This window comes from Pleurodeles waltl, chromosome 4_2 (assembly GCF_031143425.1).
Source record: "Pleurodeles waltl isolate 20211129_DDA chromosome 4_2, aPleWal1.hap1.20221129, whole genome shotgun sequence".
Classification (NCBI taxonomy): Eukaryota; Metazoa; Chordata; class Amphibia; order Caudata; family Salamandridae; genus Pleurodeles; species Pleurodeles waltl.
Window position 1 is genome coordinate 893,491,734 of NC_090443.1, and position 938,213 is coordinate 894,429,946.

General features: G+C 45.7%; 1 protein-coding gene across 1 annotated transcript; it reads left to right on the forward strand.

Annotated features, from left to right (window-relative positions):
• Positions 1 to 99,865: 99,865 nt before the first annotated feature.
• On the forward strand, positions 99,866 to 892,484 carry EPS15 (epidermal growth factor receptor pathway substrate 15). Its single transcript, XM_069232684.1, has 25 exons — positions 99,866 to 100,021; positions 248,643 to 248,684; positions 293,922 to 294,011; positions 310,366 to 310,413; positions 318,797 to 318,892; positions 319,939 to 320,004; positions 366,029 to 366,154; positions 394,489 to 394,548; positions 396,736 to 396,945; positions 401,921 to 402,066; positions 419,294 to 419,450; positions 435,735 to 435,823; positions 529,551 to 529,623; positions 555,422 to 555,583; positions 598,289 to 598,486; positions 606,910 to 607,116; positions 661,546 to 661,632; positions 683,749 to 683,851; positions 690,728 to 690,763; positions 751,452 to 751,591; positions 775,214 to 775,283; positions 792,918 to 792,997; positions 828,408 to 828,576; positions 847,942 to 848,129; positions 890,442 to 892,484. The coding sequence occupies exons 1-25, from the start codon at positions 99,995 to 99,997 to the stop codon at positions 890,586 to 890,588; spliced, it is 2,817 nt and encodes a 938-aa protein (XP_069088785.1). The 5' UTR covers positions 99,866 to 99,994; the 3' UTR covers positions 890,589 to 892,484.
• The last annotated feature ends 45,729 nt before the right edge of the window (positions 892,485 to 938,213 follow it).

The window sequence follows — 938,213 nt, forward strand, 5'->3', positions numbered from 1 at the left end:
AGTCGTGAGTGGGCAGATGCCCTAGAAATACCAGCGGAGGGTGCAAAGAAGCTGCCACCGGACAGTAGAAGCTGTAGATTCTGCAAGATTCTGCAAGAACGAAGAGGACTAGGAACTTCCCCTTTGGAGGATGGATGTCCCACGTCGTGAAGAAGCTTGCAGAGGTGTTCCCACGCAGAAAGACTGCAAACAAGCCTTGCTAGGTTTTTGGATGTTGCTGTGGCCCAGGAGGGACCAGGATGTCGCCAATTGCGTGAGGAGACAGAGGGGGCGCCCAGCAAGACAGGGAGCCCTCACAGGAGCAGGCAGCACCCGCAGAAGTGTCGAAACAGGCACTACGAAGAAGAGTGAACCGGAGCTCACCCGAAGTCACGAAAGAAGGTCCCACGACGCCGGAGGACAACTCAGGAGGTCGTGCACTGCAGGTTAGATTGTAGGGGACCCAGGCTTGGCTGTGCACAAAGGAAATCCTGGAAGAGTGCACAGGAGCCGGAGCAGCTGCAAATCACGCGGTACCCAGCAATGCAGTCTAGCGTGGGGAGGCAAGGACTTACCTCCACCAAACTTGGACTGTGCGAGTCACTGGACTGTGCGAGTCACTTGGACAGAGTTGCTGAGTTCCAGGGACCACGCTCGTCGTGCTGAGAGGGGACCCAGAGGACCGGTGATGCAGTCTTTTGGTGCCTGCAGTTGCAGGGGGAAGATTCCGTCGACCCACGGGAGATTTCTTCGGAGCTTCTAGTGCAAAGAGAAGGCAGACTACCCCCACAGCATGCACCACCAGGAAAACAGTCGAGAAGGCCGCAGGATCAGCGATACAAGGTTGCAGTAGTCGTCTTTGCTACTTTGTTGCGGTTTTGCAGGCGTCCAGAGCAGTCAGCGGTCGATTCCTTGGCAGAAGGTGAAGAGAGAGATGCAGAGGAACTCTGATGAGCTCTTGCATTCGTTATCTAAAGAATTCCCCAAAGCAGAGACCCTAAATAGCCAGAAAAGGAGGTTTGGCTACTTAGGAAGGAGGATAGGCTAGCAACACAGGTAAGAGCCTATCAGAAGGAGTCTCTGACGTCACCTGCTGGCACTGGCCACTCAGAGCAATCCAGTGTGCCAGCAGCACCTCTGTTTCCAAGATGGCAGAGGTCTGGAGCACACTGGAGGAGCTCTGGGCACCTCCCAGGGGAGGTGCAGGTCAGGGGAGTGGTCACTTCCCTTTCCTTTGTCCAGTTTCGCGCCAGAGCAGGGCTGGGGGATCCCTGAACCAGTGTAGACTGGCTTATGCAGAGATGGGCACCATCTGTGCCCATCAAAGCATTTCCAGACGCTGGGGGAGGCTACTCCTCCCCAGCCCTGACACCTTTTCCCAAAGGGAGAGGGTGTAACACCCTCTCTCTGAGGAAGTCCTTTGTTCTGCCTTCCTGGGCCAAGCCTGGCTGGACCCCAGGAGGGCAGAAACCTGCCTGAGGGGTTGGCAGCAGCAGCAACTGCAGTGAAACCCCGGGAAAGGTAGTTTGGCAGTACCCGGGTCTGTGCTAGAGACTCAGGGGATCATGGAATTGTCTCCCCAATGCCAGAATGGCATTGGGGAGACTATTCCATGATCTTAGACATGTTACATGGCCATGTTCGGAGTTACCATTGTGACGCTATACATAGGTAGTGACCTATGTATAGTGCACGCGTGTAATGGTGTCCCCGCACTCACAAAGTCTGGGGAATTTGCCCTGAACAATGTGGGGGCACCTTGGCTAGTGCCAGGGTGCCCACACACTAAGTAACTTAGCACCCAACCCTTACCAAGTAAAGGTTAGACATATAGGTGACTTATAAGTTACTTAAGTGCAGTGGTAAATGGCTGTGAAATAACGTGGACGTTATTTCACTCAGCCTGCAGTGGCAGGCCTGTGTAAGAATTGTCAGAACTCCCTATGGGTGGCAAAAGAAATGCTGCAGCCCATAGGGATCTCCTGGAACCCCAATACCCTGGGTACCTCAGTACCATATACTAGGGAATTATAAGGGTGTTCCAGTATGCCAATGTGAATTGGTGAAATTGGTCACTAGCCTGTTAGTGACAATTTGGAAAGAAATGAGAGAGCATAACCACTGAGGTTCTGGTTAGCAGAGCCTCAGTGAGACAGTTAGTCATTACACAGGGAACACATACAGGGCACACTTATGAGCACTGGGGCCCTGGCTGGCAGGGTCCCAGTGACACATACAACTAAAACAACAGATATACAGTGAAATATGGGGGTAACATGCCAGGCAAGATGGTACTTTCCTACACAACCCCCCCCCCCCTAAACGAAGGACAATAAGACTAGCCATGACCTGATGAGTCTTCATTGTCTAAGTGGAAATATCTGGAGAGTCCATCTGCATTGGAGTGGGTACTCCCAGGTCTATGTTCCACTGTATAGTCCATTCCCTGTAGAGATATGGACCACCTCAACAATTTAGGGTTTTCACCTTTCATTTGTTTTAGCCAAAGTAGAGGTTTGTGGTCTGTCTGAACAATGAAGTGAGTGCCAAACAGGTATGGCCTCAACTTCTTCAGTGCCCAGACCACAGCAAAGGCCTCCCTCTCTATGGCAGACCAACGCTTTTCTCTAGGGGTCAACCTCCTGCTGATAAAAGCAACAGGTTGATCCTGGCCCTCAGAATTGAGTTGTGATAAGACTGCCCCTACCCCTAATTCAGATGCATCAGTTTGAACAATGAATTTCTTGGAGTAACAAGGGCTTTTTAGGACAGGTGCAGAGCACATGGCCTGTTTCAGCTCCTCAGAAGCTTTCTGACAGCTAGCTGTCCACAATACCTTTTTAGGCATTTTCTTAGATGTGAGGTCATTAAGAGGGGCTGCTATGGAGCCATAGTTCTTTATGAACCTCCTGTAATACCCAGTGAGGCCTAAGAAGGCTCTCACCTGGGTCTGAGTTGTAGGGGGAACCCAATCTATGATAGTTTGGATTTTCCCCTGGAGTGGTGCAATCTGTTCTCCACCTACCAGGTATCCCAGATAAACCACTTTTCCCTGCCCTATCTGGCACTTTGAAGCCTTGATAGTGAGGCCTGCCTTCTGCAGGGCCTCCAAAACTTTCCACAGGTGGACCAGGTGATCATCCCAGGTGGAGCTAAAGACAGCCATATCATCTAGATATGCTGCACGAAAAGCCTCCAACCGTTGCAGGACTGTATTCACCAACCTCTGAAAAGTGGCAGGTGCATTTTTCAAACCAAAGGGCATTACTGTGAATTGGTAGTGCCCTCCAATAGTCGAAAATTCAGTTTTTGCTTTAGCATCCTCTGATAACTTGATCTGCCAATACCCTGCAGTCAAATCAAAGGTGCTTAGATACTTGGCAGATGCCAGTGTATCTATTAGCTCATCTGCCCTGGGTATAGGGTGAGCATCAGTTTTAGTTACCTGGTTGAGACCTCTGTAATCCACACAAAATCTAATTTCCTTCTTTCCATCTTTGGAATGAGGTTTTGGTACAAGTACCACAGGAGAGGCCCATGGACTTTCAGAGTGCTCAACCACTCCCAGTTCAAGCATTTTCTGAACCTCTTGTTTTATGCAGTCCCTGACATGGTCAGGCTGCCTATAGATCTTACTTTTGACAGGCAAGCTGTCTCCAGTATCTATAGTGTGCTCACACCAAGAAGTGGTGCCTGGCACAGTAGAAAAGAGTTCAGAAAACTGACCCAAGAGATTTATGCAGTGGTCTTTCTGCTCAGCAGTAAGACAATCTGCCAAAACTACACCTTCCACTAGAGCATCTTGCTCTGTGGAAGAGAAGAGATCAGGGAGAGGGTCACTCTCTTCTTCCTGTCCCTCATCAGTTGCCATGAGCAGGGTGAGATCAGCCCTGTCATAGTAGGGTTTCAGGCGATTGACATGGAGCACCCTAAGGGGACTCCTGGCAGTGCCTAAGTCAAGCAAGTAGGTGACTTCTCCCTTTTTCTCAACAATGATGTGTGGACCACTCCATTTGTCTTGGAGTGCTCTTGGGGCCACATGCTCCAAGATCCACACTTTCTGCCCTGGTTTGTACTGAATCAGAACAGCCTTCTGGTCATGCCATTGCTTTTGGAGCTCTTGGCTGGCCTGAAGGTTTTTACTGGCCTTTTTCATGTACTCAGCCATTAAGGATCTTAGGCCAAGTACATAGTCCACTATGTCTTGCTTAGGAGCTTTTAAAGGTTGTTCCCAACCCTCCTTTACAAGTGTTAGAGGACCTCTTACAGGGTGCCCAAATAGGAGTTCAAAGGGGCTGAAGCCCACTCCTTTCTGGGGTACCTCCCTGTAAGCAAAAAGGAGGCAAGGTAACAGGACATCCCATCTCCTCCTGAGTTTTTCAGGGAGTCCCATTATCATTCCTTTGAGAGTTTTGTTAAACCTCTCAACCAGTCCATTTGTTTGTGGATGATAGGGTGTGGTGAATTTGTATGTTACACCACATTCCTTCCACATGGCCTTTAAGTAAGCAGACATAAAGTTGCTACCCCTGTCTGATACCACCTCTTTTGGGAAGCCCACCCTGGAAAAGATTCCCAGGAGGGCCTTTGCCACTGCAGGAGCTGTAGTGGTCCTTAGAGGAATTGCTTCAGGATATCTGGTGGCATGGTCCACTACCACCAAAATAAACCTATTGCCTGAAGCAGTAGGAGGGTCAAAGGGGCCAACTATGTCAACCCCTACCCTTTCAAAGGGGACCCCAACCACAGATAGTGGAATAAGGGGAGCCTTTGGAGTGCCACCTGTTTTGCCACTGGCTTGACAGGTTTCACAGGACTTACCAAATTATTTTGTGTCCTCTGACATTCTAGGCCAATGAAACAGGGGGACAAGCCTATCCCATGTTTTCATCTGCCCTAAATGTCCAGCCAAGGGAATGTCATGGGCTAGAGTTAGGAGGAACTCTCTGTATTGCAGGGGAATAACCAATCTCCTGGCAGCTCCAGGTTTTGGGTCCCTTGCCTCTGTATACAAGAGGTTGTACTCCCAGTAAACTCTGTGAGAGTCACTGACATCCCCATTTTGCTGTTTGACAGCTTGCTGTCTTAGACCCTCTAGTGTGGGACAGGTCTGCTGTGCCACACTCAGCTCCTCCCTGGCAGGCCCCCCTCCACCCAAAAGCTCAGCAGTGTCTGCTTCCAGCTCCTCTGGTGAAGGTTCTGCACAGGGTGGAAATTCTTCTTCCTCAGAAGTTGAATCCACTGTAGAGGGAGGGATAGTAGGTAGTGTTTTACCTTTACTAACCCTAGCTTTAGGGAGCACTTAGTCCATTGTTCCAGGATCCAAGTCACCCTGTCCTTTTTGCTTTTTGGCCTGAGCCCTTGTCAAAGCAAAAATATGCCCAGGAATGCCCAGCATTGCTGCATGAGCCTCCAACTCCACTTCTGCCCAAGCTGATGTCTCTAAATCGTTCCCTAGTAGACAGTCTACAGGTAAATCTGAGGCAACCACAACTTTCTTTGGACCAGTAACCCCCCCCCCCAGTTGAGATTCACAACAGCCATGGGGTGGCTAAGAGTGTTGTTATGAGCATCAGTCACTTGGTACTGGTGACCAAGTAGGTGTTGTTCAGGGTGGACCAGTTTCTCTATTACCATGGTAACACTGGCACCGGTGTCCCTGTAGGCCTGAACCTCAACACCATTTATTAGGGGAAGTTGCTTGTACTTATCCATATTAAGGGGACAAGCAACTAAGGTGGCCAAATCAATGGCACCTTCAGAGACTAACACAGCCTATGTGGTCTCCCTAACAAGACCAACCCCAACTAAATTACCAAAAGTGAGCCCAGCTACTCCCTTGGATTGGCTATTAGTAGGTTTGCTCCCACCACCACTGCTATTACTAGGGGCACTCGGTGTAGCAGCAGGGGTTGTAGTGGTGGGAGGCTTGGTGCTTTTCTTTGGACAACTGGCATCAGTTGTCCAATGGCCTTTTACTTTACATAAATAGCACCATGGTTTCTTTACTTGATTAGAAGAGGATTTGGGCCCACCACCCCCACCAGAGTGTTTTTGTGGGCCTGATGAAGACTAATTTTTAGATTTGTCCCCACCCTTGTCTGAAGACTTACCATCCTTCTTCTTGCCATCCTTGTCACCCCCTGTATGAACTTTTCAGTTCATTCTTGTTCTGACCCATTTGTCTGCCTTCTTTCCCAATTCTTGGGGAGAGGTCAGATCTGAGTCCACTAGATATTGGTGCAACAAATCAGACACACAGTTATTAAGAATATGCTCTCTCAGGATTAAGTTATACAGGTTTTCATAGTCAGAAACTTTACTGCCATGTAACCACCCCTCCAAGGCCTTCACTGAATGGTCAACAAAGTCTACCCAGTCTTGTGAAGACTCCTTTTTGGTTTCTCTGAACTTGATCCTGTCGTGTTCAGTGGTTAAGCCAGAACCATCTAGGAGTGCATTCTTAAGAACTGTAAAATTATTGGCATCACTTTCCTTCACAGTAAGGAGCCTATCCCTACCCTTTCCACTGAAAGATGGCCATAGGATAGCAGCCCACTGCCTTTGAGGGACCCCCTGTACAACACAGGACCTCTCAAGTGCAGCAAACCACTTGTTAATGTCATCCCCCTCCTTATAAGGGGGAACTATCTTGTGCAGATTCCTAGAATCATGCTCTTTCACAGGATTACTATCTGTAATACTGTTGCTGCCACCATGGGGTCCAAACCCCAACCTCTGCCTTTCTTTTTCTAAGTCAAATGCCTCCCGGTCTAGATCCAACTGTTGCTTTTTAAGCTTCAGCCTGGACTCTTCCACTCTCAATCTATTGAGTTCCCTTTCTAACACTCTGTCATCAGGGTGGGTGGGTTGGGCATGCTTAGACACAGAAGAATGGTGTGAATGAACAGAGGGAGACCTGTCCCTAACAGATGGCACTCTAACAACCTGGCCTAAAGGAGTGATATTCCTACTGTGATGAGAGCTCACATTAGTACCAGCCATGCTAGGTGGCCTGCTAAGGGGCAGGTTGGGAAGATTCTCATATAACACTTTAGCTGGGGCTACCCCAGAATCAGAGTGTGAACCATCAGCTAATCTGTCACCTGATGTGCCAGCTAAGGCCTTATCATTTTCTATGAGCATATTAACTAACAATTCTCTAGAGGGATTCTTCCCTACCCCTAAACCTCTATCAATGCAGAGACTCCTTACACCTTTCCAGTTAAGGTGGTCATAAGCTGTGCTGACCAGATCCAGAGTTTGACCTGTACCAGACATGATAGAAAAGGGTTTAAGGGACAGAAAAAGAAAGAAAAAGTTTCAGAACTTTTTAAGGAACAGAAAAAAAACTTTTTCAACTTTTAAGAAACTTTTTGAAAGTTTTAGAGGTACTTTTCAGCACTTAGTAATAGAGTAAGAGAAGAAAAGCAAAACTTTTTGGTTAGGTGTACATACACTGAACTTGTTTTGTATATTTTTCTCTTATGAAAAGTACAAAATGACAAAGTGGTAAGTAGTTGCAAGTACTTATCCCGTCGCTGCTTCCAATGTAGGAGTCTGGCCTGGTTTGTAGTGGTACCAAGGGGTACTTACACTCTGCACCAGGTCCAGTTATCCCTTATTAGTGTAGAAGAGGTGTCTAGCAGCTTAGGCTGATAGAAAAGGTAGCTTAGCAGAGCAGCTTAGGCTGAACTAGGAGACATGCAAAGCTCCCACTATACCACTGGTGTCATATGCACAATATCATAAGAAAACACAATACACAGATATACTAAAAATAAAGGTACTTTATTTTTATGACAATATGCCAAAAGTATCTCAGTGAGTACCCTCAGTATGAGGATAACAAATATACACAAGATATATGTACACAATACCAAACATATGCAGTAATAGCAATAGAAAGCAATGCAAGCAATGTACAGTCACAATAGATTGCAATGAGAGCACATAGGTATAGGGGCAACACAAACCATATACTCCAAAAGTGGAATGCGAATAACGTATGGACCCCAAACCTATGTGAGCTTGTAGAGGGTCGCTGGGACTGTAAGAAAACAGTGAGGGTTAGAAAAATAGCCCACCCCAAGACCCTGAAAAGTAGGTGTAAAGTGCACCTAAGTTCCCCAGAGAGCACAGAAGTCGTGATAGGGGAATTCTGCAAGGAAGACCAACACCAGCAATGCAAAAACGATGGATTTCCAGACGAGAGTACCTGTGGAACAAGGGGACCAAGTTCAAGAGTCACACTCAAGTCGTGAGTGGGCAGATGCCCAAGAAATACCAGCTGAGGATGCAAAGAAGCTGCCACTGGATGGTAGAAGCTGTGGATTCTGCAAGAACGAAGAGGACTAGGAACTTCCCCTTTGGAGAATGGATGTCCCACGTCGTGAAGAAGCTTGCAGAGGTGTTCCCACGCAGAAAGACCGCAAACAAGCCTTGCTAGCTGCAAGGGTCACAGTTAGGGTTTTTGGATGCTGCTGTGGCCCAGGAGGGACCAGGATGTCGCCAATTGCGTGAGGAGACAGAGGGGGTGCCCAGCAAGACAGAGAGCCCTCACAGGAGCAGGCAGCACCTGCAGAAGTGCCGGAACAGGCACTACAAAGAAGAGTGAACCGGAGCTCAGCCAAAGTCACGAAAGAAGGTCCCACGACGCCGGAGGACAACTCAGGAGGTGGTGCACTGCAGGTTAGAGTGTCTGGGACCCAGGCTTGGCTGTGCACAAAGGAAATCCTGGAAGAGTGCACAGGAGCCGGAGCAGCTGCAAATCACGCGGTACCCAGCAATGCAGTCTAGCGTGGGGAGGCAAGGACTTACCTCCACCAAACTTGGACTGAAGAGTCACTGGACTGTGGGAGTCACTTGGACAGAGTTGCTGAGTTCCAGGGACCACGCTCATCGTGCTGAGAGGGGACCCAGAGGACCGGTGATGCAGTCTTTTGGTGCCTGCGGTTGCAGGGGGAAGATTCCGTTGAGCCACGGGAGATTTCTTCGGAGCTTCTAGTGCAGAGAGGAGGCAGACTACCCCCACAGCATGCACCACCAGGAAAACAGTCGAGAAGGCCGCAGGATCAGCGATACAAGGTTGCAGTAGTCGTCTTTGCTACTTTATTGCGGTTTTGCAGGCGTCCAGAGAAGTAAGCGGTCGATTCCTTGGCAGAAGGTGAAGAGAGAGATGCAGAGGAACTCTGATGAGCTCTTGCATTCATTATCTAAAGAATTCCCCAAAGCAGAGACCCTAAATAGCCAGAAAAGGAGGTTTGGCTACTTAGGAAGGAGGATAGGCTAGCAACACAGGTAAGAGCCTATTAGAAGGAGTCTCTGACGTCACCTGCTGGCCCTGGCCACTCAGAGCAGTCCAGTGTGCCAGCAGTACCTCTGTTTCCAAGATGGCAGAGGTCTGGAGCACACTGGAGGAGCTCTGGGACCCTCCCAGGGGAGGTGCAGGTCAGGGGAGTGGTCACTTCCCTTTCCTTTGTCCAGTTTCACGCCAGAGCAGGGCTGGGGGATCCCTGAACCGGTGTAGACTGGCTTATGCAGAGATGGGCACCATCTGTGCCCATCAAAGCATTTCCAGAGGCTGGGGGAGGCTACTCCTCCCCAGCCCTGACACCTTTTTCCAAAGGGAGAGGGTGTAACACCCTCTCTCTGAGGAAGTCCTTTGTTCTGCCCTCCTAGGCCAAGCCTGGCTGGACCCCAGGAGGGCAGAAACCTGTCTGAGGGGTTGGCAGCAGCAGCAGCTGCAGTGAAACCCCGGGAAAGGTAGTTTGGCAGTACCCGGGTCTGTGCTAGAGACTCGGGGGATCATGGAATTGTCTCCCCAATGCCAGAATGGCATTGGGGTGACAATTCCATGATCTTAGACATGTTACATGGCCATGTTCGGAGTTACCATTGTGACGCTATACATAGGTAATGGTGTCCCCGCACTCACAAAGTCCGGGGAATTTGCCCTGAACAATGTGGGGGCACCTTGGCTAGTGCCAGAGTGCCCACACACTAAGTAACTTAGCACCCAAACTTTACCAGGTAAAGGTTAGACCTATAGGTGACTTATAAGTTACTTAAGTGCAGTGGTAAATGGCTGTGAAATAACGTGGACGTTATTTCACTCAGGCTGCAGTGGCAGGCCTGTGTAAGAATTGTCAGAGCTCCCTATGGGTGGCAAAAGAAATGCTGCAGCCCATAGGGATCTCCTGGAACCCCAATACCCTGGGTACCTCAGTACCATATACTAGGGAATTATAAGGGTGTTCCAGTATGCCAATGTGAATTGGTGAAATTGGTCACTAACCTGTTAGTGACAATTTGGAAAGAAATGAGAGAGCATAACCACTGAGGTTCTGGTTAGCAGAGCCTCAGTGAGACAGTTAGTCATCACACAGGGAACACATACAGGGCACACTTATGAGCACTGGGCCCTGGCTGGCAGGGTCCCAGTGAAACATACAACTAAAACAACATATATACAGTGAAATATGGGGGTAACATGCCAGGCAAGATGGTACTTTCCTACACCACCCCATCCAGGACCACCCCTAAGGTGTCCAGAGCTGAGGTGACACCCCTCCCTGCAGAATTCTCCATCTTGGTTTTGGAGGACAGGGACCTCCCTAAAGGGAGTGAGCACAAGGGGGTGTATCCACCCTCAGGGACAGTAGCCATTGGCTACTGCCCTCTGACCCCTAAAACGCACCTAACTCTAGGATTTAAGGTCCTCCCTGAACCCAGCTCACCAGATTCCTGGTGACCTAACAAGAAGGACTGCTAAGCTGAAGCCCCAGCAGAGAATAAGGAGACAACAACTGACTTGGTCCCAGTCCTACCGGCCTGTTTGCTACTTCAAAGAACCTGTAAAAGAACAGCGACGCTGCCAGTGGGACCAGCAACCTCTGGTAAGCTCCTGAGGACTGCCCTGCACCCAAAAGGACCAAAAACTCCTGTGGACAGCGGCCCTGTCTAAAAAGAAACCAACAACTAAGGACTCCAACCTCACTCCAAATGCGTGAGTCCTAACCACTCTGCACCCAACGCCCACAGCATGTGTCCAGGTGGCCCAATCAGCTAGAGAGGATCCCCAGGCGATTCTGAGCAAGTGCCCACCCTGGGTTGACCTCCCCACCCCTCCATGACTCCTGCAGAGGGAACCCCGAGTACACCCCTGATCAAAAAAGCTCTGGGAAAAAATATCCAACTCCTAAGGACTCACTGCACCTGCAGCCCCCAGGCCTTGGAGAAACTGAGATCCGGTGCAGCAACGTTCAGCAGGCAGCCCTCCTCCCTGTCCATCCCCTCACTGATGCCCTGATCCATGCATGCACACAACACACATACATACATACACACACACATCCATGCTCACTCATTCATACACACATGGTCATGACACTCCCCCACTCCTCGCATAAACTCACATATATTCCCTCCACCAGCATACACGCACACATACTCCCCCGATCCGTGCATACACGCATTAACACAAGCACACAGACACTTGCACACACATGCATACAAACACACAAAACACTCCCCCAAACCCCCTGCATTCACACACATACCCCCATTCATGCACACAACACTCAACACCCCCCATCCGCTGTTGGACGATCACCTTACCTGGTGGTCGGGCGTTCATCCGGGAGGGAACGCGGTCCATGCAGCTTGCTCTGTCGCCACGGCCCTGCCAACACAACACCGCCACGTCGTCTACAATGTAGTAATACAGGGGGCGGTATTGTGGTGACGTGGCGGTGGCGATGGATCAAGCTCCACTAAACCGCCGACCGCCAGTAGGGCTGCTGGCGGCTTGCTCGCCAAATAGTGGCAGAGAGCAGCCAGCAGCCATAATATGGCAGTCTGAAGACCGCCAATCCTGGTGGTCATGTGGCGGGTGTGACTTCGGCAGTCTACTAAAAAGACCGCCGAAGTCACAATGAGGGCCTATATCTCATTTTGATATAGTATATACAGAGCCAGTTTCCTACAGCGAGATAATCATCTTTTTGCCAAACTAGAAAAATTTATATTTCGTGCTACTGAAGTTGAGTTCTTGGGGTTCAACATTTCTCCTACTAGCATTCGCATGGATAGGTAGAAAGTAAAGTTAATCAAAATTTGAAAGTCCCCTCAATCAGTGAAAGAAATGCAATGTTATTTTAGGCTTTGCCAATTTTTACAAATGCCTTCATAATCAGTTGTTAGACCTGGCAGCTTTTGACATGTCTCCCCTCTCTATTTGCCTTTTTACCTCCTGTTTTCATGGTATAATGGACTTTTTGCTGGTTTATTGTCCCTGCGCACTTTACCACTGCTGATCAGTGCTAAAGTGCAAGTACTCCTTATGGAAATTGTATTGGTGATTGGTTTATCCATGATTGGTATATTTGATTTACTGGTAAGTCCCTAGTAAAGTGCACTATGTGTGCCCAGGGCCTGTAAATCAAATACTACTAGTGGGCCTGCAGCACTGGTTGTGCCACTCACATGAGTAGTCCTGTAAACATGTCTCAGGCCTGCCACTGCAGTGTCTGCGTGTGCAGTCTTGCACTGCCAATTCGACATTGCAAGTGTACCCACTTGCCAGACCCAACCCTTCCCTTTTACTACATGTATGGCACCCCTAATGTAGGTCCTAGGTAGCTCCATGGGCAGGGCGCAGTGTATGTTAAAGGTGGGACATGTACTGATGTGTTTTACATGTCCTAAGAGTGAAGTCCTGCCAAATTCGGTTTTCACTGTTGAAAGGCCTATATCTCTCATAGGTTAACATGGGGGCAGCCTTTAAATAACCTTGAAGTGCAGTTTCCCTTTGAGAGCAGATAAAGATAAGGGGTTTGGGGTTTCTGAACTCACAAGTTAAAAATACATCTTTTAGTAAAGATGGTCTTTAGATTGTTAGTTTGAAAATGCCACTTTTAGAAAGTGGGCCTTTTCTTGCTTAAACCATTTTGTGCCTCTGCCTGCTTGTATATTCCCCATCTGTGTCAGACTGACAGTTAGGCTGTTGTGATTTCCCTCTAAACAGTGACACAAAGGGAGCTGGGGTGTAGCCTACATATCTTGATTGGCCATCTGGGCTAGAGTGGAGGGAGGAGTGGTCACTTACACCTGAAAGGGCTGTGCCTGCCCTCACACAATGCAGTCTCTGACTCCCTGAAGTGTGTCTGGGGCCAGGCCTGGGCATGGCAGAATCTTGTGAAGAACAGAGGCTTCTCTTCGAAGTATGCCTACTTCAAAGGCAGAAAGGGGTACAAGTAGTGGACCCACAGCCCCAAACTCTTAGAATCTCTCTGGCTCAAGAGGAACCTCTAGCAACACAAATGGATGATGGATGGAGTGCTGAACAATGCAAACACTAACCCCCAGTCACAGATCTGGGTTTAATCCATCGTTCTTTTGCTCACCATGCCACCCCAGTTTGGACCCATCCTTTTGTGTTGCTCAAGAGGAACCTCTGCCAAGGAGAAGAGTTGAAGAGCTGGAGGAGGAGTACTGTCCCTTTGCTGTGTTGCCTTGCAGGGTTGGCCTGCAGTTGCTGCTTCTGCCTTAAAAGAGAGCAAAGGGTGAACTTTGCTTGTATCCTGCTTGAGAAAGTTCTCCAAGGGCTTGGAGTAGAGCTTGCCTTCTGTTGGAAGTCTTAGGGACATCAAAGACTTCAGTTTCATCTGCCAACAGCACTAGGAACTGTGTGTTTTGTGCTGTTCAGGAAGAAAAACCACTGCATGCCACCAACAATGTCGCTGGCCTGCATCAAGACCTATTGACGCTGCACGGAGCTGCACTGCCCCGCTTTGCACCGCAACCCTTGATCAGCACCACCATCTGACGCCGATAACGACGCCACCATCTGATGCAGCTACCGACACGGTTACTTGCACTGTGACCTGTGGGTCCTGCACTCTGGCATTGCATTGCTCACACCACAGCTTGGGCATCCCCAACGATGACCCCGCTGCTGATACCAGTGCCGATGCCTGCACCGTGGTCTGTGGACACCGCTCATGAGGTACACGAAGCACTGTTCCATCCCACACCACAACCCCGGCCCATTGACGCCAGCACCATCAACTCCAGTGTCGTCAACAGACGTCCCTGTCTGCACCGTGACCCGTGGACGCCGCACGGAGCCCGTCCCATGCCGCACCGACAACTTGGGCCTACCGACGACAGGGCTTCAGCAACAATGACGACGCTGCCTGAATCTTGACCTGGTTACACCACATGTTGCACTGGCCCACTTCACACCGCAGCTCTGGTCTCACCAACACCGCTGGTTGCTGTCACCGAGCTGCTGCCTGCATTGTAACCTGTGGGCACCGCACGTCGCACTGTCCCGCTTCTCACCGCAGCCCCAATGCCATCCACGCCAGCGTTCCTGACTTCATTAGCCCGGATTTTGATCTGTAACGGTTGTGATTTCTAGGTCTCAACGACACCCGCACCGACCTCCGGAACCGACACCGCAACACAAGTGACGCTGTTCTGCAGATCTCATTGTGAGGATCACAACGCCCTGCAATTCCAAAGGTACTGTTTGCGGGTTTTCTTGACACCATAGCTGGCCTGCGATGCCATGGCCCAACTAAACTGTTGGTTTAGTTGATCACGACGCAGTGATAGCCCCAGGTGGAGCTATCGACTTCAAGGAACTGTCTTTTTAAGTTAATTCTTGCAAAATTCATACCTTTATTACTGTATGTTGTATTTTATTTGTTTTGGTCTTGTTTCATAAAGATAAATATTGGCTATTTTTCGAAAACCGGTGTGGTGGCCTTTTGTAGTATTTTCACTTGTTACTGTGGGCCAGATGTAGCAAAGTTGGGAATTGCGACTTGCAATTTGCGAGTCGGAGCGACTCGCAAATTGCAAGTCGCAATTTCCAATGCAGAACGGTGTCTCAGACACTGTCTGCGACTCGCTATGGGGTCGCAATGACCCACCTCATTTAATATTCATGAGGTGGGTCGCAAATTGCGGCCCCATAGCGAGTCTAGGCACTCGCAAACATGGAGGCCTGCTGTAGTGAGCAGACCTCCATGTTCGTGACTGCTTTTAAATAAAGCCGTTTTTTTTTATTTTAAGTGTAGCCCGTTTTCCTTAGAGGAAAACGAGCTGCACTTAAAAAAAATTCCGAAACCTTTAGTTTCGGTTTTTTTTCAGGGCAGGTAGTGGTCCCTTGGACCACTACCTACCCTGAAAAAATATTTGTGGGTCCATTCACAAAGTGGAAGGGGTCCCATAGGGACCCCTTCCAATTTGCGAGTGGGTTACCATCCACTTGAAGTGGATGGTAACTGCGACACCATTTGCGACCGCATATGCGGTCGCAAATGGTATTGCATACCACTCCGAATCGCAAATAGGAAGGGAACACCCCTTCCTATTTGCGATTCTGAAATGCATATTACGAGTCGGTACCGACTCGCAATATGCATTTCTGCATAGGGAAACGCGATTAGTGAGTCGCAAACGGCAATTTTTGCAGTTTGCGAGTCGCTATCCGTTTCCTGCATCTGGCCCTGTGTGTTATGTGCAAATGCTTTACACATTACCTCTGGGATAGGCCTGACTACTCGTGCCAAGCTACCAAGGGGGTGAGAAGGGGTTATCTTGGGTGTGTAACTTTCTCGCTCTGACTAGAGTGGATAGGTTCTGCCTGGCTTAGGTGCATGCCCTAGCCAACCAGAAACCTCATTTCTAACACTGGTGTTCAGCTATAGATTCCCCTTTAACATGTTTGCTGAGAAAGGCAACAAATGTTTAATGGGACTCTGAAACTGAGAAAGCTTTCAGGTTTTGAAAGAACAATTCATCACTGCCCGAATGACTAGTGTAAGGAAATGCCTCCTTGACATGGTTACCCCCTGACTTTTTGCCTTTGCTGATGCTAAGTTATGATTTGAAAGTGTGCTGGGATCCTGCTAACCAGGCCCCAGCACCAGTGTTCTTTCCCTAAACTGTACCTTCGTCTCCACAATTGGCACAACCCTGGCACTCAGGTAAGTCCCTTGTAACTGGTACCCCTGGTACCAAGGGCCCTGATGCCAGGGAAGGTCTCTAAGGGCTGCAGCATGTCTTATGCCACCCTAGGGACCCCTCACTCAGCACATGCACACTGCTTCACAGCTCGTGTGTGCTGGTGGGGAGAAAATGACTAAGTCAACATGGCACTCCCCTCAGAGTGCCATGCCAACCTCACACTGCCTGTGGCATAGGTAACTTACCCCTCTAGCAGGCCTAACAGCCCTAAGGCAGGGTGCACTATACCACAGGTGAGGACATATGTGCATGAGCACTATGCCCCTACAGTGTCTAAGCAAAACCTTAGACATTGTAAGTGCAGGGTAGCCATAAGAGTATATGGTCTGGGAGTTTGTCAAACACGAACTCCACAGTACCATAATGGCTACACTGAAAACTGGGAAGTTTGGTATCAAACTTCTCAGCACAATAAATGCACACTGATGCCAGTCTACAATTTTTGTAAAATACACCCAGAGAGCATCTTAGAGATGCCCCCTAAAAACATACCCAACTTCCAGTCTAGGCTGACCAGTTCCTGCCAGCTTGCCACACACCAGACATGTTGCTCGCCACATGGGGAGAGTGCCATTGTCACTTTGTGGCCAGGAACAAAGCCTGTACTGGGTGGAGGTGCTTCTCACCTCCCCCTGCAGGAACTGCAACACCTGGCGGTGAGCCTCAAAGGCTCGCCCCTTTTGTTACAGCGCCCCAGGGCATCCCAGCTAGTGGGGATGCCCACCCCTCCGGCCACTGCCCCCAATTTTGGCAGCAAGGCTGGAGGAGATAATGAGAAAAACAAGGAGGAGTCACCCACCAGTCAGGACAGCCCCTATGGTGTCCTGAGTTGAGGTGACCCCTGCCTTGAGAAATTCTCCATCTTGGGTTTGGAGGATTCCCCCAATAGGATTAGGGATGTGCCCCCCTCCCCACAGGGAGGAGTCACAAAGAGGGTGTAGCCACCCTCAAGGACAGTAGCCATTGGCTACTGCCCTCCCAGACTTAAACACACCCCTAAATTCAGTATTTAGGGGCTCCTCAGAACCTAGGAAACTAGATTCCTGCAACCTGAAGAAAGAAAAAGGACTGCTGACCTACAAGCCTGCAGAGAAGGAGGAAGACGACAACTGATTTGGCCCCAGCCCAACCGGCCTGTCTCCAACTTTGAAAACCTGCTCCAGCGACGCATCCGACAGGGACCAGCGACCTCTGAAGCCTCAGAGGACTGCCCTGGACTACAGGACCAAGAAACTCCAGTGAACAGCGGCCCTGTTCAAAACCTGCAACTTCTTTGCAACAAAGAAGCAACTTCCGAAGACTTCACATTTCCCGCCGGAAGTGTGAGACTTCACACTCTGCACCTGATGCCCTGGCTTGACCTGCAGAAAACCAACACTTCAGGGAGGAGTCCCTGGTGACTGTGAGCCCTTGAGAAACCAGAGACGACCCCTCAGAGCCCCCACAGCGATGCCTGCAGAGCGAATCCAGCGGCTCCCCCTGACCGCGACTGCCTGTAACAAGGGACCCAACGCCTGGAACCAACACTGCACCCGCAGCCCCCAGGACCTGAAGGAAATGAACTCCAGTGCAGGAGCGACCCCCAGGTGACCCTCTGCCTAGTCCAGGTGGTCGCTACCCCGAGGAGCCCCCCTGTGCCTGCCTGCATCGTTGGAGTGACCCCTGGGTGCCTCCATTACTTTCTATCTAAAACCCGACGCCTGTTTGCACACTGAACCCGGCCGCCCCTGTGCCGCTGAGGGTGTACTTTCTGTGCCTTCTTGTGTCACCCCCAGTGCCCTACAAAACTCCCCTGGTCTGCCCCCCTGAGGACGCGGGTACTTACCTGCTGGCAGACTGGAACCGGGGCACCCCTGTTCTCCATTGACGCCTATGTTTTTTGGGCACCTCTTTGACCTCTGCACCTGACCGGCCCTGAGCTGCTGGTGTGGTAACTTTGGGGTTGCCTTGAACCCCCAACGGTGGGTTACCTTGGTCCCAACTTTGAGACTTGTAAGTGTTTTACTTACCTCCTAATCTAACCTTTACTTACCTCCCCCAGGAACTGTTGATTTTTGCAGTGTCCACTTTGAAAATAGTTTATTGCCATTTTTACAAAGACTGTACATGATATTGTTTTCATTCAAAGTTCCTAAAGTATCTAAGTGAAGTACCTTACATTTAAAGTATTAATTGTAAATCTTAAACCTGTGGTTCTTAAAATAAACTAAGAAAATATATTTTTCAATATAAAAACCTATTGGCCTGGAGTAAGTCTTTGAGTGTGTGTTCCTCATTTATTGCCTGTGTGAGTACAACAAATGCCTCTGATAAGCCTACTGCTCGACCACACTACCACAAAATAGAGCATTAGAATTATCTACTTTTGCCACTATCTTACCTCTAAGGGGAACCCTGGACCCTGTGCACACTATTTCTTACTTTGAAATAGTATATACAGAGCCAACTTCCTATAACTAGTCATCCAGACTTATCTTTTTGTGGAAGTGTATGCTTCACAAAGTGCATTTGGGGAAATATTATCACAACGCATTCCCGTCACTGGGCAGTTACATCCAGTGGCTTACTCTTCTCGTAAGCTGAGAGCTAACTACTCTGCTGCAGATACAGTATTACTAGCCATAATATGTGCATTCAAAGAGTGACGCCATTATTTATTGGGAGCTAAGCACAGTACCAAACTTCTGACACACCATTGCAATCTAAAGTTTTTAAAAATAGCCCAAGGTCTTTCTGCCAGACAGTTACAATGGACAGAAAAATGGAAAGGCTGATACTTTGTTATGTAATCGGTACCCCCTCTGAAACACCCGGATGACCCTACACCCATAATACCCACCAAACACTAGTGGAACTCATATCATTTGACAAATCTATGGCCCAAGTGCAAAAGGACAAGGCACTGAGGAAAGTAAGATGTGTTAATACAACACTCAGGTAACCGGAAAGATGACTTAGATCATGTTAATGAAGCCATATTCCTTCTCACCAAAGCACTACAAGAACAGGCCTTACAGTGCAGTCACTTTAGCCAATTAGTAGGTCATCTAGAGGAGAGAAAAACTTTAGTTCTGTTAAGAACACATTTCAAGTGGCCTAAATAGTCAGAAATTCAAAGAGATTTGTTAAAACGTGTGTATTAGGTGCTTAGAGAAAGGTTTTCCATGTGGCTCCCAGTGGCTTGTGTCCAAGGCACACAGTTTGTCTTGATTTTATTGTAGAATTACCCACACCTCTGAGGGATTCAACACAATTTTAGTAACTGTTGATCATTTGAGCAAAATGGCACGTTTCGCTCCCCTTAAAGGAGTGCTATCTGCAAAAAGATTAGCGGTCTTTATGCAATCAATAGTTTGGGTACATGGTATCCTCTCAGTGTTTATTCCTAACAGGGGCTCACAGTTTATTTCACATTTCTGGAGCTCACTCTATGAGCTCATAGGTATTGACGTTAGGTTATCTTCTAGTCACCACTCCCAGACAGATGGTCAGCCTTAGAATATAAGCCAATGTCTCAAACAATATTTGTAATGTCAGACCTGAAAATATAGTTCTAATTCAGCAACGTTTTTATGGAATGCAGAATTCACATACAATAATTCTACCAGTGAATCTTCATTTTTTTTGCATTTTTCCTATACTGATGGTTTTCATCCCAAGATGATGAATACAGAAATACAGACACCCAATCTAGCACCTGAGAGCACCTGCATCTCATGAGTTCCAAGAACATCTTATAGACATTCAGACTACTGCTCTAAACAATATAGAAACAAAAAGGTATAAGGATTTTTCTGATAAACATAGGACAATTAAGAGGATCTATAATATCGGCATCAAGTATGTCTATCTACCAAATATTTATGCCTTAGGAGTTGCAACAAATTTCAGCCTAAGTTTGTTGGACCTTTTAAGATTCTTAAAGTGATTAACTGTAATGTTAGAGTTACCAACCACACTATCAGTACATTTACTTTATCCTGTTTCCCTGATCAAGCCAGAAACTGAAGGAACCTCCTGGTCAGTAACACCACCTCCAGTAGAAATATGGAGCATGCTGACTATTAGGGTAAGCCTGTACTAGCCTCTATGAGGGTCAGAGGACGCCTGTTCTACCTTGTTGATTGGAAGGTTATAGCCCTCGGAACCCATGGGTCATATACATGCTCCTCGACTGTTAATTAGATTTAGTTCACAATTTCCAACCAAGCCCAAACCAGTGTGGAGGACCTCGGGAGGGATGTACTGTCACCACTACTGCAGCTCCTCTGGGAGCGTGCTGACGCAGCCATGGCTGGAAATGGGCCATGTCACGCAGGGCGCGGTGTAGCCTCTATGGCCTTTAAGCTGGGTTTTAGGGGACAGAGTTATCCATTTAAGCCCAGTATTAGAAATACCCTATAATTTACACACTCTTATTTTGTTTTGCTTGATGCACACAGACACATTCCTTTAGCAATCTGGGAGGGAACCAGTGTGAAGTACCTACGCTTAGAAGAGGCAGACTAAAAACATAGGACATTTATTTTCTTTTATACACTTCCCCTTCCCCTGAGGACCAGTGCAGTTTAAATCTTTTATCAGGATTTGAGCAGTGTCAGTGTTTAGATGGCGTTGGGAACTAGGTTGTGGAACCGCATCTTGCTCCCACAAGATTGCACAACCTAAGGAAGGGAAAAGAAACAGGTTACTGCCCAAAGTGTAATACATACGAAGGTCACAATGCAGGATACAGATAAGTCGCAGATAAGAGAAACACATGGGGACTTAGGGAATCAAAACAATAAAGACGTGGAAATGGAATAGCCAGGTGCAAACTATAGCGAGGCGTAAAGAAAGTCAAAATAACTGATGTAGCCAGACAACTTGTCCCTGTACTAGTTAGGTTTTGTATACTGTCTGCCACTAACAACCCAGAAGTGTAACTGTGGCTGGGGCTGTGAGTATGACTCTGGGTAGTGGTATGGTTTCTATTTTTTTATTGTCCTGTTTTCTACCTTCTCCGTGTGCCTGAGACTGTGTAGTGTTACTATTTTTCAGTAAACTTGATCTAGGGGTGCTTGCCATCTTGTCTAAATTAGAGGATGAGATAAATGGAAAACAGCCTTCAATACTAAGGCCCACATTATAACATTGGCAGTAAAAACCGCCTACTGCCACAGCGACGGCCGCCAAAAGACCGTCGCCGCGGCTACCAGCCATCCTCCAAATTATGACCGTAGCTGGAATTCCAGCTGCGGCCATGGCGGCGGATGGCGGTGAGGTGAGACCGCCGCAGACCGTATCATGACACATGATACGGCCTGGCGGTGTTCTGCTGGAGGATGCTGCTGCTGGCAGCAGTGCCCTGTCCAGTCTCCTGCCGGAGGACCCCCTGAAATCAGGTAAGTCGGGTGCCCCCCGACAGGGGAGGGGTGTGGGGTGTTGTGTGTGTGTGGGGGTGGGTGTGAATGTTTGTGCGTGAATGAGGGTGTATGTTGAGTGTTGTATGTGTGTGCATGTATGGATGTGTGAGTGCATGTATGTTGTGTTGTGCAAATGCTTGTGTGCTTGTATGTATGTCAGTGTGAGTGGATGTGTGTGTGAATGGATGTATGCATGCGTGGATGATTGTGGGTATGAGTGTGTATCTGAGTGTGTACGATGGTGCATGAATGTTGGGGGGTGGGTCGGGGGTGGGGGGGTGGTGTGGAAACCTGGGGAGGAGGAGGGGGCGGGGAAGACCCCTGTCAGTGACAGGGAAGGGATTCCCTGTCACTGATAGTGCCTACCGCCATGGTTTTCGTGGCGGTAAAGAAGCCACGAAAACCATGGCAGTAGGCAGGGTCATAATCCCACGGGTGGGCTAGTAACGGCCGCCTGGATGGAGACTGAAGTCTCCAGCCCGGCGGCTGTTACCGCTGTGGCGGATGGAGTGGTACATTGGCGATTTGGCTTGAGCCAAACCGCCAATGTCATATTATGGGGAAAAGTACCGACAGCCTGTTGGCAGTACTTTTCTCCATTTTACCGCCATCCGCCGGGGTTGTAATGAGGGCCTAAATGTGGACACTGAATCCCAAGTTATGCTGTATGGGCTTTGCAGAGCAAATGGAGACTTTAAATACCCCATTACTGAAGTTTTGAGAGACCTACTAGACATCTGTGGCATGGTTTACTTAGGTAATATTTTGATCTAAGGATTATCAGAAAGCAAAGAACATGTGAAGGAAGTGTTAACTCGGCTACGTCAATGTCACTAAGCTTGAGAGATGTATCTTTGAAATTTCCACTGCTGTCTGCGGTTCACTATCCACACTAGTGGCATTCATGTTTGCTTCCCTCTTGAAGTACCCCAGCTTACGAGAAAACGTGTGTCTAGATTAAGGGTCTGATTCAGATTTCGGCAGACGGGTTACTCCATCACAACAGATATCCCGTCCACTGAAATATAAATCCCATTATTTCCTGTGGGATTTATATTTCTCCGAACAGGATATCCGTCACCGTTGTGGCAGAGTAACCAGCCAATCGAAATCGAAATCAGGCCCTAAATTAATACCAAGCAACCAAGTTTCACCTAAGATTGCCACAAACAACAATTTAAAGCGGGATTGCAAGCTCACCCTGTCCCCTCGCCCAGATACCTAAACTCTTCAGTTGCAATGTCTACAAAATTGCATAGAATGTTTATCAAATTTCTACTATTTGGTACTAACATAATAGAGAGCGAATGGACCGTGACGGCACTTTATAGTATTAGTTGCTAACATACTCGAAGTTTATAGTAACAAAACCAAGATAATGGGCTTCTAAAGTGGGACTGTAAAAAGTTATTCGTGATCTTTAGGAGGCAAACTAATTGAACGTGTTTCATACTACAGTTATCTTGAGGTCTAGGTAGACTTTTGTAGCAGCTCAAAATGTCACCTTTCACAGTTGAGACACACCTTTCACTTTGAATCTCGCATGCACAGAATATACTCTCAACTTCCAAGTCGGTCCATAGACAGTCTTCTTTAAAAATAATCCTTCCAGTTACGCACAGAAAGTTTTTCCGGGTATGTTGTCCAACTGGTTGAATTTAACACAAAGCACTTTATTGAGGTGCCTGTTTGCTTTCCCCTGCGCTGTGAATCAGTGCTGGATCAGACTTTCTAAACCGCCCCTCATTGCCTAGGAGACACTGATCATTGCTGTCTCTCAGCTCGTCCACTAGTTTTACATATCATAAGACTCATGCACCCAGCAGCCTTTTAGGTGGGCGATTACATTGTGCAGTGATAAACCCCGTCCACAGTTGCACATGATCCGATATACCCTGGGCCTGTAATCCTGTGGTAGTGAACCTATGTAATTGGGCCCCGGGAGTAATATAATAATTAGTTTGAGAAAATTAATTATGTGGTCCAGAGCAGTAGTACTGCCTATCTTTTGGGTGTGACGTTCTCCATACATCCACCGTTCTAGGTCGTGTCAAACTGCACCTGTTCTGATGACAAAGTGTATTCCCTAATCCGTGGCCCAGATCTGCTTTTTTCCACCACTAAATCAATTTCACCCACACCCATTCACGGAGACCCAATCCGACAGCTGTGTTATTTAAGGACCAAGTCTGTAAAATGTTATTGTCTGCAGTCTAAATGGGAGTGTCTGGCAAACTCTGCTCCACAACAAGCGAGGCAGATATTCCACTTGGGTGCACCTATGAGGAACAGGCGCACCTGCCCATTATTCAACAATTGGTACCCTGTGGGTGAGTGCCCTGTAGGAAATCTAATTCTGGACCATGCCTTCTCAGCATATGCATCACCAGCCCTCTTTATATTGAGTGTCCCAATCCCTAAACATTCCAGGAGAGGAGCCTCAGTGAACTCTGCAATGTGCCCATCATATCTCTCACCTCATATCAAATCATTCATATTTGCATGCGACTGTTGCCCACATTTATATCTCAATGAAGGGTTAGCCAACACTGTAACCTGATCTTGTATAATAACAAAGTGCCCCCTTCCCCCCTTCCCCACGTCAACCGCAACCTCTCAGCATCTCTGGCTGTAGTTCTAAAATATCCACATCCATGTTGCCCTATTTTGAATTAACAGCGAAGAATGTTCCTGGACACCATCTGTTAGGGAGTGATTAAAGAAAATATTACTGTCTCCACTGGATACTCACTGCAAAGCACAAATAATAGTAGTAATTTAGCAACGTTGTGGTTATCACAAACAATTATGCAATGACGACACGAGTGGCTTCTTCTCATTTCCGCCTGAATTCCAACCTTCAAAGGTTATTTTAGAAGGAATAGCATGAACGAAATCAGTGATTTGGGAAAGCTCATAGAAGTCTAACACATGTCTAATGCAAAAGTAGCCAGCAAGCATCCAAAATATGTTGATGTGAATTGCCATTTCACTGCCCCAGCTCCCATCAGATGGAGCATGTAATGCTAAGTTCTACACATCTAAGTGCTACTTTTAAACAACCTCTCTCACTGCAGTAAGCAAGAAGCAGAGGAAAGGCTATGTGATCAAACTGAAGCTTCAGATAAACACTAACAAGCAGGGCTGCTGCGCTCTGGTGCAAGTCCCTGCTGGTGGGGGAGCACAACATGAAGGTGGCCAAGGAACGAGCATGGGCCCGGGGAGGTTCTCTGGTCGCAGTTGAGGGTGCTGACAACAGTACTGGATCCCTGCACTCTCTGGCCAGTATTGATTGAGTTTATTCATTGAGGAGTCTTTGGTGGGGAATCATACTGGTGGTTGTGCTGAGAGTTGTTCATTGCTGGCTGCTGTGGCTAGTGGATGTGGGGCAGACCTCAGCTCTGTGGTCTTGTGGGACGGCTGATGGAAACTTTGTAGCAGGGGTGAGTGAGGCAGGGGGCTGGACTATCATTGAGCAGTGGGCTCTGACAGTACCAGACCACCTGAGTGACCCTGTTGGATGTAATTATGGGGAAGTACATGCATCCCAAGGCCCCTGCATCTAACACTATCACACAGTAGGCTAACCTTCGGCAGCCATCGCAGCAGATGATTGATAGAGAGAGTACAGACTCACGGAGTGCCTCCCCGTAGCGTGAGTGGGAGCCCTCGCAGGCTAAATTGCTAGCTGCTATACAGGATTCAGCCTCAGTATGGGAGCATAAGATTAAAAAGATCTCCATTGTTATGAATTTGATTAGAGCTGATTTGCCGAAAGTCACTGAGAAGGTGACAAATGCTGAGAATCACATTAAGACACTGCAGGGGGACTTATCTAAGTTTAAGCAGCAAATGGCCAAGATGGCAGCGGTCATTAGGGAACAGAGGGCGTGTGTGGAGGATGTGCAGGGACCCTCCCACCTCTGCAATCCGCTGGTCCTTGGGTTTCCTGAGAAGGCAGGAGGTTTGCCGGCTGTGGACTTTCTGGAGCCATGGATTAGGCTGCAGATGCGACTGAAGGGACTCTGAGATTTTTGTGGTTGAGAGAGCGCACTGGCCTCTGGTACCGCCTCCTCCTCCTGGGGGTCCTCCACGGTTATTATTGTCAAAATACTGAATTTTAGGGACTGCGACTGTATCCTAAGGGTGGCTCAGGAACAGGAGATCCAGAGAGTTGACCATTTTCCTGGATTATATGAGAAAAATTAAGGAGCAACACAAGTCGTTCCTTAATGGCAAGCAGAAGTTGTGTGCTATGAACCTGAGGTGTATGTTACCATACCCTCCAAATTGAAGGTTCTTGCTGATGGGAGAGTGCACTTTTTTAAGAGACCCCAGGATGTGTGGGACTGGCTTGAGATATGGGATGGTGCATCGACTAGTGGCCTGGGAGTCCGTGGCCATTTTGGGGAGGCTGCAAGTGCAGGGCTTGCAGGGTGGTGAGTCCCAAGAATCACATAGAATCGTGATACAGGCAGATGGTACCATGCAGGTGGCGGACACAACTCCACTACAGATTGAGGGGGCCGTTCCCCCAAATGGGGAGTTAGCCTCTGTCTCAAAAGATTCTCCGCTTCACTCAGTAGATGTGGTGCTGGAGACTATTCTAACTACTGTGTAATGTACTGACCTGTGATGTTTTAGTTGCAGGTGGAATGATTCATTGCTCTTTGATGTGTGCAGGGGTGGTTAATGGCAATGGAGACATTGTCCCTTCTGTTTAGGCCTGATTTCTTTGACCAATGCGACTAATTCGCTTCCAGCTGGGAACTGTTTTAAGTGGGAATTATTTTCTACATTCTATCTACTATGATGTTAATTATTTAGTGGTTCCTTTACTTCAAGGCTAGAGGTTTAACCCTATGGGCTCAGTGGTGTGTTGCTCCACACCCGTGCTTCGGCCTGGGTGGGGAGGGAGGGTGGAATGGACAGAAGCTGGGAGGACGGGTTGGGTGGTTTGGGTCCTTATCTTGGTTGGATTAGTCAAGGATTTCTTGTTGTCCTGGCACATGGTATGGGTGGACATATGTAGCTTTACTGTTCTACTATATTTGGCCTGAGGTAGGGAAGTTGGTTGTTTTTTGATTTTTGGTTTGTTGTGCAGTTTAAGCAGCATTCTTGGCAGATTGTTGAGGTACGGAAAATGGAGTAGTGTACCATGGCTTTATCGCACGAATGAGAGGAAGGTTTTGAATATTGACCTGGAATGTTCATACTCTGGGTACGTATGTTAAGAGGTACAAAATCCTCTCCTTTTTTAAATGTCATAGGGTTGACATCAATTGTCTCCAAGAGACACACCTCACGGATGGAGAGATTAATAAGGTGGGAAGGCAAATTGTTTCACGCTTCTTACTCCTCTTACGCTAGTTTTTTTTTGGTTTGGGTGACCCCGGGGACTCAGTTTGTGCTTAGTTATGTGGAGGCTGATGTGCAGGGGCAGTATGATTTGCTACCGGGTAGGCTGGATGAGAGGGCACTTTGGTTGCTTAATATTTAGGCACCCAATACTGATGACCCTCGATTTTACTTCGGGTTGCAGGAGCTGGCAAGTTCTGAGGTTGATCGTCCGCTCATTTGGTTGGGGGTCTTCAATCCATATCCTGGATGGAAAATGGGATAGGTGTCCTCCCAGGGCTGACACAAAGCCATGGATGACTGACTCGTGTGAAGTTATGAGAAACTTGGGGCTGTTGTATGCGTGAAGGGTGGATAGACCTGACTTACCCATCATACTTTCAGTAGGTTAGATAGGATATTGGCGACCGGCTTCCTGGTGGAGGCTATTCCGAGGGTGCAGCATTTAGCCTGCTTCTTGTTTGATCATGCACCAGTGCTTGGGGAGTTGGAGTGGAGGGGTTGATACACTGTAGGAGGCTGGCCTGACTTATAGTGGGTACCTTGTGGTACTTCCACCTTGTGCCAGGTCCAGTTATCCCTTATTACTAGATTAGAGGCGTTCTAGCAGCTTAGGCTGATAGAGGTAGCTATAGCAGAGCAGCTTAGGCTGAACTAAGGTGACTTATAAGTAACTTAAGTGCAGTGTAAAATGGCTGTGAAATAATGTGGACGTTATTTCACTCAGGCTGCAGTCCTGTGTAAGAATTGTCTGAGCTCCCTATGGGTGGCAAAAGAAATGCTGCCAACCAGAACCTCAGTGCTTATGCTCTCTCTGCTTTCTCAAAATTGTCACTGCAGGCTAGTGACTAATTTTACCAATTCTCATTGGCACACTGGAACACCCATATAATTCCCTTGTATATGGTACCTAGGTACCCAGGGTATTGGGGTTCCAGGAGATCCCTACGGACTGCAGCATTTCCTTTGCCACCCATAGGGAGCTCAGACAATTCTTACACAGGACTGCCAGTGCAGCCTGAGTGAAATAACGTCCATGTTATTACACAGCCATTTTTCACTGCACATAAGTAACTTATAAGTCACCTATAAGTCTAACCCTCACTTGGTGAAGGTTAGGTGCCAAGTTACTTAGTGTGTGGGCACCCTGGCACTAGCCAAGGTGCCCCCACATTGTTCAGGGCAAATTCCCCGAACTTCGTGAGTGCGGGGACACCATTACACGCGTGCACTACACATAGGTCACTACCTATATGTAGCGTCACAATGGGCATGTAACATGTCTAATATCATGGAATTGTCATCCCAATACCATTCTAGTATTGGGGGGACAATTCCATGATCACCCGGGTCTCTAGCACAGAACCCGGGTGCTGCCAAAACTGCCTTTCCGGGGTTTCCACTGCAGCTGCTGCTGCCAACCCCTCAGACAGGTTTCTGCCCCCTGGGGCCTGGTGAGCCCAGTCCCAGGAAGGCAGAACAAAGGATTTCCTTGGAGAGAGGGTGTTACACCCTCTCCCTTTGGAAATAGGTGTGAAGGGCTGGGGAGGAGTAGCCTCCCCCAGCCTCTGGAAATGCTTTGATGGGCACAGATGGTGCCCATCTCTGCATAAGCCAGTCTACACCGGTTCAGGGATCCCCCAGCCCTGGTCTGGTGCGAAACTGGACAAAGGAAAGGGGAGTGACCACTCCTCTGACCAGTACCTCCCAGGGGAGGTGCCCAGAGCTCCTCCAGTGTGTCCCAGACCTCTCCCATCTTGGATTCAGAGGTGTTGGGGCAAAATGGACTGCTCTGAGTGGCCAGTGCCAGCAGGTGACGTCAGAGACCCCTCCTGATAGGTGCTTACCTCTTTCAGTAGCCAAGCCTCCTTTCTTAGCAGCCAAACCTCCTTTTCTGGCTATTTAGGGTCTCTCCCCTGGGCTATTCCTCAGATAACAAATGCAAGAGCTCACCAGAGTTCCTCCGCACTTCCCTCTTTGACCTCTGCCAAGGATCAACCGCTGACTGCTCCGGGACGCCTGCAAAACCGCAACAAAGTAGCAAGATGACTGCCAGCAACATTGTAGCGCCTCATCCTGCCGGCTTTCTCAACTGTTTCCTGGCAGTGCATGCTCTGAGGGCTGTCTGCCTTTACCCTGCACTGGAAGCCAAGAAGAAATCTCCCATGGGTCGATGGAATCTTCCCCCTGCCAACGCAGGCACCAAACTTCTGCATCACCGGTCCTCTGGGTCCCCTCTCATCTTGACGAGCGTGGTCACTGGAACACAGGAGCTGGGTCCAAGTGTCTCCCACAGTCCAGTGGCCCTTCTGTCCAAGTTTGGTGGAGGTAAGTCCTTGCCTCCCCACGCCAGACAGCAAACCTGTGTACTGTGTGATTTGCAGCTGCTCCGGCTTCTGTGCACTTCTCCAAGGATTTATTTGTGCACAGCCTAGCCTGGGTCCCCAGCACCCTGTCCTGCATTGCCCAACTCACTGAGTTGGACTCTGACGTTGTGGGACCCTCCTTTTGTGACTCTGAGTTCACAGATCTTCTAAGTGCCTGTTCTGGTACTTCTGAGGGTTCTGTTTGCTTCTGCGGGGGCTTTCTGAGTTGCTGAGTGCCGCCCCATCTCCTCCTCCAAGGGGCGACATCCTGGTCCTTCCTGGTCCCCAGCAGCACCCAAAATCCTCAACTACGACTCTTGCAGCTAGCAAGGCTTGTTTGTGGTATTTCTGCCTGGAAACACCTCTGCAACCTCCAGCACACCCCGTGGGACATCTTCCAACCAAAGGAGAAGTTCCTAGCCCTTTTCGTTGTTGCAGAATCTTTGGCTTCTTCCACCCGGAGGCAGCCCTGTTGCACCTTCATCTGGGGTTTGGTGGGCTCCTGCCCCCCCTGGACACTTTCTCTTGGACTTGGTCCCCTTCCTTTACAGGTCCTCAGGCCCAGGAATCTGTCTTCAGTGTTTTGCTGGTGCTTGTGGTTCTTGCAGAATCCCCGATCACGACTATTGAGTCTTTCTGGGGTAGTAGGGTAACTTTACTCCTACTTTTCAGGGTCTTGGGGTGGGGTATTTTGGACACCCTTACTGTTTTCTCACAGTACCAGCGACCCTCTACAATCTCCCATAGGTCTGGGGTCCATTCATGATTTGCATTCCGCTTTTGGAGTATATGGTTTGTGTTGCCCCTAGACCTATGTCTACCTATTGCATCCTATTGTGATTCTACATTGTTTGCACTACTTTTCTTGCTGTTACTTACCTGTTTTGGGTTTTTGTGCATATAACTTGTGTATATTACTTACCTCCTAAGTGAGGGTATCCTCTGAGATACTTCTGGCATATTGTCACTAAAATAAAGTACCTTTATTTTTAGTAACTCTGAGTATTGTGTTTTCTTATGATATTGTGCTATTCTCACGTACTGCGCTGGACTTCTCACCTCTGGATTTCGGATTGGCGAATACACCAAGTCTTCTACAGGTCCTGGATGCTCCCAGATAAGGGCGACCCCTTCTAGTAGCCACGGTGCCGCATGACAGGCTACGCCAAAGCAGACCGTACCCTCCAGAAGGAGTCCCAGAGGGAAAAAACCCCAACACTGGGGAAAAAACCTCTAACAGGAACTCCAGAAGGAAAACAAGAAAAAACAGGACTTGACAACAGGAAACAAAAATAGGCAATATCCAGGGTACAAGGCAGGAAAAAAGGAACAGGCAAAAATATCCCAAGGAAAAAGCAGGAACAAAGAACAGGCAAAAATCTCCCAAGGCAAAAGCAGGAACAAAGAACAGGCAAAAATCTCCCAAGGCAAAAAAGCAGGAACAAAGAACAGGAGCGAACAGCACAACCAGAAGGAAGTGTTTGCAACGCAAGGAGGGACAAGACTGACTGACTTATATACTGAGAAAAGGGAAGTGACATCACAGGAAAGGGAAGTAACACCATCTTGGATTGGGAAAAGCCCATAGACCAGTATAGGAAAAAGGAAGTAGTATAAAGAGAAACAGAGCATGCTGGAACAAAAACACGAAGAAGACAAGATGGACACAACATGGATAGAGACAGGCAAAGGCCCAACAAAAAACCCACCACCAACAAGAAAAGAAGAAAAAAGGCTACACGTAAGTGTAGCGCGACCGGGAGCGAAATATATGCTTCCCAGAAAGCTTAGTCAAAAAACGCGGGGAACGGCGCTCCGAATATCGGTAGCACGTTCCACCCGCGAGGACAGAAAGAGAAGCCGCGTCAGAGCGCTGCATTACAGTAGGTCCCCTCCCCGAGGCTCCAGGTTTGTCAGGATGATTGTCAAAAAACAGGCGAACCAAACGGGGAGCATGGACGGAGGAAGTATCTTCCCACGAACAGTCACTGAGGGGGTATCCTTTCCAGTGGACCAAAAACTGTAGTTTGTGTCGGAAAATTCTGGAATCACAGATCTCCTGGACTTCATACTCAGGCTGTCCGTTGATAGAAAGAGGAGGTGGACGTTGGAACTGGCGATGGTAAGGATCAGGAACGAAGGGTTTTAACTGGGACACATGGAAAACAGGATGAACCCTCCAGGTATGAGGTAAGCGGAGACGCACAACTACAGGATTCAGGATGTGCGAAATTCGAAAGGGTCCATAAAAACGTGGTTTGAACTTATTGGTGGAAAACCGGGTTGGTAGAAATCTGGAAGAAAGCCATACCTTGTGGCCCACTTGATACAAAGGTGCGGCTTGCCGATAACGATCCGCCTTTCGCTTCATAGCTTGTTTCAAAGCTAGGAGAGTAGTGTGAAGTAGGCCCTGGATTCGACGGATCTGTCGTGAAAAAGAAGTGAATGCAGGCACAGAAGAGGATGTTCGAGAAACAGTAGTGAAAGTCCTCGGATGAAATCCATAAGTACAATAAAAGGGTGTGGTCTTGGTCGCACTATGTATTGTGTTGTTATAGGAGAACTCGGCAAGAGCAAGATATTCTGACCAATTACTTTGTGTGGCATTACAGTAACATCTCAGATACTGCTGAAGTTCTTGATTCACTCGTTCAGTTTGCCCATTCGTTTGTGGATGGAAACCAGAGGATAAAGAAATCTCAATGTTAAAGAAGGCACAAAAGGCTCTCCAGAAACGTGAAACATATTGAGGCCCTCTGTCCGAAATGACCTCAAGAGGAAGACCATGGAGGCGAAAAATATCTCGTAGAAAAATGCGACTCATTTCTGGGGCCGTTGGTAGTTTCTTCAAGGCTGTAAAATGGGCCATCTTGGTGAATGAATCGACGGTTACCATGATTACTTGGTTACCAGAGGAAGTAGGTAGAGAGCATATGAAATCAGTGGATATAGTACACCAAGGAGCGGAAGGAACAGGTAAAGGTCTTAATAAACCTGCCACCTTAGTTCGGGGTGTCTTAGTCTGGGCACAGACTGGGCATGCTGACACATAGGTTTCAGTGTCTGTCTTTAGCGAAGGCCACCAAAAAGATCGCTGAAGCAGTTCCTGGGTCTTCCTGATACCTCGATGACCGGCTATAGGAGAATCATGGCACATTTGCAGGGCTTCTGTCTGCACTTTCTTGGTAGGTAGGAAGAGAGCATGTTGATGATAGAAGTAGTTGTCCTTCTTCTGCAAAAAAGGAGTCACTTTATCCCATTCTGAAGCAGACAGAAACTGGTACTCGGATTGAATGCGTTCTTGAAAAGATTGAGTAGCTCCGATGATTCTGCTAGACTCAATAAGATGTGGAGAGGAGTTCTGGGCTATGTCAGGATATCTGCGGGATAAGGCATCTGCCACTAAATTCTGGGAACCAGGTATGTAAGTGATCACGAAATCGTACTGGCTAAAGAAGAAAGCCCATCGAGCCTGACGACTGTTGCGACACTGAAAGCTCCGAAGACACTGGAGATTACGGTGATCAGTCCTAGCTTCAAAAGGCTCTCTGGAACCCATCAGGAAATGCCTCCATTCCTTACAAGCTACTTTAAGAGCGAGTAGCTCTCGTTCCAGTACAGAATAATTTTGTTCAGCCTCTGATAGAATATTCGACAGATAAAAGATTGGATGTTCCAATCCATCATTGTCTTGCTTCTTCAGCAAAACTGCTCCAATAGCTCTGTCTGAGGCATCAGTCACGACGATAAATTTTTTGGTATTTTCAGGATGACGCAACACGGGTGCTTGGGTAAAGGCTGTCTTTAATTCTTGAAACGCATGTTCAGCCTCCTTGGTCGAAATGAAACCCTTCTTCAGGTTCTCTTTCTTAATTGTTTGTGTTATGAAACTTTGTAGGTGGGCAAAGTTCTGAATAAACTGACGATAAAAGTTTGATAACCCAAGAAAACATTGCGTTTCTTTAATGGACGTTGGAGAAGGCAAATCTAATATGGCACTGACCTTGTCAGGATCCATGGATATTCCGTGTTGATTAATACAAAACCCGAGATACCTTACTTCAGATTTATGGAACTCGCACTTCTCAGGTTTACAAAACAATTGGTTTTTCTTGAGTCTTTCCAGGACTTGCAGGACATGATCTACATGGTGCTCAGGATCACGGGAATATATCAAGATATCATCCAAATAAATAACCACATATTGATTGAGTATATCAGAGAACACTGAATCCATAAATCGTTGAAAAACAGAAGGGGCGTTGGTCAGTCCAAAGGGCATAACACGATACTCATAGTGCCCAAAAGGGGTACGGAAAGCAGTCTTCCATTCATCTCCTTCCTTGATCCGAAGGAGATGATAGGCACCCCGTAAATCTAATTTAGTAAATATCTTGGCTCCTTGAATGGCATCCAGTATATCTCTGATTAAAGGCAGTGGATATCAATCCTTAATCGTTATTCTGTTAAGTTCACGAAAGTCCACACAAGGACGCAGATCCTTAGTCTTCTTTGGGACGAAGAAGAGAGGAGCCCCAGCGGGAGACGTGGAAGGAGCAATCAAACCGTTGTGTAAGTTGTCGTCTAAATATTCCCTTAACACCTTCTTTTCTTGGTCTGTCAGAGAATACATTCGACCGAAGGGAACGACTTCATCAGGAATTAAAGGAATAGCACAGTCATAACTGCGATGAGGTGGCAAAATAGGATTACTGGGTTTCTGAAAAATCCTGATATATTCCTGATAACAATCTGGAACCCCCTGGATAACATTGATAGAGTTAGTGTTATCCTGAGTTGACTGACAGGACCTTTTTGGAGTCCAATAAGAAGTAGTAGAATAACAATTCTGTTGACAAAATGAAGACGTTAGGGATATAGTTTGTGTTTCCCAATTGATATAGGGGTTGTGTCGAGCTAACCAGGGAATTCCCAAAATCATGATGTGATTTGGTGAGGATATGAGATCGAAGGCAACGTGTTCTTGATGCCCCCCAAATGTCAAACAAAGAGTAGGAGTTGAGGCCACCACAGGTCCTGAGGTTAACGGAGAGCCATCCACTGTGTGAACCTGCTCAGGGGTTTCTTTAGGAATGCGGGGAATTCCTTTACTAGTAGCCCAGGTCTCATCCAGATAGAGTCCACTGGCTCCACAATCAAGGAGAGCCAGAAGATGTTCTTCTTGATCTTGTGAACTCTGTAACTTGACCGAGAGGATAAACACGGTGGACATGCTTTCTTTGGAGGAACATATTGATGGTACTTCAGCTCCTCCCGTCTCCTTCCTCCTTACAGGGGACGGGAGCTGGCGTTTCCCGCAGGGCTTGAGGGACGTACCGGACAACTACGGATCAGGTGGCCAGCCTTACCACAATATAGGCAAAGTCCCCTTCGTCGTTGTTCCTCCCTTTCTGATTCCGTCAATGGCCCACGAACCAGATCTATCTGCATGGGCTCTTCATGGGGAGGTGGAGAGGCTTCAGATGGACTATCTTCCGTTCGCCGACTGCTAGCACGGAAGGTACCGGGCTGGTATGGAGCTCTAGTTCTACGTCTTTCCATCTTGCGCTCTCGAAGTCTATACTCGATGTTCATAGATTGATCCATTAATTCTTTCAAAGAACAAGCTGGGGAAGAGTGTACAAGCTCATCTTTAATTTCTTCACGCAGGCCTCTGCGGAAAAGGGTTACGAAGGTGCGTTCTACCCAGGAGGTTTCAGCTGCCAGCTGTTTGAAGCGGGTTATATACTGTAGTACATCCTGATTACCTTGCTGAATGTCACATAAGGCTTCTTCAGCTGCTGCTTCTACCCCAGGTCTCTCAAACATTTGTTTGAAAACAGTCAGGAAGGCAGAATAGTTAGCCAGGACTGGGTCATCTGCAGAAACCAGAGGAGTCGCCCAAGCAAGCGCTGGACCAGACAAGGCGCTGATCAGATAGCCCACCTTAGTCTTATACGAAGAAAACTGGAGTGGACGAAAGGCAAAGTAAACCGTCAGGGCGTCCAAAAATTCCTTCATCTTTAAAGGATCTCCGGAATATCGAGGAATAGTAGCAGATACGGGTGGTATGTCCATTGATCGGGAAGACAAGACCTGTCGTAGCGCAGTGTTCTCTGCCCGTAACTGTTGTAACTCTTGGGCTTGTTGTTGGACAGTCTGTAACATAGCTGGAGCATTTTCTGACACCTCTCCCTGTGGATCTTCCATGGCGCTCTCGCAACGCAGAATCTTTTGGCGTTGCAATCTGTCACGTACTGCGCTGGACTTCTCACCTCTGGATTTCGGATTGGCGAATACACCAAGTCTTCTACAGGTCCTGGATGCTCCCAGATAAGGGTGACCCCTTCTAGTAGCCACGGTGCCGCTTGACAGGCTACGCCAAAGCAGACCGTACCCTCCAGAAGGAGTCCCAGAGGGTAAAAACCCCAACACTGGGGAAAAAACCTCTAACAGGAACTCCAGAAGGAAAACAAGAAAAAACAGGACTTGACAACAGGAAACAAAAATAGGCAATATCCAGGGTACAAGGCAGGAAAAAAGGAACAGGCAAAAATATCCCAAGGAAAAAGCAGGAACAAAGAACAGGCAAAAATCTCCCAAGGCAAAAGCAGGAACAAAGAACAGGCAAAAATCTCCCAAGGCAAAAAAGCAGGAACAAAGAACAGGAGCGAACAGCACAACCAGAAGGAAGTGTTTGCAACGCAAGGAGGGACAAGACTGACTGACTTATATACTGAGAAAAGGGAAGTGACATCACAGGAAAGGGAAGTAACACCATCTTGGATTGGGAAAAGCCCATAGACCAGTATAGGAAAAAGGAAGTAGTATAAAGAGAAACAGAGCATGCTGGAACAAAAACACGAAGAAGACAAGATGGACACAACATGGATAGAGACAGGCAAAGGCCCAACAAAAAACCCACCACCAACAAGAAAAGAAGAAAAATGGCTACACGTAAGTGTAGCGCGACCGGGAGCGAAATATATGCTTCCCAGAAAGCTTAGTCAAAAAACGCGGGGAACGGCGCTCCGAATATCGGTAGCACGTTCCACCCGCGAGGACAGAAAGAGATGCCGCGTCAGAGCGCGGCGTTACAGCTATATGATATAAGTGGTATAGTAGGAGCTTTGCATGTCTCCTAGTTCCGCCTAAGCTGCTTTGCCATAGCTACCTTCTATCAGCCTAAACTGCTAGAAACACCTCTATTCTACTAATAATGGATATCTGGACCTGGCACAGGGTGTAAGTACCACAAGGTACCCACTATAAGCCAGGCCAGCCTCCTACATTGGTGGTGCAGCGGTGGGATTAGTACTTGTAGCTGCTTTACCACTTTGTCATTTGGTGCTTTTCATAAGAAAGTCTTATACCAAATAGTTCAGTATATGTACACTTAACCAAAACAGTTTACTTTTCTACTCTAAAACTTTTAACAAAGTTTCTGAAAAGTTTTGAAAACTTCTAAAAGTTTTCCCAAAGTTTGAAAAAGTTTTTTCTCTGTGCTTTCTAAAGTTCTAAAACTTTTTCTCTCACTATCCTTAACCCTTTTTTCAGCATGTCTACAGTAGAGGCTACTTCCAAGGTTGTTCAGGCAACTTCTGAAAGTTTAAACGACTAGAGTTTGAGGGGTCTCAGCCTGGATAGAGGTTTATGCATAGGTAAGAATCCAGTCTGGCCCATCTCAGGAAAGGGTAGAAAAAGGGGAGGCTTCCCAGTCAGACTCAGAGGAGTTCCCTGAAGATGCTGGGGAGGGTTCTCACAAAGTCTTGCCCCCTAGCAGGCCACCTAATGACATTGGTAGTGTTCGAGGGTCACACATTAGTAGGACATCTTTCACTCCTAGAGGCCAGGTTACTAGGGTCCATACAGTTAGGGACAGGTCTCTTTCTGCAAATTCCCAAATCTCCTCTGTGTCCAAACATTCCCAAGCCTCCCACCCTGAGGATAACTTAATGGAAAGGGAACTCAGAAAGGTGAGGATGGAGGAGACCAGACTGAAGCTTAAACAGCAGCAGCAGGCCTTAGACAGGGAATCCCTAGACATAGAGAGGGAAAGACAGAGATTGGGGTTAGTTCCCCATGGTGGCAGCAGCAGTATTTCTGATAGCAATCCTGTTAGAGAGCAAGATTCCAGGAATCTGCATAAGACAGTCCCCCCTTACAAGGAGGGGGATGACATTAATAAGTGGTTTGCTGCACTTGAGAGGGCCCGTATGGTACAGTTGGTCCCTCAAAGGCAGTGGGCCGCTATCTTGTGGCTATCTTTCACTGGAAAGGGTAGGGGTAGGCTCCTTACTGTCAGAGAAAGTGATGCCAATAATTACAAAGTTTTGAAGGATGTACTCTTGGATGGATTTGGCTTAACCACTGAACAATACAGGATGAAGTTCAGAGACACCAGAAAAGAGTCCTCTCAAGAATGGACAGATTTTGTGGACTGTTCAGTGAAGGCCTTGGAAAGTTGGTTGCATGGCAGTAAAGTTTCTGACTATGAAAGCCTGTATAATGTTATTCTGAGAGAGCATATTCTTAACAATTGTGTGTCTGATTTGTTGCACCAGTACTTGGTAGATTCAGATCTGACCGCTCCCCAAGAATTGGGAAAGAAGGCAGACAAATGGGTCAGAACAAGAGTGAACAGAAAAGTTCATACAGGAGGTGACAAGGATGGCAAGAAGAAAGATGGTGAGAAATCTCAGGACAAGCATGGGAATAAAAGTAAAAACAAAGATCCTTCTTCAAATCCTAAACACTCTTCAGGGGGTGGGGATAACTCATCTTCTTCCTCTTCTTCACAACCCACACACATTAAAAAGCGTTGGTGCTCTGTGTGTAAAAATAAAGGCCATGGGCCAGGGGATAAGTCCTGCCTAGGTAAACCCCCTGAGCCTACCACCACTAATACATCAAACTCTAGTGCCCCTAGCAGTAGTTGTGATAGTGGTGGGACTGCTGGCAACAGTCAAAATAAGGGTGTAGTTGGGTTCACTTATGGGTCCATCATAGAAACTCGGGTAGTCAGTCCCAAGACAGTTTCTGTCACACCTAGTGGCATTGGCCTTTCCACACTGGCTGCTTGTCCCCTTACAATGGATAAGTACAGGCAGACAGTTTCAATAAATGGTGTTGAGGCTCAGGCCTACAGGGACACAGGTGCCAGTATCACTTTGGTGACTGAAAACCTAGTGCCTCCTGAACAACACATCATTGGACAACAGTACAAGATTATTGATGTCCATAACTCCACTAAGTTCCTTCCCTTAGCTATCATTCAGTTTATTTGGGGTGGGGTTACTGGCCCTAAGCAGGTGGTAGTATCACCTAGCTTACCTGTAGACTGTCTCTTAGATAATGACCTAGAGGCCTCAGGTTGGGCTGAGGTAGAGTTTAATACCCATGCAGCCATGCTGGGTATCCCTGAGGAACTGCTTCCTCTCATTTCAACTGAAATGAAAAAGCAAGGAGAGAAAAGGGCCTGAAAACTCAGGATCCTTCTCCAATAACAGGTGAAAAGGGCATCAAAGTATTCCCTACCCACCCCGCCAGTCAGGATACCATTCCTGTGGTAGGAGAAACCACTCCTGGGGTGGCACCTGAACCAAGGGAACCTTCAGCTGGCACAGCTGTACTTCCTGAGGTAGAAGTACCTCTCTGTGGGATAACTAATATTGGTGAGAAAAAGTGCACCATTTTAGTTAACATGGAGCATCCCTTCAACCCTCCCAGAGAAACTTTAGTGCAGAAACCCTGCACTGCCTCACAACACTTAGGACAGCAGCCCTGCCATAGTGTGGAGTTCATAGTACAGCATCCCTGCCCTGCTCCAACTCAAGAGAAACAGCATCCCTGTTCTCTCTTACAGCCATATGGACAACGTTTTTGCCCAGCTATGGCTTTACTGAGAAAGCATCCCTGTCTGGCATTCTCATCATTTGATATAGGTCCAGTGGACAATATCCACTGCTCTAAACTAAAACATACTAATAGGAACTCAGAGAATATAACTTCACATTGTTGGCTAGATAAAAAACTTCAAACGGGGTGGTTTACATCCCCACAGGTAAGTAACCATATGGTGGATGATAAAGGGAGTAACCAATCTATTGCTGAGGTACTCTCCACTTATCACCAATTAGACAATAAAGACTCAACTGGCCAAGGTTAGCCTTATTGTCCTTCGTTTGGGGTGGAAGGTTGTGTAGGAAGGTAGCCTCTTTCTAGCCTTGTTACCCCCACTTTTTGGCCTGTTTGTGAGTATATGTCAAGGTGTTTTTACTGTCTCACTGGGATCCTGCTAGCCAGGGCCCAGTCCTCATAGTGAAAACCTTATGTTGTCAGTGTGTTTGATATGTGTCACTGGGATCCTGTTAGCCAGGACCCCAGTACGTTTGTGGCCTATATGTGTTCCCTGTGTGGTGCCTCACTGTATCACTGAGGCTCTGCCAACCAGAACCTCAGTGTTTATGCTCTCTCTGCTTTCTAAAAATTGTCACTGCAGGCTAGTGACTGATTTTACCAATTCTCATTGGCACACTGGAACACCCATATAATTCCCTTGTATATGGTACCTAGGTACCCAGGGTATTGGGGTTCCAGGAGATTACTATGGGCTGCAGCATTTCCTTTGCCACCCATAGGGAGCTCAGACAATTCTTACACAGGACTGCCACTGCAGCCTGCGTGAAATAACGTCCACGTTATTTCACAGCCATTTTTCACTGCACATAAGTAACTTATAAGTCACCCATATATCTAACCCTCACTTGGTGAAGGTTAGGTGCCAAGTTACTTAGTGTGTGGGCACCCTGGCACTAGACAAGGTGCCCCCACATTGTTCAGGGCAAATTCCCCGAACTTTGTGAGTGCGGGGACACCATTACACGCTTGCACTACACATAGGTCACTACCTATATGTAGCGTCACAATGGTAACTCTGAACAAGGCCATGTAACATGTGTAAGATCATGGAATTGTCCCCCCAATACCATTCTGGCATTGGGGGGACAATTCCATGATCCCCCAGGTCTCAAGCACAGAACCCTGGTACTGACAAACTGCCTTTCCAGGGTTTCCACTGCAGCTGCTACCAACCCCTCAGACAGGTTTCTGCCCCCCTCGGCAGCCCAAACCCAGGAAGGCAGAACAAAGGATTTCCTCTGAGAGAGGGTGTTACACTCTCTCCCTTTGGAAATAGGTGTGAAGGGCTGGGGAGGAGTAGCCTCACCCAGCCTCTGGAAATGCTTTGATGGGCACAGATGGTGCCCATCTCTGCATAAGCCAGTCTACACCGGTTCAGGGATCCCCCAGCCCTGCTCTCGTGCGAAACTGGACAAAGGAAAGGGGAGTGACCACTCCCCTGACCAGTACCTCCCAGGGGAGGTGCCCAGAGCTCCTCCAGCGTGTCCCAGACCTCTGCCATCTTGGATTCAGAGGTTTTGGGGCACAATGGACTGCTCTGGGTGGCCAGTGCCAGCAGGTAATGTCAGAGACCCCTCCTGATAGGTGCTTACCTCTTTCAGTAGCCAAGCCTCCTTTCTTAGTAGCCAAACCTCCTTTTCTGGCTATTTAGGGTCTCTCTTCTGGGCTGTTCCTCAGATAATGAATGGAAGAGCTCACCAGATTTCCTCTGCACTTCACTCTTCGACCTCTGCCAAGGATCGACCGCTGACTGCTCCAGGACACCTGCAACAAAGTAGCAGGACGACTACCAGCAACATTGTAGCGCCTCATCCTGCCGGCTTTCTCAACTGTTTCCTGGTAGTGCATGCTCTGAGGGCTGTCTGCCTTCACCCTGCACTGGAAGCCAAGAAGAAATCTCCCGTGGGTCGACGGAATCTTCCCCCTGCCAATGCAGGCACCAAACTTCTGCATCACCGGTCCTCTGGGTCCCCTCTCATACTGACGAGCCTGGTCCCTGGAACACATGAACTGGGTCCAAGTGTCTCCCACAGTCCAGTGGCCCTTCTGTCCAAATTTGGTGGAGGTAAGGCCTTACCTCCCCACGCCAGACAGAAAACCTGTGTACTGCATGATTTGCAGCTGCTCCAGCTTCTGTGCACTTCTCCAAGGATTCCTTTGTGCACAGCCCAGCCTAGATCCCCAGCACTCTGTCCTGCATTGCCCAACTCACTGAGTTGGATTCTGATGTCGGGGACCCTCCTTTTGTGACTCTGATTTCACAGATCTTCTAAGTGCCTGTTCTGGTACTTCTGCAGGTGCTGCCTGCTTCTGTGGGGGCTCTCTGAGTTGCTGAGTGCCCCTCCTGTCTCCTCCTCCAAGGGGCGACATCCTGGTCCTTCCTGGTCCCCAGCAGCACCCAAAATCCTCAACCGTGACTCTTGCAGCTAGCAAGGCGTGTTTGCGGTATTTCTGCCTGGAAACACTTCTGCAACCTCCAACACGCCGTGGGACATCTTCCAACCAAAGGAGAAGTTCCTAGCCCTTTTTGTTGTTGCAGAATCTTTGGCTTCTTCCACCCAGAGGCAGCCCTTTTGCACCTTCATCTGGGATATGGTGGGCTCCTTCCCCCCCTTATGATATTGTGCTATATGATATAAGTGGTATAGTAGGAGCTTTGCATGTCTCCTAGTTCAACCTAAGCTGCTTTGCCATAGCTACCTTCTATCAGCCTAATCTGCTAGAAACACCTCTATTCTACTAATAAGGGATAACTGGACCTGGCACAGGGTGTAAGTACCATAAGGTACCCACTATAAGCCAGGCCAGCCTCCTACAAACTGTCTCCAGTATCAATTGTATGCTCACACCAGGTAGTGGTACCTGGTCAGTGAGAAGACTTCAGAAAACGGACTTAAAAGATTTAGGGGGTCATTACAACCCTGGCGGACGGTGTTAAAGCTGCGGAAATACCGCAAACAGGCCGGCGGACAAAAAAAGGGAATTACGACCCTGGCGGAATCCGCCAACAAAGACAGCCACTTTAACACATCGCCCGCCATGGCGGTACAGACAAACAGCGCAGCGGTCACCGCCAACAGACAGGCGGGAGACAATGTACCGCCCACACTATTATGACAGGCCAATCCGCCACCTTTTCCGGGGCAGATTCTCCGTGGATAAAAACACGGCGGAAACAGCTTTTGCTATGGGAAAACGCTCACCTTAACACACTCCACGAGGAACGACGACTCCATGGAGCCGGAACTCCAAATCCTACCTGCCTTTGTCTTTCTGCTCCTCTACGACCAACAGCGACGTAGGCACAGAAGATACCGGTGAGTACTGCATCTACGACACGGGGGAGGGGGAAGGCAAAAGTTAGGGGGACACCCACCAAACACCCCCACCCTCGCATATTACAACATACACACCAATGCATTTACAAAAATCACATGAACAACCCACAATCCCCCCGGAAGAATGCAAAGACAAAGCGAATTTCCGTCAAACATTGTAATGTGCCAATATACATGTCATACAAAAAAATACTGATATATATCTTGAAATCTGTCATAATTATATATACAATACAAGAAGTAGTGCAGATATGTAGACAACAATGTCCGTGCACCAACAGTCCAAAAATGCATGGGCGAGGCCCACAATAGATACCTGACCAAAATCCGAGAGAACACTGCCGGGGCATCAGATAGAAACACTACAGGCACCTCAGGGGGAAGGGAAGAGGTGGCACCTCAGCCAGATGAATGCAAAGCCAGATCCACGACGGGGCTCCATGCCCATTGATGTATCCTGGGGAGTGCAAAGCCACAGTCTCTCAAGTCTCACAAGTGGGTGGGTTGCCCACTGTGCCATCCTGGGGAGTGCAAAGCCACAGTCTCACAAGTCTCTACAGTGGGTGGGTTGCCCACTGTGCCATCCTGGGGAGTGCAAAGCCACAGTCTCACAAGTTTCTACAGTGGGTGGGTTGCCCACTGTTACATCCTGGGGAGTGCAAAGCCACAGTCTCACACGTCTTTACAGTGGGTGGGTTGCCCACTAGACCATTCCTGGGGAATGCAAAGCTAAATTTTCGCAAGTATCTGCAGTTCTCTACTGGTACTGGGTGGGACTGGTGCCCAGACAGGATGAGTCTCCCTGTGAAAGTTCATGTCCTGTCACTGTCCCAGCTGCACATGGGATAAGGATGCCTGATGTGGTGGCCTATTTATACCCACACGGTGTTTGCCTTGTTCAGCGGTCTTCACCATGGCAGTCTTTGCCCTGTTCAGCGGTCTTCACCATGGCGGTCTATGGACTGTTCAGCGGTCTTCACCATGGCGGTCTTTGCCCTGTTCAGCGGTGCTTAGCCATGGCAGTCTTTGCCCTGTTCAGCGGTCTTCACCATGGCGGTCTTTGCCCTGTTCAGCGGTCTTGGCCCTGTTCAGCGGTGCTTAGCCATGGCAGTCTTTGCCCTGTTCAGCGGTCTTCACCATGGCGGTCTTTGCCCTGTTCAGCGGTGCTTAGCCATGGCAGTCTTTGCCCTGTTCAGCGGTCTTCACCATGGCGTTCTTTGCCCTGTTCAGCGGTCTTCACCATGGCAGTCTATGGACTATTCAGCGGTCTTCACCATGGCGGTCTTTGCCCTGTTCAGCGGTGCTTAGCCATGGCAGTCTTTGCCCTGTTCAGCGGTCTTCACCATGGCGGTCTTTACCCTGTTCAGCGGTGCTTAGCCATGGCAGTCTTTGCCCTGTTCAGCGGTGCTTAGCCATGGCAGTCTTTGCCCTGTTTAGCGGTGCTCTGACATGGCGGTTCGGATACTGACATTGGTGTGTGGCATGACGATCTCCACACTGGACATTGGTGTGTGGCATGACGATCTCCGCACTGGACATTGGTGTGTGGCATGACGATCTCCACACTGGACATTGGTGTGTGTCTTGACGTTCCATCATTGCCCAGCGGGGCTGTGGGATCCTGGTCCCTCCTGGGCTGTGACTCCGGCGGTGGTCTCCTGACCAGTAACGATACTTGTGCCCTCCTGGGCTGTGACTCTGGCGGTGGTCTCCTGACCAGTAACGATACTTGTGCCCTCCTGGGCTGTGACTCCGGCGGTGGTCTCCTGACCAGTAACGATACTTGTGCCCACCTGGGCTGTGACTCTGGCGGTGGTCTCCTGACCAGTAACGATACTTGGGCCCTCCTGGGCTGTGACTCTGGCTGTGGTCTCCTGACCAGTAACGATACTTGGGCCCTCCTGGGCTGTGACTCCGGCGGTGGTCTCCTGACCAGTAACGATACTTGTGCCCTCCTGGGCTGTGACTCCGGCGGTGGTCTCCTGACCAGTAACGATACTTGTGCCCTCCTGGGCTGTGACTCTGGCGGCGGTCTCCTGACCAGTAACGACGGTGCTGGCAGTTGTGTCTCGACCGCCGGAAATGATGGCGCACTTCTCCGCCGTGACACTCACAACAGGCTGGGCAGACTTCCTCGGGACCTTCCCCACCTTCTTTGGAGTTACAGCTGACTCACCAATCGCCTTCGATCCCATTTCAGTTGTTGTCCCACCAGGAGTCTTGACACGGTCCCGTCGTCCACTCTCCAATTTCAGAGCCTTTACAGGGGGTGGGCTGCGAGTGCCTTGGCTCTGGGTCCTACTGCCTGCCCTGGTGGACGGTGCACTCCAAAAACCTGGAACACGCACCACTGGCACTGGAGGCTTTTTGGCTGAGGCGCTACGATGGGACTGATGAACTGGAGGGGGTGGGGTGGGGGCAAACAGGTCAATTTGACATAGGGACAGTTTCTGACGGACACTGGGATGGGTAGCTGGAGGGGGTCTGGGAGTGGAGGTAGAGGAGGTGGTTGTAGGAGGTGTCACTTTAGGTGTTTTGGGTGCAGGTGCAGGTACTGGAGGCTGTCGTGAGGTGGATGGATGTTGGGTGAGTGATTGCCGGCGTTTGGGTACTTTGGGAGGGGGCGTCACAGACACACTGGGAGAGGACACAGGGGACGTGTAAATGGCAGTGGAGGTGGTGAGTGCAGGTGAGCGGCTTGTGGTGCTGGGTGTCCTGGTGCGAGTCCTAGTGCCTGTAGATGTGGTGCATGCAGGTGTGTGCATAGACGACACTGGGAGGGAGGAGGGAGAAGAGGAGGAGGGGGACACAGTGGAGACAGTGGATGTTGCTGTGACTGTATGGGTGTGATGCTTGTGTGAGTGCCTGTGGTGTGTGTGGTGCCTATGTTTGCTTGAGCTACTTTTGGGTGTTGACTTGTGTGCCTGCTGGTCTGTAGGTGTGCTTGGGATGGGCTAGGGTACGGGGGATTGGGTCTGGGTGGAGGAAGCTGGAGGGGGGAGGCTGGACACAGGGACAATGGCTGCCATCAGTGCTGAGGCCAGAGATTGCAGGGTTCGCTGAAGGACAGCCTGACCAGAAAGAATGCCTTCCAGGAATGCATTACCGTGTTGCAACTCCCGTTCTACACCCTGGGTGGCATTCACAATGGTAGACTGCCCAACAGTGAGTGACCTGAGGAGGTCAATGGCCTCCTCACTGAGGGCAGCAGGGGTGACTGGGGCAGGGCCTGAGGTGTCTGGGGCAAAGGTGATGCCCACCCTCCTGGGTGAGCGGGCACGGGGCGAACGCTGAGGGGCTGCTGGGAGGGTGGGGCTGGTAGGGGAGGTGGCGGCTGTACCTGTAGAAGTGGGGCGCACAGATGGTGCCGCCACCACAGGGGAGCTCACATCGGCGGACAAGTCCGTGTCGCTGGTTGGTGATCCTGTGGCCGACGTGAAGCTCCCCTCGCCCTCCGTCCCACTGGTGCATTCAGAGTCTGTGGTGTGGCCCTCCATGGCCATGTGGGATGCAGCTCCCTCGTGCACCGGTGCCACTGTACCTCCGCCTGATGATGCTGATGTACAAAAGGACAGGGAGAGCAGGAAAAGGGGGGGAGACAGAAGAAAGAGAGTTTTAGTGCATGGCATACCGCTACCGTTGGCGGACAAGACAGACCCAGCAGCCCCATGCATTACGCCGTGCTCCTGCCCTCTGCACATGCAATTTCTGGGATATGGCCTACATGGCAATGGTAGAAATCTGCGCACATGGATGGCAAAGGGGCAACTATACATCAACTTGCCTCTGTTCTGAGCTGGGGTAGAGTTCCACATGGCCTACATTACGGAGGGGCCTTACCTACCTAACTCGCCCTGGCCTAGGGACACCCACAGCCCACCTCCCCCACCCAGACACCTCCACTGCACGCAAAGTCCACAGAATGAGGTTGTACTCACCCCCTTGTGTCTGCTGTGATGTCCTTAAGCGCCCATCCAACTCCGGGTAGGCCACCGCCAGGATCCGGAATATCAGGGGGGTCATGGTGCGACGGGCACCCCTCCCACGTTGGGAGGCCATCCCCAGCTGAGCCTCTGCCGTCTTCTTGCTGCAGCGGTGAATGTCCTCCCATCTCTTCCGGCAGTGGGTGCCCCGTCTCTGGTGGGCCCCCAGGGTCCGGACTTCCTTGGCGATGGCACGCCAAATGTCCATCTTCTGGTGGGTGCTGACCTACATGTCATGCACAATGAAAGAGGAACAGTCATTACCTACTGCACCTTCAATGTGAGTGGCCCCCTCCCAACTGACTAGCTATCACTGACATCCATGTGGCTCATTCATCCCCATGCATTTCTGTGGTAAGAACTCTGCCCTCTTCCCTCTCCCACCCAGCCCTGTCCACCCAGGCCTAGCCCATCCAACGTGCTCCCTGTGTACTAACCTGTTGGTCTAGAGGACCGTAGAGTAGCATGTACTTGGGGAGGACCCCATCCACAAGCTTCTCCAACTCCTTGTGTGTGACTGTGGGTACATACCTGGAGGAATGGTGACAGTTTCTTCGCTGTTGTCCTTCTTAGGCACCGTCAGTTGGGACATATTGGAAGATGGCGGAATCCGCCGGTGTACTGACCGCTGGTGGACCTGTTGACAATGGAAGAGAGACATTTGATCGTGACCTGCCGGTTCGACCGTGCCACAATCCAGGAACTATTTACCCAGTTGGAGCCAGACCTGATGTCACCAATCCGCCATCCGACTGGAATCCCCCCTGACGTTCAGGTGCTGTCAGTGCTCCATTTCCTTGCAAGTGGGTCATTTCAGACTACTGTGGCCATGGCATCAGGGATGTCCCAGCCTATGTTTTCCAACGTGTTGTCCAGAGTGTTGTCTGCCCTGCTGAAACACGTAAGGAGATACATCATTTTCCCTGAGGTGGAGGATTTGCCTACAGTGAAAGGTGACTTCTATGCCCTTGGACATATCCCGAACGTCATAGGTGCCATTGATGGGACCCATGTAGCTCTGGTCCCCCCCGCAGGAGTGAACAGGTGTACAGGAACAGGAAGAGTCATCATTCCATGAATGTCCAGATGGTCTGTTTGGCAGGCCAGTACATCTCGCAGGTAAATGCTATGTTCCCTGGCTCAGTGCATGACGCCTACATCCTGCGGAATAGCAGCATCCCTGATATGATGGGTCAACTCCAGAGGCACCGTGTATGGCTATTGGGGGACTTTGGTTACCCCAACCTGTCCTGGCTATTGACCCCAGTGAGGAATCCCAGGACCAGGGCAGAGGAACGGTACAATGAGGCCCATGGGCGGACTAGGAGGGTGATTGAACGCACCTTCGGCCTCCTAAAGGCCAGGTTCAGGTGCCTCCATATGACAGGTGGGTCCCTATTCTACTCACCGAAGAAGGTGTGCGACATCATCATCGCCTGCTCCATGCTCCATAACTTGGCATTGCGACGCCAGGTGCCTTTTCTGCAGGAGGATGATCCAGATGATGGTGTTGTATCAGCGGTGGAGCCTGTGGAGCCTGTGGACAGTGATGAGGATGAAGCTGATGAAGAAGAAAACGACAACAGGGAGTCAGTCATACAGCAATATTTCCAGTGAGACACAGGTGAGTACATTTTCAGGTTTAACATAACATTAACTTTCACACGTCTACCTCTATCCTGTACCTACATTTCACTCACTATTTGTTAACTGAGTTGTCCCCTTCCATTTCAGTTTCACAAATGTGGTAACCTACGTGTCAACAGCTTGCACCCTTGAAAGGCTTGTGATGTGTGACATTGGTATGTTGGCTTTCCAATGGGTAACCATTTTTGACACTGTAATTGACAATACAAAGTTCAAAATCATTGACTGCCTCCAGTTTTATTAGTGTTTCAAGGGTGTTTATTTAAGTGCATAACAATGAAGGGGGGTTGTGAAATGGGGATGGGTTATGGTGGAAAAATGTCCATGGCAGAGTCCAGTCAATTAGTCTCACAGGTACATTGCACATCTGGCCATTGGAAGTGGAGCTGGGGCAGTTCCGATTTGGACAGGGTAACAAAGTGGTACAGTGGGGGGACAATCAGGGTGGTCTTATTTCCTGGCGGGGGTCTTGCCATCTTGCTCTCTCCTGTTCCTGGATCTCAGGGACCGCTTTCGTGGTGGTTGTCCGTCTGCAGGGGGTGGGGTGCTGGTGTGTTGGTCCTGTGGCGGGGCGTCCTGTCCACTAGCGCCGGCAGAGGTGGTGGGCATTTCATCGTCCTGGCTATTGTCAGGGGCCCCTTGGAGTGCCACGGTGTCCCTCAAGGTCTTTTGAATGTCCGTCAGCACCCCTACAATGGTGCCCAGGGCGGAGCCGATGGTCCTGAGCTTCTCTCTGAACCCCAAATACTGCTCGTCCTGCAGACGCAGGGTCTCCTGCAACTTGTCCAGGACCGTTGCCATTGTCTCCTGGGAGTGGTGGTATGCTCCCATGATGGAGGAGAGGGCCTCGTTGAGAGTAGGTTCCCTTGGCCTGTCCTCCCTCTGTCGCACAGCAGCCCTCCCAGTTCCCCTGTGTTCCTGTGCCTCCGTCCCCTGGACCATGTGCCCACTACCGCTGCCCCCAAGTCCCTGTTGTTGTTGGGGTGTTGGGTTAGCCTGGGTGCCCTGTAGTGGTGGACACACCGCTGATTGACCTGTCCTGGGTAGGGAGGTATGGGCCCGCTGGGTGGGTGCTGTGCTGGTGTTACCAGAGGGTGGAAGTTCGGTGTTGGGCTGTGGCTGGGCAAGGGGAACCGACTGTCCTGAGGCCCACAATGGTCCGGGCTGGTCATCAAGATCCAGTAGGGCAGAGCTGCTGTCGTCACTGTGGGCCTCTTCTGGGGGTGGAGTGGTGTTGTCTGGACCCTCTGGTGTGGTGACGTTCCTTCGGGTTCCTGCAGGGGTATAAGTACATGATTATTGCATGTGTGTGTTTCATGGTGTGCAATGGTTGGGTGTGCGTGTACACCAGTGCAGGCATTCCTGTGTGGGGGCTTGTGTGCTGATGGTTGGGGGGTGTTCTGGGTATGTGCAGTGGGCTTGCTTTAGTGATGGGTATCCATGCTTAATTGTGTCATGCAGGTCTTTGTGTTGGGATGGGTGGTTGGTGTTATGGGTACATTAGTGAGGAGTTCGGGTGATAGGGGAGGGTGTGAGGGTGGGGGTGTGTGATAGCATGCAGGTCAGGTGGGGGATATGATAGTTAAGATTTGACTTACCAGTGTCCGTTCCTCCAACGACTCCTGCGAGGCCCTCAGGATGCAAGATGGACAAGACTTGCTCCTCCCATGTTGTTAGTTGTGGGGGAGGAGGTGGGGGTCCGCCGCCAGTCCGCTGAACCGCGATGTGGTGCCTGGATACCGTGGAACGCACCTTCCCCCGTAGGTCGTTCCACCTCTTCCTGATGTCCTCCCTATTTCTTGGATGCTGTCCCACAGCGTTGACCCTGTCGACTATTCTTTGCCATAACTCCATCTTCCTGGCTATGGATGTGTGCTGTACCTGTGAGCCAAATAGCTGTGGCTCTACCCGTACGATTTCCTCCACCATGACCCTGAGCTCCTCTTCGAAAAAGCGGGGGTGTCTTTGGCGTGCCATGGGGTGGTTTGTGTGATGTGTGAGGTGGTGTATGTGATGATGAGTGTGGTGAGTGTAGTGGTATGTGGTGTTTTGTGTGTGGATGTTGTGTGGGTGATGGTGTAGTGTGCCTCTGTGTGATGAGGTTCTCTATTCTGTGCTGTCTCTCTCTGGCCTTCTCTCTAATTTTGTGTTGTAGGGGTTTGTGGGTGATGTGGGTGTGGGTTTTATATTGTGTTGGGTGTGTGGGAGTGTTGTGTGTATGTGTATCAGGTGTGTGTATTTGGAATTGTCCAATGTGGTGGTGTTTTGGAGTTGTGTGTGTATTTTGAGCGCAGCGGTGTGTACCGCCAATGGAATACCGCGGTTGAAAGACGGCCGCGTGGATTCGTGGGTCGTAATAGCATGGGCGTGTTTCTGTTGGCGTGGAGGTGGAGGATTTGTTTCCGCATGTTTATCGCTGACCTTTGGTGTGGCGGTATTGTGTGGGTGTCTGAATTTCGGCGGATTCTGTGATGTGTGTCATAATAGCTGTGGCGGTCTACCGCGGCCGCGATGGTGTATTGGCGGTCTTCTGCACGGAGGTAAGCGACTTATACCGCCAATGTTGTAATGACCGCCTTATACAGTTATCTTTCTGCACTGCAGTAAGACAATCTGCAAGTACTACTCCCTCCACTAAGCCATCAGCTTCAGTGGTGGAAAAGAGATCAGGGAGAGGGTCACTCTCTGCTTCCTGTCCCTCATCAGTTGCCATGAGCAGGGTGAGATCAGCCCTGTCATAGTAGGGTTTCGGGCGGTTGACATGGAGCACCCTAAGGGGACTCCTGTCTACCAAATAGGTAACCTCACCCTTTTTCTCAACAGTTAGATGGGGTCCACTCCATTTGTCCTGGAGTGCTCTTGGGGCCAAAGGCTCCAATACCCAAACATTCTGTCCTGGGTGGTACTGAGTCAGGAACAGCCTTCTGGTCATGCCATTGCTTTTGCAGCTCCTGGCTGGCCTGAAGGTTTTTACTGGCCTTTTTCATGTACTCAGCCATTTTTGATCTTAGGCCAAGTACATAGTCCACAATGTCCTGTTTAGGAGCTTTTAAAGGTTGTTCCCAACCCTCCTTAACAAGAGCAAGTGGACCTCTCACAGGGTGCCCAAAGAGGTGTTCAAAGGGGCTAAAGCCCACTCCTTTTTTGGGTACCTCCCTGTAAGCAAAAAGGAGGCAAGGTAACAGGACATCCCATCTCCTTCTGAGTTTTTCAGGGAGTCCCTTTATCATACCTTTGAGAGTTTTATTACACCTCTCACCCAGACCATTTGTTTGTGGATGGTAAGGGGTAGTAAACTTGTGAGTTACACGACACTCCTTCCACATTGCCTTGAGACATGCAGACATGAAGTTACTATCTCTGTCTGACACCACTTCCTAGGGAAACCCACTCTGGAAAAGATTCCCAGGAGGGCCTTTGCCACCGCAGGAGCTGTAGTGGTCCTTAAGGGGATGGCTTCAGGGTACCTAGTGGCATGGTCCACTACCACCAGGATAAATCTATTGCCTGAAGCTGTTGGAGGGTTAAGGGAGCCAACTATGTCAACCCCTACCCTTTCAAAGGGCACCCCAACCACTGGAAGTAGAATTAAGGGGGCCTTTGGTGTGCCACCAGTCTTGCCACTGGCTTGGAAGGTCACACAAGAGCGACAAAACTCTTCAGTGTCCTCTGACACATGAGGCCAGTGAAACAGGAGAACAAGCCTGTCCCAAGTCTTACTTTGGCCCAAATGCCCAGCCAAAGGAATGTCATGTGCCAAGGTAAGAAGAAACTCTCTGTATTGCAAGGGAATGACCAATCTCCTGGCAGCTCCAGGTTTAGGGTCCCTTGACTCAGTATACAAGAGGTTGTCTTCCCAATACACCTTATGGCTATCACTGACATCTGCTGCTTGACAGCTTGCTGTCTTAAACCCTCTAGTGTGGGACAGGTCTGCTGAGCCACACTCAGCTCTTCTCTAGCAGGCCCCCCTGCACCCAAAAGCTCAGCAGTGCCTGCTGCCAGCTCATCTGGTGTAGGTTCTGCACAGGGAGAGGATTCCTATTCCTCAAAAGGGGGATCTTCTGGAGAGGGAGGGATAGCGGGCAAGGATTTACCTTTCCTACCCCTAGCTTTTGGGAGCACTTGGTCCATTGTTCCAGGATCCACGTTTACCTGTCCTTTTTGCTGCATGAGCCTTCAATTCCACTTCAGCGCAAGCTGATGTCTCCAAATCATTGCCTAATAAGCAATCTACAGGTAATTCAGTGGCTACCACAACTTTCTTTGGACCAGTAACCCCCCCAAGTTGAGATTCACAACAGCCATGGGGTGGCTAAGTGTGTTATTATGAGCATCAGTCACTTGGTACTGCTGACCAAGTAGGTGTTGATCAGGGTGAACCACATCCTCTATCACCATAGTTACACTGGCTCCTATGTCCCTGTAGGCCTCCACCTCAACACCGTTGATTAGGGGTAGTTGCTTGTACTTACACATATTAAGGGGACAAGCAACCAAGGTAGCAAAGTCAATGCCACAATCAGAGACTAAAATAGCCTCTGTGGTCTCCCTAACAAGACCAACCCCAACTGCACTGCCAATAGTGAGCCCAGTTACACCCTTGGATTGGCTATTTGTAGTAGACGTCCCACCACCACTGCTATTACTAGGGGCACTAGAGGTTGCAGTTGGGGTTGTGGTGGTGGGAGGTTTGGTGTTTTTCTTTGGGCAAGTGGGATCACTTGCCCAATGTCCTTTTACTTTACATACATAACACCAAAGCTTTTTCTGATTGTTAGAAGAGGATTTGGACCCACCACCCCCAGAAGATTTTTGTGGGCCTGATGAAGACTCAGAGGGGGTCATTCTGACCCTGGCGGTAAATACCGCCAGGGCGGAGGTTGGCGGTAGCACCGCCAACAGGCTGGCGGTGCACCGCCGGGCATTCTGACCGCGGCGGTACAGCCGCGGCCAGAAGCGGAAAGCTGGCGGTGTACCGCCGACTTTCCGCTGCCCATGGGAATCCGCCATGGCGGCGCAGCTTGCTGCGCCGCCATGGGGATTCTGACACCGCATACCGCCATCCTGTTCCTGGCGGTTCGCCCGCCAGGAACAGGATGGCGGTATGGGGTGCCGTGGGGCCTCTGGGGGCCCCACAAAGAATTTCAGTGTCTGCTTTGCAGACACTGAAATTCGCGACGGGTGCAACTGCACCCGTCGCACCTTCCCACTCCGCCGGCTCCATTCTGAGCCGGCGTCCTCGTGGGAAGGGTGTTTCCCGCTGGGCTGGCGGGCGGACTTTCGGCGGTCGCCCGCCAGCCCAGTGGGAAACCCAGAATGACCGCCGCGGTCTTTTGACCGCGGTACGGTCTTCTGGCGGTTCCCGCTTGAATCACCCCCAGAATGTTTTTTATCTTTGTCCTCACCCTTGTCAGAAGACTTACCATCCTTCTTCTTGCCATCCTCGTCACCCCCTGTGTGAACTTTTCTGTTCACTCTTGTTCTGACCCATTTGTCTGTCTTCTTTCCCAATTCTTGGGGAGAGGTCAGATCTAAGTCTACCAAGTACTGGTGCAACAAATCAGACACACAATTGTTAAGAATATGCTCTCTCAGGATCAGATTATACAGGCTTTCATAGTCAGTCACCTTACTGCCATGCAACCATCCCTCCAAGGCCTTCACTGAACAGTCTACAAAGTCTGTCCAGTCTTGAGAGGACTCTTTTCTGGTGTCTCTGAACGTAATCCTGTATTGTTCAGTGGTTACGCCAAATCCATCCAAGAGTGCATCCTTCAAAACTTTGTAGTTGTTAACATCACTTTCTCTGACAGTAAGGAGCCTATCCATACCCTTACCAGTGAAAGATAGCCACAAGATAGCAGGCCACTGCCTTTGAGGGACCAGCTGTACCATACAGGCCCTCTCACTTGCAGCAAACCACTTGTTAATGCCATCCCCCTCCATGTAAGGGGGGACTATCTTATGCAGGTTTCTGGAATCTTGCTCTCTAACAGGATTACTATAAAAAACACTGCTGCTGCCACCATTGGGAACTAACCCCAATATCTGCCTTGCCCTCTCTCCATCCAGAGATTCCCTGTCTAAGGCCAGCTGCTGCTGTTTAAGCTTCAGCCTGGCCTCTTCCAACCTCAGCTTTCTGAGTTCCCTTTCCATTAAGTTATCCTCAGGGTGGGAGGCTTGGGAATGGTGAGATACAGAGGAAATTTGGGGATTGGCAGAGAGAGACCTGTCCCTTACTGGCTTGACCCTAGTAACCTGGCCTTTAGGAGTGAAAGGTGCCCTACCAATGTGTGACCCCCTCCCACTACCAGTGTCACTAGGTGGCCTGCTAGGTGGCAGGTCTTTGCAAGAACCCTCCCCAATCTCTTCCAGGAACTCCTCTGAGTCTGACTGGGTACCTTCCCCTCCTACCTCCTGTTCCTGGGATGGGCCAGACTGGTTCTGGTCATTTTCTAGGAGAAGGTTGAAGAGAAAGTCTTTGGTAGGATCCTTACCAATGCTTAAACCTCTTTTTATGCAGAGACCCCTCAAACTTTTAAAGTTTAAACTCTCATAGGTTGCTTGAACAATTTTTGGAGTGAGCTCTACTGCAGACATGATAGAAAAGGTTTAGGACAGAGAGAGAAAACGTTTTAGAACTTTTGAAAGTATAGAGAAAAAAACTTTTTCAAACTTTTTGAAAACTTTAAAAAGTTTTCAGAACTTTTCAGAAACTTTGTAGAAAGTTTAAGAGCAGACCAGTAAACTGTTTTGGTTCAATGTGAATATATTGAAATATTTGGTATATGTTTTTCTCATGAAAAGCACCAATGACAAAGTGGTAAAGCAGTTACAAGTACTTATCCCACCGCTGCACCTCCAATGTAGGAGGCTAGCCTGACTTATAGTGGGTACCTTGTGGTACTTACACCTTGTGCCAGGTCCAGTTATCCCTTATTGGTAGATTAGAGGTGTTCTAGCAGCTTAGGCTGATAGAGGTAGCTATAGGAGAGCAGCTTAGGCTGAACTCGGAGACATGCAAAGCTCCTACTATACCACTTATATCATATAGCACTGTATCACAAAGAAACACAATACTCAGAGTTACGAAAAATAAAGGTACTTTATTTTAGTGACTTGGGGATGATTCTAATCCTGGCGGTCGGTGTTAAAGCGGCGGCCAACCCGCCAACAGGCTGGCGGTCAAAACAATGGAATTCTGACCCTGGCGGGAACCGCCAACACAGACAGCCACTTTAACACTCCGACCGCCACGGCGGTACAAACAAACAGCGCGGCGGTCACCGCCAACAGCCAGGCGGCAGACAATGTACCGCCCACACTATCACAACTCACCAATCCGCCACCTTTTCCGGGGCGGGAGCACCGCCGATAAAAACACGGCGGAAACAGACTACGAACGGGAAAACGCACACCACTACGCACTCCAGGAGGAAGGAGGACAGCATGGAACCCGAATTAAACATCCTACCTGCTCTCGTCTACCTTCTCATCTACCACGAGTACGAAGTCCGGCGCAGACGACAACGGTGAGTACTGCACCTACGACACACGGGAGGGGGGAGGACGAAAGGTTACGGGCACACACATATGCGACCCCCCCCCCCCAACTATGTACACACCAATGCAGAGCAACAAGTCACAGTGACACCACCCAAACACCCCTGAAAAATGCTATGACATAATCAAATTTGGAATAAATATTTATGTACCAAAAAGCTCCTGAAAATTATCGTACAACCATGAAAGATATTTACAAGAAAACAAATGATATACACATCAGTGTATAACTGAAGTAACAAGTCCTGCACATCCTACGAATTCATCATGTCCGTGGGCCAAAGTTTTGAGAAACAAGGGCAAAGCCCACACAGGAGACCTGAGTCCTTTGGAGAGAACACTGCAGGGGCATCAGATGTAAAAACTACAGGCACCTCAGGGGGAAGGTAAGGGGGGGGCACCACAGCCACATGAGTCCACGACGCCAGATCCACGAGGAGCCACCATGCCCACTGTACCATCCTGGGGAGTGCAAAGCCACAGTCTCTCAATGTCTCTACAGTGGGTGGGCTGCCCACTGTACCATCCTGGGGAGTGCAAAGCCACAGTCTCTCAATGTCTCTACAGTGGGTGGGCTGCCCACTGTACCATCCTGGGGAGTGCAAAGCCACAGTCTCTCAATGTCTCTACAGTGGGTGGGCTGCCCACTGTACCATCCTGGGGAGTGCAAAGCCACAGTCCATCAGGTGGATGACAGTCTCCACTGGTCAAGGAGGAGGCATGGTGGGCACAGTGAACCATAAACAGTGCTTGAGACGGCGGTGCCCAGCGGAGCGGTGCTTGAGAAGAAGGGCCCAGCGGAGCGGTGCTTGAGAAGAAGGGCCCAGCGGAGCGGTGCTTGAGATGAAGGGCCCAGCGGAGCGGTGCTTGAGATGAAGGGCCCAGCAGAGCGGTGCTTGAGACGGCGGTGCCCAGCGGAGCGGTGCTTGAGATGAAGGGCCCAGCGGAGCGGTGCTTGAGAAGAAGGGCCCAGCGGAGCGGTGCTTGAGACGGCGGTGCCCAGCGGAGCGGTGCTTGAGATGAAGGGCCCAGCGGAGCGGTGCTTGAGAAGAAGGGCCCAGCGGAGCGGTGCTTGAGATGAAGGGCCCAGCGGAGCGGTGCTTGAGATGAAGGGCCCAGCGGAGCGGTGCTTGAGATGAAGGGCCCAGCGGAGCGGTGCTTGAGATGAAGGGCCCAGCGGAGCGGTGCTTGAGAAGAAGGGCCCAGCGGAGCGGTGCTTGAGAAGAAGGGCCCAGCGGAGCGGTGCTTGAGACGGCGGTGCCCAGCGGAGCGGTGCTTGAGATGAAGGGCCCAGCGGAGCGGTGCTTGAGAAGAAGGGCCCAGCGGAGCGGTGCTTGAGATGAAGGGCCCAGCGTAGCGGTGCTTGAGAAGAAGGGCCCAGCGGAGCGGTCCTTGAGAAGAAGGGCCCAGCGTAGCGGTGCTTGAGACGGCGGTGCCCAGCGGAGCGGTGCTTGAGATGAAGGGCCCAGCGGAGCGGTGCTTGAGAAGAAGGGCCCAGCGGAGCGGTGCTTGAGATGAAGGGCGCAGCGGAGCGGTGCTTGAGAAGAAGGGCCCAGCGGAGCGGTGCTTGAGATGAAGGGCCCAGCGGAGCGGTGCTTGAGATGAAGGGCCCAGCGGAGCAGTGCTTGAGAAGAAGGGCCCAGCGGAGCGGTGCTTGAGATGAAGGGCCCAGCGGAGCGGTGCTTGAGAAGAAGGGCCCAGCGGAGCGGTCCTTGAGATGGCGGGGCCCTCTTCAGCGGTGCCTATCTTCACGGCGGGGCCCTCTTCAGCGGTGCCTATCTTCGCGGCGGGGCCCTCTTCAGCGGTGCCTATCTTCACGGCGGGGCCCTGTTCAGCGGTGCTCTTCTGCACGGCGGGCCCTGTTCAGCGGTGCTCTTCTGCACGGCGGGCCCTCTTCAGCGGTGCCTATCTTCACGGCGGGGCCCTCTTCAGCGGTGCCTATCTTCACGGCGGGGCCCTCTTCAGCGGTGCTCTTCTGCACGGCGGGGCCCTCTTCAGCGGTGCCTATCTTCACGGCGGGGCCATGTTCAGCGGTGCCTATCTTCACGGCGGGGCCCTGTTCAGTGGTGCTCTTCTGCACGGCGGGCCCTCTTCAGCGGTGCCTATCTTCACGGCGGGGCCCTCTTCAGCGGTGCCTATCTTCACGGCGGGGCCCTGTTCAGCGGTGCTCTTCTGCACGGCGGGCCCTGTTCACCGGTGCTCTTCTGCACGGCGGGCCCTCTTCAGCGGTGCCTATCTTCACGGCGGGGCCCTCTTCAGCGGTGCCTATCTTCACGCCGGGGCCCTGTTCAGCGGTGCTCTTCTCCACGGCGGGCCCTGTTCAGCGGTGCTCATCCAGCAGGTCAAGGGAGCCAGACCTGGCCTGGACTCCCTGCTCAGTCGCCCTCGGACCGTGACGTTTCTGGACCCTTCGGGGACGGACTCCTGGCCTCTTTAGTGTCCTCCTTCCCAGCTGGGATGTGACATGTGGGGTCCACCTTCTCCGCGCTCCTGCTGCCCTTCCGCTCCTTTGATGGGGCTATCGGGCCCTTGCCTCCCCTAGATGGTGTGGCTGGTGAAGTGGCCGCACATTGCTCCTTGGGGGCAGCCCTGTCAGTCCTCGCACGGCGGCCCTTGTTTTTGCGGGTCCTCTTGCCGGGGGGGGGGGCTGGACGTGTCCTTGCTGCTGATCGATGTGTCACTGCTGGCAAAGGGTGGACTCCAGATCCCATGCACAACAGTGACACTCGAAGCTGGGCTGGTGGTGGCTGCGGTGCTCTTGGGACTCTTTGCAGATGGAGGGGGGAGCTCATCGGAGGGAAAGAGGTCAAGACTAGCCAGGAAAAGCTTTTTAGGTCCAAGGTAAAGGGTAGGAGAAGTGGTGATGGGAGTGGAGGAAGAGGATGTGGTTGTAGGAGAGTCAGGTGTGCTGTCATTGGGTGAAGGTGCTGGTGCTGTAGGCTGACGTGAGGTGGATGGCTGTTGGGTGGGTGTCTGCCTGCGTTTGTGTGTCTTGGAAGAGGGGGTGACAGACACAGTGGGAGAGGACACAGGGGACGTGTAAATGGCAGTGGGGGTGGTGACTGCACGAGTGTGGACTGTACTGGAGGGTGAGGTGGTGATGGAAGCACTGGCTGATGTTGGGGTGCATGCAGGTGTGAGTGTAGACGTCACAGGGAGGGAGGAGGGAGACGAGGAGGAGGGGGATACAGAGGTGGTTGTGACTGTTGGAATGTCTGCATCTGGGTGTTGCTTGGGTGAGTGTTTGTGGGATCTGTGGTGCTTGTGTCTGGATGAGCTGCTCTTGGGTGTTGAGGTGTGTGCAGGCTGGTCTGATGGTGTGGATGGGATAGGCTGAGGAACAGGAGACAGAGACAGGCTGGAGGCAGTAAGAAGAGGGAGGCTGGAAACAGGGACAATGGCTGCCGTCAGTGCTGAGGCCAGAGCAGTGAACGCTCGTTGATGGGCAGCCTGACCCGAATGAATGCCCTCCAGGTACGCATTGCTCTGTTGCACCTCCCTTTGCACACCCTGGATGGCATTCAAAAGGGTCATCTGCCCAACAATGAGCGTCCTCACCAGGTCAATGAGCTCCGCACTGAGGGCAGCAGGGGCAACAGGGGCAGGGGCTGAGGTGCCTGGGGCGAAGGAGACGCGCGCCTTCCTGGGCGAGCGGGCACGGAGCGTAGGCTGAGGGGCTGCTGGGAGGGCGGTGCTGGTGCGCTGGGTGGCGGCTGTACCTGTAGAGGCGGGGGGCTCGGATGTTGCCGCCACCGCTAGGGAGCTCCCATCCGAGGACGTGTCGCTGTCGCTGCTTTCACCAGCGGTCCCCGTCGTGGTGCTCCCCTCGCCCTCCGGATCACTGGTGCCCTCGGTGTCTGTTCCTGGGCCCACCGGGGCCTTGTGTCCTGCAGCTCCCTCGTGCTCCGATGCCAAATCTCCTCCGCCTGATGATGCTAATGCACACATGCACAAGAAGATGAAGAGAAAGGGTGGGGGGAGAAAAAAGAAGACCAGGTTGAGTGCATGCAATGTCAACACCGTTGGCGGAGAGGACAGACACAGGAGCCTCATGCACTAAGCCGCGCATTCGGGGTACACTACTCAGTACTACTGACTAGGACAACAGGCCAAGAGACGTCAAACGCGCACATGGGTGATGCTGGACCATCAATGGCTGTACTTGTCACCCTACAGAGGTGGGGGCCGGGGGCACAGGGCCATGCCTAAGGGAGAGGACTACACTACAGAAAGCGCCCTGGCCTAATGTCACCCACAGCCCTCCTCCCCCACCCAGACGCCTCCACTGTGCAGAAAGATAGGAGAATGTGCTGATACTCACCCCCTTGTGTCTGCTGTGATGTCTTAAAGCGCCCATCCAATTCAGGGTAGGCCACCGCCAGGATCCGGGACATCAGGGGGGTCATGGTGCGACTGGCACCCCTCCTAGGTTGGGAGGCCATCCCCAGCAGTGTTTCTGCGGTCTTCCTTGTTCCGCGGCGGATGTCCTCCCACCTCTTGCGGCAGTGGGTGCCCCGTCTGTTGTGGACCCCCAAGTTCCGGACTTCCTTGGCGATGGCACGCCAAATCTCGAACTTCTGATGGGCGCTGACCTATTTGACATGTACAGGGTGGAAAGGAGGAAATCATCAATGACCTGCATGTTAGATGTGATTGCCCCCCCCCCCACCAACTTTGCCATATGGCACATGCTCTCATCTGTCGTGCGTTGCACTCCTCATTCGCCCCCCACCCCACCAACTTACATCCACCCCAATCCACACAGGCATAGCCCATTCCATGTGCACCCGGTGTACTCACTTGTTGGTCTGGAGGACCGTAGAGTAGCGCATACTGGGGGAGGACCCCATCCACGAGCTTCTCCAACTCTTCAGACGTGAAGGCAGGGGCCCTTTCCCCAGTCGCAGCAGCCATTGTCACTTCCAGACCGAGGTCACAGCAGCACTTGCAGTATAGGTCCTCTCCTGTGGATGATCAGGTCTCGAGTGATCAATCAGCTAGGAAATGGCGGTCACGCCCGCGGCGGTGCGTACCGCGGCGGTGCGTACCGCGACCGCCGGCGCACATCGTCATTGGCTCCTGAAACCCATAGGGTTCAATGTTAACCAATGCGGCTTTGCGCCGCGGTCTTCGACCGCCTACCGCCACGGTGTGCCCCGCCAGCGCATTGACCTCACATCCCATTGTCCCACTTCACAGGTCAGGCAGCCGCCATTTCAAGGGCCTACATGGCTTAATTTTGACTGCGACACACAGGCCTAGGCCTTTCATTGCCACACATACACGCCTTTCAACCCATTGCCATTCTTTAACTGTGCAAGCTGTCTGTACGTACCTGTGGTTTGCCTGACTCTGTGCTCCATGTTGTCCTTCCTAGGCACCGTCCGCTGGGATGGCATGCAGGGGTTGGTGTTGGGTGGGTTGTGCTGGAGAGACATTCTCAGGGAGGATGTGTGCTGGGTGGTTGGGGGTGAGGGTGGGGGTTAGCATGCTGGGGGGGTGGGGTGAAGTGGTTGGCCTTGTACTTACCAGAGTCCATTCCTCCGTGTACTCCAGCGAGGCCATCAGGATGCAGGATGTTTAGTACCTCTTGCTCCCATGTTGTGAATTCGGGTGGAGTGGGTGGGGGTCCCCCGCCAGTCTTCTGCACTGCGATGTTGTGTCGCGAGACCATCGAGCGCACCTTCCCCCGTAGGTCGTTCCATCGTTTGCGGATGTCCTCTCGATTTCTGGGATGCTGTCCCACCGCGTTGACCCTGTCCACGATCCGCTGCCAGAGCTCCGCCTTCCTTGCTATGGTGGTGTGCTGAACTTGTGAGCCGAAGAGCTGGGGTTCCACTCTTATGATTTCCTCCACCATGACCCGGAGTTCTTGGTCCGAAAAGCGTGGGTGCCTTTGTGGTGCCATGGGGTGGTGTGTATGAGGTGTGGGGTGGTGTATGTGATGATGTGTGTGTTGGTTTGTGGTGCTTTGTGCTTCTATGTGGTGTGTGTGATGTTGTGGTGTGCCTCTGTGTGTCTGGCTATCTATTCTCTGATGTGTCTCTCTCTCCTTCGTCTCTGGTTTTTGTTGGTAGGGCTTTGTGGGTGATGTGGGTGTGTGTTTTATATGGTATTGGATGTGTGGGAGTGGTGTGTGTATGTGTTTCAGGTGTGTGCCTTTCAAATTGTCCAATGTGGTAGGGGTTTGTAAAGGTGTGTGTATTTTGACCGCGGCGGTGTGTACCGCCAATGGAATACCGCGGTTGAATGACCGCCGCGTGGATTTGCGGGTCATAATGGGATGGGCGTATTTCTGTTGGCGTGGCGGTGGAGGTTTGGTCTTCTCCAGTTTACCGCTGGCCGCTGATGTGGCGGACTGCAGTGGAGGGCGGATTTTTGGAGGTTTTGCAGTTGTGGGTCAGAATGTCCGTGGCGGCTGACCGCGGCGGTATTGTGGCGGCCTTCTGACCGGCGGTAAGCAGCTTTTACTGCCGAGGTCAGAATGACCCCCAATATGCCAAAAGTATCTCAGAGGATATACTCCCTTAGGAGGTAAGTAATATACAGTTAGGCACTACACAGGGAGCACATACAGGGCATACTTTATGAGCACTGGGGTCCTGACTAGCAGGATCCCAGTGACACATAGGCAAAAAGAAACATACATACAGTAAAAATGGGGGTAACATGCCAGGCAAGATGGTACTTTCCCAGACACTGGCTAAAATTGGGGTTTCCCAGTAGATATATTGTCTGACAAGGTAGGCAGAGATACACAATCACAGTCCGTGACTGACTATTTGCAGACTAATTGGGGATCCACAGGAGCCCGAGCAGTTGAGTCGGGTACAATCAAGGCAGTGATCCATGGACAGTGCATGGTCTTGACATTTGGGGTGCCCAGGCAGCTATTGTGTGAATTGCGGGAGGGGGAATTGACAGACTTACAGAGGTGGGACTTGACCGATTCACTGACTGAGTTTGATGAGTTGAGGGTGCGCAGGAGTCTGGCAGAGTGTGGCGGAGAAGTGGTACAGGTTAGATGCTTATACACTTAAACAGTGCTAAAGCGCCTGGTCCTTAGTAAGTAAACTTACAAGGGGACGCGTATAGGTCGATGAACATTGTGAATCTCATGGAGTATCCTAGTCATGAAGTGACTACTAATCCAAAAATCAGCATTAATAAATCAATGTAAACACTCAAATAATCAAGAATGAAAACCCTAATAATCAAAAATAACCATCACTCACTGGAAAAGGTTAATCATTTTTATTCCCTATTGATTACAATTCTAGTCAAATCTTTATTTGCCTTTTGTTAATCAAAGCTTTATTGATCATCAAGAAAACATTATCCTCCAAAAGAATCACAAGTAACAATGCAAATCATAAGTCAGCAATTATCAGCATTAATGGAGTAATTCAGCAATGCAAAATCGTCAGTCAATTGTCACCGCCAACGTCTTCCCCTGTCAGCCTACCTAACCAAGATTAGCATTAGCATGTAGGTCTTCATGCGAAAACAATTTAGATAAAACATTAATTTGGAAAAATCTATCTATGAGAGGAAATCTATTCAGAAACAGCGCAGTTGGCACCTAGAAGAAAAGGCACAAAATTCTGTCAGTCACATTTTCATAGCTACCTATCCAGAATGGATCAGCAACGAGTCAGTCTTCATCCACAGGTCATCAGTGGTCAGCAAAGTATCAGGATCACAGAGTGTAGGCCCAATTGTCAGCACCTCGGACAGCGTCTCCTGAAGTCCTCGACTTTCTCCTCTCCGTTCTGATTTTGCTCCCCTTGTCATGACTTTTTATTAGGGTCTCTCAGTCCGTCCCACTAATTGCTAATTGGTCAAACTTATCAGAAGCTATGACTCTAACCAATAGTTTTTATTTACTGTATCTAAATTTCTTCTTAGGCTTCCAGTTCTATTAATTTGATTGGTCCTTCTGGTGATGAGAACATCATCCGGCTCTTCAGGTAATTAAATTGTTGCATTCAAGTCTTTAGTCAGTGCCTCTATTGTTCAAGTCCTGGGAAAGTACATTTAGCCTACACTACACATAATTGTATCAAATTGTCTTCATCATCTCTTGTCCACTGGTACATTGCAGAATGTTCTAGCAGAGCCACCTGAACTCTGGACAGTTCAAGGTCCTTTACTCCAGTTACCAGTCCTCGCAAGCCTCGTCGAGTCTTCACGTTATAAGCAGGCAAGGCCCAGTGAAACCAGGTCTTTACTTCGGCTAAGTTAAGAATGCAAATTAACATAAAACATAGGTTATACATCCAATTATGATATACTAATACATTTTACATGAATTTTCTCATTATTTAGCATTTTGTTAATACACATGGTGACCACTCCCCGTGGGCACATTTTGCTTACACTCGTTATTTTCTAATATTAGTTTCTCTATTAAATTTTCTCATTAGTAAACACACATTAATCATTAGAAATGTCTCAAATTAGCATATCTGCTCTATCAACAGCATAGGCAGCGATTGCACCGGGAGGGAGGCAAGTTAAGTAGGATGGTAGCTTGGCTACTTTGGAGGCAGCGTGCCCCTCACCCAGTGATACATTTGGTAGAGCCGGACAGGGTGGTTGCTTCTTTGAGGGTTGAAGTTGTAGCAGCCTTTCAGTGGCACCCAGAGGAGGTATATGGGGGGTGCTCAGAGTTTGTTATCTCAGGTTTGAGCCTTTATGGCCCTGTTGGCCCTGTTGGAGCTGGCTCGGTTGGGTGCGGTGGCAGTGGTGAAACTAGATGCAGTGATTACTTTGGAGGAGGTCAGGGCTTCTCTGTGGTTGCTCCCAGGGAACATGGCTGTGGCATGGGGGAGGTTTACCTGCAGAATTTTACCATGGCTTTGCGGCAATGTTCATGCAACTGTTTCTGTAGGTTTTCTGGAAGCCAAAGAGATTGGGGTGCAGCCACCTAGTTTGTATGAAGGCTGCCAAAGCCAGAAGAGAAGGTCCGATCATGCTTTGTACCGACCTCTCAGGGTGATAAACACTGATGCTAAAATACATAGCACAACAATGAATCTGAGGTGCTTAGCACATGTCATGAATGAGGCCGGGGACAAGCAGGATGGCTTGCATTGGCATCAAATGATATTGAGAGGCCTCTAACTCAGTGGGTTGGGGGTACCTGTTGGAGGTTATGGGAGCCAAGTGATTTGGACTGCATTTCCAATAATAGATTCAGTTGTTGTATACTAGCGCGGGTGAAGGTTGTCCAGCACAGGTCTACTTGGTGGGATATTGCACAAGGTACTAAGCAGAGGTGCCCTCTCTTGCCCCTGCTTTTTGCTTTGGCTGTGGAGCCTTTGGCAGTAAAGATCCAAACGGTACTGAGGGAATGAGGTATTGCTGTGGGGCACTCTCTGCATCTCATTTCTCTTTTTTCTGATGATATATTGTTTCATTCATCGGTGGCAGTATTGTTGGAGCTGTTGCGTAAGTTTGGTGAAGTGTCTGGACTCTGAATCAACAAACAGAAGTCCTTTCTGTTTCCACTGGCGGCGCTCACTTGTGTGCACAACCTGGTTGAAGTGGGAGGTGGAGAAGTTTCAGTGTCTTGGTATGATGGCAGTGCATACGCATAGGAAACAGCTGGAGTATAATATTGAGAGGTTCCTTGGCTCCCTGCGGGCTTTTGTCCGGTTTTGGAACACTCTGACGTTGTCCTTGTTGGGTAGATTTGCAATCTCCAACATGGTGTTTTTGGCTCAGTGCTTGTATGTGATTCAGAATTCATTGTGGTCCCTTCGAGCGGGGGTGTTCCATCAGTTAAACTCTCTTCTCACCTTGCTTATCTGGCAGGAAAGTGGACTAGGGTAGCGCATGTGATGTTGGTGAGAGAATATGAGGATGGTGGCTTTGGTGTGCTGAATTTGGAGTACTACTTTTATGCATCACCTGGTTCAAATCAATTCATTTTAACTTCATGCATTACACCTACATGACTCCTGTGTGCCTGAATAACGTTAGCCTGCACCTCCCCTCCACGTGTCTCCAGTGTGAAGCAGGGGGAGCAGACTTTATGCATCTAGCGTGGGGTTGCAGGCAGGTTGGGGCCTTCTAGACGAGAGTGATTGTAAGGTTAAACCGTGGTACCGCCCTCTGATCGGGCAGCCACGATCACGGCGCACGAAGAAACAACCTACGACGTGTCGGGGAACCCCGACACGTCAGATCCGCGGTTAGCCGTTCCCATAGGAACGGCCGCGGCGTCCTGGGGGCGTTTCCCTGTTGCTGGGGAAACGCACAACGCCTTCCGGGCCGTCGAGGGTGAAAAGGAGGACATGACCATTGAGCGAGATGAGCGGGAAGAAAAAAGGACGGAGACGAGTGGAAGCAGAGAGGAGGAGATCGCGACGAGACCAAGGACCGGTTACCCCGACGACAAAGTGGAGAAGGAGAGTATCTCTCACGCGGCGCCGGAGACGGGGAGCCCCAGAGCCAGCCACGACCCCGGAGGGTCGTGGCTTACAAAGGTACGATTCCTATTTGGTAGAACCAACGGGAAAAGGGAAACCACACAGGGGAAGGGAGCTGGGAGGAGCGAGAGGGAGGAGGAGGGAGGAGGAAAGAAGGGAAGGCTCCCTACCTAACGAAGGAGCCTGACTATCCCCCCAAGCCTGGGAGCACAGTGTGTTTAAACCCTAGACACATCGCCACGGTTGTTTTCATAGTGCACGGGTGTCTCTGCACTCCTTCTCTATACCCCACTTGCCCTCCCTTCTTCCTACTTGAAAGATAAACCCCAGGAAATAACCAATTACTTACCGTGGCTTTTTCCATGTGTTTTTTTTGCCGGTCTTCTCCCGGGAGCCGCTCGCCTTTCCAGAGGACAGTAACCTGAAGAAAGAAAGGAAGAAAACGGCAAGACTAAGGAAGAGAAGCACTAAATAATAGACTATACCAATACTTACCAAGTGGGACTTTAAATAGAAAGGAAATAAGAGATAAGAAAAGACACTAATACAATAAAATTCTATTTACTCACTGTGACCGGGCCGCCCCGGGCAACAGCGGGGAACCGGCAGAAACGGAACCGCTACGGCCGCGTTCCCAGGTTCCCCTGGAAACGCGTCCGCAACGAGGCCAGCGTCCTGAGGTTGCCTCGGCAACCTCCGGTGACGAGGAGGCTCCGGATTGGCCACCAGGCGGCCAAAAGACGGAAGCTCCGGTCGAGAGAGGAAGAGCCGGGAAGGAAGAGAGGAAGGAGAACGACGGCGGCGACGGCGAACCGAAGGAGGAAGAGAGAGACGGCGACAAGGACATCGGAGGAGGACCCCAGTGGCCTGGAAGCGGCGGAACCCGAACCCAGAGGAACAGCGCCCGACCGGAAGCAGGGGAGACCAGCCCAGACCGACGAGAGGACCTCCACAGAGCCAGCCACGACCCTGGAGGGTCGTGGCTCTACAAGGTACGGTCCTTCTGGACAAACCGAGGGGCACAATAAAAGGGGAGAAACGCTGGGGAAGGGAGGGAGGCAGGGTGAGGGGAGGGAGGAGAGAAGGGCACTTTTAGAGAGCACCGGGAGAGCACAAAAGGGTAAAGTACAGAATATACACAAGCCCTGAAGTCCTCACTGGCACCTATATCACACATACAACCCCCCCCCCTCCTTAAACCTTTTCCCCAGTAAAACATATAAGTAGAAGACGTGGTATAAGGCGTCCGTTCCACTCACCAGCGGTATGTGTTCCCTTTTTCTTGTATGTCACATCCGGGACCTGATGAGGACGATCCGGTACGCCACCTAGAGAAAAGGAAGAAAAGGGACACAGATTAGAAGGAAGATATTCACCACTCCAGAGAAGAAACTGGCGCTAAACGTCGTACTGACTTTTCATCAGTTCTTATTTCAAATTACTAATAAATACTTACCTCAAAAACCCAAATTTACCTCTCCTGAGTGTCTATACTGTGGGGACTGTCTACACTCACCTCCTTACGCCGTTTCCAGTCTGGTTTATACCGCATAGCCTGTCACAGTGGTGCCAGAAGTGGGATTTTATTCCCCTAAAAACAGGCAAAGAAACGGTATAGACGATGAGTGAAGCTCCTACTTTAGAGGACATGATCAAACAACTGGCCGAAGGCCAACGCCATTTACAGTTGTTGTGGGAAGCGCACCAACGTGAAGCCAAAGAGGATAGGGAAGCCCTGCAGTCTGCCTTGAAACGTCAAGCCACTATCCTGGCGAACAATCAACTTGTACATGAAACCGCGATGAAAAAGTTAACAGAGACAATAGCCTCTAGTAAAGTACACCCGAATGTCCCCAGTTTGGTCCTACAAAAATATCAGGAGGGGGAAGACCCGGACTCATTCTTCACTAATTTTGAACGGGTAGCATCCTCTGCTCAATGGCCGGAAGAAAGATGGGGACAATATATTGCTCCTCTACTCATGGGATTTATGCAAACGGCTTACCAGGCGGCCAATCCCGGTGGTACCACCTCCTACCATGACATCAAAAGGAGCATTTTGGAACGGGTGGGCCACGATACAGAGTACTACAGAGTAAAGTTCCGGAAAGTAAAATGGGGACACAATGGGGACCCCCGCACCTTCTACTTCAGGGTCCAGGATTTGGCACTGAAGTGGCTGGGGCCGATAGGAACTAGTAGAGAAGATATAATAAAAACGATCATCCTCGAACAATACTTGGAGTCCCTCCCTTCCAGTACTAAAAACTGGATAAGGCAGCATCCTAAGGTAGATACAGACCTAGCCATAGACTTGGCGTGTGCCTATCACAGGTCCACCGATGTGAGAACACTACCATCACGACCCAACGTAAAGACACTCCCTACTCCATCAAAACCCATTCCACGATTTCCTTTAGAGGAGTCCTTCCAACGTAGACATGGGGAAGTCCCTCCCATTCAAGGACCTCAATGTTTTAACTGTGGGGAGTGGGGTCATATAGCCCGGGCCTGCCCCAGGAAAACCGAGGGAGTTGAGCCTATGGAGATAGGGGTAACCCAACGCCGAGTCTTGTGTACAGGAGGGGGAGATACCAAATTTAAGCAGATCGTAAAAATCAATGGCCGCCCTCTCTCTGCCCTTATAGATTCAGGCTGTAGTCAATCAGTCATACGACAAGATCTGGTAGAGCCGGTTGACAAGAACGCCAACAGATGGGTAACTATCTGTATAACTAACTGTATACACGGCGACAAGGAACACTACCCTCTTAGCACTGTAGAGATAGAATGGGATAAGCACTGAGACTTGCTTTCCATGGGTATCATGGACCAACTGATCGAAGATTGTATTATAGGTACTGACTACATACATTTTCAACAACTCTTTAATGAGGTCCAGACCCAGAGGGAAAAACATCAGTGGTTGAACGAGGCTCCCTTCTGTGATAGTATCATTGAGTGTCCCCCATACCACAGGAAACTTTCTCGACGAGAAAAAAGAGACGAGAGATTTAAGTTTAGGTCAGGTAAAGACAATAATCTACCCATAAGAGTTATAGCAGAAACTTGTAGCGCCCCTATCAGTTTCCGTCAACATCAGAGAGAAGACCCTACTCTCACTCATGCCTGGAGAGATGCAAAAACTGAGGAAACCAATGAGGTGGGTCCCTATTTTCTGGTACAAAGAAACCTTCTTTATAGAATAAGCACTACACAGGCAGGAGAACGCAAGCGCCAACTAGTAGTCCCAGAATCCTATAGAGACCAAGTACTCTTCCTAGCACATAATCAGCCAGGTGGGGGTCATTTCGGCAGAGAGAAAACGGAGGAATATCTCCTCAGGAAATTCTACTGGCCCGGTGTTTTTGCCCATATTAGAAAATATTGCTTGCAATGTCCCCGATGTCAACTCACCGACCCAAATCGACCCCGGAAAGCACCTCTCCTACCCCTGCCCATCATTGATATTCCGTTTAGCAGGGTGGGGATGGATTTGATCGGGCCCCTACTTCCCTCCTCTAAAGGCCATACCTATACCTTGGTTATCGTAGACTATGCTACCCGTTACCCCGAGGCCTTTCCTCTGTCAAGCATAACCACTAAAACAGTAGCACAGGCCATAACGGTATTCACTCGGACCGGGTTTCCCCGTGAGATACTTACTGACCAGGGTACGCCATTCATGTCCAACCTCATGAAACAAATATGTAAGGTATTAGGAATTGTACAAATCAAGGCTGCAGTTTATCATCCACAGACAGACGGACTAGTAGAGCGCTATAACAGAACCATTAAATCACTGTTAAAAAAAATTGTAGACGAAACAGGGAGGGACTGGGACCTGAAATTGCCCTTTGCCGTTTATGCCATTAGAACCCACGTACAGGCTTCAACGGGCCACAGTCCATTTGAACTGGTGTTTGGCAGACAACCCTGTTCTCTGTTGGATATGGCCGATGAGACCTGGGAAGAAGATGAGGAAGAAGAGGGACGACCACTGTTAGAATATGTCCAAAAACTGAAAGCACATTTACAGGATCTGTGGGAAGATGTACGACAACATCTTGAAAAGGCACAAGAGACTCAAAAGCATTATTATGATAAAGGAAGTAAGTTGCGTACATTCCTCCCGAACGATCAAGTTCTGATCATGCGGCCCACGTCTGAACAAAAATTATTGGCTAGATGGCAAGGGCCATATAAAGTGATTAGAGCCGTCTCCCCTGTCACTTATCTCATAGAACTCAGTGTCAACCCGAGGAAGACCCAAATCTATCACGTAAATCTCCTAAAAAAATGGGAATCCGTAGATGAGGGTCCAGACCCCGTTGAGATGGGTCGTTTTGTATCCCCCTACAAAGAATTAGACATCAAATTATTTCCCGTTGAAACACCACAACAAGAGACAAGACCCTGTATCAACGCTTCCCTAACAGCGTCAGAGAAGCAGCAATTGTATGCCCTGTTACGCCAATATCCACAGGTCTTCTCCGACATACCGGGAAGAACATCCTTGATTTATCACCAAATAAGAACGCCTCCAGGACAAACTGTCCGACTACGACCTTATCGTGTCCCTGAGGCACGAAAACACCTCATAGAGGAGGAAATAAGCAAAATGTTAAACTTAGGGGTAATTGAACCCTCCGTTAGTCCCTGGTGTTCTCCCGTGGTCCTGGTTCCAAAACCCGACGGATCAGTCCGGTTTTGTATAGACTTCCGAAAACTCAACTCGATATCCTTGTTTGACACTTACCCTATTCCCCGGGTAGATGATGTCCTGGAGAAGATAGGTAAAGCTAACTATATGTCTACACTGGACCTCACAAAAGGGTATTGGCAGATTCCCCTCCTCCCCGAAGACAAAGAGAAAACAGCCTTTTCTACTCAATCTGGCCTTTATCAATTCACGGTGCTACCCTTTGGGCTCCACGGAGCCCCGGCCACATTTCAGAGATTAATGGATCAACTATTGAAACCCTTCCATACCTTCTCCGCTGCTTATCTAGACGATGTCGTTATTTTTAGCGACACCTGGGTAGAGCATCTAGACCACCTACGTCAAATCTTGGCCACTCTGGCAGAGGCAAGATTGACCGCTAATCCAAAGAAGTGTATATTAGGAAAAACGGACATATCATACTTAGGCTATACAATAGGCAACGGCAGGCTACAACCCCAAATTGCAAAGGTCGAAGCCATTAGTAACGCCCCACCCCAAAAACAAAAAAAGATCTACGTTCCTTCCTGGGTTTAGTGGGCTACTACCGTAGATTCATACCTGCCTACTCCACTATCGCAGCCCCTCTTACAGATCTGTTAGCTAAGCGTCATCCTAACGAGTTGGCACCTTTTACCAGGGTTCAGAGGGCTAGTTTTGACCATCTGCGATCCATTCTTACAACAGAACCTGTTTTACAATGCCCTGATTTCTCTAAGCCCTTCCATCTGTATACTGATGCTTCCAATGTGGGCCTGGGGGGAGTACTTGCCCAACCTGATTTGGAGGGTAGGGATCACCCGATTGTTTTTATTAGTAGGAAACTGCTTCCCCGGGAGTGTCATTACCCCATCATCGAAAAAGAGTGTTTGGCCATTAAATGGGCGATTGAAAATCTGCAGTATTACCTTTTAGGCAGACCTTTTGTTCGATATACAGATCACGCTCCTCTTACTTGGCTAGCCTCTCACAAGGACTCCAATTCTAGGATCTTACGCTGGTTCCTTGAACTACAGCCTTTTTCCTTCCAGGTCCGCCACATTCCAGGGTCTTGCCAAGGCCCTGCGGATTACTTATCGCGCTTTCCCACCTCGTCCTCAATCCTCGAGCAGGATCGCTCTTGGGATGGGGTGTGTGATCGGGCAGCCACGATCACGGCGCACGAAGAAACAACCTACGACGTGTCGGGGAACCCCGACACGTCAGATCCGTGTTTAGCCGTTCCCATAGGAACGCGCAGCGTCCTGGGGGCGTTTCCCTGTTGCTGGGGAAACGCACAACGCCTTCCGGGCCATCGAGGGTGAAAAGGAGGACATGACCATTGAGCGAGACGAGCTGGAAGAAAAAAATACGGAGACGAGTGGAAGCAGAGAGGAGGAGATCGCGACGAGACCAAGGACCGGTTACCCCGACGACGAAGTGGAGAAGGAGAGTATCTCTCACGCGGCGCCGGAGACGGGGAGCCCCAGAGCCAGCCACGACCCCAGAGGGTCGTGGCTTACAAAGGTACGATTCCTATTTGGTAGAACCAACGGGAAAAGGGAAACCACACAGGGGAAGGGAGCTGGGAGGAGCGAGAGGGAGGAGGAGGGAGGAGGAAAGAAGGGAAGGCTCCCTACCTAACGAAAGAGCCTGACTATCCCCTCAAGCCTGGGAGCACAGTGTGTTTAAACCCTAGACACATCGCCACAGTTGTTTTCATAGTGCACGGGTGTCTCTGCACTCCTTCTCTATACCCCACTTGCCCTCCCTTCTTCCTACTTGAAAGATAAACCCCAGGAAATAACCAATTACTTACCGTGGGTTTTTCAATGTGTTTTTTTTGCCGGTCTTTTCCCGGGAGCCGCTCGCCTTTCCAGAGGACAGTAACCTGAAGAAAGAAAGGAAGAAAAGGACAAGACTAAGGAAGAGAAGCACTAAATAATAGACTATACCAATACTTACCAAGTGGGACTTTAAATAGAAAGGAAATAAGAGATAAGAAAAGACACTAATACAATAAAATTCTATTTACTCACCTCCTTACGCCGTTTCCAGTCTGGTTTATACCGCATAGCCTGTCACACGCCCTTAAGTGTGATCTAGCGCCTCGGCTCTGTCTGCTGGGGCTTCTAGTCCTCCCCAAGAAACATAAAATGAAATACAGATTCAAGCAGCTGGCACTAGTGCTGGCAAGGAGGCGTGTTGACATTATTGTATTGGGATCTGTGCGTTAGATATGTCTCAGAATGGGCAGTAGCACAAGAAACACAAATGTGTAGCGTTGGAACTGACGCCAAACTTCCAGCTGACTTGGAAGTCTGGGGATTGCTTTGCCATAAGTATAAATATATATGCATACATATAACCTTTATTTGTCATTTTATAAAAACAGGACAATGAACAATGAAGCAGCAACTCAGCAAAATGGAGTACATATACATCAGAGTCATACAGAGCCCACATCAATTGCCAAATTGCTTCATTAAGATACTGTAGGGGAAACAAAGACATAGCTCTCCACCATAGTAAACATCACAAATCGAATACAATCTGTAACAAATACCCCAAAATATACCTAAGCGCTACATTGAGTCATCACTACCCTCTTCATAGTCTCTCTCCTCACATCCCTCCGGATCAAAGGACTTATGGCAAAGCAATATGGAAATGGCAAAGTTCGATATGTACCCTTCTCGGTCAGAGACGAAGATTTATGCAAACTTAAAAGACTCACGAATTAGGGTATAATAGAGCGAGTGGAATCAGCAGAGTGGATTTCTCCCCTGGTTGTAGTTGAACGTATGAATGGTAAGATCAGATCAACTTGAGAAGTCTGAATGAGAGTATAATGATTGATCAGTACCCGCTACCAAAGATAAATGAGATGTTTGCATTCACGAAAGGTATGAGTTGGTTTTCTACTCTTGATTTAAAATCATCATATCACCAAATTAAGCTTGAATCGGATAGCAAGAAATTAACAACGTTCATAACACCATTTGGTTGCTATCAATTCACGAGGGTACCATTCGGGCTAGTTTCGGCAGCTGGGATGTTCCAGAGAATCATGAGTGACTTTCTATTTGGTATCAATGGTGTTATGTTCTTTCAAGACGATGTTTTAATAATGGGTAAGACTAAGAAAGAACATGATGAGACATTACTTCATGTATTGGATGTGTTTGAAATTAAAGGTGTGACTGTGGAGTTTGGAAAGTGCAAAATTGCTAGCAGGAGTGTGTAGGAGGCTGGACTGGCTTGTAGTGAGTACCAAGGGGTACTTACACCTTGCACCTGGCCCAGGTATCCCTTATTAGTCTAGCAGCTTAGGCTGATAGAAAAGGTAGCTTAGCAGAGCAGCTTAGGCTGAACTAGGAGACGAGTGAAGCTCCTACAGTACCACTAGTGTCATATGCACAATATCATAAGAAAACACAATACACAGATATACTAAAAATAAAGGTACTGCATTTTTATGACAATATGCCAAAGTATCTCATTGAGTGCCCTCAGTATGAGGATAGGAAATATACACAAGATATATGTACACAATACCAAAATATGCAGTAATAGCAATAGAAAACAGTGCTAACAATGTATAGTCACAATAGAATGCAATGGGGGCACATAGGGATAGGGGCAACACAAACCATATACTCTAGAAGTGGAATGCGAACCACGAATGGACCCCAAACCTATGTGACCTTGTAGAGGGTCGCTGGGACTGTAAGAAAACAGTGAGGGTTAGAAAAATAGCCCACCCCAAGACCCTGAAAAGTGGGTGCAAAATGCACCTAAGTTCCCCAAAGAGCACAGAAGTCGTGATAGGGGAATTCTGCCAGAAACAACAACACCAGCAATGCAACAACAATGGATTTCCTGACGAGAGTACCTGTGGAACAAGGGGACCAAGTCCAAGAGTCACGATCAAGTCAGGAGTGGGCAGATGCCCAGGAAAAGCCAGCTGTGGGTGCAAAGAAGCTGCCACCGGATGGTAGAAGCTGTGTATTCTGCAAGAACGACAAGGGCTAGAAACTTCCCCTTTGGAGGATGGATGTCCCACGTCGTGAAGAGTCGTGCAGAAGTGTTTCTGTGCAGAAAGACCGCCAACAAGCCTTGCTAGCTTCAAAGGTTGCGGTTAGGGTTTTTGGATACTGCTGTGGCCCAGGAGGGACCAGGATGTCACCAATTGCGTGAGGAGACAGAGGGGGTGTCCAGCAAGACAAAGAGCCCACTCAGAAGCAAAGAGCACCAGTAGAAGTGCCAGAACAGGCACTACAAAGTGGAGTGAACCGGAGCTCACCCAAAGTTGCACAAGAGGGTCCCACAAAGCCGGAGGACAACTCAGGAGGTCGTGCAATGCAGGTTAGAGTGCCGGGGACCCAGGCTTGGCTGTGCACAAAGGAAATCCTCGAAGAGTGCACAGGAGCCGGAGTAACTGCAAAGCACGCGGTTCCCAGCAATGCAGTCTAGCGTGGGGAGGCAAGGACTTACCTCCACCAAACTTGCACAATATCATAAGAAAACACAATACACAGATATACTAAAAATAAAGGTACTGCATTTTTATGACAATATGCCAAAGTATCTCATTGAGTGCCCTCAGTATGAGGATAGGAAATATACACAAGATATATGTACACAATACCAAAATATGCAGTAATAGCAATAGAAAACAGTGCTAACAATGTATAGTCACAATAGAATGCAATGGGGGCCCATAGGGATAGGGGCAACACAAACCATATACTCTAGAAGTGGAATGCGAACCACGAATGGACCCCAAACCTATGTGACCTTGTAGAGGGTCGCTGGGACTGTAAGAAAACAGTGAGGGTTAGAAAAATAGCCCACCCCAAGACCCTGAAAAGTGGGTGCAAAGTGCACCTAAGTTCCCCAAAGAGCACAGAAGTCGTGATAGGGGAATTCTGCAAGAAACAACAACACCAGCAATGCAACAACAATGGATTTCCTGACGAGAGTACCTGTGGAACAAGGGGACCAAGTCCAAGAGTCACGATCAAGTCAGGAGTGGGCAGATGCCCAGGAAAAGCCAGCTGTGGGTGCAAAGAAGCTGCCACCGGATGGTAGAAGCTGTGTATTCTGCAAGAACGACAAGGGCTAGAAACTTCCCCTTTGGAGGATGGATGTCCCACGTCGTGAAGAGTCGTGCAGAAGTGTTTCTGTGCAGAAAGACCGCCAACAAGCCTTGCTAGCTGCAAAGGTTGCGGTTAGGGTTTTTGGATACTGCTGTGGCCCAGGAGGCACCAGGATGTCACCAATTGCGTGAGGAGACAGAGGGGGTGTCCAGCAAGACAAAGAGCCCACTCAGAAGCAAAGAGCACCCGTAGAAGTGCCAGAACAGGCACTACAAAGTGGAGTGAACCGGAGCTCACCCAAAGTTGCACAAGAGGGTCCCACAAAGCCGGAGGACAACTCAGGAGGTCGTGCAATGCAGGTTAGAGTGCCGGGGACCCAGGCTTGGCTGTGCACAAAGGAAATCCTCGAAGAGTGCACAGGAGCCGGAGTAGCTGCAAAGCACGCGGTTCCCAGCAATGCAGTCTAGCGTGGGGAGGCAAGGACTTACCTCCACCAAACTTGGACTGAAGAGTCACTGGACTGAGCGAGTCACTTGGACAGAGTTGCTGAGTTCAAGGGACCTCGCTCGTCGTGCTGAGAGGAGACCCTGATGACCGGTGATGCAGTTCTTTGGTGCCTGCGGTTGCAGGGGGAAGATTCCATCGACCCACAGGAGATTTCTTCGGAGCTTCTAGTGCAGAGAGGAGGCAGACTACCCCCACAGCATGCACCACCAGGAAAACAGTTGAGAAGGCGGCAGGATCAGCGTTGCAAGGTTGCAGTAGTCGTCTTAGCTACTTTGTTGCAGTTTTGCAGGCTTCCAGCGCGGTCAGCAGTCGATTCCTTGGCAGAAGGTGAAGAGAGAGATGCAGAGGAACTCTGATGAGCTCTTGCATTTGTTATCTAAGGAATTCCCCAAAGCAGAGACCCTAAATAGCCAGAAAAGGAGGTTTGGCTACTTAGGAGAGAGGATAGGCTAGCAACACCCGAAGGAGCCATTCAGAAGGAGTCTCTGACGTCACCTGCTGGCACTGGCCACTCAGAGCAATCCAGTGTGCCAGCAGCACCTCTGTTTCTAAGATGGCAGAGGTCTGGAGCACACTGGAGGAGCTCTGGGCACCTCCCAGGGGAGGTGCAGGTCAGGGGAGTGGTCACTCCCCTTTCCTTTGTCCAGTTTCGCGCCAGAGCAGGGCTGAGGGATCCCTGAACCGGTGCAGACTGGCTTATGCAGAGATGGGCACCATCTGTGCCCATCAAAGCATTTCCAGAGGCTGGGGGAGGCTACTCCTCCCCAGCCCTGACACCTTTTTCCAAAGGGAGAGGGTGTAACTCCCTCTCTCTGAGGAAGTCCTTTGTTCTGCCTTCCTGGGCCAAGCCTGGCTGGACCCCAGGAGGGCAGAAACCTGTCTGAGGGGTTGGCAGCAGCAGGAGCTGCAGTGAAACCCCGGGAAAGGTAGTTTGGCAGTACCCGGGTCTGTGCTAGAGACCCGGGGAATCATGGGATTGCCTCCCCAATACCAGGATGGCATTGGGGGGGCAATTCCATGATCTTAGACATGTTACATGGCCATATTCGGAGTTACCATTGTGAAGCTATACATAGGTAGTGACCTATGCATAGTGCACACGTGTAATGGTGTCCCCGCACTCACAAAGTCTGGGGAATTTGCCCTGAACAATGTGGGGGCACCTTGGCTAGTGCCAGGGTGCCCACACACTAAGTAACTTAGCACCCAACCTTTACCAGGTAAAGGTTAGACATATAGGTGACTTATAAGTCACTTAAGTGCAGTGGTAAATGGCTGTGAAATAACGTGGACGTTATTTCACTCAGGCTGCAGTGGCACGCCTGTGTAAGAATTGTCAGAGCTCCCTATGGGTGGCAAAAGAAATGCTGCAGCCCATAGGGATCTCCTGGAACCCCAATACCCTGGGTACCTCAGTACCATATACTAGGGAATTATAAGGGTGTTCCAGTATGCCAATGTAAATTGGTAAAATTGGTCACTAGCCTGTTAGTGACAATTTGGAAAGAAATGAGAGAGCATAACCACTGAGGTTCTGATTAGCAGAGCCTCAGTGAGACAGTTAGTCATAACACAGGTAACACTTACAGGGCACACTTATGAGCACTGGGGCCCTGGCTGGCAGGGTCCCAGTGACACATACAACTAAAACAACATATATACAGTGAAATATGGGGGTAACATGCCAGGCAAGATGGTACTTTGCTACACAACCCCCCCCCCCCAAACGAAGGACAATAAGACTAGCCATTACCTGATGAGTCTTCATTGTCTAAGTGGAAATATCTGGAGAGTCCATCCGCATTAGAGTGGGTACTCCCAGGTCTATGTTCCACTGTATAGTCCATCCCCTGTAGAGATATGGACCACCTCAATAATTTAGGGTTTTCACCTTTCATTTGTTTTAGCCAAAGTAGAGGTTTGTGGTCTGTCTGAACAATTAAGTGAGTGCCAAACAGGTATGGCCTCAACTTCTTCAGTGCCCAGACCACAGCAAAGGCCTCCCTCTCTATGGCAGACCAACGCTTTTCTCTAGGGGTCAACCTCCTGCTGATAAAAGCAACAGGTTGATCCTGGCCCTCAGAATTAAGTTGTGATAAGACTGCCCCTACCCCTAATTCAGATGCATCAGTTTGGACAATGAATTTGTGGGAGTAACAGGGCCTTTTCAGGACAGGTGCAGAGCACATGGCCTGGTTCAGCTCCTCAAAGCTTTCTGACAGTTTGCTGTCCATAATACCTTTTTAGGCATTTTCTTAGATGTGAGGTCATTAAGAGGGGCTGCAATGGAGCCATAGTTCTTTATGAACCTCCTGTAGTACCCAGTGAGGCCTAAAAAGGCTCTCACTTGAGTCTAGGTTGTAGGGGGAACCCAATCTATAATAGTGTGGATTTTCCCCTGCAGTGGTGCACTCTGTTCTCCACCTACCAGGTGTCCCAGATAAACCACTTTCCCCTGCCCTATCTGGCACTTTGAAGCCTTGATAGTGAGGCCTGCCTTCTGCAGGGCGTCTAAAACTTTCCATAGGTGGACCAGGTGATCAGCCCAGCTGGAGCTAAAGACAGCTATATCATCTAGATATGCTGCACTAAAAGCCTCCAGCCCTTGCAGGACTGTATTCACCAACCTCTGAAAAGTGGCAGGTGCATTTTTCAATCCAAAAGGCATTACTGTGAATTGGTAATGGCCTCCAATGGTTTTTGCTTTTGCATCCTCTGATAACTTGATCTGCCAATACCCTGCAGTCAAATCAAAGGTGCTTCGATACTTGGCAGATGCCAGTGTATCTATTAGCTCATCTGCCCTGGGTATAGGGTGAGCATCAGTTTTGGTTACCTGGTTGAGACCTCTATAGTCTACACAAAACCGCATTTCCTTCTTTCCACCCTTGGAATGAGGTTTTGGTACAAGTACCACAGGAGAGGCCCATGGACTTTCAGAGTGCTAAACCACTCCCAGTTCAAGCATTTTCTGCACTTCTTGCTTTATGCAGTCTCTGACATGGTCAGGCTGCCTATAGATCTTACTTTTGACAGGCAAGCTGTCTCCAGTATCTATAGTGTGCTCACACCAAGAAGTGGTGCCTGGCACAGTAGAGAAGAGTTCAGAAAACTGACCCAGGAGATTTATGCAGTGGTCTTTCTGCTCAGCAGTAAGACAATCTGCCAAAACTACACCTTCCACTAGAGCATCTTGTTCTATGGAAGAGAAGAGATCAGGGAGAGGGTCACTCTCTTCTTCCTGTCCTTCATCTGTTGCCATGAGCAGGGTGAGATCAGCCCTGTCATAGTAGGGTTTCAGGCGATTGACATGGAGCACCCTAAGGGGACTCCTGGCAGTGCCTAAGTCAACTAAGTAGGTGACTTCACCCTTTTTCTCAACAATAATGTGGGGTCCACTCCATTTGTCTTGGAGTGCTCTTGGGGCCACAGGCTCCAAGACCCACACTTTCTGCCCTGGTTGGTACTGAACCAAAACAGCCTTCTGGTCATGCCATTGCTTTTGGAGCTATTGGCTGGCCTGAAGGTTTTTACTGGCCTTTTTCATGTACTCAGCCATCCTAGATCTTAGGCCAAGTACATAGTCCACTATGTCTTGCTTAGGAGCTTTTAAAGGTTGTTCCCAACCCTCCTTAACAAGTGTTAGAGGACCTCTTACAGGGTGTCCAAATAGGAGTTCAAAGGGGCTGAAGCCCACTCCTTTTTGGGGTACCTCCCTGTAAGCAAAAAGGAGGCAAGGTAACAGGATATCCCATCTCCTGCGGAGTTTTTCAGGGAGTCCCATTATCATACCTTTGAGAGTTTTGTTAAATCTCTCCACCAGTCCATTTGTTTGTGGATGATAGGGTGTGGTGAACTTGTATGTCACACCACATTCCTTCCACATGGCCTTTAAGTAAGCAGACATGAAATTGCTTCCCCTGTCTGATACCACCTCTTTTGGGAAGCCCACCCTGGAAAAGATTCCTAGGAGGGCCTTTGCCACTGCAGGAGCTGTAGTGGTCCTTAGAGGAATTGCTTCAGGATATCTGGTGGCATGGTCCACTACCACCAAGATAAACCTATTGCCTGAAGCAGTAGGAGAGTCAAGGGGGCCAACTATGTCAACCCCTACCCTTTCAAAGGGAACCCCAACCACAGGTAGTGGAATAAGGGGTGCCTTTGGGGTGCCACCTGTCTTGCCACTGGCTTGACAGGTTTCACAGGACTTACAAAATTCCTTTGTGTCCTCTGACATTCTAGGCCAATGAAACAAGGGGACAAGCCTGTCCCAAGTTTTCATTTGCCCCAAATGTCCAGCTAAGGGAATGTCGTGGGCTAGAGTTAGGAGGAACTTTCTGTATTCCTGAGGAATCACCAATCTCCTGGCAGCTCCAGGTTTTGGATCCCTTGCTTCAGTATACAAAAGGTTATCCTCCCAGTAAACTCTGTGAGAGTCACTGACATCCCCATTTGCTTGTTTGACAGCTTGCTGCCTTAGACCCTCTAGTGTGGGACAGGTATGCTGTGCCACACTCAGCTCCTCCCTGGCAGGCCCCCCTTCACCCAAAAGCTCAGCAGTGTCTGCTTCCAGCTCCTCTGGTATAGGTTCTGCACAGGGTGGAAATTCTTCTTCCTCAGAAGTTGAATCAACTGTAGAGGGAGGGATAGTAGGTAGTGTTTTACCTTTACTAACTCTAACTTTAGGGAGCACTTGGTCCATTCTTCCAGGATCCAAGTCACCCTGTCCTTTTTGCTTTTTGGCCTGAGCCCTGGTCAAAGCAAAAATATGCCCTGGAATGCCCAGCATTGCTGCATGAGCCTCCAACTCCACTTCTGCCCAAGCTGATGTCTCTAAATCATTCCCTAGTAGACAGTCTACAGGTAAATCTGAGGCAACCACAACTTTCTTTGGACCAGTAACCCCCCCCAGTTGAGATTCACAACAGCCATGGGGTGGCTAAGAGTGTTGTTATGAGCATCGGTTACTTGGTACTGGTGACCAAGTAGGTGTTGTTCAGGGTGGACCAGTTTCTCTATTACCATGGTAACACTGGCACCTGTGTCCCTGTAGGCCTGAACCTCAACACCATTTATTAGGGGAAGTTGCTTGTACTTATCCATATTAAGGGGACAAGCAACCAAGGTGGCTAAATCAATAGCCCCCTCAGAGACTAACACAGCCTCTGTGGTCTCCCTAACAAGACCAACCCCCACTAAATTACCAAAAGTGAGCCCAGCTACTCCCTTGGATTGGCTATTAGTAGGTTTGCTCCCACCACCACTGCTATTACTAGGGGCACTAGGTGTAGCAGCAGGGGTTGTATTGGCAGGAGGCTTGGTGCTTTTCTTTGGACAACTGGGATCTGTTGTCCAATGGCCTTTTATTTTACATAAATAGCACCATGGTGTATTTTCTTTGTTTTGATTTGAAGAGGATTTGGGCCCACCACCCCCACCAGAGTGTTTTTTTGGGCCTGATGAAGACTCATTTTTAGATTTGTCCCCACCCTTGTCAGAACACTTACCATCCTTCTTCTTGCCATCCTTGTCACCCCCTGTATAAACTTTTCTGTTCACCCTTGTTCTGACCCATTTGTCTGCCTTCTTTCCCAATTCTTGGGGAGAGGTCAGATCAGAGTCTACCAGGTACTGGTGTAACAAATCAGACACACAATTATTAAGAATATGCTCTCTCAGGATTAAGTTATACAGGCTTTCATAGTCAGAAACTTTACTGCCATGTAACCACCCCTCCAAGGCCTTCACTGAATGGTCAACAAAGTCTACCCAGTCTTGTGAAGACTCCTTTTTGATTTCTCTGAACTTCATCCTGTACTGTTCAGTGGTTAAGCCATAACCATCTAGGAGTGAATTCTTAAGAACTGTAAAATTATTGGCATCACTTTCTTTAACAGTAAGGAGCCTATCCCTACCCTTTCTACTGAAAGATAGCCATAGGATAGCAGCCCACTGCCTTTGAGGGACCTCGTGTACAACACAGGCCCTCTCAAGTGCAGCAAACCACTTGTTAATGTCATCCCCCTCCTTGTAAGGGGGAACTATCTTGTGCAGATTCCTGGAATCATGCTCTTTTGCAGGATGACTATTTGGAATACTGCTGCTGCCACCATGGGGTCCTAACCCCAACCTCTGCCTTTCTTTTTCTAAATCAAAGGACTGCCTATCTAAATCCAGCTGTTGCTTCTTGAGCTTCAGCCTGGATTGTTCCACTCTCAATCTATTGAGCTCCCTTTCTAACACTCTGTCATCAGGGTGGGTGGGTTGGGCATGCCTTGAAACAGAAGAATGGTGTGAATGAACAGAGGGAGACCCTTCCCTAACAGATGGCACTCTAACATTCTGGCCTACAGAAGTAACACATCTACTGTGATGAGAAACAACACTATTACTGTGATGTGAATTCAAATCAGTACCAGCTATGCTAGGTGGCCTGCTAAGGGGCAGGTTGGAAAGATTCCCTCCCAAATCTTTTGCTAGGGGTGCCCCAGAATCAGAGTGGGAACCATCAGCTAATTTCTCACCAGAAGTGCCAACTAAGGTCTTATCTTGTTCAATGAGCATATTAACCAACAGTTGTCTTGAGGGATTCTTCCCTACCCCTAAACCTCTATCAACACAGAGACTCCTTGCTTCCTTCCAGCTAAGGTTGTCATAAGCTGTGCTGGCCAGATCAAGAGTTTGGCCTGTACCAGACATGATAGAAAAGGTTTAAGGGACAGAAAAAGAAAGGAAAAAGTTTCAGAACTTTTTAAAGAACAGGAAAAAAAAACTTTTTAAAAACTTTTTAAGAACTTTTTGTAAAGTTTTAGAGGTACTTTTCAGCACTTAGTAAAGAAGTGAGAGGAGAAAAGCAAAACTTTTTGGTTAGGTGTACATACACTGAACTTGTTTTGTATATTTTTCTCTTATGAAAAGTACAATGACAAAAGTGGTAAGTAGTTGCAAAGTACTTATCCCACCGCTGCACAACCAATGTAGGAGGCTGGACTGGCTTGTAGTGAGTACCAAGGGGTACTTACACCTTGCACCAGGCCCAGGTATCCCTTATTAGTGTAGAGGGGTGTCTAACAGCTTAGGCTGATAGAAAAGGTAGCTTAGCAGAGCAGCTTAGGCTGAACTAGGAGACCAGTGAAGCTCCTACAGTACCACTAGTGTCATATGCACAATATCATAAGAAAACACAATACACAGATATACTAAAAATAAAGGTACTTTATTTTTATGACAATATGCCAAAGTATCTCAGTGAGTACCCTCAGTATGAGGATAGCAAATATACACAAGATATATGTACACAATACCAAAATATGCAGTAATAGCAATAGAAAACAGTGCAAACAATGTATAGTCACAATAGAATGCAATGGGGGCACATAGGGATAGGGGCAAAACAAACCATATACTCTAGAAGTGGAATGCAAACCTATGTGACCTTGTAAAGGGTCGCTGGGACTGTAAGAAAACAGTGAGGGTTAGAAAAATAGCCCACCCCAAGACCCTGAAAAGTGGGTGCAAAGTGCACCTAAGTTCCCAAAAGAGCACAGAAGTCGTGATAGGGGAATTCTGCCAGAAACAACAACACCAGCAATGCAACAACGATGGATTTCCTGATGAGAGTACCTGTGGAACAAGGGGACCAAGTCCAAGAGTCACGATCAAGTCGGGAGTGAGCGGATGCCCAGGAAATGCCAGCTGTGGGTGCAAACAAGCTGCCACCGGATGGTAGAAGCTGTGGATTCTGCAAGAACGACAAGGACTAGAAACTTCCGCTTTGGAGGATGGATGTCCCACGTCGTGAAGAGTCGTGCAGAAGTGTTTCCATGCAGAAAGACTGCCAACAAGCCTTGCTAGCTGCAAAGGTCGCGGTTAGGGTTTTTGGATGCTGCTGTGGCCCAGGAGGGACCAGGATGTCACCAATTACGTGAGGAGACAGAGGGGGCATCCAGCAAGACACAGAGCCCACTCAGAAGCAAGCCGCACCCGCAGAAGTGCCAGAACAGGCACTATGAAGTGGAGTGAACCGGAGCTCACCCGAAGTTGCACAAGAGGGTCCCACGAACCCAGAGGACAACTCAGGAGGTCGTGCAATGCAGGTTAGAGTGCCGGGGACCCAGGCTTGGCTGTGCACAAAGGAAATCCTCGAAGAGTGCACAGGAGCCGGAGTAGCTGCAAAAAACGCGGTTCCCAGCAATGCAGTCTAGCGTGGGGAGGCAAGGACTTACCTCCACCAAACTTGGACTGAAGAGTCACTGGACTGTGCGAGTCACTTGGACAGAGTTGCTGAGTTCAAGGGACCTCGCTCGTCGTGCTGAGAGGAGACCCAGAGGACCGGTGATGCAGTTCTTTGGTGCCTGCGGTTGCAGGGGGAAGATTCCGTCGACCCACAGGAGATTTCTTCGGAGCTTCTAGTGCAGAGAGGAGGCAGACTACCCCCACAGCATGCACCACCAGGAAAACAGTCGAGAAGGCGGCAGGATCAGCGTTACAAGGTCGCAGTAGTCGTCTTAGCTACTTTGTTGCAGTTTTGCAGACTTCCAGCGCGGTCAGCAGTCGATTCCTTGGCAGAAGGTGAAGAGAGAGATGCAGAGGAACTCTGATGAGCTCTTGCATTCGTTATCTAAGGAATTCCCCAAAGCAGAGACCCTAAATAGCCAGAAAAGGAGGTTTGGCTACTTAGGAGAGAGGATAGGCTATCAACACCTGAAGGAGCCTATCAGAAGGAGTCTCTGACGTCACCTGCTGGCACTGGCCACTCAGAGCAGTCCAGTGTGCCAGCAGCACCTCTGTTTCCAAGATGGCAGAGGTCTGGAGCACACTGGAGGAGCTCTAGGCACCTCCCAGGGGAGGTGCAGGTCAGGGGAGTGGTCACTCCCCTTTCCTTTGTCCAGTTTCGTGCCAGAGCAGGGCTGAGGGATCCCTGAACCGGTGCAGACTGGCTTATGCAGAGATGGGCACCATCTGTGCCTATCAAAGCATTTCCAGAGGCTGGGGGAGGCTACTCCTCCCCAGCACTGACACCTTTTTCCAAAGGGAGAGGGTGTAACACCCTCTCTCTGAGGAAGTCCTTTGTTCTGCCTTCCTGGGCCAAGCCTGGCTGGACCTCAAGAGGGCAGAAACCTGTCTGAGGGGTTGGCAGCAGCAGCAGCTGCAGTGAAACCCCGGGTAAGGTAGTTTGGCAGTACCCGGGTCTGTGCTAGAGACCCGGGGAATCATGGGATTGCCTCCCCAATACCAGGATGGCATTGGGGGGGCAATTTCATGATCTTAGACATGTTACATGGCCATATTCGGAGTTACCATTGTGAAGCTATACATAGGTAGTGACCTATGTATAGTGCACGCGTGTAATGGTGTCCCTGCACTCACAAAGTCCGTGGAATTTGCCCTGAACAATGTGGGGCACCTTGACTAGTGCCAGGGTGCCCACACACTAAGTAACTTAGCACCCAACCTTTACCAGGTAAAGGTTAGACATATAGGTGACTTATAAGTCACTTAAGTGCAGTGGTAAATGGCTGTGAAATAACGTGGACGTTATTTCACTCAGGCTGCAGTGGCAGGCCTGTGTAAGAATTGTCAGAGCTCCCTATGGGTGGCAAAAGAAATGCTGCAGCCCATAGGGATCTCCTGGAACCCCAATACCCTGGGTACCTGGTGGCACTGGCCACTCAGAGCAGTCCAGTGTGCCAGCAGCACCTCTGTTTCCAAGATGGCAGAGGTCTGGAGCACACTGGAGGAGCTCTGGGCACCTCCCATGGGAGGTGCAGGTCAGGGGAGTGGTCACTCCCCTTTCCTTTGTCCAGTTTCGTGCCAGAGCAGGGCTGAGGGATCCCTGAACCGGTGCAGACTGGCTTATGCAGAGATGGGCACCATCTGTGCCTATCAAAGCATTTCCAGAGGCTGGGGGAGGCTACTCCTCCCCAGCACTGACACCTTTTTCCAAAGGGAGAGGGTGTAACACCCTCTCTCTGAGGAAGTCCTTTGTTCTGCCTTCCTGGGCCAAGCCTGGCTGGACCCCAAGAGGGCAGAAACCTGTCTGAGGGGTTGGCAGCAGCAGCAGCTGCAGTGAAACCCCGGGTAAGGTAGTTTGGCAGTACCCGGGTCTGTGCTAGAGACCCGGGGAATCATGGGATTGCCTCCCCAATACCAGGATGGCATTGGGGGGGCAATTTCATGATCTTAGACATGTTACATGGCCATATTCGGAGTTACCATTGTGAAGCTATACATAGGTAGTGACCTATGTATAGTGCACGCGTGTAATGGTGTCCCTGCACTCACAAAGTCCGTGGAATTTGCCCTGAACAATGTGGGGCACCTTGACTAGTGCCAGGGTGCCCACACACTAAGTAACTTAGCACCCAACCTTTACCAGGTAAAGGTTAGACATATAGGTGACTTATAAGTCACTTAAGTGCAGTGGTAAATGGCTGTGAAATAACGTGGACGTTATTTCACTCAGGCTGCAGTGGCAGGCCTGTGTAAGAATTGTCAGAGCTCCCTATGGGTGGCAAAAGAAATGCTGCAGCCCATAGGGATCTCCTGGAACCCCAATACCCTGGGTACCTCAGTACCATATACTAGGGAATTATAAGGGTGTTCCTGTATGCCAATGTAAATTGGTGAAATTGGTCACTAGCCTGTTAGTGACAATTTGGAAAGAAATGAGAGAGCATAACCACTGAGGTTCTGATTAGCAGAGCCTCAGTGAGACAGTTAGTCATAATACAGGTAACACTTACAGGGCACACTTATGAGCACTGGGGCCTTGGCTGGCAGGGTCCCAGTGACACATACAACTAAAACAACATATATACAGTGAAATATGGGGGTAACATGCCAGGCAAGATGGTACTTTCCTACAGAGTGTTAAATATCTTGGTCATGAAATCAGTGAGGACGGCATAAAACCCAAGGAAGAATTGGTGAAAGCGGTCATGATGGCACCTGTTCCTCACAATAAGGACGAAGTCCGAGCCTTTCTGGTGGAGTTTATTTCGAAATTCATTAAAAAAAAACTCTGAAAAAACTTTTGCCATAAGACAACTATTGAGGACCAGAGTTAAATTTGTATGGTCCAGAAATTGTCAGGAGGAATTTGACAAACTGAAAGTTGAAATTAGTAAGGCTCCTTTCTTGAAGGGTTTTGATCCTTTAAGTAAAATATTTGTCACCACAGATGCCAGCGCAAAAGGTTTAGGGGCTGTTTTATCACAAAAGAATTATGAAAATGAGGAATGGATTGTAGGTTTTGTTTCAAGATCATTATCGGATGCTGAGATTAAATACTCAGTGATAGAAAAGGAGATGTTGGCGTGTTCTTGGGCTTTAGTACATTTCAGGCAATATATATGGGGACTTAAAGTGATTGTAAGAACTGATCACAAGCCCTTGACGAAAGTTCTCATCAGTAAGGAGTTACAGAACGCTTCTCCTAGACTAGCCAGAATGTCTGTGAAACTATTGGATTTCAATTCCGAAGTACAATACATACCTGGTACAAAGAATAGGGTTGCAGATTTTCTAAGTCGGCTACCATTACCTTTTGATTCTAGGAAGGATTCAGATGAGAAGTTTGTCAAGGATGAACAGGTTGCTTTGTTATTTGATGAAGGTCAGGATGAAGTCAACATAGATGAATGGAAAATGGGCATGGAGACTGATAAAGAATTACAGAAAGTATTGCCATATGTGCGTTTTGGGTGGCCAAACAAAAAAATTATCTGTGAAACAGAACGTAGTTTTTGGGAAGTTCGCAATGAGCTGAGTGAGAAGCAAAATATCCTCTTGAGGTGCGGTAGGTTTGTTCCCCCAAAGTCACTTCGTGCAAAAATATTGGGAGTGTGTCATGAAGGGCATTTAGGTATTTCCAAGACCAAGGCGAGAGTGAAGAACATATACTGGTGGCCAGGTTTGGATGTTGAGGTGGAGAGATTAGTAAGAGAGTGTGCCATGTGTGAGAATGCAGACAAAACATGGAAGACTTTCAACCCACCGTTGTTTCCCGCTCCTTGCCCAAATATGCCATGGGACAAAATTGGTATAGATATCATGGGACCAGTGGAAAATATTCAGGGTGAAAAGAAATTCATTATTGTAGCAATGGATCACTTTTCTAAATGGCCGGAGGTGAAAATCACTGATAACGTGCAGAGTGAGGATGTCGTGAGGTTTCCGGATAAGTTGTTTATTAAGGAGGGGCTACCAAGATGTGTAATTTCTGATAACAGCCCTCAATTTATTGCTGACACTTTCAAAAAATTCTTGCAAAGGAATGGAATCTTTCACAAATTAACTTTGCTATATCATCCAGAAGGCAATGGTTTAGTTGAGCGGTTTAACCGAATAAGTACATTGCAATTGGCAGGTAGTAGCGGTTTGAATTGGGAAAAGGAAGTATTCAAAATGATTTGGGCTTACAGGATAACACCTAATGGTAGCACAGGTAAAAGTCTGTTTGTTATTATGAGAGGCAGGGAACCAGTAAGTAAGGAGTGTGCATGGATTCGGGAAGGAAACATTTCTGAATGGTCATTGGATTTTTTTTTTTTTTTAACTATTAGAGGCAAAAAAAAATTACAAGTTAAATTATGATCACTGTTGATGACATGCGCTGCGAATTAACCCCTTCGCTGCCAGGCCTTTTCCCCTCCTGTGCCCAGCCTTTTTTTGACTATTTGGGGCAGTTCGCGCTTAGGCCCTCATAACTTTTTGTTCACATAAGCTACCCATGCCAAATTTGTATCCTTTTTTTCCAACATCCCAGAGATTCTAGAGGTACCCAGACTTTGTGGGTTCCCCTGAAGGAGACCAAGAAATTAGCCAAAATACTGTGACATTTTTGTTTTGTTCAATAAAATGGGAAAAAAGGGCTGAAGAATAATGCTTGTGGTTTTTACCCTGAAAATGGCATCAACAAAGGGTTTGTGGGGGTAAGATCATCATCTTCCCAGCTTTCAGGGACAGGCAGACTTGAATTAGAAAACCCAATTTTCAACACAATTTTGACATTTTACTGGGACATACCCCATTTTTACTATTTTTGTGCTTTCAGCCTCCTTCCAGTTAGTGACAGAAATGGGTGAGAACACAATGTTGGATCCCAGAAGCTAAACATTTCTGAAAAGTAGACAAAATTCTGAATTCAACAAGGGGTAATTTGTGTAGATCCTACAAGTGTTTCCTACAGAAAATAACAGCTGAAAAAATAAATATTGAAATTGAGGTGAAAAAACAGCCCTTTTTCTCCACATTTTACTCTGTAACTTTTTCCTGCGATGTCAGATTTTGTAAAGCAATATACCGTTACGTCAGCTGGACTCTTCTGGTTGCGTGGATATATAGGGCTTGTAGGTTCATCAAGAACCCTAGGTACCCAGAGCCGATAAATGAGCTGCACTTTGCAATGGGTTTTCATTCTAGACCGGGTATACAGCAATTCATTTGCTGAAATATAAAAAGTGAAAAATAGGTATCAAGAAAACCTTTGTATTTCCAAAGTGGCCACAAGATAAGGTGTTGAGAAGCAGTGGTTATTTGCACATCTCTGAATTTCAGGGTGCCCATACTAGCATGTGAATTACAGGGCATTTCTCAAATAGACGTATTTTTTACACACTGCCTTACATTTGGAAGGAAAAAATGTGGAGAAAGACAAGGGGCAATAACACTTGTTTTGCTATTCTGTGTTCCCCCATGTCTTCCGATAAAAATTGTACCTCACTTGCGTGGATAGGCCTAGCGCCCGCGACAGGAACTACCCCAAAACACAACACGGACACATCACATTTTCACAAAGAAAACAGAGCTGTTTTTTACAAAGTGCCTAGCTGTGGATTTTGGCCTGTGGCTTAGCCGGCACCTAGGGAAACCTAGCAAACCTGCACAGTTTTACAAACTAGACACCTAGGGGAATCCAAGATGGGTAAGATGGGGTGACTTGTGGGGCTCTGACCAGGTTCTGTTGCCCAGAATCCTTTGCAAACCTCAAAATTTGGCCAAAAGAACACTTTTTCCTCTCATTTCGGTGACAGAAAGTTCTGGAATCTGAGAGGAGCCACAAATTTCCTTCCACCTAGCGTTCCCCCAAGTCTCTCGATAAAAATTGTACCTCACTTTGGGGGGGTAGGCCTAGCGCCCGCGAAACGGAATGCCCCAAAACACAACGTGGACACATCAAATATTTCCACAGAAAACAGAGGTGTTTTTTACAAACTGCCTACCTGTGGATTTTGGCCTCTAGCTCAGCCGGCACCTGGAGAAACCTAGCAAACCAGCACATTTTTTAAAACTAGATGCCTAGGGGAATCCAAGATGGGGTGACTTGTGGGGCGCTCTGACCAGGTTCTGTTACCCAGAATCCTTTGCAAACCTCAAAATTTGACCAAAAAAACACTTTTTCCTGTCATTTCGGTGACACAAAGTTCTGGAATCTGAGAAGAGCCATAAATTTCCTTCTTCCCAGCGTTCCCCCAAGTCTCCCGATAAAAACGGTACCTCACTTTTGTGGGTGGGCCTACTGCCCGCGAAAGGAAATGCCCCAAAGCACTATCTGGACACATCAAAATTATCAAATACAAAACTACCTGTTTTTGCGGGGGGCATCTGCGCTTTTGGTCCTGGGCTCAGCAGCCTTCTAAGGAAACCTACCAAACCCAGATATTTCTGAAAACTAGACACCAAGGGAGTCCAGTGAGGTGTGACTTGCGTGGATCCCCCAAAGTTTTCTTACCCAGAATCCTCAGCAAACCTCAAATTTAGCTAAAAAATCACATTTTCCCACATTTCTGTGTGGGATCACTGCACTGGGACACATTTCATACCACCCAATGTTCCCCTCAGTCTCCCGGTAAAAATGATACCTCATTTGTGTAGGTGGGCCAAGTGCTTGTGAAAGGGAAGAACAAAAACATGTTGATATTGAGGGGGAACCAAAGGGGTCCAAAAGGGCAGTTTGCAAAAAAACATTTTAGGCTGACAAGTGCAGCAGAATTTTTATCGGTATAGATAAGACAATGCTGGGTGGTATGAATTTTGTGGATTCCTGCAGATTCCGGAAGGTTCCATCACAAAAACGTGGAAAAAATGTGTGATTTCCAGCAAAGTTGGAGGTTTGCAGGGGATTGTGGGTACAAAAATGGTGCGGGGTGCACGTGAAACACACCACCCTGGAATCACCCAGATGTTTAGTTTTCAGATGTGTCTAGGTCTTGTGGATTTTTCTACATGGCAGCGTCCCAAAGTCCATAAAGTGCAGCCCTCACCATTCCAAGAGGGACGATTTTGAGAGTAAGCCAAGCTCTCATGGCCCAAATGTAAAACTAAAACCCAAAATAATCAAATGTCTTCTTGCTTGCTGTGGGATAAGATCTTTTAGAGTGCGGGGGAGAGCTGAAAGACTGTTGCCCCCTTCAGTTGAGGTGGGGGCGTAACCAGGCCCATACTGGTTGGTAGCCACCACCCCAATATATATACAGGGAGTGCAGAATTATTAGGCAAATTAGTATTTTGACCACATCATCCTCTTTATGCATGTTGTCTTACTCCAAGCTGTATAGGCTCGAAAGCCTACTACCAATTAAGCATATTAGGTGATGTGCATCTCTGTAATGAGAAGGGGTGTGGTCTAATGACATCAACACCCTATATCAGGTGTGCATAATTATTAGGCAACTTCCTTTCCTTTGGCAAAATGGGTCAAAAGAAGGACTTGACAGGCTCAGAAAAGTCAAAAATAGTGAGATATCTTGCAGAGGGATGCAGCACTCTTAAAATTGCAAAGCTTCTGAAGCGTGATCATCGAACAATCAAGCGTTTCATTCAAAATAGTCAACAGGGTCGCAAGAAGCGTGTGGAAAAACCAAGGCGCAAAATAACTGCCCATGAACTGAGAAAAGTCAAGCGTGCAGCTGCCACGATGCCACTTGCCACCAGTTTGGCCATATTTCAGAGCTGCAACATCACTGGAGTGCCCAAAAGCACAAGGTGTGCAATACTCTGAGACATGGCCAAGGTAAGAAAGGCTGAAAGACGACCACCACTGAACAAGACACACAAGCTGAAACGTCAAGACTGGGCCAAGAAATATCTCAAGACTGATTTTTCTAAGGTTTTATGGACTGATGAAATGAGAGTGAGTCTTGATGGGCCAGATGGATGGGCCCGTGGCTGGATTGGTAAAGGGCAGAGAGCTCCAGTCCGACTCAGACGCCAGCAAGGTGGAGGTGGAGTACTGGTTTGGGCTGGTATCATCAAAGATGAGCTTGTGGGGCCTTTTCGGGTTGAGGATGGAGTCAAGCTCAACTCCCAGTCCTACTGCCAGTTCCTGGAAGACACCTTCTTCAAGCAGTGGTACAGGAAGAAGTCTGCATCCTTCAAGAAAAACATGGTTTTCATGCAGGACAATGCTCCATCACACGCGTCCAAGTACTCCACAGCGTGGCTGGCAAGAAAGGGTATAAAAGAAGGAAATCTAATGACATGGCCTCCTTGTTCACCTGATCTGAACCCCATTGAGAACCTGTGGTCCATCATCAAATGTGAGATTTACAAGGAGGGAAAACAGTACACCTCTCTGAACAGTGTCTGGGAGGCTGTGGTTGCTGCTGCACGCAATGTTGATGGTGAACAGATCAAAACACTGACAGAATCCATGGATGGCAGGCTTTTGAGTGTCCTTGCAAAGAAAGGTGGCTATATTGGTCACTGATTTGTTTTTGTTTTGTTTTTGAATGTCAGAAATGTATATTTGTGAATGTTGAGATGTTATATTGGTTTCACTGGTAATAATAAATAATTGAAATGGGTATATATTTTTTTTTGTTAAGTTGCCTAATAATTATGCACAGTAATAGTCACCTGCACACACAGATATCCCCCTAACATAGCTAAAACTAAAAACAAACTAAAAACTACTTCCAAAAATATTCAGCTTTGATATTAATGAGTTTTTTGGGTTCATTGAGAACATGGTTGTTGTTCAATAATAAAATTAATCCTCAAAAATACAACTTGCCTAATAATTCTGCACTCCCTGTATATATTTTTTAATTCCCTGGCATCTAGTAGACTTTCTGCCCACCGGGGTGTGGATCAGGGGTAATTGCCCCATCTGCCCACTGGTGGGCAAAACAACTTTGGCCCCATTTATTTTGGGTGGGGGTATGGCCATACCCCACCCTCTTATTTTTGAAAAAATAACTTACCTGGCCTCTGTTGGCTTTCTGCTACCCCTTTGGGGCAGATGGGCCTTCCAAAAATAGGCCCATCTGCCCCCAATGGGGGGCAGATATGGTCAACAGTAATGTGCCCCCATGGGGAGCGACCCTTACCCAAGGGGCTGCCCCCTAAAGAAAACACACGCATACACACACACCAATCCCTGGTGCCTAAGTGGTTTAAAAAAACAGCCAATCTGCCTCCAAGCGGGGCAGGAATGGTCTAAATACAATGTGCCCCCATCCCCCGCGGAGCGACCCTTGCCTAAGGGGTCGCTCCCCACCTCTAAAAAACAAAATAAAAACAAAAAAACATTTTTTTTTATCACTGGCGCCTAGAGGCTTCTGCTCCCCCCCCCCCCGGGGGCAGACCAGCCTAATAGCAATAGGCCGATCTGCCCCGGGGGGGCAGAAAAGGCCTAAAATAAATCCCCCCCGGTAGCGACCCTTGCCTAAGGGGTCTCTCCCCATCTCTAAAAAAACAAAACAAAACATTAAAAAATCCCCCAAAAATGTATCCCTGGTGCCTAGCCTAATAACAATAGGCCGATCTGCCCTCGGGGGGGCAGAAATGGCCTAAAATATATTCCCCCCCCCCCCAGGGGAGCGACCCTTGCCTAAGGGGTCGCTCCCCTTGCGTGAAATTCACAGAAAAAAAAACTCCCTGCTGTCTAGTGGTTTCTGGCCCCTTCGGGGCAGATTGGCCTTATAAAAATAGGCCAATAGGCCCCCAAGGGAGGCAGAAATGGCCTAAATATAATTTGCCCCGCAGGGGAGCGACCCTTGCCTAAGGGGTCGCTCCCCACTTCTAAAAAAAATTAAAATTAAAAAGATCCCTGGTGCCTAGAGGTTTCTGCCTCTGGGGGGGGGGGGGTGGGGCAGAAAAGGCCTTCAAAAATAATGCCCCCCTGGGGAGCGACCCTTGCCCAAGCGGTCGCTCCCCTTTTGCCAATTTCAGCTAAAATTAAATCCCTGGTGTCTAGTGGGCATTTTAGCAGCAATCCGGCTGCTAAAATGCTCAGAGAGACTTCAAAGGGAAGGAAATTCCTTTCCTTCCCTTTGAAGCCTCTCAGGCCTGCTCCTGGTGATCGGAAGAGAAATGCTGAGCATTTCTCTTCCAATCGCGCTGGTAGCTCAGCTGGGAGGAGGCCTCTATGATGGTCAGCGCGCGATCGCACGCTGACATCACTGGGGGGTGCGGGGTCAGGGGGGGCTGTCGGGGTGGAAGGGGAAGGGCTTCCCTTTCCATCCCTGCCTTTGGGTGGTCGGGGGGAAGAACACAGAGGGAGCGCTGGCGCTCCCTCTGGGCTCTGTGCCCAGGACGTAATGGTTACGTCCTGGGCACATAAGCACTGTGCCGCAGGACGTAACCGTTACGTCCGCGGCACAGAACAAGTTAAGGAGAGAAGTCTGTTGGTTTCTAAACGGAGTAATAATCACCATACACCCTCAAAAAATGTCTGACTTACTTCTCCCCTAAAGGAAAAACGCCAATCTGTCCGTAGACAACCTTAGGGGTACAATAGTGAAAGAAACATGTGGTAATCCTAACCGCTAAAGGCAATGGGGAAAACAATAGGATTTGTCAGCACCAAAGCAAGGAAACACGGGTCCCCAGCAAGAAACGACAGTAGCAGTGCAATATGAACAAACTCGATGCCAGGATTGTCAGTCAGCTATTCAGGAAAACAGGAAATTCAGAAGAGTGAAGGAAGCCACTGGACAGTGACGCTTACAAAAGTTGAGTCGTGTATCTGAAACATTTACAAGGAGGCATGAATTAAGGAGACAGAGGCGGTCATTCTGACCGCGGCGGGCGGCGGTCGCCGCCCGCCATGCGGTCACCGCCAAATGGCCGCTCCGCGGTCAGGAGACCGCGGATGCCATTCTGGCTTTCCCGCTGGGCCGGCAGGCGACCGCCAAAAGGCCGCCCGCCGGCCCAGCGGGAAAGCCCCTGCAACGAGGAAGCCGGCTCCGAATGTAGCCGGCAGAGTTGCAGGGGTGCGACGGGTGCAGTGGCACCCGTCGCGATTTTCACTGTCTGCAAAGCAGACAGTGAAAATCTGTATGGGGCCCTGTTAGGGGGCCCACAACACTCGTTCCCGCCATCCTGGTTCTGGCGGTGGAAACCGCCAGAAACAGGCTGGCGGGAAGGGGGTCGGAATCCCCATGGCTGCGCTGCAAGCAGCGCCACCATGGAGGATTCCCTGGGCCAGGGGAAAACCGGCAGGAAACCGGCGGTTCCCCTTTTCTGACCGCGGCTTTACCGCCGCGGTCAGAATAGCCCTGGAAGCACCGCCAGCCTGTTGGCGGTGCTTCTGCTGCCCTCCGCCCTGGCGGTCAGAGACCGTCAGGGTTGGAATGAGGGCCAGAGTCTCAAAGCCAAACACAGGAACCTGTCCGGGTGCGGCTTAAATACGAGTCAGGTCTCCCTAATCAGCACAACCATACCTCCTTTCCAGGCTTTCCCTCAATCTCACAAGAGTCCAGCATGAATCAAGGAGTCTGGCTCAGAGACATACAAGTAAGGAGCATATGCATAGCTTGGTCACATAGGGATTCTATTAATACACACTTTAACACCTCATGCCTCCATTGCCATTGTGACGGTTACTGCACATGAGGCCCGAGCGTAACACCTCTGAATGGCTATCCTCCATTGTTCTGGCAAAAAAGAGCAGTGGTGGACTATGTTTATGCATTGATTAAAGGGCCTTAGGCTCTTGATTTGTCAAGGACAAACATTGTGGGCCAGGAATAAAATGATTTATTTCTAAACAGGGCTACCATTTTTCAAGCTTGGATCTCCACAAGCAAATCATCACATTGAACTTGTAGTAGAATCCCAACCTATTACTGTCTTTATTACACCTCTCCAGTGCATGACTTTCATGTTAGTAGTCGTTAGGATCAAAACGCCAAACACTTTCTTCTGGTTTGATCTTTATTAATTTGGAAAGTTGCCCAGAGCTTCGAATTTCTTTTGTGCATCATTGGAGTGGATGTGTTGGATGTATTAGGTTTTGGCATGTGGGGTTATTCTCCAACGTCCATGTATCTCTTGATCCAGAACCCGGATTTCTGTGAAATTACGCTGAAGGGTCCACTAAGATGATGGGATTTTGATCTTTGAATCAACATCCTTTCTGAGGATATGGATAGTGACAGGGCTAGTGCTGTGTTCGCTACTCCGAGTTTGGGGCCTGCAAAGGGACTCACTGAGAGCTGCCAGCACCACCCTCCCCAAGTCAGAATGCCCAAGGTTCATTCCCTCTCGTCTTGGAGGAAGGTCAGCATGGGCAGGTTGTCCCTGTTATGTGGTATCTCCTCACCGTCACTTCTTCCACATGTTGCCTCGCACTTATATGGTGAGGGCACAGGAAAGATGCAGCAGCACCTCACAGCCCTGCCAAGTGCCACGCATCAAGGGTCAGACTAACGCAATTTGGTAAACCTTCCCGCATTCCCGCACTGGAACACTTTGTCATGCAATTTTGATGGCTGCTTTGAGCTCAGCAGAAGTCATTCTTTGTTTGTCACCTACTGGAAAAAATATTTACCTGTGCAACTGCTATGAACGTCTACAACTTCAATAGATAATCAGGGAACAAGGAAAGATTAACTGTTGCACCAATGAGGATACGTTTCTATATGTACCTTATTAAAGGAAATTTTCTGTTTGTTTTTAATGACAATTAGGTTTCACTCTAAAGCACCTCCACGAAAAAAGGCATGGAATGTCACTCTTAAGCACACTTAAAAGTAGATAATGTCACACATATGCAAACTGAAAACTTGGCAGCTATGACCTCACTATCCATAAGCAAGTGACGTGTACAGCAGTGCACCCTGTGGGATACTGCCCTACTCTAAGGGGCACCATTGTCACCGGGACTTTCCTTATGTTTGTGCTTGTGAGGGGCAAAAAACATTTATCAGGCAAAATCTGTTGTTCTGTCAGCATCAGATGCCAGTGTTTGTTCCGTCTATGATCATCAACTATCCAAGGTGACCTGCAACGTCCTTCTATTGTGTGAATGGACACAGTAAGTAGCTGTTCTTTGAAGTTCTGTGCACCTTTATGATGAGAGATGGGAAGTATCCCTTTATCTTTGCTCCCACGACTACTGCATGTCACCCAGACTGATGGGAGACTATTGGTGAGATAGCAAGAGTACAACATCCATTTTAGGACATACTTTATTCCTCAATCCTCATCCCTACTTCTCATCCATACTTCTCATCCGTCATCCCTACTTCTCATCTATCAAACATCAACCCTACTTCTGATCCATCATCCCTACTTCTCATCCTTCATCCTTACTTCTCATCCATCATACATCATCCTTACTTCTCATCCATCATCTGTACTTATCATCCATTATACATCATCCCTTCTTCTCATCCATCATCCCTACTTCTCATCCCTGCTCCTCATCCCTACTATTCATCCTTCATCCCTACTTCTCATCCATCATCCCTACTTTTCATCCATCGGATGTCATCCCTACTCATCCATCATCCTTAATTCTCTTCCATCATCCCTACTTCTCATCCCTGCTTCTCATCCATACTTCTTTTCCATCATCCCTACTTCTCTTCCATGATTCCTACTTCTCATCCATGTGTCTCATTCCTACTTCTCATTCATCTTTCATCACTCCTACTTCTCATGTGTCAGCCATCATCCCTACTCCTCAATCCTCATCCCTCAGTTATGCCAACACATTTTCAGTTTTGTGAAACACACATTCACACTGGTTGGCAACTGCCAATCAGAGTTATGAAAGAGAGAGAGCTTCATTCTATTTCACTGAAAAACAGCCTTCTCATTGCATGTGCTGGGTGAAGACAGAGGAGAGGAAACACAACTCTGTGTTTGTTTCCAGTGAATTCAGGGCTTGAATTCACTGGAAACAAACACACAGTTGCATTTCCTCTCCCCCGTCTTCACCCAGCATCTGCAATGAGAAGACTATTTTTCAGTGAAATAGAATGCAGGCCTCTCTCATAACTCTGATTGGCTGTTGCCAACTGGTCAGTGTGAAGGTGTGTTTCACAAAACTGAAAATGTGTTGGTATGACTGAGGGATGAGGAGTTGGGATGATGGCTGAGGCATGAGAAATAGGAATGATGGAAGATGGATGAGAAGTAGGATGAGAAGCAGGGATGAGAAGTAGGAATCATGGAAGAGAAGTAGGGATGATGGAGAAGTAGGGATGATGGAAGAGAAGTAGGGATTAGAAGCAGGGATAAGAAGTAGGGATGATGGAATAGAAGCAGGGACTATGGGTGAGAAGTAGGGATGATGTATGATGGATGAGAAGCAGGGATGAGAAATAAGGATGATGGAAGAGAAGTACTGATGTTGGATGAGAAGTAGGGATGATGTATGATGGATGAGAAGTAGGGATGGTGGATGAGAAGTAGGAATGATGTATGAGGGATGGGAAACAGGAATGATGGAGGAGAAGTAGGGATGATGTATGAGAAGTAGGTATGATGATGAGAAGCAGGGATGAGAAGGTGGGCTGAGGAGTGGGGATTGAGAATGTCCTCAAATGGATGCTGTACGGGAGTCTCATTATCTATTAAGTTAGTTTAGTTTGGCCTTTTGTATTACGGGGGCTGCATTTTGATATCTAGAGGAGATCTACGGATGAACTCCCTCACTGGGCACACCTTCAGATCTTCTGCAGATCCGCGCTTTATTTCCATATTTCACTGGCCACTTAATTTAATATAGAAAAAGTAGCTCACTGCAAAAAAATATGAAAAAAATATAGCACGCCAGCAAAAATCTGGAACAGCCTCCCCCCACACCTGTGGACCATCACCTGACTTCCGGAATTCCGAATGGCCCTCAAAACCTGGCTGTTTTAATAAGCCTGGGGGACCTGAAAGCGCCTGGATACCCTATCAGGTGATCAGCTGCGCTTTATAAATCCTGATTGATTGATGCCAGACCATTCACCATGTTCCCTAGAAACAGAAATGTAAATTATAATATAAGTTTCTCACAAAGTGGCTATTTCACTTAATTTATTGAACAGCATTTAAATATCCCCAAAACAGGTGGAGTAAAACATAAATCTGGAACTCCTGTTCACAAAGCTGAAAACAGCGAACAATTTAGCAGATAAATAAATAGGTTAAAAAAAGAATCGCTTGTCTTCGAACAAAGCTTTTAATTTACGTAAAGTTGTTGGTAATTCAAGAGCGGACACTTTTCTAAAGCTGATAATCGGTTGTGTTCTAGAGTCCTCCCGAGCCAGAGAAGCCCATCGGGAAACTAAGGCAGAATCCAGCGCCGGGTTTTGTAGGCGGCCTCTTCGGGGAGGAGAAGTTGTTGAACTTTTGTTACTCCGCGGCCCTCCCTCCTCCTTTACAGTGCATGATGGGCTTCACGGGACGGGAAACAGCATGGCTGCCAATCTCTCACTGACACAGGTAACCTTTTCCTATGGCTCGGACCCCCTGCCTATGGGGACCCGCTGAGAGAGAGGGGCCTGGTGCCCCGCCCGAGCCGGGGACTCGCGTAGGCGGTGCGCCCCGTCCCGCTGCGGCCACCCCGGGGCGCACAGCTAGCTCTCACTGGAGTGACTTTCGCTTTGGGCGTTAGCTTCAGTTCGCTTCTGCTGCTCGGACCGTCCGTGTCACATTATCTTTCCTAATAGGACAGCCGACGGGAGCCTGACCCCAGGGGCAGGAGGGGTCCCTGGCGAGGGGGGTCCTCTTTTGACCTCAAAATGTGGGCGGTTAATTTGTACATTTGTATTCCCCTGGTGGAGTGTTACCGGTGCCCCGCTGAGTTCGTTGCCTAGAGAGGATTTTTAAGCGTACAGGGTTGGATTACGGATTGAAAACCTACACGTTGTTTATGTGTTTTGTATTTTGGTAAACCCGGTGTCAGCGTTGGCCGAGGCTGCTATTTAACAAACAGGCGTTGCCTGTGGTGAAACGACATTTCATTCAGCATCCAAACTTTAGCACGGCTTCCAGCTGCCTGTGTACCCTGTCAATTTTCACGACGTTTGTCTTAGCATTTAGTAAACATGCTGTGTCCCTGGGGAGCCAGTTTCCAATGTCGTTTATTGAAACTTCCCAACACTGCGTGGAAAACTCGTTCTCCCCACCCATTCCCCGCGAGCTAATTACTACTTGCACTGTTTGCTCCTCCTGTAGTATCCCGTTTAGATTTGTTGAGCGCCACCTTATCCTGTAAATGACATACCCCGCTAAAATGCAGACTCGCATACTTAAAACGTCATAATGAAGGCTTGAAAAGAGCACGGTCAGAAAATCCATTTAACCAACTAGATCCAGTTGCTGTCATGCTTTTTGTACTGTGCAGACAATTAAATTGCTTCTGGAAAATCGTGATTGATGTCTAAAGTTGTACTTTGGTTTCGCATAGTCTTTTAGCTTGGTTACTTTTGTTTCTTTATAACGTAATTCAGTGTCTACCAGTGTATGCAACGGCTGGATTCAGGTAAACTGTTTTCGTGACTGGCCAGTTGGAATTTCTGCATTGTTTCTGATGGATTATAAAAGTTTCATATCGCCATGTGAATTGTTGGCGCTTCACAAAAACGCGCAGCTGTTCCTAGACATGTAGTTAATCAACATTATAAGCGTCAGTTGTTGTACTGGATGCCTTACCATGCCATTCGATTCCATTAATATGACAGTTTTCTTTATACACATTTAATATGGACGGATTCTGAAAGCACTATGCTTTTCATGGTAATTTAATGTGTTTATTTTTTATAATTTGTCAGAACTGTTATTCATTTTTGTTCTGTTATCAACTTTAAAGTTTAAGATTTACACTTGAAGAACCAAAGTAGAGTGCACTTTACACGTTTTCTCTCTCACTCGCTCTCTCTCTCTCGCCCTTTCCCTCCCTTTCCTCCCTCCCTCCGCTGAAAAAAACAAATATTGTTTAGTTGGGTGAAAATATCAGTTAGAACATAACATTTAAAAAAGAAAATTCACAGTTATAGTTAACTAAAGTAACTATAATTCACAATATAAAGTAACTATAACTTGTGCCCCCGCCACGCAAAGTGCTGTCACAAATGAATTATTTTCAGATGTCATCAGCGATGATGTCACGAGTGACATAATACGTGAGGGTTTAAGTAGTGCATGGTGTGGGTGTGAGTTTTAGTTACTTCAGTTAACTATAACTGATGAATTTCATATTTTTTTTTTAGTTTAGGATGTTATGTTGTAACTGACATTTTCACCTAACTATAACACGCTAACCTTAGATTTTTCAGTGAATTTGTTTTCTTAGCATTTTTTATAGCCAACTTTTATTGGTTTATAAACGTAAAACCAAATTGCAAAGAAGGCACATTTCACTATCACATTTGATTACAGACTCGTAGATGAACAGGTCCATGTAGCACTTGGGTAGGTTAGAATGTTCATGTGTGGGTAGAGCCCAGCCACACATCCGAAATACTATGGTATTTTCTTTCACAACCCCTTGCCTGGTAGACGGATCGTTCCATTTGAGCACACCAATCCATCCCACTCCTCCACTGTTGTAGCGAGGGAGGGGTCTTGGACGCCCAGCATCTAGCAATGTCCCGCTTTGCAATAAGCAAGGCCGTGCCCACAAGTGTGCAAATCATCTGGGTGCCGCCAATGTCTTCCATCACCCCAAGCAGAGCAACCTTGGGGGAGGCTCAAGGTGAGATTCAGTAGAGTAGAGTTCATGCAGGATGTGTGCCCAATATCGTTGGAAATTGGGACAGGACCATGCTATGTGGAAGAAGTCCGCCGGTGAGTGAAGGCATTTATCGCACTGAGAGTTCGGTTTGAGCCCAGCACAAAAGAGTTGGGCAGGTGTCAGATCGGTACAGTGCAAGAAATACACTTGCACCATATGCAGCCTCGTTAGGACTGCGAGGATGTGTGGAGCCATCAATGCATTCCGCCAATCCTCCTCGTCCCAGGGGCTGATCCAGGCTTCCCAACGGGCCCATAGAGGCCGGAGGGGTGGAGAGTCGTTCAGTACAAGAGAGCGGTAAATCTGTGAAAACATCCCCAAAATCCCCCCCATAGAGGCCGGAGGGGTGGAGAGGCATTCAGTACGAGAGAGCGGTAAATCTGTGAAAACATCCCCAAAATCACCCCCCCCCCTACCCCCACCAACCCACCGAAGCCCCATCTTTGTCTTAGCCTCCATAGGATTGAATTCAGGTATCTGGGTACCATTATTAATATAAGCATGTAGTGCATGTTGGGGTACTTCTGCGGGTGCTGCCTGCTTCTGTGAGGGCTCTCTGAGTTGCTGAGCACCCCCTCTGTCTCCTCCTCCAAAAGGCGACATCCTGGTCCTTCCTGGTCCTCAGCAGCACCCAAAAACCTGTACCGCGACCCTTGCAACTAGCAAGGCTTGTTTGCGGTATTTCTGCGTGGGGACACCTCTGCAAGCTTCATCGCGACGTTGGACATCTGTCTTCCAAAGGAGAAGTTCCTAGTCCTCTTCTTTCTTGCAGAACTCCAAGCTTCTTCCAACCGGAGGCAGCTTCCTTGCACCTTCATCCGGGGTTTCCTGGGCTCCTGCCCCCCCTAGACACTGTCGCGACTATTGGATTTGGTCCCCTTGCCTTGCAGGTCCTCAGGTCTGGAAATCCGTTGTCAGTGCACTGCTGGTGTTTGTTGTTGTTCTTGCAGAATCCCCCTATCACGACTATTGTGCTCTCTGGGGGTAGTAGGTGCACTTTACTCCTACTTTTCAGGGTCACGGGGTGGGGTATCTTGGACACCATGACTGTTTTCTTACAGTCCCAGCGACCCTCTACAAGCTCCCATAGGTCTGGGGTCCAATCATGATTCGCATTCTACTTTTGGAGTATATGGTTTGTGTTGCCCCTATACCTATGCTTGCCTATTGCAACCTATTGTAATTCTACACTGTTTGAATTACTTTTCTGACTCTTACTTACCTAATTTTGGTTTGTGTACATATAACTTGTGTAGAGTACTTACCTTCTTACTGAGGGTACCCACTGGGATACCTTTGGCATAGTGTCATAAAAATAAAGTACCTTTATTTTTAGTAACTCTGTGTATTGTGTTTACTTATGATATTGTGCATATGATATAAGTGGTATGGTAGGAGCTTTGCATGTCTCGTAGTTCAGCCTATGCTACCTTCTATCAGCCTAAGCTTCTAGAAACACCTCTATTCTACTAATAAGGGATAACTGGACCTGGCACAAGGTGTAAGTACCTTTGGTACCCACTACAAGCCAGGCCAGCCTCCTACAGTCGTGGATCCGCGGTTCCCCACCCCCCACGAATTTGCACATGGGGCCTCAATGGGCATTGTGATGGATAAAAATTAATTTCAATTTGCTTAAGGGTGGTCCTCCCACAAGGCCCAGTTTGTCAGGTTACCTATACATTTATATTATATCTTTCCTAGGACATGGAGACAGAGTCCCCAAGTTCTACATTTCCCTTCCTTGCAATGTCCCTGTGCCAGTCAGCTGAGAGAGCCCACTCGCAACAGCTTGACAAACAACAAAAACTGATCTAAAGTCATTTTGTGACTACATTTGCCACATGTCAACTTCAGTAGGACCTCAGCACAGTTACTTTTTCATTTCCACAACCTTTGAGCAAAGTGCATAGGGTAAGAGACCCTCTTCGCCCTCCTTTCTTTACTCGTACACTTAACCTCTTAAAAACGTGTTCATGGTTTCCTTTTCCTTTCCGTTTTCCTCAGGATTGCCAGTTTGATGTCTGTCTTGCAAACCATTTGTAAGAACCACCTCTCTTAAAACGTCCTGCGCTCAGTCACAACGTTCAACTCAGTTTACCGATGCTCTGTTGCAATGAAAGTTATTATTTTCCACACACCAATGGATGTTGTACAAAAAGGTTCATTGGAGAATGCAACCTGACGTCGGTTTTTTCCAAGATGAAAGGGGAAACTGACTAACATGAAACCCTCTTCGCTTTACAATTTAGAACTCAGCACCTCATACACGGGAGAAAGGTATGCATTTGTAAATGAGATAAAACTTACATCATAACACATCTCCCTCTCTTCCCCATGAAAACAATAATAAAAAAAGTTATAGAACCAATAAAAAATGTAAAATTGCAAGGTGCCTACTCGAACAAAGATTCAAAATACTCTTGAAAAACAAGAATGAGAAGCAGCATAACAAAATAATGTATAAATATACTAACAATCTACCATCTCACATAGTTTTCAAGATAAGTTGGTGATCTACGAATTCTTGTTTCACGTGTTGATCCTGATTGACTAATTCCACTACCCGAAGAGTTGTCACCACCTTATCCCTCGCTGTTAATATCTTCATCTCTCATAAACAGCATCCTTCATCCTCTTCCCTCTCACATTTTCCTCCTTTTTGGTATAAAGCCACATTCCTGAAGTTCCACCTTTCCCCACTTTCCAGTACCACAAAAAGTTTCTCTCTTTTTCAATGCGAAATGTACCCTTGAACTTGGAAAGTCCCACTGAAACCCTGCCATATTTCAAGTTGAACCAGTTGCCTGCTCCAAATTTAAATTTGGATCCTCCTCTTTGCATGGACTTTACTGTTCCCAGACCTCTGTTCTTAACACATTCCTTCAACCATGCAGGAACCAATTTCGTGCCTTGTAATCGCCACTGCATTTCCCGAAAGGGAATTTTCTGTGTGATAAGAGTGGTCATGCGATAAACCCACACCATATTGGCCATTATGTTCTTAACATTGCACTGATTGGTCAGTGCTAGTGGAATAGCACCTTTGACCAATCGGTTGGCCCTTTCCGCCATACCATTCCCCTGCGGATTATACAAAGAGGTTCGCGAGTGTTATATCCCACAATTTTCCAGAAACTTAACCATCTTGTGAGAAGTTAACTATGTGCCATTATCAGATACAAGAACCATAGGGACCCTCTCTTCTTTAAAAATTTTCCTCCAAAATCTCATTGGTGGTGTTTGTGGTGATATCGCTCCTAAACTTCACAATTAACCATTTGGAATATACATCAATGACTATCATTGAGTACCTCATGTCACCCGACAATTCCGCCAAGGGCCCAATTCAGTTTAAGCACACAATGTGCCAGGGTCTACCAGGATCCTGTGTGACCTTCTAACATCTTGCTACCCACTCTCACGTTTCTGACTCTCTTTATATATTTTTGCACCTCTTGACCTGATCATCTATGCCAGGCCACCAAACCTCACCATTGAGCCTTTTAATGGTCAAACCTTGACCCAGATGTCCTTCTTGTGCCAAATCAAACAATTTACGCTTTAATCCTTCAGGTGGAATAAATCGATCACCCCTCATCATAACATTACCACCACACACTGAGCTCTTACAACACCTTAAGGTGTGGTCTCACAGATGTTGACAGGGTGCTCTCTCTTACTGCACCACATTGTATCATTTTGTTGACCTCTTTTAGTACTACATCAACTTCCATTTTTTCCTTCCATTGTGTCATTGTGAATACTCCCAAACCACTATACAACATCTTGTACTCATGCCACCACACCTTCTGCATCAGAGTTGCTTACTGCTGGGCCATCCACCATTTCCCAGTTCGACAATCTCAACAATCAGCCTGTACATTCCTCCATCCCTGCAGAAATTCCACTGTACATGAGTATCCTTTTAGTATGGCTGCCAATCTAGCCAACCCAGCTGATCCTTTGCCTGCTCCCCTAGGTGCTAAAAATTTAGTAAGGGGTTTATAATCGGTCCTCACGACAAATGGCAGTCCCCACAAATAAACTTGGCATCCCAAGCAGCACCTAGCGATTCGCGTTCTATTACAGAATAATTCCTTTCTGTCTGCGTCAAGGTCCATGATGCAAACACAGCTGTCTTTTCTTACTTCCCATGTAATTGAGCCAAAATTACACTTAATCCTGTTGCGATTGTATCAATTGGGAGTATAGATTTCAAGTTGCTATTAAAAGCAGTTAAGATCCCAGCATCACATATTTGTTTCTTTATGTTATAAAAGCATAACTGCTGCTTCTCAGACCATACAAACCTGTTCCCCTTAAGTAGTAACTTCTTGAAATCCTCATCTTGTCTGCAAAATAAGACCTAAAAACGATGTCAATTGGTCTCTATTATTGGGAGTAGGAACCATTCTTATCGCGTCCAACATACGTTGTTTGGGTTTGATTGTACCTGTTGGATATGGTGTACACCAAATATGCAATTTGTTCAGTTAACAATGTACATTTTTCACATTTCAAAGTTAACCCAAGTTCCTCCAATTTCTATAGCACTATTTTCAGGGTGATAGTATGTTGCTTCGCTTTTTCCCCTATAACCAATATTTATAGCATTCTGAAAAAAATTACATTCTTTATGCCTTCAGACATCTGTGCCATCATTTGTTGGAATACACTCACAGCTGATGCTAAACCGAATGGCATACGAGTGAATTGAAAAGTGCCTTTTGTTGTTATAAATGCTGCCAAGGCTTTCAAACCTTCATGTAATCTGATTTGTTGCTAGGCACTTCTCAAATCCAATTTTGAGAAATACCTACCATCCTTCACAAATGAGAGTAATTCATTGATGTTGGGAAGCGAGAAAGTATTTTGTATAATTCCTTGATTCAAGGATCTCCAATCCACACAGAATCTTGGTCAACCATCTGGTTTTTAGGTGATTACTACTGAAGAGATCCACTGGTTCTAAAATGCCCTCCTTCAACATGTCATGCACCAGTTCTTTAGCATTTAACACCATCCCTCACTGATAATTACACCCTCCTCAGCTTGTTTTGTACAGGCACAGAATCCTACTTCAATCTAATTTTATGCTTGTATTCTTTCAGGCTTACCAGGTTTTTCCTCAAAAACCTTTTTGCCGCTGTTGAGCACATCTCCCATTGCATTTTTTTTCCATGAGCATTAACTGATTGGGAGCCCTAGGGTTAATTACTATATCTAGATCATACTGGGTGCATCCATCCTAATATTGGAGGACCATCTACTGATGCATACACCGTGCCTTCTGTGCACCTAGTTCTATTCTGTAACCACCCTTAAATGTATCCTACAAAATCCATTGGTTGCCCCTGCTGCCCACCCCCAGATTGATGTCTTTAGGCAACATCTTTATATCTTTACAATGCACCTCAAGTAATTTTTCTGGAAGGATGTTATATGTAGATCCCAAATAAACCATAAGTTCTACTTCATGCCCACATACCCTAAAGTTAGCTGTCAGACACAGCACCCTTCTCTTGTCACTTGAACATATATTATGCCTGTCACACTACTCTACCACCATACTTGACATCATCTATTTCGTCCACTACACTCACTCTAGATTTATCTTTGCCCCATTTGTTGTTTGACTTACACATCTTACATAATGACCTTTGCATCCACATCTCCTGCAGTCTTTATTGCTTGCAAAACACTGCTTAGAGTCTGTTATGTTATGTTTCCACAGCAAGTAATCTTTCACTTTGCTTTTAATTGTTGTCCTTCCCCTTCTTCTTTTTTTATATAACACTAACATCCCCTTGTCCACTTTGAGAATCAGTATGTACAATAGCAATATTACCTGTTTTACCTCTTTTGTTCAACTCCTTCATGCACCGCTGAGATTCCTCTCACTTTTGCCATTTCTACTGCTTCCTTGAGAGATGGGTCCTTCTCCTCCCATTGCCTCTCTTGTATCTTCTTCTCTCTACACTGAGCTATGAACTGTTTCCAAATTAATTATTCTGTCATACTTCTAAAACAACACTTTACAGAAACCTCCCTAAGTCTTGCTACAAATTAATCAGTTGATTCATGCTCTGCTTGAGCGTGTGTATAAAATTTGTACCTAGTCGTGACCAGATATACTTTTTTAGCAAATCTGTTTTCAAGCCATTTAAATGTTTGTTTATACACATTGTCCATAGGCTGACCATTTTTACCCAATTTCACTGCTAAGTACTTAAAAATACTTTGGGCCACATGTACAAAACTCAGGTTTGATTCACTGAGTCGCAAAACCTGATGTACAACAGTGTCAACAACACTGTTTGCGATTCCCAATGGGGTTGCAAATGACATACCTCATGAATATTCATTGGGTAGGTTGCAATTTGCGACCCCCATTGGGAACGGCCGCCCTCACAGGGATGGTGGCCTGCTGGAGACAGCAGACCACCATGTCTGTGACTGCTTTTAAATAAAGCAGTTTTTTTTTTTTAAATGCAGTCCGTTTTCCTCCAAGGAAAACGAGATGCATTTCAAAATAAAAAGTTTTTTTTTTTTCTTTTCATTTTTTCAGAGCAGGCAGTGGTCTGTGGGACCACTGCCTGCTCTGAAAAAATATTTTCGCTACCATTCACAATGGGTTTGCGAATGGGTTAGCACCAGTTTGAAACTGGTGCTAACTGCGATTGTTTTGCAACCGTATTCGTGGTCACAAAACAATCATACATACCATCTGGATTCGGTATTAGGAAGGGACACCCTTGTCATCCCCCTTCCTAATACCGAATCGAAAAACCCAAACTGTGATTCGGTAACAAGTTACCAAATCGCAGTTTGGGCTTTGTACATTCCAAATACAATTTTTCAAGTCGCAAACGGGCCGATTAGCCGCATGTGACTTGAAAACTGCTTCATACATCTGTCCCTTTGTCTTTCACTACCTAATGCACTCAATAAGATTGCTTTTTTCTTGCTGCTGAAAATTTTTGTCCACCAGTGCAACAATGTAATTCTCAAAGCTGTCCTCTCATCATACTGGGTAACCCCGGTTGCGATAAAAAGAATGGTGGTGTTATAGTATTGCTTTGTGCCGCCATTGCCACTCATACAGAATATAGTATCACACCACCTTTGACCGTAATGATAGGTGCGGGGATCACTGGTATCGTGATTACAAAGTATCTAATGTATGTCGCTATAACTGCACATTGCAAGTCACCACTGCTTAAATGAAAGTGTGCAGATCCTAAGTATCACGCCTGCACCAACCAATGTTACCATAAATATAAAGTAGATGCTTCTTCCATAACTGGTATAATATTGTATTAAACAAGAGGTATGCAGATCACCAATATCCTTTTTCTTAAAAACAAGATGTGCAGATCACTAGTATCGTATCTGCTTTATCTTACCTTTAGTATTTACTTGCTTAGTAGAAGGTGTGCAGATCACCATAAAAAATGTTGCACCACACTGGAGCACCTAGTAAAAGGTGTGCAGATCACTGATATCCTGCGCGCATCATCACCGTACTGAAACAGGTGTGCAAATCACATTAATAAATGCTGTGCACCAAACTGGAGCGCATTGCGTCCAACTGACCTGCTCACAATGAAGAGCATAAGTACTAAACTACAGCGCGTCACATCCACAGAAAATCCCACCATTGAGATGACACGCTCACCGTTGTTAAGCAGCCTTCCCCCAGATGACGGCAACATGGCTTGCGTTGCAGTGACTCAACGTTGTAAGGGACAGCCCCTGTTATCTTTGATTCACTGCCGTGCACGATGATACTTCCTGCAGCAACGGCTAGGGCTCCTCGCTCTCAGAAATGTGTGCATTCAGTTTGATGGTGAGTGCTTAAATTTAAGGACTACAGAACCTTGCAAACATGAAATGCCAGGTCCTCCAAATTTTCTGTTGTCTGCCTCATCTCCGTCACTGAGGCCAAAGTTGAAGGTTGGTTTCAACCACTCACCGCAATATGAAGAGAGAGATTGCACTAGGACCACCCGGGTTGTGTCCCCTGTTACCACCGATATTCTTTAATTTGTCGCCAAAATGTTGCAGTGAAAGTTATAATGCTCCATACACCAATGGATCTAGTACAAAAATGTTTATTGGATAAGAAAGCCTAGCATTGGTCCTTTTCAAGACACCAAGGAAAGCTGACAATCCTGAAACCCTGTTTACCTTTCAATCTAGATCTCAACACCTCTTACAATGTAGACTGGAATACATGTAAATGAGATTAAACTTAAATCATAACACACTCCTACCTTTTTCTTTATACAAGGATGCACATTTCCAGTCTGTTTCCAGCAAGTATGACACAAACCTTTTTAGCCTACTCCCTATGAGACAACCTTTTGCCACCCCTTCTGGTATCCCATTATACCTAACACATCTAATAGGACTCATCTGATGATGACCTCCCCCTGCCCAGTCCCTAGGTGCTGAAACACATCATCTTATCTAGGGGAGGACCTGAATGTCACAGTTCCATTTAATAGGCTCGATTTGAATCATTATCAAAGACTCCTAGAGCATGGGTTCTTCTTGGTTATTGTTTTTTAGGACTCACCTAGAGATTTGTTTAACAACCGGGCCCACCCCTACAGCAAAATTACCATAAGATTAGCTTGGTTGCTAATAATGCCCCCAACAGATTCCATGTTGTTTCCATGACCAAATAGGAGAAACTAGTGTTTTTGTCAGCAACTGGAACCGTCCTTCTAGTGGCACCACCTTACAGGTATATGCACTTGTTTTTGGTTCAGGAATGTGAATTCACTATCATTCTGTTTACTTTGCATTATGTATTTACTTTTCTTTTGTATCTTTTTTTAATCATGGATATCACAGTTTAATTGTTTTTATCAACTTCTCCATAAAAAAAAAGTGTTTGAATATTCATGACGTATTTTTTAATAATATATGAACCAGTCAAAGAAATCTACAAGTTGACTGTCTTCTTTCGCCCAAAACGCTCTGGCTGATTTATGGTCAGGGGGTGTTAACAGATTTTTTTTGTGGTGTTGAGATTAGAGAGAACTAAAGCAAAATAGTAACCCACAGCAGATGTGACTGCTGGACAGAATTTCTTTGAGGCCTTTTACCACCTTCTGTTTTGAATCACTTCTTTCTATATAGCATTTCTTAAGACATTGTGGGCTAAAGTGAATTAATCATCAGACAGGTAGCACGCTACACGTTTGGGTGTGCATGGTTGAAGGGCGTTGTGTTTGTTATGTGAACCTGTGCTGGAACCGCTTTGGGGGGTTGGGGGCTGTGACCCAAGAGGAGCTCTTATTATGGGGCGTGCCCAGCAGTGTGGTGAAGGAATCCCGTTGGAATCATGTCTGATTCAAGGATGTAATTAGCTGATGTTTATGGTTTACTCTGCAAGTGCATAGTTATGTTCATGATTTCAATGTAAAGTCTACATATATTTCCTATGTCGACTGCGGTATTTGGGTCACAGCCTTGATTATCTGCGAGGTGAAGGGAAACAAGCGTATGTTGAATGCGTGGGAGTTAAAATCCAGAGTTCTGTTAGAATTTGCCACTTTATATTCGCCCCTATGTGACTGCGAGATGTTAGCGGACAGACTAGGCTTCGTTAAACTCATCCTTTATGCGCCTGTCCTGTGCCGGGATTGATGTAGGACAATGTTATGGGTGATTAGAATCCCAGGAGTGGCAGCGATATACAGCAGATGTTTAAGGTCATAAACAGATAATTAGTAATTTGGAAGTGTGATCTGTTAAACTGGTTTGATAAAGGACGTTTTGTTCTGCATCGTGCCGGATAGCAGTTTTGGATTGCTCTGGGTGTCTTATCCTGGCCCCCGGTTCTGATATAGCTCGTACCGAATACAGCAGGTAGAGTACCGTACAGTGGGCATGATTCCTTCGCACTCCGTGAGCTTTAGTTTTCCGGCCTCTACTGTTGGGAAAGCCAGGGGCCCTGCTGTGGTAGTACAGTGTCCGTAGCCCGTTATTAGTGCTACTGTTGTCCAACATGCAGACCATGCGATTTACTTGTTTTTTGTCACTCTTAACTTGAGTGTTTTGCAGGTAGGGTTGCAGTTATAGCTTTGCTCACGGAGGTTTGATTCACGGCAAAACAACCAGAACACCGTCTCCTGTTCATAAATAGTTTACAGTAGAATTTAGTATATCGTTTCAGAAGACAAACGTTGACTTACGTGTGAGTGCAGTACCTTTCATGCAATGTTTTGCATTTTTTATTGTGTGCGGGGTTTCCGGTTGATAGCAGTGCCGTTTATACAGTCCTCCCTCTACCCGCAGGACATCTTAGACTGGTTTGCTGCATTCCTTTCTTCTAAGCTGTAGTAAATGGTGAGCCAGTATGTGGTGCAGAGAAGGGAATGAAAGCGAGATGAATCTTAACGTTTTCACAGATTTCCAGATGAGCTGATCCTTTGCTTGTTAGCGGGTGCTTAACTTGATTATTTAGAAATATTTTCTATTTTATTATTTGTATCTGTTTTAAGCATGTAAAGCAAGGAGCAGCACTATGGTTAGTGCAGTTGTTAAAGCTTCCTCCTCAATGGTTGTATTTTGACTGTGTGTGTGTGTGTATATATATCCTACTGGCACTAGCTAGAAGGGAGTTATAGTTATTACCTAGTTTCCATAGGTAGAGCATTTTTTATTTTGCCAATAACTTTGGCACATCTTGACGTATCCTCACAACATTTTCAAAACTTATACTTAGCTCAGTTTAACTGCCATCTTAAAGTTTCGGGGTGATCTGTCAAGCGGAGGCTGAGACAAAGAGGGGGTCCCAAAACACGTTTTACCCATTCATTTTACTATAGGGTCATTTGACATGCCTACAGCCCAAACTGCTGAACGGAATTACACCAAATTTGGCAGAAAGCTAGAACTTGATGTGCAGATTTCGATTTTTGGGATTTGATGTAAATCCGTTCAGTTTCTGAGATACTAGTATTTAAAAAAAAATAGATAAATGTAGACGAGGTTCCGGGGGAAAAGCAAAGCGCTGATTGGCTGGCTGCAACCTGACAGAAAGGTTGCACCTGCCATTTTGTCGTATCGTCTGGGGGTGGGGTGGGAAAATAAGAGTGCAGAAACACATAAGGGGCCAGGATATAGGTGTCCTGACCCTATAGGACACATAGAAGGGCCCCCTAGGGAGCCCCTCATGAGCAAAAAATTGTCCTATTATTATTTTTTGTCCGATCCAAGGATCCACCAGTGGATCCATAGAGAAATTGTAAAAAAAAAAAAATGAAACACTCCCATCATCCAACTCATGCTGCACATGGGTGCATGTAGGAGCGTTGGCCGCTGGTCGTTGGCCAGGTCCTTCGGCCTACCCCCGCCGTGCACGGGCGAGCGGTATGCATGGCGCTGATTATGTTTACGCATGTGTGTACAAAAAAACCCCATAGAAATTCACTGGAAAAAAAAAAAGTTTGAGACGTTATAGTCGTAAGGGTCTGAATTCACTCACACAAAACCATTGAAATTTATCAGTTATAGTTATGATTAAGTCAAGTAACTATAACTCGCACCTTTGTAAAAATGCAGAACAGTATAGTACAGTGCAAGGAAATAAAAGCATAATTACACTAATAAAGCAAAATAGTAATCAGGAGTTGATTCAGGAAGAGGAAAAAAGAGATTTAAAGTGGGAGTGGAATGATCATGAGCAAGAGGGAATTCCTGTTTTTATGAACCAGAAGTCCGAGAGTAAATGTATGAGTGAGAAGTAATAAGGGAAGAATAAAAATGTCAGATGGAGGGAAGAACTGAAGTTTAGGCTGGGAGAGTAGACCAAAATAAGGTCTAAAACTGTATGCTTTTAAAGGTGATTATAGACGAAGAGAAAAAGGAGATGAGTGAAGTGGAAGTCAGAAAAGTGATGTAAAAGTAATCAAAATGTGTGTGAAGAAGAGTTAAATATGGCCCATAAAGGTGCCACAGAGTATGCAGACCATCTCATCGAAGGAAAGAGGGGTAGCCAGGATGGGAGAGGAGAATGTACAGATGAGAATTTTAGCAGCCTAAAATTGCCAGTGACTGGCTGATTGTATGGATTTTAAATTAGAAAAGGACTGGGAAGAGAGATTACCGAGATATGAAACAAGAAAGAAATATGTAAATCGTGTCACTCCCAGATTGTAAGGTGCATTAGACCTAGTAAAAGGCAGTGAAGGAAATAAAATAGACAGTAGTGAGTAATAAGTGTGAGAAGAGGAAGCAAAAAAAGTTCTGTTTTAGTATGCTTTAGATTGAGAAAGTGCGGGGATATCCAGGTCTGAACACTTGAAGCATGTTTGGAAACGGCGTTATTCAGAATAGGTCCAAGGAGAATGGAGGCAGACCTGTAGGTTCTTTTGGACCCCTCTTCACCTTTGACACAGTGCATCATGATAATTTGCTATGTCAGTTCGAAGACTTGGTTCATGTTGATAAAGTTTTATCAAGATGGTCCGGATCATTCCTGTCCCATTAAGGCAAGGCAGGTTATTAGAATAAGCCCAATGTACTCAGAATCCATCATTGTTACTTTGTCTGATACAACCTGTTGAAGAGAAGGGTGTAAGTGGTGAAGTTGAGGCCCACAATTATTGACATGCATGACATGCAGCATCGTCAGCCTTGGTATCAGTTACATGCTGATGATGTCCACACTTCTTTTAAATAGTTGTCTCCCTCAGACAATTTTAATATTTTGAGTCAGCTGAGCAGACCTCTTCCTAGATTTACCCATCTGGAGTTTTGTCAACTTAAGAGGTTGCATAACGTTGTGCTTGACCTCAGCTGGGCTCTCTTAGACGTGAACATAACTCTGTGGTACTGAGAAGCCCGCATTGGCTGCTGGTGGAATACATGTTTAAACTTAAATGCAATTGGCACGATTTGTAAATGCAAGCCATGCTTGATCCCACCTTACCTCGAGACCAGAGTCTATACATATAAAACAGCAAGGGATTTATAGTCATCACACAAGTCTTTTCTAATCCAGTGTAAAATCATATTCTCCTCCTTTGAATTGGCAGCTGAAGAACAGTACTTGGATCTCCCTTGTCCTTAATATTGGGGGGAAAAAAAGAAAACATCACTGATTTTTAGACTGTCCACCCTCAGGGCTACTATGGTGACGTGCCTTGAGACTGTTTCTGATTGGTGCTCTGTGCAGGAATACTTATAGAATCAAGAGGAGTTTGCAAATAGAGCCAGTGCACAAAGAACAGAAACCTCGATAGACCACAAAAAACAAAGGGGAAGTGAGTCAGATTTTACCCACCTATGATGCCAAATAGGAACAAACGGAGTTACAAAGAGGGCCAGGAAAGTACAATACCAGGGGTTGCAAGTGAACCAGAGCAGAAAAGGTAATCGTGATCTATGATGCTGAACGTTCAATAGATGTTTAAAACGGATGAATAGCTGAGGAAAGCGAATAAACTGAGTGAACAGGGAGTGGAGAAATGTTTTTATTAAAGCAAGGTTTGAAGAGATTTGATCATGATGTACATATATTGATAGAAAACAAGCATCACAGAATAGATGAGGATGATGTTTCTTAGGGTTAGGTGTACGAAAGGATTTATCATTTCTCAATGGACCGAATTGCAATTTGGATCCATTAAGAAATGTTAAATTGCCTTTTCAGATGTACAGAGACCAATAAGGAATCGCTAAATGTGATTTCCACCTAGTAGAAAATGTTTTTTGTGATTCCCAAATAGGAAATCGCAAATAATTATTTCCTGTTTGTGATTTCCTAAACACATATACAAAGCATATCCTAAATGTGAAATGGGCATTTACAAAATGCTATTACCATCAACTCCAAGTCGATGGTAACCATGTGCAGGTTTAAACAAATGCATTTTTGAAAGTGTCATGTAGCACGCAAATTGCCATGGCCATTTGTACGCCTTACATGTGCACCACTTTTTTGGGGGGTGCATCAAGGGGGGCATAGGCCCCTGGGCCCTCTTGGGTTTCCATTTCCTAATTTACAGTTTCCTATTAGGAAGTTGCACATTTAAAAATGCAAAACCATTTGTACCTCTGGGACTTTAGGCCCATAGGAACAAGTGGTGCAGCATTTCTTAAGTAGCAATTTCCTAATAGTGACTCCTAGACTGTAGGAATTGCCATTAGGAAATCTCTATTTTTGTACATTCCATTGTGCATTTCCTAAATAGTGATTTATTAGGATTTGCTATTTAGGAAAGGCAAAATAGTAATTTCATACATCTGGCCCTTACTTATGTGTATTTTATTGGGAGCCATTGCCATCTTGTGTTGATAAAGGTCAGGTCCTTTGGAATATTGTGGAGTTGTACATATTTTGTAGTGGATTGGTTTCCTTCATTAACCTGCATGATTTGCAGAATGGGTCAGAACAGGTGTGGATTCAGTATTAGCATTACATTCAAATCAACAAATAACTGACTGGAACAAAAAAAATCATTTCAAAGGGATCAACAATTTTCTGATGGATTTTCCAAACCTGAGGTGGTCCTTGATGAGACAGATGTTTATAGGTAGTATTTGGTTCTTTCAAAGCAGTTTATTAGCTATATTTTCCTGTATTAATTGAGAACTAGAGTATTGCACCCACTTGCAGTTGGGTGATTGCTGAAGTTATTTTCCCCCTAAACTGACTTAGGCTCATGGTTTTGGTAGTTGATCATTAAACTTGGCCTACGTGCGTCTTCTATAGCTTCTGCCTCCAAGTTTAGTGTTGCTATTTTATTTAGTTACTGCTAGAAAAAATCCATAATTGTGGGTATGTTGATGTTAATATATGGAACAAGTATCTTGTTTTGTCCTCTTTGAGTTGTCTGATGTCTGGTTGTGGTATTTCATCTATAAACTTGTTGGGTTGCACAGTGACCCATAACTTGGCATTATTGTTCTTTCATTCTTTGCAGTAGGTTTGACTGGAATTGAGCTGGATAATAGAAGTGCCTGTTATAATGCTATCGGAGATTCAATGGTATATCAAAGTTCAAAAACACGTACCTGTATGTCTAAAGTATTGATTGTTTGAGCAGAGTGGAATGTCTACTGATTGTGTAGCAAAGACAAGTTGAATTTCGTTTAGAACTGGACCTTTATTTTTCAGTTGTGATCAACAGTAGACTCCAAGCCTGAGGATTTTACCTAGTGCTCTCTGTGAAAAGAAAACTGGTGTGCTTCCTATCTGCCTTAGTTCTAAAACACACAAGGTTGGCGGCTCTTAATAGGCAGACCTACCAGGAAGAACGAGAGAGAGCCCGTCTAATCCCAAAATTGGCTTGAGTTATTTTTTTAGGGTCAAAGGCAAAGCACGCTGCCCCTGGTGTAATCTCTCTATGGGCTTTTAACCACGCCCATCAGTTTGGTTTGTTTGTGGGCTTGCCTTTTACAATTCGCTTATTTAATTAGTGAAAGGTATGCATACGTCATGCCTTTTCCGGTGTTAAGCCCTCCTCGATCGCACCAGCCAACTACTGAAAACATAGGAGGCTCCATGTTTTCCATATGGTTTCTGGACTACTTTGTCTCTTTATTTCGCAGACAGCGCGATCTCAGTGGGCAGTAGTTGTGTCCTTTGCATGACATCGACCCTTTTACATAGCTAATTGCACTTTTGCCAGTTACTTGGATAATTGCACTTTTGCTGATATGTTTCACTACGAGGGAACTTCTGTTTCCTTTTGTGTGTCTTAGTCATGCTTCATGGTGGCCGTGGGCTCGCTTATATGAAACTGTTTTACTTTACAGTTTGTGCCAAGAAAAGTCCGGTTAGGAGTTTAAAAAGCGAATAGCTCCAACTCGAGCAAATGCGAGACCCGTTGCATTGCAAATGCTTGTCTAATAAAGCATCTAGCTTATGATGAGGGTGCTACCGTGTATAGGTGATTACAACTAGCAAAAATACTGTTCCTCAGATGTTAGAATGGTTCTGGCTAGTGCAGAGCATGGTTTCCTTGGTGTTACGGTGTGGTGGGTAGTTAGTGCCAAACATAAATGAGTGCTTCAGCAAAACCCAAGTATTGTTGAGCATGGTTACACAAATGCTTCAAACTCAGACAAATGCACAACAGGGCGCCTGATAGGTGCTTCAGTTAGTGCAGAACGTAGTTGTTGAAACGCTAGAGCGACTCAATGTTGTGTCCTACAAGAGTGGTTCTTAACCCTATGATTTTTGTGGAGCCCCATTTATATTTACTACTGGAACCCAGGGATCCCTGCTGAATCTTTATTGGAATCCAAGGACCCCACTGAGTCATTAGTGGAAGCCGGGGACCCAGGCCTAAGTATTTTCGATTATTTGAACCGCAATAAAAATTATACCACATAAAAAAATATAGCTTTCAAATCGTATAGTTTAATGAGGCCGATGCATGCTTTCGAAGGGCACATCGAACAGCGCGGACACGAACGCACGTAAAAGGAGTTTGCTGTCGCTGGACACCCTGCGTTGGGACTGCCTCAGCAAGGAGAAAGGGCTCGTCCTGCGGAATTCCAAAGCTGGAAATACAGGTTTGAAGGGGGAGTGTGGGTGTGCGTGAGGGACGAAGCGGCGGATTGGGGGCGGTTTTGACGTGGAGGAGCGACGAGCGTCACCCTTGTACTCTGTGCCAGAGTACCTGCTTGTTTCTGGGAAGTGCCGTACTCTCCAATGAAAAGTGTTACGTTTTTCCTCAAGCAGTGCAGGTACTCTCCTTCTCAAAATAATAAAGTGCCGGCACTCAGTACCGGCCCATTTAAAGCACTGGTTGTATCCCGGGTTATAACTGCACTGAGCTGCTCGCCGCCCGGTGTGCGCCCGTTCTAGAAGTTTCCACAGCTGACTGGGTAGCCAGAGATCAGTCAGCTCGGGTCTAGCGCATACCACATAGAGCCAATTATAAACAAACAAAATACCCAATATATGGACCTCTGAAGGATGGATGAATGCCTCAGTTCATGTCGCCCAGAATCTAACTTAATGGCCTGCAAATCTCAACAGATGTAGGTATCAAACACTTAACTTTGATGTGTACTGAGCTGGTGTCGGAGACGGCATAGAATCTGAATTTGTACGTCTGCATTTTGAGCTTTCTACACCTGATTAACTTTTGTGGAAAACTATAGGGCAGCTGTTCATAACATGTGGTCCGGAGACAACCCAAATTCTTGAAATGATTCGAGGGAGCAGTGCAAGTTCACGAAACAGGATATAGTATAGATGAGTAGCCGAAATTTAATAATAATAAAAAAAACAACAACAACAAAAAACTTCAAACTTGCCATTAAAATTGTGATTTTTATAGACGTTTGTGAATTAAATAAAATATTTCATAATTTTCGCATTTGTTTGGTGAATGCTTGTTTCTGTTTTTTTTTCTTTTATGCATTGCTTTGGGGAGTTTGCTAAGTCTAGGGGTAATTTGAGTTGGACGCTACATTGTTTAGTCTTTGTGGCGCTACATAACATTTTGGGACCCGCGCCTACTGTTTTTAATCACGGGAATCTCCCAGTGCTGTGCACCAGGTGGGCGGGTTCGCGGGCGGCGGCCGTGTGCTCCGGAGAGATACAACCGCGGCTTCGGCAGATCTCCGCGCCCCGCTAACGGGCTCTGGAAGCCTCCCACAAACGCCCCCATTACTTACAGTAATCTCCGCTAACCATAGCGGCGTTTTTGTTGACACTTTGTGTGAGGTGCTTATGTACTGTGAAATATATAGATTGTGGTGTTTTAATTACAGTAAAGCCGGTCCTCCCTCGTGTTTCTCCGATTCCTGCCCCATCCCTCCTTAGGGCCTCTGATTAGCACCGAGCGACCCACCGGTCGGAAAATACATACTCGCTGGGAGGGTGGGTGTGGAATTACTCGGTGATGACCAGTATTGATACTGGAGTAATGTAGGTTAGCCGCAGTAATCGGATCATTGCCTCAACAGGTCGTTGCCACACGCCTTAGTAAATCATGGTATGTCCAAGCCGATGTGTAACCAATGCACTATTTTCTTATAAACCAAGGAATCCCCAGAGAGAGCACCACGTATAGTTTGTTAAAGGTAATGTCAATAACAAGATGGATCCATTTCCCACTCCTCAAACCTTGCACCAGTATCCAGATTGCGTTAGTTCATCCTGCATTAGAGATTGTCAGTAGACACAGCCTCCCAAATTACAATCGCGTGACTGTCCTGGGTCACTGCCCAGAAAGTGCCCATATTATACAACAAGCATTTGCAGTACAACAGGTTTCGCATTTGCTCGAGTTAGTTATTTGCTTTATAAACTCCTAACCGGGCTTTTCTTGCCGCATAAATTGAAAATTAAAAGTAAAACAGTTTCACTTATGCAACAGATTCACAGCGCCACGCCCGCCATGAGCATCAACACGAAGAGACACATAAAAGGAAAAAGAAGTTCGTTCGCAGTCAAACTTATCTCAAAAGTGCAATTAGCCATGTGACAAACTAGCTATTTACCAATGTCATCAAAGTGTTTTTGATGGGCGTGATGGGGGCGTTGTTAAAAGCCCAGATACATACCAACGCGTCGGAAAAGCAGCGCCATGCTCGATCTAAAAAATAAAGCAGGGATACTAATTGCCGAAATGTTGTAACAGTTACTGATGTTCCTATCCTCTGTGGTGGGCCATAAACATATGTAATGAGGTTTTACTGTTTGCTGCACAGGGAAAGTGCCAAAAAGCCAGTCTGATCTTTCAGTCATATAGTGAAAAATGTGGGAAACTGCACCAAGAAGGAGCTCCTGAGTGACCAGTTGAGCACTTAGGGATTTCTCACCCCCCCCTGTATTTACGTTACGAACAGGTACTGGCACCGTAAGTGACAGGAATGGGAGAAAAAAAAAAACACCTTTACTTCAGCATGCTACTTCCCATAAACTATGGAAAGAACGGTGGTGTGTAGCTTTAAGAAAAGGTCAGGCCATTAGGCCCTGTTTGGTAGACTAATGGAAGCGTCTTATAGCTCAAAACGTGTATCTGGACCCAAGAAGTTAATTTACTGACAGTGTGTCAATACTGTGTGTACAAGTATTGAGTCATTGTGCGAAGTTGGTGCGTTTCACCAGTCCAGACCCATTTATTCAGTTTCATCAGAACAAAAAAAAAACACACAATTATGACAACTGCTCACTGCCCAGTTAGTAGGATTAGGTGTCTTTATGCCTGGAAAGACAAGTATTCGGAGCTATAGATACAGGGGTGGGTGTTTGCAGGAGATCTAGTAAGGTAGAATTTAACACTGTAGGTAATCCACGGTGGTTGAATAGTCTACTGGGGGACCTAAATAGTACCTTATGACTTTGAGCCCCCCACTCTCAATGTCGAGATTCAGAGTGTTTGAATGAAGAACTATACAAGTGTCTGAAATAGAAAAAGGGGGCGCACCTTAAAAAATGCACATAAGCGCCGCGCAGGTGGTAGGTGCATTCCAGAACGCAAACCTTTCGAATGTAACTCCTATTCTTGAGAACCTGGATTGTGGGAAAATAAGATGAGACGATCATTTCCTGCAATTCTGTAAACTGATTTCTGTAGCCACTCGCCAGCCCTGCGGATACAACCAGTGCAATCATAGATGTCACCTTGCTCGGAAACCTCTAGTCTCTGGAGGCCTTTAAGATTGTAGAATATCGCTTCCAAATGGCAGCATTTCTAAACCCCTATGTACAAATATTTCAGTTTACTAGGTGACACAGGGAACACTCATTTTTTTTTCTCCTATTTTAAATGGCTTTAGGATTTGTATCTCAATCTCGAATAAAACTACCATCAACTCTCTGCTGCACAAAGTGAATATCTTTCTCATAGTACTGGATTTCAGATATGCCATCAAAGCACTGTTCCTGCCTCATATCGATAGGAGTCACCTCCCTTGCTTGTTTCGGAGACCACACTCAGCCACCCACCCTAATACAGTGGGTTGTCCAATTTATATTGCTTTCTGCAGACCAAAGGTCCTAGGAAATACAGAAGAAGTGCCAGAATCAATCTTGGAGCTAAACCACGACCTCAGTTGGCTATGCTTACCTATACTCCGTTCAAAACCTACTTCATTGTCTACCAAGTGGTCCACTTAACCCGCCGTTCCTAGAAACCAGATGACTATCTCCAGTGGATCTTGCTCATAATTCCCTCACTATCAATAGGCTTGAAATTACAGAAATGAAACATAAGGATATGCCTTACTGTAAACCGAGGGTCTGACACTCCATCCCGGGTTCAGATAGACAGGTACCATCCCATCTGCGTTAACGAATGGAGTTGAACATTCATGTTCTTAGACAGTACATTGGAGCCTGTCCAGTAATCTCCCCTCCCCTTTTTCTATTATGGGCCTCAGCTCCCCTGCTGTTTCTGCCAGATTTGAACTTTAAGCCTTGCTCCTCCTCCGTTGCCTAGTTTCTTTCTGACATGACATAGTAGTGGCAAGCATTTTCAATGCAACGGGTCTCGCATTTGTTTGAGTTAGAGCTATTAGCATTGTAAAGCAAAAAAAAAAAACGCAGCGCGATCACACTATGTAAAATGCAGCGCAATCGCTCTGCGTGTAAAATAAACAGATAAAGTAGTCAGGACTCCAGGCTGAAAACATCGAGCCTCGTATGTTTTTGGTACTTTACCGGTGCTGTGTAGGTGGGCTAAACACGGGAAAAGGCATGACGTATGCATGCCTTTCACAAATGAAAGCAAGCTGATTTTAAAATGCAAGCCTACAAACCAATGTAAGTGACTGACGTGGCATGGGTGTGGTTTAAAGCCCAAAGAGAGATTACAGAATGGACGGAGCACTTTGTGCTCTCCCATAAAAAACAGTCCCTGGAATGCAGTTTCTATTATCTCTTGTGAGTGAGGTTCATCCATCACTTGTTTGTTGTAGTGATCCTGGGATAGTGCATAGACCAGTCCCCCGTAGAGGTGGGATCTGCCATTCTGACTTTACTGTGCAGATTTCCCGCCAATGGAACCAGAACCGGCACAAACATTTTAGCAGTTACTTCAGGGTCAAACGTAGCACAGTGAACTCCCATTGTTGACCAAACATTAAAAAGAAAAAAATTGTTGATCCTCCTACCGGAATATTTTCTGCAAATGCACATGTTGTATATTAAAATCAAACCTCTGCAAGAGCAGCAGTAGGATATATACTATAGCCTTAGAACCCGCCGTAGCGGGCTCTACCGGCTATTAAAGGCCCGATCCTGTGTTAAAGGCCCAAGCCGAAGCGGGCCTTTAATAGCCGGTAGAGCCCGCTACGGCGGGTTCTATATTAGAACATTCTGCCACTCAGGGCAGAATGTTCTATTAAATAAAACAAATTCCTCACGGAGCCCGAGGGGATTAAAAACCCCTCGGGCTCCGTGAGGCTTTGCTCACAACTGTTGCTGTGAACAAAGTGAACATTGGAATGTTGGCGCTGCAGGCTTTTATCGGCCAGTAAAAGCCCGCAGCACTCCATTGTTTTCAATGGAGCTGCCAACTTTCCAATGTTCTAATATTGTTTATATTATGAACTGCACAGTGAGAATAAGACTACAGATAGGTAAGAAAGATGAGATGTATGCTTTCACATTCTTCCAGCTGCTGCCTTAGCTATTCATCTGCAACTTGCACACTGATATGGCATGTATTGTCTTTTAAAAGTTTTGGAGACCAGCATCACCCATTCCTGTTTTCAAAATTTTGTTTCCATCACGCTCAGTCGTCCAGGAAAGTTGCATTGTGGAAGATCTGAGGACGGCACCTCAGTAGCCTTTACCAAGAACGTTGAAGCATACACCACATATGTACCACAACTCGTGGCAATATTAAGGCCTCTGGTTGCTTTCTTCAGAGAACCGCCCTCCTGTTTGTTGACTTGGTTTGATGGGGCAGTATATTGCTCTTTCTTCTGGAGGTTTTCCTGACTGGTTCTTGACAGGTTAGTCTTCATTGGAGTCCAGCTTTGGCATATTCTGAACCGTTGAGAATGTACATGCGTATCATAAATTTTGGAATTTTGATCTTGTCCTGATACTTTTATGCTAGTAGTATAGGGTCCTTCGCCACCTTGTTTATGGGACGCCCTGTGGAATGTGATGAATAACTCTTCAATGTTTGGTGCTGCACCCTCCTCGGGAAGTCCAAAGTTTCTCTGGAAATGGAGAGAACAGGTATTTACTTCTTCTGGACTGATTTTACCTTGGTTTGTTTCACACCCTCCAGCTTCGAGGAAAACACCAAGGCAGTAGATGAACCTTGCATTTAGACCTTTATGCCTTTCTTCCCTTTCTACTCTATTCCATTTTCTGAAATCAGCTTCTTCAGAATGCTTTTAATCAATTACATAGCTCAAAAAACATAAAGATCTTACCAGACCTGCAGGTCAAATATCTTGAATAGTAAACTCGACCTAAATGTAATATGTTTGACCCATAAACTGGTTTCAAATTGTGTGATCCTAGGCAAATATTTTATTCCACAGAGTTGCCCTTTTCTTAATTTTCACACATGAGCCCCTTCAAATATGTGGGGACTGCATGCCTGTTGTACAAAAAGTTATTTTGTTTGATTTAATAGAGTAAACCTTTTCTCCATCTATAATAAGAGCCCAGCCCACATATAGGGTAGGTGTGACCCCTGACTTGCCTCTGAATTCACTAATAGCATTGTCTTCAGGTTGGGAATGTTTCTTAATTCATACTTTAAAAACTCACTTTTAACAAAAAATACTACTAAAGCCAGGGATGTGGAATTCCTATCGCCCGACGCCCGGGACCTCTTGTTTGGGGTCAAGGGCAACAAGTTTTTATGTTTACTTTGTCCTTGGGACAAGTAGGCCCAACCCTCTGCAGCACAAACCCTTTGGCTGCTTGTTTACAGAGAGTGGAACTCTCTGCAGTTGAGGTAATGTGTTTCCAAAAGATAATGCTGTTCGAACTTGTATTTATGGTTCATTATTTGAAAGCCTTCATTATTAGGGTGAGTGTTGTAAATAAATGTTTTAAGGTCACACTTCACTACTGACGTTGGTTCCAGTACAAAACAAAAAAAACGTGTATACACATGTTTGAAAAGTTTAGGCTATGAGGCTAAGTATAATGCTCCCAGAATTCTCTCTGATTAGATGCAAATGAAGTGTCATTTAGTAAAATGTGTTGATGCATGCTAGTATTTCCCAAAAATATTTCTAATGGAAAATCAGTGTAACCATTTTCAACACGATTATGGGAAGCATGAAAATAAACAAACACTGACAAAGCCAACTGATCTGACATATTTTTATAAGTCTTTTAGTTTCATCAATGTGTGTCTTGTTTTGACATGGCTTTTGTAACACTTTATTGTTGTGGGAGCTACCAGGCCCTCAACATTGTAACAAACACTGGCAAAAACCCCCCCAAAAAGTTTTTGAACTCTAAAAGCACACGTTGCCACCAGTGGCATAACAAAGTCCCCGCAGCCGCCCTCCAGGGGGCCCCTTCAGCACAGCACCTTCCCTGAGTGAGTCTGGAGAGGGGGCTCCTCCATGTTTTTTGCAAAGGGGCACCCTCCAGTTTCGTTACGTCACTGATTGCCACTGTAGTCCCTGACATTGAACAAAACTACTTTGTGTGCCAATATGCTCCTTGTGGAAGAGCAGAATGCGATCACTCACAGTAAAGCCAGCCGAAAGAGAGAGAAATAGAAGTTTAATAAAAACAAAATGTCTTTGTTAACACTAGACCTAATTAGGGACCAAGACCCACATGTAGGTAGCTTTTTGCATGTCGCAAATAGCGACTTTCGCTGTTTGCGACGTGCAAAAAGCACATTGCGATGCACAAACCCAGTTTTGCGATTCGGTAACCTGGTTACCGAATCGCAAAAACGGGTTTGCGACTCGCAATTAGTAAGGGGTGTTCCCTTCCTAATTGCGACTCGCAGTGCAATGTAGGATTGTTTTGTGACCGCGAACGCGGGCGCAAACCAATCGCAGTTTGCACCCATTTCAAATGGGTGCTAACACTTTCGCAAAAGGGAAGGGATCCCCATGGGACCCCTTCCCCATTGTGAATGTCACTGTATGCATTTTTTCAGAGCAGGCAGTGGTCCTGGGGACCACTGCCTGCTCTGAAAAAATTAAACTAAAACGTTTCATTTTTAGTTTTTGTTATGCATCTCGTTTTCCTTTAAGGAAAACGGGCTGCATTCCGAAAAAAAAACAAAAAAAAAAAACTGCTTTATTGAAAAGCAGTCACAGACATGGTGGTCTGCTGTCTCCAGCAGGCCACCATCCCTGTGAGGGCCGCCATACGCGAGGGGGTCGCAAATTGCGACCCACCTCATGATTATTCATGAGGTGGGCATTTGCAAAGCCCTTGCAAATCACAGATGGTGTCAGGGACACCATCCTACATTCGGATTTGCGACTCGCAATTTGCAGGTCGCAAATCTGAACCTACCTACATGTGGCCCCAAATTCCTAAAGAAAGTCACAAAAGTGCCCCCATGGTATATGTCGTACCCCTATAAAATATTTGTGAACTGTATTTTAGCATGGGTAAATACGATGTGTAGATTTGCTCATGTGAAAATCTATTGAGCATTTGCAAGTTCATTTTCCCTCCAGCCACTTTCTTCCCAACCCTGGAAGAAGTTCTAATTCTGCCATTGTCAGGAGTAAATGTCCAACCTTTCTTATTATGGGAAAATATTAGAAGAGAAGCTGGTAAAAATCTTTAAAACATGCAGGTTAGTAGGTTTGCAGACTCAAAGGCATTCCAGCCCTGGAACTATTGCTTACTGATTCCTCCAGCCCCAGTATGCAGATCTACAGAAAGGTGACAAAATAAGGAAATTGCTACAGTAGGGATTGAAACTGCAAGTATTCAAGCCCTACTATGGTAGTAGCCCTGGCATAATCAGCGAGGCTATTATCAGAGCTCTTACATAATGAGATTGCTGCCATAATTTGTCGCCGAACTACATGGCACCAAAGGGACAAGTAGATCTTTTTACAGGACAAGTAGATTTGAGAAGCAACCTGTCCCCTGGACAAGTAGATATTTTAATAAATTCCACACCCCTGAAAGCATTAGGTGATAGTGCATTGTCATTTACAGACCGCACGGTTTCCATTGAAATGGCCATAAACTGTCCCATGATAATGTGTGGAAATCAAGTTTAAGCAAATATTTGTCATATGCAGTAGGTGTTCTGATTTGTTTTGATCCTATTAAAATCTTTGTTTCCATCGCTCTTCAGAATTACCACAAAATATGCTTTCTTAATTGATTTAAAAAAAAAATATATATTGGTACAATTGATCTACACACTACTTAAATGTGTCTTAGGAGAAAAACAAAAATCCAGTAGCCTTTTGTTTCACATTCCCTTGAAGACAGTTTGCTTTCCAAAATCCTTTAAGAAGTTTGCAGTCAGAGAAGGAAAAGTGAACACCAATCTTCAGGATATCTCTGAATGCACTGCACATGTGACAAGATGAAAACTTGATTTAGAGGAATCTTTAGCGCTCATTCACTTTCTAAATGAACTGAAACCTGTTAATTTCCAGGTGGCACACTCTGGTTAGAAAGGAGCAGCAGACCCTGGAAATAATTCTACCAATAATAAACTGACTCGCCATAGCGAGGGGTATTTTTCGAGGCCTGAATTAGTAGAGTTGCTGCTAAGTCCAGACACCCCTTCTCCACCTTCTAGATCAGATACTCGTTCTCCATACCATGAGCAAGAGATTTTTTTTTTTCTTGGCTGATGCAACAAGATAAACTAATCTATGCATTTCTGATGGCAGCCTTACTCCCTCTACCTGGCTATGCATGCAGCCTCAAGCATGACAAGGTATCTAAGGTTGTTAGTAGCCCTGCAGTGCTACTACGGGCATCTTCTAAAATTACAGAGACACTCTGTATGGCTTTTCTCTTAAGCAGGTGTGTGCCATATTTCTGCTTATCAGTTAAGATGCTTTCATTTGACACCTTTCTAATATTCAAACAAGAAATTGTGTGTATTAGGTTACCTGCATCTCTCAAACTCCATTTCTTGGAGTTCTCATCTGTCCTTTTGGGTTGCTTTGTTTTGTGGGATGGAGTATTCCCTAGGTGTTGCCCATATCTAGCACTGTGTGTGTGGAGTGTTTATGTATACATAAAAAATAATTACACATATTTTATATGTGCCTAGGTCCAAGTCCCCTGGTCTCCTCCCTTGTTTTTTTGATTTTTTTTGTTTGTAGACCCCACTTTGGACTCACAAATCCACACATCCTTTGGACCTCTCACTGTGTCCACAAACCCAGGACAAATGGGTCCAAAAAGTGGCCCATCTTTCTGAATTTGCAGACCTTATAGGAGGTTTAACAAGGGACCAATAACACTTGCTGAAGCGGGGAATCTCTAATAAATTATCGGTTTACAATAAAGATTTACAGCACATCTGGTAGAAAATCGCCACTTTTCTTCATGGACCGATCTTTGACGTTGGCTGACCTTAATCAGGAGCTGTACATAACATTAAATTGTCCTCTCAAAATCTAGTCTATCTTCAGTCAATAATGAGGATTTGGTATGAGTTAAAGGGTTTTATGAATCACATCTTTTAGTATGTTATCTTTATTAAAATTATCATACATGTTCATCAATATCAGTCAATAGTTTTTGTCAGTAATAAAAATAAGTCATCAATAAATTACCATAAATGCATTGACTGCATTCCATAAATTCTAAGAATGGGAATGAAAAGGTGTCAGTCTCAGAAACCCATTAAGAGTTCTACGCTCAGAGAGATCATAAAGCATAAACCCTCAGCATCAAATGTCAGCTCAATAATTTAATAATCAATCAAACCAGAACTTCTCATGAAGAGAGGTTCACGAACCTCAGTGGAGTCTCGCCATGAGTAGCAAAGGAAAGTGCACTGTGAATGAGGGGCAAGTGGGAAAGCAATGTACTCTAGGAACACATACTATTATTGGCAACACATATTTTCAGTGTTGCAGTTCCTTGTTTCTTCAGCCAGCCCAATCATCTTTTGATGCTCTCATCAGAAATGGATCACTCCTTGTCTTCTTACCAGGATCACAATGAATTTAAGCAGCAGTGTTTAATGAAGCATTTCTTACCAAATGCAATTTATTCCTCTTACAGTTTCACATAATTTATTTTCTTCAGAAGTGCTGCATCTTTGTGTGTGAACTTTTTCATTTACCCGCTACATAACAAATCTCTATTCATTAGTTATCAGTGATCTGTGTGTAAGTAGAAACATTTGTAGAATCAAATGAAAACATTTATTCAACTATACATTATGAAAAACATGTCCATGGGAAGGTCAGGAAATAAAAATGTTGTACTAGTTAGCTTTCTGGAGTTGTCAGCTGGTCAGAAAATATTGCTTCAATTATTCAAGCTTAGTACAAGTAAATATGATTGCCTACTCTAATTTCTGCATTTAAATGCCTTTATTTTCATTAAAGCCCACATGTTCTTTGGCACACGGTTGCATTATTTTTCTGTACATTATAAAACGGTTCAGGACCAGGTTTTAACCAAAGGGATAGTGGTCCCTTTTTGGGCAAGACCGTCACTCTAAGTCATTCGTAAACATTGTTTCAAACTACTGAACAGGTTTACATCAGATCAGACAAAAGCGCTTCATTGAGTAAAGCACCACTTTAGTTCCAAATTGGGTGTAATTTTGCTCTGCCTTTTTTAGGTCGAACCTGCGAGGCAGCGCATGCTGTGTGGTTGCAAAAGACACATGAGCTTCCAAGGAAACTACAGGGGCATGCAACCCACCTGGTGCTTACCATTGATTAGTGTAGGAGGCTGGCCTGGCTTATAGTGGGTACCTTGTGGTACTTACACCCTGTGCCAGGTCCAGTTATCCCTTATTAGTAGAATAGAGGTGTTTCTAGCAGCTTAGGCTGATGGAAGGTAGCTATGGCAAAGCAGCTTAGGCTGAACTAGGAGACATGCAAAGCTCCTACTATACCACTTATATCATATAGCACAATATCATAAGAAAACACAATACACAGAGTTACTAAAAATAAAGGTACTTTATTTTAGTGACAATATGCCAAAAGTATCTCAGAGGATACCCTCACTTAGGAGGTAAGTAATATACACAAATTATATGTACACAAACCCAAAACAGGTAAGAAACAGTAAGAAAAGTAGTGCAAACAATGTAGAATCACAATAGGATGCAATAGGTGAACATATGTCTAGGGGCAACACAAACCATATACTCCAAAAGTGGAATGCGAATCACGAATGGACCCCAGGCCTATGGGAAGTTGTAGAGAAGTGATACTTATAGTACGGCCCGGGGGCCGCATGCGGCCCTCCTGACCTTTACATGTGGCCCAGCGGCACTGGGCTGCTCTTAACTAGACTCAACACTAAAATTAAAAAAATGAAAATAAACAGGCAAGCATTTATTTAAGGTGAGTTGAAGGTAAAGAAAACAGATAACAGGGTGTTCTGTACAATGTAACATCAGAAACACCTTCATTTTTATCTAGAAGTATATGCTTTGCTTCCTCTACACCCACCTTACTGCCAACCAGAAAACCCCAGATGAAGGTGCAAAAGGGCTGCCTCCGGGTGGAAGAAGCCGAAGATTCTGCAACAACTAAAAGGGCTAGGAACTTCTCCTTTGGATGGAAGATGTCCCACGGTGTGCTGGATGTTGCAGAAGTGTTTCCACGCAGAAATACCGCAAACAAGCCTTGCTAGCTGCAAGGGTCATGGTAGAGGTTTTTGGGTGCTGCTGGGGACCAGGAAGGACCAGGTTGTCGCCCCTTGGAGGAGGAGACAGAGGGGGCACTCAGCAACTCAGGGAGTCCTCACAGAAGCAGGCAGCACCCGCAGAAGTACTGGAGCAGGCACTTGGAAGTTCTGTGAACTCAGTCACAAAAGGAGGGTCCCACGACGTCGGAGCCTAACTCAGCGGGTTGAGCACTGCAGGACGGAGTGCTGGCGACCCAGGCTAGGCTGTGCACAAAGGAATCCTTGGAAAAGTGCACAGAAGGCGGAGCGACTGCAAATCACGCAGGATACAGATTTGCTGTCTGTCGTGGGGAAGCAAGGACTTACCTCCACCAAATTTGGACAAAAGGGCCACTGGACTGTGGGAGACACTTGGACCCAGCTCCTGTGTTCCAGGGACCACGCTCATCAGGATGAGAGGGGACCCAGAGGACCGGTGATGCAGTATTTTGGTGCCTGCGTTAGCAGGGGGAAGATTCCGTCGACCCACGGGAGATTTCTTCTTGGCTTCCAGTGCAGGGTGAAGGCAGACAGCCCTCAGAGCATGCACCACCAGGAAACAGTAGAGAAAGCCGGCAGGATGAGGCGCTACAATGTTGCTGGTAGTCGTCTTGCTCCTTTGTTGCGGTTTTGCAGGCATCCTGGAGCAGTCAGCGTCGATCCTTGGCAGAAGTCGAAGAGGGAAGTGCAGAGGAACTCTGGTGAGCTCTTGCATTCATTATCTGGGGAATAGCCCAGAGGAGAGACCCTAAATTGCCAGAAAAGGAGGTTTGGCTACCAAGAAAGGAGGTTTGGCTACCGAGAGAGGTAAGAACCTATCAGGATGGGTCTCTGACGTCACCTGCTGGCACTGGCCACTCAGAGCAGTCCAGTGTGCCCCCAACACCTCTGAATCCAAGATGGCAGAGGTATTGGACACACTGGAGGAGCGCTGGGCACCTCCCCTGGGAGGTACTGGTCAGGGGAGTGGTCACTCCCCTTTCCTTTGTCCAGTTTTGCGCCAGAGCAGGGCTGGGGGGAATCCCTGCACCAGTGTAGACTGGCTTATGCAGAGATGGGCACCATCTGTGCCCATCAAAGCATTTCCAGAGGCTGGGGGAGGCTACTCCTCCCCAGCCCTTCACATCTATTTCCAAAGGGAGAGGGTGTAACACCCTCTCTCAGAGGAAATCCTTTGTTCTGCCTTCTTGGGCCGGGGCTGCCCAGACCCCAGGAGGGCAGAATCCTGTCTGAGGGGTTGGCAGCAGCAGCTGCAGTGGAAACCCCAGAAAGGCAGTTTGGCAGTACCCAGGTTCTGTGCTAGAGACCCGGGGGAACATGGAATTGTCACCCCCAATACCATTATGGTATTGGGGGTGACAATTCCATGATCTTAGACATGTTACATGGCCATGTTCGGAGTTCCCATTGTGACGCTACACATAGGTAGTGACCTATGTGCAGTGCACGCGTGTAATGGTGTCCCCGCACTCACAAAGTTCGGGGAATTTGCCCAGAATGATGTGGGGGCACCTTAGCTAGTGCCAGGGTGCCCACAAACTAAGTAACTTGGCACCTGACCTTCACCAAGTGAGGGTTAGACATATAGGCGACTTATAAGTTACTTATGTGCAGTGAACAATGGCTGTGAAATAACGTGGGCGTTATTTCACTCAGGCTGCAGTGGCAGTCCTGTGTAAGAATTGTCTGAGCTCCCTATAGGTGGCAAAAGAAATGCTCTAGCCCATAGGGATCTCCTTGAACCCCAATACCCTGGGTACCTAAGTACCATATACAAGGGAATTATATGGGTGTACCAGTGTGCCAGTGAGAATTGGTAAAATTAGTCACTAGCCTGCAGCGAAAATTTTAGAAAGCAGAGAGCATAAACACTGATGTTCTGCTTAACAGAGCCTCAGTGAGACAGTTAGGCACCACACAGGGAACACATCTAGGCCACAAAGTTATGAGCACTGAGGTCCTGGCTAGCAGGATCATAGTGACACATTTCAAACACACTGACTACATAGGGTTTTCACTATGAGCACTGGGCCCTGGCTAGGAGGATCCCAGTGAGGCAGTAAAAACACCCTGACATATACTCACAAACATGCCAAAAGTGGGGGTAACAAGGCTAGAAAGAGGCTACCTTCCTACAGTTAGCTTTACTGTCACTTTTATTTTCTTGCTTTCTATTGGACGACATTCCTTCTTTTGGTCTGTCCATCTTGTGTACACCCCTTCACTGGAGCATGGTCTCTTTACTATCGTCTTCATTGGCTGGCTTCCGTGCTTCCTCTGCTAACCTTTAGGGAACTACATTTTTTTATAGTTTTGTTTAGGTGCTCTGTGAGTGTGCATGTGTTTTCCAGCTGTCTTCTTGAGCATTTTTCTTCAACTCCTTGTTGCTCTGTCACCCATAATCTTCAATGTTCCATACACACTCATGTAATTCTCTCAGCAGTGTTGTGCTTCCCCTGGCTCTCCACATTGCTCTCTTTCCCTTGTGTTTCTCTCCCCCCGCCCCTGTCGTGCTTTACCCTCAGCCTCCTGTGTTTTCTTCCCTCCCTAATTCATTCCCTACTCATCTGCTTAATTTTAAGTGCTTTTGTGCTATGTTCTAAAACAGTACTTTTCCTTTTTTTTTTATTTAAATGCTCCATCTTGGATATTTAAACAAAAAGGCCTGTGTTCTTTTGTAAGTGAGTACATTTGTTAGAATATATGCCCGCACTTACAAAATGATGTGGTTTCTGAATTATTGCCTCTTTTTTAGCTGCTGTGATGATGTACAGCATGGCTAAAAACGTTGGCATAGCCAGTAGGTCTTAGAGGTAAGACTTATTGGCTTTGCCAGTTCTTGCTTTTTGTAGAGAAGAGCAAAGAATGTTATGGGAAAAGTCAATTTTTGCTGCCCCTGAAGGATCTGCCTGACATTTTCCATGTTGAGTCCTTTTTGTTTTGGAACATGTCATGCTGGTTCCACGAATAGCATCATAGTATTAAGAAAGCAAAAAATACCTTTTGAATTGAAACTGACTTAACTCTAGCTAAAGAGTAGCTCCTGTCAATCTCTCTCCTTTCCTGCCCCCCCCCCCCCCCCCCCATTGATTGTAGGGGATGCCATAACGTACTAGAGGGGAAGCCTTTGTTTTAAGTTGCTCCGGCCCTTCCTCAAATTTGGGAACAAATGTTGCTTTCTGCGAATCTACATGTATGTTGTATGCCATGTTTTAGTTGTTGTGCATTAGTTTTAAGACAACCTATTGAAGCATAACCAGGGCACAATCTCAGTGCATGGTTGCACTATGTAAGTAGTGAAAATACAAGATCAGGCCGATCATAATGTACAGAAGGTCCAGACTGTGGAGCCTTTTTATGCTCATTTGACCTTTGCACCGGCTGTAATGAAGATGCGCATTTGTGTTTATTATTACTCTTGCTCCAAATGAAAATAAAATACGGGACTCTGGATCCCCGGTCCGGTATATAACAAATACACTTTAAATTAACTACAATCGCTAAAGCATTAGGGTTTTTAAGATTAAGAACTTTATGTGACCAAAGAGGCAAAACGTTGTAGGGGAAAAAAACAGTTTTGTGGTAGACTTTTTGTCCCCCTGTGTCTACTATGTCCCAGAATGGTATACAAAGAAAACTGGGAAGATGCAACAGAAGGCAGCCAAAGAAGGAGAGAATGGCGAAGGTAAGTACAAATTAGAAAAGCGGGTGAAGGGAAAGGGTGGTATGAGCAGCTACGAAAATAGGCTGGAGATATGGGGAACAATAACATCAACTGTAAGAGTAGAGAGGTGAGGTGCGATAGGGGAGCTTTAAGAGAGTTAAAATAAAAACAACAAGAGGACGGAGTTAAGGAGGATACAGAGAGGGGAAGGGGAAGGCCATATTAAAATAATATGGAGGAACATTGGGAGTTAAGCAGCTAAAGCAGACGTCTAAGGGGTACTTAAGAACTATGCAGGGGGGAGACACCCTAACAAAAAATAGGAGCAGTAAGGGTTTAGAAAGAAAAGAAACTTGGAAAAAAAAAACATAACGTGGGATTTTCACCAGGAAGGGCATTAACCAGGTTGGTTTTGTCAACCTGGTGAGTGCTATTGTAGGTGAAATGGAATTAAAGGGGTGCGAAGAAAACGGATTGTGAGGCCGGTGTCTTCAAGTTTGTTTTTCGACTGTTCCACTTAGAATCAAAAAATGACCTTCTGTACACGGGTGCCGAACAAATGATTGGGGCTCATTGGCAGACAAGAATGTTTTACACTGTCACAGGGCAATTTGGGTTTCCCTCGAGTCTGATGACTGTGAAATAATAGTTTTTGTCAGACGCTTATCCTTTCCAGTCTCTCTGCATCGCATCTCATCTCCTCTCATCTCATCTCATCTCATCTCTTCTTGCATTGTACCATTCCGGTGATTGCTTCAGTTGCATCACTGATACACAAACCAAAAGGGGAACTAGCTGATAGCACAGCGGGGAAGAAATAAAGCGATTAACTAACTGGAATCTCTTTCACTTCTTGCCGTCAGCCCTCAACTGTACTTTATCAAATCATTGCCATACCACACTTATATTTTACCACAACATTGGAGCATAATTTCATACGGGTGCCAGGTAGGAGGATAAAATAATTTCTAGTTTGATTGAGAGAGGAGTTGAGATATAACGGGCTGTGATCCCCCAGTCATTGACATTAGATCTAGAGTGTCCGTTTCCAACCATTTGATTTTTAATATTACGCGTAGAGGATATTTCCACGCATGTGCAACAGTCTCTTTTATGTATAGCGGTTAAATCCTTGATCATGTCCGCCACCAAAATCACACTTTAAAGTGCCTCCCGGTGAATGATGTCACAATAGAACTAAAAACCCCAGCTGACATCACATGAAGTAGCGTTATGGAATGGCCTTGTTGTTGATTAACTATGCAGGTGCTAGCGCCTGGTCCTTTGTAAGTAAACTTACAAAGGGACGCGTATAGGTCGATGAACCTTTATATTGCATGGAGTATCCTAGCTACAGTGTAACCATTGTTCATCAATATCAGTACAAAACCCAATAACCATTAAGAAAAACATTGATCAGTAGCTATTTATGTCAACATCTATGAATAACCACAACTCAATGTACTTTTTAGAAATGTTATTTCCCTATTGGTTACAATACTAAGTCATGAGGTTACTTCAACTTTATTCAGATCCACTCAAGATTAATTCATTAGTGACCACAAATAACATAATCTAATCAGAACTTGAGAAAACATGCATTCTTATGCCTCAACATAAACCAATAACGACGAATATGTCAACATGAGTTGTTCAGCAAATCAGTCCGTCAATCATTAGTCACCGTTTATGTCAGCGTCTCTGAATAGGAACCCTACCTAACTCAAATTAGCATTATTAGCATGTGGGACTTCATGCGAAAAACAGTTTACATGAATTTGGCTTAGGCAAAAACTATTTAGACAGCGCAGTTGGTACCTAGAAAGAAAAGGCACAAAAAGTGTCACATTGTCATAGCTACCTATTCACGGTATGGATCAGGAACAAAGTCAGTCTTCGTCTTCAGGTCATCGATCGATCAGCATCACACCAGGCTCTCAAGAGCTTGAGCCCAATGACAGAATCTCAAATCTCTTCTTCCCCAATATTGCATAAATTTCGGAATAATGGCTCTTCTCCGACATCTGCCCCTAATATCTCTCCATCAGTTCTGAAGTTTTCCCCCTTTGTCACATCATTATATCAGTCACCCAGACTATCCCCCAATTCCTAATTGGTCAGTTAATCACCAGTTATGACTCTATCCAACAATCTCAGTTCTTCAAATCTATGAATTCTACTATTACACAGTTCCCAAGGTGTTGATTGGTTCACTGTACGATGTTGTCATCATCCAGCTCGTCAGGTATCAAAACCTTTGCCTCTTCTTCCCCAGTCAGTGTCTCTATTGTTCGAGACCTGGAAAAGTACATCTCGTCTGCTTTACATCGAGTTGGATACAAACTTTAATTCTGTCATCGCCGGTTCGTTGGTTCATTGTAAAGAATTTTAGCTAAGCAGTTTTATTCAATGACGAGTGGTTTATGGTCAGTTCAGCACATTAGCTTCTCTACATTGCGCTAATAATTCAGCTTCTGAATGAGGCCTGGCAAAACTACGCCACAACTTTGGATAAGTTAATTCTACAATATAATGCAAAACACACGTTACATATCTCAATATGACATACCACTACATTGTTTTAATACATTTTCTACATTTCATATGTTAATCATTTTATTAGTACATTTGTGAATCTTGGTGATCGCTTTCCGAGGGCAAATTTTCAAATATGCACATTAATTCTCTACATTATTTATTTCTACTTTTTATTATTATTATTCAAAATGCATAAACAGTCATTAATATCTCAATTAACATATCCGCTCCAGCACAGGGCTAGGTAAAGAGAACTTGTTTTCCTTTTCATAGGATGCCCCCTTTAAATATTGTCCATGTTCTTCAAATGTGTGATGAAGGCACTGTCCGGACAGGTTGATAAATACTTACTTTATTACTTAGCCGTTTATGAGGATAAGTCGGAGAGGTCTTCCCGAGTTGCAGTCCTTTACTGATCTGCCAGAGCTATTTCTAAACTAAGCATTCCTGCTCCTACCTTCTGTGCATTCTAACTAATGATGGCACCTTATCACATCTTCCCTCCTATTCTTTTTTTTTTTTTTTAAATAAACTAAAATGTCAACAAATGATGAGTCAACACTGTTTAGTAGGTCATTGTGATTTTTTTTTTTTTTTTTTTAAACTCGTGTGGATCTTCTAAGCATGTCATAATGCTCATTTTTTGACTAGGTTACTTCATTTGATGAGTTTTGTTGAACCTCTGTATTGCAGTTAACATTTGGTTCGTCTCAGTTTCCTGAATGGAGACTTAATAAATACTCATTTTATTGCTTAGCCATACATGCCGGGAAGACAAAGTTCTTTCTCGGTTGCAGCCCTGAACTGATCTGCCAGAGCTAATTCTAAACATAAACATTCTTACTCCTACAACCTACATTCTAAGTAATGCTGTCACATTATCACGCCATGCTTGCCTGCACGGTGCTCTCCAGAGAATGATAAGAGTATATCTAGGCCATGAGCCTTAAAACTTTGTACCCGTGGCGGCGAGGGGTGCGGAAAAAAGCCTGTAGTCACGTGGCAAGTCTTGGTTACTACAGTAATAGAGATCAAAGCTCTTGCAACTTCAGCGTAGTTAAAAATATACTGCAATGTAAGTATGGAAAGAGGAGGGTGTAGAGATGATCACACTGGAGCATGTGCTTTGCGTGTTATACATGTTGGTACACTACGGAGTGTACAGGAGGGATTCATCCAGCTCAGATTTCAAGTCAACCATTGACTATAGTTGTATCTACATGTGTGTTAGATACATTTCCTGAAAATGTGGAATGAATGAGTCCTTGGACCTAGGTTGGACACCTCTGTACTAACGCGATGAGGCCACCTCCGGCCGTGTGAGTCATTCCTGTGTGACTGCCTGTTTTCTAGCCTCTGCCTATCAAAATGTGCAAACTAATTTTATGACCTCCAGTGCTGGATCTGACAGCTATTATTGGACTGGATCGTGGTTCCGGCCCAGTGCAGTTTACCAGGACATAGTTCGACAGCACCTGCAGGTTGTCACCTCTCTGTTAAGAGCAGCCACAGCAACGAGGGGGCTTTCTTATGTAACATTTCAGCTGGGCCAAAATCAAAGATCCAATTTAAAGGGCCAGCAGCCGTCTTCTTGATCGATTATAACCCTAGCTGGGAGTTAAATGGAGCCTAGCGCCTTGACACCAAATGCAATGGAGGGGTAACAAAGGCACACATGTACTTAAGAGAAACTATGATACGGAAGAAAGCTTTAGACTCTCTCAGTCCCTGTATATGAACTCTGCATGCAGTAAAAGTAAGTCTAGTGTATATGTCTGTACAAGTGTTTACACAAATGACAATTTAAATAGCACCTGCTATATATATATATATTTTTTTTTATAGCGCCTCCCCCTACCATTGTAGGGTGTTTGAGTGTTGTACATAATATGCACACATTATACAGTGCACATACACCAGTCAACTGGGTAAATCAGTGTGCAGAATGTTACAAGAGTTCCAAGGTGTAGAAGTCACACATTCTCTTCACTGGTAAGGATTATATTTTAAGAGTACATGGCTGGGAGAAACACAGTTAGTATTTAAAACGTAACATAATACTTGGGATTATGTTTTCTAAGAAGTATTTGTCACTAACCAAATAAAACTTTTTTAGCAGCTGTACAATAACAACGGATTGCGATAAAACTATTGTTTCTAAACCCGTGCATTGCAGTCTGCGTGCAGGTCCTTGACGCCAGTTCATAGCTCACTGTGTTATCCTAGAAGGATTGCAATTTTTGAACTTCAAGTAATAAAGAGATCACTGTGTCAAAAGCAGAAACCCACTTGCTTATCTAAATAAAATAAAAAAATCAGTCATCTACATTTTAAACGATCTGCTCTTATAGGAGATATATTAACACTCCGTGCTACTTTGAGTCAAAACTGTGACAGGGAAAAACACAGATCTCTTCTGCAAGTGCATGAACTTCCATAGTTACTTACCGTTATTAGTCCCTGCGATTAACCGGCCATATAAAGCAGTCAACAACAGGCGCCTTAACCCCACCGAATATTATAAAATGCAGTCTTTGCAACCAATTGAGGCAGAAGAGATTTACAGTTACGGTTATCCTTTTTGCATTTTCTTTGCTGCAGATAATTTAAAGCATAAAATGTATAAGTGGATTGTGGATCGCCTTTCGTGACTCCATCGTTACTGCACTTTGACACCCAATAATGGGTTCCAGAGTAAAGTTTTTACAGTTCCAGCACTGATCACATCTCATGTACAGCATTTTGTTATTAAGATTATGAAGACAAAAAAACCCTTCCAAGATCGTGTTTGTGTTGAAACAAAATATAGTAACCCTCTGAGAATCGGTGTTCCCTCCTCTTTTGTGTGGTGTAGTGCTAATGTGCAGAGGAGGAGCTTCACATCCTGCAAAGGACGGTTTTACAGAATGCACTTGCCGCCGATGAGGGGTTGTAAGCGGTGGATGCAAATAGCGTTGCTAGAGCACTTGATGGACTTTTAGGCTGTGGAAGAGGCGAAGTTGTATTTCCCCTCAGATAGCACTACTACTAATGTGCTTTTACATAGCGCTTTACGCCACACTTGTGCCGCTAATAAACGCTGCAGGTAATTAATGTATGCTGCTGTTAATCGTCTAACTGTACTCATTTTAACTACTTTGAAAAGATAAGGATGAGTCTGCCTTCTTGGGATTCAATCATGTTACCTTCAGATCACTGCAAATGTCAGCGGCGAGTCTTAAACCTGTGAGCTGCCTTGCTGGCCGTAGGAGCACTTTAAGGTGCTCTTAAAGTTAAACCTACAACAGTAGCGGGAATACAGCTGTAGTGGTCATGTTGTGATTCCTCTACCTTACGTTGGCATCTCTTAGCACAGATTTGTACACCTCTAAAATGTATGGTGATTATAATCTATCAATGTGAAGAGGCGTCTCTAGGGGGGTGGGGCTCATGCCCCAACTCTGTTTGTCTTGGCCCTACTTTGTGTTCCACCACCAAAGCTGTTGAATGTGCCAAAAGGGTACACAGAAAACAAGCACTGGCATAGCCAATAGGTTTCGCCTTTTGGACCTTGTAAGTACATTATCCTGGGTGCTGTGCCACCAGGAATTGAAAAGCAAAAAAATGAGTACACACTGGGTCATGCAGTCTGATTCTGGAATACATACTTGCCTCAGGAACCATGTATGGACACATTTCAAGGCTTTTTAACACAGAGACAAAAAAGAAAAGTGCCTCAGTGCAAGTCACCAGCACTATAACCTTCTGTGCGCGACTGCATCGCTAGAGTAATGACAAGCCTGAAGAATGAGAGTCATGGGCAAGTTATGCTTAACCTAAGATGACCGATTTAACACACCTCCCCATGTAAACTGTACACTGAATTGACAAAAGCCCAATTGTTCGAGCAGTGCATGAACCTTGCAATATGTTAGTTCAGGCTGTCTCCGAAGCACCAGACCAGACGTGCTGTGAATCATAATACACCCAGTCATTAAATACAGCCAATATTCATACCTACAAATCATGGGCTGCAAGCTAATAATTACGAAGATGCACTGAGCAGAAAAAAACAGAAGAGATAAGATGCAGAACCTTAAATTTAATTAGAATGGTCTCCAGCTTAATTGAACCCATGTTGAAAAGTCTATTTGCATTGCCAGCTCATGAATTCCTGTTACACATTTATATGTTAAAACTAAAAGAAAAGTGTGGCCTCAATTATTATTCGCAGAATATTTTTTACGAATTTAACTTTTCTGCATATAAATGACTTGGGTGCGAAACGCTAAGATTACACACACCGAGCTGCACTGTATTAGAAGTTAAACAAGCATTGGCAAGGCTTAAAGAACAAACCTAAAAATTAATGATGGTAATTTCCCTTTCTGATAATTACAGCAGTGTGTTCCTTCACAGCAGAACCATAAACTACTTTCTACGAAGTCCTCTTCAACCATGTCACTGCAGCGCAGTAGAACACGCGTACAGCATTGTGGGCAGCTTAAACGCATCACGTATGCTGTGCAAAATTGATCTTGAGGCACATTTGATAATTTCAATAAGTTCTGAGTCATCCATTAACAATTTTTTTTTGACGGTCTTGCAATTTTGAAAGTGAACTAAATACCAGAAAGTGACTTGTTCGAAGGTTAAAAAACAAACAAAAAAGAAACTGATGTGTGAGTCTATCATATAATAACAATGGGCCCCTTGTTCTACTTGTAAGAAGGTTGGTCTAATGTGGTAGAGCAGTGGTTCCCAAACTTTTTCGATCCCCGGCTCCTTTGACCTATTGGCCGTGTTGGCCACGGCTCCCCATTATGTTACTTTTTTTTGGCGGGTGGGGGAACGTAATCCCAGCCTGTACCTGTACCTACACTATTTACAGTTTGACTTCTTAATTCTCTCGTTCAGGTTCCTGAAAACCATTTATTTTAAATTATTTCTTTTCTTTTGTCATAGGGATATTATTAATGGTACTCTGGCGCCCTCCGCTGGTCACAATAATTAATGCAGGGGGTTTTGTTTCCAAAACCACGGTGAAAAGCTACCGATTAAAAGCACCTCCGAGTGGTTTCCAGACTGTGTGCGGCGCCCCTGACTAATTTTGACGGCGCACCAAGGAGCCGCGGCGCACAGTTTGGGAACCACTGTGGTAGAGGAATACACTTTGAAAAGCGGAGGTACATAGGTTAGTTTGTGGCTTAAAAGCAATCCATGGTAATTCTAACCCGCACTGTGGTAGGAGTCATCACAAAGCTTTAAGTGATTCGATCAATTAAAGCCAGAAACGGCTGGTTCTTTACATTTGCAGATTACTCTATACATTTGTAGATTAACTTGTTGCACACATTTGCATTTCTTTCAGGGAAGCAGCACCCTGGCAGAAAGGCTTGTTTAACTGTCTGCCCTGCATTGGTTTTACAGCACAGGAGACTCGCTACATGATGATTAAGCTAAAGCATTTAAAATATAAGATTTAACCGTCCTGGGATGGTTGTCTTTTTACAAAAAGTAGTGGAAGTTGTTTCATAAAACAGAAGACTACGTAAATGTCGTGCTCTTCCAATACCGCACACTTCAACCACTGCACATAGTAGATGAAGAGCTTTCTCCCTGTGCAGTGAGGTGAAGTTACACAGTGAAAAGTGTTTTTTTTGCAGCATAGCAACACAGTAGACGGCTCCCTCTGTGCAGTGGAGTCCCCAACTGCAGAGTGCTCATCCCTGAGGAGTGAAGTCACATGCAGTAATGCCACCCGCCCCCATTTAGTAGACACACACACACTACAGGCAGCTGCTTCCCTGTGGGGTGAAGCCATAACCGGAGCCATATCCCTATGAAAGAAAGTCGATCCGAGGCAACACAGAGGGTTAAAAACATTATGGTTCCAAAACTCCGGAAACACAATCTTTGACAAACGCACAGCTGGGTTCTTTCCTATGAAAACTAAAGTGGTATTCTGTGCGTACACAAGAGTTTCTCATTATTATACAATGTAGTCCCATCCCAGGGCTCATTTATACTCTCAAAGCTTTCACCGCTAACCTGCTCCTATAAAGCTGTGTTCTTCACAACCCAGAAAGCATGGACCGAGCAGCGCAAGGTTACTAAGGCGCACGCAGTCTCTTATAAGCCAGTACATCATCCGCACTAGGGTGCCACAATTAGAAAGCAAACCACTTCTCAGACTGTCCGCTAAAGAGACCAGCACCACAAACCAGCAACACCTTGAAGTTCGACAAATAAAATTAAACAGCCGCCGTTGGGAAACAGTGTCTGACATTTGATCTCAGTATTTGAATGCACCACAAATGTTGCGGGAACACAATTTACAGGCCTGTTTAACCGAGGTTAGAGTGATTGAAAATCCAAGCTGCTCATGTTCAGTGCTCTTAAAGAAAGAAAAACAGAGTCCCTGAAGCAGTTGCTCTAATGGGACAAGCATAAGGCTACAAGTACTAGGGCAGTGCTCTGTCAAAGGGAACAACCCATGAAAAGGAGGGAGAAATAGGAATGATTAACCACTTGAAAGCAAGGTTTTTTTTTAACTGCTTTGCAGCTAAAAGCGTAATGGTTACGTCCTCGGCTGCAGCGCTAAGGTGCCAAGGACGTAACCGTTATGTTTTTGGACCGGCTCATGGGTTTAGGGAGCACTAGTGCTCCCCTACCCTCTCCCCCCCCCCCACCAGGAGCCTCGCCTCAGCACCCCCAGGGCAGGGATGGAAGAGGAATAGCTTCCCCTTCCACCCACCCCGTGGCATCTGATGACGAAAACACGTGATCACGCGCTGACCTCATCAGAGGCCTACCCCTCTGCACTGGAAGCTCAGCTCGAATCGGAGGAGAAATGCAAAAGCATTTCTCCTCCGATCACGTGGAAGGGCGAGAGAAGCATCAGGGGAAAAGAAAGGCTTTTCCTTTCCTTTGAAGTCTCTCTGGATTTTTTTTTTTAGTTTTATTGCATAAGGGGAGCTGCCCATTGGACAAGGGGTGCTCCCCAGGGGTGGCAAAATATATTTAGGCCTTTTCTGCCCCCCCGGGGGCAGATCAACCGATTATAATTAGGCCGATCTGCCCTCAGGGGGCAGAAACCCCTAGATACCAGGGATTATTTTTTTGTTTGTTTGTTTATTTTGTGTGTTACACGTGGGGAGTGACCCATTACCCAAGGGTCGCTCCCCTGGGGGGGCAAATAGTTTTTAGGCCATTTCTGCCCACCCGGGGGCAGATAGGCCTATTTTTTTATTAGGCCAATCTGCCCCCCAGGGGGGCAGAAACCAATAGACACCAGGGATTTAGTTTTTTTGGGTCAGTTTCACACAAGGGGTCACTCCCCTGGGGGACAAATTTATTTTATGCCATTTATGCCCCCTTTGGGGGCAGATCGACCTATTTCTATTATACCGATCTGCCCCCCGGGGTTGCAGAAACCACTTAGGCAACAGGGGTTTGTGTATGTGTGTGTTTTGTTGGGGGGGGGGGGGGGGGACAGCCCCTTGGGCAAGGGTCGCTCCCAATGGGGGCAGATCGGCCTATTTTTGGAAGGCCCATCTGCCCCAAGGGGGGCAGAAAGCCCACCAGAGACCAGGGAAGAGACTTTTTTATTATTCTTTAAAAAGGTTGGGGATTTGACAGAACCCCCACCCCAAATAAATGGGGCCACCGTTCTGCCCACTGGAAGGGCAGAGGGGGCTATTAGCCCCGTTCCACTCCCTGTTTAATCATTGTGGGTTTTGGTTTCCCATTTGGGCCATGAGAGCTTGTCTAACACTCACAGTTGTCCCACTTAGAATGGCGAGGGCTCCACTTTTTGGACTTTGGGACGCTGCCATGTAGAAAAATCCACAAGACCTAGACACATCTGAAAACTAAACATCCGTGTGAGTCCAGGGTGGTGTGCTTCACATGCACCCTGCACCATTTTCTTACCCACAATGCCCTGCAAACCTCCAACTTTGCTGGAAATCCAACATTTTCCCCACATTTTTGTGATGGAACCCTCCAGAATCTGCAGGAATCCACAACATTTCTACCACACAGCATTGTTGCATCTTTACCTTTTATAAAAAGTCTGCCCCACTTGTCAGTCTAAATTGTATTTTTTTTCAAACTGCCCTTTTGGACCCGTTTTGGTTCCCCCTAAATTTCGGCATGTTTTTCGCTCCTCCCTGTCAGACACATGGCCCACCTACATAAGTGAGTTATCATTTTTACCGGGAGACTAACGGGAATGTTGGGTGTTAGGAAATTTGTGCCAGTGCAGTGATCACACACAGAAATGTGGGGGAAAATATCATTTTTTGTTTAGCTACATTTGAGGTTTGCTGAGGATTCTGGGTAAGAAAACACTAGAGGAACCACGCAAGTCACACCTCCCTGGATTCCCTCAGGTGTCTAGTTTTCAGAAATGTTTGGGTTTGGTAGGTTTCCCTAGATGGCTGCTGAGCCCAGGACCAAAAACGCAGGTGCCACCCCGCAAAAACAGGTAGTTTTGTATTTGATAATTTTGATGTGTCCACATAGTGTTTTGGGGCGTTTCCTGTCATGGGCACTAGGCCTACCCACACAAGTGAGGTACCATTTTTATCGGGAGACTTTGGGGCAACAGAGAGTGTAAGGAAATTTGTGGCTTTTCTGGAATCTAAGAGCTTTCTGTCACTGAAATGTGAGAAAAAAAATTTTTTTGTTATTTTTTTTTTGGGCCAAATTTTGAGGTTTTCAAAGAATTCTGGGTATCAGACCCTGGTGAGAGCCCCACAAGTCACCCCATCATGGATTCCCCTTGGTGTCTAGTTTTTTAAAAATTGCACAGGTTTGGTAGGTTTTCCTAGGTGCCGGCTCAGCTAGAGATATAAATCCACAGCTAGGCACCTTTTTAAAAAAATAAAAATAAAAAAAAAAGCCAGTTTTCAATGTAAAAATGTGATGTGTCCATGTTGCGTTTCCTGTCGCAGGCATTAGGCCTACCCACGCAAGTGAGGTACCATTTTTATCGGGAGACTTGGGAGACACAGAATAGTGGAACAAGTGTTATTGCCCTTTGTCTTGCTCTACATTTTTTTACTTCCAAATGTGAGACAGTGTGTAAAAAAAGAGACAAATATTTGAGAAATGCCCTGTAATTCAATTGCTAGAATGGGCACCCCGGAATTCAGAAATGTGCAAATAACCACTGCTTCTCAACACCTTATCTTGTGTCCATTTTGGAAATATAAAGTTTTTCTTGATACCTATTTTTCATTCCTTATATTTCAGCAAATGAATTGCTGTATACCTGGTATAGAATGAAAACACATTGCAAGGTGCAGCTCCTTTATTGGCTCTCGGTACGTAGGGTTCTTGTTGAACCTACAAGCCCTATATATCCCCGCAACCAGAAGAGTGCAGCAGATGTAATGGTATATTGCTGTCAAAAATCTGACTTTGCAGGAAAAAGTAGAGTAAAACGTGGAGAAAAATTGCTGTTTTTTTCACCTCAATTTCAATATATTTTATTTTTATTTCAGCTGTTATTTTCTGTAGGAAAACCTTGTAGGATCTACACAAATGACCCCTTGCTGACTAAAGAATTTTGTCTACTGTTCAGAAATGTTTAGCTTTCCGGGATCCAACATTGGTTTCACACCCATTTCTGTCACTAACTGGAAGTAGGCTGAAAGCACAATAAATAGTAAAAGTGGGGTATGTCCCAGTAAAATGCCAAAATTGTGTTGAAAAATGTGGTTTTCTGTTTCAAGTCTGCCTGTTCCTGGAAGCTGGGAAGGTGGTGATTGTAGCACCACAAACTCTTTGTTGGTGCAGTTTTCAGGGGGAAAAAAACCACAAGCCTTCTTCTGCAGCCTTTATCCCATTTTTGTGGGAAAAAACAAAAAACAAAATTTGTGCTGTATTTTGGCTAATTTCTTGGTCTCCTCTAGGGAAACCCACAAACCGGGGGTACCTCTAGAATCCCTAGGATGTTGGGGGGAAAAAAGGACGCAAATTTGGTATGGGTAGCTTATGTGGACAAAACGTTATGAGGGCCTAAGCGCAAACTGCTCCAAATAGCCAAAAAAAGGCCTGGCACCGGAGGGGGAAAAGGCCTGGCAGCGAAGGAACAAATGAACAGCAATGGGTGGGTTGTATCCCCACAAAGAATATACCATGTTTTGGAGACAGCGCAAGTGCTGTCTAGGCTCGACCTAAAAAATGACACTTTACTTTGCCATGCACTTTATCCATTTAACTGTCACTGCAAATGAGTGTTTGTTTGAGGTAATACCCAAGACTAAATATTTGCCTAAAATGTTGAAGTTTGACTTTCTATTTGTGTGTGTACATGTGAATCTATATATGCTGTAAGAATGTGAATTATTGTTTGAGATGGATTGTAGTCCAACACAAGTAATAAAGTCACTAACCTGTTAGATCCAGACACATTTTCAATAATTTATACCTGAGGTCGACAGCTGGTATGTGGCACAGACAGGCATGCTTTACTTAGGGAGAAAATGTAAAGCATTTAAAAGGACCAAAACAGTTGAACACAAAACACAATAAACGTCCTGTTCCAATATTTAAAAACAAAGAAAAATTTAATAAAAGAACATGACGCCAAACGGACAAAAATCCAACAAGGGGAACCACAGAATTGATTTTTTAAATAGATTTAAGAGAAAAAGTGCCAAGAAAAAGTGAACTGCCAGTCGGTAATCACTGTTGACCGAGACCTAGGCATGATTTTAGACTCACTGTGAAGGAGCGCAGATCGTACACCAAGGAGGTTTGTCTCAGTCAAGGATTTTATTATCTTATTTAGTCTCTGAACAGAAATCAGAATCCTTCAGCGGGGCAGGGCTGTAGACTCTGTCTGGCAAAGTCTTTTCAATGTCAGATGGGTTTTAAGCGAGATGCTGCTGAAGCTGTTGATTTTGGTAGGGCCCTGCTTGGTAGCCCCTGCTGGAGTGAGTTTTGACCCATAGGTGGTGTTTCTGAGACACAAGAGAAAGGATGCACAGTTGCACAAAGAAAATGATTGATTTAAACCAATTTAAGGGAATTTAGCTGGTTCCTGGGAGTATTCAAACTCTGGAACAAGAACCCTCACTCACCATTTGGTGACATGCTTAATCGTCGGGCTTTGCTCCTCATCAGATCGGAGCTGCAATGCCTGATGGGCCCCTCAAGGGGGCCCTTTACCGGAGATCTTTTAATGTTGCTTGCCGGTGGTGAAAGCAGTAATGTGGGATTGGTGAGCTAAACTGTTAAAATTGGCTCGAGGGACCGTATAATGGAATATTTATTAGGAGTATGGGCCTCTGTCAAGATTAAAAACAAAGAAAGTAGAGGGAAAATGAGAATGTCTATTTTTCCCTACTTGTATGTAATGTCTTTTTTAGAAAACACCTATCATACAGGGATACAGTATGTGGAGAGCAGGGTTGGGATTTCCTATACTGCCTCAAATGGAAAGGTCAACATGTTTCTCGCTAAGTTAGTCTACAAAGATCTAAACACGATTCATCAGGACCAAAAAAATCATACCTAATCCTCACCGTTATAATAAATTAAATTGGTTGAGTGTAGCAGGAACCTAAAAAAAAAAAAGGGGGGGGGAAAGGTTTGTTAAACATACCATAGTCTAATAACGCAAAATGCAAAACAATATATGCCAGTGAAAAACAAACCACGCTAGTGGAAACACCTAGTGACGTTCACTACAACCATGAAAATGTGTGGATGTGCATTACTAGGTTCAACTTAAAATATGCTTACCATGCTCAAGTTCAAGGATGGGTCCCAAATGGATAGCGATGAGCATGTGTGATCCAGCAAATGTAATAATCTGCATCCATGGAGTCAGAGGCAAGGGATATAGACAAAGGGATAACAAATTGATCACCTCATAGGATTGTTTTGATAATAGGCTACTCATCTGTATGTATGCAGCAATCCAAAGCAAAGTATGTAAGTAACTAACAGCTAATGTAATAAGATACTGTTTCTATGATGTAAAGGGCCTGACTGGTGATGCCCCTAGATAGAATAAAAAGATATACTGACTAGGATAGTATAGTAAGGTGAGTGCTATCTAGGTACTTCATAATGGAAAATATTAAATTAACGATCCTGGTCAATAATCAGTCGGGATACTAATACTGGTCAAGATGGAATGGTCAGTTCAATGTCTGTAGTTAATCTTCACCTAAGAAAACGGTAAATGACAGCTCCCACCAGATCGTAAATGGTGAAAGTATCACATGGAACCTCATAGTGTCACAGATGTTTTCAATGTCTCCAAATACAACAATTTGACAGCTCCCACGTAAGGGGCATATGGAAAATACACTGATATAACAATGCTTTAACTAGTAACCATGATCTCCTCAACCAACGTAAGTATCTACTAATCGTGGCGGTAATTGGTAAAAGAAGTGAAGGCTGCTTGCCATAGCCCTCGAAAGTTACTATTTATAATATATCAAATATAGTATGCAAGGGACCCGATCTGTGATTAATGGCCTGATGACAATAATGACACCTGGAAACAAAATGGTGCTACTAGTGTCGCTAAAATCTAATTGACAGCTCCCACCAAACAACATACAAATATACATTTTTGAACGTACATTATATTGAGATGATTTTTATATAACGTCAACCAAAACGTATGACGAGTAATGGTGGCGGTAATTAATGACACAGATTAGTGTCTCCCCAAACAAACAGAGGGTTGTGTTATCAGCATATCAGGCGATACAGTAAATCATAACACAGGCAAGTGCCCGAAGAGAGTAATTACAGATCTGTAAAATGGGCAAGGTCTGGCCAAAGAATATCAGCTCGGGACTGAGGACAAGGAACTTACTTGCACTTCGATCCTCCATTCGGACTGCACCTACCCCTGTTCCGTGCTTCCTAGTATGAATGCTGTGCAGGAGGCAGGTCTTTTTATGGAGGATTCATGAGAAATAAAAGTAGAAATAGGACTATAGTAAGATTCTATGATGGTGGCGGCCATCTTAGAGTGTAGAATGCGAGTTAAGACAAAAAAGATGTTAGTAAAAAGAAGTGGCCTTTGCAATTTGGTGCAAAGAAGGTATAATTTGTGTAGAGATGTTGACTCATCAAAAAAATAACTTCAAAAAAGTTATAATGTACACAATGGTATATGGGGGGCAAGAGGCCAGCGCAAACACTATATACACAACAAAAAGGTCTGCCTACTAGAAGAGTGGACTTATTCAGAGATGGTCCTCAAGCAAATATCAAGATCTCTGAATAGAAAAGTACCAGAATCTGTCATATAAATTCCGATAAACGTACATCATCATTAAGGCTCTTGATATTGAGTATGTGTACCCAACGCTGTTCTTTAGTGAAAAGCCTGATAGCTTATTTTCTGTTATCCATTATGCTCTCCAAAATTACCAATTTCATGTAATCAGGTGTATGATTTTGCTCGTTGTAATGTATAGTTAGTTTTGTAGACCCTGGGATCCTTGGTGGTGTCCGGAAGGCTTATTCTGAAATCACTGAAAAATATGGACTGCAAACTGCCCCAGAATGCACTGTTCTATGGGGAATAGATATTGTGCCAGGCAGGAGTGCATTTATGGAAATTAGCAGTCCCATTCTCCTAAGACACACCAAACTGGTTCTGTGACCAGCTTCCTCTACCATTGAGCTGGTGCTCAATTGGTTTACCTTGGCCTATAAAACAAAGGCTTCCTCTTCTTCATGTCTCCCCTCACACTAGACTATGAATGGGCAGGTTTCCATTCTGTCCCTTTCATGTTACATTTCTGTAGCCTTCACAGCTTTAATTCCTGCCCTGATATGGATCACCTGCCCCTCACCAAATATACTTTCACCAAACCAAAGCCATTGTCTTCCCCTGGAGCAGTTTTCACACCTCCTTAAGATCAAGCTCTGATAGGGAAGCTGTTGGCAGGCTAATGTAAATTAGCCTTCACGATGTTCTGGCAGGAAAAATGTAACTTTCTAAAAGTCACTCATCCTAAATATTTAGTTGAAATAAAAAATAATGTAAGTGGTTGAACTGTACTTCTGACTTGCCTAAACCTGCTAAAGCAAAATTACTTGTTTAATCTTGTCTGTAGTTTCCTTCATAGGACAGCCAGAGCCTTCCACAATGAAAAACGCTTTGTGTCCTGCCACCTGCAAGGACATGGTAGTGTTATTGTCTACATGTCCCACTTTTAAATACCATGCACCCCACCTTGTGGGCTACAATGTCTATATAGGGGTTACTTGCTAGTATTTAAAAGGGATGTTTTCCCTGCTCAAAGAGTTATCATGACAGGTCAGGCGGCAGTTTTAAACTGTAGCAGTCAGGCTACAGTGGTAGGCTTGAAGATCTTGATGGTAAGTTTTCCTTTGTCAGATTAGTGGAGGACACTGGCTGTGCTGGCGGTCCCAATCTGCCGGCATTTACATGGCGGTTGCCCCGCAATGTAAAGGCTGGCTGAGACAGGGTGCAGAGGGCCACATGGGGGCCCCTGCACTGCCCATGCACTTGTCATGGGCAGCGCAGGGGCCCCCATGGCAGGCCCGTTGCGCTTTCTACTGTCTGCTTTGCAGTGAAAAGCACGACGGGTGCTGGTTCACCCTACGCACCACAACATTGCCGCCGGCTCAATTACGAGCCAGCGTCAATGTGGTGGGCTGTTTCCCGCTGACCCAGCGGAAACCTCTTAATAGGGTCTGCGGGAAAGGGACTGCACTGGCGGTAATCCAACTGCGGGAATTTGGCGGACAGCCTTTTCTGCCCGACAAACTCATAATGAGGGGCTTAATCTGGGTATCAATATTAACCAATTTTTTGCATCGGTTCTGATTTAACAAGTCTAGTAGGCTAGAGTAAACATTTATTCCCCATCATTGTAACATATTCCTTTTTAGGAGAGGCAGGTCTATTAACATTTTCTAGCCAGGTGACAACATTTAGATATGGAATAGAATAGGATCTAAACAATTGATCCCTCCTTTTGTACGTAACTTTCTTTGGTGGTTTAGTTAACCGCAGAAAATCTAAAATATTGTAACATCTGACGCATAAAATCGTTACCTAATATGTTGTGTGAGGAATATACATCATAAAAGTGGGAAGGAAAATGTGCAAACTTTGCAAAATAATACTGTTTCGTGTCTTGTAATGCCAATCCCCCTTTATTTGTTGGCTTGTATTATATAATCAGTGTCTGCCTAGGTGTTTTATTGGCCCAAACAAAAGCAGAAATTCGCCCCGCGATAAATATTTTTTCCTGAAAACTTTAATGTGCAAAAATCAGAGAATAAAAATGCAAATAGTAGGTAAGATTGACGTTCTAATTAGTGGTGGTCTGCCTATAATTGAAAATGGAAAGGGCTTCCATTTTGTAAACAGAGATTTATTCATAGCCATTAAAGGTATGCAGTTCAGCTTACATAGATCAGTAATGGCAGTTGTATATGTCCCCATGTGTCGCTTCTGCCTGGAATTGATCAATGATCACAAATCTGATTAGAAAGTGTCTTTAGTGGTGTTACATAACAAAACTACAGGTTTCCAGTGTATTTATTTCATACCCTAAAAAATGTAGCAAATACACTTTGCTGTAAGTCTGTCTTAAGTCTAAAAACAAAACACATAATGTCATCCATGTACACTTTTGTTTTGGACATTTCGTCAACGGGGAGCTTTAATTTGCTTGTTTTCTGAATGCAGTGGCAACAAGGTGCCCAGTAAAAAAAAAAAAAAAATGCAAATAAGAACAGGGATAATGGATGTTAATTTCTAGTGCCGCAATTGACTTCACAAGAACCAATATCAGTGGAGTTCACAAATACTCGAGGCTTTGGTCCTTCATAAATATTGTTTAGCACTCTAATAAACTGAGAAGGAAACCTTAAAGCTTTTAAAACAGAGCAAAGTCTTTCCCAGTTAACAATCTGCGAGGCCTTCAAAAAAAAAAAAAACGTGAGTGCTTCAACTAGGCAATGCATATTGGTAAGCCTTCCAGCTATGAAGCTATTCTGATCAGTTGACTCGCCATTTGGTTTATTCTGATGGCAAACATTTTGGATATTATTTTATACTCTGACTTCAACAGACTGATTGCCCTCTAAGAATTCAAAATTCATGATCACTGATTGCCCTATATGAATATAATGTTTCAGGATCTTTGTTTTTTCATTTTATTTTTATTTTTTAAGAAAGCTTATCACTAACGCGATGTTAAAAGATGACAGTTCTTTCTCCCTTTTATTATGTGGTTTGCTAATATCAAATTGTATTTTTGCAAACATTTTAAGAAAAAAAAACTGTTCAAATGCCATCTCCTACACATGCCTTCACATTTGGCAAAGACGTAACCACTGTTTAATTTCTTCCTATGTACACGATTTAACTAGGGCTTTTCCTGAATGCTGGACTAATGATGGAATCGAGTTTTTTTTGTTTGTTTGTTTTTAAAGCAAGTTTTGTTTACTTAGAAGTATCTAGCTCTTGCCGATGGTCATAACTATTTTTATAATGCTGAAATACTCTGTCCTGAATGTTTTTTATATCTGTAATCTGTGTGTTAGTTTCAGTGTCAGTGATGTAATTGCAGTTTTTCTATGTTCATTTGCCTGCCAGGCTAAAACCCTAGCAGTGTACTTGCTTTCCTTGTTTACCCCCTGCAAATATACTCTATTCTGGTTTATCGCCTCAATAATAATATTAATAATAATCCCACATTTCTTTTTTCACCAGTTCAAGATGCCAGCGGTTGTTTCCACTCTTATGTCACAAACAGTTATTGTGGGTCTGTTTTTATCTTCCAAATTCTCTTTTCTTGTCAGAAATGTCTCCTTTGTGCCATATCTTTCGATATTGTAATAGCTCTAGGCATAACCTTGAATGAGTCCAACTCCATCTCAAAACTTGCCGATAGCTCAATCTGCAAAAAAACGGAGTAAGGTCTGTTATGTGTCCAATAGTTCCTTCTCTAAATATAGCTTAAGCACCAGGCTACAAACGGCCTGGATTTTCTGAAAATCCGTGATGTGCATTTCTAACACTGAATGGTCAAAAATAACATTTATAAGATCACCACTCCCCATCCTCAACAAAGTTCACATAATCTACCTCAATTAAAAGGTCACATAATTTAAGGCCTATAGAATCAATAATTTTAGTCATGAAATATACAAACAGCAAGCATGCATAACCTACATTACTATCATCCTGTATATCCTATATAAAAAAATAAAACTACTCCTGAGGGTATGTGAAGGAAGCCTCCACAATAAGTCCATAGCATAAAAGTGTAAAATATTCTAAAATGTGCTGAATGTATTCTCATATCTAATAAAAAAATACATATAAACCTTTTTTGGTCTTCTTGAATACATTGCAGCACCTTATACCCTCAGGTTTTTGTTGTCCATTACTAATGCCAGCGTTGAATTTGGGAGCTGGACCATATCTTCCCCGTTGTATTACTTACCAACATTGTACATAACCACAGTGCATATTGTGCCTATATCAGGAGTGATTGAGGGATTCCCATCTTTTAGTCTTAGGTCAAGCTGTTCCAGTGAGCAAATCATTATGATTTCTTCCATTTTTGTTTTTAAATCTGCTCTTATGCCTCTCCACACTGGGGCTACCCCTGTACTACCCAGCACCAGTCCCCTGCTCCCCTCAAGCTCAAGGTGGTGTAATGTCTGTCCCCCCCTCCCCCTCAGGAGCTGGTGATCCTCCTTCCAACTTTGGGTGCCATGGTCTTGCACCAAAGCATACACCAATAGGAAGGGGAGCGAACCCCATTGCTGTAGAAAAAGAAAAAAAAAGAATAGCATGTGAAAACAAGGTGAAAAGAGAAAGTCCAGCCAAGAAGTTGACTAAATAAGTCCAGCACAGATAAATCATCAGGAAATGTTAGAGCAAGTGGTGGACCTAGCCAGTTAAGTAATAACATAAAGATTTTTAAAAGTCCTGCTCCAACTCGACAGAGGGAAAGACCTGAAAGAGACTCTTTTTTTTTTTTTATATAGGACTTTTAGCTTAGACTGTGGAGCGAGTGAGGTCTGTGCCCCTGCAGCTTTGAAGGTGTCCAGCATGTTTGTAAAGTAACTCCTCCTGCTAGCTGTTGTGATGGTCATGTAAAAAAAAAAAAAAATGAAAAGAAAATTCTTTGAGAAGCCAAACAACTTCTGCTGAATTGCCTTGGTCAGTATCTGCTCTTTTATCCAGTAGTCTGTGAAATTAACCATAACTGCTTGTGGGTATTTTGAGTGAAGATTGTCTGTTTGTCCCAAAACCTGATGAGCTCTCATAATTGAGAGGTCAGCAGTGAAATTAGATACTTTGTATTTTGGTATGAGTTTTTCAATGAATGGATTCATTCCATAAGTGCTTTTGTCGTTTTCCGGAATCCCGATAAACCTCAAATTAGAATGACGCAAATGGTTTTATGTTTCCTCTTCCTTATCTTTTAAAGCACTGAATTCCTTTACAAGGTACACAGAGTACTTCTTAAGTGGCCCTTCCTGATCTTCTAGTTCCGAGAGTGTCTGCTATGGTTCATCAGGTCTTTCTGTAATAAGAAAAACCTTATGATCAATGCTGTACAGATTGGTCTGCAGTTGTGACATTGTCTTAATCTGTGAGGACATAAACTCCCTAATCTCCAACAAAATTTTCTCAAACACCTGTAATGCAGCCTGGGAAGCGCGGCAAGCCTTCTTGAGGAGCTCTGGGGCCGAAATAACTGGAGTGCTTATGGAGTTCACCAAAGGCCCGGAGTTATTACCTATATAGACCGACCTCTGAAGCAGTGCCAAGTTGCTCATATCAGAGACTGATGAAGGCAGCGTAGAGGCAGGGGAAGCGTGCACCATAGCTGAATCTCCTTGTCCAGAAGCTTAACGTGTTTAGGCTTATCAAAGACAGAGTGTACTAGTCTCTTCATCTGTCATCTGTAGGCTATCTTGGAAGTCTTGCAAGCTGCACCGTATCTCATGAGATTCTTCCTATGGTTTAATCATGGATTGCTGCAGCTTGGTGATACGCCCCTGTCACCAGAGTCCATTAGAGCATCAGCAGCATTAACAGAACTCTCCAAGGTTGGTGAGTCTGCGTACTGCAACAGTAGTTTTTTACTTCATTGTTTTGTGGCCATGACCTTAGAAGCCTTTCGACTCCGCCACCTACCCAGACCCCTGGAAGCACGTGGAAATCACTGCTCTCCTAAAAAAAAAAAAAAAAAAACCCAAAGCCGACCTAGACATCCTTTCCAACTTTCGCCCCATCTCCCTCCTCCCTTTCCCCGCCAAGGTTGCCGAGAAACTAGTCAACGCCAGCCTATCCCACTTCCTTGAAGCAAACAACACTCTTGACCCCGCACAGTCCGGGTTCCGCAAGAACCACAGCACGGAAACCGTCCTCATCGCATGCACTGACGACATCAGGACCAAAGTCGACAATGGCGAGACCGTCACACTCATCCTCCTAGACCTCTCCGCAGCCTTTGACACTGTCTGCCACCACACACTCCGCACACGCCTCCACAACATAGGAATTCGCCACAAAGCCTTAGACTGGCTCACCTCCTTCCTCACTGACCGGACCCAGAGAGTCCGCCTTCCACTTTTCCACTCCACCACTTCCAAGATCATCTGCGGAGTCCTCCAAGGGTCCTCCCTCAGCCCCACACTCTTCAACATCTACATTATCCCCCTAGCCAACATCCTCCGAGCACACGGAATCACTATCCTCTCCTACTTAGATGACACCCAACTCATCCTCTCCCTCACCGCAACCCCACCACTGCCAAAACCAACCTACATGCTGCTCTCCTTGACACCGCCAACTGGATGACTACTAACTACCTCAAGCTTAACTCCAACAAAACCGAGATCATCATCTTCGGCCCCAACAAAACCACATGGGATGACTCCTGGTGGCCCACCGCCCTGGGCCCCGCACCCACCCCCGCAAACCCCGCACACAACCTCTGCATCATCCTGGACCCCTCCCTCTCCATGACACAGCAAATCAATGCCCTAACCTTCTCCTGCTTCCACACACTACGCACTCTAAAAAAACAAACAAAAAAAAAAAATCCTTCAAATGGATTCCCCCAGAGACCAGGAAGACAGTCACCCATGCACTCATCAGCAGCAGACTAGACTACGGTAACTCCCTCTACGCTGGCCCCACACTCACACTCAAACTCAAGAGAATCCAGAACACAGCAGCAAGCCTAGTCTTTGGCCTCCCCTGCCATGAACGAATCTCACCACACCTCAAATCCCTTCACTGGCTCCCCATAGACAAGAGAATCACACTCAAGATCCTCATCCACGCTCATAAATCCCTCCACAACACTGGCCCAACCTACCTCAACGAAAGAGTGAACTTCCACATGCAACCTCAGATCAGCCGACCTTGCCCTAGCCACAGTCCCCCCGCATCCAACGCACCACCACAGGAGGCAGGTCCTTGTCCCACCTCGCCCCCAAAACCTGGAACTCCCTCCCCACCAACCTTCGCAAAACCAAAGACCTCCTGCTCTTCAGAAAGAACCTCAAGACATGGTTGTTTGAACAGTGACCCTCCCTGCCCCCCCCCTCCCAGCACTTGAGACCCTCACGGGTGAGTAGCGCGCTCTATACATTTTTTTGATTGATTGATTGGTTATTTGGGCATACACTATAATGTGTTACAGTTTAAAGTTGTATTTTTAAATGACATTTTCACATGTAGGTCAATCTGACCTTTTTTAGGGTCGAGACTGCGTCACTTGCGCATGCGTTTCGCTGAGCGAGACGCTTTAGGAATTAAAAAGGGCTCGGAGCCCCGTCCACGTCACGTCAGTGTCTTTCATTGGCTCGTGGGCTTGCCTGTTAAAATCTCCTTGACTTAATTTGTGGAGGGCATGCATATGTCATGCCTTTTCCGGTGGATAGCCCTCCTCGAGCGCATCGACCAAGTACAGAAAACATATGAGGCTCGCTGTTTTCTGTCCGGTTCGTGGACTACTTTTTCTCTATTTTCCCAGCGTGATCTCGCTTGGCAGAAGTCGAGCGCTTTACATAATATCGACCCTGTTAAACACTAAATTGCACCTTTTCTGGTTATTGCACTTTTGCCAATAGGTTTCATGACGAGTGAAAAGTCTGGTTAGGAGTTTACAACGCTATCCGCTCTAACACGAGCAAACTCTCACTCTCTCTCACTCTCACTCTCGTCCCATCACTCCTACCTATGACCCAGTACGTGCTCCCAACATCTTCCTTAAGAATTACTACTGGAGACTCCACCAGTGTGAAGCTAGACATTTCTATCTGGTAAATTGCCCTTCTTCAGTTCATATGGTCTGTTATTCCTGTTGGAGTTTTGGGCCAGTGTTCGAAGCAAATCTTGTTCGTACCGAGGAAACTTGGCCACGTGCAGAAAAGTGCACAATCCATTTATTTAAAGAAATACTTAACATTTTTACTAAAAAAAAAAAATTAAAGGGCAGTGCGCCTTACAGAAATGAAAATATTTCTGCAGTTAAGCGACTGTGCTAGTGATATTTGTGAATTACACTGCTCATTCTCTGCTGTATGATGTGTTTCGCGTCTTTAAGGACATCTTGTTTGAGACGGCCAGTGAGCATCTTCCCTAGCTCTCTCAGCTAGCCTTGAGTACCGGTGTTGTCTGTACTACTTTATTGGCCTGCACGTCGATCCTCGCGATAGTACCATTGCGGTGGTTGGCACTGTTACAGCGAGGTACCAGGCCCTACTTCCGGGTCCTATAACATGTGATGCTGTAATTTGATTGAAGCTTGCTTCCTGGTTGGGTGTTTTGATCGCTGCTCCGAGCTCCTTCCTCCCTCGCACAGGTCACCTTGTAGCTGGCACGTTACTGATCGATCGCCTTTTATAGTCTACATTAGCAGCTGGCAGAAGGGGCCTGCGGGTGGTAGGGAACTGAAGGCCAGCGGATGTTAATGCCTTTAATACGGCCCTTTGGAGCTGCGGTTATTGTCGGTCGCTGCCAAAAACATATGATCGATTAAGCTTTTCGTCCGAAGTGAACTTCTTCAGTTGATGACTATTATACAAGTCTTTTTTTTTCCTTTTCTTTATCTACCACGACCTTACTAATCGTTAGATGCTGCCGACAATGCTTTGCTTACGCTAGCCACTCTCTAGTTAATTGTATGAAATATGTTTAGACATATATTTAAGCATTTCTATGTGTTGAAATGGGATTGATAACCTACGGCCAAATATAAATTCCAGTTGAGTCAAGAAGATGAAGAATACTGCTTGCAGTGATGTTGGGCAAACCCACCTTGTCCATAGGGTGGATAATTAGGGCCATAGCAGGCAGTGAAGTCAACCAGGTGCTGCAATCAGGAAGTCTGTGTTGTGAAGCACCTCGTTGGAGTTTCATAGGCATGCCATCTGCTCCGTTAGTTTTTAAATATCTTACATCAGTGGTTCCCAACCTCTGGTCAGGGGACCACTGGGGGACCCGGAACTCTCCGCACAGGGTCCGCGACTGCTTAGAAAGTTAAATGATATTACCAGTTTAGGTCCCCAGCTGTCAGTAATGACTCAGTGGTAGGTCCCTGGATTCCAATAATAATTCAGTGGGGGTCCCTGGGTTCCAGTAATGATAAAGTGGAGGTCCACAGAAGTCAAAAGGTTGGGAACCACTGTCTTACATGAAAACATTTTTCTACAGTGTTGTGTTTAGTAGTTTCAGTGGGACAGGTAGCTGCCTTCTTAGTCCATCTCCAACTAGTTATCAGTCAGTGAGCCCTATGGCAAAGTGTATAGGTTTCAGTTGTGCATACCGTATTGCTTCATGTAGTCTCATTAGTGTTCTATTTATTATTGAACCAGTTTGGAACCTCATTGCATCGCTCATATATACATAAAATTGATGCTTCTCAACTAGAGTTGAGAAGTCCAAGAGCAGCCACATAGACACCTTCTTGCCTTTCATCCTGACCCAGTGTTTTTCTGCTCTAGTTTTCATGTCTACTCCCAGATAACTCAAGAGTTTCACTTTTTCAGAAATGTATAGCATTGCAGGTTTTCTGCAAACCTCTTGATCTGCAAGAGAGAGGATTTGTGAAGAAAGCTCCATATTGCTTTCTTGCACAACACCATGCGCGTCATTCGTGACCTCTGCCAGTTGACACAGCAGTGTGCTAGAACACCACAGATCTTACTACTGTGTGACTGCTGAGTAGATTGAATACGTGTTGTCCGTCACTGTTGAGCATAGAGATGGTGTCGACTTTGAGCCAGGTTTAGTATGTTGCCTAGTGAATGAGTGGGATGTTCCTTCATTCCTCCCTGTACCACAGCGACAGGAGGCCATATCCGGTCTGAATTTCCAAATAAAAGGTATTGCTAGAAAGGTTCGAGTCCCAATGTTCATTACTGAAAAGGTTAGGCTATGGACTTTTTTGTGGCTTCCTAGCATTAAAACAAATAATATCCCCAGGGTGAAATCTGCTGGCCCTTTCTCATATTGGGACAGAAAATGAGGAGGATCCTCCTGTCCCTAAACGAGATGAGTATCAGTGTTGTCCCTATTAGAGATTTCCAGAGATGACAAGTTGATTTTCTATCCTTGAGTGTAGGTGTAATGTGATCCGCTGGAAGGAAATATCATCTGAGGTTAGTTGCTGGAGAAGGACAACTTCTTCTTCCTCAGTCAGCTTTGTTTCAGTCCAAAGGCCTGGTATTGCTGATGGAGCTGAGGATCAGGATGATGCCCTATCATACAGGAAATGGGGAAGTATCATGGTGGCAGGGAAAGAGTAGTGTGCACTGTGGATTAACAGTGAAGCCACATTCTACCTTTTTATTGTATCTCCTGGCGAGTGGGTATTTGTTACCAAGATCGTGGACCTGCTACAATTGCTAGGTGGGCCACCACTCCAGGAAGGGCAGAGAGTCCTTCTGTAGATGATCTTGTCCTTCTGTGTTACTTTGGCTGGGTGCACCTTCTGTAACCAAGGTGTAGTATGTCTCAATTTGCAGCATTTCCCAAAGATGTAGTGCTAATCTCGCACAAAGTGTAGGGCTTCATATCTAGCCCAATTGCTGACACAATCCCAGAGCTAATGGTGGGGCCCGAGCAGAGCATGCAGGAATCAGTGGTAGGATTACTGGCTTCCCATTCAACTCTCAAAATGCCCAATGGTGCGGGTGTGCGACTGATGCCAGTGACGGACACATCCCATTAAAGGTAGCAGTGTTGGTAGAGATTCACATGAGTTTGAGCCTCTGAAGTCACATTTACTTACTGCCACTACCACTGTTTATATTACATTGTATTGAGCGTTAAGGTAAACTTGGAAAACCTAATTGACAGGCTCTTCTTTGGTGTCCCGTTGTGACAGGTACTGTATTAAAATAATGTTTAACAGGAAGTCCTTAAGTGTTCTGCTTTGTAGTGTGTCCTATAAAGAGAAAATGTCGTAAATCAATTGTTTGAATATCTAATTAATCGCACTGAAAATGTTGACAGAGACCTGTGAAGGCATTCGGTGTGCAAGCGATCCGTTTCCCTCCTTTCACAGCTAACATCTGGTCACCTCAGTTGGAAACGTCATCAAGCATCCTTGTTACACCCCTGTTACCGCTGTGAACGCATACACAACTACAAGGACCCTTGAATGCAGCCATCCTAGACTGGGCAGTCTTCCATTGCCGCCCTCTATCTGAAACCCATCTTAGAAAGAGCTTGAAGGGGGTGGAAACCAGCCCACCCACCAGTCACTAAGCCTCGCTACTCAATGCAACATGTACTGTATGTTACAATCATGGAGTTGGTATACCTTTAAGTTACATGGCCACACATCCCCTGTACTGTCTTCTCCACCTCACAGTTTAGTGCAACCTGCTATTTGCTTTCATTGAATTATTTGCACCTGTCCACCATGCAAACTAAGTCTATGAATGTTCAGCGTCTGCTGTTCTACGCTCTGTGAGCTTTATCCCGGAGTGATCAGTGCCCCCACACCATGTGAACCGTGTCTATGCAAGCTATGCTTTGTGCCCCTTGAGTGTTCAGTGCCCAGTAACAAAAGCACCATCAAGTGCAGTACCCCCTGCACACAGTGATCACTTACGTCCATAGCTTCTGCGTACATTGGAGTTGTTGAAATCAGTCACTGTAAGATACCATGCTTCTTCCCACATCTACTTTTTTTCCTTTCATAATCCTCCATAGAGTTGCAGGCATCTTGCTCGGGTGATATTTTTTTTTCTCTGATCACACCCAAGTACCTTGCATATCTACATCGACTGCAACATCCCCTCATAACATAAAAAAATGCCCCAGTGCGTCCTCTTCTCCATAACCTCAACCTGCTCCTCCGGCTACACATCCAACACACTCTTAAAAACACTGACTACCAGATTATTCCAAGTGCCTGGCCCATATGTAAGTCTCCTACCTAACTGACAGTGTTAATTGTAATTTTCCATCCACTTTGCCTCTGAAACCTGGATCGCTTAGCAAGACACTGCCACACCATCACTCAGCACGTCAACCATGCCTTTTGATGGACTCACCCAGAATACCATGAAGGAGGCGGTGTGCAATCTTATACTACCCCTAGTACTATAGATGCATTCTTTGTAGACCGTGATTCATTCCTCCACTCCACTGTAGTCTAGAAGATTGCTCTTCATTATAAATTTCCTCCTCTCTGACTCTTGCCTAAGTATTCTGTCTGTTTGCCCTATGCTTCTTTGAAGACATTTCTTTACGCTGACCCCTCTGCTATATCTAGCAACCCAGTATCACAACTTCCCCTCTTCTATAAATCTGAACCAACTAGTCTTAAACCAATCCCCCTGCTATGCCTCCTTCTTGAACCTACTTAACCCCAGCTATCTGACTTCTGTTATACTAGTAAATCGAGATGGCCGTTACACGTTTTCTGCTTTGTCACCTCTGCTCCCAGCAGTCACATTACTTCCATCCTCATTCTCTGCTGCCTCTGATAGCGATCATGGTTCTGATCCTCTTGTTATAAATGTTTTTATCCTACCTTTCTAACTAGTGTTTTGACTCGTGAATCTCTTCACCTTGACTGCGGACTCCCATCTTTCCCTGCTGATACTCTCTCCACTGCACTTATCTGTTGACCCTCTTCGCCTTCTTCCATGCTGACCTAATACAATTCTTCATTTCTAGTATTTACCATCTGTGGGTTGATACTATATTTCCTTCTGCTCCATTTCTGTTACACTCATTCGCTCATGTTATCCCCTGTTCCTTGACCTAACAACTGACAGGCTCAGAGGTGGCCTTTTTTTTTTTTTTTTTTTTTTTTTTTTTTTTTTTTAAAGTCCCAGTCCACCACACAAGTACTAAGGGAGACTCCCAGTGTGTCAGGCAGAGGCCAACAGCAGGGTCCAGTCCAGGTCCTTTTGCCACTGGTCATCTGGGTACTGCCAGGGAAAGGTCTCCTGCAGCTTGTTGTCTACCTGTAGCAACGCGGGAGATCAGCTAACTGACCATTGGAGTACACTTCTTTGTCCTGTGTACAAAGTGGAACATGCCCAGACCTTCAGGAGTCCTCTCAGTTCACAGACACCAGGTTCAGCCCTTCTGACTCTCTGCATGTCCAGAAGGTGTTCTAGTGTGGGTGCCTGGATAATCCCACATTCTTTCTTTGCGCAAACCAGTGGGTGAGGGTAACTCCTGGACACTCTCTAACCAATGGGGTGAATGTTTCCAGGTCTTGATATAGCTACATTTGTAATTGATCCTGTTTGCTTTACTGCAAACAAGTCCACAGTGCAATGTATCAGAGCAAATACAAGATGGTGAAAGTCTTCAGATCACTAAGCGTAGGTTCTGAAGGAGGCGGATGTGTATGTTAAGTGTACTGTTTTAATCCTGGTGTCATTGCAACTGACAGTAAAGTCCAGTTTTGAATAGGTACTGTACCCACAAAAAACCCAGAGACTTGAGGTTGTAGGACAAAAGCAGAGTCCTTCAGAAACCAGACAATAGATACACAAGAAATGTCCTGACATTCTGATCTCTCCATTTCAAGTGTGCTCCAAGTGCTATATGTGAACCCAGCAGACCTCGCAAGCAAGAGTTGACACTCAAGCAGGTACTGACACTAATATGAAAAAAAGATCCCCATAGCCCTCATACCTCAGTCAGTTCAGTTCAGGGGAGTCATCTCTGCCCATTCAGGTCCGCCTATTTGGTTCTGGGAGGCATTTTACAGCTTTTTCAAACCTAGTCAAGGCTAATTGCTGGTAGTGAGCCAATGCAAATTAGCCTCCATGAACTTCAAGAAGGAAAAAGCCATCTTCCTGAAAGCTACTTTAACTTAATATTTATTTAAAAAGCCAGCTTCATCATTAAATCTGATTTTAATAACTTATACAAGTAGTTGTTTAATTATTGTTCTAGCTGATCCTATTCCTGAGATAGAGTATTTGTATTTTAATCTGCACTCTGGTCTTCTACGTAAGACATCTAGGCCTGTCACAGTACAAAATCGCATTTGCTGTGCTAGTCACTGCAAAGACATGCAGAAATGCAATAATAAAATATCCTACTCTTAAATACTGTTCACCCTGCCTTTTGGGCTAGAAGACCTATATTGGGATGACTTATTAATATTTAAAAGGAAGGTTTTTGATCTGTTGTAATTGATAATTTTGACAGGTCACAGTACATATTTTGCCCTGTTAAAGTCAGACTACAGTGGTAGACCTAATGTCATGTTTGCACTGCTACCATATTGGATGGCGCAATAGGTGATACAGTCTACTAGCGACATTTAACTTACAGGCCCTCTATACATTTTGTGCCATGTACTAGAAACGTTTAGGCACATTAAATATATCAAGTGATAGTATGCCAGTTAGACTGTGTTTAAAGGGAGGAACACAGGGATATTACCATTGGTTAGCAGGGTTAAAGTGTCCAGAGTTCAAAATCCAGCAAAAGAGGAAAAATCTGGGATGACCAATCTGATAAGGCGGATTTCTTACAGCAGTGTCTACCTTAGGTTCTGGTGCTGCACAGCTAGTGTAGGAGCCTTTTGGGTGGTTGCATGTTAATTGGTGCACACACATGTGCCGGTTGAGGCTTCCATCTAACTAAGTCCGGTAGCCTGTTGCAGAGGGGTCCTGTCATTAATTGCTGCAGATGTTGGTAGGCTTTATAATGAGATTTGACATTCATAGTGTGAGTATGTAAATCTGTAGTGATTGTACTGTAATGGCGAAAACTGCACCAAACTACAGTTTCACCATTGACCACTCTAGAGACTGGGTTGATGCACCAGTATTATTTTAAAGCAGGCTCCCAAAAGCGGATCTGACATTAATTCCCACAAACCTGCACTCTTTCTGGCACGTTAAGATGTGTAATTTTACGCTGACTCCCCTCTTAAATTGATTCTTGGCTTTGAATCTCGCTGCTGGACCATGTTAATCACGCTGCTGGCCAGCTAGAGGATCAAAGGCCGCCTCTCCACATAATAGGGCCATTTACCAGGGATTTATGCCTGTTCCTGGGAGAGGATAAGGAACAGACCGAATCTGCATATACTGATAACTTTTCACATTGCACTTGCCTGGGAAGATTCAACCACATAGAAACAAAGGGGGTTATGCAGACCTTCTGATCCAGTCACAGAAGGGGCTCCTCTTTGCGTTTTTGGATGTAATGGACCAGGCAGCAGTGGCAGTTATTGGTGGGGTTTAGTCTCTCAGAGAAGTTTGTTAAATAGACCACTTGAAGGCACCGTCTTGGAAAAACCCAAAAGGGCTGTGCAGGAGGATTGGAGCAGGGCTGGTGGAGTGATGGTGTCATCCTAGAATTTAGAAAGAGGTGCCTGATTTATGGAACTTTCCACCCCAATTTAAAACCTGTGCACAATGCTAAGACCAGCCTGCCCCTCTGGGAGGCAGTGCCTCCCAGATTGTCCTCCAATTCCCAGCTTGGAGGACAGACGTTAGCCAATTCCTGCTGAAAAGACCAATTCAAGAACTTATGATTTCAGCTGGCACTCAGAGACTAGTATTTGCTTCCTCGAGGGCACTTACTCCCTTATTCCCTTGGGCTGACAGTAGAGGGATGAACCTGCTGGGGGAGAGGGGTTGGGGGAGTCCTGAAGGGTTCCCCTGTATCTTCTGTGGACTGCTTCTACAGGAGGGTGACCTACAGAAGGAGCAGCCCCCTGACACAGATGCCCTGCAAGTGTCTAAAGGAGGTTATGAGACCTCTGGGATTCAGGGCAGGAGGGCAGTCTGCCTTGAGGTCATGGGGTGCTGTTGAGAACACACCAGAACCATGAAAAGTGTCAGCCTCCCAGACCGGTCCTGTGGGAGAAATGGAAGGGCAGGAGGACAGGCCATGGCCTCTATCAGGGATGAGATCTGTTGAAAATCAGCTACCAGAAAATTGGTAACGTTTTTAGAAGCCAGGAAGACTGACATACATGCTCCCAGTGACTAGTTTGACCACCAAAAGTGAAACACAACTTACGTCATAAAATAGCTCCAGTGGACCCAGAGAAAACTGCTTTTTTTGTCTTTGTGGGAGTGCTGTTGGCAAGGCTGGGGATCATCCTGATGGGATTCGTGGATCCTCAAGGGAGTGAGTGACATGCATGGCTTCCACTCCCTTCTAGTCACTATTTCTCTGGTAAGGGCCACAGGGTCAGAGCAAGGGAATTGATGCTGGGGAGGGCATGCTGGCACTTCCAAACCACCCTTGTGGGTGTTTTCCCAAGGGGGCACCTACTTCCTTGGGGATGGATGCAAGGATCGGTGCAACCAGTCAAGAAACCAAAGAAATGAGTCCTGCTCTTCTTACTGCCCCTGGGGCTCCCATTGCCCCAAAGGACCGATAAGCAACAAGGCTGTCCTGGAATCATCTTGTGGGGAGGCCAGAGCCCTGTGAGCAAAGTGGTGTGCTCCCCCATTCACCTTGCTTATGTTTGGGGGAAGGTGGGATCATACCGCCATCACAGCCTGTCCGCCAAGGGAAACTAGAGGCTGACCGCTCCCCGCCAGCTCACAAAGAGCTGTGGCTGCCGGATAGGGAGATATTGGGTCTCGTGTACTTGGGCTTCTCGTCCAGCCCAAGAGTTTTACATCCTGGGTGGGCCAGATCGGGCAGAGGCACACAGATTTAAAAAAAAGGAAACATGCCAGTGAGATTGCTTTTAAAAACAAAAAACCCAAACAAGCCATTTCATTGTGGCATGAGGCAGCAATTTAAAAAATAAAAAAAATAAAAATAACCTTGCTCGAAGACACCCAAATGAGCACCCAAATGGAACTGGGGCTGCTTGATTTGAATGTTTAGTACGCAGCGCCCGGAACGGCACGGACACTGTGATGCCCATTTCAGTTGCTAGAGGACCACCTGGGAACAGTGGTGGGCCCTCTTCACCTGAAAGGAGAATCATATTTGCTACTGAAGAGTACAATCTTAGCCTCCCAGGTACACTGAACCTATGGAATCATTCCTCCTTCTTTCAAGCACTCCTGGAGCTGGGACTTTTATCCTGATGGGTGCAGGGACTTTTGTTGGTGGGTCATCAGGCTTCTTTGTTGAAAAGTAAAAGTAGAATAAAGTCTCCTGCATGCAATGTATTGGAAATTGAAATGCTTTTTTTTACAATGACATAGTGAACAGTGAATCATTGTATTAATGAATGTAATTGTAAGATGGTACCATCCTGAGTGATTTCAATGGGTCTGGCATTGGTTTATGGTGAGTTAATTTGTGTTTTATTAGTGGAGTGACACCCTGAGAAAGACAGCAGACCTGTCTTTTGGTATCTAAATCGCATTTTATTGTTTCTAGTACATGTGGGTTTTATTGTAGTTGTAGGGTTCAAGGCTTAAGAGGGGTGTGAACTGTTAAGAGGTTGTCATCACGGCTGTTACCATTTGCCATTTTGTATATATTTGTAAATTAACGCATAGTATTATTTAGTGTATGTAATAAAGTACTTTTCCTTTTTTATGCGAAAAAGCACGGACTGGACCATGATTTATGAGGTGTAGTTTGTTGTGCGCCTATTGACTACTAGGGTACTAGCGTACATCACTTCCTCTGAGCAGGCCTTGAAATACTTTTTGTTGCTACCATAAAGAGTCACGTGCTACAATTCAATTGTTACTTTCTTCCCAGTCAAGGGAGATTGCGGATTTATTACGTGTGAAAGACCCACATCCTTCGCTAAAATTAACCCGATTTCTTACACGTATGAGCACAATTTGTCCAATCCCCTGCCACGTCTCACGGGCACTAGGACGGATGGTTTTCCGCTGAAGACAAGGCACAGTCCAGTCTCCTACTGTTAAAGCCATCCAGACCACAGCCCCTTCCTGTCTTTACCAATTAATTAGATGCCACTCTACCTCTCTCCGAAGCCTCAGCCAACCTTCACCTCCCAGTTGTACCAAATCTCCTGTGCCCACTGTTGAAGTTCATATCCTTTTAATTGCCTGGATTACTTCAAATTAAAAACGTCCCTAAACCAATTTAAAGTCTCCTTCACCATCTCGTAATTCATGTATGCCATATCACTCGGGCAACAGGATTATGCAAATATGTGGCCTTAGGTTTTCCCACATACTAGGAGATTTATCACACATATTGCCGATTTCTACACGTGCTGTTTAATGTGCACGTTTGTTGCTCCGACCCATGCAGAGTTACTAAAAGAATCATGCCACATGGTGTAGCGCATTGCCAACCCCCTAAAATGAATGAGTTAGCGTGAAATTTGCTGATTGTAATACTTGTATATTAAACTGGTACTTCTGAGGTGAAATGTGTGCCCATGCAGTATTCTTGTCCCCTGCAGTAATGGGCTGGCTAAGGGATTTACTCCTTCGCATCAGCACATATTTTAGTATAATTTAATCAGGGTGGAAATGACTCCTCTTACTGATTTTTATGTAACACAATTCGAACAATCCTCAACCTCCATCATTTTTATGCAGTGTTAACATCAATTCAATTTCCATGTTACAGTAGCATATTTTGTTATTGTACATTCATATTTGATTTAACCGCTTAGCTGCTGAGCCTTCCTCTCGACCTCCCCCCCCCCCCCACCCCACCCCCTTGAGTGCTGAGCCCTTTTTGGCTATTTGGGGTAGTTCACACTTAGGCCTTCATAACTTTTTGTCCACATACGCTATCCAAGCCAAATTTGCATACTTTTTCCCCCAACATCCTAGGGATTCTAAAGGTACCCAGAGTTTGTAGGTTGCCCTGGAGGAGACCAAGAAATTAGGCAAAATACAGATATATTTTTATTTGTTCAGAAAAATGGGGGGGAAAAAGGGCTGGAGAAGCAAGCGTGCTTTTTTTTTTTTTTTGTCTCCCCCCACCCCCCCAAATATTTTAACAGAGGTTTTACATCCTGCTTCGACGGTTGCAGAGCCACTTCTGCCCTTTAATGAGGCTCTGTTAGATCCAATTTTAGAGATCTGGAGGAAGCTGGTGTCATCTTCGGCAATTAATAGATCGGTGGCTCGCAGGTATCGAGTGGCTCCTGCGGACCCAGGCTTTTTGTCCAGGCACCCAACCCCAGAGAGCCTGGTGGTTCAGGCTTCATGTTCATCTCGGACTGCCCCAGGTTCTTTTCCAGGAGTGCCTTCAGACAGAGACTCAAAGAAAATGGATCAATCTTCCAAGAAGGCTTTCTCATCATGCAGCATGGCTTTAAAATCTACTAATGCCACATGCATTTTGGGGCGATACATCTACGCCCTAATGGATGAGATAAAGTCGTCCCATACTGAGGTGCCTCAGGAGGTGTTGAGTCTGGTCACCGATGCTCAAGCTGCGGCAACCCAAGTGATCCAGTCTGGGCTGGATACTACTGACTCTGTGGCCAGGGCTATGGCACTGCTGTTGCTACGAGGAGGCAGGCCTGGCTTCGTTCCTCTGGTTTCTCATCGGATGTCCAGTCAGCCCTGCTGGATCTTCCCTTCGATGGGGATAAACTTTTTGGATCCAAGGCGGACTCTGCCCTTGAGAGATTTAAGGCTAGTAGGGCCACAGCGAAGTCTTCAGGCTTGCAGGCCTCCTCTTCTGTTTCTTCGAGACTCTTCAGAAGATTTAGGGGGTTTGGTCGTGGCTCATCCTCCTCCTTTCAGGGCAGATTTCAACAACAACCCGCCACTGCTCTTTCCTATAGATTGTACGGGGGAGGGGTAGGGTCCGAACTAGGGGAGCCGCCCAGCAGCACTCTGCCTCTTCCTCCCCCTCTGGAGGGGTGCAGCATGGGAAGCAGCCTTAGACTTCCACCAATTCCTTCACATACCACTCCTGTAGGGGGAAGGTTATTGAACTTTCTCCGCAAGTGGGAGGATATAACATCAGACTCCTGGGTCACCAGCATTGTGGGGAAAGGCTATGCCCTTCCCTTGCGGGAGTTTCCTCCCGCAATCCCGCCCCGCCCATCCTATTGTTCAGAAGAGCATCTCCTGTTACTAGAACAGGAGGTCCTAGTCTTCCTTTCAAAGGGTGCAGTGGAGTTGGTTCCAGAGCAGGAGAGGGGTCAGGGTTGTTACTCAAGATACTTCCTGATCCCCCAAAAAGGATGGTCGGTTGAGGCCAATCCTGGACCTGAGGATCTTGAATTGGTTCCTCAAACAGGAAAAGTTCAAGATGCTGACCTTGGCTCAGGTGCTTTTGGCGTTAAACGAAGGAGATTGGATGGTGTCTGTTGACTTGCAGGATGCTTACTTTCACATCCCGATACTCAAGTCGCACAGGAAGTATCTCCGGTTTGTGGTGGGATCGCAGCACTATCAGTTTGCGGTCCTCCCGTTTGGTCTTACTTCAGCACCTCGAATCTTCACAAAGGTGATGGCGGTGGTTGCAGCAGAGCTCAGAAGGAAGGGGATAGCGGTATTTCCTTACCTGGACGATTGGTTGATCAAAGCCAAGTCTCCGGAGCTCGTGCTGCGTCACCTGCAGTCGACAACCCAGTTGTTGTTCGACCTGGGTTTTTCTGTGAACGTGCCCAAATCTCACCTGGAGGCCTCTCAGCGCCTCCTGTTCATAGGGGCAGTACTGGATACAACATTGAATCGCGCATTTCCTCCGTCTCAGCGGATTCAGGACATTCAGGCGTTGGTTCCAACGTTTCAAAGTGGAGCGATTATTCCAGTCCTCAAGGTCCTACGTCTGCTTGGTCTGTTTGCTTCTTGCATTCTGTTGGTCACTCACTCACGCTCGCTGGCACTTTAGGGCTCTTCAGTGGTGCGTCCGAAAGCAGTCGTCTCAACACAAAGGAGATCTCGAGGGATCAGTAAGGATCTCCAGGGACGCTGCAGTGGTGGATCTAAGATGGTGGGTTGCGGACGGCAATCTTTCTCAAGGAAGGCCGTTCTCGCAACCTCCGCCAGTGACCACAGTGATAACGGATGCTTCCACTCTAGGGTGGGGAGCTCATCTGAGGGACCTGGAGGTCAAAGATCATTGGTCTCCAGTGGAACAGATGTTTCACATAAATCTGTTGGAGTTGCGGGCAATACGTCTGGCTCTCAAGGCCTTTCTCCCTTCCCTTCGCGGTCAGTCGGTTCAGATCTTGACGGACAATACTACCGCGATGTGGTATATAAACAAACAGGGAGGAGTAGGGTCGTACCTTCTCTGCAGAGAAGCTCTGCGACTATGGTCCTGGGCAAGAGACCATTGGATTTGCTTGGTAGCAAACCATCTGGCCGGAGTCTTGTGCGTGCGGACAGTCTCAGTCGGCACTTCTCGACCGATCACGAGTGGCGTCTTCACCCAGTTCTAGTCCGACAGATCTTCCAGATGTGGGGAATCCCTCGGGTAGATCTTTTTGCCACTCGGGAGAACTCGCACTGCTCGTTGTTCTGCAGCCTCCAGTATCGGGTGCAAGGAACATTGGGGGATGCGTTTCAGATGTCCTGGTGCGACCAGTTGCTTTACGCGTTTCCCCCCCATACCTTTGATTCCTCCGGTTCTGAGGAAAATTCGCCAAGACCGGGCCCAAGTCATCTTAATAGCTCCGGATTGGCCAAGGAGGGTATGGTATTCAGATCTTCTCCAACTCTCTCTGTGCCCCCCGCTCCGTCTCCCTCTCAGGGCAGACCTCCTCTCACAATCGCAGGGGCAGGTTTTACACCCCCACCTCTAGAGCCTGCACCTTCATGCCTGGAGATTGAACGGGGCAACCTGAGTTCCTTTTTTTCTCCCACCTGAGGTAGTGGATGTTATTTTATCGGACAGGCGACACTCCACTAAATCTGTCTACGATAGCAGGTGGGCTAAATTTGTGTGTTGTTGTGGAGAAAGACAAATTGATCCCTTACGTGCCCACTTATCAGATGTCTTGTCTTTTGCATTGTCCCTGGCACAGAGGGGTTGTGCAGTGGCTACAGTCAAGGGCTATTTATCGGCCATGTCAGCCTTTCTGTGTCTTCCAGACCAACCTTCTTTATTTAAATCTCCTTTGGTATTAAGATTTTTAAATGGCCTCATTAATAAGTTTCCTCCCACTCCTTTCATTATGCCTCAGTGGGATTTGAACCTAGTCTTAACGTTTCTTATGTGTTCACCTTTTGAGCCCATGCATTCTTGCCCCATAAGGTCATTGGTGTTAAAGACTGTTTTCCTTGTTGCGATCACTTCTGCTAGAAGAGTGAGTGAGCTGCAGGCCCTTTCTGTTAAGCCCCCGTATACATCCTTCTATGTAGATAAGGTGGTGTTGAGGACCAAGGCGGCTTTCTTGCCGAAGGTTGTTTCACCCTTCCACATGAGTCAGACTATTACTCTCTCCTCTTTTTATCCTCCACCTCATACTTCTAAAGAGGAAGAAAGACTACATCGTTTGGACCCGAGAAGAGCGCTGAGCTTCTTCATAGACAGAACGAAGGAGTTTAGATTGGAGGATCAACTCTTCATCGGGTACGTGGGAAAGAGGAGAGGAAGGGCAGTCCACAAGAGAACACTCTCCAGGTGGATCATTCTTTGCATTAAGTTGTGTTATTCTCTGGCAAAGAAAGAACCCCCTGATGGAATAAGAGCTCATTCCACCAGAGCTAAGTCGACCTCTTCGGCCTTGGCTAGGGGTGTTCCTGTGGTTGACATCTGCAAGGCCGCAACTTGGTCATCCCTCCACACTTTCGCAAAGCATTACTGCTTGGATTCAGAAGTTAGGAGGGATGGCCGTTTTGCACGGTCGGTGCTGCAGGAATTCTTGGTTTGACCATTCAGGCACCCTCCACCAAGTGCGGTACTGCTTTGGGACTCTATTCAATAAGTGAGGAATCCACAGGTAGTTGTATCCATCAGAAGAACGAGTTACTTACCTTCGGTAACGTCTTTTCTGGTGGATACATTAGCTACCTGTGGATTCCTCACGGTCCCTCCCGCCTCCCCGTTGCCTGTCTGGTCTTACCAAGCTATCCTTGGGTGTGCTCCTCTTGGTAGTTGATGGCTTTCAAATATAATGTATATATTTATGTATATAAGTACTTTAAAAAAAAATAAAAAGAGAGAGAAAGGAGAGTTCGTAAGATTACTATACATAGTATTGACATTTTTGGACTGATGTTTTTATCTTTTGGTATAATTAAATATTGTTATATGATTATTTGTTTCAATGGCCTATTCGTCTTAGAGGCACGTAAAAAATGTTGGTACTGACGTCGGCGAGGACCTCTTATTTGCCTGTATGACGTCAGATGGCGTCGCGTGGGCAATTGTGACGTCCTCGTCGACGTGCGAAAGCTAGGAAGAAGATTTCCGTCGAAAGCTGGCGCAAGGGGAGAATTCAATAAGTGAGGAATCCACAGGTAGCTAATGTATCCACCAGAAAAGGCATTACCGAAGGTAAGTAACTCGTTCTTTTGGCTATTTGGGGTAGTTCACACTTAGGCCTTCATAACTTTTTATCCACATACGCTATCCAAGCCAAATTTGCATACTTTTTTTCCCCAACATCCTATGGATTCTAAAGGTACCCAGAGTTTGTAGGTTGCCCTGGAGGAGACCAAGAAATTAGCCAAAATACAGATACATTTTTTATTTTTATTTTTTCAGAAAAATGGGGGGAAAAAAGGGCTGGAGAAGCAAGCGTGCTTTTTTGTTTTTAGTTTTTGTCCCCCCCCACCCCCCTTTTCACCTCTTAAAACAGCATCAACAAAAGATTTTCAATGCTAAAATCACCATCTTCCCAACTTTCAGGGACAGGCAGACTTTAATCTGAAAACCAAATTTTTCAACACAATTTTGGCATTTTACTGGGACAACCCCATTTTTACTATTTTTTTGTGCTTTCAGCCTCTTTCCAGTTAGTGATAGAAATGGGTGTCAAACCGATGCTGGATCCCGGACAGCTAAACATTTCTTAAAAGTAGGCAAAATTCTTAATTCAGCAAGGGGTCGTTTGTGTAGATCCTTCAAGGTTTTTCTACAGAAAGTAACAGCTAAAATAAAACAAAATTTGAAATTGAGGTGAAAAAAGAGCCATTTCTGTCCACATTTTCTTCTAGAACTTTTTCCAGCTTTGGCAGATTTTTGAAAGCAATATATCATTATATCTGCTGGACTCTTGTGGTAGTGGGGACATATAGGCTTGCAGATTCTTCAAAAACCCTGGGTTCCCAGAGCCAATAAATTAGCTGCACCTTGCAATGGGTGGGCTCTGCATCAATAGCATGCAGCCTCTTGTGTATTAAAATATCTATTAATTCTCTCTGGGTGTAGATATGCTCTGTGTAATAATATAAAAACGAATGAGCTTAAATCGGGTGTTTCTAGTAACTCTGGGGATTCTCTCTAATATGTCCTTCCAAGCCTTCTTTGGAACAGGGATACCCAGATACGCATCACACTTGGCCCTTACCCCCTCCAAGGGTCGGAGCGTCTTTGTTTGCAAATGGCGGTAGATTCAAGTAATTGGGCTGAACGTCCCTTCTGCTCTTAGTATATAGTAGCAGCATGGGTGGGTGCGCGGTTCCGCATCTCCCGTTCTCCAGTGCCTACGGATTATTGCTAGGGCTGCCCCATGGCCCTTGGTAACCTAGATTCCTTTCCAAATGTCTCAAAGGGGGTCAGGGCTCAATTTCAAAATAAATCACCCCGTTTAGTTATACCTGCTGCAGCCACATTGCCAGGCCGTTCCAATCATTCCCTCCCCTTAGCAACAGTAAGGTAGCAAGGGGCAGCTCTGGGGAATATGGCATTTGGATATCTGATTTTCTCATAACTTTCCTTTAACATTTCTGCATAGTTTTGTGGGCCTGCAAGTGCAGTCTGTCAGGGCTTTCAATTCTCAGCATCAGCCTGAGCAATGTGCTTTGTGTTGGTGTAAACCCATCTAAAGGATCATCAGGATGATGCCTACTTGCCAGCCATCTGGCCATCCATTGCAATTGGGCTGCTAAGTAATATAACTCAAAGTCTGGAACTGCAAATCTTCCCTGTCGTACTGGATGTTGGAGCGTAGCAAGCACCACCCACCACCGTCCAGTTCTCCATATAAATGCTGTGCTAATTGTGGCTAGATCGTTAAAGTAAGACTGGGCTACCCACAGTGGGAGTGCCCCTAACAAGTACAGCAACCAGGGAAGAGCAGCATTTTTAGGAGGGCAATTCTACCCACCACCGAGATATGAAGTTTCTGCCAAAAGGACATTTATGACTTTAGATTTCTGAGGGCCACCCCGTAGTTACCTTCAAACATATTCCGAGCGGTGCGGTAAATTTTAACACCTAGGTATGGCAAACAATGGAGTTCTAACTCCAAGTGCCTGGGCAAGTCAACTGGGATCCCGGTTTCTTCAACTGGGCAGAATTTCGTTTTGGACTAGTTTACTTTGAGTCCAGAGACTTCCGCAAAGCTCTCCAACAAGGATTTAGCCCATTGCAAGTCTCTCCCCACATCCCGTAAAAAATAAAAAAAAATAAAAAAAAGTAGAAGGTCGTCAGCATAGAGTGCAATTTGTTGTATGTCTTTCCCCACCCTAAGGCCCTCAAGGAAGGTCCCTGATCTGGCCAACACTGCCAGAGGCTCCATAGCAATACGAATAGCAAAGGGGACAATGGACACCCCTGCTGCGTGCCCTACTCCACCCCAAAGCTCTCTGAAATGGTTTGAGCCTACTGTACCCTGGTCCTGGGCCTAGAATACAATAGTCTTGTCCTGGCTACAAAGCCCTGACCCAGCCCCATGAGATCCATTACCTCATATAGATAGTCCCATTCAAGGCTATCAAATGCCTTTTCCGTGTCTATAGTCAATATAGCGGCTGTTGTCCGGTCATATGAAGTATCTTCAAGTATAGCATAAAGCTGTCTGATATGAACTGCAGTGCTGCGCTTGGGGATAAAACCTGTTTGATCAGGATGTATCAAAGTAGTGTTAAAGGGAAGGAGCCGAGAGGCCAAAATGCCACTCAGGATCTTGTAATCAACATAGAGAGCAGACAGTATCCTTCCACTTCAGTGCCGGTTTTCTGGGTTTGAGCAGCGGAATAATCACTGCCTCCCTACCAGTTGGGAGCAGATAACTAAGCGCACGCACCTCATTTAATCTTGGAGCCATCTCTGTTGAGCAAGTACTATAAAATTCAATCAGCAAACCATCCGACCATGGGACCTTGCCACAAGCCATTCTTTTAGGTACCCCCAGGACCTCAGGCAGAGATATTTCCTCCCCCAAGGCATCTGCTTCTGCAGGACCTAGTCACGGAAAAGTAACATCATGCAAGAATCTAGTTCGTTGGATGATGTCAATTGGAGGTCTGCTACAAAATAAGTACCGGTAAAAAGAGACAAAATTGATCGCCTCCTGAGTCTCCAGGGGCTCCCTGTTATTCACATTTAATTTCTCTATCAAGAACCTCGGCGGGCCGGATTAGGGAGCCAGGCCAACAGTCTCCCTGCTCGATCTCCCTCAGCATGCGCTTTTCAGTGTACATCTTGTAGTTGAAGGAGCGAAGCCGCTCTGTGTGCTCCAAGGATTGGATCTTAGATTCTGCAACGCTAATTTCTCTCAGTAGGGTGGAGTGAATCCCAACGGTCTCCAAGATGCAGTGCCCCTGAATCACTACTTTAAAAGCTTCCCATTCCATGTGAGGGTCTGATGCTCTCGTTAACCGCAAAATAGTTCACTATTTGTTGAAACGGAGGATCAGCGAGAGCTTCGGGCCCCAGTCTCCACGTTGGAATCGGTGCGAGCAGTCTCCCTCCCCTTCCCCTAAACGAAGCAGCACCGAGTTGTAATCTGATAAGGTACGGGTGAGGTACTTAATTCCCTCAGTCATAATATGAACATCTGGGGAGCACAGAAATAAAATCAAGACGGACATGCAATTCGTGCATCAGTGAGAAAAATGAATAATCTCACTCTAGTGGGTGGAGGGTGTGCCAACTGTCTTGTAGCCCCCAGTGTTCATGCCAAACAGCAAGCGCCTTCGCCACCCAGTGTGTAGGCGAGTCTGACAAGGGGAGGTGGGATCGGTATAACTTGGGGTCCACCACACAATTAAAATCTCCCCCAGTGATCACTCTTCCCACCAATATGTGAGATAACCATGTTGTCAGTAGGTCAAAGAAGGCAGTCTGGTTAATATTGGGACCGTAGATGTTAACCAATGATATGTCCTACCCATTTAATCTTCCCACCACTGCCACATAGCTCCCCTCAGGGTCACTTCAGTGCGCAATAGTGAGAAAGGCAATCCCGCTTCGAGCCATATTGATACCCCTCGTGCATAAGCAGAGAATGTTGTATAGTAAAGGTGCCCTCGCCAATGTCGCTGCAGTGCTGTGCCTTCCTTGGCAGTCGTGCGTTTCCTGCAAAAAGGCAATATCTACCCCTTGTCTCTGTAAATACGTAAAAACCCTGTAGTGCTTAATGCATGTATGCCCCTGACGTTCCAGGATATTATCTTACAACATTGTTTTTGGGCCATAAGTAAGCTGTTATGTGTTTTGATTAGCAGGCTATTCAGCCACATCCCCAATAAATGATTACTCAATACACCCCTCATCATCCAATTATAAGTCGCCTCCAGTTCCCAACCCAGCAGGTGAACCCAACTACAACTGAGAAACATTCAACCAATCTCCCACACCCCATGACAGGGGGAAATGTCCTAGCCATCCAAACTCCATTCCAATCAACAGTTCTTATCAAGAATAAACTTTAGGGGAGATAACGCCAAGCAGCAGCCGGCCCCAAAGGAGCCCAACCCCCATCCATCTTCAGTCTAAATATTTGTATTTAATTGCCTGTGCCAGTCCAACTCAGGGACATGAGTTAAACACTTGAAGGGCCTGCAAGTGGGAGTGGGATGTGCCATTCCTGTGTCAGGGTGGTCATCCTGGGTTGTGTTACCAAAGCTCAGGGACCCCCTCACCTGGCCCCCCACTGCCATGTCACACTTTTTGCTAGTTTCTCTCCTTTATGGCCAAGTTCACCTGCCTAGGGACTCCAGCAGGGGGAGCCATCTGAGAGCCCTCAATTTGTGAGTGCAGGCTGTTCCTAGGGTCTCTCCCGGCAACCCATGCTTTCTCCAGGGAGAAAGGCCACACCAGTCCTGCAACTGTCCAGCAGCTCTGTTCCTTGGCTAACAGCTCCCGTCACTAGCTCCAGCTCTCCATACAACGAAAGGACAGTAGGTATTATTGCGATTATGTGTGGTATCCCCCTGCTTTAGCTGGGAGCCACCATCTGCTCTTATCAGTGGGCCCCTGCGGCACTCCATCCACCACTAGCTGCTGGCCATAGGTACTACTCAGTTAACTTTTTCAGGTCTGTTTCCCCAGAGGCTAAAGACCGGGCTTGCTGTTTCATGGGCCCCCTTGTTTCTCCCTCCATGCTGAGGGGGGCCCCAGGGTTTCCCTCCTGACAGGGTTTGTCTATGATTTTCCTGTAGCCAGTTCTCCATTGCTTTAAGGGCCAAAAAGGCCCAGCAGGTGTCCAACTGCTTTCCTCCCCCGTGCCGCTCCCTGTGCCCTGCTCAGACTGCTTCATTGGGAGGAAGCAGTGAACGGCTGACTGAGCCAACCCGTTCTAGTCATTGGACCCTTTGACCAACTCTGCAATTGTTTACTGCCACTGGCCCAGCTCCATCGACTCGGGGACCCCCTTCTCCCTCTACAATATAGGGGGGACCCCAGTGCTCCCCTCAGGAGGCAACAAGTACCTGTCAAGTGAGGCCGACCCCAAGCGAGGTCCGGCTCCCCCCTCCCTCTTATCTCACCCAGCACATTTATGAGACCTTTGCGGGAAGCAGCAAGTGTCGCTGGCCACCGGAGAAGGGGAGGGGACGCAGCCAGTGTTGCCAGATTGGGCGATTTCCCACACAAATGGGCGATATTTTTCCCATTTGTGCGGGAAAAAAACCCAATTGCGGGAGCCTGATTATTGGGCTATTATTAGCCCTGTGTGCGCAAAATTGTTTGCGGGGCGGCGCCGCCGGAGATGCGCTGTCCCAGGCCCCGCCCCGTGAGATAGGTGTCCTCCCTCGGCCCCTGGACCCTCCCTGAGCCTGCCTGTGCGGCCGGCAGCGCGGGCTGCTGCTGCCTCTGTGCGACTGCGCGGCGCACACAGCAGGCAGCAGCTACAGTCACGGTGTTCAACTCTGTTGAGTGGGGCAGAGGGCCGTCAATCTAGTAGCGCGAAAGCGCTACCAATTGACGGCCCTGCCAAGAAGTATTGGCCTGCCCCCGTGGCATTATTTAAAATGCCTGCGTGGGTGGGCGCCACGTGGTGCAAGCGAGTCAGTCAGTGTGTGGCACACGGTTTACTCACTGGCTGCGCTGCGCACGTGGTGGTGTCGTCTGGTGTGTGTGGCTCTTCTCTTTATGGGCCCTGCCGCGACCCTCAGCCTGCACAGGTGTGGTGGTGGTGCCCCCCTGGCCCCCTGGAAAAGTCTCTTTTTTCCCAAATTAAAGCCAGCGCCCAGCCCCAGAGTGCGTGATTGGGGCCTGGTAGAGGGGAGACAAACCCCCGGCCCCTTCCTGTTGTGTAGGTGCTACCTACGTCCCCTACCTACACTGACGTGCGGCCGGTTGGTGCGCAGCTGCAGAAGACAAGGTAAGTGTCCTTCAATTTCTACCTTTGTGCCTTGTTGTGAGTAGATGTTTTCCTTATTTTTAATATTCAGGGGCTAATTGTGGATTGAGAGTGCATAGAATCTAAAGCATGGCAGGATTGAATAAGAATGAGTGGCATAGCCAGTGCTTAATTTGTAAATAAAAATGTGCCGGTGTCCACAGCTCTCCTCTTAAACACTCAGCTGCTGCAATTAAATGTGCAAACACGGAATACTAGGGCAGCGTAATCCTAAAGCCATGTTGGGCCTCTTTAGTCCATTTTAAGCCATTTCACCTCACTCCTGCAGCTTTCTGCTCTCTCCCTTTCTGGCGCTCTTTTTCATTTTTGCATTCCTCAGTCTTTCCCCTATGTGTCTTTTGCTCGCAGTAAATGCTTGAGGCAGGAAAAAAGAATGCCGTCCCTCAAAAATAAGTGCCGGTGCTCTGCACCGGAAACAACGAGCACAAATTAAGCACTGGGTGGAATCACATGAAGGTTGGTGATGACAAAGAGTTATTGTTTTCGTCTCGTTTAACCCTGCCCCATTGCATGCAGCATCACTGTTCCCATACTTTTTTTAATGCACTTTGAGCTGTGTGCTCAGCTGATGTATTCATTTATTTCACTCCAGTTGCAGGCAGTGCAAGCACAAATGTGGTCTCATTGGTTGAGCTAAGCGAAATGAGGGTACATGGTCAGTGCACAGCCTCACTGCATGGTTCTGTTCGTGATTAGTGCCTAAATTATTGACATCACTTGTAGTCATGCTCTGCTCAGCGTAGCCATTGCTTGCATTTGACACACAACACTAGCCTTTACCAATAATTTAAGTTCAAGTTCACGGAGTTTGGGTCACTGTGTTCTGGCCTCTGTTAGCAATTTGCAGAAGGATATCTATCGCCTCACACAAACCGCCTTTTTCACCTCACACAAGGATGTATTTTTCTGCAGGGCCCGGTTGACCTCCACTGTCCAGGGTAGAGGTAGCCCACTAAAACAAGTGTAGGGGGTAGTGCCTGAGTACGTCTGAAGGAGGCAGGAAATTAGTGAAATGTTGGTCTGCTGCCCCTTTAATGAAAAGTCCAGAAAGTAGAACAGTAGTAGAGCAGACTGCAGATACACACTGGGAATGCTAGATGGCTACTTGCATTTCACCTTTATCTACCGTGTGCATCTGAAAGGCAGTGAAAAGAACAAAGGTTGTGCTTTGAATCCATTTGGGGGGGTGTTGATTATCATAGGTTAATGATGGAGCTAATGTAGCAAATGTTATCTTTGCATGTTGGGGCTGACATATTGGGATTAACAGGACTTGAACTGTAAAATGCAAAGGGAAAACATGATTGGGTCTGCTTTCCACAAACTTTAGTTTGGCATGAAAAGTTAAGTAAGAGGGGTAGTCCATTAAGATGTATTACTTTTTGCTGTTATCGGTGAGTTGTTGCTTTATTATAAAACCAGTTTGAAAGCTAGAGCATACCTTTTATTTAACCTTGAATACGAGGGAGTTGCCATCCTTTGGCTCATTCTCCATTTCAAAACATGACAAATCCAAAGAGTCAATTGTCTGCCCTGAAACAAATCACTTGCCCTGGCGTGTGTAATGCAATGAATAATCTAGGCACTGTGAGTTTCACATATTTGCTTACTATAGAAATTTGATTTATGCTTTAAAATGTTTACTTCAGCCTACAATTGCATTAGTTCAGTGTTAAAAGTTTGGGCTACTTTTTGGACTGGGACCGGTTCATTTGGGCTTACTTTGGGCTGGTCGTTCAACAGCTTTGGGCTACAGAAAGCTTTTAAAATCTGGACGCAGCTCTGTATCTTCTTCCGGCACCCGATGCGGCTTCCAGGATTGCTTAAGTCTCCTCCCAGGGCCCTCTTCTAAGCAGGCCGGTATCAGGGTGCTGTCCACTCTTCCAGCCTCCTCGCCGTTGATGACGTCACCCCTGTGCTGTGCAGAGCCCCAGTATCTCTTGGTGGGCTCAGGAGGGGTGCGCTGCCAGTCCGCGGCCTTCTCTCAGATTATGCAGGGAAAGGTGGCCACCATTTTAGGCGCCTGCATGGTAATCCAGGCTGCCATCTGGCACCTCCCCCAGTCGTGTACAGGCTCGAGCTGTGCTGGCACATAGTCCCATGGGAACCCCGCCGGCCATATAAGAAGGATGGGGTCCCCGTGGAGGGCTCTGTTTTGTAGGATGGGTCAGATGAGGGCCGTCTCCTCGGAGCTACGGAGTCCTCCAACCTTCGCCATTGGCCGCCCGGCCACAGACTCTCTGCCCCCTCCCCCCCCCGAATGGAGTGAGTTTGTACTGTTGAAGTGATTTGAGAAACGTTCCCACAAGTGTGGCTTCATACCTGCATGTGTCTTTAATGGTCTCGTGGTGGATGTTTCGAAGTATGCTGACAAAACCATACACCCATTCGGTTACCTTGTGTAAGACTGAATGGCCCTCAATACATTAACAAGTAAACTGGACCAGCGTTGTCAATGGCATGAGATAGGAGGCTCGCTGAACGGTTGAGGACACAATGTAAAAGTGGCAATATTACTTTGTGGTTGGGCTGCAAAACGGTCTGACAACTTTAAGAAATATACAGCACTGAGAGATTCTATGGGTAAAAGTTAATATAAGAACTAATTTACATTGGGAGACGGCTGTACCTCATTTGAAACGCACGTACTACAGCCAACCCCCTTCTCACTGGACATGGGCCAGCACTAGCGCCCAAACTGGCTGAGACTGGATTTAGAATTGAAACGGCGACTGTGGTGGTGGCCAAGTACACATTTCGAGTTGTTTTTTGTAGGGAAAAGCGGTGGTTCTCTGCAAACAAAAATGTTAAGCAAGGGAAACAATAATCTAGTACAAAAAAACAAAGTGCAGGTTGCATTTCATTTAACTTTCTGGTGTTACATTTTGCAGTCGGTGGCATGTAATTAGCAGTAGCAAGAAACAGTATCATGCTAGAGAAATGCTGTCCTTCCCTGTGCTTCTAGAGATTAAATAAAAAAGCGGAGTCCATGCTTGTTACTGAGGTATAACGAGCAGTTTTTATTCGAGTAGGAAGCTTTTCACCTAATTATATTCCGACTGTAAAGTAATTTCCTTAGGGCTCAGTTCCGTTATTTTTCACCCACTTGTACTGAACATGCCTTTCTTTTTGAGTGCTTTCTTTTTTAGGGTACTTTCGCCTGCCACACTTTTCCTCTCGACCCTTATACATTGAATGTGTAAATGAAGCTTCATACATAATTTATTCAGAGATGGAAACTCTTGGACCAGATTTCGCACTTTGAGGTCATGATCTGCATTGACAGTAATGGTGAGCCTCTTTGGATCTTTGTGTCACTCCAGTCAGTCACTCCTGAAAATTAGTATACTTTTTTCCAGGCTGGAGAGATTTCCTGCCCCTACACCAGACTTCGCTCTGCTAGACAGATGACCAAAATGCAGACTTTACCAAAGTCCCGAATTCTGCAGATGTAATTGATTTAAAGTCTCATTACATTGTCACTTAGGTGGATCTTTTGGGACTTGTATTCTTAAGATTGAAATTAGTTAATTACTGTGCAGCACATGCACCACCTACAGCCACTGGCCGGTGGGGACCTTGAAACATTGCTCTCTAGCTCCCTGGTAAAAAAAAAAAAAAAAATTAAAAAACGGTGTGCAATATTCTGCACGAAACAACATAACAACCAACAGTACCCCCTTACCCGCTTCCCTTCACGCCTGGACAAACCCCATCTCACACAATGCATAAAAGTATTGGCACTCCATCTTCAGCCCTCCCTCAGGGATGCAGTGTCTTGGTGTAATCATCTCAGTTTTATGTCTGAGCGCCTTGGGTGAACCTTAGCACCGGAAGGAATTTGAAGCGTGTGAGTTCGGTGAACTAGAATAGAAAGGTGATGCACGGGCCTCACGTTTTCCCAAATTGTTTCTCTTTTGCTTCCAGTGTGTCTGATAATTGTCCATGCCCGACAGCCGCCCACAAAGTTGGGACAGCCACATAACATACCCTGGAATTATCGGCTTGCCCCACAGGGCTGTCATTGCCTGTTTGGCTTCACAGAGGGCTATTGTGATATTGTTTGTATTTTTAAGGAGGTTGATCAAAGTTGCACGAAATTCAGTTTGCAGTCCTTATCGGCTTCCTTATTTAACCTAGAACAAATTCTGGTAAAGAACAACTGTAGTGAAAGTTAGGATTGAAGTGCAGGGACGATTCAAATGATACATGTATCAGAAAGATGCTTCTTTTCTATTCAAGATCTGCGAAAACTGAAGCGACATACACAAAGAGAAGTTGTGATCAGCATGAATCCAGACAGTTTGTGCAGCTCAGAATTAAATCTTTATTTAGGAAGCCCATCTGTCTGCAATATGATGCAGCATGTCCTATCCAGAGCTCCATTGACCCCTAACCTGGAGCATGTGAGCGTGGGATACATTGAGCATCCAGGATTATCTTTCAAGGCTGCAGATCCTCTGATCCTGAAATTCATTTGGCAGTCTTACAAATAAGACCACTTTTGAACTTGATCCATTGAATTTTTTTTTTTTTTATCACATCAAGGGAACTGTTAGTTGTTTTTTCGAAAAGCAGCTTCCTTCCTAAGAGGAGGCAAGTGTCCTTACTGTGAACAAGGCCAGGCTCCCTTATTGATACCGTAAAAGGCATGTTTTCACAGTTTTGCTGGATGACGAAAAAAGTCAAATATTCAGCAAAACCCTACAACGAATTTCATTATTGATCATCGAACTAAGTTTGGCTTTAACTGTTGGACGCGCTCTTGAAAGGTCCATGGCGTTCTCCTGAAAATCATACATTCTGTTAATGAATAGGCCTATTCCTAGGTAAGAGCTGTATTGCCATCTTTACAATCATCTCTGTGATCACCAGAATAGTCTGAAGTCCCTTTATTTTGTCATTTTGTAATTTACAGGTCACTGAGACCTCTGTTGTTGGCCTTTGATGAGCTCTGCAGAGTTACATGTCGCAGTCTGCTAAAACTTTAATGGTGTCTAACAAAGCAGACGGAACTGCGAAAACTTGGTTTTAATTTTTCGTTTGGTTACACATGATGCTGCAGGATTTCTATGTGTAAGGTGAAGCTTATCCTTGTAACTGTTTTACATTATTACCACAGTCCTTAGTTCAAAATTGATAGTTGTATTTATTTCCTAACCCCTTTGTAAGGAAATGAGCTTTAGACTGCTTCGTTGCAACAGTGGTTTGTCTGTGTCCTACTTTTTGCTTTATGGTCTTGTCTTTAGCGTTTCCCAAACTGTGAGTCACAACTTCAGGGGAAAAGAACATGGGAAGGTACAATTTTCAGTATTCTAGGTTAAATGTGTTTTTAGGTCTGGCATCAGCACAGACTTATTGATTTTATCGAAATGTATATATAATATAATTAAAGGGAATTTCAGGCAGCCTTTATCATCCATTGGTATATTGGTGAATCATTCACTTTCTTCTTCCACCCGCAACAGCACACAACATAGAGCTATACATAGATCACCTCACTTCAGCCATTAGCTTACTTCACTATGAGTGACGGCATTCTGCCCTTTCACAATGAGCACATTCACACGCAAAGGAAGTTAGTTCCCTTAATTGCCAGCATCTGCTATGGTTAGGTCTGTCTTTTTGAGACCAAGAATGTTTGCTTTTAGTTTTTTTATTTCATTTTGGGGGTTGGATGGAAAGATTGTTTAGGGCCCAGCCAGTGCTTAATTTGAGCCGGTGGTTTTCGGTGCTTGGCACCGGCACTTTAATTAACTGACATCACTGACACTTATGACAGTCTGCCACATGGTGTTCATGTCAGTCGAAGTTAAAGATGAGCACATCTCATCTTTTTTAGTTCAATACACAATACAAATGAATAATACCTACCATGCAGGCCATTTTTATAGCTTTGGGGGCCTGGAATTGTCTCTCTTTTAAGAGTGCTGTCATTGGCAGCTCTTGCAGGGGGAACAGCTGGTTCAAACTGAAGTGGCCTCTTGACCAGGGACTTGGCACTTATTTATTTTATTTACACAAATTAAGCACTGGGCCCAGCTTCAAAAACTAAGACGTGACAAAAAAAAAAAATTAATAAAAAAAAAAAAAAGTACCTTTTTTCCTGCAACTGAACCGCTCCATCTTGCATTGCAGGCACAGGCTCCCAGCCTGCCCTGCGGCCAATTCTGATGCTACTCAGAGCAGCGTTAGGATTGGCTAGGAGCGCCCAGCCGGGGGGCTCCCAGGCAGGCTGGGAGCCTGTGCCTGCTCTCTCCAGCCCGCCAGCACAGTGCACGTGTGTTTGGCTGACCTGAGACGGCCGGGCAAAAATACATGCACACTAAGGGGGAGTGCTGTCCACACCATCTCTGTCCCTGTCACACCCGTTGCCCCCCCACCCCCCAACTTTATGGTAAAAACATAATAAACAGAGTTTTTGCTTGCTGCTGCTGGAAGGGGGGGGGCTGCAGAGGAGGTATTTGTGACGCTTCTCTGCCATAGCGGAGGAGCCACCCATGTCAGTGATACATTCCACACCTTGAATGTCAGACACTTCTCAAAAGCTACATTTCCAAATCCAGGAAAGTGGATCAATGACGACTTGTATTTGTCCAAATTCTGGGCCTTTGAAAGCAGCTGCAAGAAATCCAAATCGTAGCACCCACTAGATTGTATATGGAACCTGTAACCTTGATGCCAGCAGAGCAGGATCGACCTATTCTCACTGCAGGATTGGAGACGCAAATCATCTAATGGACTGCTCCGCACCTGCAGTGTTAAAACTCCTCATCAGGCCAGCCACCTCTCTAGCGCCCTAGCAACACATCTGTTGAGCCCTAACACAGACCTGCCCGCTCCAGCTGCTGGAACTTTCCAGCAGCTTCTAAAGACCAACGATCCCTGACTGAATTTATTTGAAAGGAAAATCCCTCTCAGAAAGAGCTTAACCCGCACAGCTTGCTTTTGATCGATTCCAGATACCATTAACACAGTAGATGTGGCTTTTGATTGATGTTTAGTTCCAAAAACATTGGCGAATGGTCATTGATGGCCCTTGGTATTAACAATTAAGTTGTTCATTAAGGATGTCTCCTTGTCCATTGACCTGATGAAGACTGTATTTAAATAATTTGTATGGTGGTTGAAATGACGACGCATCTGAGAGATGACTTCTGAATGATTATATCCTAAAAAAAAAAAACCTTAACTCTAATAATAGGCTGATTTTTGTGGATTCAAAGTATGACCTTGTATTTGCATGTTACCGCTGTGTACCTTTTTCACATGTCACTAAGCACTTTACACAACACTGTTTTTTGGAGCACCTAGTACGATCTGATTGTTTGGTATATCAGCAATTGGATGTTGTTAATCGAATATCGATTAATTTGTAAGCATTATTCTGTCCTCAAATAGACATCCGACGGACCTTTGTTTTTGTTTTAATTGACATACCCAGGTTTCCGGGAATATCTGGTTTCTCCCTACATTATTCTACAGGATTTGTACAAAACAGTGTTGATTGATACGTGAATCTATTTTTAAGACTTTGCCAGTGCTCTAGCTCCTTGACCGTGTATAATAGGCGTGCATTGCAAATACGCCCTTCCTGTAAGAATGGTAGAGGGCACATAGGCACAAAGCTTACGGTTGTTGGAAGTTGAAACTCATTAATGAGTACAGCATTATAACATGGCACCCACCGTCTGTGTTCCCTGGATTTGAGGGAATTAAACTTCAGAGAATGTAAATTCATCGTCTGGTTAGCCTCTTCTTGAAGAAGGTCATTGATAGGCTAATGCATGGTATGTTGACCACTGACACTGCAAGATGCACGTTCAGTGCTCGGAGCCACTTAGAACATTTTGTTGATCCGCGTGGGTTTTTATTGTTACTTACATACCCATTCTGCTCTGCCCGGTTTAATTGAGGCAGCATAACGGCTTTATCTATGGAAGGGCCGCTTCTGTGAGCAGAGGTCATGAGCCGATGAATTGCACTTGCAGTTGTTGATGCACAAAACTACTCCTGCATCTGTTTCCCTTTGACGTGACTTATCCTGATTTGCTTCAGTGGTGTTTGAAGAGCCTACATTTGCTGTTAATCCAGAGGTTTTTGAACAGCACGATTGGAAATGTTCTAATGCTGTTCTGCTGCGGTGTGTTGTAGAATCTGTATAGTGCTTCATACGCCTGACTAGACAGTAAAGCGCTAGAATAACACTCATTGAAAGGGGCAAAGTGGAAAATGTATTCACAATTCCCACACAATCCGAGCTGGACAAAGTCTACTGACTCACAAAGCAGGGCTACTGATGAGCTGCATACATCTCACAGCCCACAGATTAAATGATTGTGACATGCTTATGCATCAGATTCATTAGTGAAAATATTATAAAAAGCGTTATTAACACAGAGGATTAACACCTCCTCCTAAATCTAGAAATAACAGTAAGTAGCCAGTGGTACCAAATGATCAGTTGACTTGCTGAACTCGGCATGAATTATTTCTGTTTACAGTGCAGTCCACCCATGCAGTCGTTTATCTGCAACACCAGCTCGCCTGTTAATGAAAATATAGAAATGTTACTGTGAAATAAAGATGTACAATGACATAAGCTTAAAGTATATCCACGTGACAGGGATATCATGATTTGTCTTTCATGCCTTTCTCCCAACATCGAGTACCAGCCTATCACAAGGATTTCCAGAATTGATAAACCAATGATATCAAGAATTGTCACGGAAGGCAGCGGAGTCAATGTTTGTAACAGTTGTGCCATTGCGGTAGGAATGGTGGGGTTCACGGGAGTATGGTTTCTGATAGCTTGACGGGCACGTCACCATGTATGTGCCTTAATGCAGAGAATATGTACACGCTTTGGATATCTGTTTTCATTGAACTCTGTACTCTGTTATGAGTGATTGAGAAGTGCATGAAACGACGTAATCTCTACGGGAGAATTGCCGATCAATACGGGAATATGTAAAGATTGAGTTACCCATAATTCTGATTAAGGACCCCAAATTAAATTAGAGGAATATTTTTGGTTACTTGTCTCTAGAGAAAGAAAAATAAAGGAGTTATGTCTTGACGAAGCGGAGTCACCTGCATAACATGTGTTGGCTGCTCATGTCGCCAACGACTGCTGATAGAAATGCCTATCGCGACACAGATGCCGGTATTGACCTGGCATGGCTGCTATTGGGATACATGAAGCCTGCGCTATGTTTGTGCATACTGATGCCATCTATTTGCTGATGTTATAGGGTCTATTTCTTATCTAAGCGTTACTTGGTATATAAGTTGTCGTTTTTTTATATTGGTCAAAGTGAAGTGTAAAGAGATGTTTGGTGGGATAGTGCACTATATTTTATGATGCTTTGTATCTCTGTGCTGTTTTGAAATCTAATGGATTGGTGCGTCAGTTAAATCCTCCCTGGAACCGGTTATATTCTGTTCCTCTGCGTAGGGCTGAGGGTTCGGTTGCATGTGATTTTTACCAGAATATTTCCTATGATTGTTAAAAATAAAGACCGTTTATGGGGAGCTTTCTGTGAACTGGATTGTTTCTTGAAACTTATTTAATAGCAGTTGTCACCCAACTCGCTCTATTCACCCCAGAAGGATGAAGGGCTGTGATGGCCATGCTGGGATTCGAACTCCTGCTCTGGCATTCTTAAAAGTAAACATGTTCACAAGTGCTTGTTTTTGGAGGTGCATGTAGTCGCATCAGTGTGTCCGCATTGTAGTGTCCTTCCAGGTAAACAAATGGTACAGTCTAGGCATTTAAAGTCGCTGTTGTAATGTGTACCCTGCATAAGCAAGGGCGGCGGAATAGCCCAGCGTTGTAGCATCGTATCGACGTTTTTGTCGCATTCAACGAGTGCGCAGGGTTGGCTGTGACATCACCACAATTAGTGTATCTTTGCAGTTAAGTTTGTTGGTCAAGTTATATTTAAAATATAAATCGCTAGCTGCTTTGTCGTCTTCACATCTTTCTGTTTTCTGATCACAATTCCTGCCTTGAGGAGGCTGGGAGGCCATCATGAGGCCATCGGGATGGTGGATCCAGGCGCAGCCCTTGTGACCCTCACAATGAACTGTTATCCCAGCTCACGACCCGCTGCACAGAGCGCTGTGAATCTACAGCCTTCTGTTACACGTCCTTCCAGGACGCAACTCTCACCCCTTTGTGACCTAAAGAATGGGCTGATGGTCGACCAGGCTCCCTCTGTACATTGACCGTCTCCCTCCCCGTGTAAAAGCTGTGCATGTATACAGCCGCAATGTGAGATGTCAGCTTGTTTCAAATTCCAAACCTGACAATGGCTCACTCTGTCGCCTGCCTGCTGTTGTGACAAGCAGCCCTGTCATTGTAAAGGACCCACCCCGAGGGGTGACCAGACCCTCCTCTCCCTGTGAGTGTGCTTTCTGTTGCGTTTCTTGCAGACATGTTTGTTGTACTTTGTATTACATTACCATGTTATTGACTAGGTCCTTGGACCAGCGTGGCCTCGCTTGCTTCATCCGCCATTCGAAGTGCAGGCAGACCGGTCTGTCCGGCTTGCTCAGTGTGATTCATGCAGAGCAAACCTCACAAGTGACACAAGTCCTGCTCTGGCTTTAAATCCCGAAAATGTGCCTCGCAAAACTTCTTGAGTTACTTTCACTTCTTAACATTTTTAAGACATTCTTTATTGAGTATTTGCAAGGAAAAGACCGTAGAACAAGTAAACCGTCAAAAATAGCCATCATTAACCATGACCCAGAGAGATTAAACATACGTATCTGCATAGGAATAATTTACGTAAGACATTAATCGGCAATAGGTGCACACGTTCACAGCTAAACTTAGAGTGGATAATATTAAATGCTCAGTTATGTCAGTTGCAGACTTGCCAACTTGTAAATATATTTCACTATGTGAGAAGGGGGCGGGGCATCTTGCCAAAAGTTACCTAGAAGGCACTCACCCCCAACAATCCATCGACCCCTCCATTAAAAAAAAAAAAAAAAAACAGTGTTGCTGAGGATGTCGCAGATGTCATAGGGGTGTTTTCACACCTCTTAATGGACATCGGCTGCTTACAGCCTCCAGAGACATCTGGAAAGCTATTTGGTGCAGTGGTCTCCAGCTCATCTCCCCTGCCACAGTGTGGCCCCTGTGAAGAAAACCGAAATCTTGGCACACTTTAGCACTGCGCGAGTTGGCAGTTCTGATCTTCACATTCATTCTCATTCACATTTTTCTTCCACCCACTAAAGCGCAATCTGTGGAACAGTCCATACAGTCATGGGCTCTTTCACTGTGAGTTACAGTATTTTTTTCCTGGTCACCTCCGTAAAGCTACCTAAAAAAGAAATTCGCTTCAGTGCCAAGTTTGGCCAGTCCCAGATTTTTTTTTTCCCTGTTAATTTCTTTATAATTTTTCTTATCATTTGTCATTTGTGGGAGCTTAAGTTTTTTTCAGATTACATTGAGTAAAAAGCATTGGCAAAGCCTATAGGTTTCACCTATGTGAGATCTCCTGGCTTTGTTGAAGTGCAGTGGCGAGCAGTAATTAAGATTAATCAATCTGTGCTTGGTCCATGCCCCACAGAAAGAAAAATAACTGACGTCCAGCTTACACTAGCCAGTTAGTAAGCAGGAAAGAAGAGTGACAATAATTCCAGTGAATGGTAAGTAGTGGGCGGACTCCAAGCCCTTCATAGTAAACACTGTACCTCCCAGTGAACAGAGCAGGCTCTGTCAGCAGGCAAGACCTACAAACCAGAAGGGCTTTTTTGTGCAAGTGAGAACCATATTTTCTTCTGATGTGCATTAAAACTAAAAAGAGTTTCTATACCAAGTGTTCCTGTTTGCTCAAAAGCACATTTACTGTTCTATAATAATTAAATGTAGTGGTTACCTTTCTTTTTAAATTATTAAAAAAAAAAAACAGGGCAGGCATGTTTTATTTTTCTAGCATGTACTCGCTAAAAAAACAAAGATAACCATTGCTCCAGGTTGCTGAGTCTAGGCCTACTGGCTTTCCCGATGTGTGTTTGTAATAAGCTTTAGTCAAATCACCACATTAGCATCTATCTTAATAACTGTTTTGTTTCATTTCGGTGACCAAGCATGGCCATGTGTGTGACCAAGCCTAGCTGTTAGAGTCCACATGCAAATTACAGTATTATGTGGTTGTTAATGTGATTTCCTTTAAAGTTTGGCCTGCTCTACTTGTTGATACTAAGTGTTATACAAAGGTTCCAGGTCAAGACTATAGTGGCGTTTTTGCCTTTGAAAACTGAGTAATTCCACCTGTATTGCAAGAGGAGAAAAGAGTTGTCCTGCTGGCATTTGCAGCAAGTGAAAAAAGATAAAAATCGGAAACATGCATTGTTCGGCCAGAGCCCTAGTAGGAAAGCTTCTGGATATTATAGTCAATACAAGTGAGCGCCTACAAGCACGCCTGACCTTTGCTCCTTTTGCAAAGCACCCGTCCTCTTTGTCGACCCGCCTGCGCCCCTCTGGTTACGAACACCCATGCACCAATGACAAGGCTACCCCAGGCCCCTCATAGTGCCCATCAGTAACATTGAATCTCCAAGAGAGCGACCCCTGGCAGGCAGCTACAGAAGGCAGCAACACCCTGCCTGTACGTCTGGCAGCACGGTTGTGTGACACAACACCAGTGCGCAGTACTGAGGATGGCAGGCCACCAGTGCTGCTTCTCCATACAAACATTTTGCCTCTCGTCAGCCTGGCGGTAGGAATGGCGGGATGCTCGCTGACCTGGTACTCGCTAGATGGGTTTTGGGGATGCGTAGTCTGAGTTTCTTCTCCTTCTGAAGATCCACTGATGGTCTTAAGGCTGGCTGTATTGTATGTATATTTTCTGGCGTGTGTGGCGCAGAGTTAATGGGCTGCAACTAATGCCGAGCATATACCGGCAGGCTACTCCTCACATGCTTCTTGTGTGTCTCTTCTCTCCATCGCTGCTCCTGTCCTCTTTTTTTCTTGCTTCCATGCCTTACACTATTCTGCATTGAAAGACATTTCTCTTCTGTTATTTCAGCAATAATTTATGTCTTGGGGTGGGAACTTGAGACCAAAAGAGATAAAGTTCCTTTTACACAAGGAATCTGAACATACACCTATGTAAGGTACACTAAGCAGATCCAACATCAACCTGCCAACTCGCCTGCTTAGTTTGCATCAGTAAAATAAAGTATGAGAGGTGGATCATTTGCATTTCTTTGGAGGTAGTATGTTTATTAAACGTGCTAGAACAAACTTAGTGATCTACAACATAGTTTTTTCCTGTGATAAATTCTTTACTTTGCATAACCTATTCATACATAATGACCCTCTGCATGCTGTGGATTCTTCAGAGGTTTGCCGTGAAACTTTCTTAGGCTATTTATACTTGCACGCCTCTATGGTAACGTGCTTCCAACCTACACAGAATACTCAACAGCAATGAATATTCAGAAAAGAAAATTTGTGCTCATTGCTACTTTCTGTTTACGGCCTTATTTTACTACATTTCTTTCTATTTTAGCTGTTCTAACAGGAGAGTTAATAGTGAGGCAGACTTGCTTAGCGGTCTACCAGAATGCGTACAAGTAGAAACTGAACATTTTAAATGGTGGTGATCCTTGCTTTTACAGCAATACTATTGCCCGCTGCTGAGGGTTATACTGATTGTTAAAGGCCCTGAACCTGAAGGGAGAAGGCCTTGAACAACCGGTACAGCCCGATGCAGAATGTCTATAAGGATACGAGATTATAGAATGTTCTAAATTAAATAAGCGAGAAGCATCAAGACAAACATTGGAATGCTGGAGCTCTGGGTTTATACCAGCCATAATATGCCTGGAACTACTCCATGTGCTTCAATGGTGCTTGCAATATTCCAATGTTCTCATGGTTGTTAAAGGCCTTCTTCGTGCAGCGAGACCCCATAATGTAGGAAAGGGCCTTTAACAACTGTAATAGCATGAGGAAGGCGGTTGGTTGTGGTGTTTCAAAACACATTCCCCCCTCTGATGGTCGGATAATCTAAAGTAAACTGGAAAAACAGAAATGTTAGTGCAGCAGGTCCCTAACAGCCATTATTGGCCCCTTCATTGTCTTAAGTTTGGTGCTCAGTATTCCAGTGTTCTAATAACTCATTTGTATTTTCATAGCTTTTTCAATTGCAGTTAAATTATCATTTTAATTATACTATATGTATTTTGTTTATTCTTTAGACAGGGCAAGCAGCCTGTTCAGATTCAATCCCATTTCTCGCCTTTCTCTGTGGGACGTGCATTTTATCCATAAATAAACCAGATTTACCGTTTTGCTGTGCCAAGTGTTAGCTCCTACAAATATGTTAGAATCCAAATAAATCATAAGAGAACATAATAGAAGCAAAATAAATTTAAATTTTTAACCCAGGGCATGAACTAAAGATATATTTTAAGAAAGATTGAAATGAAAACGTAACTTGCACACAACGTAACTAAAACCTTATGGTCTACAATAAGATATGAACCCGAAGACAAATAGGGCATTCTTGGGTGAAATAGTAAATTCAGACTTCAACATACATAATAACAACTACTCGTAAAGCCACTAGTTCTCGCGTTTTTGACCTATTGGCTTCACCAGTATATTTGTTGATGTTGTAAAGCACTGCCAACATTTAAAACAAGCATTGGCAATGCCAATAGGCCTGGTTTTAAATGAATGTTGTATGGTAATATGAAGTATTATAAATAGATAGCAGGTTAATAGATATGTATTTGTGTAGATGCAAAGACCTGTAGAATAATATTGGTGGTTAAAAGGTTAGGTGACAGTTGCACTGCCAAGCCAGCCCTAAAATTCCATGTAGGTTAATGACTTCCATCCTTTCATTTGTGCTACTGCCAGAGAAAAACATAAATTACAATGTCATCTGTGTGCCCCTGAAAGTCAAGCTCGGGCAGCAAGCTAAATAAATAAAATCATCACAGGTGTATGAAAGGCAAGCACTTTTTTGTGGAAGCACACAACTTCTCCCCAATCAAAACATGTATTCCTGGCTCCCAACAGCCACAGCCCCTCCCAGAGCCACAGCCCCTCCCTAGTTATGCTCACATAATTGTCTGGTGACAGCTATGCTGATCATAAAAAGCGCAATGATGTGTGTATGTGCTCATGCTCAGATAGTGGTCATGACACTATGGCAGCCCATAGTAATAACTTATACGTGCCGATGTGGGCTGATGCAGCTTCCACTGCATTTCTTTCTTCTTCTTTTTTTTTTTTTTTTTTTTTTTTACTATTCCATGGTAGCGGAAGATGGAATTTAAAAGTGCTCAAAAGCGCCTTTGAAAAATGTAGCTGCCATACAGGAAATAGCTACTGCTGACTCCTCCAAAAAATGAAATATACATACTTTTTAATGACTGCTATAGGAGAGATGTGGAGCAATGCAGTAGTGGGTGGATTGAGCAGAAGGGGAGAAGAGAACGCCTGAAGGAGAGCAACTGGGGAGCTTGAAGTGGGAGAATAAATAAGCAAAAACAAATGCAGGGTGGCGTGGAATCAATGAGAAGGAAGCAGTGGACGAGCTGAGGAGGATGGAGTAACTGGGCACGTGTGCAGGAAGTGTGGCGGTAATTTTGGGTGAAGAGGAAGAGTAATCGAGGGAGAGAGGGGAAAAAAAAACACTTGCACTCCGAGTATGAAAAGAAAAAAAAAATAGCTCTGAAATGGAGCAGAGCAAGGATACAGTCCTCCAGTGAAAAGGATGGTAAAGAAGCAGTGCTTTAGGGTGGTGACAAACCCAAGAACATGAAGGGAAGCCAGCAAATTCGAAGCAAGCTAATAAGTTTAAAAAAAAAAAGCCAATTGAAAGCGGTGGGCTGGCTCTAAGCCCACTTGTTTGGTTTTTGTATGGCCCACAAGAGGGCTGTCTGAGCAAGAGCTAAAAAAGGGGAGTCTGGGACAAATGTATCTTAAAAAAACAATTGAAGAGTCACAAAGTGATTTAGGACATACTTTGAATTAATTCAGTCTGGGACAGAAATCTAATAACACATTGTAGGAGGCTGGACTGGCTTGTAGTGAGTACCAAGGGGTACTTGCACCTTGCACCAGGCCCAGTTATCCCTTATTAGTGTATAGGGTGTCTAGCAGCTTAGACTGATAGATAATGGTAGCTTAGCAGAGCAGCTTAGGCTGAACTAGGAGACGTGTGAAGCTACTACAGTACCACTTAGTGTCATATGCACAATATCATAAGAAAACACAATACACAGTTATACTAAAAATAAAGGTACTTTATTTTTATGACAATATGCCAAAGTATCTTAGAGTGTACCCTCAGTGAGAGGATAGGAAATATACACAAGATATATATACACAATAGCAAAAATATGCAGTATAGTCTTAGAAAACAGTGCAAACAATGTATAGTTACAATAGGATGCAATGGGGAAACATAGGGATAGGGGCAACACAAACCATATACTCCAAAAGTGGAATGCGAACCACGAATGGACCCCAAACCTATGTGACCTTGTAGAGGGTCGCTGGGACTATTAGAAAATAGTGAGAGTTAGAAAAATAACCCTCCCCAAGACCCTGAAAAGTGAGTGCAAAGTGCACTAAAGTTCCCCTAAGGACAAAGTAGTCGTGTTAGAGGAATAATGCAGGAAAGACACAAACCAGCAATGCAACAACTGTGAATTTCCAATCTAGGGTACCTGTGGAACAAGGGGACCAAGTCCAAAAGTCACAAGCAAGTCGGAGATGGGCAGATGCCCAGGAAATGCCAGCTGCGGGTGCAAAGAAGCTTCTACTGGACAGAAGAAGCTGAGGATTCTGCAGGAACGAAAAGGGCTAGAGACTTCCCCTTTGGTGGACGGATCCCTCTCGCCTTGGAGAGTCGTGCAGAAGTGTTTTCCCGCCGGAAGAACGCCAACAAGCCTTGCTAGCTGCAAATCCTGCGTTTGGCGTTTTTGGACGCTGCTGGGGCCCAGGAGGGACCAGGAGGTCGCAAATTGGACCTGAAGAGAGATGGGCCGTCGAGCAAGACAAAGAGCCCTCACTGAAGCAGGTAGCTCCCGGAGAAGTGCCAGAAACAGGCACTACGAGGATGCGTGAAACGGTGCTTGCCGAAGTTGCACAAAGGAGTCCCACGTCGCCGGAGACCAACTTAGAAAGTCGTGCAGTGTAGGTTCGAGTGCCGTGGACCCAGGCTTGGCTGTGCACAAAGGATTTCCGCCGGAAGTGACCAGGGGCCGGAGTAGCTGCAAAGTCGCGGTTCCCAGCAATGCAGCCCAGCGAGGTGAGGCAAGGACTTACCTCCACCAAACTTGGACTGAAGAGTCACTGGACTGTGGGGGTCACTTGGACAGAGTCGCTGGATTCGAGGGACCTCGCTCGTCGTGCTGAGAGGAGACCCAAGGGACCGGTAATGCAGCTTTTTGGTGCCTGCGGTTGCAGGGGGAAGATTCCGTCGACCCACGGAAGATTTCTTCGGAGCTTCTGGTGCAGAGAGGAGGCAGACTACCCCCACAGCATGCACAAGCAGGAAAACAGTCGAGAAGGCGGCAGGATCAGCGTTACAGAGTTGCAGTAGTCGTCTTTGCTACTATGTTGCAGGTTTGCAGGCTTCCAGCGCGGTCAGCAGTCGATTCCTTATCAGAAGGTGAAGAGAGAGATGCAGAGGAACTCGGATGAGCTCTTGCATTCGTTATCTAAAATTTCCCCAGAGACAGAGACCCTAAATAGCCAGAAAAGAGGGTTTGGCTACCTAGGAGAGAGGATAGGCTACTAACACCTGAAGGAGCCTATCAGCAGGAGTCTCTGACGTCACCTGGTGGCACTGGCCACTCAGAGCAGTCCAGTGTGCCAGCAGCACCTCTGTTTCCAAGATGGCAGAGGTCTGGAGCACACTGGAGGAGCTCTGGACACCTCCCAGGGGAGGTGCAGGTCAGGGGAGTGGTCACTCCCCTTTCCTTTGTCCAGTTTCGCGCCAGAGCAGGGGCTAAGGGGTCCCTGAACCGGTGTAGACTGGCTTATGCAGAATTGGGCACCTCTGTGCCCAACAAAGCATTTCCAGAGGTTGGGGGAGGCTACTCCTCCCCTGCCTTCACACCATTTTCCAAAGGGAGAGGGTGTCACACCCTCTCTCAGAGGAAGTTCTTTGTTCTGCCATCCTGGGCCAGGCCTGGCTGGACCCCAGGAGGGCAGCTGCCTGTCTGAGGGGTTGGCAGCAGCAGCAGCTGCAGTGAAACCCCAGGAACGGCAGTTTGGCAGTACCAGGGTCTGTGCTACAGACCACTGGGATCATGGGATTGTGCCAACTATGCCAGGATGGCATAGAGGGGGCAATTCCATGCTCATAGACATGTTACATGGCCATATTCGGAGTTACCATGGTGAAGCTACATATAGGTAGTGACCTATATGTAGTGCACGCGTGTAATGGTGTCCCCGCACTCACAAAGTTCAGGGAATTGGCTCTGAGCAATGTGGGGGCACCTTGGCTAGTGCCAGGGTGCCCTCACACTAAGTAACTTTGCACCTAACCTTTACCAGGTAAAGGTTAGACATATAGGTGACTTATAAGTTACTTAAGTGCAGTGTAAAATGGCTGTGAAATAACGTGGACGTTATTTCACTCAGGCTGCAGTGGCAGGCCTGTGTAAGAATTGTCAGAGCTCCCTATGGGTGGCAAAAGAAATGCTGCAGCCCATAGGGATCTCCTGGAACCCCAATACCCTGGGTACCTCAGTACCATATACTAGGGAATTATAAGGGTGTTCCAGTAAGCCAATGTAAATTGGTAAAAATGGTCACTAGCCTGTCAGTGACAATTTGGAAAGAAATGAGAGAGCATAACCACTGAGGTTCTGGTTAGCAGAGCCTCAGTGAGACAGTTAGTCACTACACAGGTAACACATTCAGGCACACTTATGAGCACTGGGGCCCTGGGTTACCAGGGTCCCAGTGACACATACAACTAAAACAACATATATACAGTGAAAAATGGGGGTAACATGCCAGGCAAGATGGTACTTTCCTACACACATTAAAAGAAAAGGTAAGTCAAAAGGCTTTGTGGGAACACAAAACGACTGGAAAATGTAAACACGTGAAAATAAGACAGTTTAGAGTCCAACAGAAAGGTAAGAAAGGCTGGTTATGAGCAAACCATGTTGAATTAGGGTACATACATTGCATTAAATCTGCTATGGCAGACCCTTATGTTCGTTTTGAAGCTATTTGTTTGTAGCTACCAAAACGAAAATTGTACTTTACCTTGACTGCAGGCACACAGGCTATCCAAGATGAATGCTGGAGGTGCAGATAGCCCCAAAAAAGAACAACATGAGTTAAAAAAGTGATAGAAAATTTGGAACAGAACCTACTCAAAAAAAGAATGTAGTATCAGAAAAAAGAAAGTGTAGTTGAACTTTTGCCAAGTTCACCAACTGTGGCTTAGCAGGAATCTTCTATAAGAGGCCAGAAGGCAAAAAAAATAATATTGTATCTTTTTCCACATTCATTTAAGAAAGTATTGGTGGAAGTAAAATAAAGTACATTTGTAACTTGAGCCGTCTGACTTATTTTGTTGTTGAGAATCGCAGGGCAGATGTCCTAGATTTGTTTGAAAGGTAGACCTACTAGAATGGAAAGTGAAATGTGTTGTACATGGTGCAGGAGTTTTCGGATAAAATACATTTTACAGAATGTAGGCATGTTTTGAAGCTCTCTGAATGATCCCTAACTATGGAACATCTGAATGTTGTACATTAATAACTATAAAAAGCAATCTGATGGTGTGTACTGACTCCTGCGGTGTATGTGCATTGAACAAGACCCAGCTCCAGAAGGTTATTTGGTTATTTTCTGCCCGAATAATATCCCCACCGGACCTGGTTTCTAAAGTTGTTCACCATGTTATTAAAACATGCATAAAATAATAATAAACTAGAGATGTTTTATTCCCTGAAATCCTGTGTGTGTGTGTTTTTTTTTTTTTTTTTTTTAACCATATTGTCACATATATTCCTCCCACTCTTGAAGGCGGCAGTTACGGTTGAAGGCTTGGGACTCAATGCCCTATGTCTTGGCAAACTTCAGCACTGTTTCACCAGACCAATAAACAGTCTTCTGACCACTTTTTAGTGAGGGTTGTCCGCAAACACTGTGACGTGGCTACTTCTCGGTTCTGGACTTAAAGCTATCAGTCCTTCAGATTCTGTATCTTCTGGTTCGAATGTTGCCTCATGTTATGTTGCAGATAATTGTAAAGCACTAGATTTCCATTAAGGTTGCTCACATTGCATTCGTATTTTAATTCTTTCACGCCCTGGGTTTGAGGATTCAGTCACAGATCAGTCAGTTCGAGTTCGATCATCAGTTATATGGGTGTGGTTAATATACTGTTCCAACTAATATAAAGTTGGATGTGTGTTGTACTGGTTATTGTTGTTTATGATGTGTAGTCAGATGCTTTTATTAATTGAAAGTACGGGCTTAAAAGTTGTGCGCAACATGATGCCACTTTTCACTTATTCTGCGTTGAAGGTATTTATTTCTGGTTTCATGTCTGACCTGGGTACTCTCTGATCTGCATTGGGCAGTCTGCAGATCATAAATGGAGTGTGTGAAGAGGAAAGGCTCGTATCAGATGGAGTGCTATCCGTAATACACAATAATTACACAGGCGGCTCTCTTCCATATAAACCTAACAAGGACAATCCTATATGCCCACATGGAAGAAGGCAATTCACTGTAATGAAAAGACATTTGTTCCATGGACTCCTTCCAGGAAAACCCATAACCTAACTTCAGGGTACTCAGTTGAATTGCAAAATTATTAGTGTTATGTTGATATGTAATCATCCGAACATTAGTCAAGATCCAACACTAGAATTTATATTGTTCTTCATGTAAGATAATGCATAAGGTGCAAACTGTACAATGGAAAAGTGCATACAAGAGTAATGCAAAATACACTGTGCAGATCCCTGAATATCAACAAGCTTGCAAGGCAATTCATGTTCGAGGATTATGTTAATTCTTATATTTCCTCCATGTGATTCTGTAACCAGGGGACGAGATGTTGTTTCGTCCGAGTCTCAATTGTAAGGTCTCATCAGGACGAATGTCATCTGCCTCAAGCACCTAGCATCAAGGAGAGAGGAAGTCTAATTATTCGGTCAACTTGCAACTGTCTTGTGTGAGAGCCACCAACCTTATTCAAATTACTTACTTAGAGCATCTGTAAGAATCCGTACCAACTTTCACTAGCAATCTCCAGAGGAGCACATCTCTCTGAAAAATACCATGCAAACTCAAGAGCGAGACCTGCTATAAATAGTGCAAACAGTGTACACACAGTTGCCACCTATAAGAAACCAAAAGTATATGAAGAACAATATAATTTCTATCAAGAAGTGAACTATTTAGTCTTGCCTAATGTTGGTATGATTATATATCAACATAACACTAATCGTCTTGTAATTCAACTAAACCCCTTGAAGGTAGACAATAGGTATTCCTGCAATGAGTCCTCCTGGACAACAGCTCTCGGTTCCAGGCATAACATGTCCCTGTTTCTATCAAGAAAACACATTACGCAGCCAGCTAGCTTTTCCAGGCTTAGCATACCCCTGTTTAAGGTACAGCTGCCAGTCTACACAAGTATCTGCAGAGAAATAGCACTGATGGAGTAGATTTTTTTTTATTTTTTACAATAACCAACTTTTATTGATTTTTTCCAGTAAAAAAACAGGACACATTCACAGTCCAAAGGTTACAGCACATATCAAAACTACTAAAGTAAGTATAAAATAAGACATCTCACAAGTCACTGACCAATCTGGAGTAATCCTGTCATCGCCCCATATATTTGCATGCCTACGCAGACAGATGGGCTCTTCCTTTTTAGCACACCAGCCTATGGCAATCCTCCATTTCGATAGTCTGGGTGGGAGCCTTTCTTTCCAGCGTCAGCAGTATCCTGCTTCGCCAGGACAGTGACGAGATGTGACCAAGACTTACTCCCTGTGTCGTCCACCCATATTCTATAGGATACGTGGTAGGGCAATTCTAGTTGTCGAAGCGAGGGGAGTCCCCAGTATCTCTGACAGCACCGCCTCAATGGACCTCCAGTACTTCATCACTGCAGGACATGACCAGACCATATGGAAGTAGTCTGTATTCAGTGCTGCGCCCTGGAAGCAGCCTGGCAATTTAATACTATGGGCGTGCCAGGGGTGATGTGATTTGTAATACATAGTATTTAAGTAGTGTAGTTGGATTAGGAACAGCCGCAGTGAAATTGCCAGGATCCAGGTGTCTCTCCAGTATGCTTCATCTAGTTTACCTATCCACCCATCTCATTTGTGTTTAAAGGCTAGGAATGTTTATTGGGTGTTAAGAACCAATGAGTTATAAATCTGGGACACCCAATATTTCTCCAGGGAACCCATCAGCAGTTTAGCATTAAGGGGGCTAAACTCGAGAGGTTTGCGCAGACCAGGTTGGTGGGGTGCACTCTCATGTCTGAGCTGCAGATACTTGTGAAATTGTACAGTCTATAAAGAGAACAAAGAATGTAGCTTCTGAAATGATTTAATTGTTCCCCCGTACCAGACATCTCCCAGATAACTGATTCTGATTTTATCCCATTTGGTGTATCCCTCTAGTTGTGACCCAAGGTGTAACCATTTTTCTCTCTGGGAGGGTTGGGGGGAATGGAGGGGGAAGAGGTTGGGGAGGGGTGCGGGAGGAGGGGCTTAGTTGTGTATGGGCCTTTTGTCCCTACCAATCATCCATAGCGCCACCATCTATGCCTGGAATACCACCCTGGCAGGCTCGGGAAGGTTTGTGGACATGGGCCCCCATATAAAGAGTGAAGTATGTTATCTAAGCCCAAGCAGGATAACTCACAAACTGGGTTTCCCCAACCTACGTTCATCCAGTTATTGGTCACCAGCAGGTGCAACGTACAATAGTACAATCAAATATTGGACACCCTGAGTCCCCCATCGTAGGTTATCAGAATTTCTTTAGAGCAATATTGGGTGGCTGAAGAGCCCATAAAAAGGAGCAAATATGTGCTTCTAGTTCCCAAAACCAGGTAGAGGGTATAGGCAGAGGGTAGTGTTGCAGAGCATAAAGTAAGTATCTTCATTTTAAAGAGGATCACAGTGTCTAGGTTCTGAAGTGGAAGGCCAGCCCATTGCTCAAATCTCTTCCCAGGTTAAGGTTCCTTGTCCGGTTTGGTTCTGGGCAGATATAAGCCCCAGATATTGGAAGATAAGTCTTAGCATGTGGGTAGACGCTTGTCATGCATTGACCCGTGTAGTTGCTAAGAAGGATCAGGAGGGACTTCGCCCAATTAGTCCAAAGCCTCTCCATATAGTTGGAGGATATGGAGCACACGTAGTCCAGGTTCTTGGGGGTGGGCCAGATATAGAAGAACATCATTGGCATAGAATGCTATACTGGCTTCCCTTCTCCACTGTCCATCATCATCCTCCCAATTAAGCATCGTACCCGATGAGTCTGGCCAGAGGCTCAGTCGCCAGTGGGTAAGGGGTCAGAGAGCACTCGATTAACTTGCACCTGGGTGGCTGGGGAGAAGTAATTTAATATATTGTTGATAGCACAGCCAAATTCCTACCCTCTCCACCACCCCATCCAGGTTAGGACCAGTCAGTGGTGTTAAAGGCCTTTTCTAAGCCTACCAGGAGAAGGGCAGAGCACTTGCTGAGCTAGGACCAGGTGGAGGCATCGGATGCAGTGGCGTGTGCTCCAGTCGGGCATGAAGCCGGATTGATATGGATGTATTAGGGAGGGGATTGCCTGGATAAGTCTACGAGCAAGGACTTTGGCAAATATTTTCAATGCTTTGTTCATAGGTCTAGAAGAGGAACATCTTTAGGGTGGTCTGCCTGTTTTGTGAATAAGTACTGTGGTGGCAAGGCCCAACTCCGGGGTACCAGCCCAGTGCAATGGCCTCGACATAGAAGTCGAAGATGCAGGGGTTCAGCATATTTTGAAATCTGCAGTAATATTCAGCTGGGAAGCTATTGGGCCTGGGTGTCTGTCATGCATTTAGGTTGCTAAGAGCATCGCTGACCTCTTCAAGCATCAGAATGCTCTACAGGTCCGTCCTCTGACCTGCCTGGATTGAAGGCATCATAATATCTGCAAGGACTAGCCGACTTTGGTTGGGGTGTGAGCGTGTATGTTGAGCATATAACGTGCGATAACATGTTGCAAATGTTTGTGCTGCATTTGCTGCTGTGGTGTGTTGCTGTCCCTCGTCGTTGTCTAGTATCTCAGAGGTTATTCCAGAACTTATGTCAGTGGCAAGCCAGAATAGGAGTTTAACCGCTTTGTCCCCATGTTCTCACACTTGTGGACTGGATGCTGTCCAGCACCGACGAGCCTCATCCAGGGCCAATTGGCAAAGGGATTGTCTATCTTACAGTCCCAGCTGCTGATAGAGAATGGGTGTTGGCCTCGCTGTATATTGCCTTTCGAGAGCGAGGATCTGGGTCTCCAGAGTCCTCATGCATCCCTTTCTCCTGTTCTTTCCGGCAGAAGTATGCTTTGGCAATTTCTCTCTTGGTGGCTTTGCCTGCAACCCAGAGCATACCTGGGGAGGCAACCAAGTCCCAGTTGAGCTTGAAATATGATTGAATCTCCAAGGCCAGGGAGGCAATGCATGGTGGATCACCAAGCACCAAGTGTTCAAATGCCACAAAAGTCACCTGGTGATCGTGGGTGTCCCTAACTGGAAGAAGAGTGTGGAGTGACTTTTAGATGCTTCAGGGTACTATAGTTTTGTGTGTGGTACGTAGGGTGTTTAGGGCTGGGAGGAGGAAGAGGTCAATAAGAAAAAGGTCTTGTGAGCAGTAGAGGTGTGAGTATATTCCTGTGTCCGTGGGTGCCACATCCTCCACATTTCACACAACCCCAGGGCTGACATCCATGTAGTAAGCATTTTCGCTGTGCCTTACTATGGGCATTGGGGCCTGCTGTGGAGTCACGGTGAGAGTTCGGAGTGGCATTAAAATCCCCTGCAAAGATTGTGGCCCTGTGTGGGAACTCCAGGAATACACTTTGGCATCAGTCTTTCGCAGTCCTGGGTGACTGTGGTAGGATGTGGACACTGAAGAGGTTAAGTTGCTTCTCTTTCAGGAGACCCCCTTAATCCTAAATATCTGCCCATGGGGTCCGAGGTTACCTGCGTGACTATTTGAGGGGGGAAAACTCTTCTGGAGTGAGTTGGCACCCCCTTTAGTCCCTAGAGAACCTAGTGTTGAGTACCCTGTCATGACTACAGCATCTCAGGAATGCATATATGGTGCCCATTAGGTGAGTCACTTGGAGCATGAGCACCGCTGGCAGTTTGGGTTTGGCAAAACAGAGGACTGTGTCTGAAAAATTAAACATTTGGAAGAGAAAGCATAGGTTGGCTTGGTCTCGACCCCAGGAGTTAGGGAGACCCAGCAAGTAGTGAATGAAAGGCTTTGCCTTGGTATGGAAAAGTGAGTGTGTGCAAATAAAGAAAACAACTCCCATTAACAATGCAATAGGGCAAAACACAATAAACCAAATATACTCCATTTCCCAGCCCCTTATGTCGCCCAGATCATCTTTACAAACACAATATAAATGGCATATGGGGGGGATCTAGTTTAACCTCCAGTGATGAGGATCTAGTTGGCTGCGAGCCTGTATCATTAATAGTGCAGTTAGTGCCACAAGCACAAGTTTAGAGAAGGAAGGAAGGAAGGAAGGAAAGGCTTTGGATCATACATCACCAGCTAGGTGCTTTAGGCCTTCTCCATTTGTCGAGGATGTTGAAGAATCTTCAGTCCTTTGGGTCAGCCCAAGTCTTTGGCTCACCGCCAGCCAACCCCCACTCCCCCCCGCCCTCCACCCCACTCAAAGAATAGTCGGGGCAGTGGGAATCTGGTTAGTTGCATTAGGGTGGGAAGAGCTTTCTTCTGTGTCTGATGTGTCAGGTGAGTGGTTATTGCGATTCTGGCCATTCCATGAGTGGGTTCTCCTTTGACGGGAGGGGCCCTGGCTTCTGGGTGCTGCCAGCCTTGTGTCTGTTGCTGTTATCAGCAAAAGTTCATCTTCTCTACTGCCCACTACTTAGCATCTTCTGGATTATTGAAAAAGTGTGTCTGTGCATTGTGCATCACATTTAGGGCAGCTGGGACAATCAACATGAATTTTAAGCTCAGCGCCTGCAATGTGTTTGACCTTGTTAAAGGTTTTTTCCTATGTTGTGTAAGGGTCATATGGTCTGGGAATATCATCATAATGCAAGCTGAGTCCATCATCAAGTTCACTGACTTTTAGGCTTCTCAGAGTATTGCGTCCCTGTCCTGGTAATTTAAGATACAGGTGATTAGTGGCCAAGGAGGTGCAATAGGGTGAGTTTTGAGCAGGCGACCTGTGGGCGCGTTCAGTGACTAACCATTACACGAGCACCTCTGCTGGCCTCCAGGGCTGGAGCCATGACTCCAATAGATTCTATGGGTCCATGGCACGGGCCCTTTCTGGAAAGCCAACAAGCCGTAAGTTATTACATCGCTACCTATTGTTCTTATCTTTGTCCCTTGACTCGAGTTGTTTGGTCCCTGAAAAGATTTAGACACTTTAGGTTTGAGGGAAGCAACTTCGTCCTCTGGTATGGAGACGTAGGACTCTGCCTCCGCGACTCGATTGGCTATGCTGCAAAGTTTCTGGCGAAGCAGTGTCATGTCAACCTGTACATCACTACTCTGGGTCTCCATAGCTTCATGTGAGGCTTGGCTAGTCTGCAGGGTGGCTCCAGTGTCCGAGGTCTTGGTTGCCTGCATCGCTAGCAGGCCTTCGAGTGGACCTCTGGAAGCCCAGGTGTGGACTGTAGTAAATTTGTCCAGCTTGGTCTGGGTTGGCTGGCCCTTGTCCTCCCCCCCCCACCCCCACGGCGAGTCTTCTGGTGGTGTTAGCTGATTTCCAGTCCGAGCCCACCACTGGGCCACTTACCCTTGGCAGTTGTAAGCTTGATGGTGATGGTGAAGGTGAGGTGGGAGGACAGTATGAGCAGTCAGCGAGGACTATTACTTGGCTGGAGAGTAGCTTAGGATCGGGATCCAGGCTGGGTGGAAGATTCTTTTGCTCACTTGCTTGCTCCAAAGCAGTAAGGCCAAGGAGGTGCAGGGGTGGGGGGCAGCATGTTCACGCAGGTATTTACCAGCAGGACAAGACTCTAGACCACATCAAGATAGCAGGACGGCTTAAGGAGGAACTCCACTAACTACTCACACAGTCTTGGCAGGTGAGGGGCTACGGGGGTGTAGGGGGTAAGCCTCCAGCAGGTCAAGCCGTAGGTCCATGTGTCTCTTGTATATAATTAGGCCAAATAGGGACTATGAAGGGTTGGTGCTCACTGGAACCAGATTCAAGGACCGCAGTGGCACACAGGGCGGTGAAGGGCCCTAGGACTCCTGCTGTGTGACTCTCATAGCTGCTGTCCACAGGTGGGGAAGGGGGTATCCAAGCTGGGCATTGCTACCCTGTATGGGGAAGAGGGACCACAACTCCCCTCAGGATCCAGGGGAATAGATCACATTGGCTGCCAATAGTCAACACCAATGATGTGTGGGAGTAAGTATGGGCTGTGTCCATCCACCTGTGAGATCAAAGGGCTTCGCTGCTGTCACTCCTCTCCAGGTCCCGGGCCTTGCAGCACGACCCACCCACGAGATCCAGGCCCAACAGGGCAGACAGCCATTTCTCAGCGGGTGGGGACAGGCAGGGGAGGGGCAGAGGACAGCCACAGTCTCCCACCACAGTGGTAACCTCAATGCCGGGTACCACCAGCCCAAAGAAGAGGGGAGGAGCTGCCGACAACACGCTGCTGCCTGGCCTACACAGTACAGGCTCCTTCCTTCTTTGAGTTGGTCCAGGAATGGCCAGCCATGGCGAAGGCTCGATCCTCACCCTGTAGAGGGTTGATGTTGTCACCTGCCACTTTTGCTGCCTTGGTCACCTTTTGGGTGTGCATGAGAATCACCTGTGATTGTAGATATCTTGGAAAAGCCCATCTATAAAGGGCAGTGTTAAGTTCCTTCTTGAAAGCGATCAGGTTTGTCAGATTGGTCTGATCCCAATCCAGTGTTAGAGTTGTGCATCCAGAAGGTGCATTGACATCCAGCTTTGTGATCGTGTCTGGCCTGCAGAATCGGATTTGCCTTGCGTGATGTTGGACATTATTTTGGTGTGAAGTTTGTAAATCCTGTAATGTTTACAGCAACAGCTTTAAAGATGATGCACAGTAATTTTGTCCTGTGTGCTACCTGCAGCTAGCGAGGCCTTTGCGAGTAGATGCAAATGTGACCCTATTTCTTTCATTTCTCATCATCTGGTCGTGTAGTTTTGCTGTGTTTGTACCTTCATGAACTCTCTTAGGAACTTCCTCCTAGGATATTGCTTTCTTCTACTAGTTTGTTCTGCTAATGTTCACTGTACACGAAAGATGTATTCTGGTTTCGGATGCAGTAAGATGGTGGTCTGAGATGCAGAGTACTCCGATTGTATTGAGGCTTCTCAGACTTCTATTTGTGAACAAGTAGTCGTTGTCCAAACCCTCGTTTAGATCGTTATTCCATGTCTTCGCTCAGTCGTCTTGCACCAAACCCCAAGAGCTTTCACAACTCTTCTATGCGTGAACGGTGCTGCGACGCATTCTGCTAAAAGCATAAACATAAATACACATGCGTCCTGTGGTGTCAAAGAAAACGAGCATCGCTGTTTCGTACATAACTGTTTTTTATACTGCAAAAGTGAGAGAAGAAAAGAGCAATATTGTGCAGTGGTTGGATGCCCGAGGCTCCCTCTCTTCAGCTGTGTACATATACGAAGTGATCACAAGACTGATCACAAAGCAAGAGTACACACAACACCGCACATATCCCACTGTTACCAGACAAGAATATGTTTAGGAGTTGTGCATGAAGTTCTTTGCTTTAAAGATCTACTTACTGCATTACACTGTTGATCTATTATTTCATGCTTGTGTTCAGGGACCGAAATGACCAAAGAAGTGCTTTTTTTTTTAATTTTGTTTTTTTTAAGGAAGGTTCAGTGTGTTTTCAGATTGTAGTGGAAGGAATGTTGGAAACAGGAAAGGCCTGGAAGCCCTTTGTATTGAATGCATGGGAAATGTTGCCTAGATACGGTTCACCTCTTCCTTCCAAATTGTCTTGTTTGCACATTTTTGTTGCTCCAGGTAGTTTTATCCTCGAATAGACTTACTTAACAGGAGGTCAGTGTGCTTTGTTATATATATATATATATATATATATATATATATATATATATATATATATATATATACTGGAAGATGCAGGATCACAAGAAAACAACAGCCAGCCAGGGCAAAAATCTGGATCCCAAAGGATACAAAGAGCCACAAGAAAATGTAATATCCAAGAAAGAAGTGACTCAAACAGATGATCTCATTAAAGAACAAAAATATATTTCTACTACAACGTTTCAGCTTCCGCCTTCCTCAGGTAGTACAAGATGGTTTGCTCAGTGGCTGTGCAGCCACTAAGCAAACCATCTTGTACTACCTGAGGAAGGCGGAAGCTGAAACGTTGTAGTAGAAATATATTTTTGTTCTTTAATGAGATCATCTGTTTGAGTCACTTCTTTCTTGGATATATATATATATATATATATATATATATATATATATATATATAAATAAAATAAAATAAAATCCTGCAACAGCTGACTACAACCACCAAGGGGGCCGGTGCCAGGCTCCGGATGCAGGCTCCGTAATTATACCCAGTTTTTTCCTTCAGTTTCTAATCTTGAAAGAGAACGCCGGCACTCTGTACTGCTGCACAATAATTGATTTATTGCGATCACATCAATCCAAAGGTTCTGGGCTAACGCGTTTCAACCAGAACGGTCTTTGTCAAAGCCCACCTTATTCCAACTAAACATATACAAACTGCACCGTCTCTCCCCCCCTCATTATATCCTGTTTCCCATTAGACATAGAAAAAATCCTATAATTCAAATTGACAATCCTCAACACCTAAAATTCTAAATAATCCTCTATAATTTTTAAAGTATTTTCTCCATCATTAATTCATTATCTCAATCTCATGACTATAATTAATTTCCAAATAACATCACTTTTACATCATTTCATATTTTCAAGACTTTTTACTCACTATGGTATCTATTTTCCCATTATCATCAAAAATTATATATTGCAAATTAAAGAAACATTTAAATTAATTTCCTAAACGAGGGTATTGGTGCCAACTTACATAAACAGCGCCTGGTTCTGCTATATTACCCATTAACCCACATGTACATACAGTTCTTCATCCTGGTTCAGCCCCCACGGGGCTCTACTATTGAGTCTGATGATATATTCCGATTCCATTTTCCTCAACATCCGTTCCCTGTCTCCTCCTCGCGGGGATAACACCACCCTGTCAATCCCAAAAAATATCATACCATCAACTTTCCCCTCATGAAATTGTCTACAATGTCGAGCTATGGGATAATTGGAATCATTGTTTTTAATTGCCCGCCAATGTTCCAATATCCGTTTCTTCACAGGAAAAATTGTGCTGCCTACATAACAGAGGTTACATGGACATTTGATAACATACACCGTATAATCCGAATTACAATTTATAAATCTATTAATTTCCTTCTCCTCCCCTGTGGGCAGCATATATGTCTTACAATTTTTACTATGTTTGCATGCCTTACACCTCATACATTTGTAAAAACCTTTATCTTTCAAAAATCCCATACTTTCACTCTTACTTTTATTCTCATAGCTGTGTACTAATATATCCCGTAGAGATTGACTCTTCCTATATGTTATCCTCGGACAGGGACCCACTAACGGACCTATCGCCCTGTCCGTTCTAATCAAATGCCAATACTGCTTTAAAATATTTACCATTGCTTTGGAACCGGCATTGTAGGTTGTAATACATCTTATCACCTTCTCAGCACTTTCTCGTTTTTTTGGAAATAGGATACTCTCCCGATTAATATTTGCTACCTTGCTGCAAGCATCCCTAATAACGCTACCAGGATAACTCCTGGATCTGAACCTTGCAATCATGTTACTCTGTTCTTTGTCAAATCTAGTCTTTGTGCTACAATTCCTTCTTGCTCTTAAGAGCTCCCCATAGGGTATACTCCATTTGAGTTTAGCAGGGTGGGCACTCCTAGCATGTAAAATACTATTTCCTGCAGTACTTTTTCTATATAACCTTGTCTGAACCTTGTCACCCTCTATTTCAACTAGAACATCCAAAAACTCCATCATATGCCTATCCATTGTATATGTGAATTTCAAATTAAAGGCATTCCTCTGTAAGCCCTCCATAAATTCCAGTAGGACATCCTCCGGGCCATCCCAAATCATGAAAATATCATCAATGAATCTTGTCCAAAAAATCACATGCTTTATCCATCTATCATTTTCTTCTGTCATTACATATCGGGTCTCCCACCAACCCATAAAAAGACATGCAAAACTTGGAGCGAAACAGCTTCCCATCGCAGTCCCTGTAATCTGCCTGAACCACTTATCTTCATATAGAAAAAAGTTATTTTCCAAACAAAATTTCAACATTTCTAATAACATTTTTGTGTGTTCATACATCTTTAGGGGCTTATCTCTAAAAAAATGATCACATGCCTTAATCCCTAAATCATGATTAATGCTGGTATAAAGGGATACCACATCTATGGTAACCATAATGTAACTCTGCTTCCAGGGGATGTCCTTTATCTTAGTGATAAAATCCATACTATCCCTGCAATACGAGGTCAGACTAAAAACATATGGACATAAAAAATGATCTAGATAAATAGACGTATTTTCCAAAAGACTGCCTCTTGCTGACACTATCGGTCTTCCTGGCGGGTTATCCCTATCTTTATGAATTTTAGGCAACATATAAAAACAGGGTGCTATTGGTTTTTTTATCACTAAGAATTCATATTCCTCTCTGCTCAATAAGCCTCGATCATGCCAATCTAGAAGCATAGAATAATACATCTTAATTGAGGCCTTATATACCAACCCCGTTGATGCCTCATAACATCTTGACAATTCCAACTGCTTCTTCGCCTCCTGCTTGTATTTGTTCACATCCCACAATACCACATTTCCCCCTTTGTCAGCAGGCTTAATGACAAAAGATGTTGCCTTCCTCAAAGTTTCAAGCGCTCGTTTTTGCCCCATTGTCAAATTGTTCGCCCAACATCTTGCACTATTCTTCCATAGTTGTAATAAATCAAATCCTACTGCCTCATGGAAGGCATCAATATTATCATGTGGAGTAATCGGATTACATTTTGACTTAGGTTTAAAACCACTTCCACTTGAACTATCACAATCCAATCCTAATTCATCCATAGTACTCCACATGATAATATTGATGCCTTCCATGAGGCAGTAGGATTTGATTTATTACAACTATGGAAGAATAGTGCAAGATGTTGGGCGAACAATTTGACAATGGGGCAAAAACGAGCGCTTGAAACTTTGAGGAAGGCAACATCTTTTGTCATTAAGCCTGCTGACAAAGGGGGAAATGTGGTATTGTGGGATGTGAACAAATACAAGCAGGAGGCGAAGAAGCAGTTGGAATTGTCAAGATGTTATGAGGCATCAACGGGGTTGGTATATAAGGCCTCAATTAAGATGTATTATTCTATGCTTCTAGATTGGCATGATCGAGGCTTATTGAGCAGAGAGGAATATGAATTCTTAGTGATAAAAAAACCAATAGCACCCTGTTTTTATATGTTGCCTAAAATTCATAAAGATAGGGATAACCCGCCAGGAAGACCGATAGTGTCAGCAAGAGGCAGTCTTTTGGAAAATACGTCTATTTATCTAGATCATTTTTTATGTCCATATGTTTTTAGTCTGACCTCGTATTGCAGGGATAGTATGGATTTTATCACTAAGATAAAGGACATCCCCTGGAAGCAGAGTTACATTATGGTTACCATAGATGTGGTATCCCTTTATACCAGCATTAATCATGATTTAGGGATTAAGGCATGTGATCATTTTTTTAGAGATAAGCCCCTAAAGATGTATGAACACACAAAAATGTTATTAGAAATGTTGAAATTTTGTTTGGAAAATAACTTTTTTCTATATGAAGATAAGTGGTTCAGGCAGATTACAGGGACTGCGATGGGAAGCTGTTTCGCTCCAAGTTTTGCATGTCTTTTTATGGGTTGGTGGGAGACCCGATATGTAATGACAGAAGAAAATGATAGATGGATAAAGCATGTGATTTTTTGGACAAGATTCATTGATGATATTTTCATGATTTGGGATGGCCCGGAGGATGTCCTACTGGAATTTATGGAGGGCTTACAGAGGAATGCCTTTAATTTGAAATTCACATATACAATGGATAGGCATATGATGGAGTTTTTGGATGTTCTAGTTGAAATAGAGGGTGACAAGGTTCAGACAAGGTTATATAGAAAAAGTACTGCAGGAAATAGTATTTTACATGCTAGGAGTGCCCACCCTGCTAAACTCAAATGGAGTATACCCTATGGGGAGCTCTTAAGAGCAAGAAGGAATTGTAGCACAAAGACTAGATTTGACAAAGAACAGAGTAACATGATTGCAAGGTTCAGATCCAGGAGTTATCCTGGTAGCGTTATTAGGGATGCTTGCAGCAAGGTAGCAAATATTAATCGGGAGAGTATCCTATTTCCAAAAAAACGAGAAAGTGCTGAGAAGGTGATAAGATGTATTACAACCTACAATGCCGGTTCCAAAGCAATGGTAAATATTTTAAAGCAGTATTGGCATTTGATTAGAACGGACAGGGCGATAGGTCCGTTAGTGGGTCCCTGTCCGAGGATAACATATAGGAAGAGTCAATCTCTACGGGATATATTAGTACACAGCTATGAGAATAAAAGTAAGAGTGAAAGTATGGGATTTTTGAAAGATAAAGGTTTTTACAAATGTATGAGGTGTAAGGCATGCAAACATAGTAAAAATTGTAAGACATATATGCTGCCCACAGGGGAGGAGAAGGAAATTAATAGATTTATAAATTGTAATTCGGATTATACGGTGTATGTTATCAAATGTCCATGTAACCTCTGTTATGTAGGCAGCACAATTTTTCCTGTGAAGAAACGGATATTGGAACATTGGCGGGCAATTAAAAACAATGATTCCAATTATCCCATAGCTCGACATTGTAGACAATTTCATGAGGGGAAAGTTGATGGTATGATATTTTTTGGGATTGACAGGGTGGTGTTATCCCCGCGAGGGAGGAGACAGGGAACGGATGTTGAGGAAAATGGAATCGGAATATATCATCAGACTCAATAGTAGAGCCCCGTGGGGGCTGAACCAGGATGAAGAACTGTATGTACATGTGGGTTAATGGGTAATATAGCAGAACCAGGCGCTGTTTATGTAAGTTGGCACCAATACCCTCGTTTAGGAAATTAATTTAAATGTTTCTTTAATTTGCAATATATAATTTTTGATGATAATGGGAAAATAGATACCATAGTGAGTAAAAAGTCTTGAAAATATGAAATGATGTAAAAGTGATGTTATTTGGAAATTAATTATAGTCATGAGATTGAGATAATGAATTAATGATGGAGAAAATACTTTAAAAATTATAGAGGATTATTTAGAATTTTAGGTGTTGAGGATTGTCAATTTGAATTATAGGATTTTTTCTATGTCTAATGGGAAACAGGATATAATGAGGGGGGAGAGACGGTGCAGTTTGTATATGTTTAGTTGGAATAAGGTGGGCTTTGACAAAGACCGTTCTGGTTGAAACGCGTTAGCCCAGAACCTTTGGATTGATGTGATCGCAATAAATCAATTATTGTGCAGCAGTACAGAGTGCCGGCGTTCTCTTTCAAGATTAGAAACTGAAGGAAAAAACTGGGTATATATATATATATATATATATATATATATATATATATATATATATATATATATATATATGTATATATATTAACAATAAATTGTGAAAGTCGATTTTGAGCTGTGGACGATTTCTTTGCAAAACGTCAGTACAATAATATGTTGCATAGTTGTTTTTTAGGTATTGACACCACTCAGGCCGAGTAGTGCAGTATTGTTTCAGTAAGAGACGCATCTGCCACTGGAAGTCCCGCTAAAGGGTGCTGCTGGGCATTGCTGTGTTACACGGTGAAACTCAGGTCTCCTGTTTCAAGGAACCACGATATCAGACTATCAAAAAAGCCCCATGTCTTGCCCCTTGTCCTGCATCCTGCGTCTGATGCACGCTTTGGAAGTGGATGCTACTATTATCCTCATAAGAGGAACTGTCTTATTTAGCTCAAAATGCTTACAATTGACAGAAAATAGTGGTTAGAGGTAAAATGGGTCAGCAGACCTCCTGAATAGGCACCGTGGACCCCACAGACTAAGAACCATCGAACTAAAAGTGTTAATTTTTCTTGCAGTTATCACTTGGCGCCATGCCGGAAATGTTCATATTTTAACCCAGGGAGCTCATCTAATGTAGCACTGTTAGCAAAGGACTTCCGTGTGACGTCTTCAGACCTCATTTGTCTGTTTGTTTGCACTTTTTATGATGCAGAACACTTAATGCTTGGTAAAGGGTTTTATATTCTTTGGATACAGCTTTTCACGTAGAAGTTTCTCCAAAAAATGCAGTCTTTTTACTGGAGCAGATTCTCAGTCAGACAGCTTCCACCCACCACGGTTGCTGTGTCCTATTGTCCTTGTTTGTTGAGCATTGTACTGATAGTCTACTGTTGGTGGCTAATGCTCTCCAGTGCTTACTGGCTACCTCAGTACTCAGGATAATTTTCAAAGATAAATGTATCCCTTTATAACTAGTGTCTCGGATGCTTCACTATTTAGCTTTCTATGGGTTGCTCACCTTCACTCGGTTGTGGCAGACAAGCTCAGTCGGATGGCAGTGCCGGATGAATGGCCTGGGCTATAGTGTACATATTTTGTGACACATAATGAATCGTGCAGCGTCCATCCTCTATTATAAAAACGAGATTGCAGGGATGTGTGGTGGGAGGTGGATATGTTGAAGGCTTGCACCAGTTTCTGGGTTCCTCTGAGCTGCAAAGCATGGAAGTGCACATTCTGCCTGGTACTTTTTAGGTCTTGCCTGAGACAGTGCATACTCTGTCACTTGTAAGACATTTTGTTAACATAAAGGGGGCTTAGAACTCACCTATTACTTACCATTGGCTCGTTTCATCACTCTTTTCCTTGCTTCCATTGGCCAGCGGTCGCCGACTTTATATTGTGTGTGTTTGTCCCTTCCCTGGAGCATGGATCAAGTATCGTTTCCTTTCAGTGCCCTGTATAGTCCCACTGCTCACATGCTGTTGGTGGTACTTTTTTAGTTGCAGTTCCGGCACACCATAAGAGTGCCTGAGTTTGCAGGCCGTCTCCCCTCACCCCAGTCCTGCACTGTTGCTTGCGCCTGCCCCGTCCCTCTCAAGCCCCTCCTGCATTCCTTTGCTTGCCCCGTCCCTCCCAAAGTTGTCCGTATTCCTTTGCTGCTTGTTTGTAACCGATTGAAAACCATTGCGTTTCAAACCAAACTCGAATTAAACTGCTGCTCACTTAACTTAAACACTATAGATAAAGGTTGATAAAACAGTCTGAATTGAGGTTCATTGTACTTAAAAAAAAAAATAAAAAAAATAAAAAAAAATGGAAACAGCACAAGTACACATAAATAAAACTCCACAAGTACAGCAGTCATTAAAGAAAAGTGAAACCGCTCAAGTGATGACCTCAATTTAAAAAGTTTTTTGCGTTAGTTTAAAGCTCTGAAATGGTGTAAAACGGAGTAAGTATCCCAGTTGCTTGGTCCACGCTAAAGACATTTTTCACCCAAAACACACTGCCATTTTGTAATCAGTAATTTACATTTGGCAGTTGGACTCTGGATGTTTTCATGACACTGAAACTGAAAATAACTCCAGTATTGTATGGCGAGACCATGCCAAACATACACATTCTGAAGCAAACCTGATCCCTGAAGTGCAACCAACCCAATAGATAATGTGATGATCCGACGATGATTCCCTTTGCTTAATTAAGTCTGTAATTTGTATCAAATTAAGATAATTATTTTAAAAACCATTTAAACAAATAAGAGTTTTCTTGCGCCACGCCTTTTCTCCAGTTAAGTCCCTCTGGCAGGCGTGCTGTGCATGCATATGTGATTTCCGGTGAGTGCACTGCCATGCCGCTGGTCATGCTGTACCTGTATTGTGCTTGCCCTGCTGCCCATGTGGTACCCTCTCTGTGTGATGGACGCTTTCACTGCTGCCTGTGTGACATTGGTTATGTGTGCTAGAAAGCACACACGTTTCTGTCCAGGATGCACCCATTATGTGTGAGGAACAAGTGATGACTTGTACCTTTCCTGTGGATGGGGTTAATCTGAATTCTGCTCACTCTGCTGCACCTACTTCTGAAAGTGTGTGTGTATATATATATATATATATATATATATATATATATATATTAATGTGGCCCTTCTTTTTATATGCAGTATGGTTTATTAGTTTGAAACTCCATAGATGAGATACATTAGTCATCAGTTCAGTTGATTACAAATGTCCTGTTTGTTTCACACAGAGAGAAGGGGTTTCGCATAATATTAAACGTTTACAAACGTTGGGAAAGGAAACGTAAGTGCAGGAGGGCGGTGCATCTTCGTCAATAGATCATTTTAGAGGCGGGAAAGTGCTGGTTACTTTGCATGCATACCCGAGTATGTCAGCTGCATCTCGCATACCCTTGGTCACAGTAGTTCCTTTATCTTCCAGAACAGAACAGATGCCATACCTCTGTTAATATTCTGATAACTGGACGTTTATGGGCTCTTCCTCCATTGCTCGCTTGCTTGGTTGGCTCTGTGCAAGTACTTCTACAGAGGTACATGACATGCATCAAACTACAGTAGAGCATCGGTATAGTCTGTCCTTCGGTCCGAGTATTGATCGAGGCTGACTTAGCACACATTACCAGATGGTTGCAATCGGACAAGTGCGTCACAGTGGAAGTTTAATACACCTGTGAATGTCTAGATCTCTTGTATGACTCCGGGCTTAAGCTTTTCTTTGTGTGAATTTAGCGGCTTAAGCAAAAGCTACTGTACACCACAGAGTAAGGAATTAATTTCATTTTTGAACATGCCCAAGGGATCTGCCTCATGCCCAGTTTCCGTATTTGCTACTGTGATCACAGCGGGAGAGCAATACTACAATATTCACTGCACTGGGGAAACTCGTCCCATAATGCTTTGCAGGCCATTACTTTCAGAAAACATTTTTGCTTGTAACTTAGCCTGTCGTGATCCTAGGACAATGGGACTACATTCAAAACGTTCACCACAATGTGCTCTTTCTGTCTAAAACATCTCTGGGTCCGGGACCCCAAAATGATAACCCCTCCCACCAGTTAGTGTGTTTTTAAGCACTTTGGTGATTGTAACTTGTTCTACAGCTGGACGTAGTTTTTCTTTTAAAGACCTTGTTTGTAATTTCATTGCAGTAGGTCTGCAAGCCCTAAAATAGTGTAAGGTGCTATGCCCTTTAGGGGCTAAATATATGGTTACATTACTTTGTAACATTTTCTTTTCATCTAGATATGCCCCCTAGGGGCTAACTATATAGTTACATGACCATGTTTGTTACAAATGCTACTTTAATTGTGGTGTCCTCTAGGGACTGTTCTGAGCATTACAGTCCAATGCCAACAGTTTATTTCTGATAAAGGTTTTTATTGGGTTTACATGATAATTGTATATGTTTATTTCTCCCCTTGTTACAATTATGACCATAATTCAGGCCAACTTAACATCAGTATTAAACTATGACTGTTTGAGCACTGTTGATATGTTTGGGTGACCCTGCTAGTTTATTTCTCTCGTTACTCTTCCATGGCTGTCTTGTGTCTTTTTTTGGGAATTGTGTTAGCCAGTCAGCAACTCTGATGGTGGAGTCGTGAAAGTGGTATTCTATTGGAATTCGCATGGCAGATTTAAATTAGGATGCTAAATGGAAACAATTTAATTCTTGGCTGCAGATAGAGGAAGATTTGAAATGCAAATACTTTTATTTATATGCGGGCCACTGGAATTATGTTGCAGGAAAAGACCAAATTATGAGGCAGGCTTGACCAATTTATGTGGCAGGAAAAGTCCAGTTATGAATTTACAGCGCCAATAGCTCTAACTCAAGCAAATGCAAGACCTATTGCATTGGAAACTCTTTTTGGTTGAAGCCGGTTTGCGAATGACCTCTTGAGGTTATTCTGAAAGCTTCCCTGGGAATACATTCTGCCCATTGCTTACCATTGGTTTTGTGGTTGTATCTTAATATTACTTGCTTTCTATTTGCTGACTTTGTTTTCGACTTTCCAGCTTGAGTTTATCCCTTCCCTTGCCCACAGCCAATTTACTGTATTCCTCCACCAGTACTGGATGTCTTTAAGTAGGACTTTAAATCTTGTTCTTATCTTTTCACATTGCTGTGTATTCAGAAACAGAGGTCAAATGTTGAGCTTGTCTTCAGAGAGAGCTTGATGGTTCTTTTCCTTTCTCCGACTTCAGAGTGATAGAATTTATGCGACAATCATGCTGGCTACTCGGGGTGTGCTGGAGAGCAGGCTGTGCAATGTTAGATTTTTTTCTACCACAAAACTAAATTTAAATGTCTGTAAATGAACTGTACAAATATTTCTGAATATGGAAAACACAAAGCACATAGCTTGGTAATTATGAAGTGTGGTGTAAAAAAATATTTTAATATAGTCAAAACAAATCAATACTTAGTTTATGAAGTTTTCACACATTGTTCACTGTATACTTTTATCTGTAAAACTGTATCTGTGCAAGCATAATGCTAATTTCAATTGAATGTGTCTGTAATGGCAGTCTGCTACCACACCATGCATACTCCCCTTTCCCACTCCTCTCTACCCTGCACCACTCCACTCTACTCCACTGCACTCTACTTTGCACCACGTCACATTGCACTACTCCACACTGCTTCACTGTACTCTTACCAGCACCGATCCACTCAACGCCACGTCACTCAATGCTGCTATACTCTACACCACAGTATTCTAGGCCAATGCACTCTATCCCACGCTACCCTACTATGCACTACTGCACTCTTAGCCACTGCACTCTTTGGCAGTCCATTCTAAGCCACTGTAATCTACTCTGTGCCACAGCACTCTACGGTACTTCATTTTACTCTGAAACAATCTGCTCTACGCCATTGCACTCTATTCAACTCTGTGCCATTCCACCCTAAGTCACTCCTCTCTACGCCACTGGAATCTACTCTGCCCTTTCATTCCACTCTACCTCAATGCACTCTACGCCACTCTATTCTACACCATTGCATTCTACGCCGCTGCATTCTACACCAATGCATTCTACATCATTTTACTCAAAACCAATACACTCTATGCCAATCTGCTCTGCACCACAATACTGTATGCCACTATAGTCTACTCTGCAACACTGTGTCCCTTTAGTCGTCCCCACTTTACGCAAATGGACTCTATACTTATGCACTCTGTGCCACTCTACTCTGCACCCCTGCCGTCTTCGACAGTCTACTCTGCACGACTGCACTGAACTCTGCCATTCTACTCTGCGCCACTGCACTCAATGTGTCTGCACTCTACGCCTCTCTACACTGCCATTGCACTCTAACCCTCTCTTCTCTGCACCACTCTGCCCTAAGTCACTGCACTCTGACACTCTAGTCTGCAAGACTGCACTCTCTGCCTCTGAACACAACAACACTGTATACTGCACCACTGCACTTTGTCACTGCATTCTACTCTGCACCACTCAGCTCTGACACGCTACTGCACTCTGCCAGTGCACTCTAAACACTACACTCACTCTATCCTATTCTACAGCACGCCCCTCTACACCACTGTAATCTATTCTGCACCATTGCACTCCATGCCGCTACAGTCTATACCACTCTACGCCACTGCACTCTATGCCTCGCTCCACCTCTTCATTCTACCCATCATTACTCCACTCTGACAGTCTATTCCACTCTGCGCCACTCCATGTCATTGCCATTGTAATCTACTCTGCACCACTCTACTTCACTGCAATTAACACTAATGGACTCTACCCAAACCCAATGCACTGTACACAAATCTACTCTGCGCCACTGTACTTTACAGCATTCACTGTAGTCCACTTCACTAGCTCCACTTTAAGACGCTTCACTCTGATACTCCACTCTGACGCTCTACTCCATTAAACTCTACTCCACTCTGTGCCACTCCATTCCTCCACTCTAAGCCACTACTCCACGACACTCTATGCAACTCCCTCTAAGCCACACAGCTCCACTCTACACCACTTCTCCACTCTGCCACACAACTCTACTACGCTACTCCATTCTGTGCCACTCCACTCTACAACAATCTGTTGCTCTAAGTCACTCTACCCTACGCAACATCCTCCACTCTGCTCTACACTTCTCCACGACACTCTATGCCACTTCACTCTACAACACTCTACTACACTCTGACACTCTAGTCCTCTCTATGCCACTCTTCCCTATGCCACTCAACTCTACTCTCTTCCACTCTGACACTCTCCCGCCACGCTACTCCATAACACTCCACTTGTTAATATTTGTAAGTAACCCCTAAGGTAAGTCTATCAATCCCTAAAGGCAGGGTGCATTATGGTAAAAAGGACGTGTTTTATTAACTTTACATGTCCTGACAGTAAACACCTTGCATTGTTGTTTTTATGGTAGCAAGGCTAGTAGCTCATTCGCAAGTATGGAGTTACACTTTGACAACTCAGCAGTGCCAACTTCCAAGTAGGACAACTAATGCAATCATTGCATAAAATACAAAAGTTGCCACTTTGTCGCCCAGAGTTGTCTAGTAGCTGTTTATAGTTGCACACCTCAGCTGTCATCAAGACAGCCTGCTGCCTTCCTGGGGTGAGGTGAGAACGACTCTCAGGAAGAGGATCAAAGGACCTGCTGAAGGAAGATATGTGCCTTCCTCCTGGCAGGATGGCCAGGGGGGGTGTGGGCCCAAAAGGCAAGCTGCAAGGAGGAAGCTGCCTTTGAAGTACATGTGTCAGTCACACTTGGGGCTGCTCTTTTGATTTAGCCGACAGGCTGGCATCTTGGGCAAGGGGGTAATAGCTGCTCCCAAACTGATTTTTCAAGGGGAGTATAGCCCCCAGTTAGCCACATCTCCGGGTTAGGCTAGGGATCTTAACTTGCTGAGAGTTGCATTCAGTCATGTTGAAAGTGAGCAGAATAGTGCAATCTGGGAGAGTCAGATGTCACACTTCGCAGGAAGACTTCATCATGCGGGAAGGGACCTGGTGGCCTATTGGCTAGTTAGTTGCCACATACCGTTAGGCTCGTAACTGGCATAAAAGTGGCACCCCTGACACCCAGACCTCAGATCACGTTTGTTCTGGAGAGAGGACTGAAGAAGGGCTGCCCTGCTGTTCCCTGGACCCAGCAAAGAAGCTGCACCAAAGACTGGACTGCACCTGCTACACCTGTGGACTAGCAAAGAGGACTGTGCTCAACTCATGGAAAAGTTACCAATAAGTGCCAGACAAACATGTCTCTAATAGTCAGTTGGCTGACTCCCTGGTACAACCAGACGACCACAAAAGCTAAGCCACCGGAGTGGCCAGCACCAAGAAGCCTGACTGCTGCTGGATTCCAAGTTGCAGCCTGGGAGGTCGAGGCCTGACCCTCAAAAGTTACATTCAAGTCTGCTTTGCCAAGAAGAGCCTTCACAGTGCAGTTTGATCACCATGCAAGGAAGTAATAGACAACCAAAGGAAACCGCCAATTTTGCTGTAACCAGAGACCAGTAGACCAGTGGCAACTGCACTTCAGCCAGACTTTGCGAAGATTGTCACCCCCCCCCCCCGAGTCCAAACTTGCGGCCCGCTCTCACCCTGCATTACACCAAGCTTGAGGGCCAAGTGGTGACCACAGGAAGACCCTTCAAACCAGCTCAGCACCCAGTATCCTTTTCCACCAGGACCATTCCATTGACTTCAGAGGTGGTTTGGTCATAGGATTCAGAACTGAACTGGAGATTGCTAAGACGGACAAGTGGCTGTTCCTTTGGTCCCTGTGACTTACTCCCTATTGGAGTTGGTACCCCCAAGAGTACCTATACACGTTTTTTTTCAATTTGCTTGTAGTGGCTAACCCTAAACTGCGATTGTAGTTCATTACAAAGATTTATTGCCTTTAGTGAAAAACAATGACTTAACTTCTTTGAATATTCTTATCCCTAGAATTCTCTGGTTGATTTTTGTAATTGAGGTGCCTATTTAAATATAAAAATACAACTTTTTTTTATTTTTATTTTTTTTATACAAAATAGTGTCTTATTTTTATTGGGTTGCATTTCCTCCTATTTCAATTGTTTTGGTACTGCTTAAGGCTTTGCACTTCTTCCTGTGATAAAAACTGACTTGCTTTGAGCCCAACTACCTAGGACTGAGCTAAGGTTTTACAGACAAACTTTAATGGACTTAATACAGATTTGTGCCATTATTACACAGTGAGGTTGCACAACCACACCAATATAGTAGTCCACTTTTCCTCACACAAAGTATAGGTGTCTAGAACGCAGCAGCTCTGTCTGGCTTCCTTGGTTTGGTACAGTAATCATATGTTGTCGAAATAACTTTGTATGATAGACAATCCAGTAAGGAAAAGGCTTGCCTTTATTTTTCTTAAGATTAATGTGTATACATGCCCAGCATACAAAAATACTCTACTTATGGCCCAACAACGTTTACATGAACCATTAATGTTTTCCAATCAACGTGAATACATTGAATAATGCTTATACACATGTTTAAGTTACTAGAGCATCTCCGCAGAATGTTTCAGTACAGCTCTTTATGAACATACTGTTAGACTAGACTACATTTATATTTATATCTCTCATACATATAGAATGAGAATATTACCCAATTGTAAAGATCACATAGATGACTGTCATTTGGTATGTGATGCTTCTGACTACAATCACCTTATCTTCGTGTATTAATGGAATATCTATTACATGCGGGAATACACCCTTTGAAAGAAATGCCACTTACCTGGACTACTACACACTGTGCCAGCATTTGCTTCACCTATCGCAGGTTCTTAATTTGCATGTGCCGCTAGCAACTCTGGGGAAATAATTCACTACGGGATTTTTCCTCTGGATTTTCCCATACACCTAGATATATTTCTTTGTACGGTTCACGAGAGGTGTTAGACTGCACCTATCTTTTCTTTCTTTTTCTTCTACTTTCCACTGGACGCACAAGGTACATCAAGGTCCCTCTCCCTTTTCACTGACACCACAGGTTGTATGAAACCACGTTTTCTAAGAGTCCTTGGTAACTGATTGCTCTGTTATTATTATTACAGCCTTGAAAAAGTCCCAGGTTGACACACCACAGGGGGGCTAAACAGGTGTCGGCTTACAGTGGCCGTTTATGCATATGCAAATCAATAAACAAAACGTTTGGATTGATTATTCTTGACTCAGTGTGTAAACTCTACATATTTAACCAACTTATGAAATGAGACCGGACCTTCACAACTCTGGGGATATGAAGTGGATGCCCATATTTCTAGATACTTTGAGAACAGTTCAGTAGGTCTGTGAATGTGCCCAGGAGTTTTACCTTCTTCATATTTCAGTGCATCAACTACTTTGAAGAAAATAAGATTGGGGCCCTCAGCATGCAAATTCCCCCTTATTATTATTTTTTTTGTTGTGTCCTCATAAGAAATCCTGCCTCTATTCTTGAGGGTCATCAACCTGCGTCCAGCAAAGTGATCCAATTTAAGCGGTTCAAACCTGAGCAGACACAACTCTTCACCTCTCCCAGACAAGACCAATGCTCATGGGCATGGCCGTCCCACAGTACATTCCAAGGCGACCAGAAAAAGAATACTGTAGGAATTAGCTACACCGCAAGCCCGGGAGGGGAGGGGGAGAGAAGGAGTAATCATTGGACTATATACCGAGAGTGTTCCCATTTTGCTGAAAATTTTCCCAGATGGCCCAGCATTCATCTCTATTACCCATCGGGCCAATACGTTCTAAACAGAAAAGAAATCTATAGATGACAACCAATCAAATACATTTGGGGGTGTGGGCATAATACAATTCAAACATATTTGTCTTCTAGCCAACAACATCAATAGAAACATCATGCACTTATGCGGCCTGGAGAGCTTCCGATCCCATGGGGACCCAGGAGAGACCCCAAAAAACACTAAAGAGGGAGTCACTTCCACCTCAACGCTTATAAACTGTTTAAGAAAACCATTAATCAAAGACCAGAAGACACAACGGTTTGGAAAGCTCCAGAACATATGTATATCATTCGCATTGGGCTCACCACAACGTGGACACTTTCTTTCTGATTTCCCTCAAGTAGATAACTTCTGGGGGGACCAATAGACCCTGTGCATTGTAAACAAGTGATTCTTTTTCAAGGCGGCTGATCTAGTTACCAACCAAAGCTTAGAGCATGAGGAGTCCCAGGTGTGTACTATATCTAGGGCTGGCAGAACCCTTCCCCATTTCTTTTCGGGAAGCAAAACCACTGAATCTGAAGCATCAAGCAACGCCCGAAACCAGACAGAGATTTCTTTATGAACCGAGACTGAAGATAATTTCTCTTCCCAATAATTATTCACACCCCCTTTCTCTCGGAGAGAGGCTGCCCAGCTCGCTAACTGCAAATATTTGAATTTTGAAAGCTTGTAATCTGTTAACTCCTTGAGCCTTGACCAAGACACCAACTTGGACTTCTCCAAAATTTGTCCCCACCTCATGACTCCCTTTAATGCAAGAGCCAGTTTATCTAAAAGAAGCTCAGGAGTACCGGGAGAATCCCAGACCGGGGCCCGAGGACTATAATAATGGATACCCAATACTTGACGTATCAACCACCACACTCTAGCAGCGTCCTTAAGAAGCTTCAGACCAATCTTTTTTAAAGAATTTCGGATGGCTTAACTTACACAAGAAGAAACTGCCAGCCACTAAAAACTCTTGTGTCACTAAACCCCAAAAGGACGTGTATTCAGAACTGTCACGTAACAAAATCCGAAAATTCTTCAGATGAAAAGCCATGTAGTATTTATAAAAATCTGGCGCTGCAATCCCCCCTTTTCCCTTGGGCCTCCACAATTTTTGCCAGGTGATCTTACGCCTCTAGAGGACCATGCAAACAAAGTTAAATCTGCCTGCATCTTCTGGAACCAACTCTTCTTAAATTCCAGGGGGATAACGTTAAACAACAATGTAAATTTAGGAAGAATAATCATTTTAAGAACATTAACTATTCCTATAAAAGACAGAGGAAGCCCAACCCAGGATTTAAGCAAATTACGAGCCTCCTTGCAAAGCTTATCAAAGTTAATCCTGGCTGATTCATTAAGGTTGGGGATAACCTGAATCTCCAAGTATCTGATCTGTTGCTTAACCAGAGGGCTATCAAAGCTAGTATTCCAACACATGATTTCAGTTTTCTCGGGGTTAACAGAGTAGCCCGACACTACACCAAAATCCTTTAAACGTTGTCAAATTCTGGAAAAAACATATGTCAAGTCTCCAGTGTAGATCATAAGGTCATCAGTGTACAAAGCAAACTTTTTCTCCCAACCCAGACATTGAAAAAAAGGAATCTCTCTATCCGCCCTAATTGTTGCTGCTAAAGGTTCAATATATAAATCAAAAAGTAGAGCTCTTACGCGTCCCTCTCTGAATCCTGAATCTGGAGGAGATACTATTGTTGATTAAAATACAAGCGGACTTGTCTTTATAGATAGCCTGAATAGCCCCAATAAATTTTGAACCCAACTTAAAACTCTCCATAACACATTGTAAAAAAAAATAAAAAAATTCACCCAGTCAAAAGCTTTGTCCGCGTCAAAAGTAAGAACCGATAGGGGAACTTTTTCAGAAATCGCCAAATCTACTGCACCCAACAAGTCATTAGTTAACTTGTGCAATTGTCTACATCTATTAAAAGTACTTCTGCAGTTGTTCCAGTCAATGGAGGGTGCTAAAGAGAGTTTCCAAGCTTGGCCTTTTTGTTTTGATCTACCTTGTACTACTGGATGGCTTAGGTTCTGTGACTGACAGTCTGGGTTCTGTGTTGCACCCTGGTGGTGCAGTTGATGCTTATATGGAAATGAAAAAGTGATGCTTACTAAATGTCTTTTTCTACTTCCAGTAGTAAATTCGAAAATATATAGAGGGCAATTGGAATGAAGGACAGACAGTAAATTTCTGTTTGAACTGGCCCTTTTGTCAGAGGCATTCCCAAACTTTTTGCCTGCCTTCCTCCTATTTCCTGACCTATTTTTGTTGGATTTAGGGCTCTGAGCACTTTATCACTGTTGATCAGTGCTAAAGTGCATGTGCTCTCCCTTTTAAACTTGCTTTGATTGGCTTGCACCTGACTGGCACATTTAATTTACCTGCAAGTCCTTGTACAGCGGTATCCCTTGTACCCAATGCCTGTAAATTAAATGCTACTAGTGGGGTTGCAGCACAGCTTGTGCCACCCACATAAGTAGCCTTCCAAACTGCCTCAGGCCTGCCACAGCAGGGCCTACATGCGCAGTTACTGACATAGAGACCTGGCAGCTAAATTAACTTGACAGGTCTGGACCTCCCCTTTTACTACATATGTCACCCCTAAGGTAGCCCCTAGCTAGCCCTATGGGCAGGGTGCTGTGTATGTAAAAGGTAGGACACATGTCTTTATGTACTACATGATCTAGTAGACTCAAACAGCCCATGTAGTTTGACTACTGTGAGTGCTGCCCCTCTCATAGGATTGCATTGGAAATGCCCTAACATATATGTCTGTGGTATTGTCTGATCTATGAGGGGTGGCGTAGGCATGTTTATTATGGTTGGAATGGTAGTGAGAAATGATACGTACTGGTGTAGGTGGATTTTTTATTACCATTCTAGAAATGCCACTTTAAGCAAGTGAGCATTTCCCTGTGCATATGACTGGTGTTTTGCAGCTTGCCTCCAGTCCACATAGTGGGGCAGAGTATCAGCTGGGCTTTGTGCACACTCCTCAGACAGCCTGTACCCAGGGAGGGTGGAAGTGTCACAAGAGTGCATCTGCATACTGAATGTTCTTCTTCGTGAGCTGGGAGAGGTAGAGGCGGGGCACACCTGCATCTGTAAAGGCTGTGCCTGGCCTCTCACAAAGGACTCGTTTACCAACTACTGATGTCCGGAACCAGTGCTGAAGGAGAAAGGGGACATTCCTTGAACTGGTTAGTGCTGTTTGGAACCCCATTACCACTTTATGGAAGATGCGCCACATGAATATAAGTACAGGGGCTGTCCCCACAATTTTAGACCATAATGGATTAAGGAACTGGACACTGAATGCAGCGGAAAGGACTCGCCAGGAACCGCCTTGGAACTGCTCTGCTGCTGTGCTGACCTGTGACCTGCTAGGTCACTGAGAGGAACTGCCTTCTTAACCCTTGTGCTGGCCTGCTTGCAGGGACCATGCAGGCCCTGTGCCCCATTGCTTTCTTCAGGGGCTGAGTTGTGTGTCCCCTTTTCACCTGCATTTCCCCTTTCTCAAAGCACAGGAAGGGCGCTTTGCCCTTTTTGTTTCCAGCACAAGGGAAGAAATGCATTCTGGAGTCTAAGCACGTGGTGAGCACTTTATAATTGTTGCATCTGTGTAGGGTGAGCGCTTTGAGCACATGGCCAACGCTACATTTCTCTTTTGCCCCCTTTGACTGAGGACTGATGCCTGAGCAGGGTTCCCTTAGTGTAGTACTTTACTCGACTAGTGCCGCTTAGGTAGATCAGGTGCGCGTCCACTGGCCCCTTTTCCTGTGGTTTGGCTGAGCCACCCCACACCCCTCTCTGGAAGAAGACAGCAGCGCAAAGGAGCTTGGGTCCTTGTGCTACTCTGCTGCTGCTTCTGAGAACCCCCATCGAGGGGGGCCCTGCTCAGGGTTTCAGCTGAGGACAGTTTACTGTGGCAGGCCTTGTTTGGGACTCTGCCAGCACCTTTTGGAGCAGAGGGAAGGTCTGCCCGTATTGCCGCTGGGCACCCCTTCCCTTCAGAATAGTCACTGCCACGACCTGGCTGAATCAAACAGAAAAGCACCATGGCCCTTCCGCCGGCAACAGGAGGCTGCTGCCCCCTGACCGACGTAGGAGTCGACTGGGCCTGACAATAGTGCTGGGCCACACGCCCCAAGACTTAGAGGGCTCCGAACGCACTGTCACGGTGGTGTGCGGCTTGGGTGGATGCCACTAAAAGGAATAGCCGTCCTCGTTTATGTGAGCGGCTTCCTAAGTGATCTCTTCACTCGTGAAGCCCCCAGGGAGAGTTCCTCACAGTAGTGGATGCCTTGTGTGCCACCCTTCCCCCTGCTCTCTGTTCTCTTTCCCTGAGGGGGTGGCGTTGTTGCTGCAGATCGCAGGATGTTGTGGCGACCCTCAACAGAAGCCCCCAATCCTGTTAGTGCTACGAGGGTGTGCAGATCTTTTACCAGTTTTCCTCTCTCTCTACCAACTGACGCGTTTCAGGAACTGAGGCCAGGATGTGTTGTTCCTGGGTAACATCTCGTCAGGATTTGCGGGCAGATCGGGTGGAGGGTATGGAGTGTTTCATGATAATGTGTGTATTATGACATTTGCCATATAGAAATGTTCTCACGACGTGCTGGAGATAAGGATGACTCGCCATTTGGGGAATATTTCACTTAACGTGCATTTATGATGATGTTTTGGCATTCAGGGTAATGTTTTTATTATGACTTGTGCTTTGTTTGTGATAATGACCTGGCTACTGCTTGCATTTGCAGAGTACTAGTAACCTGTGTGATGTTCTGACAACTTCTTGTATAACAGGGTATTATTGGTACATGTTGTGTTTGGTCTAATGATGTTTCAAACAATAGTTTATTTTTTATATAACTTGTAGCGTTTCCTTTGTGGTATATTTATTGTGTCACATGTGTATGTTGTGAAAACGCTTTACACATTGCCTCTGGGATCAGCCTGACTGCTCGTGCCAAGGCACCAAGGCGGTGAGCAGGGCTTATCTTGGGTGTGTAACTCCCTCGCCGTGACTAGAGTGGTGATCCCTTCCTGACTTAGGTGCCTACTCTAGCCAACCAGGAACTCCATTCTTAATCTCACTCCATCCAATACCAAGTTTATGGTGTGGGTAAAGCTTTTCACTTCCTCAGTTGTGGCATCATATTTTTTTATTTTGCATGGAGCTGACAGCACAGAGGGAAAATGTGGAACATGGACTGTGTGGGGGCAAAAACCGTTTTTGTTTGGTTTATTGAGGGCTGGGGCTTGGAAGCAATACTATGTGATGGCAGGAGGAGAGCAATGACGGGGGGGCTGACGGGGGTGATACAGCGACATCATGAACAGAAGGTAGGATGAGAGAGGGAGAGCAACTGATATCATATAGCAATAACATGTAAAGCTGGTAGTAAAAGGAACAACAGACGGTGGGAGGGGGCAAGCAACCATACTGACAGCTGGAGGGGTCAAGCAACCAAACTGACAGTGGGAGGGGACAAGCAACAGCTCGTTCACTGGGTACGGGCAAGAAACAACAACTGACAGTGGGAAGGGCGTAAGCAACAACACTACAACAAGAGGGGACGTAAGTAACACGGACAGCAAAGCAACATGGAGGGCAGGGGGTGTGGGATCCCGAAGCAACATGGAGGACGAGTACACAAGGGAAACTGACTGCAGGAAAAGACACGCACCCTAGTCGAGTGATGATAGAAAAAAGTAGCACCCGATTAAAGGAGTAGTAGAAGGACACAAGCACTTGGACCATGCTCCAGGGAGCGGACAAATGCAGGAAGTAGAAGTGAATGCCATAGGGACCATTTATGATAACCATGCAAATGAGTGTCAATGAAGCCAGCCCCTGGCAAGCCTGTAAGCTCCTTGTAAGTAAACAAAATTTTTAAGTGACGGCGCATGTGTGGTATCATGCAAGACCTAAAAAATACTCACATTCATAATGACTAATCCTTCTGCTTGATTTGTTCGAAATTACTTTTCATGTTTCATGCGATATGAGAGGTGGGGTAAGAGAAAGGGTAAAGATGTTTGGACACAAGAGGATAGCACATGTTTATTAAGCGATAAGAGAGGAAAGGAAGTTTTGTATGCATCTTTTTTAAACGTTTTTGTCCAAGAATAATCTTCTGTTTTTCAACGCACCCATTCACTACCGAATGTATCTTTCCATTTTGCCTGGATATAACTAGTGGGATAATTTCTTTAAAACGTATCGGAAAAGTAATGTTTACCTAGGTGTTACAACACCAACTGTGCACTTACTAGCTAATATAAACCTAAGCTTAAGTAGCACGGCGATTTTTATTGAGAAGAATCCCGCTGACCCATGTTATGAGGAGCTTTTCTTAATGTGGCTGAAGTAAAAAGGTACTAAAATGTTTGTGAAACTATACCCCCCTGCTGTCGTGTTCGGTTAGTTTTGGGCCTGCCTTGTTGTCCCCCAGTGAATTATCCAGTGAAGGTGTTCCCCGATTGTGTGCCATTGGCCGCGCATAAGGATGTGCTGGACCAGGGGGTGTACCCAAAGTGTCCCTGTCCTGCACAAAAGTGCAAGGGGGCAGACGCCCCTTAGCGTCCACTGAGTTGGCTGACGGTTTTTACTTTTTATTTTTATCAGCTTTATTTAAAGCTTTTATTAGCATATGTAATAACATATCCACACATGCATCTTATAACTCCACTGAACAAGGCACAACATATTCCTGCAAACATCCAGCCAAAAATCACTGCGGTAACAGCACTGCTTAAGTGTTGTAGAGATAGAAACCTCCGAAATGAGATACGGGTGAGGAGAACGATGCAAGTGTGTGGAGTTAGCTCAAAATGCTAATCTGTGAATGTTGTCCACTTAAACCAGAGCGCAGCAGAGGCAGATGATTCTGGCGTGACTCCGATCAGACGGAACAGAAACAGTGATAACAGTAATAATGAGCCTCCTATCAGAGCATCACATATCAGCCTTCTCTTCACCCTGTGTTCTGTGCTCCACAAACCGGCCACTGCATCCACCAGGGTCAACAGAGACGTGAATACCCTCAGGCATGCTTGAACCCCAGCCTGTATCCTTCACATCTGCCGGTCTTAAATTTGTTTTCCGAGCATGATTGATGGCTGAGTTTAAGTCAACAAAACTGTGTTTCAGTGACCCCTAAAAACGACTTTTGTGATGGGTACCACTTTCAGAACGACTTCTTGCATATTTTCATCCATCCGTCAAACTCCTTACAAGTTGTGTTGGTCTGAATTCCTCCGTACAAGCATGGTTAGACCTTATTTCTTTGATTCAGATTTTCCGGGTGTAGAAACAATGAACCCTGTTTTACCAGCCAGAAATCCGGTCGGTATAATCGCCTTGGAAATAGGCTGCAGTACCTTCTGGCTTTCACCTTGGCCCCCTTCCAAAGCATAGGGGAATAATTTAGCACTCCTGCCAGCTCCTCACAAGCAACATCCTCCCCATGTTCCTCAGTTGTTCCCACTTCCTTCTACCATGCCTCAGGCCGGCTGCCTCAAATACATTTACCACCTGCTAAATGGAATTGGGAATCCTGACTGAAATACTGGCTTGAAAAAATGGATCCACGTGGTTATTGTCATTACCCATGGTATAACTCGAAATTGAAGTAAACAGGTTTGGCGCTACTGGTCGGAAATTGAAGTGTTGAACTCCTGAAATCTGCACACATGCATGCCCCTCACTCTTAATCGTGACCTTTGTAGCTACTTGGTCATTCTCTGTAGCTGAATGTAAAATTCGTCCATATCAAGTACTGTTTCTCTGATGATAAGCAATGTGCCTTGCAGTGCTGGATCTGCTTTGATGGTCACTGTCCAGCACAGCATCCATACGTTCTGGCATCTCAGCAGGTTCTCTAAATGTTAAACTTGCCATGTGGTCGTCTCATCTCCTGCTGCTTACATACTAGCCCTTCACCTCGATAGCAGTAGTTTTCTGCTCATTCTCAGACACTTTAGTTTCAACCAGATTCAGTACAGAGCAAAGTCTGGCATTCGCTCATCAACAACGTCCGCTTTGGCTATGCACCTCTTTCATGGCTGCTATCAGATCTCATTAGCTTTTCGTTAAGGCCTGGGTGCACCCCTCCAGGGTTCTTATTATGATGGAAATACCACTCTTGTGGGAGACATTTTTCAGTGGTCAGTGCCTCTAATCTATTTTGATGCACTTCTGTGGACAGAGAAGATAAATCTTTCTGAGAGTGGCCCTCTTATCTTCGATGCTCTGTGTCCCAAGGTACCAAACGCTGGGCAAGACAGCATAGAAGAGGGCGATTAGGCTTTGAATTAGTACTTCTACTCAAATTGCTTTTGCTCAACCAGTGCACAATTCTACAGAGGCAACCCCAGCCCAGACACATCGGGAAGGGGTGTAATTGATGGAGTGGTCTCTTCACTGGTCCTCTTCAAACCCAACCACTGTCCTGCAGCTAGTCAGAACTCCATGTTTCATAGAGCTTTGTTTGTCTCTTTGTGACCTCCTTGCCCCAGTCATGTACTGGGGCTCTCACTGTTTTTCAGATTTTGTTCTCAGCCACAGAACTGCTGGGCATTGGGCACTGCCATATCTCACACACTGCACAGGAAACAGCTGCTTCGTTTGTGGGGCACCCCATTGTCAATCTGGAATTCTTTGATACTTGGATGTTACCAAATTATATGCCATGTCATGAACCCAGATACAGTAGGAAAATCAGGGATCCTCGGAGCAGGAACCAGCTGCCGTCCAAGTACTTACCTGCACATTTGCTCCGCAGCTGGCATTTTTACCTGCAGCCATGGCGGGGAGGGCAGTCCTATGTATGACTTCCCACTATAAAATCTGTGCGGTCTTGCATAATTGGGGTCCTGGTGTTGAGGTAATTTTGAATTACATCTATGAGTGGCCAAAGATCAGACTTGTCGGGAAACATTCAAGGATGAGTGATGTGAGCTACCTCTCTCCGGAGCCGCACAATACCAGCCGTGCCATTAAGGACCCTGATCTTTACATTACCACACTTTAAGGGTCACAGTTGTTTCTCTTTACCCACAGGGTTTGTTGTAGTGGCTCTTTGACTTCAGCCAGCGGGTGTAGTTTTGGAATAGTTTGAACATTCCCTCTAAGCTGTAAGGCTGAGAAGTTAGAGTTAATTGAAAAAATAGTTGAATGCTAACCCTATTAGCTCAGTCCTCGTTCCAAATTGGTGGACCACTTCTCTGATAACGTTCCCTGGTACTTTAGGCGTGCTGCAGACCAAAAATCATGACCACAACCTGTTTGAGATATAGGGGTCCTTGAGCTCTGAGTATACTTAAGATGCTAGCCCATTCCAAAACTAGTATTATATACTTAATGGGCTTGTGATCAGTTGACCAGCGTAACTGATCTTCCATTAATCGTATTGCGGTGAGGAGAGAGTAGTGTGGCACCCCAGTCCAGTTTGGCCGGTGAGAGTTTTCTTGTTGGTATTTTTAGGTGAAACTGGTTCACTGGGGTTCAGACCAGCTTAGTTGTGTATCCCTGCACCTGAGCCACTAAGAAACCACTGCAAAGGGCTGTGTTGGCATTACTGGACTCGGACTCGTCAGCTCCTTAAACTGATTGTGGACAAAACTATAGTAAGCTTGGTTCCCCAAATTGACAAATCACTCCTCAAATCCGTGTTCATCCAGCTCTATTTCAGCAGTTCCTGATGCTCTGGGCTCTCAGTGGTAAACCGTGGTACCCACAATGGAGACCGCAGGATGCAGAGAAGAGGCTTCCCGTGGAGGATGGCTGTCAAAAGGCTGACGTTTCTTATCAGAGTTCAACTGTGTTTAACAAAAACGTTGAGAGGAAAGGGTCCTATCCTTGATTGTTTTAACAATCGTTTTCTCTCTTCACTGGGGCCCTTCCTGACCCTCGCCTTGGCACCTTAGCTTTGGTGTCCTAGGATGTGCTCTCTAACCTTTGCTTGTTCTGACATGGCCTTCGGGAAATGAACAGTTTCCATTTTTTTCTTTTTGCACTTTGAGCATTTGTTTCTGTGACCGACTCCTTGGGGCCTCTTTTCCTTTTTTTTTTTTTTTTTTTTTTTTTTTTAAAAAGCTCAGTTTCTTGTCACCTGCAATGCTTATAGAAAAGAATTGACCTCCAAGTATCGGCTTTGTTTAGCTTTAGAGTCGGAGATATTCGGCCTGAGGCCGGAAGTTAGAAGGAACACCATGCTTCCAGTCTGCTCATACAGTGCTTTGGGTGAAGTGCTTGTTACAACACAGCCTTTTGCAGTAAACACTGTGGTCTGATCCTCATTTGTACAGAACGCGCTTAGCAAGAAATTATAAACTTTCCACTGCCATTCTTCTAACAAAAAAATAATCTTTCAGGAAATGAACAGATTGTAAACGCTGACAAGAGGTACAAAGTGGATACGTTTACTGCTTTTGTGAATGTAAAATGTGAAACACAGTTAAGAACAGGAGCACTGCCAGTGTCCTCTTGCGTTGCAATCCAAGTTCAGCCTTAGACGTCTAGCCCGGATGTAAATCATCTCCGTGTATTGAAATGTGTGCATAACGCCCATAGCAATTTTTGTGTACACTTCTGAGTGACGTGTTTCGTGAAAGGAGCACTGCTAATGATGAGTACAAACATCTTAGAAGACAGTGTCGGCATGAGGTATGAAAATTCAATACCACATAAAACAGAAACGCGAGTGTGAACATTTTATAAAATATGTTGTGGGCCCACTGCACCAAGCCTCCTCCCTAATTTCAGTATTTTTTTTGCCGAAAAACGTGATTGCAGCTTCTTTTCTAGATGAGGAACACATAATCTCTACTTTATACTCTTTGTTTCTGTTGCCACGCTTATTTCGTTCAAGTTGTCATTTTTGATTGTCATCTTTCCAATCCGGATATCATCACACACAAGTTTTATTTCTGCGGTGATCTCAGTGTGTGATCTTAGATGTTGCCTCTGCCGCCATCACAGCTGTTTGTGTGGAAACTTGGCTTGCTGCTGCTACTATTGTACAGATGTTTGTGTGCGCTGGTCCCGTCTGTGCTTTTCGTGGCCTTTGTGAATGTATGTGAGGAAGGTTGCATTACTGCTACCCAAGGCATGTGATTGTTCTGTGTGTACGAGAGACACTTTCACTGTTGATGCCTGTAAGAAACAAGATGAAGATTTGGGGTGTGACTATCCACCATAAGGAAAACCGACAACCCTTTCCATAACATATACACCTAGTCACTAAATTAATTTGAACTCTACCCCTCAGATAGTTGTTTCACAGAGTAGGCTGGCATCATTTATTGCAAAGAATATAGGATTTATGCAGTATCAAAACCGTAAAAAAGTCAAAATGCAAAAAATTAAACCCCCAAACCTAATTAGAAAATAGAGTAAAATGTAATAAACAAAATAACAGCAATCCAGTCAGGGGAACCAGAGATCTGAATTTTCAAAGCCTTAAGGGGAAATGGCACCAAAAAGCACAAAGCACCAATGATAGTCTGTTGTTGTGGTAAACTGGTACCTAGGCATAATTGCAGGCTGCTTGTGATGGATCACAGATCACATAAACCAACCATGTTTGTTCCAGTCAAAGATTTTACCTTCTGACTTCAGTCCTTTTAACTCACAATCTTATTAAACTTCTAAAGCCCCTCAGGAAATTAGGGGAGGCATTGAGAGATTTGCAGGTTGTCAGGCAGAGGCCAACATTAGAGTCCATTCCAGTTCCATAGCCACTAGGCAGCTGGGTAATTCCAGGAAAAGGCCTGCTTTCCTGTAGCCACACAGGTGGTAAGCCAGCTGACCATTGAAGTCCACGCCCTTTGTTCTAGGTACAAGATGGAGGAGACACAGTCCTTGAGGGCTCCTCTGTGGTCACAGACCGCAGGTTCAGTAGTCTAATGATTTCTCACAAGTCCAGAAAGTGTTCTAAAGTGGGGGCCTGCAGGTGCCACATTTATACTTGACACTAGCTAGTTGGTGGGAATGACTCCTAGGCACTCGTTAACCATAGGGTAAAAGTTCCAGGGTCCAACCCTACCAATTTTGGGTACTTACAAGCTGACAAAAGGCTTCAGCCACACTCAGCTTGGACTCTGAAGGCTGTGGGTGGGTGAGGGTGCCAAGTGTATTATGGCAATCCTAGTGCCCTTCCACATCTTACAATAAAATCCAGTTTGAGGCAGTCACTGTACCCTCAACAAATCAAGAGAGAAAGAAATGTTTGGTAGAAAGAACGGCCCTTCAACCACCAAACGGGTTCTATAAGAATTGTCTTGGCATCCTTCTCTCTCTCTCTTTTTCAAGTGTGCCCTGAGTGTTGCATGTTGCTCATCAGACCTCGCAAGAAGGATTAGACACTGTGCTATTTAAAGGAGGCCCACAGCCTCCATCCAACCTGCATAATCTGTAGAATTTAGAGGTGTCATCTCTGTCCAATTTGGGTCAGCTTATTGTTTGTTTCTTGGAGTCATTTCACTCCTTTTTCACACTAGTCAGTGCTAGGCACTGCATGGGAAAGCTGGCGAGCCAATAAAAATTAGCCTCCAAGAGCTTCAGGCAGGGTAAAGCTAGATCTGTAAAAGTTATGTTTTTTCTTAACTTTTATTAAAAATCCGACTTTACCATTGCATTGGATTTTGTTAATAACTATCAAAAATAACGATTTAATTATTTTTTGTAGGTGTTCCTATTCCTGAGATAAAGAGAGGGCTAGGTTGGTGGGGGGGGGGGGGGAAGGGGTGGATGGGTGGGTGGACAGTGTTGTCTTTTTACAACAAAAAAAAAGCCAAAGAAAATTGGATTTGCCAATGCTTAGCTTTGCTCTTATTTGTCTTTTTAATTCCCTGCTGCTTTCCTTGCATGCCCCGTAAAATTAGATCTGCAAACTGCTGTCCACTACCTATTTAATTCTTTGGCTAATGAAAGGTTTGATGCTTTTAGTATCTGTTTGCTGTTTTAAGGCCAGACGAAGAAACTTGTGTGTGCAGCACACAGTGAGCTGACGTTCACACATAATACCTGGAGAGTGCACCCAGGGAGGGCACTCTGTTTTGAGGGTTAAGGGTTGCTGTTGAGTAAGACTTCTAGGAGAAGTCCCACATGCCCAGACAGGAGACAGGTCCTGGCAGGAAGCTGAAGGGCATTAAGGCAGACCCTGAGCTCTCCCTCATCAGAGACAGAGCAGTGGAAAAAACAAGCTCCCAGAAGAAAACGAAAATCTAGAGACCAGGAGGTTAAAACATGGATAGTCCTAGTGACTAGAGCTGGATGAAAGCTTTATGGGCAGGCTGAGGAGAGAAGAAATAGGTGCAGAGGGCAGTGGTGTGTGCCCTCTCCCCATTATTTCTCTACTGTGAGGTCTAAACGCCCAGGAGCATTGCTGGGTTGCTGCCTACTGTGACCGTGTCTGGGAGGAGCTGGAGGGTGCCCACCATATCAGCCATCTCCTGCACTACCCGGAGAAGATAAACAGCTGTTGTGTTGCGTGGCAGGAGCCAGCTGGGCCACTTGTGAGTGGGGCTCCCCATACAACCCCAGAGTCTAGCACATGCTGTGTGCCCCACTGGGGGCAGGAGCACTCGGAATTGGAAAGGAAACGAGGCGGTATGTTTTTTAAATAAACTGAAAGAAAAACATTTTCACGGTGGTGCAAGATTGCAGTTAAAAAAAAAAAATGTCTGAAGGTATAGCCCTGCCTCAGAAGGCATTGGAACCACCTCATTTGAATATCAAGCATGGGGTGGCCCAAAACGCAGCGGCTCCATGTTGTGGGGTTTGGATGCTCTGGGACAGAGATAGAATCTCCCTGAAAACCATAGGGATCTTTGTCCCTAATGTCATGTCCCACTACATCTCCCAGGTGTTTTTATTGTTGACCATGGGAGAGGTTCTCCAAGGTAGCAAGCACTTCTGGAGCTGGGCCTTTTAGCCCAAAGGCTTCAAGTGCAGGGCCATCTGTTGATGGATCCTCAGGCTTGCATGCGAACATGTATTATAATAGAAAAATCTTTTGCCACCAAGTTATTGATATTTGAAATATTTTACTGACAATCACAAAGTTAACATTGAGTCATTTCATGCCCTACTGAGTGATACCATCCTTAGTGATTTTAATGGTATTTGATTTGTTTGACACATTTCCGCTTTTATTACTGTGATGACAACCTGACAAAGCCTGTGGGCCTGCTTTTTTATTATTATTCCACATGGTATTGTCTAGTATATGTGGGGTTTTGTTGTGAGAAGTTCCAGGGCTTGCTAGGGGTGTAAACTGTTCAGAGGGTGACAATATAGGTGTTTCCCTGCCTACATGTATATATTTGTAAATTAATGCATATTATTGAGTAATCACTCTCCTTTTTATGAGTAAAAGCACTGCAGACTGGGATACTAACCCACATGACCTCCCAAAGTAGGCCTTAGACTGCTCTGCCTTGCTAACTTGAGAGAATCAAGTAAATGGGGTACTTGATTCCCAGTAGGAAGTGTGTGGACTTAGTACTCGAAGGGCCCACGCCCTTTCCGACTAATAATCTACATTCTTACACCTACTGTCCAGTTAAATAACCCTACTCCTTTATAGTGGAAAACATCCAACATTACTGAATGTAGTCCAAAGACTGTTATATAGTGTAATGCAAAAAGTCTGTGATGCACCTGTTAGTGGCTGAGGGGCAGAGAGGCCTGATATTTCTCTCTCTCTGTATTGATGGAATGAGCTCTGCAAGACTAGCCAGGTCTATATAGGGGTAAAAATTAAAATTAAAAAAATACCCCGCAAGAATGGTTGTCACGTTTTAGGCCTACTAATGCGGAGGATCTACTCTATTCTGAAGGTCTGTGATTTAGCATTGGATTGCTTGAGATGATATACGTCTTCGATACAGAGCAGTGTCTGGCAGAATAATGTGATTATGAAGGATATTTGCTTAACTATGGGACTGAAGCTGGAGGCAGTGGGCTGGGTTCTTAATGTTTCCAGTATGTAGCCCTCTTTTCTGCCAGAGTAGTGAGTTGATCTCTTTGGAAGTCATTGCTTCAGAATTTTAGTAATTTCAGTGAGTTGCAGGAAGTGCTGCCTTTTGGAAGTGATTTATTTTGTTAGTTCCTTCTTTAGTCAAAGTTCAGCAGCCAGAAGTGTTATAGAGGAAGTAAAGAAATATAAACAACAATGAACAGTGTAAGAGATGAGGCCGTTTCTTTAATATAATAAAATGCACATCCGTATTTTTCTACCGCATTGACAGAGGAAGAACGTACCTGACAATTTTATATAAATTTAAAGTTGAAGGTACATTTTTCACGACTAATTTGCACTATTGGATTGTACAGTGTTATGTTTATTTATGTGGACCTCTGCAAAACCTATTTTTAGATTGTTTTCCATGTAGATGATCGAACTATAGATTTCGAAGAATTTCTTGTGTGACAACCCAGTTGCTTTCTGAGCATTTCACTGTGAATCATTTGAGTTCATATTGTCCCTCAGGACCTATTAGGAATCAGTCTGACACACCCACTGCTTTCTTTCATTGGGCTCTTTCTGCTGCCTTGATTTACTCACTCCAGGGTCGAGGCACAATAAGGACAAAGTGCTTCATAAATACAAAACCAACAACCCAAAGTGTCTACAACACGTTCAAACAACTGAAGCTGCTATTGGACTACTTGTAATACAGTGAATCTTATTCTTCGCTTATGCTGTTCAGAATGACAAGGATAGCGGTCTTGCTGGCTGAACCGTCTCATCCACACTGTTAGCGGCATGCTTTATTACTGGGTCTCATTCTGTTTCCTAAAGACCAGGATGGACTCAACTATATTCCAGGGACCACTTGTATTGACTGACAGCCCTGCAGATGGTGCTGATTCTCTAAGGGATCACTTAAAGCAGATGGAAAGTCTTGAGCTGGTGTTACTTCAGCATTCTTCAGCTGGTCTCCGCCTTCATACCAATGCACAATCCGTATGCAAGTGTGCATGTCAGGCTGCAAAATCAATACGTATGCAAGTGTGCCTGTCGGCTTTAACAGCGTGTGCCTCTGGTATAATTAAAAATGATGTGTTGTATATTGTTAGGAAGCAATGTCCTTACTCTCTTATCGGCGTCACATGTTTCATCCTCTTATGTGGCCTCTAAGGGTCCCAGGCTTTTGTCAGGACAAAAGAGAATGCCCCAAGATATGTCTGTTTGATCTAATCTGTCATATGTAGCCTAATTTTCCTTTCCCTATTTAGTCTGTACATCAGACGTACAACAAATAACTTGCTTGGGGAGCACATGCCCATTTTTTTCGTATGACTTTGTACCTGTAAAGAAAAAAGCAACAGGACCTGGGAATGTGGTAATGTTGTAAATTGACAGAAAATGACATTGCACGTATAGACCTATTGCACATTCTGTCAATTGACAACATTATCATATTTAGTTGAGTAGTGCCCATGTAAGTTACTTGTTGTATGTCTTAAATCCAAACAGAATAGGGAAAGGACAAGAACAGAGGATCTTATGATCCGTGGCACCTTCTCAGGTGGTCCGCAACTTCTTAGAACATTATATAATATTAACAGATTAATAAAGTGTAAATAAATGAAGAAAGAAAAGGAAATTACATTTTTTTAATAGTTCTATAAATATGAAGGATTTTGAAATTGAAGGCTAATGTAAGTTGGTGTCCTCAGATTGATTTGTTGGAACAATGCAAATGCATCAAATCGAATACGGTATAGGCGATGGGTGGCCTAGGTTGAGCTTAGAAGAGCCTCAACCTTCCCGTTAAAATGAAAATGTAAATGTTTGCGCGAATTAAATAAACCATTAAATCATTTTTTATATTTCTTTGATGAATGCATGTTTCTGTATTTTTGTGTATTGTTTTAGGGTGGAAATCATTGTAACTGCTTAAGCCGGTCCCGGCTTCCAGTAATAACTCAGTAGGGGTCCTGGATTCCAGTAATGACTCAGTAGGGGTCCGGCTTCCAGTAATAACTCAGTAGGGGTCCCGGATTCCAGTAATAACTCAGTAGGGGTCCCGGCTTCCAGTAATAACTCAGTAGGGGTCCTGGATTCCAGTAATAACTCAGTAGGGGTCCTGGATTCCAGTAATAACTCAGTAGGGGTCCTGACTTCCAGTAATAACTCAGTAGGGGTCCCGGCTTCCAGTAATAACTCAGTAGGGGTCCCGGATTCCAGTAATAACTCAGTAGGGGTCCCGGATTCCAGTAATAACTCAGTAGGGGTCCTGGATTCCAGTAATAACTCAGTAGGGGTCCCGGCTTCCAGTAATAACTCAGTAGGGGTCCTGGATTCCAGTAATGATTAAGTAGAGGTCCACAGAAGTCCAAAAGTTAAGAACCAGTGTCTTAGAATTTCAAAGCCAGTCTTCAAAATTCCCAGGTGTAACCAAAAGAGAGGATTTACTGTTCTCTGTGATGGTTATTGTTCTCATTAACTCTCTCAGTACAGTGTGCAGTCTGTGCGTGTGTTCTGTGCAGCTGGAAGATTCCAGCTTAGCTTACAGGGGGAGGGGGGACGTGACATCTGTTCTTCTCATGGAAAGGCGTGAAACCATAACTCAGGTTTTTTTGAGAGTCGTTCTTTAACTTACATTAAACGTGTCTTATATTTTAGCTTGGTACTTGAAAGTTCTGAGTCATCTTCCAGATCTTGCTTTCTTCACAAAAATCAAGGTCCAGTTGTTATTTATGAACAAGGAAACATTACATTTGGTTTGATACGTTCTTCATGAATACATTACTGATCTCGTAATGGTATAAATCAGCGGTTCCCAGACTTTTGCCTTCCGTGGACCCTCACTGTGTCATTCCTGGAGCCGGGGACCCCCACTGAATCTTTATTGATATCCGGGGACCCCCCTACTGAGTCATTACTGAAAGCTGGAGACCTAATCTGTTAGTATTATTGAACTTTCTTACAGTTGCGGACCCCCTGATTAGACTTCGTGGACCCCCAGGGGTCCCCGGACCACAGTTTGGGAACCACTGGTCTAAATGAATCGAACACATTCTTGTTTAAATCTGACGGTGATTTACAGGCAAGTATCACATATTGTCTCATCTCGTAACAGGACAAAGGAAGGATTTGCCACTTAAGTACATTGCACTTTAATTTGGGTCTAAAGTTACTTTCTACAAGCAAATCTTTCAGCGGTCTTTTTAGGTCTGTGTTTTACTCCGAATCCTTTATTAAAGTTCCAAAGAGAAAAAGCAAGGTTCAGTTAATTAGGTCTGTGTTTTGACATCATAGCTGCCAAATTGACCTTCTGCCAGTGCCACTCAAATTATGCAATTTTGCGACTGCAACATTTGCCGCAAAATGATGGAGTTGTCACATTTGCCACATAAGCCATCAGGAGGCATAATCTGCAGAATTTTGTTTCTATCTCGGATGAATCAAAAGTTACTAAAATCTCTGCAAAGGTTTTTTTTGTTTTTCTTTCTTTTTTTTTTTTTCTTCTTATGTTTGATTCTTCTGCATTTTATTTCTATTCTATAGCTATTATGGGCTCCTTGTTGTGTGTTTCTATCACTCTATTTTGTTTAGTTCTGAAATAGAACGCCAGACAAGGCGTTTTTATTGGAGGCTTGCAGTATTCTCTGTGCACCAAATACAAAAGTGTAAATGGTCAGAATGTTCATCTTTGTACAGATTTTCAATTCTTCATTTGAAACCATAAGGTTTGGACCTTTAGGTTAATTTCGTATGGTGATGTCCCTTGGAGAATTTCTCAGACTGAACATTTTGACTATATTTATGCTGGATATTGGGCTTCTGGCTAATTGAGGTCATGCCCGGATCCTTGAACCCATCTAGTGTATTTGAGTTCCCCCTCTGAATGCTCATGTCTGTTCATATCAAAGAACGTTGGTTCCAGGATCTGCAATGGTTCAATTTTTACATGCTCTGGGCGAGACCAGTCAGCTGGTGCAGATAGTCAATGAGCCCCACTGAGGTTGGCATGCTCTGCCATTTGTGCTCTGGTGTTCCAGCTAAATCTGGCCGCTTGTATCACACGTGTGTGTGTGTGTGTGTGTGTGTGTGTGTGTGTGTGTGTGTGTGTGGGGGGGAGAGGGTTGTCCAATTCACTGGAGAAATTGCACCCCTTTTTTCACTTAACACACACAGCTTGGGTAAAGTAGATCCACTTTTTGCCCCCAAAGCCCCCACCTCACACCACACACACAGACCATGGTCTCCTGCTCTCAAAATTTCAAAGCTAAGGTGAAGATGGCCTCTGTCGTCACACCTGAACTTTCTACTTTAAATATCACAGGCAGTGGCTGCCTCCACAAATGTCAAAAAGGGGGGAGGAGGGGCGGTGTAACAGGGGAAACAAAAAAAACAAACAAAAAAACTTGCTGTTCCTGCCACCTTGCTCCTCTGCTCCTGATGGTGGCCCAGCATTCACTGGGACACTAGCACAGGCTCCCCAGCAATCCTGGCACTGCTCTTATGCTAAACCTCGCATGAAAGCAGCATCCAGATTGGTCTGAGTGGCTTGTTCTGGAGCTCAGACAGTGCACTGGTGTTTGTGAAGTTTCTCCAGCCTGGCTGTTCACCACAGTCAGGCTGGCGAAACCTAAGTGTGCATATGTGTTCACATGCGCACTTAGTGCACTTTACTCCCCCCTCCCATGGCCCTGCCCTGCCCCTCTCAGCACTGCTCATCAGCTGGCTCTTAGCCGGGGGGCGACGCTCCTCTGCCATTCCAGAGGTGCTGCCCCTGACAGGTGTAAACACTAATATTCATGGGTAGAAAGTATAAGTAGAGTTATGGTGAGGCGCAGGTTTGTTCAGAGTCACGCAGGTGAGGCTGACAACTATACAATTAAACGCTTGCTTACACTCACGCTTGCTTACTGTTAAACTCTTGCACAAAACACACGTTCACAAACTCACTCTGCTTGGAACTGATTCATTACTCGCATGCACTCACGTCCTCGCTTTGCCTACTTGTTTGCAATTCATCTGCTAAGCTCGCTCCTCACCAGATGTTCTCCAGCCTACACCGTCAGCAGGAACTGCTCCTCAGGCCTCGCCGGGGGCTCGCGCTGAGGTGTTCTATTTACTGACAGCCCTGCAGATAGTGCCGACTCTCTAAGGGATCACTTAAAACAGATGGAAACTCTTGAGCCGGCGTTAGGTCTGCGCGCTGTGAGCAGTGGCATTCCAGCTTTATTCAGCTGGTCTCTGCCCTCATACCAGTGCACAATCCGTAGGCAGGTGTCTGTCAGGCTGCCCTGAACTGCTCCGCCCCTTCTCACCTCCTCATTAAACATCATTCAGACGAGTGAGTTTCGGTCGTGCCTCCCCCTTCGCTTATTACTTCCCAGCTGCCTTTCACCACAGCCCCTACACGCCCATTTCTGATGGACATCATATCACAGTGTTCCATTTTGGTTTGCTGCAGCTTGTAAATGCACGTTTTTCCTTATTATTTCATCTGCCACAGTGTTCTATACTTCTTTCTTTTAACATGGTGCTGAGTGAAAATCTTAGTCGCATGACAGTACCTTTAGGGACATTTTATTGTTTGACTATTTTTTTAAATAATGTGTGCATTTATAGCAGTTATAAAGCGTTGGCATATACAAATTAATGATTCAAAGGGCTTAAGCATGCTTGACTCGCTTCTGTTCCACACGAATATTTGCTATAACAGTCTACAACATTATGTAAGGGATAAAGAACCCCCCACTAGACATACAGATATTGCAAGTCACCTTGGAGTTCCATAACCATAGAGGAACAAGGCTGAAGGCCGAGTTCTTTTATGAGTTTATGGAACTCCAAGGTGACTTGACTTAATCCTTATGTACACCGAGGGGTACTTTATACTATGTAGTACATGGTCACACCGTCACGTTTCCCACAAACCACTTAAAGCAGTGCGTGTTGCTCTTTCATATGAAATTAAATACGTAAAAGACAGGTTAGATATTTGTTGCAAACAAATATTAGAAACAGTTCAGTATGTCAGTTTAAAAAAAAAGCTGCAGTAGCTGTGAATGTGTAGAAACATGCAGAAAGATTCCAATATTTGCCTATCTAAGGAGTGCAAAATAATTTTATTCACTCTACTTGCATGTTATTAATATAGAGCAAATGGAAAAAGGCAACATTCTGTTTGTTGCTTTAAACAGCTGTTTAATTATGTTCCGTGACCTGACCTGCCTTTCCCCTCTTCAGAAATTGACTGTGATAACATTGTAATAATCGAGTTCTGATGTCTTTTAATTGGTACGTGACAAGTAGCAGATTATAAAGAAATTAGTAAATGCCATTTATACAGGGATTACAGAATCCCATTTATTGTATATTATCTCTGTAAAACACATTGGAAAAGGAATGTGCTGTGCAGACCATCCAGACTGACCTCTGTGTGCTCTTTCTCCTCTTTCGAGCTTACCAGATTTACGGAGTTGATGTCTTGGGTGCTGTCTCCAGCACACGTGTTGTTGGCCATATGGTCACCACATAGGACCTGCTATATGCGTGATAGCAGCCGACTAATGTAAACCTTATGTACTCTATCTCTCACTCGCCTTTCCTCAGATACTGTTGAGCACCGTGAACCAAGGTAGGGTAAGAGCGCCTGCCTGGGCACTTGCCACGTCACAGCAGTGCTTGCACATCAGTGTCCTTGCAACTGCTGCACTCTTTCAGCCAAGGACTACAACGTGGTGCACTACGCTATCCATCGGTCTTGCGTTTCGGCTCTTCAGTTGGGGATAAAGCGCTGTACAAATGCTTCCACAATTACTAGCATGAAGATTTTACAGTGTAGTTAGACTACAAATTTGCAATTTTCTCAGTTATATGTGGTTAGTCAACACACGTTTGGTGCTCTAGCCTTCAAGATGAGGGTAAGTTCAAAGAAACTACCAAGTACATATAGTTTAACCTGGTTTTAATCGGAATCCGTGCCGTGCACTAGTGTTATTTATAAAAAAAAAAAAAAGACCACAAATTGCAAACGTGTCCCGTTTCCAACAATATTCTTTAGCGCCCAAAATGACAGGAACACTCCCTGTTACTAGTTACACGGTCAAAAATATAGTATCCATCGGAGCTGTGGATTTGTAACATCTGCTCAAATCCACCTTAAAAAAACACATTGACAGCTGAAGCAAAGTCAGCATTCTTAAAAACCAGATTTCAAAGCAGGTTTCTTGTATTAAAATAGAAAAGTCATTTTCTGTGACTGTTTCCGAACCCCTATTCATCCAGCCTGAATAATTGCCTGTATGTCATGTACCTGAACAGTCCCTATCGCAGTTTACAATATGATCTAGAACCATCTCATGGAAATGAAAGTCGTCTTGCATTTAATTACCTTCTAACTCAATCCTCCCATATCCTTCCACCTCCCAAGTCAGCACTGGCCAAGAATAATCTCTCCATCACAGAATGATCAGTTCACGAATGCATAACCAGACCTTTTGTCTTTGTTAGTACCTATTTTGCTGGGCTCTGGCCACTTAAGTCTGACATCCTAGTAGCAGGTGTTGATTTCTTGCATAGCCTTCCCCAAATGTTACCTTAGAAGCTGTGTGAAGCCTTGGGCCTCATGCAGTCTAGGGCCTGGCAACGTTGGTTCCCACTGAAAACCGTTACTAGAACTTATTCCGGATCCCGAAAGAGAAACGAATAAAATGACATTCATCTTTTTTTCCCTTTTTGTTTTTTCTTCAGTATTGTTATTTGCAATTTCTCAAGAAAGTCATCGGGAACAACCGGTTTCCTGAAGCCATTGCCAGTTCATTGTCGACTTTGATTAAGTTAATGCTCCTACCCGCATGCAATGTATGTGACAAGACGCCAGCCACTCGTATTCAATGCTGCTTGTGAACGTACATGCGTTATCTTTTGTATGTATATGAGGGAAAAAAGTGTAACCCATGCCATTATTCCTTATGTTTTTTTGTTTTTTTTACAGCTGTCAAGTGCGAACCCTTTGTATGAAAAGTACTTTCGACAGGTATTTGTACACTTTGTTTTTATTCATCGTGCTTTGTGTATTCAGCATTGTTTCTAGAGGACATTTACAGGGATGGATAAGGCCTGTACTTTTGAATGTTATAAACTGAGAGATTGTTTGAAAGTTGACTGACCATTGCTCTGAAAAACACAGTAGTATTTAGATCAATTTTATCAAATCTAGTCCCAGAAATAAAAATCACTTGTCTGCGTCTAAAAGCGTTATTAGGGGTTACGGGTGTGGCTCCCAAGAGATGGGTTCTGGAGATAAGGGAATGTGTTTCATTATGTCTGTTGGCCTTCTCTACAGGCCCGTTTGTTAGCATGTGTAGCAGCATTTCCTGCCAAACTTGATTGCCGGCCGACTCTGATGTAGGCACAGATCTCTGTATTAGGTCTGTCTGTTATATACCAATAAACAGATTTGATCCATAAAAGCATTATTAGTCTAAAGTCCTCTTTCAGAAATACGTTCATATACTAATGAACATTGCTATGTTAGCTCCGTCTCAAAATACACACACTGGTTCCAAGTGATTTATCTAAACAAACATTAACTTTCTAACATGGTGTCCTGCTCAGGTGTTGAAAGTTCATTGATTGGCGTTCGACATTCAGTACCACTCACTGAGGCTGCACCGTTCATCAGGCATTGAGAATTATTTTATCTTTTATATAGTGAAATGGTTACAACCAGCTTAGCAGTGAAACCACACAGATTAAGCACGAGCAACGGCAGGATAGGCTTTCTTAGGTCAAACAGACACAGGAGGCGTAGCACCAGCACCAGTAGCAGCCAAGGCTCTCAAGGCCGATCCGGGCAAATAGGAGACCGCAGGACTGTGGAGGCCCGAAACGAACACTGAGATCAGGAACTGGCAAAGGCAAAATAGACGACAAATCCACTGAACAATACACCACTGACACACACAACCTTAAAACTGCAATGAGACTCTGTTTACCTTAATAAAGTGTCCATAAACACTTGTTTATGTACAGATGACATGCCTTAACAGTAGTCAAAAAATAACATTTCTGATGGATACTTCTAACTACATATTCTTCACCTTGTGAACACCCCCAAGTGCCAAACTGGATCTGGAAACAAAAAAACAAACAAAAAACAGTGGTATTGTGTGCCAGTAGGTGGCGTAATGCAACTCCTCCTTAACCTCATTCTGGTCCGAAGTTGATGAGCAAAACCACATATAAGCAGCAGCCATGTGTGTTGACATAAGTTCCTTTCTTTCCGTGCCTTCAAATGCCAATATTGAGCTCTGCTACTCTTTTCTAGTTGGTCTTGTACTGACTGTTGCAAACAGATGTCTGTGGCAGAGCCCCACGAGGCGTACCTCTGTTAGTTTTTGGTACATGTTTGTTATTGGTAAGGGCAGGTAAGTACCTACACTTAGAAGTAGGCCCCTAACCTCCACTTAGTTCCACTTAGGTCTCAGTAAATTAAACCCAGCTCAACCCTTGGTAGCTTGGCAACGAGCAACAAGGCTTAATTTAGGAGACAGAGTGTAAAGCATTCAAATATAACAAAACAGTAATTAATTAAAACACAGGAAACAGTTTAAAATTCCAAAACCAATTTATAACAATAGATTATATTTTTATCTTTAAAATGACACAAAAACGAATAAAATGGGATAAGGGGAACTGGAGCTATGAATTTTTAAAGAATTATTGTTTTCTAGCGCCTAGAAACAAAAAGCGCCAATCTGGCCATCTGGTCGCACCTCGACTGGGGCAAAGTCAAAGTTTAAGGCCGACCGCAATGGAGCCTGGCTCGGCTACGGCCTGCGGGAGGCCTCAGTCAAAAGTTTACCTTCAGACTTTGTTGTTTTTCTGAAGATTTTCTTCAGTGGGACGAACCTGCCAGTCCAATCTGACCTCCTGGAACTCTTCCTCAGATACGCGTCGTGGGAACCCTCGGTGGAGATTTTTACCTTCGGACTTAGTCGTTCAAGGTGAAAATCCTTCGACCGGGGCGAACCCGGATCTTGATCCGCCGTCCTTAGAGCCCTCCTCGGATACGCTGGCTGGGAGGTCCCGGTCAACTTCCTACGTTCGGACGTAGTCTCTTTTTTGGAGATTTTCTTCACAGGGATGAACCTGCAAGTCAGGCCGGGTCGCGGTTGAGCAAGCCGGCTAGAGTTGGCGTGGCGGTCGGTCCCTCTATGGAGCTTTTTTTCAAAAGTTCTCCAAACTTATGGATCTTCTCCCAGATGTTCTTTTAAGGTTATTTTGGGGTCCACAGCTCACCCCAAAGCTCCAGAAACTCTGAAATGATCCTTTTGGGTGGGGGGGGGGGGTGGACTACAACTCCCAGGATGCACTTGGTGCAAACTCCTTTTTGGCCACTGGACAGTGATGAGCTGGTTGATTTCTTCAGGAGTTGGTGCAGGGGACTCTGGTTAGCAATGTTTCACCTATAGCAAACAGGGAGTCCCTCCTTGAACCAGTTGAAGCCAGGCAAAGTCCTTCTTGTGGTGAAGCCCAAGTGTGCAGCTGGTGCAGTCCTTCAGAGTGCAGGGTCCAGGTGCAGGTCCGGGGTCCAGCAGGGCAGTCCTTCTTCTTCTGTAGTTCTTCCTGGTAGGGATCTGGTAGGGAACTGAGGTGTGGGTGCAGGTCTGCCAGTTTTATCCCTGCTCCTGGGTGAAAAACAGGGGGGTCCTGATTCTCCAGTCAGGGGCAGGGTCCTTTCCCCTGTGATGACCACTTCCTGGGAAGTGTGGCAAAAATCAATCCCAGGAGGCAACATTCTTCAAAAATCCATCATGGCTGAAAGTGATTTTTGGAGGTTACATCTGGCTGAGCCCACCCACTGGTGTGGCTAAAAATCATAAATACACCACTCTCCTGCCCTCTCCTAATCTAATCAAGGGGGCATCTAGTTGTCTGGGGGTGTTGCTGGGTTGCTCCAAATGTCCTTCTCTGCCTTTGAAGACAAGTTTGGCAGCCCTCCCCCTTCCTGCATCACCATCTGCTGAGAGGAGATCCCCTCCAACAGGCACATCTCTTTGTGTGAAGCCAGGCCCTTCACACCTCATCAAGGCAGCCTGGCCAGGCTGCCAGAGGCTGGCCGATCAGAACACAGCAGCAAAAACAATGCAGGGCTGAAGTTGGCAACTTTTCAGGTAAAGGTTAAAACTCTTTACCTGAACAAGTTATATTAAATCCAACAACTGGAAGTTGTGGGATTTATTATAACAATTAATTTGATACCAAACTCTTTGTATCTGTCACTTAAGGGGACTTATAAAATTAAAATAAAGTCTCCCCATTCTAGCCTATGAAGGCCACTCACTACAATGAGGGAAAAACGAATTTGGCTGTTTTTACCTCACTAGGGCTTATAAAACTATTTTTATAAGGTCCCTGCTTATAGTTACGTGGTACCCAGCCCTAGGGGCATATAGGGCACACCTTAGAGGTGACTTATATGTAAAAATAAGGTTGTTTAAGACTTTGGAAATACTTTTAATTCCAAAGTCGAATTTGCATATAACTTTAATTTAAAAGCAGCCAGCAAGGCAGGCCTGCCTTTAAAATGATCCTGGGCACCTCAGCAGTGCACCTATGGGTGCACTACCTATGCTGGGGTCCCTAAACCTACATGCCCTACCATATACTAGGGACTCATAGGTAGGTTGACTTAGCCAATTATAATTAGCCTAATTTGCATACTGATTTTACACAGAGCACAGGCCCTGGGACTGGTTAGCAGTACCCAGGGCACCATCAGAGTCAGAAACACCAGCAAAAAGTGGAAAATGGGGGAAAAAAGTTAGGGGGCCTCTGCAATCAGCCCTGTTCTCTCACAGTACACAACTCCAAGGCTTATAATAACTGTGCACAGATGACTCCAGAAGTCTTCTGAGAATGTGAAATGAAGCTCAGTGTGACAACCTAGGACCTGCACCTAGTCATCCCTATGGCAGTTCTTCTTTGCGGTTGAAGTTTTTGAGTCAGTCCAAAAAGAAACATAAGTCATCCAAATGGGCCTCTGCCCTGTCCCACTCGTTCTCCAAAGTAGGCACGAGGGCATCACGTGCTTTCAGGTCTTAACCCATTCTCATGTGGAGTTGATTCTGACCCCTGTGCTTATGCAGCCCAAGTTTCCGGGTTAATCGGCGACATTTCAGGAGGTCAAGCCTTTATGTAGAGGCAATGACTAACATTCTCTGCCCTCTTCTGCCTCCCTCTGGCATGACTCTGGGCCCCAAAGATCTGCAGGCGCCTCCAGTGAGATTACAGCTGACAGATCGGTCCTTTGCACAGTTTGTCCCCCTTGGACCCGCTTTTGGTTCTTCACCAGCTTTGCTGCCGACTTTGGGTCAGATGTCAAAATCTGTGCTGCTCCCTTGAACATCAAAGCCAACAGGAACTCCTCTGGCACTAGGAAAGCGTCCACAGCCTTTTGTGGTGTCTGGCTCTCAGACGAGTTCAGCTCATCCGATACCGGATAATGTAGTGAACCAATATTTAATCCCTCTGATTCTGAGACGATGCAACTACAGTGCATTTCTGCATAGACACTATTAAGTTTTTGGTTCAATCTCTGAACAGTCAACTCTATGGACATGACAGTGGATTTTATGGGGCTGAGTTCACCCCTCCTATGATGAGAATAACTGGTAGTTGGACCTATGCTGTGCCCGTATGTTGGATATCTCACCTGATGCTTGGTTGGTTTCTCCCCTGGACCAGCAATAGAAGAAAGTACACCTTCTGCAACAGTCATCAGGAGAGCTGCTGAAGACCTTGTCCGCACCACGTTTGGAGGGGGAAAAAAACTCAATATGCTTACTGAGCTCCTTCATCCTGATCTCACAGCTGCGGCCATGCACCAACTGAATCTCTTCTTACTTTAAATGAAGCTCTGACTCATATGCTCATAGGAAAGTGGGCAAAGTCATGTTTTGCTCGTTCGGCCAATTGACAGGTCTCACGTTGCTGTAGACCGGCTCCAGGCAAACCTGATTTTTCTTTTCCAGTGTTAGACCTGTCAGCCTTAGGGTGGTCTTCCACCAAACTTTTTGCCCACTTGCGTCCATGTTGTCTGGATTTGTGCTCTGTTGGCCTTAGGACTTTGTGCACTTTACCACTTTTAACCAGTGCATGTGCTCACTCCCCCCTAAAACATGGTTTGATTGGCATATACCTGATTGGCATATATAATTTACGTGCAAGTCCCTTGTAGAGTGGTATACCATGTACCCAGGGCCTGCAAATGAAATGCTACCAGTGGGCCTACAGCACCCATTGCGCCACCCACTTCAGTGGCACCTTAAAACGTGTCCCTGGTGTGCCATTGCAGCCTATGTTTACTTGGCATTTAAAATCCTTTGCCAAGCCTTAAACTCCCCTTTTATTACATTTGTCAATCCCTAAGGTAGGCCCTAAGTAGCCCGTGGGCCAGGGTGCTGTGTAATTAAAAGGGAGGGCATGTACGTTTTAGTTTTACATGTGCTAGTAGTGAAAAACTCCCAAATTCATTTTCTCACTACTGAGATGCCTACCCTTCTCTTAAAGTAACATTGGGGATTCCTTAGTAAAATTAATAAAGTGTAATTCCTAAATCGGAGGTGGTATATAGCTCATGTTTGGTACCTATGAACTTGTAATGCTAAACCTTTTTTAATGGTAAAGTCGGATTTAGCATCACAAGTTTGAAAATGTTTTGAAAAGTTGGCATTTTCCTGCCCTTTGCACTTGTAACCTGCCTTCGGTCACATGACTGGGTGTAACTGACAGTTGGCACTTTTTGAATTCACCCCAGGCAGTCACACAGTAGAGGGATTAGCAGAGCCTGAATGGGCCATTAACTTACTTGATTTTGAGGTGGAGGGCAGAGCTAAACACAGCCCACTTGCACCTGAATAGGCTGGGCTCTGCCACCAAACAATAGGCTTAACCACCCTGTCTTGTCAGTGCAGAGAGCTAGTAGCCAGGGCAGAGGAGGCAGAAAACTCCTGGAACTTCAAAGAACCCTTCTGAAAGCTTCTCCCAACTTCTAATATCAGGGAACCAGAGAATAAAAATAGGGCTCTCAGACCCACTCTTCAGTTCACTTTTGGACCAGAGGAAGGACTCTCAGATGACTGTCGCTGCTGTGACCTGCTTTGCACACTGCCAGACTGCTGCTATACCTGGAAGGACTGCTGTGCTGCCTGGAGCCTGCTTGGGACCTTCAGAGACCAACGCTGCTGCAGAGCCCTGCATGACCACCTGCACCCAGGACTTGAGAAGTGACTCAAGGGCTAGTTTAGCTGTTCTTCTGTTTTGATATAGCAGGCTCCCATCATCTTAAACCTGTACTTGTACACAGCCTGAGTGAGAGTGAGTCTTGTACCCCCTACAGGTCTCCCTCCTCTCCTGGACCATTGGTTGTCGTGCTAAAGGTGCCATGGTGGCCATTTTCTAAAACTGAGGACTTATTATTTTGAACCATAAACTTAAAAAAAAAAAAAAAAAAAAAAAAATAACTCTGGTTCTTATTTATTTAATTTTTCTTTTTTCTAAGTTGGTTTAGGATTTTTATTGTGTTGTGTTTTCACTGTGTTGCTGTTTGTGTACTGCATAAATACTTAAGACATTGCCACTAAGTTTAGCCTGCCTGCTTTTTATGCCTAGCTACCCAGAGTTAAGCACAGATTAATTTAGTGACTTTTTGTGGTTTACCCTGCAAGGTATTGAGGCTGTGGCTTGACCAGGATTCACACCCCAGTCAACCAACAGCCACATCTTTCACACCCAGCATCCAACTTCTTGGAGTTTGATGATGGAGGCGCCCAAACGCCTCCACAGCTACTCCTGAAAAAGTCAAAGCATTTAGAATAATCTAATTGGCTAGCCTTGCCCTGAGCTCTGTCAACTGCAGCTGCCTCCTAGGAAGTTGCACCCATGCACTGTGGATAATGGCTGGTGAGATCATACTGGCAGACCCAGAAGACTTATGGGCTTCCTTGGCACAAATCACTCACTTTTCATTCTTTTTTCATTCAAGATTATCCTAAGTGACTTTTCATGAGCATCGTCAATTAACCTTGGACGTAAGCCGAGGTGTGGAACACATTTTTCGTCTCTCACCACCAACATCTCATACCCACAACATTTCACCTTAAGATAAGGCTTAACAGAAGGTGAGACAGTACTCTCTCTTACTGCCCCCCCAAAATAGGTGGGTCACTTAATTAAACGTTGGATCAGCTACCATTTAATTTATCCGCTCTGCAACCGTGATCACATCTGTACCCCAAGTTTCAATAGCATCATGCACTGAGGCTACTGTACCCTCATTCTGGCTGGACCATTTGCCACACACCAGTCCACGGAACCATCTTTATTTCTCTTTAACCTACACAAAAATAGAACCTTTATTTAGGAACCATCTCAGGCAATCTGTTTAGTCTGCAAACATTTCAACAGACGTAGAGTAGAATTTAGTTAGACCCTAGAAAAATCACAACTGTTTTTTATCACTGGGCAAAGGTGACAACCTAATTACACTTAATACGTTTTCTTTGGGTTTGATTCCATCTGCAGATATAGTATAACTCAAATACTCCAATTATTCCACCAAATGTATACGTAACCTGTCTAGGAGTAAGGCCTGCCTCCCTCAATCTGTGTAAAGCCGGTCTAAAGCCAAGATGTTGTCCTAAAAATACAAAATATTGTTCATCCTTTTAAAAATCTCACTCATCATTCTTGGGAAAACATTAACAGCTGAACATAACCCAAATGGCATGTGTGTAAATTGACAACTTCAGCACACAACGATCACTAACGTCCCACTCCCTTACCTGAATCATAGACGCTCTCGGGTCTGTTGGCTGAAGGTCGAATCCAACCCGTACTTGACTAGGGAAATATATTCATCATTTTTAAAGCTTTTTGTAGATTACGAGGAACAAGAAGTCTCTGATATTCCTATTATGGTTATCCACAATAAATTGGTGGATTCCCTACAGGGTATCTTTTATAGGGAAATCCCTTCTAAACCGAGACCTGTTGACATCCCTCGTAGGGATTGGTACAATCAGGATTGTGTGCGAGCAAGATCTAATTTAAACGAGGCTGTAAAAAAACTCTACCCAAGAGGTTATTAAAGAGGCCAGACGTAGGTATGTCAATGCCCTGAAACCAGCAAAAAAAGACTGGGATAATGAGATATGGCAGGAGCTGCTTGAAGCAGTTAAACATCAAGATGATAGTTCCTTTTGGCGGCTGCTGACCTCCAGCTCGAAAAGGGGTAATGATGATATTGGCATGTATATTCAGCCCGAAAGATGGGTGTCCTATTTTTCTGGAATTTATGCTCTGCCTGCACCGCAAGCTCTGGAGGTCCCTGGATATGATGAGTGTTGGGCTGTTACCAAAACTCCAACTGAGAGCATTGTTTTTACCTTAGCCGAAACAACAGCTGCAATTAATTCTCTGAGGCCAGCTAAAGCCCCTAGTCCAGATAAAATTCCAGGGGACCTGTTTAAATCAGAACCAAAGATATGGGCATGGTACATTAACTTATTGTCTAATGCCATAGCAGCTGGTAGCCCTATTCCAGATTCTTGGCGTGGTGCAGAAATAATTCCGATTCACAAAAAAGGTGATGTAGGTTCACCTGCAAATTATCGACCAATCGGCCTTATCGATATCCTTCAGAAGACGTTTGCTAAGCAAGTCTTGGATAGGCTTACTGATTGGGTTCAGGATAATCAAATTCTATCCCCCTTACAGGCCGGCTTTCGGCCTAAAACTAACACCATGGACCAAGTCTTTAGGCTGTCATTACTATTTTGGAAGTATGTCACCCTATCTAAGCAAAAACTTTATGTTGCTTTTGTAGATCTAAGATCTGCATTCGACTTTGTCCCAAGAGAGAAACTATGGGTAGTATTAAACAAAATCGGTATCCCAGGAAACTTAGTGCATTTAATTCAAAGGTTACATGAAAAAACATTTGCACAAGTTAGATGGGGCAATCGGGGGGAACTCACCGACAAAATAGATATTAGGAGAGGAGTGCGCCAGGGCTGTGTTCTTGCCCCAACTTTATTCACATTGTTTATTAACGAGGTGGTGCAAGTCGTTACCAACTGCCAAAATGATGCTCCATCCTTGAATAACTACAAAATTCAAATTTTTCTATTTGCCGATGATTCCCTCCTGATCTCCAGAACTCCTATGGGTCTCCAGGTACTTGTGGATAAGTTTAGTTCGTTTTGTGGTGACTATGGACTTGAACTTAATCGTAGCAAAACTAAACTTATGACCCTGGGCTGTGGCCCCACTAAGAGATATTCAATTTTCTATAATGGAACCCCCCTAGGCATGGTAAGCTCCATAGATTATTTGGGGGTGAGAATTAGCAACAATCTGCATTGGGGGGCCCAAATCGATAAAAGTTTAGCTCTTTTGGCCCAGAGATCTGGGGCTATTCTACGCTTCCACAAGTCTACCTCTGAGAGAGTGATTACTCCAACCATTAAAATCTACCGAGCTAAGGCACAGAGTGCTGCGGTCTATGGGGCAGAAATCTGGGGGTCCTCGAACACTGGCAAGTTGGCAGTGGGTGAAAACAATTTTTTACGGTCAACTTTGGCTTGTCCTCGAAATACCCCACTGCTGCCAATGTTCTGGGACCTTGGCCTGCCATGCATCTCAGATGTAATTGCCCTACGACCATTGCTTTTCTGGGTCCGTGTATGGACTACCCCTGAGCTATCCACATATAAGGAGTCTATTCAAGACATTCTAGATAGACCAAATGTTCTTACCATTCCTTGGTTCAATCACATCTCAAAATGGTTTTACAGATTGGGTCTTAGTGAGTTTTGGAGCCATCCAGAAAGTATAAGGAAGGATCAGAAGAACTATTTGAAAACTGTTTACTGGATATATGTCAGGGAAAACCACCTGATGTGCTCAATACACGGTAGATTGACCTCGCAATTTTTTTATTTTAAATGGTATCCGTATCTGGAACCATTTATGGATACAATTCTTGACCATTAATTAAGAGTTTATACATTCAGTTCAGATATGGTTTCCTGCCTCTTAAATCTTATGGTAGTACACGGAGTCTGACTATAAGATTTGATCCCTGTCCTAGTTGTAATCACACTTCTGAATCTATTGTACATTTTATGTTTATTTGCCCTGCATATATGATTGCGCGACGGAAGTGGTTACGACCTGTGTGTAGAAATATGGGGATAAGACACTGTATGGCTGCCTTGAGGATCATGATGAGGGATACTTCCCTCTCTCTATCTTGTGCGGTTAGCAAGTATATTGTAGCTGCTTGGCATATACGTATCAGTTCCCTGGGGAAAAATGATGATGAGGAACAAATTTTAAATGGGGAAAAAAAAAAAAAAAAAGGAAAGTGTTTTAGCTGCTAAATTTGAACTATGCACCGAAGACTGAAATAAAACCCTATGTTTAATTTAAATGATAGATAATAGGGGGTCAGGTGCATTCTTGATGGAATGTAATTTTATGTGTTTTAAGGCTGAACATATACTATTCTATTTTATCCTTATTCCTTTTTTAACTAAACTTCTTTTTCTTTTTTATTCAATTGTTGGTTGTTTGCTTTTATGGTTGAAAGTAACCGAATAAAGCTATGTGAACTCGACAAGTTCCTTCCATAGTGATGAAAGCTGCCACTGGTTTGGAATCATTGTGCAATTTGATTATATGCATTCTTAAAGTCTAACTTTAAAAAATACCTTCCTCCACCCAACACTAATATCATTTGTTTGTAAAGGATAGGCAGCCACAACAATATTCTGATTAAGTGATCTGAAATACCCCACCTTGGCAAAATCGGCATCTTTAAGTGAAGGATTCTTTGCTGCCCACAGTTGCTCATGCATTTGTTTGCTTTTTCATTGAACAATTAATTGGTCATGAATTATTTCTTCTGACTTAGCATCAAATTTGCACTTAACAGACAGTTTCCTGAGTCTAGAGACAAATTCATTATGTGATTCATTCCTATTTTGAGGTTGGGTATAAAATGTATGCTGGCCATAACTAGATTTACTTCTTTAGCAAATCTGATTTCTAGTCTCCTTTTTGCCTCGACATACTCATCCTGTATAGGATTAGCATTGAGTTCCACCACTACCTTCAAGTTCTTAAATAAATGTTGACCTTCCTTTCCTAAGGTGTTCAATAGTAAGGCCTTCTTCCTAGACAAATGAAAATTCTGTACATCCAGTGCCTCATTATAGTTCTCAAACATCCCTTTCCAACCCTCCAATTCAATAGATGTCAAACCTGGTTGGAACAAGAATAATGGAGGTGAAACATCTTAACTTTGCAATTCCATGTTGACAATAAATGTAAAATTATGAAATATACAGAGCTGTAATATGTACTCAAAAATACCACAAAGTATAGCTGTAAATAATAAATGATGTAACAGTACATAAATAGCATAGTCTGGTGCGTACATCACCAATATATGTAGAAAAGAAAATTACTACATAAATATATGCATACAATTGCTTGAAATATGTGTAACTTCAAACTCATATGTTAAAAATCAGTGTGCACATCACCGATGCAATCAGAAGCAGATGAATACACGTCTAAACACTGGTGTGTGCATCACTGTTAATGTGCCCAAACCAAAATAGCTCCATCATGAGTACACACAGTGTCAAAAACTGATTTGTGCATCACTGATAACATGCACAAAAGCTAAGATGGCTCTTACATCAGCGTACGCAATGTAACAGAAGAGCCCAGCCCAATATGGCACCCATAAAACAGCATTGTTTCAATCACGCACGTGCCACTGCTCCTCAAGGCGAACGTTTCTGGCACGTCAGCAATTTTGTGCTCGCACTAAGTCCAGCAAATGTACTGATATGTACATGATCCCCCAGTACTTCAAAGAATGGTCAAAACCTTTACTACAGTCCTTCTTGGGGACAAACCTTCCCGTTAACGATGCTCCGGTACAGCCAAGACCTCCATGGGCTGTGTTGACGTTTCACATCACACCATGTATAGTGCTGGATGGTGGCAACCACTGAGACCAGTATTACCTCTTAGAGTTTCAGTTTCCTCACTGGCTTCTTATTGCCAATTCATGTCATAAATTCCAGAAGTCTTCAGCTGCAAGGTGAGTTAAACATTTTATTCACCACTGCAACTTTAGCGTAGTCATCCCTCAGCCAGTCAGTCTTCAACTGCCTTGAATGCTAGCTCTTTAATTTGAACATGGAACACTAATGCAATTCTAACTCTTACAAAAAAACTGTGCAACAGGCCATTGTCCTATTTTGGATCTTAGCCCTCTCAATGCCTTTCTGAAAGAGGACAAAATCAAGATGCTCACGCTGGCCCAGGTTCTTAAGATCTGAATTGCAGGCGAATCTGCATGAAGCCTACTTTCACATCTCTGTCTTGAAGGCGCAAAGATGCTACCTGCGGTTCAAGGTGGACTACAAACTCTTTGTTTGCCTTGCTCCTTTTTTTTTCTCACCTGTGTTCATAACAGTTATGGCAGTGTTAGCTGCCAATTTCGAGGTCTGGAGTCCTAATATTACCCTATCTCCACAAATGACTGTTGAAGGAAGCTCACCATAGTCTGTTGCAGGCCCCTTTCAGACAACAGCGAACATCTTGACATTGCTGGGGTTCTTAATCAACCTGCCAAAGTCACACTTGACTCTTTCACAACAGCTTTCTTTCTTGAGGGCCATTCTAGACAAGGCACTATGTGGTGTCTGGTCTTACCTCCAGACCAACTAATCCAGGACATTCAGGCTATGATCCTAATGTTTCAGCCTATGTACTGGGTGACAACAAGGATGGTTCTGAGGCTTGTTGGTGTACTTGCTTTCTGCATCCTACTTGCTGATCATGCCTGATGGCACTGGCGAGCTCTGCAGTGGGGTCTGAAGACTTCGTGAGACCAGCACTAGGGGAACCTGTCAAATTCCATTCAGGTTGACCTCAGTTAAACCACCAGCAGACCCTTTTCCCTGCCCCACCCAGAGTTAGCTGTGGTGACTGTCTCACTACTGGGTTGGTGAGGCCATCTGGGAAAGGTGGATATCCGAGGACTCTGGTTATCAGCAGAAGCACACCTCCATATCAACTTGCTGAAGTTGTGGGTAATTAGGCTAGTGTTACAGCCTTCCTGCCTTTCATCGGAGGGAAATTGATTCAAGTTCTCACGGACAACACCACAGCTACATAATATTGCAAAACACTGGGTGAGGCTGGGCTCCTGGATTCATTGCCAACATGCTCTGCTCTTCGGGAACTGACTCATCAGGGTATTTGCCTGATTGTACCCATCCGACAGGATCTTTAAATGGCAGGGCAGATGAAATCAGCCAGTGATACCTAGCGGACCATGAATGGTAGCTGCATCCAGATGTGGTGCAGGCATTTTCCAGCAATGAGAAGAGCCCTAGCTTTATCTTTCGCCACCACTGACAACAAGCAATGTCAACACTCTTGCATGTTACAGTTCCCAAGAAGCCTGTCTATCTGAGACTCATTCCTTCTAGAGTGGAGCACTAGACTCCTATATGCCTTCCCGCATCTACATTTCCAGCCCCAAGTTCTGAAAATTATCGGGAACGATCAGGCCCAAGTCATCTTGTGGCTCCAGATTGGGCCAGGAGAATGTGGTACCCATAAATTCTGGGCTTGAGCATCTGCCCTCCGATCAGGCTGCTCCTTCAGGGGGATCTTCAGTTGCAGCAGCAGGGTAGGGATGTTGGACCCAGGTTTGTGCAGCCTGCACCTCCACACGTTGAGATTGACCAATGTTAGTTGATCTACTTTGCTCTCTCTAAGGGAGCCAGTGATCTTGGCAGCACGGCTCCCTTCCACAACATCTGTGTATGCTGGGTGCCACAATAAGTTTGTGACTTGGTGTAGCACCTGCCAAAGGTATCCATTGCAAGCCACCCTGTCAGATGGGTTATTTGTTTTATGTTTAGCCAAGCAAGGACTTAAAGGTTATCTGCCTGTCCCTTTGGCCTTTTTGCTGGACTAGCCATCCTTGCTCAAATTGATTTTTTTTTTCTTTTTTTTACTGCATATGTTTGCTGAGGACAAGACCAGCTTGTCCTGCACCCGGCCCACAGGGGGAGCGCTAGCACGCCCCTGAGCCCACCCCCCCCCCCCCCGGACCTCCTACCCACGCACACACCCCCATCAGTGACGTCTCATCAGAGGTCACCTCCCTCCCAAATTCATTTCTCTTCCAATCAGGGGCTGGGGCAGGCAGAGGCATGAAAGGAAAAGAAAGGCCTTATCTTTCGGATCTCTTTGAGCAGTTCTGCAGCCCGGGCTGCAGAAATGACCACTAGACACCAGGGAGTTTATTTTTATATAAACAATAAAGGGAAACGACCCCTTTGGCAAGGATTGCGCCCCTGGGAACGCTGCCATGTAGAAAAATCTGAGACCTAGACACATCTGAAAACTAAACATCTGGGTGCATCCAGGGTGGTGTGCTTCAAATGCATCCTACACCATTTTCTTACCCGCAATGCCCTGCAAACCTCTAACTTTGCTTGAAATCACACATTTTTCACACATTTTTGTGATGGAACATTCTGGAATCTGCAGGAATCCACAAAATTCCTACCAACCAGCATTGTTGCATCTGTACCTATAAGAATTCTGCCCCACTTGTCAGCCTGAAAACTTTTTTTTCAATCTGCCCTTTTGGACCCGCTTTGGTTCCCCCTCATTTCAACATGTTTTTGGCTCTTCCCTTTCACAGACCCTTGGCCCACCTACACAAGTGAGGTATAATTTTTACCGGGAGACTGAGGGGAACGTTGGGTGTTAGGAAATTCGTGCTGATGCAGTGATCCCACACGCAAATGTGGGAACATTTGGATTTTTTTTGTTTTTTAGGTAAATTGGAGGTTTGCTGAGGATTTTGGGTAAGAAAACACTAGGAAAACCACGCAAGTCACACCTCCTTGGACTCTCTTGGTGTCTAGTTTTCAGAAATGTTTTGGTTGGTAGGTTTCCCTAGATGACTGCTGAGCCCAGGACCAAAAACGCAGCTACCCCCTGCTTGCAAAAACAGGTGGTTTTATATTTGATCATTTTGATGTGTTCTCATAGTGTTTTGGGGCATTTCCTGTTGCGGGCTCTGGGCCTACCCACACAAGTGAGGTACCTGGGAAATGCTGGGTGGAAGAAAGTCTGTAGCTTCCCTTAGATTCCGGAACTTTCTGTCTCTGAAATGTGAGGAAAAAGTGTTTTTTTTGTTTTGTTTTGTTTTTTTGCCAAATTTTGAGGTTTCCAAACGATTCTGGGTCACAGAACCTGGTGAGAACCCCACAAGTCACCCCATAGGTGCCTGCTGAGCTAAAGGCCAAAATCCACAGCTAGGCACTTTCCAAAAAAACACATCCGATTTCAGTGTAAAAATGTGATGTGTCCTTGTTGCGTTTCCTGTTGTGGGCATTAGGCCTACCCCCACAAGCGAGGTATCATTTTTATCAGGAGACTTGGGGGAACACAGAATGGAAGAACAAGTGTTATTGACCCTTGTCTTTCCCTACATTTTGTCGCTTCCAAATGTAAGAGGGTGTATAAAAAAAAGACGACTATTTGAGAAATGCCCTGTAATTCACATGATAGTATGGGGACCCCAGAATTCAGAGATGTGCAAATAACCACTGCTTCTCAACACCTTATCTTGTGCCCATTTTGGAAATACAAAGGTTTCCTTGATACCTATGTTTCACTCTTTATATTTCACCAATTGAATTGCTGCATACCCGGTATACAATGAAAACCCATTGCAAGGTGCAGCTTCTTTATTGGCTCTGGGTGCCTAGGGTTTTAGATGAACCTACAAACCCTATATATCCCCACAACCAGAGTCCAGCAGATGTAACGGTATATTGCTTTTAAAAATCTGACATCGCAGGAAAAAGTTACAGTAAAACGTGGAGAGAAATGGCTGTTTTTTTCACCTCAATTTCAATATTTTTTATTTCCGCTATTTTCTGTAGGAGTACCTTGAAGGATCTACACAAATGATCCCTTGCTGAATTCAGAATTTTGTCTAATTTTCAGAAATGGTTAGCTGTCCAGGATCCAGCATTGGTTTCACACCCATTTCTGTCACTAACTGGAAGGATGATAAAAGCACAAAAATAGTAACAATGGGGTCTGTCCCAGTAAAATGGCAAAAATATGTTGAAAAATGTGGTTTTCTGATTCAAGTCTGCCTGTGAAAGCTAGGAAGATGGTGATTTTAGCGCCGCAATCCCCTTGATGCCTTTTTCAGGGGGAAAACCAAAGGCCTTCTTCTGCAGCCCTTTTTTCCCATTTTTTTTTTATTTATTTTTTTAGACAAACGTTTTGCTGTATTTTAGCTAATTTCTTGGTTTCCTGCAGGGGAACCCACAAACTCTGGGTGCCTCCTAGAATCCTTAGGATGTTGGGGGAAAAAAGGATGCAGATTTTGTGTGGGTAGCATATGTGGTCAAACAGTTATGAGGGCCTAAGAGCGAACTGCCCCAAATAGCCAAAAAAAGGTGTGGCACCTGAGGGAGAAAAGGCCTGGCAGCGAAGGGGATATATACATATCGGTATTTTTCAAAATTGTTAATGCTGCATCCCCCCAGTTGTGTGTGTGTGTGTGTGTGTGTGTGTGGGTGTGTGTGTGTCCCCAGTTGTGTGTGTATATAATATAATCCCTCTAGTGTGAGCACCAGAGGAATTTCTATTTTTTTAATTTCAACCTCGGGGGCTGGGGAAAAGGTTCCCCAGCAGCCTGAGGCATTTTTTTTCTTCTTCAGACTGTAATTACGATCGGCCCGCATGGCGTTCTGATTTCGTGACAGTGAAATGAGCTGATTGGCTCATTCCATTTTCATTGCATCAGTGCTAGAAGTCGTATCTCAGACTCCCAAGCACCAGTTCAGAAGGAGGAAGAGTCCCCTTTCCAATGGAATCCTTTCCCAGTAGATCCCTGCTCTGGGATCGCCGCAGTTTCTTTCTCCAACTTCAAAGTGAGAGGATTTATGTGACTATCTTGCTAGATACTGCGGCAGGAAAGAGTTTTACCAGCACACAACAACATTCAAACAAACCATTTCAGAATTATGAACTCACAAATGATTCACATTTTTGTTATTTCTGAAGTGTGTTGGAAACAAGAAATTTATTATGATCAAAGTGAATCATTAAACTAGGTGATGCAATTTCCACACTTTCATCTGTGCACTGTATAGTTTTATTAGCAAAGTTGTATGTCTGTGCACATGTAATGTCATACCTGATCGAGACGTTGAGTTGCAGATTCCTTACCTTATAATTTCCCCAGGCATCAGTCTGGATCCAGAGATTTTTCTCGAGCAGTACCCTTGCTCGCCGTTAGGTGGCATCGATCGGCTCAATCTCAGTCGTTGCCATCGTCCGCACCGGATATGTTGTCACAGGTCCTCTCTAGGTGCCACCCTGGTGTACTGACGTCAGTTACTTTCTTTACGCACGAGCCAGCGCTGATCCGACGACAGCTACCCCTCATTCATATTCTGACTGGCCCTTTTTTGACTTTTTGACAAATTTTTCTTTTTGAGTTGCTAACTCTTGGTGCGTCAAGGAAGACCAGGTTTCAAGCCCTGCTGGTCCTGTCATCGGGAGATGTGAGTGACGGACCACACCATGTGTGCCTTTAGTGTTAAGAGCTCGACCACGACCTGAAGTCATAGTTGAAGTGTTGGACCATGCATCCATGAAGGCTTTGACAGAGCTGTCCCTGAGGCTGATGGCGGCCTGACGTTTGACTCCTCTGAAGTCGAGGTCCTGGTTGAGAGGAAGTCCCGGGACTGTTGTAGAATCCTCCATCGTCGTCCCACTCCAGGTCCTAAGGATGATTGGTAAGTCGAGCCACAAGAAGAAGTTAAAGAAAGCAAAATGTTGTTTAACTTAACCTTGTCCATCGGCATCGTCGTTCTAGGCCTTCTTCTGTGGAGATTGCATCTGGGCCAACTCTGCCCCTGAATCAGTTTCTAGGAGCTGGAGCGATCCCTGCCCAACTAAAGGAGTTCTATGAGGCATTGGGTGGCATTTTTGGGCAGTCTGACACCGTTGGCGTGCCTCCAGGCCCCACAGAGTCAGAAGGGCCCCCTATCTGTTCTCCGCTGGCAACTTCAGCCTTGACTCTCAGGGGGCACCCATGGATCCACTCTTTGATCTGGGACTGCGTAGGTCGTACCACCTCAACCTTCTCCAGCGCATATGTTCCTGACACTGTCACCAATCTCATTGCCAACTGTGACGCAGGGCTTGATGGGTCATCGCCATCTCCGGTCCCAACAGCAGCCGTGCCTCCTCTGTGTGATCTTGAGCCAGCTTCCATGGCAGAGCGGGTTTCATCAGCAGTGGTCCTTACGTGCCACGCCTGATTGGGGATGTCGTTACACACACTCACTCACACTCACGCACGCACACACTCACGCACACACTCGCACACACTGATCCATCCCCACCAGGGGTCTCTCTGGGCAAGATCCGCTGTCACCTGCTCTGCTGGCAGTCCATCACGTCAGACAGGCGAGTTTTGCAGATAATCTGAAGGGCATACGCCTTCCCCTTCGAGACTGCCTTTCACCCATGCAACCATCCCACGTTGGGATGATGGCGGATCATTTAGCACTTCTCCAAAAGGAAGTTACGGTTTTCTTGGCCAAGGGAGCCATGTAGATGGTTCTTGTGCCAGAAGTATCTCGCGGTTGGGATTCCCGCGACTTGCTGGTAGCTAAAAAGGACAAGCGCCTCTGCCCTATTCTTAGATCTTTGGTCCCTAGGTCTCCTCCTGAGGAAGGAGAAGTTAAAAATGCTCACTCTGGCTCAGGTTCTATCTGCCCTGGACCCAGTAGATTGGATGGTAGAGTTGGACTTGCAGGACGCTTGTTTTCATATTCCTGTTCTGCCTGCTCACAGATGATAGTTGTGGTTCGTGGTGTGCCACAAGGAACTTCATTCACTGTGCTCCCCTTTGGCCTTACCAGCGTCCCTTGGGCGTTCACCAAGGTGATGGTGGTGGTTGCAGCTCATCTGCGCAGGTCAGGGGTTTCAGTCTCCCTCTACCTAGACGACTGACCCTTGAAGGCGGTCTTGTCCTAGGCTGTTGTCTCCCATCTCCAGACTACGTGGACCTCTTGCATCCACTGGGGTTCATTATAAACATGCAGAAGTCACACCCGACTCCCTGTCAGATGCTACTCTTCATCGGAGCTGTTCTGGACACAGTGCAGTTTTGGGCTTATCCTCCTGAGTGACGAGACCAGGATATTCAGGCTTTGATAACGATGTTTTAGCCTCTATCCTGGATTTGGGTGAGAATGACTGATGCTCCTGGGCCTCCTGCATCCTGCTGGTGAATCATTTCAGATGACATATGCAGGCTTTGCAGTGGGACATTGAAGTTCCAGTGGGCGCAGAATCAGGGTATTCTTCCTGACATGGTCCAGATCTCAGAGGGAACTGTGCAAGATCTGCAGCGGTGGTTAACTAACCGTGATTGTGTCAGAGGCAGATTCCTCTCCCTTACTCAACCAGATCTGGCAGTAGTAACAGATGAGTCACTCCTGGCTGGGGCGGCCATCTGGGAAAGGCGGCGATCAGAGGCATCTGGTCTCTACAGGGTCCTGACACCAAATCAACCTGTTAGAACTCCGTGCAATCAGACTAGCATTGAAAGCATTTCATCCCTGTCTCAAGGAAGGCAGCACAGGTGTTAACAGACAACACTACAACCATATGGTACTGCAACAAGCAGGGTGGGGTGGGGCTGTAGAACCTTTGTCAGGATGCTCTGCACCTCAGGACTTGGCTGGAACAAAAGGGCATTTCCCTGATGGCTCTGCATATGGCAGGGTCTCTGAACGCCAGAATGGACCAACTTAGCCGATAATGCTTGGTTGATTATGAATGGCATCTCCATCCGATGGTGGCGCAAGGTCTCTTTTAGCAGTGAGGAGAGCCTTGGTTAGAGCTGTTCACCTCTGAAGAAAACGTGCAATGTCCGCAGCATTGCACATTGGAGTTTCCAAGGTAGCAATCTCTCAAGCTTTTCATCTTGAGTAGAACTCTAACCTCCTGTACACCTTTCTGCCCGTAACACTTCTGCCCAGAGTTCTCGAGAAAATCAAGAACGACTGGGCCTAAGTCTTCCTTGTGGCTCTGGACTGCACGGAGAGTCTGGGATCCCGAGCTACTGAACATGGCCATCGATACTCCGATCAGACTGCCCCTTCTGGAGGATCTTCTGTTGCAGCAGCAGTCCTTCTTGCGTGAAGATTGAGCAGCAGCAGTGGACAACATTTTGACCTTCTGCCCGAAGTCTGTAATGTAATCTTGGCAGCCAGACATCCCTCCACCAAAACGGAGTACATCTGTCACTGGAATAAATTTGTGGCATGGTGCACAGACCAGTCTGTTTACCCACTTCCTGCACCTCCCTCTGAGGCCCTAATGTGTATTCTTTCTCTGGCCCAGAAGGGCTCTGCTATGGGCACTCTGAAAGGTTATGTATCTGATTTCTCTGCATTTTCGAGGTTGCCTGATCAGCCTTCTTTAGGTCTCCTGTTGTTAGTAGGTTACTCAAGGGTCTTACGCATGTGTTTTCTCTATCCCTATGCATTATGCCCCAGTGGGAATTTGTTTGGCTCTGCCATTCCTGATGTGCGCCCCTTTTGAGTCTCTCCACAATTGTTCTCTCAGACTTCTCACCTTGATCACATCCTTCCTTGGGGCCTTTGCCACATGGTGAGTGAGCTGCGGGCATTGTCATCTAAGCCGCCCTAACTTTCCATCTGTCTGGACAAAGTGGTGCTTCGCACTAGGGCCTCCTTTCTACCACAAGTGAATACACCCTTTCATGTAGGCCAGTCCATCACCTTGCCTACTTTTTACCCATCCCAACATCCTTCTAAGGTAGAGGTGATACTCCACCACCTGGACCCAGAAAGAGCGTTGGTGTTCTACCTTGATGGTACAAGAATTCGGGTTTGATGATCAACTCTTTGTCGGTCATGTGGGTGCGAAATGTGGTCCAGCAGTGCGGAAGCCTGATGCGTCACACTTTGCATTAAAATGTGCTATATATGCACAGTTTCTGTGGTCATTCTACCAGAGCTGTGACCACTGTTAGCATGTGGAGTCCCAGTCCTTGACATCTTTCAGGCGGCAACATGGTCATCCTTGCACACGTTCACCAAACATTAGTGCCGGGACAGTCTGGTCCGTAGGGATGGGTACTTTGTTTGTTTGGTTCCTCAGGACTTTCTAGTATGATCTTGGTTCGTAGACCCTCCCTCGGGGATGGTATTGCTTGGGTATCTATTGTAAGGTATGGAATCTGCAAGTGTTGCAACATGAATCATTTTCTGGATTTGTATGCTGTGTGTTATTCATCCATCTAGTGGTTGGGTCTGGAAGTGTCTCTGTTTCCCTCTTTATTTTATTTTTTCTTGGGCAGCATCGACCACCATTGCCAGACAGAACCCCGGAAATTCCTGTGCATGTTAGCCATCTTCAGATTCTTTTTTCTGCTGGGGGGTTTGGTTGCATTAGGTTCTGAATTTTTCTGGAAAAATGTTGAAGAATCCCCAAAAAGTGAAGTTTTTGGCACAAATCGCCGAACGAGAGGTGAACAATAGAGAGAAGGGGACCTTCACTTTCAAACCCCGGCGAGGGATCCAGTCAGAATTCACATGTGGTCGGACAGTGAAGCAAGGTGGGGGTCATGGAAAACACCCCATTTAAATTTTGGCGAACTGCCTCCACAAATTGTTGCAGCGCGATCCACATGCAGTTAGTAACTTTTGCTTGCCGAGAGACCATGGGGACGAGGACTGCAAGGCCAGTGCTGCATTTGTGCTGAAGACTCTCAGGGTTAGTCGAAAACAGAGAGAGGAAAACCGCGTGGCAATGTACAGCAGCTAGAAACAACCAGCATCTCTTCTTGGAGCAAGAGCGAACAAGCCTTGGCAAGAGCAACAGTTAGGGTTCAGTTTCAGTGGCTGGTGCAAGGGTCCACCATCTCCCAAGTTGGTCAGAAGAAGAGGACCTCTGAACTGCTACCTGTGAGCACAGCCTTTACGTTGTCTGTGGGAGAGCAGGATCCACCAGCTGATCGTTGTTGTCTTGAGGTTCCTGCAGATGCAGGGGATTGACTCCTGCACTCCAAGGAAGATTCCTTCATGATTCTTGGATGCCGGCAGAGTCCTTGTGACCCTGGAGGATGCACAGCCACAGATGTTGCAGAAATCTTGCAGGAGCTGGAGAAACAATGTTGCAGTGGGAGCCCTCCCAACTGGACAGTCTTGTTTCAGTTCAGAAAGCAGACCAGCACCGGTTCGGGAGGCCAGGAGCAGAAGATGTCTTGCAGAGTTACTTGAAGAGTTTTGCTTGAAGAATCTGATGACCCACCCTCTGGGGAGCCATTAAGTAACCCTAAAAGGGAGTTGGTCACTCTCTGAAGTGGCCCACCTATCAGAGGGAAGTCGGGTTGTATATACCTGGCCTAACCAGTCAGATTCTCCCAGGGGCCACTGCTCATCTTTTTTTTATTTATTTTTTTAAGAAGACGGCAGAATCAACCTTCCACCTGACAAATCTCCATGGGGGAGGAGCTGGACGTGGGTGGACTCTCCTCTGTCCTTTAATGGTTTGCACCAGAGCAGGAACTGGAGGTTCCTGAACTGGTGCAAACTGAATTATGCAAGGACACCAAATGTGTCCTTCAAAGCAGTCTGGTGGCGCTCAGAGGCCACCCCACCCCAGAGATGCCTATTTCAAAGGGAGAGGTGTGACCACCTCTCCCTTTCAGGAAATCCTTTGATCTGCCTTCCTCTGCTTGAACTAAGTTCATCAGCAGGAGGGCAGAACAGTGTCTGCGGTGGGCAGCAGCGTGGGCTGGCAGCCACACCACGTAAGGCTGCACAAGCAGAACTGGGGGATACTCTAAGGAACCACACAGAGTTCATGGTATCCTGCACCTAGCACTGGAATCGGTGTAGTTGCATGATTCCAGCATGTTTGATACCAAACTTGGCTAGGTTCGGGAGAAGCCATTATGTGGTTGGAACACTAATGTTGACCAGTGCCCACTACATACCTTAAGATCGGTTTCCCACACTTAAAAAGCCCAGCGAATGGAGTCTGGGCATTGTAGGGCTACCCTGCTCATGCAGGAGTACCCTCACACCTACAGACATGCACCCTGCCCTTGGGTTGATGGGCCTACCAGAGGGATGCCTATGACCTTGATATAAGGTAAGCCTTATATTGGTGGTGAAATGGTGCATGCACCATTTCACGCAGGCTGCAATAGCAGGTCTCCAGACACAGTTTGTATGAACACCCATTGGTGGCACAGTATGTTGCAGCCCATGGGAGACCACTGGTGTACCACTGCCCAGGGTACCTAAGTAACATATACTAGGGACTTATATGGGGGCACCAGTATGCCAACTGTGTGGTGTAAAAGTTTACTAGCAACCAAATTTAAAGGAGAGAGCACAGGCACTGGGGTCCTGGTTAGCAGGATCCCAGTGCACTAAAGTCTAAACACACTGATACGAGGCAAAAAGTGGGGGTAACTTAGAGAAATGTTACTTTCCTACATATACCTCCAATTGCTACCTAGCATACTTGACCAGGGCAAGAAGCCTTTAAGGAGCCAGCTTTAGCTAATGGTGTCATCCAAAGGGTAGAAGAAAAAGTACAAACCATCTTTGAAGGTCCCCAAGTACAACTAGGGGAACACAGTGTCCGAGTCTGTTATTCCTGCCAGAAAGAGGAGTAATGCACACGCCTCTCCAGGCCCACCTACTGAGAAAGAAAGCAAATGACTGGATATGGTAGGGAGGAACATGAAAAGGGAGGCCGCTTCGCAATGGCGAATAGCAAACTCCAATGCTCTCCTCAATAGATATGGCCACTAACAATGGGATGAGATCGAAGAGCAAATGAAGAAGCTCCAAGAGGATGATAAGAGAGCAATTCCCCAAGAGGGGTAGAATATTGCCAAGACAGTCTAAAATCAGCACCTAATGCAGCTGATACAGCCAGTAGGCAAATGTGTACAGACACAACCCTTGGGAGATGAGCTTGGCTCAGGATCTCAGGCTTCTAACAAGAAGTTCAAGCCTGTATTGTAAATAAGCCATTCACTGGAGATGCACTATTTGGCCAAGAGGTAGACAATTCCTTAAAATGTTTTTTAAAAAGGACATCGAAACGGCAAAGGCAGTAGGTGCCCTACAGTACAGATGCACTTTCAGAAGGGTAGGAAATACACCCAGAAGGCCTACTGGGAGGGGATCCTTCTCGACAGGACAACAACAAAAAGCCTGGAGCGGTTGACACCAGGCTACTCAGCAAGCCAGTAGCAGTGGCAGCAGCCCGCAAGAGCAAAAGGACAAACCTCCAGAGGAGGAGGAGCAAACACCAAGTGACTTAAGAGTACCCTCGTAGCCCCACACATCAGTGGGAGGCAGAATAGCACAATACCCACAAAAATGGGCATAAATCACTACAGACAATTGGGTTTTAAACGTGGTATGATGGCTGTTGTATAGAAGTAACTCCACTGCCAAAGAAGAAGAAAATGCATCAGGAAGCAGAACTGGTACAACTAAGTAAAGAGGTAAAAGAACTCTTGCCAAACATGCAATAGAAAAGGTACCAACGAAGGAGTTGAGCAAGGTAAGCTACTCACCTTACTTCCTGGTTCCAAAATAGGACATCGCAATAAAGCCAATCCTGGACCTCCAGATTAATAAATAAGTTATTTTGCACACAACACTTCAAAATGACAATGCTGCAAGAGGGTAATCATGCTTCATCATGCTTCTGCAAAAGGGGGACTACCTGGCAACCATTGACTTTTTTTTAAAAACTTTATTTATTGGCATTTTCAAAATGTACACCTCATGCTCAGTATTCATATGGTGTAGTAGCAGTTTCACACACACAATCAACGTGGTGGGCACTGCAGGGGGGCAGGCCTGTACTAGGTGAGGGTAATGGTTCAGGGTCAGTCATAAAATATGTATACACCCATACATCATACTAGTAAGGATTACATATCAGATATCAAATGCACAATATTGTTTCAATGTAACAAAATAAACTTTAAACAAAACTCTAAACATAGCACCTGTGTGTCTTTTATATTTGCAGGAGTTCTCGTGGTAAATCATGTTGGGATGTGGCTTCCTGAGTGGGGAGCTAGCGCTTCATTGCAGGGTAGTCTCTAGTGGTAGAGTGTATCCATGTTAGCTGAGTGCAGCAGGTGTTCAGCTTCCGTGCGCATAGCAGTGGCGTGCGGTTGGTGGGCACCATGTATCTGTCGCCAATGCCGGTTGCACCAATGTGTGCTTGTAGGGTGTCTGTTAGGTGTGTCCTCTCCTGGGTCTCACCCACTATGGGGTCGGGCCTGGCTCTATCTAGGGTGCGTGCACTATAGCATCTATCTTTCTGTCCGTATCGCACCCCCTCAACTCCCATGGCCCCAGCACCTCAGACCACAGAGGGGCAATGGGGTGCATATGCATTTCGTGCCTCTGCCTGTGCCCACTTCGCCACATCCTGCCTCCAGTCCTCTAGTATCGGCCCACAGGTTACTTCCAGGGCATGGCCGTTCTACATCTGGCCAATACCAGGCCAGATCTAGAAATCTGTTGCCAACCTCCCTAGAGGTCGGTCTAGGGAATAGTTTAACAGAGAGAGGGGGCAGCCCCCAGTGGCCAATTCATTGTGTCTCCTAGCATTCCCAGTACTCTAAGCCAGAACTGTTGCAGACTGGGACACCCCCAGGTCATGTGGTCAAAGTCTGGGTCCAGAGTATTTCATCTATGGTACCCCCTATGTCCTCCTCTATATATTGTTCTGAGCCTGTGTGATGTTAAGTACGTCATGTGGATGTAATTATATTGGAGATATTTAAACCGCAAATTGTGAGAAAACCTATTGGGAATAGGCCAAGACTCTCCGCCATTCAGGGTCTGTTATCTCCCTTCCCAGTGTCGCCTCCCATCTAGTTCTTAACGCTTGCATTGACTTTAAGGTCAGTTCATTTAAGGCGCTATAGAGCCAGGTGACTAGGTGGGAACCTTCACCCATAGACTGGAGGAACTGAAGCACTCTGTGCACGTCTGGGTTCTGCGTTCACCGTGTCCCACATGCCCTGCATAGCGTGGGACAGTGTGCGGTAAGGACCACCAGCCCGAAAACAATCCCCCAATTTCACCACTACCACTTCCATCCAGGACTTCATCTGGTGTGCCTTGAAAAACCACACCGGTACACCATTAGGTACGCCCACCAATGGCAGTTCAGGTGAGTACTGGATTGCTACATCAGTGCGCCTCAGCCCCTTTCTCCAACAGGCAGGGACACAGTCATGAGGACACCCGGGGCGGGAACGGGAACCCTGGGGTCAAGCATTTTAGCCAGTAATAGGCTACTGTTAATCTTCCCAGATATTGTACCTAGGTTCGAGAGTTTTCTGCCCGCCAAGCACTTCGTGAGCCACTGTAATTGGGCTGTCAGGTAGTATAACTCGAAGTCTGGCACTCCCAATCCCCTTTTTTCGGTAGGGCGGCTGAGTGTGGGTAGGGACTTTGCTGGTGACTGCCGTCCCAAAGCAATTCTTCAAGGAGGGCATCAAGGTTCTTAAAGCAGTGCACTGGGATGGATGCTGGAAGTTTAATACTATTTTTTTTTTTTTCGCGGGGTAGCATGATCATTTTAGATAGTGAGACCGAGCCATCAGATGAAGCTTAAGGGAGCTCCAAAACTCCACACAGGATTTCATAGATCTGATTGCTTTACCCAGGTTTCCATCCTGAAGGTCCCCTGGGTCATGGAATATTTGTATCCCCAAGTGTATAAAAGTGTAGGAGAACCAGGGAATATCAAGGGGGGAGGTGGTGGAATGGGCGGCATCCACAAGCAGTGGCAACACACATGTTTTTTTCCTATTCACCTTTAGGCCCGAGGGGCCCCTAAACTCCTTGAGTATTTGTGAAGCCCAGGGGATCCCGCTGTCCTGTTTCGCAAGTAGACTAACAAGTAGTCCGCATGCAATGAGAGAACCTGATTACCACCCCTCGGTCGTGGACTTGCGTGCGGAACTGTGCTGCAAGGGCTGAATGTTTATTACAAACAGAAGGGGGGGCGAGGGGGCAACCCTGCCTGGTACCACAGAATATGTTGTAGGTATCTGATATCGTTTTTCCAGTCCTCACCCCGGCCACTAGAGAATTATACAGTAACTCCACCCACCGCTTGCCCAGTGCCATGCGGACCATCAATGTCCTCAAAGAGTCCCACCTAAAGGAGTTAAATTCTTTCTCTAGGTCGACTGATAAGCATTGGGGTGCTGTAGGTCCCTGGGGATGTGCAAAAGTGGGTGCAGACGTGTAAAATTCAGGGAGGTGCTGCATGCAGGTATGAAACCATTTTGGTCTTCATGTATTAGTTGTTACGTAGGGGAGCAATCGATTAGCCATGATTTTGCTCAATATCTTGAAGTCGCAATTCAGCATGGATAATGGTCGGAAATTGGTCACCGATTCTTCTTTAGATTTGGTTTTGGGCAAGGGGACCACCAGTGCCTTCCTCATTGTCTCTGGAAGTCTGCCTTTTTCATAGGCTTCCGTGTACAGCTCAACCAATTTGGTTGCCAGGATACCATCAAACGACTCGTAGAACTCCATAGGGAGCCCATCTGTACCAACGTTTTGCCAGCTGTTTAATAGCTGCCGTGATCTCCTCCAGCATTATTGGCTCACCCAGGGGATCTGCTGCTTCCGGCCCAAGAGATTGCAGCTGTAATGCCCCTAAGTGACCCTCGGTCAGAGGCAGTGCATTCTCTGGCTGTTGGTAGAGGGACATATAGTAAGTTTTAAATGCAGTGTTGATGCCTGAAGGGGAGTACTCAAATGTCCCATCTGCCGTTCGAAATTAGTGACAGGGGCATCCTCATTCCCTGGGCGAACCAGCCAGGCCAGCCCCAGGAGTCTGCCTGACATACCCTCTTCCTCATGTACTGTGGCCAGGTATTTCTGGTAGTTATGACATCGTAATCTTTCCAAGGTCTCATTTTACGCTACGCGTGTACTGAGCAGCTGTTGCTGCGCCCCCGGCTTGTGCCTTGTTCATTGTCTCTTTCATAAATCACCACTTCTAGGCGGGTGAGATCTTGCTCAAGGGACCGTCAAATCCCTACAGTGTGGCCCATGCAGTGTCCCTGCGTCACTACTTTTAAGGTCTCCCACTCTATACTCTGGGACTCAGTGATGCCCTTGTTAATGGTGATGTGTTTAAGTGTGTCCTGAGAGAGTCTCTGAAGGCCACATCCTCCAGTGCTGCCGGCTGGAGCCGCCACGTAGGGATTAGGGGCCTAGCTCTTGTGCAGCGCCAGGTCCGCAAAAATAGTGGACTGTGTCTGACACTGTGCGTCCCAGGTATTCGATATGTACAACATCAGAATTAAGAGATCTAGGGCGCACAAAAGGATCTCTTCTAGTGTGCATGCGGTGGAGGCCCGAATAATAGGGGTAATCCCTGTCTTGGGGATGCTGGGTTCGCCAGACGTCCTCCATACCCCAGTGGTCTACCCAGTCTGCCAGACCCTTCAACACCTTGTGAGCTGCGGCCCCTTGCAGTGGTGGTGTAGAGCAATCCATCTCAGTGTTAAGGGTACAATTAAAGTCCCCACCCAGCAGTAGCTGCCCCCCAATTGAGCCATACGGCCTGAAAGGACAGGTAGAAAAGGGACTTGGTCCTGGTTAGGCACATAAATACATCCCAGAGTCACATGCCTCGCATGAAGACTCCCTTCCACTAGCAGATATCGGCCAAAATTCCTGTCCCAACACCCCACGCCTGAGAGTCTTGTTATCCAGGCTTCCTCTTCTTCTGGAGCGTTCCCTTCTGTAGCCCCGGATAGGGAATCCAAAAGGCTTGGAACAGTGTGGCAAGAAGTTGTTTTCCTCCTCCAGTCTAGCACTGTGGTCTGTGAACACTGCATGCCTTTTGGGCCGTTCTACCCACTCCCTGTGGGATACAGTTGCGCATGTCCTGCCGCAGATACTGGAGGAGACCCATGCTATTGTCTCCCAAGTAGTGAGCAATGGGAGAGACGCGGTGAAGTTCACAATACGTTGTGGGCTGGATTCGACTGTCTCTCTGGGCAGATCGGTTGCAACGACAGTGGCCTTACGGCGCCATGCGTGGTTACGCACTTCTGCTTTCTTGGGGGATGTCCATCAGTCACTCATGGACATGCCGTTCGATGGCACCAGTCTCTTCTGAGACAAAGTGGACTCTGCCTTGGAGAGATTCAAGGATTCCCGGGCCCGGGCTACGGCTCGGTCCCTCGGTCTTTCCTCGGCCATTCGCCCACCACAGTCTGCTTTTCGTCCCTTTCATGGATATGGAAGGGGTGCCCTGTCGTGTCCTCAACCCAGCCACCGTGCCATGCACGCTGGCCAGCCTATGCGTGGCCAAGGGCGTGGAATCCTACGTAGCCGTGGGACAGGGAACCAGAGGTCTGTCCAGTCCACCTCTGCCCCCGCTGCAGCCTCCAAACCCTCATAGTCTGTCCCCTCACTCCTGCCCAGTTGGTAGCAGGATCCGCCATCACCTTCCCCACTGGGAACATATCACCATGGACGGGTGGGTTTTGCAAATCATTCGGAAGGGCTACTCCCTCCCTTTCGAATCTGCTCCACCACACATGGCACCATCCTACCATCACCTTCCGGAGGATCATTTGCCGCTTCTCCACCAGAAAGTCACGGCTCTCTAGGCCACGGGAGCTATTGAAAAGGTCCCTGTGCCAGAAGTAGGTCGTGCTTGTTATTCCTGCTACTTTCTGATACCAAAGAAGGACAAGGGCTTACGTCCTATCCTAGACCTTTGGGACCTGAACTACTTCCTCAAGAAGGAGAAATTAAAAATGCTCACCTTGGCTCAGGTTCTGTCTGCCTTAGACCCAGGAGACTGGATGGTAGCATTGAACTTGCAGGATGCTTATTTCCACATCCCCATCTTGCCTGCCCACAGACGTTACCTACAATTCGTGGTAGGTCACAAGCACTTTCGGTTTACCATGCACCCCTTGGGCCTTACCAGCGCCCCTCGGGTGTTCACAAAAGAGATGGCAGTGGTTGCAGCTCATCTCCTCAGGTTAGGGGTCTCAGTCTTCCCCTACCTCGACGACTGGCTGTTGGAGGCGGACTTGCCCCAGAAAGTTGTCTCCCACTTTCAGACTACGGCGAACCTCCTGCACACGCTGGGGTTCATTATAAACATGCCAAATTCACACCTGGCTCCCTCTCAGATGCTCCCTTTCATCAGAGCAGTTCTGGACACAGTGCAGCTTTGGGCTTATCCTCCTGAAAAGCGAGTCCAAGACATTCAGGCTATGATTCCAATCTTTCAGCCTCTGTCTTGGGTTTCGGTGAGACTGACTCTGAGGCCTCATGGCCTCCTGCATCTTGCTAGTGACACATGCCAGATGGCATATGCGGGCTCTGCAGTGGGACCTGAAGTTCCAGTGGGCGCAGCATCAGGGGAATCTCTGACATGGTCCAGATCTTGGAGGGGACTGCGAAAGACCTGCAGTTGTGGCTTTCGATTCCGGATTGGGTCCACAGCAGCTCCCTCTCCCTTCCCTTACCAGATCTCTCTATAGTGACAGATGAGTCACTTCTGGGTTGGGGTGGCCACAGGGGAGAGGCGGAGACCACAGGCCTCTGGTCTCCGGCGGAATCGGGGCTCCATATAAATCTGATGGAGCTCCGGGCGATAAGGCTTGGTTTGAAAGCATTCCTTCCCTCTCTCAAAGGGAAAGTGGTGCAGGTGTTCACAGACAATACTACTGCCATGTGGTATTCCAACAAATGGGGCTGAGTAGGGTCCTGGGCTCTTTGTCAGGAGGCACTACACCTCAGGACATGGCTGGAACATTAGGGCATTACCCTGATGGTTCAACATCTGGCGAGTTCCCTCAACGCCAGGGCAGACTACCTCAGCCGTCGATGCACAGCCAATCACAAATGGCGTCTCCATCCGTAGGTGGCACAAGCTCTCTTTCAGCAGTGGGGAGAGCCTTGGTTAGATCTGTTCGCCTCTGCAGAGAACGCGCAATGTCAGCTGTTTTGCATGTTGAAGTTTCCAAGGCGGCACTCGCTCGGAGATGCTTTTCGTCTCAAGTGGAATTCAGGCCTCCTTTACGCCTTCCCACCTATCCCCCTTCTTCCCAGAGTTCTCAAGAGAATCCAGAACGACCGACCCTAGTCATCTTGGTGGCTCCGGACTGGGCTCGAAGAGTGTGGTATCCAGAGCTATTGAGCATGTCCATTGATCGTCCACTCAGACTGCCTCTTCGGGCAGATCTTCTGTCGCAGCAACAGGGGACGGTTCTTCACCCGAACCTGTCCAACCTCCGCCTTCATGTGTGGAGAATGAGCGGCAACAGTTGACGGCTTTTGCCCTTTCACCCGAAGTCTGCAATGTTATCTTGGCAGCCAGGCGTCCACCGACTAAAACTGTATACGCCTGTCGTTGGAATAAATTTGTGGCATGGTGTACCAACAAATCTGTTGAGCCCCTTTCTGCCCCTCTGTCAGAGGTCCTTCTGTTCATTCTTTCTTTAGCCCAGCAGGGCTCTGCTTTGGGCACCCTTAAAGGGTATTTATCTGCCATTTCTGCCTTTCTTGGGCTACCTGATCAGCCCTCACTCTTTAAATCTCCTATTGGGAGTGGGTTCTTAAAAGGGCTCACCCACTTATTTCCTCCCACTCCATTTATCATGCCTTAGTGGGACCTTAATCTTGTACTAACTTATTTGATGTGTACCCCCTCTGAGCCAATGCATATTTGTCCCTTGCGCTCCTCGCATTCAAAAACTGTCTTTCTGGTTGCTATCACCTCTGCTCACAGAGTGAGTGAGCTTCAGGCCCTTTCCTCAAAACCTCCATACTTGTCTATACATCCTGACAAAGTAGTGTTACGCAGTAGAGCTTCCTTCCTTCCTAAGGTGGTTACACCATTTCATGTAGGCCAGTCTATCACTTTGCCTACCTTCTACGCACCCCCACATCCTTCCCATGAGGAGGAGAGACTCCACCGTCTGGACCCAAAAAGAGCGTTGGCATTCTACCTCAATCGTACTAAAGATTTCCAGGTAGACGATCAAGTCTTCGTTGGCTATGTGGGTGTGAAAAAAGGGAAGGTGGTGCAAAAGTGTACCATCTCTCAATGGGTGCTTCTTTGCATTAAAATGTGCTGCACTTTGCAAAGAAGCAACCTCCTGAAGGCTTGCGGGCTCATTCCACCAGAGAAACTGCTGCTTCCACTGCCTTAGCATGCGAAGCTCCTGTCCTGGATATCTGCCAGGCAGCTACCTGGGCATCCCTGCACACGTTTGCTAAGCATTACTGACTGGATAGTCTGGTCTTTCGAGATGACTACTTTGGTCGTCCGGTCCTGCAGGACTTTCTAGTATGATTTTGGTTCGCAGCCCACCACCGAGGATGGCATTGCTTGGGTATCTATTCTAAGGTAAGGAATCTGCAACTAGAAGTCTCTATCAGATGTACAAGTTACTTACCTTCAGTAATGAAATATCTGGTAGAGACATATTCTAGTTGCAGATTCCTTACCACCCACCCTCCCTCCCCGCTTGCAAACTGATTTCTAGGGACAGGGATTCCCCCTTGCAGGTCCTTAGCTTTGGCGCACCAATCTCAGTGTGCTTAGCAGATCTGCTCTGTGACGTCGTTAAAAGAAACTGACGTCACTGCGCGAGGCGGCGTCTATGTACTACTCCCGACATCATTACGCCGCCTGCGGAGTCGACCGACGCCACCTACCGACGCGCAAGGGTATTGCTCGAAGAAAAATCTCTGGATCCAGTCTGACGCCTGGGGGAAATTCTAAGGGAAGGAATCTGCAACTAGAATATGTCTGTACCAGGTATTTCGTTACCAAAGGTAAGTAACTTGTACGTTTTAGTTTTCAAAAATGGGCATGTCTGCTAGATTTCCCTGGGTGCTGGCTGAGTTAAGGTCCAATATCCATACGTAGGCGCTTTGGAAAAAAAAGGGTCTGTTTTCAGTGGAAAAATGTGAACTATGTTGCATTTTGGCAAATTTCTTGTTGCATCCACTATCCTAAACCACACAGGTGAGTTACCATTTTTAGCTGGACTGTTTGGGGGAATGGTAGGTGGTAGAAAATTCGTTGCTCCCTTTCCACAACTTTCCATCACAGAAATGTGATGACAATGTGTTTTTTTTATTTGTTATTCAAAGTTTGAGATTTGAAAGGGGTTCTGCGTAGGAAAACCTGGTGGGAGCCACAAAAGTCACCCCACCCTGGCTTTTCCTAGGTGTCTAGTTTTACAACATGTGCAGGTTTGCTAGGTTTCTCTAGGTGCCAGCTAAGCTAAGGCCCAAAATGCACAGCTAGGCTCATTTAAAAAAAAAAAAAAAAAAAGGGTGAGGGGTTGGGGGGGGGGGGGGGGGGAGTCCATTTTTCAGTGGAAAAATATGATGTGTCCATGTTGTGTTCTGCCACCTTTCCTGTCGCAGCCACTAACTTTACTCACCAAAGTGTGTTATCATTTTTATCGAGAGACTTAGGGGAACACATAAAAGTAGTAGTAGCGCTATTACCAATTGTATTTCTCTGCTTTTGTGGCTTTCAATTGTAAGTCAGTGTGTAAGAAAGAAGACATTTTGAGACATGCATGCTAATTGACATGCTAGTATGTATACCTACAAATTCAAAGATGTGCAAATGACCACTTCTTCTAAACTCCATAGCTTCTGCCCATTTTGGACTTGATACCTATTTTCCACTCTTTATATTTTACCATCTGAATTGCTCTATACCTAGTACTCAATGAAAAACCATTGCATGATGCGGTTAAGTTATTGGCTCTGAGTACCTTGAGTTATTGGACAACCCACAACCCCTATGTATCTTAAAAACTAGAAGGGTCTAGCAGATGTCGTAGTATATTGCTTTTGTAAATCGGCCATCGTGACAGGAAGTAATAAAGTAAAAACGGTGTCACAAATGGATGATTTTTTCCTACTGATTTCAAATAGTTTTTTTACATTTCAAAACTTAGTTTCTTAGTGAAAACCTTGTGGCATCTACATAAATGACCCCTTGCTGAGTTTTGAATGTTTTTCTACTTTTCAGAAATCTATAGCTCTCCGTGATCACCCGTGGATTTCATAGAGGTTTCCACCACAAACTGAAAGTAGGTTGAAAGTCCAAAAATTAGGAAAAATGGGCTACCTCTTAGAAAAATGCCAAAATTGTGGTAAAGAATAGGTTTTTGATTCAGCTCTGCATGTTCCTGAAAACCATGAAAATGATGACTTCGACACAGCAAACCTTTTGTTGATGCAATTTTTAGGGGAAAACTACCTTTTTTTTTTTGCAGGGCACTTTTCCTATTTTTCCCCAAAAACTCAAAATTTGGCTACATTTTGCCTATTTTCTCAGCCCCCTCCAGGGGAATCCACAAACCATAGATGTTTGTTGGGGGGAAAAAAAGAGGATACACATTTGGCATTCATAACTTGTGTGGGAAAAATGTTGTGGAGGCTTTAGCGTGAACTACCCCAAATAGCCAAAAAAGGGCTCATCACTGGTGGGGTGGAGAGGACTAGAAGAAAAAAGGTTAAGGTACAGTAAGGTAAACTAATAGATGTGAAAAAATAATTAAACCATAAGCAGGACTTGAAATCTGTTTGTGATTCAAACAGACAGTCTTGTGCCACATCAAACTTAAAAATATTGCTACATTGTATACATAGTCTATAGCGTATCAGTTTTCTATATTCTAATGGCAGCTCTATATTGGATTGCCCCTCTATGTTGACATATTGGAACAATCCATTTCTTGTGTGCAACAGAATACACACTGCAAAAAAAAAAGAAAAATAACCCATCTCACATTTAGATTTGAAGAATAGACACATAAATGATCTATTGCAGGTGCAGACACAGGGGCATTTGGTGGTTTGCTGCAAAAGCTTTTTACTTTTAGAGTCCCATATCCCACTGGTAGCATTTATTTTACTGTTCTGGGTATATGGTATATGGTATATCACTTTACAAGGGACTTGCGTGTAAATTAAATATGCCAATCAAACCAAGTTTTGGGAAGAGCGCACAACCACTAAGGCCAACAATCACCAATCCAGCAAGAAAAAGAGGAGGAAGGCAAAATATTTTATTGGGGGTGACCCTGTAGGGAGGGCCATTTCCTGGTGTGTGGAATTTAATAAAATATCTACTTGTCCCTTTGGTGCCATGGAGTGCTGTGACGAAAATAGCCTTTTTGATTATGCCAAGGCTACTACTGTAGTAGGGCTTGAATACTTGCAATTTCAATCCCCATTCTAGCAATTTCCCTATTTTGCCACCTTTCCACAGATCTACATACTGGGACTAGAGGAAGCAGTAAGCAATAGTTCCAGTGCTGGAATGACTTTGAATCTGCAAACCTACTAACTTGTACAGTTTAAGGATTTTCAAAAGCTTTTCTCTAATCTTTTCCCATAATGAGAGAGGTTGGAAATCTACTCCTGACAATGGCAGAAGTAGACGTTTTTCCAGGGTTGGGAAAAAAGTGGTTAGAGGGAAAGTGAACTTGTAAAAGATCAATAGATTTTCACATGAGCAAATCTACACATGCATATTTGCTCGTGCTAAAATACAGTTAACAAATATTTTCTAAAAGTACAATTTCCTGGTCTACTTCTGTAAGTTCTTGTGAATTCGTGAAAGCCACTAATTCAAAAACATATACCATGGATGAAATTTTGTGACTTTCTTTAAGATTTGGGTCCCTAATTAGGTCTGGCGTTAAGAGACATTTTATTTTTGTTAAACTTCTATTTTCCTATCTGTCTATCGGGAGGCTTTACTGTGAGTAATCGCATTCTGCTCTTCCACAAGGAGCATATTGGCACACAAAGTAGCTTTGTTCAGCGCCAGGAACTACTGTGGCAACTAGTGGAGTAACGAAACTGGAGCCTCAACCCCCCCCCCACCCGCAAAGAACATGGAGGCTCTCTCCCCTCCAGACTCACTCAGGGCAGGTGCTGTGCTGAAGGGGCCCCCTGGAGGGTGGCTTTTTTTTCTTTTTGCCAGTGTTTGTTACAATGGTGAGGGCCTGGCAGCTCCCACAACAATATAGTGTGACGAAACCAAAAGACTCAAAAAAATGCTGGATCGGTTGGCTTTGCAAGTGCTTGTTTATTTTCATGCTTTCCATAATCTTGTTGGCAATGGTTACACTGATTTTCCATTAGGAATATTTTTGGGAAATAACTAGCATGCATCAACACATTTTACTAAATGACGCTTCACCTAAAATTTCATAGTAACAAAACCTTTTTTTTTTTCCTACTTGTGTTTTTTTCTGAACCTTTTATTTTGAAAGTAAATAATCACTCTTGCTTGTAAGCTTCTGCAAACATTGACATCTAATCAGGATGCATTATACTTAGCCTCATATTGTTAAACTTTTCAAACGTGTGTACACTTTTTTTTTTTCTTTACTGGAACCACTATCAGTAGTGCAGTGTGACCTTAAAACGTTTATTTGCTACGCTCACCCCAATAATGAAGGCTTTTCATTAATGAACCATAAATACAAGTTCGAACAGCATTAACATATGGACACACATTACTTCAACTGCAGACAGTTGCCTTCTCTGTAAACTGGCAGCCAAAGGGTCTGTGCTGCAGGGGGTTCGGTCTACTTGTTCCAAGGACAAAATAAACATAAAAACGTGTTGCCCTTGACCCAAACAATATGTCCCTTGCGTCGGGTGATAGGAATTCCACATCACTGCAATTCCAACAGTTCTTTTGAAATGAGTGGCCTCTCTGGGACTATTCTAAATGGCTCTAGGCCAAGCATGTACAGTTCCGTTCAACCATATTTCAGCTATGGCAAACCTTCATGACCTTTAAGTGTTAGTACCTTCTCAAGTGCCTTTCTATACATGGCTAAATCATCGGTTTGCCACAATCTTCTCTAGTAGAACACAAGTCTTAAATTTGCTCTCTGCAGAATAGTTTAATCCTCAAATCCATATAAAGGTATTGATGTGGTACTCTGTAACAAAGTAACCAAAGACCTAAGAAACTTCCTTTCAGATACAGCATGTCTTGCGGCCTTACAAAATCCTCACAGATCAGCACCATAAAGCCCAGCCCTCTCTGATAGTGTATTATAAATATGCAGTGTGGCTGTAGTAAACCTACCCAAGGAGGAAATATGAGTTCTTAGCATGCCAGAATTGTGTTGTAGCATCTTTGAAGCACATTTATCTTTCTGCAGGCTCCACTAAATATTAAACGTCAATTTGATGCCCATATACTCAAACGTCATGACCCTCTCCAATATAACACCCTCCAGATTCGATGTGCCTTGATAACTCCTGTGAGGCTCAAAGCCATGCTGCAGCATATTTTTTTGTTTACTGTCTGAGGGGTGAGGGCTAGCTGATTTAGTTTTTCTAATGAAATAGTTTTTCAGTTATTTAAACAGCTCATCATGTGAACCCCACTACTAGATTGATCAGGGGTGACAGATATTTGAAACTCAAGCCTAAGCCGTCAGCCATTTCTCTGTGCAGGTTGACTGATTGCTCTGGATACAGCAAAAGGGAACCCCATTTCACATTGTCTCTATTATTTGTTTCGAACAACCATGTCCGAACTGATTGGTCGGAAATTCCTACTGAATAGAACTGAGTCGCGTTCATAGTCAAATGCAGGGCGTTATGGTCATTATCGCTGGGTTCTATGGTTGCAATATCAACCAGATCCTTAGCACTAGAAGGATGTAGCCAATACAACTAGTAAGATTAGGTCGGTTTAAGTTTGATACCCTCGCCTCTTGGCGTGTGTGCGCCCATTGCATGACCCAAGGTAGTGCAAGGGTGTTCAGCTGTATAGCATTCTGTCTCCAGTGTTCAATGGGGGTATCTGAAGCTTGGGAATAGCCCACTGTTTGACATCAGTTACCTCGGTATATCCAGGGGCTCAAAGGTTATATTGATGTAGACATCAGCTAAAAGAGGGATCCGTCAGAGGTGTGGTCAGTCACCGGTTACAGCGTACTGTTTAAGAACCCCTCTTTCCTCTTGGCCATACACTTTGCTGTCTTCTATTTGATGATACATTAATGCTTGATATAACACAAGAGTCACTCTTAAAGATTTTAATCTTACAATTCAAAGCAATTTCAACCCATGTCATAAGACCTCCTGAGGGACAGTTACAAGTACATAGTGATAACACTAACTAAAGTGCGTATGTACAGGAAAGCTTTGAAAGTACAAAATCGTAAATCCAAATGCACAAAAACACAAGACAACACAAAAGGTAAAATATGCAAATTAGTGCAGTGATATGGCCCGGGATCTGAAAACGAGCATGGACTAAATTACATATCCAATGCAGAACCTAATTGCATGCATTACATTTCAACAGTGATGTGATAATAAAAACAGCCACAGGGTGAGGCAACCATTTCGAAAAGAAAAAGAAAGGTCCTGAAATTCAGGTTTAAATTTAAGTGATGTTACATAGTTTCTGAGCTGTATATTGCGCTGTCTTCCCAGTATAGCTTTGGCCTCATCACAGGTTTTAATGTTTAAATTGTATATAGACACCTTTGCATCAGAAGTTGACTTCTCCCTTATCGGGCAGTAGTGTCTTCGCGTTATCTGCACATCCTTCTATTTCTCTTGACCGCAGCCAAAAATCAGGCCTAATAAGTGCCATCCTGCAAAGGGAGCTCGGCCATGCCCTTCGGTGTAAACTACTCTCTCTCAAGCCTCTGGTGGACTTGTTGCATGAAACAGTTCATGCATTGGGCTAGAGGTTTAATATAAGCTAACAGGAAGCTTGGTGCTTGAAACAAACCACTGTAGGACAGCGTGGACCATCACTTTGTTGGAGATCTGCCACATAGTTGAATTGTTCTTTGAGGGGTGCTTAATACATTTCACTGATTTTATCGAGCGATGAAACCCCTTTTTTCAAGGTACCTACCTGATACATTCTTGAAACAGCCCGTATTTTTCATACTTAAGTGTACAAATATGACTTAATACGGAGACAGTTTAGCTCTGCGCAAAATATTACTCTGTGGTGGAGTTAAGTTTGCTTGTCATTTATTCCAGGCAGTCATCACCTTCTCAGATTGCTGAACAAGAATACAATCCCAGCACAGCAGGAAGTGGATGCGCATTTAGCCACAGTTGTTTAGTAGTCTGTACGGCATGCTCTCCTAATGTGGCTCTGCTATATAGTACCGTATACGCGAGATCTTGAATGCATTTTCACCAAAATTGTTTTCAGGAATGGCAACCCGTATGCAACTTTTTGCATTTCCCAACTAACACTTATGGGGAAACCTCCCGATTGAACTTACATCTGTTACTTTCATCTCCAAGGAACAACATTTTGTAGATCATGAACATCAGTCAGACCTCCGTCACATTTATGCAGCCCCCAAAATTGCTGATGGATCTTCCCAATTAATAATGCCCTTTAAGGTGCAGAGTGGGGGAAAAGGAATGGAATAACTTAATCATCATATTTTTAAAAGTACAAATACGTGTAACTGGATCAATGTAAGCAACAAAATCTGACCTGCACTGCTGTTCTTAGTTCTCAACCACTGTAAATGGTAATCCTATTCCTGGCTGAGGTCTTTGGTGTAACAGTGCCAAGGAGAAGAGGGTACTTCAGCTATGTCAGAGCTCATGTAGTGCGTACAGGATCGCTGTGTAGTCATTCATCATGTTCATCAGCCATCGGGTGCAACTGGTAATCAGGCTGTGCGGACCTTTGTCAATGCGCATTTAATTTAATTGCTGCATAGAGATTCACATAAGGAGAGGTGTCCTTTTTTATTTTGTGCACCTTCCTTTTATCTGCTGGCTTGGGATTCATTTCTAATCTCCATTCTTAAATCAAGGTGCAGGAGCAGGGAGGGACAACGGCCGAGTATTTGTACTGGATTCACACCTAAGATCTGGCCTCTTATACCTTCATTCTAAGTTAGGGGGAATAGGAGGATGTAGTTACCATACATGGTAAATACAATTCTCCCGGGGTGAGAGCTTTACTGTGCTTGATAAATATTTCTTGTTCCAATTTCTTTAACTTGCATATGATGCACCAAATGTTATAATATTTAACACATCCGCCCCCTCCAGATCAATTATGATAGATTTGGCCTGTTGGAATCTATCAGACGACTAGGCCAGTTATGATGTTTAGGAGACATTCACATGTCAGATACACATTTGGCTGCTAACCTGGGTAGATGAAGGGAGTTGCACATAAGCCGCATCTCTGACAACCAGGTAGAACAAGAACAGAGTAAAGTCACGTTTGTTACATCCAGAATGGCATAGATGAGCATACCATGTACATCTCTGACATAACAGTAGGGCTGCGAACATCTGTCACCTTTCATGCACATGAAGGCCCATATATTCTATAGAGCAGTGATTCCCAACCATTGGTCTGGGGACCCCTGGGGGTCCGTGAAGTCTCTTTAGGGGGTACATTGACTTCTTAGAAACTCAAGATGTATTAATATTAGCAGATTAATAAAGTGTATATAAATAAAGTAGCTAAATGTACAATTTAATATTTTAAAAAGTACTGTAAATGTTAAAGATTTTGAAATTGGAGGCTAAAAATTAAATTACTATCTTGAGTTGATTCGTAGGAGCAGTGCAGGTGCATGAAAGAAACAGAATATAGTATTAACAATGTGTAGCAATTGAGTTTATTTTATTTGTTTGCAAATTAAATAAAACGTGTTATCATTTGTGTACGTGTTTGAGAAATTCTTATTTCTGTATTTTTTGTGTATTGTATTGAGTTTCAAATCATCAGCAGTGTATAAGGCTGGGTCCCTGGCTTCCAGTAATATCTCAGTGGGTGGTCCCCAGATGCCAATAATGATTTGGTGGGGGTCCCTGTGTTCCAGTAATGATAGTGGGGGGTCCAACGACGTCAAAAGGTTGGGTACCACTGCTGTAGAGGAAGGATCTGATGTCCCCAACAGTCATTTTTTGCTCTCATGTTTCGTCTGCCTTGAGAAATTCAGTACATTTGACTTTTTTATGGCAATACTCAAATTATTATACATTTGCACATATTTAGGGAGACCTACAGTATACATACAGACCAATGTGTTTATTGGGGCGGAGAAGCATGTACTCGAGCAGCCTCTGCTGTAACTGATCTGTGTGAGCGTCAAAGAAGAATGACCGCCCCCGACTTTCTTGCACTTTTGTTACTGTCCGTCTTTTACTTAATGCACCTGCTCCCCAGCCTTGATAGTGCCAGTAGTTTCGGTTTTCCATACTAAAAAGTGATTCAACCAGGCTTTTCTAAGATGCAGCAAAAGGTTTAGCAGCAGTTCAATCTCTAAATGCATGAAGAACAATTTCGGGACAGACATCAGCACCGTATGTTGGTACACAAGCACACATTCACATATTACCTTTATAGAACAGTGAGTATTGACTTTGGCTACCCTTTTGCTGATGCGCTTGTGAAGCTTTCAGAAAGCTTTTTTAGTGTGAATTGAAGACCTTGGAAGCCTTGGCCTCCCGCAATGAGTAAAAGGACCTACCTATGTCACCGGACATTACCTAGACCCTATTTTCACCACCTTGTGCAACATCATAGTCGACAAGCCCACACCAGGCTGCCGGACAGACTACGCCCTCATGAAGGTCTGCATCTCCTTTCTGGCCAAACACACCACAGCTGGACCAGCCTGCCAAAAGTGGAACAGCATCACTGACGAGGGCTGGAACACTGCTTTCAACCCCCACCAACCCGAACTCAGCAGCAGCCTTTCAGTAACTGGATCACCTCCCTGGCCCCCCTCAAACTTAACAATACAGTAGGACCAAGACCCCAGACCAGTTGGTCCTTGGAGGAACTTAAACTGATGAAACACCACTGCAATCAACTAAAGCACAAATGCAGAATGAACCAGGAAAATACAGACAGGAGCATGTTCAAGTCTGCCCATAGGTGCTGCCAGCTCTTGATCCGGACCAACAAACGTGCTGCACTTGTGAACTGCAGCGGTGCTAGCACCAACAGAAGTAAAGTGATCTTCACCATTGTGAAGGATTTCACCTCACCAGTGGCCACCTCCAACTTGATCACCCTCTCGCAGAGCTCTGCAACAATCTCTTAATTCTCAGCAACAAAATCCCTGCCATTTACAGCAACTTCAATCCACAACTGAACCCGAAAAACATTGCCAAATGCCTCCTGATCATATTCAAAGAACCCATGCTAACCACATTGCCTGTGATTGCCCCAGAAAAAACTCCCTCCAGCTTGAAGTCCATCCACTCAGTGGCCCCACTGGACCCTTGTCCCACCATGTCTACTTCAAAGGACTCTCAATCCATCCGTGCCATGCTCACACCTATTCTGAGTCTCTCCACTTCTTCTGCGATCTTATCAGATGCTTGGAAACATGCAACTGTCCTCTCATTGCTGAAGAAACTCTTCTCTGACCCTTCAACGCTCGCCAACTTTAGACCGATCTCCCTACTACAATTCTCCACCAATGTCTTAGAGGAAATCATCAACAGACTCCTCAGAGGATACCTCAAATTATCACATACTTCTTGACACTACTAGGTCTGGTTTCAGACCCAACCACAGCACTAAAACTGCCCTCACACCACGTATTACACCTACATGACTCTGGAAAAAGGAGGCACAGTGGTCTTCATCCTCATGGATCCTTCTCCTCAGTTTGACATGGTGTCTAACTCCATCCACATCCAACGCCTACACTTTATTGGAATTCAAGGACATGCACTCAGATAATTCTGAACCTTCCTGACTGGAAGGACTTAGTACCTAGTCAGTCACCCTGGCACTGTACACCCCAGAGGTCGCTAACTCATCCACTTAGTTTCACAATGATCCTCCCTGAGCTGGACCCTCTTAAAAGCATACCTGATTTCTCTAGCCTGCATTATCTGCTCTCACAACACCGTCCTTTCGTAGGCTGACAAACTGCAAAACATTCTGTCCCTCACGGACAAAACGCTCAGTACCAGGAATAAAAATTCAGTGCCTGTGTAACTAAAATCCCCCACTGGTTAAAGACCAGCTGTGTAAAGGTGAACACAGACAACACAAAAATTATGATCTTTAGAAAGAGTACTTCACAGTGAGACTCTGCCCAGTGGCTAACAGAGCATCACCAAAAACCTTTCTGTCATCATCTCGGACAACAAACTTGACATGACAGTTCGTCAACACTGTCACTGATTTATGCTTTCCTAGCCGGAAGATGCTGAGGAAGCTTTTTAAATAGCTCCCAATCAGCACCTGGAAAATTTTCATGCTCACCCTGGTCACAGGCAACATAAACAACAGGATCACCCCCTATGACTGGATCAACAAAAAACACACAAAGACAGCAGTCCAGTCAGACCTTGGTGGCCAGAATCACACTTAACCTTCCACACCACACTCAGATCGCACCACATCTGAAGGTGCTCTAGTGGCTCTCCATACACAAATCTGAACAATAGAGGCTCCTCACTTACAATTTAAGTACACTAAGTGCACTATATATCACTATTACCCCATAGAAAGAGAAGGAGAAAAACATAGGCCACTGTACTTCCTCCTGACACAAATCTACCACAAAAAGGTATGGTGGACTCACAATACAGGACAAATTAATTTTACTGCCTAGTCGTAGCACCTAGGGGCTCACAAATTATCTCAATAAGCACTTTAAAGGATTATAGGGCTATTATGCCCATTAAGTATCTGTAGCACACCTTAAAGGATATTCCTGTAGTATGCCCTAAGGTAGTTTTAATTAACTCACTGATTTTGGTCTCTGCAATATTCAGGATTTAGTCCGTTTTAATAACTCCCTCACAGATGATGTCAAGTCCGCCCTGCTAGTTACCATCTAGGTGGGGTGAGGTGGCCAGTGATGAAGCATGTCGCATTACGTTGTTGAGACCTCTTGAAACAATAATTTCAAATTGCCATTTTGAGCCCCTATGTGCTTTGACTTGGTAGGAAAATTAATCAGCCCTATACAGGGAGTCCACAGTGACTTTTGTGTGGTAGAACTACGTAAGGGTCCCAGTTTACCTCAACAATCCCATTTGCATTCACAAACCTTCCAGATACCTCTGCTCTGCTGGACGTCTACTTGAACACATCCCACACACACGGAAAACCAGATCCGGCTGGCTAGTCTTCTCCTACATCGCTCCTAAAGCATGGAAGGACTTGCTGATACACATGATAGCCTCTTGAATTCCACAAGAAGCCGAAGACCTGGGTTTTTGAGTAGTCCCACTCGTGGTCGGTTTGGCTAGACTCACACCTGCTCAGTGCCAGGATACCCTTTCGGGCGACAGTGTGCTCTACAAATCTGCATAACCCAATATTTCCGTCCACTCTTTCCACTTTAAATTAGAAACGCACTTTCACCATACATTTATCCACTAATAATTAACTGTTAATAACAAAAACAGATTTAATGTATAACGCTAGAATGCCTACATCAGCATTTATGACATATTTAAGTATATTTCATCAAATGTGTTGATGAATTCCTGCTACTTTTTCTGTGTTGTACATAACAGAAAACACCTTACACAAGCTGTGTTTGGAATATAACAGTGACGGTGTGCACCACTCTGTATGGGTGGCCTCTTACATTAATGCCTTTATATGCACGTTTCCATATACAAATTAAAAGACAGACCTTTTGGCCTGGTAAATGCCTATTTATATTTGTCCTTGCACAAAACCTGCTTTTGACAAAACCTCTTCTCATCTCTCAAGAGCAGACTTTCTTCCCGAACCCTCATAAAACAGAGTCAATAGACAGCAAGTACTTTTTGATCAGCATACTTAGCTTTCTGTTTACGAAACTTAGCATCCATTAATTAAATCAGCCTGCTATTATACTGCGTGAAGCTGTTCCAGGTAGGCGCAATGTTCTCGATAGAGAACCGTCGTGTGTGCGTGAGTACAATGCAGACTTAAAGCTTGATTAGACATTCTTTGGAGTACCTACTCATCTTTGAATTTTTTGCAGGTTGAATCGGGTAACACAGGGAAGGTGTTGGCTTCTGATGCTGCTCTTTTCTTGAAACGATCTGGACTGACTGACCTTATTCTAGGAAAGGTAAGCAACCATAATCTTAGTATTTGCACTGTTTGTATTGTGGTGGTGAATATATTAGAAGTGGAATACAGTAAGCGAGTAGGTTCCCCCTGCGTTATTGTTCACCCTTTTGTTGCACAATTACTGTTAGTGTCACTAGTGCTTTGGGGTGTAACATTATGTACACGATGGTTCATCATTATTGTATGTGTTCTATGCTGTTTAAGACTCGATTGTTCGCTATTAACCCCTTAGCTGCTGGGCCTTTTCCCCCCCAGTGCTGATCCCTTTTTTGGCTATTTGGGGTAGTTCGCGCTTAGGGCTTCATAACTTTTTGTCCACATACGCTAACCACGCCAAATTTGCGTCCTTTTTTTCCAACATCCTAGGGATTCTAATGATACCCAGAGTTTGTGGTTTACCCTGGAGGAGACCAATAAAATAGCCAAAATACAGTGAAAATTTAGTTTTTTCCAAAAAAATGGGAAAAAAGGGCCGCCGAAGAAGGCTTGTGGTTTTTTCCCTGAAAATGCCATCAACAAAGGGTTTCTGGTGCTGAAATCACTATCTTCCCACCTTTCAGGAACGGGCAGACTTGAATCAGAAAACCACATTTTCCAACACAAATTTGGCATTTTACTGGGACATACCCCATTTTTACTATTTTTGGTGCTTTCAACCTCCTTCCAGTTAGTGACAGGAATGGGTGTGAAACCAATGCTGGATCCCGGAAAGCTAAACATTTCTGAAAACTAGACAAAATTCTGAATTCAGCAAGGGGTCATTTGTGTAGATCCTACAAGGTTTTCCTACAGAAAATAACAGCTGAAATAAAAAAATATTGAAATTGAGCTGAAAACAACAGCCATTTTTCTTTATGTTTTACTCTGTAACTTTTTCCTGCAATGTCAGATTTCTGAAAGCAATATACCGTTTTGTCTGCTGGACTCTTCTGGTTGCGGGGATATAAAGGGCTTATAGGTTCATCAAGAACCCTAGGTACCCAGAGCCAATAAATGAGGTGCACCCTGCAGTTGGTTTTCATTCTATACTGGGTATACAGCAATTCATTTGCTGAAATATGAGGAGTAAAAAAAAGGTATCAAGAAAACCTTTGCATTTCCTAAATGGGATCAAGATAAGGTTTTGAGGAGCAGTGGTTATTTGCACATCTTTGAATTCCGAGGTGCCCATACTAGCATGTGAATTGCAGGGCATTTCTCAAATAGACGTCTTTTTTACACACTCTCTTATATTTGGAAGGAAAAAATGTAGAGAAAGATAAGGGGCAATAACACTTGTTTTGCTATTCTATGTTCCCCCAAGTCTCCCGATAAAAATGATACCTCACTTGTGTGGGTAGGCCTAGCGCCCGCGACAGGAAATGCCCCAAAACACAACGTGGACACATCCCATTTTTTCACAAAATACAGAGCTGTTTTTTTGCAAAGTGCCTACCTGTAGATTATGGCCTCTAGCTCAGCCGGCACATAGGGAAACCTACCAAACCTGTACATTTTTGAAAACTAGAGACCTAGGGGAATCCAAGGAGGGGTGACTCGCGGGGCTCTGACCAGGTTCTGTTACCCAGAATCCTTTGCAAACCTCAAAAAGTGGCTAAAAAAACAAGTTTTCCTCACATTTCGGTGACAGAAAGTTCTGGAATCGGAGAGGAGCCTCAAATTTCCTTCCACCCAGCGTCCCCTCAAGTCTCCCGATAAAAATGATACATCACTTGTGTGGGTAGGCCTAGCGCCCGCGACAGGAAATGCCCCAAAACACAACGTGGACACATCACAGAAAACAGAGCTGTTTTTTGCAAAGTGCCTACCTGTAGATTTTGGCCTCTAGCTCAGCCGGCACCTAGGGAAACCTACCAAACCTGTGCATTTCTGAAAATTAGAGACCTAGGGGAATCCAAGGAGGGGTGACTTGCGGGGCTCGGACCAGGTTCTGTTACCCAGAATCCTTTGCATACCTCAAAAAGTGGCTAAAAAAACAAGTTTTCCTCACATTTCGGTGACAGAAAGTTCTGGAATCTGAGAGGAGCCACAAATTTCCTTCCACCCAGCGTTCCCCCCAAGCCTCCCGATAAAAATGATACCTCACTTGTGTGGTTAGGCCTGGTGCCTGCGACAGGAATAGATCACACAACGGTCAATGTTGGTCCTTACGTGAGGCAGCTGTTGACCCTGGGGTGATCCATTCCTGACACAGACACTAGGTGTAGGCACTCAAGTGGGGTAGTGTTTTTATCAGGACAGGTGAGGAGTCACTGGGTGGTAGGAATATTGTGGATCCCAGCATATTCCTGTAGTTTGTGTGACAGAAATGCGAGAAAAATTGAGTTTTTTTTCAACATTTCAGCTTTGCAGGGTATTCTGGGTAAGAAAACTTTGGGGAAGCCACACAAGTCACACCTCTGTGGACTCCCCCGAATGTCTAGTTTCCAGAAATGTTTGGGTTTAGTGTGTTTCTCTATATGGCCGCCGAATCCAGGACCAAAAACACAGGTGCCTGCCTTACAAAACCAGTTTGTTTTGCCATGGATAATTTTGATGTCTCCACAATATGATTTGGGTGGTGGAATTTGGGGCTGAACTAAATTGGGGAGCTCCCAAGAGAGCACTCTCTCTCTGCTTGCCGCCGCATTCACCTGCTCTCTGGGTTGGCCTAACCCACTATTACCCAGTTGCACAAACAGCTTGCGAAGGGACAGCAGGACTGTCCTCATCACCTCCCTCATAATGTACTGGAAGAGGAGTTATCGAATGGGACTCCTCTGACTGAAAAATCACTCCCAGAGTCTGCGCCATTGTCCTATCCCTCAGATGCTGTCTCAGTATCTGATGTCTCAGTCTCTGATCCTATGTCAGAGCGGTCCTCTATAACCCGAGTGTAGGCAGCAGTCATCCATCAAGATGCCATCTCTGCTATTGGCTAAACTGTTGCTCTAAAACACTAGCCTACGTAGACAGTCACAAAATCGATGGTGTGTGAGATACGTGCAACAGTAGAGGCCACCTTACCTGCGCTTCTTCCCTCAATCAGCACGTACTTTCAAGACACTCAAAAAACACCTTGTCACATACCATTCGTCACAGTCTTTAGCACCTCCTGCGCCCAGTCCAACAATCATTATTGGTGCTCCCACTCCCTCCTCCTCGGATTCCCTCATTACCACCCAGCAAAAGTGCCCTTCATCTCTCCATAGACTTTGCTAATGTACTCAGCTATTTACATAAAATACAGATTTGCTCTTTGCAGTAGGCATATAAACCTTCTGCGCTTCTTTATGGCACTAAAACTGCCACTAGACAAGTCGGACCCTTTTCCCCCCAGGGAAACCACACACATATTGACAAAAGTGATATATATATGACAGCCAATCACCTGAAACTCAACTCAAGCAAAACCGAAATAATCCTCTTTGGCCCACACAAAAACACCTGGGACCCCTCATGGTGGCCCACCACGCTCGGCCCTGCACCCACCCCCGCCAACCACGCACGCAACCTCAGCATCATCCTAGACTCCTCCCTCTCGATGACCCAACAAATCAACGCTCTCACCTCCTCATGCTTCAACACACTCCGTATACTGAAAAACATTCAAATGGATCCCCACAGAGACCAGAAAAACTGTCACTCACGCACACATCAGCAGCAGGCTTGATTACGGAAACGCACTCTACGCCGGCACCACTCTAAAACTCAAGCGCAAACTACACGCATCTAGAACTCAGCAGCACGACTCATCCTCGACCTCCGCCGACACGAACACATCTCTCCACACCTCAAATCCCTCCACTGGCTCCCCATTGACAAAAGGATCACCTTCAAGATCCTCATCCTCGCACACAAATCACTCCACAACACAGGCCCTGCCTACCTCAACGAGAGTCACCTTCCACACCCCCACACGAAACGTCCGCTCAGCTGACCTCTCTCTCGCCTCTGTCCCCCGCATCAAACACACCACCACCGGGGGCAGATCCTTCTCCTACCTTGCACCCTAAACCTGGAACGCCCTCACAACCCACCTTCGCAAGACCCAAAACCTACTTCTTTTCAGGAAGGGCCTCAAAACCTGGCTTTTCGAACAGTGAACCTCCCAGCCCCTTTCCCTCCCCCCGCCCCCCCCCCCCAAGCGCCTTGAGACCCTCACAGGTGAGTAGCACACTTTATAAATCTCTTTGGTATATATAGATCTACCTCTATATATATATATATATATATATATATATATCTATGTACATGGATATATCTATAGATATATCCATGTACATAGATATATCTATCTACATAGATATATAAATATAGATCTATATATAGATCTATTTTTTTTAGTTGTTGTATGGTTTCCTTGGGGGCCAAAATGGCCCCCAGAGAAACCCTACAACATCTAAAAAAAAAATTGCCCCCACAGGGGGTCACCCTGCCCACGGGCGACCCCCTGTCATTTTTTTATTATTATTTTTTTTTTAAAACAATCCCCTGGGGGGGGGGCGCGATCCCCCCCCCCCCCCCCCCCCCCCAGGGGGCACCTACCTTTTTTTTTTTTATTAATTATGCCCCCGGGGGGGGGGGGCGGCCCGTTTTCCGAGGGGTCCGCCCCCCCAAAGTGAAATCCCTGGCGTCTAGTGGTGTTTCCTGGCCCCCGATCGCAGCTGTGCTGCGATCGGGGGCCAGGAAACACTTTGAGAAGGCCTCGTAAGAAAGGGGAGACTCTCCCCTTTATTACGAGGCCTTCTCAAACTGTTTCTGGCCCCCGATCGCAGCTGTGCTGCGATCGGGGGCCAGAAACAGTTTGAGAAGGCCTCGTAAGAAAGGGGAGAGTCTCCCCTTTCTTAAGAGGCCTTTTCAAAGTGTTTCCTGGCCCCCCGATCACAGCTGTGCTGCGATCGGGGGGCCAGGAAACCTGAAAGTGTTTCCTGGCCCCCGATCGCAGCACAGCTGCGACCGGGGGGCCAGGAAACACTTTCAGGAAGGCCTCGTAAGAAAGGGGAGACACTCCCCTTTCTTACGAGGCCTTCCCGAACGTGAGAAAGGCCGTTTTCCCCATCAAAGCAGGAAGCGGCCGCAAGGCTGCTTCCTGCTTTGATGGGGAAAACACCTTTGCAACGTCAGTGCGCCGCGAGGCGCGCTGACGTCACAAAGGGGCGGGTGGGGGGGGCGGGGGGAGACACGGAAGCTTCCGTGTCTCCCGGGGGGGGGTTTAAAAAAAAAAAAAAATCCTCGGGTGCAACGCACCCGAGGATTTATTGATACCCTTCCTGGTGTCGGCCACTGGTCGTGACCCGCACCAGGGAGGGTGTGTGGGCGTCGGCCAGTGGCCGACGCCCGCACCTAAGCGGTTAATCATGATGTAAGGAGTTTTCCAAGTGCAAAGTTGCTTCAGTGGGAGCAACAGGGAGAGGTGAGGAGGCAAAGTGTACCCGCTTTTGGGTCTCCTCCCAGACAGGTTTAGCTATCTGTTGTCAAAAACATAGGGCCTGATTTAGATTTTGGTGGATAGGTTACTCGGTCAATGGTGACAGATACCCGTCCTCCGAAATATAAATGTCATAGGAAATAATAACCGTTGTGATGGACTAACACATCCGCCAATATAAATATCAGGCTCTTAATGTGTACAACACCAATACTTACTCCCTGGCTTTGATTCAGGCCATTGCTTAGTGTTAATTGGCTTTCTTATTACTCATTTGCTTTCTTATTATTTGACGGCCTTTTCTTTTTGGGTTTGTCCCTCCCCTGGAGTGTAGCTTCTTGCCATCCTTTTGATTGGATAACGTGGGTCCTTTCACTGCTTCAGTTCACGGAGCTATGATTTGCTTTTACTTTCAGCACGTTCTGGGAGGCCTGAATTTTCACGTGCTCTATTCTTACTGCATTATTTAGACAGTGCATTTGAAGTAGTTTCTGTTAATCATAGTTCACTTTTTCAACGTCTGTTTTCACAAGGCATTTCATTGTTTCTTGATTGATTATTAATGCAATCATCGATGCTTTTATGCTTTCTTCTATCTTTGCCATTTCAGCTTGGCTTATAGTAGTTTGCTTTCTCATCCTATGAAAAAGGCCTGTGTTTGCTACAAGAAGTGCCTTAAATATATTAATATGCAAAGTTTTCTCTTGCTGTACACTGCAGGGATGAGTTCTTCTCTACCTAGTCTGCAGTGTCCTTTCTTTTAACTTGGTTAATTTTGGAATTGGCTCAAAAGCCCATGCCCTTGCAGCATGCAGAGGTATTTCTGTAGCAGTTCATTTCATGCGCACACTTCAGTTCTGCTGTTATTATTCTCTGAATTTCTCTGCTCCAAGTGGCACATCAATAATTCTATTTTATAATTTGACAAGCTCAGTGTTCTAAAATAATTGCATATTTTTGTAAGTGTATGTTTAATAAATGCTAGCACACCTCTTGAACGTAACACACTTGATGTGTCATGTTGGGCTTTCTGTTGCTGAACAGCATACTCATAGCCCAAAGGCTTGTGACCTATTGGCCTTGCCAATGTTTGTTTGCTTTAGTTGGTGCACCAGTGAGGAGTCCACCTTATAAGAAAGGTTCTTTGTTTTGTGTTGCTGCTTTTTATGTGCTGAATTGGGAAATCACTTTTATGGATCTACTCTAAAATCTACAATTTGAAGTTTATTTCTATAAAACAGACTAAAGATGCACAGCTCCTTTCAGAAATGTGACAACAACCGGTCTTGACGCTATCAAGACTGGTGTCTTATGGTACATGATGTCAAAATATGTTTCAAAGCACAACAGAACATTAGCCAACCAGGGGTCTTTCTGGTATCTCCAATCTTTCTTGGTAATCGAGAATTGCTGATCGGTTACAAAGAACTGGATGTGGTGGTGTTTAAACTTTAGGGCCCTGTTAAACTGCTCTCCTTTGAATGGAGATTGATTATCTGCGTTCCGTTTTTGTTGCTTCAGTAGACGTGGCTAGTCTTGTTTTTAGGTCGAGCATAGCAGTGTGCAATCACTGCTTTTCGACCTGTTGTAATCTATCCTGTGGGTTTTAACCATGCCCATCTCACGCCCGTCACTTTCATTCATTCCTGGGCCTGCCATTCAAAAATCCCTTGATGTCATTAGTAAATGCTTTACATTTGTCCCGCCTTGAGGCTGTTTTGTTACTGCCTTGAAGACTCACCCATTTACATGGATTATTGCACGATTGGCCAGATAGCTTTGTGTCGACGCACTATTTTTCCTTTTTTCTCACCGATTCGCTCATGGCGATATGTTGTTTCTTAGTCTTCCTTGGTTTCGGGCATCTTGATGTTTCTTTGCAATGTCTGCGGGGTTTTTGTTTGCATTTTTATGTAGCGCAAACTCAACGTGAAGGTATTGAATTGCTTTTGCAGTTTTATATAGCGCAAACTCGATACAAAAGTATTACAGCGCTTTACATAAGCACCAGTTACATTACACAAGAACACATTCATTTTTGGTAGCAAGGGGAGATTAAGCAATTTACCAAGAAATCACAGGATGTTGAGCTGGCACCGAGGCTCGAACCTTGTCCCCCAGCTCCAAGGTTGGCAGCTCTTGCCCTTACGCTACATCCTCTCCCCTAAGACTGTCTGGTGTGTTGGGGCAGTCTGGGAGTAACTTGTTTTTTTGTATAGCTCTTGGTAATACAGGTTCTGCCAATTTATAGCGCTGCAAAGCAAGTGCCATTCTTAACAAATTTGCTATAATTCATTTGCAGATAAACTGCCTCTTCTGTTATTCTCTTTGTATACATTCAATGTTTTTAAAAGTTAGGCTGGTATTGCCAATGTAGAGGAATAATTCCTTTAAAAGTTAAAACACAGAATTATGTGCCTGCCCCCTTTTCTTTCCTCCTAACTCTTTTCACCCCCTCGTTCTCCAGGTTAAATGTTACAAAGGTGCCTCTTTGTGCCTTGTTTGGTGCTATAATAATTTAAGTAAAGACAATAGAAAGAGTTGTATCTCTAGGGTATCAGTCACTCTATAAGAATGAGGCTAAAACACTCTCAAGATGAGTATTGTTGTGTCCTCTATCCTGCAGCGACAGGCCTGGGAGGGTTGCTGAGGCATCTGGCATACATCCACTAATTACACTCCAAACTAAAACACATAGGTAAAAGACATTGTCATTTACAAGTCCAGTCGTGCTTATGCTCACAAATGCAAGACCTATTGCATTGTAAATGCTTTGTTTTTTTTTGTTTTTGTTTTTTAGCCCATTTCATATTTACTGTGTTGGGTTCCATCTGTATGAATTGAGCACTTGGATTGAAGTACTTGGAAAGTTTTATTTTATTCAGGGGTCCTTTTATCTTAGAATATTGTTAGTAGAAGCAGAAGGGGACTTGACAACTGCTGTTAGTGGGGTTGTGACTCTCTAGTGTGAAGCCCCTATCAAGACTAGAGAAGCTGCTTCTGCTAGTACTAAGTCTGTGCCAGCTGTGCGTGCAATACGGAACTATTTTGCCACATCTCTCAAGCCATAATGTAAAATCGCTGGCATAGTGTAGCCAGCCACTGTGACATTGCCCTTATTGACCATATGAGCACTCGCAACAGACCGCGAATGCTGGCTGCAGCCACATGCTAAAAAACATTACCACTTTACCAAAGTGTGACCCTCTCAGACAATGCTAGTCCATAACACATTTGTGTAACACTGTAGGCCCCATCTATATCCCTCTCCCCTTTAGTAATGCTTCTTACACATTACTTAATGCTCGCTCTGATTCTCAGTGACCAATGCACCAGAGAATTCAATCCCACCCACTGATTTACAGAGCTCAAACAGTGTGCGAAATGTTAATCTTGGCAGAAGCTAGGAATGTGATGCTAACAAATCAGCTATAGCTATAGATGTTTTTGTAACAGAACATACAGAATGTAAGCAGGGATTGTTATCTTGTGTTTTTTAGGGTCGAGCGTACAAGTGCTCTGTCCCTGTTGTAATCTCTCTTTGGGCTTTTAACCACGCCCATGTCAGGCCAGTCACTTTCATTGCTTAGTGGGCTTGCCTTTTAAAATCTGCTTGATTTCATTAGTGAAAGGTATACAAACTTCTGATGGATACAACTACCTGTGGATTCCTCACCTAAAGAATTTTCCCCACGCGCCAGCATTCAACGGAAACTTTCTTCTAGCGCTGCATGTCGACGATGACCTCACAATTGCCCGACTCCCATGCGACACCGTATGATGTCATCCAGGCAATAAGAGGTCCTCGGAGACTTGCAGACGTCAGTTCCCTTTTTGCCTTGCCTTTGAGTAACATCGGACGATACTCTGTCTGGAGGATCCGGCGTCAGATGACTCAGATGGTCGACGCCGTCTGAGGTCTTCGGTGTCGGCTGATGCCTTATCGACGCCGGGGATTGGACCTTCCTCTTCCAGCTGCGGATGTCAATACAAACATTCTCACTGAGGTTTTGCATCCATCATCACCTGTGGCAGAGCCGCTACTTCTGTTTAATGAGGCACTTATGGACCCAATTATGGAGGTGTGGAAGAAGCTGTGACTTCAACAGCTGTGAACAGGTCGGTGGCGAGAAGGTATCGGGTGGCTCCTTGTGATCCGACGTTCTTATCCAGACACCCGAATCTGGAGAGTTTGGTTGTGCAGGCATCCTGCTCCTCTCGCTCTGCTCTGGGATCTTTTCCAGGGGTTCCCGCGGACAGGGAGTCTGAGAATGGACCAGTCTGCTAAGAAGGCGTTCTCTTCATGTAGCATGGCCCTCAAGTCTACAAATGCTACTTGTATTCTAGGAAGGTATATTTATGCTCTTATGGACGAAGCCAAGACTGAATTGAATCAGGAGGTGCTTATCCTTTTTGCGTACGCTCAGGCGGCTGCGACGACCCAGGTTATTCAATCTGGGCTACACACCTCGGACTCTGTGGCCAGGGCTATGGGCACGTCCATAGCAACAAGACGACATGACTGGCTGCAGTCTTCAGGATTCTCTCCTGATGTACAGACAACCCTACTCGACCTGCCCTTTGATGGGGACAAACTATTTGGAGCAAAAGCTGACTCTGCCATGAAGCGGTTCAAGGAGAGTAGGGCCACGGCAAGATCTTTGGGACTGCAAGCAGCCACCTCCTCTTCCTTAAGATCATTTAGGAGGTTTAGGGGTTTTGGGCGTGGCTGTTCCTTTCGATGGAGGCTCCAGGCAGCAGGACAGCAATCTTCAGGAGCTCACCCTTCTAGATCTTTCAGGGGCAGGGGTAGAGTTCGTACTAGAGGGGCCGCCCAGCAGCACTCTGCCTCTTCCGGAGGGGTGCAGCAAGGAAAGCAGCCTTAGTCCTCAATCACTCCCTTTACACGCATCTCCTGTAGGGACTGTCTCACTTGCTTCACATGTGGGAGTCGATAACCTCGGACTCCTGGGTCACCGACATTGTGGGGAAAGGTTATACTCTTCCCTTTCGGGACTTTCTCCCTCCCCTCCCATCCTTCTGTTCGGAAGACCATCTTCTCTTACTACAACAGGAAGTGCTAATCCTTTTGTTGAAAGGCGCAGTGGAGTTGGTTCCAGAGCAGGAGAAGGGTCAGGGCTGCTATTCAAGATACTTCCTGATCCCCAAAAATGATGGTCGGTTGAGGCCAATCCTGGACCTGAGGATTTTGAATTGGTTCCTCAAGCAGGAAAAGTTCAAGATGCTGACCCTGTCACAGGTTATTTTGGCGTTGAACGAAGGAGATTGGATGGTGTTTGTCGACTTGCAGGATGCTTACTTCCATATCCCAATCCTCAAGTCGCACAGGCAGTATCTCCGGTTTGTGGTAGGGTCGCAACACTATCAGTTTGCGGTCCTTCCGTTTGGTCTTCCTTACGGCACCTCTAGTCTTCACAAAGGTGATGGCAGTGGTTGCAGCGGAGCTCAGAAGAAGGGGGATAGCAGTATTTCCTTATCTGTACGATTGGTTGATCAAAGCCAAGTCTCCGGATCTCCTGCGGCGTCACCTGCAGTCGACAACTCAGTTGTTCGATCTGGGCTTGTTTGGTGAACATGCCCAAATCTAACCTAGAGCCCTCTCAGCGACTCCTGTTCATAGGGGCAGTACTGGACACAACATTGAATCGGGCCTTTCCTCCGCCACGTTGATTCCAATTTTCCAGAATGGAGCGGTCGTTCCAGTCCTCAAGGTCCTGCGTCTGCTCGGTCTGTTCGCTTCTTGCATTCTGCTGGTCATTCATGCGCGCTGGCACATAAGGGCTCTTCAGTGGTGCATCCGCAGGCAGTGGTTTCAACACAAAGGCGATCTCGAGGAGTCAATAAAGATCTCCAGAGATGGTGCAGTGGATCTTCAATGGTGGGCTGCGGACGGCAACCTTTCCCAAGGAAAGCCGTTCTCGTGGCCACCCCCGGTGGCCACAGTGATAACGGATGCCTCCACTCTAGGGTGCTCATCTGGGGGACCTGGAGGTCAAAGGTCATTGGTCTCCAGGGGAACAGAGGCTTCACATAAATCTGTTGGAATAGCGGGTGATACGTCTGGCTCTCAAGGCCTTCTTCCCTTCCCTTTGCAGTGGGTTGGTTCAAGTCCTAACGGACAACACTACCGCAATGTGGTATATAAACAAGCAGGGAGGAGTGGGGTCGTATGTTCTCTGCAGGGAAGCTCTACGGCTCTGGTCCTGGGTTCAGGACCATCGGATTTGCTTGGTAGCAAACCATTTGGCCGGAGTTCTGAACCTGTGTGCGGACGATCTCAGTCGGCGCATCTTGACCGATCACGAGTGGCGTCTTCATCCAGACCTGGTCCTTTACATCTTCCAGATGTGGGGGTATCCACAGATAGATCTGTTTGCCACTCGGGATAATGCCCACTGCCCGTCATTCTGAAGCCTCCAGTATCCGGTGCAAGGAGCTTTGGGGGATTCGTTTAAGATGTCCTGGAAGGGTCAGTTGCTTTAAGCGTTTCCCGCCCATGCCCTTGATTCCTCGGGTCCTGAGGAAGATTCCCCAAGACCGGGCTCAAGTCATCTTAATAGCTCCGGATTGGCCAAGAAGGGTGTGTTATTCAGACCTTCTCCAACTCTCTCTGTGCCCTCCGCTCCGTCTCCCTCACAGGGAAGACCTCCTCTCGCAGTCGCAGTGGCAGGTTCTAACCCTCACCTCCAGAGCCTGCACCTCCATGCCTGTAGATTGAACGGGGCAATCTGAGTGCTTTTTCTCTCCCGCCTGAGGTGGTGGAAGTTATATTATTGGCCAGGCGACACTCCACCAAATCTATCTATGCAAGCAGGTGGGCTAAATTTGTAAATTGGTGTGGAGAGAATCAAATTGATCCCTTGAGTGCCCACTTATCTGACATTCTGTTATTTGCATTGTCCTTGGCACAGAGGGGTTGTGCAGTTGCCACTGTTAAGGGTTATTTATCCATGCTGTCGGCCTTTCTGTGCCTTCCAGACCAACCCTCCTTGTTTAAGTCCCCAATAGTTTTGAGGTTCATTAAGGGTCTCACTAACAAGTTTCCGCCCACTCCATTCGTTATGCCATAGTGGGATTTGAACTTATTATTGCCCTTTCTTATGGGTTCACCGTTTGAACCGATGCATTCTTGCCCATTGAGGCTTTTAGTTTTTAAAACAGTTTTTCTGGTTGCCATAACATCTGCTTGAAGGGTGAGTGAGCTTCAGGCTCTTAGTGTGGAACCCCCATATACTTCCTTTTACAGGGACAAAGTGGTGTTAAGGACCAAGGTGGCTTTCCTACCGAAGGTTGTTACACCCGTTCATTTAGGACAGTCCATCACGCTTTCTTCCTTCTATCCTCCACCTCATCCATCCAAGGAGGAAGAGAGGCTTCACCGACTTGACCCAAGAAGAGCGTTGAGCTTCTTTGTCGACAGGACGAGGGAGTTCAGACAGGACGATCAGCTCTTCGTCGGTTACGTGGGGAAGAGGAGAGGCAAAGCTGTCCACAAGAGAACGCTTTCCAGGTGGGTCATTCTTTGCATCAAATTGTGTTATTCTTTAGCAAAGAAGGAACCTCCTGTGGGGCCACGTGCCCATTCCACCAGGGCTAAGGTGGCTTCATCGGCCTTAGCTAGAGGTGTTCCTGTGGTTGACATCTGCAGGGCGGCAACTTGGGCATCCCGCCACACTTTTGCCAAGCATTATTGTTTGGACTCTGAGGTTATGAGGGATTGCCATTTTTTCACGCTCACTGCTGCAGGATTTCTTGGTTTGACCATTCAGGCACCCACCACCGAGGGTGGTACTGCTTTGGGACTCTATTCTGTAGGTGAGGAATCCACAGGTAGTTGTATCCATCAGAAGAACAAGTTACTTACCTTCGGTAACACCTTTTCTGGTGGATACACTAGCTACCTCACGGTCCCACCTGCCTCCCTGTTGCCTGGATGGTCTTACCAAGATTTCCTTGGGTGAGTACCCGTATGTTGTACATATGTATATACTGATGCAATGATTTATATATGTGTATATATTTGTTTCTGTATATATATTTAAAAAAAAAAAGAGGACATATGTATATATGTATGCACATATTTCATATTGTTTACTTCTATTGGTTATGTTTCATTTTAGTGGAAATAAATGTTGGTATACAAGTTTGATTGTGTTCATATCACATCTGTAGTGTCAATGTTCTCCTGTTTGCCTCAAAGGCACGTAAAAAAATGGTGATAACTGACGTCTGCATGTCGACGAGGACCTCTTATTGCCTGGATGAGTCGGGCAATTGTGACGTCATCGCTGACGTGCAGAGCTAGAAGAAAATTTCAGTCGAATGCTGGCGCGTGGTAAAAATTCTTTAGGTGAGGAATCCACAGGTAGCTAGTGTATCCACCAGAAAAGGCGTTACCGAAGGTAAGTAACTTGTTCGTCATGCCTTTTCCTGTGTTTAGCCCTTCTCGAGCGCACCAACCAATTAATGAAAACCTACGAGGATCCATGTTTTCAGCCTAGTTTCTGCACTATTTTATCTTTTTATTTTCCACGCAGCGCGATCACCCTGGGTTTTACATAGCACGATCAAGCTGTTTTTTTTTCTTCTTTCAATTCATGTGGCAAGAAAAGTCCGGATAGGAGTTTACAACGCTAATAGTGCTAACTCAAGCAAATGCGCGACCCGTTGTATTGCAAATGCTTGTTTTTTTGGGTTACCCAACGAAGACCAGTCGTGCCAGTCAGGCTTGTTACATCTGCATTTGGCCCAGTCGTGCTTAAGCTGCCAGGCCAGGTCCTTTCTGTATGAAAAACACCAGGAATCCCATACCATTTTCAGGATATACATGACTTGTCTCCGTCCTGAACGGCATGGTAGGCAAAAAATGGAACTGGAATGTAGCACGTGGCACAAGTAATTACTAGTGACTGAGAATAATTGAAGCATTTTGCCGATGTGGGTTCTGAGTTCACTGTGCCATTGGACTGAAGTTTCACCTTACTGATGAGGTATAGAAAGGCTCAGAATTACAGTACCCCTTGCTTTTGCATGTTGCACTTAATGGCACTGCTTGGTTGGAGGAGTGATAACTGTTTGTAACTCACTTGGATAAACTCTGTCATACACCCTGTTAGTAGACCGTGTTTATCTAGGGGGACTGTGCTTTGCCCAGGACATGCATCAGATCAGTGTCTCATGTTCCACCATTCTTATTATTATTCTGATCTGCCCTTCCACCTTAGGCAGACACCACTACCCCATCAGTGACCATTACATAGTTTGGACCGCCACTCCAGCTGTTAAAACATTGCAGGTCCATGTCTTTCTTGCAGTGGTCTGTGATTTCAACAAAGAAAATAACTCCTCCTGGTGCATGTTGCTCAACATAAAGCGTTGCACCCTTCCTCTTGTGGCCCTCTGATCCACAGTGTCTCTCCGTGCCCAGGCCTGAGACATACCTGCACTACTGATCTCAGTTTGTAGATTCTACACTGCTTTACTGCTCAGTACCCAGTAGGGTCAGCCCCTTCTTCCTGCAATCGTTGCATGCTTTCAGATTCTGCTCCATCATTGTGGGGAGATCCCTGATGCATATGCCGAGTGACTGCTTGTGTTGATATTTGCCAAAAGCAGTAACTTAATGTAATGTGCCTCTCCAATCCGCCATACGGGTCACGGTCACCTTTGTTCTTCTGACCTTGTACACTTAAAGAAATACGGTCGATGTCTGCCATACAAATCATTGGCAATGGCATCACTTTCAATCTATTCATAGCGGACTGGAGGGCTTCCTCTTTAAGAGCTGTATATGCTGCAAGTATTTGCCATTAAAATGTGATTCTTAGTAGACTGGCACCCATGAAGGGAGGAGATACATTAATGAGAAAGGGCCAGGGGGAGCACAGGGAGGATGTCCCCTCACCCCTGTCCCAGTCTACACACTTCCCCGGTGAGTTGATTGTTTTTATCAACACATAACCTAAAGGTACAGGATCTTCCATGAGCACATGGACAATTAAATCAACACATGTCACTATAACCCCATTATTTTCCTGCAGTGCTCTGTACTTAATCTCCCGCCCATCTTGATAGGTTGCTTTCATTAATCTGAAATCTTCTGACTAGCATGGGATTCCGATGTCCGAATGAGGGGTAACCAAAGTCCACGTGTTTCTTCTCTGGTGAGAGTTTCAATGCCTCTGTTTGAAGCCACTGATGTGGATTCCCGCAAAGTGCACACAACCATGTTAGTAAATGCTGTCAACGCCACTTGTGACTGTCCAGTACCTGCACTTGACTGTAGTCAATATACATGCCTGTTTTGTGGTGTTACTTTGTGTCAAGGGTGTAACCGTTAACATATCCTTACTTTTTTGTTTTTTTTTGGCACATGTTTATAGCTTCCCGGAACTGGAAATAACACGTTACTATTATCCTAACTCAATGATGCTCATTTGGTGACCTTGATGAAAGGCACAGTGCAGCCACTCAGGTTTATCCCTTGACTTGCAAGTTCCATATGGATCTGAGCAGCAAGTTGTTAATTTGCTGTGCTATGGCTATCTGAGTACCTGTGGAAAAATAAATTTTTCCACTTTTTTGTCATCCTTTCTTATTTTTCATATGTTTGTGGAGAGAATACCTTGTATGTATATATTATTAGTCACTTAATCTGTTGGTATTTGAACCCCCACTATTAATTTTCACTACAAATATACTTGATTTCTTTGAGATATAACTTTATTAGGATGGCCTGCAGCTAAGAAGCTGTATATATGAAATTCTTGACAATCTTAAATTAAGATTTACTGGTCAACTAGTTCATTGTTTTAGGTAGTTCATCTAGCCATAACCTTCTAGACCCAATGACTCATTTTGATTATGTATTAATATGCTTTTAATGTGTATAAAAGATTCTTTACATTTCACTCCCGGACAGATTTGGGATTTGGCTGACACAGATGGAAAAGGCTACCTCAACAAGCAGGTATGGTTCATTGTATTTGTAAAGATTTGGGGATGGACAAAATGTTAAATTGGTGCCTGTTTAGGCAGACTTTAGTATAAAAAAACGAAAAAAAAAAAAAAAACATTCATTTTCATATGAACAAAGACTGGAAATAAATCAAGGATTGAAACAATACACTTTGACAACTTTGACAACTACAATCAGTATATCATTCACAGGCTTTGCACATCAGAGGATAGTAATACATTTGCAGCTTTTTCCTCATCTTTCTAAGATCACAAAGTTCAGTGTCGCGAGACCTAGGTTTAGACCCACATGAATCTAACACCAGTATTTCCAAATGTTGTAATGTTTCTGCGGACACCCTCTAGGCAAGTAAGTAGGCTTCTCGTTGCTCATACAGTGGTCCAGTCCATTTTCCCATCACTCCAGCTGATGGGATCTGTCTGTTTCCAGAGCCTAGCAATGTCAATTGGCTGTGAGGAGTCCAAGCCTTTACAATGTCATTTTCTACCTATTTGAGTCTACATGGTTAATGATATGACAATGATCATCTTATGGTCCTCAGCCAATCTCTAATCCAGCAACTTGCTCTAAGAGGAAAGAATCCCTGTCCAACGAAGGAACAATTACCCTGCACTTCCAGATTGGGTCAAAAAGATTCCCAGTGTGTGATGTGCATCTCGGGCAGAGTGTAGAATCAATAGTTTCCAACTTTCACAGCATATCTTTAGTTAAGTAAGTACAATGCAGATACTTTAGATGGACGAATTATGTGATGTGATGGCCAATACTTTTGGGAATGCCCGCGTCTCCTTCCAGTTCTCATCAGAAAGTGGAACCAGATCATGTTGCCAAATATGATGCGACTGTTTAAGGGAGTCTGGTGTACTCATAATTAAGAAGCTTTAAATTTGTATTATCTTATGATCTAATTTGTTAATAATTTTGCCTCCAGTGAAGCTAAATATGGTATCTCCTCCAGGTCAGTCACATAAGGAGTGAATGCCTGGTGAAACTGAAGTTAGCAAAATTGACTTGAATGAAAATCTTACTCATCTTGCAAATTGACAAATGATTTAATCACTGTCCCCGACATGACACCCCCTACCCCTCATTCTGGAGATTACTTTATCATCTCACTGCTTAAATCCCACAGTGGGTTTCAATTGTTAATTTGTGCCTCCTTGCCAAATCCCTGCCAGTTTCCTTCCAAATTTTGAAAGTAAATTGGGTGGATGGCGGGAGGAAGGGAGGGATTAATCGTTCTATCATAGAGTGGGTGTAATATTGAAACTCCCTGCATCGCCCTGCTGGGCCTTGCATTTCGTATCGACACTTGTTGAGAGTCCCAATGTGGGTAGCTCTCTAATAGGACATAATGTTGGCTGCCCGCCACCCTACCATCATATGTGGATTTAAACCATCTCACTAAAGCTCTTCTGGGGGAAATTCTGTTTTTAGAGAAAAGCCCTTAAAATGGAGCTGATGCAGATAAAGAATGGGGAAGTATTGTAGCTAATAGAATAGTAACATCAAGGCCACCATTTTAAAGATCGCCTACTTTCACAGCAATGACAGTGTGTGTGCCGCCCATAACCTGACGCTCCCGAGTAATTTGTCTATTTACAGTAGAATGTTCTTGTCTCAGCCTATCTTTGTGACCTGCATCACAAAACCCGCTAAATATTTAAAACCATTTTAACCACTTGTAGATCATGGGCACAACTGAGGTCATGTGGGTGATCATCTAGTGGATATGTGATTGATTTAGTTCTGTTTATGTGGATTCCTTTAATGGTTCCAAGTATACAGATTTGAAGGACTCTTGGGCCAGACCATCCCGGATAGCACAAGGACACCAAAGTGTCATCAGTGTACAGCACTACTGTCGCCAATACCCTGCACCCATTAAGACTCCTTCATCTGAGCATTCACCTTAATCCATTCCTTTAATGGCTCAGTCAGAATAATGGGGGCAGTGGACAGACTGATCAGCTGCATTGCTGAAGCAGAATCAATTTGGACATCATCACGGTTAGGTTTGTGTATAAGTGGGACATATCAAATAAAGTACAGACTATTGTTAACTCCCTTTAACAAGGTGAACGAGCAGTCGCATCCCACAGAAAATGTCAGTTTCAGGCAAAAGTAGTTACAGTGGACCCTCTAATCTTTTCACACGTGCAAAGGGATTATGAAGATGCCTAATGTGTCTAGTGGCACGTTTCGGCGTCCATCTGGACTGTGAGCAGATCACCTTCAACAATCAATTGGCCAGGGTTTTAGCAAGCATTTTTCAACATTGAGGAGAGAGGGATGTCCAACGATACAATGAGCAATATTCAGGAGACAACCAGATTTGTGGATTATGACTTTTTCAACCAACTCTGGAGTTAATCTCCCATAGTCAAGAGACTCCATCACAACATCTAGCCGGGAGTAAAAATGGTTTGATGCATAGAGTCTGGAAGAAATCAGCAAGAAGCCCTTTGGGTCCCAGAGTTTTGGCAGATTGTAATTGGCCTAAGGCGTCTACCCACTCTTTGCTAGTGACATCCCCTTCAAGAAAATGTTTCTTGTCTTCCATCAGACACCCACTGGAAGATTTAGTGAACCTGCCAATGTGTCTGCAGTCAATGCAGTTGTATGGAAGTATACAGCTGGATAATATGACCAAAACTTTTGTGCTATGTCCAGGTCAACTCAAGCCATGAATCCTGGCTGTCAGATAGTTGCATGATCTTAGATTTGTCGAGGCACAGCTAGTGTAACTTCTTACTCACCTTATTACTCCATTGATAAATTTGTGTCCAAGTCACAAGCCATGCCGCCTTCATGCCTTCCGTCAATGTCTGTAGTTCAGTCTTTATGTATAGAGAGTTCCTGAGTGTAATCTGCAACAGAGATTCTATGTATTGAGATTCAACTTCAAGAAGTCAAGCCTCCAGATCTGAAACCTCTTGTTGCTTTGCTTCTGGCCCATAGCTAAAAATATCTCCTCTTATCATGTCTTTGAATGTGTTCTGCATTCCTCATTTTTCAACCACCAGGCACTCTGACACCATCCAGCCTGTTTCAGATCCAACCAGAACTTGAGTTCCACTTTTGAGAGGCCATGTGCCAATATTCCTGCATCAGCTACCCTATGTATCTTCGAATTTGGCATCAAGAAGTGGTTAAGTCAGGAGAGTGATCTATGAGCGCTGGAGCCTCACTTTTGTGGATTGAAGGTTTGCCTAAAATATCCCCACCACCCTCTCTCCCTCCCCCAGAGGTCCATGTATTTTCTAAGTATAGAAGGACACCACTCAGTAATCCTATCTCTGCTCCTTCAATGATGCCAGTCCGTTCTCTCCCTGGACCCAAGGCTCCGGGGGAAGTAGTGCTTATAGCCTGTCCACAGATTCCAGAAAAGCTTCCATTGCAGTGCATATAGGGGTAATCAGAGACAATAGCAACCCGGTAACAGCCACATATACCCCCTAATTATCCTACCTCACCCCTTAATTTTTAGGGGCAATTATTTGCAAATTAAAATGGCTGAGCCTCTAGATCACCCGGTAAAACATGGGTAGAATACTCATGAGAAACCCTACTGGGCCAAAAAGGAATATGTTTTACCAACGAGATGGGGTTCTTGTAGAAAGAGTGTATCTGAGTTAAGCTGCTTTGCGGACCTTCTCCCTTTTAATTGTGTCAAGCAAACCATTCACGTTCCAAATGAGAATATACAACTGTCACCCATGGGGTGCTAGATCGTGGTGAGCCAGACCTCTAAATAGCACCATTCAATTTCGAGAAGCAACTAATTTGCAATGATGACCTTTCAAGAGCACCAGTCTTTTGTGTTTCTTACACTGTGCCGTGGGGGAGACTGTTTGTTTTCTGATTCTGCACAAAAAAATAGGTCTTCAGCTCGAACTTATATGTTGCTTTGTCAAGTTTGTGATAGGATCCATTTCCCTTATTCTATCTTTGAAACAAGAACTCTTGGCCTACAAAAGAATATGCATATGTTTTGATTATAGGGATTGTTCTGGACCAGGAGGGGAAAGGATTGTTTCAATTTATTTCCTTATCAGTGAAAGACTGAAGAATATCTCCCTATTCAGATTGCAGCCTAGGCTGTAAGTTAAGAAAGATTGAACTTTTAGGATCCCAGACTAAACTAGTAAATAAAGCAATCTCCATTCTCCCGTTTTGGGGCTGAATTAAGATATGAACCAAGGTTTTTAAGGCAGAAATAAGCTTTAATTAATATTGCTAATTTATTCATTACTGAGTTGCCTCTTGACGTGTAAACCATAAGTCTTCTTTTTGGCAAACTAGTGCTTGTTTTGCTTTGTTGTTTATTTTATCATTGAGAGTTTTGATTGCTGCAAATTCAGGCTCCAGAGGCACAGCTGGTCCAGTGGTACAGGGACTAGTATATGGCTGAAACTCTGAGCTGGCTACTTTTGGCCTAAGTCAGTGGGGTTTTGACATGTGGGAGGTTTTGTTCTGGGCTTGTGGCCAACTCCTGTTGTGCACATTGACAGACTGTGTGCTGCTGTGAACGCAAGTAGGGTTGGTAACAGGTAGATGAACCCCTGATTCTTTTAACTAACTTGGTTGATTGATTCTTTACCTCAGGTTTCTTCTCATATTCCAAAAAGACAGCACCTACTCTTCTAGCCGGCCTCGTTTGGTCCTAGCGACCTCAAATTAGTATCCAAGCACCCATTTGCTGTTTTGGGGGAAGATCGTAGAGTAGAATTTACTACCCAACTCTGTAATAAGTTAAAATGCAGCATTGTTTTTGAAAACCACCAGTTTGGGTTCAGACCCCAGGTGTCAATGCTTCCCAGCTGATGTACAGCAATAGTGACCTTGCTCCTAGTCCTACTTGACTATTCTGTCAACCATTGAAGTCTTATTGGCACCCTCATCACAAATGGGCATTGATGACAGCATCCTGCAATAGTTTGAGTTATAGTAGCAGAAAAGAACCCAGATGATCCAGATAAGTTACTCTGGATCTCCCACACCCCCCTCCCCCACCACCACCACCACCACCACCCCCTCCACCACACACACACAAAATCCCTGTCTCTTTTGGTGTCTCGTTGTTAAACACTACCTTGGCTATTAGACTGTCCCTGATAAGCGTCAGTGCAGCACTCTTACCTTCTGTACTGAACATATCACATGTGGCACTATAGCCACACTCTCCCCACAGCCCTTCTTCGGCAGTACTCGTTGTAAAACCACTGCTAGGTTTTTTTAGACAGGTTTGCTAGCTGTTGGACCAAAGATGTAAACATTTCCACTCATTTTGTAACCTGTTGTACTCCTAAGAGGAACACTGATTCTAAGGACAGCATCACCAGATGAATCATTCCTTAAAGTAAGGTTTATCAGCTGTTCAGTCATCGGCCACCCCAATGATTTGCTACAGGTCCCTCATTTACCGCCTCCTTTATTCATTAACCGTGCACCACATGCCCCAACGATCCTTCAGAGACCTGACACATGGTGGTAGGAGCCCAGGGTACTATCCTATGAAATCTTAAAACCAAGTAAAACTAACTGCAGAGAAGAGAACTTTTCAAATGTGTCTGCAACTGAGCTCCTGCAGCAAGGAGGTCACGGTTAAACAACATCGGACTGGTACCGCCTCCTTGGTGAGACTAACAACCGAACAAAGTGAATGTTCTCTCAAACCTCAAGCTCCCTGAAAGTTACTGAAAGGCGACACACAGCACTCTCGCTGCAAGACCCGGGTAACTAGAGGACTCGGCAGCTGAGTTCTTCAATAAAATCCCTTCTTGGTTTACTTGTAAATCTACTGTTCTTGGAACATGGCTTTGTGAACATTATTGTTAAGGTTACACCTTGAGGACCGACGTAGATTTTTACCAAATGTTCTGCCAGAACCTGCTATTACAGTGTCTCGCTCTAGTCAATCCACTGTTTGTAAAACTGTTTTCACTCTGCCCGAGTCAAGTGTCTTCCTGTTAGTTAGATCATTTATGTTTAGTTATTGCACGTATTAGTGTAGAATTTAGAGTGTGAGAGGTGTGTGCGTGAGTTATAATGCAGGAGAGAGATTGTAGCGAGGAGTGACAGTTGAGGAGAAGCAGAGCGAAGACGCTGTACCAGTCTGCTTTTATTTATGGATGGAATAAACTTATAAACACCGGACCTTGTGAATTTCGTGTTTACTTAATAAAACTGGCAACGAGTGGAGGACAGAGAAAGAAGAGCAGACTGAGAAGCGGAATATTCTGTTCCAGGAACGTTAAGGCAAGTTATATAAAAAAAAAAAAAAAAAGTGGGGAGGGCTGGAAGCAAGTTATTATTGGCAATTGACATTGGTTCAGTGCTGGATGGGAGCTTGGAGTACTTACTGCTTGGTGTAACGACACTTAATGAAAGTGCTAACAGCAGAAGGAACTATAAATACTTTAGGCAGAGTAGCCAGATTAGCAGTTAAACTTCAATATTATAACTACAGTGTAGAGTACATTCCAGGGGGAAATAAAGTGATTGCAGATTTTTTTTTGTCAAGAATGCCAAAACAATTGGAAAAGTGTGAGGATGAATTATCGAAATTCAGAAAAAGTGACATCTTTACATGATCAAGAAAAAAATTGTATTACAGAAGGTTCTTGAAAATTAAAGTATTCGAAGGATAAGCAACTAACTGTAGTAAAAAATAATTTTGATAGAAGATGGAAAAAAGGTTGGGAAATATAGCCAGGCCATTTTGGGAAGTCAGAAATTAATTGAGTGTGCATGAGGGTTTTTGTGGAGCGGTGACAGAGTAATTCCTCCTAAAGAAATGAGAAAATCTGTAATGAAATTGTGCCATGAGGCACATTTTGGAATAGTCAGAACTAAGCAAGCTGTTAAAGCATCATTTTGGTGGCCAAGCATGGATATGGCAATTGAGAATTATGCTCGTGAGTGTGAGATATGCAAAACTGCTGACAAAACATTGGTAACTTTAGAGCCACCCATGGGTATGTGTAGGTTAACTTAAGCACTATGGGGAAAAAGTATCAATTTATATCATGGGACCAATTGTGTTAGAAAATAAGTACATTTTAGTGCTCATGGATATGTTCTCAAGATGGCTCATTATTAAGATTCTGCAGAAGGTGGACACCAATGAGATTTTGTTATTCTGAGACCAGACGTTTCAGTGGGAAGGTATACCTGCATGTTTGCTAAGTGACAATGGAGTACAATTCATGTCCGAAAAAAATCAAAGAATATTTTGAAAGGTTAGGAGTTACACATAGAACTACTTCTTTGTACAATCCAAACAGCAGTGGCATGGTTGAACGTTTTAACCATGTCATAAAGAATACTATACATAGGGCAGTTCGTAACCAAGAAAATTGGGAAATGCAATTAGGAAAAATGATGTGGGCATATAGAGTTACTACCTATGAGGCAACTGGGTATTCTCCTTTTGTTTTAATGAGAGGTAGAAATCCTAGAGCAAAATACACACCAGGTTGGTTGTTAAAATCCGGCATTGTATAATGGTCAAAAAGCTCTGTAAAAGAGAAACTTGAATCTGTGCAATAAAAAGGGAAACATTGGTATGTTAATAAACATATTACTAGAGAAAGTGATATTACGGTTGGACAGTGGGTGAGAGTAAGGAAACCTGTTAAGGTACCCAAAGAAGAAAGCAAATTGTATGAACCTTTGGAGGTTGTTGAGGTAATGAATAATGCTGTAAAGTTGGGTGATGGAAGGGTGTGTAATTTAAAAAGAATTGCTAAGTGTCATGCTCCTTCTGTGGTGAGCAAGCAAATGCTTAACAAGGAATTTTTAATGGATGGTATTCTACATAATACTAAATCCAACAAAGAGGTCATCGGTGATGCATAAAGTAATTCTCAAACAGTTTGTGAGCAGACGAGAGATACATAGAAGTTAATAACATGGATTTACAAGAATGTGATTTTTCTAAGGATTTTAAATGAAGCAAAATCTAAGGCTATAAATGAATTAAAAAAATCCATAAGACAGAAACCTCATGTTTGGTTGAAAGATAAAATATCGGAAAATGTTCCTTTATAATATGTAAAATAGACTTTCTATGTTTTAACTTATGGTTATCACATTTATTGTTAAAAATAATAATAATAAGGAAAAGCTATGTTACATAGAACACTTATGGTAGAACACTGTTTAGTTATTAGTGTGAGAGGTGTGTGCGTGAGTTAGAATGCAGGAGAGAGATTGTAGCGAGGAGTCACAGTTGAGGAGAAACCGAGCAAAGATTGTACTCGTTGTACCAGTCTGCCTTTATTTATGGATGGAATAAACTTATGATCGCCGGACCTTGTGAATTTCGTGTTTACATTCCACTAATGCGCTTCCTCTGCTTCTTCTCCAGGAGTTTTATGTTGCCTTACGACTCGTGTCCTGCGCCCAGAGTGGGCATGATGTTTCCCTCAGCAGTCTTAATGTGGTTGTACCTCCTCCCAGATTCGTAAGAAAAAAATACCTTAAATTTACACTTTCTGACATTTAATAAATGCCTGCTTGGTCACTTATATTATTTAGAGAACGTTCTGTGTTCTATTTGGTTGCGCACAATATAAAAACAGAGTTGCAATCATATGCATGTTCCATACCGGTGCCTCCAACACTCAGCTACTGCGTTTCCACTCCACTTTCACTCCTTGCCGCCAAGAAGCCAAGCTCTCTCTGCTTTCTGTTCTGCGCATCAAAGTAGCGTCGTTAGGCCTCTTGCTCTAGGCTTCAGAAGGAAGGCACTCTTGCATTCCTGGTCGGTTGTTTGTGAACTCTGGCCCTAGTGATCGCTCCACTTCCTGGGTATTCTGAAATGACCCGACCGCCCTCATACAAGGAACTTCATATAGGTTAAATGTTTTATGTAGTGCACCACCCCATAACTTGAAGACCTAATAGTGTCCAGCCCCCGGTGTTTATGGATACAAATGATTGAAAATCAGAATATTGGCCCTATCCTTGCAAAGCAAAAGCGTACCTGAGAAATTATGTAAATTTAGTGAAGGTGTTTGAGTGGACCTTCCTGCTTTTGGATACGAATTTCACAAGTTTGTAGTCAAACAGATAAACTCACCCTCACTGGTGTATAAAAAAAAATAACAATCTGCCACTGTTACATATTTATTTTACTTAATTGAGGTATTTCTATATTGCAGACATGCCCTCAGCAGGCATTGAATCACAGATCGGGGAGAGGCATACCCTGCAATAAGTACTTACACATAGAGCAAAGAAGGAGTTTATAGTTATGATGTTGCATATGTAATATGTTATTTACATATTTTAAAAGAAAATACCTTCTAAAAGCAGCTTTTGTCCTGTCAGACACCAAATTAGGCTAAAGAGCACGTTAAGTTTTTAATTTGTATTTCTTTGAGCCAGAGTGGACTTTATACACCGCTGTTGTTTCCATGCAAATTAGGTTAGAGCAAATGTTATATTTTTTTTAAAGTGTTGATCGCTCTGATTTTAAAAGTAGCTCTTTGGGGTCTTATATTGTAGCACGATACTGGAAGCCCTTTGCTTGTTGGCGCTGCAGCACCAGCTGACATCCCCTGGGCTGTTCAGGTAAGTTTGCTTCACCATTGTTTAATTGAGATGTGTATTTTCTCGTTATGTTTTATGCCATTTAACCACGTTTTCTTTTTTGCTTTTGGGAATCTTACCTCATCGCCTAGTGATGAGGAGATTTTATTCTTCTAATTGGGACACCTTACTTTGTGGTCACCAATCACTGTGCATCGGCAGTGTTTCCTAACAGCAAATAGTGTATTCAAGCACAACTATATGAGCATTTGTTATGTGTATTTTTAAAGCAAACTATCAACGGCAAGTGTATCCTGGTGCTGAGCAGCTGTGCGCATGCCCCTGCCCATGGTTGGTTAATTAAAACGCCAGGTCTTCAGCTTCAAGAAGAGAGGGGGTGACCATTACAAGCTTTAGGAGCAATGCAAGTGAATGCCTGTCCTCTTGATTTGGTTGTGTGTATGTGTGGGATGTGTGCGAGTAGGATTTCTGCAGAAGTGTCTGGTGTGACAGGAATGCAGCTGTTCAGGAAGGTTGGACCTACGTTGCTTAGTGCCTTGAAAATGTCTCTGTGGAGAGCATGAAATGTGTATTTGCATATCTGGAGCTAATGGAGTTCCCTTAGGTGTGGTGTATGATGTGAGTTCTATGTGGGAGGTTGAGGATGAGTTTGGCTGCCCAGTTCTGCATGGTTTGTAGTCTTTTAAGTTGCGTGTCAATCCTGACATACAGGGTGTTCCATAGTCCAAGTTACTGGTGACGGGTGTGAGTGACATTTATTCTAGTGTTGCTTGGGAGCCATTTGAGGATCTTACTCAGCATCTTCAGGATGTGGAAGCGTGATGTGGTGATGGCGTTGAGACTTGTATGGTCATGCCCAGTTTGCTTTTGATGATTATTCTGCGTTTCCTGGGTGTGCGTCCAAATTCGGCCCGCCACTGGTTGGAGTCCCTTGGTGAGATGTTTTTGCGAAAGATCATTACTTCTGTCTTGTAGGTGTTGAGCTTGAGACGGTTGATTTTCATCCATTTAGCGACACTGGTCATGCAGTTGGTAAACTTGTTTCTGCTATTTGGGGTCTTGTCCAAGAAGGAGAGTATGAGTTTTGGGTCATCTATATAGGAAAGGATGTTGATGTAATATGCTCGGATGATGTTGGCTGGAGTGGTCACGTATGCATTGAAGAGGGTGTGGCTGAGTAATGAACCTCGAGGCACTCAGCAGATGAGTTTGCAAGCTTCAGAGGGATAAGGTGCCAGGCTAACAACTTGCCTTCTACCCATTAAGAAGGAGCAGATCCAGCAGAGAGTGGGTCCTTGGATGCTAATCTTGTGCAGTCCCCACCTGATGAGGCTGGGGTATAAGACCATAGCAATGCAAACAACTTGCCTTTGTATTGAGTGTCAGTTCCAGAGCTCAACAATCTAACATTTTCTAGCTTTCGCAACACGAATTTTCTATTCTATTAAGGACACGGAGGCGAGGATTATGATTATCTCTCTCTTTACTGCAACACACAGCAGCCAATAAAAATACAGTAAAAAACAAAACTACATTTCCCACAATCACAGAGCCTCACAATGACCCTCCAATCAGGCTCTACTCTCCAATATATATCACAAAGCACGCAAAGTCCGTCCTCTTTCTTTGCACGTCCATGGCAAGATAACATACTAACAAATCAATCTCCATGAAAACTGAGTCCAAACAACGATATCTTCCCGAATCAGGAACTTGGGAAACATTGCACAACAGTGCAGGAACGGATCATCATCCTCCTCCAAATCTGTAGAAGACTGCCCAAAAATGTCCATCAAGTCGGTTTTTCATCTACAAAGAAGAATAAAGCGATAATCTCTTGATTTATCAGTCCATATGTTCAATACAGGGTGTGACAACATACATTGCAAATTGATGTAAAGATAACATCTTTCACGTAATTCAAATACCCAGGCGGGATAATCCTCGCCTCCCTGCCCTTAATAGAATTTAAAATTCTTGTCGCGAAAGCTAGAAAATTTTAGATTCTATGTCAGTGCCGGAGGCTTTGGATTATGCTAGTTTAAAGCTGAGCGATTACTCCAGAAGCAACATCAACAATTGGTTTATGATAGAACAATTTAAAAGTAGAATGTGATGACCAGTCAGCTGCTGTTATGATATCTTCCAATCTAGATCCTGAATTGTAAGCTTTAGAAGCCATAGCCCCATGAACCGAATGAGCTCCAAATATGGAGACATCAATGCCTACTTCTTGAAACAACCACCTGACCCATCTCGCAAGAGTCGCAGAGGAAACCGGGCCAAAAGGTTTTTGCAAGGAGATTAATAACTGCCCATGTACATCCCTTCGCAATTCTCTAGTAACATCTTCATAAACTTTTAGACAATTTACCACACACAATTTAGAATTATCCCTAAAAGCTGGATAACTGATACACTTAGAGTTTGACTTTGTACATTTAGAAATGTGAAAAAGATAGTCCTGTAGGAGTAAAAACTACCTGTAATGTCCAGGGCTTTAACATCAGAAACTCTACTACATGTAATTAGACACAGTAACATAGTCAATTTTGCCGACAACTGTTTCCGAGAAAGACCCTCATTGGCCAACCAAGCCACCAAAAATTTTAATATAGTGTTGACATCCCAAAGAGATGAATACTTTGGAAGTTGAGGCCGAAGAATACGAACGCTGCGCAGTAACTTACAAATTAACATGTGTTCACCCACTGGTTTACCATCGATGTGAGGATGTTTAGCTGAGATGGCAGATCTAAAATTATTCACCGTCCTGTATGCTAGTCCTTGAGCTGCAATATGTGACAAATTTGCTATCATTTGCACTGAGGCCCCCAAGGGATCCACACCCCTTTGACCGCACGAATCCCACCATTTCTTCCAGGCAGAGGCATATCGTTTATGCGTACTACGTGCCAAGGATTGTGAAAGGAAGAATCTAGTGTCTTCTGAAAAGTCAGCTTTCGGAACCGAGACAAATATCGCCTTGCTATTCGAAGCGTCCGTATGGTTCAGCCACCATTGAAGCTCCCTCCCGGCTTCTTGAGACAGAACAATCAATTCGGAATAAGTCAGACCCCTGCGAAGGTGAAGGATCTTCAACCTTTGAGGATCGTTAATGTAGAGGCCCTGGAAATATGGCTTGGATTGATGATGCTAGGAGGCCCACCAATCAGGCTAGTACCCTCAAGGAAATCGAATGAGCAGACAAAGGTTTCATCAACTCCTTCTTTATAGCTAGGCTCTTGGTTAATGGAAGCTTCAACAGAGTTGAGACGGAATCTATCCGGAAGCCCAAGAATTCTATATTCTGGACTGGTTGAAGCTGAGATTTCTTCACATTTTTTAAAAACCCTAGATCTTGTAGGAGTTGCATTGTCCATGAAAGATGCAGACGAGGAAGACGCTCCTCTTGAGCCATGATGTGAATGTCTAAATAAACTATCAGACGAACCCCATTGCATCACCGGTCGCATTACCTTGGTGAAGCACCAGGGAGCCTAAGAAAGGCTGAAGGGAAGAGCGGAAAACTCGTAACATTGGTCTCTCCAAAGAAATTAAAGGAATCTGCGATGTGGGGCAAATATCGGAATGGTCAAATAGGCATCTTTGAGGTCCAGGCGGACCATCCAATCTCTTTCCAGTAAGAGATCTCTGAGAAGATGGATACCCTCCATCTTGAAGTGTCGGTAAACGATCCAAGAGTTGAAATGTCTCAGGTTGAGAACTAAGAGTGACCCCCCTCCCTTCTTCTGAACCAGAAAAATCGTACTTATGAAACCTCTTGGATGAGGATAAGAAGGGATGGGTTGGCAATTGGAGTCTCCACGACTTCTCTGGTATGGGCGAGAGGTCTGGGAATTGAAACGGCCTGACTAACGACCTCTGAAATGCCCGGCCCTGTGAAAAAGGCCACTGAACACTTTTTTAATTGAAGTCTGGACCTTGTCTTGTGCTGAAAAGGTAGCAACGTATTTGGCAAGGTCTTTGATGAACATGTCGCCAAACAAAAGGCCTTTAGCCGCCGGTCCAGCATCCGCTGAAGCCAATTCTGCGAGTTTTGGGTCGATGCGCAATAAAAATGACTTCCTGCGTTCAGTGGACATCGAACTGTTAGCATTACCTAACAGGCAAATGGCCCTTTGAGCCCATTCCAGCCAAATGTTTGGGTCAATGGGTTCTTGCGAGTCTTTGGCCTGGACTGCCAAATCAAGGATTTTGGTTAGAGGGCCAGAAATATCCAGTAGTTTATCCTGGCATCCACGCCAGGCCCTGTCGATACCCTTCTTCTGATCCTTAGAGAATTTCTTAAGGAAGGTCGTCATATGTGGGTCTAACGCGGGGTCTCCGCTACTTTCCCCTCGAGAGCTGGGCGTGGACACTCTGAGCGTAGAGTGCTACGAATGTCCTTCTCAAAACTTTTCCTGAGTCTGGATTGCACCTAAGCAGCCACCTCGGGACAAGGAGACCACTTTGAGGACCTGGGATGTATGATATTGTCTGGGTCGACTAGGAGGTTCTTAGCCAGAGGGGGAGAAGGATCAGAGTTTTCGGAATGGCACGTTTTGCATTTGCGATTGCCTTTGCGTTTATCAGAAGAGGATTTGTCCTCCGAATCAGAAGCTGAAGATGTGTCATGTGGAACAGCGCATAGATTGAGTCGCAGGATCAGCTCCCTGACTGAGAAAAGCGCTATATTCATGATTGTCTAACAACGTGTTAATGGTGGGCTCAAAGGGGTCAAAGTAAGACCGGCCAGGCTCATTTAAATTGACCTCATTTGGGGTGGGGTTCCCCGGGCCTGGGCCAAATTGCCTGAGGCCAAAATTAAACAAAGATTGCGCAAAGGGACGTAAGGCCTTCACTAACGCCTTATTTACAGAGGCTTGCTCATGAAAATCTAGAGCCTCCACTATGTGTTCCTCCATGTGCTGGCCAGGCTGTCTATTATATTCCCATAATAATCATCTTGATGGGCCATGGTGGCAGTGTAAATGTCAGTTAGAAGTTCCAATAATCACTGCTGCCAAATCAAACAAGAGTGGGAAACCCTGGTGTCAAACAAGGTCCAAAAAGACCTTTGCTGATAAAATAGCAGGAAATAGGGGAATAGTGGGCCTGACACCTCTATCCCCTTGAGCACAGCTCTGTCAGTATTTTTACAGCCCCCAAGGGGTGTAGGATGGGGAGCTCGGGAGCAACAGGCTTCCAACCCTTACCGCCGACGATCGCGCGCTAGCAAACTCGAAAAAAAACTCGAGTTATGTGCAAGTGTGATCGCAGCAGCAGAAAGCAGACTGCTCCGCGGAGGCCACGCTTCCCCTGAGGCCTCCCCACCAGCTTTTGCCGAAACGGTCAAAAAGACTGTTTCCTCGGCAACGCGACAAACGCCGCTAAATATAGAATGAACAGGGCGCCTGAAGGCAACTCGTTGCGGCTCAAGCAGTCACAATAAACAACGTATAATCGGCAATTACAAGAAAGGTGAAAAGATTGATGCACTTATCTCTTGTGTGAAGCAGCAAAGAAAGAGGACGGACTTTGCAAGCTTTGTGCTATATATTGGAGAGTCGAGCCTGATTGGAGGGTCATTGTGAGGCTCTGTGATTGTGGGAAATGTAGTTTAGTTTTTTACTGTATTTTTATTGGCTGCTGTGTGTTGCATTAAAGAGAGATGAGCATAATCTGAAGCCTCCGGTCCTGACATAGAATTCAAAACATTAAAACAGATAGTGTTAAACGTACACGCCCATCTTAGTTACATTGAGCTCTATTTTTGTCTTACTTGGGGTAATTGGTTGTGTCTTAAAACAATCATTCGACATAATCATATTAAGCAGGCCTAGATGGGGATTGAATATAAAGAACTCAACTCTATACATCAGTCCTCTCCTCGCTTGCTATACAGAGATCCTTATCTCTCTTTGCTTAAAGCACTAGACAGAGGCCTATCCCTGTAAATTTAATTTTGCAGCTGTTGCGAATGACTTCATATAGGGGTCTGTTTTGCCCCAGATGTCTCTAATTATCGATCCTACATGCAAATTATCGGTTGATTTTAAAGTATGTGTCCAAATACCCCATCCTAAAGAGGTCTGTGGTGTTATGCAGTTGTCATTTCCCCATCATACTAAACATTTACTTTGGTATTCGCAATCATTTAATTAAAAAAAATATTGAAACTGGAAAATGCCTCTTTACAAATATTTCCTTATTGGCTCCACTTAAGGAGGCAAGAGTGTGTTGGTCACCAATTAAGGATGCTGAAGCAGAATATTGTGTAATTCCGATTGCTTGGTTGCTGGATCACTCCAAGGTCCATTATGATAGTAGATAAACTCAAAAACCTATCTATTACCTCCTCTAATCCACTTGACTGCAACAATTAACCAGAGCGAGCGTCTTTCAAGGCTAAATAAAACTTGAATTCTTCCACTGAACCTGTCCATTCACCAGGTAGTTCTGTATACGATTGAGTTCTCCGAAGTAATCTTCAGTAGTAAAGAAAGATACTTAAACCTACTAAATCTCTTGACTCTACTTCTATTAAATTTATGAAAGAACTTTTTGAGGGCCTTCGGTCACTTTGATCAATTTCTTAATGCATTGTTAATACTTCTCTGCACTGAATAGGGGCACTCCTTAGCATCTGTTAAACACAGCAAATAGCTGTTAAATTCTGACCAATTTGCCACCTTTTGCAAGCCTTCAGCACTCTAGTAACAACATTAAAAAAGCTTGCAAAATACCTACAAGCTCTCATTGAGCTTTACAACTTGTTGACATCTTTTCGATATTGTCTTCGTCCCTGATGTAGCTCTGAGTTTACTATACTCTAGGTGGTGGAAAACCTACTTCAGTCGTGTGTTGGCAGATTAATTAGTTTGCCTGGGCTGCTGGATCTTTCAGCTACTTTTAACATGATGAACCATGAAACAGACCTGTTTGTTTTTTTTGTCATCTCATATGGTAGCTGAAAGGTGCTGAAGAGGTTTGCATCTTCACTTCCAGGACATAGTCATGATCTCACGTAGGCAGAAGTGCTAAGATGGTAGTCTGGAAACGGTCTAATCTTTTTCCGCCTTGAGCATTCAGGACAGTTTTATAGTTTTTCATGGTATCCAACATAGAGGCAGGATTTCCATGTTCATTGGTTTAGCCAAAGTACATGCTTTCTTCTCTGGTCTAGCCTGCACTTTTTTCCTTTCCTTAAAATGAATCTAGGAAGTTCTAGCACATCAGTCCTGTTCTCGGATCTTTGAATTAGTTGCAGTTCAGGGATTACATTCACATTACCTTCGGCTGTCAGGTGGCGCATATAGGATTCAAAGGAATATCCTGATCCAGCTCAGTAGTTGTCAAGTAACCAGTTCCTGTACTTTGAATCAGAACTTTTCAGTCATTGCCCAAGCAGTGGATCCGTTTCCTTCCTTTCACTGAGACTCAAGTCCACCTTGCATCATTTCAAAAAGATAAGAAGACTTTGTTTCAATATCAGTTTCTAAATGAATGTTAAGACTATACATCTGTCACTTGTTTGTTCTAAATAAGTTATTTTTTATTTAAATACAATCATTGTTTTTCTCTTTTTGATGTCTTTACTTTTTATATTGAACTGTTTTTATATTATGAGACTGGCTACAGCTCTCCAGATTGAATATAGCAAGATTTGAGGAAGTGGTGTCCTCCACTTCTTCGGCCACTCTTCTTGCCTGGAATGTCAGGTTTATGGATACATCTGGAAAACGATTCTTGAAAGAATTTGTCATCTGCATAACTAAAGTCCTCATTTGGACCTTGGCAGTAAGAACCGCTGTGGCGACGGCCGCCAAAAGACCATCACCGCGGCTACCAGCCATCCGCCGTATTATGACCACAGCTGGATTGCAGCCGGATTGCCGCCAGAAGAATGGCGGAAATCTGGCTGTGGCCATCCCGGCGGAGGGCGGTAAGGTGGCGCTGCTGCCACCAGCAGCGCCATGCCAGTAGACCGGCGGCGGCCGTATTATGAGAAATAATTTGGCCTGGTGGTGTTCTGCTGGCAGCAGCACCCCATCCCGTCACCTGCCGGAGGACCCCCTGGGCACAGGCAAGTGGGTGCTCCGACAGGGGAGGGGGTGAGGGGTGTTGTGTGGGTGTGTGTGTATGTCATTGCTTGTACGCGGGTATGTGTTGCGTGTTGTATGTGTGTGCATGTCTGGAGGTGTGGGTGCTTGTATGTTGAGGATTGTGTGTGTGTGTGAATGGATGTATGCATGCGTGGATGTATGTGTGTGCGCGCGCATGTGAAGGGAGTGGCGTGTATGAAGGGGGGTTCTGGAGAGGAAGGGGGGGTAGAGGGGAAGCTGTGGAGGGGAAGGGGAAGACCGCTATCCGTGACAGGGAAAGGATTCCCTGTCACTGATGTTGCCTACCGCCATGGTTTTCGTGACAGTAAAGAAGCCACGAACACCATGGTGGTAGGCGGGTCATGATCCAGCAGGTGGCACAGTGACGGCCTCTGGGCTGGTGATTGATATCTCCAGCCTGGCGGACGTTATCGCTCTGCCGGTCGGTGTGGTACATTCAAACCGCCAATGTTATAATATGGAGGAAAGTACCGCCAGCCTCTTGGCAGTACTTTCCTCCATATTACTGCCCACCACCAGGGTCATAATGACCCCCTAAGATACTTTGACAAGCCTCTCTAGAAATGATATACTTGTGAGGCTCCTTTCAATGAGCAGCATTTTGCCCTGTGATCTGTCAGACATCGTGCCAGTGGTTATGGATAGAACGAAACATACATGGTTAGAATGTTCTACCAACGCACCAAGGTGTATGAAGGAGATAACTAGCAATCAATTGAAATATTCAAACGCATTGTGAGATGGAGCCAATGAAACGAAAAACTCTAAGCAAAATATTACGGTTCATGCTTACTGCCCTCTTCTTAGGACCTGCATGCCCTTTAGTTTAGTGGCTAGGGAAAATTCTCTATTAACAAAAGCCACAAAGTCTTTACACGTAGTTTTTGGACGTTCATCTGCTTTCCAATGACAAAACAATGGGGTAGAATGCAGCTCGGAGTAATTAAGTTGTTAAGATTGTTTCTAGCATTCCAAACATATTTTTTTTTAATGTTCCTCAGTGAGACTCCCCACGTGCAATGGCTATGTACAGACATGGGTCCTGTCCTCACTGTGCTATAGGAATCATGCTTCACTACACTGATGAGGTCACACAAGGACAACAAACTACGTTGGTATTGCTTGTGTTTACTTTCATAGATGATGTGGCCTGGCCATCTAGACTGCACTGTTACCTGAGCAAGTTGAAAGCTCTTTTGCAAGTTTGCTGTTTGTCTTCTGTGGCACAGAGGGCAAAACAAGGTACACTGGAAAGTGAACCAGAAAAACTACAAGTGGTTGATATTAATTCAAGCATTCAACTAATTACTTTTTTGTTTTTCATGTATGCCCGGACCAGGTTCCAGCGCTCACAGTGCCATAAAAATCAAGAGCCAGTTCACTGAGGCTGGACTATGGTGGATTCTGTTTGTGGTTGTGTAGTGATGTATTGTAAGTAGAATTGTAGTGATGTATTGTAAGTGGAATTAGAGTTATGAAGTTGGTCTCGTTTCTGTGTGATGGGTGTGGGCATTCTAGAATGGAAGGAGTAATCATTGTTGTAATGACTGGCAGAGGAACAAGACTTGTATTTCCTTTTCTTCCACATTAAAAGGCATGGATTATAAATACTTGTCTTGACTGGATATTTATTGAGACAAGTCACTACAGGTTGGGTCACTAAAAACACTGGTGCACATTAAAGTTAGCGCAAAATGTTGCTGTTTGCCTGTTCTCTGGTCCCCAGGGAGGAGATTGTGCCCACAGATCAGTATGCCCCTTTTAAATATAGATAGTACCATAACTAAGGTCTGATGCCTGTGTTTCATCAACAAATGTTTAAATATGAGCCATCTTTCTTAGGAATGAAAGTGCTTGCCTACCAGACAGCTTAGTCGCAGAGGGAATGCAATGCCTGGTATTCCATTTCTGTGTTTTCACAGGCTGCAAAAAAACCAAAGTATATAATACTTAATGTATATTTTTTTAGGGTTATCCGGCAACGAATTGATTTCCCCGGAAGGCTGAAAATAGCGACTCCAGCACAAAGCCTTGCTCTGTCCTCCAGGAGGATTGACCGTGCTGAACAGACATTAAAATGGTCCATTTTGCAAGTTGACTGTTCCTTCGCTCTCACATGCAGGGCACTCACCCATCCCCTTGTGCTGTCTAGAAAAGTGGATATTGCTTTCTCATTGTTATGCCACATAAGAAGCATTCTTTTCAAATCCTATTTCAAACTTCTTGATTATTCACATAAATTCTGTTTCAAGTAAAGCATGGCACAGCTGGACTGAACTAAGTAAATGACTTGGTTCGCTCAGTTGTGCATTACCGAAGGCACATTGCACAATCATGTTCGTGGAGGCAGCTGGAGATGTAGAAAGTGTGCATTAAAAGGGCGCATCCTCAGACCTCTGCCTTTGAACTAAATGCTGCTTTTAGGGATTATTTTGAGCACAAAAACGTGAGAATCTGACCCAGGGCCCATGCAAATTTAGACAAAATACTAATTTTAGACATTCTCCTCATCCCGCTTTCTCTAAACATGCCAGAATCAGCTTCTATCTCAGGGGCTGGTAATGGAAATGGGTTGATTGGAATGAGACTACGAGACCGGTACAGACGACGCGAGTTATGTTTTCTGTTTCCACCTGTCTACTTTGAGAAGAAGATGAGGGCACGTATTAAGCATTATTAATTTTTTACCAATACAGTTTCTAGCAGTCTTTTTCTGACTATACATTGTCAGATCTTTTTGTAAACCACTTTTCTGTATTTATTTAACAGAAACCTTTCCTAAGACACTCTTCTTACAGATACTTTAGAAAGCATGCGCAGACCCATCATAGCAACAATTTCCCCCCTTAATATGTAGTACATTTTTCTTGTGTGTATTTGTCCGCTACGCTCCTTTAAGCTCTGCATAATTTTACAGACATTGTTTTGTTAAAATGTGCTTGTCTTTTTTTTTTTTTTTTTTGCCAACCCAGTTTTCCAGAAATCATTTTCAGCAAGTTTCGCTGAATATTGTTACAGCTACACCACTTTAGGGATAACTTTTCCTGTTACTCTCCTTGCAGGCACATTTTCACTAGTACAAATTTGATTTTAAGTTTGAGGTTTCGAGATTTGTTCCCATAACATTCTAATTTGAGGATTTTTAATAGAACCCTCCAGCACTGTATAGTAAGGTAGTGATATACATACTTGGTTTATAGCTGGCGACTTAAAGAGCACATCATATGCATAATATTGTTCTTGGCACCGTCTAAATTGTTGCAGTTTCTGAATGTCATGGCAGTGAAGCAGTCTGTATACCAGTGTAAGGAAATGCCTCCTTGGCATGGTTACCCCCTGACTTTTTGCCTTTGCCGATGCTAAGTTATGACTTGAAAGCATGATGGGACTCTGCTAACCAGGCCCTTGCACCAGTGTTCCTTCCTTAAACTGTACCTTTGTCTCCACAATTGGCACAACCCTGGCACTCAGGTAAGTCCCTTGTAACTGGTACCCCTGGTACCAAGGTGCCTGATGCCAGGGAAGGTCTCTAAGGGCTGCAGCATGTTTTATGCCACCCTGGGGTCCCCTCACTCAGCACATGCACACTGCCTCACAGCTTGTGTGCGCTGGTGGGGGGAAAATGACTAAGTCAACATGGCACTCCCCTCAGAGTGCCATGCCAACCTCACACTGCCTGTGGCATAGATAAGTCACCCCTCTAGCAGGCCTTACAGCCCTAAGGCAGGGTGCACTATACCACAGGTGAGGGCATATGTGCAAGAGCACTATGCCCCAACAGTGTCTAAGCAAAACCTTAGACATTGTAAGCGCAGGGTAGCCATAAGAGTATATGGTCTGGGAGTTTGTCAAACAAGAACTCCACAGTTCCATGGCTACACTGAAAACTGCATCCAACAAGGACGGGCGACCTCTGAAGCCTCAGAGGACTGCCCTGCAACCAAGGACCTAGAAACTCCAGTGAACAGCCGCCCTGTTCAACAACCTGCAACTTTCTTGCAACAAAGAAACAACTTTAAAGAGTTCACGTTTCCCGCTGGAAGCGTGAGACTTTCCACTCAGCACCCAACACTTCAGGAAGGACTCCCTGCCGACTGCGAGCCCGTGAGTAGCCAGGGACAACCCCCCATGATTCCCCCCCCCCCACAGCGACACCTGCAGAGGAAATCCAGAGGCTCCCCCTGACCGCGACTGCCTGTAACAAGGGACCCAACGCCTGGAACCAACACTGCACCGGCAGCCCCCAGGACCTGAAGGAACCAAACTCCAGTGCAGGAGTGACCCCCAGGCGACCCTCTGCCTAGCCCAGGTGGTGGCTACCCCGAGGAGCCCCCCCCCCCTGTGCCTGCCTGCATCGTTGAAGTGACCCCCGGGTCCCTTCATTACTTCCTATCTAAAACCCGACACCTGTTTGCACCCTGCACCCGGCCGCCCCTGTGTCACTGAGGGTGTACTTTCTGTGCCTTCTTGTTTCGACCCCGTTGCCCTACAAAACCCCTCTGGTCTGCCCCCCGAGGACGCGGGTACTTACCTACTGGCAGACTGGAACCGGGGCACTCCTATTCTCCATTGAAGCCTATGTGTTTTGGGCACCTCTTTGACCTCTGCACCTGACTGGTCCTGAGCTGCTGGTATGGTAACTTTGGGGTTGCCTTGAACCCCCAACAGTGGGCTACCTATGCCCCAACTTTGAGACTTGTAAGTGTTTACTTATCTGCAAAACTAACCTTTACTTACCTCCCCCAGGAACTGTTGATTTTTGCACTGTCCACTTTTAAATAGCTTATTGCCATTTTTACAAAGACTGTACATGATGTTGTGTTCATTCAAAGTTCCTAGCGTACCTAAGTGAAATACCTTTCATTTGAAGTATTACTTGTAAATCTTGAACCTGTGGTTCTTAAAATAAACTAAGAAAATATATTTTTCTATATAAAAACCTATTGGCCTGGAATTGTCTTTTGAGTGTGTGTTCCTCATTTATTGCCTGTGTGTGTACAAGAAATGCTTAACACTACCCTCTGATAAGCCTACTGCTCGACCACACTACCACAAAATAAAGCATTAGAATTATCTCTTTTTGCCACTATCTTACCTCTAAGGGGAACCCTTGCACTCTGTGCACACTATTTCTTACTTTGAAATAGTATATACAGAGCCAACATCCTACAACCAGCATTATTGCTAACCTTTCTGCCACAGCCAAATAAACTATATAAATAGGTTTGTTGTGAAAGACCTCCTTGGCACTATTATTTTTTGGACTATCATGTTTTTAGGCACAGCCTACCAGACAGCGCTGCTATTTGGTTAGCTAAAGACCACTTGGGATTGTCCGAAAGTTGACCCAGGAATACATTCCACTCGTTGATTAACATTGGCTTTGTGGTTTGTAACTCACACTTTCTGGCTTTCTATTTGCTGGCTTTATTTTCTGTAGGCTCTCCAGGTTCAGTTCATTCCTCCCTTTGCCTAAACAGTGATTACTGTATTCTACCACAAACTCGCTTTCTGTAAACAGGCCTTTAGGTCTTGTTCATATCTTGTCACGTTTGCTGTGCATGCAGAGACTGAGGTCAAATGTCAGGCTCTCTCTTCCAGGAACCTTGGTGTTTATTTTACTTTCTTTCACTTCCAAGTGAAAAACTGTATGTGACAATCTTACTGAGTACCCATGTAAGATGCAGAAATTGTGTTTCTGAGCACACAAAAAAAATGAACTGTTCTGATGTTTTATAATGTATTAGAATTAGTACAAATGAAGCACATTTTCTTTGTAATTCTGAAGTTTGGTGGAAAACAAATATATGAATACCACCGAAACACATCAATACTCCCGATAATTACATTTGTACACATTATAGTTTATGCGCAGTAAAACTGTATTTCTGATACACAACTACCTGTGGATCCCCCACCTTTTGAATGTCCCAATGCACCAGCATTCCACAAAACGTTTCTTCATAGCTCTCCCACGTCGGTGAGTAGGTCATTATGCCATGGATCCGCATGTGACTTTGCATGATGTAATCTCCTTTAGGTTGCTGTTCACAACAGTGTTTCAGGTTGGCGAAACAGTGGATACTGTTCTTCTCCTACTGTCTCTTTACCAAGGACGTCTGGTTAGAAGCTCTGTCGGAAGTGTGAGGGTCAGATGTTGATAACTGATCTTCAGGACGACTGTCTTTGTCTCAGCTCGGACCACAATGCCAGCACCTGTTGTTTGTGTCAGAAGATGAACCCGAGGGCTTTGAAAGAAAGAGGAGATAATAAGCCGTTGGAAGTCTGGACCTTGTTCGGAGTCGCCATCTCCTCACTCTTTGAAATCATCCAATAGGAAGTTCAAGAAGAAGCGGTGTCACAGTTCCCAGTGTCGATCTTAGAGAGATGTTACTCTGATGTCTGTGTCTCCCCTTCCAAAGTCAAAGGAAGGCTCTCTAGCTCCATCTCCTGTAGCCTCTCCGGCATTTCTTTTGAGTCCAGTAGGACCTCTCACATCACCAGGGCTTTCTGATCAGGAGCCACAGGTGGTTCCTCCAATTTGTCCTCCATCTTGACAGGAGCAAGAGTTCCTAGCTTTTCCGGCTCCAGGAACAGATTCATCCAACTTCTTGAATGCTATCTATAGCTTTTATAGTGGGCCCTGACTCCATCTGGTGCGCCTGCAGGCCCCATGGGGACAGATGTCGTATTCGCTGGGAGGCTTCCCGGCACAGTACCAGTAGGCTGCGAATCTGCTTTTTGTGCCGATGGCCCAGGTACCATGGCCTTCTCCGGCGCCGAGGAAGGGGACTCAGCCGATTTCAACTCAGCAAGAGTCAGCAGCGCTCCTTCACCAACGTCGGAAGTTTCCATACCGGCATCACGTCATTCCACTCCAGTTCCTGTGGATTCGACTGCTCGGGTTTCCAATTCTCCGGTGCCGATAATGGAGTCATTGATTGATTCTGCTGTGGTGCCGCCTCTGGAGTCAAAGCATAAATCTCGTAGGGAAGCTCAGCACCTTTTTGGAGGAGGAACAATATTTGAATGAGCAGTAGGATCCTGACCTGTAGGATCTAAATCTCATGATTCAGATTTTGAGGGACTGGGTGTTGCAACTGGTTTAGACACTTCCCCTTAGTGGGAATTATTGTCACCAAAGGGTATGCCTCTTCCTAAGGTCACATCATTTCATCCAATAATTAGGAAGGCTGCGAACATGTTGGAGTTGCCTCTTCCTACAGCAGAACATAAACCTAATTTGTTGACTAAAGTGCTGCATTCTGGTTCCTCTGTGTTGGAACCACTATTAACTTTTAATGAGGCCTTATCTGAGCCTTAGTTGGACATTTGGCAGTAACCTTTGTCAACACCAGCACTGTCTCGACCCATTGCTGGCAGGTACAAGACTGCTCCAGGAGATCCTGTGTTTTTAAGCCGTCACCCGAAAGTTTAGTGGTTCAGGGCTCCAGTTCCTCGAAGTTTACTCCTGGATCCTTTCCAACTTCTCCAGTGGATAAGGAGTCTAAGAAAATGGAGCAATCTGCCAAGAAGGTATTTTCTTTGAGGAGTATGGCTCTGAAGTCAGCCAATGCTACTTGTTACTTGGGCCGATATATTTATGCCTTGAGGGGCTCTGCCAGGGCAATTTTTCCAAAGCTGCTGGATGATGATCATGGACACCTTGTAGCTCTGCTAATTGACAGCCAAGCAGTAGCCAGGCAGGTTATTCAGGTGGACCTGGACATGGCTGATTTGGTGACTAGAGCACTGGGGACCTCTATTGCTACATGTTTGGCTTAGGGAGTCTGGATTTTTAGCTGACTTCCAGTCCACTCTGATGGATTTGCCCTTCCTTGGCACAAGACTGTTTGGCTTCAAAGCAGATTCTGCCTTGGAAAGATTCAAGGGCAGCAAAGTGACAAGATCTTTAGGACTACAATTTCAGCCCAGAGACTGCAGGTCGTTTTGCAAGTTCCAGGGGTTTGACTGGGACTGTTCGTTTCGTGCAAACAGCAGTTTTAATAGAAGCAGAAATCTGCCTATACACTATACAAGCTGTACAGCGGGCATGGCAAAGGGAGACAGCAAGGAGCCTCCCATTAGCCTTCCTACTCCTGTTCCCTGACCAGCATCACAGGAAAGCAACCCTATTCCTCCTCATTGAAGCATGTGTTGCCAGTGGGAGGAAGGTTGTCCCCTTTTCTGCTGGAGTTGAGGACCATAACTTCGGACCTCTTGGTGTTGAGTATTGTAAAAGATGGGTATGCCTTACCCTTACAGGAATTTCTCCCACCCTTTTCTCCCTAACACAGTTTTCATTCAAAAGGGCGCAGTGGAGTTGGTTCCAGAGCCAGAATAGGGTCAGGGGTGCTATTCCTGATTCCCAAAAAACATGGTAGTTTACATTCGATTCTAGACCTCAGGATTTTTAATTGGTTCCTCAAGCAGGATATATTCAAAATGCCGACCCTGCCACAGGTGCTTCTTGCGCTGGACAAGGAAGACCGATTGGCTGCAATCATTTTGCAGGATGTGTATTTTCACATTCACATTCTGCAGTCGCACAGGTTCGCAACATTACCAGTTTGCTGTCCCTCCATTTGGTCTCACTTCTGCACCTTGAGCCTTCATGAAGGTGATGGCAGTGGTCGCAGCACATCTCAGAAGGTGGGGAATCCCTGTATTCCCTTACCTGGATGATTGGCTGCTCAAAGCCACATCTTCAGAGTTGGTGTTGCATCACTTAATTTGATAACTCAGTTGGACTTTTTACATCAGTGTGCCCAAATCTCACCTAGAGCCATCTCAGCATACCCTGTTCACAGGGACAGTACTTTACACTACAGTGAGTCGTGCCTACGCTTGTCCTCTGAGAATTCTGGACATTCAGGCCATGATTCTGATTTGTCAGAGTGGAGCAATGGTTCCAGTCCTGAAGGTCTTGCTCCTGCTCAGCCTGATAGCCTCCTGCATTCTGTTGGTCACCCATGCACACTGGCACATGAGGGCCCTCCAGTGATGCCTCCACTGGCAGTGCTTTCAACACAACGGAGATCTCAGTCGGTCAAATTTCCAGAGACACTGCAGTGGATCTTCGATGGTGGAGTGTGGACGCCAATTTGTCTCAAGGGAAGCCATTTTGTCCTCAGTCTCCATTGGCCACAGTGGTCATGGATGCTTCCACTCTAGGGTGGGGAGCACATCTGGGGGATCTGTAGGTCAAAAGACTCTGAAATCCAGAGGAACAGTTGTTGCATATCAACCTGTTGAAATTGTGGGCTAAAGTCTGGCTCTAAAGACCCTAGTCCCTTCCATTTGTGGTCAGTCAGGGCAGGTTTTGACAGACAATACTACTGCAATGTGGTACTTCACCAAACAGGGAGGTGTAGGGTTGTATCTTCACTGCATAGAGGGTCTATGACTCTGGTCCTGGGCCATCAGATTTGCATAGTGACAAATCACTTAGTCGAGTTCAGAATGTATGTGCAGACAGTCTGGTTTAATTTTTCAGCCGATCACAAGTGGCGTCTCCATGCAGATGTGGTGCTCCACATCTTCTGGCTATGTGGGGGGACTCCTCAGACCTGTTTGCCACTCACGAGAACGTGCACTGCCCATTGTTCTGCAGCCTACAATATCTGATGCAGCGGGAATTGGGAGACAAGTTTCGATTGAAGTGGGGTTCCCAGCTGCTTGATGCGTTTTCCCTCCCATACCCTTGACTCCTTTTGTCTAATATTTTACATTTTGCGCTTTCCCTAGCACAACAAGGTTGTGCAGTTGCAACAGTTAAGGGATATTTGTTTGCCCTTTCAGCATTCCTATGTTTACCAGACCAACCTTCCCTTTTTAAGTCCCCTACAGTGCTGAGGTTTATTATAAGACTTACTAATCCTCCCACTCCGTTTATCATGCCTCAGTGGGATCTTAATTTGTTACTGACTTAACTTATGGGTATGCACTTTGAACACTTACATAGTTGTCCTTTGAGACTACTTACTTTCAAGACTATTTTTATGGTTGCCATAACGTTGGCTAGATGTATTAGCGAATTGTAGGCATTAAATGTGAAACCCCCCCTTCACGACTTTCTATGCAGATAAGTTAGTATTGAGAACCAGGGCTGCTTTCCTACCAAAGGTGGTTACTCCTTTCCACTTGGGCCAGTCTGTCACCCGTCCTACTTTCTGTTCTCCACATCCATCTAAAGATGAGGAAAGGCTTCATCATTTGGACACTGAAAGAGGTGTGAGCTTTGACATAGAGAGGACACTTGGTCTCCGGCTAGACAATCAACTGTTTGTTTGGCTACTCATGCAAAATAAAAGGAAAGGCTTTGCATAAGACGACATTGTCCAGATGCATCATTCTGTGCGTAAAGATCTGCTTTGCCATGGCGAACAAAGAGCTTCCTGAAGGTATAAGAGCTCATTCCCCTAGAGCGAAGTCTTCTAGTTTACTTCTAGCTAGAGGTGTACCAGTAGTTGACATCTGTAAAGCGGCAACTTGGGCCTTCCTCCACACCTTTGTAAAGCACTATTACTTAGACTCTGAAGTGAGGAGAGACAGTCACTTTTCCCGTTCTGTCTTGCAGGATGTTTTTGGTATGGGACTGCCTGAGGATTCTACTCAAAAGGTGAGGAATCCATAGGTAGATGTATGAATCAGAAGAACAAGTTACTTACCTTCAGTAATGCTTTTTCTAGTGGATACAGTATCTACTTGTGGATTCCTCACTAATCCACCCACCTCCCTGTTGCTAGTCTGCATACGCCAAAAAGAAAGCGGTTTGTATATCAATTATGTATCCACCAGAAAATAACGTAACTTGTTCTTTGCTGCAAACGTAATGGTTATTTGAATTGAAATATGTTTTTGTAATGTCAGTGATCTACCATACCATGCATACTCTACACTGTGCCACTCCACTCCAATCTACCCCACTCCAATCTACCCCACTCCAATCTACCCCACTCCAATCTACCCCACTCCAATCTACCCCACTCCAATCTACCCCACCCCAATCTACTGCACTATACACACATACATATATACCACTCTGCTCCTATCTACCCCAGTGCACCCCACTCCACTCAAATCTACCCCAAATCCACCCCACTCCACTGTACCTAAATCAAACCCACTCCATTCCAATCTACCTGAATGCACTCCAATCTATCCCACTCCAATTTACCCAACTGCACTCCAAACTCCACTGCAATCTATCCAGCTTCCCATTACTTTATTTTAAACCACCCCACTCTCCCAGAATCTTCCCCACTCTAGTCTTCCCCACTCCAATCTACCACACGCCTCTCAAATCTACCCCACTCCATTGTAACCCAATTCACCCCACTCCAGTCTACCCCCACCCCACAGCACTCTATCCCAATCTACCCTACTCCAAACTACCCCACTCCAGTCTTCCCAACCTACTCCACTCTAATCTACCCCAGTCCAATCTACCAGACTCCATTTAATTCCCCCCTACTCTAATCCACTCAATCTATTCTACTGTACCCCACCCTAATCTACTCCACTACCATCTGCCCCACTCAACCCCAATCTTCCCAACTCCAGTTGACAAAATATACCCCTTTCTGTTCTACCACAGTCTAAAACACACTATTCCACTCTACCCATCTACTCCACTTCACTCTGATCTTCACTTTCCACTCACATCTCCTTCACTCCAGTCCAGTCTACGCCACCGCAAACTGCCGAACTCCAATCTACCCCATCCAATCCACCCCATCTCACTTCAATCTACCCCACTCTGCTCCAGCCCACCCCACTTCACTCCAATCGACCCCACCATAATCCACCCAATCTGTCCCACTTCAATCTATCCCTCTTCACTCTACTCTCCAGTTTATTCCAATCCATTGCACTCTGCTCTTCCCCAACGTACTCCAATATATCCCACTCCACTCTACCCCACTCTCATCTATCCCACTCTCGTACTCTACTCTTCTATCCCACCACAATCTACTCCATTCCACTCAACTCTAGCTCACACCACTCCAATCTACCCCAGTTCCCTAGTTTATCCCATTTCATTCTAACCCGCTCCACTTCACTCTAATCTACCCCACTGCAGTCTACCACACTCCACTCCAATTTAACCCGCTCCACCTCATTCCTATCTAACCCACTGATTCTACTGTATTCCAATCTACCCTACTCTAATCTATTCCACCCCAGTCTGTCCCACCCCACTCTACCTCATCCCAGTCCACTCAACTCCAAACACCCCACTCCAATCAGTCCTCTTCACTCTACCCAACTGCAATCTACCCCACTCTATTCCAATCTAACCTACTCTAATCCACCCAGGCTACCCCACTCCACCCTATTATACCCTATAGACTCCATTCTTCCCCAGTCCATCTCACTACAATCTATCCATCTCCACTCTAATCTGCCACACTCAGCTCTACCCCAATCTGCTCCACTCCAATCCACCCAAGCTACCACTCTCCACTTTACTCCATCCTACCGCATGCCACTCAAATCTACCCCACTCCAGTCCAATCTAACCCACATCACCCAAATCCACGCCACTCCAGTCTACCTTACCCCGCTCCATCCCAAACTACCCTATCCAATCCGCCCCACTCCAGTCTACACCAATCTACTCCACTCCAGTATACGTCACTCAACAATACATAACCCCAACCCAATCTACCCCACCCCATCCCAATCTACCCCACACCACTCTATCAAACTCCACTCAAACCCACTCCACTCCACCCTATCCCTACACCTATCTTTCGCACTCCAATCTGCCCACTCCAATCTACCCCACTCCAACCTACCCTTCTCCAATCTACCCCAATCCACTGCTCTCCATTCATCCCTAATTTACTCCTCTCCAGTGTGCTCCAGTATATCCTAAGCCAGTCCAATCTATCCCAGTTCAATCTACCCAACTCCAGTCTACCATACTAATCTACCCAACTCCTGCACTCCAATCCATCCCACTCCATTTTACCACACTGTCTTCCCACTCCACTCTGTCAGTCTACTCCACTCCACTTTACCCCAATCTTTCCTGTTCCACTGTACCCAGTCTACCTCACTCCAGTCTACCCCACCCCACTATCTTTTAGCCACACTCAGGCACAACATGTGTAAGGAAATGCCTCCTTGGCATGGTTACCCCCTAACGTTTTGCCTTTGCTGATGCTAAGTTTTGATTGAAAGTGTGCTGGGACCCTGCTAACCAGGACCCAGCACCAGTGTTCTTTCCCTAAACTGTACCTTTGTCTCCACAATTGGCACAACCCTGGAACTCAGATAAGTCCCTTGTAACTGGTACCAAGGGCCTTGATACCAGGAAAGGTCTCTAATGGCTGCAGCATGTCTTATGCCACCCTGGGGACCCCTCACTCAGCACATGCACACTGCCTCACAGCTTGTGTGCTGGTGGGGAGAAAATGACTAAGTCGACATGGCACTCCCCTCAGAGTGCCATGCCAACCTCACAATGCCTGTGGCATAGGTAAGTCACCCCTCTAGCAGGCCTTACAGCCCTAAGGCAGGGTGCACTATACCACAGGTGTGCATGAGCACTATGCCCCTACAATGTCTAAGCAAAACCTTAGACATTGTAAGTGCAGGGTAGCCATAAGAGTATATGGTCTGGGAGTTTGTCAAACACGAACTCCCCAGTTCCATAATGGCTACATTGAAACCTGGGAAGTTTGGTATCAAGCTTCTCAGCACAATCAATGCACACTGATGCCAGTGTGCAATTTATTTTAACATACACCCAGAGGGCATCTTAGAGATGCCCCCTGAATACTAATCCGACTTCTAGTGTAGGCTGACCAGTTTCTGCCAGCCTGCCACACACCAGACATGTTGCTGGCCACATGGGGAGAGTGCCTTTGTCACTCTGTGGCCAGGAACAAAGCCTATACTGGGTGGAGGTGCTTCTCACCTCCCCCTGCAGGAACTGTAACACCTGACGGTGAGCCTCAAAGGCTCACCCCTTTTGTTACAGCGCCCCAGGGCATCCCAGCTAGTGGAGATGCCCGCCCCTCTAGCCACTGCCCACACTTTTGGCGGCAAGGCTGGAGGAGATAATGAAAAAAACAAGGAGTCACCCACCAGTCAGGATAGCCCCTAAGGTGTCCTGAGCTGAGGTGACCCCTGCCTTGAGAAATAGTCCATCTTGAGTTTGGGGGATTCCCCCAGTAGGATTAGGGATGTGCCCCCCCTCCCCACAGGGAGGAGGCACAAAGAGGGTGTAGCCACCATCAAGGACAGTAGCCATTGGCTACTGCCCTCCCAGACCTGAACACACCCCTAAATTCAGTATTTAGGGGCTCCCCAGAACCTAGGAAACTAGATTCCTGCAACCTGAAAAAACAAGGAGGACTGCTGACCTACAAGGCTGCAGAGAAGGAGGAAGACAACAACTGCTTTGGCTCCAGCCCTACCGGCCTGTCTCAAACTTCGAAAACCTGCAACCAGCAACGCATCCGACAGGGACCTCAGAGGAGTGCCCTGACTAAAGGACCAAGAAACTCCAGTGAGCTGCGGCCCTGCTCAAAACCAGCTACTTCTTTGCAAGAAAGAATCAACTTCCAAAGACTGCACGTTTCCCACCGGAAGCTTGAGACTTCTCACTCTGCACCCGACGCCCCCAGCTTGAGATTCAGAGAACCAACACCTCAGGGAGGACTCCCCCGGCAACTGCGAGCCCGTGAGTAACCAGAGACGACCGCCCTGAGCCCCCGCAGTGACGCCTGCAGAGAGAACCCAGAGGCTCCCCCTGACCGCGACTGCCTGTAACAAGGGCCCAGATGCCTGGAACCAATCCCAGGACCTGAAGGAACCGAACCTCAGCGCAGGAGTGACCCCCAGGCGACCCTCTGCCTAGCCCAGGTGGTGGCTGTCCCGAGAAGTCCCCAGTGCCTGCCTGCACTGCTAGTGACCCCCGGGTCCCTCCATTCTTTTCTTCCTGAAACCCGACGCCTGCCTTGCACACTGCACCCGGCCACCCCTGTGCCGCTGAGGGTGTGTTTTGTGTGCCTACTTGTGTCCTCCCCCGGTGCTCTACAAAACCCCCCCCTGGTTTGCCCCCCCGAGGACGCAGGTACTTACCTGCTGGAAGACTGGAACTGGAGCACCCCTGTTCTCCTTAGGCGCCTATGTGTTTTGGGCACTTCTTTGACCTCTGCACCTGACCGGCCCTGAGCTGCTGGTGTGGTGACTTTGGGGTTGCCTTGAACCCCCAATGGTGGGCTGCCTATGCCCCAGAACTGAGACTTGGAAGTGTTTTACTTGCCTCCTAATCTAACCTTTACTTACCTCCCCCAGGAACTGTTGATTTTTGCACTATGTCCACTTTGAAAATAGCTTATTGCCATTTTTACAAAGACTGTGTATGATACTGCTTTTATTCAAAGTTCCTGAAGTATCTAAGTGAAGTACCTTGCATTTAAAGTGTTTACTGTAAATCTTGAACCTGTGGTTCTTAAAATAAACTAAGAAAATATATTTTTCTATATAAAAACCTATTGGCCTGGAGTTAAGTCTTTGAGTGTGTGTTCCTCATTTATTGCCTGTGAGTGTACAACAAATGCTTAACACTACCCTCTGATAAGCCTGCTGCTCTACCACACTACCACAAAATAGAGCATTAGAATTATCTAATTTTGCCACTATCTTACCTCTAAGGGGAACCATTGGACTCTGTTCACACTATTTCTTACTTTGAAATAGTATATACAGAGCCAACTTCCTACAACATGGCTAAAACACAATCACATAGGCGAGACCTATTGGCTTTGCCATTGCATGTTTATTAAGATCTCTAGGAACAACCTTTCCATGTTCAGACATTGGCAATGATTATTTCGTGTTCCAGTGAATTTAGTGTGATTGTAGTTGGAAGTGATTGCATTAAATTGATTTAATGGAAGTTTTCTGTTTGACATATTAAAGAGTCTTTACCAATCGGTTTGGGTAATCTGACCCTCATAGGAGAAGGGCCTTAGCTGTTTCACTTAAATCGTCATTACTAAAACAATTATTAATCTTTGAAGGGTGATACCTATTTACCAGTTAAATGAAAAGATGTGAACAAAGCTGAGGCATTAGTTGGATAAACTGTTGAAAGGTATATTTTGTTAGCATGTGAAAAGGTCTTCCAGGAAGTATGTGATTTGCAGTATTACTTATTAACCCTTAATCACACACCTTTCATTGGATAGCAGCCATAATTTGTTTGTTAGGTCTGTTTTTAAAACTAAGTAAGCAAGTAATAATTCATTCTTTACAATGCACTCGGACATGGGTAAAACCTTTACTAGAGTGCGTTTGGCATCTGCTCTTTACTTATGGTCTTTTTGCACTGAGGACCTTCACTTCATTATGAAAAAATCAAGACTTTTTGTACTTTTATACCCCCAAACCATTCTGTGATCTTTGCTATCAGAGATGAAATGTTGGAATGCACGACAGATTATAGATTCTGTGATTTGTTGTTAGAAGAATTATGACATTAGTGTAAACTCTGTTATTTTGTTAAGTGTATTGTTTTCTCTGATGCTTCCTTGGCTAGCGCCATACTGCCTTCTGTACTTTCTTAACTAAAGTCAGTGATTAAAAGAGGGCTTGTTTTAGTGATGCAAAGTTTAAGATTAACATCTTAATGTGGGGAGTGGTCTGACTGCATGTGCGTTGGCCATCTAACCATAGCGCTCTAGCTTGGGGGAACACAAACAGCTTTGGTCCTCTATCGCTCCAACACTGAGATTCGATACAGGCATAAGGATGGGGCGTGATACCAAAGAGGGTGTCTGCATCCCTCGAACGATCCTTGGCCTGCGCATGACTGTGGACCATGGCCGAATAGGGCCTACAGGATCTGGCGGCACCTCTGACCACCCAACTAAACGGATATGTGAACATGAGGCTCCAGTCATGCGATGGACAAGACGCTAGCAGCTGTGTCATCAAAGAATGAAGATCTGGAGGCATGATCTAGCTGTAGTAATAGAATTTTAGGTTTGGCAGAGTCAACACATATTGTCAAGTCCTTAACTATTTGTTGAAAACATGCTGTTGAAACTTTTTAGCTGTGACATGTCTACAGCCAACAGAGGTTGAGCGCGCACCTGGTTCACTGACGCTCATGACTATGCCAGGCATGTCACTGCACCCATCATTGCATTTATACTCAATTACAGCAACAGGGATGCTGTAGTGTCAGTCTTGAGAGAATGAGGACCCTATGCTATCTGGGCTCAGACATTGTCCTCCACCCTGTCTTTACTGCCTTGGTACAGGATCCCAGACAGAGGTTATGGGCATAAAACAAATTCTACACTCCAAAGTAATCAGATATGCTATGCTGTACCCTGCCAAACTGCTAGTGGGGGCAAGGGGTGGGGGGCAGGATATTTCAAAGACCACAAAGGTGTATTGAATGTTTCTAAGCCCTGCTGCTGCACAGGTGTTGATGCAACTCAGCAAGACTCTTGGCTGGTGTTTAGAGATACATCTTCAGATCGATTCAATCAGTGACTTCAAGTGAAGCCCCTGACACACTGTGAACCTTCAGATTATTGGTCTACATTCCGCGCCTATGTGATATGTTTCAATGAATAAGTATGGAGATTAATGAGGCTTGGAACTGGAGGATATATTGGATTATTTTCCTACACTGACATTGCATGACACCGGACAACGTCTAGACATTCTGCTTTATATGGGGTGTATTATTTGGTGTGGCTGAGAGACTTCACTGTGTATACTCACCAGCCCCTTGAGGACCCTTATGTTTCGTTTGTGAAAAACTTCAGCTCAACCCTGGGTAGCTGTTACTCTGAGCAGCAAGGCTCACAGAAAGGAACAAGAGTAAATCATTTAAGTAGCACCAAAATAATTGAAGTTGACGAGACGCCAAAGAAATCTGACACTAGCTTATAAAAATAGACTGTATTTTTATGTATCAGACACTAACGAAAAGGATCTACCTGAGGGTTCCTGAAATAGAGTTTTTGCAAGGTATAGTAGATCACACCACACAAGCACGTCCCAAACAGTTAAGATCTCGGCTTCTTCAGGGACCAAACAGCAGCAAAGTCTTCCATCTCACTGGCACTCCCACATTGCACTCTGGGAAGGAGTCACCTGCTAATGGAGGCAACTGGCTGATCCTGATCCAAATAACTTTTGTGGGTTGCTATTGCCATTGAACCATTGGCACGCTGACTCAGACACGCCCTGGCAGGGTGGGGCATTAGGGTGGGAACCGGGGAGCACATAATCTCTGTATGTGGGCGATTCCATGGTCTATTTTAGGCTCCCAGACATCTTGGTACTGATACTGCGGGAATACTGAGAATTCTCAGGACTGAGGGTTAACATACAAAAATCGATCCTATAACCCCTTAGGCGAGCTTGTGGGCCAACATTTAGAGAGCTACTTTCTGGAAGACCTCCCTTTGGAAGACGGATGCCCAGGTATTTCATTTCATCAATGTTACCCATTCAGAGCAACAATTTTATAGGGTCAGTCTCGAGCGGTAATAGCAAAACTAAAGCCTTCCATACAATTTTGGAACACACTACATTTATCACACATGGGCAAAATAGCACTACTTAAAATTGTTCTGATTAGGAGATCCTACAGTCATTCTTTCAGGAATTGGACAAGCTGGTGCTGGACCTGCTCTGGCAGGGCGAATGTTGAGGGCCATTTTAGCCACACTTCGAAGAGAATGAGGAAAGGGGGGGTCTAGAGGTGCCTGGCCTCAAACTGTACTACTTGGCTGCACAATTATAGCACGCGGTGCACTGGCTAGATGGGGAACTTAATTTGGAAAGGCGCCTACTTGAGGGTACCCATGGGACTCACCAGCTGGAAGAACTCCTAATCCAATGCAATAGAATATCCTAAAACACTCTCCCTTCTCATTTGACTAATGGGCCTAATAAGGGTTAGAGAGCGATCAGGAGAATCCTTAAGATAGCGCCCTATACTCAGGACATGGATATTTGGACACTAGCCCCCTTTGTACAAATGTAGCTGATAATGTCCATAGCCAGGTGGAAAGAAGGTGGGTGCCTCGCACTCTCTGACCTCTATCCTGAGGGCAGATTTACAATGTACCAGGAAGCACAAGACTCATCCGCTTTGGGTCCAGGGAGTTTTCTACAGTTTGCAAAAATTGCAGCTTTAGCCAGGCAACTGTGGCCTACCTTCCCTGAGGCACCCGAGCCTACCCAGACACACTGAATTTTGCTTCACATGGCCAGGGGACACAGACTCATAACCCACCTGTACCAAGCATTATGTGCGGGTAGACCTCTGCGGCCCCTGCTGGTGAGGGAGAGGTGGCATGAGTGCCTGGGAAAAGAACTAACCCCTAAGGATTGGAGCAAAAAATATTTGGGGGTTAAAGAAGTGGTGGTTCATACAACTTCATACATATAGCATACCTCACCACTAGGCGACTACACGCTGTCTCCCCTACCGAGACCTTGAGAGGGGGCGGGGCAGAAGAGATACACTTATGGAGGACTAGGAGGGACAAACAAAGCAGAGGACGCCCTGATGCCTGGGCAGAGATGACAAGGTCCCTGCTCTCATGCTGGGTCGGTGCCTAAGGCACCTATTTCGCATGTGGCAATTATATTACTCAGTTATGTACCAGAAAGTATAGGATTCATAACAAACTCTGTAACTTATGAAGATACTGTGTAATAAATTGAATAGAAAAAAAAACTTTTCTGTGTTGCTTCTTTGAGGTAAGTTTTGTTAACGGTGCCACTATGGTACCTTTCCTTTCACAAATCCCCTGTAGTACCCAGTAAGACCACAAAAGGTTCTAAATTGGGTTTGGGTCTGACTCTTATCAGCTCAGCTTCTCAGGCCAGAAATGTCTAGATCTTGGACTTGAGAGGCTTTTCATGGCCTCCACCAACGTGGCGACCGAACTACACCACAGAGCCTTTCCCTGTCTGGCACTTGATTACCTTGACAGTCCTGCCGGGCCAGCTGAAGGGCCTGAAGCACTTCCTTGAAGTGGACCAGGTGTTCCTCCCTGGTGGAACTGTACACCGCTGTATCATCAAGATAAGCTGCACTGAAACTTTCCAGACCTGAGTATGCATGTTTCAACTGGAAGAGCATCAGTTTTAAATTAAAAGTGCCCTTATGGTGGAGAAAAAGCAGACATCACCTTGATTCCTGGTGTGAAGGTGGTCTGCCAGAACCTTGATGTCACGTCAAAGGTACTCAGATATTTCACTGTCCACAACCTATAGGTTAGCTCATCAGCTCTTGGTATTGGGACGGGGGGAAGCCTTATTCTTGGTGATTGCATTAAGACATCTGTAGTCCACAAAGAATCTCATCTTGGGCTTCTCTCATTTGGGATTCGGCTTGGGCACCAGAACCACTTGGCTGGCCTGACCACTGGAGGGCTCAATCAGCTTCAACAGCTGGGAAACTTCAGTCTTGATGCTGCCCTCGACCTGGTCAGGCAACCTGTATATTTTACTTTTGACAGGTAAGTTGCCACCGGTGACCTCATCATGGGTACACCCTTTTGTCAGATCTGCGGTCAGGGAAACAGTCCAGCAAACTGCCTCAGTAAGTGATAGCAGTCCTTTGTTGCTGTTCTGTCAGAGTGGAGGAGAGAACTACTACTTCCACACTTCCACTGGCGCATAAGAAGTCTGAAGGGGGTTCACTTTCTTCCTCCTCTCCTCCATCTATCACAATTAGCCTGGTGATGTCTGCCCTGTCATGGTTCAACTTAAGCCTATTCCCATGGATGACACTGTGAGGGCTCCTAGGGGTACCCAAGTCTGGGGACCTTAAACTCTTTGTAAGTTTCTCTTTGCTTTCGGTATTGAAGGTTGGCAATCGTATTCTAGCCACTAAACCAGGGGCCCCATCAGATCCATGTCCCCCTCACTTTCTGTACTTGGTCTCTGATACAGTAGCAGTAACTTTTACAGACCTACTGAAAACGTTTCTTTTAGAAGGAAAGTTTCCTGCTCCCTAGACAAAAGCCTTGAATCTCCCACTAATTAAATAGCTGACCATAGTCCCTCAAGATGTTAGAAGTTATCGCCCTCGTTTTCGTTTACCAGCCAAGATCCTTGAAAAAGCAATGAATGAGGAGATATTGACTTTTATAGACTCTAACCATACTCTGGAGTCTTCGCAACATGGTTTTACGTCCAATCATAGTTCAGAGTTGGCCTTATTGGCAGCCTCGAAGAAATAAGAATGGTGGTGAATCAGATTTATCTACCTCCTTTGATATGATCAGTCCCGCTCTTCTTATGAGTTGACTGGAGACCATTGGTTTCAGAAACTCTGCCCTTTCTCTCCTTGGTTCATTTCTGCAAGACAGAGAGCAAGTGGTTGTCCTTGGGTACTTTATCTCTGTCCCTTTCTCCCTCCCCTGTGGGGTGCCACAAGGTTACTCACTCAGTACCACGCTGTTTAATGTCTGTTACTCCTTTAGCCAATTTCATTTGAAGTTTCGGCTTTGCTTCCATTTCTTATGGAGATGGCACACAAATCGTGGTGTCAATATCCTCTAATGAAAAGGAAATGGCTAACAACTTTAGGAACTGCATGGCACAGGTCATGAGCTGGTTGGAGAAAAAATGTCTGAAATTGAACTTGGACAAAACTGAGGTAGTACTCTTTGGGAGCAATAGCTCCTTCTTGGATACTTCATGGTGGCTGTCAAAAGTAGGCCCACTCACAATGCCAGTAAACGGGATAAGAAAATCTGGGAGAACCTGTGTATCTTGGTGCAAGTTAGTCAAACCACCTCAGCCCGTTTTTACCTTCTCAGAATCCTAGGAAAGATTTTTCTATTTATTCCTTTAGCTCTTTAAAAGACTGTGATCATAGCATTGATTACCTCTAAAATAGACTACTGCAATGCCTTACTTTTAGGCTCTCAACAGCGACAACTACATAAATTACAGTTTCTGTAAAATGCTGCAGCAAGGCTGCTTCTGAAGGTTCCGAAATTTGGATCAATTTCACAGTTATTTCTGAGCCTTCATTAGCTCCCTATCCAGGACAGGATCAAATTAAAGGCCCTCAGTGTGGTCTACAAAACCCTCCACCAGACAGGTCCTGAGTACCTTCAAAAGGTATTTAAATGGTATATACTCAAATGTACACTCGGGTCTGGTATGGCCAAACTAATTACTGTTCCTAGAATAAAATAAAGCGAGCTGGGGTGGGAGGAATTTTTCTTTCTGCGCCTCCAAATTATGGAACTTTCCACCTTGATCTCAATCCAATTTGAGTCCCTTTAGTATGGGACAGAAAACTTGGCTTTTCTCTCAAGCTTTTAACTAATCTGTCAACAGTTTGAATGATTTTGTTGGGGAATATTGATGCAAAGAAGCCCTTGGGCATTGAAGCACTTTAAAAGTCTTTGACTTAACTTGCTCACTTACCAAGTAGGTGACCTCCCCCTTTTTCTCTTTGATTGGGTATGGCCCAGTCTGCTTATCCTGCAGTGCCCTTGGTGCCACTGCCTCCAAGACCCATACCAGCTGTCGTGTTTGGTACTCGACCATGGACTTAGGGTCATACTAGTGCTTCACAAGCTCCTGGCTGGCCATCAGGTTCTTAATTAACTTTTTCATATACTCAGCCATCCTAGAGCAAAGTCCAAGTACATAGTCCACTACATTCTGCTTTGGTTCCTTGAGTGGTCTTTTCCAACCCTCTCTAACCAAGCTTAGTGGACCTCTTACATGGTGCCCAAATAGCAGCTCAAAGGGACTGAAGTCAGCTGCTTTTTAGGGAACTTCCTGGAGGCAAATAGAAGGCATGTGTGAAGGATTTTCTATCTTCTCCTGAGTTTCTCAGGTAACCCCAGGATCATGTCTTTCATAGTCCTGGTGAACCTCTCAACTAGATCAATGATTTGGGAATGGTAGGGTGTGGTGAACTTGCAAGTTACACCACACTTATACAATTTGTGCCTCTATTTGAGATTAGCTCCTTAGGAAACCCGACTCTGGCGAAGATACCCAGGAGGGCCCTAGCCACTGCAGGAGCAGTGACTGCCTTAAGGGGACTACCCTCTGGATATCTGGCGGCATGATCCTCTACCACTAAGATTAACCTATTCCTTGAGGCTGTTGGGGAGGGGGGGGCCTAGGGAACCAACAGTGTCAGTCCTCATCCTCTCGACGGTAATCCTCCACGACTGGAAGTGGTATTAGGGGATGCCTTTGAATTGCCCCCTGCCTTGCCACTGGCCTGATGGATGATTCAGGAGGGCCAAAACTCCTTGACCTAACCAGCCATCTAAGGTTTTTAAAAGTGATTTACCAGCCTCTCCTGGGTCTTGGTCTGCCCCAGATGTCTAGCTAAGCCTGGTTAAGGAGGAACTTCCTGTACTGCTGGGTGACCACCAATATATTGATTGCCCCTGGTTTGGGTTCCCTTGCTTCATTGTACAGAAGGGCCTCTTCCTACTATACCTTATGGGTACCACTGGTTTCCCCTTGCTTCTGTCTGATAGCTAACTTTTGCAGGTCCTCTAGATTGGGGCATGTACTCTGCCCTTGACAAAGGTCTCCTCTCGAGGGAGGACGTCCGCTCCCTGTAGCTCTGCCAAATCCGACAAGTCTCTGAGGGCAGCAGTGTCTTCTTCAGATGCCATGCCTTCCCCTGAGGGGTTGGCTCCTTTGGGCCCTGTGGACATTGGGAGGATGGGTTGCCAGCCTTCCCACCCCTTCTCGTGGCTCTAGTGGCCTGGGCCATTGTTTTAAGCTCCAGGACCCCTTAACTTTCCCTCTGGGCCCTCTGTGCTCTGGTTGTGATGCAAACGTATTCAGGAAGACCCAGCATTTCTGCATGGGTTCTTCTTTCCACCTCTGCCCAAGCAGACGTTTCAAGATCATTGGCCAGTAGACACTCCAGTTGGATGGCAGAAGACAAAGCTACTTTCTTTGGGCCAGTAACCCCTCCTCACTCAGTCAACCACAGCCATAGAGTGTGACTTTGTGACATTGTCAGCATTGACAATCTCTTGCATTTCCCTTGGCAGGATTTTGTCTGGGGAAACCAGATTTGCCATCACTATCGTAACACGGGCTCCTGTATCCCTCAGGGCCTTCACCTCCAACCCATTGATTGTTGGCCACTGTTGGTATTTCTCCATACTTGGAGTAAAGTTGAGGCAAAGGTTCAATGTTACCCGCCACCCACCTCCCCCCCAACTATGAACACTAAGGTGTCCTCAGTGTACCCTTATGGGATCTCTAGGGCAATCTTCCACCCCATCCCTACACTAGCCACCCCTTTGGACTGGTCCCTGGCGGGTGCCTTCTTTATGCAAAAATGCAACTCCCCTCTTGTGTCCAGTGGCAGCTGGTGACCTTTAAAAGTGGTGTGGGGTATATGTCTTGGCTCATATTCTAAAGAGCTTTTTCTTGAAGGGTTCTCTCACACTTCAATGCACTAAGTTTACTGTCTCACTCTGACTCACTCCCACTTGGTCTCACTAATTCACGCAGTCTCACTCATTCTACTCTGGCCCACTCTGGCCCACTCATTCCAAATTACTCACTCTCACACACAGTAACACTCAGTTACACTCACTGTCATTCTCCCTCACTCGCTCTCATTCATTATCACACATACTGGTCCTTTCTGTCACTCTATCTCACTCACTCTGACTCATTCCTTCACCCACATGTCTTGGTTGCAGAAGTTGGTCGATGGTAGGACAAAGATGGTCAGCAATGCAGCCCTGGAGTCATTGAAGAGTTCCTGGAGGATGCAGTTGACGTCCTATGCCAGATGGAAGAGTGCAGTCTGTCTGTGGTGTGGAAAAGCCACCAACAAGCCTTGGAAAAGATAAGAGTCGCAGTACAGGAAAAGTGGGGCTACCGGGGACCAGCAAGTTCCAGTAGGACTCAACCCACGGGAGGGATCACAGGGGGACCCTCAGAAAGGCACAAAGTCCACAGAAGAAAAGGCAGCCCCCACAGAAGACCCACTGGAAGAGGAACCAGAAGTCACAGAGGGTCCCACGCAGCACAACTGAAGAAGGAGCCCACGCCGCAGGAGAAGCACGCAGAGGGCTGTGCGTTGCAGGGAAGGGAGCTGGGGCTACACGGAGCCTGAAGATCCATTGGAGAAGCCAACAATCCTCGGGTAACTGCAAGAGATGTGGTGCACAGGTGTACTGTCCTGCATGGGAAGGCAAGGGTTTACCTTCACCAAAGTTGGACAGCTGGCAGAGAGGACCAAGGGGACCACTCCAAGCCACCACCGGTGATGCAGGATCCACGCAGCTCAGGATGAGAGGAGATCCATGCAGCCGGTCGTCGTTGCAGTTCGTGCGTTCGGATGCAGGGAAATGACTCCTTCACTCCAAGGGAGATTCCTTCCTTCTCATGCAGACTGAAGAGTTGCCGCCCTCAGAGGATGCACAGCTGGGGAAATGTTGGAGAAGCTGGAAGGAGCAGTGGAAACAATGTTGCCAGCAGAGTCTTCGTCGTGGATGCAGGTTGTCGGTTCCTGGAGTGTCAAGTTGCAGTTCTGGTGGACAGAAGTCGAAGTAGAGATTCCTGCTGGAATCTTGCAAGCCATATCTGAGGACACACCTAAGAAGGAGACCCTAAATAGCCCTAGAAGGGGGATTGGTCACCTAGCCAAGTGACCACCTATCAGGCGGGGGCTCTGACATCACCTTCCTTACCTGGCCACACAGATTCTCCCAGAGGCCTCTGCCCCCTTTGGATTCAAGATGGCAGAGTGAAGGGACCCTCTGGAGGAGCAGTGGGCACCACCCCCGGGGCGGTGATGGACATGGAGTGGTCACTCCCCTTTCCATTGTCCAATTTTGTGCCAGAGCAGACTGGTTTATGCAAGGAGGGCACCAAATGTGCCCTTCAAAGTATACCAGTGGCTTGGGGAGGATACTTTCCCAAGCTATGTAACACTTATTTCCAAAGGGAGAGTGTATTAACCTCCTCTCCCACAGGAAATCCTTTGTTCTACCTTCCTGAGCTTGAGCTATTCAAGCAGCAGGAGGACAGAAACCTGCCTGAAGGTTGACAACAGCTTGGGTTGCCCAGAAGACCCCAGAAAGCTGGTAGGAGCAATGCTGGGGGTCCACCAAGGAGCCTCCCTGCGTGCATGGAATCATATCATACTTCCAATACTGGCAACAGTATTGGGATATGATTCTGACATGTTTGATAACAAACATGCCTATGTTCGGAGTTATCATTATGTAGCTGGACATAGGTATTGACCTATGTCCAGTACACATGTAAAATGGTGTCCCCGCACTCACGAAGTCCATGAAAATGGAGCTGGAGTTCGTGGGGGCACTTCTGCTCCTCCAGGGGTGCCCTCACACACAGGCACCTGCACCCTGCCCTCTGGGCTAGAAGGGCCTACCATAGGGTTGACTTACAGTGACCTGGTACAGTGACCTGTAGTGAAAAGAGTGCATGCACCCTTTCACGCAGGCTGCAATGGCAGGCCTGCAGATACTTCTCATGGGCTCCTCATGAGTGGCATACTAAATGCTACATCCTGTGGGGGACCTCTGGTACCCCAATGCCCTGGGTATGTGCGTACCATATACTAGGGACTTATATGGGGGCACCAGTATGCTAAATATGGGGTGTGTATGGTCCAAGCAACCATGTTTAAAGGGAGAGAGCCCTAGTCCCTGAGGTCCTGGTTAGTAGGATCCCAGTGAACACAGTCAAAACATACTGACAACAGGCAAAAAGTGGGGAAAGAGGGTACTTTCCTACATCCAGCCTGTTATCCAGCCCCCTTCCTTCCATCCATCCATCATCCATCCACCCTTTCACTCATCCATCCACCCTTTTGCTCCATCTATCCACCCTTTCACTCAGCCATCCATCCTTTCTCTCACTCATCCATCTATTCATCAGTTCACCCATTCACTCATCCATTCTTTCATCCAGACATTCATCTACCCTGCCTTTCACTCATCCATCCATTGTTTTATTCATCCAACTTTCTATATATCCTTTCACTCACTCATCCATCCACTCACCCATTTATTTACCCTTACACTCATCCATCCTCTCATCTTTCCATCAACCCATCCTTTCACACAATCCATCCTCCCATTCACTGATAAACCGTCCCTGCCTTTCACTCTTCGATTCTTATGTCAATCCTCCCAATTTGAGCCTTTGTCTGCCGAGCTGCAGATAGAAGAGCTCCCTCAAGAACCCCATTCCACTATAACTGCTAGGCAGATTGAAGATGATGCCCCTGATGCAGTCAGAAGCTTACCTACACACTTAACTCTTAGACCACTAGTGCAGTTGTTGTCCACAACTAGTTCCTTCCTTCTCTGGGGCCTCTGCCGAGTCAAGATAAGGAGCACTCACTCGTGCTCAGCTCCATAAAGTTTTTTTTTTCTTCTAAAGTGAAACTAAATGCAGTACTAAATATACATGTTTCTGCACGGAGAGTAGCCCCTTGTGCCCCGCCTACAGCCTGCCCCTCTGTGATGACCACCAAATTGTTGCCTCCTTCTCTCATCGGCCTGTCCCACTCCCAGCCATTCAAGTGGGTCGAGTTTTGTAACTCCTGCCATGGCCACTGATCATGCACCCCAAAAGCAACAGATAACTTGCTTTCTAATTCAGCACTCCCTCTCCTATGATGTCACTGCTGTAGCTTGTGCTTGCAGGTCAAAGAAAACCTCGCCTGGCTGGCACTTGCGCAGTAGGACATCTGCAAAGTTCACTGGAGTTCACCCAGGAGATTCAACACACTGTCTCATAGTTGTAATTTCTTTTCAGCTGCTCTGTGTTTATTTTTCTGTTCTTGCCTCTCCCCGTAGACTGGCGGGGCAATGGCCCTTTTTCCCATGAACACCAGTCGCGCCTGCTTGTGTTCTGGCAAATTGCAATCTAAACGCACCCCAGCCTTTGAGAGGTCAAACTTCTTTACCTGATACAGCCTTACCTTTGAGTGGGATGTGGGTCTGGACTCATCTCTTTGCCATCATTTGGAACTCTTGGGGCTATCCTCCTTTTTATCCTTATCCCCCGTGCCCATTTCCCCTGAAGGGGTGCCTGAACACTTTTCTTCTGGTCACCTCCCAGTGGACCCTGTTTCCAACCCACTCATTAGATGTCTTGCCCTGTTCCCTGGGGCTGGACAGAGTCCACCAGAAGCTGGTGCAACTTCTCTGAGTGACAATTTGTCAAAATGTGGTCTTCAACAATTAAACTGTAGATCCCTTCAAATGTGTATACTTTGTTACCTTTAATCCAATCATCTAGTTCCTTAGTTCAAATGTCAGTATGGTCCACCCATCTATGTGAAGCCCCTTCTGGGTTGTCTAAGCTTCTGCCCATACTCCTCTGGGATCAAGCCAAAGAGCTCTACAAGGGCTGTCTTCCTATGTGGGTAGGGTTATGCTACCTTATCCTCAACTGTAAGCAGTCTGTCCCTACCAACTACTGGCACTAACTCCCATAGTAGTGTTCCCCACGGTTGTTACCAACCTTACTCCAGTATTGGAACTTTCCTAGACTCACATGCTTGAATCCTTCCCCGTCGTTGAGATGGGAGCCCCTGGTACATCAAAACAGCTATGCATGTAGGGTTCTGCAAAGAAGAAAAGGCCTAAGCCTTCACCTTAGTAGCCTATCCTCATCATTATGAGCAAAAGGACCGAAACAAGGCCCAGCCAATCAGGCCTCCCCTCCCTCTAAAACCCTCCTGAGAAGAGCTCCCTTCCCTCAGATTTTCTACCGCACGTCGTGCTAGGGAGTCTCCATTGAGCTCTGCTCAGTCAACACTTCTGAGAAGTTCATTTTCGCAGTTTTTCTTCAGAAAAAGGATTTTTCTACAGCAAGTAAGGTGTGTTCTTCTTACCTTGCTAAAGAGAGAAAATTCACCATGTCCGATAAAGAGAAGAAAAGCCTTTTCAGAGCCTGTAAGACCTGTGGGAAAAAGAGGCTTCACTCTGAGGACCCACACAGGGACTGTATTTACTGCCTCTACCCTGACCATGTGGCCAAAGACTGCAAGGTATGCAGGACCTTCTCTAACAAAACCCTCAAAGACAGGGAGGGTAGACTACTAATTTGGCTTCAGAAGCTGAAGTCCAGATCTAACCCAGTGTCTGGCTCTGACAGTGAGGAATCTGCAACTTCCTCCAAAAAGCTACAGAAAAGAGGCAGATCTCCTCAACCTCACTTAGAAGATCTTCCCCGAAAGGCTCACAAGAAATCCAAGAGGGTGTCCTCTAACCCTGGAAGTCCTTCTAGTTCTCCTCACAGGAGTTCTCTTTCTTCAAAAAGGCACTCAAAAGAAAGATCTGTCTCCTCAGAGTGCAGCAAAAGAGCCTTTTCTGAGCCTCCAACATCACCTCCTGTGGTGAAACATGCTTTTAAGAGGCCATCTGGAAAATCGTCGACGAGAACACAGTCAACGGCGGTGTCTAAAGGTATCTGCACAGCATCGTCATTGACTGCTACTACATCTACAATCTCTATGGCGTTGTCCTCTTCATCGCCGATCGTGTCGACTACGTCCTCGTCAACGGCGTTCATAGTTGCCTCGCCCATCGCCTCTCCTTCATCTAGGATACCGCCTGTGAGACCGTAGACGTTAGCTCTATCGTCGTCGTTTTCCTCCTCGACGAGAGTTTCTCCATCAAGGTCTTCGTCGGCGACGCTGATACTGTTGTCGATGCCGACGACAACTTGTTGGAAAGAGCTGCGAAAAGATTTGAGTTGCCCATGCCCCCAAAACAGATGGACTGGTTTTTTTGTACTATTTTAAATAGAGTTTTCAAAAGAGCGTTTAATCTATGCCGATTGTGGACTATATCTGGAATGAGGGCATTAAAGTTATGAAGAACCCAGCCACGGTCCCCCCAGTTCTACCTCGCCTGGATAAGAAGTATAACGTGCCTAAAGATTCTCCTGCCTGCCTCTCGGGCCATCCCAAACCCGACTCAGTAATTGCTCAGGCGGCTCAACCCAGATCAAGGAACCCGTCAGCACCAATCTCTGCCCCACCCAACAAAGAGGGTAGGATATTAGACAATATAGGAAAATGTTTTTCGTTAATGGCTTCGCTTATTATGCGAGCTTCTAACTGTCTGGCTATCTTAGGCAGATAGAATAGGCAGATATGGGCTGACATTGCACCCTATTTGGATCAACTGCCTGAAGACTCTAAATCAGAAGCAAAGAAAGTCTTGCAGGAATGGGAGAGCTCTTCTGCAGAAATTATAGACTTGCACTATGGACATCGCTACTACGGCTTTCCGTCAGATGGCAGGTTCTGCTCTTCTCAGAAGGCAAGGTTTGCTCCGAGCCAACCTTAATTTAGGCCAGAGGTCCAAAATAAGATCCTTGACCTCCCTTTTGATGGTGAAGCCCTTTTTGGGAAACACATTGATGATGCCCTTCAGTCAATCAAGACTGACACGGACACGCCCAGGTCCCTAGGTGCCCTGCAGTTCAGAAGGCAGCCTTTCCGGGGAGCTCGAGGCCGTGGCTACTCATCGTACAGACCAGGGTTTCTGCAGTACAGATATCCTTCAGTCTCTGCGACATCCAATTCCTTTCGTCCTCAATTCCAACAGAGAACGCCTCAACAGGTGACTTATTCGAGAGTTTCCCAGAGAGGAAAAGCTGGAAGACAACCAAAAGACGCAGGCCGTAGACAATGACTTGCTATCGTCTCCGGCTACAAACCTTCGCTTGAGTTCAAAACTAGGAGGAAGGATCTCCCTCTACTTCCACAATTGGCAGAAGATAACCTCAGATCAATGGGTCCTAAATCTCATACAGTTTGGCCATACCCTGGAATTTGTACACTACCCCCTTCGAAGCCCCCCTCCTTCTTCGAAAGGTGAAGCACTTGCATCTGCTCAAGCAGGAGGTAGAGTACAGGCTTCTCAAGGGATCTATAGAAAATGTTCCATATCGGGAGAGAGGAAAGGGTTATTACTCCTGATTCTTCTTAGTCCAAAAGAAACAGAAAAATTGGCACCCAATTTTAGACCTCCAGGATCTCAACATTTATCTAAAAAAACAATCATTCCGTATGATAACCTTATCAGACATCCTGTCCCTTCTAAATTCGGGGGATTTCATGGCCACCTTCGATTTGCAGGACACATTTTCATATCCCTATTCATCCCTCCCACAGAAGATACCTCAGATTTGCAGTAGCCGGAGACCATTACCAGTTCAAAGTCTTGCCCTTCGGCCTGAAGTCGGCTCCCAGGATCTTCACCAAGTGCCTGGCTCCTGTGGCAGCTTTTCTCAGGAGGCAAAACCATCAAATCTTCCCGTATCTAGATGACTGGCTGGTCAAAGCCAGATCCAGATCTCAGGTGCAGAAGTCCACGAGAGCTTGTATCGAGCTGTTCACAAGCCTAGGCCTAACAGTCAATCACGAAAAATCAGCGTTCCAGCCCTTAAAGAGAAGCACTTTTCTAGGGGCAGTACTGGACACTTCCACCAACAAGGCAGCCCCTACAGAGGACAGACAGAGAAAGCTCATCTCCCTCGCGAAGCGTTTACAAAAAAGAAATTACGTTTCAGTTCGCCTATTCAAGTCACTGATAGGGATGATGTCCTCCTGCATTCCTCTGGTACCTTTCTGTCGGCTAAGAATGAGACCCCTCCAGGAGCAGTTAGATCTTCAATGGGCACAAGCCATTGGGTCTTTCAATGATATCATCAGGATAACCAGGCCCATTATCCTCTCTAGCTTGGTGAACTCAGGAGTCTCACTTAGCGAAGGGGCTTTCTTTTCTCCCCCTGCAAGCATCTTGGGTGATAACTACAGACGCTTCTCTCGAAGGATGGGCTGCTTTCCTCCAACACCTGCAAGTAAGAAGCAAATGGAAGCCCCATCAGAAAGTCTTTCATATCAATTACCTCAAATTGAAGGCTGTTCGACTAGCGATGGGCGCTTTTCTCCCTTAAATAAAAGGTTCCTCGGTTCTCATCCGGACGGACAACACGACAATGCGTTACATAAACAAGCAGGGAGGAACCAGGTCTCTACTCTTATCGAGAGAATCTCAGCGCATTTGGGAATGGTCTATCAGCCACAAAATAAGTATTCGAGTGGAACACGTCCCAGGTATACAGAGTGTCATTGCGGATTCCCTGAGCAGATCACGGTCGTCCAACCACGAGTGGGAATTGGACCAGGAAGTCTTGGATCAGGTTTTCGCCCGATGGGAGAAACCAAACTTAGATCTCTTCGCCACCCCGCAGAATGCGAAATGCCACTTCTTCGCAAGTCGGGATCCACATCGGGGCTCTTGGGGGAATGCGTTTTCCATGGCATGGTCAGGAATTTATGCCTACGCTTTTCATCCCATTCCCCTGATTCCAAGGGTTCTGGCGAAGATAAAGATCGAACACTGCAAGCTCCTTCTGATTGCTCCGGCATGGCCTTGTCAGTTTTGGTATTCAGAACTCCTTCACCTCTTGCAGAGCCGCAGCATCCCTCTACTAGCTATACCCTCCCTACCTACAATGAACGAGGGCCAAGTTCTCCACCCAGATCCGGTTTCACTTCACTTGACGGCCTGGCTCCTGAACACCATTAGTTTGCGCATCTAGATTTGCCTTCAGATTGCAGGGCCATTCTTGCCAGATCTGTGGCTGAGAGTACCAACAAATGTTATCGTCTGAAGTGGAAGAGATTATGCTCTTGGTGTGCTAGGGTCCAGGTGCACCCCTTTTTGTCATCGCCGCAGCAGATTTTACCTTATCTTCTGCTCCTGACCAAATCGGGTTTGGCAATTTCTTCAATTAAAGTTCACCTGGCAGCAATTTCTCATTATAGGCGTTTGGCGAACGAGCTTCCCCTGTTGTCGGCGAGAGTCATAAAACTGTTTCTGAAGGGTCTGTTCAGGTCCTTCCCTCCGGTGCGGCCTCCACCTCCTTCATGGCACCTTAATTTGGTCTTGTCTCAATTAATGAAACCACCGTTTGAGCCAATCCACAAGGCGGATATAAAGTTCCTATCCTGGAAAGTATCTCTTCTGCTCGCTCTCACCTCGGCTAGAAGAGTAAGTGAGATTCAGGCATTCACGATCCAGGATCCTTTCTTACAATTAAAAAAGAATAGAGTAATTTTGCGAACAAACCCAAAATTCATACCTAAGGTGCCATCCGATTTTCATATAAATCAATCTGTGATACTGAAGACATACTTTCCTAACTCATCGACGCCTGCAGAACAGGCTCTACACTCTGGATGTTCAGAGGTGCCTGAAGTTTTACCTGGACAGAACTAAGCAGTTTAGACAGTCTAACCAGCTTTTTGTGGCTTTCAGTGCTCCATGCAAGGGGCGAGCTTTATCTAAACAAGGAATTGCGAGGTGGATAGCCTCTGCTATTAACTATTGTCATACATCAGCAGGAAAACCTTTGCAGAATCCACCGCGGGCACATTCTACAAGGAAAATGGCTGCATCCGTGGCACTTTTTGCTGGAGTGCCCATTCAGGACCTCTGCAGGGCAGCCACATGGAAGTCTGCATACTTTCGCAAGACATTATGTTTGGAGGAAACTCAGCAAGGAGATATGGCGGTAGGACAGGCGGTGTTGCGACATCTTTTCCAGTAGTGGTGAGCTGTTGTAAGTTATTTATTCCTTATCCCGCCAGCCCAGTCTAATTTGTGCACATTGCATACGTTTGTTTTTCTTCCTCTACGGCTCTCATATTCATAATTTGCCTGTTTTAACGTACCGTAAGATTTTACTGATATATAGATGTTCCAAGATATGTATGTGTGTTTATATATATATATATATATATATGTGTGTATGTATATATGTGTGTGTGTGTGTGTGTAAATATATATGTGTGTATTTATATATGTGTATATATATAGATGCATTTGTGTGTGCATGTATCAATAACTATACGTATGGTTTAATGTTATACAATGTGCTTTATTACTGCTTGCTATTCTGATTCAAGCATGTGAATCTATGAAAGTTCCAATACTGGAGTAAGAAAATAAGTTACCTGTAACTGTAGTTCTCCAGTATTGGAATCTTTCATAGATTCACATGCGACCCTCCCCTGGGAAGCTCACCTTCTGTCTTCTTCAGATACTCTAATACTCGTGCTTGAAAAAATCTGAGGGAAGGGAGCTCTTCTCAGGAGGGTTCTAGAGGGAGGGGAGGCCTGATTGGCTGGGCCTTGTTGCCTTTTGCTCATAATGATGAGGATAGGCTACTAAGGTGAAGGCTTAGGCCTTTTCTTCTTTGCAGTAGCCTACATGCATAGCTGTTTTGATGTACCAGGGGCGCCCATCTCGACGACGGGGAAGGATTCAAGCATGTGAATCTATGAAAGATTCCAATACTGGAGAACTACAGTTACAGGTAAGTAACTTATTTTCTTCCTCATCCTGAGAGCTCTCTCATAGGAGGCTAGCACTTTTCAGTGTCCTCCCCCTGGACAAAACTAGGGACAATCCCTTCAGGAAGTCTGACATAAAGGGCTTCCCTGTCAGGACCTCCAGTTAGCGCTCTGCTGCCACCATCTTCTGTGGGTTCCAGACCCAGCTTGGACCCCCTCTCTTCCAGGGCAAATCTTCTTTGCATTGGCTGTGGCTCTCTTCCAGGGCTGCCAAACATTCTTAATGTAAGTCACCTAAAACTATTCAAGATACATGGCTTCTAGGCAGTAGCACCCCCATCTGGGACACAAGCAACTTGTACATTGACTCCTGCAGGCTTGGATGAAGTGGTTCTTCTGATGCTCCCACCGTAATACATCTCAAAGCACAGTGGACCACCTCTCTGTGCCGTTGCGCGTATTTTCGGTGAAGAATCGTGGCTTACCAGTTAGGAAATTGTGAATGCTCCTAAACCTCCTATTCTTACCAGAGTAATCCACGAGACAGTATGCCTCGGAGATCCATTTATTTATTTATTCACCAATATACTAGGATAAACATCAGAAGGCATAACATTCTAGATTTTAAAACACTGGTTAATCTTATTCCTGTGATAAAGAAAGGGACATTCGATTCTCTGTGAAAGTTGACGTGTCAATTTAGTTTTCATCCTTGTGTAAAACAGTAGCGATTGTTTGCAAAAATTTGGTTTCTTGTTGTAGGAAACTGGCACTTGGTCCCCCCCCCCCCCCACACACACACACACTTTTTGCCTGATATTGATGCTGGCTTGACTGAGAGTGTGCTGGGATCCTGCTAAACAGGCCCCAGCACGAGTTTTCTTTCCCTAAAAATGTACCATTGTTTCCACAATTGGCACACCTCTGGCACACAGATAAGTCCCTTGTAAAAGGTACCAGTGGTACCAAGGGCCCTGTGACCAGGAAGGATCCCTGAGGGCTACAGCATGTATTGTGCCACCCTAAGGAACTCCTCACCTAACACATGCACACTGCCTTTGCAGATTGTGTGTGTTGGTGGGGAGAAAAAGGGAAAGTCGACATGGCCTCCCCCCTCAGGGTGCCATGCCCACAAAACACTGCCTGTGGCATAGGTAAGTCACCCCTCTAGCAGGTATTACAGCCCTAAGGCTGGGTGCAGTATACCACAGGTGAGGACATAGACACTGTAGGGGCATATTGCTCAAGCAGCTAAGTCCAATCTTAGACATTGTAAGTGCAGTGTGGCCATATTAAGTATATGGTCTGGGAGTTTGACATTTCGAACTCCACAGCTCCATAATGGCGTCACTGAATACTGGGAAGCTTGGTATCAAACTTCTCAGCACAATGAACTCCCACTGTTGCCAGTGTGGGGTTTATTACAAAATGCACAAAGTTGGCATCTTAGAGAGGCCCTCTGTGTTTTACCCAATCCTCTAGTGTAGGACTGACTGGTCTGTGCCAGCCTGCCACTAGCAGATGAGTTTCTGACCCCATGGGGTGAGGGCCCTTGTGCCCTCTGAGGCCAGAAACAAAGCCTGCTCTGGGTGGAGGCGCTTCACACCTCCCCCCTGCTGGAACTGTAACACCTGGTGGTGAGCCTTCAAGGCTCAGGCCTGGTGTTACAGTGCCCCAGGGCACTCCAGCTAGTGGAGATGCCCGCCCCACCGGACAAGCCCCCACTTTTGGCGGCCAGTTTGGTGGAAAACTTAAGAAAAACAAGGGGGAGTGACCACTTCAGATGGAACCACCCCTAATGTGTCCAGAGCTGAAGTGACCCCTCCCTGCAGAATCCTCCATCTTGGTTTGGAGGACAGGGGACAATAGGGATAGGAATGGGTCCCCCCCCCCCCCCCCCCATCTCAACAAAAGGGAGTGGACACCAGGAGGGTGTAGCCATCCTCTGGAACCGTACTGCTCTCTGACCCCTGTAACTCCCCTAAATCTTGTATTTAAGGGCTTCCCTGAACCCAACTCACCAGATTCCTGATGACCTCACAAGGAGGAGGACTGCTTAGCTGAAACCCCAGCAGAGAAGGAAAGGAGACAACAACTGACTTGGCCCCAGCCCTACTGGTGTGTCTCCTGCTTCAAAGAACCTGCACAAGACAGGTGACGCGTCCTGGAGGTCTAGCGACCTCTGTAAAACCTCCATATGGCTGCCTGCATCACAAAGGATCAAGAGCTCCCGTGGACAGTGGCCCTGTCCAAAGAAGAAGGAACCTCTTCTAAAGAACTCCCAACTCATTCCAGAAACGTGAGTCCTGACCACTCTGCATTTGATGCCCACAACAAGTGTCCAGGTGGTCCACCCACCTGGAGAGGGTCCCCAGGCGATCCAGAGCAAGTGCTCACCCTGGGTTGACCCCTACGTGACGACGCCTGCAGAGGGAATCCCGAGGATCCCCCTGGCCGCGAAAGCCCCAGACGAAAATATCTGACACCAAAGGGCCCACGGCACCCGGAAGCCCTAGGCCTCGGAGAAACCGACACCCGGTGCAGCAATGATCAACAGGCGGCCTTCTTCCATGTCCGGCCGGTGGTGTGCCTGAGACCCTCCCCCCCTCCCGGACCTCGTCTGCAGCCTCTGAGAGACCCCCTGGACCCCCTCATAGACCAGCATTGGAAGCTCGATGTCCTGTTTGCACCCAGCCGCCCCTGTGCCGCTGAGGGTGTGTGTTTGGTGCCTACTTGTGGCCCCTCCAGTGCTCTTCTAAACCCCCCAGGTCTGCCCTCCGAGCCACGGGTACTTACCTGCTGGTAGACCGAATTCAGAGTACCCCCTGTCTTCATAGGAGCTCTTGTTAAAGTTGCTCAACTTTGACCTCTGCACTTGACCTGCCCCGTGTTGCTGGTGATAGGTGTTTGGGATTAACTTGAACCCCCAGCTGTGGACTACCTATACCCTGGAGACTGGAACTGTAAGTTGTGTACTTACCTTTAAAACTGTGCTTTATTTTATGCCTCCAGGAACTGTTAAGAAAATGCACTGTGCCCACTTTAAAAATGGATATTTTCTGTTTTATTGAAAACTGTTTACTTGACTAAAGTGAAGCAGAGTTACATTGATGTCTACGTTAAGTATTTACCTGCAACAGTATTTACTTCTGAACTGAATCTTGGGGTTCTAGTAATAAAGTAACAAAAATATATTTTTCTATATAAAATCCTGTTGGTCTGGAGTTAAGTCATGGATTGTGTGTTTATTCTATTGCTTGTGTGTGTGTGCAACAAATGCTTAACACTACCCTCTGATAAGCCCAACTGCTCGACCACACTACCACAAATAGAGCATTAGTATTATCTATTTCAACCTCTGTTAACCCTCTGGGGAATCCCTGGACTCTGTGCACACTATATCTCTTTTTGACATAGTATATACAGAGCCAGCTGCCTACCCTTGTTAAATACTGTGCAGATTGTTTACTTATTTTAAATTATAAAGCAAATACCTAGTGCATTGAAATTTTTGTTTTTAATGTTCCTGTCATCGCAGGTGGAAGAAAAGACCAAATATGATGTCATCTTTGACAGCCTGAGCCCTGTGAACGGATTTCTCTCTGGTGATAAAGTAAAGCCTGTGCTGCTAAACTCCAAGCTCCCAGTGGATGTCCTCGGAAGAGTAAGGATTGTTGTATTAACTATGGGTTCCTTCAGCAATAGAAAAAGTTTAATCTCTGTTGAGTGGGGCAATGAGATGTCATGTCAGAAATTGAGGCCTGAAAGCAATTGTTCTGCTGTTAGGCCATAATCGCACCACAACCTCAAAAAGGGGCATTTCCAGCCGCTTTAGTTACTCTAAATTACTATAATCTTGTAAAATGCCCGATGCTTTACTGTCCATTCACTTTATCATTTATCTAGTAAATCAACCAGATGTTTTCATTTCTAACCATTCAAACAAAATGGCCTTTCTGTACTCTAGCGCTTTACATGCGTCTTGTGGGTACACTGGACATAGGTTTCCCACCAAAGCATTGTGGACCCATTCTCCATCTTATCTTATGCGTATGAATGTGAAATGTTTGTATGTGATATTGCCGAAGATATAGTATTGAAGGAGTGCCAGGATGCAGTTGATGAGAGGACCGGTCATTGAATTCCAAGTGAACTGGAGAAGGGGAGGTTAGCTGCAGGCAAGTGCCAAGCCTTGGAGTTAGGCAACAGTCATCATGATGAACATTACAAAAGGAAGGGGAGATCTGCTTCATGTTGTTGTTTTCTTGATAAAAATACTCTATTAAGGAAAGTGTTGGGGCAAAGCTTCGAAAATTATGCAAAGTGAAACACAACTGCACTGGAAGCAGACAGTTTCCCTAGGAAAAGCATTTTTTTGTTTTGCCAATAAATTTAGTACCACTTGACGAATCTTCACAAAATTTTCAAAACTAATATGACAGTCGGTTCAGCTGCTGACTTGAAAGTTTTGGGGTGATCCATCAAGCGGGGGCCGAGAAAAAGGGTGGTCCCAAATTGCGTTTTCCCCATGCATTTTCTCATAGTGCCTTTAGACATGACTACAGCCTGAACCGCAGAATGGAATTACACCAAATTTGGCAGATAGGTAGATTTAGGTGTGCAGATTGTGCTTTCCATGATTTGGTATAAATCCGTTCAGTAGTCTTAGAGATATTAAAGGAAAAAGAAAAAGAGATATCTAGGAATGTAGATCCACTGCGGCAGGTTTATGAATCCGCACCCCGAAGAAAGGCCCTGATTGGCTGGCTGACCGCAAACTGAGAAAAGTTGCAGCTGCCATTTTGTTTATCAGCTTGCTGCTGTGGAGGATAAAGAACAGTGAAAAATGAGATAAGGGGTCAGGATAGAGGTATCTGATATAGACTTCAGTTGCAGATTACTTACCTTAAAATTTCCCCCAGGCGTCAGACTGGATCTGGAGATTTTTCTTCGAGCAGTACCCCTGAACGCCGTTAGGTGGCGCCGGTCAACTCTGTGGACGTCGTTGGCATTGTGGTCACCGTGATGACCCCACGGTCGCCTATAGGCGCCACCTCGGTGCGCTGACGTCAGTTATTTTTTTTTCCGCGCTAACCTATGTGCAGATCCAGAGAAGCGCTACCCCAGTCATTTTTTTTTTACTAACTATGACATTTTTGTTGAGTTAGTTTTCGACGATTTTTGGTTTGCGTCGAGGGATGTCCCGTAAGACTGGATTCAAGCCCTGCAACCCCTGTCCTTGCATGATATGGGTGACCCGCACCTCGTGTGCCTCTGGTGTCTGCAGTGCGACCACAACCCAAAATCGTGCTCAGGCAGTCGGGTCATGAACCCCGAAAGCTTTAAGGGAGAGGTCTCTAAAGCTCATGGCGGCACAACACTCTACTCCGTTTGAGAGAAAGGTCTGGAGACCAACCGGTTGCAGAGTCATCACCATTCATCTTCGTCCAATTCTTCTGGCCATTCAGGTAAGAAGTCATCATCGAAAAAGACGAAATGTTCTTCAGCTTTGCCCCGTCGCTCGCACAACGTGATGTGGGAAGAGCGTTGACGCTCTAGGCCTCCGTCTTCGGAGCCTCCATCTCAGTCTGCTCTGTACCTCCCTGACTTTCCGGGAGCTGGTGCCACCCCTGCCCAACTTAAAAAAAATTATGAGGCCATGTACCTCATATTTGGGCAGGCCAACCCACTCTCTGCGCCTTCAGTCTCAGGGGAGTCGGTGATGGCCCCCTCGGGTTTCAAGTCAACAGTTTCAGCCCCGACTGCGGAGGGCACCTCAGGATCCGCTTCCTGATCTGTGTCAGCACCAGTTGTGCCAACGCGACCTTCCCTGGCATCGGGTCAGATGTTGATGCTCACGGTGCCGGTTGGGCCCACAATCATCGTCGACTCTATACTTATCCCTGACGACCCCAAACCGGAAACTACGTTGTTTGATGCAGATTCCATTTTCCATGGACTCTCCTGGGCCCAGGGTTGATCCTGACTCCTATTGCTATGGGTATGGATACGGGGATAGTGTAGAGGGGTTGCTGTAACCTTTAGAATACCAGCTTGACCCTGACATGGACTGAGTACAGGATTTGGGTGATGCTAGTATGTTGGACACCTTCCCTGACGATGGCATGCTTTTTCCCCCTACCGTGGCTAGGGAGGAGGGAGCATCATATTCTATGGTGGTGAGAAGGGCTGCTGAGGTTTTGGACCTCAAGCTTCCTTCTGTGCAGGTCAGAACTAACCTCCTGACTGAAGTGCTTTAGCATGGGGCCTCCAACTCGGAGCCCCTCTTTCCCTTCAATGAAGTACTTAAGGATGTCCTACTGGGGACCTGGTCCAGACCCAGCACAGGGGCTCCTGTGAATAGGATGATTGCCAGCCGCCATCGGCCTTCGCCGAATAACACGAAATTCCTGACCCTATGCCTGAGAGCCTTGTCATCCAGGCTTAGTCATCCTCTGGCACATTCCCTACCGCTCCCCTGGACAGGGAATCAAAAAGACTGGACACCTTGGGGAAGATGTTTTTTTCTGCCGGTTTAGTCCTGCAGTCCATGAACACTGCGTGTCTTTTGGGCCGCTATTCCCATACTCTCTGGGATACGGTTGCGCATGTGCTGCCTCAAGTTCCGGAGGAGGCCCGAACGCTCTCTCCCCAGTCGTGACAGATGTGAGAGACGCAGCCAAGTTCATGATACGTTGTGGACTGGATACTACCAACTCACTGGGCAGATCGGTTGCATCAACAGTGGCATTGGGATGCCACGCCTGGTTGAGGAAGTCTGGCTTTTTGGGGGATGTCCAGCAATCTTTGATGGACATGATCTTTGATGGCACCTGTCTCATCGGAGACAAGGCGTACCCAGCGCTCAAGCGCTGTAAGGATTCCCTGGCTACAGCTCGGTCCCTTGACCTCGCAGCCGCCCGTTGTCCCCATTAGTCCACCTTTCACTCCTTTTTGTGGCTACGGAACGGGCTCCCAACCTCGTTCATTTCCACCTGGCCACTGACCCGCGCATGCTGTACAGCCCCTACGTGGCTGCAGACGTGGGATCCAATGAGCTCGTGGATCAGGGAGTCCGATAGCGGCCCAGTCAACCCCTGCCCCCCTTCGCTGCCTCCAAACCTTTCTAGTCCGTCATAACATCCGGGACCAGTTGACGGCAGGATTCATTATCACCTGCCCCCCTGGGAATCCATTACCATGGACAGGTGGGTTTTACAAATCGTCCGAAGGGGATACTCCCTCCTGTAGGAAGTTGGCTCTGTATGTACTATTTCAAAGTAAAAAAATAGTGTGCACAGAGTCCAAGGGTTCCCCTTAGAGGTAAGATAGTGGCAAAAAGAGATAATTCTGATGCTCTATTTTGTGGTAGTGTGGTCGAGCAGTAGGCTTATCAGAGGGTAGTGTTAAGCATTTGTTGTACACACACAGGCAATAAATGAGGAACACACACTCAGACTTACTCCAGGCCAATAGGTTTTTATATAGAAAAATATATTTTCTTAGTTTATTTTAAGAACGACAGGTTCAAGATTTACAAACAATACTTTAAATGAAAGGTATTTCACTCGGGTATCTTAACCTTGAATCATCACAATAGCATGTACAGTTTTGGCAAAAATGGCAATAAGCTATTTTAAAAATGGACACAGTGCAAAAATCAACAGCTCCTGGGGGAGGTAAGTATATGTTAGGTTCACAGGTAAGTAAAGCAATTACAGGATTCAAAGTTGGGTCCAAGGTAGCCAACCGTTGGGGGTTCAAGGCCACCCCAAAGTTACCACACCAGCAGCTCAGGGCCGGTCAGGTGCAGAGGTCAAAGTGGTGCCCAAAACACATTGGCTTCAATGGAAGTAGGGGTGCCCCGGTTCCAGTCTGCCAGCAGGTAAGTACCCGTGACTTCAGAGAGCAGACCAGGGGGGTTTTGTAGGGCACCGGGGGGGGGCACAAGCAGGCACAGAAAGTACACCCTCAGTGGTACAGGGGCGGCCGGGTGCAGAGTGCAAACAGGCGTCTGGTTTTCAATAGGTTTCAATGGGAGACCCAGGGGTCTCTTCAGCGATGCAGGCAAAGGGGGCGCTCCACGGGGTAGCCACCACCTGGGCTAGGAAGAGGGCCACCTGGGGGTCGCTCCTGCACTGGAGTTCGGTTCCTTCAGGTCCTGGGGGCTGCAGGTGCAGTGTCTTTACCAGGCGTCGGGTTCCTTGAAGCAGGCAGTCGCGGTCAGGGGGAGCCTCTGGATTCCCTCTGCAGGCGTCACTGTGGGCTCAGGGGGGTCAACTCTAGCTACTCACGGGCTCGCAGTCGCTGGGGAGTCCTCCCGGTAGAGTTTGTTTTCCACAGGTCGAGCCGGGGGCGTCGGGTGCAGAGTGGAAAGTCTCCCGCTTCCAGCGGGAAATGTGTGGTCTTTAAAAGTTGCTTCTTTGTTGCAAAGTTGCAGTCTTTGTGGAACAGGGCCGCTGTCCTCTGGAGTTTCTTGGTCCTTTTAGATGCAGGGTAGTCCTCTGAGGCTTCAGAGGTCGCTGGACCCTGGGGAGTGCGTCGCTGTTGCAGTTTTTCTCGAAGTGGGGAGACAGGCCGGTAGGGCTGGGGCCAAAGCAGTTGGTGTCTCCTTCTCTGCAAGGCTTCAGGTCAGCAGTCCTTCTTCGTCTTCAGGTTGCAGGAATCTAGTTTCCTAGGTTCTGGGTAGCCCCTAAATACTGAATTTAGGGGTGTATTTAGGTCTGGGAGGGCAGTAGCCAATGGCTACTGTCCTTGAGGGTGGCTACACCCTCTTTGTGCCTCCTCCCTGAGGGGAGGGGGACACATTCCTATTCTTATTGGGGGAATCCTCCAAAATCAAGATGGAGGATTTCTAAAGGCAGGGGTCACCTCAGCTCAGGACACCTTAGGGGCTGTCCTGACTGGTGTCAGGACAGCCCCTGGTGTCCTTGTTTTTCTCATTATCTCCCCTGGACTTGCCGCCAAAAGTGGGGCCTGTGTCCAGGAGGCGGGCATCTCCACTAGCTGGAGTGCCCTGAGTCATTGTAACACGAAGCCTGAGCCTTTTAGGCTCACTACTAGGTGTTACAGTTCCTGCAGGGGGAGGTGTGAAGCACCTCCACCCAGAGCAGGCTTTTGTTTCTGTCCTCAGAAAGCACAAAGGCCCTCACCACATGGGGTCAGAAACTTGTCTCTTAGCAACAGGCCGGCACAGACCAGTCAGTCCTGCACTGAACAATTGGGTAAAATACACGGGGCATCTCTAAGATGCCCTCTGTGTGCATTTTTTAATAAATCCAACACTGGCATCAGTGTGGGTTTATTATTCTGAGAAGTTTGATACCAAACTTCCCAGTATTCAGTGTAGCCGTTATGGAGCTGTGGAGTTCGTTTTTGACAAACTCACAGACCATATACTTAATATGGCCACACTGTACTTACAATGTCTAAGAATAGACTTACACTGTAGGGGCATATTGCTCATGCAGCTATGCCCTCACCTGTGGTATAGTGCACCCTGCCTTAGGGCTGCAAGGCCTGCTAGAGGGGCGGCTTACCTATGCCACAGGCAGTATTTTGTGTGCATGGCATCTTGAGGGGGATGCCATGACGACTTTGCCTTTTTCTCCCCACCGACACACACAATCTGCAATGGCAGTGTGCATGTGTTAGGTGAGGGGTCCCTTAGGGTGGCACAACATATGCTGCAGCCCTTAGTGACCTTCCCTGGTCACAGGGCCCTTGGTACCACTGGTACCTTTTACAAGGGAGTTATCTGTGTTCCAGGGGTGTTTCAATTGTGGAAACAATGTAACATTTTAGGTGAAAGAACACTGGTGCTGGGGCCTGGTTAGCAGGGTCCCAGCACACTTCTCAGTCAAGTCAGCATCAGTATCAGGAAAAAAGTGGGGGGGGCGGTAATGCAACAGGGAGCCATTTCCTTACACCTCCCCTTCAAGACTTCCCCTCCAACCATGCCGCCACAATTTGATCATCTGTTGGAGGATCATTTGGCACTTCTCTGCGATGAGGTCAAGGCTCTCCTGGCCAAGGGAGCCATTAAAAGGGTCCCTGCGTCAAAAGTAGGTCGTGGTTGCAATTCCTGCTACTTTCTGGTGCCCAAAAAGGACAAGGGCCTTCTCACTAGCCTAGACCTTTGGATCCTCAATCTCTTCCTCATGAAGAACTTCAAAATGCCAACCCTAGCTCAGTTTATTTCTGCTGTGGACCCTGGAGACTGGATGGTAGCGTTGAACTTGCAGGACACATATTTCCTGCCTTTCCGGCCCACAGGCGTTACCTATGATTTGTGGTAGGTCACAAGCACTTTCTGTTCACCATGCTCCCCTTTGGCCTTACCAGCACCCCTCGGGTGTTCACGAAAGTGATGGGAGGGGTTGCAGCCCATCTGCGTAGGGTAGGGGTTCTAGTCTTCCCCCTACCGCGACGATTGGCTGTTGAAGGCGTACATGCCCCTAAAAGTAATCTCCCACCTCCAGACTACAGCTAACCTTCTGCATTTGCCATGGTTCACTATAAACGTGCTGAAGTCACATCTGACTCCCTTTTAGGGGTTCCCTTTCAGCAGAGCTGTTCTGGACAGAGTGCAGTTTCTGGCTTATCCTCCCAAAAAGCAAGTCCAGGGTATTGGTGCTATGATATTGATGTTTGAGCCTCTATCCTGGATTTCAGTGAGAATGACTCTGAGCCTGCTGGGCCTCATGGCCTCCTGCATCCTACTGGTCCAACATGCCAGATGGCATATGCAGGCTCTGCAGCGGGACCTGAAGTTCCGGTGGGCGCAGCATCAGGGGAATCTCTCCAACATGGTTCAGATCTCGGAGGGAACTGCGAAAGATGTGCAGTGGTGGTTGTCAATTCCAGATTGGGTCAACGGCAGATCAGTGAAATGTAGGCAGTGTCTAGAAGCCAGGCTCTCTAGAGGTAGCTGTGTATGGACAGCCAAGGCTTATCTAGGAGACATGCAAAGCTCATTCAGTACCACTGTAGCCACACAGCACTCACACACATGAAAGAAAACACTCAGTGTTGCAAAAATAAAGGTACTTCATTATAGTGACACAATACCAAAAAGTACTAGAGGCAACCCTCCAATAGGAGGTAAGTAACACACTATCTACACTAGTTATCAGCAATAGGCATCGGAAGTGATAGAGTACAGTGCAACTGCAATTAGACAATTGTGACCCCAAGGGGAGCCCAAACCATATACTAAAAAACATGGAATGCGAACACAGGACCCCCACCTAGGTGAGTGGAATGTGTAGAGGGGAGCTGGGGGTACTAGAGAATCCCCAAAGGTAATAACTACAATACCCCCCAGCGACCAGGAAGAAAGGAGTATGTTACTACTTTTCCCCAAACCACCCAAAAGGGAAAAAACTGAGAAAATGCAACACCCAGACAAGACTGCAAGAAACAAGCGGTAGATTACTGAAGAGGAAGGCCTGTGGATGAAGTGGAACAAGTCCAGAAGTCACAGAAGAGTCCAGGAGGAGTAGGACCTAATACCCACCTAGCTGTGGATGCAGGAGTTGGTCGATGGTGAGACAGACGTTCAGGAATGCAGCCCTGGAGCAGGTGAAGAGTTTGTGGAAGATGCAGTCGCCGTCCCACGCCGGATGAAGGATTGCAGGAGCTACACAGAGCCTGTAGATCCCTGGGTGGAGGTGCAAACAAGCCTTGGCAGCTGCAAGAGACGCAGTGCGTGGAGGTACTGTCCTGCGTGAGAAGTCAAGGGCTTAACTCCACTAAAGTTGGACAGCTGGCAGAGAGGATCAAGAGGACTACTCTGGGCCACCACCCCTGATGCAGGATCCACACAGCTCAGGATGAGAGAAGATCCACATTGTTGCAGATGGTGCCTGCGTATGCAGGTGAATGACTCCTTCACTCCAAGGGAGATTCCCTCTTCCTTCTTGTGCAGACTGAAGACTTGCCACCCTCCGAGGATGCAAAGCTGGGGAAATGTTGCAGAAGCTGGAAGGAGCCATGGAAACAATGTTGCAAGCAGAGTCTTCGTCTTGAATGCAGATTGTCGCTTCTTGAAGGGTCCAGTTGCGGTTCCAGTGGCTAGAAGTCGAAGTAAGGTTGCAGAGGAGTCCCGCTGGAATCTTGCAAGCTGAATCCCGAGGACCCACCCAAGAGAGAGACCCTAAATAACCCTGAAAGGGGGATTGGCCACCTCGCCAGGTGACCACCTATCAGGAGGGGGCTCTAACATCACCTGCCTGGCCACTCAGATGCTCCCAGGGGTCCCTGCCAACCTTGGATTCAAAATGGCAGAACCCAGGGACCCTCTGGAGGAGCTCTGGGCACCACCTGTGGGGTGGTGATAGACAGGGGAGTGGCCACTTCCATTTCCATTGTCCAATTTTGCGACAGAGCAGAGACTGGTGGTCCCTGAACCAGGGAAGACTGGTTTATGCACAGAGGGCACCAAATGTGCCATTCAAAGCATACCATTGGCTTGGGGAGGCTACCCCTCCCAAACCATGTAACACCTATTTCCAAAGGGAGACGGTCTTACCCTCCTCTCCCAAAGGAAATACTTTGTTCTGCCTTCCTGGGCTTGAGCTGTTCAAGCAGCAAGAGGCCAGAAACCTATCTAAGGGGTGGCAGCAGCTTGGGCTGCCCAGTAGACCATAGAAGGTCCTCTAAGGAGCCCCCAGAGTGCATGGAATCATACTTTCAATACTGGCAACAGTATTGGGCCATGATTCTGACATGTTTGATACCAAACATGCCTAGGTTCGGAGTTACCATTATGTAGCTGGACGTCGGTAGTGACCTATGACCAGTACATGCATAAAATGGCGTCCCCGCACTCACGAAGTCCATTGAAAATGGTACCCTCACACACAGGTACTTGCACAGTGCCCTCTGGGCTAGGACGGCCTGCCATTGGGGTGACTTACAGTGACCTGGTGCAATGACCTGTAGTGAAAAAGGGTGCATGCGCCCTTTTCACGCAGGCTGCAATGGCAGGCCTGCTGAATACTTTGCATGGGCTCCCCATGGGTGGCATAATACATGCTGCAGCCCATAGGGATCCCCTTAAGCCGCAATGCCCTGGGTACCTACATGGGGGCACCAGTATGCCAAATGTGGGGTGAAAATGGTACAAGTTACCAAGTTAGAAAGGAGAGAGCATAATCACTGGGGTCCTGTTTAGCAGGATCCCAGTGAACACAGTCAAACACACAGACAATATGCAGAAAATGGGGGTACCCATGCCAAGAAAGAGGGTACTTTCCTACACTCTCCCTTCCCCAACCATATCCCACAGTAGTGACAGATGTGTCACTCTTGGGATGGGTTGGCCACATGGGAGAGGCGGAAATCAGAGGCCTCTGGTCTTCAGTGCCCTCCGGGCTCCACATCAACCTTTCTATAGCTCTGGCCGATCTGACTTGAATTGAAAGCATTCCTTCCCTCTCTCAAAGGGAAAGTGGTGCAGGTGTTCACTGACAACACCACCGCCATGTGGTACTTGTAGGAAGCTGGCTCTGTATATATTGTCTCAAAGTGAGAGATAGTGTGCAAGCGAGTCCAGGGGTTCCCCAAGAGGCTTGACAGAGGCAATAATAGATAATTCTAATGCTCTATTTGTGGTAGTGTGGTCGAGCAGTTAGACTTATCAGAGGGTAGTGTTAAACATTTGTTGTACACACACAGGCAATAAATGAAAACACACACTCAATGACTTAACTCCAGGCCAATAGGTTTTTATATAGAAAAATAGTATTTTCTTAATTTATTTTAGAACCACAGGAGTCAAATTGCTTGCAAGTACATTAAATGTAAGGTACTTTGCATAGCTATAGGTAGAACTTTGAATCAAAACAGTAATGTACACAGTTTGGCATAAAATGGCAATAAGCTATTTTAATAGTGGGCACTGCAAAATTCAGCAGTTCCTGGGGGAGGTAAGTACAGTTAGGTTAATGAGGTAAGTAAAGCACTTAAAGTTCAGTCTCCGGGGCATAGGTAGCCCACCGTTGGGGGTTCAAGTCAACCCCAAACACCCAGCAACACAGGGCCGGTCAGGTGCAGAGGTTGGAGAAGAGCCCAAATAACATGGGCGTCTATAGAGACAGGGGGTGCTCCGTTTCCAGTCTGCTGGCAGGTAAGTATCTGCATCCTCTGGGAGCAGACCAGGGGGGTTTAATAGAGCACTGGGGGGAGTGCCAAGTAGGCACACAAAATACACACTCAGCAGCACGTGGGCGGCCGGGTGCAGTGGGCAAACAGGGCGTCAGGTTTGTAATTGAAATTAGTAGAGGGACCCGGGGGTCACTCAGACGTTGCAGACAGGGCACAGGGCGGCTTCTCGGGCCAGCCACTGACTGGGCAAGGTTGAGGGCCGCCTGCTGGTCACTACTGCACCGGTGGTTGGTTCGTCCCTTGCCTGGGGGCTGTGGGTGCAGTGTTTCTTCCAGGCATCAGGTTTCTTAGTCCCGGGCAGTCATGGTCAGTGGGGTGTCCTCTGGATTACCTCTGCAGGCGTCGTTGTGGGGGTGCAGAGAGGCTAGCCCAGGTTCGACACATCTTTGGAGGCACCTGGGGATCCTATCTGGGTTGTTGGTTTCTCTGGACACAGGCCCAGGGGCGTCAGGCGCAGGGTGGTGGGGACTCGCGCTTCTGGAGTGAGGTGGGAGTCCCTTTAAAGATGGTTTCTTGTTGCTTGGTTGGACAGGTCTGCTGTCCACAGGAGTTTCTTGGTCCTTTGTAGTTGCAGGGCAGTCCTCTGAGTCGGCAGAGGTCGCTGGGCCCGCAGGATGCGTAGCTGGTGCAGGTTCTTTGAAGTTGGAGACAGGTCTGTAGGACTGGGGCCAAAGCAGTTGTCGTCTTCCTTCTTCTCTGCAGGGTTTTCAGGTCAGCAGTCCTTCTTTGTAGGTCGTCAGGAATCTAAAATCCTGGGTTCTGGGGTGTCCCTAAATCCTGAATTTAGGGGTGTGATAGGGTCACAGGGCAGTACCCAATGGCTGCTGTCCTTGAGGGTGGCTACACCCTCCTTGTGTGGCCTCCCTTTGGGGGAGGGGAGCACACACCTATCCCTATTGGGCTAAATCCTCCCAAACCAGAAGGAGGATTTTCCAAGGAGGGGGTCACTTCAGCTGTGGTCACCTTACTGGTGGACCTGGCTGAGGGCGTGACTCCTCCTTGTTTTTCTCATTATTCCTCTGGACTTGCCGCCAAAAGTAGGGGCTTGTCCAGGGGGCGGTCATCTCCACTGGCTAGAGTGCCCTGGGGCATTGTAACACCAGGCCTGAGCCTTTGAGGCTCACTGCTAGGTATTACAGTTCCTGCAGGGGTGGGGGGGGGGTGTTAAGCACCTCCACCCAGTGCAGGCTTTGTTTCTGGCCCCAGAAAGCACAAAGGCTCTCACCCCAGGGGGTCAGAAACCCTGCTCTCAGTGGCAGGCTGGCACTGACCAGTCAGCCCTGCACTGAAGGATTGGGTATGATACAGGAGGAATCTCTAAGATCCCTCTGTGTGCATTTTTTAATAAATCCAACACTGGCAGAAGTGTGGTTTTATTATTCTGAGAAGTTTGATACCAAACTTCCCAGTATTCAGTGTAGCCATTATGGTACTGTGAAGTTTTTGACAAACTCCCAGACCATATACTTAATATGGCCACACTGTACTTACAATGTCTAAGAATAGACTTAGTCACTGTAGGGGCAAATTGCTCATGCAGCTATGACATGTGTATAGTGCACCCTGCCTTAGGGCTGTAAGGGCTGTTAGAGAGGTGACTTACCTATGCCACAGGCAGTGTTTTGTGTGCATGGCACCCTGAGGGGGGTGCCATGTCGACTTTGCCTTTTTCTCCCCACCAACACACAAACTGCAATGGCAGTGTGCATGTGTTAGGTGAGGGGTCTCTTAGGGTGTCACAACACATTCTGCAGCCCTTATGGACCTTCCCTGGTCACAGGGCCCTTGATTCCACTGGTACCTTTTACAAGGGACTTATCTGTGTGCCAATTGTGGAACAATGGTACATTTTTTGTGAAAGAACACTGATGCTGGGGCCTGGTTAGCAGGGTCCCAGCACACTCTGTCAAGTCAGCATCAATAGCAGACAAAATGTGGGGGGGGGGTAACTGCAACAAGGAGCCATTTTCCTACAGTACTGCAAGAAACTGGGCGGAGTGGAGTTGTGGACCCTTTGTGAAGAGGCCCTGCGCCTCTGGTCGTGGCTGGAACGCCAGGGCATGTCCCTAGTAGTTCAGCACTCTGCAGGCTCCCTGAACATCAGAGCAGACGAACTCAGCCATCGATGCATAGTCGATCATGAATGGCATCGGTGTCCGCAGGTGGCGCAAGGTCTCTTTCAGCAGTGGGGAGAGCCTTGGTTAGATCTGTTAGCCTCTGCAGAGAACGCCCAATGTCCACTGTTTTGCGTGTTGAAGTTTTCAAGGCGGCACTTGCTCGGCGACACTTAATCACGGGTGAAACCCGGGCCTCCTGTATGCCTTCCCACCAATTCCACTTCTGCCCAGAGTTATGAAGAAGATCAGGCAAGGCCAGGCCCAAACTTTTTTAATGGCTCCGAACCTGCACGAAAAGTCTGGTATCCCGAGCTATTGAGCATGGCCATCGAGCCTCCAATTAGACTGCCCCTTTGGTAGGATCTTCTGTCATAGCAGCAGGGGATGTTATCCACCTGAACCTGTCCAGTCTCCGCCTCCTTTTGTGGAGATTGAGTAGCGACAGTTGACTGCTTTTAACCTTCCACCTGAAGTCTGCAATGTCATCTTGGGAGCCAGGCGTCCCTCCACCTAAATGGAATATGCCTGTTTTTGGAATAAATTTGTGTATCAACAAGCCTGTTGATTCCCCTCTCTGTACCTCTTTCAGAGGTTCTCCTTTCTATTCTTTCTCTTGCCCAGCAGGGCTGTGCTCAGGGCACCCTCAAGGAATATTTGCTACCATCTCTGCCTTTTTAAAGGCTTCTAGACCAACCTTCTCTGTTCAAATCTCCCATTATTGGGAGGTTTCTTAAAGGCCTCACTCATATATGTTCCCTCCTGCTCCATTCATAATGTCCCAGTGGCATTTGAACTTGGTCCTCACATATCTTATATGTGCTCCTCTAGTCGCAGAGTGAGGGAGCTTCAGGTTCTCTCGCCGAAGCCACCATTCTTAGCAGTACATCCCGACAAAGTGGTGCTATGTACAAGGGCTTCCTTTCTTCCCGAAGTGGTGACACCTTTTCATGTAGGCCAATCTATCACCTTGCCTACTTTCTTATGAATCCCCCCCCACCCCCCACACACACATCCTTTGCATGAGGAGGAGATAGACCACTGTCCGACGGATCTAAAAAGTTTTGGCGTTCTACCTGAATCCTACCAAAAATGTCAGGGTGGACGATAACTCTTTGTGGGTTATGTGGGTGCAAAAAAAAGAAAGGCGATGCAGACAAGGACCATCGTGCGATGGGTAGTCCTCTGCATTAAGATGTGCTATGCTTTTGTGGAAAAGCAACCCCCGGAGGGTTTGCCTGCTCATTCAACCAGCGCAGCTGTTGCAACCACATGGTTAGCATGTGGAGTTCCAGTCTCAGACATCTGCCAGGTGGCAACAGGGAGTCTTTACATACATTCACCAAGTATTACTGCCTGGACAGTCAGGCCCGCAGGGATGGCCATTTTGGCCATTCGGTCCTGCAGGACTTTTTGGTGTGATCATGGTTCGCAGCCCACCACCGGTGATAGTATTGCTCGGGTATCTATTTTAAGGCAAGGAATCTACAACTAGAAATCTATATCAGATCTACAAGCTACTTGCCTTCGGTAACGATATTTCTGGTAGAGTCATGTTCTGGTTGCAGATTCCTTACCGACCGCCCATGTTCCCAGCACTGCGAACTGATTTCTACCAGGTAGGTAAGTAACTTGTACATCCTGACCCCATATAACAGATACAGGGATTTTTGAGGGGACCACCCCTGGGCAGAAAATGGTCCAATTTTATTTCTGGCCGTTTTGCATTCTGCACTGGCCTCAGCGCGACCCCCACCCATGTAAATCCACAACGAAACCATGGATCCGCTTTGGAACCGTGAATCCAGAGCAGATCCGCGTATCCAGCGTCCAGTGTAAATAAAATAAATTACACACACTCGCTCAACCCCTCATGGGGATGGCAGCACGTGGGGGGTTGGGTGCAGGGCTTGGCTGCAGACCAGGCCGTTTGGGGAACCCCCTTGCGTGCATGGCTGAAGGACTTGCCAGTACGTGGGTGGTTGGGTGTAGGGCCTGGGTCCACCCCACCCCCTCCACCCAAGCATTTGCGGCATGAGGATGGCAGTATGTGAGGTGGCGGAGTGCAGAGCCTGGTTACAGGGTAGGGCCCTGTGGCCTTGGCTGTACGTGGCGTGGGGTTGGCAGTACATTGCAGGTTGTGCCAGCGACCAAGTCCCTGCTGTGTTAAATGAAAAAAAAACATAGAAAGTTACTGAAAAAAAACAAAGGTTTGGGGACGTTATAGTTAGGAATTAGCATTTAAAAAACATGGTAATTCACTAGAAAAAAACAAAGGTTACAGGGACGTTATAGTTAGGTTCTGAATTTACATGCACAAAACTATAGAAATTCAGCTGTTGTAATTAGTTATTTCAGGTAACTATAACTCGTACCCTCCCCATGCACTTCTACCCACATATTACATCAGTAAATCAGTAACAACATCTTGCATAACATCATCTCTAATTTAATGGCAGCTTTTGCAATAAAATTATTGATGCGAAAACTGTGCATGGCGGGGATGCTAGTTATAGTTACCTTACGGCATGAGTTTTAGTTACCTGAAATAACTCAAACAGCTGTAATTCTATATTTTTGTGCATGTAAATTCAGAACCTAACTATAACGTCCCTGAAACTATTGTTTTTTTCAATGAATATTGATATATATTTATGTATATTACCTACTGGCGGTCACCAGTAAGTGGTTATACTTAGGACCTAGTTTTTTGACTTGGCTATATCTTTGGAGTCGTTTGACGAATACTCATGAAATTTTCCAAAACAAGTGTCAAGTTGGGCTGCATAAAAAGTTTCGGGTGATCCATCAAGAGGGGGCAGAGAAAAAAGCGGGGGAGTGTGAAAAAAGTCCGTTTCCCACTCATGTTAATTCTCATAGGGATTTTAGACACAAGTGCAGCCCAAACCGCTGCACAGAATTACATCAAATTTCGACACTGGAGTCGATGGTGCTGGCGTCAGTGGACCGGGGCTGCGGTGCAGGACGGGGCGGTGTTTCGTGCTACTCACAACCGGTGTTCACAGGCCACGGTTCTGGCAGCGGTGCCGGTGTCAGCAGGAGCATAGTCGTCGGGGAGGCTCAGGCTGCAGTGTGAGCAGGCGATGCCGGAGAGCGGGGTCCAGAGGTCGCGGTGCGAGCAGTGGTTCGTGAAGCAGTCTGATGACGGCGTCGGTGAGACCAGGGTCGCGGTGCGAAGCAGGGCAGTGCGGCGTCGGCAGGTCACGGTGCGGCCAGTGGCTTTGTTGGCGGCATAGTAGTGGTTTCTCTCTTGAACAGCACAAAACACATAGTTCCTAGTGCTGCAGGTCGAGGAAATTTAAGTCTTTGGTGGCCCTGAGATTTCCAGCAGGAGGCAAGCTCTCTACAAGTCCTTGGAGAACTTTCTCAAGCAGGACATACAGAAAGGTTCACCCTTTGCACTCTTTTCAGGCAGAAGCAGCAACTGCAAGCCAGTCCAGCAAAGCAACACAGCAAAGGGACATACTCCTCCTTGCACCCTTCTGCTGGGCAGAGGTTCTCTTGATTCCAGAAAGATTCTAAAAGTCTGGGGGTTTGGGTTTTCTTCTTATACCCATCTTATACCCAGTTCTGCCTTTGAAGTTGTCAACAAAGCAAAGTCTCAAGTGTTTGCAAGCTCCTTCCTTATCCTGGCCAGGCCCCAGACACACACCAGGGTGTCCGGAGTCTGCATTGTGTGAGGGCAGGCACAGCCCTTTCAGGTGTGAATGACCACACCTTCCTCTGCTTTAGCTCAGATGGCTCATCAGGATATGAAGGGTACACCCCGCCCCCTTTTGTGTCAGGCAGAGTCAGACGATGGTTTAAGCAAGAAAATTTCTACTTTCTAAAAGTGTCATTTTCAAACAGACAATTTAAAAACCAACTTCAATAAAAGATGTGTTTTTACATTGTGAGTTCAGAGACCCTAAATGCCACATTTATATCTGCTCTCAAGGGGAAATGAAAACCAAATTTGGCAGTATTTCACTGTTAGGACATATAAAACACACTAGTATATGTCCTACCTTAAACATACACTGCACCCTGGCCCTGGGGCTACCTAGGGCCTACCTTAGGGGTGCCTGACATGTAGCAAAAGGGAAAGGTTTAGGCCTGTATAGTGGGTACACTTGTCAACTCGAATTGGCAGTTTAAAATTGCACACACAGACACTGCAGTGGCAGGTCTGAGCCATGGTTACAGGGCTACTAATATGGGTGGCACAACCAGTGCTGCAGGCCTACTAGTAGCATTTGATTTACAGTCCCTGGGCACCTCTAGTGCACTTTACTAGGGACTTAACAGTAAATCAAATATGCCAATCATGAATCAATAGTACAATTTCTATAGGGAGCACTTGCACTTTAGCACTGATTAGCAGTGGTAAAGTGCGCAGAGAAAATAAACCAGCAAAAACAGAGCTGAAAAAATAGGAGGAAGAAGGCAAAATGTTTTGGGGTAACCCCACAAAAAGGGCCATTTCCAACAGTTAGGCTCATATTTTAAACGTACAAAGCAATAGAAATTCACCTGTTATAGTTAGTTATGTAAAGTAACTATAACTCGTGCCTCAAGGTAACTATAACTCGCCCCCTGCACAGTATTTTCATTAAAAAAAAAAAATCCTGCAAATATTATCAAAGATGTCATGCGTGCTGCATTTTGTGAGGTAATTAACAGTGCATGGATAGGGCATGAGTTATAGCTACTTGAGAACTCTGTAGCAGGTGAATTTCTGTGATTTTGTATGTTTAAAATGTGAGTTTCTATGGTTTTTAATTCCATTTTCTAACTATAACGTCTCTGTAACCTTTTTTATTTTTTATTTTTAATATATAGTAATTTTCATTACTATACGTTAATCCAACCAAAGCCACAAGCGGTGGCAGTTGGCGGTCCTAAGACCAACCCTCTGTAAGCACCCAGCCTTGCACCATGTGTGGTTTTAAACAGTGCGTGGCAGACGTTGCCTGCAAGGCCTTACCTGCAGCCAAACCCTACAGCCAACCCCCCATACCACCCTACGCTGCGCATGACCCTTTGGCCATGCGTAGTGGGAGTTGACTGCCACCTGTCTCTCTGGGTGTGAGAGGGTGTATCTGGGGGTGAGAGTGGCTGTGAGAAACCGTCTGGGTGTGTGATTGTGTGCATCAGTGTCTTAGTGTGTGCATCAGTGTCTGCCCAGGTCTGTGCGTGGGTGTGTGAGTCTGATTGGGTCTGTAAGTGGGTGCATGAGTATCTGAGTGGAGCTGTGAGTATGTGCACGAGAGTCTGAGTGGGTCCATGAGTGGGTGCATAAGGGTCTGAGTGGATGTGTGAGTGGGAGATAGATGGAAAGAGAGTTAGAGTTTTTTTTTTTTTTTTTTGCTTTGCTGGATGTTATACTTAGAATGAGATTTCTGGACAAATTAAAAAGAAAAATGTATTTGTCAATTTGAAAAAGTGAGATCACCTTTAAGTATGAACCATAACCTTTTGAAGTTTTAAAGAAATTAAAGGACGGAAATGATCAGACACAATTGGAGTAGAACCCTCAACTCTGTGTGAGGATCTGTGACCTTAACCATTAGGCCACAGGTGACTTCTTGGTGGACAGAGTGACAGTTCAAGAACTTGACCATTAGGTCAGCAGTTCCGCTATTCAGCTCAAAATATAACTATAACATTTGTACCAAACATCTTCCTGTTCTTACTCTTTGAAGTCCTTGCATGGAGAGACCATTGCAATGACAATGTCTCTCTTCCAACCCTTTATGGGATGGGAGAGAGAGAGAGAGAAAGAGTGAGAGTACCGTGGGGGGAGCCTGATGGCCCGATGGTCCTAGTCAGCTCCCCGTGTCCTGCAGGAGCCGGCATTGCACCCAGAAGCAGGGAGACTCTTTAAATAGCAGCTCCCTGCATGCAGGAGCAATGTTTTTATCTGTTTTCCCTGCATGCATATTTGCATAGCGTGATCCGGCCCTAGGGGGTGACAGTCCCCGGGGCCATCAGTGGCTCCACGAGGGAGGCCGCGCAGGCCCTCCCTTCAATATTTCACAGCCCCGGGGAGGTGATGATCCCTGGTGCTTGGGCTGAAACAGACCCCCTTCATTATTTTTATTATAGTCCCAGGAAGGTGGTGGTCCCTGGGGCTGCGGGGGGTGGTGGGCCAGCCCACCTGCATCATGTTTGTATAAAGCCACAGGGTGGTGGTGGATTTTAGGGCTGTAGGGGGAGAGGTGCTTGGCACCCCTGCACTCAATATGATAAAAGCCCTGGGAAGGTGGAGGTCCCCACGAGTGCCGGGGGCCAGACTACCCCCCTGAATTAAATTAGCAATGCCCCTGGGACTTGGCCCACCCGGGGGCTTCAGAATAAAGAAGCGCAGGAGATTGCACTTAGTTTTTTTTTTCCTTTCCAATTTTCGCCATATCCACTGGTGAATTGCAGCAATTTTTTTTAATGCTTTTTAGCTTGGGGGGTGGAGTCCCTCTAGGACCCACACCAGAGCTAAGGTGCCGCCACCCTGGCCCCTTTTGTTCTCTTTTACATTTTTTTGAGGGACTCTGTTGAAGCAGAGTCCCAAGATGGCTGCCTACACTTCCTGGTGTGAAGTGCTGGCAGCCAATCAGAGCTGTGCGTTTCCTTGCAAGAGCTCGTCATTTTTTGCAAATTGATTGTGACCAGAGATATAAACATGCATTTTCTCTTTAATATCTACAAAAGTACTGGACACATTTACACCAAATAAGCGAAAGTGCAATCTGCGTACCAAAAGCTATCTTTCTGCCAAATTTGGTGTAATTCCGTCCAGTGGTTCAGGCTGTAGTTGTGTCTAAAAGTTGTATGGGAATTAACATGGGAAAACCACCTTTTTTTGACCCCCCCCTCTTTTTTTCGGCTCCCCCTTGACAAATCACCCCAAAAATTTCCATGCGCAACAAGAATCACCAGCACACTTTTGGGGGGAAAATTTGGTGATGATTCATCAAACGGTGCCAAAGATATAGGCAAGTCAAAAAACTATTTTTTCTATGGAAACCTGGTCCTAACTATAACTACTTAATGGCGACTGCCACTGAGTTAATGTTCCAAATAGTAAGTTAAATGTAGGGACATCTGCTCTGACACTGGTTCATTACCAAAATCTAGTAATCTAGAAATAGGGTGTCCGCATTAAACCTAGAGTGCGGTTTCAATGGTCATTTGAAATGTCATTATTTAAGAATACTGATTGTTAAGACTCATAGTACCAAAAAGCTAGTTACCTATTATGTTATCTGCTTTGAGGTGGGTTATGAATGTAGAACTAAAGTTTAATAATTCTCTAGCAGCTTCTCTGAATGTTAATGCTGATTTTCCATATGGTCAGGTGGGAAAGTCTGAAGTAGTGGTGTTCAGGGGAGGGCACAACTGAGGAGACTTGCCCAGACGTTTAGTAGAGTGATGCTGGTGGGAGTGTACAGAAACACTTCGTGACCTTGCACAAAATTCGTTGACACCCTGCTCACCCCACTTTAAATGAATCACGTAAAGACACCTAAAGCAGGTAGTGTGCCCGAGACTGGGTGTCCGGATTCCCTGGCACTGGAAGTAGTCCGTTGTCTCATAAAACAGTATGAAGAGACATAAAAACACGGCCCCCTCTTTGAGCAGTGAAGAACAGAGGAGGTGCTTAAACAGCATCGATTGCGTATATTGCTTAAATAGTATAGCTATTGTGAGAGACGCCTGGGGTGTCACTGCCTAGAGTTAGTGAAACGTTTGTAATTGATTGTGGTTTTTCTAACGGTGAATTTGAAAATGTAGTGATTTATAATTACTTGTACTGAAGTATGTATTCTCGATAGAGGTTCCATTAATAGTTTCCCTCCTCTAATCCCTTACTCCCCTTTACTGGCACCATCCCTTGTGAATTGTTTTCCATGTAGAGCTCGGCACTCGTGAGTTTGATTTGCTTTGCAGTGGACATGAGTCAGTTGTGCGCCTGACGAGTGATAGTTATTGAGGCCATGTGTGATACGGTTAGTCCTGATTTGAACCGATGCACTTTTTTGAGGAATTGTTTTCCAGATGAAAATATACATAGCCTTACAATGCGGTGGCGCTGCCATTACTGATTTAATACATTGTTTTCGAAGTTTGGGACGATGTTCCTGGTTTTAGCTAGTACGTATAAAAACTGTGCCTCGAACATGCTCATCTGCATCCACTGTCCATGTCATTGTAAGCTGCTCAAGGAAAAGTGGCATATTTGTGAGAGCAGTTAAACGATTGGGGTAGAATGTGCCACGCCCTGTGTATACCAAAATAATTGGAAGATGGCCTTCTAATAAACGTCAACTTTATCTCCCTATGCACGAAAAGCACAGCATGTACCGCTGTTTTGTGGTAGATTTAAAACTATTAACTAAAAATATTAGTTTATTACTTTTTGGAATAAATATGCATAAGTGAATTTACTGAATGTCCGCAGTGATTGCACAAGGGTGTAGAAAACAGATTGATGTTTACCTATGCCTGAAGGACTGGCTGATAAAGGAAACTCCAATCGCCATTGTCAGCAGGATAGACATGTAACAATTCACCTCCTATTCCAATTAGGGTTCATTTTGAATGCAAGGAAGTTGCTGTCTCCACTCAAACAAAAGATGTTTTCGGCAGCAGAAAGGTGCCATGTTTCATGTGGTGCTGGCGTCTCAGGGGAATGCCCCCTTTAACAGGTGTCTTTCAGCAGTGAGGAGAACTTTGGTTAGATCTATTCGCCTCTGCCGAGAATGCCAGCAGTTTTGCATGCTGGAGTTTACAACGCTGCTCTTGCTCGGAGACGCCTTTTATCTTGAGTGAAGCTCAGGCCTCCTGTGTGCCTTTGTTCCAATGCCGCCCCTGCCCAGAGTTCTTGAAGATCATACCTGCAGGACTTCCTTGTTTGAAATTGGTCTGCAGACCCACCTCTGGGGAGCTACTGCTTGGATATCTGTTCAAAGGTAAGGAATAGCCAGAGAGAAGTCTCAGATAAACAAGTTACCTACCTCCGGTAATGCCTTATCTGGTCGAGACTATATCTAGCTGCAGATTCCTTAACTGCGCTCCCATCCTTTTTGTTCTACGAATGGATTACTAGGGTCAGGGCTAACCCCTTTCAGGGCCCTAGTTTTTTCACATCAATAGTCAGTGCAGTTCATATGTCTGTGTTTCTGGGGTAGAAAGTCTAGAAAAGAAACTGACGTCAGCGTGCCTAGGTGGCGCCTTTATAGGTACTGCAATGCCACTTCTGGTGTGGACGACGCAGGCGGAGCCAGTTGTTGCTACCTACTGGCGTGCGGGGGTATTGCTCACGAAAAATCTTCTATATCCAGTCTGACGCCTCTGGAAATTCAATGGTAAGGAATTTGCAGCTAGATATAGTTTCTACCAGGTAAGACCTTACCCCAAACCTAACTAACTTGTTCTACTGGGCCTGATGCTGCCCTACGTTTATCTCAAACTGAATGTGAAAGTGAATTTGAAACCACTTCTGCAATGTCACTGCAGTCAGTGTCACATGCTTTGTGGTTCTGTGAAGATACAGCCTGGTAGGTTTGCATCATTCTGCAGTGGTGGGTATACAAATACTGCACAAAGGAAGACCTTCCTTAGTTTAGAATCATTTGATGGCATTCACGCCAGTTATCTCTGATGGGGGTGGGTGGTGCATATGATGGCCTTGCAGGCATATAGCTCCCACAAGAGAGAACTCTCAAATTAAGTTTTTAGAGTGTGACCATGTGCTTGGATTGAAAGACGTTTCATGTTCATCAGCGTAAGACTGCTTTGTTAATCTAAACTCAAAACAAAACAATGTGCAGCATTCTAAAGCAGGGTGACATACATTGTTATAATAAGGCAGAACATCTGCTGCTCATTGATGCCACATAATATACACCTAGCCAATGATCTATGCCATCAGTTAGTACTTTTTCAGTGGAGCTTGCATCACACCATAGTAAAGCAAATCCTAAGTGTGTGGAACACACCAAACAAGAATCTATTGCAATGAGGTAAAACCCACACCATTCCAGAGGCAATTAGTTTTATCATTACCTTTTATAACACAGATGTTGAGAAAATAGAGGCCCTCATTGATGACAATAATACTCATTTCGTTTTTAAGGTTCAAGCAGGCTATGTACTTGCATGATTTCTATCAACGCATTGGACCTTGCCACCTTCTTAATGTCTACCAACTGTGAAACGGTGGATGATAACTCACTCAAATTCAAAATTATTCTCCTACGCTTGGCGTGTTTCCTGAGTTTGCTTATTTAGTTATTTACAGTATTTATGGAAGTCCTAAGAGGGGCTTGAAACAAACAATTAGGTATTAAGCAAACTGGCAAAAATGTGCTACAACACCACTGTACAAAACCTTGTAAACCTTACCAATGGAAGATTGCCATATGGGTCTATAAAGTACTTTCAGCCTTAATAATGGCAAACATGAAGGAAAAAAGGTGGTTCATGGGTTATGAGCCACTCACTGTGGACATGGTTATGCCCCTACCCCAACTGAAGGGGTAACAGTCTTTCAGCTCTCCCCACACACTGAAACATCTTATCCCACAGCAAGCAAGAGGACATTGGATTATTTTGGGTTTTGGTTTTACGTTTGGGCCATGAGAGCTTGCCTAGCTTTCAAAATTGTCCCACTTGGAATGGTGGGGGCTTCACTTTTTGGACTTTGGGAAGCTGCCATCTAGAAAAATCTATGAGACCTAGATGCATCTAAAAACTAAACATCTGGGTGAGACCAGGGTGGTATGCTTCACATGCACCCCACACCGTTTTCTTACCTACAATGCCCTGCAAACCTCCAACTTTGCTTGAAATCACACATTTTTCCCACATTTTTGTGTAGAAAACTCCCGGAATCTGCAGGAATCCACAAAAATCCTACCACCCAGCACTGTCTCATCTATACCGGTAAAAATTCTGCCCCACTTGTCAGCCTAAAAACGTTTTTTTTCCAAACTGCCCTTTTTGAACCCCCTTTGGTTCCCCCTCAATTTCAACATGTTTTTGGCTCTTCCCTGTCACAGGCACTTGGCCCACTTACACAAGTGAGGTATAATTTTTACCGGGAGACACAGGGTAACGTTGGGTGGTAGGAAATTTGTGCCGGTGTGGTGATCCCACACAGAAATGTTTTTAGCTAAATTTGAGGTTTGCTGAGGATTCTGGGTAACAAAAACATTGGGCGACCCACGCAAGTCACATCTCCCTGGACTCCCGCTTGTCTAGTTTTCATAAAAGTTTGGGTTTGGTAGGGTTCCCTAGATGGCTGCTGAGCCCAGGACCAAAAACGCAAGTCGCCTAACCCCCACCTCCCCAACCCCCCAAAAAAACCACAGGTAGTTTTGTATGTGATAATTCTGATGTGTCCACATAGAGTTTTGGGTAATTTCCTGTCGCAGGAGCTGGGCTTACCCACACAAGTGATGTACTATTTTTATCAGGAGACCTGGGGGGAACGCTGGGTAGAGGAAAGTTTGTGGCTTCCCTCAGATTCCAGAATTTTGCAGTACTGAAATGGGAGGAAAGTTTTTTTTTTGTTTTGTTTTTTTTTTTCCCCCAAATTTGGAGGTTTGCTAAGGATTCTGGGTAACAGAACCTGGTGAGAGACCCACAAGTTACCCCATCATGGGTTCCCCTAGGTGTCTAGTTTTCAAAAATGCACAGGTTTGGTAGGTTTCCCTACGTGCTGGCTGAGCTAGAGGCCAAAATCCAGAGCTAGGCACTTCCAAAAAACATGTCCGATTTCAATGTATAAATGCGATGTGTCCATGTTGCGTTTCCTGTCGCGGGCATTAGGCCTACCCACGCAAGTGAGGTAGCATTTTTATCGGGTGAATTCGGGGGGTAACAAAATAGAAGAACAAGTGTTATTGCCCCTTGCTTTTCTCTACATTTTTTCCTTCCAAATGTAAGTCATTGTATAAAAAAAGACATCTATTTGAGAAATGCCCTGTAATTCACATGCTAGTATGGGGACCCCGGAATGCAGAAATGTGCAAATAACCACTGCCTATCAACACCTTATCTTGTGCCCATTTTGGAAATACAAAGGTTTCCTTGATACCTATTTTTTACTCTTTATATTTCAGCAAATCAATTGGAAGAGGAGTCGGAACAACGCATGCTAGAACCACGCGTGCCTAAACAACGCGGTCGGAACGACGAATGCCTTAACTAAGATATTTCATTGGAAAGGCATGAGTGGGTCCAGCATGCAGCTCCCTCCCCGCACCCCTAAGACAATCGTACCCCAACCACCCACCCCCACCTCCAAAAACAATTCTAACACTACCCCAACCCCCACCCCTAAAACTTGAACTACTCCTGACCCTAAAAGTACAGCGACCCTCCGCCACCCCTAAAAATTTAAAATACCCCAACCCCGCCCCTAAAAACTAAAAATACCCTGACTCCCCTCAACCCAGCCCCTAAAACTACAGCGACCCCGCACCTCCTCTAAAACCTAAACTACCCTGACCCCACCCCTAAAAACTAAAAATACCCTCACCTCCCCACCCTAAACCTAAACTACCCCGACCCCCACCCCCAAAAACAAAAAATACCCTGCCCCTAAAACTAAAGCGACCCCTCACCCCGCCCCTAAAACTAAAAATGCCCCTACCGCCCCAGCCCCACTTAGCTGATCGCGTCCTCCGAAGCCGACTCACTTCTTCTGTGCCTTAACCACGCATGTGCGTTGTTCAGCACATGCATGGTTAAGGCACCGAACAAGGAAGTCGTGGTTAACGAATTGTTGTTCCGCTTTCGTTGTCCACAACTTCGTTGTTTGGGAGTCGTGGTCGGGGATGTTTCCCAATGAATTGCTGTATACCCAGTATTCAATGAAAACCCATTGCAAGGTGTGCAGCTCCTTTATTGGATCTGGGTACTAGGGTTCTTGATGAACCTATAAACCCTATGTATCCCCGCAACCAGAAGAGTCCAGCAGATGTAAAAGTATATTGCTTTTGAAAATCTGACATGGCAGGAAAAAGTTAGAGTAAAACTTGTCGAGAAATGGTCGTTTTTTTCACCTCAATTTCAATATTTTTTTATTTCATCTGAATTCATAATTGTCTACTTTTCAGAAATGTTCAGCTGTCCGGGATCCAGCACTGGTTTCACACTCATTTCTGTCAATAACTGGAAGGAGGCTTAAAGCACAAAAAAATTGTAAAAAATGGGGTATGTCCCAGTAAAATGCCAAAATTGTGTTGAAAAATGTGGTTTTCTGATTCAAGTCTGCCTGTTCCTGAAAGCTGGGAAGATGGTGATCTTAGCACCGCAAGCCCTTTGTTGATGTCAACTTCAGGGGAAAAAAATACAAGCTTCCTCTGCAGCCATTTTTTCCCGTTTTTATATATATATATATATATATATATATATATATATATATATATATATATATATATATATATATATAATAATTTTTTATTTTATTTTTTTTTTACAACAAACACATTTTTTGGTCTCCAGGGGAACCCACAAACTCTGGGTACCTTTAGAATCCCCAGGATGTTGGGGGGGGAAAAAAGGACGCAGATTTGGCGTGTGTAGTTTAGGGGGACAAAAAGTTAGGAGGGCCTAAGCGCGAACTTCCTCAAATAGCCAAAAAAAGGCCTGGCACCTGAGGGGGAGAAGACCTGTCCGCGAAGGGGTTAAAACACATTCTTTGCAGGGTTTATTGTTGATCACATGCTGTGCGCTTTCCTTCCATTTCTGCTGTTGTGTTTGGAGCAGGGTTCGAGTGCTCCATCTGGGACTCCGCCACAATCTGAAAAAGAGCTGAAGGTCACGGTTTGTGAAGTGGAACAGAACCGGCCAACACCTCATTATAGACACTGTTGGATACAGTGACTCACGCACAGCCTCCTTTGATAAACAACTGTCGGGCACAGGACAGTTTAATTGTGGGGTGATTGTGGGTACGCTCAGTATACTCCTCCGTTGTCGAGGGAGTCCAGTGAATTGTCTTTTGTAGTGTACAAAAAAAATGAAAGCATTGCTGAGCTACTGGATTACAACAGTCCTGCAAGTGTAATTTACCCGGAAGATGAAGGTCGAGACCAGGAGGTCTCGGAACAAAAGGGCTGAGAAGTCCTGTTTTATCCACCTCAGTTGCAAAATAGCCGAGGTTATGATACTCGCCCTGGGCCCAACCAGGAGTAAATAGAACAGGAATTCTAAGCGCCGCCTCAGTCAGAGGAATGACTTGATCATGTACCAAGGCCACAAGGAGCCAAGTGACCTCAGTTTGAGTCTGGTTGTCTGAGGAAATCTCAGAGCTTGCCTCAATGAATGAGAAGGTTTGGCACTGAGAAAAAATGTTCATGTTGAGAGCAGACCAGTCTCCAACGCCAGCATCATGATCTGACGATACTACGCCTCAAATGGATGCTTCCAAGAAGAATGAGTTTCAGCTTCGAACACAAGGGTGACCTTGAAAAGGTATAAAAGCCAGTTGATGCGACCAGACTCAAAAGGATTCTTCATTCCTTTCCATGCTGAAGACACTGAAGATTGGAAAGACTCATGCCAGAGGCACAACATACACCAAGACACTGGACACAGTGGCAAGGACTCATGACCATCGGAGGAGTCACAGGTGCACCACACCAAATGTGTCTAAAAGGAAAGGTTCCTTAGAGGAGCTCATTTCATCTGAATTGTTTTTAAGCTAGCCCAAAATGTAGTAAACCCGCGCTTCTGGGCCACCTTTTACGGAGGACACTGATTCCTAGTCCCTGGCTAGGCTCGTGCACACTGTCACAAATGAGTAAGACTAAAGTGATTAAGGAACTGTACTGCACAAAGAATGTACGCACGAGGCACATACATAATGGTATGTGGCAGTGATGAACCCTAACAACGGAGTTCCTGAATGAAAACCTACCCTTTGAGCCAAAAAATGGAATCCTAAAATAAGTTGGCAAATATACCTAAAAAGAAGCGCCCAGCTAGTCCTCTCCTCTCTTTTAAAAATGTTTAAGTCCGCATATGGATTCCCCAACCCCTGCACACCATGAGTGTGTGCATGTACTGGGGGGCTGTGCAGGGAAACTCTGAGACAGACGAGTCCTTGGCGAGCAGGAGTAGAGGGCCCCGACCGCTGAGTTGCTCGTTCGCCAATCATGCAGGATTGCGGGGCCCAGGCAGCACCTTCTTCATACACTGGAGAACGCGGCAGCTGTCTGAAGAGGTGAATGTTACCTCATTTGGACAAAGATGTCCGACGGTTGGACAAGACAGTGGGAAGTGTTCACTGGGATCTGGGACAGGGGTGTGTGACTTGTTAAAGCGTATGGTGGCCTCGTGGCTTAAAACGTGATCAAAAAGGGAACAAATGTGTATTTTATAAGAAGTGTTATTTAAAGATTGGTTAAAAACCCATATGCTAATTTACTAAATCACTTAAACCACGGGAACACTGTTTCTATCTATTTAGTTATAGTCCAGTGTTTTCAACAATCTTTATAAGTGTTTTGATTATCTTATATAATTGTTGAAAGTACGAATACACAATTAATTGCGATAGTGACGTTCTGTGTTTTATGTCTTTGTAGCAAACCGACAAATGGGGAAGTTCGTTTTTTAACTTGCCTATATTATGTAGGGTGGTCATTTTTATGTCTGTTTTGCGTATCTGTAATGCTACTTGAATACTTTTGTTTCTTACTAGGTTTGGGAACTCAGTGACATAGACCACGATGGACTACTGGATCGAGATGAGTTTGCAGTTGTAAGTGTCTGCACTGATGTTTTCAAAAAATGCTTTGTGGCGTTGCAAAAAACAGTACTATAGTGGCCTTTGTGTTCCCACTCTTCAGCACGTCTGAGTATATCCTCTCTAGTGTTTATTTTCTTTTATTCTTCCAACCTAATTAATTAAAAGTAATGCCTGAGCAGTTATTGCCCACTTTTTGATTTCCCCTTAAATTAAATACTGTTCATATAATCAAGTTGTTATGTTATAGATGTTGTGCAAGACAGTGTTTGCCTTTTGGCCGCCAGGTATCTTGCATTTGATTAAGAAAATGCGGTAATGCTGCCCTCTCATGCTGGTGCCTCTGGTGTACCAAGTGAGAAAGGATGCTTTCTGTGCACAGAATGGTTCACAGTACATCTCAGTTTAAGCAGAAGGGCATACCGGGTACATGAAGCCTAGACTATAAATACTCTCCTAACAGACCCTACATTTCTTAATTTGGGCACGGTTGTCTGACAGGATTTATTAAAAGAAGCTCCCTAGACGGCCAGTGAGGTACCAAATGTAAGGCTGTGCACAATGTAAAACAGTTAGAACTGCACCTTCTATTTCACTGGATACCATTGGACAGAACTCGGGGCTCATATGATCCCACTTATTACGAGTAGCAAGGATCCTACTGCATCCGTTTGCAGATGTTAAAGCTGTGGAAGCAGAAACCCCTGCTAATAGCTGGGGCGCTCTACTTATGCAGCACGAGCTTAATCCATTTTCAAAATCATTGGAGAATAAGATGTCTTTATAAACCAGGACGTTGAAGTTATTGAGATAGACCAGTAGGTAAGGGAAGTTCTCTATTCTAGTGGTCCGATTTCCAAAAGTCTGTTGTTATCTGGGGGTCACATTATTATAAAAGATTCATTTTAGGCTGGTCTCACCCGTTCACTGAAATAATCTGTGCTCTTTGCTTTTTGCATAAAAATTACCTGAGTATCACCAACATTTTTATGCAAAACAATGCTGAAGGAATGCAATGCGCTGATCAGTGGAGTCAGATATACATTGAAGAGCAAGAGCGAAAGGGTGGAGTCTTGCGTCACTTAATCAGATGGATCACAGAACATAATCGGGGTGGTGCGCAAAGTTTGTTTGTATTCCCTCCTATTGCCAAACTTGCATGTTTGACTGTAGTGAAGGCCACGGATACGTGTTTTTAAATTAGGACCCTGTCACTATCTGCATCCAATCTGCAATATTCTGGGCGACTTGATGAAATATAAAACACATGGGAATCTGCATCTCCCTGTAAAAAGCTGTCAGAGATGTCCTTACAACAGGCTAGTCATTACACCACGCATTCTGCTAGAGCCCAGCAGCCAAGGTGAAAGGCAGGTCACAGAGCGTCATTGAAGCTGCAGTTTAAACAACGAAAAGTAGAAATGGCTTCTTGTTCTTAGTGTCTTTTCTTCCTAAAATGAACAGTGATCAGCAGATTCATGGCAGATTGTTTATTTTCTGCACAGTTATTTACAGAAAACCAAGAATGTACTGCATGTTACTAATTCTGAGCTACTGTCCTTTTTACCGATTCTTACTTTTTGTATCAAAGTACTTACTATTTGTTGCTGTCTTTAATGTTTTGCTACAGATTTTGCTTCTAATCTTCATATAAGCACCACACGAGCTCTTTCATATGAACGAGCAAGACACCAAAGATTTAAGATTTTGTGGGACGAATGATCGTGTGGCCATGTGTTATAACAAATAAAATGCCCTCTGCTGTAGGTGCTTCAGGTCACCCCAGAGTTCCATGGCCTTGTAAGGGAATTTAGGTATATTCACAGAACTTCTTGGTAACTTGCAACATCCTTATAACGAATGGCAGGCGGTGCTTTATCCCATGTATAGTAACACATTCTGTGTTATGGGGAACAGTCATTCCTGCTTGCACTGCACTGAGACTGCTATTGCTCTTGAAGAGAAATTGCAACTGAACTGAGTATTGGATTTTCTACGCTAGACAGACCTTGGTCAGATCATAATTTCAGTGTAGGGCTTCTGCCTGAATCCCTGTCATTGATGCTTCCTTCAGTCAAGAGAGTTGGCCCGTGCTTACTGATCCGGTTGGATCTCTCTCATTGAATCGTTATTGCTAACAACATTATTAGCTCTTTGGAAAGCTTTGGGGCAGATGTGCTAATCTAATGTCTTCTCTTGAAGGCCATGTTCCTTGTCTATCGTGCCCTTGAGAAGGAGCCTGTGCCGATGTCTCTGCCTCCTGCGCTGGTCCCACCTTCAAAGAGAAAAACCAACAGCAGTTCATCAGGGACAGTGCAAATGATTCCGCCACTACCTTCTCCACCGACCAAGGAATCACGTCAGTCCCTGCCTCAAGCTCCAATTTTACCAACAAAAGCACCCGGTGTACAGGTACCAGTACCTAAATAATATAATATGTTTTGTTTTCATAGTTTGCAAAGTTGAAAAAAATCACACTCACTGATAGAACTACATTGTATTGCCTTCAAGTGTTCCCCTTTTGTAGAAATCATTTTGAGCTTAACATTGGAGTCCATTGCCTTACCGGTTCAGTGAGAATGCATAGACTGCAAAAACGTTTTTGGCAGAAACCGAATTCAACAAATAGATTGACAAATCGTAACCATTCATAAATATTCAGTAATTTCGGCACATATTTGATTCTTCATTCCAGCCGGATCTTCTGCCCACATGTTAGGATTCGTTATTGCATTATTTTGACCTTAGTCTTAGCATATTTGGGGGAAAGCACCTGGAAAGTGAGATGTGCCTGTTGACGTTTTCTTAGTGAGCGATTTATGCATGGACAAGTTCTTTGTTATATATGGGGACTGTTCACAAAGGTGTTTTGGAGTACGTACAATAGTACTTTTGTAGAACTCTTTCTGCACTAAGGCATACCTTCAAGAATTGGCTTCAAAACCGTATCAAAAGAAATGTTCATAGGCAATTAGAGCAAACGGAAAAAACTAAGTTCTCTTTGCCCTTTTTATGGCCTGGTTCTACAGCCCAGCTGTTGCCAGACAATTATGTGAGCATCACTAGATATTGGGTTGGCTCCACCCACATGTTGGGAGCCAGGAGTGCATTTTCTGATTGTGCAGAAGTTGTGTGCTTCAACAAAAAAGGCCTTCCTCACAGCTGTGATCATTTTGTTCATTGATACAGCTACCTGAGCTTGAACATTTAGGGGTATGCACAGTAAATTGGAATGCTGTTAAAGTGTCTAGAGTATTTGTTATTTTTCTCTGGCAACAGCAGAGATGGGAGGGTGCAGTCATTAATCTACATGGAGTTTTTTTGGTCTGGCTTTATTCCACACACATCGATCTGTGCCCCTGCTATTTACTTGTAATGCTTTGCATTACCATAAAACATTACTTTAAGCCAGACCTATTGGCATTGCCAATTGCCAATGCTTGTACTGATAAGTGTAGGAAAGTACCCTCTTTTTGGCACGGTTAGCCACACTTTATGCCTGCTACAAGTGTGTTTTGACTGTGTTCACTGGGATCCTGCTAACCAGGACCCCAGTGACTATGCTCTCTCCCTCTAAACTGTGTTGTTTAGGACTTTGCACACCCCACAACTGGCATACTGGTGCCCCCATATAAGCCCCTAGTATTCGGTACTTAGGTACCCAGGGCATTGGGGCACCAAGGGTTCCCCATGGGCTGCAGCATGTATTGTGCCACTGATGGGAGCCCATGCAAAAGGTGTCTGCAGGCCTGCTATTGCAGCCTGCGTGAAAAGGTGCATGCATCCTTTCACTACAGGCAACTGCATCAGGTCACTGTAAGTCACCCCTGTGGTATGCCCTCCTAGCCCAGAGGGCAGGGTGCAGGTACTTGTGTGTGAGGGAACGCCTGCATGAGCAGAGATGCCCCTACGAACACCAGTCCCATTACACCGAACTTAGTCAGTGTGGGGAAGCCATTTAACTGGTGTACTAGACACGGGTCACTACCTGTGTCCAGCTACATAATGGTAACTCTGAACCTGGGCATGTTTGGTATCAAACATGTCTAAATCATACCCCAATACAGTTGCCACTATTGGTTGTATGATTCTATGTACTCTGGGGGCTCCTCAGAGGACCCCCAGCATTGCTCCTATTGTCTTCCGGGTTTTCCGGGCAGCCCAGGCTGCTGCCACCCCTCAGACAGGTTTCTGCCCTCCTGCTGCTTGACCAGTTCAGGCAAAGGAGGACAGAACAAAGGATTTCCTGTGGGGGAGGGAGGTAACATCATCTCCCTTGGAAATAGGTGCTACATTGCTTGGGAGGGGCAGCCTCCCCAAGCCACTGGTACGTTTTGAAGGGCACGTTTGATGCCCTCCTTGCACAAACTGTTTTTCATCAGTCCAGGGACCCCCCGGTCCCTGCTCTGGCGCGAAACTGGACAATGGAAAGGGGAGTGACCACTTTCCTGTCCTTCACCACCACAGGGGTGGTGCCCAGAGCTCATCCAGGTGGCCACTTGATTCTGCCATCTTGAATCCAAGGTTGGCAGAGGCCCCTGGGAACATCTGTGTGGCCACGTCAGGCAGGTGACGTCACAGCCCCCTCCTGATAGGTGGTCACCCTTCTGGAAGACCAGTCCCCCTTCCTCGGCTATTTAGGGTCTCCCTCTTGGGTGGGTCCTCAGATTTGACGTGCAAGATTCCAGTAGGACTCCTCTGCATTGTTACTTCATCTTGTAGCCACTGAGACTGCAACTGGACCCTCCAGGAATCGACAATCTGCAACTTCAGCGACGACACCGCTCTGCAATATTGTTTCTCCAGCTCCTTCCAGCAACTGCAACATTTTCCTGGCTTTGCATCCTCTGAGGGTGACGAGTTTTCAGCCTTCACAAGAAGTAAGAAGGAATCTCTCTTGGAGTGGAGGAGTCACTCCACTGCGTCCTGCAGGCACCAACTGCAGCGATGACTGGGTGCCTAGATCTTTTCTTCTCCGGAGATGCGTGGATCCTGCATCACAGGTGGTGTTCTGGAGTGGTACCCGTGATACTCTTTACCAGCTGTCCAGCTTGGGAGACTGTTAGCCCTTGCCTCTCGTTGCAGGACAGTACCTCTGTACACCATGACTCTTGCAGCTATCAAGACTTGTTTGTTCCTCCTCCAAGGGATCCTCAGGCTCTGTGTAGCCCCGGCCTCCAGCACTCCCTCCTGCAAAGCAGTCTCCTGCTTGCAGCTCCAACAATGTGGGGCTCATGTTCTACTGTGCTGAGTGGGCCTCTCTGCGACACCTGTGCTTACTGCCAGTGGGTTGCCTGTGGGGGCTGCCTCCTCTTCTTGTGACTCTCCCAGCTGCTGAGGGTCCCCCAGACTCCCCTCCTTGGGTAGAGTCCCCTGGACCCTGCTGGTCCTCTTCAGCCTTGCAAACCTTCTTCTCAGAGTCTTGTATTTGCCAAGGCTTGGTGGTGGTTTTCCAGCACCACAGACCAACTGCTTCACGACCGCCGATGTGGGACGTCACTTGCATCACTTCTGGAACTCCTCTTCTGCTCCTGTGCTGCACTGCTGACCACCTTTGTCCACCGTCAACCTGGTCCTACATCCACAGAAGGTTGGGTAGTGGCTCCTGCCACAACCGGACACTCCATCAGGAACTAGACTTGGTCCTCTTGCTTTGCAGGTCCTTTTCTGTCTGGATCCACCTTTGGGTTATTTCAGTCTTGTCTGGGTCTTGCACAATCCTCTTCCAAAGTCCTCCTGTTGGTGTTGGGGGAAAACCAGTAACTTACTTCTGGTCGCTGGGGGTTACTCTGGTGCTCACCTCTTGGGTCCCTAGTTCCTCCAGCTCCCCTCTACTGATTCCACTTCCTTGGTTAGGGGACTGCCTTTCACATTCCACTTATTTAGTATAAGGTTTGGCCCTCCCCTAGGGCCCTCGCTGTTTACTGTTGCTTATACCAATGCCTATTGCTTTCTATGCTATTTGCTGATTGCTAATGTGTATATAATAATGTGTTTACTTAGATCCAGTTGGTTCATTGCCTATAAAGTATTTTAGTATTTGTTTTACCATAAATTAAGTAACTTTAGTTTTGTAACACTGAGTATTGTCTTTCTTGTGTGTAAGTGCTGTGTGACTATAGTGGTATTGCATGAGCTTTGCATGTCTCCTAGATGAGTCTTGGCTGCTCATCCACAGCTACCTCTAGAGGGCCTGGCTTCTAGACACTGCCTGCACTTCACTAATAGGTGATACCTGGACCTGGTATAAGTTGATAAAACCATAGGTGTTCACCACACATCAGGCCAGCTTCCTACACTTATGTCATAAAGTACCTAAATACACACGAAACCCTCCTCAGGGATCCGTGTCTGATCCTGGAGAAATTCAGATGATCCGTATAAGCATAAGTAGCCAGATGAAACACGTAGACCACAGTTAGAGATGCAGGAAAATTACATTTACTCCAGAAGCATCTGACCAATTGAAAATAAACTACGCTGTACACAGGGCATTCCTTTAGACCAATAGTTCCCAACCTGTGGTCCAGGGACCCCTGGGGGTCCACGAAGCCTCCACAAGGGGTCCGCAACGGCTAAGAAAATGTAATAATATGAACAGATTAGGTCCCCAGCTATCAGTAATGACTCAGTGGGGGTCCATGGAGTCCAATAATGATTCAGTGGGGGTCCCCAGGTTCCAATAATGATAAAGTGGGGGTCCACAGAAGTCATAAGGTTGGGAACCTCTGCTTTAGACAATTTTACATTGCCCCTGCTTCATTAAGAAGATTTAAAAAGCTCCCTGGACTAGAGAAGTTGAGCCTGTCTTGATGTAATCTCATTCCGGGCGAGGACTCCTTTAAGCATGCCACTAATTTATAGCGGTGAGACTACTTCTAAAAGACCCTCTTTACTGAAAGCATGTAGAGGGATTCGAGTACAGCCCGGAGTAGCCTTTGTCTCAGTTTTGGTTGCTTCCATTCTGCACTACCTAATCATCATTATTCCACAATATAAACGGCATCACATGTTCATTCAAGAGACATATTCTAGAGAGACAGGTTTTGGACAAGCTCCCTAGTACTATATTGTTGCTCAAAAAATCTCCTCTTTTTCATTGTCATTTGATATTATCCTGTTTTTTTAAAGCAGTTGACTAATGTCCTGTAATGTTTCCAACCATTGTACAGAACATCAACCTTAATTTAATACATATGTATAGAGTAGAATCCTGCAGGATATGATGATTTTATTTAAAAATGAAGTAAGAAGGAAATTATTACTGCATACAATTCCATTTTCATTTCCATCTGTTGTTAAACGTAACACAGAAATACGTAAGCTGTTTTATTAAGAATATTATTCATGTTATTTTTAATTTGAAATTACTTTTTTTTTCTCCCAGTGGGTGGTTTCACCCACAGAAAAAGCAAAATGGGATGACATTTTCCTGAGAACCGACAAAGACATGGATGGCTATGTTTCAGGGCTGGAAGTAAGAGAGATATTCCTTAAAACTGGACTTCCTTCAGGGGTTCTTGCACATATCTGGTGAGTATGTGTTAGAGTAAAATTATTTTAATGTTTATTTTTCTGGTGCTTCCTTGCTTCTGCTGCAAACCCGTTGACTGAAGTACATTCAAAATAGGTTGCTTGAATTGGTGTTTTAGATATAAATTATATGTTTATGTTCATGTGTTGCTTCTGGTCTATTACTTGATCCATTTACCGTCACACCAAAAGCATCTGTCTTCTACACCCAACATGATGGCCATCTTTATTTTTGACATTGCACAACATTTTCCGTTGGATTAGAGAAAAGTTACCTTAAAATCTATGGTCTTTAACTGTGAAAGTACGCCATTGGTTACATCATGTGACAGTTTCAAAAAAGAGAAGAGGAATTCAAGAATTTATGCAGTACAAATGGCCAATATCAAGAAGAAATTAATTGGGTATTTAGAAAACAAATTGTTGAAGCACTTTGTGGTTTGAATGACAAAATATTATATGCAAAATCATCTCATATAAGACCATGGTGCAATGTGATGTCTGGGGGGGTAAGGGGAAGGCATAAGACATTCTGGGGGGTTTTGGGCCAAAAAACATTTGGCATACCCAGACTTCGTAAAGCGTGTAACTTGGTATGCTTATTTATTTTCTTTAACCTGATGATCAACTTAAAAATACTGAACGACAAATACCAGAAAATCACAGAACAATGCATTCTGAAAAGCCAAGATTGACCGAAGCTGTGAAGCATAATGAGTTTTTTCCCACATTGCACTTAATTTACTTTTTTAACACACAGGCAAAGTGTTATATCCTTCATTGCCCTGTTAAGGACCAGTTTATCTGTTTGGGAGTAGGCTGTACACTCAATATGGGATGTTACGAAGTCGTATAGAATGTTCTGATGTGAGCTGGTCACTGGAGACCTGGGCAGCAGTTAGAGGTTGGATGGGACCTTCTGTGACCAATAAACCTATTTCTACTTATAACCTCCTGGTCCAGGAATTAATTAAGCTGGCTGCTTGTCACAGAAAGACAATATTCTGTAACATTTGTCGGTCCTGTACAATGTCCAAACATACAGTTTTTCATCATGAAGTAAGTGGTAATTTTGGGTGCACTTGGATTTCAATTGTCATTGTACATTGACACAAGGTGTGAGTGACCCCCCCCCCCCATCCCATGTGTAGTGTGTGTCACACTGTCGTCTTGGCTTCACCCGCTGTGAGCATTAAAGGGCGGTTTTTGGACCTTCGACCACTCCGGATGAGGCTGTGTGGGAGGCAAGCCAGAAGGTGTTAGCCATCTGGATCTGGACAGATGGCCATGTCCAGTGCTTTCTATCCTTTCTCTCTAACAAGCTCCCAGGCGGCACTATGGAGGGTTAGTTTGGGGCAGGGAGGGTTAGCCCCCAAAACTGCCTGTCCCTCAGGGTGGCCGCCAGTCCGGGTCAGGCTTCAGTTCTAGTAAAATCATATTACATCCGGGGATTTGATTGCCCTGCCTGTCGGCTGAGCCGCTATAACACTTCAGCCTCCGGCTTCACCCAGTGGTGGACATCGCTCCGCTAAGCCGGCAGTGCCATGCCCACCTTCCAGTGAATTACTGTACCAAGACTGGGTCTATGATCCTACTTCCTGCCTTGTCTGTCTTGGGGTGGTGCATCATTCCCAGTAAGCATGTTTTATGGGTATTAATGTGTTGCCTACCTGTAACCCCCCCCCCCATCACAAAGTCAGGTATGGCAAGTATGAAGTTCCCGGCCATTGACGACACTGAAAACGCGTCCAGCAATGCCAAACCACCCTTATCAAGAGCAATGTTCACCCATTCCTAGGAGCCATTCCCTACATTTCACTAAAAATACCCTCTCTTGTTCTTGGATGCCAGAGGCTAGCCATCTATGATGATGTGGGCTTAACCACGTCATCAGCCATTAGAGCTGGTGCACTAGATATTACAATTTGTAGACTGGTGCCCCCAGGCCTCCCGCGGCCATAGGGAGGCACAATTTCTCCAAAGCCACTTTGGCGTCATCCCATGGCCCAGATTAGCCCCGAAAGGCTGCAGTTCAAGTCGCTGAATAATTTGTGAGATCATTTTAGGGGCACATTGGTGAACCTGTACTCAAGTAGTGGTAAAGCCACCATTTTCACCAGCTCCACTTGCCTAGTGGGGCCAGAGAGGCCATTATTCTTCGGAGTGAGGCGACCATTCTGTCTAGGTTGCCCTGCGTATATTCACTCAGTTCCTGGACATCTAGGTACGGAAAGTTGTGCAATGCAGTTGGGATAGTGTGTGGCCAAGTCCCCTTCAACAGGGTGAGCATAGGTCTGACAAGTCGAACAAGTCCAGCAACCTCATTGTTGGCATTAGCCCAGTGGTGACATCATGCAAATATAATAGAATATCATCCATGCAAAGGGAGAGGAGAGGAGCATGCTTCAGTCCATCCACCATCAGCTCATGTCTATCCACCATCAGCTCATGTCTTCCACCCAGTGCTCACATTTTGCATGCCAGCGCCCCCACGGTGAGCGCTAACAGATGTGGTGACTGGCCAACCCTAACAAGTGCCTCTGTGTATCTGCCATTGGTCTGAGTACTCATGACCCTCTTGGACTCTTGCCTTTGGGGCCATTTACAAATACCTTCCCCCAAATCCCATGCGATGGAAAACTGCAAATAGGTGTGCCCAGAAGAGACACACTGGCCTTTTCAATGTCCACCGAAACACCTACTGCTCAGTGACGTTCCGTTGACAGACCATATATTATGTGAAACAGCCATTTTATATTCGCGGAGGCAGTTCTCCCAGGAACAAAGCCATTCTTGCTTGGATGGATAAGGGACAGCAAGCGAGGTTAGATGCTGTTGGTGATGAGTTCTTAGAATCCAAGTTCACAAGGACGGGGGGCCTGTAAGTGCTCCTGTTCAACATAACGCAGCCCTGCTTTGGAATCATTACTATTAGGGGTTCACACAAGAATTCTGGAACCCTGCCTGCCTTGTGCTCCGTTGTGTACATCGTCTCCAAGGGTTTGAGGACATTAGCCTGACAGCATTAGTAAAATTTTAAGGGAAGGCCATCATTACAGGGTGTCTTACCTGTTGCAACTGTTTAATCGCCTAGGCTCCTTTGCCTTCTGTCATGGCGCCTTCCATTTGTTGTCTGTCTTCCACGGTCAGTTTGGTTAGGGGTATGTCAGCCAGGAAATAAGTCATCTGTTCCGTGCTTGCGTTGAGCACCGGTCCATACCAGGCTTTATAGTAGCCTGAGAACACTGCTACGATGCCTGGCAGTCTATACACCTTGTGTCCATTTGAGCGACAGATGGCTGTTATCAGTGTCCACTCTCCCTTTGCAAAAGCCCGCGAGTAGGCGCCCAGTGCCAACCTCCTCTGTGTGAGATCGCACATGTAATAATGTACAGCCAGCCTGGCCCCCACCTTGGCTTGGACCATATCGCAGCGGGCCTCCACCATCGAGATCACAAGACCATCCAAGCGCCTGAACTCGTTCTCCATGTGTCCCGGCTGAGGCAGTAGTGTAGAGCATACTTCACTGGAGGTCTCAATACATATCCCTCCGGATATACCCCTTGTGATGTCCCATTTGACTAATGGTGTGAAGGCTGCACCCGAATTGTCACCAGAATAGTTCAGCGTTTCTTCCACCATTGTGTGGCAATACGCAGCATCCTCTAGTGCTGAGCATTTTAGTCACCAGGAGGAAATGCGAGTCATCATTGGACCCAACCACAAGGCCAACAGAGGACAGTGGTCCAAGCAGGTCTTTGCTAAGTATTCTACTTTGAATCTAGCTCCTGTCAGGTGTCGAAGTGAGAAATAAGTCTATCCTTGTGTGCATGTGGGGAAAAAACAGGAGTATTTCCTCCGCGGGTAGGCCCTTCACCACACGCCTAGTAGGAGCCTGTTAGTCAGCCAGTCGCAAAGCTGCTCCACCTTCTTGTGCACGACTGCTCCTTACAACGGCAGGTGCGAGTGGTCCAAGACAACATCCACCACACTATTAGTTTCAGCCTAGCACCAGGGGCTCATTTAGTGCGCTCTCGAGGAGCCCTGCCAGGGAGCGCAGGTACGCTGCCTGGCTCACATTCATGGGGTAGAGTCCCAGCATGTGTATCAGGGAGCTGTCCAGCTTTCAACTCAAACACATACATTCTTTCTGGCTCTGTTCCTCATCATCTCCCCACCCAGTAGCAGAAACGGCACTCCAAGTGCTACCCATAGAAGAACTCCCCTGGGGTATGCAGAAAACCCGGTTTAGAAGACTTTCCACCTGGTCTGCAGCCACCATCCAGTCAAGTGTGTTTCCTGTATTATGGTGACATGAACTAAGCGTCTCGGCAGGTATGAGCAAACCCAGTGACACTTAACCGACAATACCAGCCCACAAACGTTCCACGTCACGAAGTTGAATGTAGGGTGTTGCGCTCTGTTATCCACTGTGATAGTTCAGGTATGTGGTGCCAGCTACGTTTCCTCTCGCATCCATCTCGAGTCAGCACTCACAACCCGTGTCTCCACTGTTGGTGTTCCCCGGACCTCACTAAGCCACCCAAAGTGCACAACATCCTAATGTTTTGTGCAAGCAGTATAAAAGCAATATGAAGTACAGACCCCAACTTTGACTTGCCTCCCCAGGCAGAGATGACAACCAAACTCGGCCCATGCTTAAAACTAAGGGAAATGTGAATATAAGAGGTGAGCCCCCATATGGAAGGTTTGCTAAGGTAGTAAGAAAGGACAGCGTGGAAGAAGTGGATAGGGAAGAAACCATGGCTGGTGAAGTCCCAGCCAGACAGGGTAAAATGAGGCAGGCAAATACATATATCATATCTAAATCAACTCAGTTTCATGGGATGTGCACAGAAGAGCCACTCATGACACAGATTACGAGGGTTGAGGTCCAACGCGAAGTGTCATTTCAGTCCTCCTGTTCTCAATTCCTGTACTCAGCCGGGTCTCCCCAGTGGCAGGGGGCATCCCCACAGTAATGTTGTTTTCCATGGGGGGGATGTGATGCCCGGATCAACCAGGCAGTCAGGCCGTCGCCATCACGGCAGTCCGTACGTGGGTTGGATGCCAAAATCAGTCTTCCTCCGTGGACTGTGGCTGCATGATCTGAACAATGGAAACGTGGGGGTGGTTTCACGGAGCGTCTCTGCAGCCCTCAGCACCATGATCTTGTCTGTGTCCGCCTGGGATTTATTGGGGGTCATGACCGCTTGGTCATAGAGTCCCCTCTACCTTTTACTTTTCCGCCGGCATGGACCTCTGGATCGCTGTGACCACTCCTTCAGGCCCGCAAAGATACAGGGACTTGTCCTCATGATTGATCAGCAGGCAGACCAGAAAGAGCAGAGCATACTTCAGGCCCATATCTTGCAGTTTTCTTTACACTCCCAGGAGTGAAGCTCTGTATCTCTGTACCGCCAGGGTGTAATCCAGGAAAATTAAAACTTTAGTGGTGTTCACTTTGTAGTGGCTGACCTCTCTGGCGGCGCAAAGACTGATGTCTCTGTTGCGCAAGTGAATTAGTTTGGCGACCACTGGTTGCACTGGAGCCCCCGGCGGTGGCTTCCTTGTCGGGTCCTGGTGCCCTTGCTCCAAAGGGAAGAAAGTGAATAAGCCACTAGAGGTGGCCTCCCTATGCAGCCAGTCTGTCGGGTGAATAATCATGTTCTGCTGGTGTGCGACCTCAGGCAGGCCCATGTCAGGTATCATAAGGCAATCCATATCAGACCACAATCCATTGATACGCCTTTCATTGACATTGTCTAGGAGGCAAACCAGCGAACTTAGCCTCAGTTGTGGGCCTATCAAAGTTTTCACTAAATGGCTTCCCTTAAAAACATGTGTACAGTTTTGCAGGGCTATCAGATAGAGACATTCTCAGGCTTACCAGTTTTTTTTTCCAACAGTGGTTGAATAAATCTCTGTGAATTGGAGGATACGAAGTCAAACTAACCTAAGAAGATGGCCCCTTTAGTCTTGCCACTTATCAACAGTTTTGTAACTCTGCCACAGATATGTGGCCATCCATCAGTGGATTTTCCATTGTTTCACCTGATTACAGGCAGCCACACAGATCTTGAACCCTTCTCCCCCTACCCTGGAGGGCTACACTAGATTCTAGGATGCTCATCCTGCTGCACCTTTACTTTACTTCTCCTCCGTTAGTGGCGTTGCCTGTCTTCACTGCTACAAGCAGGTGTCATATTTGTATGGCAGAACTTTATTTTATAGTTTTATTGATTCTCACATGTATTTTAGTTGTATCTCTTTTCTTTGTGGTCTACACTGGTTGGGGGGTTCCAGTTTTGCAGTCTGGCACCAGTTTTAAAGTGTAATTCCCCCCCTTTCTCACTTGGAGATCACACAGACATGTCCCTTTGTCGATGGCGGACTATTTACACGCTGTCACATTGCATCTGCTCTGGGGACACGCACAGCGGGAGTGCACAAGTTGTGTTAAAAGCAAGCCTGTCTGTGCCTGTATCTAGCCTTGTGTCAAGAACGTTGGCCCCCTTGGCTGCCTCTCCCACCTGGCTGCAGAGCACTGCAACTAGCTCCCCTTTGTGATCAGGAGTATTTCTAACCACTGGGAATTCAGAAGAAGCATTCAGATATAGATTGTCCAGTTATATCTGCAATGAGTGCTCCCCTTACTATTCTGCTGCATGCCTCAGCGCCAGGAAGTCCATGGGTATTGGTGGAATCTAAAAAAATTGTTTTGTTCATGATGAAGCTGAGTGTATTACACTGTATATTAGTACATGTTGCTCCATATTATTCGAAATTCCTGCTTACTCAGGGATTTATTCTTCATTTTTGGTTGGTTTGGTGAATGCAAGTCACCCCTGAACTAGTTTTCAAATCTGGTATGGCTCCGGTCCACTTAAAATCTATTTTACAATAACAATCTTAGCAGAAGTTTGATATTATTTTATACCATCATATATAAGATCATCATAGGAGCAGAACATAAACAAAACACCTAAGAATACATACAGCTTAAAAGAGAGGACATTCTAATAAATTATACATATCCATCCAACGACAACAGGGCAATTCAATTAATAAAACCCATAAATTAAGACAGGCTTATTTCATTCTCTCTAATAATAAAAATGACAGGTTACATAAAATAATCCTAATATAAAATGTGTTGTCCTATCGCAATAACTATAAAAATACATTAGCCAGATTAGAAAAAATACCCAATTCAATTTCATAGTTGACCCTACAAAGAGAGGGGAAGCTCCCCTACCTAAAATTATACCCAATGCAGAAGATGATCATTTATTCAACAGACTGCATAAGGAGACACGTAGTGTACTAGAGGCAGCTAAAAAGAGCACAAATTAGCACCAGAACACCTCCTCTATCTCGTAGCACCCGAGGAGCACATTCCCACAACCGAAATACATAATAAGGATACAGTATTTAAGGAAGTGCACGTTGCCTAATTTTCCACCTCGCCAACAAGAAACGGGAGACAGCGAAAGCCAGGCAGGGCTTAGCATCAGTTTTTGCAGTTCTTAGAGCAGTCTGATGTTCTGTTATCCCCAGTAAATGGCACACCGGAACAATCCACTTCTTCCTGCTCTTTACATATGCCGAACAAAAAAAAAAAATATTCCCTTTAGTCTCCTTGGTCACCCTACACAAAACACAAGAAAAAGAAACAGAATCCTTCTTGCGCATCCAGTTACTCGTAAAAGCTGCAAATGGTAACGTGCTGTACCTAAACTGCAGGTACAGTTTCCTTGCAGAGGGCGGTTGGATCTCATTCAGAAAGGGTTCCAGAAGAAACACATCCTTAAAGTGTAAAAAGGAATGGGTCAACGCACCACCTGAAGCGTGTACAGGGACCTGCCCTGTAGTATACTCCCAATATCTTTTCTTCAAGAGAGCCTTCCCAATAAAAGAGGGGACTCCGGTGTCAACCATAAGTCCCTATAACCTATTTTTGAGAGGATATCATTAATATATCTAAGCCAGGGCAAATGGTTTGACCCGGGAAAGCCTAGCACCTCTTTTAGGTACACAATAGGAATGCAAAGCAGGAGCGGACCAAAGTCTTCGCCAGTAAAGAAGGGGCCTAACCACTGCTTCCTCTTTGATAGGCCGTAGGCCTAGATCGAGTCTAAGGGGGAGCAGGAGAGTGCTAATAGGAAGGCCCACTTACATAAAAAGCAGATCTCAGCAACCGATAATTTACTCATATCCTGATGCCCCCAAAGTTCAGCCCGAGAAAGAGTGCTCTCCAAGGCCTGCCATCTATAAATTTATAACGGAGGGGCTTCTAGGTGAAAAGAAGTGCAATGCACTCCTAAAATCGCCCACCCATGCACTGCACCAATTTCAGCCTACGTTTTTTAATATGGGCATTCAAGTGTAAATTCCCTGTCTGGGTCAAACACAAATAATCAAACACAGACCCGATCCATGGGAACCCTCGCAATCTTAGGGTTTGATCTGGAAACACGACTGGGGTTAAATATCATAAATTCTGTCTTCTCTGTATTCATTTCTAAACCTCTATGTACACAAAAACTCAAACGGACTCAAAATTCTTTGCAACCCCATGGGTGATTAAGATGTCAGAAGGGTATCATCTGCGAACAAAAGCGCCGGAATTTTGAGGTTAGCCAACCGAGGAGCATCCCCATTACAGGTATTCAGGTGTTCAACCAACCAGTTCACATAAAGGGAGAAGATTGGGGGCCAAGACACAACCCTGCCTGATCCCCTGATCCACTGGGAAGGGATCAGTCAGATACCTACATGGACCATACCACACTTGGGCAAAATTATTATTATGTAGCCTAATTATAGCAGTCCGCAGGAACTCTCATTTTGGCCAAGTTCTGCCAAAGCTTAGGATGGGGGACCTGGTCAAACGCAGACCGTAAATCAACACAAGCAATGTACAAACGGACTTCTCCCAAAACCACTGTTATACAGTAAATTAACTGGAATCTGAAAACCTGATCAATCGTACCGACAACCTCCCTGAAACTCGCTTGGAGATCAGACAGGATCTCATTGTCCTCCATCCACAACCGTAATTGATCAAGTAAAATAGAACTAAATAGTTTTTGGGAACAATAAATTAAGCTGATTGGCCTATAGTTCTGCAGATCATTAGGAGAGCCCTTTTTATGGATGGGAATGATCTCTGCCCCTGCCAAGGATGGAGGGGTTGGTGCACCAACTAGAATATTAAGTGTAGCCAAAAGGTATGTGGCCCAGACATCCGGCTTGCTTAAATAGAGATCCCCGGGGACTTTGTCCAGCCCTGGGTGCTTTATTAGGTCTTATTTTAGTAATAGCTGCTCTTACTTAGTCTTCAGTGAAAGGGGAGTTACCGAAGCTATTACAGTGCCAGACTCCTCCATCCCCCCTCTGTACCATCAAGTTATCCTCCCAGAGGATGTGCTTTGGAAAGAGGAACTACCCCCTGCCTAAACCGTGTATAATGAAGAAAAGTGGGCAACCCAGTCTGCTGCCAGAACGTTAGTCCTCAATTGAATGGCACCTTCTCTACGCCCTGTTGAAACCAAGTTCCAAAACCCATGTGTGTCTCATTCACTAGTGGCAACAAGAATCTTTTCCCACCATGCCACTTCCCATTATTTTTTAGCAGCTGCGATAGATTTTTTTTTCAAACAATACCCTCTGGGCTTTGATTTCACCCTTCCTGCACTTTGATTGCGGAAATTAAAGCGGGCCCTGCATCCCTACTGGCTCTATTGTTCCATGATTGGGGAGCCCTCCTACCTAAGGAATGCGGCCGGCCACATAAAAAAACGTCCTTTAACCCACTAAACAAATTGTTGCAAATTTAATCAATCCACTCTCCACAAACCTGCTGGCTAAGGGCCTCCTCTCCTCTTAGGAAGGCATCTAATCGAGCAGTGACCTTAGCATAAATACCCCCTATCATTTTTGGGGAGCCAAGCAAAGTGGGCCATTTCGACCTGCGCTTATTACTAGTTAAACACAGATTAGAAGCTAACACATCACTTGCTCTGCCCTCCCTTCCCAGGACCTGGAAGTCCACTTCAAGACTCAAAGCATTATGATCCCTATCCTGGCATACAATAATGACCATGTCAACCAATGACGGCCAAATCCTAACATCCACTAAAATATCATCAATCAGACCAGTGCCAGGGGCTCGGTCAAAAGTATGCCTGACTGAGCCCCTGGTTTTCCCATTGCATGCTTGCAGGTCATACTTCATTGTAAAAGCATCAATTTGCAGGGTCAAGATACACCATCTCTTGATTGGTACCATTCTCAACAGGGGTATGGACCAGACATTGTTGAGTTCTGAGGTCAGTGGGACAGCACTATCGTCTAAGGGTTCATACTGACAAAGTCCCCACCCACAATCTTCGGAACACTCCTTGGTTCATCCCACATATGAGAGTTTAAAACTTCCATAGTAGAGGATTCTAGATTAGCTCCACCAGGCCTTAGATACACATTACAAAGATATATCACATGGGACGCCGTACTCAAACACACAGGATATTCTGCGAGGTTATCATTAGTTCCCTTGCTTTACAAGGAAGTCTTGTGTTATCCTAAATAGCCCACCGATGGGGGACCCCTCCACAGGTAACGGCCGCTTCTCTAAAATTTGCAAACCCTAAACTGTGCAGGGGTTGAACTGCCCAGGTTTCCTGAAATGTACCCATAGCATATGTCAATGAACCTGGTCCATTCAGGAATACTAATTTTCGCTGCTAACCCTGTGATATTCCATTACCGCAGTTTCCCTGCTGTTTTTAAACCACTGGTCTGGGACTACTCCTGGATAGATAGTCTCCCAATAGCACCATCACTATCCAAAGGAGCATGCAATACACTAACACCGTTCAGGGAGCCCATATCAAAGGACCTTTGCCCGCAGTTAACACCAGTGGGTTGGCCAACCTCAGTGCAAGTTGGGCGGATACTGCAGAAGGCCATCTCTTCACGCAGAGATCCTGTCTTCACAAGAGGAAGAAAGGGCCTAACAACCCCTACACAGCCATTAGCCACCTCAGTGCCCTGAAACACAATTCTCATAGAGCCCAAAGCAGTAGCCCTTTTGGAAGGAATGGTCATGCTATAATCCCCACTGGATTTCACTCTACCTCTGCCATTCCCAGCCTCCCCTGCACCCCTGTCCAGAATGTCAAACCAGTTTGAGAGTAGAAGAAGGAAACCATCACTACTAGGTGCTTGTTTGGTGTAGGGCCTTGGAGAGGTTTTTTAACACGATAAACCCTGTTTACTGACCTTTGTCCAAAGGAGCCCTTTCCCCTACTACAGCCAGGTTTATAAAAATATTCCAGCACCAGTAGTACCAACTTGGAATCCCTTAAAGAACACCCTGCGGGAGGAGATGGGAGCCTGTGCACCACTTGTGGGGACTAAAAGTAGTTGATGATACAATTGCCAATAATATCTTTGGGACCAGAACCTATCCGAATGTGTAAGTAGAATTTAATTGGACATACTAAGGGGAAAATTATTATGGAGGGCTTATCAGTTGATACACTTATTGTACAAATTACTTTGGTCCTCCTTCTGGTCATGTTGCAACTGAGGGACCCTAGCTAAAATTGTCACATAAGGGCACGAGGCTGGTGGAAGATCAATCACAGGTTGCCTCTTCACATGGGCTTATAGTTAACGCCACCTGAAGCCCTCCCTGTCCCATCCGCCTCAACAGAAGCCCTGGACCCCTTGGGCACAGGAGTTTGGCCTCCACCCAAAACATGCTGGTTAGAGAAATTCCGGACCATGGCTAACCCAGCATCCAGGTGACCTAAAGGCGGGGCAACGTCCAGTTTAGCCAAATTAGCAGAAACGCCACTTGCAGGAATCTGAGCTCCCACTCGTAAATTGAACGCATCAGTAGGATGTATGGATGACTTCTTATGATGTGACAGTACAACAACAAAGCCTTTCCTTATGCAAGAGGTCTTCAGATTTTTGTAAAAGGATTTCCAAAAACTTCTCCTCCCCAAGAGGAATTTGATCAAGCCATTCCGGAGCAGCAGCATCTGGACTCAAAACATCCACTCCAATGCTATCACTAGAGCCTGAAGCCTCTACTGGACTTTGTCTGGCAAGGTGCGAATTTGAATCACTGGTGAGTTGCAAATGCCGGGAACCAATTTTCGGGCGCGCAGCTGTCAATACCGGTGCCTGCATGTCACCCGCATTATTAGATTGATCATTGCCTGTTGCAGAGCAGTCCGACCTATTACTAAATCTGGCTGTATAGTGTTGCGTTGAGGTGATCCTCCTATATCCAATTCATTAGGACCATCCAACGATAACGTCCTCTCCGTTAACTCAATCTCAGTAGAAATAATCCCCATAGCCATCTGCAGCATTTTGTCAAAGCTGGTAGATTTTTTTGGTGAGGGCAAGTTTTGAGAGCAACCACCCGTAGTTTTCCTCCTCACCATTTCCTTGCAAAAATAGATTCAAAGCAAAAAAACTTGGCACCAAACGGCAAGCGTAATAAAAAACACAAGGGGAATACATCCAACACAGTCAGTGTCACCACATAGGGACTAGTTGCTATGATAGACTCGCCTTTGGGAACTTGGTGATAGAGTGGGCCCAGCCCAGCCTCCTCGGGGCTCTGCAGGCCTGCTCTTGGCGTAGGCACATCCTGCACTCGTCCTGCGCCACAGAGGCCTTTATAGTCTGAAGTTAGTCCTGGCCCCACCTTCTCCAGCAGCAAAGCTCCGTGGGGGGTGAAGTCCCAACCCAGGGGAGCAACAAGTCAGCAACAACTTTTATTTCCTTTAACTGCTCTATGCCACTGCCAAAGTAGTGTAGTTTTTCTAAGGCATTAATTCATTTTTGGTGAGAAGTGAATCAGTTTTTGGAATGGAACTCTAGTGGTCCCCTGTTCTATGTCTGGCAGGTTTTAATTTTTGCTTCCACAGTAGAAGTCTATATTGACTCTAAGCTGAGGAGCATGAACATATCCTTTGTCCTATACTTTGAGATCCTCTTCACTCACTCACCTCCCTCCCCCATTCATTGTGTGTAAATGTATGTAATGGGTTTCATTAGATTCTGTTTTACCAAATAAAATTAATACAATTACCATGTATTAATCGCATCACATATTTGAGGCTATCAATGAAAGATGCTTCAAGAGTGGGATTAAGTCCGTATTAATGCCAGTAATTCTTCCTATCCAGGACATCAGGAGTCTCTCACTTCTTTCTAGGTCTGCAATACCGTAATTCTTTAAGTAGATGTGGCATGCTATGGTGCTGAAGCACTATGTCTCTGCCTGATCATTACTCCAAGATATTTAAATTCATTATGCTCCCATCTTGGGTCTTTCACCTCTTGAATTGTCTTAGTAGCATCTTTCATTTTTACAGCTGGATTTCAAGTAGTTTATTTTGTAAGCTGACAACCCTTGGAAAATTTCTAATTCTGCTTGTTTTTTGTGTGAGCCCCTCATGAGATGGGCTGTCATTATCCCCATTTTGCCTTCATTCTTTAGACAAGTGTTTGACTCTTTAATATAAAATTTCCAAAGGATCAGGGCGAAAAAGTGAGTAGCCTTGGTCGTTTATGGTAGTAAAATTGCTGAGGGTGAAAGTTTGTATTTTGGAGTCATTTTAATTTTCTTTAGCTGTTATTATATTTTGTTTCAGTTAATATGTTCAAAAAGCCTAATCTAGAATCTGTATTACTGGAGAGCTAGAAAATCTTGCTTCTGTTAAATCTGTTGCATCCACTACCATGTGAGCGTTCGGTGTTTGCCTCTTTTTGCTGAAGCCTGTCTGGTGTGCATATCGGAATTTGAAATCTATTTTCAAGATGATACTTGTAGGAAAATGGCCCTTGTTGCAGTTGCCCCCCATTTTTTGCCTGATATTGATGCTGACATGACTAAGAGTGTGCTGGGACCCTGTTAACCAGTCCCCAGCACCAGTGTTTCCACTAAAAATCTAAAAATGTACCATTGTTTCCACATTTGGCACACCCCTGGCACACAGATAAGCTACTTGTAAAATATGCCAGTGGTACCAAAGGCCCTGTTACCAGGGAAGAAGGTCCCTAAGGGCTGCAGCATGTGTTGTGCCACCCTAAGGGACCCCTCACCTAACACATGCCACACTGCCATTGCAGATTGTATGTGTTGGTGGGGAGAAAAAGGCAAAGTCGACATGGGCATCACCCTCAGGATGCCATGCACACAAAATACTGCCTGTGGCATAGGTAAGTCACCCCTAAGGCAGGGTGCACTATACCACAGGTGAAGGCATAGCTGCATGAGCAATATGCCCCTACAGTGTCTAAGTCAATTCTTAGACATTGTAAGTACAGTGTGGCCATATTAAGTATATGGTCTGGGAGTTTGTCAAAACGAACTCCACAGTTCCGTAATGGTTACACTGATCACTGGGAAGTTTGGTATCAAACTTCTCATAATAATAAACCCACACTGATGCCAGTGTTGAATTTATTTTAAAAAATGCATATATAGAGCATCCTAGAGATGCCCCATGTATTTCACCCAATCCTTCAGTGCAGGTCTGACTGGTCGGTGCCAGCCTGCCACTGAGAGACGAGTTTCTGACCCCCTGGGGTGAGAGCCTTTGTGCTCTTTGGGGGCCAGAAACAAAGCCTGCACTGGGTGGAGGTACTTCACCCCTCCCCCTGCAGGAGCTGTAACACTAGCAGTGAGCCTCAAAGGCTCAGGCTTTGGATTAGAATGCCCCAGGGCACTCCAGCTAGTGATGATGCCCGCCACCCCTGACACAGCCCCCACTTTGTTGGCAAGTCTTGGGGGTTAATGAGAAAAACAAGGAGTCACCCCCTCAGCCAGGTCCACCCCTAAGGTGACCAGAGCTGATGTGACCCCCCCTCCTTGGAAAATCTTCCATTTTGTTTTTGAGGATTTGGCCCAATAGGGATAGGGATGTGCTCCCCTCCCCAAAGGGAAGGAGCCACAAGGAAGGTGTAGCCACCCTCAAGGACAGTAGCCATTGGCTACTGCCCTGTGACCCTAACACACCCCTAAATTCATTATTTAGGGGTGACCCTGAACCCAGGACTTCAGATTTCTGATGACCTACAGTGAAGAATGGCTGCTTAGCTTAAAAATCCCACAGAGAAAAAGGAAGAAGACAACTGCTTTAGTCCCAGCCCTACTGGCCTTTCTCTAACTTCAGATAACCTGCACCAGCGACGCATCCTGTGGGCCCAGCAACCTCGACCGACTCTGAGGACTGCCCTGCAAACGACTCTGAGGACTGCCCTGCAACTACAAAGGATCAAGAACTCCCATGGACAGCGGACCTGTCCAACCAAAGAAAGAAGAAACCCTCTTTAAAGGGACTCTTACTCCACAAGTGTGAGTCCCCACCACTCTGCACCCGACTCTTCATGTCCTTTGTAGCTAACTTGGTGGTGTGCTGATTATTTTCCTGCACCGGTCTTGACAGTCAACAGTTCCTCATCTCTGGGAGCATCCAAGAGGATGAGGAATCACTGGCTGGTAAGACAGGTGCAGAAAAATAATCAGCACAATACCATGTGAGCTAAGAATGACAAGGGCTGTTTGTCTTAATCCATGGTTGAAGTGGTTGTCTTCCGCTTTTAGCAAATAGTTAAATCTTAGCTCTTCCTAAATCTCTTGTAGTCAGCTTTGTTCTGAAAGTTGTGAGTCTATTCAAACACATTTGACATGATCAGTGGAGTCCTCATGTACTAGCTTAGGGAGGAGGGTTAAGATTCTTTTTCTTCTGCCATATTCAGCAAGTTCAACCAGTGCTCTTCACATCAGCCCTGTCCCACTCTGCAGGGGATCAACAGTGTTGCTCTTTTCTTCAATGTGTACATGCTCCGCTAATAGAATAAGTGATGATCTTCCATCTGATCTTTACTTTCACTCAAATATATCTACCTACTATTTGATCCAGTAGGCTGCCCGTCATCACTGTTAAACGTTGGGCTGCGTGAAGCAGTGGCAGGTGGACAGCTGACGCCAGTCAAGGTGAAACCCTTTGGCACATCGCCTGCTTAGAATCTCTCATCCATCCCTGACCTCTATATTCGCTCTTGACCTAGTATCTAATCTGATTCAGCCGGGGTTTGTTCAGGTGCATCTTCCTTTGTGTTTTCAGGGCCAACCAAGGATCCCATCATTTCCACCCACTCTCAATTTACAGTAGCTTATTACCTTGGCTGTGTCTGAAGCTGCAGAAAATACAAGCGGCTGGATGCTGAATGCCCCTGTAAGGAAATGCCTTCTTTGGCATGGTTACCCCCTGACTTTTTGCCTTTTGTTGAAGCCAGTTATGATTGAAAGTGTGCTGGGACCCTGCTAACCAGGCCCCAGCACCAATGTTCTTTCCCTAAACTGTACCTTTGTTCCCACAATTGGCATAGCCCTGGCACACAGATAAGTCCCTTTTAAATGGTACCCCTGGTACTAAGGGCCCTGTTGCCAGGAAAGGTCTCTAAGGGCTGCAGAATGTCATATGCCACCATAGGGACCCCTCACGCATCACATGCACACTGCCTCACAGCTTGTGTGAGATGGTGGGGAGAAAATGACTAAGTTGACATGGCACTCCCCTCAGTGCCATGCCCACCTCACACTGCCTGTGGCATAGGTAAGTCACCCCTCTAGCAGGCCTTACAGGCCTAAGGCAGAGTGCACTATACCACAGGTGAGGGCATATGTGCATGATCACTATGCCCCTACAGTGTCTAAGCAAAACTTTGGCATTGTAAGTGCAGGGTAGCCACAAAGAGTATATGGTCTGGGAGTTTGGCCATAGAACTGTGGAGTTCGTCTTTGACAATCACAGTCAGTAGGAACAGAGAATACAAATTTTAAGGTGCAGCAATGCCTTGATGGTTATTTGTGCCCTATTGTTCTTAAAGAAGGTTAATCTGAAAATGCATTTGCGGGACTTTGCACCTTAAGTTGAAACTTCCTTATACAGCTTTATATTCTTGCAAACGTTTTGAATTTGTATTTGTGTCGTTTTGAGACTCTCGATCAGGTACACCCAGTTAATGTCTCCTCGACCAGCAGCAGTGCCCTCACTGTTGATGAAAGAGAATCTACATACTATAACCGTGCAAGCTGTTTGTTATGCAAAACTAGCATTAGGCTCAGCTCTTGTGTAGCAGATTACTAAAAGGCAATTTTTTTTTAATAATCTGTTGTTTTATTCAGGACTCTCTGTGATACTCAGGACTGTGGGAAACTTTCCAAAGAACAGTTTGCCTTGGCCTTCCATTTCATTAATTTAAAGTTGACAAAGGGCATCGATCCTCCTCAAGTTCTCACTGCAGAGATGATCCCACCCTCAGACCGGGCCAGCTTACAGAAGGTAAGAGTCGGTTTTGGAAAACGCGAGCTTACTGAAACGTGTTTGGGCATTGACTTGTGATGCACATTAGGCCGTGTGGTAGCAGACACCAGAGGTATAAAGACATTGTTGCTAATGTACTTCGGATCAACTGTTATCTTCTTATGTGCATTTCATAGCCATTAAAGGAAAAAAGTATTATAATCTGTTACGTGATAACCACCATGTGTTAACCTTAGTAGTGTAAGAGTCGACGGCATATCGAGGATGCCCGGCAGGGGCAACAAGCAAAATTGGTCTTCTACTGAAATACCGCCATAATGAATTTGCAGGTGGCGCCTCAAGCCCTTCTTACGATTTGCCGTGTTCCACCTTCATTTTCATTAATGCACCAAGTATGTAATTTGCTGTTTCTGAATGCTCATATTTCCCAGGATTATCTTCTGGGGTACACCTAGATGTCCGCACACCCTGTGTACAGAAAGTACTATATGGTTGTACCAGCAACTACTATGCAGTCTTATTTAGGGATTTCTTTTTAGTACAATGTAAGAGGCATCTTGGTTAATGCTACAAGATGACGGCAGCAACATAAGGTCAAATGATGGAGAGGGTTGGGGCATGAAGGGATTTTGACGGCAATCTTAAACATCAAAGCTAAAAAAAAAAAAAACGCATTATTCAGTCAGTTGTAATTTCCACTTCCAGAAGTCCTAGAAGCGAATTTTGGACCATAAATGAATGAATGGTTAATAATGTTCTATCCAGATCTTCTCCCCATGGTGAAAACAGGCTTTGCATTCTAAGTGGGTGCTTGGAAAGATTCCACTACAATAGATGGCTTAGCGACCAGAGTGTATAGAGAATTAAGTGGGGGCGGAGGTGTCTGAAAATATCTCCTTTGACAATCCTGCTCTATTGCATGAAGGATTTATTTGGGTTATTTTGAAATGTGCCCCTACTCTTGAAAGGCAACAAAGTCCCATACATAGTATTATATGTGACCTGAGGGATCGGAAGGAAGTAGTCACGTCATTTCTCTCTTGATCAGCTGAAATTCAAGGGACCTAGTAACAGTGATGGGAACCTGGGTCCTGGGGATAGGCGGAGCCATATGAAAGGAAGTCTAATGCAGGTATAAATCCCATACACACCCACATACACAACCTCCTCACAAGCTATGAAAGACAGTACCTGGAGTAATCTGCCTAAGTCTTAAAAGTACCTACTACATAACTGATCCCAGAGAGGAATAAATGGTTTGCATTGCAGAGAACAGCATAACTTAAATGACCATCCCTATATTACATTATTTCAAGAACACGTTATAATTACAAAATTCATATCTTCGTGTGTTTAACATTAATTCGTTTTATTACAGTTCAGCAAACCGTGTGCATGTATTATCAAAATATGTATTCATTTTGCAATTCATATCAAAATGCTTTTTCATTTTTTAAATGATTTGATGAGTGGCCACATTAAAATAAGTGACACCTCATGAGTTTTACAGTTGTTATTTGCATCAGTGTTGTGATCATCTTCGCAAATATGCTGCACCTTTACGAGCAGCTCCCTCTACGGGGACAGCTAAAAGCATAAGTGAAATGAAGGAATGATGTGATGAAGGCCAGTTAAAGTACGATGGCCAAAACCTGTTACACACACCAATTAAGCACAATACAAGGACAATTAAGAATCTCGCCCCTGCGTGAACTTAGTGTGCATTTGAGTTGATTTATTATTCTTCAGCGGAAAATTAAAAATAAATCTTTAAAAAAAAAAAACAAAAAAAAAACGTTTTCTGTATGTCCCTATTCACCATTAAACTCACTGCCCTATACAGTAAGTAAGTTATTTTCAATATGGCCAATCACTGTCAGTAGGAACAGAGAATACAGAATGTTCATGTGAAATACATGAAAAAGACTTAATTTTCATAATGTATGTATTCCGATTGCTAAATTATATTAAAACTCACCATGTGATACACACACACCGTGTGTGTTCTTGTGTGTGTTCTTGAAATAATTTAATATGGGAGCCGTAAATAGGGTGTTTCTCCCTCTGCAATTAATGTACATAAACGCAGTATACAGTATTATCTCAAGGTCCCAGAGGAGTGCAGGGCTGCCGCTTAAGTAACATACTTAAAGTAGTGAAAGCAATGACCAGCACATCCAGTGAAACAAAAGAGCAGACCAGTAAAGGAACATAAAGGTTAGGAGAAAAACGTCTTTGAGACATTACTAACAAAGCAGCTGGAAGGACAAGTACCTGACAGTGGCGCAACGAAACTTAACCCCCCCCCCCCCCCAAGCAAAGTACTTGGTACCCCCCCCCCCCCCCCCCCCGACTCAGAAGCTCTCAGGGCAGGGTACTGTGCTGAGGGGGGGCCAGAGCTCTCCCCCGCACTGCGGGGGCATTTGAGAAGCAACTGGTACCAGCAACAAATTCCAGAAACAACAGGCTCATGAGAATGTAGGCCAGGATAAAAAACTGTGAGCAGAAGACATCTACATACCTGGATCAGCTGCCAGGTATTGTGATGATCTCGGTCTGCATCTAGTGCACCAGCTGGTAGTCCTCGAATGGAAGTGTGGAACAGCTTTCTCTTGCCATCTGCCATGCTGGATTGGGCAGTCTGTGTACCCAATAAGTGCACTGAAATAATTGTAGGGAAAATGCAAGCATGAATCCGTTCCAGAGTGATTCTTGTAACCAACGAATATTTTCCTTCTTGATTAATGCTTAAACTGTTTTTTTATTTCTGGTAAAACTGACTACCGACGTGTCTGTTTAAAATAATAAAAAAAAGCTAAACGAACAAGGCAGTAGGGATAGATTCATTGTAAAGGCAGTAGAGCTAAATATTTATCACTTTTGCGCTGGTGCCATGAGGGGCGCCCTACCGTTAAATAGCAGCTTTTGCTGCTCGGCTAGCCTTTCCTCAGAGGAGCATTGCTTTCTTAGGTTAAATTTGTGCACTAAGACAGGCACACGCCCTTCACTGTCAATTTATTTATTTTCTTAGTTCGTGAACGCAAGAAGCCTTTTAATGTCATCTTTGAAGTGCTGCCCCCGAGTTGCCACACTAGCACTGTACAACCAGGATAGAGAAGCAAAAGTGATTTAACAAGCATTGTCAAAGCCAATAGGTTTAGCCTATTGGAGAGCTATTGGCTTTGCCAAAGTCTTTTAGCAGTGTTGTACAGCAGCGTGGTTGCTGTTCACCATGGATGCAAATTAGTGGCGTGGCTTATAGAAGAGAGGCATGGAGCGGAGTATCGTGAAATGTAATTTTATTTTTGTTGTACGAGTAGGCCAAAATATGCAGGCATAGATAAACAATGTCGAAAAATGCCTTTGAAAACAGAACGAATGGAGAAAGCAGCAGAAGGGGGAAGCAGAAGGGTCTTGAAATGTAAACGTGTAAGGAGATAAGTAGTGTAACAATAAATAAAATGTGGTACATAAAAAGAGCAGCAGTGAAATAAATAGTACCTGAATCAAAGTGCAGGCACTGGACGGACACTAAGCCAAATCAATCTGTGGTTTGTCTATGCTCCAAAGAAAAGGAAGCAACGCCTTGCAAGCACTGGCCAATTGGGATGCAGCCAAGCAAAGTGACAATGATGCCAACCAGTAGTAAACAATGGGTTGACTCCCAAGCCCTTTATAGTAAACAATATGCCTCTAGCGGACAGCATATGCACTGTCGACAGGCGAGACCTAAAAAGGGTTCTAATCTTAAAGTGAATAGACATTACTATGCAGGAACAAGATTAAGACATTATTGCATCTTGACGTGGAGAAGTGTGGCACAATGGTTAGAGCGGCAGACCCTGATGCAGAGGTCAGGCCCGGGACTAGGTTTTTATTCCCTCCTTGGCGGGTCTTGGGCTCAATTCCCTTGGACCAGATAATTCTCGCCTCCGTGCGTAATCTAATTAATCCTTAACTCTGGGCAATCGCTTGCTTAATCTCCACAACGGCTCTGACAGCGCTTGGATGCCTGGCTTCACCCTGGGGGTTGCCCAGGAGTGGGCGCCTCACAGGGAAAAGCCGGGAGGGGTTCCACAGCGCTATGCGTACAGCACCTTGAGATCCTAACAGGTGATCAGTGCACTATACAAGTGTGAAGTTTACAGTTTGCGGGTATAGGCCAGGGAAAGGTTTGTGGTCTGCTTATCAATTTCTTCTGTATGCATGTAAATTCCTGTCTCCAAACGTTACCGGACGGCCTTCTGGACACAATCGGAAACAATTGATAGTCTGCACCTAGAGCTTTCCGTGGCCTATACAATTCACGTTTTGTGGCCTTGACAGTAGTAAATTTGAGGTGAAGCCCCCTGTACACAGTGACTGCCTTTGAAGTGACCGTCCTGCAGGCAGCTAGGGGAGTCATCTCGGCGTACCAGTTACATGACGGAGCCTGTCAGACCAGACGAGTCGCAGCGGTCGGTACCATCTGAAAATAACGCAGGCACTGGAGGCCAGGTTGACAGAACTGGCATAATCCGGTCTGGACTGCATTGGAGCATTTATTACACGTGGTGAAGTTGTGGCGATGACGCTTGATGAGGGTATGAATGCTTTTTACGAACTGGAAGAAGCAGGCGCTGGTTATTTTGTCCACTGTAATGTGAGGGAGACTTTAGAATCTACGTGGGAACTCAAATTAAATCCTGAGGTAGCTGGTGCTGGCGGGGGCGCCGTGAAACATGGGCCAGTCTGAGGCACTTTGGTTAATTTCATAGGTTGTCAGTAGATGACTCGATTTTGCAATGTGTGAGATTTTTTCCTTTAGGAATAATTAAGGAAGCGCGTTCAAGTGCCTCGGTTTTTATCCCCTTATCTCCTTTTTCTTGCCTGCTCTGCAACTGTTCGTTAATAGCCTATTGATTGGTCTGTGAGTTGTTGTTATGTTTTCTCTGATTTGCTACTAAGACTTCTGCTTTTCTATCACTTGGTTGCTTTTGCTGAAATGACCGAATGCAAGTAACACATCTGATTCCCCGGGCTCGGTATATATTTGATGACCTCTCTCTGTGCTTCATTTGTAAATAAAAACGTGTCGGTGACCAAAGCTCTCCTGTGAAACACCCAGATGCTGCAAATAAATGTGCGAGCACAGCATGCTGACGCAGTGTAATACTAAAGCCTTCTCGGGCCTCTTTAATCCATTTACAACCCCCCCCCCCCCCCCCCCCCCCCTGCCCGTTCAGCTCACTCGTGCAGCTTTCTCCCTTTATGACTCTTGTCCGTCTTTCTCTTCCCCCTGATTTCCCATTAGTGTCTTTTGCTCGTAGTAAACGCCTGATGCAAAGAACATAAGTGCCGGAAGCGCACCCCCTTAACCTCATGCTCAAATTAAGCACTGCCTCTCCTGAACTATTAAATGTGTATTACTTTTGTTGCATATTATCTAGCCTTCACATTTTAACGCACATTTAATACAGTGGATTGCTGTAGAACCCGGCCTTCCTATTGTATGAAATCAATAATACTATTATAATAATGTGTAATTTTCTATATTATAATTAGTTCTAGGCTGTAATTTTCTTCACATTTTGCTCTACTCTACTTTGTTGAGCTTTGTTATTGCCTCACTCTCCCAGTCTGCTACTCGGCCTGTCATTTCTTGACCCTTTTGCATCGGTTATTCAAGGGTGGAGCTTTATGGCGCTTCTCTCCGGTCATTCATGGCCCTGCCTTTCACTAGCTTATCTGCCCTTTCTGGTGCCCTGTGTGGTGCACTGGACAGGTCCGGTTGCAGGATAGTTTGTGTACTAGGTGCATCGCGAGTAACGGGTTTACTGAACAATTTGAGCCTTAGTTTGGGTTTGTTTTCCTACCTTATTACTAGTGGGTCTACGTAGTGCTTTTTAGCAGGGCCTTAATATATTTAATGGTTTACTGCCAGCATGCCCAAACGAACCGCCATACTATTAATGTAACTTTGTAGGCACTTGTCATTATGCCTGATGGTCAATAGACGAAATTTAGGGCGAAAATATTTTTGTGTATTAATCCTTTCCCCCATTTTTAACACTCGGAATGAATAAATCTGGGGTCTCCAACCTTTTCTGTAATAAGAGCTACTTGTGTTCATTGAAAATCATTGCTAGCTACTAAAATATTAGTTACCGTATCTGACATTACATTATTGGACCCCCAATGCAAGGTTAGCAGCAGTGATCACCTCAGTGCTTCAGACCAGGTTGCCGGCAGCAGTGTCAAAGTGACTATCAGTTAGGAATGCAGCTACATGGGTATTACATGGCAGCCATAGCCGCAGGGCCCCTGGCACCTAGTTCACTTTAGTAATACATCTCCTCAGTGCTGCAGGATACATCACTCAAATATCAGTTTTTTTTTATTTTGGAGATTGGTTTTTCTTAAAACATCAGCTTATGAGTTATGAACATAAGTACTTTTCATCTTAAATATACAAACCTTTTGTTATTGAGACACATATATTAATTTAAACTAAGCAAAAGCTTTTAATTTAGTAGGCTGGGTTTCCAACACAAGAGTTACTTACAGGTAGCTTACCAGTAGCTCAGAAGCTACTAATCGAAAAGCCCTTTTCTAAATGATATTTCTTGATAACAGTATTTGTGTGTTTGTTTTTTAACTCCACAATTTCTAAATAAAGAATATCTGTCTGGGCTTGCAAGATTTTTTGCTCCTTAATTGTATTACTTGGAGCTGGCCGCAAACAGCAACTTTGAACATATTCAACACTATAAGTGGCTCAGCAGAGCAGACATTAAATGATCTAAAAAATTGGTGTCTTCTGTTCCATATATTTAACGTATTCTGAGTCTTTTAATAAGGCTTTCGCAGAGGTCCATTTAAATGCTGAATTATCAATCTTCGCAACAGGAAGTTCTAACAGTAAGGGGTTATTACCTGAAAATATTTTAGAATATTTCTCAACTGTAGACTACATAGCCTATACATAGGAGCTAGATATATATCTGTTCTCGTGATTTTTATTTTTTATAGGGATAGGAATAAAATGTATATTCCATATCTACTGGGTGTAGTGTAGCCTAGGAATATTTGAAGCAGTGTACTAAATGATTCAGTCTATGGCCTATCCAGCTTTTGGGGTTTTCCCTTCTAATTTTGTGAAAGTTTTGGTTTATCTATGTTATAATAAATGTCACACCAAACAATTACTGGTGCCGTTGTGCTAATTCTCTAGTTAGGTATTCATAAATCTTGGGATTGTAGGTAGGTAAGATTATAGTTTTGGGGAGGACTACTGTACCCAGTAGCGAGAGGGATGGAGTTTCCGCCAATACCCTACATTTATTTTGTAGTCTTCAAGTACCTTCCCCAGGTTCCGCCTGTTGAACTCCATCAGATTCCTGGGATCACAAACCCCTCTTGCATCTTGTGCAAGTGGCAGTTCCAGCCTGCTAGTGTTTGCCGAGGGGTGACAGGGAACACTTTAGACTTGTGCAATTAATAAATCCCAGTGAATACCATAAATTACATCTAGGATTTCAAAAATTTGTGCTATAGATTACACCTAGTCTGTCAGATAAAGCAGGTGATCGTTAGCATAGAGTGTAATCACGTCTTCCCAGTCCGTGGCCCGCCCTATCCGCCGAACCTGGGTATGCATCCTTATCCAGTTCACAAGGGGCTTCACTGCCAAAGTAAACAGGGGAGAGTGTCAGCCCAGCCTTGTCCTCCACCCCACCTCAAATGGCCCTAACATCACTGTTGACTTTAACCAGTGCTTGGGGTCTGGTATATAGGAGTTAAAACCATGACAGGAACTCTACTCCAAGCCCAGTTTTCTGCTGGATTCCACAGAGTCAGATATCGTTTCTGCATCAAGTGGCAACAAAATTGCTGGCTGCCCCAAGGTCTTCCTTCTCACCAGACATCCGAACAGCTGCCTAAGGTTGTGTCAGGTGGACCTTAGCCGCATAAAGCCCAATTTTTCTGCGATTCACCAGAACCTTCACCAGAATGTTCACTTACAAATTAAGCAAAATGATGGGTCTGTACGAGGCACATTGCTTAATCAGATTTCCTTCTTTACGGATCAGCACTGTAGTCGTCATTCTAAGAATCTGTGGCAGAGATCCCACCTTCTGTGCCTCACAGAACATCCCTTTAAGAGAGTCGCCAGTTTTTCTCCCCAGACATTAAAAGAAATCCAGGCAGAAACCTGTTAGGACCAGGGGCCTTCTTTCCACCTGTTGTAATCTCGACACTGCTGTTACTCGGTCCTACTCTAGAAATGGATAGCTTCCCGAGGTAGGTTGCAAACATTTTGGCCATCCCTTTGCAGTGTCCACCACATTCCCTTCCTCATCCTCTGTCATTACATTTCTGATGGGTAGTTCAGACCACTGATTCCTCATTTTAAAATACTCCCCCGGAAAATGTTCTCCATACCAGTGCTCTGACTATCCACTAGGTGGTGCAGTGTGACTCTACGCTGGCTCCACACCATCCATGAAGTAATGGGGCAGAACCACATGTGCCACCCTGGTGCACTGATGTCAGTTCCTTTCTTTCGGCGCCTTCAAGTGTTGATCCGGAATGCCACACTCAACTTAGTTGGGTTTTCTACAACTTTAAAAACAAATTCTTCAGTGTGCTAGGCAATGATGTCCCCACCCAAAGCGATAGGTTTCAAGTCATGCCACAACTGCAGGAAGCAGATGTCGGTTATGGACCTGCTCAAGCTTTGTCTTTGGTGACTGGGCTTGGGGCACAACTCTAAAGTCATGTAATAACTAATCCCTCATTCACCGATGGCGACCGGGAGGTGAAGATAAAATGTATGTCAGTGAACACAAGAAGTTTTCACGGTCTTCACACAAGTCCTGCACTTGATCCAAGTCCCTGGTGCAACTCACTTCTAAAGCATACCTGTGACTGTTCAACTTTCACACTCAAAGTCCTCCATTAAGTCCAAGCAAAAGTGTAAGAAAGTGCAGCAGGACTCATAACTATAATGCCACTCTGACTCATCTGAGAAGGTGCAAGATCGTCACAATGAGAGCATCACGCCTACGTGGTCGCCAGCCACAGAGCGGATTTCTCAGCTAGTCCCGATATGTTTTTATCTGTATCAAACCCCTGATAGTCACCAAACCTACATTGAGAAATGAAGTTGATATGAGTAGAGAAGTGCATACTGTAAACATTATTCATTATATGGTCGACTTTGCCCTGTACCAGACTGTTTGCAGACAGTGAAACTCATGAGAAATACACTACAGGTTATTAACAAGTATCTGCTAAGAAAAGCGTACACTGTATGCAACGCTTGAAGTTGCTAAAGATTATATTACCTGCAGCCTTCATACTTTGGTGAAAACCGACAGATAGCCCATCCTCTGAAGTGAAACATGCACCTAGCTTAATATTTGGTGGACAGTCTTCTGTTTTAAGTAGAAATTGTCATGCTGAGACAGTTCTGTCTAATAACTCCAGGCTGCTTACAAAACTTAGAATGTAATACGTACAATCTTTGCCCTGCTGGAAACCTTTTCTGCAGTACCAAAAAAACTTTTGTCAAATATACTGAACACAAGCCACCAACTGTCACCTACACAAAGTTACTCTTCAATTAAAACTTTGTAATGTTTTCAGTACCTCTACACATCTATGATGCATTAGGAGTGCATGCGTTTTGTAAATAGTTACACCCATTAGCAGGACCCAGGCTGTGCAGAATTAGATAGAAAAGTAAAATGGTAGCTACCCACCACTATGTAAACTGTAAAACAATTTAGCGCACTCATTGGATGATGTTTTCAATGATGTCTTTTGAGATGTCATCAGTGATGTCATAACTGATGTCCTAGAACATCTCATGAGTGATGTAATATGTGAGGTCATAAATAGAGAATGGTGGGGGAGTAAATTATAGTGAGGTCTGCTAACTATAACTGGTGAATTTCTGTGTTTTTCTTTTTTAGTCCACCTAAATGTAATGTGACTTTAACCTTTGTTTTTTCAGTGAATTTCATTTTTTTTTTTAAATGTAAAGCAATATTTAACTACCATATGTAAAAGCTGTGTACAACTGGGGATTGGCTGACTGCGGCCAACCCCCCACATGCAGCCAGCCCCATGCTGCGCACATCCTTTGGTCGTGTATAGTGGGGGGGTTGGCCACAAGGTCTCGCCTGCGAACATGCCCTGTGGTCAACTCCCCCAAAGGTAGCCAAACTCACTGCACAGATCCTTCAGCTGTGCGCTGCGGGGCTTGGCCACAGGGCCTGGCCCGGAGGACCCCATCCAAGGCTTTTTTTCCTTTCTTTTTTTAAGGGGAGAGGGCCCCCCTCCTCCTCTCCCCCACCCCCCCACTCATTCCCCAAACAGTATATATATTTTAAAGGGGATGCAATCCGCATAGTCCCCCTCCCCAAAACTAATTAGACCCTGGGCACCCCATTACCCAGGACTGTTGTTATTTTGAAGGGGAGGGGGGCCACACAGCCCCCTCCCCAAGACATGTTAGGACCTTGGGACCCCCACCCCCTCCTTAGAGCCAATACTAAGAATAAAAGGGAGGGGGGCAGAGTCTGGTTAGGCCCTAGGGCCCCAAGGGCACCCACCATAGTCCGTTGATGGCCACAGGGGGAGCCCCCCCAAGGCCCCTGCAGACCCAGCTAGATCCCCACATACAGCTGGAGCCAGCATGGCTCCTGCCTGCAGGGAGCAGGTACTAAAGCTGCTCCTTGTGGGCAGTAGCAATATTTTGATCTGTTTCCCTGTACGCTTCAGCGAGGGCAGGGAAACAGCTCAAAAGTCATCTCCCAGTTGGTGGGAGCATTTTTAAAGCTCCCACCTGCTGGGATCAGACTTGGTGTTTGCTCCCACATGCTTCTGCCAAGCGAGAGCAAACACTGATTTCCCTACATGCACCAGTGCGGGCAGGCAAACCGCTGTGTCCCAGTGGTGGGCTCCCAGGGGCACAGCTGCTGAGTCGGCCCCAGGGGGGATGGGGTCCCTGGGACGATTAGTGGCTCATGGATGGCAGCTGGACACCCGCTCCCTGTTTTCTGTAATTTGATATCCCTTGGGCCTTTAGCGACTCAAACAGGGGGGCAGTGTGGCCCACATCGCCTTTTCTTATGATTTCGGCTCCAGGCGTACGCTCCTCGGGGGCATATAACTAATGAATGATGCGTCAAAGTCAACGTATTTTGTTTAAAATTTTTTTGCACAATCCCACGGGATCCCAGCATTGTTTGCAGATTTTTTCCCCTTTTTGGCCTATGGATCCCTCTGGGTTCCCCCCGTGGGGCCTATGAGGTCAGAGTATCCCTACCCTGCCCCCTTTTGTTATTTTTTTTTAACTTCAGCATAGCAGACTAAGTCCCAGAATCTTGTAATGGCTGCCAGCAACATTTCTCTCAGGTTGCTGGCAGCCAGTCAGAGCGCTTGCTTCTGCGGTAGTCTGACTCTCTCGGGAGTGAGATGGCCCAAAGTAAATAAATCTCCCTGGACCAATCAGAACGCTGTATTCCCAAATTGGTACTCCCGCAAGTGTCTCACGAGACTCTGGCAGACCCAAACATCCAGATACACAATTATTTTTCAACCTTAATTTCTCAAATGTTACTGAACGGATTTACACCAAATCACAAAAAGCACAATCTGCAGACCAGCATCTAGCACCTTGCCAAATTTTGTGTAATTTTGCTTATCAGTTTTTGCTGTAGCCGGTCTTAAAGAAGTGTATGGAAATTGCATGTGGATTTCGCGTTTGGGGACCACCCTTTTTTCATGGCCCCCACTTGACATATCACCCAGAAACTTTCCATGTTCACACTAATCAAAAGGTAGCAACCTTTTAAAAAGTTTTGTGGAGATTGGTCAAATGGTGCCAAAGTCATTAGCAACTCAAAAAATGCTGATGTGCAGTAAAGGCATTGCGCTGTAATGCCTGTGTAGCAAAGTCTGTTTCCCGAAGACTTGCTGCTCCTCACTATACTGAAGATGCCTTGTACATAGACTTCCAGAATGGCAGTAGATTTGACACTTCACATGAGACAGAACTTGATTTGATACTTAGGCCACAAGTGGAAGCGAGAGCCTCATTTGCTTAGGTGGTCGGGAGGGTAGCTGAGGCACGCTTGTTCTTGCCTGCGTGGATAGGTAAGCGACCAAACATCACATCCTGACGCATGGTGACCTAGAGTTTTTTGCCAAGCACCCCACTCCAGACAGCCTAATCTGTAGGCCTCGACCAGAAAGGTGAATCCTAACTCCTCTTCAACCACTCCTTTGGTTAGGAAATCAAAGAGGATTGAGGCTTTTGGCATCTACAGTTTTTCTTTTGAGAGTTTAGCATTTCCACCCATAAATGCTGTTTGTTTGGTGGGGCATTGCCAACGAGATCGTGTTTGCCTTTGCAGATGACGTTGGGCGTCTCTGGCTCAGATATTTCATAATGGATAAGAGACAGCCAAATATATTATCTGTGGAAGTCTGGATACTACAATTTGCGTGGGTAGGGCAGTCTGTCCTCGTGTTGTACTTCATTGAGACACATGTATACATTCCACAGGATTTCCCAGAGAGGTTAGTATCCTCTGTCATGGATAGGTCCTTTGATGGGTCCCTCCTTATTGAGGTGGTTGCCCCCTGCCAAACAATTTCGAATGTTTAGAGGCTATTCAAGAGGGCTGGAGCATAGGCAGAGACAACCTTCCCATCGCTGCAGCAGGCACCATAGTCTTTTCAAAAATGTGGTTCTGGCAGACAGAGTTGGAGCTAGGAAGGGGCATCAGTCTTCCAATTGCACTTTCTGTGTACAACGATCACCAAATCACTTTAGTTTGCCCTATGATGCATAGCAGACTGCTTTGACATTTCGTCCCATGTTGGCGTTCCATCACATTAGACTGAAGGGTTTTACAGACTGTTTAAAATGGCTATCCCCCTACCTTTTGTTCCGGCCTCGCCTACTATTCTTCTGACACCAGTGTGAATTTCAGATGAGCACTTGCCCAGTCTGTCACAAGTGTTCCAGTTGTTCTCCAAGAGTGCTATCAAGAGGGTTCTAGACTCTAAAAGAGGAGGGGGGTTGATACACTAACTATTTCCAACTTCGGAGGGACTAGGGTATCAAGCCGATTTTAGACCTTGAAACATAATGTCTTACTGTAGAAGGAAACATTTAAAATACTTATGCTGACCCAGATTCTGTCTGTTCTGGGCCAAGGGAACGGATGGTGTCCATGGACCTGCAGAGCATGTATTTTCTTATGCGCATCCTGCAGTCCCACAGACGTTATCTATGATTCAGTGAAGGCCAGGAGCATTTTCATTTTGCTTTGCTCCCTTTTGACTTCATCAGTGCCCATCAGGTGTTAACAAAAGTGATGGTAGTGTTCGCTTCCCATCTTCAGAAATTGGGATGCCAGCGTTCGTGTATTTTGAAGACTGGCTGTTAACGACAGGATCATCCCAGTCAGTCATCGACACCTCAGGATGATGGTGAATATCTTGAAATCATTGGGCTTTGCTATCCGTGAGCCAAGGTTCCACTTGGCTCCTTCACGGAGACTTCCATTCATTGAAGCAATCCTCTGTGGGGGTCAGGGCTTTCTCATTGCCGCACTGAGTCGAGGACATTTGGGCTATGATCCAGAGGTTTCACTGTTGATCCTGGATCATGCTGAGACCAGTTGTGAGGCTTCTTTGCCTCTAGCCTCCTGCATCCTCCTCAACAGCTATGCCTGGTGGCTCATATGGGTGCAACAATGGAATTTAAAGTTCCAGCGGACCCACTGTCAGTGCAATCTGAAGGATGCCATCCAGGTTTTGGAGAGATGTGATAAGATCAGACTACAAGGCAGTGCATTAACACAGGTTTTTGTTCTGTTCTTCTCACCTTTGGCCAGGATGGATTTTGCTGAGGTAATGTCAGCAAAAGGAGCACATTAGTTTGACTTACAGATAATTCTTTGAGATGCCCAGGTACTGATGCTGTATTCATGGGGCTACTATTTTGAACACTTAACATCATAGTTATCAATAATGTGGTTTCATACAAAGTTATGATGCTGTAATGCCAGTACACCCTGTCCCATGGTAATCGTGCCCTTTAAAAACGAATAACAATCATCATACAGTCATGGTCTGGCTGCATGAAGGGAACTAGGGAGGCTCTAACAACATCCCAGAATAAGGTGGAGGTGCTTTAGCCTTTCAAATATATAGGCCTCCATATTCTTAGCAGCCAAGCTCACTTAAACGTTCCTTACTATTTCAGTCAGAACATGCTCTGATTGTTAGGGTAGTCTAGAATGCCATCATGAATCAAGAGCTGGATGCTGATTTTGATGCTTAGGCATATCAAAGGTTGGTTTGTGTAACACTGTTAGCCCGGTTTTCCAATCGTTCTTTGATCAATATTAATTGTTCTCAGTAAAATGTCAAATGGATCTGTTTCTGACAGCGGTATCCATTTTATTGGATACCATTTCGAACACTTCATCTTCAGTTATGTATCCACATAATTTGATTCCATAACATTTGTCAAAACGTTAATTGTTCAATAAAAATACATATATGTGTATGCAGCTCTCATAATGCCATTTCAGTTCTGCTTGTTTTTCCCTTCATTACATTTTTTGTAATGTAATAAAAACAGAAGAAATTTTAAATGTAATCGCTCACTTTTCCGAGGATCTTATATGGTATTGCTTTTCTTTTTGAGGGAACCACTTTAGTTAGTTGATAAACTAAAGAAAAGGTAGTAGAGGACGTAGCAATGTCAATTAAAAGTCTGTTAGGATTTTTTTGTCAGAGCCCCTTGTCACTTTACGATTGCGCTAGCCACACTCTTTAGTGACTTCAGTCTACACGTTTTGACCTTATATTTGGAATAAACAAATTGCTTGAGGTCTTCCCTAGGAGTTGCTTAGATTCTCTTATTCCTAATACTGAAAACTGGGTTTCCTCTGCGGTGTTTCTGCCTTCTTGGTGTCGTTACCTAGAGTGAAAATGGATAGGATAATGAATAATTACAATTCCATTTTAAGTTCTAACCCAGAGTGTCTTAATTCTAAAGCTCTATCACCTCATTCTACCAGGTAATTATCACATAGCAAGTTGCCACACTTTTCTTTATGAAAGTACTTTTGTTTTCCTATTGTAACCTCCTTTCCTCTGCCTAAGTAAAACAAAAGCAGATTCTTTGGTGTTTTACTGTGTCCTCATTAGTAATTGCTCACCTGTGATGTATGGAGTTTCAAATGTTGCTCACCTCTGCTCGAGGTGCTATTCATTAGGGGAGTGATAGCACATGCATTCTAAAATAAGTTGGACCATAATGTTTATAGTTGCTTTTCTTAGGTTTTTTAGTTCCCTTTTCCTTGGCATTAGGCTCACTGTTAAAAATAGTTTTTAACACCAGTCTGCGTATTTGAGCACCCTTCTGGGATCATGGTGTGCCATCTTGCCGCTGCTGGTCTTCTTGTTGGGAACACTGAATATACATGTCTGTGACCTTCCTGTTATTAATATTGAGTGCACTGTGCTCAAACACCTACATGTACATCCTTGGTGTGTCCTAATGAGCTTCTGTCTAGACCTTACTAATGGACACCAGATTCACTTACTTTTCCATTCTTTCTATATTTATAACCTCCTGCCAGTTTCACCATAATCCTTTGGATGTGGTAATGATACAAAACTGTTTGTTTTTTGTCATGCCTCCAGGCCCATTATTTCTTCGGCTGTTTTATTTGCCAGAAAACTGTGTTATGGTACAGGTTGTCCGACCTCCACTTCATTCTTACGATATGATGTTCCAGTTAAATTCCACATCCATGAGGTTTCCAAATCCGAGTTTTGCAGTGTATATAGTGATTGGTTCATCAAATAATCAATTCATTAATTCTTGCCCTTTCATGGTGTGACTTGGATTTCAATATCCAATTAACTTGAGGAAACTGAGGTTCTCTTTTGAAGGAGACATTCATGAAGTTAGTTGACTCATCTGGTATTTTGTATTACTCCTATCTCGTTCGGGCCCCTGTTCAATGTATGTAAACGCAGGATCATTCTTGCCTTTCTCCTCTGCAGGACTGTCCACATGTGATCCATTTTGACATTGTTGCTCACCATACAATGTTTCAATTTAATGTTTAATGTGCCTTATTCAGTCTAAGACAAATGTAAACAATAATTATGTTTCTCCTTACACTGTATTTAAAATGTTCTAATCTGTTTCAATTTAAAACTCATGAGTACAAGCATTACCAAGAATTAACAATGTATATATATATTTTTGCATCTTAGACAACAACCATGGGACCGAGTCCTGTTGCTGATTTCTCAGCTATTAAAGAACTAGATACCCTAAACAATGAAATAGTTGATTTGCAGCGGTAAGTCACATTTCATTTTGTCAGTCATTTTTTATTGAGATCTGTGCATCAAGGTACTGTCTTTAAATGTAAGCATTCTGGCACCCATGTTTATATTGTGTCTAGGAAAGCGTACAAAGTATATTCATATTTTCAGTAGACTAAGCCAGAGGGAGAAAGATCTGCACTGTAACAGATACTGTATTTTGGAAGATAGTTACTGAGTATCTCGGAACTTCACACCTGTGGTATAAATCAATCAGTGTGTGGGCTTTACCTTTGTAACCTCCAATTGGGCACATTTGGCTATAAGATTTTACTGAGATTAACAAAATATTGCACCATCTACAAATCAGCCTCCGGTTGAACCACATCACAAATCTGGTAGTACTTCAGTTTGGACCATTTCTGAAAACGTGCATATCAAGGCAAGGGAGGAGCCCTAGTCCTCTAGGACCTGTCTGTGGCCATCGATACCATGGATCATTCACTGCTGTGGGACATGGGCTAAGGCAACCCTACCCTGAAATGTTTTCCATCATGTGGTCTTCTTAATAGGTCTGGTGTACTCTGCTGTGGTTGCAGCTGCCCTTAGAAAGAGGTTTGAGGCAGTTGGGTAACCACCAATATTGGAGCTGAATAGCATGGAGTGCAAGCAACCAACATTTATTGTTCCAGATGAACATCGGGTTTGGGGCATCGTTATGTATTAACATATTGGCCTTGTCTGGAATGGGTGATGGGGTGTGGCTTATCAATAACTTGCAGCAGAACAGCCCCAGTAAGTCTACCTAGAGAATGATTGCTAGAGCGTATAAAACATTCAGGCCTATTGCCAAGCTTGATGTTGGTGTTTGGTGGTGCAGCCCTCAAAGGCCATTGCTAAAGAAGAATCATAACATGGACTATGATGGATGTCGCCAGATATAAGTAAGTCTGGCCAGCCAATTTCTTTGCTGATGAAAGAGCCTGTAGTAGATGAAGGAGAGTCTGAGCAGTGAGCCCAAGCCCCTGAATAATGATGAGGCAGCTGTTGAGGCAGATAGAATTGTGCAGTAACTAGTGGTAGCGAATGAACAGTCTCTGAGCTGAGAATGTAGGGAGGGAGACTGACCAGTAGCACCTGCAAAAACAATGTACAGTCAGAAGTGCCTTTGCATCTCTGTAGGAAAGTACCATCTTGCCTGGCATGTTACCCCCATTTTTCACTGTATATATGTTGTTTTAGTTGTATGTGTCACTGGGACCCTGGTAACCCAGGGCCCCAGTGCTCATAAGTGTGCCTGAATGTGTTACCTGTGTAGTGACTAACTGTCTCACTGAGGCTCTGCTAATCAGAACCTCAGTGGTTATGCTCTCTCATTTCTTTCCAAATTGTCACTGACAGGCTAGTGACCATTTTTACCAATTTACATTGGCTTACTGGAACACCCTTATAATTCCCTAGTATATGGTACTGAGGTACCCAGGGTATTGGGGTTCCAGGAGATCCCTATGGGCTGCAGCATTTCTTTTGCCACCCATAGGGAGCTCTGACAATTCTTACACAGGCCTGCCACTGCAGCCTGAGTGAAATAACGTCCACGTTATTTCACAGCCATTTTACACTGCACTTAAGTAACTTATAAGTCACCTATATGTCTAACCTTTACCTGGTAAAGGTTAGGTGCAAAGTTACTTAGTGTGAGGGCACCCTGGCACTAGCCAAGGTGCCCCCACATTGTTCAGAGCCAATTCACTGAACTTTGTGAGTGCGGGGACACCATTACACGCGTGCACTACATATAGGTCACTACCTATATGTAGCTTCACCATGGTAACTCCGAATATGGCCATGTAACATGTCTATGATCATGGAATTGCCCCCTCTATGCCATCCTGGCATTGTTGGTACAATTCCATGATCCCAGTGGTCTGTAGCACAGACCCTGGTACTGCCAGACTGCCCTTCCTGGGGTTTCACTGTAGCTGCTGCTGCTGCCAACCCCTCAGACAGGCAGCTGCCCTCCTGGGGTCCAGCCAGGCCTGGCCCAGGATGGCAGAACAAAGAACTAACTCTGAGAGAGGGTGTGACACCCTCTCCCTTTGGAAAATGGTGTGAAGGCAGGGGAGGAGTAGCCTCCCCCAGCCTCTGGAAATGCTTTGTTGGGCACAGATGTGCCCAATTCTGCATAAGCCAGTCTACACCGGTTCAGGGACCCCTTAGCCCCTGCTCTGGCGCGAAACTGGACAAAGGAAAGGGGAGTGACCACTCCCCTGACCTGCACCTCCCCTGGGAGGTGTCCAGAGCTCCTCCAGTGTGCTCCAGACCTCTGCCATCTTGGAAACAGAGGTGCTGCTGGCACACTGGACTGCTCTGAGTGGCCAGTGCCACCAGGTGACGTCAGAGACTCCTTGTGATAGGCTCCTTCAGGTGTTAGTAGCCTTTCCTCTCTCCTAGGTAGCCAAACCCTCTTTTCTGGCTATTTAGGGTCTCTGTCTCTGGGGAAACTTTAGATAACGAATGCATGAGCTCAGCCGAGTTCCTCTGCATCTCTCTCTTCACCTTCTGATAAGGAAACGACCGCTGACCGCGCTGGAAGCCTGCAAACCTGCAACATAGTAGCAAAGACGACTACTGCAACTCCGTAACGCTGATCCTGCCGCCTTCTCGACTGTTTTCCTGCATGTGCATGCTGTGGGGGTAGCCTGCCTCCTCTCTGCACCAGAAGCTCCGAAGAAATCTCCCGTGGGTCGACGGAATCTTCCCCCTGCAACCGCAGGCACCAAAAAGCTGCATTACCGGTCCCTTGGGTCTCCTCTCAGCACGACGAGCGAGGTCCCTCGAATCCAGCGACGCTGTCCAAGTGACCCCCACAGTCCAGTGACTCTTCAGCCCAAGTTTGGTGGAGGTAAGTCCTTGCCTCACCTCGCTGGGCTGCATTGCTGGGAACCGCGACTTTGCAGCTACTCCGGCCCCTGTGCACTTCCGGCGGAAATCCTTTGTGCACAGCCAAGCCTGGGTCCACGGCACTCTAACCTGCATTGCACGACTTTCTAAGTTGGTCTCCGGCGACGTGGGACTCCTTTGTGCAACTTCGGCGAGCACCGTTTCACGCATCCTCGTAGTGCCTGTTTCTGGCACTTCTCCGGGTGCTACCTGCTTCAGTGAGGGCTCTTTGTCTTGCTCGACGTCCCCTCTCTCTTCAGGTCCAACTTGCGACCTCCTGGTCCCTCCTGGGCCCCAGCAGCGTCCAAAAACGCCAAACGCTCGTTTTGCGTGTAGCAAGGCTTGTTGGCGTCCTTCCGGCGGGAAAACACTTCTGCACGACTCTCCAAGGCGAGAGGGATCCGTCCACCAAAGGGGAAGTCTCTAGCCCTTTTCGTTCCTGCAGAAACCTCAGCTTCTTCTGTCCAGTCGAAGCTTCTTTGCACCCGCAGCTGGCATTTCCTGGGCATCTGCCCATCTCCGACTTGCTTGTGACTTTTGGACTTGGTCCCCTTGTTCCACAGGTACCCTAGATTGGAAATCCACAGTTGTTGCATTGCTGGTTTGTGTCTTTCCTGCATTATTCCTCTAACACGACTCTTTTGTCCTTAGGGGAACTTTAGTGCACTTTGCACTCACTTTTCAGGGTCTTGGGGAGGGTTATTTTTCTAACTCTCACTATTTTCTAATAGTCCCAGCGACCCTCTACAAGGTCACATAGGTTTGGGGTCCATTCGTGGTTCACATTCCACTTTTGGAGTATATGGTTTGTGTTGCCCCTATCCCTATGTTTCCCCATTGCATCCTATTGTAACTATACATTGTTTGCACTGTTTTCTAAGACTATACTGCATATTTTTGCTATTGTGTATATATATCTTGTGTATATTTCCTATCCTCTCACTGAGGGTACACTCTAAGATACTTTGGCATATTGTCATAAAAATAAAGTACCTTTATTTTTAGTATAATTGTGTATTGTGTTTTCTTATGATATTGTGCATATGACACTAAGTGGTACTGTAGTAGCTTCACACGTCTCCTAGTTCAGCCTGAGCTGCTCTGCTAAGCTACCATTATCTATCAGCCTAAGCTGCTAGACACCCTATACACTAATAAGGGATAACTGGGCCTGGTGCAAGGTGCAAGTACCCCTTGGTACTCACTACAAGCCAGTCCAGCCTCTTACAATCTCCCTGCATGCTGATAAGCCTGTATGCTTCCCACTGATCTTCCAGCAGTGTAGCAGCCTAGGAGGCCCCTTGTGCTGAGTAGAAAAATCCCAGTAGCCTCTCAGAAACCCCCTTGAATATGGTCAAAAGGCTCCTATACAGCCTCCCCTTCTGATGGTCCATTCAGACAGTCCTTAATGGAAAAGGGAGGTGCTATTGAATCAGCATTGTGGTTTTGAAAGAGATCACCCACTCCCTGGCCTGTCATTGTGATTCCTCAATAACCCCTAACAAAATCTGTAAAGCACCCACCACTGTCAGTTGTCTCTAGGTGCTAAGAATCTAATTGTGTCCTTGTGCATGTTCTGTCTTCATTGTCAATACTTTTCTCTTGTTACACAACTTGATCTGTCCGAGGCCTTCCCTTGGCACTAGTTAAACATGAAGTACCAGCAAAGAAGGCTACTGACACTGATGGAGTGAGCCAAACAGGGGAAAGAGAACAAAACACCCTCCCTTGAAATTTTTTTTTGTATAAAATACTATATAGTTACTTCATACTAAGGATTACATTTTACCATAGACTAATTTAATCAACAAAATAATGACATCAATACACCAAAATAATTACATCCGTATAAACTCTTTAGTTCTAGTTCTTTTGATATATATCTACACACATACATATAAATAATTTCCCTCGTTCGTTTTTCTTTTAAACATGCAGTGTTGGGCCTGTTGCGTCCAATATACATGTCTTTTAGTTGAAGTTCCAGTCATGTGCTGACGCACGTTATGGTGAAATCCGACAGGCACCATGCACCACCTTCAAGGCACCAGCAACCACCCACCTAAAAACAAACCTGGGATGTCATGGGAGGTTTTGCAATTGCTTATAGTTTTAATAAATTCAAAATAAACTCAGAAGACTCCAATATTTATTTGAAAAACTCCTGAAAGTGACGCACTTACTTCAGCAGTTTGCGTATTTACCCAAATCACCATATTGCCTCACAACGTGATTTAACAAACATGCAACAAAGGTTTCACCATTTTGTGAGCTATTTCCAGTATTTATATACAATTATTTACCCGATAACCATTATATCAAACGCAAACATACACAAATGCCTCACGTAATCATAAAAGCAATCTCAATTCAATCATACCTTGCTTCACTTTCATCACTACTGGGCATATATATCAAAGTCCAATGTAACTTCTATCCACCCAATCATACATCGCAAAAATAAAACAAAACTTCCTAAAGTGGTCAAATGACCTTAAGTGTATATGCCTTCAAAATGTGTTCTTCTAGGTAAAAGCATATACTATGCAGAGTACTCAAACAAGGTTCCTATACTAAGGCTAGTTGTTCACCATAAAGTACTTCTCTGCATATGAACAATATACTGTTCCTACAAAAGAAAGACCTAAGCAAAGCAAGGTTTCTAGGTGATATGGTGATCTGGGTAAATATGCAAACTGGTGAAGGGAGTGCTTCACTTTTGTGAGTTTCTCAAGTAGATATTGGCGCCTTCTGGGTATATTTATTTTGGATTTATTGTCTTGATAGGTAATTGTGAAATCTCCCAAGTCACCGGTAGTTTGTTTTTGGTGGGTAGGTGTTGGTACCATGAAGAAGGTATACAATGCTTGCTGGGTTTCACTGTAACATGAGTCAGCACATGACTGGAACCACAGCTGAAAGGCATGTATATTTGGTGCAACAAGCCCAACACTGTGTGGTTAAAAGAAACAACGAATGAGGGAAAATATGTATATGTATACATGTAGATATACAGGAAAATAATCTGATCTGAAGAGTTTATTTTGATGTATACTCTTGAACACAAAAATGTTAATTATTGGTCTTGGTAGCCTGAATGTGAATTTTCTTAGGTGTAGTATATCTGAGATGTGTGTATAGAGTGAATGGTTGTGATGAATTGTATGAGGGGGTGACTGTCTGTGATATAGAAGTTGTTGATCAAAGTTTGTTGTCAGTCTAATAAATTGACAAATTATATGTTATATGATATGTATTGCATAATATATGTATTTATAAAGGGGTTTTGATAATAACAGTTGACTCCAAATAAAATTAGTTTATGGTAAAAAAGTAGTTCTTAGTATGTAGTAATTACGACTTTTTTTCAGTGGGGGCAGGTTGTTTTGTTGTGTGTACTAGTTAGACATAAGCCACGGATTAAAGAAGTGAAATAGGCCACACGGTCCTTGACAGTCCTAATTGAACAAGACATATAGTAAAGGTATGCCAATAGCAGTACTTTCTTCTCTAGCACTAAATGTACATAAAATGTGTACTGCCTGAGACTGTAGTACAGAAACAATGTAACCTTCATATTGTAGCTTATACAAGGTGTACATAAACAGCATACAGATCGTATGAGTGCCTGGTAGCCGTATATAGGAATCCAGGACTGCTTCCTGTTGCAGGTGTATATGAAAATGGTGCCACCTTCACAAGACATTCAGAAACATTTTGAAGCTGGCAGTTCTGCCGGTCCCCAGTGTACAGAAAACATGCTGGGGCAGTATCATGTATATATGAAATGGGTATACTTGCTTCTGGACCACAGAAAGAAACTAAAAGTTTATGACAATTGGCTTCAGGCGATAACCAATCATAAAGCCAAAAATATAGGAAAAGGGTGAATAGAATAATGTGTTTTAACGTAGGTTTTATTGTCTTTGTAGAGCTCTCTCATCAGCAGCCTTATATTTTGATCTCTAACCACAGAATCTTGATTATGAATATTTATCATGTTTATCAAGTATTATGTATTGAGTTTTCTGATGACGTTTGTAAAAATAAACCTTGCTTTGGAGCCAAACCATTAATGTACATGATTAAACCCACTTACTAATTTGGTTTAGAAAAAATAAAATGATTGATTCATTATAGATCCTTGTTTAGATAACGCATTTCTTGAAGCCGTTGTAAGCATGTGGTTGTTTCATCATCGATGCATGTTGTCTGTGTTGCTTCAGTAGGGGAAGAGAGTGAGTGTATGGTGTGTGTTGGACACTTGTACACAAGTGATTTTGTTTTCTAAGTTTGTATTGAATAGTTTTGATATTTTTTCCAACAGGTTTTTTCAGATCTAAAATAAATTGTAAAAGTTTGTATTGATATTGAATGGACGTCTTTATTTAGCAGATGTGAACACCACGATTGCAAGCTCTTTGAAACACATTTACTTGTTAATATAATACTTAGATAGTGGTCAGAGTATTATACTGCCTAGTGGACTGTATTAGGTACACATCAAATCTTTAAGCGACTGATCAGCGTGGGGTGATGTCTGTCATTAGTTGCATACAGAAACAGTCTGGTGCTAAGGTTACTAAATAGACCCGATGTTTAAAAACTGCATGACTGCAGCAGCGCTACATGCTACAGACATAAGTTGTACAGTAGAGAAAATACATTGTACCTGTGTCTAACAAAGTTTTTAGAGTATTTTTAATTGCTCTCGCTTTTGGTCTGAGTTTGAAACCTTCCTAAATTATAAAGGTGTGATTCTCCTTTTTCTTCTCTCCAGGCATCCATCTCCAGTGGTTCATGATATGCTGATACTTTGGGCCTTATTACATGGTTGGCAGGTGGTCGCCGCTGCCTGCCAAACTCGTCCCATCAGTGTGGGCAGAACACCGCTGGCCCTATTATAGGTTAACCGCTGGGCGAGCTGGCGGAAACAAGGTTTCCGCCCGCCTACCCTGTGGTGAACAGGGCCTTCACATTGCAGCCGGCTTATCATTGAGCCGTCGGCAATGTGGTGGTGCGGCGGGTGCTGCATTGCCCATGCCAAGTGCAGGGCCTCCAGGAGCACCCTGACGCCCCCATTCAGCCAGCCTTTCCACGGCAGTGTAAACGCCATGGAAAGGCTGGCGGTATGGGGACTCGTAATCCCCAGGGGAGCGCTGCCCTGGCGGATTACAACCGCCAGGCTGGAGGTAGCCTGACTGTGTCAGAGGTCTGACCGTGGCGGTTCCGCCACAGCCGTAATACAGCAGTCCCACTGCCAGCTGGGTTGCGGTGGGACCCCCACCGCAAATCTGGCGGTCAGTAGACCGTCAGACTCGTAATGAGGTCCTTTGTGTCTTGTTGATGCTGATGCCATTTTTAAAAATTAAGGAGTACCCGAAGCTTGACATGTTTCACTTGTGAATTTGATGCACTCTTGAAACCTTTAACTAATTGTCTTGCTTTTGCCTGCTTCCTAAGAGAGTTCAGTGCTTGTTTGCTAACATTTGGTGGTATCTTAGTAAGGAAGGTAAATAGTAACTATGTTCTTGGCAAACCACAATTTTATATTCTTGAGGCAATCTAGATTCTGGGTTTGACAGATATCATGTGTAGAAAGTACACTGGTAGCCTTTGGAAACAAATGGTGAACCGAACAAGTACTGCTTTTTTTTTTTCATCAAATATGACTCTTATCAGGTGTACACAGAATCTTATTAAACTCCGCACACAAAAGCAATACATTGTATAAAAAAGAAAGAAAAAAGCCTGACTGGTTGTCTTTGTCAGTGTTTGTTTTTATTGGGCGCTCAAGAAGTGGAAAGGGGGTGGGGGGCCTGTGGTTAATTGTTAAGGTACCACCCTATTGCTGCAAATGTGCTTTAAGCATGTATTCCTGTGATGTATTGATAGTCCAGATGGTTGTGGAGGTAGATTGCTAGGCTGTGAATACATCTTACTCTCTTTCTGTGCTCTTTAGGCAAGAACGCCCTTGAATTCAGTCCACAGAAGTTTACTTAATTGTCTTTGGAGAATCTGTCTGCTGCTTGGTTACTGATCCCATGGGGGGCAGCGGTGTTTTTTCCTTTTGGTAATGGCTGTATGGATTCCTGGCTGTCATCGTGAAATCAATAACCACACATTTAGTGCGTCTGATATTGGAGGACTTATTGAAATTAAATAATGAAAGGGGGGTTTGCCTAAAATCGTGCTTGCTGATGCGTAAAATGCAAGTGAGTTAAGTGTTTTGAGTAATACCTTCTCTATTTTAGCATTCCTTTTTTAATGGTAAAATAGTTCTATCTCTTAACAGCTTTGTAATTTTTAGTTACTGTTATTTTATGTACGAAAGGAGTTATGTTCTGTCAACTTGGTTGTTTTACCAAGAGGATTTTATTTTATATGGCATAGTTGTCATTTAAATGATAAATATGTGCTTAGGTGCAGTATTTGTAAACCCATTTTTACATGTGCACTTATTTCTATAAATAAATAGAATTATTTTCTTGTTATAGTTATGTTATGACTCTGCAGTGATGACTTATGTTGGTGAATGTGCATTCTGACAAAAACCTCTATCTCCTGGAAGGTCCTGAAGAGCCCTTGTTTCTCATGGATCCGGCAACCATATGCCTGTCTTTGCGAGGCTTGTCATGACTATCTACTGATCACACTGGACTTGCAGTGGGATGGCAGAATAAACTGGTTAAAGTCTGTCATTCAGAACATAGCCCACCAGTGTGGGAAGCTCAGAGCATGCCCTCAAAGTTGAAATTACCTTTCTTCCCCGGTTTCTATCATAATTCAGTTAATTGACATTCCTGCTGACTAGGATTTCTTTGAGCTGGATGACAGCAAAAGTGGAGAGCTTGGAAGGAAGAGCACAGTGTATCACCCCCTTAACCAGCAATAGCCAAACACAAAAAGGATGAGGACATACAGCGCCATTGCTGGTTTCTGAATTTTGAATGGTCGATCTTGTCAAAGGGAGAGTGCAGACTAGAATAGGAGCACTGGATAGGCCCCACTTTGAACAGAGAGAGCTCACTGGAGCCCCAGTCTCTGCAGCTCAAGCAGAGGAAGTTTGGGGGCGGGTGGTTTGAGAGGGGTAGGTTCTTGCAAAGTGAGATGGGAAGGGGGAAGCAAGAAGATAAGGGAGGGCACTTAAAATTTGACGCCTCAAAGTGTCAGAGACAAAAAAAAGTTAAAAAAAAATAGTAAAAGTCAAATTGTCTTACTTTAAATGTGTCTTAGAAAAAGGGGGTGCACTGGTGGGAAAAGAGGGTGAGTGAGGTAGCAGGGATTATCGTTGTGCATATTTTACATGCGCTAGAAACTGATAATCTCATAGGTATCTCTAATACAAGGTGTAGTACTGAGGAGGATTCAGCCAAGAAGCTGATAAGCAGAAGGACAGTAACTTTTAGAACTCCATATTTATTTCTACATGCCCAAAGGTGACATTGTCTGAAACTATCATCTGGATAATGTAATGGCCACAAGTCTGATTTTGACAGTATACTCCTCTATTACACCAGTGAAAGATTAAGAAGTAAAATGAGTTTGTCAAGCTGTCCAAAGTGCTAAGGAAAGGCAAGTATTTGCAGTGGGGAGCATGGTGGGTGTTACTGGGCTTTAAAGTTTTGCACGAAACAATTTGCTTTGATACGATGTACCCTGATACTAATTTGATATGATACGATAACAGTAATAATTGTCCGTTACAAGGATGATCAATGTTCTTAATTGATATTTGTGTTCTTGTGTGCCAAAGGTATGGTTTCCATCTCCTCAGTTACTGTTATACCCGTATCTTTCCTAACGCAACAGAAATCACTTGTACTTTATATTTGAATTAGTTTAATTCAGAGCAAGCTGTGGCCACGCTATTCTAAGACTATCCTACAGTGGGCAGCAACACAGTACATGCCAACTCAGTCCTTCCACAATAACCTCATTCATCCACATGGTACAAGGAAAGATGGAATAGAGAGAACAAAAGGATTAGATTGCATCACAAAGGAGTGGAAAGAAGTCACAATGTGGAAATGTAAATGCAAGTAAGACGTCTAATGATTGTGAGTGTGATGTGGGATGATGGATTAGGATTAAGAAACCTGGTTATGTAGCAAAAGGCGAAGTCAGGTTTTCTCAGCCTATCCAAATTGTACATGTTAAGCACAGTGTGATTCATACTAGCGATGGGCGTATATGAAATAATGAAAGGGTAGCTTTACTACTGTGTGGAATGGAGGAGTTTGTTCACAAACATATTGAAGAAGCTTAGCAAAAGTAAAAAAAAAAAAAATACCCATTCTCAACTGTTGACAGATACCAGAATTATTTATGGATTTTGTCATGAATCATCAGATGAATAACAGTTTTATTTAGCTTTTGGTATACATGTATGGTGGTTTGTAATTCATATGTGCATTGCAGGATTATAGTTCATGTTATTATGGTAGAATGTATGGTTACATAACTAGTTAGTTTTAGTTTACTTTGTTGTTTAATATTCAGGGCATGCCGTGCTGCTCGTGCTGATATATATATTTTTTTATTTATACAAAACAATGAGGCACTACCCACTAATCCTTTGACCAGGGTAATTAACAAAAATAATACTATATGGTCACACCAAGGGGGAAGTAATCCTAAACTTCCGCGGTAAATTGACTAAACAGATGAGTTCATCCAATCTTTGTTCAATTAATTTTAGATATTTTATTTCTTTTATTAACTTATTCAGTTCCTTCAAAAAAGTCTTCAACATACAATGCACATTATTAAAAACAAGTATTGAGTTATTTACAATTATAGGTGCTCCTAAATATTGAAACACAGTGAAAGTGAATATTGTGGAAAAAAAGTGGTAGTGTTATCTACAATATATGCAAGACGTGGTTAAAATCAATGTGAACTTCTGAAGGCTCTGTCAATCCAGGAAGCCTTGAAGTCACTTATTTTTTTTTAGAACCAGCGGCTTGTTCCATGCTGCAACTGCACCACACGGCAAACCAGAGGATGCTGCTTGTTTATGTTGCTAGAGTAGATTTTCTTACTCAAAGCAAATGGTCATGACCTGCCGTGACCACCCGCATCAAGAAATTTTTTCTTATCAACTTATTGTTGGTGAGACCCGTACGAGATAAAATCCCGCCATGCAGCGGTTGGCAGAGTTTTGCTGGAACTCCGCGCTCCAAGCAAAACACGGAGTTGGCAAAACTCTAAGAACTCTGTTGGCAGAGTGGAATTCTTCGCCCACCCGTAATATTTTGTCTTAGTTTATAAGGCTGGATATGAATGGAAGTATGCAGTCGTTGGAAATTATATTGGGTTTATATATGTTATTGAAAAAAAATATTTTGAAAGGAGGAAGATGTTCATGTGTCCCGAGCTAATATCACAACATTAGATATATGAAAAGTGGGAGTGAATGGTTGGTGGCAGCGGTGATATTATAGGAAGTATTAAAGCTGATGCGATTGTAGTCAAATTGTTAAATTATATAGGAAATACATATATTATTGTGCTCTCATCTGTGGATTAAGTGAGTACTTTTCAACATTCCAAGATGTTACTTTATTCCTGGAGAGAAGTATTTCTGTCTTGAGTGGATTTATCTTTAATAGGTTGTCCTTCTTCCAACATGGATCACATTGAGGGCTGAATGGAGCTATTCAGGGCCGTCTCTCATCCTCTCAACTGCATATATACAAATAGCGAAATCTCTGCATCATGCAGCAGAGAGGCTTTCAACAGAGGAGGTTCAACAGCAGGAGAAGAGGACAGAGACCTGCAAAACCCTTGACACCCCCCACCCCCCCAAGAAAAAACACAGACCTTGTCTGGAAGGTGCTTCTACCTAACTGGATTGCCTGCGTACAACCAGACTAGAAGGACTGTGTATGTCAGTCTGCAAGTCAGACAAAAAAAATGATGGGCAACAGTGTAAATAAAGGCTGCTGAAGATCTAATAGGGTGATGTCCTGATACCTCTGCCATCTAACATGTTGCTCAGCAATTCTAAGACTGACACCACATTTCGTTGTTTTCATCTTTGTGAAATTGATTCAGTTATACATTTTATGCACGCTTGTTTCAGCCAAAGCTGTATAGCTGCCCAATTTTGTATTTTTCAAGCATCTTAGCTGAGAAAGAAAGAATGAATTTTGTGCAAAAGTTGGCTGGGTCTTTGGGTTTTAGTTAGGATTTCTGAAAGAACAAATGGACAAGTGCATGCTTCGATTTCGATGGTACACTACCAGTTATCAGAGAACAATTAATAAACTATAGTAGTAAAGACATTATAGAATATTCAGCACTGGGAATCAGATCTTGAGAACGTTCTTTAAGTTGCAAGGCCAGAGACTCATTTGCCTATAGTTTTATCTAGCAAGTGTGCAGCTATAACTGAAAAATCATTAAGGTGTGGTTCTTAATTATCCAGCCATAGTTAGTTGTGGGTGCTCTCTTGTTATAATCTCAACTCTAATACTTTTGTATGTTTTTTTCTGAAACTAAGAAGCAAGTGTCTCTACCAAAGCAGGAGTAACTCACGTCTTTATGGTTAACCAGTACCTCTACTGTTTTTAAAATAGTTCATGGAGAGTTGTTAGAGTTCTTGATTGTAGACAAATATAATTATGTGTTTTTGCTTGCCTTAATAGGGGAGTGCATTCTCTTAGCTGATGATAAATTTGTGATCTTGATTTTGTTTTTCACTGACTTATCACATTTACAGCTCTTTGCACACTTTTCTTTTTCGAATAGCCCTTTCTTCCTTCAAGGCCAGAGTAAACCATTTACACTTCAGGAATTCAGCCTTTATTTTCATAGGAATCAAAAGAACTGCTTTGTACAAAGCTGAAGTGATGGTTTCTTCAATTAGTTGCAAACAGGTCAAAATCAACTCTTCTCCCTTGGCCATATTGAAAGCTACCTACTCTGCTGTATCCTAGATTAATGTAATAGCCTGAAAAAAAGGAACGAGGTGCAATCTTGTTAACATGTTCAGGTGACATCAGTTTGACTTTTAGGTGTTTTGCTTGGACTGTGTTCTATGTGGCCATTAATTTTCCAGAGAATAAAGTAGTAGGCAGACCACATTAATATATGTGGAGACTACAAACAAAATTAAGCTATGACCTGTATGATGTATAGGGCCAACCACACTTTAAATGAAGGTAAAGGAATCTATTTCCAATAACAGCTTCTGTTTGTGAGGAGAGACATCACTTTCTGATCATACAGGGAAAACACTCACCACAGTCTGTTCCATCACAACTATGGCCCTGTGAAAAATCAGATAATCACATCCAGGAAAGAAATCCTTGGGTAGTATGTAATAGATTAACAATGATCAAACCCCTCCCTAATCATGGTCCAATACATTAACAAATTTGCCAAAAGCGCAATTGTCCACCCTCAAATGCTAAAGAACCTGAAACAAGTCCTATAACCAAACCACCTAAAACTGCGTGTCCTTGCTCTATTATTATAGAGATTAGGCTTTGACAATGCAGTCCTAGCTGGAGCTTCACAGTTTGCCCTTAGCCGTATTACATGCAACTACCAGACTCGTCCCTTCAACCAGGACATTCACACACATCTCTCGAAATACTTGTGGATCTGCTCCGACTCCTCTTTGATGCCAAAATCTAATTCAAGCTGGGATGTTTATCTTTCAAAGTAATCATGCAAAAGCCCTGTCCTACTTGACTAACCTAATAACATCAGACAGTTTGACGACCTTAAGAAATAAAGAAAACTTTCTCCTGGAAACACCTTTATTTAGAATCTTCCATGCTCTACATAATAACTTCTTTGGAGTGACCTCCACATTATGGGATTCCCTGCCTATGGATATTAGAACTGCACAAACTCTCCTCTTGTTTCAACGTCTGGTAATGATTCACCTGTTCAAACTAAGTTGGCCCACTAGGCCTCACTTTTTGGAGGACCAATCGAAGCTTCACCTCTGTCGGAACTGTTGCCCAGTCACCAGCCTTTATACTCCACCCTCGCTCTCACCTTTAACTTCAATCCTACCTCTCCCCAGCCTCCTCCCCTAAAATCTGTTGTCCCCCACCCCTATCTGTAGGCCCCTAATGCCAGCCCCTCATTTCTTCTCTTCTAACTCTTTCGAAGAGAACCTCCTATGTAAATTCTTGTCTCTTCTTAATTCAATGTTTATCAGTTCCATGTAAAACCTTTTGTTGCCATTGTTCTTTATAAAGCACATCTGTCTTGGATGACCATGCACGATAGAAATCTGCCAAATAAATGATAGATAAAATAATGCTCAAAGATGAATTACTGGACAATGCCAGAGAACAAAATAAGTCACGAATTTGTGTCCAGCAAGTCACAGAAGGGGAAGATCTTATTGATTCTCTATCCTTTTTATGTATATCAGCTTGCTTAATATCCTTATTAGGATGTACTGCATTGTCCAAAACCTAGGCACTTTTCTAAGCAACCATGAGTCAGTGGGAATTATAACATGGAGAGGACCAGCCAAGATAAGATTGTAATTACATTTCTTATCTTGACTAGAGCATACGTTTACTAAGCCTGCTTCCAGCATAACCGAGGAATAAATATTCTGGGTACTAAAACCATTAGAAAATGACTGTACTGTTAGGGTGGCATTAGTTGATTGCTCAAATTGTGAAATGCATTAACTTTAAAAGAATACTTTGAGTGGATAAGCAAAGCATGGAGGCACTTTGACCGGAGGGAGCAGAGTTTTTAATGTGAGATAGCTATTAATGGGACATTGTTGATATGCAAGTCACAACAATATCAAGGTCATGCTCTTGAGCATGACCATTATGTTTTCCTGCAACTGAATAGAGATCAAAAAAGAAAGAAAAGTGCCACAACATTGGTTATATGGTAAGGAGAGCATTTGCATCAGCGTTGTATCTGTGGATATTTAGCTTGATGAAATTGACTATAGTGATCATTGTGAAATTAGATAGAGAAGGCGCGTCAGTTCCCTGATGAAACATTGAAGCAGGCAGGGACATTGATAAATTTTATAGATGGCACTTCCTGCTACAGTGAGGAGGTGGATTAGCATCTTGCTAGAAAAGGAGTTATCAATTTGGGGGGGGCGGAGGGGAACGGCAATGTAGTTAGACAGAAGCAGCAGTGGTGGAACCATTGATTTATTAAGGCTACCATGGAAGCATGTAGAACATCACCTGTAAGTGTAGCATGACCTACTGACATAAGACCACTACACATCTTCCTTCTTTATTACAAAAAAATATGTAATGAACCCACCGTAAAATCATTACCCCCTTCCCATTGTATTTAAAAAGGTAAAGCATAAGCATGTTGCCATAAAACCAACAACTATACTGTAAAACACAAGTGAATTTGAAAATTACAAGCAACAATTACAACACAGCAAAGTCATCCGACCAAATGCTTCTTTAATTTCATTACAGAGAAAGTGAGGTGTCCCTATCGCCAGCCACCTCCCAACTGACTATGGTAGAACACCCCTAGTCAATGTAGAATGACTTAACATTAACATTCTGTCTTCCTGAACCCAACATGGAACCACTACGGGAACATTAATATATCTGTAAGTCATGGAAGATGCGGATATCAAGCCAGTGATGCCTGTTTATTGGGCAATAGAAATATAGTCTTCCTATCAAGAGATTTCAGTTACGCTGCTTTCCACCTCTGTCCCAAAGGCTAGAACATTGCGAAGGGCAATTTTTGGAAGACGTTGAACAAAAGTTGCAACAGCACACCCGAGAACGTCTATGAGCAGAGTGTTAGATACGGTTCGGCTCAAGATATTTTTTTTTCTTCAAACGTTTTTATTGGGAAGACATATTTATGACGTAGCATCTCAATATGGTAAAGATACATCCATAATCAAGAGCAAGTTTGTACAAGTATATGTGTTAACACTGCTTGTGACCTGCATTGTTAGTAAATAAAAACGTATAACAATGTCAAACTCACAGGAGGTCTCAAACCTCATATGTGCAAACAGAAGATGTATGAATGGAAAACTACTAAACACCATAAACTAGAGAATAGGATCTCTTGTATGTTTTGAAATGCAGTGGTTATGGCAACTGCAACTTTTTTAATAGACAAAAATGAGAAAGAGTGAGGTAGAAGAAGGGAAGCAGGGGGAAAGAGGGCGTCCTATTGCATTAATCTATTGCAAAGAAAAACTCATGAAGGAAAATATGTATTATATAGGGCATATCGTTGGGCTACCACATTTCACTGTCACACAGTCAGATGTTAAAATCTTTAGAGTATAAAGGGATTTATGGGGGTTCATCCTTTTGTTGGTAACTAACGCATCACATAGTATCCTTGTTGATGATAAGACATTGTTTTTTTATTTTGTTCTAAGCAAGGGTTATCTGCATTTCTGATGAAACGGACCGAAGTCCACCGTGTATGGAAGAAAATGCTTGAACTTTTACATTCAGAGAGAATCAGTTTGGTGCCAGTGGCAAATCAATGAGTTTGGTATCGGATGGAGAAAAACTGTTAGATTGAGTCAAGGTGTATATACCTAATAATGTTTAGGGGCATCTTTAGATAGGTGAACATTAATAATCTATGAATCATTTGGATCTTATTTCCTCTATGTTGTCAGACGGGATGAACATGTTTGCAGGAGAAGAAGAAGAGTGGTGACTCCAAGGGCCAGTTTCAGTTCAGAGTTCCAGCAAAGTTTCGCATCTGATAGCCCTATTCTGTGAATTTTCAGCAGTGTTCAATAAACATTATGTATGATCCATAGTGGCCTCATCTGTGGGAGTGCTGGGTGATCTTTCCTATGAATGAGGATCTCCAAATTTTTGTCCATGTCAAAGAGGGAATTGTAGGTGCCTGACTCAGTATATGGTGTACATCTAAAGGTGAGGCACTCTGCACTCCAATATAAAAGAAGCCCACCCCACCCCCCGGACACCCTGTTCTTAAAATTACCCCAACCACCCCTCCCTGAGCCTAATATCAATAAACTACCCTGACCCCCTCACCCTGAGCCCTAAAACTGCCCTCTCACCCCTAAAAACAACCCAACTCCCCAAACTACCCCAACACCCCCGCCCTGAGCCCTAAATCAACACCCCTGAAATCCAACGCACCCCCTGCCTCTAAAGCTACCTCAATCCCCTTACCCACCCTTCCCTTAAAACTACTGAGATCCCCCGCCCTGAGCCCTAAATCCAAAAAACTACACTGACCACCCGCTCTGAGCAATAAATCTAGAAAACGACCCCACCCGCCCTGAGCCCGAAGTCCAGGCAACCCTTATTGATAGTGTAGTGTGGCCCACGGCCCTCGGCACCGCACCGACCCCCGCAGACCACGCCCGCAACCTCGGCTTCATCTTGGACCCTCTTCTCACCATGACCAAGCAAGTCAACGCCGTGTCCTCCGCCTGCTTCCTCACTCTCCGCATGCTCCGCAAGATCTTCCGCTGGATCCCCGCCGACACCAGAAAAACCGTGACCCACGCCCTTGTCACGAGTCGCCTGGACTACGGCAACACCCTCTACGCCGGGACCACCGCCAAACTCCAAAACCGCCTGCAACGCATCCAAAACGCCTCGGCCCGCCTCATCCTCGACGTACCCCGCAACAGCCACATCTCCGCACACCTGAGACACCTGCATTGGCTCCCAGTCAGCAAAAGGATCACCTTCCGTCTTCTCACCCACGCACACAAAGCCCTCCACAACAAGGGACCGGAATACCTCAACAGACGCCTCAGCTTCTACGTCCCCACCCGCCCCCTCCGCTCCGCTGGCCTCGCACTTGCTGCCGTCCCTCGCACCCGCCGCTCCACGGCGGGTGGGAGATCTTTCTCCTTCCTGGCGGCCAAGACCTGGAACTCCCTCCCCACCAGCCTCAGGACCACCCAGGACCACTCCGCTTTCCGGAGACTCCTAAAGACTTGGCTGTTCGAGCAGCGATAACCCCCCCTGTCCCCCCTAGCGCCTTGAGACCCGCACGGGTGAGTAGCGCGCTTTATAAATGTTAATGATTTGAATTTGATTTGATTTGTAGTAGGTTCGAGATAACCAGAGCTCTCATAAAGTTAGCTATGGAGAGCAGCTAAGGCTTATCCAGGAGTGTGTAAAGCGGTTGCAAATACCACATAGCTCAGTCAGTAATGTACACACAGGAAAGAACCACAACAGTGTTTGAAAAAATGTTATATTTATTGTAACACACTCTAGAACTAACTTTGGTATATTTCCTATCGAAGATATGGACATACAAAAATACACTTAGTGACAGGTAAATAAAGGCATAGAATAACATGGGGCCCTATTGGGGAAGGGGCAAACCATATAGTAAAAAAAAAAATTGATCCGAATATTACTCTCAACCCACACTACCACCCAAGGACTCATAGGACTGGGGAAGTACTAAAACCCCAAAGGTAAGTAGGTAGAATTCCCCAGGCACCCGTGTGCAGAGTAGTAATTTCGGGTCAGTGTCAATAGGCTAACATGGGCAAGTCACGGTTGGAGTTTTCACGTTTTAGGACCCTTACCAGAGGACTCAGAGGAAACCCGTTGGGACAAGGGATTTTGGATTGTGCTTCCACCCATGGATACCCAGAACAGTGGAGTCCCCTACACTTGGCCCAGGTGCATAGGGGTGAAATCGCGTCAGAACCTCCTGTTGCAGTCAGTGGGGACCTCGGTTGTCCAGCTGCTGTCATGACCTGTGGACTAGGTCAGTGGAACCCAGGTGTGGATTCCGACAGAAGAGGACCCGAGGTAAGACGGGACAGAGTCCAGACCACCTGGAAGTGTCCAAGTGGTGCAAGAGGGAAATGACTACCCTTCTTGGAGATGCTTTCCTGTAGTACGGTGGACGAAGAAGTTCAGCTGTGGAGTCCAGGCTATGCAGGAAGATCCCAGGAGTAGTCTGAGCTGTCCCATGCCGGTCGTTGAATTGCAGAGGGGGTCAGCGGGACCATCAACAAGCCTTGGCAAATGCAGGGAAATGTTGCATGGAGTTTGCAGGATTTGTGGGGACCAGCAAGGTCCAAGCCACCCAACTTTGACAGGTAATCATGCATGCAAGAGAGCCAGCAGGAACCAATGGAATCCCCAGCAGGACCCTCTGGCAGCAGGCACAGGGAGTCAGAGACCTCTCTCCAACAGCAGAGCAAACAGGGATGCCCACGTCGCAGGAGTTGCATAGAGGATGTCGTTCTTGGAGCTGGAGAGTGCTGGAGGCCTGGGCTTCTTAGAGCTAGGTGGCCCTCAGTCAGAAGAGCAAACAAGCCTTGACAATGACAAACAAACGTGGCGCACAGGAGTTCCAGCCAAGCAGCTCCATTGAGGGAACCACAGACTTCCCAGTTGCATGGAAGATAGGTCCGACCTCTGGAGAGCCACAGAACCACCACCTGTGTTGCAGAGCCTTGAAGAGTCTGTAGGACAACAGGATCCAAAAGCCGGTCATCGAATTGCCTGCAGATGCAGTGGAGTGACTCCTTCACTCCAAGGGATATTCCTTCTCGCTTTCCTAAGTGCAGGCAGAGTCCCAGTTACTCTGGATGATGCATGGCCCATGGGGTTGCAGAAGTCTTGGCAAAACTTGGAAACAAGGTTGCATTGGGAGCCATCCTACTGGTTACAGTCTTGCTTCTGGTTCCAGTGAAGAACAGCTGTGGTTCCTCTGTCCAGGTTGCAGAAGTGTCTTGCAGATGACTCCAGGGTCCCACCCTCAGGCGAGCCCTTAAGTAACCCAGGAAGGGGGTTGGACACTTAGTTCAGTGACCCACCTATTGAGGGGGTGCGCTCGGGGATGTTACCCAGCTCGATTAATCAGTCCGATGATCCCAAGATCCCATGGGCCTCTGCTTATCTTATTTCCAAGATGGCAGAATCAAGTGGCCACCTGGCAGAGCTCTGGGCACCTCACTAAGTGAGGAGCTGGACAAGAGGGTGTGGTCACTCCCCTGTCCTTTGTGTGGTTTCTTGCCTGAGCGGAAACTGGGGGTTCTTGTACTGGTGCAAACCAGTTTATACAAGGAAGGCACCAAATGTTCCCTTTAAAGCAGTCTGGTGCCACTCAGAAGCACCCCCACTCCAGATCAGATCATTTCTAATGTGGTGTTTCACACCTTCGTCTTAAAGGAAATCAATTATCCTGTTTTCTCCTGCCTGCGTTAGGCTCAGCAGCAGGAGGGCAGAACAGTGTCTGGGGTCGGCAGCAGCATGGGCTGGTATGCAGAACTCTGCAAGGCTGTACAGTTGGACTTTGGGGGCAGGGGGTCCCCTAGGGAACCCTCCAAGTACATGGTATCATGCAACAAGCACTGGAATCGGTATATTGGCATGATTCCAACATGCTTGATACCAAACATGTCTAGGTTCAGTGATGCCATTATATAGCTGGACAACTCGTGTTAACCAGTGTCCACTACATACCGTAAGATGACCTCCTGGCACTTACAAAGCCAAGGAAATGGAGTCTGGGGTTTGTAGGGGTACCTCTGCTCATGCAGGGGTGCCCTCTCACTTAGAACCATGCACCCTGCCTTTGGCCTAAGTTAGGGTGACTTACAGGGTCAGAGTGACCAATATATAAGGCAAACCTTATATCTAGAGTGAAAGGTGCATGCACCATTTCACACAGGCTGCAATGGCAGGCCTTTAGTCACAGTTTACATGGGCCCCTGTGGATGGCATAATACATGCTGCAGCCCATGGTGGACCCCTGGTGTACCAGTGCCCTGGGTACCTAAGTACCATATACTAGATGGGTGCACCAGTATGCCAATTATGGGGTGTAAAAGCTACCCTACAACTAAATTTAGGGGAGAGAACACGGACACTGGGGTCCTGGTTAGCAGGATCCTAGTGCACTAGAGTCTAAACATACTGATACCAGGCCAAGTGGGGGTAACTATGCTAGAAAGGTGCTACTTTCCTACAGGGATGTCAACTAAGATAACAAATCTACCCCGGGAACAGTAAAAATTTAAGTCTTGTACTTTTTATAGCTTTTATTTAGAAGCTATACATCGTGGATTAAGATGCTGTTGCATATCCCTTTGTGCAGCCCAGGCTCCCCCTTGAGAACATCAGCCACATTTTTTTGGTGCAATTGGAGAGTAGGAAGTGCTTGCCTCCAACCTATGAAGGAGGCTGTACAGCACAGCGGCAGTAGCAACTGCAGTGGAATACTGCACGTTTCCCAGTAACTCATCCAGATGCTCCAACTGCCTCTAGCTGTTGGAGGGAAGAGGTGCAAAATCGGCGACTAACCAGTGGCAACAATGCTGTTCCAGTTATTCCCCATTCTTCTTGCTTTCCATTCGTTGGTAATGGTAACCCCGATGACGCCTGTTAAGTCCTGGGCATGTACTAAATGACGTGATAAATAATTCTGCCCTGATGTGTCTGGCGATGGTTTCTCTTCTGAGGAAGGGCACACGCCCCTGATTCACCCATCTTTGGTTTTTGATAGTAGGCAACTTTCTTCGTCGTGTAAAACACGTTTTATTTTGATCTTGGGCACAATTTTCCAGTGTCACCGTATGGCACCTCAACAAAGGTATCCTGTGTTTACCTGTAGGAGGCCATGGAATTGTTCCCTTTTAGAAGGGCCCTTCAGATGCCAGTGGAACGTGAGCTTTTATTTAAATAATTATATAAAATAAAGAGTTTGGAGTCTGTCTGTTATAATCTCCATGTTATGTTCATGAGATGTCAGCATCTCAAAAATATAATAACTTTTTTAAAGAGACTTGCAGATAACCTATTGTTTAAAGGTAATCCAAAAGTTGAAATAAGGTGCTTGAACTGTAATATAAAAAGCTTCCAGCAGGCTCCTTTCTTTGAATTCAGTATCTGAATGCCACTTGCTTGTTTCTCTAACCTTGACGCGCTTTCGCCGACATGAGCACGTTATTTTGTGCAGGCATTTTGGCTCGTCATTTTCACGTACTGTTGGAAAGTTTAACATCATTGCCAGAAGTCTGTGAGGCTCTCCTCGCTGCAGACGTTAATGATTGCTCAGGAAGCTCCGCTTTGCAGGGAAAAAAAGACCCAGGGGCCAACGCAGAAAGATTTGCATGTATGCGCGAGAACTAAATATAGAAATGGTTTAATGTGGTCACTTTGTCCTGTAATATAGTGAAGGAGAACGCGGATTATTTTTTTATTATGTGACGAGCACACGGTTTAAGATGCTAGAATTAATTAGAATATATGGCCCTGTGGAGGTTGCCAAGGTAGAGAATTTGTATATATATTTTTAATGAGGCAACAATCACTTCATAGGCACATTTGCAATAGGACGATTTTTGCTCGCAATGCAGTTTTAAAAACTGCATTTTTTTTGTTTTAAATCAGTTGTAAGTCAGTGGCTGTCGATCACTTTCCTGTAAATCTAGTTTCCCTTATTCAATAAAAAATGTTTTTATAATCAATGTATTTTCCCTTTTTATGGTTAAGTAGCAGTTCCCATTCTTTCCATGAGATTGTAAGAGGTGCAGATTAAGCATACTAGAAGAGCATGGCTTTAAGGAATAAACGGTGTCCCCCCCAACTATTGTGACAGGTTAAAATGTTAAAACGAGGTTCATGATGTAGGGGAGCCCCCAATTGTACTACTTTTGGCCATAGTAATGCCTGTAGTAGCAGGCTAGGAGTGTTAAAGGACCACACTCCTAACTTTACCCACTAAGGAAACAGCCCTTTTTCGATACGTATCTACAGAAGTCCTTAAATGGTACCTGTTCTGCCAATATATATACAGGAAGCACCACCTTAGCCCTGAGAATCAATACTTCACTCTCCCCTTCTTGAGAGCCTTGCTCTCAGTTCAGCGCTTCGCCTCTCTCAAGCTAGGTTTGTGCTTTAGAAATGCAAACAGTCATACATGAAACTGAGCGCCAGTGTGTTTCTTTAAATGCATTATATGATGTCATATGGTACCTTTGCACTGACACCACATAGCCAAGTGCTTGAGATCGAAATTACTTACTAAGTAAATCAGTACCCAGAAGTGTCACTGAGTTTTACACTTCACAGAAAGATGTTTTTATTTGCTTATCACAAGCACTGGAATTATTGAACATGTCTGTTACTAATCTAATTTATTGAACACAGTCGTCTAATTTCTGGGAGACAGTAGCAAGGAACATCTAGAGAAGCCTGGTTGCAACAGTTCTAGGGGTTGAATGTGTTTTCAGTGGAAAACTCACCCGAACACACTGGGTCTGCTGACCTTTTTTTTTCTTGTTAAACTCTTTTTGACAACTTTCACCACATTGACAAAGCCAATGTGGTGAGTCTTTCTAGGAGAAAAATGCATTTTTCTCTGCAGTATTTTCTGTTTGGCACTTTTCAAGGGGGCCGCCGCTTAACCTTCCAAAATCTCTGCAGTTTGTTTCCGTTTAAATAGGTTGCTCCTCCCCTTCCTTTTTCATTATAGGCCTTGCGCTGCTCCACCACCCCTCAATTTTTACCCATTTACTCTACACCCCCATTCTCTTTTCCAACCGTCATTTTTCATTGTTACCTGTGTTACATACTCCTTTCTTCCTTTCTGTCCTCTTCCTCAGTGCCTGTTTGTGGTAGACAAAGAAGAAAGACTATCAAGTAAAAAAAAAAAGTTATTGATCTAGCTTTTCCACGAAAGCTCCCTGTTTTCATGAGAAATGTGTTCATTCTTTTCTCCAAAATTTTGTCTGCTTGAATTTGTCAGGCTGGCTTTCTTCATTTTGGAAATTCTGTCCTAATTTACGAGATACCATTCAAGCGTTGGTTCTGTAAACAGATACTTGACTTGCTTAGAAAATAGTACCATTATAGCAGTTGCTTTCATCTTGTGTTTTTAAGAGGTGAACACAACCACTTTGGCAATTTATGTAATTAAGGAGAGTGCTTATCTCTTGGACTGCAATGTTAAAGGCATGCCACAGCTTATCTTGATAGGGTACCGTCTTTCTTGGCAATTTATGCAGCCTTTTCCAGATACAAAGAACCCAAATAGTATTTACATAGGGCAGTTTTAATTTTTCTGAGGATTGTGTGGCTATACGATCTTTGAGCCATAATGCAGAGTTTATCATCAAAGAAGTGGATAAAGGGGGAAACGTTGTACTCCTACATGTAAATGACTATCTCTCTGAAGCCAGTTGTCAATTATCCAATATTAACTGCTACCAGGCCATGGATTATGATCCTACATCTGAAATATAGAAACAGATCAGGGTACTTTTGCTGGATTGGCATATTAGGAGTGTTTTAAGTGATGAAAATAACTATTTGTAAACAATACATTCTACCATGCCAGTGTTATACCTTTTACCCAAGACAGACAAGAGGTATACTGCCACCTGGGAGACCAATTATTGCAGGAATGAATTCTGCTTGCTCTAAGATGGACGAATGCATAGATAACAATTTACAAAAGTTTATGAAGGATCTTCCCTCCTATATACAAGACACTAGGAACATTCTAACTAGACTGCAGAACATCAAATGGAAACACGACTTCATACTGGTCACCACTGACATAGTCCATCTGTATACATTAATACAACATAAGGATGGTCTGGAGGCCATCAGGTGGGTATTATGGACAAGACCTGCCAATTTCTTGGAGTCCAACCAAATGCTCCTGGAGATGTTCAAATTCCGCCTTACAAATAATGTTTTCTCTTTCAACAAGAAATACTATTGGCAACTATGTGGGGCTGCAATGATTGCAAAATTTGCACCGCCGTGCGCCTGCATCTTTATGGGCTTGGTAGAAAGATTCTGGCTCTAGGATGATATATTTGCTGAGTACCTACCCCACACAAATCTTTGGGGACGCTGTATTGATATTTTCTGCCTTTGGCAAGGTGACATTGGCCTCCTCAAGGCTCTTCTGAATAAATTATACCATAATGTTTGAAAGATTAAAACTACTTCTCCAAAACTGACATTAACTTAATGGATCTCACAATCTATATTCATTACAACCAAATTGCGACTAAGCTGTACCACAAAAAAATCGTGATAAATTATAGTCTCCATGCCACAAGTTGTCATCCTGCCTACAACATCAAAAATATTCCCAGGGGTGAACTCCTACTAATTTTGAAAAGGCCCTAAAATAACTTTAACTTGCACCCTTGCAATGCACAGTTTCCTTATCAATAATTTTATTGCAAATGTTGCAGTTATAATATCAGAGATGCCATACAAGATCTCATCAATGATGTAATATGTGGCGTAAATAGTTGTGCATGGCGAAGATGCGAGTTATAGTTTCTTAAAAGAACTCCAACTATAACTGATGAATTTCTGTTGTTTTGTACGAGTAAATTCAGTACCTAGCTATAACGTCCCTGTAACCTTTGTTTTTTCTTGCTATCTTAAAGCTAAAAGGCAACTATTTGTAACTCCTAAAGCACATTCAACTGGAAAGAAAGGAGTTTCAATGGCATTTTTAGGAAATATACCAATGGCAGACATATGCAAAGCAGCAACATGGTCCACACCACACACACATTTACTAAACACTACTGTGTGGATGTGTTATCTCGACAGCAAGCAAATGTTGGCCAAGCAGCGCTTAAAACACAATTTCAAAATACTTCAACTACTACAGGCTAACCACTGCTTACTTGGGAGAGGGACTGCTTTTCAGTTTATGCACAGCATGTGTATCTGCAGCTACAAATGCCATAGAACGGAAAATGTTACTTACCCAGTGTACATCTGTTCGTGGCATGTAGTGCTGCAGATTTACATGCGCCCTTCTTCCCCCCTGGAAACCTGTATCAGTTGTAGTACTTTATTATGTAAATATGTATATACATTGCATGGACATCTTCTTTATTTTGACCAAGGCATAGTCGGCCCGACCACACCCGTCGTCGAAGACTAATGGACCAGACCCCCTTCTCTTTCTTTCCGAAGTGTCACGCCAAGTATCCTTATACAGACCAGCATCGGGTCTGTAACCTGTGTTTATAGCCCGAACACAGAGAGGATACTTGTGAGGCCTGCCGAGCATTTCGATCCAAAAAGACCTTAAGGGATCGACGAGCAAGACGATTATAGATGGCGTCGAAGCCGACACAGCATCTCGACATCAAAGAAGAAGAGATGCGGATATCCATTCAAGGTTCGGACTCCAAAGAATCCAACGGGGATCGACCTTCGGCGACACAAAAAATTTGTACACCTGCCCCGTCCCATACCCAAGGTCAGAGCAAAAAACAAAAGGCCTCGGGGACACCACTGCCAGAAGGCCATGGCTCGACCCACAGAAAGGAAGGTGACCAAGTAACATCAGCACCAAAAAAGGCCAAGACATTGCTGAAGACTTCCAACTCCGGTCGAGAAACCGGCACCGAAAAAATTCGGGGTCGAGCAAGCCACGAAAGAGCCTATCGTAACCGAAAAATACAATTTCGATGGGAATTTCGGTACCGAAAAAACAGGCTTCGGAGCCGAAAAGGACTTCTTACACGGAAGAACAAGGGCTCCCTCTACAGCTCAAAGAAAGGCACAGATTCTAGCAGGAAGTGGATTTGGAAGAGCATGACCAAACTCAGCAGAGGCTACAAATCCAGAAAGACACAGGGAAGATACAAACCGTCCCTCTGCTCAAATTCAAAAGAAAGCTGGCTTTTCATGAGACTGAGATGCAACCAAAGGCCAAGGTGGTTAGAGAAAAGTCACCGCCCCCACATTTCTCACCACAGGCGTCCCCACTTCAATCAACACAGTTGTCACCAGTGAGTACACCAATAGCACAGTCATCCACACATACTGGGATGACTCAAGACGATGTAGACCCATGGGATCTATACGACCCACCAGTTTCGGACAACAGTCCAGAGTGCTACCCAACAAAACCTTCACCGCCAGAGGACAGTATGTCCTATACGCAAGTAGTGACCAGAGCAGCAACATATAACAATGTGACAATGCACTCCGAACCAGTGGAAGATGACTTCCTATTTAACACTCTAGCGAACACGCATGGATCGTACCAAAGCCTGCCAATGTTACCGGGCATGCATAAACATGCACAATAGGTTTTTCAAGAACCAGTAAAAGGGCAAGCCATCACACCAAGGGTCGAGAAGAAATATAAACCGCCTTCGTCAGACCCTGTGTTTATAGCACAACAGCTCCCTCCGGACTCAGTGGTTGTGGGGGCTGCAAGAAAACGGGCAAATTTGCAGTCGGCTGGGGGATGCGCCACCCCCTGATAAGGAAAGTCGTAATTCGACGCGGCAGGGAAAAGAGTGGCATCACAAGCAGCCAATCAGTGGCGAATTGCCAACTCACAAGCCCTACTTGCCCGCTATGACAGGGCGCATTGGGACGAGATGCAAGACATCATCCAGCACTTACCCAAAGAGCATCAAAAACGTGCCCAACAAGTGGTTGAAGGACAGGCCATATCAAACAACCAGATCCGCTCTGCACTAGACTCTGCTGATACAGCAGCACGGACTGTCAATACAGCAGTAACAATTAGAAAGCAAGCATGGCTGCGAAGTTCTGGGTTTAAACCAGAGATACAACAGGCGGTATTGAATGTGCTGTTTAATCAACATCAGCTATTCGGGCCGGAAGTGGATACCGCAATAGAAAAAATGAAAAAGGACACGGACACGGCCAAAGCCAAGGGGCGCGCTCTACTCCTCTCAATACAGGGGAACATTTAGGAAACCACAGTTTAGGGGAGGGTTTAGACAGCAACCCTCAGAACCATCCACCTCCCAAACAAAACCCACTTACCAGTCTCAGTACCAGAGAGGGGGATTTTGTGGTTCCTACAGAGGACAGTTCCCAAGAGGAAGTGGAAAATTCCAGCCTGCCAAGCCAACCCCTAGTAGCAAGCAGTGACTTCAATGTCACACTTCCCCAACACATATCACGGGGGGGAGATTAACCAAATACTAGCACAATTGGACACACATTACCACGGACACGTGGGTCCTATCAATTATCCAACATAGGTACTGCATAGAGTTCACAAGATTCCCTTCAGATGTTCCCCCAAGAACGCACAAAATGTCTATACAACACTTAGACCTATTACAAATAGAGGTCCAAGCACTGCTAGCAAAAGAAGCCATAGAGCTAGTACCTTATCACCAGAAAGGAAATGGGGTTTACTCCCTGTATTTCCTTATCCCGAAAAAAGACAAAACGGCCTATCTTAGATCTCAGAACACTGAATCTCTTAATCAGATCATTTCCACATGGTAACTCTTCAGGACGTAGTCCCCTTACTAAAACACAGGGAATACATGGCAACACTGGATCTCAAAGATGCTTATTTTTACATACCCATCCATCCATCTCACAGGAAATACCTCCGGTTTGTAATACGAGGCAAACATTACCAATTCAAGGTGTTGCCGTTCGGAATAACCACAGCCCCCAGGGTATTTACAAAATACCTAGCTGTAGTAGCAGCTCATATAAGGAGACATCACATGAACATATTCCCATATCTAGACGATTGGCTAATAAAAGCCAACAATCAACGACAATGTCACGTTCACACGCAATACGTAATAGATACTCTACACAAACTAGGGTTTTCTATAAATTGCCAAAAATCACATTTGCAACCATCCCAAATACAACAATATCTGGGAGCAACGCTCAACACACAAAAAGCAATTGCCACTCCAAGTCCACAAAGAGTTCTATTGTTTCAAAATATAAGATCAACCATGCAGTCAAACCAACAATACACGGTCAGGTTTGTGATGAAACTGCTAGGCATGATGTCATCATGCATAGCTGTTGTCCCAAACGCAAGGCTAAACATGCGCCCTTACAACAGTGCCTAGCAAGACAATGGACGCAGGCACAGGGTCAACTACAAGATCTAGTGTTGATAGACCGCCAAACACACTCTTCGCTTCAATGGTGGAACCCTGTAAATTTAAACAAAGTGCGGGCTTTTCAAGACCCAGTGCCTCACGACATTATCAAAACAGACGCATCCATGATTGGGTGGTGAGCACACCTCAACAATCACCGCATACAAGGTCAATGGGACACTCAGCAAAAACAACTTCACATAAATCACTTAGAACTGTTAGCAGTCTTTCTAGCACTAAAAGCCTTTCAAACCCTTCTATCCCACAAACACATTCTTGTCAAGACAGACAATATGACAACAATGTATTATCTAAACAAACGGGGATACACACTCGTCACAGCTGTCTCTTAGCACAAAAAATGTGGCATTGGGCAATTCACAACAACATTCACCTCATAGCACAATATATACCAGGCATTCACAATCAGTTGGCTGACAATCTCAGAGGAGATCACCAGCAAACTCACGAGTGAGAAATACATCCCCAGATTATACAAGATCACTTCTATTGCTGGGTGACACCAAACATAGATCTGCTTGCAACAAAAGAAAACGCAAAATGCCAAAACTTTGCATCCAGATACACACACTCTCAGTCCAAGGGCAATGCTCTATGGATCAGCTGGTCAGGGATATTTGCTTACGCTTTTCCCCCTCCCCCTCTCCCGCTCATTCCTTATCTGGTCAACAAACTGAGTCAAAACAAACTCAAACTATTACTTATGGCACCAACGTGGGCTCGCCAACCATGGTACACCACACTGTTGGACTTATCAGCAGTACCCCACATCAAACTACCAAACAGACCAGATCTGTTAACACAACACAAACAACAGATCAGACACCCGAATCCAGCATCGCTCAACCTAGCAATCTGGCTCCTGAAGTCTTAGAATTCGGATATTTAAACCTTTCAAAAGAATGGATGGAGGTCATGAAACAAGCAAGAAAACCCACAACAAAACATTGTTACACTAACAAATGGAAAAGATTTGTTTGCTACTGCCAGGCTAATAAAATTATGCCGTTAGACGCCTCCACACAAAACATTGTAAGTTATTTACTACACTTACAAAAGTCATATCTAGCCTTTTCTTCCATTAAAATCCATCTCACTGCAATATCTGCTTATCTGCAGATTAAACATACAAAATCGTTTTTTAGAATCCCAGTTATTAAAGCCTTTATGGAAGGACTAAAAAGAATCATACCCCCAAGGACACTACCAGTACCTTCGTGGAATCTTAATATTGTATTAACACGACTCATGGGCCCACCATTTGAACCCATGCATTCTTGTCAAATCCAATTTTTGACTTGGAAAGTAGCCTTTCTAATAGCCATCACATCACTTCGAAGAGTTAGTCAAATACAGGCGTTTACTATTCAAGAACCCTTTATACAAATACATAAACATAAAGTGTTTCTCCGTACAAATCCACAATTTTTACCAAAAGTCATATCACCGTTCCATCTAAACCAAACTGTGGAACTCCCAGTGTTCTTACCACAACCAGACTCAGTAGCTGAAAGGCCATTGCATACATTAGACATAAAAAGAGCGCTAATGTATTACATTGACAGAACGAAACAATTACGTAAAACAAAATAATTGTTTGTAGCTTTCCAAAAACCTCATCCAGGTAACCCAATATCCAAACAGGGCATTGCCAGATGGATAGTTAAATGCATTCAAACCTGTTACCTTAAAGCTAAAAGAGAATTACCCATTACACCAAGGGCACACTCCACTAGAAAGAAAGGCGCCACAATGGCTTTTCTTGCAGCCACCTGGTCTACACCCCATAGATTTGCTAAGCATTACTGCGTAAATGTGTTAGCAACACAACAAGCCACAGTAGGACAGGCTGTATTAAGAACATTTCAGACAACTTCAACTCCTACAGGCTGACCACCACTTTTGGGGAGATTACTGCTTTGTAGTCTATGCACAGCATGTGTATCTGCAGCTACACATGCCATCGAACGGAAAATGTCCCTTACCCAGTGTACATCTGTTCGTGGCATGATAAGCTGCAGATTCACACGCGCCCTCCCACCTCCCCGGGAGCCTGTAGCCGTTTTAGTTGCATGTAAATATGTAAATAAATCTTCTTTTACTACACACTATGTACATACATTTCTACTCCATTGCATGGGCACCTCTAGTATCCTTACTTCACCAACTCCTACCTCACCCTTTGCGGGGAAAAAAATCTAAGATGGAGTCGACGCCCATGCGCAATGGAGCCGAAAGGGAGGAGTCACTCGGTCCTGTGACTCGAAAAGACTTCTTCAAAGAAAAACAACTTGTAACACTCCGAGCCCAACACTAGATGGCAGGAACAGTGCACAGCATGTGAATCTGCAGCTTATCATGCCACGAACAGATGTACACTGGGTAAGTGACTTTTTCCATATGCATATATATATATATATATATACAGGGAGTGCAGAATTATTAGGCAAGTTGTATTTTTGAGGATTAATTTTATTATTGAACAACAACCATGTTCTCAATGAACCCAAAAAACTCATTAATATCAAAGCTGAATATTTTTGGAAGTAGTTTTTAGTTTGTTTTTAGTTTTAGCTATGTTAGGGGGATATCTGTGTGTGCAGGTGACTATTACTGTGCATAATTATTAGGCAACTTAACAAAAAAAATATATATACCCATTTCAATTATTTATTATTACCAGTGAAACCAATATAACATCTCAACATTCACAAATATACATTTCTGACATTCAAAAACAAAACAAAAACAAATCAGTGACCAATATAGCCACCTTTCTTTGCAAGGACACTCAAAAGCCTGCCATCCATGGATTCTGTCAGTGTTTTGATCTGTTCACCATCAACATTGCGTGCAGCAGCAACCACAGCCTCCCAGACACTGTTCAGAGAGGTGTACTGTTTTCCCTCCTTGTAAATCTCACATTTGATGATGGACCACAGGTTCTCAATGGGGTTCAGATCAGGTGAACAAGGAGGCCATGTCATTAGATTTCCTTCTTTTATACCCTTTCTTGCCAGCCACGCTGTGGAGTACTTGGACGCGTGTGATGGAGCATTGTCCTGCATGAAAATCATGTTTTTCTTGAAGGATGCAGACTTCTTCCTGTACCACTGCTTGAAGAAGGTGTCTTCCAGGAACTGGCAGTAGGACTGGGAGTTGAGCTTGACTCCATCCTCAACCCGAAAAGGCCCCACAAGCTCATCTTTGATGATACCAGCCCAAACCAGTACTCCACCTCCACCTTGCTGGCGTCTGAGTCGGACTGGAGCGCTCTGCCCTTTACCAATCCAGCCACGGGCCCATCCATCTGGCCCATCAAGACTCACTCTCATTTCATCAGTCCATAAAACCTTAGAAAAATCAGTCTTGAGATATTTATTGGCCCAGTCTTGACGTTTCAGCTTGTGTGTCTTGTTCAGTGGTGGTCGTCTTTCAGCCTTTCTTACCTTGGTCATGTCTCTGAGTATTGCACACCTTGTGCTTTTGGGCACTCCAGTGATGTTGCAGCTCTGAAATATGGCCAAACTGGTGGCAAGTGGCATCGTGGCAGCTGCACGCTTGACTTTTCTCAGTTCATGGGCAGTTATTTTGCGCCTTGGTTTTTCCACACGCTTCTTGCGACCCTGTTGACTGTTTTGAATGAAACGCTTGATTGTTCGATGATCACGCTTCAGAAGCTTTGCAATTTTAAGAGTGCTGCATCCCTCTGCAAGATATCTCACTATTTTTGACTTTTCGGAGCCTGTCAAGTCCTTCTTTTGACCCATTTTGCCAAAGGAAAGGAAGTTGCCTAATAATTATGCACACCTGATATAGGGTGTTGATGTCATTAGACCACACCCCTTCTCATAACAGAGATGCACATCACCTAATATGCTTAATTGGTAGTAGGCTTTCGAGCCTATACAGCTTGGAGTAAGACAACATGCATAAAGAGGATGATGTGGTCAAAATACTCATTTGCCTAATAATTCTGCACTCCCTATATTTGTACATATACAATTCTTCACGTCTTACTTCACCCCCCTGCGGGGAAACAATCTAACAAAGGAGTCGATGCCCATGAGCACTATAACAGAGGAGGAGTTAATTGATCCTGTGACTTGAAAAAAAGCTTTTTAGAAGAAAAATAACTTGTAACACTCCGAGCCCAACACTAGATGGTGATATATGCACAGCATGTGAATCTGCAGCACTACATGCCACGAACAGATGTACACTGGTCAAGTGAGATTTTCCATATCTCCCACAATCCGTATTTGACATTTGATGTACTGTAAGTTATGTATGTATTGCAGGTGCTACAATTAAGGAATTGCTGAGCACCTCCAGATCAGTTTGTGCAAGAAGTCCCTCATTGGAACCTTTTTGAGGTAACATTTGTTTTAAAGCTACTTCTGTAATACTAAATGCTTTGGAGGCTTTGTAAGACCAGAATGGTATTGGAAAGTAGGCAAGACGGAGGAAAAGGGAATAGTCAAGTGCTTGTAGTTGCAAACAATATGAACAACAAACCCACTGCTCATAGAACAGAATCAGAAAAGGGATAATTTTAGTGACTGGATTTGAGGAGACTAGGCCATTTGAGGGATTTGTTTTGTGGGGCACTACCACTAGTGCATGGTATAGCATCATCTCCAATGGCAGCTATAATTGCTTCAATTCTGAAATAAAACAGTTCAAAGGCCTATGTGAGATTTTAATTTATCAAAAACTTAAGGTTCCTTTGATACATTTGAAACTATAATATTCGATAATGGAAAACCCTTTATTTGTATTTTAAAACTGAGGCTGTAAAAATGCTATTGCCGTAGGTAGGCAGCCCTGGTGTCATTAACATACTGTGCTCACAGATTGACCAGTATTAGAAATTTGGTTTCCTGTTAGCAGATGTATGCACCCTTTACAAGCAGGAACCATGATCTTAGTCAGGGTAAGTCACAAACACATCCTAAATTAACCTGTGTTCACCCCTTCATAGCTGGGCACAGAGCATTCAGGCTTAACTTAAGAGCAATGTGTGAAGTATTTGTGCACTTCAAACAGTAAGACAGTGAAAACACCCCATGCAGAGATGCCACACCTGATTAGAAAAATGAACAAAACAAGTCCAAAATGACTAACATCCAATAAGTAGAACTTGAGCTATGAATGAAAGAATAAACCAAATTGTAGTGTTTAAAAGCATAAAGCACCACAGGGCTATCTGGTTGACCGAGACCAGGTAAAATCTGAAAGTTCACACTGACCGTGATGGAGCATGGGTTGGGTACAGAGTTCAGCCTTGGCCGGCTGAAGAGTACCTTGTTTGAGCCGAGGTCGAGGGAGAAGTCAGGAGTAGATTGATACGTTGTCCTCCTTTGGAAGGAGGCAAAAAGCTAGCTCCAAGCCGCACAAACTCAGATGCGTGGGAAATGGAGGCAATGTATTGCACTGTCAACAGTGCTATATCCTTGATCCTTGCAGCAGTGGTGATGCATCGATGAAGATGGGCCAGTTCCAAATGGCATTGATATGAGGATTGTTCTTGAAGCAGCACTTAATGCCTACTTCCACAAGTCCAAGACTGGATTGGCACCACTTGACAGGGCAAGACTCTCAGATGGCAGAGTCCAGGTGCAGCAGTAGGTGAGTTGGAAGGCTTCTGTGTCCCTGAGGCTTCAGAAAAATGGAGACAAGTCAGCTGATCCTTGGAGTCACTCTGGGTGTTTGGTTCAAGTGATGTTGGTCCAGTCCTTCTCACCCAGTCAAGGAGGGCAGCAGGTCAGAGCATCAGCACAGCAGGAAAGCAGTTCTTCCAGAGCAGAGTGGCTTCCCTTGTAGCAGCACAGCAGTCGTCCTTCCTGGCAGAGTATCTACAGGTCCAGAAGTGTACTGAGGTGGTATGGTCAGAAGTCTATTTCTTATACTCAGTGGTGCCTTGAAGTGGTGGAGAGGTCTACCCTTCCAGCCCTGGAACCAGACTCACTACAAGAGGTTAAGCAGCCCTTTGTGTGGGGACAGGACACAGCCTATTCAGGTGTGTCGGGCTGCGTACCAGCTCCTTTCTCCCATCTTGCCCAGGATGGCCCATCATTCATACCCTTTGAGAGTCTAAAGGGAATGCACAAAAGCCAGCTATCTCCTACCCCAGATGTGTATTTGACACTGGCATACAGGACTAAGAGCAGGAAATTGCAAACTTTCTTAAAGTGGCATTTTCAAAACTGTAACAATAAATCCGACTTTACCATTAACCCCTTCGCTGCCAGGCTTTTTCGCCCTCCTGTGCCAAGCCTTTTTTTGGGCTATTTGGGGTAGTCCGCACTTAGGCCTTCATAACTTTTTGTCTACATAAGCTACCCATGCCAAATTTGCGTCCTTCCTCCCTCCCGCCCCCCCAACATCCTAGGGATTCAAGAGGTACCCAGAGTTTGTGGGATCCCCTCAAGGAGACCAAGAAATTAGCCAAAATCCAGCTAAAATTTCGTTTAAAAAAAAATAAAATGGGGAAAGAGGGGCTGCAGAAGAACGTTTGTGTTTTAGTTTTTTTTTTTTCCCTGAAAATGGCATCAACAAATGAATTGCGGTGCTAAAATCATTATCTTCCCAGCTTTCAGGAACAGGTGGACTTGAATCAGAAAACCCAATTTTTCAAAACAATTTTGGCATTTTACTTTCAGCCTCCTTACAGTTATTGACAGAAATGGGTGTGAATCCAATAATGGATCCCGGACAGCTAAATATTTCTGAAAAGTAGACAAAATTCCGAGTTCAGCAAGGGGTCATTTGTGTAAATCATTCAAGGTTTTCCTACAGAAAGTAACAGCTAAAATAAAAGAAGATATTGAAATTGAGGTGAAAAAAGAGCCATTTCTGTCTGCGGTTTTCTTCTACAACTTTTTCCAGCTATGGCAGATTTTTTAAAACAATATACAGTTACGTCTGCTGGACTCTACTGGTATAGCTTCTAAAGAATATCAAGCAGGCCACCAGAAACTGGTGATTGATTGCTGTAACTATAAACAAAAATCTCCAGCCTGTTGTCAAACCACATATTGAACAAGCTGATCAACTAAACAACTCAATCTTTTCTGGAGCATTTAGAAACAAACTGATAATCTCTCAGTTTGTGCAACATGAGGCTGATGTTGATTTACAGATGTCTCATAAAGGATTCTTTCAGCCAAGATAACTTCAAATGACTTTGATCATGAAGGCTTTTTCCAAGGAAGGTGGGATCATCTGAATTATTTGTCCGTGAGTGGGTTGTGAATTCTTTAGGAGTTGACACAGGGAAGCTTTCGTAGACATTGCTCAAACAAGTGTGTAAATGTGCGGCAAGGCAGTGGATGCATGGTTTTGGGCCATTGCATACAGTTTCGACATCTCCAGAGTATATATAGATTACCACACATTGTTTCAGGCAGTGTATCTTTGTCTGACCCAATTATGTTGTTTGAGACTGATCATGTTACATGTTCTGGTTCTCCTATCTTCTCAAGGCTGTTAATTAGTGCATTTGGTGCTATCCCTCATTCTTCTTCGAGATACTAAGGTGTGAAATTCTGGTACCCTATCTCGGAAATGGAAGGAAGTAGAATGATAGGTTGTTCTCATCTGATAGGTTGCTACCTACAATGATCATCATTATACCATCCTGTTTGTCTTCTGTCATTTTAGTGGATAATTACCAGGTCATGCAATTTCTTCTGATTGTTTGAAATAGGTATGAGATAAGTTCATGGTTTTAAGTTGCTGGGGGTTATGTCACCAAGCTTAGTTCCTCGAACTTGAAATATATATTCTATTTTTAACACATTTAACTTTATAAACATTGCATTACAGTTAATGCTGTCTGAGAGAAGCAAGCATTGATACACTATTAACCTTTCATTATTAATCAACGTCTTTGAAAATCTAAGAGTGCACTTATGTGTGTAGTGCCTTGTACAAGACATACATTCTTTTTTCTAGTATTCACTATCTTCAGGGTATTACTATAGTACTTTAGTAGAAACCATCAAAGAAAACATTTAGCAACATGCTCAACAATCATACATATTCATCATAATATCTTAATCAAACAGTGTTTGAAGTCTATGTCCCTTTCAAGATGGTCTAGTGTCTGGAAGGTCAGACAAACATCTCATAATTTCAGCCCATTCAGCTGTATAACAAGTTATTTTCTCATCTTTCTGTGTGGATTTGATATGTTATTCTTCAGAAGTGCCTCTTCCAGCATGTACTTTTGCAGTTCTTCAAATTTTGGCGCTTGCACTTCAGTGAAATGCTGTTCTGCGCTTTGCTAATTCTGTTTCCAGTGCAGCATACATACATCTCATCACCTTTTCTGTGAGGGAAAATACCCAACATGCATTGTACTGTATTGCAGCATTTATGTAGCGCTTACTATCCTTATGTTGGGGACTGAAGCTCTTGCCTACATGTGTATCTCACTACATCATGTAGACCATGGTTGGAAGGATGTTGGTTTTGTTTTTTTAAGCATATTCGGGCAGTGTTTCCATGATGTGTGTGATGACCACCGGGGTTCGGTTATCTTGTTATGGGACGAGGCACATAGCAGCATGCAGGATGATCAGGTATAAGAGATAGATGTGCAGTTTTATGGTTTTCAGCATGCTGGTAGCTTTGAACAGTGTTCCAGGTTCCCTTATGGTATTTCAAATTATATAGTCTGCATATCTGGTTACTGCACAGGGTTTCCAATCTGAGATTTTATGTATAGTTGTGGTCCTGAGCGGAGTATTTATGCAGTACTAAAACAGTAATAAAGTTGAAATGCAAAAAAGTAAAAATCCCTAAACAAATTAGAAAAAAATGTACTAAAAATGTACTAAACAAAATTACACTAGAATGACAAAAATCTAATAAGGAGGACTAAATTATTTGTAAAGTTTTAAATGGGAATATTGTCAGGAAACAGAAAGTGCCAATGATAGTTAGCGTCCCTTAACCAGGTGAACAACATTAAGAAGCATTAAACAGGTTTGTCACGGTCAAATATTTTAGCTTCTGACTGAAGTCCTTTAAGCTCCAACTCACCACAGGAGTACACTTCAAAAGCCCCCCATGGCCTCTGGGGAGACACTTAGAGACTCACTGAGTGGCAGCCAGAAGCCAACAGGAGAGTCTAGCACATGTTCATTTGCTACTGGTTATCTAGGCAGTTGCAGGAAAAAGCCTCTTGTAAGTTGTTGTGTTTCTGTAGCTTTAACAGGAAGTCAGCGTTATGACCATTGAAGTCTACTTGTTCATCCTGGGTACAGGAGGGAGAGCAGGTCTAGTCTTGTAGGCTTTTCTCAGTTCTCAGACAGCAGGTTCATTGAAGTGTACCCAGGGTCTGTCCACATCCCTCAGGCCATCTTGTCAAGGGGAGGACAACTCCTCAAACCCATGGCCCATTGTCCCCGTCCTGGGAGCAGTTTACACCTCACTACCGGCAAACCATTAAGCTGCCAGATGACTGCTGAAAAAAAGGCCTCCTGGGGCTTTATGCTGCAAAAGGCAACTTTTCTAATATCATTATATTGGATTTTGTTTCACTATTAAAAAGAGTCCCTGAAATATTTCTATTCCTAGGTGGAGAGTCTATTAAACGTAATACTGCATCCCAATGTTTTCCTTCTACAGTGGAAATAGCTCTGAGATGTTAGTCACTGTAAGGACACATTTAACATTAATCTATACATGTCCTACTTGTAAATATCATGCACCCAGTCTTAATAGGAAGTAAGGCTTACTTAGGGGTAACTTACAAATATTTAAGAGGGAGATTTTAGGCCTGTTGAAAGGGGTTATTTTGACATGTCAGATTTACGGTTTAAACCTGCACAACCTAGGCTTCAGGTGGTGGGCCTGCAGTCATGTTTGTATTGTCACTACAGTAGGTGGTACAGTGAGTGCTGCAGCCGACTGGTGACATTTAACTTACAAAGTCTGGTACATTGTAGGTACCTATAGGTGAGTTAATATTCCAGTTTAATCGTGTTGAAAGGAGGAGCACAAGGACTTTACCACTCGTTTGCAGGGGTAAAATACACAGAGTTCTATAGCCAGCATAGTGTGTAGACTATACAATTGGACCAATTTAAACATGGCATTGGTATATATCAGTTCCAGTTGAACGCACGTTTTCTTCCACTCCCCATCTATCAGTTGATCGGGACAGTCAACTGATAATCTTTCTCAGGCTTTTGGGGCTTCCCATTGTGTGCCTTCTTTCAATGCTGAATAAAGATGTGTTATGACATTTTCCCTTCCGTTAGGCTCAGTATCACTTCCATTGAGTCTGTGATTTGGGAACCACCAGGAATTATCCTAATTTCTCATCATCTAAGCTAGTTTAACGTCTTGCAGACATTGTCCTTTGCTCACTCCAGTTGCTTCTTTTGCTTCCACAAAGGATAAATGTCTGTTGTTAAAATTCAGGTAGTCCACTTTTTTGCATCCACCATCTGCCATTCTACCACCAATATTTCTCTCATTTTTTTTTAAAGGGCTTAATCACCCACTGAGGCGTATTGGGTGAAAATGGTTGTCTGCATAATACTTTTCTGACTATTTGTCCTATACAGATGCAGTCTGTCTTACTACATATTGGTATTCTTTAGGTGTGTCACTATCCATAATTCATATCTGTAAGGAGGTCTGAGGGAGAGTTTCCCCCATAACAGGTTTGTTCCACACTTTAGCTCATCATTAAACTAGCTGTGTTCTGTAGTTGCAAGGCAGCATAACATACGAACCTATCATCAGGTTCCCATCACCCCCTCTTCCAAGGTAATTTCAATCTTTTTTTTTTTTTTACTATTCTCTGATTCACTTTATTGTCCAGACAAGAAAAGTCATAATTTAGTCCAATACTTTAAATCCCTTTTGTGTTATGGGACACATTGCATTTTGCAGGACATAAAGATATCATGACAGAAACAGCATCTTGGTTAGTGAGATTCTACTAATGATGAACAGTGGGATTGTTTTCCAAAATCTTACCAATTTCCAAAGACCATTTAGTACCCTGCCCTTATTTAGGTCAAATCGTATGCTCGCCTCGTGCTATGTATATAATCATGTATCGAAAACTGACCACTTCTAATGTGATGCCCTACACAGACGGCGAGCGCTCTTAGTTCTTTTCCTCAAAGTGTTCCCACTGTGAATAACTTGCATTTATTCCAGTTAATGAACAATTTGAATAATTCTTCAAACTTGTATAGTTTCTGCAATATGATTATTGTGTAGTGTTGGGGATCCTTTACATATACCTGTGCATCAACCGCATAAAGGGACATGTACACTTGGAGAATTTTTATACTCCACTCAGACATTTCTACAAGCTTGAGGTTCAAATTACTTTGGTGATGGGGGCCCCGGCTTTCAGCAGTGATTCAGTAGGGAGGTCCATAAAAGTTGAAGTGTTAAGAACCGCTGCACTAGACCATTCATCACTCTAGTGACCCTGTTCGCCAATGCTTTACTTAATATTTTAAAATGAGCATTTAACATTGAGCATAGTGTAGGAAGCTGGCTCTGTATATACTATACCAAAGTGAGGTATATTGTGCACAGAGTCCAGTGGATCCCCAGAGGCTTTACAGAGGCTAAAGTAGATAATACTAATGCTTTTTTTGTGTGGAAGTGTGGTCAAGCAGGTACGCTTATCATAGGGTATTGCTAAGAATTTGTTGTACACACGCAGTCAGGAACTGAGGCACACACTGAATAACTAACTCCAGGCCAATGTTAGTACCACAAAATATAATTTGTTGCTTTATTTCTAGAACCAAAAAGATCTTCGTTGCAGGTAAGTACATTTTCAAGAATGTATCACTTTAAAGTATCAAATGAACTTTGTAATTCACAGTTAAAATAGCTTTCATTTAAGTAATACTTTTCAATATCAAAAGTATTCAGTGCAATTTTAATAGAAAGCAATGCAGCCCTAGGGGAGGAAAAGTATCAGCACAGTTTGCAGGTTAGTACTTGACTTATGATCACAGAAAGTACTCGACTTACGATCACAGTCTTCGGGGTTTAGGGTGTCCACATGGCAAGGTTTAGGAAGACACCAGGGTGCACCACCAGCAACACTGGGGCGGATGGGTGCAGAGGTCAAAGTTGATGGCGGGTGCCCAATGGAATCCAATGGAGACTAGAGGGCACTTAAAACAGCTTGCAGGTAAGTACTTGCGACTTCAAGGCACAGACCTGGGGGGTTTAGATCAGCAAGAGTGGGGTGCAGGTCGTCATAAAGCACACACCCTCAGCAGCATAGGGGTGGCTGGGTGCAGGGTGCAAACACAGCATCGGGCGCCCTATGCTTTTCAATGGAGGTGCCCTGGAGGTCCCAAAGAGGCTGCATGCTTGGTCCAGGGAGTTGACTGAAGAAGATCAGTGGCTGGACAGGTAAGTAGAGACCCCACTGGACTTTGCTGGACTGTCCGTTAGGTTCCCCAAGGCCTGAGGGCTTAGGGTGCAGGGGTACCTTTAGGTGTCGGGAATCTTCACCAGAGCTGGTCGCAGTCAGGGAGGTCCTCTGGATTTAACCTGCAGGTGTCGTTGGTGAGGAGGGGATCAACCCAGGGTGGACTCGAGGTCAGAATTGCCTGGGGACCTTTTCTGGCCCATTGGCCCATCTGGACTCAGGCCGTGGGCATCAGGTGCCGAGTGGATCTGGGAGGTTCTGGAGTCCTTCTTGGAGGTTTCTTTGTTGATAGGGCCACTGTCCTCGTGAGATCTTGGTCCTTGGGTAGGGAGGCAGTCCTCTGTGGGTTTGTAGAGGTCGCTAATCCTGCATGATGTGCTGCCTTTTTGTAGCAGGAGTCTTGAAGCTGCAAACTGGCAGGTAGGTCTAGGGCCAAGTCAGTAATCCTCTGTAGTCTTCTCTGCTGGTGCGGCTCTTCAGCCCTTCTTCTTTAAGGTTCCCAGGACATTCGGGGTGCCCCTAAATACTATATTTAGGGGTGTTAAAGTGGTCAGAGTGTAGTAGCCAATGGCTACTGACCCTGAGGGTGTCAACGCCCTTCCTCTGCCCACTCCCTTTGGTGAGGGGGGCACATCCCTAACTTTATTGGCTATCGTCCTCTAAAAAAAATGGAGGATTCTGCCAGGAGGGGTTCACCACAGCTGGGGTGGACACTACTCCTGGTGTTTACTAATTTTCCCGCTGAACCTGCCACCAAAAGTGGGGCTTGGTCTGGAGGGGCAGGCATCTCCACTAGCTGTAGTGCCCTGAGGCAGCAAAACAAAAGGCAGGAGCCATTGAGGCTCACTGCCAAGTGTTGCTGTTGCTGCAGAGGGGAGGTGTGAAGCACTTCCACCCAGAGCAGGCTTTGTCCCCAACTCCTGAAATCATAAAGGCCCCTCACCCTTTGGGTTCAGGAACGTATTTGGTGGTGGTGGTAGGCTGGCGCGGAGCAGTCAGCCACACACTAGAAAGTTGGGTAAATTTCAGGGGGCATCTCTAAGATGACCTCTGTGTGCATTTGACATAAAATCCAACACTGGCATCAATGTGGGTTTATTGAGCTGAGAAGTTTGATATCAAACTTCCCAGCTTTCAGTGAAGCCATCATGGAGCTGTGGAGTTCGTAATGACAAACTCCCAGCCCATGTACTCATTATGGCTAGACTGCACTTTCATGGTCTAAGAATGGACTTAGACACTGTAGGGGCATATTGCTCATGCAGCTTTGCCCTCACCTGCAGTATAGTGCACTCTCCCTTAAGGCTGCAGGGCCTGCTAGAACGAGTGACTTACCTATGGCATAAGCAGTGGCTTGTGGCCATGGCACCATGAGAGGGATGCCTTGCCGACTTTACCTTTTACTCCCCACCAACACACACAGTCTGCAATGGCAGTGTGCATGTGTTTGGTGAGGGTTCCCTTATGGTGGCACAATACATGTAGCAGCCCTTGGCCCCAAGAGGCTTAGCTGTGTGCCAATGGTGGAAGCAGTTTAGGGAAAGACACAGGTGCTGGGGCCCGGTTAGCTGAATCCCAGCACGCACTCTGACAAGTTAGCATCAGATATCAGGAAAAAAGTGTGTGCTTGGGCGGGGGGGGGGGGTTAACCATGCCAAAAGGGTCACTTTCCTACACAGTTGGTAATATATTTCTGTAGGGTGCCTATCTGGTTTTGGGGTCATATGAGCAGTCTTTCTCTCATTAATGGGTGTAAGCAACTTTTCTTCCTTGCTTCTTAAAAAACTTCCATTAATATATCTACCAAGGTACCAACAATATTTTGCTACGTATCTTTTGGGCTGCTGTTGCTGCTTGCATTTAAAAAAATAGTACAGCAGTTGCATGCGTTGGCGTATGACAGAAAACTGTCCAAAACGCAGCATGGATAAATCACATTTTCCACTCAAAACTGACCCCCACCCCCCTCTTTTTTTTTTTTCATATCTTTTTTGGGCAAAGTAGGTAAGCTGTGGATTTTGAACCTGTGTCAGCCACCACCCAGGGAAACCTAGCAAACTTGCAGATTTTTGAAAACTAGAGACCTGGGGGAATCCAGAGGGGGGTAACTTGCGTGGCTCCCTTGTATACCTCAAACTTTGACTGAAAAAGCAACTTATCCTTACATTTCTGTGATGGGAAGTTCTGGAATCTCTGGGGTGCTACAAAATTTGTCACTCTGCATTTCCCCAAGTCTTCAGATAAAAATGGTACTTAATTGTGTGGGGCTAGGCCTAGTGCCAGCGAGAGGAAACGGGCTAAACACAACATAGATGCATAACATTTTTCCACTGAAAATGTTCCCTTTTTTCAATGCAGATAGCTGTAGATTTGGGAGCGTAGCTTAGCCAGCGTCTAGGCAAATCTAAACATTTTTTTAAACTAGACAAGCAGGGACATGTGACTTGCCAGGAAATTTTACCCAGAAGTCCTTGTAAATGGCAAACTGTTGTAAGAAACACACATGTTCGATAGCATGTGTGGCTGTACATACACGTGCTCTGCATACGTCTGCCATCTAGTGTTGGGTCTGGAAGTACACAAGTTGTTTTCTTCGAAGAAGTCAGTAGAGTCACGAGGTAAAGTGACCCTCCTTTCAGTGACACTGCGCATGGTCATCGACTACATTGTTTTTTTTTAGATATATTTTTATTGTTATATCAATCAACAAATAACACAAAAGAACGGTACAGGTAGTTATAATGCGGTACAAGGGGTGATACACTCCAATCTTCCCTTGGCAGCCACATTCACCATTCCTGGGCCGAAGCGCCACCCCCCCTCCCCCCCGCCCGATCGCCCACGCAAGCGTGGGAGCCCGCGCGTAGGTGCGCACCAGGCCGAAGGGGCAGGGGCAGGGCCCGAGCAAAGCGTTATGTTAGTCTACCTTGTGAAATAATCTACAGACAAGGGGAGCAGAAGAGGAGCACAGTGAGAAGGTCGGGGGCCTAGCGAGCGCACGTGGGGAGAGGGAAGGACAGGGGGGATAGAAGAGCGAGAGGCCACAGTCCCCCATTCACGTTCCAGCAATCCCATCCCTGAGCGCTAGCTGTGCCGCCAAGTGCGCCGCCCGGAGGCAAGCAGAGGCCCCCTCGGGGACCAAGTCCACGGGCAGATGGGGGGAGGAGGGGGGCGGGCATCCTCTGGCAGGCGAGAGCTGCCAGGGCCGCGGGTCTCTACAGGGCAGTCAATACAATTGTGTGCGCCCCCTCTTAGTTAGTTCGGCCCTAGTGCTACCACCGTGTGCCTTTTTTTTTTTTTTTTTGTATGTTTATTTGCTGTTAGTGTGACTGGGCATCCCCATGTGATCGTGTCGCATTCATCGACTACATTGTTAGATTGATTTCTTTCCCCCATCTGGTTCGGACGTGTCTTTCGGTGCTCCAGGTTGAGATCGCCTTGGGAATAATCCTGACTTCTATATTCATCGGTATTGTTTTCAGTCACATTTCATTCATATACTGACAACTCGAGACACAAAACACAGTTTGTTGGGTCAACGTAGTTCGCCCACGGCTTTTGGTCCTTGCCCAATCGGGCCTCTCTATTTTTTCTACAATTCGGCATCTAATTGAAATGCGCTGCTGATGGAACCCTATTATTTGTTTTTGCCCTCAGTGTCACACCAAGTACCCCCACACAGACCTAGACTTGGTGTGTAATCTTTATCACCGGATCGCAACGAAGAGGACTGAGAGGCCGGTCTATTTTTTAGTTGGGCACGTCGAAAAGACATAGAATACAAACTGGATATCTCCAGTAAGCAAGGCATCAAGTTGCAGGAAGGGTTCCACAAGGCTGCTGCAAAGCTTCTCAATTTTGGGATCGGGATCCGAGTCAGAGCCTGAAGATGGCGTGCAGTCACACCAGGTACCATTGGCGCAGAGTACAAAGTCCCATATACCAAAGAAACATTCTGCTCCAACAGAGACTAAGGCTATTGGGCCAACACTGCCAGCATGTCATGGTTGGCACTGAATATTTGCCGAGGTTGCCCCGCCTTCCGGCTTGGCACCAAAGGCCAAGGCTAAAGACCCCTCACATAAAATGGCCTTCAAGTTTTCGGCACCGACCCTACCTAGGTTGTCTTCGGTTCCAACAACATCGGCATCAAGCTTTTCAACATCGAAGCCAAAACATTCTTTGGTACCCAAAGTGTCTCCATTTGGATCAAAACCATCTGTTTCGGCACCAGAGCCTATTTTACAGACTATGGAAGCTCGATCTGAATGAAACAAAAGACAATATTCAGCCAAATACTGGTAGGATTGTTGCAAAATCTTCCCATCCTAAGCCACAGACTTTAGTTGAGGAGGCTATTGAGGTACAGCCACCTTCATAGAAGAAAAGCAAAAAGGACATTGCCACCAGTCCAGTGCCTCCACCTTTACCACCATCTCCACCACCACCACTGTATTCACACTCCGTGGCAGAGGATTTAATGCATCACACTCCATTAAGGTCACCAGCTCATATGCAGAAGATCAAGGGAGGGATGATGCTGATGATGCACAACAGCCACCATTAGATCTATGGGACACATGATATTGACCCACCAGGGGAGACAGATCCTGAATTGTATCCGGCAACACCAACTCCACCGCATGACACTACGTTTTTTAATGAGCTGGTAGCTATGGCAGCTGCATACCATCAGGTTCCATTACATAAGGACCATATAGATGATGATTTTCTGTTTGAAACTCTTTCTTCCACAAATAGGGCATCCCAATATTTCCCTATGTTAAAAGGAATGACACAACATGCAGAGGAATTTTTAAAGATCCTGTTTGCGCCCGAATAACTACACCGAGGGTTGACAAAAAATATAAACCAGCCCCATCAGATCCTATTTATATTAAGGGACACATTTCACCAGATTCTTTAGTAGTCTCTAATGCTCATAAAAGAGCTAGTTCTCAAACTTCTGGGGAGGGGCCTTCTACAGATAATGAGTCAAAGCTCATTGACTCTTCAGGCAAAAGGATGGGAGTGCAAGCAGCAAACCACTGGAGTACAAGCCCTATTAGCTTGTGTGTATTAGGCCACACTGGGATGAGATGGAAGATCTTATTCATCATCTCCCAGAAGAATTTAAAAAGAAGTGACAACAACTTGTACAGGAGATCAAGTTGATCTCTAACAATTGTATTAAATCTGCTTTTGATGCAGAAGATGCAGCTGCCAGAGGAAAAAACACAAGTGTATTATTAAGCCGTCACGCATGGCTGCATACATCAGGTTTTCAACCAGAAGTCCAACAAACACTTAATTTGCCCTTTTGATCAGGAACATCTTTTTGGTTCACAAGTAGACCGTGCTCTTAAGAAAATGAAAAAAAGATGCTGATGTTGCAAAGTCTATGTGAGCTCTACAAACTTCTGGAAAAAGAGGTTCCTTTCGTAAAACAACTGTCGAGCAAATTAATAGACAAGCAGCATTCTCTACCTTTTTCAGACTGCAACATTCACTATCCTCTTCAAGAGGTTTATATAGAGGATCATACAGGGAAAACAAAAGGCAGAGGAACAGGGGTCTCCACTCGTACCACCCCTTCTACTTCAAAACAGTGACTCCTCATTCTACCCAATCACACATCTGTCGGGGGACCTCTGCAGCAATTTTTTCCCAGCTGGAAAAATATAACAAACCAGTGGGTGTTGGATATTATCCAACATGGTTATTGCCTGGAGCGCATAACCACAACTTCAGATATACCACCAAAAAAGCACAAACTCTCTCTATAACATTTACAATTGTTAAATCAAGAGGTACATGCTCTCCTTTACAAAGGAGCAATAGAGTTGGTTCCCAATCATCAAAAAGGAAAAGGAGTTTATTCTCTGTATTTCCTAATTCCCCAAAATATGGATCTCTTTGCCAAATCCTAGATCTCAGACCACTGAATCAATACTTTCTATCAGAGCATTTTCATATGGTCAATCTACAAGATGTAATACCACTATTACAAAAAGGAGACTTAATGTCTGTCATAGATCTAAGGGATGTGTATTTCCACATGCCAGTACATCCAGCACACAGAAAATATCTCAGATTTGTTATACAAGGCAGACATTACCAATTCAAAGTTCTCCCATTCGGACTAACAACTGCGCCTTGTGTATTCACAAAATGCCTTGGAGTAGTCGCAGCGCATTGACGCAGACAAAGCATTTGTGTGTTTCCATAGCTGGACGATTGGCTTATCAAGATCCCGATCCTTTCAACAATGTCTGCAGCACATACAGACAACTAACTATCTCCTACACCAGTTAGGGTTCACCATCAATCTCACATCACCATCAACATACAAAAGTCACACCTACAAGCATCTCAAATACAGCCCTATCTAGGAGCTGTTCTAAACACTCATTAAGGGTTAGCCTACCCCAATACATTCAGGATTTAGAATATAACAACTCTATTAAGTCAAATACTCCCCAATCAACATACTACGGTACGAACAGTAAAAAGAATTCTAGGGATGATGGTATCTTGCATTGTAGTAGTGTCCTATGCATGACTATACATGTGCCCACTGCAGTAGTGTCTGGCAAGTCAATGGTCTCAAGCTCAGGGTAACATAAACGATCTAGTGTTGTTAGACAGCCGCACCCACTCTTCTCTGCAATGGTGGAATACGCAAAATCTATCAAAATGGCAGCTGTTTCTTGACCCTGTTCCCCAGCTCACACTCGCAGCAGATGCCGCCCTTATAGGTTGGGAAGCCCATCCCCTCAATTTCTCAATACAATGGGCGTGGGACAACAAACGTCAAGCTTTACATTTAAATTACTTAGAGCTTCAGGCAATTCACCTAGCACTCAAAGCTTTTCTCGTTCAACTCAAGGGCAAGACTGTTCTTGTCTGGACAGACAATACAATAGTCATGTTTTATTTGCAAAAAAGGGTGGGGGGTACACACTCTACAGTTGTCTTACTAGCTCAGACAATCTGGCATTGGGCAGTTCAACACTGGATTCATCTGTTAGTAGAACACCTCCCAGAGATGGACAACGATCTTGCTGACCTCAGCAGGACGAGTCAACAAGTCCATGAATGGGAACTCCACCCTTAAGTACTACAAAAGTACTTCCGTCAGTGGGGATTCCCACATATAGATCTATTCGCAACAGCAAGCAACACAAAATGCCCAAGCTTCGCCTCCAGGCTCCCACACCCCCTCTCCAAGGGCAATGCTCTTTGGATCAGTTGGTCAGGGATATTTTCTTACATAAATGTCCAATTACGTTTCTTCCTTAGAAAGTAGCTTTTTTGGTGGTAGTCCCTTTACTAAGATTTGTGAGTGAACGTCAGGCATTAACCTTAGAAGAACCTTTTTTCCAGGTACATATGGAGAGAATAGTACTTCTTACTAACCCAAATTTTTTTCCAAAAGTGGTTTCCGCCTTTCACTTAAATCAGTTGGTTGAGTTACCAGTCGTCTTTCCTCAACCTGATTGTCGCTGAAAGAGCTCTACATATCTTAGATGTTAAAAGAGCATTAATTTACTATATTAATGGAACTAAACACTTTAGTAACACTAAACAGCTTTTTGTGGCTTGTTCACCTCCACATGAAGGTAACGCTATATCTAAAGCAGGTATATCAAGATGGATAATCAAGTGTATCCAAACATGCTATATTAAAGCTAAAAGAACTTTACCCATACCTTCTAGAGTACACTCAACTCATAAAATAGGTCCATCTATGGCTTTCTTGGGAAACATACCAATTACGGACATCTTCAAAGCAGCCACATGGTCAAACCCACACACATTTACCAAACATCATTGTGTAGATGTCTTTTCACGGCAAGAAACAAATGTTGGACAAGGTGTGCTTCATACTCTTTTTCAGACAACTTCAACACCCACGGGTTAGCCACCGTTTTTGGGACGGCACTGCTTTACAGTCTGTGTAGAGCATGTGTATCTACAGCCACACATGCCATTGAATAGATAATGTTATTTACCCTGTAAGTATCTGTTCGTGGCATGTAGTGCTGTTGAATCACGTGCGTCCGCCCCCCTCCCTGGATACCTGTGGCTGTTGTAGTATTTTTTATTACGGTTCACATGCATGGACATCTCTTATTAACACTACACTTACACTCCATTCTCACCCGACTGCCAGAAAACACTATAACAATGGAGTTGATGACCATGCGCAGTATCACCAAAAGGAGGGATCATTTTACCTTGTGACGCTAATGACTTCTTTGAAGAAAAACAACTTGTATCTTCTGGACCCAACACTAGATGACAGAAGTATGCAGAGCATGTGAATCTACAGCACTATATGCCACGAACATATGCTTACAGGGTAAGTAACGTAATCTTTTCCTCCCATTTCTGTGAAAGAAAGTTCTGGAATCTTCAGGGAGCCACAAATGTCCTACCACCCTGAGTTTCCACATGTCTCCCGATAAGAATGGTATGAAGGTCACTGGGAGTCCCCTGACAAGAGCTCCCATTGATTTTGGCTTGAGCCATCTTTGCATTGTCTCATGCTGCTGCATGATCTGCTATAATGTTGGTGATGCAACGGTGTGTTTTTCACAAGTAATCCATTTACCTGTTTGGGCCATCAAAGGAACCAAGAGGCCCGTTTTGCATTGTTGGCTTTGTCCAGGAGTACCGTATGTGTTGTTGTGACCACTTTCTCCATGCAATACAAAGGTGTACTTCTGAATAATTTGTTTACTCCACCATAACTGTCCAACTAACCGAGCAGCCTGATATACAGTATAGACTCTGACTTGAAGTATTCTTGCATGTTTTGCTTATAGGATGCCTAATTGAAGGTACCAAGATTCCACTGTTTCGATGTAACTTTAGTCAGGCGACTTTCTTCCTGAGAAGACCCGAACACTAATTATAGATTGAATTGTCGACATGCCCTCCCTAAGTTGCTTTGAGAGCATGAATATGGTTCACCAAGGAATGAACACACACAACCTCTGCTTCTTTGTTTGATATAAAATCATATACAACCTTGAAATCTGTTGACTGTCTTGTTCTATGTTGTTGTTGTTTACATATTAGTTCATGGACTGTGCACTGCATCATCTGCACTAATTTTGATACATACTGAAGTAGACTAAAAATGTGAAAATTAATAACATTGATTATGAGACAAATTACTAATTGAGTTAGGACACTTTCAAAACAAGCGTTTTTGAATAGGTGCCACATGACATTTATTTGACTTATTACACTTACTCTGGTTCTCGTGGGCAATCAGGGTGGTCCTTGTGTTCCATACATAATTTCCCTATAATCACTTCAAAATCTAGTCAAGACTTCACAATTTTTCCACACAGGCTTCTCTGTGACATTGTGGCTTATGTTCCATCCACCATTACGTGCAGTGTGGGGACTATAATGCACTTGTCAAACAGTGAACAGACCACCTACCATGTTCAGACAGCGGCAACAACTGTCGAGCAGTCCATAAGCAAGTCCAGGATTTCATCAAGCAGAGGAACAAAAACTCTATGGTTGTTTGCCTAATGAAGTAGTGGCTCATGTAAGATAGGTATCCATACAGAGCTGTTCAAAGGTTTACCTTATGGCAGTTCCACCACCGTCAATTTCCCAATAGTTCACTTTTGTATGGTACAACCTAAAGCAAGTAGGAAAACACAAGGCTAGCAGAGATGAACACTGGGAACTGTAAACACAACACTGCTACCTCTTTCCCTGCTTAGAGCAGGCTCTACTACGACAACATGGTTGAGTCTTTTCAACTATTTCAGGAATGCGATCAGAAAAGTGTCGATCTTGCAGCCTTGCCATGTCATCTGGTGCATATGAAGTGGAGACTGCTGCTTCTATAGCAATAAGACTTTCAATGACTGTCAACTGAAAGTCAAGGAAAGAGTTGAGCCTTCCTACTGTGGTGTGATGATAAACAACATAATCTTTGTATGTTGTCATCTGGATCAGGTGGGGAAAATGTCTTATACCAAGTACGAGTTTTGATTTGCATTGTATGACTGAAGAACCTGGTTGTTCCTGACCTGTCCACCCATGTACTTGTTGTAATCAAGGATACAGGTGGGCTTGTGAACTTTGGCCATCTGACCCCAAACCATTGTGGGGGAAGTGCTCTCATCATGAACTGTAGTGAACATGTACACATTACGCCTATCGGAGAACTTGACTGCTAGCAGTTTGTTGGACTGCAATGCACTGCTCTGGGATTTCTGGAGCTTCTGACAAAGCAAGCTCCTGCAGGAATCCTTTGCAGGGACAACGAATTGTACTGCATGCCACAGTATGAGCCTTGTATAGCTCACTGAACACCTCTACAGAAACTGCCTAAGCTTATAACCTTTGTGAAAGAGTGGCTGTACAAGTTCCCATACAGTCTTTGCTGTGACTCTTAGCTTGGGAGGGCAACCTACAGAGTTTAGAGTGGAGTCCTTCCCTATAAACACTCTCAGGCTACATAGCCAGTAGAGCTTTTTCACAGCATGTTTAACTTGTTGCCATAGCAAGCTCTTGTGTAGCTGCCCTTTGTACAGGATCAAGGACTGACTCACCGATGGTTGTATTCTTTCCAGGAGAATAAATCTCTGGAAAACTGGCAGACAAATGTTCCACGACAGGCCGACTTTTGAACAACCTGTTGTGGTCTGGATGGTCCTGGGGCAATGTGGCAGAATTGTCACTGAAATGCAGCATATGCTGCAAGAACACAAAACAATCTCTGTTCTTGTACAGTATGAAGATGGGGGTTACCCAAACTGTACGGGTAGACCAGCAGGACTACAAGGTTGGTTTGTGCAGTAACCCCATTTTAAGCGTAAGGCCCAAAATTATCTGAACTCAAGTGAAGTGGGAGCCCATTGGTGTGTCCTAGAATGAGGTCCTACAGTGCCGCCATGCTTCCTCAAAAATTGAACAGCACGCAGATTTCTTTCCTGCACACTTTGCTTAATGAAGTCAACATCCAAAAAGAGATGGATGTATTCAATTGGCAAACAATTAGCGGTATCCATGTTACATCCAGCATCAGGTGTTGTTTGCAGCTGAAGTACATTGAGGGGCCGCCATGAGAGCTCTGTCTGTGCTTGCTGTTGCAGAGGCCTGCTCTCTGGGTTATTCTAGCCTGCTATGGTTGCTTCACTGCACAGACTGTGCTTGCGAAGGGATAGCACAACTTCTGTAGTGTCCCTCAGAATAGCTGGAAGATGAGTCATCAGATGGAACTTAACTGACTGAAAAATAACTTCAAGATTCTCCTCCATTTTTCTCTCCTTCAGATGTGGTCCCAGTATCTGCTGTCTCGGTCTCTGATCCTGCTAGCTCAGAGCTGTCCTCCTTAACTAGAATTAGGGCCTGGGCAGCAGTCACCTAACGAGACTCCATCTGTGCTGATTGGCTAAAACCTTCCTTCTAAAACTGTCCTAAGTAAAAGGCAGAAGTATTGTTCTAAATCAGTCAGTCGGTGTGTGCGTCTGTGAGATTTGTTCAACGGTAAATAAACAAAAACGTACTTTTTTGGTGTATCTGAAGGACCTCCAAAGGCACTGAAAAAAAGACAAACTCAGTATTAATTCATCTTGCCATATACCCAATTCCACTGCATACTTTTGTCATGGGTGACGCAAAACGTTATTGTGGGGGATATCCAAGAAGCACACATTCATATAGTAGCCCCTGCAGCTTTGTGTGCAGGTGTGCTCCTTGAGAAATCTCACATTGCTATCACCAAGATCACTGGAATTGTCCGTAAGAGCACCCAAATGTCAGACAGTTTGACTAAATTATGGTGCATAATGCGGCACTTTTTTATAGTAATACTTCATTTCTTTTTTTGTAAACTTGTACACGTGGAAATACTGTCTGGCCAAACTTTTTACTTCATTAGTACCTGTTTAGCAATCAAATGCAGAATTAAGCAACTGAAAGTTGACCAGTCATCCTTTGTGTAGTCCCTTTCACTACGTGCGAACACATATATACTGCATGTGCCACATAAATGTACCATCTGCTGCATCTTCTGCAGATGGTAGACTTATATGTCATATGCAGGACATGTATATATATTTTTTTTAATGTGTATTTTCTCCTGAGTGGGCACTCACAGCCCTCCCAGGAGGTAAAATGCATTTTTTTAAAGTATACACTGGCTTCCAAACGGTGTCAACCCATGTGATGAGGGTCGCCTCCCAACTTATTTTTGTTTTTTTGTGTTTTTACATGTGTGGTTCCCCCAGGGAAACAAACATTTCAAAAAGAAATGTTGAGGCCTTAGGGCGTCGGCCCATAAACAAAGAGGGACAACCTCCTGTCAATTTCTTTTTTTATTTCTCTCTTTTTTTAAACATGTATATTCCCCTGGGGCTTTATGGTGCCTCTGTGGGAGGAAAAACCTTTTTTTTTTCTTTCTTTTTTGTAACACACACATCTCAGCACTCACCTGCTTCTTCTGACGCTCAGTGAGGAAACTGTGACGTTGGTGCACCTCACTGTGCGCCAACGTCACAGATGGGTGGGAAGGGTGTGGTCGGGGGCTAGTGCAGAAGTGATTTTGCTTCACCCCAACCTTTTATTTTTATTTTTTTACGGAATCCTCTGGTGCTTGCGCCAGGGGATCCACTGAATCCTTCCCCAGTTTCGGCCAATGTCTGACACCCACACTGCGGAGGGATTGTTCATGTCGGCCATTGGCCCAACTCCTGCACTTAACCGGTTAATAAACAGTTACTTTTCATCACATCCATGCTTTATCAATTTTGCCAGATACTTCTTGCTGAAGTAGAGCTGCTAGATGTTTTCTCTTTCCTCCCAAAAAAATAATCACTCAACAAAAATGAGCACCTTCTAATCCAAATCATCTGGAAACTGTGCATTCTGTCTGTCCTTTGATTTTCTAGCTGGAATTCCTCAATCCTGTATCACCCCAACCAAAGCTGTTCTTTGTGTACGGCCAGAAGACCTGTCTCTTGTGAGAGGAAACCGGGTCCAATCACCTCAGTTTTTAAAGAATTAAGCTGTTGCCTAGAGTTAAGGGTTGCAATTTATATTTGTTGCCTTGCGTATATAAGGCTGCCCATTTGAAAAATCTTAGGTAGCAAAGTTGCAGGCTTTGTAGTTTCAGGAGTAATACTAGTTGCATCTGAAAAATCCAATATTAAAAACATTACTGGCCCTGATGCAGTCTTTCAGTTGCATCTTCAACTAACGCCTTACACTCTGTTTCTGTAAAGAACCCTACCAAAACGTCTCCTTTAAGAGCTGGATACAAACATATATTTTCCATCCTCTTTATTCTAACTTTCAAGTTTCTACTATCTCCTATTTTGCTGCTACTTCAGTGTTTCTGCTTGTTCAGTACTTTAATATTTTTAAATTATTTTTTGTTCTGTATAAAGCTCACATATCGCCTTAGAGCAGCCGCGCTTTATGGACAGGTTAAATGATGACTGAATAAATTGAGTGGAGGTGGTTTTGACATTTGTCAGGGTTTAATATTTTTTATGTTAGTAAGGAATGATAGAAGGGTGCCTTCTTGTTTGCAGGTCACAGAAGTTGTATTCTTCATTTGATCTTGATGAATGTCTGACTTTGCATAGTTTTATCTTTTAAGATTTTTATTGATTCTTCATCTCTACTATTTCGGCATTTGTGCATGTTTTCTGTAATTGCACCACCGTTTTTTTTTTGTGATTTCTTGGTTGCTTTTTACAAGCCATTTTGTCTTAAGTCTGAGTATCTGCCATCAATATTTTTATCCTATCAGATTATAAATCAGTGCTTCTGGTAAGATCTATTTGAGGTTCTGTGACACTGTACTTTGAGCAGTAAGTGGTTGATCTAGGATTAGTAAATCACATTAAACCGTTGTTATCAATGATAGAGTTCCCATTCCAGAACTGCTGGGTGCTCGGTGTTCTGTCTCAAGGTCCAAACTGAAGGTAATGTTACCTGTATGACCTGCCAGATGAGTTTCCTGAACTACCTGAAAGATCCTCCTGTACCGCATTCTGGTGTGTTGGAATATGATGGTGATTAATAGGTTCTATTTCCCTAGAATTAATGGTGGCAGAGCAGTTTACATTATAGATGAGGAAGAAAAAAAGATGTAGTGAAGAAGAACAGAGAAGTGAATTAGTTGTCTTCAAGGTGGGTTCTGAAGAGGTGAGTCTTTCGGCTATTTTAGAAGGAAAATAACCCATGATTGAGTTTTATTTTTTCACATAGTATTCTACAGTCTCAACTGTTATCAGCGTAGGTGGAGAGTCTTTGTGTTTTCTGATTTTGAGGATTTCTACGGGCATATTAAGAATTTTTTTTTTTGCATTTTTCCGCATATGCTGACATAGGATGTTCAGGCTGATAGAATTTTTACTGCACACTTTGCATTTTGTGATTGTGTTGAAGGTGTGCACTTCCGTTGAGATCTCAGAAGAAAACTGGCTGTTTGGGTATAACACCCAGCCTGCTATATTGCATCTTTGTTTTTTCAGATATTCATGAATCTCTAACTTGTTGTGATCCCTCCAATGGGAGTGTATGAGTGCATGAAATCAGTCATTTTGTACAGCTCACTGCTGGTACCAGAGAAGTAATGGTGCGTAGACTCTGTCCAGTAGGGAAAACTTTAGCTTGTAGCTGACTCACAATGGCATGCTAAAATGGTGACACTGACATTACCGAAAGCATAACTTCTTCCTAGAAAGTGATATAAAGTTTTGTTTTTTTAATCAGTGATTATTCACAGTGCAAAGAATCCAAATGCAGTTTTACTTTCTCATTGTAAATCTGGTTTGTATCCTCACCAATGACCAATACTGGGGGTTGATGGATTAATCTGCAAATGTGTAAAGTAAGCTAAAGTGTTGCAGTCCAACAACATACATGAAGAGACATTTGATTGGATTCAACATGAAGCTGGCAGAATGGCTTAGGGAGTTGAACAGTAGCGACAGAAAATGCTGTGATCCGAAGGTCGTGAGTTCAGATGTCTACAAGGCAAAGCAGCCTTCTGTTTTTCTGATGTTTGTAAATTGGGAACCAGAAATGGGTAACAATAAAATGCGTTATTTAGACTGCTTAGAAACAGCAGAAGTGAACTGTCAACTTCTAGGTCACAAAAACAAGTTTTAATTTGAAATAATTTTCTTGAGTCTCCATTCACAAGCCTACAATTTCTACCTCGGAAGATACTCCAACATTCATCTTGTGTCTGCTCATATATTCCTTTAATAATTCCCACACTGCTGTGGACTCTCATTCTTAAGAAAATAATACTTTTTTATGGAGTGTTTATCTGTTCCGTTTGCTTCATTTTATAGATTTTGAGATCACTGATTACTTTGCTCAGGGGCAGGAGTTCTTCGATGCATTTAGATCTCGCCTGAGACAATGCATATGCTGTCACTTGCATGACGTTTTGTTTACTTCCAAGGGGCCTAAAGACCACCATTGCTTACCATTGGTTGGCTTCAGTATCATTCTCCTTTGCTTGCTTTTCATAAGATAGCGCCTGTGGCATTCACATTTGCTTCTTGTGGGTGTCCCTCCCTTGGCGAATGGGCCAAGTACTTGGGTTTTTCTGAAGTTCATTTAATTGAGCACTTCTTTACTCTTTTTGTCTGAACACTTCACTGGTATACCCATCTTTTCCTGTCTTGTTCTCGTCGTCTGTGTTGCTCCAGGCTTTTAACCCCTCCCCCCCGCCCCGTTGCTTCACCCCCCATGTTACTTGACATATCCTGCTGTTGCTTGCCCCATCCTGCTCTCCGTTTTGACGCTCTTCCTCCCACCCCAACTTACCTGTTCTGTTGCTCTCACCCTGCCTCACTGGCGGTCAGCTTTGCCACTCTCCCTCCCTCCACTTCCCCCTTTTCTTACTTTACACCCCCCACACACACTTGTTCTTTGCTGCCTTCTGCCCCCCACCCTGCAATAAACACAAAAAAGCACTATACTGCCCACCGCATAGTGCTTTTTCTCCCCTCACCCTCCGTGCATGTTGCCCCCATACGCTCCGTTGTTGAAGCCCCCCCTCCATGCAAACCCCTTTCCCGCACTAGCCAAGTGAATTGCTTTTTTTAATACTTTATTTTAGCCATGTTGGACAACAGTGCGGTTGAAAATTTGAAATAAATTAAAGCACTTTGAAGCTTTTCTTTTTTTAAAATCTTTCTTTTTTTCTTTCACCCATGCAGCCGGGTTGCTTTGCAACATAAGTAAACATTGACTAGCTTGAGTCTTATTGGCGAGACCTATTGGCTTTGCCAGTGCTTGTTTTATTCTTTCTCTGAAATCACTATACCTTGGCATGAGGCTGTTTATGTTTACTTGACGTCTGTGAGCGCCGCATAGATTTTCTTTTCCTTCTCCCTGGTGCCTCCTTCATTTGACCTCGTACTCATTTCACTTTCTCTGCCCTGCTGTGTGAAGTCACCAGGGCTTAGAGCTCGCAGCTAAGTGCTGCGCCCGGTCCCCCGGGCCAGGCAGAGCGCGCGGCGAGGATGTCGAGCAAAACACGCGCCTCGCCTCGGCGTGTCGCACACACCTAGACGGACACCTCCGCATTTCTTAACCTTCTGGCTTCGTCGTCTTAGTCATGAAAACGGGGTGGTGTACTTCTAACTGGTTGTCGTCTGACTTCTTTTAGTTTTATTTCATGCGACTTATTTTACGTTAGCTCTGCAGCGACGGAGACCTCAAAGTAGTAGAGAAAGACGGGGCCGATTCGAAAACCCTCGTCTCAAGGAATCTTGTGTATTTTTTCAAACGGGTATTTTTTAAAACTATTTTTATTGTTTTGCTTAACGTTTATAACAATATCTAGGAAGGCGTGGGTGCCCGCCACTCGTGCAGCCGTTTGTTTTCTCTGGCATTGCCAGTGCTATTATAGCGACCGAGGGCCTCGGATGAAAGGGTTTTACCCAGTCTGTGTCCATGGGCAGACTCGTTAGTACATTAGGGCCAACGTGAGGTATAGACGAAATGATGATTCGCAAACATGCTGCGAGTAGTTAGGGACTGTTTGAAATCTCCGCGACATCGTTCAGCTTCGGACGACGGGTAAGTGAAAATGCGAGCGTGCAATCTCCTGCAGTCAAATCACAATCTTTCAATTATTTCTAATATTTGACTAAATATTGGTGACGTCTTTTCCATAGGGTGATTATTTTACAAGTTTGTGTTTGCAGATAGTATGTTTATGAAAACTGGAGTGTGGGGAGGGGGCAGTGGCATAATAGGTGAAGCATACGAATGCTATATAAAATCCTACTGCAAGGCTTTTGTATTACCAATTGTTTTCTTATGTACAATCCTGGTAGCATGCAATCGAAGAGGCAGTAAGCAGTGTTTTGCCGCATATTCATGCTGCACAATGGTGATACCGTGAAACTAGACCTTTGCATTATAATGCTAAATGTTTAATAGTGCAATCGTTCAAATAACATTTTTTATTTGTATACATTTGCTCTTGGTTGCCTGGCATAAAACGTTTTTCTTTCTTTATTTGGGGGTGCCTACACATCATGATTAGCCCGTGAGTTCAAGCCATAGAGAGAAATGTAGACGGCCAGCACCATTATGGGCTTTCAGTTTGCAGGCATTACACAATGCAGACTGTGAGCACAGAAGTGCATACAATTTATTTGATAGGCATGACGTGTAATACGCGAGCTCAGGCGGTGTTCATTTTGCTTCATACATATCACACCTCTTAGCTAACTGCAAGACTGGAAGGTCGCGCGTTCTCCTTTCTTCTTCGACAAAGACTACAATTGATCACAGAGACATGTAGGAATTGCCTTGAATTGTGCAGGCTAACAGACATCATGTAGAGCTGTGCTTATAAACTGTATTTCTTGTACATATTAAGTCAAATATACAACATGGAGAATGCAAACAAAAGCCATGAATACATCTGGTTCCTGTAAAATAAACAGTCCTTGAAGCGCTGGCTTGAAAGTGCTATTTTTAGCTGCCAGGTCTGTTCGAGTGTGCACCTTTTCTTCCTGGAAGTGTGCTGGTGTTTTCACGTAGGTTATTGTTGATTGGACATCGAGTAGCGCATAATTTGCCATTCGCATGGTAGCGCATCGGCTTTTAGTAGTCTGGTGTGTCAATTTCTTAATGTTTCCTTTGCAGAATCATGTTGTGAAGGGTTGTAGCAAGGGCATGTCACTTTTAATAAGTTATGAGCATTTTTGTGAGTTTAGAGGGCTGCTTTAGACTGCTGACACAGTTACTCAGTTTGGTAGGGGTCCCCACTGTCTGACATAGATATATGTATGGTGTCAGCAATGGTGTTATAAATATAGGAGAGCGGTACCCCTACCAACTCGGTAAACCCTATCTGGTAAGACATCAACAGTTCTGAGAGAATCTTTTCTCAAACCCCGGTGGTTACGGCACAAGCAGCAGGCCATCACCAGAGACCTGCGGGCTAAGCTCAAGCAATTCCAACAATTTTAAATGAAAGAACACAATTACATTTTGAAAACAATTTAGTCAAAAATAGAAAATAATAACGAGGAAGACAACGTTCATGAGCATTAGTATAAGTTAAGGAGATCTAGAAATACGACTTTTTGAAGTTTTCAGACAAAAACCGGATAGAAAAACATTTCACAGTGAACCGGACCTAGGTGCAATTTCACGCAGACTGGAGTGGAGGCCGGATAAACAAAGCTGACTGTCCCATTCAAACGTTTTACCTTCAGACTTCGACTGCTGAGAAGTCTTCTTCCGGTCAGTCCTGAAGGCCCTTTCAGCCCAGGACAAATGTCTGCGCACCAGGTCCCTCTCCAGCCAAGTCTTCTGCAGTGTCTAGTCCTCTTTAGTCATCTGGACCATCTTGAGTCAAGAGTGCTTCTGCCCTTTGTGTCCCTGAAGCAGGTAAACATGAAGCCAAACACTTGGCAGTTGGAGAGTAGCTCTGTTCCTTGGGTGCCAGCAGGATTAAATGATAAAGTCCTTGTGTGAGTCCGCTTCTTCCAGCAGGAGCCAGAAGGCAGGATTCGTCTTCTAGCAGAGCCACCTTCTTCATATGTCCATGAACGTTCTGAGGAAGTAATGGTGTAGGTGCTAGGTTTATCCTGTGCAGTTTCCAGTGATTGGTGGAATTCTACCCCCAATAACTCAGCAGTGCAAGTCATGGTCCTCTGAACGAGAGGGCCTTTAAACTACAAGCCAAAACATGTGAATTCCAGCTTGGGTGAGGGGTGGGGGGAGCTGGGGTTCACATCCTACTGTGACTATAGAGAGGGGCCATCTAGAAAGGTCCTAGCAAATAAGTAGGAGAAATCCTCCCTGGGCTCTCCAAGTCGAGAGATAGTGTTAAAACTATTCTTTGTTATTCAACTGCTTCTAAGTAGCTTCTAAGTAGCTAATCACTGCTGATTGGTCAGCATTTAATACTAGTTGGCCTTTCTTGGGCCCAGAGGCAAGCCATTGATTGTCCTCTGAGCCAAAGTACTTATTTCTCTCAGCCAAAGCTGTGAGAGGTAGAACTGGTTTTAAGCGACTTCTGGCTCAAGCAGCCTAAAGTACTTTTTTACACTTACTTTTCTGCTTAGAGTGTAAAATGTCTGACTTCACCGTTAAGACAGATTTTAAAATTAGGCAGGAAAAAACTTGGAAATATGTTTTTTTAGCCCCTTCCTAAACTAAAGTGGGAAAAATAAATCTTGATTCCTGTCGAAGTGTAATGTATTCTATTTTACTATATTAGCACCCTGCCCTGTGGGCTTACAAGGCACACTTTAGGGTGACTTATGAATATGTTAAAATACGCTTTTCCTACATTTCACAGTTTTTGCTGCCACTTGTCACTGCAGTGGATTTAAACAGCCTGGCTAGAGCATTCTGGTAATTGTGGCAGAAATATGTTTATCACATTTGTGTAAATGCAGTGTAAATATGCACTACAGCTTGCATAACATTTACCTGTATATGCCATAGATGTGCTTTTTGAAATAGAGTCCCAAAGTACAGCACATGTATCAGAGGGGCCACATAAGCACTTGGTTAGCACTGATAAATTGCACAGAGTCCTAAAGTCTGCAAAAATATGGTCCACAAAAGATGAAAAATCTGTGGTGACTGTAGGAGGCTGGACTGGCTTGTAGTGAGTACCAAGGGGTACTTACACCTTGCACCAGGCCCAGGTATCCCTTATTAGTGTAGAGGGGTGTCTAGCAGCTTAGGCTGATAGAAAAGGTAGCTTAGCAGAGCAGCTTAGGCTGAACTAGGAGACGAGTGAAGCTCCTACAGTACCACTAGTGTCATATGCACAATATCATAAGAAAACACAATACACAGATATACTAAAAATAAAGGTACTTTATTTTTATGACAATATGCCAAAAGTATCTCAGTGAGTACCCTCAGTATGAGGATAGCAAATATACACAAGATATATGTACACAATACCAAAATATGCAGTAATAGCAATAGAAAACAGTGCAAACAATGTATAGTCACAATAGAATGCAATGGGGGCACATAGGGATAGGGGCAACACAAACCATATACTCTAGAAGTGGAATGCGAACCACGAATGGACCCCAAACCTATGTGACCTTGTAGAGGGTCGCTGGGACTGTAAGAAAACAGTGAGGGTTAGAAAAATAGCCCACCCCAAGACCCCGGAAAGTGGGTGCAAAGTGCACCTAAGTTCCCCAAAGAGCACAGAAGTCGTGATAGGGGAATTCTGCCAGAAACAACAACACCAGCAATGCAACAACAATGGATTTCCTGACGAGGGTACCTGTGTAACAAGGGGACCAAGTCCAAGAGTCACGATCAAGTCGGGAGTGGGCAGATGCCCAGGAAATGCCAGCTGTGGGTGCAAAGAAGCTGCCACCGGATGGTAGAAGCTGAGGATTCTGCAGGAACGACAAGGGCTAGAAACTTCCCCTTTAGAGGATGGATGTCCCACGTCGTGAAGAGTCGTGCAGAAGTGTTTTCGTGCAGAAAGACCGCCAACAAGCCTTGCTAGCTGCAAGGGTCACGGTTAGGGTTTTTGGATGCTCCTGTGGCCCAGGAGGGACCAGGATGTCGCCAATTGCGTGAGGAGACAGAGGGGGCGCCCAGCAAGAGAAGGAGCCCACTCCGAAGCAAGCAGCACCCGCAGAAGTGCCGGAACAGGCACTACGAAGTGGAGTGAACCAGAGCTCACCCGAAGTTGCACAGGAGGGTCCCACGAAGCCAGAGGACAACTCAGGAGGTCGTGCAATGCAGGTTAGAGTGCCGGGGACCCAGGGTTGGCTGTGCACTAAGGAAATCCTCGAAGAGTGCACAGGAGCCGGAGTAGCTGCAAAACACGCGGTTCCCAGCAATGCAGTCTAGCGTGGGGAGGCAAGGACTTACCTCCACCAAACTTGGACTGAAGAGTCACTGGACTGTGGGGGTCACTTGGACAGAGTTGATGGATTCAAGGGACCTCGCTCGTCGTGCTGAGAGGAGACCCAGAGGACCGGTGATGCAGTTCTTTGGTGCCTGCGGTTGCAGGGGGAAGATTCCGTCGACCCACGGGAGATTTCTTCGGAGCTTCTAGTGCAGAGAGGAGGCAGACTACCCCCACAGCATGCACCACCAGGAAAACAGTCGAGAAGGCGGCAGGATCAGCGTTACAAGGTCGCAGTAGTCGTCTTTGCTACTTTGTTGCAGTTTTGCAGGCTTCCAGCGCGGTCAGCAGTCGATTCCTTGGCAGAAGGTGAAGAGAGAGATGCAGAGGAACTCTGATGAGCTCTTGCATTCGTTATCTAAGGAATTCCCCAAAGCAGAGACCCTAAATTGCCAGAAAAGGAGGTTTGGCTACCTAGGAGAGAGGATAGGCTAGCAACACCTGAAGGAGCCTATCAGAAGGAGTCTCTGACGTCACCTGCTGGCCCTGGCCACGCAGATCAGTCCAGTGTGCCAGCAGCACCTCTGTTTCCAAGATGGCAGAGGTCTGGAGCACACTGGAGGAGCTCTGGGCACCTCCCAGGGGAGGTGCAGGTCAGGGGAGTGATCACTCCCCTTTCCTTTGTCCAGTTTCGCACCATAGCAGGGCTGAGGGATCCCTGAACCGGTGTAGACTGGCTTATGCAGAGATGGGCACCATCTGTGCCCATCAAAGCATTTCCAGAGGCTGGGGGAGGCTACTCCTCCCCAGCCCTGACACCTTATTCCAAAGGGAGAGGGTGTAACACCCTCTCTCTGAGGAAGTCCTTTGTTCTGCCTTCCTGGGCCAAGCATGGCTGGACCCCAGGAGGGCAGAAACCTGTCTGAGGGGTTGGCAGCAGCAGCAGCTGCAGTGAAACCCCGGGAAAGGCAGTTTGGCAGTACCCGGGTCTGTGCTAGAGACCCGGGGGATCATGGGATTGTCTCCCCAATACCAGGATGGCATTGGGGGGGGCAATTCCATGATCTTAGACATGTTACATGGCCATATTCGGAGTTACCATTGTGAAGCTACACATAGGTAGTGACCTATGTGTAGTGCACGCGTGTAATGGTGCCCCAGCACTCACAAAGTCCGGGGAATTTGCCCTGAACAATGTGGGGGCACCTTGGCTAGTGCCAGGGTGCCCACACACTAAGTAACTTAGCACCCAACCTTTACCTGGTAAAGGTTAGACATATAGGTGACTTATAAGTTACTTAAGTGCAGTGGTAAATGGCTGTGAAATAACGTGGACGTTATTTCACTCAGGCTGCAGTGGCAGGCCTGTGTAAGAATTGTCAGAGCTCCCTATGGGTGGCAAAAGAAATGCTGCAGCCCATAGGGATCTCCTGGAACCCCAATACCCTGGGTACCTCAGTACCATATACTAGGGAATTATAAGGGTGTTCCAGTGGGCCAATATGAATTGGTGAAATTGGTCACTAGCCTGTTAGTGACAATTTGTACGGAGAGAGCATAACCACTGAGGTTCTGGTTAGCAGAGCCTCAGTGAGACAGTTAGGCATCACACAAGGAACACATACATATAGGTCACAAACTTATGAGCACTGGGGTCCTGGCTAGCAGGGTCCCAGTGACACATAACAAACATACTGAAACCATAGGGTTTTCACTATGAGCACTGGGCCCTGGCTAGCAGGATCCCAGTGAGACAGTGAAAACACCTGACATATACTTACAAACAGGCCAAAAGTGGGGGTAACAAGGCTAGAAAGAGGCTACTTTCTCACAGTGACCGTGTAGAAAAAGGCACATTTGCTACTTGTGTTAAGTTGGTGGTAGAAGCAAGTGCTATTGGGTGCTAAGCATTTATTAGCACATTTGGGTAATTGCTCGGAGTTCTGTCTTAATGGGAGCTGCTGTTGGGTGGTGTATGGTATGTTGTGATCAGCAGTACTATTGTGTGGTGTTCTACAGTGGAGGGTTGTGTGCTAAGCATCATCAAATACCAGTTACCTCATTGCTGTACTGCACTCGTGCAGCCACCATCCACTGTACTCTCTCGATTGTGTGTTTGTTGTCATGAATAATGTAGTGAGCGCTCTATCGTGCAACACGTGACGCTTGTTGAATGGTTCTGAACAGAAATATATAATTTGTTGTGATGAAAGCATGTAATTTGGAGGGTAATGGTATTGAGAGCACAGTGATATCTAACGTCATGATATAACTGTACTAAGTCGGATGCTTTACAGGTGTTCTGTATAACTTTTCTTGTTGGATGGAGAAATCAGATGTCCGTCTGTCCTGCTCCCTAAGAACTCCTGGGAAAAGCCTTGTTCTTTTTGGGGAGGAGAGGAACAGATAGACATCTACATAGAGCCAGTAGAACCAATCTAGCAAGTGGGTGGGCGAGTGTTGTATCTTTTACACCAATCACAACAAACTGCACAGTAATTCAGATGGTAACAAGCATAAGCAAAGGGATTCTTCTAGATTAGCGAAACGTCAGATGATCCAAAAATGTGAGTTTGGACATGAATTGGAGTTTCTGCATTAGCCAGGTAGCCTTTCAAAGACTTGGAAAGTCACTTCTTTTGTACATTTCACACCCTTGATGGGATAATAATTGGAAGAGCAATACAAGTTGGAAACGTGAGGAGAAACTTTTCAAAAAGGTCCAATGTTTCACTTCCTCTTCGTAGGGTGAAAGAAGCCAAATTTTGACCAAGTGGTGGTTGTGCTCCTAAGGGAAGACGATATCCTAGTCAGCTGTGCCCTAGATAAGTCTTGGCTCCAACCCTAGCCCAACTGGCACTCTGTATGAGAGAAACGAAACATGAAGCATTTGGCAATTTGCCGCCCTGACAGAACAAAACTCATCCAGCCTCCTCTCGGGGTTACAGCCCTGGTTTCACCGTTCTGAAAGCCCAATACTTTCTTGTAGGTCTGAGAGCCTATCCCTGTTTCTTCCTTACATGAGGCAAATCTTCCTTTTTGCTCTTCAAAAACATTTCCTTCCAGACATTTTCACTTTCATTTTCATTAGGAGGTGATATTTCAGGGAAAAAAGTGAAAGGTAGGTAAAGAGCTCTGGGTCACTTATCGATATGAATGGAATCTGGTTGTGGGCTAATGTTTAGGTCTGGCTGTACGACAGATAACTTGGATACCTTTTAATATCAATTATTTGAAATATACGTAGGGTGCGAGTTGTCCCTGCACCACTGGACTGCTTCTCTCTCCACTTAATATTGGTTGTTTAATGTATCATTCCACCTCCTTGTACTTCCATTGCAGTGCTTGCAGGATTGTTTTGTTTCATAACTAAAAAGTACACTCAGACATCATATGGTCACCGCTTTACTTAATTATTTAAGCATCTGTTTATTAGCATTTTTATTTTTCATTTCTTTTTTACTCCAGATATCGCATCATAAATATTATATCATCAATCCAAAATAGTTTAACCTCATTTTGTTTGTTAGTAAATCTTGTACATCCATATGCTTTATTAATTGATCAATGGTCCAATGTCATTATCTAAATGTGTAAATGCCTATTACCTCATGCATCGTTTATTGGTACTGCTTGGTGGCTGCCTTCCTTAATGACTTGTTCTGGTTATTTTTTGGACACTTTGACTAACTTCTGTGGTATAACGGAGTACTTTATTTCTCGATTTGAATTGTATGTCAGATCGATAACATTATGGAATTGGTTAAGTGTTTATCGGAATCCAGGTGCTTTTTATCGCACCAGGTAAATTACAACACACTGTAATATGTTATTTTTCAGGTGCGATAAATAGCACTTGTTATAAGTTTCTGGGGGAAAAAATGCAGATTTTGCAGCTTATCGCCCCTAAATGTACACGGAACAGTAAATAGCATATACTTTCCCCTTTTAAAATCTGACAAGTTTGACCTGCCATATATATTTTTTTGATAAACAATTTTATTAGTTTTAATACAAAATCAGTCACTTCATTTTCAGTATTGATAGAGCAACAGCAGAAGATGACTGTAAAGATCGTTGCCAGTGTAAAGGTCGGACTCCTCTAAATATTTTCTTTTACCTTCTTTATTTTTCATGAGACATCTTCAGCAGAGCTCCACTACTTTTCAACCCTCTGGACTTCTTTTCTGACATTCTCTGTCTGAGGTCAACATTCCCTCATTGCATTCCGAACATACCATGTCTCCACATATCCATCCCCCTTATATACTAAACAGACATATATTTTAACAACACTAAATACTTACTAGTAACTTATCAAATAATTCATATACATGGTGGTGTTACTTTAACCCCTTAGCTGCCAGGCCTTTTCCCCTCCGGTGCAGGCATTTTTTTTGGCTGTTTGGGGCAGTTCGCACTTAGGCCTTCTTAATGTTTTGTCCACATAAGCTACCCATGCCAAATATGCTTCCTTTTTTCCCCAACATCCTAGGGATTCTAGAGGTACCCAGAGTTTGTGGGTTCCCCTGGAGGAAACCAAGAAATTAGTCAAAATACAGCAACATTTTTGTTTAAAAAAAAAAAAACAAATGGGAAAAAAAGGCTGCAGAAGAAAGCTTGTGTTTTTTTTCCCTGAAAATGGCATCAACAAAGTGTTTGCGGTGCTAAAATCACCACCTTCCCAACTTTCAGAAACAGGCAGACTTGAATCAGAAAAAAAGCTCATTTTTCTAGGACCTTTTCACCATTTTTTGTGCCTTTAACCTCCTTCCAGTTAGTGACAGAAATGGGTGAGAAACCAATGCTAGACCCGGACAAAAAAGTGGACAAAATTCTGAATTCAGCAAGGAGTCATTTGTGTAGATCCTATAAGGTTTTCCTACAGAAAATAACAGCTGAAATAAAAATAAATATTGAAATTTAGGTGAAAAAAACGCCATTTCTCTCCACGTTTTACTCTGTAACTTTTTCCTGCAATGTCTGATTTTTCAAAAGTAATATATCGTTACATCTGCGGGACTCTTCTGGTTGCGGGGATATATAGGGCTTGTAGGTTCATCAAGAACCCTAGGTACCCAGAGCCAATAAAGAAGCTGCACCTTGCAATGGGTTTTCATTGTATACATTGTATACAGCAATCAGTTTGGTGAAATATAAAGACTGAAAAGTAGTTATCAAAGAAACCTTTGTATTTCCAAAATGGGCACAAGATAAGGTGTTGAGAAGCAGTGGTTATTTGCACATCTCTGAATTCCGGGGTCCCCATACTAGCATGTGAATTACAGGGCATTTCTCAAATAGACGTCTTTTTTACACACTGTCTTACATTTGGAAGGAAAATTTTTAGGGAAAGGCAAGGGGCAATAACACTTGCTCTGCTATTCTGTGTTCCCCAGTCTCCCATTAAAAATGGTACCTCACTTGTGTGGATAGACCTAATGCCCGCGACAGGAAATGCAACATGGACACATCACATTTTTACATTGAAATCGGATGTGTTTTTTGGAAAGTGCCTAGCTGTGGATTTTGGCCTCTAGCTCAGCTGGCACCTTGAGAAACCTATACATTTGTGAAAACTAGACACCTACGGGAATTCAGAATGGGGTGACTTGTGGGGCTCTCAACACGTTCTGTTACCCGGAATACTTAGCAAACCTCAAAATTTGGCAAAAAAAAAGCACTTCTTCCTCACATTTTGGTGAAACAAAGTTCCGGAATCTGAGAGGAGCAACACATTTCCTTCCACCAAGCATTCCCCAAAGTCTCCCGACAAAAATGGTACCTCACTTGTGTGGGTTGGCCTAGTGCCCGTGACAGGAAATACCCCAAAACACAATGGGGACACCTCACATTTTCCCTTATCTGTTTTTTGGAAAGTGCCTAGCTGTGAATTTTGGCCTCTAGCTCAGCTGGCACCTAGGAAACCATAGCAAACCTGGGCATCTCTGAAAACTAGACACCTAGGGGAACCCAGGATGGGGTAACTTGTGGTGCTCTCACCAGGTTCTGTTACCCAGAATCCATAGCAAACCTCAAAATGTGGCAAAAAACAGTTTTCCCTCACATTTCATTTCAGTGCTGCAAAGTTCTGGAATTTGAGGGGAGCCACAAACTTCCTTCTGCCCAGCGTTCCCCCAGGTCTCCTGATAAAAATGCCCCAAAACCACTACGTGTACACATCAAAATGATCAAATACAAACATTTTTGCTGGGGGAGAGGGGCAGCGGCACCTGCGTTCAGTCCTGAGCTTAGCAGCCATCTAGCCAATGACTTCTGAAAACTAGACACCCGAGGGAGTCCAGGGAGGTGTGACTTGCGGGAATCCCCCAGTGTTTTCTTCCCCAGAATCCTCAGCAAACCTCAAATTTAGCTTAAAAAACCAAATTTTTTCTCACATTTCTTTGTGGGATCACCGCACTGGCACAAATTTCCTACCACTCCACGTTCCCCTCAGTCTCCTGGTAAAAATGGTATCTCACTTGTGTAGGTGGGCCAAGTGCCTGTGACAGGGAAGAGCCAAAAATGTTGAAAATGAGGGGGAACCAAAGCGGGTCCAAAAGGGCAGTTTTTTGGGAGGAGGGAGTTTTTAGGCTGACAAGTGAGGCAGAATTTTTATCGGTATAGATGCGACAATGCTGGGTAGTAGTAATTTTGTGGATTCCTGCAGATTCTGGAAGGTTCCATCACAAAAATGTGGGAGAAATGTGTGATTTCAAGCAAAGTTGGATGTTTGCAGGGTGTTGCGGGTATGAAAATGGTGCATGGTGCATGTGAAGCACACCACCCTGGGCTCACCCAGATGTTTAGTTTTCAGATGTGTCTAGGTCTTGTAGATTTTTCTACATGGCAGCGTCCCAAAGTCCAAGAAGTGCAGCCCTCACCATTCACCAATCAATATAACATCTTGAAAACATATTACTTGCTTCATATCTCCAAAAATACTTTCCATTATTGTTTGAAACACCCCAGCAGGCCAAATCAAAAGGCATTCTCTTGTAACAAAAGCTCTCATCGGTGTAACAAAAGACGTACGATGTCTGGAGTGTTCACATAAATTAACCTGGTGATATGCCGATGACATATCGAACACTAAACATCACTCCTTTTCCATCCAGTGTTAACATGTTGGATATATTAGGAAGTGGATGTCTGTCCACCCAAGTGTTTTTATTAAGATCTCTAAGATCACATCATATTGGGAATATTTCTTACTTTGTGAGCCATCGGTTTTGCTCCTTTTTTCAATATTATGTTATGAGAAAAACCTTTTAACAAACCCACCTTATTCGAAAATACTTTGGATATTTCTCAACCATTCTATTTTCAGTTACTTCTATTTCCTCCTTTTCCGCGAACATAACCGGTTCTTTTGCATTTGGATTTATAATTAAACCTAAATCCCTCTGGTGGTGCCACCGTAGCAAGTCAGTACCACTGTAATGTATATCCTTTCATAAACAGCTCTTTTCTTGAAAGCAATTGTCATCCATTTAATTCACAATATTATTCTTTTTCCTGCATATCCTACTTTTAAATCTGCTTTACATACCTGAGAATTTTGCAGGCCTCTTAGTGCTGCTACGTATGATGCAATATCTTCTTCCTCTCTCTGAAATCTAGAAAGGGACTTACGGCGTTCCAGAACAAAATTATTTTTTGGAGTAAATTGATTGTCTTACATTTGTATTGACATATCAAAGACATAAGTAGGCTGACCATCACCCATTCCCAAGGCTATTTGTGGTAGCTCTTCACAAATTCTTCTTCCTTCAATCCCTAAATGATGTAGTAAGAGGGTCTGCCGTCCAGGTGGTCCATATCGTTCTCCTCCAATTGCTAACAAATAAGTTGTGAAGTTTTTTTTTCCCACTGTTTCCAAGGTATGGGTAGATACCCAGGTGTTGACACACATGGTGGTGGTGAAGACACTCTGCTCTGCCATCTTTCTTTCTCTAAATATGTTTCTTTAAATTTTTAACTTTATATGTCCAATATACAGTTCTTAAAACTAATATAATAAGCGAAAACAATCATCTTGAAATATATTTATAGATTTCCAGATTAGTTTTTTTTATGTCCTATTTCTGTTATTGACTGAGCCCTATGTCTGTTGAACAGGAAAAGTTGATTCCTATGCAGCACCAACAGGTATTTTAAATTAAGTTAATTCCTACTTTTTGATGTTCTTCCACAATTTCGTTTGTTGTTTCCACTACTCCATCGCACGTTTAAATACACTACTCCATCGCATGTTAAATCGTGCGGTTTCATCATGTATTCCATCGCCCTGCTCTACTCCTGGTCTTCACGCACACTTGCTCACATTGCTTCACTCCTTGACCTCGCGCACACTTGCTCACATTGCTTCACTCCTTGACCTCGCACACACTTGCTCACACCGCTCCACTGTGTGTACTTTCTGTCGTACGTGCTGTTTTCTCATGCACACTTGCTCACACGACTTTACACGAGCTGATAACGTTTGAACACTAAAGGGCTAAACTCAAACGTTATTGGCTTATTAATATTACTGTTAATTACACTGCAAATAAAACCGCCAAAATGTTAACTTGCCTTGCTTGTATCCGATTTAGAGAAGTTATCTCGAACACCATAAATTATGCCTTTATAGCTTTTCATAGCTTTCCAAGGGTGAAGATGTCTGTTGTCTTCTGTCTGTCCCCCGCACAGACCAGCTTGTCACCAGTGTAAAGATCGTTGCCAATGTAAAGATTGGACTCTACTAAATCTTTTCTTTTACCTTCTTTATTTTTCATGAGACATCTTCAGCAGAGCTCCACTGCTCTTTAACTCTCTTGACTTCTTTTCTAACATGCTCTCCTTGATGCAAACATTCCCTCCTCGCATTCTGAACGTACCATGTCTCCACATAGACATTAGGAGTATAGCTAAGGCAGCAAATCCACAATAGAACCAGCAGAGGAAATTAACGTTGATACCATTACATTTACAGTGGTGGACCCAGCCCAAAATGTTTCTGCCATTTACCCTGAATCAGGCATGCTTGGAAAGGCATCCCCTGGCCTCGTAGACCGGCTTGTCCTGCTGGGCATACCAGTCCACTCCACAATGCCACTAAGACACTGTTGCGGGCGCGGTAGTTCTCCAGTGGGCAGCAGTGTGTCGCTTGGCCACCATGGTAGCTATCCACAAAGGCGCTCGGTGAGCCCTCGACCCCCATGCTCCCTTAAAGATGCCGAAAAGCAGCACCTGTAGTGAAAGCTCCACCTCCCATCCCAGTGCAGCTGACAATTCCGCAACCACAGCAGTCCAATATAGTGCCACTGCTGGGCAGGTCCTAACTATCTTGTAGGAGTCCGCAAGGGTATGTGAACAACAAAAACATGCAGGACGTGGAAGGTGACCTGCCCTACATAATTGGTCAGGAGTAAGGTAAGTACAGTATAAGTAGTACATTTGCACCCAAAAACATCTGAAGGAGATTGTGATGACCCCGGGGGCCATCACTGCATCCTGCCAATCCACTTCCTTTATTGCTCCTAGCAATCCCTCCCACCAATATAACTTTGAGATAGCACCTTTTCCCAATGCACCCATCAGGGTATTTTGACCTGCCATTATTTAATGAAGAGTGAGATATTGAATGCACTCTATTATTACCAGATGCAGTATATACCACCCAACTTGTAATTCTAACCCCAGTGTACACAGGTATACGCAGGGGTGAGAAAACACTGCCATACTCATAATCAGGGCCTATATGCGGCAAACATACAAATCAAATATTACATAAATAACAAACTTATTAACGATAGGTCTTCTCCGCAGTGCCATCTAGTTGCAGGTTTCGCCTGTCTTATTTATCAATAGACATTATTGTGTGCACAGCTGGGAGGGATAGCCAGGAAAGCGAGGAGGACAGAAAGGCTTGGCAGTTCATTCCAAGTACCCCAGGCCGGATGGTTCTTTAAACTGACTATAGTACAGAAATGTCTTATTGAGTCATCTTTTAATAACTTATTGGACTGAATTATTTTTCCTACCTTTTTCCCCTACCATATATTAAGAGTTCTGTCTGTGCTTCCTAATGATTTTTCAAAACTGTAAGCAGTGGTTCAACTAGACTTGAAATTCGGGGAGGACTAACGGGTCAAAGAAAGGAGGCAGGACGGACATTTCAAACAGTGGGCCCAGTAATCTTTAAAGCCAATACAAGTAAACAGTGATACATTTTGCATTTTAAACATAGTGGATCAAAGCTGATATGGTTACAACTAACAAGTTTTAGTGGATTTGGCAACGTTGATAGGCTACTTCCAGAAATCTTAACAAGCATTTGCAATGTAATGGGTCTTGCGTTTGCTTGAGTTAGAGCTATTAGCGTTGTAAATTTCTAACTGGACTTTTCTTGCCACAAAATTTGAAAATGAAAAGTAAAACACTTGATATAAGCGAGCTGATTCAAAGCGCCACTGGTGCCATGAGCATGAGTGCGAAGGAGAGACACAAAAGGAAAAAAGTTCACTCGCAGCCAGACGTATTGGCAAACGTGGAATTATCCATGTAACAGGATTGATGGCCAAGGTGGTAACAAAACTGCTCCACAGAGGGACAAACGTGAAGCATTTACCAATGATGATAAATAATTTTTGAAAGGCAAGCCCGTGAACGAGTGATAGGTGTGCGTTGGGCGTGGTTAAAAGCCCACAGATAGATTACAAATGGCCAGAGCGCTTGCGCGCTCGACCTAAAAAGGGTAATCAGTGTTTTGCTAACTAAAAAGCAGGTTCAACTGATTTCAATACAAAGCACTTCAGAAATAGTTTTTGGAAAGTTACTTGAGGAAGACAACCTTTTTGACAATTCTCTGAAATTGTTTCTATGAAATGAACCTAATAACACAAAATATTTTGAACTCCAGGAAAGGAAGATGCTCTTGGTCATTTTCGGTCTTTTCATGATTCTAATATATCTTCCATTCCTTGGATAAGTAAGTGAAAATTAGTTGGCAATATTACTGACTATTTATTACTGTTAGGAACCTACACTTTCTAAAATCACCCCATATCGAACAGTTCTCAAAGGACATAACTGAGCTACCACCATGCAGGAAACCACCTGTCCCAAAGAACTAGCAAAAAGGGTAGCTGACCTGAAATAACTTTCCAGTGAATGGTATTCTAACATGAAAAGGATACAAGTATTCCTTCAAGTTACAAAACACACACAGAATTTGTGACTGCTTGATAATGTCTGCAAAAATGTCACTTAAACAGAAACAGTCCCTCTTAATAGCATATGTTATGAGAACTATCAAGCTTTCATTTCTGTTCTGAAGCCCCCAACTCAAGTGTAAAATCCACTAATGTATCAATGTTTTTAAATCATGGAGGGATAATGCGTGTTATAAAATGCAAGAATTATTATGAATTTTGTTTTTAAATTCCTTTGAGAGGAACAACAGTATTCTTTATAATAGCTGTGCCTAAATGTTCGTAGTAATTATAGCTGTTAGCCTGGCCTGGGTAGAGAAAGGGACAACCTTGACTGAGGCACAGGAGAGAAACCAGATAGACAACACGGTTACCAGTTCGCCATTGTAATATCAACAAGTAATGCACAAAGTAGTGTTTTGATCGTGCAGTGCTTTTGCATTGATAACCTTTTATACACAGTGTCAGAGTTATTCTGCTTTTGCAGACCCAGGTTTAGTTTGACAGCAGAATAAGGTTTCACAAGCATTTTGCTGCCAAAGTTCACATGTTGAAGAGGTTGGACATAGTGATGCACTGCTTAAACAAAGGAAGCATGGTGGTACTGCCTGTGCAGGTACCATACCTGAGAAAAGCACATAAAGCAAATTCTACATCTGTCTTACAATGTTATGTAATGTTAAAACCTGAGCTATCCCCTATATTTCTCCATCACCAAAGGAAAGGAGCCACAACCCATCTTCTTCTCCTTTGCTTATAAAATTGCCACCGGCCTAGTGTTTAGTACCTGAGATTACTCACTAATGTTACAAAAAACCTATCCACTTAAAATAAAAGTTCAGTTGTTATTTATGAAGTGCTGCAAACAAAATCGTTGTACAGAGCTGATTAAGATATGAAGATGATCAGTAAAACAGATGAATTTTAAGAGCCTTCATCTATTTTGTAAAAAAACAAAATGGCATGCATTTCAAATAGAGGAAGCAACAAGTGATAGGAAATATGCCTCTCACATCCTCTCTCCCTCAAAGAGCCTTTTGAAATCTGGGGCTGATGATAGGAGAGAGTTTAAATGAAAGGGATCATTTACACTTGGAAGCAAACTCAAATAAAATCAAATAATACTTTAATTGGCTAACTTAGCCATGAAAGACAATCATATCATATTTCATTAATTAAATATTAAAATCAACATAACAATAACATCAATCTTGCTGGTTCTCCATTGACAAGATTATACTCCATACCACAATCCTTTCCACAATAAATTAGCAGAACCATATAAAATAATTAATCTAGTACCTTCTGAATTCATTCATGCCCACCATAAAAACTCATATTATTTCCCAGGGCGACCTGTTATCACAGATAAGAACACTTGGATAGTCAGAAAAATGTCCTTTCTAAAATTCAATACCCCTCATCGTTTTCCTAACGTGTATATTAAAAACATCACAATTGAAACACAAATATAGCAGGAATTGAGTTGTAGGTACATCAAATCTGGCTACATTGTACAAAATTGAGATTTTTATCAGTGGTAAAAAATATATTTTTCTTGGGGAATAGATAGAAAAAAAAGGCTTTGTGAAGTTTGGATTGCTCCAAACAGTTTTCACATGGGTAAGGGAAAAGGTGCCTACTAGTAGAATTTTCCTCTTTATAAACATAAGTAATGTATAATGTTCAACCGAAATCTAGTCAATAAAATCCTATGTTGCATATTCTGTACCATATTAAGGTAAGGCTGTACTCCAAGGGCTGTTATCAAGGGGCCATCTACTACTACAGACACTGAATTCCAAGACATCCTTCTCTTCTATTCTCGCCTTGATAATCATGGAGGAGAGAACCGTTTTAATATTTCCCCTCTTGGATTCTTTGTCCTCAAAGAAGGTAGGCTATTCAGTAGTCCTGCATGATTTCTTAATTCAGTCTAGAGAATTGTAGTGTATCATCCAGAGCCAAACAGTCACTTATTATCTTCTTGTTCAAAGAATTAGCCTCTTTTGTCCACACTGCCATCCACAAAAGAAGAGGAGCTGCATGGATCTTGTCTTCAGTGAACGGGTTACCCAATTTGGAATGGCAAATGTAATTAGAACAGGTAGAAGAGACTGCAAGCATCATTTATAATGACCTACTTTCTGCTTGCTGAATCACATCCACATTAGAATAGCACCAGATGTCTGCCCTATAAGATGCAGTAGTCACACACTTTTATAAATATGAACTATTTCTTTTAATTGCTTAGTGCCCAATCTTGAAGCACATCTAAATACCGCAGAAATAGCTTTATCAAATTACAATCTTCTGTTCTCCAGCAGAGATTCTATGTGTTTTGTGCACTGAACACCAAGCCTAGATAGGAAAACGTATTTGTGGATAGCATCTGATTGCCATTCAAGACATAGGCACCTCCCTTTTTCTTTCCCATTCTAGTACAGATAGTAAATGATTTCCCACTATTCACTTTCAACCCAAACTATCCATAAAATAAGTAAGAGTCAAGCTCTAAAAGCAATTTCCAGTATGTGGCATCAAGACCGCCTCACCTGTGTAGAGCAGTATCGGGAGTGAGGATGATCCTACTTGTGGCATATCCTGTGCTCTGTCCACAAATAATAAATCTAAATTATTAACATATAGTGTAAACAACAATGGAGCTAAAATACACCCTTGCCTTACTCCTCTGCTGACCTCACATTCTGTACATTCTCCTTGTCCGCCACACCATATTTTGGCCTTGGAATCACCATACAGTTGTTGAAGAAAAACAGTAAGTGGCTTTTCCACACTCATATCTGACAGAAGTCCTGACAGAATTGACTGGTTTACACAATCAAATGTGGATGACATATCCATAAAGACCATATTCAAAGACCCCTTTTTGACAAAAATAGATTTATTCACCAAGAGGTGCAAATTCAAACACTGCTCTACAGGAAAAGTTCTTTACAACAGCCATTCTTTAGATTGCAGATGTTGGTTTCCTCTGCCCATTCTTCTAATCTGGCAAGAACGATTCTTCCTGCAACTTTAAGCGTCAAATCCAACAAATAAATAGGTCTATAGTAGCTTGGGTCAGATTTATTCCCCTTTTTTAAAGATCAGCACAATTATGGACTGCAACCAGGTTGGTAGGGAGCTGTACAGTGTAATTGCTCTTAGGACATTAGTCACCAGTGAAGATTACAAAGCAATATTTTCTATCAAAATAACTAAAGGAATACCATCTTGGCCTGGGGCTTTTCTTTTCTTACTGGCCCTTATCGTACCACTCACTTCACTTAACCTAAACCCAATAGGAATAGCTAGGAAATCCTCTGTCTTATACAGAGGGTCTGTAATCTCTTTCCCCCTTCCCCTTCGACCCTATTTATTCTACGGGAGAGAAGTGCCTAACCCATTCATCAGCTGTAATTAGTGTCCATGTTAGGGCAAGCCAAATAGTTTGTTAGCTCTCCAAAGACTGTCAAGACAACTTAACCCTCCGCTGTGTCATCCAGACAGATAGCTAATCAATTACTTTGTGTCCTTATTAAATCATTAACAACCTATCTGCATCAACTCTCCCAATTTAGAGCGATTCCATTTTTCCTCCCCATACCTAACTCCCGGCACAGCAATTCCAGTTTAACCCCCATGTCTTACCTGCTTCAAAGTCACAACTAAAGATCGTGGTCATTCATACCTGAAGAAAGATTTTGGAAATGATCAACATGGAGTAAAGTTCTCAGAAATTAAAATGTGATCAGTCGTACTACTGTGACCGTTCCCTATATAAGTAGGTGTCGCAGTAAACTGGAGGGTATGGACATCATTTATAAGAATTACATTTTCCTTCAGAAAAAGCCCATTCAAGGTGTCCCTATAAGCGCTATGTAAAAAATGATTCAGAACATTGCCTTAATTATTAGTAATACCACAAATCACCTTTGCATCAAATATGCATGTATTAATAATGAAGTCTTTAAGCCAAATGATATAAATCTTCTTATTTGATATCTCAAGGAAATCCTTCAGATCTTTCTCAAGCTCCAAATCAACACTGACACCGGAGGAAGTACAAATATTGTTTTAGTTGTGAATTATCACAAGAACCCCCCCTTAAAACCATATCTAAGCAAATGATAATATAGAAAATCTGATGCAGCTTTAAAAACTTTCCCTAAAAGAGTAACAGAAATTGCCAAGCTCCGCTAGCTCTGCCAAAGGGTAAGCTAATGGCAGAAGAACAGAAAGAAGAATAACCATCTAAATGAAAAGGATCAGTCAACCAGGTTTTGTAAACAGACAGAAGAGTAATTCCTGATAAAGTGAGCTCACTCTGGATTAACTAATTTTCTTTTTATTCCTGATATGTTCCAGCATAGTACCTTAATGCAGTCACCCTCCACAACAGAATCCCTGTTACACAGCTTTGTATCACACTCCGTATTTTCCCATCTTGCATCTGCAGACGTATTCACAATTAAGTTTTCTAATTCCTGAGCAGCCATAGTTATCTATGACCGTTAGTGATCTAAGAGGGGTGAACGGGTTCCGAGTGAGAAAGAATTAAATGGCCAAAGATCACAATGCATCTTTTATGTTTCAAATGTCCGTTTGTCATCCCCGCACCATCCTGCCATGATGAGTATGCCCCCTCTCCCACAATATTAGAATGATAAAATAAACCTAAGGGAACCACAGTAATTCCCTCAGCATATGGCAGTTAGTATGTCAAGTGATAAAGTGATTCCTGCATAAAAAAACTGACAGGAAATTGACAACCACACAAACCTCTGGGCAAGATTTCGGGTGCAACCCTATCTAGGGAACATGCTTCACCATACTTATACCCATCAGACAGGTATTGGAACCTTTCAACTCCAGGACTCATCCAGTGTATAACTGTATTGCTCTGTTCACACTAGCCCTCTTTCTGACCTGTCTTTAGATGTGTTACCCCTTTTAAAACGATCACCAGCTTAGTTGCTTCATGTGGCAAGTGGAGGACTGGTCTTTCATTGTCTGAGTTAACTAAGCTTCCTTTCCTTCCTGTTTTTGCAGGCTTGTTGTGCTTCTCACATTTGGTTATTCAGAACTATTACTTGAGTTCCGACCACCAGGAGGGAACTAGTTTCTGACAATTCTGTACGTGACTGGACCTCATCACCAGGATTTGACATCTCATGAAGTACACTGTCCTGAGGCTGTGTATTCGTGACATCCTATGGCAGACTGTAGGAAGTTGGCTCTGTATATACTATCTCAAAATGAGAGATAGTGTGCACAGAGTCCAAGGGTTCCCCTTAGAAGTGGATAGTGGCAAAATTAGATAATACTAATGTTCTATTTTGTGGTAGTGTGGTCGAGCAGTAGGCTTATCAGTGGATAGTGTTAAGCATTTGTTGTTCACACAGGCAATAAATGAGAACACACACTCAAAGACTTAACTCCAGGCCAATAGGTTTTTATATAGAAAAATATTATTTTCTTAATTTATTTTAAAACCACAAGATTCAGAATTTAGGTAAGTACATAAATTGTAAGGTACTTCACACAGATAAGTATGGAACTTTGAATTAAAACAGTAGTATACACAGTTTTGGCAAAAATGGCAATAAGCTATTTTAAAAGTGGACACATTGCAAAAATCAACAGTTCCTGGGGGAGGTAAGTAATAGTTTCTCAGGTAAGTAAAGCACTTACAAGTTCAGTCTCCTGGGCATAGGCAGCCCACCGTTGTGGGTTCAAGGCAACCCTAACCCATCAATACCAGCAACATAGGGCCGGTCAAGTGCACAGGTCAAAGGAGGGCCCAAATAACAGACGGCTATGGCGAACAGGGGTGCTCTGGTTCCAGTCTGCGTCCTCCGGGAGCAGACTGGGGGAGGGGATTTGTAGAGCACTGGGGGGACACACACAGGCACACAAAACACACCCTCAGTGGCACAGGGGTGGCTGGGTGCAGTGTGCAAAGTAGGTGTCGGGTTTTGCGTTGAAAGCAGTGGTGGGACCTGGGGGGTCACTCTGGTGATGCAGGCAGGGCGCAGGGGGGCTTCTCTGGCCAGCCACTGCGTGGGCTAGAATGAGGGCCGCCTGTTGGTCACTCCTGCACTGGTAGGTGGTTCCTCTCAGTCCTGGGGGCTGGGGGTGCAGTGCTTGGTCCAGGCATCTGGCTCCTTTGTTATCAGGCAGTCGCGTCAAGGGGAGCCTCTGGATCATCTCTGCAGGCGTCGCTGTGGGAGTGCAGGGAGGTCGACACAGTGTCCACGTTGTTGGAGTCGCCTGGGGGTCCTCTCTGCGGTATTGGTTCTACTGAACTCAAGCCCGGGGCGTTGGGTGCAGAGTGTGAAGGCTCACGCTTCCGGAGTGAGGTGAAAGTCTCTTTAAAGTTGGTTTCTTGTTGCTGTTTTTTAACAGAGCCGCTGTTCTCTGGAGGTTCTTGGTCCTTTAGGTGCAGGACAGTCCTCGGAGTCCTCGGAAGTCTCTGGTCCCGCTGGATACGTCGTTTTGCAGGTTCTCGGAGTCTGGAGACGGGCCGGTAGGGCTGGTGCCTAGTCAGTTGTTGTCTCCGTCGTCTCTGCAGGGCTTTCATGTCAGCAGTCCTTCTTCTTTCTTCAGGTTGCAGGAATCTGATTTCCTGGGTTCAGGGTCGCCCCTAAATACTCAATTTAAGGGTGCGTTTAGGTCTGGGGGGCAGTAGCCAATGGCTACTGTCCTGGAGGGTGGCTACATCCTCTTTGTGCCTCCTCCCTGAGGGGAGGGGGGCTCATCCCTAATCCTATTGGAGTAATCCTCCAAAACAAGATGGAGGATTTCTTAAGGCAGGGGTCACCTCAGCTCAGGACACCTTAGGGTCTGTCCTGACTGGTGGGTGACTACTTGTTTTTCTCATGAATTCCTCCGGACTTGCCCCCAAAAGTGGGGGCTGTGTCCAGAGGGGCGGGCATCTCCACTAGCTGGAGTGCCCTGGGGCGCTGTAACACCAGGCTTGAGCCTTTGAGGCTCACCGCCAGGTGTTACAATTCCTGCAGGGGGAGATGAGAAGCACCTCCACCCTGAGCAGGCTTTGTTACTGGCCACAGAGTGACAAAGGCACTCACCCCATGTGGCCAGAAACCCGTCTGGATGTGGCAGGCTGGCAGGAACTGGTCACCCTAACAGTAGCATTTGGACTAGTATACAGGGGGCATCTCTAAGAGGCCCTCTGTGTGCATTTTTCAATAAATCCCACACTGGCATCAGTGTGGATTTATTGTGTTGAGAAGTTTGATACCAAACCTTCCAGAATTCAGTGTAGCCATTATGGAACTGTGGAGTTTGTGTTTGACAACTCCCAGACCATATACTCTTTATGGCTACCCTGCACTTACTATGTCTAAGATTTGGCTTAGACACTGTAGGGGCATAGTGCTCATGCAACTTTCCCCTCACCTGTTGTATAGTGCACCCTGCCTTAGGGCTCTAAGGCCTTCTAGAGGGGTGACTTACGTATACCACAGGCAGTGGGCAGTGGGTAGTGGGCATGGCACCCTGAGGGGAGTGCCATGTCGACTTAGTCATTTTCTCCCCACCAGCACACACAACCTGTGAGGCAGTCGGCATGTGCTGAGTGAGGGGTCCCCAGGGTGGCATAATACATGACTCAGCCCTTAGAGATCTTCCCTGGCCACAGGGCCCTTGGTACCAGGAGTACCAGTTACAAGGGACTTATCTGTGTACCTGGGCTGTGCCAATTGTGTAGACAAAGGTACAATTTAGGGAAAGAACATTGGTGCTGGGGCCTGGTTAACGGGGTCCTAGCACACTTTCAATCATAAATAGTATCAACAAAAGGCAAAAAATTAGGGGACAACCATGCGATGAGAGGCATTTTCCTTCACAGACTCTCCCATACCAAGTGTAGACATCGCTAGGGATTGCTTAACCAGGTCAAAACAAATATTCATAGAAGCCTGCAAAATAACAATCCTAAAAATAAATAAAAAAAAGTCCTCAAATGAGTCTTTAACAAAATGCTGTGTTGCTTTAAACATACTCCCCATGAGCCCCTGCATCTGCTTCTTTAGAACTGTAACATCCACCCTATTGTGGCTAGAACTGTTCAAATCATATTCAGCCTTAAAGCATTTCCTCCCTGTGTAACACAGGTCCTGGTTTATCTTTCCCTCTAGTATTCCATGCTGCCCCTTTTAATTTCTTGGCAGAGTGAATACTGGCAGCTTATGTTGAAGAAACTAATTCAATACACATTGGAGTATTAATAGCACAGGTATTGTTTCCCCTGCAATCAGCGTAGGAGGTGTTTCATCCCCAAGATTGGCCTCAGTCGCTTTAAAGCCGCCTTTAGTGGTAGCAACTATCCTTATTTCTCGTTAAATACTCACTATCATTTTTCATTAGATATTTTCTCATTGATCACCACCATCATATTGGTTAGAAAAATAACACTACTGTTAGCTGTAGGTTTCTCCTTACCCAGCAACATTGAGGATGATTTCCTTTTTCTCAGATCAGTGAACCTTACCACCGGGACGTTTAAGTGGATCAAAGAAAGGGAAAATTACCAAAGAGAGTGGCCCATCTCAACCTCCGATGGGCGCGGACTAGACTGTTCTTTGTAAGTGTCCCATGCCGCAAGGCTTTAGACTCACAATTTGATCTGCCTCCTCCAGGTACCTGCAAAGTACTGGGTCATTCAGACCTGGACCCCTCCGTGGAGGAGGAAAGGAAAAGCACGTCCTAAGCTGCAGGGCTTCGAGTTCCAGTTTCTATTGCCCCACTCCAAGTCCCTGTGGGATTCTGGGTCATGCAGTCTGGACCCCCACTGTGGAGGAGGAAAAGAAAAGCGTGTCCTTCACTGCAGGGCATCAAGTTCCAATCTGTATCTCCCGCCTCCAGGTACTTGCGGTATTCCGGGTGATGAAGTGCTGGCCCCTGCTGTAGAGGAGGAAAAGAAAAGTGCGTTCCCAAGCAGACTAGTAAGCAGAATGGGGCCTATTGCATAAAAGTGGGCAAAGCAGAGCACCTTTAAATGGATCCTTATGAAACTAGGCAAACTGGGCAGCTAACTTATCAATTTTCCTGCAATTCATTACAAATCAGGCTGCAATATTCTGAATGCCTGGAAGCTTATATATAACTGACTCAGAAAGGCCAACGTAGCAAGAGTTGGCTTAATTCAAACTAAAATTGATGGTAGGAACACGAGCTTTCAAGTGGCACTCAACAAAAAAGGTTTTTTCCTCATTTGTGGGTGACAGTTTGAGGGCAGTGAAAATGCTATCATTCTAATTTTGTCTGATGTCATTCAGTGCAGCCACAGGGCAGTTTCAGTGCCTTAACCAGGCCTTAATGTCATTCAGCCAGCATCTAGTATCTGCTAGAGACTTCTAGTTGCAGGTTCCTTACCATAGAATGTCTCCCAGGTGTCAGACTTGATACAGAGATTATTCTTCGAGCAATACCCTTGTGCGCCATCAGGTGGCGTCGGTCGACTCCGCATCTGTTCGCGTTGTGGTCGCCGTGATGAAGTTGCGGTCCTATGTAGGCACCACCCGAGCAGGCTGACGTCAGTTCTTTTCTTTCTGCGCCAGCCACTCGTAGATCCCGAGAAGAGCTACCCTCAGTCGCTTTTTGACTGACTTTGACCTTTTTGTTAGAATTATTATTATTATTTTTTTTTTACTTCTTGTTGCGTTGAAATGTCTTCCCATAAGACTGGTTTCATGCAGTGTGACTCCTGTCACTGTGCTGATGTGACTCAGGAGGAATGTCGTCCTTCAAGGCTTCTGTCCTCTGAGCCTTCTTCTGGGGAACCAGAGCCACCCCTTGTCCAATTCAGTGAGTTTCATTAGGTCATGCGCCTCATATTTGGGCAGACTGATACTCCTGTGATGCCCTTGGGCCCAGTAAGGGTCGGCGGGCCCCCCCCCCTCTGATTCATCACAGGTGGTTTCGGCCTCAGGTCTGGAGGGTACCCCAGGATCCGTTTCCGGGTCTGAGCCGTTTCTTCAGATAGAAAAAAGAGCAGGTCAGGGTAGGCATACCCCATTGTACATAGGTACTAAGTCAAGAGTTGCATGTTTACCTGCACCTAGTATTAGAATTCTCAGTGGCGTGGGCCAATCGCCCATTGTATCACACATAATCAGTAGTACTCCATCCCTGCCCCAGATAGAAGAGTGTAAGCACTCGTCCTCACATAGAAGAAACTCACATTAAAGTAACAAAGAAGGTTATAGAAACAAACAACTCAGAACCTTGCCTGAACATGTGACAGGCATAATCAGCCCAAACCCATATATGCACTAGCTTCCAACAGAAAGGATGAACAAGAAAGAAAGCTTTACAAGGAAGCCAGGGTAGAGGGGGATCCAGGCCGAACCATCTAATTGGGGATGCTCATGGCCACCCGAATCATGCAGGAGAGGATGGCAAGTCTCAACCCGAGGGCATGTCTCACATAGATCATTATGTACTGTCATGGTCAAGTACCGGAATCTCTTCCTCATTAGTCAGAAAAGCTTCGAGTACTTCCACCCAGAGGCCCACCATAGGCTGTCGCCCCACTTCCCGCCTCTCCTCACCCTGCAGGGCCATGGGCTCTTTCCTGGTCACACGCTCCAGGGATGAGTGCCGAGCGTGCGAGGGGGGCCTCCCAGGATTTCCAATTAGTTGCATATTCATGCTTTGCCAACACCATTGCCAGGTCAAGAAACCAGTCCCCCACCCTATGCAGCTTTTTCTGTTGGTAAACGCCCAGCAGACACACAGCAATGGTGCCAAAATTCCCCCCTCCCAGCGCATGCTCCACATCAGCAACCACTGCACTCAAGAGTCTCCTGATCTCTGGGCAATCCCAAACCATGTGTAAGGAACCCAGCATCTCTCGGGGAGCACCTAAGGGGGCTGTATTTATTTTGTGGGGTGTCAGGTCGGTGGTGTGTATGCAAAATTGAGTGTATTTAAAATAGATGTTAGGTGAAATGCTGTGAACCTGTTGTACACCTATCCTCCATTCCCTGTCCTGGAGCCCCCTTCCCAGCGCTGTCTCCCACCACTTGGGAAGTCATCTGTGATCAATTCTAGCACTGATTTGTAGAGTCCTGACACCAGCTTACACCCATGACCAAAACTCAGAAGGAGCTCATGAGTCCGGGGCTCTGCCTGTCGACTATCCCACCTACTCCACATGGCTGCACTCACTGCCCCACATGATAGAAACTGAGCCCCAAGGAGGCCATCCTCCTTCATCAAGGAGTCCAGCGTATGCATGGCACTTTGCACGTAGCGGTGCCCCACAGTTTCTGTGCCTACCTCAAGCAACCCCTCCAGTCTGCGCTCCTTGAAGTATCCCACCCCACAGACAGCAGGATTGCTGGGATGTAAAGTAGTGGGTGGTGTAATCTCATCGCCAAGGCCCTCCAGCACCTCAAAGCAAAGGTCAGAATTTGTGATGGGGGAGCTCCCCTTATAAACTGTCCCAACAGCCAGGCCACAAGGGCACCCCTGTGCTTAGGGCTCAGCAAATACCCCAAGCTCCAATGCATCCCTACCCGCTAACCAGCGTGCCAACCTTTGCAGCTGCTCCAAGAGGAAGTACAGTTCCATTTCGTGAACACTCAAGCCCTCTCTTCTAGTAGGCCAGCGCAGGGTGATGAGGGACACACAATTCCGTCCCAGATTAGTTCCCGGAGAAACAGCATCAATGGCCTGGAAACATCCCTGTGATATCCAAATCAGAAGGTTAGTGAAGTAATATAAACTTGTGGGAGGACCTCCATCTTAGTGAGAGCAACCCTCATCATAATTGGGCATTTGAGACCACCAGAACTTCACATTACCTCTGAAGCTCAGTCCCTAGATTAGCCTCCCTCATGACCTCCTCACTATGAAACGCCCTGTTCCCCTAAATATTTCAGCTAAGTCGGCACCTATTAAAAATGTAAGTCTATTACAGTATAGGGTGCATCAATCCAACCCAGAACCGGGGGAACACATGCGTTCTCCCAGTTGCTCATAATACCCGATGCTTCACTCAAGTCCAGCAAGCCGGACATGCACCACCGCATACTCCAGTCACAGTGTCTCGGGTAAATCATCATGTCGTTGAAATACAACATCATTATGGGCCTCATTATGAGTCTGACTCGCGATGGCGATCAGACTGCTGCCGACAGGGATGGTACGACGGCCACGTTATGACCGTGGCGGAGCCGCCACTGTCTGACCGCCGGCACCGCCAGGTTGCCACCAGCCGATGGCCTTGCCCTGCCGGTGGTCTTAATCTGCCAGGGCTGCAATGCAAGTTTTGCCCTCCGAATTACGACCCGCATTTCTGCCAGCCTTTGCATGGTGGTCTGACTATGTCGGGGGCCTGCACTGCCCATGCGCTTGGTATGGGCAGTGCAGGGGCCCCCATGGACAGCCCCATCACGCTTTACACTGCCTGAATTATGGGCAGTGAAAAGCGTGGCGCACCGCCACATTGCCGCCGGCTCGGTTATGAGCTTGCGTCAATGTTGTGGTCTGTTTCCTGCTGGGCCAGCAGGCTGAAACCGCAGCACACCCTCACAGGTCTATCACCATGCCTCGTGCCATTGGCAGTGATAGTCTGCTACCCATGAACTCTAGGCCCCCAGCCAGCTTCCACCACAGGTCCGAGGAGTTCAGAGTCTAGCAGTCATTCTGGGTAAGTCCACTCAATTATCTCTGTCTCAGCACCGCCACGAACCCACCCCCTCATATGCAGGCACCAGCCGAGCCCTATCACTCTGTGGCCTCCTCTACTATTTTTTGCCACAGGGCCTTCGTAGTCAAATGCCCCAAAGTCGCTGGCAGGGGCCCACCTCCATGGGGGCTCTGCTGTTTGCAGGGAGTCCCGGGGGCACCACGCCTCTCTGTGGGTCCTGTCTGCTCCTCTGGGGTAGGCTGTGCACAAGGTGTCAGCAGCAGGAGGAGAGCTCCTCTGGGGTGCGTCTATCTTGCACAGCTGTCAGCCACGTCCCCTTTCTTGTCACCAATTCTATGGCCTGCTGGCAAACGAAAGATGAGCCTATATTTAGCTTCTGGCCTTTGCTCCATGGCTGACTTATTCAAAAGGAGTTTGATAGTCCTTTTCTTTCATCCACAGATGGCAGGGCCAGATGAAAATAGATATTAAGTGTGAAAGGTAAAAACAGGTGTAACAACCACAGGCAAATATTTTTGAGTCAGGATTTTAGTCTCTTTATTGGACATACATCATCTGGGATTAAAGGAAAATGAAGTTGCAGCAGGTAGAAAAATGAACACATTAGTTGGGCTTAGTGACCCCAAACTCAAAATAGTATATTATATACTAATATATTGTAAGCTGTGTGCCCCTGTGGGTATCAAGTTAATAGGAGTTCGTAGAAGCACAGAGACGGATTTAGAGACCTAGACCATGCTTACCAATTATGTACATTTCAGTTGCAAATGGTAATTGATGCCACCCTGGTGCAGGTTAAATGTGTAACATAAGTAACTGCTGCTAAGTTACCCACCTCAGATTGAAGCCTTAGATGAAATTAATGTTTACCACCACAAATACTACATGTTTTGCATTTGTTTTACCATTTTATCCTGATAGATTTATTCCGGTTTTTTTGGGGTAAAATCTGTCAGGAGAAAATTGCAACATATGGTAACTGATGCACAGCTCATAATGCTGATCTGTGTACAGACATCTACTTTCACCTGGACAGGAATTTAAAACATACATCTTTGAATCAGGTTCTTAAAATATGTACATGTGTAGAAGGCAGCAATAGGTTATGCCATGAGGGATTTGCCTTGCTCTGAATTTACTTTCTTAGCTCCTCACAGTGCAGTAGGGTTCGAGTATGTTGTATTCTATTTGCATTTATATAGTGCTTCATACTCATAACAAGACACCAAATCGCGTTTGCACAGGGGCAACCTGCTACTCTGTGAATACATGGAACAGTGTTTTTGTTGTGAGGCCCGTATGGGGAATTTTATGTACATGCTTCTGGACCACAGTACTTGACGAAATAGGTTTTGTTGCTATGAATCTGCATGAATTTGAACAGACAATTATTGAAAAATAGGTTTCTTAGGCATTCTAATTAATGGACATAAATGTGTGACTGCAGTTTGGCCTATGGTTGAAGTGTCTTGGTGTGTGGATATGACTGAAATTGTCGAAACTGTGTCATAAACAAGCATGTAGCTCAGCGTACATATGGGTACATGTTAAGGAATGGGTAGAACATTGAGTTGGAAGTTTGTTGCCTTCTCAGAGCTGAGTGGTTAAGCTGCTCTTGTCTGGTATTAACAAGCTCTCTGCAAGAACCAACACGAGGATCACTTTCTTTTATATAGAAGAGAAGTGAGTGAGTAGATGTGGCAGCACAAGCCAATACTTGCAATGAGTGGGGTGGTCTGTGTATATTCAGTTAAAACCACATAGAATAGGGGGCTTAGAACGTGCACAGAGATCACTGGGTGATACATTTGCGAGGATTCATGCATTTGCAAGAGCTATACTGTAGCTAATCAACACTAAAACAGCCGCCCTGGGAGGAAAAGGCTATATGAACATCACAGTAACGCAGAGTTTAGGGCACCAGCAATACACTCTGCTTAAGGCAACAGTTACCTAGGATCATAAAAAGGGACAGGCTTTGGAGGGCTGGGGACGTTAATTAGAATTATTGCTAAAATCTGGTGACAGAATATCTTGTTTTTTATTTCAGTTTCTGTTTAAATACTGCCCGGTGTTATGAAAGGGTTCACAGCATTTAGAAAATTAAACAAAGCAATGTTTCTACCAAATCTGTTCTTTGGGCCTTTCAGGGGTTAGGAAAGTGCTACACAAATGACAATACAATATAATATTACTGCCTCGGTTTGTGGATTTACCAGGCTGTATTCTGCATGGTGTTTCCGGATTTACCAGGATGTATTCTGCTTGGTACTCCCTTTTCTGTGAATTGTCATTCACACGTATACCTCCTGATACGATAAGTGTGCAGAGGGTTTTTGTAAGGAGGATGAGGAGGGTGAAGGAAGGACTGGAGAATGTTGGCTGCTGAGAAGGGAGCATGTTATGCTTTGCCTGGTGTGAGGTTTGAACAATGGTCATGGAAGATGTCTGGGCTACAATGCAGCCATTTCACACAGTGGTTTTACCTACAGAAATTTCTAGCTGGTAAAATTGGGTTTGTGTTCCTGCTCTAAATAAATGTAAGTGCAGGAACACTGGGTCCCTTATAACAGTGTAGAAAAGGGTTTCACACTGGAATTTCTCTCCTCGCAGCTTCCAATGGTAGTCCACGTCTTCCTGTTTCATGAAGATCGGAGGCAGACAGTGAAAGAGGAAACAACCCTTCTTGTCACGATGCCTCCACCTAAAATAAATGTAAACATGAAATTGGTTAATCAGCGAATCTAAACGCTGCTTAGGAGTCAGTGTAGGGTTTTAATTAATGAAGCCATTTGAGGCTTCTTGTAGTTAAGGTGTACTATTTTTGATAGCTAATGTACGTTTATCATCGGAGTACTGAGGAAAGTTCTAATGGAAAAGCTCACAAATAGGTTTGCACTAGGTGCAATCTCATTTCTTTTTTTCCCTGTCACTCATCTCCAGCTGTATTCTGGCAATGAGGGACAGTGAAAAGAAAAAAATGAAAAATTACCTTTAAACCATGGGAGGAAATTCCTATGGTGTGAGTCATTATTTTTCTTTATCAAAAACAGGCTTCCGCTTTGGAAGTTTGTTTTTGAAAATTAAACTTTGGAAACTCTTGATGTCCAGCCATCATGTTTGATGGAGCCGTCGGTCAAACCTTTCCTACACTGAAATTTCAATGGACAATGTTTTTCCAATGTATAGACATATCCATGGGCCCAGCATGCATTTCTAAATTTGGAGGCAGGAGTAAAAGGCAGTCTGGCTGCCTTTAGTACTACAGGCTGCAAGTCTTGCTGCTCATTTCGTATCATCCTACCTTATACTGTGTGCATTACAATTTAAAAAAATGAATTGCTTATTCATAGTGCTTTCATTGCAGACCGGGACCTCATAGCACTAGAAGTACGTCACTATTCCCTAGTGCGCCAACCAGGATTCGGTTTTATGCATGGGGGGTGAGGATGTAGGAGCGCGCGCACACACCTTCACACACACACACACACACACACACACACACACACCTCTTTCATAATATCTGCATTGATCACATTAACCAACTGACCTTTCATAACATTAAAGAATGTATTTCCCACTGAATTATTTAATTTGCATTTATTTTTATTTTAGGTGCGTATTTTATATATTTTTACCTGCAGATGTGCAGCCAACAAAGTACTCTTTTTAATCAGTCTCTGGCCCCGTTCCCTTTAAAATTAGGATCACAGTTTCAGTACTTTTGTATGCACTGAAGCCTCTGGAATACTTTGTATGCGGCTGTCACGGAAGCCCCATCTGTAATGCCGCCTCTCATATATCACTTAAAGAACTGTCTGTGTCTTTGAAGTTGCAAAGGCTAAGAGACACAACGGGCAAAGTGAAGCTGTTTTATGCCAATGGGCATTGCGCGCTTGGTTGTAAGTCTTTCATGCATTCTATAACACACCAGTGTGTATGTTCCACCGTGCCCAGCTACTGAGCAAGTCTTTGGCTAAGAGCAATTTCCATGCATATGATCAATCCCAGTCTCCCTGACCTCACAGATGGCTCCCTGATTTTCTAACTAACTCCCTGGTCTCCACATTGGCAAAGAAGTAAGGAGCAAGGGAAAGTGTTTTCCTTTTGGTTGACTCAACATGAACCTATGTTTGTTTTTTATTTTTGAAAATGTTTTGGACAGTAAATATGTTGATTTGCAGTGTAGTATTTGTATGGGGACAGTGCCTGTGGGTTTAGCATTTTACTTTGGTACACTGGGATTAACAGATGTGGATTGCCCAGCCTCAGCAACATTTTATCTAGACTGACTCCACTACCAAGTTGTATGGCTTGAACGTATTGTATATTTGAGCTAATTTGTGGGAGGTTGTACGATGTGTATTGAGTTAGTAAGGGGGATATTCTGTTGAATTTGGAACCGTCTGTAGTGGCCTTTCCTTAAGGGAGAGGAACTCTGCCCCCTTTTTGGCAGACATGAAGATTGTCTGTCAGGCTTAGTAAAGTTAAGGTCAGGCAGCCAGGCTCTAAACATGAGCTAAATGTGTAGGCACCTGGCTGTCTGAATTCACCTTTGCCGGGCTGAAGATGTCAGCTCTGTGGGTGTGACCGCCTCAGCCCAGCAAAGTGCTTGGAGGACCTCCTCCTCAGGAGGAGGAGGAATGTCACTTATAACCTTGGACCCTCACGCTTTGCTTTAAGCCCTGCAGTGTCCAGGGCCGAGTGTCAATCAGTGATACTACATCATGGAGTGGGGTAGTGTCAGCAATTTTCACTGACTCCATTCAACTGTGCGTTAAGTAAGGGACTGCCGCCGCCTCCTCATCGGCTGACCTGTGTGACGAGTAAGTGACTGCTGCCTCCGTACATTGGCGGACCTAGGTCAGCCAATGAGGAGCAGCTATCACAACCCTCCAAAAACCTTGGCGACAGAGATTACTGCTACAGTCGATAAGTTTAAAAAATATATAAATTTGATATGTGCGTGTTTGTATATATGAATACATGTTGTAGTTGTGTCTGCATGTTGTGTGTGTGTTTGCTTGTGAATGGTGGGTGTATTTGTGCACATATGTGAATGCATGAGTGTGCCTGTAGATGTTAGAGTATGTAAGTGAGTGTGTGGCCCTTGCACCCCCTCTCCATTTACTGGCCACCTCTGGCAACAATATAGCTTTGGTGCCGTGGTTTGTGTACTTAGTGCCAAGGTTTGTGTATGTATAGATGTCAGGGCGTTTAATGTGTTCTGTTGGAGTGAAGTATATATGGATAGGATGACGTAGTGTGTATCATTCTGTAGTAAGTGCTGTTGGGAGGTCTGTGATTGTCAAGTAAGTCACACTTTACTAGATGTCTGGAATATTGGCCAGAATCCCCCCCCCAATTCCCCCCCCCCCCCCCAATACCCGCCCTCACAGTTACCATCACCCCCAACACAAGAAGTGGGAACAAACCAGACCATTCTGTTGGACCGTGGGTGCTCACTAAAAAATGAGGAAATAGCAGGAGAATCAGTCATTTAAAGTCCAATAACCAGGTAATTCATAATTGTTCATTGGACTTGCACAAAGACGTTTCAGCTGTTTTCAGTAGCCGCAATCTCCGAGTAAACCTAAAAGACCCGCGGTGAGCCCGCGAATTTCTTAATCAGATGATGCTAATGAGGCCACTCTTATTGAGGGCCGGAATGGGATATCTGCTCAAGTTGGATGTGTGTAGTTAGATCTGCACGGGCTGTTAGTGAGTGGGTGGTATTTCTCGCCTGGTACAGGTTCGCTGCGACACATAGAGTTTTCATTCATTTCTCTGTGTCCACGATGGCGTGTTGCGCTCTGATGTGCTGATGTTGTAAACCCGACTTTTTCCTTAGAATGGTCCGGGTGCCTCAAAGGGTTAAGTGCAAGCCAAGGATGCTCTGACTGCACGCCTCTCCTGCTTCCCAGCCGCTCCCATTAGCCAATTGCTCCGTAGCAACAGTGAGATCAGCGCAGAGCAAACGCTTCATTGATTTATCCCTGCATCCTTCCGCCTTGTTGATGGTCCCCTGCCACCTGCATCCTTCCGCCTTGCACATTTCACCCTGAGCAGCCGCGCGGCACGAGGCCCGTGCACACCTTACGTGGATAGCGCGCGTCCCATCTAAAGCGCTATATGCGGCGCTATGCATCTAAAGCGGGACTCGGGTCTGGGGAGCTGGATTGCGATGCCTGCTGTGGCTGATGTGCTGAAGTATTCTTGCATTATGTGCTGGTCTTCCAGGGAGAAGACGGCGGTGGAGAAGGAGCTGAGCGAGAAGGAGGAAGCCGTGCAGCAGAGGACCAGCGAGGTGCAGGTAAGACACTGCGTGCATGTGTTACTGAGGAGCTGTTGTAACGAACCATAAAATAGCCTTTCAGCCGAGTCCACTGCACCACCGACCCGGGGCTTGCTGCCAAGGTGTTTATCCTCTCCTCAAGTTGTTTTATATAACTCGATCTTTTTATTGCTGTATAGAAGAGTGCTCCACTGGGCAAGACCGTCGTCTGAGTGGGTAACGAATGGAACGGGTATGGAATAGTTAAACGGGAAGAAAGAGTGCAGCATGGGCGGTTCTTCTTTGTCCAGTGTCTGAAATCCGAAAGGTTAGTCTGAGCAAGTAGCTCTAGCGGAAAGACCGAGGTAACTTCATGCTTAGGGCGTGGCCGAACACACACACCCATTGCGAAGGGAGTATTGAGAGGAACTCGGGGATAAAAGACAAATGCCACAATGCCACGGGTTTTGAGTTTAAGCTCTCTGTGTATTGGCTCTGCCTTAAGAAGCTGGGGGTGAAATTAATTTCCAGGACCTCAGTAGGTGTTTAAATGCTCACCTGACTTCTGATTAGGTAGTCAGGCGCTGAATCAATGTTTTTCCCACTTTACCATTTCTCGATTGAAATGAGCTGCATCGTGTTAAATATCCAGAATTATAGTTTTGCTTTCATTTTTAGGCGCTTGTGGATCCAGTGTCGGTATTGTCAGTATTCACTTTAAGCGGACATTTGCACAGAGCAAGGACTGCTCGCTACTGAACAACACAAACCAGGTTCCTACTTTGGTCTTTTCATAAGCTCTTCTGTGCACAAAGCTGATTTTTCAGCACAATGCGCAGTGCTGTGAAGTAACCGAAATGCAATGTGACCTCTCTGTAAAAAACCCAAATAAACAAATATCTTGTAGCGAAGCCAGGCTGGGCCGTCGGTATCACATGCCTGGGCTGCCTTCGATGTCGCCCTCCGCCAGCAGATCCTTAAAGGGCCAGGCAGTCTTGAAGGTGACCCTGGGTGAGCGATCCCTCCGCAGAGGACAGTGATGCAGTCCTCTAAGCTGGACGCACTGTGCTTCAGGGACCTCCCGACCACCTCTAGAGCAGTGTTTTTCCCACGCCACTGTGTGTGCTGGTGAAGTGACACTCTTCAGGGCTCACAAATGTGTATTGTGAACTGATCAGTAATGTAGTGAGCGCAGATCTTGTAAATCTGGCACAGTGTCAACTTCTCAAAGGGCCTTCTTCATACCACCTCCGAGTGTATTTCTCTCGTCATGTCTTTTAAGTTAGGCCTAAAAACATATCAGGGTAAAAAAACGTCTGCCAGGAAACCTCGCATAATCTTTATACGTCCTTCTGGGTTTGCGAGTCCCGGCCCTGCACAGTCTGTCATGACCTACCTGCTCCCCTGTGTTGGCTGCCACCTCTGCAAGTAGCATCGAGTGCCTGCAAAGCATTAACCCATGGGACGCTGGGAAGGAAGGTACTGTTCAAATCCACATCTTGCAGTGAGCAAGAAAACCTACAACCGGAAGGACAAGTACTTCAGGGCTACCTATTGCCCTTCTGTCCAGTGGGGGGAAATTGTCCGAGGTGAAAAGAGCCAACACTTGGAGCTCTGACCTCTTTACACTGAGGAGGAGGAGAACATCGCACGGCACAGAACCTCTTCTAAAACGTCCCTTCCTTAGAAGGTTACGAGGTTTCATTCTCGCTAAGTTTAAACATTTTATCAAAGTATATAGGCACCCTGCTGGAGTCTTCCTCTGGACCCACCCAGTGGGCGTGTCTATAACTCTTCTTTCAGAATAAGCCAATATCACAATAATTTATCTTAAAGGTAATATTTTCTAATGAGCGCTTTTTTTAAATTTTTTAGTCAATACCTGAAAGGCTTACGTGTCGGAGATTAGATGCTTGCAGCTTCTATCTCCCCTACAAGGCAGAGCTCAAAGGTACACTCCTCTCTAGTAGTGACAAAAGAAGTCAAGACAGGCGTTCTCATTTCCTCAAGCCCTCACAGGTTACAAAACCTTTCAGCCAATGGGAGGTAGATGCAATTTAGATATTAACCAATAATCTACCCACCCACACTATCTCTTTCCAAAGTGGTCGGGTACCCGACCCCTGAGTTAACGCTAATCCTGTTACTTGTTTGGTAGTATGGTTCTAGGAACTCTGAAACAATAGCCATCAAATCTCCAAAATGCCAGGAGTAGTAGAAGTGACTTCACACGCCCTTTCACCCTGGATGGTTTCACAGTGTTGACCAAGTGCCCTATCATTAGTCTTTGAACAAACTCTTGTTGCTGTTGAGAACCTAAGGCAGTGGTTCCAACCTGTGGTCCGGGGACCCCTGGGTGTCCGCAAAGTCTCTTTAAAGGTTCAACGACTGCTTAGAAAATTAAATATTACCAAAATAATAAAGTGTATATAAATAAAGTGGCTAAATGTACAAATGAACATTTTGAAACGGACTGTAAATGTCAAGGATTTTCCAATTGGAGACTGAAATTGGAGGAATCATCAAATTGATGTGTGGCAGCAGTGCAGGTGCATCAAACAGAGTATAGTGCAGACAATGTGTGGCTTCAATTGAATTTAGAAAAGCTCCAACCTTCGTATTAAAATTATTTATTTATTTATATTTGTTTGCAAATTAAACAAAGTGTTATCATTTGTGTATGTACTTGATGAATACTTGTTTCTGCATTTTTGTGTGTATTGTTTTGCAGTTCAAATCAACAATGTTAAGGCCGGGGACCTTGGCTTCCAGTAATGACTCGGTGGGGTTGGGGTGTCTGGATTCCAATAATGATTCAGTGGGGGTCCCCGGGTTCCCGTAATGATGGGGATCCACAGAAGTCAACAGGTTGAGAACCACTCGGCGAAGGGAAATGTTTACGAAAATTAACTTTGGTACTAAGAGGACCTGTTAAATGCGTGTTCTTGTTGCTGCCTTCATTGCCTTTGAGATAGGGGAAGCTTTAGAGCAATAGAAATGAAATGCCCACACAACTTATTGTGCAGATATCTTCCTGATCTGGTTCTCGTAGAGGTGGTGCCTGCCACCTTGTACTGGGACAGATAAAAGCCTCGTAACAGCAAAGCAAACTAGGTGTCAAATTTGCATGTCGCTGGTATTGCACAGCTATACCAACTTAAGGGTGCAACTGTGCAACTTTTTCCTTTTCAGCTGCATCCATGTGGATTTCTAAGGTGCTGCACACTCATCAACACTTTGTGATACCATGTGGGAAGGATCCTGGTCATTTTTTTCTGTTGTCCCTACTTTTTTTTTTGATGGTTTTCAAACACACAGCTTAAATCATCAGCAGTTTGAGACAGCCAGCTGGATTAGATTCTCCAGGCAGGGAACTCGCCAGTCCTTCCAGCTCTACTTTATGTGCCACAGAATAACTTAAAGATTTCTCAGTAGGTACTATTTCAGGTAGTGTAGGAAGCTGGCTCTTTATATACTATATAAAAATTAGATATAATGTGCACAGAGTCCAGGGGTTCCGCAGAGGCTAAAGTAGATGATACTAATGCTCCTTTTTTTGGTAGTGTGGTAGAGAAGTTAGGCTTATCAGATGATAGTGCAAAACATTTGTTGTACACACACAGTCAATAACTGAGGCACACAATGACTAACTCCAGGCCAATGTATTTATATTCGAAAAATATGTTTTGTTACTTTATTTCTATACCCAAAAAGATCTTGTTGCAGGTAAGTACATTTGCAAGTAAGTATCGAACATATGTATCAATAGAACGCTTTTTAGATTTGGCAAAGAAAACGGTTTACAGGCAAGTAACACTTTTCACTTTTAAAAGTTGACAGTGCAATTTCAGAATAATCCTAGGGCAGGAAGTGTTAGTGCAGTTTTGAGGTAAGTACTCAACTTACAGTTCCAGTCTCTGGGGTTAGGATATCCTCTGGTCAGGGTTCAGGGTCACCCCAAACTTACACCACCAGCAGCATGGGCCTGGATGAGTGCAGAGGTCAAAGTTGACGTCCTCAGCGGGCTGGGTGCTTTTCAATAAGGGGACCCGGGTTGTCACAAAGATGCTGCAGGCTGGGTCCACGTGGGCAGTTCTGGGAAACCACAGGCTGGACAAGGAGGCGCCTGGAATCTTCATCCGGTTCTCTCGCGGTCAGAGGAGTCCTCCAGATTTAGGCTGGTGGCGTGGTTGTGTTGGTCAGGAGGGGTCAACCCAGGGTTGACACTTGGTCAAAATCACCTGGGGGCCTGCTATGGACTGGTGGGCCACCTGGACTCGTGCCGTGGACATTGGGTGCAGAGTCGGCAGGATTAACAGATCCTGGGCAGTTCTGGAGTCCTTTTGGAGGGTGTCTTCTGCAGGGCCGCTGTCCTCGGGAATTTTTGGTCCTCAGTACTGCGGGGATTTTGAGAAGTCGCTGGTCCTGCTGGATGTATTGCCTTTTGGTAGCAGAGTCCTTGAATCTGCAGACAGTCCGGTTGCCAAGTCAGTTGTCGTCTGGAGCCTTCCCTGCTGGCTTTTTGGCCTAGCAGTCCCTCTTTCTTCTTGTCTTTAGTTGCCAGGAATCTGCTGAGCTAGGTTCAGGTGTGCCCCTGAATACTAGATTTAGGAGCATTACAAGGTCAGAGTGCAGTAACCAATGGCTACTGTCCCTGAGGGTGGCTACACCCTTCCTGTGCCCACTCCCTTTGGGGAGGGGGGCAAATTCCTAACCCTACTGGTCCCTGACCTCCAAACTAAGATGGAGGATTCTGTAGGGAAGGGGTCAATCCAGCTCTGGACGCCTTAGGGGTGGTCCTAGCTGGAGTGGTCACTTCTCCCTGTTTTTCCTAAGTTTTCTGCCGGACTTGCTGCCAAAAGTGGGGCTTTGTTCGGGAGCGGGCATCCTCACTAGCTGCAGTGCCCTGGGGCACTGTAACAGGAGGCCTGAGCCTTTGAGGCTCACCACCAGGTGTTAAAGTTCCTGCAAGGGGCGGGGGGGGGGGGAGTGTGAAGCACCCTCACCCAGAGCAGGCTTTGTTTCTGACTGCTGAAACCACAAAGGCCCTAACCCCATGGGGTCGAAAACTCGTCTTTTAGTGGGATGTTGGCACAGACTGGTAAGCCCTGCACTAAAGGGTTGGTTAAAATGCAAGGAGCATCTCTAAGATGCCCTCTGGGTACATTGTACAATAAATCCAACACTAGCATCAGTGTGGGTTTATTGTGCTGGGAAGGTTGATACCAAACTTCCCAGCCTTTAGTGAAGCCATCATGGGGCTGTGGAGTTCGTAAGGACAAGCTCCCAGCCCACATACTTAGTATGATCCCCTTCTCTTACAATGTCTAAGAATGGACTTCGACACTGTAGGAACATATTGCTCATACAGCTATGCCCTCACCTGTGGTATAGTGCACCCTGCTTTAGGGCTGTAAGGCCTTCTAGAGGGGTGACTTCCCTATGCTACAGGCAATGGTTGGTGGGCATAGTACTCTAAGAGGGATGCCATTTCGACTTTACCTTTTTTCCCAACCAACACACAAGCTGCAATGGAAGTGTGCATGTGTTTGGTGAGGGGTCCCTTAGGGTGGCACAATACATGCTGCAGCCCTTAGGGACCCTCCCTGGTCACAGAGCCCTTGGTACCATTGCTACCAATTACAAGGGACTTAGATGTGTGCCAGGGGTGTGCCAATTGTGGAAACAATGGTAGTTTTAGGGGGAAAAAAACTGGTGCTGGGGCCTGGTTAGTTAGATTCCAGCACACTCTGTCAAGTCAGCATCAATATTGGGCAAAAAGTGGGAGTAGCCATGCCAAAAGAGGCAGTTTCCTACAGGTAGTATTCATGCACTTTTAGGCCTGGCTTCCTGTTTGAACCTAAACCAAGATTCTGATTTACCCTTTGATGTAAGTAAGTTATTTGACAATTCAACAGATTATATTTGGCAGTAAATTAAAACAAACGGTCACAGCTAAACCACTTAATAGCTCTTATCTATTAGTTACTAGAGCATAAGCATTATTTAAATCTGTATACATCTTTAAACTCTTTAAATTCTGAATCCCTCTGGCTTGGTTTGATCGTCAAGATGGCAGTCTCACTCTAAGTGCTCCGGACCCCTCTGGCATCCGCTCAAATCCACTACTATCCACCGGCATCGTACTGCTTCACTTTTGGCCTGGTTGTGCCTCTTGATACCCTGGGACTCCACAGATGCCAGATTTACTGAGGGAGAGATGGGGCTGCCCCACCTACCTGCCACTCCTTACAGTGTCCGAGCTCCTGACATGGCCGCGTGCAACATCTAATGGCAGCCCTTCCCCCTTTCTACTGTGGTGGGACGACATTGCAAATTCCTCAGCAACTCTGCAGACTGAGGCAGCCCTTGACTCCCTCCGACCTGCCCGCTAAACTCCGGGGCCTGCTCCTGCCATCCTGCGGGCTACTAGCCCTGGCCGGAGTCTCACCTATGCCATGCTTAGGGCCCAGAGGCCTGTCTGGCCATCAGTGCAGCAGCAGAGGGCCGCCGTCAGCCTAAAAATGGAGGTAGATGAGTGAAGCTCCCTCCTTCCTTCCACGCGTCACCACACTACCAGGGGTGCCCCCCCAGCAGCTGCCAACGTTAGCCTGTGCTTCCACCCTCCCCCACACTCCCTGTAGATGGCGCAGCAGGTGCCTATTCTGAGCCAAGTAAAGGACTATGAAGTGACGCAACTCTTTGCTCGGGTGCACAACATGGCTCTGCTTGCAGCCCGCAACGGGCACCCTGCCGGCACTGAGACCTCGGCTGATTTGTGGTACAGCCTCCCCCCCCTTGTGGACATGATGTCCTATCCCGTCCGGGCTGAGGGAACATCTGCAGGCGCCTGTGCCCCCTTCTCCCGATACTATCTTGAGGACCGATGCCCGCTGGAGGGACACATTAAAGGCACTTTCCACTGTGGTTCTGGGGGCCGCTGAACAGCACTAGCTACATGGTGAGCCCAGATCCAGAGATTGCCAGGGCCCTTTGCTGCAAGATTTGTCCATCTGTGATATGGCCCCCACCCACCATGAGCTCCCCATACTTATGTCGCTCCCTTCTCACAGAGGTAGGGGTCAATCCAAGTTTGTGGGTGGAGACCAACAGGCACTTGGCTACCTTCAGACATTGGCCGCGGGGGAGAGGAGCTCCTTGCCCTCCTTGCCTGTACTTCAGAGTGCCCCTGCCTACCCTTACTTACAGTGAGTTCTGCACCAAAGGTCACTGAGAGCCCTCTCCTCTCGCTTCAGTTCCCCTCTGGCACAAGCCCCCCTTTTATGGTACTTCACAGATGTTCCAGGGTAATTTATCCTTCAGCCTCTTACAGCTTTACACACCCTCTCACAGCTTTACACACCCTCTCACTTTCTAAGCAATCTGCCTGGCTTAGTGATTACAGTTTCTCCTATTTCATCTCCGTCCTGCCTTGAGTGAAAAACCTGCACAGTGTTTCAGTACTGTCCTCGGTGATGACTGCGCACCATCAAAGACAACAACCATACTGCTTTGCTCCTTTCCAAGAGGTGCTTCTGGAAGCCGAGAGACCGGCTGCTCATGCTGCTGCGGACCAGTGTCTCCAACGTAGCAGGAGTTGTGTGACAACCCCGTCGGGTTACCATGGGTAACTCAAATGGCTCAATACATCACTGGTGCCCGAGCGGGCAAGTTGGAGGAGCCAGCATGGAAAAGTCTCCGTCCCCAGATGGCGACCTAGTCATGATCCTAGAAGCCATTCATACCTCCCAGGCTGTGGTAGAGGTCAAGATCCGGAGAGGTGCATGTGGATGCCGCTTTGGTTTGTCTAGACCTCTGAAACGCCACAGTCAGGATCACTGAAGCTGAATCCTGAATATCCACAATAGAGGGCGAAGTTACTACTCTCACATCCCAGGTGTCCAGCCTCCTCATGCACACAGAGTTCCACCGCCACGCCAAAGATGCAGGAAATCACTCTTGACCCAATAACGTGCAAGTACTTGGAATTCCTGAGGACACAGAGCCTCAGCAAGTCGCTGACTATCTTGAAACCTGGATCAACTCAGATGCCCCCAGACCACTTGTCATCCTGATTCACAGTAGAAAGGGCTCACAGGGCTCTGATCCCCCAAACGTCCCCTGGGCACATGTCCCAGACCAGTGATTGCTCATATCCTCAGTTTCAGGGACAGAGACACCATCCTAAGAGAGGCCCGATCTCGGGCGCACCTTTGCTGTGGATATGCCAAGATACTCCATTTCCCATTACACCCAGGAGGTTCAGCAACAATGCCACATGTATCTAGAGGTCAAGCAGAAGCTCATGGCTGTGGGATGTCGGTATCGCCTCCTGTTCCCCGCCAGGCTGCGTACAGTTCATGCTAATAAATCCTAATTTTTTGATACCCCAGAATCAACCTGGTTGTGGCTTAGGGACAAATGCCTGCTGTGTGCTCAATCGGAGATCTCTCCTTGGGGGTCCAAAAACATAGACTGCCTGTAACACTCTGACGCCCAAACCACAAAGATATTGCATTCGCTTTATAGAAAAGGCAACACGCCAACCGCTCCAAATCACCCTCTCAATCAACTCAGGTGAGAGGTCAGTCTCCTCCATTGTCACACCCCTCCCAGGCCTCTGGAGCTTAGAAGCACCATCCAGTTCGAGAAGACCTTGTGGTCGATGTGTCACCATTACCCACTGTCAAACCTGTGGACACGGACCTCCCTCTCAAACTTCTGCTCTGTAATGTGCACCACTTACTCGAATAGGCCTTGAAGGCATCCATATCTGAACCTTCTCAAAACACTTCGATGGCCGATGCTAATCGTTGATTAAGGATGTGTCCACAACTCCAGTTTCCAAATTAGTGTTGCTTTGTACCTTTGCTTTCTTTTTCAAGGTGACAGATTCTTCTTGGGTGGAAGTATGGGGTGGGGTGGGTGTTGCGGGGGCGGGGGGACACTCAGTACAATGTTCATTTTATTATCAGTTTTATTTTTGTGTTTAACTGGACTCAGACACACATCTACAACTTACCCCATGCAACACAAACCAAGACAGTTCCATACCTTACATGACAAGTGCATGCATTGGCCCCTGGGTGAGAAGGGCTGGCCCGCCTTCTCTCATCCTGACTGCTTCCAGGCCCTTCTGCCCTCGCAATTTGTATTTGTCTATTAGATTGTGTGAAATACACCGCAATCTTTAATTTTTCTCATCAACATCTTCCTGAGGTCCTACTGCTTCAAGAAACCCATTTCCTGGGTAATCGCTGCCCCTCTTTGGCACGCAAGGGCTGCAACAGGGTCTATCACTCAGGCTACTCCTGCGGATCTCGAGGGGTCTCCATCCTACTGTGGCGGTTCTTCCCCTAACGGTTTCTGGTGAGATTCACTGCCCACAGGGTTGTTTCCTTGCAGTCACCGGAATGCTGAACGACCATACCATTAATCTAGTGAGTGTATACGCTCCCCCAGGGGCCCTCAACACCTTTCTCCACGATCTGGCAAAGACCCTCTTAGACCTCCCACAAGAGTGGGACCTACCTATAAGTTGCTAGTATATGGCAGGGCAGGTAGGTTTAGAATTCAGATTCTGCCATTTTGGATTTTTAAAGAATGTTGCTCTCTGGGGATTGATTTTTTTTGCCATGCTTCCCATGAAGTGGTCATCAAAGAGGGTGGTGGCCTGCCTGCGATTGCACAGTTGCCCCCCCCCCCCCCCCCCTACTTGCTTTCCACCCCGGGAGCAAGGATAAATAAGGCAGAGCTGCACCCACACCTCAGATCTCTACAAGGAACGACGACTGGATGAGGACTGCCCTGCTGGACCCCTGGCTTGCACCTGGACACTGTACTCTGAAGGACTGCATCAGCTGCATACTTGGGCTTCACCACAAAAAGGACTTTGCCTGGATTCAACTGGTTCAAGAAGGGACTCCCTGTTTGCTACAGGTGAAAAATAGCCAACCAGAGTCCCCTGCATCAAATCCTGAAGAAACTGACCACTGTCCAATAGTCATTTTAGAGTTTGAGGCAGGTACATTCTGGGAGTTGGAGTCCTAACCCTCAAGGAGCAACTCAGAGCTACTGGAACCTTGGGGGGTGAGCTGTGGACTCCTAAAGAACCTTGAAAAACGTTCTGGAAGAAGATCCAGACGTTTGGAGAACGTTTGGAATAAAGCTCCATAAAGGGACAGACCAGATGTGAGTCAAGCCGGCTTACCTCAACCACAACCCGGCCTGACTTGCAGGTTTGTCCCGCTGAAAAGCTCCGGAGCCTCAGACTTCCAGGATTTCACCGGGGGCTCCTGGAAAGGCAATCCAACGATGTTGACTCGAAATCGGCCTGCTGCGCAGGGTCGTCTGACGTCGGAGTGAAAAAGCTCAAAAAAAGTGACAAAGTCCGAACTTAAAAAGTTGACTGAGACTTCCCGCGCAGCTTATCTGAGGAGGACTCCAGGGACATCGGATCCAAATTCAACTTCGGCCTGAAAGAAGCTTTCAGTTCTGAAAAATCATCTCGGTCTGAAGGTAGAATTCTTCTCTGAGTGTCTCCTGCGTCACGTATACGAGGAGGGCTCCAGGAAGGTCGTATCCGATTGGTAACTTTGTCCGGCTAAAAGAAGGTAAACTTTTGATTGAGGCCTCCTGCTTACTATAGCCGACTGGGGTCCATCGTGGTCGACCTTAAACATTGACTTTGCCCCGTTCTAGTGCAACAAGATTGCCACTTTTAGTTTCTGTGCGCTAGAAAGCATGAATTCTTTAAAAATTCCTATCTCCGTTTCCCCTTATCCAATTTTAACCATTTTGGTGTAATTTTAAAGATAAAAATATAATCGATTTCTATAAATTGGTGCTAAATTTTTATTGTTTTTTGTGTTTACGGATTTACTGTTGTGGTTTTTAAATTCTTTACACACCTGTCTCCTAAGTTTAGCCTTGACGCTCATTGCCAAGCTACCAAGGGTTGAGCGGGGTTTAATTTATTGAGACCTGACTGGACCTAGTGGGGGTTAGTGGCCTATTGATAAGTGTAGGTACTTACCTGCCCTTACCAATAATTCACTTTCCAACAATGACCCCTTCCTTCTTCACCTTGGCTCCCCCAGTAATGGACAATGCCCCACGTGGTGCCTCAAGGCCTCGTATCTTCAAGACAAATCCTATGTTCAGGCCCTTCGTTCTGAACTCCTAGCCTTTTCCACACTACCGAGGGCTCCATCGCCTCCATTGGCACCCTATGGGCCGCCAGTAAGGCAACCTTGAGGGGAATGGTTCAGGGTCACATTTGTGTAGAGGAACTTTCCCGTTCCCTCCCGTTAACTCAACTAGAGGCCTGTGCCTTCCGATTAGGAGGTAGTCTAGTGACAGATCTGTGTGGTGATACCTCTCATCACCTGGGTCTCTTATGTGCAGAAATCCATCTCCAGATATTGGAAGCCGCCAGACATCTGTTGCGTGCCACAATGGCCAGAGTCTACGAGTCGGGGAACAAGAACGAGAAGTTACTGTATTGGATAGCCTCCTGCCACCAGGGAACCAGAATTGTTTCTGAACTTACAAATGAACACTGTAGCACCTTCAGTACCCTACCTGAGAAAACACAAGCATTCGCCTTTTTTTATTTTTTTAATGTTTTTAAAACACTTATATTTAAACAGTTAATCAATTTCTGTACAGAGGAGAAAATGCAGAATGTAGTGTATAGTAGCCAGGTTAGAAAAACATTTAGTACGACATATTCATGAATAGTGCCCTCGTCATACACAGCCAAGCCCAAGCAATACACAGGTAGACCCCTGCTCAGAAAATGACGGATAGGTAGAATTTCATCACAATCATCAAAACAGTTGTCCCTTGTTTACTGCCTCAGATAGCTACTCCACCCACCCCTCACCTTTTCCCATTTATGTATACAGCCTCTGCTAAGATATACAGTTTGTTCTTCTCGCTTGCACCAGTCCATATTCATCTCAGTCATCCACTCGGGTGAGGTAGGGTGGAGAGAGACTGCGCCCCAGGTCCTTGATATGTTGCGTTTGGCGACTGATGCCGCAAGCACCAGCCAAATCCTATGATACCTAGGCCAGCTAACCTCCCCTATAATATTGAGGAGGTGGCAGATGGGTGCCAAATGAACATCCGGGCCTGTGACCTTCGCCATTATCCTAGTAACCTCCCCCCCAGTAACTTTGTACCATGGGGCATCCCTACAGAATGTGAAAATTTTCCTTCTTGACCGCATCCCCTCAGGCATAGAGGGGTAGCTGCCCTTTCTACTCAAAACAAAAGTGTCCTTAAATAGTATGTTCTGTGCAAGATTTTCATTTGCACCTGTCTGAATATTGCACGGATTGCTAGCTATGTGAGGCTGTATGTCCTCCACCCAGTTTTTGTCCTTGAACGCACCCAGGTCTTTCCCATGCGGCTCGCAAGGCCACTAGGGGATCTGGAGAATTGCACATTATTTCCCTATATATAATGGAGATAGCTTTGTCAGTCAGGGGATCGGTCATCAGTCGATCTTTCAGTGGGGTCGCTGAAGGTAACTGTTCTCCTTCTAAGATGTGGCATTGTAGAGCATGGCCTAGTTGTAGGTAGAGGAATCTCTGAGTCTCATTTTATATTCCTGTTGTAGGGCATCGAAGGACACAATTTCCTGCTCCTGCCACATGTCGCCTAGATGATCTAACCCAATCAGGGCCCACTGCTTGATGTGTTTACTGTAAAAGTGTGACGGGCAAGTGTGTGTACAGTTTTGTGCAAACATCTGTGGTGCTCACGTGACATAGGACGCTCACAGGTGCAAAGTCCCGGTTCCCTGCCATTAAACAATGACAGGCTTAAACAAGTGATTAAATAAAAAATGGAGGCGGTAAACATAAAGCGCGGCAACTGGAATGCCTCATGCGCTCCACGGAAACGTGGTACAACAGGAAGAAAGTGTGGCACAATGACTAGAGCTGCCGAATTTGGAACTGAATACCTAGGATCGAGCCACGGCGTCGGCTCTACGCCACTTCTTCCTCTTGTCCCTACAAAAAATGAATGTCCTTGTGTAATGTAGCTGGTACTTATGTAAAGCCTACAATACCTTTGGGTGGAGTTAACTAAACACTCCAGGCAGGCACTCTTGGTAAACAGAATCCAAACAAAGGAAGGGTGGGGAGCCAGACAGCTGAGAAAGAGCAGCAAAAGAGGGCACAGAGCGGGGAAGAGCAAATGTGACCAAGATATCAGCCTTATTTACAGCCTTGTTTGCAGCAGAGCTAAGTTGAGAGCAAGAATGCTCTGCAAATGAAAACGGAAGCTTAATCGAACAGGAGTGGGAAACAAAGAGAAATAAAAGCCCCCCATAAAGAACAGATGAACACGACAAAGCGTAATTATACAGTAGTTGGTCCCTGCTCCCAAAGATAAAAAGGAGGGAAAAATAGGCATGACTGACCACTAGCAAGCCAGGATTTTCTTTAACGACACAGACATGAACAAATGAAATAGCTTTAAGCCCACAGTACAAGAATACTTAAAAGTATACAAGAGACCATACGCTTAAGCTCAACCTAAAAATTGCAAAAGCCCATTGATGAAAGGAGCAGATCAAAAAGCCATTGCTGGATCACTGGCTGCCTTTGCTGGCCAGCACATTCTGCTCTGTTCGAGGCAGGGCAGATCACTTTGTTACGGGAGCTCCTCCTGAATCACACAAACCTATAGGCCCAGTGGCACAATGGGATGTGATACCGTCAGTCACTTCTTGCTTTTCAACCAGCAACAAAAGGCCAGAGCTGTTATACATGACATGGAGGCACTTGTGAGCTATGTTTTAAAATTTTGCAAAGTTGTTTTGTTCATTTATTGTAATGATGATTTTCACTTGTAAAATGTAAATCTGTGAATATAATTTGCGAGAGTTCACTTTTTCTTTCACATCGTGCATTAAAATCATTATTGACAATATGAATTGTTTTGTGTAGTGGAAAAGTTTATGCAAGCTTCAGAACACAAAGCTACAGATTGGGTAGCAGCAGCACTTATACTTGCTAATAGCTGCAGTATAGAAACACGATTCTCACACACATATAGAAGTATATATAGTATAAAGTATGTATAAAGTAGGAGCTAACACACTAAAGTGGGCGGGACAAGAGTTAAAGAACTATTGGGCCATTTCCATAAACAGACATGAAGTGCAAGACTCCTGTAAGAAATAGTCAAACCCCTTAGGAAATTACAGCAGATTCCTGTACTCACAAAGTGATGAGCCCTCACCTACATAGTGTTGTGTACTTCAGCAGTGGGTTCCACATATAGCACTTGGAGGTTTTGTAGAGTACTAGTGTTTGCTGGCTTTGTAGTCTCCTAGTTATGGAGTACCAGGTTCGGGTGAGGTTAAGCCCCTTGTGTCAACATTTATGTTCTCTATTTGGGAAACCTGTGAGATCTATAATAAAATGATGTGTGGGTGAGCTAACATTTTTACTGGTGTCTCCCTACCACAAGATTAAAAGCACCAGGGTCAAACAACGGACTGCGCTTGTCTTTTCTGTCAGACATCAGACGCCTTTCTCATGACTATGGGTATCTCACATCAGCTATTGTGAACAGTCTGTATTTTTTTTTTAATTATATTTAAAAAAAATGTATTTATGCTTTTCCATACAAGTTAATACAGTAAGCAATTACACCATCTCACATCGCATCTTTACCTAGCAAACTCAGTTAAACAGTTCATTCTGTAACCTGCACTTCGTTTGATAGTGGATATAACAACTTGACTGTTTCAGGTGACGTGGGCCCTTAGCATTTTCCTCTTGCCCCCTCTCCCTCGTCAAACAGATCGTATCCCTGCACAGGCTCCCACGGACCTTTCAGATGCATTAGCATGTGTTTAGGGGTTAGTCCTCCCCTTCATCAATCCCTCTCCCTCCGGTTCACCCGTTTCTTTGCCAATCAGGTATTTTTTGTAAACTTCCCAGTAAGGTGCAGGTCTACTGGTTGGGGACGCCAACTCGTTGTACACGTCCGTTTGCGTGCTACAGTTCACCATGTCTCTATGCCACTCTTCTATTGTTGGCACTGGACCCCAATCCCAGCGCATTGCTATGCAACTCTTAGCTAGCAGCAGCCCAATAGCCGTCACCCGCCGAATCGAGTTTGGTACTCCCTTATCCCAGCCAAGCAGTGCCACAAGTGGTTCACGGTCCAGCTGATGTCCCCCTATGCTTTCTAGTGCTGTGAATGTACCCCCAAAATCGCTGAATGCCTGGTGAGGACCATGACATATGGCGGAAGTCCGCTTGGTCCTCCCCACATCTAGGACAACTAGTCTCCGTACGCAGCCCGTATCTATGGAGTTTGATGGGTGTGTAATATACTTTATTGATATATTTAAGGTGTATCAAGCGGTGCCTGCCATTTAGGGTGACAGCGCGAGTCCTCGAGCAGCAGTTTTGCTGCTGTTCATCTGTTAATTGTAGACCCAGATCCCTCTGTCACTCGATTCTAGCTTTTGTCAGTTCATGCATACAATCCTTTTGGACATGTGCATAGCGTTTAGATACTAAATGCCGGGGTTGCGCTTCTGTTAGTATCATAGACAGGCGTATGTCCGGTGGTTCCCGCAGTTCCTCCCCCAGAAGTGCACCCATTACATACCGGGCTCGATAATACTGGTATTGAAGAAGCGGAGTTGTCCTGTCTGTCTGCTCCGCCATCTCCTCCCATGTATCCATGCCCCCCTCTCAAAAAAAGGCTCCCATTGTCATAATATTCAGCCTGTGCATGGCTTCTACCAAACTTTTAGCGCGCCACAGTGTGTACCACGCACACCACTTCAGTGGCACCTGTGGGGAATATAGGAGGGTGAGCCCTTGCCGGCACATTAGGTCATGCCAGGCCTGTGTGGTAATGTTCAAGGATGCAAATTCTCCAACATCTTTTAGCTGGGGAGTGAAAAATCCTGCTCGGTAGCGGATCTGGGACCACTAGCTCCTGCTCTATTTTTAAGAATGGCAAACCATGGGAGCCATGTATCCATGTGTGGGCAAACATAGCATGAGCTACTCTGTAATACAACTCAAGATCCAGTGCGTAACAGTCCATAGTTCTTAGAGCATGTTATTCAAGTGCATTCAATGTATCCTTTGTGTTATTCATAACATTTGGATACTGCAGTGGAAAAAGCACTTCTTTATAGAACAGGCACACGTTGGGTATAAACAGTGCACTAGTCCATCCTTCAGAACAGGTATAGCTAGGGCAATAGCTGCACAAGCTTTCCCCATTACAGAAAAAAAAAATATCAAGAGGCAACAATGATAGATTTACCTCTTTACAGAACAGGTACACCTTGCCAGCTCCTGTCTCTCACACAGGCCAACAAGTGTAATCTTATGTTCTCTGCATAACTGATCCAGGAGGGCAGACAGTATAAGCTTTCATCTCTCACAGAATGTGTACAGGTAAGGTATGAGTGACATACATGTTGTAGACAGATTTTTGGAGTGGGTGCTTAATTGAATGAGGAATGTATAGTTGGGTGAATATGTGAATTCTGACGTTCAAGTGCTGTTGGTGCCACTTGGAGACCTGCTGTTTGTGTTAATACATGTTCGGTGGTATGTGTAGCTGCAGATACACATGCTGTGCATAGTCCGCCGTCTGGTGTTGGGCTCGGAGTGTTACAAGTTGTTTTTCTTCGAAGAAGTCTTTTCGAGTCACGAGACCGAGGGACTCCTCCCACTTCGGTTCCATTGCGCATGGGCGTCGACTCCATCTTAGATTGTTTTCTTTCCGCCGTCTGGTTTGGACGTGTTCCTTTTCGCTCCGTGTTTCGGGTCGGAAAGTTAGTCAGAATCTCGGGAAAATTAGTCGGTATTGTTTCGTTCAGTATCGGGTTAGTTAGAACAAATCGACACCGAATCTTGAAGAGCTCCGGTAGCCCTTCGGGGTAATTTCGATCATCCGTCGGGGCCTGGTCGGCCCGACCGCGTGCAACATCGAGACTGATGGAACGGACCCCGTTCCGATTCTGTCCTAAATGCCATAATAAATATCCTTATACGGATCAACATTTGGTCTGTAACTTGTGCCTGTCCCCTGAGCACAAGGAGGATACGTGCGAAGCCTGTCGCACGTTTCGGTCGAGAAAAACGCTCGGAGACCGAAGAGCCAGGAGGTTGCAGATGGCGTCCACGCCGACAGGACAACAACGGATCGAGGAGGAGGAAGAAGAAACTTTCTCCATCCACGAGTCGGATTCCGAAGAATTCGACGTCGAAGAACAACCAACCGTGAGTAAGACGTCGAAACAAAAATCACACGAAAAAACTAACAAAGCCCAGGGGACGCCACCGCCAACAGGCCATGGCTTAACCTGGAAAGTAGGTGACCGTCCATCGGCACCGAAAAAGGGCGAGCTGCTGTCGAAGTCATCCGACTCCGGTCGAGATACAGGCACGCAGCAATCTCGGGACCGAGAGAGTGACGCAGAAAAAATTCGGCACCAACACAGCGGCACCGAAGTTGGTCGGCACCGAGAGGGCACAACGGCGAAAAGCAAAAAGATCTTGTCGGAGCCGAAAAAATCCAGAGACACGGTTTCGGTGCCGAAACACCCGGCAACCGAACCGAAAACTGGTTCCTACTCAGAGGAACAGGGACTGTCCTCTCAACTAAAAAAAACACAGATTTGAGGAGGAATTACAAACAATTGAGCCAGATCACACGCAAAAGCGGATCTTTATTCAAAAGGATACAGGGAAGATTAGCACTCTTCCCCCAATCAAAAGGAAAAGGAAACTTGACTTCCAGCAAGGAGACAAGCAACCACAAGCAAAGGTGGTAAAGAAGGTAACTCCACCACCCTCTCCACCACCATCAACTCATGCATCACCGGCACAAACTCCACCATTAACACACTCACCAGCTCATACCACAATGAGCCAGGATGATCCGGATGCATGGGACCTCTACGACGCTCCAGTATCGGACTATAGCCTGGAGTCGTACCCAACTAAACCGTCACCACCTGAGGACAGTACATCATATGCACAGGTGGTAGCTAGGGCAGCCGAATTCCATAATGTCTCGCTACATTCGGAGCCTATTGAGGATGACTTCCTCTTTAACACCCTGTCCTCCAGCCATAGCCATTATCAAAGCCTTCCCATGCTTCCAGGAATGCTAAGGCACTCGAAACAGATATTTCAGGAGCCAGTTAAAAGCAGAGCCATAACTCCAAGGGTGGAGAAAAAATACAAGGCTCCGCCCACAGACCCTGTTTTTATTACATCACAACTGACACCAGACTCAGTTGTGGGGGCAGCTCGTAAGAGAGCCAACTCGCATACATCAGGCGACGCACCACCTCCGGACAAGGAGAGCCGCAAATTTGATGCAGCGGGGAAAAAGGGTTGCAGCACAAGCGGCAAATCAGTGGCGCATCGCCAACTCGCAAGCACTCCTGGCGAGATACGACAGGGCTCATTGGGATGAGATGCAACATCTCATCGAACACCTCCCCAAAGAGTTCCAAAAACGAGCGCAACAGGTGGTGGAAGAGGGACAAAGTATCTCGAACAATCAGATACGGGCTTCCATGGATGCAGCGGATACAGCTGCAAGGACAATAAATACTGCAGTCACGATAAGGAGGCACGCATGGCTGCGCACATCTGGGTTCAAACCCGAAATACAACAGGCTGTGCTCAATATGCCGTTTAATGAACAGCAATTGTTTGGGCCGGAGGTCGACACTGCAATTGAAAAATTAAAAAAGGACACCGATACAGCCAAAGCCATGGGCGCACTCTACTCCCCGCAGGGCAGAGGCACATTTGGCACATTTCGTAAAACAACTTTTAGGGGAGGGTTTCGAGGTCAACCCACAGAAACCAGCACCTCACAAACAAGACCACCTACCTACCAGGGACAATATCAAAGGGGAGGTTTTCGGGGACAATACAGAGGGGGCCAATTCCCAAGAAACCGGGGAAAATTTCAAGGTCCCAAAACCCCTCAAAATAAACAGTGACTCACAAGTCACACAACCCCTTCACACAACACCAGTGGGGGGAAGACTAAGCCAGTTCTACAAATCTTGGGAGGAAATAACAACAGACACTTGGGTCTTAGCAATTATCCAACATGGTTATTGCATAGAATTTCTCCAACTCCCTCCAAACGTCCCACCGAAAACACACTATGTCAAAACAGCATATAGACCTTCTAGGACTAGAAGTTCAAGCATTACTGCAAAAGGATGCAATAGAACTAGTACCACGTCAACAAAAGAACACAGGAGTTTACTCACTGTACTTTCTAATACCAAAAAAAGACAAAACTCTAAGACCAATACTAGATCTCAGAACACTAAACACCTACATCAAATCAGACCACTTTCACATGGTCACATTACAAGACGTAATCCCACTGCTCAAACAGCAAGACTACATGACAACATTAGATCTAAAAGATGCGTATTTCCATATACCGATACATCCTTCGCACAGGAAATACCTAAGGTTCGTATTCAAGGGAATACATTACCAATTCAAAGTGTTGCCATTCGGAATAACAACTGCGCCAAGAGTCTTTACAAAATGCCTAGCAGTAGTAGCTGCACATATCAGAAGGCAGCAAATACACGTGTTCCCTTACTTAGACGATTGGTTAATCAAGACCAACACGCTAACAAAGTGTTCACATCATACAAATTATGTTATACAAATCCTTCACAAGCTGGGTTTCTCCATCAACTATGCAAAGTCACACCTTTTGCCGTGTCAAACACAGCAATACTTAGGAGCGACAATCAACGCAACAAAAGGGATAGCCACTCCAAGTACACAAAGGGTTCAAACATTTCACAAGTTAATACAGGCCACAAAAACACAAAAGATACAAGCAAAAATAGTATTAAAACTCCTAGGCATGATGTCTTCATGCATAGCCATTGTCCCATATGCAAGGTTGCACATGTGGCCCTTACAACAGTGCCTAGCATCACAATGGTCACAGGCACAGGGTCAACTTTTAGATCTGGTGTTGATAGACCGCCAAACATACATCTCGCTTCTATGGTGGAACAGTACAAATTTAAACAAAGGGCGGCCTTTCCAAAACCCAGTGCCAACATACGTTATAACAACGGATGCTTCCATGACAGGGTGGGGAGCACACCTCAATCAACACAGCATCCAAGGACAATGGGACATACATCAAAAAAGTTTCACATAAATCACTTAGAACTGTTAGCAGTATTTCTAGCGTTGAAAGCATTCCAACCCATGATAACCCACAAATACATTCTTGTCAAAACAGACAACATGACGACAATGTATTATTTAAACAAACAGGGGGGACACACTCGACACAGTTGTGTCTCCTAACACAAAAAATATGGCATTGGGCAATTCACAACCATATTCGCCTAATAGCACAATTTATTCCAGGGATCCAGAACCAACTAGCAGACAGTCTCTCTCGGGATCACCAACAAATCCACGAATGGGAAATTCACCCCCAAATACTGAACACTTACTTTCAAATTTGGGGAACACCTCGAATAGATCTATTTGCAACAAAAGAAAACGCAAAATGCCAAAACTTCGCATCCAGGTACCCACACAGGTACTCCCAAGGCAATGCTCTATGGATGAATTGGTCAGGGATATTTGCGTACGCTTTTCCCCCCTCTCCCTTTCCTTCCATAACTAGTAAACAGATTGAGTCAAAACAAACTCAAACTCATACTAATAGCACCAACATGGGCAAGACAACCTTGGTATACGACACTACTAGACCTGTCAGTAGTACCTCATGTCAAACTACCCAACAGACCAGATCTGTTAACACAACACAAACAACAGATCAGGCATCCAAACCCAGCATCGCTGAATCTAGCAATTTGGCTCCTGAAATCCTAGAATTTGGACACTTAGACCTCACACAAGAATGTATGGAGGTCATAAAACAAGCTAGAAAACCTTCCACTAGACACTGCTATGCAAGTAAATGGAAAAGATTTGTTTATTACTGCCATAATCAAATTCATCCATTGCATGCGTCTCCAAAAGATGTAGTAGGATATTTACTACATTTGCAAAAATCCAATCTAGCTTTCTCTTCCATAAAGATACATCTCGCCGCAATATCTGCTTACCTGCAGATTACTCATTCAACTTCCCTGTTTAGAATACCTGTCATTAAAGCGTTTATGGAAGGCCTAAAGAGAATTATACCACCAAGGACACCACCTGTTCCTTCATGGAACCTCAACATTGTCTTAACAAGGCTCATGGGTCCACCTTTCGAACCCATGCATTCTTGTGAAATGCAATACTTAACGTGGAAAGTTGCATTTCTCATTGCCATCACATCTCTAAGAAGAGTAAGTGAAATACAGGCGTTTACCATACAAGAACCATTTATTCAAATACACAAGAATAAAGTAGTTCTAAGAACAAACCCAAAATTCTTACCAAAGGTTATCTCACCGTTCCACTTAAATCAAACAGTAGAATTACCAGTGTTCTTCCCACAGCCAGATTCAATAGCTGAAAGAGCACTACATACATTAGACATCAAAAGAGCACTAATGTACTACATTGACAGAACAAAAGTAATTAGAAAGACAAAACAACTATTTATTGCCTTTCAAAAACCTCATACAGGAAATCCAATTTCAAAACAAGGTATTGCCAGATGGATAGTTAGGTGCATCCAAACCTGCTATCTTAAAGCAAAGACAGAGCTGCCTATTACACCAAAGGCACACTCAACCAGAAAGAAAGGTGCTACTATGGCCTTTCTAGGAAATATTCCAATGAACGAAATATGTAAGGCAGCAACATGGTCTACGCCTCATACATTTACTAAACACTACTGTGTAGATGTGTTATCTGCACAACAAGCCACAGTAGGGCAAGCCGTACTAAGAACTTTATTTCAAACTACTTCCACTCCTACAGGCTGAACCACCGCTTTTGGGGAGATAACTGCTTACTAGTCTATGCACAGCATGTGTATCTGCAGCTACACATGCCACCGAACGGAAAATGTCACTTACCCAGTGTACATCTGTTCGTGGCATTAGTCGCTGCAGATTCACATGCGCCCACCCGCCTCCCCGGGAGCCTGTAGCCGTTTGGAAGTATATCTTCAACATTTGTACATTTGTAAATATAATACTTTAACCTTCATTTGGTACATACGTATTCATTCCATTGCATGGGCACTATTACTAGCATACACAACTCCTACCTCACCCTCTGCGGGGAAAACAATCTAAGATGGAGTCGACGCCCATGCGCAATGGAACCGAAGTGGGAGGAGTCCCTCGGTCTCGTGACTCGAAAATACTTCTTTGAAGAAAAACAACTTGTAACACTCCGAGCCCAACACCAGACGGCGGACTATGCACAGCATGTGAATCTGCAGCGACTAATGCCACGAACAGATGTACACTGGGTAAGTGACATTTTCCTTCTTTTACGTTTATTGAGAAGTATCCTTTATCTGGGAGGCCAAGGTTTGGAGCAGCACAGCCACAAGCTAAGTATGCATGTTCTAGAAAGGCACACAGTTGCCAGCTTCTTCGAAAAGATTTTGAATGGACATGCACAAAGCGCTGTGCAATCCCAGCTTCAGTGCTACACCTTTTCAGAATGTTGAGGACTGCCAGTGCTCTGCATGTATTTTGTACTGTATTGGTAGCACGAGGTGTCTGATAGCTACAGCAGTTACATTCAGTGTTAAAAAGAAGGCACATTTAAATGGCAAATAAGTCTCCTCTCGGAAAGGGTTGAGACTGTTTTGGCTTGCATACGTCCAATGGGTATGCAGATAATATGTTTTCTACATTGACTCTTACGGCCGTCGACCTGTTAATTTCGGAAATGGCTCCAAAAGAGATTATATTACCAACAAGGCGAAGAGGTTGGACGCGCTCAAAATATCATGTTAAAGGAATTGCAAGGAACACTAAGTATTTTGCTCTGATGGGGCTCTTTGTCTTGGCTTTGCCAATACTCGTTGAATTACATTACAATAATTGTCAAGCCAAACCATTCCAAATTGACTGCAATCTTGAGCAAGTAAGTGCACGTTGCCTATTTCCGAATGGCTTGACTTTGTGTTTAAAATGTAATTCATAAAGTATTGGGAAAGCCAAAACCATGAGCAGTGCCGGCTCATGGTACTGGGTGATATTTGGCCACAGCAGATTGTGGATGGGTCCACAGCCTGAACTAGGATAGTGAAGTAGTGGTGTGGGGACACTGAGGCAGTGAGGGGGTTGTAGTGGGGTAGTAGTACAGAAATGAAGTGGTTAAACAGGAACTTTATAAAGCCCCTTGTACCCTTCCAGGAAATGGCTTTGCTTTAAGAACAGTACACCCAGGCAATGGCAACTCAAAAAAAATGTCAAGAAAGGTGCTAGGTGGTGTATCTATATGTATGTTGTACTGTACTGGTAACATGAAGTTACCCAGACATCTACAGGTGTATTTGGTCGAAACCTAAAAAGAAAAAAATGCATTTTCCAATGCAAAATTAGATTTGTTGAGACATTTTGCTTGAGATAGCTCTCTTATCAACATAAATTATATTTTTAGCTAGATAATTCATTATCTGTGTAGTCACTAATCAACCTTTCATAAATTTCCCTCAATTTCCTACGCTCAAAAACAGTCTTATCTAAATGTACTTAAACCAAACGTAATTCCAGTTTCAACAAATTCAACACCACCCACCAAACTATGGGCTTCTCCCTTGTATATAGTGTATGGCAGTGTACTGTTTTGCAAGGAGTAGAGACAGAGCTACCATCTTGTGGTGTCGTTTTTTTATTAGTTTTTTTAAACCTTCGGTATAGCTTTATTACACATTGTGTGAGTGCTGCAGTGATTGCCATGTCAGCAGTTTTATGCAATCGTTGATACCTCTTTATCCCAGTAATCCTTCACAATTGAGGTCTCATGTAAATGTTCCACCTTTGCTCTCCTTGTGTAACATCAAGGACAGCTATCTGCTAAGTTCAGGCACATTTTGCTTATGATCACAGGGGTTAAGTATGTCATTTTTTTAATTTTTTAATGCATAAACCATAACTGTGCATTATTAGTCATTATCATAATATTAGTGAGTCTTTTTATGGTCTGATTTGACAGCGCAGCAATTATGTGAGAATCGCCAGGAGATTGTCTTTGGCTCCACCCACGTGTTTGGACCAGGAGTACATGCTATGATAGGCCAGAAGTTGTGTGCTTCCACAAAAACATGCTTGCCCTCCACACAACTGTGAACATTTTGGTTAATTATCCAGCTGTCTGGGCTTGAACTTTCAAGGGAACACACATGACACTGTAATGCTATCAAACTAGATAATTTATGTTGTTTTTCTCTGGCAGTGGCACAGTTGGGAGGAAGCCAGTCATTAACCGACGTGGACCTTTAGGTCTTTCTTGACAGTGCAACTGTCACCTAACCTTTTAGCCTGCTCCAATATTATTCAACAATTCTTTGCTTCTCCACAACTACACATTCATTCCCTTTCTATTGACTTCTTATGCTCATTACCATTCATGTTCCTTTAAAGCCAGACATACTGGCATTGCCAATGCCTGCATAAATTTTGTATCAAGTATTTGCACACCCAGATCCTTTTCCATTTAGCTATAATTCTCGTCTACCATTGGTCAGGTTTGAGAATGTGCTTGGTGAGATGTGGCAATACATTTACCACAGTCTACAAATCAGTAAAGCTCCTTCCGGGCAGCAGATACAGTTATCTACTTGAGAATTCACTCCAGTTGAATTTTTCAGTCCCAGCCAGACAAGCATATGTCCAGACCTGTCACAGACGAACTCCAAATCGCCCTTCCACTTTGTCACATAATAAGAACTTGTCTTCATTGTTAAGATCTCCTATCATCTGCCAGCTTCCGCCTGCCCACACCTCTACAGATTCTTTCTCTTAGCTTGCACCCAGTTCTCCCTATCTCCTTCCTACCTACTCCAGTCTTCCTTGATTGCATGTCTCCTTCTGGTTCATTTCAGCAGCATGCTCCTCTGCCTGCTGACATCTTACAAAGTTCTGCAAAACCTGGCATGCCATATCTGAATTATTATCCCGATCCTTCGTTATTACTATAAATTAGTAAGATAGACTACTATGACACCCTGCACCTTGGTTTCCCATACTGTATCTTAAACCTTTGGAATAGATTTCAACATTGCTACCAGTGTTTAAGCTTCTCAACTATCTTTAAAGTTTAAAACTGGCTGGCTCACTGTGGACAACAAATACCTCAGTCGAATATTCACATAACCCTACATCCTGTCTGCCTCCCTTACTTATGTGTGCATACCTCCACCCTATCCACTGAAGCACCAGTTTCATTGCTCAAACATCCAACATTTCTCTACCCACAGACCTCATGTGCCCATCTAAAATTAAGTTCTTCCCTTTTAAGGCCCTTACCTTAAGAGCTGCTACACGCGGGAGCACTTTTACTAACCCTCACACTACCTCTTTTTAATCAGTCTCTCTAGATGTCTTCCATTTTCTACAATCAGTGCCCCTTGTAAAAAGTATAATCTTCACATTGTATTTTCTGCAGAACTGTTTCACAAATAATTTTAACTGTCTTGATAATTTCCTATGACATCCTTTTCTTAGAATGTGTTTTGTCTCTGGGTATTTTTCTTTTTACTCTTGTTACATTTACAATACTGCAATAATATGTATGTCTGCTGTGTTCGTGTTCTGGGATATGAAACTGGGTCTGATCTGGATGTGGCCTTACTAAATATTGAAATTATGTTTTTGTTTTGCCTTTAGGATTTGCAGGAAGAAGTTGAGAGGGAGAGCAGTAATCTACAGAAACTGCAGGCACAGAAACAAGAAGTTGAGGAAATTCTCAACGGTCTTGATGAGCAGAAAGCCAATTTAGAGGAACAGTTGAGTGAAATCAGGCAGAAATGCTCAGAGGAGGTTAAAATGGTAAGCCAAGCAATACAGCTTGCAGTTACTCTAACCAGTGGCTGTCTTTTTTTTCGTAGACATGCTAATTGGATATTAAATATGCAACTGCACCAAAGAAAGTTCTTTAAGTTAATTTTCATTATGGTTCACAAGTGTTACAGTAAAATTTGGGAGTGGTATGACAACACCTTGCACTTCCCTATACCACTTCCCTTTTTTGATCTGTACATGTGACATATTTCCCTAGAAGTGGGTGCACATGCCTAACCCGGTTGTTTTCCTGGTGTACTTGGGCATCTGATTACAGCTTGTGTTTAGTTCACGTTTATTATGTGTTTTTCTATTTCAGCATGGAGCTGTGTGTACATTTCTCTTTCTTTTTTTTATTTTCTTTTTTTACTTTGGTTCTTTGGCAATTCAAGGGACAGGGTAGTTCTACTGGTAAAAGATGTGGTAAGATCCATGCACTCTTGTCCTGAGGATAAATGGTGAGATCCCCCCTTTCCCCTCTTGTCTCCTTATTCCAGTTTTATCCTTCCTAGTTTGAAGTGGCTATTTTGATTAAGTCGTTTTTATTGTGACTTTTGGGCCATCACCTACTCAGAATCCCCAGTAATAGGGTTGAGACATACTTGCCTGGGTCCTTGTTAGGCCTCTTCCAGTGCCAGTGTGCTTGGTAGTTTAGGAAAAGTCCCTACAGCTTCAGGCTTGTTACCGCAAAACATCCTATTAACGTCCTGATAACTCCACATATTTGTCTTGATGCCATAAAAATGTTCGTTCTCTTACCGTCGTGCCCTAGAAATGTTAACGTCGGCTATACAGTGGTATAGTTTTGCATTAATTTGGAGAATGTGCGATTGGAAGATATTTAAGAAAAAGGTACATTTGTTTGCATAGCATAGCGACTTTGAGGGGCTGCTAAGACCAATGCATTTGTTAAGAATTGGTTAAATTACATTTATTTACAAACCACTAAGACTATGGCCACATTGTGGTTCTTGAGTGGCAGGCTTCTAGTCTCTGTTTTAGCTTCCAAAGTGTAGTAGAACTGGTGACATCTCGCTTATTTTTATAAGAATGGATAGTATCCTCTACCTGCCCAACAAATACCTGATGCCCCAGAGAATTTGTGGAAGCTTTGTTTGAAGACGTTCCCACGGTTGGATATATGTTGATTTTTAAAAAAAAAAAAAATTTTTTAACCTGAGTGTGAAATTCTATTTTTGACCTAAACTTTTTGTGATCGTAAAATGTTTGAAAGTGGTTCATTCTTTACCTCGGAACTAGTTGCAGACTTAACACAACAAAGGGGTCTGGGTTGTCTTCTTTGTTTGGCTAATGACAATCGATGTGTTGTTTTGGAGAGCTCCTTATTATTGTCATTAAAGTCCTCTGATCTTAAAGTGTCAAAATATTGGTTCTACCATTATCCAGAATGTAGAATGTCAAGGGCATCATCCATCACTCACAGGATGGCAGTCCAGCTGCTGCCAGCCCTACGTGTACATAAATAGTCTCAGTAGTTGATTGTTTAACTTATGTCAGTTGGATAAAGGCAGCCACACATTTCATAGTTGCCTGAGACTCATAGGACTGTAAGAAGTGGAAAATATTGATAAAATAAAAGCAGCCTAGATTTCCTTCTTTAAAACTAAAGTTCCATAACCAGGTTTGAATATATTAGGAAACACCAGTTTAGATGATGGTAAATGAATCAATAACAGTTGCCGTTTCTAGGGTGTTTTTTTCTGTGCCTTGTCCGACTAAATGATCTCTGATGCTATTAAGGGTGCTGTGATTGCTCTTTGTGCTCATCTGCTGCAGGTTGTTGGGCACTGTTGCTTGGAAGGAGGAGGTTTGTGTGTGTGTCATGTTGTTTGTACTTGTGTTCTAAGAAGGATAGATTAAGGCATTTCTAACCTCTTATATGATGACCTCCTTATTTTTATGGCAATGAGGTATATTGCATGTGATTGAATTGCCCACAATATGGGAGCAGCCACAGCAAGAAGCTGTTCTTGCCGTTAAGACGGAGATGAGTTGATATGGCAACTAAAGTAGGATTGTTAGTGGAAGACATGGCTGGTATTAACTACCACTTGGTTTGTGCAAAGAAGCAGGCTCACTAGCTAGTGCCTAGAATCCTGGAGAGCTAATACGTTTTGCCTCAGTGCTTTGAACAGTCCTCTGAGGAGTTAAAGGAACTTGCCCTGGGGATGAATTTCTCTGGCTACAAGTCTGTCAGGTACTGATGGGGCCATCATAAGGGAGGAGGTTGGAGACAATCTGGTGTTCCACAGAGTCTGGGTGAAGCTGTGTAATGTTTGAGGTAACACGTGTAGTAAGGTAGATGACTCACGTTTTGCTGCATTGGTTTTGTACTGTTGCCCTAGTTTATAGGCATCTGTGCATTGCTCCTGCTGCAAGTGAATGATAGACTCCTAAGGAGGCATTATCTCTTGTGCTTGCCTGTGGATTGGATGGGTTTTGTGGAAGGTGAGTGTGACTGGACACAACCGACTCAGTGGGCAGAGAGGTTGCTACGACAGTGGCCTTGAGGCGACATGCCTGGTTGAGGTCATCTGGTTTTTCAGGGGATGTCCAAACTAGCCATATAGACATTCCCTTTTATGGCACCAATCTCTTCGGAGAGAAACTAGGCTCATCACACAAGTGCTTGAAGGATTCTTGTGCAATGGCCAGGACCTTGGGCCCCCTCATCCCCTTCAGTCTGCTTTTCCCCCTCCTTTGTGCCTGCGAAAGGGGCACCCAACCACGTTCATTCCTCTCCAGGCAGCGTGCCGTGCATGCTGCCCAGCCTCTGTTTGTCCGAGGACCTGGGATCCACCATCCTCATGGATCAGAGAGCCAGCGGTCTGGCTAGTCACCCGCGTGACCTCCACCCCCTGCAGCTGCCGCCAAACCTTCCTAGTCTGACGCTTCCCCACCAGGGACCAGTTGCAGGCAGGATTCGAAACCTTCCTAGTCTGACGCTTCCCCACCAGGGACCAGTTGCAGGCAGGATTCGCCATCACCTACTCCGCTGGCCATCATGTCAGACAGGTGGGTTTTGCAGATAGTCCAAAGGGGCTACTCCCTTCTCCTTCTCTGTCCATGCTACTGTCCTATGATTGAATGACAGAGGATCACTTGGCACTTCTCCAAGAGGAAGTTACGGCACCTTTGGCCAAGGGAGCCATAGAAGGGGGTCCTTGTGTCAGAAGTAGGTCGTGGTTGCTATTCTGGCTAATTTATGGTGCCCAAAAAGGACAAGGGCCTCCGCCCTATCCTAGACCTTCGGTCCCTCAGTATGCTTCTCAAGAAGAAGTTCAAAATGCTCACTCTGGCTCAGGTTCTATCTGCCCTGGACACAGGAGACTGGATAGTGGTGCTGGACTTGCAGGACACTTATTTCCGTATTCCCGTCCTGCCTGCCCACAGACATTACTTGCAATTCACGGTGGGCCATGAGCACTTTCAGTTCACCGTGCTCCCCTTTGGCCTTACCAACGCCCCTCAGATGTCCACCAAGGTGATTGCGGTGGTCGCAGCTCATCTGTGCAGAACAGGGGTTTCAGTCCCCCCCCCCTCCTTGACGATTGACTGTTGCAGGCGGACTTGCCCCAGACTGTCGTCTCCCACTTCCAGACTGTGGCAAACCTCCTACATTCGCTGGGGTTCACTATAGACATGCCAAAGTCACACCTAACTCCCTCTCAGTCATTACCTTTCAGTGGAGCTGGTCTGGACACAGTCCTGTTCCGGGCTTATCCTCCTGAGCGGCAAGTCCAAGATATTAAGGATATGGTACCTATGTTTCAGGCTCTTTCTTGGATTTCGGTGAGAATGACTCTGAGGCTACTGGGCCTCGTGGCCTCCTGCATCCTGATGGTGACACAAGCCAGGTGGCATATGTGGGCTCTTCTGTGGGACCTACAGTTCCAGTGGGCACAGCATCAGGGAAATCTCTCACACAAGTTCCAGATCTCAGAGGGAACTGCAGAAGCTCAGCAGCAGGTAACGAACCACGATTGGGTCAGAGACAGATCTCTCTCTCTTCCCCAAGCAGATCTGACAATAGTGACAGATGCGTCACTCCTGTGTTAGAACGGCCATCTGGGAGAGGTGGAGTTTAGAGGCATCCGGTCTCTGGCAGAATCCGGACTCCACATCAGCCTGTTGGAGCTACATGTGATCCGGCTAGCATTAAAAGCATTTCTTCACTCTATCAAGGGAAAGATGGTGCAGGTATTCACGGACAACACCACCTCCATGTGGTACTGCAACAATCGGGGAGGGGTGGGATTGTGGACCCTTTATCAGGAGGCTCTGTGCTAGAACAGCAGGGCATATCCCTGGTGGTTCAACATCTGGCAGGGTCTCTGAAAGCCAAAGCAGACAAACTCAGACAAAAATGTCTAGTGGATCACAAAATGTCTCCATCTGGAGGTGGAGCAAGGTCTCTTTCAGCAGTGGAGAGAGTCTTCGTTAGATCTGTTCGCCTCGACAGAGAACTACAATGTCAGCCGTATTGTATGTTGGAGTTTCCAAGGTGGCAATCGCTTGGAGATGCTTTTTGTCTTGAGTGGATCTCTGGCCTCCTTTCCACCCATATCACTTCTGCCCAGAGTTCTCAAGAAAATGAAGAACAACCAGGCTCAAGTAATCCTTATAACTCTGGACTGGGCACGGAGGGTCTTGTATCCTGAGCAGCTGAGTATGTCCATCAATCCTCCGATTAGACTGCCCCTTCGTGAGGATCTTCTGCTGCAGGAGCAGCGGAGGGTTGTGCACCCAAAATTGTCTCTACCAGATAAGGCATTACCGAAGGTAAGTAACTTGTTCTTCACTACCCAATGTTCTTGCTGGAAATTGAAGATTAGACCCTGCTGTGTGCTTTTTTTGTATATATTTTAGTAAAAAGTAAACCACAGAAACTGTGCCAGCATGTTTGATCTGTGCTCTTAAAACACTAACAGCTTCATAGTAAAAACGAATTAAATCCTTTCGAAGCCAAAAAAACAAGTCCAGTCATAAACAACAAATGTCCATTCATTAATACATGTATGCACATTAATTCATTTGTGCATTCACATTACTCACAAGTTGTATATTCTACCTATATGTCTGTATGTGTTCCTTTGTGATGTCTGTGTACTTGTATCTGTTAATGTGGGTCCATATTTGTTGTCTGTTTCTCTGGTGCACACATTCGCAGGCATGCCTAGATGTCTGTTAGTTATATGCATGCCTGCTTGCATCTATTGCTCTTTGTGCTTGTGTATGTGTTTGTGTGTGCGTAGTCTGCCACGTTCCTCGGTGAATGCACTCTATTAGCCAAACCTGCCAAAGTGCAGTCAAATCCCTGTCATCAGTCACCAGTGCCAAAAGCTTCCGTTAAACAGCATTCCGAGCTACTCATCGTTTTTTTATTTATATTTTATAAAACAGAAAGCATCTATGAGTTTTAATTCTTCACTTAGTTTCATTTTCACACTTACTGATATATGGTGCACTGAGCTTTGTCTCTGCTCCTCTATTGCATTTGATGCAATCGATTCACACCTAAAACCAGTTTGTCGGTGTGAAACACTTTTATTAATAGCTTGAAATCTCATTAAAAAATGTGATCTTGAGTTGTTTTTAAGTATTAAAGTTTTACATTTGGTGAACCATATAATGCTGTGTAGAACTGACTGGTAGTAGTAGTCAAAATCGCACAGTAACTGACTGATTATTTTTTTTTAATTTATCTTTTTTTTTTTCCTTTTTGGATGGAGCCTTAAACAATACAAGCATAGTGTAGTGACAACCTAAATGTGAATGCTTGCTGCGTTGAAAAATAGTTCTCTCTCTACAAACAGGAGGAAAATAAGATGGTAACTTTCTTCTTGAGTTGTTGATAAAACAGTCCCTGCCTCACCAGACCCTCATACAACCTTTGACCACCTTACAGCGGAATAGGTCACATGAGAATGACTTGTGTGGGGAGGGTGTAGAGAATGTCACTTAGATTTTGCAACAACTGCAATAGTACATTTCTCTTGTTGGACCGGCTTTGTCTGTGACCTCTGTCACCCACGTGACCATGGCGAATGTGCCTGTACAGCTTTTGAAAGTTTTTGATGCAAAAAGACCAAAAGGCACCGAGAAGATAGACAATAGGTGCATGTAGGAGGCTGGACTGGCTTGTAGTGAGTACCAAGGGGTACTTGCACCTTGCACCAGGCCCAGTTATCCCTTATTAGTGTATAGGGTGTCTAGCAGCTTAGGCTGATAGATAATGGTAGCTTAGCAGAGCAGCTTAGGCTGAACTAGGAGACGTGTGAAGCTACTACAGTACCACCTAGTGTCATATGCACAATATCATAAGAAAACACAATACACAGTTATACTAAAAATAAAGGTACTTTATTTTTATGACAATATGCCAAAGTATCTTAGAGTGTACCCTCAGTGAGAGGATAGGAAATATACACAAGATATATATACACAATAGCAAAAATATGCAGTATAGTCTTAGAAAACAGTGCAAACAATGTATAGTTACAATAGGATGCAATGGGGAAACATAGGGATAGGGGCAACACAAACCATATACTCCAAAAGTGGAATGCGAACCACGAATGGACCCCAAACCTATGTGACCTTGTAGAGGGTCGCTGGGACTATTAGAAAATAGTGAGAGTTAGAAAAATAACCCTCCCCAAGAACCTGAAAAGTGAGTGCAAAGTGCACTAAAGTTCCCCTAAGGACAAAGAAGTCATGTTAGAGGAATAATGCAGGAAAGACACAAACCAACAATGCAACAACTGTGGATTTCCAATCTAGGGTACCTGTGGAACAAGGGGACCAAGTCCAAAAGTCACAAGCAAGTCGGAGATGGGCATATGCCCAGGAAATGCCAGCTGCGGGTGCAAAGAAGCTTCGACTGGACAGAAGAAGCTGCGGTTTCTGCAGGAACGAAAAGGGCTAGAGACTTCCCCTTTGGTGGACGGATCCCTCTCGCCGTGGAGAGTCGTGCAGAAGTGTTTTCCCGCCGAAAGAACGCCAACAAGCCTTGCTAGCTGCAAATCGTGCGGTTAGCGTTTTTGGATGCTGCTGTGGCCCTGGAGGGACCAGGAGGTCGCAAATTGGACCAGTAGAGAGAGGGGACGTCGAGCAGTACAAGGAGCCCTCTCAGCAGCAGGTAGCACCCGGAGAAGTGCCAGAAACAGGCACTACGAGGATGCGTGAAACGGTGCTCACCCGAAGTCGCACAAAGAAGTCCCACGTCGCTGGAGAACAACTTAGGAGGTCGTGCAATGCAGGTTAGAGTGCCATGGACCCAGGCTGGACTGTGCACAAAGGATTTCCGCCGGAAGTGCACGGAGGCCGGAGTAGCTGCAAAAGTCGCGGTTCCCAGCAATGCAGTCTAGTGAGGTGAGGCAAGGACTTACCTCCACCAAACTTGGACTGAAGAGTCACTGGACTGTGGGGGTCACTTGGACAGAGTTGCTGGATTCGAGGGACCTCGCTCGTCGTGCTGAGAGGAGACCCAAGGGACCGGTAATGCAGCTTTTTGGTGCCTGCGGTTGCAGGGGGAAGATTCCGTCGACCCACGGGAGATTTCGTCGGAGCTTCTGGTGCAGAGAGGAGGCAGACTACCCCCACAGCATGCACAGACAGGAAAACAGTTGAGAAGGCGGCAGGATCAGCGTTACAGAGTTGCAGTAGTCGTCTTTGCTACTATGTTGCAGGTTTGCAGGCTTCCAGCGCGGTCAGCAGTCGATTCCTTATCAGAAGGTGAAGAGAGAGATGCAGAAGAACTCGGCTGAGCTCTTGCATTCGTTATCTAAAGTTTCCCCAGAGACAGAGACCCTAAATAGCCAGAAAAGAGGGTTTGGCTACCTAGGAGAGAGGATAGGCTACTAACACCTGAAGGAGCCTATCAGCAGGAGTCTCTGACGTCACCTGGTGGCACTGGCCACTCAGAGCAGTCCAGTGTGCCAGCAGCACCTCTGTTTCCAAGATGGCAGAGGTCTGGAGCACACTGGAGGAGCTCTGGACACCTCCCAGGGGAGGTGCAGGTCAGGGGAGTGGTCACTCCCCTTTCCTTTGTCCAGTTTCACGCCAGAGCAGGGCTAAGGGGTCCCTGAACCGGTGTAGACTGGCTTATGCAGAATTGGGCACATCTGTGCCCAAGAAAGCATTTCCAGAGGCTGGGGGAGGCTACTCCTCCCCTGCCTTCACACCATTTTCCAAAGGGAGAGGGTGTAACACCCTCTCTCAGAGGAAGTCCTTTGTTCTGCCATCCTGGGACAAGCCTGGCTTGACCCCAGGGGGGCAGAAACCTGTCTGAGGGATTGGCAGCAGCAGCAGCTGCAGTGAAACCCCAGGAAAGGCAGTTTGGCAGTACCAGGGTCTGTGCTACAGACCACTGGGATCATGGGGTTGTGCCAACTATGCCAGGATGGCATAGAGGGGGCAATTCCATGATCATAGACATGTTACATGGCCATATTCGGAGTTACCATTGTGAAGCTACATATAGGTAGTGACCTATATGTAGTGCACGCGTGTAATGGTGTCCCCGCACTCACAAAGTCCGGGGAATTGGCCCTGAACAATGTGGGGGCACCTTGGCTAGTGCCAGGGTGCCCTCACACTAAGTAACTTTGCACCCAACCTTTACCAGGTAAAGGTTAGACATATAGGTGACTTATAAGTTACTTAAGTGCAGTGTAAAATGGCTGTGAAATAACGTGGACGTTATTTCACTCAGGCTGCAGTGGCAGGCCTGTGTAAGAATTGTCAGAGCTCCCTATGGGTGGCAAAAGAAATGCTGCAGCCCATAGGGATCCCCTGGAACCCCAATACCCTGGGTACCTCAGTACCATATACTAGGGAATTATAAGGGTGTTCCAGTAAGCCAATGTAAATTGGTAAAATGGTCACTAGCCTGTTAGTGACAATTTGGAAATAAATGAGAGAGCATAACCACTGAGGTTCTGGTTAGCAGAGCCTCAGTGAGACAGTTAGGCACCACACAGGGAACACATACATATAGGCCACAAACCTATGAGCACTGGGGTCCTGACTAGCAGGGTCCCAGTGACACATAACAAACATACTGAAAACATAGGGTTTTCACTGTGAGCACTGGGCCCTGGCTAGCAGGATCCCAGTGAGACAGTGAAAACACCCTGGCATACACTCACAAACAGGCCAAAAGTGGGGGTAACAAGGCTAGAAAGAGGCTACTTTCTCACACAACCCCCCCCCCCCCCAAATGAAGGACAATAAGGCTAACCTTGGCCAGTTGAGACTTTATTGTCTAAGTGGTGATAAGTAGAGAGTAGCTCTGCAATAGACTGGTTACTCCCTTTATCATCCACTATATGGTTACCTCCCTGTAGGGATGTGAACCACCCTGTTTGAAGTTTTTTAGCTAAGCAACAATGTGAAGATGTATTTTCAGAGTTTCTATCAGTAAGTTTTAGTTTAGAGCAGTGGGAATTGTCCACTGAACCTATTTGTAGTGATGGAAATGCCAGACAGGGATGCTGTCTCAGAAAAGCCATAGCTGGGCAAAAACTTTGTCCATATGGTTGGAAGAGAGAACAGGGATGCTGTTTCTCTTGAGTTGGAGCAGGGCAGGGATGCTGTCCTATGAGCTCCACACTAGGGCAGGGATGCTGTCCTAAGTGTTGTGAGGCAGTGCCGAGTTTCTGCACTAAAGTTTCTCTGGGAGGGTTGGAGGGATGCTCCATGTTAACTAAAATGGTGCTCTTTTTCTCACCAATGTTAGTTATCCCACAGAGAGTTACTTCTACCTCAGGGAGTCCAGTTTTGCCAACTGCTGATTCCCTTGGAACAGGTGCCACCCCAGGAGAGGTTTCTCCCACCACAGGAATGGTATCCTGAATGGCAGGGTGGTTAGGGGATACTGTGATACCCATTTTACCTGTTGATGGAGAGGGATCCTGAGTTTTCAGGCCTTCTCTCCTTTGCTTTTTCATTTCAGTAGAAATGAGAGGGAACAATTCCTCTGGGATGCCCAGCATGGCTGCATGGGCATAAAACTCTACATCAGCCCAACCTGAGGCCTCTAGGTCATTACCTAAGAGACAGTCTACAGGTAAGCTAGGTGATACCACCACCTGCTTAGGGCCAGTAACTCCACCCCAACTAAACTGAATTTTAGCTAAGGGAAGAAACTTAGTGGAGTTATGGACATCAATAATTTTATACTGTTGTCCAATGATGTGTTTTTCAGGAGCCACTAGGTTTTCAGTCACCAAAGTGATACTGGCACCTGTGTCCCTGTAGGCCAAGGCCTCAACACCATTTATTGAAACTGTCTGCCTGTACTTATCCATTGTAAGGGGACAAGCAGCCAGTGTGGCAAGGCCAATGCCACTAGGTGTGACAGAAACTGTCTTGGGACTGACTACCCCAGGTTCTATGACGGACCCATAAGTGAACCCAACTACACCCTTTGCTTGACTGTTGCCAGCAGTCCCACCACTAGTACCACTACTGCTAGGGGCACTAGAGCTTGATGTATTAGTGGTGGTAGGCTCAGGGGGTTTACCTGGACAGGACTTATCCCCTGGCCTATGGCCTCTGTTTTTACACACAAAGCACCAAGGCTTTTTAATGTGTGCAGGTTGAGAAGAAGAGGAAGAATTAGTTTTATCCCCACCCTCTGAAGAGTGTTTAAGATTTGAAGTGGGATCTTTGGTTTTACCCTTATCCCCATGCTTATCTTGAGATTTTTCACCATCTTTCTTCTTATTGCCATCTTTGTCACCCCCTGTATGAACTTTTCTGTTCACCCTTGTTCTGACCCATTTGTCTGCCTTCTTTCCCAATTCTTGGGGAGAGGTCAGATCAGAGTCTACCAGGTACTGGTGCAACAAATCAGACACACAATTATTAAGAATATGCTCTCTCAGGATCAAGTTATACAGGCTGTCATAATCAGTAACTTTACTGCCATGTAACCACCCCTCCAAGGCCTTCACTGAATGGTCAATGAAATCAACCCAGTCTTGTGAATACTCCTTTTTGGTCTCTCTGAACTTTATCCTGTACTGTTCAGTGGTTAAGCCATAACCATCCAGGAGTGCATTCTTAAGAACTTGGAAATTATTAGCATCATTTTCTTTCACAGTAAGGAGCCTATCCCTACCTTTTCCACTAAATGATAGCCATAGGATAGCAGCCCACTGCCTTTGAGGGACATCCTGTACAACTCAGGCCCTCTCAAGTGCAGCAAACCACTTGTTAATGTCATCCCCCTCCTTATAAGGGGGAACTATCTTGTGCAGATTCCTGGAATCATTCTCTTTTGCAGGATGACTATGGGGAATACTGCTGCTGCCACCATGGATTTCTAAACCCAGTTTCTGTCTCTCCTTCTCTACTTCTAAAGTCTGTCTATCCACATCCAGCTGTTGCTTCTTGAGCTTCAGTCTGGTTTGTTCCACTCTCAATCTATTGAGCTCCCTGTCTAACAATCTGTCATCAGGGTGGGTGGGAGGGACATGCCTTGAAACAGAAGTATGGTGAGAATGGACAGAAGGAGACCTGTCCCTTACAGAAGCCACCCTAACAGCTTGGCTAACAGAAACATCACTACCAGTATGGTGAGAATAAATGCTTTTGCTATGATGTGAGACAACACTATTTATATGGTGTGGCTCATCATCATTACCAACTATGCTAGACTGTCTAGTAATGGGCAGGCTAGGAAGTTTCTTTCCTGAATCTTTTCCTGGGGGAGTCCCTGGATCAGATTGAGAACCATTAGCTACTTTTTCAACAGATGGGGCACTTCTAGCCTTATCCTGTTCTCTAAGCATGTTAAGTAACAGTTCTAAGGAAGGATTCTTCCCTACACTCAAACCTCTCTCTATACAGAGACTCCTTGCTCCTTTCCAGCTAAGGTGGTCATATGCAAGTTTGGACAGATCAACATTTTGGCCTGTGCCAGACATTTTAGAGAGAGTTAAAGTGATAGAAAAAGAGAAAAAAGTTTGTCAGAGCTTGTAGAAAGACAGAGAAAAAAACTTTTAAAACTTTTTAGAAAGTTAGAAGTACTTTTCAGCACTTAGAAAAGAGTGAAAAGAGGAAATGCAAAACTTTTTGGCTATGTGTATATACACTGACCTTGTTTTGTATATTTTTCTCTTATGAAAAGTACAATGACAAGAGTGGTAAGTAGTCTCAAAGCACTTATCCCACCGCTGCACAACCAATGTAGGAGGCTGGACTGGCTTGTAGTGAGTACCAAGGGGTACTTGCACCTTGCACCAGGCCCAGTTATCCCTTATTAGTGTATAAGGTGTCTAGCAGCTTAGGCTGATAGATAATGGTAGCTTAGCAGAGCAGCTTAGGCTGAACTAGGAGACGTGTGAAGCTACTACAGTACCACCTCGTGTCATATGCACAATATCATAAGAATACACAATACACAGTTATACTAAAAATAAAGGTACTTTATTTTTATGACAATATGCCAAAGTATTTTAGAGTGTACCCTCAGTGAGAGGATAGGAAATATACACAAGATATATATACACAATAGCAAAAATATGCAGTATAGTCTTAGAAAACAGTGCAAACAATGTATATTACAATAGGATGCAATGGGGAAACATAGGGATAGGGGCAACACAAACCATATACTCCAAAAGTGGAATGCGAACCACGAATGGACCCCAAACCTATGTGACCTTGTAGAGGGTCGCTGGGACTATTAGAAAATAGTGAGAGTTAGAAAAATAACCCTCCCCAAGACCCTGAAAAGTGAGTGCAAAGTGCACTAAAGTTCCCCTAAGGACAAAGAAGTCGTGTTAGAGGAATAATGCAGGAAAGACACAAACCAACAATGCAACAACTGTGGATTTCCAATCTAGGGTACCTGTGGAACAAGGGGACCAAGTCCAAAAGTCACAAGCAAGTCGGAGATGGGCATATGCCCAGGAAATGCCAGCTGCGGGTGCAAAGAAGCTTCGACTGGACAGAAGAAGCTGCGGTTTCTGCAGGAACGAAAAGGGCTAGAGACTTCCCCTTTGGTGGACGGATCCCTCTCGCTGTGGAGAGTCGTGCAGAAGTGTTTTCCCGCCGAAAGAACGCCAACAAGCCTTGCTAGCTGCAAATCGTGCGGTTAGCGTTTTTGGATGCTGCTGTGGCCCTGGAGGGACCAGGAGGTCGCAAATTGGACCAGAAGAGAGAGGGGACGTCGAGCAAGACAAGGAGCCCTCTCAGCAGCAGGTAGCACCCGGAGAAGTGCCAGAAACAGGCACTACGAGGATGCGTGAAATGGTGCTCACCCGAAGTCGCACAAAGAAGTCCCACGTCGCCGGAGAACAACTTAGGAGGTCGTGCAATGCAGGTTAGAGTGCCGTCGACCCAGGCTGGACTGTGCACAAAGGATTTCCGCCGGAAGTGCACGGAGGCCGGAGTAGCTGCAAAAGTCGCGGTTCCCAGCAATGCAGTCTATCGAGGTGAGGCAAGGACTTACCTCCACCAAACTTGGACTGAAGAGTCACTGGACTGTGGGGGTCACTTGGACAGAGTTGCTGGATTCGAGGGACCTCGCTCGTCGTGCTGAGAGGAGACCCAAGGGACCGGTAATGCAGCTTTTTGGTGCCTGCGGTTGCAGGGGGAAGATTCCGTCGACCCACGAGTGATTTCTTCGGAGCTTCTGGTGCAGAGAGGAGGCAGACTACCCCCACAGCATGCACAGACAGGAAAACAGTCGAGAAGGCGGCAGGATCAGCTTTACAGAGTTGCAGTAGTCGTCTTTGCTACTATGTTGCAGGTTTGCAGGCTTCCAGCGCGGTCAGCAGTCGATTCCTTATCAGAAGGTGAAGAGAGAGTTGCAGAGGAACTCGGCTGAGCTCTTGCATTCGTTATCTAAAGTTTCCCCAGAGACAGAGACCCTAAATAGCCAGAAAAGAGGGTTTGGCTTCCTAGGAGAGAGGATAGGCTACTAACACCTGAAGGAGCCTATCAGCAGGAGTCTCTGACGTCACCTGGTGGCACTGGCCACTCAGAGCAGTCCAGTGTGCCAGCAGCACCTCTGTTTCCAAGATGGCAGAGGTCTGGAGCACACTGGAGGAGCTCTGGACACCTCCCAGGGGAGGTGCAGGTCAGGGGAGTGGTCACTCCCCTTTCCTTTGTCCAGTTTTGCGCCAGAGCAGGGCTAAGGGGTCCCTGAACCGGTGTAGACTGGCTTATGCAGAATTGGACACATCTGTGCCCAAGAAAGCATTTCCAGAGGCTGGGGGAGGCTACTCCTCCCCTGCCTTCACACCATTTTCCAAAGGGAGAGGGTGTAACACCCTCTCTCAGAGGAAGTCCTTTGTTCTGCCATCCTGGGACAAGCCTGGCTTGACCCCAGGGGGGCAGAAACCTGTCTGAGGGATTGGCAGCAGCAGCAGCTGCAGTGAAACCCCAGAAAAGGCAGTTTGGCAGTACCAGGGTCTGTGCTACAGACCACTGGGATCATGGGATTGTGCCAACTATGCCAGGATGGCATAGAGGGGGCAATTCCATGATCATAGACATGTTACATGGCCATATTCGGAGTTACCATTGTGAAGCTACATATAGGTAGTGACCTATATGTAGTGCACGCGTGTAATGGTGTCCCCGCACTCACAAAGTCCGGGGAATTGGCCCTGAACAATGTGGGGGCACCTTGGCTAGTGCCAGGGTGCCCTCACACTAAGTAACTTTGCACCTAACCTTTACTAGGTAAAGGTTAGACATATAGGTGACTTATAAGTTACTTAAGTGCAGTGTAAAATGGCTGTGAAATAACGTGGATGTTATTTCACTCAGGCTGCAGTGGCAGGCCGGTGTAAGAATTGTCAGAGCTCCCTATGGGTGGCAAAAGAAATGCTGCAGCCCATAGGGATCTCCTGGAACCCCAATACCCTGGGTACCTCAGTACCATATACTAGGGAATTATAAGGGTGTTCCAGTAAGCCAATGTAAATTGGTAAAATGGTCACTAGCCTGTTAGTGACAATTTGGAAATAAATGAGAGAGCATAACCACTGAGGTTCTGGTTAGCAGAGCCTCAGTGAGACAGTTAGGCACCACACAGGGAACACATACATATAGGCCACAAACTTATGAGCACTGGGGTCCTGACTAGCAGGGTCCCAGTGACACATAACAAATATACTGAAAACATAGGGTTTTCACTGTGAGCACTGGGCCTTGGCTAGCAGGATCCCAGTGAGACAGTGAAAACACCCTGGCATACACTCACAAACAGGCCAAAAGTGGGGGTAACAAGGCTAGAAAGAGGCTACTTTCTCACAGTGCATCCTAGGACTAAGCAATGAGGCCCTCCTGTTCCACCGTCCAAATAAGAGGTCAAGGAAGTAGAAGTGACTATCTCAGATAGCCTATGGGGGCAGGGATGCTTTTGGTAGTCCAGGGACCAGTGGGAAGAGGAGACGAAAATCCATGTGCAGAACAGTCTTCTTCAAGGCCCTCAACAAAACTAACACGGACCGCAAAGATTACACCTAGGTTTTTTCATACATCACACACACTGGACCGTTCATTCAAGATTTAACCTTGAACGGACTGATCCAGGACAAGAAACGGCACACACAGAGCCATGCTGTATGTCCGGGACCACATCCAAAAGGTCTCGACTGTTGGTACGATCCTTAGTTACCAAAGTGTCTCTGTGCCTGAAACTCCTCGTGCTCCAGAGCCCAAGGCTACATGCCAAGGTACTCTGCCTCTGCACTGGAAGTCCTTATCAACACCTACTTCCATATTTCCATCCACTCATCCAGCTCACTGCAAGTACTTCAGGTTTGTGGTTAATGGAATTCACGGTCAAATCAGAGTGCTACTATTGGAGTCACACAGCCCCTTCTATATTTGCAAAATGTCTGGCATTGGTAGCAGCGCATCTTTGACGCAGTGAAATCCACATTTTTCCTTTCTGTGTCGACCGGTTTGGTAAAGAACAGCTGATGAGTGGAATGCCTCACTCATCAAACACTATCACTCCTTCACATATTGAGATTCACTGCCAATCCAAATATAGCTCACCTTTCTCCCAATAGATGCAACCTTTCTTAACAGCGATACTCAATACAGTCACAGGCAAACCTGAACAACCAGTGAGAGGGTGTTAACATTCCGAAGGCCATTTCTACTTTACCAGATGTCGCATTCTCAGATAATGAGAATAATAATGAAGCTGTTGGGAATGATGGTGTACTGCACTGGATTAGTCACTACACCACTTTGCAAGAGTACATTGTAAGACAGTGATCACAAGTGACTGGGTAGTGTGAGAAGCTAGTGATGGTAGAGTCTAGTGTTCAGCATAAACTGCAATGGATCTGGCACCGGACTGTTTGTTACAAGGTTCCCTTAGTAGTGGAACCTGTCCTGGGAGTGGACACCGGCTTTGCGGACTTGCTCAGTGATATGTATTAACACACAAATGGAAAACCAACACCCAGGTCCTCAAGCAATATTTCCACTGTTAGGGAACCCTGACAGTAGACCTGTTTTCACTGTGTAAGAACACAAAATGCTAAAGCTGCACCTCCAGATGCTCTCACACAATCCATGTGCCATGCACTGTGGATTAACAGCTTATGCTTTTCACCCACTATTGCTCACTTCATATGTAATCAGAAAATTGAGGCATACACCAAGGAGATTAATCCTCATAGCTCTCTCCTGGGTATGATAGCCATAGTACTCGCTATTTGTATAAATGGCAGTACATACCCACAAAAAGCTGCCACTGCACCCAGACCACCTCATGCAACATAAAGGTCAGTTGTTCCAGCTGTCTCGGAGCACTGAATCTTACAATCTGGCACCTGAGATATCTACAACTCCCAGAGGCATGCTACAAATTCTAAAGGAAAACTGAAAACACTTTGATTGCATGTTCTGTGGCTAAATGGAAAGCATTTGTCTATTAATACCAGTGTACACAAACATCCCTTATAGGCCTCAGTAAATGATATTATTTTTTACTTAGTGCCCTTAAAGAAAGGCAGGACTAGCATACACTTCTATAAGGGTTCACCCAGCTACTGTAGTTGCTTACCTACAAAAACTGGTGCATCAGTCCATCTGCTAAATCGCTGTTGTTGAAGCCTTTTTGGAAAGCTTAAAAAGTGTTATCCGTTTAAGAATATTGTCATGCTGAATCATGGCATCTTATCATTGTCATTATGCAGCTCATGGGATCCTCATTTGAGGAGCTAGAGTGGCCTTCCTCATTTTAATCCTTTACGTTCGTAGAGTAAGTGAACTGCAAACTTTAACAGTTGCTGAGCCATGTATCCAAGTGCACAAAGATTGGGTTGTCTTCCCCTTCTATGTTAATGAAACAATTCATCCCACCCACATTCACTTACAGATTAAGCTATACACATTAGATGTTAAAAGAGCTTCTGTTTACTGCATTCATCATATAAAATCATTAATGCAAACCAAGCAGCTCTTAGGTGCCTTTGGGAAGCCTGTCCTGGGAAAACCAATTTCCAAAGTGGGCCATTCAGGTAGATTGTCAAATATAGTTAGCTTTGCTGTGCTAAAGCCTAGCGCGCACTACGCTTTGTACCAAGAGCACATTCAACTTCTAAAAATGGAGCCACTATGGCTTTCCTGGACAACATTCCTCTTGAAGATATTTGCAAAGATGCTACATGGTCTGACATCCACACGTTCACTAAGCATTACCGTGTGTACATTTATACCCAACAAGAAGCGCATGTTGGTCAAACTGTACTTAAAACTATATTCCACCAACTTTCCATCCCTGCTCGCAAGAACCTGTTTTAGGGAGGTGGATACTGCTTTATAGTCTATGCACAGCATGTGATCTACAGCAGCACATGCTGCAAACGATAAATGTTACTTACCTGCAATAATTAGCTTGTAGTGTTGCTGGTTTTCCACAAATGTTTTTTCATTTTTTCATTCGTCATTTCACTTACTTATTGACCATCACGTATGACAGTTACACAGGACTCCATTCCTATTGTAGGACTCTAGCTCACATCCTCTCTACATATCATATCCAAATGACATTTACTTCTGTACTGTGGTGTGACCAATGGACTGACAGCACAGGAGTCACTTTGAGTATCTTGGACTATCCATCTCAGGATCTGCTTCACCTATCTGGAATACCAGTCATAAGAAAGTGTTCTCCCATTGAGCTGTGTGCAGTGTCTTCAGACGTGGTCTAAAGGTCAGGTGATGGTGGATTATATGTTTATTCATAATGCACTCTTATAATGGGAGAGTCTTGAAATAATAGATGCTGCTCTGGTCGAATGCCCAACGTGATAGTATAGTGGCAAACTAAAGTGTACTTTTATATGTTTAAATATCATGTTATTTTCTTCAGTTTGCCAACTTTCTCTAAAGGTTTAACTTTAATCATCGACTTTGTCATGATGCAATTGTCAGTCGTGGTTACCATTTGTGGGAGATGAAAGACATCTAATATAGAGAATCTCAGTCTGTCAATGTGCTGTAGGTAGAAACGGATTAACCCTACATTTCTGCAAACTGAATTGGATAAACACCAACAACTCTGCTGATACAACACACCTTAAAGAGTGGCAGAAGAGAAGCAGCTTTAGAAATAACAGGGTGTTATCACTAAATTATGTAAGGCTCAACTCGGCAGTCAAGTAACATTCGCGTTGAAACCCTAAAATTACACATGGAGCCTCTTGGCAAACTCCAGACTTTTCTACACGCCCCACTGTTTACTTAACTCTTTACATTGTGGTCCAAAATCCCTGATACTAAAGTATTCTGCACACCGTGAGCAGACAAGTGACCATAATCCAAAGGTTCAGACATGTTGGTCTCTTCACAAGAGACATTTACTGGATCCAAATAGAGGCAAGGATAACTTTCAGACTCCACTGTATCAACACCCTATGCAAGTTTTGATAAACACATAGAAAAAAATCATCCTCTAACAGAAAATGTAGATGTTCCCCAGCTTTGATGGTCAGAAAAATCTAGATTTTATTAAAGACAAGGCAATAATATTAGCCTCCATCTCCTTTATTGCTCCTTCTCAGCCCCTTTAAAGAACATAGGGCCAGATGTAGGAAACGATTTGCGACTCGCAAACGGCAAAAATTGCCGTTTGCGAGTCGCAAATGTGAGTTTCCTATGCAGAAATGCATTTTGCGAGTCGGGACCGACTCGCAAAATGCATTTCCGACTCGCAAATAGGAAGGGGTGTTCCCTTCCTATTTGCGAGTCTGAGTGGGATGCAATACCATTTGCGCCCGCGTACGCGGTCGCAAATTGTTTCGCAGTTACCATCCACTTGAAGTGGATGGTAACCCACTCGCAAATTGGAAGGGGTCCCCATGGGACCCCTTCCAGTTTGTGAATGGACCCCAAACATGTTTTTTCAGGGCAGGTAGTGGTCCAAAGGACCACTGCCTGCCCTGAAAAAAAAACGAAACTAAAGGTTTGGTTTTTTTTTTTTTTTTTTTTTTTAAGTGCAGCTCATTTTCCTTTAAGGAAAACGGGCTACACTTAAAAAAAAAAAACTGCTTTATTTAAAGCAGTCACGAACACGGAGGTCTGCTGACTACAGCAGGCTTCCATGTTTGCGAGTGCCTTGACTCGCTATGGGGCCGCAATTTGCGACCCACCTCATGAATATTCATGAGCTGGGTCATTGCGACCCCATAGCGAGTCGCAGTCGGTGTCTGAGACACCGTACTGCATAACATTTTGCGAGTTGCAAATAGCGAGTCGCTATGACTCGCTATTTGCAAGTCGCAAAATGTTTCATTTCTACATCTGGCCCATAGAACCTTAACAGAATTCCAATACAATAAAAGGCCAGAACCCTCAGTCATTTTCTTTCTGTTTTGCATACAGACGAAATACAAAACAATTCAAAATATTTCAAGAAGAACCCACTAACTATTGAGTTCAATATCCAAATAACATGAAAAGATCCAAAGGACTCAATCTCCAGTAGAATCCAAACTCTTTCCATCTTCTTTTCATTGATGCGCTCAAGCTGTAAGAAAACTCCAATAGTAAATTCAGGATTGGGTTAAAGAGAAGGATAATATTAGGCTCTATCTTTTATAAAATCCAGATTTTCTGACCATCAAAGCTGGGTAACATCTACATTTTATGGCAAGATTGGAGGCTAACATTATTGCAAGTTTAAAAGCATCTCTACTAAACAAGAAACTGCATTCATTACTGGTTTGAAATAAAACCTTTTGAATATTGCGTCATTGGACTAATCTGCACATCTTAGAATGCCTAGCAAAGCACACCCCAGCATAAAAGCTTTTGAAGTAGAAGCACCCCTCACAGAATGTGCGCCAAACAAACTTACATTCACACCACCATTCTTCATCACTTCTTTCACCCATCAAGCAAGAGTAGGCTCCGAAACCGCCTTATATGGAAGTAAAAAAATATATTAACTGATGTTCAGATCCAGTACATGTGTAAAATGGCTTCCTCACACTTACAAAGTTCCAGTGCAGTGGAACTAGAGTTCGTAGGGGCACCTCTGCTCATGTGGAGATGCCCTCACACACAAGAACCTGCACCCTGCCCTTTGGGCTAGAAGTGCCTACAATACGGTGACTTTCAGTGACCAGGTGTAGTGACCTGTGGTGAAAGGATGTTTGCACCTTTTCATGCAGGCTGCAAAGGCAGACCCGCAGAAACATTTTGCATGGGCTCCCAGGGGTGGCATAATACATGCTGCAGCCGATGGGAGACCCCTGGTGTCCCAGTGCCGGGGTTACCCAAGTACCATATACTAGGGACTTATAATGGGACACGAGTGCACAAAGGTCCTAAGCAACCAAATGTGGTGGGAGGGAGCACAATCACTGGGGTCTGGTTAGCAGGATCCCAGTGAAAAAAGTTTAAGCACACTGATGATAAGCAAAAAGTGGGGGTAGCCTTGCCAAAAAACGATACTTCCCTACAATGCTCATCAAAGTAAGGGTAAAATATTGATTCTGAAAGTGTCCTGGTCCTTTTACTCAAATAAAAAAAAAAACTCCCTTTAAAAGCCCTGCTAGTCACATCCAAAACCCTTACACCTGAAACCCCCCTGAAAGAGAGTAGACACAGTAACATAGTTGGATTTTGAGACAGAACCTTCAAACTCAGCTCACCATTGTTTCCTAATCCTTCCAAATAATTAAGAACTCTTGAAACATCCCAAATCGAATTATATCTTGAAACTGGAGGTTTAGAAGTTCTTATACTCCTCATCAAATGCCTCACCAAAACATACTGACCTACAGAAACACTATCCAGTAATCTATGTCCTACAGCAATAGCTTGTCTAAGCACATTGATTGATTGTCCTGTGTAGGAAGTTAACTCTGTATGTACTATTTCAAAGTAAGAAATAGCATGCACAGAGTCCAAGGGTTCCCCTTAGAGGTAAGATAGGGGCAAAAAGAGATAATTCTAATGCTCTATTTTGTGGTAGTGTGGTCGCGCAGTAGGCTTTTCAGAGGGTAGTGTTCAGCATTTGTTTTACACACACAGGCAATAAATGAGGAACACATACTCCGAGACAATTCCAGGCCACTAGGTTTTTATATAGACACATTTCTTTTCTTAATTTATTTTAGGAACCACAGGTTCAAGATTTACAATCAATACTTCAAATAAAAGGTACTCCACTTAGGTATCATAGGAACTTTGAATCAGCAAAATAGCATGTACAGTTTTGTCAAAAATGGCAATAAGCTATTTGAAAACTAGACACAGTGCAAATTTCAACAGTTCCGGGGGGAGGTAAGTATTTGTTAGTTTTGTAGGTAATTAAACCACCTACAGGGTTCAAAGTTGGGTCCAAGGTAGCCCACCGTTGGGGGTTCAGAGCAACCCCAAAGTTACCACAACAGCAGCTCAGGGCTGGTCAGGTGCAGAGTTTAAAGCGGTGCCCAAAACCCCTAGGCTTCAATGGAGAAGAGGGTGCCCCGGTTCCTACCCGCAACTTCGGAGGGCAAACCAGGGGGGGTTTTGTAGGGCACCGGGGGGGACACAAGTCAGCACAAAAAGTACACCCTCAGCGGCACGGGGGCGGACGGGTGCAGAGTGCAAACAGGCGTCTGGTTTGTAATAGGTTTCAATGGGAGACCCAGGGGTCTCTTCAGTGAAGCAGGCAGGCAAGGGGGGGGGGGGGGCTCCTCTGGGTAGCCACCGCCTGGGCAAGGGAGAGGGCCACCTGGGGGTCGCTTCTGCACTGGAGGTCGGATCCTTCAGGTCCTGGGGCTGCGGGTGCAGTGTCTTTACCAAGCATCGGGTTCTTTGAAGCAGGCAGTCGCGGTCCGGGGGAGCCTCTGGATTCCCTCTGCAGGCGTCGCTGGGGAGGTCAGGGGGGTCAACTCTGGCTACTCAAAGGGTCGCAGTCGCCGGGGAGTCCTCCCTGTAGTGTTGGTTCTCCGCAGGTCGAGCCGGGGGTGTCGGGTGCAGAGTAGAAAGTCTCAAGCTTCCGGCAGGAAACGTGTGGTCTTTAAAAGTTGCTTCTTTGTTGCAAAGTTGCAATCTTTGTAGAACAGGGCCGCTGTCCTCGGGAGTTCTTGGTCCTTTTAGATGCAGGGTAGTCCTCTGAGGCTTCAGAGGTCGCTGGACTCGGGGAACGCGTCGCTGTTGCAGTTTTTCTCGAAGTGGGGAGACAGGCCGGTAAGGCTGGGGCAAAAGCAGTTGGTGTCTCCGTCTTCTCTGCAGGGCTTCAGGTCAGCAGTCCTCCTTCGTCTTCAGGTTGCAGGAATCTGTTTTCCTAGGTTCTGGGGGCTCCTAAATACTCAATTTAGGGGTGTGTTTAGGTCTGGGGGGTTAGTAGCCAATGAGCTCCTATTGGGAGAATCCTCCTTCTGCAAGATGGAGGATTTCTAAAAGTCAGTCACCTAAGCTCAGGACAGAGCCAGTGTCCAGACTGGCCAGTGACTCCTCCTTGTTTTTCTCATTATCTCCTCCGGCCTTGCCGCCAAAAGTGGGGCCGTGGCCGGAGGGGGCGGGCAACTCCACTAGCTGGAGTGCCCTGGGGTGCTGTAACAAAGGGGGTGAGCCTTTGAGGCTCACCGCCAGGTGTTACAGTTCCTGCAGGGGGAGGTGAGAGGCACCTCCACCCAGTACAGGCTTTGTTACTAGCCACAGAGTGACAAAGGCACTCTTCCCCATGTGGCCAGCAACATGTCTGGTGTGTGGCAGGCTGCTAGAACTAGTCAGCCCACACTGGTAGTCTGGTATGGTTTCAGGGGGCGTCTCTAAGATTGCTTCCCAGTTTTCAGTGTAGCCATTATGGTTCTGTGGAGTTAGTGTATGACAGACTCCCAGACCATATACTCTTATGGCCACCCTGCACTTAAAATGGCTAAGGTTTTGCTTAGGTGTATGAGCACTATGCCCCTACAGTGTCTATGTCCTCACCTATGGTATAGTGCACCCTGCCTTAGGGCTGTTAGGCCTGCTAGAGGGGTGACTTATCTATGCTATGGGAAGTGTGAGGTTGGCATGGCACCCTGATGGGACTGTCATTTCGACTTAGTCATTTTCTCCCCACCAGCACACACAAGCTGGCAAGCAGTGTGTCTGTGCTGAGTGAGGGGTCCCCAGGGTGGCATAAGGCATGCTGCAGTCCTTAAAGAACTTCCCTGGCATCAGGGCCCTTGGTACCAGGGGTACCAGTTACGAGGGACTTACCTGGATGCCAGGGTGTGCCAATTGTGAAAACAAAGGTACAGTTTTAGAGAAAGAACACTGGTGCTGGGGCCTGGTTAGCAGGCCTCAGCACACTTTCAAATCATAACTTGGCATCAGCAAAGGCAAAAGGTCAGGGGGTAACCATGCCAAGGAGGCATTTCCTTACACAACCCCACCCCCCCCCCCTCTCCCCCAAACAAAAGAGGATGAGACTAACCTTTCCCAAGAGAGTCTTCATTTTCTAAGTGGAAGAATCTGGAAAGGCCATCTGCATTGGCATGGGCAGTCCCAGGTCTGTGTTCCACTATAAAGTCCATTCCCTGTAGGGAGATGGACCACCTCAACAGTTTTGGATTTTCACCTTGCATTTGCATTAGCCATCGGAGAGGTCTGTGGTCAGTTTGAACTACAAAGTGAGTACCAAAGACGTATGGCCTCAACTTCTTCAGGTACCAAACCACAGCAAAGGCCTCCCTCTCAATGGCACTCCAATGCTGCTCCCTGGGGAGTAACCTCCTGCTAATGAAAGCAACAGGCTGGTCAAGGCCATCCTCATTTGTTTGGGACAAAACTGCCCATATCCCATGTTCAGAGGCATCAGTCTGCACAATGAACTGCTTGGAGTAATCTGGAGCTTTGAGAACTGGTGCTGTGCACATTGCTTGTTTCAGGGTGTCAAAGGCATGTTGGCATTCTACAGTCCAGTTTACCTTCTTGGGCATTTTCTTGGAGGTAAGTTCTGTGAGGGGCGTCACTATGGATCCATATCCCTTCACAAACCTCCTGTAGCACCCAGTCAAGCCAAGGAATGCCCTGACTTGAGTCTGGGTTTTTGGAGCTGCCCAGTCAAGAATAGTCTGGATCTTGGGCTGGAGTGGCTGAACTTGGCCTCCACCTACAAGGTGTCCCAAGTAAACCACAGTTCCCTGCCCTATCTGGCATTTGGATGCCTTGATAGAGAGGCCTGCTGCATGCAGGGCCTTCAAAACCGTCTTCAGGTGGATCAGGTGATCCTGCCAGCTGGAGCTAAAGACAGCAATATCGTCAAGATATTGAACAAGGACTTGATTCACCAACCTTTGGAAGGTGGCAGGGGCATTCTTTAAACCAAAGGGCATAACAGTAAACTGGTAATGCCCATCAGGTGTGGAGAACGCGGTCTTTTCTTTTGCTCCTGGTGCCATTTTGATTTGCCAGTACCCTGCTGTCAAGTCAAAGGTACTTAAGTATTTGGCAGCACCTAATTTATCAATTAATTCATCTGCCCTTGGAATGGGATGGACATCTGTCTTGGTGACAGAATTAAGTCCTCTGTAGTCCACACAGAACCTCATCTCTCTTTCCATCTTTGGTGTGAGGTTTGGGGACTAAGACCACTGGGCTAGCCCAGGGGCTTTCAGAGTGCTCAATGACTCCCAATTCCAGCATCTTGTGGACTTCCACTGTGATGCTTTCCTTAACTTGGTCAGACTGTCTGAAAAATTAGTTTTTGACTGGCATGCTGTCTCCTGTGTCCACATCATGGGTACACAGGTGTGTCTGACCAGGGGTTAGGGAAAAGAGCTCAGCAAACTGTTGCAGGACCTTCCTACAGTCAGATTGCTGTTGGCCAGGGAGGGTGTCTGAATAGATCACTCCATCAACTGAGCCATCTTTAGGGTCTGTGGAGAGGAGATCAGGGAGAGGTTCACTCTCAGCTTCTTGGTCCTCATCTGTTACCATCAATAGATTCACATCTGCCCTGTCATGGAAGAGTTTGAGGCGGTTCACATGGATAACCCTTTTGGGGGTCCTGCTAGTGCCTAGGTCTACCAGGTAGGTGACCTGACTCTTCCTCTCTAGCACTGGGTAAGGGCCACTCCATCTGTCTTGAAGTGCCCTGGGAGCCACAGGCTCCAGAACCCAGACTTTCTGGCCTGGCTGAAACTCAACCATAGCAGCCTATTGGTCATACCACATCTTCTGGAGTTGTGGCTGGCCTCAAGGTTTTTACTTGCCTTTTCCATGTACTCTGCCATCCTTGAACGTAGGCCTAGTACATAGTCCACTATATCTTGTTTAGGCTCATGAAGAGGTCTCTCCCAGCCTTCTTTTACAAGAGCTAGTGGTCCCCTTACAGGATGGCCAAACAGAAGTTCAAAGGGGGAAAACCCTAGTCCCTTCTGAGGCACCTCTCTGTAGGTGAAAAGCAGACATGGCAAGAGGACATCCCATCTCCTTTTGAGTTTTTCAGGGAGCCCCATGATCATGCCTTTCAATGTCTTGTTAAATCTTTCTACAAGACCATTGGTTTGTGGATGGTATGGTGTGGTGAATTTGTAAGTCACCCCACACTCATTCCACATATGTTTCAGGTATGCTGACATGAAGTTGGTACCTCTGTCAGACACCACCTCTTTAGGAAATCCCACTCTGGTAAAAATACAAATGAGTGCTTTGGCTACTGCAGGCACAGTAGTCGACCTAAGGGGAATTGCTTCAGGGAATCTAGTAGCATGATCCACTACTACTAGTATGTATTGGTTCCCTGAGGCTGTGGGAGGTTCTAGTGGACCCACTACAGGGAGTGCAGAATTATTAGGCAAATGAGTATTTTGACCACATCATCGTCTTTATGCATGTTGTCTTACTCCAAGCTGTATAGGCTCGAAAGCCTACTACCAATTAAGCATATTAGGTGATGTGCATCTCTGTAATGAGAAGGGGTGTGGTCTAATGACATCAACACCCTATATCAGGTGTGCATAATTATTAGGCAACTTCCTTTCCTTTGGCAAAATGGGTCAAAAGAAGGACTTGACAGGCTCCGAAAAGTCAAAAATAGTGAGATATCTTGCAGAGGGATGCAGCACTCTTAAAATTGCAAAGCTTCTGAAGCGTGATCATCGAACAATCAAGCGTTTCATTCAAAATAGTCAACAGGGTCGCAAGAAGCGTGTGGAAAAACCAAGGCGCAAAATAACTGCCCATGAACTGAGAAAAGTCAAGCGTGCAGCTGCCACGATGCCACTTGCCACCAGTTTGGCCATATTTCAGAGCTGCAACATCACTGGAGTGCCCAAAAGCACAAGGTGTGCAATACTCGGAGACATGGCCAAGGTAAGAAAGGCTGAAAGACGACCACCACTGAACAAGACACACAAGCTGAAACGTCAAGACTGGGCCAATAAATATCTGAAGACTGATTTTTCTAAGGTTTTATGGACTGATGAAATGAGAGTGAGTCTTGATGGGCCAGATGGATGGGCCCGTGGCTGGATTGGTAAAGGGCAGAGAGCTCCAGTCCGACTCAGACGCCAGCAAGGTGGAGGTGGAGTACTGGTTTGGGCTGGTATCATCAAAGATGAGCTTGTGGGGCCTTTTCGGGTTGAGGATGGAGTCAAGCTCAACTCCCAGTCCTACTGCCAGTTCCTGGAAGACACCTTCTTCAAGCAGTGGTACAGGAAGAAGTCTGCATCCTTCAAGAAAAACATGATTTTCATGCAGGACAATGCTCCATCACACGCGTCCAAGTACTCCACAGCGTGGCTAGCAAGAAAGGGTATAAAAGAAGGAAATCTAATGACATGGCCTCCTTGTTCACCTGATCTGAACTCCATTGAGAACCTGTGGTCCATAATCAAATGTGAGATTTACAAGGAGGGAAAACAGTACACCTCTCTGAACAGTGTCTGGGAGGCTGTGGTTGCTGCTGCACGCAATGTTGATGGTGAACAGATCAAAACACTGACAGAATCCATGGATGGCAGGCTTTTGAGTGTCCTTGCAAAGAAAGGTGGCTATATTGGTCACTGATTTGTTTTTGTTTTGTTTTTGAATGTCAGAAATGTATATTTGTGAATGTTGAGATGTTATATTGGTTTCACTGGTAATAATAAATAATTGAAATGGGTATATATATTTTTTTTGTTAAGTTGCCTAATAATTATGCACAGTAATGGTCACCTGCACACACAGATATCCCCCTAACATAGCTAAAACTAAAAACAAACTAAAAACTACTTCCAAACATATTCAGCTTTGATATTAATGAGTTTTTTGGGTTCATTGAGAACATGGTTGTTGTTCAATAATAAAATTAATCCTCAAAAATACAACTTGCCTAATAATTCTGCACTCCCTGTATGTCCACACCCACTCTTTCAAAGGGGATCCCCACCACTGGAAGTGGAATGAGGGGGGCCTTTGGGTGTCCTTCTGTCTTACCACTGGCTTGACAGGTGGCACAGGAGACACAAAACTCCTTGACCTTCTGGGACATGTTGGGCCAATAGAAGTGGTTGACTAATCTCTCCCATGTCTTGGTCTGTCCCAAATGCCCAGCAAGAGGACTATCATGAGCTAAGGTCAGAATGAACTCCCTAAACTCCTGAGGCACTACCACTCTCCTAGTGGCACCAGGTTTGGGATCTCTTGCCTCAGTGTAAAGGAGTCCATCTTCCCAATAGACTCTGTGTGTTCCTGTTAGTTTTCCTTTGGACTCTTCAGCAGCTTGCTGCCTAAGGCCTTCAACAGAGGGACAGGTGTCTTGCCCCTTACACAACTGTCCTCTTGAGGGTCCCCCTGGGCCTAGGAGCTCAACCTGATAAGGTTCTAACACCATGGGCTCAGTTCTCTCAGAGGGCAGAACTTCTTCCTGGGAAGAGAGGTTCTCTTTCTCCTGTTGTGTTGAAGCTGGTTCCCCAGTCTTCTTTCCTTTTCTCTTGGAGGGTTGGGCCCTTTTTCCAGGCTCCAACACCACTTTTTCACCCTGAGCCTTGCACTGTGCCCTTGTCTTGACACACACCAGTTCAGGGATACCCAGCATGGCTGCATGGGTTTTGAGTTCTACCTCAGCCCATGCTGAGGACTCCAGGTCATTTCCAAGCAAACAGTCTACAGGGATATTTAAGGAGACCACCACCTGTTTCAGGCCATTGACCCCTCCCCACTCTAAAGTTACCATAGCCATGGGATGTACTTTAGTCTGATTGTCAGCGTTGGTGACTGGATAAGTTTGTCCAGCCAGGTATTGACTAGGGGAAACCAATTTCTCTGTCACCATGGTGACACTGGCACCTGTATCCCTCAGGCCTTCTACACTTGTCCCATTAATTAAGAGTTGCTGCCTGTATTTTTTCATGTTAGGGGGCCAGGCAGCCAGTGTGGCTAAATCCACCCCACCCTCAGGGACTAATGTAGCTTCAGTGTGAACCCTGATTTGCTCTGGGCACACTGTTGATCCCACTTGGAGACTGGCCATTCCAGTGTTAGCTAGAGTAGAGTTAGAAGTGGAACCTTTCTTGGGACAGGCCTTGTCTCCAGTTTGGTGCCCTGGCTGATTACAGCTACACACCAGGCCTTTTTGGTATCAAAGTTTTTACCCTTGTACCCAAAACTGGATTGTGAAGAGGCTCTGGGCCCGCCCTCCTGAGCAGGTTTTTGGGGCCCTATAGAAGACTCTTTACTTTTTCCCTTGGATGTCTCAATACTCTTCCCCTGGGAGTCTTTGTGACCCCTTTCTTTTGGTCACCCCCTGTGGAAGTCTTGGTCACCCTAGTCTTTACCCAATGGTCCGCCTTCTTTCCCAATTCTTGGGGAGAAATTAGTCCTCGGTCTACCATATGCTGATGCAGTTTATCATTGAAACAATTACTTAACAGGTGTTCTTTCACAAATAAATTGAACAGCACATCATAATCATTTACACCACTGCCATTAATCCAACCATCCAGTGTTTTCACTGAGTAGTCTACAAAATCAACCCAGGTCTGGCTTGAGGATTTTTGAGCCCCCCTGAACCTAATTCTATACTCCTCAGTGGAGAATCCAAAGCCCTCAATCAGGGTAGCCTTCATGAGGTCATAGGATTCTGCATCTTTTCCAGAGAGTGTGAGGAGTCTATCCCTACACTTTCCAGTGAACATTTCCCAATGGAGAGCACCCCAGTGAGATCTGTTTACTTTTCTGGTTGCACAAGCCCTCTCAAAAGCTGTGAACCATTTGGTGATGTCATCACCATCTTCATATTTAGTTACAATCCCTTTTGGGATTTTCAACATTTCAGGAGAATCTCTGACCCTATTTATGTTGCTGCCACCATTGATGGGACCTAGGCCCATCTCTTGTCTTTCCCATTCTATGGATAGGAGCTGTCTCTCTAAAGCCAATCTTTTGACCATCCTGGCTAACAGGAGGTCATCTTCATTGAGGCTGCCCTCAATGCTTCCAGAGTTGCTGGACTCTCCTGTGAGAGAAGCAGCATCTCTGACTATCACATTTGGAGTCAGGGTTTGAGAGACCCTGGGCTCCCTATCTAGGACTGGAGGTGGGAAATCCTCCATGTCACTAGGGTCCCCCTCTGTGAGGCCATCATCAGAGGGGTTGTTTTTAGCAAACTCTGCCAAAAGCTCCTGGAGCTGTATTTTGGTAGGGTTTGAACCAGTTTTAATCTTTTTGAGTCTGCAGAGAGACCTTAACTCTGACATCCTAAGATGCAGGTAAGGGGTGAGGTTGAGTTCCATCACTATCTCTTCTGCATTAGACATTATGTTTCTAAAAGTTGGAATACTTTTTAAGAATCTAAAACAATCTCTAGAACTTAATTCAAACTTTTACAAAACCTTTAAACTCTAAAAGAAATGCTAATAGGGACTAAGACAAGGCCCTAGCAGGACTTTTAAAAATTTATAAAAATAGCTCAAATTTCAAAAATCCGTTTCTAATGACAATTTTTGGAATTTAGTCGTGTGATCAGGTATTGGCTGAGTAGTCCAGCAAATGCAAAGTCTTGTACCCACCACTGATCCACCAATTTAGGAAGTTGGCTCTGTATGCACTATTTCAAAGTAAGAAATAGCATGCACAGAGTCCAATGGTTCCCCTTAGAGGTAAGATAGTGGCAAAAACAGATAATTCTAATGCTCTATTTTGTGGTAGTGTGGTCGAGCAGTAGGCTTATCAGAGGGTAGTGTTAAGCATTTGTTGTACAGACACAGGCAAAAAATGGGGAACACACACTCAAAGACAGTTCCAGGCCAATAGGTTTTTAAATAGAAAAATATATGTTCGATGGCATATGTTGCTGCAGATACACATGTTTCGCACAGTCCACTGCCTGGTGTTGGGCTCGGAGTATTACAAGTTGTTTTTCTTCGAAGAAGTCTTTTTTGGTCACGGGACCGAAGGACTCCTCCCTCTTCGGCTCCATTGCGCATGGGCATCGACTCCATCTTAGATTGTTTTTTTCCGCTGTCGGGTTCGGACGTATTCCTTTTCGCTCCGTGTTTTGGTTCGGAAAGTTAGTCAGAATCTCGGAAGAAAGCGTCGGTATTGTTCCGTTCGGTATCGGGATAGTTAGGTACATCGACACCGATCATCGGAAGACTTTGGGGTAGCTTCGATCCCCCGTCGGGGCCTGGTCGGCCCGACCGCGTGCGACATCGAAGCCGATGGAACGGACCCCGTTTCGTTTCTGCCCAAAATGTCACAGTAAGTATCCTTATACAGATCAGCACTTGGTCTGTAACTTGTGCTTGTCCCCCGAGCACAAGGAGGATACCTGTGAGGCCTGTCGAGCCTTCCGGTCCAGAAAAACACTCCGGGACCCAAGAGCCAGGCGTCTACAAATGGCGTCCACGCCGACAAAACAACGTTTCGACGACGAAGGGGAAACATTCTCGGTTCCGGAATCAGAATCCGGAGACTCCGACGTCGAAAATTAAAACCATCGAGAAGACAAAAGCCCAGGGGACGCCACTGCCAACAGGCCATGGCTCGACCCATAAAACCGGCGAGCCGTCGAAGGCGCCGAAAAAGGGCACGCCCATAGCGAAGACACCCGACTCCGGTCGAGAGACCGCCATGGAGCAACCTCGGAGCCGAGATAGCGGCTCCGAGAGGCAAAAACAAGATGCCGGCACCGAAAAACATCGGCACCGAGACACCCTGCCGAAAGCCACAAAAATTCTGTTGGTGCCGAAGCCGAAAAAAGATTCTCTCTCGGCGCCGAAAAGTTCCACACCTCCATCCTACACAGAGGAACAAGGAATAAGTGGCCAGATGCACAGATTTGGACAAGAGCTCCAAAGTGTAGAATCAGACTACACACAAAAGAGACTGTACATCCAGCAAGACACAGGGAAGATATCAACCCTTCCCCCAATAATGAGAAAAAGAAGGATCGGACTTCTCAAGGATGATGCACAACCACAAGCCAAAGTGGTTAAAAAAGTCACGCCTCCGCCCTCTCCACCACAACAGGCATCGCCGGCACAAACACCGCCACAAATGCACTCACCAGCGCAAACTACCATAAGTCAAGATAATCAGGATCAAGACGCTTGGGACCTATAGGACACCCCAGTGCCGGACAATGATCCCGATTCATACCCCACAAAGCCGTCACCGCCAGAGGACAGTACCTCATACTCGCAACTGGTGGCTAGGGCAGCAGAATTCCACAATGTCCAACTGCATTCCGATCCTATAGAGGATGATTTTTTATTTAACACCCTCTCGGCTACACATAGCCAATATCAATGTCTCCGAATGCTACCAGGGATGTTACGGCACGCAAAACAAATTTTTGAAGAGCCCGTAAAATCAAGAGCCATCACCCCAAGGGTGGATAAGAAATACAAACCACCACCCACAGACCCAGTGTTTATTACTTCGCAGTTACCACCTGACTCCGTAGTAGTAGGAGCAGCTCGCAAAAGAGCAAATTCCCATACATCTGGCGACGCCCCACCTCCGGACAAAGAAAGCAGAAAATTTGATGCGGCAGGAAAAAGAGTAGCATCACAGGCAGCCAACCAGTGGCGCATCGCAAATTCTCAAGCGCTGCTGGCCCGATATGACCGCGCACACTGGGATGAGATGCAACTTCTCATAGACCATCTTCCACAGGAATACCAAAAAAGGGCGCAGCAAATAGTTGAAGAGGGACAAACGATCTCAAACAATCAAATCCGCTCTTCAATGGACGCAGCCGATACTGCAGCGAGAACAGTCAACACTGCTGTCACCATAAGGAGACACGCTTGGCTCCGCACTTCAGGCTTCAAACCGGAAATCCAGCAGGCTGTCCTTAATATGCCCTTCAACGAGAAACAACTTTTTGGCCCTGAAGTGGACACAGCCATTGAAAAACTTAAAAAGGACACAGACACGGCCAAAGCCATGGGCGCACTCTACTCCCCGCAGAGCAGAGGCTCTTTTAGAAAAACTCCATTTAGAGGGGGGTTTCGTGGCCAACCCACAGACACCACCAGCCAACAAACAAGAACCACACCATATCAGGGTTCATTCCAAAGAGGAGGTTTCAGGGGATATAGAGGGGGTCAATTCCCAAGGAGTAGGGGAAGATTCCAGACTCCAAAAACACCTCCACCTAAACAGTGACTTTCAAGTCACACAACCCCTTCACTCAACACCAGTGGGGGGAAGACTAAGCCAATTCTACCAATCTTGGCAGCAGATTACAACAGACAATTGGGTATTAGCAATAATCCAACATGGCTATTGCATAGAATTCCACAAATTCCCACCAAACATCCCTCCAAAAACATGCAAAATGTCACCACAACATTTAGAACTTTTAGGACTAGAAGTTCAAGCACTACTGCAAAAGGATGCAATAGAGTTAGTACCAGTACAACAAAAAAACACAGGAGTTTACTCCCTGTACTTTCTAATTCCAAAAAAAGACAAAACATTAAGACCAATATTAGATCTCAGGACACTAAATACCTACATCATATCGGACCACTTTCACATGGTCACACTACAAGACATCATTCCACTGCTCAAACAGCAAGATTACATGACCACATTAGACCTAAAAGATGCGTACTTTCATATACCGATACACCCTTCTCACAGAAAGTACCTAAGGTTCGTATTCAAAGGAATACATTACAAATTCAAAGTGTTGCCATTCGGAATAACAACTGCACCAAGAGTATTCACAAAATGTCTAGCAGTAGTAGCAGCACATATCAGGAGACAACAGATACATGTGTTTCCTTACCTAGACGATTGGCTAATCAAGACCAACACAGTAAAAAAGTGCACAAACGACACCACATATGTCATACAAACCCTTCACAAACTGGGTTTCTCCATCAACTATACAAAGTCACACCTCGAACCGTGTCAGACACAACAATATCTAGGGGCAACCATCAACACATCAAAAGGAATTGCCACTCCAAGTCCACAAAGAGTGCAAGCATTCCACAAGGTAATAAGTGCTATGTTTCCAAACCAAAAGATACAAGCAAAATTTGTGCTAAAACTTCTAGGCATGATGTCATCATGCATAGCCATTGTCCCAAACGCAAGACTACACATGCGACCCTTACAACAGTGCCTAGCATCACAATGGTCACAGGCACAGGGTCAACTTCAAGATCTGGTGTTGGTAGACCGCCAAACATACCTCTCGCTTCTATGGTGGAACAGCAACAATTTAAACAAAGGGCGGACATTTCAGGACCCAGTGCCTCAATACGTTATAACAACAGATGCTTCCATGACAGGGTGGGGAGCACACCTCAATCACCACAGCATTCAAGGACAATGGGATGTACACCAAACAAAATTTCATATCAATTACCTAGAACTGTTAGCAGTATTTCTAGCGTTAAAAGCCTTTCAACCCATAATAACACACAAATACATTCTTGTCAAAACAGACAACATGACAACAATGTATTATTTAAACAAACAAGGAGGAACACACTCAACACAATTGTGTCTCCTAACACAAAAAATATGGCAGTGGGCGACTCACAACAACATTCGCCTAATAGCACAATTTATTCCAGGGATCCAAAACCAACTAGCAGACAACCTTTCGCGAGACCACCAACAAGTCCACGAATGGGAAATTCACCCCCAAGTTCTGAACAAGTACTTTCAAATTTGGGGAACACCCCAGATAGATTTGTTCGCAACAAAAGAAAACGCAAAATGCCAAAACTTCGCATCCAGGTACCCACACCGCGAATCACAAGGCAATGCTCTATGGATGAGTTGGTCAGGGATATTTGCATACGCTTTTCCCCCTCTCCCTCTTCTTCCATATCTAGTAAACAAGTTGAGTCAAAACCAACTCAAACTCATATTGATAGCACCCACATGGGCAAGACAACCTTGGTATGCAACTCTACTAGACCTTTCACTAGTACCGCATGTCAAACTACCCAACAGACCAGATCTGTTAACACAACACAAACAACAGATCAGGCATCCAAACCCAGCATCATTGAATCTGGCAATTTGGCTCCTGAAATCCTAGAATTCGGACACTTAGACCTCACACAAGAATGTATGGAGGTCATAAAACAAGCTAGAAAAGCTTCCACTAGACACTGCTATGCATCTAAGTGGAAAAGATTTGTTTGCTACTGCCATACCAATCAAATCCAACCATTGCATGCCTCTACAAAGGACATAGTGGGATACCTACTACATTTGCAAAAAGCGAATCTCGCTTTTTCATCTATAAAAATACACCTCGCAGCAATATCTGCTTACCTACAAACTACTCATTCATCGTCTCTATTTAGAATACCAGTTATTAAAGCATTCATGGAAGGGCTAAAAAGAATTATACCACCAAGAACACCACCAGTTCCTTCATGGAACCTTAACATCGTCTTAACAAGACTCATGGGTCCACCTTTCGAACCCATGCATTCCTGTGAAATGCAATATCTAACCTGGAAAATCGCATTTCTCATTGCAATCACATCCCTCAGAAGAGTAAGTGAAATACAGGCATTTACCATACAAGAACCATTTATTCAAATACACAAAAAAAAAATAGTTCTAAGAACAAATCCAAAATTTCTACCAAAAGTAATCTCACCATTCCATTTAAATCAAACAGTAGAATTGCCAGTGTTCTTCCCACAACCAGATTCCGTGGCTGAAAGGGCACTACATACATTAGACATCAAAAGAGCACTAATGTACTACATTGACAGAACAAAGCTAATCGGGAAAACAAAACAATTGTTCATAGCTTTTCAAAAACCACACATAGGAAATCCAATCTCTAAACAAGGCATTGCTAGATGGATAGTCAGATGTATTCAAACATGCTATCTTAAAGCCAAAAGAGAATTGCCTATTACACCAAAGGCACACTCAACCAGAAAGAAAGGTGCTACAATGGCCTTTCTAGGAAACATTCCTATGAGCGAAATATGTAAGGCTGCAACCTGGTCTACGCCTCATACATTTACTAAACACTACTGTGTAGACGTACTAAATGCACAACAAGCTACAGTGGGCCAAGCTGTACTAAGAACATTATTCCAAACTACTTCAACTCCTACAGGCTAAACCACCGCTTTTAGGGGAGGTAACTGCTTTATAGTCTATGCTCAACATGTGTATCTGCAGCAACATATGCCATCGAACTGAAAATGTCACTTACCCAGTGTACATCTGTTCGTGGCATTAGTCGCTGCAGATTCACATGTGCCCTCCCGCCTCCCCGGGAAGCCTGTAGCCGTTTAGAAGTACATCTTAAATCTTAAACATTTGTAAATAATTATTATAAACTTTTTATGTACATACGTATTCACTCCATTGCATGGGCACTATTTATAGCAAACAACTCCATCCTCACCCTCTGCGGGGAAAACAATCTAAGATGGAGTCGACGCCCATGCGCAATGGAGCCGAAGAGGGAGGAGTCCTTCGGTCCCGTGACCAAAAAAGACTTCTTCGAAGAAAAACAACTTGTAATACTCCGAGCCCAACACCAGGCAGCGGACTGTGCGAAACATGTGAATCTGCAGCGACTAATGCCACGAACAGATGTACACTGGGTAAGTGACATTTTCATTTCTTAGTTTATTTTAAGAACCACAGGTTCAAGATTTACAAACAATACTTTAAATGAAAGGTATTTCACTTAGGAACTTTGAATTAGCAAAATAGCATATACAGTTTTCACACAAATGTCAATAAGCTATTTTAAAACTGTACAGTGCAATTTTCAACAGTACCTGGGGAGGTGTTTGTTAGTTTTGCAGGTAAGTAAACCACCTACAGGGTTCAAAGTTGGGTCCAAGGTAGCCCACCGTTGGGGGTTCAGAGCAACCCCAAAGTTACCACACCAGCAGCTCAGGGCCGGTCAGGTGCAGAGGTCAAAGTGGTGCCCAAAACACATAGGCTTCAATGGAGAAGGGGGTGCCCCGGGTCCAGTCTGCCAGCAGGTAAGTACCCGCGTCTTCGGAGGGCAGACCAGGGGTGTTTTGTAGGGTACCGGGGGGGGGGGGACACAAGTCAGCACAAAAAGTACACCCTCAACGGCACGGGGGCAGCCGGGTGCTGTGTGCAAACAGGCATTGGGTTTGCAATGTAGTCCAATGGGAGACCTAGGGGTCTCTTAAGCGATGCAGGCAGGCAAGGGGGGGGCTCCTCGGGGTAGCCACCACCTGGGCAAGGGAGAGGACCACCTGGGGGTCGCTCCTGCACTGGAGGTCGGATCCTTCAGGTCCTGGGGGCTGCGGGTGCAGTGTCCTTACTAGGCGTCGGGTTCTTAGAAGCAGGCAGTCACGGTCAGGGGGAGCCTCTGGATTCCCTCTGCAGGCGTCGCTGTGGGGGCTCAGGGGGGTCAACTCTGGCTACTCACGGGCTCGCAGTCGCCGGGGAGTCCTCCCTGTAGTGTTGGTTCTCCACAAGTCGAGCCGGGGGTGTCGGGTGCAAAGTCTCACGCTTCCGGCGGGAAACGTGTGTTCTTTCAAAGTTGCTTCTTTGATGCAAAGATGCTTCTTCCTTGGAGCAGAGCCGCTGTCCTCTGGAGTTCTTGGTCCTTTTAGATGCAGGGTAGTCCTCTGAGGCTTCAGAGTTCACTGGACCCTGTGGGACGCATCGCTGGAGCAGTTCTTTTGAAGTGGGGAGACAGGCCGGTAGAGCTGGGGCCAAAGCAGTTGGTGTCTCTGTCTTCTCTGCAGGGCTTCAGGTCAGCAGTCCTTCATCTTAGGTTGCAGGAATCTAGTTACCTAGGTTCTGGGAGCCCCTAAATACTCGATTTAGGGGTGTGTTTAGGTCTGGGGGGTTAGTAGCCAATGGCTACTAGCCCTGAGGGTGGCTACACCCTCTTTGTGCCTCCTCCCTGAGGGGAGGGGGGCACACCTCTAATCCTATTGGGGTAATCCTCCATCTGCAAGATGGAGGATTTCTAAAAGTCAGTCACCTCAGCTCAGAACACCTTAGGGGCTGTCCTGACTAGCCAGTGACTCCTCCTTGTTTTTTTCATTATCTCCTCCGGCCTTGCCGCCAAAAGTGGGGCCGTGGCCGGAGGGGGCAGGCAACTCCACTAGCTGGAGTGCCCTGGGGTGGTGTAACAAAGGGGGTGAGCCTTTGAGGCTCACCGCCAGGTGTTACAGTTCCTGCAGGGGGAGGTGATAGGCACCTCCACTCAGTACAGGCTTTGTTACTAGCCACAGAGTGCCAAAGGCACTCTACCCGTGTGGCCAGCAACATGTCTGGTGTGTGGCAGACTGCTAGAACTAGTCAGCCCACACTGGTAGTTGGGTATGGTTTCAGGGGGGATCTCTAAGATGCCCTCTGGGGTGTATTTCACAATAAAATGTACACTGGCATCAGTGTGCATTTATTGTGCTGAGAAGTTTGATACCAAACTTCCCAGTTTTCAGTGTAGCCATTATGGTGCTGTGGAGTTTGTGTATGACAGACTCCCAGACCATATACTCTTATGGCTACCCTGCACTTACAATGTCTAAGGTTTTGCTTAGACACTGTAGGGGCATAGTGTTCATGCACCTATGCCCTCACCTATGGTATAGTGCAGTGGTTCCCAACCTGTGGTCCGGGGACCCCTGGGGGTCCGTGAAGACTCTTCAGGGGGTCCGTGGCTGCTTAGAAAATGTCATCATATTAACAAATTAGGTCCCCAGCTTTCACTAATGACTCATTGGGGGGGGTCCCTGGATTCCAATAATGATCCAGTGGGGGTCCCCGGGTTCCAGTACTGATAAAGTGGGGGTCCGCAGTAGACAAAAGGTTGGGAACCGTTGGTATAGTGCACCCTGCCTTAGGGCTGTAAGGCCTGCTAGAGGGGTGACTTATCTATACCTATAGGCAGTGTGAGGTTGGCATGGCACCCTGATGGGAGTGCCATGTCGACTTAGTCATTTTCTCCCCACCAGCACACACAAGCTGGCAAGCAGTGTGTCTGTGCTGAGTGAGGGGGTCCCCAGGGTGGCATAAGACATGCTGCAGCCCTTAGAGACCTTCCCTGGCATCAGGGCCCTTGGTACCAGGAGTACCAGTTACAAGGGACTTACCTGGATGCCAGGGTGTGCCAATTGTGGAAACAAAGGTACAGGTTAGGGAAAGAACACTGGTGCTGGGGCCTGGTTAGCAGGCCTCAGCACACTTTCAAATCATAACTTGGTATCAGCAAAGGCAATAAGTCAGGGGGTAACCATGCCAAGGAGGCATTTCCTTACAGATACATTTTTTGCTCATGACAAATCTACCTTCCTTTTCATTTTATCATCCAATTCTCCTGTAAACGTATTCAGCATATTACGTATTTTCTCCTCCAGAGATCTCCATATTCCTACAGCATTATTCTCGGACATATTTAGAGTCCTACTGTTAAGAAACAAATCTAATCAATTACTCAAAGGGCCTAAAGAGATCTACTCGCCACAAACTAATCAGATCATTTACCCAAAAGTGCTTCACAACTTATGATTGTGTTAAACAAAAGCACCTCCTCTAGATACCAATAAAAAATCTACTTACCTAATTATACTTTTACACAGCCAAATATAAGTAAACAGGTAGAACTTGTCTGTCAAAACCCAACTTCTGTTGTACCTCTATCCAAACCTGCCGGAAAGAACACCGCTACGGCTGACATCGTTATAACGGCTTTATTGTTCCCCAGTATGTTAAAATTCCAAACCATACGAATCAATTGTACGTTTCGCAATTCCCTTCAATGGCTGCCCGCCTGAAGCAGTATGTGTGCAGTGGGCGGACGACAGTGGTTAGTTCATCATCACATCATTCTCAATGAGTGACGACAATTCCTCCAAAAACAGAGCATTTTAAACATGCGTGCAAATAATTCTCTTGCCCCAAAACACCTGCACAGCCCTCGAGTGGTATAAATCCTGATAATTACTTAAAATCTATGAGGCACGGAACTCAACACTGCTAATCCAATTTTTCGAACAGACCTTCGTACGCACAGCCAAAAGCAGCAACATCCTGCGGCTCGCGTACGCTCTTAACGAGCTCGAGCCCCTTCAAATTACGGAGTCTCAAGAGACGTAACAGACTCGCCTACCGAGTAACTAACACAAATAAACCGTTTTAAATGCCTGACTAGTTACTAGACAAAATAAAAGCCTGTAAATACTTTAAAATATTCTACATTAAGGTTTTATTACTGAAGACCGATGTGCATCTTATACTCAAAATGCTTTCTCATTTGTTTATTAACTATAAACCTATATCAATAGGAACAAATACATTTTTCTTATTTAAACCTTTTGTTTATACAGTCACACAGTTAAATGCTTCATTCAAAACATAAGTTAAAATATACGCATCTCTATAAGCAGCAGCAAAAAGAAGGAAGATGACGGGGTTCTGGCCTTTTATTGTGTTGGAATCCTATGTTCTTTAAAGGGGGTGCTTTGAGAAGTGGGAATAACGGAGATTGCAATAATATTAGCCTCTGGTCTTGCCACAAAATTCTCCTCCAGATCACAGTAGCTGTCACGTGCATGAAAGCCAAGACTACGAGGCAAGCTATAGATGTAGGCACTTTCTCCCCCACAGGCCTTTGATGCAATCTGTCTGTCAATAAGCCTGTCAAGGAAAATCTCAAAATGATCGTTAACACACCCGTGCCACTAAGTAACCTGACTGTTCCGAAACACCCACAGTGATGTGCACTTCAGCGCAGTATGGGCTACAACACACCCACTGATCATTGAGCAATCTCCATCATTGGCTGCCTGCAACCAAAAGCCTTGACAACCACTAGTGCAAAATGGCCGCGATCTCTGAAATGAGCTAATGTAAACCTTTCGTGATCAGCAAATAGATTACCCTTAGATTATATTGGAGCAAAACTGTAAGCTTAAATATTGCCAAGGCATTTGAACCTGAACAGGCGTTCCAACGTGGGACAGCGCACTACAGACATCAAATCCGTCTGCCACTGAGACAGCTGCCTCCTCAAGAACATGTGCTTGAAAAATATTTTTAGGTACCATGTACGTTCTATTTCAAAATTAAACGTTAAGTATCATGAAATGCCTCTGCTCTTCATGAGAACACAGTTAAGGTAAAAGAAGAGGCTTGCAATGGAGCATTAGACCGGAACCTAGTTTAATGTAGACTGTCCATGGAAGAAAACAGCCTCATTTGGACACAAATGAGTAACCACCTGCTGTCAGCTCGTCGACTTTCCAAATTGTAGGTCAGATAGCTTTGTTTGTCGGTAGCCTTAGGGCTGCAAAACTGGCAGCAAACGTTAAAATGAGATGACTTGTTAAGTGTCCCTTTGCTTGCACTGAGTTATATACTTGCCTGTCTTTGAATCATCCGTATTTGAGTAGCACACTGGACAAATAAAATTGGTGAATGCTACCTTTCTATTCATTAATGGGCATCAAAAAGGCGGTTAACAAAGCAGCCGGTCTAGTTTACTATTCTTACTCCAGGAATGCATTACACACAGAACAAAGCAGTGAGGTTGTAAATGTGAGAGGCTTTCCTTCCATTTCCCAAATCGAAAGGGCTGCTGTCTGATTTATTTTCATCCTTTTACGGCTCGCAAGTATGAGAGTTAGTTTTGAAGGAGCTTCTTTGGACACTGGCCTACCTAAAAGGGTGAAATGGGGGCCACATAAGGGTGGGCATAACTCTTGTAATTCTGCGTGGCGTAATCATGCGGAATTACCAAACAAATTCTGCGAGATTACACGGAATTACGCGTTAAGAGTAATTCTGCATTTAACATTATTTTCTTAGCGCAAAAATAACCCCTTTCGTCCAAAATGGTCGCAAGAATGCATTTGGTGCTAAGAAATAGTTCTAAATGCAACCGAACATTAATAGCGGACATGGGCAGCTGATCGAGCTCGTTAGATGTGCACTTGGGTAAGAGTTTCCCCCCCAACTTATTTCTGGCATTTAGTGTTATTTTTCACTGTAAAATGCACCTTTGCATCCAAAATAATGTGAGGATACGTTTTGCACTAAGAAATAGCGCTAAATGCAACAAAATAGGAATGGTGAGAATAAGCAGCCGCTCGAGCTCGTTAAATGTGCTCTCCTAGTAGGATTTTCACCCAAAATGACTATTAATTAAGCAAGCATTCACATTATTATTGATAACTCTGCATCAAAGAAAAAAGTGGAATTACCAAAGTTCCTCCGATTACTCCAGAGTAATTCAGATTCCGCCAAGGTTGAGGGGATATGGATTAAGTCTGGTCACATCTGTTGAGCAATAACATTTGGAAGCAAAGTGTCCTCCTTGGTCATTCATTGATGTGATATTGATAATCTGCAGACTGTTGAAAATGCAAGTGATTCACATCCGTTTTAAATTAATCTTCACTTCTGTTCTATTCATTTCATGTCAGAGCACATTGCACGTGTTTGGTGACTGCTGGGTCAACAATCTTCTTTTTCTCACTAAAAGCATATTATTTTACGATTGTTTATTATAATTAAATTAATTGGTAACACAAAAGCTCTGAGATCTTGATCATTCATTTAGCTTGCTGCCCTTGTCCCTGCTGCCTATTCTCTGACCTTCTACTTGCTGTGCCACTTTAATTCACATCTTTACACTACCGAGTTCCGCCATGAGTACCAAATGCAGTGCTCTTACAATATGTTAAGTCCGTGCATGTCAGTTATTTATTCTAACAATACATAAATAAGGCCTTTTAAAGATGAATCTTGTTTTGTATGCAGATAACTTCACTAAAGGCTGAAATCAACAGCCAGGAGGCCACAATCTCCAGTTACGAAGAGAAGCTGAGCAGAGCCAAGGAGGAGTTAAGCCAACTCCAACAGGAAGCCGCACAACTGGAGGAGTCTGTAGAGGCTGGAAAGGTGCAGCTGAGCCCTCTGGAGAAGTGCTTAGAGGACTCGCAGCAGGAAATCCACTCAGTAAGACAATATCAGTCATGAGATTCTTTATGTTCGTCCTACAGTTTGTCCTATATGAAGATTACCTTGGAATTTTCCGTTCAGCTTCTCACTAATATAGTTTCATTTTGCCAAATGCACCAGGAAAATGGGCTGTATTTAGGATCTTTTAGTGTAGCTGCACCCACGTGTACTTTTTTTTTTAATCTCCTGGACTCATTCTGATGCATTGTGATGCCCTTGAGCAAATTCTCTTTACATTGGATATGTATCGTTAGTCCTACATTTTTGGTGGTCTTATCCTTTATTTCTGATGGATACAACTACCTGTGGATTCCTCACCTATTGAATACCCCCCATTGCGCCAGCACTCACCGGAAATCTTCTTCCTAGCTTCTGCACATCGACGAGGACGTCACAGTTGCCCACGCGAAGCCGTCTGACGTCATACAGGCAATAAGAGGTCCTCGCCGACGTCAGTTCCCTTTTTTCCGTGCCATTCAAAATGGTTATCTTCGAGGGAGCTACTGTTGCTGTTCGACAGTTACAGTGTGTTTTTTGGATATATTTTTTCTTTGAGATTACAATGTCTCAAAGAAAGTCAAGATTCAAGCCCTGCCGTGAGTGTGGGGGCAAAATGTCGGTAACTGACCCACATTCTGACAGCTTGTGGTGTCTTAGTTTCGATCATGATGTTGACAAGTGCGATTCTTGTCAGCATATGAATCCTAAGGCCCTGAAAGAGCGCGAGGCCAAGCTTTTTCTGGCGAAGTCGAAAAAGAAGGAAAAGAGACGTCATCGAAAATCCTAGTCACCGAAGTCTCCTCAGCGTCATCGGGACTCCCGGCGTCGTCGAGAATCACGGCGCTGGTCGAGTAGGGAGAGGTCTCGGTCGAGGTCACCATCAACTCGACGTCGGAAGACTTGGGAAGTCAGTCCCACTGTCACTCCCCAGCCGTCGACGCCGTTGCCTTCTCCAGCTTCACCGACTTCGCCCGTGTCATCGGGCCAACTACCTTCAGTGTTTGAGGTTCCGCAGCCTCAGATGTTTTCTCCGTCTTTGCAGACGTCGAGACTGGCGTCGGTGTCGCCTTCGAACCAGACACCCCAGTACCCGGCTTTCCCGGCCCCGGAGCTGATAGTACCGCATTTTTAAATGCAATGTTTTTCATCTTCCAACAGATGGCTCCAGGTGGTGGACCGGCTGGTCCTTCGGGCCCTTTGGCCTTCAACATGGGTGCTCCGGCTCCGCTTCGACCAGCACCCTTTATGCCCTTTCTCCCCCTGGGGAATGTGGGCTCAGCGCCGGTATCGGCTCCGTTGGCTCCTGAGACTTCGGCTCCGACAGCTTCGATGTTTCAGCCAGTGACGCTGTCTAGACCTACGTCTCCGAGGTAGTCTTCACTCCATCCGGTTCCTCGTTCGGCGCCGAAGAGGCCTATGGCGCCTGTAGACCTGGCGTCGGACGGATCCGAGGATCAGCGTCGTTCTTCGATGTCCGCTGACACCATGTCGATGCTGAGAATAGAGGAGAGGCTGCACTCGAGGAGGCTTGCTCTCCGCCTCCTTGAAGAGCAGGAGTACCAGAGACAAAACCTGGAGGAAGGAGAGATTGAGGACTCTCGTGAGGGTCTCCATGGACTGGACACTGCTAGTGGCCTAGATACCTCTCCCGAGTGGGACTTGTCATCTCCTGGGGAGTACACAGAAGAGGCGGCCACTTTTCATTCTGTTATCAGGAAGGCAGCTGGTTTCCTGGATCTCCCTTTGCCGGTGACTGAAGCCAAGCAGAATTTGTTGACAGAGGTGTTGCACCCTGCCTCTACATCGGCAGAACCACTTTTGCCATTCAATGAAGCGCTACTGGACCCCATAATGGAAGTCTGGAAGAAGCCGGTGTCTTCAGCTGTCTATACATCTGTGGCTAGGAGGTATCTGGTTGCACCGGCTGACCAAGGTTTTCTTACCAGGCATCCAACACCTGAAAGCTTGGTGGTCCAGGCTTCCTGCTCGGCAAGGTCTGCTCCTGGGTCTTTTCCAGCTGTGCCCTCGGATAGAGACTCCAAGAAGACGGACATGGCATCCAAAAAGGTGTTCTCTTCATGTAGCATGGCATTGAAGTCCACCAATGCTACATGTATTTTAGGAAGGTACATTTATGCCCTGATGGACGAGATTGCATCAACTCATACAGAGGTTCCTCAGGGGCTATTAAGCCTGGTATCGGATGCTCAGGCAGCTGGAACTCAGGTTATCCAATCTGGGTTGGATACAACTGACTCGGTTGCTAGGGCAATGGGCACTGCTGTAGTTACGAGAAGGCAGGCTTGGCTTCGTAACTCAGGATTTTCATCGGATGTGCAGACGACCCTACTGGACCTTCCTTTTGATGGGGACAAGCTCTTTGGTGCCAAGGCGGATTCGGCCTTAGAAAGGTTCAAAGAGAGCAGGACCACGGCCAAGTCGCTGGGCTTGCAAGCCACTTCTTCTACTTCCTCCAGATTTTTTAGGAGGTTTCGAGGATTTGGTCGTGGTTCCTCCTCCTCCTCCTTTCGAGGGAAATTCCAGCAACCTACCTCTGCTCTCTCCTATAGATCTTTCAGAGGGAGGGGTAGGGTCTGTACCAGGGGAGCCACTCAGCAGCACTCTGCCTCTTCCTCTGGAGGGGTGCAGCAGGGGAAGCAGCCTTAGGCTTCCAACAATTCCCACTCACTCCACTCCTGTAGGGGGGAGATTACTGAGTTTTCTCCACAAGTGGGAGGTCATAACTTCAGACTCCTGGGTTACCAGCATTGTGAGAAACGGCTATACCCTTCCCTTTCGTGAGTTTCCGCACCCCATCCCGCCACGCCCATCTTATTGTTCAGAAGAGCACCTCCTGTTAGAACAGGAGGTTCAAGTCCTCCTTTCAAAGGGCGCGGTAGAGTTGGTCCCAGAGCAGGAAAGGGGTCAAGGTTGTTATTCAAGGTACTTTCTGATTCCCAAGAAGGATGGTCAGTTGAGACCAATCCTGGACCTAAGGATCTTGAATTGGTTCCTCAAACAGGAAAAGTTCAAGATGCTGACCCTAGCTCAGGTGCTTTTGGCGCCGAACAATGGAGATTGGATGGTGTCTGTCGACTTGCAGGATGCTTACTTTCATATCCTGATACTCAAGTCGCACAGGAAGTATCTCCGTTTTGTGGTGGGGTCGCAGCACTATCAGTTTGCGGTCCTCCCGTTTGGTCTTACTTCAGCACCTCGAGTCTTCACAAAGGTGATGTCGGTGGTTGCGGCAGAGCTCAGAAGGAAGGGGATAGCAGTATTTCCTTATCTAGACGACTGGTTAATCAAAGCCAGGTCTCCGGAGCTCCTGTTGCATCACCTGCAGTCGACAACCCAGTTGTTGTTCGACCTGGGCTTTTCGGTGAACGTGCCCAAATCTCACCTAGAGCCCTCTCAGCGCCTCCTGTTCATAGGTGCAGTACTGGATACAACATTGAATCGAGCCTTTCCTCCGCCTCAGCGGGTTCAGGACATTCAGGCGTTGGTTCCAATGTTTCAAAGTGGAGCGGTCATTCCAGTCCTCAAGGTCCTACGTCTGCTCGGTCTGTTTGCTTCTTGCATACTGTTGGTCATGCATGCTCGCTGGCACATGAGGGCTCTTCAGTGGTGCCTCCGAAGGCAGTGGTCTCAACACAAAGGGGATCTCGAAGGCTTGGTGAGAATCTCCAGAGATGCTGCCATGGATTTGAAATGGTGGATTGCGGACGGCAATCTTTCCCGAGGAAGGCCGTTTTCGAAAGCTCCGCCTGTGGCCACAGTAATAACAGATGCTTCCACTCTAGGGTGGGGAGCTCATCTGGGGGACCTGGAGATCAAGGGGCTTTGGTCTCCAGTGGAACAGGTGTTTCATATCAATCTGTTGGAGTTACAGGCTGTACGTCTGGCTCTCAAGGCCTTCCTCCCATCCCTTCGCGGTCCGTCGGTTCAGGTCCTGACGGACAACACCACCGCAATGTGGTATGTAAACAAACAATGAGGGGTAGGGTCGTACCTTCTCTGCAGAGAAGCTCTTCGGCTATGGTCCTGGGCAAAGGACCATCAGATTTGCTTGATAGCAAATCATCTGGCCGGAGTCTTGAACGTACGTGCGGACAGACTCAGTCGCCATTTCTCGGCCGATCACGAGTGGTGTCTCCATCCAGATCAAGTCCGGCTAATCTTCCAGATGTGGGGGTTTCCTCGGATAGATCTGTTTGCCACCCGGGAGAACTCGCATTGCCCGTTATTCTGCAGCCTCCAGTATCCGGTACAAGGAGCTTTGGGGGATGCGTTTCAGATAACCTGGTGCGACCAGTTGCTTTACGCGTTTCCTCCCATACCCTTGATTCCTCGAGTGTTGAGGAAAATTCGCCAAGACCGGGCCCAAGTCATCTTAATAGCTCCGGATTGGCCAAGGAGGGTGTGGTACTCGGACCTTCTCCAACTCTCACTGTGCCCTCCGCTCTGTCTCCCTCTCAGGGCAGATCTCCTCTCGCAGTCGCAGGGGCAGGTTTTACACCCCCTCCTTCATGCCTGGAGATTGAACGGGGCAACCTGAGTTCTTTTTCTCTCCCGCCTGATGTAGTGGATGTTATCTTAGCAGCCAGGCAACACTCCACTAAATCTATCTACGCTAATAGGTGGTCTAAATTTGTGGTTTGGTGTGGAGAGAGGCAGATTGATCCCTTACATGCTCATTTGTAAGATGTCTTATCTTTTGCTTTGTCTTTAGCACAGAGGGGTTGTGCAATAGCTACTGTTAAGGGTTACTTGTCTGCCTTGTCAGCCTTTATTTGTCTTCCAGACCAGCCTTCTTTGTTTAAATCTCCAATAGTGCTTAGATTCTTGAAGGGCCTTATGAATAAATTCCCTGCATCTCCTTTTGTTATGCCTCATTGGGATTTGACCTTGGTTTTAACTTTCCTAATGGGGTCCCCTTTTGAGCCTATGCATTCTTGCCCCATAAGACTATTGGTTCTTAAAACGGTTTTCCTGGTTGCAATTACCTCTGCAAGGAGAGTGAGTGAGTTGCAGGCTCTATCTGTAAAACCCCCTTATACATCTTTTTATGGGGATAAGGTGGTGTTGAGGACCAAGGCTGCTTTCCTTCCGAAGGTTGTTTCACCCTTTTCATTTGGCCCAGACAATTACTCTATCCACGTTTTATCCTCCGCCTCATCCTTCAAAGGAAGAAGAGAGACTCCACCGCTTGGACCCAAAGAGGACGCTAAGCTTTTATATAGACAGAACAAAGGATTTCAGGCTGGAGGATCAGCTTTTCATTGGATACGTGGGAAAGAGGAGAGGAAAGGCAGTCCACAAGAGAACACTCTCCAGGTGGGTTGTTCTTTGCATTAAAATGTGTTACTATTTAGCAAAGAAGGAACCCCCTGATGGTATAAGAGCTCATTCCACCAGAGCTAAGTCGGCCTCTTCGGCCTTGGCTAGGGGTGTTCCTGTGGTCGACATCTGCAAGGCTGCAACTTGGTCATCCCTTCACACTTTTGCGAAGCATTACTGCTTGGACTCTGAGGTAGGAAGGGACGGCCATTTTGCACGGTCAGTGCTGCAAGATTTCTTGGTTTGACCATTCAGGCACCCTCCACCGAGTGCAGTACTGCTTTGGGACTCTATTCAATAGGTGAGGAATCCACAGGTAGTTGTATCCATCAGAAGAACGAGTTACTTACCTTCGGTAACGACTTTTCTGGTGGATACATTAGCTACCTGTGGATTCCTCACGGTCCCACCCGCCTCCCCCGTTGCCTGTCTGGTCTAACCAAGTAGTTCTTGAGTGTGCTCCTCTTGGTTTTGAGGACTTGTATATATTCTGTACATATGTTCATATTTATATATATATTGTTCATATAATTATATATTTGTTTAAAAAAAAAAAAAAAGGGGGGACTGAATTCTCGGAATGATGTGTTTGTTTGGAATATCATTAAATATTTCTATTGTTCTTTCATCTCAATGGCCTATTATTCTCAGGCACGTAAAAAATGTTGATACGCACGTCGGTGAGGACCTCTTATTGCCTGTATGACGTCAGACAGTGTCGCGTGGGCAACTGTGACGTCCTCGTCGACGTGCAGAAGCTAGGAAGAAGATTTCCGTCGAGTGCTGGCGCAATGGGGGGTATTCAATAGGTGAGGAATCCAAAGGTAGCTAATGTATCCACCAGAAAAGTCATTACCGAAGGTAAGTAACTCGTTCTTTCGGTCATTGCTGTGAAGTGAGGGTACGATCCATTACAGTTCCTCCTGGAATAGAGCTGGTGGTAGGATTAAGTGTGTCTGTGGAAGGGTTATGATTAGGCTTATTGTGGGCTATGGGTTAGGGATAGGTTTATGGTTCCTATAAAGTCTAGCAAAAATGTAACAATAGAGGTTAGATACAGCAACTGGGAATTGTTTGCTGTGGGCAATTTCCCTGTTGGCTTGAGGCATAGAGTGTGAGGGCTTACCATCCCCAGATAAAAACAAAAAGCAGTGAGGACAGGTAATGGAAGCTCAGTTCAACTTAATGTGTCAGCTTTGCTGGCTATACGTTCCAGAGAGAACAGATTTTCTGAGATGTGCAATACTTCAGCTGAACTTGTGTGAATATGGTATGCCCTACGTTGTCTCTATTGGTTGGCTTGAAATGGTGGTTCAGGTCTTGTCGCATGTCCAGTGGGCTAGTTTAAACCTCTGTACATCTGACAGAATGATGGCTATCCTTACTAGAGTGCACATTAGGCGTCTTAGTTCAATGTTTGAGAGTGAAATCTTCGACTGAAGCACTTGTTCCTGACCTACCCCATAAAGTTAAAATCTGTTAAGATCTCTTCTTCCTTTCTCCTTGAGCAGTAAATATTCTTTCCTCACCTATTTTGATTCCTAAAAGTTCTGTCCCACAGGCTTTGGCCTGCTAACATTGCGAACAGTTTCAGTAGCCCGCTGCCCCTGTCCCTGTTTCTATCCTGATGTTTCACATATTCCCAACATTGCACCTTTAAGTAATGTAGCTGAGCAGGCCTTTCCTTACTTGACATTTTTTTATTAAATACTTAACTTTGGAACTTGAATATTATTACAAAGTTAATCTAAGATTTTCAATGCAATATGATGTCGGATTTATGGCTTCTGCTCTGTGATGTACCATGTTTCTGTTAATAACTGCCAATTAGTTTCTTAATTGCACCAATTGTTTGCTCTTATATGATGCTCAGAGTAGTGTAATGATGGGGGGTTTACTGCTACTTAAGTGAACTAATCTTAAGACTTACCTTCCTGAAGATCTTTTTTTAAAGTCTAACTGTTCTCTGCATAATATGTATTATTCAGTAAATGAAACATCCACGGCTTTAAAAAGCTCAGTGTTGGGTGCAGGCTGAAAACATTTGGATGGACATGGTCTAAGTTGTGGCCTGGATTGTCTTTGTGTAGTCCTCCAGTAGCTGCTCTTCATCAGTTTGCCTCTTCAGGTAAAGTGACATTGTACCACTGGTATGTCTCAAAGGGTTCCCCGCTTGCTCTGCAAGATCTTCAAATGGCTACTCCTGAACACTAGACGCACCACCACACAAGACCTCATCACAAGCAGGTTAGACTACAGCAATACACTGTACATCGGCATCTCCAATCATTTCCTCCACCGACTCCAGATCATCCAGAATGCCATAGCAAAACTCATCCCTGACTTCCTACGACACAACCACATCTCACTATAACTCAGAGAGCATCACTGGCTACCCGTACACAAATGCAGCCAATTCATACTCCTCACACATGTATACAAGGCACTACACATACCTGAACAACCAACCGCTTTTACATCATCCAGACACCTATGTTCAATTTCACTCTCACTCACACACCACCCCTGCATCCACAAAAGCAAAACAGGAGGTCGAGCAGTCTTACATCGCAACCAAGACCTGGAATGACCTCCCTCAACATATCTGTACCTTCTCCTCCTCATTTCTTGAATTCTACAAGAAGCTGAAGACTTGGCTGTTCAAGTAACTCATTGGGTTGGACACCTAGGACCCTCAATCTTATGTCTACATGCTTGCTGTCGCGCCTAGATACCTTCACAGTGATTAGTCGCGTTGGACAAATCCACATAACCCATGGTCTTGTGAATTGTGGTGCGCAGTACATGTATTGGTCTTCTGGGCTATCTCAAATCTAGCACATTTCATAGAAACTTTAGACTGTTGACATTTCACTAAAGCTTGTAGGAAAAATAAATGTAGGCATATTCAACTATTACAGTGTAACTTTTGCTTAAAGTGGCTAGTTGAAGTTAAGTTAATCATGAATATGTAATTTGTTGTAGTAATAAGTGTGTTGTATAAGTTTACAAAGCGTGTGGATGCCTTTGTACTTCATAGTAATGTGATATTGATAAGTAAAATTATTTATATTTTGCAGGTGCAGACTAAACTTCTAGAGCTCAAGACATTGGAAGAACACACTAACAATCAGCTTGCTTGGCGGAACCACCAAGAGAACTTTTTTGTAAACGGCATTGCAGATCATTCAAGTTTGAGCAATAGCAGCAGTGAAACAGCTAATCTCAATGAACATGCAGACAATGAACACTTTGCTGAGGCAGTGCAAATTAACCACGAGTCACCAGTGAGTAAATACTTTTCCCTCCTTCGCACTTAAGGAGATGGATAAATGTGATTGATAAACTAAAAATGCTTCTCTAGCCTCCCATCTGTGAATGATTGCATTGCCCTGGAAGATCAGGTAGTAAATTCACACACACACACGTCAAACCTCTTCAATCTACATGTCCTAAGATCTGATCTCTTGAAGTATTATACTCTTAGTCAGAGGGGTTCTAAACTCAAAAGACAGTTCTCATGAAACAGAATACAAAAACCTTTTCAGAATCCACCTGTGAGCAAATAAAACCTTTTGTGCCTGCACATACAATCGTGCTGCTCCCATTCCTTCTGATGAGATTGTCTGAGCAGTCTTTCACTGTAGCGTTGGCACAAAAACCGTCTCTGCATAGAGGAAAACTGAACAGGGGTGTTTGGCTAGCAGAAATTATTAAAAGGTCAGGGAGAGAATTGGCTTCTCGAGCTGTCCTCACTGGCATACACCAAGTGGGCATTTCACAAGATCTGCAGATGAGGAATAATTGGACAAACCAAATTATTGGACACTGTAGGAAAGTGCCCTCTTTTTGGCATAGTTACCCACACTTTTTGCCTGATGTCTTGTTTTGACTGTGTTCACTGGAAACCTGCTAACCAGGACCCCAGTGACTTTGGACTCTCCCTCTAAATTTGTTTGCTTAGGACTTAGCACACCCCACAATTGGCATACTGGTGCCCCCATGTAAGTCCCTAGTATATGGTACTTAGGAACCCAGGCCTTTGGGGCACCAGGGGTTCCCCATGGGCTGCATCATGTATTGTGTCACTCGTGGGAGCCCATGTGATTGTGTCTGCAGGCCTGCCATTGCAACCTGCATGAAAAGGTGCATGCACCCTTTTACTACAGGTCACTGCAAGGTCCTCCTAGCCCAGAGGGCCGGGTGCAGCTACCTGTGTGTTAGGTCACCCCTGCATGAGCAGGCCCCTACTAACTCTAGTTCTATTACACTGGACTTCGTAAGTGAGAGAAAGCAATTTTACTCCTACACCGGACACCAGTGTCCAGCTACATAATGGTAACTTTGAACCTGGGCATGTTTGGTATCAAACATGTCTGAATCATACCCCAATACTGTTGCCAGTATTAATTGTATAATTCCATGCCCTCTGTGGGCTCCTTGGATGACCCCCAGCTTTGCTCCTGCTAGTCTTCTGGTGTTTTCTAGGCAGCCTGCGCTGCTGCCACCCCTCAGACAGGATTCTGCCCTCCTGCTGCTTGACCAGCTCAGGCAGACCAAAGGATTTCCTTAGGGAGAGCGAGGTAACACCCTCTCCCTTTGGAAATATGTGTTATATGGCTTGGGAGGGGTAGCCTCCCCAAACCACAGGTACGCTTTGAAGGGCACATTTGGTGCCTTCCTTGCATAAACTGGTTTGCACCAGTCCCGGGACCTATAGTCCCTGCTCTGACATGAAACTGGACAATGGAAAGGGGAGTGACCACTCCATTGTCCATCATCACCCCAGGGGTGGTGCCTAGAGTTTCTCCAGGTGGCAGCTTGATTCTGCCATCTTGGATCCAAGGTGGGCAGAGGCCCCGGGAAGCATCTGAATGGCCAAGTCAGGCAGGTTATGTCACAGCCCCCTCCTGATAGGTGGTCACCCTGCTAGGTGACCAGTCCCCCTTCCTGGGCTATTTAGGGTCTCCCTCTTGGGTGGGTCCTCAGATTTGATGTGCAAGTTTCAGCAGGACTTCTCTGCATCGTTTACTTCATCTTCTGGTCACTGGGACTACTACTGGACCCTCCAGGAACCGACAATCTGCAACTCCGGCAATGACTCCGCACTGCAACATTGTTTCTCCTGCTCCTTCCAGCAACTGCAACATTTCCCTTGGAGTGAAGGAGTCACTCCCCTGCATCCGCAGACACCAGCTACAGTGACAACTGGTTGCGTGGATCTTCTCTCTTCCGGTGCTGCGTGGATCCTGCATCATAGGTGGTGGTCTGGAGTGATCCCCATGGTCGTCTCTACCAGCTGTCCAACTTGGGAGATGGTAAGCCGTTGCCTTTCCTTGCAGGACCAGTACCTCTCTGCACAGCAACTCTTGCAGCTACCAAGACTTGTTTGTTCCTGCTTCAAGGGATCTTCAGGCTCTGTGTAGCCCCGGCCTCCAGCACTTTTCCCTGCAAAGCACAGTCTCCCTGCCAGCAACGTGGGACTCCTCTCCAGATGTGCTGAGTAAGCCTCACTGCGACTCGCTCTATGCAGATGCAGGACCAGATCGACGGTGAAGACCGGGGGGGGGGGGGGGGGGGGGTGGTCCAACCCAAGGAGGGGAGTCCCAGGTGACCCTCAAATTCCATTTTTTTATTATATGGTTTCTCCCCCATGGGCTCTCACTGTTTACTATTGCTTTTACCAATGCCTATTGCTTTCTATGCTATTTCCTGATTGCTAATGTGTATATAATAGTGTGTTTACTTAACTCCAGTTGGAGTATTGCCTATACAGTATTTTAGTATTTTGTGTTACTATAATAAATTACCTTTGTTTTTGTAACACTGTGTAGTTCTTTCATGTGTGTCTTGCACAGTCCTTTAACTAAGTTTGTCTGTGGGTTTGGGGAAAAACTAGGTACTTGCATTTTCTCACCTGGTCGCTCGGGAGGTCACTCTGGTGCTTACCTTTTGGGGTCCCTAGTTCCTCCAACTCCCCGCTACAGATTCCACTTCCTTGGTGGGGGGGGGGGGGGTCTGCCTTTCATATTCCATTTACTTAGTGTATGGTTTGGTCTCCCACTAGGGTCACCATTATTTTCTGTTATTTCACTGTTTTCTATTGCTTTCTATGCCCATTACTGATTACTAATGTGTATATAATAGTGTGTTTACTCACCTGCTAGTGGAGTATTGGCTGTACAATATTTTGGTATTTGTGTTACCATAATAAAGTACCTTTATTTTTGTTACACTGTGTGGTTCTTTCATGTGAGTAAGTGCTGTGTGACTACAGTGGTATTGCATAAGCTTTGCACGTCTCCTAGATAAGTCTTGGATGCTCATCCACACCAACCTCTAGAGAGCCCTGGCTTCCTCGAAACTGCCTACATCTCACTAATAGGGGATACCTGGACCTGGTCACCATAGGTGCTCACCACACACCAGGCCAGCTTCCTACACCAGAGACCTGGCATAGCAGGTGTAGGGCGCGGCAAGTCATGCCCGATGGAAAAGTATTCACATCATCGGAATAAAGAAGGTTGCTGACGGTGCCGTTCTGGGACAACTCCTATGGACATGAAAGGAATTCCTGGTTGCGAAAGCAGGGCCTTTCTGTCAGCTTTGTGGTGGAGCAGGCACATAGTGCTAGCATGGAAAACCCCGTCCAGTGCCCTTCCCCAGGGGTATTATAGCTAGATTTCTAAATTATTCAGACCAGGGCAACATCCTTCAGGCTGCCCATCTCAAAGGTAAACCTATCGCTGGCTTACACAGGGTTACAGGAGGTGCATGTCATGGCTGTCCCTTCTGCCCTTTATTATTCACCTGTGGTATTGAACCACTAGGTGCTTGGATTTTCAAATATGGCTTAGTACAAGGCATGGACGTGGGTGGGGGCAGGGATGGTAGTTGATCATTATATGTAGACCACTTTCTCTACATCAGATACCTCAGATGGTCGGGCTGCGAGTAATGCGAATACTTAATAAATTGGGTCTGACGTCTGGCTTGGTGGTCACCTGGGGCACACCTGTTACTCACCTCCTGCAAGAGGGCTGCAGTAAGAACTGGCAACCCTAAGTGGCAGGGCTCTTTGAACTGATGTATAGAAGCTCTGCAGAATGAATATTTTTGAAGCTTTAAGTGCCTGCGATTGCAGGTGACTGCATATCCCAAGCTAGCCTGGAAGTTGAACCTGGCCCCACTGCTCAAAACAGGCCAATAGGATAAGAGGCAGTGGAACTGCTTGCCCATCACAGTAGCTGGCCGAAAAACCTTAGTTCGATGGCATCTGTCGCTGTAGATACGCATGTTTTGCATAGCTCGCCATCTGGTGTTGGGCCGGAGTGTTACAAGTTGTTTTTCTTCGAAGAAGTCTTTCGAGTCACGGGACCGAATGACTCCTCCTTTTGTCTCCATTGCGCATGGGCGTCGACTCCATCTTCGATTGTTTTTTTTCCGCCATCAGGTTCGGACGTGTTCCTGTCGCTCCGAGTTTCGGAACGGAAAGATAGCTAATTTCGGAAGATTTTCGTCGGTATTGTTGTGTTCGGGATCGGCGTAGTTAGATTCAACGCCGTGTCGAAAGATCGAAGAGCTCCGGTGCCCTTCGGGGTAGTTTTTCGATCCCCCGTCGGGGCCTGGTCGGCCCGACCGCGTGCAGAAGAACGCCGATGGAACGGACCCCGTTCCGCTTCTGTCCCAAATGCCACAATAAATACCCCTATACAGACCAACACTTGGTCTGTAACCTGTGCCTGTCACCTGAGCACAGTGAAGACACCTGCGAGGCCTGTCGTGCGTTCCGGTCCCGAAAAACACTCCGAGACCGTCGGGCCAGAAGACTTCAGATGGCGTCCGCGCCGACAGCCCACCGAGAGTTCGAGGAACAAGAAGAGGAAGGAACCTTTTCGATCCACGAATCGGACTCCGAAGGATTCGACGATACACAAACCGTGAGTAAGACGTCGAAAACCACTCAGAAGAAGATTTACAAGGCCCAGGGGACGCCACTGCCACCAGGCCATGGCTCGACCCATAAATTCGGTGACCGACCGTCGGCACCGAAAAAGGCCCAAACAGTGCCGAGATCGTCCGACTCCGGTCGAGACACCGGCACGCAGCCTTCTCGGGACCGAGAAAGTGCTGGAGACAAGCATCGACACCGAGATACCAGTGTAGACACGGCTCGACGCCGAGACAGCGGCACCGACGAAGATCGACGCCGAGAGGTTTCGGCCCCGAAAAAGAAAAAAGTCACCTCGGAGCCGAAAAAAGATGCAGACAGGGTTTCGGTGCCAAAACAGACTGCAACCGACCCAGTTTCAGGCTCTTATACAGAAGAGCAATCGCTAACCTCCCAAATGCGAAAGCATAGGTTTGAGGAAGAGCTACAATCAACTGATGTAGACCATACGCAAAAGCGTATTTTCATACAGGAGGGGACAGGAAAAATAAGCACCCTTCCCCCTATTAGAAGAAAGAGAAGATTGGAGTTCCAAACTGAACAAACACCACAAACAAAGGTGGTGAAAAAGGTTACTCCACCACCCTCTCCTCCACCTGTAATTAACGTCTCACCAGCACAAACTCCATCACATTCCCCAGCTCCCACCACCATGAGCCAGGGTGACCAAGATCAGGACGCATGAGACTTATACGACGCCCCAGTGTCAGATAACAGCCCGGAGGCATACCCTACGAAGCCATCTCCACCAGAGGACAGCACTGCGTATTCTCAAGTGGTGGCTAGAGCAGCACAATTTCACAATGTAAGCCTCCACTCAGAACAGGTCGAGGATGACTTTTTATTCAACACCCTCTCCTCCACCCACAGCTCCTACCAAAGCCTGCCTATGCTCCCTGGTATGCTCCGGCACGCAAAAGAAATCTTTAAGGAGCCGGTCAAAAGTAGGGCAATCACACCAAGAGTGGAAAAAAAGTATAAGGCGCCTCCTACAGACCCGTTTTTCATCACTACACAGCTGCCACCAGACTGTCGTTGTAGGAGCAGCTAGGAAAAGGGCCAACTCCCACACATCTGGAGATGCACCACCCCCAGATAAAGAAAGCCGCAAGTTCGATGCAGCTGGTAAGAGAGTCGCAGCACAAGCTGCAAACCAGTGGCGCATCGCTAACTCTCAGGCACTACTTGCGCGCTATGACAGAGCCCATTGGGATGAGATGCAACATCTCATTGAACATCTGCCCAAGGACCTACAAAAGAGGGCAAAACAAGTGGTTGAGGAGGGACAGAACATTTCAAACAACCAAATACGCTCCTCCATGGACGCTGCAGATACAGCTGCACGGACAATTAATACATCTGTAACTATCAGAAGGCATGCATGGCTACGAACGTCTGGATTTAAACCAGAGATTCAGCAAGCAGTTCTCAATATGCCTTTTAACGAAAAAGAACTGTTCGGTCCAGAAGTGGACACAGCGATTGAGAAACTCAAAAAGGACACGGACACTGCTAAAGCCATGGGTGCACTCTACTCCCCGCAGAGCAGAGGGAATTACAGCACATTCCGTAAAACACCCTTTAGAGGGGGGTTTCGGGGTCAGGGCACACAAGCCAGCACCTCACAGGCAACACCGTCCAGTTACCAGGGACAGTACAGAGGAGGTTTTCGGGGACAATATAGAGGAGGGCAATTCCCTAGGAATAGGGGAACATTTCAAAGCCCCAAAACCCCTACTACTAAGCAGTGACTCACATGTCACTCACCCCCTCCACACAACACCAGTGGGGGGAAGAATAGGTCATTATTACAAAGCATGGGAGGAAATCACTACAGACACTTGGGTTCTAGCAATTATCCAACATGGTTATTGCATAGAATTTCTACAATTCCCTCCAAACATACCACCAAAAGCACAAAATTTGACAAAACATCATTCCAATCTCCTGGAGATAGAAGTGCAGGCACTATTGCAGAAGAATGCAATCAAATTAGTACCAAACACACAAATAAACACAGGAGTTTACTCACTGTACTTTCTGATACCAAAGAAGGACAAAACGCTGAGACCAATCCTAGACCTCAGAATAGTAAACACATTCATCAAATCAGACCACTTTCACATGGTCACACTACAAGAAGTGTTACCATTGCTAAAACTACACGACTACATGACAACTTTAGACCTCAAAGACTCGTATTTCCATATACCAATACACCCATCGCACAGGAAATACCTAAGGTTTGTATTCAAAGGAATACATTACCAATTCAAGGTATTGCCTTTCGGATTAACAACCGCACCAAGAGTCTTTACCAAATGTCTAGCAGTAGTCGCTGCACACATCAGAAGGCAGCAAATACATGTGTTCCCATATCTAGACGACTGGCTAATCAAGGCCCATTCGTTAATAGAGTGCTCAAACCACACAAATCAGATCATACAAACCCTCTTCAAACTAGGGTTCACCGTCAACTTCACGAAATCCAACATTCTGCCGTGCAAGGTACAACAATACCTAGGAGCCATAATAGACTCAACAAAAGGAGTAGCCACTCCAAGTCCCCAAAGAATCCAAAATTTCAACATCATACAACGCATGTATCCAACACAAAAGATACAAGCAAAGATGATATTACAACTCCTAGGCATGATGTCTTCATGCATAGCCATTGTCCCAAACGCAAGACTGCACATGAGGCCCTTACAACAGTGCCTAGCATCACAGTGGTCACAAGCACAGGGTCATCTTCTAGATCTGGTGTTAATAGACCGCCAAACTTACCTCTCGCTTCTATGGTGGAACAACATAAATTTAAACAAAGGGCGGCCTTTCCAAGACCCAGTGCCACAATACGTAATAACAAGAGATGCTTCCATGACAGGGTGGGGAGCACACCTCGATCAACACAGCATACAAGGACAATGGAACGTACATCAAACAAAACTGCATATAAATCACCTAGAACTGCTAGCAGTTTTTCAAGCACTAAAAGCTTTCCAACCAATAATAGTTCACAAATACATTCTCGTCAAAACAGACAACATGACAACAATGTATTATCTAAACAAACAAGGAGGGGACACACTCCACGCAGTTAAGCCTGCTAGCACAAAAAATTTGGCGTTGGGCAATTCACAACCAAATTCGCCTAATAGCACAATTTATACCAGGGATTCAGAATCAACTCGCAGACAATCTCTCTCGAGATCACCAACAGGTCCACGAATGGGGAAATTCACCCCCAAATTCTGAACACCTATTTCAAACTCTGGGGAACACCTCAAATAGACTTGTTTGCGACGAAGGAGAACGCAAAATGCCAAAACTTCGCATCTAGATACCCACACAAGCAGTCCCAAGGCAATGCCCTATGGATGAACTGGTCAGGGATATTTGCTTACGCTTTTCCTCCTCTCCCTCTCCTTCCTTATCTGGTAAACAAACTCAGTCAAAACAAACTCAAACTCATATTAATAGCACCAACTTGGGCAAGGCAACCCTGGTACACAACGCTGCTAGACCTATCAGTAGTACCCCACATCAAATTGCCCAACAGGCCAGATCTATTGACACAACACAACCAAAAGATCAGACACCCAGATCCAGCATCGCTGAATCTAGCAATTTGGCTCCTGAAATCCTAGAATTCGGGCACTTACAACTTACCCAAGAATGTATGGAAGTCATAAAGCAAGCCAGAAGGCCATCCACCAGGCACTGCTATGCAAGGAAATGGAAGAGGTTTGTTTGCTACTGCCATATTAATCAAATCCAACCATTACACACGACTCCAAAACATGTAGTGGGTTACTTGCTTCACTTACAAAAATCTAACCTGGCTTTCTCTTCCATTAAAATACACCTTGCAGCAATATCTGCATACCTGCAGACTACCTATTCAACTTCCCTATATAGGATACCAGTCATTAAAGCATTCATGGAGGGCCTTAAGAGAATTATACCACCAAGAACACCACCTGTTCCTTCATGGAACCTAAATGTTGTCCTAACTAGACTTATGGGTCCACCTTTTGAACCCATGCACTCCTGCGAAATACAGTTCCTAACCTGGAAGGTTGCATTTCTCATCGCCATTACTTCCCTAAGAAGAGTAAGCGAGATTCAGGCATTTACAGTACAAGAACCTTTTATACAACTACACAAGAATAAGGTCGTCCTAAGGACTAATCCAAAATTTTTACCAAAGGTTATTTCACCGTTCCATCTAAATCAAACAGTGGAACTTCCAGTGTTCTTTCCACAGCCAGATACCGTAGCTGAGAGGGCACTACATACATTAGATGTCAAAAGAGCATTAATGTATTACATTGACAGAACAAAGAACATCAGAAAGACTAAACAACTATTTATTGCATTTCAAAAACCTCATGCAGGAAACCCAATATCAAAACAAGGTATAGCCAGATGGATAGTTAAATGCATCCAAATCTGCTACCTTAAAGCTAAACGACAGCTGCCCATTACACCAAGGGCACACTCAACCAGAAAGAAAGGTGCTACCATGGCCTTTCTAGGAAACATCCCAATGCAAGAAATATGTAAGGCAGCCACATGGTCTACGCCTCACACATTCACCAATCACTACTGTGTAGACGTGTTATCCGCACAACAAGCCACAGTAGGTCAAGCCGTATTAAGAACATTGTTTCAGACTACTTCCACTCCTACAGGCTGAGCCACCGCTTTTGGGGCGATAACTGCTTACTAGTCTATGCAAAACATGCGTATCTACAGCGACAGATGCCATCGAACTGAAAATGTCACTTACCCAGTGTACATCTGTTCGTGGCATCAGTCGCTGTAGATTCGCATGTGCCCACCCGCCTCCCCGGGAGCCTGTAGCAGTTCGGAAGTTACCTTCAACTATTTGTATATATATCATTTCAACCTTAAATAAGTACATACTTAGTCACTCCATTGAAATTCCCAAAAGCTTCTTTCATAGTTTGAAGGCAGGGGCACCCATCTTCCTGTGTGCACATATGATAATTTAGCATATGATAATTTTAATAAAATCAACTCTGAGATGATGCAGAGGCTATCATCTCAAGATAGCAACAGTGATGCCAATAAAGGAAGGACCAGTTTACTGTAATGACAGCTGAGTTGAGTAACTGGCTTTGCTAGGCAGTGAACGCCTGCTCAGTGAGCAGGTCCATAGAAGCTCTGCAGAATGAAGATTTCTGAACAGAGAAAATTGTTTAACTCATGCTAAACCCCCATCCACCACAATTTACATGTGAGTATCTCTCCCCCCCGCCCCCCAAAAAAAAGTTGGAAGTGAAGAAGTTCCACCACATTGTATACATGGTCCTTGCATTGCAAATCTCTGTCCCAGAAGCCAAGAAACCAACCTAGTAAATCCTATTTGGAACAATAAATTTCCACTAGGCCTCATTACTGAATCCGAATTCCGATTTTTCTTACACAAATGGTTGCACATGTCTGACTTTAGTTGTGCAGACAACTTTGTGAATTAGTTCTCAAGTGCAGTGCCTACTACTTATATGAATGAATTTTATCTGACACGTGGTACCTTGAGTGTCACAGACAAGAGGACAGACGTGTATTCGAAATATCTTCCTTTGCAAACATCAGTGAACGTGTTAATTATTAAAATAAAATAATTTCTACCAGTTGTTTCTGCAGATGTTCTTGGCTTTATAGAGAAATTTGCCATTATCTTGTAGAAATTTGAAAATTCCTCAGTCTGTTCCACTTTTTCTCCAGTTTTATGCCTCTTGGTTTTTCGTGTTGCCCTTTAAACAGTGTTCTGTCGTTTTCAAGGTCATCTATACTAGTAAAGAATGTGAAAACAGCATGTGCAAAATCTTTTTTCCTTGCTGATGAGATGCACTGTATCACTTTTTTGCTTTTCAGTATTTTATTGTATTTTCCTTACATAAAGTAAAGCTATTATTTCAATCCCCAAACCCTCTGCTTGAGATCACAAAATCTCAGGTGCATCTCTCTTGGTCACTTCCAACAGGTCAATACCCATTTCTTCTGTTTAGGGAAAATGCTTAGGGTATGCACTTGTTCACCTTATGCTTGATGTTCTGGAAAAAATATTCCGACAGTACTAGTGCAACTGTTCCATTGATGAACTGGTAGCATTTGCCAAAAAGCAGTCCTTGTGTTGAGTTTTGGAACCTCCCCTATACTTTGGGCAATCTATGCCATTTATTGATATGTTTTAAACACAGGGCAGCTGTGCGCAGTATACATTGTCCTTTTCATTGCAAATCTCTGTCCCAGAAGCCAAGAAACCAACCTTAGTGATGTCAAAATGAGTTTAATTTATTGCAGGAAGATGGGATTTGAATTCTTGACATGTAATCTGAAACATTAGAGAAGTTAAGTCCTTCAAGGAAGAAAAGAAGCATGGCTTTAATTGTGGAATGATTTGTGGTTGTGCAAATAGCATTTGCTCAGCTGAGAGAGGGCTCAAACAGTGTAGTTTTCTTTTGCTTTTAAATCTTTTGTGGTATATTCCTAAAATAAAATAGAGCTAATATTTAAATCTGTCTTTCTTCAAATTAGCAATTTTTCAGTTCATTTTCAATATGCATTAGATGTATCGCTGTTAAGCCAATGGATCTAATAAGTAACACAGTACAGAATGGGTGAGGGTGGAAATAATAACTATTAAGTACTAATAATGCATGCCCCAGTAAATAAAAATTCCCTATGCAAACAACCAAAAACATATATACATTAAATATGTACCCTTCTAATATATGGGTTATCTTTACACAACATAATCATTAAATCTTGTTGGACACATCCGATTGCGCTTCTCAACACCACATTTTTGTTCTATACTTCTTTCATCATTTCTGTAGTCCAGTGCTTCTCCTTGCTTCCGTTGTTCTTTCTTCTTGAGTATAAGATCCTCTTTGTCTTCTTCCAGCACACAGTCCATCGAAACGTTAGCCACTCTGTTCAGATTCCAAATGCACCCATCTTCCATTTTTACAGCATTGTTAGAAATCTTGATTATTTTCATTGGATTGGTATATTTTGAAAACAAACCGTGGGTGACCGGAGCTTTCACCCTAACAATGTCTCCCACTTTTAAAATCAGTTTTTACAGCCTTCCTTTTACCAGTATTAATTTTCTTCCCCATCATTTTTTCCTTCCCTCTGTTTCTCCATCCTTCACACTTTCACTCATTCCAGTACAATGCTTGATCCATGCCAACATAGAATTGGCCCTCCTCCTTTTAAATAATGCAAAGGGAATATTATCAGTAGTACCATGTGGTGTCACTCCCAACCACTTTAGTAATTCCGACATCCACTCCTTCCCAGAACCTTTTGCTAACTGTGCAACCTCCTTAATGGTACGAATCATCCTTTCTACTGTGTCATTGGTTTCTGCATGGTATAACACAGCTTTCTTGTGTTAAATGCCTTTTCTGTGTAGAAACTCCTCCATTTCTCTTGAAACAGATTGAACACCATTGTCCGTCAAGACTGATTCATGTATGTAACCCTTCTCTTGTAAACACCTGTGATAAAAATGCTGTCACCTTCTGTGAGGTGACCTCATTCACAACCAACAGCTCTGGCCACCTGGAATATAAATCCACTAAAACCATAATACATTTCTTTTGTCCCCTGCCGTTAAGCGGTCCCAGAATATCTGATGTCACTTCATCCCACACTTTCTTGGGCAAACTCCTCACTATCATGTGTTGCTTCCTGGTTTTACTTGCCTGTTCCTTAGACAGCACCCTGTACACTCCCTCACCTCTTTCTACCTCTTTATCCATTGTTGGCCTCCAATAATAGGCTTGCAAATGCTCTTTAGATCTGGAGATTCCCTTATGACCCTCATGCTCCATGTTCACCAATTTCCTTCTCTCAGATTCTGTAGGAACCAACCTAGTACCTCCAAACACCATCCCAATGTCACATGATAATTCCTCCTTAACACTCCAATATGGTTTAACTTAACCATCCAACAATCTTTACTCTCCCTAACCTTGTTCCAACTTCCCTATGACACTTTGCAACACGTTATCACTATCCATTTCCTCTACCCACTCTTCTTTTTCCTATTACTCACTCACTCACAGCACACATTTCCATCTGCCATAAAACAAAACTCACATCCCACGACATCAGCATTAGATACCACACATCTCCTTCCCTTTACATCATTTTAGGTATATTCCTAAAATAAAAAATATAGCTAATGTTAAAATCTCAGACTTTCTTTCACTTAACTTTTCAGTTCCTTTTCATAAAGTATTAGATGTATCGCAGTTATCAAGCCACTCAATCTAATAAGTAGCAAAGTACAGAATGGGAGATTGGAAATAATAAATCTTAGGTCCTGATTGAGTGCCCCAGTAAATTACACCTGTTTGGACACGGATCACAGTAATAAGTGGTGCAATATTTATCTCACCCAGACATTGCTGGGTTCAATAAAGTCCACTACCCTTGTTAAATTACAGCTGGTCAAACCTTCTGGAATTTGAAGCATTAAAAAGACCTGGAAAATACCCAGCGCATGCAGATTTTGGTTAGTTAAGCACCACAATCAACATGCTATGCCACATATCGGATAGAGACTTCTAGTTGCAGGTTCCTTACCTTGAAATTTTCCCTCCGGTGTCGGTCTGGATCTGGAGATTTTTCTTCGAGCAGTACCCCTGCGTGCAGTCAGGTGGTGTCGGTCAACTCTGCATCCATTGTTGACGTCGTGTTCTCTGGATATAATATTGCAGATCGTATATAGATACCCTGTAGGAAGTTGGCTCTGTATATACTATCTCAAAGTGAGAGGTAGTGTGCACAGAATCCAAGGATTCCCCTTAGAGGTTGATAGTGGCAAAATTAGATAATTCTAATGCTCTATTCGTGGTAGTGTGGTCAAGCAGTAGGCTTATCAGAGGGTAGTGTTAAGCATTTGTTGTACACACACACAGGCAATAAATGAGGAACACACACTCAGACAATTCCAGGCCAATAGGTTTTTATATAGAAAAATATATTTTCTTAGTTTATTTTAAGAACCACAAGATTCAAGATTTGAAGTAAATACATAAAATGCAAGGTACTCCACACAGGTAAGTAAGGAACTTTGAATTAAAGCAGTAACATATACAGTATAAGTTAAAATGGCAATAAGCTATTTTAAAAGTGAAAAATCAACAATTCCTGGGGGAGGTAAGTAAGGTTAAGTTTCTGAGGTAAGTAAAGCACTTAGAAGTTCAGTTTCCTGGGCATAGGCAGCCCACCATTGGGGGTTCAAGGCAACCCCAAAGTCACCGCACCAGCAACGCAGGGCCGGTCAGGTGCAGAGGTCAAAGGAGGGCCCAAAACACATAGGCGCCTATGGAGAACAGGGGTGCTCTGGTTCCAGTCTGCCAACAGGTAAGTACCTGCGTCTTCGGAGGGCAGACCAGGGGGGTTTTGTAGAGCACTGGGGGGGGATGGTGGGGCACGGCACAAACAGGCACACAAAACCCACCCTCAGCGACACAGGGGCGGCCAGGTGCATTGTGCTTAGCAGGCGTCGGGTTTTCTGTAGAAATCAATTGAGGGATCCGAGGGTCACTGTTAGCGGTGCAGGCAGGGTACAGGGGGGCTTCTCGGGCCACCCACCGACTGGGCTAGTCAGAAGGCCGCCTGTTGGTTACTCCTGCACTGGAGTTCGGTTCCTTGTGGTTCTGGGGGCTGCGGGTGCATTGCTTGGTCCAGGCATCGGGTTCTTTGTTCCAGGCAGTCGTGGTCAGGGGGACCCTTTGGATCCTCTCGGCATGCGTTGCTGTGGGGGGTTCAGGGGGTCGTCTCAGGTTACTCATGAGGTCGCAGTCGCCTGGGAGTCCTCTCTGCAGTGTTGGTTCTCTGGAGCTCGAGCCGGGGGCATTAGGTGCAGAGGGGGAAGTCTCATGCTTCCGGCGGGAAGAGTGAGTTCTTTAAAAGTTGCTTCAAAGTTGCAAACATTTAGAGGTGTGTTTAGGTCAGGAGGGCAGTAGCCAATGGCTACACCCTTTTTGTGCCTCCTTCCTTAGGGGAGGGGGGTCAGATCCCTAATCCTATTGGGGGGAATCCTTCAATCTCAAGATGGAGGATTTCTAAAGGCAGGGGTCACCTCAGCTCTTGCTGCCAGGTGTTACAGTTCCTGCAGGGGGAGGTAAGAAGCACCCCCACCCAGTACAGGCTTTGTTTCTGTCCTCAGAGAGCACAAAGGCTTTCACTCCCGGGGGGCAGAAACTCGTCTCAGTGGCAGGCTGGCACAGACCAGTCAGTCCTGCACTGAAGGATTGGGTAAAATACAGGGGTCATCTTCTAAGATGCCCTCTGTGATGTTTTGTAATAAATCCAACACTGGCATCAGTGTGGGTTTATTATTCTGAGAAGTTTGATACCGAACTTCCCAGTATTCAGTGTAGCCATTATGGAACTGTTGAGTTCGTTTTTGACAAACTCCCAGACCATATACTTAATATGGCCACACTGTACTTACAATGTCTAAGAATAGACTTAGACACTGTAGGGGCATATTGCTCATGCAGCTATGCCCTCACCTGTGGTATAGTGCACCCGGCCTTAGGGCTGCAAGGCCTGCTAGAGGGGTGACTTACCTATGCCACAGGCAGTATTTTGTGTGCATGGCATCCTGAGGGGGATGCCATGTGGACTTTGCCTTTTTCTCTCCACCAACATACACAATCTGCAAAGGCAGTGTGCATGTGTTAGGTGAGGGGTCTCTTACAGTGGCACAACACATGCTGCAGCCCTTAGGGACCTTCCCTGGTCACAGGGCCCTTGGTACCACTGGTACCTTTTACAAGGGACTTATGGGTGTGCCAATTGTGGAAACAATGGTACATTTTTAGTGAAAGAACACTGGTGCTGGGGCCCGGTTAGCAGGGTCCCAGCACACTTCTCAGTCAAGTCAGCATCAATATCAGGAAAAAAATGGGGGGTAACTGCAACAGGAAGCCATTTTCCTACAAACCCCTCCCACACTCCCAACCCCCCCCCCCCCCCCCCCCCCCAACCTCCTGGTGCGCTGACATGAGTTATTTTCTTTCCGCGCCAGCCTAAGTGCAGATCCGGAGAGAGCTACCCCTACAGTCACTTTATGACTGGTATTTTTGACTTTTGTCTAAGCTTTGTGACTTTTTTGGTGCGTCAAGAATGTCACAGACCGGCTTTAAGCCTTGCGACTCCTGTCACCGAATGATGTCTGTGACGGATCTGCACCTCGTGTGTCTGTGATGTTTGCAGCGTGACCACGACCCGAAGTCCTGCTCAGAGTGCCGGGCCATGAACCTGAAGGCTTTGAGGGAACAGGCCCTAAAGTTACTCGCAGCCTGCCGCTTGGCTCCGTGTCACTCTCGGTCAAGAGGAAGTTCTCGAGACCACTTACAGATCCCTCATCGTCGTCTCATTCGCAATCTTCGGGACACCCGGTTAAGCATAAGAAGTCGAAGAAGCACAAGCATTCTTCAACTTCACCCAGTCGGTCTGCTGACACGACGCAGGAGAAGTAGCGTTAATGTTCTAGGCCTCTGTCCTCGGAGCCTACTGTTTTCAGTTCCACGTCTCCTTGAGTTTCCTAAAGCCAGAGCCACTCCTGCCCAATTGTGAGACTTTTTTGAGGCCATGTGCCTCATCTTTGGGCAGTTCACTCCTGTTGGAGTTCCTTTATGCCCTGCGAAGTCTGTAGGGGACCCATCTGGTTTCGCACCGGCTGCTTTAACCCCGGCTCCAGAGGGCACCCAGGGACATGCTTCCAGACCTGAACGGGCATCGGTCGTGCCATTGTGACCCTCTTTGATGGTTCCAACATCGACGCTCCTGACGCTGGCCTGGCCAACGGTCTGAATCGATCCCATACATATTGCCGACTCTGGCATAGAACCAGACCGATGTAGTTTGATGGCAATTCCGACTTCAGCAGGGACCTTGCTCCTTAGTTCAGATCCTGATCCTTATTCTTTTGAGTGTGACTTCGGTGAGAGTATGGAGGGGTCGCTGGACCCTTTAGAATACCAGCTTGAAGACCCTATGGACTGGGCTCAGGAACTGGGTGAAGCCAGCAGTCTGGACACCTCCCCTGATGCTGGCATGCTTTCTCCCCCATACCGTGACTGTGGAGGAGGGAGCGGCGTATTCTGTGGTAACGCGGAGAGCGGCTGAGGTCTTAGTCCTCGAGGTGCCTTCAGACAGCTTTCACGTCCGAACCCCTTTTGTCCTTCAGTGAAGCCCTCACTGATGTCCTGCTGGGTACCTGGTCCAAACCCAGCACAGGGGCTCCTGTAAACAGGACAGTAGCCCGCTGCCATAGGCCTGCGTCTAACAACCTGGCGTTTGTAACCCGTCACCCTACCCCTGAGAGCTTGGTTATCCAAGCCTCAACATTCCAGGGCATTTTCTCTTCCACACCCCCAGATAGGGAATCCAAGAGGCTGGATCATTTTGAGAAGAAGTTATTTTCTTCCTCCAGCCTGGCATTGTGTTCTGTGAACACTGCATCCCTTTTGGACTTTTACACCCATACTTTGTGGGACACAGTTGCGCAAATGCTACCAGACCTTGCAAAGGACGCCATATTCTCTCTCTCTCAAGCTTTTGCTGACGAGAGAGACACATCTAAGTTCACAGTCCGATGTGGGCTGAATGCAACTGACTCTCTAGGCGCATCAGTTGCATTAACTGTGACCTTGAGACACCATGCTTGGTTGAGGACATCTGGCTTTTCAGGGGATGTCCAATTCACTCTTATGGACATGCTCTTTGATGGCACCCATCTCTTTGGAGACAAAGCCGACTTGGCACTTAAGCTCTTAAAGGAGTCCTGGGCTACTAGGCCCGTAGCTGCACCTCGCCCCTCTATCTGCTTTTTGTCCCTTTCGTGGTTACGGAAAGGGCACCCAGCCACATCTGTTCCCTGCTGGTCATCGGGCTGTACATGCTACCCAGCCGGAGACGGGGGATACAGCGTCCGCGTGGATAAGGAAGCAAGCCGTCCAGCCAGTCCACCGCATCCCCCTTCAGATGGAGCCTCCAAATCTTCCTAGTCTTGCGCTTCCCCACCAGGGGCCAGTTGGAGGCAGGATTTGCCATCACCTGCCCGATGGCACACCATTATGTCAGGCAGGTGGGTTTTGCAAATAGTCCAAATGGGCTACTCCCTCCCCTTGGAGACTGCCTGTCCACCTCTGCCACCATCCTACAATGGCATGCTGGAGGATCATTTGGCACTTCTCCACAAGTAGGTTATGTCTCTCTTGGCTAGGGGAGCCATAGAGAGGGTCCCCTTGCCAGAAGTAGGTAGTCGTGCTCCTCCCGCTACTTTCTGGTACACAAAGGACAAGGGCCTAAGCCCTAACCTAGACCTTCGGTCCCTTAAACTCTTCTTCATGAAGGAGAGGTTCAAAATCCCCCCCTGTGGCTCAGGTTTTGTCTGCCTTGAACCCAGGAGACTGTATGGTAGTGTTGGACTTGCAGGACGCATATTTTCAGCCACAAGCACTTTCAGTACTCCCTTTGGCCTCACCAGTGCCCCTCGGTTGTTTACCAAGGTGATGGCGGTGGTCTCAGCTCATCTGCACAGGGCAGGGGTTCAGTCTTCCCCTACTTTCTTGACTGGCTGTAGAAGGTGTGTTTGCCCCAGGCTGTCGACTCCTACCTCCAGACTATGGCAGATCTCCTGTATTCACTGGGGTTCTCTATCAACATGCCGAAGTCACACCTGACTCCCTCTCAGGCGCTCCCTTTCATCGGAGCTGTTTTGGACACAGTGCAGTTTCAGGCCTTTCCTTCTGATTTGTGAGTTTGTTTGGGCTGGTGGGTCACCTGGACTCGGGCCATAGGCATCGGGTGCAGAGTGGGCAGGGCTCAGGGATCTGTGGCGGTTTTGGAGTCCCAGGCAATATCAACCTAGAGTCCACCCTGGGTTGACCACTCCTGGCCAACATGACGGCTTCAGCCTAAATCCAGAGGACCTCCTTGACTGCGACTGGATCCGACGAAGATACCTGACGCCCAAGGAGACCCCTGCACCTGCAGCTCCCTCGCCTTGGGGAATCCGACCGACGGTCCAGCAACTTTCAGTGGGCCCTCCCCTGCCTGTCCAGCAAATGGTTTCCTGGAACCGACCCCTTGGACCCAGCCTGAAGCATCTTTTGTGACCCTCCACCAGGGTCCCCCCATTGAAAAGCATAGGCCACCCAGCTCTTTGTTTGCACCCGGCCGCCCCTGTGCCGCTGGGGGTGTGTGTTTGGTGTGATCCTGTGTCCCCCCACCCCTTCCAGTGCTGACCTAAACCTCCCAGGCCTGTGTTCTGGAACCGCGGATACTTACCTGCAATCTGCTTTCTACCAAGCACCCACAGCCCTCATAGGATTTCATTGTGAACCCGTCACCAACTTTGACCTCTGCACCCAGCTGGCCCTGTGTTGCTGGTGGTGCACTTTGGGGTCAGCCTAAACTTTGACCTGTGGACATCCTAGCCCCTGAAGACTGGAATTTTAAGTCGTGTACTTACCTGTTAACTGTACTGCCACCCCTCAGACAAGTTTCTTCCCTCCTGCTGCTTGACCAGCTCAAGCCAAGGAAGGCAAAACAAAGGATTTCCTTTGGGAGATGGGTTAACACCCTCTCCCTTTGGAAATAGGTGTTACATAGCTTGGGATGGGTAGCCTCCCGAAGCCACTGGTATGCTTTGAAGGGCAATGTTTGTGCCCTCTGTGCATAAACCAGTCTACACTGGTTCAGGGATCTCCAGTCCCTGATCTGGCACAAAACTGGACAATGGAAAGGGAAGTGACCCCAAGGGTGGTGCCCAAAGATTCTCCAGAGGGTCCCTGGGTTCTGCCATCTTGAATCCAAGGTTGGCAGGGACCTCTGAGAGCATCTGATTGGCCAGGCCAGGCAGGTGATGTCAGAGCCCCTTCCTGATAGGTGGTCACCTGTCTAGGTGACCAATCCCCCTTTCAGGGCTATTTAGGGGCTCCCTCTTGGGTGGGTCCTCAGATTCAGCATGACTCCTCTGCAACCTCTAGCCTCTATGACTTCTAGCCACTGGAACTGCGACTGGACCCTCTAGGAACCGACAATCTGCATCCACGAGAAGAACCTGCTTGGAACATTGTTTCCATAGCTACTTCCAACTTCTGCAACATTTCCCCGGCTGTGCATCCTCTAAGGGCGGCAAGTCTTCAGCTGCGTGGATCTCCTCTCATCCTGAGTTCTGTGGATCCTGCATCATGGATGGTGGCCCAGAGTAGTCCTCTTGGTCCTCTCTGCCAGCTGTCCAACTTTGGTGGAGGTAAGCCCTTGCACCACGTCTCTTGTAGCGACCAAGGCTTGTTTGCATCTCCTCCTAGGGATCTTCATTCTCCGTGTAGCCCCAGCACTCCTTCCTGCGACGCACAGCCCTCTGCGTGCTTCTCCTGCAGCATGCATCCATTCTCCAGTTGTTCTGCGTGGCCTTCTCTTTGAATCCTGGTTCCCTGTTCAATTTGGTCTCCTGTGGGGGCTGCCTCTTCTTCTGTGGACTGCCTGCCTTGCTGAGGGTCCACCTAGGCCCCCACTGTGGGGGTGTGTTCTCCTGGACCTTGCTGGGTCCCAGCAGCTCCACATTTGTTTCACTGCGACTTCTGCCTGTGCCAAGGCTTGTTGGTGACTTTTCCACACTACTGACTACAATCTTCCATCCGGCGTCGGACGTCGACTGCATCCTCCAGGAACTCTTCATCTGCTACAGGGCTGCATTCCTGACCGTCTTTGTCCTACTGTCGACAAATCCTGCATCCACAGCTGAGTGGGTAGTAGCTCCTACTCCTCCAGGACTCTTCTGTGACTTCTGGACTTGGTCCCCTTCTTCCACAGGTCTTCAGGAATCCACCCCTGGTTTCTTGCAGTCTTGTCTGGGTGTTGCAAGTTCTTAATTTTCTTCCTTTTGGGTGGTTTGGGTAAGATCTAGTAATTTACTCCTTTCCTCCTGGTTGCCAGGGGGCACTGTGATACTTACCCTTACGGCTTCCTAGTACCCCCAGACCCCGCTCTACACATTCCACTCACCTAGGTGGGGGACCTGTGTTCGCATTCCATTTTTTCAGTATATGGTTTGGGCTCCCCCTAGGGTCACTGTTGTCTATTTGCATTTGCACTGTTTTCTATCACTTTTTATGCCTATTTCTGATAACTACTGTACATATTTGGTGCTTTACTTACTTCCTAGTGGAGGGTTGCCTAGCTAGTGTTTTTATTTTCGTACCACCAAGTGTTTTCTTTCATGTGTGTAACTGCTGTGACTACAGTGGTATTGCATGAGCTTTGCATGTCTCCTAAGTAAGCCTTGGCTTCTCATCCACAGCTACCTCTAGAGAGCCTGGCTTCTAGACACTGCCTACACTACGCTACACTAATAGGGGATACCTAGACCTGGAATAAGTTGTAAGTACCTTAGGTACCCACCACACACCAGGCCAGCTTCCCACAACTCCTATGAAAAACTGCACTAAGTGTCAAGTTGTGAAATAGAAAAGTGTTACTTGCTTGTAAACTGCTTTAACTGTGAAAACCAAACAAAATACATTTGATACATATGCTTGATATCGACAACTATACTTACCTGCGACAAAGTTCTTCTGACTCTAGCAATTAAGCAACAAAATATATTTTTGCTATATAAAAACAATTGGCCTTTAGTTAGTCATTGAGTGTGTGCCTCATTTCTTGATTGTGTGTGTGCAACAAATGCTTTGCACTACCCTCTGACTAGGCTAACTGCTTGATCGCACTACCACAAAAGAGAGCATTAGTATTATCTACTTTAGACTCTGTTAAGCCTCTGGGGAGCCTCTAGCCAGCTTTCCTGGTTGCAATCACTTCTGCTTGCAAAGTGAGTGAACTCCAGGCCCTTTCTTCAAAACCACATTTCCATCCATCCTGACAAGGTGGTGCTTCGACCCAGGGCTTCATTTTTGCCTAAAGTGGTCATGCCCTTTCATTAAGGCCAACTCATCTCCTTGCCTAGTTCTTACGCACATCCTTCTAAGGAAGAGGAGAGACTCCACAGGCTGGACCCAAAAGGAGCATAGGCGTTCTATCTTGATCGTACTAAAGAGTTCCGGGTGGATAACCAACTCTTTGTCGGTTATGTGGATGCGAAGAAAGGTCAGACAGTGCAGAAGAGAACCATCTCTAGATGGATTGTTCTCTGCATAAAAATGTGCTACGCATTGGCTCAGAAGCAACCGCCGGAGGGTTTGCGTGTTCACTCCATGAGAGCCTCAGCTGCAACCACTGCGTTAGGACGTGGAGTTCCAGTCCTGGACGTCTGCCAGGCAGCAACTTGCGCGTCATTGCACATGTTCACCAAACACTACTGCTTGGACAGTCTGGTCTGAGTGGATGGGTACTTTGCTTGTTCGGTCCTGCAGGACTTCCTAGTATCATCTTGGTTCACAGACCCACCACCACGGATGTTATTGCTTGGGCATCTGTTCTAAGGTAAGGAATCAGCAACTAGAAATCTCTATCAGATGACCAAGTTACTTACCTTCGGTAACAAATTATCTGGTAGAGGCATACTCTATTTGCAGATTCCTTACGGACCTGCCTATCCTCCCCGCTCTCCAAACTGATTGCTAGGGAGAGGGACTTAACTTTCAGGACTCTATTTCTGGCTCATCAGAGGGAGTGTTCTTCATGGCTCCGCACTTGTGGTGTGGAAACTCGTGAAAAGAAACTGATGTCAGCGTGCTGGGGTTGCACCTATATACAACCCGCGACATCATATCTCGTGATCATGATGTCAACGATGGATGCTGGGTTGACCAATGCCACCTGACGGCGCAGAGGGGTACTGGTTGAAGAAAAATTTCTGGATCCAGACTGACGCCTGGGGGAAAAATCTAAGGTAAGGAATCTGCCACTAAAATTTGTCTTTACCAGATAATTTGTTACCAAAGGTAAGTAACTTGTTCTTTCAGGCAAAACTCAGATGGCTATTATCATTGCCCCATAAATTTCAGGCACCTTTTTCAGATGTTATCTGAAGTGATTTTTTTTTTTAATGGTTTTAACAATAATTCAACAAAACAAACATGGCACATTTTGTAAGATCACCCCACACCACCAAAGGGGGCAATGATCTCTCCAGGTTAAATAAAGGGAGAAAATAGACAGCATATATGGCCTCAAGTTATGAGCCTACACACACCATTAGTATTTGGAGTTGTGTTAAAGAGGGCTGTCAGATGTGAACCACAGGTCAGGCACAGTGTGTATTCATAATCGTTGCAATTTCTGGGATCATGTAATATAAAGTGGTCCCCCTCTCCACCCCAAGGCACGGTCAATGCGTGTGTAGGTACTCCTTCAGTGGTTGCCAAATATTCTGAGGATGTGAGATTAGCGGCTGGAGGGAAGCGTATATTTCACTGTTTGTGTTGCGTTACATGAGGCTTCGTATCCAAGCCCTCACCGTTGATGCAGACCATGAGACCCAGTGTAAGGCTACCTCTTGTTTAGCCAACAGTAATGCTAGTGCAGTACAGCCTCTAACTGACTTAGGAATATTATGCACGTAGCCCAGCAAGGCAAGGAGAGGGGGGTCAGGGTCTAAAACAACATCTACCATGAGGGAGGGTTATGTAAACACTTCCCTCCAATACTGAGAAACAGTCAGACATGTCCATGAGAAATGTATAAAGTCAGCCATCGGGTTCTGGCATCTAATGCATTCATGTGAGCGAGAGGTGTCTGTTTTGAAAAGGGAGGCTGGTGTGACATACAGGCGCCTGAGGAATTTGTAATGTATTATGTGGTGGCGATTATTCATGGATACTCTGCGCGTTAGAGTGCAACATTCTATCTACATCTTATCTGTTATGGGGTTTCCAAGGTCCCTCCCCCAGTATCTGTGAAGCACAGCATCATGCGTGGGTAGTAGGGCTAAGCATGCTCTATTTACCCTGGAGACTATCCTGGCCCCATCCAATTCTGTAATAAGCATTGTAAGCGGTGTGAAGTCTGTTGACGCAAGCGGGTATGCAGTGATAAGGGCACACAGAGTCCACAGTAGTCTGCGCAGCACAAAATGGTCCATAGGGGTTGCAGCTGAGAGTCGCAAGTCACCTGTTCAGGAAAATATGTGACTATCAGGAAACAGGTCTCCCATACTGTACAGGGACAAGTCTGTAAGTGTGCGCCTGGCTAGCTGTTCGCAGGCCAATGGAAGCCAGGGATTGTCAGCTAATGGCAATGCAGGAGAATAAAGTTTCCTGCCCGCCGACATAGGAGCCAGTCTACGCCAGGCCCAGCATGTGGTGGAAAGTGTCTGTACATCGTGGGGTCCAGGGCATGGCCCCGTGGAAGAGGTACGTAGAGTGGCAGGGTAGATCATGTCACGTTCAGGTACGGTGTATTGTGTGCGTGCATCTAAATGGTACCAATGATATGCAGAACTGTACTGGGCTGCCAGGTAGAACAGTTGAAAATAGGGGAGGCCATACCCCACCCTTTCATAAGGAAGTACAAGAACCTCCCATCGTACCCTCGGACGTCTGTCCGCCCAAATCAGGTGGGTCAGTAATCTACAGAATTAGTTAGGGGGATAGGGATGTTCATTAAAAAATCTAAGAATTTTGGGAGGACTACCATTTTGACAATAGCAATGCGACCTGCCAAGGATAGCGGAAAGTCTAACCCAGTATTCTATTTGAGTTTCTAGCTTAACAATCACCGGCCCAAAATTGAGGTGCCTAATTTGGTCTTTATCATGATGGACGTGTATGCCCAAATACTTAACTGTCTCTGTGATCCACTTTAATGGGAACTAAGTAACCACTTGGGTTGTGGCAGCAGTCAAGGTGAACAATTCCGTTTTGTACCAGTTAATTTGGATTCCTGAGAATATCGCGAAACTGATAATCTCCTGTAGTAATGGCTCCAAATCGCTATCCGTATGGCAGATAAATAATACATCATCCGCATATAGTGTGACTAATAAAGGTCCAGTGTGAAACTGCTGTTCTTTGTGAAGATGGTATTTTTGCAACTGCTGCACCAGTTGGTCCATTGCTATTTTAAAAAGTACACTGGGAAGGGAGAGGAGAATGTGCCGTTCACCCAGATGTGTGCGTTTGGATTCCCATAAAGTAGTTTGGATCAGGACAGTAAATCGCTGGGGGAACCCCAGTTTACGGCATGTGGCAAATTAAAAGGGCCACTCTAGAGAATCGAACACCTTTTTAGCATCTAGAAAGGCAACTAAAGCTGGCACAGAGGTGTTTATCCTATTCAAGACCGCAAATAATGTTCGTTAGTTAATTTTAGTAGATCTGTGAGGTAAGAATCCAGATTGTACAGTGGAGATATTGCTGTCCAACAGTTGGGACAGACGTGTTGATACCATTTTCGTCAGAATGTTATCAGAATTTAACAATGATAATGGATGGAACAAACCACAATAAATGGGGTCTTTGCCAGTCTTAGGTAAAAGAGTGACGCTTCTCGAATAGTTGGAGGTGAAGTACCTTTAGCAAGGACCTCATAATAGACCTATAAAAAGTGAGGGGCAAGAGTCTCTTTATAGACCTTATAAAACTCCCCCGTAAATCCATCCAATCCTAGAGCTTTGGAGCCATTTAAAGTGTCTACGGCTTTAATTATTTCTTTACATATGAAGGGCTCGCCTAGGTATCTTTGTTGTTCCTCAGTGAGCCACACAATGGCTACCTCCTCCAGATAATCAGTCAATGCCGAGGGATTACAATCACCTCAGCAACCATACAGCATGGTAATTTAGGAAAGAAAAGTTGATTTTCCTCTTCAGTGCCTACCCCATGTGAACCATCAACAGTGTAGAGCTCTGGGATATAGGTCCCAGCATGTGGCGGTTTCAGCAAAGGCACCAGTGTCCGCCCAGGACATTCACCCTCACTATAGCGGCACACATTAGTATATTTCCTTAGAAAAAGGACCTCCCGAAACTCCTCCATCAGGGTCCCATGGGCTTTCAACCCGGGGTCGCCACCTGAACACGCACCCTCCCAGTCCAGGTCCTGGAGAGCTTTGCCAGACTGGGGCGTATGGACCTGAGGACAATGCAATGCATATGCCCCTAGCTTAAGCCTTAAATGCCTCCCAAAGGGAGGCATATGTAGAGACTGAGCCTGCATTTAATTTGAAGTCTTCCTTTATGGCTTTTTGTAGGTCAGAACGAAACAAAGCATCTTGAAGTGCCAGGGTGGGAAAGCCAGGGTTCCGGCATACCTGTGTGCCGGATGTCGCATGACATCACCACCAGGAAATGGATGGAGAGTGTGCGCGTCAACTGGCTGACAGAAGTCTGACAAGTTGCGGCCGATGGGTTTAGAAGCCAGAAGTCAATCAACGTCCAGTGATTATGTGGAGCTGAAAAATGTGTGAAAGCTAGGGCCCATTGGGGGTGCATAGGCCATGGATCTTGTAATTGGTGTGTCTCACAAATGTGCTGTGCTCTAGGCTTCAATGGCGGGTTGCCCAAGGTGGTGTGTAATAGGGGGTCCAATATCCTATTGAAATTCCCACCTATAATTATGGAGTCTGCACCTCTGCGATCAAGTTTGAGCAAAAGAACATGAAAAAAGTGGGGTCATCCATGGTTAGGGCGTAGATGTTAGCTACTAGTACTTTGACCTGCCAACTCACCCTCCACCAGTATATATCTACCCTCTGTGTAAGCTGTGGTGGAGATGTGGTGAAAGTGATTTTTCTTAGGGATCACTATGCAGACCCAACGTGAATATGAACCGTAGTTGTAAAAAAACGATGAGGGCCCCACTTGGATGCAAATGAATACCTACAGCGTGGGGCTAAATGTGTCGCCTGAAGGAATTCGATCATGGCTTTTTGGTGAGTCAGATATTGCATACCAGTTTACTCTTATGGGGGTTATTCAAGCCCCTGATATTCGAAGACTTAAAATTTAGAGGCAGTGTGCCCCCCAGACCCAGTCATGTCCGCTGTCATGGAGCCATCTAGATGTGGTGAGTAGGTCGAGCAGAGATGTCAAAGTGTGCCAACATATGAACAATAAATCAAACAAATCCAAGCATCTGAACCCCGCTACATGCAGCATAAACAGGCAGGTTGAAATCCCTCAGAAACACCAAAGATCCATGAGAAACTCCTACAAATTAACGTGGTCTCAACTGGGGGAAGGGGGTTGGGGGGGCGCGCAACACCTCGGCGGTGAGCGTCATTTTAATACATTTTAGTATACATTAGGAAATGAGGAGAAAATTGCTTGAAAGGAGAGGATATTGGAGCCACAGTGATAGCCATCTCTGACCACGGGTAGGGCCGTCAGTACCACGCAGGAATATCAAAGGTCATCCAGTTTCACTTGCGTAAACGGGTCAGGACTGCCAGAAGGGTGCATATCTTGTGGAGAATGCCCAGGAGAGTAATGTGCTGATCGTGACCCAGCCCTGTTGTAGGTCTTGCAGAATTCTAGTGCCTCTTTAGGTGTGTAAAAAATATGGGTTCTGCCGTCTGCATCAACCCTAAGTCTGGCTGGGTATAACATACCGTAGCGCAACCCCAACTTGTGCAGCGCTACTCTGGCATCCACAGATTTGCACCGGGCCTCCTGTACTGCCACAGTGAAGTCAGGAAATAGGGAGATCTTTATCCCTTGATATGTCAAAGAGCCCTTCTCCCATGACACTCCTAGCACCACGTCACGATCTCTAAAATTCAGAACTCTCGCAACAATCCGATGAGGTGTCACTCCAGGGGCAGGGGTTGGGCCAAGAGATCTATGGGCACGCTCTACACAACAAATGTATCAGTGAAATTCTCCCAGCCTAGGAGTTCACCCATCAGCTTTTCCACAAAGGCGTCCAGTTTACCGGTATCAGTGGACTCTGTGACCCCCAATGATGCACACATTATTCCTGTGTCTTTGTGCCTCCAAATCTTCATTTTTTATGGCCACTGCTCATAGTCTCGTCTCCAAATACTCCAGGTGCTTATTTCATTTGTGTGCATATTCAGTTGTCCTCCGCGCCCCGCTATCAGATGTCATGCCTCTTCAGATGGCTACCATTCTATCCAACTGAGAAACCAACGCATCAAACCATACGTCTATACCTTGAAAACATGAGCGCAGTTCTTGCAAAATTGTTAAAATGGGTGTTTGTAAGGAGTGTGCAGCGCTGTCAATTGTCTGTTACAAATCTATTCTTATTCCAGTATCCCAGATGGTGCACTTATAGGAAAATCACCCCTAAACTCCTTCCACTCAGTGATCCTAGATCACTGAGGACAATATTTTATACATCTAAGGTACACATCCAACCAATGTCCATTTCACATAAGATTTTTGAGTTTTTTATTAGTTGTTTCTTGAATTCCAGCCATCACTTGACATTTTTGCACAAGGGGTGTTACAAATTATAGGTTAGTAATGTCACTGTGATGTGAAGATGGATAGGCAAATTTGTTGTGCATATATATAATTGCAGCCCTGACGAAGTTGCGGGGTACACCCCAGGCGAAACACCTGTTGGCGGCAATTGGCAAGTGATGGCTTATACGTTAGTAATGTTACTGTGATGTGAAGATGGATAGGCAGATTTGGGTTTTATATATATATATATATATGTTCGATGGCATGTGTAGCTGCAGATACACATGCTGTGCACAGTCCGCCGTCTGGTGTTGGGCTCTGAGTGTTACAAGTTGTTTTTCTTCGAAGAAGTGTTTTCGAGTCACGAGACCGAGGGACTCCTCCTACTTCGGTTCCATTGCGCATGGGCGTCGACTCCATCTTAGATTGTTTTTTTTCCGCCATCGGGTTCGGACGTGTTCCTTTTCGCTCCGTGTTTCGGGTCGGAAAGTTAGTTAGAATCTCGGAAAAAATCATCGGTATTGTTTGCGTTCGGTATCGGGTTAGTTAGAAACAAATCGACACCGAATTTTGAAGAGCTCCGGTGGCCCTTTCGGGTTTTTTCGATTTCCCCCGTCGGGGCCTGGTCGGCCCGGCCACGTGCGACTTCAAGGCTCATGGAACGGACCCCATTCCGTTTCTTCCCAAAATGCCATCACAATTATCCGTATACAGATCACCATCTGGTCTGTAACTTGTGCTTGTCCCCCGAGCACAAGGAGGATACTTGTGAAGCCTGTCAAGCGTTTCGGTCGAGGAAGACACTGTGAGACCGAAGAGCCAGGAGACTACAAATGGCGTCCACGCCGACAGGTCAAGATCGTTTCGAGGAGGAAGAAGAAACTTTCTCCGTCCGCGAGTCGGATTCGGAAGAACTCGACGCCGAAGAAACAACCAAAACCGTGAGTAAGACGTCGAAAATCAAGACTCACGAGAAGTCTACAAAAGCCCATGGGACGCCACCGCCAACAGGCCATGGCTTAACCCGAAAAATAGGTGACCCATCCAAGGCACCGAAAAAGGGCATGCTGGTGTCGAAGTCATCCGACTCCGGTCGAGATACCGCCACACAGCAACCTCGGAGCCGAGACGGCGGCTCCGAGAAAATTCGGCACAGAGACAGCGGCACCGAAGAATTTCGGCACCGAGACACGCCGAGAACAAAGAAGGTTTCTTCGGAGCCTAAAAAGACTTCCGAAAAGGTTTTGGTTCCGAAACAGCCAGCCTCGGAGCCGAAAACTAGTTCCTATACAGAGGAACAAGGATTAACCTTCCAATTACATCGATTTGGAGAGGAGCTTCAATCTGCAGAGCCTGACTACACACAAAGAAGGCTTCATATTCATGAGGACACAGGGAAGATAACTACTCTTCCCCCAATCAAAATAAAAAGGAAACTTGCCTTTCAACAAAAGGACAAGCAACCACAGGCAAAGGTGGCAAAGAAAACAACCCCACCACCGTCTCCACCACCATCAATACATGCATCACCGGCAACAACTCCACCACTGATGCACTCACCAGCTCATAGTACAATGAGTCAGGATGATCCCGATGCATGGGACCTTTACGATGCTCCAGTGTCTGACAACAGCCCAGACTCCTATCCTACAAAACCGTCACCACCTGAGGACAGTACATCCTACACACAGGTGGTTGCAAGGGCAGCCGAATTTCACAACGTCACCTTACATTCTGAACCAATTGAGGATGACTTTCTGTTTAACACCCTATCCTCCACCCATAGCCAGTACCAAAGCCTTCCCATGCTCCCAGGAATGCTAAGACATTCAAAACAAATATTTCAGGATCCAGTTAAAGGCAGAGCCATAACTCCAAGGGTGGAGAAAAAGTACAAGCCACCGCCAACAGATCCAGTCTATATTACAACACAACTAACACCAGACTCAGTAGTTGTCGGGGCAGCTCGTAAGAGAGCCAACTCTCATACTTCAGGGGACGCACCACCTCCAGACAAGGAGAGCCGCAAATTTGATGCAGCGGGAAAAAGGGTTGCAGCTCAAGCTGCAAATCAATGGCGTATTGCCAATTCACAAGCACTTTTGGCAAGATACGACAGAGCTCATTGGGATGAAATGCAACATTTCATCGAACACTTACCCAAGGAGTTCCAAAAAAAACGCAACAGGTGGTGGAAGAGGGACAAAGTATCTCAAATAATCAGATACGGTCTTCCATGGATGCAGCAGATACAGCTGCGAGGACAATAAACTACAATCACGATACGAAGGCACGCATGGCTGCGCACTTCAGGGTTCAAGCCGGAAATCCAACAAGCTGTGCTTAATATGCCATTTAATGAACAGCAATTGTTTGGGCCGGAGGTGGACACTGCCATTGACAAACTCAAAAAAGACACCGATACAGCCAAAGCCATGGGCGCACTCTACTCCCCGTAGAGCAGAGGCACATTTCGGAAAACACCTTTTAGGGGAGGGTTTCGAGGTCAACCCACAGAAACCACAACCTCACAAACAAGGCCTACTTACCAGGGTCAATATCAAAGGGGAGGTTATCGGGGGCAATATAGAGGGGGCCAATTCCCAAGAAATCGTGGAAAATTCCAAGGCCCCAAAACTCCTCAAAATAAACAGTGACTCACAAGTCACACAACCCCATCACATAACACCTGTGGGGGGAAGACTAAGCCAATTTTACAAACTTTGGGAGGAAATAACAACAGACACTTGGGTCTTCGCAATTATCCAGCATGGTTATTGCATAGAATTTCTCAAATTCCCTCCAAACATCCCACTGAAAACACACAATATGTCAAAACAACATATAGATCTTCTAGGACTAGAAGTTCAGGCATTGCTACAAAAGGACGCAATAGAATTAGTACCACATCTACAAAAAAACACAGGAGTTTACTCACTGTACTTTCTGATACCCAAAAAGGACAAAACTCTGAGACCAATACTAGATCTCAGAACACTAAATACCTACATCAAATCAGACCACTTTCACATGGTCACATTACAAGACGTAATCCCACTGCTCAAACAGCAAGACTACATGACAACATTAGACCTAAAAGATGCGTATTTCCATATACCAATACATCCTTCACACAGGAAATACCTAAGGTTTGTATTCCAAGGAATACATTACCAATTCAAAGTGTTGCCATTCGGAATAACAACTGCGCCAAGAGTTTTTACAAAATGCCTAGCAGTGGTAGCTGCACATATCAGAAGGCAGCAAATACGTGTGTTCCCGTACTTAGACGACTGGTTAATCAAAACCAACACGCTAAAACAGTGTTCACAGCACACAAAATATGTCATACAGACCCTTCACAGGCTAGGTTTCTCCATCAACTACGCGAAGTCACACCTTTTGCCGTGTCAAACACAGCAATACTTAGGAGCAACAATCAACACAGCAAAAGGGATTGCCACTCCAAGTCCACAAAGGGTTCAAACATTTCACAAAGTAACACAGGCCATGTATCCAACACAAAAGATACAAGTCAAAACGGTAATGAAACTCCTAGGCATGATGTCTTCATGCATAGCCATTGTCCCAAACGCAAGATTGCACATGCGGCCCTTACAACAGTGCCTAGCATCACAATGGTCACAAGCAGAGGGTCAACTTCTAGATCTGGTGTTGATAGACCGCCAAACATACATCTCGCTTCTATGGTGGAACAGTACAAATTTAAACCAAGGGCGGCCTTTCCAAGACCCAGTGCCACAATACGTCATAACGACGGATGCTTCCATGACAGGGTGGGGAGCACACCTTAATCAACACAGCATCCAAGGACAATGGGACATACATCAGAGGCAGTTTCACATAAATCACTTAGAACTGTTAGCAGTATTTCTGGCGCTGAAAGCATTTCAACCCATAATAACCCAAAAATACATTCTTGTCAAAACAGACAACATGACAACAATGTATTATCTAAACAAACAAGGAGGGACACACTCGACGCAGTTGTGCCTCCTAACACAAAAAATATGGCATTGGGCGATTCACAACCACATTCGCCTAATAGCACAATTTATTCCAGGGATTCAGAACCAGTTGGCAGACAATCTCTCTCGAGATCACCAACAAACCCACGAATGGGAAATTCACCCCCAAATACTAAACAATTACTTCCAAATTTGGGGGACACCTCAAATAGATCTATTTGCAACAAAGGAAAACTCAAAATGCCAAAACTTCGCATCCAGGTACCCACAAGATCAATCCCAAGGCAATGCTCTATGGATGAACTGGTCAGGGATATTTGCGTACGCTTTTCCCCCTCTCCCTCTCCTTCCATATCTAGTAAACAAGTTGAGTCAAAATAAACTCAAACTCATACTAATGGCACCAACATGGGCAAGGAAACCTTGGTACACGACACTACTAGACCTTTCAGTAGTACCTTATGTCAAACTACCCAACAGACCAGATCTGTTAACACAACACAAACAACAGATCAGACATCCAAATCCAGCATCTTTGAATCTAGCAATTTGGCTCCTGAAATCCTAGAATTCGGACACTTAGACCTCACACAAGAATGTATGGAGGTCATAAGACAAGCTAGGAAACCTACCACTAGACACTGCTATGCAAACAAGTGGAAAAGATTTGTGTATGACTGCCAGAATAATCAAATTCAGCCATTACACGCATCTCCAAAAGATATAGTAGGATATTTACTACATTTGCAAAAATCAAATCTAGCTTTCTCTTCCATAAAGATACATCTCACCGCAATATCAGCTTACCTGCAAATTACTCATTCAACTTCACTATTTAGAATACCAGTCATTAAAGCGTTTATGGAAGGCCTAAAGAGAATTATACCACCAAGAACACCACCTGTTCCTTCATGGAACCTCAACATTGTCTTAACAAGACTCATGGGTCCACCTTTCGAGCCCATGCATTCTTGTGAAATGCAATACTTAATGTGGTAAGTTGCATTTTTGATTGCCATCACATCTCTAAGAAGAGTGAGTGAGATTCAAGCATTTACCATACAAGAACCATTTATTCAAATACATAAAAATAAAGTAGTTCTAAGGACAAATCCAACATTTTTACCAAAGGTTATCTCACCGTTCCACTTAAATCAAACAGTAGAATTACCAGTGTTCTTCCCACAGCCAGATTCTGTAGCTGAAAGAGCACTACATACATTAGACATCAAAAGAGCACTAATGTACTACATTGACAGAACAAAACTAATTAGAAAAACAAAACATCTATGTTCGATGGCATCTGTCGCTGTAGATACGCATGTTCTGCAATAGCTCGCCATCTGGTGTTGGGCCGGAGTGTTACAAGTTGTTTTTCTTCGAAGAAGTCTTTCGAGTCACGGGACCGAGTGACTCCTCCTTTTGTCTCCATTGCGCATGGGCGTCGACTCCATCCTCGATTGTTTTTTTTCCGCCATCGGGTTCGGACATGTTCCTGTCGATCCGAGTTTCGGAACAGAAAAAATAGTTAATTTCGGAAGATTTTCGTCGGTATTGTTGCGTTCGGGATCGGCATACTTAGATTCAACACCGCATCGAAGATCGAAGAGCTCCGGTGCCCTTCGGGGTAGTTTTTCGATCCTCCGTCGGGGCCTGGTCGGCCCGACCGCGTGCTGAAGAACGCCGATGGAACGGACCCCGTTCCGTTTCTGCCCCAAATGCCACAATAAATACCCCTACACAGACCAACACTTGGTCTGCAACCTGTGCCTGTCACCTGAGCACAGCGAAGACACCTGCGAGGCCTGTCGTGCGTTCCGGTCCCGAAAAACACTCCGAGACCGTCGAGCCAGAAGACTTCAAATGGCGTCCGCACCGACAGCCCGACGGGAGTTCGAGGAACAGGAAGAGGAAGGTACCTTCTCGATCCAAGACTCAGACTCCGAAGGATTCGACGATACACAAACCGTGAGTAAGACGTCGACAACCACACAAAGAAACATTTACAAGGCCCAGGGGACGCCACTGCCACCAGGCCATGGCTCAACCCATAAAATCGGTGACCGACCGTCGGCACCGAAAAAGGCCCAAACCTTGCCGAGATCGTCCGACTCCGGTCGAGACGCCGGCACGCAGCCTTCTCGGGACCGAGAAAGTGCTGGAGACAAGCCTCGACACCGAGATGCCGGTGTGGACACGGCTCGACGCCGAGACAGCGGCACCGAAACAGATCGACGCCGAGAGGTTTCGGCCCCGAAAAGGAAAAAAGTCACCTCGGAGCCGAAAAAACACGCAGACAAAGTTTCGACGCCGAAACAAACTGCAAGCGACCCAGCTTCAGGCTCTTATACAGAAGAGCACTCGCTAACCTCCCAAATGCAGAAGCATAGGTTTGAGGAAGAGCTACAAGCAACTGATGCGGACCATACGCAAAAGCGTATCTTCATTCAGCAGGGGACAGGAAAAATAAGCACCCTTCCCCCCATTAGGAGAAAGAGAAGGTTGGAGTTCCAGACGGAACAAGCACCACAACCAAAAGTGGTGAAAAGAGTTACACCACCACCCTCTCCTCCGCCCGTGATTAACGTTTCACCAGCACAAACGCCATCACACTCCCCAGCTCACACCACCATGAGCCAGGGTGACCAAGACCAGGACGCATGGGACCTATACGACGCCCCAGTGTCAGATAACAGCCCAGAGGCATACCCTACAAAACCATCTCCACCAGAAGACAGCACCGCGTACTCTCAGGTGGTGGCTAGAGCAGCACAATTTCACAACGTAAGCCTCCACTCAGAACAGGTCGAGGATGATTTCTTGTTCAACACACTCTCCTCCACCCACAGCTCCTACCAAAGCCTGCCTATGCTCCCTGGTATGCTCCGGCACGCAAAAGACATATTTAAGGACCCGGTCAAAAGTAGGGCAATCACACCAAGGGTGGAAAAAAAGTATAAGCCGCCTCCTACAGACCCGGCTTTCATCACAACACAGCTGCCACCAGACTCTGTTGTTGTAGGAGCAGCTAGGAAAAGGGCCAACTCTCACACATCTGGAGATGCACCACCCCCAGATAAAGAAAGCCGCAAGTTTGATGCAGCTGGTAAGAGAGTCGCAGCACAAGCTGCAAACCAGTGGCGCATCGCGAACTCCCAGGCACTACTTGCGCGCTATGACAGAGCCCACTGGGACGAGATGCAACATCTCATTGAACATCTGCCCAAAGACTTCCAAAATAGGGCCAAACAAGTGGTTGAGGAGGGACAGGCCATCTCCAACAACCAGATCCGCTCCTCCATGGACGCTGCAGATACAGCTGCACGAACAATTAATACATCTGTAACTATCAGAAGGCATGCATGGCTCCGAACGTCTGGATTTAAACCAGAGATTCAACAAGCAGTTCTCAATATGCCTTTTAATGAAAAAGAACTGTTCGGTCCAGAAGTGGACACAGCGATTGAGAAACTCAAAAAAGATACGGACACTGCCAAAGCCATGGGCGCACTCTACTCCCCGCAGAGCAGAGGGAATTACAGCTCATTCCGTAAAACGCCCTTTCGAGGGGGGTTTCGGGGTCAAAGCACACAAGCCAGCACCTCACAAGCCACACCGTCCAGTTACCAAGGACAGTATAGAGGAGGTTTTCGGGGACAATATAGAGGAGGGCAATTCCCTAGAAATAGAGGAAGATTCCAAAGCCCCAAAACCCCTACTACTAAACAGTGACTCACATGTCACTCACCCCCTCCACACAACACCAGTGGGGGGACGAATAGGTCATTATTACAGAGCATGGGAGAAAATCACTACAGACACTTGGGTTCTAGCAATTATCCAACATGGTTACTGCATAGAATTTCTACAGTTCCCTCCAAACATACCACCAAAAGCACAAAATTTAACAACACACCATTCCAATCTCCTAGAGATAGAAGTGCAGGCACTATTGCAAAAGAATGCAATCGAATTAGTGCCAAACACACAAATAAACACAGGAGTTTACTCACTGTACTTTCTGATACCAAAGAAGGACAAAACACTGAGACCAATCCTAGACCTCAGAGTAGTCAACACTTTCATCAAATCAGACCACTTCCACATGGTCACACTACAAGAAGTATTGCCATTGCTAAAGCTGCACGACTACATGGCAACTTTAGACCTCAAGGATGCTTATTTCCATATACCAATTCACCCATCGCACAGGAAATACCTAAGGTTTGTATTCAAAGGAATACATTACCAATTCAAGGTACTGCCTTTCGGATTAACAACCGCACCAAGAGTCTTTACCAAATGTCTAGCGGTAGTCGCTGCACACATCAGAAGGCAGCAAATACATGTGTTCCCATATCTAGACGACTGGCTAATCAAGGCCCATTCGTTAATAGAGTGCTCAAATCACACAAATCATATCATACAAACCCTCTTCAAACTAGGGTTCACCGTCAATTTCACAAAATCCAAAATTCGGCCACGCAAGGTACAACAATACCTGGGAGCCATAATAGACACATCAAAAGGAGTAGCCACTCCAAGTCCACAAAGAATTCAAAATTTCAACACCATCATACAACGCATGTATCCGACACAAAAGATACAAGCAAAGATGGTATTACAACTCCTAGGCATGATGTCATCATGCATAGCCATTGTCCCAAACGCAAGTCTGCACATGAGGCCCTTACAACAATGCCTAGCATCACAGTGGTCTCAAGCACAGGGTCACCTTCTAGATCTGGTGTTAATAGACCGCCAAACTTACCTCTCGCTTCTGTGGTGGAACAACATAAATTTAAACAAGGGGCGGCCTTTCCAAGACCCAGTGCCACAATACGTAATAACAACAGATGCTTCCATGACAGGGTGGGGAGCACACCTCGATCAACACAGCATACAAGGACAATGGAACGTACAGCAAACAAAACTGCATATCAATCACCTAGAACTTCTTGCAGTTTTTCAAGCACTAAAAGCTTTCCAACCAATAATAGTTCACAAATACATTCTCGTCAAAACAGACAACATGACAACAATGTATTATCTAAACAAGCAGGGAGGGACGCACTCCACGCAGTTAAGCATGTTAGCACAAAAAATTTGGCATTGGGCAATTCACAACCAAATTCGCCTAATTGCACAGTTTATACCAGGGATACAAAATCAACTCGCAGACAATCTCTCTCGAGATCACCAACAGGTCCACGAATGGGAAATTCACCCCCAAATACTGAACACTTATTTCAAACTCTGGGGAACACCTCAGATAGACTTGTTTGCGACAAGGGAGAACGCAAAATGCCAAAACTTCGCATCCAGATACCCACACAAACAATCCCAAGGCAATGCCCTATGGATGAACTGGTCAGGGATATTTGCTTACGCTTTTCCTCCTCTCCCTCTCCTTCCTTACCTGGTAAACAAACTCAGTCAAAGCAAACTCAAACTCATATTGATAGCACCAACTTGGGCAAGGCAACCCTGGTACACAACGCTGCTAGACCTATCAGTGGTACCCTGCATCAAATTGCCCAACAGGCCAGATCTGTTGACACAGCACAACCAAAAGATCAGACACCCAGATCCAGCATCGCTGAATCTAGCAATCTGGCTCCTGAAATCCTAGAATTCGGGCACTTACAACTTACCCAAGAATGTATGGAAGTCATAAAACAAGCAAGAAGGCCATCCACCAGGCACTGCTATGCAAGTAAATGGAAGAGGTTTGTTTGCTACTGCCATATTAATCAAATACAACCATTACACACAACTCCAGAACATGTAGTGGGTTACTTGCTTCACTTACAAAAATCTAACCTAGCTTTCTCTTCCATTAAGATTCACCTTGCAGCAATATCTGCATACCTGCAGACTACCTATTCAACTTCCCTATATAAAATACCAGTCATTAAAGCATTCATGGAGGGCCTTAGGAGAATTATACCACCAAGAACACTACCTGTTCCTTCATGGAACCTAAATGTTGTCCTAACTAGACTTATGGGTCCACCTTTTGAACCCATGCACTCCTGCGACATACAGTTCCTAACCTGGAAGGTGGCATTTCTCATCGCCATTACTTCCCTGAGAAGAGTAAGCGAGATTCAGGCGTTTACTATACAGGAACCTTTTATACAACTACACAAAAATAAAGTCGTCCTAAGGACCAATCCTAAATTTTTGCCAAAGGTTATTTCACCGTTCCATCTAAATCAAACAGTGGAACTTCCGGTGTTCTTTCCACAGCCAGATACCGTAGCTGAAAGGGCACTACATACATTAGATGTCAAAAGAGCATTAATGTATTACATTGACAGAACAAAGAACATCAGAAAGACTAAACAACTCTTTATTGCATTTCAAAAACCTCATGCAGGAAACCCAATTTCAAAACAAGGTATAGCCAGATGGATAGTTAAATGCATCCAAATCTGCTACCTTAAAGCTAAACGACAGCTGCCCATTACACCAAGGGCACACTCAACCAGAAAGAAAGGTGCTACCATGGCCTTTCTAGGAAACATCCCAATGCAAGAAATATGTAAGGCAGCCACATGGTCTACGCCTCACACATTCACCAAGCACTACTGTGTAGACGTGTTATCCGCACAACAAGCCACAGTAGGTCAAGCTGTATTAAGGACATTATTTCAGACTACTTCCACTCCTACAGGCTGATCCACCGCTTTTGGGGAAATAACTGCTTACTAGTCTATTGCAGAACATGCGTATCTACAGCGACAGATGCCATCGAACTGAAAATGTCACTTACCCAGTGTACATCTGTTCGTGGCATCAGTCGCAGTAGATTCGCATGTGCCCACCCGCCTCCCCGGGAGCCTGTAGCAGTTTGGAAGTTACCTTCAATTATTTATATATGTATCATCTCAACCTTAAATAAGTGCATACTTAGTCACTCCATTGCATGGGCACTATTACTACAATTCAACTCCTACCTCACCCTCTGCGGGGAAAAACAATCGAGGATGGAGTCGACGCCCATGCGCAATGGAGACAAAAGGAGGAGTCACTCGGTCCCGTGACTCGAAAGACTTCTTCGAAGAAAAACAATTTGTAACACTCCGGCCCAACACCAGATGGCGAGCTATTGCAGAACATGCGAATCTACTGCGACTGATGCCACGAACAGATGTACACTGGGTAAGTGACATTTTCATTATTGCCTTTCAAAAACCTCATACAGGAAATCCAATTTCAAAACAAGGCATTGCTAGGTGGATAGTTAAGTGTATTCAAGCCTGCTATCTTAAAGCAAAGAGAGAGCTGCCTATTACACCAAAGGCACACTCAACCAGAAAGAAAGGTGCTACCATGGCCTTTCTAGGAAATATTCCAATGAACGAAATATGTAAGGCAGCAACATGGTCTACGCCTCATACATTTACCAAGCACTACTGTGTAGATGTGTTAACTGCACAACAAGCCACAGTAGGTCAGGCTGTACTAAGAACATTATTTCAAACTACTTCAACTCCTACAGGCTAAACCACCGCTTTTGGGGAGATAACTGCTTACTAGTCTATGCACAACATGTGTATCTGCAGCTACACATGCCATCGAACGGAAAATGTCACTTACCCAGTGTACATCTGTTCGTGGCATTAGTCGCTGCAGATTCACATGCGCCCACCTGCCTCCCCGGGAGCCTGTAGCCATTTAGAAGTAGATCTTGAACATTTGTACATTTGTAAATATATTACTTTAACCTTTGTTATGTACATACGTATTCATTCCATTGCATGGGCACTATTACTAACATACACAACTCCTACCTCACCCTCTGCGGGGAAAACAATCTAAGATGGAGTCGACGCCCATGCGCAATGGAATCGAAAGGGGAGGAGTCCCTCGGTCTCGTGACTCGAAAAGACTTCTTCGAAGAAAAACAACTTGTAACACTCCGAGCCCAACACCTGATGGCGGACTGTGCACAGCATGTGAATCTGCAGCGACTAATGCCACAAAGAGATGTACACTGGGTAAGTGACATTTTCCATATATATAAATATATATATGTAATTGCAGCCTTGACGAAGTCGCGGGGTACACCCCAGACGAAACAAGTGTTGGTGGCAATTGGCAAAGTGATGCCTGGAATACATGGCTGGAATTCAAGAAACAACGAATAAAAGACTGAAAAATCTTATGTGAAATGGACATTGGTTGGATGTGTGCCTTATATGTATAAAATTCTTGCAAAATAGGGTGAGGTCGGTATGATGATCTGAATCACTGCCACCCACTGCGCCCTTCCCATGGTGGCACTGGTATCTGAGGAGGAAGGCGGGGTGAGGCTTGTTAAATGGAAGCTTGCGCTGTTTAGGGTCCCCGCAGACCATAGCTCTAACCAGTGGGGCCTATGTAAATTGAACCACCACCTGCGATTGGGCTGATGCTGTAGTTAATGCAGGCCAGGAAGCATGATTAAATCTGTTCATTGTGCAGAGGCCCCATGCACCAGGAACACACTCAAATCAAGGCCAATGGTAAATCACCACGCGGCTCGACCCTACTGAGCCAACGCTGCAAGGCAGCAGACCGAGCTTGGTGCGGGGCCCAGCCACGTCCAGGACAAGAGCACCTGGGGGCCCGCCGAGCGTGCTAGCCCAAGTCAGCAGCGGTAGAGAGATCACAATAGGGGGCAGCAGGCTCTGGCCCCAAGCGTCAGGCTTACCCGCAGCCCCTGTCGCTGCAAGGATGCTGAGGCCCAGGCCGGGGCGAGGGGTTCCACTGACAGCAAACTGCCACAGGTACAACCCCCAGAGAATCATGGATGGCGACCCCTCCGCTGCCCTCCCCCCTACCTTAAAAAGTGCCCCTCCGCCAGAGCTTCAAGGCCGCATGTCTGTTGGTTGCCGACTTGCTCTGCCCCCAGAAGTGATAATTAACTTAACTGGCCCCTAGGCACTCACAATCAGGGCTATTTTTTTTTTTTTTTTATTATTCGAGGAGGCTCCATTTTGCTGTATACCTTCTTTCAGGTCTGAGAGCAGGGGGATTTACACTGTTGGGAAACTTATTTAAATTTTACCCCTCCTACCCAGTGAAGTTGAATAGCAATAACAGTTTTTAAGAGGGGCCCCAAACATCACATCTGCAATTCTTGATGTGTCTCTAAGCTTCCTAAATGTCTGCATTTCTCAACTGTTTTTAGCGTCTTGGGGCAGAAGTCTGCAGAGTGCAAATATCCATCTGGAGGCACAGGTCTACAAAGCACAATAAATAGCTATCTCCAAATCTTTTGGGAACGCTGTGGTTTTAAAAAAAATATTTTGTCGTTTAAGACAAGATCATAGAGCATCGATAGGGCCTTAACGTACTGACACCATTCTGCTTTTCTCTATATGGCATTTTAATTGCTTTATTAAAAAGTTTACACACTTGAGTGGCCAGAGTTGACATATGCATAAAGAATACCCTCAGTGGACACTTGTCAATGTTTTCTGTAAGAGAGGACTAGGACTGACATATAAAATATCTTGACATTGCAAGCAAAGTACATTTTTGTACTTGACCACATTTTCTGTGTCCACAAAGGATGAGTTGCTCCAATCCCAATGAAATGTCAATTTGGTGCATGGGTAAGAGTAGAGTTGAAAAATGAATGTCCTTATTTTATGTTAAATGGGGCCAGATGTAGCAAAGGTTTTTACCCATTCTGTGTCTATGGGAAAAAGTGTTTGTACATATGGCCCGTAGTATCTAAAGAAAGTATTTAAATGTAACCTGAATCTTCAGTCCCCCAGCTGATGTTGATATGATTGAGCCAGGCAATAAATCAGTTGATGGTGTGCCTGATGAGTCACCATTATTATTTTGTATGTATGTATATAAATTATATTTCTGTAGCATGAACCTAGCCAAAGGGCATTGGACTATCGTACAGGGTCAAAGGTGTACATCAGTGGTTCCTAACATGTGGTCCGGGGACCCCTGGGGTGTCCGCGAAACCTCTTCAGGGGGTCCGTGACTGCTTGGACTTTTAATAATATTAACAGATTAGGTCCCCAGCTTTCAGTAATGACTCACTGGGGGGTCCCCGTATTCCAATAATGATTCAGGGAGGGTCCCGGGTTCCAGTACTGATAAAGTGGGGGTCCACAGAAGTCAAAAGGTTGGGAAACACTGGTGTACATAAATTCAACGCATGATAGGAAATGTAGATGGGTGGTGGGTGGGTATTGCATTGTCATGTATGTTTTTTTAAATATGTGAGTTTTCAACTCTTTTCTAAATTGGAGCAGTGCTGTGCGAGTCCTGATGAATATGGAGATGTCCTGGGTGAATAGATGGGAAAGACCTGCTGTCTTGCTTTTTTACACTTAGCAGTATGATGATGTCCTTGGGTATGTGTGTGGTGAGAACCACCAAAGACTATGAGCTTATCTGCAAGGATAAAGATGGGGGCTGGTTGTGATGGCTTTGTATATGATATGGCTGGTTTTGAGGATGCTATGTGCCAGCAAAGGAAGCCAATGGAGTTGTATCACCATGAGGGGGGTGATGTGATCAAATATTTTTCAAATCCTGGATGAAACGTGTTATGACATGTAGGATGCCCTCAAGGGAAGCCTGTGTGGCTTCTTAGCGGCAACGGAGCACAGGGTTACCACCATAAACATGAAAAAGGGATTGAACAGCAATTTGGAAGTCTTTGTCCAAGAAATGGTTTCGCTCTCTTTAGAAGAGAGAGCTGGTACTAAGCTGTTTGTTTTTTGGCAATGTGTCTTTGATGGTGTGGTTTATGTGCAGGGTGAATCCAAGTGGCTTTGTGTTCTGTGAAAGTTGGGATACAAAGCCATCAAGGCTCATGCCATTTAGCACGGTTTGTATTGTTTTTTTGTTGTTTGTTCTTGGCAAATAATATGAATTCTGCCTTGGTTGGGTTGAGTTTCAGTTAGATGCTGGACATTCTGGTCTGGATGATGTACAGTCAGTGTTTGAGGCATTGGATGTCTGAAACAGGGAAGACTTTCAAGTACAGTTGTGTATCATCGGCATATTGGTGAAACTTGATGGTGTCTGTGAATAGAACACTATTATTATAGAGAGCCATGAAGGAGGTTCTTGACGTGAAAACTGTGTGGTAAACATAGTAAAAATAGTGCAGTTAATGACGTTTGGTAAATATTTTCCACTGAATGTTTGGGAAAATATGTTCGTACTTAAGACTGTACAAAATAATAATCCTGTCCCGGTGGTCCAGTGTGATAGAATATCTTATGGGCAATCATTACATCTTAATTAACAGTGACACAGAATTTTATGATAATTGTATTATTATTTAAATAAACAGAGCCCTATTTAAGAAAGTCCTTCATGGATTCATTTTGTGAAATTTTGTCTGCCAATCAAAATCTTGATCCAAATAAGGGAGCATGGTAAACATACTCGTGTGGATATCTAGTTTCTATAAGGAATGAGAATGAAAAACTAAATCTATATATAATACAGTATTGCTATTGGGAGGTTTGGTGCCATTGTACACCACAAGGCCTTGCCTTAAGTACTCTGCTTTGCTCATACCCATACACATAATATAGCCATGCTTACCCCTAGCAGTGGCTTTGAGAATGATCTTTAGCCAGTCCATTGGTATTACGTATCATATATGAAAACAGTGCAGTGTGTTAACTGGGAAACACACATGATGTGTAACAAAATGTGCTCAAATAATGTTTTTCAAACACTGTCTGCCTACTCAAGCCATAATTTACTGTAGTCATTCTTTTTTATTTGTTTAAGAATTCTTCTTGTGTTGAGTTTCTCAACTATTGGAAGTTCCGTCTATTCAAACTGTAGGACCCACTGTTACTTAAGTATCATTCCTGGATTCCAAAGAATACAGGATTACCACATGTATTGTTCATCATATGTGAGATCATAAGAAATGTTTTTTGGTGGAGTTTGAGTGGTGTTAGTTATGCTGCTCTCACCATACCTGGAAAATTTCATAGGCTTTTAGATTTTGCATCCTAACCAGTCAGTGGCTGGAGGAGCGGACAATTATGTTAACATTTATATATCTCATGGACACAAATGCTTCTTGGTCCAAACCATAAAACCTAACAGACAGACAAGAAAGATGAGCCAGGAAAGTAATGACTAAAAAGCCATGTTTTCCCAAGCGGCTCAAACAAAGTAAGTCTGATTCAAAGGAAGATGATTACACAGTTTGATAGCCGGGTGAAGAAAGCGTGAACTTCCTTAGTGATTGTTCCAGTCCCTGTGGTGCTAAGCAGTAGTTGATTTGTGTATCTGAGAGTGCGCAGGGAGATAAAGGAAATAACTATTGGACAAAAAGGAGGGTAATCTGAGATGTATTGCTTTGTGTACAATTGTTGTGGCCTTGATGGCCACCCAAAACGGAATGGCTAGCAACTGTAGGGGTCGCAGTGAAGCAGAGATGCATAGTTTTTGATTTGTTGTGGTGTGACAGGTTGTGCTGCTTCATTCTGAGCAAGCAGCAGCTGGTTTAGGACTTGTCTTTAGATGAAAGGTTGATGCAATTTGTTTAGTTAAGAAATTAGTGGATGGTAGGGTTGACTACTGGAGTATATCAATTGGGATCAATGAATGGAAGGGTCTTATTCGAATTAGAGGGAAGAAGCAGGTGTGAGTACTTTTATAAACTGAGCTCCCAAGGAAAGTGGTCGTCTTAAGCATCTCACAGGGTATAATGATTAAAGGGGATATAACCATTATGCCAGGTGAGACGGTTTTGCCTGATTCCCAGGCCTCAGGGGTGAATGCTAGTAGAATTTTTGTTATTGTAAACTTTCAATAACAATCTACTTAAATAAAAAATAATATTAGTTTTGGCTGAAGGAAATTGTTGAATACCCTCCATCTAACAATGGTGAGGGCCTTATTTAAACTGTCTTGTACAGACTGGAGATGCTAATAAATAAAAGTGCCATATTTGAGTGGCCTGACCCCTCTGGCATGCCTCTAGGCCCTGTGGGGTGGGCAGGGGTCCCTGCTGGTTCTGCCCCTGTGGCTCTGGCACCAGTGGGGCCCCAAGAATCCACTTCTGGATTTGGGCTGACACTGGTCATACCACCTCGACCTTCCTCAGTGGCGGTCCTGATGCAGACTCTCCTAGCACCCACCGTCTGCACCATCTCCATTCTAATTCCTGACTCTGATACAGAGTTGGAAGGGCGTTATTCTGGTGCTTTCAGGACCCAGTGGCAGAAGTAGGACATGGTTGCTATTCCTGCTACTTTCTGGTGCCGAAGAACGACAGAGGCCTTTGTCCTATCCTAGAGTGGCGGCCTCTCAACTACTTCCTCAGGAAAGAGAAATTCAAAATGCTCACTTTGGGTAAGGTTCTCTCTTCCTTGGACCCCGGAGACTGGATGGTAGTGTTGGACTTGCCGAACGCTTATTTTCTTATCCCCATCCTGTGGTTCACAGTGGGCCACAAGCATTTTCTCTTTGCCGTGCTCCCTTTTGGCCTGACCAGTGCCCTTTGGGTGTTCACCAAGGTGATGGTTGCAGCTCATCTGCGGAGATCAGGGCTGTCAGTCTTCCCCTATCTCAATGACTAGCTGTTGCAGGCAGGCTGGACCTAGGCACGTCTCTCTCACATCCAGAATATGGCAAACCTCCTGCATTCACTGGGGTTCACTATAAATGCACCTAAGTCACACCTGACATTTATTCAGATGCTCCCTTTCATCACAGCTGTTCTGAACACAATACAGTTTTGGACTTATCTTCCCGAGTGGTGAGTCCAAGATATTTAGGCTACGGTACTGATATTTCAGCATCTATCCTGGATTTTGGTGAGATTGACTCTGAGAATGCTGGGACTTTTGGTCTAATGCGTCCTGCTGGTAACAAATGCATGTTGGCATATGCGGGCTCTGCACAGGGACCTGAAGTTCCAGTGGGAACAGCATCAGGGGAATCTCCGGACATGGTCCAAATCTCCGATGGAAGTACAAAAGATCTGCAGTGGTGGCTAATGAACCGCAAGTGGATTAGCGGTAGACCCCTCTCCCATCCCCAACAAGATCTTACAATAGTGACTGATGCGTGACTCTTGGGATGGGGCAGCCATCTGGGAGAGATGGAGATCAGAGGTCTCTGGTGGAATCCGGACTCCAATCAATCTGCTGGAGATGGCGGGCATTGGGCTAGCATTGAAAGCCTTCTTATCTTCCACCAAGGGAAGGCTAGTGCAGGTCTTCATGGACAGCATCACCGCCATGTGGTACTGCAGCAACAGAGTGGGGTTGGGTCATGGACTCTGTCAAGTGGCCCTGCGACTCTGGACATGACTGGAACGTCAAGGCATTTCCCTGGTGGTTCAGTACCTTAAGGGTTCTTTGCACATTAGGGTGGACAAACTCTGCTGCAGATGCTTAGCGGCTCACGAATGGTGTCTTCATCCAGAGGTGGAACAAGTTCTCTTTCAGTGGTGGGAAGAGTGTTGGTTGGATCTGTTCACCTCAGCCGAGAACTTGCAATGTCAGCAGTTTTGTATGCTCGAGTTTCTAAGATGGCTCTTGCTCAGCCATGCTTTTCGTCTAGATTGGAGCTCAGACCCCTTGTATGCCTTTCTCCTCATACCACTCCTGCCCAAAATTCTCTAGAGCATCAAGAATGACCGGGCCCAAGTCATACGTGTGGCACCAGATTGGGCATGGAGAGTCTGGAATACTGAGCATTGCAATCAATCCTCCAGTCAGGCCGCTCTTAGAGAGGATCTTCTGCCGCAGCAGCAGGTGGGAATTTTTGATCCAAACCTGTTCAGTTTCTGCCTTTTCACGTGGAGATTGAGGAGCACCAGTTGACAGGTTTTGACCTTCCTTCAGAAGGCTGTGATGTTATCTTGGCAGCCAGGCATTCTTCCACCAAGACTGTTTATGCCTGCAGTTGGAAAAAAGTTGTGGCTTGGTGTTTGGACAGGACTGTTGATCCCCGTTCAGCTCCTCCTACCTGATCAACCCCTTTTTTTTTTTAAATCAAATCTTCTATTGTAAATAGATTCTTGAAAGGTTTGGTTCATGTTTTTTCCCCCTTCTTTTATCATGCCTCAGTGGGACTTGAATCTAGTGCTTACATTCTTAATGCGTGCTCCCTTTGAGCCTCTAAACAATTCTCCCCTGCAGTTACTCATAATTAACAGAGCTTTCCTCATGACTATGACATCTGCCTGATGGGTCAGTGAGTTGCAGGGCTTATCATTTAAGCCACCCTCTATCTATCCATCTAGCCTGACATTGGTGCTTTGCACACAAGCTTCGCTTCTTCCAACCGTGGTCACGTGCTTTCATCTAGGTCAATCCATACCTTGCCTACTTTCTAGGCTCTCTCTCAACCATTTAAGGATGAGTAGCGTCTCTATCATCTGGATCTCAAACGAGCGTTGTCATTCTACCTTGACCGCAAACTAGGGTTCCAGGTGAACTCTTTGTGGGGTATGTTGGAGCTAAAATGTGTTGTGCTGTGCAGAAAAGGGCCATCTCCAGATGGATCGTAATCTGCATTAAAATCTGCTAACCCATGAAGGTTTGCATGCTCATTCCACCAGAGCCAAAGCTGTGACCACTGCGCGAGCACGTGGCATTCTAGTCCTGGATATCTGCCAGGCACCAACGAGAGCCTCCCTGCAAACGTTTACCAAAGGCTACTGCCTGGACAGTCTGGTCTGTTGTGATGGGCATTTTACCCGTTCAGTCCTACAGGACTTCCTCATCTGAAATTGGTCCCAGACCCACCTTTGGGCATGGTATTGGCTTGGGTATCTATTTTAAGCCAAGTAATCTGAAGCTAGAAGTCTCTATCAGATGAACAAGTTACTTAACTTCAGTAACACCTTTTCTGATGGATACAACTACCTGTGGATTCCTCACCTAATGAATACTCCCATGGCGCCAGCATTCGACGGAAATCTTCTTACTAGTCTCTGCACGTCGACGAGGACGTCACTCTAGCCCACGCGACGCCGTCTGACGTCATACAGGCAATAAGAGGTCCTCGCCGACGTGCCGATGACAGTTCCCTTTTTTCCGTGCATTCGAAACGGTTATCTTCGAGGGAGCAACTGTTACCTTTGTGGTTACAGTGTATTGTCTGCTGCGTAGTCTTCTCTGCAGTAATAATGTCTCAGAGGAAGTCGGGTTTCAAGCCCTGTCGAGAGTGTGGGGGCAAGATGTCAGTTACAGATCCTCACTCCGACTGTCTATGGTGTTTGAGCTCCGACCACGACGTCTCGACTTGCGATTCATGTCAACACATGAATCCGAAGGCCCTCAAAGAGCGTGAGGCCAAGTTGTTCATGGCAAAGTCAAAAAAGAAGGAGAAACATCATAAGAAGTCTTCTTCGCCAAGGTCTCACCGGCGTCATCGAGACTCCCGGCGCCGTAGAGACTCACGACGTCATTCCAGCAAGGAGTCTCGTTCGAGGTCACCTTCGGCTCGGCGTCGGAGGACTTGGGAGGTCAGCCCCACGGTCACGCCGCATCCATCGACGCCGTTGCCCTCTCCGGCGTCACCGACTTCGCCTGGTCAGGCGTCGGTGATTGAGGTGGTGCAGCCTCTTGTGTTTTCTCCGGCGTCGCAGACGTCGAGGCCGGCGTCGGGGTCGCCTTCGATCCAGGCACCCCAGTATCCGGCTTTTCCCACTCCTGAAGCCGATAGTACCCGCGTTTCTTAATGCGATGTATACCATCTTTCAGCAGATGGCTCCAGGAGCTGCTCCGGCTGGTCCTTCGGGGCCCTTGGCCTTTTCGTTGGGTGATCCTGCGCCTCTTCGGCCGGCACCCTTTATGCCCTTTCTCCCTTTTGGGAATGTGGGCTCGGCGCCGGTGCCGGCGTCGGTGGCCGCTCCGGTGGCTTCGGATGTTTCGGCCCCGGAGGTTGCCCTTCCGTCGAAGTCAGGATTTTGCCCTGTGACTCCGGTTGGTCCATCGGCTCCAAGACCTCGTCCTCCGGCTCCTACCTCGGCGCCGAAGCTGCCTGTGGCGCCGGACGCGGCGTCAGATGCTTCTGGAGATCGGCGCCGTTCTTCTACGTCGGCGGAGGCCATGTCGACTCCGCGTATCGAGGAGAGACTTCTTTCGAGGAGGCGTGCTCTCTGTCTTTTAGAAGAGCAGGAGTACCAGCGAGTCTTAGAGGAGGGAGAGATTGAGGACTCTGGAGACGGACTACATGGTCTGGATACAGCCAGTGGGCTGGACACTTCCCCTGAGTGGGACCTTTCATCTCCAGGGGAATATACGGAGGAGGCTGCTTCCTTTCATGCTGTGGTGAGGAAGGCAGCGAGCTTTTTGGACCTGCCTTTGCCGGTGGCAGAGGCGAAGCAGAATTTGCTGACAGAGGTATTGCATCCGGCCTCTGCTGCAGCTGAGCCTCTCTTGCCATTTAATGAGGCTTTGCTGGATCCGGTGTTGGAGGTGTGGAAGAAGCCGGTGTCTTCCTCGGCCGTTCATAGGGCTGTGGCCAGGAGGTATCGAGCTGCACCATCTGACCCTGGCTTTCTCTCTAGACACCCTACGCCGGAGAGCTTGGTGGTGCAAGCCTCCTGTTCCTCAAAGTCAGCGCCTGGTTCCTTCCCGTCGGTGCCTGGAGACAGAGACTCCAAGAAACTGGATGCGCAGTCCAAGAAAATATTTTCGTCATGCAGTTTGGCGTTGAAGGCCACCAACGCAACGTGCATTCTGGGGAGGTACATCCATGCTCTGATGGATGATATTTCGTCTTCATTTACGGAGCTCCCCCAGGGTCTCTTGGATGTGGTCTCGGACGCCCAGGCTGCCGCGACCCAGATTATCCAGTCTGGGCTGGACACGACCGACTCGGTGGCCAGGGCGATGGGCACGGCTGTGGTGGCAAGAAGACAGGCCTGGCTCCGAAACTCAGGGTTTTCTGCGGATGTGCAGTCGACCCTGCTGGACCTCCCGTTTGATGGGGACAGACTGTTTGGAGCCAAGGCAGATTCGGCCTTGGAACGATTTAAGGAGAGCAGAGCCACAGCCAAATCGTTAGGACTGCAAGCTCCTTCTTCCTCTGCCTCTTCTAGATTTTTCAGGAGGTTTCGGGGATTTGGGCGTGGCTCTTCTTCCTCTTCCTTTCGGGGGAGGTTCCAGCAACCTGCCTCTTCCCTCCCCTATAGGTCATTTAGAGGGAGGGGGAGGGGTGGGGCCCGTACCAGAGGAGCCTCTCAACAGCACTCTGCCTCTTCCTCGTCCTCTGGAGGGGTGCAGCAGGGGAAGCAGCCTTAGGCTTCCACCGTTTCCCACTCACTCCTCTCCTGTAGGGGGAAGATTACGGCATTTTCTCCACAAGTGGAAGTCTATCACAACGGACACTTGGGTTCTCGGCATTGTGGGGAAAGGCTACGCCCTTCCCTTACGGGAGTTCCCGCCCCTCATCCCGCCCCGCCCATCTTATTGTTCAGAAGAACACCTCCTGTTGCTAGAACAGGAGGTTCAAGTCCTCCTTTCAAAGGGCGCAGTAGAGTTGGTCCCAGAGCAGGAAAAGGGTCGAGGTTGTTACTCAAGATACTTCCTGATTCCCAAAAAGGATGGTCAGTTGAGACCAATCCTGGATCTGAGGATCTTGAATTGGTTCCTCAAACAGGAAAAGTTCAAGATGCTGACCCTAGCACAGGTGCTTTTGGCGTTGAACAAGGAAGATTGGATGGTGTCTGTCGACTTGCAGGATGCTTACTTTCATATCCCGATACTCAAGTCGCACAGGAAGTATCTCCGGTTTGTGGTAGGGTCGCAGCACTATCAGTTTGCGGTCCTCCCGTTTGGTCTTACTTCAGCACCTCGAGTCTTCACAAAGGTGATGTCAGTGGTTGCGGCGGAGCTCAGAAGGAAGGGGATAGCAGTATTCCCTTACTTGGACGACTGGTTGATCAAAGCCAAGTCCCCGGAGCTTGTGTCGCATCATCTGCAGTCAACAACCCAGTTGTTGTTCGACCTGGGCTTTTCGGTGAACGTGCCCAAATCTCACCTGGAGCCCTCTCAGCGCCTCCTGTTCATAGGGGCAGTACTGGATACAACATTGAGTCGAGCCTTTCCTCCGCCTCAGCGGATTCAAGATATTCAGGAATTGGTTCCAATGTTTCGAAATGGAGCGGTAGTTCCAGTCCTCAAGGTCCTTCGTCTGCTCGGTCTGTTCGCCTCCTGCATTCTGTTGGTCATGCATGCTCGCTGGCACATGAGGGCTCTTCAGTGGTGCCTCCGAAGGCAGTGGTCTCAACACAAAGGGGATCTAGAGAGTACTGTCAAGATCTCCAGAGATGCTGCTGTGGATTTGAAGTGGTGGATTGCAAGCAACAATCTTTCACAAGGAAAGCCGTTCCAGCAGTCGCCACCAGTGGCCACAGTCATAACGGATGCTTCCACTCTAGGGTGGGGAGCTCATCTGGGGGATCTGGAGATCAAAGGTCTTTGGTCTCCAGAGGAACAGATGTTTCACATCAATCTGTTAGAGTTACGGGCTGTTCGTCTGGCTCTCAAGGCCTTCCTCCCTTCCCTTCGTGGTCAGTCGGTACAGGTCCTAACGGACAATACTACCACGATGTGGTACATAAACAAGCAGGGAGGAGTGGGGTCGTACCTTCTCTGCAGAGAAGCTCTTCGACTATGGTCCTGGGCAAAGGACCATCATATTTGCTTGATAGCAAACCATCTGGCCGGAGTCTTGAACGTGCGTGCGGACAGTCTCAGTCGCCAATTCTCGGCAGACCACGAGTGGCGTCTCCATCCAGATCAAGTCCGTTTAATCTTCCAGAGGTGGGGGTTTCCTCGGGTAGATCTGTTTGCCACTCGAGAGAACGCGCATTGTCCGTTATTCTGCAGCCTCCAGTATCCGATGCAGGGAGCGTTGGGGGACGCGTTTCAAATAACCTGGTGCGACCAGTTGCTTTACGCGTTTCCCCCCATACCCTTGATTCCTCGAGTGTTGAGGAAAATTCGCCAAGACCGGGCCCAAGTCATCTTAATAGCTCCGGATTGGCCAAGGAGGGTATGGTACTCCGACCTTCTCCAACTCTCACTGTGCCCTCCGCTCCGTCTCCCTCTCAGGGCAGACCTCCTCTCGCAGTCGCAGGGGCAGGTTTTACACCCCAACCTCCAGAGTCTGCACCTACATGCTTGGAGATTGAACGGGGCAACCTGAGTTCCTTCTCTCTCCCGCCTGATGTAGTGGATGTTATCTTAGCGGCCAGGCGACACTCCACTAAATCTATCTATGCTAATAGGTGGTCTAAATTTGTTATGTGGTGTGGAGAGAGACAGATTGATCCCTTACATGCTCATCTGTCACATGTTTTGTCTTTTGCACTGTCTCTAGCGCAGAAAGGTTGTGCAGTGGCTACCATTAAGGGTTATTTGTCGGCCTTGTCAGCCTTCATTTGTCTTCCAGACCAACCATCGTTATTTAAATCCCCTATTGTTCTCAGATTCTTGAAAGGTCTTCTGAATCAATATCCTCCAAAACCATTCGTTATGCCTCAATGGGATTTGTCCTTGGTCCTGACTTTCCTTATGGGGTCCCCTTTTGAGCCTATGCATTCTTGCCCCTTAAGGTATTTGGTTATTAAAACAGTATTCCTGGTAGCTATAACATCTGCAAGGAGAGTGAGTGAGTTGCAGGCCTTATCGGTTAAACCCCCTTATATAACGTTTTATGGGGATAAGGTGGTGTTGAGGACCAAGGCTGCTTTCCTTCCGAAGGTTGTTTCACCCTTCCATTTGGCTCAGACAATCACTTTGTCCACGTTTTATCCTCCGCCTCATCCTTCAAAGGAGGAAGAAAGACTACATCGCCTGGACCCAAGACGGGCGTTGAGCTTCTATATCGACAGAATGAAGGATATCAGGCTGGAGGATCAGCTGTTTGTCGGATACGTGGGCAAGAGGAGAGGAAAGGCAGTCCACAAGAGAACACTCTCCAGGTGGGTTGTTCTTTGCATTAAAATCTGTTACTCTTTGGCAAAGAAGTATCCGCCTGAGGGCATTAGAGCTCACTCCACCAGAGCAAAGTCGGCCTCTTCGGCCTTGGCAGGGGTGTTCCTGTGGTCGACATCTGCAAGGCCGCAACTTGGTCGTCCCTTCACACTTTTGTGAAACATTACTGTTTGGACTCTGAGGTCAGAAGGGACGGTCATTTTGCACGGTCAGTGCTGCAGGATTTCTTGGTTTGACCATTTAGGCACCCACCGCCGGGCGTGGTACTGCTTTGGGACTCTATTCATTAGGTGAGGAATCCACAGGTAGTTGTATCCATCAGAAGAACGAGTTACTTACCTTCGGTAACGACTTTTCTGGTGGATACATTAGCTACCTGTGGATTCCTCACGGTCCCACCCGCCTCCCCGTTGCCTTTTTGGTCTCTCCAAGCAATCCTTGAGTGTGCTCCTTTTGGTCTTCAAAGTTGCAATACATTTTGCATATATGATATTTGTATATATGTGTATATTTATATATAAATCTATATATATTGTGTATATACATGATTCGTATGTATAAATATATTTATTTGTTTAAAAAAAAAAAAAAAAAGAAGGTTCTATTAAATCTACAGCTATTTTATTGCAATGTTGTGTGATTTACAATATTAAGAGATGTTGCTTTGCTCTTTCATTACATTGGGTTATTGTTATTCTCATGCACGTAAAAAATGTTGGTACTGTCATCGGCACGTCGGCGAGGACCTCTTATTGCCTGTATGACGTCAGACGGCGTCGCGTGGGCTAGAGTGACGTCCTCGTCGACGTGCAGAGACTAGTAAGAAGATTTCCGTCGAATGCTGGCGCCATGGGAGTATTCATTAGGTGAGGAATCCACAGGTAGCTAATGTATCCACCAGAAAAGTCGTTACCGAAGGTAAGTAACTCGTTCATCTGGTAGAGACTATATCTAGCTGCAGATTCCTTACCGTCTCACTCATCCTCCCTGCTCTGCGAATATATTTCTACACCTTTCAGGGCCTGCGTTATCCACACCAGTGGCCAGTGTTCTTCACGGCTCCGCGTGGAAAGTCGTGAAAAGAAACTGACATCAGCGTGTCTGGATGGCACCTATAGAGGTGCTGCGGATGACACCACCTACCGGTGCGCAGGGGTACTGCTCACAAAATATCTTCCAGATCCAGACTGACAATTGAGGATACTCCTAAGGTAAGGAATCTGCATCTAGATATAGTCTCTGCCACATAAGTTGTTACCGAAGGTAAGTAACTTGTTCTTCAGAACTGTTCTAACTCCTTGTCTGAAGTTGAGCCCATTTATGACGTTAATGCCAACTACTATGAGAAGACATACAATCAAGTTTTGTATTCATGCTGTGGATTCATAATATATATTCTTTTTTAGGTAAGGAGCAGCCCTGAAGTACCCAAATTGATGGGGAATGAGACTGATGATAAAGAAGAAAACCATCACGTGTTAATTGCTGAGGAGGTAAACATAAGTGATGCTTTCTAATGGTGAAAATTAAGTTTTTTGTTTTTTTTATTAGTTCTCCAGCAAGGGTAGCTTCTATGTCACATGCCCAGAATCTTCTCTTTAAACCTGGATTATCTTCTGATACTTTCTAGAACCATTCTGTTTCTTTCACAGTATTTCTTTGCAGATATGTGAATAATATGTTTGCTAAGAGTGGTTAGTTTAAGGTTCTTATAAAAAGCATAGTTCTCCATCATAGGGTTTTCACTGATAGTCAAACACTTGAATGATTCCTTGCTCCTTGCATTGACCCAAAAAATAAATCCTATAGTTTTCTTCTATTGAAACATCATATATCTTTATCCATCATGTTCAGTACTGTGAAATGGAAGCAGTACAGAGGCCTCACAGTTCGTCCTCAATGTTCAAATTATTTCTCGGGTTTAACATTCTAGAACTGCATTGCAGCATCCAAATACAGGAAAAAAACATTTTAGCAGAGAACATGGAGGTAAACATGCCATCTGACATGTTTACATTTAAAACCGGAAGAAAAAAGGAGCCTGTCCCTTTAAGAAGCTCGGGGGCACCCTTTCCCAGACTGCATTCTAGCAGCAGTAGCCCCCGAGCCACTTGTAGTATGTGAGAAGAATCTCAGAACACCTCCTGAGTTTATTGTACTTCAATTATCTTCCTGTTTTTCTGTCAAGAAACAAGTTTTACTGGATTCACTCAGTCTTTGGCCATCTGCTGTTGAGTTTAACATTATTTCTGGGTGTCTGATTATTGTTTTCTGGCAGAATACCATCCCTTTTTTCTAAGTGCCCCTTATGTAGGAGAAAGAAATCAATGACTCATGCCCACACAGTATGTGTGGTTTGTCTTTGAGCTTCACAGTCTGTGGCTGAATGACATCGGTAAGAAAATGTAAAAATAACTTTAAAAGACCGAGAGGGCATCATACTAAGAGATGTGTTGAAGGACATGCGGACAGCCGATGAGAAAAAGAAGAAAAGGAGAGGCTAGAAAGAGCAGCCTCTCAGCCTGCCTTGGTTTCCTAAACACCTAATGAAAAATATCACAAAAGAGGGAAGTCAAGGGAGAAAAGATCAAGTGGTAGGAAAATACATCATTATTTCCGATGCCACCGTAGAACGACAAATCAGACGCCCCAGCCTCACTGACCTGCTTGCCTTAAAAGGGTGGCTCGAAAACAACACGTCGCCTGTCAGAACATGACCTGTCATCGATGTTGGGCCATTCAAGATCACCGTTGAGGAGATGTACATCGCAGTCGAGAAATTACAGATCAGTCCTCACAAGAACATGTTGAAGAGGCACCGAACACAGATGATGATGAAGAAGTAGAAAGTGACTACTTCTCCGTGTCAGATGTTAAAGGTGTGGTCAGTATTACCTTCAACTGTCTACTCTATTAAGCATACATTTTCTCAAGCTGCAGTAGCCTCTTCTTTGTAGCAAGAACAAACCTATCCTAAAAGTCTAAAAGAAGAAACAAGTTCCACTCCTTTTGGCTGTTCAAAGCCAGCATTATCTCTGCATCATTGCCTCAATTGATTATGTAGTTCCAGTGCAGATGCCTTTGAGGGCCCTTGATCACCCATTGATACACCTTGATTTGACCCAAACCTTAATTCATGTATACTTCATCAGCAGTAAGGTGGTGGTGTTGTCTTTCTCTAGGCTTGTACTTTTCGGACACGTATGCCGCACAAATACACTTTACCATTGTCAACTCACTTCTGCAGATTTTCAAGTGTTGGCCACGAAACACATACCAGTCAGCTTGTTTTTGGTCTGGCCTAGACAACACCTGCTCAGTCTCTTCAAGACTGTTAAGTTGTCAGTGGGCTTAAAGACCGTCCATTGCTTACCATTGGTTGGCTTCATTATCACTCTCATTTGCTTGCTTCTTATTGGTTAGCTGCTTTAAGCTTCCTTCCTCTTGTCTTTGTCCCCATGTAGCATGGATGCATTGTGTCCTTCAACAGGTCATTTTTTTAAAACAACTTTTTTCTTTGTGTTTAACCTTGTTGTAGCCTATTGGCTATATTATCAATCTGGTTTGCTTGCTTGTTATTGGTTTGCTGCTTTAGGCTTCCTTTCTCTTCATGTCACCTACATCTGTTGGCTTTAATCATGTCCATCACTTTCATTCATTCCTTAGCCTGCCTTTCAAAATTGCCCTTGATTTCATAGTAAAAAGGTTAACGTTTGTCCTGCCTTGAGGCTGCTTTGTTACTGCTGTTACATGGATGATTGCACATTCTGCAGTATAGCCTAGCGTGGCACACTACATCTTTATTTTTTGCCTTGCTGCTTCGGGCTGCGTGGCCGTATGTTGTTTCTTCCTTTTCTTTCTTTTGTGCATGCCACTGCTTCTTTGTGGTGTCTGACTGCTTTACATGAGGATGTGAAGTTTCATATAGCGCAAACTCAATCGGAAGAGTGCTCCACATCACAACGTGAAGTTACATATAGTGGAATCTTGTACTTATTTTTATTTTCAATCGGCATATTACTCGTCTTCCTTCCGTCATAACCTGACTGCACAGTGTAAAACATTCATCAAAACTGTCTTTGTGCTTCATTTTTCAGCATTGCACCCAAAACTCATTGGGAATGTGTTGAATTGAACATTGCAGGTTGCAGTAACTTATGCAGCCAAGAGAGGTCTCAAGAGACACTTAGAGACAGCCTGTGGACTGCACCCTTTCCCTTCTTCGTACACATTACAACAGCAAATGTTGCAGGCTTTTTGCAGCCAGTTTATTACAAGTATGAACCCTTTAACTTAACCATGTTGTTCCTGCTTACATTTCATATACTTTACTTAATATCACATTCTCTGTCAGTGTTGGATTTTTCAAGGATGTTACGTTTTTTAAAACTTTTTACATGTGTGGGAAAGTACCCTATTTTTTTGGCATGGTTACCCCAACTTTTTGCCTGCTATCAGTGTGTTTTGACTGTTTTCATTGGGATCCTGCTAACCAGGACCCAAATGATTGTGCTCGCTCCCTCTAAATTTGGTTACTTAGGACTTAGCACACACCACAATTGGCATACTGGTGCCCCCATACAAAGTCCCTAGTTTATGGTACTCCGGTACCCAGGACATTGGGGCACCAGGGGTTCCCCATGGGCTGCAGCATTTATTTGCCACCCACGGGAGCCCATGGAAAATGTGTCTGCAGGTCTGCCATTGCAGCCTGTGTGAAAAGGTACATGCGCCCTTTCACTACAGGTCACTGCACCAGGTCACTAGGTCACCACAGTGGTGGGCTCCCCTAGCCCAAAGGGCAGGGTGCAGGTACCGGTGTGTGAGGGCACCCCTGCCTGAGCAGAAGTGCCCCTACCAACTCCAGATCCATTACACAGGACTTCGTAAGTGCAGGGAAGCCATTTTACCTCTGTACTCGACACGGGTCACTACCTGCATCCAGCTACATAATGGTATCTCCAAACCTGGGCATGTTTGGTATCAAATATGTTGGAATCATACCCCAATACTGTTGCCAGTACTGGTTGTCTGATTACATGCACTCTGGGGTCTCCTTAAAGGACCCCCAGCATTGCTCCTACCACTCTTCTGGGATTTTTCGGGCAGCCTGTGCTGCCTCCACCCCTCAGACAGGTTTCTGCCCTCCTGCCGCTTGACCAACTCAGGCAGAGGAAGGCAGAACAAAGGATTTCCTGTGGAAAAAGGGAGGTAACACTCTCACCCTTGAAAATAGGCGTTACATGGCTTGGGAGGAGTAGCCTCCCCAAGCCACTGCTATGCTTTGAAGGGCACATTTGGTGCCCTCCTTGCATAAACCGGGTTTCACCAGTTCAAGGACCCCCGGACCCTGCTCTGGCACGAAACTGGACAAAGGAAAGGAGAGTGACCACTCTCCTGACCGTCACGACCCCAGGGATGGTGCTCACAGCTCCTCCAGGTGGCCACTTGATTCTGCCATCTTGAATCCAAGGTGGGCAGAGGCCCGTGGGGAATCTGGGTGGTCTGGTCAGGTAGGTGACATCACAGCTCCTGCCTGATAGGTGGTCACCCTGCTAGGTGACCATTCCCCCTTCTTAGGCTTTTTAGGGTCTCCCTCTTGGGTGGCACCTCAAATGTGACGTGCAAGATTCCAGCAGCTCTCCTCTGCATCGTTTACTTCATCTTTTGGCCACTGGAACTGCAACTGGACGCTCCAGGAACCGACAATCTGCAACTTCAGGAACAACTCCGCTCTGCAACATTGTTTCTCCAGCTGCTTTCAGCAACTGCAAAATTTCCCTGGCTGTGCATCTTCTGAGAGCGATGAGTCTTCAACCTGCACAAGAAGAAAGAAAGAATCTCCCTTGGAGTGAAGGAGTCACTCCCCTGCATCCACAGGCACCAACTGCAATGACGACCGGCTGCAGGGATCTTCTCTCCTCCAGAGCTGCTTGGATCCTGCATCACAGGTGGTGGTCTGGAGTGGTCCCCTTGCTCCTCTCTACCAGCTGTCCAACATGGGAGACTGTAAGCCCTTGCCTCTCCTTGCAGTTCAGTACCCCTGTGCACAGCCACTCTTGCAGCTACAAAAACTTGTTTGTTCCTCCTCTGAATGATCTTCAGGCTCCATGTAGCTCCAGCATTCCCCCATGCAAAGCACAGTCTCCTGCCTGCTGCTCCAGCGACGTGGGACTCCCCTTCAGGTGTGCTGAATGGGCTTTACTGTGACTCCTGTGCCTGCTGCCAGTGGGTTGCCTGTAGGGGCTGCCTCCTCTTCCAGCTGCTGAGGGTCACCCCAGACTCCCCTCCTTGGGTCTAGTCCCCTGGACCTTGCTGGTCCTCTTCAGCTTTGCAAAACCTTCTCTGACTCTTGCATTTGGCAAGGCTTGTTGGTGGTTTTCCGGCACCACTGACCGGCTGCATCACGACTGCTGATGTGGGACATCACTTTTGGGACTCCTCTTCGGCTGCACTGCTGACCTTAGTCCACCGTCGACCTTGTCCTCCAACCACAGAAGGGTGGGTAGTGGTTCTTGCCACAACCGGGCACTCCAACTCGAACTGGACCTGGTCCCCTTCCTTTGCAGGTCCTCATCTACCAGAATCCACCTTTGGGTTCTTCCAGTCTTATTTGGGTCTTGCACAGTCCTTTTCCTTTTGGGTTTGGGGAAAACCAGGTACTTACCTCTGATCTCTTGGTTGCTGGGGGGTCACTCTGGTACTCACCTTTTGGGGTTCCTAGACCCTCCAGCTCCCTTCTACTGATTCCACTTTCCTTGGGTGGAGGACTGTCTTTCGCATTCCACTTTTTTTAGTGTATGGTTTGGCCCTCCCCTAGGGCCCTCACTGTTTGCCTATACTTTTGCTAATGCTTATTGCTTTCTATGCTCTTTACTGATTGGTAGTCTGTATATTATAGTTTGTTCACTTACCTCCAGTTGGGGGACTGCATGTTAGTATTCTAGTATTTGTGTTGCCTAATAAAGTACTTTTATTTTTGTAACACTGTGTGAGAGTACTGTGTGGCTGTAGTGGTATTGCATAAGCTTTGCATGTCTCTTAGATAAGTCTTGGCTCCTCATCCACAGGTACCTTAAAGAGCCCGGGCTTCCTAGGCACTGCCTACACTTCACTAATAAGGTATACCTGGACACAGTATAAGGTGATAACACCATATGTGCTCATCACACATCAGGCTGCTTCCTACAGCCCCCACCCTTCCTCCCTCCCGTCTTTGGTGATGCCTTGCCCCCACCCTCCCTCCCGTCTTTGGTGATGCCTTGCCCCCACCCTCCCTCCAGTCTTTGGTGATGCCCTGCCCCCCACTGTAGGAAAGTACCATCTTGCCTGGCATGTTACCCCCATTTTTACATGTACGTAAGTTTGTTTTTGCCTGTCTCACTGGGATCCTGCTTGCTCATAGTTTGTGGCCTGAATGTGTATACCTGTGTAGTGACTGACTATCAGTGAGGCTCTGCTAACCAGGACCTCAGTGCTTATGCTCTCTCTGCCTTTAAAATTGTCACTATAGGCTAGTGATCACGTTTACCAATTTCAATTGGCACACTGGAACACCATTATAATTCTCTCGTATATGGTACCTAGCTACCCAGGGTATTGGGGTTCCAGGAGATCCCTATGGGCTGCAGCAATTCTTTTGCCACCCATACAGAGTTCAGACAAACCTTTTCACAGGACAACCACTGCAGCCTGAGTGAAATAATGCACACATTATTTCACAGCCATTTTCATTGCCCCTAAGTAACTTATAAGTCACCTATATGCCTAACCTTCACTTGCTGAAGGTTAGGTGCAAAGGTACTAAGTGTGAGGGCACCCTGGCACTGGCAAAGGTGCCCCCACATAGTTCAGGGCCATTTGCCCAGACTTTGTGAGTGCGGGGACACAATTACATGCGTAAACTACATATAGGTCAATATACAATGGTAGCTCCAAACATGGCCATGCAACATGTCTAAGATCATGGAATTGTCCCCCAAGCCAAATCTGGTATTGGGGTGCCAATCCCATGCATCCCCGGGACTCCAGCATGGACCCTGGGTACTGCCAAACTAGCTCTCTGGGGTTTTCCCCCTCCCATCATACCACACCTGTTGGGGGACACATACACAATTTTCTACCCCTCTGGAGAACAATAACATCAGACCCAGTGGGTGTTGGATATTATCCAATATGGTTATTGTCTGGAGCTCATTACCACACCTCCCACAATCCACCTTGCACTCATCGGTTCTCTATAGAACATCATATATTACTCAACCAGGAAGTCAAAGCTCTCCTCCTCAAAGGAGTTATAGAACCTGTCCCTTTCCCACACCAAGGTTGAGGAGTATACTCTTTATACTTCCTCATACCCAGAAAGGACAGTTCTCTGAAGCCACACTAGGGCAACTTTATGACTACACTAGATCTAAAAGATGCATATTTTTACATACAAATGCAACCAGCTCATCACAAGTATCTCAGGTTTGTGGTAGGTAGGAAACACTGCCAGTTCAAAGTCCTTCCATTGGGTTCATAACTGCAGCATAGGTATTCACCAAGTGTATGGCAGCGGTGGACAAGAAATACATGTGTGTTCCTACATGGTCAATGTTATCAAAGCCAAAACCGTTCAATAGTACATTCAGTTTACAATAGACATGCTTTACAGCTTGGGATTCACAATCCGTGTTTCCAACTCCCACCTATAACCTCGACAAATACATCTATATCTAGGAGCCATTTTAAACACACAAATCAGGCTAGCCTATCCCAGTTCTGCCACAATTCACCATTTCCAGACACTATTACCTCCGTTTCAACCAAATCAACAGATAATGGGGGAAAACAATCTAACAATGAAGTCAGTGGCCATGCGCAGTATCACTGAGGAGGAGTCACTCTACCTCATGACTCAAAAGACTTTCTTCGAAGAAACACAACCTGCACGCATCCAAACCCATCACTAGATTGCTGGGATATGCAGAGCATGTGAATCTACAGCACTACATGCCACAGGCAGATGCTTACATGGTAAGTAACATATTCATTTTTGTAGATGATGTAGCTGCTTTTGAAGATGTGGCCTGTTGTGTTCCATCAAAGTAGAGGTTAAAATAATATTTAATTGTCATAATGAAGCATGCTGCCACTTGCAGTTTACCCTTTAGGAGAACAGTGTGGTGCTTATAAAGCTGTGGAGCAGGTATTGCCACCATCCAGATTCAAGAGTACTAGCACTTGAACAGCAGTTCTGAAAGCACTTTCTGGGAGAAACAATTCCAGTTTCTACATTAGAGAGAGCAGATGCTAGTCTGTTTTGGTTTTCTTGACCATTTGTTCCTTGAGGTCGGCGTCCAGGATAAAATTGTGTAGCCTGGCTTTCAGTGAAACTTCAGGTTGAGATCTGTCCAGATTTATATCTTAGCACCAGGTTTGCAATAAAAATTATTTTTTAATTACCAGTTGAATTGTAATTAATATAAATTCCTCTGATCAAATACAAATAGTTCAGTTAATTGTATGTATGATACAAGTAGCATGCAGACTTTGTAGACATTTGAACACAGTAGTGCAGGTATTGCTTGGCTGATATTTCTGACAAAAGGGAGTAGCATTTTAGGTTCCTCTAATTTTCAGTGGTAGAAAACATAAGTCAGTGAAGTTTAACAAAAAAAGCTTCTACCTGCCCTCAAGAAGAAAAAAAGATCCCCCGTTAGAAAAACTATCTCTGAGTGCAGCCTTTCCTAAGGGTCATTTTCTTACTAGAAACAGACTAGAAGAGGGACAGTGGGAAGAGGCGGAAGATAGCCTTTTGGTAGGGGAAAACCAGAACAATATGTTATGAAGAATAAAATAGCAAGATATTCCAGAATCACTATTCAGGTCTCTGTATTTCCTGGGCAAAATTTGAGAACTGTCTCATGGCCAGCAAACAAAACACCATGGAAAATATTAATTTCCATGGAATCTAGTTAGCCTGACTCCGCCAGATTAACCTCTTGTAGAGATCCACTACACGGTAATGAGTAATAAACATCAAATATGATAGAGACTTCTAGTTGCAGGTTCCTTACCTTTGAATTCCCTGGCGTCTGCTTCAAATCTGCAATCTTTTTGCTGAGCAATACCCCGTGTGCGCCGTCGGGTGGCGTCGTTTGGATCCATGTGGGTTGTCTGGCTCTGCATGGCTTCGTCAGCATCGTTGGATCCGTCTGTAATAAGTCTCCAATAAAGGCACCACCCCGCATGCTTACTTCAGTTCTTCTCCTTCCGCGCCAGTGAAGCACAGGTGGAGGATCGAGCTACCCTTTGTTTTTTTTGGCAATGCTTTTTCAACCGTTTTGTCGAAGCTTTTTTTGTGTCTGTGCGAGGAATGTCAACTAGGAAGACTGGGTTTAAGCCGTGTGGTGCCGGTCATCGCGCCATGTCGGTGATGGACCCCTCCACGAGGTGTGACTCGACAGGGACCACGGCTCAGTCGTGCTCCAACTGCTGGGCCATGGCCCCAAAGGCTTTGAGAGAGCGGTCTCTAAAGCTCATGGAGGCCTGGCAGTCGACTTCAGTCGGTGCAACTCCTAGGAGGTCATGGTCACTCTGAAGGAGGAGGTCGCGAGACCACTCCAGGAGACCCAAGTCCTCTTCTACTCACTCTAGGTCCTCGGGGGAAGAGTCACAAGAAGAAGTCTAAGCGGATTTCGACTTTGGCACGCCCGTCGGCCTAAGCGTCACGGGAATGACGACGTTCTCAGCATGGTTCCGCAGAACTGATGCCAGGGCCGACTTCATGTCTCCCCCTTTATCCGGGAGCCGAAGCAACCCCCGCTCAAATTAAAGACTTCTACGAAGCCATGTACCTCGTTTTTGATCGGCCTGCACCCGCGGGTGGGTCTTTCGACCCTGTGGGGGCAGCAGGTTCCCCATCGGGTTTGACGCTGGTGGCTTCAGGCTCGGCGCCATTGGGGACCCTGGGATCCGATATCTGATCCAGACAGGTGCCAGTTCCACACAGTCACCCACTGGTGGCGGGAGCCCCATCCTCATTCCAGATGATGTGGAGCCGGAACAACATTGCACAACGCTGATTTTGATGGCGCCTACGCGACCCAGATCATTGCCTGAGGCTTATTTTGATTAGCCAGACACAGGTGAGGAATGGGAGGGGTCTAATGACCATCTAGAATATTGATTAGAGGAGCAGGACTGGTATGAGTAACTAGGGGATGCCAGCGTACTGGATACTTCTCCAGATACTGGTATGCTCTCACCTCCTGTGGCTACCGAGGTGGGAGCATCGTACGCCATGGTGGTGCATAGAGCGGCTGAGGTCTTGGACCTGGAGTTGCCCTGGGTGCCGGTTAGGACTAACATCCTGACCGAGGTGCTTCAGCTGGGGGTTGCTACATCAGAGCAGATGTTACCCTTCAACAAAGCCCTTACTGATGTCCTGCTGGGGAAGTGGTCCAAACCCAGCACAGGGGCTCCTGTAAATAGGACAATTGGCTGCCGCCATTGACCAGCTGCTACCGAAGCTAGTTTCCTTATCCAACACCCCACCCTGGAGAGCTTGGTAGTCCAAGCCTCCACTTTCCATGGCTCCTTCCCTTCTGCTCCCCGGATAGGGAATCGAAGAGGCTGGACCAACTTGGGAAGAAGATGTTTTCTTACTCCAGCCTGGCATTGAGGTCTGTAAACATCCCATGCCTATTGGGCTGTGTTTTTCCAATACTTTATGGGATACGGTGGCACAGGTGGTGCCCCAGGTTCTGGAGGGCATACGGAATGCTCTCACTCAAGCTGTCAAGGATGGGAGAGATGCAGCTAAGTTTACAATTCAGTGTTTTTTGGACATGACCGACTCGCCTGACTTCGTACCACTGGCTTTTCGGGGGATGTCCAGGCAAATCTGTTGGACATGCCCTTCGATGGCTCACGTCTTTTTGGAGGGAAGGCAGACTTGCTTGAGCGGTTCAAGGACTCTTGAGCCACGGGCAGATCCTTGGGCCTCTCGGCACCAGCTTGCCAGCAGTCTGCCTATCACCCCTTTCGAGGTTTCGGGAGGGGCAGGGTACCACGGCAACCACAGGTCAGTCACTGTCTTCCTGCTTCACAGAATCCAGTGCGAGGATGAGGTTGTGGAACCTTCAGACTCAGAGGGTCTAGCCAGAGGTTGGCCACCACCCAGCTCCCCTCTTCTGCAATGCCGAAGCCCTCATAGTGTGGTTCTGCAAGACCATGCTTGTCCAGTTGGAGAGAGGAGTCAATTTCATCTCCCTCCCTGGCAGTCCATTTCATTGAACAAATGGGTCTTGCAGGTCATACAGAAGGGCTATTCCCTCCCCTTCCAGTCTTTCCCTACCTCCATCCCTTCACTGAAAGAACGGCTGATGGAGGATCATTTAAACTTGCTCCATGAGGATGTTACGGATCTTTTGGCCAAGGGAGCCATAGAAAGGGTCCCGATGTCAGAAGTAGGCAGTGGCTGTTATTCCCGCTACTTTCTGATTCCAAAAAAGAACAAGGGTCTTCGCCCTATCTTGGATTTAAAGGACATCAATCTCTTCCTCAAAAAGGAGAAATTCAAGATGCTCACTCTGCTCAGGTCTTGTCTGCCCTAGACCAAGGAGACTGGATGGTAGCGTTGGACTTGCCGGATGCGTATTTTCACATCCCCATCCTGCCTGCCCACAGGCGCTACTTGCAGTTCAAGGTGTGACACGAGCACTTTCAGGTTACCACGCTCCCCTTCCATCTCATCAGTGCCCCTCGGGTGTTCACCAAGGTGATGGCAGTGGTAGCAACTCATCTGCGCAGGTTAGGGATTTCAGTCTTCCCCTAACTCGACGACTGGCTGTTGAAAGCTCCTACGCCCCAGGCTCCCGTCACCCACCTCCAGACCACGACGGAGCTCCTGCATTCGCTGGGGTTCACTATAAACGTGCTGAAGTCACACCTGACTCCCTCTCAGAAGCTCCCTTTCATCGGGGCTGTTCTGGACACAGTGCAGTTCAGGTTTATCTTCCCGAGGAGCGAGTCCAGGATATTCAGGTTATGATACCGATGTTTCAGCCTCTAGCCTGGATTTCGATGAGACCAACTTTGAGGCTGTTGGTACTCATGGCTTCCTGCATCCTGTTAGTCAAACATACCAAATGGCATATGAGAGCTCTGCAGTGGGACCTGAAATTCCAGTGGGCACAGCATCCGGGAAATCTTACTGACACGGTTCAGATCTCGGAGGGAACTGCAAAAGACCTGCAGTGGTGGTTAGTGAACTGCGTTTGGGTCAGAGGCAGACTCCTCTCCCTTCCCCAGCCAAATCTTACAGTAATGACAGATGTGTCACTTCTGGGATGGGGTGGCCATCTGAGAGAGGTGGAGATCAGAGGTCTCTGGAGGAATCTGGTCTCTATATCAACTTGCTGGAGCTCCGGTCAATCTGACTGGCTTTGAAAGCATTTCTTCCTATTGTGAAAGGGAAGATAGCGCAGGTATTCACGGACAACACAACCGCAATGTGGTACTGCAACAAGCAGGTTGGTGTGGGGTTGTGGACCCCTTGTCAAGAGGCTCCGCGTCTCTGGACATGATTGGAACAGCAGGGCATAACCCTGGTGGTTCAACACCTGGCAGGTTCTCTGAACCCCAGGACGGATTAACGCACCCGTTGATTCTTAACAGATCACAAATGGTATCTCCATCCGGAGGTGGCGCAAGGACTCTTTCAGCAGTGTGAAAAGCTTTGGTTAGATCTGTTTGCCTCCACATAGAACGCGCAATATCAGCAGTATTGCACGTTTGGAGTTTACAAAGCCGCAATCACTCTGTGATGCTTTTTGTCACAAGTGGAATTCAGGCCTCCTGTACGCTTTTCAGCCCATACCATTTCTGGCCAGAGTTCTCCAGAAGACCAAGGCCAAGTCACCTTAGTGGCTCCGGATTGTGCACAAAGATTCTGGTATCCCCAGCTTCTCAAAATGAGGATCAGTCCTGATCAGGCTGCCCCTTCGGGAGGATCTTCTGTCGCAGCAGCAGGGGGAGGGTAGGGTTCTTCACCCAAACCTGTCAACTCAGCGCCATCATGCGTGGATATTGAGCGGCGACAGTTGATGGCTTTTGACCTTTCTCCCTAAGTCTTTAAAGTTATTTTGGTAGGCAGGCGTCCCTCCACTAAAACGGTACACACCTGCCGCTGGAAACACTTTGTATATTATTGTACAGAGAGGTCTATTGATCCTCTTTCAGATATCCTTCTCCTCATACTTTCCCTTGCCCAGCAGGATTCTGCCTTGGTGACTCTCAAGGGCTATCTTTCTGCCTTATCTGCATTTCTTCGGCTGCCTAATCAGTCTTCTGTGTTTAAATCCCCCATTGTACATAAATTCCTCAAAGGGTTTGTACATATGTTTCCCCCTACACCTTTTGTTATGCCCCAATGGGACTTAAATCAGGTCCTCACATTTCAAAGGTGTGCTCCTTTCAAGCCTTTGCACAACTGTCCCCTTCCGCTGCCCACCATCAAGACAGCCTTAGTGGCAATAACATCTACCAGAAGGGTGAGTGAGATGCAGGCTCTGTTATCAAAGCCACCGTATCTCACTATCTATCTAGACAAGTTGGTACTCTGAACTCGTGCCTCTTTCCTTACCAAGGTGGTGACACCATTTCATCTGGGTCAGAACATCACACTAACCACCTTCTTTGCTCCACCGCATCCCTCTAAGGAAGAGGAGCGACTCCATCGACTTGACCCAAAAAGGGCGTTGTTGTTCTACCTTGACCGCACAAAAGAGTTCTGGGTGGATGACCAACTACTTGTGCGGTATTTTGGACCAAAGAAGGGTCGAGCAGTACAGAAGCAAAACATTTTGTGCTGGGTCGTTCTCTGCATCAAGATCTGCTATGCATTGGCCAGGAAGCAGCCTCCTGAGGGCTTGAGGGCTCATTATGCCAGGGGCAAAGCTGCTACCACTGCAGTAGCTCGGGCATTCCAGTCCTGGAGATTTGTCAGGCGGCATGGTGGGCATCTTTGCACACTTTTGCAAAGCATTATTGCCTGGACAGTCATGCACAAAGAGATGGGCTCTTTGCCCGTACAGTCCTACAGGACTTCTTATTGTAAGTAGCAGTATCCCCAGCCCACCGCCAGGAGGTTATGGCTTTGGTATCTATTCAAAGTAAGGAATCTGCAGCTAGAAGTCTCTATTAGATTAACATGTTACTTACCTTCGATAACTCATTATCTGGTAGAGGCTCTATCTAGCTGCAGATTCCTTACGCCCACGCCTTCCAGCTCTTCAAATATGTCTAGTATCGTTAGGGTTTATCCCTTTCAGGGCCCTAGTTTTTTTCATGTTTAATTATTCACATGTCCCTGCAAACTTTGTGGAAACTTGTAAAAACTCCCCAAACTTCATGCAGATACATTCATTAAGATTACATTTTTCTTTACATCCTTTATATGCATAGGTTTAAAAAACATACTTTCTCCTTTGTTTACAGTACTCCCTCATTTTATTTCCAACCAGTCATTCTTCCTAATTTCCATTGTTTTAGCACCCTTTCCTATGTCATAATACCTTTTGTTCATTTGTTGTCTCTCCATCACATTTTTTTCCTTAGCACTTTGATCTACCCACTACTTCCTTGCTCTTTAACCACCATGGAACCTCCTTCAAACCTGTCTCTCTTCCCTTTAAAGATATGAATGGTCTTTGTCTTATCGCTATTGGCACACGCATAACACTCCCAGACCACACTTTCAATGCTTTCATCCATTGCAGGCCACCAAAACGACTGCTGTACACTCTTCTTTGTCATATTACGCCCTGGATGCCCCTCACGTGCAGTCTGAATAATCTGTTTTCCAAGTCTCTCAGGAGGTATGATATGACTACTCTACCATATTTTCTCCTCGTGTACACTCAATTCATCCTTCACATAGGGGTAGCGTTTTAATTGGCCACGACAGGCTTGACTGTCATCCCACCCCTCAGAACTACACTTTCTCAGATTTTGCAGTACCTCATCCTCTGACATGGGTGTGTCCCACTGCACCTTTTCTAATGCCAATTCATCCTTTTGCTCCATCACCACGTCAACATCTAATTCCGTATCCTCATCCAACTTCCAAACAGGCATTCTTGATAGGTAATCAGCAAATAGTCTTTAAACCTTCCACGTACTCCATTTCAAAGTTATATTCCATTACTCACAGCATCCACCTAGATATTCTTGGAGTTGCATTACCCTCTAATTATTTCCCTCCTTTAAACAAATGAATTAAAAGCTTAAGATCAGTTTTAACTTTGAAAGGCAATCCCCACACAAAGTATCTGTAGTGTTTGATCCCCCAGCAACAAGCTAAAGCCTCCCTCTCAATAACTGAATAAGAAGCTTTTGCTTTTTGAAGCAAATCCAGTTATTTTTTTCCGACCATTCTTACTTGTGTCAAAAAGGGACCTAAATCCACATTACTAGCATCTGTGGTTATACAAGTTTTTGCCGTTAGATTGAAATGCCCTAATGTAGGAGCTTGACGGATCCCCTCTTTTATTGCATTAAAGGCCACGTCACACTCCTCACTCCATTTGAAATTAACCCCTTGTAGGAAGCTGGCTCTGTATATACATCAAAGTGAGATATAGTGGCTCAGAGTCCAGGGGTTCCCCAAGAGGCTTGACAGAGGCAACAATAGATAATACTAGTGCTCTATTTGTGGTAGTGTGGTCCAGCAGTAGGCTTATCAGAGGGCAGTGTTAAGCATTTGTTGTGCACACACAAGCAATAAGTGAGAACACACACTCAATGACTTGACTCCAGGCTAATAGGTTTTTATATTGAAAAATATTCTTTTGTTAATTTATTTTTAGAACCACAAGATTGAGATTGCAGGTAAGTACATTAAATGTAAGGTACTTTGCATAGGTATAGTTAGAACTTTGAACCAAAACAGTAATGTGCACATTACTTCATAAAATGACAATAAGCTATTTTAAAAGTGGACACTGTGCATATTTCAACAGTTCCTGGGGAAGCTAAGTATAGTTTGGTTAATATGGTAAGTAATACACTTACAAGTTCAGTCTCTGCGGCATAGGTAGCCCACTGTTGGGGGTTCACGTCAACCCCAAACACCCAGCACTAGCAACACAGGCTGGTCAGGTGCAGAGGTCAAAGAGGAGCCAAAATAACATGGGTGCCTATGAAGACAAATGGGTGCTCTGGTTCCGGTCTGCTGGCAGGTAAGTACCCGCGTCCTCTGGGAGCAAACCCACGGGGCTTTAGTAGAGCACTAGAGGGGTGTGGAGAGGGGGGGGGCCAAGTTAGCACACAAAACACACCCTCAGCGGCACAGGGGCGGTTGGGTGCAGTGGGCAAACCGGGCGTCAGGTTTGTAATAGGATTCAATGGAGGGACCCGGGGGTCACTCATACGTTGCAGACAGAGCAAAGGGGGGCTTATCGGGCCAGCCACCAACTGGGCAAGGGTGAGGGCCTCCTGCTGGTCACTGCTGCACCGATGGTCACTTTCTCACAGGCCTGGGGGCTGCGGGTGCCGTGCTTCTCCAGGCGTCGGATATCTTTGTCCTGGGCAATCGCGGTTAGGGGGTTCCTCGGGATTCCCTTTGCAGGCGTTGTCATGGGGGTGCAGAGAGGTCAGCCCAGGGTGGACACGTCATCTGAGTCACCTGGGGTCTTCTCTGGGTCGTTTTTCTGTGGGCACGGTCTAGGGGTGTCGGGTGCAGAGTGGTGGGGACTCGTGCTTCTGGAGTGAGGTGGGAGTCCCTTTAAAGATGGTCTCTTCTTTCTTGGTTGGACAGGTCTGCTGTCCACAAGAGTTCTTGATCCTTCTTAGTTGCAGGGCAGTCCTCGGAGTCAGCAGAGGTAGCTGGGCCCACAGGATGTGTCACTGGTGCAGGTTCTCTGAAGTTGGAGACAGGCTGGTAGGGCTGGGGCCAAAGCAGTTGTCGTCTTCCTTCTTCTCTGCGGGGTTTTTCAGCTAGGCAGTCCTTCTTCTTTGTAGGTTGTCAGGAATCTGATTTCCTGGGTTCAGGGTTGAACCTAAATACTAAATTTAGGGGTGTGTTAGGCCTGGAGGGCAGTAGCCAATGGCTACTGTCCCTGAGGGTGGCTACACCCTCCTTGTGCCTCGTCCCTTTGGGGAGGGGGCACATCCCTTTCCCTATTGAGCTAAATCCTCTAAAGCAAGATGGAGGATTTTCCAAGGAGGGGGGTCACCTCTGCTCTGGTCACTTTAGGGGTGGGCCTGGCTTAGGGGGTGACTCCTCATTTTTCTCATTATCTCCCAGGACTTGCTGCCAAAAGTGGGTGTGTGTGTCCTGGGGCTCTGTAACACCAGGCTTGAGCCTTTGAGGCTCAACCGCCAGGTGTTAGTTCCTGCAGGGGGAGGTGTGAAGCACCTCCACCCAGGGACAGGCTTTGTTCCTGGTCACAGAGTGCACAAAGGCATTCACCCCATGTGGCCAGAAACTTGTCTGGAAGTGTCAGGCTGGCAGAAACTGGTCACCCTAGCAGTTGGGCTGGCATGCAGGGGGCATCTCTAAGATGCCCTCTGTGTGTTAATGTGCTAAGGAGTTTGATACCAAACTTCTCAGTATTCAGTGTAGCCATTATGGAACTGTGGAGTTCATTTTTGACAAACTCCCAGACCATATACTCAGTATGGCTACCCTGCAGTTACAATGTCTAAGGATATAGACACTGTAGGGGCATAGTGCTCATGCAGCTGTGCCCTCACCTTTGGTATAGTGCACCCTGCCTTAGGGCTGTAATGCCTGCTAGAGGGGTGACTTACCTATGCCACAGGCAGTGGTTTGTGGGCATGGCACTCTGAGGGGAGTGCCATGCCGACTTAGTCTTTTCTCCCCATCAGCACACACAAGCTGTGAGGCAGTGTGCATATGCTGAGTGAGGGGTCCTCTGGGTGGCATAATACATGCTACAGCCCTTAGAAACTTTCCCTGGCCACAGGGCCCTTGGTACCAGGGGTACCTTTTACAAGAGACTTAACTGTGTGCCAGGGCTGTGCTAATTGTGGAGACAAAGGTACAGTTTTAGGGAAAGAACACTGGTGCCGGGGCCTGGTTAGCAGGATCACAGCTCACTTTCAATCAAAGCTGGCATCAACAAAAGGCAAATAGGGAGTAACCATGCCAATAGTGGCATTTTCCTACACCCCTTTATTCATTAACAATCTTAAAGGTTCCACAATTTCTGTAAAGCTCCTCACAAATTTAGAGCAATATTCTGCTAGTCCTAAGAAAGACTTAAATTGATCTTTGTGGGTATTAGGGCTTTTTCCACTGCCATAACAATGTTTCTTTTAGGTCTTATACCACCATTGGAGATTTCATGTCCTAAATAGGTGATCTGTGTCCTTCTCAATTGACACTTGTCCTTCTCTATTGTCATTCCATGCTTTTTGAAACGTCCCATTACTTCATTCATCAATTCATCGTGTTCTACCTCGTTCTTGCCCACAATTAAGATATCATCCTGCAAACATAGGACCTCCTTGAATCCTTCAAATATACACTCAATCATCCTTTGGAATACTGCTGAGGCTACTGCTAACCCAAAAGGCATTCTGCAATAGCTAAATTCTCCCAGCTATGTTACAAATGATGTCAGGGGTCTTGAATCTTTGCGCACACCTATCTGATGATAGGCAGCTGACATATCTATTACACTAAAAGTTGTACCTCCACCCGTAGCTGTCAACATTTCAGAAATATTGGGCAGAGGTTGCATGTCCACCCATATGCTCTTGTTCAAATCGTGTAAATCGACACACAATCAAATCTCTCCCCCACTCCACTTTGGGGTTACGACTATAGGTGCCAGTCATTCAGAAGATTACATGGGCTCTATAATACACTGCTCCAACAGTTTATTTAGCTCATTCTGTAGCGGTTCCCTCATCAAATGAGGTACATTCCTCACCCTATGTACTACAGGAGTAGGATTCTTCTTTAAAACAATCCTATGTGAAAAACCTTTACGTTTTCCCATGTTGTCTGTAAAGGCCTCAGGATATTTTTTCATCAAAGTCTGGTTATAACCTCCCAAAAGATTTTCAATATTCTCCACATTTTGTAATTCAGTCATCATAATTGGTTTCCGAGCATTGAGGTTCAGAATTATGTTAAGGTCTTTCTGGTGCCGCCAACCCAGGAGGGTCTGATCCTTGTTCTGTTATATACACATGTCCCCAAACTTTTTTTATTACTTTTTATTTTATACAGACTTCCAGAATCTGCAAGCATCCTCACTTCACAATTGCTCAGATCCACATTACAGTGTGGTTTCTCCAATTTACCAGTACTTTCTTTACCTACTTCCGGAATAAGGCTGGTTGTGTCAATTGTATGTTCCCTATCTTTTTTAGAAGGGTCACTGCTATCCTCCACTGTTAACACCTGCTCTTGTATGTTTTCACATGTCATTCACTTCTTTGACCCTCACTAGTTTGTCTTTTGATTTACACACCTTAGTGAAATGTCCTCTCCTTCCACAGTTCTATATGTGATATTCCTTGCCCTACTGGAAGCAATGTGGCCGGAAGCACCACAATAACACTCTTGTACTTGTTTTCTGTGATACCAGTTGACTCCAGTTGACTCTGCATTTTATCATCAGTTCTGTCTTTTGACTGGCTATTATCACTCAACTTCACTTTTGCTTTTGTAATTTCATCTATTGGCACACAGACATCCAATACCTTTGTAGAAGATTGTTCCTTTAGTGATTCATTGCCACTACATTTATCCATCTCACTTACCCATTGCTGCATGTAACTTTTTGCAGTTTCTGTGGCCTCTTCAAATGTGGGATCTTTATTAATAATTTCTCTTTTAGTCTTTTGCTTACTATTTAATCTTCTATAAGAGAATTGCTTACATTTTCAAATCTGCTTGTTAGTGACAAACCCCTTAATGCCGCCACATAGGACATAATATATTCGCCTGCTCCCTGTACTTGTGAAAATAACTTATGTCGTGCCAGTACTACATTTATTTCCTTTTCAAAACGGATATCCAACATCTGAAAAGTCATTTCATATGCATTGTTGGGTTGACTGTCACCCATTCCCAAAGAAATCTCAGGCAATTCCTCCTACACCTGTCGTCCTTCTACACCAAAATGGAGTATAATTGCCTGTCTTCTTAAAGGGCATACTTGTCCCCCCCAATTGTTAACATATAGATGACCATTTATTTCCTCCAATGTTTCCACAGTATTGATGGTTCACCTGGAGTTGGGAGAAATGTAGGTGGCGAAGCTAAATTTTGGTCAGCCATTCTGTGTAATTCTACTGCAGAAAAACACATTGACCTGCAAATAATTATAATGGTTAAAATAAGCTAATATAATTAATCAAAATAATTAACTACCACAACAATCTAACAAATTAAACTACCATAACAAACTAAAATAATATAAGAATGCAAAAAGCATCCCTTTGCATTCATCTTGCAAGGTTCCTTTGATATATATAGGTTTGTCTTCTCCACAAGTAAATAATCTCCTGGTATTGTACAGATTGGTTCTTTAATTCTAAGGTACTTTCCTTTAAACAGAATACAGTGAACAGATTGGACAGATCATCAGGCCTGAACCATAGAGAGAAGGTCACTATAGATTGTCTTCTACTGAGTCATGAAAACGAATACATCGTCTGCTGCCCATTCATCTAGCTCACTAAACGCCTCACAGAACAATATCAGAGTTAAGGTCAAAAGCATTCCTAAAACATGGCTTACATTGAGAGCTTTCCTCAATGGTGCTGTTCGCGTGATGTACATTAACGTGGCTATAATTCCTTGGAGCGCATTTAATTATCACTTAGTCGCACACGGTTGCCATGAGTATGCACGATTGTATGAGGGTTGTGAAAGACTCAGTTTTTAGTTTCAAAGCTTCAATCTAGCAAGCCATGCACCAACCAATACAACAGTTTACAGCACAAATATTTCTGCAAGTCTATTAAACTTGTCAGGCCTGTGCAAATTAGAATACAACTATATAACCAAAAGTTTCTTGTTTTTCAATCAAGACACGCACAGCCTTCTGAACGTCTTGTTTGTGCTATACACAAAGTACACTTGCGATGCGACTTCAGGATCGCTCATGTAGTGGTAATTAACAGCATCTTTGTAACAAGGCGTTTGCTTAATCCAAGCTTCCTGCATTTTAATCAAAACTCATCTAAAGTCTTAATGCTGCAGTCCCTCAGAGCTGCAGCACTGCATGCCAATCAATTTCTTCCCAGCACTACTCCTTGAGTTCATAGTAGAAATTACCAACAATATGAATACGGTCACACACAGGCACTAATTAAAATGTCTTCCATGTATTTACTCACGCATGAGTTGTATTAAGGTAGCAGATACTGTCTTATCTAGGGGTGGAGGCACTTCCACGTCTGTCCCCTGCACAGACTTCCGATCATCGCCAATTATTTGGAGATCCGCTACACGGTTATGAGTAATAAACATGAAGTTTATTCACATCCACTTACCTCCAGCTCTCTTGTTCAGTTCCCCTCTTCAACTTCCCACTTGTCAAGATACATTCCACGGCCGAAGTTCAAATTCCATATTACATTAGAAAATTCTGTCAGCTCTACACCTCTGTGGCCAACACAACTGGCAGCACCTTGGCTGCATTCCCTTGGTTAAAGATGTCCTGGCTGGGTGCCACAGGGACTCTTCCACATGGAGTGCTAGAAAGATCTTTTTTATATTTTGCATTTTGTGCTCTTTAAAATAGGGAAATCTATTGTAGTCAGAAAAAAAAAAACTTCTACTTCTTTCACAATTGGATCTTTCTTGCCAGCTGCTTCAGCATTGCCTCCCTCTTTTTGGTATCGCTTAGTACTGCTATCACAGTACCTTCCAACTCTGCTTCTAGTTTTTAACTTTGAGTGGGCAGTCTGAAGTCATTGTGCACTTGCACTCGAATAGGCGAATCAGTGGGTGCAATCTCCTAGGCAAGAAATTGCTGGAATAGCTGGCAGGAAAGGCACCGCTTTCAATATAGACACTCCCAACAATCACAAAATGACTGATATGGCAACCTGCTCCATAGTCACCACATGTGATTTCAAGCGCTCCACAGATGCACATTTGTGAAATTCCCAGTCCAAAGCCCCCTCAGCAGATTAGTCAGACAACAGAACCTCCAAAACACCAACTCTGGATGAAGTTCTGTTAAAGAACCAATTCAGTCTCAGAAAGTGTTGATCCATAATTAGGGAGTGTTTCATCAGTTGATATTTTTTCTCAGTGCCATTCATGAATGGCTTCCAAACTCCATGCATTCACTGATTCTCGCTTAGGCTATCCTACTCCACCCGGGACATCGGATTACCTCCAAATCCTCGAAATTTCAGGGGGCGGCACTTCAGTGTACACTCACAAAAACCTACAGCTGTTATTGAGTTGAGAAATTTTAAATTGCTGAAATTGTGGTTTTGAGCTATGAAAATGATTATTGAAGATTTGCTTTAACAGATATGGATTGCAGAAATTGTGATTTCAGCTCAGTAAATAGAAATTATTATTGGAGCTTTGTTTTAAAAGAACTGAATTTGTTTCTTAGACTTCCATTTTGGATAATGTGACGGATGAAAAAACTATTTCAGTGGCTACAGTTGTTACAGAACCCACCATTGACTTCTTCCGATCTGATCCTTTTGTTGACAGTAAGTTGATTTTTTTTTTTTTTTTATTAATTTTTTCACTAGTGTAAGTTTTGACATCTGTAAAGCTTTGGAGACACTGTGTGCTTTTCATACTACTTACAGTAGACCTGAACAATCAAATATTTAAAGAGGGCAATTGACTTACCACCACTTAAGTCAGTACTACATTTTTGTATTCAGTGAAAAGGTACACTTAAAAGTTATGTTTTGCTCTATTGTATCATTATACACCATTGGGCTCACCTTACTAAAAGCACCCCAAAACAAGTTAAAAAATAAATAAGTTACATTGAGACAGTCACACAAATGAGGGAACAGTGAAAGAATTGAAATAGTAATGAAGGCCTGGAGGATTGTTTCTAAGCAGTGATGTTTGATGGCGTCTGTGAGGTGGCTGGACTATGCACCTTAGTTGAGTTCAACGTTCAGTGCTGGGAAAGGAGGCAGAGAACTGCTGCAGGGCATTTACTATAAAGGTGAGGGAATCTAGCAGTGTCAGAAATGGTGACCAAAGCTGCAGATTATCAAGACAATGAGTGACTGGAACATTAGAGTAGCCACCAAGAGTTTCAGTTAGGAGGAGGCTGTACGTGGATATGTTCAGAAGCTTCCTTCATGAGAGCCTGGTTTCAAAAGTATTTTATTTAACTGCAAGTACCAATGTTGGGGATTTTTAAGCCTTTTTTTTTTCGTCACATAGATATATTTTAATATTTGTGATGATTTGGGAATTCTCTTATGTCTCAACTATCTTACCTCAAGTTTTAAAGTGAAACAATTATCTAAGGGCAACATTCATGAAAGTTTGTTTACTGATGTTTATTAGATTGTTTTTTTCATAAGTCTACATCAAATATCCACTACGTCTAGAAAGTGCAGCTTTTTTTTTTTTATTGTCCTCAGCCATGGCAAGGGGCAAGAAGTAGTAACTGAACAGTAATTGTTGCCGACCCTCAAATGGCTAAAATCAGTTTATCCTAGACCTAATTCAGCAGCAGGAGAAGCAATGAGAGAAGATAACCGCCCCAACTCCCCCTATTACTGAGCCTGTTCTTTAATCATCAGACTTCTGTGTTTACCTTTAGAATCTGAAGCCAGCCCTAATAATCTTCCCTGCCAGCAGGTTCAGTTAATGTAGAACATATGCATGGAAAGTCTCCCAGATCTTAGCCGGCTTCTCTGATCCAGTTACGCAGTCCAGACTACTCGTTCTCCCCACCTTCCCCCGAGTCAAACCATTCCCTAACCATGAGAAGGGTATTTGATAACCACTTTAAACAAATTTCTCTGAGAAATTAGTATCAGCACAAAAAGTAGTTGAGCCTGCTGATTCCTCAACACTGGTCCCCGTCCCCCCCCTTCTTGTATACCAAATATAATCAGTGTCAGGCTTACCTCAACCTCTGTTACTATTGGCATCCTTAATAATTTAACCACATCTTGCCAGATGTTCTGGATACACGGACACTGCCAAAACATATGTATATTGGCTATATCCTGCCCTCATCATCTGCCTTCCCAATTTTGCCAGTTTTTTTGGAGACCAATAAGCTCTGTAGATATTAAAGAGATGGTTTCTTCTAAGAGGTGCAGATTTTACTTTCGACCAAAGCACAGACCATGATACTTGCCACAAATGGGGGAATATCTGACTAAGGGAGGTCCACTCTTCAAACATGTTCAAGCAATGCGGGGGCCCATACTCCGACTGTACCAAGGGCCCAATACCATTTGGACACCTCCTTCTTTAATGGTTGCATGGTCAGAAACTCTTTGCTCCATTCTGATCTGGTACCCACTTTAGATTTACTCAGGAACCAACTCGCTATTTGAAGATATTCGAATCTCGAAAGGGAGTTGTTTGTAAGGCTGGCAAGAACATCCCTTGAAATCAAAGTATCACCTTCGAGCAACTGGCCTCATCTGAAAATTCCTGCATCTGTTAAAGAGATGGCCAGTGTATATTGAAAAAACAGTGGCGTTCCAGGAGAGTACTGTACTGAGGCCTTGGCACTATGATACAGTACACCCAGGACCCTCCTAAACTGAGACCATACCTTGCATGCCACCTCTAAGACTCTCAATCGGATGTTAATAAAGAATTTAGGGTGGTTGAGTTCAAAAAGGAAGTGACTGTCTTTACCCCTCAAGTCTGCTGTTAACGCTTGGTAGCATGGAGGATAGAGTTGGTATTCCTTAGAGAGTAATAACCTGATATTTTTAAATTGGAAAGCCCTCTAATAAAACTGCAAGTCTAGCAATGCAATTCCTCCATCCACTTTCTTTTTATGTAGCTTCTTCTACGCAATCCTCACACTTTTATTCGACCAGATAAAACTAACAAGCACCCCCTGCAGCCTTTGGAACCATTCTGCCCAAAAAAAGTAACGATAGTGCGTTAAAAATAAAGATGAATTTGGGGAGGCTCGTCATTTCAATCAAGTTAGCTCTTCTCAGGATAGATAGTGGGAGATATGGCATGACAGCAAACGTTTCTTTGTTTCTATCAAGAGTCTGCTAAAACTAACGAGGGCTATCTTCTCCAGATGTTTGACCATGCAAATACCCAGATAACGAAATTCTACCTCCTCAAGAGGGCTATCAATAGCGACATTCCATGTTATCAGCTCTCTTTTCTGGACTCACTAAGTAGCCCGCGACTTTGCCAAAAACCTTCAGAGTATACAACATTTCTGGGAAGGATTTTTGAAAGTCTTATGTCTAGATCAAGAGGTCATCAGCGTAGAGCTGCTCTTTTTTTAACCCAGTGATGACGCTGGAAGGGGGAATCCTCCGATCCTCCCTAATCCGTCTAGCTAAGGGCTCAATATATAAATTAAACAACAAAGGAGAGAGAGGACATCCCGGACGTGTACCCCTGCCAAGTGTGATGAGAGGTTCCCATTCACCAAAACCCTTGCAAATTATATTTTATAAATGGTCCTTATTACTTTGAGGAAGTTCTCACCTAGGCCATTGTGCTCAATTATTGTGAATAAGAATGGCCAGCTCACTCTGTTGAAAGCCTTTGCGGCATCGCCAGTCATAATGGCCAGAGACTGGTTTGTTTGAGTTGCAATATCTATCGCTGTCAATAGATCGAGTCAAGTCGTATAGGTACCTGTTGTTCATGAAGCTCTATTGAGTCTCATGAACCAACCCTCCCATAACATTTTCTAATCTATTTGCCATTATGTGTGTAAAGATCTTGTAGTGGCTATTAAACAGAGAGATCGGCCTATATGATTCACAATTTTTTGAGTCCTTATTCAGCTTCAGAATAATGGTAATAGTGGCATAATTCCAAGAGACAAAGGTTAGAAGAGGGTTTACATATATGGTGTTCATTAAATTACATAAAACAGGGGACAGCTCTTCTTTTATAACCTTGTATAATTTGTTTGGAATGCCTCCCAGGTGCCTTCCCTTTTTTCAAAACACCTAACATCTTGTCAACCTCGGCCTTATTAATCTGCTGGTTAAGGAAATGCTGTGAGTTTGAATCTAATATTGGGAGACTGTCCTCCTTTAAACATTTGTCTGAGGGCTTCAGCGTTCCCTACCTCCTCAGTATATAACTTCTGATAGAAGTTTCGAAAAGCTCTCTAAATGCCAGTCTTCAGGCAACATTCATTGGTCTCTTTAACCACTATCTCCCTAATTGTGTTTCTGGTATTTGCTGCCCTGATCTTCCAAGCAAGTAACTCCCCACTTCCCTCACCATACTCATAATTGGATAACTTGTTGGCCTCCCATCTCTTCCGTATAAATCTCTCCAAGAATTCTGATCGGGAACACTTTAGCTCTTTTATATAATTTTGTAAAGCAGTCTGACTGGTAGGGTCCTTGCAATTACTCAGGGCCTTGTGGGCCTCTGCTATCTTAAGCTCATGTTCCCTCAGTCTGCTACTCTTCTCTTTTTTACTAAAGGCAGCCAAGTTAATCAGCCTCCCCCAAATAATAGCTTTGTATGTGTTCCATATAACATGGATAGGGGCTGAGTCTTTATTGAGCTCAAAAAAATCCAAGGTGTCACTTTTCAGGTGTTGAATAAATTCCTTCTCCCCAAGTAGGGACCTATCAAGGGTCCAGGTAGGAAGAGCTGAAGGATTAGCCAGCTGCAGCTCTAGTTGAACTGCAGCATGATCTGACAGATGTTATGGTCAATGGAGTGTCCCCTTAATCTGGTTCCCCAAACTAGCATCTATGAGAAAGTGATCTATCCTAGAGGCATGACCATATTTTTTGTTACAATAAGTGTATTCTCTTCTCCGACCTGCCCTCCTACACCATACATCAATAAGGCCCAACTCCTTCTTTCTACTTTCACGCATCTTTAGGCTATTAACTTTTTGTCTAGACATAAACTTGTCCAAATTGGGGTCTAACACAACATTAAAATTGTCTGCCATGATTATGTGGTTCCCATTTCCCACCAAGTGTGTATAAAGCTCTGAGAGAGAGGTAGGATCATCTAAATTTGGACCGTAGTACACAACTTAAGTGTCTCCAATACCCGATATTCTAAGATTAGCGCTCAGCCAACTGCCCGTTGGATCAGTCCTAACCTCCTCCAAACATACTTGCGCCGATCATTTTACTATAATAGCCACCCTCTTCACGTTAAAAGTTTGACCTGAGCTCACAAAATGGCTTATCCAATTCTGGGATTTTAGTATTTACTTCCATGTCTCAAGGCGCTAGTGAGTTTCTTGTCACTGTCCTAGTTTCAGGGTGTGAATTTCCTTACTGTTATTCTCGACGACCTTCTTTAGAGGCCTCCATATTGCTCAATCTCTCAGTAAGCTTGGTTAACTTATCATCCAATCTGTCGCAAGTGTGCTGAATTTTAACTTGATTGCACTCAGAAATCTCAAATTTATCCTTAACCTCTTTCTTCAACAAGTGTAGTTGGGACTCTAGAGCCTCGTTTGCAGTGGTCTCAGATATACCTGGAGGACTGCCCTCACCCCCCTGAAGCGCTATATTCTCTGCAACTACTGCCTCATCCATCCCCTCAACAGGTTGTGCAAAAACTTGAAACCTATTAGTGATAGGGAGGCGTGAAACTTACACTGTAGTTAGTGGTCAAGACTGAATTAAAGTGCTCTGGATTGGGGGTGTGCGTGTATATTGTCCCATTTGACTTGGGTGAGGGATGTCGCACAGGGGATCCTGGGCTCTTTGAATCTTGAAAATATATCTGAGGGAGGGTGCAACTTTAACTCTGCTCTTCTGTGTTTGCAATGTATTCGGTATAGCCCGGGTCTTCTTGTGTGGAAGGGATAACCCCACTGTGCTTCCTCCCCTTAGATTGTAGATGACCTCTTGAAGCACAACCTCTCCCCCCCCGCCCTTGACTTACTGTCTCCAAATCTGGGGATCCTAAAGATGAGGAAACTGCTCTACTATCCAAAACCTGCCTAGAGGTGGATGAAGAAGGGTGCTTTGCAATATCTTGGCATCTTGACTTGGCCCCACGCCCTACAGTTCCTGGAGGACCTCTTACGGGGCTCGTGTGGTAAAGGCTGGAAATTCTGTCACGCTGTAGTTTCTTGACCTGTGTATGCAGCGCCAGAGAGTAGGTACTGACTTGTGTTGACAACGCTCCGTGGGCCCCAGGAGCCAATCTGGGCTGTGGCACGCCGGTCCTGGGTTAGTCCCCGAGCAGCTTGAGACCAGGAGAGTTGGGGCGCCTCACTCCCACTATGTTGAGGAGGGAAGAAAACCTGAACTTGGCCGCCCATACAACTGCTTTGACTATCCAAAACGTTCCCCCCGAAAGCAGGTGAGCTTCCTGTCATGGCAGCTGCTGGTCTTCCTACCAGACAGTGGGAGCACTCACACCCTGCGTTCTTGCTAGCTGCCGTATTCCTCGACCAAGCACCTTGTGCAGAAGGCACAGCTTTTGTGTTTTAAAAGGAATATTCAGGACAAAAGTAGGTAATGTGTACCAGTTATGTTTCCTCTAATATCAGGAAGCCAAGTAAGTAGTTGAAAGGGTAAAGGAATATATCAAAGCAGCCCAGAAGACCCTTGTACTAACAAAGTGGAATTGACTTGGAGTGTGCTTGACTGTGTGTGCAGAGTCCGACTTATGTAGAGTTCCAGATTTCAGCCAAGCTAACCAAAGCTGGCTAAGAAGCCACTGGCCATTCTGCAGTCATTGTGTACCTGTTCCTGTGCAGTACAAAGTTAGTGTCATGCACAGGATACATGAAAATGTTAACCCTGATCTGTGTGTCCGTAGCTGGAGGCCTGTGGAGTCTTTCTTCACTTTTTAGGTCTCTTCTTGACATGCTTTCACATGCTATTTAGGAGTGGTTGCATAGCACAGTAGTCAGCCTTCAGAGCCAAGTACCCAGCAAATTTGTGGATGTAATGTGAGGGTATCCATGATATTTTCCCTCTCCACATTACCTGTGAAGCACCACTTGCGGAATTATCTTGAACCTATGCTTAGGACAAAACATGATGTGCAACAATTATCTGAGAAACTTACTTTAGGTCTTCAGAAGGTTCAAAGTGCAAATGAGCAATATGAGTATTCATATGTAGTCCCTATATGTCACTCCACACAATTAGGTGGGTAAGTAAACTGAATAAGAGACCATAAATGCACTCAAAAAAAGAAAGTCATTAGGAGTTAAGCAATTTCTTGGAAGTCGAAGTGGACAGAAAAGGTTGTTGGTTATTGTCCCATTTCTAAAGCAGATTCATGTGGCTGGTGACAGTTTATAATTTACAAATGAACATGTGAGACTGCTGCCTTTGGAATAAAAGTTTAAAGCACAACCTACTTATATTTCAGTTCTAATATGTTACAGGTAATTTTGGTTAGATTCTAGTTTCACATTATGAATTTTATTTCTTCAGATGATCCTTTTAAAGATGACCCTTTCGGAAAAATTGGTGAGTGACTTCATGAACTTGTTTAATTGGTGGTGGGACATGTTGGAACCCTGTTTGCTCAGTAAACATTTATCACTTTATAGTGAGTGTGTTCTGATTTCAGCACTTTCTCTTTGGGGGGACTTTCAAAGGTTGGGGCAGTGGGTTGATCCATGATTTTTTAACTACATTTCTTTTTTGCATCATGTCGCTGTCCATTGTATTTGGATTTTTTTCAGTAAGCCTCTTCCACCATATAAAGTGCTGGAAGACCAGGTAATGAGGGATGCTTCATTGTGAATAGGTTGGGAGTGGTTAACGCTCTGCTTCCTCTCCTGAAAAAAGTTAATGTTGTGTAAAACATATTTGTCACAAAGTATTGGTTGCCATGAGAATGAATCAGGGTTACATTGGATGGAGCCAGCAAATAATTCTGTTAAACTTTCACTAAGAATGTACCCTAGATTGTGGTTTTGCTCACTGGGCAAGCAGAAGGTTTAGTGGACTGATCTCAGTCACCTTATCTTTAATCCGGGTCAAAGCTGAAAAAGTCATTGTCTGCCAGAGGGTACATTTTATAAAAATAAAAATAGTTTTGTCTGTATTTTTGTTATTTAGTCTGTCATTCTTTTATTTATTAAGCTCTTCCCTATCTATGTGGTATACATCTATACATTGGTTATGTAATCAATAAAACAAAATCACAAAGGTTACAGAACAGTTTGTTAAAAAAGTGGAGCACAAGTATGATGGTAGTGTTTTTGTTTTTTAAGCTACCTTGTAGGAAGTTGGCTCTGTATATACTACCTCAAAGTGAGAGATAATGTTCACAGAATCTAAGGGCTCCCCTTAGAGGTTGGTAATGGCAATAATAGTTAATACCAATGCTCTATTTTGTGGTAGTGTGGTCGAGCAGTAGGCTTATCAGAGGGTAATGTTAAGCATTTGTTGTACACACACAGACAATAACTGAGAACACACACTCAAAGACTTAACTACAGGCAAATAGGTTTTTATATACAAAAATATTATTTTTTTAATTTATTTTAGAACCACAAGATTCTGAATTCAAGTAAATACACAAATTGTAAGGTACTTGACATAGGTAAGTATGAAACTTTGAAGTAAAACAGTAAGGTACACAGTTTTGGCAAAAATGGCGATAAGCTATTTCAAAAGTGGACACAGTGCAAAAAACAACAATTCCTGGGGGAGGTAAGTACAAGTTAGTTTAGCAGGTAAGTAAAGCACTTACAAGTTCAGTCTCCGGGGCATAGGCAGCCCAACGTTGGGGGTTAAAGTCAACCCCAAACACCCAGCACCAGCAACAAAGGGCCAGTCAGGTGCAGAGGTCAAAGTAGGGCCCAAATAACATAGGCGTCTTTGGAGACTAGGGGTGCTCCGGTCCCAGTCTGCTAGCATGTAAGTACCTGCATCCTCGGGGAGCAGACCATGGGGGGAGCTTGTAGAGCACTGGGAGGGGTGACAAACAGGAACCCAAAATACACCCTCAGTGGCACAGGGGCGGCCGGGTGCTGTGTGCAAAGTAGGTGTCGGGTTTTAGATAGAAATCAATGGAGGGACCCGGGGGGTCACTCTGGGGATGAAGGCAGGCACAGGGTGGGTTCTCATGCCAGCCACCGACTGGGCAACGATGAGAGCCGCCAGCTGGTCACTCCTGCACCTGTAGTTGGTTTCTCTCGGGCCTGGGGGCTGCGGGTGCAGTGCTTCTTCCAGGCGTCGGGTTCTTTGTTACTGGGCAGTCGTGGTCAGGAGGAGTGTCTGGATTCTCTCTGCAGGTGTTGCCGTGGGGGTGGAAGTAGGTCGCCTCAGGGTGTCCACATCGTGGGAGTCGCCTGGGGGGCCCTCGCTGCAGTGCAGGTTTCTTGGGACACGAGCCGGGCCTCGGGTGCAGAGTGTTTGGGGACTCCTGCTTCCGGACTGAGGTTGGACTCCCTTTAAAGATGGTTTCTTCTTTTATAGATTAGACAGACCTGCTGTCCACGCTAGTTTCTTGGTCCTTTGGGTTGCAGGGCAGTCCTTTGAGTTGGCAGAGGTCGCTGGTCCCGCTGGATGCGTTGCTGTTGCAGGTTCTTTGAGTCTGGAGACAGGCCAGTAGGGCTGGAGCCAAGTCAATTGTTGTCTCAGTCATCTCTGTGGGGTTTTCAGGTCAGCAGTCCTTCTTTCTTCAGATTGCAGGAATCTGATTTCCTGGGTTCAGGGTTGCCCCTAAATACTCAATTTAGAGGTGTGTTTAGGGCTGGAGGGCAGTAGCCAATGGCTACTGTCCCTGAGGGTAGCTACACTTTCCTTTTGCTGCCTCCATTTGGGGAGGAGGGTCCAATCTCTAATCCTATTGGGGGAAATCCTCCTAAGCGAGAAGGAGGATTTTCTAAGGACGGGTCACCTGAGCTCAGGACACCTTAGGGGCTGTCCTAGCTGGAGGGAGTTGACTCCTTGTTTTTTTCATTCTCTTCTCCGGACTTATCGCCAAAAGTGGGGGCTGTGTCAGGGGGACGGGCATCTCCACTAGCTAGAGTGCCCTGGGGCACTGTAACACCAGGCTTAATCCTTTTAGGCTCACCTCCAGGTGTTAAAGTTCTGCAGGGGGAGGTGTGAAGCACCTCCACCCAGTACAGGCTTTGTTCCTGCTCACAGAGTGCACAAAGGCACACACCCCATGGGGCGAGAAACCCGTCTGGATGTGGCAGGCTGGCAGAAACTGGTCACCCTAGCACTAGTAGTTGGGCTGGGATGCAGGGGCATCTCTAAGATGCCCTCTGTGTGCATTTCTCAATACATCCTACACTGGCATCAGTGTGGATTTATTGTGCTGAGAAGTTTAATACCAAACTTCCCAGTATTCAGTGTAGCCATTATGGAACTGTGGAGTTCGTGTTTGACAAACTCCCAGACCATATATTCTTTATGGCTACCCTGCACTTACAGTGTCTAAGAATTGGCTTAGACACTGTAGGGGCTCATGCAGCTATGCCCTCACCTGTGGTATACTGCACCCTGCCTTGGGGCTGTAAGGCCTGCTAGAGGGGTGACTTACATATGACACAGGCAGTGGGTTGTGGGCATGGCACCCTGAGGGGAGTGCCTTGTCGACTTAGTCTTTTTCTCCTATCCAGCACACACAAGCTGTGAGGCAGTGTGCATGTGCTGAGTGAGTGGTCCCCAGGGTGGCATAATACATGCTGCAGCCCTTAGAGACCTTCCCTTGTCACAGGGCCCTTGGCACCAGGGGTACCATTTACATGGAACTTATCTGTGTGCCAGGGCTGTGCCAATTGTGGAGAGAAAGGTACAGTTTTAGGGAAAAAACACTGGAGCTAGGGCCTGGTTAGCAGGCTCCCAGCACACTTTCAATCATAACTAGCATCAACAAAAGGCGAAAAGTTAGGGGGTAACCATGCCATCAGTGGCATTTTCCTACACACCTAAACATGCCTCTTGAAATTGATAGTCTCCCGTTCATATGAGTAGCAAAGCTGTAGTGAATTTGTTTTTGACCACTGACTTGTGACCTGGATTAGCTGTCTAGTGTTCACCAATTGCAGATTAAATTTTGTATTCAGTTTACCTGCCTATCGACTTTATCATAGCGTTAGACATTGCAGTTGAGACCATGTTAAATCCCTCTGTGGTTTTCCACATTGTAAACTGTGCTTGTTTTCGTATTCTTTCTCACCGAAGAGCTAGGACATATTATCACCGAACAGTTAGTCAGCACTATAAGACTGTACCAGACTTCTGTTTTTTTGTGCAAGCAGGGAACGGTTTGGCCTTGTGAGAAATGCCTTGGGATGTTGGCCAATTCTCAACGCATTCCTTTCAACTCGTGACGTACATTAGCCAGCATGTTTGAATATTTCTTATTTATGTGAGGTTTTTTTTTCTAGAAAGCCCTCTCCGGTTCTTTAAAATATAAAAAGGTGGCCCTGCTCAGTAGAGGTGGAATTTCCAAGACCTCTGTCAGGATTAGATGTTAAATGCCTGACATATCTGTCCCGTGAGGGTGGAGATTTCTTTCTCGCAGTTGAACGGGGTCATCTTCTTGCTGGCATGAGAAAGAATAAGAGCTTTTTTTTTTTTTTACTTTATTCTTTACTTTGCATAATCATAACTACATGTTCGATGGCATCTGTCGCTGTAGATACGCATGTTTTGCAATAGCTCGCCATCTGGTGTTGGGCCGGAGTGTTACAAGTTGTTTTTCTTCGAAGAAGTCTTTCGAGTCACGGGACCGAGTGACTCCTCCTTTTGTCTCCATTGCGCATGGGCGTCGACTCTATCCTCGATTGTTTTTTTTTCCGCCATCGGGTTCGGACGTGTTCCTGTCGCTCCGAGTTTCGGAACGGAAAATTAGCTAATTTCGGAAGATTTTCGTCGGTATTGTTGCGTTCGGGATCGGCGTACTTACATTCAACACCGCATCGAAGATCGAAGAGCTCCGGTGCCCTTCGGGGTAGTTTTTTCGATCCTCCGTCGGGGCCCGGTCGGCCCGACCGCGTGCTGAAGAACGCCGATGGAACGGACCCCGTTTCGTTTCTGCCCCAAATGCCACAATAAATACCCCTACACAGACCAACACTTGGTCTGCAACCTGTGCCTGTCACCTGAGCACAGCGAAGACACCTGCGAGGCCTGTCGTGCGTTCCGGTCCCGAAAAACACTCCGAGACCGTCGAGCCAGAAGACTTCAGATGGCGTCCGCACCGACAGCCCAACGGGAGTTCGAGGAACAGGAAGAGGAAGGTACCTTCTCGATCCAAGACTCTGACTCCGAAGGATTCGACGATACACAAACCGTGAGTAAGACGTCGAAAACCACACAGAGAAACATTTACAAGGCCCAGGGGACGCCACTGCCACCAGGCCATGGCTCGACCCATAAATTCGGTGACCGACCATCGGCACCGAAAAAGGCCCAAACAGTGCCGAGATCGTCCGACTCCGGTCGAGACACCGGCACGCAGCCTTCTCGGGACCGAGAAAGTGCTGGAGACAAGCCTCGACACCGTGATGCCGGTGTGGACACGGCTCGACGCCGAGACAGCGGCACAGAAACAGATCGACGCCGAGAGGTTTCGGCCCCGAAAAGGAAAAAAGTCACCTCGGAGCCGAAAAAACACGCAGACAAAGTTTCGATGCCGAAACAAACTGCAAGCGACCCAGCTTCAGGCTCTTATACAGAAGAGCACTCGCTAACCTCCCAAATGCAGAAGCATAGGTTTGAGGAAGAGCTACAAGCAACTGATGTGGACCATACGCAAAAGCGTATCTTCATTCAGCAGGGGACAGGAAAAATAAGCACCCTTCCCCCCATTAGGAGAAAGAGGAGGTTGGAGTTCCAGACGGAACAAACACCACAACCAAAAGTGGTGAAAAGAGTTACACCACCACCCTCACCTCCGCCCGTGATTGACGTTTCACCAGCACAAACTCCATCACACTCCCCAGCTCACACCACCATGAGCCAGGGTGACCAAGATCAGGACGCATGGGACCTATACGACGCCCCAGTGTCAGATAACAGTCCGGAGGCATACCCTGCGAAGCCATCTCCACCAGAAGACAGCACCGCGTACTCTCAAGTGGTGGCTAGAGCAGCACAATTTCACCACGTAAGCCTCCACTCAGAACAGGTCGAGGATGATTTCTTATTCAACACACTCTCCTCCACCCACAGCTCATACCAAAGCCTGCCTATGCTCCCTGGTATGCTCCGCCACGCAAAAGACATCTTTAAGGAGCCGGTTAAAAGTAGGGCAATCACACCAAGGGTAGAAAAAAAGTATAAGCCGCCTCCTACGGACCCGGTTTTCATCACTACACAGCTGCCACCAGACTCTGTCGTTGTAGGAGCAGCTAGGAAAAGGGCCAACTCTCACACATCTGGAGATGCACCACCCCCAGATAAAGAAAGCCGCAAGTTTGATGCAGCTGGTAAAGGAGTCGCAGCACAAGCTGCAAACCAGTGGCGCATCGCGAACTCCCAGGCACTACTTGCGCGCTATGACAGAGCCCACTGGGACGAGATGCAACATCTCATTGAACATCTGCCCAAGGACTTACAAAATAGGGCAAAACAAGTGGTTGAGGAGGGACAGGCCATCTCCAACAACCAGATCCGCTCCTCCATGGACGCTGCAGATACAGCTGCACGGACAATTAATACATCTGTAACTATCAGAAGGCATGCATGGCTCCGAACGTCTGGATTTAAACCAGAGATTCAACAAGCAGTTCTCAATATGCCTTTTAATGAAAAAGAACTGTTCGGTCCAGAAGTGGACACAGCGATTGAGAAACTCAAAAAAGATACGGACACTGCCAAAGCCATGGGCGCACTCTACTCCCCGCAGAGCAGAGGGAATTACAGCTCATTCCGTAAAACGCCCTTTCGAGGGGGGTTTCGGGGTCAAAGCACACAAGCCAGCACCTCACAAGCCACACCGTCCAGTTACCAAGGACAGTATAGAGGAGGTTTTCGGGGACAATATAGAGGAGGGCAATTCCCTAGAAATAGAGGAAGATTCCAAAGCCCCAAAACCCCTACTACTAAACAGTGACTCACATGTCACTCACCCCCTCCACACAACACCAGTGGGGGGACGAATAGGTCATTATTACAGAGCATGGGAGAAAATCACTACAGACACTTGGGTTCTAGCAATTATCCAACATGGTTACTGCATAGAATTTCTACAGTTCCCTCCAAACATACCACCAAAAGCACAAAATTTAACAACACACCATTCCAATCTCCTAGAGATAGAAGTGCAGGCACTATTGCAAAAGAATGCAATCGAATTAGTGCCAAACACACAAATAAACACAGGAGTTTACTCACTGTACTTTCTGATACCAAAGAAGGACAAAACACTGAGACCAATCCTAGACCTCAGAGTAGTCAACACTTTCATCAAATCAGACCACTTCCACATGGTCACACTACAAGAAGTATTGCCATTGCTAAAGCTGCACGACTACATGGCAACTTTAGACCTCAAGGATGCTTATTTCCATATACCAATTCACCCATCGCACAGGAAATACCTAAGGTTTGTATTCAAAGGAATACATTACCAATTCAAGGTACTGCCTTTCGGATTAACAACCGCACCAAGAGTCTTTACCAAATGTCTAGCGGTAGTCGCTGCACACATCAGAAGGCAGCAAATACATGTGTTCCCATATCTAGACGACTGGCTAATCAAGGCCCATTCGTTAATAGAGTGCTCAAATCACACAAATCATATCATACAAACCCTCTTCAAACTAGGGTTCACCGTCAATTTCACAAAATCCAAGATTCGGCCACGCAAGGTACAACAATACCTGGGAGCCATAATAGACACATCAAAAGGAGTAGCCACTCCAAGTCCACAAAGAATTCAAAATTTCAACACCATCATACAACGCATGTATCCAACACAAAACATACAAGCAAAGATGGTATTACAACTCCTAGGCATGATGTCATCATGCATAGCCATTGTCCCAAACGCAAGACTGCACATGAGGCCCTTACAACAATGCCTAGCATCACAGTGGTCTCAAGCACAGGGTCACCTTCTAGATCTGGTGTTAATAGACCGCCAAACTTACCTCTCGCTTCTGTGGTGGAACAACACAAATTTAAACAAGGGGCGGCCTTTTCAAGACCCAGTGCCACAATACGTAATAACAACAGATGCTTCCATGACAGGGTGGGGAGCACACCTCGATCAACACAGCATACAAGGACAATGGAACGTACATCAAACAAAACTGCATATCAATCACCTAGAACTTCTTGCAGTTTTTCAAGCACTAAAAGCTTTCCAACCAATAATAGTTCACAAATACATTCTCGTCAAAACAGACAACATGACAACAATGTATTATCTAAACAAGCAGGGAGGGACGCACTCCACGCAGTTAAGCATGTTAGCACAAAAAATTTGGCATTGGGCAATTCACAACCAAATTCGCCTAATAGCACAGTTTATACCAGGGATACAAAATCAACTCGCAGACAATCTCTCTCGAGATCACCAACAGGTCCACGAATGGGAAATTCACCCCCAAATACTGAACACTTATTTCAAACTCTGGGGAACACCTCAGATAGACTTGTTTGCGACAAGGGAGAACGCAAAATGCCAAAACTTCGCATCCAGATACCCACACACACAATCCCAAGGCAATGCCCTATGGATGAACTGGTCAGGGATATTTGCTTACGCTTTTCCTCCTCTCCCTCTCCTTCCTTACCTGGTAAACAAACTCAGTCAAAGCAAACTCAAACTCATATTGATAGCACCAACTTGGGCAAGGCAACCCTGGTACACAACGCTGCTAGACCTATCAGTGGTACCCTGCGTCAAATTGCCCAACAGGCCAGATCTGTTGACACAGCACAACCAAAAGATCAGACACCCAGATCCAGCATCGCTGAATCTAGCAATCTGGCTCCTGAAATCCTAGAATTCGGGCACTTACAACTTACCCAAGAATGTATGGAAGTCATAAAACAAGCAAGAAGGCCATCCACCAGGCACTGCTATGCAAGTAAATGGAAGAGGTTTGTTTGCTACTGCCATATTAATCAAATACAACCATTACACACAACTCCAGAACATGTAGTGGGTTACTTGCTTCACTTACAAAAATCTAACCTAGCTTTCTCTTCCATTAAGATTCACCTTGCAGCAATATCTGCATACCTGCAGACTACCTATTCAACTTCCCTATATAAAATACCAGTCATTAAAGCATTCATGGAGGGCCTTAGGAGAATTATACCACCAAGAACACTACCTGTTCCTTCATGGAACCTAAATGTTGTCCTAACTAGACTTATGGGTCCACCTTTTGAACCCATGCACTCCTGCGACATACAGTTCCTAACCTGGAAGGTGGCATTTCTCATCGCCATTACTTCCCTGAGAAGAGTAAGCGAGATTCAGGCGTTTACTATACAGGAACCTTTTATACAACTACACAAAAATAAAGTCGTCCTAAGGACCAATCCTAAATTTTTGCCAAAGGTTATTTCACCGTTCCATCTAAATCAAACAGTGGAACTTCCGGTGTTCTTTCCACAGCCAGATACCGTAGCTGAAAGGGCACTACATACATTAGATGTCAAAAGAGCATTAATGTATTACATTGACAGAACAAAGAACATCAGAAAGACTAAACAACTCTTTATTGCATTTCAAAAACCTCATGCAGGAAACCCAATTTCAAAACAAGGTATAGCCAGATGGATAGTTAAATGCATCCAAATCTGCTACCTTAAAGCTAAACGACAGCTGCCCATTACACCAAGGGCACACTCAACCAGAAAGAAAGGTGCTACCATGGCCTTTATAGGAAACATCCCAATGCAAGACATATGTAAGGCAGCCACATGGTCTACGCCTCACACATTCACCAAGCACTACTGTGTAGACGTGTTATCCGCACAACAAGCCACAGTAGGTCAAGCTGTATTAAGGACATTATTTCAGACTACTTCCACTCCTACAGGCTGATCCACCGCTTTTGGGGAAATAACTGCTTACTAGTCTATTGCAGGACATGCGTATCTACAGCGACAGATGCCATCGAACTGAAAATGTCACTTACCCAGTGTACATCTGTTCGTGGCATCAGTCGCAGTAGATTCGCATGTGCCCACCCGCCTCCCCGGGAGCCTGTAGCAGTTTGGAAGTTACCTTCAATTATTTATATATGTATCATCTCAACCTTAAATAAGTGCATACTTAGTCACTCCATTGCATGGGCACTATTACTACAATTCAACTCCTACCTCACCCTCTGCGGGGAAAAACAATCGAGGATGGAGTCGACGCCCATGCGCAATGGAGACAAAAGGAGGAGTCACTCGGTCCCGTGACTCGAAAGACTTCTTCGAAGAAAAACAACTTGTAACACTCCGGCCCAACACCAGATGGCGAGCTATTGCAGGACATGCGAATCTACTGCGACTGATGCCACGAACAGATGTACACTGGGTAAGTGACATTTTCATTACTTAGACAATCAAGTCCATTAAAGTAACAACAACATAGGGTAGTAAAGTACGCAACTATAAATAGAATTAAAATAAATTAGACACGTAATGTCTCCTTGTATATTACAATCAGTTTATAAAAGTTTTTTTTTTTTTTAAAGCAGATGAGGCTCATAACCTACTACTTTAAAGTGCTAGTGACTATTAACTTGAGTGTAAAACAGTGACTTAACATACAATTATTTGTCCAGTGAGACTTTTGGGTCCAAAATACTAACGTTAACTTGAGGCAATACTTTACTGCAATTACAAAATAAAAAAGGAATTTAAACACATACAATTAAAACCATGCTTTAAAAAAACACCATTAGTGATGTTCTCTAATAGAATAGAGCATTATTCTAGATATAAAGTTAATAGTAAATAATATGCTTTGCACCAAATGCTAAAGTCAAGTCGGGCCTCGCTGTGTATGTACATGTAAAATGCTAATGACTTTGACCTTGTGCTTAAGTGCATGGGCCTATGCTAACCTACTAAAATTTTTTGATGATATAGCAGTTTTTAGCTTAGTTTCTAAAGCTAAAGTAAAACCATTTTGTTACAACTTTTCAAGATAAAAACAGATTAATGAAGTGACGTACACTGAGAGGTTAAAGTGCTGGATGTTCACTAAATATTAGGTTTATTGGAAGATAATCAGGAGCAGTATTAATCTCAAATAAAGTCCATATAAGAATGATAACATTCACCTAGCAGCCTGCCTTATTTGTTTGTACCTAGGCCAATGTTTTACAGACAATATCTGTGCAAAAATTAAATGATTTTCTAGGCTGCAAATATTAAGCCGCTTTCACAGGACCACAAAACTCCATCACACTTGAGTGTAGCCTACTCAGGAGACATAAGGGTAAGGATCATACAATAAACACTCTTTAACGTTGTCCCTGCATCCGGCAGTATTGTAGAAGTTGTCACTTTGAAGGTGATAACTAGCCATTGATGATCTTCGGTAAAAGCTGAGTAAGAGCTACTAGAAGCCTGACTGCTTAGTTCATGCATGGGCCTTTGTTTTTCAGATAAGGCCCATACAAAGACATACTAGAGCTCTCAGGATGTTGAGGATGTAGCTAAGTTTCTTTATGTTTTATCCAGTCTGTCCAGGAGTTTATAAAACTGGCTATTACTTGTGGATGAGCTTCATTCAATAGGAATTTAACAGCTGCCTGTCTGCGTTCCTTGGTTGATCAGTAAATGTCAAAGAAACCTTCTGCTTTTATTAGTTAAAGCAGGGCATATGCAGAGGCGATGTGGTAGTGTCTCCTGAAACAAGACAAATAAACAGCACATGTTGATGGCAGGTTGACCACCGAGGGGGACAGGAGGTCCAATGATGAGAAACAGCCCATGCGTTATTGATAAAAGCTAATTTTATTATACACTGAGAATGATTGGGTAATATACTTTTGGGCCCCTCTTTGAGCATAGCAGTTTGACAAGATCAGCATGCTTTCTTCTCATAAGGATCCAACGATCAGTTACAAACGACCCAAACTGAACCTTTTTGTTTAGAGCTGCTTTGAACTGCTCGTGAGGCAGATTTAGATTCCAGAGTTGCTGCACTTTTTATCTCCAAGGCTTCAGTAATGGCATTCAACAAGATGTTTTGGGATGCCATTCTGCTTGTTGATGCGACTTCTAACCCGATTAAGGTCTTTAGAGATCCTTTTTTTAGCAGCCCCTGCTGAGTGCATATACTTAAAGAAACTAGCTTTCTGTAAAAGATGTTGATCGCTCATCTAGAATTCCAGCCTAATCTGGGCTGGTGAGGTATTATGTGGAAGCTTAAACAGTGACCTTAAGACTGCGCTCTGAGCATTATTCAGAAAAACACCCAGTTTCTCTCGAAATGCCTCTGTGCCTTATGCCAGTATTGGGATGAGTTTAACATTTATTATCTTAAGCAGTGGTTCCAGAGTGGGCTGTTTTGTCGTCTTAAATATGGATTGAAAAGCAAATTATAATGGACAGATTTTGGCTTTAATGAGTTAAGATATGTTAGTTGGCCTCCTGTGTCATCCACTTTACATCCAACATATTTATATTTGTTTGAAATAATCAAACAATGGTAGTTAAGAAACCAAGCACATGTTTTTGTTTTTTTTCCTTTATCTGCCGATGATCACAATTTTTTGTTTTTACAACGTTTGTCATTCCATTTGAACTGCTAGGTTTATGTACAGCGTTCATCAATCTTTTTAGCCCCATCGCTGTTTGGCTAAAAGGACTTCTGTAAAGAAGTGAAGTTATAGGTTGATTCGCCAGTATTGGCACATGGCTGATAACTGGATTAAGTGCAGATGCCAGGTCTCACAAAAACAAGTTAAAAAAATGCTGGGGCTAATACACACTTGTTTGACACCTTGTTCTATTTTTATCTTGTTGGACATTGCAGTTTTATTTCCCAGTTTTACTCTGGGTCACATGCCAGAGTACAGTAACTGAATACCACGACTCAGTGCTTCTGGAATTTGACAGGCTTTAAGTTTAGACCAGAGCAGATGCTGATTGCCATGATCAAAGGACCTGCTACAAACTACAACGCAACAGTAGAGTTGCTCATTTCGCCTTACTGTTTTTTGCAGCAAGCATCCTAGTAGCCACAAGATTGTTATTAGTATCTGAAAAGGGTCTAAAATCGGTTGATGCAGGAATGCCGTTGGGAACAGAAGCTCTATTGGATTTTCTTTTATGAATTAGTTGTAGGATTCTTGTGGTTGTGAAAGTTGACGCATATTGAAGGATTTGTGCTTCTGTTTCTTCAGATCTTCTATGCTAAAAATTGTGCTTGCTATGACTGAGTTGTCCTTTGGGGCATTTTGTTGAAGCACCATACAAAGAGTTGATATTGGGTGATCCAGTCTTCAAGGATAATGTTGTTCCTATTTACACTGACTGCTTCTGAACCAAACCCCTGCCCCCCCTCCCCCCATCCTCCCCCCCCCCCTCCCTGGGGAAACAATTGATAGTGATCCATAAGTCGTTTGTTTTCAACAGGCCAAGAAATATTCATTCTGGAGTGTTTCCTCGTGGTTTTGTTTTGCTGGCTAAATTTGTGTTTTATGCAGGCCATGTAAGGTGTTTGTCTGCAAATAACGAGGGATTTGACCCTAATTTGAGTGACTGAGTGACCTTATCTTCTTGTTAAGAGTTCTTTTGTGTATCCTGAGATCATTTGTAAACCAAGGGTGCATAGGGGTAGACCTGGGAGATCCTGTTATTGAGGTGGTACATGAACTGCTGTAGAAAGTGAAAAGTAGCCATTGGACACAGTTCCCAGTCGTTGATTAAATGAATCGAAGGGCTGCTCTGGTTAGGTAACATTGGCTTCATGGTGGTATATTTTGTGGCAACTTCCGAACACCATTTAGCACATTTTTTGTTGTCATGGGTGATGTTTGAACAGTCTCTGGGGCATATGGTCACTTTCACAAAGTAGAATGATGGGAAATTAATTAATGGCATTAAACAAGAAGATTGAGTAGAATGTGTAGTCTAAAACGGATCATTTCAGGGAGAAATGTGTGGAATGGAAAGATTGGTCTTCCAAACAACACCCATTTAGGTCTGGCAGGGACATAACCTCCAAAGCAGCTAACAAAGTGCACCCAGTAGAGTCTGATCTTCATGGAGTTGTTACCAGCAAAGGAATCAGCCACAGAGATTTTGTTGTTTTTTCTGCGGCGCTACAAAAAGGGCTGTGGAGCAGTTTTAAATTGAAATCTCCGAACAGGAGGAGGTGGGCATTAATATCACTGCACCTAATGTCCGACATTAGCTGCGCTGGCTCCTTTAATTTTTTATTTTTCCTTGAAGATGCTGGATGAATATACACATTTAGCAAAAACTGTTTACTCTTCATAGAATTGTGACTCCAGTTTTTGATCTCAACACAAAAAGTCTCATTAGTAGAGTATTCAGATACAGCAAAATACCAACAGGTTGTTAAAACAATGGAAGGACTACCCATTCCATGGCCTTTTGCACGCAATCTAATTACAGTAGAAAATAACTCATAACCTTCAAGAAGAGTTTCTGTGTCTCGCTAGGATTCTTGGATACAGATGATGCCTTGTGGTGTTAAAAATAATTGTCTGTATCCGTTAAATTATTTTCTGGTCTGCCATGTTCCAAGAGACTAGAGACATGATTACCACTTTGTTGGCAGAGTTTGGCTTTAGGCTAGAATGATCTTTGGATGCAAGTCAATTTGATTGGGGCCTGGCTAAAGTGGGAGCCATCACCAGTCCTCTTGAGGTTTTTTTTTTTTTGTTTTTTGTTTTTTTTCTCAGTGGAACAGTGAACTGGCAGCTTCTGCCTGCCTGATTATGAATGGAAATAGTCTATAGTTAAAGTTTAGTATGAGCTATTGTAGGAAGTTGGCTCTGTATATACTATCTCAAAGTAAGAGACAGCGTGCACAGAGTCCAAGGGTTCCCCTTAGAGGTAAAATAGTGACAAAATTAGATAAATCTAATGCTCTATTTTGTGGTAGTGTGGTCGAGCAGAAGGCTTATCAGAGGGTAGTATTAAGCATTTGATGTACACACACAGGCAATAAATGAGGAACACACACTCACAGACTTTACTCCAGGCCAATAGTTTTTATATAGAAAAATATATTTTCCTAATTTATTTTTAGAACCACAAGTTCAAGATTTGAAGTAAATACATAAAATGCAAGGTACTCCACACAGGTAAGTTAGGAACTTTGAATTAGAGCAATAACATATACAGTTTTTGTTAAAATGGCAATAAGCTATTTTAAAAGTGGACACTACAAAAATCAACAGTTCCTGGGGGAGGTAAGTAATGGTTAGATTGTGAGGTAATTAAGACACTTACAAGTCTCAGTTCCTGGGCAAAGGCAGCCCACCGTTGGGGGTTCAAGGCAACCCCGAAGTTACCACACCAGCAGCTCAGGGCCGGTCAGGTGCAGAGGTCAAAGTGGTGCCCAAGACACAAAGGTGCCTATGGAGAACATGGGTGCTCCGGTTCCAGTCTGCCAGGCCAGCCACCTGGGGGGTCACTCCTGCACTGAGGTTTGGTTCCTTCTGGTCCTGGGGGCTGCGGGTGCAGTGCTTGGTCCATGCATCAGGTCCCTTGGCACAGGCAGTCGCGGTCAGGGGAGCCTCTGGATTCTCTCTGCAGGCGTCGCTGTGGGAGTTCAGGGGGGTCATCTCAGGCTACTAACGGGTCGCAGTCGCCAGGGACTCCTCCCTGTGGTGTTGGTTCTCTGCATCTCGAGCCGGGGGCGTCTGGTGCAGAGGGTGAAGTCTCATGCCTCCGGCAGGAAGAGTGAAGTCTTTGAAAGTTGCAGAAAAGTTGCAATAATGTGCTGGTTGTTGCGCAGAGCCGCTGCTAACAGGAGTTTCTTGGTCCTGGGATTCTGGGCAGTCCTGTGAGGCTTCAGAGGTCACTGGTTCCTGTTGGGTGCGTTGCTGGGTGCAGGTTTTCGAGTCAGGGGACAGGCCGGTAGGGCTGGGGCCAAAGCAGTTGTCGCCGTCTCTGCAAGCTTGTTGGTCCGCAGGCCTTCTTTTTAGTTCAGGTTGCAGGAATCTGATTTCTTGGGTGCCCCTAAATACTAGATTTGGGGGGGTGTTTAGGTCTGGGAAGGCAGTAGCCAATGGCTACTGTCTTGGAGGGTGGCTACACCCTCTTTGTGCCTCCTCCCTGAGGGGAGGGGGGCACATCCCTAATCTTATTAGGGGAATCCTCCAAAACTAAGATGGAGGATTACTAAAGGCAGGGGTCACCTCAGCTCAGGGCACCTTAGGGGCTGTCCTGACTGGTGGGTGACTCCTCTTTGTTTTCCTAATTATCTCCTCCAGCCTTGCCGCCAAAAGTGGGGGCAGTGGCCGGAGGGGTGGCCATCTCCACTAGCTGGGATGCCCTCTGGCGCTGTAACAAAGGGGGTGAGCCTTTGAGGCTCACCACCAGGTGTTACAGTTCCTGCAGGGGGAGGTGTGAAGCACCTCCACCCAGTACAGGTTTTGTTCCTGGCCACAGAGTGATAAAGGCACTCTCCCCATGTGGACAGCAACTCAACTGGTTGCGGTAGGATGGCATAAACTGGTCAGCCTAACACTAGAAGTCAGATGCCCTCTGGGTGCATTTTACAATAAATTCCACACTGGTATCAGTGTGCATTTATTGTGCTGATAATTTTGATACCAAACTTCCCAGATTTCAGTGTAGCCATTATGGAACTGTGGAGTTCGTGTTTGACAAACTCCCAGACCATATACTCGTATGGCAAACCTGCACTTACAATGTCTAAGGTTTTGCTTAGACATTGTAGGGGCGTAGTGCTCATGCACATATGCCCTCACCTGTGGTATAGTGCACCCTGCCTTAGGACTGTAAGGCCTGCTAGAGGGGTGACTTACCTATGACACAGGCAGTGTGAGGTTGGCATGGCACTCTGAGGGGAGTGCCATGTCGACTTAGTCATTTTCTTCCCACCAGCACACCCAAGCTGTGAGGCAGTGTGCATGTGCTGAGTGAGGGGTCCCCAGGGTGGCATAAGACATGCAGCAGCCCTTAGATACCTTCCCTGGCATCAGGGCCCTTGGTACCAGGGGTACTAGTCCAAGGGACTTATCTGAGTGTCAGGGCTGTGCCAATTGTGGAAGTAAAGGTACAGTTTAGGGAAAGAACACTGGCGCTGGGGCCTGGTTAGCAGGGTCCCAGCACACTTTCAATCATAACTTAGCATCAGCAGAGGCAGAAAGTCAGGGGGTAACCATGCCAAGGAGGCATTTCCTTACAGCTATTGATTGATGAGGACCCCTTGCATTTTTTTAAGAGCTGGTGGTCTTTGAGTTTTGTGGGTGCCTGATGGCCTATGGGTTATATCCTGGTTATATGGTACCTGGCTGAAAGCTGGATCTTTTTCCTTCTTTAAACGTGTAGTTGGATACTGAGGTTTTGTTGGAAGAGTTATCGATATTCGCCAATCTTCTGATTTTCACACATTGCGTTAACTGCTGATTGGGTTGACCATTTTACTGCGGTTGCTTCCTTGTGAACTAATCTATTTGGGGGAATACATTGCACAGAAACCATGTGTTCGATGGCATCTGTCGCTGGAGATACACATGTTGTGCATAGCCCGCCATCTGGTGTTGGGTCGGAGTGTTACAAGTTGTTTTTCTTCGAAGAAGTCTTTCGAGTCACGGGACCGAGTGACTCCTCCTCTTCGTCTCCATTGTGCATGGGCGTCAACTCCATCTTAGATTGTTTTCTTTCCGCCATCGGGTTCGGACATGTTCCTGTCGCTCCGAGTTTCGGAACGGAAAGTTAGCTATCTATCGGAAGATTACGTTGGTATTGTTGCGTTCGGGATCGGCTTAGATTGAATCGACACCGCATCGAAGATTGAAGAGCTCCGGTGCCCTTCGGGGTAGCTTCCGATCCCCCATCGGGGCCTGGTCGGCCCGACCGCGTGTACCACAACGCTGATGGAACGGACCCCGTTCCGTTTCTGTCCCAAATGCCACAACAAATACCCGTATACAGACCAACATTTGGTCTGTAACCTGTGCCTGTCGCCTGAGCACAGCGAAGAGACTTGCGAGGCCTGTCGTGCGTTCCGGTCCCGAAAGACACTTCGTGACCGTCGAGCCAGAAGACTTCAGATGGCGTCCATGCCGACAGCGCACCGAGAGTTCGAGGACCAAGAGGAAGAAGAAACCTTCTCGATCCACGAATCGGACTCCGAGGAATTCAACGATCCAAGAACTGTGAGTAAGACGTCGAAGAAACAAAAGAAAAGTGATAAGGCCCAGGGGACGCCACTGCCACCAGGCCATGGCTCGACCCATAAATTCGGTGACCGACCATCGGCACCGAAAAAGGCCGATACAGTGCCGAGATCGTCCGACTCCGGTCGAGACACCGGCACGCAGCCTTCTCGGGACCGAGAAAGGGCTGCTGAAAAGGATCGACGCCGAGATAGCGGTGCCGAAACGGCTCGACGCCGAGACAGCGGCACCGAGGAAGATCGACGCCGAGAGGCTTCGACTCTAAAAAAGAAGAAGGTCACTTCGGAGCCGAAAAGGCATACAGACAGGGTTTCGGTGCCGGAACGACCCGCAACCGACCCAGTTACCGGTTCCTATTCAGAGGAGCAGTCCTTGTCCTCTCAGATGCGAAAGCATAGATTTGAGAGAGAGTTGCAATCCACCGAAGTGGACCATATGCAGAAACGTATTTTCATACAGGAAGGAACAGGGAAAACAAGCACCCTTCCCCCTATTAGGAGAAAAAGGAGACTGGAGTTTCAGACAGACCAAGCACCACAAACAAAAATGGTGAAAAAGGTAACTCCGCCACCCTCTCCTCCACCTGTAACTAACATTTCGCCAGCACAAACTCCATCACATTCCCCGGCTCACACCACCGTGAGCCAAGGTGACCAGGACCAAGACGCTTGGGACTTATACGACGCCCCAGTGTCGGACAACAGTCCAGAGGCGTATCCCACAAAGCCCTCACCACCAGAAGACGGCACAGCTTATTCACAAGTGGTGGCTAGAGCGGCAGAGTTCCACAACGTAAACCTCCACTCAGAACCAGTCGAGGATGACTTCTTATTCAACACCCTCTCATCCACCCACAGCTCCTACCAAAGCCTGCCTATGCTCCCAGGAATGCTTCGGCACGCAAAGGAAATCTTCAAGGAGCCGGTCAAAAGTAGGGCGATCACACCAAGGGTTGAAAAGAAATACAAAGCGCCTCCCAAAGACCCTGTTTTCATCACCACACAGCTGCCACCAGATTCTGTCGTAGTAGGAGCAGCTCGCAAGAGAGCCAACTCCCACACATCTGGGGATGCACCACCCCCAGATAAAGAGAGCCGCAAGTTCGATGCAGCCGGAAAGAGAGTCGCAGTACAAGCTGCAAACCAGTGGCGCATCGCTAACTCTCAAGCACTACTTGCGCGCTATGACAGAGCCCATTGGGACGAGATGCAACACCTCATTGAGCATCTACCCAAGGAACTACAAAACAGGGCGAAACAGGTGGTTGAGGAAGGACAGAACATATCTAATAATCAGATACGCTCCTCTATGGACGCAGCAGACACAGCTGCAAGGACAATTAACACATCTGTGACTATAAGAAGGCACGCATGGCTACGAACGTCTGGTTTTAAACCAGAGATACAGCAGGCAGTGCTCAATATGCCCTTCAATGAGAAACAACTGTTCGGACCAGAGGTGGACACGGCAATTGAGAAACTGAAAAAGGACACTGACACTGCTAAAGCCATGGGCGCACTCTACTCCCTGCAGAGCAGAGGCACTTACAGCACCTTCCGCAAGACTACCTTTAGAGGGGGGTTTCGGGGTCAGGCCACACAAGCCAGCACCTCACAGGCAACACCGTCCAGCTACCAGGGACAGTACAGGGGAGGTTTTCGGGGCCAATATAGAGGGGGACAATTCCCTAGGAATAGGGGAAAATTTCAAAGCCCCAAAACCCCTACAACCAAGCAGTGACTCACATGTCACTCATCCCCTCCACACAACACCAGTGGGGGGAAGAATAGGTCATTACTACCAAGCATGGAAAGAAATAACTACAGACACTTGGGTCTTAGCAATTATCCAACATGGTTATTGCATAGAATTTCTACAAATCCCTCCAAACATACCACCAAAAGCACAGAATTTATCGAAACAACATTCCGACCTTCTAGAAATAGAAGTCCAAGCATTATTGCAAAAAAATGCAATCGAACTAGTACCAAAGTCACAAATAAACACAGGAGTTTATTCACTCTACTTCTTAATACCGAAAAAGGACAAAACACTGAGACCAATCCTAGACCTCAGAATACTAAACACCTACATCAAATCAGATCACTTTCACATGGTCACGCTACAAGAAGTGTTACCATTGCTAAAACTACAGGACTACATGACAACCTTAGACCTCAAAGACGCGTATTTCCATATACCAATACATCAGTCGCACAGGAAATACCTAAGGTTTGTATTCAAAGGAATACATTACCAGTTCAAAGTATTGCTGTTTGGTTTAACAACCGCACCAAGAGTCTTTACAAAATGTCTAGCAGTAGTGGCTGCACACATCAGAAGGCAGCAAATACACGTATTCCCGTATCTAGACGACTGGCTAATCAAGACCAACTCACTGACAAGGTGCTCTCACCACACAAATCAGGTCATACAAAACCTCTACAAACTTGGTTTCACCGTCAACTTTGCAAAATCACACATTCTGCCTTGCAAGGTACAACAATACCTAGGAGCCATAATAGACACAACAAAAGGACTAGCCACTCCAAGTCCACAAAGAATTCAAAATTTCAACAATATCATACGACGCATGTACCCAACACAAAAAGTACAAGCAAAAATGATATTACAACTCCTAGGCATGATGTCCTCATGCATAGCCATTGTCCCGAACGCAAGACTGCACATGAGGCCCTTACAACAGTGCCTAGCATCACAATGGTCACAAGCACAGGGTCACCTTTTAGATCTGGTGTTGATAGACCGCCAAACATATCTCTCGCTTCTATGGTGGAACAGTATAAATTTAAACAAAGGGCGGCCTTTCCAAGACCCAGTGCCACATTACGTAATAACGACAGATGCTTCCATGACGGGGTGGGGAGCACACCTCGATCAACACAGCATACAAGGACAATGGAACGTTCATCAAACAAAACTGCATATAAATCACCTGGAACTGCTAGCAGTTTTTCAAGCACTAAAGGCTTTCCAACCAATCATAACTCACAAATACATTCTTGTCAAAACAGACAACATGACAACAATGTATTATCTAAACAAACAGGGGGGACACACACTCAACGCAGTTGAACCTTCTAGCACAGAAGATATGGCAATGGGCAATTCACAACCACATTCGCCTAATAGCACAGTTTATTCCAGGGATCCAGAATCAACTTGCAGACAATCTCTCTCGAGATCACCAACAGGTCCACGAATGGGAAATTCACCCCCAAATTCTAAACACTTACTTCAGACTTTGGGGAACGCCTCAAATAGACTTGTTTGCAACAAAAGAGAACGCAAAATGCCAAAACTTCGCATCCAGATACCCACACAGGCAGTCCCAGGGCAATGCCCTATTGATGAACTGGTCAGGGATATTTGCATACGCTTTTCCCCCTCTCCCTCTCCTTCCTTATCTAGTAAACAAATTGAGTCAAAACAAACTCAAACTCATATTGATAGCACCAACTTGGGCAAGGCAACCCTGGTACACAACGCTGCTAGACCTATCAGTAGTACCCCACATCAAATTGCCCAACAGGCCAGATCTGTTAACACAACACAACCAACAGATCAGGCATCCAGATCCAGCATCGCTGAATCTAGCAATCTGGCTCCTGAAATCCTAGAATTCGGACACTTAGAACTTACCCAAGAATGTATGGAAGTCATAAAGCAAGCCAGAAGGCCATCCACTAGGCACTGCTATGCAAGCAAATGGAAGAGGTTTGTTTGCTACTGCCATCATAATCAGATCCAACCATTACACGCATCTCCAAAGGATGTAGTGGGTTACTTGCTACACTTACAAAAATCTAACCTAGCTTTCTCTTCCATTAAAATACACCTTGCGGCAATATCTGCATACCTGCAGGTTACCTATTCAGCTTCACTATATAGGATACCAGTCATTAAGGCATTTATGGAAGGCCTTAAAAGAATTATACCACCAAGGACACCACCCGTTCCTTCATGGAACCTCAATGTTGTCCTAACAAGACTCATGAGTCCACCTTTCGAACCCATGCACTCTTGCAAAATACAGTTCCTAACCTGGAAAGTTGCATTTCTCATCGCCATCACATCTCTACGAAGAGTAAGCAAAATTCAAGCGTTTACAATACAAGAACCTTTTATCCAACTACACAAAAATAAGGTAGTCCTAAGGACTAATCCTAAATTTTTACCAAAGGTTATTTCACCGTTCCACCTAAATCAAACGGTAGAACTACCAGTGTTCTTCCCACAGCCAGATTCCGTAGCTGAGAGGGCACTACATACATTAGATGTCAAAAGAGCATTAATGTACTACATTGACAGAACAAAAAACATCAGGAAAACTAAACAACTATTTATTGCATTCTAAAAACCTCATGCAGGAAACCCAATATCAAAACAAGGTATAGCCAGATGGATAGTTAAGTGCATCCAAATCTGCTACCTTAAAGCAAAACGACAGCTGCCCATTACACCAAGGGCACACTCAACCAGAAAGAAAGGTGCTACCATGGCCTTTCTAGGAAATATTCCAATGAACGAAATATGTAAGGCAGCCACATGGTCTACGCCTCACACGTTCACCAAGCACTACTGTATAGACGTGCTATCCGCACAACAAGCCACAGTAGGTCAAGCCGTGTTAAGATCCTTATTTCAAACTACTTACACTCCTACAGGCTGAGCCACCGCTTTTGGGGAAATAACTGCTTACTAGTCTATGCACAACATGTGTATCTCCAGCGACAGATGCCATCGAACTGAAAATGTCACTTACCCAGTGTACATCTGTTCGTGGCATCAGTCGCTGAAGATTCACATGTGCCCACCTGCCTCCCCGGGAGCCTGTAGCAGTTCGGAAGTTAGCTTAAGCTCTGTACATTTGTAAATCTATTATTTAAACCTTTAATAGGTACATACTTAGTCACTCCATTGCATGGGCACTGTTACTACAACACAACTCCTACCTCACCCTCTGCGGGGAAAACAATCGAAGATGGAGTCGACGCCCATGCGCAATGGAGACGAAGAGGAGGAGTCACTCGGTCCCGTGACTCGAAAGACTTCTTCGAAGAAAAACAACTTGTAACACTCCGACCCAACACCAGATGGCGGGCTATGCACAACATGTGAATCTTCAGCGACTGATGCCACGAACAGATGTACACTGGGTAAGTGACATTTTCATATTGGAATTTAGATGGCAACGATTTGGTTGGGAGGCCAACTGTTTAGCTATTTTGCCCAGACTCAATAGATCTGTCACTTTGTGATGTGTACTCTGGGTGCCAAATTGTTGTTAAAGCTGAAACATCTAGAGTTTTTATAACCCGTTGAATCCATTGCAGTAGGCCAAGAACTCAGATAAGCCATGTATTTTTGCAGTAGGTTTCCCTGTTCCTAGTTGAGGTGGTGTCAGTGATGCCACGAGCTCTGTGGATTAGGTGTTGATGTGAAGAAACTACATCATTTAGACACTGCCTTGATGGCATTGAGGAGCTTGACAAATTAGAATTTACTACTGTCGTTTCACATGGCATAGAGTGTTTAAATGCTGCTTTAGATTGCACACTCAAGATGGTTGTCAAGGTGATCTTATGTTCATTTAAGTTTTTGCTTCTTGTTCTTATGTCGCTAAGGTCTTGCCGTGATGTGAGAGGTGCCCGATTTATAATGGTTTGTTATTCCCTTGACGTTTATTGGTGAACATTTACGATGTTGCTTCAAGTTGCGTGTCCAATGTAGCTAAATGTGTAAGTTTTGATTCTTTTTATATTTCTGCTGCCTGCTGATCTCTACCCAGCTAAGGAAAGACTGGACCCTCTCATCTGACCCAGAGTGACTCCAAGGGCTTTCTGGCTTGCCCCCTGTTGCCCTGCGGTCAAGGGAATGTCCTCTTCTGCCAGCCTAGTACTGTGGTTGGTGAACACTGCCTGTCTTTTGAGCTGTTATTCCCATACGATATGGGACTCAGTTGTGTAAGTGCTGCTAATGGTTTTAGGAAGAATTGCAGACCTAAACTTACCCAGGCTATTGCTGACGAGTGCGATACAGTAAAATTCACCATAAGGTGTGGGCATGACACAGCCAACTTGCTGACCAGAGCAATTTCCTCATCAGTGGTCTTGCATCAGTTTTTTCTAGGAATGTCCAGTCTTCCCTCATGGACATGCCCTTTGATGGCTCTTGCCTCTTTGGAGAGAAGGTGGATTCAGCGCTGGAGTGCTTTAAGAACATCAGAGCTATGGCCAGGTCCTTTGGCTTCTCTGTACCCCCTCACCAACCCTAATCCCCCTTCTGTGGCCATGGAAAGGGCCTCCAACTGTGCCCTTTCTCTCCCAGCCACCTTTGCCAACAGGCTTAGCTTTTTTGTGGCTGATGTCATGCGTCCCCAGAGACCGCATGGGACAGGCTGCGAGGGGTCGAGTAGGTACAACATTCCCTATGGCTACCACTGACTCCAAGTCTCTTTAGTTTGCTGTCCGACAATCATGGGCACCCAGTGGAGGCAGGATATGCCATCAGTGACATCAGATCGCTGTATTCTCCAAATCATCCAATGGGGCTACTCCCTCCATATACCCCACCACCCATGCCACCCATGTAAAATTGGCTTACGAAGGACTATTTCTTCTTACTCCATCAAGAAATGCAGGCTCTCTTGGCATAGAGAGGGTGCCTGCATCACAAGTAGGCCTTGGTTGTTATTCCTGCTACTTTCCGGTGCCAAAGGAGGACTGAAGACTTTGTCGAAACCTAGATCAGCACCTTGTCAACCTCTTCTTAAGGAAAGAGAAATTCAAGTGATCATGTTTACCCAAGTCCTGTCTGACTTCCTTGACCCGGAAGGCTGAATAGTGTTGGACTGGCAGTACGCATATTTCCATATAGACGTCCTGCCTGCGCACAAACGTTACATGCAGTTCACAGTGGGCCAAGAGCAGTTTGTTTGCCGTGCTCCCTTTTGTCCTTACCTGTGACCCTTGGGTGTTCACAAAAGTGATGGCGGTGGCTGCAGCTCATTTGTGGAGTTTGGAGGTTCCAGTCTTCCCCTACAGCAACGATTGGCTGTTAAAGGTGGCCTTTCCCCAGGTAGTTGTCTCCCACCTTCAGACTATGACAAACCTTCTGTAATTGCTGGTGTTCACTAGCAGCATGCCAAAGTGACACCTGACTCCCTCGTAGGCTTCTTTTTTACTGAGCCGTTCTGGATTTAATGAAGTTTCGAGCTTTTTTTTTCCCCCCAGTGGCCAATCCAGGATATTCGGGCTATAATAATGATGTTACAGCCTTTGCCCTGGATTTGGTAAGACTGGCTCTGAGGCTGTTGGGTCTCATGCATCCTGCTTGTTGTCATTCCTGATGGCATATGTGGGTTTTGCAGTGGAACCCGAAGTCCCAGTGACACAGCATTAGGAATATCTCTCCAACATGGTTCAGATCTCGGAGGGAACTCCAAAGGTTCTGCAGTGGTGGCTAACAAACTGCAAATGGGTCAGTGGCAGAATATTCTTCCTCCCCCAACCAGAGCAGACTGTAGTGACAGATGCGTCACTCTTGGGCTGAGGCAACCACCTTGGTGAGGTGGATATCAGAGTCCTCTGGTCTCCGGCAGAGTCTAAGCTCCATATCAACCTGTTTGCGCTCCGGGCGATTTGCTTGACACTGAAAGTCTTTCTTTTTTTGATCAAGGGATGACTGGTGCAGGTGTTCACTGACAAAACCACCGCCATGTGGTATTGTAGCAAACAAGGTGAGGTAGGGTCGTGCACCCTTTTTCAAGAGGCCCTGTATTTCTGGACATGGCTGGAATGTCAGTGTTTTTGCCTGGTGGTTCAGCACCTAGTTGGCTTTCTGAACGCCAGAGTGGTCAAACTCCGCTGTTGATACCTAGGGAATCATGAATGGCGTCTTCATCCGGAAGAGGTAAAAGGTCTCTTTCAGCAATGGGGAGAGCCTTGGTTAGATCTGTTCAAAACCGACCAGGCGTGCAATGTTAGGAGTTTTGCACGCTAGAGTTTTCAAGGCGACTCTCGCTTTGAGACTCATCATCTTGATTGGACCTCAGGCCTCCTGAACGCCTTTCTGACAATACCACTCCTGCCCAAAGATCTCAAGATCAGTAAGGACCAGGCCCAAGTCATCCTTGTGGCTCTGTATTGGGCACAGAGAGTCTGGTATCCTGAGCTACTGAGCATGACCATTAGTCGCAGCAACAGGGAAAGGTTCTGCTCCTGAACCTGCGTACTCTCCACTTTCATGCATGGAGATTGAGTGCGACAATTGACAGCTTTTGACCTTCCTCCCAAAGTCAGTAACGTTATTTTGGGAGCCAAGCATCCCTCCACCAAGTTGGTATACACCTGCCATTGGGACAAGTTAGTGGTATGGTTTTGTTACAAAAACATTGACCCCCTTTATGCATCCCTGTCAAGTTCTATTGTTTGCATTATTCTTGGCCCAGCAGGACTCTTCTCTGGGCAGTTAACGGTCACCTTTCTGACATCTCATTTTTTACAGCTGCCCGAACAGCACTCTTACTTATAGCCACCCATAGTAGCTAGGTTCGCTAAAGGCCTGTAACATGTTTCCCCTTACGCCATTCATAATGCCTCAGTAGCACCTCAATTTGGTCCTCACTTGTCTTGTGTACACGGTTTGATCCTCTCCACAGTTGGCCTCTTACGCTGTTGACTTTGAAAACTGCCTTAACATCGGACAGGAGGGGCAGCAAATTAAAGGAACTCTTTTTGCACCCTTCTTACATTTTCTTCTATCTGGATACACTGGTTCTTTGGACACGTGTCTCCTTCCTAAGACTGTGACTCCATTCCATGTGAGCCAAAGCATCACTCTGCCCACCTTTTTTGCTCAACCTCATCCCTCCAAAGAGGAGGAGAATCTCCACCTTCTGGATCCAAATGGGGCATTGTCGTCATACCTTGACCTTGAGAATTCCAGGTGGACGATCAACTCTTTGTGTGCTATGTGGGAGCAAAGAAGGGGGAAGGCAGTACAGAAGAGAGCCATCTTGTGATGGATTGTCCTGTGCATTAGGATCTGCTATGCATTGGCCAAGAAGCAGCCCCCCCTGAGGGCTTGTAGGCTCACTCTACCAGAGCCAAGCTGCAACCACTGTGTTTGCACGTGGTGTTCCAACATCTGATCGGCAGTACCAGGTGATTCGCTGTGCATGTTCACCAACCACTCCTTCCTGGAAAGTCAGGTCTTTCTTGATGGGTAGTTCGGTCCTACAGGACTTTCTCATATAAATTAGTTTTGCAGTCCTGCCTCTGGGAAGGTGTTGCTTGTGTATCTATTCAAAGGTAATGGATCTGCAACTATGAACAGATTAATTATCTTCAGTAACACTGTATCTGGTAGAGACTCTATTTAGCTGCAGATTCATTACCCACCATCCCATCCTCCCTACTCTGTGAAACACTTATGGTGCAGGGAACACCCTTCAGAGGGCCTTGGATTGTCACACCAGTGGTCAGTGTTTATCGTGGTCCCTCGCTCCTGGCATGGAAAGTCATGAAAGTAACTGACACCATTGCTCCAGGGTGGCACATATGTAGGTACTGCACACGTCACTTCTGGCGCAGACGACGCCACAAGGGCCAAACTACGGCATCTACTTGCGCACAGGGATTCTGCTTGAACATTTTCCGGGTCCAATCTGCTGCCTAGAGATAATTTTAAGGTAAGCAGTCTGCATCTAGATGGAGTCTCTTCCCAGATAAGGCGTTACCGAGGGTAAGTAACTTGTTCATCTGATAGAGACTTCTAGTTGCAGATTCCTTACCTTAGAATTTTTCCCCAGGCGTCGGACTGGATGCAGAGATTTTTCTTCGAGCAATACCCTTATGCGTCGATAGGTGACGTCTGTCGACTCAGAAGGCGTCGTGGTCGCCGTGATGATGTCAGGAGTAGTACATAGACACCGCCCTCGAACAGTGACGTCACCGACGCGCAATGGTATTGCTCGAAGAAAAATCTCCGGATCCAGTCTGACGCCTGGGGGAAAATTCTACAGTAAGGAATCTGCAACTAGAATATCTCTACCAGACATTTAGTTACCGAAGGTAAGTAACTTGTACTTTAGAGAGACTGTGCTTTTTATTAGTGTTAAGTTGTCTTACGTCACAAGACCAAAGTATCCACTTGGATGAATCCAGCAGGCACAGTGCCCCTCTTCACAAACTGTTAACCTTTAAAAGAAGCTGCCATTGGAGGCTGGGCAAAGAAGAGGGAGAGAACCAAACCTCAAAATGTAGAGCCATATTTACGTTTCCTCACACAAAGGAAACCTGACACTCAGTTTCTCAGCCCTGTTGTGAGAGCTGCTCAAGAAAGCACCACAAAACGTATCTAACTCCAAGTCCTTTATGACCATCTAGTTAGACCCTCACCAAAATGGTTGAGACTCTTTTGCACCTTCAGACCCTTTAGAACATGCTCATGTTATCATTTAATGGCGTACAGACTTCAAGTCTCTTGGTTACAGTGCATGTTGCTTCATCTTGGATGTTCTTTGTCACTGGGCCCTAGATCCCTCTTTTTTATTAAAAGGAGTGAAGTCAGCTGAGCTAATAAAAAAGCAATTCTCTAGGTTCCTGTGGCAGTAGGACATTTTCTGTTTCTAAGCTTATAATTATTGGTAATACTACAGATGCACTATTGCCTTTCTTTGGCCACTACACATCCTCAAGAGCACTGCTAATTTCTTTCATCTCCCCCTCCCTAATAGAAGACACTAGAGTTTGAGCTGGCTGGCTGGCCAGTGTATTGTGAAGCTGTTCTGTAGCTGATGTATATATATCCTAACAATGTTATAGTAATGCCTGATCTGTCAGATGCAAAATTACTACATGTTTCTCCCAACTTCACCTTATTCACTTTTATAACACCTCAAAAGGCATGGGTGTTGATTCATAAAGAGTTTCTTGTACAATGGCCAAGAGGTGTGCCAGGCATGGATCCCTAGCTCGCTGTGCCACAAGATCTAAGCTATACCTCAATGATAATGCCTTTCAAGGACATAACTGGTCTGGGATTTCTTATGTCCCATTCTGGAAGGGGACCCTGTCTGGTAGTTCAGGATGGTTGGTCCTATGAGGGGCAGGGGCCGTATTAATTTGCATAAGGCAAGCCACTATCTAGGGTGACACAGTGGGTGGAAAACAATGGGTGATATTGTTACCTAGAGCGATTACCTTTGGTTCAGAGACTAGGTTTCTCCAACGACTAGCTCCCGAGCTACTGGTGGCTCTCTGGCTACCTGTAAGTAGCACTCCAGTGTGCAACCCAGCTTATTAAATTGAGGACACTTGTTAGTATCATGGTGCCAAGGACATTACGCTACGGCTCTCTTGTATTACCCAGGTAGAGCATTGCAAATTGATATAGCCTTTTTTACATTACTGCTGGTAAACCTACCAGATGCATTGAGGTGATCACTGTTGATAGTCTTGAATAGCATGGCTACCAATGTCATTTTGTCTAATGTGGTAATTATTGCAAGCATTTCTCCATCACCTTTTGTGTTTAATTTCTTGTACATAGCCACTGCAGCATCCTAAATGTAGTAGATGACCTAGAACCTCCGACATTCTTTTCTATACGTCATTACAGTATCCCATTCTGCAAGTGTAAGATAAACCTGTGCTGCATCAGCAGAAAACACTGCCTGACTCCTAAGGGCCTTGAATTCCTCTGTAAGTAGTTGGTTCTTCAGCTTGTCATTGACCTTGTCCCCCTCCAGCAGTGGATGATGGACCATGTGGAAGGAGAGGTTTTTTTTTGAATGAGCAAGCTGAATACCAACTGAAGCAGGAAAATGGAGGCCAGTGCCAGCCCCCCTTTTCCTCAACTGAGCCTTTTCTTAATGCCAGTGGTCAAGGCTATGTAGAATGCGGACAGTTTGGAAAAGGAGATGTGGCAATACCCATATACAATGTAAAACTATGTAATCTGCCTGTTGATGTTCTTCATAAAAAGTTACAACCTGATGTACATGGTCAAACACATGTCCTCTGACACTGGTAGACCATATGTGAAAGACATCCCAATTGTTGATAATCCACACCCACAGTTCTTCATGCACTTCAACTACACCTCAGTTTACTCTGCCGTGGTCTAAAACACTTAGGGGGACATTACAACCCTGGCGGTCGGTGTTAAAGCGGCGGTAAAACCGCCAACAGGCTGGCTGTAAAAAAAAAAAAAATGGAATTACGACTGCGGGGGAAACAGCCAACATAGAAAGCCACTTTAACACTCCGACCGCCACGGCGGTACAAACAAACACCGCAGCGGTAAACGCCAACAGACAGGCGGAGGACAATGTACCACCCACACTATTACAACCCACCAATCCGCCACCTTTTCCGGGGCGGATTCACCGCGAACAAAAACACGGCGGAAACAGGACTTCGAAGGGAAAGCGCTCACCTCTACGCACCCCACGAGGAATCAGGACGCCATGGAACCGGAGCTCCAGATTCTGCCAGCCTTTTTCTTCCTGCTCCTCTACCAGGAGCACGAATGCCGGCGGCGAAGACCACGGTGAGTACTGCACCTATGACACAGGGGAGGGGGGAGGGAAAAAACAGTGACACGCAACACCCCCACCCACTACAACACACACAATACATATTGACACATAACAGTTACACCCCCCAAACCCCTCTGGAAGAATGCAAGGACAAAAGGAAATGAGTTGAATAATTGTGATACATTCAATTACCTACAACAAAAATATTTACAAATGTATACATTTATACTATATACAATTATATACACCAAGAACACAAGTCCAAGGGATTCCACCATCATAGTCTGTGGATCACTGGGCCCAAAAGGCATGGGCAAGGCCCACACTCAGTACCCGAACAAGACGGAGAGAACACTGCAGGGGCATCAGTTGGAAATAAAACAGGCACCTCAGGGGGAAGGGAAGAGGGTGGGGGGGACACCTCAGCCGGTTGAGTCCATATCCACGAGGGGGCTCCATGCCCCCTGCTGCATCCTGGGGAGTGCAAAGCCACAGTCTCACTAGTCTCTACAGTGGGTGGTTTACCCACTGTTCAATCCTGGGGAGTGCAAAGCCACAGTCTCACAAGTCTCTACAGTGGGTGGTTTACCCACTTTTCAATCCTGGGGATTGCAAAGCCACAGTCTCTCAAGTGAATAACATTCTCCACTGGTTCTGGAGGGGGCTTTGTGCCCAGAATGCTTCATCCTGCCAAGGACAGAGGTAGTGGATGCTCTTCTCCACTGGTTCTGGAGGGAGCTTTGTGCCCAGAGTGCTTCATCTTGCCAAGGTCAGAGGTAGTGGATGCTCTTCTCCACTGGTTCTGGAGGGGGCTTTGTGCCCAGAGTGCTTCATCCTGCTCGTGGCGGTCTCAGTAGTGTCCGAGCTTTTGGCGCTCATTGGCCTGCGGTGCTGGTGGCGGCGGTGTCCTGTTCAGCGGTGCTTGTGGCGGTCTTGTCCTGTTCAGCGGTGCTGGTGGCGGCGGTGTCCTTGGCAGCGGTCTTGTCCTGTTCATCGGTGCTGGTGGCGGCGGTGGTTTCCTTGGCAGCGGTGCTTGTGGCGGCGGTGTCCTTGGCAGCGGTTCAGCTGGTGGCGGTCTTGTCCTGGCCTGCGGGGCTGCTGGCGTCAGTGTCCTTGGCTGCGGTGCAGCTGGTGGCGGTCTTGTCCTGGTCTGCGGGGCTGCTGGCCGTCGCCTCGTGGGCAGCGGGGCTGCTGCTGGCGGTCCTCTCTGTGGCAGCGGGGCTGCTGCTGGCGGTCCTCTCTGTGGCAGCGGGGCTGCTGCTGACGGTCCTCTCTGTGGCAGCGGGGCTGCTGCTGGCGGTCCTCTCTGTGGCAGCGGGGCTGCTGCTGGCGGTCCTCTCTGTGGCAGCGGGGCTGCTGCTGGCGGTCCTCTCTGTGGCAGCGGGGCTGCTGCTGGCGGTCCTGTCTGTGGCAGCGGGGCTGCTGCTGGCGGTCCTGTCTGTGGCAGCGGGGCTGCTGCTGGCGGTCCTGTCTGTGGCAGCGGGGCTGCTGCTGGCGGTCCTGTCTGTGGCAGCGGGGCTGCTGCTGGCGGTCTTCTCCTGGGCAGTGTGTCTGCTGCTGGCGGTCACCTCCTGGGCAGCGGGGCTGCTGCTGGCGGTCTTCTCCTGGGCAGTGTGGCTGCTGCTGGCGGTCCTGTCTGTGGCAGCGGGGCTGCTGGCGGTCGCCTCCTGGGCAGCAGGCTGCTGCTGGCAGTCTTCTTCTGGGCAGTGTGGCTGCTGCTGGCAGTCCTGTCTGTGGCAGCGGAGCTGCTGGCGGTCGCCTCCTGTGCAGCGGGGCGGCTGCTGGCGGTCGCCTCTTGGGCAGCGGGGCGGCTGCTGGCGGTCGCCTCTTGGGCAGCGGGGCGGCTGCTGGCGGTCGCCTCTTGGGCAGCGGGGCGGCTGCTGGCGGTCGCCTCCTGGGCAGCGGGGCTGCTGCTGGCGGTCGCCTCCTGGGCAGCGGGGCTGCTGCTGGCGGTCGCCTCCTGGGCAGCGGGGCTGCTGCTGGCGGTCGCCTCCTGGGCAGCGGGGCTGCTGCTGGCGGTCTTGTCCGCCGTGCTGATCTTCCCAGACTTGCCGTTTTTACTGTGCCCCTTCCCCACCTTGGATGGTGTCGCAGCTGTCTCCACACTCCCAACTGGACCCCTGGGAGCGGCTTTGGTGGCTGATTTCTTTCCCCTCTCCCGCCGGGCACTGGCCAACTTTTGATGCTTGACAGGTGGGGGACTGTCCGTGCTGTGGCTCCTTGCCACACTGGCTGCCCTGCTGCCTGGTGCACTCCATAATACGGTGACTACTGGCACCACTGGTCCCGCCGATGTTGTGGCTGAGGTGCTAAGTTGGGACCTGGAGAGTCGGGCCCTAGGAGACTGAAGGGGGGGGGGAGGTGAGGTAAAGAGGTCAAGGTTAGACAGGATAAGTTTCTTAGGAACACTGGGACGGGTAGATGGAGGGGGTTTGGGAGTGGAGGAAGAGGTAGTGGTTGTAGGAGGTGTACGTTTGGTGACTTTGGGTGAAGGTGCATGGGCTGGATGCTGTTGTGAGGTAGATGGCTGTTGGGTGGGTGTGTGGCTGCGTTTGTGTACCTTGGGAGGTGGCCTCACAGACACACATGGAGAGGACACAGGGGATGTGTGAATGGTAGTTGTGGTGGTGACTGCAATGAGCGGGGTCTGGTGGTGTGTGTGCTGGTAATGGACGCAGTGGCTGAGGATGTAGTGCATGAAGGTGTGAGTGGAGACGAGAGAGGGAGGAGGAAGACGAGGAGGAGGGGGACACAGTAGAGGCAGTGGATGTTGGTGTGTCTGCATATGTGTGATGCTTGCGTTGAGTGCCTGTGGGATGTGTGGTGCTTATGTTTGCCAGAGCTTCCCTTGTGTGTTGAGGTGTGTGCATGCTGGTCTGATGGTGTGCTTGGGATAGGCTGAGGTACAGGGGTGTGGGTCTGGTGGAGGAAGTTGGAGGGGGGAGGCTAGAGACAGGGACAATGGCTGTCATCAGTGCTAAGGCCAGAGTCTGAAAAGCTCACTGAAGGGCTGCCTGACCAGAGTGAATGCCCTCCAGGAATGCATTGGTTTGTTGTAACTCCCTCTCTACACCCTGGATGGCATTCAAAATGGTAGACTGCCCAACAGTGAGGGACCTGAGGAGGTCAATGGCCTCCTCACTGAGGGCAGCAGGGGTGACTGTGGCGCAGGGCCTGAGGTGCCTGGGGCGAAGGTGATGCCCACCCTCCTGGGTAAGTGGGCACGGGGCAAAAACTGAGGTGCTGGTGGGGGGGGTGGCGGCTTTACCTGTAGATGCGGGGGCACAGATGGTGCTGCCACTGCAAGGGAGCTCCCATCAGAGGAGGAGTCCGTCTCGCTGGTGTCAGCTCCTGTCCCCGCCGTGGAGCTCCCCTCGCCCTCCGTCTCACTGGCGAATTCGGAGTCCATAGCCCATGTGGGATGCAGCTCCCTCCTTCTCCGGTGCCACTGCTCCTCCGTCTGATGATGCTAATGCACACAAGAACAGGGAGACCACAAAAAGGGGGTGGGAGACAGAAGAAAGACATGCTGAGTTCATGCAATACCGCTACCGTTGGCGGACACGACCCAGAAGCCCCCTGCACTACTCCGCGCACTTGGGGTCCACTATTCAATCCCTGGGACATGGCTTAAAAGGTTATGGCTATTTCTGCACTCATGGATGTCACAGGAGCCTGACTAGGTGCAGTTGGCACTGTACACAGGTGGGGTGCCACAGGGCCTGCCTGAAGAAGGGAACTTAACTACCAAACTCGCCATGGCCTAAGGGAACCCACAGCCCACCTCCCCCACCCAGATACCTACAATGCGTGCTGAATCAGCAGAATGAGTGTGTACTCACCCCCTTGTGGCTGCTGTGATGCCCTCAAGCGCCCATCCAACTCCGGGTACACCACCGCCAGGATCCTGAACATCAGGGGGGTCATGGTGCGACGGGCATCCCTCCCACGTTGGGAGGCCATCCCCAGCTGGGCCTCCGCCGTCTTCTTGCTCCAGCGGCGAATGTCCTCCCATCTTTTCCGGCAGTGGGTGCTCCGTCTATGGTAGACCCCCAAGGTCCGGACTTCCTTGGCGATGGAACGCCAGATATCCTGCCTTCTGGTGGGCGCTGACCTACAGGAATTGTCCAGGGGAAAAAGAGTAGCAATTACCAACTTCAGTCATTGGACCGCATCCCTACCTTTGCCATGACACACATGCACTCACCGTCGTTTCATGCACACCTCATTCTCACCCCCCCCACTATCTTTCATCCACCCCACTCCACACAGGCATTGCCCATACAGCATTCTCACACTGTACTTACCTGTTTGTCTGGAGGACAGTGGAGTAGCTTGTACTGGGGGAGGACCCCATCCACGAGTTTCTCCAACTCCTCCGAGCTGAAGGCAGGGGTCCTTTCCCCAGACACACGAGCCATTGTCTCTTCCAGGCTGACGTCACCACAGCACTTGCAGTGTATGTCCTCTCCGGTCGAAGATCAGGTATCGAGTGATTGACCAGAGAGAAAATGGCAGTCACGTCATCACTGCGTACCGCGTACCGTCACCGCCGGCGTACATCATCATTGGCTCCTGGGACCCATATGGTCCAATGTTAACCCATGCAGAATTGCGCCCCGGTCTTCGACCGCCTACCGCGACGGTGTATAACGCCAGCGCAGTTACCTCTTATCCCCTTTTCCCACCGTACAGGTCAGGCAGCTGCCATTTCAGGGGCCCACATGGCTTTATTTTTGACTGCGTCACACATACCTAGGCCTTGCCGCAACACTATTACAGGCAAAATTTGATTTCGGAGTATTTTCAGAGTAAGCTGTGTTTACGTACCTCAGAGTTGGTTGACTCTCTGCCCGCTGTTCTCCTCCATAGGCACCGTCCGCTGGGGCATGTGAGGAGATGGCAGCATCCTCCGGTGTACAGACCGCTGGTGGACCTGTCTACAATGGAGGAGCGACATGTGATCATCACCTGCAGGCTTGATCGTGCCACAATCCAGAAACTGTGCCCAGTTGGAGCCAGACCTGATGTCAGCTATCCGCCATCCCCCAGGAATCCCTCCTCAAGTGCAGGTGCTGTCAGTACTCCATTTCCTAGCAAGTGGGTCTTTTCAAACAACAGTGGCCATAGCGTCAGGGATGTCCCAGCCTATGTTTTCCAATGTGTTGTCCAGAGTGTTGTCTGCCCTGCTGGAACACATGCGGAGCTACATCGGTTTCCCTCAGGTGGAGGATTTGCCTACAATGAAAGGTGATTTATATGCCCTGGGACATATCCCCAACATCGTAGGTGCCATTGATGGGACACATGTGGCCTTGGTCCCACCCCACAGGAGTGAACAGGTGTACAGAAACCGGAAGACTTACCATTCCATGAATGTGCAGATGGTGTGTTTGGCAGACCAGTACATCTCCCATGTTAATGCAAAATTTTCTGGCTCAGTGCATGACGCTTACATCCTGCGGAATAGCAGCATCCCTTATGTGATGGGGCAACTCCAGAGGCACCGGGTGTGGCTATTAGGTGAGCACATGGACCCAAATCAGTGGGAATAGTTGTCTGGGTCTGTGGATGTCCCTATGAGTTAGTGTGTGTCTAACAGTTGTCCCTCGACATTTGCAGGTGACTCTGGTTACCCCAACTTATCATGGCTACTGACCCTAGGGAGGAATCCCAGGACAAGGGCAGAGGAACGCTACAATGAGGCCCACGGGCGAACTAGGAGGATTATAGAGCGGTTCTTTGGCCTCCTGAAGGCCAGGGCCCGGTGCCTCCATATGACAGGTGGTTCCCTATTCTACTCACAAAAGAAGGTATGCCAGAGCATCGCGGCCTGCTGTATGCTTCACAACTTGGCTTTGCGACGACAGGTGCCTTTTCTGCAGGAGGATGGTCGAGTTGGAGGTGTTGTGGCAGCTGTGGAGCCTGTGGACAGTGAAGACGAGGAAGCAGAAGAAGAGGACATCGACAACAGGAACACGGTGATCCTGCAATACTTCCAGTGTGACACAGGTAAGAATACAAACCTACCTGTTACATCTAATTTAAATCTACTACCTCTCTACTGTCTGTCATTTTCACCCAGTTTATGGTCACTGAGTTGTCACGTTCCCTTACGATTTCACAGATGTGGGTCCCACTGTGTGACATCTGCTTTGTTTCCTCATGGACTAGAGCTGTGTTTCATAGGTATGTTGACATTACAATTGAAAGAGCATTTTGTCACTGCAATTGCTAATACACTATTTCGAAATCACAGACAGACTCCAGATTGTTTTGTGCTTTAAGGGTGTTTATCTCAGTGCTGAATATTGGAGGGGGTTGTAAAATGGTGAGGGGTGATGGTGGAGGAATGTCCATGGCAGAGTCCAGTCTATTAGTCTCACAGGTGCATTGTCCAAAGGGGCATAGGAAATAGATCTGGGGCAGTTTAAGTATGGACAGGGTGACAAGGTGGGACAAATGGATGACAATAAGGGTGGTCTCATTTCTTGCCGGGGGTCTTGGCATTGTTCTCTGTCTTTATCCTGGATCTCAGGGACTGTTTGCGGGGTGGTTCTCCCTCTGCAGGGGGTGGGGTGCTGGTGTGGTGGGCAGTTCATCATCCAGGCTAGTGTCATGGGCCCCTTGTTGTGCCACAGTGTCCCTCCTGGTGTTGACGATTTCCTTCAGCACCCCTACAATGGTGCCCAGGGTGGAATTGATGGATTTGAGTTCCTCCCTGAAGCCCAAAAACTGTTCCTCCTGCAGCCGCTGGGTCTCCTGAAACTTGGCCAGTACTGTTGCCATTGTCTCCTGGGAATGGTGGTAGGGCTCCCAATGATGCTGGAGAGGGCCTCGTGGAGAGTGGGTTCCCTGGGCCTGTCCTCCCCCTGTCGCACAGCAGCCCTCCCAGTTCCCCTGTGTTCCTGGGCCTCTGTCCCCTGAACCGTGTGCCCACTGCCACTGCCCCCAGGTCCCTGTTGTTGGGGTGGTGGGTTAGCCTGGGTTCCCTGTAGTGGTGGACACACTGCTGATTGACGTGTCCTGGGGACAGAGGTATGGGCCCGCTGGGTGGGTGCTTTGCTGGTGTTTCCAGAGGGGGGAAGCCCTGTAGTGGCTTGTGCCAGTGTGAGGGGAACTGACTGTCCCGAGGTCCCAGATGGGCCGGGCTGGTCGTCTAGATCCAGTTGGACAGAGCTGCTGTCATCACTGTGGGCCTCTTCTGTGGGTGGAGTGGACATGTCTGGACCCTTCTGTCCGGTGACGTTGGGTAGGGGTCCTGCAGGGGGTTAAAGGCATGATTATTGCATCTGTGTGTGCCATGGTGTGCAATGGGTGGGTGACCGTGTACCCCAGTGCTTGCATTCTTGTGTGGGACCTTGTGTGATGATGGTTTTATGGGTATGTGCAGTGGCCATGCTTTGGTGTTACATGCAGGGCTTGGGTTTGGGATTGGTGGGTTGTGATATTGGGACATGTGTGAGGAGTAGGAGTGATGGGGGTGAGGGCGAGGGTGGGGGTATGTGATGCCATGCGGGTAGGGTGGGGGATATAGTAGTAAAGATTTGACTTACCAGAGTCCATTCCCCCAGCTACTCCTGCGAGACCCTCAGGATGTAGAATAGCCAAGACTTGCTCCTCCCATGTTGTTAGTTGTGGGGGAGGAGGTTGTGGTCCGCCACCAGTCCTCTGTACCGCGATGTGGTGTCTTGAGACCACGGAACGCACCTTCCCCCGTAGGTCGTTCCACCTCTTCCTGATGTCATCCCTAGTTCTTGGGTGCTGTCCCACTGCGTTGACCCTGTCCACGATTCTTCGCCATAGCTCCATCTTCCTAGCTATGGAGGTGTGCTGCACCTGTGATCCGAATAGCTGTGGCTCTACCCGGATGATTTCCTCCACCATGACCCTGAGCTCCTCCTCAGAGAGCCTGGGGTGTCTTTTTGCGGTGCTATGGGGTGGTGTGGGTGATGTGTGGGGTGGTGTGTGTTGTGATGTGATGTGTGGGGTGATATTTAGTGGTGTGTTGTGTGAGGTGCGTGCATGTTATGTGGGTGATGGTGTTGAGTGCCTGTGGTTGCTTGTTTGTAGATGGTGGTGTCTCTCTCTGGCCTTCTGTTGCAATTGTTGTCGTAGGGGTTTGTGGATAATATGGGTGTGCGTTTTATATTGTATTGGGTGTGTGGGAGTGGTGTGTGTATGTGTATTAGGTGTGTGTATTTCGAATTGTCCAGTGTGGATGTGTTTTGTAAATGTGTGTGTATTTTGAGCGCGGCGGTGTGTCCTGCCAATGGAATACCGCAGTTGAAAGACCGCCGCGTGGATTTGTGGGTCGTGATAGTGTGGGCGTATTCCTGTTGGTGTGACGGTGGAGGATTGCTTATCGCCAGTTTATCACTGACCTTTGGTGTGGCGGACTTGTGTGGGCGTCTAGATTTTGGCGGATTCCAGCCTTTGGGTTATAATGGCCGTGGCGGAATTCCGCGGCTGTGGCGGTGTGTTGGTGGTCTTCTGCACGGCGGTAAGCTGCTTTTACCGCCAATGTTGTAATGACCACCTTAGTGAAGTATTTGTGAAGCTGCATCTGGAATGGTACGGTTGAGCTTTCCTTTTTCAGGTTTAAACTTAGAATAGCAAATGAAACCCCAATCAAATAGAAATGGCCAATATCTGTGTCAATATATAAAAACTGATGACCACTTGCACGTCCACAAAATAAATGTTAATCAAAATAAAGTGAGAGAGAATTTGTCATTCGCTATCTCTTGTTGATGGGGCTAATGCAAAGTGAGTTTGTTATACAAGGCAGCAGAAAAAAAGACTAGTCAAAGATTTGTCTGCTTGTATTTTGTTGTTTACTAATGTGAACAAAATGCATTTTTTTCTTTTTCTTCCCATTGTGTTTGCTTGGATTAAAGGTACATGGTTAAATGCATGTTTTCAGGTCTAATTATTTTGTATACTGCAGAGAATGGGGGAGTATTAGTGCCATGTTTGATCATTTGGCAGCGTTTAATTTTGTCATTGATTGGTGAAATGGGGGCTCAGTGGAATGTTGAGCAATATGTACCTTTTAACATTTTTCAGTAGAGACTGATTTGGTAAAGCCCTTTGATACTTTAGGCCCTTTCACTCATAATTCAGTATTGATAGCAGTTCAACTGCTTAACACACCAGGTTTAAACATTCAGTGCATTGTGTAGTAACAGGAACCCATGAAAACTGCGTTGTCACCCTGTGAATGAGACAGTGGTGAAAGCATAACACAAAGCAGTGTAACAACTAAACTTGGTAGCTGCAAGAAGTCCCATTGTCATATGCGATACATTCAGCTAATCTTGGCTATTTTGCCTTTCGGTCTTTACTGCTAGGGTTATTGAGCCCGTATCTACAATGTTAGCAGCAATGTTTCAACTCCACGAATACAATGTGATGTTGGTTGAAAAGTCAGGACTGGCTTAAAGTTTGACGCTTGACATGGGACATTTGGCAGGTATGAATAGCACCACTTTCATTAATTAGACAACTAATCCAGAAAAGCTGTGTTGAGCATTCTGTAAGTGTTAGGTGTTTTAAAATAAAGAGCTGCAAATTAATCTGCTGATTTAAAGTATTAAAGGTTCTACAAGGTGCTATACTGGTGGCCGGGTTGACCACACCTACAATTTCATAATATTTAATAAAGATTAAATGAATGACCTCCATCCCACCGAACTGGGTTAAGGGATTTGTTTATTAAACAAATGTGAAAATAACATTTTTTTTATTTTCCTCAGCCACTAATAGTTCTGTAAACCAGGTAGATTACAGAGAGTGAGAGAGCACACGTGAGAGTGTAATACACAGTTTCAGTGTAATACAGTCTCCTCAGCTGGTGCAGAGTATTTGCCACTGGATACTTTATCACAAGATACACCTCCTAGTGGAGTACCTCCTATAGGTGGACAGTGGTTTTGCAGGCCTGCTCAGCAGGATGAAGCAGCAAGTCCACTAGTGGAAACTCCACCCACAAGTCATATCCCTGAACTTCTGTCATTGGGTGTTTCCTGACATAAACTTCTCCCCCATCGCTCAAAGTGCAGAATGCTAATGCTGAAGCTTCACCTTCAGGTTTCCACACCCTGAGTACATGGGCAATGTTGTCTGGGTGAGCTGGTCAGGGGTAATTGCTTACACTTTTCCGCCTCTCCAACTCTTTGTATACATGGTTCGGAAGCTCCAGCAAACATCCCTTACTCACCTACGTGGCTCTCACATGGGCCGAACAACCCTAGTTCATGACTCTCTAGAGCTCTTAGTAGTTCCCCAGAAGAAGTTTCCCAACAAGCTTGGCCTTCTCACACAGGCCCACAGGCAATCAGGCATCCCAGCCCCAGGTAACTCAATCTAGCAATCTGATTCCTTTGGTCCTAGTGTTGGGTTAGCTTAAGCTACCTCAAGAATGCATTTCTGTTCTTAAAGATACATGTGGATGCAACACACAAGACTGTTATATGGCTCAGTAGAAAAGGTTTGTCCAGTATGCCTTCAAAACTTTATAGACCCATTGAAACCCACAGTCCAGGATATAGGTTGCTACCTTGTTCATCTTGGGACACTTCATTTTTTCGAGTCCCAGTCATAATGGGGTTCATTGAAGGATTTAAGCAAGGTATTCCACCCAGGGTACCGTCATACCCAGTTTGGAACCTTAATTTTGTCCTTACCTGACTCATTGGCCCTCCTTTTGAATCCTTTAACTCATGCCCATTTTAATTCCTGTCTTGGATGGTTGCTTTCCTCGTTCCTATCACCTCTTAAAGGCTTGTTAGTGAACGACTGGCTCTCACCCTGGGGAGAGCCTATCTCCCAAATGCACACTGACAGGTTTGTCCTGAGGTCCAACTCAAACTTCCTCCCAAGGATGGTATCCTCCTTCCATCTTAATCAGACCATTGAGCTGCAGGTTTTCTTTCCTCATTCAGACTCTTGTACCAGAGAGGGCCCTCCATACGATGATTGTCGAGCGTTTCCTTATGTACTACATTGATAGGACCAAGCCTTTTTGTAAGACTCAGCAACTCTTTGTTGCTTCCATCAAACCACATCAAGGACATGCTCTGTCCAAAGTAGGGGGACAGCCAGGTGAATTGTCAAATGTATTAAAACTTACTACATTAAGGCTAAAAGAAAGGTGCCTGCTCCACCCAGACAACTCCGCTTGCTAAAAAGGAACCTCTGTGGCTTTCATTGGCAATATTCCCATAGTTGACATGTGTAAGCCAACTACTTGGTTCAGTCCACATACAGTCACCAAAGGCTACTGTATAAATGTCCTAGACATGCCAACAAGCGAAGGTTGTTCAAGCTGTTCAGGGAACTCTTTTTCAGTCCTCTGCAACATACTCGGGCTAGCCAAAACAAGGGTATTGCTTTGTATCTACAGCCACAAATGGAATAGGTTAATTACCTTGTAAGCATCTGTCCTGATGGATACAACTACCTGTGGATTCCTCACCTTATGAATTTGTCCTTGCATCAGCATCCAACGGAAAGTCTCCTTCCTAGCTGTCCACGTCGACGAGGACGTCATAATGGCACGGCTCCACGTGACTCCGTCTGACGTCAACATGGCAATAAGAGGTCCTCAGCGGCGTACTGACGTCCGTTTTCCTTTTTTCCGTGCCTTCGACGCCAACGGTTTTTCTTCCTGGCTCGTTGATAACTGTAGCGCTTTTTGGTGGTTACAATGTCGCCTCCAAAAAAGTCCGGTTTCAAGCCGTGTAGAGAATGCGGGGTCAGATGTCAGTGACCGACCCCCATTCGGATTGTATTTGGTGCCTTAGTTCAGAGCATGATGTGGAAGGATGTTCTTCGTGTCAGAGCATGAATCCAAAAGCTCTGAAAGAGCGTGAGGCGAAGCTTTTCCTAGCAAAAGCGAAGAAGGGCCATAAAAAGGATTCCTCCCATTCTTCACCCAAGAAGCATAAGAAGCGGCGTCATCATGACTCTCGGCGCCGTCATGACTCTTGGCGGCGATCGAGGTCGAGGTCTTCTCAACGCCAGAAGACTTAGGAGATGAGCCCTACTGTCACACCTCAGCCCGGGAGTCCGGAGTTGTCGCCGGCGCCATCTGTCTTTGAGGTCGTTCATCGTAGCCCTCAATTTTCGCAGGCGTCGAGGGAGCCTGATGTACAGCAGACCTCTGCTCAACAATACCCGGCTTTCCCGGCTCCAGGGACGGATCCGGCTGCATTTTTTAATGCAATGTATGCCGTGTTCCAATCCATGGCCCCTGCTGGTGCACCGGCGGGTCCCACGGGGCCATTGGCGTTTGATTTGGGCTCTCCAGTGCCGTACAAGGCGGCTCCATTCATGCCCTTTTGCCCTTCGGAGACTGGCGGTTCGGTGCCGAGGGTATCCCCTGGCGGGAGTTCACCACTAGTGACGGTGGATCCACCATCACGTCAACCGACTCCATCACCGCGCCTTCCGACGTTGTTGATGTCCCCTTCCAGACCAGCTCCATCACCTTCCTGCCAACCGACTCCGCGGAGGTCATTGTTCGACTCTGTGTCGGTGCCGGCACCGGCGCCGGGTGAGACTAGGAGTCATCCTTCTCTTCCTGGGCCCTTTTGAGGTTCGAAGTCGTTGGCGTCGATGGACTCTTTATCAACGCCGGCCCTAGAGACACATCTTCGATCTCGTAGGAAGGCATTAAGACTTTTAGAGGAGGAGGCATATAGACAGCTGGAGGAAGGCGAGATTGAGCCTTCGGATGAGTTCCAGGGGCTAGCCACTGCAAGTGTTCTGGATACTTCCCCGGAGTGGGACATTGCGTCTCCGGGGGAGTTTACAGAAGAGGCCGCTTCCTTCCATACAGTGGTAAGGAAGGCAGCAGAGTTCCTGGACTTGCCTTTGTCTGTGGCGGAGGTGAAAACTAACCTGCTCTCAGAGGTACTGCATCCCTCTTCGTCCAGTGCTGACCCTTTGCTGCCTTTCAATGAGGCTTTAACTGAGCCTATATTAGACTTATGGAAGAAGCCAGTAACAACTCCTGCAGTGAACAGAACAGTGGCGAGGAGACATAGGGGCGCACCAGGAGATCCGGTTTTTCTATCACGACATCCAACTCCGGAAAGCTTAGTAGTTCAGGCGTCATGTTCCGCGAAGTCTGCTCCTGGGACATTCCCTGGAGTCCCAACTGATAGGGAGTCCAAGAGGATGGAGCAGTCTTCGAAGAAGATCTTTTCATCATGCAGTATGGCGCTTAAGGCTACTAATTCTACCTGTGTGCTGGGCAGATACGTCCATGCCCTTATGGACTCCGCTAAGGAAATGGCAAAGGATCTGCCATGCAAAAATCATTTGGATCCCTTTTTATGGATGCGCAGGCAGCTGCTTAATAAATTATACAATCTGGCCTGGACACTTCGGATTCCATAGCCAGGGCCATGGGAACATCTGTGGCTACTAAGAGGCATGCCTGGTTAAGGTCCTCTGGTTTTTCTTCGGATGTTCAATCCACCTTAATGGATCTACCATTTGATGGGGAAAAGCTGTTTGGGGACAAGGCGGACTCTGCCCTTGAACGGTTTAAGGACTGTCGGGCGACAGCTAAGTCCTTGGGCTTACAGACCTCTGCTACAACATCTTTTAGACCTTTTAGCACGTTTCGGGGGTTCACTCGTGGCTCAGACTTTCGGAGGTCGCAGTCCTTCGCCCAGCAGCCTGCCAATCCGCCCTATCGTGCCTTTAGAGGGCGGGGTAGGGGTAGAGCTAGAGGGCCAGCCCAGCAGCTGTCATCTTCGTCATCCTCCTCTGGTGGACAACAGCAGAAACACCCCTAGTTTTCCCCACTTTATCATCCATACTTCTCCTGTGGGGATTCAATAAGGATCTCCAAGGACGCTGTAGCGGATCTTCAGTGGTTGACAGTGGACGGCAACCTTTCCCAAGGAAAACTGTTTTCACTGCCGCCTCCAGTGGCCACAGTGATATCGGATGCTTCCACTCTAGGGTGGGGAGCTCATCTGGGGGACCTGGAGATCAAGGGTCATTGGTCTCCAGCGGAACAGATGTTGCATATCAATCTGTTGGAATTGCGGGCGGTACGTTTGGCGCTGAAGGCCTTCCGCCCTTCCCTTCGCGGTCGGTCAGTTCAGATTTTAACAGACAACACTACCGCGATGTGGTATATAAACAAGCAGGAAGGAGTAGGGTCGTACCTTCTCTGCAGAGAAGCCCTGCGACTCTGGTCCTGGGCTCAGGACCATCAGATTTGCTTAATAGCGAATCATTTGGCCGGAGTACTGAATGTACGTGCGGACGGTCTTAGTCGTCACTTCTCGATAGATCACGAGTGGCGTCTCCATCCAGACCTGGTCCTCCCCATCTTCGGGATGTGGGGTACTCCTCAGGTGGATTTATTCGCCACTCGAGAGAACGCGCATTGCTTGTTGTTCTGCAGTCTCCAGTATCCGTTGCAAGGAGCATTGGGGGATGCGTTTCAGATGTCCTGGAGCGGCCAGTTGCTTTACGCGTTTCCCCCATACCCTTGATTCCTCGGGTTCTGAGGACGGTTCGTCAAGACCGGGCCCAAGTCATCTTGGTGGCACCGGACTGGCCGAGAAGGGTATGGTATACAAACCTGCTTCAACTCTCTGTGCCCTCCGCTCCGTCTCCCGCTCAGGGCAGACCTCCTCTCGCAGTCGCAGGGGCAGGTTTTACACCCCCACCTCCAGAGCCTGCACCTTCATGCCTGGAGATTGAACGGGGCAACCTGAGTTTGTTTTCTCTCCCACCGGATGTAGTGGATGTTATTCTATCGTCCAGGCGACACTCCACTAAATCCATTTATGCCGGCAGGTGGGCAAAATTTGTGGTGTGGTGTGGGGAGAATCAAAAAGATCCCTTGAAGGCCCACCTTTCTGATATTCTTTTGTTTGCTCTTAGTTTATGCAAGGAAAGGCTGTACGGTAGCTACGGTTAAAGGTTATTTGGCGGCTCTGTCGGCTTTTCTTTGCCTTCCGTACCAGCCTTCTTTATTTAAATCTCCAATTGTAAATAGGTTTATTAAAGGTTTAGGGAATACGTTTCCTCCCACGCCCTTTCACATTCCTCAACGGGACATGAATCTGGTATTAACGTTTTTGATGGGTTCGCCTTTCGAGCCCATGCATTCATGTCCATTGAGATACTTGGTCTTTAAGACTGTTTTCTTAATTGCGACCACATCTGCTAGGAGGGTTGGGGAGCTTCAAACCCTTTCTGTTAAACCTCCTTTTACCTTGTTTTTCCCTGATAAAGTGGTGCTGAAAACCAGGGCGGCTTTTCTGCCAAAAGTTGTCACTCCTTTTCATATAGGGCAGTCTATTACCCTTCCCTCGTTCTACCCGCCTCCCCACCCTTCTAAAGATGAAGAGAGGCTCCATAGGCTGGACCCTAAGAGGGCGCTGAGTTTCTACCTGGAGAGGACTAAAGACTTTCGCTTGGATGATCAGCTGTTCGTAGGGTATGTTGGACAGCGAAAGGGCAGAGCGGTCCAGAAACGAACACTCTCCAGGTGGGTCATCTTGTGTATTAAAATTTGTTACTCTCTGGCGAAGAAAGTCCCTCCTGAAGGTATCAGGGCTCATTCTACTAGGGCAAAGTCTGCTTCCTCGGCCCTAGCGAGAGGAGTTCTGTTAGTAGATATATGCAAAGCGGCAACTTGGACGTCCCTCCATACCTTCGTAAAACATTGTTGTTTGGACTCTGAAGTGAGGAGGGACGGTCATTTTGCTCGTTCGGTATTGCAAGATTTCTTGGTGTAATCAGGCAGGCACCCACCATCGAGTGAGGTACTGCTTTGGGACTCTATTCATAAGGTGAGGAATCCACAGGTAGTTGTATCCATCAGAAGAACAAGTTACTTACCTTCAGTAATGCTTTTTCTGGTGGATACATTAGCTACCTGTGGATTTCTCACAGTCCCTCCCGCCTACCCGTTGCCTGCCTGATTGCACAGATATCTTGCAAAAGTTTTTATATTTGTTTATGTATATATATATATATATATATATATATATATGTGTATTTATGGGTGTAATCTATTACTTCTATTTCATGTGAATATATGCAATTATGGGAAGTATTCTTGTGTATATGTATTTTTCTTTACGTTTTTTATGGGTAGGTTCTCACCTGTTCGCCTCAAAGGCACGTAAAAAATGAGGTGAAACTGACGTCAGTACGCCGACGAGGACCTCTTATTGGCACGTTGACGTCAGACGGAGTCACGTGGAGCCGTGCCATTATGACGTCCTCGTCGACAGCTAGGAAGAAGACTTTCCGTCGGATGCTGACGCAAGAACAAATTCATAAGGTGAGGAATCCACAGGTAGCTAATGTATCCACCAGAAAAAGCATTACCGAAGGTAAGTAACTTGTTCTTTGTGGCATGCAGTGCTGTAGATGCACATATGGTCAGCCACCTCCATGCAAGCTTTTTTTGTTGGTGCAGATGCATTTTCTCTTTCTTCCTTTTGCATGCTCATCAAACCTTCCTTTGATCCATCTTCATCCTCATCAGCTGTGTGGAATCTAAGAGTAGAGCCAATGCCCATGTGCATTACTAACCATAGGAGGAGGCACACCTTGTGACATATACCTTGTGACTCCATAGTCTTATTTGAGGAAACACCAGGTTCGACGGCATGTGTAGCTGTAGATACACGTTGTGCATAAGCTCGCCGTCTAGTGGTGGGTTTGGAGTAGTACAATTGTTTTTTGGTTCGAAGAAAGTTTTAGAGTCACAGGATCGAGTGACTCCTCCTCTCGGTATTACTTTGCATGGGCATCGAGTCCTTTGTTAGATTGTTTTTCTCTGCTGTTTGGTTCGGATGGGTTCTCCTCTTGCTCAGAGTTCTCTGCTCCAAACAGTCTAAAACTGTATTTTTTTTGTCTTATCATCATCGTCGGTATTGTTTCCGAATGCGTACTGTTTAGTAATTCAACTCTCGTTTCCTTATGCTATACTCTGAATCAAATTTCTCGACCCTTTAGGGAACAGAATGGCCCTCTTCGGGCCTACCCCTTCGACGTGGTATTGAACAATGCACCCCTAATGAAACATAATCCATTTCGATTTTGCCCTCAATGCCATTCAAAGTTTCAGCACATAGACCATCAGGTTTGTAATTTCGGTTTTTCACCAGACCACAACGACCAGACCTGCGATGGGTGCAGTTCTTTTCGGTCAAAGAAGACACTTAGAGATCTAAGAGCTTGTAGAATAGAAATGGCGTCTCGACATACAGATGATACACTGGACATCTTCGGCGATGAGCATGCACAAGAAGACTTGGAAAAGGCGGTCTTCTTTGTTCATGATTCAGACTCTGATGTGCAGTCCGACATCGAGAGTCAACCATTGCAACCAGCACAAACTGTAAGTAAAAAAATAAACACGTTCCCAAAACAACCACAAAAGAGGTCACCAGTCCGCCACTACCTTCCAGCCTTCCAGCCATGGTCGGAGCCGAGAAATGTATTCAAATGCCTCACATATCAGCTCGGCACCAAAAAAAGCCAAAGAAAAATCTCTGGCATCGACCTCCAGTACCTCCATTTTGGCACTGATAAAACAAAAACTATATGGTGGTCCAGTGCTGGCCACCTTCGGAACCGAAAAAAACACAAAAGTCTTTCAGTGACACTGGACAGTCTATAACAACCCCCACATCACAGGTGGAACCAATTTTAGAAGTTATGGACCCTAGGCGTCGCCAACTTCAAATTCAACAAGGAACAGGGCAGATTATAACATCACCTCTGCTACCTTTAAAGAGGAAGTTAACTTTTCAAGAGAGTCTTGATTCCTCTACACCTCCAAAGAAGACTACCAAGGAAAAGACTACTTTTCATACTCGTATATCTCCACCTTTACCTACTTCTCCACAACATACTCCTCAACCAACATCTACCCCTCATTTAGCATTCATACCACCTAGTTCACTACCTGGTGGGTCTCAAGATATAGGGGATACATTAGACGAACCGGACCCATGGGATGAGTACGACCCGGATCCTATTACACAAAATGATCCAGCTCTTTCCCCAGCTAGACCTTCACTACCTGGGAATTCCACATCATAACGTCCACATGTATAATGAGCAAATAGATGAAGATTTTTTATTTGACAAACCTGGTGCAAGACAGTCAGTTCCTTCCAATGCTTCCAGGCATGCTCAGTCAAGCAGAAGAAACATTTAAAGAGCCGGCTAGAGCAAGGGTTATTACTCCTAAAGTTGATTAAAAAAAAAAATGTATAAGGGTGCACTGATCCTTTTTATATAAAAACACAAATTCCTACAGACACTGTTGCATCTACTGCACACAAAAGGGCTATTAGTCAGTCAACAGAAGACACACCACCTCCTCATAAGGAAAGTAAATAAAATTGGATGCGGCAGGGAAACGAGTGGCAGCTCAAGCAGCCAATGACTGGCTAACTGCTAATGTTCAGGCTTTACTATCTAGATACGACACAGCTCACTGGGATGCTATGGAGGAACTTTTACAATACCTACCAGAGGAACATCGTAAAAGAGGAGTAAAAATTGTAAATGAGGGACAAACAGTTCCTAATAACTCCATTTGATGCCGATACAGCAGCACGCAGTATTAACACAGGTGTCATCATAAGGCACCATGCCTGACTCAGATGTTCAGGATTTAAACAGGAGGTACAGCAGGCAGTTTTAAATATGCCTTTTGATGTAAAGGGTTTATTTGGTCCACAAGTGGATACCACACTTGAAAAATTAAATAAGGACAATCAAACTGCCAAAGCAATGGAGCCTTACAAGCCAGCACACATAGGGGTAATTTCCGTTGTGCAGGGTTTACCAGAGGATTTAGGTTATCATTTCAGGAACATTCCACAAATCAGCCTAAGCCCACTTCTCAATACACCAGAGGTTACTTTAGAGGAACATATAAAAAATAATAAGGGAAGAGGAAAACCATCTACATCTAGAGGCTCCTCATCCATCACTTAACAATGACTTACCACAAACAAAATTAACACACACCACTCCTGTTGGGGGAAGGTTACATTTTTTTTATTTATTTTTTTATATCCCCCTAGTGGACTCAAATTACCACAGATCAATGGGTTCTTCAAATTATACAAAATGGTTATTGACTGGAGCTCATTAACACTCCACCAAATATACCCCCTCGTACCCATAGACTCTCTCAAGATCATCTCTCTTCTCAAAGAGGAAGTACATTCCCTTCTTAAAGGAGCTATAGAACCAGTACCATTGCAATACCAAGGAACAGGAGTTTACTTCCTGTATTTTCTAATCCCCAAAAAAGACAGGTCTCTCAGACCAATATTAGATCTCAGACCCTTAAACTACTATATCCTATCAGAAAATGTTCATATGGTCACTCTTCAGGATGTTATACCTCTATTACAACTAGGAGACTTCATGACAGCGTTCGATCTAAAGGACGCTTATTTTCACATTCCCATTCATCCTGCACACCTCAAATACCTAAGATTTATGGTGGCAAGAAAACATCACCAATTCAATGTATTACAATTCGGAGTCACAACTGCTTCCAGAGTATTCACAAAATGCCTCGCAGTGGTTAAAGCACATATCAGAAGAAAACAAATTCACATGTTCCCTTATTTGTACGATTGGCTCATCAAAGCCAATTAATTCCCACATTGACAAAAACATACTCAAACTACAATTAGTCTCCTACACTCTCTAGCGGGTTCACCATAAACTACATCAGAAATCATATGTAACCTCTCCAAACACAACCATATCTAGGGGCTATCCTCAATACACAATTAGGAATAGCCTTTCCCAACCAAAACAGGGTCCAAGCTTTTCAGGCATTAATTGAAATATTAAAACAGAACCAAACATACACAGTAAGAACTGTAATGAAACTGTTAGGAATGATGGCATCTTGTATTGCTATAGTGCCTCATGCCAGACTTCAACAATGTCTCTCTTGTCAGTAGTATCAGGCAAAGGTCAAATGGAAGATCTAGTGTTGTTGGACCACCAAACTTATCTCTCTCTACATTGGTGGAATATCACAAACTTTATGAAGGGGCAGCCCATTCTAGACCCTGTGCCTCAGATCACTTTCACAACAGATAGCTCGAACAACGGTTGGGGAGCTCACCTCCTCAACCTAACAATTCAAGGGATATGGGACAATACTCATCAGTCTCTTCATATCAATTACCTGAAACTAGAAGCAGTATTCTTGGCAATGAAAGCATTCCTTTAAAAATTGCAGCACAAAACAGTGTTGATACGTACAGACAACATGATTGCCATGTACTGTCTTCAAAAACTGGATGGGGGGGGAGGGGGTGGTGGACACAATCTCAACAACTGTCCCACCTAGCACAAACAACATGGAAATGGGTGATTCATCACCTTATTCACATAATGGCATAATATCTCCCAGGGACAGATAACCATCAACAAACACACAAGTGGGAACGCCACCCACAAGTCCTTCGTCAATACTTAAAAAAATGGGTAACACCTCAAAAAGATCTGTTCGCAACATATCAAAACAAAAAATGCCAAACCTTCGCCTCCAGGTACCCACACCCTCAGTCCAAGGGCATTGCTCTATGGATGAGTTGGTCAGGGATATTTACTTACCATCCCCCCCCCCCCCCCAACACTCTTACCATTCCTAGTACGGAAGATAAAACAATCTTCCATCAACATGATCTTATTGGCCCCTGCATGGGCACGCCAGCCATGGAACACAACACTTTTAGAACTCTCAGTTGTTCCTCGTCAAAAACTTCCTAACAGACCAGATCTTCTGACACAAAAACAGGGACAAATAAGACATCCAAATCTCAGATCACTCAACCTAGTGATATGGGTTCTGACTACAATTTGGATATTTACATTTACCACAGAATGTATGGATATCCTTAAACAAGCATGCAACCCTACCACTAGACAATCCTATGCAGCAAAATGGAAACGTTTTGTTTGTTATTCCCAAACAAAAATCATTGACCCTCTTTAACCAACACTACAGGACATTGTACAATATGTTACATTTACAAAAAGCAAATGTAGCCTACTCATCTATTTGTTTACATTTAGCCGCCATATCTACCTATCTTCAAAATAGACAACATATTTATTTGTTTAGAATTCCAGTAATCAAAGCATTTATGGAAAGACTAAAAAGAATAATTCCACTAAGGATTCCTCCAGCTCCATCTTGGAATCGTAACATTGTGCTCACAAGGCTCATGGCTCTACCCTTTGAGCCACTTCACTCCTGCCCTCTACATTTCCTTTCATAGAAAGTAGCCTTTTTAATTGCTATCACCTCCCTTGGGCTTGTCAGTGAGCTTCAGGCATTAACTTTAGAAGAACCTTTCTTTCAAGTTCATAAAGAAAAAATTGTATCAAGAACAAATCCAAAATTCCTTCCAAAAGCAATTACGCAATTTCATATTCATCAAACAATAGAATTACCAGTTTTCTTCCCAAAACCAGAATCAGTAGCAGAAAGAGCTTTACATACTCTAGATGTTAAAACAGCTCTTATGTACTATATAGATGCAACAAAACATTTTAGGAAAACAAAACAATTTTTGTGGCTTTCTCCTTACCACACAAAGCAGATCCTATATCTAAAACTACTATAGCAAGATGGATAGTCAAATGCATTTAAACTTGCTATACTAAAGCTAAGCAACAATTACCTGTACCACCTAGAGCACATTCTACTAGGAAAAAAGGTTGCATCTATGGCATTTTTAGGTAACATACCTACAGGCGACATTTGTAAAACACCACACACCTTTACTAAACATTATTGTGTAGATGTCTTTGCCAGACAACAAGCAAATGTTGGACAAGCTGTACTTAAAACACTTTAAACAATTGTAACTCCTTCACACTAGCCACAGCTTTATGGAGGGACGGCTTTACAGTCTATGCACAACATGTGTATCTATAGCTACACATGCCATTGAACGGAAAATGTTCTTTACCAGTAGACATCTGTGCGTGGCATGTAGTGCTGTAGATTCACATGCTCCCTCTCTCCTCACCGGAAGTGTATACAGGTTGCAATTTGGTCATATATATGTATATATATATATAAAATATACATATATAAATTCATTGCATGGACATCTTTTCTATTCTACTATGCATTTTTCACTTCTTCACTCTCACGCCTGCGGAGAAACAATCTAACAAAGGGCTCGATGACAATGCCCAGTATTACCGAGAGGAGGAGTCACTCGATCCTGTGACTCAAACTTTCTTCGAACAAAAATAAGTTGTACTACTCCAAATCCAACACTAGATGGCGAGCTTATGCACAGCATGTGATTCTACAGCACTACATGCCACGAACAGATGTCTACTGGTAATTAACATTTTCCTTACAGACTTAAGAGCCCAACACCAGATAGCAAGAGTATGCAGAACATGTGAATCTACAGCACTACACACCACAAACAGATGCTGACAGGGTAACATTCCTTTTTGTCTATTTTGTCCATTGGCCAGATGAATAAACACTGGTAAAACATATATATATTTTTTTTTAAACAGCACCGTAATCCCCCAAAATAAACCCTGGAAACAGGAAGGGGTCGGTCTGATATTTATTCTGCTTTCAGGAAGCATGAAGTTTAGCAAAAAAAACACTGTAGGAAACTGGCACTTGTTGCAGTTTAAACCACCCCCCCTCCTCCCCTCCCAAAAAAAAAGCACACACTTTTTGCCTGATATTGATGCTGACTTGTATGAGTGTGCTGGGATCTTGCTAACCAGGCCCCAACCCCAGAGCTCTTCCTCTAACATCTACCATTGTTTCCACAACTGGGACACCTCTGGCTCACAGATAAGTCCCAGGTAAAAGGTACCTGTGGTACCAAGGGCCCTGTGGCCAGGAAAGGTCCCTTAGGGCTGCAGCATATGTTGTGCCACCCTAAGGGGCCCCTCACCAAACACATGCACACTGCCATTGCAGATTGTGAGTGTTGGTGGGGAGAAAAAGGCAAAGTCGACATGGCATCCCCCTCAGGGTGCCATGCCCACAAAACACTGTCTGTGGTATAGGTAAGTCACCCCTCTAGCAGGCCTTACAGCCCTAAGGCAGGGTGCACTATACCACAGGGGAAGGCATAGCTGCATGAGCAATATGCCCCTACAGTGTCTAAGTCGATTCTTAGACATTGTAAGTGCAGTGTGGCCATATTTGGTATGTGGTCTGGGAGCTTGTCATTACAAACTCCACAGTTCCATAATGGCTTCACGGAATACTGGGAAGTTTGACATCAACTTCTCAGCTCAATAAATCCTCACTGATGCCAGTGTGGGATTTACTTTAAAAAATGCACACAAGGCCATCTTAGAGATGCCCCCTGTATTTTACCCAATCCTCTAGTGTAGGACTGACTCGTCTGTGCCAGCCTCCTACTAGCAGACAAGTTTCTGACCCCATGGGGTGAGGGCCTTTGTGCCCTCAAAGGCCAGAAACAAAGCCTGCTCTGGGTGGAGGTGCTTCACACCTTCCCCCTACATGAACTGTAACACCCGACGGTGAGCTTCTAAATCTCAGGCATCGTGTTACAGTGGCCCAGGGCACTCCAGCTAGTGGAGATGCCTGCCGCCAGACAAAGCCCCACTTTTGTCGGCAACTTCAGCGGGAAATTTAGGAAAAACAAGGAGGAGTGACCACTTCAGCTGGGACCACCCCTAAGATGTCCAGAGCTGAAGTGACCCCCTCCCTGCAGAATCCTCCATCTTGGGTTGGAGGACAGGGACCAGTAGGGATAGGAATGTGCTCCCCTCCCGAAAGGGAGTGGACACAAGAAGGGTTTAGCCACCCTCAGGGACATGAGCCATTGGCTAAGGCCCTCTGACCCCTAAAATGCCCCCAAATCTTGTATTTAAGGGCTTTCCTTAATCCAACTCACCAGATTCTTGCCAACCTGACAAGGAGGAGGACTGCTTAGCAGAAACCCCCAGCAGAGAAGAAGGAACATAACTGCTTTGGCCCTAGCCCTACAGGCCTGTGTCCTGCTTCAAAGAACCTGCAAAAGACCAGTGATGCGCCCAGGGGGACCAGTGACCTCTGCCCAACTCCTGAGGACTGCCCTGCACGCAAAAGGACCAAGAACTCCTGAGGACAGTGGCTCTGTCTCAGAAAAACCAGTGACCAAGGACTCCCACCTCACTCCGGATGCGTGAGTCCTGACCCTTGTGCAGCCGACGCCCAGGTCCCCGTGTCCAGGTGGTTTACCCAGCAAGAGAGGGTCCCCAGAAGATTGCGAGCAAGTATCCACCCTGGGTTGACCTCTCAACCCCTCCATGATTACGCCTGCAGAGGGAATCTCGAGGACTCCCTTGACCCCGAAGCTCCAGGCGAAGATACCCGACGCCTAAAGACACACTGCATCCGCAGCCCCTAGGCCTTGGTGAAACGGACACCCAGTGCATCCACGTTCAGCAGGCGGCCCTCCTCCTGTCTGGCCAGTGGTGTGCCCGAGACACCCCCCTGGACCTCGCCTGAAGCCTCTGAGTGACCCCCCAGGATCTCCTCATAGACGAGCATTGGAAGTCCAATGTCCTGTTTGCACCTGCACCCAGCCACCCCTGTGCTGCTGAGGGTGTGTGTTTGGTGCCTACTTGTGGCCCCTACAGTGCTCTTCTACTCCCCTCTGGTGTGCTCTTCGAGTCGTGGGTACTTACCTGCAGGCAGACCTGATTCTAAGTACCCCCTGTCTCCATAGAAGCCCATGTTAAAATTGCTCATCTTTGACCTCTGCACCCAGCCAGCCCATTGTTGCTGGTGGTGGGTGTTTGGGGTTAACTTGAACCCCAACTGGTGGACTTCCTAAAACCCGGAGATTGAAACTGTAAGTGTTGTACTTACCTGTAAACCAATCTAACTTTTCTCCCCCACCCCACCCCCCCCGGACTTGTTTCTGAAAATTGCACAGTGTCCATTTTTTAAACAGATTATTGCCAGTATTTCAAAAACTGTATTATTTACCTATTTCAAGCAAAGTACTGTTGATACCTGTGTGAAATACGAAACTTTTAAGATACTTAACAGCAACTTGAATCTTGTGGTTCTAAAAATAAATTAAGAAAATATATTTTTGCTATATAAAACCATTGGCCTGGAGTTAAGACATTTAGTGTGTGCTGTTGTCTGTATGTGTACAACAAATGCTTTGCTCTACCCTCTGATAAGCCTAACTGCTCGACCACACTACCACAAAAGAGAGCATTGGTGTTATCTATTTTAGCCTCTAAGCCTCTGGGGAACCCTTGGACTCTGTGCACACTATATCTCATTTTGATATAGTATATGCAGAGCCAGCTTCCTACAAACATTAACAACGAAGCTAGTTTGTACAGTGATTTATGTTTTCCATAGACATTTTTAAATAGTAGCCCAAATCTAATGCAAAATCTTTCATTGATAAAAATGCCTGTTTATTGTAAACCATACTAAAGCATTTTGTTTTAGAAACATCTTAAACGTGTGATGCACTAAAAAGTTTGCCTTCTCTAAGCTTCCCTCCATTATGTTAAATTAATCTGATAGAGACATCTATTTGTAAATTATTCACCTTAGAATTTCCCCAGACATCAGCCTGTATCTGGAGATCTTTCTCAAGCAGTACTCCTGCATGCCGGTAGGTGGCATCAATCAGCACTGCGTCTATCAGCATCTTCTGCGCCGGATATGACATTGCGGGTCCTATACTGGTGCCACCCCAGTGCACTGACGCCAGTTCTTTTTTTTTTTCTGCGCCAACCAGCTCTGATCCAAAGAAAACCTACTCTTCAGTCATTTTTTGACTGGTCTTTTTTGACTTTTTTGAGAGTTTGACTACTGGTGGTCGAGGGATGTCTTCGCTTAAGGGTTCAAGCCCTGCAGGTCCTGCTATTGGGCGATGTCTGTGACAAATCTACACCTCATGTGCCTTTGGTGTCTGTAGCACAACTACGACCCAAAGTCGTGCTCTGAGTGTCGGGCCATGAATCTGAAGGCTTTGAGGGAGCAGTCCCTAAAGCTGATGGCGGCCTGGCGCTCGACTCCACATAAGTCCAGGTCTCGGCCGGGAGGAAGGTCTTGGGACCGGTTGTACAACAGGACAGTTGCCCGCCATCGCCCTGCAGTGGGTGACCCAGGTTTCCTTATGCAGCACACTATCCCTGAGAGCTTGTTTATCCAAGCCTCAACCTCCACAGGCGCATTCCCTTCTGCATCTCTGGATAAGGGAATCCAAGAGGCTGGACACACTTGGGAAGAGATGTTTTCTTCTGCTAGTTGTGGCATAGCTTTCCATGAGCACTGCATGTCTCTTGGGCTATTTCCACACGCAGTGGGATGTGGTTGAGCAAGTGCTGCCACAGATCCCGGAGGGGGTGCGGGCTGTACTTACCCAAGCAGTTGCTGATGGGAGAGATGCAGCAGAGTTCACGATTCGGTGTGGACTGGTCACGACCGACTCACTGGACAGAGCAGTTGCTTCAACAGTGGCCCTGATGCGCCATGCCTGGTAGAGGAGTTCTGGCTTTCTCTGAGATGTCCCAGCAATCTTCTGGACATGGCCTTTGATGGCACCTGTCTCTTTGGAGAGAAAGCTGACTCGGCGCTTGAGCGCTTCAAGGATTCTCATTCTACAGCCAGGTCCATGGGCCTTACGGCAGCCCCTCGTCCCCCCTAGTCTGCTTTTTGCCCCTTTCGTGGCTATGAAAGGCGCAGCAGGCCACATCCGAGGGCATGCTGCCCATCCTCTGCGTGGGATCAACTGTCCGTGTGGATCAGGGAGCCAGTGGTCTAGCAGGTGCTCCACCCAAAACTTCTGCCCCCCAACCTTCCTAGTCTCACTCTTCCCCACCAAGGACCAGTCGGAGGCAGGGTTCACCATCGTCTGCTCGGCTGACAATCAATCATGTCAGACAGGTGGGTTTTGCAAATAGTCCAAAGAGGCTACTCCCTCCCCTTTGAGACTACCCCCCACAATCCACACCACCATCCTGCGATCAGATGGGGAGATCACTTGGCACTTCTCTGAGAGGAAGTTACAGCTCTCTTGGCCAAGGGAGCAATAGAGAGGGTCCCTGTCCCAGAAGCAGGTTGTGGTTATTCCTGCTACTTTCTGGTACCCAAAAAGGACAAGGGTCTCTGCCCTATCCTAGACCTCCGATCCCTCAATCTCTTTCTCTAGCAGGAGAAGTTCAGATTGCTCACTCTGGCTCAAGTTCTATCTGCCCTGGACCAAGGAGACTGGATGGTAGCGTTGGACTTGCAGGATGCATACTTGCCTGCCCACAAGCATTACTTGCGGTTCACAGTGGGTCACAAGCATTTTAAGTTCACCGTGCTTTTGTTTGGCCTTACCAGTGCCCCTCTGGTGTTCACCAACATGATGGCGGTACTTGCAGCTCATCTGCACAGATCAGGGGTTTCAGCCTTCTATCTCGACGACTAGCTGTAAAAGGCGGGCTCGCACCAGGATGTTGTCTCCCACCTCCAGACTACAGCGGACCTCTTGCATTCACTGGGGTTCATTATCAACATGCCAAAGAAACACCTGACTCACTCTCAAATGCTCCCTTTCATTGGAGCTGTTATGGATACAGTGCAGTTTTGGGCTTGTCCTACTGAGGATCGAGTTCAGGGTATTCAGGCTTTGATACAGATGTTTCAGTCTATCCTGGATTTCGGTGAGAATGACTCAAAGGCTGCTGGGCCTCATGGCCTCATGAATCCTCCTGGTAGCTCATGCCAGGTGGCATATGCTGGTCTGCAGTGGGACCTGAAGTTCCAGTCAGCACAACATTATGGGAATCTCTCCAACATGGGTCAGATCTCGGCGAGAACGGCACGAGATCTGCAGTGATGGCTAACGAACTGCAATAAGGCCAGAGGCAGATCCCTCTCCCTTCCTCACCTAGATCTGACAGAAGTGACTGATACAGCACTCCTGGGATGGGCGGCTGCCTAGGAGAGGCGGAGATCAGAGGGATCTGGCCTCCGGCGGAGTCTAGACTCCACATCAACCTGTTGGACCTCCAGGCAATCAGACTAGCATTAAAAGCATTTCTCCCTCTCTCAAAGGGAAGATAGTGCAGGTGTTCACGGATACCACCACCACCATATGGTACTGCAACAAGCAGGGTGGGGTGGGGTTGTGGACCCTTTTTCAATAGGCTTCACACCTCTGGACATGGCACGAGCAACAAGGCATTTCCCTGGTGGTACAACGTCTGGTGGGCTCTCTGAACGCCAGAGCGGACGAACTCAACTGACCGTGCTTAGTCGATCACAAATGGGATCTCCATCCACGGAGTGGCTCAGGGTCTCTTTCAGCAGTGGGGAGAGTCTTGGTTAGATCTGTTCACCTCAGCAGAGGGTGCACAATATCAACAGTATTGCACCTTCAAGTTTCCAAGGCGGCAATTGATCGGTGATGCTTTTGATCTCGAGTGAAACTCTGGCCTCCTGTACGCCTTTCCGCCCATACCACTTCTGCCCAGAGTTCTCAAGAAAATCATGAACGACTGGGCCCAAGTAATACTTGTGGCTCCGGACTGGGCATGAAAAGGCTGGTATCCTGAGATACTGAGCATGTCCATCGATCCTCCGAACAAACTATCCCTTCTGGAGGTTCTTCTGTTGCAGCAGCAGGGGAGGGTTCTCCATCCGAACATGTCCAGTCCCTACCTTCTTGTGTGGAGTTTGAGCTGTGGCAGTTGACAGCTTTTTACCTTCCGGCTGAAGTCTGTAATATAATCTTGGCAGTCAGGCATCACCACATCAAAATTGCACACGCCTGTTGTTGGAAGAAATTTGTGGCATGGTGCACAGACAACTGTTGACCACCTTTTCCCTTTGTTCTGAGGTTCTCTTGTTTATCCTCTGACTCAGCAGGGTTTGCGGTTGCCTGATCAACCTTCTTTCTGTAAGTCTCCCATTGTAAATAGGTAACATAAAGGCCCTATTTGTATGTTTCCTCCTTCATTATGCCCCAATTGGATTTGAATTTGGTTCCGATGTTCGTGACGTGTGCTCCTTTAGAGCCTCTCTACAATTGTCCTCTCAGGCTTCTCACTTTGAAAAGAGCCTTCCTTGTGATTATTACATCTGCCCGCAGGGTGAGTGAGCAGCAGGCATTGTCATCTAAGCCACCCTACAATTCCATCTATCCTGACAGTGGTGCTTTGCACTGGGGCCTCCTTTCTGTCGAAAGTAGTTGCTCCCCTTCCATGTAGGCCAGTCCGTCACCTTGCCTACTTTTTACGCACCCCACATCCTTCTAAGGAAGAGGAGAAACTCCACCACCTGGACCCAGAAAGAGTGTTGGCATTCTACCTTGGTCATACCACAGAGTACCGGGTGGATTATAACTCTTCGTTGGTTATGTGGGTGCGAGAAAGGTCATGCGGTGCAGAAGAAAACTATCTCCAGATGCAATAAAATGTGCTACGCAATGGCTAAGAAGCAACCCCCTGAGGGTTTCTGTGCTCATTTTACCAGAGCTAAAGCTGCGACCACTGTGGTAGCACGCAGAGTTCTAGACCTTGACATCAGTCAGGCTGCAACATTGGCATCTCTGCATACGTTTACCAAGCACTACTGCCTGGACAGTCAGGTCTGTAGGGACGGGTGCTTTGCCCGTTTGGTCCTCCAGGACTTTCTAGTATGATCTTAGTTCGCAGACCCACCTCCAGAGGTGATACTGCCCGGTCTATTGAAAGGTAATGAATCAGCAGGTGATGTCTCTATCAGAGGGACAAGTTACTTGCCTTTGGTAACTCCTTATCTGGTAGAGACAATATCTAGTTGAAGATTCCTAAATGACTCGCCCATCCACCTGCTCTGAGGACTAATTTTTAGAGACAGCTACTCCCTTTCAGAGCCTAGTTTTGATGCACCAGTGGTCAGTGTTCTTCCTGGCTCTGCATTTCTGGTGTGGAAAGTTGTGAAAAGAAACTGACTTCAGCCCCGCGGGTTGGTGCCTATATAGGCCCAGTGACTACATATCCGGCGCGGACGATGCCGACGATGTACGCAGAGCCAATTGATGCCACCTAGCGACACGCAGGAGTACTGCTCGAGAAAGATCTCCAGATCCAGACACAAGCTGCTGAAATTCTAAGGTAAGGAATCTGCAACTAGTTAATGTCTCTATCAGATAAGGCATTACCGAAGGTTAGTCGCTTGTCCTTCACCAAACTAAAAAGGTAGAAAATTACATTTCCTTTTAAAAATCTGTTTGTTTTATCTTCTAAGATCCTTTCGGAGGTGACCCGTTTAAAGGTTCAGACCCTTTCGGAGATGACAATTATTTCAAGGAAACCACAGCTGATCCATTTGTTGCTGTGGCAACTGACCCTTTCAGTATACAAATACCAAACAGTACCATCTCTTCAGTAAGTATATCATTTCCCTTCGAGGTACTACGTACACTTTTGTCTTTGAATAACATCTCCAGAAGTGATAAACTAAATGTGCATGTCCATTAAAATTTATTTGATTACTGTTTGCCTACCCTTAAAGGGCAATCTAGTAAATGAAGTCACAATAATTTTACAAGCCATAAAGACTTCATCAAACAAAGGAATATTCCAGAACCCTTGTCGATGGTGATAGTTTATCATGTTAGATTGGGTAAGAGGACAGACTTTTTACTTTTCAGTGAATGGCCCCTTTAAATCATGGAAACCAATGCCACTGCTTTTGGAGAGGCGCAAGCATTTACAAACACACTTGAAAATCTTACTTAGAATGAAAATCATCACACAGGTATTTTATGCTTTCTTCACAAAGTGTACTGCTGGTGGTGTTTACAGTCCTGGTTATAGTCATTGCTGGTACCTTCATTTTATGTTTCACCATCTTCATTCTCCTATTTTCAAGGCATCAACTTTTTTTTTTTTTAAATGCTTATGGGATTCCATAAGGACCAGTTTGTCTAGTGTAATAACTTCTAGAGCAGAGACAGCCAAGGTGGATCTTTTTTCATTTTCACCCAACCAGGTGCTGTATCCTTAACACATTTTGTACTTCCAAATTGCTTGACTTGTCGGGATCCTAGGGGGTTTTCTTCATCATTAGAATGTCCAGCTGTTTTGCAAAACTGTAGTCCTTATAAATTACTTACTTGGAATCCACACTTTCTCTCCACTGGTCTATTCAGTGTATTTCTTTGTTCACTTTTTTGAATATTTCTTTATTGGCAGTTGAATAACCATAATTATACAGTATCAAAAGAAATGGCATACCAGATTATACAATGCTGCCCGGACACGTGCAGCAGCTTCGTAAGGAGCAATTATTAAAGATAGATATTGGATAGACAATTTCTGTAAGCCAAATAAGTGATACCATAGAAGTTGTGGCAAACATTTTCATAACGTACTTCTAACCATCGTGAAACGACATGAAACAGTAAACTGCCCCCGCTCCTCACCCCTTGTCAGACTTATGGAATATGGTGCATTACAGATTATAAACAGAGTAATTAAATCTATTCTGTTTAGCATAGGTTTTGAAAATCGAGTATTCAGCACCTAAACATTGACGGAAGCCTGCCCGCAGCCAGTGATCATTTGGTTTGTGCCGTGTGCATGCACCCTCCCAACAGCTCATTACACCCCACATTTTCATCGCCCCTACCCGATTGTGGAGAGCCCTCCTTCCCAAACAGGCCAGCTCATGTCACTGCACCCCATGAAAGGAGGTCTTTTTAACCATTTGATCTTTTCATATGTGCTTCTTCTGCACCCGCCCATTCCAGTACATCCCTTTTCCAAGTATTTATCTCAGGGGGGTGTTGTGGGGAGTGTATCGCGGTGCCACTATAAGGCCTAATTGATCAAATTTATTGCTTAGTTTTCTTTTTGGCCTTATAAGGCAGTAATGCCAACAAACTTTGCTTAAGTGTGAATGCAGTCTCCCACCCTGTGATTGTTTTTATGTATTTCTGTCCAACATATTTTAATCACTGAGCAGTTCTATGTCATATGAAAGAAGTCAGCATCCGACTGTCCTCGGCAAGCACAGTCAGAAGAACTGTTTGGGTAAATATTGTGTAGCTTTTTCGGCAAAAGATAGGTCATGAGGACATAATTATTCTGAACCAGCTTAAACCTAGTGTTAATTGTGATTTTTCGTACTGATGTGTTTATTTTACTTCACTCCTTAGTAGTAATAGGCACCTCACTGGCTCGCTGCCAGACATCTTCAAGTTGGAGCGGTGGTTATCGCCTATTTGCCCTTAGGGCACGATATACGTGTGTGATTAGTTAGCTACCTCCCGCCATAGCAATCAGTGTTTGTACTGTCTGTGAGGGTTTGGGCAGCCTCTGGGAACGTTGGCCACAGTTCTCTTGCAGTGGCTGCAATCTTCGCTTACTGCAGAAAATATCCGCTACCCACTCCGACTGTATGACTCCCTGGACTGTTATAAAACGTCCCCCTGGGTACCGGTCAGAAAGCATTAAGCACCCTCCCTCCATTTTTTGGTGGACACTGTTTGGTAAATCTGCACAAAAGGGTGTGTGATCCATAGATCAAGTTGGGGGGCAAATGATGCCTGCCGTAATATCCATTGCACAACCGTTCCCAAAGTGTACATAGCATGCGGAATATGTGGGGAAGTGTATCAGGTTCGCCCGCACCAACAACTGTTCAGTTGGTGACCCTCGTGTGCCAGCGGGCAGAGACCTTTCCCAGCTGTCAGTGTCTAGCCAGTGGACTGTGTGTTGAATCTGAGAAGCCAGATAGTATAGCTCAAGATCCATGAGCTCCATACCTCCCTTATCCCATGCTCTCCACAGCGTAGCCCGCCGGATCTTACATTATTGACCCACAGTAGGTATACCAGAAGTTTATCTAAGTCCCTAAATACCTGATGAAGAAGTTTGTACGTGGAGCCCAGGAGGGCATACAAACATCTGGGCAAGATAACCATTTTTATTAGCACTTCTGCCCATGAGAGACAGTTGTAGGATCCATCTGTTGATGGGCGAAGGTTGCGAAATGACCTGTCCAGTGTTTATCTCACAGGCTTGTCTCACGTCACAAGTGACATGAATGCCTAAGTATTTAATGCTATCAGTTTTCCAAGGAATCCCTACCTCTGTCATGGTTTTTATCCGTCCTATGGAGATTGTAACTCCTGTTCACGCACAATCCGGAGAGTTAACCAAATTCATTCAGAACTTTTATCAGGATAGGTGCTGAGTATTTCCAGCTGGCGGAGGTATGCCATGGCATCGTCGGCATATAGTGAAACGATGGGTGCAGTGTGGCCCACCTGGATGCCCATCCTCCCTGAAGGAAGCTGGCTCTGCATATACTATATCAAAATGAGATATAGTGTGCACAGAGTCCAGGGATTCCCCAGAGGCTTGACAGAGGCAACAATAGATAATACTAATGCTCTATTTGTGGCAGTGTGGTAGAGCAGTTAGGCTTATCAGAGGGTAGTGTTAAGCATTTGTTGGACACACACACAAGCAATAGAAGAAACACCCACTCAATAACTTAACTCCAGACCAGTAGGTTTTTATTTAGAAAAATATCTTTTGATTATTTCTGGAACCACAAGATTCAGTTTGCAGGTAAGTACATAAAATGAAAGGTACTTTACATAGATATAATCAGGACTTTGAATGGAATCAACAATGTATACAGTTTATTTAAAATGGCAAAAAGCTATTTTTAAAAGTGGACACAGTGCAATTTTCAACAGTTCCTGGGGGAAGAAAAGATTGAACAGTTTTACAGATAAGTGTTCGACTTACAGTTCCTATCTCTGGGTTTTAGGTAATCCATCGTTGGGATTCAAGTTAACCCCAAACACCCACCACCAGCAACACAGGGCTAGTCGTGTGCAGATGTCAAAGAGTAACTAAATTAACTTTGCCTCCTATGGATACAGGGGGGGGTACTCTGAATCTGGTCAGCCGGCAGGTAAGTATCCGTGACTCAGAGGGCAGACTAGGGGGGGTTTAGAAGAGCACTGAAGGGGCCACAAGTAGGCACCAAACACACACCCTCAGCGGCACAGGGGCAGCCAGGTGCAGGGTGCCAACAGGAAGTGGGGTTTTCAATGCAGATCTATTGCGGGGACCCCGGGGGTCACTCAGAGGCTGCAGGCAGGGGAGGGATTTCAGGCACACCACTGGTTGGACAGGGCAGAGGGCGCCTACTGGTCAATGCTGATCCGGGGGTCAGGTTCTCCGAGGCCTGGGGGCTGTGGGTGCAGTGTGTCCTTTAGGCGGCAGATATCTTCGTCCGGAGCTCACAATCGGGGGGTCCTCTGGTTTTATCTGCAGGTGTCGTCATGGGGGCTTGAAGGGGTCAACCCAGGGTGGGCTCTTGTTCCCAAACGCCTGGGGACCCATTCTTGCTGGGTGGACCGCCTGGACACGGGCCATGGGCGTCTGGTGCACAGGGGTCAGAACTCGCGCATCTGGAGTGAGGTGGGAGTCCTTGGTGGAAAGTTTCTTTGGGGCAGAGCCACTCTACTCAGGAGTTCTTTCTCCTTTTGGGTGCAGGGCAGTCCTCCGGAGTTGTCCGAGGTCGCTGGGCCCGCTGGACGCGTCACTTTTCTTTTTGCAGGTTCTTTGACGCAGGAGACGGGCCGGTAGGGCTGGAGCCAAAGCAGTTGTTGTCTTCCTTCTATTCTGCTAGGGTTTTCAACTTAGCAGTCCTTCTTCTTGTGGGTCACCAGGAATCTGGTGTGCTTGGTTAAGGGAGGCCCTTAAATCCTGGATTTAGGGGCATGTTAGGGTCAGGGGGCAGTAGCCAATGGCTACTGTCCCTGAGGGTGGCTACCTCCTCGTTGTGCCCACTCCCTTTGGAGAGGGGGACACATTCCTATCCCTATTGGTCCCTGTCCTCCAAAGGAAGTTGGAGGATTCTGCAGGGAAGGGGGCTGACCTCAGCTCTGGACACCTTAGGGGTGGTCCTGGCTGGGGCAGTCATCCTCCCTGTTTTCCCTAATTTCCTGCCAGACTTGCCACCAAAGATGGGGCATTGTCCGGGGCGGGGGTGGGCATCTCCACTAGCTAGAGTGCCTTGGGGCACTGTAATTTGAGGCTTGAGCCTTTTGAGGCTCACCGCCAGGTGTTAAAGTTCCTGCAAGGGGAGGTGTGAAGCACCTCCACCCAGGACAGGCTTTGTTTCTGACTACAGAGTGCACAAAGGCACTCACCCCATGTAGTCAGAAACGCATCAAAGTGGCAGGCTGGCACAGACTGGTCAGTCCTACACTAGCAGTTGGGCTAACATACAGGGGGCATCTCTAAGATGCCCTCTGTGTGCATTTTTCAATAAATCCCACACTGGCATCAGTGTGGGTTTATTGTGCTGAGAAGTTTGATACCAAACTTCACAGTATTCAGTGAAGCCATTATGGTGCTGTGGCGTTCGTAATGACAAACTCCCAGACCACATACTCAATATGGCTACACTGGATTTACAATGTCTTAGAATGGATATAGACACTGTAGGGGCATATTGCTCATGCAGCTGTGCCCTCACCTGTGGTATAGTGCACCCTGCCTTATGGCTGTAAGGCCTGCTAGAAGGGTGACTTATCTATGCCACAGCCAGTGGTTTGTGGGCATGGCATCCTGAGAGGGGTGCCATGTAGACTCTTTTTCTCCCCACCAACACACACAAGCTGTGAGGCAGTGGCATGTGCTGAGTGCGGTCCCCCCGGGTGGCATAATACATTCTGCAGCCCTTAGAGATCTGCCCTTGGTACGATGGGCACTTTTTACAAGGGACTTAACTGTGTGCCAGGGCTGCGCCAATTATGGGAACAAAGGTACAGTTTTAGGGAAAGAACACTGGTGCTGGGGCCTGGTTAGCAGGGTCCCAGTACACTTTCAAATCATAACTTAGCATCAGCAAAGGCAAAAAGTTAGGGGGTAACCATGCCAAGGAGGCATTTCCTTACACTCTTCCTCTAGGGTGGAACCCCTGTGCACTGCGACTGTTGCAGAAACCAGTCGTAGACTCCTGCTCCGATGGATCTTCAGGCTTCAAGTACCCCAGCCCACAGGGCAAGGGAGAGTCCTTCTTGCTTCTTTGGTGCAGCTGAAGTCTTGCTGACCCCAGAGGATGCACAGCCATGGAAATGTTGCAAAGTGCTGACAGGAGCTACAGAAACAATGTTGCAGGGCGAAGGTCGTCTCGGAGTTGCAGGCTTGTTCGATTCCTGTGAAGTCCAGCAGCGGTTCCAGTGGCCAGGAGCAAAGCGGTCATTGCATAGGAGTCCTGGTGCAGTCTTGCATGACGAATCTGGGGACCCACCTGCCAGGGAGTCTCTAAATAACCCAAAAAGGGGCTTGGTCACTTTGCAAGGTGAAAACCTATCAGAGAGGGGTCACTGACGTCGCCTGCCTAACCTGAGCACTCAGATGCTCCGAGGGGCCCTAGCCAGTCTTGGTTTCAAACCAAACCATATACTAAGAAAGTGGAATGCGAATGTCGGGCTCCTACCCAAAGAAGTAAAATCGGTAGAGGAGAGCCGGAGGAACTAGGAACCCCAAAAGGTAAGTACAAGAGTGCCCCCGAGCGACCAGGAGAAGAGGTAAGTACGTGGTTCCCCCCAAACCTACCAGAGGTACTTCAGAAAAGGATAATGCAATACTCAGACAAGACTGCAAGAAACCAAAAGTGGATCCTGGAAGAGGAAGACCTGGAAAGGAATGCGACTAAGTCTAGTTCACGTTGGTGTGTCTGGTGGTGGCAGGAGCCACTACCCACCTGTTTGTGGATGCAGGACCAGGTCGACGGTGGACAAAGACCATCAGCAGTACAGCACTGGAGCAGCTGAAGAGTTCCTGAAGTGATGCAGTCGACGTCCCACGTCAGAAGAAGGATTGCATTTGGGAAAAACTCCAACAAACCTTGGCAAAGGCAAATGTCGTTGGAGAAGAAATGCTGGCTGCCAGGGACCAACACGGTCCAGGACTCCTCCCCTCATGGAGGGGAGTCCCGGGTGACCCTCAACAGTGAGGAGAGTCACAGAAAGAGGAGGCAGCCCCCACAGACGCGACCCACAGGCAGCAAGCACAGGAGTCGTGGTGAAACCTACGCAGTATACCTAGAAAAGAGTCCCATGTTGCTGGAGAAGCACACAGAGGGCTGAGCGTCACAGGGAAGATTGCTGGGCTGGTGCTACACAGAGCCTGAAGATCCCTTGGAGGAGATGCTAACAAGCCTGGGTAGCTGCAAGGGACGCAATGTACGGGGGGTACTATCCTGCGTGGAGAGGCAAGGGCTCACCGTCTCCCAAGTTGGACAGCTGGTAGAGAGGACCACTCAATCTGACCACCTGTGATGCAGGATCCATGCAGCTCTGGAGGACAGGAGATCCACGCAGCCAGTCGTCATTGCAGTTGGTGCCTCCGGAATCAGGGGAGTGACTCCTTCACTCCAAGGGAGATTCCTTATTGCTTCTCGTGCATACTGAAGACTTGTCGCCCACAGTGGATGCAGAGCTGGGGAAATGTGACAGTTGCTGGAAGGAGTAATGGAAACAATGTTGCAAGAAGTCGTCGTCCCTCTAGTTGCAAATTGTCGGTTCCTGGATGGTCCATTTGCAGTTCAGTGGCCGAAAGGTGAAGTAAACGTTGCAGAGAAATCCTGCTGAAATCTTGCACATTGCATCTGAGGACCCATCCAAAAGGGAGAGGCTAAATAGCCCAGAAAAGGGGATTGGTCACGTTGCAGGATGACTACCTATCAGGAGGGGAACTGTGATGTCGCCTGCCTGTCCTGGACACTCAGATACTCCCAGAGGCCTCTGCCCATCTTGGATTCAAGATGGTAGAATCAAGTGGCCACCTGGAGGAGGGCGGGGGTGTGGCCATGTCGCCGACATTAATGGCCGCGCGGTGGTGAGGATCCTGCGGCGGCTCCTATCAAAACAGAGATCTGCGGTCGCTGCATCCCGGTGACCGCAGCGATGACGGAGCGGTGAGGAAGAGGGGATGGAGGTGTGGAGGGTGTGCCCTGGCAGCCGCATTACGGGGTGTTGATGCTGCGGGCAGCGCCCGCCAATCTACGCACATCAGAGACCCTAGGTGACAGTGGCCTTGGGTGAGCTTGAGGCACAGGGCCTACAAGTGGCGTGGTGGCGATGGTTGCTCTCCCCTCCCCACCAGGACCAGATTGAGACCAGGCAGAGCACTGTCAGCCCGCCTGGGCTTGTGCATTGGTGGCTGCTGGACATTGGGGACCTGGTGCGACCATTCCTACTGGTGTTACGGAGGGACCGGTGGGTGCCCCACTGCCGTGGGGCTTTGGCCTGTTTGCTGTCCCGGGGCGGATAGTGGCAGCAAGGGTGGTCACTGTTGCCCCCTGCCGCGCTGCTGGCCCACTGGGGGGGGGAACAGGGGAGAGATTTGGGGGGGGCGACCGCACATATACTGAAGGTTTGACCGGCCTCAGATCCAGTTCTGAAGCTGCATTTCTCGTCTGGATAGTGATGATTCAGGCCTGATCTGTCCCCATTACGTGCAACAGTTACATCTCGCTACCAGGCAGGCCCCCTGTATGAGCGTGGGGGCACCCATTTAAGAGCATACATTTTTATGGAATCGATATTGAAATAACTCGGTTTTGAGACAATTCAATGATCTTGAAAACAAATTAGTAGTATATGTGTCAGAGCTGCAAAATAATGTGTGCATAGAGTAATAAACTGCCTTTAAAACTGCTGCTATTTTCTAGCCTAGATATAGACATGCTCAGATATTTGTTAGAATGTTGGGAAGATGCAAATGGTGCACTGTTTTACATAATTCGCGTGTGTATTGCGACCTTCTGACTGACCAGACTTCTGTTTCTGCTAACATTAAAAATTATTAAACTGAATTCCCGACACTGGTTCTATGTATTTATTTACGAGTGGTAGCATGGGAAAAAAACATTTTTGCAAAAAACTGAACTGCCTTAACTTTTGTCCCACATAAGCTGGACTGAAGATGCAATAATAAATTGAAACAGCCCTAGACTATATGGGAAATGAGTTTGTCTGGGTTTAAGAATTAATTATGGAAATAGGGTCTTTGCAGGGACATATTTAAAGCATGTCAACATTTTTAGTATTTATTTTGAAAACTGTTTTATAAAAAAAAAATGTTTTGTATGTAAATCATATTGTATAGCCCAAACCTAGCCAAAAGGCAGCGGAGCTCTGTTAACGCATCAAAGACAAGCATAAAGTCAATGAGTGATAGGAGAGATAGCTGAGTTGTGGACATTTACTGTGTTATGATGTAGTGTTCTTCAAAGAGGTGGGTCTTCAACTCAACTTCTTACAGTCTGTTTTCATATGAAACCAACCGCTACTACTACTGGGGATTTTTATTATAGAACCTATCTCAGTCTTAGTGTGTCTTTATTTCCTGCTATATTTTATCTTTGAGAATTTGTAACTGCTTTTGAACCATTGGTTTGTTGAGGGGTTGGAGAAGGTGTGAGCAGTTCTGTTTTGGTTTTTGCGAAATGTTTTACTCTGTAAGGTTTATGCTTCCTGTCGGCTATTTTGGTTAGGCCGTGCTACTTTGGAAGTCTGTGGTATATTGGGCCTTCAGATGTCTGAACCGAAGGGCCATACTAACTATAAAAAGTGGCCTGATGTGTGGACGCGCGGCTGACACGACAAAGGTAGCCTGTTTTCACTCGTCCATACCTGGGCGGTGCCAGGGGCCAAAGACTCTAGTCTTTTGAATAGGCAGAACATCCATTACTCTGCTTCCCAGTTGATATCTTACCGCCTGAGCTGCACAGTTAGTGCACTTACTCTTTGGACCTGTGGGGGCCTAGGGTTCTATTTATAAGCATTGTGATTTTACTCCTAAGTCTCTAGCCCCGCGCACAGGTCTCCTGGAAGGAGACAGTGTTACAAGTTTCAAGATTTTTTGTATTAATTGCTGCTCACTGGTGTGCCACCACGCAGAAATCTTGGATTTTGTCATGGATCGTCCACTGGATGTTATTTTCCTTACTGAAACTCTTCTCAGCCAGTCTACACATGCTGAGACAGTAATAGCTCTTCCTACTGGCTATTGCATCAAAAGGTGCAACAGAATGTACGGGGGTGGGGCGAAGTTGGTATTGCTATTATTTACAGAAACTAACTTATGTGCAGTTTTGTCTCTTTCAAAATACAGGGGTGAAAAAGGGTGCTGTTCCAGGTTCATTTGAACAAAACCTTACTTTTGCAGGACTCCTGATTTTCAGGCCTCCAGGGCCAGTGTAGAGTTTTAGGGAGGTTCTAGTAGACCACATCTTTCTTCTTGTGGTGAAATTGGCTAATTTTAACATTATAGGCTATCTTTACTTGCACTTTGAGCACATTCATTCAACTGATTCAATTAGTAACCGGCCTGCTCTATATATATATATATATATATATATATATATATATATATATATATATATGTATATGTATGTGTATATGTATGTATGTGTATATGTATGTATATATGTGTATATGTATATATATGTATGTATATATGTGTATATGTATGTATATGTATGTATGTATATGTATGTATATATGTATGTATGTGTATATGTATGTATGTGTATATGTATGTATGTGTATGTATATGTATGTGTGTGTATATGTATGTGTATATGTATGTATATATGTATGTATATGTGTATATATGTATGTGTATGTATATGTATGTGTATATGTATGTATATATGTATGTATATGTGTATATATGTATGTATATATATATGTGTGTATATATGTATGTATATATGTATGTATGTGTATATATGTATGTATATATGTATGTATGTGTATATATGTATGTATATGTATGTATATATGTATGTATATATATATGTATATGTATGTGTATATGTATGTATATGTATGTATATATGTATATATATATATGTGTGTATATGTGTATATATATATGTATATATGTGTGTATATATATGTTCGATGGCATGTGTAGCTGCAGATACACATGCTGTGCACTGTTCCTGCCATCTAGTGTTGGGCTCGGAGTGTTACAAGTTGTTTTTCTTCGAAGAAGTCTTTTCGAGTCACGGGACCGAGTGACTCCTCCCTTTTGGCTCCATTGCACATGGGCGTCGACTTCATCTTAGATTGTTTTCTTTCCGCCATCGGGTTCGGACGTGTTCCTCTTTGCTCCGTAATTCGAATCGGGAAACTTAGAAAATCATCAAAATTCGTCTGTATTGTTTACGTTCGGGACCGGTTTAGTATTATCACATCGGCACCGACAACAAGACCGTTTCGGCGGCCCTTCGGGGCTTCCGCTTTTGACCAAGGCCTGGTCGGCCCGACCACACCCGTCGTTGAAGACTAATGGACCGGACCCTCTTCCGTTTCTGTCCGAAGTGTCACGCCAAGTACACCTATACAGACCAGCATCGGGTCTGTAACCTGTGTTTATCGCCCGAACCCAGAGAGGATACTTGGGAGGCTTGCTGAGCATTTCGATCCAAAAAGACCTTAAGGGATCGACTCGCAAGACGATTACAGATGGCGTTGAAGCCGACACAGCATCTCGACGTCAAAGAAGAAGAGATGCGGATATCCATTCAAGGTTTGGACTCCGAAGAATCCGACAGGGATCGACCTTCGGCGGTGCAAAAAGTGAGTTACCTGCCCATCCCACACCCAAGGTCAGAGCAAAAAACAAAAGGCCTCAGGGACGCCACTGCCAGAAGGCCATGGCTCGACCCACAGAAAGGAAGGTGACCAAGTAACATCGGCAGCGAAAAAGGCCAAAACATTGCCGAAGACTTCCGACTCTGGTCGAGAAACCGGCACTGGAAAAATTAGGCGTCGAGCAAGCCTCGAAAGAGCCTATCGGAACCGAAAAAGACAATTTAGATGGGAATTTCGGTACTGAAAAAACTGGCTTCGGAGCCGAAAAGGACTTCCTACACGGAAGAACAAGGGCTCTCTCTACAGCTCAAAGAAAGGCACAGATTTGAGCAGGAACTGGATTTGGAAGAGCATGACCAAACTCTGCAGAGGCTACAAATCCAGAAAGACACAGGGAAGATACAAACCAGCCCTCCGCTCAAATTAAAAAGAAAGCTGGCTTTTCATGAGACTGAGATGCAACCAAAAGCCAAGGTGGTTAGAGAAAAGTCACCACCCCCACATTTCTAACCACAGGCGTCCCCACTTCAATCACCACAGTTGTCACCAGTGGGTACACCAATAGCACAGTCACCCACACGTACTGGGATGACTCAAGACGATGTAGACCCCTGGGATCTATACGACCCACCAGGTTCGGACAACAGTCCAGAGTGCTACCCAACAAAACCTTCACCGCCAGAGGACAGTACGTCCTATACGCAAGTACTGGCCAGAGCAGCAACATTTCACAATGTGACAATGCACTCCGAACCAGTGGAAGATGACTTCCTATTTAACACTCTAGCAACCACGCATGCATCGTACCAAAGCCTGCCAATGTTACCGGGCATGCTTAAACATGCACAACAGGTTTTTCAAGAACCTGTAAAAGGGCGAGCCATCACACCAAGGGTCGAGAATAAATATAAACCGCCCCCGTCAGACCCTGTGTTTTTAACACAACAGCTCCCTCCGGACTCAATGGTTGTGGGGGCTGTAGGAAAACGGGTAAATTCGCAGTCGTCAGGGGATGCGCCACCCCCTGATAAGGAAAGTCATAAATTCGACGTGGCAGGGAAAAGAGTGGCATCGCAAGCAGCCAATCAGTGGCGAATTGCCAACTCACAAGCCCTACTTGCCCTCTACGACAGGGCGCATTGGGATGAGATGCAAGACATCATCCAGCACTGGGAGGGAGATTAACCAAATACTGCATGGTTACTGCATAGAGTTCACAAGATTCCCTCCAGATGTTCCCCCAAGAACGCACAAAATATCTATACAACACTTACCTCTATTACAAATAGAGGTCCAAGCACTGCTAGCAAAAGAAGCCATAGAGCTAGTACCTTATCACCAGAAAGGAACAGGGGTTTACTCCCTGTATTTCTTTATCCAGATAAAAGACAAAACGTTAAGGCCTATCTTAGATCTCAGAACACTGATCTCTTCATCAATTCAGATCATTTCCACATGGTAACACTTCAGGATGTGGTCCCCTTACTAAAACAAGGGAAATACATGGCAACACTGGATCTCAAAGATGCGTATTTTCACAAACCCATCCATCCATCTCACAGGAAATACCTCAGGTTTGTAATACAAGGCAAACATTACCAATTCAAGGTGTTGCCGTTCGGAATAACCACAGCCCCCAGGGTATTTACAAAATGCCTAGCTGTAGCAGCAGCTCATATAAGGAGACATCACATGCACGTATTCCCATATATAGACGATTGGCTAATAAAAGCCAACACTCAACGACAATGTCACATTCACACGCAATACGTAATAGATACTCTACACAAACTAGGGTTTTCTATAAATTACCAAAAATCACATTTGCATCCATCCCAAATACAACAATATCTGGGAGCAACGCTCAACACACAAACCGCAATTGCCACTCCAAGCCCACAAAGAGTTCAGTTGTTTCAAAATATAAGATCAACCATGCAGCCAAACCAACAATACACGTTCAGGTTTGTGATGAAACTGCTAGGCATGATGTCATCATGCATAGCTATTGTCCCAAACGCAAGGCTAAACATGCGGCCCTTACAACAGTGCCTAGCAAGACAATGAACTCAGGCACAGGGTCAACTACAAGATCTAGTGTTGATAGACCGCCAAACACACTCTTCGCTTCAATGGTGGAACCCTGTAAATTTAAACAAAGGGCAGCCTTTTCAAGACCCAGTGCCTCACGCCATTATCACAACAGACGCATCCATGATTGGGTGGGGAGCACACCTCAACAATCACAGCATACAAGGTCAATGGGACAATCAGCAAAAACAACTTCACATAAATCACTTAGAACTGTTAGCAGTCTTTCTAGCACTAAAATCCTTTCAACCCCATTTAGCCCACAAACACATTCTTGTCAAAACACACAATATGACAACAATGTATTATCTAAACAAACAGGGGGGGGGACACTCGTCACAGCTGTGTCTCTTAGCACAAAAAATTTGGCATTGGGCAATTCACAACAACATTCGCCTCATAGCACAATATATACCAGGCATTCACAATCAGTTAGTCGACAATCTCAGTCGAGATCACCAGCAAACTCACGAGTGGTAAATACATCCCCAGATTCTACAAGATCACTTCTACCGCCTGGGGACACCAAACATAGATCTGTTTGCAACAAAAGAAAACGAAAAATGCCAAAACTTCGCGTCCAGATACCCACACCCTCAGTCCAAGGGCAATGCTCTATGGATCAGCTGGTCAGGGATATTTGCTTACGCTTTTCCCCCTCTCCCGCTCATTCCTTATCTGGTCAACAAACTGAGTCAAAACAAACTCAAACTAATACTTATAGCACCACCGTGGGCTCGCCAACCGTGGTACACCACACTGTTGGACTTATAAGTAGTACCCCACATCAAACTACCAAACAGACCAGATCTGTTAACACAACACAAACAACAGATCAGACACCCGAATCCAGCATCGCTCAACATAGCAATTTGGCTCCTGAAGTCTTACAATTCGGATATCTAAACCTTTCAAAAGAGTGTATGGAGGTCATTAAACAAGCAAGAAAACCCACAACAAGACATTGTTATGCTAACAAGTGGAAAAGATTTGTTTGCTACTGCCAGGCTAATCAAATTATGCCGTTAGACGCTTCCACACAAAACACTGAAAGTTATTTACTACACTTACAAAAGTCAAATCTAGCCTCTTCTTCCATTAAAATCCATCTTACTGCAATATCTGCTTATCTGCAGATTAAACATACAAAATCGCTTTTTAGAATCCCAGTTATTAAAGCCTTTATGGAAGGACTAAAAAGAATCATACCCCCAAGGACACCAGCAGTACCTTCGTGGAATCTTAATATTGTATTAACACGACTCATGGGCCCACCATTTGAACCCATGCATTCTTGTCAAATCCAATTTTTGACTTAGAAAGTAGCCTTTCTAATAGCCATCACATCACTTCGAAGAGTTAGTGAAATACAGGCGTTTACTATTCAAGAACCCTTTATACAAATACATAAACATAAAGTGGTTCTCCGTACAAATTCACAGTTTTTACCAAAAGTCCTATCACTGTTCATCTAAACCAAACTGTGGAACTCCCAGTCTTCTTTCCACAACCAGACTCAGTAGCGGAAAGGGCATTGCATACATTAGACATAAAAAGAGCACTAATGTATTACATTGACAGAATGAAACTATTTCGTAAAACAAAACAATTGTTCGTAGCTTTCCAAAAACCTCATGCAGGTAACCCTATATCCAAACAGGGCATTGCCAGATAGATAGTTAAATGCATTCAAACCTGTTACCTTAAAGCTAAAAGAGTTACCCATTACACCAAGGGCACACTCCACTAGAAAGAAAGGTGCCACAATGGCTTTTCTTGGTAATATACCAATGACCGAGATTTGTAAGGCAGCCACCTGGTCTACGCCCCATACATTTACTAAGCATTACTGTGTAGATGTGTTAGCAACACAACAAGCCACAGTAGGACAGGCTGTATTGAGAACATTATTTCAGACAACTTCAACTCCTACAGGCTGACCACCGCTTTTGGGGAGATTACTGCTTTGTACTCCTCCTCTCGGTTACAGTGCGCATGAGCATCGACTCCATAGTTAGTTTTCTTTCGGCTGTCTGATTCGGATGTGTTTCCTCTCGCTCTGAGATTTCGAATCGGAAAACCTTTGAAAACCTAGTTATTCGTCAGTATTATTTCGATCGCGTTTCCTATCTAGCATTGAACCGGTAGTACCGTCGGAATCTAAATTTCGCCCTTCGGTGTGCGTGCGCCTGACTCGGGCCTGTTCGGGCCTACCGTGTGGAAAGCCTGATGGATTGGACTCCATTTCGATTCTGCCCTCGGTGCCACGCAAAGTACCAATATACAGACCAACACCTGGTTTGTAATTTGTGCCTTTCTCCAGACCATCAAGAGGAAGACTGCGAAGCCTGTGGATCGTTTTGATCGAAGAAGCCCTTGAGAGATTGCAGGGCCCGAAGACTAGAAATGGCATCCAAGAGCACCGAACATCTCGAAGACATGGAGGAAGAGCAGTCTCCATCCGAGACACAGACTCCGAACAAGACTCGGAAGATGATAGACCCATCATGGCTGGCCAGCATGTGAGTACGTCTGCCCCTACGCCCTCATATAAAAAAACAACCAAAGACCTTGGGTACACCACTGCCGGAAGGTCAAGCTTTAACCCGAAAAAAGACTGTTGGCGACCGACCTTCCGGATCGGCGCCGAAAAAGGCCACTCCTCCGTCCACTTCGGAGTCAAGCAAGTCGGTTAAAACTTTAACCTCGGACTCCAGCAAACGCCCTCACTTTTTGGAGTCGAAAATTTGACACCCTGCTTCAGAGCCGAAACAGACTTATTTTTCGGGACTGAAGAAGATCCAAACTTTGGAGCTGAAAAAATCCTCATACACAGAGGAACAAGGGCTTTAGAGAAAACTAAAGCAAATCTCAAAGCCCATGCATGAATCTGACAAAGCTTCTGAAGAAGAGACTGAGATTAAGCCAATATTGGAGGTTATGGATGAAGGACCATTGAGAATCCATATACATAAGGAGACTGGTTGAATCCTTACTGCACCTCCTTTAAAGACTAAAAGAAAGCTGGCCTTTCAAGAGGAGTTAGATTCTGCTCAACCACCAGCAAAAGTGCAGAAACAAAAGGAGAAACTAGCACCTCTCCCTTCTTCTCCTCCTCACTCTCTGCAACTTTCTTTTTTTACCTCACAATAGTTCACCACCACTGCCTTCTCCGACACACTCATTATACTCTCATGGAGAGACAGTGGACTCATGGAATCTCTATGACCCTGATCCCATTCCAGATCATGATCCTGACCTTTACCCCTCCAAACCTTTACCACCAGAAGACACTACTGCCTACACTAGGTAGTCTCTAGGGCAGCAGCTTACCATGGGGTGCTTATGCATTCAGAACCCCTGGAAGAAGATTGTCTATTCAACACTCTGTCTTCCACTCCAGATACCAGTGTCTCCCAATGTTCCCTGGAATGGTTAAACATGCTGAGCAACATTTTAGTGAACCTGTCAAAGCTAGAGTCACTACCTCTAGAATTGACCAAAAATATAAACCTGCCCCTACGGACCCAGACTATATAACACACCAGGTTCCTCTTGACTCAGTGGTAGTCAGCGCGGCCAGAAAGAGAGCTAACAGCCAGTCATGAGGAGACGCTCCTCCTCCTGATAAGGAAAGTAGAAAATGTAATGCTGCTGGCTAAAGAGTAGCCACACAAGTGGCTAACCAATGGAGAATTGCCAAATCTCAGGCACTGCTGGCTAGATATGATAGAGCCCATTGGGATGAGATGCAAGATATTATACAGCACCTCCCAAAAGAGCATCAGAAAAGGGCGCAACAGGTGGTAGAAGAGGGACAGGCTATAAGTAATAACCAAATAAGGTCTGCCCTCGATGCTGCTGATACAGCTGCAAGAAGCGTCAACACTGCCATTACAATTAGAAGGCATGCATGGCTTCGCTCCTCTGGTTTTAAACCAGAAATACAACAGGCAGTATTTAACATGCCTTTTGATAAGAAACATCTATTTGGCCCTGAAGTAGACGCCACTATAGAAAAACTGAAAAAAGACTCAGACACTGCTAAGGCAATGAGGGCATTATATACCACACCATATAGAGGCTCCTTCCTTTTGCAGACCACAGTTTAGAGGAGGATTTAAGCCACAATCCTCTGACGCATCTACTTCCCAGACAAAGCAGGGACAACAAACTCCATATCAAAGAGGGGTATTTAGAGGGTCCTACAGAGGACAATATTTCAGGAACAGAGGCAAGTTCCAAGCCTCAAAACAAAACACTACACCATCTAAGCAGTGACTTACTTCTCACCCTGACACTCATTTCCTGTGTGGGGAAGACTACAGCAGTTCCACTCTCATTGGCAAAATATCACCACAGACAATTTCCTGTGTGGGGAAGACTACAGCAGTTCCATTCTCATTGGCAAAATATCCCCACAGACAATTGGGTGTTATCAATTATCCGCAATGGCTATTGCCTAGAATTAATCTCCACCCCTCCAAACATACCACCAAGTCACCACAAATTGTCCCCAGAACACAACTTCTGCTGCAAGAAGTACAATCGCTACTATTAAAACAAGCAATATAACTGGTTCCACATTCTCAACAGGGAACAGGAGTATATTCACTATACGTCCTCATTCCCACAAAATATGGCACCCTCAGGCCCATCTTGGACCACAGGCCTCTCAATCTATGCATCCTGTCAGAACATTTTCACTTGGTAACTCTGTAGGATGTCATTCCACTACTACAAAAACAGGATTACATGACTGCTTTAGACCTCAATGATGCGTTTTTTCACATACCCATCCATCCAGCTCACAGAAAATACCTCAGGTTCGTCATAGCAGGAAAACATTACCAATTCAAAGTTTTGCCTTACGGCATAACAGCTCAAAGAGAGTCCACAAAATGTCTAGCAGTAGTAGCAGCTTACTTAAGAAGACAACACATTCACGTCTATCCATATCTAGATGATTGGCTACTAAAATCAAGCAATTTTACACAATGCCAAGAACACACTCAATATGTGATATAAACCGTACATAAACTAGGGTTCACTCTGTTACCTAAAATCACACCTTCAACCAGCACAAGTACAGCCTCACCTAGGTGCTATACTCAGAAAGCCCTAGCGTATCTAAACACACAAAGGTTACAAGCTTTCTAAAATCTTATACCACAAATACAGCCAAATCAACAATATACTGTAAGATTCATCATGAAAATTCTAGGGTTGATGGCATCTTGCATAGCTATAGTTCCACATGCAAGATTAAACACGAGGCCCTTACAACAGTGCCTCTCACAACAATGGTCTCAGGCATACAGTCAAATTCAAGATCTAGTGTTGATGGATCGGCAAACACATATGTCCCTTCAGTGGTGGAATCTCAGCAATCTAATGAAGGGGTGGTCATTTCAAGACCCTGTGCCTCAGACCATAATCACAACAGGCGCATCCATGATAGGTTGGGGAGCTCATCTCAACAATCATACCATTGAAGGGGAATGGGATGCCAAACAGACACAGTTTCACATAAACCACCTAGAATTATTAGCTGCATTTTTTTCCCTAAAAGCGTTTCAACCTCTTCTCAGACAGAAGACTGTTCTAATAAAAACAGACAACATGACACCCACGTATTACCTCAACAAACAGGGTGGGACACATTCATGTCGACTGTCCCTACTAGCCCAAACAATATAAAAATGGGCAATTCACAATCACATTCATCTGTTAGCACAATACATTCCAGAGATAGACAATCAGCTGGCAGCTCTCCTAAGCAGGAATCACCAACAAACTCACGAATGGGAGATTCACCCCCAAGTACTTCAAAAGTACTTTCAAAAGGGGGGGACACCAGAAATAGACTTATTTGCAACAAGCGAAAACGCAAAATGCCAAAACTTTGCATCCAGACACCCAAATCCCCTATCCAAGGGCAATGCTCTATGGATCAATTGGTCAAGGATATTTGCTTCCGCCTTCCCCCCTCTCCCGCTCCTTCCCTTTCTGGTCAGCAAACTACATCAAACATCACTCACCATGATACTCATAGCCCCAACATAAGCACGTCAGCATTGGTACACAACACTCCTAGATCTGTCTGTAGTACCTCATTCCAAACTCCCAAACGGACCAGACTTGTTAACACAGAACAAAGGTCAAATAAGGCACCCAAACCCCAATATTTTCAATCTGGAAATTTGGCTCCTGAATTCTTAGAATTTGGTTACCTAAAGCTTCCATCAGAATGTATGGAAGTAATTAAACAAGCACGTAAACCTACTACTAGACAATGTTATGCAAACAAGTGGAAAAGATTTGTCTACTACTGTCAATCTAAAACCACTGAACCACTTACAGCATCTATACAAGATATTCTGTGCTATTTACTTCATTTGCAGAAATCAAATTTAGCTTTCTCATCCATTAAAATCCACCTTACTGCAATATCTGCTTATTTACCAACTATTCAACACACTTCTCCATTCAGAGTTCCTGTTATTAAAGCCTTCATGGAAGGATTAAAACGCACTATTCCACCCCGAACACCACCTGTTGCTTCCTGGAATTTAAATATCGTACTTACCAGACTTATGGGCCCACCTTTTGAACCCATGCACTCATGTCAAATTCAATTGTTAACATGGACAGTTGCCTTCCTTGTAGCTATTACGTCTTTACGAAGAGTTAGTGAAATATAGGAGTTCACTCTTGAAGAACCTTACTTCCAAGTACACAAACATAAAGTTGTACTTAGGGCAAATCAAAAATTTCTACCAAAAGTAGTATCTCCTTTTCACATCAACCAAACAGTAAAATTGCCAGTCTTCTTTCCACAGCCAGACGTGTCAGAAAGAGCTCTTCATACCTTAGATCTCAAAAGAGCTCTTATGTACTACATTGACAGAACTAAAGATTTTAGAAAATCAAAACAACTTTTTGTTGCCTTTTAACATCCACATAAAGGTAATCCTCTATCTAAACAAGGCTTAGCAAGATGGATTGTTAGATGCATCCAAACATGCTACATCAAAGCAGAGAGAAAACTTTTAATCCCTCCTAGAGCACATTCTGCAAGAAAGAAAGGTGTATCAATGGCATTTTTAGGAAACATACCAATGGCTGGTATATGTAAAGCTGCCACATGGTTAACTCCTCATAGGTTTACAAAACACTATTGTGTTGATGTTTTCTCGCAGCTACAGGCTACTGTAGGCCAGGCTGTATTAAGAACACTATTTCAAACAACTTCAAAACTTACAGGTTAACCACCACTATTTTTTGGGAGGACTAACTGCTTTGTAGTCTATGCATAGCATGTGTATCTGCAGCTACATATACCATTGAACGGAAAATGTCACTTACCCAGTGTACATCTGTTTGTGGCATGTAGTGCTGCAGATTCACATGCACCCTCCATCCTCCCCGGAAGCCTGTAGTCGCTCGAGTTTAACATTTGTACATATGTATATGCATTTGCATTGAGATCTCTTTATATTCTTATAGTCTATCACTCCTTCCTTCACTCTTTGTGGCAAAACAATCTAACTATGGAGTTGATGCCCATGTGCACTGTAACCGAGAGGAGGAGTCACTCGATCCTGTGACTCTGAAAAGACGACTTTGAAGAAAAACCATTTGTAACACCCCTAGCCCAATACCAGATGTCTGAAGAGATATGCATAGCATGTAAATCTGCAGCACTACATGCCACGAACAGATGTACACTGGGTAAGTGATCTGTTAGACCCCATATTCTCTAACTTACCCAACCTTCGAGTATCTTCCTCACTCTCTGTGGCATGGTCAGATCACTTTATGGTCTCAGTGGATTTGAATATCCCACGTTCCTCAGGTTTTGCTGTAGCCAAATCAGTTAGCAGAAGTAAATGGCACAAAAAATTTGGCAACCATACTCAGGTTAACACCTCTAAATAGGACTGAACATTGAGTCAGCTGTATTAAAGACAAATGTTTGGTTAACCTCTGCTTTGGATGTCTTTATACCTGTGCGCTCCAATGGGCAGAAAAAGAAGCCTTCAGCTCCTTGGTTCAGTGAATAATTGATTTCCGAAAAAAAGCATTGTAAAGTGCTTGAACGCACCGGGGGAAAATCATGAAACGCCTTAGCTAAAAAAGCTCATATATGAGAGCCATCAAAGTCTATCACAGTGGTTAAAAAGGCTTGCGCTGATTTCTATGCTGATAACGTTTTCTAAAAGTAGCAACCCCTTGCAAGAAATGTTTACCAAAGTCCACAGATTAACTAAACTGGCAGTGAACCCACATTTGGCTGACGCATCCAGCAGGAGTTGTGACAAGCTTGCGAACTTTCTCTTAAATAGGGTCAACAAAATGTATATCCCTTTTTTCTGCTGACTCTTGTAGAGCTGAGGTTAATGGCCTGTTATTAAAGTTGGGCAGCATGCCGCAGACTGATGAGCTGAGGGAGTTGACTTGCTGGGCAACACGTCCTTTATCTCCCTGATGAGTAAAGTTAACTCGGGCTCTCCTGATGACTCTACAAAATCTGAACTTTTATTTAATAAGCAGGAGCCCCTTATTCCTACATTTTTAAGTCTAACAAATCTCTCTTTGTTGACTGCTGTGGTGTGCACTGCGTGAAAACATGTCAAGTTATTCCTCTATTAAAAAAAAAAAAAAAAGAAACCTTGCTTGACCCACTCCAGTCTGAAAACTATAGACCCATTTCTCTCCTACCATTCTTGGTGAAGGTGGTGGTGAAACTTGTGACTAATCTCCTGGAGGTCTTTTTAGGGAAACTCCAAGTGCTAGATGCATCGCAGAATGGGTTTAGACCCTCCCACAGTATGGAATCTGGTCTCCTTAAGATGACTGTGGCAGATAACGGAGGCTTAGTTGCTCTTATTCTGTTAGATTTAAGTTTTGCTTTTGACACAGTTTCCTACAAGGTGTTGTTACAGCGACATTATAAGATTGGGATTCGGGGCAGGGCATGCGTTGACCGCTTTTTTAAGATATTGATCCTGTTTCATTTTGTAAGTTAACTCTAGAACACAGCGTTCCTCAAGGCTCAGCCTCCCAGCCTCTTTAACATCTATGTTAGGCCGCTGGCGGATGTGGTGAAATGTTTTGGGATTTCTTTGGTATCCTAGGCAGATGATATACAGCTTATCGTCACTGTCGGTGGGGGTCTATGGAGAGTGCTGTCAGTGTTCAGAATGGTATGACTGCCGTTGCTAATTGGATGCATTCTAATTGCTTGAAGCTGAATGCCAATAAAACTGATATTCTGTGTTAAGGGAAGCATTCTCAGGTTTGGAGAGACCAGTGGTGGCCTAGTGTGTTAGGATCCCTTCAAAGCCCAAATAATTTGTAACTAATTTGGGTGCCCGGCTCGATGATGATTTATCGTTTGAGCCTCAAGTCGAGCCACTGTTGGGAACTAGTCTTGGCACTAGTAGAAGACTAAAATTGATTATTGGCTTTTTCCACCCTCAGGCTCTGCAGATGATCTTTCAGTCTTTAATAATCTCATGCCTCGACTATTGCAATATTCTGTATTTGGGTGTCACAAGCCATGTAAAAAAAAAATAGGCTGGAGATAGCTCTGAATGCAGCAGCAAGATTACTTTTTCATCTGCCTAATTTCAGCTCTGTTTCTACGCTGCTTGGTAAACTTCATTGACTGCCGATAGATAAATGTTTTCTGTTTAAAGCCTTATGCTTAGCCCGTCAGATCATGTACAAGCAGGGGCCGGTCTGTTTTGCATCCCTGGTGCAGTCGAATAAACCTACTAGGGCCCTCGGATCAGCTTAATTTGGCTGGTATGGCATACCAGTAGGATCAGGTTGGGAGATAGCTCTTTTTGAACGATGGTTCTGGTTTTATGGAACAACCTGCTTTTGCATTTATGTAATACTCAGAACCATCTTTGTTTTAGAAAGCAGGTGAAGACCTGGCTGTTTTCAGTTTAGGCCCTTCTATTTTGGCTATGATGAATCATCTTTATGAGGTAGGCTAGCCCTGGGAAGCTCTATTCTGGGGCCAGCTATGTGCCTTATACGTCAGTATAACATAACAGAGATACGGCATAGCAAGAGAGAGCCTTTCGTTCATCACTTATGTATATATTGCAAATATATTTAAGTATTACCTGTTGTACAACACTTTTGGTCTGCTAAAGATAATATAGTTGATTCACAAATGTGTTTTATGAGTTTTTGTTCACACATGGTGCATTTATTACTTTCTGCATTTTCTTTTGCATTATTTATTTCACAGAACGAAAAGTTGACGGTCAATGACCCGTTTGCACCAGGAGGAACTGTTGTTGCAGCCACAAACGAAGCAGGTATAGTTGTCAATTTATGCGTCTAGGCACTTATACAAGAGCTTTTCAACTGCTGTGCAAGTAGGTAGGCAAATACAGGCTCCTGAATCACCATTATTGGGGCCTGTCTAAGCATGAAGGTACTGGCACGCAACTAAAATACTGTACCCCAAACCTTATCTCCATGCTTAAAATTAATCTGTTACATTTTATATTGGTGTTGTATATTCTTTTACCAGTTATTGGAGTACTTAATTAGTAGGCATGAATGCAAGTTATTCTTTTTAGTTTGTTGAAGTTAAGAAGCAAGTTGGCTTTATGGGTTACCACTTTCGGCATTGCTCACCTCCACTTACCCATGACTAGGACTTTTGGTGATAATCAGTTTTTTGGTTCGGTTCATTTAAACCTTAGAAATACGGAGGTTGGCAGGGCAGCATTGTCTCTCACCTTCTACCTCTCTCTTTTGCACTCTTTCTTTCTGTTTCCCTCACTCCCTTCCCCTCCATATACCTCTCCCCTCAAAGGACGAGCCAACACGTATACTTTATAAGAAGTATTAAACAATGCAATTTCCAAACTCTACTAAATTAAGTATGCAGTTCTTTAAAATCACATTGAGAAAAGTTTCTTCACTATTGGTGTATCTGTTGAAATAATCCACTCAGATTGATAGGTAAAGCAGCATGAAGGGATTTACTAGTGTAATCATATAAATGTAGTAGTATGTATTTCTGTGTATCATTTTGGAATTCATCTGAAAATTTCACTTTTAAATAAAGCAGGTTCTGCAATATTGGCTCTTTCATAGATTCACATGCTTGAATCATCCCCGTGTCTAGGCAGGGGTCTCACGGTGTTCTAATGCAAAGCAGTAGAAAGTCAAGCTTATGCTTAAGGAAATGGGAGTGGCCACATTGATAGCCTATTCACATCATTAGAAAAAGAGCCAAACTTCAGCTGAGCAGAGCACAGCCAACACCTCTGCCGTTATGGGGCCGCCAACCTCAGATGTTCTTACTGCAGTATTGTGAAGGGAGTCTGTCTGAGCTCTGCTCACTGTTTTCCTCAAGAAATACATTTTTGCCTAATGTTGGCCATTGTTTGACCTTTACCACTCTTCAACTGATCCTGTTTCATGTCTGAGAGATTTGTGTCTGCCAGGAACCGTCAGCCAATCCTAACAAAACCTTTTAAGACCTTGTGGATCCTGTAGGAAGATAACTCCATACTCAAAAGCTCCCCACAAGGAATAAATCTACTGCCTTCATCTAGCCCATAAACCCAAGGTGCGCAAGGTTTGTCCACTTTCTGGACCATGACCCTCAAACAGGAAAGCTAGGCTTCGACTATTGCTCCAGAAGACAAAGGCTAAAGACATTCCTTCTTCAGGTGAGGAGTAGGGTACTTAAAAGAAGTCTTAAAAAAAAATCACAAAAGATGTTCAGAGGGTGAATCGAGGTTCTGAAGTGTCATTTCAAAGACCTCAAGCCCCAACTTCTGAAGATACAGAGCAACATAGACACAAAGAGTCCAGTCACCACAATACTCATGTAGAACCTTCAGCACCATCTAGGAAGGTAAAACATAAAGAAAATTCAAATATAAAATTACAGTCAACTGATATGTAGTCAACGACTACATTGGCGATGAAAACAAGTGCTCAGCCACAGTCTGTTAATACATCAATGACATTGTTAACATCCACAGTGTCGACAATGGCCACATCGACAGCCAGATTATTGGCAGATGGATCATCATCATGAACAATGACTAGACCATTGACACAGACCGTTGATGACACTTACCGCCAAGGACATCAATGACAGCCTTGTTGAAAGCACTCTCTAAAGCTACTTGTATTACAAAAATGGCCTTTGCGGTACAAATTCTACTTGCACACACATAGCCTAGCAAGTTGTCCCCTTTTTCACCTTGACTTATTGGGCTCTGAGGAGCTAGGTGGCAAGGGATCATTCAGAGTAGCTCATAGTCCAACTCAGTTTTACATCAAGTGTCAAGATGATGGTGACGATAGGATCTGTATATGGAGAAATCTACTCATTTATTGGGCTCCCCACCTGTTCACTTAAGGGATATAGAATCTCTTCAAGAACAATATGGATTTGATGCAAAAAAAGAGAAAACAATCATTACCAGAAAGAGCAAATGATGCAAGTCCCAAGAGCACTTATGAAAAACCTACTTAATGTTAGCAGATTATTATAAGTGTTTGCCTGAACAAATTGAGGGCACAACTTCTACCTTGCCATACATCCCATCTATTCCCTTGAGCATCAGTCCAAGACAGCCTGTCCAACTTACGACCGATAGTAATACCAACCTATGAGGACATGTACTCAAAGATGATGATGATGATGATGACTACAAAGGAGAGATCCCAGACAACCCTCCTATGGATAAAGGAAACATGGGGAAACTATGTTGTTCCTTTTTCTACCCAGCCTACTCCTTCTGCAGCACTCTCTCCCATAGGCGGATATCATGCATTGCTCGAATGGGCATCAGAAACATTTGACCTTCCCTAGACTGTCAAACCTATGAAAGGTGTCTTAAACAGCTTTAACGAAACATCAGGAATGTTGGTCAACTCATTACCAATTACTGATAATTGGTGGGCAGTGGCAATAAAAATCATAAAAATTCACGAAAAAGTCAAAGGAGTACCTATGACTGCGGTATGGGCATGGCTAATCCATACTTGTATAATTTAGCCAATCAACTCCTGGTCATCCATGACTGATTTACTGGGGGATGGGCGGACACAGCAAAGCTTCTTTCAGCTTCCCGCAGATCCTAGATCTGGTTTACGGCTCTCTGCTCCCTACAGCTATGGCTTCAGTGACTAAAGTGGTACTCCTTGCCTCGCGTGCAGCTCTGTGACATACTCAGTTGATGAACACTCTGACCCAACAGACACCCTCTGCCAGAGAAGGCTTTCTGGGGTCAGCGGCCCTGCAAGGCTTTGGTAAATAGGACTTATTGGACGTCATGCTTGGGGACATATGTGCTGGTACAACCATGAGATTCTTTCAAGACCTACAGGCTACCTATCAACTTTCCCACACTCCGTTTGATAAATATCTGCAACTCCGCCATGCCCTCAATGCACATCTATTCCACTAAGACTCCCTCCCAGAATGCAGTCCGCTTGAGGCCAGATTGCTTCTAGGGGAACTGGGAAGGGTAGGTATGTCTCAAGTGTATAAAACGCTGATTAACCATATACCAGCTGATCTGACACATGTTAGAGCTTGATGGGAACAATGGATGGGGCCCCCTTGAGGAAGAAGACTGGCGAGATGCCTTGATGGCACGAGGGTGATAACGAGGTCTTTCAGGCTGCGATTGCTACAGCTGTGTCTTACATGGGTCCTATCTCTTGCCCAAAAGACTATATAGAGTAGGTCTCCTCCCTGTCTCTAAATGCCCTAGATGCTTGGCACTATCCACGCACTCCCATCACTTGATATGGGCATGTCCACACATTGCACGGTACTGGATGGAGATTTTGAAGGAGCTCACTGATATAGTGGGGTGGGAGGTTCCGCTGTCCCAATTGTTGGTTCTCCTGAGGATAATGGAAGGTGTAGATGGTCCACGATCAGAACGTATCTTTGTATGGACTGCCTTAATGGTGGCGAAAAGAGACATTGCAACCAGTTGAACTCCTTCACTCCATCATCCCTCTTGAAATGGAGACGAGGGGTTGATTGGTGTGCACGACCGGAGAGACCAGTCTGTGAAGCCTCGTGAACACACCAGGGTGTGTGGGGGTAATGGTTGGGCCAGCTATCATGAACTGCCATGCGGTTCAAACGATTTTTGTGAATGTGCCTATTGCTTCAAAATGGTTATAGAGGATGGGGTTGTGATGCAGAGGTGTGTATGTGTGTGTATATATATATATATATATATATATATATATATATATATATATATATATATATATATATATATATATATATATATATATATATATGAGAGAGAGATAGATTAGTGCTGGGGACTGCTGTGGTTTTCCTTTTGTATCTTGTTCAAAATTAAATAAAAATGGTTTATGAATTTTTTTTTTTTTTTAATTACAAATCAGGAAAAAGTGGTCGACCCTCCACTCAACAAATAAGACAGGACCCAGGAGAGTTTCCTGGCATCTTTCATTGACCAGCCGAAAAATGACTCTCCAGTCATGGCAGTCAGCTAAAACAAGATCCAAAAATTAATCTATTCTTTTCTGCACACCTCCCAGTAAGGAATAAAGGAGACCAGATAATGTTGGAAACAATTCTCAGACATGGCAGCCACAACTTTCATAGCTTTGAATGCTCCGACCATGATCGGAAGATACGACTGCCAAATGTGGTCAGACTTATATTTCATCCTAGAACATCTACCAGATGACAAAAGAAGTGAAGCAAGATCCATATTCCAAGAAGGAGAAATTGACACAGCTATGAATATACCCGCCACAGGTTTCTGCCAGGTAGGTGGAGAAATAGTTCTCAGAAGCCAGGAATGGCTAACACATCGTGCTTTTATTCAGAGGCCCAGACAAGAATTCTAGATATGCCTTATGATGGAGATATGTTATTTGGTAAACACATAGACAATGCGGTATTGTCCATGAAGACCAGTACAGACACAGCATGGTCTTTAGGTATCTTGCAATAAGGACGATCGCATCCCTTTTTGAGGGCTGAGTCATTTCTAGTTTAAAGCAAGGGTATCAGCCATTATCAACCTTACGAACTGCTACCACAGGACTAGGATAATAAAGAAGAAAAAAAGGTCACTGTGGAGGGGGGTTACTGATATGGATATAATTGTAGTTAAATGCCACTTGTCAGTGTCATACTCCAAATCAATTTAAAAAACGGTCCGGTAGTATTTTTGTTGATGCTTTGACCCCATAAAATTACTTATGAGGGGAGGGTCATCATCAGGATGAAATGGATTTTTAGAGTCACCATAAATCGTAGTAGTCACATGCATGAATTTATAATGCAGCGATGTAGAGTACTAATCCTTATCAGCTCTGGTGGTGTGCATCAATCACTGGTTAAGGACATTATGGGACAAGTTAAATTGAAAAACCCATTTACCGTCATTTGTTCAGTGTATCCAAGGGCTAACAAATTAGTGATCACTGTCCAAAGGCTAATGAATTAGCAATCACCATCAACTGGAAAAACCCACCGTCGTACAACCAGCGTTATTGCAGCGCAGCGCAGCGTTCGGCTTCTTCATTAGTGAAAACAGCCGAAAGCTGCGTTACAATAACAACATTATCTATTTTATTTATTTAGTTTATTCTATTTATTGTCTTGGCCTGGTCCCATGTTATTGGGCTGCCTTTTTTTCTTTAAGAATTCAGCATGGGTACGATCAGCAGTACCGCTGTCAACAATATAGGCTACCTGCTCCAGACAAGCACGACTGAGAAATAAAACAACACAACAATGGTTGCAAACCCCTTCTAGGCGTACATAAGGTTCCTTTGCTGCTGTTCACAACCACATTCCTACCCATCCTAAAAAAAGGGGGAAGAATATCCAACTTCTACATCAATTGAAGGTCTGTTAAACAGACCAATGGAACTTAAAATTGGTATAGAAGTGACACACCATAGAATTTCTCACCATACCACCTGCAAATCCACCTCAAGGCGATCAATCCAACACCTCCTTCAGTTACGTTTGGAGATAAAACAGCTACTCCAAAACAGAGCAATAGAAATGGTACCATCGCCCCAAGGAAAGATAGGTTTCTAATCAAGTTTTTTCCTCATTCAAAAGAAGTCAGGCGAAAAGACTCCTATATTAGATCGAAGACTGAACAAGTTCCTAAAGCAACAATCATTTCAAAAGGTAGCTGTTCAAGAAAGACTCCAGTTGTTAAACAAGTGAGATTATATGGCATCCCTAAACCTTCAGGATGTACATTTTCACAATCTCATAAATCCAGCCACCAGAAAATACTTAATATTACCATTTGATCTAAAACCTGCCCAACACATCCTCACCAAATGTATATCTCCAGTCAGTGCTTAATTTGTGAAAGCAGGAGTGCCGGTGCCAGAAGCTCCACTCAGAACCTGACCGCCGGTGCAATTAAATGTTAGTGCTCTGAATATCAAGGCTGGTAATCTTTAATCCACTACCAGACACTCCCTGCATCTTTCTCGCTCGCTCTTGCAGGTTCCTGCTTTCTCCTTTTCTAACCATTTTGCCATCTTTCTCTTCCTTGGTCTTTCCAATCTATTACGTTTTTTTTCTCTAGCACTCAGTAAACATCTGATGTGTGAAATAAGTGCCTGTTCCCAGAAATAATTGCCGGTGCTGCCCACTGGCATCCATCGGCTCAAATTAAGCACTGGCTATAATAACAGCTTATCTCACAAGGCACTCAGGGTTATGAAGGAGTCAATCCCCTGGTGGATAAAAGAGGACAGTTTGTTAAAAGGTCTAACCTTTTTCTATCCATCCACAGCTTACACAGTGCCCATGGATGCCACCTTAGAAGGTTTGGGAGCTCATTTTCAGGACTTAGAGAAAAATGCTAAGTGGTTCATTCAAGAGTCTTGGAGACCCATCGGCTCTCTTGGAACCTTGAGCTATGTAGCTTTAGCATTTCTCTGGAGGATCTCAGAGTCCTCAGTCTTAATACACATAGGCATCACAACTACCATGTTTTACATCAAGCAGGGAGGAGCCAAATCATAGATATTTCTAGGTTAGCTCTGAGGACTTGGAAATGGATTATAAATCACATCATCATGCTGAAGGTGGATCATGTTCCAGGGGTCAGCAACCAATGGGCCGCCATCCTCAGCAGATCATTGATGGAGTGTCACGAATGGAAGTTTGCCGATCACCAACTTAAAAAACCTCTTTTTGAGTTGGGGACCCCCCGAAGGTAGAGTTCTCTGTGAACAAGGCAAATGTCATTTTTATATGAGCAGATTCCCTGAAAAAGGGGTCAAGGGAGATACACTTCATGTAGCATCTTTGCCTGTGCCTTCACTTTTCACTAATGATGGTACCAGAATGCAAAGCAGTATGAAACAAGAGCAGTCCTGACTCATTGTCTAGCATGGCCCAGGCAATACTGGTACACAGAGCCACATCTCAGAATGCTCCCACGTTCCTCTTAAGCCACTGACAACCATGCTGACTATGCACAAAGGTCAGGTGTTACATCTGAACCCAAAGACATTCCATCAGCCTGGCTCCTAAACCAAGTGAATACTATAACTTTGACCTCTCAGAAAATTGCAGACTGATACTTAACAGGATCAGAACAGTCTATAAATAAAACTTATACATCTAAATGGAAATGGTTCTGTTTGATGTTCTACACAGAAACTGCATCCAATGTCATAACAACTGGAGAGGATTCTTCTCTATCATCTCCATTAAGTACGTTGAGGTTATCACACTCTTCTATCAAGGTACCCCTGGCAGCAATATACAGATTTAGAAGGACACATAACAGATCTTCCTTATGTACACAAACAGTTATTAAGGACTTCGTCAAAGGTCTTTTCTGAACTTTTCCACCATCGCAAAGCCTCCAATCTTGTGGCAACTTAAGACTGTATTAGTGCAGCTAATGAAACACTTTTTGAACTTATTTATTAAACAGACTTAAAATATCTGTCTTAGAAGACAGGCTTTCTACTTGCTATGACATCAGCGGGCTGAGTCTGTGAAATACAAGTTTTTACTGTTAAGGAACTATGGGGGTCATTCTGACTTTGGCGGGCGGCGGAGTCTGGCCGCCAAAGTACCGCCGTCAGAATACCGCTGCGCTGTCAAAAGACCGCCGCGGTAATTCTGAGTTTCCCGCTGGGCGGGCGGGCGACCGCCAGAAGGCCGCCGCCCGCCCAGCGGGAAACCCCCTTCCACGAGGATGCCGGCTCCGAATGGAGCCGGCGGAGTGGAAAGGGTGCGACGGGTGCAGTTGCACCCGTCGCGATTTTCAATGTCTGCTATGCAGACACTGAAAATCTTGGTGGGGCCCTGTTAGGGGGCCCCACGACACCCGTTACCGCCAACCAGGTTCTGGCGGTCAAAACCGCCAGAACCAGGCTGGCGGTAAGGGGGTCGGAATCCCCATGGCGGCGCTGCCTGCAGCGCCGCCATGGAGGATTCCTCGGGCCAGGGGAAAACCGGCGGGAAACCGCCGGTTTCCCTTTTCTGACCGCGGCTTTACCGCCGCGGTCAGAATTGGCCTGGATGCACCGCCAGCCTGTTGGCGGTGCATCCGCGGTCCCCGGCCCTGGCGGTCCATGACCGCCAGGGTCGGAATGACCCCCTATATGTTCAATGGCGTGTGGCTGTAGATACACATGGTATGCATAAGCTCGCCATCTAGTGTTGGTTTCAGAGTGGTGTAACTTGTATTTCTTTGAAGAAGCTTTTCGAGTCACGGGATCGAGTGACTCCTCCTCTCGGTAATATGGCTCATTGGCATAGAGTCTTTTGTTAGATTGTTTCTTTCTGCCGTCTGGTTCGGACGTGTGTTCCTCTCGCTCCTAGTTCTCAGCTCGAAACAGTCTAAAATGGTCTTCTCTCCATCTCTCTTTCCCTGTCGGTATTGTCTTGATCACGTTTTCTTTATTACAATCATCTTCGGTTCCAACTCTCAGCCCGAAGTGTACTCTCTGCCCTTCGGGGCATCCGCAGCCCTCTTTGGGCCTATACCCTACCACATGGCATACAGCTATGTAGACCAGATGGAACAGACTCCATTTTCAAATTTCCACACACCGATCACCACCAGGTGTGTAATTTGTCTTTCCCCAGACCACAACGAGCAAACCTGCGATGCGTGTGGATTGTTTCGGTCAAAGAAAGCACTCAGAGACAGAAGAGCTAGTCAGATGGAAATGGCATCTGGGATTCCAGACGACAGACCAGACCTCTTTGGTGACTAGCACGCACAATAAGAGCTGGAGCAAGAACAGGCCTTCTCAGTCGAAGAATCTGACTCTGATGTGCAGTCCGACATCGAAAGCCAACCTTTGCAGTCGGTGCAGATCGCAAGTAAAAAGACCCTGTCACCTCCGAGCAAGTCCATATCCAAAAATGGCCTTCGGTTTACCACTGCCTTCTGGCCATAGTTGGAGCCAAGAAACAGCTTTGGATGCCCCGCCCTCTGGCTTGGCACCGAAAAAAGCCAAAGTAAAATCTTAGGCATCAACCGCAGGCACTGCTAGCTCTACCTCTGCGCCAACCCAACCAAGTGCACATAGTGCTTTGGTACCCGCCATTTCGGCACTGACGAAAAAATGTCATCCTCTGTTTCGGTGCCGAATCTATCTCATACGACAAAGACTTCAGAATCAAAAACTTGTAAAAATACTTTAGTGGATTCTGGACAGTATTCGACCACCCTTCACCAGTGGAGCCAATTTTGAAAGTAATGGAGGCTCACCCGCGCCAACTTCACATTCAGGAGGGAACAGGGCATATTATAACATCACCCCCTGTCCCTTTAAAGAAGAAATTTACCTTTTAAGAGGCACTTGATTCTTCTCCGCCTCCAAAGAAGCCCATCAAGGACAAAGTTCCACCTCTTCCACAGCCTTCTCCTCAGTCCTCTCCACCTCCTTCTCCAGCTCTTTCTCCTTCACCAACATCTCCCTCTCCTTTAGGGTTTACACCACCAAATTCACCTCCAAGTGGGGCTCACGACTTAGGAGACACATTGGATGACCCAGACACATCGGACACATGATCCAGATCCTATAAAACCCAATGATCTGGATCCCTACCCAGCTAGACCATCGCCACCTGATGATTCCACCTCATATCAACAAGTCATAGCTAGGGCAGCAGCATTTCATAACACACACATGTATACCGATCCTTCTGAGGAAGACTTTCCATTTGATTCCCTTGGCACAACACATAAAGTCAGTTTCTTCCCATGCTCCCAGGCATGCGCCGGCATGCAGATTAAATCTTTAAAGAGCCAGTGAGAGCACGCATTATTACTTTTAGAGTAGATAAAATATATAAAGCTGCACCTACAGATAATTTATTCATAAAAGCTCATATTCCTCCAGACTCCCTGGTTGCATCAACTGCTTCCAAAAGGACCAATAGTCAATCTACAGGAGCGACCCCTCTCCTGTGAAGGAAAGTAAAAATCTAGACATGGCAGGTAAAAGGGTTGCAGCTCAAGCTGCCAATCGCTGTTGTATTGCTAACGCACCAGCATTGACAGGGTGCATTGGGATGCCATGGAAGAGCTCATTGAGGAGCATTGTAAGAGGGGTTCTGAAATTGTGACTGTAGGGGAAACTATCACTAATAATTTTGTTTGTGTGCTGGATGCTGCAGCAGCACACAGTGTCATTAAAAGGAGACATGCCAGGCTCAGGTGTTCAGGCTTTAAGCTGAAGTACAACAGGCAGTTTTTAACATGCCCTTCGATAAAGAGCACCTCTTTGACCCACAAGTTGACACCACACTTGAAAGGCTCAACAAAGATAATCAGACTGCCAAAGCTATGGGGGCACTCCAAGCCGGTACACACAGAGGTAGTTTTCATCACCCGGGTTCACAAGAGGATTTCAGTCATCCTTTTCAGACCAGTCCTCCACACAAAGGCATGCTCTCAATCATATTCCAGAGGCCATTATAGAGGTTCTTATAAAGGAAACAATAGCAAAGCCAAAGGAAAACCATCTACTTCTAAAAGTTCCTCATCCACTACCAAACAACAACTGCCTCCACCTAACACCACCACACCCCACTCCTGTAAGTGGCAGACTTCAAAATGTTTACCCACAGTGGTCTCAGATTACCACCAACAAATGGGTTCTTTCAATTATCCAAAATAGTTATTATTTTGAGCTCATCTCCACTTCACCAAACATACCCCCTCGTACTTGCAGGTTTTCCCAAGCAAATCTCACTCTTTCCGAAGAGGAAGTACAGTCCCTTCTTTTCAAAGGAGCCATAGAGCCAGTTCTATTAACACATCAGGGAACGGGAGTATGCTCCTTATATTTTCTAATACCCAAAAAAGACTGGTGTATCCGGCCAGTCCTAAATCTCAGACGCTTAAACCATTACATCTTGTCAGAACACTTCCACATGGTCACTCTTCAAGATCTTTTTCTTTTCTTGAACAAGGTGACTTTATTGACAGCCTTAGATCTAAAATATCCCTAGTTTCAAATTCCTATCCTTCCAGCACCCCGCAGCCACCTCAGATTCGTGGTTGCAAGAAAACATTACTAATTCAAATCTTACCTTTTGGGGTAACAACCGCTCCCAGAGTGTTCACGAAATGTCTTGCTGTAACTACTGCACACCTCAAAAGAAAGCACATTCATGTCTTCACTTACTTGGATGATTGGCTTATCAAAACCCATACCTTCTAACAATGTCAACTTCACACTCGACTCACAATCAATATCCCACACACACTATGATTCACAAACAGTTACCTCAGAATCAACCTTCAACCCCTTCAGATACAACCTTATCCAGAAGCGGTTGTCAATATACAATTAGTGCTAGCGTTTCCCAGCTCAGCTCATGTTCAAGCCTTTCAAAGATTGATTGCTTTGTTAACACAAAACCATTCATACACTGTGAGGACTTTTATTTACCTTGCAGGGATGATGGCATCCAGCATTGCAATCGTACCTCATGACAGACTTCACATACGTCCTCTGCAGCAGTGCCTATCTCGTTAAACTGGAAGATCTAGTGTTGTTGGACTGCCAGACTCGCTTCTCTCTGCAATGGTGGAACTCCACCAACCTTACGGAAGGTGGACCTTTTTGGACCCTGTGCCCCAGATCACTCTCACTACAGACCGGTTGGGGAGCTGATCTCCACAACCTCACAGTCCAAAGCTTATGGAACACCACTCAACAGTCCTTACACATCAATCACCAGAACTGCAGGCAGTCTTCCTAGCAATGAAGGCGTTTCGTCCACACTTGCAACGCAAAGTGGTGCTAGTGCGTATAGACAACATGACTGTTGTGTACTACCTTCAAAAACAGGGGGACACACTATCTTTTCAACTATCCCATCTTGCACAAACAATATGAAATGGTCAATTCATAACCACGTTCACATAGTGGTACAATATCTCACAGGTACAGACAATCAGTGTGCAGAGCTTTTCAGCAGGATGCAGCAACAAGTCCACGAATGGGAACTCCACCCTCAAGTCCTTCAGTAGTACTTCCTAAAGTGGGGAACACCTCAAATAGACCTATTTGCCACACCTCAAAACACAAAAAGCCAAAACTTTGCATCCAGGTACCCTCACCCTGAGTCCAAAGGCAATGCTCTGTGGATGGTTTGGTGAGGGGTATTTGCTTACACTTTTCACCTTCTCCCACTCATTCCTTTTCTAGTTTGGAAAATCAGACAATCTTCCCTCACCATGATCCTGGTAGCTCCTACATGGGCTCATCAATCATGGCTCCCTACACTGTTAAATCTCTTAGTAGTGCCACACCAGAGGCTCCCCCGACAGGTTTCTAACACAGAATCATGGGCAGAAAAGACACCCAGACCTCAAGTTGCTCAACCTAGCGATACGGCTCCTGAAGTTATCAAATTTGGGTATTTACATCTTGTTGGAAGCTGGCTCTGTATATACTATATCAAAATGAGATCTAGTGTGCACGAAGTCCAGGGGTTCCCCAGAGGCTTAACAGAGGCTAAAGTGAATAATACTAATGGTCTCGTTTGTGGTAGTAATGTCAAGCAGTTAGGCTAATAAGAGGGTAGTGCAAAGCATTTGTTGTACACACATTGTCAAGAAATGAAGCACATACTCAATGACTATCTCCAGGCCAATGTATTTATATTGGAAACATATATTTTGTTACTTTATTTCTAGAACCACAAGGCTCCTGCTGCAGGTTAGTACATTTGCAAGTAAGTAGCAAGTATATGTATCAAAGACACTTTGTTTAGGTTTCGCAAATAAAACGGTTTACAGGCAAGTAACACTTTTCACTTTTAAACGTTGACATAGTGCAAATTTCAGCACAGTCGGGGGGGAAAGGTGGGGGACTGTTAGTGCAGTTTTGAGGTAAGTACTTAACTTATAGTTCCAGTCTTAGGGGGTTAGGATGTCCACTGGTCGGAGTTCAGGATAACCTCAAACTTACACCTCCAGCAACACGGGGCCGGCCGGGTGCAGAGGTTAAAGTTGAAGATAGATTTATAATGGGATCCTTTGGAGACTGGGAGCCCTCGGAAACAGATCTGCTGGCAGGTAAGTACCCGTAACTTTGGAGGGCAGACCTGTGGGGTTTAGGTGAGCACAGGGGTGAGAGGAGCGGGGGGCCACAGGTCAGCAACAAACACACACCCTCAGCGGCACAGAGGGGGCTGAGTGCAGGGTGCAAACACAGTGATGGGCTCCCAATGCTTTTTAGTAGGAGGACCCTGGGGGATCATAAAGATGCTGCATGATGGGCACAGGTGGTGGGTTCCGGAAAACCACAGGCTGGACAAGGAAGAGGGCTGCCTGCTGAACATTGCTGGACCAGTGATCGGATAACTCAAGGTGTCTGAAATCTTAATCCGGTTCTCTCGCAGTCAGTTGATCCTCTGGGTTTAGGCTGCAGGTGTTGTGTTGGCCAGGAGGGGGTCAAACCAGGGTGGACACAAGGTCAGAATCACCTGGGGACCTGTTCTGGACCAGTGGGCCACCTGGACTCAGGCTGTGGGTGTCTGGTGCAGAGTGGGCAGGACTCCGGATCCGGGGCGGTTCTGGAGTCCTTCTTGGAGCTTCTTGTGGACAGGGCTGCTGTCCTCTGGAGTTCTTGGTCCTCTGGTGGGCAGGCAGTCCTCTAGAGGTTTGGAAAGGTTGCTGGTATTGCAGTATGTGTAGACTTTTTGGAGCAGGGATTCAGAAGTTGCAGTCAGTCCGTTAGGGATGGGATCACGTCAGTTGGTGTCTGGAGTCTTCTCTGCCGGGATCCGCTTGGCAGTCCCTCTTTTCTTCTTGAGGTTGCCAGGAATCTCACAAGCTAGGATCAGGGGAGCCCTTAAATCCCAGATTTACTGGGGTTATAGTGGGTCAGTGGCCAGTAGCGGACTTTGTCCTGGGGGGGTTGGCATCTCCACTAGCTGGAGTGCCCTCAAGAATTATAACTGAAGGCCTGAGCCTTTGAGGCTCACCGCCAAGTGTTGCAGTTTATGCAGGAAAGGAGGTGTGAAGCACCTCCACCCAGAGCAGGCTTTGTTTCTGGCCTCAGCGAGCACAAAGGCTGTCATCCTGTGGGGTCAGAAACTTCTTTGCTAGTGGCACTCTGGCCCAGAGCAGTCAGCCCTACACTAGAGGGTTGGTTAAAATACAAGGGGAATCTCTAAGATGCCCTCTGTGTGCTTTTTACAATAAAGCAAATACTGGCATCAGTATAGGTTTATTGTTTTGAGAAGTTTGATACCAAACTTCCCAGCCTTCAGTGAAGCCATCATGGAGCTGTAGAGTTCGTAATGACAAACTCCCAGCCCATTTACTTAATATGGCTCACACTGTACTTACAATGACTAAGAATGGACTTACACACTGTAGGAGCATATTGCTCATGCAGCTAAGTCCTCTCCTGTGGTATAGTGCACATTGCCTTTGGGCTGCAAGGCCTGCTAGAGGGGTGACTTACCTGCGCCACAGGCAGTGGGTTGTGGGCATGGCACCCTGGTAGGCGGTACCATGTTGACTTTGCCTTTTTCTCCCCACCAGCACACATAATCTGCAATGGCAGTGTGCATGTGCTCGGTGCGGGGTCCCTTAGGGTGGCACAATACATGCTGCAGCCCTTAGGGACCCTCCCTGGTCACAACACCCACTGGTACCTTTTACAAGGGACTTAGCTGTGTGCCAGGGGTGTGCTAATTGTGGATACAATGATACAGTGTAGGAAAAGAACACTGGTGCTGGGGCCTAGTTAGCATGATCCAGGCAGTTAAGCGTGTAAACCCACAACTAGACAATGTTACGCGGCAAAGTGGAAACGTTTTATATGTTATTGCCAATGAAAAATAATTGACCCTCTTATACCAAACGTTCAAGAGAATTTCTGTTATGTGCTGCATTTACAAAAGGCTAATCTTGTTTACACATCCATTCGTCTTCATTTAGCAGCCATAGGTGAATATCTTCAAAACATACAGCATACTTGTTTGTTGAGAGTTCCAGTTATTACAGCATTTATTTAACGACTTAGCAGTAATTCCACCAAGGGTCCCTTCATCACCATCCTGGAATCTTAACATTGTTCTAACAAGACTTATGGGTCTGCCTTTTGAACCACTACATGTGTGTTCCCTACAATTTCTATCAAGGAAAGTAGCTTTTTAATTAGCTATCACTTCCCTTAGCCATGTGAGTGAGCTCCAGGATCTAACCTTGGAAGAGCCTTTCTTCCAAATTCACAGGGAAAAAAGTAGTACTACAAACTAATCCAAAATTCTTTCCAAACATTGTCACAATTTGATATCAATCAGTGAATAGGATTACCAGTTTTCTTTCCCCAACGTGATTCTGTGGCAGAAAGGGCTCTACACACACACACTTGATATTAAAAGAGCTCTTAAGTACTATATAGACAGAACCAAAGAGTTTAGAAAAACTAAACACATTTTTGTGGCCTTTTCCATGCCCCACAAGGGAAAACCTATTTCAAAAGCAAGTATAGCTAGATGGATAGTCAAGTGTATTCAAACTTGCTATGCTAAACAACATTTACCTGTAACACCTAGGCACATTCCACTAGAAAAAAGTTTCATCAATGGCATTTGTAGGTAACATACCTATAGCAGATGTTTATTAAGCAGCTACATGGTCTACACCACATACCTTTACAAGAACATTATTGTACAGATGTACTTCAACACCAACAAGCAACTGTTGGGCAAACAATACTACGAACACTCTTTCAGACAATTGCAACTCCCACACACTAGCCACCGCTTTATCTAGGAACTACTTTACAGTCTATGCATAGCATGTGTATCTATAGCCACACATGCCATTGAAATGAAAATGTTACTTACTAGTAGACATCTGTTAATGGCATGTAGTGCTGTAGATTCACATGGGCCCTCCCACCTCCCCGGAGGGATGTGGCCGTTGCAATTTTCTTGCATGTAAATATTGTACATATGAAAGTACATTGCATGGACATCTTACCTCTCTACACTACTTCAGTCTCCTGCCTGTGGAGAAACAATCTAACAAACAAAGGACTCGATGCCCATTCGCAGTATTGCCGAGAGGAAGAGTCACTCGATCCTGTGACAAGAAAAATAAGTTGTAGCACTATATGGTGAGCTTATGCATAGCATATAAGTCTACAGCACTACATGCCACAAACCGATGTCTACTGGTAAGTAAGATTTTACTTGTAAATTAGAGATGACAGGAACCATATTTGTAAATTAGAGATGCATCCTTTGAACAAATCCTCAGTTCATCCCAAAGTACCTTCAGAATTTCACTTCAATGAACCAGTAGTTCTTCGAACTTTTTTCAAAGACTCTAGAAATGCAGCAGAAAGATCTGTTCATACCCTGGATGTATGTCACTTTCTTGGGCTTTATATGACCAAAACCTAAGAGAATCATATACATTTTTAATAGCATATGATCCTTGAGAAAGGGAAATGATATTACCAAGCAAGTAGGAAGATGGATTTCAGTGACCATAGCCTTCGACCACTCAAAAGCCGACCACCCCTTACAAAGTACAGTGAAGGCTCACTTAAGATTGATGGCAACGTTTACAGCCCTTGTCGGTTTCTGGATGTTGTAGAGTTGTAGAACTGCTCCAGGAAAAGCATCCATACTTTTACTCTCCATTATTGTCGGGATTTGACAATTTCTAATGATGCTACAATGGAATAAGCTCTCTTTTGACATCTCTTCCTCTAAGATGAATTTTCCTGTGTTGAATGAACATGTTTCGCCTGACAATCTCCTTCCACTGTTAATATTGCCTGATGTGCTTTGCTGTGGTGTTGAGATACTTGCATGTATAGTTGTAAATGATTACTGCTTACTATTCTGATTCCAGGATGTGAATCTATAAAAAAAAAATGTTTAAAAAAAATCCAGTACTGGAGGAAAACAGTTACTTTCTTGTATACTGTGGTTCTCCAGTATAGGCATCTTTCATAGGTGCGGCCACTCTGCTTCCTGATATGTGCTCACTTGTACGTGCATGCATATATTTTATCATACACTCCTGAGTAAGAAATCTGAAGTTTGGTTGCCCTTGAGGGAAGAGGTGTGGGCTGTGCTCTGTTCTGAATGGCTGAAGTTTGGTTATTTTATGTTCTTTTATAATGATGTGGATAGGCTACCAATGTGGCCTCTCCCATTTACGCAAGCCTAAGTATAGCTTTGTGCTGCTTTTCATTAGAATACTATGACACTCCCACCTCACTGACTGGGATGGTTCCAGCATGTGGCTCTATGAAAGATGCCAGTACTGGAGAACCACAGTATACAAGTATTTTGTTTAGATCTAGCATATTTAATTCATACCGCAAAATGTACTTTCACCAGCTGCTTCTGTATGGTTTTTCTTTTCGGAACTGATTTCCCTGTATTTCCAATTATTGTTTGGCTCTTGCAGCAGCCGATGACCCATTTGCATCTTTCTTCGGGAATGAATCATTTGGAAGCGGTTTTGCTGATTTCGGCACATTGTCCAAGGTAAACCAAATTGATTAATACTCACGACATGCTTATAAATACTGTTAGGTTTACTTATTTAGTTTATTCTGTAATTTATGCATTATCCTAGGCAATGTGGGTGCCTTCAGTAGGTATGCAATAGTCAGTTGCAATCGTGTTATGCAGGGTACAAATACAATTTTTGAAAGGAGATAGTGGTTCACATTGATAATGTTAAGTATCCCTGAGAGTATATCCAATAATCTGTGAGTTCTAAATATCAGCTAGGCACAGAGTGATAGGGTAATCATCATCCAGTGCCATGCTCCTTGTGTTGCAAAATATTGGGGAGCAATGTTGAAGGAGATCAGATTGCGAAAGCAAAGGAGTAAAAATATGCCTTATACTTACTTTGAAATGAAAAATGAATTGGAATAGATGGCAGATTATCAGCACTAGTGTGCATCAGGGTGGCATGGCCAATTGTGATGCAGTGAAGATGTGAGTATCTGATAGACTTCTATCTGCAGATTCCTTAACTTAGGTTTTCCCCAGGCATCAGACTGGATCTGGAAGATTCCTTTGTGAGCAGTACCCCTGCTTGCCAGTAGGTGGCGTCATTCAGCTTTGCGTGCTTTTGCATCGTCTGTGCTGGAAATTACATCTGTTGCACCTATATAGGCATCCAGGCACGCTGATGTAATTTATTTTCTTTCCGCACCAGCCAGTGCTGACCCTTACCCCATCAGTTTCTTTATTGACTGAACTTTTTTGACTTTTTGCTACCTCCTTTTTGAGGATTACTTCCTGGTGTGCCAGGGAAGTCATCCGAGAAGGCTGGCTTCAAGCCTTGCCGCGCGTGTCACCGACCTATGTCAGTGACTGACCCGTATCTTGTAAGCCTGTGATGCTTTGAGTACAACCACGACCTGAAGTTGTGCTCTAACTACTGTGCCGTTAACCCAAAGGCCTTGAGGGAGCGATCCCTCAAGCTCCTGGCAGCTCAGCGTGCAACGCCAAAGCATTTGAGATCCCTGTGGAGAGGAAATTCTAGGTAACTGTCACAGACTCCGAGCTCATCGATGCACTCCAAGTCGTCGGGGCACCTGGGTAAGTCCCACCATAAGAAGTCTTCAAAGAGGTCTTTGACTTGTCCGCATCCATCAGCTGATGATACACAGGAGCGTCCGCATTCAAGTCCTGGATCTGCGGTGGAGCCGACACCATGACTCCCTTAATTTCTGAGAGCCGGAGTGACCCACACCCAGCTGAATGAATTCTGTGAGGCCATGCACCTCATATTGGGCAGACTGACAACTCCAGTGCGCCTTTGGGCCCTGAGTCGTCAGTGGCCCCTTCTGGTTCTGCGCTGGCAGCTCAGACTCCAGTTGGGCCCCGAGGATCCTTTCCTGGATCCAGACTGGCACAGGTCATACTATCTCGACCTTCCATGGAACTGGTCCCGATGCGGACTTTCCTGGCGTTGCCCTCATTCAAATCCCTGACGCCAATATAGAGCAGAAGGCCTCAATCGGTGCCATTTCTGACGCCATCTGAAGCTGTGCCTTCCAGGTCGGAACCTGAGACCTATTCGAATGGGCTAGGATTTGGGAAAGAATGGGAAGGGTCACTGGGCCTGAAGAATACCAGCCCTATGAAAGTCCCAATATGGACTGTTGTGAGGAACTGGGTGAAGCCAGTGGACTTAATACTTCTCCAGATACTGGTATGCTTTCTCCCCCTACTGTGGCTACAGGGGAGGGGGCTTCATTTGCAGTGGTGGTGGTACAAAGGGCAGCTGAGGTCCTTGACCTTCAGTTGCCTTTGGTGGCCGTCAAGGCTATTGTCTTGATGGAGATGCTGCCACCAGGAGTTTCCCCCTCAGGACCCCTACTGCCATATAATGACGAAGATGTTTTCTTTAGCCAGCCTGGTATTGTGGCTGGTGAAGCCTGCATGCCTTTTGGGCCGCTGTTCCCACACTCTGTGAGACACGGTTGCACAGGTGCTGCCAACGGCCCCAGAGGAGGCCCAGACCATTCTCTCTCAAGCTGTTGCTGATGGGAGGGATGCAGAGAAGTTCACCATCCATTCTGGACTTGACACAACTAACTCTCTGGGCAGAGCGGTTTTATCAACAGTGGCCTTGAGGTGCCACGCCTAGTTGAGGACTACTGGCTTTCCAGGTGATGTCCAGTCATCCCTAATTGGACATGCCTTTTGAAGGCTTCTTTCTCTTCGGAAACAAGGTGGATTTGGCACTGGCTCTGACAGTCTGGCTACAGCTAAGTCCTTGGGCCTTTCTGTGGCCTCACATCACCCACAATCTGCCCTTCGCTCCTTTTGTGGCTTCAAAAGGGGCTTCCAGCCACCCCAGTTCCCTCCCAGCCACAGTGCTCTTCAATTCCACAGCCATGGGTGCAGTACCCACAGACCTCTTAGGTCAGGCAGCCAGCGGTCGAGTCAATCCACCACCACCCCGGCAGCGCAGCCTCAAAACCCTCCTAATCAACCCACATACCCTCATGGGCATCCAGTTGGTTACAGGATCCGTCATCACCTGCCCCACTGGCAGTTCATAAAATCGGACAGGTGGGTTTTGCAGATCGTCTGAAGGGCTACTCTCTCCCCTTCATGACCATTCCTCCCCCATGCCACCCTCTTATGATAGGCTGACAGAGGATCATCTCTCCCTTCTCCACAGGGCATGGTTAGCAGCCGAAAATGGTGGCAGCATACCCGAGGCACTCCCGGACCCAGTAGTAAAACAAAGATCCTGCTACAGCGCTGAAGCCCCTGGTGCCACCAAACTCGCGGCTGGGGAGCTTGGACATCAGTGGAAGGACGACAGCGGTCTTAAAATGAGCACCCAGCCCATTGACGAAGCACAGCGGTATGACCATCGTTGCGCCACAGGGCCTGATGTGCCAAGGGACCGTGGCGGAGTGAGGCATCGCCTGAAAGAAACAAAGCCGACTGGGTTCACCTGCTCACTGATTGCTGAAGGAACATGTGGAGGGTCTGAAGGGGGTGAGCGGCACAACCTAAAGGAGTGAGAGTTTGCTTAAGTGTAGAAAACACTGACTCGCCTACCCGCACCGCCCAAAGGCCTACACAAACCTGGCGCAGTGAGTAGGCAGAGCCGGGTCTGTGGACCGGGCAGCCTAGAGGAGCGACTGCGAGGACACCGGCGACGGTGTGCAAAGGTGCTGAGTGAGTTGGCCTCTTCTCGACCAAGCGTGGGCCCCTCTGGAAACATTTGATAAGCTGGAAGGGAAACAGCCTCTTAGACGAAGAACGATACCCGGAAGGAGTGCAGGAGGGAGCGGTCTGAGCCCAAATAGAAGGAGCGGGTTGACTGAGCCTGAAAGGATGCAGGGATTGGAGTAGGGCAGACTCACCTCAGCACCGATAACCACTTTCCTGACCTTAGGCTCTGTGCAGAGCCTGAAGAATCAGAACAAGGACATCTAACACAGTCACATTATAGCATTGTAACTAGTACATGGGGGAGACAGTTGGTGACCCCAGTGCAGTGCTTAAGGCTGCACCTTAGAGAGGGGCAAGGGGGCCTGGTCCCCATGGGTACAGCTCTTGTGGGAGAGCACATCCCCACATGTGAACCACGAAGCAACAAGACCGTAAGGCGGAGGGCCCTTGATGGAGAGTGCGGGGCTATGAGAGAGGTACCAGAACACACTTGACATGTAGAATAGAGTGAGGTACCATCCTGTGCATATCAGATCCTGCCTCGACACACTAGACCACATGGTGGATCACACAAAACCAAAGATGCCTGGTAAGTCCACAGGTAAGTGCAGGAGATGTACCCCCCGTCAGGTAGCTCATCACAAATGGCCCCAGAAGATTTTGTCCCAGCAACACTTGTGAACCCATCAGTGAACAAGCTGGACATCATTCTCCAGGAGATAAGGGACTTCCGACAGGCTATCGAGCAGCACCTTGGGGCCATCGCCACAGACCTAACTATCCTAAAAGATGACCACAACAAATTAAGTACCAGCGTCAATTCAAACATGCTCACTCTCAATTCCATAGCTCCTTGGCAGAAAGAACAAATAACCACAGTAGCCCTACTCCAACTTCAAGTGGAACTCCTGCAGGAGAGAGCTGACGACACAGAGGGTAGAGCGCGCCATAATAATACACAAATTATTGAGCTGCCAGAAGGAAAGTAGGGCCCAGACCTGACACAGTATGTCGTAGAGTGGTTGCGAACACAGGTGGCCTCCTGAAGGCTTATCGGTACACTCTGTGGTACAAAGGGCGCATCGCATACTGACTAACCCCATTGGCTCCTCCGAGACCAGTGGTTGCCCGCATCCTAAACTACGGGGATAGGGACTTGATTATACAACAAGCACCATAAAAAGCACCACTACTAATAGACAGTGTCCACATTTTTGTGTTCCCTGACTATACGTTACTAGTGCAGCGCCAAAGGGCTTCGTTCCAGGCAGTAAAACAACAACTCCGAGCCAGTGACATCACATACGCCCTTTTGTTTCCAGCCAAACTCAGGATAACGCAGGGAGAGAAAGCCCACTTCCTTGATACTACGGAGGATGCATGGGACTGGCTGGAGCGACAATATCCAGACACGGGTGGACTGCGAACGGGACACCAACAGACAGCAGGAGGGCAGAAACAAAGTTTGAAGGTGTGGAATCGACTAACATGGTGGCTTGATCACCACGAGATCCCCTCTGTTCTGCTTTCCTTCTCTTATCTTGTGACCGAGCTTACAAAACTTCTCTGGAATGCACTTCTTAGTTTAAAGAAGACATTTATTATTATTACTTCACCACGAGGTTCCTGAAAGACGAAATTAGTAGGTTGGAAGCACACGTTAAAAAGTAGTTGCAGCAATGAAAGCAAAATATATCAAAGTACTTCTCAGTTGCAATGTACTCAGCAAATACATTTGATTATATTACAGCATAACTTCAAAGCAAAGCATAAAAGTCAAAATTGCATCACCGTAGGGCCTATCACTCCGCTTCATCTTTATGCAAGTTGATGGCTCCAGTTCAACTGTGAGAAAGAGATTTTAACCCAAACGGGAGACAGGCAACTGACATCCGTTCCTGTCTGAAGTCAAGATCTTTCTCCCCCTCGCTGTTGCCCAGGGCCATCATTAAAAGCAAACTCATTGTGAGAACCGAATAAACTTGGAGAGTGGCCAGTTCTCCAAACTTCACTCATTCCCAGACTGGATTGAGAGGTAAACACAAAATCTACGCTCTCTTATCGGCTAGGGTTTGGTGTGAAACACACAGCTTGGTCTATCATGTGGAAAAACACAGCTTGGAAAAACACAGCTCATCTGCAATGTCTAACTCCACGTTAAAGCCAATAGGCAGCTAACCTAAATACCAAGTGTAATGTCTAATGCCATGTTAAAGCCAATAGGCAGCTAAACTGAATACAGAATGTAATGGCTAATGCCATGTTAAAGCCAATAGGCAGCTAACCCAAATACCAAATGTAATGTCTAATGTCATGTTAAAGCCAATAGGCAAGCTAACCTGAATAATGTGGTACTGGTGAACATTGAGCAACTAATATGCACAGTGGTGAAACAAAAAGTCATTGGTCAAACACAATTAATAGCATCACACCCTCTCCATGACAGGCCCTTTAGGGACAAAGCAGGGCGGTTGCCACGGTCTGCCCCAGTGGACCCGTGAACACCCCGGGCTCCTTCCCGAACTGTGCAGTCGACTAACTCGGAAGACAGCGCTACACTCTTCCCCACAATCACCTATAGGAGTAGGCACACAGTGAATGGGGCCACAAACCTTAAAGACGCACTCATGATGTCTGCGTACTCGTGTGGCAACTCAACAGAGAACAATATGCTGCCTACCTGTACTGCTGCACCATAGCTATAAAACATAGCTTTACTGCCCAAAGCACTCTGACAGTCGGAAAATAACTGCTGTGTGGTTGAGACTCTCCTAAAGCCCAGGGTGTGCTTGCTAAAGCTGCAAAACATTATCACTTAATATACTAAGCTGGGCCAATATGGCTGCCAGTACCACGTCTGCACCCGCTTGAGTTGCTCACCAAGCATGAGGCTGCGACCATCTCCACAGACAAAGGCACATATTATTTTACTAAGTTATGACTTGTTTACAGTTTGGATTGGTCGAATGTTTACCGACAGACCTTGTATTGGGAGGGAAATGTTATATACCAGTTCTAATGGGTATTATGTTGCCATTGCTATTAAATGAAAGCACAATGATGGTCACCACATCCACGCCAGGCAAGAAAGTTATCCACTTTGTGGTCTATTACAGTCCCTAACAAATACACAATATTAACCTGGAATGTCAGGGGGATGGGAACTATACCAAAACGGCACAGGATTCTGGCACAACTAACCAGCCGTAAAGCACCCATTGTGTATTTGCAAGAGACCCACCTTGTTGAGGGAGAAAGACCATAAACTCCATGTAAGGAAATGTCTCCTTGGCATGGTTACCCCCTGACTTTTTTCCTTTGCTGATGCCAAGTTATGATTTGAAAGTGTGCTGGGACCCTGCTAACCAGGCCCCAGCACCAGTGTTCTTTCCCAAAACTGTGCCTTTGTCTCCACAATTGGCACAACCCTGGCACCCAGGTAAGTCCCTTGTAACTGGTACCCCTGGTACCAATGGCCCTGATGCAAGGGAAGGTTTTTAAGGGCTGCTGCATGTCTTATGCCACCCTGGGGACCCCTCACTCAGCATATGCACACTGCTTGCCAGCTTGTGTGTGCTGGTGGGGAGAAAATGACTATGTCGACATGGCACCCCCCTCAGGGTGCCATGCCAACCTCATACTGCCTATGGCATAGATAAGTCACCCCTCTAGCAGGCCTTACAGCCCTAAGGCAGGGTGCAAAATACCACAGGTGAGGGCATAGGTGCATGAGCACTATGCCCCTACAGTGTCCAAGCAAAACCTTAGACATTGTAAGTGCAGGGTAGCCATAAGAGTATATGGTCTGGGAGACTGTCATATACGAACTCCACAGCACCATAATGGCTACACTGAAAACTGGGAAGTTTGGTATCAAACTTCTCAGCACAATAAATGCACACTGATGCCAGTGTACATTTTATTGTGAAATACACCCAGAGGGCATCTTAGGGATGCCCCCTGAAAACATACCCGACTTTCAGTGTGGGCTGACTAGTTTTTGCCAGCCTGCCACACACCAGACCTGTTGCTGGCCACATTGGAGAGTGCCTTTGTCACTCTGTGGCCAGGAACAAAGCCTGTACTGGGTGGAGGTGCTTCTCACCTCCTCCTGCAGGAACTGTAACACCTAGCGGTGAGCCTCAAAGGCTCACCCCCTTTGTTACAGCGCCACAGGGCATCCCAGCTAGTGGAGATGCCCGCCCCTCCGGCCACTGCCACCACTCTTGGCGGCAAGGCTGGAGGAGATAATGAGAAAAACAAGGAGGAGTCACTCCCCAGTCAGGACAGCCCCTAAGGTGTCCTGAGGTGACTTACTTTTAGAAATCCTCCATCTTGCAGATGGAGGATTCCCCTAATAGGATTAGGGATGTGCCCCCCTCCCCACAGGGAGGAGGCACAAAGAGGGTGTAGCCACCCTCACGGCCATTGGCTACTGCCCTCCCAGATCTAAACACACCCCTAAATTGAGTATTTAGGGGCTCCCAGAACAGAGTAAGATAGATTCCTGCAACCTGAAGATGAAGAAGGACTGCTGACCTGAAGCCCTGCAGAGAAGACGGAGACGACGACTGCTTTGGCCCCAGCCCTACCGGCCTGTCTCCCCACTTCAAGAAAAACTGCAACAGCAACGCATCCAACAGGGAGCAGCGACCTCTGAAGCCTCAGAGGACTGCCCTGAATCTAAAAGGACCAAGAAGCTCCCGAGAGCAGCGGCCCTGTTCAACAAAACTGCAACTTTGAAACAAAGAAGCAACTTTTAAAGACCACACGTTTCCCGCCGGAAGCGTGAGACATTCCACTCTGCACCCGACGCCCCCGGCTCGACGTGCGGAAAACCAACACTACAGGGAGGACTCCCTAGCGACTGCGAGCCCGTGAGTAGCCAGAGTTGAGCCCCCTGAGCCCCCACAGCAACGCCTGCAGAGGAAATTCAGAGGCTCCCCCTGACCGTGAATGCCTGCTTCAAGGAACCAGACGCCTGGAAACCACACTGCACCCGCAGCCCCCAGGACCTGAAGGAACCGAACTCCAGTGCAGGAGCGACCCCCAGGCGATCCTCTGCCTAGTCCAGATGGTGGCTACCCCGAGGAGCCCCCGTGCCTGTCTGCATCATTGAAGAGACCCCCGGGTCTCGCCTTGAATCCTATTACAAACCCGACACCGGTTTGCACTCTGCACCCGGCCGCCCCTGTGCCGCTGAGGGTGTACTTTCTGTGCCTGCTTGTGTCCCCCCCCCCCGGTGCCCTACAAAACCCCCCCTGATCTGCCCTCCGAAGTCACGGGTACTTACCTGCTGGCAGACTGGAACCGGGGCACCCCTATTTCCATTGAAGCCTATGTGTTTTGGTCACCACTTTGACCTCTGCACCTGACCGCCCCTGAGCTGCTGGTGTGGTAACTTTGGGGTTGCCTTGAACCCCCCAACGGTGGGCTACCTTGGACCCAACTTTGAACCCTGTAAGTATTTTACTTACCTGTGAACTTAACATTTACTTATCTCCCCCAGGAACTGTTGATTTTTGCACTGTGTCCACTTTTAAAATGGCTTATTGCTATTTTTGCCAAAACTGTACATGCTATTGTGATAATTCAAAGTTCCTAAGATACCTGAGTGAAATACCTTTCATTTAAAGTATTGTTTGTAAATCTTGAACCTATTGTTCTTAAAATAAACTAAGAAAATATATTTTTCTATATAAAAACCTATTGGCCTGGAGTAAGTCTTCGAGTGTGTGTTCCTCATTTATTGCCTGTGTGTGTACAACAAATGCTTAACACTACCCTCTGATAAGCCAACTGCTCGACCACACTACCACAAAATAGAGCATTAGAATTATCTTTTTTTGCCACTATCTTACCTCTAAGGGGAACCCTTGGACTCTGTGCATACTATTCCTTACTTTGAAATAGTACATACAGAGCCATCTTCCTACATTGGTGGATCAGTGGTGGGGTACAGGACTTTGCATTTGCTGGACTACTCAGCCAATACCTGATCACACAACTAAATTCCAAAAATTGTCATTAGAAACTGATTTTTGCAATTTGAGCTATTTGTCTAAATTTTTAAAAGTCCTGCTAGGGCCTTGTGTTAGTCCCTGTTAGCATTTCTTTTAGAGTTTAAAGGTTTTGTAAACGTTTGGACTAAGTTCTAGAGATAGTTTTAGATTCTTAAAAAGTAGCCCAACTTTTAGAGAAATAATGTCTACTGCAGAAGAGATGGTGGTGGAGCTCAACCTCACCCCTTACCTGCATCTTAGGATGTCAGAGTTAAGGACTCTCTGCAAAATCAAAAAGATAAAAACTGGATCAAACCCTACCAAAGTACAGCTCCAGGAGCTCTTGGCAGAGGTTGCTAGAGACAACCCCTCTGAAGGTACCCTTACAGAGTGGGTACGCTAGTGATGGGGAGGAACATTTCCCACCTCCATTCCTAGTTAGGGAGAACAGGGCTCCTCCAACCCTGACTCCACAAGTGATAGTCAGAGATGCTGCTTCTCCCACAGGGGAGTCCAGCAACACTGGAAGCATTGAGGGCAGCCTCAATGAAGATGACCTCCTGTTAGCCAGGATGGCCAAAAGATTGGCTTTGGAGAGACAGCTCCTAACCATAGAAAGGGAAAGACAAGAGATGGGCTTAGCTCCCATCAATGGTGGCAGCAACATAAATAGGGTCAGAGATACTCATGACATGCTAAAAATCCCCAAAGGGATTGTAACAAAATATGAAGATGGTGATGACATCACCAAATGGTTCACAGCTTTTGAGAGGGCTTGTGCAACCAAAAAAGTAAACAAATCTCACTTGGCTGCTCTCCTTTGGGAACTGTTCAGTGGAAAGTGTAGGGATAGACTCCTCACACTCTATGGAAAAGATGCAGAATCCTATGACCTCATGAAGGCTACCCTGATTGAGGGCTTTGGATTCTCAACTGAGGAGTACAGGATTAGGTTCAGGGGGGCTTAAAAATCCTCGAGCCAGACCTGGGTTGATTTTGTTGACTTCTCAGTCAAAACACTGGATGGTTGGATTCATGGCAGTGGTGTAAATGATTATGATGGGCTGGACAATCTGTTTATGAAAGAACACCTTTTAAGTATTTGTTTGAATGATAAACTGCATCAGCATCTGGTAGACCTAGGTCCAATGTCTCCACAAGAATTGGGAAAGAAGGCGGACCATTGGGTCAAGACTAGGGTGATCAAGACTTCCACAGGGGGTGACCAAAAGAAAGGGGTCACAAAGAATCCCCAGGGGAAGAGTGTTGAGATATCCAGGAGTAAAAGTAAAGAGTCTTCTACAGGGCCCCAAAAACCTGCTCAGGAGGGAGGGTCCAAAGCCTCTTCACAATCCAATTTTGGGTACAAGGGTAAAAACTTTGATCCCAAAAAGGCCTGGTGTTGTAGCTGTAATCAGCAGGGACACCAAACTGGAGACAAGGCATGTCCCAAGAAAGGTTCCACTTCTACTACTACTCCGGTTAGCACTGGAATAGCCGGTCTCCAGGTGGGATCAACAGTGTGCCCAGAGCAAATCAGGGTTCACACTGAAGCTACATTAGTTTCTGAGGGTGGGGTGGACTTAACCACACTGGCCACCTGGCCCCCTAATATGCAAAAATACAGGCAGCAACTCTTAATTAATGGGACTAGTGTAGAAGCCCTGAGGGATACAGGTGCCAGTGTCACAATGGTGACAAACAAACTGGTTTCCCCAGGACAGTACCTGACTGGACAAACTTATCCAGTCACCAACGCGGACAATCAGACTAAAGTACATCCCATGGCTATGGTAACTTTATAATGGGGATAGGTCACTGGCCTGAAACAGGTGGTAGTCTCCTCTGCTAACCCAGTAAACTATTTGCTTGGAAACGACCTGAAGTCCTCAGCATGGGCTGAGGTTGAACTCCAAACCCATGCAGCCATGCTGGGTATCCCTGAACTGGTGTGTCATGACAAGGGCACAGTGCAAGGCTTAGGGTGAAATAAAGGTGTTGGAGCCTGGAATAATGGCCCAACCCTCCAAGAGAAAAGGAAAGAAGACTGGGGAACCAGCTTCAACACAGCAAAAGAAAAAGAACCTCTCTTCCCAGGAAGAGGTTCTGCCCTCTGAGGGAACTGAGCCCATGGAGTTGGGACCTTATCAGGTTGAACTCTTAGGCCCAGGGTGACCCACAAGGGAACAGCTGTGTAAGGGGCAAGAAACCTGACCCTCTCTTGAAGGCCTTAGGCAGCAAGCTGCTGAAGAGACCAAAGGAAAAATCAGTGTAACACATAGGGTCTATTGGGAAGATGGACTCCTTTACACTGAGGCAAGAGATCCCAAACCTGGTGCCACTAGGAACGTGGTAGTGCCTCAGGAGTTTAGAAAGTTCATTCTGACCTTAGCTCATGATATTCCTTTTGCTGGGCATTTGGGACAAACCAAGACTTGGGAAAGGTTAGTCAACCATTTCTATTTGCCCAACATGTCCCAGAAAGTGAAGGAGTTTTGTACCTCCTGTGCCACCTGTCAAGCCAGTGGTAAGACAGGTGGCCATCCAAAGGCCCCCCTCATTCCACTTCCAGTGGTGGGGGTCCCCTTTGAAAGAGTGGGAGTAGACCTAGTGGGTCCACTTGAACCTCCCACAGCCTCAGGGAACCAGTATATCCTAGTGGTAGTGGATCATGCTACTAGGGACCCTGAAGCAATTCCCCTTAGGTACACTACTGCCCCTGCAGTAGCCAAAGCACTCATTGGTATCTTTACCAGAGTGGGAGTTCCTAAGGAGGTGGTGTCTGACAGGGGTACCACCTTCATGTCAGCATACCTGAAACACATGTGGAATGAGTGTGAGGTAAATTACAAATTCACCACACCATACCATCCACAAACCGATGGTCTTGTGGAAAGATTCAACAAGACATTGAAGGGCATGATCATGGGGCTCCCTGAAAAGCTCAAAAGGAGATAGGATGTCCTCTTGCCATGTCTGCTTTTCGCCTACAGAGAGGTGCCTCAGAAGGAAGTAGAGTTTTCCCCCTTTGAACTTCTGTTTGGCCATCCTGTAAGCGGACCACTAGCTCTTGTGAAAGAAGGCTGGGAGAGACCTCTACATGAGCCCAAGCAAGATATAGTGGACTATGTACTAGGCCTACGTTCCAGGATGGCAGAGTACATGGAAAAGACAAGTAAGAACCTTGAGGCCAGCCAACAACTTCAGAAGATGTGGTATGACCAAAAGGCTGCTATGGTTGAGTTTCAGCCAGGGCAGAAAGTCTGGCTTCTGGAGCCTGTGGCTCCCAGGGCACTTCAGGACAGATGGAGTGGCCCTTACCCAGTACTAGAGAAGAAGAGTCCGGTCACCTACCTGGTAGACCTAGGCACTAGCAGGACCCCCAAAAGGGTGATCCATGTGAACCGCCTCAAACTTTTTCATGACAGAGCAGATATAAACATGTTAATGGTTACAGATGATGACCAGGAAGCTGAGAGTAAACCTCTCCCGGATCTCCTCTCCACTGACCCTAAAGATGGCTCGGTAGATGGTGTGATCTATTCAGACACCCTCTCTAGCCAACAGCATTCTGACTGTAGGAAGGTCCTACAACAGTTTGCTGAGCTCTTTTCCCTAACCCCTGGTCAGACACACCTGTGCACCCATGATGTGGTTAGGAGACAGCATGCCTGTCCAACACAAAATTTGCAGACAGTCTGACCAAGTTAAGGAAAGCATCAAGGTGGAAGTCCACAAGATGCTGGAATTGGGAGTCATTGAGCACTCTGACAGCCCCTAGGCTAGCCCGGTGGTCTTAGTCCCCAAACCTCACACAAAAGATGGTAAGAGAGAGATGAGGTTTTGTGTGGACTACAGAGGACTTAATTCTGTCACCAAGACATCTGTCTGTCCCATTCCAAGGGCAGATGAGTTAATTGACAAAGTAGGTGCTGCCAAATATTTGAGTACCTTTGACTTGACAGCAGGGTACTGGCAAATCAAAATGGCACCAGGAGCAAAAGAAAAGACAGGATTCTCTACACCTGATGGGCACTATCAGTTTACTGTGATGCCCTTTGGCTTAAAGAATGCCCCTGCCACCTTCCAAAGGTTGGTGAATAAAGTCCTTGCTGGCTTGGAGTCCTTTAGTGCAGCTTATCTAGATGATATTTCTGTCTTTAGCTCCAGCTGGCAGGATCACCTGGTCCACCTGAAGAAGGTTTTGCAGGCCCTGCAAGCAGCAGGCCTCTCTATAAAGGGATCCAAATGTCAGATAGGGCAGGGTACTGTGGTTTACTTGGGACACCTTGTAGGTGGAGGCCAAGTTCAGCCACTCCAACCCAAGATCCAGACTATTCTGGACTGGGTAGCTCCAAAAACCCAGACTCAAGTCAGGGCATTCCTTGGCTTGACTGGTTACTACAGGAAGTTTGTGAAGGGATATGGATCCATAGTGACACCCCTCACAGAACGTACCTCCAAGAAAATGCCCAAGAAGGTAAACTGGACTATAGAATGCCAACAGGCCTTTGACACCCTGAAACAAGCCATGTGCACAGCACCAGTGCTCAAAGCTCCAGATTACTCCAAGCAGTTCATTGTGCAGACTGATGCCTCTGAACATGGGATAGGGGCAGTTTTGTCCCAAACAAATGATGATGGCCTTGACCAGTCTGTTGCTTTCATTAGCAGGAGGTTACTCCCCAGGGAGCAGCGTTGGAGTGCCATTGAGAGGGAGGCCTTTGCTGTGGTCTGGTCCCTGAAGTTGGTACTCACTTTGTAATTCAAACTGACCACAGACCTCTCAGATGGCTAATGCAAATGAAAGGTGAAAATCCAAAACTGTTGAGGTGGTCCATCTCCCTACAGGGAATGGACTTTATAGTGGAACACAGACCTGGGACTGCGCATGCCAGTGCAGATGGCCTTTCCAGGTTATTCCACTTAGAAAATGAAGTATCTCTTGGGAAAGGTTAGTCTCATCCTCTTTTGTTTGGGGGAGGTGGGGTTGTGTAAGGGAATGCCTCCTTGGCATGGTTACCCCCTGACTTTTTGCCTTTGCTGATGCCAAGTTATGATTGAAAGTGTGCTGGGACCCTGCTAACCAGGCCCCAGCACCAGTGTTCTTTCCCAAAACTGTACCTTTGTCTCCACAATTGGCACAACCCTGGCACCCAGGTAAGTCCCTTGTAACTGGTACCAAGGGCCCTGATGCCAGGGAAGGTCTCTAAGGGCTGCAGCATGTCTTATGCCACCCTGGGGACCCCTCACTCAGCACATGCACACACTGCTTGCCAGCTTGTGTGTGCTGGTGGGGAGAAAATTACTAAGTCGACATGGCACCCCCCTCGGGGTGTCATGCCAACCTCACACTGCCTATGGCATAGATAAGTCACCCCTCTAGCAGGACTTACAGCCCTAAGGCGGGGTGCGCTATACCACAGGTGAGGGCATAGGTGCATGAGCACTATGCCCCTACAGTGTCTAAGCAAAACCTCAGACATAAGTGCAGGGTAGCCATAAGAGTATATGGTCTGGGAGTCTGTGATACACGAGCTCCACAGCACCATAATGGCTACACTGAAAACTGGGAAGTTTGGTATCAAACTTCTCAGCACAATAAATGCACACTGATGCCAGTGTACATTTTATTGTGAAATACACCCAGAGGGCATCTTAGAGATGCCCCCTGAAAACATATCCGACTTCCAGTGTGGGCTGACTAGTTTTTGCCAGCCTGCCATACACCAGACATGTTGCTGGCCACATGGGGAGAGTGCCTTTGTCACTCTGTGGCCAGGAACAAAGCATGTACTGGGTGGAGGTGCTTCTCACCTCCCCCTGCAGGAACTGTAACACCTGGTGGTGAGCCTCAAAGGCTCACCCCCTTTGTTACAACACCACAGGGCATTGCAGCTAGTGGAGATGCCCGCCCCTCCGGCCACTGCCCCCACTTTTGGCGGCAGGGCTGGAAGAGATAATGAGAAAAACAAGGAGGAATCACTCCCCAGTCAGGACAAGCCCCGAAGGTGTCCTGAGCTGAGGTGACTCTTACTTTTAGAAATCCTCCATCTTGCAGATGGAGGATTCCCCCAATAGGATTAGGGATGTGCCCCCCTCCCCACAGGGAGGAGGCACAAAGAGGGTGTAGCCACGCTCGGCCAGTAGCCATTGGCTACTGCCCTCCCAGACCTAAACACACCCCTAAATTCAGTATTTAGGGGCTCCCAGAACCGAGGAAGATAGATTCCTGCAACCTGAAGATGAAGGACTGCTGACCTGAAGCCCTGCAGAGAAGACGGAGACGATGACTGCTTTGGCCCCAGCCCTACCGGCCTGTCTCCCCACTTCAAGAAAAACTGCAACAGGGACCAGCAACCTCTGAAGCCTCAGAGGACTGCCCTGCATCTAAAAGGATCAAGAAGCTCCCGAGAACAGCGGACCTGTTGAACAAAACTGCAACTTTGCAACAAAGAAGCAACTTTTAAAGACCACACGTTTCCCGCCGGAAGCGTGAGACTTTGCACTCTGCACCCGATGCCCCCGGCTCGACCTGCGGCAACCAACACTACAGGGAGGACTCCTTGGTGACTGCGAGCCCGTGAGTAGCCAGAGTTGACCCCCCCCCCCCCCCCGAGCCCCCACAGCGACGCCTGCAGAGGAAATCCAGAGGCTCCCCCTGACCGCGACTGTCTGCTTCAAGGAGCCCGATGCCTGGAAACCACACTGCACCCGCAGCCCCCAGGACCTGAAGGAACGGAACTCCAGTGCAGGAGCGACCCCCAGGCGACCCTTTGCCTAGTCCAGATGGTGGCTACCCCGAGGAGCCCACCCTGTGCCTTCCTGCATCGTTGAAGAGACCCCTGAGTCTCCCCATTGAATCCTATTAAAAACCCAACGTCTGTTTGCACTTTGCATCCGGCCGCCCCAGTGCCGCTGAGGGTATACTTTCTGTGCCTGCTTGTGTCCGTGCACCCCCCCCCCCCCCCCCCCAACCCGGTGACCTACAAAACCATCATGGTCTGCCCTCCGAAGTCGCACTTACCTGCTGGCAGACTGGAACCGGGGCACCCCTATTTCCATTGAAGCCTATGCATTTTGGGCACCACTTTGACCTCTGCACCTGACTGGCCCTGAGCTGCTGGTGTGGTAACTTTGGGGGTTGCCTTGAACCCCCAACGGTGGCCTACCTTGGACCCAACTTTGAACCCTGTAAGTGTTTTACTTACCTGTGAACTTAACATTTACTTACCTCCCCCAGGAACTGTTGATTTTTGCACTGTGTCCACTTTTTAAATGGCTTCTTGCCATTTTTGACAAAACTTGACATGCTATTGTAATAATTCAAAGTTCCGAAGATACCTGAGTGAAATACTTTTCTTTTAAAGTATTGTTTGTAAATCTTGAACCTGTGGTTCTTAAAATAAACTAAGAAAATATATTTTTCTATATAAAAAAACTGTTGGCCTGGAATTGTCTTTGAGTGTGTGTTCCTAATTTATTGCCTGTGTGTGTACAACAAATGCTTAACACTACCCTCTGATAAGCCTACTGCTCGATGTAGGAGGCTGGCCTGGTTTGTAGTGGTACCAAGGGGTACTTACACTCTGCACCAGGTCCAGTTATCCCTTATTAGTGTAGAAGAGGTGTCTAGCAGCTTAGGCTGATAGAAAAGGTAGCTTAGCAGAGCAGCTTAGGCTGACCTAGGAGACGTGTAAAGCTCCTACTATACCACTGGTGTCATATGCACAATATCATAAGAAAACACAATACACAGATATACTAAAAATAAAGGTACTTTATTTTTATGACAATATGCCAAAAGTATCTCAGTGAGTACCCTCAGTATGAGGATAGCAAATATACACAAGATATATGTACACAATACCAAAATTATGCAGTAATAGCAATAGAAAGCAATGCAAGCAATGTACAGTCACAATACAGGGAGTGCAGAATTATTAGGCAAATTAGTATTTTGACCACATCATCCTCTTTATGCATGTTGTCTTACTCCAAGCTGTATAGGCTCGAAAGCCTACTACCAATTAAGCATATTAGGTGATGTGCATTTCTGTAATGAGAAGGGGTGTGGTCTAATGACATCAACACCCTATATCAGGTGTGCATAATTATTAGGCAACTTCCTTTCCTTTGGCAAAATGGGTCAAAAGAAGGACTTGACAGGCTCAGAAAAGTCAAAAATAGTGAGATATCTTGCAGAGGGATGCAGCACTCTTAAAATTGCAAAGCTTCTGAAGCGGGATCATCGAACAATCAAGCGTTTCATTCAAAATAGTCAACAGGGTCGCAAGAAGCGTGTGGAAAAACCAAGGCGCAAAATAACTGCCCATGAACTGAGAAAAGTCAAGCGTGCAGATGCCACTTGCCACCAGTTTGGCCATATTTCAGAGCTGCAACATCACTGGAGTGCCCAAAAGCACAAGATGTGCAATACTCAGAGACATGGCCAAGGTAAGAGAGGCTGAAAGACGACCACCACTGAACAAGACACACAAGCTGAAACGTCAAGACTGGGCCAAGAAATATCTCAAGACTGATTTTTCTAAGGTTTTATGGACTGATGAAATGAGAGTGAGTCTTGATGGGCCAGATGGATGGGCCCGTGGCTGGATTGGTAAAGGGCAGAGAGCTCCAGTCCGACTCAGACGCCAGCAAGGTGGAGGTGGAGTACTGGTTTGGGCTGGTATCATCAAAGATGAGCTTGTGGGGCCTTTTCGGGTTGAGGATGTAGTCAAGCTCAACTCCCAGTCCTACTGCCAGTTCCTGTAAGACACCTTCTTCAAGCAGTGGTACAGGAAGAAGTCTGCATCCTTCAAGAAAAACATGATTTTCATGCAGGACAATGCTCCATCACACGCGTCCAAGTACTCCACACCGTGGCTGGCAAGAAAGGGTATAAAAGAAGGAAATCTAATGATATGGCCTCCTTGTTCACCTGATCTGAACCCCATTGAGAACCTGTGGTCCATCATCAAATGTGAGATTTACAAGGAGGGAAAACAGTACACCTCTCTGAACAGTGTCTGGGAGGCTGTGGTTGCTGCTGCACGCAATGTTGATGGTGAACAGATCAAAACACTGACAGAATCCATGGATGGCAGGCTTTTGAGTGTCCTTGCAAAGAAAGGTGGCTATATTGGTCACTGATTTGTTTTTGTTTTGTTTTTGAATGTCAGAAATGTATATTTGTGAATGTTGAGATGTTATATTGGTTTCACTGGTAATAATAAATAATTGAAATGGGTATATATTTTTTTTTGTTGAGTTGCCTAATAATTATGCACAGTAATAGTCACCTGCACACACAGATATCCCCCTAACATAGCTAAAACTAAAAACAAACTAAAAACTACTTCCAAAAATATTCAGCTTTGATATTAATGAGTTTTTTGGGTTCATTGAGAACATGGTTGTTGTTCAATAATAAAATTAATCCTCAAAAATACAACTTGCCTAATAATTCTGCACTCCCTGTAGATTGCAATGAGAGCACATAGGTATAGGGGCAACACAAACCATATACTCTAGAAGTGGAATGCGAACCACGAATGGACCCCAAACCTATGTGAGCTTGTAGTGGGTCGCTGGGACTGTAAGAAAACAGTGAGGGTTAGAAAAATAGCCCACCCCAAGACCCTGAAAAGTGGGTGCAAAGTGCACCTAAGTTCCCCAGAGAGCACAGAAGTTGTGATAGGGGAATTCTGCAAGGAAGACCAACACCAGCAATGCAACAACAATGGATTTCCGGAGGAGAGTACCTGTGGAACAAGGGGACCAAGTCCAAGAGTCACGATCAAGTCGGGAGTGGGCAGATGCCCAGGAAAGGCCAGCTGTGGGTGCAAAGAAGCTGCCACCGGATGGTAGAAGCTGTGGATTCTGCAAGAACGAAGATGGCTAGAAACTTCTCCTTTGGAGGATGGATGTCCCACGTCGTGATGAAGCTTGCAGAGGTGTTTCCGTGCAGAAAGACCGCAAACAAGCCTTGCTAGCTGCAATGGTCGCGGTTAGGGTTTTTGGATGCTGCTGTGGCCCAGGAGGGACCAGGATGTCGCCAATTGCGTGAGGAGACAGAGGGGGCGTCCAGCAAGACAAAGAGCCCACTTAGAAGCAAGCAGCACCCGCAGAAGTGCCGGAACAGGCACTACGAAGAAGAGTGAACCGGAGCTCACCCGAAGTCACAAAAGAAGGTCCCACGACGCCGGAGGACAACTCAGGAGGTCGTGCACTGCAGGTTAGAGTGTCGGGGACCCAGGCTTGGCTGTGCACAAAGGAAATCCTGGAAGAGTGCACAGGAGCCGGAGCAGCTGGAAATCACGCGGTACCCAGCAATGCAGTCTAGCGTGGGGAGGCAAGGACTTACCTCCACCAAACTTGGACTGAAGAGTCACTGGACTGTGGGAGTCACTTGGACAGAGTTGCTGAGTTCCAGGGACCACGCTCGTGGTGCTGAGAGGGGACCCAGAGGACCGGTGATGCAGTCTTTTGGTGCCTGCGGTTGCAGGGGGAAGATTCCGTCGACCCACGGGAGATTTCTTCGGAGCTTCTAGTGCAGAGAGGAGGCAGACTACCCCCACCGCATGCACCACCAGGAAAATAGTCAAGAGGGCGGCCGGATCAGCGATACAAGGTTGCAGTAATCGTCTTTGCTACTTTGTTGCAGTTTTGCAGGCGTCCAGAGCAGTCAGCGGTCGATTCCTTGGCAGAAGATGGAGAGAGATGCAGAGGAACTCTGATGAGCTCTTGCATTCGTTATCTAAAGAATTCCCCAAAGCAGAGACCCTAAATAGCCAGAAAAGGAGGTTTGGCTACTTAGGAAGGAGGATAGGCTAGCAACACAGGTAAGAGCCTATCAGAAGGAGTCTCTGACGTCACCTGCTGGCACTCGCCACTCAGAGCAGTCCAGTGTGCCAGCAGCACCTCTGTTTCCAAGATGGCAGAGGTCTGGAGCACACTGGAGGAGCTCTGGGCACCTCCCCTGGGAGGTGCAGGTCAGGGGAGTGGTCACTCCCCTTTCCTTTGTCCAGTTTCGCGGCAGAGCAGGGCTGGGGGATCCCTGAACTGGTGTAGACTGGCTTATGCAGAGATGGGCACCATCTGTGCCCATCAAGCATTTCCAGAGGCTGGGGGAGGCTACTTCTCCCCAGCCCTGACACCTTTTTCCAAAGGGTGAGGTTGTAACACCCTCTCTCTGAGGAAGTCCTTTGTTCTGCCTTCCTGGACCAAGCCTGGCTGGACCCCAGGAGGGCAGAAACCTGTCTGAGGGGTTGGCAGCAGCAGCAGCTGCAGTGAAACCCCGGGAAAGGTAGTTTGTCAGTACCCGGGTCTGTGCTAGAGACTCGTGGGATCATGTAATTGTCTGGCATTGGGGTGATAATTCCATGATCTTAGACATGTTACATGGCCATGTTCGGAGTTACCATTGTGACGCTATACATATGTAGTGACATATGTATAGTGCACGCGTGTAATGGTGTCCCCGCACTCACAAAGTCCGGGGAATTTGCCCTGAACAATGTGGGGGCACTTTGGCTAGTGCCAGGGTGCCCACACACACTAAGTAACTTAGCACCCAACCTTTACCAGGTAAAGGTTAGACATATAGGTGACTTATAAGTTACTTAAGTGCAGTGGTAAATGGCTGTGAAATAACGTGGACGTTATTTCACTCAGGCTGCAATGGCAGGCCTGTGTAAGAATTGTCAGAGCTCCCTATATGTGGGGCAAAAGAAATGCTGCAGCCCATAGGGATCTCCTGGAACCCCAATACCCTGGGTACCTCAGTGCCATATACTAGGGAATTATAAGGGTGTTCCAGTATGCCAATGTGAATTGGTGAAATTGGTCACTAGCCTGTTAGTGACAATTTGGAAAGAAATGAGAGCATATAACCACTGAGGTTCTGGTTAGCAGAGCCTCAGTGAGACAGTTAGTCATCACACAGGTAACACATACAGGGCACACTTATGAGCACTGGGGCCCTGGCTGGCAGGGTCCCAGTGACACATACAACTAAAACAACATATATACAGTGAAATATGGGGGTAACATGCCAGGCAAGATGGTGCTTTCCTACACTCGACCACACTACCACAAAAATAGAGCATTAGAATTATCTCTTTTTGCCTTTATCTTACCTCTAACGGGAACCCTTGGACTCTGTGCATGCTGTTTCTTACTTTGAAGTAGTACATACAGAGCCAACTTCCTACACTCCACAAACGATGGAGGGGGGAAGCTCTTTCACACTTCTTTTTCAGCCTTCTCTAGAGGGGCAGCAATATGGATCAGGGCGGGAGTGCCATTCTTAGTCTCCGAATCGAGAATTGACACAAGGACGCTATGTATTAGTGCAGGGTACACTTGAGGACACCCTAGTAGTACTGGGGAGTATAAATGGCAACAGCCGTGGATCAAGAGGCTTTCATATTGCGGAATGGGTCCAATATCCCTGGATTGTGGGAGGCGATTGCAACGCAGTACTTAACATCTGCCTAGACAGGTCACACACCCCTCTCCCACACGCCATTTCACTGAAGAATACTAGAGCGCTTAAACATTGGGCTGACATTTGGTCCCTCATTGGCAGTTGGCATCTCTAAAATACAGGGATACATGAATATTCATTCTACGCCCCCAGACATCTTCTCCATACACAAATCGATTGGAGATTATGCACAACATCGCTATATTCTAATACCATATCCACAAAATTATGGAACTGTGGAGTTTGTGTTTTGACAAACTCCCAGGCCATATACTCTTATGCTTATCCTGCACTTACAATGTCTAAGGCAGTGGTTCCCAACCTGTGGGCCTGGGACCCCTGGGGGTCCGCGAAGCCTCGTCAGGGGGTCCCCGGCAGCTTAAAAAATGTAATAATATTAGGTCCCAGCTATCAGTATTGACTCAGTGGGGGTCCCCCGGTTCCAATAATGATTCAGTGGGGGTCCCCGGGCTCAAGTGTTGATAAAATGGGGGTCCACAGAAGTGAAAAGGTTGGGAACCACTGGTCTAAGGTTTTGCTTAGACACTGTAGGGGCATAGTGCTCATGCACATATGCCCTCACCTGTGGTATAGTGCACCTTGCCTTAGGGCTGTAAGGCCTGCTAGAGGGGTGACTTAGCTATGCCACAGGCAGTGTGAGGTTGGCATGGCACTCTGAGGGGAGTGCCATGTCGACTTAGTCATTTTCTCCTCACCATCACACAGAAGCTGTGAGGCAGTGTGCATGTGCTGAGTGAGGGGTCCCCAGGGTGGCATAAGACATGCTGCAGCCCTTAGAGACCTTCCCTGGTATCAGGGCCCTTGGGACCAGGGTTACCAGTTACAAGGGACTTACCTGGGTGCCAGGGTTGTGCCAATGGTGGAGACAAAGGTAAGTTTAGGGAAAGAACACTGGTGCTGGGGCCTGGTTAGCAGGGTCCCAGCACTCTTTAGCATCAGCAAAGGCAAAAAGTTAGGGGGTAACCATGCCAAGGAGGCATTTCCTTACAAGGACCTTCTCCAATATTTTCCTGAGGAGCACAGAAAGCGGGGTCAGGAACTTGTCTCAGAGGGCAAACTTATATCCAGCACATCCATATATTGTGCCCCAGATTCCTCTGACACAGCAGCTGGAGGGATCAACACAAGCATTCTCCTGCAGAGGTATGCCTGGCTCTGTATTTCTGGCTTTAAGCCAGAGGTACACAAAATGCACTGAGCATGCCATTTGATGGAGATCACCTGTTCCAGTCACTTGTGGCTGTATATACACATGCTTAGCATAATCTTGCCATCTAATGCTGGCCTTTGATGTCTGCAAGTTTTTTTTTTCCTCTTTTGAAAGTCTTTCGAGTCACAAGGTCGAAGAGTCACGAGGTAGCGTGGCTTCTCCTCTTGCTGGTAATGTGCAGGGTCATTAACTCCATTGCTAGATTTTCTTCTGCCGTCAGGTTCAGACATGTGCTCCTCTGCTCTGGTTCATCACCGTTAGTGATTAGTCCTTTCTAAACTGTACTGTTGGTATTGTTTTCGATCACGGTTTCCTCAGTCTCCCTTGTCTGTTCATCAGCGTCAACTTAATCAGATGACTCCAGTTGGCCGCAGCTCACTTGACATTCAACGTTACCGCAGCACAATGTCTGCCTGGTGATGGAACGTGCGTCCTTCCGATGCTGTCCTCGCTGTCATGCTAAGTACCCACTCATTGATCTCCAACATATGTGTAACTTGGGCCTTTCCCCTGAACATTGGGAAGTTACCTGTGAGGCCTGGAAGTATCTTTCGGTCGAAAAAGACAATGCGTGATCGATGAGCTCGACACCTCAAGATGTCCTTTTGCTGCACTGAGAATACACCGGACCTCTTCAGATCCTCGGACCTTCAAGAGGAGGTATAAGCAAAGGCACCATCTCCCCTGAGGACAGCTCCATCTCTGAACTGGAGATGCAAGATCTCATGCCAGGTGAAGCCATGAGTACTGAACCCTCTCCACCCTGGCTCCAGCAGACCGCCACAAAGGGTCGCCTACCTACCCTGGACCAGCCAGAGACTTCGGGCGATATTTTGCACCGACCGGCTGCATCGGACATGCCCTGTTTCGACTCAGCACCAAAAATAAAAAACAGCCTATGCCACACTCTCCTGATCACACTCCTACATCAGAGTCAAGCCGATCTCCAGAGCCAAGACCCTGAGCATTGGTTCGTTGCCCCACCTCAGTACTGAAAATTCCAGTTTCGGACTCAAAACCCTCTGCACCAAAAATACCAGTGCAGTTCCTGAAGGGTCCAGTTGCAGTCCCAGTGGCCAGAAGATGAAGTAAACAATGCAGAGAAGTCTTGCTGGAATCTTGCACATCGAATATGAGGACCAACCCAAAAGGGAGACACTAAATAGCCAGGAAGGGGGATTGGTCACCTAGCAGGGTGACCACTTATCAGGAGGGGGCTGTGACGTCATCTACCTGACCTGGCCACTCAGATGCTCCCTGGGGCCTCTGCTCACCTTAGATCCAAGATGGCAGAATCAAGTGGCCACCTGGAGGAGCTCTGGGCACCACCCCTGGTGTGATGGACATGGGAGTGGTCACTCCCCTTTCCTTTGTCCAGTTTTGCAGCAGAGCAGGGACCAGGTGTCCCTGGACTGGTGCAAACCATTTTATGCGAGGAGGGCACGAAATGTGACCTTCAAAGCATACCAGTGGCTTGGGGAGGCTACCCCTCCCAAGCCATGTAACACCTATTTCCAAGGGAGAGGGTGTTGCCTCCCTCTCCCAAAGGAAATCCTTTGTTCTGCTTTCCTCTGCCTCAGCTGGTCAAGGAGCAGGAGGGCAGAAACCTGTCTGAGGGGGTGGCAGCAGTGCGGGATGCCCGGAAAACCCCAGAAGACTGAAGCCCTCAGAATGCATGGAATCATACAACCAATACTGGCAACAGTGCGAAGCAAAACAACAGAGGGTGGTCGATGCTAATATTCGCACATCTGCAATTCAGATGTATGGCAAGTAGATCCAAGTTCAATAGGATTGTTGTGGGTGCCAACCTGATAGAACACCCAACCACCACGGATGGCAGTGCACTGAACAAATAAATTGAGCTGTGCTAAGACAACATCAAAGAATACCAAAGCACACCAAAAGTAGTCCTAGAGTAGATTCGAAGATGGAAAGAAGAGTCCAAAGTCCAAGCACAGAGTAGAGGCTGATGAATTTTTATTCTTCGTGAAAAAAATACATTCTGCAGACAGCCGACACATGTTTCGTCACAAGGACTTTTTCAAGGCTGTAGGTCAAAATTCATGCACACAGAACAGTATAATCAGAATCTGATAATATATGATGACAGATGATTGACAACCTCTATTGTAAGTTTAAAAAGGAAATGATAGTGGTTCATGTGTTGTGACGGAATTCATGTGCCCCAAAATGAGGAAGAGAGTGTCCAGGCGAGTAAAAGTGCAGGATGAGACCATCACAATGCTCTGTGGAAACCAGGAAGAAGAGTAGTGCACATACTGTGAATGGTGAAAGAAGAAAAATAGAGGTGGGTGGGATCTTAAACATGAGAGATAAAGAGTAAAGAACCAATATGACAATAGATCAATGTGTAAGTAGGTTAATGGTCTGCCAATAAAACATCTGTGGCAGGCCAGAAAATGAGATAGGCAAAAAAAGGGGACCAAGTGAGGAAACCATATAACTAATTCCCAATGAGGAAGACGACAGACTAAGATTAGTAAATAAAAGTGATGCTCATGGGAACGACTGGATAGTTACCAATAATCTAGTTCAAGCAGTATATCTGGAAGATAATGTACCATGTGTTGATATGACAAGCAAATTGAGAAAACAGGATCATGATAAGCCTAGAAAAATGTATCAATAAAAAATTGTTATTGAAAGGAAAGTATTAAGGGCCAAAAAATTTGTAGATCGGAAGTCGGATTGCCGTGGCGTCCGAATGTTTGTCTAAGCAAAAAGGAGATTACACAACTGAGGCAGTATTTGTAAAACCAAGGAATACCAACGTGTCATTTAAACAAATTAAACGTTCTTCAACAGAGGGGTAAACAAAGGGTGCATGGCACTGAGTATCCTGTCGGTAAGGCAGACAGAGAAACAGTGGCAAGCGTTCTCTGTAACATAGGAAAATGGCACTAAAATTGCTCTGGAAGCCTGTGTTTAGAAAATTACCCTCTAAACTGTCGGAGTCCCGTGGGTTTAACCATTAATCTTAGAACTGTCGGGCAACGCGACTAGGAAGAATAAGGGTGCAACACATTATGGACTACTCGCACCCTTATTCTCCCCTCCACTTTTATTTGCCTGGACACACACTTCCATATTTTGGGGCACATGAATTCCATCACAACACATGAACCTCTCTCTTTTTCTTTCACTTTTTTCTTTTTAAACTAACAATAGAGGTTGTCAATCATCTGTCATCATATATTATCAGATTCTGATTATACTGTTCTTTGTGCATGAATTTTGACATACATCATTGAAAAAGTCCTTGTGACTGTCTGCAGAATGTATTTTTTTCACGAAAAATAAAAATTCATCAGCCTCTACTCTGTGCTTGGACTTTGGACTCTTCTTTCCACCTTGGAATCAACTCTGGGACTACTTTCGGTGTGCCCTGGTATTCTTTGATGTTCTCTTAGCACAGCTCAATTTATTTGTTTAATACTAGCAACAGTATTGGGGTATGATTCCAACATGTTTGATACTAAACATGCCCACGTTCAGATTTACCATTATGTAGCTGGACACAGGTAATGGTGACCTGTGTCCAGTACAAGGGTAAAATGGCTTCCCAGCACTTACGAAGTCCAGTGTAATGGAGCTGGAGTTCGTAGGGGCACCTCTGCTCATGCCGGGGTGCCCTCACTCACAGGTACCTGCGCCCTGCCCTTTGGGTTAGGAGGGCCTACCATAGGGGGTGACTTACAGTGACCTAGTGCAGTGACCTGTACTGAAAGGGTGCATGCACCTTTTCATGCAGGCTGCAATGGCAGGCCTGCTGATACATTTTGCATGGGCTCCCATGGGTGGTACATTAGATGCTACAGCCCATGGGGAACTCCTGGTGCCCAAATGCCCTAGTTACCTAAGTAAAATGTACAAGGGATTTATATGGGGCACCGGTATGCCAATTTTGGGGTGTCCAAAGTCCTAAACAACCTAATTTAGAGGGAGAGAGCACAATCACTGGGGTCCTGGTTAGCAAGATCCCAGTGAAAACAGTCAAAACATACTGACAGCAGGCAAAAAGTGGAAGTAACCATGCCAAAAAGAGGGTACTTTACTACAACTAGCAACAAAAACTTTGATGTTGGTGTTGTATTCCTATACCTTTGGCAAACATGCACTTGGCACCGACCATGTAGAACTGGTGCTGGCACGACTGCAAGAGGAGCTAGACTCCAGAATAAAACATATTACGATAGACCCAGACACTGGTTGAATCATTACAAGACCTCCTCATTCCAGTGCACAGCCAGCAAAGACCGTTATTGTGTGAAGAACCTTTGGAATTACCAACACCAGCAAAGCAGAGAAGGCGGACAAGGCCACAAGCCCCGTGCACACAAGCCCACCAACACCTGCAATGCATCACACACAGTCACCACCACCTTCACCTATAGAACACACACTATACTCTCCAGAGAGCTCTAGCCACTCTAACTCTGGGGGGGGAGGACCTGGGGAGAGGGAGATACATTTTTCATCCTACCGAACGACGACTTATGGGATTCATTTGACTTAGACCACCTGCAGCTACAGACCCCAATCTGTATTCCGCTAAACTTTCTCCACCAAACACTACCTCCTCTCTAACATGACCAGATAGGCAGAGCTGCAGACTTCCACAAAGATTAGCTACACACTGAGACTTTAGCGGATGACTTCTTATTTGAAACTCTCTCCTCCAGCCAGTGTTCGGCACAATATCTGCCGATGCTCAAATGCATGCTGCACCAGATATATTCAATGACCCTGTTACGTCTCAGATCATCACACCAAGGGTCAACAAAAAATAAAAAAATTCTCTTAATGACCCCACATACATAAGGGGGCAACTTCCACCTAACTCCCTGGTAGTTGCCGTGGCATGGAAGAGAGCTTACTCTCGAACATCTGGTGAGGCACCTCCACCAGAAAAAGAGAGCAAAAAGATTGATGCCACATGTAAGAGGGTGTCTGGCCACTCCACCAACAACTGGAGGATCTTTAACTCCTTGGCCTCCTATCCCGGATAGGGACGAGATGGAGGAGACCCACACACAGTGCGGCCATTGCAGGCTACTTGTCATGGCGCAGAGAAAAGTGAAAACACCACTGGTGACACATTCCTGTGTGCCAGGTCCCTTACTGCTGTATATGATATTTGTAAGTCACCCCTACGGAAAGCCTTCCAGCCCTAAGGCAGGGTGCATTATATCACAAGTGAGGACATATCTGCATGAGCAGATATGCCTCTGTCTTTGTCAATTCTTTGTTATAGTAAATACATGTGCTGGACACTGGTCAATACAAGTTCCCCAGCTACAAGATGGCATGTCTCAACATTGGGATGTTTGGTATCAAACATCTCGTATTAATAAACCCTCACTGATTCCAGTGATTAATTTATTAATATATGCACCCATAGGGCACCTTAGAGGTGCCCCCTGAAAAGCCTACCAACTGCTAGTGTGTTGACTGACTGGTCTTAACCAGTCAAGTCACCATAGACGTGTTTTTGACCTCCTGGGGTGAGAGCTTACACTCTCGGAGGCCGGGGACAAAGCCTGCTCTGGGCAGAGGTGTTGACCGCCTCCATGCAGCATGTGCATTCTAAGTCGAGAAGATTCAAAGGTCAAGCCGCCTTTGTTATGCAGTCCAAGGCTGTCCAGATGGTGGAGATGACCAACCCCCTGTCCTGACCCCACTTATTAGTGGCAGGTCAGGCAGGGAAAATTAGTAATATTAGGAGGTGTGCCCACATCATGACAGTTCAACCCCTATGGTGGACTACTTGATGTGGATACCACTTGTTGTGAATGGAATTAGCATTCCAAGTTTAGGGTTATGTTCACTTCCCACTGGAAGTGGTCATATAGTGGGTGTAATGCCCCAAAGGTAGGCAGCCCATTGGCTGCTACCTGGCACTTTCCCTGACGCCATTAAATTGAGTATTTAGGTGGCACCCATGAACACAAGAACTCCAATTCGATTGATCAATAGAAGGACAAAGAAGAGTCACTGCCTGGCGAGAACAGAGGAAGAGCTGAGCTTTGTCATTAAACCATGCCTTCTCGCAACTGTCTCAACAATCGCGACAGAGTGACTCGTACTGCAAGCTAGGGAGCTACAAAAGCCTCAGATAGCCTCCCAGCTCTTTGAAAATCACTGCCAGTCTCCCTTGAGGTAGAGGGGCTATTTCCCTGCAGATTGCAGGCATCGACCAGCAGAGTCCGGTCTAGCACCTTGCAGCTCCCCAGCCTGATGGACGCTACCTACGACCAGGAGAAGCTACTCGTGCTCTGGAGGACCAGATCTGTCTCCCCACCAAATGTGAAGACACCAGGACCAACCGCAACTATGCAACCCAACCCCCGGGGTACCGGACTCCCCGCACCAAGTGAGTCGATTCTGAATTCCCATTACACCAAGGCTGAGCAGTTGTCGGGGGAAGTCAGCACTACTGAGATCCACTTCGAGTGGCCCAGCAGTTCTGATTTCCCCCCTGCCAACTGTTGGCCCCTTAGCACAAGGAGTATCTTTGCGCACCTAGCCAGCTGCCCTAACCACTGTGCACCCGAGCCGCCCAGCCCGAGTACCTTAGAATCGGCTGTGCCCCCTTGCTCCAAGGCCCCTTGTGACCCAAACCCTGTTTGGCAGTTCTCCTACTTGTCCCCAAGACCCTCTGTGCACCCTGTTTCCAGGTGCACTCCCCCCTTCACTCCTCCCCTCACGTTAGCGCACCCAGCTACAACCTCATCAGCTCCCTGCTCTCATTGTAACCCGGGAAGTTCCCAAAGAACTGCAGGTAGTATTCTGGACCATGTCCCACTATATCTCCAAACCCTTACGCATCTCTGACTTTTACTTCCATAGGATTGCATTGTGCGCAAAGGCGTACAGGTTTGAACATTTTACTTACCTGTGAAAATTCATAACAAAAACAGTATTTACTTGTGAACGAAGCTCTTGCTTACAAAACATATAAAATTAAGTGTTATTTTTTTCTAATTTGGTCTCGGATTTATTCTGAGTGTCTCATTTATTGCCTCTCTGAGCAAATGTATCGCACTGCCCTCTGATGAGCCTAACTGCTCACCCACACTACCACAAAAGTGAGCACTAGTATTGTCTGCTTTTGCCTCTGAAAACCAAGTGGGGATCCTCTGGACTTTCTGCAGGGTGTACTTATTTTTAGTGGCCCATACAGAGAGCCAGCTTCCTTTAGAATATCAATATTGTCCTAAGATTAATTGGCCCTCCATTTGAGCCCCTCCACTCCTGCCCCCTCCTGTTTTTATCCTGAAAGGTATTTTTTTTAGTTGTTATCACTTCACTCAAACGTGTTAGTGATCTTCAGGCATTAACTTTAGAAGAACCCTTCCTCCAACTACATAAATATAGGGTGGTACTTCATACTAATCCTAAATTTCTTTTGTAGGAAGTTAGCTATGTAGTGTGCCAAATGTAGGGGTACACTCTGCATATAGTACAGGCGACCCATATTGGTTTACAGGGGTAAAAGTAATAATCCCAAAAGAGGGTAGTGCTAAGCATTTGTTGAACAATCAATAAATGACACACTCAAGAAGGAATGTGAGAGCAGTGTATAGAAAAAGTTACTTTGTATAAAGTTTTAACACCAGAAACTTCAAAGAAGATAAATACTGTTGCAGTTGTATTGATTTAGCAAGTAAGTAATACTTTCACTCAAATTCGCTTTTACGCGGTAAAGGTTACTTTTACTGCAGAAGGGTCCTTGCAGACAGTTCTCGGGGTGCCCTGTGGATTGTAGAGTGCTAGGTGGGCAAGGTCACAAGCAAGACCAGTGATAGTTTTACCTGCTCGGGGGTGTTCTTGTGCAGTGGTACTAGTCGAGTTGGGTGTCTTACGCACTGTGCGGTTGGTGGCGAGGGAGATCACCTAGAAAGAGACTACAAGAGGGGACTTGGGCACAAGTCTGGGAGCTCCCAATGGGGGACTTGGTTGATGGGGATCCTTAGAGCAAGGGAACACCTTCCAATGTCCGGGACCCGGGCTGGGGAGCTCGGGTGCAGTGGGTCTTTGTTGTCCGTGCTCCTGCTTCAAGGTGCCCACTGATCTTAGGGAGGACCGGCAAGAAGAAGGACAAAATGGGTCAGCTGGACGTCTCTTGTATGATGCTGACGTCCTGTGACAGCTGACCTTTGGATGCGACGTTCGAATCCATATTGGACTTCAAACAGGCTTTGGTTGCTGCAAAGGGTCCAGTACCCCAGGTATTGGTGCAGGAGGGCTCCAGTTGGTCCTGATCTATTCTCACTCGGTGGAGCATGGTGGAGCTCGGTGGAGCATGGTGACCTCCTCCTGGGTGACTGCTGCATTGATAAACCCTATGGTCAGTGGATCGGTGTACTAGACATTGCGGTTGGTGCCTGCAGGAAGCAGGGACGTTGGTCCTCCACTTCAAGGGAGATCCTGACAGCTGGGCAAAGTGTTGGAGGACCTCCAAGGCTTTGGGAGGATGCACAGCTGCAGGAGGGACAGGAGCATAAGTAGGTAGGGTTTTGCGGCAAGGTCCACCACCAGTTCACAGTTCTCGCTTCTTCAGCTCTTCTTGGGCCTTTTTCTTTTGTCAGATGAGTCTAAGTTCTTGGTGTCAAATATCATATTAGGGGCATATAAGGGGAGGTAGTAGCCGCCCATGGGCTGCTTACCCCTCAGGTGACTACACCCCCTATTTGATCACTTACTGAGGGGGGGGAGGGGGGGGTGTCATAACCCTGTCCCAGGACTCCTAGTTCCACCAAAAACAAGATGAGGGAACCCTTCTTAAAGTGTCCACATCGGGCAGCCCACCTTAGGGGTGTGACTAGCCCAAACATGGGACACACCTATTGAATAACTAATGTCCCACCTGTCCTGGTGCCAGATGGGCCTCAGGGCAGGGGGTGGCAACTCCCAGGTCTTGGGAAAGCCAGGGTTGCATACCAAAGGTAGCAGGTCTTTGAAGTCCCTGATCTTGGTTTGCATCCTTCTGGAGTTGGTGATAACAGCTTTTTTTGGAGCAGGCATTCTTCTGGCCTTTGAGATCACGGGCTCACACCTCCAGGGGTCAGAAACCTGTCGCTGGTGGCAGGCAGGCAGCGTACTAAGGGACTAGTAAGTTTCAGGGGGGCACCTCTAAGGTGCCCTCTGGATGCATGTCTTGATTAATCCAAGGCTGTATCATTAAGATGAGGTGTTTTATATGAAACACCACAGGGTTCATTGTAGCTATTACGTAGCTAGGAAATTTGTAATGACGAGTGCCCAGTAGATACCTTATGATGGCTTCTCTGATCATTTACAACTTCTAGTAATCAAACTAGACATTATAGGGGCATATCTGCTCAGGCATATATAACCTCACATCAAATATAATGCACCCTGCCTTACGGCTCTAAGACCTGCTGTATGGGCTGACCTACAGTTATTTAGATGCAGTGAGTGAGTGAGGCATGGCACACAACGACTGTGCCATGTCATGTTTGTCTGGCTTGCACAAGGACACACGCAGCTGTGCAACTTTTTAGGGGGTGTCCCTAAGAGTGGCACAATGTGTTTCAGCTCTTAGGAACCCTCTCTAGTATCAAGGCTCTCTAGGTACCAGGGGTACCACTTGTTAGGGTATTATAGAGGTACTGAAGTGTGCACCAGTTGTGCATGTGCACAGTTTACCTTGTCTTAGGGAAAGAGCACTGGCACTGGGGACCTGTTCATTACGTACCCAGTTCACCTCAGTCGAAAAACCTCACTAGCAGCAAAAAGTGGGGGTGATCATGTCAAAATGGGCACTTTCTTACATCTTCCAAAGGTGGTGTCTCAGTTCCACCTTAATCTATAGAAATTACAGTATTTTTCACCAACCTGACAGTTGCAGAAAGGGTTCCGACATGGTGCGATGACATGCAGCACACGGCTTGAACCCAGTGTTTCTTGATGACATGACTTAAAACAGTAAAAAAAGACCTAGACCACCGTCGAAGAAAGGGTAGCTCTAGTCCGGATCTGCGCTTAACTGTTGCGGAAGGAAAAGAACTGACGTACGTACGCCGAGGCGGCTTCTATATAGAGAACCGTGACATCATAGACGGCTCCAACGAAGCTGACGACACATGCAGAGCTGGACGACTCACGCAGATCCGAACGATGCCACCCAATGGCGCGCGCAGGGTACTGCTCAGCAGAAAAATTCCGGATTCGAAGCTGATCCCAGGGAATTCTAAGGTAAGGAATCTGCAGCTAGATAGTCTATACCAGATAATTCATTACCGAAGGTAAGTAACTTGTTCATTACAACTAGTGGTTGTGCCTGCAAGAAGCTGCCACTTTGTCCATGTCTTCTGACTCTGGTCAAACATCCAAATCCCAGGCACTGAATCTAGCGATATGGCTTCTAAAGTGTTGGAATTTGGATACAACAATCTACCTCGAGAATGCATGACCATTCTAAAACAAGCTTGAAGGCCAAACACACAAGCCTGCTACACATCCAAATGGAAGAGGTTTGAACATTGCTGCCTAGCCAGACAAATCTAACCACTTTCTCCAGCAGTGCAAGACCTTGTTTATCTATTTCATTTACAACAAGCAGGCTTGGCATATACCTCTATTAGACTACAGTTAGCAGCACTTGCGACATATGTGCAAAACAGACAACATATGTTGCTGTTCAAAATTCCAGTAATCAAAGCATTTATGGAAGGACTAAAAAGAACCATTCTACCCTCCATCCCACCAGCACCAGTCTGGAACCTCACTATTGTTCTCACCAGACTCATGGGTCCACATTTTGAACCATTGCATTCATGTGACTTTCAGTCCCTCACATGGAAAGTAGCGTTCTTAGTAGCCATTGCATTCTTTGCCGAATAAGCAAACTTCAAGCACTTACTGTAGAAGAGCCTTTCCTTCAAGTCTATCCAGATAAATTAGTACTTAGAACAAACCCGAAATTCATCCCTAAAGTAGTTTCTGCATTCCACTCAAATCAAACAGTTTAACCACCAGTATTCTTTCCTAAACCAGATACAGTAGCAGAAAGAGTTCTACAAACTCAGTGTTAAAAGAGCATTAATATGTACTACTTTTAGAGAACAAAACCCTTTCATAAAACACAGCAACTTTCTGTTGCCTTTTCAGTCCCACTATAGGATTCTCCTATCTGCAAAGCAGGAATCGCAAGATGGATAGTGAGATGTATTGTAACTTTCTACCACAAAGCTAAGCGATTACTACCTTTAACCCTGCGAGCTCACACCACATGCAAAAAAGGAGCATCCATGGCTTTTCTAGGAAACATCCTATTAGCAGATAGGTATAAAGCAGCTACATGGAATAACCCACATGCATTCACCAACACTATTGTGTTGATGTCCTAGCTAATCAACAAGCTAGAGTGGGTCAAGCTGTATTACGGACCCTTGTTTCAAATGTCTAAATCAACCACTACCTAACCACTACCTAGCAACCACTTTTGGGGAGCACTGCTTTACATTCAATGCTAAGCATATGTATCTACTGCCAACACATGCTACGAATTGAATGTCACTTATCCTGTCAGCATCTATTCATAGCTTGTAGTGCCGCAGATTCATATGCATCCACCCTCCTTCCCAGAAGCTACTGGCTGATGTACACACCGCTCTAATAAACACTCAACCTTATCTTGACTTTACCTGTATGCTTATCTTTTCTGTCTCTATACTGCTCCTATCCTAAGCTCACCCGATAAGCCGAAAAACAATTTAACAAAGGAGCCGGTGAACATGCGCAGTACTTACTATAGGAGGAGTCACAAATACCTTGTGACTCGAATGACTTCTTTGAAGAAAAACACGTTGAAAGCATCCAAGCTCAACACTAGATGGAAGGAGTATGCTAAGCGCATGAATCTGTGGTACTACGCGCTGCGAACAGATGGCTACAGGGTAAGTAACATATTCTTTCTGATGCACACTCTGGCCTCTCCTGATATTGTCTCAAATTTTCAATTTTAGCTCTTATTTATTTGTGGCTGCTGTGAAGTAGGGACATTAAGGTGAAGTTGATGTCACCTGTGCTTGTGGCATATTTTTGGACACAAATTATTCCGGCCATGCATGCTATTGCTTCTGTGGTTGGCACCCTGGCGGTGATACCCGGGATCAGGGAGTCCATTGATAGGAAAATAATTCATGATCTTGTCTGCTGTTTGAAAATACTTAAAGATTGGAAATCTGCTGGAAGTTATCCATTTGAATGTTGATTGCAGTGAAAAAGTGCTAGTGATTTAGAAAATGTAGGAATATTTGTACATTTATTTTAATTGAGTTTTTAAACCCAAATATTGGTCCATGTAAAAGTTTGATTTAAAATATTATTCATGATAAATAACTTGTTCTTCTGCCCTTTGAGGAGGTGTAGGAGATAGCCTTGTAAGTAAAATATGCAGCTCACTGCTATGGTGAATTATTTGCTGTTTGTACAAGAAAAATGTTTTTTCCTTCAAACTTGCAGACAAATACAGTGGATACAGCTCATTTAAGCATTCCTGCAGACAGTGTGATAAGTGATTCGGTCAGCAATAAAAACATATTTGAGGAGGAACCTTTGAAAACTGAAGATATTCCTCCTGCCTTGCCACCCAAGGTTGGAACACCAACAAGACCATGTCCTCCACCCCCAGGTACAACAGCTGGTCTGAAATATGTTACACATTTATGGTTTCTTGGTTTGTATTTTTTATGTATAATTTCAGTCACATTGAATTGTTAAAATGTTCCTCTATGGAAATATTGTTGGTATTTTGTTAGAAGTATTGTATGCATGTTAAAGAAAATGTACTATTTTAGGAAAGAAAACTAGTGAATTAATTTGACACTGTCGGACTCCTGCGCAAAACCACAATGATAAGTTTCTTTTATGAAAGACAAGTCAAATTTAATTTTAAGCTAGCTCCATTAAATGTTCTAAAATGCACTTGGCAAGAGGAGGTGCTACTTCTAGGTCTGACGCACAAGCCATGAACATAATATAACTTGCCTTCATAAAGTGCATATTCGCTTCATAACAGATGTTCATTCCTACTCAACTCAATGGTAGGGATTTTATCCACCTCGGAAGGATAAAAAGCTGAGTGTATCAAGTGGCTTTCTTAACCTTAAACCAAGAGATAAAAACACAAGACACCTACATTGAATGCAATCACACCCTGCTATGATACATTTTCAGCACAACGATATATCAGACACAATGTACCTACCCACTGTAATGGACCTAATAAAGTAGCTGATGTTGAAGAGTGATGCATCGACTGGCTCTTGGGACCTCCCCCAAATGATCAATTAGTGGCTGAACTAAGCATATTGTCTGTGGGGGCAGACCTTAGAATCCTTAGCAGCAGCTTTTTTCACTACGAGTCCCTGCTCCTTTAAGGACTCCTGAGAAGATTTCATGATACAGATTAAAGTTAACACTTGGGAACATCTACTACAGTTAGGCTCTTTCTATAGTAGTTTTAAAAGGCATATTCATGAAAATTCAATTTCCCCTTCAATATTGTATTACTTAAGACCACCTTTGTGGCCTCCCTTAATTAATGTTTTACCTCAAGAGGTATTAGCCCAAAATCCAGTCTATTACAGCATATGGAGGACTTGGGCACATACTTCATTTGTTGAGAGGAGCTGGCTCCCACATGGGCCAGTCTTGGATAGTCTCTGCAGTTGATTTTACAAGAATATCCTGAAGAGTCAGAACACTCCGATCAGCATCCCACACATCTGTGTTGGTGAATGAATGTGTGGTTTGGAGTACCACTCTCTATAGGAGTCACCTAGAAGTAAATGCACTTTTCAAGAAACACATTTTTTAATCCTGGAGGTAAGTTGTTGGGACTGAAAAGTCCTCTGCATGGTAATGGACGTATGTCCTTGTCCTGAGTGCTACACTGTACTGCTTTCTGAATCCCTAATGCTGATGGTTTTGTTGTCATAGACCACGTCGAATCCTTGGTGTGCGCCATGACATAGGCCTGCCTCACATATTGTTGGACCCGGAGAGACACCCAAAGCGCTTTCCGAATGGTGGTGGAAGGCTACAGCCTTCACCAGGAGTTAAGCAGCACGAGTGAGGGGGTGGCCGCATACGTTGTAGTGATCAGTAGGAGTGAACAGGTCCTTTTAACTTGTGTCACTGGAGGGAAGCCTACAGGGTCACTCTCCTTTTCAAAAGTTCTGCTGCTGTGTAGTTAACTCACCCGTGGCTTACATCACATAGATACAAAGTGCTGCACAGCGCAGGATTGGTTACTACATTGGTTGTATGTGTGCCGGGGAACGGTACAGTACAGGAATAGAGAGCAGTGCTGAGCAGTATGTGTGTGGTGATGCATGAATTGGGTGTATGTATACCTGTGAGGAATATATTATATGAGAAATATACTGTGGAGTCAATACATGATGAAAGTATATATTGGGTGTAGGTGTACTTGTGAGAAGTACAATACATGAAGGGTGTAGTGGTGTGCAGCGTGTGCATGGTGAATGTGTGTGCTGGAAGGTTGTGTGCAAGTGGCACACCATAGCACAATACAGAAAGGCTACAGTACTGAGCAGTGCTCGGAGTGAATGTGTGTGCTGAGTGTATGCGTGTGCTGAGTGTATGCGTGTCTGTGCTAGCACAATGCATGGAGATGACAGTGCTGGATAGTGTGTGCTGTTCACATACATTGAGTGCAAGTGTGCCTGTAGTGGTACGTTACATGGATGATACTGGTTCCATTTTGGGAAGCCCAGGTCTTGCTGGTGAGGACATGAGGTAGTAGAGGAATTCCCTCATACAGATGTGTATTGCTGCAGTCCTCTGAGTTGGGTGGGACACCCTGGAGAAGGGAGAGAGAGACACTCTGTACACTTGAAAGGGTGTTCTTCGTTTCAGTGAGAGATTACAAGGATGGGGGCCTGGGCAAATCTCAAGAAGAAGACAGAGCTGATAAGGGAATCGTAAAGAGTTGTACTGGGAGCGCGGGGTTACCCTTTTGATGCACGTATGTAGGAAGCTGGCATGGTGTGTGGTGGGTACCTAAGGTACTTCCACCTCATACCAGGTCCAGGTATCCCCTGTTAGTGTAGTGTAGCCAGTGCTTAGAAGCCAGGCTCTCTAGAGTTAGCTGTGGATGAGCAGCCTAAGCTTATCTAGGAAACATGTAAAGCCCATGCAGAACCACTGTAGTCACGCAGCACTTACACACATGAAAGTAAACACGGTTACAAAGATAAAGATACTTTATTTTTAGGGACACTATACCAAAAGTACGAGAGAGGCAACCCCTCTGTAAGGAAATGCCTCCTTGGCATGGTTACCCCCTGACTTTTTGCCTTGGCTGATGCTAAGTTCTGATTTGAAAGTGTGCTGGGACCCTGCTAACCAGGCTCCAGCACCAGTGTTCTTTCCCTAAACTGTACTTTTTTCTCCACAATTGGCACAACCCTGGCACTCACGTAAGTCCCTTGTAACTGGTACCCCTGGTACCAAGGGCCCTGATGCCAGGGAAGGTCTATAAGGGCTGCAGCATGCCTTATGCCACCCTAGGGACCCCTCACTCAGCACATGCACACTGCCTCTCAGCTTGTGTGTGCTGGTAGGGAGAAAATGACTAAGTCGACATGGCACTCCCCTCAGAGTGCCATGCCAGCCTCACACTGCCTGTGGCACAGGTAAGTCACCCCTCTAGCAGGCCTTACAGCCCTAAGTTTGGAGGATTCCCCCCAATAGGATTAGGGATGTGTCCCCCTCCCCACAGGGAGGAGGCACAGAGGGTGTAGCCAGCCTCAAGGACAGTAGCCATTGGCTACTGCCCTCCCAGACCTAAACACACCCCTAAATTCAGTATTTAGGGGCTCCCCAGAACCTAGGAAACTAGATTCTGCAACCTTAACAAGGCCCCAGCCCTACCAGCCTGTCTCCCAAAACAGCGACGCATCCAACAGGGAAAAGCGACCTCTGAAGCCTCAGAGGACTGCCCTGCACACAAAGACCAAGAAACTCCTGTGAACAGCGGCCCTGTTCAAAATCCTGCAACTTCTTTGCAGCAAAGAAGCTACTTAAAGACCTCACGTTTCCCGCTGGAAGCGTGAGGCTTTCCACTCTGCACCCGACACCCCCGGCTCGACCTGCAGAAAACCAAAACCTCAGGGAGGACTCCCCGGCGACTGCGAGCCCGTGAGTAACCAGAGACGACCCCCCTGAGCCCCCACAGCGACGCCTGCAGAGAGAATCCAGAGGCTCCGCCTGACCGCGACTGCTTGTAACAAGGGACCCGATGCATGGAGCCAACACTGCACCTGCAGCCCCCAGGACCTGAAGGAACCAAACTCCAGTGCAGGTGCGACCCCCTGCCTAGCCCAGGTGGTGGCTACCCTGAGGAGCCCCCCCTTGTCTGCCTGCAGCGTTGAAGTGACCCCCGGGTCCCTCCATTACTTCCTATCTAAAACCCGACGCCTGTTTGCACACTGCACCTGGCCGCCCCTGTGCCGCTGAGGGTGTACTTTCTGTGCCTGCTTGTCCCCCCCTGCCCCCGTCACCCCCCCCCCCCTCCCCCCCCCACCCCGGTGCCCTACAAAACCCCCCTATCTCCCCCTGAGGACCCGGGTACTTAACTGCTGGCAGACTGGAACCGGGACTGTTCTCCATTGAAGCCTGTGTGCTTTGGGAACCTCTTTGACCTTTACACCTGACTGACCCTGAGCTGCTGGTGTGGTAACTTTAGGGTTGCCTTCAACCCCCAACGGTGGGCTACCTTGGCCCCAACTTTGAGACTTGTAAGTGTTTTACTTACCTGCAAACCTAACCTTTACTTCCCTCCCCCAGGAACTGTTGATTTTTGCACTGTCCACTTTGAAAATAGCTTATTGCCATTTTTACAAAGACTGTATATGATATTGCTTTTATTCAAAGTTCCTAAAGTATCTAAGTGAAGTACCTTACATTTAAAGTATTAATTGTAAATCTTGAACCTGTGGTTCTTAAAATAAACTAAGAAAATATATTTTTCTATATAAAAACCTATTGGCCTGGAATTGTCTTTGAGTGTATGTTCCTCATTTATTGCCTGTGTGTGTACAACAAATTCTTAACACTACCCTCTGATAAGCCTACTGCTCGACCACACTACCACAAAATAGAACATTAGAATTATCTCTTTTTGCCACTATCTTACCTCTATGGGGAACCCTTGGACCCTGTGCACACTATTTCATACTTTGAAATAGTATATACAGAGCCAACTTCCTACTCCCTCCAATAGGAGGTAACACACAAATTATATACACTAGTTCCCAGAAATAGGCACAGAAAGTGATATAAAACAGTGCAAATGCAGTTAGACAGTAGTGACCCTAGAGGAAGCCCAAACCATGTACTAAAAAAATGAAATACGAACACAGGACCTCCACCTAGGTAAGTGCAATGTGTAGAGGGGAGCTGGGGGTATTAGAAAAACTCAAAGGTAAGTACCACAGTGCACCCTAGCGACCAGGAGAAAAGGGAGTAAGTTAGCGTATTTTCCCCAAACGGAAGAAAATGCAACACCCAGACAAGACTCCAAGAAACCAGCGGTGGTTTCCTGAAGTGGAAGACCTGTGGAAGAAGGGCACCAAGTCCAGACGTCACAGAAGAGTCCTGGAGAAGTAGGAGCTACTACCCACCCAGCTGTGGATGTATTAGTTGGTCGACAGAGATGTGAAAAACGTCAGCCCTGCAGCCCTGGAGTCGGTAAAGAGTTCCTGATAAATGCAGACAATGCCCCACGCTGGAAGAATTGCAGTCGGGTGTTGGTGCAGGAATTCCACCAAATGTCGCGGTTGGTGGAAAGGGGAGCTTTTGGGATCCAGCAAGGCCCAGGAGGTCTCAGCACAGGAGGGGAAGTCACAGGGGACCCTCAGCAACACAGAGAGCCCAGAGGAGTGAAGGCAGCACCCACAGGATCGGGACACAGAAGTCACAGAAGAACCCGCACAGTGCGTCTGGAGAAGGTTCTCATGCTGCAGGAGAACCACGCAGAGAGCTGTGCGTCGCAGGAAGGGGTGCTGAGGGCTGGAGCTACACGTAGCCTGATGATCCCTTTGAGGAGATACAAACAAGCCTTGGCAGCTGCAAGAGATGCGGTGCACAGGGGTACTGTCCTGCATGGGAAGGCAAGGGCTTACCTCCACCAAATTTGGACAGCTGGCAGAGAGGACCAAGAGGATTACTCCGGACCACCACCCATGATGCAAGATCCACGCAGCTCAGGATGAGAGTAGATCCATGCAGCTAGTCATCATTGCTGTAGGTGTCTGCGGATGCAGGAGAGGTACTCCTTCACTCCAAGGGAGATTCCTTCTTCCTTCTTGTGCAGGCTGAAGACTTGCCGCCCTCCGAGGATGCACAGCCGGGGAAATGTTGCAGAAGCTGGAAGGAGCTGTGGAAACAATGTTGCAAGAAGTCATCTTCGTGGATGTACATTGTTGGTTCCTGGAGGGTCCAGTTGCGGTTCCAGTGGCTAGAAGTCGAAGTAAGGTTGCAGAGGAGTCCTGCTGGAATCTTGCAAGCCGATTCTGAGGACCCACCCAAGAGAGAGACCCTACCTAGCCCTCACAGGGAGAATTGTCACTTAGCCAGGTGAGCACCTATTAGGAGGGGGCTCTCACTTCACCTGCCTGGCCACTCAGATGCTCCCAGAAGCCCCTGCCAATGGTGGATTCAAGATAGCAGAACCCAGAGCTCTGGATGAGCTCTGGGCACCACCCCTGGAACGGTGATGGACAGTTTCGTGCCAGAGCAGGGACTGGAGGTCCCTAAACCGGTGTAGACTGGTTTATGCACAAAGGACGCCAAATGTGCCATTCAAAGCCTATCAGTAGCTTGGAGAGGCTATCCCTCCCAAGCCATATGACACCTATTTCCCAAAGGAAATCCTTTGTTCTGCCTTCCTGGGCTTGAGCTGTTCAATCAGTGGGGGGGCAGAAACCTGTCTGAGGAGTGGCAGAGGCTTGGTCTGCCTGGAAAACCCTGAAAGACTGGTAGGAGCAATGCTGGGGGTCCTCTAAGGAGCCCCCAGAGGGCATGGAATTATACTTTTAATACTGACAACAGTATTGGGGTATGATTCCGACATGTTTGATACCAAACATTCCTAGGTTCGGAGTTACCATTATGTAGCTGGACATAGGTAGTGACCTATGTTCAGTACACTCATAAAATGGCGTCCCCACACTCACGATGTCCATGAAAATGGCACTGGAGTTCGTGGGGGCACCTCTGCTAGTGCACACTAGTCTCACAGACAAGTACTTGCAGCCTGCCCTCTGTGCTAGGAGGGCCTGCCATAGGAGTGACTTACAGTGACCTGGTGCATTGACCTGTGGTGAAAAAGGGTGCATGCACCCTTTCACACAGGCTGCAATGGCAGGCCTGCAGAACACTTCGCCTGGGCTACTCATGGGTTGGATAATACATGCTACAGCCCATGGAGATCTCCTGGTACCCCAATGCCCTGGGTACCTGTGTACCATATACTAGGGACTTACATGGGGGCACCATTATGCCAAATGTGGAAGGAAAATGGTACAAGTTACCAAGTTAGAAGGGGAAAAGCATAATCACTGGGGTCCGGATTAGCAGGATCCCACTGAACAGTCACACTGACAAAAAGCAAAAAATGGGGGTAACCATGCCAACAAAGAGGGTACTTTCCTACAACATATCACTGTGGCTGACACTCAGGCGTGACCTGAAGTTTCTCCAATGGCCTGTGTTGTGGGACTATCAATTTTGGAGTCTCTCCTGCTGTGACATATGACCTTTCAAGAGGAAGAGAAGTATGTACTTCAGAAGAAGCAGAACCCCAACTTAAACCTCAGAGGCCTCTATTACTGGGGCCTGTCAGACCTTATGCGGGCCCCCACGGTGTCTAAATAAACACACTGGGGCTGGTTGCGGTCAGTAACTCTCCGTGCGCACACTGTGCATGCAGGCTGGGGTTTCTTCCTATTTATTAGCTCGCCTGTGACTTCCAGTGTTGGGTTGTGCCATTGTGTGCATATGCCACAGGGAGGAACCCTATTTGTAGGAAAATGGCTACCTGTTGCAGTTGCCCCCCACTTTTTGCCTGATATTGATGCTGACTTGACTGAGACGTGTGCTGGGACCCTGTTAACCAGGCCCCAGCACCAGTGTTCTTTCACTTAAAAATGTACCATTGTTCCACATTTGGCACATCCCTGGCACACACATAGGTCCCCTGTACCACTGGTACCAAGGAAGGTCCATAAGGGCTGTAGCACATGTTGTGCCACCCTAAGGGACCCCTCACCTAACACATGCACACTGCCATTGTAGATTGTATGTGTTGGTGGGGAGAAAAAGGCAAAGTCAACATGGCATCCCCCTCAGGATGCCATGCACACAAAATGCTGCCTTTGGCATAGGTAAGTCACCCCTCTAGCAGGCCTTACAGCCCTAAGGCAGGGTGCACTGTACCACAGGTGAGGGCATAGCTGCATGAGCAATATGCCCCTACAGTGTCTAAGTCTATTCTTAGACATTGTAAGTACAGTGTGGCCATATTGAGTATATGGTCTGGGAGTTTGTCAAAAACAAATTCCACAGTTTCGTAATGGCTACACTGAATACTGGGAAGTTTGGTGTCAAACTTCTCAAAATAATAAACCCACACTGATGCCAGTGTTGGATTTATTAAAAAAATGCGCACAGAGGGCATCTTAGAGATGCCCCCTGTATTTTACCCAATCCTTCAGTGCAGGACTGACTGGTCTGTGCCAGCCTGCCACAGAGGGATGAGTTTCTGCCCCCCCCCCCCTGGGGTGAGAGCCTTTGTGCTCTCTGAGGCCAGAAACAAAGCCTGCACTGGGTGGAGATGCTGAACACCTCCCCCCTGAAGGAACTGTAACACCTAGCAGTGAGCCTCCAAGGCTCAAGCTTCGTGTTACAATGCCCCAGGGCACTCCAGCTATTGGAGATGCCCCCCCCCCCCCCCCTTGGACACAGCCCCCACTTTTGGCGGCAAGTCCAGGGGAGATCATGAGAAAAACAAGGAGGAGTCACCCACCAGCCCCTAAGGTGTCCTGAGCTGAGGTGACCCCTACCTTTAGAAATCCTCCCTCTTGAGTTTGGAGGATTCCCCCAATAGGATTAGGGATGTGCTCTCCCCACAGGAAGGAGGCACAAAGAGGGTGTAGCCACCCTCAAGGACAGTAGCCATTGGCTACTGCCCTCCCAGACCTAAAGGCACCCCTAAATTTTAGTATTTAGGGGCTCCCCAGATCCCAGGAAATCAGATTCCTGCAACCTGAAGAAACAAGAAGGACTGCTGACCTACAAGCCTGCAGAGAAGGAGGAAGACGACAACTGCTTTGGCCCCAGCCCTACCGGCCTGTCTCCAACTTCGAAAACCTGCTCCAGCGACGCGTCCGACAGGGACCAGCAACCTCTGAAGCCTCAGAGGACTGCCCTTGTCTAAAGGACCAAGAAACTCCAGTGAACAGCGGCCCTGTTGAAAACCAGCTACTTCTTTGCAACAAAGAAGCCACTTTCAAAGACTGCACGTTTCCTGCCGGAAGCGTGAGACTTCGCACTCTGCACCCGACGCTCCCGGCTCGAGATCCAGAGAACAAACACCTCAGGGAGGACTCCCAGGCAACTGCAAGCCCATGAGTAACCAGAGACGACCCCCCCCCGAGCCTCCACAGCGACACCTGCAGAGAGAATCCAGAGGCTCCCCCTGACCGCAACTGCCTGTAACAAGGGACTTGACGCCTGGAACCAACACTGCACCGCAGCCCCCAGGACCTGAAGGAACCAAACTTCAATGCAGGAGTGACCCCTCCAGACGACCCTCTCCCTAGCCCAGGTGGTGGGTGTCCAGAGAAGACCCCCTGTGCCTGCCTGCACCGCTAGAGTGACCCCCGGGTCCCTCCATTGTTTCCTACCTGAAACCCGACGCCTGCTTTGCACACTGCACCTGGTCGCCCCTGTGCCGCTGAGGGTGTGTTTTATGTGCCTACTTGTGTTCTTCTCCCCCCCCCCCCCCCTCCTGTGCTCTACATAACCCCCCTGGTCTGCCCCCCGAGGACGCAGGTACTTACCTGCTGGCAGACTGGAACCGGAGCACCCCTGTTCTCCTTAGGCGCCTATGTGTTTTGGGGACCTCTGCACCTGACCGGCCCTGAGCTGCAGGTGTGGTAACTTTGGGGTTGTCTTGAACCTCCAACGGTGGGCTGCCTATGCCCCAGAACTGAGACTTGTAAGTGTTTTACTTACCTCCTAATCTAACCTCTACTTACCTCCGCCAGGAACTGTAGATTTTTGCACAGTGTCCCCTTTAAAAATAGCTTATTGCCATTTTAACAAAGACTGTATATGATATTGCTTTTATTCAAAGTTCCTAACATATCTAAGTGAAGTACCTTACATTTAAAGCGTTTAATGTAAATCTTGAACCTGTGGTTCTTAAAATAAACTAAGGAAATATATTTTTCAATATAAAAACCTATTGGCCTGGAGTAAGTCTTTGAGTGTGTGTTCCTCCTTTATTGCCTGAGTGTGTACAACAAATGCTTAACACTACCCTCTGATAAGCCTACTGCTCGACCACACTACCACATAATAGGGCATTAGAATTATCTAATTTTGCCACTCTCTTACCTCTAACAGGAACTCTTGGACTCTGTGGACGCTATTTCTTACTTTGAAATAGTATATACAGAGCCAACTTCCTACAGCTGTTGAAGGCAAACTCGCCCCAGACAGTAGTCTCCCACCTCCATACTGCAGCGAACCTCTTGCAGTCGCCGGGGTTCACTATCAACATGCCAAGTCACACCTGACTCCTTCTCAGATGCTCCTTTTCATTGGAGCTGTCCTGGATACAGTGCAGTTTCGGGCGTATCCTCCCGAAAAGCGAGTCCATGATATTCAGGCAATGATACCGATGTTTCAGCCTCTATCCTAGATTTTGGTGAGAATGATTGAGGCTGCTGGGCCTCATGGCCTCCTGCATCCTGCTACTTCAAAAGGCCAGATGGCATATGCGGGCTCTGCAGTGGGACCCGAAGTTCCAGTGGGCGCAGTATCAGGGGAATCTCTCCGACAAGGTCCAGATCTCGGAAGGAACTGCGAGAGACCTGCAGTGGTGGTTAAGAAATCAGGATTGAATCAAAGGCAGATCCCTCTCCTTTCCCCAAACAGATCTTACAGTGGTGACAGATGCGTCACTCCTGGGATGGGGCGGCCACTTGGGAGAGGTGGAGATCAGAGGCCTCTGGTGGAAACCGGGCTCCATATCAACCTTCTTGAGGTCCGAGCGATTCGACTAGCATTAAAAGCATTTCTTCCCTCTCTCAAAGGTAAAGCAGTGCAGGTGTTCACATACATCACCACCATGTTGTACTACAGCAAACAAGGCAGAGTGGGGTCGTGGACCCTTTGTCAAGAGGCTCTTTGCCTCTGGACTTCGCTGGAACATCAGGGCATTTCCCTGGTGGTTCAAGACTTGGTGGGCTCCCTGAAGGCCAGGGCAGACTAATTCAGACGACGATGCGTGGTCGATCACAAATGGCATCTCCATCCGGAGTGCAAGGTGTTTTCCTTCAGTGGGGAGAACCTTGGTTAGACTTGTTCGCCTCTGTAGAGAACGCGCAATGTCATCTGTTTTGCGCGTTGGAGTTTCCAAAGCAGCATTCATTCGGCACACTTCATCTCAAGTGGAACTCAGGCCTCCTGTACGCTTTTCCACCCATACCACTTCTGCCCAGAGTTCTGAAGAAGATCAGGCAAGACCGGGCCCGAGTAGTCCTGGTGGCTCCAGACTGAGCATGAAGAGTCTGGTATCCTGAGCTCTTGAGCATGGCATAGCTCCTCCCATCAGACTGCCTCTTCGGAAGAATCTTCTGTCGCAGCAGCAAGGGGAGTGTCATCCACCTGAACCTGTCCACCCTCCGCCTCCTTGCATGGCGATCGAGCGGCGACAGTTGATGACTTTTGACCTGCCACCCGAAGTCTGTAATGTCATCTTAGCAGCCAGGCATCCCTCAACCAAAAATGTATACGCTTGTTGTTGGAAGAATTTTGTGGCATGGTGCATCGACAGATCTGTTGATCCACTATCTGCTCCTCTCTCTCAAGTTCTTCTCTTTAGTCTTTCCCTTACCCAACAAGGCTCTACCCTGGGCACCCTTAAGGGATATATCTCTGCTATTTCTGCTTTCTTGAGGTTGCCAGATCAACCTTCTTTATTAAAATCTCCCATTGTTGGGAGGTTTCTTAAAGGCCTCACACATCTTTTTCTTCCTATCCCATTCATCATGCCCCAATGGGATCTGAACCTAGTCTTAACATACCTTATGTGTGCCCCATTCGAGCCGCTTCACAACTGTCCTTTACGGCTCGTAACCATCAAAACTGTCTTCTTAGTTGCCATCACCTCTACCCACAGAGTAAGTGAGCTCCACGCTCCTTCATTTTAAACCACCTTTCCTGGCAATACACCCTGACAAAGTGGTACTACGCACAAGGGCTTCTTTTCTACCGAAAGTAGTGACAACCTTGCATTTCGGGCAGTCCATCACTTTGCCTACCTTTTATGCACCCCCACATCCCTCACATGAGGATGACACTCCACCGCCTGGATCCAAAAAGAGCATTGGTGTTCTACCTTGATTGTACCAAAGACTTCGGGTGGACGATCAATTCTTTGTGGAATAAGTGGGTGCAAAGAAGGGGAAGGTGGTGCTGAAGAGGACCATTTCACGATGGGTGCTCTTATGCATCAAAATGTGCTATGCTCTGGCTAAGAAGTAACCCCCTGAAGGTTTGCGTGCTCATTCCACCAGAGCTACTGCTGCTACCACAGTGTTAGCACAGGGCATTCCAGTCCTGGACATCTGCCAGGCAGCAACGTGGGCATCTCTACACACTTTTACCAGACACTACTGCCTGGACAGTTAGGTCCGCAGAGACGGCTACTTTGGCCGTTCGGTCCTGCAGGACTTCTTGGTGTGATCTTGGTTTGCAGCCCACCACTGGGGATGGTATTGCTCGGGTATCTATTAAAAGGTAAGGAATCTGCAACTAGAAGTCTCTTTCAGATGTACAAGTTACTTACCCTCGGTAACGATATAACTGGTAGAGACATATTCTAGTTGCAGATTCCTTACCAACCCGCCCATCCTCCGCACTGCGAACTGATTTCTAGGGACAGGAACTTCCCTTTAAGGGCCCTAGTTTTGGTGCACCATTCTCAGTGTTCTTCATGGCTCTGTGCTACTTGCGTGGAAAGTTGTGAAAAGAAACTGACGTCCGTGCACCAAGGTGGTGCCTATATATGACTGCAACGTCATCACGGTGACCACAACGCAAATGACACCCGTGGAGTCGATCGACTCGAAGAAAAATCTCTGGATCCAGACTGACGCCTGGGGAAATTCAAAGTTACAGAATTTGTAACTAGAATATGCCACTACCAGATATATTGTTACCGAAGGTAAGTAACTTTTACTACTCTGTCTTGGAGCGGAGCCTTCTTAATGGCCTGGAACGCGTTGTCTTCCACCTTTCTCTATGCCCAGGGGTGGACGTTTTGATGAGGTATCGTAGAGGGCCGGCTAATGTCGCCAGGTTGGGTATGAATCTCCACAGTATGTTGTGAGGCCAAGGACTTCAGCAGTAGGGGATGGTTGTGTGGCTGCCTCATAAATGTCGATGCACATGGCTCGGTCGACTTTGATGCTGGTGTTGGAGAATATTTACCCGAAGAACTCCATTTCTAGGTGGAAGAACTGGCATTTTCTGTGACTGAGAGTGGTGCCGGCTGAGGCAATTCTCTTGAGTGCTGCGTGGAGGTGGCAGCGACAGCTTTCAATGGTGGGGCCGTGGATTAGGATGGCGTCACTGATACTGACAACTTCTACGAGGACTTCACAAATGGCATTCTGGAAAATCTCCACTACAGGTGATATCTAACAGTTGAGTGCGCGGTAGTAGTGGAGGTAGACTTGAGTGGAAAATGTTGTTCCATATCTGCTGTCCTTGTGCAGCTCAAGCTGATGGTATCTTGAGTTTAGATCAAGTTTTGAGAACCACTTGGGGTCATTAATATCGGCGATTAGGTCATTGATTGTGGGGGAGATTTGACACTCCATTTGTATGTCCCTGCTGGGAAGGCACATGTTGATCGTATGCGGATGCATCCGGTTTGCTTGGGCTTGTTTGCGACTATTCTGGGAAACACCCACGGTGTGGTACCTGACACCTTTTCTATGACTCCGGCATCTTCCAGCTTTTGCAGCTCCCCCTCAGTAGCAGGCGAAGGTGGAATGGGCTCTCTGATGTCTTAGTGTGACAATGCAGATTGTGGGGTCAATGTAGAGAGATATTGGCTGTCCCTTCAGGTGGCCCAAGCCAGTGAAGATGGGTGGAAAATCAAGGAGCAGGGAGTCAATGTCACTGGAGAGGTCCTGATGGCAGCAGTGAACTGGATGAGCTGTAGGTGCTCTGCAGTGTTGCAGCTGAGGAGTGTTTGAGTTAGTGGAGGTAACTAAGAATTTTATGGGGCAGACGTGGGTGCCATGAGATATGGAGCAGGTGAAGACTCCGGTCTGATGGATGGAGTATGAACTCCCAGACGCAAAGATGCTGGCAGTGGTGGGCAGCAATGTAGGACTCTGATGTAAAGCCTGTAAATTCTTACCACCGGTGTCTTTGACTGATGTGCCTGTGTCAGTCAAGGCTGTGACTGAGGTGTGTATCGGATGAGTATAAGACTGGTTGCTTGCGCTCGTTGCAAGGGTTTTCCTGGTTCAGGGGTGCATGAGAACCGGAAGGCCTTGTCATCGTTTTAAGTTGAAGCATCACAGAGGGTTGAGGTAGTGACCACTCCCTCCAGGAGTGGGTGTGTGTTCTTGCGTCACTGCCCTTACACCTTGGTGCTTGACGTTGCCACATGCACTTGTAGTCATGGCTCAGCGCCCACCATGGCAAACATTGGCAAAGTGGTTGGGGTGTTGACATGCAGAGCAGGTTTTGCCATAGTCTGGGCATTCAGCGATCAGGTGTGTGGGGAACCTGCAGTAGTCACAGAGTTAATCAGTTTGGGTGGTTGCTGGCGAGCAGGTGGGCTTTTAGAGATGGCCTGGGCTGTTTCTGTTTTGATGGGCTTCAGTGCAGGTTCCGGGGTAGCGGAGATCCTATGGAATGCCATTTCGATCTGGTCTGCCTGATCCTTGGACACTTCATGGGAGTGTGCAAGCATCAGGATTTCGTCCAGTGCATGTTGGGCCGGCAAAGTATGTTATCACCCCAGGGCAACAGACTGACACCCTTGGATGATTTGGGCCCTCACCTCCTTCTGTGGATCGTCCTCTGTACAGGTACTAGCGAGTTCTTAGAAGAAAACGTAGAAGAGATCAATGGATTTTCCTTGCTGCTGTCGAGCCTGATGAAGCTTGAACCTCTCAAAATCTGTAATTGGGGTAATAGTAGGCATTGAGAGCAAAAATAGCTTTGTCGTAATCATTGCCTGTGCCAGTGTCAGAGAGATTGTGGAACAGCTTAAACAATCCTTCCCTGTGTATTACAGCAGCAGGAAATGTTTTGTATCTCCATCAGTCTGTTTAGTGGCCTTGAAGTAGTTGTTCAGACGGGTGACCCACGTATGCCAGTGTGGGGCTGCCATGGTATGGTCGCTGAGTTCGCTGAAGGATGGCAACGGGTCGATTGCATCTCCAATGGTGTGAGCCAGCATTAGACGAGGTAGAAGTGGGAGCGGCACTTGCTGTTCTGGCATCGCCTGTGCATCATCTTGATAGTTGACGCTCATCTTGGGTAATGGCTGCAACTACCACTAGTGTGTGGGACCTGGCCAAGGTAATGCGAAATCCTTAGTGCCGGTTGTGAAGGAGGTTGCATGGGCCAGGTGCTTGAATGGGGTGCAGGGCATGGTGGCACCAGGTGGTGCAGCAACTGTTTCCTGGGGAGGAGCTGAAGGTTGGTGTGCACTTCATGCTGTGGGTCGTATGAACGTAGATGTGGCATGGGGGGTGGGCTTACACAGACCCTGTTGATGAGTGCCTGGGGGAAGGCTCTGCAGCAGGCGTGGTTTACCATGTGGGTTCAGTGGGGCCGGCACCTCTTTGTCACCACTAAAGTGCTGGGGCCTGTTGGGCCTTAAGCAGTAAACACACTGAGGTGGGGTGCAGTCAGTAACTCTCAGTGTGCACAATTGCATGGGCAAAGCTTTGCCCTATTCATTAGTTCACCTTCGCCCTGTGAGGAAGAAGAGAGCGTTGAAGGGAGCGAGGACCAATGGAGAGCCCTGTCGAGTGGTCTCCCATTGAAAGGACACAGATGCTGCACCAGTCAGGTCATTGCCCGTGTATAGATTCAAGTCAACAACATATGCCAGGAGAGGGCTGCTGTTAAAATAGCTGTGAGCGGAGTGCTGTGTGGGAAGAGTAAAGCTTGCGTGGCCTTGTTGCAGTAACAGTGTATACCAGGTGGGGCCGCCGTGGAAGATACTGCTGGATAACAAGGGCTGAAGCCAGAGTATAACACTATCTGCAAAATACAGATATGCCACAAGGGGGTCACTTGTGTATGGGCTACTCTGCGGGCCAGTGCCTTGCTTGGTAGTTTTGCAGCAACCCTGTGCTAGAAGGGGCTGGGAGGATCGGGCCACCGCCCAAGAACTGATAAGTCGTATAACCCATATTTCGCAGAGAAGCATTAAGGATTGTTCCCGCCATGCCCCCATGAACTGAGGACAATGCAGTGGGTGCATCACCATATCACTGGTACCTCGATTGGGAGCATCGAAATCCAACCCTCCATCCTCCCACTTTGCAGAATCTACTATCACGACTTTAGTGTGTTTCTGGGGAAGTAGGGTAACTTTACTCCTGCTTTTCAGGGTCTTGGGGTGGGGTATCTTGGACACCCTTAGTGTTTTCTTACACTCCCATCGACCCTCTACACACTACACTAGGCCTGGGGTCCCTAAGTGGTTTGCATTCCACTTTCTTAGTATATGGTTTGTGTTGCCCCTAGGCCTATTGCATCCTACAGTGTTTGCACTACTTTTCTAACTGTTTGCTTACCTGATTTTGGTTTGTGTGTATATTTTGTGTATTTTACTTACCTCCTAAGGGAGTATATCCTCTGAGATACTTTTGGCACATTGTCACTAAAATAAACTACCTTTATTTTTAGTAACTCTGAGTATTGTGATTCTTATGATATAGTGCTGTATGATATAAGTGGTACAGTAGGAGCTTTGCATGTCTCCTAGTTCAGCCTAAGCTGCTCTGCTATAGCTACCTCTAGCAGCCTAAGCTGCTAGAACACTACTAATCTACTAATAAGGGATAACTGGACCTGGCACAAGGTGTAAGTAATATCAGGTACCCACTATAAGCCAGGCCAGCCTCCTACAGCTACAAAAACCAAACAAAGTACAATTGATACATATGCTTGATATCTATTGACAGCTGTACTTACCCGTAACAATTTTTTTTTGGTTCTAGTAATAAAGTAACAAGATATATTTTTGTTATATAAAAACCATTGGCCTCTGTTAAACCTCTGGGGAACCCCTGGACTCTGTACACACCATACCTCACTTGGGTATAGTATATACAGAGCCAGCTTCCTACACGTGTAATTCGGTAGAGTAACTGGAGTATGTAACTTATGAAGATACCAATACCTGAACATGACCGGTCTTAACTACAGCTTCATATCTTCAGTCGTAACATTTCTAATAAGAACAGAGAGTAAAATGCTTTTCTGCTTGTCTGTTTTTCCCCCTCTCGCCTCTGGTTTAATATACAATCATTTAGATAATATGGAGGGTTAGGTCATGCACTCTGTGATGTCCATTTTGATTACTGGATATTGCAAGTGAACAGGGAAGCCATCCTAAGGGATGTACTTGACACTGGTCATTACGAGTTCCTCAGCTACATAATGGCTTCACTGAAACCTATGGTGTTTGGTATCAAACACCTCGTCTTAATAAATCCAGGCTGAAGCTAGCCTTGGATTTATTATGGCATGCACCCAGAGTGCACCTTACAGGTGCCCCTGAAAATCAGCTAGTCTCTGAGTGCTGGCTGACTGGTCTCCACCAGCCTGCCACCACAGACATGTTTCTGACCTCATGGAGGTGAGAGACTGCATTTTCAGAGGCCAGAACCAATGCCTGCTCCAGTGGAAGGTGTTGTCTACTCCAACAGGATGGCTAGTGAATCTGAATACCCGGGCCAGGGACTTCAAAGATCCTGCTGCCTTTAGTATGAGACCCCCAGCTTCCCCCAGGCGTGGGAGTTGCCACCCCCTGCCCTGAGGCCCACTTGACAACCAGATAGGTGGGAAAATGAGCTAGGCAGTAGGCGTCTTCCACCTTTGGGCTAGCCACACTGCTATGGTGGCTACCTGAAATGGACACTCGAGGAAGGGCTTGATCTTCTTGATTTTGGTGGAAATTCTGGGACAGGGTTATGCCCACTTCCCACAGGAAGTGGTCATATAGGGGGTGTAGTCACTCCAAGGGTAAGTAGCCCAATGGCTACTACTCTACACTCCCCTAAATAGAATTTGTAGGTGGCCCCCTGACACCAGAACAGATTCATCTGACCCAAAAAGAAGAGGACAAAGAAGAGCCGAAGGAGTGAGAACCGTGGACGACTGGTGGACCTTTGGTGCAAAACCCTGCCTACCTAGCTGCTAGAGTCCGGACACTCGTGACATCCCAACTTGTTATCTAGCTGTGGGGACACCAAAAGTCTCAGAAGTTCCCCAGCACTTTGCCAGCCTGTCAGCATCTCTCTTGGAGTGGAGGAGCCACTTTCCTGCTTCCTGCAGGCATGAACTGCAACATCTGGCTCACCGTCCTGGTGACCACCAGGTCCACCGATGCAGCAGCTGTTCAGGAGAAGGTCACCGTGCTCCAAGAGGCCAGTCCATCCCCCCTCCAAGTAATAAGACATCAGGATTAACTGTATCCGTTCTGCACCAATACCTGGGGTACCAGACTCCTTGCAACTACCAAGACCTTTTGAAGTCCAATCTGAATTCTAACATCTCATCCGAAGACCAGACGTTGAGGGACATCAGCACTGCAGAGGTCATCATCCAGAGTTGTTCAGCTGCATTGTGGTGTCCATTTTCTTGCAGGTCCCCCAAAGGACCGTGTGCGCCTTGACGCAGGATCACCGACGACAAAGACCCGCTGCACCGGAGCCCACTGGCCCAGGTCCACGACATCCAACAGTGCTCTCTTGCTCCCAGGACCCCAACCGACGAGCCCCCTGTTGGGAGCTCCCAGATTTGTCTCCAAGTCCCCCATTGCACTTTTTCTAGGTGTCCCCCGCTCCCTCCTCGTCCCACCTATGCAGTGCTCAAGACACTCGACTAGCACCACTGCACGTGGATGCCCCAGGGCAGGTAAAACTTTATCGCTGGTCTTGCTTGTGACTTTGCACACCTAGCACCTTGCAATCCACAGAGTACCCCCGAGAACTGTTTGCAAGGAACCCTTCGCGGCAAAAGTACTTTGGAACCTTTATCGCTTAAAAGTGCATTTGAGTACAAGTGTTACTTACTTGTTAAATCAATACAAATTGCACCAGTATTTATCTTCTTGGAAGTAATTGGGTGTTGAAACATCTTGTAAACAAAGTAACTACTTTCTAAACTTTGATCTTCAGTTCCTTCTCGAGTGTGTCTTATTTACTGACTCTGTGTGTTCAACAAATGCTTAGCACTACCCTCGGATAAGCCTAACTGCTGGCCCACACTACCACAAAAGAGAGATTTTGGAATTGTAACTTTTTACCACAGTAAATCAATAAGGGTCGTTTGTACTATCTGCATAGTGTACCCCTACATTTCGGTACACTACATAGCCAGCCAGCTTCCTACTGTGAGCCACCCTTTAATATTATGTATTGAGCATTTTTCGAGAATGCTTCCATTAATTGGTTGTCTCCACCTTTAGGCAAAAGGTCTTCGATCAAGAAATATGAATCCTCCAATTCGTTAAAGCGGAATGATCCATTTCAGTCTTTCAGTTTGAAAAACAGTGCTCACAAAGGACCAGAAGCAGATCCTTTTTCTGACCCTTTTGCCCCCAGTGCTCCCAATAAGGAGGCTGGTGATGAGGGAAACTTTGCCAACTTCAGTGCCGTAAGTACAACTCACCTTTGGAAAACATAATTTCGTGGAAAGAGGAGAGAAAATAATGTTAACTGGAAAAGACTTTATTTCATGTAATGTTTGTAAATTAAACATGTGCACTGTATCCATCCACTTTGGATTCGACTTGCCAGAATGTATTTCTTCCTTAATTAAAAAAAACTGTTTACTTGTATTCCTCTCAATCTCTAAAGAACTCAAATGTCCGCACTCTAGTTTTGCTATTCCTGAAGCAGGTATGCATCCCTAGTGTAACATAATAACATTTTAAGATTTTAAATGAGGTTAGCAATGGGAGCAATTGCTCACCTTCCCAAGCCTTTTTCACCTCATTACTCTTGGTAACAAACAACCGTATGTCAGTGGAGGAAATCCTCTACTTAAGCATCTTCAACACTGCAATGAGAGGGCTGTGCCTTCTCCTTACAAAGAGTTGTAGTGAGAGGGCTGTCCTCTATTGTAGATGATTGCATGTACATTGAGCAAAGAAAATATTTTTTTACATGTTTTAAAACACATTTTTAGATTTCGTTATGCGTGACAGTTTTCAAATATTTTACGTATGTAGCTTTTGTTTTTAAAGTTTTTTTTAAAGTTATCAGAATTTGGTTTAAAATTGTATCAGCCTTAAAAGTATATTATGTATAGATACAATAGTTAATTTTACAACTATGTTAAAGTACATGATACAATTGGGAGCATATGTCCCAGGTTTGAATTTTTATTTACCCTTGTCTTGTTCCAATTTACCACTTTGAAGAAATCCTGTGTACGAAGTCTTCACTGTTTCAACAAAAGTGTAGAAAATGTGTTTTTGATGTTGCTATGGTCTTGAAAGATGTACTGCCAGTTTTCATTAGCACAAGAGATTAATAATGCATTGATTGTAATATAGAAGGATAAACGAGATCTGTGCAGTTTCTTTGCCTTACTTATTTATTTGCCTCTAAATGTTCATATATGGTAATTTTTAGGTAATAAATCCTATCTTATTAAAGACCATTTACCCGTGATAATACTGATTTTAAAAGAAATCTGCCATTTCAGGAAAACTATCATACTCACTATGACTATGGTTGCTTCTTTTTAAAATTTTAATCTGGAAACACTATTTTACTAGAGCGCAGGCAGAAACTAATCTTTAGAGGCCATTCTTCCTAATTGATAAACGGATTAGTGACCCACAGGTCCCAAATTGTGCTCAAACTTTTATTTGCGATTGAATCAGGATTCCATCTCAGGCAGAAATTGCCACCTTGATCATTTTTAGCCCAAGAATTTTGACCATTAAAGTTCCCAAAGGCAAACCGTACGCTTATTGAGTTTGCACACCAGAAACTGAAGAAAAACTTGCATGCTCGAGATTGAAGGAAAACTTGTACAGTTAAGCACAATATTCCCCATTCCATGGCCTGAAACGTGGAAAGGTGTACATTTAATGCATCTTCTAAAATAGCTGATGCTAATGAAATTTGTGCAGAGGGTTTGGTCTGACTCAGAATGAAGGTCTATGTTTGAGGTCACAGAGCAGACATGAGTGGGCAGTACCAGATACTGACAGCTTTTAATTCGAATCTTTAAAAGTCTCTAAGGCAATCAAATCAAAATAAGTTGAATAATGGTAGTTACTAGCTACAAAATGTTTTGAAGATGAAAATATTGAAATAGCACGCCATTATTCCTAGGAACTAGTATATCCTATATTTTTGATCTCCCTTTACCACAACTGCACCACTTTAAAGAGAATGTAACTGCTCAGGTAGATCAGATGGTGTATGTGGTTGTCTTTCAATCTTCAAGGCTTTTTCAGAACCTTGTTATGTAGAACTTCTGCCCTTGTTTATTTTGAGTCCTATGATAAAAGCTATTTTGATGTGACAACTCTTTATTTTTTATTTTTTTATTTTAAATATTTTTAATATTTTTTTTAATATGGTTGGTCATTTTTCACCATCTGACATGATGACCGTTCTCTTTTGTGAACAGATCAGGTGCCAGGTATCCAATATCAAGATATCTGGTCTCTGTGTTAGACAGAGCCTGTTTATTGTAATCAGTCCCATAGTTCCAACTCCCTTTCATTGATTACTGTGGCCTATCTTCCTTTGCTCCTACTCAGCTCCTCTGTTATAATTTCAAATCTCAGCGATGCAGGGATAACAGAGTAGGAATGGACATAGGCATGAACGGTAAAATGTGGATTAGTACATTTTGAACTTCTGAAGACACAAAGGGAGCATATCAAAGCTGGTTCGTAAGTAGCATTTATAGAAGTCCGCTTTGAAGCAATTTTAAGTGTAAGAGCCAGTAGGAGAAGATGGTGACGAACAAAAGGAGTCTACTTCTATTATAGTGAGTGAGGACTTGGCTGATACAGCTAGACCGGACCCATGAATATAATACTGCTACATTTTGAGAAAAAATAAGGTGCAAAGAAAATATGCAATTTAAAAAAATATATGCCCTTGTTTCTCACATATGTCCTCAAAAGCACTGTACGTTGGAGCTTCTATCTTATAATGTATTGTACTGCAACCATTCTGTTTAGAAAATTATAGATAACAATAAGAGGCTGATTCATAATGGGAAGAACATATCTTGGGAACCCATGTTAAAAATGGGAAAACTAAAGGTTTTGACTGAGAATGGAGTTGCCAGGAATACACAATTCTGTTATTAGTTGATGCCAAATTGATGCAATTGATTTGCTGGTTATTGTGTGAGAAATAGTATTTACAATCGTATGTAGTAGACATTTTTGTCTGATTGTGATCTAAAGCTGAGAAATGCTTATTTCACCTTTCATATTTATTTATCACTATAAATTTCAGACAGATGGAGCAGTTTATTTGTAGAGTGATTAATTCTGTCTTTAGTAAATGTCCAGCTAATGTACGGATGAGGCAAAAGACGTCAGTGGAAAACATCCTTATCCCAAATCCGTCCAACAAATAGTGGGCTGATTATGAGGCGACCATGTACATGGGTAGTTACCCTTCTTTAAGTAACGTGAAAACTGAAACCAAAGCCTCCACGTATTGCTCATTCTAAGTCTAGTGCTTTGTATTCTTCTGGATAACATAGCTTTTAATAATACTTGTCCATTGGTAGGAGGGATAAGTTCCAGTGAGTGATCACAGCTGTCTTTGGGCAATCGGATGTTTTCCCATTTAACTCTTTTTAAGCCAAAACGACTGTAGCTGTCTGCACTTGACGGTTCCTATGATTTTGTGCTAGCACAACAGTGAAAGATAGAACTCCGCACTTTTCTGTGGTGATGTTCTCTGATCCCCTGGACATTCTTGTACTTTCAGGAATAATTTGTTATATATGGTGTGCCTTTGGTTGTTTGTAATGTTCTTATCAACTATATAAACATGTACATTGTTTAGTTTGCACTGTTTTTATTAATGACTTTTTTTATTAGTTACTAGACACATATAATAAAAGTATTCTTATCATGCTTCAGTTCTTCTTGTTACTCGCCTAACTCCTGTTAGTGTTTTCGCTGTGATGCTTGTTTCATAATTGATTACAGGATCTACACAATGTACTTACATGATCTATCTTCAAACCTAAGTTTGCTATCTAAGTGGCTGGTTGCCTCTACAACTACAACCCAGCGTTCAACAATGCCACTGAGCTATCATAAAAATCCACCACCATGCTGTTCCCATGAGGTGCCCGTTCTGCATCTGGTTTGTGTTCCAGTTTTATCCACTGGAGGCATTTCAACATGTCACTGCCAGAGTTCTACAACATGATGCTTTCAAAAGAGCACATTTGTTTGAGTGTTTGTCGATTTTGCTCAGCCACCAAGCAGAAGTAAAAATCTTTTTACGGCTGTTATTTTAAATGCCACTCCAGAACCTGTATTGTTTCCCAGCTTTTATAGGATGAAATTGTAAAATACGTAAATACTTGCTGAGAGGTTGGACCGCGTTCAAAGCTGCAGGTGCTTTATCATACGGTGAACTGTTGTTACCATGTTGGAGATCCTTTCTGGTCCTCATGTTTGTGGATGACATCAGCAACTTGGCTACCAGAAAAGAATGTGCCCATCTTTTTTTAATTAATTTCTTAAACTGCATCAAAATGGACATTAAGCCAAATTTGGCCATTTTCAAAAACCTTTGCTCTGCATAGCCAAGGTTGATTCAGAAGAGAAATGACTTGTTTCTGTATAAAAAGAAAAATATTTTGTGAAGACCATTGCTTACACAAACCACTGTACCCCAACTAAAAGCACTTCTACAGAGGTTTTGAAATTTGATTTGGAATAGACTTGCAGGGATTTCTTTTTTCTTTTTAATACAGACAACCTTATAATTGAATTAACTTTATAATTCTGTTTTTAACCAATCATAAATTAACTGCTGTGAAATGTAGACTCCATGAACTTCAAGATGATGCAAATAGTAAAATAAATCTAGCACTCTGTTCACAAAGTATCCATTTCAAATGTTTTGAAAAGCACAGGGATGGACAATTCAACTCCAAACCTCACCCTGCAGAGTCATTTTCTCATAGATGCACAGGCCAATTTATTAAAATTAAAATAAGGGTGCCTACTGAGATACAAACATATTTATCAAGTATCTTTTTTTTAATACCCTTTGGAAATACCCCCAGGCAAGTCAAGGTTTTGGATAAAGTGAAAACCCAGTAAAGTATATAGTTGTACTTAATTTAAGCCATGCATTCAATCCTAAAACATATCTAGTAACCTGTACTTGAAGACAAGCCTACTCCTTTCATGTTTCTTTGGTTTGACACTAGTTATCTTTAAATAACCAGGTTAGACTAGGGTAGCTCTTTACTCTCTGGGATAATTAAGATACAGTTCATACCTTTGAAGACAGCCTTGCTCCCTGTAGCCATGTTGGGGGTCTGCAATTAAGTCTTCTGACCAAACCTCTTCCTGTTCTCATCATCCTTTGGTGGCTGCTCGGTGGAGTCATGCTAAGATCAAATTGGCTTCTTTCAGGGACAAAGCCTTATGCTTGAAGAGTCCAAACTACTTGTCTCAAAGGCTTCCTATATCTAGAGGTCAGTAATGGATCTCTGACACCCTTCTCCTGCAACGTTCACTTTTGAAAAAGCAGATTCTACACAAAAACCTTCTAGATTTGGGATTCAGTTTACCCCGAGATCTGGCCCAGCATTTCAAAAGGGATATTCAAGAAATATCTTATTCCAGTGCCATTTCCACAAATCACTTGCTACTAGTTTACTAGGTTCCTGTCTCTGTAGACTTCACTCTGAATCAGTTATCTTTTTTGTGCAGCATCTATAAGTATATGTCCAAACGCTGCAATATTTCATATATCATCCTCTATCCTGACCCATATTAATAATTGTTGATACTGTGTACCACTGTATCACTTACTTGTGGAGCATTCCATCACCTGTTGCGTATGGCTTATGCTTTATAAAAGTTCTAATTAATAAGAGCATTTTCAGTTTCTGCTTCTCACAAATGACAGCACCGTTCATCGTGCCACATGTTCTCATGGAGGGCCAGGAGATCAGGAGAAGCCAGTCCATGCACAGCAAAGATTAGGTATTTAATTGCAACCCTATCTTTGTCGCCCGGTCTTTTTTTTACAGGCCACTCTGTTGTGATGATTGCAGCTTCCAGGAAGGCCAAAGCTTTGTCTTCCCGCATGGGTAAGTGGGCAAAGTACCTGGATTCTCCTGGAAAATATCAGTTTCTGTGGATCTAAGTCTAGCTAATGCCAGTGCCATTATAATAGTCTGCCTATAGATCCCCTGCCCTTAGCTGTTACTGACACCCTCACCTTCATCAGACATAAATTACTGCACTTTTTTCAAATAGATGTAACCACATGGGTGTATTCCAGTCGATGGTAAGTAGGTGCATGTGTGTCAGAACCCCTTTCAGGGGGCCATAGGAGAGGCAGAAACTGTTGGGGTCCAACCGGTGGGTTTGAGGTCTTTTACTTCAGATGTACCCAACCTATTATGGTATCTGAGCAACTGAGCCAAGTACCCCTTCCACACCTGTATCTCAGTGATAGCAGGGATCGAGCAGTCCCAGGCTTTTGGGGAAGTCGGTAGGTGTAAGGAAAGCACAGTCACAACCCGAAATACACCCAGTAACCCCAATAAGTGATTGTCAAGTCAAATACTTTTATGGAGAAAGGAGTATTTATCTACTAACAGTAGAGTACAATACAATGCAAATAATATACACAGTCTTCTTAAAGTAGGCCTGATAGCATTACCCGTGTAAGCCCCTGTCTCACTTCCTTGCCTGTGGACATATGGTGACATTCAAGCTAGGCTCTGCTTGTGAGTTCAAGTGTTAGAAGTTCTATGGGAACTTTTAGCAAAAGTCCATATGTCCCCACGACTTGTTGCATCAGTTTGAACAACTTCCCCCAGTATCAGTGTTTCTCACACTTGCTGAAGTGGCTGTCCTGAATCTCTGGGCAAAATTTGGTTCCAACTCATCGGGTCACAACCTGCTGACAATTACAGCTGCATGCAGTCCTAGGGTAATGGCTCCCTTCTTGGACTCCACACCCCTTCTGATGTGCAGGGGGTCTTCACCGCAAACACAGAATGGTGGTCCTTAGTTTTTCTATGATCCTCTCCAAATATATGAGAATCTCTTAGCAGCATTGATGATGATAACCCTTTTCGGTCCCAGCATTACCAAGGGCTGTGACCCCTCCCTTCGTCACAGTACGGTACCAGATTGGTGATCCTTCCTTTCAGCAGCAGCCCCCTCCTGGCATCAGTGGGGTTACATAACTCATACAGGCTATCACCACCAAGTGTGGCAGTCCAGTCCTCTCCATGGCCCCCACCATGCATAAGTTCACACAGCACACATGGGGAGATGACCTTAGTGGCATGCTGTTCTTGACAGACTGGAATCTCAAGCTGTGCTCCGAGGATCCTCTCAGAAGGACCCCTACTGGACCTTGTGCCTTTCAGGCAATCTCCTTTGCCTAATAGGGCTTACTGTTTTTGTGTAAGGCAGAAGATGGAGCTCCGTGGAATCGTTTTAGATTCTCCTGGGGCATGTCACCTCCCCCAGCATGGGACACTAGCGGACCCTTAGTCTCCAGTCCTAGTCCAATAGGTAGAACTCCTGCTGAGTGTCTCCACAAAGATGTACAGCTTCAGCTTGACAATTTGGGAGTCACCAGCTTTTCTTTTTAAAATCCATTTCCAGGCACAATTGTGATTTAGGGTGTCTGTCTTTGAAGTGCCTACTCCTTTGTTGTACTCTTCCTCCAGAAACCAGTCTATCACAGCAGGACAGTCTCCAATTTTAATAGTCCATGGGTGTCACCCTCAGTGATATGTGCATCAAAAGGAGATTACCAGAAGACCCCAGTTCTACCCTTGGATTTCTCCAGTATTGGATCTTTCATAGATTGACATGCTTGAATCAACCCTGTCGTCATAGTGGGAGTCTCATGGTAACTTCAAATACATATAGCAGTAAGTGTAACACACTAGGCCTTAATGCCCCAAATAGGCACTTTTATAGCCTATCCATGTTCTTTTATAGCCTATCCATGTTCTTTTATAAAAAAGGAACCAAACTTGAGCTACAGCCAATCAGGCGTCAACACCCTCTAGAATACTCCCAAAAGAGGCTGTTTCCCTCAGATTTTCTGCTGCACGTCTTGTGAAGGGAGTCTCCCTGAGCTCTGCTCAGTTTATTCTTCTGACAGGAAAATGTTCTCTCAGAGAACCCAGCTTTGCAGTGGACAATATGTTGCAACAGACTAAGAAAGGACTTTTCAGAGACTGTGGCAGTTGTGGGAAGAAAAGACTGCATATTGATGATCCCCACAAGAAATGCATCCAGATCACAAGGTGAGAGACTGTAAGATCTGTTGCACCTTCAGTCACAAAATCCTGAAGGACTGTGAGGGTAGGCTTTTGCTGTGGCTTCAAAAGCAGAAGGCCATCGAAAATCCGTCTTCGGATGAGAGTGAAGCCTCATCTCACGCTTCTCACTCTTTAAAAAATACCTGGAGAGAAGGGCAAACTGCCTACAGAGACTCCAAGAAAGGTGGCTAAAAAGATGAAATCTATTCCTGTGGAGAAACATAGGCGCCAGGAGAGTGCTACCTCGGGATCAGAGACCCACTTAAGACTCTCAAAAAAGGTTCACTCAGAGCATGCCACACCTGTGGGAAAAAAGGCACCCCCAAGAAGTGTCTCTCTGTCCCTGTCGCCGGAAAAGGACCTGGTAAGATTCTCCTCAGATGCTGCCAAAAAAGGCCTGTCGACAGTCACTGCGACAACGGGAACGTCGACGTTTACTACAGCGCTGCCCCCCGATGATCGTTACGTCGTCGCCACTTTCATTGACGGTGATCATTACCGCCAAGATCTATAAGAAGGCATCGTCGACGGTGGCACTCCCGTCGACAAAACACCTGCAGACGAGGGCGAAGAAGGTACAGTCAACGAGCACACCAGCGACTACGGCACCGTCAACAAGGGAACCGTCGACAGGGGAACCATCGACGACAAACTCCACCGACAAGGACATCGTCATCGCGAGAACTGTTGACGAAGAAATCAGGTTTTCTCGGCGCAACCGTCAACGGCACCATCTTCAGGAGATTTCATGGTGCAACAGGACTCTGCAAGATTCCTCCCTCTTTCTTTCATCACCATGGGGAAAAAAACATCTCCAATTCTTCTGAGGCATACCTCCCCCAAGCAAGGTGTTGCTGTACCCTCCTCCGCATCTCCTAGATAATGACGATTACATTTATTCTCAGGAGGAGGGAATGTTTGGTGCAGCCAGTAGTCCGTCGCATCTACATGTAAAATTCCAGGACCTGGATGAGGAGGATGAAGGGCAGGAACAGCCCACCTATCCGTCGGCTGCACTCCAACAGGATCCATCATACCCCGTATTTGAGACGGCGGCTTCCTTTCCCATGCCTAGATCGTTAGTGTCAGACCTCCAGGGTACGTTGAAAGATTATTACCGTAGGTTTCCACCATTGATGCCGGCGACTCCATCCATGCCCAACAGGAAACAGCCTTTTCGAGGTGCGAGGGGTAGAGGAAGTTACTCCTTTCGGGGTTGTTTCCAACAGTATAGACCGCAGTACCAGACCTCTCCAGGAGGACCCCGACAACAATACAGTCAGCAACAGCAGCATTATCGGTTGTCACCTACCGCTGCTTATAGACACCCTGCAAAGGAAGATCTGTTGCCCGTGGAAGAGATACGGGCAGAAAGCAATGACCAAACAGTCATACCAGCTTCCAACACTACCCGGGGCTTGAGAATTGGGGGTCGCATCACTCCTCACTTCTTTTTATGGTTAAGCATAACATCCGACAGGTGGGTGCTGGATATAGTGGCCAAGGGGCATACTCTGGAGTTCGTTCAGAGACCACCAAATATCCCTCCGTCAGGTCTGCCGCCTCCACGATTAAAGCAACTCCTCAAGGAAGTGTATGTGACGTTGTGCAAAGGGGCAATAGAACTGGTCCCAACTCTTCACAGGAACGGGGGATTCTATTCACGCTTCTTTCTGGTAAAGAAGCCTTCAGGAGAATGCCTCCCCATTCTGGACCCATTCAGGATGGTAACGCTGCAGGACATCTTGCACCTCTTGAATCCCATGACATCCCTAGACCTCCAGGATGTGTATTTTCACATCCCAGTACATCAAAACCATCGCAAATTCCTCAGGTTCATGGTAGCTGGTATGCATCTGCAGTTTCGTGTCCTTCCCTTCGGTTTGAAATCGGCCCCCAGAATTTTTACAAAGATGTTAGCTCCAGTAGCAGCACACCTACGCCAGTTGGGCATGCAGGTTTTTCCCCTATCTCGACGACTGGCTCATCAAGGTATCCTGAAGAGCTCAGGTGGTACACCACACAACTGCCTGCCTTCAGTTGTTCAAGGATCTTGGGCTTACCATCAGTTATCAAAAATCACACTTTCGCCCAATGCAGAAACTGAATTTCTTGGGAGCAATACTGGATACTGTCCGAAGCAAGGCATACCTGTCTCAGGAGATAAAACAAAAGCTGTACAGCTTGGCCCACAAGCTCTCGACAAAAAGGTTTGTTTCAGTTCGAACTTACAAGTCATTAATTGGAATGATCTTGTCATTCATTCCGCTGGTCCCAAATTGCAGACTACGTATGTGACCCCTACAGGAGCAATTGGATGCTCAGTGGCTTCAGGTGCAGGGTAACTTCGAGAACCAAATTCTCATCACACTGGCAATGCGGGCCGCCATGTCTTGGTGGGCGACACCGGCCAACTTGTCCAGCGGCCTCACATTTCTTCCCAAGTACCTCGCTACATAGTGACAATGGATGCGTCCCTCAAGGGTTGGGGTGCCCACCTTCAGGATTTATGAATAAGCGGGTCCTGGACTCGAAAGGACAAGCAACTCCACATAAACCAGCTAGAGCTCAAGGCAATAGATTTGGCTCTAAAAGCTTTTTTGCCAAGACTTCAGAACTCTGATGTTTTGATCAAGACGGACAATACCACGGGCGTGTTTTATCTAAACAAGCAGGGTGGCACAAGGTCTCTACAGCTCTCGCAACAAGCTCAGAACACCTGGAAATAGGTCATAGCAAACAACATTTCTCTGAGGGCAGAGCACACGCCAGGACAGACCAACATCCTAGCAGACACTCTGAGCTGGATGATTATCCCGTATCACGAGTGGGAACTAGACCAGGAGGTTCTTGACCAACTCTTCCCGATATCGGGCAGACAAAATTTCGATATGTTTGCCACATACGAGAACAAGAAATGCCCCTATTATGCAAGCTGGCTTCCCCAAAAAGGGTTGTGGGGGGAATGCGTTTTTGATGAGATGGTCAGAGGTCTATGCCTACGCTTTTCCTCCCATCCCACTGATACCAAGGGTCATCAGCAAGATAAAGACAGAAGGATGTCGCCTTCTGCTAATAGCACCCAGGTGGCCCAGACAGGTGTGGTTCACGGAACTCCTCATGTTCTCGGAACAGCCACATGTGCTACTCAGACAGACGCCAACCCTTTTGACCATGCACCATGCACCAGGGCCAGGTCAGGCATCCGGATCCGTCATCTCTACACTTGTCGGCCTGGTTCCTGAATTCAATAAATACGCCACTTTAGACATCTCATCAGAATGTAGGGCAATCCTAGCCAAGGCCAAGGCAGACACCACCAATAAGACTTACAGTCTGAAATGAAAGCGTTTTTGTGTGTGGTGTGCAGTGTGCTGCGGAAGGAATCCATCCTATCTCTTAGTTTCTGGAGCAAGTATTCCGTATTTGTTACACTTGGAAAAATCTGGAGACTCGTACATCCGAGTGCACGTGGCAGCAAATTCAAGATACCGCCGATCTCAAAACACTGCCTTGTTATATTCTACCAGGATTGTGAAACAGTTTCTTAGGGGTCTTTTTCAAGCTTTTTCTACCGGTGCGTAAACCTCCACCATTATGGTCCCTAAACATGGTATTGGGACAACTCATGAAACCCCTTTTGAGCCAATCACCAGGGCAGAGCTGAAATTCATCTCATGGAAAACGGCGTTGTTGCTGGCTCTTACTTCAGCCAAAAGAGTAAGTGACATACAGGCCTTCACCATCAAAGAGCCTTTTCTTCAGTTCACCACTACTGGTGTAATTCTTAGGAGGAATCCTAAATATATTCCGAAGGTACCCTCAAGTTTCCATTTGAATGAACCAGTCATTTTGAAAACCTTTTTTCCTAACCTACAGACGGTAGGAGAAAAAACGTTGCACTCGTTGGATATTAAGAAGTGTTTGAAATTTTACCTTCAAAGAACGCGGAACATCTGCAAGTCACACTGTTGTGTATCCATTTTAGTTATAGCTCCATGCACGTTATTTTAATACACCAGGCCCCTGTGCACCTTGACCTAGATATATTTTATTCAGCATTGCATTATTTTTACAATAACCAGTTTTACGCTCTTGTTTTAATTTGTTTAAAACTGTTTTGCTTAGCCTAGCACTGTGTTCTCAAACACATTCTTGATCACTTTGTGCTTCAGTCAAGGCTACAGTTTGGTACATTGCCGGTGAACGTGGTAGAAGTTTAGTCTCCAACATTCATAGAAAATACACATCCTTACGTAGGGACACTTTCTTGGAACATTAGCTGTGTTATTATAAAAGCACTTCCTAGTCCCATTACACGTTAAGAGGGAGATTCCAGCCAGGGAACCACAACTTTATGCTGAATGCTTCGCTGCAGATGCTAATGCAGACTACAGGCCTTTGCTCAGGTATGAGGGTTGATGTCCTCCCGGGGCACCTGAAAGGCAGAATTAGAGTTTAACATGCCGTGCTCAAATTATGATTCAGAAAGAAAATAGTCCATTGACTTTAGTGGCAATATGATAGCATTATTCTTATGCTTCACTCTCATCGTCACCATTTTAATATTATGTTGTGTCGTTCTGGTTATTGCAGCTCACGCTTTGCTATCTAAAATGCAGTTGTTTTATTAAGCCAGTCTTTAAAACTTATACTGCTTTCATTGTCATTTATATATGAGACCGAATTGTGAATGAGAGAACCGGATGTGACCTGAGTGACCACGACTTCCCTGAGAAGTATGATATGTCATGCGCTCGGCTGCCCAATTATCTCTACCTTTCGGGAGAGATGAGGCACTGCTAATTAGCCGGAGCAAAACTCTGATTTGGAGCGACAGGTCTCACCCACCATGGGTCAGACTCAGTCTCCCACACTGTGGACGATCTTGCTGCTCAAAATCCAGTAGTCTCATTAGAATAATGAGAGCCTATGCGACAACACCAGTTATTTGTGGCCTTTGGGGATGCACCGGAGGGCTCCCCAGTGTCTAAACAGACTATTGTAAGGTGGATAGGCCTAGCAATCCAATTCTGTAATACTCAAGCCGGTAAATCGCTCCACAGCAAGATTAGAGCCCACTCTACAAGGGCGGTAGCCACATCGGAGGTGCTCTTCGTAGGAGTGCCCCTGCAGCAAATTTGTAGAGCTGCCACATGGTCCAGTCAACATACTTTCACAAGACACTACTGTCTCGAAGAGACAAATAACAAGGACACAGCGGTGGGGCAAGCAGTGCTGAGGCATCTATTCCGTCAAGGTGCTCCTCTCTGGTCATCCCACCTTCCACGAAAAGGGTATGTGAACTATGTTTCCTTAATCTGGTCAAGGTTAATATTTCTGCTTATAATGATTATTGTGTTTATTATTGTTGTAATTAGCTTGATAGTTATTGTGATGTTTATGATTATGATTATTGTGCTTATTATCTTCCTGTGAAGATTGGCATATTGCTATTGAATAGTGGCTAGGAGTAGGATTATTATTATTATTATTATTATTATTATTATTATGATAATACAGCTAGTACCTAGTTAGGCAATATTACTGCTTGCTACTCTAATTCAAGCATGTGAATCTATGAAAGATCCAATACTGGAGAAGAAAATAAGTTACTTACCTTTAACTGTGGTTCTCCAGTATTGCTATTTTTCATAGATTCACATGCGACCCACCCTCCTCCCCTCAGAGGCTCCCCTTATAGATGAACTTTCTGCTTCACACTTGTACTAGAAAATCTGAGGGGAAACAGCCTCTGTTGGGAGTATTCTAGAGGGTGTTGACGCCTGATTGGTTGTAGCTCAAGTTTGGTTCCTTTTTATAAAAGAACATGGATAGGCCATAAAAGTGCCTATTTGGGCCATTAAGGCCTAGTGTGTTACACTTACTGCTATATGTATTTGAAGTTACCGTGAGACTCCCACCTCGACGACAGGGATGATTCAAGCATGTGAATCGATTAAAGATACAAATACCGGAGAACCACAGTTACAGGAAAGTAACTAATTTTCTTTCTTATCAGCCACATCTCCTTCTTTAGTCGTGGCCAGGCCCCTGAGAATAGCAACCTCCATTCAGAATCAAAGAACCCCAACTGATATGCACTGAAGAGAGCAGCCCACAAATCTGTCTGTGGGGAAACCTCTACCTGCTCCTTCAGCAATCCCTGGGCCTTATAAAATGAAATCCAGTGTCTTTCAAGTGTTATGTCCATTACAAGTGCACACCCACATTTGTGCACAGCCTTCAATGCATTCTACTCTCACGCAGGTATCCATACACCCCAGCACACTTACTTAACACTGCTGGTTATCTCCAGCATGCTGTACCAGTTCACCGGCCCACATATAAACCTCTGTGTGCACGTACCCATTTGCACTGTTTTCTGATGCACTGTACCTTCTCAGAGACACATGCATCCCAACACGTGCACGCAACCATGCACACTATCTTCTGATGCACTGTATCCTTCCAGCAGGCACACGTACATCTCAGTGCTGCACACATTTCAACGCAGGGAAAGAGTAATTTAAGCACACAGCAGCGTAACTTTACCAGAGTAGGACAGAAGGCACTACTCACTTGACACAGCTAAAAAGAGGCCTGTTTACTCTACTGATCACAAAAAATACAGTATGCTGCCACCATTGTGCTCGTACTAAACTCCTAGTGAATACAGAGCCCTCCACCTCCCGGTCTAAGCAGTCCATGAGATTGGGCTAGGATGTAGCACACAGGCATGATCTTTGTTTGCGCATGACCAAAAATCGTATAGAAGGATCCAATTTGTAGGAAAGTGCCCCTTTTGGACATGGTCATCCCCCACTTTTTGCTCACTGGTGCTGAGGTTTTTCGACTAAGGTGCACTTGGTCCCTGCTAATCAGGTACCCAGTGGCAGTGCTCTTTCCCTAAAACAAGGTAAAATGTGTACAATTGGCACACGCTGTTGAACCTCTAAGTCCCTAGTAAACAGAACTCCTGGTACCTTGAGCCTGGGTACAAGAGAGAGTCCCTAAGACTGGGTTATAGTGCAAGCCATGAGAAAACTTGACATGGCACCCAAATTGTGTGTCATGCCCTACTCGCTGCATCTATATATATATATATATATATATATGTGTGTGTGTGTGTCACCCCTACAGCAGACCTTGGAGCCCTAAGTCAAGGGTGCATATATTTGATGTGAGTACATATCTGCATGAGCAGATATGCCCCTGTGATGTCTAGTTTGAATACAAGTATTGCAAGTGAACAGGGAAGCCATCTTTAGGTGTGTACTGGACACTCGTCATTACGAGCTCCACAGCTACATAATGGCTTCACTGAAACCTATGGTGCTTGATATCAAACACCTCTTATTAATAACCCCAGGCTGATACAGTCTTGGATTTATTATGATGTGCTCCTAGACGACACCGGAGCGGTGCCCCCTGAAACCTACTAGTCCTCTACTGTGCTGGCTGACTGGTATTGACCAGCCTGCTACCACAAACATGTTTCTGACCCCCTGGGGGGGGTCAGAGCCCACACTCTAAGACCAGAAACAATGGCTGCTCTGGAGGAAGGTGTTATCACCTCCAGCAGGCTGGCTAGTGAGTCTGGATACCAAGCCCAGGGACTTTAAAGACCCTACTGCCTTTGGGATGCGACCTCAGCTTCCATCAGACCTGAGAGTTGCCACCCCCTATCTTGAGGCCTATTTGGCACCAGGACAGGCGGGAAATTAGTTATTCAGTAGTCATGTCTGTGGTGGGCTACACGAAGTGGACACTTGAGGAAGGGTTCCACCATCTTGTTTTTGGTGGAACTAGGAATTCTGGGACAGGTTTATGCCTACTTCCCACAGGAAGTGGTCATATAGGGGTGTAAAGGGTAAGTAGCTCATTGGCTACTGCTCTGCACTCCCCTAAATGGCCCTATATTAACTATTTAGGCACCCCCTGATACCAGGAACTTAGATTAGTCTGAGCCAGGAAGAAGAGGACAAAGAAATGCCGAAGAAGCGAGAACTGTGGACTGCTGGTGGACTTTTGGCGCAAAACCCTGCCTGCCTGCTCCTGTCCCAACAATCGCGACAACTTGACTCATCCTGCAGCTTTGGGGACTCCAAAAGCCTCAAAGGTTCTCCAGCACTTCGCCAACCTGTCAACGTCTACCTTGGAGTGGAGAAGCCAATTCTCTGCATTCTGCAGAGACCAACTGCAACAGCCGGTTCACTATTTAGCCAACCACCGGGTCCACAGACACAGCAGCTGCTCAGAAGGACGTCACCGAGCTCCAGCATAACCAATCTGTCTCCCAACCAAGTGAGAAGATCCAGGACCTACCAGAGCCGATCTGCACCAATACCTAGGGTACCAGACAGCTTGCAGCAACCAACGCTTGCTTGAGACTAAACCAGACTCCAATCCCACAGCCAGAGGCCGGCATCAAGGGACATCAGCAACGCAGAGGACATCACCGCGAGTGACCCAGCTGCTCTGTTCTGTCCCCGTTTAGCAGTTTGCAGGCCCACCTAAGAACTCTGGGCACCGTGACACAGGAGCACCAACAATCAAGACCTATTCCCCTGAGTGCGCCAATCCAGGTCCACTACAACCGACGGTGTTCCCTTGCTCCAAGTACACACACCGACTGAGCCCTCCATTGGGAGTTCCCAGACTTGTCTCCAAGTCCCCCTTTGCAGTCATTTTCTAGTATATCCCTCCCCCCCCCTTTTTCACAAACTGTGCAGTGCCCAAGGCCCCCGACTCGACCAGCACCACTCCACCTGGATGTCCCAGGGCAGGACAAAGTACTTCCAAGTCTTTACCGCATAAAAGTGCATTTGATTAAAAGTGTTACTTATTTGCTAAATCTGCAACAGTACTTTATTTATTTGCACCTTTCTGGTGTTGAAACATTATGTATATGTAACTATTTTTCTAAACATTGATTTTTGAGTTCCTTCGAGTGTGTGTATCACTTATTGACTGAATGTTAAACAAATGCTTAGCACTACCTTCTGATAAGCCTAACTGCTCGCCCACACTACCACAAAAGAGAGCTGTTGGGATTATTACTTTTACCCCTGTAAACCAACAAGGACCGCCTGTACTATCTGCATAGTGTACCCTACACTTGGTACACTGCATAGTTAGCCAGCTTCCTACACAATGTAACCGCAGCAGGGGCACTCCGAGCAGAGGTGCACATCTGTCATCATACAAGGGGCGTTTCCATTCCAGCACCAGCATATGTGCCTCAGCGAGAGAGTACTGAGCACCCAAGGCTCTAAGAAACTGCTATGAAAGCAGTCCACCATCCTGCTGTCAAGCCAGTGCATGAACGTACAGGCTGATAAGAAGTCATAACATAGAATCAAAGTAGCCAACATAAAGATGACTATATATTTTTTGTGTTTGGTGTGTGATGGCACTTGCGCCACTCATGTCGTACATATTGTCCTCTATACATGCTCAAAGGGGCTTCGGTTCAACCTCCTTAAACCATTGACTTTTGTGGCTGAGGAATCTTCAGTCATTTGCTTGAGACAGGTCAGTCACATTAGGATTAGCCCAGAGGAGCATTTTATTTTCACCTTCTTTCCACTGGCCGTTTTAGTGTATCTTTCTGCCTCCAGTGGAAATCACATACATATCAAAAGTACACTGTCGTTAGATTTCATTATTTTTCTCTTCCAAGTTTGTATACACAAATAAACTCCTTTTTAATTGTTTTGCAGTGTGGCATTCATTTTTTAAACTGCTTTCAATTGACACTCAAGTCTGAGTGTCAATTCTGTTGGCTTAGTCAATGCTGCTTTTTTTGTCAAACTGTCAAATGTCAAACTTCGGGCCTATTAAAAAAACTCTATTTTTTAGTACATTTAAAGGTACTACAGTATAACTACACTCATACTACTCATACTACAAAATGCAATTCACAAACTTACGTGCTGAGATCTCAGCACAAGTGGCTTAAGTTTTAGTAGTATATTTGCGAGGGATGGTGGTTGGGGCTGGAGATTGGAGACTGGAGACTACTTAAACCATACTGGTAGGGGTTTATGAAGGGACATGCAAAACTAAATTTCTCACCCACATGAGTAAGCCACTGCACTTCTAAAGTTACTGCAGCCAAAAAGGTTTCAAATCAGTCGTAAATGTATTCCAACTCAGCCCTGGAGTAAGTTCAGCACCACACATGGTGACTCAACAGGTATTGAAACCCACCCCCTTAAACAATAGAAGCCGGGGACTTAAATAACACAGCATCTGGGATAATGTTTAAATTCAATTATTTAAAACTTAAATATACACATTTTGTTTACTTGAAAAATATAAATAATCATTATTTATAAACGTAATAATAAAGTTAGTTTAATAGTAACATTCCAAAAATCTTGAATTTTTAAAAATAATTATTAGTATAAAAGTTAATTACTTTCTATAGATAGTGTGGGTAAGTAATGTATTACATATTAAATACAACTTTTAACGTCTAGGATATATTTTTTTTTTTTTTAAATTAATTATATGTATTTTAAATATTTATTTAATGCACATTTAAGTTAATGTTCTGTAATATTTTATTTTTTTCTGATGGATACTTCCTACCGCAGATTCTTCGCCCTTATAGTATCCCCAGGCTGAATCTGGAGGATTTTAAGCATTACTCCCACTTGCTGGTAGGTGGTATCGTGCTGCGCTATGTTGATTTAGTTCTTCTCCAGATGTGACAATGGAGCCTCAAATAAGTGCCACCCTTGTGCATCAATGTGAGATTCTTCATTTCCATGCCTTGGTGCTCGAATCCGGAGCTAGCTTACAACTTTTGTTGTCAGTTGAGGTTTTTTCATGCAAATGTTGGTTTTTCCAATGTGCAAGGGAACTGTCTCCTCCTAAAACCACAGGATTTAAGCCATCTAGAAACTGTTTCAAAAGTCTGGGACCGTTCCCTATGAGGTGTGCCTCTGTGGCTGGGTTCCGGCCACTCCTCCCAAGTCCTGCAAGGAATGTGCTCTTATGAATCTGAAAGCAATCTGGGACCACGAAGTGAAGCTGTGTGTTTCTGAATTCCAGAAGAACCCTCTGAATTCCTGCTTTCTCTCAAAGCTGAGGGTGCAAACCTGTTCCTGCTCCAAGAGCCTTTCCTGCGACAGGGCAAGCAGCATTTGTCAGTCCTGCAACTCGCAGTCTGAGAACTCGCAAAAATGTCAGGGTGATTTGCAGTCTTGCTTCCAGTTTCCTTCCAAAGAGCCCACTCCGCAAATGATCCAGATTAAGGCCTGTTGAGAAGCCATGTTGCGAATCTTTGGCAATCTTCCTGCTCCCTCTGACATGACTTTTGGCTCCAGGGTTCCACAGAGGCCTCAGGTAAGTGGGTCCTCCATTAGCACCTTCTGTGTTTCCTAAACCCACCTTGGGTTCCATGCCAACACAGGAGCTGGTTTTCAGTCCTGCACCAAAATCTATGCCGGTCCCTGCAACATATGACATGGGCACCAGAGTATAATTCCATTCCTATAGTCTTTTCTGAATTAGAGCGGAATCCATCAGAGCTTTGACCAAGGTAGCTTCCCAATGCCCTACTGATTAACACAGCCCCAGTTCACTCTGACTTGCAGAACCCTGCCTAGCCCAGGAAGCCATACCTTCAAGAACATTTTGTCTTGTGTCAACTGGCCTTTGGAGAGGATAATGGCATTGAGAGGGATTATTTCAACACTATGATGGCAACGTATACATGGACTTGCATGATGGCATTGGATTGGATACTTACCCAGACATTGGGTTGTGTTCTTCCTCTGGGCCATCAAAGGAAGAAAGTGCCTCCTTCGCTGTAATGAGGAGATGGACAGTGGAGATACTGGACCTAGAGCTGCCAACTTTGGAAACCAAAACTCATGTCTTGCCTGAGGTTTTGCAATCGAGGCAGACCTTCTCTGAGCCCCCATTACCATTCAGTTAAGCTCTGGCATACACCCTAATTGACAGCTGGTGTAAGCCTTGTTGCTGCCTACTGGTGATGAGGCATGTTTATTGGTGCCACAGATTGGTATCAGGCGACTCTGATTTCTTAACGCAGCATTGTACACCAGAAACATTGGCAGTTCGGGCTAACACCAGCAGGGCGAACCCAATTCATTTCCTACAACTCTCCTGAAAGAGTTGAATTGAAACATTAGCAAACAGATGTTTTCCTCAGCTAGTCCATCCTCTGGTCAACCAATGACAGCTGTTTGATGGGGAGATATTCCCATGCTTAATTGACTTGGTTGGTTGAGATCTTGCCGGCGGTCCATGAAAATTTCAGGCCAACCTGGTGCAAACCATTCAAGATGGTCAGTATGCAACCAGATGAATTATCTGCTCATGACTAAACACCACTGACTGCTTGCATAGGGTAATCTGCACTAGCCTGCAACTTCAGCATCTGATTTGGATGAGATCCACAGGCTTCTCTGGGTACGTGCAGGCCTCTTTGGGCATGCCACTTGATGAAGCTCGTCTGTTTGGCAAGAAAGCTCAGCATTGAAACACTTCAAGGAAAGACAGGCTACAGCGTGTTACTTAGGCCGCTACCTCTGCAAGAGCGTACCCTTATCAATTTTGTCCTTTCATGGGTGAGCGTAAAGCAGACAATGACCAGTTCCTAAACCACTGGCATTAGCCTCCAAGATGGTTTAGTTTATCCTTAGTGACACACAACCACCCAGTAAGAGGCAGGATTAGACATTTTCTCCAAGGGTGGCCAAATATACCATCAGACTGATGAGTTCCTTCAGATTGGCCCTCCGCGTGTCCACCTACATCAGAGCGTCTTTCAGCGGTGCACCTGTCCATCTTTCTTCAAGAAGTGCAGGCCCTTTTGGCCAAAGGAGCCATAGAAAGGATCCTGGCTTTGAAATAGGGATTGGTTGGTATTCGTGTTATTTCCTCATTCTGAACAAGGGCGGAGTTCTTTGTCCTACTTTAGGTCTCTTCCTCTGAATGCCTTCTTGGGGAAGGGCAATTTGAATATGATCATGCTGACCCAGGCTCGATCTGCCCTGGATCCAGGTGACTGGATGTGATGTGATGTGATGTGATGTGGACAGGATGCCTACGTTCATGTGTCCGTCCTGCCTTCCCACAAATGAAACTTGCAGTTTAAAGTGGGCCCTGAGCATATTCAGTTTGCCATGCTTCCCTTCACCCTCACTAGTGCTCAGGTGTTCACAAAAGTGATGAAGTGGTTGCTACACATCTACAGAGGTTGGGGATTTCAGTTTTCCCCTAACACAATGACTGGGTGTTTTAAGGTGGGTTCGCCATAGTCAGCTGTTGAACACCTCCAGAAGACAGTGAACCTCTTGACATTGTTGGGGTCTCTATCAACATGCTAAAGTCACAGCTGACTCCTGTGCAGAGGCTACCTTTCATAGGAGCCATCATGAATACAGAGCAGGTTCAGGCATTCCCCCCACCACAACTAGTTTAGGACCTTTGTGCTATTATCTTGATGTTTCAGCCCCAGTCCTGGGTCTTGGTGAGAGTGGTTCTGATGTCTATGGGCCTTTTAGCATCCAGAATCCTCTTAGTTGTTGTCAGGTGGCATATGCATGCTCTGCACTGGAACCTTAAGTCTAGGTGGGCCAGGTATCAGTGGGCGCAGCGCCAGGGGAACCTCGGACTCCATCCAGGTTTCAGAAGAGGGTGCAAAAAACCTGCAGTAGTGGCTGCTCGATCACAGCTGACCAGCAGACTCCTTACCCTGCCCCATCTAGAGCGGATGGTGGTGATGAATATGTCTTGCTGGGTTGCAGAGGTCATCTGGGAAAGTGGGGATCAGAGGCCTCTGCTCGCTGTTGGAGACCTGATTCCATTTCATCCTGTTGAAGGGCCATTAGCCTGCCGCTGAAAGCCTTCCTACCATCCAAGGGGAGGCTAGTTCACGTATTCAAGGACACCACTGTGTGGTATTGTACAAGCAGGGTGGAGTGGGATCCTGGCTCCTGCCAGTAGACTTTTCTCTGACACTGACTACAGCAGCAGTGCATTTCTCTGGTCGTGAACCATCTGGTGGGATCTTTGAACACCATGGCGGACTAACTCAGCCATCAGCACTTGGCAGATGGTGAGTGGTGATTACCTCTTGAGGTGACAAAAGGAATCTTCCAGAAATGGAGAGGCTCCTGACTAGACCTGTTCGCCACTGTCAAGAATGTGCAATATCAAAGATTGTGGCATGCTGGATTTTCCAAGAAGGCTCTTTCTCAGAGACGCATTCCGGATAGACTGGAGCATGGGCCTCCTGCACGCCTTTCCATAACTGCCTCTCCTTCCCATAGTTCTGAAGATTAGAAACAACAGGGCCAACTCATCCTAGAGGCTGTAGATTGGGCAAGGAGAGTGTGGTCCCTACAACTTGTTGGCATGAGCATCTGTCCTTCAATCAGACTACTGCTTCAGGAGACTCTCCTGCAGCAGCAGGCTAGAGCTCAACACCCAAACCTGCCCATTCTGCAGCTCCATGTGTTGAGATTGAGCAGTGACAGTTGAATGTCATCCCTGCTGCTAGGCGTCTTTCTTCAAAGTCTGGGACAAGTTAGTGGTCTAGTGTAGCACCTGCAATATGAACCTTTCACAGACAAAACTGTTGGATGTCTTGTTTATTTTATATCTGGGCCTGCAAGGACTTGCAGTGTGCACTGTTAAAGGATATTTGTAAGCCCTTTTGGCCTTTTTCCGTTTGCCAGACCAACCATTGCTGTTCAAAACTCATCTTTTGTGATGAGGTTCCTCATGGTTTGACACGTTTCTCCCAAATGCCATTTGTGATGCCACAGTGGGACTTAAATGTGGTACTCACTTCCTTCATGTGCACAGCTGCCAGTTATATCTCCTGACTCCAAAGATTCTGTACCTGCTTGTGGTAACTTAGATTCATCACATGAGTTAACTACAGGCTGACATCAGGCTGCAACTTGGACATCAGTGCACCTGTTCTCGAAACGCTAGTGCATTGACAGGCAGGTCTGATGGGAATAGCATTTTAGCCGTTTGATTGTGCAGGACTTTTTGGTCTCTTTGGTCCACAGACCTACTACCTTCGGAGATACTCCTTCGGTATCTTCTCTTAAGGTGAGGATTCTGTGGTTAGAATATCCATCAGAGGAACAAGTTACATTTAGTAAAGCTCTTTCTGGTGGATACTCTATCTAATTGTAGATTTCTCATTTCTGCCCCCTCTTCCCATTCTGTGGAAGGGTCTCTCTTTCCCCATATATAAATGTTCCAAACTACACATATGCATGCTGATATCTCTGATTATTGTTTGGCTTCATTTTCGAGGATGCACATAGTCAAGTAAGAAACTGATGTTGATTCGCAGAGGTGACCTTTATATACGGCCACCAACCTGCATGTGGGAGCAGTGCTGTTTAAATCTTCCAGATTCGGTCTGGCATGTGGAGGTATTCCAAAAATGAGGACACTTCAGTTAGAGTATTCACCAGAAAGAGCATTTGCGAAGGTAAGTAACATGTTCATTAGTTCCAGCTTTAACAAATATAAAATTGTTTTACATTAATATTTTATGAGTATATTTTTATTTATTTTAAGTTTGATAAACATTAATACTTTTTCCTGTACTTTACCATAGGAAGAGCTATGCCTACGTGTGAAAAATTGAGTAGCAACTTTCACGCCAGTGCATGGAGATTTGTAAGTCTGCACCTAGGAATAACTTTACACTGGGAATTTATTAATATCAATAAAGTGTAAACTTAAGTCCTAAGTGCAGTAATAGATTTGTACATGAGCAAATCTACATAGGTAAAGGTATTGTGAATGTCTAAGCGTTGACTAGTCTCTGATCTATGTTGATTTAACATTTTTCTTTGCTCTTTGCGAGACCCCAAAAAGATTTGCTCTAATGACCTCTTCTGTAACAACCACCATGTATTTGAGTTCTAGAAAAGCTTCTAATTGAAAAATGTCAGGGTGATTTGCAGTCTTGCTTCCAGTTTCCTTCCAAAGAGCCCACTCCGCAAATGATCCAGATTAAGGCCTGTTGAGAAGCCATGTTGCGAATCTTTGGCAATCTTCCGGCTCCCTCTGACATGACTTGGCTCCAGGGTTCCACAGAGGCCTCAGGTAAGGTTCCCGCCAGTGGGTCCTCCCTTAGCACCTTCTGTGTTTCCTAAACCCACCTTGGGTTCCATGCCAACACAGGAGCTGGTTTTCAGTCCTGCACCAAAATCTATGCCGGTCCCTGCAACATATGACATGGGCACCAGAGTATAATTCCATTCCTATAGTCTTTTCTGAATTAGAGCGGAATCCATCAGAGCTTTGACCAAGGTAGCTTCCCAATGCCCTACTGATGAACACAGCCCCAGTTCACTCTGACTTGCAGAACCCTGCCTAGCCCAGGAAGCCATACATTCAAGAACATTTTGTCTTGTGTCAACTGGCCTTTGGAGAGGATAATGGCATTGAGAGGGATTATTTCAACACTATGATGGCAACTTATACATGGACTTGCATGATGGCATTGGATTGGATACTTACCCAGACATTGGGTTGTGTTCTTCCTCTGGGCCATCAAAGGAAGAAAGTGCCTCCTTCGCTGTAATGAGGAGATGGACAGTGGAGATACTGGATCTAGAGCTGCCAACTTTGGAAACCAAAACTCATGTCTTGCCTGAGGTTTTGCAATCCAGGCAGACCTTCTCTGAGCCCCCATTACCATTCAGTTAAGCTCTGGCATACACCCTAATTGACAGCTGGTGTAAGCCTTGTTGCTGCCTACTGGTGATGAGGCACGTTTATTGGTGCCACAGATTGGTATCAGGCGACCCTGATTTCTTAACACAGCACCGTACACCAGAAACATTGGCAGTTCGGGTTAACACCAGCAGGGCGAACCCAATTAATTTCCTACAACTCTCCTGAAAGAGTTGAATTTAAACATTAGCAAACAGATGTTTTCCTCAGCTAGTCCATCCTCTGGTCAACCAATGACAGCTGTTTGATGGGGAGATATTCCCATGCTTAATGGACTTGGTTGGTTGAGATCTTGCCGGCGGTCCATGAAACTTTCAGGCCAACCTGGTGCAAACCATTCAAGATGGTCAGTATGCAGCCAGATGAATTATCTGCTCATGACTAAACACCACTGACTGCTTGCATAGGGTAATCTGCACTAGCCTGCAACTTCAGCATCTGATTTGGATGAGATCCACAGGCTTCTCTGGGTACGTGCAGGCCTCTTTGGGCATGCCACTTGATGAAGCTCGTCTGTTTGGCAAGAAAGCTCAGCATTGAAACACTTCAAGGAAAGACAGGCTACAGCGTGTTACTTAGGCCGCTACCTCTGCAAGAGGGTACCCTTATCAATTTTGTCCTTTCATGTCTAAGCGTTGACTAGTCTCTGGTCTATGTTGATTTAACATTTTTCTTTGCTCTTTGCGAGACCCCATAAAGATTTGCTCTAATTACCTCTTCTGTAACAACCACATGTATTTGAGTTCTAGAAAAGCTTCTAATTGACTCCACCCAGGTCAGTGGACTAATGAAAAAACTGCAGAAATGTTTGTTTGACCACATGGTCGCAGGGTCGAATTCTAGTAGGTTCCACTCAGCATTTCATTCCCCTGAGGTTGGTGAAATGAGTCCCATTGAGTTGAGTAATAATAAATATCTTTTATTTCAGGGTCAAGAGATCCAAGATTTGTGTTAGCATGCACTTTATAGATACAGGTTATGTTATACGTTATGTATTCCTGTACAGTACAATAGTATTGGCTTGTTTAGCCCATACCTACTATGGGATTACCATCTTAAAAGGTTTTCTGTGGCAAAGGTATGGAGACCTGAAGTATTTAACCAAACAATGCACAGCCAATATCTTATTTCATGTGTTTATAAACCGCTCACTAGTAGCCAATTTGTCTTTAGGTTCCAGACCTAAATGAATAACACAGAAAGATAGTATTTAGTTAAAACCAACAGTGAAAGAAGCCTATCAAACACATTATCTGCAGATGTGCTAGTTATTAGGTCGACTAAACATACTAAGTCAAACAGCGATTTGCTAGAAGAAACATGGCAGAAGGATGAGCACATGACTAAAGCCAGAAGTGCAAATAATAACACAATATAATGCAATTGTCCTTTCACTCTATCCTATGCTACTTCATCTCCAGGCCTGTTTCCTTTCATTTCTGCTAGAGCATTTACAAAGTTCTTAGCCTTTAGCTCAAAAAGCTTTCCACCTTCATTGAAAATCCTTCCTCATATTGAGCATCCACAGAATTCTAGAATCTGTAATAATCTAATATTGTGGAACACATTGCCCTGGCATCTCCTCCTTTCACCCAGCTAGTTCACCTTCCACAGGAACTTCAATACCTGCCTCTTCAAGACTTACCTCCCCTACAAGCTCTGTCCATTCATTTGCTACCCTCTATCCCACTCCCCTGTTTGCTGCCCTGTTCCTTTTAGAATTACCTTTAGTTAATTGCATGTGCTTTGCTCACTTAAGGTAATAGCATTCTAGAGTCAGCTGTGTACTTCGATCAACTTCATTTTCTTACTTACATTTTTTTTTTTTATCAAGGCTAAGCTTTGTTGCTCAGTGCTACATTATTACTGTTCCTGGGTTCATGCTTCAAAATTAACAACTACAGAAATGTTACTGTGTAATAGGGTTAACAGGAATGTATAATACTGTGATGGTTTCACAGTCTCCATTGTAAAATTAGGTCTCACTAGGTGGGCCGTTTTTTAACCCAGCTGCCCCTGCATCCCATCTGCCATTGCTGCCTGATCGGTATGAGGCTACTGACCTATTCCATCAAAGGAGGGACAATGGTGTTATCATCAATGCACACGCTGACAATGTATATACCCCTGCAAACACAACTCCATGCGCTTGCTGATGAGAGCCTAATGTGGCCAGGCACGAGATGTGGGTCAAACGCAGCATTGAGCAGTAGCCGGGCTTGGAGGGACTAAGTTTACATATGCCTGCCTCACCTACTGATCCTCATGTGCCTGCTATTAGGGCATGCTGGAAACATTCAAAATAGGCTGGGTCTTCCACTGACAACACTTTGCTTGGTCCTACAGATGCCCTACAGACTGCAGAAAGGCCAGGTAGGTGATGTTATGATAAAGATTGATTCGTTTGTGATGGTGGAAGAGTTGCCTGCCAGCAGATGATGTTACGATCCCTGCCCCCCCATAGCTAGACGAAGGAACCACTATTAAATCCCTCCTCTGCTGATGAGGCTTGAGGGGGCAGGAGGGGCTTCTGAACGCATCCGGTATCCACACCCGCTCCCTCAGCCTGGTTGTGCTGTGTTGTGTGAATGGAGAGCTTAATTGAGCTTTGGTTCCGTCACAGAGGGTAGTGGAGGGACCCTACCATGGATGGGCTTCTCTAATAATGTATTCCCTTCCTCAAAACTATCTACAGCCATGATTGTCCTCAGTAAGCCTTATTGTTTAACTATATAACTGTCACCGCTTTGAAGGGAGGGTGCTCTGCCATCATTGGCTCTTTAGGTCAGGTAATGCAGTCGACATAACGGTCTATTCCCTCTCCTCCTCCCAGAAGGAGTGGAGGGCATTATGACCTCCCCCGCTCCCGAAGGAGGGGAAGGCATGTAGGATCCAGTGGACGGGGCCCTGGAGCTTTCTTGTGAGCCATCTGGTACTGATTCTCTGCTGCTGCTACGCTGCTGGTAGGTATCTGTGAACGAGCAGGTCCAACTCATCCTGCAGTAAAGTGCCTACCGCGGCACACCCTACCGGACTGGAGACCGACAGGGCTGCCTTCTGCTTTTTACTGCGTGCCCAGTGCTTACTGCATCATTCAGTTTGTCAACACCTGCTACTTTTACAAAGTGTAAGCATATTCATCCTTTTACTAACATTTTTGGGGTGATCCAGAGGGATGAGACCATGCCAGAGAAAATATCAGTTTGCTGTTTTGGAATGCAGTTAAATTGTCAATCCAGTTTAAATAGCTGTGTTGACAGTTACTGGCGGGTTTCCACTTTTCAGTCATCATTCTTCATTATCATTTGAAGTTCTTAAGAAAATGTTTCATGTGTTTTGATTGGTGGTTTATAACTTCAAGCCATATTTCAGCCCAGAGACTATTCCAGCTTGTTGCTGCACCACAATTTCTGACCCATCCTTTGTTTTGCTATCTCACAAAGCTTCATGTATTACTCAAAGGCGTTCTTCTGCCATCAAAAGGCCTGCTAACCAATTTTGATGTAATGCTGGACCTTAGCCTCTCTAGGGGGCCTTATCTCCATCAACAGTCTGTGAGTAGTCCACCGTCACATGTCAAAAGCATGCACAAGCCTCAACATTTGATCTTTGGAATCACCAATTGTGATTATTGGTGCAAGCTCTGTACTGTATACCAGACACTCAGTGAGTAAATGTGGGTGTATTTTTCCTAATTCTCTTTTTCTTAAGTAGGTAGAATAATAAATGTTACTGTTTTACTGTCCGTATTATATCCTTGCAAGGGGTAAAGTATTTGCCTTACTCTGTAATATTGTTTGTGATACAAGGTACGTGCGCCAGATATTGTCTTATCACTTGTACATCGCCTACACAAAGCTCAGCGAACTCTCCTGGCACCCCTATCCTCCGCTTAAGCTATATCCTCTAGACTGTGCACTTAGTAACACCATAGAGAGGGGATTCCTATCACTAAAACTACCACAGAGATAAATGTATTGCGTGGACCAGTTCCACTTTGGTAATCATTTCCAGGCTTGCATTGCAAAACCTACAGTGTTCTGCTGCAGATATGAGTTTAATCTGGCCACCCGAGATATAAATCCCATCATGTTGACTTTGCCTTTCATGCTTAGGAAATTAATCTCTGAGTATCAATAGAACACATAATAGAAGTGACGATAAACAATTTAGATTGCATTGTGTGCTATGGAAATCCGAAATGTAATACAAAAACATACCTAGAAAAAAGAAAAATGTCTAACATACTATCTAGGTTTAAGTTGCACCTAATGAGAACCACTTGTTCGATGGCATCTGTCGCTGTAGATACGCATGTTTTGCAATAGCTCGCCATCTGGTGTTGGGCCGGAGTGTTACAAGTTGTTTTTCTTCGAAGAAGTCTTTCGAGTCACGGGACCGAGTGACTCCTCCTTTTGTGTCCATTGCGCATGGGCGTCGACTCTATCCTCGATTGTTTTTTTCCGCCATCGGGTTCGGACGTGTTCCTGTCGCTCCGAGTTTCGGAACGGAAAGATAGCTAAATTCGTTAGATTTTCGTCGGTATTGTTGCGTTCGGGATCGGCGTAGTTAGATTCAACACCGCATCGAAGATCGAAGAGCTGTGCCCTTCGGGGTAGTTTTTCGATCCCCCGTCGGGGCCTGGTCGGCCCGACCGCGTGCTGAAGAACGCCGATGGAACGGACCCCATTCCGTTTCTGTCCCAAATGCCACAACAAGTACCCCTATACAGACCAACACTTGGTCTGTAACCTGTGCCTGTCACCTGAGCACAGTGAAGACACCTGCGAGGCCTGTCGTGCGTTCCGGTCCCGAAAAACACTCCGAGACCGTCGAGCCAGAAGACTTCAAATGGCGTCCGCGCCGACAGCCCACCGAGAGTTCGAGGAACAAGAAGAGGAAGGTACCTTCTCGATCCACGAATCGGACTCCGAGGAATTCGATGACCCACAAACCGTGAGTAAGACGTCGAAAACAACACATAAGAAGATTGACAAGGCCCAGGGGACGCCACTGCCACCAGGCCATGGCTCGACCCATAAATTCGGTGACCGACCGTCGGCACCGAAAAAGGCCCAAACAGTGCCGAGACAGTCCGACTCCGGTCGAGACACCGGTACGCAGCCTTCTCGGGACCAAGAAAGTGCTGGAGACAAGCATCGACACCGAGATAGCGGTGTAGACACGGCTCGATGCCGAGACAGCGGCACCGACGAAGATCGACGCCGAGAGGTTTCGGCCCCGAAAAAAAGAAAAGTCAGCTCGGAGCCGAAAAAAGATGCAGACAGGGTTTCGGTGCCAAAACAACCTGCAACCGACCCAGTTTCAGGCTCTTATACAGAGGAGCATTCACTAACCTCCCAAATGCGAAAGCATAGGTTCGAGGAAGAGCTGCAATCTACCGATGTAGACCATACGCAAAAGCGTATCTTCATACAGGAGGGAACAGGGAAAATAAGCACCCTTCCCCCTATTAGAAGAAAGAGAAGACTGGAGTTCCAAACTGAACAAACACCACAAACAAAGGTGGTGAAAAAGGTTACTCCACCACCCTCTCCTCCATCTGTAATTCACGTCTCACCAGCACAAACTCCATCACATTCCCCAGCTCACACCACCATGAGCCAGGGTGACCAGGATCAGGACGCATGGGACTTATACGACGCCCCAGTGTCAGATAACAGCCCGGAGGCATACCCTACGAAGCCATCTCCACCAGAAGACAGCACTGCGTATTCTCAAGTGGTGGCTAGAGCAGCACAATTTCACAATGTAAGCCTCCACTCAGAACAGGTCGAGGATGACTTTTTATTCAACACCCTCTCCTCCACCCACAGCTCCTACCAAAGCCTGCCTATGCTCCCTGGTATGCTCCGGCACGCAAAAGAAATTTTTAAGGAGCCGGTCAAAAGTAGGGCAATCACACCAAGAGTGGAAAAAAAGTATAAGGCGCCCCCTACAGACCCTGTTTTCATCACTGCACAGCTGCCACCAGATTCCATCGTTGTAGGAGCAGCTAGGAAAAGGGCCAACTCCCACACATCTGGGGATGCACCACCCCCGGATAAGGAAAGCCGCAAGTTCGATGCAGCTGGAAAGAGAGTCGCAGCACAGGCTGCATACCAGTGGCGCATCGCCAACTCTCAAGCACTACTTGCGCGCTATGACAGAGCCCATTGGGATGAGATGCAACACCTCATTGAACATCTACACAAAGACCTACAAAAAAGGGCAAAGCAAGTGGTTGAGGAAGGTCAAAACATTTCAAACAACCAGATACGCTCCTCCATGGACGCAGCAGACACAGCTGCAAGGACAATTAATACATCCGTGACCATCAGAAGGCATGCATGGCTACGAACGTCTGGGTTTAAACCAGAGATACAGCAGGCAGTTCTCAATATGCCTTTCAATGAAAAAGAACTGTTCGGTCCAGAAGTGGACACAGCGATAGAAAAACTTAAAAAGGACACGGACACTGCTAAAGCAATGGGCGCACTCTACTCCCCGCAGAGCAGAGGAAACTACGGCACCTTCCGCAAGACACCCTTTAGAGGGGGGTTTCGGGGTCAGGCCACACAAGCCAGCACCTCACAGGCAACACCGTCCAGTTACCAGGGACAGTACAGGGGAGGCTTTCGGGGCCAATACAGAGGAGGGCAATTCCCTAGGAATAGGGGAAAATTTCAAAGCCCCAAAACCCCTGCAACTAAGCAGTGACTCACATGTCACTCATCCCCTCCACACAACACCAGTGGGGGGAAGAATAGGTCATTATTACAAAGCATGGCAGGAAATCACTACAGACACTTGGGTTCTAGCAATTATCCAACATGGTTATTGCATAGAATTTCTACAATTCCCTCCAAACATACCACCAAGAGCACAAAATTTATCACAACATCATTCCGAGCTCCTGGAGACAGAAGTTCAAGCACTATTGCAAAAGAATGCAATCGAATTAGTACCAAACACACAAATAAACACAGGAGTTTATTCACTGTACTTCTTAATACCAAAGAAGGACAAGACGCTAAGACCAATCCTAGACCTCAGGATAGTAAACACATACATCAAATCAGACCACTTTCACATGGTCACACTACAAGAAGTGCTACCATTGCTCAAACTACACGACTACATGACAACCTTAGACCTCAAAGACGCGTATTTCCATATACCAATACATCCATCGCACAGGAAATACCTAAGGTTTGTATTCAAAGGAATACATTACCAATTCAAAGTATTGCCTTTCGGTTTAACAACAGCACCAAGAGTCTTTACAAAATGTCTAGCAGTAGTCGCTGCACACATCAGAAGGCAGCAAATACATGTATTCCCGTATCTAGACGACTGGCTAATCAAGACCCATTCGTTATCAAAGTGCTCACACCACACAAATCAAATCATACAAACCCTCTACAAACTGGGGTTCACCGTCAACTTCGCAAAATCAAACATCCTGCCGTGCAAAGTACAACAGAACCTAGGAGCCATAATAAACACAACAAAAGGAGTAGCCACTCCAAGTCCACAAAGAATTCAAAACTTCAACAACATCATACAACGCATGTATCCAACACAAAAGATACAAGCAAAGATGATATTACAACTCCTAGGCATGATGTCTTCATGCATAGCCATTGTCCCGAACGCAAGACTGCACATGAGGCCCTTACAACAGTGCCTAGCATCACAATGGTCACAAGCACAGGGTCACCTTCTAGATCTGGTGTTAATAGACCGCCAAACTTACCTCTCGCTTCTATGGTGGGACAATATAAATTTAAACAAAGGGCGGCCTTTCTAAGACCCAGTGCCACAATACGTAATAACAACAGATGCTTCCATGACAGGGTGGGGAGCACACCTCGATCAACACAGCATACAAGGACAATGGAACGTACATCAAACAAAACTGCATATAAATCACCTAGAACTGCTAGCAGTTTTTCAAGCACTAAAGGCTTTCCAACCAATAATAGTTCACAAATACATTCTCGTCAAAACAGACAACATGACAACAATGTATTATCTAAACAAGCAAGGGGGGACACACTCAACGCAGTTGAGCCGGTTGGCACAAAAGATATGGCATTGGGCAATTCACAACCAAATTCGCCTAATAGCACAGTTTATCCCAGGGATTCAGAATCAACTCGCAGACAATCTCTCTCGAGATCACCAACAGGTCCACAAATGGGATATTCACCCCCAATCTCTGAACACTTACTTCAAGATCTGGGGAACACCTCAGATAGACTTGTTTGCGACAAAAGAGAACGCAAAATGCCAAAACTTCGCATCCAGATACCCACACAGGCAGTCCCAGGGCAATGCCCTATGGATGAACTGGTCAGGGATATTTGCCTACGCTTTTCCTCCTCTCCCTCTCCTTCCTTATCTGGTAAACAAACTCAGTCAAAACAAACTCAAACTCATATTAATAGCACCAACTTGGGCAAGGCAACCCTGGTACACAACGCTGCTAGACCTATCAGTAGTACCACACATCAAACTGCCCAACAGACCGGATCTGTTAACTCAACACAACCAACAGATCAGGCACCCAGATCCAGCATCGCTGAATCTAGCAATCTGGCTCCTGAAATCCTAGAATTCGGACACTTACAACTTACACAAGAGTGTATGGAAGTCATAAAGCAAGCCAGAAGGCCATCCACCAGGCACTGCTATGCAAGTAAATGGAAGAGGTTTGTTTGCTACTGCCATATTAATCAAATCCAACCATTACACGCAACTCCAAAACATGTAGTGGGTTACTTGCTTCACTTACAAAAATCTAACCTAGCTTTCTCTTCCATTAAAATACACCTTGCAGCAATATCTGCATACCTGCAGACTACCTATTCAACTTCCCTTTATAGGATACCAGTCATTAAAGCATTCATGGAGGGCCTTAAAAGAATTATTCCACCAAGAACACCACCTGTTCCTTCATGGAACCTAAATGTTGTCCTAACTAGACTTATGGGTCCACCTTTTGAACCCATGCACTCCTGCGAAATACAGTTCCTAACCTGGAAGGTTGCATTCCTCATCGCCATTACTTCCCTAAGAAGAGTAAGCGAGATTCAGGCGTTTACAATACAAGAACCTTTTATACAACTACACAAGAATAAGGTCGTCCTAAAGACTAATCCTAAATTTTTACCAACGGTTATTTCACCGTTCCATCTAAATCAAACAGTGGAACTTCCAGTGTTCTTCCCACAGCCAGATTCCGTAGCTGAGAGGGCACTACATACATTAGATGTCAAAAGAGCATTAATGTATTACATTGACAGAACTAAAAACATCAGAAAGACTAAACAACTATTTATTGCATTCCAAAAACCTCATGCAGGAAACCCAATATCAAAACAAGGTATAGCCAGATGGATAGTTAAATGCATCCAAATCTGCTACCTTAAAGCTAAACGACAGCTGCCCATTACACCAAGGGCACACTCAACCAGAAAGAAAGGTGCTACCATGGCCTTTCTAGGAAACATCCCAATGCAAGAAATATGTAAGGCAGCCACATGGTCTACGCCTCACACATTCACCAAGCACTACTGTGTAGACGTGTTATCCGCACAACAAGCCACAGTAGGGCAAGCCGTATTAAGAACATTGTTTCAGACTACTTCCACTCCTACAGGCTGAGCCACCGCTTTTGGGGAGATAACTGCTTACTAGTCTATGCAAAACATGCGTATCTACAGCGACAGATGCCATCGAACTGAAAATGTCACTTACCCAGTGTACATCTGTTCGTGGCATCAGTCGCTGTAGATTCGCATGTGCCCACCCGCCTCCCTGGGAGCCTGTAGCAGTTCGGAAGTTACCTTCAACTATTTGTATATATATCATTTCAACCTTATATAGGTACATACTTAGTCACTCCATTGCATGGGCACTATTACTACAATACAACTCCTACCTCACCCTCTGCGGGGAAAAACAATCGAGGATAGAGTCGACGCCCATGCGCAATGGACACAAAAGGAGGAGTCACTCGGTCCCGTGACTCGAAAGACTTCTTCGAAGAAAAACAACTTGTAACACTCCGGCCCAACACCAGATGGCGAGCTATTGCAAAACATGCGAATCTACAGCGACTGATGCCCCGAACAGATGTACACTGGGTAAGTGACATTTTCATTTTGTAGCGTGCATCTTTTCTGGATTCACATGTTTTACATTATTCTGCCATCTAGTGGTTCTACAGATTTTTGTAGTCCTATTTTTTGTTGCTGGAGCGTTGAAGGATCCCCCATTTGGTGCTTCCTGTGACATTCTATGCTTTCCCCCAGAAACTCTCACCTTTGGTCGCCAGCTTTAGTTTCTTTTTTTCACACAGTTTGGTCTGGATGCTTTGTTGAGGACTCTTCAACATGAGAAAGAAATAAGTTCAGGAGAAGTTCGGCGAAAGATTGGACAAAATCCAGAGAAGAACATCAAGAAAGAGATACTGGAGTAGAGTAAGGGAGCAGATTTCCTCAACGGTTTGAGAATGCCTGGACAGGAGCTCCCTGTTCGTCATAATGGAGAAAACTCTGTTTCAGTTCTGCCTGAATTGTCACCACATATTTTTGCAGAAGGACCATCACCCAGTCTGCAACCTCTGCCTGCCAATCAATCATAGACGCGATGACTGCAACAAACCTGCTGGATTCAAGTCAACACTGAGGGTGAGGGAGAAGCAGAGACAGGCAAACTATACCATGCAGGAACAGAAACCAACCCCATACCGGAGAGTCCTTGATCTGTCGAGCGACGAGGAGAAAAACCCCACTAAAGGTGCTTAGAGAGAAACATCAGACTCTGACCAGAGAATCGTCAAAGTAGAAGCCCAGACAACCAAGAAGAAGGGAAGAGATTGCAGACAAAAAATACATCTACCCTGAAAAAGTTGCCTGAGACTCGTAACACAGACTCAAAAACATCAAAGGAAGCCTGGTCGTCGAAACACTCACCGACCGAAGGCAGTCCCTGAGAAAAAGATCCACTCAGGTCCCTCGAAAGGGACTCCATGGGTAGAACGTCTCCAGAAAAAAAACACTTGTCGAAAGACTGACGAGGATAAGACGCTTTGACGTCGAAGAAAGAGAGGTCTTGCAACGAGCAAAGAAGCTCGATGACCAATACTTTAACATCAAAGAGGGAATAGGCATTGATCCTTGACCCAGAGGAAAGCTCAGCAGAGATCGAGAGAAAGAGGAGACGCCTCAAAGCCGAAATCTCTGCATTGCTTCAGAAGAAGAAAGACTTTAACGCAACATTGAAAGAATTTTGAATCCCTCCGAAACCCTTGACTCCAAAAGACAGGGGCAAAAAGGATGTAAAAGAAATCGCACCTCTTTTAACACCTGAACTTCAGGAGTAGGAAGAGGAGCTCTTCTATGAGGAAGACAAGGAGCAAGAAGGACTGGGCTTGTTTCAGGACTCTGAAGAGTCAGAGTACACAGATTTTCAGTGGCAGGAGCTGGAGATGGACTACCCAGAGGAGGAAGTAGACAGTTATCCATTGAGGCATTTGTCTCCGGATGACATTGACATGTACAACCAGGTAATAATAAAGGCTGCTGATAAATATGGAGTACAGCTGGAGGACGAAAAAACAGTCTTGTTTCCTGCTGGAAACGTAGTTGACATCCCAAGTCAGGAACCAGTACCTTCCGATGCTGTCTAGTGTCTTGGACCAAGAAAGGGAGGCATTTAAGGAATCTACCACATATGAATCCGGGACTCCAAGGACAGTGAAGAAGTATAAATATTAAACTAAGCACCCATCATACATCAAGTATACACTACTGGCTGATTCCATTAACATTTCTACTGCATGGAAAAGGGCCCTCAACATCTGGCCCACCTCCTGACAAGGAGAGCAAGAGGATGGATGTTATGGGCAGAAAATTTGAATGCAGTGCAGCCAATCAATGGCGCTTTTCAAATGCTAACGCCTTCCGAAATAGATAAGCCTACCAACACTGGGAGGGGTTTGCAGAGCTGATGAAGCACCTGCCAGGCCAATACAGAAAGAGAGCTGCACACCTGATGGAAGAGGATACAAATTTTGCCAATACTTGCCTGAAATTGGCATTTGAATGCAGCAGACACTGCTATCTGGCAGACGATGACAGGGATCACACTACGCTGTCATTCTTGTCTAAGAATTGCAGGTTTCAAGCCAGAAGTACAGTCAGACATCTTAAGTAGTTCGTTCAACAGATAACAGTTGTACAGGAACACTGTAGACAACCTCCTGAACCAACTCAAAGTAGAAAATGAGTCTGCGAAGTCCATGGTGATGTTGCAGTTTAGAGGAAATATATGAGAGGCAGCTGCCAACATGCAGACCTACTGAGAGAGGCAGCTTCCAAACAGGCACATCACACCAAGACTTCCAGGAAAGTACCAATCTTTTGCACCCCAGCAGCACTGGCAGTGTCAGCAGCAAGGACGGCCGTCCTTTCAGGGTAGAGCACAAGGAAGAGGACAACCTCAAAGGGGAGACACAACCCCCTGCCCAACAAGTGACTTCTCAAAAACACAGCCTCTCCCACAAAAAAAACAGTGGAGGGGTAGGATAAAAAACTTTCTTCAGGAGTGGAGGCAGATAACATAGGACAAATGGATCTTAAACTTCAGAGTTTGGATATTGTATAGATTCGGAAAGGATTCCTACTGCAAGATGACCAAAAAAGAAGGTACATTCAAGAGAAGAAACATCACTACTACTCAAGGAGGTGGTCGAGGAATTGCTTGAAAAAACAGCAATAGGAAAGGTGCCCAGGACCGAGATCAAGAAAGAAAATTATTCACACATTTCCTAATACCAAAGGTAGACTAGTCTCTTAGACCAATTTTAGACCGCACATTCATAAACAAGTTTATAAAGAGACAAAGTTTCAAAATGACAAACTTGCAGAAGTCATCCCACAACTGCAAAAAGGAGATTACATGGCAACTATATATCTAAAGATGCCTACTTGCACATCTCAATGTCTGAAGAACACAAAGTATCTGAGTTTTGTGGTGCCATCTCACAGTGCTGGTATTCGGGATAACATGTCTATCCTTACCCGGGCGACTGGTTAGTAAGAGTAAACTCCCACAGCAAGTGCAAAGAGCTTATACAGAAGGTAATGAGGACACTATTCACATTGGGCTTCACTATAAACAGAGAGAAGTCATCACCAACATCAGAACAAGAAAACCATGTTTCTGGGAGCAAGCATCAACTCAATCCAAGGAAAAGTATATCCCAGCGAAAGGAGAATACAGTCACTGTTGCTGGAAACTCACCTTTACCAGAAGGGCTAAACTCTGACAGTGAGGACTGTGGGGAAATTGTTAGGGAAGATGGCTTCATGCATCCCTTTGCTCCCATATGCGAGATCACACATGAGATCAATTCAGGAATAGCTACAGAACCAATGGTTACAAGCTGCAGGGAGTTGAGAGGATCTAGTAGTTTCACTCAAACTGCAGCAGGGAATAGCTTGGTGGAACTAATCACATGTAACACAACGAAGAACATTTACACAACCAATTCCAACAGTAACCATTTTAATTGGTGCCTCTCATATGGGCAGGGAAGCACATATGAACATGCCTAAAGTGCAAGGGTCTGAAAGGAATAGGAGGTTGTACAGCATATTAATATGCTGGATCTAAAGACAATGTTTGTAGTCTTAAAAGACTTTCAGAAAGAGCTATTGAGAAAGACCATATTGTTCCTAACAGACAATAAAACTACATTGTTGTACATCAACAAGCAAGGGGGGCACCCTAATCCTTTGCTCTTTGGAACCTAGCACAAGAAATCTGGAAGTGGGCAATACAGAGTAAAATAGAGATAACAGCAGTTTATCTACCAAGTGAGGACTGCGGACAGGCTGGGCAGACAAGCATCATGCCCTCACGAATGCGAACTAAATGAAAGAGTACTCAAAAACATCTTCAGGAGTTGGGAAACTCCAAAAATAGATCTATTCACAACACCAAAGAATGCAAAATGCCAAAACGTTGTCCAGACACCCATACCAGGAATCCCTAAGGAATTCCCTGTTGATAAACTGGTCAGGGATGTTTGCGTATGCTTTTTTCTTGAAACCAGTACACAGGGTGATCAACAAATGCAGGAGAAGCAAGATGACTCTAATACTAATATTTATTGCCCCTCAGTGGGCGAGACAGACATGGTTTTCAGAGATGATAGAAATGACACCAGGGAACATTCAAAAACTACCAATACAACAGGATGGCACCCGAGAACATTCAAAAACTACCAGTACAGATCTGTTGGCAATGGAAAAAGGAAGGGTGCTACCCCCAGAACCAGAGTCTTTGAGCATGGCTCCTGAAGACTTAGAATTCAGCCATTAAAGCTACAAGAGAGTATAATGGCTGTTCTTAAAGAAACAAGAAAGCCAACAAAAAGAAGTAAGTGCTACATTGCTAAATGGAAACAATACTCCTTATTGTGCCTTCAAAGGGGCTTATTTGGTGTTAAAATATTTATAAACACACACTAAGCTCCAAGTTAACATATGCATCTTTGAAAGTACACTTAGCTGCAATAGTGACCTACACAAGAGGTCACATAGGAAGAAGCTTCCTCACAGCTCCGGTAATGAAACGGTTCTTGGAAGGGCAAAGACTGTTGCGCCACCAAGGAAGACACCTGCACCCACATGGAATCTAAATGTGGTACTGACTCAATTAATGAAGACCCCGTTTGAGCCTTTAAACAAAGCCACATCAAAGATTCTCACACTAAAGACAGTATTCCTGGTGGCTATAGCATCTCTTTGCAGGTTGAGTGAAATACAAGCACTAAGGATTCAAGAACCATATTTACAGATTCACAAAGAACTGTCATAAAGACAGATCCACAGTTCTTACCCAAGATAGTTTCATACGTCTGCATAAATCAAACAATACAAATACCAAGTTTTTTTTTTTCCAAAACCCCAAAAATCAAGTAGAGAGCATTACACACACTGAACGCAAGATGCGCTATACTATAATACTTTGAAAGGACAAACAAACAGGAAGACAGAGCACCTTTTTGTCTCTTTTGCAGACAACAATATGGGAAAACCTGTAACTAACGTCACAATTACCAGATGGATCACACAAACTATTTAACTTTCACACAAGTGAAGGGGAGAGACTAAAATCAACCCATTGCCTTTTCTAGAAAATACACCTTTACAATATATATGTATGGCAGCATCGTGGTCAATTCTACACACGCTCACAAAACAGTACTGCATAGACATTCAAATGAACAGGTAAGCTCAAGTGGGACAAAAAGTGTTAAAACATCTGTTTACAAATTTAAGTCCCTCTTCAACCCAACCATCACAAAAGTAAGAAACCCCCTACAAAATTGATGCACAGCATGTGAATACAGAAACATTCATACTGAAAAATGAATAGTTTCTTACCTGTAGGTGGAGTTTTGCAGCTTGAAACATTTTCTGGATTCACAGGCGACCCACCTCCACCAAGAAGATGGAAGGAGAGAACAGACAAGACAGCAAAAAAAAACAATCTGAAGATGGTGACCAAAGGTGGGAGTTTCCAGGGAATGGCGTATGACATCACAGGAAGCATAAAATGGAGGATCTGTGAACAACCAGCAACAACTAAAATAGGACTAAAAAACTAATTGGAAAAATCCAGACCCAACCACTAGATGGCTTAATAATGCCCAGCATGTGAATCCAGAAAATTCTTCAAGCTGCAAAACTCCACCTACAGGAAAGAAACTATTTGTTCCTTCAACCTGCACTGGCCTAAAAAAGTAATGCTACCTTAATTTGTTATACATTACAGTTATATAGCTACAGGTGATCCATAACTGTTTGCATGAAGAATAGGTTGTGTTCTAAGTTGCACCCTTTGGGATGTAGCAACATTCTCTTTCGAATCAAGGCAGGCAGCAGAGCCCCTGGACTCAATGTTTTCTGGAAGCCTGGCACTGACTCCCATCACTGAATTTAAATACAAACATATCTTCTCTTGCATTCTCAGCATTTGAATGCTACATGGCCACTCTGCAGCAAACAGTTTTGAATGCTGGTGATCGTTCAGGCCACATTCTATATCAACTGCCTGTTTTGACACACTAGAAAGAAACCAACCGTATGTCAGCCTTGCTCCTGCACCAGTAAGAACAGTTGAGCCCGAACTGCCATTCCAGGTCCTTTCCAGAATGGAACCAGACATGTTTTGGCTTTACCAGGACTTAGTAATGAGGCGTAGCTTAATTCCTGTGGCAGTGTGAGCACAGGACCCACATCTGGGCAGTTCTGTTGTGCATAGGGCATCTACGGCAATAAACAACAAAGTGATGGAGTCAGTGAATTGATCTCTGCCACCGGTGGTAGCTTGGACCACATTCCAACCCATCATTGCTTGCCCATGTTGCAACTCTGAACATTTCCAATAAAGAAAAGTTAAGATGCTAAGTAATGCACCAACTCTGGAATTAAGAACCTTTTGAATAATGGAAATTTTACACCAGTACCACTCAACTTTGCAGTCCTCTAAAATTATCTTCCTGGGTGGTTTCTATCTTTGCAACCACCTCACTTCAACTTGCAGGCGTTTTTTCAGGAAGAACAACAATCTCAGTGCAGCAACAAAACGGCTCACTCAGCAGGGCATGCCATTGATCTAATCTCAAAGAATCGGACTTCTTGTCAAAGCCTAGCACTGGTTCAATGGGCTAACCACCTTTGATTTTTCTTGACTACAATAGAGAAAATGTAATCCATAGACCACACCAAAGCCCTGAAAGCACGAGTTATAAAATCCTTAGACTGGCACCAGTGATCGGTCCTCATTCTAGAATGCAGGCTGAATATCATTGACAATAGGCACAGAGCTGTGAAAGGAAAGGAGTTGAGATGTTGACGTCCTGTTACAGTTTGATTTCTTTGTGCAAACTGCAATCTCAACCATAAAATGGATTGTGCTCTCCTCACCTTCGGTGCATTTTAGCTACTTCAGTGCCCCCTAAAAATGTTCTCCTCTTGGACAATATCAAAAGCATGGAAGAGCACTTGTGTATCTGTCCAGATCTTCGCTCTATTCTTCCAATGCTTTTGTGTGAGTTAAGCAATTTTCTGTCATGAAAAATAGATGTGATATCGCTTGCTGAAATGGCTGACGTAATGATGCAAAATGGGGGATTTTCAACTCAAAAATATGACCTGTTGAAATCACAAGCGCTAACTTCAATAAATCGCTACTTTCGAAACCTGATTCACCTCTATTTCCTGCAAGTATTCATTTTATGTTATTTTTTCCTAACACCCAATGCCCATCAGGTCATTTGATGCTGTGGAAAATAAAAATTAAAGAATTTGGTATTTGTAGAGTAGGAAGGGTCTACTTAGTAGGAAGATTCTACTTATTTAATTATTTAGGAACACCAATGTGTCTGTTTTTGTGGAATTTGAAAAGACCTTTCTCTGCTTTCAAGAAGTAGCCGTTTGACTAAGCATAATAGTCCATATTGCGAATAGATTTACTATTGCATTTGGTATTGTAAAAAAAACTGTTTACATGTAAGATGCAAAGTATGAAATATGAACAATGTTCCCCCAGTGTTTAGTCCAAGAAATGTTTCTTTTCAAATTGCAGTATCCAACTGAAGACGATATGATTGAGTGGGCTAAGAGGGAAAGTGAGAGAGAAGAGAAGGAGAGACTTGCCAGGCTAACCCAGCAGGAGCAGGAAGACTTGGAGCTGGCAATAGCACTCAGTAAATCTGAGGTGTCAGAAGCATGAAGAACTAGGACATCGCTGGTTTCCTTATGTCAAATGTGGGGTGCCTGGTGTTGAAAACTTAAGTTATTTAAACTGTATTTTTTTACTGTGGAAGGCTACCTTCGAACAAAAGTTCACAACAGGTTTCAAAAGGACATGAATATTGTGCTATTAGTGTCATCCAGGTTTGTAGGAAGCCCATGTGCATTTGATATTTTCTCTAATCTTGATTTCATGTCCGAGGATGACCAGGCAGACCATGCGAGCTGTGACCTTGACTCAAGGTGACGGACCCTTTCAATGAAAGTTGTTCTAAAATGTATTTGCCTGTGTTAAAAATCTAAAGCAGTTAAACTTCAGATTTTCCCACAAACTTGGAAGATCTGGATATGTTATTCCAATATTTGTATATGTGATTTTAAAATGTAGGTAGAAACATAGTCTCATTTATTTTAAAGTAAACTCTCAGGCTGTTTGCTTTTTCCCACATTCTCCGCACATGATCATGTTTGGTTTATATAAGGACTTAGTGAAATCTTTTTCTCTTTATTTACCAGGTGAAAGGTTAACCCTGGAATTGTACAGTGCTCTATTTTATACATGTAAATCTATAGTCTTTCTTTTAAAGGAATAGATGCTCTGGGATTCGACTTGGAAATTGTCTTCGTTCTCTTTTTGCTGGATGCCCACAAAGAAGATTGTCCGGTGTTTGACAGCAGGGTTGGTTCATTCATTCTCTTTTTGCACAAGTCAGATTTTTTTTTTTTACTTTTTTTTTTTTTTATACAAACCTTATATTCTACTACATTGTGTATTGGGGCTTAATCACAATGGTCATAAACCTGCCCTTGCCCTGCTGCCTGGAAACTCTCCTCGCTCTGAGAAATGCACTCTTACGCTGGGCACTTGACACTCTGACCTAATTTGCAGTAGGCACGATTGGTGCATTAAGCATGCTGTTAATTAATTTGAGCTATGGCTATAAAGAATTTAGAACACTATAAACTAGCAGATACACCATGAAAAGACATTTTTTGTAACCATTCAAATCAATCCATGGTTGATATGTTAAAGTTGTGTTTACTGTTTGATAAACCAAATTAATTTATTGTCCATAATTGACACCGAATTTACTGAATCCCCATTATTTGAAGTGTTCTAGACAGTGTTTCTTTTCCCATAATGTTAAAAAATAAAAAAAAATGAAACGCATCGGACACCCATTTAGTTTGCTTTAATGCCACGACTGTTTAGACCTAGCTGGGACAAACCACAAGCACTTGCATCTGTTTGACTGTATTGTTCCTGTTATAAAGGATACCAGTGTGAATACCACTAATGTGGGTAGTTGTTAAAAGAGATGATCGTCTGCATCTTTTCACGTAGTTCCGAGGAAGATGTTCGTTCTTTTTATACCAACATGAAGAAAACAAAAAGCTGCTTCTAAGATTTGCAATGTAAAGGGAAACCTCTTATCAAGTATTATTAATACATATCAGTAAATTATATTCATAATGTAAATGTACTGTGTATACTAACCTTGACTCTTATTGTACTTTATAGATTCTTAACTTGTGATGAAAATGTATACACAGTGGACCAATATGTTAAAATGTGTACATATTATTATATTCATGCTTACCTCTGCTGAACGATATGAGTCTTGAGTCATTTGATGTTTTATTTCAATTTATTGACTTTAGACATACTTCAGAATCTCTGTTGAAGAATTAAAAATAAATCACTGGTGTGAGATCAACACCATTAATTAAATACAATTTTAACGGGCTTTTTAAAAGTTGTTCGGGTGCTGTAGGCTTTGTTAATAGCCTTTTATTTGTATGTTAATATAATCTAACTATATCCTGTAATTATGAAGATAAAATGTAAGTAACGAATAAAATGTAAATTGTTAAATTTTGTCTCGGTTTATTTGCCTTGTTCAGACAGTAAATAAAAAAATTACAAAAACTTTAAATATTCTCACTGGTTTAAAGTGAAATGGCTTTCTGAACCCCACTTGGACATGTTTTCTGAAAGTAAGCTGATTGCTTCATAGTGGCTGTATGTCAGCATTAACTGCATTAATATTGGCTCAAAAATATTGGCTACCACGGTCATCTTGGTAGGTATGTCTGGTTAGGGTACATTTGCTATTAACTCTATATCTACTTCCCTTGACTCCACGTCTATTAACCTTGATGATAGCTATATTGTCAAGGTTAGTCACTATCGATTGAAAAATAGGGAATCTACACTTATTCAAATATGCTTAGCCTGATATAATAGTGTAATACTCTACAGTCTATATTCCTGCAGGTCGAGATTTAAACCTTAATATTGTGTCAGTGCGACTTTATAGCCATATTTTAGGTATAGTCTTTTATATACATAATTCTTGAGATATCGAGTTACATTAGATTGGCATTGAAGCAAAGCCTATTTCACCTCTTTGCACCAAAATACGTATCTATTTGACACTTATTTTTTAGGTTGAGCCTAGAAAAACCATGTCCTTACCAAGAACTTAAAGGAACGTGCGGTCTGCTCATTGCTTATCATTGGTTGGCTTTACTGTCACTCATTTGCCTGCTTTTTAATTGATGGCTTTCCTTGTCTATAATATCTGAACCGGCTCTGGAGACTGTACTAAACTACTTTTTTCTTTTGTCTAAAGCATTCCACAAGAGTTCTTCCCATCCCTTACGCTCCATACTACACACACTCTCGCCCCATGCTACTCTCGCTAGCACCTCCATGATGTTTTTGCCTTCATGTGTGCCCCCTCCCCCTTCTTACCGGGTGGCTTACTTGCCTATGTGCTTCACCCCCAGCTCCATGTTGCTCAGTCCCTCGTTGGTTTGCTTTTCTCTGCCGCCCTCACCCATGTCTCCTGTATAGCTTCCACCCGACCTCCCGTTGCTTCCCCCATCCACTTTAAAAACATATATGCTTTTGCACGTTTTTTCTTTTAATTTAGCGATGCAGCTTGGATTGATAAGATAAAAAGGGGGAAAAAAGTGCCTACGTCTGACAGAGACTTCTAGTTGCAGATTCCTTACCATAGAATTTCCCCCAGGCGTCAGACTGGATCAGGAGATTTTTCTTCGAGCAATACCCTTGCGCATCGGTAAGTGGTGTCTGTCGAGCAGAGGGCGTCGTGATGACGTCGGGAGTAGTACATAGATGCCGCCTCAGCGCAGTGACATCAGTTCTTTTCTTTCCGCGCCACACGCTGATCCAGAGAGAGTTACCCTAGTCTCTTTTTGACCGATTTTGACAGTTTCTCTGGTTTTCAAGTGAGTTTTTGTTGCGTCAAGGATGTCTCCGAAGACGGGGTTCAAGCCGTGCGAAGACCGTCACCGCATGATGTTGCATCAGGTTTGTCTGTGGTGTCTGGAGCGCGACCACAACCCGAAGTCGTGCTCTGAGTGCTGGGCCCTGCACCCGAAGGCCTTGAGGGAGCGGTCCTTCAAGCTCACGGTGGCCTGGCGCTCGACTCCGCGTAGGTCCCGGTCTCGAGACCATTCACGGAGCCATAACCACTCTTCTTCCTCAAAATCTTCGGGTGCAGGTAAGAAGTCGTCGTCGAAGTGGTCTCATTGCTCTTCGACTTCGCCCCGCTGCTCGGCTGACGCGACATGGGAGGAGCGTCAACGTTAAAGGCCTCTGTCCTCGGAGCCTGCTTCTGGGTCCGCTCCATGCTTCCCCAAGTTTCTGGGAGCCAGAGCGACTCTCTTCCAGCTTAAGGAATTCTATGAGGCCATGCGTCTCATCTTTGGGTGGACCGACCCGATACGGCGACTTTGGGCCCAAGGGGTTCGGTTGAGGGGCTGTCAGGTTCTGCGCCGGCGGCTTCAGCTCCAGCCACCGAGGTCCCCTCCGGATCCGTTTGCGGATCTGTACAGGCGCTGGTCGCACCACTGACACCTTCCCCGGCACCAGGTTGATTGTCGACGCTCCAGACGTCGGTAGTGCCCACTATAGATGTCGAACTGATTCTTATCCCTGAAGACTCGAGTCAGAGCAGCGTTGACTGACGCTGGCTCTGTCTTCGATGGGGCCTACTCACCCCAGGTCGGATTTGGACCCTTTTTCCTGTGGGTACGAATTAGAGGAAGGATTGGAGGGCTTCCTGGACCCTTATGAATACCAAGTTGCACCCATCTTTGGACTGAGCACAGGAATTGGGCGAAGCCAATGGATTGAACACTTCTCCAGATGCTGGCATGCTGTCTCCTCCTACCGTAGCTACGGCAGAGGGAGCGACTTATGGTATGGTGGTCAGTAGGGTGGCTACTGTAGAGGTCAGGTCCTACCTCCTGACTGAGGGGCTTCCACATGTGAGCACCTTCTACCTTTCAATGAAGCCCTCACCGATGTCCTTTTGGGTACTTGGTCCAAACCCATCACAGGTGCTCCTGTGCCTATCGCACGCCGCCATCAGCCTGCTCCGAACAACCCTAAATTCCTGTCCCAACACCCCATGCCTTAGTCTCTCATCATCCAGGCTTCCTCTTCCTCAGGTGATTTCCCTTCCACACACCCCCAGATAGGGAATCAAAAAGGCTGGAACAATTTGGGAAGAAGTTTTTTTCCTCCAGTCTTGCGTTGTGGCCTGTGAACACTGAATGCCTTTTGGGCCTCTATACCCACTCTGTGAGATACGGTTGCGCAAGTCTTGCTGCAGATACAGGAGGAGGCCCGTGCTATCGTCTCCCAAGCTGTCAACGATAGAAATGCGGGGAAGTACACAATCCAATGTGGGCTGGACACATAGGTTGCTACGACAGAAGCCTTGAGATGCCACGCCTGGTTGCGTACTTCTGGTTTTTCTGGGGATATCCAACAGTCCCTCATGGACATGCCCTTTGATGGCTCCGGTCTCTTAGGAGACAAAGCGGACTCCGGCTTGGAGAGATTCAAGGATTCCCGGGCTACGGCTTAGTCCCTTGGTCTTTCCGCTGCCCCTCGGCCCCAGCAGTCCGCTTTTCGCCCCTTTTGTGGCCATGGAAGGTGCTCCCTGTCGCATTCCCTGCCCAGCCAGCGTGCCACCCATGCTGTTTGGCCGCTGCGTGGTCGGGGACGCAGAATCCCACGTGGACGTGGGACAGGGAACCAGAGGTCTGCCCAATCCACCTCTGCCCCCCTGCTGCAGCCTCCAAACCATCCTAGTCCGTCCCCTCACTCCCATCCAGTAGGCGACAGGGTTCGCCATCACCTGCCCCACTGGGAATCCATCACTATGGACAGATGGGTTTTGCAGATCGTTCGAAAGGGCTACTATCTTCCTTTCGAATCTGTCCCGGCCATGCCTCCATCACTCAGCCAACTCCGGAGGATCATTTGGCACTTCTCCACCAGGAAGTCACGGCTCTCTTGGCCAAGGGAGCTATAGAGAAGGTCCTTGTGCCAGTAGTAGCTCGTGATTGTTACTCCCGCTACTTTCTGGTGTCGAAAAAGGGCTAATGACCTATCCTAGACCTTTGGGACCTCAACTACTTCCTCAAGAAGGAGAAATTCCAAATGCTCACCCTGGCTCAGGTTCTGTCTGCCTTAGACCCCGGAGACTGGATGGATGCGTTGGACTTGCAGGACGCCTATTTCCACATCCCCATCCTGCCTGCACACTGACGTTACCTACGAATTGTGGTAGGTCACGAGCACTATCAGTTTACCATGCTCCCCTTCGGCCTTATCAGCGCCCCTCGGGTGTTCAAGAAAGTGATGACTGTGGTTGTAGCTCATCTGCGCAGGTTAGGGCTCTGTCTTCCCCTACCTCGATGACTGGCTGTTGAAGGCAGACTCGCCCCAGAAAGTAGTCTCCCACCTTCAGACTACGGTGAGCCTCCTGCACACGCCGGGGTTCACTATAAACGTGCCGAATTCATACCCGACTCCCTCTCAGATGCTTCCTTTCATCTGAGCTGTTCTGAACACAGTGCAGTTTCGGGGTTATCCTTGCGAAAAGCGAGTCCAAGATATTCAGGCTATGATTCCGATCTTTCAGCCACTTTCTTGGGTTTCAGTGAGACTGACTCTGAGGCTGCTGGGCCTCATGGCCTCATGCATCCTGCTAATAACACATGGCATATGCGGGCTCTGCAGTGGGACTTGAGGTTCCAGTGGGTGCAGCATCAGGGGAATCTCTCCGACATGCTCCAGATCTCGGAAAGGTCTGCGAAAGACCTGCAGTGGTGTCTTTCGAATCCGCATTAGGTCCACGGCATATCCCTCCCTCATCTCCAGCCAAATCTATCTGTAGTGACAGATGCGTCACTTCTGGGTTGGGGCGGCCACATGGGAGAGGCGGAGATCAGAGGCCTCTTGTCTGCGGCGGAGTCTGGGTCCCATATCAATCTTCTGGAGCTCCGGGCAATCAGGCTTGCGTTCAAAGCATTTCTTCCCTCTCTCAAAGGGAAGGTAGTGTAGGTGTTCACGGACAGTCCTACTGCCATGTGGTACTGCAACAAACAGTTCGGAGTAGGGTCCTGGACCCTTTGTCAGGAGGCACTACGCCTCTGGACATGGCTGGAACATCAGGGCATTACCCTGGTGGTTCAAAATCTGGCTGGTTCTCTCAACGCCAGAGCGGACAAACTCAGCCGTCGATGCACTTCCGATCACGAATGGCATCTCCATTTGGAGGTGGCGCAAGGTCTCTCTCAGAAGTGGGGAGAGCCTTGGTTAAATCTGTTCACCTCCACAGAGAACGCGCAATGTCAGCTGTTTTGCACGTTCGAGTTTCCAAGGCGGCACTCGCTCAGAGACGCTTTTCATCTCGAGTGGAACTCTGGCCCCATTTACGCCTTTCCGCCTATACCACTTCTGCCCAGAGTTCTCAAGAACATCAGGAATGACCGGGCCCAAGTCATCTTGGTGGCTCCGGACTGGGCACAGAGAGTATGGTATCCAGAGCTATTCAGTATGGCCATCGATCCTCCACACAGACTGCCCCTTTGTGCAGATCTTCTGTCGCAGCAGCAGGGGATAGTTCTCCACCCAAACCTGTCCAATCGCCACCTTCATGCATGGAGATTGAGAAGCGGCAGTTGCCGACTTTTGATCTTACACCTGAAGTTTGTGATGTTATCTTGTCAGCCAGACATCCCTCCACCAAAACGGTATATGCCTGTCAGCGTTAAATTTGTGGCATGGTGCACCAACAAATCTGTTGATCCCCTCTCTGCCCCTCTGTCTGAGGTTCTTTTTTTCATTCTTTCTTTGGCCCATCAGGGCTCTGTTTTGGGAACCCTTAGAGGGTATTTATCTGCCATTTCAGACTTTCTTAGGTTACCTGATCAGCCCTCTTTAAATCTCCTGTTGTGAGTAGATTCCTGAAAGGCCTCGCCCATTTTATTTCCTCCCACTCCATTTATCATGCCTCAGTGGGACCTCAATCTTGTCTTTACTTATTTAATGTGTACTCCGTTTGAGCCGCTGCACAATTCTCTTACGGCTCCTCACCTTCAAAACTGTTTTTCTTGTTGCCATCACTTCTGCTCGCAGGAGGAGTGAGCTTCAGGCCCTTTCGTCCAAACCTACATACTTTTCTGTGCACCCTGACAAAGTGGTGTTGTGCACTAAGGCTTCCTTCCTTCCAAAGGTGGGTACGCCTTTTCAAATTGGCCAGTCCACCACCCTGCCTACTTTTTACGCACCCCCACATCCTTCCTGTGAGGAGGAGAGACTCCACCGTCTGAACCCAAAAAGAGCGTTGGCGTTACATCCTAATCGTACTAAAGATTTCCGGGTGGACGATCAACTCTTTGTTGGGTATATGGGTGCGAAGAAAGAGAAGGCGAGGCAAAAACGTACTATCTCTCAATGGGTACTTCTTTGCATCAAGATGTGCTACGCTTTGGCCAAGAAGTAACCCTCTGAGGGCTTGCTGTTCATTCCACCAGAGCAAATGCTGCTTCCACAATGTTAGCACGTGGAGTTCCGGTCCTGGATATCTGCCAGGCAGCTACGTGGGCGTCCCTGCACACGTTTGCTAAACACTACTGACTGGACAGTCGGGTCCGTCGGGACGGCTACTTTGATCGTCCGGTCCTGCAGGACTTTCTAGAATGATCTTGGTACACAGCCAACCACTGTGGATGGCATTGCTTGGGTATCTATTCTAAGGTAAGGAATCTGTAACTATAAGTCTCTATCAGATGTACAAGTTACTTACCTTTGGTAACGAAATATCTAGTAGAGAAATATTCTAGTTGCAGATTCCTTACCGACCCATCCATTCTCCCTGCTTGCGAACTGATTTTTAGGGACAGGGATTCCCTCATCAGGTCCTTAGCTCTGGTGTACCAATCTCAGTGTTCTTAGCGGCTCTGTGATTTGATGTGGAGCGTCATTAGAAGAAACTGACGTCACTGCGCTGAGGTAGCATCTATGTACTACTCCCGATAACATCACGGTGGCCACGTTGCCTGCAGAGTCGACAGACGCCACCAACTGACGTGCAAGGGTATTGCACGAAGAAAAAAATCTCCTGATCCAGTCTGACGCCTGGGGGAAATTCTAAGGTAAGTAATCTGCAACTCGAATAAGTCTCTACCAGATATTTTGTTACCAAAGATAGGTAACTTGTATATCATCTTTTACAAATTCTTATGTGTGGTGCGCGCACCTGCAGAGTGACGTGAATACACAGGTCATAAGCTTTTTTATTGATCTTTAGCTATGCTGCACAGCATCGGGGATAGTGGCACACTGTTGCTATAAACCATTGGCAAAGCCAATAAGCCCCAAAGGGGAGCTTTGACAAATCTTGTTACCTGTAATAGTAAGCACTATTGTGTAATCCACAAGTTATTTCCAAGTTTTCTGTAATACTCTTAGAATTCTTTTGCATTGGAGCTCAATTTACTCTTGTTGCGATTAACTCTGAAAATATGGGGAGAATTTGTATCATGAACTGATAACTCATGTTTGTCTGTCTCTATCTGTGATATACTATTTTCTTCTGAGGTACAAAAAGGTGGAACCCTAAAGAAGTGAATGACTCACTTCAGACGTTCCTGTAGATAAACTGGTATTCGCGTCATCCATCATTGAGGTTCTCATGGAAGTTAAGCTGCAACCTTCAAATAAAGAAGAGAGATGTTGACGCAGAACCCCTGAAATTATTTGCTTCAACATTTCCGGTGATTACAATAATGAATTGCTCTGACAAGGAGACTAACATTCTACAAGGTTAAGCTGCCATTCCCGAGAAACATCTAAAACAGCCAGGTTGTGCATATTTAAGCATGCAAAATGCTTTAGGGCAACACTGAAAGACTGTATAACAAAGAAAACTAATCAGTAACCTGTACATCTTAATAGCCGGATGAACATAGACACCTGCTCCAAATAATGGTACTGACCTGGTGTTTTGGCTTTTCAGCTTTACTGTGGTGTTTAAAATTGCATTGCATTGGAAAATAGCGTGAAACGCAGGGTCTTATTCAGGAACTTCCTAAAATTGCATGAAAAAACGAATGCAGAATGCCGACTGATGCCATTGAACTGCTCTGCCTGGTGTAAAGCACAGATACATCAAAAAGATATTGGAGATTACGCAGTGCAGAGTTCAATTTACTTCCACAGAAAATAAACTGAGATGAAACTGCAAGAAAGATGCTACAACTTTTAATTGTATTCTCATACCCATTCGTTTTTGGTTACAACGGTAGTGAACATCTGTTCCCCCAGAACTCTTGCGGACCAAAGAGGGTGTTAATTTTGTGCCTTTCCAAGGTGTCTCCCCTTGAATTACCTTAGTCCTGATGATGACCCTGCTTTGATTAATCCTACAACAGGGTTGAAATGTCGACAAAATACTGAATTGTGGACTGGTTCTCGACTTGTTCAAATGTGGATAGGGCTATCCAAAAAGATAGATATTCCAGGACAGAACTATAATTCCTTCCAGCTATATAAGTATATAGTATTTGTGCACTTTCTTCACTTTGCACTGCGCTGAAAACACACTGGAACACCTTATATATTTTATGAAATTATAATTTGGTTTCAACCTCAATAAAACCAAATCATTTTTAATACTGTTTCTTTCCAGAACACTCACTCCGTATGTAATACAGTACAGTGAAAGTTAAGAGCTACACTTCCTCCTTGGGGACCACTTGTGATACATAACAGGCAAACAGTGTGCAGGCCAGCAGGGGCATCTGTTCTCTAACTCCTTTTCCCCTTCTGAAGCTAGCAAACTGCTTTAGTCTACCCTTAGTGATGCAGGTTCACTCAGTGAGCAGCAGGATCCAGCACTTCTTTCCGGGTTGGCAGCCCATTACATCTGGTAGTTAAGTCAAATTATTCAAAAAGGTTATGCTCTGCTTTTTCTCTACTCACCACCCAATATTCTTCACACACCAGACTGGATTTCAGCACACCATTTGCCCATCCTGTTGCAGGAAGTATGCTTGTTACTGTCCAAGGGGGGCATAGATTGGGTACCAGACTTGGATAAAGACTGATGTTGTTATTCCTGCTATTTCATGGACCCAAAGAATGGGGGCCGCAGGCCTATCTTGCATCTCTTACCACTCAATGCCTTCTTTTGTGGGGTGGGACTGGTGGTGTTTGGCAAATGCTAAATTCACACATTGGCCCAGATCCTATCTTCTCTGGATATAGGTTCCTGATTTTAGACTTGCACAGAGAGTATTTTCATATACCCATCTGGCAGTCCCACAGGCAATAAGTGCTGTTCAAGCTAGGTCAGGAACAGATTCAGTTTGCCATGCTTCCCTTCAGCCTCATCAGTTCCCTTTGGGTGTTCATGAAAGTGATGGCTGTGGTCACTTTGTTACCATAATTGGAAAGCTGTCTGCTGAAGGCAGGCTCACCGCAGTCAGTCTTGGAGCACCTCCGGACAACAGTGGAACTTTTGCTGTTAGTGTTTTACCATAAGCAAGCCAAAGTCCTTTACAGAGCATTCCATTCATTGGGACAATCCTGGTCATGATGGAGTTCAGGAACTTTCCTCAGCAGCAATTAGTCCAGGACATTCTGGCTGTGATCCTTATATTTCAGGCTTGAGCCAGGAGAGGGTGGTTTTGAGACTTCTTGACCTCCTAGCCTTGTGCATCTTCCTTACCAACTATGCAAGGTGTCACATGCTGGTGCTGCGGAGAGGAACCCAAAGTCCCAGTGACCCCAGCATCGAAGCCACCTTTACTACATTATCCACCTCTCTGAGGAGATTGCTCAAGATCTGCAGTGGTGGCTGGCTGACTGCAGGTTCTGAAGTAGGCAACTCCCTTTCCATGCAGAGGACAGCGATAACTGATGCATTCACTGCTGGGTAGGGCTGGGGAGGGAGGGTCACCTGGATGTGGTGGATATCTGTTGACTCTGGTCTTCAGTAGAGTGTAGGCTCCACATCACTCTGATAGAGCGATGGGCAATTTATCTGGCTATGAAGGCCTTCCTACCATAGATCCAGGGGGGGTTTGTGCAGGTTTTCATGGCCAACACAACCACAGTGTACTACAGCCAACAGGCTGGAGTGGGGTCTTCGATCTTGTATCAGCATGTATCTGATGGAGGCTTCTATCTGCAGATTCCTTCACTCAGAATTCCTTGGCGTCAGCTTCGAATATGGAATTTTTCTGCTGAGCAGTACCCTGCGTGTGCTGTCGGGTGGCGTCGTCCGGCTCCGCGTGGTGTCGTTGGAGCAGTCTTAGACGTCATGGTCTTCTATATAGGCACCACCCCGGTGCGCGCACATCAGTTCTTTTCCTTCCGCGCCAGGTAAACGCAGATCAATGAAGAGCTACCCTTTTCCTTCAACGTTTGTCAAGCCTTTTTCTTGATTGAGATGCCTTCAAGAAAGACAGGATTCAAGCAGTGTGGTGCATGTCATCGCACCATGTCGGCCACGGATCCGCACAGTGTGTGTCTCTGGTGTCTTGAAAAGGACCACGATTCGACATTGTGTTCCGACTGTCGGGCCATGGCTCCAAAGGCCTTGAGGGAGAGATCCCTCAAACATCTGGCGGCCCAACAGCCGTCTTCGGTCAGCACAACTCCGAGGAGGTCACGGTCCCGCAGTAGGAGGTGGTTGCGGCACCGCTCCCAAGGCCCCAAGTCCCCTTCCTCGCATTTGAGGTCATCGGGGAACTCGGGTAAGATGAAAAAAAAAAAAAGAAGTCCAAGCGGACTGCGCCACGCTCGGCGCCGTCCAGTTGGAGGGAGGATTCAGTTTCATCTCCCTCACTGGCAATCCATCACATCGGACAAATGGGTCTTGCAGATCATACGGAAGGGCTATTTCCTCCCCTTCCAGTCTTTCCCTCCTTCTATCTCTCCGATAAAAGAACGGCTGATGGGGGATCATTTGGTTTTGCTCCGCGAGGAATTGACGTCTCTCTTGGCCAAACGAGCTATAGAAAGGGTCCTGATGTGAGAAGTAGGCAGTGGTGGTTATTCCCGCTACTTTCTGATTCCCAAAAAGAACAAGGGCCTTCGCCCTATACTGGATTTAAGGGACGTCAATCTCTTCCTCAAGAAGGAGAAATTCAAGATGCTCACTCTTGCTCAGGTCTTGTCAGCCCTAGACCAAGGAGACTGGATTGTAGCTTTTGACTTGCAGGATGCGTATTTTCCCATCCCCATTGTAGGAACTTGGCTCTGTATATACTGTCTCAAAGTGAGAGATAGTGTGTATAGAGTCCAAGGGTTCCCCTTAGAGGTTGATAGTGGCAAAATTAGATAATACTAATGCTCTATTTTGTGGTAGTGTGGTCAAGCCGTAGGCTTATTAGAGGGTAGTGTTAAGCATTTTTTGTACACACACAGGCAATAAATGAGGAACACACACTCAAAGACTTAACTCCAGGACAATAGTTTTTATATAGAAAAATATATTTTAGAACCACCAGATTCAAGATTTGAGGTAAGTACATAAAATGCAAGGTACTTCACACAGGTAAGTATAGAACTTTGATTTAAAACAGTAGTACACACAGTTTAGGTTAAAATGGCAAGCTATTTTAAAAGTGGACACAGTGCAAAAATCAACAGTTCCTGGGGAGATAAGTTTGGTTAAGTTTCTCAGGTAAGTAAAGCACTTACACAGTCCGTTTCCTGGGCATAGGCAGCCCACCATTGGGGGTTCAAGGCAACCCCAAAGCCACTGCACCAGCAGCACAGGGCCGGTCAGGTGCAGTGGTCAAAGGAGGGCCCAAAACACAGGTGCCTATGAAGAACAGGGGTGCTGCGATCCTAGTCTGCTTACAGGTAAGTACCTGTGTCCTCTGGGAGCCGACCAGGGGGGTCTTTTAGAGCACTGGGAGGGGGGGGACACATACAAGCCCACAAAACACACCCTCAGCTGCAAAGGGGCAGATGGGTGCAGTAGGCAAAGTAGGTGTTGGGTTTGGCATTGAAAGCAATGGAGGGACCCGGGGGTCACTTAAGCGATGCAGGCAGGGCACAGGGGAGCTTCTCGGGCCAGCCACTGACTGGGCTAGGATGAGGGCTGCCTGCTGGTCACTCCTGCACTGGTAGGTGGTTCCTCTCGGTCCTGGGGTGCAGTGCTTGGTCCAGCCGTCATGTTCCTTGTTACCAGGCAGTCGCGGTCAGAGGGAGCCTCTGGATCCTCTCTGCAGGCGTCGCTGTGGAGACGCAAGGGGGGGGGGGGTCGACAGGGTGCCCATGTCATGGTAGTCATCTGGGAGTCCTCTCTGCAGTGTTGGTTCTCCTGAACTCGAGCCAGGGGCGTCGGGTGCAGTGTGTGAAGTTTCATGCTTCCGGCGGGAAAGAGTTCTTTAAAAGTAATTTCTTTGTTGCAAAGTTGTTGCAGGTTTTGAACAGTCCCACTGTTCTCAGGAGTTTCTTGGTACTTCGCGTTCAGGGCAGTCCTCTGAGTTCTCATAGGTCTCTGGTCCCTGTCGGATGCATCGCTGTGCAGATTCTTTGAGTCTGGAGACAGGACGGTAGGGCTGGGGCCAAGTCAGTTGTCGTCTCCGTCGTGTCTGCTGGGCTTTCAGGTCGGCAGTCCTTCTTCTTTTAGGTTGCAAGAATCTGATTTCCTAGGTTGAAGGTCGCCCCTAAATACTAAATTTACGGATGTGTTTAGTTCAGGGGGCAGTAGCCAATGACTACTGTCCTGGAGGGTGGCTACACCCTCTTTGTACCTCCTCCCTGAGAGGAGGGGGGCACATCCCTATTCCTACTGGGGGAATCCTCCAAACTCAAGATGGAGGATTTCTAAAGGCAGGGGTCACCTCAGCTCAGGGCACCTTAGGGGCTGTCCTGACTGGTAGGTGACTCCTCCTTGTTTTTCTCATTATCTCCTCCGGCCTTGCCGCCAAAAGTGGGGGCAGTGGCCGGAGGGGCGGGCATCTCCACTAGCTGGGATGCCCTGGGGTGCTGTAACAAAAGGCATGAGTCTTTGAGGCTCATCGCCAGGTGTTACAGTTCCTGCAGGGAGAGGCGAGAAGCATTTCCATTCAGTACAGGCTTTGTTCCTGGCCACAGAGTGACAAAGGCATTCACCCCATGTGGCCAGAAACTCAACTGGTTGTGGCAGGCTGGCAGGAACTGGTCAGCCTAGCACTAGGAGTTGGACTGGTATTCAGGGGGCATCTCTAAGATGCCCTCTGGGTGTATTTTACAATAAATCCTGCATTGGTGTTCATTTATTGTGCTTAGAAATTTGATACCAAGCTTCCCAGATTTCAGTGTAGCCATTATGGAACTGTGGAGGTCGTAATTGACAGACTCCCAGACCATATACTCTTTATGGCTACCCTGCACTTACAATTGTCGCGTGGGCTCTCATTATTCTAAATGAGACTACTGGATTTCTAGGTAGCAGGATCTATAACGGTGTGGGGGACTGAGTCTGACCCACGTGTAAAGAACTCTGTCACCCTAAATCCGGTTTTTGCTCCGGCTAACTAGCAGTGCCTCATTTCTCCCATGTGGAAGGAATGATTTGGCAGCCGAGCGCATGACATCTTTGGAACTTCTCAGGGAAGTCGTGGTTACTTAGATCCAAACCAACTCTCTTATTTCCAATATGATCTCATATACAAATGACAAAGACAGTATAAGTTTTATATAATGTTTTAATAAAACGACTGTATTTTAGATATTAAGGCGTGAGCCGCAATAACCAGAACGATACAACACAGTAGGATTAAAATAGTCACCAGGAGAGTAAAACATAAGAACAAAGCTATCATATTGTCTAACAGTTTCTACTCTCCCTCTGCTTGTTCTATTTAGAGCACAGCATGTTAAGCTTCTAGCTTGCCTATTAGAATCACTGTGGAGACTTCAGCCCTCATACCTGAGCAAAGACCTGTGATCTTGGTTCAGCATCTGCAACGAGGCAGTCAGCCTCTAGTTGTGGTTCCCTGGTCGGAATCTCCCTCTTTCGTGTATTGGGACAAGGAAGTGATTTTATAACTAACATGTCATTGTGATCACAAAATGTCCCTACGCAGGAATGCCAAGTCTAAACTCTTACCACGTCTATCGGCAATGTACCAGACTGTATCCTTGACTGAAGCACATAGTAAATATGTTATGGAGAACTCCAGTGCTGAAGTAGGCAAAACAGTGTGATATGAATAAAAAAAACAACACCGTAGAACTGGCTATTTGAAAAATAACAGTACGAGGCCTAATAAAAAGCATGTAGAGCAAAGTGCACAGAGGCTCTAAGCTGTCAGCAAATGAATAAAATATATTCAGGGCAGAGTGCACAAAGGCCTAAAGCCCGAAGCTAAAGCGCAATGAATACGTAAAACTAACCACACTACACAATGTCTAAGGTTTTGCTTAGACTCTGTAGGGGGATAGTGCTCATGCAACTCTGCCTGTGGTATAGTGCACCCTGCCTTAGAGCTGTAAGGCCTGCTAGAGGGGTGAGTTACCTATTCCACAGGCAGTGAGAGGTGGACATGGCACCCTGAGGGGAGTGCCATGTCAACTTAGTCATTTTCTCCCCACCAGCACACACAAGCTGTGAGGCAGTGTGCATGTGCTGAGTGAGGGGGTCCCCAGGGTGGCATAATAAATGCTGCAGCCCTTAGAGACCTTCCTTGGCCACAGGGCCCTGGGTACTATTTACAAAGGACTTATCTGTGTGCCAGGGCTGTGCCAATTGTGGGAACAAAGGTACAGTTTAGGGAAAAAACACTGGTGCTGGGGCCTGGGTAGCAGGGTCCCAGCTCACTTTCAATCATAACTGGCATCAACAAAAGGGAAAAAGTTAGGGGGTAACCATGCCAAGGAAGGCATTTCTTTACACCCATCCTACCCGCACACAGACGTTACTTGTGGTTCAAGGTGAACCACGAGCATTTTCAGTTTGGTGCCCCTCGGGTGTTCACGAAGGTGATGGCGGTGGTGGCAGCTCATCTGCGCAGGTTAGGGATTTCAGTCTTCCCCTACCTAGACAATTGGCTGTTGAAGGCTCTGACGCCCCAGGCTGTCGTCACCCACCTCCAGCCGATGGCGAACCTCCTGTATTCTCTGGGGTTCACTATAAATGTGCCGAAGTCACAACTGACTCCCTCTCAGAAGCTCACTTTCATTGGAGCTGTTCTGGACATAGTGCAGGATCGGGCCTATCCTCCCGAGCAGCGAGTCCAGGATATTCAGGTTATGATACCTATGTTTCGGTCACTTTACTGGATTGCGGTGAGGCAGGCTCTGAGGCTGTTGGGACTCATGGCTTCCTGCATCCTACTAGTCAAGCATGTACGTTGGGGCTTCCAAGGGGGCTATCGCTAGGCGACACTTTTAGTCGCAAGTGGAGTTCAGGCCGCCTTTCCGCCCATACTACTTCTGCCCAGAGTTCTCAAGAAAATCAAGAATGACTGGGCCCAAGTAATCCTAGTGGCTCCGGATTGGGCACAAAGAGTCTGGTATCCAGAGCTTCTCAAAATGAGCATCAGTCCTCCAATCAGGTTGCCTCTTTGGGAGGATTTTGTGTCGCAGCAGCAGAGGAAGGTTCTCCACCTGAACCTGTCAACTCTGCAGCTTCATGCGTGGAGATTGAGCGGCGACAGTTGATGGTTTATGACCTCCCTACCGAGGTCTGTGATGCTATTCTGGCAGCCAGGCGTCCCTCTACTAAGTCGATTTACGCCTGCCAGTGGAAACGTTTTGTATCATAATGTACAGAGAGGTCTATTGATCCTCTTTCTTCTTCTCTTTCTAATATCCTTCTGTTCATTCCATCACTCGCCCAACAGGTTTCCTCCTTAGGGACTCTTTAGGGCTATCTTGCTGCCTTATCGGCTTTTCTTCGCTTGCCCGATCAACCATCTTTAAGTCTCCCATTGTACAAAGATTCTTAAAAGGGCTTGTACGTATGTTTCCACCTACGCCTTTTGTTATGCCCCAGTGGGACCTTAATCTAGTACTCACGTTTCTATTGTGTGCCCCCTTTTGAGCCTTTACATAACTGTCCTCTCTGGCTGCTCACTATCAAAACAGCCTTCTTGGTGGCGATCACATCTGCCAGGAGAGTGAGTGAGATGCAGGCTTTATCATCGAAACCGCTGTATCTCACAATATATCCTGATAAAGTAGTCCTCAGAACTCATGCCTCTTTCCTCCCCAAGGTAGTGACCCCTTTCCATCTGGCCCACCTTCTTTGCTCCACCACATTCCTCTAAAGAAGAGGAGCGTCTCCATCGGCTGGACCCAAAAAGAGCGTTATTGTTCTATCTTGACCGCACAAAAGAGTTCCGCGTGGACGACCAACTCTTTTAGGGGTATGTTGGTGCAAAGAAGGGTTGGGCAGTCTGGAAACTAACCATTTTCTCTGCATAAAAATGTGCTATGCTTTGGATAAGAAGCATCCTCCAGAGGGCTTGAGAGCTCACTCTACCAGAGTGAAAGCTGCTACCACTGCGTTAGCTCGAGGCGTGCCGGTACTTGATATTTTCCAAGCGGCAACGTGGGGATCCTTGCACATGTTTGCAAGACACTACTGCCTGGATTGCCAGGTGAGGAGAGAGGGGCAATTTGCATGCACGGTCCTACAGGGCTTCCTGGTGTGAAGTATATTCTCGCAGCCCACCATCAGGAGTTATAGCTTGGGTATCTATTCTAAGTTAAGGAATCTGCAGCTAGAAGTCTCTCTCAGATGAACAAATTACTTAACTTCGGTAACAAATTATCTGGTAGAGACTATCTAGTTGCAGATTCCTTACACCCATTCAGGCCTCCCTGCTCAGCGGATATATACATTGTTTTTCATAATTTTTCCCTTTCTCAAGGACATGTTATTGTACTCAAACAATCCAAAAGAAAAGTAAATTATTGTTGGTTCTTCCATGACTCTGCGATTCTGGCATGGGAAGTTGTGGAAAAGAACTGACGTACATGTGCCGGGGTGATGCCTATATAGGAGACCTTGATGTCACAGACGGCTCCAACGACACTGACGACGCCATGCGGATCCGAGCAACGCCACCCGACTGCCGCACAGGGTACTGCTTAGCAGAAAAATTCCAGATTCTAAGCGGACACCAGGGAATTCAAAGGTAAGGAATCTGCAGCTAGATAGTCTCTACCAGATAATTCCTTACCGAAGGTAAGTAACTTGTTCTTTACTTCCCTGAAAGTGGCTGAAGTACGAGGGTATCTTTCAGGTCGGCAACCATGTGGTATTTGCCAAATCTTCATAGGGTGAAGCAATCTCCCCTAATTCTGCTGGAGGGCGTCAGCCTCCATCGCTATGTGCATTCCCTCACTGCATTTTGGGGCTGATTTTAAATATTTTCCAGGGCTCTTGCCATATGAGTCCACTGCGCTTCAGGGCTGCTCTGGTGTCTGGGCGGTTACCCGGAGTGGCTGTTGTAAGTTAGCGTCCTTCCCTGACTAAACTGCTGTTCGCCACGCTTTCGCCTTGAAGTTTAAGCATCCCTGCTCCCGTACTGCTGCCTAAAACAGCTTTAAACGACTTCTCCGGGGCAGCTGTTCCCTTGCCTCATTACGAACCTTGTTTGCGACGTTTACAAACATCATATAGTACCTGGAACACTGGGGTTTGTGAAAAAGGGCACTGTCGCAATCCTAACGGGGATCAGAAGGCTTCTGACCGTGCCCTGCAGCAGTCTGGTCTCCACTCCGAGGCCCGGGTGTCGGTGAAATTCTTAACAGACAGAATGTTGAGCCTGCGTGTGACAAATGTCGTGTTACGTCCAAAAATGCTTGGACAAATGCAGATAACCCTTTACCGTATCTAGCACCGTCCTTCCTGGCCTAGATGTGAGCGATGTTAAGACCGAGACATACCAGGGAAGAAGCATTCGCAGTGAAGTGTATCTCGATGTCACAGGCACGTCACGTTACGTGCCGAAGTGTTGACTGGCCTCAGCCGCTGCTGCGGCTGTCAGATGACTACCAACCGTCTCACACACGTGAGATAAACGGTCTTCTCGTTTGGGTCATATTTCGAGGCAAGGTCACTTTCATAACCTACTGTGTAACCGCCACCTCCTTCGTCCTGCTAGAACACATTGTAGGTGTAATATAATTCAGTGGGCGGATTCAGAAATCACAAGCCATGCTGTGCGTTTATGGCATACATATGTGGGAGCCCCTCCCTCTGATGTTAAGTTGGTTGCACATCAACGTTCTGGAATGTAGTGAAATATCAAAGCTGATGTTTGCAGTTTAGGGAGCCTTTCTATCCATAATATTTTCAGCCATCTATCTTATGCAAATCACTTCTTAAGTCACGTCCGGGCTGTACAAAACCACAAATAAATAAAATAAAACTAATTCTGTATTTTTTTGTTTGTTTTCAGAGTATCATTGACTCCAGCCCTGGACCTTCAAGGTGCAATTTGCCTCCTGGCTCTTTTTCAGTAGTTATTAAACCAAAGTGTGTGTTGATTAATTTAAGTTCTGAACAGCTGAATTCTACAGAATGTTGTATAGATGAATCTCATGCAGTGAGGCACAGCAAACAAGCAGCCAACTGTTTTTAGGTGATAGGAAGTGAAGTTAGAGACATGACCAGAATATAGTGGTTAAGCGGCAATCTGAATCTCAAATGACCTGTGTCCTGCAGATGAATAAAGGGAAGAAGATGCCACAGTTTGGGGCCAATAATTACAACTGATAACAACTGTGTGCACTATCTGATAGAGACTTCTAGCTGCAGATTCCTTACCCTACAATATTCCCCAGGTGTCAGACTGGATCTAGACATTTTGGGAGCAGTACTCCTGCACAGTGGTAGGTGACATCCCATCATTCGGCTCAGAGTCAGCATTGTCCATGCCGGAAGTCTTGTTCGCGGTGCTATATAGGTGCCACTCCAGCACGCTGACATCTGTCCACGCCAGTACTGCAGATACGGAGAGCTACCCCTATTCTTTTTTTCCACTAACTTTTTTTCTTGAGTTTTTTAAAACAATTTCCATCTCCTGGTGTGCTAGGGATGTCTTCCAAGAAGCCTTCTGGGTTCAAACTCGGTGGTGCATGTCACAGACAGATGTCTGTGACAGAAGCACATTTAGTTTGCCTTTGGTGTCTGGAGTGTGACCAAGACTCCAAGACATGCAAGGATCGCCATGCCATGAGTCTGAAGGCACTGAGGGAACGGTCCCTCAAGCTCCTGGTCGCCCGATGTCAGTCAACCCTGTGATGTTGATTGTGAAGAAGGTCCTGGGATCGCTAACTAAAGCCCAAGATAACTTCAAGTCTCGGGGGGGGGGGGTCCTGGTACCGGCTCTGTCCTTCTGCCCTTCTGCCCTTTGTGGTGCCTCCAATGCCTTTAAGTCCCTGGGAATGCCAACTGAGAGGAGTGGGGACCAAATGGCCTCAAGGCAAAACCTTAATTGTTGAAGTGAAGTGATTTCTGGGCTTCAGGCTTGGTAGTCGAATGGCTTGTCCCATAGTCTAGGAGACATCAGAGATTCAATCGGCCAGCAGTTGAAAGGTGCACTTTTCTTCCTATTTGTAGGGGTGATCGGGCAGAACGCTGGCATCTTGATGGTGAATAGGGAGACTAGGATTGACCAGTAAAGCAGAGCTGCGTTGTTTAACTGGGCCCAGGAGTAGTAGTTGTAGGCCTCGGTGGCATCATATGAACCAGGATGATACACTGGGGGTAGTATTGCTACCCTGGTGTTGTGGCAGATGTGTTGTCTCCTGCTTCGGTAGCAGCAGATCCACACATGCCTAATATGACATCCCACTCAGCGACCTCTGAACTGCTTTTGCTCTAGAGCTCGCCCACCCCACGTGCGCAGCTCCACCAAGTGTGCCTGTGTCCTCCACCCCGCCCACGCTGCTGTCGCATGTTCGAGGCCCTCCTCCACCCGCAGGCACCCGCCTGCGCCTCATCCCTGGTGTCTAGTGGGCTGCTGGTAAGCGTTCCTAGACTTGTGCATATTTCTGTGCCTTTTTTTTATTGTGCCTTATTGCCACTGTTTTAACTTGCTCTGTGCCTTTTTTTGCCCTTGTGCGCTCTGTTGCCGGCTCTCCCCGAGCCAGTTCCAGCCTCTCTGCCTTTCCCGCCGCTGTGTCCCTGCGGCCCCGCCTTCCTCGCGCCCCCATTCGCTCTGCCCTCCCATCTGCTCCTCCCTCCCACCTCCCCTTCTTAATGGCGGCCGCTGGCGCGCCAGAGGCACGCCCCTTTGCACCTGGACCGCACCCAGGGCCAGTCCCCCTGGCCCACAGGGCCCTGCACCACCAATCACCACTACACAGCCAGTGACCTCCACGCCCTCAACCCAGGACGCTCCACCAGCTGCTTCCAGTCCACCCCGAAGCACACCAAAGGACCCTTCTCTTGCAGAGCCTGCAACTTCACCTGATCCACCAAATGCAAACACAGACCCCCAGACAACCACCTCAGCTGCATCCTGCTTAACACCCGCTCCGTCCACAAGCATGCAATCGAACTCTGGGACCTACTGACCTCATCATCACCTTACGTCGCATTTCTCATGGAAACCTCGATGAATTTGGCCTCGGAACCTGATATAGCCATAGCCATACCTGAAGGCTACAAGATCACTAGAAGAGACCGCACCAACAAACCATGAGGAGGAATAACCACAGTCAGCACCATCAGAGTCTCAACAAGCTCCCACAACACTCTCAGCTCTCCCGGGCACCTCCATTTCAAAATCCATGTCCACGTCAACACCACCCTCAGAGGAACACTGGTCTACAGATCCCCGGGCCCCCGACCTCACTTCTGCGACGCCATCGCCGACATCATCAGCGCCCAAGCCATCGCCTCAACAGACTACATCCTCCTCGGCGACCTGAACTTCCACCTTAGACAACAACAACGACATCAACACCACCAACCTACTCGCCAACCTCGGTCTTAAGCAACTCGTCACGTCACCCACCCACGCCGCAGGACACACACTCAACCCCATCTTCTCAGCCAGCAACCATGTCTCCTTCAGCCACACCACCGAACTCCAATGGACCAACCATCGATGCATCCATTTCTCCTTCCAGAAACCGGTCACCCACCACCTCACCACTCAACCCCCCCCCCCTGCTGCCACTGGAACAGAATCTCAACAGAACAACTGATCGCCACCCTCGCCCAGGCACCCCACCTAGGACCTGGTACCCCAACTCAGCCGCCACCAACCTGCATCAGTGGATAGACGACTGCGCCAACACCCTTGCGCCACTCAAACAACCCTCGGACATCCATCACAGATCCAAGGCCAGCTGGTTCACCCCCGACCTACAGACCTCCAAACGAGAATGGAGAAGACCTGGCGCCTTGAACCTACTGAATCCAACCACATCGCCCTCAAGACTGCCATCCGCAAACACCACCAGCTGATCCGCACCTCCAAAAGAACCTACTATAAAAGACGCATAGACACCAACGCCCACAACAACAGAGAGCTCTTTGGCATCATCAAAGAACTCTCCAACCTCAGACCCTGCTTCGACGAACCCACGCCATCACAGGAGCTCTGCAACTCCCTTGCCACCTATTTTCTTCGAAAGATCGAAGACATCCACAACAGCTTCAAACCCCAGACCCACCAGCCAACCATAGACAACCACAAACCCAACGCACCAAGCAACACCAACATTCTATGCACCTGGACCCACGTCAACAATGAAGACACCATCAACACCATGGCCTCCATCCACCCCGGCTCCCCCTCGGATCCCTGCCCAAACCAGATCTTCAACAAAGCCAGCGACATCATCGCCCCCCACCTCAGCGCCATCAACAGCTCCTTTGAGACAACCACCTTCCCGGAGAGCTGGAAACACGCAGATGTCAACGCCCTATTGAAGAAACCCAAGGCGGACCCAGATGACCCCAAAAACTACCGGCCCATCTCTCTCCACCCCTTCCCAGTGAGGATCATTGAGAAAATCATGAACAGCCAACTATCCCGCTTCCTGGAAGACAGCAAGGCGCTCGATACCTCCCAATCCGGATTTTGCAAGAACCACAGCACTGAGACCGCACTCATTGCTGCTACAGATGACATCAGGATCATGCTCGACGAAGGTGAAACCACAGCGCTCATCCTCCTGGACCTCTCTGCAGCCTTCGACACCGTCTGTCACCACACCCTTCGAAAACGCATCCACGTCGTCGTCATCCACGACAAGGCCCTCGACTGTATCTCTTCATTCCTCTCTGACAGAACCCAGAGAGTCCGCCTTCCACCTTACCTGTCCAAATCCTCCAAGACCATCTGTGGCGTCCCCCAGGGATCCTGCCTCAGCCCAACACTCTTCAACATTTACATGGCTCTTCTCGCCAACATCGCACGATCCCACCACATTAACATAGTATCCTACGCAGAAGACACCCAGCTGATCATCTCCCTCACGAAAGACCCTACAACCGCAAGCAACAACCTCCACAAAGGACTTCACGCCATCGCTAACTGGATGGACTCAAGCCGCCTCAAGTTAAACACAAACAAAACAGAGATCCTCATCTTTGGCAGCAACCCCTCTGCCTGGAGTGACTCCTTCTGGCCTACCTCCCTAGGAGCCGCACCTACACCCACCGCTCAAGTACGAAACCTGGGAATCATCTTGGATTCAGCACTCAGCATGACTCAGCAGATCAACAGTCTCCTCTCCCTGCTACAACACCCTTTGCATGCTCCGCAAGATTTTTAAGTGGATTCCCGTCAAAACCAGAAAGACAGTCACCCACACCCTGGTCAGCAGCTGACTGGACTACGACAATGCACTCTATGCAGGAACCACGGCCAAACTACAAAAGAAAATGCAACGTATCCAAAACGCCTCTGCCCGACTCATCCTCGACGTCCCACGCCACGACCACATCGCTGCCCACCTCGGAGAACTACACTGGCTACCCGTATCAAAGAGGATTACCTTCAAACTCCTCACCCACGCACACAAAGCCCTCCAACACACGTCCAGCCTACCTCAATGACAGACTCACCTTCCACACTCCCATCCGCCAGCCTCGCCCTCGCTTCCGTCCCCCGCTTTCGCCGCACCACCTCCAGAGGAAGATCCTTCTCTCACCTTGCCACCAAGACCTGGAACTCCCTACCGCTCCACCTACTCCAAACCCAGGACCTCCTGACTTTCAGGAAACTCCTCAAGACATGGATATTTGACCAGTAGCTCCCCCTGAGCCTTGAGACCCTGACGGGTGAGTAGCGCACTTTATAAATTACTTGATTGACATGGGATATCCACGTGATTCTGAAGACCCTTTGATGCCCAAAGGCCCCCTGACTTTGGGGAGGACACAATGCTCAATTCAGCAAAGTGGTGACTATCTTCGACTGGACCATTTATTAAGTCACCATGACAGACAAAAGTCTCAGCCAAGAAGAATATCTTAAGCCCAGGATGTATCACATTGTAATGGCTAGAGAGCAAATGGTAGCAATAGAAGAATGCTTTCTGTTTGGGAAAGGCACCTTGCTAACATCAACCAATTAGTGCATGCGTATCTGAATTTTAGAACTAAGGACTTCTCTGCAGCTATTCAAACATTAAAGTCAAGATTTCGGGGACTGTGAGAGACAGTTGAAATATAGAAAAAGCCCCAAAAAATACATATTGGCGGTTTTGCTCCCTAGGACACAAACTGGACTATGACAATGCCCTCTATGCAGGAACCACGGCCAAAATCCAGAAGAGGCTGCAGCGCATCCAGAACTGCTCCGCACGCCTCATCCTGGACATCCCCTGCCACTGCCACATCACAGACTACCTGAAAAACCTGCAGTGGCTCCCAGTCAACAAGAGAATCACCTTCAAACTCCTCACCCACGCTCACAAAGCACTGCACAACACTGGACCAGAATACCTCAACAGCGACTCTCCTTCTACACCCTGACCCAGCATCTCCGCTCTGCTGACCTCGCCCTCGCAACCGTCCCACGTGTCCGCAGAACTACAACGGCAGTAGATCATTCTCGCACCTCGCCGCCAAAACGTGGAACACTCTTCCCACCGACCTGCGCCAGACCAAAGATCTCCTTACCTTCAGGAAACTTCTCAAGACCTGGCTGTTTGAGCAGTAGCAGCACCTTCCCCTCCTCCCCACCCCCCCCCCCCCCCCCCCCACTTCTGCCCTCCTCCTCTCCTCAGTGCCTTGAGACCCTCACAGGTGAGTAGTGCGCTTTACAAATCCCCGATTGATTGATGGATGGACTAACTTCTGTTTGAGAAGTGGAAAGGCTCAAAAAGGTACCCTAACGCTAAAAGCCTACCACATGCGGAGTCGAATATGGAGCTGTATCAAGAATTTTGTTATCTCATGCCAAAGTGCTGCAGAATCAATTATAGTCGAAGGTGGAGACCCTGTTGCATGTGCTGCAACATCAGATGTGACAGAAATTAGCCCTTGATGAGGTGGGTGTGAGACTCTAAACCTGGGATGGAAGCTGCAGTTAAGATGTGAATTTTACAGAGGTAATTAAGGAAAAAGTAAGATGAGGTGGCCACCATATTCTGGACTTCAGCCCTGAAATATTAGAGTACAAGGAAGCAATGTTCTATTTGACACGAGAATTTGAGGGCTGAAAGTGTTGCCTACCCAGTAAGGTTGAGGGTGAAATATCAAAAGAAAAAGTACTTCCTTTCTTCGGTAGAGGCAACAAAACCGTTCCTTGAAAATGTCAGGGGTGAAGATGTAGAAACGTACTCTTTCAACTGCAGAGATGGACATGTAGGGGATCCCTAAAAAGGGGGTGAATAACCTGAGTGTGCCATAATTGTACCATTAATTTGGGGGAGGGAGCGATGTACTGGTGTTTCATTTTTATTGTTTCTGTTCTCACTTCCCCCCCCAAAGAGGGGAAGTGAGAACAGAAGATTAAAAACGGCCAAATGAAACACCAGTACCTCGGTCCCTCTCCCAAATCAAGGGCAAAATTATGTCACAATTAACAGAAGATTCAGATTAGAGATTCAGCCCTTGCTTAGTCTGCATCCGTCCTGTCAGGCAGGACGCACGTAAGACCTGTCGTAAGTGATCCTGCTAGCCTGTGGTGTCTTCCATAGAGTTACCCGGTCACCACTGCTTTCTAATATCTACCCCGCCATCTGCACAGAGGAATGGCGGAGCTTTGGGAAAACACTTCCACTGTTGGCAGCTTGATATGAAAACATTTACCTAAAATTTCATATAGCAAAACCTAGGACATGCTGGTGGAAGCCCACCTCAAAGCTTGCCTAACGGAAATCTTCCTGTTTTGTTTAGGAGGCATCCCAGATACTTGCCCTGAAAATGGAAAATCTCGAGATTTTGATGGATCTTACTGGCTGGTGTAACACTGCTCTTAAATTTTCCAAACGTTGTGTACTTTTGAGAAAGCACTTACCATTTTCAACAAACTATAGTGTCTTCAAAATGCATCTTTGCAAACCTAAGTGAGTTTGCAGTGGCACGTCCATGGCTCTCATCTGTATGAAACTCTGTACTGGCTTCCTGTTACAGTGCCAAGGCAGTCTAAATCTCTTTGCCTTCACCATCACCCCTTCAAGAAGTACCAACCCATATGGTAGCTTAGATCAGCCCACCAGGCTATGGTATGTACTCTGGAATGCAGACATGTCAGTTCTGTAGGTTTGTGCTTTTTCAGTTTGAGCTGCCAAATTCTGCAATACCCACATATTCTGCCTGAAGAAATTTGAAAATAATAATTTGTTTATACTAGCCTAATCTAGTCTTTGTAAATGACATGACCGTAGGCAAATTACAATCTGCAGTTGATCTCTGAGCAACCGAAGGTCATTTCAGTGTTGAGCGTGTGCTTTACAAACTCCAGGAATATATCAAAACAGTCTGTCTTTGGTGGGTTTGAAGCAGTTTTGGTAGTTTGGGGGGTACTTTCCAAATATTCCCAATGTTAGCTTCTCAGACCAGAGTCTGATTCGGGTTGTGATGATGAGCTGTCGGTATTGTGAATGTTTTGATGTTGGTTGACTGTGTCTACTTTGATGAGTTTATTTGAAGGTTCTTTGTCTTTGATGCATGATACTTAAAGGCTATTTTGAGCTGCTTGCTCATCTCTTAGATGGATAGGCATACCGATTGCTGGGCAGATGTACATTTATTTGTAAGGCGATTGGTGGTAGCAAGTGCTACTGGATCTATAATAACTAATTATTTGCATACTTGTGTGGAAGTTACCTTGAAACTTAGTGGTGATTGCCAGTTGGTGCTTTTGGATATGGCTCCCTCTCTGGGAATATAGTAGTAATTGTGGCTACTATGGGCCTTGGATGGGAACCAAACGCACAGAAGGCCTTAAAATAGATTGTCTCACTTTGGGTACCCCATATCCTGTGAATTACAAATGACTCATTTATATTGGACGAATGCCATATACCTTAATACTCAGTATAATGGAGAAACATATATGTACCCGCTTTCACTTTTATGGTTAGACCACAAATGGATACCAGGAGGATCCTTTCAGGCTTTTTGTTTATTTGTAGTTGATTTGAGTAGATTCTCGGGGGTTTATTACTTGGTGTACTGTAACCCAAGTGCAGTACTGACATAGAACCCTTTCAGGAATAATGCAAAACAGTTATCCTGTGACTTCTTCTGAAGGTTACCCCCTTTGCAATATCATTTGCATCCTAATCCGAGGGCAGGAAGTAGGGGATATAAAGCATTGTTTGGGAAAGTGAAATTGCTAATAAATAATAAAGATATCCACTTACTGTGGCATCCACTTGCCACTTACACCAAGAAGCACAGCCAGAGTCTACTTGGTTGGTGGTCCCACCTCCCATGACGGATTGACAGACGTGGAGGAGATGACGCTTGTGAACTGAAAGACCTTGAGACCTCGGCTCTAATCTCAATCTCCATGCTTGATTAGTTTTGAAACAAGAAGCAAATAATCTAGTCGCCCCCAAGCTTCATTTCTTTTTTTCTGTGCCAATTGGGAGCGATTAGAAACCTGCTAAACAACAAGCACTAAGAACCTTTTTGTTCATACAGCCATTAGTGTGCACGCATGCAGGCTGATAACTGTAAAAGAGAACCATTTTCATGGAGTAAAACCACTCCTCTACTGAATAGATGCTGTGGTGTTTGCATGTAAATAATTTAGGAAGTACACAATGTCAAGGTTCACCCCCATAGAGGGGAGCATATCCCACAGCTTAGCTTGGTTAACTGTCAAAAGCGGACGTGAGGTCCACAAAAGCTAGATAGACTGATTCAGTCAGGTTACCATATATTTGTTGATGAGCATATACCAGTTCAGGCATTAACCACTTGTAGATCTGCCCTGCCCTATGCCATATTGCACCTCAGAAATTATTTTATTCTCCTCCACCCACAATATTAGCCGATCCAAAAGTATCCTCCCCATGACCTTCACAACAGAGTGAATCAAAGATATTGGTTGGTAGCACCTGAGATTATCTTTGTCACCCTTCATTAAAAAAAGTAACAGTGTCTGAGGTGGATCACGAGGGTGGAGAGTCCTCTTTAACTGCTGCATTCAAAACCAACATCACAGCTGAGCCCCAGATCTCAATATCTCCAATAAACATATTCAGGGGAATGTCGTCCGGGCCGGGGGCCACATTCTTGATCAAGGAAAAATATCCTTATTGGCTTTGTCTAGAGTGAAGATGAGGTTGGATCTCCCTAGCAAGGGCAAATGCAATTAATTATCTATATGAATAGGTGAGCAATTCTAAACCTCTTCAAAATGTGCCACCTACTCACTAGCTGTAATATGATGGTGGAAGGCCGGACAGTTGCAAAACACGGCTGATTGATAACGTAGCCAAACAAAGAGCTATCTTTACTGACGCATGCTTGCACTAGGTCATCCCAGGCAATTTCTTTTAAGGTGGCTTAACACCTTCAGCAGGCAGCTATGAATTTTTGGTCAATGGGAGAGTGTTTTAATGCCTGCTTTAACCTTCATAATGCCTTAGAGCAGATGTGATCAAGCAATTGCGGCTCAGATGAACCAATATTAACAGCTGGAGTGTTAAGTAAGACTATCACCTTGTGAGAGATGCCTTCATAGGAGGTTAGAACCGGCCCACTAGAGAAACATAGATCAAGACAAAGAGCTCCTGCAAACAGGCTGCAAAGGGATTTTTTCAAGTGCCTGATCTGCTTAGTCACCTGCCTTGATCTGTTGGGTTATGGCAAAGAAATGTGCTAGGCAGTATACTAAAGTTGGAAATCGTCATGTAGAGGGATGCTGGTACAAAAATAAAATATATAATTGAAGAGCAACCCCCTTCTGGTAAAAGTTGGTAATATGCAAGGAATTGCAGAGCTAATCAATTTGTCCAGATCAAAGACGAGATTATAATGCTTTAGGATTTCTTTAAGTTCTGAGTCCTCCCTGGAATGATCCATGTGTAACCCGCCGACCACAGTACATTTAGATACGTTGTTCATTGGGTAAAGAGGGCTCTCACAAAGATGGATATTGAAGTCCCCATCTACCATTAGATTTGCAGCGCCTTGTCTATTGGCCATCAATGAGCTTAAGACAAATTTTTAAAGAAATAAGGTTTAAAGATTCATGCGGCCAGGCTTTTGCACTGTAGAAATTAATTAGTGCAACAGTTGTACAACCGGGAATAAATATGTTCAGACCTTGTAACGAACGTGAACCCACACCAACCCTCTTAACCTTGCCACCGAAGTGCAGCAAAATAAAGGTTACTAAACCTCCCTTGGCATTCCCAGCCTCCGAAGCCACTGCTGGGGTAAAATGTTTTATATCCTTCGAGAAAGAAACAGTTTGACTCTTCCCAAGTCTCTTGCAAAACAAATAATTTGTTTACAGCTCGTAAGGCAGTAACAGGTTAATCATTAAACTTGGATGCAAGTCTAACAATGTTCCATGACAATAATAGAAGATCTTGGGGGTTGCAACTGACTTGCCAACAGGGGGGCTTACAGACCAAGGAATATCAGGTGACAAGGGTGAAACGGTAACAGACTGTAGAGGTCAATCACACAAATCCAGGTTTCTCACCGGAGCATATCTGTTAGCAATTGTCAGAATCAGGGGCATAGGGGATGCAGAGGACTGCCTTTGTTGAGTGCATGATTGAAGCAGAACCTGATTCCAAAAGACAAAACATGCCACTTTAGAAGAAAAAAACAAAAAACGGAGAGGAAGAGCCTGGATGTTTGAAGGTCTGCTAGATCTGAGTGTACCTACCGTGGACAGGACCAATGCTGCAGTAGTAGGCCTGTTAAAGTTGACCACCACACAGTCACCTGCCTGCTTCTCTTCGCTTCGAACCCAGCTCTCTTTTTTCACCAATTTAACATTCTTGTGTATATAAGGGCCCAAGTTGGAATGGATAACTAGCCAGTAAACCACTTAACAAACTTCAGTGGGATAGCCAGTGAAATGGTTGGTCGAGATAAGTATGTTATTGACATTGTAGTGCATTTGTCCAACATATTTCTACGTTATATTAAAAAAATCTTAATTTTGAATAAAAGAAAAATGTTTTCACACGTGTCCTTGATTCCCTATTGATAATGGGGACCACAGCTTTAAAATCATTGTATTCATTGATGGTCTGTGGTCCATGACGATCAATAGAGACATTAGGAATGTGAGAGTACTCTTCCAAACTGTTATCTTGGGGACTTCCTCTCGTCTACCTTCCAAGCTCAGGAAGAGCAGCACATGTTCATGTGTGAAGCAGCTTCTGCAGGTAGGCTGATCGTTCCAACCCAGTCTTCTCTCTGCCTCCCCAGATCTGTATATATTGTACTCACCTCATTGCCTTTAATGCAATCTTTGAGTTATTCTGCACTAAAGCTATGGGAATCACCATTAGTTTTGTCACTTCTGCTCCGGATGGTAGCATGTGTCCAAGGAAGCCCAGCTGGAGACAGCCACAGCTTTGCATCTGGCCCATCAGGAGAAATGGCAGGTGCAACCTCCTATGCCACTTCACCAGGTAACCAAAAGGTAAAAACCAAAAGGTAAACCTAGAAATTAACATGTGCTATCTTATCAAACAGAGGAAAAGTGAAGAGCTTTTGTGCAACGAGAAAGGAAAGCAAGATATGTTGGGTTCTGTGCTTAAGCTAACCAAGGCAAACAGCATCTGTTCTATTCAGTGCATGTTTTAAGAAAAGGTTTGGAATGATATAAACTAATGTGTATAGTTACTATAAATGACTACTTCCAGAGTATATAACGCAAAATTATTTTTTTGTCCTTTTTTATTAGGTGTTAATCCAGAAGAGCAAAAGACTACTTGACAACCTGAAAAGATTAAATTGAGTCCCTTTCAAACTATATTTGATGATGTTTGCAGTTTGGTGATCGATTTAATTAAAATTGCAACTTGTGATCCACAAATTGAATTAAGATCCCTGCAACAGACACATAACCCAAATACTCAATTCTGTGAGCTCCACTTTTCACTAGTGATCTGCAGCAGGGGCATAAACTGTTTAAAGCAGGTTATGATTATTCAAACCAGGGGCCAGCGGATTACACACAGATCTCTACAGAAAGCACAATAATTACTGGGGCTCTCTTGCTAATATTATCAGCGGTATAACTTTGTCAGTAAGATTGGAGAGATGTGAGCTTTAGATTTTCCAACAATCACACTGGCATATAATGTTAAAATAAATTATATGGCAAGCAGGGCGCATGAGAGGGGCTAAATGTACAGTGGAAAGGGAGAATGCAGAGTGGCAGAGATACTAAGTGGGAGAAAACACAATGTTTTGTTAAATAACCAACACTTCCGAAGACATTCAAAACACAGGAGGAGAGTGTGCGTGCGTTTTTGTCTGTGCGTATGTAAAAATTCCTGGTGAAATCTGACAGACACTTTACCATACCCGACTGAAGGCACTCATACCCAACTCTCTGCCAGAAAATACATTTATAAAAGGGGGTTAACACCCTAAAACCTCCCACCCTCGCCCACTGAAGCTACCCTCTGAATATTATGCCATGATGCCTACTGGATACACAGATCTCAGTCACAAGTGCCTTAACCACCTAATTTGCTATTACAGTGAGGTCCTTTAGCATTTAACAGAGTTAGCATGAACAGCAATTTTATTGTTAAACTGTGTAACAAATCAAACCTATATTCACTGAGAACTATTAGATAAATAATGCGGTTTGGTGGAAATACATTTTGCCAGCATCTACTAAAGGTGGGTTTGAAACAAGACTGTGGCTGTATACTGCAGCTGTACTAAACTCTCACAGTGCATCACCATATTACAATAACACAATATCAAAATACAATAGCACATCAAAACCCACCAACACAAGAGTAGCTACACTATACTGCAGCACAATTCACCAACAGAACACAACACTATGACACGACAAATATAGCAACAAAACCTCAGTTTAAAAATAAAACACATCTACAAGGCAACACAATTGCACAAAATAGAGGGGCAACTCTGTTGAGTAGCCTACCTTGCTTTACCAGGACACAATCCAGGGTTTTAGCCTGAGCACAGTTAACAGCACTGGGCTGCACTGTTTTCTAACCTGCTAATTTGGGCAGTGACAAATTTAAAACAAGCATTTGCAATGCAGTAGGTCTTACATTTGCTTGAGTTAGAGCTATTGGCGTTGTAAGTCCATAACTGGACTTTCCTGCCACATAAATTGGTCAACCCCGCCTCCTGATTTTGTCTTTACCTGTCATATAATTCCAGGTGCCCTTCATATAGCTAAAGCACTTCCATTTACTTTCTTCCTCTATCTGCAGCCAACAATGAAAATGTTGCCATTTAGCATCCCAATTTAAATCTTCCATGCTAATTCCAATAGAAAACCACTTTCACCACCCCACCATTAGAGTTGCTGGCTGGCTAACACAATTCCCAAAAAAAGAACAAAACAGCCACAGAGGAGTAACGAGAGAAATGAACTAGAAAGGTCAACCAAACATATCAAGAGTGTTCAAAACGTCACAGTGTGATAAGGATGTTAAGTTGGCCTGAATCATGGTCATAATTTCAATAAGGAGAGATTAATAAAACATATACAATTATCAGCTAAACTCAATAAAAACCTTTATCAAAAATAAACTTTTGGCATAAGACGAATGCCCAGAACAGCCTCTAGAGGACACCACAATGAAAATAGCATTTGTAAGAAACATGGTCAAGTAACCATATAGTTAGCCGCGAGAGGGCATAACCAAATGAAAAGAAAATGTCAGAGTGATGCACTGTAACTATATATTTAGCCCCTAGAGGGCACAGCACATTACACATTTTTAGGGCTAGCAAGTCTGCTGCACTGACATTACAAACAAGGCCTTTAAAACAGAAACTATTCCCAGCTGTGAAACAAAAGTTACAACCATGAGAGTGCTTAAAGTGACACTGAATGGTGGGAGGGGTTATTTTTGGGGTCTCCACTAACCTAGTGTTGGGACCCTGAGATGATGTAGACAGAAAGAGCACATTGTGGTGACCGTTTGGAAGGTGGTCCCATTGTCCTAGGACCACCATGGGCTGAGTTATGAGCAAAAATGTTGTATAAAGTTAATGCCCTGCAAAGCATTGTGGGGTGAGTTTTTGTGCCTAGGAATATTGTAATATGTTGGTTGTAATGCTCAGAACAGCCCCTAGAGGACACCAAAATGAAAATAGCACTTGTAAGACACATGGTCATGTAACCATATAGTTAGCTCCTAGAAGCATAACCACATGAAAAGCGAACAGCAGAAAGTAATGCAGTGTAACCATATATTTAGCCCCTAAAGGGTATAGTGCATTGCACATTTTGAAGGCTAGCAGGCCTGCTGCAATGATGTAACAAACAAGGCCCTTAAAACAAAATTACTGCCAGCTGCAAAACAAAAGTTCCAGCAATTAAAAAACTTACAAAAACACAATGTTGGAAGGGGTTATTTTGGGCTCTCCACTAACCTAGTGTGGGGACCCAGGGATGAGACAGCACATCGTGGTGAATGTTTATAAGGTGGTAACATTGTCCTAGTGCTATCACAGGCTGAGTTATGATCAAAAATGTTTTGTAAACATAATGCCCTGCAATGCATTATGGGTTGAGTTTCCATGCCATAGATATTGTACCGTGTTAGTATGTTGACTGTAATGCTTAGAACAGCCCCTAGAGGACACCACAATGAAAATAGCATTTGCAAGAAACATGGTCATGTAACCATATAGTTAGCGCATAGAGGTCATAGCCGCATGAAAAGAAAATGTCAGAAAGTCATGCACTGTAACCATATATTTAGCCCCTAGAGGGTATAATGCCTTACACATTTTCTGAGCTAACAAACTTGTTGCAGTGATATTACAAACAAGGCCCTTAAAATACAAACTACTTCCAGCTGTAAAACAAAAGTTCCAGCCATGAAAGGGCTTACAAAGACACAGTGGTGGGAGGGGTTATGATTTTTGGGTCCCCACTGACCTAGCGTGGGGACACAGAGATGATGTAGACAGGAAGAGCACGTTGTTGTGAACTTTTTGGTGATGGTCCCATTGTCCTATGACAACCACAGGTTATGCGCACAAATGTTTTTTTAAAGTAATGGCCTGCAAAGCATTGTGCTATGCCGGCATAGCCACTTTGAGGATTTCTGTGTTTTTTACCCAAAGTATTTATCAATTACAAGTGTTTTTGTGAAAGCTATGGAGTGTGAAGGGGAGAGCCAAAAGAAATTACTCTGATTAGGTAACAGTGCGAACAATGTGACGAGCGATTCAAAACCGCTGACGGAGTTTGCAGTGTTCTGCGCTGTGAGCGCCATGGAGCACGAAAGGGAGAGACAAAAGAAAAAAATAGTTTGCCCACGCTGAAGTATATTGGCAATTGTGTAATAATCCCTGTAACAGGCTTAATCTGCAAGGTGGTAACAAAACCGCCCCAAGGTGGGGCAAACTTAAAGCATTTGCCAATGACATCAAGGGATTTTTAAAAGGCAAGCCCGCAAGCGAGTGAAAGTGATGGGCGCAAGACAGGCGTGGTTAAAAGTCCACAGAATACTTACAACAGGTTGAAAAAGCTGAAGCACATTAGTTATGGTGCAGCCTTTTAGCCTGATTGTTGTTATCCTCTTCATCACACTGTGGTTTGCCCTTCCGTGTTTGTTTGTTTGAGGCACCAGTCTCTCGGCGTCCCCCTGCTCCCTGATGAGCTGGATGCTGGTTTGTTGCTCCACTCTTCCTCTGACCCCTCTCTCTTTACTGCTGCATTATAAACGTGTGCTTCTCTCGTTCCCATTGTAAGAACATGCGTAATTTAATCTCTTGGTGGGGTCTCGGTAAAGGGCAGAAGGGAAATGGCGTCTTCCCGTGGCTTTTTCCCCTGTTGGAGCAAAGTAGGCTCAAGCGCCTTTAACACTTATTCCTCTTTTGAACCTTCTCAATGTCTCACCTCTATCATCTCACTACTTTCCTGCCACAGACTGATGCATACTCCCTTGCAGTTCTCAAATGTCACCCAGACAGATTAGTTACACCTTCAGCACTTCCAGGTGAGGCCCACAGACCCTTCACTGAGGTGTCTGTAGGTTTTATTGGCTTGCAATTCTTGCACTCCTGAGTGGACCGACAGACCGTTTACTGGGGTTTTTGTGGGTTTCCTTGGGGTATACCTTTCTGCACTGCTAAATGGAACCCGTGGACAGATGTTCTGTTGCATTAATTCACTTTCTCAAGACCGCCCCACTACCACTGCTGGAAGGAAACGACACACCCGTGCTACTGCTCTGAGATCCGACATGTTCACTTAAAATCTGCATGAAGCTTACCCTATTTTCTCTCACATACCTCTGAAAAGCACTGCATGTATAATAGCAGCATCACGTTTACTGCAACACAACCAGACCTTGTGTCAGGACATCACGCACCTCACCCAACTCTTCCCACATAGGCCATACTAAAACCACGTTTCCCTAAACTCTGGACTGTTAGCATCACTGTGGAGTAGCAGCTACATACTATATAAACACCAGATAACATTATACCAAAATAACTGCTTTAGCACAACAGGAAAACAAAAAAGCACAGCATAACTTAACAGATCACAACACCAACACACAATGAGACACACGCTAATGTGGCTCAACAAAACACCCCGCACAATATTAACTACCCAGTACAAAACAATAATAAAATAAAAAAGTACTCAATAACACAACAATAACAATTCAGTCCAACAGATCAGCTAGGCAATAAAATGCCACAGCACAATAACAGTGCAAAATTATAATTGTGTTGTGCTTGTGTGCAGCATCGATGTGCGGTGTTAATTTTGAGTATTTGGTATGTTGTGTTTTGTTCTGTTTTTATATCAAGTTTTTTTTTTTTTTTTGTTGTTTAGAGGTTTTGTTGTGATTATTCCACACAAGGCTGGCCTTCATACTGCTGCAGGGCAAAATGTAGAGAGCAGCCAATTCTGCATCCTGCTACATCAAAACACCCAGAGGGAACAGCTGATGTACCCTGTCCAGTCCGAATAAATGCATAATATTCTATAAAGCACGTAAAGTCCGTGTAGATAGGACCCTACAGAATCCCAAGCTAATGTATGTAGGAAGCTGGCCTGGTGTGTAGTGGGTACCTATGGTACTTACACCTTATACCAGGTCCAGGTATCCCCTCTTAGTGAAGTGCTGGCAGTGTCTAGAAGCCAGGCTCTCTAGAGGTAGCTATGGATGAGCAGCCAAGGCTTATCTAGGAGACATGCAAAGCTCATGCAATACCACTGTAGCACTTACATGAAAGAAAACACTCAGTTGTACAAACATAAAGGTACTTTATTTTTGGAACAAATCACCACAAAATACTAGAAGGGTACCCCACCATTAGGATGTAAGTAATACACTAAATATATACATTAGTAATCAGAAATAGGCATAGAAAAGGTTAGAAATAAGTGCAAATAGCAATAACCAATAGTGGCCCTAGGGGGAGCACAAACCATATATTTCAAAAATGGAATGCGAATAAAGTATTGCCACCTAGGTAAGTAAAATGTGTAAAGGGGAGCTGGGAGTGCTAGAAAACCAGAGGTAAGCAACACATTACCCCCCAGTGACCAGGAATGCAGGAGTAAATCACTTGATTTCCCCAAACCTCCCAAAAGGAGGAAAAGAAGAAAAGAAGACACCCAGAGAAGGCTGCAAGGAAAACCAGTGGTGGATTCCAGAGGAAAGAAGACCTGTGGAGAGAGGGGACCAAGTCCAAGAGTCACAGTGGAGCCCAGGGGGAGTAGGAGCTACTACCCACCCAGCTACAGTTGCAGGAGTTGGTTGACGGTGATGAAGAATAGGTCAGCACTGCAGCCTTGCAGCCAGAGAAGAGTTCCTGTTGGATGCAGCTAATGTCCCACGCTGGAAGGAAGATTGCAGATGGGTTTTGGTGCAGGAATTCCACCAACAAGCCTTGGCAAAGGCAAACTTTTGGTTAGTGGAAACGTGGTGGTGCCAGGGACCAGCAAGGCCCAGGTGGACTCGACCCAGGAAGGGGAATCACAGGGGACCCTCAGTGTCGCAGAGAGTCCACAGGAGCAGAAGCAGCACCCACAGGAGTCCCACAGAACGGGGACACAGGAGTCGCAGAAGAGGCCCATGCAGCACTATAAAAGAGAATTCCACTCTGCCAGAGAACCACACAGGAGGCTGGGCTTTGCAGGAAGGAGTGCTGGATCTGCACGTTGCCTGAAGATCCCTTTGAGGAAATGCAGACAAGCCTTGGCAGCTGCAAGAGATGCGCTGCATGGGAATAGTAGCTTGCATGGGAAGGCGAGGGCTTACCTCCACCAAAGTTGGACAGCTGGCAGAGAGGACCAAAAGGACTACTCCGGACCACCACCTGTGATGCAGGATCCATGCAGCTCAAGATGAAGGGAGATCCGTGCAGCCAGTCGTCGCTTGCTGTAGGTGCCTGCTGTTGCAGGGGAGTGACTCTTTCACTCCAAGAGAGATTCCTTTTTCTTCTTGTGCAGGCTGAAGAATTGTAGTCTTCTAAGGATGCATGGCAAGGGAAATGTTGCAAAGCTGGCAGGAGCCTTGTAAATAATGTTGCAGAAAAGTCCTTTCTTCTTGGAGGCAGCTTGTCGGGTCCTGGAGGTTCCAGTCTCAGTTCAAGAGGCCAGAAGTCGAAGCAGAGGAGTCCTGCTGGAATCTTGCAAGCTGAATCGGAGGACCCACCCCAGAAGAAGACCCTACATAGCCCTGAAAGTGGGATTGGTCACCTAACCAAGTAAGTACCTATCAGTAGGGGGCTCTGATGTCACCTGCCTGGCCTGGCCACTCAGATGCTCCCAGAGTTCCCTGCCAACCTTGGAAACAAGATGGCAGAACCCAGTGACCCTCTGGAGGAGCTCTGGGTACCACCCCTGGAGTGGTGATGGACAGGGGAGTGGTCACTCCCATTTCCATTGTCCAGTTTCACGCCAGAGCAGGGACTGGGGGTCCCTGAACCGGCGTGGACTGGTTTATGCACGGAGGGCACAAAATGTGTCCTTCAAAGGAAACCAGTGGCTTGGTGAGGCTATCATCCCCCCCCCCCCCCCAAGCCAGTCACACCTATTTCCAAAGGGAGGGGTGTTACATCCCTCTCCCAAAGGAAATCCTTTGTTCTGCCTTCCTGGGCTTGATCAGATCAAGCAGCAGGAAGGCATAAACCTGTCTAAGGGGTGGCAGCGGCTGGGCTGCCCAGAAAACCCTGTAAGACTGGTGATAGCAATGCTGGGGGTCCTCTAAGGAGCCCCCAGACTGCATGAAATCATACTCCCAATACTTGCAACAGTATTGGGGTATGATTCTGACATGTTTGATACCCAAAATGCCCAGGTTTGGAGTTACAATTATGTAGCTGGACAGTGACCTATGTCCAGTACACGCGTCAAATGGCATCCTGCACTCACAAAGTCCAGGGAAATTAATCTGGAGTTTGTGGGGACACCTCTGCTAGTGCAAGGGTGCCCTCATACACAAGTACCTGCACCCTGCCCTCTAGGCTAGGAGGGACTGCCATAGGGGTGACTTACAGTGACCTGGTAGTGAAAGGGTGCACGCACCATTTCACGCAGGCTGCAATGACAGGCCTGCAAAACACTCTTCATAGGCTCCCTATGGGTGGCATAATACATGCTGCAGGCCATAGGGATCTCCTGGTACCCCAATGCCCTGGGTACCTATGTACCATGTACTAGGGACTTACATGGGGGTACCAGTATGCCAAATGTGGGGGGAAAAAGGTTCCAGCAACCAGGTTTAAGGGAGAGAACATAATCACTTGGGTCCTGGTTATTAGGATCCCAGTGAACACAGTCAAACAGACCAAAACGTGGGAGTAACTATGCTAGAAAAAGGCTTATTTCCGACAATGTGGTTCACTGATGAGTAAGCCTCTATATTTCCAGCAATATTTCTAAGTAGCAAACCAGATATGCCCAAACAGAACAGAAAGCAGTGCTACCCCTCTTAGTCACAATTGCCGTTATGAATGGCCAAGGATAATATTGATGCAAGTCAAGGCCTGCACACCATGTTGTGGTCATATATCTTCGACCAGTCAGAACATTCGGTACTTACTCGCTGCAGGTTTTCCCATGAACTGAGCCCCAAGGCTACCTGTCTACATATCAGCTCAAGGAAACTGGCTTCAATGCCATGATGAAACGTGTCTCCTCATCTACATGTGTACGCCAAACATTAACCCTTACTGTGAAAGGGAAACTACTGAAAAATGACAAAAATCATTTTGCTGTTTTTATAAATTAGTGGCAACGGACATATTCGAATAAGTTGCTTATTTTTTTGTAGAATTACCATCCATGCTCAAGATGTTGCTCCTCATGCAAACACCCTGAAAATCCACAACTAAGTTCCAGATAAGTTACAGCTGAGTGATTTTTAGTTTGTATTATTTAAAAACACAAACGTGCATTAGTAGCCAGGATTCTTACGTTTTACGTCATAAAAGTATACATATCGGTGCCTCTATCCTAGGAATTCATAAAACCATAATTGACCGGTGTGGGAGCGTGTGGGCACAATATATCACTATCCTTAATCACAGTGGAGCAGATGGCTGACCTCCAAAGCCCTCCACCAATTTCCTATAAATATCTCTCAATTCCTCATAGACTTTTTCATCCGTTCTCAATCTAGCAAAAACAGCTCCGACATCTTGCAGCCAGCGCATGGCAATTCATCTCTTTTCCACGAATAATGGTAACGCTACAATTCTACATCTTATTTTCACCTTTTAAGTCAAGTAAACACCGAACTTACGTTGCTGAGTGTGACCTCGACCATCACGAGGACGCCGCATACATCTGGGACACAACCTCGTCTCAGTACACCCCAATTACAAGGTTCAAATGGTGGCAAAAAAACAAAAACAAATCTGCATTCTCAGCTGCAAGTTGAACAATTCTAGTATACTTTACTAAGTATAAATGAAGTAAGGTAAGGTCTGTGAAGAGTTTTATAATGTGTATACCAAAACATATCATTGCTCATGCCTACTTTAGTATCTTCCACCACTCTGAATGGAATACTTGACTTCCAAGGTTTCCCTCCTAGTTAGTTTTTATTCACAATGTGGGCTCCGATTTATCTCTGCAGAGGGCCCGATAAAGTGCAGCAATAGCACTACCTCTGTTTCATAGGTAGGGTTCTCTTGCGGTTGAGATTCGCTCCCAGGTGAATCATACAGCCCCAGCTAATTGAGCACGTGTCAGGAATTGACCCTGCAGTCCCCCAGATCTAGTTTTGTCCTTACCAGATGTGAGAAACTGTTCCTCTTCCCACTGTGAGATTCTTTGGACATTTTTTAGGGGAAGAAAGCGCTCTGGAACCCACACCGACAAATGTCCTTCACAGCAAAAGGCACATTGTACCCTGAAAAGTACATAAACAACACAAGCGTATCACCAATTTCACCAGTGCAACACATCTCATTAAAGATAATGGTAGAATGCACCAATCTATGGATCCACGAATACCCTGCATCACTGCACCCATTTATATGTCTTTATAATCAGTATGTGTTACTGTTATTCCCAAATACTTCAGGACGTAAAGCTGGCATAGTGTGCCCAAATCTAGAAATCCCCCCCTTCTTGGGCCAGTACGCTTAATGGGAACAAACAAGATTGAGGGTTAGATTTAAGGCCTGTCACTTACAGTAGCAACCTCATTCAGGTACGGTCAAATACACAAATGTGTCATCCGAAGAACGTGGTACAAAATTAAACAATACTCCGGTTTTGATGCCCCCAGTGATGCATTTCACATCCAAGAACACCAGCACTGGGCTTCATAGCCAATGCAATAGGAGTAGGGCCAACATCATCCTTGTTTAGTACCCTATTCCAATTTTTAGATCACTTGTTCCCAACCTTTTGACTTCTGGAGACCCCCACTTTCTCAATTCTGGAACTGGGGGTCCCCCACTGAATCATTATTGGAATCTGGGGACCCCCTCAATAAGTCATTACTGAAAGCTGGGGACCCAAATCGGTTTATATTATTACATTTTATAGGCAGTCACGGAACCCCTGCGGAGGCTTCACGGACCCACAGGGGTCCCCCGACCACAGGTTGGGAATTACTGTTCTAGATGTTATATCTTTGTAGTTGTCTTAGCCCTAGCTGAGAAATGTGAGTATAGCAACTTCACCCAGCTAATTAAGTTGGGGGCAAAATTATACCTTCATAATATCTCAATCTATACATCCCAACTGATGGTGTAAAGTGCCTTCTCTATGTTGGGGATGTCTCTGCATAAGCCCCCCGATCCAGTTTAAAGGAAGGTCTATCAAATGTCACGCTGTGTTGGTTTGCGGTTGTGATCCTGCTGGGAATTAATCCAGGTTCATCCTAGGGTATTAATGATGAGACGCCCTCATCAGACATCTTAACATTAGTGTTAATCACACATAACGTCACTTCCAAATGAAAAGGTAGCAAACTGGAAGATAAAAGCAACTCGGATGAATGTCGTCATACCAAGCCACAACATTGTTAAGTGGAACAGAAGATTGATCTGAGCACTAAAAAAGTGACCCACATTAACAAAATATCCCCAAAATAATATATTTGTGGTACCTGGGAGGGGCACTTTCAGGAAAACAAGGTGTGCATCTTAAAACACATTAGACCAATAACCTTGTGCAAACCTGGATACGATGTTAAAAGTATTTTTTCAGGATCTATCAGGATTGTCCACTCAAGAAGTTTTTGGGGTAAAGCACTTGTGTTTTCAAGCCATTTCAATGTGTCTAAGGTAATCAGGCACGGGGTGTTTTATGAGTGACTTTCTTCCAGCCTGTTCCCTAGAACTGCAATCACAGCACCAGCTCTGCTTGTCATCTGATTCTGCTCAGTTAGAAATGGGGTCTCAAGTTGGCAGTGGTTTGCACCCTAAGTAGTGCCCCTCACTCTAGTCAGGGTAAGGGAGTTACACAGCTAAGAGAACCCCTCCTCACCCCCTTGGTAGCTTGGCACAAGCAGACAGGCTTATTTCAGACAAAATGTGTAAAGTATTTGTACATAAACACACAGCAACATAGTGAAAACACCATAAAAGAATTCCACGTCAATTTAGAAAAATAGCCAACATTTATCTGAGTAAAACAAGACCAAAACAAAAAATATCCAACATACACAAGTAAAGATATCACTTTTTAAAGGTTTAGCTGAGTCTTAATCCATAGGAATCACTGGTTGTATCTTTTTAACACACAGTACATGGGATGTGTCAAAAACACAGAAAATACAGGCTGCAGAGGAGGTCAGGCTCCAAAAAGGAAAGCGATGCACAGGGGAGGAGATGCGTTGAATGTTTCCTCACAGGAGAGGCGATGAGTCTATTCCTTAGTGGCAGGGGAGGTGACGCATTGAATATTTCCTCGCAGGAAAGGCTATGCATTAATTTCAATACACACAGCCTTGGTTCCTTACTGCAGTGTGGGGCTGGTGAGAAACTGATGCCCGAGGACGATACACGGAGAATCCAGATGCACTGTGTAGATGGAGTCGCGAGGAAACAGGAGCTGGTTTGGTTTTGCAGCCACAAGACAGGTGTTGCGTTGCTTCTTCCGCCGCAGGACAGACGCTGCATTGATTTTTCTGCTGCTGCGCATCGGTGTGTGGATTTTCTTATTCAAGTCACCAGCTTACACTTCCAAGGGCCCACAGACTGGGGATGGCACCACTTGGCAAGTCAGGGCTCTCAGCAGAAGAGCCCAGGCACTGGCAGATGAAATCATTGACTTCCCTGAGACTTCTTAACAGGAGACAAGCTCAGTTCAAGTCCTCGTAGAACCTTGGAAATCAGGATATCGAAAGCAAAGTCCAGTCCTTTCACTCCCAGGGTATAAGCAGCATGCGAATACAACTAAGCAACAGGCAGAGTGGCAGTCCCTCCTACAGCATCCAGCTCTTCTTCCGGGCAGAATGTCCTCTGCCCAGAAGTGTTCTAACTCTGTGGTGTCAGAGGTCCAGCACTTATATGCAATTCTGTCTTTGAAGTAGGCAAACTTCAAAGAGAAGTGCACAACACCCTTCCCTTCCCTGGCCTCAGACACACACCAGGGGTTGGAGACTGCTTTGTGTAAGGACAGGCACAGCCCTATTCAGGAGCAAGTGTCAGCCCCTCCCACCACTCTAGCCCAGAAAGACCCATCAGCCTGGTGATGGGCCATCAGGATATGCAGGGCACACCTTGGCTCCCTTTGTGTGACTGTCTAGAGCAGAGGTCTTCAAACTGGGGGGCAGGCCCCCCTAGGGGGGCCTGAAGTGATCCCAGGGGGGGCCCCAGACTCTGGCCAAAATAAATATTATACAGATAACAGGCCTTTGTTTTAAGCAGAAGCATGTTATTGCAGTTTTAAAAAGGTAACAGTACTTAAATGCAATGTTTAAATAGGTTTAGACATATTTAAACATTGCCATGTTTATAAAATAATTGTGACAAATTCTGAGGGGGGCCCAATGATTTTTATTTTTCAACTGGGGGGGCGCAGCATTAAAAAGTTTGGAGACCTCTGGTCTAGAGTGAATACACAAACAGACCAACTGTCAACCTGACCCAGGCATGTATGCAGCAGCCAGGCAGAGGCACAGAATGGTTAAGCAAGAAAATGCCCACTTTCTAAAAGTGGCATTTTCAAACTTACAATTCAAAAAACAATTTTACCAAAAGATGTATTTTTAAATTGTGAGTTCAGACCCTCAAAACTCAATTTCTCCATCAGCTCCCAGTGGGACAATTACACTTTAAAGGTATTTTAAGGCAATCCCCGTGTTACCCTATGGGAGAGATAGGCCTTGCAATAGTGAAAAAATGAATTTAGCAGTATTTCACTAACAAGACATGTAACACTCACCAGTACCTTTGCTACCTTTAAATACACTGCACCCTGCCCACAGGGCTGCCTTGGGCCTACTTTAGTGGTGACGTACATGTAGTAAAAGGGAAGGTTTGGACCGGACAAGTAGGTGTACTTGCCAGGTCGACATGGCAGTTTACAACTGCACACAGACACTGCTATGGCAGGCCAGACACATGTTTGTAGGGCTATGTGTGTGCGGGGAACAATCAGTGCTGCAGGCCCACTACTAGCATTTGATTTACAGGCCCTATGCACACACGGCGCACTGTACTAGGGTCTTACTGGTAAATCAGATATCTCAATCATGAATAAACCAATCACCAATACCATTTAGACACAGAGCATTTGCAGTTTAGCACTAGTCAGCAGTGGTAGAGTGCCCAGAGTTCTAAAGCCAGCAGAAATTAAAGTCAGTACAGTATAAAAAACAGGAGCTCAGAAGCAAAACATTTGTGGATAACCCTGCAAAAAATGCCATTTCCAACACACTTTTACACCATTAATGCACCAATAAGAAACCAGTCTTAATGACGAAACCAGCACCTAGAGGCGAAAATAACAGCCACATTGGCCTTTTGGGCTAGACCTTCTGCGCCATCCTACTGCCAGTCCAAGCCTAGCTGCTGTCAATCATCCTGGAGACAGACAGGTGTATAGGGTCTTGGAGCCAAGTGTTTTCTCTCTCCTGTGCAGTGTCCGGTGGCATGTACGTATTCTCCATGTGGCTGGAGGTCTGTCTCTGTTGCAGATCAAGAACTGTAAAGGGTGCTGAGGAAGACTGCCACAGCACTGTTCCCAGATGAGACCCACACCCCCAAATGTCCCCTAAATCAACAAATGTCTTTGTGAAAGCTGCTCTGTAGGATAGGCTGTTGTCCAGTGCAGATAATCAGACATGAAAAGCTCTCCCACTTCTTTCTACCTTGAAAAACCCACAAAGGACATTTTACTGTCTCAATTGCAGGAGGATATGCAATCTGCGCTAGAAGGGATCCCCATACCACATACACTGCTAATCTGTAATTTTCACATAAAGCATAACCGGGTGGGGGAGGGGTGTACTATTATACTGCTTTGGTTGTCTTGGCTTCCCGTTTGCTGCCATTCTCTTGCCATTCTTCAGCGTTCTCTTTTCAAGCACAGAAAGAGGAATTATTGTGCCTAGCAGCACCGCCAGGGGGCAGGCATCGTCATGACCTTATTTTACATTCCGTCAATTACATTGGCCAGCTTCTGACAGAAGCTCCTCTGGAGGGAAAATTGCTTTGAAAAGCACTGTGTGGCATCTGCCTGCACCTGTCTGGCACCTGCCTGCAAGAATGCCAGGGGGACCTTGCATGCGGGTGCAGCACATAAACTTCCTTGCTGGGCTCCAGTCAGTGCGTCCACCTTGATGCAGCAGTACCAAGGTAATACAATGCCCAGCAACTCACGGTGCTTCTAGAAGCAACTGCGCTTTTGGCTTTGCGCTTTTTCCTGCTCTGCGCTTTTTTCTGCTCACGGAGCAGTGGATCAGCCCAAATTCGACTAGGCAGGCGGGACAAACCCAGATGAATTACCCGTGTTCTGCTTTCTGCGTGGTGTTTTTATCCACCACTTCTTTAGGTACGGCCATTAAGAATGTTTTTTTTTTAATACACTCTCCAGTTCATATTGTATGTGCAAGGTGTGGGAATACCTGATAAGTATTGCGTATGGTATAATGTATTGACCGCATTGCTCCCAATTATTTTTGCCTGTGCCATCCTTCGTCTAGGGTTACCAGATAATTATATGTGCAAGGCACAGTTTTCAAGCTATAGCTTTTTATTTCACAGATTATTTTTTAGGTGTGTTAGTCCAATTCGTTTGAGTGAACGAAACCAAGAGTATCACTCCTATAATACACTGAATTGTTAAATGAAAGCTCAGAGCATGGGCGTCAATTCGTCAAAATGCCAGCGGTAGCAGAAGTGACATCACATGCCCTTTGTCCCTAATGACATCACATGAAGTGATGTCATATGACCCTTGATCCTGTTTTTTTCCCCCAAGGAACTTATGTCATATGACCTTCACCGTGATCTTATAACATCTATTTTAGATACCACCTATGCTGGTTGATCTTTGACATTTCTGGCAAGTTAATTTTACCCTGCATTGTAGTGAGCAAGGGAAGCAGAAAAGCTAGGCCTCTACTAACGTGTTCCCTCCTCGCCCATGAAAATTGTAAAAAGAATGTAGACATTCAAAGCATTTTAAAGCACAATCTTCAAATCAATTTGCTAAACCGTCATAGGCTCAGAAATGGCACACATCCATTTTTTAAAACCTTTATGGTGCCTGAAGCCAACGAAACCTGATGCTCTCTAGGAATAGACCACATTTTTTTCCCCCAAATGTGCTATTATACCACCATATGTCAAAAAATAGCTCCACTGTACTAGGAACAGCATGTTGTTATGGGTGCACCATATGTCACGGGTGCCCCCAATATTGCAGTGCCAGAATGTTTCCATTTATGTCATCTATTTATCGTAGGTGACCTTTACTGTGAAAAATTACCTCAGTATGTGATGGTCAGTATTTTGTCATGGTTACCCTTCTCTGATATGTCAGGCTGTCCAACTTGGTGCCAAGAAATACCTCCAACGTACCCGCATTTCCTCTAGTATGCCACTGACAGTGCTCATTATTCCAAGAGTTACCTCCAATGTGCCGCCCATATTTTGTTGCAGGTGTATGTCAGACTACGAATTGCGTCAAATATCCATAATTTTACCACAGGCTATATCTATAAGACAAGAATTACCTTTAGTATGCCAGG

Excerpts from the sequence above, each read along its gene's own strand:
- EPS15 (XM_069232684.1), top strand. The coding sequence starts at position 99,995 with ATGGCTGCCAATCTCTCACTGACACAG. Across the intron at positions 683,852-690,727 it reads ATCTGATCCTTTTGTTGACA|ATGATCCTTTTAAAGATGAC; the intron begins GTAAGTTGATTT and ends TTATTTCTTCAG. Across the intron at positions 690,764-751,451 it reads TGACCCTTTCGGAAAAATTG|ATCCTTTCGGAGGTGACCCG; the intron begins GTGAGTGACTTC and ends TTATCTTCTAAG.